The sequence below is a fragment of the Heterodontus francisci genome, chromosome 4 (assembly GCF_036365525.1).
Source record: "Heterodontus francisci isolate sHetFra1 chromosome 4, sHetFra1.hap1, whole genome shotgun sequence".
NCBI lineage: Eukaryota > Metazoa > Chordata > Chondrichthyes > Heterodontiformes > Heterodontidae > Heterodontus > Heterodontus francisci.
Window position 1 is genome coordinate 1115698 of NC_090374.1, and position 1153433 is coordinate 2269130.

The following is a 1153433-nucleotide window of genomic DNA, read 5'->3' on the forward strand; positions in this document are numbered from 1 at the left end:
AATACCCCTGTGGTATAACATTCCCATCTAATACCCCCTGTGGTATAACATTCCCATCTAATACCCCCTGTGGTATAACATCCCCATCTAATACCCCTGTGGTATAACATTCCCATCTAATACCCTCTGTGGTATAACATTCCCATCTAATACCCCCTGTGGTATAACATCCCCATCTACTACCCCTGTGGTATAACATTCCCATCTAATACCCCTGTGCTATAACATTCCCATCTAATACCCCCTGTGCTATAACATTCCCATCTAATACCCCCTGTGCTATAACATTCCCATCTAATACCCCCTGTGGTATAACATTCCCATCTAATACCCCCTGTGCTATAACATTCCCATCTAATACCCCCTGTGGTATAACATTCCCATCTAATACCCCCTGTGGTATAACATCCCCATCTACTACCCCTGTGGTATAACATCCCCATCTAATACCCTCTGTGGTATAACATCCCCATCTACTACCCCCTGTGCTATAACATTCCCATCTAATACCCCCTGTGGTATAACATTCCCATCTAATACCCCTGTGCTATAACATTCCCATCTAATACCCCCTGTGGTATAACATTCCCATCTAATACCCTCTGTGGTATAACATTCCCATCTCATACCCCCTGTGGTATAACATCCCCATCTACTACCCCTGTGGTATAACATTCCCATCTAATACCCTCTGTGGTATAACATTCCCATCTAATACCCCTGTGCTATAACATTCCCATCTAATACCCCTGTGCTATAACATTCCCATCTAATATCCTCTGTGGTATAACATTCCCATCTAATACCCCTGTGCTATAACATTCCCATCTAATACCCTCTGTGGTATAACATTCCCATCTAATACCCCTGTGCTATAACATTCCCATCTAATACCCCCTGTGGTATAACATTCCCATCTAATACCCCTGTGGTATAACATCCCCATCAACTACCCCTGTGGTATAACATTCCCATCTAATACCCTCTGTGGTATAACATTCCCATCTAATACCCCCTGTGGTATAACATTCCCATCTAATACCCCTGTGGTATAACATCCCCATCTACTACCCCTGTGGTATAACATTCCCATCTAATACCCCTGTGGTATAACATTCCCATCTAATACCCTCTGTGGTATAACATTCCCATCTAATACCCTCTGTGGTATAACATTCCCATCTAATACCCCCTGTGGTATAACATTCCCATCTAATACCCTCTGTGGTATAACATTCCCATCTAATACCCCCTGTGGTATAACATTCCCATCTAACAGTCCCTGTGGTATAACATTCCCATCTCATACCCCCTGTGGTATAACATTCCCATCTAATACCCTCTGTGGTATAACATTCCCATCTAATACCCCCTGTGGTATAACATTCCCATCTAATACCCTCTGTGGTATAACATTCCCATCTAATACCCCCTGTGGTATAACATTCCCATCTAACAGTCCCTGTGGTATAACATTCCCATCTCATACCCCCTGTAGTATAACATTCCCATCTAATACCCCCTGTGGTATAACATTCCCATCCACCACTCCCTGTGGTATAACATTCCCAACTAATACCCCCTGTGGTATAACATTCCCATCTAACCGTCCCTGTGGTATAACATTCCCATCTAATACCCTCTTTGGCAAAACATTCCCATCTAATACCCCCTGTGGTATAACATTCCCATCTAATACCCTCTGTGGTATAACATTCCCATCTAATACCCCCTGTGGTATAACATTCCAATCAAATAGTCCCTGTGGTATAACATTCCCATCTAATACCCCCTGTGGTATAACATTCCAATCAAATACCCCCTGTGGTATAACATTCCCATCCACCACTCCCTGTGGTATAACATTCCCATCTAATACCCCTGTGGTATAACATTCCCATCTAATACCCCCTGTGGTATAACATTCCCATCTCATACCCCCTGTAGTATAACATTCCCATCTAATACCCCCTGTGGTATAACATTCCCATCCACCACTCCCTGTGGTATAACATTCCCAACTAATACCCCCTGTGGTATAACATTCCCATCTAACAGTCCCTGTGGTATAACATTCCCATCTAATACCCCCTGTGGTATAACATTCCCATCTAATACCCCTGTGGTATAACATTCCCATCTAATACTCTCTGTGGTATAACATTCCCATCTAATACCCCTGTGGTATAACATTCCCATCTAATACCCCCTGTGGTATAACATTCCCATCCAACAGTCCCTGTGGTATAACATTCCCATCTAATACCCCCTGTGGTATAACATTCCCATCTAATACCCCTGTGGTATAACATTCCCATCTAATACTCTCTGTGGTATAACATTCCCATCTAATACCCCCTGTGGTATAACATTCCCATCTAATACCCTCTGTGGTATAACATTCCCATCTAATACCCCCTGTGGTATAACATTCCCATCTAACAGTCCCTGTGGTATAACATTCCCAACTAATACCCCCTGTGGTATAACATTCCCATCTAACAGTCTCTGTGGTATAACATTCCCATCTAATACCCTCTGTGGTATAACATTCCCATCTAATACCCCCTGTGGTATAACATTCCCATCTAACAGTCCCTGTGGTATAACATTCCCATCTAATACCCCTGTGGCATAACATTCCCATCTAATACCCCTGTGGTATAACATTCCCATCTAATACTCTCTGTGGTATAACATTCCCATCTAATACCCCCTGTGGTATAACATTCCCATCTAATACCCTCTGTGGTATAACATTCCCATCTAATACCCCCTGTGGTATAACATTCCCATCTAACAGTCCCTGTGGTATAACATTCCCAACTAATACCCCCTGTGGTATAACATCCCCATCTAATACCCTCTGTGGTATAACATTCCCATCTAATACCCCCTGTGGTATAACATTCCCATCTAATACTCTCTGTGGTATAACATTCCCATCTAATACCCCCTGTGGTATAACATTCCCATCTAATACCCTCTGTGGTATAACATTCCCATCTAATACCCCCTGTGGTATAACATTCCCATCTAATACTCTCTGTGGTATAACATTCCCATCTAATACCCCCTGTGGTATAACATTCCCATCTAATACCCTCTGTGGTATAACATTCCCATCTAATACCCCCTGTGGTATAACATTCCCATCTAACAGTCTCTGTGGTATAACATTCCCATCTAATACCCTCTGTGGTATAACATTCCCATCTAATACCCCCTGTGGTATAACATTCCCATCTAACAGTCCCTGTGGTATAACATTCCCAACTAATACCCACTGTGGTATAACATTCCCATCTAACACTCTCTGTGGTATAACATTCCCATCTAATACCCCCTGTGGTATAACATTCCCATCTAATACCCACTGTGGTATAACATTCCCATCTAACACTCTCTGTGGTATAACATTCCCATCTAATACCCCCTGTGGTATAACATTCCCATCTAATACCCTCTGTGGTATAACATTCCCATCTAATACCCCCTGTGGTATAACATTCCCATCTAACAGTCTCTGTGGTATAACATTCCCATCTAATACCCTCTGTGGTATAACATTCCCATCTAACAGTCTCTGTGGTATAACATTCCCATCTAATACCCTCTGTGGTATAACATTCCCATCTAATACCCCTGTGGTATAACATTCCCATCTAATACCCCTGTGGTATAACATTCCCATCTAATACCCCCTGTGGTATAACATTCCCATCTAATACCCCCTGTGGTATAACATTCCCATCTAATACCCCTGTGGTATAACATTCCCATCTAATACTCTCTGTGGTATAACATTCCCATCTAATACCCCTGTGGTATAACATTCCTATCTAATATCCCCTGTGGTATAACATTCCTATCTAATATCCCCTGTGGTATAACATTCCCATCTAATACCCCCTGTGGTATAACATTCCCATCTAATACTCTCTGTGGTATAACATTCCCATCTAATACCCCTGTGGTATAACATTCCTATCTAATATCCCCTGTGGTATAACATTCCTATCTAATATCCCCTGTGGTATAACATTCCCATCTAATACCCCCTGTGGTATAACATTCCCATCTAATACTCTCTGTGGTATAACATTCCCATCTAATACCCCTGTGGTATAACATTCCTATCTAATATCCCCTGTGGTATAACATTCCTATCTAATATCCCCTGTGGTATAACATTCCCATCTAATACCCCCTGTGGTATAACATTCCCATCTAATACCACTGTGGTATAACATTCCCATCTAATACCCCCTGTGGTATAACATTCCCATCTAATAGTTCCTGTGGTGTAACATTCCCATCTAATACCCCCTGTGGTATAACATTCCCATCTAATAGTCCCTGTGGTATAACATTCCCATCTAATACCCCCTGTGGTATAACATTCCCATCTAATACCCCCTGTGGTATAACATTCCCATCTAATAGTCTCTGTGGTGTAACATTCCCATCTAATAGTCCCTGTGGTGTAACATTCCCATCTAATAGTCCCTGTGGTATAACATTCCCATCTAATACCCCCTGTGGTATAACATTCCCATCTAATACCCCCTGTGGTATAACATTCCCATCTAATACCCCCTGTGGTATAACATTCCCATCTAATAGTCTCTGTGGTGTAACATTCCCATCTAATAGTCCCTGTGGTATAACATTCCCAGCTAATACCCCCTGTGGTGTAACATTCCCATCTAATACCCCCTGTGGTATAACATTCCCATCTAATACCCCCTGTGGTATAACATTCCCATCTAATACCCCCTGTGGTATAACATTCCCATCTAATACCCCCTGTGGTATAACATTCCCATCTAATAGTCCCTGTGGTATAACATTCCCATCTAATACCCCCTGTGGTATAACATTCCCATCTAATACCCCCTGTGGTATAACATTCCCATCTAATAGTCTCTGTGGTGTAACATTCCCATCTAATAGTCCCTGTGGTATAACATTCCCAGCTAATACCCCCTGTGGTGTAACATTCCCATCTAATACCCCCTGTGGTATAACATTCCCATCTAATACCCCCTGTGGTATAACATTCCCATCTAATACCCCCTGTGGTATAACATTCCCATCTAATACCCCCTGTGGTATAACATTCCCATCTAATAGTCCCTGTGGTGTAACATTCTCATCCAGCAGTCCCTGTGGTGTAACATTCCCATCTAATACCCCCTGTGGTATAACATTCCCATCTAATACCCCCTGTGGTGTAACATTCCCATCTAATACCCCCTGTGGTATAACATTCCCATCTAATACCCCCTGTGGTATAACATTTCAAAGAACAAAGAACAAAGAACAGTACAGCCCAGGAGCAGCCCATTTGGCCCTCCAAGCCTGCACCGATCCTGTTGCCTGCCTAAACTAACACCTTCTGCACTTCCGGGGTCTGTATCCCTCTATTCCCTTCCTATTCATGTATTTGTCAAGATGTCTCTTAAACGTCGCTATCGTATCTGCTCCCACCACCTCCACTGGCAGCAAGTTCCAGGCACTCACCACCCTCTGTGTAAAAATCTTGCCTCGCACATCCCCTCTAAACTTTGCCCCTCGCACCTTAAACCTATGTCCCGCCTAATACCCCCTGTACTATACCATTCCTGCATTAATGTAGTATAGAAATAAGGGGCTAGTGCAGATGAATGCGTGGCTGGAAAGATGGTGCAGGAGGGAGGTCTTTAGATTCCTGGGACACTGGGATCAGTCCTGGAGATGGTGGGACCTATATACAGGCACATGGGTTGCACCTGAACAGAGCTGGGACATATTTCCTTGCGGAGTGATTTGCTAATGCTATTGTGGTGGGTTTAAACTAATTTGGCAGGGGTGCAGGAGATAATACAAGAGAGAAACGCCAAGGTACACAGAGAATTGGAAGAGACAGATAGCCCTACAGTAGGAAATAGCAAAGTATTAGGTGTGGTCAGAGTGAGAGTGTTAGACATTACTAGAGAAGTGAGGACTTCCGTATTAGATGAGAGTGGACTGAGAAAGATTACAAGGAATGCAGAGACAGGATTACATTGCATGCGTGTAAACACACATAAGGCCTGAAGATTGCTCCAGAGAAGGCCCACCCTAGACCCCGACACCATGAGGGTCTGGCCCAATCTTCAAGGAGGTGGAGAGGCCTCCTGGTGGCACCCCCATCACTTGGCAACAGGCCCAGCATTTAAATATTTAAATCTATTTGCATACCTGAGTTAATTGCAATCCCGCTTCTGGTCTCATTGTGATTTCCTGCCGCTGGCTGGCACTTCCGCACTTTCCGATCCCTGTCCAGGGAATCGAGGTGTCACACTGGTCGAGAGGGGGAGCAGGTCAGTTTTCTGTGGGGGGTGGAGCAATAAAGACTTCTCATTGGACGAGGGCATGTTGGGAAGGGGTAAAGTTTATGCACTTTGAGGGGGGGGGGGGGGGGGGGAAGGTCAGTTGAAGAAGGAAAGTGTTTTGGGCTAGAGAATGTAACCATTCAATTTTATGGTCATTGGGAGCAGGGTGAGAGAGGGCCAAAAGTATTGCTTCGCACTATTTTTATTATTGTATCCTCAAATCCTCAAATATTCCGGAAGGGCTCAAAGCCCTTTTAAATGGCGTCAATGTCTGCATGCAGGCAGCTTACACCATTGCCACTGACAGACAGGCTGCCCTGTCCAAACAAGCTGCCGCACTGAAGACTGCGGCAGCTCACCGACATGCCGCCGGTATGGGCCAGGCACCGCTTCCTTCACCTGCCGCCGACCTCAGCGGCAGCAGAAAATGATTCCAGCCAAGTGTGGTGAATAAGTGTGGACCTTGAGGATAGCGAGGCCCTGAAAGGAGACAGCTCATTGGGGAGGAGCAGGAGAAGGAGGAGGAAGAGGGGGTGGAGGGAGATAACACTGAACAGAGAGGTGCCCCTGCCGCATGAAGAGGTGGCCTCCTCCTGCCACCTTCCGGGAAGAGGACCTCCCTCATGGCCTCCAGCATTAAATCCAGGTGGGCATTGATGAACCAAGGGTCTGGCTTGCCCCTGGTGCCAGGCTTCCGGCTCCCGTGTGACATCTCACTTCCCTCGGGTGCTGTGGAAGGCAGATCTCTGCCACAGGACAATCAGTAGCCTCAGCGATGGCTACATAAGCCTCACACTTGCTCTGACCCACTGCCACTTTCAATCCCACTGGATCTAAATGGCCAGGAAGCCTGTCTCCAGACCAATTAAGGGCTTTCGCATTTGAAAATCTGAACCTGAATCAGTTTTCACTGGAGGTGGGTTCCTGCCCCAAAACCAGATCTGTTCCTGTTTCCTGCCTCCGTAACGAAAATTCAGCCCCCACTCTCCCATCATTGTCTTCTCTGTCCTACGTCGGCTCTCAACATTCAAATTTAAGATTCTCATCCTCGTTTTCACATCCTTGTTTTCACAAAATGACCGCTGAAGGTCAGACAACTTGGTTTTGTATATTCAAACTGTTTTACTGTCTGTTAAGGACAAAAGGATACATTCCAATCTAAGAGGTGTCATCCTGAACCCATCAAGAGACAGTCCTGAATTGAATGGATTTTTCTGAATAAAGTTGGTATGAATTAGCCACATCCTGGTCCAGTGTTGGTCACCACAGGGAGGGGGCATGGGTCTGCTCACAGAGGCAACGTGTAAGAGACTTTTTTTTACCCTAAAAAGCAGTTCTCTGGAGAGAGGGGGAGATCAGAACAAACATAACTCAAACCTGTCTGGCTGAGTGATCCAGCAAAAACCAAAGCAGGAGACCTGCTGTGACTTTTTCCCTTCAGATGGTGGAAGATAGAACTGAAAATAATCAGCACCTCCAGACTAAAGTCTCAACCACCAGAAAAATCTACAAACAGCCCAGGCCTGCAACTTTAAAAGAGAAACTGTCCCCTGAGAAGATTCAACAGGTTTCAACAGGAAAACCTACCTCACTTCAAACCACTTACCCTTTATCTCTCAATCTATCTGTTGTGTGTGTGCGAGTGAATGCATGCGTGGGTGCAGTTGCGACCATTTTGGGAATGAATATTGTTCAATAAATAGTTAATCTTCTGTTTCAAACCTACAAGAAAACCTGTCACCATCTGTTTATTTGACAAATAAAACACAAAGGGTTAAAACCCTAATATCAAAAGCACTTGCTGAAGTCATTTGGGAGATGAACCCCTTACCACCTGGCTGCAACATAACTATCCAGCGTCCCCTTAAATGCATCTACACACTTCATGTCAGTGAGTTCCTCATTCTCACCACTTTTCAACATTCCCCTGAATTCACTGTTCGATTTATAAACATAGAAAAATTACGGCACAGAAGGAGAGCCGAAAAAACTAGCTGCCCAATCTAATCCCACCTTCCAGCACCTGGTCCATAGCCTTGCCGGTTACAGCACTTCAGGTGCAGGTCCAGGTACCTATTAAATGAGTTGAGGGTTTCTGCCTTCACCACCATTCCTGGCAGTGAATTCCAGACACCCACCACCCTCTGGCTGAAAAAGTTTTTCCCCATGTCCCCTCTAATCCTTCTAACAATCACCTTATATCTGTGCCCCCGGTAATTGACCTCCCTGCTAGGGGAAACAGGTCCTTCCTGTTTACTCTATCTCGGCCCCTCATAATTTTCCACACCTCAATTAAGTCACTCCTCAGCCTCCTCTGTTCTAAGGAAAACAACCCTATCCTATCCAATCTTTCCTCATAGCTGCAACTTTCAAGCCCTGGCAACATTCTTGTAAATCTCCTCTGTACTCTCTCTCCAGAGCAACTATGTCCTTCCTGTAATGTGGTGACCAGAACTGTACGCAATATTCCAGTTCTGGCCTAACCAGCGTTTTATACAGTTCCAGCATTACATCCATGCTTTTGTATTCTATACCTTGGCCAATAAAGGAAAGTATTTCATATGCCTTCTTCATCACTCTATCTACCTGTCCTGCCACTTTCAGGGATCTGTGGACACGCACTCCAAGGTCTCTCACTTCTTCTACCCCTCTCAATATCCTCCCGTTTATTGTGTATTCCCTCGCTTTGTTTGCCCTCCACAAATACATTACCTCACACTTCTCCGGATTTAATTCCATTTGCCACTTTTCTGCCCACTCAACCAAACCATTGATATCATTCTGGAGTCTACAGCCATCCTCTTCACTATCAACTACATGGTCAATTTTTGTGTCATCAGCAAATTTCCCAATCATGCCTCCCACATTTCAGTCCAAATCATTAATATATACCACAAACAGCAAGAGAGTCAACACTGAGCCCTGTGGAATGCCATTGGAAACAGCTTTCCATTCACAAAAACATCCATCGACTACTACCCTTTGTTTGGTACCAATGAGAGAGGTAGGAAGAGAGATAAGATCCTGAAGGCAGATTTTAGGGAGTTAGGAAGGAAATTAAAAAGCAGGACCTCCAAAGCAGTAATGTCAGGATTACTCCCAGTGCCACGTGCTAGTGAGCATAGGAATAGGAGGATTAATCGATTGAACAGGTGGCTGGAGAATTGGTGCAGGAGGGAGGGCATCAGATTTCTGAGACATTGGGACCGGTTCTGGGACAGGTGGGACTTGTATAAGATGGATGGGCTTAACAGGACCGGAACTAACATTCTCGCAGGGAGATTTGCTCGTGCTGTCGGGGAGGGTTTAAACTAGCTTGTCAGGGGGATGGGAACCTGAGGAGTTGTTCAAATTGGAAGGAAGTAAAGCTGGTAACAGGAGGTAGAAAAGTAGCAAGTGTCATTAGAATGTAGGCAAAACAAAGGCGAATATCAACTAGGCTTCGAATGCAGAATGTCAAGAAGACAAGGTTAAGGGCTCTCTACCTGAATGCACACAGCATTCACAATGAGGTAGATGATTTAAAGGCCCAAATAGAGGTAAATGGGTTTGATCTAATTGCCACAACAGAAACGTGGTTACAGGGTGACCAAGACTGGGAACTGAATATTCAAGGATATTCGACATTTAGGAAGGATAGGCAAAAAAGAAAAGGAGGTGGTGTTGTGCTGATAATAAGGGATGGGATCAGTACATTAGTAAGGGAGGATCTCAGTTCGGAAGAACAAAATGTGGAATCTGTCAGGGTGGAGCTAAGAAACAGCAAGGGACAGGGCGGCACAGTGGCAAAGTGGCTAGCACCGCAGCCTCACAGCTCCAGGGACCCGGGTTCAATTCTGGGTACTGCCTGTGTGGAGTTTGCAAGTTCTCCCTGTGTCTGCGTGGGTTTCCTCCGGGTGCTCCGGTTTCCTCCCACATGCCAAAGACTTGCAGGTTGATAGGTAAATTGGCCATTATAAATGGTCCCTAGTATAGGTAGGTGGTAGGGAAATATAGGGACTGGTGGAGATGTGGTAGGAATTTGGAATTAGTGTAGGATTAGTATAAATGGGTGGTTGATGGTCGGCACAGACTCGGTGGGCCGAAGGGCCTGTTTCAGTGCTGTATCTCTAATAAAAATAATAAAAAAATAAAAACATTGGTAGGAGTTGTTTATAGGCCACCAAACAGTAGTGGTAGTGTGGGGCATGGTATTAATCAGGAGATTAGAGAAGTATGTAGTATAGGTAATACAGTAATCATGGGTGACTTAAATCTGCATACAGAATGGGTAAACCTAATGAGCACTAATGCTGTGGAGGACGAGTTTCTGGAGTGTGTTAGGGATGGTTTTCTAGAGCAGTATGTTGAGGAACCGATGAGAGAACAGGCTATTTTAGATCAAGTTTATGTAATGAGAAAGGGCTAATTAATAATCTTGTTGTAAAAGAACCTTCAGGGATGAGTGACCATAATATGATAGAATTTGACATTATGTTTGAAAGTGAGGTAGTTCAATCTGAAGCCAGGGTGTTAAATTTGAACAAAGGAAATTATGAAGGTATGAGGGGCAAATTGGCTGAGGTGAATTGGGAAAATACATTAAAAGGTGTGACAGTACATAGGCAATGGATAGTCTTTAAAGAAATATTACATAGTTTACAGCAACTATACATTCCTTCAAGGCACAAAAACCCCAAAAGTAAAGACAGTCAACCATGGATAGCAAAGGAAGTTCAGGATTGTATAAGATTCAAAGAAAAGACCAATAAAGTTGCCAGAAATCGTAGTAAACCTGAGGATTGGGAGAATTTTAGAATACAGCAAAGGAGGACCAAGATACTGAGGGGGAATAGAATATGAATGTAAGCTAGCAAAAAATATAAAAATGAACTGTAAAAGCTTCTATAGATACATAAAAAGGAAACGTTTGGCTAAGACAAATGTGGGTTCATTACAGGCAGAGTCAGGAGAATTTATAATGGGGAATAGAGAAATGGCAGGGAAGCTAAATGATTACTTTGTGTTTGTCTTCACTGAGGAAGATACAAGAAATCTCCCAAAATTAGCGATCTAACGGATTAGGGAGAATGAGGAATTGAAGTAAATTAGTATTAGTAAGAAAGTTGTATTGGAGAAATTAATGGGCTGAAGATTGATAAGTCCCCAGGACCTGATATTCTACATCCCAGAGTGTTAAAAGAGGTAGCTATGGAGATAGTGGATGCATTGGTGATCACCTTCCAAAATTCTATAGATTCTGGAACGGTTCCTGCAGATTGGAAGGTAGCAAATGTCATCCCACTATTTAAGAAGGGAGGGAGAGAGAAAACCAGGAATTACAGACCTGTTTAGTCTTACATCAGTCATTGGGAAAATGCTAGAATCTATTCTGAAGGATGTGATAAATGGACACTTGGATAATAATGATCAGATTGGGCAAAGTCAACATGGATTTATGAATGGGAAATCATGTTTGACGAACCTGTTGGAGTTTTTTGAGAACGTTACTAACAGAATTGATAAAGGGGAGTTGGTGGATGTGGTATACTTGGATTTTCAGAAGGTTTTTGATAAAGTCCCCCACAGGAGGTTGGTTAGCAAAATTAAAGCACATGGGATAGGAGGTAATATACTGGCATGGATTAAGGATTGGTTAACAGGCAGAAAGCAGAGAGTAGGAATAAACAAATCATTCTCGTGTTGACAGGCTGTGACTAGTGGGGTACCACAGGGATCAGTGCTTGGGCCCCAGCTGTTCACAATATATATCAATGATTTGGATGTGGGGTCCAAATGTAGTATTTCTAAGTTCACGGATGACACAAAACTAGGTGGGAATGTGTGTTGTGAGGAAGATGCAAAGTGGCTTCAAGGGGATTTGGACAAACTTAGATAGTGGGAAAGAACATGGCAGATGGAATATAATGTGGAAAAATGTGAGATTATCCACTTTGGTAGGAGGAATAGATGTGCAGAGTATTTCTTAAATGGTAAGAGATTAGAAAGTGTAGATGTACAAAGGGACGTGGGTCTTGTCAATAAGTTACTGAAAACTAACATGCAGGTGCAGCAAGCAATTAGGAAGGCGAATGGTATGTTAGCCTTTATCACAACAGGATTTGAGTACAGGAGTAGTGAAGTCCTGCTTCAATTGTATAGAACCTCGGTCAGACTGCACCTGGAGTACTGTGTGCAGTTTTGGTGCCCTTACCATAGAGGGAGTGCAACGAAGGTTCACCAGGATTGTTCCCGGGATGGCAGGACTGTCCTATGAAGAGAGATTGGGGAAACTGGGTCTGTATTCTCTAGAATTTCGCAGAATGAGAGGTGATCTCATGGAAACCTACAAAATACTTAAAGGGATAGACAGGGTAGATGCAGCTAAGATGTTCCCCTGGTTGGGAGTCTGGAACCAGGGAACACAATTTCAAAATAAGGGGGAAGCCACTTAGGACAGAGATGAGGAGAAGTTTCTTTACTCAGAGGGTTGTGAATCTTTGGAATTCTCTACCCCAGAGGGCTGTGGAAGCTCAGTCATTGAGTATGTTTAAAGCAGAGATTGACAAATTTCTAAATACCAATGACATATCACAGAATCACAGAATTGTTACAGTGCAGAAGGAGGCCATTCGGACCATCATGTCCACACTGGCTCTCCGAAACAGCGATTCCCTCAGTTCCATTCCGCTGCCTTCTCCCCGTAACCCTGCACATTCTTCCTTTTCATATAACTGTCTAATTCCCTTTTGAATGCTTCAATTGAACCTGCCTCCACCACACTCTCAGGCAGCGCATTCCAGACCTTAACCACTCTCTGTGTGAAGAGGTTTTTCCTCATGTCACTTTCGCTTCTCTTACCAAATACTTTAAATCTGTGCCCTCTCGTTCTCGATCCTTTCACATGTGGGAACACTTTCTCTCTATCTACTCTGTCCAGACCCCTCATGATTTTGAATACCTCTGTCAAATCACCTCTCAGCCTTCTCTTTTCCAAGGAAAACAGTCCTAACTTCTCCAATCTATCTTCATAACTGAAATTCCTCATCCCTGGAACCATTCTCGTGAATCTTTTCTGTTCTCCCTCCAATGCCCTCACGTCCTTCCGAAAGTGTGGTGCCCAGAACTGGACACAATATTCCAGATGAGGCTGAACTAGTGTCTTATACAAGTTCAACATAACCTCCTTGCTCTTGTATTCTATGTCCCTATTACTAAAGCCCAGAATACTGTATGCTTTAATAACCGCTCTCTCAACCTGTCCTACCACATTCAATGACTTATGCACATATACACCAGATCCCTCTGCTCCTGCACCCCCTTTAGAATTGTACCCTTTATTCTATATTGTCTTTCCATGTTCTTCCTACCAAAATGAATCACTTCACATTTCTCTGCATTGAACGTCATCTGCCACCTGTCTGCCCTTTCCACTAACTTGTCTATGTCCTTTTGAAGTTCTACACTATCCTCCTCACAGTTCACAATGCTTCCAAGTTTCGTATCATCCGCAAACTTTGAAACTGTGACCTGTTACCAAGGTCTAGGTCATTAATATAAATCAGGAAAAGCAAGGGTCCCAACACCGATCCCTGGGGAACTCCACTACAAACCTTCCTCCAGCCTGAAAACATCCATTAACCAATACTCTTCGTTTCCTGTCACTTAGCCAATTCTGTATCCATGTTGCTACTGTCCCTTTTATTCCATGAGCTATAAGTTTGCTCACAAGTCTGTTGTGTGGCACTGTATCAAATGCCTTTTGAAAGTTCATGTACACCATATCAACAGCATTCCCCTCATCAACCCACTCTGTTACCCCTTCAAAAAACTTCAGCAAGTTAGTTAAACACGATTTGCTCTTAAGAAATCCATGATGGCTTTCCTTAATTAACTCACATTTGTCCGTGTGAATATTGATTTTGTCCCGAATGATTTTTCTAGAAGTTTTCCCACCACTGAAGTTAATAAAGGGATATGAGGGATAGTGTGGGTAAAAGGCATTGAAGTGGATGATCAGCCATGATTGTATTGAATGATGGGGCAGGCTCGATGGGCTGAATGGCCTACTCCTGCTCCTATGTTCCTTTGTTTTCTGTCAGTGATCCAATTTTGGATCGAACCTGCTACATTCCCCTGTATCCCATGTACTTTCATTTTACTGACCAGTCTGCCATGTGGGACTTTGTCAAATACCGTACTAAAATCCATATAGACCACATCGACTGCATCACCCTCATCAATCCTCCTTGTTATTTCCTCAAAAAACTCAAATCAAGTTAGTAAGATATGACCTTCTCTTAACAAATCCATGCTGACAATTAATCCGTGCCTTTCTGAGTGACAGTTTATCCTGTCTCTCAGAATTGATTCTAATAATTTACCCACCACCGAGGTCAGACTGACCGGCCTACAATTATTCGGCCTATCCCTTGCACCCTTTTTAAACAATGGTATAACATTCGCAGACCTCCAATCCTCTGGCACCTCACCTGTATCCAGTGAGGATTTGAAGATGATCCTCAGTGCATCCGCTATTTCCTCCCTGGCTTTAACAACCTGGGATGCAGTCCATCCAACCCTAGTGATTTATCCACCCTCAAGGGTGTCAGACCCTCTAGTGCCTCCTCTCTCATTATGCTTATCGTATCTAATATATCCCACTCCTCCTCTTTTACTACAATGTCTGCATCAACCCTCTCTTTTGTGAAGACAGAGACAAAAAACTCATTAAGAGCCCTGTCCACATCTGCATCCACGCATAAGTTCCCTTGTACATCTCTAATAGAATCACAGAATCACAGAATAATACAGTGCAGAAGAGGCCCTTCAGCCCATCGAGTCTGCACCGATGCATTAAAGGCACCTGACCTGTCTACCTAATCCCATTTGTCAGCACTTGGCCCATAGCCTTGAATGTTATGACGTGCCAAGTGCTCATCCAGGTACTTTTTAAAGGATGTGAGGCAACCCGCCTCTACCACCCTCCCAGGCAGGGCATTCCAGACCGTCACCACCCTCTGGGAAAAAAAGTTCTTCCTCAAGTCCCCCTTGAACCTCCCGCCCCTCACCTTAAACTTGTGACCCCTCATAACTGACCCTTCAACTAAGGGGAACAGCTGCTCCCTATCCACCCTGTCCATGCCCCTCATAATCTTGTACACCTCGATCAGGTCACCCCTCAGTCTTCTCTGCTCCAGTGAAAACAACCCAAGCCTATCCAACCTCTCTTCATAGCTTAAATGTTCCATCCCAGGCAACATCCTGGCGAATCGCCTCTGCACCCCCTCCAATGCAATCACATCCTTCCTATAATGTGGCGACCAGAATTGCACACAGTACTCCAGCTGTTACCTTACCAAAGTTCTGTACAACTCCAACATGACCTGCCTGCTTTTGTAATCTATGCCTCGATTGATAAAGGCAAGTGTCCCGTATGCCTTTTTCACCACCCTATTAACCTGCCCTTCTGCCTTCAGAGATCTATGGACAAACACGCCAAGGTCCCTTTGTTCCTCGGAACTTCCCAGTGTCAGGCCATTCATTGAATACTTCCATGTCACATTACTCCTTCCAAAGTGTATCACCTCACATTTTTCAGCGTTAAATTCCATCTGCCACTTTTCTGCCCATTTGACCATCCCGTCAATATCTTCCTGTAACCTAAGACACTCCACCTCACTGTTAACCACTCGGCCAATCTTTGTGTCATCCGCGCCTTACTGATCCTACCCCCCACATAGTCATCTATGTCGTTTATATAAATGACAAACAATAGGGGACCCAGCACAGATCCCTGTGGTACGCCACTGGACACTGGCTTCCAGTCACTAAAACAAAAAAAAGAACAAAGAACAAAGATAATTACAGCACAGGAACAGGCCCTTCGGCCCTCCAAGCCTGCGCCGATCCAGATCCTCTCTCTAAACATGTCGCCTATTTTCTAAGGTTCTGTAACAGCCGTCTGTCATCACTCTCTGTCTCCTACAGCTGAGCCAATTTTGAATCCACCTTTATCAAGTTACACTGTATCCCATGTGCATTTGCTTTCTTGATAAGTCTCCCATGTGGGACCTTGTCAAAGGCTTTGCTGAAATCCATGTAAACTATATCAACTGCACTACCCTCATCTACACACCTGGTCACATGCTCAAAAAATTCAATCAAATTTGTTAGGCATGACCTCCCTTTGACAAAGCCATGCTGACTATTCCTAATCACATTTTGCCTCTCCAAGTGGAGATAGATTCTCTCCTTCAGGGCTCCTTCAGGCCCTACCCTTTCCTTAGTTATCCTCTTGCTTTTCTGGTTTTCCTTGATTTTACCTGCCAATAATTTTTCATGTCCTCTCTTTGCTTTTCTAATTTTCTTTTTTTACTTCACCCCTGCACTTTCTATACTCCTCTAGGCTTTCTAAAGTATTAAGAGTTTTGTGATCGTCATAAACTTTCTTTTTCTGCTTTAACTTACCCTGTAAGCTTCTAGATAACCAAGGAGCTCTAGATTTGGCTGTTCCACCCTTTATCTTTGTGGGGGATGCCCACTGTGCCTGCAGAATCTCGCTTTTGAATGCCTCCCACTGGTTTGCCACTGATTTTCCTTCAAGTAGCTGTATCCAGTCCATTTTCGCCAGATCACTTCTCAGCTTCTTAAAATTTGCCTTCCCCCAATTTAGAACTTTTACTCCTGTTTATCTTTGTCCTTTTCCATGATTATGCTACAACTAACTGTATTATCGTCACTATCTCCAAAATGTTCACCCACTGTTACTTCAGCCACTTGCCCAGCTTCATTATTGAAGACTAAATCTAGAATTGCACCCCCTCTCATTGGTCTTGTTACATGCTGGCTAAACACTTTCTCTTGAATGTAGTTTAAGAATTTTGTGCCCTCTGTTCCATTCACACTGTTTGTATCCCAGTTGATATTAGGGTAGTTGAAATCCTCAACTATTATTGTCCGATAGTTTTTACACCCAGAAATTTGCCTACGTATTTGTTCTTCTACCTCCCTCTCACTATTTGGGGTCTATACTACACTCCTAGTAGTGTAGCTGCCCCTTTTTTACTTCTGAGCTCCACCCATATGGTCTCATTTGATGATTCATTTCATATATCATCCCTCCTCACAGTTGTTACTGATTCCTTAACTAATAATGCTACACCCCCTCCTTTTTTATCTCCTTCTCTATCCCGCCTGAAAACTCGATATCCAGGGATGTTGAGTTACCATTCTTGCCCCTCGTTAAGACAAGTTTCCGTTGTAGCAGTGATATTGTGTTGCCATGTGTCTATCTGTGCCCTGAGCTCATCGGCTTTATTTACTATACTCCTTGCATTTAAATAAATACCCTTTAACCACTGCCAAATTCCTGTGCTCTACACTTTTTAACCTTTGCTTCTTCTGTCTTTCAGAGTCACTCGCTAATTTTCTGCCTCCTGTTCCCTGATCTGAAACTGCTCTCAGGTTCCCGTCCCCCTGCCAATCTAGTTTAAACCATCCCCAACAGCACTAGCAAACCTTCCTGCAAGGATATTTGTCCCAGTCCTGTTCAGGTGCAGACCGTCCAGCTTGTACAGGTCTCGCCTTCCCCAGAACTGGTCACAATGCCCCAGAAATCTGAAGCCCTCCCTCCTGCACCATCTCTTCAGCCAAGCATTCATCTGGTGTATTTTCCTATTCCTATACTCACTAGCACATGGCCTCGGGAGTAATCCGGAGATTACTACCTTTGAGGTCCTGCTCGCTAATCTCTTTCCTAACTTCCTAAGCTCAGCCTGCAGGACCTCATCCCTCTTTCTTCCTATATCGTTGGTACCAATGTGGACCACGACCTCTGGCTGTGCACCCTCCCTCTCCAGAATGCCCTGTAGCCACTCGGTATTTTCCATGACCTTTGCACCAGGGAGGCAACATACCATCCTGGAATCACGTCTGGGACCACAGAAGCGCCTATCTGTTCCCCTAACTATAGAATCCCCTATCACTATGGCTCTCTTGTCCTTTCTCCTCCCTCCCTGCACAGCTGAGCCACCCATGGTGCTCTGGTCATGACTGTCGCTGCACTCTCCAGAGGAACCCTCTCTGCCATCGGTACTCAGCACTGAATACCGGTTAGAAAGTGGGATGCCCTCTGGGGACTCCTGCACTACCTGTCTTGACCACCTTGTCTGTCTGGCAGACACCCAGTCCCTCTCTCTCTCTGCTCTCTTAAGTTCCGGGGTGACTACCTCCTGAAACGTGCTATCCACGTAGTTCTCTGCCTCGCGAATGTGCCACAGTGACTCCAGCCGCTGCTCAAGTTCCGAAACCCGGAGCTCAAGCTTCTGCAGCCGGTGACACTTCCTGCAAATGTGTTTCTCAAGGACATGTGGTGTGTCCATGATTTCCCACAAACCACAGGAGGCACATTCCACCTGGCCGAGCTACCCTGCCATAACTTAGCTTTACAAACTAATTATTGCGAATGTAGAAAGTGGAATAACTTACCAGTTACTGGCCAATCAGCTTCTTCCCCTGTATCGTGGAGGTTGAAAAGGCAGAAAATAAAAGAAAGAGACGAAGAGCACCTCCTTCCCCCAGTCAGTGAAATCCCTCACACACAACTCCCAGTGTGACTGTGTCCAGACAGCACTATTCGAAGCAGTAATTATTAAGAAATTACACTAATTAAAACAAAACCTCATCACTTATTTGAGGGTTTAAAAAATAATTAGTGATTTATTGGTGACTATCTTTGTCTGGACATCCCCACAAATGAAAACATTGTCTCTACGTCTACCTGATCAAACCCTTTCATTATCTTAAAGACCCTGAGGTCACCCTTTCGTGCTCCCCTTTCTTGAGAAATGAATTCCAGCCTGTTTCTCCAACCGGCTACTTCCTGCACTAACCACCCCCCAAACTTCCTTCTCCTGGCAGTCCCTCCACCCCATCACTCCCTCCCCACTCTCCCTCATTCTCTCCTTCCCTCCCCCACTCCCTTCCGCAGTCTCCCTCACTCCCTCCCCCACTCTGCCTCATTCCATCCTTCCTCCCACTCCCTCCTCCACTCTCCCTCAATCTGTGGCTCACCCCACTCCCTCCCCACCGTTTCCCCACTCTCGCTCACTCCCTCCAGCCTCTCAATCCCTCACTCCCTCCATTCCCCCACTCCCTCTCCCTCACCCCCTCCCTCTCACTCACCCTCACTCTCCCATTCTTCCTCACCGCCCCTCCCACTTCCCCTCCCTCCACCCACTCCCTGTGGCTGTGAACAGGGATTTAAACTAACAGTGAGGAGGTGGATTTGGGTAAAGGGAAATTTAGAAATCCAAAAAGAGGGGTCAGGACATCAGAGCAGGATAGTGATGTGGGTCAATGCCAACAGAATGGGACAGGGACAGAGAGTTTAACAAAAATTGTACATCGGCAAATAAGGTCATTGCAGGGAATAGATGTAAAAAAATGAAAGTTCCTTTAAATGAATGCATGAAGCATCTGTAATAAGATAGATGAACTAGTGGCACGAATAGGGGTAAATGATGTAAATCTAATTGCCATTACCGAGACATGGTTACATGCAAATCAAGGTTGGGAAATGAATATTCCAAGGTACACAATATTTCGGAGAGACAGACAGAATGGCAAAGGAGTAGGGGTAGCCCTGATAGTAAAGGATGACATAAGGACATTAATAAGAAGGGATCTAGCATCAGAAGATCATGAAGTAGAATCAGTTTGGGTGGAAATTAGGAATAGCAGGAGTCAGAAAACACTGGCGGGAGTAGTTTAGAAGCCCCCTAACAGTAGTTATATTATTGGACAGAACATTAAACGGGATATTATTGGAGTGTGTAAAAAAGGTAATGTATTAATTGTGGGGGATTTTAATCTGCATATAGACTGGGACAATCAAATTGGCAACAGCGGTCTAGAGGATGAATTTGTAGAATGTTTTTGTGACAGTTTCTTGGAGCAATACGTTGTAGAACTGACTAGGGATAAAGCTATCTTAGAACTCATATTGTATAATGAAACAGGGTTAATTGACAATGTTGTAGTAAAAGATCCACTGGGAAATAGTGATCATAATACCAGTGAATTTCATGTTAAGTTTGAAAGTGACACATTTCAATCACAAACAAGAATCTTAAACTTAAACAAAGCCAATTACAAAAGTATGAGGGGAGAAGTGGCTACGATTAATTGGGTAAATAGATTGGAAGGTATGGCAGTAAATGAAGAGTGGGAAACATTTAAGAATTAGAATTAGAATATTACAGCGCAGTACAGGCCCTTCGGCCCTCGATGTTGCGCCGAGCTGTGAAACCATCTGACCTACACTATTCCATTTTCATCCATGTGTCTATCCAATGTCCACTTAAATGCCCTTAAAGTTGGAGAATCTACTACTGCTGCAGGCAGGGCATTCCACGCCCTTACTACTCTCTGAGTAAAGAAACTACCTCTCACATCTGTCCTATATCTATCACCCCTCAACTTGAAGCTATGTCCCCTCGTGTTTGCCATCACCATCCGAGGAAAAAGACTCTCACTATCCACCCTATCTAACCCTCTGATTATCTTATATGTCTCTGTTAAGTCACCTCTCCTCCTCCTTCTCTCCAACGAAAACAACCCCAAGTCCCTCAGCCTTTCTTCGTAAGACCTTCCCTCCATACCAGGCAACATCCTAGTAAATCTCCTCTGCACCCTTTCCATAGCTTCCACATCCTTCCTATAATGCGGTGACCAGAACTGCACGCAATACTCCAGGTGCGGCCTCACCAGAGTTTTGTACAGCTGCATCATGACCTCGTGGCTCCGAAACTCGACCCCCCTACTAATAAAAGCTAACACACCATATGCCTTCTTGACAGCCCTATTAACCTGGTTAGCAACTTTCAGGGATTTATGCACCTGGACACCAAGATCTCTCTGCTCATCTACAGTACCAAGAATCTTCCCATTAGCCCAGTGCTCTGCATTCCTGTTACTCCTTCCAAAGTGAATCACCTCACACTTTTCCGCATTAAAGAAACAATTCAAAGGGTTCAACAAAAGTACATTCGGTTCAAAAACAAAAACTCATCAAGACCCATCTGTGGCTCACTCAGGAAGTTAAGGAGAGTATTAGGACTGAAAGAAGAGGCTTACAATGTTGCAAAAAAATAGTAGCAGGTCTGAGGATTCATAGTATTTTAGAAACCAGCAAAGGGCCACCAAAAAGTTGATAAAAAGAGAAAAAATGGAATGACAGTAAATTAGCCAGCAATATAAAAACAAATTGTAAGAGCTTTTATAATCAGGTAAAAAGGAAGAGAGTAGCTGAGTAGACATTGGTCCCTTAGAGGCAGAGACAGGAGTAATCATCATGGGGAATGAGGAAATGGCAGAGGCATCGAACAAATATTTTGTGTCTGTCCTCACAGTAGAAGACTCTAGTTCCATACCAGAAATAGGCAGTAACCTAGGGGCTAAAAAGAGTGAGGAAATTAAGGATATTGATATCAGCCGAGAAAAAGTATTGGAGAGACTGAGGGACTGAAATCTGACAAGCCCCTGGATCAGATGGCCTACATCCTCAGACTTGCTACTATTTTTTTGCAACATTGTAAGCCTAAAAGAGATAGCTGCAGAGATAGTGGATGCGCTGGCTATGATTTTCCAGAATTGCTTAGATTCGGGAATGGTTCCATCAGTTGTTGGGAAGATTTTTTTATTCATTCATGGGATGTGGGCGTCACTGGCCAGGCCAGCATTTATGGCTCATCCCTAATTGCCCTTGAGAAGGTGGTGGTGAGCTGCCTTCTTGAACCGCTGCAGTCCATGTGGGGTAGATACACCCACAGTGCTGTTAGGAAGGGAGTTCCAGGATTTTGACCCAGCAACAGTGAAAGAACGGTGATATAGTTCCAAGTCAGGATGGTGTGTGATTTGGAGGGGAACTTGCAGGTGGTGGTGTTCCCATGCATCTGCTGCTCTTGTCCTTCTAGGTGGTAGAGGTCGCGGGTTTGGAAGGTGCTGTCTAAGGAGCCTTGGTGCGATGCTGCAGTGCATCTTGTAGATGGTACACACTGCTGCCACTGTGCGTCAGTGGTGGAGGGAGTGAATGTTTGTAGATGGGGTGCCAATCAAGCGGGCCGCTTTGTCCTGGATGGTGTCGAGCTTCTTGAGTGTTGTTGGAGCTGCACCCATCCAGGCAAGTGGAGAGTATTCCATCACACTCCTGACTTGTGCCTTGTAGATGGTGGACAGGCTTTGGGGAGTCAGGAGGTGAGTTACTCGCCACAGGATTCCTAGCCTCTGACCTGCTCTTGTAGCCACGGTATTTATATGGCTACTCCAGTTCAGTTTCTGGTCAATGGTAACCCCTAGGATGTTGATAGTGGGGGATTCAGCAATTGTAATGCCATTGAATGTCAAGGGGAGATGGTTAGATTCTCTCTTGTTGGAGATGGTCATTGCCTGACACTTGTGTGGCTCGACTGTTACTTGCCACTTATCAACCCAAGCCTGGATATTGTCCAGGTCTTGCTGCATTTCTGCACGGACTGCTTCAGTATCTGAGGAGTCACAAATGGTGCTGAACATTGTGCAATCATCAGCGAACATCCCCACTTCTGACCTTATGATTGAAGGAAGATCATTGATGAAGCAGCTGAAGATGGTTGGGCCTAGGACACTACCCTGAGGAACTCCTGCAGTGATGTCCTGGAGCTCAGATGATTGACCTCCAACAACCACAACCATCTTTCTTTGCGCGAGGTATGACTCCAACCAGTGGAGTGTTTTGCCCTGATTCAAACATACGAAGTAGGAGCAGGAATAGGCCACTCTGCCTTTCGAGCCTGCTCTGCCATTCAAAAAGTTCATGGTTGAACTGATTACTCCACATTTCCACCTACCCCCGATAACCTTTCACCCCCTTGCTTATCAAGAAACTATCTACCTCTGCCTTAAAAATATTCAAAGGCTCTGCTTCCACCGCCTTTTGAGGAAGAGAATTCCAAGGACTCACGACCCTCTGAGAGAAAACATTTCTCCTCATCTCTGTCTTAAATGGGTGACCCCTTATTTTTAAACAGTGACCCCTCATGCTAGATTCTCCCACAAGGGGAAACATCCTTTCCACATCCACCCTGTCAAGACCCCTCAGGATCTCATATGTTTCAATCAGGTCGCCTCTTACTCTTCTAAATTCCAGTGGATACAAGTCCAGCCTGTCCAATCTTTCTTCATAAGACAGCCCATCCATTCCAGGTATTAGTCTAGTAAACCTTCTCTGTACTGCTGCCAACACATTTACATCCTTCCTTAAATAAGGAGACCAGTACCGTACACAGTACTCCAGATGTGGTCTCACCAATGCCCTGTATAGCTGAAGCATAACCTCCCTACTTTTGTATTCAATTCCCCTCGCGACAAAGAATAACATTCTATTAGCTTTCCTAATTACTTGCTGTACCTGCATACTAACCTTTTGCGATTCATGCATTAGGACACCCAGATCCATCTGCATCTAAGAGCTCTGCAATCTCTCACCAGTTAGATAATATGCTTCTTTTTTATTCTTCCTGCCAAAATGGACAACTTTGCATTTTCCCACATTATTCTCCATCTGCCAGATCTTTGCCCACTACTTAACCTATCTATATCCCTTTGCAGCCTCCTTATGTCCTCTTCACAACCAACTATCTCTGTGTCATCAGCAAATTTAACAACCGTACCTTCGGTCCCTTCATCTAAGTCATTATAAATTGTATATATTGATATAAATTGTAAAAAGTTGAGGCCCCAGCACAGATCCCTGTGGCACACCATTCATTACATCTTGCCAACCAGAAAATGACCCATTTATGCCTATTCTCTGTTTCCTGTTAGCTAACCAATCTTCTATCCATGCCAAAGTGTTACCCCTTACACCATGGAGCTTTTATTTTCTGCAATAACCTTTGATGTGGCACCTTAGCAAATGCCTTCTGGAAATATAAGTACAATACATCCACCAGTTCCCCTTTATCCACAGCACATTTAACTCCCTCAAAGAACTCCAATAAATTGGTTAAACATGATTTCCCTTTCACAAAACCATGTTGACTCTGCCTGATTACCTTCAATTTTTCTAAATGCCCTACTGTCACCCCTCCCTCTATTTCCCTTCCTATCTTTCCTGAACACCTTGTATCCAGGAATATTTAACACCCAGTCCTGCCCTTCTTTGAGCCAGGTCTCTGTTATAGCCACATCATAATATTTCCACATGGCAATCTGCACCTGTACCTCACCAGTCTTATTAACCACACTCGATGCATTCACATACATGCACATTAACCCTGATTCAGACTTTATTACTTTATTCCTTACACTGACCCCACCTAATAACTTACTATTCCCTACTCTTGTGCTATCTCCCCCAGTATTCTGTGCTCCTTGGTATTCCTCTCTGATACTTGCTCCTGGATCCCACACCCCTGACAAGTTACCAGTTTTGCTTCGCTCCAATCTGAGCTCCCTCTCAGGTTCCCATCCCCCTGACAATTTAGTTTAAACCCTCCCCAACAGCACTAGCAAACTTCCCTGTGAGGATACTCGTCCCAGTTCTGCTGAGATGATAACCCGTCCATCTTGTACAGGTCCCACCTGTCCCAGAACCAGTCCCAATGTCTCAGAAATCTGATGCCCTCCCTCCTACACCAGTTCTCCAGCCACGTGTTCAATCGCTCAATTCTTCTATTCCTATGCTCACTTGCACGTGGGACTGGGAGTAATCCTGAGATTACTGCTTTTGAGGTCCTGCTTTTTAATCTCCTTCCTAGCTCCCTCACATCTGCTTTCGGGACCTCAACCCCCTTCTAACCTATGTCATTGGTACCAATATGGACCATGACCTCTGGATGTTCACCCTCTTCCAGAAGAATGTCCTGCAGTCATTCAGTGAAATCCTTGACCCTGGCACCAAGGAGGCAACACACCATCCTGGAGTCACATTTACTGCCGCAGGAACACCTGTCTGATACCCTAACCAACGAATCCCCTATCACTACTGCTCTTCCACTCTTCTTCCTCCCCTCCTGCGCAGCTGAGCCACCTGTGATGCCACAAACTTGGCTCTGACTGCACTCCTCTGAGGAACCATCACCCTCACCAGTATCCAAAATGGAAAACCGATTAGCGAGTGAGATTATATCAGGGACTCCTGCACTACCTGCCTGGTTCTCTTAGACTGCCTGGCAGTCACCCATTCCAGCTCTGCCTGCATGTTCCTTACTCCTTACCTGTGGTGTGACCACCTCCCTCAATGTGCTAGCCACATGGTCCTCCACCTCGAAGATTCACAGCAGTGACTCCAGCCGCCGCTCGAGTTCTGAAACCCAGAGCGCAAGTCATAGAGTCATACAGCATAGAAACAGGCCCTGCAAGCTTCTGCAGCCGGTGACACTTCATGTAAATGTGTTTGTCTCGGACACGTGGTGCATCCAATTACTTTCCACCTGCCACAGGCTGTACATTCCACTCGGCAGAGCTGCATGCCATACCGCAACTTTACAGACTATTTATTATAAGTAGAGTAGCTTACCAGGTACTCACCAAACAGCTACATCCACTGCACCGAAGCAAGAACCAAATACTGGAGGGTTAAAAAAGTGGGAAAAAAAGGCAAGATGGAGCACATCCTCCCCCCCTTCACCACTCACCAAACTTGCAAATTCAGTGTTTAGTGAAAGGGAGGAACTGAAAGAAATCAGTATTAGTAGAGAAATGGTGTTGGGGAAATTGACGGGATTGAACAAAGAACAAAGAAAATTACAGCACAGGAACAGGCCCTTCGGCCCTCCAAGCCTGCGCCGATCCAGATCCTCTATCTAAACCTGTCGCCTATTTTATAAGGGTCTGTATCTCTTTACTTCCTGCCCATTCATGTATCCGTCTAGATGCATCTTAAAAGACGCTATCATGCCCGCGTCTACCACCTCCGCTGGCAACGCGTTCCAGGCACCCACCACCCTCTGCGTAAAGAACTTTCCACGCATATCCCCCCTAAACTTTTCCCCTCTCACTTTAAACTCGTGACCCCGAGTAATTGAATACCCCACTCTGGGAAAAAGCTTCTTGCTATCCACCCTGTCTATACCTCTCATGATTTTGTACACCTGAATCAGGTCCCCCCTCAACCTCCGTCTTTCTAATGAAAATAATCCTAATCTACTCAACCTCTCTTCATAGCTAGCGCCCTCCATACCAGGCAACATCCTCGTGAACCTCCTCTGCACCCTCTCCAAAGCATCCACATCCTTTTGGTAATGTGGCGACCAGAACTGCACGTAGTATTCCAAATGTGGCCGAACCAAAGTCCTATACAACTGTGACATGACCTGCCAACTCTTGTACTCAATACCCCGTCCGATGAAGGAAAGCATGCTGTATGCCTTCTTGACCACTCTATTGACATGTGTTGCCACCTTCAGGGAACAATGGACCTGAATACCCAAATCTCTCTGGACATCAATTTTCCCCAGGACTTTTCCATTTACTGTATAGTTCACTCTTGAATTGGATCTTCCAAAATGTATCACCTCGCATTTGCCCTGATTGAACTCCATCTGCCATTTCTCTGCCCAACTCTCCAATCTATCTATATTCTGCTGTATTCTCTGACAGTCCCCTTCACTATCTGCTACTCCACCAATCTTAGTGTCGTCTGCAAACTTGCTAATCAGTCCACCTATACTTGCCTCCAAATCATTTATGTATATCACAAACAACAGCGGTCCCAGCACGGATCCCTGTGGAACACCACTGGTCACACTTCTCCATTTTGAGAAACTCCCTTCCACTGCTACTCTCTGTCTCCTGTTGCCCAGCCAGTTCTTTATCCATCTCGCTAGTACACCCTGGACCCCATGCGACTTCACTTTCTCCATCAGCCTACCATGGGGAACCTTATCAAACGCCTTACTGAAGTCCATGTATATGACATCTACAGCCCTTCCCTCATCAATCAACTTTGTCACTTCCTCAAAGAATTCTATTAAGTTGGTAAGACATGACCTTCCCTGCACAAAACCATGTTGCCTATCACTGATAAGCTCATTTTCTTCCAAATGGGAATAGATCCTATCCCTCAGTATCTTCTCCAGCAGCTTCCCTACCACTGACGTCAGGCTCACCGGTCTATAATTACCTGGATTATCCCTGCTACCCTTCTTAAACAAGGGGACAACATTAGCAATTCTCCAGTCCTCCGGGACCTCACCCATGTTTAAGGATGCTGCAAAGATATCTGTTAAGGCCCCAGCTATTTCCTCTCTTGCTTCCCTCAGTAACCTGGGATAGATCCCATCCGGACCTGGGGTCTTGTCCATCTTAATGCCTTTTAGAATACCCAACACTTCCTCCCTCCTTATGCCAACTTGACCTAGAGTAATCAAACATCTGTTCCTAACCTCAACATCCGTCATGTCCCTCTCCTCGGTGAATACCGATGCAAAGTACTCGTTTAAAATCTCACCCATTTTCTCTGACTCCACGCATAATTTTCCTCCTTTGTCCTTGAGTGGGCCAATCCTTTCTCTCGTTACCCTCTTTCTCCTTATATATGAATAAAAGGCTTTGGGATTTTCCTTAACCCTGTTTACTAAAGATATTTCATTTTAGCCCTCTGAAGGCCGATAAATCCCCAAGGCCTGATGGTATGCATCCCAGAGTGCTTAAGGAAGTGGCCCTAAAATAGTGGATGCATTGGTGGTCATCTTCCAAGATTCTATAGATTCTGGAACAGTTCCTACAGATTGGAGGGTAGCAAATGTAACCCCACGATTTAAAAAGGGAGGTAGAGAGAAAGCAGGGAATTATAGACCAGTCAGCCTGACGTCGGTAGTGGGGAAAATTCTAGAGTCCATTATCAAAGATTTTATAGCAGAGCACTTGGAGAACAGTGGTAGAATCGGGCAGAGTCAGCATGGATTCATGAAAGGGAAATCATGCTTGACAAATCTACTAGAATTCTTCGAGGATGTAACTAGTAGAGTTGATGAGGGGGAGCCAGTGGATGTGGTTTATTTGGACTTTCAAAAGGCTTTGGACAAACTCCCACATGAGAGATTAGCATGTAAAATTAAAGCACATGGGATTGGGGGTAGTGTTTTGCGATGGATAGAAAATTGGTTGGCAGACAGGAACCAAAGAGTCGGGATAAATGGGTCTTTTTCTGAATGGCAGGCAGTGACTAGTGGGGTACCACAGGGATCGGTGCTAGGACCCCAGCTATTCACAATATACATTAATGATTTAGATGAGGGAACTAAATGTAATATCTCCAAATTTGCAGATGACACAAAACTGGGTGGGAGGGTGAGTTCTGAGGAGGATGCAGAGAGGCTTCAGGGTGATTTGGACAAGTTGAGTGAGTGGGCTAATGCATGACAGATGCAGTATAATGTGGATAAATGTGAAGTTATCCACTTTGGTAGCAAAAACAGGAAGGCAGATTATCTGAACGGCTATAAACTGAGAGGGGAATATGCAACGAGACCTGGGTGTTCTCGTACACCGTCGCTGAAGATAAGCATGCAGGTGCAACAGGCGGTAAAAAAAGCAAATGGTATGTTGGCCTTCATAGCGAGAGGATTCGAGTACAGGAGCAGGGATATCTTGCTGCAATTATACAGGGCCTTGGTGAGGCCACACCTGGAATATTATGTGCAGTTTTGGTCTCCTTATCTGAGGAAGTATGTTCCTGCTATAGAGGGAGTGCAGCGAAGGTTTACCAGACTGATTCCTGGGATGACGGGACTGACGTATAAGGAGAGATTGAGTCGGTTAGGATTATATTTGCTGGAGTTCAGAAGAGTGAGGGGGGATCTCATAGAAACCTATAAAATTCTAACAGGATTTGACAGGGTAGATGCAGGAAGGATCTTCCTGATGGTGGGGGAGTCCAGAACCAGGGGTCATAGTCTAAGGATATGGGGTAAACCTTTCAGGACTGAGATGAGGAGAAATTTCTTCACCCAGAGAGTGGTGAGCCTGTGGAATTCGCTACCACAGAAAGCAGTTGAGGCCAAAACATTGTATGTTTTCAAGAAGGAGTTAGATATAGCTCTTGGGTCTAAAGGGATCAAAGGGTATGGGGCGAAAGCGGGAACAGGTTACTGAGTTGGATGATCAGCCATGATCATAATGAATGGCGGAGCAGGCTCGAAGGGCCGAATGGCCTACTCCTGCTCCTTTCTATGTTTCTATGCTTCTATGAAGTGTCTCCAATGTAAGTATATTCCTGCTTAAATAAGGTGACCAAAACTGTACACTGAACCCTCGGTGCGATCTCACCAATGCCCTGTACAGTTGTAGCAAGACTTGCCTACTTTTATATTCCATCCCCTTGCAATCAAGGCCAACATTCCATTTGCCGCAGCTACGGCCTTACGGCAACTATTCCTCTGGAGGGGTTCCCCCTCCCCTTCAAGGGGCCCACCAGCTTCAGCTCTCATCTCGTTTCACAATTTGATGCATTTTGAAGCATCCTCGTGCTGTCCTTTCTACCTGAGCAGCTCTCACCTCTCCTGGTGGATCTGCTGGCCTTCCAAAGCTGCAGGCTCTCTGATTGGGTCTGCAGCCTCAGGAACCTGCCCACTATCCCTCATTGGACAGTGGACGTGGAGATAAATTACACAGGATACACAGCACAGAAACAGGCCATTTGGCCCAGCCAGTCCATACCAGTGTTCATGCTCCATTTGAGACTCCTCCCATCTTTGCTCATCTGGATCTATCAGTATTACCCTCTACTCCCAGCTTCCCCATAAATACATCAATACTATTCACCTCGACCACTCCCTGTGGCAGCGAGTTCCACATTCTCCCCACTCTCTGGGGAAAGAAGTTTCTCCTGAATTCCCCATTGGATTTCTTGGTGACTATCTTATATTGATGGCCCCGAGTTCTGCTCTTCCCCACAAGTGGAAACATTCTCTCTGGATCCACTCTATCAAAATCTTTCATTATTGTAAAGACCTTTATCAGGTCACCCCTCAGCCTTCTTTTTTCAAGAGACAAGAGATCCAGCCTGTCCATCCTTTCCTGAAACGTGGACCCATGTATTTCTGGGATCATCCTGGTAAATCTTTTCTCTACCCTTTCCAATGCCTCTATATTTTTTATAATATAACAACCAGAACTGCACACAGCACTCTAACATTTCCAAATTTGCTGATAACACAAAGATAGGCTGCATTGTAAGCAGTGTAAATGGAAGCATAAAATTAAGAAGCGATGTGGAGGTGGATTACACAGGATATACAGCACAGAAACAGACCATTCGGTCCACCCAGTCCATACAAGTGTTTATGCTCCACTTGACACTTGTCCCATCTTTCCTCATTTAAATCCCGCACAGCGGGAGTGGACGTTTCAAACGCGCGCCAAATGGGACAGTGTCGGGGGCCAGAGACAGACCAACCGAGGGAGAGAAAACAGCTCGAGCAGAGAGTGACAGAGGAGCACAGCGGGAGCAGAGAGAGAGCACAGTGCGAGCAGATAGAGAGAGAGAGAGAGAGAGGAGCACAGCGGGAGCAGAGAGAGAGCACAGTGCGAGCAGATAGAGAGAGAGAGAGAGAGAGAGGAGCACAGCGGGAGCAGAGAGTTAGAGAGCACAGCGGGAGCAGAGATTAGAGCACAGCGGGAGCAGAGAGAGAGAGGAGCACAGCGGGAGCAGACAGAGAGACAGCTCAGTGGGAGCAGAGAGAGAGCAGAGCGAGAGGGAGCACAGCAGGAATGGAGACAGAGAGAGGAGCACAGCGGGAGCAGAGAGAGAGACAGCACAGCGGGAGCAGAGATTGAGAGAGGAGCACAGCGGGAGCAGAGAGAGAGAGAGGAGCACAGCGGGAGCCCAGAGAGAGAGACAGCACAGCGGGAGCAGAGAGAGAGAGAGAGACCACAGCAGGAGCAGAGAGACAGCACAGTGGGAGCAGAGATTGAGAGAGAGAAGAGCACAGCGGGAGCAGAGAGAGAGAGACAGCACAGCGGCAGCAGAGAGAGAGCACAGTGCGAGCAGATAGAGAGAGAGAGAGAGAGAGAGGAGCACAGCGGGAGCAGAGAGTTAGAGAGCACAGCGGGAGCAGAGATTAGAGCACAGCGGGAGCAGAGAGAGAGAGGAGCACAGCGGGAGCAGACAGAGAGACAGCTCAGTGGGAGCAGAGAGAGAGCAGAGCGAGAGGGAGCACAGCAGGAATGGAGACAGAGAGAGGAGCACAGCGGGAGCAGAGAGAGAGACAGCACAGCGGGAGCAGAGATTGAGAGAGGAGCACAGCGGGAGCAGAGAGAGAGAGAGGAGCACAGCGGGAGCCCAGAGAGAGAGACAGCACAGCGGGAGCAGAGAGAGAGAGAGAGACCACAGCAGGAGCAGAGAGACAGCACAGTGGGAGCAGAGATTGAGAGAGAGAAGAGCACAGCGGGAGCAGAGAGAGAGAGACAGCACAGCGGCAGCAGAGAGAGAGAGAGCACAGCAGGAGCAGAGAGAGAGAGAGAGCACAGCGGGAGCAGAGAGAGAGAGGAGCACAGCGGGAGCAGAGAGAGAGAGAGAGGAGCACAGCGGGAGCAGAGAGAGATTCAGCACTGCGGGAGCAGAGAGTGAGAGACCTGAGTGCAAGCAGACAGAGAGAGGAGCACAGTGTGAGCAGAGAGAGAGCACAGTGGGAGCAGAGAGAGAGAGAACACAGCGGGAGCAGAGATTGAGAGAGAGCAGAGTGGGTCAGATAGAGAGAGGAGCACAGCGGAAGCAGAGAGAGAGAGAGCATAGTGGGAGCAGAGTGAGAGAGGAGCACAGTGGGAGCACAGAGAGAGACAGCACAGCAGGAGCAGAGAGTGAGAGCAGAGCGGGAGCAGACAGAGAGGGAGCATAGCAGGAGCGGAGACAGAGAGAGGAGCACAGCGGGAGCAGAGAGAGAGAGCAGAGCGGGAGCAGACAGAGAGAGGAGCACAGCGGGAGCCCAGAGAGAGAGACAGCACAGCGGGAGCAGAGAGAGAGAGAGACCACAGCAGGAGCAGAGAGACAGCACAGTGGGAGCAGAGATTGAGAGAGAGAAGAGCACAGCGGGAGCAGAGAGAGAGAGACAGCACAGCGGCAGCAGAGAGAGAGAGAGCACAGCAGGAGCAGAGAGAGAGAGAGAGCACAGCGGGAGCAGAGAGAGAGAGGAGCACAGCGGGAGCAGAGAGAGAGAGAGAGGAGCACAGCGGGAGCAGAGAGAGATTCAGCACTGCGGGAGCAGAGAGTGAGAGACCTGAGTGCAAGCAGACAGAGAGAGGAGCACAGTGTGAGCAGAGAGAGAGCACAGTGGGAGCAGAGAGAGAGAGAACACAGCGGGAGCAGAGATTGAGAGAGAGCAGAGTGGGTCAGATAGAGGGAGGAGCACAGCGGAAGCAGAGAGAGAGAGAGCATAGTGGGAGCAGAGTGAGAGAGGAGCACAGTGGGAGCACAGAGAGAGACAGCACAGCAGGAGCAGAGAGTGAGAGAGCAGAGCGGGAGCAGACAGAGAGGGAGCATAGCAGGAGCGGAGACAGAGAGAGGAGCACAGCGGGAGCAGAGAGAGAGAGCAGAGCGGGAGCAGACAGAGAGGGAGCATAGCAGGAGCGGAGACAGAGAGAGCGCACAGGGGGAGCAGAGATTGAGAGAGAGCACAGCGGGTCAAAGAACAAAGAATAGTACAGCACAGGAACAGGCCATTCGGCCCTCCAAGCCTGCGCCGATCTTGATGCCTGTCTAAACTAAAACCTTCTGCACTTCTGGGGTCCGTATCCCTCTATTCCCATCCTATTCATGTATTTGTCAAGATACCTCTTCAACGACATTATCGTACCTGCTTCCACCACCTCCCCCGGCAGCAAGTTCCAGGCACTCACCACCCTCTGTGTAAAGAACTTGCCTTGCACATCCCCTCTAAACTTTGCCCCTCTCACCTTAAACCTATGTCCCCTAGTAACTGACTCTTCCACCCTGGGAAAAAGCTTCTGACTATCCACTCTGTCCATGCCACTTTTAACTTTGTAAACCTTTATCATGTCGCCCCTCCACCTCCATTGTTCCAGTGAAAACAATCCGAGTTTATCCAACCTTTCCTCATAGCTAATGCCCTCCAGACCAGGCAACATCCTGGTAAACCTCTTCTGTACCCTCTCCAAAGCCTCCACGTCCTTCTGGTAGTGTGGCGACCAGAACTGCACGCAATATTCTAAGTGTGGCCTAACTAAAGTTCTGTACAGCTGCAGCATGACTTGCCAGTTTTTATACTCTATGCCCCGACCGATGAAGGCAAGCATGCCGTATGCCTTCTTGACTACCTTATCCACCTGCGTTTCCACTTTCAGTGACCTGTGGACCTGTACGCCCAGATCTCTCGGCCTGTCAATACTCCTAAGGGTTCTGCCAATTACTGTATACTTCCCACCTGCATTAGATCTTCCAAAATGCATTACGTCACATTTGTCCGGATTAAACTCCATCTGCCATTTCTCCGCCCAAGTCTCCAACCGATCTATATCCTGCTGTATCCTCTGACAATCCTCATCACTATCCGCAACTCCACCAACCTTTGTGTCGTCCACAAACTTACTAATCAGACCAGCTACATTTCCCTCCAAATCATTTATATATACTACAAACAGCAAAGGTCCCAGCACTGATCCCTGCAGAACACCATTAGTCACATCCCTCCATTCAGAAAAACACCCATCCACTGCTACCCTTTGTCTTCTATGACAGAGTCAGTTTTGTATCCATCTTGCCAGCTCCCCTCTGATCCTGTGTGACTTCACCTTTTGTACCAGTCTGCCATGAGGGACCTTGTCAAAGGCTTTACTGAAGTCCATATAGATAACATCCACTGCCCTTCCTTCATCAATCATCTTTGTCACTTCCTCAAAAAACTCAATCAAATTAGTGAGACACGACCTCCCCTTCTCAAAACCATGCTGCCTCTCGCTAATAAGTTCGTTTGTTTCCAAATGGGAGTAAATCCTGTCCCGAATAATCCTCTCTAATAGTTTCCCTACCACTGATGTAAGGCTCACTGGCCTATAATTTCCTGGATTATCCTTGCTACCCTTCTTAAACAAAGGAACAACATTGGCTATTCTCCAGTCCTCTGGGACCTCACCTGTAGCCAATGAGGATGCAAAGATTTCTGTCAAGGCCCCAGCAATTTCTTCCCTTGCCTCCCTCAGTATTCTGGGGTAGATCCCATCAGGCCCTGGGGACTTATCTACCTTATTGCTTTGCAAGACGCCCAACACCCCCTCCTTTTTGATACTGAGATGACTGAGACTATCTGCACTCCCTTCCCTAGGCTCATCATCCACCAAGTCCTTCTCCTTGGTGAATACTGATGTCAGAGAGAGAGAGGAGCACAGCGGGAGCAAAGAGAGAGAGAGCACAGCAGGGGCAGACAGAGAGAGAGAGAGAGAGAGAGAGATAGAGCACAGCGGGGGCACTGCGAGAGAGCACAGCAGGAGCAGAGAGAGAGAGAGGAGCAGAGAGAGAGGGAGAGAGCACAGCGGAAGCAGAGAGAGAGAGCACAGCGGGAGCAGAGAGAGAGCACAGCAGGAGCAGAGAGAGAGAGAGCACAGCAGGAGCAGAGAGAGAGAGAGAGCACAGCAGGAGCAGAGAGAGAGAGAGCACAGCAGGAGCAGAGAGAGAGAGAGAGCACAGCAGGAGCAGAGAAAGAGAGAGAGCACAGCAGGAGCAGAGAAAGAGAGAGAGCACAGCAGGAGCAGAGAGAGAGAGAGCACAGCAGGAGCAGAGAGAGAGAGAGAGCACTGCAGGAGCAGAGAGAGAGAGAGAGCACTGCAGGAGCAGAGAGAGAGAGAGAGCACAGCAGGAGCAGGGAGAGAGAGAGAGAGCACAGCGGGAGCAGAGAGAGAGAGAGAGAGAGCACAGCGGGAGCAGAGAGAGAGAGGGAGCACAGCGGGAGCAGAGAGAGAGAGGGAGCACAGCGGGAGCAGAGAGAGAGAGGGAGCACAGCGGGATCAGAGAGAGAGAGAGCACAGCGGGAGCAGAGAGAGAGAGAGCACAGCGGGAGCAGAGAGAGAGAGAGCACAGCGGGAGCAGAGAGAGAGAGAGAGCACAGCGGGAGCAGAGAGAGAGAGAGCACAGCGGGAGCAGAGAGAGAGAGAGAGAGCACAGCGGGGGCACTGCGAGAGAGCACAGCAGGAGCAGAGAGAGAGAGAGGAGCAGAGAGAGAGGGAGAGAGCACAGCGGAAGCAGAGAGAGAGAGCACAGCGGGAGCAGAGAGACAGCACAGCAGGAGCAGAGAGAGAGAGAGCACAGCAGGAGCAGAGAGAGAGAGAGCACAGCAGGAGCAGAGAAAGAGAGAGAGCACAGCAGGAGCAGAGAAAGAGAGAGAGCACAGCAGGAGCAGAGAGAGAGAGAGCACAGCAGGAGCAGAGAGAGAGAGAGAGCACTGCAGGAGCAGAGAGAGAGAGAGAGCACAGCAGGAGCAGGGAGAGAGAGAGAGAGCACAGCGGGAGCAGAGAGAGAGAGAGCACAGCGGGAGCAGAGAGAGAGAGAGCACAGCGGGAGCAGAGAGAGAGAGAGCACAGTGGGAGCAGAGAGAGAGAGAGAGCACAGCGGGAGCAGAGAGAGAGAGAGCACAGCGGGAGCAGAGAGAGAGAGAGAGAGCACAGCGGGAGCAGAGAGAGAGAGAGAGAGCACAGCGGGAGCAGAGAGAGAGAGAGAGAGCACAGCGGGAGCAGAGAGAGAGAGAGAGAGAGCAGAGAGAGAGAGAGCACAGCGGGAGCAGAGAGAGAGAGAGAGCAGAGAGAGAGAGCACAGCAGGAGTGGAGCAGGGGAAAAATTGAAAAGTGACATCAGAGTGATGCCACAATCAACAGTGAGAGCAAGGAAACAGGGAGCCGCCGGGGTGAGTATACAGGTAAGCTTTTGATCTAATTTAAATCAAAAATAGAATAGGACTTGATCAATTTATTAGTGTTCAAACTAAAAACTAAAACGGATTTTATAATTTATAACAGAGTGAGAGAGCAGTACTGAGTGTATCAGTTCAAATCAGGACAACTGAATACATAAGCTGTATTAAGTATTATTAGGGTTTATCAGTATTTGTAAAATAGTAGTAAGGGGGAGGCGGTGGTATAGTGGTAATGCCACTGGATTAGTAATCCAGAGCCCAGGCTAATGCTCTGGGGACATGGGTTCGAATCCCACCACAGCAGATGGTGAAATTTGAATTCAATTAATAAATCTGGAAATTAAAAGCTAGTCTAATGGTGACCATGAAACCATTGTCGATTGTTGTAAAAATCCATCTGGTTCACTAATGTCCTTTAGGGAAGGAAATCCACTGTCCTTACCTGGTCTGGCCTACATGTGACTCCAGACCCACAGCAATGTGATTAACTCTGAAATGGCCTAGTAAGGCACTCAGTGTAAGGGCAATTAGGGATGGGCAATAAATGCTGGCCTTGCTTGCGATGCCCACATCCCACAAATCAAATAAAAAAATAAGGTTTATGAGTATTGGCAAAGCTTTATTATCGTTGGTAAGGTCGATTAGACTCATAGAGTGCATATTACATAGAAACATAGAAAATAGGAGCAGGAGTAGGCCATTCGGCCCATCGAGCCTGCTCTGCCATTCATTATGATCATGGCTGATCATCCAACTCAGTAACCTGTTCCTGTGAACATCCTTCCTGCATCTATCCTGTCGTCCTGTTAGAATTTTATAGGTTTCTATGAGATTCCCCCCTCACTCTTCTGAACTCCAGCGAATATAATCCTAACCGACTCAATCTCTCCTTGTACATTACTCCCGCCATCCCAGGAATCAGTCTGGTAAACCTTTGCTGCACACCCTCTATAGCAAGAACATCCTTCCTCAGATAAGGAGACCAAAACTGCACACAATATTCCAGGTGTGGCCTCACCAAGGCCCTGTATAATTGCAGCAAGACATCCCTGCTCCTGTACTCGAATCCTCTCGCTATGAAGGCCAACATACCATTTGCCTTTTTTACCGCCTGTTGCACCTGCATGCTTACCTTCAGCGACTGATGTACGAGAACACCCAGGTCTCGCTGCATATTCCCCTCTCTCAGTTTATAGCCATTCAGATAATAATTTGCCTTCCTGTTTTTGCTACCAAAGTGGATAACCTCACATTTATCCACATTATACTACATCTGCCATGCGTTTGCCCACTCACTCAACTTGTCCAAATCACCCTGAAGCCTCTCTGCATCCTCCTCACAACTCACCCTCCCACCCAGTTTTGTGTCACCTGCAAATTTGGAGATATTACATTTAGTTCCCTCATCTAAATCATTAATATATATTGTGAATAGCTGGGGTCCTAGCACCGATCCCTGTGGTACCCCACTAGTCACTGCCTGCCATTCGGAAAAAGACCCATTTATTCCTACACTTTGTTTCCTGTCTGCCAACCAATTTTCTATCCATCGCAATACACTACCCCCAATCCCATGCACTTTAATTTTACACGCTAATCTCTCATGTGGGAGTTTGTCTAAAGCCTTTTGAAAGTCCAAATAAACCACATCCACTGGCTCCCCATCATCAACTCTCCTCGTTACGTCCTCGAAGAATTCTAGTAGATTTGTCAAGCATGATTTCCCTTTCATAAATCCATGCTGACTCTGTCTGATTCTACCACTGTTCTCCAAGTGCTCTGCTATAAAATCTTTTATTTCTTTATTTTAATTTTATTTTAGAGATGCAGCACTGAAACAGGCCCTTTGGCCCACCGAGTCTGTGCCGACCATCAACCACCCATTTATACGAATCCTACACTAATCCCATATTCTTACCATATCCCCACCTGTCCCTATATTCCCCTAGCACCTACTTATACTAGGGGCAATTTATAATGGCCAATTTACCTATCAACCTGCAAGTCTTTGGCTGTGGGAGGAAAGCGGAGCACCCGGAGAAAACCCACGCAGACACAGGGAGAACTTGCAAACTCTGCACAGGCAGCACCCAGAATTCAAACCCGGGTCGCTGGAGCTGTGAGGCTGCGGTGCCTGCCACTGCGCCACTGTGCCGCCCATCTTTGATGATGGACTCCAGAATTTTCCCCACTACTGACATCAGTCTGACTGGTCTATAATTCCCTGCTTTCTCTCTACCTCCCTTTTAAAATAGTGGGGTTACATTAGCTACCCTCCAATCTGTAGGAACAGTTCCAGAGTCTATAGACTCTTGGAAGATAACCACCAATGCATCCACTATTTCTAGGGCCACTTCCTTAAGTACTCTGGGATGCAGACCATCAGGCCTTGGGGATTTATCAGCCTTCAATCCCATCAATTTCCCCATCACCGTTTCTCTACTAATACTGATTTCTTTCAGTTCCTCTCTCTCACTAAGCCCTGTGTTCCCCAACATTTCTGGTATGATATTTGTGTCCTCCTTTGTGAAGACAGAACCAAAGTATGCATTTAGTTGGTCAGCCATTTCTTTATTCCCATTTATCTTCACCAATCTTTTTCTCTTCACATACCTATAGAAATTTATACAGTCAGTTTTTATGTTCCCCGCAAGCTTGCTCTCGTACTCTATTTTCCCCTTCTTAATCAATCCCTTGGTCCTCCTTTGTTGAATTTTAAATGAGGCCATTTGGCCCATCGTGTCTCTCTCTCTCTCTGCTTCTCCCTCTGTCTCTCTTTGTCTCTCTCTCTCTGAGTCTCTCTCTCTTTGTCTCTTGCTCTCTCTTTCTGTTTCTCTCTCTTTGTCTCTCTCTGTTGCTGGTTCTCTCTGTCTCTTTCTTTGTCCGCCCCCCCCCCCCTTTATTTGTTTCTCTTTGTCTTTCTGTCTCTCGCTTTCTCTCTGTTTCTCTTTTTGTCTCGCTCTCTTTGTCTGTTTCTATTTCTCTCTCTGTCTCTCTCTCTCGCTCTCTCTCTCGCTCTCTCTCTCGTTCTCTCTCTCGTTCTCTCTCTCGTTCTCTCTCTCGTTCTCTCTCTTGTTCTCTCTCTTGTTCTCTCCCTCTGTCTGTCTCAGTCTCTTTGTCTCTATTTTTCTCTGTTTCTCTCTCTCTGTTTTCTCTCTCTGTTTCTCTCTCTCTGTCTGTCTGTCTCAGTCTCTTTGTCTCTGCTTCTCTCTTTGTCTCTCTCTTCTCTATCTCTCTCTCTCTGTTTTATCTCTCTGTTTCTCTCTGCCTGTCCCCCTCTCTCTTTGTCTCTCTCGCTCTCTGTCTGTCCCTCTCTCTGTCTGTCCCTCTCTCTGTCTGTTTGTCTCCCTCTCTCTCTCTTTGTCTCTCTCTCTCTGTCTCTCTCTCTCTCTGTCTGTCTGTCTCCCTCTCTCTCTTTGTCTCTCTCTGTCTCTCTCTTCTCTTACTCTCTCTTCTCTTACTCTCTCTGTTTTTCTCTGCCTCTCTCTCTCTCTCTGCCTGTCTGTCTCCCTCTCTCTGTCTGTCCCCCTCTCTCTTTGTCTCTCTCCCTCTCTGTCTCTCTTTGTCTCTCTCTGTCTGTCTGTCTCCCTCTCTCTGTCTATCTCCCTCTCTCTCTTTGTCTCTCTCTGTCTGTCTGTCTCCCTCTCTCTGTCTATCTCCCTCTCTCTCTTTGTCTCTCTCTCTCTGTCTCTCTCTTTGTCTCTCTCTGTCTGTCTGTCTCCCTCTCTCTGTCTATCTCCCTCTCTCTCTTTGTCTCCCTCTCTCTCTGTCTCTCTCTCTCTCTTTGTCTCTCTGTCTGTCTCCCTCTCTCTCTTTGTCTCCCTCTCTCTCTTTGTCTGTCTCTCTCTCTTTGTCTGTCTCTCTCTCTCTCTCTCTCTCTTTGTCTCTCTCTCTCTCTTTGTCTCTCTCTCTCTCTGTCTGTCCCCCTCTCTCTGTCTCTCTCTCTCTCTGTCTGTCTGTCTCTCTCTCTTTGTCTCTCTCTCTCTGTCTCTCTCTTTGTCTCTCTGTCTGTCTCTCTGTCTCCCTCTTTGTCTCTCTGTCTGTCTCCCTCTCTCTTTGTCTCTCTCTCTCTTTGTCTGTCTCCCTCTCTCTCTCGGTCCCTCTCTCTCTTTGTCTCTAATTCTCTCTGTCTCTCTCTCTCTCTCTCTCTGTCTCTCTATTTGTCCCTCTCTCTTTCTTTGTCTCTCTCTGTCTGTCTCACCCTTTGTCTCTCTCTCTGCTTCACTCTTTGTCTCTCTCTCTTTCTGTCTGTCTGTCCGTCTCTCTCTGTCTCTCCCTCTCTCTCTCTGTCTGTCTCTCTTTCCCTCTGTCTCTCTCTCTCTCTTTGTCTCTCTCTTTCTGTCTCTCTCTCTCTCTTTCTGTCTCTGTCTCTCTCTCTCTCTTTCTGTCTCTCTCTCTCTCTTTCTGTCTCTATTTGCCTCTCTCTCTCTGTCTCTCTCGCTGTCTCTCTCTCTCTCGCTGTCTCTCTCGCTGTCTCTCTCTTTGTCTCTCTCTTTGTCTCTCTCTGTCGCTCTCTGTCGCTCTCTGTCGCTCTCTGTCGCTCTCTTTGTCTCTCTTTGTCTGTCTGTCTCTCTGTTTCTCTCTCTTTGTCTCTCTCTTTCTCTTTGTCTCTCTCTCTCTGTCTCACTCTCTTTCTTTGTCTCTCTTTCTCTCTGTCTCACTCTCTCTCCCTCTCTGTCTCACTCTCTCTCCCTCTTTGTCTCTCTCTCTCTGTCTGTCTCTCTCCCTCTTTGTCTCTCTCTCTCTGTCTGTCTCTCTCTCTCTGTCTGTCTCTCTCTCTCTGTCTGTCTCTCTATCTCTGTCTGTCTCTCTATCTCTGTCTGTTTCTTTCTCTGTCTCTCTCTGTCTCTCTCTCTCTCTCTCTTTGGCTCTCTCTCTCTCTTTGGCTCCCTCCTGTCACTGTAATTCTGGATGATATACTGCTCCTGCTGTGGACACAGTTGAGAATGATGATGATTCCTTGCTGTGTGAGTCCAGCCCACTCTCCTCCCCAGGGGGTGAACACAGGCTCCTTGTGCAGGAGATCCGAGTGCAGAGCTCAGTCTGAGCAGGCGGCGCAGCCACAGGCGGGAGTCCAGACAGAGACAGAGTCCAGACAGAGACAGACAGAGACGGAGTCCAGACAGAGACAGACAGAGGCAGACAGGATCCAGACAGAGTCCAGACAGGACTCCCTTCGGTTCAGCTTTGGTTCCAGGTTCAGGAGTTTTCATCCTCTGTGTTGTTGGTAAGTTTTTCTTTTTCTATTGCTGTTTGGGTTGGGGAAGGTGAGTTTTAGACCAGCTTTAAACAGGGTTCACTCAAGCTTTGCTTGCAGCTGCACCTTGTTAATTAGAGAATTGGTTTAAACCAGTTTTCAGGGTGCTAGAGTGAGTCAGTATAAAAGTGAGCCATCTTACAGTGCTGTCTTTCTTTGTACTGGAGTGCTACAGTGGAAGTTTGGTAAGTGAGGAAGTTCATTAAGGAGGGAGCGAGGAGCTCCTTTCATTTCCTACCTGTCCTCAGAGGAAGGGGAGCCCAGAGCTTCCAAAGAGCACAGCTGACTGGGAGAAGACTCGGAGGGCAGAGTTCCAGACTGGTAAGTATAAAAAAAACTTACCTCTGGTAAAAAAAAACCTGAAAGTGATGTCACAGGAAAGCTGTGAGCTGATTGGCTGGTGAGGAATAAAACATTGATAAAAATTGATAAAAACCCTAATTAACTAATTAATAAGTAGAGTAACTAAACCAGAGGGGGGAGATTACTGTATTTAGTTAGCATTTAATATTTATAGTAGGAATCTAGCACTAGGGACCATATAGTTAATTATAACAATTTAGTAAGGATTTAGTAAGTATTTATTTATTTGATATTAATTAACTAATTAGTGCTAGAAATGTCAGTTAGAGGGGTAAAGTGCTTCACTGTGAGGTGTAGGAGGTCCGTGAAGCATCCAGCGTTCCGGACGACTACATCTGCAGGAAGTGTACCCAATTGCAGCTCCTCACAGACCGCATGGATCGGTTGGAGCGGCAACTGGATGCACTTAGGAGCATGCAGGTGGCAGAAAGTGTCATAGACAGGAGTTTTAGAGAAGTGGTTACACCCAAGGTGCAGGCAGATAGATGGGTGACCGCTAGAAGGGGCAGGCAGTCAGTGCAGGAATCCCCTGTGGTTATCCCCCTCTCGAACAAGTATACTGTTTTGGATACTGTTGGGGGGGGATGGCCTATCAGGGGAAAACAGCAGCAGCAGTCAGAGCAGTGGCACCACGGCTGGCACTGTTGTTCAGCAGGAAGGGACAAAGCGCAGAAGAGCAATAGTTAGAGGGGACTCTATAGTCAGGGGCACAGATAGGCGCTTCTGTGGACGTGAAAGAGACTCCAGGATGGTAGGTTGCCTCCCTGGTGCCAGAGTCAAGGATGTCTCTGAACGGACAGGGGGCATTCTGACGGGGGAGGGTGAACAGCCAGAAGTTGTGGTACACATTGGTACCAATGACATAGGCAGGAAGAGTGATGAGGTCCTGCAGGGGGAGTTTTGGGAGTTAGGTAGAAAGTTAAAAGACAGGACCTCTAGGGTTGTAATCTCGGGATTACTCCCTGTGCCACGTGCCAGTGAGACCAGAAATAGGAAGATAGTGCAGCTAAACACGTGGCTGAGCAGCTGGTGTAGAAGGGAGGGTTTCAGATATCTGGACCATTGGAATCTCTTCAGGGACAGATGGGACCTGTACAAGAAGGACGGGTTGCATCTAAACTGGAGGGGCACAAATATCCTGGCTGCGAGGTTTGCTAGCGTCACTCGGGAGGGTTTAAACTAGTGTGGCAGGGGGGTGGGAACCAGAGCAGGAGGACAGCAAGTGAAATAAATGAGGGGGAACAAGTAAGTAAGGCCAGTAAGACTAAGAGGAAGAGCAGGCAGGGAGATGTTGCGGAGCACAGCGGGACTGGTGGTCTGAAGTGCATTTGTTTCAATGCAAGAAGAATAACCGGGAAGGCAGATGAACTTAGAGCTTGGATTAGTACTTGGAAATATGATGTTGTTGTTATTACAGAGACTTGGTTGAGGGAAGGACAGGATTGGCAGCTAAATGTTCCAGGATTTAGAAGCTTCAGGCGGGATAGAGGGGGATGTAAGAGGGGTGGGGGAGGTGCATTACTGGTTAAGGAGAATATCACAGTTGTACTGCAGGAGGACACCTCGGAGGGATCATGCAGCGAGGCAATATGGGTGGAGCTCAGGAATAGGAAGGGTGCAGTCACAATGTTGGGGGTTTACTAGAGGCCTCCCAACAGCCAGCGGGAGGTAGAAGAGCAGATATGTAGACAGATTTTGGAAAGATGTGAAGGTAACAGGGTTGTGGTGGTGGGTGATTTTAACTTCTGCTATATTGACTGGGACTCACTTAGTGCTAGGGGCTTGGATGGGGCAGAATTTGTAAGGAGCATCCAGGAGGGCTTCTTGAAACACTATGTAGATAGTCCAACTAGGGATGGGGCCGTACTGGACCTGGTAATGGGGAATGAGCCCGGCCAGGTGGTCGAAGTTTCAGTAGGGGAGAATTTCGGGAACAGTGAACATAATTCCATAAGTTTTAAGGTAGTTGTGGATAAGGATAAGAGTAGTCCTCGGGTGAAGGTGCTAAATTGGGGGAAGGCTAATTATAACAATATTAGGCAGGAACTGAAGAATTTAGATTGGGGGCGGCTGTTTGAGGGTAAATCAACATCTGACATGTGGGAGTCTTTCAAATGTCAGTTGATTAGAATCCAGGACCAGCATGTTCCTGTGAGGAAGAAGGATAAGTTTGGCAAGTTTCGGGAACCTTGGATAACACGGGATATTGTGAGCCGAGTCAAAAAGAAAAAGGAAGCATTCGTAAGGGCTGGAAGGCTGGGAACAGACGAATCCCTTGAGGAATATAAAGATAATAGAAAGGAACTTAAGCAAGGAGTCAGGAGGGCTAAAAGGGGTCATGAAAGGTCATTGGCAAACAGGATTAAGGATAATCCCAAGGCTTTTTATACATATATAAAGAGCAAGAGGGTAACTAGGGAAAGGGTTGGCCCGCTCAAGGACAGAGAAGGGAATCTATGTATGGAGCCAGAGGAAATGGGCGAGGTACTAAATGAGTACTTTGCATCAGTATTCACCAAAGAGAAGGACTTGGTGGATGATGAGTCTAGGGAAGGGAGTGTAGATAGTCTGGGTCATGTCGTTATCAAAAAGGAGGAGGTGTTGGGTGTCTTGCAAAGCATTAAGGTAGATAGGTGGCCAGGGCCTGATGGGATCTACCCCAGAATACTAAGGCAGGCAAGGGAAGAAATTGCTGGGGCCTTGACAGAAATCTTTGCATCCTCATTGGCTACAGGTGAGGTCCCAGAGGACTGGAGAATAGCCAATGTTGTTCCTTTGTTTAAGAAGGGTAGCAAGGATAATCCAGGAAATTATAGGCCGGTGAGCCTTACATCAGTGGTAGGGAAATTATTAGAGAGGATTCTTCGGGACAGGATTTACTCCCATTTGGAAACAAACGAAGCTATTCATGAGAGGCAGCATGGTTTTGTGAAGGGGAGGTCATGTCTCACTAATTTGATTGAGTTTTTTGAGGAAGTGACAAAGATGATTGATGAAGGAAGGGCAGTGGATGTTATCTATATGGACTTCAGTAAAGCCTTTGACAAGGTCCCTCATGGCAGACTGGTACAAAAGGTGAAGTCAAACGGGAGCAGAGGTGAGCTGGCAAGATGGATACAGAACTGGCTCTGTCATAGAAGACAGAGGGTAGCAGTGGAAGGGTGCTTTTCTGAATGGAGGGCAGTGACTAGTGGTGTTCTGCAGGGATCAGTGCTGGGACCTTTGCTGTTTGTATTATATAAAAATGATTTGGAGGAAAATGTAGCTGGTCTGATTAGTAAGTTTGCGGACGACACAAAGGTTGGTGGAGTTGCGGATAGTGATGAGGATTGTCAGAGGATACAGCAGGATATAGATCGGTTGGAGACTTGGGCGGAGAAATGGCAGATGGAGTTTAATCCGGACAAATGTGAGGTAATGAATTTTGGAAGGTCTAATGTAGGTGGGAAGTATACAGTAAATGGCAGAACCCTTAGGTGTATTGACAGGCAGAGAGATCTGGGCGTACAGGTCCACAGGTCACAAAGTGGCAACGCAGGTGGATAAGGTAGTCAAGAAGGCATACGACATGCTTGCCTTCATCGGTCGGGGCATAGAGTATAAAAATTGGCAAATCATGCTGCAGCTGTACAGAAATTTAGTTAGGCCACACTTAGAATATTGCGTGCAATTCTGGTCGCCACACTACCAGAAGGACGTGGAGGCTTTGGAGAGGGTACAGAAGAGGTTTACCAGGGTGTTGCCTGGTCTGGAGGGCATTAGCTATGAGGAGAGGTTGGATAAACTCGGATTGTTTTCACTGGAACGACAGAGGTGGAGGGGTGACATGATAGAGGTTTACAAAGTTATGAGTGGCATGGACAGAGTGGATAGTCAGAAGCTTTTTCCCAGGGTGGAAGAGTCAGTTACTCGGGGACATAGGTTTAAGGTGCGAGGGGCAAAGTTTAGAGGGGATGTGCGAGGCAAATTCTTTACATAGAGGGTGGTGAGTGCCTGGAACTTGCTGCCGGGGGAGGTGGTGGAAGCAGGTACCATAGAGACGTTTAAGAGGCATCTTGACAAATACATGAATAGGATGGGAATAGAGGGATACGGACCCCGGAAGTGCAGAAGATTTTAGTTTAGGCAGGCATCAAGATCGGCGCAGGCTCGGAGGGCCGAATGGCCTGTTCCTGTGCTGCACTGTTCTTTGTTCTTTTTTCTTTGCACAGTAAAGTTTGGTAAAGTTTGGAAACTGTGAGAATCTTCCAGTTTCCGATCAGTGGAAGTTCATCTGAGATCAAAATCATCTCAGTGAGAAACCCCTGACCCCTGATCCCAGCCGAATGCCCCTGACCCCTGATCCCAGCCGAATGCCCCTGACCCCTGACCCCTGCCTACTGCCCCAACCCCTGACCCCAGCCTCATGCTCCAACCCCTGACCCCAGCCTCATGCTCCAACCCCTGACCCCACCCTAATGCCCCTGACCCCAGCCCCTAATGCCCCTGACCCCAGCCCCTAATGCCCCTGACCCCAGCCTAATGACCCCAGCCTAATGCCCCTGACCCCAGCCCCTGACCCCAGCCTAATGCCCCAGCCCCTGACCCCAGCCTAATGCCCCAGCCCCTGACCCCAGCCTAATGCCCCTGACCCCAGCCCCTGACCCCAGCCTAATGCCCCTGACCCCAGCCTAATGCCCCTGACCCCTGCCTAATGCCCCTGACCTCAGCCTAATGCCCCTCACCCCTGCCTAATGCCCCTCACCCCACCCTTCTGACCCCTGTCTAATGCCCTGATCCCTGACCCGAGCCTAATGCCCCGACCCCTGACCTCAGCCTAATGCCCCTGACCCCACCCTCCTGACCCCAGCCTAATGCCCTGACCTACTAACTCCAGCCATGTCTTGCTAAAAAAGATTAAAAAGGTAAACGACAACATAAAAATAAAAGAAAAAACATACAAAAATGCAAAAAATAGCAAAGATGGTGAATAGGAGAGTTACAAAAACAGCAAAGATAATGAAGTCAGCATGACTTAGATAATGAAGTCAGCGTGACTAAGGGAAAGAGTAGGCAGGGAGCAGATGATGAATATAAAGGGACTGGTGGTCTGAGGTGCATTTGTTTTAATGCAAGAAGTGTAGTAGGTAAGGCAGATGAACTTAGGGCTTGGATTAGTACCTGGGAGTATGATGTTATTGCTATTACTGAGACTTGGTTAACGGAAGGGCATGATTGGCAACTAAATATCCCAGGATATCGATGCATCAGGCGGGATAGAGAGGGAGGTAAAAGGGGTGGAGGAGTTGCATTACTGGTCAAAGAGGATATCACAGCTGTGCTGAAGGAGGGCACTATGGAGGACTCGAGCAGTGAGGCAATATGGACAGAACTCAGAAATAGGAAGGGTGCGGTAACAATGTTGGGGCTGTACTACAGGCCTCCCAACAGCGAGCGTGAGATAGAGGTACAAATATGTAAACAGATTATGGAAAGATGTAGGAGCAACAGGGTGGTGGTGATAGGAGATTTTAATTTTCCCAACATTGACTGGGATTCGCTTAGTGTTAGAGGTCCAGATGGAGCAGAATTTGTAAGGAGCATCCAGGGAGGTTTTCTGGAGCAGTATGTAAATAGTCCAACTCGGGAAGGGACCATACTGGACCTGGTGTTGGGGAATGAGCCCGGCCAGGTTGTTGAAGTTTCAGTAGGGGACTACTTTGGGAATAGTGATCACAATTCCGTAAGTTTTAGAATACTCGTGTACAAAGACGAGAGTGGTCCTAAAGGAAGAGTGCTAAATTGGGGGAAGGCCAACTATACCAAAATTCGGCAGGAGCTGGGGAATGTAGATTGGGAGCAGCTGTTTGAAGGTAAATCCACATTTGATATGTGGGAGGCTTTTAAAGAGAGGTTGATTAGCGTGCAGGAGAGACATGTTCCTGTGAAAATGAGGGGTAGAAATGGCAAGATTAGGGAACCATGGATGACAGGTGAAATTGTGAGACTAGCGAAGAGGAAAAAGGAAGCATACATAAGGTCTAGGCGGCTGAAGAAAGACGAAGCTTGGAAAGAATATCGGGAATGTAGGACCAATCTGAAACGAGGAATTAAGAGGGCTAAAAGGGGTCATGAAATATCTTAAGCAAACAGGGTTAAGGAAAATCCCAAAGCCTTTTATTCATATATAAGGAGCAAGAGGGTAACTAGAGAAAGGATTGGCCCACTCAAGGACAAAGGAGGAATGTTATGCTTGGACTCAGAGAAAATGGGTGAGATTCTAAACGAGTACTTTGCATCGGTATTCACCGAGGAGAGGGACATGACGGATGTTGAGGTTAGGGACAGATGTTTGATTACTCTAGGTCAAGTCAGCATAAGGAGGGAGGAAGTGTTGGGTATTCTAAAAGGCATTAAGGTGGACAAGTCCCCAGGTCCGGATGGGATCTATCCCAGGTTACTGAGGGAAGCGAGAGAGGAAATAGCTGGGGCCTTAACAGATAACTTTGCAGCATCCTTAAACACGGGTGAGGTCCCGGAGGACTGGAGAATTGCTAATGTTGTCCCCTTGTTTAAGAAGGGTAGCAGGGATAATCCAGGTAATTATAGACCGGTGAGCCTGACGTCAGTGGTAGGGAAGCTGCTGGAGAAGATACTGAGGGATAGGATCTATTCCCATCTGGAAGAAAATGGGCTTATCATTGATAGGCAACATGGTTTTGTGCAGGGAAGGTCATGTCTTACCAACTTAATAGAATTCTTTGAGGAAGTGACAAAGTTGATTGATGACGGAAGGGCTGTAGATGTCATATACATGGACTTCAGTAAGGCGTTTGATAAGGTTCCCCATGGCAGGCTGATGGAGAAAGTGAAGGCGCTTGGGGTCCAAGGTGTACTAGCTAGATGGATAAAGAACTGGCTGGGCAACAGGAGACAGAGAGTAGCAGTGGAAGGGAGTTTCTCATAATGGAGACGTGTGACCAGTGGTGTTCCACAGGGATCCGTGCTGGGACCACTGTTGTTTGTGATATACATAAATGATTTGGAAGAAAGTATAGGTGGTCTGATTAGCAAGTTTGCAGACGACACTAAGATTGGTGGAGTAGCAGATAGTGAAGGGGACTGTCGGAGAATACAGCAGAATATAGATAGATTGGAGAGTTGGGCAGAGAAATGGCAGATGGAGTTCAATCAGGGCAAATGCGAGGTGATGCATTTTGGAAGATCCAATTCAAGAGTGAACTATACAGTAAATGGAAAAGTCCTGGGAAAATTGATGTACAGAGAGATTTGGGTGTTCAGGTCCATTGTTCCCTGAAGGTGGCAACGCAGGTCAATAGAGTGGTCAAGAAGGCATACGGCATGCTTTCCTTCATCGGACGGGGTATTGAGTACAAGAGTTGGCAGGTCATGTTACAGTTGTATAGGACTTTGGTTCGGCCACATTTGGAATACTGCGTGCAGTTCTGGTCGCCACATTACCAAAAGGATGTGGATGCTTTGGAGAGGGTGCAGAGGAGGTTCACCAGGATGTTGCCTGGTATGGAGGGCGCTAGCTATGAAGAGAGGTTGAGTAGATTAGGATTATTTTCATTAGAAAGACGGAGGTTGAGGGGGGACCTGATTGAGGTGTACAAAATCATGAGAGGTATAGACAGGGTGGATAGCAAGAAGCTTTTTCCCCCAGAGTGGGGGATTCAATTATTAGGGGTCACGAGTTCAAAGTGAAAAGGGAAAAGTTTAGGGGGGATATGCGTGGAAAGTTCTTTATGCAGAGGGTGCTGGGTGCCTGGAATGCGTTGCCAGCGGAGGTGGTAGACGCGGGCACGATAGCGTCTTTTAAGATGTATCTAGACAGATACATGAATGGGCAGGAAGCAAAGAGATACAGACCCTTCGAAAATAGGCGACATGTTTAGATAGAGGATATGGATCGGCGCAGCCTTGGAGGGCCGAAGGGCCTGTTCCTGTGCTGTAATTTTCTTTGTTCTTTGTTCAAAGTGTGACAAAACAGATAGAGCTGCAAAATGGAAGAATGCAAAATGGGAGAATGAAAAGTAACTTGCAAGGGATATTAGAATCAACATTAAAATGTTTACAATTGCAAGGAAAAGGAGCAACGTGGCTCCTTAAACTGGTTACAGTGACATTGTCAATGAAAAAGAGGAAATGTCAGACATTTTGAAGAATTACATTTGTCAGTATTTAGAGTTGAGAAAGAGGTCAGCATGCCAGACATCCCAAAAAAACTAATATTGAATCAGGGACAGGGGCTCACCAAAATTAACATGAACAACATAACATAATGAGGAAGATAATGGCACTAAAGAGTGACAAATCCCCAGGTGCAAATGGTTTCCCACCCAGGGTGTTAAAGGAAGTGGGTGAGAACATTGCAGATGCCTGAACAATAATCTTCCAAAACTCCCTCGATTGGGGAACCGTTCTTTTAGATTGGAAAATTGTGCATGTCACTTCATTATTTAAGGAAGGTGAGAGAGGGAAACCACGGAATTTTAGACCAGTTAGCCTGACATCTGTTGTTGGGAAATTACTCGAGTCTATAATTAATGATAGAGTGACTGAACACCTTGAAAAGATTCTGCTGCTCAGAAAGCCAGCATAGACTTGTAAGAGATAGGTCATGGCTGATGAAACTGATTGGGTTTTTTCCAAGAGGTCACCGAGGTAGTGGACAGGGGAGTGTCCGTGGATGTTATTTATAAGGACTTCCAGAAGACATTTGATAAAGTCCCACATAAGAGACTATTAACTAAGATTGAAGCTCATGAAATTGGAGGCAAATTATTGACCGGGTTAGGAAATTAGCTGAGTCGAAGGAGACAGAGTAGGGATAATGGGTTGGAACTCTAACTGGCAGAAGGTGACTAGTGGTGTACTGCAAGCATCTGTGTTGGGGCATCACAACTTAGATGATGAGATGGAAAGACATCCAAATTTGCTCATGACACAAAGATAGATGGCATTGTAAGCAGGGCTCATAAGATCATAAGAACTAGGAGCAGGAGTAGGCCATCCGGCCCCTCGAGCCTGCTCCGCCATTCAATAAGATCATGGCTGATCTTTTCGTGGACTCAGATCCACTTACCCGCGCTCCCACCGTATCCCTTAATTCCTTTATTGTTCAAAAAGATATCTACCTTAGCTTTAAAGACGTTTACTGAAGTAGCGTCAACTACTTCACTGGGCAAGGAATTCCATAGATTAACAACCCTCTGGGTGAAGAAGTCCCTTCTTAATTCAGTCCTAAATCTGCTCCCTCTAATCTTGAGGCTATGCCCCCTTGTCCTAGCTTCACCAGCCAGTGGAAACATCCTCTCTACTTGTATCTTATCTATTCCCTTCATAATTTTATATGTTTCTATAAGATCCCCCCTCATTCTTCTGAACTCCAATGAATATAATCCCAATCTACTCAGTCTCTCCTCATAAGCCAACCCCCTCAACTCCGGAATCAACCTAGTGAACCCCCTCTGCACCCTCTCCAGTGCCAGTATATCCTTTCTCAAGTAAGGAGACCAAAACTGCACACAGTACTCCAGGTGCGGCCTCACCAGTACCTTATACAGCTGCAACATAACCTCTCTGCTTTTAAACTCAATCCCCTTAGCAATGAAGGACAAAATTCCATTTGCCTTCCTAATTACTTGCTGTACCTGCAGACCAACCTTCTGCGATTCATGCACAAGGACACCCAGGTCCCTCTGCATAGCAGCATGCTGCAACTTTTTACCATTCAAGTAATAATCCTTTTTACTGTTACTCCTACCGAAATGAATGACTTCACATTTACTAACATTGTATTCCATCTGCCAGACCTTTGCCCACTCACTCAATGTATCTATGTTCCTCTGCAAAGTTTCACAGTCATCTGCACACTTTGCTCTGCCACTCATCTTAGTGTCATCTGCAAACTTTGACACCCTACACGTGGTCCCCAACTCCAAATCATCTATATAAATTGTAAATAATTGCAGTCCCAACACTGATCCCTGAGGCACACCACTAGTGACTGATTGCCAACCAGAATAGCACTCATTTATCCCCACTCTCTGCTTCCTGTTCGTCAACCAATCCTCTATCCATGCTAATACTTTACCCCTAACGCCATGCATCCTTATCTTATGCAGCAGCCTCTTGTGCGGCACCTTGTCGAAGGCCTTTTGGAAATCTAGGTACACCACATCCACTGGGTCCCCATTGTCCACCTTGCTCGTAATGTCATCATAGAATTCCAAAAGATTTGTCAAGCATGACCTGCCCTTCATGAACCCATGCTGCGTCTGCCCAACGGGACAATTTCTATCGAGATGCCCTGCTATTTCTTCCTTGATAATAGACTCGAGCATCTTCCCCACTACAGAGGTTAAGCTAACCGGTCTATAATTCCCCATCTTTTGTCTACCTCCCTTTTTAAACAGTGGCGTCACATCTGCTGTTTTCCAATCAGCTGGGACTACCCCAGAGTCCAGCGAATTTTGGAAAATTACCACCAGTGCACCTGCTATTTCTCCCACCATCTCTTTTAGAACCCTGGAATGCATTCCATCAGGGCCAGGAGACTTATCAATCCTTAGCTCCATTAGCTTGCCCAACACTACCTCTTCCGTAATAATGATTGTTTCCAGGTCCTCACCTACGTTCGTCTCTTTGTCAATTACTGGCATGTTATTAATGTCCTCCACTGTGAAGACCGATACAAAATACCTGTTCAATGCCTCGGCCATTTCATCATATCCCATAACTAAATTCCCCTTCTCATCCTCGAAAGGGCCAACGTTTACTTTAGCCACTCTTTCCTTTATATAGTTATAGAAACTTTTGCTATCTGTCTTTATATTCTGTGCTAGTTTTTTCTCATGTTCTATCTTACTTTTCTTTATAGCTCTTTTTGTGGCTTTCTGTTGATCTTTAAAGTTTTCCCAATCTTCTAGTTTCATGCTGTTTTTGGCCACTTTTTGTCCAAGATACAGCTAGGATCCGGCCACCAAAGGTTTCCATCCGGATGTAAACTGTACCTGGGCCGTTCCTCATCCTCACCAGGATGTCTGGAGATGAGAAATTTCTCTTTGTCCTCTTCTTGCAGATGGGCTTTTAAAAAAAGCACGCAAGTCAATTTCACAGCTGACAGCTTTTATTAAAAGCTGGCCAGAAAACCCCAAATCTGTCTGAAGTTGGGAACCAGCTGTTCCTGATGTCTGTAGCTGTCAGCTGTGAAACTGACTTGCAGTCTTTTTTTAAAAAACTGACCAACCATCTGCTGAGTGTTCCCACTCTCTACAACTGTCAGAGAGAGAGAGCGGGGACAGAGAGAGAGGGGGACAGAGAGAGAGAGAGAAAGGGAGACAGACAGAGAGAGAGAGAGAAAGGTGGACAGAGAGAGAGACAAAGGGAATAGAGAGAGAGAAAGGGGAACAGAGAGAGAAGGAGGGGACACAGAGAGCGAGGGCGACACAGAGGGGGGAAACAACACTGTTACGAACAAGGTGGGAGCAATGCACTGTCAATTCAGTCCCATCACTCCACAGGTCGCAGCATATTATTAAAGTTTTCCCACCCAACTGGAAAACAGCCAAATCCAACACTCCAGTAACCCCCAGAATAAAACAGACCCAGCAAGATATCTTCAGACAACAACAAATTAAGCATTTATTTTAAAAAACTGAATCTTAAACACTATTAAGATAAACATATGTCGAAAGGCCTTATAACTTCTTATTTTAACCTAACTCCCCCATTCACACACACATACACCCAAAACTAACAGTTAACTGGTTTTAAAAGTGGTGTTTTAAAAAATTAGCTGTTTCTTAAGAATAAATAAATAAGTAATGTGATATATGCAGGAAGGTAGCAAATGTCATCCCATTATTTAAGAAGGGAGGGAGAGAGAAAACAGGGAATTACAGACCTGTTTAGCCTTACATCACTAATTGGGAAAATGCTACAATCTATTCTAAAGGATGTGATAAATGGACACTTGGATAATAATAAGAACAAAGAACAAAGAAAATTACAGCACAGGAACAGGCCCTTCGGCCCTCCAAGCCTGCGCCGATCCAGATCCTCTATCTAAACATGTCGCCTATTTTCTAAGGGTCTGTATCTCTTTTCTTCCTGCCCATTCATGTATCTGTCTAGATACATCTTAAAAGACGCCATCGTGCCCACATCTACCACCTCCGCTGGCAACACGTTCCAGGCACCCACCACCCTCTGCGTAAAGAACATTCCACGCATCTCCCCCCTAAACTTTTCCCCTTTCACTTTGAACTCGTGTCCTCTAGTAATTGAATCCCCCACTCTGGGAAAAAGCCTCTTGCTATCCACCCCGTCTATACCTCTCATGATTTTGTACACCTCAATCAGGTCCCCCCTCAACCTCCGTCTTTCTAATGAAAATAATCCTAATCTACTCAACCTCTCTTCATAGCTGGCGCCCTCCATACCAGGCAACATCCTGGTGAACCTCCTCTGCACCCTCTCCAAAGCATCCACATCCTTTTGGTAATGTGGCGACCAGAACTGCACGCAGTATTCCAAATGTGGCCGAACCAAAGTCCTATACAACTGTAAAATGACCTGCCAACTCTTGTACTCAATACCCCGTCCGATGAAGGAAAGCATGCCGTATGCCTTCTTGACCACTCTATTTACCTGCGTTGCCACCTTCAGGGAACAGTGGACCTGAACACCCAAATCTCTCTGGACATCAATTTTCCCCAGGACTTTTCCATTTACTGTATAGTTCACTCTTGAATTGGATCTTCCAAAATGCATCACCTCGCATTTGCCCTGATTGAACTCCATCTGCCATTTCTCTGCCCAACTCTCCAATCTATCTATATTCTGCTGTATTCTCTGACAGTCCCCTTCACTATCTGCTACTCCACCAATCTTAGTGTCGTCTGCAAACTTGCTAATCAGACCTCCTATACTTTCCTCCAAATCATTAATGTATATCACAAACAACAGTGGTCCCAGCACGGATCCCTGTGGAACACCACTGGTCACACGTCTCCATTTTGAGAAACTCCCCTCTACTGCTACTCTCTGTCTCCTGTTGCCCAGCCAGTTCTTTATCCATCTAGCTAGTACACCTTGGACCCCATGCACCTTCACTTTCTCCATCAGCCTGCCATGGGGAACCTTATCAAACGCCTTACTGAAGTCCATGTATATGACATCGACAGCCCTTCCCTCATCAATCAACTTTGTCACTTCCTCAAAGAATTCTATTAAGTTGGTAAGACATGACCTTCCCTGCACAAAATCATGTTGCCTATCACTGATGAGCCCATTTTCTTCCAAATGGGAATAGATCCTATCCCTCAGTATCTTCTCCAGCAGCTTCCCTACCACTGACGTCAGGCTCACCGGTCTATAATTACCTGGATTATCCCTGCTACCCTTCTTAAACAAGGGGACAACATTAGCAATTCTCCAGTCCTCCGGGACCTCACCCGTGTTTAAGGATGCTGCAAAGATATCTGTTAAGGCCCCAGCTATTTCCTCTCTCGCTTCCCTCAGTAACCTGGGATAGATCCCATCCGGACCTGGGGACTTGTCCACCTTAATGCCCTTTAGAATACCCAACACTTCCTCCCTCCTTATGCCGACTTGACCTAGAGTAATCAAACATCTGTCCCTAACCTCAACATCCGTCATGTCCCTCTCCTCGGTGAATACCGATGCAAAGTACTCGTTTAGAATCTCACCCATTTTCTCTGAGTCCAAGCATAACATTCCTCCTTTGTCCTTTAGTGGGCCAATCCTTTCTCTAGTTACCCTCTTTCTCCTTATATATGAATAAAAGGCTTTGGGATTTTCTTTAACCCTGTTTGCTAAAGATATTTCATGACCCCTTTTAGCCCTCTTAATTCCTCGTTTCAGATTGGTCCTACATTCCCGATATTCTTTCAAAGCTTCGTCTTTCTTCAGCCTCCTAGACCTTATGTATGCTTCCTTTTTCCTCTTAGCTAGTCTCACAATTTCACCTGTCATCCATGGTTCCCTAATCTTGCCATTTCTATCCCTCATTTTCACAGGAACATGTCTCTCCTGCACGCTAATCAACCTCTCTTTAAAAGCCTCCCACATATCACATGTGGATTTACCTTCAAACAGCTGCTCCCAATCTACATTTCCCAGCTCCTGCCGAATTTTGGTATAGTTGGCCTTCCCCCAATTTAGCACTCTTCCTTTCGGACCACTCTCGTCTTTGTCCATGAGTATTCTAAAACTTACGGAATTGTGATCAATATTCCCAAAGTAGTCCCCTACTGAAACTTCAACCACCTGGCCGGGCTCATTCCCCAACACCAGGTCCAGTATGGCCCCTTCCCGAGTTGGACTATTTACATACTGCTCTAGAAAACCCTCCTGGATGCTCCTTACAAATTCTGCTCCATCTAGACCTCTAACACTAAGCGAATCCCAGTCAATGTTGGGAAAATTAAAATCTCCTATCACCACCACCCTGTTGCTCCTACATCTTTCCATAATCTGTTTACATATTTGTACCTCTATCTCACGCTCGCTGTTGGGAGGCCTGTAGTACAGCCCCAACATTGTTACCGCACCCTTCCTATTTCTGAGTTCTGTCCATATTGCCTCACTGCTCGAGTCCTCCATGATCTGATTGGGCAAAGTCAACATGGATTTATAAATGGGAAATCATGTTTGACGAACCAGTTGGAGCTTTTTGAGGATGTTTCTAACAGAATTGATAAAGGGGAGTCGGTGGATGTGGTATACTTGGATTTTCAGAAGGCTTTTGATAAAATCCCCCACAGGAGGTTAGTTGGCAAAATTAAAGCACATGGGATAGGAGGTAATATACTGGCATGGATTAAGGATTGGTTAACAGGCAGAAAGCAGAGAGTCGGAATAGACATGTCACTCTCACATTGGCAGGCTGTGACTAGTGGGGTACCACAGGGATCAGTGCTTGGGCCCCAGCTGTTCACAATATATATCAATGATTTGGATGTGGGGACCAAATGTAATATTTCCAAGTTCGCAGATGACACAAAATTCGGTGGGAATGTATGTTGTGAGGAAGATGCAAAGCGGCTTCAAGGGGATTTGGACTGAATTAGTGAGTGGGCAAGAACGTGACAGATGGAATATAATGTGGAAAAATGTGAGGTTATTCACTTTGGTAGGAGGAATAGATGTGCAGAGTATTTCTTAAATGGTAAGAGATTAGAAAGTGTAGATGTACAAAGGGACGTGGGTCTTGTCAATAAGATACTGAAAGCTAACATGCAGGTGCAGCAAGCAATTAAGAAGGCGAATGGTATGTTAGCCTTTATTGCAAGAGAATTTGAGTACAGGAGTAGTGAAGTTTTTTTTTAGTTTTAGAGATACAGCACTGAAACAGGCCCTTCGGCCCACCGAGTCTGTGCCGACCATCAACCACCCATTTATACTAATCTTACACTAATCCCATATTCCTATCACATCCCCATCTGTCCCTATATATTTCCCTACCACCTACCTATACTAGGGGCAATTTATAATGGCCAATTAACCTATCAACCTGCAAGTCTTTGGCATGTGGGAGGAAACCGGAGCACCCGGAGGAAACCCACGCAGGCACAGGGAGAACTTGCAAACTCCGCACAGGCAGTACCCAGAATCGAACCCGGGTCCCTGGAGCTGTGAGGCTGCGGTGCTAACCACTGCGCCACCCAAGTCTTGCTTCAATTGTATAGAACCTCTGTTAGATCGCACCTGGAGTACTATGTGCAGTTTTGGTCCCCTTACCTTAGGAAGGATATTATTGCCATAGAGGGAGTGCAGCAAAGGTTCACCAGACTTGTTCCCGGGATGACGGGACTGTCCTATGAAGAGAGATTGGGGAAACTGGGCCTGTATTCTCTAGAGTTTCATAGAATGAGAGGTGATCTCATGGAATCCTACAAAATACTTAAAGGGATAGACAGGGTAGATGCAGGTAAGATGCTTCCCCTGGCTGGGGAGTCTAGAACCAGGGAACACAATTTCAAAATAAGGGGGAAGCCACTTAGGACAGAGATGAGGAGAAATTTCTTTACTCAGAGGGTTGTGAATCTTTGGAATTCTCTACCCCAGAGAGCTGTGGAAGCTCAGTCATTGAGTATGATTAAAGCAGACATTGACAGGTTTCTAAATACCCATGACATAAGGGGATATGGGGATAGTGTGGGAAAAAGGCTTTGAAGTGGATGATCAGCCATGATCATATTGAATGATGGGGCAGGCTCGATGGACTGAATGGCCTACTCCTGCTGCTATGTTCCTATGAATTTCAATGCCAGTGTAATGCTAGGTGTATAGGCCGTACATCCCAAAGACTGGAGGATCGCATCAAACAACATGTCTCTTCCGCTGTTCGCAACGGGTAAGGTACAGGCCGCAGCCAACCAGCCCGTACGTGCAAAACTCAAAACAATGTCCGACATTAGATGTGATTCCGCGATTGGACAACATTTGCTAAATAATCCACAATGCGCTAAGAATTACGCTGACAACCAATTTAAGATTGCAGCAGATCTCGCAGTGTGGCGCATTTGCACGTTCCTGGGAACTAGATACATCAATACACTGGGCCCTGTTCTTTGCAGACAGAAAGAACGTATACAAACATTGCGCCTGTTTCAGCTGAACAAAATAAGTGACAGCCATTCGCTGGTTCATTCCTCAGGGCAATGCCTTGACCAATCAGAATCAAGCTGCCTGGTTTAAATTTTTAACAAAGCTTGGCAGTTAACTGTCAGTCACCGAAAATGGTGCATTCTCCATGGCAACGCCACTATCAATCAGTGTTCATTTGCCAACCAATCAGCACTCTCTTCTCATGCAGTATAAGTTGTTGTTTTCCCTTACATTGGTTATTCTTGTGATCGTCCTGATGAGTGATTGAGTTTTTTGAGGAAGTGACGACGATGATTGATGAAGGAAGGGCAGTGGATGATATCTATATGGACTTCAGTAAAGCCTTTGATAAGGTCCCTCATGGCAGACTGGTACAAAAGGTGAAGTCACATGGGATCAGAGGTGAGCTGGCAAGATGGATACAGAACTGGCTCTGTCATAGAAGACAGAGGGTATCAGTGGAAGGGTGCTTTTCTGAATGGAGGGATGTGACTAGTGGTGTTCTGCAGGGATCAGTGCTGGGACCTTTGCTGTTTGTAGTATACATAAATGATTTGGTGGAAAATGTAGCTGGTCTGATCAGTAAGTTTGCGGACGACACAAAGGTTGGTGGAGTTGCGGACAGTGATGAGGATTGTCAGAGGATACAGCAGGATATAGATCAGTTGGAGACTTGGGCGGAGAAATGGCAGATGGAGTTTAATCCAGACAAATGTGAGGTAATGCATTTTGGAAGATCCAATGCAGGTGGGAAGTATACAGTAAATGGCAGAACCCTTAGGAGTATTGACAGGCAGAGAGATCTGGGCGTACAGGTCCACAGGTCACTGAAAGTGGCAACGCAGGTGGATAAGGTAGTCAAGAAGGCATACGACATGCTTGCCTTCATCGGTCGGAGCATAGAGTATAAAAATTGGCAAGACATGCTGCAGCTGTACAGAACTTTAGTTAGGCCACACTTAGAATATTGCGTGTAATTCTGGTCGCCACACTACCAGAAGGACGTGGAGGCTTTGGAGAGGGTACAGAAGGGGTTTACCAGGCTGTTGCCTGGTCTGGAGGGCATTAGCTATGAGGAGAGATTGGATAAACTCGGATTGTTTTCACTGGAACGACGGAGGTGGAGGGGCGACATGATAGAGGTTTACAAAGTTATGAGCGGCATGGACAGAGTGGATAGTCAGAAGCTTTTTCCCAGGGTGGAAGAGTCAGTTACTAGGGGACATAGGTTTAAGGTGAGAGGGGCAAAGTTTAGAGGGAATGTGCGAGGCAAGTTCTTTACACAGAGGGTGGTAAGTGTCTGGAACTTTCTGCCGGGGGAGGTGGTGGAAGCAGGTACGATAGCGGCGTTTAAGAGGCATCTTGACAAATACATGAATAGTATGGGAATAGAGGGATACGGACCTCGGAAGTGCAGAAGGTTTTAGTTTAGGCAGGCATCAAGATCGGCGCAGGCTTGGAGGGCCGAATGGCCTGTTCCTGTGCTGTTCTTTGCTCTTTCTTAGAATTAGAATTCAAACATTACAGCGCAGTACAGGCCCTTCAGCCCTCGATGTTGCGCCGACCTGTGAAACCATCTAACCTACACTATTCCATTTTCATCCATATGTCTATCCAATGACCACTTAAATGCCCTTAAAGTTGGCGAGTCTACTACTGTTGCAGGCAGGGCGTTCCACGCCCCAACTACTCTCTGTGTAAAGAAACTACCTCTCACATCTGTCCTATATCTATCACCCCTCAACTTAAAGCTATGTCCCCTCGTGTTTGCCATCACCATCCGAGGAAAAAGACTCTCACTATCCACCCTATCTAACCCTCTGATTATCTTATATGTCTCTATTAAGTCACCTTTCCTCCTCCTCCTCTCCAACGTAAACAACCTCAAGTCCCTCAGCCTTTCCTCGTAAGACCTTCCCTCCATACCAGGCAACATCCTAGTAAATCTCCTCTGCACCCTTTCCAAAGCTTCCACATCCTTCCTATAATGCGGTGACCAGAACTGCACGCAATACTCCAGGTGCGGTCTCACCAGAGTTTTGTACAGCTGCAGCATGACCTCGTGGCTCCGAAACTCGACCCCCCTACTAATAAAAGCTAACACACCATATGCCTTCTTAACAGCCCTATTAACCTGGGTAGCAACTTTCAGGGATTTATGCACCTGGACACCAAGATCTCTCTGTTCATCTACAGTACCAAGAATCTTCCCATTAGCCCAGTACTCTGCATTCCTGTTACTCCTTCCAAAGTGAATCACCTCACACTTTTCCGCATTAAACTCCATTTGCCATCTCTCCGCCCAGCTCTGCAGCCTATCTATGTCCCTCTGTACCCTCCAACATCCTTCGGCACTATCCACAACTCCACCGACCTTAGTGTCATCCGCAAATTTACTAACCCACCCTTCTACACCCTCTTCCAGGTCATTTATAAAAATGACAAACAGCAGTGGCCCCAAAACAGATCCTTGCGGTACACCACTAGTAACTAAACTCCAGGATGAACATTTGCCATCAACCACCACCCTCTGTCTTCTTTCAGCTAGCCAATTTCTGATCCAAAGCTCTAAATCACCTTCAATCCCATACTTCCGTATTTTCTGCAATAGCCTACCGTGGGGAACCTTATCAAACGCCTTACTGAAATCCATATACACCACATCCACTGCCTTACCCTCATCCACCTGTTTGGTCACCTTCTCAAAAAAACTCAATAAGGTTTGTGAGGCACGACCTACCCTTCACAAAACCGTGCTGACTATCGCTAATGAACTTATTCTTTTCAAGATGATTATAAATCCTGTCTCTCATAACCTTTTCCAACATTTTACCCACAACCGAAGTAAGGCTCACAGGTCTATAATTACAAGGGCTGTCTCTACTCCCCTTCTTGAACAAGGGGACAACATTTGCTATCCTCCAGTCTTCCGGCACTATTCCTGTCGACAATGACGACATAAAGATCAAGGACAAAGGTTCTGCAATCTCCTCCCTAGCTTCCCAGAGAATCCTAGGGTAAATCCCATCTGGCCCAGGGGACTTATCTATTTTCACACTTTCCAAAATTGCTAACACCTCCTCCTTGTGAACCTCAATCCCATCTAGCCTAGTGGCCTGAATCTCAGTATTCTCCTCGACAACATTTTCTTTCTCTACTATTAATACTGACGAAAAATATTCATTTAACACTTCCCCTATCTCCTCTGATTCCACACACAACTTCCCACTACTATCCTTGATTGGCCCTAATCTAACTCTAGTCATTCTTTTATTCCTGATATACCTATAGAAAGCCTTAGGGTTTTCCCTGATCCTATCCGCCAATGACTTCTCGTGTCCTCTCCTTGCTCTTCTTAGCCCTCCCTTTAGATCCTTCCTGGCTAGCTTGTAACTCTCAAGCGCCCTAACTGAGCCTTCACGTCTCATCCTAACCTAAGCCGCCTTCTTCCTCTTGACAAGCGCTTCAACTTCTTTCGTAAACCACAGCTCCCTCGCTCGACAACTTCCTCCCTGCCTGACAGGTACATACTTATCAAGGACACGCAGTAGCTGCTCCTTGAATAAGCTCCACATTTCGATTGTTCCCATCCCCTGCAGTTTCCTTCCCCATCCTACGCATCCTAAATCTTGCCTAATCGCATCATAATTTCCTTTCCCCCAGCTATAATTTTTGCCCTGCGGTATATACCTGTCCCTGCCCATCGCTAAGGTAAATCTAACTGAATTGTGATCACTATCACCAAAGTGCTCACCTACATCTAAATCTAACACCTGGCCGGGTTCATTACCCAGTACCAAATCCAATGTGGCATCGCCCCTGGTTGGCCTGTCTACATACTGTGTCAGAAAACCCTCCTGCACACACTGGACAAAAACTGACCCATCTAAAGTGCTCGAACTATAGTATTTCCAGTCGATATTTGGAAAGTTAAAGTCCCCCATAACAACTACCCTGTTACTCTCGCCCCTGTCGAGAATCATCTTCGCTATCCTTTCCTCTACATCTCTGGAACTATTCGGAGGTCTATAAAAGACTCCCAACAGGGTGTCCTGTTTCTAACCTCGGCCCATACTACCTCAGTAGACGAGTCCTCAAACGTCCTTTCTGTCGCTGTAATACTCTCCTTGATTAACAATGCCACACCCCACCCCCCCCCCCCCCCCCTCTTTTACCATCTTCTCTGTTCTTACTGAAACATCTAAATCCCGGAACCTGCAACATCCATTCCTGCCCCTGCTCTACCCATGTCTCCGAAATGGCCACTACATCGAGATCCCAGGTACCAACCCATGCTGCAAGCTCACCCACCTTATTCCGGATGCTCCTGGCGTTGAAATAGACACACTTTAAACCAGGTTCTTGCTTGCCAGTGCCCTCTTGCGTTCTTGTAACCTTATCCCTGACCTCACTACTCTCAACATCCTGTACACTGGCACTACATTTTAGGTTCCCATTCCCCTGCTGAATTAGTTTAAACCCCCCCGAAGAGCACTTGCAAATCTCCCCCCCAGGATATTGGTACCCCTCTGGTTCAGGTGAAGACCATCCTGTTTGTAGAGGTCCCACCTACCCCAGAAAGAGCCCCAGTTATCCAGGAAACCAAAACCCTCCCTCCTGCACCATCCCTGCAGCCACGTGTTCAACTCCTCTCTCTCCCTATTCCTCGCTTCGCTATCACGTGGCACGGGCAACAACCCAGAGATAACAACTCTGTTTGTTCTCGCTCTAAGCTTCCACCCTCGCTCCCTGAATTTCTGTCTTAAATCCCCATCTCTCTTCCTACCTATGTCGTTGGTGCCTATGTGGACCACGACTTGTGGCTGCTCCCCCTCCCCCTTAAGGATCCCAAAAACACGATCCGAGACATCACGAACCCTGGCACCTGGGAGGCAACACACCAACCGTGAGTCTCTCTCGTTCCCACAGAACCTCCTATCTGTTCCCCTAACTATGGAGTCCCCAATGACTAATGTTCTGCTCCTCTTCCCCCTTTCCTTCAGAGCAACAGGGACAGACTCTGTGCCAGATACCTGTACCCCATTGCTTACCCCTGGTAAGTCGTCCCCCGCAACAGTATCCAAAAGGTATACCTGTTGTTGAGGGAAACAGCCACAGGGGATCCCTGCACTGCCTGCTGGTTCCCTCTCCTTCCCCTGACAGTAACCCATCTACCTACTTCTTTTACCTGAGGTGTGACTACCTCCCCATAACTCCTCTCAATAACCTCCTCCGCCTCCCGAATGATCCGAAGTTCATCCAGCTCCAGCTCCAGTTCCCTAACGCGGTTCTCGAGGAGCTGGAGTTGGGTGCACTTCCCGCAGATGCAGTCAGCAGGGACACTCTTGGCGACCCTTACCTCCCACATTCTGCAGGAGGAACATACAACTGCCTTAACTTCCATTCCCACTGTTCTAAATTCCCAACAAATCGACTGAAAAACCAAAAAAAAAATGTCAAAACTTGTAAGGTTAGCAATCCAACGGACAGAACTTCTTAAATAAAAAGCTTACCTTTTCAACACAACAGAGTCCTTTTTTTTGGTTAGAGGAGGAGGGTGTTCTTTGAGTGCAAGAGAAAAGCTTCTGCAACATGTCTCTATTTTCAGCAATGGTGAACTGGGAGATGATGCATTTTGGGAGTAAAAATTGAAACATCACTTAAACCTTCGAAAAAAAAAAACAGACTGGAGTAGAAGAGCAAAGATATCTCGGGATACAGGGGAACAAATCAAGAACAGCATCACAGATCAGTAAAGCAATTAAAAAGTGTAACAAAATGCTTGGATTTATTTCGAAGGGTTTACAGGGGACACAGATTTAAGCTTTTTGGGCAAGAGATGTAGACGGACTGTGAGGAAGACCTTTTATTTAAAGTAGTGGATGGTAATGACCTGGAACTCGCTGCCCATGAGGGTGGTGGGAGTGGAGACAATGAATTATTTCAAAAGGAAATGGTACGGTCACTTGCAGAGCTACAGGGATAGAGCCAGGGAATGGGACTGACTAGATTGCTCGACAGAGAGCCGGCATGGACTCAATGGGCCGAATGGCCTCCTCCTGTGCTGTAATGACTGACTTGATGGCTGGTATTTTTATCATAGAAACATAGAAAATAGGAGCAGGAATAGGCCATTCGGCCCTTTGAGCCTGCTCCACCATTCGTTATGATCATGGCTAATCGTCTAAGTCCCACATTGTGGGATTCCCAGGATGTTCCCACATTCTCCCCATATCCCTTGATCCCTTTGGCATTAAGAAATATATCTATCTCCTTCTTGAATATATTTAATGACTTGGCTTCCACTGCCTTCTGCAGTAGAGAATTCCACAGGTTCACCACCCTCTGAGTGAAGACATTTCTCCTCATCTCGGTTCTAAATGGCATACCCCGTATCCTGAGACTGTGACCCCTGGTTCTGGACTCCCCAGCCATCGGGAACATCCTCCCTGCATCAAGCCTGTACTAGTCCTGTTAGAATTTTATAGGTTTCTATGAGATCCCCTCCCATTCTTCTACACCCTAGTGAATATCGGCCCAGTCGACCCAATCACTCCTCATACGTCAATCCTGCCATCCCAGGAATCAGCCTAGTAAATCTTCTTTGCGCTCCCTCCATGGCAAGAACATCCTTCCTCAGATAAGGAGACCAAAACTGCACACAATACTCCAGATGTGGTCTCCCCAAGGCCCTGTATAACTGCAGTAAGACATCCTCGCTCCTGTACTCAAATCCTCTTGCAATGAAGACCAACATACCATTCGCCTTCCTAACTACTTGCTGCACCTGAATGCTTGCTTTCAGCGACTGGTGTACAAGGACACCCAGGTCTCGTTGCACCTCCCCCTTTCCCAATCTATCACCATTCAGATAATCTGCCTTTCTGTTTTTACAATCAAAGTGGATAACCTCACATTTATCCACATTATACTGCATCTGCCATGCATCTGCCCACTCACCCAACTTGTCCAAATCACACTGGAGCCTCTTTGCATCCTCCTCACAGCTCACATTTCCCCACCAACTTTGTGTCGTGTGCAAACTTGGAAATGTTACGTTTAGTTCCCTCACCCAAGTCATGAATATATATTGTGAATAGCTGGGGCCCAAGCACTGATCCCTGCAGTACCCCACTAGTCACTGCCTGCCCCCCGGAAAAATATCTGTTTATTCCTACTCTCTGTTTCTTGTCTGTCAACCAATTCTCAATCCATGCCAGTATATTACCCCCAATCCCATGTGCTTTAATTTTGCACACTAACCTCGAATCACAGATGCCAGACTTCAGCCAATTTAATTCACTCCAAGTGATATCAAGAAACGACTGAAGGCACTGGATACTGCAAAAGCTATGGGGCCTGACAATATTCCGGCAATAATACTGAAGACCTGTGCTCCAGAGCTTGCCGTGCCCCTAGCCAAGCTGTTCCAGTACAGCTACAACACTGGCATCTACCCTGCAATGTGGAAATTTTTTTTTTTATATTTCCAAAATATACTTTATTCATAAAAATCTGTAAAAAATACATTACCAAACAACACCAAGTCAAAAAATACAAACAGTGCAAGGGAGATTAGTTTCCTTCAATACACTATTTAAGAAAGGTTGCAGAGATAAGCCAGGGAACTACAGACCAGTGAGTCCCAATAGGGAAACTATTGGAGAAATTTCTGAAGGAGAGAATCTATCTCCACTTGAAGAGGCAACATTTGATTAGGAATAGTCAGCATGGCTTTGTCAGAGGGAGGTCATGCCTAACAAATTTGATTCAATTTTTTGAGCATGTGACCAGGTGTGTAGATGAGGGTAGTGCAGTTGATGTAGTTTACATGGATTTCAGCAAAGCCTTTGACAAGGTCCCACATGGGAGACTTATCAAGAAAGCAAATGCACATGGGATACAGGTAACTTGATAAGGTGGATTCAAAATTGGCTTGTCTGTAGGAGACAGAGAGTGATGACAGACGGCTGTTTTAGTGACTGGAAGCCAGTGTCCAGTGGTGTACCACAGGGATCTGTGCTGGGTCCCCTATTGTTTGTCATTTATATAAACGACATAGATGACTATGTGGGGGGTTGGATCAGTAAGTTCGCAGATGACACAAAGATTGGCCGAGTGGGTAACAGTGAGGTTGAGTGTCTTAGGTTACAGGAAGATATAGACGGGATGGTCAAATGGGCAGAAAAGTGGCAGATGGAATTTAACGCTGAAAAGTGTGGGGTGATACACTTTGGAAGGAGTAATGTGACACGGAAGTATTCAATGAATGGCCTGACACTGGGAACTTCCGAGGAACAAAGGGACCTTGGCGTGTTTGTCCATAGATCTCTGAAGGCAGAAGGGCAGGTTAATAGGGTGGTGAAAAAGGCATATGGGACACTTGTCTTTATCAATCGAGGCATAGATTACAAAAGCAGGGAGGTCATGTTGGAGTTGTACAGAACTTTGGTCTGGCCACAGCTGGAGTACTGTGTACAATTCTGGTTACCACATTATAGGAAGGATGTGATTCCATTGGAGGGGGTGCAGAGTCGATTCATCAGGATGGTGCCTGGGATGGAACATTTAAGCTATGAAGAGAGGTTGGATAGGCTTGGGTTGTTTTCACTGGAGCAGAGAAGACTGAGGGGTGACCTGATCGAGGTGTACAAGATTATGAGGGGCATGGACAGGGTGGATAGGGAGCAGCTGTTCCCCTTAGTTGAAGGGTCAGTTACGAGGGGTCACAAGTTTAAGGTGAGGGGTGGGAGGTTCAAGGGGGATTTGAGGAAGAACTTTTTTACCCAGAGGGTGGTGACGGTCTGGAATGCCCTGCCTGGGAGGGTGGTAGAGGCAGGTTGCCTCACATCCTTTAAAAAGTACCTGGATGAGCACTTGGCACGTCATAACATTCAAGGCTATCGGCCAAGTGCTGGCAAATGGGATTAGGTAGACAGGTCAGGTGCCTTTAATGCATCGGTGCAGACTCGATGGGCCGAAGGGCCTCTTCTGCACTGCATTATTCTGTGATTCTGTGAATCATGAGTTGCCTCACAACCCTTCCATTTCATTTGTCATGCCATATACATTTTTACATTTTACAGCAAACGAAAATTTTCCAGATACAGTTCGAGGGGTTTCCCATGGATCCAGCCCCTCAGTTCAGCTTGGTGGGGGGACCTTACACAGTGGTCTTTCCCCATTAAGCCTTTGCTGCGGCAGATCCAAGCTTTAGTGCGACACTCAGCACGTAGTCCTGGACCTTGGAGTGTGCCAGTCAGCAACATTCCTAACAGCACTGTGGGTGTATCTACCCCACATGGACTGCAGCGGTTCAAGAAGGCAGCTCACCACCACCTTCTCAAAGGCAATTAGGGATGGGTAATAAATGCTGGCCTGGCCAGCGACACCCACATTCCTGAATGAATAATAAAAAAAAATAATCTGCCTTCCTGTTTTTGCTACCAAAGTGGATAACCTCACATTTATCCACATTATACTACATCTGCCTTACATTAGCCCACACACTCAACTTGTCCAAATCACCCTGAAGCCTCTCTGCATCCTCCTCACAACTCACCCTCCCACCCAGTTTTGTGTCATCTGCAAATTTGGAGATATTACATTTAGTTCCCTCATCTAAATCATTAATATATATTGTGAATAGCTGGGGTCCTAGCACCGATCCCTGCGGTACCCCACTAGTCACTGCCTGCCATTCGGAAAAAGACCCATTTATTCCTACTCTTTGGTTCCTGTCTGCCAACCAATTTTCTAACCATCGCAATACACTACCCCCAATCCCCTGCGCTTTAATTTTACATGCTAATCTCTTATGTGGGACTTTGTCTGAAGCCTTCTGAAAGTTCAAATAAACCACATCCACTGGCTCCCCCTCATCAACTCTACTCGTTACATCCTCGAAGAATCCTAGTAGATTTGTCAAGCATGATTTCCCTTTCGTAGATCCATGCTGACTCTGCCCGATTCTACCACTGTTCTCCAAGTGCTCTGCTATAAAATCTTTGACAATGGACTCTAGAATTTTCCCCACTACCGACATCAGGCTGACTGGTCTATAATTCCCTGCTTTCTCTCTACCTCCCTTTTTAAATAGTGGGGTTACATTAGCTACCCTCCAATCTGTATGAACTGTTCCAGAGTCTATAGAATCTTGGAAGATGACCACCATTATTTCTAGGGCCACTTCCTTAAGTTTTTAGCCCCTCGAGTCTGTTCTGACATTCAGTGAGAGCATGGTTGATCTACGACCTAACTCCATAAACTGGACGGCACAGTGGCGCAGTGGTTAGCACTGCAGCCTCACAGCTCCAGCGACCCGGGTTCAATTCTGGGTACTGCCTGTGTGGAGTTTGCAAGTTCTCCCTGTGTCTGTGTGGGTTTTCTCCGGGTGCTCCAGTTTCCTCCCACAAGCCAAAAGACTTGCAGGTTGGTAGGTAAATTGGCCATTATAAATTGCCCCTAGTATAGGTAGGTGGTAGGGAAATATAGGGACAGGTGGGGATGTGGTAGGAATATGGGATTAGTGTAGGATTAGTATAAATGGGTGGTTGATGGTCGGCACAGACTCGGTGGGCCGAAGGGCCTGTTTCAGTGCTGTATCTCTAAACTAAACTAAACTACTCTGGGATGCATACCTTCAGGCCCTGGGGATTTATCGGCTTTCAATCCCATCAATTTCCCCAACACCATTTCTCTACTAATACTGATTTCTTTCAGTTCCTCTCTCTCACTAAGCCCTCTGTTCCCAAACATTTCTGGTATGATATTTGTGTCCTCCTTTTTGAAGACAGAAACAAAGTATGCATTTAGTTGGTCAGCCATTTCTTTATTCCCCCATAATAAATTCCCCTGTTTCTGACTGTAAGGGACCTACATTTGTCTTCACCAATCTGTTTGCCATTGCCTATCCACCGTCATCCCTTTAAGTAACGTTTCCCAATCTGTCAAAGTCAACTCGTGCCTCATACCTTCGTAGTTTCCTTTACTAAGATTCAGGACCCTAGTCTCAGAATCAACTACGTCACTTTCCATCTTGATGAAGAATTCTATCATATTATGGTCGCTCATCCCCAGGGGGTCTCGCACAACTAGATTGTGTACAAAATCATGAGAGGTCTAGACAGGTTGGATAGCAAGAAGCTTTTTCCCAGAGTGGGGGATTCAATTACTAGGGGTCACGAGTTCAAAGTGAGAGGGGAAAAGTTTAGGGGGGATATGCGTGGAAAGTTCTTTACGCGGAGGGTGGTGGGTGCCTGGAACGCATTGCCAGCGGAGGTGGTAGATGCGGGCACGATGGAGTCTTTTAAGATGTATCTAGACAGATACATGAATGGGCAGGAAGCAAAGAGATACAGACCCTTAGAAAATAGGCGACATGTTTAGATAGAGGATCTGGATCGGCGCAGGCTTGGAGGGCCGAAGGGCCTGTTCCTGTGCTGTAATTTTCTTTGTTCTTTGTTCTTTGTTCTTTTTCTCTGCACATACCTATAGAAACTTTTACAGTCAGTTTTTATGTTCCCCGCAAGCTTACTCTCGTACTCTATTTTCCCCTTCTTAATCAATCCCTTGGTCCTCCTTTGCTGAATTCTAAACTGCTCCCAATCCTCAGCTCTGTTATTTTTCCCGGCAAATTTATATGCCTCTTCCTTAGATCTAATGCTATTTCCAACTTCCCTCGTAAGCCATGGTTTGGCTACCTTTCCCGTTTTACTTTTGCGCCAGACAGGAATAAACAATTGTTTCAGTTCATCCATGCGCTCTTTGAATGTTTGCCATTGCCTATCCACCATCACTCTCTATCTTGATGAAGAATTCTATCATATTATGGTCGCTCATCCCCAAGGGGTCTCGCACAACTAGATTGTCAATTATTCCTCTCTCATTACACAATACCCAGTCTAGGATGCCCTGTTCTCTAGTTGGTTCCTCAACGTATTGGTCCAGAAAACCATCCCGTATGCACTCCAAGAATTCCTCCTCTATGGTATTGTGACTAATTTGATTTGCCCAATCTATATGCAGATTAATGTCACCCATAATTATAGATGTTCCTTTATCGCATGTGTCTCTAATGTCCTCTTTAATGCCATTCCCAACATCACCACTACAGTTTGGGGGTCTATATACAACCCCACTAACGTTTTTTGCCCCTTAGTGTTTCTCAGCTCCACCCATTTCGATTCCACATCATCAGAGCTAGTATCTTTCCTCACTATTGCACTAATTTCCTCTTTAACCAACAATACAACTCCACCACCTTTTACTTTTTGTCTGTCCTTCCTAAATACTGAATATCCCTGGATGTTCATTTTCCATCCCTGGTCACCTTGCAGCCATGTCTCCGTAATCCCGACTATATCATACCCGTTTACATCTATTTGCACGATTAATTCATCCACTTTATTGCGAATGCTACGCTTGTTAAGGCACAAAGCCTTAAGGCTTGTCTTTTTAACATTACCTGTCCCCTTCCCACTATTTTTCATTGTGGCCCTGTTTGATTCTGGCCCTTGATTTCTCTGCCTATCAATTTTCTTACTTCCCTTACTGTCTTTTGTTCTTGTCTTTGATCCCCCCCCTCCTCTGACTCCTTGCAAAGGTTCCCATCCCACTGCCATTTTAGTTTAAACCCTCCCCAACCACTCGAGCAAATACTCCCCTAGAACATCAGTCCCGGTCCTGCCCAGGTGTAACTGGTCCAGTTTGTCCTGGTCCCACCTCCTCCAGAGCCAGTCCCAATGTCCCAGGAATCTAAAACTCTCCCCCTCACACCATCTCTTCAACCACGTATTCATCCAATATATCCTGCTATTTCTACTCTGGCTAACATGTGGCACTGGTAGTAATCCTGAGATCACTACCTTTGAGGTCCTATTTTTCAACTTACTTCCGAACTCCCTATATTCTGCTTTTAGGACCTCATCCTTTTTGTTACTTACATCGTTTGTACCAATGTGTACCACGACCACTGGCTGTTCACTCTCCCTATTCAGAATGTCCTATAACCGCTCTGAGATATCCTTGACCCTAGCACCAGGGAGGCAACATACCATCCTGGAATCTCTCTTGTGGCCACAGAAATGCCTATCTATTCCCCTTACAATTGAATCCCCTATAATTATTGAATTCTCACACTTTTTACTCCTCCCCTGTGCAGCAGAGCCAACCGTGGTGCGACGAATTGGGCTGTTGCTGCTTCCCCCTGAGAGGCCATTCCCCCCAAACAGTATCCAAAGCAGTATATCTGTTTTGCAGGGGAATAGCCACAGGAGATTCCTGAACTGCCTGCCTAGTCCTATTGCTCTGCCTGGTGGTCACCCATTCCCCTCCTGCCTGTGGGGTCTGAGCTTGCGGTGTGACCACCTCTCTGTACCTGCTATCCACGATACTCTCCGCCTTGTGGATGCTCCACTGTGACCCCAGCTGCCACTCCAGCTCCGAAACCCAGGCTTCCAGGAGCTGCAGCTGGAGACACTTCCTGCAACATGCTGGTCCCGGGCACTGGATTTCTTCCCGGCTTCCGACATCGAGCACGAGGAGCGCAACACGGCTTTGAGCTCTCCTGCCATGACTTTACCCTTTAAATTAAATTAAATTAAACCTTCTGGAAGATCTTAATGTCCAATAATATCAATAACTCTAGGGTCCTTCTTCCCTGGTTCTCGTTACTACAGAGCTCCCTAAAGAAAAACACTACTTACTATATTTGAAATAAACTTTAAACTTTTCTTACCTGGGATCAGTGTGGAGCAATCTGTGTGGAGCCACAGGAAATGGGCGAGGTCTTACATGAATATTTCTCATCTGTATTTACCGTGGAAAAGGTCATGGAAGCTGGAGAGTTCAAGGGAGGGAACAGCGATATCCTGGCGCATATCAACATTACAAAGGAGGAGGTGTTGGAGGTTTTGAAGCACATTAAGGTGGATAAATCCCCAGGGCCTGACCAGGTGTATCCTAGGATGCTATGGGAAGCAAGGGAGGAGATTGCTGGGGCCCTGGCAGAGATTTTTGTATCATCGTTAGCCACGGGTGAGGTATTGGTAGACTGGAGGATAGCTAATGTTGTGCCTTTATTTAAGAAGGGCAGCAGGGATAAGCCTGGGAACGACAGGCCGGTGAGCCTTACATCAGTGGTGGGAAAGTTATTGGAAGGGATTCTGAGAGACAGGATTTATATGCATCTGGAAAGTCTTGGTCTGATTAGGGATAGTCAGCATGGCTTTGTGCGTGGGAAATCATGTCTCACGAATTTGATTGAGTTTTTCGAGGAGGTGACCAAGAGGATTGACGAGGGCAGGGCGGTGGACGTTGTCTACATGGACTTTAGCAATGCCTTTGACAAGGTCCCGCATTTATTTTATTTTATTTTATTTAGAGATACAGCACTGAAACAGGCCCTTCGGCCCACCGAATCTGTGCCGACCATCAACCACCCATTTATACTAATCCTACACTAATCCCATATTCTTACCATATCCCCACCTGTCCCTATATTCCCCTAGCACCTACTTATACTAGGGGCAATTTATAATGGTCAATTTTCCTCTCAACCTGCAAGTCTTTGGTGGTGGGAGGAAACCGGAGCACCCGGCGAAAACCCACGCAGACACAGGGAGAACTTGCAAACTCCGCACAGGCAGTACCCAGAATCGAACCCGGGTCCCTGGAGCTGTGAGGCTGCGGTGCTAACCACTGCGCCACTGTGCCGCCCATGGTAGGCTGGTCCAGAAGGTTCGAACACACGGGATCCAGGGTGAGCTAGCAAATTGGATACAAAATTGGCTTGGTGATAGGAGGCAGAGGGTGGTAGTGGAGGGTTGTTTTTCAGATTGGAGGCCGGTGACCAGTGGTGTGCCGCAGATATCGGTGCTGGGTCCTCTGTTGTTTGTCATATATATTAATGACTTGAATGTGAATGTAGGGGCATGATTAGTAAGTTTGCAGATGACACCAAAATTGGTGGTCTAGTGGAGAGTGAAGAAGGTTGTCTAAGGTTACAACAGGATATAGATCAACTGGGAAAGTGGGCAAGGGATTGGCAAATGGAATTTAATGCAGACAAGTGTGAAGTGATGCATTAGTTAAACCAGGGCAGGACATATACAGTGAATGGCAGGGCCCTGGGGAGTGTTGTTGAGCAGAGAGACCTTGGGGTGCAAGTACATAGTTCCTGAAAGTGGCAACACAGGTAGACAAGGTGGTGAAGAAGGCGTATGGCATGCTTGCCTTCATCGGCCGAGGCATCGAGTACAAGAGTTGGGACGTCATGTTACAGTTGTACATGACGTTGGTTAGGCCGCATTTGGAGTACTGTGTGCAGTTCTGGTCACCACACTACAGGAAAGATGGGATTAAGCTAGAGAGGGTGAAGAAAAGATTCACAAGAATGTTGCCTGGTTTGGAGGGCTTGGGTTATAAAGAGAGATTGGATAGGCTGGGTCTGTTTTCCCTGGAGCGAAGGAGGCTGAGTGGGGACATGATAGAGGTATATAAAATTATGAGAGGCATAGATAGGGTAGATAGCCAGAGTCTGTTTCCCATGGTAGGGGTGAGTAAAACTAGAGGGCACAGATTTAAGGTGAGAGGGAGGAGGTTTAAAGGGGATCAAAGGGGTAAATTTTTCACACAAAGAATAGTGGGTATCTGGAATGAGCTGCCAGAGGAGGTGGTGGAGGCAGGAACAGTAGCGACATTTAAGAGGCATCTGGACAGGTACTTGAATGAGAAAGGCATAGAGGGATATGGAATTAATGCAGGCAGGTGGGATTAGTATAGATAGATATTATGGTCGGCATGGACACGGTGGGCCGAAGGGCCTGTTTCTATGCTGTACAACTCTATGGCTCTATGACTCTATACTTACCCAGCTGTTTAGAGCTACTCCCTGACAGCTGTGACTCACCAACCATTTACCTTGCAGCTGTCCTGTGACGTCACTGTTGCCTTTTTTTTTCAAAACTCTGGCGTGCTGGAAGATCTCTGCCCGCTCCTCTCTGCTCCCAGAAGGTAAGAGACTGGGCCTTGATCCTCAGGCTCGATTTATAGGCTCCGCTGTCGCCGTTCTCCCCACTGGTCTGCTCCGCTCCTCTCCACTCCGCTCCCGTAAGCTAAGAGTTGCCAAAACAGTTACCAAGCAGTTGTCAAGAAGGCAGTTCACTGCCACCTTATCAAGGGCAATTATGCTGACCTAGCCAGCAACAAGTACGTTCCATGAATGAATTAAAAAAACTGCAGGCCCACCCAGCAGAAGAGCCCAGGAAATGTGGTGGGCAGGATCTGAGTGGGATGAGATTCTCAGCACAGCTATTTTAAGGCCTCTCCTACCCAAGTTCTGCTGGGTAGTCCAAGTTAAAATCGTCCCCTATTTAAACTTGAGAAACTATGATGAAGAATGGGGGGAGGCAGTGGCATAGTGATGATGTCACTGGACTAGTAATCCAGAACCCAGGCTAATGTTCTGGGGACATGGGTTCGAATTCCACCACGGCAGTTGGTGAAATTTGAATTTAATTAATAAATCTGGAATTAAAAGCTAGTCTAATGATGACCATGAAACCATTGTCGATTGTTGTAAAAACCCATCTGGTTCACTAATGTCCTTTAGGGAAGGAAATCCACTGTCCTTACCTGGTCTGGCCTACATGTGACTCCAGACCCACAGCAAAGTGGTTAACTCTTAACTGCCCTCTGAAATGGCCTAGCAAGCCACTCAGATCAAGGGCAATTAGGGATGGGCAATAAATGCTGGCCTAGCCAGCGATGCCCACATCCCAGAAAAAACAAATTTAAAAAAAATCTAAGCTGCTGCCCAGGCTTTGCACTCAGTCATGCATTGTGAAGGCAGCCATTTTCACTGTCCTCAGTGCTTCTTCCAAGTGGTGTTCAAGATAAAGGAGTCAGGGATGTTGATTTGGTGAGTATGAGCTGTTGCTTGTCTAGTCTATGGGGAAAGCTCAAGTCCCTAAATGATACTGAGGATCGTCTTGCAGATCGCTTGGGCAGGGTGTGCGTTTATCATTTCCAGTGCTTAGGTCAGTGCCAGATGGTCATAGAGTCATTTATGGCATAGAAGGAGGCCATTCGGCCTATCAAGTCCATTCTGGCTCTCCACGGACCTACACAGTCAGTCCCACTCTCCCGCTCGATCCCTGTAGCCCTGCAAGTCTATTTCTCTCAGGTGACTATCCAACTTCCTCTTGAAGTCATTGATCATCTTCCCTTCCACCACCCTTGTGGGCAGCGAGTTCCAGGTCATTACCACCCACTGTGTAAATAACTGCTTCCTCACATTCCCCCTGTATCTTTCACCCAAAACCTTTGCTGTGTTACCCCTAGTTCTTGTACCATTTGTTAATCTAACTTATCTAAGCCTGTCATAATCTTGTACATTTCTAAGGAGAACAACCCCAGCTTTTTCAACCTAACCTTGTAACACTGTTTAAAAAGGGAGGTAGACAAAAGATGGGGAATTATAGACCGGTTAGCTTAAGCTCTGTAGTGGGGAAGATGCTTGAGTCTATTATCAAGGAAGAAATAGCAGGGCATCTCGATAGAAATTGTCCCGTTGGGCAGACGCAGCATGGGTTCATGAAGGGCAGGTCATGCTTGACAAATCTTTTGGAATTCAATGATGACATTACGAGCAAGGTGGACAATGGGGACCCAGTGGATGTGGTGTACCTAGATTTCCAAAAGGCCTTCGACAAGGTGCCGCACAAGAGGCTGCTGCATAAGATAAGGAGGCATGGCGTTAGGGGTAAAGTATTAGCATGGATAGAGGATTGGTTGACTAACAGGAAGCAGAGAGTGGGGATAAATGAGTGCTATTCTGGTTGGCAATCAGTCACTAGTGGTGTGCCTCAGGGATCGGTGTTGGGACCGCAATTATTTACAATTTATATAGATGATTTGGAGTTGGGGACCACGTGTAGGGTGTCAAAGTTTGCAGATGACACTAAGATGAGTGGCAGAGCAAAGTGTGCAGATGACTGTGAAACTTTGCAGAGGAACATAGATACATTGAGTGAGTGGGCAAAGGTCTGGCAGATGGAATACAATGTTAGTAAATGTGAAGTCATTCATTTCGGTAGGAGTAACAGGAAAAAGGATTATTACTTGAATGGTAAAAAGTTGCAGCATGCTGCTATGCAGAGGGACCTGGGTATCCTTGTGCATGAATCGCGGAAGGTTGGTCTGCAGGTACAGCAAGTAATTAGGAAGGCAAATGGAATTTTGTCCTTCATTGCTAAAGGGATTGAGTTTAAAAGCAGAGGTTATGTTGCAGCTGTATAAGGTACTGGTGAGGCCGCACCTGGAGTACTGTGTGCAGTTTTGGTCTCCTTACTTGAGAAAGGACGTACTGGCACTGGAGAGGGTGCAGAGGAGGTTCACTAGGTTGATTCCGGAGTTGAGGGGGTTGGCTTATGAGTAGAGACTGAGTAGATTGGGATTATATTCACTGGAATTCAGAAGAATGAGGGGGGATCTTAGAACATAGAGCATTACATAGAACATTACAGCGCAGTACAGGCCCTTCAGCCCTCGATGTTGCGCCGACCTGTGAAACCATCTGACCTACACTATTCCATTTTCATCCATATGTCTATCCAATGACCACTTAAATGCCCTTAAAGTTGGCGAGTCTACTACTGTTGCAGGCAGGGCGTTCCACGCCCCTACTACTCTCTGTGTAAAGAAACTACCTCTGACATCTGTCCTATATCTATCACCCCTCAACTTGAAGCTATGTCCCCTCGTGTTTGCCATCACCATCCGAGGAAAAAGGCTCTCACTATCCACCCTGTCCAACCCTCTGATTATCTTATATGTCTCTATTAAGTCACCTCTTCTCCTCCTTCTATCTAACGAAAACAGCCTCAAGTCTCTCAGCCTTTCCTCGTAAGACCTTCCCTCCATACCAGGCAACATCCTAGTAAATCTCCTCTGCACCTTTTCCAAAGCTTCCACATCCTTCCTATAATGCGGTGACCAGAACTGCACGCAATACTCCAGGTGCGGTCTCACCAGAGTTTTGTACAGCTGCAGCATGACTCGTGGCTCCGAAACTCGATCCCCCTACTAATAAAAGCTAACACACCATATGCCTTCTTAACAGCTCTATTAACCTGGGTGGCAACTTTCAGGGATTTATGTACCTGGACACCAAGATCTCTCTGCTCATCTACACTACCAAGAATCTTCCCATTAGCCCAGTATTCTGCAATCCTGTTACTCCTTCCGAAGTGAATCACCTCACACTTTTCCGCATTAAACTCCATTTGCCATCTCTCAGCCCAGCTCTGCAGCCTATCTATGTCCCTCTGTAACCTACAACATCCTTCGGCACTATCCACAACTCCACCGACCTTCGTGTCATCCGCAAATTTACTAACCCACCCTTCTACACCCTCATCCAGGTCATTTATAAAAATGACAAACAGCAGTGGCCCCAAAACAGATCCTTGCGGTACACCACTAGAAACTATACTCCAGGATGAACATTTACCATCAACCACCACCCTCTGTCTTCTTTCAGCTAGCCAATTTCTGATCCAAAGCACTAATTCACCTTCAATCCCATACTTCTGTATTTTCTGCAATAGCCTACCGTGGGGAACTTTATCAAACGCCTTACTAAAATCCATATACACCACATCCACGGCTTTACCCTCATCCACCTGTTTGGTCACTTTGTCAAAAAACTCAATAAGGTTTGTGAGGCACGACCTACCCTTCACAAAACCGTGCTGACTATCGCTAATGAACTTATTCTTTTCAAGATGATTATAAATCCTGTCTCTTATAACCTTTTCCAACATTTTACCCACAACCGAAGTAAGGCTCACAGGTCTATAATTACCAGGGCTGTCTCTACTCCCCTTCTTGAACAAGGGGACAACATTTGCTATCCTCCAGTCTTCCGGCACTATTCCTGTCGACAATGACGACATAAAAATCAAGGACAAAGGCTCTGCAATCTCCTCCCTGGCTTCCCAGAGAATCCTAGGATAAATCCCATCTGGCCCAGGGGACTTATCTATTTTCACACTTTCCAAAATTGCTAACACCTCCTTGTGAACCTCAATCCCATCTAGCCTAGTAGTCTGTATCTCAGTATTCTCCTCGACAACATTTTCTTTCTCCACTGTAAATACTGACGAAAAATATTCATTTAACACTTCCCCTATCTCCTCCGATTCCACACACAACTTCCCACTACTATCCTTGATTGGCCCTAATCTAACTCTAGTCATTCTTTTATTCCTGATATACCTATAGAAAGCCTTAGGGTTTTCCTTGATCCTATCCGCCAATGACTTCTCGTGTCCTCTCCTTGCTCTTCTTATCTCTCCCGTTAGATCCTTCCTGGCTAGCTTGTAACTCTCAAGCGCCCTAACTGAGCCTTCACGTCTCATCCTAACATAAGCCTTCTTCTTCCTCTTGACAAGCTCTTCAACTTCTTTAGTAAACCACGGCTCCCTCGCTCGACAACTTCCTCCCTGCCTGACAGGTACATACTTATCAAGGACACGCAGTAGCTGCTCCTTGAATAAGCTCCACATTTCGATTGTGCCCATCCCCTGCAGTTTCCTTCCCCATCCTACGCATCCTAAATCTTGCCTAATCGCATCATAATTTCCTTTCCCCCAGCTATAATTTTTGCCCTGCTGTATATGCCTGTCCCTGCCCATCGCTAAGGTAAACCTAACCGAATTGTGATCACTATCACCAAAGTGCTCACCAACTTCTAAATCTAACACCTGGCCGGGTTCATTACCCAGTACCAAATCCAATGTGGCATCGCCCCTGGTTGGCCTGTCTACATACTGTGTCAGAAAACCCTCCTGCACACACTGGACAAAAACAGACCCATCTGAAGTACTCGAACTATAGTATTTCCAGTCAATATTTGGAAAGTTAAAGTCCCCCATAACCACTACCCTGTTACACTCGCTCCTGTCAAGAATCATCTTTGCTATCCTTTCCTCTACATCTCTGGAACTATTTGGAGGTCTATAGAAAACTCCCAACAGGGTGACCTCTCCTCTCCTGTTTCTAACCTCGGCACAGACTACCTCAGTAGACGAGTCCTCAAACGTCCTTTCTGCCGCTGTAATACTCTCCTTGATTAACAATGTCACACCCCCCCCTCTTTTACCCTCTTCTCTGTTCTTAGTGAAACATCTAAATCCCGGAACCCGCAACATCCATTCCTGTCCCTGCTCTACCCATGTCTCTGAAATGGCCACAACATCGAGATCCCAGGTACCAACCCATGCTGCAAGCTCACCCACCTTATTCCGGATGCTCCTGGCGTTGAAGTAGACACATTTTAAACCAAGCTCTTGCTTGCCAGTGCCCTCTTGTGTCCTTATGACCTTATCTCTGCCCTCACTACTCTCAACATCCTGCACACTGGAACTACAATTTAGGTTCCCATCCCCCTGCTGAATTAGTTTAAACCCCCCCAAAGAGCACTAGCAAATCTCCCCCCCAGGATATTGGTACCCCTCTGGTTCAGGTGAAGACCATCCTGTTTGTAGAGGTCCCACCTACCCCAGAAAGAGCCCCAATTATCCAGGAAACCAAAACCCTCCCTCCTGCACCATCCCTGCAGCCACGTGTTCAACTCCTCTCTCTCCCTATTCCTCGCTTCGCTATCACGTGGCACGGGCAACAACCCAGAGATAACAACTCTGTTTGTTCTTGCTCTAAGCTTCCACCCTAGCTCCCTGAATTTCTGTCTTAAATCCCCATCTCTCTTCCTACCTATGTCGTTGGTGCCTATGTGGACCACGACTTGGGGCTGCTCCCCCTCCCCCTTGAGGATCCCAAAAACACGATCCGAGACATCACGTACCCTGGCACCTGGGAGGCAACATACCAACCGTGAGTCTCTCTCGTTCCCACAAAACCTCCTATCTGTTCCCCTAACTATGGAGTCCCCAATGACTAATGCTCTGCTCCTCTTACCCCCTCCCTTCTGAGCAACAGGGACAGACTCTGTGCCAGAGACCTGTATCCCATTGCCTACCCCTGGTAAGTCGTCTCCCCCAACAGTATCCAAAACGGTATACCTGTTGTTGAGGGAAACGGCCACAGGGGATCCCTGCACTGCCTGCTGGTTCCCTCTCCTTCCCCTGACGGTAACCCATCTACCTTCTTCTTTTACCTGAGGTATGACTACCTCCCGATAACTCCTCTCAATAATCCCCTCCGCCTCCCGAATGATCCGAAGTTCATCCAGCTCCAGCTCCAGTTCCCTAACGCGGTTCTCGAGGAGCTGGAGTTGGGTGCACTTCCCGCAGATGCAGTCAGCAGGGACACTCTTGGCGACCCTTACCTCCCACATTCTGCAGGAGGAACATACAACTGCCTTAACTTCCATTCCCACTGTTCTAAATTCCCAAGTTAGTAACCAATCACACGATAAAACAAGAAGAGTAATAGAAAAAGCCTTACCTTACCTACACACAACCGAGTCCTTTTTTTTGGTAAGAGGAGGAGGGCGGGTGGGAGACACTACAAGAGTAGTGTCTCGGGTTCAGAAACAGCCCAAATATATCGGTTTCTACTTACCCAGCAGTCCCTGCTCCACCGAAACTCCCGATGAAATTGACTTCCCAGCTGTTCACTCCTCGCTCGCAATGCCTGTGCTCCTGGAAAAGCTGCACAACGAAAAAAAAAAAATAGAAACATATAAAATTATGAAGGGAATAGATAAGATACAAGTAGAGAGGATGTTTCCACTGGCAGGTGAAGCTAGGACAAGAGGGCATAGCCTCAAGATTAGAGGGAGCAGATTTAGGACTGAATTAAGAAGGAACTTCTTCACCCAGAGGGTTGTTAATCTATGGAATTCCTTGCCCAGTGAAGTAGTTGACGTTTCTTCAGTAAAGGTTTTTAAAGCTAAGGTAGATATCTTTTTGAACAAAAAAGGAATTAAGGGATACGGTGAGAGCGCGGGTAAGTGGATCTGAGTCCACGAAAAGATCAGCCATGATCTTATTGAATGGCGGAGCAGGCTCGAGGGGCCGGACGGCCTACTCCTGCTCCTAGTTCTTATGATCTTATGAGCTAAAATCCTCCATCCCTGGAACCATTCTGGTAAATCTCCTCTGCACCCTCTCAAGGATCCTCACATCCTTCCTGAAGTGTGGTGCCCAGAACAGCATGGAATACTCCAGTTGGGGCCGAACCAGAGCTTCGTAAAGGTTCAGCATAACTTCCCTGATTTTGTACTCAATGTCTCTATTTATGAAGCCCAAGATCCCATATGCTTTACTAACCAGCCTCTCAATATGTCCTGCCACCTTCAAGGATTGATGCACATGGTCCCTCTGTTCCTGCACACTCTTTAGAACTGTGTCATTAAGTATATATTGCCTCTCCCTATTCCTTCTGCCAAAATGCATCACCTCACAGCTACCAGTATTAAATTCCATCAGCTGCCTGTCTGCTCACTCTGCTAGTCTATCTATGTCCTGTTACAGCCAGTTCACATTATCCTCACTGTTCGTTGCACCTCTAAGTTTGGTGTCATCAGCAAATTTTGAGATTCTACTCTGTATTCCAAGATCCAAGTCAGTTGTATATAGCAAAAAAAAAATCAATGGTCCCAGCACTGACCAGTGGGGAACACGACAGTCCACCATCCTCCAGAAAGAACAGCAACCATTTACTACGACTCACTGTTTTCTGTCCTTAAGCCAATTTTTTTATCCAATTGGACACTGACCCTCCTATTCCATGAACCTGAATTTTGTTAACCAGCCTTTTATGTTTTACCTTATCAAACACTTTCTTAAAATGCATATAAATAACATCCATTGCATTCCCCTCATCAACCTTCTCTGTTAATTCATCAAAACATTCAATTAGATTAGTCAAACATGATCTACCTTTTACAAATCCCTGCTGGCGATCTTTAAATAATTCCAACCTCTTCAAGTGTCGATTGATATTTTCCCTGATTATTGTTTCTAAAACCTTACCCATCACTGATGTTGAACTAACTGGTCTATAGTTGCGTGGACTTACACCCTTTCTTGAATAAGGGTGTCACATTTGCCACTCTCCAATCCTCTCGCACCTCCCCCCGTATCCAGGGTAGATTATGGCAAGCCATTCCGCTATCTCCACGTCCATTTCCATTAGCAACCAAGAATGCAAGCCATCCTCACCAGGTGACTTATCCACACCAAGCATTGCCAGCCTTTTTAGTACCTCCCTGCTCTCAATTTTTACCCTATCCATTGCCTCTACTCTCTCTGCTTCTACCAATATTTTGTCAGCCTACATTTTCTTAGTGAACACGGAAGCAAATTTCTCATTAAGTATATTAGCCTTGCCCGGTGCCACTAATCATATTACCCTCTTGCTACCTGCTTACTATTTACATGCCGGTAGAAGATTTTTGGGTTCCCTTTTACGTTATTCCAATTTATTCTCATATTCTCTCTTTGCCAGTCTTATTTTCCTCTTCAACCCCTCTCCCTCAACTTATTGTATATCGCCTGTTTCTCACTTGAAGAATTCACCTGGCATGCATCACACACCCTCTGCTTCTGTTTCATCATTTCTATCTCCCTCGTCATCCAAGGAGCCCTGTTTTTGGTTCCCTTACCTTTCACTCTTGTTGGAATAGGAGCAGGCCATTGGCCATTCAGCCAATCGAGCCTGCCCCACCGATCATTGCTGATCATCCACTTCAATGCCTTTTTCCTACATTATCCTCATATTCCGTTATGTCATTTGTATTTCGAAATTTGTCAATGTCTGCTTTAAACATACTCAATGACTGAGCTTCCACAGCTCTCTGGGGTAGAGAATTCTAAAGATTCACAACCCTCTGAGTAAAGAAATTTCTCCTCATCTCGGTCCCAAGTGGCTTCCCCCTTATTTTGTTTAGTTTAGAGATACAGCACTGAAACAGGCCCTTCGGCCCACCGAGTCTGTGCCGCCCATCAACCACCCATTTATACTAACCCTACACTAATTCCATATACCACATCCCCACCTGTCCCTATATTTCCCTACCACCTACCTATACTAGGGGCAATTTATAATGGCCAATTTACCTATCAACCTGCAAGTCTTTGGCATGTGGGAGGAAACCGGAGCACCCGGAGGAAACCCACGCAGACACAGGGAGAACTTGCAAACTCCACACAGGCAGTACCCAGAATTGAACCCGGGTCGCTGGAGCTGTGAGGCTGCGGTGCTAACCACTGCGCCACTGTGCCGCCTGGTGTCTCCTGGTTCTAGACTCCCCAACCAGGGGAAACATCTTGGCTGCATCTGCCCTATCTATCCCTTTAAGTATTTTGTAGGTTTCAATGAGATCACCTCTCATTCTTCAAAACTCTAGAGAATACAGGCCCAGTTTCCCCAATATCTCTTCATAGGACAGTCCCACCATCCCAGGAACAAGTCTGGTGAACCTTCGTTGCACCCTCTCTATGCAATAATATCCTTCCTAAGGTATGGGGACCAAAACTGCACACGGTACTCCAGGTGCGATCTAACTGAGGTTCTATACAATTGAAGCAAGTCTTCACTACTCCTGTACTCAAATCCTCTTGTGATAAAGGCGAACATACTTGCAGCAAGTAGTTAGGAAGGCGAATAGTATGTTGGCTTTCATTGCAAGAGGATTTGAGTACAGGAGCGAGGATGTCTTACTGCAGTTATACATGGGCTTGGGGAGACCACATCTGGAGTATTGTGTGCAGTTTTGGTCTCCTTATCTGAGGAAGGATGTTCTTGCCATGGAGGGAGGGCAAAGAAGATTTACTAGACTGATTCCTGGGATGGCAGGATTGATGTATGAGGAGAGATTGAGTCGACTAGGCTGATATTCACTAGTGTTTAGAAGAATGAGAGGGGATCTCATAGAGACCTATAAAATTCTAACAGGACTAGACAGGGTAGATGCAGGGAGGATGTTCCCGATGGCTGAGGAGTCCACAACCAGGGGTCACAGTCTCAGGATACGGGATATGCTATTTAGAAATGTCTTCACTCAGAGGGTGGTGAACCTGTGGAATTCTCCACCGCAGAAGGCAGTGGAGGCCAAGTCATTAAATATATTCAAGAAGGAGATAGATATATTTCTGAATGCCGAAGGGGTCAAGGGATATGGGGAGAAAGAGGGAACAGGGTACTGAATTAGACGATGAGCCATGATCTTTTTTGAATGGCAGAGCAGGCCCAAAGGGCTGAATGGCCTACTCCTGCTCCTATTATCTATGTTTCTATACCATTAACTTCTTAATTGCTTGCTGCACCTGCATGTTAGCTTTCAGTATCTTATTGACAAGGACACCCAGGTCCCTTTGTACATCTACACTTTCTAATCTCTTACCATTTAAGAAATACTCTGTACATCTGTTCCTCCAACCAAGTGGATAACCTCACATTTTTCCACATTATATTCCATCTGCCACGTTCTTGCCCACTCACGAAGTCCAAATTCCCTTGAAGCCGCTTTGCATCTTCCTCACAACACACATTTCCACCGAATTTTGTGTCATCCGTGAACTTGGAAATATTACATTTGGTCCCCACATCCAAATCATTGATATATATTGTGAACAGCTGGGGCTCAAGCATTGATCCCTGCTGTACTTCACTAGTCACAGCCTGCCAATGTGAGAGTGACATGTCTATTCCTACTCTCTGCTTTGTGCCTGTTAACCAATCCTTAATCCATGCCAGTATATTACCTCCTATCCCATGTGCTTTAATTTTGCTAACCAACCTCCTGTGGGGGACTTTATCAAAAACCTTCTGAAAATCCAAGTATACCACGTCCACCGACTCCCCTTTATCAATTCTGTTAGTAATATCCTCAAAAAACCCCAACAGATTTGTCAAACATGATTTCCCATTTATAAATCCATATTGACTCTGCCCAATCAGATCATTATTATTCAAGTGTCCAATTATCACATCCTTTAGAATAGGTTCTAGCATTTTCCCAATGACTGATGTGAAGCTAACAGGTCTGTAATTCCCTGCTTTCTCTCCCCCTCCCTTCTTAAATAGTGGGGTGACATTTGCAACCTTCCAATCTGCAGGAACCGTTCCAGAATCTATAGAATTTTGGAAGATGATCACCAATGCATCCACTATCTCCATAGCTACCTCTTTTAACACTCTGGGATGTAGAATATCAGGTCCTGGGGATTTATCAACATTCAGCCCCATTAATTTCTCCAATACAACCTTCTTACTAATACTGATGTTCTTTAATTCCTCATTCACCCTAATCCCTTGAATCTCTAATTCTTGGAGATTTCTTGTATCTTCCTCAGTGAAGACAGACACAAAGTAATCATTTAGCTTCCCTGCCATTTCTCTATTCCCCATTATAAATTCTCCTGACTCTGCCTGTAATGAACCCACATTTGTCTTAGCCAAATGTTTCCTTTTTACGTACCTATAGAAGCTTTTACAGTTCATTTTGATATTTTTTGCGAGTTTACATTCATATTCTATTCTCCCCTTCTTTATCAGTTTCTTGGTCCTCCTTTTCTGTTTTCTAAAATCATCCCAATCCTCAGGATTACTACTATTTCTGGCAAATTTATAGACCTTTTCTTTGAATCTTATACAATCCTGAACTTCCTTGATTATCCACAGTTGACTGCCTTTACTTTTGGGGTTTTTGTGCTGTGAAGGAATGTATAGTTGATGTAAACTACGTAATATTTCTTTAAAGACTATCCATTGCCGATGTACTGTCATACCTTTTAATTAATTTTGCCATTCCACCTCAGCCAATTTGCCCCTCAGACCTTCATAATTTCCTTTGTTCAAATTTAACACCCTGGCTTCAGATTGAACTACCTCACTTTTAAGCATGATGCCAAATTCTATCATATTATGGTCACTCATCCCCAAAGGTTCTTTTACAAGATTAAGGAGCCCTTTCTCATTACATAGTACTAGATCTAAAATAACCTGTTCTCTTGTCAGTTCCTCAACATACTGCTCTGGAAAACCATCCCTAACACACTCCAGAAACTTGTCCTCCACAGCATTTGTGCCCATTAGGTTTAACCAGTCAATATGCAGATTTAAATCACCCATGATTACTGTATTACGAAGAAGAAAGAACAAAGAACAGCACAGGAACAGGCCATTCGGCTCTCCAAGCCTGCGCCGATCTTGATGCCTGCCTAAACTAAAACCTTCTGCATTTCCGTGGACTGTATCCCTCTATTCCCATCCTATTCATGTATTTGTCAAGATGCCTCTTAAATGTCATTATTGTACCTGCTTCCACCACCCCCCCCGGCAACAAGTTCCAGGCACTCACCACCCTCTGTGTAAAGAACTTGCCTCACACATCCCCTCTAAACCTTGCCCCTCTCACCTTAAACCTATGTCCCCTAGTAACTGACTCTTCCACCCTGGGAAAAAGCTTCTGACTATCCACTCTGTCCATGCCGCTCATAACTTTGTAAACCTCTATCATGTCGCCCCTCCACCTCTGTCATTCCAGTGAAAACAATCCGAGTTTATCCAACCTCCCCTCATAGCTAATGCCCTCCAGACCAGGCAACATCCTCCAACCTGTGGACCTGTACGCCCAGATCTCTCTGCTGTCAATACTCCTGAGGGTTCTGCCATTTACTGTATACTTCCCACCTGCATTAGATCTTCCAAAATGCATTACCTCACATTTGTCCAGATTAAACTCCATCTGCCATTTCTCCGCCCAAGTCTCCAACCGATCTATATCCTGCTGTATCCTCTGACAATCCTCCATCACTATCCGCAACTCCACCAACCTTTGTGTCGTCCGCAAACTTACTAATCAGACCAGCTACATTTTCCTCCAAATCATTTATATATACTACAAACAGCAAAGGTCCCAGCACTGATCCCTGCGGGACACGACGAGTCACATCCCTCCATTCAGAAAAGCACCCTTCCACTGCTACCCTCTGTCTTCTATGACCGAGCCAGTTCTGTATCCATCTCACCAGCTCACCTCTGATCCCGTGTGACTTCACCTTTTGTACCAGTCTGCCATGAGGGACCTTGTCAAAGGCTTTACTGAAGTCCATATAGATAACATCCACCGCCCTTCCTTCAGCAATCATCTTTGTCACTTCCTCAAAAAACTCAATCAAATTAGTGAGGCACGACCTCCCCTTCACAAAACCATGCTGTCTCTCGCTAATAAGTTCATTTGTTTCCAAATGGGAGTAAATCCTGTCCCGAAGAATCCTCTCTAATAATTTCCCTACCACTGATGTAAGGCTCACTGGCCTATAATTTCCTGGATTATCCTTGCTACCCTTCTTAAACAAAGGAACAACATTGGCTATTCTCCAGTTCTCTGGGACCTCACCTGTAGCCAATGAGGATGCAAAGATTTCTGTCAAGGCCCCAGCAATTTCTTCCCTTGCCTCCCTTAGTATTCTGGGGTAGATCCCATCAGGCCCTGGGGACTTATCTACCTTAATGCTTTGCAAGACACCCAACACCTCCTCCTTTTTGATAATGAGATGACCGAGACTATCTGCGCTCCCTTCCCTAGGCTCATCATTCACCAAGTCCTTCTCTTTGGTGAATACTGATGCAAAGTACTCATTTAGTACCTCGCCCATTTCCTCTGGCTCCACACATAGATTCCCTTCTCTGTCCTTGAGCGGGCCAACCCTTTCCCTAGTTACCCTCTTGCTCTTTATATATGTATAAAAAGCCTTGGGATTATCCTTAATTCTGTTTGCCAATGACTTCTCATAACCCCTTTTAGCCCTTCTGACTCCTTGCTTACGTTCCTTTCTACTGTCTTTATATTCCTCAAGAGATTCGTCTGTTCCTAGCCTTCCAGCCCTTACGAATGCTTCCTTTTTCTTTTTGACTCGGCTCACAATATCCCGCGTTATGCAAGGTTCCCGAAACTTGCCAAACTTATCCTTCTTCCTCACAGGAACATGCTGGTCCTGGATTCTAATCAACTGACATTTGAAAGACTCCCACATGTCAGATGTTGATTTACCCTCAAACAGCCGCCCCCAATCTAAATTCTTCAGTTCCAGCCTAATATTGTTATAATTAGCCTTCCCCCAATTTGGAACCTTCACCCGAGGACTACTCTTATCCTTATCCACAAGTACCTTAAAACTTATGGAATTATGATCACTGTTCCCGAAATTTTCCCCTACTGAAACCTCGACCACCTGGCCGGGCTCATTCCCCAATACCAGGTCCAGTACGGCCCCATCCCTAGTTGGACTATCTACATCTTGTTTCAAGAAGCCCTCCTGGATGCTCCTTACAAATTCTGCCCCATCTAAGCCTCTAGCACTAAGTGAGTCCCAGTCAATATAGGGGAAGTTAAAATCACCTACCACCACAACCCTGTTACCTTCACATCTTTCCAAAATCTGTCTACATATCTGCTCCTCGACCTCCCGCTGGCTGTTGGGAGGCCTGTAGTAAACCCCCAACATCGTGACTGCACCCTTCCTATTCCTGAGCTCCACCCATATTGCCTCGCTGCATGACCCCTCCGAGGTGTCCTCCCGCAGTACAGCTGTGATATTCTCCTTAACCAGTAATGTAACTCCCCCACCCCTTTTACATCCCCCTCTATCCCGCCTGAAGCTTCTAAATCCTGGAACATATAGCTGCCAATCCTGTCCTTCCCTCAACCAAGTCTCTGTAATAGCAACAACATCATAGTTCCAAGTACTAATCCCAGCTCTAAGTTCATCTGCCTTACCTGTTCTTCTGTATCACCTTTGCTACATACTCCTCGAATCTCCTGATTAATACCACGCCCCACACAACCACTACTGTTTGGTGGCCTATAAACAACTCTTGCCAATGTTTGCTGCCCCTTGCTGTTTCTTAGCTCCACCCTGACAGATTCCACATTTTGTTCTTCCGATCTGAGATCCTCCCTTACTAATGTCATCCCTTATTATCAGCACAACACCACCTCCTTTCCCTTTTTATAAAAGCAAAATACTGCAGATGCTGGAAATCTGAAATAAAAACAAGTGCTGGAAGTACTCAGCAGGTCGGGCAGTATCTGTGGAGCGAGAAACAGAGTTAACGTTTCAGGTCAGTGACCCTTCATCAGTTCTGAAGAAGGGTCACTGACCTGAAACGTTAACTCTGCTTCTCTCTCCACAGATACTGCCAAACCTGCTGAGTACTTCCAGCATTTCTTGTTTTTATTCCTTTTCCGTTTTGCCTGTCCTTCCTAAATGTCGAATATCCTTGAACATTCAGTTCCCAGTCTTGGTCACCCTGTAGCCATGTTTCTGTTATGGCAATTAGATCATACCCATCTACCTCTATTTGGGCCTTTAAATCATCTACCTCATTGTGAATTCTATGTGCATTCAGGTAGAGTGCCCTTAATCTCGTCTTCTTGACATTCTGCTTTCTAAGCCGAGTTGATGCTCGCCTTTGTTTGCCCTGCCTTCTAAAGTTATAGAGTCGTACAGCATAGAAACAGGCCCTTCGGCCTACCGTGTCCATGCCGACCATAATGCCTATCCATACTAATCCCACCTGCCTGCATTAATTCCATATCCCTCTATGCCTTGCTCATTCAAGTACCTGTCCAGGTGCCTCTTAAATGTTGCTACAGTTCCTGCCTCCACCACCTCCTCAGGCAGCTCATTCCAGATACCCACTATTCTTTGTGTGAGAAATTTACCCCTTTGAACCCCTTTAAACCTCCTCCCTCTCACCTTAAATCTATGCCCTCTAGTTTTAGTCACCCCTACCATGGGAAACAGACTCTGGCTATCTACCCTATCTATGCCTCTCATAATTTTATATACCTCTATCATGTCCCCTCTCGGCCTCCTTTGCTCCAGTGAAAACAGACCCAGCCTATCCAATCTCTCTTTATAACCCAAGCCCTCCAAACCAGGCAACATGCTTGTGAATCTTTTCTGCACCCTCTCTAGCTTAATCACATCTTTCCTGTAGTGCGGCGACCAGATCTGCACACACTACTCCAAATGCGGCCTCACCAATGTTACGTACAACTGTAACATGACGTCCCAACTCTTGAACTTAATGCCTCGGTCAATGAAGGCAAGCATGCCATACACCTTCTTCACCACCCTGTCTACCTGTGTTGCCACTTTCAGGGAACTATGTACTTGCACCCCAAGGTCTCTCTGCTCAACAACACTCCCCAGGGCCCTGCCATTCACTGTTTCTGTCCTGCCCTGGTTTAACTTCCCAAAATGCATCACTTCACACTTGTCTGCGTTAAATTCCATTTGCCACTCCCTTGCCCACTTTCCCAGTTGATCTATATCCTGTTGTAACCTCAGACAACCTTCTTCACTCTCCACTATACCAGCAATTTTGGTGTCATCTGCAAACTTACTAATCATGCCCCTTACATTCACATCCAAGTCATTAATATAGATGACAAACAACAGAGGGCCCAGCACCGATCCCTGCGGCACACCACTGGTCACTGGCCTCCAATCTGAAAAACAACCCTCCACTTCTACCCTCTGCCTCCTATCACCAAGCCAATTTTGTATCCAATTTGCTAGCTCACCCTGGATCCCACGTTTTCAAACCTTCTGGACCAGCCTACCAGATGGGACCTTGTCAAAGGCCTTGCATGTAGACAACGTCCATCGCCCTGCCCTCATCAATCCTTCTGATCACCTCCTCGAAAAACTCAATCAAATTAATGAGACATGATTTCCCACACACAAAGCCATGCTGACTATCCCTAATCAGACCATGCCTTTCCAGACGCATATAAATCCTGTCTCTCAGAATCCCTTCCAATATCTTTCCCACCACTGATGTAAGGCTCACCGGCCTGTAGTTCCCTGGCTTATCCCTGCTGCCCTTCTTAAATAAAGGCACAACATTAGCTATCCTCCAGTCTTCCGGTACCTCACCCGTGGCTAACGATGATACAAAAATCTCTGCCAGGGCCCCAGCAATCTCCTCCCTTGCTTCCCATAGCATCCTAGGATACACCTGGTCAGGCCCTGGGGATTTATCCACCTTAATGCGCTTCAAAACCTCCAACACCACCTCCTTTGTAATGTTGATATGCTCCAGGATATCGCTGTTCCCTCCCTTGAACTCACTAGCTTCCATGTCCTTCTCCACGGTAAATACAGATGAGAAATATTCATGTAAGACCTCGCCCATTTCCTGTGTCTCCACACGTAGACTGCCACACTGATCCTTAATCTCCCTAGCTACCCTTTTACTCTTAACATACTTCGAGAATCTTTTAGGATTCTCCTTTATCTTATCTGCCAGGGAAATTTCATGACCCCTTTTCGCCCTCCTAATTTCCTTCTTAAGTGTAGTCCTACATCCCCTATAGTCCTCGAGGGACTCACTCAATCCCAGCTGCCTATACCTGACATATGCCTCCTTCTCTGTCCTGACCAGACCCTCAATATCCCTCGTCAACCAAGGTTCCCTAAACTTGCCAGCCTCGCCTTTCCATCTAACAGGAACATGCCGGCCCTGAACCCTTCCTATCTCACTTTTAAAAGCCTCCCACTTGCCAGGCATCCCTTTACCTGTACACAGCCTCTCCCATTCAACTTTTGAGAGTTCCTGTCTGATGCCATCGAAATTAGCCTTCCCCCAATTTAGGACTTCAACTCGAGGACCAGTCCAATCCTTTTCCTTAACTATCTTGAAGCTAATAGAGTTATGGTCACTGGTCCCAAAGTGCTCCCCTATTGACACATCAACCACCTGCCCATCCTCATTTCCTAAGAGGAGGTCAAGTGTAGCCCCTTCTTTAGTAGGGCCATCCACATACTGCTTCAGAAAACTATCCTGGACACATTTAACAAATTCTTCCCCATCTGATCACATAGCACTAAGGCAGTCCCGGTCAATAGTAGGGAAGTTAAAATCACCTACTATTACAACCCTATAATTCCTACACCTATCTGTGATTTCAAAGAACAAAGAACAGTACAACACAGGAACAGGCCATTCGGCCTTCCAAGCCTGCGCTGATCTTGATGCCTGCCTAAACTAACACCTTCTGCACTTCTGGGGACCGTATCCCTCTATTCCCTTCCTATTCATATATTTGTCAAGATGTCTCTTAAACGTCGCTATCGTATCTGCTTCCACCACCTCCCCTGGCAGCAAGTTCCAGGCACTCACCACCCTCTGTAAAAAAACTTGCCTCGCACATCCCCTCTAAACTTTGCCCCTCTCACCTTAAACCTATGTCCCCTAGTAACTGACTCTTCCACCCTGGGAAAAAGCTTCTGACTATCCACTCTGTCCATGCCGCTCATAACTTTGTAAACCTCTATCATGTCGCCCCTCCACCTCCATCGTTCCAGTGAAAACAGTCCGAGTTTTTCCAACCTCTCCTCATAGATAATGCCCTCCAGACCAGGCAACATCCTGGTAAACCTCCTCTGTACCCTCTCCAAAGCCTCCACGTTCTTCTGGTAGTGTGGCAACCAGAATTGCACGCAATATTCTAAGTGTGTCCTAACTAAGGTTCTGTACAGCTGCAACATGACTTGCCAATTTTTATACTCTATGCCCTGACCGATGAAGGCAAGCATGCCGTATGCCTTCTTGACTACCTTATCCACCTGCGTTGCCACTTTCAGTGACCTGTGGACCTGTACGCCCAGATCTCTCTACCTGTCAATACTCCTAAGGGTTCTGCCATTTACTGTATACCTCCCACCTGCATTAGACCTTCCAAAATGTATTTCCCTACATATATGCTCCTCCACTTCCCTCTGACTATTGGGGGGCCTATAGTATAATCCCATCAAAGCGATCACCCCTTTCTTAGTTCTAAGTTCTACCCGTATGGCCTCGCTGGACATTCTCCCCGGGATATCCTCTCTAAGTACTGCCGTGATGTCCTCCCTAATCAACAGTGCAACTCCCCCTCCTCTCTTACCTCCACCTCTGTCATGCCGGAAGCATTGGTACCCCGGAACATTGTGTTGCCAGTCCTGCCCATCCCTCAACCACGTTTCCATAACAGCTATAATATCACAATCCCATGTACCGATCCATGCTCTGAGTTCATCTGCCTTACCTGTAAGGCTTCTTGCATTAAAGTAAATGCAGTTTAGCTTACCAGACCTTCCACGCTCTCTGTCCTGCCCCTGCCTGGCCTGCCTACTGGACTTGCTTGCTTTAACCTCTACATTTGCCTCGACTATCTCATTGGGGAGACTACTACTTTCCGTCCCACTTGCTACTTTTCTACCTCCTGTTACCAGCTTTGCTTCCTTCCAATTTGAGCTACCCCTCAGGTTCCCATCCCCCTGACAAGCTAGTTTAAACCCTCCCCAACAGCACTAGTAAATCTCCCTGTGATGATATTAGTTCTGTTCTTGTTAAGGTGTAACTCGTCCATCTTGTCCAGGTCCCTCCTGCCTCAGAACTGGTCCCAATGTCTCAGAAATCTGATACCCTCCCTCCGACACCAATTCTCCAGCCATGTGTTCAATTGATCAATCCTCCTATTCCTATGCTCGCTAGCATGTGGCACTGGGAGTAATCCTGAGATTACTGCTTTGGAGGTCCTGCCTTTTAATTTCCTTCCTCACTCCCTAAAATCTGCTTTCAGGACCTCATCCCTTTTCTTAACTATGTCATTGATACCAATGTGGAACATGACCTCTGGCTGTTCACCCTCACCCAGAAGAATGTCCTGCAGCCGCTCCGTGACATCCTTGACCCTGGCACCAGGGAGGCAACACACCATCCTGGAGTTCTGTTTACTGCTGCAGAAACGCCTGTCTGATCCCCTGACTATCGAATCCCCTATTGCTCTTCCACTCTTCTTCCTCCCTGAGGAACCATCTCCCTCACCAGTATCCAAAATAGAAAACCAATTAGCAAGCAAGATAGACTCTGGGACTCCTGCACTAACTGCCTGATTCTCTCAGACTGCCTGGCGGTTACCTATTCCCTATCTGCCTGTATGCTCCTAAACTGTGATGTGACATCTCCCTAAATGTGCTATCCACATAGTTCTCTGCCTCGCAGATGCACAGGAGTGACTCCAGCTGCTGCTCGAGTTCCGAAATTCGGAGATCAAGCTTTTGCAGCCGGTGACACTTCCCACAGATCTGTTCATCTAGGACACGTGGTGCTGTGCGCTCAAACTTATTTTCTTCTTGATTTACAGTTCCCCTCCTTACTGAACTCCCTCAATTACCAAACTCCCTTCTTCACACTCTGTGCGCTGCAGCAGCACTCAATGCAGACAAACAGCAGAGTTCTCTCAATTTATACTCTGAAAATAATGCTATGTTCGTTCTGCTAGGCCTCTGCTGAAGCTCAGAAACCAGTTTAAGCCAGCTACCTAATTAACTAGCTACAGCTACTCTGAGTGTGAGTATACCCCTGTTTAAAACTGCAAGAAACCTAACTTGCCTCTTAACTGAAACAGGAATTTCAATTAATTGCTCGATATAAACAGAACAAAAACTAGTCAAGAGATTAACCCTTAAAATTCAAAGAACAAAGAAAATTACAGCACAGGAACAGGCCCTTCGGCCCTCCAAGCCTGCGCCGATCCAAATCCTCTATCTAAACCTGTCGCCTATTTTCTAAGGGTCTGTATCTCTTTACTTCCTGCCCATTCTTGTATCTGTCTAGATACATCTTAAAAGACGCTATCGTGCCCGCGTCTACCACCTCCGCTGGCAAAGCGTTCCATGCACCCACCACCCTCTGCGTAAAGAAATTTCCACGCATGTCCCCCCTAAACTTTTCCCCTCTCACTTTGAACTCGTGTCCCCTTGTAATTGAATCCCCCACTCTGGGAAAAAGCTTCTTGCTATCCACTCTGTCTATACCTCTCATGATTTTGTACACCTCAATCAGGTCCCCCCTCAACCTCCGCCTTTCTAATGAAAATAATCCTAATCTACTCAACCTCTCTTCATAGCTAGCGCCCTCCATACCAGGCAACATCCTGGTGAATCTCCTCTGCACCCTCTCCAAAGCATCCACATCCTTTTGGTAATGTGGCGACCAGAACTGCACGCAGTATTCCAAATGTGGCCGAACCAAAGTCTTATACAACTGTAACATGACCTGCCAACTCTTGTTCTCAATACCCCGTCCGATGAAGGAAAGCATGCCGTATGCCTTCTTGACCACTCTATTGACCTGCGTTGCCACCTTCAGGGAACAATGGACCTGAACACCCAAATCTCTCTGTACATCAATTTTCCCCAGGACTTTTCCAGTTACTGTATATTTTCCATTCACTCACTTACCAAACTCCCTTCTTCACACTCAGTACAGACCTGCTCCCAGGCTGTACCTGAAGCATCTCTTCCTTAAAGATAAGTGCTGGAAAATGGGATTAGAATGGATAGGTGTTTGATGGCTGGCATGGACACGATGGGCCGAAGGGCCTGTTTCTGTGCTGTATGACTCAATAACCCAATGTTCTGATACAGTGCTTCGTTGCAGTCTTTAGTTTCATTTTCCCCCGGCTAGATCCCATCTTATCACCTTGTAATTAGCTGTGATCATTCTACCTTATTTTGTTCCTTAGTCTGTCTAGTTTTATTCTTGATTGACATTTTCCATGACTGCTTGAAACAACCGAATGGCTTGCTGGGACATTTCAGAGGACAATTATTGGTTGGTCTAGAGCCACATGTCGGCCAGACCAGGTAAAGAGGACAGATTTCCTTCACTAAAGGACATCAGTGAAGCAGATGGGTTTTTAGAACAATCCAATAAAGCAGCCTGTTTCTATGTTGTGTGTTTTGTATAATTCTATCTTCTAGCAGCTCCCTGGATTCCTGCAGTGAAGCAGGATGAAATATAGTGAGAAGTCCACTTCCTGTTTATATTGAGTACCTGCTACCTGCCCATTATATTGAAGGACTAGGTTCCTGTTTAGATCCTGAAAAATGAGTGTGCCTCTGAAATTCTCAGTTTTTGTTGACGGATAAATGTACAGATTGTTCCTCTTTTAAAGCTGCAAGACTCCATCATCACTTCCTCCTCTCTGCTCCTTCACTCTATGAAATCTCATTCTCTCCTACTCGAGCTCATTATTTTACAGCAGCTGTTCATACACTCCCCCTGCTACCCCTACAACCTAGACTTTACCACAGAAACTGGCTGTAAAACTACAAATGGATGATACGCTTCATCTTTTAGTTTACTCCTTCTCACCTTTGCTGTTTGTAGTATATATAAATGATTTGGAGGAAAATGTAGCTGGTCTGATTAGTAAGTTTGCGGACGACACAAAGGTTGGTGGAGTTGCGGATAGTGATGAGGATTGTCAGAGGATACAGCAGGATATAGATCGGTTGGAGACTTGGGTGGAGAAATGGCAGATGGAGTTTAATCCGGACAAATGTGAGGTATTGTATTTTGGAAGGTCTAATGCAGGTGGGAAGTATACAGTAAATGGCAGAACCCTTAGGAGTATTGACAGGCAGAGAGATCTGGGCGTACAGGTCCACAGGTCACTGAAAGTGTAAACGCAGGTGGATAAGGTAGTCAAGAAGGCATACGGCATGCTTGCCTTCATCGGTCGGGGCATAGAGTATAAAAATTGGCAAGTCATGCTGCAGCTGTACAGAACTTTAGTTAGGCCACACTTACAATATTGCGTGCAATTCTGGTCGCCACACTACCAGAAGGACATGGAGGCTTTGGAGAGGGTGCAGAAGAGGTTTACCAGGATGTTGCCTGGTCTGGAGGGCATTAGCTATGAGGAGAGGTTGGATAAACTCGGATTGTTTTCACTGGAACGACAGAGGTGGAGGGGCGACATGACAGAGGTTTACAAAGTTATGAGCGGCATGGACAGAGTGGATAGTCAGAAGCCTTTTCTCAGGGTGGAAGAGTCAGTTACTAGGGGACATAGGTTTAAGGTGCGAAGGGCAAAGTTTAGAGGGGATGTGCAAGGCAAGTTCTTTACACAGAGGGTGATGGAAGCAGCCGGGGGAGGTGGTGGAAGCAGGTACGATAATGACGTTTAAGAGACATCTTGACAAGTTCATGAATAGGAAGGGAATAGAGGGATATGGGCCCCGGAAGTGCAGAAGGTTTTAGTTTAGGCAGGCATCAAGATCGGCGCAGGCTTGGAGGGCCGAATGGCCTGTTTCTGTGCTGTACTGTTCTTTGTTCTGTGTTCTTTTTACCTGAGCGGTGTCCTAGACTTACCCCTTACCTGAGTGAAACATAGAAACACAGAAAATAGGAGCAGGAGTAGGCCAGTCGGTCCTTCGAGCCTACTCCGCCATTCATTCTGATCATCCAACTCAGTAAACTGTTCCCGCTTTTGCCCCATAACCTTGGATCCCTTTCACCCCAAGAGCTATATCGAACTCCTTCTTGAAAACATATAATGTTTTGGCCTCAACTGCTTTCTGTGGTAGCAAATTTCACAGGCTCACCACTCTCTGGGTGAAGAAATTTCTCCTCATCTCAGTCCTGAAAGGTTTACCCCATATCCTTAGACTATGACCCCTGGTTCTGGACTCCCCGACCATCGGGAACATCCTTCCTGCACCTACCCTGTCAAGTCACCCTCCAGTGCGGGACGCCCTCCAGTAAGTGAAATAAATGAAGGGGAACTGGTAAATAAGGCCAGTAAGACTAAGAGAAAGAGCAGATGGGGAGAGCACAGCGGGACTGGTGGTCTGAAGTGCATTTGTTTCAATGCGAGAAGTATAACAGGTAAGGCAGGTGAACTTAGAGCTTGGATTAGTACTTGGAACTATGATGTTGTTGCTATTATAGAGACTTGGTTGAGGGAAGGACAGGATTGGCAGCTATATGTTCCAGGATTTAGAAGCTTCAGGCGGGATAGAGGGGGATGTAAAAGGGGTGGGAGAGGTGCATTACTGGTTAAGGAGAATATCACAGCTGTACTGCGGGAGGACACCTCGGAGGGGTCATGCAGCGAGGCAACATGGGTGGAGCTCAAGAATAGGAAGGGTGCAGTCACGATGTTGGGGGTTTACTAGAGGCCTCCCAACAGCCAGCGGGAGGTAGAGGAGCAGATATGTAGACAGATTTTGGAAAGATGTGAAGGTAACAGGGTTGTAGTGGTGGGTGATTGTAACTTCCCCGATATTGACTGGGACTCACTTAGTGCTAGGGGCTTCGATGGGGCAGAATTTGTAAGGAGCATCCAGGAGGGCTTCTTGAAACAATACGTAGATAGTCCAACTAGGGATGGGGCCGTACCGGACCTGGTATTGGGGAATGAGCCCGGCCAGGTGGTCCAAGTTTCAGTAGGGGATCATTTCGGGAACAGTGAACATAATTCCATAAGTTTTAAGGTAGTTGTGGATAAGGATAAGAGTAGTCCTCGGGTGAAGGTGCTAAATTGGGGGAAGGCTAATTATAATAATATTAGGCAGGAACTGAAGAATTTAGATTGGGGGCGGCTGTTTGAGGGGAAATCAACATCTGACATGTGGGAGTCTTTCAAATGTCAGTTGATTAGAATCCAGGACCAGCATGTTCCTGTGAGGAAGAAGGATAAGTTTGGCAAGTTTCGGGAACCTTGGATAACACGGGATATTCTGAGCCTCGTCAAAAAGAAAAAGGAAGCATTCGTAAGGGCTGGAAGGCTATGAACAGACGAATCCCTTGAGGAATATAAGGACAGTAGGAAGGAACTTAAGCAAGGAGTCAGGAGGGCTAAAAGGGGTTATGAGAAGTCATTGGCAAACAGGATTAAGGAAAATCCCAAGGCTTTTTATATGTATATAAAGAGCAAGAGGGTAACCAGGGAAAGGGTTGGCCCACTCAAGAACAGAGAAGGGAATCTATGTGTGGAGCCAGAGGAAATGGGCGAGGTACTAAATGAATACTTTGCATCAGTATTCACCAAAGAGAAGGACTTGGTGGATGATGAGCCTAGGGAAGGGAGTGTAGATAGTCTCGGTCATGTCGTTATCAAAAAGGAGGAGGTGTTGGTCATCTTGCAAAGCATTAAGGTAGATAAGTCCCCAGGGCCTGATGGGATCTACCCCAGAATACTGAGGGAGGCAAGGGAAGAAATTGCTGGGACCTTGACAGAAATCTTTGCATCCTCATTGGCTACAGGTGAGGTCCCAGAGGACTGGAGAATAGCCAATGTTCCTTTGTTTAAGAAGGGTAGCAAGGATAATCCAGGAAATTATAGGCCGGTGAGCCTTACGTCAGTGGTATGGGAAATTATTAGAGAGGATTCTTCGGGACAGGATTTACTCCCATTTGGAAACAAATGAACTTATTAGCGAGAGGCAGCATGGTTTTGTGAAGGGGAGGTCGTGTCTCACTAACTTGATTGAGTTTTTTGAGGAAGTGACAAAGATGATTGATGAAGGAAGGGCAGTGGATGTTATCTATATGGACTTCAGTAAAGCCTTTGACAAGGTCCCTCATGGCAGACTGATACAAAAGGTGAAGTCACATGGGACCAGAGGTGAGCTCGCAAGATGGATACAGAACTGGCTCAGTCATACAAAGAACAAAGAAAATTACAGCACAGGAACAGGCCCTTCGGCCCTCCAAGCCTACGCCGATCCAAATCCTCTATCTAAACCTGTCGCCTATTTTCTAAGGGTCTGTATCTCTTTACTTCCTGCCCATCCATGTATCTGTCTAGATACATCTTAAAAGATGCTATCGTGCCCGCGTCTACCACCTCCGCTGGTAATGCGTTCCATGCACCCACCACCCTCTGCGTAAAGAACTTTCCACGCATATCCCCCCCTAAACTTTTCCCCTTTCACTTTGAAAGACATGGAAGACAAAGGGTATCAGTGGAAGGGTGCTTTTCTGAAAGGAGGGATGTGACTAGTGGTGTTCCGCAGGGATCAGTGCTGGGACCTTTGCTGTTTGTAGTATACATAAATGATTTGGAGGAAAATGTAGCTGGTCTAATTAGTAAGTTTGTGGACGACACAAAGGTTGGTGGAGTTGCGGATAGTGATGAGGATTGTCAGAGGATACAGCAGGATATAGATCGGTTGGAGACTTGGGCGGAGAAATGGCAGATGGAGTTTAATTCGGACAAATGTGAGGTAATGCATTTTGGAAGATCTTATGCAGGTGGGAAGTATACAGTAAATGGCAGAACCCTTAGGAGTATTGACAGGCAGAGAGATCTGGGCATACAGGTCCACAGGTCACTGAAAGTGGCAACGCAGGTGGATAAGGTAGTCAAGAAGGCATACGGCATGCTTGCCTTCATCAGTCGGGGCATAGAGTATAAAAATTGGCAAGTCATGCTGCAGCTGGACAGAACTTTAGTTAGGCCACACTTAGAATATTGCGTGCAATTCTGGTCACCACACTACCAGAAGGACATGGAGGCTTTGGAGAGGGTACAGAAGAGTTTTACCAGGATGTTGCCTGGTCTGGAGGGCATTAGCTATGAGGGGAGGTTTGATAAACTAGGTTTGTTTTCACTGGAACGACGGAGGTGGAGGGGTGACATGATAGAGGTTTACAAAGTTATGAGCGGCATGGACAGAGTGGATAGTCAGAAGCTTTTTCCCAGGGTGGAAGAGTCAGTTACTAGGGGACACAGGTTTAAGGTGCGAGGGGCAAAGTTTAGAGGGGATGTGCGAGGCAAGTTCTTTACACAGAGGGTGGTGAGTGCCTGGAACTTGCTGCCGGGGGAGGTGGTGGAAGCAGGTACGATAATGACGTTTAAGAGGCATCTTGACAAATATATGAATAGGAAGGGAATAGAGGGATATGGGCCCCGGAAGTGCAGAAGGTTTTAGTTTAGGCAGGCATCAAGATCGGCGCAGGCTTGGAGGGCCGAATGGCCTGTTCCTGTGCTGTACTGTTCTTTGTTCTTTGACTCTTAACTGCCCTGTGAAATGGCCTAACAAGTCACTCAGTTCAAGGGCAATTCGGGATGGGCACTAAATGCTGGCCTGTCCCGTGACACCCACATCCCATGAACGAATAAAGACAAGCTGGTGTTGAAGATTGGAAGTGATGGAAAGCCATTGTTTATTCTTGTGTCCAGGGGTACTGTGTTAAGTTGTGTGACACTTACTCCACCGTGGTCTTTACCTGACGGAGGATTGTAAACATTCCCTGTGACTATTCGGTTAATGTGTTCTGTTGTCTCTATTTGCCTTTACAGCTGTTTGTATGCAGTGGACTAGATCCCAAGACATCACACATCAGCATTAGGGCGAACAACTAAAAACAGCACAGACGAGACGATTGGTGTAAAAGCAATGGAACGAATCCAGCAGGGCTTTCACAAACGCACAACATTAGCTCAGAAACGGGTTCAGAAGATAACCAAGGAGGATCTGAGGAAATTCATCAAGAACAATGGATTTGTGCTATTCACTGTAGTGGCTGTGATTGTTGGTTAGTAGTATTCGATATCTAACCCAATGACCTTCAACATATCATTGGAAAACCAGTCCTATTTCCACAATGTCACATCCTTCCCCAAGATCTCTATCACTTGCTTCCACCCCAAAGCATTCCATCGCTGCTCTGATATTCCCATCACCTCAGACTTTGAAACTCTATTGCTTCCATAGCCTTATCATACAATCATAAAAATCATAGAAAGTTTACGGCACAGAAAGAGGCCACTTGGCCCATCATGTCTGTGCCGGTCGAACAACGAGCAACCCAGCCTAATCCCACATTCCAGCATTTGATCCATAGCCCTGCAGCTTACAGCACTTGAGGTGCATATCCAGACTCCTTTTGAATGAGTTGAGGGTTTCTGCCTCAATTACCCTTTCAGGCAGTGAGTTCCAGACCATCACCACCCGCTGGCTGAAAAAGTTTTTCCTCATCTCCCCTCTAATTTTTCTACCAATCACTTTAAATCTATGCTCCCTCATCACTAATCTCTCTGCTAAGGTGAATAGATCCTTCACTTCCACTCTATCCAGGCCCCTTGAAATGTACAAAATTTTGATCAGATCTCCCCTCAGCCTTCTCTGTTCCAAGGAGAACAACCCCAGCCTATCCAATCTTTCCTCATAGCTGCATTTTTCCAGTTCTGGCAACATCCTAGTAAATCTCCTCTGTACCCTCTCTAGTGCAATTACATCCTTTCTGTAATGAGGTGACCAGAACTGCACACTGTACTCAAGTTGTGGCCTAACCAATGAGTTATAAAGTTCCAGCATAACCTCCCTGCTCTTATATTCTATACCTCGGCTCATAAAGGAAAGGATTCCATATGCCTTCTTAACCACCTTATCGACCTGACCTGCTACCTTCAGGGATCTGTGGACATTCACTCCAAGGCCCCTCACTTCCTCTACACTTCTCAGTATTTTCCCATTAATCGTGTATTCCTTTACCTTGTTTGATCTCCCCAAATGCATCATCTCACACTTCTCCAAGTTGAATTCCATTTGCCACTTTTCTGCCCACCTGACCAGACCATCAATATCTTCCTGCAGCCTACAGCTATGCTCCTCGCTCTCTACCACACGGCAAATCTTTGTGTGGTCTACAAACTTCTTGATCATGCCTCCTATATTTACGTCCAAATCGTTAATATCCACCACAAAAAGCAGGGACCCAGAACTGAGCCCTGCGGAACGCCACTGGAAACAGCCCTCCAGTCGCTAAAACACCCATCAACAATTACCCTTTGTTTCCTGCCACTGAGCCAATTTTGTATCCATCTTGCTGCATTTCCCTGGATGCCATGAGATTTTATTTTTTCAACCAGTCTGCCATGTGGGACCTTGTCAAAAGCCTTGCTAAAATCCATGTAGACCACATCAACTGCACTACCCTCATCTATCGTCCTTGTTCAATACATGACCATATGAATTAGGAGCAGAAGTAGGCCATTCGGCACCTCCAGCCTGCTCCACCATTCAATAGATCATGACTGATCTGTTTCTGTCTCGAATTCCACACTCCCATCTACCCCCGATCATCTTTGATTCCCTTACCTAACAAGAATCTATCTACCTTCGCCTTAACAATACTCAATGACCCTGCCTCCACCACCTTCTGAGGCAGAGAATTCCAAACTTGCACAATCCTCTGAGAAAAAGTGTCTCCTCTTATCTGTCCTAAAAGGACGACCCCTAATTTTCAAATAGTGCCCCCTAGTTCTGGACTCTCCCACAAGAGGAAACATCCTTTCCACATTCACCCTGTCAAGACTGTTCAGGATCAAAAATGCAACCAAGTTGGTCAGACAAGATCTTCCCTTAACAAATCCATGCTGACTATCCTTGATTAACCTGTGCCTTTCGAAGAGACAGTTTATCCTGTCTTTCAGAATAGATTCCAATAATTTGCTGACTACTGAGGTTAGACTGACTGGCCTGTAATTATTCGCTTCCTTGTTAAACAGAGGTACAACGTTAACAAATCTCCAATCCTCCGGCACCACACCTGTATCGAGGGAGGACTGGAAAACGATGGTCAGACCTTCTGTTATTTCCTCTCTTGCTTCTTTTAACAGCTTGGGGTACATTTCATCTGGCCCTGATGATTTATCAACTTTCCAGGATGCTAATCCCATTAATACTTCCTCTCTCCTGATGTTTATCACATCCAATACTTCACACTCCTCCTCCTTAACTACAATATCTGCATTGTCCCCCTCTTTTGTGAAGACAGATGCAAAGTATTCATTAAGAACCATAGCAATATCTTCTGCTCCTACACACAGGTTACCTTTTTGGTCTTTTATGGGCCCTACTCTCTCCTTAGTTATCCTCTTACTCTTAATGTATTGATAAAACATCTTTGGGTTCACCTTGATTTTGCTTGCCAATATTCTTTCATGCCCTCTCTTTGCTTTCCTAATTTCCTTTTTGATTTCACCCCTCCACTTTCTATACTCCTCTCTGCTTTCTGTAGTATTGAGTTCTCGGTGTCGGACATAAGCTTTCCTTTTCTGTCTTATCTTACCCTGTAGGTGCCTTGACATCCATGGACTCTAGATTTGGCCGTCTCACCCTTTTTCTTTGTGGGAATATGTTTACCCTGAACCCCTTGAATCTCCCCTTTGAATGCCTCCCACTGTTCTGACACTGATTTACCTTCAAGTAGCTGTTTCCAGTCCACTTTTGCTAAATCACTCCTCAGTTTAGTAAAATTGGCCTTGCCCCAATTGAGAACTCTAACTCCTGTTCTATCTCTGTCCTTCTCCATAATTATGTTAAAACTGACTGAATTATGATCACTACCACCAAAATGCTCTCCCACTGCCACTCCTTCCACCTGTCCATCTTCATTTCCAAAAACTAAGTCTAAAACTGACCTCTTTTGTTGGACTTGCTACAAACTGGGCAAAAAAGTTCTCCTCAATGCACCTGAAGAATTCTGCTCCTTCAATTCCTTTCACACTAAAACTATCCCAGTTAATATTGGGGTAGTTAAAATCCCCTACTATTACTGCCCTATTGTTCTTGCACTTCTCAGAGATTTGCCTACATATCTGCTCTTCTATCTCCCTCTGACTGTTTGGGGGTCTATAGTACACTCCCAGCAGTGTGATCACCCCTTTTTTGTTCCTTAGCTCAATCCATACGGCCTCATTTGATGAACCTTCCAAAATATCATCCCTCCTCACAGCTGTAATCATTTCCTTGACCAGAATTGCCACTCCCCCTCCTTTCTTATCTCCCTCCTTTATCGTGTCTGAAAACCCTGTAACCAGGAACATTGAGCTGCCATTCCTGTCCGTCCTTAAGCCATGTTTCTGTAATAGCTATGATATCATACTGCCACGTGTCTATCTGTTCCCTCAGCTCATCTGCTTTATTTGCTATACTCCTTGCACTGAAATAGATACCCTTGAGCACTGCCAAACTCTTTTTTTTTATTTTCTAACCTTGTTTCCTCTGTCTTCCTGACACAATCATTAATTTTTTGCCTTCCATTTTCATTTCTGACTTTGTCCCATCTAAGTCTACCCTCAGCTCCCCATCCCCCTGCCAAACTAGTTTAAACCCTCCCCAACAGCACTAGCAAAATGTCCCTCAACGAACTCAGTCCCATCTCCCCCAGAGCCGGTGTTACGAAAGTGCCTCCGTGTTTTGTTAAAATATATTTTTTTGAGGATTCATTTTGAAAGATTGAAGAAATCTTAAACTTTGAGGGTTTCAAAGGGGGCCATGTAAAGGCCACTTGACTTTGAAAAAACAGTCCCTAGAAATATTTTTAAAAGGGGCACTGAGAGGTCTTGTGAGGAAAACAACCCACTTGACTTCCAGCTCAATAAACAACAAAGAACTTTGGACACCTTACAAAGAAGTGACAGGTCAAGATTGATGGCGGTCAAAAGGTTGACCTCCTTTTGTCGGTTTCGCTTTTGAATTGGGGTTGACCGGTATAAAAAGGAGAGAAGAGAATTTCCAAGGAAGGAGAGAAGACCACAACCCGACTCAGCTTTCCAGCACATCCTGAAAAGACCCTGAGAAGTCCGCTGTGTCAACTCATCTCGTCTCCTGTCTTTGAAGAAAAGCCTGCTGAATTGATTCTCAACGCTGCCTGCACAGAACTGTTCTGAAAGATCCCAATGATACATTTATGTGTACTCGGAGGCCAGACTGTATACCAGTTTTGGAACACAATATATCTCATCTGTTTTCTTTCTTAAAGAATGAGCAGGTATTCAGCATAAGTGGGTTTTTTTTGTCTGTTTTGTTGTAACAGAGCTCTAAACAACAATCCCTTTTATTTTTCTGGTTAACTGGTGTATGTGTGTGTGAGTGTGAAGTTAAAAAGGGGAACTTTAATATTTCAGTCTGTTTCTGCTTTGCTTCATTACTGCTTCAGACTTGTTTGATAATAAACTGATCATTTTGTTGTTTATTAAAGAAACCTGGTTGGTGTGTTTTATTCTGAGATAAAAACGGAGTCTATGATTGACCAGATCAGTAAGTGGGAAAAAATGTAAATATATGTTGTGACCTGTGGAGAAGTGGGACTAGAATAAACAATGCACTCCTTCCACCTCACTCATAACACTGGTCCCAATGTTACAAGAATCTAAAGCCCTCCCTCCTGCACCAACTCTAGCCATGCATTCATCTGTTTTATCCTTCTATTTCTATACTCACTTGCGCATGGCACTGGGAGTAATCCAGAGATTACTACTTTGGAGGTCCTGCTTGCTAATTACTGTGCTAGGTAAGAAAACTCTTTTTGCAGGACCACATCCCTCTTTCTACCTATGTCATTGGTTCCGATTTGGACCATAACTACTGGCTGTTCACCCTCCCCCTTCAGGATGCTTTGCAGCCGCTCAGTGACATCCTTGACCCTGGCACCAGGGAGGCAGCACACCATTCTGGACTCACATCTGCGGCCACAAAAAACCCTTGTCTGTTCCCCTGACTATTGAATCACCTATCACTGTGACACTTCCAGTCTTCCCTGTACCTGCCTGGACAGCTGAGCCACCTGTGGTGCCATGGACTTGGCTCTGGCTGCACTCCCCAGGTGAACCATCGCTTTCCTCAGTATTCAGCACTGAATACCTGTTGGAGAGTGAGATGCATTCAGGGGTTTCTTGCACTACCTGGCTTTTCTTCTTGATTGTCTGGTGGTCACCCATTCCCTTTCTACCTCCATAATCTTAAGCTGTGGGGTGACCACATCTATAAATGTGCTATCCACGAAGCTCTCATCCTCACGAATGCACTGCAGTGTCACCAGCTGTTGCTCAAATGGAGCTCAAGCTGCTGCAACTGATGACACTTCCTGTACATGTGGTTATCCAGGACGTGAGAAATGTCCTGAAGTTCCCACATAGCACAGGATGTGCACTGCAGAGGTTGGAGCAGCCCTGCCATTCTTTTATCAATTAGTCAATAAACCTTGGTACTTTAAAACACAATCCTGCTACTAATAAACCCTGCTACTATTAATACTAATAACCCTACCAAAAGTAATAAACCTTAACAATAGTAATAACCTTACTACTGCTAATATTAAACTTTAACAAATCTAATCTACCTTACCACTATTGTTACAACCGAGGCTGGAGGCGTGCACTGTCTTTCTGTAGTTCCATTTCTCCACTGTTCACAACATACATTGAAATGTTTTACCCAGTTACTGATACGGCCACTTCTATACTTGATCTATTTTAGTTTCAGAATAAAATCCGCCAACCAGGTTTCTTTAAGAAACAACAAAATTATTAATCTATTATAAAACAAGATTGATTCAATAAAGATGCAAAGTTTATTAACACACAGGTTGAAATATGAAAATTCCCTTCTAAATAACCCAACACACATGCGCACACACCGGTTAAAGAAAAAATAAAGTTTTCTCTGCAGAGATCACTTAAAAAAAAGGCAAAGCAAAACCTTGGCTAAATACTTATAAATTTTTGAAGAAAAAGGTTAAGATATGGCCCTTTGGTCTAGTGGCCAGGTACATGTAGAGGGCTGTCACTGGAATCTTTCTGGAGCAGTTCTTGTCAGGTGACGGTGAGGGTTGGTCTGGCTGGCTTTTCAGGAGAAATGCTGCATCGGTTTCTCTAGTTCTCACACTGGATTCTCAGGGTTTCTCAAAGAAATGGAAAAGGATGCGCTGGTGTCTTCTCCCTCTTAGCAGGCTGACCACCACCAACCACCACCCCCCCACCCTCCTCCCCCCCAACTGACAGTCAAACAATATCCAAAGATGAAACGAAAAGTCCTGAGCCATAAACCTAGACATGTGACTTCTCTAAGTCCAAGCAGTTCCATAGTCCATGAGGCTTTGGCTGTTTATTTAACTTAAGACATGTGACTTCAAGTAAGTGTTTGTTTTTCAACAAAGTCCCAAGTGTCCTTCCAGTGACCCTTTCACAAAAACCAAATCCATGGAATCTCTTCAGTCTTTCAAATGAGCCAATTTCCTCAATCTTTTAAACACAAGTCCTCAAAACACATTAGTAATGGAAGCACCTTCTTAACACTATTGATATACACTGCCAATACTAAAATGCTACCAATAGTAGTAATAATAGCAATCAATCCCAGCCTATTCCCCACCTCTGTCTTGTCCCCATAGCCCTTTATTAATCCTAAACTAATCTGACTACCCTGCCTCCCGCTTCCTGTCACAACCCAGCACAGTTTTATGATATAGGACAGTCCCCTTTGTCCAGTCTCACTCTCGTTCTTTGTTCCCAGGTATCATACTTGGTTTCTGTCTCAGGAAATATCACATGAATTTCCGTCAGGTGAAATACTTTTCCTTCCCAGGAGAGATTCTGATGCGTATGTTACAGATGCTGGTGATGCCCCTCATCATATCCAGCTTGGTCACAGGTAGGATGATAGGGTCATCGACCTGAAACGTTAACTCTGTTTCTCTCTCCACAGATACTGCCTGACCTGCTGAGTATTTCCAGCACTTGCTGTTTTTATTAACTCTGTTTCTCTCTCCACAGATACTGCCCGACCTGCTGAGTATTTCCAGCACTTGCTGTTTTTATTAACTCTGTTTCTCTCTCCACAGATACTGCCTGACCTGCTGAGTATTTCCAGCACTTGCTGTTTTTATTAACTCTGTTTCTCTCTCTACAGATACTGCCTGACCTGCTGAGTATTTCCAGCACTTGCTGTTTTTATTAACTCTGTTTCTCTCTCTACAGATACTGCCTGACCTGCTGAGTATTTCCAGCACTTGCTGTTTTTATTAACTCTGTTTCTCTCTCTACAGATACTGCCTGACCTGCTGAGTATTTCCAGCACTTGCTGTTTTTATTAACTCTGTTTCTCTCTCCACAGATGCTGCCCGACCTGCTGAGTATTTCCAGCACTTGCTGTTTTTATTAACTCTGTTTCTCTCTCCACAGATACTGCCTGACCTGCTGAGTATTTCCAGCACTAGCTGTTTTTATTAACTCTGTTTCTCTCTCCACAGATACTGCCCGACCTGCTGAGTATTTCCAGCACTCGCTGTTTTTATTAACTCTGTTTCTCTCTCCACAGATACTGCCTGACCTGCTGAGTATTTCCAGCACTTGCTGTTTTTATTAACTCTGTTTCTCTCTCCACAGATACTGCCCGACCTGCTGAGTATTTCCAGCACTTGCTGTTTTTATTAACTCTGTTTCTCTCTCCACAGATACTGCCCGACCTGCTGAGTATTTCCAGCTCTCGCTGTTTTTATTAACTCTGTTTCTCTCTCCACAGATACTGCCTGACCTGCTGAGTATTTCCAGCTCTCGCTGTTTTTATTAACTCTGTTTCTCTCTCCACAGATACTGCCCGACCTGCTGAGTATTTCCAGCACTTGCTGTTTTTATTAACTCTGTTTCTCTCTCCACAGATACTGCCTGACCTGCTGAGTATTTCCAGCACTTGCTGTTTTTATTAACTCTGTTTCTCTCTCCACAGATACTGCCCGACCTGCTGAGTATTTCCAGCACTTGCTATTTTTATTAACTCTGTTTCTCTCTCCACAGATACTGCCCGACCTGCTGAGTATTTCCAGCACTTGCTGTTTTTATTAACTCTGTTTCTCTCTCCACAGGTACTGCCCGACCTGCTGACTATTTCCAGCACTTGCTGTTTTTATTAACTCTGTTTCTCTCTCCACAGGTACTGCCCGACCTGCTGAGTATTTCCAGCACTTGCTGTTTTTATTAACTCTGTTTCTCTCTCCACAGATACTGCTTGACCTGCTGAGTATTTCCAGCACTTGCTTTTTTTATTAACTCTGTTTCTCTCTCCACAGATACTGCCCGACCTGCTGAGTATTTCCAGCATTTGCTGTTTTTATTAACTCTGTTTCTGTCTCCACAGATACTGCCTGACCTGCTGAGTATTTCCAGCACTTGCTGTTTTTATTAACTCTGTTTCTCTCTCCACAGATACTGCCCGACCTGCTGAGTATTTCCAGCACTTGCTTTTTTTATTAACTCTGTTTCTCTCTCCACAGATACTGTCCGACCTGCTGAGTATTTCCAGCACTTGCTGTTTTTATTAACTCTGTTTCTCTCTCCACAGATACTGCCCGACCCGCTGAGTATTTCCAGCACTTGCTGTTTTTATTTCAGATTTCCAGCATCTGCAGTCTTTTGCTTTTGAGGAAGGAAGCACTGCTGGATCGAGTTCTGGGAAATGAAGTGGGGCAAGTGGATCATGTTTCAGTGGGAGACCATTTGGGGAAAAGTTATCATAATATCATCAGTGTTACAACCAGGTGAGAAAGGGGTCTAGGGTTCCCTTTCAGCCTTCACCTGGTCTTACTGTAACAGTGTTTAATTTTAAACACTGTATTTTGAGCTCCCCCTTGGTGAATCCTTGTTCACCGCGTTCCAATTATAAGGCAAAGAAATTAGCACAAACAGGCTTCCTTGGGTTTAAGAAAAGTGACATTTTTTAAAACTTAAACTGAAAGAACAGTACAGCACAGGAACAGGCCATTCGGCCCTCCAAGCCTGCGCCGATCATGATGCCTGCCTAAACGAAAACATTCTGCACTTCCGGGGACCGTATCCCTCTATTCCCATCCTATTCATGTATTTGTCAAGATGCCTCTTAAACGTCGCTATCGTACCTGCTTCCACCACCTCCCCCGGCAACAAGTTCCAGGCACTCACCACCCTCTGTGTAAAGAACTTGCCTCGCACATCCCCTCTAAACTTTGCCCCTCTCACCTTAAACCTCTGTCCACTAGTAACTGACTCTTCCACCCTAGGAAAAAGCTTCTGACTATCCACTCTGTCCATGCCGCTTATAACTTTGTAAACCTCTATCATGTTGCCCCTCCACCTCCGTCGTTCCATTGAAAACAATCCGAGTTTTTCCAACCTCTCCTCATAGCTAATGCCCTCCAGACCAGGCAACATCCTGGTAAACCTCCTCTGTACCCTCTCCAAAGCCTCCACGTCCTTCTGGTAGTGTGGCGACCAGAATTGCACGCAATATTCTAAGTGTGGCCTAACTAAGGTTCTGTACAGCTGCAACATGACTTGCCAATTTTTATACTCTATGCCCCGACCGATGAAGGCAAGCATGCCGTATGCCTTCTTGACTACCTTATCCACCTGCGTTGCCACTTTCAGTGACCTGTGGACATGTACGCCCAGATCTCTCTGCCTGTCAATACTCCTAAAGGTTCTGCCATTTACTGTGTACCTCCCACCTGCATTAGACCTTCCAAAATGCATTACCTCACATTTGTCCGGATTAAACTCCATCTGCCATTTCTCCGCCCAAGTCTCCAACCGATCTATATCCTGCTGTATCCTCTGACAATCCTCATCATTATCTGCAACTCCACCAACCTTTGTGTCGTCTGCAAACTTACTAATCAGACCAGCTACATTTTCCTCCAAATCATTTATGTATACTACAAACAGCAAAGGTCCCAGTACTGATCCCTGCGGAACACCACTAGTCACATCCCTCCATTCAGAAAAACACCCATCCACTGTTACCCTCTGTCTTCTGTGACTGAGCCAGTTCTGTATCCATCTTGCCAGCTCACCTCTGATCCCGTGTGACTTCACCTTTTGTATCAGTCTGCCATGCGGGACCTTGTCAAAGGCTTTACTGAAGTCCATATAGACAACATCCACCGCCCTTCCCTCATCAATCATCTTCGTCACTTCCTCAAAAAACTCAATCAAATTAGTGAGACACGACCTCCCCTTCACAAAACCATGCTGTCTCTCGCTAATAAGTTTGTTTGTTTCCAAATGGGAGTAAATCCTGCCCCGAAGAATCCTCTCTAATAATTTCCCTACCACTGATGTAAGGCTCACCGGCTTATAATTTCCTGGATTATCCTTACCACCCATCTTAAACAAAGGAACAACATTGGCTATTCTCCAGTCCTCTGGGACCTCACCTGTAGCCAATGAGGATGCAAAGATTTGTGTCAAGGCCCCAGCAATTTCTTCCCGTGACTCCCTCAGTATTCTAGGGTAGATCCCATCAGGCCCTGGGGACTTATCTACCTTAATGCTTTGCAAGACACCCAACACCTCCTCCTTTTTGATAATGAGATGACCGAGACTATCTGCGCTCCCTTCCCTCGGCTCATCATTCACCAAGTCCTTCTCCTTGGTGAATACTGATGCAAAGTACTCATTTAGCACCTCGCCCATTTCCCCTGGCTCCACGCATAGATTCCCATCTCTGTCCTTGAGTGGGCCAACCCTTTCCCTGGTTACCCTCTTGCTCTTTATATATGTATAAAAAGCCTTGGGATTTTCCTTAATCCTGTTTGCCAATGACTTTTCATGACCCCTTTTCGCCCTCCTAACTCCTTGCTTAAGTTGCTTTCTACTGTCTTTATATTCCTCAAGTGCTTCATCTGTTCCTAGTCTTCCAGCCCTTACAAATTCTTCCTTTTTCTTTTTGACTAGGCTCACAATATCCCGTGTTATCCAAGGTTCCCGAAACTTGCCAAACTTATCTTTCTTCCTCACAGGACCATGCTGGTCCTGGATTCTAATCAACTGACGTTTGAAAGACTCCCACATGTCAGATGTTGATTTCCCCTCAAACAGCCGCCCCCAATCTAAATTCTTCAGTTTCTGCCTAATATTGTTAGAATTAGCCTTCCCCCAATTTAGCACCTTCACCCGAGGACTACTCTTATCCTTATCCACAAGTACCTTTAAATTTATGGAATTATGGTCACTGTTCCCGAAATACTCCCCTACTGAAACTTCGACCACCTGGCCGGACTCATTCCCCAATACCAGGTCCAGTATGACCCCATCCCTAGTTGGACTATCTACATACTGTTTCAAGAAGCCCTCCTGGATGCTCCTCACAAATTCTGCCCCATCCAAGCCCCCAGCACTAAGTGAGTCCCAGTCAATATAGGGGAAGTTAAAATCACCCACCACCACAACCCTGTTACTTTTACATCTCCCCAAAATCTGTCTAAATATTTGCTCCTCTACCTCCCGCTGGCTGTTGGGAGGCCTCTAGTAAACCCCCAACATCGTGACTGCACCCTTCCTATTCCTGAGCTCCACCCATATTGCCTTGCTGCATGACCCCTCCGAGGTGTCCTCCCGCAGTACAGCTGTGATATTCTCCTTAACCAGTAATGCTACTCCTCCACCCCTTTTACATCCCCCTCTATCCCGCCTGAAGCTTCTAAAGCCTGGAACATTTAGCTGCCACTCCTGCCCTTCCCTCAACCAAGTCTCTGTCATAGCAACAACATCATATTTCCAAGTACTAATCCAAGCTCTAAAACAGAGAGTGATGACAGACGACTGTTTTAGTGACTGGAAGCCAGTGTCCAGTGGCGTACCACAGGGATCTGTGCAGGGTCCCCTATTGTTTGTCATTTATATAAACGACATAGATGACTATGTGGGGGGTAGGATCAGTAAGTTGGCGGATGACACAAAGATTGGCTGAGTGGTTAACAGTGAGGTGGAGTGTCTTAGGTTACAGGAAGATAGAGACGGGATGGTCAAATGGGCAGAAAAGTGGCAGATGGAATTTAACGCTGAAAAGTGTGAGGTGATACACTTTGGAAGGAGTAATGTGACACGGAAGTATTCAATGAATGGCCTGACACTGGGAAGTTCCGAGGAACAAAGGGACCTTGGCGTGTTTGTCCATAGATCCCTGAAGGCAGAAGGGCAGGTTAATAGGGTGGTGAAAAAGGCATATGGGACACTTGCCTTTATCAATCGAGGCATAGGTTACAAAAGCAGGGAGATCATGTTGGAGTTTTACAGAACATTGGTAAGGCCACAGCTGGAGTACTGTGTGCAATTCTGGTCGCCACATTATAGGAAGGATGTGATTGTACTGGAGGGGGTGCAGAGGCGATTCGCCAGGATGTTGCCTGGGATGGAACATTTAAGCTATGAAGAGAGGTTGGATAGGCTTGGGTTGTTTTCGCTGGAGCAGAGAAGACTGAGGGGTGACCTGATCGAGGTGTACAAGATTATGAGAGGCATGGAGAGGGTGGATAGGGAGCAGCTGTTCCCCTTAGTTGAAGGATCAGTTGCAAGGGGTCACAAGTTTAAGGTGAGGGGTGGGAGGTTTAAAGAACAAAGAACAAAGAAAATTACAGCACAGGAACAGGCCCTTCGGCCCTCCAAGCCTACGCCGATCCAGATCCTCTATCTAAACCTGTCACCTATTTTCTAAGGGTCTGTATCTCTTTGCTTCCTGCCCATTCATGTATCTGTCTAGATACATCTTAAAAGACGCTATCGTGCCCGCGTCTACCACCTCCACTGGCAACGCGTTCCAGGCACCCACCACCCTCTGCGTAAAGAACTTTCCACGCATATCCCCCCTAAACTTTTCCCCTTTCACTTTGAAATCGTGTCCCCTTGTAATTGAATCCCCCACTCTGGGAAAAAGCTTCTTGCTATCCACCCTGTCTATACCTCTCATGATTTTGTACACCTCAATCAGGTCCCCCCTCAACCTCCATCTTTCTAATGAAAATAATCCTAATCTACTCAACCTCTCTTCATAGCTAGCGCCCTCCATACCAGGCAACATCCTGGTGAACCTCCTCTGCACCCTCTCCAAAGCATCCACATCCTTTTGGTAATGTGGCGACCAGAACTGCACGCAGTATTCCAAATGTGGCCGAACCAAAGTCTTATACAACTGTAACATGACCTGCCAACTCTTGTACTCAATACCCCGTCTGATGAAGGAAAGCATGCTGTATGCCTTCTTGACCACTCTATTGACCTGCGTTGCCACCTTCAGGGAACAATGGACCTGAACACCCAAATCTCTCTGGACATCAATTTTCCCCAGGACTTTTCCATTTACTGTATAGTTCACTCTTGAATTGGATCTTCCAAAATGCATCACCTCGCATTTGCCCTGATTGAACTCCATCTGCCATTTCTCTGCCCAACTCTCCAATCTATCTATATTCTGCTGTATTCTCTGACAGTCCCCTTCACTATCTGCTACTCCTCCAATCTTAGTGTCGTCTGCAAACTTGCTAATCAGTCCACCTATACTTTCCTCCAAATCATTTATGTATATCACAAACAACAGTGGTCCCAGCACGGATCCCTGTGGAACACCACTGGTCACACGTCTCCATTTTGAGAAACTCCCTTCCACTGCTACTCTCTGTCTCCTGTTGCCCAGCCAGTTCTTTATCCATCTAGCTAGTACACCTTGGACCCCATGCGCCTTCACTTTCTCCATCAGCCTACCATGGGGAACCTTATCAAACGCCTTACTGAAGTCCATGTATATGACATCTACAGCCCTTCCCTCATCAATCAACTTTGTCACTTCCTCAAAGAATTCTATTAAGTTGGTAAAACATGACCTTCCCTGCACAAAACCATGCTGCCTATCACTGATAAGCCCATTTTCTTCCAGATGGGAATAGATCCTATCCCTCAGTATCTTCTCCAGCAGCTTCCCTACCACTGACGTCAGGCTCACCGGTCTATAATTACCTGGATTATCCCTGCTACCCTTCTTAAACAAGGGGACAACATTAGCAATTCTCCAGTCCTCCGGGACCTCACCCGTGTTTAAGGATGTTGCAAAGATATCTGTTAAGGCCCCAGCTATTTCCTCTCTCGCTTCCCTCAGTAACCTGGGATAGATCCCATCGGGACCTGGGGACTTGTCCACCTTAATGCCTTTTAAAATACCCAACACTTCCTCCCTCCTTATGCCGACTTGACCTAGAGTAATCAAACATCTGGCCCTAACCTCAACATCCGTCATGTCCCTCTCCTCGGTGAATACCGATGCAAAGTACTCGTTTAGAATCTCACCCATTTTCTCTGACTCCACGCATAACTTTCCTCCTTTGTCCTTGAGTGGGCCAATCCTTTCTCTAGTTACCCTCTTGCTCCTTATATATGAATAAAAGGCTTTGGGATTTTCCTTAACCCTGTTTGCTAAAGATATTTCATGACCCCTTTTAGCCCTCTTAATTCCTTGTTTCAGATTGCGCCTACAATCCCGATATTCTTTCAAAGCTTCGTCCTTCTTCAGCCGCCTAGACCTTATGTATGCTTCCTTTTTCCTCTTAGCTAGTCTCACAATTTCACCTGTCATCCATGGTTCCCTAATATTGCCATTTCTACCCCTCATTTTCACAGGAACATGTCTCTCCTGCACGCTAATCAACCTCTCTTTAAAAGCCTCCCACATATCAAAGGTGGATTTACCTTCAAACAGCTGCTCCCAATCTACATTCCCCAGCTCCTGCCGAATTTTGGTATAGTTGGCCTTCCCCCAATTTAGCACTCTTCCTTTAGGACCACTCTCGTCTTTGTCCATGAGTATTCTAAAACTTACGGAATTGTGATCACTATTCCCAAAGTAGTCCCCTACTGAAACGTCAACCACCTGGCCGGGTTCATTCCCCAACACCAGGTCCAGTATGGCCCCTTCCCGAGTTGGACTATTTACATACTGCTCTAGAAAACCCTCCTGGATACTCCTTACAAATTCTGCTCCATCTAGACCTCTAACACTAAGTGAATCCCAGTCAATGTTGGGATTTAAGGGGGATTTGAGGAAGAACTTATTTACCCAGAGGGTGGTGACGGTCTGCAATGCCCTGCCCGGGAGGGTGGTAGATGCAGTTTGTCTCACATCCTTTAAAAAGTACCTGGATGAGCACTGGGCATGTCATAACATTCAAGGCTATGGGCCATGTGCTGGCAAATGGCAAAATCCTGGCAAAATCCTAAGGCGTTTTATAAGTATATCAAGGTAAGAGGATAACCAGGGAAAGAGTAGGGACCAAAGAGGCAATCTGTGTGTGGAGCTGGAGGACATAGGTGAGGTTTTAAATGATTACTTTTCATCTGTGTTCACTATGGAGAAGGACGATGTAGGTGTAGTGATCAGGGAAGGGGATTGTGATATACTTGAACATATTAGCATTGAAAGGGAGGAAGAATTAGCTGCTTTAGCAGGCTTAAAAGTGGATAAATCCCCAGGCCCAGATGAGATGTATCCCAGGCTGTTATGTGAGGCATGGGAGGAGATAGAGTTATCCAGCACAGAAACAGGCCCTTCGGCCCATCGTGTCTGTGCCGGCCATCAAGCACCTAACTATTCTGATCCTATTTTCCAGCACTTGGCCCGTAGCCTTATATGTTATGACATTTCAAGTGCTCATTTAAATAGCGGGGGCTCTGACACAAATTTTCAAATCCTGTCTGGCCACAGGAGAGGTACCAGAGGATTGGAGGACAGCGAATGTGGTACCATTATTCAAGAAGGGTAGCAGGGATAAACCAGGTAATTACAAGCCGATGAGTCCAACATCAGTGGTTGGGAAACTTTTGGAAAAAATTCTGAGGGACAGGATTAATCTCCAATTGGAGAGGCAGGGATTAATCAGGGATAGTCAACATGGCTTTATCAGGGGAGATTGTGTCTGACTAACTTGATTGAATTTTTCGAGGAGATGACTAGGTGTGTAGATGAGGGTAAAGCAGTTGATGTAGTCTACATGGACTTCAGTAAGGCGTGGGAGATTGGTTAAGAAGGTAAGAGCCCATGGGATCCAGGGCAATTTGGCAAATTGGATCCAAAATTGGTTTAGTGGCAGGAGGCAGAGGGGAATGGTCGAGGGTTGTTTTTGCGAGTGGAAGCCTGTGACCAGTGGTGTATCGCAGGGATCGGTGCTGGGACCCTTGCTGTTTGTAGTGCACATTAATGTTTTAGACATGAATCTAGGAGGTATGATCAGTAAGTTCGCAGATGACACGAAAATTGGTTGTGTTGTAAATAGTGAGGAGGAAAGCCTTAGATTACAGGATGATATAGATGGGCTGGTAAGATGGGCGGAGCAGTGGCAAATGGAATTTAATCCTGAGAAGTGTGGGGTGATGCATTTTGGGAGGACTAACAAGGCAAGGGAATATACAGTGGATGGTAGGACCCTAGGAAGTTGGTTGAGGGAAGGGCATGATTGGCAACTAAATATCCCAGGATATCGATGCTTCAGGCGGGATAGAGAGGGAGGTAAAAGGGGTGGAGGAGTTGCATTACTGGTCAAAGAGGATATCACAGCTGTGCTGAAGGAGGGCACTATGGAGGACTCGAGCAGTGAGGCAATATGGACAGAACTCAGAAATAGGAAGGGTGCGGTAACAATGTTGGGGCTGTACTACAGGCCTCCCAACAGCGAGCGTGAGATAGAGGTACAAATATGTAAACAGATTATGGAAAGATGTAGGAGCAACAGGGTGGTGGTGATAGGAGATTTTAATTTTCCCAACATTGACTGGGATTCGCTTAGTGTTAGAGGTCCAGATGGAGCAGAATTTGTAAGGAGCATCCAGGAGGGTTTTCTAGAGCAGTATGTAAATAGTCCAACTCGGGAAGGGGCCATACTGGACCTGGTGTTGGGGAATGAGCCCGGCCAGGTGGTTGAAGTTTCAGTAGGGGACCACTTTGGGAATAGTGATCACAATTCCGTAAGCTTTAAAATACTCATGGACAAAGACGAGAGTGGTCCTAAAGGAAGAGTGCTAAATTGGGGGAAGGCCAACTATACCAAAATTCGGCAGGAGCTGGGAAATGTAGATTGGGAGCAGCTGTTTGAAGGTAAATCCACATGTGATATGTGGGAAAATTTTAGAGAGGTTGATTAGCGTGCAGGAGAGACATGTTCCTGTGAAAATGAGGGATAGAAATGGCAAGATTAGGGAACCATGGATGACAGGTGAAATTGTGAGAATAGCTAAGAGGAAAAAGGAAGCATACATAAGGTCGAGGCGGCTGATGAAAGACGAAGCTTTGAAAGAATATCGGGAATGTAGGACCAATCTGAAACGAGGAATTAAGAGGGCTAAAAGGGGTCATGAAATATCTTTAGCAAACAGGGTTAAGGAAAATCCCAAAGCCTTTTATTCATATATAAGGAGAAAGAGGGTAACTAGAGAAAGGATTGGCCCACTAAAGGACAAAGGAGGAATGTTATGCTTGGACTCAGAGAAAATGGGTGAGATTCTAAACGAGTACTTTGCATCGGTATTCACCGAGGAGAGGGACATGACGGATGTTGAGGTTAGGAACAGATGTTTGATTACTCTAGGTCAAGTCGGCATAAGGAGGGAGGAAGTGTTGGGTATTCTAAAGGGCATTAAGGTGGACAAGTCCCCAGGTCCGGATGGGATCTATCCCAGGTTACTGAGGGAAGCGAGAGAGGAAATAGCTGGGGCCTTAACAGATATCTTTGCAGCATCCTTAAACACGGGTGAGGTCCCGGAGGACTGGAGAATTGCTAATGTTGTCCCCTTGTTTAAGAAGGGTAGCAGGGATAATCCAGGTAATTATAGACCGGTGAGCCTGACGTCAGTGGTAGGGAAGCTGCTGGAGAAGATACTGAGGGATAGGATCTATTCCCATTTGGAAGAAAATTGGCTCATCAGTGATAGGCAACATGGTTTTGTGCAGGGAAGGTCATGTCTTACCAACTTAATAGAATTCTTTGAGGAAGTGACAAAGTTGATTGATGAGGGAAGGGCTGTAGATGTCATGTACATGGACTTCAGTAAGGCGTTTGATAAGGTTCCCCATGGCAGGCTGATGTAGAAAGTGAAGGCGCTTGGGGTCCAAGGTGTACTAGCTAGATGGATAAAGAACTGGCTGGGCAACAGGAGACAGAGAGTAGCAGTAGAAGGGAGTTTCTCAAAATGGAGACGTGTGACCAGTGGTGTTCCACAGGGATCCGTGCTGGGACCACTGTTGTTTGTGATATACATTAATGATTTGGAGGAAAGTATAGGTGGACTGATTAGCAAGTTTTCAGACGACACTAAGAATGGTGGAGTAGCAGATAGTGAAGGGGACTGTCAGAGAATACAGCAGAATATAGATAGATTGGAGAGTTGGGCAGAGAAATGGCAGATGGAGTTCAATCAGGGCAAATGCGAGGTGATGCATTTTGGAAGATCCAATTCAAGAGTGAACTATACAGTAAATGGAAAAGTCCTGGGGAAAATTGATGTCCAGAGAGATTTGGGTGTTCAGGTCCACTGTTCCCTGAAGGTGGCAACGCAGGTAAATGGAGTGGTCAAGAAGGCATACGGCATGCTTTCCTTCATCGGACGGGGCATTGAGTACAAGAGTTGGCAGGTCATGTTACAGTTGTATAGGACTTTGGTTTGGCCACATTTGGAATACTGCGTACAGTTCTGGTCGCCACATTATCAAAGGATGTGGATGCTTTGGAGAGGGTGCAGAGGAGGTTCACCAGGATGTTGCCTGGTATGGAGGGCGCTAGCTATGAAGAGAGGTTGAGCAGATTAGGATTATTTTCATTAGAAAGACGGAGGTTGAGGGGGGACCTGATTGAGGTGTACAAAATCATGAGAGGTATAGACAGGGTGGATAGCAAGAGGCTTTTTCCCAGAGTGGGGGTTTCAGTTACTAGAGGACACGAGTTCAAAGTGAAAGGGGAAAAGTTTAGGGGGGATATGCGTGGAAAGTTCTTTACGCAGAGGGTGGTGGGCACCTGGAACGCATTGCCAGCGGAGGTGGTAGATGCGGGCACGATGGAGTCTTTTAAGATGTATCTAGACAGATACATGAATGGGCAGGAAGAAAAGAGATACAGAACCTTAGAAAATAGGCGACATGTTTAGAGAGAGGATCTGGATCGGCGCAGGCTTGGAGGGCCAAAGGGCCTGTTCCTGTGCTGTAATTATCTTTGTTCTTTGTTCTTTGAAGTACAGTGGGTCAGAGGGACCTTGGTGTTCTTGTCCATAGATCACTGAAGGCAGCAGCACAGGTAGATAAGGTGGTTAGGAAGGCATATGGGATACTTGCCTTTATTAGCCAAGGTCTAGAACATAAGAGCAGGGAGGTTATGATGGAGCTGTATAAAACACTAGTTAGGCCACAGCTGGAGTACTGTGTACAGTTCTGGGCACCACACTATAGGAAGGATGTGATTGCACTGGAGAAGGTGCAGAGGAGATTCACCAGGATGTTGCCTGGGCTGGAGCATTTCAGCTATGAAGAGAGATTGAAAAGGCTAGGGTTGTTTTCCTTGGGGCAGAGAAGGCTGGGGGGAGACCTGGTTGAGGTATACAAAATTATGAGGGGCATTGATAGGATAGATAGGAATAAATTTTTTCCCTTAGCAGAGGGGTCAAAAACCAGGGGCCATAGTTTTAAGGTAAGGAGCAAGAGGTTTAGAGGGGATTTGAGGAAACATATTTTCACCCAGAGAGTGGTTGGAATCTGGAACGCACTGCCTGAAGGGGTGGTAGAGGCAGGAACCCTCACAACATTTAATAAGTATTTAGATGATCACTTGAAACACCATAGCTACGGGCCAAGTGCTGGAAAATGGGATTAGTTAGGACGGGTGCTTGATGGTCGGCGCAGGGGCATTGGGCCGAAGGGCCTGTTTCTGTGCTGTAAGCCTCTATGATTCTATGACTCTCTATATATTAATAACCTAGACCTTGGTAACAGGTCACAATTTCAAAGTTTGAAGATGAACGAAACTTGGAATCATTTTGAACTGTGAGGAGGATAGTGTAGAACTTCAAAAGGACATCGACAAGTTAGTGGAAAGGGCAGACAGGTGGCAGATGAAGTTCAATGCAGAGAAATGTAAAGTGATTCATTTTGGTAGAAAGAACATGGAAAGACAATATAGAATAAAGGGTACAATTCTAAAGGGGGTGCAGGAGCAGAGGGACCTGGTGTATATGTGCATAAGTCATTGAATGTGGCAGGACAGGTTGAGAGAGCGGTTAATAAAGCATCCTGGGCTTTATGAATAGGGGCATAGAGTACAAGAGCAAGGAATTTATATAAAAGCAAAATACTGCGGGTGCCGGAAATCTGAAATAAAAACAAGAAATGCTGGAATCACTCAGCAGGTCTGGAAGGTCTCTTTCCACAGATGCTGCCAGACCTGCTGAGTGATTCCAGCATTTCTTGTTTTTATTATAGCAAGGAATTTATGTTGAGCTTGTATAGTTCAGCCTCATCTGGAATATTGCATCCAGTTCTGGGCGCCGCACTTTAGGAAAGACGTGAGGGCATTGGAGAGAGTACAGAAAAGTTTCACGAGAATGGTTCCAGGGATGAGGAACTTCAGTTAAGAAGGTAGGTAGGAGAAGTTCGGGCTGTTTTCCTTGGAAAAGAGGAGCTGAGAGGTGATTTGTAATATAGATACTTCACTATTTACAGGAACTGCAACCGGTTATGAATTATTGATACACTGATTACAGTCTCTGTAAACGGTTATGTATTATTGATACACTGATTACAGGCTCTGTAACCGGTTATGTATTATTGATACACTGATTACAGTCTCTGTAACCGGTTATGTATTATTGATACACTGATTACAGGCTCTGTAACCGGTTATGTATTATTGATACACTGATTACAGTCTCTGTAACCGGTTATGTATTATTGATACACTGATTACAGGCTCTGTAACCGGTTATGTATTATTGATACACTGATTACAGGCTCTGTAACCGGTTATGTATTATTGATACACTGATTACAGGCTCTGTAACCGGTTATGTATTATTGATACACTGATTACAGGCTCTGTAACTGGTTATGTATTATTGATAAAAGCAAAATACTGCGGATGCTGGAAATCTGAAACAAAAACAAGAAATGCTGGATTCACTCAGCAGGTCTGGCAGCATCTGTGGAAAGAGAAGCAGAGTTAACGTTTCGGGTCAGTGACCCTTCTTCGGAACTGACAAATATTAGAAAAGTCACAGATTATGAACAAGTGAGGTGGGGGTTGGGCAAGAGATAACAAAGGAGAAGGTGCAGATTGGACCAGGCCATATAGCAGACCAAAAGGTCACGGAGCAAAGGCAAACAATATGTTAATGGTGTGTTGAAAGACAAAACATTAGTCCAGATTAGGTGTGAATATACTGAATATTGAACAGCAGCAAGTGCAAACCTGAAGAAAAACAACCTGAAAAAAAACAGTGGGTAAACAAACTGAACAAACCAAGATGAAATGAAATAAATGCAATAAAAGATTGTAAAAAATGTAAAAAGGAATGTAAAAAAAAAAGGAAGAAAAAATACTAAAAATGACTAAAAATGAAAGTAAAGTGGGGGGCTGTCATGCTCTGAAATTATTGAACTCAATGTTCAGTCCAGCAGGCTGTAGTGTGCCTAATCGGTAGATGAGATGCTGTTCCTCGAGCTTGCGTTGATGTTCACTGGAACACTGCAGCAAATCCCAGGACAGAGATGTGAGCATGAGAGCAAGGGGCAGTGTTGAAATGGCAAGCTACCGGAAGCTCAGGGTCCTGCTTGCGGACTGAGCGGAGATGTTCCGCAAAGCGGTCACCCAGTCTGCGCTTGGTCTCCCCAATGTAGAGGAGACCACACTGTGAGCAGCGAATACAGTATACTACATTGAAAGAAGTACAAGTAAATCGCTGCTTCACCTGAAAGGAGTGTTTGGGGCCTGGGATAGTGAGGAGAGAGGAGGTAAATGGGCAGGTATTACACCTCCTGCGATTGCAAGGGAAGGTGCCCTGGGACGGGGACGAGGTGGTGGAGGTAATGGAGGAGTGGACCAGGGTGTCGTGGAGGGAACGATCCCTTCGGAATGCTGACAGGGGAAGGGAGGGGAAGATGCGACTGGTAGTGGCATCACGCTGGAGGTGGCGAAAATGGCGGAGGATGATCCTTTGTATTATTGATGCACTGATTACAGGCTCTGTAACCGGTTATGTATTATTGATGCACTGATTACAGGTTCTGTAACCGGTTATGTATTACTGATGCAATGATTAGAGGCTCTGTAACCGGTTATGTGGTATTGATGCACTGATTACAGTCTCTGTAACCGGTTATGTATTACTGATGCAATGATTAGAGGCTCTGTAACCGGTTATGTATCATTGATACACTGATTACAGGCTCTGTAACCGGTTATGTATTATTGATGCACTGATTACAGGCTCTGTAACCGGTAATGTATCATTGATGCACTGATTACAGGCTCTGTAAATGGTTATGTATCACTGATGCACTGATTACAGGCTCTGTAACCAGTTATGTATTATTGATGCACTGATTACTGGCTCTATAACCGGATATGTATCATTGATACACTGATTACAGGCTCTGTAACCGGTTATGTATTGTTGATATACTGATTACAGGCTCTGTAACTGGTTATGTATTATTGATGCACTGATTAAAGGTCTGTAAATGGTTATGTATTATTGATACACTGATTACAGGCTCTGTAACCGGTTATTAGAGAATTAGATTTAGAACATTACAGCGCAGTACAGGCCCTTCGGCCCTCGATGTTGCGCCGACCTGTGAAACCATCTGACCCACACTATTCCATTTTCATCCATGTGTCTATCCAATGTCCACTTAAATGCCCTTAAAGTTGGCGAATCTACTACTGCTGCAGGCAGGGCGTTCCACGCCCTTACTACTCTCTGAGTAAAGAAACTACCTCTCACATCTGTCCTATATCTATCACCCCTCAACTTGAAGCTATGTCCCCTCGTGTTTGCCATCACCATCCGAGGAAAAAGACGCTCACTATCCACCCTATCTAACCCTCTGATTTTCTTATATGTCTCTATTAAGTCACCTCTCCTCCTCCTCCTCTCCAACGAAAACAACCCCAAGTCCCTCAGCCTTTCCTCGTAAGACCTTCCCTCCATACCAGGCAACATCCTAGTAAATCTCCTCTGCACCCTTTCCATAGCTTCCACATCCTTCCTATAATGCGGTGACCAGAACTGCACGCAATACTCCAGGTGCGGTCTCACCAGAGTTTTGTACAGCTGCAGCATGACCTCGTGGCTCCGAAACTCGACCCCCCTACTAATAAAAGCTAACACACCATATGCCTTCTTAACAGCCCTATTAACCTGGTTAGCAACCTTCAGGGATTTATGCACCTGGACACCAAGATCTCTCTGTTCATCTACACTACCAAGAATCTTCCCATTAGCCCAGTACTCTGCATTCCTGTTACTCCTTCCAAAGTGAATCACCTCACACTTTTCCGCATTAAACTCCATTTGCCATCTCTCAGCCCAGCTCTGCAGCCTATCTATGTCTCTCTGTACCCTACAACATCCTTCGGCACTATCCACAACTCCACCGACCTTAGTGTCATCTGCAAATTTACTAACCCACCCTTCTACACCCTCTTCCAGGTCATTTATAAAAATGACAAACAGCAGTGGCCCCAAAACAGATCCTTGCGGTACACCACTAGTAACTAAACTCCAGGATGAACATTTGCCATCAACCACCACCCTCTGTCTTCTTTCAGCTAGCCAATTTCTGATCCAAAGCTCTAAATCACCTTCAACTCCATACTTCCGTATTTTCTGCAATAGCCTACCGTGGGGAACCTTATCAAACGCCTTACTGAAATCCATATACACCACATCCACTGCTTTACCCTCATCCACCTGTTTGGTCACCTTCTCGAAAAACTCAATAAGGTTTGTGAGGCACGACATACCCGTTACAGGCTCTGTAACCGGTTATGTATTATTGATGCACTGATTACAGGCTCTGTAACCGGTTATGTATCATTGATGCACTGATTACAGGCTCTATAACCACTTATTAATTATTGATGCACTGATTACAGGCTCTGGAACCGGTTATGTATTATTGATGCACTGATTACAGGCTCTGTAACCGGTTCTGTATTCTTGATACACTGATTACAGGCTCTGTAACCGGTTATGTATTATTGATGCACTGATTACAGGCTCTATAACCACTTATTAATTATTGATGCACTGATTACAGACTCTGGAACCGGTTATGTATTATTGATGCACTGATTACAGGCTCTGTAAATGGTTATGTATTATTGATACACTGATTACAGGCTCTGTAACCGGTTATGTATTATTGATGCACTGATTACAGGCTCTGTAACCGTTTATGTATTATTGATGCACTGATTACAGGCTCTGTAACCGTTTATGTATTATTGATGCACTGATTACAGGCTCTGTAAATGGTTATGTATTATTGATACACTGATTACAGGCTCTGTAACCGTTTATGTATTATTGATACACTGATTACAGGCTCTGTAACCGGTTATGTATCATTGATGCACTAATTACATGCTCTGTAAATGGTTATGTATTATTGATGCACTGATTACAGGCTCTGTAACCGGTTATGTATTATTGATGCACTGATTACAGGCTCTGTAACCGTTTATGTATTATTGATGCACATATTACAGGCTCTGTAACCGGTTATGTATCATTGATGCACTGATTACAGGCTCAGTCACCGGTTATGTATCATTGATGCACTGATTACAGGCTCTGTAAACGGTTATGCATCATTGATGCACTGAATGCAGGCTCTGTAACCGGTTATGTATTATTGATGCACTGAATACAGGCTCTGCAACCGGTTATGTATTACTGATGCAATGATTAGAGGCTCTGAAACCAGTTATGTATTATTGATGCACTGATTACAGGCTCTGTAACCGGTTTTGTATTATTGATGCACTGATTACAGGCTCTGTAACCGGTAATGTATCATTGATGCACTGATTACAGGCTCAGTAACCGGTTATGTATCATTGATGCACTGATTACATGCTCTGTAAATGGTTATGTATCACTGATGCACTGATTACAGGCTCCGTAAATGGTTAGGTATTATTGATGCATGGATTACAGGCTCTGTAACCAGTTATGTATTATTGATGCATAGATTAGAGGTTCTGTAACCGGTTATGTATTATTGATGCACTGATTACAGGCTCTACAACCGGTGATGTATCATTGATGCACTGATTACAGGCTCTGTAAATGGTAATGTATCATTGATGCACTGATTACAGGCCCTGAAACCGGTTATGTATTGTTGATATACTGATTACAGGGTCTGTAAACGGTTATGAATTATTGATACACTGATTACAGGCTCCGCAACCGGTTATGTATTATTGATACACTGATTAAAGGTCTGTAAATGGCTATGTATTATTGATACACTGATTACAGTCTCTGTAACCGGTTATGTATTATTGATGCACTGATTACAGGCTCTGTAACCGGTAATGTATTATTGATGCACTGATTACAGGCTCAGTAACCGGTTATGTATCATTGATGCACCGATTACAGGCTCTGTAAATGGTTATGTATCACTGATGCACTGATTACAGGCTCCGTAAATGGTTAGGTATTATTGATGCACGGATTACAGGCTCTGTAACCGGTTATGTATTATTGATGCACTGATTGCAGGCTCTGTAACCGGTTATGTATTATTGATACACTGATTACAGTCTCTGTAACCGGTTTTGTATTATTGATACACTGATTACAGGCTCTGTAACCGGTTATGTATTATTGATACACTGATTACAGTCTCTGTAACCGGTTATGTATCATTGATGCACAGATTACAGGCTCTGTAAATGGTTATGTATTATTAATGCACTGATTACAGGCTCTGTACCGGTTATGTATTAATGATGCACTGATTACAGGCTGTGTAACCGGTTATGTATTATTGATGCACTGATTACAGGCTCTATAACCGGTTATGTATCATTGATGCACTAATTACAGGCTCAGTAACCGGTTATGTATCATTGATGCACTGATTACAGGCTCTCTAAACGGTTATGTATCATTTTTGCACTGAATACAGGCTCTGTAACCATTTATATATTATTGATGCAGGGATTACAGGCTCTGTAACCGGTTATGTATTATTGATGCACTGATTACAGGCTCTGTAACCGGTTATGTATTATTGATGCACTGATTACAGGCTCTGTAACCGGTTATGTATCATTGATGCACTGATTACACGCTCTGTAACCGGTTATGTATCATTGATGCACTGATTACAGGCTCTGTAAATGGTATGTATTATTGATACACTGATTACAGGCTCTGTAACCGGTTATCAATTATTGAGGCACTGATTACAGGCTCTGTAACCGGTTCTGTATTCTTGATACACTGATTACAGGCTCTGTAACCGGTTATGTATCATTGATGCACTGAATACAGGCTCTGTAACCGTTTATATATTATTGATGCAGGGATTACAGGCTCTGTAAACGGTTATGTATTATTGATGCACTGATTACAGTCTCTGTAACCGGTTATGTATTATTGATGCACTGATTACAGGCTCTGTAACCGGTTATGTATCATTGATGCACTGATTACACGCTCTGTAACTGGTCATGTATCATTGATGCACTGATTAAAGGCTCTGTAAATGGTATGTATTATTGATACACTGATTACAGGCTCTGTAACCGGTTATCAATTATTGAGGCACTGATTACAGGCTCTGTAACTGGTTCTGTATTCTTGATGCACTGATTACAGGCTCTGTAACCGGTTATGTATTATTGATGCACTGATTACAGGCTCTATAACCACTTATTTATTATTGATGCACTGATTACAGGCTCTGTAACCGGTTATGTATTATTGATGCACTGATTACAGGCTCTGTAACCGGTTATGTATCATTGATGCACTGATTACAGGCTCTGAAAATGGTTATATATTATTGATACACTGATTACAGGCTCTGTTGCCGGTTATGTGTTATTGATGCACTGATTACAGGCTCTGTAACCGTTTATGTATTATTGATGCACTGATTACAGGCTCTGTAACCGGTTATTTATCATTGATGCACTGATTACAGGCTCTGTAACCGGTAATGTATTATTGATGCACTGATTACAGGCTCAGTAACCGGTTATGTATCATTGATGCACCGATTACAGGCTCTGTAAATGGTTCTGTATTCTTGATGCACTGATTACAGGCTCAGTAACCAGTTATGTATCATTGATGCACTGATTACAGGCTCTGTAAACGGTTATGTATCATTGATGCACTGAATGCAGGCTCTGTAACCGGTTATGTATTATTGATGCACTGAATACAGGCTCTGTAACCAGTTATGTATTACTGATGCAATGATTAGAGGCTCTGTAACCGGTTATGTATTATTGATGCACTGATTACAGGCTCTGTAACTGGTTTATGTATTATTGATGCACTGATTACAGGCTCTGTAACCGGTAATGTATCATTGATGCACTGATTACAGGCTCTGTAACCGGTTATGTATCATTGATGCACTGATTACAGGCTCTGTAAATGGTAATGTATCATTGATACACTGATTACAGGCTCTGTAACCGGTTATGTATTGTTGATATACTGATTACAGGCTCTGTAACCGGTTATGTATCATTGATGCACTGATTACAGGCTCTGTAAATGGTAATGTATCATTGATGCACTGATTACAGGCTCTGTAACCGGTTATGTATTGTTGATATACTGATTACAGGCTCTGTAACCGGTTATGAATTATTGATACACTGATTACAGGCTCCGCAACCGGTTCTGTATTATTGATACACTGATTAAAGGTCTGTAAATGGCTATGTATTATTGATACACTGATTACAGTCTCTGTAACCGGTTATGTATTATTGATGCACTGAATACAGGCTCTGCAACCGGTTATGTATTACTGATGCAATGATTAGAGGCTCTGAAACCAGTTATGTATTATTGATGCACTGATTACAGGCTCTGTAACCGGTTTTGTATTATTGATGCACTGATTACAGGCTCTGTAACCGGTAATGTATCATTGATGCACTGATTACAGGCTCAGTAACCGGTTATGTATCATTGATGCACTGATTACATGCTCTGTAAATGGTTATGTATCACTGATGCACTGATTACAGGCTCCGTAAATGGTTAGGTATTATTGATGCACGGATTACAGGCTCTGTAACCAGTTATGTATTATTGATGCATAGATTAGAGGTTCTGTAACCGGTTATGTATTATTGATGCACTGATTACAGGCTCTACAACCGGTGATGTATCATTGATGCACTGATTACAGGCTCTGTAAATGGTAATGTATCATTGATGCACTGTTTACAGGCCCTGTAACCGGTTATGTATTGTTGATATACTGATTACAGGGTCTGTAAACGGTTATGAATTATTGATACACTGATTACAGGCTCCGCAACCGGTTATGTATTATTGATACACTGATTAAAGGTCTGTAAATGGCTATGTATTATTGATACACTGATTACAGTCTCTGTAACCGGTTATGTATTATTGATGCACTGATTACAGGCTCTGTAACCGGTAATGTATTATTGATGCACTGATTACAGGCTCAGTAACCGGTTATGTATCATTGATGCACCGATTACAGGCTCTGTAAATGGTTCTGTATTCTTGATGCACTGATTACAGGCTCTGTAACCGGTTATGTATTATTGATGCACTGATTACAGGCTCTATAACCACTTATTTATTATTGATGCACTGATTACAGGCTCTGTAACCGGTTATGTATTATTGATGCACTGATTACAGGCTCTGTAACCGGTTATGTATCATTGATGCACTGATTACAGGCTCTGAAAATGGTTATATATTATTGATACACTGATTACAGGCTCTGTTGCCGGTTATGTATTATTGATGCACTGATTACAGGCTCTGTAACCGTTTATGTATTATTGATGCACTGATTACAGGCTCTGTAACCGGTTATTTATCATTGATGCACTGATTACAGGCTCAGTAACCAGTTATGTATCATTGATGCACTGATTACAGGCTCTGTAAACGGTTATGTATCATTGATGCACTGAATGCAGGCTCTGTAACCGGTTATGTATTATTGATGCACTGAATACAGGCTCTGTAACCAGTTATGTATTACTGATGCAATGATTAGAGGCTCTGTAACCGGTTATGTATTATTGATGCACTGATTACAGGCTCTGTAACTGGTTATGTATTATTGATGCACTGATTACAGGCTCTGTAACCGGTAATGTATCATTGATGCACTGATTACAGGCTCTGTAACCGGTTATGTATCATTGATGCACTGATTACAGGCTCTGTAAATGGTAATGTATCATTGATACACTGATTACAGGCTCTGTAACCGGTTATGTATTGTTGATATACTGATTACAGGCTCTGTAACCGGTTATGTATCATTGATGCACTGATTACAGGCTCTGTAAATGGTAATGTATCATTGATGCACTGATTACAGGCTCTGTAACCGGTTATGTATTGTTGATATACTGATTACAGGCTCTGTAACCAGTTATGAATTATTGATACACTGATTACAGGCTCCGCAACCGGTTCTGTATTATTGATACACTGATTAAAGGTCTGTAAATGGCTATGTATTATTGATACACTGATTACAGTCTCTGTAACCGGTTATGTATTATTGATGCACTGAATACAGGCTCTGCAACCGGTTATGTATTACTGATGCAATGATTAGAGGCTCTGAAACCAGTTATGTATTATTGATGCACTGATTACAGGCTCTGTAACCGGTTTTGTATTATTGATGCACTGATTACAGGCTCTGTAACCGGTAATGTATCATTGATGCACTGATTACAGGCTCAGTAACCGGTTATGTATCATTGATGCACTGATTACATGCTCTGTAAATGGTTATGTATCACTGATGCACTGATTACAGGCTCCGTAAATGGTTAGGTATTATTGATGCACGGATTACAGGCTCTGTAACCAGTTATGTATTATTGATGCATAGATTAGAGGTTCTGTAACCGGTTATGTATTATTGATGCACTGATTACAGGCTCTACAACCGGTGATGTATCATTGATGCACTGATTACAGGCTCTGTAAATGGTAATGTATCATTGATGCACTGATTACAGGCCCTGTAACCGGTTATGTATTGTTGATATACTGATTACAGGGTCTGTAAACGGTTATGAATTATTGATACACTGATTACAGGCTCCGCAACCGGTTATGTATTATTGATACACTGATTAAAGGTCTGTAACTGGCTATGTATTATTGATACACTGATTACAGTCTCTGTAACCGGTTATGTATTATTGATGCACTGATTACAGGCTCTGTAACCGGTAATGTATTATTGATGCACTGATTACAGGCTCAGTAACCGGTTATGTATCATTGATGCACCGATTACAGGCTCTGTAAATGGTTATGTATCACTGATGCACTGATTGCAGGCTCCGTAAATGGTTAGGTATTATTGATGCACGGATTACAGGCTCTGTAACCGGTTATGTATTATTGATGCACTGATTGCAGGCTCTGTAACCGGTTATGTATTATTGATACACTGATTACAGTCTCTGTAACCGGTTTTGTATTATTGATACACTGATTACAGGCTCTGTAACCGGTTATGTATCATTGATGCACTAATTACATGCTCTGTAAATGGTTATGTATTATTGATGCACTGATTACAGGCTCTGTAACCGGTTATGTATTATTGATGCACTGATTACAGGCTCTGTAACCGTTTATGTATCATTGATGCACTAATTACATGCTCTGTAAATGGTTATGTATTATTGATGCACTGATTACATGCTCTGTAACCGGTTATGTATTATTGATGCACTTATTACAGGCTCTGTAACCGGTTATGTATCATTGATGCACTGATTACAGGCTCAGTCACCGGTTATGTATCATTGATGCACTGATTACAGGCTCTGTAAACGGTTATGCATCATTGATGCACTGAATGCAGGCTCTGTAACCGGTTATGTATTATTGATGCACTGAATACAGGCTCTGCAACCGGTTATGTATTACTGATGCAATGATTAGAGGCTCTGAAACCAGTTATGTATTATTGATGCACTGATTACAGGCTCTGTAACCGGTTTTGTATCCTTGATGCACTGATTACAGGCTCAGTAACCGGTTATGTATCATTGATGCACTGATTACATGCTCTGTAAATGGTTATGTATCACTGATGCACTGATTACAGGCTCCGTAAATGGTTAGGTATTATTGATGCATGGATTACAGGCTCTGTAACCAGTTATGTATTATTGATGCATAGATTAGAGGTTCTGTAACCGGTTATGTATTATTGATGCACTGATTACAGGCTCTACAACCGGTGATGTATCATTGATGCACTGATTACAGGCTCTGTAAATGGTAATGTATCATTGATGCACTGATTACAGGCCCTGAAACCGGTTATGTATTGTTGATATACTGATTACAGGGTCTGTAAACGGTTATGAATTATTGATACACTGATTACAGGCTCCGCAACCGGTTATGTATTATTGATACACTGATTAAAGGTCTGTAAATGGCTATGTATTATTGATACACTGATTACAGTCTCTGTAACCGGTTATGTATTATTGATGCACTGATTACAGGCTCTGTAACCGGTAATGTATTATTGATGCACTGATTACAGGCTCAGTAACCGGTTATGTATCATTGATGCACCGATTACAGGCTCTGTAAATGGTTATGTATCACTGATGCACTGATTACAGGCTCCGTAAATGGTTAGGTATTATTGATGCACGGATTACAGGCTCTGTAACCGGTTATGTATTATTGATGCACTGATTGCAGGCTCTGTAACCGGTTATGTATTATTGATACACTGATTACAGTCTCTGTAACCGGTTTTGTATTATTGATACACTGATTACAGGCTCTGTAACCGGTTATGTATTATTGATACACTGATTACAGTCTCTGTAACCGGTTATGTATCATTGATGCACAGATTACAGGCTCTGTAAATGGTTATGTATTATTAATGCACTGATTACAGGCTCTGTACCGGTTATGTATTAATGATGCACTGATTACAGGCTGTGTAACCGGTTATGTATTATTGATGCACTGATTACAGGCTCTATAACCGGTTATGTATCATTGATGCACTAATTACAGGCTCAGTAACCGGTTATGTATCATTGATGCACTGATTACAGGCTCTCTAAACGGTTATGTATCATTTATGCACTGAATACAGGCTCTGTAACCATTTATATATTATTGATGCAGGGATTACAGGCTCTGTAACCGGTTATGTATTATTGATGCACTGATTACAGGCTCTGTAACCGGTTATGTATTATTGATGCACTGATTACAGGCTCTGTAACCGGTTATGTATCATTGATGCACTGATTACACGCTCTGTAACCGGTTATGTATCATTGATGCACTGATTACAGGCTCTGTAAATGGTATGTATTATTGATACACTGATTACAGGCTCTGTAACCGGTTATCAATTATTGAGGCACTGATTACAGGCTCTGTAACCGGTTCTGTATTCTTGATACACTGATTACAGGCTCTGTAACCGGTTATGTATCATTGATGCACTGAATACAGGCTCTGTAACCGTTTATATATTATTGATGCAGGGATTACAGGCTCTGTAAACGGTTATGTATTATTGATGCACTGATTACAGTCTCTGTAACCGGTTATGTATTATTGATGCACTGATTACAGGCTCTGTAACCGGTTATGTATCATTGATGCACTGATTACACGCTCTGTAACTGGTCATGTATCATTGATGCACTGATTAAAGGCTCTGTAAATGGTATGTATTATTGATACACTGATTACAGGCTCTGTAACCGGTTATCAATTATTGAGGCACTGATTACAGGCTCTGTAACTGGTTCTGTATTCTTGATGCACTGATTACAGGCTCTGTAACCGGTTATGTATTATTGATGCACTGATTACAGGCTCTATAACCACTTATTTATTATTGATGCACTGATTACAGGCTCTGTAACCGGTTATGTATTATTGATGCACTGATTACAGGCTCTGTAACCGGTTATGTATCATTGATGCACTGATTACAGGCTCTGAAAATGGTTATATATTATTGATACACTGATTACAGGCTCTGTTGCCGGTTATGTATTATTGATGCACTGATTACAGGCTCTGTAACCGTTTATGTATTATTGATGCACTGATTACAGGCTCTGTAACCGGTTATTTATCATTGATGCACTGATTACAGGCTCAGTAACCAGTTATGTATCATTGATGCACTGATTACAGGCTCTGTAAACGGTTATGTATCATTGATGCACTGAATGCAGGCTCTGTAACCGGTTATGTATTATTGATGCACTGAATACAGGCTCTGTAACCAGTTATGTATTACTGATGCAATGATTAGAGGCTCTGTAACCGGTTATGTATTATTGATGCACTGATTACAGGCTCTGTAACTGGTTATGTATTATTGATGCACTGATTACAGGCTCTGTAACCGGTAATGTATCATTGATGCACTGATTACAGGCTCTGTAACCGGTTATGTATCATTGATGCACTGATTACAGGCTCTGTAAATGGTAATGTATCATTGATACACTGATTACAGGCTCTGTAACCGGTTATGTATTGTTGATATACTGATTACAGGCTCTGTAACCGGTTATGTATCATTGATGCACTGATTACAGGCTCTGTAAATGCTAATGTATCATTGATGCACTGATTACAGGCTCTGTAACCGGTTATGTATTGTTGATATACTGATTACAGGCTCTGTAACCGGTTATGAATTATTGATACACTGATTACAGGCTCCGCAACCGGTTCTGTATTATTGATACACTGATTAAAGGTCTGTAACCGGTTATGTATTATTGATGCACTGAATACAGGCTCTGCAACCGGTTATGTATTACTGATGCAATGATTAGAGGCTCTGAAACCAGTTATGTATTATTGATGCACTGATTACAGGCTCTGTAACCGGTTTTGTATTATTGATGCACTGATTACAGGCTCTGTAACCGGTAATGTATCATTGATGCACTGATTACAGGCTCAGTAACCGGTTATGTATCATTGATGCACTGATTACATGCTCTGTAAATGGTTATGTATCACTGATGCACTGATTACAGGCTCCGTAAATGGTTAGGTATTATTGATGCACGGATTACAGGCTCTGTAACCAGCTATGTATTATTGATGCATAGATTAGAGGTTCTGTAACCGGTTATGTATTATTGATGCACTGATTACAGGCTCTACAACCGGTGATGTATCATTGATGCACTGATTACAGGCTCTGTAAATGGTAATGTATCATTCATGCACTGATTACAGGCCCTGTAACCGGTTATGTCTTGTTGATATAGTGATTACAGGGTCTGTAAACGGTTATGAATTATTGATACACTGATTACAGGCTCCGCAACCGGTTATGTATTATTGATACACTGATTAAAGGTCTGTAAATGGCTATGTATTATTGATACACTGATTACAGTCTCTGTAACCGGTTATGTATTATTGATGCACTGATTACAGGCTCTGTAACCGGTAATGTATTATTGATGCACTGATTACAGGCTCAGTAACCGGTTATGTATCATTGATGCACCGATTACAGGCTCTGTAAATGGCTATGTATTATTGATACACTGATTACAGTCTCTGTAACTGGTTATGTATCATTGATGCACAGATTACAGGCTCTGTAACCGGTTTTGTATTATTGATACACTGATTACAGGCTCTATAACCTGTTATGTACCATTGATGCACTGATTACAGGCTCAGTAACCGGTTATGTATCATTGATGCACTGATTACAGGCTCTCTAAACGGTTATGTATCATTTATGCACTGAATACAGGCTCTGTAACCGTTTATATATTATTGATGCAGGGATTACAGGCTCTGTAACCAGTTATGTATTATTGATGCACTGATTACAGGCTCTGTAACCGGTTATGTATCATTCATGCACTGATTACACGCTCTGTAAATGGTTAGGTATTATTGATGCACGGATTACAGGCTCTGTAACCAGTTATGTATTATTGATGCAGAGATTAGAGGTTCTGTAACCGGTTATGTCTCATTGATGCACTGATTACAGTCTCAATAACCGGTTATGTATCATTGATGCACGGATTACAGGCTCTCTAAACGGTTATGTATCATTGATGCACTGAATACAGGCTCTGTAACCGTTTATATATTATTGATGCAGGGATTACAGGCTCTGTAACCGGTTATGTATTATTGATGCACTGATTACAGGCTCTGTAACCGGTTATGTATTTTTGATGCAGGGATTACAGGCTCTGTAACTGGTTATGTATAATTGATGCACTGATTACAGTCTCTGTAACCGGTTATGTATTATTGATGCACTGATTACAGGCTCTGTAACCGGTTATGTATCATTGATGCTCTGATTGCAGTCAGTGTAACCAGTTATGTATCATTGATGCACTGATTACAGGCTCTGTAACCGGTTATGTATTATTGATGCACTGATTACAGGCTCTGTAACTGGTTATGTATTATTGGTGTAATAAAAGCAAAATACTGCGGATGCAGGAAATCTGATACAAAAACAAGAAATGCTGGATTCACTCAGCAGGTCTGGCAGCATCTGTGGAAAGAGAAGCAGAGTTAACGTTTCGGGTCAGTGACCCTTCTTCGGAACTGGTGCACTGATTACAGGCTCTGTAACCGGTTATGTAGTCTTGATACACTGATTACAGGCTCTGCAACCGGTTATGTATTGTTGATATACTGATTACAGGCTCTGTAACCGGTTATGTATCATTGATGCACTGATTACAGGCTCTGTAAATGGTAATGTATCATTGATGCACTGATTACAGGCTCTGTAACCGGTTATGTATTGTTGATATACTGATTACAGGCTCTGTAACCAGTTATGAATTATTGATACACTGATTACAGGCTCCGCAACCGGTTCTGTATTATTGATACACTGATTAAAGGTCTGTAAATGGCTATGTATTATTGATACACTGATTACAGTCTCTGTAACCGGTTATGTATTATTGATGCACTGAATACAGGCTCTGCAACCGGTTATGTATTACTGATGCAATGATTAGAGGCTCTGAAACCAGTTATGTATTATTGATGCACTGATTACAGGCTCTGTAACCGGTTTTGTATTATTGATGCACTGATTACAGGCTCTGTAACCGGTAATGTATCATTGATGCACTGATTACAGGCTCAGTAACCGGTTATGTATCATTGATGCACTGATTACATGCTCTGTAAATGGTTATGTATCACTGATGCACTGATTACAGGCTCCGTAAATGGTTAGGTATTATTGATGCACGGATTACAGGCTCTGTAACCAGTTATGTATTATTGATGCATAGATTAGAGGTTCTGTAACCGGTTATGTATTATTGATGCACTGATTACAGGCTCTACAACCGGTGATGTATCATTGATGCACTGATTACAGGCTCTGTAAATGGTAATGTATCATTGATGCACTGATTACAGGCCCTGTAACCGGTTATGTATTGTTGATATACTGATTACAGGGTCTGTAAACGGTTATGAATTATTGATACACTGATTACAGGCTCCGCAACCGGTTATGTATTATTGATACACTGATTAAAGGTCTGTAACTGGCTATGTATTATTGATACACTGATTACAGTCTCTGTAACCGGTTATGTATTATTGATGCACTGATTACAGGCTCTGTAACCGGTAATGTATTATTGATGCACTGATTACAGGCTCAGTAACCGGTTATGTATCATTGATGCACCGATTACAGGCTCTGTAAATGGTTATGTATCACTGATGCACTGATTGCAGGCTCCGTAAATGGTTAGGTATTATTGATGCACGGATTACAGGCTCTGTAACCGGTTATGTATTATTGATGCACTGATTGCAGGCTCTGTAACCGGTTATGTATTATTGATACACTGATTACAGTCTCTGTAACCGGTTTTGTATTATTGATACACTGATTACAGGCTCTGTAACCGGTTATGTATCATTGATGCACTAATTACATGCTCTGTAAATGGTTATGTATTATTGATGCACTGATTACAGGCTCTGTAACCGGTTATGTATTATTGATGCACTGATTACAGGCTCTGTAACCGTTTATGTATCATTGATGCACTAATTACATGCTCTGTAAATGGTTATGTATTATTGATGCACTGATTACATGCTCTGTAACCGGTTATGTATTATTGATGCACTTATTACAGGCTCTGTAACCGGTTATGTATCATTGATGCACTGATTACAGGCTCAGTCACCGGTTATGTATCATTGATGCACTGATTACAGGCTCTGTAAACGGTTATGCATCATTGATGCACTGAATGCAGGCTCTGTAACCGGTTATGTATTATTGATGCACTGAATACAGGCTCTGCAACCGGTTATGTATTACTGATGCAATGATTAGAGGCTCTGAAACCAGTTATGTATTATTGATGCACTGATTACAGGCTCTGTAACCGGTTTTGTATCCTTGATGCACTGATTACAGGCTCAGTAACCGGTTATGTATCATTGATGCACTGATTACATGCTCTGTAAATGGTTATGTATCACTGATGCACTGATTACAGGCTCCGTAAATGGTTAGGTATTATTGATGCATGGATTACAGGCTCTGTAACCAGTTATGTATTATTGATGCATAGATTAGAGGTTCTGTAACCGGTTATGTATTATTGATGCACTGATTACAGGCTCTACAACCGGTGATGTATCATTGATGCACTGATTACAGGCTCTGTAAATGGTAATGTATCATTGATGCACTGATTACAGGCCCTGAAACCGGTTATGTATTGTTGATATACTGATTACAGGGTCTGTAAACGGTTATGAATTATTGATACACTGATTACAGGCTCCGCAACCGGTTATGTATTATTGATACACTGATTAAAGGTCTGTAAATGGCTATGTATTATTGATACACTGATTACAGTCTCTGTAACCGGTTATGTATTATTGATGCACTGATTACAGGCTCTGTAACCGGTAATGTATTATTGATGCACTGATTACAGGCTCAGTAACCGGTTATGTATCATTGATGCACCGATTACAGGCTCTGTAAATGGTTATGTATCACTGATGCACTGATTACAGGCTCCGTAAATGGTTAGGTATTATTGATGCACGGATTACAGGCTCTGTAACCGGTTATGTATTATTGATGCACTGATTGCAGGCTCTGTAACCGGTTATGTATTATTGATACACTGATTACAGTCTCTGTAACCGGTTTTGTATTATTGATACACTGATTACAGGCTCTGTAACCGGTTATGTATTATTGATACACTGATTACAGTCTCTGTAACCGGTTATGTATCATTGATGCACAGATTACAGGCTCTGTAAATGGTTATGTATTATTAATGCACTGATTACAGGCTCTGTACCGGTTATGTATTAATGATGCACTGATTACAGGCTGTGTAACCGGTTATGTATTATTGATGCACTGATTACAGGCTCTATAACCGGTTATGTATCATTGATGCACTAATTACAGGCTCAGTAACCGGTTATGTATCATTGATGCACTGATTACAGGCTCTCTAAACGGTTATGTATCATTTATGCACTGAATACAGGCTCTGTAACCATTTATATATTATTGATGCAGGGATTACAGGCTCTGTAACCGGTTATGTATTATTGATGCACTGATTACAGGCTCTGTAACCGGTTATGTATTATTGATGCACTGATTACAGGCTCTGTAACCGGTTATGTATCATTGATGCACTGATTACACGCTCTGTAACCGGTTATGTATCATTGATGCACTGATTACAGGCTCTGTAAATGGTATGTATTATTGATACACTGATTACAGGCTCTGTAACCGGTTATCAATTATTGAGGCACTGATTACAGGCTCTGTAACCGGTTCTGTATTCTTGATACACTGATTACAGGCTCTGTAACCGGTTATGTATCATTGATGCACTGAATACAGGCTCTGTAACCGTTTATATATTATTGATGCAGGGATTACAGGCTCTGTAAACGGTTATGTATTATTGATGCACTGATTACAGTCTCTGTAACCGGTTATGTATTATTGATGCACTGATTACAGGCTCTGTAACCGGTTATGTATCATTGATGCACTGATTACACGCTCTGTAACTGGTCATGTATCATTGATGCACTGATTAAAGGCTCTGTAAATGGTATGTATTATTGATACACTGATTACAGGCTCTGTAACCGGTTATCAATTATTGAGGCACTGATTACAGGCTCTGTAACTGGTTCTGTATTCTTGATGCACTGATTACAGGCTCTGTAACCGGTTATGTATTATTGATGCACTGATTACAGGCTCTATAACCACTTATTTATTATTGATGCACTGATTACAGGCTCTGTAACCGGTTATGTATTATTGATGCACTGATTACAGGCTCTGTAACCGGTTATGTATCATTGATGCACTGATTACAGGCTCTGAAAATGGTTATATATTATTGATACACTGATTACAGGCTCTGTTGCCGGTTATGTATTATTGATGCACTGATTACAGGCTCTGTAACCGTTTATGTATTATTGATGCACTGATTACAGGCTCTGTAACCGGTTATTTATCATTGATGCACTGATTACAGGCTCAGTAACCAGTTATGTATCATTGATGCACTGATTACAGGCTCTGTAAACGGTTATGTATCATTGATGCACTGAATGCAGGCTCTGTAACCGGTTATGTATTATTGATGCACTGAATACAGGCTCTGTAACCAGTTATGTATTACTGATGCAATGATTAGAGGCTCTGTAACCGGTTATGTATTATTGATGCACTGATTACAGGCTCTGTAACTGGTTATGTATTATTGATGCACTGATTACAGGCTCTGTAACCGGTAATGTATCATTGATGCACTGATTACAGGCTCTGTAACCGGTTATGTATCATTGATGCACTGATTACAGGCTCTGTAAATGGTAATGTATCATTGATACACTGATTACAGGCTCTGTAACCGGTTATGTATTGTTGATATACTGATTACAGGCTCTGTAACCGGTTATGTATCATTGATGCACTGATTACAGGCTCTGTAAATGCTAATGTATCATTGATGCACTGATTACAGGCTCTGTAACCGGTTATGTATTGTTGATATACTGATTACAGGCTCTGTAACCGGTTATGAATTATTGATACACTGATTACAGGCTCCGCAACCGGTTCTGTATTATTGATACACTGATTAAAGGTCTGTAACCGGTTATGTATTATTGATGCACTGAATACAGGCTCTGCAACCGGTTATGTATTACTGATGCAATGATTAGAGGCTCTGAAACCAGTTATGTATTATTGATGCACTGATTACAGGCTCTGTAACCGGTTTTGTATTATTGATGCACTGATTACAGGCTCTGTAACCGGTAATGTATCATTGATGCACTGATTACAGGCTCAGTAACCGGTTATGTATCATTGATGCACTGATTACATGCTCTGTAAATGGTTATGTATCACTGATGCACTGATTACAGGCTCCGTAAATGGTTAGGTATTATTGATGCACGGATTACAGGCTCTGTAACCAGCTATGTATTATTGATGCATAGATTAGAGGTTCTGTAACCGGTTATGTATTATTGATGCACTGATTACAGGCTCTACAACCGGTGATGTATCATTGATGCACTGATTACAGGCTCTGTAAATGGTAATGTATCATTCATGCACTGATTACAGGCCCTGTAACCGGTTATGTCTTGTTGATATAGTGATTACAGGGTCTGTAAACGGTTATGAATTATTGATACACTGATTACAGGCTCCGCAACCGGTTATGTATTATTGATACACTGATTAAAGGTCTGTAAATGGCTATGTATTATTGATACACTGATTACAGTCTCTGTAACCGGTTATGTATTATTGATGCACTGATTACAGGCTCTGTAACCGGTAATGTATTATTGATGCACTGATTACAGGCTCAGTAACCGGTTATGTATCATTGATGCACCGATTACAGGCTCTGTAAATGGCTATGTATTATTGATACACTGATTACAGTCTCTGTAACTGGTTATGTATCATTGATGCACAGATTACAGGCTCTGTAACCGGTTTTGTATTATTGATACACTGATTACAGGCTCTATAACCTGTTATGTACCATTGATGCACTGATTACAGGCTCAGTAACCGGTTATGTATCATTGATGCACTGATTACAGGCTCTCTAAACGGTTATGTATCATTTATGCACTGAATACAGGCTCTGTAACCGTTTATATATTATTGATGCAGGGATTACAGGCTCTGTAACCAGTTATGTATTATTGATGCACTGATTACAGGCTCTGTAACCGGTTATGTATCATTCATGCACTGATTACACGCTCTGTAAATGGTTAGGTATTATTGATGCACGGATTACAGGCTCTGTAACCAGTTATGTATTATTGATGCAGAGATTAGAGGTTCTGTAACCGGTTATGTCTCATTGATGCACTGATTACAGTCTCAATAACCGGTTATGTATCATTGATGCACGGATTACAGGCTCTCTAAACGGTTATGTATCATTGATGCACTGAATACAGGCTCTGTAACCGTTTATATATTATTGATGCAGGGATTACAGGCTCTGTAACCGGTTATGTATTATTGATGCACTGATTACAGGCTCTGTAACCGGTTATGTATTTTTGATGCAGGGATTACAGGCTCTGTAACTGGTTATGTATAATTGATGCACTGATTACAGTCTCTGTAACCGGTTATGTATTATTGATGCACTGATTACAGGCTCTGTAACCGGTTATGTATCATTGATGCTCTGATTGCAGTCAGTGTAACCAGTTATGTATCATTGATGCACTGATTACAGGCTCTGTAACCGGTTATGTATTATTGATGCACTGATTACAGGCTCTGTAACTGGTTATGTATTATTGGTGTAATAAAAGCAAAATACTGCGGATGCAGGAAATCTGATACAAAAACAAGAAATGCTGGATTCACTCAGCAGGTCTGGCAGCATCTGTGGAAAGAGAAGCAGAGTTAACGTTTCGGGTCAGTGACCCTTCTTCGGAACTGGTGCACTGATTACAGGCTCTGTAACCGGTTATGTAGTCTTGATACACTGATTACAGGCTCTGCAACCGGTTATGTATTATTGATGCTCTGATTACAGGCTCTATAACCACTTATTTATTATTGATGCACTGATTACAGGCTCTGTAACCGGTTATGTATTATTGATGCACTGATTACAGGCTCTGTAACCGGTTATGTATCATTGATGCACTGATTACAGGCTCTGTAAATGGTTATGTATTATTGATACACTGATTACAGGCTCTGTAACCCATTATGTATTATTGATGCACTGATTACAGGCTCAGTAACCGGTTATGTATCATTGATGCACTGATTACAGACTCTGTAACCGGTTATGTATTATTGATGCACTGATTACAGGCTCTGTAACCGGTTATGTATCATTGATGCACTGATTACAGGCTCAGTAACTGGTTATGTATCATTGATGCACTGAATGCAGGCTCTGTAACCGGTTATGTATTACTGATGCAATGATTAGAGGCTCTGTAACAGGTTATGTATTATTGATGCACTGATTACAGGCTCTGTAACCGGTTATGTATTATTGATGCACTGATTACAGGCTCTGTAACCGGTTATGTATCATTGATGCACTGATTACAGGCTCAGTAACCGGTTATGTATCATTGATGCACTGATTACAGGCTCTGTAAATGGTTATGTATCACTGATGCACTGATTACAGGCTCCGTAAATGGTTATGTATCATTGATGCACGGATTACAGGCTGTGTAAAATGTTATGTATTATTGATGCACTGATTACAGGCTCTGTAACCGGTTATGTATTATTGATGCACTGATTACAGGCTCTGTAACCGGTAATGTATCATTGATGCACTGATTACAGGCTCTTTAACCGGTTATGTATTATTGATGCACTGATTACAGGCTCTGTAACCGGTTATGTATTATTGATGCACTGATTACAGGCTCTATAACCGGTAATGTATCATTGATGCACTGATTACAGGCTCTGTAACCATTTATATATTATTGATGCAGGGATTACAGGCTCTGTAACCGGTTATGTATTATTGATGCACTGATTACAGGCTCTGTAACCGGTTATGTATTATTGATGCACTGAATACAGGCTCTGTAACCGTTTATATATTATTGATGCAGGGATTACAGGCTCTGTAACCGGTTATGTATTATTGATGCACTGATTACAGGCTCTGTAACCGGTTATGTATTATTGATGCAGGGATTACAGGCTCTGGAACCGGTTATGTATTATTGATGCACTGATTACAGTCTCTGTAACCGGTTATGTATTATTGATGCACTGATTACAGGCTCTGTAACTGGTTATGTATCATTGATGCTCTGATTACAGTCTGTGTAACCAGTTATGTATTATTGATGCACTGATTACAGGCTCTGTAACCGGTTATGTATTATTGATGCACTGATTACAGGCTCTGTAACTGGTTATGTATTATTGGTGCACTGATTACAGGCTCTGTAACCGGTTATGTATCATTGATGCACTGATTAAAGGCTCCGTAAATGGTTATGTATCATTGATGCACGGATTACAGGCTGTGTAACCGGTTATGTATTATTGATGCACTCATTACAGGCTCTATAACCGGTTATGTATCATTGATACACTGATTACAGGCTCTTTAACCTGTTATGTATCATTTATGCACTGATTACAGGCTCAGTAACCGGTTATGTATCATTGATGCACTGATTACAGTCTCTGTAAATGGTTATGTATCACTGATGCACTGATTACAGGATCCATAAATGGTTATGTGTCATTGATGCAGGGATTACAGGCTCTGTAACCGGTTATGTATTTTTGATGCAGGGATTACAGGCTCTGTAACTGGTTATGTATAATTGATGCACTGATTACAGTCTCTGCAACCGGTTATGTATTATTGATGCACTGATTACAGGCTCTGTAACCGGTTATGTATCATTGATGCTCTGATTGCAGTCTGTGTAACCAGTTATGTATTATTGATGCACTGATTACAGGCTCTGTAACCGGTTATGTATTATTGATGCACTGATTACAGGCTCTGTAACTGGTTATGTATTATTGGTGTAATAAAAGCAAAATACTGCGGATGCAGGAAATCTGATACAAAAACAAGAAATGCTGGATTTACTCAGCAGGTCTGGCAGCATCTGTGGAAAGAGAAGCAGAGTTAACGTTTCGGGTCAGTGACCCTTCTTCGGAACTGGTGCACTGATTACAGGCTCTGTAACCGGTTATGTATCATTGATGCACTGATTAAAGGCTCTGTAAATGGTATGTATTATTGATACACTGATTACAGGCTCTGTAACCGGTTCTGTATTCTTGATACACTGATTACAGGCTCTGTAACCGGTTATGTATTATTGATGCACTGATTACAGGCTCTATAACCACTTATTTATTATTGATGCACTGATTACAGGCTCTGTAACCGGTTATGTATTATTGATGCACTGATTACAGGCTCTGTAACCGGTTATGTATCATTGATGCACTGATTACAGGCTCTGTAAATGGTTATGTATTATTGATACACTGATTACAGGCTCTGTAACCCGTTATGTATTATTGATGCACTGATTACAGACTCTGTAACCATTTATGTATTATTGATGCACTGATTACAGGCTCTGTAACCGGTTATGTATCATTGATGCACTGCTTACAGGCTCAGTAACTGGTTATGTATCATTGATGCACTGAATGCAGGCTCTGTAACCGGTTATGTATCATTGATGCACTGAATACTGGCTCTGTAGCCGGTTATGTATTACTGATGCAATGATTAGAGGCTCTGTAACAGGTTATGTATTATTGATGCACTGATTACAGGCTCTGTAACCGGTTATGTATTATTGATGCACTGATTACAGGCTCTGTAACCGGTAATGTATCATTGATGCACTGATTACAGGCTCAGTAACCGGTTATGTATCATTGATGCACTGATTACAGGCTCTGTAAATGGTTATGTATCACTGATGCACTGATTACAGGCTCCGTAAATGGTTATGTATCATTGATGCACGGATTACAGGCTGTGTAACATGTTATGTATTATTGATGCACTGATTACAGGCTCTGTAACCGGTTATGTATTATTGATGCACTGATTACAGGCTCTGTAACCGGTAATGTATCATTGATGCACTGATTACAGGCTCTTTAACCGGTTATGTATTATTGATGCACTGATTACAGGCTCTGTAACCGGTTATGTGTTATTGATGCACTGATTACAGGCTCTATAACCGGTAATGTATCATTGATGCACTGATTACAGGCTCTGTAACCATTTATATATTATTGATGCAGGGATTACAGGCTCTGTAACCGGTTATGTATTATTGATGCACTGATTACAGGCTCTGTAACCGGTTATGTATTATTGATGCACTGAATACAGGCTCTGTAACCGTTTATATATTATTGATGCAGGGATTACAGGCTCTGTAACCGGTTATGTATTATTGATGCACTGATTACAGGCTCTGTAACCGGTTATGTATTATTGATGCAGGGATTACAGGCTCTGGAACCGGTTATGTATTATTGATGCACTGATTACAGTCTCTGTAACCGGTTCTGTATTATTGATGCACTGATTACAGGCTCTGTAACTGGTTATGTATCATTGATGCTCTGATTACAGTCTGTGTAACCAGTTATGTATTATTGATGCACTGATTACAGGCTCTGTAACCGGTTATGTGTTATTGATGCACTGATTACAGGCTCTGTAACTGGTTATGTATTATTGGTGCACTGATTACAGGCTCTGTAACCGGTTATGTATCATTGATGCAGTGATTAAAGGCTCTGTAAATGGTATGTATTATTGATGCACTGATTACAGGCTCTATAACCGGTAATGTATCATTGATGCACTGATTACAGGCTCTGTAACAATTTATATATTATTGATGCAGGGATTACAGGCTCTGTAACCGGTTATGTATTATTGATTCACTGATTACAGGCTCTGTAACCGGTTATGTATTATTGATGCAGGGATTACAGGCTCTGTAAGCGGTTATGTATCATTGATGCACTGATTACAGTCTCTGTAACCAGTTATGTATTATTGATGCACTGATTACAGGCTCTATAACCTGTTATGTATTATTGATGCAGTGATTACAGGCTCTGTAACCGGTTAAATATTATTGATGCACTGATTACAGGCTCTGTAACCGGTTATGTATCATTGATGCACTGATTAAAGGCTCTGTAAATGGTATGTATTATTGATGCACTGATTAATGGCTCTGTAACCGGTTATCAATTATTGATGCACTGATTACAGGCTCTGTAACCGGTTCTGTATTCTTGATACACTGATTACAGGCTCTGTAACCGGTTATGTATTATTGATGCACTGATTACAGGCTCTGTAACCGGTTATATATCATTGATGCACTGATTACAGGCTCTGTAAATGGTTATGTATTATTGATGCACTGATTACAGGCTCTGTAGCCGGTTATGTATTATAGATGCACTAATTACAGGCTCTGTAACCATTTATGTATTATTGATGCACTGATTACAGGCTCTGTAACCGGTTATGTATCATTGATGCACTGATTACAGGCTCAGCAACCAGTTATGTATCATTGATGCACTGATTACAGGCTCTGTAAATGGTTATGTATCATTGATGCACTGAATGCAGGCTCTGTAAACGGTTATGCATTATTGATGCACTGAATACAGGCTCTGTAACCGGTTATGTATTATTGATGCACTGATTACAGGCTCTGTAACTGGTTATGTATTATTGGTGCACTGATTACAGGCTCTGTAACCGGTTATGTATCATTGATGCACTGATTACAGGCTCTGTAACTGGTTATGTATTATTGGTGCACTGATTACAGGCTCTGTAACCAGTTATGTATCATTGATGCACTGATTACAGGCTCTGTAAATGGTTATGTATCATTGATGCACTGAATGCAGGCTCTGTAACCGGTTATGCATTATTGATGCACTGAATACAGGCTCTGTAACCGGTTATGTATTACTGATGCAATGATTAGAGGCTCTGCAACCGGTTATGTATTATTGATGCACTGATTACATGATCTGTAACCGGTTATGTATTATTGATGGACTGATTACTGTCTCTGTCAGCGGTAATGTATCATTGATGCACTGATTACAGGCTCTGTAACCGGTTATGAATTTTTGATGCACTGATTACAGGCTCTATAACCGGTTATGTATCATTGATGCACTGATTACAGGCTCAGTAACCGGTTATGTATCATTGATGCACGGATTACAGGCTCTGTAAATGGTTATGTATCATTGATGCACTGAATACAGGCTCTGTAACTGTTTATATATTATTGATGCAGGGATTACAGGCTCTGTAACCGGTTATGTATTATTGATGCACTGAATACAGGCTCTGTAACCGTTTATATATTATTGATGCAGGGATTACAGGCTCTGTAACCGGTTATGTATTATTGATGCACTGATTACAGGCTCTGTAACCGGTTATGTGTTATTGATGCACTGATTACAGGCTCTATAACCGGTAATGTATCATTGATGCACTGATTACAGGCTCTGTAACCATTTATATATTATTGATGCAGGGATTACAGGCTCTGTAACCGGTTATGTATTATTGATGCACTGATTACAGGCTCTGTAACCGGTTATGTATTATTGATGCACTGAATACAGGCTCTGTAACCGTTTATATATTATTGATGCAGGGATTACAGGCTCTGTAACCGGTTATGTATTATTGATGCACTGATTACAGGCTCTGTAACCGGTTATGTATTATTGATGCAGGGATTACAGGCTCTGGAACCGGTTATGTATTATTGATGCACTGATTACAGTCTCTGTAACCGGTTCTGTATTATTGATGCACTGATTACAGGCTCTGTAACTGGTTATGTATCATTGATGCTCCGATTACAGTCTGTGTAACCAGTTATGTATTATTGATGCACTGATTACAGGCTCTGTAACCGGTTATGTGTTATTGATGCACTGATTACAGGCTCTGTAACTGGTTATGTATTATTGGTGCACTGATTACAGGCTCTGTAACCGGTTATGTATCATTGATGCAGTGATTAAAGGCTCTGTAAATGGTATGTATTATTGATGCACTGATTACAGGCTCTATAACCGGTAATGTATCATTGATGCACTGATTACAGGCTCTGTAACAATTTATATATTATTGATGCAGGGATTACAGGCTCTGTAACCGGTTATGTATTATTGATTCACTGATTACAGGCTCTGTAACCGGTTATGTATTATTGATGCAGGGATTACAGGCTCTGTAAGCGGTTATGTATCATTGATGCACTGATTACAGTCTCTGTAACCAGTTATGTATTATTGATGCACTGATTACAGGCTCTATAACCTGTTATGTATTATTGATGCAGTGATTACAGGCTCTGTAACCGGTTAAATATTATTGATGCACTGATTACAGGCTCTGTAACCGGTTATGTATCATTGATGCACTGATTAAAGGCTCTGTAAATGGTATGTATTATTGATGCACTGATTAATGGCTCTGTAACCGGTTATCAATTATTGATGCACTGATTACAGGCTCTGTAACCGGTTCTGTATTCTTGATACACTGATTACAGGCTCTGTAACCGGTTATGTATTATTGATGCACTGATTACAGGCTCTGTAACCGGTTATATATCATTGATGCACTGATTACAGGCTCTGTAAATGGTTATGTATTATTGATGCACTGATTACAGGCTCTGTAGCCGGTTATGTATTATAGATGCACTAATTACAGGCTCTGTAACCATTTATGTATTATTGATGCACTGATTACAGGCTCTGTAACCGGTTATGTATCATTGATGCACTGATTACAGGCTCAGCAACCAGTTATGTATCATTGATGCACTGATTACAGGCTCTGTAAATGGTTATGTATCATTGATGCACTGAATGCAGGCTCTGTAAACGGTTATGCATTATTGATGCACTGAATACAGGCTCTGTAACCGGTTATGTATTATTGATGCACTGATTACAGGCTCTGTAACTGGTTATGTATTATTGGTGCACTGATTACAGGCTCTGTAACCGGTTATGTATCATTGATGCACTGATTACAGGCTCTGTAACTGGTTATGTATTATTGGTGCACTGATTACAGGCTCTGTAACCAGTTATGTATCATTGATGCACTGATTACAGGCTCTGTAAATGGTTATGTATCATTGATGCACTGAATGCAGGCTCTGTAACCGGTTATGCATTATTGATGCACTGAATACAGGCTCTGTAACCGGTTATGTATTACTGATGCAATGATTAGAGGCTCTGCAACCGGTTATGTATTATTGATGCACTGATTACATGATCTGTAACCGGTTATGTATTATTGATGGACTGATTACTGTCTCTGTCAGCGGTAATGTATCATTGATGCACTGATTACAGGCTCTGTAACCGGTTATGAATTTTTGATGCACTGATTACAGGCTCTATAACCGGTTATGTATCATTGATGCACTGATTACAGGCTCAGTAACCGGTTATGTATCATTGATGCACGGATTACAGGCTCTGTAAATGGTTATGTATCATTGATGCACTGAATACAGGCTCTGTAACTGTTTATATATTATTGATGCAGGGATTACAGGCTCTGTAACCGGTTATCTATTATTGATTCTCTGATTACAGGCTCTGTAACCGGTTATGTATTATTGATGCAGGGATTACAGGCTCTGGAACCGGTTATGTATTATTGATGCACTGATTACAGTCTCTGTAACCGGTTATGTATTATTGATGCACTGATTACAGGCTCTGTAACCGGTTATGTATCATTGATGCTCTGATTACAGTCTGTGTAACCAGTTATGTATTATTGAAGCACTGATTACAGGCTCTGTAACCGGTTATGTATTATTGATGCACTGATTACAGGCTCTGTAACTGGTTATGTATTATTGGTGCACTGATTACAGGCTCTATAACCTGTTATGTATTATTGATGCAGTGATTACAGGCTCTGTAACCGGTTAAATATTATTGATGCACTGATTACAGGCTCTGTAACCGGTTATGTATCATTGATGCACTGATTAAAGGCTCTGTAAATGGTATGTATTATTGATGCACTGATTAATGGCTCTGTAACCGGTTATCAATTATTGATGCACTGATTACAGGCTCTGTAACCGGTTCTGTATTCTTGATACACTGATTACAGGCTCTGTAACCGGTTATGTATTATTGATGCACTGATTACAGGCTCTGTAACCGGTTATATATCATTGATGCACTGATTACAGGCTCTGTAAATGGTTATGTATTATTGATGCACTGATTACAGGCTCTGTAGCCGGTTATGTATTATAGATGCACTAATTACAGGCTCTGTAACCATTTATGTATTATTGATGCACTGATTACAGGCTCTGTAACCGGTTATGTATCATTGATGCACTGATTACAGGCTCAGCAACCAGTTATGTATCATTGATGCACTGATTACAGGCTCTGTAAATGGTTATGTATCATTGATGCACTGAATGCAGGCTCTGTAAACGGTTATGCATTATTGATGCACTGAATACAGGCTCTGTAACCGGTTATGTATTATTGATGCACTGATTACAGGCTCTGTAACTGGTTATGTATTATTGGTGCACTGATTACAGGCTCTGTAACCGGTTATGTATCATTGATGCACTGATTACAGGCTCTGTAACTGGTTATGTATTATTGGTGCACTGATTACAGGCTCTGTAACCAGTTATGTATCATTGATGCACTGATTACAGGCTCTGTAAATGGTTATGTATCATTGATGCACTGAATGCAGGCTCTGTAACCGGTTATGCATTATTGATGCACTGAATACAGGCTCTGTAACCGGTTATGTATTACTGATGCAATGATTAGAGGCTCTGCAACCGGTTATGTATTATTGATGCACTGATTACAAGATCTGTAACCGGTTATGTATTATTGATGGACTGATTACTGTCTCTGTCAGCGGTAATGTATCATTGATGCACTGATTACAGGCTCTGTAACCGGTTATGAATTTTTGATGCACTGATTACAGGCTCTATAACCGGTTATGTATCATTGATGCACTGATTACAGGCTCAGTGACCGGTTATGTATCATTGATGCACGGATTACAGGCTCTGTAAATGGTTATGTATCATTGATGCACTGAATACAGGCTCTGTAACTGTTTATATATTATTGATGCAGGGATTACAGGCTCTGTAACCGGTTATGTATTATTGATGCTCTGATTACAGGCTCTGTAACCGGTTATGTATTATTGATGCAGGGATTACAGGCTCTGGAACCGGTTATGTATTATTGATGCACTGATTACAGTCTCTGTAACCGGTTATGTATTATTGATGCACTGATTACAGGCTCTGTAACCGGTTATGTATCATTGATGCTCTGATTACTGTCTGTGTAACCAGTTATGTAGTATTGATGCACTGATTACAGGCTCTGTAACTGGTTATGTATTATTGATGCACTGATTACAGGCTCTGTAACTGGTTATGTATTATTGGTGCACTGATTACAGGCTCTGTAACCGGTTATGTATCATTGATGCACTGATTAAAGGCTCTGTAAATGGTATGTATTATTGATGCACTGATTAATGGCTCTGTAACCGGCTATCAATTGTTGAGGCACTGATTACAGGCACTGTAACCGGTTCTGTATTCTAGATACACTGATTACAGGCTCTGTAACCGGTTCTGTATTATTGATGCAGGGATTACAGGCTCTGGAACCGGTTATGTATTATTGAAGCACTGATTACAGTCTCTGTAACCGGTTATGTATTATTGATGCACTGATTACAGGCTCGATAACCGGTTATGTATCATTGATGCACTGATTACAGGCTCAGTAAGTGGTTATGTATCATTGATGCACTGAATGCAGGCTCTGTAACCGGTTATGTATTATTGATGCACTGAATACTGGCTCTGTAACCGGTTATGTATTACTGATGCAATGATTAGAGGCTCTGTAACCGGTTATGTATTATTGATGCACTGATTACAGGCTCTGTAACCGGTTCTGTATTCTTGATACACTGATTACAGGCTCTGTAACTGGTTATGTATTATTGATGCACTGATTACAGGCTCTGTAACCGGTTATGTATTATTGATGCACTGATTACAGGCTCTGTAACCGGTTATGTATCATTGATGCACTGATTACAGGCTCTGTAAATGGTTATGTATTATTGATGCACTGATTACAGGCTCTGTAGCCGGATATGTATTATAGATGCACTGATTACAGGCTCTGTAACCATTTATGTATTATTGATGCACTGATTACAGGCTCTGTAACCGGTTATGTATCATTGATGCACTGATTACAGGCTCAGTAACCAGTTATGGATCATTGATGCACTGATTACAGGCTCTGTAAATGGTTATGTATCATTGATGCACTGAATGCAGGCTCTGTAACCGGTTATGCATTATTGATGCACTGAATACAGGCTCTGTAACCGGTTATGTATTACTGATGCACTGATTACAGGCTCTGTAACCGGTTATGTATTATTGATGCACTGATTACAGGCTCTGTAACTGGTTATGTATTATTGGTGCACTGATTACAGGCTCTGTAACCGGTTATGTATCATTGATGCAGTGATTAAAGGCTCTGTAAATGGTATGTATTATTGATGCACTGATTACAGGCTCTATAACCGGTAATGTATCATTGATGCACTGATTGCAGGCTCTGTAACAATTTATATATTATTGATGCAGGGATTACAGGCTCTGTAACCGGTTATGTATTATTGATTCACTGATTACAGGCTCTGTAACCGGTTATGTATTATTGATGCAGGGATTACAGGCTCTGTAAGCGGTTATGTATCATTGATGCACTGATTACAGTCTCTGTAACCAGTTATGTATTATTGATGCACTGATTACAGGCTCTATAACCTGTTATGTATTATTGATGCACTGATTACAGGCTCTGTAACCGGTTATATATTATTGATGCACTGATTACAGGCTCTGTAACCGGTTATGTATCATTGATGCACTGATTAAAGGCTCTGTAAATGGTATGTATTATTGATGCACTGATTAATGGCTCTGTAACCGGTTATGTATTATTGATGCACTGATTACAGGCTCTGTAACCGGTTATGTATCATTGATGCACTGATTACAGGCTCTGTAAATGGTTATGTATTATTGATGCACTGATTACAGGCTCTGTAGCCGGTTATGTATTATAGATGCACTGATTACAGGCTCTGTAACCATTTATGTATTATTGATGCACTGATTACAGGCTCTGTAACCAGTTATGTATCATTGATGCACTGATTACAGGCTCAGCAACCAGTTATGTATCATTGATGCACTGATTACAGGCTCTGTAAATGGTTATGTATCATTGATGCACTGAATGCAGGCTCTGTAAACGGTTATGCATTATTGATGCACTGAATACAGGCTCTGTAACTGGTTATGTATTATTGATGCACTGATTACAGGCTCTGTAACTGGTTATGTATTATTGGTGCACTGATTACAGGCTCTGTAACCGGTTATGTATCATTGATGCACTGATTACAGGCTCTGTAACTGGTTATGTATTATTGGTGCACTGATTACAGGCTCTGTAACCGGTTATGTATTATTGATGCACTGATTACAGGCTCTGTAACTGGTTATGTATTATTGGTGCACTGATTACAGGCTCTGTAACCGGTTATGTATCATTGATGCACTGATTACAGGCTCTGTAACTGGTTATGTATTATTGGTGCACTGATTACAGGCTCTGTAACCAGTTATGTATCATTGATGCAATGATTACAGGCTCTGTAAATGGTTATGTATCATTGATGCACTGAATGCAGGCTCTGTAACCGGTTATGCATTATTGATGCACTGAATACAGGCTCTGTAACCGGTTATGTATTACTGATGCAATGATTAGAGGCTCTGCAACCGGTTATGTATTATTGATGCTCTGATTACAAGATCTGTAACCGGTTATGTATTATTGATGGACTGATTACTGTCTCAGTCATCGGTAATGTATCATTGATGCACTGATTACAGGCTCTGTAACCGGTTATGAATTTTTGATGCACTGATTACAGGCTCTATAACCGGTTATGTATCATTGATGCACTGATTACAGGCTCAGTAACCGGTTATGTATCGTTGATGCACGGATTACAGTCTCTGTAAACGGTTATGTATCATTGATGCACTGAATACAGGCTCTGTAACTGTTTATATATTATTGATGCAGGGATTACAGGCTCTGTAACCGGTTATGTATTATTGATGCTCTGATTACAGGCTCTGTAACCGGTTATGTATTATTGATGCAGGGATTACAGGCTCTGGAACCGGTTATGTATTATTGATGCACTGATTACAGTCTCTGTAACCGGTTATGTATTATTGATGCACTGATTACAGGCTCTGTAACTGGTTATGTATCATTGATGCTCTGATTACAGTCTGTGTAACCAGTTATGTATTATTGATGCACTGATTACAGGCTCTGTAACCGGTTATGTATTATTGATGCACTGATTACAGGCTCTGTAACTGGTTATGTATTATTGGTGCACTGATTACAGGCTCTGTAACCGGTTATGTATCATTGATGCACTGATTAAAGGCTCTGTAAATGGTATGTATTATTGATGCACTGATTAATGGCTCTGTAACCGGTTATCAATTGTTGAGGCACTGATTACAGGCACTGTAACCGGTTCTGTATTCTAGATACACTGCTTACAGGCTCTGTAACCGGTTCTGTATTATTGATACAGGGATTACAGGCTCTGGAACCGGTTATGTATTATTGATGCACTGATTACAGTCTCTGTAACCGGTTATGTATTATTGATGCACTGATTACAGGCTCGATAACCGGTTATGTATCATTGATGCACTGATTACAGGCTCAGTAAGTGGTTATGTATCATTGATGCACTGAATGCAGGCTCTGTAACCGGTTATGTATTATTGATGCACTGAATACTGGCTCTGTAACCGGTTATGTATTACTGATGCAATGATTAGAGGCTCTGTAACCGGTTATGTATTATTGATGCACTGATTACAGGCTCTGTAACCGGTTCTGTATTCTTGATACACTGATTACAGGCTCTGTAACCGGTTATGTATTATTGATGCACTGATTACAGGCTCTGTAACCGGTTATGTATTATTGATGCACTGATTACAGGCTCTGTAACCGGTTATGTATCATTGATGCACTGATTACAGGCTCTGTAAATGGTTATGTATTATTGATGCACTGATTACAGGCTCTGTAGCCGGATATGTATTATAGATGCACTGATTACAGGCTCTGTAACCATTTATGTATTATTGATGCACTGATTACAGGCTCTGTAACCGGTTATGTATCATTGATGCACTGATTACAGGCTCAGTAACCAGTTATGGATCATTGATGCACTGATTACAGGCTCTGTAAATGGTTATGTATCATTGATGCACTGAATGCAGGCTCTGTAACCGGTTATGCATTATTGATGCACTGAATACAGGCTCTGTAACCGGTTATGTATTACTGATGCAATGATTAGAGGCTCTGTAACCGGTTATGTATTATTGATGCACTGATTACAAGATCTGTAACCGGTTATGTATTATTGATGGACTGATTACTGTCTCTGTCAGCGGTAATGTATCATTGATGCACTGATTACAGGCTCTGTAACCGGTTATGTATCATTGATTCACTGATTACAGGCTCTGTAAATGGTTATGTATCACTGATGCACTGATTACAGGCTCCGTAAATGGTTAGGTATTATTGATGCACGGATTACAGGCTCTGTAACCAGTTATGTATTATTGATGCATAGATTAGAGGTTCTGTAACCGGTTATGTATTATTGATGCACTGATTACAGGCTCTATAACCGGTTATGGATCATTGATGCACTGATTACAGGCTCTGTAAATGGTAATGTATCATTGATACACGGATTACAGGCTCTGTAACCGGTTATGTATTATTGATCTACTGATTACAGGCTCTGTAACCGGTTATGAATTTTTGATGCACTGATTACAGGCTCTATAACCGGTTATGTATCATTGATGCACTGATTACAGGCTCAGTAACCGGTTATGTATCATTGATGCACGGATTACATGCTCTGTAAACGGTTATGTATCATTGATGCACTGAATACAGGCTCTGTAACTGTTTATATATTATTGATGCAGGGATTACAGGCTCTGTAACCGGTTATGTATTATTGATGCACTGATTACAGGCTCTGTAACCGGTTATGTATTATTGATGCTGGGATTACAGGCTCTGGAACCAGTTATGTATTATTGATGCACTGATTACAGTCTCTGTAACCGGTTATGTATTATTGATGCACCGATTACAGGCTCTGTAACCGGTTATGTATCATTGATGCTCTGATTACAGTCTGTGTAACCAGTTATGTATTATTGATGCACTGATTACAGGCTCTGTAACCGGTTATGTATCATTGATGCACTGATTAAAGGCTCTGTAAATGGTATGTATTATTGATGCACTGATTAATGGCTCTGTAACCGGTTATCAATTATTGATGCACTGATTACAGGCTCTGTAACCGGTTCTGTATTCTTGATACACTGATTACAGGCTCTGTAACCGGTTATGTATTATTGATGCACTGATTACAGGCTCTGTAACCGGTTATATATCATTGATGCACTGATTACAGGCTCTGTAAATGGTTATGTATTATTGATGCACTGATTACAGGCTCTGTAGCCGGTTATGTATTATAGATGCACTAATTACAGGCTCTGTAACCATTTATGTATTATTGATGCACTGATTACAGGCTCTGTAACCGGTTATGTATCATTGATGCACTGATTACAGGCTCAGCAACCAGTTATGTATCATTGATGCACTGATTACAGGCTCTGTAAATGGTTATGTATCATTGATGCACTGAATGCAGGCTCTGTAAACGGTTATGCATTATTGATGCACTGAATACAGGCTCTGTAACCGGTTATGTATTATTGATGCACTGATTACAGGCTCTGTAACTGGTTATGTATTATTGGTGCACTGATTACAGGCTCTGTAACCGGTTATGTATCATTGATGCACTGATTACAGGCTCTGTAACTGGTTATGTATTATTGGTGCACTGATTACAGGCTCTGTAACCAGTTATGTATCATTGATGCACTGATTACAGGCTCTGTAAATGGTTATGTATCATTGATGCACTGAATGCAGGCTCTGTAACCGGTTATGCATTATTGATGCACTGAATACAGGCTCTGTAACCGGTTATGTATTACTGATGCAATGATTAGAGGCTCTGCAACCGGTTATGTATTATTGATGCACTGATTACAAGATCTGTAACCGGTTATGTATTATTGATGGACTGATTACTGTCTCTGTCAGCGGTAATGTATCATTGATGCACTGATTACAGGCTCTGTAACCGGTTATGAATTTTTGATGCACTGATTACAGGCTCTATAACCGGTTATGTATCATTGATGCACTGATTACAGGCTCAGTGACCGGTTATGTATCATTGATGCACGGATTACAGGCTCTGTAAATGGTTATGTATCATTGATGCACTGAATACAGGCTCTGTAACTGTTTATATATTATTGATGCAGGGATTACAGGCTCTGTAACCGGTTATGTATTATTGATGCTCTGATTACAGGCTCTGTAACCGGTTATGTATTATTGATGCAGAGATTACAGGCTCTGGAACCGGTTATGTATTATTGATGCACTGATTACAGTCTCTGTAACCGGTTATGTATTATTGATGCACTGATTACAGGCTCTGTAACCGGTTATGTATCATTGATGCTCTGATTACAGTCTGTGTAACCAGTTATGTAGTATTGATGCACTGATTACAGGCTCTGTAACCGGTTATGTATTATTGATGCACTGATTACAGGCTCTGTAACTGGTTATGTATTATTGGTGCACTGATTACAGGCTCTGTAACCGGTTATGTATCATTGATGCACTGATTAAAGGCTCTGTAAATGGTATGTATTATTGATGCACTGATTAATGGCTCTGTAACCGGCTATCAATTGTTGAGGCACTGATTACAGGCACTGTAACCGGTTCTGTATTCTAGATACACTGATTACAGGCTCTGTAACCGGTTCTGTATTATTGATGCAGGGATTACAGGCTCTGGAACCGGTTATGTATTATTGAAGCACTGATTACAGTCTCTGTAACCGGTTATGTATTATTGATGCACTGATTACAGGCTCGATAACCGGTTATGTATCATTGATGCACTGATTACAGGCTCAGTAAGTGGTTATGTATCATTGATGCACTGAATGCAGGCTCTGTAACCGGTTATGTATTATTGATGCACTGAATACTGGCTCTGTAACCGGTTATGTATTACTGATGCAATGATTAGAGGCTCTGTAACCGGTTATGTATTATTGATGCACTGATTACAGGCTCTGTAACCGGTTCTGTATTCTTGATACACTGATTACAGGCTCTGTAACTGGTTATGTATTATTGATGCACTGATTACAGGCTCTGTAACCGGTTATGTATTATTGATGCACTGATTACAGGCTCTGTAACCGGTTATGTATCATTGATGCACTGATTACAGGCTCTGTAAATGGTTATGTATTATTGATGCACTGATTACAGGCTCTGTAGCCGGATATGTATTATAGATGCACTGATTACAGGCTCTGTAACCATTTATGTATTATTGATGCACTGATTACAGGCTCTGTAACCGGTTATGTATCATTGATGCACTGATTACAGGCTCAGTAACCAGTTATGGATCATTGATGCACTGATTACAGGCTCTGTAAATGGTTATGTATCATTGATGCACTGAATGCAGGCTCTGTAACCGGTTATGCATTATTGATGCACTGAATACAGGCTCTGTAACCGGTTATGTATTACTGATGCACTGATTACAGGCTCTGTAACCGGTTATGTATTATTGATGCACTGATTACAGGCTCTGTAACTGGTTATGTATTATTGGTGCACTGATTACAGGCTCTGTAACCGGTTATGTATCATTGATGCAGTGATTAAAGGCTCTGTAAATGGTATGTATTATTGATGCACTGATTACAGGCTCTATAACCGGTAATGTATCATTGATGCACTGATTGCAGGCTCTGTAACAATTTATATATTATTGATGCAGGGATTACAGGCTCTGTAACCGGTTATGTATTATTGATTCACTGATTACAGGCTCTGTAACCGGTTATGTATTATTGATGCAGGGATTACAGGCTCTGTAAGCGGTTATGTATCATTGATGCACTGATTACAGTCTCTGTAACCAGTTATGTATTATTGATGCACTGATTACAGGCTCTATAACCTGTTATGTATTATTGATGCACTGATTACAGGCTCTGTAACCGGTTATATATTATTGATGCACTGATTACAGGCTCTGTAACCGGTTATGTATCATTGATGCACTGATTAAAGGCTCTGTAAATGGTATGTATTATTGATGCACTGATTAATGGCTCTGTAACCGGTTATGTATTATTGATGCACTGATTACAGGCTCTGTAACCGGTTATGTATCATTGATGCACTGATTACAGGCTCTGTAAATGGTTATGTATTATTGATGCACTGATTACAGGCTCTGTAGCCGGTTATGTATTATAGATGCACTGATTACAGGCTCTGTAACCATTTATGTATTATTGATGCACTGATTACAGGCTCTGTAACCAGTTATGTATCATTGATGCACTGATTACAGGCTCAGCAACCAGTTATGTATCATTGATGCACTGATTACAGGCTCTGTAAATGGTTATGTATCATTGATGCACTGAATGCAGGCTCTGTAAACGGTTATGCATTATTGATGCACTGAATACAGGCTCTGTAACTGGTTATGTATTATTGATGCACTGATTACAGGCTCTGTAACTGGTTATGTATTATTGGTGCACTGATTACAGGCTCTGTAACCGGTTATGTATCATTGATGCACTGATTACAGGCTCTGTAACTGGTTATGTATTATTGGTGCACTGATTACAGGCTCTGTAACCGGTTATGTATTATTGATGCACTGATTACAGGCTCTGTAACTGGTTATGTATTATTGGTGCACTGATTACAGGCTCTGTAACCGGTTATGTATCATTGATGCACTGATTACAGGCTCTGTAACTGGTTATGTATTATTGGTGCACTGATTACAGGCTCTCTAACCAGTTATGTATCATTGATGCAATGATTACAGGCTCTGTAAATGGTTATGTATCATTGATGCACTGAATGCAGGCTCTGTAACCGGTTATGCATTATTGATGCACTGAATACAGGCTCTGTAACCGGTTATGTATTACTGATGCAATGATTAGAGGCCCTGCAACCGGTTATGTATTATTGATGCTCTGATTACAAGATCTGTAACCGGTTATGTATTATTGATGGACTGATTACTGTCTCAGTCATCGGTAATGTATCATTGATGCACTGATTACAGGCTCTGTAACCGGTTATGAATTTTTGATGCACTGATTACAGGCTCTATAACCGGTTATGTATCATTGATGCACTGATTACAGGCTCAGTAACCGGTTATGTATCGTTGATGCACGGATTACAGGCTCTGTAAACGGTTATGTATCATTGATGCACTGAATACAAGCTCTGTAACTGTTTATATATTATTGATGCAGGGATTACAGGCTCTGTAACCGGTTATGTATTATTGATGCTCTGATTACAGGCTCTGTAACCGGTTATGTATTATTGATGCAGGGATTACAGGCTCTGGAACCGGTTATGTATTATTGATGCACTGATTACAGTCTCTGTAACCGGTTATGTATTATTGATGCACTGATTACAGGCTCTGTAACTGGTTATGTATCATTGATGCTCTGATTACAGTCTGTGTAACCAGTTATGTATTATTGATGCACTGATTACAGGCTCTGTAACCGGTTATGTATTATTGATGCACTGATTACAGGCTCTGTAACTGGTTATGTATTATTGGTGCACTGATTACAGGCTCTGTAACCGGTTATGTATCATTGATGCACTGATTAAAGGCTCTGTAAATGGTATGTATTATTGATGCACTGATTAATGGCTCTGTAACCGGTTATCAATTGTTGAGGCACTGATTACAGGCACTGTAACCGGTTCTGTATTCTAGATACACTGCTTACAGGCTCTGTAACCGGTTCTGTATTATTGATACAGGGATTACAGGCTCTGGAACCGGTTATGTATTATTGATGCACTGATTACAGTCTCTGTAACCGGTTATGTATTATTGATGCACTGATTACAGGCTCGATAACCGGTTATGTATCATTGATGCACTGATTACAGGCTCAGTAAGTGGTTATGTATCATTGATGCACTGAATGCAGGCTCTGTAACCGGTTATGTATTATTGATGCACTGAATACTGGCTCTGTAACCGGTTATGTATTACTGATGCAATGATTAGAGGCTCTGTAACCGGTTATGTATTATTGATGCACTGATTACAGGCTCTGTAACCGGTTCTGTATTCTTGATACACTGATTACAGGCTCTGTAACCGGTTATGTATTATTGATGCACTGATTACAGGCTCTGTAACCGGTTATGTATTATTGATGCACTGATTACAGGCTCTGTAACCGGTTATGTATCATTGATGCACTGATTACAGGCTCTGTAAATGGTTATGTATTATTGATGCACTGATTACAGGCTCTGTAGCCGGATATGTATTATAGATGCACTGATTACAGGCTCTGTAACCATTTATGTATTATTGATGCACTGATTACAGGCTCTGTAACCGGTTATGTATCATTGATGCACTGATTACAGGCTCAGTAACCAGTTATGGATCATTGATGCACTGATTACAGGCTCTGTAAATGGTTATGTATCATTGATGCACTGAATGCAGGCTCTGTAACCGGTTATGCATTATTGATGCACTGAATACAGGCTCTGTAACCGGTTATGTATTACTGATGCAATGATTAGAGGCTCTGTAACCGGTTATGTATTATTGATGCACTGATTACAAGATCTGTAACCGGTTATGTATTATTGATGGACTGATTACTGTCTCTGTCAGCGGTAATGTATCATTGATGCACTGATTACAGGCTCTGTAACCGGTTATGTATCATTGATTCACTGATTACAGGCTCCGTAAATGGTTAGGTATTATTGATGCACGGATTACAGGCTCTGTAACCAGTTATGTATTATTGATGCATAGATTAGAGGTTCTGTAACCGGTTATGTATTATTGATGCACTGATTACAGGCTCTATAACCGGTTATGGATCATTGATGCACTGATTACAGGCTCTGTAAATGGTAATGTATCATTGATACACTGATTACAGGCTCTGTAACCGGTTATGTATTATTGATCTACTGATTACAGGCTCTGTAACCGGTTATGAATTTTTGATGCACTGATTACAGGCTCTATAACCGGTTATGTATCATTGATGCACTGATTACAGGCTCAGTAACCGGTTATGTATCATTGATGCACGGATTACAGGCTCTGTAAACGGTTATGTATCATTGATGCACTGAATACAGGCTCTGTAACTGTTTATATATTATTGATGCAGGGATTACAGGCTCTGTAACCGGTTATGTATTATTGATGCACTGATTACAGGCTCTGTAACCGGTTATGTATTATTGATGCTGGGATTACAGGCTCTGGAACCAGTTATGTATTATTGATGCACTGATTACAGTCTCTGTAACCGGTTATGTATTATTGATGCACCGATTACAGGCTCTGTAACCGGTTATGTATCATTGATGCTCTGATTACAGTCTGTGTAACCAGTTATGTATTATTGATGCACTGATTACAGGCTCTGTAACCGGTTATGTATTATTGATGCACTGATTACAGGCTCTGTAACTGGTTATGTATTATTGGTGCACTGATTACAGGCTCTGTAACCGGTTATGTATTATTGATGCACTGATTACAGGCTCAGTAACCGGTTATGTATCATTGATGCACGGATTACAGGCTCTGTAAACGGTTATGTATCATTGATGCACTGAATGCAGGCTCTGTAACCTGTTATGTTTTATTGATGCACTGAATACAGGCTATGTAACCGGTTATGTATTACTGATGCAATGATTAGTGGCTCTGTAACCGGTTATGTATTGTTGATGCACTGATTACAGGCTCTGTAACCGGTTATGTATCATTGATGCACTGATTGCAGGCTCTGTAAATGGTTATTTATTGTTGATACACTGATTACAGGCTCTGTAACCGGTTATGAATTTTTGATACACAGATTACAGGCTCCGCAACCGGTTATATATTATTGATGCACTGAATACAGGCTCTGTAAATGTAATGTATCATTGATAAACTGATTACAGGCTCTGTAACCGGTTATATATTGTTGATATACTGATTACAGGCTCTGTAACCGCTTATGAATTATTGATACACAGATTACAGGCTCCGCAACCGGTTATATATTATTGATGCACTGATTAAAGGTCTGTAAATGGTTATGTATTATTGATACACTGATTACAGTCTCTGTAACTGGTTATGTATCATTGATGCACTGATTAAGGTCTCTGTAAATAGTTATGTATCATTGATGCACTGATTACAGGCTCTGTGAACGGTTATGTATCATTGATGCACTGATTACAGGCTCTGTAACCGGTTATGTATGATTGATGCACTGATTACAGGCTCCGTAACCCGTTATGTATTATTGATGCACTGATTACAGGCTCTGTAACCGGTAATGTATCATTGATGCACTGATTACAGGCTCAGTAACCGGTTATGTATCATTGATGCACTGATTACAGGCTCTGTAACCGTTTATATATTATTCATGCAGGGATTACAGGTTCTGTAACCAGTTATGTATTATTGTTGCACTGATTACAGGCTCTGTAACCGGTTATGTATTATTGATGCACGGATTACATGCTCTGTAACCGGTTATGTTATATTGATGCACTGATTACAGTCTCTGTAACCGGTTATGTATTATTGATGCACTGATTACAGGCTCTGTAACCGGTTATGTATCATTGATGCACTGATTACAGGCTCTGGAACCGGTTATGTATCATTGATGCACTGATTAAAGGCTCTGTAAATGGTATGTATTATTGGTACACTGATTACAGGCTCTGTAACCTGTTATCAATTATTGAGGCACTGATTACAGGATCTGTAACCGGTTCTGTATTCTTGATACACTGATTACAGGCTCTGTAACCGGTTATGTATTATTGATGCACTGATTACAGGCTCTGTAACCGGTTATGTATTATTGATGCACTGATTACAGGCTCTGTAACCGGTTATGTATCATTGATGCACTGATTAAAGGCTCTGTAAATGGTATGTATTATTGATACACTGATTACAGGCTCTGTAACCTGTTATCAATTATTGAGGCACTGATTACAGGATCTGTAACCGGTTCTGCATTCTTGATACACTGATTACAGGCTCTGTAACCGGTTATGTATTATTGATGCACTGATTACAGGCTCGAAAACCACTTATTTATTATTGATGCACTGATTACAGGCTCTGTAACCGGTTATGTATTATTGATGCACTGATTACAGGCTCTGTAACCGGTTATGTATCATTGATGCACTAATTACCGGCTCTGTAACCGGTTATGTATTATTGATGCACTGATTACAGGCTCCGCAACCGGTTATATATTATTGATGCACTGATTAAAGGTCTGTAAATGGTTATGTATTATTGATGCAGGGATTACAGGCTCTGTAACCGATTATGTATTATTGATGCACTGATTACAGGCTCTGTAACCGGTTATGTATCATTGATGCACTAATTACAGGCTCTGTAACCGGTTATATATTGTTGATATACTGATTACAGGCTCTGTAACCGCTTATGAATTATTGATACACAGATTACAGGCTCCGCAACCGGTTATATATTATTGATGCACTGATTAAAGGTCTGTAAATGGTTATGTATTATTGATACACTGATTACAGTCTCTGTAACTGGTTATGTATCATTGATGCACTGATTAAGGTCTCTGTAAATAGTTATGTATCATTGATGCACTGATTACAGGCTCTGTGAACGGTTATGTATCATTGATGCACTGAATGGATGCCCTGTAACCGGTTATGTATTATTGATGCACTGAAAACAGGCTCTGTAACCGGTTATGTATTACTGATGCAATGATTAGAGGCTCTGTAACCGGTTATGTATGATTGATGCACTGATTACAGGCTCTGTAACCAGTTATGTATTATTGATGCACTGATTACAGGCTCTGTAACCGGTAATGTATCATTGATGCACTGATTACAGGCTCAGTAACCGGTTATGTATCATTGATGCACTGATTACAGGCTCTGTAACCGTTTATATATTATTCATGCAGGGATTACAGGCTCTGTAACCAGTTATGTATTATTGTTGCACTGATTACAGGCTCTGTAACCGGTTATGTATTATTGATGCACGGATTACATGCTCTGTAACCGGTTATGTTATATTGATGCACTGATTACAGTCTCTGTAACCGGTTATGTATTATTGATGCACTGATTACAGGCTCTGTAACCGGTTATGTATCATTGATGCACTGATTACAGGCTCTGGAACCGGTTATGTATCATTGATGCACTGATTAAAGGCTCTGTAAATGGTATGTATTATTGGTACACTGATTACAGGCTCTGTAACCTGTTATCAATTATTGAGGCACTGATTACAGGATCTGTAACCGGTTCTGTATTCTTGATACACTGATTACAGGCTCTGTAACCGGTTATGTATTATTGATGCACTGATTACAGGCTCTGTAACCGGTTATGTATTATTGATGCACTGATTACAGGCTCTGTAACCGGTTATGTATCATTGATGCACTGATTAAAGGCTCTGTAAATGGTATGTATTATTGATACACTGATTACAGGCTCTGTAACCTGTTATCAATTATTGAGGCACTGATTACAGGATCTGTAACCGGTTCTGCATTCTTGATACACTGATTACAGGCTCTGTAACCGGTTATGTATTATTGATGCACTGATTACAGGCTCTATAACTACTTATTTATTATTGATGCACTGATTACAGGCTCTGTAACCGGTTATGTATTATTGATGCACTGATTACAGGCTCTGTAACCGGTTATGTATCATTGATGCACTAATTACAGGCTCTGTGACCGGTTATGTATTATTGATGCACTGACTACAGGCTCTGTAACCGGTTATGTATCATGATGCACTGATTACAGGCTCTGGAAATGGTAATGTATCATTGATACACTGATTACAGGCTCTGTAACCGGTTATGTATTGTTGATATACTGATTACAGGCTCTGTAACCGGTTATGAATTATTGATACACTGATTACAGGCTCAGTAACCGTTTATGTATTATTGATGCACTGATTCCAGGCTCTGGAACCGGTTATGTATCATTGATGCACTGATTACAGGCTCAGTAACCGGTTATGTATCATTGATGCCCTGAATGCAGGCTCTGTAACCGGTTATGTTTTATTGATGCACTGAATATAGGCTCTGTAACCGGTTATGTATTACTGATGCAATGATTAGTGGCTCTGTAACCGGTTATGTATTATTGATGCACTGATTACAGGCTCTGTAACCGGTTATGTATCATTGATGCACTGATTGCAGGCTCTGTAAATGGTTATGTATTGTTGATATACTGATTACTGGCTCTGTAACCGGTTATGAATTTTTGATACACAGATTACAGGCTCCGCAACCGGTTATATATTATTGATGCACTGAATACAGGCTCTGTAAATGTAATGTATCATTGATAAACTGATTACAGGCTCTGTAACCGGTTATATATTGTTGATATACTGATTACAGGCTCTGTAACCGCTTATGAATTATTGATACACAGATTACAGGCTCCGCAACCGGTTATATATTATTGATGCACTGATTAAAGGTCTGTAAATGGTTATGTATTATTGATACACTGATTACAGTCTCTGTAACTGGTTATGTATCATTGATGCACTGATTAAGGTCTCCGTAAATAGTTATGTATCATTGATGCACTGATCACAGGCTCTCTAAACGGTTATGTATCATTGATGCACTGAATACAGGCTCTGTAAATGGTTATGTATCATTGATGAACTGAATGCAGGCTCTGTAACCGCTTATGTATTATTGATGCACTGATTACAGGCTCTGTTACCGGTTATGTATTTTTGATGCACTGATTACAGGCTCTGTAACCAGTAATGTATCATTGATGCACTGATTACAGGCTCAGTAACCGGTTATGTATCATTGATGCACTGATTACAGGCTCTGTAAATGGTTATGTATCACTGATGCACGGATTACAGGCTCCGTAAATGGTTAGGTAAACTTGATGCACTGATTACAGGCTCTGTAACCAGTTATGTCTTACTGATGCACAGATTAGAGGTTCTGTAACCGGTTATGTATTATTGATGCACTGTTTACAGGCTCTATAACCGGTTATGTATCATTGATGCACTGAATACAGGCTCTGTAACCGGTTATGTATTACTGATGCAATGATTAGAGGCACTGTAACCGGTTATGTATTATTGATGCAGGGATTACAGGCTCTGTATTCGGTTATGAATTATTGAGGCACTGATTACAGGCTCTGTAACCGGTTCTGTATTCTTGATGCACTGATTACAGGCTCTGTAACCAGTTCTGTATTATTGATGCACTGATTACAGGCTCTGTAATCAGTTATGTATCATTGATGCACTGATTACAGGCTCTGTAAACGGTTATGTATCATTGATGCACTGAATGCAGGCTCTGTAACCGCTTATGTATTATTGATGCACTGAATACAGGCTCTGTAACCGGTTATGTATTACTAATGCAATGATTAGAGGCTCTGTAACCGGTTCTGTATTATTGATGCACTGATTACAGTCTCTGTAACCGGTTATGGATCATTGATGCACAGATTACAGGCTCTGTAACCGGTTTTGTATTATTGATACACTGATTACAGGCATTGTAAGCGGTTAAGTATTATTGATGCACTGATTACAGGCTCTGTAACCGGGTATGTATTATTGATGCACTGATTACAGACTCTGTAACCGGGTATGTATTATTAATGCACTGATTACAGGCTCTGTAACCGGTTATGTATTATTGATACACTGATTACAGGCTGTGTAACCGGTTATGTATTATTGATGCACTGATTACAGGCTCTGAAACCGGTTATGTATTATTGATGCACTGATTACAGGCTGTGTAACCGGTTATGTATTATTGATGCACTGATTACAGGCTCTATAACCGGTTATGTATCATTGATGCACTGATTACAGGCTCAGTAACCGGTTATGTATTGTTGATATACTGAATGCAGGCTCTGTAACCGGTTATGTATTATTGATGCACTGAATACAGGCTCTGGAACCGGTTATGTATTACTGATGCAATGATTAGAGGCTCTGTAACCGGTTATGTATTATTGATGCACTGATTACAGGTTCTGTAACCGGTTATGTATTATTGATGCACTTATTACAGGCTCTGTAGCCGGTAATTGATCATTGATGCACTGATTACAGGCTCAGTAACCGGTTATGGATCACTGATGCACTGATTACAGGCTCCGTGCATGGTTATGTATTGTTGATACACAGATTACAGGCTCCGCAACCGGTTATGTATTATTGATGCACTGATTACAGGCTGTGTAACCGGTTATGTATTATTGATGCACTGATTACAGGCTCTATAACCGGTGATGTATCATTAATGCACTGATTACAGGCTCTGTAACCGGTTATGTATTATTGATGCACTGATTACAGGCTGTGTATCCGGTTATGTATTATTGATGCACTGATTACAGGCTCTATAACCGGTTATGTATCATTGATGCACTGATTACAGGCTCAGTCACCGGTTATGTATCATTGATGCGCTGATTGCAGGCTGTCTAAACGGTTATGTATCATTGATGCACTGAATACCGGCTCTGTAACCATTTATATATTATTGATGCAGGGATTACAGGCTCTGTAACCGGTTATGTATTATTGATGCACTGATTACAGGCTCTGTAACCGGTTATGTCTTAGTGATGCAGGGATTACAGGCTCTGTAAGCGGTTATGTATCATTGATGCACTGATTACAGTCTCTGTAACCAGTTAAGTATTATTGATGCACTGATTACAGGCACTATAACCGGTTATGTATTATTGATGCACTGATTACAGGCTCTGTAACCGGTTATGTATTATTGATGCACTGATTAGAGGCTCTGGAACCGGTTATGTATCATTGATGCACTGATTAAAGGCTCTGTAAATGGTATGCATTATTGATACACTGATTACAGGCTCTGTAACCTGTTATCAATTATTGAGGCACTGTTTACAGGCTCTGTAACTGGTTCTGTATTCTTGATACACTGATTACAGGCTCTGTAACCGGTTATGTATTATTGATGCACTGATTACAGGCTCTTTAACCACTTATTTATTATTGATGCACTGATTACAGGCTCAGTAAACGGTTATGTATTATTGATGCGCTGATTACAGGCTCTGTAACCGGTTATGTATCATTGATGCACTGATTACAGGCTCTGTAAATGGTTATGTATTATTGATACACTGATTACAGGCTCTGTAACCGGTTATGTATTATTGATGCACTGATTACAGGCTCTGTAACCGTTTATGTATTAGTGATGCACTGATTACAGGCTCTGTAACCGGTTATATATCATTGATGCACTGATTACAGGCTCAGTAACCGGTTATGTATCATTGATGCACTGATTACAGGTTCTGTAAACGGTTATGTATCATTGATGCTCTGAATGCAGGCTCTGCAACCGGTTATGTATTATTGATGCACTGAATACAGGCTCTGTAACCGGTTATGTATTACAGATGCAATGATTAGAGGCTCTGTAACCGGTTATGTATTATTGATGCACTGATTACAGGCTCTGTAACCGGTTATGTATTATTGATGCACTGATTACAGGCTCTGTAAGCGGCAATGTATCATTGATGCACTGATTACAGGCTCTGTAACCGGTTATGTATCATTGATGCACTGATTACAGGCTCTGTAAATGGTTATGTATCACTGATGCACTAATTACAGGCTCCGTAAATGGTTATGTATTGTTGATGCACGGATTACAGGCAGTGTAACCAGTTATGTATTATTGATGCAGAGATTAGAGGTTCTGTAACCGGTTATGTATTATTGATGCACTGATTACAGGCTCTGTAACCGGTTATGTATCATTGATGCACTGATTACAGGCTCTATAAATGGTAATGTATCATTGATACACTGATTACAGGCTCTGCAACCGGTTATGTATTGTTGATATAATGATTACAGGCTCTGTAACCGGTTATGAATTTTTGATGCACTGATTACAGGCTCTGTAATCGGTTATGTATCATTGATGCACTGATTACAGGCTCAGTAACCGGTTATGTATCATTGATGCACTGATTACAGGCTCTGTAAATGGTTATGTATCATTGATGCACTGAATACAGGCTCTGTAAACGGTTATGTATCATTGATGCACTGAATGCAGGCTCTGTAACCGGTTATGTATTATTGATGCGCTGAATACAGGCTCTGTAACCGATTATGTATTACTGATGCAATGATTAGAGGCTCTGTAACCGGTTATGTATTATTGATGCACTGATTACAGGCTCTGTTACCGGTTATGTATTATTGAAGCACTTATTACAGGCTCTGTAACCGGTAATGTATCATTGATGCACCGATTACAGGCTCAGTAACCGGTTATGGATCACTGATGCACTGATTACAACCTCCGTACATGGTTATGTATTGTTGATGCACAGATTACATTCTCCGCAACCGGTTATGTATTATTGATGCACTGATTAAAGGTCTGTAAATGGTTATGTATTATTGATACACTGATTACAGGCTCTGTAAATGGTTATGTATCACTGATGCACTGATTACAGGCTCCGTAAATGGTTATGTATTATTGATGCACGGATTACAGGCTCTGTAACCAGTTATGTATTATTGATGCAGAGATTAGAGGTTCTGTAACCGGTTATGTATCATTGATGCACTGATTACAGGCTCTGTAACCGGTTATGTATTATTGATGCACTGATTACAGGCTGTGTAACCAGTTATGTATTATTGATGCACTGATTACAGGCTCTATAACCGGTTATGTATCATTGATGCACTGATTACAGGCTCAGTAACCGGTTATGTATCATTGATGCACTGATTACAGGCTGTCTAAATGGTTATGTATCATTGATGCACTGAATACAGGCTCTGTAACCATTTATATATTATTGATGCAGGGATTACAGGCTCTGTAACCGGTTATGTATTATTGATGCCCTGATTACATGCTCTGCAACCGGTTATGTATTATTGATGCAGGGATTACAGGCTCTGTAACCGGTTATGTATCATTGGTGCACTGATTACAGTCTGTGTAACCAGTTATGTATTATTGATGCACTGATTACAGGCTCTATAACTGGTTATGTATTATTGATGCACTGATTACAGGCTCTGTAAACGGTTATGTATTATTGATGCACTGATTACAGGCTCTGGAACCGGTTATGTATCATTGATGCACTGATTAAAGGCTCTGTAAATGGTATGTATTATTGATACACTGATTACAGGCTCTGTAACCGGTTATCAATTATTGAGGCACTGATTACAGGCTCTGTAACCGGTTCTGTATTCTTGATACACTGATTACTGGCTCTGTAACCGGTTATGTATTATTGATGCACTGATTACAGTCTCTTTAACCACTTATTTATTATTGATGCACTGATTACAGGCTCTGTAACCGGTTATGTATTATTGATGCACTGATTACATGCTCTGTAACTGGTTATGTATCATTGATGCACTGATTAAAGGCTCTGTAAATGGTATGTATTATTGATACACTGATTACAGGCTCTGTAACTGGTTATGTATCATTGATGCACTGATTAAAGGCTCTGTAAATGGTATGTATTATTGATACACTGATTACAGGCTCTGTAACCGGTTATGTATCATTGATGCACTGAATGCAGGCTCTGCAACCGGTTATGTATTATTGATGCACTGAATGCAGGCTCTGCAACTGGTTATGTATTATTGATGCACTGATGACAGGCTCTGTAACCGGTTATGTATTATTGATGCACTGATTACAGGCGCTGTAAGCGGTAATGTATCATTGATGCACTGATTACAGGCTCTGTAACCGGTTATGTATCATTGATGCACTGATTACAGGCTCTGTAAATGGTTATGTATCACTGATGCACTGATTACAGGCTCCGTAAATGGTTAGGCATTATGATGCACGGATTACAGGCTCTGTAACCAGTTATGTATTATTGATGCAGAGATTCGAGGTTCTGTAACCAGTTATGTATTATTGATGCACTGATTACAGGCTCTATAACCGGTTATGTATCATTGATGCACTGATTACAGGCTCTGTAAATGGTAATGTATTATTGATGCACTGATTACAGGCTCTGTAACCGGTTATGTATTATTGATGCAGGGATTACAGGCTCTGTACCCGGTTATGTATTATTGATGCACTGATGACAGTCTCTGTAACCGGTTATGTATTATTGATGCACTGATTACAGGCTCTGTAACCGGTTATGTATTATTGATGCACTGATTACAGGCTCTGTAACCGGTTATGTATCATTGATGCTCTGATTACAGTCTGTGTAACCAGTTATGTATTATTGATGCACTGATTACAGGCTCTGTATCCGGTTATGTATTATCGATGCACTGATTACAGGCTCTGTAACTGGTTATGTATTCTTGGTGCACTGATTACAGGCTCTGTAACCGGTTATGTATCATTGATGCACTGATTAAAGGCTCTGTAAATGGTATGTATTATTGATACACTGATTACAGGCTCTGTAACCGGTTATCAATTATTGAGGCACTGATTACAGGCTCTGTAACCGGTTCTGTATTCTTGATACACTGATTACAGGCTCTGTAACCGGTTATGTATTATTGATGCACTGATTACAGGCTCAATAACCACTTATTTATTATTGATGCACTGATTACAGGCTCTGTAACAGGTTATGTATTATTGATGCACTGATTACAGGCTCTGTAACCGTTTATATATTATTGATGCAGGGATTACAGGCTCTGTAACCGGTTATGTATTATTGATGCACTGATTACAGGCTCTGTAGCCGGTTATGTATTATTGATGCAGGGATTACAGGCTCTGTAACTGGTTATGTATTATTGATGCACTGATTACCGGCTCTGTAACCGGTTATGTATCATTGATGCACTGATTACAGGCTCAGTAACTGGTTATGTATCATTGATGCACTGATTACAGGCTCTGTAAATGGTTATGTATGATTGATGCACTGAATGCAGGCTCTGTAACCGGTTATGTATTATTGATGCACTGAATACTGGCTCTGTAACCGGTTAGGTATTACTGATGCAATGATTAGAGGCTCTGTAACTGGTTATGTCTTATTGATGCACTGATTACAGGTTCTGTAACCGGTTATGTATTATTGATGCACTGATTACACGCTCTGTAACCGGTAATGTATCATTGATGCACTGATTACAGGCTCTGTAAATGGTTATGTATCACTGATGCACTGATTACAGGCTCCGTAAATGGTTATGTATCATTGATGCACGGATTACAGGCTGTGTAACCGGTTATGTATTATTGATGCACTCATTACAGGCTCTATAACCGGTTATGTATCATTGATACACTGATTACAGGCTCTTTAACCGGTTATGTATCATTTATGCACTGATTACAGGCTCAGTAACCGGTTATGTATCATTGATGCACTGATTACAGTCTCTGTAAATGGTTATGTATCACTGATGCACTGATTACAGGATCCGTAAATGGTTATGTGTCATTGATGCAGGGATTACAGGCTCTGTAAGCGGTTATGTATCATTGATGCACTGATTACAGTCTCTGTAACCAGTTATGTATTATTGATGCACTGATTACAGACTCTGTAACCGGTTATGTATTATTGATGCACTGATTACAGGCTCTGTAACCGGTTATGTATTATTGATGCACTGATTACAGGCTCTGTAACTGGTTATGTATCATTGATGCACTGATTACAGGCTCTGTAAATGGTTATGTATTATTGATACACTGATTACAGGCTCTGTAACCGGTTATGTATTAATGATGCACTGATTACAGGCTCTGTAACCGTTTATGTATTATTGATGCACTGATTACAGGCTCTGTAACCGGTTATGTATCATTGATGCACTGATTACAGGCTCAGTAACCGGTTATGTATCATTGATGCACTGATTACAGGCTCTGTAAACGGTTACGTATCATTCATGCACTGAATGCAGGCTCTGCAACCGGTTATGTATTATTGATGCACTGAATACAGACTCTGTAACCGGTTATAAAGAACAAAGAACAAAGATAATTACAGCACAGGAACAGGCCCTTCGGCCCTCCAAGCCTGCGCCGATCCAGATCCTCTCTCTAAACATGTCGCCTATTTTCTAAGGTTCTGTATCTCTTTTCTTCCTGCCCATTCATGTATCTGTCTAGATACATCTTAAAAGACTCCATCGTGCCCGCATCTACCACCTCCGCTGGCAATGCGTTCCAGGTGCCCACCACCCTCTGCGTAAAGAACTTTCCACGCATATCCCCCCTAAACTTTTCCCCTTTCACTTTGAACTCGTGTCCTCTAGTAATTGAAACCCCCACTCTGGGAAAAAGCCTCTTGCTATCCACCCTGTCTATACCTCTCATGATTTATGTATTACTGATGCAATGATTAGAGGCTCTGTAACCGGTTATGTATTATTGATGCACTGATTACAGGCTCTGTGAGTGGTAATGTATCATTGATGCACTGATTACAGGCTCTGTAACCGGTTATGTATCATTGATGCACTGATTACAGGCTCTGTAAATGGTTATGTATCACTGATGCACTGATTAGAGGCTCCGTAAATGGTTAGGTATTATTGATGCACGGATTACAGGCTCTGTAACCAGTTATGTATTATTGATGCAGAGATTAGAGGTTCTGTAACCGGTTATGTATCATTGATGCACTGATTACAGGCTCTATAACGGGTTATGTATCATTGATGCACTGATTACAGGCTTTGTCAATGGTAATGTATCATTGATACACTGATTACAGGCTCTGTAACCGGTTATGTATTGTTGATATACTGATTACAGGTTCTGTAACCGGTTATGAATTTTTGATGCACTGATTACAGGCTCTATAACCGGTTATGTATCATTGATGCACTGATTACAGTCTCAATAACCGGTTATGTATCATTGATGCACGGATTACAGGCTCTCTAAATGGTTATGTATCATTGATTTACTGAATACAGGCTCTGTAACCGTTTATACATTATTGATGCACGGATTACAGGCTCTGTAACCGGTTATGTATTATTGATGCACTGATTACAGGCTCTGTAACCGGTTATGTATTTTTGATGCAGGGATTACAGGCTCTGTAACTGGTTATGTATAATTGATGCACTGATTACAGTCTCTGTAACCGGTTATGTATTATTGATGCACTGATTACAGGCTCTGTAACCGGTTATGTATCATTGATGCTCTGATTGCAGTCTGTGTAACCAGTTATGTATTATTGATGCACTGATTACAGGCTCTGTAACCGGTTATGTATTATTGATGCACTGATTACAGGCTCTGTAACTGGTTATGTATTATTGGTGTAATAAAAGCAAAATACTGCGGATGCAGGAAATCTGATACAAAAACAAGAAATGCTGGATTCACTCAGCAGGTCTGGCAGCATCTGTGGAAAGAGAAGCAGAGTTAACGTTTCGGGTCAGTGACCCTTCTTCGGAACTGGTGCACTGATTCCAGGCTCTGTAACCGGTTATGTATCATTGATGCACTGATTAAAGGCTCTGTAAATGGTATGTATTATTGATACACTGATTACAGGCTCTGTAACCGGTTCTGTATTCTTGATACACTGATTACAGGCTCTGTAACCGGTTATGTATTATTGATGCACTGATTACAGGCTCTATAACCACTTATTTATTATTGATGCACTGATTACAGGCTCTGTAACCGGTTATGTATTTTTGATGCACTGATTACAGGCTCTGTAACCGGTTATGTATTATTGATACACTGATTACAGGCTCTGTAACCCGTTATGTATTATTGATGCACTGATTACAGACTCTGTAACCATTTATGTATTATTGATGCACTGATTACAGGCTCTGTAACCGGTTATGTATCATTGATGCACTGATTACAGGCTCAGTAACTGGTTATGTATCATTGATGCACTGAATGCAGGCTCTGTAACCGGTTATGTATCATTGATGCACTGAATACTGGCTCTGTAACCGGTTATGTATTACTGATGCAATGATTAGAGGCTCTGTAACAGGTTATGTATTATTGATGCACTGATTACAGGCTCTGTAACCGGTTATGTATTATTGATGCACTGATTACAGGCTCTGTAACCGGTAATGTATCATTGATGCACTGATTACAGGCTCAGTAACCGGTTATGTATCATTGATGCACTGATTACAGGCTCTGTAAATGGTTATGTATCACTGATGCACTGATTACAGGCTCCGTAAATGGTTATGTATCATTGATGCACGGATTACAGGCTGTGTAACATGTTATGTATTATTGATGCACTGATTACAGGCTCTGTAACCGGTTATGTATTATTGATGCACTGATTACAGGCTCTGTAACCGGTAATGTATCATTGATGCACTGATTACAGGCTCTTTAACCGGTTATGTATCATTGATGCACTGATTACAGGCTCTGTAACCGGTTATGTATTATTGATGCACTGATTACAGGCTCTATAACCGGTAATGTATCATTGATGCACTGATTGCAGGCTCTGTAACCATTTATATATTATTGATGCAGGGATTACAGGCTCTGTAAGCGGTTATGTATTATTGATGCACTGATTACAGGCTCTGTAAATGGTTATGTATCACTGATGCACTGATTACAGGCTCCGTAAATGGTTATGTATCATTGATGCACGGATTACAGGCTGTGTAACATGTTATGTATTATTGATGCACTGAATACAGGCTCTGTAACCGATTATGTATTACTGATGCAATGATTAGAGGCTCTGTAACCGGTTATGTATTATTGATGCACTGATTACAGGCTCTGTTACCGGTTATGTATTATTGAAGCACTTATTACAGGCTCTGTAACCGGTAATGTATCATTGATGCACCGATTACAGGCTCAGTAACCGGTTATGGATCACTGATGCACTGATTACAACCTCCGTACATGGTTATGTATTGTTGATGCACAGATTACATTCTCCGCAACCGGTTATGTATTATTGATGCACTGATTAAAGGTCTGTAAATGGTTATGTATTATTGATACACTGATTACAGGCTCTGTAAATGGTTATGTATCACTGATGCACTGATTACAGGCTCCGTAAATGGTTATGTATTATTGATGCACGGATTACAGGCTCTGTAACCAGTTATGTATTATTGATGCAGAGATTAGAGGTTCTGTAACCGGTTATGTATCATTGATGCACTGATTACAGGCTCTGTAACCGGTTATGTATTATTGATGCACTGATTACAGGCTGTGTAACCAGTTATGTATTATTGATACACTGATTACAGGCTCTATAACCGGTTATGTATCATTGATGCACTGATTACAGGCTCAGTAACCGGTTATGTATCATTGATGCACTGATTACAGGCTGTCTAAATGGTTATGTATCATTGATGCACTGAATACAGGCTCTGTAACCATTTATATATTATTGATGCAGGGATTACAGGCTCTGTAACCGGTTATGTATTATTGATGCCCTGATTACATGCTCTGCAACCGGTTATGTATTATTGATGCAGGGATTACAGGCTCTGTAACCGGTTATGTATCATTGGTGCACTGATTACAGTCTGTGTAACCAGTTATGTATTATTGATGCACTGATTACAGGCTCTATAACTGGTTATGTATTATTGATGCACTGATTACAGGCTCTGTAAACGGTTATGTATTATTGATGCACTGATTACAGGCTCTGGAACCGGTTATGTATCATTGATGCACTGATTAAAGGCTCTGTAAATGGTATGTATTATTGATACACTGATTACAGGCTCTGTAACCGGTTATCAATTATTGAGGCACTGATTACAGGCTCTGTAACCGGTTCTGTATTCTTGATACACTGATTACTGGCTCTGTAACCGGTTATGTATTATTGATGCACTGATTACAGTCTCTTTAACCACTTATTTATTATTGATGCACTGATTACAGGCTCTGTAACCGGTTATGTATTATTGATGCACTGATTACATGCTCTGTAACTGGTTATGTATCATTGATGCACTGATTAAAGGCTCTGTAAATGGTATGTATTATTGATACACTGATTACAGGCTCTGTAACTGGTTATGTATCATTGATGCACTGATTAAAGGCTCTGTAAATGGTATGTATTATTGATACACTGATTACAGGCTCTGTAACCGGTTATGTATCATTGATGCACTGAATGCAGGCTCTGCAACCGGTTATGTATTATTGATGCACTGAATGCAGGCTCTGCAACCGGTTATGTATTATTGATGCACTGATGACAGGCTCTGTAACCGGTTATGTATTATTGATGCACTGATTACAGGCGCTGTAAGCGGTAATGTATCATTGATGCACTGATTACAGGCTCTGTTACCGGTTATGTATCATTGATGCACTGATTACAGGCTCTGTAAATGGTTATGTATCACTGATGCACTGATTACAGGCTCCGTAAATGGTTAGGCATTATGATGCACAGATTACAGGCTCTGTAACCAGTTATGTATTATTGATGCAGAGATTCGAGGTTCTGTAACCAGTTATGTATTATTGATGCACTGATTACAGGCTCTATAACCGGTTATGTATCATTGATGCACTGATTACAGGCTCTGTAAATGGTAATGTATTATTGATGCACTGATTACAGGCTCTGTAACCGGTTATGTATTATTGATGCAGGGATTACAGGCTCTGTACCCGGTTATGTATTATTGATGCACTGATGACAGTCTCTGTAACCGGTTATGTATTATTGATGCACTGATTACAGGCTCTGTAACCGGTTATGTATTATTGATGCACTGATTACAGGCTCTGTAACCGGTTATGTATCATTGATGCTCTGATTACAGTCTGTGTAACCAGTTATGTATTATTGATGCACTGATTACAGGCTCTGTATCCGGTTATGTATTATCGATGCACTGATTACAGGCTCTGTAACTGGTTATGTATTCTTGGTGCACTGATTACAGGCTCTGTAACCGGTTATGTATCATTGATGCACTGATTAAAGGCTCTGTAAATGGTATGTATTATTGATACACTGATTACAGGCGCTGTAAGCGGTAATGTATCATTGATGCACTGATTACAGGCTCTGTAACCGGTTATGTATCATTGATGCACTGATTACAGGCTCTGTAAATGGTTATGTATCACTGATGCACTGATTACAGGCTCCGTAAATGGTTAGGCATTATGATGCACGGATTACAGGCTCTGTAACCAGTTATGTATTATTGATGCAGAGATTCGAGGTTCTGTAACCAGTTATGTATTATTGATGCACTGATTACAGGCTCTATAACCGGTTATGTATCATTGATGCACTGATTACAGGCTCTGTAAATGGTAATGTATTATTGATGCACTGATTACAGGCTCTGTAACCGGTTATGTATTATTGATGCAGGGATTACAGGCTCTGTACCCGGTTATGTATTATTGATGCACTGATGACAGTCTCTGTAACCGGTTATGTATTATTGATGCACTGATTACAGGCTCTGTAACCGGTTATGTATTATTGATGCACTGATTACAGGCTCTGTAACCGGTTATGTATCATTGATGCTCTGATTACAGTCTGTGTAACCAGTTATGTATTATTGATGCACTGATTACAGGCTCTGTATCCGGTTATGTATTATCGATGCACTGATTACAGGCTCTGTAACTGGTTATGTATTCTTGGTGCACTGATTACAGGCTCTGTAACCGGTTATGTATCATTGATGCACTGATTAAAGGCTCTGTAAATGGTATGTATTATTGATACACTGATTACAGGCTCTGTAACCGGTTATCAATTATTGAGGCACTGATTACAGGCTCTGTAACCGGTTCTGTATTCTTGATACACTGATTACAGGCTCTGTAACCGGTTATGTATTATTGATGCACTGATTACAGGCTCAATAACCACTTATTTATTATTGATGCACTGATTACAGGCTCTGTAACAGGTTATGTATTATTGATGCACTGATTACAGGCTCTGTAACCGTTTATATATTATTGATGCAGGGATTACAGGCTCTGTAACCGGTTATGTATTATTGATGCACTGATTACAGGCTCTGTAGCCGGTTATGTATTATTGATGCAGGGATTACAGGCTCTGTAACTGGTTATGTATTATTGATGCACTGATTACCGGCTCTGTAACCGGTTATGTATCATTGATGCACTGATTACAGGCTCAGTAACTGGTTATGTATCATTGATGCACTGATTACAGGCTCTGTAAATGGTTATGTATGATTGATGCACTGAATGCAGGCTCTGTAACCGGTTATGTATTATTGATGCACTGAATACTGGCTCTGTAACCGGTTAGGTATTACTGATGCAATGATTAGAGGCTCTGTAACTGGTTATGTCTTATTGATGCACTGATTACAGGTTCTGTAACCGGTTATGTATTATTGATGCACTGATTACACGCTCTGTAACCGGTAATGTATCATTGATGCACTGATTACAGGCTCTGTAAATGGTTATGTATCACTGATGCACTGATTACAGGCTCCGTAAATGGTTATGTATCATTGATGCACGGATTACAGGCTGTGTAACCGGTTATGTATTATTGATGCACTCATTACAGGCTCTATAACCGGTTATGTATCATTGATACACTGATTACAGGCTCTTTAACCGGTTATGTATCATTTATGCACTGATTACAGGCTCAGTAACCGGTTATGTATCATTGATGCACTGATTACAGTCTCTGTAAATGGTTATGTATCACTGATGCACTGATTACAGGATCCGTAAATGGTTATGTGTCATTGATGCAGGGATTACAGGCTCTGTAAGCGGTTATGTATCATTGATGCACTGATTACAGTCTCTGTAACCAGTTATGTATTATTGATGCACTGATTACAGACTCTGTAACCGGTTATGTATTATTGATGCACTGATTACAGGCTCTGTAACCGGTTATGTATTATTGATGCACTGATTACAGGCTCTGTAACTGGTTATGTATCATTGATGCACTGATTACAGGCTCTGTAAATGGTTATGTATTATTGATACACTGATTACAGGCTCTGTAACCGGTTATGTATTAATGATGCACTGATTACAGGCTCTGTAACCGTTTATGTATTATTGATGCACTGATTACAGGCTCTGTAACCGGTTATGTATCATTGATGCACTGATTACAGGCTCAGTAACCGGTTATGTATCATTGATGCACTGATTACAGGCTCTGTAAACGGTTACGTATCATTCATGCACTGAATGCAGGCTCTGCAACCGGTTATGTATTATTGATGCACTGAATACAGACTCTGTAACCGGTTATAAAGAACAAAGAACAAAGATAATTACAGCACAGGAACAGGCCCTTCGGCCCTCCAAGCCTGCGCCGATCCAGATCCTCTCTCTAAACATGTCGCCTATTTTCTAAGGTTCTGTATCTCTTTTCTTCCTGCCCATTCATGTATCTGTCTAGATACATCTTAAAAGACTCCATCGTGCCCGCATCTACCACCTCCGCTGGCAATGCGTTCCAGGTGCCCACCACCCTCTGCGTAAAGAACTTTCCACGCATATCCCCCCTAAACTTTTCCCCTTTCACTTTGAACTCGTGTCCTCTAGTAATTGAAACCCCCACTCTGGGAAAAAGCCTCTTGCTATCCACCCTGTCTATACCTCTCATGATTTATGTATTACTGATGCAATGATTAGAGGCTCTGTAACCGGTTATGTATTATTGATGCACTGATTACAGGCTCTGTGAGTGGTAATGTATCATTGATGCACTGATTACAGGCTCTGTAACCGGTTATGTATCATTGATGCACTGATTACAGGCTCTGTAAATGGTTATGTATCACTGATGCACTGATTAGAGGCTCCGTAAATGGTTAGGTATTATTGATGCACGGATTACAGGCTCTGTAACCAGTTATGTATTATTGATGCAGAGATTAGAGGTTCTGTAACCGGTTATGTATCATTGATGCACTGATTACAGGCTCTATAACGGGTTATGTATCATTGATGCACTGATTACAGGCTTTGTCAATGGTAATGTATCATTGATACACTGATTACAGGCTCTGTAACCGGTTATGTATTGTTGATATACTGATTACAGGTTCTGTAACCGGTTATGAATTTTTGATGCACTGATTACAGGCTCTATAACCGGTTATGTATCATTGATGCACTGATTACAGTCTCAATAACCGGTTATGTATCATTGATGCACGGATTACAGGCTCTCTAAATGGTTATGTATCATTGATTTACTGAATACAGGCTCTGTAACCGTTTATACATTATTGATGCACGGATTACAGGCTCTGTAACCGGTTATGTATTATTGATGCACTGATTACAGGCTCTGTAACCGGTTATGTATTTTTGATGCAGGGATTACAGGCTCTGTAACTGGTTATGTATAATTGATGCACTGATTACAGTCTCTGTAACCGGTTATGTATTATTGATGCACTGATTACAGGCTCTGTAACCGGTTATGTATCATTGATGCTCTGATTGCAGTCTGTGTAACCAGTTATGTATTATTGATGCACTGATTACAGGCTCTGTAACCGGTTATGTATTATTGATGCACTGATTACAGGCTCTGTAACTGGTTATGTATTATTGGTGTAATAAAAGCAAAATACTGCGGATGCAGGAAATCTGATACAAAAACAAGAAATGCTGGATTCACTCAGCAGGTCTGGCAGCATCTGTGGAAAGAGAAGCAGAGTTAACGTTTCGGGTCAGTGACCCTTCTTCGGAACTGGTGCACTGATTCCAGGCTCTGTAACCGGTTATGTATCATTGATGCACTGATTAAAGGCTCTGTAAATGGTATGTATTATTGATACACTGATTACAGGCTCTGTAACCGGTTCTGTATTCTTGATACACTGATTACAGGCTCTGTAACCGGTTATGTATTATTGATGCACTGATTACAGGCTCTATAACCACTTATTTATTATTGATGCACTGATTACAGGCTCTGTAACCGGTTATGTATTTTTGATGCACTGATTACAGGCTCTGTAACCGGTTATGTATTATTGATACACTGATTACAGGCTCTGTAACCCGTTATGTATTATTGATGCACTGATTACAGACTCTGTAACCATTTATGTATTATTGATGCACTGATTACAGGCTCTGTAACCGGTTATGTATCATTGATGCACTGATTACAGGCTCAGTAACTGGTTATGTATCATTGATGCACTGAATGCAGGCTCTGTAACCGGTTATGTATCATTGATGCACTGAATACTGGCTCTGTAACCGGTTATGTATTACTGATGCAATGATTAGAGGCTCTGTAACAGGTTATGTATTATTGATGCACTGATTACAGGCTCTGTAACCGGTTATGTATTATTGATGCACTGATTACAGGCTCTGTAACCGGTAATGTATCATTGATGCACTGATTACAGGCTCAGTAACCGGTTATGTATCATTGATGCACTGATTACAGGCTCTGTAAATGGTTATGTATCACTGATGCACTGATTACAGGCTCCGTAAATGGTTATGTATCATTGATGCACGGATTACAGGCTGTGTAACATGTTATGTATTATTGATGCACTGATTACAGGCTCTGTAACCGGTTATGTATTATTGATGCACTGATTACAGGCTCTGTAACCGGTAATGTATCATTGATGCACTGATTACAGGCTCTTTAACCGGTTATGTATTATTGATGCACTGATTACAGGCTCTGTAACCGGTTATGTATTATTGATGCACTGATTACAGGCTCTATAACCGGTAATGTATCATTGATGCACTGATTGCAGGCTCTGTAACCATTTATATATTATTGATGCAGGGATTACAGGCTCTGTAAGCGGTTATGTATTATTGATGCACTGATTACAGGCTCTGTAACCGGTTATGTATTATTGATGCACTGATTACAGGCTCTATAACCGGTAATGTATCATTGATGCACTGATTACAGGCTCTGTAACCATTTATATATTATTGATGCAGGGATTACAGGCTCTGTAACCGTTTATATATTATTGATGCAGGGATTACAGGCTCTGTAACCGGTTATGTATTATTGATGCACTGATTACAGGCTCTGTAACCGGTTATGTATTATTGATGCAGGGATTACTGGCTCTGGAACCGGTTATGTATTATTGATGCACTGATTACAGTCTCTGTAACCGGTTATGTATTATTGATGCACTGATTACAGGCTCTGTAACTGGTTATGTATCATTGATGCTCTGATTACAGTCTGTGTAACCAGTTATGTATTATTGATGCACTGATTACAGGCTCTGTAACCGGTTATGTATTATTGATGCACTGATTACATGCTCTGTAACTGGTTATGTATTATTGGTGCACTGATTACAGGCTCTGTAACCGGTTATGTATCATTGATGCACTGATTAAAGGCTCTGTAAATGGTATGTATTATTGATGCACTGATTACAGGCTCTATAACCGGTAATGTATCATTGATGCACTGATTACAGGCTCTGTAACAATTTATATATTATTGATGCAGGGATTACAGGCTCTGTAACCGGTTATGTATTATTGATGCACTGATTACAGGCTCTGTAACCGGTTATGTATTATTGATGCAGGGATTACAGGCTCTGGAACCGGTTATGTATTATTGATGCACTGATTACAGTCTCTGTAACCGGTTATGTATTATTGATGCACTGATTACAGGCTCTGTAACCGGTTATGTATCATTGATGCTCTGATTACAGTCTGTGTAACCAGTTATGTATTATTGATGCACTGATTACAGGCTCTGTAACCGGTTATGTATTATTGATGCACTGATTACAGGCTCTGTAACTGGTTATGTATTATTGGTGCACTGATTACAGGCTCTGTAACCGGTTATGTATCATTGATGCACTGATTAAAGGCTCTGTAAATGGTATGTATTATTGATGCACTGATTAATGGCTCTGTAACCGGTTATCAATTGTTGAGGCACTGATTACAGGCACTGTAACCGGTTCTGTATTCTAGATACATTGATTACAGGCTCTGTAACCGGTTCTGTATTATTGATGCAGGGATTACAGGCTCTGGAACCGGTTATGTATTATTGATGCACTGATTACAGTCTCTGTAACCGGTTATGTATTATTGATGCACTGATTACAGGCTCGATAACCGGTTATGTATCATTGATGCACTGATTACAGGCTCAGTAAGTGGTTATGTATCATTGATGCACTGAATGCAGGCTCTGTAACCGGTTATGTATTATTGATGCACTGAATACTGGCTCTGTAACCGGTTATGTATTACTGATGCAATGATTAGAGGCTCTGTAACCGGTTATGTATTATTGATGCACTGATTACAGGCTCTGTAACCGGTTCTGTATTCTTGATACACTGATTACAGGCTCTGTAACCGGTTATGTATTATTGATGCACTGATTACAGGCTCTGTAACCGGTTATGTATTATTGATGCACTGATTACAGGCTCTGTAACCGGTTATGTATCATTGATGCACTGATTACAGGCTCTGTAAATGGTTATGTATTATTGATGCACTGATTACAGGCTCTGTAGCCGGATATGTATTATCGATGCACTAATTACAGGCTCTGTAACCATTTATGTATTATTGATGCACTGATTACAGGCTCTGTAACCGGTTATGTATCATTGATGCACAGGTTACAGGCCCTTTAACCGGTTATGTATTATTGATGCACTGATTACAGGCCCTTTAACCGTTTATGTATTATTGATGCACTGATTACAGGCCATGTAGCAGCTTATGTATTATTGATGCACTGATTACAGGCCCTTTAACCAGTTATGTATTATTGATGCACTGATTACAGGCTCTGTATCTGGTTATGTATCATTGATGCACTGATTACAGGCCCTGTAACCAGTTATGTATTATTGATGCACTGATTACAGGCCCTGTAACGGGTTATGTATTATTGTTGCACTGATTACAGGCCCTTTAACCGGTTATGTATTGTTGATGCACTGATTACAGGCCCTGTAACACCTTATATATCATTGATGCACTGAATACAGGCTCAGTAACCGGTTATGTATCATTGATGCACTGATTACAGGCTCTGTAACCGGTAATGTATCATTGATGCACTGATTACAGGCTCTGTAACCATTTATATATTATTGATGCAGGGATTACAGGCTCTGTAACCGGTTATGTATTATTGATGCACTGATTACAGGCTCTGTAACCGGTTATGTATTATTGATGCACTGATTACAGGCTCTATAACCGGTAATGTATCATTGATGCACTGATTACAGGCTCTGTAACCATTTATATATTATTGATGCAGGGATTACAGGCTCTGTAACCGTTTATATATTATTGATGCAGGGATTACAGGCTCTGTAACCGGTTATGTATTATTGATGCACTGATTACAGGCTCTGTAACCGGTTATGTATTATTGATGCAGGGATTACTGGCTCTGGAACCGGTTATGTATTATTGATGCACTGATTACAGTCTCTGTAACCGGTTATGTATCATTGATGCTCTGATTACAGTCTGTGTAACCAGTTATGTATTATTGATGCACTGATTACAGGCTCTGTATCTGGTTATGTATCATTGATGCACTGATTACAGGCCCTGTAACCAGTTATGTATTATTGATGCACTGATTACAGGCCCTGTAACGGGTTATGTATTATTGTTGCACTGATTACAGGCCCTTTAACCGGTTATGTATTGTTGATGCACTGATTACAGGCCCTGCAACACCTTATATATCATTGATGCACTGAATACAGGCTCAGTAACCGGTTATGTATCATTGATGCACTGATTACAGGCTCCGTAAATGGTTAGGTATTATTGATGCACAGATTAGAGGTTCTGTAACCGGTTATGTATTATTGATGCACTGATTACAGGCTCTATAACCGGTTATGTATCGTTGATGCACTGATTACAGGCTCAGTAACCGGGTATGTATCATTGATGCACTGATTACAGGCTCTGTAAACGGTTACGTATCATTGATGCACTGAATGCAGGCTCTGCAACCGGTTATGTATTATTGATGCACTGAATACAGGCTCTGTAAGCGGTAATGTATCATTGATGCACTGATTACAGGCTCTGCAACCGGTTATGTATCATTGATGCACTGATTACAGGCTCTGTAAATGGTTATGTATCACTGATGCACTGATTACAGGCTCCGTAAATGGTTAGGTATTATTGATGCAATGATTACAGGCTTTGTAACTGTTTATATATTATTGATGCACTGATTACAGGCTCTGTAACCGGTTATGTATCATTGATGCACTGATTACAGGCTCTGTAACCGGTTATGTATTATTGATGCACAGATTACAGGCCCTTTAACCTGTTATGTATTATTGATGCACTGATTACAGGCCCTGTAACCGGTTATGTATTATTGATGCACTGATTACAGGCCCTTTACCCGGTTATGTATTATTGATGCACTGATTACAGGCCCTTTAACCATTTATGTATTATTGATGCACTGATTACAGGCCATGTAGCAGCTTATGTATTATTGATGCACTGATTACAGGCCCTTTAACCGGTTATGTATTATTGATGCACTGATTACAGGCTCTGTATCTGGTTATGTATCATTGATGCACTGATTACAGGCCCTGTAACCAGTTATGTATTATTGATGCACTGATTACAGGCCCTGTAACGGGTTATGTATTATTGTTGCACTGATTACAGGCCCTTTAACCGGTTATGTATTGTTGATGCACTGATTACAGGCCCTGTAACACCTTATATATCATTGATGCACTGAATACAGGCTCAGTAACCGGTTATGTATCATTGATGCACTGATTACAGGCTCTGTAAATGGTTATATATCACTGATGCACTGATTACAGGCTCCGTAAATGGTTAGGTATTATTGATGCACAGATTAGAGGTTCTGTAACCGGTTATGTATTATTGATGCACTGATTACAGGCTCTATAACCGGTTATGTATCGTTGATGCACTGATTACAGGCTCAGTAACCGGTTATGTATCATTGATGCACTGATTACAGGCTCTGTAAACGATTACGTATCATTGATGCACTGAATGCAGGCTCTGCAACCGGTTATGTATTATTGATGCACTGAATACAGGCTCTGTAAGCGGTAATGTATCATTGATGCACTGATTACAGGCTCTGTAATCGGTTATGTATCATTGATGCACTGATTACAGGCTCTGTAAATGGTTATGTATCACTGATGCACTGATTACAGGCTCCGTAAATGGTTAGGTATTATTGATGCATGGATTACAGGCTCTGTAACCAGTTATGTATTATTGATGCAGAGATTAGAGGTTCTGTAACCGGTTATGTATTATTGATGCACTGATTACAGGCTCTATAACCGGTTATGTATCATTGATGCACTGATTGCAGGCTCTGTAAATGGTAATGTATCATTAATACACTGATAACAGGCTCTGTAACCGGTTATGTATTGTTGAGATACTGATTACAGACTCTGTAACCGGTTATGAATTTTTGATGCACTGATTACAGGCTCTATAACCGGTTATGTATCATTGATGCACTGATTACAGGCTCTATAACCGGTTATGTATCATTGATGCACTGATTACAGGCTCAGTAACCGGTTATGTATCATTGATGCACGGATTACAGGCTCTCTAAACGGTTATGTATCATTGATGCACTGAATACAGGCTCTGTAACCGTTTATATATTATTGATGCAGGGATTGCAGGCTCTGTAACCGGTTATGTATTATTGATGCACTGATTACAGTCTCTGTAACCGGTTATGTTTTATTGATGCACTGATTACAGGCTCTGAAACCGGTTATGTATCATTGATGCTCTGATTACAGTCTGTGTAACCAGTTATGTATTATTGATGCACTGATTACAGGCTCTGTAACCGGTTATGTATTATTGATGCACTGATTACAGGCTCTGTCACTGGTTATGTATTATTGGTGCACTGATTACAGGCTCTGTAACCGGTTATGTATCATTGATGCACTGATTAAAGGCTCTGTAAATGGTATGTATTATTGATACACTGATTACTGGCTCTGTAACCGGTTATCAATTATTGATGCACTGATTACAGGCTTTATAACCACTTATTTATTATTGATGCACTGATTACAGGCTCTGTAACCGGTTATGTATTATTGATGCACTGATTACAGGCTCTGTAACCGGTTATGTATTATTGATGCACTGATTACAGGCTCTGTAAATGGTTATGTATTATTGATACACTGATTACAGGCTCTGTAACCCGTTATGTATTATTGATGCACTGATTCCAGGCTCTGTAACCAGTTATGTATCATTGATGCACTGATTACAGGCTCTGTAAATGGTTATGTATCATTGATGCACTGAATGCAGGCCCTGTAACCGGTTATGTATTATTGATGCACTGAATACTGGCTCTGTAACCGGTTATGTATTACTGATGCAATGATTAGAGGCTCTGTAAACGGTTATATATTATTGATGCAATGATTACAGGCTCTGTAACCGGTTATGTATTATTGATGCACTGATTGCAAGCTCTGTAACCGGTTATGTATTATTGATGCACTGATTACTGTCTCTGTCAGCGGTTATGTATAATTCATGCAATGATTAGAGGCTCTGTAAACGGTAATATATTATTGATGCAATGATTACAGGCTCTGTAACCGGTTATGTATTATAGTTGCACTGATTACAGGCTCTGTAACCGGTTATGTATTATTGATGCAATGATTAGAGGCTCTGTAAACGGTTATATATTATTGATGCACTGATTACAGGCTCTGTAAACGGTTACGTATCATTGATGCACTGAATGCAGGCTCTGCAACCGGTTATGTATTATTGATGCACTGAATACAGGCTCTGTAACCGGTTATGTATTATTGATGCACTGATTACAGGCTCTGTAACCGGTTATGTATTATTGATGCACTGATTACAGGCTCTGTCAGCGGTAATGTATCATTGATGCACTGATTACAGGCTCAGTAACCGGTTATGTATCATTGATGCACTGATTACAGGCTCTTTAAACGGTTACGTATCATTGATGCACTGAATGCAGGCTCTACAACCGGTTATGTATTATTGATGCACTGAATACAGGCTCTGTACCCGGTTATGTATTATTGATGCACTGATTACAGGCTCTGTAACCGGTTATGTATTATTGATGCACTGATTACAGGCTCTGTCAGCGGTAATGTATCATTGATGCACTGATTACAGGCTCTGTAACCGGTTATGTATCATTGATGCACTGATTACAGGCTCTGTAAATGGTTATGTATCACTGATGCACTGATTACAGGCTCCGTAAATGGTTAGGTATTATTGATGCACGGATTACAGGCTCTGTAACCAGTTATGTATTATTGATGCAGAGATTAGAGGTTCTGTAACCGGTTATGTATTATTGATGCACTGATTACAGGCTCTATAACCGGTTATGTATCATTGATGCACTGATTGCAGGCTCTGTAAATGGTAATGTATCATTGATACACTGATTACAGACTCTGTAACCGGTTATGAATTTTTGATGCACTGATTACAGGCTCTATAACCGGTTATGTATCATTGATGCACTGATTACAGGCTCAGTAACCAGTTATGTATCATTGATGCACTGATTACAGGCTCTCTAAACGGTTATGTATCATTGATGCACTGAATACAGGCTCTGTAACCGTTTATATATTATTGATGCAGGGATTACAGGCTCTGTAACCGGTTATGTATTATTGATGCACTGATTACAGTCTCTGTAACCGGTTATGTATTATTGATGCACTGATTACAGGCTCTGTAACCGGTTATGTATCATTGAAGCTCTGATTACAGTCTGTGTAACCGGTTATGTATTATTGATGCACTGATTACAGGCTCTGTAACTGGTGATGTATTATTGGTGCACTGATTACAGGCTCTGTAATCGGTTATGTATCATTGATGCACTGATTACAGGCTCTGTAAATGGTTATGTATCACTGATGCACTGATTACAGGCTCCGTAAATGGTTAGGTATTATTGATGCATGGATTACAGGCTCTGTAACCAGTTATGTATTATTGATGCAGAGATTAGAGGTTCTGTAACCGGTTATGTATTATTGATGCACTGATTACAGGCTCTATAACCGGTTATGTATCATTGATGCACTGATTGCAGGCTCTGTAAATGGTAATGTATCATTAATACACTGATAACAGGCTCTGTAACCGGTTATGTATTGTTGAGATACTGATTACAGACTCTGTAACCGGTTATGAATTTTTGATGCACTGATTACAGGCTCTATAACCGGTTATGTATCATTGATGCACTGATTACAGGCTCTATAACCGGTTATGTATCATTGATGCACTGATTACAGGCTCAGTAACCAGTTATGTATCATTGATGCACGGATTACAGGCTCTCTAAACGGTTATGTATCATTGATGCACTGAATACAGGCTCTGTAACCGTTTATATATTATTGATGCAGGGATTGCAGGCTCTGTAACCGGTTATGTATTATTGATGCACTGATTACAGTCTCTGTAACCGGTTATGTTTTATTGATGCACTGATTACAGGCTCTGAAACCGGTTATGTATCATTGATGCTCTGATTACAGTCTGTGTAACCAGTTATGTATTATTGATGCACTGATTACAGGCTCTGTAACCGGTTATGTATTATTGATGCACTGATTACAGGCTCTGTCACTGGTTATGTATTATTGGTGCACTGATTACAGGCTCTGTAACCGGTTATGTATCATTGATGCACTGATTAAAGGCTCTGTAAATGGTATGTATTATTGATACACTGATTACTGGCTCTGTAACCGGTTATCAATTATTGATGCACTGATTACAGGCTTTATAACCACTTATTTATTATTGATGCACTGATTACAGGCTCTGTAACCGGTTATGTATTATTGATGCACTGATTACAGGCTCTGTAACCGGTTATGTATTATTGATGCACTGATTACAGGCTCTGTAAATGGTTATGTATTATTGATACACTGATTACAGGCTCTGTAACCCGTTATGTATTATTGATGCACTGATTACAGGCTCTGTAACCGTTTATGTATTATTGATGCACTGATTCCAGGCTCTGTAACCAGTTATGTATCATTGATGCACTGATTACAGGCTCTGTAAATGGTTATGTATCATTGATGCACTGAATGCAGGCCCTGTAACCGGTTATGTATTATTGATGCACTGAATACTGGCTCTGTAACCGGTTATGTATTACTGATGCAATGATTAGAGGCTCTGTAAACGGTTATATATTATTGATGCAATGATTACAGGCTCTGTAACCGGTTATGTATTATTGATGCACTGATTGCAAGCTCTGTAACCGGTTATGTATTATTGATGCACTGATTACTGTCTCTGTCAGCGGTTATGTATAATTGATGCAATGATTAGAGGCTCTGTAAACGGTAATATATTATTGATGCAATGATTACAGGCTCTGTAACCGGTTATGTATTATTGATGCACTGATTACAGGCTCTGTAACCGGTTATGTATTATTGATGCAATGATTAGAGGCTCTGTAAACGGTTATATATTATTGATGCACTGATTACAGGCTCTGTAAACGGTTACGTATCATTGATGCACTGAATGCAGGCTCTGCAACCGGTTATGTATTATTGATGCACTGAATACAGGCTCTGTAACCGGTTATGTATTATTGATGCACTGATTACAGGCTCTGTAACCGGTTATGTATTATTGATGCACTGATTACAGGCTCTGTCAGCGGTAATGTATCATTGATGCACTGATTACAGGCTCAGTAACCGGTTATGTATCATTGATGCACTGATTACAGGCTCTGTAAACGGTTACGTATCATTGATGCACTGAATGCAGGCTCTACAACCGGTTATGTATTATTGATGCACTGAATACTGGCTCTGTACCCGGTTATGTATTATTGATGCACTGATTACAGGCTCTGTAACCGGTTATGTATTATTGATGCACTGATTACAGGCTCTGTCAGCGGTAATGTATCATTGATGCACTGATTACAGGCTCTGTAACCGGTTATGTATCATTGATGCACTGATTACAGGCTCTGTAAATGGTTATGTATCACTGATGCACTGATTACAGGCTCCGTAAATGGTTAGGTATTATTGATGCACGGATTACAGGCTCTGTAACCAGTTATGTATTATTGATGCAGAGATTAGAGGTTCTGTAACCGGTTATGTATTATTGATGCACTGATTACAGGCTCTATAACCGGTTATGTATCATTGATGCACTGATTGCAGGCTCTGTAAATGGTAATGTATCATTGATACACTGATTACAGACTCTGTAACCGGTTATGAATTTTTGATGCACTGATTACAGGCTCTATAACCGATTATGTATCATTGATGCACTGATTACAGGCTCAGTAACCAGTTATGTATCATTGATGCACTGATTACAGGCTCTCTAAACGGTTATGTATCATTGATGCACTGAATACAGGCTCTGTAACCGTTTATATATTATTGATGCAGGGATTACAGGCTCTGTAACCGGTTATGTATTATTGATGCACTGATTACAGTCTCTGTAACCGGTTATGTATTATTGATGCACTGATTACAGGCTCTGTAACCGGTTATGTATCATTGAAGCTCTGATTACAGTCTGTGTAACCGGTTATGTATTATTGATGCACTGATTACAGGCTCTGTAACTGGTGATGTATTATTGGTGCACTGATTACAGGCTCTGTAACCGGTTATGTATCATTGATGCACTGATTAAAGGCTCCGTAAATGGTATGTATTATTGATGCACTGATTACAGGCTCTGTAACCGGTTCTGTATTCTTGAGACACTGATTACAGCCTCTGTAACCGGTTATGTATTATTGATGCACTGATTACAGGCTCTATAACCACTTATTTATTATTGATGCACTGATTACACTCTCTGTAACCGGTTATGTATTATTGATGCACTGATTACAGACTCTGTACCCGGTTATGCATCATTGATGCAGTGATTACAGGCTCTGTAAATGGTTATGTATTATTGATACACTGATTACAGGCTCTGTAACCCGTTATGTATTATTGATGCACTGATTACAGTCTCTGTAACCGTTTATGTATTATTGATGCACTGATTCCAGGCTCTGTAACCGGTTATGTATCATTGATGCACTGATTACAGGCTCTGTAAATGGTTATGTATCATTGATGCACTGAATGCAGGCTCTGTAACCGGTTATGTATTATTGATGCACTGAATACTGGCTCTGTAACCGGTTATGTATTACTGATGCAATGATTAGAGGCTCTGTAGACGGTTATATATTATTGATGCAATGATTACAGGCTCCGTAACTGTTTATATATTATTGATGCCTTGATTACAGGCTCTGTAACCGGTTATGTATCATTGATGCACTGATTACAGGCTCTGTAACCGGTTATGTATTATTGATGCACAGATTACAGGCCCTTTAACCGTTTATGTATTATTGATGCACTGATTACAGGCCCTTTAACCGTTTATGTATTATTGATGCACTGATTACAGGCCATGTAGCAGCTTATGTATTATTGATGCACTGATTACAGGCCCTTTAACCGGTTATGTATCATTGATGCACTGATTACAGGCTCTGTATCTGGTTATGTATCATTGATGCACTGATTACAGGCCCTGTAACCAGTTATGTATTATTGATGCACTGATTACAGGCCCTGTAACGGGTTATGTATTATTGTTGCATTGATTACAGGCCCTTTAACCGGTTATGTATTGTTGATGCACTGATTACAGGCCCTGTAACACCTTATATATCATTGATGCACTGATTACAGGCTCAGTAACCGGTTATGTATCATTGATGCACTGATTACAGGCTCTGTAAATGGTTATGTATCACTGATGCACTGATTACGGGTTCCGTAAATGGTTAGGTATTATTGATGCACAGTTTTGAGGTTCTGTAACCGGTTATGTATTATTGATGCACTGATTACAGGCTCTATAACCGGTTATGTATCGTTGATGCACTGATTACAGGCTCAGTAACCGGTTATGTATCATTGATGCACTGATTACAGGCTCTGTAAATGGTTACGTATCATTGATGCACTGAATGCAGGCTCTGCAACCGGTTATGTATTATTGATGCACTGAATACAGGCTCTGTAACCGGTTATGTATTATTGATGCACTGATTACAGGCTCTGTAACCGGTTATGTATTATTGATGCACTGATTACTGGCTCTGTAAGCGGTAATGTATCATTGATGCACTGATTACAGGCTCTGTAACCGGTTATGTATCATTGATGCACTGATTACAGGCTCTGTAAATGGTTATGTATCACTGATGCACTGATTACAGGCACCGTAAATGGTTAGGTATTATTGATGCATGGATTACAGGCTCTGTAACCAGTTATGTATTATTGATGCAGAGATTAGAGGTTCTGTAACCGGTTATGTATTATTGATGCACTGATTACAGGCTCTGTAACCGGTTATGTATCATTGATACACTGATTACAGGCTCTGTAACCGGTGATGTATTGTTGATATACTGATTACAGTCTCTGTAACCGGTTATGAATTTTTGATGCACTGATTACAGGCTCTATAACCGGTTATGTATCATTGATGCACTGATTACAGGCTCTGTAACCGGTTATGTATCATTGATGCACGGATTACAGGCTCTCTAAACGGTTATGTATCAGTGATGCACTGAATACAGGCTCTGTAACCGTTTATATATTATTGATGCAGGGATTGCAGGCTCTGTAACCGGTTATGTATTATTGATGCACTGATTACAGTCTCTGCAACCGGTTATGTTTTATTGATGCACTGATTACAGGCTCTGTAACCGGTTATGTATCATTGATGCTCTGATTACAGTCTGTGTAACCAGTTATGTATTATTGATGCACTGATTACAGGCTCTGTAACCGGTTATGTATTATTGATGCACTGATTGCAGGCTCTGTAACTGGTTATGTATTATTGGTGCACTGATTACAGGCTCTGTAACCGGTTATGTATCATTGATGCACTGATTAAAGGCTCTGTAAATGGTATGTATTATTTTACACTGATTACAGGCTCTGTAACCGGTTATCAATTATTGATGCACTGATTACAGGCTCTATAACCACTTATTTATTATTGATGCACTGATTACAGGCTCTGTAACCGGTTATGTATTATTGATGCACTGATTACAGGCTCTGTAACCGGTTATGTATCATTGATGCACTGATTACAGGCTCTGTAAATGGTTATGTATTATTGATACACTGATTACAGGCTCTGTCACCCGTTATGTATTATTGATGCACTGATTACAGGCTCTGTAACCGGTTATGTATCATTGATGCACTGATTACAGGCTCTGTAAATGGTTATGTATCATTGATGCACTGAATGCAGGCCCTGTAACCGGTTATGTATTATTGATGCACTGAATACTGGCTCTGTAACCGGTTATGTATTACTGATGCAATGATTAGAGGCTCTGTAAACGGTTATATATTATTGATGCAATGATTACAGGCTCTGTAACCGGTTATGTATTATTGATGCACTGATTACAAGATCTGTAACCGGTTATGTATTATTGATGCACTGATTACAGGCTCTGTCAGCGGTAATGTATCATTGATGCACTGATTACAGGCTCTGTAACCGGTTATGTATCATTGATGCACTGATTACAGGTTCTGTAAATGGTTATGTATCACTGATGCACTGATTACAGGCTCCGTAAATGGTTAGGTATTATTGATGCACGGATTACAGGCTCTGTAACCAGTTATGTATTATTGATGCAGAGATTAGAGGTTCTTTAACCGATTATGTATTATTGATGCACTGATTACAGGCTCTATAACCGGTTATGGATCATTGATGCACTGATTACAGGCTCTGTAAATGGTAATGTATCATTGATACACTGATTACAGGCTCTTTAACCGGTTATGAATTTTTGATGCACTGATTACAGGCTCTATAACCGGTTATGTATCATTGATGCACTGATTACAGGCTCAGTAACCGGTTATGTATCATTGATGCACGGATTACAGGCTCTGTAAACGGTTATGTATCATTGATGCACTGAATACAGGCTCTGTAACTGTTTATATATTATTGATGCAGGGATTACAGGCTCTGTAACCGGTTATGTATTATTGATGCACTGATTACAGGCTCTGTAACCGGTTATGTATTATTGATGCAGGGATTACAGGCTCTGGAACCGGTTATGTATTATTGATGTACTGATTACAGTCTCTGTAACCGGTTATGTATGATTGATGCACTGATTACAGGCTCTGTAACCGGTTATGCATCATTGATGCTCTGATTACAGTCTGTGTAACCAGTTATGTATTATTGATGCACTGATTACAGGCTCTGTAACCGGTTATGTATTATTGATGCACTGATTACAGGCTCTGTAACTGGTTATGTATTATTGGTGCACTGATTACAGGCTCTGTAACCGGTTATGTATCATTGATGCACTGATTAAAGGCTCTGTAAATGGTATGTATTATTGATGCACTGATTAATGGCTCTGTAACCGGTTATCAATTATTGAGGCACTGATTACAGGCTCTGTAACCGGTTCTGTATTCTTGATACACTGATTACAGGCTCTGTAACCGGTTATGTATTATTGATGCACTGATTACAGGCTCTATAACCGGTTATGTATCATTGATGCACTGATTACAGGCTCAGTAAGTGGTTATGTATCATTGATGCACTGAATGCAGGCTCTGTAACCGGTTATGTATTATTGATGCACTGAATACTGGCTCTGTAACCGGTTATGTATTACTGAAGCAATGATTAGAGGCTCTGTAACCGGTTATGTATTATTGATGCACTGATTACAGGCTCTGTAACCGGTTATGTATTATTGATGCACAGATTGGAGGTTCTGTAACCGGTTATGTATTACTGAAGCAATGATTAGAGGCTCTGTAACCGGTTATGTATTATTGATGCACTGATTACAGGCTCTGTAACCGGTTATGTATTATTGATGCACAGATTGGAGGTTCTGTAACCGGTTATGTATTATTGATGCACTGATTACAGGCTCTATAACCGGTTATGTATCGTTGATGCACTGATTACAGGCTCAGGAACCGGTTATGTATCATTGATGCACTGATTACAGGCTCTGTAAACGGTTACGTATCATTGATGCACTGAATGCAGGCTCTGTAACCCGTTATGTATTATTGATGCACTGAATACAGGCTCTGTAACCGGTTATGTATTATTGATGCACTGATTACAGGCTCTGTAACCGGTTATGTATTATTGATGCACTGATTACAGGCTCTGTCAGTGGTAATGTATCATTGATGCACTGATTACAGGCTCTGTAACCGGTTATGTATCATTGATGCACTGATTACAGGCTCTGTGAATGGTTATGTATCACTGATGCACTGATTACAGGCTCCGTAAATGGTTAGGTATTATTGATGCACGGATTACAGGCTCTGTAACCAGTTATGTATTCTTGATACACTGATTACAGGCTCTGTAACTGGTTATGTATTTTTGATGCACTGATTACAGGCTCTATAACCGGTTATGTATCATTGATGCACTGATTACAGGCTCAGTAAGTGGTTATGTATCATTGATGCACTGAATGCAGGCTCTGTAACCGGTTATGTATTATTGATGCACTGAATACTGGCTCTGTAACCGGTTATGTATTACTGAAGCAATGATTAGAGGCTCTGTAACCGGTTATGTATTATTGATGCACTGATTACAGGCTCTGTAACCGGTTATGTATTATTGATGCACAGATTGGAGGTTCTGTAACCGGTTATGTATTATTGATGCACTGATTACAGGCTCTATAACCGGTTATGTATCGTTGATGCACTGATTACAGGCTCAGTAACCGGTTATGTATCATTGATGCACTGATTACAGGCTCTGTAAACGGTTACGTATCATTGATGCACTGAATGCAGGCTCTGTAACCCGTTATGTATTATTGATGCACTGAATACAGGCTCTGTAACCGGTTATGTATTATTGATGCACTGATTACAGGCTCTGTCAGCGGTAATGTATCATTGATGCACTGATTACAGGCTCTGTAACCGGTTATGTATCATTGATGCACTGATTAAAGGCTCTGTAAATGGTATGTATTATTGATGCACTGATTAATGGCTCTGTAACCGGTTATCAATTATTGAGGCACTGATTACAGGCTCTGTAACCGGTTCTGTATTCTTGATACACTGATTACAGGCTCTGTAACCGGTTATGTATTATTGATGCACTGATTACAGGCTCTATAACCGGTTATGTATCATTGATGCACTGATTACAGGCTCAGTAAGTGGTTATGTATCATTGATGCACTGAATGCAGGCTCTGTAACCGGTTATGTATTATTGATGCACTGAATACTGGCTCTGTAACCGGTTATGTATTACTGAAGCAATGATTAGAGGCTCTGTAACCGGTTATGTATTATTGATGCACTGATTACAGGCTCTGTAACCGGTTATGTATTATTGATGCACAGATTGGAGGTTCTGTAACCGGTTATGTATTATTGATGCACTGATTACAGGCTCTATAACCGGTTATGTATCGTTGATGCACTGATTACAGGCTCAGTAACCGGTTATGTATCATTGATGCACTGATTACAGGCTCTGTAAACGGTTACGTATCATTGATGCACTGAATGCAGGCTCTGTAACCCGTTATGTATTATTGATGCACTGAATACAGGCTCTGTAACCGGTTATGTATTATTGATGCACTGATTACAGGCTCTGTAACCGGTTATGTATTATTGATGCACTGATTACAGGCTCTGTCAGCGGTAATGTATCATTGATGCACTGATTACAGGCTCTGTAACCGGTTATGTATCATTGATGCACTGATTACAGGCTCTGTGAATGGTTATGTATCACTGATGCACTGATTACAGGCTCCGTAAATGGTTAGGTATTATTGATGCACGGATTACAGGCTCTGTAACCAGTTATGTATTATTGATGCAGAGATTAGAGGTTCTGTAACCGGTTATGTATTATTGATGCACTGATTACAGGCTCTATAACCGGTTATGTATCATTGATGCACTGATTACAGGCTCTGTAACCGGTTATGTATTGTTGATATACTGATTACAGACTCTGTAACCGGTTATGAATTTCTGATGCACTGATTACAGGCTCAGTAAGTGGTTATGTATCATTGATGCACTGAATGCAGGCTCTGTAACCGGTTATGTATTATTGATGCACTGAATACTGGCTCTGTAACCGGTTATGTGTTACTGATGCAATGATTAGAGGCTGTGTAACCGGTTATGTATTATTGATGTAAAAGCAAAATACTGCGGATGCTGGAAATCTGAAACAAAAACAAGAAATGCTGGATTCATTCAGCAGGTCTGGCAGCATCTGTGGAAAGAGAAGCAGAGTTAACGTTTCGGGTCAGTGACCCTTCTTCGGAACTGACAAATATTAGAAAAGTCACAGATTATAAACAAGTGAGGTGGGGGTTGGGCAAGAGATAACAAAGGAGAAGGTGCAGATTGGACCAGGCCACATAGCTGACCAAAAGGTCACGGAGCAAAGGCAAACAATATGTTAATGGTGTTTTGAAAGACAAAGCATTAGTACAGATTAGGTGTGAATATACTGAATATAGAACATCAGCAAGTGCAAACCTGAAGAAAAACAACCTGAAAAAAACAGTGGGTAAGCAAACTGAACAAACTAAGATGAAATGAAATAAATGCAAAAAATGTAAAAAGGAATGCAAAAAAAAGGAAGAAAAAATAACTAAAAATGACTAAAAATGAAAGTAAAGTGGGGGGCTGTCATGCTCTGAAATTATTGAACTCAATGTTCAGTCCGGCAGGCTGTAGTGTGCCTAATCGGTAGATGAGATGCTGTTCCTCGAGCTTGCGTTGATGTTCACTGGAACACTGCAGCAATCCCAGGACAGAGATGTGAGCATGAGAGCAGGGGGGAGTGTTGAAATGGCAAGCAACCGGAAGCTCAGGGTCCTGCTTGCGGACTGAGCGGAGATGTTCCGCAAAGCGGTCACCCAGTCTGCGCTTGGTCTCCCCAATGTAGAGGAGACCACACTGTGAGCAGCGAATACAGTATACTACATTGAAAGAAGTACAAGTAAATCGCTGCTTCACCTGAAAGGAGTGTTTGGGGCCTGGGATAGTGAGGAGAGAGGAGGTAAATGGGCAGGTATTACACCTCCTGCGATTGCAAGGGAAGGTGCCCTGGGACGGGGACGAGGTGGTGGGGGTAATGGAGGAGTGGACCAGGGTGTCGCGGAGGGAACGATCCCTTCGGAATGCTGACAGGGGAAGGGAGGGGAAGATGCAACTGGTAGTGGCATCACGCTGGAGGTGGCGAAAATGGCGGAGGATGATCCTTTGGATATGGAGGCTGGTGGGATGAAAAGTGAGGACAAGGGGAACCCTGTCACGGTTCTGGGAGGGAGGGGAAGGGGTGAGGGTAGAGGTGCGGGGAATGGGTCGGACACGGTTGAGGGCCCTGTCAACCACAGTGGGGGGAAATCCTCGGTTGAGGAAAAAGGAGGTCATATCAGAAGCACCGTCATGGAAGGTAGCATCATCAGAGCAGATGCGTCGGAGACGGAGAAACTGGGAGAATGGAATGGAGTCCTTACAGGAGGTAGGGTGTGAAGAAGTGTAGTCGAGGTAGCTGTGGGAGTCAGTGGGCTTATAATGGATATTGGTAGACAACCTATCCCCAGAGATGGAGACAGAGAAGTCGAGGAAGGGAAGGGAAGTGTCAGAGATGGACCAGGTAAAGGTGAGAGAAGGGTGGAAATTGGAAGTAAAGTTTTCTAGTTCGGGGCGGGAGCAGGAAACGGCACCGATACAGTCATCAATGTACCGGAAAAAGAGTTGGGGGAGGGGGCCTGAGTAGGACTGGAACAAAGAATGCTCGACATATCCCACAAAAAGACAGGCATAACTAGGACCCATGCGGGTACCCATAGCGACACCTTTCACTTGAAGGAAGTGCGTGGAGTTGAAGGAGAAGTTGTTCAATGTGAGAACAAGTTCAGCCAGGCGGAGGAGGGTGGTGGTGGATGGGGACTGGTTGGGCCTCTGTTCCAGGAAGAAGCGGAGAGCCCTCAAACCATCCTGGTGGGGGATGGAGGTGTAGAGCGATTGGACGTCCATAGTGAAGAGGAGGCGGCTGGGACCAGGAAACTGGAAATTGTCAAAATGACGTAGGGCGTCAGAAGAGTCACGGATGTAGGTGGGAAGAGACTGGACCAGCGGAGAAAAGATAGAGTCCAGATAGGAAGAAATAACTTCAGTTGGGCAGGAGCAGGCTGACACAATGGGTCTGCCGGGACAGTCCCGTTTGTGGATTTTGTGATGGAGGTAGAAGCGGGCTGTCCGGGGTTGCGGGACTATGAGGTTGGAAGCTGTAGAGGGAAGATCTCCAGAGGAGATGAGGTCAGTGACAGTCCTTTGGACGGTGGCTTGATGTTCGGTGGTGGGGTCATGGTCCAGAGGGAGGTAGGAAGAGGTGTCTGTGAGTTGGCGTTGAGCTTCTGCAAGGTAGAGGTCGGTACGCCATACAACAACAGCACCACCCTTGTCTGCAGGTTTGATGACCATGTCGGGGTTAGACCTGAGAGAACGGAGTGCCTCAAGTTCAGAGGGGGACAGGTTAGAGTGAGTGAGGGGGGCAGAGAAATTGAGACGACCAATGTCTCGCCGACAGTTTTCAATGAAGAGATCAAGAGCGGGTAAGAGGCCAGGGTGAGGGGTCCAGGTAGAGGGAGACTGCTGGAGGCGGGTGAATGGGTCTGCTGGTCGGGGGGAGGACTCCTGGTCAAAGAAGTGAGCCCGGTTATGTATTATTGATGCACTGATTACAGGCTCTGTAACCGGTTATGTATTATTGATGCACAGATTAGAGGTTCTGTAACCGGTTATGTATTATTGATGCACTGATTACAGGCTCTATAACCGGTTATGTATCGTTGATGCACTGATTACAGGCTCAGTAACCGGTTATGTATCATTGATGCACTGATTACAGGCTCTGTAAACGGTTACGTATCATTGATGCACTGAATGCAGGCTCTACAACCGGTTATGTATTATTGATGCACTGAATACAGGCTCTGTAACCGGTTATGTATTATTGATGCACTGATTACAGGCTCTGTAACCGGTTATGTATTATTGATGCACTGATTACAGGCTCTGTCAGCGGTAATGTATCATTGATGCACTGATTACAGGCTCTGTAACCGGTTATGTATCATTGATGCACTGATCACAGGCTCTGTAAATGGTTATGTATCACTGATGCACTGATTACAGGCTCCGTAAATGGTTAGGTATTATTGATGCACGGATTACAGGCTCTGTAACCAGTTATGTATTATTGATGCAGAGATTAGAGGTTCTGTAACCGGTTATGTATTATTGATGCACTGATTACAGGCTCTATAACCGGTTATGTATCATTGATGCACTGATTACAGGCTCAGTAACCGGTTATGTATCATTGATGCACTGATTGCAGGCTCTGTAAACGGTTACGTATCATTGATGCACTGAATGCAGCCTCAACAACCGGTTATGTATTATTGATGCACTGATTACAGGCTCTGTAAATGGTTATGTATCACTGATGCACTGATTACAGGCTCCGTAAATGGTTAGGTATTATTGATGCACGGATTACAGGCTCTGTAACCAGTTATGTATTATTGATGCAGAGATTAGAGGTTCTGTAACCGGTTATGTATTATTGATGCACTGATTACAGGCTCTATAACCAGTTATGCATCATTGATGCACTGATTACAGGCTCTGTAAATGGTAATGTATCATTGATACACTGATTACAGGCTCTGTAACCGGTTATGTATTGTTGATATACTGATTACAGACTCTGTAACCGGTTATGAATTTTTGATGCACTGATTACAGGCTCTATAACCGGTTATGTATCATTGATGCACTGATTACAGGCTCAGTAACCGGTTATGTATCATTGATGCACTGATTACAGGCTCTCTAAACGGTTATGTATCATTGATGCACTGAATACAGGCTTTGTAACCGTTTATATATTATTGATGCAGGGATTACAGGCTCTGTAACCGGTTATGTATTATTGATGCACCGATTACAGGCTCTGTAACCGGTTATGTATTATTGATGCACTGATTACAGGCTCTGTAACCGGTTATGTATCATTGATGCTCTGATTACAGTCTGTGTAACCGGTTATGTATTATTGATGCACTGATTACAGGCTCTGTAACTGGTGATGTATTATTGGTGCACTGATTACAGGCTCTGTCACCGGTTATGTATCATTGATGCACTGATTAAAGGCTCCGTAAATGGTATGTATTATTGAGGCACTGATTACAGGCTCTGTAACCGGTTCTGTATTCTTGAGACACTGATTACAGGCTCTGTAACCGGTTATGTATTATTGATGCACTGATTACAGGCTCTATAACCACTTATTTATTATTGATGCACTGATTACAGGCTCTGTAACCGGTTATGTATTATTGATGCACTGATTACAGGCTCTGTAACCGGTTATGTATCATTGATGCACTGATTACAGGCTCTGTAAATGGTTATGTATCATTGATACACTGATTACAGGCTCTGTAACCCGTTATGCATTATTGATGCACTGATTACAGTCTCTGTAACCGTTTATGTATTATTGATGCACTGATTCCAGGCTCTGTAACCGGTTATGTATCATTGATGCACTGATTACAGGCTCTGTAAATGGTTATGTATCATTGATGCACTGAATGCAGGCTCTGTAACCGGTTATGTATTATTGATGCACTGAATACTGGCTCTGTAACCGGTTATGTATTACTGATGCAATGATTAGAGGCTCTGTAAACGGTTATATATTATTGATGCAATGATTACAGGCTCCGTAACTGTTTATATATTATTGATGCACTGATTACAGGCTCTGTAACCGGTTATGTATCATTGATGCACTGATTACAGGCTCTGTAACTGGTTATGTATTATTGATGCACAGATTACAGGCCCTTTAACCGGTTATGTATTATTGATGCACTGATTACAGGCCCTGTAACCGGTTATGTATTATTGATGCACTGATTACAGGCTCTGTAACCGGTTATGTATTATTGATGCACTGATTACAGGCCCTTTAACCGTTTATGTATTATTGATGCACTGATTACAGGCCATGTAGCCGGTTATGTATTATTGATGCAGAGATTAGAGGTTCTGTAACCGGTTATGTATTATTGATGCACTGATTACAGGCTCTATAACCAGTTATGTATCATTGATGCACTGATTACAGGCTCTGTAAATGGTAATGTATCATTGATACACTGATTACAGGCTCTGTAACCGGTTATGTATTGTTGATATACTGATTACAGACTCTGTAACCGGTTATGAATTTTTGATGCACTGATTACAGGCTCTATAACCGGTTATGTATCATTGATGCACTGATTACAGGCTCAGTAACCGGTTATGTATCATTGATGCACTGATTACAGGCTCTCTAAACTTTTATGTATCATTGATGCACTGAATACAGGCTTTGTAACCGTTTATATATTATTGATGCAGGGATTACAGGCTCTGTAACCGGTTATGTATTATTGATGCACTGATTACAGTCTCTGTAACCGGTTATGTATTATTGATGCACTGATTACAGGCTCTGTAACCGGTTATGTATCATTGATGCTCTGATTACAGTCTGTGTAACCGGTTATGTATTATTGATGCACTGATTACAGGCTCTGTAACCGGTTATGTATTATTGATGCACAGATTGGAGGTTCTGTAACCGGTTATGTATTATTGATGCACTGATTACAGGCTCTATAACCGGTTATGTATCGTTGATGCACTGATTACAGGCTCAGTAAATGGTTAGGTATTATTGATGCACGGATTACAGGCTCTGTAACCAGTTATGTATTATTGATGCAGAGATTAGAGGTTCTGTAACCGGTTATGTATTATTGATGCACTGATTACAGGCTCTATAACCGGTTATGTATCATTGATGCACTGATTGCAGGCTCTGTAAATGGTAATGTATCATTGATACACTGATTACAGACTCTGTAACCGGTTATGTATTATTGATGCACTGATTACAGGCTCTGTCAGCGGTAATGTATCATTGATGAACTGATTACAGGCTCTGTAACCGGTTATGTATCATTGATGCACTGATTACAGGCTCTGTAAATGGTTATGTATCACTGATGCACTGATTACAGGCTCCGTAAATGGTTAGGTATTATTGATACACTGATTACAGACTCTGTAACCGGTTATGAATTTTTGATGCACTGATTACAGGCTCTATAACCGGTTATGTATCATTGATGCACTGATTACAGGCTCAGTAACCAGTTATGTATCATTGATGCACTGATTACAGGCTCTCTAAACGGTTATGTATCATTGATGCACTGAATACAGGCTCTGTAACCATTTATATATTATTGATGCAGGGATTACAGGCTCTGTAACCGGTTATGTATTATTGATGCACTGATTACAGTCTCTGTAACCGGTTATGTATTATTGATGCACTGATTACAGGCTCTGTAACCGGTTATGTATCATTGAAGCTCTGATTACAGTCTGTGTAACCGGTTATGTATTATTGATGCACTGATTACAGGCTCTGTAACTGGTGATGTATTATTGGTGCACTGATTACAGGCTCTGTAACCGGTTATGTATCATTGATGCACTGATTAAAGGCTCCGTAAATGGTATGTATTATTGATGCACTGATTACAGGCTCTGTAACCGGTTCTGTATTCTTGAGACACTGATTACAGGCTCTGTAACTGGTTATGTATTATTGATGCACTGATTACAGGCTCTATAACCACTTATTTATTATTGATGCACTGATTACACTCTCTGTAACCGGTTATGTATTATTGATGCACTGATTACAGACTCTGTACCCGGTTATGCATCATTGATGCACTGATTACAGGCTCTGTAAATGGTTATGTATTATTGATACACTGATTACAGGCTCTGTAACCCGTTATGTATTATTGATGCACTGATTACAGTCTCTGTAACCGTTTATGTATTATTGATGCACTGATTCCAGGCTCTGTAACCGGTTATGTATCATTGATGCACTGATTACAGGCTCTGTAAATGGTTATGTATCATTGATGCACTGAATGCAGGCTCTGTAACCGGTTATGTATTATTGATGCACTGAATACTGGCTCTGTAACCGGTTATGTATTACTGATGCAATGATTAGAGGCTCTGTAGACGGTTATATATTATTGATGCAATGATTACAGGCTCCGTAACTGTTTATATATTATTGATGCCTTGATTACAGGCTCTGTAACCGGTTATGTATCATTGATGCACTGATTACAGGCTCTGTAACCGGTTATGTATTATTGATGCACAGATTACAGGCCCTTTAACCGGTTATGTATTATTGATGCACTGATTACAGGCCCTTTAACCGTTTATGTATTATTGATGCACTGATTACAGGCCATGTAGCAGCTTATGTATTATTGATGCACTGATTACAGGCCCTTTAACCGGTTATGTATTATTGATGCACTGATTACAGGCTCTGTATCTGGTTATGTATCATTGATGCACTGATTACAGGCCCTGTAACCAGTTATGTATTATTGATGCACTGATTACAGGCCCTGTAACGGGTTATGTATTATTGTTGCACTGATTACAGGCCCTTTAACCGGTTATGTATTGTTGTTGCACTGATTACAGGCCCTGTAACACCTTATATATCATTGATGCACTGATTACAGGCTCAGTAACCGGTTATGTATCATTGATGCACTGATTACAGGCTCTGTAAATGGTTATGTATCACTGATGCACTGATTACGGGTTCCGTAAATGGTTAGGTATTATTGATGCACAGTTTAGAGGTTCTGTAACCGGTTATGTATTATTGATGCACTGATTACAGGCTCTATAACCGGTTATGTATCGTTGATGCACTGATTACAGGCTCAGTAACCGGTTATGTATCATTGATGCACTGATTACAGGCTCTGTAAATGGTTACGTATCATTGATGCACTGAATGCAGGCTCTGCAACCGGTTATGTATTATTGATGCACTGATTACTGGCTCTGTAAGCGGTAATGTATCATTGATGCACTGATTACAGGCTCTGTAACCGGTTATGTATCATTGGTGCACTGATTACAGGCTCTGTAAATGGTTACGTATCATTGATGCACTGAATGCAGGCTCTGCAACCGGTTATGTATTATTGATGCACTGATTACTGGCTCTGTAAGCGGTAATGTATCATTGATGCACTGATTACAGGCTCTGTAACCGGTTATGTATTATTGATGCACTGATTACTGGCTCTGTAAGCGGTAATGTATCATTGATGCACTGATTACAGGCTCTGTAACCGGTTATGTATCATTGATGCACTGATTACAGGCTCTGTAAATGGTTATGTATCACTGATGCACTGATTACAGGCACCGTAAATGGTTAGGTATTATTGATGCATGGATTACAGGCTCTGTAACCAGTTATGTATTATTGATGCAGAGATTAGAGGTTCTGTAACCGGTTATGTATTATTGATGCACTGATTACAGGCTCTGTAACCGGTTATGTATCATTGATACACTGATTACAGGCTCTGTAACCGGTGATGTATTGTTGATATACTGATTACAGTCTCTGTAACCGGTTATGAATTTTTGATGCACTGATTACAGGCTCTATAACCGGTTATGTATCATTGATGCACTGATTACAGGCTCTGTAACCGGTTATGTATCATTGATGCACGGATTACAGGCTCTCTAAACGGTTATGTATCAGTGATGCACTGAATACAGGCTCTGTAACCGTTTATATATTATTGATGCAGGGATTGCAGGCTCTGTAACCGGTTATGTATTATTGATGCACTGATTACAGTCTCTGCAACCGGTTATGTTTTATTGATGCACTGATTACAGGCTCTGTAACCGGTTATGTATCATTGATGCTCTGATTACAGTCTGTGTAACCAGTTATGTATTATTGATGCACTGATTACAGGCTCTGTAACTGGTTATGTATTATTGGTGCACTGATTACAGGCTCTGTAACCGGTTATGTATCATTGATGCACTGATTAAAGGCTCTGTAAATGGTATGTATTATTTTACACTGATTACAGGCTCTGTAACCGGTTATCAATTATTGATGCACTGATTACAGGCTCTATAACCACTTATTTATTATTGATGCACTGAATACTGGCTCTGTAACCGGTTATGTATTACTGATGCAATGATTAGAGGCTCTGTAGACGGTTATATATTATTGATGCAATGATTACAGGCTCCGTAACTGTTTATATATTATTGATGCCTTGATTACAGGCTCTGTAACCGGTTATGTATCATTGATGCACTGATTACAGGCTCTGTAACCGGTTATGTATTATTGATGCACAGATTACAGGCCCTTTAACCGGTTATGTATTATTGATGCACTGATTACAGGCCCTTTAACCGTTTATGTATTATTGATGCACTGATTACAGGCCATGTAGCAGCTTATGTATTATTGATGCACTGATTACAGGCCCTTTAACCGGTTATGTATTATTGATGCACTGATTACAGGCTCTGTATCTGGTTATGTATCATTGATGCACTGATTACAGGCCCTGTAACCAGTTATGTATTATTGATGCACTGATTACAGGCCCTGTAACGGGTTATGTATTATTGTTGCACTGATTACAGGCCCTTTAACCGGTTATGTATTGTTGTTGCACTGATTACAGGCCCTGTAACACCTTATATATCATTGATGCACTGATTACAGGCTCAGTAACCGGTTATGTATCATTGATGCACTGATTACAGGCTCTGTAAATGGTTATGTATCACTGATGCACTGATTACGGGTTCCGTAAATGGTTAGGTATTATTGATGCACAGTTTAGAGGTTCTGTAACCGGTTATGTATTATTGATGCACTGATTACAGGCTCTATAACCGGTTATGTATCGTTGATGCACTGATTACAGGCTCAGTAACCGGTTATGTATCATTGATGCACTGATTACAGGCTCTGTAAATGGTTACGTATCATTGATGCACTGAATGCAGGCTCTGCAACCGGTTATGTATTATTGATGCACTGATTACTGGCTCTGTAAGCGGTAATGTATCATTGATGCACTGATTACAGGCTCTGTAACCGGTTATGTATCATTGGTGCACTGATTACAGGCTCTGTAAATGGTTACGTATCATTGATGCACTGAATGCAGGCTCTGCAACCGGTTATGTATTATTGATGCACTGATTACTGGCTCTGTAAGCGGTAATGTATCATTGATGCACTGATTACAGGCTCTGTAACCGGTTATGTATTATTGATGCACTGATTACTGGCTCTGTAAGCGGTAATGTATCATTGATGCACTGATTACAGGCTCTGTAACCGGTTATGTATCATTGATGCACTGATTACAGGCTCTGTAAATGGTTATGTATCACTGATGCACTGATTACAGGCACCGTAAATGGTTAGGTATTATTGATGCATGGATTACAGGCTCTGTAACCAGTTATGTATTATTGATGCAGAGATTAGAGGTTCTGTAACCGGTTATGTATTATTGATGCACTGATTACAGGCTCTGTAACCGGTTATGTATCATTGATACACTGATTACAGGCTCTGTAACCGGTGATGTATTGTTGATATACTGATTACAGTCTCTGTAACCGGTTATGAATTTTTGATGCACTGATTACAGGCTCTATAACCGGTTATGTATCATTGATGCACTGATTACAGGCTCTGTAACCGGTTATGTATCATTGATGCACGGATTACAGGCTCTCTAAACGGTTATGTATCAGTGATGCACTGAATACAGGCTCTGTAACCGTTTATATATTATTGATGCAGGGATTGCAGGCTCTGTAACCGGTTATGTATTATTGATGCACTGATTACAGTCTCTGCAACCGGTTATGTTTTATTGATGCACTGATTACAGGCTCTGTAACCGGTTATGTATCATTGATGCTCTGATTACAGTCTGTGTAACCAGTTATGTATTATTGATGCACTGATTACAGGCTCTGTAACTGGTTATGTATTATTGGTGCACTGATTACAGGCTCTGTAACCGGTTATGTATCATTGATGCACTGATTAAAGGCTCTGTAAATGGTATGTATTATTTTACACTGATTACAGGCTCTGTAACCGGTTATCAATTATTGATGCACTGATTACAGGCTCTATAACCACTTATTTATTATTGATGCACTGATTACAGGCTCTGTAACCGGTTATGTATTATTGATGCACTGATTACAGGCTCTGTAACCGGTTATGTATCATTGATGCACTGATTACAGGCTCTGTAAATGGTTATGTATTATTGATACACTGATTACAGGCTCTGTCACCCGTTATGTATTATTGATGCACTGATTACAGGCTCTGTAACCGGTTATGTATCATTGATGCACGGATTACAGGCTCTCTAAACGGTTATGTATCAGTGATGCACTGAATACAGGCTCTGTAACCGTTTATATATTATTGATGCAGGGATTGCAGGCTCTGTAACCGGTTATGTATTATTGATGCACTGATTACAGTCTCTGCAACCGGTTATGTTTTATTGATGCACTGATTACAGGCTCTGTAACCGGTTATGTATCATTGATGCTCTGATTACAGTCTGTGTAACCAGTTATGTATTATTGATGCACTGATTACAGGCTCTGTAACTGGTTATGTATTATTGGTGCACTGATTACAGGCTCTGTAACCGGTTATGTATCATTGATGCACTGATTAAAGGCTCTGTAAATGGTATGTATTATTTTACACTGATTACAGGCTCTGTAACCGGTTATCAATTATTGATGCACTGATTACAGGCTCTATAACCACTTATTTATTATTGATGCACTGATTACAGGCTCTGTAACCGGTTATGTATTATTGATGCACTGATTACAGGCTCTGTAACCGGTTATGTATCATTGATGCACTGATTACAGGCTCTGTAAATGGTTATGTATTATTGATACACTGATTACAGGCTCTGTCACCCGTTATGTATTATTGATGCACTGATTACAGGCTCTGTAACCGGTTATGTATCATTGATGCACTGATTACAGGCTCTGTAAATGGTTATGTATCATTGATGCACTGAATGCAGGCCCTGTAACCGGTTATGTATTATTGATGCACTGAATACTGGCTCTGTAACTGGTTATGTATTACTGATGCAATGATTAGAGGCTCTGTAAACGGTTATATATTATTGATGCAATGATTACAGGCTCTGTAACCGGTTATGTATTATTGATGCACTGATGACAAGATCTGTAACCGGTTATGTATTATTGATGCACTGATTACTGTCTCTGTTAGCGGTAATGTATCATTGATGCACTGATTACAGGCTCTGTAACCGGTTATGTATCATTGATGCACTGATTACAGGTTCTGTAAATGGTTATGTATCACTGATGCACTGATTACAGGCTCCGTAAATGGTTAGGTATTATTGATGCACGGATTACAGGCTCTGTAACCAGTTATGTATTATTGATGCAGAGATTAGAGGTTCTTTAACCGATTATGTATTATTGATGCACTGATTACAGGCTCTATAACCGGTTATGGATCATTGATGCACTGATTACAGGCTCTGTAAATGGTAATGTATCATTGATACACTGATTACAGGCTCTTTAACCGGTTATGAATTTTTGATGCACTGATTACAGGCTCTATAACCGGTTATGTATCATTGATGCACTGATTACAGGCTCAGTAACCGGTTATGTATCATTGATGCACGGATTACAGGCTCTGTAAACGGTTATGTATCATTGATGCACTGAATACAGGCTCTGTAACTGTTTATAAATTATTGATGCAGGGATTACAGGCTCTGTAACCGGTTATGTATTATTGATGCACTGATTACAGGCTCTGTAACCGGTTATGTATTATTGATGCAGGGATTACAGGCTCTGGAACCGGTTATGTATTATTGATGTACTGATTACAGTCTCTGTAACCGGTTATGTATGATTGATGCACTGATTACAGGCTCTGTAACCGGTTATGCATCATTGATGCTCTGATTACAGTCTGTGTAACCAGTTATGTATTATTGATGCACTGATTACAGGCTCTGTAACCGGTTATGTATTATTGATGCACTGATTACAGGCTCTGTAACTGGTTATGTATTATTGGTGCACTGATTACAGGCTCTGTAACCGGTTATGTATCATTGATGCACTGATTAAAGGCTCTGTAAATGGTATGTATTATTGATGCACTGATTAATGGCTCTGTAACCGGTTATCAATTATTGAGGCACTGATTACAGGCTCTGTAACCGGTTCTGTATTCTTGATACACTGATTACAGGCTCTGTAACCGGTTATGTATCATTGATGCACTGATTACAGGCTCAGTAAGTGGTTATGTATCATTGATGCACTGAATGCAGGCTCTGTAACCGGTTATGTATTATTGATGCACTGAATACTGGCTCTGTAACCGGTTATGTATTACTGAAGCAATGATTAGAGGCTCTGTAACCGGTTATGTATTATTGATGCACTGATTACAGGCTCTGTAACCGGTTATGTATTATTGATGCACAGATTGGAGGTTCTGTAACCGGTTATGTATTATTGATGCACTGATTACAGGCTCTATAACCGGTTATGTATCGTTGATGCACTGATTACAGGCTCAGGAACCGGTTATGTATCATTGATGCACTGATTACAGGCTCTGTAAACGGTTACGTATCATTGATGCACTGAATGCAGGCTCTGTAACCCGTTATGTATTGTTGATGCACTGAATACAGGCTCTGTAACCTTTTATGTATTATTGATGCACTGATTACAGGCTCTGTAACCGGTTATGTATTATTGATGCACTGATTACAGGCTCTGTCAGCGGTAATGTATCATTGATGCACTGATTACAGGCTCTGTAACCGGTTATGTATCATTGATGCACTGATTACAGGCTCTGTGAATGGTTATGTATCACTGATGCACTGATTACAGGCTCCGTAAATGGTTAGGTATTATTGATGCACGGATTACAGGCTCTGTAACCAGTTATGTATTCTTGATACACTGATTACAGGCTCTGTAACCGGTTATGTATTTTTGATGCACTGATTACAGGCTCTATAACCGGTTATGTATCATTGATGCACTGATTACAGGCTCAGTAAGTGGTTATGTATCATTGATGCACTGAATGCAGGCTCTGTAACCGGTTATGTATTATTGATGCACTGAATACTGGCTCTGTAACCGGTTATGTATTACTGAAGCAATGATTAGAGGCTCTGTAACCGGTTATGTATTATTGATGCACTGATTACAGGCTCTGTAACCGGTTATGTATTATTGATGCACAGATTGGAGGTTCTGTAACCGGTTATGTATTATTGATGCACTGATTACAGGCTCTATAACCGGTTATGTATCGTTGATGCACTGATTACAGGCTCAGTAACCGGTTATGTATCATTGATGCACTGATTACAGGCTCTGTAAACGGTTACGTATCATTGATGCACTGAATGCAGGCTCTGTAACCCGTTATGTATTATTGATGCACTGAATACAGGCTCTGTAACCGGTTATGTATTATTGATGCACTGATTACAGGCTCTGTAACCGGTTATGTATTATTGATGCACTGATTACAGGCTCTGTCAGCGGTAATGTATCATTGATGCACTGATTACAGGCTCTGTAACCGGTTATGTATCATTGATGCACTGATTAAAGGCTCTGTAAATGGTATGTATTATTGATGCACTGATTAATGGCTCTGTAACCGGTTATCAATTATTGAGGCACTGATTACAGGCTCTGTAACCGGTTCTGTATTCTTGATACACTGATTACAGGCTCTGTAACCGGTTATGTATTATTGATGCACTGATTACAGGCTCTATAACCGGTTATGTATCATTGATGCACTGATTACAGGCTCAGTAAGTGGTTATGTATCATTGATGCACTGAATGCAGGCTCTGTAACCGGTTATGTATTATTGATGCACTGAATACTGGCTCTGTAACCGGTTATGTGTTACTGAAGCAATGATTAGAGGCTCTGTAACCGGTTATGTATTATTGATGCACTGATTACAGGCTCTGTAACCGGTTATGTGTTATTGATGCACAGATTGGAGGTTCTGTAACCGGTTATGTATTATTGATGCACTGATTACAGGCTCTATAACCGGTTATGTATCGTTGATGCACTGATTACAGGCTCAGTAACCGGTTATGTATCATTGATGCACTGATTACAGGCTCTGTAAACGGTTACGTATCATTGATGCACTGAATGCAGGCTCTGTAACCCGTTATGTATTATTGATGCACTGAATACAGGCTCTGTAACCGGTTATGTATTATTGATGCACTGATTACAGGCTCTGTAACCGGTTATGTATTATTGATGCACTGATTACAGGCTCTGTCAGCGGTAATGTATCATTGATGCACTGATTACAGGCTCTGTAACCGGTTATGTATCATTGATGCACTGATTACAGGCTCTGTGAATGGTTATGTATCACTGATGCACTGATTACAGGCTCCGTAAATGGTTAGGTATTATTGATGCACGGATTACAGGCTCTATAACCAGTTATGTATTATTGATGCAGAGATTAGAGGTTCTGTAACCGGTTATGTATTATTGATGCACTGATTACAGGCTCTATAACCGGTTATGTATCATTGATGCACTGATTACAGGCTCTGTAAATGGTAATGTATCATTGATACACTGATTACAGGCTCTGTAACCGGTTATGTATTGTTGATATACTGATTACAGACTCTGTAACCGGTTATGAATTTCTGATGCACTGATTACAGGCTCAGTAAGTGGTTATGTATCATTGATGCACTGAATGCAGGCTCTGTAACCGGTTATGTATTATTGATGCACTGAATACTGGCTCTGTAACCGGTTATGTGTTACTGATGCAATGATTAGAGGCTGTGTAACCGGTTATGTATTATTGATGTAAAAGCAAAATACTGCGGATGCTGGAAATCTGAAACAAAAACAAGAAATGCTGGATTCATTCAGCAGGTCTGGCAGCATCTGTGGAAAGAGAAGCAGAGTTAACGTTTCGGGTCAGTGACCCTTCTTCGGAACTGACAAATATTAGAAAAGTCACAGATTATAAACAAGTGAGGTGGGGGTTGGGCAAGAGATAACAAAGGAGAAGGTGCAGATTGGACCAGGCCACATAGCTGACCAAAAGGTCACGGAGCAAAGGCAAACAATATGTTAATGGTGTTTTGAAAGACAAAGCATTAGTACAGATTAGGTGTGAATATACTGAATATAGAACATCAGCAAGTGCAAACCTGAAGAAAAACAACCTGAAAAAAACAGTGGGTAAGCAAACTGAACAAACTAAGATGAAATGAAATAAATGCAAAAAATGTAAAAAGGAATGCAAAAAAAAGGAAGAAAAAATAACTAAAAATGACTAAAAATGAAAGTAAAGTGGGGGGCTGTCATGCTCTGAAATTATTGAACTCAATGTTCAGTCCGGCAGGCTGTAGTGTGCCTAATCGGTAGATGAGATGCTGTTCCTCGAGCTTGCGTTGATGTTCACTGGAACACTGCAGCAATCCCAGGACAGAGATGTAAGCATGAGAGCAGGGGGGAGTGTTGAAATGGCAAGCAACCGGAAGCTCAGGGTCCTGCTTGCGGACTGAGCGGAGATGTTCCGCAAAGCGGTCACCCAGTCTGCGCTTGGTCTCCCCAATGTAGAGGAGACCACACTGTGAGCAGCGAATACAGTATACTACATTGAAAGAAGTACAAGTAAATCGCTGCTTCACCTGAAAGGAGTGTTTGGGGCCTGGGATAGTGAGGAGAGAGGAGGTAAATGGGCAGGTATTACACCTCCTGCGATTGCAAGGGAAGGTGCCCTGGGACGGGGACGAGGTGGTGGGGGTAATGGAGGAGTGGACCAGGGTGTCGCGGAGGGAACGATCCCTTCGGAATGCTGACAGGGGAAGGGAGGGGAAGATGCAACTGGTAGTGGCATCACGCTGGAGGTGGCGAAAATGGTGGAGGATGATCCTTTGTATATGGAGGCTGGTGGGATGAAAAGTGAGGACAAGGGGAACCCTGTCACGGTTCTGGGAGGGAGGGTAAGGGGTGAGGGTAGAGGTGCGGGGAATGGGTCGGACACGGTTGAGGGCCCTGTCAACCACAGTGGGGGGAAATCCTCGGTTGAGGAAAAAGGAGGTCATATCAGAAGCACCGTCATGGAAGGTAGCATCATCAGAGCAGATGCGTCGGAGACGGAGAAACTGGGAGAATGGAATGGAGTCCTTACAGGAGGTAGGGTGTGAAGAAGTGTAGTCGAGGTAGCTGTGGGAGTCAGTGGGCTTATAATGGATATTGGTAGACAACCTATCCCCAGAGATGGAGACAGAGAAGTCGAGGAAGGGAAGGGAAGTGTCAGAGATGGACCATGTAAAGGTGAGAGAAGGGTGGAAATTGGAAGCAAAGTTGATAAAGTTTTCTAGTTCGGGGCGGGAGCAGGAAACGGCACCGATACAGTCATCAATGTACCGGAAAAAGAGTTGGGGGAGGGGGCCTGAGTAGGACTGGAACAAAGAATGCTCGACATATCCCACAAAAAGACAGGCATAACTAGGACCCATGCGGGTACCCATAGCGACACCTTTCACTTGAAGGAAGTGCGTGGAGTTGAAGGAGAAGTTGTTCAATGTGAGAACAAGTTCAGCCAGGCGGAGGAGGGTGGTGGTGGATGGGGACTGGTTGGGCCTCTGTTCCAGGAAGAAGCGGAGAGCCCTCAAACCATCCTGGTGGGGGATGGAGGTGTAGAGCGATTGGACGTCCATAGTGAAGAGGAGGCGGCTGGGACCAGGAAACTGGAAATTGTCAAAATGACGTAGGGCGTCAGAAGAGTCACGGATGTAGGTGGGAAGAGACTGGACCAGCGGAGAAAAGATAGAGTCTAGATAGGAAGAAATAAGTTCAGTTGGGCAGGAGCAGGCTGACACAATGGGTCTGCCGGGACAGTCCCGTTTGTGGATTTTGTGATGGAGGTAGAAGCGGGCTGTCCGGGGTTGCGGGACTATGAGGTTGGAAGCTGTAGAGGGAAGATCTCCAGAGGAGATGAGGTCAGTGACAGTCCTTTGGACGGTGGCTTGATGTTCGGTGGTGGGGTCATGGTCCAGAGGGAGGTAGGAAGAGGTGTCTGTGAGTTGGCGTTGAGCTTCTGCAAGGTAGAGGTCGGTACGCCATACAACAACAGCACCACCCTTGTCTGCAGGTTTGATGACCATGTCGGGGTTAGACCTGAGAGAACGGAGTGCCTCAAGTTCAGATGGGGACAGGTTAGAGTGAGTGAGGGGGGCAGAGAAATTGAGACGACCAATGTCTCGCCGACAGTTTTCAATGAAGAGATCAAGAGCGGGTAAGAGGCCAGGGTGAGGGGTCCAGGTAGAGGGAGACTGCTGGAGGCGGGTGAATGGGTCTGCTGGTCGGGGGGAGGACTCCTGGTCAAAGAAGTGAGCCCGGTTATGTATTATTGATGCACTGATTACAGGCTCTGTAACCGGTTATGTATTATTGATGCACAGATTAGAGGTTCTGTAACCGGTTATGTATTATTGATGCACTGATTACAGGCTCTATAACCGGTTATGTATCGTTGATGCACTGATTACAGGCTCAGTAACCGGTTATGTATCATTGATGCACTGATTACAGGCTCTGTAAACGGTTACGTATCATTGATGCACTGAATGCAGGCTCTACAACCGGTTATGTATTATTGATGCACTGAATACAGGCTCTGTAACCGGTTATGTATTATTGATGCACTGATTACAGGCTCTGTAACCGGTTATGTATTATTGATGCACTGATTACAGGCTCTGTCAGCGGTAATGTATCATTGATGCACTGATTACAGGCTCTGTAACCGGTTATGTATCATTGATGCACTGATCACAGGCTCTGTAAATGGTTATGTATCACTGATGCACTGATTACAGGCTCCGTAAATGGTTAGGTATTATTGATGCACGGATTACAGGCTCTGTAACCAGTTATGTATTATTGATGCAGAGATTAGAGGTTCTGTAACCGGTTATGTATTATTGATGCACTGATTACAGGCTCTATAACCGGTTATGTATCATTGATGCACTGATTACAGGCTCAGTAACCGGTTATGTATCATTGATGCACTGATTGCAGGCTCTGTAAACGGTTACGTATCATTGATGCACTGAATGCAGGCTCAACAACCGGTTATGTATTATTGATGCACTGATTACAGGCTCTGTAAATGGTTATGTATCACTGATGCACTGATTACAGGCTCCGTAAATGGTTAGGTATTATTGATGCACGGATTACAGGCTCTGTAACCAGTTATGTATTATTGATGCAGAGATTAGAGGTTCTGTAACCGGTTATGTATTATTGATGCACTGATTACAGGCTCTATAACCAGTTATGCATCATTGATGCACTGATTACAGGCTCTGTAAATGGTAATGTATCATTGATACACTGATTACAGGCTCTGTAACCGGTTATGTATTGTTGATATACTGATTACAGACTCTGTAACCGGTTATGAATTTTTGATGCACTGATTACAGGCTCTATAACCGGTTATGTATCATTGATGCACTGATTACAGGCTCAGTAACCGGTTATGTATCATTGATGCACTGATTACAGGCTCTCTAAACGGTTATGTATCATTGATGCACTGAATACAGGCTTTGTAACCGTTTATATATTATTGATGCAGGGATTACAGGCTCTGTAACCGGTTATGTATTATTGATGCACTGATTACAGTCTCTGTAACCGGTTATGTATTATTGATGCACTGATTACAGGCTCTGTAACCGGTTATGTATCATTGATGCTCTGATTACAGTCTGTGTAACCGGTTATGTATTATTGATGCACTGATTACAGGCTCTGTAACTGGTGATGTATTATTGGTGCACTGATTACAGGCTCTGTCACCGGTTATGTATCATTGATGCACTGATTAAAGGCTCCGTAAATGGTATGTATTATTGAGGCACTGATTACAGGCTCTGTAACCGGTTCTGTATTCTTGAGACACTGATTACAGGCTCTGTAACCGGTTATGTATTATTGATGCACTGATTACAGGCTCTATAACCACTTATTTATTATTGATGCACTGATTACAGGCTCTGTAACCGGTTATGTATTATTGATGCACTGATTACAGGCTCTGTAACCGGTTATGTATCATTGATGCACTGATTACAGGCTCTGTAAATGGTTATGTATCATTGATACACTGATTACAGGCTCTGTAACCCGTTATGCATTATTGATGCACTGATTACAGTCTCTGTAACCGTTTATGTATTATTGATGCACTGATTCCAGGCTCTGTAACCGGTTATGTATCATTGATGCACTGATTACAGGCTCTGTAAATGGTTATGTATCATTGATGCACTGAATGCAGGCTCTGTAACCGGTTATGTATTATTGATGCACTGAATACTGGCTCTGTAACCGGTTATGTATTACTGATGCAATGATTAGAGGCTCTGTAAACGGTAAAATATTATTGATGCAATGATTACAGGCTCCGTAACTGTTTATATATTATTGATGCACTGATTACAGGCTCTGTAACCGGTTATGTATCATTGATGCACTGATTACAGGCTCTGTAACTGGTTATGTATTATTGATGCACAGATTACAGGCCCTTTAACCGGTTATGTATTATTGATGCACTGATTACAGGCCCTGTAACCGGTTATGTATTATTGATGCACTGATTACAGGCCCTTTAACCGGTTATGTATTATTGATGCACTGATTACAGGCCCTTTAACCGTTTATGTATTATTGATGCACTGATTACAGGCCATGTAGCCGGTTATGTATTATTGATGCAGAGATTAGAGGTTCTGTAACCGGTTATGTATTATTGATGCACTGATTACAGGCTCTATAACCAGTTATGTATCATTGATGCACTGATTACAGGCTCTGTAAATGGTAATGTATCATTGATACACTGATTACAGGCTCTGTAACCGGTTATGTATTGTTGATATACTGATTACAGACTCTGTAACCGGTTATGAATTTTTGATGCACTGATTACAGGCTCTATAACCGGTTATGTATCATTGATGCACTGATTACAGGCTCAGTAACCGGTTATGTATCATTGATGCACTGATTACAGGCTCTCTAAACTTTTATGTATCATTGATGCACTGAATACAGGCTTTGTAACCGTTTATATATTATTGATGCAGGGATTACAGGCTCTGTAACCGGTTATGTATTATTGATGCACTGATTACAGTCTCTGTAACCGGTTATGTATTATTGATGCACTGATTACAGGCTCTGTAACCGGTTATGTATCATTGATGCTCTGATTACAGTCTGTGTAACCGGTTATGTATTATTGATGCACTGATTACAGGCTCTGTAACTGGTGATGTATTATTGGTGCACTGATTACAGGCTCTGTCACCGGTTATGTATCATTGATGCACTGATTAAAGGCTCCGTAAATGGTATGTATTATTGAGGCACTGATTACAGGCTCTGTAACTGGTTCTGTATGCTTGAGACACTGATTACAGGCTCTGTAACCGGTTATGTATTATTGATGCACTGATTACAGGCTCTATAACCACTTATTTATTATTGATGCACTGATTACAGGCTCTGTAACCGGTTATGTATTATTGATGCACTGATTACAGGCTCTGTAACCGGTTATGTATCATTGATGCACTGATTACAGGCTCTGTAAATGGTTATGTATCATTGATACACTGATTACAGGCTCTGTAACCCGTTATGTATTATTGATGCACTGATTACAGTCTCTGTAACCGTTTATGTATTATTGATGCACTGATTCCAGGCTCTGTAACCGGTTATGTATCATTGATGCACTGATTACAGGCTCTGTAAATGGTTATGTATCATTGATGCACTGAATGCAGGCTCTGTAACCGGTTATGTATTATTGATGCACTGAATACTGGCTCTGTAACCGGTTATGTATTACTGATGCAATGATTAGAGGCTCTGTAAACGGTTATATATTATTGATGCAATGATTACAGGCTCCGTAACTGTTTATATATTATTGATGCACTGATTACAGGCTCTGTAACCGGTTATGTATCATTGATGCACTGATTACAGGCTCTGTAACCGGTTATGTATTATTGATGCACAGATTACAGGCCCTTTAACCGGTTATTTATTATTGATGCACTGATTACAGGCCCTGTAACCGGTTATGTATTATTGATGCACTGATTACAGGCCCTTTAACCGGTTATGTATTATTGATGCACTGATTACAGGCCCTTTAACCGTTTATGTATTATTGATGCACTGATTACAGGCCATGTAGCCGGTTATGTATTATTGATGCACTGATTACAGGCCCTTTAACCGGTTATGTATTATTGATGCACTGATTACAGGCTCTGTATCTGGTTATGTATCATTGATGCACTGATTACAGGCCCTGTAACCAGTTATGTATTATTGATGCACTGATTACAGGCCCTGTAACGGGTTATGTATTATTGTTGCACTGATTACAGGCCCTTTAACCGGTTATGTATTGTTGATGCACTGATTACAGGCCCTGTAACACCTTATATATCATTGATGCACTGATTACAGGCTCAGTAACCGGTTATGTATCATTGATGCACTGATTACAGGCTCTGTAAATGGTTATGTATCACTGATGCACTGATTACAGGCTCCGTAAATGGTTAGGTATTATTGATGCACAGATTAGAGGTTCTGTAACCGGTTATGTATTATTGATGCACTGATTACAGGCTCTATAACCGGTTATGTATCGTTGATGCACTGATTACAGGCTCAGTAACCGGTTATGTATCATTGATGCACTGATTACAGGCTCTGTAAACGGTTACGTATCATTGATGCACTGAATGCAGGCTCTGCAACCGGTTATGTATTATTGATGCACTGAATACAGGCTCTGTAACCGCTTATGTATTATTGATGCACTGATTACAGGCTCTGTAACCGGTTATGTATTATTGATGCACTGATTACAGGCTCTGTAACTGGTGATGTATTATTGGTGCACTGATTACAGGCTCTGTAACCGGTTATGTATCATTGATGCACTGATTACAGGCTCTGTAAATGGTTATGTATCACTGATGCACTGATTACAGGCTCCGTAAATGGTTAGGTATTATTGATGCACGGATTACAGGCTCTGTAACCAGTTATGTATTATTGATGCAGAGATTAGAGGTTCTGTAACCGGTTATGTATTATTGATGCACTGATTACAGGCTCTATAACCGGTTATGTATCATTGATGCACTGATTACAGGCTCTGTAAATGGTAATGTATCATTGATACACTGATTACAGGCTCTGTAACCGGTTATGTATTGTTGATATACTGATTACAGACTCTGTAACCGGTTATGAATTTTTGATGCACTGATTACAGGCTCAGTAACCGGTTATGTATCATTGATGCACGGATTACAGGCTCTCTAAACGGTTATGTATCATTGATGCACTGAATACAGGCTCTGTAACCGTTTATATATTATTGATGCAGGGATTACAGGCTCTGGAACCGGTTATGTATTATTGATGCACTGATTACAGTCTCTGTAACCGTTTATGTATTATTGATGCACTGATTACAGGCTCTGTAACCGGTTATGTATCATTGATGCTCTGATTACAGTCTGTGTAACCAGTTATGTATTATTGATGCACTGATTACAGGCTCTGTAACCGGTTATGTATTATTGATGCACTGATTACAGGCTCTGTAACTGGTTATGTATTATTGGTGCACTGATTACAGGCTCTGTAACCGGTTATGTATCATTGATACACTGATTACAGGCTCTGTAACCGGTTATGTATTGTTGATATACTGATTACAGACTCTGTAACCGGTTATGAATTTTTGATGCACTGATTACAGGCTCAGTAACCGGTTATGTATCATTGATGCACGGATTACAGGCTCTCTAAACGGTTATGTATCATTGATGCACTGAATACAGGCTCTGTAACCGTTTATATATTATTGATGCAGGGATTACAGGCTCTGTAACCGGTTATGTATTATTGATGCACTGATTACAGTCTCTGTAACCGTTTATGTATTATTGATGCACTGATTACAGGCTCTGTAACCGGTTATGTATCATTGATGCTCTGATTACAGTCTGTGTAACCAGTTATGTATTATTGATGCACTGATTACAGGCTCTGTAACCGGTTATGTATTATTGATGCACTGATTACAGGCTCTGTAACTGGTTATGTATTATTGGTGCACTGATTACAGGCTCTGTAACCGGTTATGTATCATTGATGCACTGATTAAAGGCTCTGTAAATGGTATGTATTATTGATACACTGATTACAGGCTCTGTAACCGGTTATCAATTATTGAGGCACTGATTACAGGCTCTATAACCGGTTCTGTATTCTTGATACACTGATTACAGGCTCTGTAACCGGTTATGTATTATTGATGCACTGATTACAGGCTCTATAACCACTTATTTATTATTGATGCACTGATTACAAGCTCTGTAACCGGTTATGTATTATTGATGCACTGATTACAGGCTCTGTAACCGGTTATGTATCATTGATGCACTGATTACAGGCTCTGTAAATGGTTATGTATTATTGATACACTGATTACAGGCTCTGTAACCCGTTATGTATTATTGATGCACTGATTACAGGCTCTGTAACCGTTTATGTATTATTGATGCACTGATTCCAGGCTCTGTAACCGGTTATGTATCATTGATGCACTGATTACAGGCTCTGTAAATGGTTATGTATTATTGATACACTGATTACTAATCTCAGGATTACTACCAGTGCCACGTGATAGTCAGAGTAAAAATGAAAGAATAGTCAGGATGAATGCGTGGCTTGAGAGATGGTGCAGGAAGGAGGGGTTCAGATTTTTGGGACATTGGGACCGGTTCTGGGGGAGGTGGGACTATTACAAATTGGACGGTCTACACCTGGGCCGGACTGGAACCAATGTCCTTGGAGGAGCTTTTGCTAACGCTGTTGGGGAGGGTTTAAACTAATGTGGCAGGGGGATGGGAACCAATTGAGGTCAGTTGACAGTGAGGAGGTAGTAACAAAAGCCTGTAAGAAACTAGAAAATGAAGTCAGTGTGACTAAGGGGAAGAGCAGGCAGGGAGCAGATGATGAATATAAAGGGACTGGTGGTCTGAGGTGCATTTGTTTTAATGCAAGAAGTGTAGTTGGTAAGGCAGATGAACTTAGGGCTTGGATTAGTACCTGGGAGTATGATGTTATTGCTATTACTGAGACTTGGTTGAGGGAAGGGCATGATTGGCAACTAAATATCCCAGGATATCGATGCTTCAGGCGGGATAGAGAGGGAGGTAAAAGGGGTGGAGGAGTTGCATTACTGGTCAAAGAGGATATCACAGCTGTGCTGAAGGAGGGCACTATGGAGGACTCGAGCAGTGAGGCAATATGGGCAGAACTCAGAAATAGGAAGGGTGCGGTAACAATGTTGGGGCTGTACTACAGGCCTCCCAACAGCGAGCGTGAGATAGAGGTACAAATATGTAAACAGATTATGGAAAGATGTAGGAGCAACAGGGTGGTGGTGATAGGAGATTTTAATTTTCCCAACATTGACTGGGATTCGCTTAATGTTAGAGGTCCAGATGGAGCAGAATTTGTAAGGAGCATCCAGGAGGGTTTTCTAGAGCAGTATGTAAATAGTCCAACTCGGGAAGGGGCCATACTGGACCTGGTGTTGGGGAATGAGCCCGGCCAGGTTGTTGAAGTTTCAGTAGGGGACTACTTTGGGAATAGTGATCACAATTCCGTAAGCTTTAAAATACTCATGGACAAAGACGAGAGTGGTCCTAAAGGAAGAGTGCTAAATTGGGGGAAGGCCAACTATACCAAAATTCGGCATGAGCTGGGAAATGTAGATTGGGAACAGCTGTTTGAAGGTAAATCCACATGTGATATGTGGGAGGCTTTTAAAGAGAGGTTGATTAGCGTGCAGGAGAGACATGTTCCTGTGAAAATGAGGGATAGAAATGGCAAGATTAGGGAACCATGGATGACAGGTGAAATTGTGAGACTAGCTAAGAGGAAAAAGGAAGCATACATAAGGTCTAGGCGGCTGATGAAAGACGAAGCTTTGAAAGAATATCGGGAATGTAGGACCAATCTGAAACGAGGAATTAAGAGGGCCAAAATGGGTCATGAAATATCTTTAGCAAACAGGGTTAAGGAAAATCCCAAAGCCGTTTATTCATATATAAGGAGAAAGAGGGTAACTAGAGAAAGGATTGGCCCACTAAAGGACAAAGGAGGAATGTTATGCTTGGACTCAGAGAAAATGGGTGAGATTCTAAACGAGTACTTTGCATCGGTATTCACCGAGGAGAGGGACATGACGGATGTTGAGGTTAGGAACAGATGTTTGATTACTCTAGGTCAAGTCGGCATAAGGAGGGAGGAAGTGTTGGGTATTCTAAAGGGCATTAAGGTGGACAAGTCCCCAGGTCCGGATGGGATCTATCCCAGGTTACTGAGGGAAGCGAGAGAGGAAATAGCTGGGGCCTTAACAGATATCTTTGCAGCATCCTTAAACACGGGTGAGGTCCCGGAGGACTGGAGAATTGCTAATGTTGTCCCCTTGTTTAAGAAGGGTAGCAGGGATAATCCAGGTAATTATAGACGGGTGAGCCTGACGTCAGTGGTAGGGAAGCTGCTGGAGAAGATACTGAGGGATAGGATCTATTCCCATTTGGAAGAAAATGGGCTCATCAGTGATAGGCAACATGGTTTTGTGCAGGGAAGGTCATGTCTTACCAACTTAATAGAATTCTTTGAGGAAGTGACAAAGTTGATTGATGAGGGAAGGGCTGTCGATGTCATATACATGGACTTCAGTAAGGTGTTTGATAAGGTTCCCCATGGCAGGCTGATGTAGAAAGTGAAGGCGCTTGGGGTCCAAGGTGTACTAGCTAGATGGATAAAGAACTGGCTGGGCAACAGGAGACAGAGAATAGCAGTAGAAGGGAGTTTCTCAAAATGGAGACGTGTGACCAGTGGTGTTCCACAGGGATCCGTGCTGGGACCACTGTTGTTTGTGATATACATTAATGATTTGGAGGAAAGTATAGGAGGTCTGATTAGCAAATTTGCAGACGACACTAAGATTGGTGGAGTAGCAGATAGTGAAGGGGACTGTCAGAGAATACAGCAGAATATAGATAGATTGGAGAGTTGGGCAGAGAAATGGCAGATGGAGTTCAATCAGGGCAAATGCGAGGTGATGCATTTTGGAAGATCCAATTCAAGAGTGAACTATACAGTAAATGGAAAAGTCCTGGGGAAAATTGATGTCCAGAGAGATTTGGGTGTTCAGGTCCACTGTTCCCTGAAGGTGGCAACGCAGGTAAATAGAGTGGTCAAGAAGGCATACGGCATGCTTTCCTTCATCGGACGGGGCATTGAGTACAAGAGTTGGCAGGTCATGTTATAGTTGTATAGGACTTTGGTTCGGCCACATTTGGAATACTGCGTACAGTTCTGGTCGCCACATTATCAAAAGGATGTGGATGCTTTGGAAAGGGTGCAGAGGAGGTTCACCAGGATGTTGCCTGGTATGGAGGGCGCTAGCTATGAAGAGAGGTTGAGTAGATTAGGATTATTTTCATTAGAAAGACGGAGGTTGAGGGGGGACCTGATTGAGGTGTACAAAATCATGAGAGGTATAGACAGAGTGGATAGCAAGAAGCTTTTTCCCAGAGTGGGGGATTCAATTACTAGAGGTCACGAGTTCAAAGTGAAAGGGGAAAAGTTTAGGGGGGATATGCGTGGAAAGTTCTTTACGCAGAGGGTGGTGGGCACCTGGAACGCATTGCCAGCGGAGGTGGTAGATGCGGGTACGATGGAGTCTTTTAAGATGTATCTAGACAGATACATGAATGGGCAGGAAGAAAAGAGATACAGAAGCTTAGAAAATAGGCGACATGTTTAGAGAGAGGATCTGGATCGGCGCAGGCTTGGAGGGCCGAAGGGCCTGTTCCTGTGCTGTAATTATCTTTGTTTCTTGTCTTTGTTCTTTGTTATGTATCATTGATGCACTGAATGCAGGCTCTGTAACCGGTGATGTATTATTGATGCACTGAATACTGGCTCTGTAACCGGTTATGTATTACTGATGCAATGATTAGAGGCTCTGTAAACGGTTATATATTATTGATGCAATGATTACAGGCTCTGTAACCGGTTATGTATTATTGATGCACTGATTAGAGGCTCTGTAACCGGTTATGTATTATTGATGCACTGATTACAGGCTCTGTAAACGGTTATATATTATTGATGCAATGATTACAGGCTCTGTAAACGGTTATGTATTATTGATGCAATGATTAGAGGCTCTGTAAACGGTTATATATTATTGATGCAATGATTACAGGCTCTGTAAACGGTTATATATTATTGATGCAATGATTACAGGCTCTGTAACCGGTTATGTATTATTGATGCACTGATTACAGGCTCTGTAACCGGTTATGTATTATTGATGCACTGATTACAGGCTCTGTAACCGGTTATGTATCATTGATGCACTGATTACAGGCTCTGTAACCGTTTATGTATCATTGATGCACTGATTACAGGCTCTGTAACCGGTTATATATTATTGTTGCACAGATTACAGGCCCTTTAACCGGTTATGTATTATTGATGCACTGATTACAGGCTCTGTAACCGGTTATGTATTATTGATTGCCGACAGTGCGCTGCAGATGCTCTCCGAGCCATCTCCCGCGGGCGCTTTGAAGTTGCGGCCGGGGGGGCCGTTCGTGGATGTTTTGGGTGTTCGGGGCACCTTTTCACAGGACTTCTCTCGGGTCCCGCAGCTCCTTCTTCACCTCAATGGACTTACCGCATGCCGTGGCTGCAGACACTCTGGACTGTGAAGACAGCAGGATCGGAGATTAAAGTATCGGCAGCTGTGCTCGTCAATTTCATCCGGATCAATTTCATTGAGAAAACAAAGAGCAGGTGTGGCTGGGGGAGGGCAGTGGGCCCAGGTAACATACACTAAACTAACTGTTAACTTTTAGATAGGGCTAAAATGAACTGATTTAAAGAGCCAGGGGAATTTAAACAGTTTAAGAGGGTAGATTGGGGGAGAAAACGTTAGGGATGGGAGCAGATGGCCATGGATAGAGTTGAACAGCAAGGGAGCTTCCTAGGGAGCTTCCAGCCCAGGAGCCATCTTGAAAAAGCAGCGTCGTTGGCACCAGCTAGACCTCATTGTCACAAGGCGAGCCGCCTTAAACAGTGTTCAAATCACATGCAGCTTCCACAGTGCGGACTGCGACACCGACCACTCCCTGGTGTGCAGCAAGGTTAGACTCAGACCAAAGAAGTTGCATCATTCCAAGCAGAAGGGCCACCCGCGCATCAACACGAGCAGAATTTCTCACCCACAGCTGTTACAAAAATTTCTAAATTCACTTGTAACAGCCCTTCAAAACACTCCCACAGGGGATGCTGAGACCAAGTGGGCCCACATCAGAGACGCCATCTATGAGTCAGCTTTGACCACCTACGGCAAAAGTGCGAAGAGAAATGCAGACTGGTTTCAATCTCATAATGAAGAGCTGGAACCTGTCATAGCCGCTAAGCGCATTGCACTTTTGAACTACAAGAAAGCCCCCAGCGATTTAACATCCGCAGCACTTAAAGCAGCCAGAAGTACTGCACAAAGAACAGCTAGGCGTTGCGCAAACGACTACTGGCAACACCTATGCAGTCATATTCAGCTGGCCTCAGACACCGGAAACATCAGAGGAATGTATGATGGCATGAAGAGAGCTCTTGGGCCAACCATCAAGAAGATCACCCCCCTCAAATCTAAATCGGGGGACATAATCACTGACCAACGCAAACAGATGGACCGCTGGGTTGAGCACTACCTAGAACTGTACTCCAGGGAGAATGCTGTCACTGAGACTGCCCTCAATGCAGCCCAGCCTCTACCAGTCATGGATGAGCTGGACATACAGCCAACCAAATCGGAACTCAGTGATGCCATTGATTCCCTAGCCAGCGGAAAAGCCCCTGGGAAGGACAGCATTACCCCTGAAATAATCAAGAGTGCCAAGCCTGCTATACTCTCAGCACTACATGAACTGCTATGCCTGTGCTGGGACGAGGGAGCAGTACCCCAGGACATGCGCGATGCCAACATCATCACCCTCTATAAAAACAAAGGTGACCGCGGTGACTGCAACAACTACCGTGGAATCTCCCTGCTCAGCATAGTGGGGAAAGTCTTTGCTCGAGTCGCTCTGAACAGGCTCCAGAAGCTGGCCGAGCGCGTCTACCCTGAGGCACAGTGTGGCTTTCGTGCAGAGAGATCGACTATTGACATGCTGTTCTCCCTTCGTCAGATACAGGAGAAATGCCGTGAACAACAGATGCCCCTCTACATTGCTTTCATTGATCTCACCAAAGCCTTTGACCTCGTCAGCAGACGTGGTCTCTTCAGACTACTAGAAAAGATCGGATGTCCACCAAAGCTACTAAGTATCATCACCTCATTCCATGACAATATGAAAGGCACAATTCAACATGGTGGCTCCTCATCAGAGCCCTTTCCTATCCTGAGTGGTGTGAAACAGGGCTGTGTTCTCGCACCCACACTTTTTGGGATTTTCTTCTCCCTGCTGCTTTCACATGCGTTCAAATCCTCTGAAGAAGGAATTTTCCTCCACACAAGATCAGGGGGCAGGTTGTTAAACCTTGCCCGTCTAAGAGCGAAGTCCAAAGTACGGAAAGTCCTCATCAGAGAACTCCTCTTTGCTGACGATGCTGCTTTAACATCTCACACTGAAGAATGCCTGCAGAGTCTCATCGACAGGTTTGCGTCTGCCTGCAATGAATTTGGCCTAACCATCAGCCTCAAGAAAACGAACATCATGGGGCAGGATGTCAGAAATGCTCCATCCATCAATATTGGCGACCACGCTCTGGAAGTGGTTCAAGAGTTCACCTACCTAGGCTCAACTATCACCAGTAACCTGTCTCTAGATGCAGAAATCAACAAGCGCATGGGTAAGGCTTCCACTGCTATGTTCAGACTGGCCAAGAGAGTGTGGGAAAATGGCGCACTGACACGGAACACAAAAGTGCGAGTGTATCAGGCCTGTGTCCTCAGTACCTTGCTCTACGGCAGCGAGGCCTGGACAACGTATGCCAGCCAAGAGCGACGTCTCAATTCATTCCATCTTCGCTGCCTTCGGAGAATACTTGGCATCAGGTGGCAGGACTATATCTCCAACACAGAAGTCCTTGAAGCGGCCAACATCCCCAGCTTATACACACTACTGAGTCAGCGGCGCTTGAGATGGCTTGGCCATGTGAGCCGCATGGAAGATGGCAGGATCCCCAAAGACACATTGTACAGCGAGCTCGCCACTGGTATCAGACCCACCGGCCGTCCATGTCTCCGTTATAAAGACGTCTGCAAACGCGACATGAAATCGTGTGACATTGATCACAAGTCGTGGGAGTCAGTTGCCAGCATTCGCCAGAGCTGGCGGGCAGCCATAAAGACAGGGCTAAATTGTGGCGAGTCGAAGAGACTTAGTAGTTGGCAGGAAAAAAGACAGAGGCGCAAGGGGAGAGCCAACTGTGCAACAGCCCCAACAAACAAATTTCTCTGCAGCACCTGTGGAAGAGCCTGTCACTCCAGAATTGGCCTTTATAGCCACTCCAGGCGCTGCTTCACAAACCACTGACCACCTCCAGGCGCGTATCCATTGTCTCTCGAGATAAGGAGGCCCAAAAGAAATTATTGATGCAGTGATTATAGGCGGTTTAACCGGTTATGTATTATTGATGCACTGATTACAGGCCCTTTAACCGTTTATGTATTATTGATGCACTGATTACAGGCTCTGTATCTGGTTATGTATCATTGATGCACTGATTACAGGCCCTGTAACGGGTTATGTATTATTGATGCACTGATTACAGGCCCTGTAACGGGTTATGTATTATTGTTGCACTGATTACAGGCCCTTTAACCGGTTATGTATTATTGTTGCACTGATTACAGGCCCTTTAACCGTTTATGTATTATTGATGCACTGATTACAGGCTCTGTATCTGGTTATGTATCATTGATGCACTGATTACAGGCCCTGTAACGGGTTATGTATTATTGATGCACTGATTACAGGCCCTGTAACGGGTTATGTATTATTGTTGCACTGATTACAGGCCCTTTAACCGTTTATGTATTATTGATGCACTGATTACAGGCCCTGTAACCAGTTATGTATTATTGATGCACTGATTACAGGCCCTGTAACGGGTTATGTATTATTGTTGCACTGATTACAGGCCCTTTAACCGGTTATGTATTGTTGATGCACTGATTACAGGCCCTGTAACACCTTATATATCATTGATGCACTGATTACAGGCCCTGTAACCGGTTATGTATTATTGATGCACTGAATACAGGCTCTGTAACCGGTTATGTATTATTGATGCACTGATTAAAGGTTTGTAACCGCTTATATATTATTGATGCACTGATTCCAGGCCCTGTAACCCCTTATATGTTATTGATGCACTGATTACAGGCTCTGTAAACGGTTATGTATCATTGATGCTCTGAATACAGGCTCTGTAACCGTTTATGTATTGTTGATGCACTGATTACAGGCTCTGTAACCGGTTATGTATCATTGATGCACTGATTACAGGCTCTGTAACCGGTTGTGTATTATTGATGCACTGATTACAGGCCCTGTAACCGGTTATGTATTATTGATGCACTGATTACAGGCCCTATAACCGCTTATATATTATTGATGCACTGATTACAGGCCCTGTAACCTCTTATATATTATTGATGCACTGATTACAGGCTCTGTAACCGGTTCTGTATTCTTGATACACTGATTACATGCTCTATAACCACTTATTTATTATTGATGCACTGATTACAGGCTCTGTAACCGGTTATGTATTATTGATGCACTGATTACAGGCTCTGTAACCGGTTTTGTATCATTGATGCACTGATTACAGGCTCTGTAAATGGTTATGTATTATTGATACACTGATTACAGGCTCTGTAACCCGTTATGTATTATTGATGCACTGATTCCAGGCTCTGTAACCGGTTATGTATCATTGATGCACTGATTACAGACTCTGTAAATGGTTATGTATCATTGATGCACTGAATGCAGGCTCTGTAACCGGTTATGTATTATTGATGCACTGAATACTGGCTCTGTAACCGGTTATGTATTACTGATGCAATGATTAGAGGCTCTGTAAACGGTTATATATTATTGATGCAATGATTACAGGCTCTGTAACCGGTTATGTATTATTGATGCACTGATTACAGGCTCTGTAACCGGTTATGTATTATTGATGCACAGATTGCAGGCCCTTTAACCGGTTATGCATTATTGATGCACTGATTACAGGCCCTCTAACCGGTTATGTATTATTGATGCACTGATTACAGGCCCTTTAACCGTTTATGTATTATTGATGCACTGATTACAGGCCATGTAGCTGGTTATGTGTCATTGATGCACTGATTACAGGCCCTGTAACCAGTTATGTATTATTGATGCACTGATTACAGGCTCTGTATCTGGTTATGTGTCATTGATGCACTGATTACAGGCCCTGTAACCAGTTATGTATTATTGATGCACTGATTACAGGCCCTGTAACGGGTTATGTATTATCGTTGCACTGATTACAGGCCCTTTAACCGGTTATGTATTGTTGATGCACTGATTACAGGCCCTGTAACACCTTATATATCATTGATGCACTGATTACAGGCCCTGTAACCGGTTATGTATTATTGATGCACTGAATACAGGCTCTGTAACCGGTTATGTATTATTGATGCACTGATTACAGGCCCTGTAACTGGTTATGTATTATTGATGCACTGATTACAGGCCCTTTAACCGGTTATGTACTATTGATGCACTGATTAAAGGTTTGTAACCGCTTATATTATATATTATTGATGCACTGATTCCAGGCCCTGTAACCCCTTATATGTTCTTGATGCACTGATTACAGGCTCTGTAACCGGTTATGTATCATTGATGCACTGATTACAGGCTCTGTAACCGGTTATGTATTATTGATGCACAGATTACAGGCCCTTTAACCGGTTATGCATTATTGATGCACTGATTACAGGCCCTGTAACCGGTTATGTATTATTGATGCACTGATTACAGGCCCTTTAACCGGTTATGTATTATTGATGCACTGATTACAGGCCCTTTAACCGTTTATGTATTATTGATGCACTGATTACAGGCCATGTAGCTGGTTATGTATTATTGATGCACTGATTACAGGCCCTTTAACCGGTTATGTATTATTGATGCACTGATTACAGGCTCTGTATCTGGTTATGTGTCATTGATGCACTGATTACAGGCCCTGTAACCAGTTATGTATTATTGATGCACTGATTACAGGCCCTGTAACGGGTTATGTATTATTGTTGCACTGATTACAGGCCCTTTAACCGGTTATGTATTGTTGATGCACTGATTACAGGCCCTGTAACACCTTATATATCATTGATGCACTGATTACAGGCCCTGTAACCGGTTATGTATTATTGATGCACTGAATACAGGCTCTGTAACCGGTTATGTATTATTGATGCACTGATTACAGGCCCTGTAACTGGTTATGTATTATTGATGCACTGATTACAGGCCCTTTAACCGGTTATGTACTATTGATGCACTGATTAAAGGTTTGTAACCGCTTATATTATATATTATTGATGCACTGATTCCAGGCCCTGTAACCCCTTATATGTTCTTGATGCACTGATTACAGGCTCTGTAAACGGTTATGTATCATTGATGCTCTGAATACAGGCTCTGTAACCGTTTATGTATTGTTGATGCACTGATTACAGGCTCTGTAACCGGTTATGTATCATTGATGCACTGATTACAGGCTCTGTAACCGGTTATGTATCATTGATGCACTGATTACAGGCCCTGTAACCGGTTATGTATTATTGATGCACTGATTACAGGCCCTGTAACCGGTTATGTATTATTGATGCACTGATTACAGGCCCTATAACCGCTTATATATTATTGATGCACTGATTACAGGCCCTGTAACCTCTTATATATTATGGATGCACTGATTACCGGCTCTGTAAACGGTTATGTATCATTGATGCACTGAATACAGGCTCTGTAACCGGTTATGTATTATTGATGCACTGATTACAGGCCCTGTAACCGGTTATGTATTATTGATGCACTGATTACAGGCCCTGTAACCGGTTATGTATTATTGATGCACTGATTACAGGCCCTTTAACCGTTTATGTATTATTGATGCACTGATTACAGGCCCTGTAACCGGTTATGTATTATTGATGCACTGATTGCAGGTCCTTTAACCGGTTATGTATTATTGATGCACTGATTACAGGCTCTGTAACCGGTTATGTATTATTGATGCACTGATTACAGGCCCTTTAACCGGTTATGTATTATTGATGCACTGATTACAGGCTCTGTAACTGGTTATGTATTATTGATGCACTGATTAGAGGCTCTGTATCTGGTTATGTATTATTGATGCACTGATTACAGGCTCTGTAACTGGTTATGTATTATTGATGCACTTTTTGCAGGCTCTGTAACCGGTTATGTATTATTGATGCACTGATTACTGGCCCTTTAACCGGTTATGTATTATTGATGCACTGATTACAGGCCCTGTAACCGGTTATGTATTATTGATGCACTGATTACAGGCCCTGTAACCGGTTATGTATTATTGATGCACTGATTACAGGCCCTTTAACCGGTTATGTATTATTGATGCACTGATTACAGGCTCTGTAACTGGTTATGTATTATTGATGCACTGATTACAGGCTCTGTAACCGGTTATGTATTATTGATGCACTGATTACAGGCTCTGTAACCGGTTATGTATTATTGATGCACTGATTACAGGCCCTTTAACCGGTTATGTATTATTGATGCACTGATTACAGGCCCTGTAACCGGTTATGTATTATTGATGCACTGATTACAGGCCCTGTAACCGGTTATGTATTATTGATGCCCTGATTACAGGCCCTTTAACCGGTTATGTATTATTTATGCACTGATTACAGGCTCTGTAATCGGTTATGTATTATTGATGCACTGATTACAGGCCCTGTAACCGGTTATGTATTATTGATGCACTGATTACAGGCCCTTTAACCGGTTATGTATTGTTGATGCACTGATTACAGGCTCTGTAACCGGTTATGTATTATTGATGCACTGATTACAGGCCCTTTAACCGGTTATGTATTATTGATGCACTGATTACAGGCTCTGTAACTGGTTATGTATCATTGATGCACTGATTACAGGCTCTGTAACTGGTTATGTATTATTGATGCACTGATTGCAGGCTCTGTAAATGGTTATGTAGTGTAACAGCTTGGCTAGGGGTGCGGCAAGTACTATTGCCGGAATATTGTCAGGGCCCATAGCTTTTGCAGTATCCAATGCCTTCAGTCGTTTCTTGATATCACGCGGAGTGAATCGAATTGGCTGAAGTCTGGTATCTGTGATGCTGGGGACTTCAGGAGGAGGCCAAGATGTATCATCCACTGAGCACTTCTGGCTGAAGATTGTTGCAAATGCTTCAGCTTTATCTTTCATACTGATGTGCTGGGCTCCCCCATCATTGAGGATGGGGATATTTGTGGAGCCACCTCCTCCAGTTAGTTGTTTAATTGTCCACCACCATTCACGGCTGGATGTGGCAGGACTGCAGAGCTTAGATCTGATCCGTTGGTTATGGGATCACTTAGCTCTGTCTATCACATGCTGCTTACGCAGTTTGGCATGCAAGTAGTTCTGGGTTGTAGCTTCACCAGGTTGACCCCTCATTTTGAGGTATGCCTGGTGCTGCTCCTGGCGTGCCCTCCTGCACTCTTCATTGAACCACGGTTGGTCTCCTGGTTGATGGTAATGGTAGAGTGGGGGATATGCCGGGCCATGAGGTTACAGATTGTGGTTGAATACAGTTCTGCTGCTGCTGATGGCCCACAGCGCCTCATGGATGCCCAGTTTTGCATTGCTAGATCAGTTCAAAATCTATCCCATTTAGCACGGTGATAGTGCCACACAACACGATGGAGGGTATCCTCAATGTGAAGGCGGGACTTCATCTCCACAAGGACTGTGCGGTGGTCACTCCTACCAATACTGTCATGGACAGATGCATCTGTGGCAGGCAGATTGGTGAGGATGAGGTCAAGTATGATTTTCCCTCGTGTTGGTTCCCCCACCACCTGCCGCATACCCAGTCTAGCAGCTATGTCCTTTAGGACTCGGCCAGCTCAGTCAGTAGTGGTGCTACCGAGCCACTCTTGGTGATGGACATTGAAGTCCCCCATCCAAAGTACATTTTGTTCCCTTGCCACCCTCAGTGCCACCATCAGCTGAGGAAGGGCAGTAGGTGATAATCAGCAGGAGGTTACCTTGACCATGTTTGACCTGATGCCATGAGACTTCATGGGGTCCGGAGTCAATGTTGAGGACTCCCAGGGCAATTCCCTCCCAACTGTAGACCACTGTGCCACCACCTCTGGTGGGTCTGTCCTGCCGGTGGGACAGGACATACCCGGGGATGGTGATGGTGGTGTCTGGGACATTGTCTGTAAGGTATGATTCCTTGAGTATGACTATGTCAGGCTGTTGCTTGACTAGTCTGTGGGACAGCTCTCCCAACTTTGGCACAAGCCCCCAGATGTTAGTAAGGAGGACTTTGCAGGTTCGACAGGACTGGGTTTGCCGTTGTCGTTTCCGGTGCCTAGGTCGATGTCGGGTGGTCTGTCCGGTTTCATTCCTTTTTATTGACTTCGTAGCAGTTTGATACAACTGATTGGCTTGCTGGGCCATTTCAGAGGGCATTTAAGAGTCAACTGCATTGCTCTGGGTCTGGAGTCACATGTAGGCCAGACCAGGTCAGACCAGATCATGGTGGGTTCTGAACTTGTATCCCCAGGATATTAGCCTGGACCTCTGGATTACTAGTCCAGTGACATTACCACTACACTACACTCTCCCTCTTGAGCATTCCTGATTTTAATTGCTCCACCATTAGTGGCTGCCCTTCCAGTTGCCTGGGCCTCAAGCTCTAGGATACCCTCGCTACACCTTGCTGTCTCAGCACCTCACTTTCCTCCTCTAAGAGACTCCTCAAACCCACCTCTTTGACCAAGCTTTTAGTTAGCTGACCTAATATCTCGTTTTGTGGCTTGGTGTCATATTTTGTTCTTTAATGCTCCTGTGAAGCAGTTGGAATGTTATGTTAAAGGTGCTCTATAAATATAAGTTGTTGTTGTTATAGATGCTAGTTAAATGTAAATTGTTGGTTTACTAAATTGGTATTGCTCGTAATGTTTTCCCTCCTGTTTCTCTGACTGTTGCTCACGCACACAATAATGGTCTGAATTGTTCAATGTGACAGGTATGGCTTCCCTGGACAGCAAGGCCTCTGGTAAAATGGGTATTCGAGCAGTGATTTACTATACAACTACCACAGTGCTGGCCGTGATAACTGGAATCATTATGGTGTTGATCATCCACCCTGGAGGAGGAGGCAAGGAGAAGATGCACCGTGAGGGAAAGATTGAAGAAGTGCATTCAGTGGATGCATTCCTGGATTTAGTCAGGTCTGACATCTGCTTTAATCCTCTCTAACCACAAACAGAAAGTCAAATCCATGGCTCTGGAGATCAGACTGTCTCCTTCAACTTAAATCATTTCTCTCTGTCACTTCGAAACACCAGGGTGATATCAACATCTTTAACTGTGCTATTGTAATTTACCTGATCAGAAACACACTCACACTCACACACCCAAAACACACTCACACTCACACACCCAAAACACACTCACACTCACACTCCCAAAAAAACACTCACTCACACAGCCAAAACACACTCAAACACCCAAAACACACACACACTCACACTCCCAAAAAAACACTCACTCACACAGCCAAAACACACTCACACTCACACTCCCAAAAAAACACTCACTCACACACCCAAAACACACTCACACTCACACACCCAAAACACACTCACACTCACACACCCAAAACACACTCACACTCACACTCCCAAAAAACACTCACTCACACAGCCAAAACACACTCACACACCCAAAACACACACACACTCACACTCCCAAAAAAACACTCACTCACACAGCCAAAACACACTCACACACCCAAAACACACACACACTCACACTCCCAAAAAAACACTCACTCACACAGCCAAAATACACTCACACACCCAAAACACACTCACAATCACACTCCCAAAAAAACACTCACTCACACAGCCAAAATACACTCACACACCCAAAACACACTCACAATCACACTCCCAAAAAAACACTCACTCACACAGCCAAAACACACTCACACACCCAAAACACACTCACACTCCCAAAAAAACACTCACTCACACAGCCAAAACACACTCACACACCCAAAACACACTCACACTCACACTCCCAAAAAAACACTCACTCACACAGCCAAAACACACTCACACACCCAAAACACACTCACACTCACACTCCCAAAAAAACACTCACTCACACAGCCAAAACACACTCACACACCCAAAAGACACTCACACTCACTCCCAAAAAAACACTCACTCACACAGCCAAAACACACTCACACACCCAAAACACACTCACACTCACACACCCAAAACACACACACACTCCCCAAACACACTCACACTCCCAAAACACACTCACACTCACACTCCAAAAAAACACACACTCACACAGCCAAAACAAACTCACACTCCCCAAACACACTCCCAAAAAAACACTCACTCATACAGCCAAAACACACTCACACTCCCCAAACACACTCACACTCCCAAAACACACTCACACTTTCTACAAACGCTCACACACTCAAAACACACTCACACTCACACATCCAAAACACACACACCCAAAACACACACACCCAAAACACACTCACACACTCAAAACACACTCACACACTCAAAACACACTCACACTCACACACTCTACACACGCTCACACACGCAAAACACACTCACACTCACACACTCAAAAGTCACTCACACACTTAAATCACACTCACACACTCAAAACACATTCACACACCCAAAACACACTCACACACTCAAAACACACTCACACTCACTCTAAAAACAAACTCACACACTGAAAATGCACTCACACTCACACACTCAAACACACTCTTACCCACACACTCAAAACACACTCACACACTCAAAACACAGTCACACTCACACATCCAAAACACACACACTCACGCAGCCAAAACGCACTCACACTCCCAAAACACACTCACACTCACAAAACACACTCACACTCACACACCCAAAACACACTCACACTCCCAAAATCACACACTCACACACCCAAAACACACTCACACACACACAAAACACACTCACACTCCCAAATAACACTCACACTCATACACCCACAACACACTCACACTCACACTCACACACCAAAAAAACACTCACTCACACAGCCAAAACACACTCATACTCCCCAAACACACTCACACTCACACTCGCAAAACACACTCACACTCCAAAAAAACACTCACTCACACAGCCAAAACACACTCACACTCCCCAAACACACTCCCAAAAAACACTCACTCACACAGCCAAAACACACTCATACTCCCCAAACACACTCACACTCACACTCCCAAAAAACACTCACTCACACAGCCAAAACACAATCACACTCCCCAAACACACTCCCAAAAAACACTCACTCACACTCCCAAAAAACACTCATACTGCCCAAACACACTCACACTCACACTCCCAAAAAACACTCACTCACACAGCCAAAACACACTCACACTCCCCAAACACACTCCCAAAAAACACTCACTCACACAGCCAAAACACACTCACACTCCCCAAACACACTCCCAAAAACACTCACTCACACAGCCAAAACACACTCATACTCCCCATACACACTCACACTCACACTCCCAAAAAACACTCACTCACACAGCCAAAACACACTCACACTCCCCAAACAATCTCCCAAAAAACACTCACTCACACAGCCAAAACACACTCACACTCCCCAAACACACTCCCAAAAAACACTCACTCACACAGCCAAAACACACTCACACTCACACACTCGAAACACAATCATACTCACACTCTAAACACACTCACACACCAAAAACACACAAACACTCACACTCCCCAAACACACTCACACTCCCCAAACACACTCACACTCACACTCCCAAAAAACACTCACACTCACACACTCGAAACACAATCACACTCACACACTCTAAACACACTCACACTCACACACTCGAAACACAATCACACTCACACACTCTAAACACACTCACACACCAAAAACACACAAACACTCAAATTCCCCAAACACACTCACACTCCCAAAAAACACTCACATTCATACACCCAAAACACAACCACACACACACACCAGAAACACACTCACACTCCCAAAAAACACACACACTCACACACCCAAAACAAAATCACACTCACACATTCAAAACACACTCACACACCCAAAACACACTCACACACTCCAAACACACTCAGACACTCAAAATACACTCACACACCCAGAACACACTCACATTCACACACTCAAAAGACACTCACACTCACACACTCTAAATACACTCACACTCCCAAAACACACTCACACTCACACACTCAAAACACAAACACACTCGCACACACAAAACACACTCACACACCAAAAAATACCCTCACATTCACACATTCAAAACACACTCACAAACTCTAAACACACTCACACACCCAAAACACACTCACACTCACACACCCAAAACACACTCACACACTCAAAACACACTCACACTCTAAACACACTCACACACTCAAAACACAATCACACTCACACATATGAAACACACTCATCCTCACACACCAGAAAATACACTCACACTCACACCCAAAGCACACTCACACTCAAAACACTCTCAGAAACGCAAAACACACTCTCACACCCAAAACACACGCACACACTCAAAACACAATCACACTCACATACCCAAAACACACTCATACTCACACTCCCAAAACACACACACTCACACACCCAAAACAAAATCACACTCACGCTCACACTCACTCACGCAAAACACACTCACACTCACACACCCAAAACACACTCACACTCACACACACAAAACAAACTCACACACCCAAAAGGCACTCACACTCACACACTCCAAACACGCTCAGACACTCAAAATACACTCACACAACCAAAACACACTCACAGTCACACACCCAAAACACATTCACGCTCACACACTCTAAACTCACTCACACTCACACACCCAAAACACACTCACACTCACACACCCAGAACACACTCACGCTCACACACTCCAAATACAAGCATACACCCAAAACACATCCACCCTCACAAACTCAAAACACACTCACACACCCAAAACACACTCACACATGCAAATCACACTCACGCAACCAAAACACAATCACATTCACACACCCAAAACACACTCACACACGCAAATCACACTCACACAACCAAAACACAATCACATTCACACACCCAAAACACACTCACACTCACAAACCCAAAACACACTCACACACTCAAAACACACTCACACTCACACACTCTAAACAAATTCACACTCACACACTCCAAACACACCCACACTCACACACTCAAACACTCGCACACACTCTAAACACACTCACACTCACACACCCAAAACACACTCACACTCTCAAAACACAGTCACACTCACAGACTCAAAAACACTAACACTCACACACCCAAAACACACTCCCACGTTCTAAACACACTCACACTCACACACCCAAAACACAATCACACTCACACACTCTAAACACACTCACACACAAAAAAACACACACACTCAAAATACACTCACCCACCCAAAACACACTCACACACTCAAAACACACTCACACTCACACACTCTAAACACACTCACACTCACACACCCAAAACACACTCACACACTCAAAACATACTCACACTCACACACTCTAAACACACTCACACTCACACTCCCAAAACACACTCACACACTCAAAACACACACACTCACACTCCAAAAAAACACTCACTCACACAGCCAAAACACACTCACACTCCCCAAACACACTCCCAAAAAACACTCACTCACACAGCCAAAACACACTCACACTCCCCAAACACACTCACACTTACACTCCCAAAAAACACTCACTCACACAGCCAAAACACACTCACACACCCAAAACACACTCACACTCATACTCCCAAAAAACACTCACTCACACAGCCAAAACACACTCACACTCCCCAAACACACTCCCAAAAAACACTCACTCACACAGCCAAAACACACTCACACACCCAAAACACACACACACTCACACTCCCAAAAAAACACTCACTCACACAGCCAAAATACACTCACACACCCAAAACACACTCACACTCACACTCCCAAAAAAACACTCACTCACACAGCCAAAACACACTCACACACCCAAAACACACTCACACTCACACTCCCAAAAAAACACTCACTCACACAGCCAAAACACACTCACACACCCAAAACACACTCACACTCACACTCCCAAAAAACACTCACTCACACAGCCAAAACACACTCACACACCCAAAAGACACTCACACTCACTCCCAAAAAAACACTCACTCACACAGCCAAAACACACTCACACACCCAAAACACACACACACTCACACTCCCAAAAAACACTCACTCACACAGCCAAAACACACTCACACACCCAAAACACACACACACTCACACTCCCCAAAAAACACTCACTCACACAGCCAAAACACACTCACACACCCAAAACACACTCACACTCACACACCCAAAACACACACACACTCAAAAAAAACACTCACTCACACACCCAAAACACACTCATACTCCCCAAACACACTCACACTCCCAAAACACACTCACACTCACACTCCAAAAAAACACACACTCACACAGCCAAAACACACTCACACTCCCCAAACACACTCCCAAAAAAACACTCACTCATACAGCCAAAACACACTCACACTCCCCAAACACACTCACACTCCCAAAACACACTCACACTTTCTACAAACGCTCACACACTCAAAACACACTCACACACACACATCCAAAACACACACACCCAAAACACACTCACACACTCAAAACACACTCACACACTCAAACCACACTCACACTCACACACTCTACACACGCTCACACACGCAAAACACACTCACACTCACACACTCAAAAGTCACTCACACACTTAAATCACACTCACACACTCAAAACACATTCACACACCCAAAACACACTCACACACTCAAAACACACTCACACTCACTCTAAAAACAAACTCACACACTGAAAATGCACTCACACTCACACACTCAAACACACTCTTACCCATACACTCAAAACACACTCACACACTCAAAACACAGTCACACTCACACATCCAAAACACACACACTCACGCAGCCAAAACGCACTCACACTCCCAAAACACACTCACACTCACACACCCAAAACACACTCACACTCCCAAAATCACACACTCACACACCCAAAACACACTCACACACACACAAAACACACTCACACTCCCAAATAACACTCACACTCATACACCCACAACACACTCACACTCACACTCACACACCCAAAACACACACACACCAGAAACACACACACACTCACACTCCAAAAAAACACTCACTCACACAGCCAAAACACACTCATACTCCCCAAACACACTCACACTCACACTCCCAAAACACACTCACACTCCAAAAAAACACTCACTCACACAGCCAAAACACACTCACACTCCCCAAACACACTCCCAAAAAAACACTCACTCACACAGCCAAAACACACTCACACTCCCCAAACACACTCACACTTACACTCCCAAAAAACACTCACTCACACAGCCAAAACACACTCATACTCCCCAAACACACTCACACTCACACTCCCAAAAAACACTCACTCACACAGCCAAAACACACTCATACTCCCCAAACACACTCCCAAAAAACACTCACTCACACAGCCAAAACACACTCACACTCCCCAAACACATTCCCAAAAACACTCACTCACACAGCCAAAACACACTCATACTCCCCAAACACACTCACACTCACACACCCAAAAACACTCACTCACACAGCCAAAACACACTCACACTCCCCAAACACACTCCCAAAAAACACTCACTCACACAGCCAAAACACACTCATACTCCCCAAACACACTCACACTCACACTCCCAAAAAACACTCACTCACACAGCCAAAACACACTCACACTCCCCAAACACACTCCCAAAAAACACTCACTCACACAGCCAAAACACACTCACACTCCCCAAACACATTCCCAAAAACACTCACTCACACAGCCAAAACACACTCATACTCCCCAAACACACTCACACTCACACACCCAAAAACACTCACTCACACAGCCAAAACACACTCACACTCCCCAAACACACTCCCAAAAAACACTCACTCACACAGCCAAAACACACTCATACTCCCCAAACACACTCACACTCACACTCCCAAAAAACACTCACTCACACAGCCAAAACACACTCACACTCCCCAAACACACTCCCAAAAAACACTCACTCACACAGCCAAAACACACTCACACTCCCCAAACACACTCCCAAAAAACACTCACTCACACAGCCAAAACACACTCATACTCCCCAAACACACTCACACTCACACTCCCAAAAAACACTCACTCACACAGCCAAAACACAATCACACTCCCCAAACACACTCCCAAAAAACACTCACTCACACTCCCAAAAAACACTCATACTGCCCAAACACACTCACACTCACACTCCCAAAAAACACTCACTCACACAGCCAAAACACACTCACACTCCCCAAACACACTCCCAAAAAACACTCACTCACACAGCCAAAACACACTCACACTCCCCAAACACACTCCCAAAAAACACTCACTCACACAGCCAAAACACACTCACACTCACACACTCGAAACACAATCATACTCACACTCTAAACACACTCACACACCAAAAACACACAAACACTCACACTCCCCAAACACACTCACACTCCCCAAACTCACTCACACTCACACACTCGAAACACAATCACACTCACACACTCTAAACACACTCACACTCACACACTCGAAACACAATCACACTCACACACTCTAAACACACTCACACACCAAAAACACACAAACACTCAAATTCCCCAAACACACTCACACTCCCAAAAAACACTCACATTCATACACCCAAAACACACCCACACACACACACCAGAAACACACTCACACTCCCAAAAAACACACACACTCACACACCCAAAACAAAATCACACTCACACATTCAAAACACACTCACACACCCAAAACACACTCACACACTCCAAACACACTCAGACACTCAAAATACACTCACACACCCAGAACACACTCACATTCACACACTCAAAAGACACTCACACTCACACACTCTAAATACACTCACACTCCCAAAACACACTCACACTCACACACTCAAAACACAAACACACTCGCACACACAAAACACACTCACACACCAAAAAATACCCTCACATTCACACATTCAAAACACACTCACAAACTCTAAACACACTCACACACCCAAAACACACTCACACTCACACACCCAAAACACACTCACACACTCAAAACACACTCACACTCTAAACACACTCACACACTCAAAACACACTCACACTCTAATCACACTCACACATATGAAACACACTCATCCTCACACACCAAAAAATACACTCACACTCACACACCCAAAACACACTCACACTCAAAACACTCTCAGAAACGCAAAACACACTCTCACACCCAAAACACACGCACACACTCAAAACACAATCACACTCACATACCCAAAACACACTCATACTCACACTCCCAAAACACACACACTCACACACCCAAAACAAAATCACACTCACGCTCACACTCACTCACGCAAAACACACTCACACTCACACACCCAAAACACACTCACACTCACACACACAAAACAAACTCACACACCCAAAAGGCACTCACACTCACACACTCCAAACACGCTCAGACACTCAAAATACACTCACACAACCAAAACACACTCACAGTCACACACCCAAAACACATTCACGCTCACACACTCTAAACTCACTCACACTCACACACCCAAAACACACTCACACTCACACACTCAAAACACACTCACACTCACACACCCAGAACACACTCACGCTCACACACTCCAAATACAAGCATACACCCAAAACACATCCACCCTCACAAACTCAAAACACACTCACACACCCAAAACACACTCACACACGCAAATCACACTCACGCAACCAAAACACAATCACATTCACACACCCAAAACACACTCACACACGCAAATCACACTCACGCAACCAAAACACAATCACATTCACACACCCAAAACACACTCACACTCACAAACCCAAAACACACTCACACACTCAAAACACACTCACACTCACACACTCTAAACAAATTCACACTCACACACTCCAAACACACCCACACTCACACACTCAAACACTCGCACACACTCTAAACACACTCACACTCACACACCCAAAACACACTCACACTCTCAAAACACAGTCACACTCACAGACTCAAAAACACTAACACTCACACACCCAAAACACACTCACACGCTCTAAACACACTCACACTCACACACCCAAAACACAATCACACTCACACACTCTAAACACACTCACACACAAAAAAACACACACACTCAAAATACACTCACCCACCCAAAACACACTCACACACTCAAAACACACTCACACTCACACACTCTAAACACACTCACACTCACACACCCAAAACACACTCACACACTCAAAACATACTCACACTCACACACTCTAAACACACTCACACTCACACACCCAAAACACACTCACACACTCAAAACACAGTCACACTCACATCCAAAACACACACACTCACGCAGCCAAAACGCACTCACACTCCCAAAACACACTCACACTCACACACCCAAAACACACTCACACTCCCAAAATCATACACACACACTCACACACCCAAAACACACTCACACACACACAAAACACACTCACCCTCCCAAATAACACTCACACTCATACACCCACAACACACTCACACTCACACACCCAAAACACACACACACCCAAAACACACTCACACTACAAAAAACACTCACTCACACAGCCAAAACACACTCATACTCCCCAAACACACTCACACCCACACTCCCAAAACATACTCACACTCACACTCCCAAAACACACTCACACTCCAAAAAAACACTCACTCACACAGCCAAAACACACTCACACTCCCCAAACACACTCCCAAAAAAACACTCACTCACACAGCCAAAACACACTCACACTCCCCAAACACTCTCACACTTACACTCCCAAAAAACACTCACTCACACAGCCAAAACACACTCACACTCCCCAAACACACTCCCAAAAACACTCACTCACACAGCCAAAACACACTCACACACCCAAAACACACACACACTCACACTCCCAAAAAACACTCACTCACACAGCCAAAACACACTCACACACCCAAAACACACACACACTCACACTCCCAAAAAGACACTCACTCACACAGCCAAAATACACTCACACACCCAAAACACACTCACACTCACACTCCCAAAAAACACTCACTCACACAGCCAAAACACACTCACACACCCAAAACACACTCACACTCACACTCCCAAAAAAACACTCACTCACACAGCCAAAACACACTCACACACCCAAAACACACTCACACTCACACACCCAAAACACACACACACTCCCCAAACACACTCACACTCCCAAAACACACTCACACTCACACTCCAAAAAAACACACACTCACACAGCCAAAACACACTCACACTCCCCAAACACACTCCCAAAAAAACACTCACTCATACAGCCAAAACACACTCACACTCCCCAAACACACTCACACTCCCAAAAAACACTCACTCACACAGCCAAAACACACTCACACACCCAAAACACACTCACACTCACACTCCCAAAAAACATTCACTCACACAGCCAAAACACACTCACACTCCCCAAACACACTCCCAAAAAACACTCACTCACACAGCCAAAACACACTCACACTCCCCAAACACACTCACACTCACACTCACACTCCCAAAAAACACTCACTCACACAGCCAAAACACACTCCCAAAAAAGACACACTCACACAGCCAAAACACACTCACACTCCCCAAACACACTCCCAAAAAACACTCACTCATACAGCCAAAACACACTCACACTCCCCAAACACACTCACACTCCCAAAAAACACTCACTCACACAGCCAAAACACACTCACACACCCAAAACACACTCACACTCACACTCCCATAAAACATTCACTCACACAGCCAAAACACACTCACACACCCAAAACACACTCACACTCCCAAAAAACACTCACTCACACAGCCAAAACACACTCCCAAAAAACACACACTCACACAGCCAAAACACACTCCCCAAACACACTCCCAAAAAACACTCACTCATACAGCCAAAACACACTCACACTCCCCAAACACACTCACACTCCCAAAAAACACTCACTCACACAGCCAAAACACACTCACACACCCAAAACACACTCACACTCACACTCCCAAAAAACATTCACTCACACAGCCAAAACACACTCACACTCCCCAAACACATTCCCAAAAATCACTCACTCACACAGCCAAAACACACTCACACTCCCCAAACACACTCACACTCACACTCACACTCCCAAAAAACACTCACTCACACAGCCAAAACACACTCATACTCCCCAAACACACTCACACTCACACTCCCAAAAAACACTCACTCACACAGCCAAAACACACTCACACTCCCCAAACACACTCCCCAAAAACACTCACTCACACAGCCAAAACACACTCACACTCCCCAAACACACTCCCAAAAAACACTTACTCACACAGCCAAAACACACTCACACTCACACACTCGAAACACAATCATACTCACACACTCTAAACACACTCACACACCAAAAACACACAAACACTCACACTCCCCAAACACACTCACACTCACACTCCCCAAACACACTCACACTCACACTCCCAAAAAACACTCACTCACACAGCCAAAACACACTCACACACCCAAAACACACTCACACTCACACTCCCAAAAAACACTCACTCACACAGCCAAAACACACTCCCAAAAAACACTCACTCACACAGCCAAAACACATAAAGCATACAGTATAGGGCGGCGCAGTGGTTAGCACCGCAGCCTCACCGCTCCAGCGACCCGGGTTCAATTCCGGGTACTGCCTGTGTGGAGTTTGCAAGTTCTCCCTGTGTCTGCGTGGGTTTTCTCCGGGTGCTCCGGTTTCCTCCCACAAGCCAAAAGACTTGCAGGTTGGTAGGTAAATTGGCCATTATAAATTGCCACTAGTATAGGTAGGTGGTAGGGAAATATAGGGACAGGTGGGGATGTGGTAGGAATATGGGATTAGTGTAGAATTAGTATAAATGGGTGGTTGATGGTCGGCACAGACTCGGTGGGCCGAAGGGCCTGTTTCAGTGCTGTATCTCTAAACTAAACTAAACACACACCCAAAACACACTCACACTCCCAAAACACACTCACACTCACACTCCAAAAAAACACACACTCACACAGCCAAAACACACTCACACTCCCCAAACACACTCCCAAAAAACACTCACTCACACAGCCAAAACACACTCATACTCCCCAAACACACTCACACTCCCAAAAAACACTCACTCACACAGCCAAAACACACTCACACTCCCCAAACACACTCCCAAAAAACACTCACTCACACAGCCAAAACACACTCACACTCCCCAAACACACTCCCAAAAAACACTCACTCACACAGCCAAAACACACTCACACTCCCCAAACACACTCACACTCACACTCCCAAAAAACACTCACTCACACAGCCAAAACACACTCACACTCCCCAAACACACTCCCCAAAAACACTCACTCACACAGCCAAAACACACTCACACTCCCCAAACACACTCCCAAAAAACACTTACTCACACAGCCAAAACACACTCACACTCACACACTCGAAACACAATCATACTCACACACTCTAAACACACTCACACACCAAAAACACACAAACACTCACACTCCCCAAACACACTCACACTCACACTCCCCAAACACACTCACACTCACACTCCCAAAAAACACTCACTCACACACCCAAAACACACTCACACTCACACACTCAAAACACAATCACACTCACACACTCTAAACACACTCACACTCACACACTCGAAACACAATCACACTCACACACTCTAAACACACTCACACACCAAAAACACACAAACACTCACATTCCCCAAACACACTCACACTCCCAAAAAACACTCACATTCATACACCCAAAACACACTCACACACACACACCAGAAACACACTCACACTCCCAAAAAACACACACACTCACACACTCAAAACAAAATCACACTCACACATTCAAAACACACTCACACACCCAAAACACACTCACACACTCCAAACACGCTCAGACACTCAAAATACACTCACACACCCAGAACACACTCACATTCACACACTCAAAAGACACTCACACTCACACACTCTAAATACACTCACACTCCCAAAACACACTCACACTCACACACTCAAAACACAAACACACTCACACACACGAAACACACTCACACACCAAAAAATACCCTCACATTCACACACTCAAAACACACTCACAAACTCTAAACACACTCACACACCCAAAACACACTCACGCACACACCCAAAACACACTCACACACTCAAAACACACTCACACTCTAAACACACTCACACACTCAAAACACAATCACACTCACACATGTGAAACACACTCATCCTCACACACCAAAAAACACACTCATACTCACACTCCCAAAACACACACACTCACACACCCATAACAAAATCACACTCACGCTCACCTTCGCTCACGCAAAACACACTCACACTCACATACTCAAAACACACTCACACTCACACACCCAAAACACACTCACACTCACACACTCCAAACACGCTCAGACACTCAAAATACACTCACACAACCAAAACACACTCACAGTCACACACCCAAAACACATTCACGCTCACACACTCTAAACTCACTCACACTCACACACCCAAAACACACTCACACACTCAAAACACACTCACACACCCAGAACACAGTCACGCTCACACACTCCAAATACACGCATACACCCAAAACACATCCACCCTCACAAACTCAAAACACACTCACACACTCAAAACACACTCACACTCACACACCCAAAAACACTCACACTCACACACCCAAACACACTCACACATGCAAATCACACTCACACAACCAAAACACAATCACATTCACACACCCAAAACACACTCACACTCACATACCAAAAACACACTCACACACTCAAAACACACTCACACTCACACACCCAAAACACACTCACACACTCAAAACACACTCACACACTCTAAACAAATTCACACTCACACACTCCAAACACACCCACACTCACACACTCAAACACTCGCACACACTCAAAACACACTCACACTCATATACCCAAAACAGACTCACACTCACACACCCAAAACACACTCACACTCACACACCCAAAACACACTCACACTCACACACACAAAACAAACTCACACACCCAAAAGGCACTCACACTCACACACTCCAAACACGCTCAGACACTCAAAATACACTCACACAACCAAAACACAATCACAGTCACACACCCTAAACACATTCACGTTCACACACTCTAAACTCACTCACACTCACACACCCAAAACACACTCACACTCACACACTCAAAACACACTCACACTCACACACCCAGAACACACTCACGCTCACACACTCCAAATACACGCATATACCCAAAACACATCCACCCTCACAAACTCAAAACACACTCACACACTCAAAACACACTCACACACCCAAAAACACTCACACTCACACACCCAAAAAACACTCACACACGCAAATCACACTCACATACCAAAAACACAGTCACACACTCAAAGCACACTCACACTCACACACTCTAAACAAATTCACACTCACACACTCCAAACACACCCACACTCACACACTCAAACACTCGCACACACTCTAAACACACTCACACTCACACACCCAAAACACACTCACACTCTCAAAACACAGTCACACTCACAGACTCAAAAACACTAACACTCACACACCCAAAACACACACACACACCCAAAACAAACTCACACTCACACACTCAAAACACACTCATACACCAAAACACACTCACACTCAGACACTCAAAACACACTCACACTCACACATTCTACACACGCTCACACACTCAAAACACACTCACACTCACACATTCAACAGTCACTCACATGCTCAAATCACACTCACACACTCGAAACACACTCACACACACACTCTACACATGCTCACACACTCAAAACACACTCACACTCACACTCAAAAGTCACTCACACACTTCAATCACACTCACACACTCAAAACACACTCACACTCACACACTCTACACACGTTCACACACGCAAAACACACTCACACTCACACACTCAAAAGTCACTCACACACTTAAATCACACTCACACACTCAAAACACACTCACACACTCTACACACGCTCACACACTCAAAACACACTCACACACACACTCTACACATGCTCACACACTCAAAACACACACACACTCACACTCAAAAGTCACTCACACACTTCAATCACACTCACACACTCAAAACACACTCGCTCACTCAAAACACACTCACACTCACTCTAAAAACAAACTCACACACTGAAAATGCACTCACACTCACACACCCAAAACACACTCACTCTCACACACCCAAAACACACTCACACACTCAAAACACACTCACACTCACACACCCAAAACACACTCACACTCACACTCCCAAAACAGACTCACACTCACACACCCAAAACACACTCACATTCCCAAAACACACTCACACTCACACACCCAAAACAGGCTCACACTCACACACTCAAAACACACTCTCGCCCACACATCCAAAACACACACTCACACAACACACCATAAACACATTCACACTCACACACCCAAAACAGACTCACACTCCCAAAACAGACTCACACTCACACACCCAAAACACACTCACACTCACACTCCCAAAACAGACTCACACTCACACACCCAAAAGACACTCACACGCACACACTCCAAACATGCTCAGACACTCAAAATACACTCACACACCCAAAACACACTCACAGTCACACACCCAAAACACACTCACGCTCACACACTCTAAACTCACTCACACACTCAAACACCCAAAACACACTCATGCTCACACACTCTAAAATCACACACACTCACACACTCAAAACACACTGACACTCACACACCCCAAACATACTCACATTCACACACTCTAAACTCACTCACACACACAAAACACACTCACACTCACACACTCAAAACACACTGACACTCACACCCAAAACACACTCACGCTCACACACTCTAAACTAACTCACACTCACACACCCAAAACACACTCACACTCACACCCAGAACACACTCACACTCACACACTCCAAACACACGCATACACCCAAAACACATCCACCCTCAAAAACTCAAAACACACTCTCACACCAAAAACACACTCACACTCAAACACTCAAAACACACTCACACACTCAAAACACACTCACACACCCAAAACACACTCACACACTCAAAACACACTCACAGTCACACCCAGAACACACTCACACTCACACACTCAAAACACACTCACACTCACACCCAGAACACACTCACACTCACACACTCCAAACACACGCATACACGCAAAACACATCCACCCGCACAAACTCAAAACACACTCACACACCAAAAACACACTCACACTCACACACTCAAAACACACTCACACACCCAAAGCACACTCACACTCATACACCAAAAACACACTCACACTCACACACCAAAAACACACTCTCACACTCAAAACACACTCACACTCACACACTCACAAACACTCACAGTCACACACCCAAAACACACTCACACACCAAAAACACACTCTCACACTCAAAACACACTCACACTCACACACTCACAAACACTCACACTCACACACACAAAACAAACTCACACACCCAAAAGGCACTCACACTCACACACTCCAAACACGCTCAGACACTCAAAATACACTCACACAACCAAAACACAATCACAGTCACACACCCTAAACACATTCACGTTCACACACTCTAAACTCACTCACACTCACACACCCAAAACACACTCACACTCACACACTCAAAACACACTCACACTCACACACCCAGAACACACTCACGCTCACACACTCCAAATACACGCATATACCCAAAACACATCCACCCTCACAAACTCAAAACACACTCACACACTCAAAACACACTCACACACCCAAAAACACTCACACTCACACACCCAAAAAACACTCACACACGCAAATCACACTCACATACCAAAAACACAGTCACACACTCAAAGCACACTCACACTCACACACTCTAAACAAATTCACACTCACACACTCCAAACACACCCACACTCACACACTCAAACACTCGCACACACTCTAAACACACTCACACTCACACACCCAAAACACACTCACACTCTCAAAACACAGTCACACTCACAGACTCAAAAACACTAACACTCACACACCCAAAACACACACACACACCCAAAACAAACTCACACTCACACACTCAAAACACACTCATACACCAAAACACACTCACACTCAGACACTCAAAACACACTCACACTCACACATTCTACACACGCTCACACACTCAAAACACACTCACACTCACACATTCAACAGTCACTCACATGCTCAAATCACACTCACACACTCGAAACACAGTCACAAACCCAAAACACACTCACACACCCAATTACACACACACACACCCAAAACAAACTCACACTCACACACTCAAGACACACTCACACACCAAACACACTCACACTCACACACTCAAAACACACTCACACTCACACACTCTACACACACTCACACACTCAAAACACACTCACACACACACTCTACACATGCTCACACACTCAAAACACACTCACACTCACACTCAAAAGTCACTCACACACTTCAATCACCCTCACACACTCAAAACACACTCACACTCACACACTCTACACACGTTCACACACGCAAAACACACTCACACTCACACACTCAAAAGTCACTCACACACTTAAATCACACTCACACACTCAAAACACACTCACACACTCTACACACGCTCACACACTCAAAACACACTCACACACACACTCTACACATGCTCACACACTCAAAACACACACACACTCACACTCAAAAGTCACTCACACACTTCAATCACACTCACACACTCAAAACACACTCGCTCACTCAAAACACACTTACACTCACTCTAAAAACAAACTCACACACTGAAAATGCACTCACACTCACACACCCAAAACACACTCACTCTCACACACCCAAAACACACTCACACACTCAAAACACACTCACACTCACACACCCAAAACACACTCACACTCACACTCCCAAAACAGACTCACACTCACACACCCAAAACACACTCACATTCCCAAAACACACTCACACTCACACACCCAAAACAGGCTCACACTCACACACTCAAAACACACTCTCGCCCACACATCCAAAACACACACTCACACAACACACCATAAACACATTCACACTCACACACCCAAAACAGACTCACACTCCCAAAACAGACTCACACTCACACACCCAAAACACACTCACACTCACACTCCCAAAACAGACTCACACTCACACACCCAAAAGACACTCACACGCACACACTCCAAACATGCTCAGACACTCAAAATACACTCACACACCCAAAACACACTCACAGTCACACACCCAAAACACACTCACGCTCACACACTCTAAACTCACTCACACACTCAAACACCCAAAACACACTCATGCTCACACACTCTAAAATCACACACACTCACACACTCAAAACACACTGACACTCACACACCCCAAACATACTCACATTCACACACTCTAAACTCACTCACACACACAAAACACACTCACACTCACACACTCAAAACACACTGACACTCACACCCAAAACACACTCACGCTCACACACTCTAAACTAACTCACACTCACACACCCAAAACACACTCACACTCACACCCAGAACACACTCACACTCACACACTCCAAACACACGCATACACCCAAAACACATCCACCCTCAAAAACTCAAAACACACTCTCACACCAAAAACACACTCACACTCAAACACTCAAAACACACTCACACACTCAAAACACACTCACACACCCAAAACACACTCACACACTCAAAACACACTCACAGTCACACCCAGAACACACTCACACTCACACACTCAAAACACACTCACACTCACACCCAGAACACACTCACACTCACACACTCCAAACACACGCATACACGCAAAACACATCCACCCGCACAAACTCAAAACACACTCACACACCAAAAACACACTCACACTCACACACTCAAAACACACTCACACACCCAAAGCACACTCACACTCATACACCAAAAACACACTCACACTCACACACCAAAAACACACTCTCACACTCAAAACACACTCACACTCACACACTCACAAACACTCACAGTCACACACCCAAAACACACTCACACACTCTAAACACACTCACCCTCATACAGCCAAAACACAATCACACTCACACACTCAAAACACACTCACACAAAAACACACACACACCCAACATACACTCACCCACCCAAAACACACTCACACACTCTAAACACACTCACACACCCAAAACACACTCACATTCACACTCTCTAAACACACTCACACACCCAAAACACAATCACACTCATACACCCAAAACACACTCACACTCACACACTCTAAACACACTCACACACCCAAACACACTCACACTTTCTACAAACGCTCACACACTCAAAACACACTCACACTCACACATCCAAAACACACACAGCCAAAACACACTCACACTCACACACTCAAAACACACTCACACTCACACACTCTACACACGCTCACACACGCAAAACACACTCACACTCACACACTCAAAAGTCACTCACACACTTAAATCACACTCACACACTCAAAACACATTCACACACCCAAAACACACTCACACACTCAAAACACACTCACACTCACTCTAAAAACAAACTCACACACTGAAAATGCACTCACACTCACACACTCAAAACACACTCTTACCCACACACTCAAAACACACTCACACACTCAAAACACAGTCACACTCACACATCCAAAACACACACACTCACGCAGCCAAAACGCACTCACACTCCCAAAACACACTCACACTCACACACCCAAACACACTCACACTCCCAAAATCACACACACACACTCACACACCCAGAACACACTCACACACACACAAAACACACTCACACTCCCAAATAACACTCACACTCATACACCCACAACACACTCACACTCACACTCACACACCCAATACACACACACACCCAAAACACACTCACACTCACACTCCAAAAAAACACTCACTCACACAGCCAAAACACACTCATACTCCCCAAACACACTCACACTCACACTCCCAAAACACACTCACACTCACACTCCAAAAAAACACTCACTCACACAGCCAAAACACACTCACACTCCCCAAACACACTCCCAAAAAACACTCACTCACACAGCCAAAACACACTCACACTCCCCAAACACACTCACACTCACACTCCCAAAAACACTCACTCACACAGCCAAAACACACTCACACACCCAAAACACACTCACACTCACACCCAAAAAACACACACTCACACAGCCAAAACACACTCACACACGCAAATCACACTCACATACCAAAAACACAGTCACACACTCAAAGCACACTCACACTCACACACTCTAAACAAATTCACACTCACACACTCCAAACACACCCACACTCACACACTCAAACACTCACACACACTCTAAACACACTCACACTCACACACCCAAAACACACTCACACTCTCAAAACACAGTCACACTCACAGACTCAAAAACACTAACACTCACACACCCAAAACACACACACACACCCAAAACAAACTCACACTCACACACTCAAAACACACTCATACACCAAAACACACTCACACTCAGACACTCAAAACACACTCACACTCACACATTCTACACACGCTCACACACTCAAAACACACTCACACTCACACATTCAACAGTCACTCACATGCTCAAATCACACTCACACACTCGAAACACAGTCACAAACCCAAAACACACTCACACACCCAAACACACACACACACACCCAAAACAAACTCACACTCACACACTCAAGACACACTCACACACCAAACACACTCACACTCACACACTCAAAACACACTCACACTCACACACTCTACACACACTCACACACTCAAAACACACTCACACACACACTCTACACATGCTCACACACTCAAAACACACTCACACTCACACTCAAAAGTCACTCACACACTTCAATCACACTCACACACTCAAAACACACTCACACTCACACACTCTACACACGTTCACACACGCAAAACACACTCACACTCACACACTCAAAAGTCACTCACACACCAAACACACTCACACTCACACACTCAAAACACACTCACACTCACACACTCTACACACACTCACACACTCAAAACACACTCACACACACACATTCAACAGTCACTCACATGCTCAAATCACACTCACACACTCGAAACACAGTCACAAACCCAAAACACACTCACACACCCAAACACACACACACACACCCAAAACAAACTCACACTCACACACTCAAGACACACTCACACACCAAACACACTCACACTCACACACTCAAAACACACTCACACTCACACACTCTACACACACTCACACACTCAAAACACACTCACACACTCAAAACACACTCACACACACACTCTACACATGCTCACACACTCAAAACACACTCACACTCACACTCAAAAGTCACTCACACACTTCAATCACACTCACACACTCAAAACACACTCACACTCACACACTCTACACACGTTCACACACGCAAAACACACTCACACTCACACACTCAAAAGTCACTCACACACCAAACACACTCACACTCACACACTCAAAACACACTCACACTCACACATTCTACACACGCTCACACACTCAAAACACACTCACACTCACACATTCAACAGTCACTCACATGCTCAAATCACACTCACACACTCGAAACACTGTCACAAACCCAAAACACACTCACACACCCAAACACACACACACACACCCAAAACAAACTCACACTCACACACTCAAGACACACTCACACACCAAACACACTCACACTCACACACTCAAAACACACTCACACTCACACACTCTACACACACTCACACACTCAAAACACACTCACACACACACTCTACACATGCTCACACACTCAAAACACACTCACACTCACACTCAAAAGTCACTCACACACTTCAATCACACTCACACACTCAAAACACACTCACACTCACACACTCTACACACGTTCACACACGCAAAACACACTCACACTCACACACTCAAAAGTCACTCACACACTTAAATCACACTCACACACTCAAAACACACTCACACACTCTACACACGCTCACACACTCAAAACACACTCACACACACACTCTACACATGCTCACACACTCAAAACACACACACACTCACACTCAAAAGTCACTCACACACTTCAATCACACTCACACACTCAAAACACACTCGCGCACTCAAAACACACTCACACTCACTCTAAAAACAAACTCACACACTGAAAATGCACTCACACTCACACACCCAAAACACACTCACTCTCACACACCCAAAACACACTCACACACTCAAAACACACTCACACTCACACACCCAAAACACACTCACACTCACACTCCCAAAACAGACTCACACTCACACACCCAAAACACACTCACACTCCCAAAACACACTCACACTCACACACCCAAAACAGGCTCACACTCACACACTCAAAACACACTCTCGCCCACACATCCAAAACACACACTCACACAACACACCATAAACACATTCACAATCACACACCCAAAACAGACTCACACTCCCAAAACAGACTCACACTCACACACCCAAAACACACTCACACTCACACTCCCAAAACAGACTCACACTCACACACCCAAAAGACACTCACACGCACACACTCCAAACATGCTCAGACACTCAAAATACACTCACACACCCAAAACACACTCACAGTCACACACCCAAAACACACTCACGCTCACACACTCTAAACTCACTCACACACTCAAACACCCAAAACACACTCATGCTCACACACTCTAAAATCACACACACTCACACACTCACGCTCCCCAAACACACTCCCAAAAAACACTCACTCACACAGCCAAAACACACTCACACTCCCCCAAACACACTCCCAAAGAACACTCACTCACACAGCCAAAACACACTCACACTCCCCAAACACACTCCCAAAAAACACTCACTCACACAGCCAAAACACACTCAGACTCCCCAAACACACTCCCAAAAAACACTCACTCACACAGCCAAAACACACTCATACTCCCCAAACACACTCACACTCACACTCCCAAAAACACTCACTCACACAGCCAAAACACACTCACACTCCCCAAACACACTCCCAAAAAACACTCACTCACACAGCCAAAACACACTCACACTCCCCAAACACACTCACACTCACAAAAAACACTCACGCTCACACACCCAAAACACACTCACACTAACACAGCCAAAAAACACTCACACTCACATACCCAAAACACACTCACACTAACACAGCCAAAACACACTCACACTCACACACTCTAAATACATTCACACTCACACACCCAAAACACATCCACCCTCACATACTCAAAACACATTCACACAACCAAAACACAATCACTCTCACACACCAAAAACACACTAACACACACACTCTAAACACAATCAGACTCACACACTCTAAACACAATCAGACTCACACACTCTAAACACACTCACACTCACACACTCGAAACACACTCACACTCACACACCCAAAACACACTCTCACTCACACACTCGAAACACAATCACACTCACACACTCTAAACACACTCACACACCAAAAACACACAAACACTCACACTCCCAAAAAAACTCACACTCACACACCCAAAACACACTCACACTCCCCAAACACACTCACACTCCCAAAAACACTCACACTCACACACCCAAAACACACTCAAACTCCCAAAAAACACTCACACTCACACACCCCAAACACACTCACACTCACACTCCCAAAAAACACTCACTCACACACCCAAAACACACTCACACTCACACACTCGAAACACAATCATACTCACACACACTAAACACACTCACACACCAAAAACACACAAACACTCACACTCCCCAAACACAATCACACTCACACTCCCCAAACACACTCACACTCACACTCCCAAAAAACACTCACTCACACACCCAAAACACACTCACACTCACACACTCGAAACACAATCATACTCACACACACTAAACACACTCACACACCAAAAACACACAAACACTCACACTCCCCAAACACACTCACACTCCCCAAACACACTCACACACCCATAACACACTCACGCTCACACACTCGAAACACAATCACACTCACACACTCGAAACACAATCACACTCACACACTCTAAACACACTGACACACCAAAAACACACAAACACTCACATTCCCCAAACACACTCACACTCCCAAAAAACACTCACATTCATACACCCAAAACACACTCACACACACACACCCAAAACACACTCACACTTGCAAAAAACACACACACTCACACACCCAAAACAAAATCACACTCACACATTCAAAACACACTCACACTCACACACCCAAAACACACTCACACACTCCAAACACACTCAGACACTCAAAATACACTCACACACCCAGAACACACTCACATTCACACACTCAAAACACAAACACACTCACACACACGAAACACACTCACACACCAAAAAATACCCTCACATTCACACACTCAAAACACACTCACAAACTCTAAACACACTCACACACCCAAACACACTCACACTCACACACTCTAAACATACTCACACACTCAAAACACAATCACACTCACACATATGAAACACACTCATCCTCACACACCAAAAAATACACTCACACTCACACACCCAAAACACACTCACACTCAAAACACTCTCAGAAACTCAAAACACACTCACACACCCAAAACACACGCACACACTCAAAACACATTCACACTCACACACCCAAAACACACTCATACTCACACTCCCAAAACACACACACTCACACACCCAAAACAAAATCACACTCACGCTCACACTCACACACGCAAAACACACTCGCACTCATATACCCAAAACAGACTCACACTCACACACCCAAAACACACTCACACACTCAAAACACAGTCACACTCACACATCCAAAACACACACACTCACGCAGCCAAAACGCGCTCACACTCCCAAAACACACTCACACTCACACACCCAAAACACACTCACACTCCCAAAATCACACACACACACTCACACACCCAAAACACACTCACACACACACAAAACACACTCACACTCCCAAATAACACTCACACTCATACACCCACAACACACTCACACTCACACACCCAATACACACACACACCCAAACCACACTCACACTCACACTCCAAAGAAACACTCACTCACACAGCCAAAACACACTCATACTCCCCAAACACACTCACACTCACACTCCCAAAACACACTCACACTCCAAAAAAACACTCACTCACACAGCCAAAACACACTCACACACCCAAAACACACTCACACTCACTCCCAAAAAACACACACTCACACAGCCAAAACCCACTCACACTCCCCAAACACACTCCCAAAAAACACTCACTCACACAGCCAAAACACACTCACGCTCCCCAAACACACTCCCAAAAACACTCACTCACACAGCCAAAACACACTCATACTCCCCAAACACACTCACACTCACACTCCCAAAAAACACTCACTCACACAGCCAAAACACACTCACACTCCCCAAACACACTCCCAAAAAACACTCACTCACACAGCCAAAACACACTCACACTCCCCAAACACACTCCCAAAAAACACTCACTCACACAGCCAAAACACACTCAGACTCCCCAAACACACTCCCCAAACACACTCCCAAAAAACACTCACTCACACAGCCAAAACACACTCATACTCCCCAAACACACTCACACTCACACACCCAAAAAACACTCACTCACACAGCCAAAACACACTCACACTCCCCAAACACACTCCCAAAAAACACTCACTCACACAGCCAAAACACACTCACACTCCCCAAACACACTCACACTCACAAAAAACACTCACGCTCACACACCCAAAACACACTCACACTAACACAGCCAAAACACACTCACACTCCCCAAACACACTCACACTCACACTCCCAAAAACCACTCACACTCACATACCCAAAACACACTCACACTAACACAGCCAAAACACACTCACGCTCCCCAAACACACTCCCAAAAAACACTCACTCACACAGCCAAAACACACTCATACTCCCCAAACACACTCACACTCACACTCCCAAAAAACACTCACTCACACAGCCAAAACACACTCACACTCCCCCAAACACACTCCCAAAAAACACTCACTCACACAGCCAAAACACACTCACACTCCCCAAACACACTCCCAAAAAACACTCACTCACACAGCCAAAACACACTCAGACTCCCCAAACACACTCCCCAAACACACTCCCAAAAAACACTCACTCACACAGCCAAAACACACTCATACTCCCCAAACACACTCACACTCACACACCCAAAAAACACTCACTCACACAGCCAAAACACACTCACACTCCCCAAACACACTCCCAAAAAACACTCACTCACACAGCCAAAACACACTCACACTCCCCAAACACACTCACACTCACAAAAAACACTCACGCTCACACACCCAAAACACACTCACACTAACACAGCCAAAACACACTCACACTCCCCAAACACACTCACACTCACACTCCCAAAAACCACTCACACTCACATACCCAAAACACACTCACACTAACACAGCCAAAACACACTCACGCTCCCCAAACACACTCCCAAAAAACACTCACTCACACAGCCAAAACACACTCATACTCCCCAAACACACTCACACTCACACTCCCAAAAAACACTCACTCACACAGCCAAAACACACTCACACTCCCCCAAACACACTCCCAAAAAACACTCACTCACACAGCCAAAACACACTCACACTCCCCAAACACACTCCCAAAAAACACTCACTCACACAGCCAAAACACACTCACACTCCCCAAACACACTCACACTCAAAAAAACACTCACACTCACACACCCAAAACACACTCACACTAACACAGCCAAAAAACACTCACACTCACATACCCAAAACACACTCACACTAACACAGCCAAAACACACTCACACTCACACACTCTAAATACATTCACACTCACACACCCAAAACACATCCACCCTCACATACTCAAAACACATTCACACAACCAAAACACAATCACACTCACACACCAAAAACACACTAACACACACACACTCTAAACACAATCAGACTCACACACTCTAAACACACTCACACTCCCCAAACACACTCCCAAAAAACACTCACTCACACAGCCAAAACACACTCACACTCCCCAAACACACTCCCAAAAACACTCACTCACACAGCCAAAACACACTCAGACTCCCCAAACACACTCACACTCACACACCCAAAAACACTCACTCACACAGCCAAAACACACTCACACTCCCCAAACACACTCCCAAAAAACACTCACTCACACAGCCAAAACACACTCATACTCCCCAAACACACTCACACTCACACTCCCAAAAAACACTCACTCACACAGCCAAAACACACTCACACTCCCCAAACACACTCCCAAAAAACACTCACTCACACAGCCAAAACACAGTCACACTCCCCAAACACACTCACACTCACAAAAAACACTCACGCTCACACACCCAAAACACACTCACACTAACACAGCCAAAACACACTCACACTCCCCAAACACACTCACACTCACACACCCAGAACACACTCACGCTCACACACTCCAAATACAAGCATACACCCAAAACACATCCACCCTCACAAACTCAAAACACACTCACACACTCAAAACACACTCACACTCACACACCCAAAAACACTCACACTCACACACCCAAAACACACTCACACACGCAAATCACACTCACACTCACATACCAAAACACACTCACACACTCAAAACACACTCACACTCACACTCTCTAAACAAATTCACACTCACACACTCCAAACACACCCACACTCACACACTCAAACACTCGCACACACTCTAAACACACTCACACTCACACACCCAAAACACACTGACACTCTCAAAACACACTCACACTCACAGACTCAAAAACACTAACACTCAAACACCCAAAACACACTCACACTCTAAACACACTCACACTCACACACCCAAAACACAATCACACTCACACACTCTAAACACACTCACACACAAAAACACACACACACTCAAAATACACTCACCCACCCAGAACACACTCAAACACACTCAAAACACACTCACACTCACACACTCTAAACACACTCACACTCACACACCCAAAACACACACACACACCCAAAACAAACTCACACTCACACACTCAAAACACACTCATACACCAAAACACACTCACACTCAGACACTCAAAACACACTCACACTCACACATTCTACACACGCTCACACACTCAAAACACACTCACACACCCAAAACACACTCACACTCATACACCCAAAACACACTCACACTCACACACTCGAAACACAGTCACACACCCAAAACACACTCACACACCCAAACACACACACACACACCCAAAACAAACTCACACTCACACACTCAAAACACACTCACACACTCACACTCAAAACACACTCACACTCACACACTCTACACATGCTCACACACTCAAAACACACTCACACACACACTCTACACATGCTCACACACTCAAAACACACTCACACTCAAAAGTCACTCACACACTTCAATCACACTCACACACTCAAAACACACTCACACTCACACACTCTACACACGTTCACACACGCAAAACACACTCACACACACAAAAGTCACTCACACACTGAAATCACACTCACACACTCAAAACACATTCACACACCCAAAACACACTCACACACTCAAAACACACTCACACTCACTCTAAAAACAAACTCACGCACTGAAAATGCACTCACACTCACACACTCAAAACACACTCTTACCCACACACTCAAAACACACTCACACACTCAAAACACAGTCACACTCACACATCCAAAACACACTCACACTCACGCAGCCAAAACGCACTCACACTCCCAAAAAACACTCACTCACACACCCAAAACACACTCACACTCCCAAAATCACACACACACACTCACACTCCCAAAACACACTCACACACACACAAAACACACTCACACTCCCAAATAACACTCACACTCATACACCCACAACACACTCACACTCACACTCACACACCCTAAACACACACACACCCAAAACACACTCACACTCACACTCCAAAAAAACACTCACTCACACAGCCAAAACACACTCATACTCCCCAAACACACTCACACTCCCCAAACACACTCCCAAAAAACACTCACTCACACAGCCAAAACACACTCATACTCCCCAAACACACTCACACTCACACTCCCAAAAAACACTCACTCACACAGCCAAAACACACTCACACTCCCCAAACACACTCCCAAAAAACACTCACACTAACACAGCCAAAACACACTCACACTCCCCAAACACACTCACACTCACACACCCAGAACACACTCACGCTCACACACTCCAAATACAAGCATACACCCAAAACACATCCACCCTCACAAACTCAAAACACACTCACACACTCAAAACACACTCACACTCACACACCCAAAAACACTCACACTCACACACCCAAAACACACTCACACACGCAAATCACACTCACACTCACATACCAAAACACACTCACACACTCAAAACACACTCACACTCACACACTCTAAACAAATTCACACTCACACACTCCAAACACACCCACACTCACACACTCAAACACTCGCACACACTCTAAACACACTCACACTCACACACCCAAAACACACTGACACTCTCAAAACACACTCACACTCACAGACTCAAAAACACTAACACTCAAACACCCAAAACACACTCACACTCTAAACACACTCACACTCACACACCCAAAACACAATCACACTCACACACTCTAAACACTCTCACACACAAAAACACACACACACTCAAAATACACTCACCCACCCAGAACACACTCAAAACACACTCAAAACACACTCACACTCACACACTCTAAACACACTCACACTCACACACCCAAAACACACACACACACCCAAAACAAACTCACACTCACACACTCAAAACACACTCATACACCAAAACACACTCACACTCAGACACTCAAAACACACTCACACTCACACATTCTACACACGCTCACACACTCAAAACACACTCACACTCACACATTCAACATTCACTCACATGCTCAAATCACACTCACACACTCAAAACACACTCACACACCCAAAACACACTCACACTCATACACCCAAAACACACTCACACTCACACTCACACACTCGAAACACAGTCACACACCCAAAACACACTCGCACACCCAAACACACACACACACACCCAAAACAAACTCACACTCACACACTCAAAACACACTCACACACTCACACTCAAAACACACTCACACTCACACACTCTACACATGCTCACACACTCAAAACACACTCACACACACACTCTACACATGCTCACACACTCAAAACACACTCACACTCAAAAGTCACTCACACACTTCAATCACACTCACACACTCAAAACACACTCACACTCACACACTCTACACACGTTCACACACGCAAAACATACTCACACACTCAAAAGTCACTCACACACTGAAATCACACTCACACACTCAAAACACATTCACACACCCAAAACACACTCACACACTCAAAACACACTCACACTCACTCTAAAAACAAACTCACGCACTGAAAATGCACTCACACTCACACACTCAAAACACACTCTTACCCACACACTCAAAACACACTCACACACTCAAAACACAGTCACACTCACACATCCAAAACACACTCACACTCACGCAGCCAAAACGCACTCACACTCCCAAAAAACACTCACTCACACACCCAAAACACACTCACACTCCCAAAATCACACACACACACTCACACTCCCAAAACACACTCACACACACACAAAACACACTCACACTCCCAAATAACACTCACACTCATACACCCACAACACACTCACACTCACACTCACACACCCAAAACACACACACACCCAAAACACACTCACACTCACACTCCAAAAAAACACTCACTCACACAGCCAAAACACACTCATACTCCCCAAACACACTCACACTCACACTCCCCAAACACACTCACACTCACACTCCCAAAAAACACTCACTCACACAGCCAAAACACACTCACACACCCAAAACACACTCACACTCACACTCCCAAAAACACACACACTCACACAGCCAAAACACACTCACACTCCCCAAACACACTCCCAAAAAACACTCACTCACACAGCCAAAACACACTCATACTCCCCAAACACACTCACACTCACACTCCCAAAAAACACTCACTCACACAGCCAAAACACACTCACACTCCCCAAACACACTCCCAAAAAACACTCACTCACACAGCCAAAACACACTCATACTCCCCAAACACACTCACACTCACACTCCCAAAAAACACTCACTCACACAGCCAAAACACACTCACACTCCCCAAACACACTCCCAAAAAACACTCACTCACACAGCCAAAACACACTCACACTCCCCAAACACACTCCCAAAAACACTCACTCACACAGCCAAAACACACTCATACTCCCCAAACACACTCACACTCACACTCCCAAAAAACACTCACTCACACAGCCAAAACACAGTCACACTCCCCAAACACACTCCCAAAAAACACTCACTCACACAGCCAAAACACAGTCACACTCCCCAAACACACTCACGCTCACAAAAAACACTCACGCTCACACATCCAAAACACACTCACACTAACACAGCCAAAACACACTCACACTCCCCAAACACACTCACTCACACACCCAAAACACACTCACACTCACACACTCGAAACACAATCATACTCACACACACTAAACACACTCGCACACCAAAATCACACAAACACTCACACTCCCCAAACACACACACACTCACACTCCCCAAACACACTCACACACCCATAACACACTCACGCTCACACACTCGAAACACAATCACACTCACACACTCGAAACACACTCACACACCCAAAAACACTCACACTCACACACCCAAAACACACTCACACACGCAAATCACACTCACACTCACATACCAAAACACACTCACACACTCAAAACACACTCACACTCACACACTCTAAACAAATTCACACTCACACACTCCAAACACACCCACACTCACACACTCAAACACTCGCACACACTCTAAACACACTCACACTCACACACCCAAAACACACTGACACTCTCAAAACACACTCACACTCACAGACTCAAAAACACTAACACTCAAACACCCAAAACACACTCACACTCTAAACACACTCACACTCACACACCCAAAACACAATCACACTCACACACTCTAAACACACTCACACACAAAAACACACACACACTCAAAATACACTCACCCACCCAGAACACACTCAAAACACACTCAAAACACACTCACACTCACACACTCTAAACACACTCACACTCACACACCCAAAACACACACACACACCCAAAACAAACTCACACTCACACACTCAAAACACACTCATACACCAAAACACACTCACACTCAGACACTCAAAACACACTCACACTCACACATTCTACACACGCTCACACACTCAAAACACACTCACACTCACACATTCAACAGTCACTCACATGCTCAAATCACACTCACACACTCAAAACACACTCACACACCCAAAACACACTCACACTCATACACCCAAAACACACTCACACTCACACACTCGAAACACAGTCACACACCCAAAACACACTCACACACCCAAACACACACACACACACCCAAAACAAACTCACACTCACACACTCAAAACACACTCACACACTCACACTCAAAACACACTTACACTCACACACTCTACACATGCTCACACACTCAAAACACACTCACACACACACTCTACACATGCTCACACACTCAAAACACACTCACACTCAAAAGTCACTCACACACTTCAATCACACTCACACACTCAAAACACACTCACACTCACACACTCTACACACGTTCACACACGCAAAACACACTCACACACTCAAAAGTCACTCACACACTTAAATCACACTCACACACTCAAAACACATTCACACACCCAAAACACACTCACACACCCAAAACACACTCACACTCACTCTAAAAACAAACTCACGCACTGAAAATGCACTCACACTCACACACTCAAAACACACTCTTACCCACACACTCAAAACACACTCACACACTCAAAACACAGTCACACTCACACATCCAAAACACACACACTCACGCAGCCAAAACGCACTCACGCAGCCAAAACGCACTCACACTCCCAAAACACACTCACACTCACACACCCAAAACACACTCACACTCCCAAAATCACACACACACACTCACACTCCCAAAACACACTCACACACACACAAAACACACTCACACTCCCAAATAACACTCACACTCATACACCCACAACACACTCACACTCACACACCCAAAACACACACACACCCAAAACACACTCACACTCCAAAAAAACACTCACTCACACAGCCAAAACACACTCATACTCCCCAAACACACTCACACTCACACTCCCAAAACACACACACTCACACTCCCAAAAAACACTCACTCACACAGCCAAAACACACTCACACTCCCCAAACGCACTCCCAAAAAACACTCACTCACACAGCCAAAACACACTCACACTCCCCAAACGCACTCCCAAAAAACACTCACTCACACAGCCAAAACACACTCATACTCCCCAAACACAATCACACTCCCAAAAAACACTCACTCACACAGCCAAAACACACTCACACTCCCCAAACACACTCCCAAAAAACACTCACTCACACAGCCAAAACACACTCATACTCCCCAAACACACTCACACTCACACACTCCCAAAAAACACTCACTCACACAGCCAAAACACACTCACACTCCCCAAACACACTCCCAAAAAACACTCACTCACACAGCCAAAACACACTCACACTCCCCAAACACACTCCCAAAAACACTCACTCACACAGCCAAAACCCACTCATACTCCCCAAACACACTCACACTCACATACCCAAAAACACTCACTCACACAGCCAAAACACACTCACACTCCCCAAACACACTCCCAAAAAACACTCACTCACACAGCCAAAACACACTCATACTCCCCAAACACACTCACACTCACACTCCCAAAAAACACTCACTCACACAGCCAAAACACACTCACACTCCCCAAACACACTCCCAAAAAACACTCACTCACACAGCCAAAACACAGTCACACTCCCCAAACACACTCACACTCACAAAAAACACTCACGCTCACACACCCAAAACACACTCACACTAACACAGCCAAAACACACTCACACTCCCCAAACACACTCACACTCACACACCCAGAACACACTCACGCTCACACACTCCAAATACAAGCATACACCCAAAACACATCCACCCTCACAAACTCAAAACACACTCACACACTCAAAACACACTCACACTCACACACCCAAAAACACTCACACTCACACACCCAAAACACACTCACACACGCAAATCACACTCACACTCACATACCAAAACACACTCACACACTCAAAACACACTCACACTCACACACTCTAAACAAATTCACACTCACACACTCCAAACACACCCACACTCACACACTCAAACACTCGCACACACTCTAAACACACTCACACTCACACACCCAAAACACACTGACACTCTCAAAACACACTCACACTCACAGACTCAAAAACACTAACACTCAAACACCCAAAACACACTCACACTCTAAACACACTCACACTCACACACCCAAAACACAATCACACTCACACACTCTAAACACACTCACACACAAAAACACACACACACTCAAAATACACTCACCCACCCAGAACACACTCAAAACACACTCAAAACACACTCACACTCACACACTCTAAACACACTCACACTCACACACCCAAAACACACACACACACCCAAAACAAACTCACACTCACACACTCAAAACACACTCATACACCAAAACACACTCACACTCACACATTCTACACACGCTCACACACTCAAAACACACTCACACTCACACATTCAACAGTCACTCACATGCTCAAATCACACTCACACACTCAAAACACACTCACACAGCCAAAACACACTCACACTCATACACCCAAAACACACTCACACTCACACACTCGAAACACAGTCACACACCCAAAACACACTCACACACCCAAACACACACACACACACCCAAAACAAACTCACACTCACACACTCAAAACACACTCACACACTCACACTCAAAACACACTCACACTCACACACTCTACACATGCTCACACACTCAAAACACACTCACACACACACTCTACACATACTCTCTTTAACTTCCTTTGTTTTTGATTTGATACTTTCCTTAACTTCCTTTGTTTTTGATTTGATACTCTCTTTAACTTCCTTTGTTTTTGATTTGATACTTTCCTTAACTTCCATTGTTTTTGATTTGATACTTTCCTTAACTTCCTTTGTTTTTGATTTGCTACTCTCTTTAACTTCCTTTGTTTTTGATTTGATACTCTCTTTAACTTCGTTTGTTTTTGATTTGATACTTTCCTTAACTTCCTTTGTTTTTGATTTGATACTTTCTTTAACTTCCTTTGTTTTTGATTTGATACTCTCTTTAACTTCCTTAGTTTTTGATTCGATACTTTCCTTAACTTCCTTTGTTTTTGATTTGATACTTTCCTTAACTTCCTTTGTTTTTGATTTGCTACTCTCTTTAACTTCCTTTGTTTTTGATTTGATAGTTTCCTTAACTTCCTTTGTTTTTGATTTGATACTCTCTTTAACTTCCTTTGTTTTTGATTTGATACTCTCTTTAACTTCCTTTGTTTTTGATTTGATACTTTCCTTAACTTCCTTTGTTATTGATTTGATACTTTCCTTATCTTCCTTTGTTTTTGATTTGATACTTTCCTTAACTTCCTTTGTTTTTGATTTGATACTTTCCTTAACTTCCTTTGTTTTTGATTTGATACTTTCCTTCACTTCCTTTGTTTTTGATTTGATACTCTCTTTAACTTCCTTTGTTTTTGATTTGATACTTTCCTTAACTTCCTTTGTTTTTGATTTGATACTTTCCTTAACTTCCTTTGTTTTTGATTTGATACTTTCCTTATCTTCCTTTGTTTTTGATTTGATACTTTCCTTAACTTCCTTTGTTTTTGATTTGATACTCTCTTTAACTTCCTTTGTTTTTGATTTGATACTCTCTTTAACTTCCTTTGTTTTTGATTTGATACGTTCCTTAACATCCTTTGTTTTTGATTTGATACTCTCTTTAACTTCCTTTGTTTTTGATTTGATACTCTCTTGAACTTCCTTTGTTTTTGATTTGATACTCTCTTTAACTTCCTTTGTTTTTGATTTGATACTCTCTTTAACTTCCTTTGTTTTTGATTTGATACTCTCTTTAACTTCCTTTGTTTTTGATTTGATACTTTCCTAAACTTCCTTTGTTTTTGATTTGATACTTTCCTTAACTTCCTTTGTTTTTGATTTGATACTCTCTTTAACTTCCTTTGTTTTTGATTTGATACTTTCCTTAACTTCCTTTGTTTTTGATTTGATACTTTCCTTAACTTCCTTTGTTTTTGATTTGATACTTTCCTTAACTTCCTTTATTTTTGATTTGATACTTTCCTTAACTTCCATTGTTTTTGATTTGATACTCTCTTTAACTTCCTTTGTTTTTGATTTGATACTTTCCTTAACTTCCTTTGTTTTTGATTTGATACTTTCCTTAACTTCCTTTATTTTTGATTTGATACTTTCCTTAACTTCCATTGTTTTTGATTTGATACTCTCTTTAACTTCCTTTGTTTTTGATTTGATACTTTCCTTAACTTCCTTTGTTTTTGATTTGCTACTCTCTTTAACTTCCTTTGTTTTTGATTTGATACTTTCCTTCACTTCCTTTGTTTTTGATTTGATACTCTCTTTAACTTCCTTTGTTTTTGATTTGATACTTTCCTTAACTTCCTTTGTTTTTGATTTGATACTCTCTTAACTTCCTTTGTTTTTGATTTGATACTTTCCTTAACTTCCTTTGTTTTTGATTTGATACTTTCCTTATCTTCCTTTGTTTTTGATTTGATACTTTCCTTAACTTCCTTTGTTTTTGATTTGATACTCTCTTTAACTTCCTTTGTTTTTGATTTGATACTCTCTTTAACTTCCTTTGTTTTTGATTTGATACGTTCCTTAACATCCTTTGTTTTTGATTTGATACTCTCTTTAACTTCCTTTGTTTTTGATTTGATACTCTCTTTAACTTCCTTTGTTTTTGATTTGATACTCTCTTTAACTTCCTTTGTTTTTGATTTGATACTCTCTTTAACTTCCTTTGTTTTTGATTTGATACTCTCTTTAACTTCCTTTGTTTTTGATTTGATACTTTCCTAAACTTCCTTTGTTTTTGATTTGATACTTTCCTTAACTTCCTTTGTTTTTGATTTGATACTTTCCTTAACTTCCTTTGTTTTTGACTTGATACTCTCTTTAACATCCTTTGTTTTTGATTTGATACTCTCTTTAACTTCCTTTGTTTTTGATTTGATACTCTCTTTAACTTCCTTTGTTTTTGATTTGATACTCTCTTTAACTTCCTTTGTTTTTGATTTGATACTTTCCTTAACTTCCTTTGTTTTTGATTTGATACTTTCCTTAACTTCCTTTGTTTTTGATTTGATACTTTCCTTAACTTCCTTTGTTTTTGATTTGATACTCTCTTTAACTTCCTTTGTTTTTGATTTGCTACTCTCTTTAACTTCCTTTGTTTTTGATTTGATACTTTCCTTAACTTCCTTTGTTTTTGATTTGATACTCTCTTTAACTTCCTTTGTTTTTGATTTGATACTTTCCTTAACTTCCTTTGTTTTTGATTTGATACTTTCCTTAACTTCCTTTGTTTTTGATTTGATACTTTCCTTAACTTCCTTTGTTTTTGATTTGATACTCTCTATAACTTCCTTTGTTTTTGATTTGCTACTCTCTTTAACTTCCTTTGTTTTTGATTTGATACTTTCCTTAACTTCCTTTGTTTTTGATTTGATACTTTCCTTAACTTCCTTTGTTTTTGATTTGATACTCTCTTTAACTTCCTTTGTTTTTGATTTGATACTTTCCTAAACTTCCTTTGTTTTTGATTTGATACTTTCCTTAACTTCCTTTGTTTTTGATTTGATACTTTCCTTAACTTCCTTTGTTTTTGATTTGATACTCTCTTTAACATCCTTTGTTTTTGATTTGATACTCTCTTTAACTTCCTTTGTTTTTGATTTGATACTCTCTTTAACTTCCTTTGTTTTTGATTTGATACTCTCTTTAACTTCCTTTGTTTTTGATTTGATACTTTCCTTAACTTCCTTTGTTTTTGATTTGATACTTTCCTTAACTTCCTTTGTTTTTGATTTGATACTTTCCTTAACTTCCTTTGTTTTTGATTTGATACTCTCTTTAACTTCCTTTGTTTTTGATTTGCTACTCTCTTTAACTTCCTTTGTTTTTGATTTGATACTTTCCTTAACTTCCTTTGTTTTTGATTTGATACTCTCTTTAACTTCCTTTGTTTTTGATTTGATACTTTCCTTAACTTCCTTTGTTTTTGATTTGATACTTTCCTTAACTTCCTTTGTTTTTGATTTGATACTTTCCTTAACTTCCTTTGTTTTTGATTTGATACTCTCTTTAACTTCCTTTGTTTTTGATTTGCTACTCTCTTTAACTTCCTTTGTTTTTGATTTGATACTTTCCTTAACTTCCTTTGTTTTTGATTTGATACTTTCCTTAACTTCCTTTATTTTTGATTTGATACTTTCCTTAACTTCCTTTGTTTTTGATTTGATACTCTCTTTAACATCCTTTGTTTTTGATTTGATACTCTCTTTAACTTCCTTTGTTTTGATTTGATACTTTCCTTAACTTCCTTTGTTTTTGATTTGATACTTTCCTTAACGTCCTTTGTTTTTGATTTGATACTCTCTTTAACGTCCTTTGTTTTTGATTTGATACTCTCTTTAACTTCCTTTGTTTTTGATTTGATACCTTCCTTAACTTCCTTTGTTTTTGATTTGATACTCTCTTTAACTTCCTTTGTTTTTGATTTGATACTCTCTTTAACTTCCTTTGTTTTTGATTTGATACTTTCCCTAACGTCCTTTGTTTTTGATTTGATACTCTCTTTAACTTCCTTTCTTTTTGATTTGATACTCTCTTTAACTTCCTTTGTTTTTGATTTGATAGTCTCTTTAACTTCCTTTGTTTTTGATTTGATACTTTCCTTAACTTCCTTTGTTTTTGATTTGATACTCTTTAACTTCCTTTGTTTTTGATTTGATACTTTCCTTAACGTCCTTTGTTTTTGATTTGATACTCTCTTTAACTTCCTTTGTTTTTGATTTGATACTCTCTTTAACTTCCTTTGTTTTTGATTTGATACTCTCTTTAACTTCCTTTGTTTTTGATTTGATACTTTCCTTAACGTCCTTTGTTTTTGATTTGATACTCTCTTTAACTTCCTTTGTTTTTGATTTGATACTCTCTTTAACTTTGTTTTTGATTTGATACTTTCCTTAACGTCCTTTGTTTTTGATTTGATACTCTCTTTAACTTCCTTTGTTTTTGATTTGATACTCTCTTTAACTTCCTTTGTTTTTGATTTGATACTTTCCTTAACGTCCTTTGTTTTTGATTTGATACTCTCTTTAACTTCCTTTGTTTTTGATTTGATACTCTCTTTAACTTTGTTTTTGATTTGATACTTTCCTTAACGTCCTTTGTTTTTGATTTGATACTCTCTTTAACTTCCTTTGTTTTGTTTTGATACTTTCCTGAACTTCCTTTGTTTTTGATTTGATACTTTCCTTAACTTCCTTTGTTTTTGATTTGACACTCTCTTAAACTTCCTTTGTTTTTGATTTGCTACTCTCTTTAACTTCCTTTGTTTTTGATTTGATACTTTCCTTAACTTCCTTTGTTTTTGATTTGATACTCTTTAACTTCCTTTGTTTTTGATTTGATACTTTCCTTAACGTCCTTTGTTTTTGATTTGATACTCTCTTTAACTTCCTTTGTTTTTGATTTGATACTCTCTTTAACTTCCTTTGTTTTTGATTTGATACTCTCTTTAACTTCCTTTGTTTTTGATTTGATACTCTCTTTAACTTCCTTTGTTTTTGATTTGATACTTTCCTTAACGTCCTTTGTTTTTGATTTGATACTCTCTTTAACTTCCTTTGTTTTTGATTTGATACTCTCTTTAACTTTGTTTTTGATTTGATACGTTCCTTAACGTCCTTTGTTTTTGATTTGATACTCTCATTAACTTCCTTTGTTTTTGATTTGATACTCTCTTTAACTTCCTTTGTTTTTGATTTGATACTTTCCTTAACGTCCTTTGTTTTTGATTTGATACTCTCTTTAACTTCCTTTGTTTTTGATTTGATACTCTCTTTAACTTTGTTTTTGATTTGATACTTTCCTTAACGTCCTTTGTTTTTGATTTGATACTCTCTTTAACTTCCTTTGTTTTGTTTTGATACTTTCCTTAACTTCCTTTGTTTTTGATTTGATACTTTCCTTAACTTCCTTTGTTTTTGATTTGATACTCTCTTTAACTTCCTTTGTTTTTGATTTGCTACTCTCTTTAACTTCCTTTGTTTTTGATTTGATACTTTCCTTAACTTCCTTTGTTTTTGATTTGATACTCTCTTTAACTTCCTTTGTTTTTGATTTGATACTTTCCTTAACTTCCTTTGTTTTTGATTTGATACTTTCCTTAACTTCCTTTGTTTTTGATTTGATACTTTCCTTAACTTCCTTTATTTTTGATTTGATACTTTCCTTAACTTCCATTGTTTTTGATTTGATACTCTCTTTAACTTCCTTTGTTTTTGATTTGATACTTTCCTTAACTTCCTTTGTTTTTGATTTGCTACTCTCTTTAACTTCCTTTGTTTTTGATTTGATACTTTCCTTCACTTCCTTTGTTTTTGATTTGATACTCTCTTTAACTTCCTTTGTTTTTGATTTGATACTTTCCTTAACTTCCTTTGTTTTTGATTTGATACTTTCCTTAACTTCCTTTGTTTTTGATTTGATACTTTCCTTATCTTCCTTTGTTTTTGATTTGATACTTTCCTTAACTTCCTTTGTTTTTGATTTGATACTCTCTTTAACTTCCTTTGTTTTTGATTTGATACTCTCTTTAACTTCCTTTGTTTTTGATTTGATACGTTCCTTAACATCCTTTGTTTTTGATTTGATACTCTCTTTAACTTCCTTTGTTTTTGATTTGATACTCTCTTTAACTTCCTTTGTTTTTGATTTGATACTCTCTTTAACTTCCTTTGTTTTTGATTTGATACGCTCTTTAACTTCCTTTGTTTTTGATTTGATACTCTCTTTAACTTCCTTTGTTTTTGATTTGATACTTTCCTAAACTTCCTTTGTTTTTGATTTGATACTTTCCTTAACTTCCTTTGTTTTTGATTTGATACTTTCCTTAACTTCCTTTTTTTTTGACTTGATACTCTCTTTAACATCCTTTGTTTTTGATTTGATACTCTCTTTAACTTCCTTTGTTTTTGATTTGATACTCTCTTTAACTTCCTTTGTTTTTGATTTGATACTCTCTTTAACTTCCTTTGTTTTTGATTTGATACTTTCCTTAACTTCCTTTGTTTTTGATTTGATACTTTCCTTAACTTCCTTTGTTTTTGATTTGATACTTTCCTTAACTTCCTTTGTTTTTGATTTGATACTCTCTTTAACTTCCTTTGTTTTTGATTTGCTACTCTCTTTAACTTCCTTTGTTTTTGATTTGATACTTTCCTTAACTTCCTTTGTTTTTGATTTGATACTCTCTTTAACTTCCTTTGTTTTTGATTTGATACTTTCCTTAACTTCCTTTGTTTTTGATTTGATACTTTCCTTAACTTCCTTTGTTTTTGATTTGATACTTTCCTTAACTTCCTTTGTTTTTGATTTGATACTCTCTATAACTTCCTTTGTTTTTGATTTGCTACTCTCTTTAACTTCCTTTGTTTTTGATTTGATACTTTCCTTAACTTCCTTTGTTTTTGATTTGATACTTTCCTTAACTTCCTTTATTTTTGATTTGATACTTTCCTTAACTTCCTTTGTTTTTGATTTGATACTCTCTTTAACATCCTTTTTTTTTGATTTGATACTCTCTTTAACTTCCTTTGTTTTGATTTTATACTTTCCTTAACTTCCTTTGTTTTTGATTTGATACTTTCCTTAACGTCCTTTGTTTTTGATTTGATACTCTCTTTAACGTCCTTTGTTTTTGATTTGATACTCTCTTTAACTTCCTTTGTTTTTGATTTGATACTTTCCTTAACTTCCTTTGTTTTTGATTTGATACTCTCTTTAACTTCCTTTGTTTTTGATTTGATACTCTCTTTAACTTCCTTTGTTTTTGATTTGATACTTTCCCTAACGTCCTTTGTTTTTGATTTGATACTCTCTTTAACTTCCTTTGTTTTTGATTTGATACTCTCTTTAACTTCCTTTGTTTTTGATTTGATAGTCTCTTTAACTTCCTTTGTTTTTGATTTGATACTTTCCTTAACTTCCTTTGTTTTTGATTTGATACTCTTTAACTTCCTTTGTTTTTGATTTGATACTTTCCTTAACGTCCTTTGTTTTTGATTTGATACTCTCTTTAACGTCCTTTGTTTTTGATTTGATACTCTCTTTAACTTCCTTTGTTTTTGATTTGATACTCTCTTTAACTTCCTTTGTTTTTGATTTGATACTCTCTTTAACTTCCTTTGTTTTTGATTTGATACTTTCCTTAACGTCCTTTGTTTTTGATTTGATACTCTCTTTAACTTCCTTTGTTTTTGATTTGATACTCTCTTTAACTTTGTTTTTGATTTGATACTTTCCTTAACGTCCTTTGTTTTTGATTTGATACTCTCTTTAACTTCCTTTGTTTTTGATTTGATACTCTCTTTAACTTCCTTTGTTTTTGATTTGATACTTTCCTTAACGTCCTTTGTTTTTGATTTGATACTCTCTTTAACTTCCTTTGTTTTTGATTTGATACTCTCTTTAACTTTGTTTTTGATTTGATACTTTCCTTAACGTCCTTTGTTTTTGATTTGATACTCTCTTTAACTTCCTTTGTTTTGTTTTGATACTTTCCTTAACTTCCTTTGTTTTTGATTTGATACTTTCCTTAACTTCCTTTGTTTTTGATTTGATACTCTCTTTAACTTCCTTTGTTTTTGATTTGCTACTCTCTTTAACTTCCTTTGTTTTTGATTTGATACTTTCCTTAACTTCCTTTGTTTTTGATTTGATACTCTTTAACTTCCTTTGTTTTTGATTTGATACTTTCCTTAACGTCCTTTGTTTTTGATTTGATACTCTCTTTAACTTCCTTTGTTTTTGATTTGATACTCTCTTTAACTTCCTTTGTTTTTGATTTGATACTCTCTTTAACTTCCTTTGTTTTTGATTTGATACTCTCTTTAACTTCCTTTGTTTTTGATTTGATACTTTCCTTAACGTCCTTTGTTTTTGATTTGATACTCTCTTTAACTTCCTTTGTTTTTGATTTGATACTCTCTTTAACTTTGTTTTTGATTTGATACTTTCCTTAACGTCCTTTGTTTTTGATTTGATACTCTCTTTAACTTCCTTTGTTTTTGATTTGATACTCTCTTTAACTTCCTTTGTTTTTGATTTGATACTTTCCTTAACGTCCTTTGTTTTTGATTTGATACTCTCTTTAACTTCCTTTGTTTTTGATTTGATACTCTCTTTAACTTTGTTTTTGATTTGATACTTTCCTTAACGTCCTTTGTTTTTGATTTGATACTCTCTTTAACTTCCTTTGTTTTGTTTTGATACTTTCCTTAACTTCCTTTGTTTTTGATTTGATACTTTCCTTAACTTCCTTTGTTTTTGATTTGATACTCTCTTTAACTTCCTTTGTTTTTGATTTGCTACTCTCTTTAACTTCCTTTGTTTTTGATTTGATACTTTCCTTAACTTCCTTTGTTTTTGATTTGATACTCTCTTTAACTTCCTTTGTTTTTGATTTGATACTTTCCTTAACTTCCTTTGTTTTTGATTTGATACTTTCCTTAACTTCCTTTGTTTTTGATTTGATACTTTCCTTAACTTCCTTTATTTTTGATTTGATACTTTCCTTAACTTCCTTTGTTTTTGATTTGATACTCTCTTTAACTTCCTTTGTTTTTGATTTGATACTTTCCTTAACTTCCTTTGTTTTTGATTTGATACTTTCCTTAACTTCCTTTGTTTTTGATTTGATACTCTCTTTAACTTCCTTTGTTTTTGATTTGATACTTTCCTTAACTTCCTTTGTTTTTGATTTGATACTTTCCTTAACTTCCTTTGTTTTTGATTTGCTACTCTCTTTAACTTCCTTTGTTTTTGATTTGATACTCTCTTTAACTTCCTTTGTTTTTGATTTGATACTTTCCTTAACTTCCTTTGTTTTTGATTTGATACTTTCCTTAACTTCCTTTGTTTTTGATTTGATACTCTCTTTAACTTCCTTTGTTTTTGATTTGCTACTCTCTTTAACTTCCTTTGTTTTTGATTTGATACTTTCCTTAACTTCCTTTGTTTTTGATTTGATACTCTCTTTAACTTCCTTTGTTTTTGATTTGATACTTTCCTTAACTTCCTTTGTTTTTGATTTGCTACTCTCTTTAACTTCCTTTGTTTTTGATTTGATACTATCCTTAACTTCCTTTGTTTTTGATTTGATACTCTCTTTAACTTCCTTTGTTTTTGATTTGATACTTTCCTTAACTTCCTTTGTTTTTGATTTGATACTTTCCTTAACTTCCTTTGTTTTTGATTTGATACTCTCTTTAACTTCCTTTGTTTTTGATTTGATACTTTCCTTAACTTCCTTTGTTTTTGATTTGATACTTTCCTTAACTTCCTTTGTTTTTGATTTGCTACTCTCTTTAACTTCCTTTGTTTTTCATTTGATACTTTCCTTAACTTCCTTTGTTTTTGATTTGATACTTTCCTTAACTTCCTTTGTTTTTGATTTGATACTTTCCTTAACTTCCCTTGTTTTTGATTTGATACTTTCCTTAACTTCCTTTGTTTTTGATTTGATACTCTCTTTAACTTCCTTTGTTTTTGATTTGCTACTCTCTTTAACTTCCTTTGTTTTTGATTTGATACTTTCCTTAACTTCCTTTGTTTTTGATTTGATACTCTCTTTAACTTCCTTTGTTTTTGATTTGATACTTTCCTTAACTTCCTTTGTTTTTGATTTGATACTTTCCTTAACTTCCTTTGTTTTTGATTTGATACTCTCTTTAACTTCCTTTGTTTTTGATTTGATACTCTCTGTAACTTCCTTTGTTTTGGATTTGATACTTTCCTTAACTTCCTTTGTTTTTGATTTGATACTTTCCTTAACTTCCTTTGTTTTTGATTTGATACTCTCTTTAACTTCCTTTGTTTTTGATTTGATACTCTCTTTAACTTCCTTTGTTTTTGATTTGATACTTTCCTTAACTTCCTTTGTTTTTGATTTGATACTCTCTTTAACTTCCTTTGTTTTTGATTTGATACTCTCTTTAACTTCCTTTGTTTTTAATTTGATACTCTCTTTAACTTCCTTTGTTTTTGATTTGATACTCTCTTTAACTTTGTTTTTGATTTGATACTCTCTTTAACTTCCTTTGTTTTTGATTTGATACGTTCCTTAACTTCCTTTATTTTTGATTTGATACTCTCTTTAACTTCCTTTGTTTTTGATTTGATACTCTCTTTAACTTCCTTTGTTTTTGATTTGATACTTTCCTTAACTTCCTTTGTTTATGATTTGATACTCTCTTTAACTTCCTTTGTTTTTGATTTGATACTTTCCTTAACTTCCTTTGTTTTTGATTTGATACTCTCTTTAACTTCCTTTGTTTTTGATTTGATACTCTCTTTAACTTCGTTTGTTTTTGATTTGATACTTTCCTTAACTTCCTTTGTTTTTGATTTGATACTTTCTTTAACTTCCTTTGTTTTTGATTTGATACTCTCTTTAACTTCCTTAGTTTTTGATTTGATACTTTCCTTAACTTCCTTTGTTTTTGATTTGATACTTTCCTTAACTTCCTTTGTTTTTGATTTGCTACTCTCTTTAACTTCCTTTGTTTTTGATTTGATACTTTCCTTAACTTCCTTTGTTTTTGATTTGATACTCTCTTTAACTTCCTTTGTTTTTGATTTGATACTCTCTTTAACTTCCTTTGTTTTTGATTTGATACTTTCCTTAACTTCCTTTGTTATTGATTTGATACTTTCCTTATCTTCCTTTGTTTTTGATTTGATACTTTCCTTAACTTCCTTTGTTTTTGATTTGATACTTTCCTTAACTTCCTTTGTTTTTGATTTGATACTTTCCTTCACTTCCTTTGTTTTTGATTTGATACTCTCTTTAACTTCCTTTGTTTTTGATTTGATACTTTCCTTAACTTCCTTTGTTTTTGATTTGATACTCTCTTAACTTCCTTTGTTTTTGATTTGATACTTTCCTTAACTTCCTTTGTTTTTGATTTGATACTTTCCTTATCTTCCTTTGTTTTTGATTTGATACTTTCCTTAACTTCCTTTGTTTTTGATTTGATACTCTCTTTAACTTCCTTTGTTTTTGATTTGATACTCTCTTTAACTTCCTTTGTTTTTGATTTGATACTTTCCTTAACATCATTTGTTTTTGATTTGATACTCTCTTTAACTTCCTTTGTTTTTGATTTGATACTCTCTTTAACATCCTTTGTTTTTGATTTGATACTCTCTTTAACTTCCTTTGTTTTTGATTTGATACTCTCTTTAACTTCCTTTGTTTTTGATTTGATACTCTCTTTAACTTCCTTTGTTTTTGATTTGATACTTTCCTTAACTTCCTTTGTTTTTGATTTGATACTTTCCTTAACTTCCTTTGTTTTTGATTTGATACTTTCCTTAACTTCCTTTGTTTTTGATTTGATACTCTCTTTAACATCCTTTGTTTTTGATTTGATACTCTCTTTAACTTCCTTTGTTTTTGATTTGATACTCTCTTTAACTTCCTTTGTTTTTGATTTGATACTTTCCTTAACTTCCTTTGTTTTTGATTTGATACTTTCCTTAACTTCCTTTGTTTTTGATTTGATACTTTCCTTAACTTCCTTTGTTTTTGATTTGATACTCTCTTTAACTTCCTTTGTTTTTGATTTGCTACTCTCTTTAACTTCCTTTGCTTTTGATTTGATACTTTCCTTAACTTCCTTTGTTTTTGATTTGATACTTTCCTTAACTTCCTTTGTTTTTGATTTGATACTCTCTTTAACTTCCTTTGTTTTTGATTTGATACTCTCTTTAACTTCCTTTGTTTTTGATTTGATACTTTCCTTAACTTCCTTTGTTTTTGATTTGATACTTTCCTTAACTTCCTTTGTTTTTGATTTGATACTTTCCTTAACTTCCTTTGTTTTTGATTTGATACTCTCTTTAACTTCCTTTGTTTTTGATTTGCTACTCTCTTTAACTTCCTTTGTTTTTGATTTGATACTCTCTTTAACTTCCTTTGTTTTTGATTTGATACTTTCCTTAACTTCCTTTGTTTTTGATTTGATACTTTCCTTAACTTCCTTTGTTTTTGATTTGATACTCTCTTTAACTTCCTTTGTTTTTGATTTGATACTTTCCTTAACTTCCTTTGTTTTTGATTTGATACTTTACTTAACTTCCTTTGTTTTTGATTTGCTGCTCTCTTTAACTTCCTTTGTTTTTGATTTGATACTTTCCTTAACTTCCTTTGTTTTTGATTTGATACTTTCCTTAACTTCCTTTGTTTTTGATTTGATACTTTCCTTAACTTCCTTTGTTTTTGATTTGATACTTTCCTTAACTTCCTTTGTTTTTGATTTGATACTCTCTTTAACTTCCTTTGTTTTTGATTTGCTACTCTCTTTAACTTCCTTTGTTTTTGATTTGATACTTTCCTTAACTTCCTTTGTTTTTGATTTGATACTCTCTTTAACTTCCTTTGTTTTTGATTTGATACTTTCCTTAACTTCCTTTGTTTTTGATTTGATACTTTCCTTAACTTCCTTTGTTTTTGATTTGATACTCTCTTTAACTTCCTTTGTTTTTGATTTGATACTCTCTGTAACTTCCTTTGTTTTGGATTTGATACTTTCCTTAACTTCCTTTGTTTTTGATTTGATACTTTCCTTAACTTCCTTTGTTTTTGATTTGATACTCTCTTTAACTTCCTTTGTTTTTGATTTGATACTCTCTTTAACTTCCTTTGTTTTTGATTTGATACTTTCCTTAACTTCCTTTGTTTTTGATTTGATACTCTCTTTAACTTCCTTTGTTTTTGATTTGATACTCTCTTTAACTTCCTTTGTTTTTAATTTGATACTCTCTTTAACTTCCTTTGTTTTTGATTTGATACTCTCTTTAACTTTGTTTTTGATTTGATACTCTCTTTAACTTCCTTTGTTTTTGATTTGATACGTTCCTTAACTTCCTTTATTTTTGATTTGATACTCTCTTTAACTTCCTTTGTTTTTGATTTGATACTCTCTTTAACTTCCTTTGTTTTTGATTTGATACTTTCCTTAACTTCCTTTGTTTTTGATTTGATACTCTCTTTAACTTCCTTTGTTTTTGATTTGATACTTTCCTTAACTTCCTTTGTTTTTGATTTGATACTCTCTTTAACTTCCTTTGTTTTTGATTTGATACTCTCTTTAACTTCGTTTGTTTTTGATTTGATACTTTCCTTAACTTCCTTTGTTTTTGATTTGATACTTTCTTTAACTTCCTTTGTTTTTGATTTGATACTCTCTTTAACTTCCTTTGTTTTTGATTTGATACTTTCCTTAACTTCCTTTGTTTTTGATTTGATACTTTCCTTAACTTCCTTTGTTTTTGATTTGCTACTCTCTTTAACTTCCTTTGTTTTTGATTTGATACTTTCCTTAACTTCCTTTGTTTTTGATTTGATACTCTCTTTAACTTCCTTTGTTTTTGATTTGATACTCTCTTTAACTTCCTTTGTTTTTGATTTGATACTTTCCTTAACTTCCTTTGTAATTGATTTGATACTTTCCTTATCTTCCTTTGTTTTTGATTTGATACTTTCCTTAACTTCCTTTGTTTTTGATTTGATACTTTCCTTAACTTCCTTTGTTTTTGATTTGATACTTTCCTTCACTTCCTTTGTTTTTGATTTGATACTCTCTTTAACTTCCTTTGTTTTTGATTTGATACTTTCCTTAACTTCCTTTGTTTTTGATTTGATACTCTCTTAACTTCCTTTGTTTTTGATTTGATACTTTCCTTAACTTCCTTTGTTTTTGATTTGATACTTTCCTTATCTTCCTTTGTTTTTGATTAGATACTTTCCTTAACTTCCTTTGTTTTTGATTTGATACTCTCTTTAACTTCCTTTGTTTTTGATTTGATACTCTCTTTAACTTCCTTTGTTTTTGATTTGATACGTTCCTTAACATCCTTTGTTTTTGATTTGATACTCTCTTTAACTTCCTTTGTTTTTGATTTGATACTCTCTTTAACTTCCTTTGTTTTTGATTTGATACTCTCTTTAACTTCCTTTGTTTTTGATTTGATACTCTCTTTAACTTCCTTTGTTTTTGATTTGATACTCTCTTTAACTTCCTTTGTTTTTGATTTGATACTTTCCTAATCTTCCTTTGTTTTTGATTTGATACTTTCCTTAACTTCCTTTGTTTTTGATTTGATACTTTCCTTAACTTCCTTTGTTTTTGATTTGATACTCTCTTTAACATCCTTTGTTTTTGATTTGATACTCTCTTTAACTTCCTTTGTTTTTGATTTGATACTCTCTTTAACTTCCTTTGTTTTTGATTTGATACTCTCTTTAACTTCCTTTGTTTTTGATTTGATACTTTCCTTAACTTCCTTTGTTTTTGATTTGATACTTTCCTTAACTTCCTTTGTTTTTGATTTGATACTTTCCTTAACTTCCTTTGTTTTTGATTTGATACTCTCTTTAACTTCCTTTGTTTTTGATTTGCTACTCTCTTTAACTTCCTTTGTTTTTGATTTGATACTTTCCTTAACTTCCTTTGTTTTTGATTTGATACTCTCTTTAACTTCCTTTGTTTTTGATTTGATACTTTCCTTAACTTCCTTTGTTTTTGATTTGATACTTTCCTTAACTTCCTTTGTTTTTGATTTGATACTTTCCTTAACTTCCTTTGTTTTTGATTTGATACTCTCTTTAACTTCCTTTGTTTTTGATTTGCTACTCTCTTTAACTTCCTTTGTTTTTGATTTGATACTTTCCTTAACTTCCTTTGTTTTTGATTTGATACTTTCCTTAACTTCCTTTATTTTTGATTTGATACTTTCCTTAACTTCCTTTGTTTTTGATTTGATACTCTCTTTAACATCCTTTGTTTTTGATTTGATACTCTCTTTAACTTCCTTTGTTTTGATTTGATACTTTCCTTAACTTCCTTTGTTTTTAATTTGATACTTTCCTTAACGTCCTTTGATTTTGATTTGATACTCTCTTTAACGTCCTTTGTTTTTGATTTGATACTCTCTTTAACTTCCTTTGTTTTTGATTTGATACTTTCCTTAACTTCCTTTGTTTTTGATTTGATACTTTCTTTAACTTCCTTTGTTTTTGATTTGATACTTTCCCTAACGTCCTTTGTTTTTGATTTGATACTCTCTTTAACTTCCTTTGTTTTTGATTTGATACTCTCTTTAACTTCCTTTGTTATTGATTTGATAGTCTCTTTAACTTCCTTTGTTTTTGATTTGATACTTTCCTTAACTTCCTTTGTTTTTGATTTGATACTCTTTAACTTCCTTTGTTTTTGATTTGATACTTTCCTTAACGTCCTTTGTTTTTGATTTGATACTCTCTTTAACGTCCTTTGTTTTTGATTTGATACTCTCTTTAACTTCCTTTGTTTTTGATTTGATACTTTCCTTAACTTCCTTTGTTTTTGATTTGATACTCTCTTTAACTTCCTTTGTTTTTGATTTGATACTCTCTTTAACTTCCTTTGTTTTTGATTTGATACTCTCTTTAACTTCCTTTGTTTTTGATTTGATACTTTCCTTAACGTCCTTTGTTTTTGATTTGATACTCTCTTTAACTTCCTTTGTTTTTGATTTGATACTCTCTTTAACTTTGTTTTTGATTTGATACTTTCCTTAACGTCCTTTGTTTTTGATTTGATACTCTCTTTAACTTCCTTTGTTTTTGATTTGATACTCTCTTTAACTTCCTTTGTTTTTGATTTGATACTCTCTTTAACTTCCTTTGTTTTTGATTTGATACTTTCCTTAACGTCCTTTGTTTTTGATTTGATACTCTCTTTAACTTCCTTTGTTTTTGATTTGATACTCTCTTTAACTTTGTTTTTGATTTGATACTTTCCTTAACGTCCTTTGTTTTTGATTTGATACTCTCTTTAACTTCCTTTGTTTTGTTTTGATACTTTCCTTAACTTCCTTTGTTTTTGATTTGATACTTTCCTTAACTTCCTTTGTTTTTGATTTGATACTCTCTTTAACTTCCTTTGTTTTTGATTTGCTACTCTCTTTAACTTCCTTTGTTTTTGATTTGATACTTTCCTTAACTTCCTTTGTTTTTGATTTGATACTCTCTTTAACTTCCTTTGTTTTTGATTTGATACTTTCCTTAACTTCCTTTGTTTTTGATTTGATACTTTCCTTAACTTCCTTTGTTTTTGATTTGATACTTTCCTTAACTTCCTTTATTTTTGATTTGATACTTTCCTTAACTTCCTTTGTTTTTGATTTGATACTCTCTTTAACTTCCTTTGTTTTTGATTTGATACTTTCCTTAACTTCCTTTGTTTTTGATTTGATACTTTCCTTAACTTCCTTTGTTTTTGATTTGATACTCTCTTTAATTTCCTTTGTTTTTGATTTGATACTTTCCTTAACTTCCTTTGTTTTTGACTTGATACTTTCCTTAACTTCCTTTGTTTTTGATTTGCTACTCTCTTTAACTTCCATTGTTTTTGATTTGATACTCTCTTTAACTTCCTTTGTTTTTGATTTGATACTTTCCTTAACTTCCTTTGTTTTTTATTTGATACTTTCCTTAACTTCCTTTGTTTTTGATTTGATACTCTCTTTAACTTCCTTTGTTTTTGATTTGCTACTCTCTTTAACTTCCTTTGTTTTTGATTTGATACTTTCCTTAACTTCCTTTGTTTTTGATTTGATACTCTCTTTAACTTCCTTTGTTTTTGATTTGATACTTTCCTTAACTTCCTTTGTTTTTGATTTGCTACTCTCTTTAACTTCCTTTGTTTTTGATTTGATAATATCCTTAACTTCCTTTGTTTTTGATTTGATACTCTCTTTAACTTCCTTTGTTTTTGATTTGATACTTTCCTTAACTTCCTTTGTTTTTGATTTGATACTTTCCTTAACTTCCTTTGTTTTTGATTTGATACTCTCTTTAACTTCCTTTGTTTTTGATTTGATACTTTCCTTAACTTCCTTTGTTTTTGATTTGATACTTTCCTTAACTTCCTTTGTTTTTGATTTGCTACTCTCTTTAAGTTCCTTTGTTTTTGATTTGATACTTTCCTTAACTTCCTTTGTTTTTGATTTGATACTTTCCTTAACTTCCTTTGTTTTTGATTTGCTACTCTCTTTAACTTCCTTTGTTTTTGATTTGATACTCTCTTTAACTTCGTTTGTTTTTGATTTGATACTTTCCTTAACTTCCTTTGTTTTTGATTTGATACTTTCCTTAACTTCCTTTGTTTTTGATTTGATACTCTCTTTAACTTCGTTTGTTTTTGATTTGATACTCTCTTTAACTTCCTTTGTTTTTGATTTGATACTTTCCTTAACTTCCTTTGTTTTTGATTTGATACTTTCCTTAACTTCCTTTGTTTTTGATTTGCTACTCTCTTTAACTTCCTTTGTTTTTGATTTGATACTCTCTTTAACTTCGTTTGTTTTTGATTTGATACTTTCCTTAACTTCCTTTGTTTTTGATTTGATACTTTCTTTAACTTCCTTTGTTTTTGATTTGATACTCTCTTTAACTTCCTTAGTTTTTGATTTGATACTTTCCTTAACTTCCTTTGTTTTTGAATTGATACTTTCCTTAACTTCCTTTGTTTTTGATTTGCTACTCTCTTTAACTTCCTTTGTTTTTGATTTGATAGTTTCCTTAACTTCCTTTGTTTTTGATTTGATACTCTCTTTAACTTCCTTTGTTTTTGATTTGATACTCTCTTTAACTTCCTTTGTTTTTGATTTGATACTTTCCTTAACTTCCTTTGTTATTGATTTGATACTTTCCTTATCTTCCTTTGTTTTTGATTTGATACTTTCCTTAACTTCCTTTGTTTTTGATTTGATACTTTCCTTAACTTCCTTTGTTTTTGATTTGATACTTTCCTTCACTTCCTTTGTTTTTGATTTGATACTCTCTTTAACTTCCTTTGTTTTTGATTTGATACTTTCCTTAACTTCCTTTGTTTTTGATTTGATATTCTCTTAACTTCCTTTGTTTTTGATTTGATACTTTCCTTAACTTCCTTTGTTTTTGATTTGATACTTTCCTTATCTTCCTTTGTTTTTGATTTGATACTTTCCTTAACTTCCTTTGTTTTTGATTTGATACTCTCTTTAACTTCCTTTGTTTTTGATTTGATACTCTCTTTAACTTCCTTTGTTTTTGATTTGATACGTTCCTTAACATCCTTTGTTTTTGATTTGATACTCTCTTTAACTTCCTTTGTTTTTGATTTGATACTCTCTTTAACTTCCTTTGTTTTTGATTTGATACTCTCTTTAACTTCCTTTGTTTTTGATTTGATACTCTCTTTAACTTCCTTTGTTTTTGATTTGATACTCTCTTTAACTTCCTTTGTTTTTGATTTGATACTTTCCTAAACTTCCTTTGTTTTTGATTTGATACTTTCCTTAACTTCCTTTGTTTTTGATTTGATACTTTCCTTAACTTCCTTTGTTTTTGATTTGATACTCTCTTTAACATCCTTTGTTTTTGATTTGATACTCTCTTTAACTTCCTTTGTTTTTGATTTGATACTCTCTTTAACTTCCTTTGTTTTTGATTTGATACTCTCTTTAACTTCCTTTGTTTTTGATTTGATACTTTCCTTAACTTCCTTTGTTTTTGATTTGATACTTTCCTTAACTTCCTTTGTTTTTGATTTGATACTTTCCTTAACTTCCTTTGTTTTTGATTTGATACTCTCTTTAACTTCCTTTGTTTTTGATTTGCTACTCTCTTTAACTTCCTTTGTTTTTGATTTGATACTTTCCTTAACTTCCTTTGTTTTTGATTTGATACTCTCTTTAACTTCCTTTGTTTTTGATTTGATACTTTCCTTAACTTCCTTTGTTTTTGATTTGATACTTTCCTTAACTTCCTTTGTTTTTGATTTGATACTTTCCTTAACTTCCTTTGTTTTTGATTTGATACCCTCTTTAACTTCCTTTGTTTTTGATTTGCTACTCTCTTTAACTTCCTTTGTTTTTGATTTGATACTTTCCTTAACTTCCTTTATTTTTGATTTGATACTTTCCTTAACTTCCTTTGTGTTTGATTTGATACTCTCTTTAACATCCTTTGTTTTTGATTTGATACTCTCTTTAACTTCCTTTGTTTTGATTTGATACTTTCCTTAACTTCCTTTGTTTTTGATTTGATACTTTCCTTAACGTCCTTTGTTTTTGATTTGATACTCTCTTTAACGTCCTTTGTTTTTGATTTGATACTCTCTTTAACTTCCTTTGTTTTTGATTTGATACTTTCCTTAACTTCCTTTGTTTTTGATTTGATACTCTCTTTAACTTCCTTTGTTTTTGATTTGATACTCTCTTTAACTTCCTTTGTTTTTGATTTGATACTTTCCCTAACGTCCTTTGTTTTTGATTTGATACTCTCTTTAACTTCCTTTGTTTTTGATTTGATACTCTCTTTAACTTCCTTTGTTTTTGATTTGATAGTCTCTTTAACTTCCTTTGTTTTTGATTTGATACTTTCCTTAACTTCCTTTGTTTTTGATTTGAAACTCTTTAACTTCCTTTGTTTTTGATTTGATACTCTCTTTAACTTTGTTTTTGATTTGATACTTTCCTTAACGTCCTTTGTTTTTGATTTGATACTCTCTTTAACTTCCTTTGTTTTTGATTTGATACTCTCTTTAACTTCCTTTGTTTTTGATTTGATACTTTCCTTAACGTCCTTTGTTTTTGATTTGATACTCTCTTTAACTTCCTTTGTTTTTGATTTGATACTCTCTTTAACTTTATTTTTGATTTGATACTTTCCTTAACGTCCTTTGTTTTTGATTTGATACTTTCCTTAACTTCCTTTGTTTTTGATTTGATACTCTCTTTAACTTCCTTTGTTTTGTTTTGATACTTTCCTTAACTTCCTTTGTTTTTGATTTGATACTTTCCTTAACTTCCTTTGTTTTTGATTTGATACTCTCTTAAACTTCCTTTGTTTTTGATTTGCTACTCTCTTTAACTTCCTTTGTTTTTGATTTGATACTTTCCTTAACTTCCTTTGTTTTTGATTTGATACTCTTTAACTTCCTTTGTTTTTGATTTGATACTTTCCTTAACGTCCTTTGTTTTTGATTTGATACTCTCTTTAACTTCCTTTGTTTTTGATTTGATACTCTCTTTAACTTCCTTTGTTTTTGATTTGATACTCTCTTTAACTTCCTTTGTTTTTGATTTGATACTCTCTTTAACTTCCTTTGTTTTTGATTTGATACTTTCCTTAACTTCCTTTGTTTTTGATTTGATACTTACCTTAACTTCCTTTGTTTTTGATTTGATACTCTCTTTAACTTCCTTTGTTTTTGATTTGCTACTCTCTTTAACTTCCTTTGTTTTTGATTTGATACTTTCCTTAACTTCCTTTGTTTTTGATTTGATACTCTCTTTAACTTCCTTTGTTTTTGATTTGATACTCTCTTTAACTTCCTTTGTTTTTGATTTGATACTCTCTTTAACTTCCTTTGTTTTTGATTTGATACTCTCTTTAACTTCCTTTGTTTTTGATTTGATACTTTCCTTAACTTCCTTTGTTTTTGATTTGATACTTTCCTTAACTTCCTTTGTTTTTGATTTGATACTTTCCTTAACTTCCTTTGTTTTTGATTTGATACTCTCTTTAACTTCCTTTGTTTTTGATTTGCTACTCTCTTTAACTTCCTTTGTTTTTGATTTGATACTTTCCTTAACTTCCTTTGTTTTTGATTTGATACTCTCTTTAACTTCCTTTGTTTTTGATTTGATACTCTCTTTAACTTCCTTTGTTTTGATTTGATACTTTCCTTAACTTCCTTTGTTTTTGATTTGATACTTTCCTTAACGTCCTTTGTTTTTGATTTGATACTCTCTTTAACGTCCTTTGTTTTTGATTTGATACTCTCTTTAACTTCCTTTGTTTTTGATTTGATACTTTCCTTAACTTCCTTTGTTTTTGATTTGATACTCTCTTTAACTTCCTTTGTTTTTGATTTGATACTTTCCCTAACGTCCTTTGTTTTTGATTTGATACTCTCTTTAACTTCCTTTGTTTTTGATTTGATACTCTCTTTAACTTCCTTTGTTTTTGATTTGATAGTCTCTTTAACTTCCTTTGTTTTTGATTTGATACTTTCCTTAACTTCCTTTGTTTTTGATTTGATACTCTTTAACTTCCTTTGTTTTTGATTTGATACTTTCCTTAACGTCCTTTGTTTTTGATTTGATACTCTCTTTAACGTCCTTTGTTTTTGATTTGATACTCTCTTTAACTTCCTTTGTTTTTGATTTGATACTTTCCTTAACTTCCTTTGTTTTTGATTTGATACTCTCTTTAACTTCCTTTGTTTTTGATTTGATACTCTCTTTAACTTCCTTTGTTTTTGATTTGATACTCTCTTTAACTTCCTTTGTTTTTGATTTGATACTTTCCTTAACGTCCTTTGTTTTTGATTTGATACTCTCTTTAACTTCCTTTGTTTTTGATTTGATACTCTCTTTAACTTTGTTTTTGATTTGATACTTTCCTTAACGTCCTTTGTTTTTGATTTGATACTCTCTTTAACTTCCTTTGTTTTTGATTTGATACTCTCTTTAACTTCCTTTGTTTTTGATTTGATACTTTCCTTAACGTCCTTTGTTTTTGATTTGATACTCTCTTTAACTTCCTTTGTTTTTGATTTGATACTTTCCTTAACTTCCTTTGTTTTTGATTTGATACTTTCCTTAACTTCCTTTGTTTTTGATTTGATACTTTCCTTAACTTCCTTTGTTTTTGATTTGATACTCTCTTTAACTTCCTTTGTTTTTGATTTGCTACTCTCTTTAACTTCCTTTGTTTTTGATTTGATACTTTCCTTAACTTCCTTTGTTTTTGATTTGATACTCTCTTTAACTTCCTTTGTTTTTGATTTGATACTTTCCTTAACTTCCTTTGTTTTTGATTTGATACTTTCCTTAACTTCCTTTGTTTTTGATTTGATACTTTCCTTAACTTCCTTTGTTTTTGATTTGATACTCTCTTTAACTTCCTTTGTTTTTGATTTGCTACTCTCTTTAACTTCCTTTGTTTTTGATTTGATACTTTCCTTAACTTCCTTTGTTTTTGATTTGATACTTTCCTTAACTTCCTTTATTTTTGATTTGATACTTTCCTTAACTTCCTTTGTTTTTGATTTGATACTCTCTTTAACATCCTTTGTTTTTGATTTGATACTCTCTTTAACTTCCTTTGTTTTGATTTGATACTTTCCTTAACTTCCTTTGTTTTTGATTTGATACTTTCCTTAACGTCCTTTGTTTTTGATTTGATACTCTCTTTAACGTCCTTTGTTTTTGATTTGATACTCTCTTTAACTTCCTTTGTTTTTGATTTGATACTTTCCTTAACTTCCTTTGTTTTTGATTTGATACTCTCTTTAACTTCCTTTGTTTTTGATTTGATACTCTCTTTAACTTCCTTTGTTTTTGATTTGATACTTTCCCTAACGTCCTTTGTTTTTGATTTGATACTCTCTTTAACTTCCTTTGTTTTTGATTTGATACTCTCTTTAACTTCCTTTGTTTTTGATTTGATAGTCTCTTTAACTTCCTTTGTTTTTGATTTGATACTCTTTAACTTCCTTTGTTTTTGATTTGATACTCTCTTTAACTTCCTTTGTTTTTGATTTGATACTTTCCTTAACGTCCTTTGTTTTTGATTTGATACTCTCTTTAACTTCCTTTGTTTTTGATTTGATACTCTCTTTAACTTTGTTTTTGATTTGATACTTTCCTTAACGTCCTTTGTTTTTGATTTGATACTCTCTTTAACTTCCTTTGTTTTTGATTTGATACTCTCTTTAACTTCCTTTGTTTTTGATTTGATACTTTCCTTAACGTCCTTTGTTTTTGATTTGATACTCTCTTTAACTTCCTTTGTTTTTGACTTGATACTCTCTTTAACTTTGTTTTTGATTTGATACTTTCCTTAACGTCCTTTGTTTTTGATTTGATACTCTCTTTAACTTCCTTTGTTTTGTTTTGATACTTTCCTTAACTTCCTTTGTTTTTGATTTGATACTCTCTTTAACTTCCTTTGTTTTTGATTTGATACTCTCTTTAACTTCCTTTGTTTTTGATTTGATACTCTCTTTAACTTCCTTTGTTTTTGATTTGATACTTTCCTTAACGTCCTTTGTTTTTGATTTGATACTCTCTTTAACTTCCTTTGTTTTTGATTTGATACTCTCTTTAACTTTGTTTTTGATTTGATACTTTCCTTAACGTCCTTTGTTTTTGATTTGATACTCTCTTTAACTTCCTTTGTTTTTGATTTGATAGTCTCTTTAACTTCCTTTGTTTTTGATTTGATACTTTCCTTAACGTCCTTTGTTTTTGATTTGATACTCTCTTTAACTTCCTTTGTTTTTGATTTGATACTCTCTTTAACTTTGTTTTTGATTTGATACTTTCCTTAACGTCCTTTGTTTTTGATTTGATACTTTCCTTAACTTCCTTTGTTTTGTTTTGATACTTTCCTTAACTTCCTTTGTTTTTGATTTGATACTTTCCTTAACTTCCTTTGTTTTTGATTTGATACTCTCTTTAACTTCCTTTGTTTTTGATTTGCTACTCTCTTTAACTTCCTTTGTTTTTGATTTGATACTTTCCTTAACTTCCTTTGTTTTTGATTTGATACTCTCTTTAACTTCCTTTGTTTTTGATTTGATACTTTCCTTAACTTCCTTTGTTTTTGATTTGATACTTTCCTTAACTTCCTTTGTTTTTGATTTGATACTTTCCTTAACTTCCTTTATTTTTGATTTGATACTTTCCTTAACTTCCTTTGTTTTTGATTTGATACTCTCTTTAACATCCTTTGTTTTTGATTTGATACTCTCTTTAACTTCCTTTGTTTTTGATTTGATACTCTCTTTAACTTCCTTTGTTTTTGATTTGATACTTTCCTTAACTTCCTTTGTTTTTGATTTGATACTCTCTTTAACATCCTTTGTTTTTGATTTGATACTTTCCTTAACTTCCTTTGTTTTTGATTTGATACTCTCTTTAACATCCTTTGTTTTTGATTTGATACTTTCCTTAACTTCCTTTGTTTTTGATTTGATACTCTCTTTAACATCCTTTGTTTTTGATTTGATACTCTCTTTAACTTCCTTTGTTTTTGATTTGATACTTTCCTTAACTTCCTTTGTTTTTGATTTGATACTTTCCTTAACTTCCTTTGTTTTTGATTTGATACTTTCCTTAACTTCCTTTATTTTTGATTTGATACTTTTCTTAACTTCCTTTGTTTTTGATTTGATACTCTCTTTAACTTCCTTTGTTTTTGATTTGATACTCTCTTCAACTTCCTTTGTTTTTGATTTGATACTTTCTTTAACTTTGTTTTTGATTTGATACTTTCCTTAACTTCCTTTGTTTTTGATTTGATACTCTCTTTAACTTCCTTTGTTTTTGAGTTGATAATCTCTTTAACTTTGTTTTTGATTTGATACTCTCTTTAACTTCCTTTGTTTTTGATTTGATACTTTCCTTAACTTCCTTTGTTTTTGATTTGATACTCTCTTTAACTTCCTTTGTTTTTGATTTGATACTTTCCTTAACTTCCTTTGTTTTTGATTTGATACTCTCTTTAACTTCCTTTGTTTTTGATTTGATACTTTCCTTAACTTCCTTTGTTTTTGATTTGATACTCTCTTTAACTTCCTTTGTTTTTGATTTGATACTTTCCTTAACTTCCTTTGTTTTTGATTTGATACTTTCCTTAACTTCCTTTGTTTTTGATTTGCTACTCTCTTTTTACTTCCTTTGTTTTTGATTTGATACTTTCCTTTACTTCCTTTGTTTTTGATTTGATACTCTCCTTAACTTCCTTTGTTTGTGATTTGATACTTTCCTGAACTTCCTTTGTTTTTGATTTGATACTTTCCTTAACTTCCTTTGTTTTTGATTTGATACTTTCCTTAACTTCCTTTGTTTTTGATTTGCTACTCTCTTTAACTTCCTTTGTTTTTGATTTGATACTCTCTTTAACTTCCTTTGTTTTTGATTTGATACTTTCCTTAACTTCCTTTGTTTTTGATTTGATACTTTCCTTAACTTCCTTTGTTTTTGATTTGCTATTCTCTTTAACTTCCTTTGTTTTTGATTTGATACTTTCCTTAACTTCCCTTGTTTTTGATTTGATACTCTCTTTAACTTCCTTTGTTTTTGATTTGATACTTTCCTTAACTTCCTTTGTTTTTGATTTGATACTCTCTTTAACTTCCTTTGTTTTTGATTTGATACTTTCCTTAACTTCCTTTGTTTTTGATTTGATACTTTCCTTAACTTCCTTTGTTTTTGATTTGATACTCTCTTTAACTTCCTTTGTTTTTGATTTGATACTTTCCTTAATTTCCTTTGTTTTTGATTTGATACTCTCTTTAACTTCCTTTGTTTTTGATTTGATACTTTCCTTAACTTCCTTTGTTTTTGATTTGATACTCTCTTTAACTTCCTTTGTTTTTGATTTGATACTTTCCTTAACTTCCTTTGTTTTTGATTTGATACTTTCCTTAACTTCCTTTGTTTTTGATTTGATACTTTCCTTAACTTCCTTTGTTTTTGATTTGATACTTTCCTTGACTTCCTTTGTTTTTGATTTGATACTCTCTTTAACTTCCTTTGTTTTTGATTTGATACTTTCCTTAACTTCCTTTGTTTTTGATTTGATACTTTCCTTAACTTCCTTTGCTTTTGATTTGATACTCTCTTTAACTTCCTTTGTTTTTGATTTGATACTCTCTTTAACTTCCTTTGTTTTTGATTTGATACTTTCCTTAACTTCCTTTGTTTTTGATTTGATACTCTCTTTAACTTCCTTTGTTTTTGATTTGATACTTTCCTTAACTTCCTTTGTTTTTGATTTGATACTCTCTTTAACTTCCTTTGTTTTTGATTTGATACTTTCCTTAACTTCCTTTGTTTTTGATTTGATACTCTCTTTAACTTCCTTTGTTTTTGATTTGATACTTTCCTTAACTTCCTTTGTTTTTGATTTGATACTCTCTTTAACTTCCTTTGTTTTTGATTTGATACTCTCTTTAACTTCCTTTGTTTTTGATTTGATACTTTCCTTAACTTCCTTTGTTTTTGATTTGATACTTTCCTTAACTTCCTTTGTTTTTGATTTGATACTCTCTTTAACTTCCTTTGTTTTTGATTTGATACTTTCCTTAACTTCCTTTGTTTTTGATTTGATACTCTCTTTAACTTCCTTTGTTTTTGATTTGATACTTTCCTTAACTTCCTTTGTTTTTGATTTGATACTCTCTTTAACTTCCTTTGTTTTTGATTTGATACTTTCCTTAACTTCCTTTGTTTTTGATTTGATACTTTCCTTAACTTCCTTTGTTTTTGATTTGATACTTTCCTTAACTTCCTTTGTTTTTGATTTGATACTTTCCTTAACTTCCTTTGTTTTTGATTTGATACTCTCTTTAACTTCCTTTGTTTTTGATTTGATACTTTCCTTAACTTCCTTTGTTTTTGATTTGATACTTTCCTTAACTTCCTTTGTTTTTGATTTGATACTCTCTTTAACTTCCTTTGTTTTTGATTTGATACTCTCTTTAACTTCCTTTGTTTTTGATTTGATACTTTCCTTAACTTCCTTTGTTTTTGATTTGATACTCTCTTTAACTTCCTATGTTTTTGATTTGATACTTTCCTTAACTTCCTTTGTTTTTGATTTGATACTTTCCTTAACTTCCTTTGTTTTTGATTTGATACTTTCCTTAACTTCCTTTGTTTTTGATTTGATACTTTCCTTAACTTCCTTTGTTTTTGATTTGATACTCTCTTTAACTTCCTTTGTTTTTGATTTGATACTTTCCTTAATTTCCTTTGTTTTTGATTTGATACTCTCTTTAACTTCCTTTGTTTTTGATTTGATACTTTCCTTAACTTCCTTTGTTTTTGATTTGATACTCTCTTTAACTTCCTTTGTTTTTGATTTGATACTTTCCTTAACTTCCTTTGTTTTTGATTTGATACTTTCCTTAACTTCCTTTGTTTTTGATTTGATACTTTCCTTAACTTCCTTTGTTTTTGATTTGATACTTTCCTTGACTTCCTTTGTTTTTGATTTGATACTCTCATTAACTTCCTTTGTTTTTGATTTGATACTCTCTTTAACTTCCTTTGTTTTTGATTTGATACTTTCCTTAACTTCCTTTGTTTTTGATTTGATACTCTCTTTAACTTCCTTTGTTTTTGATTTGATACTTTCCTTAACTTCCTTTGTTTTTGATTTGATACTCTCTTTAACTTCCTTTGTTTTTGATTTGATACTTTCCTTAACTTCCTTTGTTTTTGATTTGATACTCTCTTTAACTTCCTTTGTTTTTGATTTGCTACTCTCTTTAACTTCCTTTGTTTTTGATTTGATACTCTCTTTAACTTCCTTTGTTTTTGATTTGATACTTTCCTTAACTTCCTTTGTTTTTGATTTGATACTTTCCTTAACTTCCTTTGTTTTTGATTTGCTACTCTCTTTAACTTCCTTTGTTTTTGATTTGATACTTTCCTTAACTTCCTTTGTTTTTGATTTGATACTCTCTTTAAATTCCTTTGTTTTTGATTTGATACTTTCCTTAACTTCCTTTGTTTTTGATTTGATACTCTCTTTAACTTCCTTTGTTTTTGATTTGATACTTTCCTTAACTTCCTTTGTTTTTGATTTGATACTTTCCTTAACTTCCTTTGTTTTTGATTTGATACTCTCTTTAACTTCCTTTGTTTTTGATTTGATACTTTCCTTAATTTCCTTTGTTTTTGATTTGATACTCTCTTTAACTTCCTTTGTTTTTGATTTGATACTTTCCTTAACTTCCTTTGTTTTTGATTTGATACTCTCTTTAACTTCCTTTGTTTTTGATTTGATACTTTCCTTAACTTCCTTTGTTTTTGATTTGATACTTTCCTTAACTTCCTTTGTTTTTGATTTGATACTTTCCTTAACTTCCTTTGTTTTTGATTTGATACTTTCCTTGACTTCCTTTGTTTTTGATTTGATACTCTCTTTAACTTCCTTTGTTTTTGATTTGATACTCTCTTTAACTTCCTTTGTTTTTGATTTGATACTTTCCTTAACTTCCTTTGTTTTTGATTTGATACTCTCTTTAACTTCCTTTGTTTTTGATTTGATACTTTCCTTAACCTCCTTTGTTTTTGATTTGATACTCTCTTTAACTTCCTTTGTTTTTGATTTGATACTTTCCTTAACTTCCTTTGTTTTTGATTTGATACTCTCTTTAACTTCCTTTGTTTTTGATTTGATACTTTCCTTAACTTCCTTTGTTTTTGATTTGATACTCTCTTTAACTTCCTTTGTTTTTGATTTGATACTCTCTTTAACTTCCTTTGTTTTTGATTTGATACTTTCCTTAACTTCCTTTGTTTTTGATTTGATACTTTCCTTAACTTCCTTTGTTTTTGATTTGATACTCTCTTTAACTTCCTTTGTTTTTGATTTGATACTTTCCTTAACTTCCTTTGTTTTTGATTTGATACTCTCTTTAACTTCCTTTGTTTTTGATTTGATACTTTCCTTAACTTCCTTTGTTTTTGATTTGATACTCTCTTTAACTTCCTTTGTTTTTGATTTGATACTTTCCTTAACTTCCTTTGTTTTTGATTTGATACTTTCCTTAACTTCCTTTGTTTTTGATTTGATACTTTCCTTAACTTCCTTTGTTTTTGATTTGATACTTTCCTTAACTTCCTTTGTTTTTGATTTGATACTCTCTTTAACTTCCTTTGTTTTTGATTTGATACTTTCCTTAACTTCCTTTGTTTTTGATTTGATACTTTCCTTAACTTCCTTTGTTTTTGATTTGATACTCTCTTTAACTTCCTTTGTTTTTGATTTGATACTCTCTTTAACTTCCTTTGTTTTTGATTTGATACTTTCCTTAACTTCCTTTGTTTTTGATTTGATACTTTCCTTAACTTCCTTTGTTTTTGATTTGATACTCTCTTTAACTTCCTTTGTTTTTGATTTGATACTTTCCTTAACTTCCTTTGTTTTTGATTTGATACTTTCCTTAACTTCCTTTGTTTTTGATTTGATACTCTCTTTAACTTCCTTTGTTTTTGATTTGATACTTTCCTTAATTTCCTTTGTTTTTGATTTGATACTCTCTTTAACTTCCTTTGTTTTTGATTTGATACTTTCCTTAACTTCCTTTGTTTTTGATTTGATACTCTCTTTAACTTCCTTTGTTTTTGATTTGATACTTTCCTTAACTTCCTTTGTTTTTGATTTGATACTTTCCTTAACTTCCTTTGTTTTTGATTTGATACTTTCCTTAACTTCCTTTGTTTTTGATTTGATACTTTCCTTGACTTCCTTTGTTTTTGATTTGATACTCTCTTTAACTTCCTTTGTTTTTGATTTGATACTTTCCTTAACTTCCTTTGTTTTTGATTTGATACTTTCCTTAACTTCCTTTGCTTTTGATTTGATACTCTCTTTAACTTCCTTTGTTTTTGATTTGATACTCTCTTTAACTTCCTTTGTTTTTGATTTGATACTTTCCTTAACTTCCTTTGTTTTTGATTTGATACTCTCTTTAACTTCCTTTGTTTTTGATTTGATACTTTCCTTAACTTCCTTTGTTTTTGATTTGATACTCTCTTTAACTTCCTTTGTTTTTGATTTGATACTTTCCTTAACGTCCTTTGTTTTTGATTTGATACTCTCTTTAACTTCCTTTGTTTTTGATTTGATATTTTCCTTAACGTCCTTTGTTTTTGATTTGATACTCTCTTTAACTTCCTTTGTTTTTGATTTGATACTCTCTTTAACTTCCTTTGTTTTTGATTTGATACTTTCCTTAACTTCCTTTGTTTTTGATTTGATACTCTCTTTAACTTCCTTTGTTTTTGATTTGATACTCTCTTTAACTTCCTTTGTTTTTGATTTGATACTTTCCTTAACTTCCTTTGTTTTTGATTTGATACTTTCCTTAACTTCCTTTGTTTTTGATTTGATACTCTCTTTAACTTCCTTTGTTTTTGATTTGATACTTTCCTTAACTTCCTTTGTTTTTGATTTGATACTCTCTTTAACTTCCTTTGTTTTTGATTTGATACTTTCCTTAACTTCCTTTGTTTTTGATTTGATACTCTCTTTAACTTCCTTTGTTTTTGATTTGATACTTTCCTTAACTTCCTTTGTTTTTGATTTGATACTTTCCTTAACTTCCTTTGTTTTTGATTTGATACTTTCCTTAACTTCCTTTGTTTTTGATTTGATACTTTCCTTAACTTCCTTTGTTTTTGATTTGATACTCTCTTTAACTTCCTTTGTTTTTGATTTGATACTTTCCTTAACTTCCTTTGTTTTTGATTTGATACTTTCCTTAACTTCCTTTGTTTTTGATTTGATACTCTCTTTAACTTCCTTTGTTTTTGATTTGATACTCTCTTTAACTTCCTTTGTTTTTGATTTGATACTTTCCTTAACTTCCTTTGTTTTTGATTTGATACTCTCTTTAACTTCCTTTGTTTTTGATTTGATACTTTCCTTAACTTCCTTTGTTTTTGATTTGATACTCTCTTTAACTTCCTTTGTTTTTGATTTGATACTTTCCTTAACTTCCTTTGTTTTTGATTTGATACTTTCCTTAACTTCCTTTGTTTTTGATTTCATACTTTACTTAACTTCCTTTGTTTTTGATTTGATACTCTCTTTAACTTCCTTTGTTTTTGATTTGATACTCTCTTTAACTTCCTTTGTTTTTGATTTGATACTTTCCTTAACTTCCTTTGTTTTTGATTTGATACTTTCCTTAACTTCCTTTGTTTTTGATTTGATACTCTCTTTAACTTCCTTTGTTTTTGATTTGATACTTTCCTTAACTTCCTTTGTTTTTGATTTGATACTTTCCTTAACTTCCTTTGTTTTTGATTTGATACTCTCTTTAACTTCCTTTGTTTTTGATTTGATACTTTCCTTAACTTCCTTTGTTTTTGATTTGATACTTTCCTTAACTTCCTTTGTTTTTGATTTGCTACTCTCTTTAACTTCCTTTGTTTTTGATTTGATACTTTCCTTAACTTCCTTTGTTTTTGATTTGATACTCTCTTTAACTTCCTTTGTTTTTGATTTGATACTCTCTTTAACTTCCTTTGTTTTTGATTTGATACTCTCTTTAACTTCCTTTGTTTTTGATTTGATACTCTCTTTAACTTCCTTTGTTTTTGATTTGATACTTTCTTTAACTTCCTTTGTTTTTGATTTGATACTCTCTTTAACTTCCTTTGTTTTTGATTTGATATTTTCCTGAACTTCCTTTGTTTTTGATTTGATACTCTCTTTAACTTTGTTTTTGATTTGATACTCTCTTTAACTTCCTTTGTTTTTGATTTGATACTCTCTTTAACTTCCTTTGTTTTTGATTTGATACTTTCCTTAACTTCCTTTGTTTTTGATTTGATACTCTCTTTAACTTCCTTTGTTTTTGATTTGATACTTTCTTTAACTTTGTTTTTGATTTGATACTTTACTTAACTTCCTTTGTTTTTGATTTGATACTCTCTTTAACTTCCTTTGTTTTTGATTTGATACTTTCTTTAACTTTGTTTTTGATTTGATACTCTCTTTAACTTTGTTTTTGCTTTGATACTCTCTTTAACTTCCTTTGTTTTTGATTTGATACTCTCTTTAACTTTGTTTTTGATTTGATACTCTCTTTAACTTCCTTTGTTTTTGATTTGATGCTTTCCTTAACTTCCTTTGTTTTTGATTTGATACTTTGCTTAACTTCCTTTGTTTTTGATTTGATACTTTCCTTAACATCCTTTGTTTTTGATTTGATACTCTCTTTAACTTCCTTTGTTTTTGATTTGATACTCTCTTTAACTTCCTTTGTTTTTGATTTGATACTTTCCTTAATTTCCTTTGTTTTTGATTTGATACTTTTCTTATCTTCCTTTGTTTTTGATTTGATACTTTCCTTAACTTCCTTTGTTTTTGATTTGATACTTTCCTTAACTTCCTTTGTTTTTGATTTGATACTCTCTTTAACGTCCTTTGTTTTTGATTTGATACTCTCTTTAACTTCCTTTGTTTTTGATTTGATACTTTCCTTAACTTCCTTTGTTTTTGATTTGATACTCTCTTTAACTTCCTTTGTTTTTGATTTGATACTTTCCTTAACTTCCTTTGTTTTTGATTTGATACTCTCTTTAACTTCCTTTGTTTTTGATTTGATACTTTCCTTAACGTCCTTTGTTTTTGATTTGATACTCTCTTTAACTTCCTTTGTTTTTGATTTGATATTTTCCTTAACGTCCTTTGTTTTTGATTTGATACTCTCTTTAACTTCCTTTGTTTTTGATTTGATACTCTCTTTAACTTCCTTTGTTTTTGATTTGATACTTTCCTTAACTTCCTTTGTTTTTGATTTGATACTCTCTTTAACTTCCTTTGTTTTTGATTTGATACTCTCTTTAACTTCCTTTGTTTTTGATTTGATACTTTCCTTAACTTCCTTTGTTTTTGATTTGATACTTTCCTTAACTTCCTTTGTTTTTGATTTGATACTCTCTTTAACTTCCTTTGTTTTTGATTTGATACTTTCCTTAACTTCCTTTGTTTTTGATTTGATACTCTCTTTAACTTCCTTTGTTTTTGATTTGATACTTTCCTTAACTTCCTTTGTTTTTGATTTGATACTCTCTTTAACTTCCTTTGTTTTTGATTTGATACTTTCCTTAACTTCCTTTGTTTTTGATTTGATACTTTCCTTAACTTCCTTTGTTTTTGATTTGATACTTTCCTTAACTTCCTTTGTTTTTGATTTGATACTTTCCTTAACTTCCTTTGTTTTTGATTTGATACTCTCTTTAACTTCCTTTGTTTTTGATTTGATACTTTCCTTAACTTCCTTTGTTTTTGATTTGATACTTTCCTTAACTTCCTTTGTTTTTGATTTGATACTCTCTTTAACTTCCTTTGTTTTTGATTTGATACTCTCTTTAACTTCCTTTGTTTTTGATTTGATACTTTCCTTAACTTCCTTTGTTTTTGATTTGATACTCTCTTTAACTTCCTTTGTTTTTGATTTGATACTTTCCTTAACTTCCTTTGTTTTTGATTTGATACTCTCTTTAACTTCCTTTGTTTTTGATTTGATACTTTCCTTAACTTCCTTTGTTTTTGATTTGATACTTTCCTTAACTTCCTTTGTTTTTGATTTCATACTTTACTTAACTTCCTTTGTTTTTGATTTGATACTCTCTTTAACTTCCTTTGTTTTTGATTTGATACTCTCTTTAACTTCCTTTGTTTTTGATTTGATACTTTCCTTAACTTCCTTTGTTTTTGATTTGATACTTTCCTTAACTTCCTTTGTTTTTGATTTGATACTCTCTTTAACTTCCTTTGTTTTTGATTTGATACTTTCCTTAACTTCCTTTGTTTTTGATTTGATACTTTCCTTAACTTCCTTTGTTTTTGATTTGATACTCTCTTTAACTTCCTTTGTTTTTGATTTGATACTTTCCTTAACTTCCTTTGTTTTTGATTTGATACTTTCCTTAACTTCCTTTGTTTTTGATTTGCTACTCTCTTTAACTTCCTTTGTTTTTGATTTGATACTTTCCTTAACTTCCTTTGTTTTTGATTTGATACTCTCTTTAACTTCCTTTGTTTTTGATTTGATACTCTCTTTAACTTCCTTTGTTTTTGATTTGATACTCTCTTTAACTTCCTTTGTTTTTGATTTGATACTCTCTTTAACTTCCTTTGTTTTTGATTTGATACTTTCTTTAACTTCCTTTGTTTTTGATTTGATACTCTCTTTAACTTCCTTTGTTTTTGATTTGATATTTTCCTGAACTTCCTTTGTTTTTGATTTGATACTCTCTTTAACTTTGTTTTTGATTTGATACTCTCTTTAACTTCCTTTGTTTTTGATTTGATACTCTCTTTAACTTCCTTTGTTTTTGATTTGATACTTTCCTTAACTTCCTTTGTTTTTGATTTGATACTCTCTTTAACTTCCTTTGTTTTTGATTTGATACTTTCTTTAACTTTGTTTTTGATTTGATACTTTACTTAACTTCCTTTGTTTTTGATTTGATACTCTCTTTAACTTCCTTTGTTTTTGATTTGATACTTTCTTTAACTTTGTTTTTGATTTGATACTCTCTTTAACTTTGTTTTTGCTTTGATACTCTCTTTAACTTCCTTTGTTTTTGATTTGATACTCTCTTTAACTTTGTTTTTGATTTGATACTCTCTTTAACTTCCTTTGTTTTTGATTTGATGCTTTCCTTAACTTCCTTTGTTTTTGATTTGATACTTTGCTTAACTTCCTTTGTTTTTGATTTGATACTTTCCTTAACATCCTTTGTTTTTGATTTGATACTCTCTTTAACTTCCTTTGTTTTTGATTTGATACTCTCTTTAACTTCCTTTGTTTTTGATTTGATACTTTCCTTAATTTCCTTTGTTTTTGATTTGATACTTTTCTTATCTTCCTTTGTTTTTGATTTGATACTTTCCTTAACTTCCTTTGTTTTTGATTTGATACTTTCCTTAACTTCCTTTGTTTTTGATTTGATACTCTCTTTAACGTCCTTTGTTTTTGATTTGATACTCTCTTTAACTTCCTTTGTTTTTGATTTGATACTTTCCTTAACTTCCTTTGTTTTTGATTTGATACTCTCTTTAACTTCCTTTGTTTTAGATTTGATACTCTCTTTAACTTCCTTTGTTTTTGATTTGATACTTTCCCTAACGTCCTTTGTTTTTGATTTGATACTCTCTTTAACTTCCTTTGTTTTTGATTTGATACTCTCTTTAACTTCCTTTGTTTTTGATTTGATACTCTCTTTAACTTCCTTTGTTTTTGATTTGATACTCTCTTTAACTTCCTTTGTTTTTGATTTGATACTTTCCTTAACTTCCTTTGTTTTTGATTTGATACTCTCTTTAACTTCCTTTGTTTTTGATTTGATACTCTCTTTAACTTCCTTTGTTTTTGATTTGATACTCTCTTTAACTTCCTTTGTTTTTGATTTGATACTTTCCTTAACGTCCTTTGTTTTTGATTTTATACTCTCTTTAACTTCCTTTGTTTTTGATTTGATACTCTCTTTAACTTTGTTTTTGATTTGATACTTTCCTTAACGTCCTTTGTTTTTGATTTGATACTCTCTTTAACTTCCTTTGTTTTTGATTTGATACTCTCTTTAACTTCCTTTGTTTTGGATTTGATACTTTCCTTAACGTCCTTTGTTTTTGATTTGATACTTTCCTTATCTTCCTTTGTTTTTGATTTGATACTTTCCTTAACTTCCTTTGTTTTTGATTTGATACTTTCCTTAACTTCCTTTGTTTTTGATTTGATACTCTCTTTAACGTCCTTTGTTTTTGATTTGATACTCTCTTTAACTTCCTTTGTTTTTGATTTGATACTTTCCTTAACTTCCTTTGTTTTTGATTTGATACTCTCTTTAACTTCCTTTGTTTTTGATTTGATACTCTCTTTAACTTCCTTTGTTTTTGATTTGATACTTTCCTTAACTTCCTTTGTTTTTGATTTGATACTCTTTAACTTCCTTTGTTTTTGATTTGATACTTTCCTTAACGTCCTTTGTTTTTGATTTGATACTCTCTTTAACGTCCTTTGTTTTTGATTTGATACTCTCTTTAACTTCCTTTGTTTTTGATTTGATACTTTCCTTAACTTCCTTTGTTTTTGATTTGATACTCTCTTTAACTTCCTTTGTTTTTGATTTGATACTCTCTTTAACTTCCTTTGTTTTTGATTTGATACTCTCTTTAACTTCCTTTGTTTTTGATTTGATACTTTCCTTAACGTCCTTTGTTTTTGATTTGATACTCTCTTTAACTTCCTTTGTTTTTGATTTGATACTCTCTTTAACTTTGTTTTTGATTTGATACTTTCCTTAACGTCCTTTGTTTTTGATTTGATACTCTCTTTAACTTCCTTTGTTTTTGATTTGATACTCTCTTTAACTTCCTTTGTTTTTGATTTGATACTTTCCTTAACTTCCTTTGTTTTTGATTTGATACTCTCTTTAACTTCCTTTGTTTTTGATTTGATACTCTCTTTAACTTTGTTTTTGATTTGATACTTTCCTTAACGTCCTTTGTTATTGATTTGATACTCTCTTTAACTTCCTTTGTTTTGTTTTGATACTTTCCTTAACTTCCTTTGTTTTTGATTTGATACTTTCCTTAACTTCCTTTGTTTTTGATTTGATACTCTCTTTAACTTCCTTTGTTTTTGATTTGCTACTCTCTTTAACTTCCTTTGTTTTTGATTTGATACTTTCCTTAACTTCCTTTGTTTTTGATTTGATACTCTCTTTAACTTCCTTTGTTTTTGATTTGATACTTTCCTTAACTTCCTTTGTTTTTGATTTGATACTTTCCTTAACTTCCTTTGTTTTTGATTTGATACTTTCCTTAACTTCCTTTATTTTTGATTTGATACTTTCCTTAACTTCCTTTGTTTTTGATTTGATACTCTCTTTAACTTCCTTTGTTTTTGATTTGATACTCTCTTTAACTTCCTTTGTTTTTGATTTGATACTCTCTTTAACTTCCTTTGTTTTTGATTTGATACTCTCTTTAACTTCCTTTGTTTTTGATTTGATACTTTCTTTAACTTCCTTTGTTTTTGATTTGATACTCTCTTTAACTTCCTTTGTTTTTGATTTGATATTTTCCTGAACTTCCTTTGTTTTTGATTTGATACTCTCTTTAACTTTGTTTTTGATTTGATACTCTCTTTAACTTCCTTTGTTTTTGATTTGATACTCTCTTTAACTTCCTTTGTTTTTGATTTGATACTTTCCTTAACTTCCTTTGTTTTTGATTTGATACTCTCTTTAACTTCCTTTGTTTTTGATTTGATACTTTCTTTAACTTTGTTTTTGATTTGATACTTTACTTAACTTCCTTTGTTTTTGATTTGATACTCTCTTTAACTTCCTTTGTTTTTGATTTGATACTTTCTTTAACTTTGTTTTTGATTTGATACTCTCTTTAACTTTGTTTTTGCTTTGATACTCTCTTTAACTTCCTTTGTTTTTGATTTGATACTCTCTTTAACTTTGTTTTTGATTTGATACTCTCTTTAACTTCCTTTGTTTTTGATTTGATGCTTTCCTTAACTTCCTTTGTTTTTGATTTGATACTTTGCTTAACTTCCTTTGTTTTTGATTTGATACTTTCCTTAACATCCTTTGTTTTTGATTTGATACTCTCTTTAACTTCCTTTGTTTTTGATTTGATACTCTCTTTAACTTCCTTTGTTTTTGATTTGATACTTTCCTTAATTTCCTTTGTTTTTGATTTGATACTTTTCTTATCTTCCTTTGTTTTTGATTTGATACTTTCCTTAACTTCCTTTGTTTTTGATTTGATACTTTCCTTAACTTCCTTTGTTTTTGATTTGATACTCTCTTTAACGTCCTTTGTTTTTGATTTGATACTCTCTTTAACTTCCTTTGTTTTTGATTTGATACTTTCCTTAACTTCCTTTGTTTTTGATTTGATACTCTCTTTAACTTCCTTTGTTTTAGATTTGATACTCTCTTTAACTTCCTTTGTTTTTGATTTGATACTTTCCCTAACGTCCTTTGTTTTTGATTTGATACTCTCTTTAACTTCCTTTGTTTTTGATTTGATACTCTCTTTAACTTCCTTTGTTTTTGATTTGATACTCTCTTTAACTTCCTTTGTTTTTGATTTGATACTCTCTTTAACTTCCTTTGTTTTTGATTTGATACTTTCCTTAACTTCCTTTGTTTTTGATTTGATACTCTCTTTAACTTCCTTTGTTTTTGATTTGATACTCTCTTTAACTTCCTTTGTTTTTGATTTGATACTCTCTTTAACTTCCTTTGTTTTTGATTTGATACTTTCCTTAACGTCCTTTGTTTTTGATTTTATACTCTCTTTAACTTCCTTTGTTTTTGATTTGATACTCTCTTTAACTTTGTTTTTGATTTGATACTTTCCTTAACGTCCTTTGTTTTTGATTTGATACTCTCTTTAACTTCCTTTGTTTTTGATTTGATACTCTCTTTAACTTCCTTTGTTTTGGATTTGATACTTTCCTTAACGTCCTTTGTTTTTGATTTGATACTTTCCTTATCTTCCTTTGTTTTTGATTTGATACTTTCCTTAACTTCCTTTGTTTTTGATTTGATACTTTCCTTAACTTCCTTTGTTTTTGATTTGATACTCTCTTTAACGTCCTTTGTTTTTGATTTGATACTCTCTTTAACTTCCTTTGTTTTTGATTTGATACTTTCCTTAACTTCCTTTGTTTTTGATTTGATACTCTCTTTAACTTCCTTTGTTTTTGATTTGATACTCTCTTTAACTTCCTTTGTTTTTGATTTGATACTTTCCTTAACTTCCTTTGTTTTTGATTTGATACTCTTTAACTTCCTTTGTTTTTGATTTGATACTTTCCTTAACGTCCTTTGTTTTTGATTTGATACTCTCTTTAACGTCCTTTGTTTTTGATTTGATACTCTCTTTAACTTCCTTTGTTTTTGATTTGATACTTTCCTTAACTTCCTTTGTTTTTGATTTGATACTCTCTTTAACTTCCTTTGTTTTTGATTTGATACTCTCTTTAACTTCCTTTGTTTTTGATTTGATACTCTCTTTAACTTCCTTTGTTTTTGATTTGATACTTTCCTTAACGTCCTTTGTTTTTGATTTGATACTCTCTTTAACTTCCTTTGTTTTTGATTTGATACTCTCTTTAACTTTGTTTTTGATTTGATACTTTCCTTAACGTCCTTTGTTTTTGATTTGATACTCTCTTTAACTTCCTTTGTTTTTGATTTGATACTCTCTTTAACTTCCTTTGTTTTTGATTTGATACTTTCCTTAACTTCCTTTGTTTTTGATTTGATACTCTCTTTAACTTCCTTTGTTTTTGATTTGATACTCTCTTTAACTTTGTTTTTGATTTGATACTTTCCTTAACGTCCTTTGTTTTTGATTTGATACTCTCTTTAACTTCCTTTGTTTTGTTTTGATACTTTCCTTAACTTCCTTTGTTTTTGATTTGATACTTTCCTTAACTTCCTTTGTTTTTGATTTGATACTCTCTTTAACTTCCTTTGTTTTTGATTTGCTACTCTCTTTAACTTCCTTTGTTTTTGATTTGATACTTTCCTTAACTTCCTTTGTTTTTGATTTGATACTCTCTTTAACTTCCTTTGTTTTTGATTTGATACTTTCCTTAACTTCCTTTGTTTTTGATTTGATACTTTCCTTAACTTCCTTTGTTTTTGATTTGATACTTTCCTTAACTTCCTTTATTTTTGATTTGATACTTTCCTTAACTTCCTTTGTTTTTGATTTGATACTCTCTTTAACTTCCTTTGTTTTTGATTTGATACTTTCCTTAACTTCCTTTGTTTTTGATTTGATACTTTCCTTAACTTCCTTTATTTTTGATTTGATACTTTCCTTAACTTCCTTTGTTTTTGATTTGATACTCTCTTTAACATCCTTTGTTTTTGATTTGATACTCTCTTTAACATCCTTTGTTTTTGATTTGATACTCTCTTTAACATCCTTTGTTTTTGATTTGATACTCTCTTTAACTTCCTTTGTTTTTGATTTGATACTTTCCTTAACTTCCTTTGTTTTTGATTTGATACTCTCTTTAACATCCTTTGTTTTTGATTTGATACTTTCCTTAACTTCCTTTGTTTTTGATTTGATACTCTCTTTAACTTCCTTTGTTTTTGATTTGATACTTTCCTTAACTTCCTTTGTTTTTGATTTGATACTCTCTTTAACATCCTTTGTTTTTGATTTGATACTTTCCTTAACTTCCTTTGTTTTTGATTTGATACTCTCTTTAACATCCTTTGTTTTTGATTTGATACTCTCTTTAACTTCCTTTGTTTTTGATTTGATACTTTCCTTAACTTCCTTTGTTTTTGATTTGATACTTTCCTTAACTTCCTTTGTTTTTGATTTGATACTTTCCTTAATTTCCTTTATTTCTGATTTGATACTTTCCTTAACTTCCTTTGTTTTTGATTTGATACTCTCTTTAACTTCCTTTGTTTTTGATTTGATACTCTCTTCAACTTCCTTTGTTTTTGATTTGATACTTTCTTTAACTTTGTTTTTGATTTGATACTTTCCTTAACTTCCTTTGTTTTTGATTTGATACTCTCTTTAACTTCCTTTGTTTTTGAGTTGATAATCTCTTTAACTTTGTTTTTGATTTGATACTCTCTTTAACTTCCTTTGTTTTTGATTTGATACTCTCTTTAACTTCCTTTGTTTTTGATTTGATACTTTCCTTAACTTCCTTTGTTTTTGATTTGCTACTCTCTTTAACTTCCTTTGTTTTTGATTTGATACTTTCCTTAACTTCCTTTGTTTTTGATTTGATACTCTCTTTAACTTCCTTTGTTTTTGATTTGATACTTTCCTTAACTTCCTTTGTTTTTGATTTGATACTTTCCTTAACTTCCTTTGTTTTTGATTTGCTACTCTCTTTAACTTCCTTTGTTTTTGATTTGATACTTTCCTTAACTTCCTTTGTTTTTGATTTGATACTCTCCTTAACTTCCTTTGTTTTTGATTTGATACTTTCCTTAACTTCCTTTGTTTTTGATTTGATACTTTCCTTAACTTCCTTTGTTTTTGATTTGATACTTTCCTTAACTTCCTTTGTTTTTGATTTGCTACTCTCTTTAACTTCCTTTGTTTTTGATTTGATACTCTCTTTAACTTCCTTTGTTTTTGATTTGATACTTTCCTTAACTTCCTTTGTTTTTGATTTGATACTTTCCTTAACTTCCTTTGTTTTTGATTTGCTACTCTCTTTAATTTCCTTTGTTTTTGATTTGATACTTTCCTTAACTTCCTTTGTTTTTGATTTGATACTCTCTTTAACTTCCTTTGTTTTTGATTTGATACTTTCCTTAACTTCCTTTGTTTTTGATTTGATACTCTCTTTAACTTCCTTTGTTTTTGATTTGATACTTTCCTTAACTTCCTTTGTTTTTGATTTGATTCTTTCCTTAACTTCCTTTGTTTTTGATTTGATACTCTCTTTAACTTCCTTTGTTTTTGATTTGATACTTTCCTTAACTTCCTTTGTTTTTGATTTGATACTTTCCTTAACTTCCTTTGTTTTTGATTTGATACTCTCTTTAACTTCCTTTGTTTTTGATTTGATACTTTCCTTAACTTCCTTTGTTTTTGATTTGATACTTTCCTTAACTTCCTTTGTTTTTGATTTGATACTCTCTTTAACTTCCTTTGTTTTTGATTTGATACTTTCCTTAACTTCCTTTGTTTTTGATTTGATACTTTCCTTAACTTCCTTTGTTTTTGATTTGATACTCCCTTTAACTTCCTTTGTTTTTGATTTGATACTTTCCTTAACTTCCTTTGTTTTTGATTTGATACTTTCCTTAACTTCCTTTGTTTTTGCTTTGATACTCTCTTTAACTTCCTTTGTTTTTGATTTGATACTCTCTTTAACTTCCTTTGTTTTTGATTTGATACTTTCCTTAACTTCCTTTGTTTTTGATTTGATATTCTCTTTAACTTCCTTTGTTTTTGATTTGATACTTTCCTTAACTTCCTTTGTTTTTGATTTGATACTCTCTTTAACTTCCTTTGTTTTTGATTTGATACTTTCCTTAACTTCCTTTGTTTTTGATTTGATACTTTCCTTAACATCCTTTGTTTTTGATTTGATACTCTCTTTATCTTCCTTTGTTTTTGATTTGATACTTTCCTTAACTTCCTTTGTTTTTGATTTGATACTTTCCTTAACTTCCTTTGTTTTTGATTTGATACTTTCCTTCACTTCCTTTGTTTTTGCTTTGATACTCTCTTTAACTTCCTTTGTTTTTGATTTGATACTCTCTTTAACTTTGTTTTTGATTTGATACTCTCTTTAACTTCCTTTGTTTTTGATTTGATGCTTTCCTTAACTTCCTTTGTTTTTGATTTGATACTTTGCTTAACTTCCTTTGTTTTTGATTTGATACTTTCCTTAACATCCTTTGTTTTTGATTTGATACTCTCTTTAACTTCCTTTGTTTTTGATTTGATACTTTGCTTAACTTCCTTTGTTTTTGATTTGATACTTTCCTTAACATCCTTTGTTTTTGATTTGATACTCTCTTTATCTTCCTTTGTTTTTGATTTGATACTTTCCTTAACTTCCTTTGTTTTTGATTTGATACTTTCCTTAACTTCCTTTGTTTTTGATTTGATACTTTCCTTCACTTCCTTTGTTTTTGATTTGATACTCTCTTTAACTTCCTTTGTTTTTGATTTGATACTTTCCTTAACTTCCTTTGTTTTTGATTTGATACTCTCTTTAACTTCCTTTGTTTTTGATTTGATACTTTCCTTAACTTCCTTTGTTTTTGATTTGATACTTTCCTTATCTTCCTTTGTTGTTGATTTGACACTTTCCTTAACTTCCTTTGTTTTTGATTTGATACTTTCCTTAACATCCTTTGTTTTTGATTTGATACTCTCTTTGACTTCCTTTGTTTTTGATTTGATATTCTCTTTAACTTCCTTTGTTTTTGATTTGATACTTTCCTTAACTTCCTTTGTTTTTGATTTGATATTCTCTTTAACTTCCTTTGTTTTTGATTTGATACTTTCCTTAACTTCCTTTGTTTTTGATTTGATACTCTCTTTAACTTCCTTTGTTATTGATTTGATACTCTCTTTAACTTCCTTTGTTTTTGATTTGATACTCTCTTTAACTTCCTTTGTTTTTGATTTGATACTCTCTTTAACTTCCTTTGTTTTTGATTTGATACTCTCTTTAACTTCCTTTGTTTTTGATTTGATATTCTCTTTAACTTCCTTTGTTTTTGATTTGATACTTTCCTTAACTTCCTTTGTTTTTCATTTGATACTTTCTTTAACTTCCTTTGTTTTTGATTTGATACTCTCTTTAACTTCCTTTGTTTTTGATTTGATACTCTCTTTAACTTCCTTTGTTTTTGATTTGATACTCTCTTTAACTTCCTTTGTTTTTGATTTGATACTTTCCTTAACTTCCTTTGTTTTTGATTTGATACTTTCCTTAACTTCCTTTGTTTTTGATTTGATACTCTCTTTAACTTCCTTTGTTTTTGATTTGATACTTTCCTTAACTTCCTTTGTTTTTGATTTGATACTTTCCTTAACTTCCTTTGTTTTTGATTTGATACTTTCCTTAACTTCCTTTGTTTTTGATTTGATACTCTCTTTAACTTCCTTTGTTTTTGATTTGCTACTCTCTTTAACTTCCTTTGTTTTTGATTTGATACTTTCCTTAACTTCCTTTGTTTTTGATTTGATACTCTCTTTAACTTCCTTTGTTTTTGATTTGATACTTTCCTTAACTTCCTTTGTTTTTGATTTGATACTTTCCTTAACTTCCTTTATTTTTGATTTGATACTTTCCTTAACTTCCTTTGTTTTTGATTTGATACTCTCTTTAACATCCTTTGTTTTTGATTTGATACTCTCTTTAACTTCCTTTGTTTTGATTTGATACTTTCCTTAACTTCCTTTGTTTTTGATTTGATACTTTCCTTAACGTCCTTTGTTTTTGATTTGATACTCTCTTTAACTTCCTTTGTTTTGGATTTGATACTCTCTTTAACTTCCTTTGTTTTTGATTTGATACTTTCCTTAACGTCCTTTGTTTTTGATTTGATACTCTCTTTAACTTCCTTTGTTTTTGATTTGATACTTTCCTTAACGTCCTTTGTTTTTGATTTGATACTCTCTTTAACTTCCTTTGTTTTTGATTTGATACTCTCTTTAACTTCCTTTGTTTTTGATTTGATAGTCTCTTTAACTTCCTTTGTTTTTGATTTGATACTTTCCTTAACGTCCTTTGTTTTTGATTTGATACTCTCTTTAACTTCCTTTGTTTTTGATTTGATACTCTCTTTAACTTCCTTTGTTTTTGATTTGATACTTTCCTTAACGTCCTTTGTTTTTGATTTGATACTCTCTTTAACTTCCTTTGTTTTTGATTTGATACTCTCTTTAACTTTGTTTTTGATTTGATACTTTCCTTAACGTCCTTTGTTTTTGATTTGATACTCTCTTTAACTTCCTTTGTTTTGTTTTGATACTTTCCTTAACTTCCTTTGTTTTTGATTTGATACTTTCCTTAACTTCCTTTGTTTTTGATTTGATACTCTCTTTAACTTCCTTTGTTTTTGATTTGCTACTCTCTTTAACTTCCTTTGTTTTTGATTTGATACTTTCCTTAACTTCCTTTGTTTTTGATTTGATACTCTCTTTAACTTCCTTTGTTTTTGATTTGATACTTTCCTTAACTTCCTTTGTTTTTGATTTGATACTTTCCTTAACTTCCTTTGTTTTTGATTTGATACTCTCTTTAACTTCCTTTGTTTTTGATTTGATACTTTCCTTAACTTCCTTTGTTTTTGATTTGATACTCTCTTTAACTTCCTTTGTTTTTGATTTGATGCTTTCCTTATCTTCCTTTGTTTTTGATTTGATTCTTTCCTTAACTTCCTTTGTTTTTCATTTGATACTCTCTTTAACTTCCTTTGTTTTTGATTTGATACTTTCCTTAACTTCCTTTGTTTTTGATTTGATACTTTCCTTAACTTCCTTTGTTTTTGATTTGATACTCTCTTTAACTTCCTTTGTTTTTGATTTGATACTTTCCTTAACTTCCTTTGTTTTTGATTTGATACTTTCCTTAACTTCCTTTGTTTTTGATTTGATACTCTCTTTAACTTCCTTTGTTTTTGATTTGATACTTTCCTTAACTTCCTTTGTTTTTGATTTGATACTTTCCTTAACTTCCTTTGTTTTTGATTTGATACTCTCTTTAACTTCCTTTGTTTTTGATTTGATACTTTCCTTAACTTCCTTTGTTTTTGATTTGATACTTTCCTTAACTTCCTTTGTTTTTGATTTGATACTCTCTTTAACTTCCTTTGTTTTTGATTTGATACTCTCTTTAACTTCCTTTGTTTTTGATTTGATACTTTCCTTAACTTCCTTTGTTTTTGATTTGATATTCTCTTTAACTTCCTTTGTTTTTGATTTGATACTTTCCTTAACTTCCTTTGTTTTTGATTTGATACTCTCTTTAACTTCCTTTGTTTTTGATTTGATACTTTCCTTAACTTCCTTTGTTTTTGATTTGATACTTTCCTTAACTTCCTTTGTTTTTGATTTCATACTTTCCTTAACTTCCTTTGTTTTTGATTTGATACTCTCTTTAACTTCCTTTGTTTTTGATTTGATACTTTGCTTAACTTCCTTTGTTTTTGATTTGATACTTTCCTTAACATCCTTTGTTTTTGATTTGATACTCTCTTTATCTTCCTTTGTTTTTGATTTGATACTTTCCTTAACTTCCTTTGTTTTTGATTTGATACTTTCCTTAACTTCCTTTGTTTTTGATTTGATACTTTCCTTCACTTCCTTTGTTTTTGATTTGATACTCTCTTTAACTTCCTTTGTTTTTGATTTGAAACTTTCCTTAACTTCCTTTGTTTTTGATTTGATACTCTCTTTAACTTCCTTTGTTTTTGATTTGATACTTTCCTTAACTTCCTTTGTTGTTGATTTGACACTTTCCTTAACTTCCTTTGTTTTTGATTTGATACTTTCCTTAACATCCTTTGTTTTTGATTTGATACTCTCTTTGACTTCCTTTGTTTTTGATTTGATATTCTCTTTAACTTCCTTTGTTTTTGATTTGATACTTTCCTTAACTTCCTTTGTTTTTGATTTGATATTCTCTTTAACTTCCTTTGTTTTTGATTTGATACTTTCCTTAACTTCCTTTGTTTTTGATTTGATACTCTCTTTAACTTCCTTTGTTATTGATTTGATACTCTCTTTAACTTCCTTTGTTTTTGATTTGATACTCTCTTTAACTTCCTTTGTTTTTGATTTGATACTCTCTTTAACTTCCTTTGTTTTTGATTTGATACTCTCTTTAACTTCCTTTGTTTTTGATTTGATATTCTCTTTAACTTCCTTTGTTTTTGATTTGATACTTTCCTTAACTTCCTTTGTTTTTCATTTGATACTTTCTTTAACTTCCTTTGTTTTTGATTTGATACTCTCTTTAACTTCCTTTGTTTTTGATTTGATACTCTCTTTAACTTCCTTTGTTTTTGATTTGATACTCTCTTTAACTTCCTTTGTTTTTGATTTGATACTTTCCTTAACTTCCTTTGTTTTTGATTTGATACTTTCCTTAACTTCCTTTGTTTTTGATTTGATACTCTCTTTAACTTCCTTTGTTTTTGATTTGATACTTTCCTTAACTTCCTTTGTTTTTGATTTGATACTTTCCTTAACTTCCTTTGTTTTTGATTTGATACTTTCCTTAACTTCCTTTGTTTTTGATTTGATACTCTCTTTAACTTCCTTTGTTTTTGATTTGCTACTCTCTTTAACTTCCTTTGTTTTTGATTTGATACTTTCCTTAACTTCCTTTGTTTTTGATTTGATACTCTCTTTAACTTCCTTTGTTTTTGATTTGATACTTTCCTTAACTTCCTTTGTTTTTGATTTGATACTTTCCTTAACTTCCTTTATTTTTGATTTGATACTTTCCTTAACTTCCTTTGTTTTTGATTTGATACTCTCTTTAACATCCTTTGTTTTTGATTTGATACTCTCTTTAACTTCCTTTGTTTTGATTTGATACTTTCCTTAACTTCCTTTGTTTTTGATTTGATACTTTCCTTAACGTCCTTTGTTTTTGATTTGATACTCTCTTTAACTTCCTTTGTTTTGGATTTGATACTCTCTTTAACTTCCTTTGTTTTTGATTTGATACTTTCCTTAACGTCCTTTGTTTTTGATTTGATACTCTCTTTAACTTCCTTTGTTTTTGATTTGATACTTTCCTTAACGTCCTTTGTTTTTGATTTGATACTCTCTTTAACTTCCTTTGTTTTTGATTTGATACTCTCTTTAACTTCCTTTGTTTTTGATTTGATAGTCTCTTTAACTTCCTTTGTTTTTGATTTGATACTTTCCTTAACGTCCTTTGTTTTTGATTTGATACTCTCTTTAACTTCCTTTGTTTTTGATTTGATACTCTCTTTAACTTCCTTTGTTTTTGATTTGATACTTTCCTTAACGTCCTTTGTTTTTGATTTGATACTCTCTTTAACTTCCTTTGTTTTTGATTTGATACTCTCTTTAACTTTGTTTTTGATTTGATACTTTCCTTAACGTCCTTTGTTTTTGATTTGATACTCTCTTTAACTTCCTTTGTTTTGTTTTGATACTTTCCTTAACTTCCTTTGTTTTTGATTTGATACTTTCCTTAACTTCCTTTGTTTTTGATTTGATACTCTCTTTAACTTCCTTTGTTTTTGATTTGCTACTCTCTTTAACTTCCTTTGTTTTTGATTTGATACTTTCCTTAACTTCCTTTGTTTTTGATTTGATACTCTCTTTAACTTCCTTTGTTTTTGATTTGATACTTTCCTTAACTTCCTTTGTTTTTGATTTGATACTTTCCTTAACTTCCTTTGTTTTTGATTTGATACTCTCTTTAACTTCCTTTGTTTTTGATTTGATACTTTCCTTAACTTCCTTTGTTTTTGATTTGATACTCTCTTTAACTTCCTTTGTTTTTGATTTGATGCTTTCCTTAACTTCCTTTGTTTTTGATTTGATTCTTTCCTTAACTTCCTTTGTTTTTCATTTGATACTCTCTTTAACTTCCTTTGTTTTTGATTTGATACTTTCCTTAACTTCCTTTGTTTTTGATTTGATACTTTCCTTAACTTCCTTTGTTTTTGATTTGATACTCTCTTTAACTTCCTTTGTTTTTGATTTGATACTTTCCTTAACTTCCTTTGTTTTTGATTTGATACTTTCCTTAACTTCCTTTGTTTTTGATTTGATACTCTCTTTAACTTCCTTTGTTTTTGATTTGATACTTTCCTTAACTTCCTTTGTTTTTGATTTGATACTTTCCTTAACTTCCTTTGTTTTTGATTTGATACTCTCTTTAACTTCCTTTGTTTTTGATTTGATACTTTCCTTAACTTCCTTTGTTTTTGATTTGATACTTTCCTTAACTTCCTTTGTTTTTGATTTGATACTCTCTTTAACTTCCTTTGTTTTTGATTTGATACTCTCTTTAACTTCCTTTGTTTTTGATTTGATACTTTCCTTAACTTCCTTTGTTTTTGATTTGATATTCTCTTTAACTTCCTTTGTTTTTGATTTGATACTTTCCTTAACTTCCTTTGTTTTTGATTTGATACTCTCTTTAACTTCCTTTGTTTTTGATTTGATACTTTCCTTAACTTCCTTTGTTTTTGATTTGATACTTTCCTTAACTTCCTTTGTTTTTGATTTCATACTTTCCTTAACTTCCTTTGTTTTTGATTTGATACTCTCTTTAACTTCCTTTGTTTTTGATTTGATACTCTCTTTAACTTCCTTTGTTTTTAATTTGATACTTTCCTTAACTTCCTTTGTTTTTGATTTGATACTTTCCTTAACTTCCTTTGTTTTTGATTTGATACTCTCTTTAACTTCCTTTGTTTTTGATTTGATACTTTCCTTAACTTCCTTTGTTTTTGATTTGATACTTTCCTTAACTTCCTTTGTTTTTGATTTGATACTCTCTTTAACTTCCTTTGTTTTTGATTTGATACTTTCCTTAACTTCCTTTGTTTTTGATTTGATACTTTCCTTAACTTCCTTTGTTTTTGATTTAATACTCTCTTTAACTTCCTTTGTTTTTGATTTGATACTTTCCTTAACTTCCTTTGTTTTTGATTTGATACTCTCTTTAACTTCCTTTGTTTTTGATTTGATACTTTCCTTAACTTCCTTTGTTTTTGATTTGATTCTTTCCTTAACTTCCTTTGTTTTTGATTTGATACTCTCTTTAACTTCCTTTGTTTTTGATTTGATACTTTCCTTAACTTCCTTTGTTTTTGATTTGATACTTTCCTTAACTTCCTTTGTTTTTGATTTGATACTCTCTTTAACTTCCTTTGTTTTTGATTTGATACTTTCCTTAACTTCCTTTGTTTTTGATTTGATACTTTCCTTAACTTCCTTTGTTTTTGATTTGATACTCTCTTTAACTTCCTTTGTTTTTGATTTGATACTTTCCTTAACTTCCTTTGTTTTTGATTTGATACTTTCCTTAACTTCCTTTGTTTTTGATTTGATACTCTCTTTAACTTCCTTTGTTTTTGATTTGATACTTTCCTTAACTTCCTTTGTTTTTGATTTGATACTTTCCTTAACTTCCTTTGTTTTTGATTTGATACTCTCTTTAACTTCCTTTGTTTTTGATTTGATACTCTCTTTAACTTCCTTTGTTTTTGATTTGATACTTTCCTTAACTTCCTTTGTTTTTGATTTGATATTCTCTTTAACTTCCTTTGTTTTTGATTTGATACTTTCCTTAACTTCCTTTGTTTTTGATTTGATACTCTCTTTAACTTCCTTTGTTTTTGATTTGATACTTTCCTTAACTTCCTTTGTTTTTGATTTGATACTTTCCTTAACTTCCTTTGTTTTTGATTTCATACTTTCCTTAACTTCCTTTGTTTTTGATTTGATACTCTCTTTAACTTCCTTTGTTTTTGATTTGATACTCTCTTTAACTTCCTTTGTTTTTAATTTGATACTTTCCTTAACTTCCTTTGTTTTTGATTTGATACTTTCCTTAACTTCCTTTGTTTTTGATTTGATACTCTCTTTAACTTCCTTTGTTTTTGATTTGATACTTTCCTTAACTTCCTTTGTTTTTGATTTGATACTTTCCTTAACTTCCTTTGTTTTTGATTTGCTACTCTCTTTAACTTCCTTTGTTTTTGATTTGATACTTTCCTTAACTTCCTTTGTTTTTGATTTGATACTTTCCTTAACTTCCTTTGTTTTTGATTTGATACTCTCTTTAACTTCCATTGTTTTTGATTTGATACTCTCTTTAACTTCCTTTGTTTTTGATTTGATACTCTCTTTAACTTCCTTTGTTTTTGATTTGATATTTTCCTGAACTTCCTTTGTTTTTGATTTGATACTCTCTTTAACTTCCTTTGTTTTTGATTTGATACTTTCCTTCACTTCCTTTGTTTTTGATTTGATACTTTCCTTAACTTCCTTTGTTTTTGATTTGATACTCTCTTTAACTTCCTTTGTTTTTGATTTGATACTTTCCTTAACTTCCTTTGTTTTTGATTTGATACTTTCCTTAACTTCCTTTGTTTTTGATTTGATACTCTCTTTAACTTCCTTTGTTTTTGATTTGATACTCTCTTTAACTTCCTTTGTTTTTGATTTAATACTTTCCTTAACTTCCTTTGTTTTTGATTTGATACTCTCTTTAACTTCCTTTGTTTTTGATTTGATACTTTCCTTAACTTCCTTTGTTTTTGATTTGATACTTTCCTTATCTTCCTTTGTTTTTGATTTGATACTTTCCTTAACTTCCTTTGTTTTTGATTTGATACTTTCCTTAACTTCCTTTGTTTTTGATTTGATACTTTCCTTCACTTCCTTTGTTTTTGATTTGATACTCTCTTTAACTTCCTTTGTTTTTGATTTGATACTTTCCTTAACTTCCTTTGTTTTTGATTTGATACTCTCTTTAACTTCCTTTGTTTTTGATTTGATACTTTCCTTAACTTCCTTTGTTTTTGATTTGATACTTTCCTTATCTTCCTTTGTTGTTGATTTGACACTTTCCTTAACTTCCTTTGTTTTTGATTTGATACTTTCCTTAACATCCTTTGTTTTTGATTTGATACTCTCTTTGACTTCCTTTGTTTTTGATTTGATATTCTCTTTAACTTCCTTTGTTTTTGATTTGATACTTTCCTTAACTTCCTTTGTTTTTGATTTGATATTCTCTTTAACTTCCTTTGTTTTTGATTTGATACTTTCCTTAACTTCCTTTGTTTTTGATTTGATACTCTCTTTAACTTCCTTTGTTATTGATTTGATACTCTCTTTAACTTCCTTTGTTTTTGATTTGATACTCTCTTTAACTTCCTTTGTTTTTGATTTGATACTCTCTTTAACTTCCTTTGTTTTTGATTTGATACTCTCTTTAACTTCCTTTGTTTTTGATTTGATATTCTCTTTAACTTCCTTTGTTTTTGATTTGATACTTTCCTTAACTTCCTTTGTTTTTCATTTGATACTTTCTTTAACTTCCTTTGTTTTTGATTTGATACTCTCTTTAACTTCCTTTGTTTTTGATTTGATACTCTCTTTAACTTCCTTTGTTTTTGATTTGATACTCTCTTTAACTTCCTTTGTTTTTGATTTGATACTTTCCTTAACTTCCTTTGTTTTTGATTTGATACTTTCCTTAACTTCCTTTGTTTTTGATTTGATACTGTCCTTAACTTCCTTTGTTTTTGATTTGATACTTTCCTTAACTTCCTTTGTTTTTGATTTGATACTTTCCTTAACTTCCTTTGTTTTTGATTTGATACTTTCCTTAACTTCCTTTGTTTTTGATTTGATACTCTCTTTAACTTCCTTTGTTTTTGATTTGCTACTCTCTTTAACTTCCTTTGTTTTTGATTTGATACTTTCCTTAACTTCCTTTGTTTTTGATTTGATACTCTCTTTAACTTCCTTTGTTTTTGATTTGATACTTTCCTTAACTTCCTTTGTTTTTGATTTGATACTTTCCTTAACTTCCTTTATTTTTGATTTGATACTTTCCTTAACTTCCTTTGTTTTTGATTTGATACTCTCTTTAACATCCTTTGTTTTTGATTTGATACTCTCTTTAACTTCCTTTGTTTTGATTTGATACTTTCCTTAACTTCCTTTGTTTTTGATTTGATACTTTCCTTAACGTCCTTTGTTTTTGATTTGATACTCTCTTTAACTTCCTTTGTTTTGGATTTGATACTCTCTTTAACTTCCTTTGTTTTTGATTTGATACTTTCCTTAACGTCCTTTGTTTTTGATTTGATACTCTCTTTAACTTCCTTTGTTTTTGATTTGATACTTTCCTTAACGTCCTTTGTTTTTGATTTGATACTCTCTTTAACTTCCTTTGTTTTTGATTTGATACTCTCTTTAACTTCCTTTGTTTTTGATTTGATAGTCTCTTTAACTTCCTTTGTTTTTGATTTGATACTTTCCTTAACGTCCTTTGTTTTTGATTTGATACTCTCTTTAACTTCCTTTGTTTTTGATTTGATACTCTCTTTAACTTCCTTTGTTTTTGATTTGATACTTTCCTTAACGTCCTTTGTTTTTGATTTGATACTCTCTTTAACTTCCTTTGTTTTTGATTTGATACTCTCTTTAACTTTGTTTTTGATTTGATACTTTCCTTAACGTCCTTTGTTTTTGATTTGATACTCTCTTTAACTTCCTTTGTTTTGAATTGATACTTTCCTTAACTTCCTTTGTTTTTGATTTGATACTTTCCTTAACTTCCTTTGTTTTTGATTTGATACTCTCTTTAACTTCCTTTGTTTTTGATTTGCTACTCTCTTTAACTTCCTTTGTTTTTGATTTGATACTTTCCTTAACTTCCTTTGTTTTTGATTTGATACTCTCTTTAACTTCCTTTGTTTTTGATTTGATACTTTCCTTAACTTCCTTTGTTTTTGATTTGATACTTTCCTTAACTTCCTTTGTTTTTGATTTGATACTTTCCTTAACTTCCTTTATTTTTGATTTGATACTTTCCTTAACTTCCTTTGTTTTTGATTTGATACTCTCTTTAACATCCTTTGTTTTTGATTTGATACTCTCTTTAACTTCCTTTGTTTTTGATTTGATACTCTCTTTAACTTCCTTTGTTTTTGATTTGATACTCTCTTTAACTTTGTTTTTGATTTGATACTTTCCTTAACGTCCTTTGTTTTTGATTTGATACTCTCTTTAACTTCCTTTGTTTTTGATTTGATACTCTCTTTAACTTCCTTTGTTTTGATTTGATACTTTCCTTAACTTCCTTTGTTTTTGATTTGATACTTTCCTTAACGTCCTTTGTTTTTGATTTGATACTCTCTTTAACTTCCTTTGTTTTGGATTTGATACTCTCTTTAACTTCCTTTGTTTTTGATTTGATACTTTCCTTAACGTCCTTTGTTTTTGATTTGATACTCTCTTTAACTTCCTTTGTTTTTGATTTGATACTTTCCTTAACGTCCTTTGTTTTTGATTTGATACTCTCTTTAACTTCCTTTGTTTTTGATTTGATACTCTCTTTAACTTCCTTTGTTTTTGATTTGATAGTCTCTTTAACTTCCTTTGTTTTTGATTTGATACTTTCCTTAACGTCCTTTGTTTTTGATTTGATACTCTCTTTAACTTCCTTTGTTTTTGATTTGATACTCTCTTTAACTTCCTTTGTTTTTGATTTGATACTTTCCTTAACGTCCTTTGTTTTTGATTTGATACTCTCTTTAACTTCCTTTGTTTTTGATTTGATACTCTCTTTAACTTTGTTTTTGATTTGATACTTTCCTTAACGTCCTTTGTTTTTGATTTGATACTCTCTTTAACTTCCTTTGTTTTGTTTTGATACTTTCCTTAACTTCCTTTGTTTTTGATTTGATACTTTCCTTAACTTCCTTTGTTTTTGATTTGATACTCTCTTTAACTTCCTTTGTTTTTGATTTGCTACTCTCTTTAACTTCCTTTGTTTTTGATTTGATACTTTCCTTAACTTCCTTTGTTTTTGATTTGATACTCTCTTTAACTTCCTTTGTTTTTGATTTGATACTTTCCTTAACTTCCTTTGTTTTTGATTTGATACTTTCCTTAACTTCCTTTGTTTTTGATTTGATACTTTCCTTAACTTCCTTTATTTTTGATTTGATACTTTCCTTAACTTCCTTTGTTTTTGATTTGATACTCTCTTTAACATCCTTTGTTTTTGATTTGATACTCTCTTTAACTTCCTTTGTTTTTGATTTGATACTCTCTTTAACTTCCTTTGTTTTTGATTTGATACTCTCTTTAACTTTGTTTTTGATTTGATACTTTCCTTAACGTCCTTTGTTTTTGATGTGATACTCTCTTTAACTTCCTTTGTTTTGTTTTGATACTTTCCTTAACTTCCTTTGTTTTTGATTTGATACTTTCCTTAACTTCCTTTGTTTTTGATTTGATACTCTCTTTAACTTCCTTTGTTTTTGATTTGCTACTCTCTTTAACTTCCTTTGTTTTTGATTTGATACTTTCCTTAACTTCCTTTGTTTTTGATTTGATACTCTCTTTAACTTCCTTTGTTTTTGATTTGATACTTTCCTTAACTTCCTTTGTTTTTGATTTGATACTTTCCTTAACTTCCTTTGTTTTTGATTTGATACTCTCTTTAACTTCCTTTGTTTTTGATTTGATACTTTCCTTAACTTCCTTTGTTTTTGATTTGATACTCTCTTTAACTTCCTTTGTTTTTGATTTGATACTTTCCTTAACTTCCTTTGTTTTTGATTTGATTCTTTCCTTAACTTCCTTTGTTTTTGATTTGATACTCTCTTTAACTTCCTTTGTTTTTGATTTGATACTTTCCTTAACTTCCTTTGTTTTTGATTTGATACTTTCCTTAACTTCCTTTGTTTTTGATTTGATACTCTCTTTAACTTCCTTTGTTTTTGATTTGATACTTTCCTTAACTTCCTTTGTTTTTGATTTGATACTTTCCTTAACTTCCTTTGTTTTTGATTTGATACTCTCTTTAACTTCCTTTGTTTTTGATTTGATACTTTCCTTAACTTCCTTTGTTTTTGATTTGATACTTTCCTTAACTTCCTTTGTTTTTGATTTGATACTTTCCTTAACTTCCTTTGTTTTTGATTTGATACTCTCTTTAACATCCTTTGTTTTTGATTTGATACTCTCTTTAACTTCCTTTGTTTTTGATTTGATACTTTCCTTAACTTCCTTTGTTTTTGATTTGATACTTTCCTTAACTTCCTTTGTTTTTGATTTGATACTTTCCTTAACTTCCTTTATTTTTGATTTGATACTTTCCTTAACTTCCTTTGTTTTTGATTTGATACTCTCTTTAACTTCCTTTGTTTTTGATTTGATACTCTCTTCAACTTCCTTTGTTTTTGATTTGATACTTTCTTTAACTTTGTTTTTGATTTGATACTTTCCTTAACTTCCTTTGTTTTTGATTTGATACTCTCTTTAACTTCCTTTGTTTTTGAGTTGATAATCTCTTTAACTTTGTTTTTGATTTGATACTCTCTTTAACATCCTTTGTTTTTGATTTGATACTTTCCTTAACTTCCTTTGTTTTTGATTTGATACTCTCTTTAACTTCCTTTGTTTTTGATTTGATACTTTCCTTAACTTCCTTTGTTTATTGATTTGATACTTTCCTTAACTTCCTTTATTTTTGATTTGATACTTTCCTTAACTTCCTTTGTTTTTGATTTGATACTCTCTTTAACATCCTTTGTTTTTGATTTGATACTCTCTTTAACTTCCTTTGTTTTGATTTGATACTTTCCTTAACTTCCTTTGTTTTTGATTTGATACTTTCCTTAACGTCCTTTGTTTTTGATTTGATACTCTCTTTAACTTCCTTTGTTTTGGATTTGATACTCTCTTTAACTTCCTTTGTTTTTGATTTGATACTTTCCTTAACGTCCTTTGTTTTTGATTTGATACTCTCTTTAACTTCCTTTGTTTTTGATTTGATACTTTCCTTAACGTCCTTTGTTTTTGATTTGATACTCTCTTTAACTTCCTTTGTTTTTGATTTGATACTCTCTTTAACTTCCTTTGTTTTTGATTTGATAGTCTCTTTAACTTCCTTTGTTTTTGATTTGATACTTTCCTTAACGTCCTTTGTTTTTGATTTGATACTCTCTTTAACTTCCTTTGTTTTTGATTTGATACTCTCTTTAACTTCCTTTGTTTTTGATTTGATACTTTCCTTAACGTCCTTTGTTTTTGATTTGATACTCTCTTTAACTTCCTTTGTTTTTGATTTGATACTCTCTTTAACTTTGTTTTTGATTTGATACTTTCCTTAACGTCCTTTGTTTTTGATTTGATACTCTCTTTAACTTCCTTTGTTTTGTTTTGATACTTTCCTTAACTTCCTTTGTTTTTGATTTGATACTTTCCTTAACTTCCTTTGTTTTTGATTTGATACTCTCTTTAACTTCCTTTGTTTTTGATTTGCTACTCTCTTTAACTTCCTTTGTTTTTGATTTGATACTTTCCTTAACTTCCTTTGTTTTTGATTTGATACTCTCTTTAACTTCCTTTGTTTTTGATTTGATACTTTCCTTAACTTCCTTTGTTTTTGATTTGATACTTTCCTTAACTTCCTTTGTTTTTGATTTGATACTTTCCTTAACTTCCTTTATTTTTGATTTGATACTTTCCTTAACTTCCTTTGTTTTTGATTTGATACTCTCTTTAACATCCTTTGTTTTTGATTTGATACTCTCTTTAACTTCCTTTGTTTTTGATTTGATACTCTCTTTAACTTCCTTTGTTTTTGATTTGATACTCTCTTTAACTTTGTTTTTGATTTGATACTTTCCTTAACGTCCTTTGTTTTTGATTTGATACTCTCTTTAACTTCCTTTGTTTTTGATTTGATACTCTCTTTAACTTCCTTTGTTTTGATTTGATACTTTCCTTAACTTCCTTTGTTTTTGATTTGATACTTTCCTTAACGTCCTTTGTTTTTGATTTGATACTCTCTTTAACTTCCTTTGTTTTGGATTTGATACTCTCTTTAACTTCCTTTGTTTTTGATTTGATACTTTCCTTAACGTCCTTTGTTTTTGATTTGATACTCTCTTTAACTTCCTTTGTTTTTGATTTGATACTTTCCTTAACGTCCTTTGTTTTTGATTTGATACTCTCTTTAACTTCCTTTGTTTTTGATTTGATACTCTCTTTAACTTTGTTTTTGATTTGATACTTTCCTTAACGTCCTTTGTTTTTGATTTGATACTCTCTTTAACTTCCTTTGTTTTGTTTTGATACTTTCCTTAACTTCCTTTGTTTTTGATTTGATACTTTCCTTAACTTCCTTTGTTTTTGATTTGATACTCTCTTTAACTTCCTTTGTTTTTGATTTGCTACTCTCTTTAACTTCCTTTGTTTTTGATTTGATACTTTCCTTAACTTCCTTTGTTTTTGATTTGATACTCTCTTTAACTTCCTTTGTTTTTGATTTGATACTTTCCTTAACTTCCTTTGTTTTTGATTTGATACTTTCCTTAACTTCCTTTGTTTTTGATTTGATACTTTCCTTAACTTCCTTTATTTTTGATTTGATACTTTCCTTAACTTCCTTTGTTTTTGATTTGATACTCTCTTTAACATCCTTTGTTTTTGATTTGATACTCTCTTTAACTTCCTTTGTTTTTGATTTGATACTCTCTTTAACTTCCTTTGTTTTTGATTTGATACTCTCTTTAACTTTGTTTTTGATTTGATACTTTCCTTAACGTCCTTTGTTTTTGATGTGATACTCTCTTTAACTTCCTTTGTTTTGTTTTGATACTTTCCTTAACTTCCTTTGTTTTTGATTTGATACTTTCCTTAACTTCCTTTGTTTTTGATTTGATACTCTCTTTAACTTCCTTTGTTTTTGATTTGCTACTCTCTTTAACTTCCTTTGTTTTTGATTTGATACTTTCCTTAACTTCCTTTGTTTTTGATTTGATACTCTCTTTAACTTCCTTTGTTTTTGATTTGATACTTTCCTTAACTTCCTTTGTTTTTGATTTGATACTTTCCTTAACTTCCTTTGTTTTTGATTTGATACTCTCTTTAACTTCCTTTGTTTTTGATTTGATACTTTCCTTAACTTCCTTTGTTTTTGATTTGATACTCTCTTTAACTTCCTTTGTTTTTGATTTGATACTTTCCTTAACTTCCTTTGTTTTTGATTTGATTCTTTCCTTAACTTCCTTTGTTTTTGATTTGATACTCTCTTTAACTTCCTTTGTTTTTGATTTGATACTTTCCTTAACTTCCTTTGTTTTTGATTTGATACTTTCCTTAACTTCCTTTGTTTTTGATTTGATACTCTCTTTAACTTCCTTTGTTTTTGATTTGATACTTTCCTTAACTTCCTTTGTTTTTGATTTGATACTTTCCTTAACTTCCTTTGTTTTTGATTTGATACTCTCTTTAACTTCCTTTGTTTTTGATTTGATACTTTCCTTAACTTCCTTTGTTTTTGATTTGATACTTTCCTTAACTTCCTTTGTTTTTGATTTGATACTTTCCTTAACTTCCTTTGTTATTGATTTGATACTCTCTTTAACATCCTTTGTTTTTGATTTGATACTCTCTTTAACTTCCTTTGTTTTTGATTTGATACTTTCCTTAACTTCCTTTGTTTTTGATTTGATACTTTCCTTAACTTCCTTTGTTTTTGATTTGATACTTTCCTTAACTTCCTTTATTTTTGATTTGATACTTTCCTTAACTTCCTTTGTTTTTGATTTGATACTCTCTTTAACTTCCTTTGTTTTTGATTTGATACTCTCTTCAACTTCCTTTGTTTTTGATTTGATACTTTCTTTAACTTTGTTTTTGATTTGATACTTTCCTTAACTTCCTTTGTTTTTGATTTGATACTCTCTTTAACTTCCTTTGTTTTTGAGTTGATAATCTCTTTAACTTTGTTTTTGATTTGATACTCTCTTTAACATCCTTTGTTTTTGATTTGATACTTTCCTTAACTTCCTTTGTTTTTGATTTGATACTCTCTTTAACTTCCTTTGTTTTTGATTTGATACTTTCCTTAACTTCCTTTGTTTTTGATTTGCTACTCTCTTTAACTTCCTTTGTTTTTGATTTGATACTTTCCTTAACTTCCTTTGTTTTTGATTTGATACTCTCTTTAACTTCCTTTGTTTTTGATTTGATACTTTCCTTAACTTCCTTTGTTTTTGATTTGATACTTTCCTTAACTTCCTTTGTTTTTGATTTGCTACTCTCTTTAACTTCCTTTGTTTTTGATTTGATACTTTCCTTAACTTCCTTTGTTTTTGATTTGATACTCTCCTTAACTTCCTTTGTTTTTGATTTGATACTTTCCTTAACTTCCTTTGTTTTTGATTTGATACTTTCCTTAATTCCTTTGTTTTTGATTTGATACTTTCCTTAACTTCCTTTGTTTTTGATTTGCTACTCTCTTTAACTTCCTTTGTTTTTGATTTGATACTCTCTTTAACTTCCTTTGTTTTTGATTTGATACTTTCCTTAACTTCCTTTGTTTTTGATTTGATACTTTCCTTAACTTCCTTTGTTTTTGATTTGCTACTCTCTTTAACTTCCTTTGTTTTTCATTTGATACTTTCCTTAACTTCCTTTGTTTTTGATTTGATACTCTCTTTAACTTCCTTTGTTTTTGATTTGATACTTTCCTTAACTTCCTTTGTTTTTGATTTGATACTCTCTTTTACTTCCTTTGTTTTTGATTTGATACTTTCCTTAACTTCCTTTGTTTTTGATTTGATTCTTTCCTTAACTTCCTTTGTTTTTGATTTGATACTCTCTTTAACTTCCTTTGTTTTTGATTTGATACTTTTCTTAACTTCCTTTGTTTTTGATTTGATACTTTCCTTAACTTCCTTTGTTTTTGATTTGATACTCTCTTTAACTTCCTTTGTTTTTGATTTGATACTTTCCTTAACTTCCTTTGTTTTTGATTTGATACTTTCCTTAACTTCCTTTGTTTTTGATTTGATACTCTCTTTAACTTCCTTTGTTTTTGATTTGATAGTCTCTTTAACTTCCTTTGTTTTTGATTTGATACTTTCCTTAACGTCCTTTGTTTTTGATTTGATACTCTCTTTAACTTCCTTTGTTTTTGATTTGATACTCTCTTTAACTTCCTTTGTTTTTGATTTGATACTTTCCTTAACGTCCTTTGTTTTTGATTTGATACTCTCTTTAACTTCCTTTGTTTTTGATTTGATACTCTCTTTAACTTTGTTTTTGATTTGATACTTTCCTTAACGTCCTTTGTTTTTGATTTGATACTCTCTTTAACTTCCTTTGTTTTTGATTTGCTACTCTCTTTAACTTCCTTTGTTTTTGATTTGATACTTTCCTTAACTTCCTTTGTTTTTGATTTGATACTCTCTTTAACTTCCTTTGTTTTTGATTTGATACTTTCCTTAACTTCCTTTGTTTTTGATTTGATACTTTCCTTAACTTCCTTTGTTTTTGATTTGATACTTTCCTTAACTTCCTTTATTTTTGATTTGATACTTTCCTTAACTTCCTTTGTTTTTGATTTGATACTCTCTTTAACATCCTTTGTTTTTGATTTGATACTCTCTTTAACTTCCTTTGTTTTTGATTTGATACTCTCTTTAACTTCCTTTGTTTTTGATTTGATACTTTCCTTAACTTCCTTTGTTTTTGATTTGATACTCTCTTTAACATCCTTTGTTTTTGATTTGATACTTTCCTTAACTTCCTTTGTTTTTGATTTGATACTCTCTTTAACTTCCTTTGTTTTTGATTTGATACTTTCCTTAACTTCCTTTGTTTTTGATTTGATACTCTCTTTAACATCCTTTGTTTTTGATTTGATACTTTCCTTAACTTCCTTTGTTTTTGATTTGATACTCTCTTTAACATCCTTTGTTTTTGATTTGATACTCTCTTTAACTTCCTTTGTTTTTGATTTGATACTTTCCTTAACTTCCTTTGTTTTTGATTTGATACTTTCCTTAACTTCCTTTGTTTTTGATTTGATACTTTCCTTAACTTCCTTTATTTTTGATTTGATACTTTCCTTAACTTCCTTTGTTTTTGATTTGATACTCTCTTTAACTTCCTTTGTTTTTGATTTGATACTCTCTTCAACTTCCTTTGTTTTTGATTTGATACTTTCTTTAACTTTGTTTTTGATTTGATACTTTCCTTAACTTCCTTTGTTTTTGATTTGATACTCTCTTTAACTTCCTTTGTTTTTGAGTTGATAATCTATTTAACTTTGTTTTTGATTTGATACTCTCTTTAACTTCCTTTGTTTTTGAGTTGATACTTTCCTTAACTTCCTTTGTTTTTGATTTGATACTCTCTTTAACTTCCTTTGTTTTTGATTTGATACTTTCCTTAACTTCCTTTGTTTTTGATTTGCTACTCTCTTTAACTTCCTTTGTTTTTGATGTGATACTTTCCTTAACTTCCTTTGTTTTTGATTTGATACTCTCTTTAACATCCTTTGTTTTTGATTTGATACTTTCCTTAACTTCCTTTGTTTTTGATTTGATACTCTCTTTAACTTCCTTTGTTTTTGATTTGATACTTTCCTTAACTTCCTTTGTTTTTGATTTGATACTCTCTTTAACATCCTTTGTTTTTGATTTGATACTTTCCTTAACTTCCTTTGTTTTTGATTTGATACTCTCTTTAACATCCTTTGTTTTTGATTTGATACTCTCTTTAACTTCCTTTGTTTTTGATTTGATACTTTCCTTAACTTCCTTTGTTTTTGATTTGATACTTTCCTTAACTTCCTTTGTTTTTGATTTGATACTTTCCTTAACTTCCTTTATTTTTGATTTGATACTTTCCTTAACTTCCTTTGTTTTTGATTTGATACTCTCTTTAACTTCCTTTGTTTTTGATTTGATACTCTCTTCAACTTCCTTTGTTTTTGATTTGATACTTTCTTTAACTTTGTTTTTGATTTGATACTTTCCTTAACTTCCTTTGTTTTTGATTTGATACTCTCTTTAACTTCCTTTGTTTTTGAGTTGATAATCTATTTAACTTTGTGTTTGATTTGATACTCTCTTTAACTTCCTTTGTTTTTGATTTGATACTTTCCTTAACTTCCTTTGTTTTTGATTTGATACTCTCTTTAACTTCCTTTGTTTTTGATTTGATACTTTCCTTAACTTCCTTTGTTTTTGATTTGCTACTCTCTTTAACTTCCTTTGTTTTTGATGTGATACTTTCCTTAACTTCCTTTGTTTTTGATTTGATACTCTCTTTAACTTCCTTTGTTTTTGATTTGCTACTCTCTTTAACTTCCTTTGTTTTTGATTTGATACTCTCTTTAACTTCCTTTGTTTTTGATTTGATACTTTCCTTAACTTCCTTTGTTTTTGATTTGATACTTTCCTTAACTTCCTTTGTTTTTGATTTGCTACTCTCTTTAACTTCCTTTGATTTTGATTTGATACTTTCCTTAACTTCCTTTGTTTTTGATTTGATACTCTCTTTAACTTCCTTTGTTTTTCATTTGATACTTTCCTTAACTTCCTTTGTTTTTGATTTGATACTCTCTTTAACTTCCTTTGATTTTGATTTGATACTTTCCTTAACTTCCTTTGTTTTTGATTTGATTCTTTCCTTAACTTCCTTTGTTTTTGATTTGATACTTTCCTTAACTTCCTTTGTTTTTGATTTGATACTCTCTTTAATTTCCTTTGTTTTTGATTTGATACTTTCTTTAACTTCCTTTGTTTTTGATTTGATACTCTCTTTAACTTCCTTTGTTTTTGATTTGATATTTTCCTGAACTTCCTTTGTTTTTGATTTGATACTCTCTTTAACTTTGTTTTTGATTTGATACTCTCTTTAACTTCCTTTGTTTTTGATTTTATACTCTCTTTAACTTTGTTTTTGATTTGATACTTTCCTTAACGTCCTTTGTTTTTGATTTGATACTCTCTTTAACTTCCTTTGTTTTTGATTTGCTACTCTCTTTAACTTCCTTTGTTTTTGATTTGATACTTTCCTTAACTTCCTTTGTTTTTGATTTGATACTCTCTTTAACTTCCTTTGTTTTTGATTTGATACTTTCCTTAACTTCCTTTGTTTTTGATTTGATACTCTCTTTAACTTCCTTTGTTTTTGATTTGATACTCTCTTTAACTTCCTTTGTTTTTGATTTGCTACTCTCTTTAACTTCCTTTGTTTTTGATTTGATACTTTCCTTAACTTCCTTTGTTTTTGATTTGATACTCTCTTTAACTTCCTTTGTTTTTGATTTGATACTTTCCTTAACTTCCTTTGTTTTTGATTTGATACTTTCCTTAACTTCCTTTGTTTTTGATTTGATACTTTCCTTAACTTCCTTTATTTTTGATTTGATACTTTCCTTAACTTCCATTGTTTTTGATTTGATACTCTCTTTAACTTCCTTTGTTTTTGATTTGATACTTTCCTTAACTTCCTTTGTTTTTGATTTGATACTCTCTTTAACTTCCTTTGTTTTTGATTTGATACTTTCCTTCACTTCCTTTGTTTTTGATTTGATACTCTCTTTAACTTCCTTTGTTTTTGATTTGATACTTTCCTTAACTTCCTTTGTTTTTGATTTGATACTCTCTTAACTTCCTTTGTTTTTGATTTGATACTTTCCTTAACTTCCTTTGTTTTTGATTTGATACTTTCCTTATCTTCCTTTGTTTTTGATTTGATACTTTCCTTAACTTCCTTTGTTTTTGATTTGATACTCTCTTTAACTTCCTTTGTTTTTGATTTGATACTCTCTTTAACTTCCTTTGTTTTTGATTTGATACGTTCCTTAACATCCTTTGTTTTTGATTTGATACTCTCTTTAACTTCCTTTGTTTTTGATTTGATACTCTCTTTAACTTCCTTTGTTTTTGATTTGATACTCTCTTTAACTTCCTTTGTTTTTGATTTGATACTCTCTTTAACTTCCTTTGTTTTTGATTTGATACTCTCTTTAACTTCCTTTGTTTTTGATTTGATACTTTCCTAAACTTCCTTTGTTTTTGATTTGATACTTTCCTTAACTTCCTTTGTTTTTGATTTGATACTTTCCTTAACTTCCTTTGTTTTTGACTTGATACTCTCTTTAACATCCTTTGTTTTTGATTTGATACTTTCCTTAACTTCCTTTATTTTTGATTTGATACTTTCCTTAACTTCCTTTGTTTTTGATTTGATACTCTCTTTAACATCCTTTGTTTTTGATTTGATACTCTCTTTAACTTCCTTTGTTTTTGATTTGATACTCTCTTTAACTTCCTTTGTTTTTGATTTGATACTTTCCTTAACTTCCTTTGTTTTTGATTTGATACTCTCTTTAACATCCTTTGTTTTTGATTTGATACTTTCCTTAACTTCCTTTGTTTTTGATTTGATACTCTCTTTAACTTCCTTTGTTTTTGATTTGATACTTTCCTTAACTTCCTTTGTTTTTGATTTGATACTCTCTTTAACATCCTTTGTTTTTGATTTGATACTTTCCTTAACTTCCTTTGTTTTTGATTTGATACTCTCTTTAACATCCTTTGTTTTTGATTTGATACTCTCTTTAACTTCCTTTGTTTTTGATTTGATACTTTCCTTAACTTCCTTTGTTTTTGATTTGATACTTTCCTTAACTTCCTTTGTTTTTGATTTGATACTTTCCTTAACTTCCTTTATTTTTGATTTGATACTTTCCTTAACTTCCTTTGTTTTTGATTTGATACTCTCTTTAACTTCCTTTGTTTTTGATTTGATACTCTCTTCAACTTCCTTTGTTTTTGATTTGATACTTTCTTTAACTTTGTTTTTGATTTGATACTTTCCTTAACTTCCTTTGTTTTTGATTTGATACTCTCTTTAACTTCCTTTGTTTTTGAGTTGATAATCTATTTAACTTTGTTTTTGATTTGATACTCTCTTTAACTTCCTTTGTTTTTGATTTGATACTTTCCTTAACTTCCTTTGTTTTTGATTTGATACTCTCTTTAACTTCCTTTGTTTTTGATTTGATACTTTCCTTAACTTCCTTTGTTTTTGATTTGCTACTCTCTTTAACTTCCTTTGTTTTTGATGTGATACTTTCCTTAACTTCCTTTGTTTTTGATTTGATACTCTCTTTAACTTCCTTTGTTTTTGATTTGCTACTCTCTTTAACTTCCTTTGTTTTTGATTTGATACTCTCTTTAACTTCCTTTGTTTTTGATTTGATACTTTCCTTAACTTCCTTTGTTTTTGATTTGATACTTTCCTTAACTTCCTTTGTTTTTGATTTGCTACTCTCTTTAACTTCCTTTGATTTTGATTTGATACTTTCCTTAACTTCCTTTGTTTTTGATTTGATACTCTCTTTAACTTCCTTTGTTTTTCATTTGATACTTTCCTTAACTTCCTTTGTTTTTGATTTGATACTCTCTTTAACTTCCTTTGTTTTTGATTTGATACTTTCCTTAACTTCCTTTGTTTTTGATTTGATTCTTTCCTTAACTTCCTTTGTTTTTGATTTGATACTCTCTTTAACTTCCTTTGTTTTTGATTTGATACTTTCCTTAACTTCCTTTGTTTTTGATTTGATACTTTCCTTAACTTCCTTTGTTTTTGATTTGATACTCTCTTTAACATCCTTTGTTTTTGATTTGATACTTTCCTTAACTTCCTTTGTTTTTGATTTGATACTTTCCTTAACTTCCTTTGTTTTTGATTTGATACTCTCTTTAACTTCCTTTGTTTTTGATTTGATACTTTCCTTAACTTCCTTTGTTTTTGATTTGATACTTTCCTTAACTTCCTTTGTTTTTGATTTGATACTCTCTTTAACTACCTTTGTTTTTGATTTGATACTTTCCTTAACTTCCTTTGTTTTTGATTTGATACTCTCTTTAACTTCCTTTGTTTTTGATTTGATACTTTCCTTAACTTCCTTTGTTTTTGATTTGATACTTTCCTTAACTTCCTTTGTTTTTGATTTCATACATTCCTTAACTTCCTTTGTTTTTGATTTGATACTCTCTTTAACTTCCTTTGTTTTTGATTTGATACTCTCTTTAACTTCCTTTGTTTTTGATTTGATACTTTCCTTATCTTCCTTTGTTTTTGATTTGATACTTTCCTTAACTTCCTTTGTTTTTGATTTGATACTCTCTTTAACTTCCTTTGTTTTTGATTTGATACTTTCCTTAACTTCCTTTGTTTTTGATTTGATACTTTCCTTAACTTCCTTTGTTTTTGATTTGCTACTCTCTTTAACTTCCTTTGTTTTTGATTTGATACTGTCCTTAACTTCCTTTGTTTTTGATTTGATACTTTCCTTAACTTCCTTTGTTTTTGATTTGATACTCTCTTTAACTTCCTTTGTTTTTTATTTGATACTCTCTTTAACTTCCTTTGTTTTTGATTTGATACTCTCTTTAACTTCCTTTGTTTTTGATTTGATACTCTCTTTAACTTCCTTTGTTTTTGATTTGATACTTTCTTTAACTTCCTTTGTTTTTGATTTGATACTCTCTTTAACTTCCTTTGTTTTTGATTTGATATTTTCCTGAACTTCCTTTGTTTTTGATTTGATACTCTCTTTAACTTTGTTTTTGATTTGATACTCTCTTTAACTTCCTTTGTTTTTGATTTTATACTCTCTTTAACTTCCTTTGTTTTTGATTTGATACTTTCCTTAACTTCCTTTGTTTTTGATTTGATAGTCTCTTTAACTTCCTTTGTTTTTGATTTGCTACTCTCTTTAACTTCCTTTGATTTTGATTTGATACTTTCCTTAACTTCCTTTGTTTTTGATTTGATACTCTCTTTAACTTCCTTTGTTTTTCATTTGATACTTTCCTTAACTTCCTTTGTTTTTGATTTGATACTCTCTTTAACTTCCTTTGTTTTTGATTTGATACTTTCCTTAACTTCCTTTGTTTTTGATTTGATTCTTTCCTTAACTTCCTTTGTTTTTGATTTGATACTCTCTTTAACTTCCTTTGTTTTTGATTTGATACTTTCCTTAACTTCCTTTGTTTTTGATTTGATACTTTCCTTAACTTCCTTTGTTTTTGATTTGATACTCTCTTTAACATCCTTTGTTTTTGATTTGATACTTTCCTTAACTTCCTTTGTTTTTGATTTGATACTTTCCTTAACTTCCTTTGTTTTTGTTTTGATACTCTCTTTAACTTCCTTTGTTTTTGATTTGATACTTTCCTTAACTTCCTTTGTTTTTGATTTGATACTTTCCTTAACTTCCTTTGTTTTTGATTTGATACTCTCTTTAACTACCTTTGTTTTTGATTTGATACTTTCCTTAACTTCCTTTGTTTTTGATTTGATACTCTCTTTAACTTCCTTTGTTTTTGATTTGATACTTTCCTTAACTTCCTTTGTTTTTGATTTGATACTTTCCTTAACTTCCTTTGTTTTTGATTTCATACTTTCCTTAACTTCCTTTGTTTTTGATTTGATACTCTCTTTAACTTCCTTTGTTTTTGATTTGATACTCTCTTTAACTTCCTTTGTTTTTGATTTGATACTTTCCTTAACTTCCTTTGTTTTTGATTTGATACTTTCCTTAACTTCCTTTGTTTTTGATTTGATACTCTCTTTAACTTCCTTTGTTTTTGATTTGATACTTTCCTTAACTTCCTTTGTTTTTGATTTGATACTTTCCTTAACTTCCTTTGTTTTTGATTTGCTACTCTCTTTAACTTCCTTTGTTTTTGATTTGATACTGTCCTTAACTTCCTTTGTTTTTGATTTGATACTTTCCTTAACTTCCTTTGTTTTTGATTTGATACTCTCTTTAACTTCCTTTGTTTTTTATTTGATACTCTCTTTAACTTCCTTTGTTTTTGATTTGATACTCTCTTTAACTTCCTTTGTTTTTGATTTGATACTCTCTTTAACTTCCTTTGTTTTTGATTTGATACTTTCTTTAACTTCCTTTGTTTTTGATTTGATACTCTCTTTAACTTCCTTTGTTTTTGATTTGATATTTTCCTGAACTTCCTTTGTTTTTGATTTGATACTCTCTTTAACTTTGTTTTTGATTTGATACTCTCTTTAACTTCCTTTGTTTTTGATTTTATACTCTCTTTAACTTCCTTTGTTTTTGATTTGATACTTTCCTTAACTTCCTTTGTTTTTGATTTGATAGTCTCTTTAACTTCCTTTGTTTTTGATTTGATACTTTCTTTAACTTTGTTTTTGATTTGATACTTTACTTAACTTCCTTTGTTTTTGATTTGATACTCTCTTTAACTTCCTTTGTTTTTGATTTGATACTTTCTTTAACTTTGTTTTTGATTTGATACTCTCTTTAACTTTGTTTTTGCTTTGATACTCTCTTTAACATCCTTTGTTTTTGATTTGATACTCTCTTTAACATTGTTTTTGATTTGATACTCTCTTTAACTTCCTTTGTTTTTGATTTGCTGCTTTCCTTAACTTCCTTTGTTTTTGATTTGATACTTTGCTTAACTTCCTTTGTTTTTGATTTGATACTTTCCTTAACATCCTTTGTTTTTGATTTGATACTCTCTTTAACTTCCTTTGTTTTTGATTTGATACTCTCTTTAACTTCCTTTGTTTTTGATTTGATACTTTCCTTAACTTCCTTTGTTTTTGATTTGATACTTTCCTTATCTTCCTTTGTTTTTGATTTGATACTTTCCTTAACTTCCTTTGTTTTTGATTTGATACTTTCCTTAACTTCCTTTGTTTTTGATTTGATACTTTCCTTCACTTCCTTTGTTTTTGATTTGATACTCTCTTTAACTTCCTTTGTTTTTGATTTGATACTTTCCTTAACTTCCTTTGTTTTTGATTTGATACTTTCCTTATCTTCCTTTGTTTTTGATTTGATACTTTCCTTAACTTCCTTTGTTTTTGATTTGATACTTTCCTTCACTTCCTTTGTTTTTGATTTGATACTCTCTTTAACTTCCTTTGTGTTTGATCTGATACTTTCCTTAACTTCCTTTGTTTTTGATTTGATACTTTCCTTATCTTCCTTTGTTTTTGATTTGATACTCTCTTTAACTTCCTTTGTTTTTGATTTGATACTTTCCTTAACTTCCTTTGTTTTTGATTTGATACTTTCCTTATCTTCCTTTGTTTTGATTTGATACTTTCTTTAACTTCCTTTGTTTTTGATTTGATACTTTCCTTAACTTCCTTTGTTTTTGATTTGATACTTTCCTTCACTTCCTTTGTTTTTGATTTGATACTCTCTTTAACTTCCTTTGTTTTTGATTTGATACTTTCCTTAACTTCCTTTGTTTTTGATTTGATACTTTCCTTATCTTCCTTTGTTTTTGATTTGATACTTTCCTTAACTTCCTTTGTTTTTGATTTGATACTCTCTTTAACTTCCTTTGTTTTTGATTTGATATTCTCTTTAACTTCCTTTGTTTTTGATTTGATACTTTCCTTAACTTCCTTTGTTTTTGATTTGATACTTTCTTTAACTTCCTTTGTTTTTGATTTGATACTCTCTTTAACTTCCTTTGTTTTTGATTTGATACTCTCTTTAACTTCCTTTGTTTTTGATTTGATACTCTCTTTAACTTCCTTTGTTTTTGATTTGATACTTTCCTTAACTTCCTTTGTTTTTGATTTGATACTTTCCTTAACTTCCTTTGTTTTTGATTTGATACTCTCTTTAACTTCCTTTGTTTTTGATTTGATACTTTCCTTAACTTCCTTTGTTTTTGATTTGATACTTTCCTTAACTTCCTTTGTTTTTGATTTGATACTTTCCTTAACTTCCTTTGTTTTTGATTTGATACTCTCTTTAACTTCCTTTGTTTTTGATTTGCTACTCTCTTTAACTTCCTTTGTTTTTGATTTGATACTTTCCTTAACTTCCTTTGTTTTTGATTTGATACTCTCTTTAACTTCCTTTGTTTTTGATTTGATACTTTCCTTAACTTCCTTTTTTTTTGATTTGATACTCTCTTTAACATCCTTTGTTTTTGATTTGATACTTTCCTTAACTTCCTTTGTTTTTGATTTGATACTCTCTTTAACATCCTTTGTTTTTGATTTGATACTCTCTTTAACTTCCTTTGTTTTTGATTTGATACTTTCCTTAACTTCCTTTGTTTTTGATTTGATACTTTCCTTAACTTCCTTTGTTTTTGATTTGATACTTTCCTTAACTTCCTTTATTTTTGATTTGATACTTTCCTTAACTTCCTTTGTTTTTGATTTGATACTCTCTTTAACTTCCTTTGTTTTTGATTTGATACTCTCTTCAACTTCCTTTGTTTTTGATTTGATACTTTCTTTAACTTTGTTTTTGATTTGATACTTTCCTTAACTTCCTTTGTTTTTGATTTCATACTCTCTTTAACTTCCTTTGTTTTTGAGTTGATAATCTCTTTAACTTTGTTTTTGATTTGATACTCTCTTTAACTTCCTTTGTTTTTGATTTGATACTTTCCTTAACTTCCTTTGTTTTTGATTTGATACTCTCTTTAACTTCCTTTGTTTTTGATTTGATACTTTCCTTAACTTCCTTTGTTTTTGATTTGCTACTCTCTTTAACTTCCTTTGTTTTTGATTTGATACTTTCCTTAACTTCCTTTGTTTTTGATTTGATACTCTCTTTAACTTCCTTTGTTTTTGATTTGATACTTTCCTTAACTTCCTTTGTTTTTGATTTGATACTTTCCTTAACTTCCTTTGTTTTTGATTTGCTACTCTCTTTAACTTCCTTTGTTTTTGATTTGATACTTTCCTTAACTTCCTTTGTTTTTGATTTGATACTTTCCTTAACTTCCTTTGTTTTTGATTTCATACTTTCCTTAACTTCCTTTGTTTTTGATTTGATACTCTCTTTAACTTCCTTTGTTTTTGATTTGATACTCTCTTTAACTTCCTTTGTTTTTGATTTGATACTTTCCTTAACTTCCTTTGTTTTTGATTTGATACTTTCCTTAACTTCCTTTGTTTTTGATTTGATACTCTCTTTAACTTCCTTTGTTTTTGATTTGATACTTTCCTTAACTTCCTTTGTTTTTGATTTGATACTTTCCTTAACTTCCTTTGTTTTTGATTTGCTACTCTCTTTAACTTCCTTTGTTTTTGATTTGATACTGTCCTTAACTTCCTTTGTTTTTGATTTGATACATTCCTTAACTTCCTTTGTTTTTGATTTGATACTCTCTTTAACTTCCTTTGTTTTTTATTTGATACTCTCTTTAACTTCCTTTGTTTTTGATTTGATACTCTCTTTAACTTCCTTTGTTTTTGATTTGATACTCTCTTTAACTTCCTTTGTTTTTGATTTGATACTTTCTTTAACTTCCTTTGTTTTTGATTTGATACTCTCTTTAACTTCCTTTGTTTTTGATTTGATATTTTCCTGAACTTCCTTTGTTTTTGATTTGATACTCTCTTTAACTTTGTTTTTGATTTGATACTCTCTTTAACTTCCTTTGTTTTTGATTTTATACTCTCTTTAACTTCCTTTGTTTTTGATTTGATACTTTCCTTAACTTCCTTTGTTTTTGATTTGATAGTCTCTTTAACTTCCTTTGTTTTTGATTTGATACTTTCTTTAACTTTGTTTTTGATTTGATACTTTACTTAACTTCCTTTGTTTTTGATTTGATACTCTCTTTAACTTCCTTTGTTTTTGATTTGATACTTTCTTTAACTTTGTTTTTGATTTGATACTCTCTTTAACTTTGTTTTTGCTTTGATACTCTCTTTAACATCCTTTGTTTTTGATTTGATACTCTCTTTAACATTGTTTTTGATTTGATACTCTCTTTAACTTCCTTTGTTTTTGATTTGCTGCTTTCCTTAACTTCCTTTGTTTTTGATTTGATACTTTGCTTAACTTCCTTTGTTTTTGATTTGATACTTTCCTTAACATCCTTTGTTTTTGATTTGATACTCTCTTTAACTTCCTTTGTTTTTGATTTGATACTCTCTTTAACTTCCTTTGTTTTTGATTTGATACTTTCCTTAACTTCCTTTGTTTTTGATTTGATACTTTCCTTATCTTCCTTTGTTTTTGATTTGATACTTTCCTTAACTTCCTTTGTTTTTGATTTGATACTTTCCTTAACATCCTTTGTTTTTGATTTGATACTTTCCTTCACTTCCTTTGTTTTTGATTTGATACTCTCTTTAACTTCCTTTGTTTTTGATTTGATACTTTCCTTAACTTCCTTTGTTTTTGATTTGATACTTTCCTTATCTTCCTTTGTTTTTGATTTGATACTTTCCTTAACTTCCTTTGTTTTTGATTTGATACTTTCCTTCACTTCCTTTGTTTTTGATTTGATACTCTCTTTAACTTCCTTTGTGTTTGATCTGATACTTTCCTTAACTTCCTTTGTTTTTGATTTGATACTTTCCTTATCTTCCTTTGTTTTTGATTTGATACTCTCTTTAACTTCCTTTGTTTTTGATTTGATACTTTCCTTAACTTCCTTTGTTTTTGATTTGATACTTTCCTTATCTTCCTTTGTTTTGATTTGATACTTTCTTTAACTTCCTTTGTTTTTGATTTGATACTTTCCTTAACTTCCTTTGTTTTTGATTTGATACTTTCCTTCACTTCCTTTGTTTTTGATTTGATACTCTCTTTAACTTCCTTTGTTTTTGATTTGATACTTTCCTTAACTTCCTTTGTTTTTGATTTGATACTTTCCTTATCTTCCTTTGTTTTTGATTTGATACTTTCCTTAACTTCCTTTGTTTTTGATTTGATACTTTCCTTAACATCCTTTGTTTTTGATTTGATACTCTCTTTAACTTCCTTTGTTTTTGATTTGATACTCTCTTTAACTTCCTTTGTTTTTGATTTGATACTCTCTTTAACTTCCTTTGTTTTTGATTTGATACTCTCTTTAACTTCCTTTGTTTTTGATTTGATATTCTCTTTAACTTCCTTTGTTTTTGATTTGATACTTTCCTTAACTTCCTTTGTTTTTGATTTGATACTTTCTTTAACTTCCTTTGTTTTTGATTTGATACTCTCTTTAACTTCCTTTGTTTTTGATTTGATACTCTCTTTAACTTCCTTTGTTTTTGATTTGATACTCTCTTTAACTTCCTTTGTTTTTGATTTGATACTTTCCTTAACTTCCTTGGTTTTTGATTTGATACTTTCCTTAACTTCCTTTGTTTTTGATTTGATACTCTCTTTAACTTCCTTTGTTTTTGATTTGATACTTTCCTTAACTTCCTTTGTTTTTGATTTGATACTTTCCTTAACTTCCTTTGTTTTTGATTTGATACTTTCCTTAACTTCCTTTGTTTTTGATTTGATACTCTCTTTAACTTCCTTTGTTTTTGATTTGCTACTCTCTTTAACTTCCTTTGTTTTTGATTTGATACTTTCCTTAACTTCCTTTATTTTTGATTTGATACTTTCCTTAACTTCCTTTGTTTTTGATTTGATACTCTCTTTAACTTCCTTTGTTTTTGATTTGATACTCTCTTCAACTTCCTTTGTTTTTGATTTGATACTTTCTTTAACTTTGTTTTTGATTTGATACTTTCCTTAACTTCCTTTGTTTTTGATTTCATACTCTCTTTAACTTCCTTTGTTTTTGAGTTGATAATCTCTTTAACTTTGTTTTTGATTTGATACTCTCTTTAACTTCCTTTGTTTTTGATTTGATACTTTCCTTAACTTCCTTTGTTTTTGATTTGATACTCTCTTTAACTTCCTTTGTTTTTGATTTGATACTTTCCTTAACTTCCTTTGTTTTTGATTTGCTACTCTCTTTAACTTCCTTTGTTTTTGATTTGATACTTTCCTTAACTTCCTTTGTTTTTGATTTGATACTCTCTTTAACTTCCTTTGTTTTTGATTTGATACTTTCCTTAACTTCCTTTGTTTTTGATTTGATACTTTCCTTAACTTCCTTTGTTTTTGATTTGCTACTCTCTTTAACTTCCTTTGTTTTTGATTTGATACTTTCCTTAACTTCCTTTGTTTTTGATTTGATACTCTCCTTAACTTCCTTTGTTTTTGATTTGATACTTTCCTTAACTTCCTTTGTTTTTGATTTGATACTTTCCTTAACTTCCTTTGTTTTTGATTTGATACTTTCCTTAACTTCCTTTGTTTTTGATTTCATACTTTCCTTAACTTCCTTTGTTTTTGATTTGATACTCTCTTTAACTTCCTTTGTTTTTGATTTGATACTCTCTTTAACTTCCTTTGTTTTTGATTTGATACTTTCCTTAACTTCCTTTGTTTTTGATTTGATACTTTCCTTAACTTCCTTTGTTTTTGATTTGATACTCTCTTTAACTTCCTTTGTTTTTGATTTGATACTTTCCTTAACTTCCTTTGTTTTTGATTTGATACTTTCCTTAACTTCCTTTGTTTTTGATTTGCTACTCTCTTTAACTTCCTTTGTTTTTGATTTGATACTGTCCTTAACTTCCTTTGTTTTTGATTTGATACTTTCCTTAACTTCCTTTGTTTTTGATTTGATACTCTCTTTAACTTCCTTTGTTTTTTATTTGATACTCTCTTTAACTTCCTTTGTTTTTGATTTGATACTCTCTTTAACTTCCTTTGTTTTTGATTTGATACTCTCTTTAACTTCCTTTGTTTTTGATTTGATACTTTCTTTAACTTCCTTTGTTTTTGATTTGATACTCTCTTTAACTTCCTTTGTTTTTGATTTGATATTTTCCTGAACTTCCTTTGTTTTTGATTTGATACTCTCTTTAACTTTGTTTTTGATTTGATACTCTCTTTAACTTCCTTTGTTTTTGATTTTATACTCTCTTTAACTTCCTTTGTTTTTGATTTGATACTTTCCTTAACTTCCTTTGTTTTTGATTTGATAGTCTCTTTAACTTCCTTTGTTTTTGATTTGATACTTTCTTTAACTTTGTTTTTGATTTGATACTTTACTTAACTTCCTTTGTTTTTGATTTGATACTCTCTTTAACTTCCTTTGTTTTTGATTTGATACTTTCTTTAACTTTGTTTTTGATTTGATACTCTCTTTAACTTTGTTTTTGCTTTGATACTCTCTTTAACATCCTTTGTTTTTGATTTGATACTCTCTTTAACATTGTTTTTGATTTGATACTCTCTTTAACTTCCTTTGTTTTTGATTTGCTGCTTTCCTTAACTTCCTTTGTTTTTGATTTGATACTTTGCTTAACTTCCTTTGTTTTTGATTTGATACTTTCCTTAACATCCATTGTTTTTGATTTGATACTCTCTTTAACTTACTTTGTTTTTGATTTGATACTCTCATTAACTTCCTTTGTTTTTGATTTGATACTTTCCTTAACTTCCTTTGTTTTTGATTTGATACTTTCCTTATCTTCCTTTGTTTTTGATTTGATACTTTCCTTAACTTCCTTTGTTTTTGATTTGATACTTTCCTTAACTTCCTTTGTTTTTGATTTGATACTTTCCTTCACTTCCTTTGTTTTTGATTTGATACTCTCTTTAACTTCCTTTGTTTTTGATTTGATACTTTCCTTAACTTCCTTTGTTTTTGATTTGATACTTTCCTTATCTTCCTTTGTTTTTGATTTGATACTTTCCTTAACTTCCTTTGTTTTTGATTTGATACTTTCCTTCACTTCCTTTGTTTTTGACTTGATACTCTCTTTAACTTCCTTTGTGTTTGATCTGATACTTTCCTTAACTTCCTTTGTTTTTGATTTGATACTTTCCTTATCTTCCTTTGTTTTTGATTTGATACTCTCTTTAACTTCCTTTGTTTTTGATTTGATACTTTCCTTAACTTCCTTTGTTTTTGATTTGATACTTTCCTTATCTTCCTTTGTTTTGATTTGATACTTTCTTTAACTTCCTTTGTTTTTGATTTGATACTTTCCTTAACTTCCTTTGTTTTTGATTTGATACTTTCCTTCACTTCCTTTGTTTTTGATTTGATACTTTCCTTATCTTCCTTTGTTTTTGATTTGATACTTTCCTTAACTTCCTTTGTTTTTGATTTGATACTTTCCTTAACATCCTTTGTTTTTGATTTGATACTCTCTTTAACTTCCTTTGTTTTTGATTTGATACTCTCTTTAACTTCCTTTGTTTTTGATTTGATACTCTCTTTAACTTCCTTTGTTTTTGATTTGATACTCTCTTTAACTTCCTTTGTTTTTGATTTGATATTCTCTTTAACTTCCTTTGTTTTTGATTTGATACTTTCCTTAACTTCCTTTGTTTTTGATTTGATACTTTCCTTAACTTCCTTTGTTTTTGATTTGACACTCTCTTTAACTTCCTTTGTTTTTGATTTGATACTCTCTTTAACTTCCTTTGTTTTTGATTTGATACTTTCTTTAACTTCCTTTGTTTTTGATTTGATACTCTCTTTAACTTCCTTTGTTTTTGATTTGATATTTTCCTGAACTTCCTTTGTTTTTGATTTGATACTCTCTTTAACTTTGTTTTTGATTTGATACTCTCTTTAACTTCCTTTGTTTTTGATTTTATACTCTCTTTAACTTCCTTTGTTTTTGATTTGATACTTTCCTTAACTTCCTTTGTTTTTGATTTGATAGTCTCTTTAACTTCCTTTGTTTTTGATTTGATACTTTCTTTAACTTTGTTTTTGATTTGATACTTTACTTAACTTCCTTTGTTTTTGATTTGATACTCTCTTTAACTTCCTTTGTTTTTGATTTGATACTTTCTTTAACTTTGTTTTTGATTTGATACTCTCTTTAACTTTGTTTTTGCTTTGATACTCTCTTTAACATCCTTTGTTTTTGATTTGATACTCTCTTTAACATTGTTTTTGATTTGATACTCTCTTTAACTTCCTTTGTTTTTGATTTGCTGCTTTCCTTAACTTCCTTTGTTTTTGATTTGATACTTTGCTTAACTTCCTTTGTTTTTGATTTGATACTTTCCTTAACATCCATTGTTTTTGATTTGATACTCTCTTTAACTTCCTTTGTTTTTGATTTGATACTCTCTTTAACTTCCTTTGTTTTTGATTTGATACTTTCCTTAACTTCCTTTGTTTTTGATTTGATACTTTCCTTATCTTCCTTTGTTTTTGATTTGATACTTTCCTTAACTTCCTTTGTTTTTGATTTGATACTTTCCTTAACTTCCTTTGTTTTTGATTTGATACTTTCCTTCACTTCCTTTGTTTTTGATTTGATACTCTCTTTAACTTCCTTTGTTTTTGATTTGATACTTTCCTTAACTTCCTTTGTTTTTGATTTGATACTTTCCTTATCTTCCTTTGTTTTTGATTTGATACTTTCCTTAACTTCCTTTGTTTTTGATTTGATACTTTCCTTCACTTCCTTTGTTTTTGATTTGATACTCTCTTTAACTTCCTTTGTGTTTGATCTGATACTTTCCTTAACTTCCTTTGTTTTTGATTTGATACTTTCCTTATCTTCCTTTGTTTTTGATTTGATACTCTCTTTAACTTCCTTTGTTTTTGATTTGATACTTTCCTTAACTTCCTTTGTTTTTGATTTGATACTTTCCTTATCTTCCTTTGTTTTGATTTGATACTTTCTTTAACTTCCTTTGTTTTTGATTTGATACTTTCCTTAACTTCCTTTGTTTTTGATTTGATACTTTCCTTCACTTCCTTTGTTTTTGATTTGATACTTTCCTTATCTTCCTTTGTTTTTGATTTGATACTTTCCTTAACTTCCTTTGTTTTTGATTTGATACTTTCCTTAACATCCTTTGTTTTTGATTTGATACTCTCTTTAACTTCCTTTGTTTTTGATTTGATACTCTCTTTAACTTCCTTTGTTTTTGATTTGATACTCTCTTTAACTTCCTTTGTTTTTGATTTGATACTCTCTTTAACTTCCTTTGTTTTTGATTTGATATTCTCTTTAACTTCCTTTGTTTTTGATTTGATACTTTCCTTAACTTCCTTTGTTTTTGATTTGATACTTTCCTTAACTTCCTTTGTTTTTGATTTGACACTCTCTTTAACTTCCTTTGTTTTTGATTTGATACTCTCTTTAACTTCCTTTGTTTTTGATTTGATACTCTCTTTAACTTCCTTTGTTTTTGATTTGATACTTTCCTTAACTTCCTTTGTTTTTGATTTGATACTTTCCTTAACTTCCTTTGTTTTTGATTTGATACTCTCTTTAACTTCCTTTGTTTTTGATTTGATACTTTCCTTAACTTCCTTTGTTTTTGATTTGATACTTTCCTTAACTTCCTTTGTTTTTGATTTGATACTTTCCTTAACTTCCTTTGTTTTTGATTTGATACTCTCTTTAACTTCCTTTGTTTTTGATTTGCTACTCTCTTTAACTTCCTTTGTTTTTGATTTGATACTTTCCTTAACTTCCTTTGTTTTTGATTTGATACTCTCTTTAACTTCCTTTGTTTTTGATTTGATACTTTCCTTAACTTCCTTTTTTTTTGATTTGATACTCTCTTTAACATCCTTTGTTTTTGATTTGATACTTTCCTTAACTTCCTTTGTTTTTGATTTGATACTCTCTTTAACATCCTTTGTTTTTGATTTGATACTCTCTTTAACTTCCTTTGTTTTTGATTTGATACTTTCCTTAACTTCCTTTGTTTTTGATTTGATACTTTCCTTAACTTCCTTTGTTTTTGATTTGATACTTTCCTTAACTTCCTTTATTTTTGATTTGATACTTTCCTTAACTTCCTTTGTTTTTGATTTGATACTCTCTTTAACTTCCTTTGTTTTTGATTTGATACTCTCTTCAACTTCCTTTGTTTTTGATTTGATACTTTCTTTAACTTTGTTTTTGATTTGATACTTTCCTTAACTTCCTTTGTTTTTGATTTCATACTCTCTTTAACTTCCTTTGTTTTTGAGTTGATAATCTCTTTAACTTTGTTTTTGATTTGATACTCTCTTTAACTTCCTTTGTTTTTGATTTGATACTTTCCTTAACTTCCTTTGTTTTTGATTTGATACTCTCTTTAACTTCCTTTGTTTTTGATTTGATACTTTCCTTAACTTCCTTTGTTTTTGATTTGCTACTCTCTTTAACTTCCTTTGTTTTTGATTTGATACTTTCCTTAACTTCCTTTGTTTTTGATTTGATACTCTCTTTAACTTCCTTTGTTTTTGATTTGATACTTTCCTTAACTTCCTTTGTTTTTGATTTGATACTTTCCTTAACTTCCTTTGTTTTTGATTTGCTACTCTCTTTAACTTCCTTTGTTTTTGATTTGATACTTTCCTTAACTTCCTTTGTTTTTGATTTGATACTCTCCTTAACTTCCTTTGTTTTTGATTTGATACTTTCCTTAACTTCCTTTGTTTTTGATTTGATACTTTCCTTAACTTCCTTTGTTTTTGATTTGATACTTTCCTTAACTTCCTTTGTTTTTGATTTCATACTTTCCTTAACTTCCTTTGTTTTTGATTTGATACTCTCTTTAACTTCCTTTGTTTTTGATTTGATACTCTCTTTAACTTCCTTTGTTTTTGATTTGATACTTTCCTTAACTTCCTTTGTTTTTGATTTGATACTTTCCTTAACTTCCTTTGTTTTTGATTTGATACTTTCCTTAACTTCCTTTGTTTTTGATTTGATACTCTCTTTAACTTCCTTTGTTTTTGATTTGATACTTTCCTTAACTTCCTTTGTTTTTGATTTGATACTTTCCTTAACTTCCTTTGTTTTTGATTTGCTACTCTCTTTAACTTCCTTTGTTTTTGATTTGATACTGTCCTTAACTTCCTTTGTTTTTGATTTGATACTTTCCTTAACTTCCTTTGTTTTTGATTTGATACTCTCTTTAACTTCCTTTGTTTTTTATTTGATACTCTCTTTAACTTCCTTTGTTTTTGATTTGATACTCTCTTTAACTTCCTTTGTTTTTGATTTGATACTCTCTTTAACTTCCTTTGTTTTTGATTTGATACTTTCTTTAACTTCCTTTGTTTTTGATTTGATACTCTCTTTAACTTCCTTTGTTTTTGATTTGATATTTTCCTGAACTTCCTTTGTTTTTGATTTGATACTCTCTTTAACTTTGTTTTTGATTTGATACTCTCTTTAACTTCCTTTGTTTTTGATTTTATACTCTCTTTAACTTCCTTTGTTTTTGATTTGATACTTTCCTTAACTTCCTTTGTTTTTGATTTGATACTCTCTTTAACTTCCTTTGTTTTTGATTTGATACTTTCTTTAACTTTGTTTTTGATTTGATACTTTACTTAACTTCCTTTGTTTTTGATTTGATACTCTCTTTAACTTCCTTTGTTTTTGATTTGATACTTTCTTTAACTTTGTTTTTGATTTGATACTCTCTTTAACTTTGTTTTTGCTTTGATACTCTCTTTAACATCCTTTGTTTTTGATTTGATACTCTCTTTAACATTGTTTTTGATTTGATACTCTCTTTAACTTCCTTTGTTTTTGAGTTGATAATCTGTTTAACTTTGTTTTTGATTTGATACTCTCTTTAACTTCCTTTGTTTTTGATTTCATACTCTCTTTAACTTCCTTTGTTTTTGAGTTGATAATCTCTTTAACTTTGTTTTTGATTTGATACTCTCTTTAACTTCCTTTGTTTTTGATTTGATACTTTCCTTAACTTCCTTTGTTTTTGATTTGATACTCTCTTTAACTTCCTTTGTTTTTGATTTGATACTTTCCTTAACTTCCTTTGTTTTTGATTTGCTACTCTCTTTAACTTCCTTTGTTTTTGATTTGATACTTTCCTTAACTTCCTTTGTTTTTGATTTGATACTCTCTTTAACTTCCTTTGTTTTTGATTTGATACTTTCCTTAACTTCCTTTGTTTTTGATTTGATACTTTCCTTAACTTCCTTTGTTTTTGATTTGCTACTCTCTTTAACTTCCTTTGTTTTTGATTTGATACTTTCCTTAACTTCCTTTGTTTTTGATTTGATACTCTCCTTAACTTCCTTTGTTTTTGATTTGATACTTTCCTTAACTTCCTTTGTTTTTGATTTGATACTTTCCTTAACTTCCTTTGTTTTTGATTTGATACTTTCCTTAACTTCCTTTGTTTTTGATTTCATACTTTCCTTAACTTCCTTTGTTTTTGATTTGATACTCTCTTTAACTTCCTTTGTTTTTGATTTGATACTCTCTTTAACTTCCTTTGTTTTTGATTTGATACTTTCCTTAACTTCCTTTGTTTTTGATTTGATACTTTCCTTAACTTCCTTTGTTTTTGATTTGATACTTTCCTTAACTTCCTTTGTTTTTGATTTGATACTCTCTTTAACTTCCTTTGTTTTTGATTTGATACTTTCCTTAACTTCCTTTGTTTTTGATTTGATACTTTCCTTAACTTCCTTTGTTTTTGATTTGCTACTCTCTTTAACTTCCTTTGTTTTTGATTTGATACTGTCCTTAACTTCCTTTGTTTTTGATTTGATACTTTCCTTAACTTCCTTTGTTTTTGATTTGATACTCTCTTTAACTTCCTTTGTTTTTTATTTGATACTCTCTTTAACTTCCTTTGTTTTTGATTTGATACTCTCTTTAACTTCCTTTGTTTTCGATTTGATACTCTCTTTAACTTCCTTTGTTTTTGATTTGATACTTTCTTTAACTTCCTTTGTTTTTGATTTGATACTCTCTTTAACTTCCTTTGTTTTTGATTTGATATTTTCCTGAACTTCCTTTGTTTTTGATTTGATACTCTCTTTAACTTTGTTTTTGATTTGATACTCTCTTTAACTTCCTTTGTTTTTGATTTTATACTCTCTTTAACTTCCTTTGTTTTTGATTTGATACTTTCCTTAACTTCCTTTGTTTTTGATTTGATAGTCTCTTTAACTTCCTTTGTTTTTGATTTGATACTTTCTTTAACTTTGTTTTTGATTTGATACTTTACTTAACTTCCTTTGTTTTTGATTTGATACTCTCTTTAACTTCCTTTGTTTTTGATTTGATACTTTCTTTAACTTTGTTTTTGATTTGATACTCTCTTTAACTTTGTTTTTGCTTTGATACTCTCTTTAACATCCTTTGTTTTTGATTTGATACTCTCTTTAACATTGTTTTTGATTTGATACTCTCTTTAACTTCCTTTGTTTTTGATTTGCTGCTTTCCTTAACTTCCTTTGTTTTTGATTTGATACTTTGCTTAACTTCCTTTGTTTTTGATTTGATACTTTCCTTAACATCCTTTGTTTTTGATTTGATACTCTCTTTAACTTCCTTTGTTTTTGATTTGATACTCTCTTTAACTTCCTTTGTTTTTGATTTGATACTTTCCTTAACTTCCTTTGTTTTTGATTTGATACTTTCCTTATCTTCCTTTGTTTTTGATTTGATACTTTCCTTAACTTCCTTTGTTTTTGATTTGATACTTTCCTTAACTTCCTTTGTTTTTGATTTGATACTTTCCTTCACTTCCTTTGTTTTTGATTTGATACTCTCTTTAACTTCCTTTGTTTTTGATTTGATACTTTCCTTAACTTCCTTTGTTTTTGATTTGATACTTTCCTTATCTTCCTTTGTTTTTGATTTGATACTTTCCTTAACTTCCTTTGTTTTTGATTTGATACTTTCCTTCACTTCCTTTGTTTTTGATTTGATACTCTCTTTAACTTCCTTTGTGTTTGATCTGATACTTTCCTTAACTTCCTTTGTTTTTGATTTGATACTTTCCTTATCTTCCTTTGTTTTTGATTTGATACTCTCTTTAACTTCCTTTGTTTTTGATTTGATACTTTCCTTAACTTCCTTTGTTTTTGATTTGATACTTTCCTTATCTTCCTTTGTTTTGATTTGATACTTTCTTTAACTTCCTTTGTTTTTGATTTGATACTTTCCTTAACTTCCTTTGTTTTTGATTTGATACTTTCCTTCACTTCCTTTGTTTTTGATTTGATACTCTCTTTAACTTCCTTTGTTTTTGATTTGATACTTTCCTTAACTTCCTTTGTTTTTGATTTGATACTTTCCTTATCTTCCTTTGTTTTTGATTTGATACTTTCCTTAACTTCCTTTGTTTTTGATTTGATACTTTCCTTAACATCCTTTGTTTTTGATTTGATACTCTCTTTAACTTCCTTTGTTTTTGATTTGATACTCTCTTTAACTTCCTTTGTTTTTGATTTGATACTCTCTTTAACTTCCTTTGTTTTTGATTTGATACTCTCTTTAACTTCCTTTGTTTTTGATTTGATATTCTCTTTAACTTCCTTTGTTTTTGATTTGATACTTTCCTTAACTTCCTTTGTTTTTGATTTGATACTTTCTTTAACTTCCTTTGTTTTTGATTTGATACTCTCTTTAACTTCCTTTGTTTTTGATTTGATACTCTCTTTAACTTCCTTTGTTTTTGATTTGATACTCTCTTTAACTTCCTTTGTTTTTGATTTGATACTTTCCTTAACTTCCTTTGTTTTTGATTTGATACTTTCCTTAACTTCCTTTGTTTTTGATTTGATACTCTCTTTAACTTCCTTTGTTTTTGATTTGATACTTTCCTTAACTTCCTTTGTTTTTGATTTGATACTTTCCTTAACTTCCTTTGTTTTTGATTTGATACTTTCCTTAACTTCCTTTGTTTTTGATTTGATACTCTCTTTAACTTCCTTTGTTTTTGATTTGCTACTCTCTTTAACTTCCTTTGTTTTTGATTTGATACTTTCCTTAACTTCCTTTGTTTTTGATTTGATACTCTCTTTAACTTCCTTTGTTTTTGATTTGATACTTTCCTTAACTTCCTTTTTTTTTGATTTGATACTCTCTTTAACATCCTTTGTTTTTGATTTGATACTTTCCTTAACTTCCTTTGTTTTTGATTTGATACTCTCTTTAACATCCTTTGTTTTTGATTTGATACTCTCTTTAACTTCCTTTGTTTTTGATTTGATACTTTCCTTAACTTCCTTTGTTTTTGATTTGATACTTTCCTTAACTTCCTTTGTTTTTGATTTGATACTTTCCTTAACTTCCTTTATTTTTGATTTGATACTTTCCTTAACTTCCTTTGTTTTTGATTTGATACTCTCTTTAACTTCCTTTGTTTTTGATTTGGTACTCTCTTCAACTTCCTTTGTTTTTGATTTGATACTTTCTTTAACTTTGTTTTTGATTTGATACTTTCCTTAACTTCCTTTGTTTTTGATTTCATACTCTCTTTAACTTCCTTTGTTTTTGAGTTGATAATCTCTTTAACTTTGTTTTTGATTTGATACTCTCTTTAACTTCCTTTGTTTTTGATTTGATACTTTCCTTAACTTCCTTTGTTTTTGATTTGATACTCTCTTTAACTTCCTTTGTTTTTGATTTGATACTTTCCTTAACTTCCTTTGTTTTTGATTTGCTACTCTCTTTAACTTCCTTTGTTTTTGATTTGATACTTTCCTTAACTTCCTTTGTTTTTGATTTGATACTCTCTTTAACTTCCTTTGTTTTTGATTTGATACTTTCCTTAACTTCCTTTGTTTTTGATTTGATACTTTCCTTAACTTCCTTTGTTTTTGATTTGCTACTCTCTTTAACTTCCTTTGTTTTTGATTTGATACTTTCCTTAACTTCCTTTGTTTTTGATTTGATACTCTCCTTAACTTCCTTTGTTTTTGATTTGATACTTTCCTTAACTTCCTTTGTTTTTGATTTGATACTTTCCTTAACTTCCTTTGTTTTTGATTTGATACTTTCCTTAACTTCCTTTGTTTTTGATTTGCTACTCTCTTTAACTTCCTTTGTTTTTGATTTGATACTCTCTTTAACTTCCTTTGTTTTTGATTTGATACTTTCCTTAACTTCCTTTGTTTTTGATTTGATACTTTCCTTAACTTCCTTTGTTTTTGATTTGCTACTCTCTTTAACTTCCTTTGTTTTTGATTTGATACTTTCCTTAACTTCCTTTGTTTTTGATTTGATACTCTCTTTAACTTCCTTTGTTTTTGATTTGATACTTTCCTTAACTTCCTTTGTTTTTGATTTGATACTCTCTTTAACTTCCTTTTTTTTTGATTTGATACTTTCCTTAACTTCCTTTGTTTTTGATTTGATTCTTTCCTTAACTTCCTTTGTTTTTGATTTGATACTCTCTTTAACTTCCTTTGTTTTTGATTTGATACTTTCCTTAACTTCCTTTGTTTTTGATTTGATACTTTCCTTAACTTCCTTTGTTTTTGATTTGATACTCTCTTTAACTTCCTTTGTTTTTGATTTGATACTTTCCTTAACTTCCTTTGTTTTTGATTTGATACTTTCCTTAACTTCCTTTGTTTTTGATTTGATACTCTCTTTAACTTCCTTTGTTTTTGATTTGATACTTTCCTTAACTTCCTTTGTTTTTGATTTGATACTTTCCTTAACTTCCTTTGTTTTTGATTTGATACTCTCTTTAACTTCCTTTGTTTGTGATTTGATACTTTCCTTAACTTCCTTTGTTTTTGATTTGATACTTTCCTTAACTTCCTTTGTTTTTGATTTGATACTCTCTTTAACTTCCTTTGTTTTTGATTTGATACTTTCCTTAACTTCCTTTGTTTTTGATTTGATACTTTCCTTAACTTCCTTTGTTTTTGATTTGATACTCTCTTTAACTTCCTTTGTTTTTGATTTGATACTTTCCTTAACTTCCTTTGTTTTTGATTTGATACTCTCTTTAACTTCCTTTGTTTTTGATTTGATACTTTCCTTAACTTCCTTTGTTTTTGATTTGATACTTTCCTTAACTTCCTTTGTTTTTGATTTCATACTTTCCTTAACTTCCTTTGTTTTTGATTTGATACTCTCTTTAACTTCCTTTGTTTTTGATTTGATACTCTCTTTAACTTCCTTTGTTTTTGATTTGATACTTTCCTTAACTTCCTTTGTTTTTGATTTGATACTTTCCTTAACTTCCTTTGTTTTTGATTTGATACTCTCTTTAACTTCCTTTGTTTTTGATTTGATACTTTCCTTAACTTCCTTTGTTTTTGATTTGATACTTTCCTTAACTTCCTTTGATTTTGATTTGCGACTCTCTTTAACTTCCTTTGTTTTTGATTTGATACTTTCCTTAACTTCCTTTGTTTTTGATTTGATACTTTCCTTAACTTCCTTTGTTTTTGATTTGATACTCTCTTTAACTTCCTTTGTTTTTGATTTGATACTCTCTTTAACTTCCTTTGTTTTTGATTTGATACTCTCTTTAACTTCCTTTGTTTTTGATTTGATACTCTCTTTAACTTCCTTTGTTTTTGATTTGATACTTTCTTTAACTTCCTTTGTTTTTGATTTGATACTCTCTTTAACTTCCTTTGTTTTTGATTTGATATTTTCCTGAACTTCCTTTGTTTTTGATTTGATACTCTCTTTAACTTTGTTTTTGATTTGATACTCTCTTTAACTTCCTTTGTTTTTGATTTTATACTCTCTTTAACTTCCTTTGTTTTTGATTTGATACTTTCCTTAACTTCCTTTGTTTTTGATTTGATACTCTCTTTAACTTCCTTTGTTTTTGATTTGATACTTTCTTTAACTTTGTTTTTGATTTGATACTTTACTTAACTTCCTTTGTTTTTGATTTGATACTCTCTTTAACTTCCTTTGTTTTTGATTTGATACTTTCTTTAACTTTGTTTTTGATTTGATACTCTCTTTAACTTTGTTTTTGCTTTGATACTCTCTTTTACTTCCTTTGTTTTTGATTTGATACTCTCTTTAACTTTGTTTTTGATTTGATACTCTCTTTAACTTCCTTTGTTTTTGATTTGATGCTTTCCTTAACTTCCTTTGTTTTTGATTTGATACTTTGCTTAACTTCCTTTGTTTTTGATTTGATACTTTCCTTAACATCCTTTGTTTTTGATTTGATACTCTCTTTAACTTCCTTTGTTTTTGATTTGATACTCTCTTTAACTTCCTTTGTTTTTGATTTGATACTTTCCTTAACTTCCTTTGTTTTTGATTTGATACTTTCCTTATCTTCCTTTGTTTTTGATTTGATACTTTCCTTAACTTCCTTTGTTTTTGATTTGATACTTTCCTTAACTTCCTTTGTTTTTGATTTGATACTTTCCTTCACTTCCTTTGTTTTTGATTTGATACTCTCTTTAAATTCCTTTGTTTTTGATTTGATACTTTCCTTAACTTCCTTTGTTTTTGATTTGATACTTTCCTTATCTTCCTTTGTTTTTGATTTGATACTTTCCTTAACTTCCTTTGTTTTTGATTTGATACTTTCCTTCACTTCCTTTGTTTTTGATTTGATACTCTCTTTAACTTCCTTTGTTTTTGATTTGATACTTTCCTTAACTTCCTTTGTTTTTGATTTGATACTTTCCTTAACTTCCTTTATTTTTGATTTGATACTTTCCTTAACTTCGTTTGTTTTTGATTTGATACTCTCTTTAACTTCCTTTGTTTTTGATTTGATACTCTCTTCAACTTCCTTTGTTTTTGATTTGATACTTTCTTTAACTTTGTTTTTGATTTGATACTTTCCTTAACTTCCTTTGTTTTTGATTTGATACTCTCTTTAACTTCCTTTGTTTTTGAGTTGATAATCTCTTTAACTTTGTTTTTGATTTGATACTCTCTTTAACATCCTTTGTTTTTGATTTGATACTTTCCTTAACTTCCTTTGTTTTTGATTTGATACTCTCTTTAACTTCCTTTGTTTTTGATTTGATACTTTCCTTAACTTCCTTTGTTTTTGATTTGCTACTCTCTTTAACTTCCTTTGTTTTTGATTTGATACTTTCCTTAACTTCCTTTGTTTTTGATTTGATACTCTCTTTAACTTCCTTTGTTTTTGATTTGATACTTTCCTTAACTTCCTTTGTTTTTGATTTGATACTTTCCTTAACTTCCTTTGTTTTTGATTTGCTACTCTCTTTAACTTCCTTTGTTTTTGATTTGATACTTTCCTTAACTTCCTTTGTTTTTGATTTGATACTCTCCTTAACTTCCTTTGTTTTTGATTTGATACTTTCCTTAACTTCCTTTGTTTTTGATTTGATACTCTCTTTAACTTCCTTTGTTTTTGATTTGATACTTTCCTTAACTTCCTTTGTTTTTGATTTGATACTTTCCTTAACTTCCTTTGTTTTTGATTTGCTACTCTCTTTAACTTCCTTTGTTTTTCATTTGATACTTTCCTTAACTTCCTTTGTTTTTGATTTGATACTCTCTTTAACTTCCTTTGTTTTTGATTTGATACTTTCCTTAACTTCCTTTGTTTTTGATTTGATACTCTCTTTAACTTCCTTTGTTTTTGATTTGATACTTTCCTTAACTTCCTTTGTTTTTGATTTGATTCTTTCCTTAACTTCCTTTGTTTTTGATTTGATACTCTCTTTAACTTCCTTTGTTTTTGATTTGATAGTCTCTTTAACTTCCTTTGTTTTTGATTTGATACCTTCTTTAACTTTGTTTTTGATTTGATACTTTACTTAACTTCCTTTGTTTTTGATTTGATACTCTCTTTAACTTCCTTTGTTTTTGATTTGATACTTTCTTTAACTTTGTTTTTGATTTGATACTCTCTTTAACTTTGTTTTTGCTTTGATACTCTCTTTAACATCCTTTGTTTTTGATTTGATACTCTCTTTAACATTGTTTTTGATTTGATACTCTCTTTAACTTCCTTTGTTTTTGATTTGCTGCTTTCCTTAACTTCCTTTGTTTTTGATTTGATACTTTGCTTAACTTCCTTTGTTTTTGATTTGATACTTTCCTTAACATCCTTTGTTTTTGATTTGATACTCTCTTTAACTTCCTTTGTTTTTGATTTGATACTCTCTTTAACTTCCTTTGTTTTTGATTTGATACTTTCCTTAACTTCCTTTGTTTTTGATTTGATACTTTCCTTATCTTCCTTTGTTTTTGATTTGACACTTTCCTTAACTTCCTTTGTTTTTGATTTGATACTTTCCTTAACTTCCTTTGTTTTTGATTTGATACTTTCCTTCACTTCCTTTGTTTTTGATTTGATACTCTCTTTAACTTCCTTTGTTTTTGATTTGATACTTTCCTTAACTTCCTTTGTTTTTGATTTGATACTTTCCTTATCTTCCTTTGTTTTTGATTTGATACTTTCCTTAACTTCCTTTGTTTTTGATTTGATACTTTCCTTCACTTCCTTTGTTTTTGATTTGATACTCTCTTTAACTTCCTTTGTGTTTGATCTGATACTTTCCTTAACTTCCTTTGTTTTTGATTTGATACTTTCCTTATCTTCCTTTGTTTTTGATTTGATACTCTCTTTAACTTCCTTTGTTTTTGATTTGATACTTTCCTTAACTTCCTTTGTTTTTGATTTGATACTTTCCTTATCTTCCTTTGTTTTGATTTGATACTTTCTTTAACTTCCTTTGTTTTTGATTTGATACTTTCCTTAACTTCCTTTGTTTTTGATTTGATACTTTCCTTCACTTCCTTTGTTTTTGATTTGATACTCTCTTTAACTTCCTTTGTTTTTGATTTGATACTTTCCTTAACTTCCTTTGTTTTTGATTTGATACTTTCCTTAACTTCCTTTGTTTTTGATTTGATACTTTCCTTAACTTCCTTTGTTTTTGATTTGATACTTTCCTTAACATCCTTTGTTTTTGATTTGATACTCTCTTTAACTTCCTTTGTTTTTGATTTGATACTCTCTTTAACTTCCTTTGTTTTTGATTTGATACTCTCTTTAACTTCCTTTGTTTTTGATTTGATACTCTCTTTAACTTCCTTTGTTTTTGATTTGATATTCTCTTTAACTTCCTTTGTTTTTGATTTGATACTTTCCTTAACTTCCTTTGTTTTTGATTTGATACTTTCTTTAACTTCCTTTGTTTTTGATTTGATACTCTCTTTAACTTCCTTTGTTTTTGATTTGATACTCTCTTTAACTTCCTTTGTTTTTGATTTGATACTCTCTTTAACTTCCTTTGTTTTTGATTTGATACTTTCCTTAACTTCCTTTGTTTTTGATTTGATACTTTCCTTAACTTCCTTTGTTTTTGATTTGATACTCTCTTTAACTTTGTTTTTGATTTGATACTCTCTTTAACTTCCTTTGTTTTTGATTTTATACTCTCTTTAACTTCCTTTGTTTTTGATTTGATACTTTCCTTAACTTCCTTTGTTTTTGATTTGATACTCTCTTTAACTTCCTTTGTTTTTGATTTGATACTTTCTTTAACTTTGTTTTTGATTTGATACTTTACTTAACTTCCTTTGTTTTTGATTTGATACTCTCTTTAACTTCCTTTGTTTTTGATTTGATACTTTCTTTAACTTTGTTTTTGATTTGATACTCTCTTTAACTTTGTTTTTGCTTTGATACTCTCTTTTACTTCCTTTGTTTTTGATTTGATACTCTCTTTAACTTTGTTTTTGATTTGATACTCTCTTTAACTTCCTTTGTTTTTGATTTGATGCTTTCCTTAACTTCCTTTGTTTTTGATTTGATACTTTGCTTAACTTCCTTTGTTTTTGATTTGATACTTTCCTTAACATCCTTTGTTTTTGATTTGATACTCTCTTTAACTTCCTTTGTTTTTGATTTGATACTCTCTTTAACTTCCTTTGTTTTTGATTTGATACTTTCCTTAACTTCCTTTGTTTTTGATTTGATACTTTCCTTATCTTCCTTTGTTTTTGATTTGATACTTTCCTTAACTTCCTTTGTTTTTGATTTGATACTTTCCTTAACTTCCTTTGTTTTTGATTTGATACTTTCCTTCACTTCCTTTGTTTTTGATTTGATACTCTCTTTAAATTCCTTTGTTTTTGATTTGATACTTTCCTTAACTTCCTTTGTTTTTGATTTGATACTTTCCTTATCTTCCTTTGTTTTTGATTTGATACTTTCCTTAACTTCCTTTGTTTTTGATTTGATACTTTCCTTCACTTCCTTTGTTTTTGATTTGATACTCTCTTTAACTTCCTTTGTTTTTGATTTGATACTTTCCTTAACTTCCTTTGTTTTTGATTTGATACTTTCCTTAACTTCCTTTATTTTTGATTTGATACTTTCCTTAACTTCGTTTGTTTTTGATTTGATACTCTCTTTAACTTCCTTTGTTTTTGATTTGATACTCTCTTCAACTTCCTTTGTTTTTGATTTGATACTTTCTTTAACTTTGTTTTTGATTTGATACTTTCCTTAACTTCCTTTGTTTTTGATTTGATACTCTCTTTAACTTCCTTTGTTTTTGAGTTGATAATCTCTTTAACTTTGTTTTTGATTTGATACTCTCTTTAACATCCTTTGTTTTTGATTTGATACTTTCCTTAACTTCCTTTGTTTTTGATTTGATACTCTCTTTAACTTCCTTTGTTTTTGATTTGATACTTTCCTTAACTTCCTTTGTTTTTGATTTGCTACTCTCTTTAACTTCCTTTGTTTTTGATTTGATACTTTCCTTAACTTCCTTTGTTTTTGATTTGATACTCTCTTTAACTTCCTTTGTTTTTGATTTGATACTTTCCTTAACTTCCTTTGTTTTTGATTTGATACTTTCCTTAACTTCCTTTGTTTTTGATTTGCTACTCTCTTTAACTTCCTTTGTTTTTGATTTGATACTTTCCTTAACTTCCTTTGTTTTTGATTTGATACTCTCCTTAACTTCCTTTGTTTTTGATTTGATACTTTCCTTAACTTCCTTTGTTTTTGATTTGATACTCTCTTTAACTTCCTTTGTTTTTGATTTGATACTTTCCTTAACTTCCTTTGTTTTTGATTTGATACTTTCCTTAACTTCCTTTGTTTTTGATTTGCTACTCTCTTTAACTTCCTTTGTTTTTCATTTGATACTTTCCTTAACTTCCTTTGTTTTTGATTTGATACTCTCTTTAACTTCCTTTGTTTTTGATTTGATACTTTCCTTAACTTCCTTTGTTTTTGATTTGATACTCTCTTTAACTTCCTTTGTTTTTGATTTGATACTTTCCTTAACTTCCTTTGTTTTTGATTTGATTCTTTCCTTAACTTCCTTTGTTTTTGATTTGATACTCTCTTTAACTTCCTTTGTTTTTGATTTGATAGTCTCTTTAACTTCCTTTGTTTTTGATTTGATACCTTCTTTAACTTTGTTTTTGATTTGATACTTTACTTAACTTCCTTTGTTTTTGATTTGATACTCTCTTTAACTTCCTTTGTTTTTGATTTGATACTTTCTTTAACTTTGTTTTTGATTTGATACTCTCTTTAACTTTGTTTTTGCTTTGATACTCTCTTTAACATCCTTTGTTTTTGATTTGATACTCTCTTTAACATTGTTTTTGATTTGATACTCTCTTTAACTTCCTTTGTTTTTGATTTGCTGCTTTCCTTAACTTCCTTTGTTTTTGATTTGATACTTTGCTTAACTTCCTTTGTTTTTGATTTGATACTTTCCTTAACATCCTTTGTTTTTGATTTGATACTCTCTTTAACTTCCTTTGTTTTTGATTTGATACTCTCTTTAACTTCCTTTGTTTTTGATTTGATACTTTCCTTAACTTCCTTTGTTTTTGATTTGATACTTTCCTTATCTTCCTTTGTTTTTGATTTGACACTTTCCTTAACTTCCTTTGTTTTTGATTTGATACTTTCCTTAACTTCCTTTGTTTTTGATTTGATACTTTCCTTCACTTCCTTTGTTTTTGATTTGATACTCTCTTTAACTTCCTTTGTTTTTGATTTGATACTTTCCTTAACTTCCTTTGTTTTTGATTTGATACTTTCCTTATCTTCCTTTGTTTTTGATTTGATACTTTCCTTAACTTCCTTTGTTTTTGATTTGATACTTTCCTTCACTTCCTTTGTTTTTGATTTGATACTCTCTTTAACTTCCTTTGTGTTTGATCTGATACTTTCCTTAACTTCCTTTGTTTTTGATTTGATACTTTCCTTATCTTCCTTTGTTTTTGATTTGATACTCTCTTTAACTTCCTTTGTTTTTGATTTGATACTTTCCTTAACTTCCTTTGTTTTTGATTTGATACTTTCCTTATCTTCCTTTGTTTTGATTTGATACTTTCTTTAACTTCCTTTGTTTTTGATTTGATACTTTCCTTAACTTCCTTTGTTTTTGATTTGATACTTTCCTTCACTTCCTTTGTTTTTGATTTGATACTCTCTTTAACTTCCTTTGTTTTTGATTTGATACTTTCCTTAACTTCCTTTGTTTTTGATTTGATACTTTCCTTAACTTCCTTTGTTTTTGATTTGATACTTTCCTTAACTTCCTTTGTTTTTGATTTGATACTTTCCTTAACATCCTTTGTTTTTGATTTGATACTCTCTTTAACTTCCTTTGTTTTTGATTTGATACTCTCTTTAACTTCCTTTGTTTTTGATTTGATACTCTCTTTAACTTCCTTTGTTTTTGATTTGATACTCTCTTTAACTTCCTTTGTTTTTGATTTGATATTCTCTTTAACTTCCTTTGTTTTTGATTTGATACTTTCCTTAACTTCCTTTGTTTTTGATTTGATACTTTCTTTAACTTCCTTTGTTTTTGATTTGATACTCTCTTTAACTTCCTTTGTTTTTGATTTGATACTCTCTTTAACTTCCTTTGTTTTTGATTTGATACTCTCTTTAACTTCCTTTGTTTTTGATTTGATACTTTCCTTAACTTCCTTTGTTTTTGATTTGATACTTTCCTTAACTTCCTTTGTTTTTGATTTGATACTCTCTTTAACTTCCTTTGTTTTTGATTTGATACTTTCCTTAACTTCCTTTGTTTTTGATTTGATACTTTCCTTAACTTCCTTTGTTTTTGATTTGATACTTTCCTTAACTTCCTTTGTTTTTGATTTGATACTCTCTTTAACTTCCTTTGTTTTTGATTTGCTACTCTCTTTAACTTCCTTTGTTTTTGATTTGATACTTTCCTTAACTTCCTTTGTTTTTGATTTGATACTCTCTTTAACTTCCTTTGTTTTTGATTTGATACTTTCCTTAACTTCCTTTTTTTTTGATTTGATACTCTCTTTAACTTCCTTTGTTTTTGATTTGATACTTTCCTTAACTTACTTTGTTTTTGATTTGATACTCTCTTTAACATCCTTTGTTTTTGATTTGATACTCTCTTTAACTTCCTTTGTTTTTGATTTGATACTTTCCTTAACTTCCTTTGTTTTTGATTTGATACTTTCCTTAACTTCCTTTGTTTTTGATTTGATACTTTCCTTAACTTCCTTTATTTTTGATTTGATACTTTCCTTAACTTCCTTTGTTTTTGATTTGATACTCTCTTTAACTTCCTTTGTTTTTGATTTGGTACTCTCTTCAACTTCCTTTGTTTTTGATTTGATACTTTCTTTAACTTTGTTTTTGATTTGATACTTTCCTTAACTTCCTTTGTTTTTGATTTCATACTCTCTTTAACTTCCTTTGTTTTTGAGTTGATAATCTCTTTAACTTTGTTTTTGATTTGATACTCTCTTTAACTTCCTTTGTTTTTGATTTGATACTTTCCTTAACTTCCTTTGTTTTTGATTTGATACTCTCTTTAACTTCCTTTGTTTTTGATTTGATACTTTCCTTAACTTCCTTTGTTTTTGATTTGCTACTCTCTTTAACTTCCTTTGTTTTTGATTTGATACTTTCCTTAACTTCCTTTGTTTTTGATTTGATACTCTCTTTAACTTCCTTTGTTTTTGATTTGATACTTTCCTTAACTTCCTTTGTTTTTGATTTGATACTCTCCTTAACTTCCTTTGTTTTTGATTTGATACTTTCCTTAACTTCCTTTGTTTTTGATTTGATACTTTCCTTAACTTCCTTTGTTTTTGATTTGATACTTTCCTTAACTTCCTTTGTTTTTGATTTGCTACTCTCTTTAACTTCCTTTGTTTTTGATTTGATACTCTCTTTAACTTCCTTTGTTTTTGATTTGATACTTTCCTTAACTTCCTTTGTTTTTGATTTGATACTTTCCTTAACTTCCTTTGTTTTTGATTTGCTACTCTCTTTAACTTCCTTTGTTTTTGATTTGATACTTTCCTTAACTTCCTTTGTTTTTGATTTGATACTCTCTTTAACTTCCTTTGTTTTTGATTTGATACTTTCCTTAACTTCCTTTGTTTTTGATTTGATACTCTCTTTAACTTCCTTTGTTTTTGATTTGATACTTTCCTTAACTTCCTTTGTTTTTGATTTGATTCTTTCCTTAACTTCCTTTGTTTTTGATTTGATACTCTCTTTAACTTCCTTTGTTTTTGATTTGATACTTTCCTTAACTTCCTTTGTTTTTGATTTGATACTTTCCTTAACTTCCTTTGTTTTTGATTTGATACTCTCTTTAACTTCCTTTGTTTTTGATTTGATACTTTCCTTAACTTCCTTTGTTTTTGATTTGATACTTTCCTTAACTTCCTTTGTTTTTGATTTGATACTCTCTTTAACTTCCTTTGTTTTTGATTTGATACTTTCCTTAACTTCCTTTGTTTTTGATTTGATACTTTCCTTAACTTCCTTTGTTTTTGATTTGATACTCTCTTTAACTTCCTTTGTTTGTGATTTGATACTTTCCTTAACTTCCTTTGTTTTTGATTTGATACTTTCCTTAACTTCCTTTGTTTTTGATTTGATACTCTCTTTAACTTCCTTTGTTTTTGATTTGATACTTTCCTTAACTTCCTTTGTTTTTGATTTGATACTTTCCTTAACTTCCTTTGTTTTTGATTTGATACTCTCTTTAACTTCCTTTGTTTTTGATTTGATACTTTCCTTAACTTCCTTTGTTTTTGATTTGATACTCTCTTTAACTTCCTTTGTTTTTGATTTGATACTTTCCTTAACTTCCTTTGTTTTTGATTTGATACTTTCCTTAACTTCCTTTGTTTTTGATTTCATACTTTCCTTAACTTCCTTTGTTTTTGATTTGATACTCTCTTTAACTTCCTTTGTTTTTGATTTGATACTCTCTTTAACTTCCTTTGTTTTTGATTTGATACTTTCCTTAACTTCCTTTGTTTTTGATTTGATACTTTCCTTAACTTCCTTTGTTTTTGATTTGATACTCTCTTTAACTTCCTTTGTTTTTGATTTGATACTTTCCTTAACTTCCTTTGTTTTTGATTTGATACTTTCCTTAACTTCCTTTGTTTTTGATTTGCTACTCTCTTTAACTTCCTTTGTTTTTGATTTGATACTTTCCTTAACTTCCTTTGTTTTTGATTTGATACTTTCCTTAACTTCCTTTGTTTTTTATTTGATACTCTCTTTAACTTCCTTTGTTTTTGATTTGATACTCTCTTTAACTTCCTTTGTTTTTGATTTGATACTCTCTTTAACTTCCTTTGTTTTTGATTTGATACTCTCTTTAACTTCCTTTGTTTTTGATTTGATACTTTCTTTAACTTCCTTTGTTTTTGATTTGATACTCTCTTTAACTTCCTTTGTTTTTGATTTGATATTTTCCTGAACTTCCTTTGTTTTTGATTTGATACTCTCTTTAACTTTGTTTTTGATTTGATACTCTCTTTAACTTCCTTTGTTTTTGATTTTATACTCTCTTTAACTTCCTTTGTTTTTGATTTGATACTTTCCTTAACTTCCTTTGTTTTTGATTTGATACTCTCTTTAACTTCCTTTGTTTTTGATTTGATACTTTCTTTAACTTTGTTTTTGATTTGATACTTTACTTAACTTCCTTTGTTTTTGATTTGATACTCTCTTTAACTTCCTTTGTTTTTGATTTGATACTTTCTTTAACTTTGTTTTTGATTTGATACTCTCTTTAACTTTGTTTTTGCTTTGATACTCTCTTTTACTTCCTTTGTTTTTGATTTGATACTCTCTTTAACTTTGTTTTTGATTTGATACTCTCTTTAACTTCCTTTGTTTTTGATTTGATGCTTTCCTTAACTTCCTTTGTTTTTGATTTGATACTTTGCTTAACTTCCTTTGTTTTTGATTTGATACTTTCCTTAACATCCTTTGTTTTTGATTTGATACTCTCTTTAACTTCCTTTGTTTTTGATTTGATACTCTCTTTAACTTCCTTTGTTTTTGATTTGATACTTTCCTTAACTTCCTTTGTTTTTGATTTGATACTTTCCTTATCTTCCTTTGTTTTTGATTTGATACTTTCCTTAACTTCCTTTGTTTTTGATTTGATACTTTCCTTAACTTCCTTTGTTTTTGATTTGCTACTCTCTTTAACTTCCTTTGTTTTTGATTTGATACTTTCCTTAACTTCCTTTGTTTTTGATTTGATACTCTCCTTAACTTCCTTTGTTTTTGATTTGATACTTTCCTTAACTTCCTTTGTTTTTGATTTGATACTTTCCTTAACTTCCTTTGTTTTTGATTTGATACTTTCCTTAACTTCCTTTGTTTTTGATTTGCTACTCTCTTTAACTTCCTTTGTTTTTGATTTGATACTCTCTTTAACTTCCTTTGTTTTTGATTTGATACTTTCCTTAACTTCCTTTGTTTTTGATTTGATACTTTCCTTAACTTCCTTTGTTTTTGATTTGCTACTCTCTTTAACTTCCTTTGTTTTTGATTTGATACTTTCCTTAACTTCCTTTGTTTTTGATTTGATACTCTCTTTAACTTCCTTTGTTTTTGATTTGATACTTTCCTTAACTTCCTTTGTTTTTGATTTGATACTCTCTTTAACTTCCTTTGTTTTTGATTTGATACTTTCCTTAACTTCCTTTGTTTTTGATTTGATTCTTTCCTTAACTTCCTTTGTTTTTGATTTGATACTCTCTTTAACTTCCTTTGTTTTTGATTTGATACTTTCCTTAACTTCCTTTGTTTTTGATTTGATACTTTCCTTAACTTCCTTTGTTTTTGATTTGATACTCTCTTTAACTTCCTTTGTTTTTGATTTGATACTTTCCTTAACTTCCTTTGTTTTTGATTTGATACTTTCCTTAACTTCCTTTGTTTTTGATTTGATACTCTCTTTAACTTCCTTTGTTTTTGATTTGATACTTTCCTTAACTTCCTTTGTTTTTGATTTGATACTCTCTTTAACTTCCTTTGTTTTTGATTTGATACTTTCCTTAACTTCCTTTGTTTTTGATTTGATACTTTCCTTAACTTCCTTTGTTTTTGATTTGATACTCTCTTTAACTTCCTTTGTTTTTGATTTGATACTTTCCTTAACTTCCTTTGTTTTTGATTTGATACTTTCCTTAACTTCCTTTGTTTTTGATTTGATACTCTCTTTAACTTCCTTTGTTTGTGATTTGATACTTTCCTTAACTTCCTTTGTTTTTGATTTGATACTTTCCTTAACTTCCTTTGTTTTTGATTTGATACTCTCTTTAACTTCCTTTGTTTTTGATTTGATACTTTCCTTAACTTCCTTTGTTTTTGATTTGATACTTTCCTTAACTTCCTTTGTTTTTGATTTGATACTCTCTTTAACTTCCTTTGTTTTTGATTTGATACTTTCCTTAACTTCCTTTGTTTTTGATTTGATACTCTCTTTAACTTCCTTTGTTTTTGATTTGATACTTTCCTTAACTTCCTTTGTTTTTGATTTGATACTTTCCTTAACTTCCTTTGTTTTTGATTTCATACTTTCCTTAACTTCCTTTGTTTTTGATTTGATACTCTCTTTAACTTCCTTTGTTTTTGATTTGATACTCTCTTTAACTTCCTTTGTTTTTGATTTGATACTTTCCTTAACTTCCTTTGTTTTTGATTTGATACTTTCCTTAACTTCCTTTGTTTTTGATTTGATACTCTCTTTAACTTCCTTTGTTTTTGATTTGATACTTTCCTTAACTTCCTTTGTTTTTGATTTGATACTTTCCTTAACTTCCTTTGTTTTTGATTTGCTACTCTCTTTAACTTCCTTTGTTTTTGATTTGATACTTTCCTTAACTTCCTTTGTTTTTGATTTGATACTTTCCTTAACTTCCTTTGTTTTTTATTTGATACTCTCTTTAACTTCCTTTGTTTTTGATTTGATACTCTCTTTAACTTCCTTTGTTTTTGATTTGATACTCTCTTTAACTTCCTTTGTTTTTGATTTGATACTCTCTTTAACTTCCTTTGTTTTTGATTTGATACTTTCTTTAACTTCCTTTGTTTTTGATTTGATACTCTCTTTAACTTCCTTTGTTTTTGATTTGATATTTTCCTGAACTTCCTTTGTTTTTGATTTGATACTCTCTTTAACTTTGTTTTTGATTTGATACTCTCTTTAACTTCCTTTGTTTTTGATTTTATACTCTCTTTAACTTCCTTTGTTTTTGATTTGATACTTTCCTTAACTTCCTTTGTTTTTGATTTGATACTCTCTTTAACTTCCTTTGTTTTTGATTTGATACTTTCTTTAACTTTGTTTTTGATTTGATACTTTACTTAACTTCCTTTGTTTTTGATTTGATACTCTCTTTAACTTCCTTTGTTTTTGATTTGATACTTTCTTTAACTTTGTTTTTGATTTGATACTCTCTTTAACTTTGTTTTTGCTTTGATACTCTCTTTTACTTCCTTTGTTTTTGATTTGATACTCTCTTTAACTTTGTTTTTGATTTGATACTCTCTTTAACTTCCTTTGTTTTTGATTTGATGCTTTCCTTAACTTCCTTTGTTTTTGATTTGATACTTTGCTTAACTTCCTTTGTTTTTGATTTGATACTTTCCTTAACATCCTTTGTTTTTGATTTGATACTCTCTTTAACTTCCTTTGTTTTTGATTTGATACTCTCTTTAACTTCCTTTGTTTTTGATTTGATACTTTCCTTAACTTCCTTTGTTTTTGATTTGATACTTTCCTTATCTTCCTTTTTTTTTGATTTGATACTTTCCTTAACTTCCTTTGTTTTTGATTTGATACTTTCCTTAACTTCCTTTGTTTTTGATTTGCTACTCTCTTTAACTTCCTTTGTTTTTGATTTGATACTTTCCTTAACTTCCTTTGTTTTTGATTTGATACTCTCCTTAACTTCCTTTGTTTTTGATTTGATACTTTCCTTAACTTCCTTTGTTTTTGATTTGATACTTTCCTTAACTTCCTTTGTTTTTGATTTGATACTTTCCTTAACTTCCTTTGTTTTTGATTTGCTACTCTCTTTAACTTCCTTTGTTTTTCATTTGATACTCTCTTTAACTTCCTTTGTTTTTGATTTGATACTTTCCTTAACTTCCTTTGTTTTTGATTTGATACTTTCCTTAACTTCCTTTGTTTTTGATTTGCTACTCTCTTTAACTTCCTTTGTTTTTGATTTGATACTTTCCTTAACTTCCTTTGTTTTTGATTTGATACTCTCTTTAACTTCCTTTGTTTTTGATTTGATACTTTCCTTAACTTCCTTTGTTTTTGATTTGATACTCTCTTTAACTTCCTTTGTTTTTGATTTGATACTTTCCTTAACTTCCTTTGTTTTTGATTTGATTCTTTCCTTAACTTCCTTTGTTTTTGATTTGATACTCTCTTTAACTTCCTTTGTTTTTGATTTGATACTTTCCTTAACTTCCTTTGTTTTTGATTTGATACTTTCCTTAACTTCCTTTGTTTTTGATTTGATACTCTCTTTAACTTCCTTTGTTTTTGATTTGATACTTTCCTTAACTTCCTTTGTTTTTGATTTGATACTTTCCTTAACTTCCTTTGTTTTTGATTTGATACTCTCTTTAACTTCCTTTGTTTTTGATTTGATACTTTCCTTAACTTCCTTTGTTTTTGATTTGATACTTTCCTTAACTTCCTTTGTTTTTGATTTGATACTCTCTTTAACTTCCTTTGTTTGTGATTTGATACTTTCCTTAACTTCCTTTGTTTTTGATTTGATACTTTCCTTAACTTCCTTTGTTTTTGATTTGATACTCTCTTTAACTTCCTTTGTTTTTGATTTGATACTCTCTTTAACTTCCTTTGTTTTTGATTTGATACTTTCCTTAACTTCCTTTGTTTTTGATTTGATACTCTCTTTAACTTCCTTTGTTTTTGATTTGATACTTTCCTTAACTTCCTTTGTTTTTGATTTGATACTCTCTTTAACTTCCTTTGTTTTTGATTTGATACTTTCCTTAACTTCCTTTGTTTTTGATTTGATACTTTCCTTAACTTCCTTTGTTTTTGATTTCATACTTTCCTTAACTTCCTTTGTTTTTGATTTGATACTCTCTTTAACTTCCTTTGTTTTTGATTTGATACTCTCTTTAACTTCCTTTGTTTTTGATTTGATACTTTCCTTAACTTCCTTTGTTTTTGATTTGATACTTTCCTTAACTTCCTTTGTTTTTGATTTGATACTCTCTTTAACTTCCTTTGTTTTTGATTTGATACTTTCCTTAACTTCCTTTGTTTTTGATTTGATACTTTCCTTAACTTCCTTTGTTTTTGATTTGCTACTCTCTTTAACTTCCTTTGTTTTTGATTTGATACTTTCCTTAACTTCCTTTGTTTTTGATTTGATACTTTCCTTAACTTCCTTTGTTTTTGATTTGATACTCTCTTTAACTTCCTTTGTTTTTGATTTGATACTCTCTTTAACTTCCTTTGTTTTTGATTTGATACTCTCTTTAACTTCCTTTGTTTTTGATTTGATACTCTCTTTAACTTCCTTTGTTTTTGATTTGATACTTTCTTTAACTTCCTTTGTTTTTGATTTGATACTCTCTTTAACTTCCTTTGTTTTTGATTTGATATTTTCCTGAACTTCCTTTGTTTTTGATTTGATACTCTCTTTAACTTTGTTTTTGATTTGATACTCTCTTTAACTTCCTTTGTTTTTGATTTTATACTCTCTTTAACTTCCTTTGTTTTTGATTTGATACTTTCCTTAACTTCCTTTGTTTTTGATTTGATACTCTCTTTAACTTCCTTTGTTTGTGATTTGATACTTTCCTTAACTTCCTTTGTTTTTGATTTGATACTTTCCTTAACTTCCTTTGTTTTTGATTTGATACTCTCTTTAACTTCCTTTGTTTTTGATTTGATACTTTCCTTAACTTCCTTTGTTTTTGATTTGATACTTTCCTTAACTTCCTTTGTTTTTGATTTGATACTCTCTTTAACTTCCTTTGTTTTTGATTTGATACTTTCCTTAACTTCCTTTGTTTTTGATTTGATACTCTCTTTAACTTCCTTTGTTTTTGATTTGATACTTTCCTTAACTTCCTTTGTTTTTGATTTGATACTTTCCTTAACTTCCTTTGTTTTTGATTTCATACTTTCCTTAACTTCCTTTGTTTTTGATTTGATACTCTCTTTAACTTCCTTTGTTTTTGATTTGATACTCTCTTTAACTTCCTTTGTTTTTGATTTGATACTTTCCTTAACTTCCTTTGTTTTTGATTTGATACTTTCCTTAACTTCCTTTGTTTTTGATTTGATACTCTCTTTAACTTCCTTTGTTTTTGATTTGATACTTTCCTTAACTTCCTTTGTTTTTGATTTGATACTTTCCTTAACTTCCTTTGTTTTTGATTTGCTACTCTCTTTAACTTCCTTTGTTTTTGATTTGATACTTTCCTTAACTTCCTTTGTTTTTGATTTGATACTTTCCTTAACTTCCTTTGTTTTTGATTTGATACTCTCTTTAACTTCCTTTGTTTTTGATTTGATACTCTCTTTAACTTCCTTTGTTTTTGATTTGATACTCTCTTTAACTTCCTTTGTTTTTGATTTGATACTCTCTTTAACTTCCTTTGTTTTTGATTTGATACTTTCTTTAACTTCCTTTGTTTTTGATTTGATACTCTCTTTAACTTCCTTTGTTTTTGATTTGATATTTTCCTGAACTTCCTTTGTTTTTGATTTGATACTCTCTTTAACTTTGTTTTTGATTTGATACTCTCTTTAACTTCCTTTGTTTTTGATTTTATACTCTCTTTAACTTCCTTTGTTTTTGATTTGATACTTTCCTTAACTTCCTTTGTTTTTGATTTGATACTCTCTTTAACTTCCTTTGTTTTTGATTTGATACTTTCTTTAACTTTGTTTTTGATTTGATACTTTACTTAACTTCCTTTGTTTTTGATTTGATACTCTCTTTAACTTCCTTTGTTTTTGATTTGATACTTTCTTTAACTTTGTTTTTGATTTGATACTCTCTTTAACTTTGTTTTTGCTTTGATACTCTCTTTTACTTCCTTTGTTTTTGATTTGATACTCTCTTTAACTTTGTTTTTGATTTGATACTCTCTTTAACTTCCTTTGTTTTTGATTTGATGCTTTCCTTAACTTCCTTTGTTTTTGATTTGATACTTTGCTTAACTTCCTTTGTTTTTGATTTGATACTTTCCTTAACATCCTTTGTTTTTGATTTGATACTCTCTTTAACTTCCTTTGTTTTTGATTTGATACTCTCTTTAACTTCCTTTGTTTTTGATTTGATACTTTCCTTAACTTCCTTTGTTTTTGATTTGATACTTTCCTTATCTTCCTTTGTTTTTGATTTGATACTTTCCTTAACTTCCTTTGTTTTTGATTTGATACTTTCCTTAACTTCCTTTGTTTTTGATTTGCTACTCTCTTTAACTTCCTTTGTTTTTGATTTGATACTTTCCTTAACTTCCTTTGTTTTTGATTTGATACTCTCCTTAACTTCCTTTGTTTTTGATTTGATACTTTCCTTAACTTCCTTTGTTTTTGATTTGATACTTTCCTTAACTTCCTTTGTTTTTGATTTGATACTTTCCTTAACTTCCTTTGTTTTTGATTTGCTACTCTCTTTAACTTCCTTTGTTTTTGATTTGATACTCTCTTTAACTTCCTTTGTTTTTGATTTGATACTTTCCTTAACTTCCTTTGTTTTTGATTTGATACTTTCCTTAACTTCCTTTGTTTTTGATTTGCTACTCTCTTTAACTTCCTTTGTTTTTGATTTGATACTTTCCTTAACTTCCTTTGTTTTTGATTTGATACTCTCTTTAACTTCCTTTGTTTTTGATTTGATACTTTCCTTAACTTCCTTTGTTTTTGATTTGATACTCTCTTTAACTTCCTTTGTTTTTGATTTGATACTTTCCTTAACTTCCTTTGTTTTTGATTTGATTCTTTCCTTAACTTCCTTTGTTTTTGATTTGATACTCTCTTTAACTTCCTTTGTTTTTGATTTGATACTTTCCTTAACTTCCTTTGTTTTTGATTTGATACTTTCCTTAACTTCCTTTGTTTTTGATTTGATACTCTCTTTAACTTCCTTTGTTTTTGATTTGATACTTTCCTTAACTTCCTTTGTTTTTGATTTGATACTTTCCTTAACTTCCTTTGTTTTTGATTTGATACTCTCTTTAACTTCCTTTGTTTTTGATTTGATACTTTCCTTAACTTCCTTTGTTTTTGATTTGATACTTTCCTTAACTTCCTTTGTTTTTGATTTGATACTCTCTTTAACTTCCTTTGTTTGTGATTTGATACTTTCCTTAACTTCCTTTGTTTTTGATTTGATACTTTCCTTAACTTCCTTTGTTTTTGATTTGATACTCTCTTTAACTTCCTTTGTTTTTGATTTGATACTCTCTTTAACTTCCTTTGTTTTTGATTTGATACTTTCCTTAACTTCCTTTGTTTTTGATTTGATACTCTCTTTAACTTCCTTTGTTTTTGATTTGATACTTTCCTTAACTTCCTTTGTTTTTGATTTGATACTCTCTTTAACTTCCTTTGTTTTTGATTTGATACTTTCCTTAACTTCCTTTGTTTTTGATTTGATACTTTCCTTAACTTCCTTTGTTTTTGATTTCATACTTTCCTTAACTTCCTTTGTTTTTGATTTGATACTCTCTTTAACTTCCTTTGTTTTTGATTTGATACTCTCTTTAACTTCCTTTGTTTTTGATTTGATACTTTCCTTAACTTCCTTTGTTTTTGATTTGATACTTTCCTTAACTTCCTTTGTTTTTGATTTGATACTCTCTTTAACTTCCTTTGTTTTTGATTTGATACTTTTCTTAACTTCCTTTGTTTTTGATTTGATACTTTCCTTAACTTCCTTTGTTTTTGATTTGCTACTCTCTTTAACTTCCTTTGTTTTTGATTTGATACTTTCCTTAACTTCCTTTGTTTTTGATTTGATACTTTCTTTAACTTCCTTTGTTTTTGATTTGATACTCTCTTTAACTTCCTTTGTTTTTGATTTGATACTCTCTTTAACTTCCTTTGTTTTTGATTTGATACTCTCTTTAACTTCCTTTGTTTTTGATTTGATACTCTCTTTAACTTCCTTTGTTTTTGATTTGATACTTTCTTTAACTTCCTTTGTTTTTGATTTGATACTCTCTTTAACTTCCTTTGTTTTTGATTTGATATTTTCCTGAACTTCCTTTGTTTTTGATTTGATACTCTCTTTAACTTTGTTTTTGATTTGATACTCTCTTTAACTTCCTTTGTTTTTGATTTTATACTCTCTTTAACTTCCTTTGTTTTTGATTTGATACTTTCCTTAACTTCCTTTGTTTTTGATTTGATACTCTCTTTAACTTCCTTTGTTTTTGATTTGATACTTTCTTTAACTTTGTTTTTGATTTGATACTTTACTTAACTTCCTTTGTTTTTGATTTGATACTCTCTTTAACTTCCTTTGTTTTTGATTTGATACTTTCTTTAACTTTGTTTTTGATTTGATACTCTCTTTAACTTTGTTTTTGCTTTGATACTCTCTTTTACTTCCTTTGTTTTTGATTTGATACTCTCTTTAACTTTGTTTTTGATTTGATACTCTCTTTAACTTCCTTTGTTTTTGATTTGATGCTTTCCTTAACTTCCTTTGTTTTTGATTTGATACTTTGCTTAACTTCCTTTGTTTTTGATTTGATACTTTCCTTAACATCCTTTGTTTTTGATTTGATACTCTCTTTAACTTCCTTTGTTTTTGATTTGATACTCTCTTTAACTTCCTTTGTTTTTGATTTGATACTTTCCTTAACTTCCTTTGTTTTTGATTTGATACTTTCCTTATCTTCCTTTGTTTTTGATTTGATACTTTCCTTAACTTCCTTTGTTTTTGATTTGATACTTTCCTTAACTTCCTTTGTTTTTGATTTGATACTTTCCTTCACTTCCTTTGTTTTTGATTTGATACTCTCTTTAACTTCCTTTGTTTTTGATTTGATACTTTCCTTAACTTCCTTTGTTTTTGATTTGATACTTTCCTTATCTTCCTTTGTTTTTGATTTGATACTTTCCTTAACTTCCTTTGTTTTTGATTTGATACTTTCCTTCACTTCCTTTGTTTTTGATTTGATACTCTCTTTAACTTCCTTTGTTTTTGATTTGATACTTTCCTTAACTTCCTTTGTTTTTGATTTGATACTTTCCTTAACTTCCTTTATTTTTGATTTGATACTTTCCTTAACTTCCTTTGTTTTTGATTTGATACTCTCTTTAACTTCCTTTGTTTTTGATTTGATACTCTCTTCAACTTCCTTTGTTTTTGATTTGATACTTTCTTTAACTTTGTTTTTGATTTGATACTTTCCTTAACTTCCTTTGTTTTTGATTTGATACTCTCTTTAACTTCCTTTGTTTTTGAGTTGATAATCTCTTTAACTTTGTTTTTGATCTGATACTCTCTTTAACATCCTTTGTTTTTGATTTGATACTTTCCTTAACTTCCTTTGTTTTTGATTTGATACTCTCTTTAACTTCCTTTGTTTTTGATTTGATACTTTCCTTAACTTCCTTTGTTTTTGATTTGCTACTCTCTTTAACTTCCTTTGTTTTTGATTTGATACTTTCCTTAACTTCCTTTGTTTTTGATTTGATACTCTCTTTAACTTCCTTTGTTTTTGATTTGATACTTTCCTTAACTTCCTTTGTTTTTGATTTGATACTTTCCTTAACTTCCTTTGTTTTTGATTTGCTACTCTCTTTAACTTCCTTTGTTTTTGATTTGATACTTTCCTTAACTTCCTTTGTTTTTGATTTGATACTCTCCTTAACTTCCTTTGTTTTTGATTTGATACTTTCCTTAACTTCCTTTGTTTTTGATTTGATACTTTCCTTAACTTCCTTTGTTTTTGATTTGATACTTTCCTTAACTTCCTTTGTTTTTGATTTGCTACTCTCTTTAACTTCCTTTGTTTTTGATTTGATACTCTCTTTAACTTCCTTTGTTTTTGATTTGATACTTTCCTTAACTTCCTTTGTTTTTGATTTGATACTTTCCTTAACTTCCTTTGTTTTTGATTTGCTACTCTCTTTAACTTCCTTTGTTTTTCATTTGATACTTTCCTTAACTTCCTTTGTTTTTGATTTGCTACTCTCTTTAACTTCCTTTGTTTTTGATTTGATACTTTCCTTAACTTCCTTTGTTTTTGATTTGATACTCTCTTTAACTTCCTTTGTTTTTGATTTGATACTTTCCTTAACTTCCTTTGTTTTTGATTTGATTCTTTCCTTAACTTCCTTTGTTTTTGATTTGATACTCTCTTTAACTTCCTTTGTTTTTGATTTGATACTTTCCTTAACTTCCTTTGTTTTTGATTTGATACTTTCCTTAACTTCCTTTGTTTTTGATTTGATACTCTCTTTAACTTCCTTTGTTTTTGATTTGATACTTTCCTTAACTTCTTTTGTTTTTGATTTGATACTTTCCTTAACTTCCTTTGTTTTTGATTTGATACTCTCTTTAACTTCCTTTGTTTTTGATTTGATAGTCTCTTTAACTTCCTTTGTTTTTGATTTGATAATTTCCTTAACGTCCTTTGTTTTTGATTTGATACTCTCTTTAACTTCCTTTGTTTTTGATTTGATACTCTCTTTAACTTCCTTTGTTTTTGATTTGATACTTTCCTTAACTTCCTTTGTTTTTGATTTGCTACTCTCTTTAACTTCCTTTGTTTTTGATTTGATACTTTCCTTAACTTCCTTTGTTTTTGATTTGATACTCTCTTTAACTTCCTTTGTTTTTGATTTGATACTTTCCTTAACTTCCTTTGTTTTTGATTTGATACTCTCTTTAACTTCCTTTGTTTTTGATTTGATACTTTCCTTAACTTCCTTTGTTTTTGATTTGATTCTTTCCTTAACTTCCTTTGTTTTTGATTTGATACTCTCTTTAACTTCCTTTGTTTTTGATTTGATACTTTCCTTAACTTCCTTTGTTTTTGATTTGATACTTTCCTTAACTTCCTTTGTTTTTGATTTGATACTCTCTTTAACTTCCTTTGTTTTTGATTTGATACTTTCCTTAACTTCCTTTGTTTTTGATTTGATACTTTCCTTAACTTCCTTTGTTTTTGATTTGATACTCTCTTTAACTTCCTTTGTTTTTGATTTGATACTTTCCTTAACTTCCTTTGTTTTTGATTTGATACTTTCCTTAACTTCCTTTGTTTTTGATTTGATACTCTCTTTAACTTCCTTTGTTTGTGATTTGATACTTTCCTTAACTTCCTTTGTTTTTGATTTGATACTTTCCTTAACTTCCTTTGTTTTTGATTTGATACTCTCTTTAACTTCCTTTGTTTTTGATTTGATACTCTCTTTAACTTCCTTTGTTTTTGATTTGATACTTTCCTTAACTTCCTTTGTTTTTGATTTGATACTCTCTTTAACTTCCTTTGTTTTTGATTTGATACTTTCCTTAACTTCCTTTGTTTTTGATTTGATACTCTCTTTAACTTCCTTTGTTTTTGATTTGATACTTTCCTTAACTTCCTTTGTTTTTGATTTGATACTTTCCTTAACTTCCTTTGTTTTTGATTTCATACTTTCCTTAACTTCCTTTGTTTTTGATTTGATACTCTCTTTAACTTCCTTTGTTTTTGATTTGATACTCTCTTTAACTTCCTTTGTTTTTGATTTGATACTTTCCTTAACTTCCTTTGTTTTTGATTTGATACTTTCCTTAACTTCCTTTGTTTTTGATTTGATACTCTCTTTAACTTCCTTTGTTTTTGATTTGATACTTTTCTTAACTTCCTTTGTTTTTGATTTGATACTTTCCTTAACTTCCTTTGTTTTTGATTTGCTACTCTCTTTAACTTCCTTTGTTTTTGATTTGATACTTTCCTTAACTTCCTTTGTTTTTGATTTGATACTTTCCTTAACTTCCTTTGTTTTTGATTTGATACTCTCTTTAACTTCCTTTGTTTTTGATTTGATACTCTCTTTAGCTTCCTTTGTTTTTGATTTGATACTCTCTTTAACTTCCTTTGTTTTTGATTTGATACACTCTTTAACTTCCTTTGTTTTTGATTTGATACTTTCTTTAACTTCCTTTGTTTTTGATTTGATACTCTCTTTAACTTCCTTTGTTTTTGATTTGATATTTTCCTGAACTTCCTTTGTTTTTGATTTGATACTCTCTTTAACTTTGTTTTTGATTTGATACTCTCTTTAACTTCCTTTGTTTTTGATTTTATACTCTCTTTAACTTCCTTTGTTTTTGATTTGATACTTTCCTTAACTTCCTTTGTTTTTGATTTGATACTCTCTTTAACTTCCTTTGTTTTTGATTTGATACTTTCTTTAACTTTGTTTTTGATTTGATACTTTACTTAACTTCCTTTGTTTTTGATTTGATACTCTCTTTAACTTCCTTTGTTTTTGATTTGATACTTTCTTTAACTTTGTTTTTGATTTGATACTCTCTTTAACTTTGTTTTTGCTTTGATACTCTCTTTTACTTCCTTTGTTTTTGATTTGATACTCTCTTTAACTTTGTTTTTGATTTGATACTCTCTTTAACTTCCTTTGTTTTTGATTTGATGCTTTCCTTAACTTCCTTTGTTTTTGATTTGATACTTTGCTTAACTTCCTTTGTTTTTGATTTGATACTTTCCTTAACATCCTTTGTTTTTGATTTGATACTCTCTTTAACTTCCTTTGTTTTTGATTTGATACTCTCTTTAACTTCCTTTGTTTTTGATTTGATACTTTCCTTAACTTCCTTTGTTTTTGATTTGATACTTTCCTTATCTTCCTTTGTTTTTGATTTGATACTTTCCTTAACTTCCTTTGTTTTTGATTTGATACTTTCCTTAACTTCCTTTGTTTTTGATTTGATACTTTCCTTCACTTCCTTTGTTTTTGATTTGATACTCTCTTTAACTTCCTTTGTTTTTGATTTGATACTTTCCTTAACTTCCTTTGTTTTTGATTTGATACTTTCCTTATCTTCCTTTGTTTTTGATTTGATACTTTCCTTAACTTCCTTTGTTTTTGATTTGATACTTTCCTTCACTTCCTTTGTTTTTGATTTGATACTCTCTTTAACTTCCTTTGTTTTTGATTTGATACTTTCCTTAACTTCCTTTGTTTTTGATTTGATACTTTCCTTAACTTCCTTTATTTTTGATTTGATACTTTCCTTAACTTCCTTTGTTTTTGATTTGATACTCTCTTTAACTTCCTTTGTTTTTGATTTGATACTCTCTTCAACTTCCTTTGTTTTTGATTTGATACTTTCTTTAACTTTGTTTTTGATTTGATACTTTCCTTAACTTCCTTTGTTTTTGATTTGATACTCTCTTTAACTTCCTTTGTTTTTGAGTTGATAATCTCTTTAACTTTGTTTTTGATCTGATACTCTCTTTAACATCCTTTGTTTTTGATTTGATACTTTCCTTAACTTCCTTTGTTTTTGATTTGATACTCTCTTTAACTTCCTTTGTTTTTGATTTGATACTTTCCTTAACTTCCTTTGTTTTTGATTTGCTACTCTCTTTAACTTCCTTTGTTTTTGATTTGATACTTTCCTTAACTTCCTTTGTTTTTGATTTGATACTCTCTTTAACTTCCTTTGTTTTTGATTTGATACTTTCCTTAACTTCCTTTGTTTTTGATTTGATACTTTCCTTAACTTCCTTTGTTTTTGATTTGCTACTCTCTTTAACTTCCTTTGTTTTTGATTTGATACTTTCCTTAACTTCCTTTGTTTTTGATTTGATACTCTCCTTAACTTCCTTTGTTTTTGATTTGATACTTTCCTTAACTTCCTTTGTTTTTGATTTGATACTTTCCTTAACTTCCTTTGTTTTTGATTTGATACTTTCCTTAACTTCCTTTGTTTTTGATTTGCTACTCTCTTTAACTTCCTTTGTTTTTGATTTGATACTCTCTTTAACTTCCTTTGTTTTTGATTTGATACTTTCCTTAACTTCCTTTGTTTTTGATTTGATACTTTCCTTAACTTCCTTTGTTTTTGATTTGCTACTCTCTTTAACTTCCTTTGTTTTTCATTTGATACTTTCCTTAACTTCCTTTGTTTTTGATTTGCTACTCTCTTTAACTTCCTTTGTTTTTGATTTGATACTTTCCTTAACTTCCTTTGTTTTTGATTTGATACTCTCTTTAACTTCCTTTGTTTTTGATTTGATACTTTCCTTAACTTCCTTTGTTTTTGATTTGATTCTTTCCTTAACTTCCTTTGTTTTTGATTTGATACTCTCTTTAACTTCCTTTGTTTTTGATTTGATACTTTCCTTAACTTCCTTTGTTTTTGATTTGATACTTTCCTTAACTTCCTTTGTTTTTGATTTGATACTCTCTTTAACTTCCTTTGTTTTTGATTTGATACTTTCCTTAACTTCCTTTGTTTTTGATTTGATACTTTCCTTAACTTCCTTTGTTTTTGATTTGATACTCTCTTTAACTTCCTTTGTTTTTGATTTGATAGTCTCTTTAACTTCCTTTGTTTTTGATTTGATAATTTCCTTAACGTCCTTTGTTTTTGATTTGATACTCTCTTTAACTTCCTTTGTTTTTGATTTGATACTCTCTTTAACTTCCTTTGTTTTTGATTTGATACTTTCCTTAACGTCCTTTGTTTTTGATTTGATACTCTCTTTAACTTCCTTTGTTTTTGATTTGATACTCTCTTTAACTTTGTTTTTGATTTGATACTTTCCTTAACGTCCTTTGTTTTTGATTTGATACTCTCTTTAACTTCCTTTGTTTTTGATTTGCTACTCTCTTTAACTTCCTTTGTTTTTGATTTGATACTTTCCTTAACTTCCTTTGTTTTTGATTTGATACTCTCTTTAACTTCCTTTGTTTTTGATTTGATACTTTCCTTAACTTCCTTTGTTTTTGATTTGATACTTTCCTTAACTTCCTTTATTTTTGATTTGATACTTTCCTTAACTTCCTTTGTTTTTGATTTGATACTCTCTTTAACATCCTTTGTTTTTGATTTGATACTCTCTTTAACTTCCTTTGTTTTTGATTTGATACTCTCTTTAACTTCCTTTGTTTTTGATTTGATACTTTCCTTAACTTCCTTTGTTTTTGATTTGATACTCTCTTTAACATCCTTTGTTTTTGATTTGATACTTTCCTTAACTTCCTTTGTTTTTGATTTGATACTCTCTTTAACTTCCTTTGTTTTTGATTTGATACTTTCCTTAACTTCCTTTGTTTTTGATTTGATACTCTCTTTAACATCCTTTGTTTTTGATTTGATACTTTCCTTAACGTCCTTTGTTTTTGATTTGATACTCTCTTTAACATCATTTGTTTTTGATTTGATACTCTCTTTAACTTCCTTTGTTTTTGATTTGATACTTTCCTTAACTTCCTTTGTTTTTGATTTGATACTTTCCTTAACTTCCTTTGTTTTTGATTTGATACTTTCCTTAACTTCCTTTATTTTTGATTTGATACTTTCCTTAACGTCCTTTGTTTTTGATTTGATACTCTCTTTAACTTCCTTTGTTTTTGATTTGATACTCTCTTTAACTTCCTTTGTTTTTGATTTGATACTTTCCTTAACTTCCTTTGTTTTTGATTTGATACTTTCCTTATCTTGCTTTGTTTTTGATTTGATACTCTCTTTAACTTCCTTTGTTTTTGATTTGATACTTTCCTTAACTTCCTTTGTTTTTGATTTGATACTTTCCTTCACTTCCTTTGTTTTTGATTTGATACTCTCTTTAACTTCCTTTGTTTTTGATTTGATACTTTCCTTAACTTCCTTTGTTTTTGATTTGATACTTTCCTTATCTTCCTTTGTTTTTGATTTGATACTTTCCTTAACTTCCTTTGTTTTTGATTTGATACTTTCCTTAACATCCTTTGTTTTTGATTTGATACTCTCTTTAACTTCCTTTGTTTTTGATTTGATACTCTCTTTAACTTCCTTTGTTTTTGATTTGATACTCTCTTTAACTTCCTTTGTTTTTGATTTGATACTCTCTTTAACTTCCTTTGTTTTTGATTTGCTACTCTCTTTAACTTCCTTTGTTTTTGATTTGATACTCTCTTTAACTTCCTTTGTTTTTGATTTGATACTCTCTTTAACTTCCTTTGTTTTTGATTTGATACTCTCTTTAACTTCCTTTGTTTTTGATTTGATACTCTCTTTAACTTCCTTTGTTTTTGATTTGATACTCTCTTTAACTTCCTTTGTTTTTGATTTGATACTCTCTTTAACTTCCTTTGTTTTTGATTTGATACTCTCTTTAACTTCCTTTGTTTTTGATTTGATACTCTCTTTAACTTCCTTTGTTTTTGATTTGATACTCTCTTTAACTTCCTTTGTTTTTGATTTGATACTCTCTTTAACTTCCTTTGTTTTTGATTTGATACTCTCTTTAACTTCCTTTGTTTTTGATTTGATACTCTCTTTAACTTCCTTTGTTTTTGATTTGATACTTTCCTTAACTTCCTTTGTTTTTGATTTGATACTTTCCTTAACATCCTTTGTTTTTGATTTGATACTCTCTTTAACTTCCTTTGTTTTTGATTTGATACTCTCTTTAACTTCCTTTGTTTTTATTTGATGCTCTCTTTAACTTCCTTTGTTTTTGATTTGATACTCTCTTTAACTTCCTTTGTTTTTGATTTGATACTCTCTTTAACTTCCTTTTTTTTTGATTTGATACTCTCTTTAACTTCCTTTGTTTTTGATTTGATACTCTCTTTAACTTCCTTTGTTTTTGTTTTGATACTCTCTTTAACTTCCTTTGTTTTTGATTTGATACTCTCTTTAACTTCCTTTGTTTTTGTTTTGATACTCTCTTTAACTTCCTTTTTTTTTGATTTGATACTCTCTTTAACTTCCTTTGTTTTTGATTTGATACTCTCTTTAACTTCCTTTTTTTTTGATTTGATACTCTCTTTAACTTCCTTTGTTTTTGATTTGATACTCTCTTTAACTTCCTTTGTTTTTGTTTTGATACTCTCTTTAACTTCCTTTGTTTTTGATTTGATATTCTCTTTAACTTCCTTTGTTTTTGATTTGATACTTTCCTTAACTTCCTTTGTTTTTGATTTGATACTTTCTTTAACTTCCTTTGTTTTTGATTTGATACTCTCTTTAACTTCCTTTGTTTTTGATTTGATACTCTCTTTAACTTCCTTTGTTTTTGATTTGATACTCTCTTTAACTTCCTTTGTTTTTGATTTGATACTTTCCTTAACTTCCTTTGTTTTTGATTTGATACTTTCCTTAACTTCCTTTGTTTTTGATTTGATACTCTCTTTAACTTCCTTTGTTTTTGATTTGATACTTTCCTTAACTTCCTTTGTTTTTGATTTGATACTTTCCTTAACTTCCTTTGTTTTTGATTTGATACTTTCCTTAACTTCCTTTGTTTTTGATTTGATACTTTCCTTAACTTCCTTTATTTTTGATTTGATACTTTCCTTAACTTCCTTTGTTTTTGATTTGATACTCTCTTTAACTTCCTTTGTTTTTGATTTGATACTCTCTTTAACTTCCTTTGTTTTTGATTTGATACTTTCCTTAACTTCCTTTGTTTTTGATTTGATACTTTCCTTATCTTGCTTTGTTTTTGATTTGATACTCTCTTTAACTTCCTTTGTTTTTGATTTGATACTTTCCTTCACTTCCTTTGTTTTTGATTTGATACTCTCTTTAACTTCCTTTGTTTTTGATTTGATACTTTCCTTAACTTCCTTTGTTTTTGATTTGATACTTTCCTTATCTTCCTTTGTTTTTGATTTGATACTTTCCTTAACTTCCTTTGTTTTTGATTTGATACTTTCCTTAACATCCTTTGTTTTTGATTTGATACTCTCTTTAACTTCCTTTGTTTTTGATTTGATACTCTCTTTAACTTCCTTTGTTTTTGATTTGATACTCTCTTTAACTTCCTTTGTTTTTGATTTGATACTCTCTTTAACTTCCTTTGTTTTTGATTTGATATTCTCTTTAACTTCCTTTGTTTTTGATTTGATACTTTCCTTAACTTCCTTTGTTTTTGATTTGATACTTTCTTTAACTTCCTTTGTTTTTGATTTGATACTCTCTTTAACTTCCTTTGTTTTTGATTTGATACTCTCTTTAACTTCCTTTGTTTTTGATTTGATACTCTCTTTAACTTCCTTTGTTTTTGATTTGATACTTTCCTTAACTTCCTTTGTTTTTGATTTGATACTTTCCTTAACTTCCTTTGTTTTTGATTTGATACTCTCTTTAACTTCCTTTGTTTTTGATTTGATACTTTCCTTAACTTCCTTTGTTTTTGATTTGATACTTTCCTTAACTTCCTTTGTTTTTGATTTGATACTTTCCTTAACTTCCTTTGTTTTTGATTTGATACTCTCTTTAACTTCCTTTGTTTTTGATTTGCTACTCTCTTTAACTTCCTTTGTTTTTGATTTGATACTTTCCTTAACTTCCTTTGTTTTTGATTTGATACTCTCTTTAACTTCCTTTGTTTTTGATTTGATACTTTCCTTAACTTCCTTTGTTTTTGATTTGATACTTTCCTTAACTTCCTTTATTTTTGATTTGATACTTTCCTTAACTTCCTTTGTTTTTGATTTGATACTCTCTTTAACATCCTTTGTTTTGGATTTGATACTCTCTTTAACTTCCTTTGTTTTGATTTGATACTTTCCTTAACTTCCTTTGTTTTTGATTTGATACTTTCCTTAACGTCCTTTGTTTTTGATTTGATACTCTCTTTAACTTCCTTTGTTTTGGATTTGATACTCTCTTTAACTTCCTTTGTTTTTGATTTGATACTTTCCTTAACGTCCTTTGTTTTTGATTTGATACTCTCTTTAACTTCCTTTGTTTTTGATTTGATACTTTCCTTAACGTCCTTTGTTTTTGATTTGATACTCTCTTTAACTTCCTTTGTTTTTGATTTGATACTCTCTTTAACTTCCTTTGTTTTTGATTTGATACTCTCTTTAACTTCCTTTGTTTTTGATTTGATACTCTCTTTAACTTCCTTTGTTTTTGATTTGATACTCTCTTTAACTTCCTTTGTTTTTGATTTGATACTTTCCTTAACGTCCTTTGTTTTTGATTTGATACTCTCTTTTACTTCCTTTGTTTTTATTTGATACTCTCTTTAACTTCCTTTGTTTTTGATTTGATACTTTCCTTAACGTCCTTTGTTTTTGATTTGATACTCTCTTTAACTTCCTTTGTTTTTGATTTGATACTCTCTTTAACTTCCTTTGTTTTTGATTTGATACTTTCCTTAACGTCCTTTGTTTTTGATTTGATACTCTCTTTAACTTCCTTTGTTTTTATTTGATACTCTCTTTAACTTCCTTTGCTTTTGATTTGATACTCTCTTTAACTTCCTTTGTTTTTGATTTGATACTCTCTTTAACTTCCTTTGTTTTTGATTTGATACTTTCCTTAACGTCCTTTGTTTTTGATTTGATACTCTCTTTAACTTCCTTTGTTTTTATTTGATACTCTCTTTAACTTCCTTTGTTTTTGATTTGATACTCTCTTTAACTTCCTTTGTTTTTGATTTGATACTCTCTTTAACTTCCTTTGTTTTTGATTTGATACTTTCCTTAACGTCCTTTGTTTTTGATTTGATACTCTCTTTAACTTCCTTTGTTTTTGATTTGATACTTTCCTTAACTTCCTTTGTTTTTGATTTGATACTTTGCTTAACGTCCTTTGTTTTTGATTTGATACTCTCTTTAACTTCCTTTGTTTTTGATTTGATACTCTCTTTAACTTCCTTTGTTTTTGATTTGATACTTTCCTTAACGTCCTTTGTTTTTGATTTGATACTCTCTTTAACTTCCTTTGTTTTTGATTTGATACTTTCCTTAACGTCCTTTGTTTTTGATTTGATACTCTCTTTAACTTCCTTTGTTATTGATTTGATACTCTCTTTAACTTCCTTTGTTTTTGATTTGATAGTCTCTTTAACTTCCTTTGTTTTTGATTTGATACTTGCCTTAACTTCCTTTGTTTTTGATTTGATACTCTTTAACGTCCTTTGTTTTTGATTTGATACTTTCCTTAACGTCCTTTGTTTTTGATTTGATACTCTCTTTAACGTCCTTTGTTTTTGATTTGATACTCTCTTTAACTTCCTTTGTTTTTGATTTGATACTTTCCTTAACTTCCTTTGTTTTTGATTTGATACTCTCCTTAACTTCCTTTGTTTTTGATTTGATACTTTCCTTAACGTCCTTTGTTTTTGATTTGATACTCTCTTTAACTTCCTTTGTTTTTGATTTGATACTCTCTTTAACTTTGTTTTTGATTTGATACTTTCCTTAACATCCTTTGTTTTTGATTTGATACTTTCCTTAACGTCCTTTGTTTTTGATTTGATACTCTCTTTAACTTCCTTTGTTTTTATTTGATACTCTCTTTAACTTCCTTTGTTTTTGATTTGATACTTTCCTTAACGTCCTTTGTTTTTGATTTGATACTCTCTTTAACTTCCTTTGTTTTTGATTTGATACTCTCTTTAACTTCCTTTGTTTTTGATTTGATACTTTCCTTAACGTCCTTTGTTTTTGATTTGATACTCTCTTTAACTTCCTTTGTTTTTGATTTGATACTTTCCTTAACTTCCTTTGTTTTTGATTTGATACTTTCCTTAACTTCCTTTGTTTTTGATTTGATACTTTCCTTAACTTCCTTTATTTTTGATTTGATACTTTCCTTAACTTCCTTTGTTTTTGATTTGATACTCTCTTTAACTTCCTTTGTTTTTGATTTGATACTCTCTTTAACTTCCTTTGTTTTTGATTTGATACTTTCCTTAACTTTCTTTGTTTTTGATTTGATACTTTCCTTATCTTGCTTTGTTTTTGATTTGATACTCTCTTTAACTTCCTTTGTCTTTGATTTGATACTTTCCTTAACTTCCTTTGTTTTTGATTTGATACTTTCCTTCACTTCCTTTGTTTTTGATTTGATACTCTCTTTAACTTCCTTTGTTTTTGATTTGATACTTTCCTTAACTTCCTTTGTTTTTGATTTGATACTTTCCTTATCTTCCTTTGTTTTTGATTTGATACTTTCCTTAACTTCCTTTGTTTTTGATTTGATACTTTCCTTAACATCCTTTGTTTTTGATTTGATACTCTCTTTAACTTCCTTTGTTTTTGATTTGATACTCTCTTTAACTTCCTTTGTTTTTGATTTGATACTCTCTTTAACTTCCTTTGTTTTTGATTTGATACTCTCTTTAACTTCCTTTGTTTTTGATTTGCTACTCTCTTTAACTTCCTTTGTTTTTGATTTGATACTCTCTTTAACTTCCTTTGTTTTTGATTTGATACTCTCTTTAACTTCCTTTGTTTTTGATTTGATACTCTCTTTAACTTCCTTTGTTTTTGATTTGATACTCTCTTTAACTTCCTTTGTTTTTGATTTGATACTCTCTTTAACTTCCTTTGTTTTTGATTTGATACTCTCTTTAACTTCCTTTGTTTTTGATTTGATACTCTCTTTAACTTCCTTTGTTTTTGATTTGATACTCTCTTTAACTTCCTTTGTTTTTGATTTGATACTCTCTTTAACTTCCTTTGTTTTTGATTTGATACTCTCTTTAACTTCCTTTGTTTTTGATTTGATACTCTCTTTAACTTCCTTTGTTTTTGATTTGATACTCTCTTTAACTTCCTTTGTTTTTGATTTGATACTTTCCTTAACTTCCTTTGTTTTTGATTTGATACTTTCCTTAACATCCTTTGTTTTTGATTTGATACTCTCTTTAACTTCCTTTGTTTTTGATTTGATACTCTCTTTAACTTCCTTTGTTTTTGATTTGATACTCTCTTTAACTTCCTTTGTTTTTGATTTGATACTCTCTTTAACTTCCTTTGTTTTTGATTTGATACTCTCTTTAACTTCCTTTGTTTTTGATTTGATACTCTCTTTAACTTCCTTTGTTTTTGATTTGATATTCTCTTTAACTTCCTTTGTTTTTGATTTGATACTTTCCTTAACTTCCTTTGTTTTTGATTTGATACTTTCTTTAACTTCCTTTGTTTTTGATTTGATACTCTCTTTAACTTCCTTTGTTTTTGATTTGATACTCTCTTTAACTTCCTTTGTTTTTGATTTGATACTCTCTTTAACTTCCTTTGTTTTTGATTTGATACTTTCCTTAACTTCCTTTGTTTTTGATTTGATACTTTCCTTAACTTCCTTTGTTTTTGATTTGATACTCTCTTTAACTTCCTTTGTTTTTGATTTGATACTTTCCTTAACTTCCTTTGTTTTTGATTTGATACTTTCCTTAACTTCCTTTGTTTTTGATTTGATACTTTCCTTAACTTCCTTTGTTTTTGATTTGATACTTTCCTTAACTTCCTTTATTTTTGATTTGATACTTTCCTTAACTTCCTTTGTTTTTGATTTGATACTCTCTTTAACTTCCTTTGTTTTTGATTTGATACTCTCTTTAACTTCCTTTGTTTTTGATTTGATACTTTCCTTAACTTCCTTTGTTTTTGATTTGATACTTTCCTTATCTTGCTTTGTTTTTGATTTGATACTCTCTTTAACTTCCTTTGTTTTTGATTTGATACTTTCCTTCACTTCCTTTGTTTTTGATTTGATACTCTCTTTAACTTCCTTTGTTTTTGATTTGATACTTTCCTTAACTTCCTTTGTTTTTGATTTGATACTTTCCTTATCTTCCTTTGTTTTTGATTTGATACTTTCCTTAACTTCCTTTGTTTTTGATTTGATACTTTCCTTAACATCCTTTGTTTTTGATTTGATACTCTCTTTAACTTCCTTTGTTTTTGATTTGATACTCTCTTTAACTTCCTTTGTTTTTGATTTGATACTCTCTTTAACTTCCTTTGTTTTTGATTTGATACTCTCTTTAACTTCCTTTGTTTTTGATTTGATATTCTCTTTAACTTCCTTTGTTTTTGATTTGATACTTTCCTTAACTTCCTTTGTTTTTGATTTGATACTTTCTTTAACTTCCTTTGTTTTTGATTTGATACTCTCTTTAACTTCCTTTGTTTTTGATTTGATACTCTCTTTAACTTCCTTTGTTTTTGATTTGATACTCTCTTTAACTTCCTTTGTTTTTGATTTGATACTTTCCTTAACTTCCTTTGTTTTTGATTTGATACTTTCCTTAACTTCCTTTGTTTTTGATTTGATACTCTCTTTAACTTCCTTTGTTTTTGATTTGATACTTTCCTTAACTTCCTTTGTTTTTGATTTGATACTTTCCTTAACTTCCTTTGTTTTTGATTTGATACTTTCCTTAACTTCCTTTGTTTTTGATTTGATACTCTCTTTAACTTCCTTTGTTTTTGATTTGCTACTCTCTTTAACTTCCTTTGTTTTTGATTTGATACTTTCCTTAACTTCCTTTGTTTTTGATTTGATACTCTCTTTAACTTCCTTTGTTTTTGATTTGATACTTTCCTTAACTTCCTTTGTTTTTGATTTGATACTTTCCTTAACTTCCTTTATTTTTGATTTGATACTTTCCTTAACTTCCTTTGTTTTTGATTTGATACTCTCTTTAACATCCTTTGTTTTGGATTTGATACTCTCTTTAACTTCCTTTGTTTTGATTTGATACTTTCCTTAACTTCCTTTGTTTTTGATTTGATACTTTCCTTAATGTCCTTTGTTTTTGATTTGATACTCTCTTTAACTTCCTTTGTTTTGGATTTGATACTCTCTTTAACTTCCTTTGTTTTTGATTTGATACTTTCCTTAACGTCCTTTGTTTTTGATTTGATACTCTCTTTAACTTCCTTTGTTTTTGATTTGATACTTTCCTTAACGTCCTTTGTTTTTGATTTGATACTCTCTTTAACTTCCTTTGTTTTTGATTTGATACTCTCTTTAACTTCCTTTGTTTTTGATTTGATACTCTCTTTAACTTCCTTTGTTTTTGATTTGATACTCTCTTTAACTTCCTTTGTTTTTGATTTGATACTCTCTTTAACTTCCTTTGTTTTTGATTTGATACTTTCCTTAACGTCCTTTGTTTTTGATTTGATACTCTCTTTTACTTCCTTTGTTTTTATTTGATACTCTCTTTAACTTCCTTTGTTTTTGATTTGATACTTTCCTTAACGTCCTTTGTTTTTGATTTGATACTCTCTTTAACTTCCTTTGTTTTTGATTTGATACTCTCTTTAACTTCCTTTGTTTTTGATTTGATACTTTCCTTAACGTCCTTTGTTTTTGATTTGATACTCTCTTTAACTTCCTTTGTTTTTATTTGATACTCTCTTTAACTTCCTTTGCTTTTGATTTGATACTCTCTTTAACTTCCTTTGTTTTTGATTTGATACTCTCTTTAACTTCCTTTGTTTTTGATTTGATACTTTCCTTAACGTCCTTTGTTTTTGATTTGATACTCTCTTTAACTTCCTTTGTTTTTATTTGATACTCTCTTTAACTTCCTTTGTTTTTGATTTGATACTCTCTTTAACTTCCTTTGTTTTTGATTTGATACTCTCTTTAACTTCCTTTGTTTTTGATTTGATACTTTCCTTAACGTCCTTTGTTTTTGATTTGATACTCTCTTTAACTTCCTTTGTTTTTGATTTGATACTTTCCTTAACTTCCTTTGTTTTTGATTTGATACTTTGCTTAACGTCCTTTGTTTTTGATTTGATACTCTCTTTAACTTCCTTTGTTTTTGATTTGATACTCTCTTTAACTTCCTTTGTTTTTGATTTGATACTTTCCTTAACGTCCTTTGTTTTTGATTTGATACTCTCTTTAACTTCCTTTGTTTTTGATTTGATACTTTCCTTAACGTCCTTTGTTTTTGATTTGATACTCTCTTTAACTTCCTTTGTTATTGATTTGATACTCTCTTTAACTTCCTTTGTTTTTGATTTGATAGTCTCTTTAACTTCCTTTGTTTTTGATTTGATACTTGCCTTAACTTCCTTTGTTTTTGATTTGATACTCTTTAACGTCCTTTGTTTTTGATTTGATACTTTCCTTAACGTCCTTTGTTTTTGATTTGATACTCTCTTTAACGTCCTTTGTTTTTGATTTGATACTCTCTTTAACTTCCTTTGTTTTTGATTTGATACTTTCCTTAACTTCCTTTGTTTTTGATTTGATACTCTCCTTAACTTCCTTTGTTTTTGATTTGATACTTTCCTTAACGTCCTTTGTTTTTGATTTGATACTCTCTTTAACTTCCTTTGTTTTTGATTTGATACTCTCTTTAACTTTGTTTTTGATTTGATACTTTCCTTAACGTCCTTTGTTTTTGATTTGATACTTTCCTTAACGTCCTTTGTTTTTGATTTGATACTCTCTTTTACTTCCTTTGTTTTTATTTGATACTCTCTTTAACTTCCTTTGTTTTTGATTTGATACTTTCCTTAACGTCCTTTGTTTTTGATTTGATACTCTCTTTAACTTCCTTTGTTTTTGATTTGATACTCTCTTTAACTTCCTTTGTTTTTGATTTGATACTTTCCTTAACGTCCTTTGTTTTTGATTTGATACTCTCTTTAACTTCCTTTGTTTTTATTTGATACTCTCTTTAACTTCCTTTGTTTTTGATTTGATACTCTCTTTAACTTCCTCTGTTTTTGATTTGATACTCTCTTTAACGTCCTTTGTTTTTGATTTGATACTTTCCTTAACGTCCTTTGTTTTTGATTTGATACTCTCTTTAACTTCCTTTGTTTTTATTTGATACTCTCTTTAACTTCCTTTGTTTTTGATTTGATACTCTCTTTAACTTCCTTTGTTTTTGATTTGATACTCTCTTTAACTTCCTTTGTTTTTGATTTGATACTTTCCTTAACGTCCTTTGTTTTTGATTTGATACTCTCTTTAACTTCCTTTGTTTATGATTTGATACTCTCTTTAACTTCCTTTGTTTTTGATTTGATACTTTCCTTAACTTCCTTTGTTTTTGATTTGATACTCTCTTTAACTTCCTTTGTTTTTGATTTGATACTCTCTTTAACTTCCTTTGTTTTTGATTTGATACTCTCTTTAACTTCCTTTGTTTTTGATTTGATACTCTCTTTAACTTCCTTTGTTTTTGATTTGATAGTTTCCTTAACGTCCTTTGTTTTTGATTTGATACTCTCTTTAACTTCCTTTGTTTTTGATTTGATATTTTCCTTAACGTCCTTTGTTTTTGATTTGATACTCTCTTTAACTTCCTTTGTTTTTGATTTGATACTCTCTTTAACTTCCTTTGTTTTTGATTTGATACTCTCTTTAACTTTGTTTTTGATTTGATACTTTCCTTAACGTCCTTTGTTTTTGATTTGATACTCTCTTTAACTTCCTTTGTTTTTGATTTGATACTCTCTTTAACTTCCTTTGTTTTTGATTTGATACTTTCCTTAACGTCCTTTGTTTTTGATTTGATACTCTCTTTAACTTCCTTTGTTTTTGATTTGATACTCTCTTTAACTTTGTTTTTGATTTGATACTTTCCTTAACGTCCTTTGTTTTTGATTTGATACTCTCTTTAACTTCCTTTGTTTTTGTTTTGATACATTCCTTAACTTCCTTTGTTTTTGATTTAATACTTTCCTTAACTTCCTTTGTTTTTGATTTGATACTCTCTTTAACTTCCTTTGTTTTTGATTTGCTACTCTCTTTATCTTCCTTTGTTTTTGATTTGATACTTTCCTTAACTTCCTTTGTTTTTGATTTGATACTCTCTTTAACTTCCTTTGCTTTTGATTTGATACTTTCCTTAACTTCCTTTGTTTTTGATTTGATACTTTCCTTCACTTCCTTTATTTTTGATTTGATACTTTCCTTAACTTCCTTTGTTTTTGATTTGATACTCTCTTTAACTTCCTTTGTTTTTGATTTGATACTCTCTTTAACTTTGTTTTTGATTTGATACTCTCTTTAACTTCCTTTGTTTTTGATTTGATACTTTCCTTAACGTCCTTTGTTTTTGATTTGATACTCTCTTTAACTTCCTTTGTTTTTATTTGATACTCTCTTTAACTTCCTTTGTTTTTGATTTGATACTCTCTTTAACTTCCTTTGTTTTTGACTTGATACTCTCTTTAACTTCCTTTGTTTTTGATTTGATACTTTCCTTAACGTCCTTTGTTTTTGATTTGATACTCTCTTTAACTTCCTTTGTTTTTGATTTGATACTTTCCTTAACTTCCTTTGTTTTTGATTTGATACTTTGCTTAACGTCCTTTGTTTTTGATTTGATACTCTCTTTAACTTCCTTTGTTTTTGATTTGATACTCTCTTTAACTTCCTTTGTTTTTGATTTGATACTTTCCTTAACGTCCTTTGTTTTTGATTTGATACTCTCTTTAACTTCCTTTGTTTTTGATTTGATACTTTCCTTAACGTCCTTTGTTTTTGATTTGATACTCTCTTTAACTTCCTTTGTTTTTGATTTGATACTTTCCTTAACTTCCTTTGTTTTTGATTTGATACTCTTTAACGTCCTTTGTTTTTGATTTGATACTTTCCTTAACGTCCTTTGTTTTTGATTTGATACTCTCTTTAACGTCCTTTGTTTTTGATTTGATACTCTCTTTAACTTCCTTTGTTTTTGATTTGATACTTTCCTTAACTTCCTTTGTTTTTGATTTGATACTCTCTTTAACTTCCTTTGTTTTTGATTTGATACTCTCTTTAACTTCCTTTGTTTTTGATTTGATACTCTCTTTAACTTCCTTTGTTTTTGATTTGATACTCTCTTTAACTTCCTTTGTTTTTGATTTGATACTCTCTTTAACTTCCTTTGTTTTTGATTTGATACTTTCCTTAACGTCCTTTGTTTTTGATTTGATACTCTCTTTTACTTCCTTTGTTTTATTTGATACTCTCTTTAACTTCCTTTGTTTTTGATTTGATACTTTCCTTAACGTCCTTTGTTTTTGATTTGATACTCTCTTTAACTTCCTTTGTTTTTGATTTGATACTCTCTTTAACTTCCTTTGTTTTTGATTTGATACTTTCCTTAACGTCCTTTGTTTTTGATTTGATACTCTCTTTAACTTCCTTTGTTTTTATTTGATACTCTCTTTAACTTCCTTTGTTTTTGATTTGATACTCTCTTTAACTTCCTTTGTTTTTGATTTGATACTCTCTTTAACGTCCTTTGTTTTTGATTTGATACTTTCCTTAACGTCCTTTGTTTTTGATTTGATACTCTCTTTAACTTCCTTTGTTTTTATTTGATACTCTCTTTAACTTCCTTTGTTTTTGATTTGATACTCTCTTTAACTTCCTTTGTTTTTGATTTGATACTCTCTTTAACTTCCTTTGTTTTTGATTTGATACTTTCCTTAACGTCCTTTGTTTTTGATTTGATACTCTCTTTAACTTCCTTTGTTTATGATTTGATACTCTCTTTAACTTCCTTTGTTTTTGATTTGATACTTTCCTTAACTTCCTTTGTTTTTGATTTGATACTCTCTTTAACTTCCTTTGTTTTTGATTTGATACTCTCTTTAACTTCCTTTGTTTTTGATTTGATACTCTCTTTAACTTCCTTTGTTTTTGATTTGATACTCTCTTTAACTTCCTTTGTTTTTGATTTGATACTTTCCTTAACGTCCTTTGTTTTTGATTTGATACTCTCTTTAACTTCCTTTGTTTTTGATTTGATATTTTCCTTAACGTCCTTTGTTTTTGATTTGATACTCTCTTTAACTTCCTTTGTTTTTGTTTGATACTCTCTTTAACTTCCTTTGTTTTTGATTTGATACTCTCTTTAACTTCCTTTGTTTTTGATTTGATACTCTCTTTAACTTCCTTTGTTTTTGATTTGATACTTTCCTTAACGTCCTTTGTTTTTGATTTGATACTCTCTTTAACTTCCTTTGTTTATGATTTGATACTCTCTTTAACTTCCTTTGTTTTTGATTTGATACTTTCCTTAACTTCCTTTGTTTTTGATTTGATACTCTCTTTAACTTCCTTTGTTTTTGATTTGATACTCTCTTTAACTTCCTTTGTTTTTGATTTGATACTCTCTTTAACTTCCTTTGTTTTTGATTTGATACTCTCTTTAACTTCCTTTGTTTTTGATTTGATACTCTCTTTAACTTCCTTTGTTTTTGATTTGATACTTTCCTTAACGTCCTTTGTTTTTGATTTGATACTCTCTTTTACTTCCTTTGTTTTTATTTGATACTCTCTTTAACTTCCTTTGTTTTTGATTTGATACTTTCCTTAACGTCCTTTGTTTTTGATTTGATACTCTCTTTAACTTCCTTTGTTTATGATTTGATACTCTCTTTAACTTCCTTTGTTTTTGATTTGATACTTTCCTTAACTTCCTTTGTTTTTGATTTGATACTCTCTTTAACTTCCTTTGTTTTTGATTTGATACTCTCTTTAACTTCCTTTGTTTTTGATTTGATACTCTCTTTAACTTCCTTTGTTTTTGATTTGATACTCTCTTTAACTTCCTTTGTTTTTGATTTGATACTCTCTTTAACTTCCTTTGTTTTTGATTTGATACTTTCCTTAACGTCCTTTGTTTTTGATTTGATACTCTCTTTTACTTCCTTTGTTTTTATTTGATACTCTCTTTAACTTCCTTTGTTTTTGATTTGATACTTTCCTTAACGTCCTTTGTTTTTGATTTGATACTCTCTTTAACTTCCTTTGTTTTTGATTTGATACTCTCTTTAACTTCCTTTGTTTTTGATTTGATACTTTCCTTAACGTCCTTTGTTTTTGATTTGATACTCTCTTTAACTTCCTTTGTTTTTATTTGATACTCTCTTTAACTTCCTTTGTTTTTGATTTGATACTCTCTTTAACTTCCTTTGTTTTTGATTTGATACTCTCTTTAACGTCCTTTGTTTTTGATTTGATACTTTCCTTAACGTCCTTTGTTTTTGATTTGATACTCTCTTTAACTTCCTTTGTTTTTATTTGATACTCTCTTTAACTTCCTTTGTTTTTGATTTGATACTCTCTTTAACTTCCTTTGTTTTTGATTTGATACTCTCTTTAACTTCCTTTGTTTTTGATTTGATACTTTCCTTAACGTCCTTTGTTTTTGATTTGATACTCTCTTTAACTTCCTTTGTTTATGATTTGATACTCTCTTTAACTTCCTTTGTTTTTGATTTGATACTTTCCTTAACTTCCTTTGTTTTTGATTTGATACTCTCTTTAACTTCCTTTGTTTTTGATTTGATACTCTCTTTAACTTCCTTTGTTTTTGATTTGATACTCTCTTTAACTTCCTTTGTTTTTGATTTGATACTCTCTTTAACTTCCTTTGTTTTTGATTTGATACTTTCCTTAACGTCCTTTGTTTTTGATTTGATACTCTCTTTAACTTCCTTTGTTTTTGATTTGATATTTTCCTTAACGTCCTTTGTTTTTGATTTGATACTCTCTTTAACTTCCTTTGTTTTTATTTGATACTCTCTTTAACTTCCTTTGTTTTTGATTTGATACTCTCTTTAACTTCCTTTGTTTTTGATTTGATACTCTCTTTAACTTCCTTTGTTTTTGATTTGATACTTTCCTTAACGTCCTTTGTTTTTGATTTGATACTCTCTTTAACTTCCTTTGTTTATGATTTGATACTCTCTTTAACTTCCTTTGTTTTTGATTTGATACTTTCCTTAACTTCCTTTGTTTTTGATTTGATACTCTCTTTAACTTCCTTTGTTTTTGATTTGATACTCTCTTTAACTTCCTTTGTTTTTGATTTGATACTCTCTTTAACTTCCTTTGTTTTTGATTTGATACTCTCTTTAACTTCCTTTGTTTTTGATTTGATACTTTCCTTAACGTCCTTTGTTTTTCATTTGATACTCTCTTTAACTTCCTTTGTTTTTGATTTGATATTTTCCTTAACGTCCTTTGTTTTTGATTTGATACTCTCTTTAACTTCCTTTGTTTTTGATTTGATACTTTCCTTAACTTCCTTTGTTTTTGATTTGATAGTTTGCTTAACGTCCTTTGTTTTTGATTTGATACTCTCTTTAACTTCCTTTGTTTTTGATTTGATACTCTCTTTAACTTCCTTTGTTTTTGATTTGATACTTTCCTTAACGTCCTTTGTTTTTGATTTGATACTCTCTTTAACTTCCTTTGTTTTTGATTTGATACTTTCCTTAACGTCCTTTGTTTTTGATTTGATACTCTCTTTAACTTCCTTTGTTTTTGATTTGATACTCTCTTTAACTTCCTTTGTTTTTGATTTGATAGTCTCTTTAACTTCCTTTGTTTTTGATTTGATACTTTCCTTAACTTCCTTTGTTTTTGATTAGATACTCTTTAACGTCCTTTGTTTTTGATTTGATACTTTCCTTAACGTCCTTTGTTTTTGATTTGATACTCTCTTTAACGTCCTTTGTTTTTGATTTGATACTCTCTTTAACTTCCTTTGTTTTTGATTTGATACTTTCCTTAACTTCCTTTGTTTTTGATTTGATACTCTCTTTAACTTCCTTTGTTTTTGATTTGATACTCTCTTTAACTTCCTTTGTTTTTGATTTGATACTCTCTTTAACTTCCTTTGTTTTTGATTTGATACTCTCTTTAACTTCCTTTGTTTTTGATTTGATACTCTCTTTAACTTCCTTTGTTTTTGATTTGATACTTTCCTTAACGTCCTTTGTTTTTGATTTGATACTCTCTTTTACTTCCTTTGTTTTTATTTGATACTCTCTTTAACTTCCTTTGTTTTTGATTTGATACTTTCCTTAACGTCCTTTGTTTTTGATTTGATACTCTCTTTAACTTCCTTTGTTTTTGATTTGATACTCTCTTTAACTTCCTTTGTTTTTGATTTGATACTTTCCTTAACGTCCTTTGTTTTTGATTTGATACTCTCTTTAACTTCCTTTGTTTTTATTTGATACTCTCTTTAACTTCCTTTGTTTTTGATTTGATACTCTCTTTAACTTCCTTTGTTTTTGATTTGATACTCTCTTTAACGTCCTTTGTTTTTGATTTGATACTTTCCTTAACGTCCTTTGTTTTTGATTTGATACTCTCTTTAACTTCCTTTGTTTTTATTTGATACTCTCTTTAACTTCCTTTGTTTTTGATTTGATACTCTCTTTAACTTCCTTTGTTTTTGATTTGATACTCTCTTTAACTTCCTTTGTTTTTGATTTGATACTTTCCTTAACGTCCTTTGTTTTTGATTTGATACTCTCTTTAACTTCCTTTGTTTATGATTTGATACTCTCTTTAACTTCCTTTGTTTTTGATTTGATACTTTCCTTAACTTCCTTTGTTTTTGATTTGATACTCTCTTTAACTTCCTTTGTTTTTGATTTGATACTCTCCTTAACTTCCTTTGTTTTTGATTTGATACTCTCTTTAACTTCCTTTGTTTTTGATTTGATACTCTCTTTAACTTCCTTTGTTTTTGATTTGATACTTTCCTTAACGTCCTTTGTTTTTGATTTGATACTCTCTTTAACTTCCTGTTTTTGATTTGATATTTTCCTTAACGTCCTTTGTTTTTGATTTGATACTCTCTTTAACTTCCTTTGTTTTTGATTTGATACTCTCTTTAACTTCCTTTGTTTTTGATTTGATACTCTCTTTAACTTTGTTTTTGATTTGATACTTTCCTTAACGTCCTTTGTTTTTGATTTGATACTCTCTTTAACTTCCTTTGTTTTTGATTTGATACTTTCCTTAACGTCCTTTGTTTTTGATTTGATACTCTCTTTAACTTCCTTTGTTTTTGATTTGATACTCTCTTTAACTTTGTTTTTGATTTGATACTTTCCTTAACGTCCTTTGTTTTTGATTTGATACTCTCTTTAACTTCCTTTGTTTTTGTTTTGATACATTCCTTAACTTCCTTTGTTTTTGATTTAATACTTTCCTTAACTTCCTTTGTTTTTGATTTGATACTCTCTTTAACTTCCTTTGTTTTTGATTTGCTACTCTCTTTATCTTCCTTTGTTTTTGATTTGATACTTTCCTTAACTTCCTTTGTTTTTGATTTGATACTCTCTTTAACTTCCTTTGCTTTTGATTTGATACTTTCCTTAACTTCCTTTGTTTTTGATTTGATACTTTCCTTCACTTCCTTTATTTTTGATTTGATACTTTCCTTAACTTCCTTTGTTTTTGATTTGATACTCTCTTTAACTTCCTTTGTTTTTGATTTGATACTCTCTTTAACTTTGTTTTTGATTTGATACTCTCTTTAACTTCCTTTGTTTTTGATTTGATACTTTCCTTAACTTCCTTTGTTTTTGATTTGATACTCTCTTTAACATCCTTTGTTTTTGATTTGATACTTTCCTTAACTTCCTTTGTTTTTGATTTGATACTCTCTTTAACTTCCTTTGTTTTTGATTTGATACTTTCCTTAACTTCCTTTGTTTTTGATTTGATACTCTCTTTAACATCCTTTGTTTTTGATTTGATACTCTCTTTAACTTCCTTTGTTTTTGATTTGATACTTTCCTTAACTTCCTTTGTTTTTGATTTGATACTTTCCTTAACTTCCTTTGTTTTTGATTTGATACTTTCCTTAACTTCCTTTATTTTTGATTTGATACTTTCCTTAACTTCCTTTGTTTTTGATTTGATACTTTCCTTAACTTCCTTTATTTTTGATTTGATACTCTCTTTAACTTCCTTTGTTTTTGATTTGATACTTTCCTTAACTTCCTTTGTTTTTGATTTGATACTCTCTTTAACTTCCTTTATTTTTGATTTGATACTTTCCTTAATTCCTTTGTTTTTGATTTGATACTCTCTTTAACTTCCTTTGTTTTTGATTTGATACTCTCTTTAACTTCCTTTGTTTTTGATTTGATACTTTCCTTAACGTCCTTTGTTTTTGATTTGATACTCTCTTTAACTTCCTTTGTTTATGATTTGATACTCTCTTTAACTTCCTTTGTTTTTGATTTGATACTTTCCTTAACTTCCTTTGTTTTTGATTTGATACTCTCTTTAACTTCCTTTGTTTTTGATTTGATACTCTCTTTAACTTCCTTTGTTTTTGATTTGATACTCTCTTTAACTTCCTTTGTTTTTGATTTGATACTCTCTTTAACTTCCTTTGTTTTTGATTTGATACTTTCCTTAACGTCCTTTGTTTTTGATTTGATACTCTCTTTAACTTCCTTTGTTTTTGATTTGATATTTTCCTTAACGTCCTTTGTTTTTGATTTGATACTCTCTTTAACTTCCTTTGTTTTTATTTGATACTCTCTTTAACTTCCTTTGTTTTTGATTTGATACTCTCTTTAACTTCCTTTGTTTTTGATTTGATACTCTCTTTAACTTCCTTTGTTTTTGATTTGATACTTTCCTTAACGTCCTTTGTTTTTGATTTGATACTCTCTTTAACTTCCTTTGTTTATGATTTGATACTCTCTTTAACTTCCTTTGTTTTTGATTTGATACTTTCCTTAACTTCCTTTGTTTTTGATTTGATACTCTCTTTAACTTCCTTTGTTTTTGATTTGATACTCTCTTTAACTTCCTTTGTTTTTGATTTGATACTCTCTTTAACTTCCTTTGTTTTTGATTTGATACTCTCTTTAACTTCCTTTGTTTTTGATTTGATACTTTCCTTAACGTCCTTTGTTTTTCATTTGATACTCTCTTTAACTTCCTTTGTTTTTGATTTGATATTTTCCTTAACGTCCTTTGTTTTTGATTTGATACTCTCTTTAACTTCCTTTGTTTTTGATTTGATACTTTCCTTAACTTCCTTTGTTTTTGATTTGATACTTTGCTTAACGTCCTTTGTTTTTGATTTGATACTCTCTTTAACTTCCTTTGTTTTTGATTTGATACTCTCTTTAACTTCCTTTGTTTTTGATTTGATACTTTCCTTAACGTCCTTTGTTTTTGATTTGATACTCTCTTTAACTTCCTTTGTTTTTGATTTGATACTTTCCTTAATGTCCTTTGTTTTTGATTTGATACTCTCTTTAACTTCCTTTGTTTTTGATTTGATACTCTCTTTAACTTCCTTTGTTTTTGATTTGATAGTCTCTTTAACTTCCTTTGTTTTTGATTTGATACTTTCCTTAACATCCTTTGTTTTTGATTTGATACTCTTTAACGTCCTTTGTTTTTGATTTGATACTTTCCTTAACGTCCTTTGTTTTTGATTTGATACTCTCTTTAACGTCCTTTGTTTTTGATTTGATACTCTCTTTAACTTCCTTTGTTTTTGATTTGATACTTTCCTTAACTTCCTTTGTTTTTGATTTGATACTCTCTTTAACTTCCTTTGTTTTTGATTTGATACTCTCTTTAACTTCCTTTGTTTCTGATTTGATACTCTCTTTAACTTCCTTTGTTTTTGATTTGATACTCTCTTTAACTTCCTTTGTTTTTGATTTGATACTCTCTTTAACTTCCTTTGTTTTTGATTTGATACTTTCCTTAACGTCCTTTGTTTTTGATTTGATACTCTCTTTTACTTCCTTTGTTTTTATTTGATACTCTCTTTAACTTCCTTTGTTTTTGATTTGATACTTTCCTTAACGTCCTTTGTTTTTGATTTGATACTCTCTTTAACTTCCTTTGTTTTTGATTTGATACTCTCTTTAACTTCCTTTGTTTTTGATTTGATACTTTCCTTAACGTCCTTTGTTTTTGATTTGATACTCTCTTTAACTTCCTTTGTTTTTATTTGATACTCTCTTTAACTTCCTTTGTTTTTGATTTGATACTCTCTTTAACTTCCTTTGTTTTTGATTTGATACTCTCTTTAACGTCCTTTGTTTTTGATTTGATACTTTCCTTAACGTCCTTTGTTTTTGATTTGATACTCTCTTTAACTTCCTTTGTTTTTATTTGATACTCTCTTTAACTTCCTTTGTTTTTGATTTGATACTCTCTTTAACTTCCTTTGTTTTTGATTTGATACTCTCTTTAACTTCCTTTGTTTTTGATTTGATACTTTCCTTAACGTCCTTTGTTTTTGATTTGATACTCTCTTTAACTTCCTTTGTTTATGATTTGATACTCTCTTTAACTTCCTTTGTTTTTGATTTGATACTTTCCTTAACTTCCTTTGTTTTTGATTTGATACTCTCTTTAACTTCCTTTGTTTTTGATTTGATACTCTCCTTAACTTCCTTTGTTTTTGATTTGATACTCTCTTTAACTTCCTTTGTTTTTGATTTGATACTCTCTTTAACTTCCTTTGTTTTTGATTTGATACTTTCCTTAACGTCCTTTGTTTTTGATTTGATACTCTCTTTAACTTCCTGTTTTTGATTTGATATTTTCCTTAACGTCCTTTGTTTTTGATTTGATACTCTCTTTAACTTCCTTTGTTTTTGATTTGATATTTTCCTTAACGTCCTTTGTTTTTGATTTGATACTCTCTTTAACTTCCTTTGTTTTTATTTGATACTCTCTTTAACTTCCTTTGTTTTTGATTTGATACTCTCTTTAACTTCCTTTGTTTTTGATTTGATACTCTCTTTAACTTCCTTTGTTTTTGATTTGATACTTTCCTTAACGTCCTTTGTTTTTGATTTGATACTCTCTTTAACTTCCTTTGTTTATGATTTGATACTCTCTTTAACTTCCTTTGTTTTTGATTTGATACTTTCCTTAACTTCCTTTGTTTTTGATTTGATACTCTCTTTAACTTCCTTTGTTTTTGATTTGATACTCTCTTTAACTTCCTTTGTTTTTGATTTGATACTCTCTTTAACTTCCTTTGTTTTTGATTTGATACTCTCTTTAACTTCCTTTGTTTTTGATTTGATACTTTCCTTAACGTCCTTTGTTTTTCATTTGATACTCTCTTTAACTTCCTTTGTTTTTGATTTGATATTTTCCTTAACGTCCTTTGTTTTTGATTTGATACTCTCTTTAACTTCCTTTGTTTTTGATTTGATACTTTCCTTAACTTCCTTTGTTTTTGATTTGATACTTTGCTTAACGTCCTTTGTTTTTGATTTGATACTCTCTTTAACTTCCTTTGTTTTTGATTTGATACTCTCTTTAACTTCCTTTGTTTTTGATTTGATACTTTCCTTAACGTCCTTTGTTTTTGATTTGATACTCTCTTTAACTTCCTTTGTTTTTGATTTGATACTTTCCTTAATGTCCTTTGTTTTTGATTTGATACTCTCTTTAACTTCCTTTGTTTTTGATTTGATACTCTCTTTAACTTCCTTTGTTTTTGATTTGATAGTCTCTTTAACTTCCTTTGTTTTTGATTTGATACTTTCCTTAACATCCTTTGTTTTTGATTTGATACTCTTTAACGTCCTTTGTTTTTGATTTGATACTTTCCTTAACGTCCTTTGTTTTTGATTTGATACTCTCTTTAACGTCCTTTGTTTTTGATTTGATACTCTCTTTAACTTCCTTTGTTTTTGATTTGATACTTTCCTTAACTTCCTTTGTTTTTGATTTGATACTCTCTTTAACTTCCTTTGTTTTTGATTTGATACTCTCTTTAACTTCCTTTGTTTCTGATTTGATACTCTCTTTAACTTCCTTTGTTTTTGATTTGATACTCTCTTTAACTTCCTTTGTTTTTGATTTGATACTCTCTTTAACTTCCTTTGTTTTTGATTTGATACTTTCCTTAACGTCCTTTGTTTTTGATTTGATACTCTCTTTTACTTCCTTTGTTTTTATTTGATACTCTCTTTAACTTCCTTTGTTTTTGATTTGATACTTTCCTTAACGTCCTTTGTTTTTGATTTGATACTCTCTTTAACTTCCTTTGTTTTTGATTTGATACTCTCTTTAACTTCCTTTGTTTTTGATTTGATACTTTCCTTAACGTCCTTTGTTTTTGATTTGATACTCTCTTTAACTTCCTTTGTTTTTATTTGATACTCTCTTTAACTTCCTTTGTTTTTGATTTGATACTCTCTTTAACTTCCTTTGTTTTTGATTTGATACTCTCTTTAACGTCCTTTGTTTTTGATTTGATACTTTCCTTAACGTCCTTTGTTTTTGATTTGATACTCTCTTTAACTTCCTTTGTTTTTATTTGATACTCTCTTTAACTTCCTTTGTTTTTGATTTGATACTCTCTTTAACTTCCTTTGTTTTTGATTTGATACTCTCTTTAACTTCCTTTGTTTTTGATTTGATACTTTCCTTAACGTCCTTTGTTTTTGATTTGATACTCTCTTTAACTTCCTTTGTTTATGATTTGATACTCTCTTTAACTTCCTTTGTTTTTGATTTGATACTTTCCTTAACTTCCTTTGTTTTTGATTTGATACTCTCTTTAACTTCCTTTGTTTTTGATTTGATACTCTCCTTAACTTCCTTTGTTTTTGATTTGATACTCTCTTTAACTTCCTTTGTTTTTGATTTGATACTCTCTTTAACTTCCTTTGTTTTTGATTTGATACTTTCCTTAACGTCCTTTGTTTTTGATTTGATACTCTCTTTAACTTCCTGTTTTTGATTTGATATTTTCCTTAACGTCCTTTGTTTTTGATTTGATACTCTCTTTAACTTCCTTTGTTTTTGATTTGATACTCTCTTTAACTTCCTTTGTTTTTGATTTGATACTCTCTTTAACTTTGTTTTTGATTTGATACTTTCCTTAACGTCCTTTGTTTTTGATTTGATACTCTCTTTAACTTCCTTTGTTTTTGATTTGATACTTTCCTTAACGTCCTTTGTTTTTGATTTGATACTCTCTTTAACTTCCTTTGTTTTTGATTTGATACTCTCTTTAACTTTGTTTTTGATTTGATACTTTCCTTAACGTCCTTTGTTTTTGATTTGATACTCTCTTTAACTTCCTTTGTTTTTGTTTTGATACATTCCTTAACTTCCTTTGTTTTTGATTTAATACTTTCCTTAACTTCCTTTGTTTTTGATTTGATACTCTCTTTAACTTCCTTTGTTTTTGATTTGCTACTCTCTTTATCTTCCTTTGTTTTTGATTTGATACTTTCCTTAACTTCCTTTGTTTTTGATTTGATACTCTCTTTAACTTCCTTTGCTTTTGATTTGATACTTTCCTTAACTTCCTTTGTTTTTGATTTGATACTTTCCTTCACTTCCTTTATTTTTGATTTGATACTTTCCTTAACTTCCTTTGTTTTTGATTTGATACTCTCTTTAACTTCCTTTGTTTTTGATTTGATACTCTCTTTAACTTTGTTTTTGATTTGATACTCTCTTTAACTTCCTTTGTTTTTGATTTGATACTTTCCTTAACTTCCTTTGTTTTTGATTTGATACTCTCTTTAACATCCTTTGTTTTTGATTTGATACTTTCCTTAACTTCCTTTGTTTTTGATTTGATACTCTCTTTAACTTCCTTTGTTTTTGATTTGATACTTTCCTTAACTTCCTTTGTTTTTGATTTGATACTCTCTTTAACATCCTTTGTTTTTGATTTGATACTCTCTTTAACTTCCTTTGTTTTTGATTTGATACTTTCCTTAACTTCCTTTGTTTTTGATTTGATACTTTCCTTAACTTCCTTTGTTTTTGATTTGATACTTTCCTTAACTTCCTTTATTTTTGATTTGATACTTTCCTTAACTTCCTTTGTTTTTGATTTGATACTTTCCTTAACTTCCTTTATTTTTGATTTGATACTCTCTTTAACTTCCTTTGTTTTTGATTTGATACTTTCCTTAACTTCCTTTGTTTTTGATTTGATACTCTCTTTAACTTCCTTTATTTTTGATTTGATACTTTCCTTAACTTCCTTTGTTTTTGATTTGATACTTTCCTTAACTTCCTTTGTTTTTGATTTGATACTCTCTTTAACATCCTTTGTTTTTGATTTGATACTCTCTTTAACTTCCTTTGTTTTTGATTTGATACTTTCCTTAACTTCCTTTGTTTTTGATTTGATACTTTCCTTAACTTCCTTTGTTTTTGATTTGATACTTTCCTTAACTTCCTTTGTTTTTGATTTGATACTTTCCTTAACTTCCTTTATTTTTGATTTGATACTTTCCTTAACTTCCTTTGTTTTTGATTTGATACTTTCCTTAACTTCCTTTATTTTTGATTTGATACTTTCCTTAACTTCCTTTGTTTTTGATTTGATACTTTCCTTAACTTCCTTTGTTTTTGATTTGATACTCTCTTTAACATCCTTTGTTTTTGATTTGATACTCTCTTTAACTTCCTTTGTTTTTGATTTGATACTTTCCTTAACTTCCTTTGTTTTTGATTTGATACTTTCCTTAACTTCCTTTGTTTTTGATTTGATACTTTCCTTAACTTCCTTTATTTTTGATTTGATACTTTCCTTAACTTCCTTTGTTTTTGATTTGATACTCTCTTTAACTTCCTTTATTTTTGATTTGATACTTTCCTTAACTTCCTTTGTTTTTGATTTGATACTTTCCTTAACTTCCTTTGTTTTTGATTTGATACTCTCTTTAACATCCTTTGTTTTTGATTTGATACTCTCTTTAACTTCCTTTGTTTTTGATTTGATACTTTCCTTAACTTCCTTTGTTTTTGATTTGATACTTTCCTTAACTTCCTTTGTTTTTGATTTGATACTTTCCTTAACTTCCTTTGTTTTTGATTTGATACTTTCCTTAACATCCTTTATTTTTGATTTGATACTTTCCTTAACTTCCTTTGTTTTTGATTTGATACTCTCTTTAACTTCCTTTGTTTTTGATTTGATACTTTCCTTAACTTCCTTTGTTTTTGATTTGATACTCTCTTTAACATCCTTTGTTTTTGATTTGATACTCTCTTTAACTTCCTTTGTTTTTGATTTGATACTTTCCTTAACTTCCTTTGTTTTTGATTTGATACTTTCCTTAACTTCCTTTGTTTTTGATTTGATACTTTCCTTAACTTACTTTATTTTTGATTTGATACTTTCCTTAACTTCCTTTGTTTTTGATTTGATACTTTCCTTAACTTCCTTTATTTTTGATTTGATACTCTCTTTAACTTCCTTTGTTTTTGATTTGATACTTTCCTTAACTTCCTTTGTTTTTGATTTGATACTCTCTTTAACTTCCTTTATTTTTGATTTGATACTTTCCTTAACTTCCTTTGTTTTTGATTTGATACTTTCCTTAACTTCCTTTGTTTTTGATTTGATACTCTCTTTAACATCCTTTGTTTTTGATTTGATACTCTCTTTAACTTCCTTTGTTTTTGATTTGATACTTTCCTTAACTTCCTTTGTTTTTGATTTGATACTTTCCTTAACTTCCTTTGTTTTTGATTTGATACTTTCCTTAACTTCCTTTGTTTTTGATTTGATACTTTCCTTAACTTCCTTTATTTTTGATTTGATACTTTCCTTAACTTCCTTTGTTTTTGATTTGATACTTTCCTTAACTTCCTTTATTTTTGATTTGATACTTTCCTTAACTTCCTTTGTTTTTGATTTGATACTTTCCTTAACTTCCTTTGTTTTTGATTTGATACTCTCTTTAACATCCTTTGTTTTTGATTTGATACTCTCTTTAACTTCCTTTGTTTTTGATTTGATACTTTCCTTAACTTCCTTTGTTTTTGATTTGATACTTTCCTTAACTTCCTTTGTTTTTGATTTGATACTTTCCTTAACTTCCTTTATTTTTGATTTGATACTTTCCTTAACTTCCTTTGTTTTTGATTTGATACTCTCTTTAACTTCCTTTATTTTTGATTTGATACTTTCCTTAACTTCCTTTGTTTTTGATTTGATACTTTCCTTAACTTCCTTTGTTTTTGATTTGATACTCTCTTTAACATCCTTTGTTTTTGATTTGATACTCTCTTTAACTTCCTTTGTTTTTGATTTGATACTTTCCTTAACTTCCTTTGTTTTTGATTTGATACTTTCCTTAACTTCCTTTGTTTTTGATTTGATACTTTCCTTAACTTCCTTTGTTTTTGATTTGATACTTTCCTTAACATCCTTTATTTTTGATTTGATACTTTCCTTAACTTCCTTTGTTTTTGATTTGATACTTTCCTTAACTTCCTTTGTTTTTGATTTGATACTTTCCTTAACTTCCTTTTTTTTTGATTTGATACTCTCTTTAACATCCTTTGTTTTTGATTTGATACTCTCTTTAACTTCCTTTGTTTTTGATTTGATACTTTCCTTAACTTCCTTTGTTTTTGATTTGATACTTTCCTTAACTTCCTTTGTTTTTGATTTGATACTTTCCTTAACTTCCTTTATTTTTGATTTGATACTTTCCTTAACTTCCTTTGTTTTTGATTTGATACTTTCCTTAACTTCCTTTATTTTTGATTTGATACTTTCCTTAACTTCCTTTATTTTTGATTTGATACTTTCCTTAACTTCCTTTGTTTTTGATTTGCTACTCTCTTTAACTTCCTTTGTTTTTGATTTGATACTTTCCTTAACTTCCTTTGTTTTTGATTTGATACTTTCCTTAACTTCCTTTGTTTTTGATTTGATACTTTCCTTAACTTCCTTTATTTTTGATTTGATACTTTCCTTAACTTCCTTTGTTTTTGATTTGATACTCTCTTTAACTTCCTTTGTTTTTGATTTGATACTCTCTTTAACTTCCTTTGTTTTTGATTTGATATTCTCTTTTACTTCCTTTGTTTTTGATTTGATATTCTCTTTAACATCCTTTGTTTTTGATTTGCTACTCTCTTTAACTTCCTTTGTTTTTGATTTGATACTTTCCTTAACTTCCTTTGTTTTTGATTTGATACTTTCCTTAACTTCCTTTGTTTTTGATTTGATACTTTCCTTAACTTCCTTTGTTTTTGATTTGATACTCTCTTTAACTTCCTTTGTTTTTGATTTGCTACTCTCTTTAACTTCCTTTGTTTTTGATTTGATACTTTCCTTAACTTCCTTTGTTTTTGATTTGATACTCTCTTTAACTTCCTTTGTTTTTGATTTGATACTTTCCTTAACTTCCTTTGTTTTTGATTTGATACTTTCCTTAACTTCCTTTATTTTTGATTTGATACTTTCCTTAACTTCCTTTGTTTTTGATTTGATACTCTCTTTAACATCCTTTGTTTTTGATTTGATACTCTCTTTAACTTCCTTTGTTTTTGATTTGATACTCTCTTTAACATCCTTTGTTTTTGATTTGATACTCTCTTTAACTTCCTTTGTTTTTGATTTGATACTTTCCTTAACTTCCTTTGTTTTTGATTTGATACTTTCTTTAACTTCCTTTGTTTTTGATTTGATACTCTCTTTAACATCCTTTGTTTTTGATTTGATACTCTCTTTAACTTCCTTTGTTTTTGATTTGATACTTTCCTTAACTTCCTTTGTTTTTGATTTGATACTTTCTTTAACTTCCTTTGTTTTTGATTTGATACTCTCTTTAACATCCTTTGTTTTTGATTTGATACTCTCTTTAACTTCCTTTGTTTTTGATTTGATACTTTCCTTAACTTCCTTTGTTTTTGATTTGATACTTTCCTTAACTTCCTTTGTTTTTGATTTGATACTTTCCTTAACTTCCTTTGTTTTTGATTTGATACTTTCCTTAACTTCCTTTATTTTTGATTTGATACTTTCCTTAACTTCCTTTGTTTTTGATTTGATACTTTCCTTAACTTCCTTTATTTTTGATTTGATACTCTTTAACGTCCTTTGTTTTTGATTTGATACTTTCCTTAACGTCCTTTGTTTTTGATTTGATACTCTCTTTAACGTCCTTTGTTTTTGATTTGATACTCTCTTTAACTTCCTTTGTTTTTGATTTGATACTTTCCTTAACTTCCTTTGTTTTTGATTTGATACTCTCTTTAACTTCCTTTGTTTTTGATTTGATACTCTCTTTAACTTCCTTTGTTTTTGATTTGATACTCTCTTTAACTTCCTTTGTTTTTGATTTGATACTCTCTTTAACTTCCTTTGTTTTTGATTTGATACTCTCTTTAACTTCCTTTGTTTTTGATTTGATACTTTCCTTAACGTCCTTTGTTTTTGATTTGATACTCTCTTTTACTTCCTTTGTTTTTATTTGATACTCTCTTTAACTTCCTTTGTTTTTGATTTGATACTTTCCTTAACGTCCTTTGTTTTTGATTTGATACTCTCTTTAACTTCCTTTGTTTTTGATTTGATACTCTCTTTAACTTCCTTTGTTTTTGATTTGATACTTTCCTTAACGTCCTTTGTTTTTGATTTGATACTCTCTTTAACTTCCTTTGTTTTTATTTGATGCTCTCTTTAACTTCCTTTGTTTTTGATTTGATACTCTCTTTAACTTCCTTTGTTTTTGATTTGATACTCTCTTTAACTTCCTTTGTTTTTGATTTGATACTTTCCTTAACGTCCTTTGTTTTTGATTTGATACTCTCTTTAACTTCCTTTGTTTTTATTTGATACTCTCTTTAACTTCCTTTGTTTTTGATTTGATACTCTCTTTAACTTCCTTTGTTTTTGATTTGATACTCTCTTTAACTTGCTTTGTTTTTGATTTGATACTTTCCTTAACGTCCTTTGTTTTTGATTTGATACTCTCTTTAACTTCCTTTGTTTTTGATTTGATACTCTCTTTAACTTCCTTTGTTTTTGATTTGATACTTTCCTTAACTTCCTTTGTTTTTGATTTGATACTTTCCTTAACTTCCTTTATTTTTGATTTGATACTTTCCTTAACTTCCTTTGTTTTTGATTTGATACTCTCTTTAACTTCCTTTGTTTTTGATTTGATACTCTCTTTAACTTCCTTTGTTTTTGATTTGATATTCTCTTTTACTTCCTTTGTTTTTGATTTGATACTCTCTTTAACATCCTTTGTTTTTGATTTGATACTTTCTTTAACTTCCTTTGTTTTTGATTTGATACTCTCTTTAACATCCTTTGTTTTTGATTTGATACTCTCTTTAACTTCCTTTGTTTTTGATTTGATACTTTCCTTAACTTCCTTTGTTTTTGATTTGATACTTTCTTTAACTTCCTTTGTTTTTGATTTGATACTCTCTTTAACATCCTTTGTTTTTGATTTGATACTCTCTTTAACTTCCTTTGTTTTTGATTTGATACTTTCCTTAACTTCCTTTGTTTTTGATTTGATACTTTCCTTAACTTCCTTTGTTTTTGATTTGATACTTTCCTTAACTTCCTTTGTTTTTGATTTGATACTTTCCTTAACTTCCTTTATTTTTGATTTGATACTTTCCTTAACTTCCTTTGTTTTTGATTTGATACTTTCCTTAACTTCCTTTATTTTTGATTTGATACTCTTTAACGTCCTTTGTTTTTGATTTGATACTTTCCTTAACGTCCTTTGTTTTTGATTTGATACTCTCTTTAACGTCCTTTGTTTTTGATTTGATACTCTCTTTAACTTCCTTTGTTTTTGATTTGATACTTTCCTTAACTTCCTTTGTTTTTGATTTGATACTCTCTTTAACTTCCTTTGTTTTTGATTTGATACTCTCTTTAACTTCCTTTGTTTTTGATTTGATACTCTCTTTAACTTCCTTTGTTTTTGATTTGATACTCTCTTTAACTTCCTTTGTTTTTGATTTGATACTCTCTTTAACTTCCTTTGTTTTTGATTTGATACTTTCCTTAACGTCCTTTGTTTTTGATTTGATACTCTCTTTTACTTCCTTTGTTTTTATTTGATACTCTCTTTAACTTCCTTTGTTTTTGATTTGATACTTTCCTTAACGTCCTTTGTTTTTGATTTGATACTCTCTTTAACTTCCTTTGTTTTTGATTTGATACTCTCTTTAACTTCCTTTGTTTTTGATTTGATACTTTCCTTAACGTCCTTTGTTTTTGATTTGATACTCTCTTTAACTTCCTTTGTTTTTATTTGATGCTCTCTTTAACTTCCTTTGTTTTTGATTTGATACTCTCTTTAACTTCCTTTGTTTTTGATTTGATACTCTCTTTAACTTCCTTTGTTTTTGATTTGATACTTTCCTTAACGTCCTTTGTTTTTGATTTGATACTCTCTTTAACTTCCTTTGTTTTTATTTGATACTCTCTTTAACTTCCTTTGTTTTTGATTTGATACTCTCTTTAACTTCCTTTGTTTTTGATTTGATACTCTCTTTAACTTGCTTTGTTTTTGATTTGATACTTTCCTTAACGTCCTTTGTTTTTGATTTGATACTCTCTTTAACTTCCTTTGTTTTTGATTTGATACTCTCTTTAACTTCCTTTGTTTTTGATTTGATACTTTCCTTAACTTCCTTTGTTTTTGATTTGATACTCTCTTTAACTTCCTTTGTTTTTGATTTGATACTCTCTTTAACTTCCTTTGTTTTTGATTTGATACTCTCTTTAACTTCCTTTGTTTTTGATTTGATACTTTCCTTAACGTCCTTTGTTTTTGATTTGATACTCTCTTTTACTTCCTTTGTTTTTATTTGATACTCTCTTTAACTTCCTTTGTTTTTGATTTGATACTTTCCTTAACGTCCTTTGTTTTTGATTTGATACTCTCTTTAACTTCCTTTGTTTTTGATTTGATACTCTCTTTAACTTCCTTTGTTTTTGATTTGATACTTTCCTTAACGTCCTTTGTTTTTGATTTGATACTCTCTTTAACTTCCTTTGTTTTTATTTGATACTCTCTTTAACTTCCTTTGTTTTTGATTTGATACTCTCTTTAACTTCCTTTGTTTTTGATTTGATACTCTCTTTAACGTCCTTTGTTTTTGATTTGATACTTTCCTTAACGTCCTTTGTTTTTGATTTGATACTCTCTTTAACTTCCTTTGTTTTTATTTGATACTCTCTTTAACTTCCTTTGTTTTTGATTTGATACTCTCTTTAACTTCCTTTGTTTTTGATTTGATACTCTCTTTAACTTCCTTTGTTTTTGATTTGATACTTTCCTTAACGTCCTTTGTTTTTGATTTGATACTCTCTTTAACTTCCTTTGTTTATGATTTGATACTCTCTTTAACTTCCTTTGTTTTTGATTTGATACTTTCCTTAACTTCCTTTGTTTTTGATTTGATACTCTCTTTAACTTCCTTTGTTTTTGATTTGATACTCTCCTTAACTTCCTTTGTTTTTGATTTGATACTCTCTTTAACTTCCTTTGTTTTTGATTTGATACTCTCTTTAACTTCCTTTGTTTTTGATTTGATACTTTCCTTAACGTCCTTTGTTTTTGATTTGATACTCTCTTTAACTTCCTGTTTTTGATTTGATATTTTCCTTAACGTCCTTTGTTTTTGATTTGATACTCTCTTTAACTTCCTTTGTTTTTGATTTGATACTCTCTTTAACTTCCTTTGTTTTTGATTTGATACTCTCTTTAACTTTGTTTTTGATTTGATACTTTCCTTAACGTCCTTTGTTTTTGATTTGATACTCTCTTTAACTTCCTTTGTTTTTGATTTGATACTTTCCTTAACATCCTTTGTTTTTGATTTGATACTCTCTTTAACTTCCTTTGTTTTTGATTTGATACTCTCTTTAACTTTGTTTTTGATTTGATACTTTCCTTAACGTCCTTTGTTTTTGATTTGATACTCTCTTTAACTTCCTTTGTTTTTGTTTTGATACATTCCTTAACTTCCTTTGTTTTTGATTTAATACTTTCCTTAACTTCCTTTGTTTTTGATTTGATACTCTCTTTAACTTCCTTTGTTTTTGATTTGCTACTCTCTTTATCTTCCTTTGTTTTTGATTTGATACTTTCCTTAACTTCCTTTGTTTTTGATTTGATACTCTCTTTAACTTCCTTTGCTTTTGATTTGATACTTTCCTTAACTTCCTTTGTTTTTGATTTGATACTTTCCTTCACTTCCTTTATTTTTGATTTGATACTTTCCTTAACTTCCTTTGTTTTTGATTTGATACTTTCCTTAACGTCCTTTGTTTTTGATTTGATACTCTCTTTAACTTCCTTTGTTTTTATTTGATGCTCTCTTTAACTTCCTTTGTTTTTGATTTGATACTCTCTTTAACTTCCTTTGTTTTTGATTTGATACTTTCCTTAACGTCCTTTGTTTTTGATTTGATACTCTCTTTAACTTCCTTTGTTTTTATTTGATGCTCTCTTTAACTTCCTTTGTTTTTGATTTGATACTCTCTTTAACTTCCTTTGTTTTTGATTTGATACTCTCTTTAACTTCCTTTGTTTTTGATTTGATACTTTCCTTAACGTCCTTTGTTTTTGATTTGATACTCTCTTTAACTTCCTTTGTTTTTATTTGATACTCTCTTTAACTTCCTTTGTTTTTGATTTGATACTTTCCTTAACGTCCTTTGTTTTTGATTTGATACTCTCTTTAACTTCCTTTGTTTTTGATTTGATACTCTCTTTAACTTCCTTTGTTTTTGATTTGATACTTTCCTTAACGTCCTTTGTTTTTGATTTGATACTCTCTTTAACTTCCTTTGTTTTTATTTGATGCTCTCTTTAACTTCCTTTGTTTTTGATTTGATACTCTCTTTAACTTCCTTTGTTTTTGATTTGATACTCTCTTTAACTTCCTTTGTTTTTGATTTGATACTTTCCTTAACGTCCTTTGTTTTTGATTTGATACTCTCTTTAACTTCCTTTGTTTTTATTTGATACTCTCTTTAACTTCCTTTGTTTTTGATTTGATACTCTCTTTAACTTCCTTTGTTTTTGATTTGATACTCTCTTTAACTTGCTTTGTTTTTGATTTGATACTTTCCTTAACGTCCTTTGTTTTTGATTTGATACTCTCTTTAACTTCCTTTGTTTTTGATTTGATACTCTCTTTAACTTCCTTTGTTTTTGATTTGATACTTTCCTTAACTTCCTTTGTTTTTGATTTGATACTCTCTTTAACTTCCTTTGTTTTTGATTTGATACTCTCTTTAACTTCCTTTGTTTTTGATTTGATACTCTCTTTAACTTCCTTTGTTTTTGATTTGATACTTTCCTTAACGTCCTTTGTTTTTGATTTGATACTCTCTTTTACTTCCTTTGTTTTTATTTGATACTCTCTTTAACTTCCTTTGTTTTTGATTTGATACTTTCCTTAACGTCCTTTGTTTTTGATTTGATACTCTCTTTAACTTCCTTTGTTTTTGATTTGATACTCTCTTTAACTTCCTTTGTTTTTGATTTGATACTTTCCTTAACGTCCTTTGTTTTTGATTTGATACTCTCTTTAACTTCCTTTGTTTTTATTTGATACTCTCTTTAACTTCCTTTGTTTTTGATTTGATACTCTCTTTAACTTCCTTTGTTTTTGATTTGATACTCTCTTTAACGTCCTTTGTTTTTGATTTGATACTTTCCTTAACGTCCTTTGTTTTTGATTTGATACTCTCTTTAACTTCCTTTGTTTTTATTTGATACTCTCTTTAACTTCCTTTGTTTTTGATTTGATACTCTCTTTAACTTCCTTTGTTTTTGATTTGATACTCTCTTTAACTTCCTTTGTTTTTGATTTGATACTTTCCTTAACGTCCTTTGTTTTTGATTTGATACTCTCTTTAACTTCCTTTGTTTATGATTTGATACTCTCTTTAACTTCCTTTGTTTTTGATTTGATACTTTCCTTAACTTCCTTTGTTTTTGATTTGATACTCTCTTTAACTTCCTTTGTTTTTGATTTGATACTCTCCTTAACTTCCTTTGTTTTTGATTTGATACTCTCTTTAACTTCCTTTGTTTTTGATTTGATACTCTCTTTAACTTCCTTTGTTTTTGATTTGATACTTTCCTTAACGTCCTTTGTTTTTGATTTGATACTCTCTTTAACTTCCTGTTTTTGATTTGATATTTTCCTTAACGTCCTTTGTTTTTGATTTGATACTCTCTTTAACTTCCTTTGTTTTTGATTTGATACTCTCTTTAACTTCCTTTGTTTTTGATTTGATACTCTCTTTAACTTTGTTTTTGATTTGATACTTTCCTTAACGTCCTTTGTTTTTGATTTGATACTCTCTTTAACTTCCTTTGTTTTTGATTTGATACTTTCCTTAACATCCTTTGTTTTTGATTTGATACTCTCTTTAACTTCCTTTGTTTTTGATTTGATACTCTCTTTAACTTTGTTTTTGATTTGATACTTTCCTTAACGTCCTTTGTTTTTGATTTGATACTCTCTTTAACTTCCTTTGTTTTTGTTTTGATACATTCCTTAACTTCCTTTGTTTTTGATTTAATACTTTCCTTAACTTCCTTTGTTTTTGATTTGATACTCTCTTTAACTTCCTTTGTTTTTGATTTGCTACTCTCTTTATCTTCCTTTGTTTTTGATTTGATACTTTCCTTAACTTCCTTTGTTTTTGATTTGATACTCTCTTTAACTTCCTTTGCTTTTGATTTGATACTTTCCTTAACTTCCTTTGTTTTTGATTTGATACTTTCCTTCACTTCCTTTATTTTTGATTTGATACTTTCCTTAACTTCCTTTGTTTTTGATTTGATACTCTCTTTAACTTCCTTTGTTTTTGATTTGATACTCTCTTTAACTTTGTTTTTGATTTGATACTCTCTTTAACTTCCTTTGTTTTTGATTTGATACTTTCCTTAACTTCCTTTGTTTTTGATTTGATACTCTCTTTAACATCCTTTGTTTTTGATTTGATACTTTCCTTAACTTCCTTTGTTTTTGATTTGATACTCTCTTTAACTTCCTTTGTTTTTGATTTGATACTTTCCTTAACTTCCTTTGTTTTTGATTTGATACTCTCTTTAACATCCTTTGTTTTTGATTTGATACTCTCTTTAACTTCCTTTGTTTTTGATTTGATACTTTCCTTAACTTCCTTTGTTTTTGATTTGATACTTTCCTTAACTTCCTTTGTTTTTGATTTGATACTTTCCTTAACTTCCTTTATTTTTGATTTGATACTTTCCTTAACTTCCTTTGTTTTTGATTTGATACTTTCCTTAACTTCCTTTATTTTTGATTTGATACTCTCTTTAACTTCCTTTGTTTTTGATTTGATACTTTCCTTAACTTCCTTTGTTTTTGATTTGATACTCTCTTTAACTTCCTTTATTTTTGATTTGATACTTTCCTTAACTTCCTTTGTTTTTGATTTGATACTTTCCTTAACTTCCTTTGTTTTTGATTTGATACTCTCTTTAACATCCTTTGTTTTTGATTTGATACTCTCTTTAACTTCCTTTGTTTTTGATTTGATACTTTCCTTAACTTCCTTTGTTTTTGATTTGATACTTTCCTTAACTTCCTTTGTTTTTGATTTGATACTTTCCTTAACTTCCTTTGTTTTTGATTTGATACTTTCCTTAACTTCCTTTATTTTTGATTTGATACTTTCCTTAACTTCCTTTGTTTTTGATTTGATACTTTCCTTAACTTCCTTTATTTTTGATTTGATACTTTCCTTAACTTCCTTTGTTTTTGATTTGATACTTTCCTTAACTTCCTTTGTTTTTGATTTGATACTTTCCTTAACTTCCTTTGTTTTTGATTTGATACTTTCCTTAACTTCCTTTATTTTTGATTTGATACTTTCCTTAACTTCCTTTGTTTTTGATTTGATACTCTCTTTAACTTCCTTTATTTTTGATTTGATACTTTCCTTAACTTCCTTTGTTTTTGATTTGATACTTTCCTTAACTTCCTTTGTTTTTGATTTGATACTCTCTTTAACATCCTTTGTTTTTGATTTGATACTCTCTTTAACTTCCTTTGTTTTTGATTTGATACTTTCCTTAACTTCCTTTGTTTTTGATTTGATACTTTCCTTAACTTCCTTTGTTTTTGATTTGATACTTTCCTTAACTTCCTTTGTTTTTGATTTGATACTTTCCTTAACATCCTTTATTTTTGATTTGATACTTTCCTTAACTTCCTTTGTTTTTGATTTGATACTCTCTTTAACTTCCTTTGTTTTTGATTTGATACTTTCCTTAACTTCCTTTGTTTTTGATTTGATACTCTCTTTAACATCCTTTGTTTTTGATTTGATACTCTCTTTAACTTCCTTTGTTTTTGATTTGATACTTTCCTTAACTTCCTTTGTTTTTGATTTGATACTTTCCTTAACTTCCTTTGTTTTTGATTTGATACTTTCCTTAACTTACTTTATTTTTGATTTGATACTTTCCTTAACTTCCTTTGTTTTTGATTTGATACTTTCCTTAACTTCCTTTATTTTTGATTTGATACTCTCTTTAACTTCCTTTGTTTTTGATTTGATACTTTCCTTAACTTCCTTTGTTTTTGATTTGATACTCTCTTTAACTTCCTTTATTTTTGATTTGATACTTTCCTTAACTTCCTTTGTTTTTGATTTGATACTTTCCTTAACTTCCTTTGTTTTTGATTTGATACTCTCTTTAACATCCTTTGTTTTTGATTTGATACTCTCTTTAACTTCCTTTGTTTTTGATTTGATACTTTCCTTAACTTCCTTTGTTTTTGATTTGATACTTTCCTTAACTTCCTTTGTTTTTGATTTGATACTTTCCTTAACTTCCTTTGTTTTTGATTTGATACTTTCCTTAACTTCCTTTATTTTTGATTTGATACTTTCCTTAACTTCCTTTGTTTTTGATTTGATACTTTCCTTAACTTCCTTTATTTTTGATTTGATACTTTCCTTAACTTCCTTTGTTTTTGATTTGATACTTTCCTTAACTTCCTTTGTTTTTGATTTGATACTCTCTTTAACATCCTTTGTTTTTGATTTGATACTCTCTTTAACTTCCTTTGTTTTTGATTTGATACTTTCCTTAACTTCCTTTGTTTTTGATTTGATACTTTCCTTAACTTCCTTTGTTTTTGATTTGATACTTTCCTTAACTTCCTTTATTTTTGATTTGATACTTTCCTTAACTTCCTTTGTTTTTGATTTGATACTCTCTTTAACTTCCTTTATTTTTGATTTGATACTTTCCTTAACTTCCTTTGTTTTTGATTTGATACTTTCCTTAACTTCCTTTGTTTTTGATTTGATACTCTCTTTAACATCCTTTGTTTTTGATTTGATACTCTCTTTAACTTCCTTTGTTTTTGATTTGATACTTTCCTTAACTTCCTTTGTTTTTGATTTGATACTTTCCTTAACTTCCTTTGTTTTTGATTTGATACTTTCCTTAACTTCCTTTGTTTTTGATTTGATACTTTCCTTAACATCCTTTATTTTTGATTTGATACTTTCCTTAACTTCCTTTGTTTTTGATTTGATACTTTCCTTAACTTCCTTTGTTTTTGATTTGATACTTTCCTTAACTTCCTTTTTTTTTGATTTGATACTCTCTTTAACATCCTTTGTTTTTGATTTGATACTCTCTTTAACTTCCTTTGTTTTTGATTTGATACTTTCCTTAACTTCCTTTGTTTTTGATTTGATACTTTCCTTAACTTCCTTTGTTTTTGATTTGATACTTTCCTTAACTTCCTTTATTTTTGATTTGATACTTTCCTTAACTTCCTTTGTTTTTGATTTGATACTTTCCTTAACTTCCTTTATTTTTGATTTGATACTTTCCTTAACTTCCTTTATTTTTGATTTGATACTTTCCTTAACTTCCTTTGTTTTTGATTTGCTACTCTCTTTAACTTCCTTTGTTTTTGATTTGATACTTTCCTTAACTTCCTTTGTTTTTGATTTGATACTTTCCTTAACTTCCTTTGTTTTTGATTTGATACTTTCCTTAACTTCCTTTATTTTTGATTTGATACTTTCCTTAACTTCCTTTGTTTTTGATTTGATACTCTCTTTAACTTCCTTTGTTTTTGATTTGATACTCTCTTTAACTTCCTTTGTTTTTGATTTGATATTCTCTTTTACTTCCTTTGTTTTTGATTTGATATTCTCTTTAACATCCTTTGTTTTTGATTTGCTACTCTCTTTAACTTCCTTTGTTTTTGATTTGATACTTTCCTTAACTTCCTTTGTTTTTGATTTGATACTTTCCTTAACTTCCTTTGTTTTTGATTTGATACTTTCCTTAACTTCCTTTGTTTTTGATTTGATACTCTCTTTAACTTCCTTTGTTTTTGATTTGCTACTCTCTTTAACTTCCTTTGTTTTTGATTTGATACTTTCCTTAACTTCCTTTGTTTTTGATTTGATACTCTCTTTAACTTCCTTTGTTTTTGATTTGATACTTTCCTTAACTTCCTTTGTTTTTGATTTGATACTTTCCTTAACTTCCTTTATTTTTGATTTGATACTTTCCTTAACTTCCTTTGTTTTTGATTTGATACTCTCTTTAACATCCTTTGTTTTTGATTTGATACTCTCTTTAACTTCCTTTGTTTTTGATTTGATACTCTCTTTAACATCCTTTGTTTTTGATTTGATACTCTCTTTAACTTCCTTTGTTTTTGATTTGATACTTTCCTTAACTTCCTTTGTTTTTGATTTGATACTTTCTTTAACTTCCTTTGTTTTTGATTTGATACTCTCTTTAACATCCTTTGTTTTTGATTTGATACTCTCTTTAACTTCCTTTGTTTTTGATTTGTTACTTTCCTTAACTTCCTTTGTTTTTGATTTGATACTTTCTTTAACTTCCTTTGTTTTTGATTTGATACTCTCTTTAACATCCTTTGTTTTTGATTTGATACTCTCTTTAACTTCCTTTGTTTTTGATTTGATACTTTCCTTAACTTCCTTTGTTTTTGATTTGATACTTTCCTTAACTTCCTTTGTTTTTGATTTGATACTTTCCTTAACTTCCTTTGTTTTTGATTTGATACTTTCCTTAACTTCCTTTATTTTTGATTTGATACTTTCCTTAACTTCCTTTGTTTTTGATTTGATACTTTCCTTAACTTCCTTTATTTTTGATTTGATACTCTTTAACGTCCTTTGTTTTTGATTTGATACTTTCCTTAACGTCCTTTGTTTTTGATTTGATACTCTCTTTAACGTCCTTTGTTTTTGATTTGATACTCTCTTTAACTTCCTTTGTTTTTGATTTGATACTTTCCTTAACTTCCTTTGTTTTTGATTTGATACTCTCTTTAACTTCCTTTGTTTTTGATTTGATACTCTCTTTAACTTCCTTTGTTTTTGATTTGATACTCTCTTTAACTTCCTTTGTTTTTGATTTGATACTCTCTTTAACTTCCTTTGTTTTTGATTTGATACTCTCTTTAACTTCCTTTGTTTTTGATTTGATACTTTCCTTAACGTCCTTTGTTTTTGATTTGATACTCTCTTTTACTTCCTTTGTTTTTATTTGATACTCTCTTTAACTTCCTTTGTTTTTGATTTGATACTTTCCTTAACGTCCTTTGTTTTTGATTTGATACTCTCTTTAACTTCCTTTGTTTTTGATTTGATACTCTCTTTAACTTCCTTTGTTTTTGATTTGATACTTTCCTTAACGTCCTTTGTTTTTGATTTGATACTCTCTTTAACTTCCTTTGTTTTTATTTGATGCTCTCTTTAACTTCCTTTGTTTTTGATTTGATACTCTCTTTAACTTCCTTTGTTTTTGATTTGATACTCTCTTTAACTTCCTTTGTTTTTGATTTGATACTTTCCTTAACGTCCTTTGTTTTTGATTTGATACTCTCTTTAACTTCCTTTGTTTTTATTTGATACTCTCTTTAACTTCCTTTGTTTTTGATTTGATACTCTCTTTAACTTCCTTTGTTTTTGATTTGATACTCTCTTTAACTTGCTTTGTTTTTGATTTGATACTTTCCTTAACGTCCTTTGTTTTTGATTTGATACTCTCTTTAACTTCCTTTGTTTTTGATTTGATACTCTCTTTAACTTCCTTTGTTTTTGATTTGATACTTTCCTTAACTTCCTTTGTTTTTGATTTGATACTTTCCTTAACTTCCTTTATTTTTGATTTGATACTTTCCTTAACTTCCTTTGTTTTTGATTTGATACTCTCTTTAACTTCCTTTGTTTTTGATTTGATACTCTCTTTAACTTCCTTTGTTTTTGATTTGATATTCTCTTTTACTTCCTTTGTTTTTGATTTGATACTCTCTTTAACATCCTTTGTTTTTGATTTGATACTTTCTTTAACTTCCTTTGTTTTTGATTTGATACTCTCTTTAACATCCTTTGTTTTTGATTTGATACTCTCTTTAACTTCCTTTGTTTTTGATTTGATACTTTCCTTAACTTCCTTTGTTTTTGATTTGATACTTTCTTTAACTTCCTTTGTTTTTGATTTGATACTCTCTTTAACATCCTTTGTTTTTGATTTGATACTCTCTTTAACTTCCTTTGTTTTTGATTTGATACTTTCCTTAACTTCCTTTGTTTTTGATTTGATACTTTCCTTAACTTCCTTTGTTTTTGATTTGATACTTTCCTTAACTTCCTTTGTTTTTGATTTGATACTTTCCTTAACTTCCTTTATTTTTGATTTGATACTTTCCTTAACTTCCTTTGTTTTTGATTTGATACTTTCCTTAACTTCCTTTATTTTTGATTTGATACTCTTTAACGTCCTTTGTTTTTGATTTGATACTTTCCTTAACGTCCTTTGTTTTTGATTTGATACTCTCTTTAACGTCCTTTGTTTTTGATTTGATACTCTCTTTAACTTCCTTTGTTTTTGATTTGATACTTTCCTTAACTTCCTTTGTTTTTGATTTGATACTCTCTTTAACTTCCTTTGTTTTTGATTTGATACTCTCTTTAACTTCCTTTGTTTTTGATTTGATACTCTCTTTAACTTCCTTTGTTTTTGATTTGATACTCTCTTTAACTTCCTTTGTTTTTGATTTGATACTCTCTTTAACTTCCTTTGTTTTTGATTTGATACTTTCCTTAACGTCCTTTGTTTTTGATTTGATACTCTCTTTTACTTCCTTTGTTTTTATTTGATACTCTCTTTAACTTCCTTTGTTTTTGATTTGATACTTTCCTTAACGTCCTTTGTTTTTGATTTGATACTCTCTTTAACTTCCTTTGTTTTTGATTTGATACTCTCTTTAACTTCCTTTGTTTTTGATTTGATACTTTCCTTAACGTCCTTTGTTTTTGATTTGATACTCTCTTTAACTTCCTTTGTTTTTATTTGATGCTCTCTTTAACTTCCTTTGTTTTTGATTTGATACTCTCTTTAACTTCCTTTGTTTTTGATTTGATACTCTCTTTAACTTCCTTTGTTTTTGATTTGATACTTTCCTTAACGTCCTTTGTTTTTGATTTGATACTCTCTTTAACTTCCTTTGTTTTTATTTGATACTCTCTTTAACTTCCTTTGTTTTTGATTTGATACTCTCTTTAACTTCCTTTGTTTTTGATTTGATACTCTCTTTAACTTGCTTTGTTTTTGATTTGATACTTTCCTTAACGTCCTTTGTTTTTGATTTGATACTCTCTTTAACTTCCTTTGTTTTTGATTTGATACTCTCTTTAACTTCCTTTGTTTTTGATTTGATACTTTCCTTAACTTCCTTTGTTTTTGATTTGATACTCTCTTTAACTTCCTTTGTTTTTGATTTGATACTCTCTTTAACTTCCTTTGTTTTTGATTTGATACTCTCTTTAACTTCCTTTGTTTTTGATTTGATACTCTCTTTAACTTCCTTTGTTTTTGATTTGATACTTTCCTTAACGTCCTTTGTTTTTGATTTGATACTCTCTTTAACTTCCTTTGTTTTTGATTTGATACTTTCCTTAACTTCCTTTGTTTTTGATTTGATACTTTCCTTAACTTCCTTTGTTTTTGATTTGATACTTTCCTTAACTTCCTTTATTTTTGATTTGATACTTTCCTTAACTTCCTTTGTTTTTGATTTGATACTTTCCTTAACTTCCTTTATTTTTGATTTGATACTCTTTAACGTCCTTTGTTTTTGATTTGATACTTTCCTTAACGTCCTTTGTTTTTGATTTGATACTCTCTTTAACTTCCTTTGTTTTTATTTGATACTCTCTTTAACTTCCTTTGTTTTTGATTTGATACTCTCTTTAACTTCCTTTGTTTTTGATTTGATACTCTCTTTAACTTGCTTTGTTTTTGATTTGATACTTTCCTTAACGTCCTTTGTTTTTGATTTGATACTCTCTTTAACTTCCTTTGTTTTTGATTTGATACTCTCTTTAACTTCCTTTGTTTTTGATTTGATACTTTCCTTAACTTCCTTTGTTTTTGATTTGATACTCTCTTTAACTTCCTTTGTTTTTGATTTGATACTCTCTTTAACTTCCTTTGTTTTTGATTTGATACTCTCTTTAACTTCCTTTGTTTTTGATTTGATACTCTCTTTAACTTCCTTTGTTTTTGATTTGATACTTTCCTTAACGTCCTTTGTTTTTGATTTGATACTCTCTTTAACTTCCTTTGTTTTTGATTTGATACTTTCCTTAACTTCCTTTGTTTTTGATTTGATACTTTCCTTAACTTCCTTTGTTTTTGATTTGATACTCTCTTTAACTTCCTTAGTTTTTGATTTGATACTTTCCTTAACTTCCTTTATTTTTGATTTGATACTTTCCTTAACTTCCTTTGTTTTTGATTTGATACTCTCTTTAACTTCCTTAGTTTTTGATTTGATACTTTCCTTAACTTCCTTTGTTTTTGATTTGATACTTTCCTTAACTTCCTTTGTTTTTGATTTGATACTCTCTTTAACTTCCTTAGTTTTTGATTTGATACTTTCCTTAACTTCCTTTATTTTTGATTTGATACTTTCCTTAACTTCCTTTGTTTTTGATTTGATACTTTCCTTAACTTCCTTTATTTTTGATTTGATACTCTTTAACGTCCTTTGTTTTTGATTTGATACTTTCCTTAACGTCCTTTGTTTTTGATTTGATACTCTCTTTAACGTCCTTTGTTTTTGATTTGATACTCTCTTTAACTTCCTTTGTTTTTGATTTGATACTTTCCTTAACTTCCTTTGTTTTTGATTTGATACTCTCTTTAACTTCCTTTGTTTTTGATTTGATACTCTCTTTAACTTCCTTTGTTTTTGATTTGATACTCTCTTTAACTTCCTTTGTTTTTGATTTGATACTCTCTTTAACTTCCTTTGTTTTTGATTTGATACTCTCTTTAACTTCCTTTGTTTTTGATTTGATACTTTCCTTAACGTCCTTTGTTTTTGATTTGATACTCTCTTTTACTTCCTTTGTTTTTATTTGATACTCTCTTTAACTTCCTTTGTTTTTGATTTGATACTTTCCTTAACGTCCTTTGTTTTTGATTTGATACTCTCTTTAACTTCCTTTGTTTTTGATTTGATACTCTCTTTAACTTCCTTTGTTTTTGATTTGATACTTTCCTTAACGTCCTTTGTTTTTGATTTGATACTCTCTTTAACTTCCTTTGTTTTTATTTGATGCTCTCTTTAACTTCCTTTGTTTTTGATTTGATACTCTCTTTAACTTCCTTTGTTTTTGATTTGATACTCTCTTTAACTTCCTTTGTTTTTGATTTGATACTTTCCTTAACGTCCTTTGTTTTTGATTTGATACTCTCTTTAACTTCCTTTGTTTTTATTTGATACTCTCTTTAACTTCCTTTGTTTTTGATTTGATACTCTCTTTAACTTCCTTTGTTTTTGATTTGATACTCTCTTTAACTTGCTTTGTTTTTGATTTGATACTTTCCTTAACGTCCTTTGTTTTTGATTTGATACTCTCTTTAACTTCCTTTGTTTTTGATTTGATACTCTCTTTAACTTCCTTTGTTTTTGATTTGATACTTTCCTTAACTTCCTTTGTTTTTGATTTGATACTCTCTTTAACTTCCTTTGTTTTTGATTTGATACTCTCTTTAACTTCCTTTGTTTTTGATTTGATACTCTCTTTAACTTCCTTTGTTTTTGATTTGATACTCTCTTTAACTTCCTTTGTTTTTGATTTGATACTTTCCTTAACGTCCTTTGTTTTTGATTTGATACTCTCTTTAACTTCCTTTGTTTTTGATTTGATACTTTCCTTAACTTCCTTTGTTTTTGATTTGATACTTTCCTTAACTTCCTTTGTTTTTGATTTGATACTTTCCTTAACTTCCTTTGTTTTTGATTTGATACTTTCCTTAACTTCCTTTATTTTTGATTTGATACTTTCCTTAACTTCCTTTGTTTTTGATTTAATACTTTCCTTAACTTCCTTTATTTTTGATTTGATACTCTTTAACGTCCTTTGTTTTTGATTTGATACTTTCCTTAACGTCCTTTGTTTTTGATTTGATACTCTCTTTAACGTCCTTTGTTTTTGATTTGATACTCTCTTTAACTTCCTTTGTTTTTGATTTGATACTTTCCTTAACTTCCTTTGTTTTTGATTTGATACTCTCTTTAACTTCCTTTGTTTTTGATTTGATACTCTCTTTAACTTCCTTTGTTTTTGATTTGATACTCTCTTTAACTTCCTTTGTTTTTGATTTGATACTCTCTTTAACTTCCTTTGTTTTTGATTTGATACTTTCCTTAACGTCCTTTGTTTTTGATTTGATACTCTCTTTTACTTCCTTTGTTTTTATTTGATACTCTCTTTAACTTCCTTTGTTTTTGATTTGATACTTTCCTTAACGTCCTTTGTTTTTGATTTGATACTCTCTTTAACTTCCTTTGTTTTTGATTTGATACTCTCTTTAACTTCCTTTGTTTTTGATTTGATACTTTCCTTAACGTCCTTTGTTTTTGATTTGATACTCTCTTTAACTTCCTTTGTTTTTATTTGATACTCTCTTTAACTTCCTTTGTTTTTGATTTGATACTCTCTTTAACTTCCTTTGTTTTTGATTTGATACTCTCTTTAACTTCCTTTGTTTTTGATTTGATACTTTCCTTAACGTCCTTTGTTTTTGATTTGATACTCTCTTTAACTTCCTTTGTTTTTATTTGATACTCTCTTTAACTTCCTTTGTTTTTGATTTGATACTCTCTTTAACTTCCTTTGTTTTTGATTTGATACTCTCTTTAACTTCCTTTGTTTTTGATTTGATACTTTCCTTAACGTCCTTTGTTTTTGATTTGATACTCTCTTTAACTTCCTTTGTTTTTGATTTGATACTCTCTTTAACTTCCTTTGTTTTTGATTTGATACTTTCCTTAACTTCCTTTGTTTTTGATTTGATACTCTCTTTAACTTCCTTTGTTTTTGATTTGATACTCTCTTTAACTTCCTTTGTTTTTGATTTGATACTCTCTTTAACTTCCTTTGTTTTTGATTTGATACTCTCTTTAACTTCCTTTGTTTTTGATTTGATACTTTCCTTAACGTCCTTTGTTTTTGATTTGATACTCTCTTTAACTTCCTTTGTTTTTGATTTGATACTTTCCTTAACGTCCTTTGTTTTTGATTTGATACTCTCTTTAACTTCCTTTGTTTTTGATTTGATACTTTCCTTAACTTCCTTTGTTTTTGATTTGATACTCTCTTTAACTTCCTTTGTTTTTGATTTGATACTCTCTTTAACTTTGTTTTTGATTTGATACTTTCCTTAACGTCCTTTGTTTTTGATTTGATACTCTCTTTAACTTACTTTGTTTTTGATTTGATACTCTCTTTAACTTCCTTTGTTTTTGATTTGATACTTTCCTTAACGTCCTTTGTTTTTGATTTGATACTCTCTTTAACTTCCTTTGTTTTTGATTTGATACTCTCTTTAACTTTGTTTTTGATTTGATACTTTCCTTAACGTCCTTTGTTTTTGATTTGATACTCTCTTTAACTTCCTTTGTTTTTGTTTTGATACATTCCTTAACTTCCTTTGTTTTTGATTTGATACTTTCCTTAACTTCCTTTGTTTTTGATTTGATACTCTCATTAACTTCCTTTGTTTTTGATTTGCTACTCTCTTTATCTTCCTTTGTTTTTGATTTGATACTTTCCTTAACTTCCTTTGTTTTTGATTTGATACTCTCTTTAACTTCCTTTGCTTTTGATTTGATACTTTCCTTAACTTCCTTTGTTTTTGATTTGATACTTTCCTTCACTTCCTTTATTTTTGATTTGATACTTTCCTTAACTTCCTTTGTTTTTGATTTGATACTCTCTTTAACTTCCTTTGTTTTTGATTTGATACTCTCTTTAACTTTGTTTTTGATTTGATACTCTCTTTAACTTCCTTTGTTTTTGATTTGATACTTTCCTTAACTTCCTTTGTTTTTGATTTGATACTCTCTTTAACATCCTTTGTTTTTGATTTGATACTTTCCTTAACTTCCTTTGTTTTTGATTTGATACTCTCTTTAACTTCCTTTGTTTTTGATTTGATACTTTCCTTAACTTCCTTTGTTTTTGATTTGATACTCTCTTTAACATCCTTTGTTTTTGATTTGATACTCTCTTTAACTTCCTTTGTTTTTGATTTGATACTTTCCTTAACTTCCTTTGTTTTTGATTTGATACTTTCCTTAACTTCCTTTGTTTTTGATTTGATACTTTCCTTAACTTCCTTTATTTTAGATTTGATACTTTCCTTAACTTCCTTTGTTTTTGATTTGATACTTTCCTTAACTTCCTTTATTTTTGATTTGATACTTTCCTTAACTTCCTTTATTTTTGATTTGATACTTTCCTTAACTTCCTTTGTTTTTGATTTGCTACTCTCTTTAACTTCCTTTGTTTTTGATTTGATACTTTCCTTAACTTCCTTTGTTTTTGATTTGATACTTTCCTTAACTTCCTTTGTTTTTGATTTGATACTCTCTTTAACTTCCTTTGTTTTTGATTTGATACTTTCTTTAACTTCCTTTGTTTTTGATTTGATACTTTCCTTAACTTCCTTTATTTTTGATTTGATACTTTACTTAACTTCCTTTGTTTTTGATTTGATACTCTCTTTAACTTCCTTTATTTTTGATTTGATACTCTCTTTAACTTCCTTTGTTTTTGATTTGATACTCTCTTTAACTTTGTTTTTGATTTGATACTTTCCTTAACGTCCTTTGTTTTTGATTTGATACTCTCTTTAACTTACTTTGTTTTTGATTTGATACTCTCTTTAACTTCCTTTGTTTTTGATTTGATACTTTCCTTAACGTCCTTTGTTTTTGATTTGATACTCTCTTTAACTTCCTTTGTTTTTGATTTGATACTCTCTTTAACTTTGTTTTTGATTTGATACTTTCCTTAACGTCCTTTGTTTTTGATTTGATACTCTCTTTAACTTCCTTTGTTTTTGTTTTGATACATTCCTTAACTTCCTTTGTTTTTGATTTGATACTTTCCTTAACTTCCTTTGTTTTTGATTTGATACTCTCATTAACTTCCTTTGTTTTTGATTTGATACTCTCTTTAACTTCCTTTGTTTTTGATTTGATACTTTCCTTAACTTCCTTTGTTTTTGATTTGATACTCTCATTAACTTCCTTTGTTTTTATTTGATGCTCTCTTTAACTTCCTTTGTTTTTGATTTGATACTCTCTTTAACTTCCTTTGTTTTTGATTTGATACTCTCTTTAACTTCCTTTGTTTTTGATTTGATACTTTCCTTAACGTCCTTTGTTTTTGATTTGATACTCTCTTTAACTTCCTTTGTTTTTATTTGATACTCTCTTTAACTTCCTTTGTTTTTGATTTGATACTCTCTTTAACTTCCTTTGTTTTTGATTTGATACTCTCTTTAACTTGCTTTGTTTTTGATTTGATACTTTCCTTAACGTCCTTTGTTTTTGATTTGATACTCTCTTTAACTTCCTTTGTTTTTGATTTGATACTCTCTTTAACTTCCTTTGTTTTTGATTTGATACTTTCCTTAACTTCCTTTGTTTTTGATTTGATACTCTCTTTAACTTCCTTTGTTTTTGATTTGATACTCTCTTTAACTTCCTTTGTTTTTGATTTGATACTCTCTTTAACTTCCTTTGTTTTTGATTTGATACTCTCTTTAACTTCCTTTGTTTTTGATTTGATACTTTCCTTAACGTCCTTTGTTTTTGATTTGATACTCTCTTTAACTTCCTTTGTTTTTGATTTGATACTTTCCTTAACTTCCTTTGTTTTTGATTTGATACTTTCCTTAACTTCCTTTGTTTTTGATTTGATACTTTCCTTAACTTCCTTTATTTTTGATTTGATACTTTCCTTAACTTCCTTTGTTTTTGATTTGATACTTTCCTTAACTTCCTTTATTTTTGATTTGATACTCTTTAACGTCCTTTGTTTTTGATTTGATACTTTCCTTAACGTCCTTTGTTTTTGATTTGATACTCTCTTTAACTTCCTTTGTTTTTATTTGATACTCTCTTTAACTTCCTTTGTTTTTGATTTGATACTCTCTTTAACTTCCTTTGTTTTTGATTTGATACTCTCTTTAACTTGCTTTGTTTTTGATTTGATACTTTCCTTAACGTCCTTTGTTTTTGATTTGATACTCTCTTTAACTTCCTTTGTTTTTGATTTGATACTCTCTTTAACTTCCTTTGTTTTTGATTTGATACTTTCCTTAACTTCCTTTGTTTTTGATTTGATACTCTCTTTAACTTCCTTTGTTTTTGATTTGATACTCTCTTTAACTTCCTTTGTTTTTGATTTGATACTCTCTTTAACTTCCTTTGTTTTTGATTTGATACTCTCTTTAACTTCCTTTGTTTTTGATTTGATACTTTCCTTAACGTCCTTTGTTTTTGATTTGATACTCTCTTTAACTTCCTTTGTTTTTGATTTGATACTTTCCTTAACTTCCTTTGTTTTTGATTTGATACTTTCCTTAACTTCCTTTGTTTTTGATTTGATACTCTCTTTAACTTCCTTAGTTTTTGATTTGATACTTTCCTTAACTTCCTTTATTTTTGATTTGATACTTTCCTTAACTTCCTTTGTTTTTGATTTGATACTCTCTTTAACTTCCTTAGTTTTTGATTTGATACTTTCCTTAACTTCCTTTGTTTTTGATTTGATACTTTCCTTAACTTCCTTTGTTTTTGATTTGATACTCTCTTTAACTTCCTTAGTTTTTGATTTGATACTTTCCTTAACTTCCTTTATTTTTGATTTGATACTTTCCTTAACTTCCTTTGTTTTTGATTTGATACTTTCCTTAACTTCCTTTATTTTTGATTTGATACTCTTTAACGTCCTTTGTTTTTGATTTGATACTTTCCTTAACGTCCTTTGTTTTTGATTTGATACTCTCTTTAACGTCCTTTGTTTTTGATTTGATACTCTCTTTAACTTCCTTTGTTTTTGATTTGATACTTTCCTTAACTTCCTTTGTTTTTGATTTGATACTCTCTTTAACTTCCTTTGTTTTTGATTTGATACTCTCTTTAACTTCCTTTGTTTTTGATTTGATACTCTCTTTAACTTCCTTTGTTTTTGATTTGATACTCTCTTTAACTTCCTTTGTTTTTGATTTGATACTCTCTTTAACTTCCTTTGTTTTTGATTTGATACTTTCCTTAACGTCCTTTGTTTTTGATTTGATACTCTCTTTTACTTCCTTTGTTTTTATTTGATACTCTCTTTAACTTCCTTTGTTTTTGATTTGATACTTTCCTTAACGTCCTTTGTTTTTGATTTGATACTCTCTTTAACTTCCTTTGTTTTTGATTTGATACTCTCTTTAACTTCCTTTGTTTTTGATTTGATACTTTCCTTAACGTCCTTTGTTTTTGATTTGATACTCTCTTTAACTTCCTTTGTTTTTATTTGATGCTCTCTTTAACTTCCTTTGTTTTTGATTTGATACTCTCTTTAACTTCCTTTGTTTTTGATTTGATACTCTCTTTAACTTCCTTTGTTTTTGATTTGATACTTTCCTTAACGTCCTTTGTTTTTGATTTGATACTCTCTTTAACTTCCTTTGTTTTTATTTGATACTCTCTTTAACTTCCTTTGTTTTTGATTTGATACTCTCTTTAACTTCCTTTGTTTTTGATTTGATACTCTCTTTAACTTGCTTTGTTTTTGATTTGATACTTTCCTTAACGTCCTTTGTTTTTGATTTGATACTCTCTTTAACTTCCTTTGTTTTTGATTTGATACTCTCTTTAACTTCCTTTGTTTTTGATTTGATACTTTCCTTAACTTCCTTTGTTTTTGATTTGATACTCTCTTTAACTTCCTTTGTTTTTGATTTGATACTCTCTTTAACTTCCTTTGTTTTTGATTTGATACTCTCTTTAACTTCCTTTGTTTTTGATTTGATACTCTCTTTAACTTCCTTTGTTTTTGATTTGATACTTTCCTTAACGTCCTTTGTTTTTGATTTGATACTCTCTTTAACTTCCTTTGTTTTTGATTTGATACTTTCCTTAACTTCCTTTGTTTTTGATTTGATACTTTCCTTAACTTCCTTTGTTTTTGATTTGATACTTTCCTTAACTTCCTTTGTTTTTGATTTGATACTTTCCTTAACTTCCTTTATTTTTGATTTGATACTTTCCTTAACTTCCTTTGTTTTTGATTTAATACTTTCCTTAACTTCCTTTATTTTTGATTTGATACTCTTTAACGTCCTTTGTTTTTGATTTGATACTTTCCTTAACGTCCTTTGTTTTTGATTTGATACTCTCTTTAACGTCCTTTGTTTTTGATTTGATACTCTCTTTAACTTCCTTTGTTTTTGATTTGATACTTTCCTTAACTTCCTTTGTTTTTGATTTGATACTCTCTTTAACTTCCTTTGTTTTTGATTTGATACTCTCTTTAACTTCCTTTGTTTTTGATTTGATACTCTCTTTAACTTCCTTTGTTTTTGATTTGATACTCTCTTTAACTTCCTTTGTTTTTGATTTGATACTTTCCTTAACGTCCTTTGTTTTTGATTTGATACTCTCTTTTACTTCCTTTGTTTTTATTTGATACTCTCTTTAACTTCCTTTGTTTTTGATTTGATACTTTCCTTAACGTCCTTTGTTTTTGATTTGATACTCTCTTTAACTTCCTTTGTTTTTGATTTGATACTCTCTTTAACTTCCTTTGTTTTTGATTTGATACTTTCCTTAACGTCCTTTGTTTTTGATTTGATACTCTCTTTAACTTCCTTTGTTTTTATTTGATACTCTCTTTAACTTCCTTTGTTTTTGATTTGATACTCTCTTTAACTTCCTTTGTTTTTGATTTGATACTCTCTTTAACTTCCTTTGTTTTTGATTTGATACTTTCCTTAACGTCCTTTGTTTTTGATTTGATACTCTCTTTAACTTCCTTTGTTTTTATTTGATACTCTCTTTAACTTCCTTTGTTTTTGATTTGATACTCTCTTTAACTTCCTTTGTTTTTGATTTGATACTCTCTTTAACTTCCTTTGTTTTTGATTTGATACTTTCCTTAACGTCCTTTGTTTTTGATTTGATACTCTCTTTAACTTCCTTTGTTTTTGATTTGATACTCTCTTTAACTTCCTTTGTTTTTGATTTGATACTTTCCTTAACTTCCTTTGTTTTTGATTTGATACTCTCTTTAACTTCCTTTGTTTTTGATTTGATACTCTCTTTAACTTCCTTTGTTTTTGATTTGATACTCTCTTTAACTTCCTTTGTTTTTGATTTGATACTCTCTTTAACTTCCTTTGTTTTTGATTTGATACTTTCCTTAACGTCCTTTGTTTTTGATTTGATACTCTCTTTAACTTCCTTTGTTTTTGATTTGATACTTTCCTTAACGTCCTTTGTTTTTGATTTGATACTCTCTTTAACTTCCTTTGTTTTTGATTTGATACTTTCCTTAACTTCCTTTGTTTTTGATTTGATACTCTCTTTAACTTCCTTTGTTTTTGATTTGATACTCTCTTTAACTTTGTTTTTGATTTGATACTTTCCTTAACGTCCTTTGTTTTTGATTTGATACTCTCTTTAACTTACTTTGTTTTTGATTTGATACTCTCTTTAACTTCCTTTGTTTTTGATTTGATACTTTCCTTAACGTCCTTTGTTTTTGATTTGATACTCTCTTTAACTTCCTTTGTTTTTGATTTGATACTCTCTTTAACTTTGTTTTTGATTTGATACTTTCCTTAACGTCCTTTGTTTTTGATTTGATACTCTCTTTAACTTCCTTTGTTTTTGTTTTGATACATTCCTTAACTTCCTTTGTTTTTGATTTGATACTTTCCTTAACTTCCTTTGTTTTTGATTTGATACTCTCATTAACTTCCTTTGTTTTTGATTTGCTACTCTCTTTATCTTCCTTTGTTTTTGATTTGATACTTTCCTTAACTTCCTTTGTTTTTGATTTGATACTCTCTTTAACTTCCTTTGCTTTTGATTTGATACTTTCCTTAACTTCCTTTGTTTTTGATTTGATACTTTCCTTCACTTCCTTTATTTTTGATTTGATACTTTCCTTAACTTCCTTTGTTTTTGATTTGATACTCTCTTTAACTTCCTTTGTTTTTGATTTGATACTCTCTTTAACTTTGTTTTTGATTTGATACTCTCTTTAACTTCCTTTGTTTTTGATTTGATACTTTCCTTAACTTCCTTTGTTTTTGATTTGATACTCTCTTTAACATCCTTTGTTTTTGATTTGATACTTTCCTTAACTTCCTTTGTTTTTGATTTGATACTCTCTTTAACTTCCTTTGTTTTTGATTTGATACTTTCCTTAACTTCCTTTGTTTTTGATTTGATACTCTCTTTAACATCCTTTGTTTTTGATTTGATACTCTCTTTAACTTCCTTTGTTTTTGATTTGATACTTTCCTTAACTTCCTTTGTTTTTGATTTGATACTTTCCTTAACTTCCTTTGTTTTTGATTTGATACTTTCCTTAACTTCCTTTATTTTAGATTTGATACTTTCCTTAACTTCCTTTGTTTTTGATTTGATACTTTCCTTAACTTCCTTTATTTTTGATTTGATACTTTCCTTAACTTCCTTTATTTTTGATTTGATACTTTCCTTAACTTCCTTTGTTTTTGATTTGCTACTCTCTTTAACTTCCTTTGTTTTTGATTTGATACTTTCCTTAACTTCCTTTGTTTTTGATTTGATACTTTCCTTAACTTCCTTTGTTTTTGATTTGATACTCTCTTTAACTTCCTTTGTTTTTGATTTGATACTTTCTTTAACTTCCTTTGTTTTTGATTTGATACTTTCCTTAACTTCCTTTATTTTTGATTTGATACTTTACTTAACTTCCTTTGTTTTTGATTTGATACTCTCTTTAACTTCCTTTATTTTTGATTTGATACTCTCTTTAACTTCCTTTGTTTTTGATTTGATACTCTCTTTAACTTTGTTTTTGATTTGATACTTTCCTTAACGTCCTTTGTTTTTGATTTGATACTCTCTTTAACTTACTTTGTTTTTGATTTGATACTCTCTTTAACTTCCTTTGTTTTTGATTTGATACTTTCCTTAACGTCCTTTGTTTTTGATTTGATACTCTCTTTAACTTCCTTTGTTTTTGATTTGATACTCTCTTTAACTTTGTTTTTGATTTGATACTTTCCTTAACGTCCTTTGTTTTTGATTTGATACTCTCTTTAACTTCCTTTGTTTTTGTTTTGATACATTCCTTAACTTCCTTTGTTTTTGATTTGATACTTTCCTTAACTTCCTTTGTTTTTGATTTGATACTCTCATTAACTTCCTTTGTTTTTGATTTGCTACTCTCTTTATCTTCCTTTGTTTTTGATTTGATACTTTCCTTAACTTCCTTTGTTTTTGATTTGATACTCTCTTTAACTTCCTTTGCTTTTGATTTGATACTTTCCTTAACTTCCTTTGTTTTTGATTTGATACTTTCCTTCACTTCCTTTATTTTTGATTTGATACTTTCCTTAACTTCCTTTGTTTTTGATTTGATACTCTCTTTAACTTCCTTTGTTTTTGATTTGATACTCTCTTTAACTTTGTTTTTGATTTGATACTCTCTTTAACTTCCTTTGTTTTTGATTTGATACTTTCCTTAACTTCCTTTGTTTTTGATTTGATACTCTCTTTAACATCCTTTGTTTTTGATTTGATACTTTCCTTAACTTCCTTTGTTTTTGATTTGATACTCTCTTTAACTTCCTTTGTTTTTGATTTGATACTTTCCTTAACTTCCTTTGTTTTTGATTTGATACTCTCTTTAACATCGTTTGTTTTTGATTTGATACTCTCTTTAACTTCCTTTGTTTTTGATTTGATACTTTCCTTAACTTCCTTTGTTTTTGATTTGATACTTTCCTTAACTTCCTTTGTTTTTGATTTGATACTTTCCTTAACTTCCTTTATTTTAGATTTGATACTTTCCTTAACTTCCTTTGTTTTTGATTTGATACTTTCCTTAACTTCCTTTATTTTTGATTTGATACTTTCCTTAACTTCCTTTATTTTTGATTTGATACTTTCCTTAACTTCCTTTGTTTTTGATTTGCTACTCTCTTTAACTTCCTTTGTTTTTGATTTGATACTTTCCTTAACTTCCTTTGTTTTTGATTTGATACTTTCCTTAACTTCCTTTGTTTTTGATTTGATACTTTCCTTAACTTCCTTTATTTTTGATTTGATACTTTCCTTAACTTCCTTTGTTTTTGATTTGATACTCTCTTTAACTTCCTTTATTTTTGATTTGATACTTTCCTTAACTTCCTTTGTTTTTGATTTGATACTTTCCTTAACTTCCTTTGTTTTTGATTTGATACTCTCTTTAACATCCTTTGTTTTTGATTTGATACTCTCTTTAACTTCCTTTGTTTTTGATTTGATACTTTCCTTAACTTCCTTTGTTTTTGATTTGATACTTTCCTTAACTTCCTTTGTTTTTGATTTGATACTTTCCTTAACTTCCTTTGTTTTTGATTTGATACTTTCCTTAACTTCCTTTATTTTTGCTTTGATACTTTCCTTAACTTCCTTTGTTTTTGATTTGATACTTTCCTTAACTTCCTTTATTTTTGATTTGATACTTTCCTTAACTTCCTTTGTTTTTGATTTGATACTTTCCTTAACTTCCTTTGTTTTTGATTTGATACTCTCTTTAACATCCTTTGTTTTTGATTTGATACTCTCTTTAACTTCCTTTGTTTTTGATTTGATACTTTCCTTAACTTCCTTTGTTTTTGATTTGATACTTTCCTTAACTTCCTTTGTTTTTGATTTGATACTTTCCTTAACTTCCTTTATTTTTGATTTGATACTTTCCTTAACTTCCTTTGTTTTTGATTTGATACTTTCCTTAACTTCCTTTATTTTTGATTTGATACTTTCCTTAACTTCCTTTATTTTTGATTTGATACTTTCCTTAACTTCCTTTGTTTTTGATTTGCTACTCTCTTTAACTTCCTTTGTTTTTGATTTGATACTCTCTTTAACTTCCTTTGTTTTTGATTTGATACTCTCTTTAACTTCCTTTGTTTTTGATTTGATACTTTCCTTAACGTCCTTTGTTTTTGATTTGATACTCTCTTTAACTTCCTTTGTTTTTATTTGATACTCTCTTTAACTTCCTTTGTTTTTGATTTGATACTCTCTTTAACTTCCTTTGTTTTTGATTTGATACTCTCTTTAACTTCCTTTGTTTTTGATTTGATACTTTCCTTAACGTCCTTTGTTTTTGATTTGATACTCTCTTTAACTTCCTTTGTTTTTGATTTGATACTCTCTTTAACTTCCTTTGTTTTTGATTTGATACTTTCCTTAACTTCCTTTGTTTTTGATTTGATACTCTCTTTAACTTCCTTTGTTTTTGATTTGATACTCTCTTTAACTTCCTTTGTTTTTGATTTGATACTTTCCTTAACGTCCTTTGTTTTTGATTTGATACTCTCTTTAACTTCCTTTGTTTTTGATTTGATACTTTCCTTAACGTCCTTTGTTTTTGATTTGATACTCTCTTTAACTTCCTTTGTTTTTGATTTGATACTTTCCTTAACTTCCTTTGTTTTTGATTTGATACTCTCTTTAACTTCCTTTGTTTTTGATTTGATACTCTCTTTAACTTTGTTTTTGATTTGATACTTTCCTTAACGTCCTTTGTTTTTGATTTGATACTCTCTTTAACTTACTTTGTTTTTGATTTGATACTCTCTTTAACTTCCTTTGTTTTTGATTTGATACTTTCCTTAACGTCCTTTGTTTTTGATTTGATACTCTCTTTAACTTCCTTTGTTTTTGATTTGATACTCTCTTTAACTTTGTTTTTGATTTGATACTTTCCTTAACGTCCTTTGTTTTTGATTTGATACTCTCTTTAACTTCCTTTGTTTTTGTTTTGATACATTCCTTAACTTCCTTTGTTTTTGATTTGATACTTTCCTTAACTTCCTTTGTTTTTGATTTGATACTCTCATTAACTTCCTTTGTTTTTGATTTGCTACTCTCTTTATCTTCCTTTGTTTTTGATTTGATACTTTCCTTAACTTCCTTTGTTTTTGATTTGATACTCTCTTTAACTTCCTTTGCTTTTGATTTGATACTTTCCTTAACTTCCTTTGTTTTTGATTTGATACTTTCCTTCACTTCCTTTATTTTTGATTTGATACTTTCCTTAACTTCCTTTGTTTTTGATTTGATACTCTCTTTAACTTCCTTTGTTTTTGATTTGATACTCTCTTTAACTTTGTTTTTGATTTGATACTCTCTTTAACTTCCTTTGTTTTTGATTTGATACTTTCCTTAACTTCCTTTGTTTTTGATTTGATACTCTCTTTAACATCCTTTGTTTTTGATTTGATACTTTCCTTAACTTCCTTTGTTTTTGATTTGATACTCTCTTTAACTTCCTTTGTTTTTGATTTGATACTTTCCTTAACTTCCTTTGTTTTTGATTTGATACTCTCTTTAACATCCTTTGTTTTTGATTTGATACTCTCTTTAACTTCCTTTGTTTTTGATTTGATACTTTCCTTAACTTCCTTTGTTTTTGATTTGATACTTTCCTTAACTTCCTTTGTTTTTGATTTGATACTTTCCTTAACTTCCTTTATTTTAGATTTGATACTTTCCTTAACTTCCTTTGTTTTTGATTTGATACTTTCCTTAACTTCCTTTATTTTTGATTTGATACTTTCCTTAACTTCCTTTATTTTTGATTTGATACTTTCCTTAACTTCCTTTGTTTTTGATTTGCTACTCTCTTTAACATCCTTTGTTTTTGATTTGATACTTTCCTTAACTTCCTTTGTTTTTGATTTGATACTTTCCTTAACTTCCTTTGTTTTTGATTTGATACTTTCCTTAACTTCCTTTATTTTTGATTTGATACTTTCCTTAACTTCCTTTGTTTTTGATTTGATACTCTCTTTAACTTCCTTTATTTTTGATTTGATACTCTCTTTAACTTCCTTTGTTTTTGATTTGATACTCTCTTTAACTTTGTTTTTGATTTGATACTTTCCTTAACGTCCTTTGTTTTTGATTTGATACTCTCTTTAACTTACTTTGTTTTTGATTTGATACTCTCTTTAACTTCCTTTGTTTTTGATTTGATACTTTCCTTAACGTCCTTTGTTTTTGATTTGATACTCTCTTTAACTTCCTTTGTTTTTGATTTGATACTCTCTTTAACTTTGTTTTTGATTTGATACTTTCCTTAACGTCCTTTGTTTTTGATTTGATACTCTCTTTAACTTCCTTTGTTTTTGTTTTGATACATTCCTTAACTTCCTTTGTTTTTGATTTGATACTTTCCTTAACTTCCTTTGTTTTTGATTTGATACTCTCATTAACTTCCTTTGTTTTTGATTTGCTACTCTCTTTATCTTCCTTTGTTTTTGATTTGATACTTTCCTTAACTTCCTTTGTTTTTGATTTGATACTCTCTTTAACTTCCTTTGCTTTTGATTTGATACTTTCCTTAACTTCCTTTGTTTTTGATTTGATACTTTCCTTCACTTCCTTTATTTTTGATTTGATACTTTCCTTAACTTCCTTTGTTTTTGATTTGATACTCTCTTTAACTTCCTTTGTTTTTGATTTGATACTCTCTTTAACTTTGTTTTTGATTTGATACTCTCTTTAACTTCCTTTGTTTTTGATTTGATACTTTCCTTAACTTCCTTTGTTTTTGATTTGATACTCTCTTTAACATCCTTTGTTTTTGATTTGATACTTTCCTTAACTTCCTTTGTTTTTGATTTGATACTCTCTTTAACTTCCTTTGTTTTTGATTTGATACTTTCCTTAACTTCCTTTGTTTTTGATTTGATACTCTCTTTAACATCCTTTGTTTTTGATTTGATACTCTCTTTAACTTCCTTTGTTTTTGATTTGATACTTTCCTTAACTTCCTTTGTTTTTGATTTGATACTTTCCTTAACTTCCTTTGTTTTTGATTTGATACTTTCCTTAACTTCCTTTATTTTAGATTTGATACTTTCCTTAACTTCCTTTGTTTTTGATTTGATACTTTCCTTAACTTCCTTTATTTTTGATTTGATACTTTCCTTAACTTCCTTTATTTTTGATTTGATACTTTCCTTAACTTCCTTTGTTTTTGATTTGCTACTCTCTTTAACTTCCTTTGTTTTTGATTTGATACTTTCCTTAACTTCCTTTGTTTTTGATTTGATACTTTCCTTAACTTCCTTTGTTTTTGATTTGATACTTTCCTTAACTTCCTTTATTTTTGATTTGATACTTTCCTTAACTTCCTTTGTTTTTGATTTTATACTCTCTTTAACTTCCTTTATTTTTGATTTGATACTTTCCTTAACTTCCTTTGTTTTTGATTTGATACTTTCCTTAACTTCCTTTGTTTTTGATTTGATACTCTCTTTAGCATCCTTTGTTTTTGATTTGATACTCTCTTTAACTTCCTTTGTTTTTGATTTGATACTTTCCTTAACTTCCTTTGTTTTTGATTTGATACTTTCCTTAACTTCCTTTGTTTTTGATTTGATACTTTCCTTAACTTCCTTTGTTTTTGATTTGATACTTTCCTTAACTTCCTTTATTTTTGCTTTGATACTTTCCTTAACTTCCTTTGTTTTTGATTTGATACTTTCCTTAACTTCCTTTATTTTTGATTTGATACTTTCCTTAACTTCCTTTGTTTTTGATTTGATACTTTCCTTAACTTCCTTTGTTTTTGATTTGATACTCTCTTTAACATCCTTTGTTTTTGATTTGATACTCTCTTTAACTTCCTTTGTTTTTGATTTGATACTTTCCTTAACTTCCTTTGTTTTTGATTTGATACTTTCCTTAACTTCCTTTGTTTTTGATTTGATACTTTCCTTAACTTCCTTTATTTTTGATTTGATACTTTCCTTAACTTCCTTTGTTTTTGATTTGATACTTTCCTTAACTTCCTTTATTTTTGATTTGATACTTTCCTTAACTTCCTTTATTTTTGATTTGATACTTTCCTTAACTTCCTTTGTTTTTGATTTGCTACTCTCTTTAACTTCCTTTGTTTTTGATTTGATACTTTCCTTAACTTCCTTTGTTTTTGATTTGATACTTTCCTTAACTTCCTTTGTTTTTGATTTGATACTTTCCTTAACTTCCTTTATTTTTGATTTGATACTTTCCTTAACTTCCTTTGTTTTTGATTTGATACTCTCTTTAACTTCCTTTGTTTTTGATTTGATACTCTCTTTAACTTCCTTTGTTTTTGATTTGATATTCTCTTTTACTTCCTTTGTTTTTGATTTGATACTCTCTTTAACATCCTTTGTTTTTGATTTGCTACTCTCTTTAACTTCCTTTGTTTTTGATTTGATACTTTCCTTAACTTCCTTTGTTTTTGATTTGATACTTTCCTTAACTTCCTTTGTTTTTGATTTGATACTTTCCTTAACTTCCTTTGTTTTTGATTTGATACTCTCTTTAACTTCCTTTGTTTTTGATTTGCTACTCTCTTTAACTTCCTTTGTTTTTGATTTGATACTTTCCTTAACTTCCTTTGTTTTTGATTTGATACTCTCTTTAACTTCCTTTGTTTTTGATTTGATACTTTCCTTAACTTCCTTTGTTTTTGATTTGATACTTTCCTTAACTTCCTTTATTTTTGATTTGATACTTTCCTTAACTTCCTTTGTTTTTGATTTGATACTCTCTTTAACTTCCTTTGTTTTGATTTGATACTTTCCTTAACTTCCTTTGTTTTTGATTTGATACTTTCCTTAACGTCCTTTGTTTTTGATTTGATACTCTCTTTAACTTCCTTTGTTTTTGATTTGATACTCTCTTTAACTTCCTTTGTTTTTGATTTGATACTCTCTTTAACTTCCTTTGTTTTTGATTTGATACTTTCCTTAACGTCCTTTGTTTTTGATTTGATACTCTCTTTAACGTCCTTTGTTTTTGATTTGATACTTTCCTTAACTTCCTTTGTTTTTATTTGATACTCTCTTTAACTTCCTTTGTTTTTGATTTGATACTCTCTTTAACTTCCTTTGTTTTTGATTTGATAGTCTCTTTAACTTCCTTTGTTTTTGATTTGATACTTTCCTTAACTTCCTTTGTTTTTGATTTGATACTCTTTAACTTCCTTTGTTTTTGATTTGATACTTTCCTTAACGTCCTTTGTTTTTGATTTGATACTCTCTTTAACGTCCTTTGTTTTTGATTTGATACTCTCTTTAACTTCCTTTGTTTTTGATTTGATACTTTCCTTAACGTCCTTTGTTTTTGATTTGATACTTTTCTTAACGTCCTTTGTTTTTGATTTGATACTCTCTTTAACTTCCTTTGTTTTTATTTGATACTCTCTTTAACTTCCTTTGTTTTTGATTTGATAATCTCTTTAACTTCCTTTGTTTTTGATTTGATACTTTCCTTAACGTCCTTTGTTTTTGATTTGATACTCTCTTTAACTTCCTTTGTTTTTATTTGATACTCTCTTTAACTTCCTTTGTTTTTGATTTGATACTCTCTTTAACTTCCTTTGTTTTTGATTTGATACTTTCCTTAACGTCCTTTGTTTTTGATTTGATACTCTCTTTAACTTCCTTTGTTTTTATTTGATACTCTCTTTAACTTCCTTTGTTTTTGATCTGATACTCTCTTTAACTTCCTTTGTTTTTGATTTGATACTTTCCTTAACGTCCTTTGTTTTTGATTTGATACTCTCTTTAACTTCCTTTGTTTTTGATTTGATACTCTCTTTAACTTTGTTTTTGATTTGATACTTTCCTTAACGTCCTTTGTTTTTGATTTGATACTCTCTTTAACTTCCTTTGTTTTTGTTTTGATACTTTCCTTAACTTCCTTTGTTTTTGATTTGATACTTTCCTTAACTTCCTTTGTTTTTGATTTGATACTCTCTTTAACTTCCTTTGTTTTTGATTTGCTACTCTCTTTAACTTCCTTTGTTTTTGATTTGATACTTTCCTTAACGTCCTTTGTTTTTGATTTGATACTCCCTTTAACTTCCTTTGTTTTTATTTGATACTCTCTTTAACTTCCTTTGTTTTTGATTTGATACTTTCCTTAACGTCCTTTGTTTTTGATTTGATACTCTCTTTAACTTCCTTTGTTTTTATTTGATACTCTCTTTACTTCCTTTGTTTTTGATTTGATACTCTCTTTAACTTCCTTTGTTTTTGATTTGATACTTTCCTTAACGTCCTTTGTTTTTGATTTGATACTCTCTTTAACTTCCTTTGTTTTTGATTTGATACTCTCTTTAACTTCCTTTGTTTTTGATTTGGTACTCTCTTTAACTTTGTTTTTGATTTGATACTTTCCTTAACGTCCTTTGTTTTTGATTTGATACTCTCTTTAACTTCCTTTGTTTTTGATTTGATACTCTCTTTAACTTCCTTTGTTTTTGATTTGATACTTTCCTTAACGTCCTTTGTTTTTGATTTGATACTCTCTTTAACTACCTTTGTTTTTATTTGATACTCTCTTTAACTTCCTTTGTTTTTGATTTGATACTCTCTTTAACTTCCTTTGTTTTTGATTTGATAGTTTCCTTAACGTCCTTTGTTTTTGATTTGATACTCTCTTTAACTTCCTTTGTTTTTGATTTGATACTCTCTTTAACTTTGTTCTGATTTTATACTTTCCTTAACGTCCTTTGTTTTTGATTTGATACTTTCCTTAACTTCCTTTGTTTTTGATTTGATACTTTCCTTAACTTCCTTTGTTTTTGATTTGATACTTTCCTTAACTTCCTTTATTTTTGATTTGATACTTTCCTTAACTTCCTTTGTTTTTGATTTGATACTTTCCTTAACTTCCTTTATTTTTGATTTGATACTTTCCTTAACTTCCTTTATTTTTGATTTGATACTTTCCTTAACTTCCTTTGTTTTTGATTTGCTACTCTCTTTAACTTCCTTTGTTTTTGATTTGATACTTTCCTTAACTTCCTTTGTTTTTGATTTGATACTTTCCTTAACTTCCTTTGTTTTTGATTTGATACTTTCCTTAACTTCCTTTATTTTTGATTTGATACTTTCCTTAACTTCCTTTGTTTTTGATTTGATACTCTCTTTAACTTCCTTTGTTTTTGATTTGATACTCTCTTTAACTTCCTTTGTTTTTGATTTGATATTCTCTTTTACTTCCTTTGTTTTTGATTTGATACTCTCTTTAACATCCTTTGTTTTTGATTTGCTACTCTCTTTAACTTCCTTTGTTTTTGATTTGATACTTTCCTTAACTTCCTTTGTTTTTGATTTGATACTTTCCTTAACTTCCTTTGTTTTTGATTTGATACTTTCCTTAACTTCCTTTGTTTTTGATTTGATACTCTCTTTAACTTCCTTTGTTTTTGATTTGCTACTCTCTTTAACTTCCTTTGTTTTTGATTTGATACTTTCCTTAACTTCCTTTGTTTTTGATTTGATACTCTCTTTAACTTCCTTTGTTTTTGATTTGATACTTTCCTTAACTTCCTTTGTTTTTGATTTGATACTTTCCTTAACTTCCTTTATTTTTGATTTGATACTTTCCTTAACTTCCTTTGTTTTTGATTTGATACTCTCTTTAACTTCCTTTGTTTTGATTTGATACTTTCCTTAACTTCCTTTGTTTTTGATTTGATACTTTTCTTAACGTCCTTTGTTTTTGATTTGATACTCTCTTTAACTTCCTTTGTTTTTGATTTGATACTCTCTTTAACTTCCTTTGTTTTTGATTTGATACTCTCTTTAACTTCCTTTGTTTTTGATTTGATACTTTCCTTAACGTCCTTTGTTTTTGATTTGATACTCTCTTTAACGTCCTTTGTTTTTGATTTGATACTTTCCTTAACTTCCTTTGTTTTTATTTGATACTCTCTTTAACTTCCTTTGTTTTTGATTTGATACTCTCTTTAACTTCCTTTGTTTTTGATTTGATAGTCTCTTTAACTTCCTTTGTTTTTGATTTGATACTTTCCTTAACTTCCTTTGTTTTTGATTTGATACTCTTTAACTTCCTTTGTTTTTGATTTGATACTTTCCTTAACGTCCTTTGTTTTTGATTTGATACTCTCTTTAACGTCCTTTGTTTTTGATTTGATACTCTCTTTAACTTCCTTTGTTTTTGATTTGATACTTTCCTTAACGTCCTTTGTTTTTGATTTGATACTTTTCTTAACGTCCTTTGTTTTTGATTTGATACTCTCTTTAACTTCCTTTGTTTTTATTTGATACTCTCTTTAACTTCCTTTGTTTTTGATTTGATAATCTCTTTAACTTCCTTTGTTTTTGATTTGATACTTTCCTTAACGTCCTTTGTTTTTGATTTGATACTCTCTTTAACTTCCTTTGTTTTTATTTGATACTCTCTTTAACTTCCTTTGTTTTTGATTTGATACTCTCTTTAACTTCCTTTGTTTTTGATTTGATACTTTCCTTAACGTCCTTTGTTTTTGATTTGATACTCTCTTTAACTTCCTTTGTTTTTATTTGATACTCTCTTTAACTTCCTTTGTTTTTGATCTGATACTCTCTTTAACTTCCTTTGTTTTTGATTTGATACTTTCCTTAACGTCCTCTGTTTTTGATTTGATACTCTCTTTAACTTCCTTTGTTTTTGATTTGATACTCTCTTTAACTTTGTTTTTGATTTGATACTTTCCTTAACGTCCTTTGTTTTTGATTTGATACTCTCTTTAACTTCCTTTGTTTTTGTTTTGATACTTTCCTTAACTTCCTTTGTTTTTGATTTGATACTTTCCTTAACTTCCTTTGTTTTTGATTTGATACTCTCTTTAACTTCCTTTGTTTTTGATTTGCTACTCTCTTTAACTTCCTTTGTTTTTGATTTGATACTTTCCTTAACGTCCTTTGTTTTTGATTTGATACTCCCTTTAACTTCCTTTGTTTTTGATTTGATACTCTCTTTAACTTCCTTTGTTTTTGATTTGATACTTTCCTTAACGTCCTTTGTTTTTGATTTGATACTCTCTTTAACTTCCTTTGTTTTTATTTGATACTCTCTTTACTTCCTTTGTTTTTGATTTGATACTCTCTTTAACTTCCTTTGTTTTTGATTTGGTACTCTCTTTAACTTTGTTTTTGATTTGATACTTTCCTTAACGTCCTTTGTTTTTGATTTGATACTCTCTTTAACTTCCTTTGTTTTTGATTTGATACTCTCTTTAACTTCCTTTGTTTTTGATTTGATACTTTCCTTAACGTCCTTTGTTTTTGATTTGATACTCTCTTTAACTACCTTTGTTTTTATTTGATACTCTCTTTAACTTCCTTTGTTTTTGATTTGATACTCTCTTTAACTTCCTTTGTTTTTGATTTGATAGTTTCCTTAACGTCCTTTGTTTTTGATTTGATACTCTCTTTAACTTCCTTTGTTTTTGATTTGATACTCTCTTTAACTTTGTTCTGATTTTATACTTTCCTTAACGTCCTTTGTTTTTGATTTGATACTCTCTTTAACTTCCTTTGTTTTTGTTTTGATACTTTCCTTAACTTCCTTTGTTTTTGATTTGATACTTTCCTTAACTTCCTTTGTTCTTGATTTGATACTCTCTTTAACTTCCTTTGTTTTTGATTTGCTACTCTCTTTAACTTCCTTTGTTTTTGATTTGATACTTTCCTTAAAATCCTTTGTTTTTGATTTGATACTCTCTTTAACTTCCTTTGTTTTTGATTTGATACTTTCCTTAACTTCCTTTGTTTTTGATTTGATACTTTCCTTAACTTACTTTATTTTTGCTTTGATACTTTCCTTAACTTCTTTTGTTTTTGATTTGATACTCTCTTTAACTTCCTTTGTTTTTGATTTGATACTTTCCTTAACTTCCTTTGCTTTTGATTTGATACTTTCCTTAACTTCCTTTATTTTTGATTTGATACTTTCCTTAACTTCCTTTGTTTTTGATTTGATACTCTCTTTAACTTCCTTTGTTTTTGATTTGATACTTTCCTTAACTTCCTTTATTTTTGATTTGATACTTTCCTTAACTTCCTTTGTTTTTGATTTGATACTCTCTTTAACTTCCTTTGTTTATGATTTGATACTCTCTTTAACTTCCTTTGTTTTGATTTGCTACTCTCTTTAACTTCCTTTGTTTTTGATTTGATACTTTCCTTAACTTCCTTTGTTTTTGATTTGATACTCTCTTTAACTTCCTTTGTTTTTGATTTGATACTTTCCTTAACTTCCTTTGTTTTTGATTTGATACTTTCCTTAACTTCCTTTATTTTTGATTTGATACTTTCCTTAACTTCCTTTGTTTTTGATTTGATACTCTCTTTAACATCCTTTGTTTTTGATTTGATACTCTCTTTAACTTCCTTTGTTTCTGATTTGATACTCTCTTTAACTTCCTTTGTTTTTGATTTGATACTCTCTTTAACATCCTTTGTTTTTGATTTGATACTTTCCTTAACTTCCTTTGTTTTTGATTTGATACTCTCTTTAACTTCCTTTGTTTTTGATTTGATACTTTCCTTAACTTCCTTTGTTTTTGATTTGATACTTTCCTTAACTTCCTTTGTTTTTGATTTGATACTCTCTTTAACTTCCTTTGTTTTTGATTTGCTACTCTCTTTAACTTCCTTTGTTTTTGATTTGATACTTTCCTTAACTTCCTTTGTTTTTGATTTGATACTCTCTTTAACTTCCTTTGTTTTTGATTTGATACTTTCCTTAACTTCCTTTGTTTTTGATTTGATACTTTCCTTAACTTCCTTTATTTTTGCTTTGATACTTTCCTTAACTTCTTTTGTTTTTGATTTGATACTCTCTTTAACTTCCTTTGTTTTTGATTTGATACTTTCCTTAACTTCCTTTGTTTTTGATTTGATACTTTCCTTAACTTCCTTTATTTTTGATTTGATACTTTCCTTAACTTCCTTTGTTTTTGATTTGATACTCTCTTTAACTTCCTTTGTTTTTGATTTGATACTTTCCTTAACTTCCTTTGTTTTTGATTTGATACTTTCCTTAACTTCCTTTATTTTTGATTTGATACTTTCCTTAACTTCCTTTGTTTTTGATTTGATACTCTCTTTAACTTCCTTTGTTTATGATTTGATACTCTCTTTAACTTCCTTTGTTTTTGATTTGCTACTCTCTTTAACTTCCTTTGTTTTTGATTTGATACTTTCCTTAACTTCCTTTGTTTTTGATTTGATACTCTCTTTAACTTCCTTTGTTTTTGATTTGATACTTTCCTTAACTTCCTTTGTTTTTGATTTGATACTTTCCTTAACTTCCTTTATTTTTGATTTGATACTTTCCTTAACTTCCTTTGTTTTTGATTTGATACTCTCTTTAACATCCTTTGTTTTTGATTTGATACTCTCTTTAACTTCCTTTGTTTCTGATTTGATACTCTCTTTAACTTCCTTTGTTTTTGATTTGATACTCTCTTTAACATCCTTTGTTTTTGATTTGATACTTTCCTTAACTTCCTTTGTTTTTGATTTGATACTCTCTTTAACTTCCTTTGTTTTTGATTTGATACTTTCCTTAACTTCCTTTGTTTTTGATTTGATACTCTCTTTAACATCCTTTGTTTTTGATTTGATACTCTCTTTAACTTCCTTTGTTTTTGATTTGATACTTTCCTTAACTTCCTTTGTTTTTGATTTGATACTTTCCTTAACTTCCTTTGTTTTTGATTTGATACTCTCTTTAACTTCCTTTGTTTTTGATTTGATACTTTCCTTAACTTCCTTTGTTTTTGATTTGATACTTTCCTTAACTTCCTTTATATTTGATTTGATACTTTCCTTAACTTCCTTTGTTTTTGATTTGATACTCTCTTTAGCATCCTTTGTTTTTGATTTGATACTCTCTTTAACTTCCTTTGTTTTGATTTGATACTTTCCTTAACTTCCTTTGTTTTTGATTTGATACTTTCCTTAACTTCCTTTGTTTTTGATTTGATACTTTCCTTAACTTCCTTTGTTTTTGATTTGATACTCTCTTTAACATCCTTTGTTTTTGATTTGATACTCTCTTTAACTTCCTTTGTTTTTGATTTGATACTTTCCTTAACTTCCTTTGTTTTTGATTTGATACTCTTTAACTTCCTTTGTTTTTGATTTGATACTTTCCTTAACGTCCTTTGTTTTTGATTTGATACTCTCTTTAACGTCCTTTGTTTTTGATTTGATACTCTCTTTAACTTCCTTTGTTTTTGATTTGATACTTTCCTTAACTTCCTTTGTTTTTGATTTGATACTTTTCTTAATGTCCTTTGTTTTTGATTTGATACTCTCTTTAACTTCCTTTGTTTTTATTTGATACTCTCTTTAACTTCCTTTGTTTTTGATTTGATAATCTCTTTAACTTCCTTTGTTTTTGATTTGATACTTTCCTTAACGTCCTTTGTTTTTGATTTGATACTCTCTTTAACTTCCTTTGTTTTTATTTGATACTCTCTTTAACTTCCTTTGTTTTTGATTTGATACTCTCTTTAACTTCCTTTGTTTTTGATTTGATACTTTCCTTAACGTCCTTTGTTTTTGATTTGATACTCTCTTTAACTTCCTTTGTTTTTATTTGATACTCTCTTTAACTTCCTTTGTTTTTGATTTGATACTCTCTTTAACTTCCTTTGTTTTTGATTTGATACTTTCCTTAACGTCCTTTGTTTTTGATTTGATACTCTCTTTAACTTCCTTTGTTTTTGATTTGATACTCTCTTTAACTTTGTTTTTGATTTGATACTTTCCTTAACGTCCTTTGTTTTTGATTTGATACTCTCTTTAACTTCCTTTGTTTTTGTTTTGATACTTTCCTTAACTTCCTTTGTTTTTGATTTGATACTTTCCTTAACTTCCTTTGTTTTTGATTTGATACTCTCTTTAACTTCCTTTGTTTTTGATTTGCTACTCTCTTTAACTTCCTTTGTTTTTGATTTGATACTTTCCTTAACGTCCTTTGTTTTTGATTTGATACTCTCTTTAACTTCCTTTGTTTTTATTTGATACTCTCTTTAACTTCCTTTGTTTTTATTTGATACTCTCTTTAACTTTCTTTGTTTTTGATTTGATACTCTCTTTAACTTCCTTTGTTTTTGATTTGATACTTTCCTTAACGTCCTTTGTTTTTGATTTGATACTCTCTTTAACTTCCTTTGTTTTTGATTTGATACTCTCTTTAACTTCCTTTGTTTTTGATTTGATACTCTCTTTAACTTTGTTTTTGATTTGATACTTTCCTTAACGTCCTTTGTTTTTGATTTGATACTCTCTTTAACTTCCTTTGTTTTTGATTTGATACTCTCTTTAACTTCCTTTGTTTTTGATTTGATACTTTCCTTAACGTCCTTTGTTTTTGATTTGATACTCTCTTTAACTTCCTTTGTTTTTATTTGATACTCTCTTTAACTTCCTTTGTTTTTGATTTGATACTCTCTTTAACTTCCTTTGTTTTTGATTTGATAGTTTCCTTAACGTCCTTTGTTTTTGATTTGATACTCTCTTTAACTTCCTTTGTTTTTGATTTGATACTCTCTTTAACTTTGTTTTTGATTTTATACTTTCCTTAACGTCCTTTGTTTTTGATTTGATACTCTCTTTAACTTCCTTTGTTTTTGTTTTGATACTTTCCTTAACTTCCTTTGTTTTTGATTTGATACTTTCCTTAACTTCCTTTGTTTTTGATTTGATACTCTCTTTAACTTCCTTTGTTTTTGATTTGATACTTTCCTTAACTTCCTTTGTTTTTGATTTGATACTCTCTTTAACTTCCTTTGTTTTTGATTTGATACTTTCCTTAACTTCCTTTGTTTTTGATTTGATACTTTCCTTAACTTCCTTTATTTTTGCTTTGATACTTTCCTTAACTTCTTTTGTTTTTGACTTGATACTCTCTTTAACTTCCTTTGTTTTTGATTTGATACTTTCCTTAACTTCCTTTGTTTTTGATTTGATACTTTCCTTAACTTCCTTTATTTTTGATTTGATACTTTCCTTAACTTCCTTTGTTTTTGAATTGATACTCTCTTTAACTTCCTTTGTTTTTGATTTGATACTTTCCTTAACTTCCTTTGTTTTTGATTTGATACTTTCCTTAACTTCCTTTATTTTTGATTTGATACTTTCCTTAACTTCCTTTGTTTTTGATTTGATACTCTCTTTAACTTCCTTTGTTTATGATTTGATACTCTCTTTAACTTCCTTTGTTTTTGATTTGCTACTCTCTTTAACTTCCTTTGTTTTTGATTTGATACTTTCCTTAACTTCCTTTGTTTTTGATTTGATACTCTCTTTAACTTCCTTTGTTTTTGATTTGATACTTTCCTTAACTTCCTTTGTTTTTGATTTGATACTTTCCTTAACTTCCTTTATTTTTGATTTGATACTTTCCTTAACTTCCTTTGTTTTTGATTTGATACTCTCTTTAACATCCTTTGTTTTTGATTTGATACTCTCTTTAACTTCCTTTGTTTTTGATTTGATACTCTCTTTAACTTCCTTTGTTTTTGATTTGATACTTTCCTTAACTTCCTTTGTTTTTGATTTGATACTCTCTTTAACATCCTTTGTTTTTGATTTGATACTTTCCTTAACTTCCTTTGTTTTTGATTTGATACTCTCTTTAACTTCCTTTGTTTTTGATTTGATACTTTCCTTAACTTCCTTTGTTTTTGATTTGATACTCTCTTTAACATCCTTTGTTTTTGATTTGATACTCTCTTTAACTTCCTTTGTTTTTGATTTGATACTTTCCTTAACTTCCTTTGTTTTTGATTTGATACTTTCCTTAACTTCCTTTGTTTTTGATTTGATACTTTCCTTAACTTCCTTTATTTTTGATTTGATACTTTCCTTAACTTCCTTTGTTTTTGATTTGATACTTTCCTTAACTTCCTTTATTTTTGATTTGATACTTTCCTTAACTTCCTTTATTTTTGATTTGATACTTTCCTTAACTTCCTTTGTTTTTGATTTGCTACTCTCTTTAACTTCCTTTGTTTTTGATTTGATACTTTCCTTAACTTCCTTTGTTTTTGATTTGATACTTTCCTTAACTTCCTTTGTTTTTGATTTGATACTTTCCTTAACTTCCTTTATTTTTGATTTGATACTTTCCTTAACTTCCTTTGTTTTTGATTTGACACTCTCTTTAACTTCCTTTGTTTTTGATTTGATACTCTCTTTAACTTCCTTTGTTTTTGATTTGATACTCTCTTTTACTTCCTTTGTTTTTGATTTGATACTCTCTTGAACATCCTTTGTTTTTGATTTGCTACTCTCTTTAACTTCCTTTGTTTTTGATTTGATACTTTCCTTAACTTCCTTTGTTTTTGATTTGATACTTTCCTTAACTTCCTTTGTTTTTGATTTGATACTTTCCTTAACTTCCTTTGTTTTTGATTTGATACTCTCTTTAACTTCCTTTGTTTTTGATTTGCTACTCTCTTTAACTTCCTTTGTTTTTGATTTGGTACTTTCCTTAACTTCCTTTGTTTTTGATTTGATACTCTCTTTAACTTCCTTTGTTTTTGATTTGATACTTTCCTTAACTTCCTTTATATTTGATTTGATACTTTCCTTAACTTCCTTTGTTTTTGATTTGATACTCTCTTTAACATCCTTTGTTTTTGATTTGATACTCTCTTTAACTTCCTTTGTTTTGATTTGATACTTTCCTTAACTTCCTTTGTTTTTGATTTGATACTTTCCTTAACTTCCTTTGTTTTTGATTTGATACTTTCCTTAACTTCCTTTGTTTTTGATTTGATACTCTCTTTAACATCCTTTGTTTTTGATTTGATACTCTCTTTAACTTCCTTTGTTTTTGATTTGCTACTCTCTTTAACTTCCTTTGTTTTTGATTTGATACTTTCCTTAACTTCCTTTGTTTTTGATTTGATACTCTCTTTAACTTCCTTTGTTTTTGATTTGATACTTTCCTTAACTTCCTTTGTTTTTGATTTGATACTTTCCTTAACATCCTTTGTTTTTGATTTGATACTTTCCTTAACTTCCTTTATTTTTGATTTGATACTTTCCTTAACTTCCTTTGTTTTTGATTTGATACTCTCTTTAACATCCTTTGTTTTTGATTTGATACTCTCTTTAACTTCCTTTGCTTTTGATTTGATACTTTCCTTAACTTCCTTTGTTTTTGATTTGATACTTTCCTTAACTTCCTTTATTTTTGATTTGATACTTTCCTTAACTTCCTTTGTTTTTGATTTGATACTCTCTTTAACATCCTTTGTTTTTGATTTGATACTCTCTTTAACTTCCTTTGTTTTTGATTTGATACTTTCCTTAACGTCCTTTGTTTTTGATTTGATACTCTCTTTAACTTCCTTTGTTTTTGATTTGATACTCTCTTTAACTTCCTTTGTTTTTGATTTGATACTTTCCTTAACGTCCTTTGTTTTTGATTTGATACTCTCTTTAACTTCCTTTGTTTTTGATTTGATACTTTCCTTAACGTCCTTTGTTTTTGATTTGATACTCTCTTTAACGTCCTTTGTTTTTGATTTGATACTCTCTTTAACATCCTTTGTTTTTGATTTGATACTCTCTTTAACTTCCTTTGTTTTTGATTTGATACTCTCTTGAACATCCTTTGTTTTTGATTTGCTACTCTCTTTAACTTCCTTTGTTTTTGATTTGATACTTTCCTTAACTTCCTTTGTTTTTGATTTGATACTTTCCTTAACTTCCTTTGTTTTTGATTTGCTACTCTCTTTAACTTCCTTTGTTTTTGATTTGATACTTTCCTTAACTTCCTTTGTTTTTGATTTGATACTCTCTTTAACTTCCTTTGTTTTTGATTTGATACTTTCCTTAACTTCCTTTGTTTTTGATTTGATACTTTCCTTAACTTCCTTTATATTTGATTTGATACTTTCCTTAACTTCCTTTGTTTTTGATTTGATACTCTCTTTAACATCCTTTGTTTTTGATTTGATACTCTCTTTAACTTCCTTTGTTTTGATTTGATACTTTCCTTAACTTCCTTTGTTTTTGATTTGATACTTTCCTTAACTTCCTTTGTTTTTGATTTGATACTTTCCTTAACTTCCTTTGTTTTTGATTTGATACTCTCTTTAACATCCTTTGTTTTTGATTTGATACTCTCTTTAACTTCCTTTGTTTTTGATTTGATACTTTCCTTAACGTCCTTTGTTTTTGATTTGATACTTTCCTTAACTTCCTTTATTTTTGATTTGATACTTTCCTTAACTTCCTTTGTTTTTGATTTGATACTCTCTTTAACATCCTTTGTTTTTGATTTGATACTCTCTTTAACTTCCTTTGCTTTTGATTTGATACTTTCCTTAACTTCCTTTGTTTTTGATTTGATACTTTCCTTAACTTCCTTTATTTTTGATTTGATACTTTCCTTAACGTCCTTTGTTTTTGATTTGATACTCTCTTTAACTTCCTTTGTTTTTGATTTGATACTCTCTTTAACTTCCTTTGTTTTTGATTTGATACTTTCCTTAACGTCCTTTGTTTTTGATTTGATACTCTCTTTAACTTCCTTTGTTTTTGATTTGATACTTTCCTTAACGTCCTTTGTTTTTGATTTGATACTCTCTTTAACTTCCTTTGTTTTTGATTTGATACTCTCTTTAACTTCCTTTGTTTTTGATTTGATAGTCTCTTTAACTTCCTTTGTTTTTGATTTGATACTTTCCTTAACTTCCTTTGTTTTTGATTTGATACTCTCTTTAACTTCCTTTGTTTTTGATTTGATACTTTCCTTAATGTCCTTTGTTTTTGATTTGATACTCTCTTTAACGTCCTTTGTTTTTGATTTGATACTCTCTTTAACTTCCTTTGTTTTTGATTTGATACTTTCCTTAACTTCCTTTGTTTTTGATTTGATACTCTCTTTAACTTCCTTTGTTTTTGATTTGATACTCTCTTTAACTTCCTTTGTTTTTGATTTGATACTCTCTTTAACATCATTTGTTTTTGATTTGATACTCTCTTTAACTTCCTTTGTTTTTGATTTGATACTTTCCTTAACGTCCTTTGTTTTTGATTTGATACTCTCTTTAACTTCCTTTGTTTTTGATTTGATACTCTTTAACTTCCTTTGTTTTTGATTTGATACTTTCCTTAACGTCCTTTTTTTTTGATTTGATGCTCTCTTTAACTTCCTTTGTTTTTGATTTGATACTCTCTTTAACTTTGTTTTTGATTTGATACTTTCCTTAACTTCCTTTGTTTTTGATTTGATACTCTCTTTAACTTCCTTTGTTTTTGATTTGATACTCTCTTTAACTTTGTTTTTGATTTGATACTTTCCTTAACGTCCTTTGTTTTTGATTTGATACTCTCTTTAACTTCCTTTGTTTTTGATTTGATACTCTCTTTAACTTCCTTTGTTTTTGATTTGATACTTTCCTTAACGTCCTTTGTTTTTGATTTGATACTCTCTTTAACTTCCTTTGTTTTTGATTTGATACTCTCTTTAACTTCCTTTGTTTTTGATTTGATACTCTCTTTAACTTCCTTTGTTTTTGATTTCATATTCTCTTTACCTTCCTTTGTTTTTGATTTGATACTCTCTTTAACTTCCTTTGTTATCCACGGGTGGTTCATCATTCTCATCGAGTCCTTCCTTCTGGCCGGAAGAAATGTTTGCTGAGCGTTATGAAATATCTGCTTAAAAGTCTGTCACTGCTCATCTACTGACTTCCCCTGTAGTCTATCTTCCCAGCCCGCTTTCGACAACTCTTTCTTCATACCTCTGTAATTGCCCCTGTTTAAGTTGAAGACACTGGTTTGTGAACCGAGTTGTTCGCCCTTGAACTGAATTTGAAATTCTACCATGTTATGATCGCTTCCCCCTAAAGAATCTTTAACTGTGAGATCTCTTATTAATCCGACCTCATTACACATTACCAAGTCTAAAATAACCTGTTCCCTGGTAGGTTCTGCAATGTATTGTTCTAGGAAACAATCCCTGATGCACTCTACAAATTAGTCTTCCATGCTATTCTTGCCAATTTGATTTGTCCAGTCTATATGCAGATTAAAATCACCCATGATAATTGCAGTGCCCTTCTTGCACACCTCCATTATTTCCTGATATTCTGACTTAGAGAGAGGCAACTCCTCGGGGGCCTCCAGACCACTCCCACCCATGATTTCTTTCCCTTGCTATTCCTTATTTCCACCCAAAATGATTCTACATCACGATCTATTACACCTAAATCATTACTCACAACTGCACTGATCCCTTCCTTTAATAACAAAGCTACCCCACATCCTTTTCCTTTCTGCCTATTCCTCCGGAATATTGAATATCCTTGAACATTGAGATTCCAGTCCTGGTCATCCTGCAACCACATCTCTGTGATAGCTGTCAAATCATATTCATTTATTTCTATCTGTGCCATCAGCTCATCTATCATGTTACAAATGCTACATACATTCAGATAAAGAGCCTTAAGCTTTGACTTTTTACCATTTTTACCTACTCTGGTTCTAATTTCTGCTGTACTCTTGTGCTTGTATTCTCTGTCCTTACCTGGTTAACGTATGCCCCTTCACTACCCTGCACCTCTGCTCTTTCATTACTTTTCGACTTTTTAAACTTCCCTTCAATTGAACCCTCTCCCCCACTATTTAGTTTAAAGCCTTATCTACAACCCCGGTTACATGATTCGCCAGTACACTGGTCCCAACATGGTCCAAGTGCAGCCCATCCCAACGGAACAGCTCTCTCTTTCCCCAGTACTGGTGCCAGTGTCCCATGAATCGGAACCCATTTCTCCCACACCAATCTTTGAGCCACACATTTACCTCTCTAATAGAACATTGAACATAGAACATAGAACATTACAGCGCAGTACAGGCCCTTCGGCCCTCGAAGTTGCGCCGACCTGTGAAACCATCTGACCTACACTATTCCATTTTCATCCATATGTCTATCTAATGACCACTTAAATGCCCTTAAAGTTGGCGAGTCTACTACTGTTGCAGGCAGGGCGTTCCACGCCCTTACTACTCTCTGAGTAAAGAAACTACCTCTCACATCTGTCCTATATCTTTCACCCCTCAACTTAAAGCTATGTCCCCTCGTGTTTGCCATCATCATCCGAGGAAAAAGACTCTCACTATCCACCCTATCTAACCCTCTGATTATCTTATATGTCTCTATTAAGTCACCTCTTCTCCTCCTTCTCTCTAACGAAAACAACCTCAAGTCCCTCAGCCTTTCCTCGTAAGACCTTCCCTCCATACCAGGCAACATCCTAGTAAATCTCCTCTGCACCTTTTCCAAAGCTTCCACATCCTTCCTATAATGCGGTGACCAGAACTGCACGCAATACTCCAGGTGCGGCCGCACCAGAGTTCTGTACAGCTGCAGCATGACCTCGTGGCTCCGAAACTCGATCCTCCTACTAATAAAAGCTAACACACCATATGCCTTCTTAACAGCCCTATTAACCTGGGTAGCAACCTTCAGGGATTTATGTACCTGGACACCAAGATCTCTCTGCTCATCTACACTACCAAGAATCTTCCCATTAGCCCAGTATTCTGCAATCCTGTTACTCCTTCCGAAGTGAATCACCTCACACCTTTCCGCATTAAACTCCATTTGCCATCTCTCAGCCCAGCTCTGCAGCCTATCTATGTCCCTCTGTAACATCCTTCGGCATCTTATAATCTTATAATAATCTTATTTACCCAATGCCAATTTGCATGTGGCTCAGGTAGTAATCCGGAGATTATGACCTTTGTGGTTCTGCTTTTTAATTTAGCCCCGAGCTGCTCATAGTCCCTCAGCAGAACCTCTTTCCTCGTCCTACGTCGTTGGTACCTAAGTGGACCACGACAACTGGATCCTTCCCCTCCCACTCCAAGTTCCTCTCTAGCCCAGAAGAGATGTCCTTAACCTTGGCACCAGGTAGGCAACACAGTCTTCCAGACTCTCTATCTTTGCTGCAGAGAACAGTATCTATTCCCCTAACTATGCTATCCCCTCTTATTACTACATTTCTCTTTTCTCCCCCACTTGGATGGTGCTCTGAACCACGGTGCTGCCGTCAGTTCACTCATCCTCCCTGCAGTCTGTGCCCTCGTCCATGTAGGGAGCAAGAACCTCGTACCTATTGGATAAGGGCTCTGGCTGAGGCTCCTCTAAAGCTAAATTCTGGATCCCCATACCTGCCTCACTCACAGTCACACCCTCTTGTCCCTGACCACGGTCGAAATTTGATGTAATTAATCTAAGGGGTGTGACTGTCTCCTAAAACACAATAATAAAAGCAAAATACTGCGGATGCTGGAAATCTGAAATAAAAACAAGAAATGCTGGATTCACTCAGAAGGTCTGGCAGCATCTGTGGAAAGAGAAGCAGAGTTAACGTTTCGGGTCAGTGACCCTTCTTCGGAACACTGAAGGGTCACTGACCCGAAATGTTAACTTTGCTTCTCTTTCCACAGATGCTGCCAGACCTGCTGAGTGGTTCCATCATTTCTTGTTCATATTCCTAAAACACAGTGTCCAGGTAACTCTCCCCCTCCCTGATGTGTCGCAGTGTCCGCAGTTCGGACTCCAGCTCATCAACTCTGAGCCGAAGTTCCTCGAGCAGCCAACACTTGCTGCAGATGTGGTCACTGTGGATCACACCGGCGTCCACCAGCTCCCACATACTACAGCTGCAACACATCACCTACCCAGACATCTCTATTCTATTTAATTAATGAATTTAGATCACATAGTTTAAGGGGAACAAAACTATTTCAGTGTACTCTTAACCTGTAATGACGTCACCTGATTTCAATTACTTGGCCAAAACCAGAAAAACCAAGAAAAAACATGAGACACGGAAGAAGTAAAGAAATACCCACCAATCACTCACCAGCCCTCCAGTGACGTCACACTTCGATTTTTGTTGGTCAAGCAGGTCCACTGAACAGAACAAAGCGTCTCTCACCGCCGGGACCGCTGGTGTTGTGCCTCAGTCTCCGTTCCTTTTACACCCCGGCTCCTCTCCCCACCGGTACCGCTGGTGTCGGGCCTTGCTCCCCACTCCTTTTACACCCCGGCTCCTCTCACCGCCGGCACCGCTGGTGTCGGGCCTCGCTCTCTGCTCCTTTTACACCCCGGCTCCTCTCACTGCCTGTACCACTGGTGTCGGGCCTCGCTCTCCGCACCTTTTACACCCCGGCTCCTCTCACCGCCGGTACCGCTGGTGTCGGGCCTCGCTCTCTGCTCCTTTTACACCCCGGCTCCTCTCACTGCCGGCACCACTGGTGTCGGGCCTCGCTCTCCACTCCTTTTACACCCCGGCTCCTCTCACCGTCGGTACCGCTGGTGTCGGGCCTCGCTCTCCACTCCTTTTACACCCCGGCTCCTCTCACCGCCGGCACCGCTTGTGTCGGGCCTCGCTCTCTGCTCCTTTTACACCCCGGCTCCTCTCACCGCCGGTACCGCTGGTGTCGGGCCTCGCTCTCCGCTCCTTTTACACCCCGGCTCCTCTCCCCGCCGGTACCACTGGTGTCGCGCCTCGCTCTCCATTCCTTTTACACCCCGGCTCCTCTCACTGCCGGTACCGCTGGTGTCGGGCCTCGATCTCCACTCCTTTTGTACCCCGGCTCCTCTCACCGCCGGTACCACTGGTGTCGGGCCTCGGTCTCCACTCCTTTTACACCCCGGCTTCTCTCCCCGCCGGTACCACTGGTGTCAGGCCTCGTTCTCCACTCCTTTTACACCCCGGCTTCTCTCCCCGCCGGTACCACTGGTGTCAGGCCTCGTTCTCCACTATTTTTACACCCCGGCTCCTCTCACCACCGGTACCGCTGGTGTCGGGCCTCGGTCTCCGCTCCTTTTGTACCCCGGCTCCTCTCACCACCGGTACCACTGGTGTCGGGCCTCGCTCTCCGCTCCTTTTGTACCCCGGCTCCTCTCACTGCCGGTACCGCTGGTGTCAGGCCTCGCTCTCCACTCGTTTTGTACCCCGGCTCCTCTCACCACCGGTACCACTGGTGTCGGGCCTCGCTCTCCGCTCCTTTTGTACCCCGGCTCCTCTCACCGCCGGTACCACTGGTGTCGGGCCTCGCTCTCCATTCCTTTACACCCCGGCTCCTCTCACTGCCGGTACCACTGGTGTCGGGCCTCGCTCTCCGCTCCTTTTACACCCCGGCTCCTCTCACCGCCGGTACCGCTGGTGTCGGGCCTCACTCTCCACTCCTTTTACACCCCGGCTCCTCTCACCGCCGGTACCGCTGGTGTCGGGCCTCGCTCTCCGCTCCTTTTACACCCCGGCTCCTCTCACCGCCGGTACCGCTGGTGTCGGGCCTCGCTCTCCGCTCCTTTTACACACCGGCTCCTCTCACCGCCGGTACCGCTGGTGTCGGGCCTCGCTCTCCGCTCCTTTTACACACCGGCTCCTCTCCCCGCCGGTACCGCTGGTGTCGGGCCTCGCTCTCCGCTCCTTTTACACCCCGGCTCCTCTCACTGCCGGCACCGCTGGTGTCGGGCCTCGCTCTCCACTCCTTTACACCCCGGCTCCTCTCACCGCCTGTACCACTGGTGTCGGGCCTCGCTCTCTGCTCCTTTTACACCCCGGCTCCTCTCACTGCCGGCACCGCTGGTGTCGGGCCTCGCTCTCCACTCCTTTTACACCCCGGCTCCTCTCACCGCCGGTACCGCTGGTGTCGGGCCTCGCTCTCTGCTCCTTTTACACCCCGGCTCCTCTCACTGCCGGCACCGCTGGTGTCGGGCCTCGCTCTCCACTCCTTTTACACCCCGGCTCCTCTCACCGCCGGTACCGCTGGTGTCGGGCCTCGCTCTCCACTCCTTTTACACCCCGGCTCCTCTCACCGCCGGCACCGCTGGTGTCGGGCCTCGCTCTCTGCTCCTTTTACACCCCGGCTCCTCTCACCTCCTGTACCACTGGTGTCGGGCCTCGCTCTCCGCACCTTTTACACCCCGGCTCCTCTCACCGCCGGTACCGCTGGTGTCGGGCCTCGCTCTCCGCTCCTTTTACACCCCGGCTCCTCTCCCCGCCGGTACCACTGGTGTCGCGCCTCGCTCACCATTCCTTTTACACCCCGGCTCCTCTCACTGCCGGTACCGCTGGTGTCGGGCCTCGATCTCCACTCCTTTTACACCCCGGCTTCTCTCCCCGCCGGTACCACTGGTGTCAGGCCTCGTTCTCCGCTCCTTTTACACCCGGGCTTCTCTCCCCGCCGGTACCACTGGTGTCAGGCCTCGTTCTCCACTATTTTTACACCCCGGCTCCTCTCACCACCGGTACCACTGGTGTCGCGCCTCGCTCTCCATTCCTTTTACACCCCGGCTCCTCTCACTGCCGGTACCGCTGGTGTCGGGCCTCGATCTCCACTCCTTTTGTACCCCGGCTCCTCTCACCGCCGGTACCACTGGTGTCGGGCCTCGGTCTCCACTCCTTTTACACCCCGGCTTCTCTCCCCGCCGGTACCACTGGTGTCAGGCCTCGTTCTCCACTCCTTTTACACCCCGGCTTCTCTCCCCGCCGGTACCACTGGTGTCAGGCCTCGTTCTCCACTATTTTTACACCCCGGCTCCTCTCACCACCGGTACCGCTGGTGTCGGGCCTCGGTCTCCGCTCCTTTTGTACCCCGGCTCCTCTCACCACCGGTACCACTGGTGTCGGGCCTCGCTCTCCGCTCCTTTTGTACCCCGGCTCCTCTCACTGCCGGTACCGCTGGTGTCAGGCCTCGCTCTCCACTCGTTTTGTACCCCGGCTCCTCTCACCACCGGTACCACTGGTGTCGGGCCTCGCTCTCCGCTCCTTTTGTACCCCGGCTCCTCTCACCGCCGGTACCACTGGTGTCGGGCCTCGCTCTCCATTCCTTTACACCCCGGCTCCTCTCACTGCCGGTACCACTGGTGTCGGGCCTCGCTCTCCGCTCCTTTTACACCCCGGCTCCTCTCACCGCCGGTACCGCTGGTGTCGGGCCTCACTCTCCACTCCTTTTACACCCCGGCTCCTCTCACCGCCGGTACCGCTGGTGTCGGGCCTCGCTCTCCGCTCCTTTTACACCCCGGCTCCTCTCACCGCCGGTACCGCTGGTGTCGGGCCTCGCTCTCCGCTCCTTTTACACACCGGCTCCTCTCACCGCCGGTACCGCTGGTGTCGGGCCTCGCTCTCCGCTCCTTTTACACACCGGCTCCTCTCCCCGCCGGTACCGCTGGTGTCGGGCCTCGCTCTCCGCTCCTTTTACACCCCGGCTCCTCTCACTGCCGGCACCGCTGGTGTCGGGCCTCGCTCTCCACTCCTTTACACCCCGGCTCCTCTCACCGCCTGTACCACTGGTGTCGGGCCTCGCTCTCTGCTCCTTTTACACCCCGGCTCCTCTCACTGCCGGCACCGCTGGTGTCGGGCCTCGCTCTCCACTCCTTTTACACCCCGGCTCCTCTCACCGCCGGTACCGCTGGTGTCGGGCCTCGCTCTCTGCTCCTTTTACACCCCGGCTCCTCTCACTGCCGGCACCGCTGGTGTCGGGCCTCGCTCTCCACTCCTTTTACACCCCGGCTCCTCTCACCGCCGGTACCGCTGGTGTAGGGCCTCGCTCTCCACTCCTTTTACACCCCGGCTCCTCTCACCGCCGGCACCGCTGGTGTCGGGCCTCGCTCTCTGCTCCTTTTACACCCCGGCTCCTCTCACCTCCTGTACCACTGGTGTCGGGCCTCGCTCTCCGCACCTTTTACACCCCGGCTCCTCTCACCGCCGGTACCGCTGGTGTCGGGCCTCGCTCTCCGCTCCTTTTACACCCCGGCTCCTCTCCCCGCCGGTACCACTGGTGTCGCGCCTCGCTCACCATTCCTTTTACACCCCGGCTCCTCTCACTGCCGGTACCGCTGGTGTCGGGCCTCGATCTCCACTCCTTTTACACCCCGGCTTCTCTCCCCGCCGGTACCACTGGTGTCAGGCCTCGTTCTCCGCTCCTTTTACACCCGGGCTTCTCTCCCCGCCGGTACCACTGGTGTCAGGCCTCGTTCTCCACTATTTTTACACCCCGGCTCCTCTCACCACCGGTACCGCTGGTGTCGGGCCTCGGTCTCCGCTCCTTTTGTACCCCGGCTCCTCTCACCACCGGTACCGCTGGTGTCGGGCCTCGGTCTCCGCTCCTTTTGTACCCCGGCTCCTCTCACCACCGGTACCACTGGTGTCGGGCCTCGCTCTCCGCTCCTTTTGTACCCTGGCTCCTCTCACTGCCGGTACCGCTGGTGTCAGGCCTCGCTCTCTGCTCCTTTTACACCCCGGCTTCTCTCCCCGCCGGTACCACTGGTGTCAGGCCTCGTTCTCCGCTCCTTTTACACCCCGGCTTCTCTCCCCGCCGGTACCACTGGTGTCAGGCCTCGTTCTACACTATTTTTACACCCCGGCTCCTCTCACCACCGGTACCGCTGGTGTCGGGCCTCGGTCTCCGCTCCTTTTGTACCCCGGCTCCTCTCACCACCGGTACCGCTGGTGTCGGACCTCGGTCTCCGCTCCTTTTGTACCCCGGCTCCTCTCACCACCGGTACCGCTGGTGTCGGGCCTCGGTCTCCGCTCCTTTTGTACCCCGGCTCCTCTCACCACCGGTACCGCTGGTGTCGGGCCTCGGTCTCCGCTCCTTTTGTACCCCGGCTCCTCTCACCACCGGTACCGCTGGTGTCGGGCCTCGGTCTCCGCTCCTTTTGTACCCCGGCTCCTCTCACTGCCGGTACCGCTGGTGTCAGGCCTCGCTCTCCACTCGTTTTGTACCCCGGCTCCTCTCACCACCGGTACCACTGGTGTCGGGCCTCGCTCTCCGCTCCTTTTGTACCCCGGCTCCTCTCACCGCCGGTACCACTGGTGTCGGGCCTCGCTCTCCACTCCTTTACACCCCGGCTCCTCTCACTGCCGGTACCACTGGTGTCGGGCCTCACTCTCCACTCCTTTTACACCCCGGCTCCTCTCACCGCCGGTACCGCTGGTGTCGGGCCTCGCTCTCCGCTCCTTTTACACCCCGGCTCCTCTCACCGCCGGTACCGCTGGTGTCGGGCCTCGCTCTCCGCTCCTTTTACACACCGGCTCCTCTCACCGCCGGTACCGCTGGTGTCGGGCCTCGCTCTCCGCTCCTTTTACACACCGGCTCCTCTCACCGCCGGTACCGCTGGTGTCGGGCCACGCTCTCCGCTCCTTTTACACACCGGCTCCTCTCACCGCCGGTACCGCTGGTGTCGGGCCTCGCTCTCCACTCCTTTTACACACCGGCTCCTCTCACCGCCGGTACCGCTGGTGTCGGGCCTCGCTCTCCGCTCCTTTTACACCCCGGCTCCTCTCACTGCCGGCACCGCTGGTGTCGGGCCTCGCTCTCCGCACCTTTTACACCCCGGCTCCTCTCACCGCCGGTACCGCTGGTGTCGGGCCTCGCTCTCCGCACCTTTTACACCCCGGCTCCTCTCACCGCCGGTACCGCTGGTGTCGGGCCTCGCTCTCTGCTCCTTTTACACCCCGGCTCCTCTCACTGCCGGCACCGCTGGTGTCGGGCCTCGCTCTCCACTCCTTTTACACACCGGCTCCTCTCACCGCCGGTACCGCTGGTGTCGGGCCTCGCTCTCCACTCCTTTTACACCCCGGCTCCTCTCACCGCCGGCACCGCTGGTGTCGGGCCTCGCTCTCTGCTCCTTTTACACCCCGGCTCCTCTCACCGCCGGTACCGCTGGTGTCGGGCCTCGCTCTCCACTCCTTTTACACCCCGGCTCCTCTCACCGCCGGCACCGCTGGTGTCGGGCCTCGCTCTCTGCTCCTTTTACACCCCGGCTCCTCTCACCGCCGGCACCGCTGGTGTCGGGCCTCGCTCTCTGCTCCTTTTACACCCCGGCTCCTCTCACCGCCGGCACCGCTGGTGTCGGGCCTCGCTCTCTGCTCCTTTTACACCCCGGCTCCTCTCACCGCCTGTACCACTGGTGTCGGGCCTCGCTCTCCGCACCTTTTACACCCCGGCTCCTCTCACCGCCGGTACCGCTGGTGTCGGGCCTCGCTCTCCGCACCTTTTACACCCCGGCTCCTCTCCCCGCCGGTACCACTGGTGTCGCGCCTCGCTCTCCATTCCTTTTACACCCCGGCTCCTCTCACTGCCGGTACCGCTGGTGTCGGGCCTCGATCTCCACTCCTTTTACACCCCGGCTTCTCTCCCCGCCGGTACCACTGGTGTCAGGCCTCGCTCTCCACTCCTTTTACACCCCGGCTTCTCTCCCCGCCGGTACCACTGGTGTCAGGCCTCGTTCTCCACTATTTTTACACCCCGGCTCCTCTCACCACCGGTACCGCTGGTGTCGGGCATCGGTCTCCGCTCCTTTTGTACCCCGGCTCCTCTCACCGCCGGCACCGCTGGTGTCGGGCCTCGCTCTCCGCTCCTTTTACACCCCGGCTCCTCTCACCACCGGTACCGCTGGTGTCGGGCCTCGCTCTCCACTCCTTTTACACCCCGGCTCCTCTCACCACCGGTACCGCTGGTGTCGGGCATCGGTCTCCGCTCCTTTTGTACCCCGGCTCCTCTCACCACCGGTACCACTGGTGTCGGGCCTCGCTCTCCGCTCCTTTTGTACCCCGGCTCCTCTCACTGCCGGTACCGCTGGTGTCAGGCCTCGTTCTCCGCTCCTTTTACACCCCGGCTTCTCTCCCCGCCGGTACCACTGGTGTCAGGCCTCGTTCTCCACTATTTTTACACCCCGGCTCCTCTCACCACCGGTACCGCTGGTGTCGGGCCTCGGTCTCCGCTCCTTTTGTACCCCGGCTCCTCTCACCACCGGTACCGCTGGTGTCGGGCCTCGGTCTCCGCTCCTTTTGTACCCCGGCTCCTCTCACCACCGGTACCACTGGTGTCGGGCCTCGCTCTCCGCTCCTTTTGTACCCCGGCTCCTCTCACTGCCGGTACCGCTGGTGTCAGGCCTCGCTCTCCACTCGTTTTGTACCCCGGCTCCTCTCACCACCGGTACCACTGGTGTCGGGCCTCGCTCTCCGCTCCTTTTGTACCCCGGCTCCTCTCACCGCCGGTACCACTGGTGTCGGGCCTCGCTCTCCACTCCTTTACACCCCGGCTCCTCTCACTGCCGGTACCACTGGTGTCGGGCCTCGCTCTCCGCTCCTTTTACACCCCGGCTCCTCTCACCGCCGGTACCGCTGGTGTCGGGCCTCACTCTCCACTCCTTTTACACCCCGGCTCCTCTCACCGCCGGTACCGCTGGTGTCGGGCCTCACTCTCCGCTCCTTTTACACCCCGGCTCCTCTCACCGCCGGTACCGCTGGTGTCGGGCCTCGCTCTCCGCTCCTTTTACACACCGGCTCCTCTCACCGCCGGCACCGCTGGTGTCGGGCCTCGCTCTCCGCTCCTTTTACACACCGGCTCCTCTCACCGCCGGTACCGCTGGTGTCGGGCCTCGCTCTCCGCTCCTTTTACACCCCGGCTCCTCTCACCGCCGGTACCGCTGGTGTCGGGCCTCACTCTCCACTCCTTTTACACCCCGGCTCCTCTCACCGCCGGTACCGCTGGTGTCGGGCCTCACTCTCCGCTCCTTTTACACCCCGGCTCCTCTCACCGCCGGTACCGCTGGTGTCGGGCCTCGCTCTCCGCTCCTTTTACACACCGGCTCCTCTCACCGCCGGCACCGCTGGTGTCGGGCCTCGCTCTCCGCTCCTTTTACACACCGGCTCCTCTCACCGCCGGTACCGCTGGTGTCGGGCCTCGCTCTCCGCTCCTTTTACACACCGGCTCCTCTCACCGCCGGTACCGCTGGTGTCGGGCCTCGCTCTCCGCTCCTTTTACACCCCGGCTCCTCTCACTGCTGGCACCGCTGGTGTCGGGCCTCGCTCTCCACTCCTTTACACCCCGGCTCCTCTCACCGCCTGTACCACTGGTGTCGGGCCTTGCTCTCCGCACCTTTTACACCCCGGCTCCTCTCACCGCCGGTACCGCTGGTGTCGGGCCTCGCTCTCTGCTCCTTTTACACCCCGGCTCCTCTCACTGCCGGCACCGCTGGTGTCGGGCCTCGCTCTCCACTCCTTTTACACCCCGGCTCCTCTCACCGCCGGTACCGCTGGTGTCGGGCCTCGCTCTCCACTCCTTTTACACCCCGGCTCCTCTCACCGCCGGCACCGCTGGTGTCGGGCCTCGCTCTCCGCTCCTTTTACACCCCGGCTCCTCTCACTGCCGGCACCGCTGGTGTCGGGCCTCGCTCTCCACTCCTTTTACACCCCGGCTCCTCTCACCGCCGGTACCGCTGGTGTCGGCCCTCGCTCTCTGCTCCTTTTACACCCCGGCTCCTCTCACTGCCGGCACCGCTGGTGTCGGGCCTCGCTCTCCACTCCTTTTACACCCCGGCTCCTCTCACCGCCGGTACCGCTGGTGTCGGGCCTCGCTCTCCACTCCTTTTACACCCCGGCTCCTCTCACCGCCGGCACCGTTGGTGTCGGGCCTCGCTCTCTGCTCCTTTTACACCCCGGCTCCTCTCACCGCCGGTACCGCTGGTGTCGGGCCTCGCTCTCCGCTCCTTTTACACACCGGCTCCTCTCACCGCCGGTACCGCTGGTGTCGGGCCTCGCTCTCCGCTCCTTTTACACACCGGCTCCTCTCACCGCCGGTACCGCTGGTGTCGGGCCTCGCTCTCCGCTCCTTTTACACCCCAGCTCCTCTCACCGCCGGCACCGCTGGTGTCGGGCCTCGCTCTCCACTCCTTTACACCCCGGCTCCTCTCACCGCCTGTACCACTGGTGTCGGGCCTCGCTCTCCGCACCTTTTACACCCCGGCTCCTCTCACCGCCGGTACCGCTGGTGTCGGGCCTCGCTCTCTGCTCCTTTTACACCCCGGCTCCTCTCACTGCCGGCACCGCTGGTGTCGGGCCTCGCTCTCCACTCCTTTTACACCCCGGCTCCTCTCACCGCCGGTACCGCTGGTGTCGGGCCTCGCTCTCCGCTCCTTTTACACCCCGGCTCCTCTCACTGCCGGCACCGCTGGTGTCGGGCCTCGCTCTCCACTCCTTTACACCCCGGCTCCTCTCACCGCCTGTACCACTGGTGTCGGGCCTCGCTCTCCGCACCTTTTACACCCCGGCTCCTCTCACCGCCGGTACCGCTGGTGTCGGGCCTCGCTCTCTGCTCCTTTTACACCCCGGCTCCTCTCACTGCCGGCACCGCTGGTGTCGGGCCTCGCTCTCCACTCCTTTTACACCCCGGCTCCTCTCACCGCCGGTACCGCTGGTGTCGGGCCTCGCTCTCCACTCCTTTTACACCCCGGCTCCTCTCACCGCCGGTACCGCTGGTGTCGGGCCTCGCTCTCTGCTCCTTTTACACCCCGGCTCCTCTCACTGCCGGCACCGCTGGTGTCGGGCCTCGCTCTCCACTCCTTTTACACCCCGGCTCCTCTCACCGCCGGTACCGCTGGTGTCGGGCCTCGCTCTCCACTCCTTTTACACCCCGGCTCCTCTCACCGCCGGCACCGTTGGTGTCGGGCCTCGCTCTCTGCTCCTTTTACACCCCGGCTCCTCTCACCGCCGGTACCGCTGGTGTCGGGCCTCGCTCTCCGCTCCTTTTACACACCGGCTCCTCTCACCGCCGGTACCGCTGGTGTCGGGCCTCGCTCTCCGCTCCTTTTACACACCGGCTCCTCTCACCGCCGGTACCGCTGGTGTCGGGCCTCGCTCTCCGCTCCTTTTACACACCGGCTCCTCTCACCGCCGGTACCGCTGGTGTCGGGCCTCGCTCTCCGCTCCTTTTACACCCCGGCTCCTCTCACTGCCGGCACCGCTGGTGTCGGGCCTCGCTCTCCACTCCTTTACACCCCGGCTCCTCTCACCGCCTGTACCACTGGTGTCGGGCCTCGCTCTCCGCACCTTTTACACCCCGGCTCCTCTCACCGCCGGTACCGCTGGTGTCGGGCCTCGCTCTCTGCTCCTTTTACACCCCGGCTCCTCTCACTGCCGGCACCGCTGGTGTCGGGCCTCGCTCTCCACTCCTTTTACACCCCGGCTCCTCTCACCGCCGGTACCGCTGGTGTCGGGCCTCGCTCTCCACTCCTTTTACACCCCGGCTCCTCTCACCGCCGGCACCGCTGGTGTCGGGCCTCGCTCTCTGCTCCTTTTACACCCCGGCTCCTCTCACTGCCGGCACCGCTGGTGTCGGGCCTCGCTCTCCACTCCTTTTACACCCCGGCTCCTCTCACCGCCGGTACCGCTGGTGTCGGGCCTCGCTCTCTGCTCCTTTTACACCCCGGCTCCTCTCACTGCCGGCACCGCTGGTGTCGGGCCTCGCTCTCCACTCCTTTTACACCCCGGCTCCTCTCACCGCCGGTACCGCTGGTGTCGGGCCTCGCTCTCCACTCCTTTTACACCCCGGCTCCTCTCACCGCCGGCACCGTTGGTGTCGGGCCTCGCTCTCTGCTCCTTTTACACCCCGGCTCCTCTCACCGCCTGTACCACTGGTGTCGGGCCTCGCTCTCCGCACCTTTTACACCCCGGCTCCTCTCACCGCCGGTACCGCTGGTGTCGGGCCTCGCTCTCCGCTCCTTTTACACCCCGGCTCCTCTCCCCGCCGGTACCACTGGTGTCGGGCCTCGCTCTCCGCACCTTTTACACCCCGGCTCCTCTCACCGCCGGTACCGCTGGTGTCGGGCCTCGCTCTCTGCTCCTTTTACACCCCGGCTCCTCTCACTGCCGGCACCGCTGGTGTCGGGCCTCGCTCTCCACTCCTTTTACACCCCGGCTCCTCTCACCGCCGGTACCGCTGGTGTCGGGCCTCGCTCTCCACTCCTTTTACACCCCGGCTCCTCTCACCGCCGGCACCGCTGGTGTCGGGCCTCGCTCTCCGCTCCTTTTACACCCCGGCTCCTCTCACTGCCGGCACCGCTGGTGTCGGGCCTCGCTCTCCACTCCTTTTACACCCCGGCTCCTCTCACCGCCGGTACCGCTGGTGTCGGGCCTCGCTCTCTGCTCCTTTTACACCCCGGCTCCTCTCACTGCCGGCACCGCTGGTGTCGGGCCTCGCTCTCCACTCCTTTTACACCCCGGCTCCTCTCACCGCCGGTACCGCTGGTGTCGGGCCTCGCTCTCCACTCCTTTTACACCCCGGCTCCTCTCACCGCCGGCACCGTTGGTGTCGGGCCTCGCTCTCTGCTCCTTTTACACCCCGGCTCCTCTCACCGCCGGTACCGCTGGTGTCGGGCCTCGCTCTCCGCTCCTTTTACACACCGGCTCCTCTCACCGCCGGTACCGCTGGTGTCGGGCCTCGCTCTCCGCTCCTTTTACACACCGGCTCCTCTCACCGCCGGTACCGCTGGTGTCGGGCCTCGCTCTCCGCTCCTTTTACACACCAGCTCCTCTCACCGCCGGTACCGCTGGTGTCGGGCCTCGCTCTCCGCTCCTTTTACACCCCGGCTCCTCTCACTGCCGGCACCGCTGGTGTCGGGCCTCGCTCTCCACTCCTTTACACCCCGGCTCCTCTCACCGCCTGTACCACTGGTGTCGGGCCTCGCTCTCCGCACCTTTTACACCCCGGCTCCTCTCACCGCCGGTACCGCTGGTGTCGGGCCTCGCTCTCTGCTCCTTTTACACCCCGGCTCCTCTCACTGCCGGCACCGCTGGTGTCGGGCCTCGCTCTCCACTCCTTTTACACCCCGGCTCCTCTCACCGCCGGTACCGCTGGTGTCGGGCCTCGCTCTCCACTCCTTTTACACCCCGGCTCCTCTCACCGCCGGCACCGCTGGTGTCGGGCCTCGCTCTCTGCTCCTTTTACACCCCGGCTCCTCTCACTGCCGGCACCGCTGGTGTCGGGCCTCGCTCTCCACTCCTTTTACACCCCGGCTCCTCTCACCGCCGGTACCGCTGGTGTCGGGCCTCGCTCTCTGCTCCTTTTACACCCCGGCTCCTCTCACTGCCGGCACCGCTGGTGTCGGGCCTCGCTCTCCACTCCTTTTACACCCCGGCTCCTCTCACCACCGGTACCGCTGGTGTCGGGCCTCGGTCTCCGCTCCTTTTGTACCCCGGCTCCTCTCACCACCGGTACCACTGGTGTCGGGCCTCGCTCTCCGCTCCTTTTGTACCCCGGCTCCTCTCACTGCCGGTACCGCTGGTGTCAGGCCTCGCTCTCTGCTCCTTTTACACCCCGGCTTCTCTCCCCGCCGGTACCACTGGTGTCAGGCCTCGCTCTCCACTCGTTTTGTACCCCGGCTCCTCTCACCACCGGTACCACTGGTGTCGGGCCTCGCTCTCCGCTCCTTTTGTACCCCGGCTCCTCTCACCGCCGGTACCACTGGTGTCGGGCCTCGCTCTCCACTCCTTTACACCCCGGCTCCTCTCACTGCCGGTACCACTGGTGTCGGGCCTCGCTCTCCGCTCCTTTTACACCCCGGCTCCTCTCACCGCCGGTACCGCTGGTGTCGGGCCTCGCTCTCCACTCCTTTTACACCCCGGCTCCTCTCACCGCCGGTACCGCTGGTGGCGGGCCTCGCTGTCCGCTCCTTTTACACCCCGGCTCCTCTCACCGCCGGTACCGCTGGTGTCGGGCCTCGCTCTCCGCTCCTTTTACACACCGGCTCCTCTCACCGCCGGTACCGCTGGTGTCGGGCCTCGCTCTCCGCTCCTTTTACACACCGGCTCCTCTCACCGCCGGTACCGCTGGTGTCGGGCCTCGCTCTCCGCTCCTTTTACACACCGGCTCCTCTCACCACCGCCGCTGCTGCGGAAAGCAAATGGAATTTTGGCCTTTATTGCTTGGGAATTGGAGTTTAAAAATAGGGAAGTCTTGTTACAACTGTACAGGGTGTTGGTGATGCCACACCTGGAGCACTGCGTACAGTTTTGGTCCCCATATTTAAAGAAGGATATTCTAGCATTGGAGGCAGTTCAGGAAAGGTTCACTAGGCTGATTCCTGGGATGAAGGGATTGTCTTCTCAAGAACGGCGAAACAGGTTAGGCCTTTATTCACTGGAGTTTAGAAGAATGAGAGGTGATCTTATAGAAACATCTAAGATTCTAAGTGGGCTTGACAGGATAGATGTAGAGAAGATGTTTCCACTGGTGGGGGAATCTCGAACTAGGGGACATAGTTACAGAATAAGGGGGCACACATTTAAAACTAAAATGCGAAGGAATTTCTTCTCTCAGAGGGTGGTGAATCTCTGGAATTCTCTGCCTCAGAGTTGTGGAGGCTAGGTCACTAAATGTATTTAAGGAGGAGGTAGATAGATTTTTGAAATCTCGGGGAGTCGAGGGTTAGGCAGAGCCGGACCAAAAGAGGAGTTGAGGTCTGGGACAGATCAGCCATGATCTTATTGAATGGTGGGGCAGGGTTGAGGGACTGAATGGCCTGCTCCTGCTCCAATTTCTTATGTTCTGTACCGTAAATGACTCTATGACCCAATGCCAATGGTTTGTACTTTTCTGCCTGAATTTCTTTCTTAGTTTCCAATCTTCACCTTTAGGTAAACATTCTCTGCCACCATGTTCCATTGCAGAAAGCCAGTTGGTGAAGGACAGAACTGGAGCCAATCTTTTATAAGCTATTATTTACAGAGACACACATTACAAACAGGCACCTCGTAACCTAGCAACCACAGTTTTCATCTGTGTGTATTTTCAGGTCTCAAGTGAATCTCCAGTTAATGCCCACAACCTGAATACAATTAAATACAATTAATATACAATTAACACCAGCCTCAGCAATATTTTCAGCTTCCTGACCCCTTCAGCCTTTTTCGCGCAAGAATGTTTCTCCGAGGACTGTTTCCCCATTCCTCCCTGCAACAATCTCTGGCGTCATTTTTCCACCTCATTTCTTTTCTAATTTGTTCATGACACACTATGTTTAGTCTGAATTGCTGGTGTAGGACAACCCTTGTGACAAGGCTGCTGGAAGTAGAGTCTGAGTAGGCAGATTCGGGCCTGGCCTGGGTTAATTGCCCCTTCATTGATCAGTTCTCAGGTTTAGATGGAAGCAGTCCTTGGTCTCCCCCATTCAAGTTATTCCATGAAAGCTTGTGCTGAAAATTGGGGCTGCACTGGTGCAATTTGGATAATCCTGGCCTGTTGATCAAGTGTGGGACAGGGAAGTTAATGGGGTGAACAAAGAGTAATGTGAAATTACCGGCACCAAACTGAAACTGAAATGATGTAGAGCAGGCAGAATTCACTGTGATACAGAACTCAGTTTGTAGCAGGAGTGATGCTTAATAACCCTTACTTATTTACTCCACAGGAACATGTTCCCTCCTAACCTGGTCGAAGCTTGCTTTAAACAGGTAGGAGTCACGTCATCAGGAAGCAAGTAGAAATGTGTCAAGTGAGCACAGATGTATTGTAAAACATATCATTTTCATCCATCATTCACTCTGCAAGTTCACACTGTGCTATTTCGTACACTAAGTACACATAAACAGAGTACTGGCACAAATTAGAGTGTATTACAGTACAGAATCTGGGTGTAGAATCAGAGTGTGTTACAGTACAGAATCTGGGTGTAGAATCAGAGTGTGTTACAGTACAGAATCTGGGTGTAGAATCAGAGTGTGTTACAGTACAGAATCTGGGTGCAGAATCAGAGTGTGTTACAGTACAGAATCTGGGTGTAGAATCAGAGTGTGTTACAGTACAGAATCTGGGTGTAGAATCAGAGTGTGTTACAGTACAGAATCTGGGTGTAGAATCAGAGTGTGTTACAGTACAGAATCTGGGTGCAGAATCAGAGTGTGTTACAGTACAGAATCTGGGTGTAGAATCAGAGTGTGTTACAGTACAGAATCTGGGTGTAGAATCAGAGTGTGTTACAGTACAGAATCTGGGTGTAGAATCAGAGTGTGTTACAGTACAGAATCTGGGTGTAGAATCAGAGTGTGTTACAGTACAGAATCTGGGTGTAGAATCAGAGTGTGTTACAGTACAGAATCTGGGTGTAGAATCAGAGTGTGTTACAGTACAGAATCTGGGTGTAGAATCAGAGTGTGTTACAGTACAGAATCTGGGTGTAGAATCAGAGTGTGTTACAGTACAGAATCTGGGTGTAGAATCAGAGTGTGTTACAGTACAGAATCTGGGTGCAGAATCAGAGTGTGTTACAGTACAGAATCTGGGTGTAGAATCAGAGTGTGTTACAGTACAGAATCTGGGTGTAGAATCAGAGTGTGTGACAGTACAGAATCTGGGTGTAGAATCAGAGTGTGTTACAGTACAGAATCTGGGTGTAGAATCAGAGTGTGTTACAGTACAGAATCTGGGTGTAGAATCAGAGTGTGTTACAGTACAGAATCTGGGTATTGAATCAAAGGGTGTTAAAGTACAGAAACATGATATTGTTATGACTGAGATGCAAGGAGTGCCCTGTTTTTTCCAGTCCCGCTTCTCCGCAGGACACAACATATATTTTTTTCAATGTTTACCCAGTTACTGGTTTGGTCAATCATAGACTGCACTTTTTATCCCAGAATAAAACACACCAACCAGGTTTCTTTAATAAACAACAAAATTATCAGTTTATTATCAAGCAAGAGTTATCCAGTAATAAAGCAAAGCACTAACACACAGATTGAAATAAGAAAGTTCCCTTTTTAAATTCCAAACACACTGAAAAAAATACAGAAATTTTCTCTGCAGTGATCTGTTACAAAACAAAGACAGAAAAAAAGAATATTTTGGCCAAATACTTGCTAATTCTTGAAGAAAAAAGAGAAGATATAGACTAGCGTCCAGGTATACAGAGACGGGCCATTGGGAACTTTTCTAAAGCAGTTCTTTTTAAGTGGAATTGAGAATTAATCTGGCAGTTTTTCCAGCTTCTCAGGAGAGATGAGTACCGGGGATTTTAGCTGTCACACACTGGATCTTTGCAGGGTTTCCTCAAAGAGGTAAAGAAATACATGAGCTGGGTGCTTTTTCCTTGGCAAGTTGATTTTCAGCTGTCTTCAAAACAGTTCACATCCCAATTAAAGTGAAAACAATCTAAACCCCAAACTGCAGTTCATAATCTCCCGACCACTCATAAATCTTGACATGTCAGTTCCCCGTAAACATCTTCCCCAGGTTACCAAGGTCGCTGCTGTTGACTGAGCTTAGACCACATGATTTCCAGCAAAGGTTGTTTTCAAACAACAGATATAGGGTAACTTGATAAGGTGGATTCAAAATTGGCTTCACTGTAGGAGACAGAGAGTGATGACAGACGGCTGTTTTAGTGACTGGAAGCCAGTGTCCAGTGGTGCACCACTGGATCTGTGGGTTTGGGATCTGTGCTGGGTCCCCTATTTGTCATTTATATAAACGACATAGATGACTATGTGGGGGGTAGGATCAATAAGTTCGCGGATGACACAAAGATTGGCCGAGTGGTTAACAGTGAGGTGGAGTGTCTTAGGTTACAGGAAGGTATAGACAAACAAAGAACAAAGAACAAAGATAATTACAGCACAGGAACAGGCCCTTCGGCCCTCCAAGCCTGCGCCGATCCAGATCCTCTCTCCAAACATGTCGCCTATTTTCTAAGGTTCTGTATCTCTTTTCTTCCTGCCCATTCATGTATCTGTCTAGATACATCTTAAAAGACTCCATCGTGCCCGCATCTACCACCTCCGCTGGCAATGCGTTCCAGGTGCCCACCACCCTCTGCGTAAAGAACTTTCCACGCATATCCCCCCTAAACTTTTCCCCTTTCACTTTGAACTCGTGTCCTCTAGTAATTGAAACCCCCACTCTGGGAAAAAGCCTCTTGCTATCCACCCTGTCTATACCTCTCATGATTTTGTACACCTCAATCAGGTCCCCCCTCAACCTCCGTCTTTCTAATGAAAATAATCCTAATCTACTCAACCTCTCTTCATAGCTAGCGCCCTCCATACCAGGCAACATCCTGGTGAACCTCCTCTGCACCCTCTCCAAAGCATCCACATCCTTTTGATAATGTGGCGACCAGAACTGTAAGCAGTATTCCAAATGTGGCCGAACCAAAGTCCTATACAACTGTAACATGACCTGCCAACTCTTGTACTCAATGCCCCGTCCGATGAAGGAAAGCATGCCGTATGCCTTCTTGACCACTCTATTGACCTGCGTTGCCACCTTCAGGGAACAGTGGACCTGAACACCCAAATCTCTCTGGACATCAATTTTCCCCAGGACTTTTCCATAGACGGGATGGTCAAACACATCAACCACCTGTCCGGCTTCATTCCCCAGAATTAGGTCCAGCACTGCACTCTCCCTTGTTAGATCCTCTACATATTGAGCTAAAAAGTTCTCCTGTATACATTTTAAGAACTCCACTCCATCTAAGCCCTTAACATGATGACTATCCCAATTAATGTTGGGAAAGTTGAAATCACCTAATATAATTACCCTATTATTTTTACACACCTCTGCAAACAGCGCACATATTTGCTCCTCAATTTCCCGCTGACTATCTGGGTGTCTATAATAAACACCTAGCAATGTGGCTGTCCCTTTTTTATTCCTAAACTCTACCCATAAAGCTTCATTTGATGCCCCCTCCAAGATATCATCTCTCCTTACTGCAGTAACTGACTCCTTAACTAATATTGCAATGCCCCCTCCTCTTTTACCCCCTCCTCTGTCTCGCCTGAAGATTCTATATCCCGGGATATTGAGCTGCCAATCCTGCCCCTCCCTCAACCATGTCTCCGTGATGGCTACTATATCACAATTCCACGTGTCAATCCTTGCCCTTAACTCATCCGTTTTACCTGTAATACACCTGGCATTAAAGTAGAGGCCTTCCATCCTGGTCTTACTCCCTTGAAACTTACTTCCGCTGTATTCTCTCTGACATGTTTGCTTTCCTGTGTTTAGCTGTGTTCCTATTCTGCTAGGAGTCTGCATCCCCTCCCCCTGCCAAATTACTTTAAACTCCTCCCAACAGCACTAGCAAACCCGCCAGCAAGGATGTTAGTCCCCCTCTGGTTCAGATGTAGACCGTCCCACTTGTACAGGTCCCACCTTCCCCAGAAACGGTCCCAGTGGTCCAGGAATCTAAAACCCTCCCTCCTGCACCAACTCTGAAGTCATGCATTCATCTGTGCTATTCTCCTATTTCTATACTCGCTAGCACAGAATCAGAGTGTGTTACAGAAACAGGATACAGAATCAGAGTGTGTTCACAGAATCACAGAATAATACATCGAGTCTGCACCGATGCATTAAAGCACCTGACCTGTCTCCCTAATCCCATTTGCCAGCACTTGGCCCAGAGCCTTGAATGTTATGACGTGCCAAGTGCTCATCCAGGTACTTTTTAAAGGATGTGAGGCAACCCGCCTCTACCACCCTCGCTAGCACAGAATCAGAGTATAGAATCAGAGTGTGTTACAGAAACAGGATATAGAATCACAGTGTGTTACAGAAACAGGATATAGAATCAGAATATATTACAAAAACAGGATACAGAATCAGAGTGTGTTACAGAAACAGGATATAGAATCACAGTGTGTTACAGAAACAGGATATAGAATCAGAATATATTACAAAAACAGGATACAGAATCAGAGTGTGTTACAGAAACAGGATATAGAATCACAGTGTGTTACAGAAACAGGATATAGAATCAGAATGTGTTACAGAAACAGGATATAGAATCAGAGTGTGTTACAATGGAGAAACAGGATATAGAATCAGAATGTGTTACAGAAACAGGATATAGAATCACAGTGTGTTACAGAAACAGGATATAGAATCACAGTGTGTTACAGAAACAGGATATAGAATCAGAATGTGTTACAGAAACAGGATATAGAATCAGAGTGTGTTACAATGGAGAAACAGGATATAGAATCAGAATGTGTTACAGAAACAGGATATAGAATCACAGTGTGTTACAGAAACAGGATATAGAATCACAGTGTGTTACAGAAACAGGATATAGAATCAGAATGTGTTACAGAAACAGGATATAGAATCACACTGTGTTACAGAAACAGGATATAGAATCAGAGTTTGTAATAGAAACAGGATATGGAATCAGAGTTTGTAATAGAACAGGATATAGAATCAGAGTGCGTTGCAGAAACAGGATATAGAATCAGAGTGTGTTGCAGAAACAGGATATAGAATCAGAGTGCGTTGCAGAAACAGGATATAGAATCAGAATGTGTTACAGAAACAGGATATAGAATCACAGTGTGTTACAGAAATAGGATATAGAATCAGAGTGCGTTACTGGAACAGGACATAGAATCTGAGTGCGTTACAGGAACAGGATATAGAATCAGAGTGTGTTACAATGGAGAAACAGGATATAGAATCAGAGTGTGTTACAGAAACAGGATATAGAATCACAGTGTGTTACAGAAACAGGATATAGAATCAGAATATATTACAAAAACAGGATACAGAATCAGAGTGTGTTACAGAAACAGGATATAGAATCACAGTATGTTACAGAAACAGGATATAGAATCAGAATGTGTTACAGAAACAGGATATAGAATCAGAGTGTGTTACAATGGAGAAACAGGATATAGAATCAGAATGTGTTACAGAAACAGGATATAGAATCACAGTGTGTTACAGAAACAGGATATAGAATCACAGTGTGTTACAGAAACAGGATATAGAATCAGAATGTGTTACAGAAACAGGATATAGAATCAGAGTGTGTTACAATGGAGAAACAGGATATAGAATCAGAATGTGTTACAGAAACAGGATATAGAATCACAGTGTGTTACAGAAACAGGATATAGAATCACAGTGTGTTACAGAAACAGGATATAGAATCAGAATGTGTTACAGAAACAGGATATAGAATCACAGTGTGTTACAGAAACAGGATATAGAATCAGAGTTTGTAATAGAAACAGGATATGGAATCAGAGTTTGTAATAGAACAGGATATAGAATCAGAGTGCGTTGCAGAAACAGGATATAGAATCAGAGTGTGTTGCAGAAACAGGATATAGAATCAGAGTGCGTTGCAGAAACAGGATATAGAATCAGAATGTGTTACAGAAACAGGATATAGAATCACAGTGTGTTACAGAAATAGGATATAGAATCAGAGTGCGTTACTGGAACAGGACATAGAATCTGAGTGCGTTACAGGAACAGGATATAGAATCGGAGTGCGTTACAGAAACAGGATATAGAATCAGAGTGCGTTGCAGAAACAGGATATAGAATCAGAATGTGTTACAGAAACAGGATATAGAATCACAGTGTGTTACAGAAATAGGATATAGAATCAGAGTGCGTTACTGGAACAGGATATAGAATCAGAGTGCGTTACAGGAACAGGACATAGAATCTGAGTGCGTTACAGGAACAGGATATAGAATCGGAGTGCGTTACAGAAACAGGATATAGAATCAGAGTGCGTCACAGGAAAAGGATATAGATTCACAGTGCGTTACAGGGAATCAGAGTGCGTTACAGAAACAGGATATAGAATCAGAGTGCGTTATTGGAACAGGATATAGAATCAGAGTGCGTTACAGGAACAGGATATAGAATCAGAGTGCGTTACTGGAACAGGATATAGAATCAGAGTTTGTAATAGAAACAGGATATAGAATCAGAGTGTGTTACAGAATCAGGAAAATAGAATCAGAGTGTGTTAGAGAAACAGGATATAGAATCAGAATGAGTTACATAAACAGGATATAGAATCACAGTGCGTTACAGGGAATCAGAGTGTCTTACAGAAACAGAATATAAAATCAGAGGGCGATACAGGCACAGGATATAGAATCAAAGTGTGTGTCAGGAACAGGATATAGAATCAGAGTGTGTTACAGAAACAGGATATAGAATCAGAGTGTGTTACAGAAACAGGATATAGAATCAAAGTGTGTGTCAGGAACAGGATATTGAATCAGAGTGTGTTACAGAAACAGGATATAGAATCAGAGTGTGTTACAGAAACAGGATATAGAATCAGAGTGTGTTTCAGAAACAGGATAATAGAATCAGAGTGTGTTACAGAAACAGGATATAGAATCAGAGTGCGTTTCAGAAACAGGATATAGAATCAGAGTGCGTTACAGAAACAGGATAATAGAATCAGAGTGTGTTACAGAAACAGGATAATAGAATCAGAGTGTGTTACAGAAACAGGATATAGAATCAGAGTGCGTTACAGAAACAGGATAATAGAATCAGAGTGTGTTACAGAAACAGGATATAGAATCAGAGTGCGCTTCAGAAACAGGACATAGAATCAGAGTGTGTTACAGAAACAGGATATAGAATCAGAGTGCGTTTCAGAAACAGGATATAGAATCAGAGTGTGTTACAGAAACAGGATAATAGAATCAGAGTGTGTTTCAGAAACAGGATATAGAATCAGAGTGCGTTTCAGAAACAGGATATAGAATCAGAGTGTGTTTCAGAAACAGGATAATAGAATCAGAGTGCGTTTCAGAAACAGGATATAGAATCAGAGTGCGTTACAGAAACAGGACATAGAATCAGAGTGCGTTACAGAAACAGGATATAGAATCAGAGTGTGTTTCAGAAACAGGATATAGAATCAGAGTGCGTTACAGAAACAGGACATAGAATCAGAGTGTGTTACAGAAACAGGATATAGAATCAGAGTGTGTTTCAGAAACAGGATATAGAATCAGAGTGTGTTTCAGAAACAGGATATAGAATCAGAGTGTGTTTCAGAAACAGGATATAGAATCAGAGTGTGTTACAGAAACAGGATATAGAATCAGAGTGTGTTTCAGAAACAGGATATAGAATCAGAGTGCGTTACAGAAACAGGACATAGAATCAGAGTGCGTTACAGAAACAGGACATAGAATCAGAGTGTGTTACAGAAACAGGATATAGAATCAGAGTGTGTTTCAGAAACAGGATATAGAATCAGAGTGTGTTTCAGAAACAGGATATAGAATCAGAGTGTGTTACAGAAACAGGATATAGAATCAGAGTGCATTTCAGAAACAGGATAATAGAATCAGAGTGTGTTTCAGAAACAGGATATAGAATCAGAGTGTGTTACAGAAACAGGATATAGAATCAGAGTGTGTTACAGAAACAGGATATAGAATCAGAGTGTGTTTCAGAAACAGGATATCGAATCAGAATGTGTTACAGAAACAGGATATAGAATCAGAGTGTGTTACAGAAACAGGATATAGAATCAGAGTGTGTTACAGAAACAGGACATAGAATCAGAGTGTGTTTCAGAAACAGGATATCGAATCAGAGTGTGTTACAGAAACAGGATATAGAATCAGAGTGTGTTACAGAAACAGGATATAGAATCAGAGTGTGTTACAGAAACAGGATATAGAATCAGAGTGTGTTTCAGAAACAGGATATAGAATCAGAGTGTGTTACAGAAACAGGATATAGAATCAGAGTGTGTTTCAGAAACAGGATATCGAATCAGAATGTGTTACAGAAACAGGATATAGAATCAGAGTGTGTTACAGAAACAGGATATAGAATCAGAGTGTGTTACAGAAACAGGATATAGAATTAGAGTGTGTTACAGAAACAGGATATAGAATCAGAGTGTGTTACAGAAACAGGATAATAGAATCAGAGTGTGTTACAGAAACAGGATATAGAATCAGAGTGCGTTTCAGAAACAGGACATAGAATCAGAGTGTGTTACAGAAACAGGATATAGAATCAGAGTGCATTTCAGAAACAGGATAATAGAATCAGAGTGTGTTTCAGAAACAGGATAATAGAATCAGAGTGTGTTACAGAAACAGGATATAGAATCAGAGTGTGTTACAGAAACAGGATATAGAATCAGAATGTGTTTCAGAAACAGGATAATAGAATCAGAGTGTGTTACAGAAACAGGATATAGAATCAGAGTGTGTTACAGAAACAGGATATAGAATCAGAGTGCGTTTCAGAAACAGGACATAGAATCAGAGTGTGTTTCAGGAACAGGATAATAGAATCAGAGTGTGTTACAGAAACAGGATATAGAATCAGAGTGCGTTACAGAAACAGGATATAGAATCAGAGTGCGTTTCAGAAACAGGACATAGAATCAGAGTGTGTTTCAGAAACAGGATAATAGAATCAGAGTGTGTTACAGAAACAGGATATAGAATCAGAGTGTGTTACAGAAACAGGATATAGAATCAGAGTGCGTTTCAGAAACAGGACATAGAATCAGAGTGTGTTTCAGAAACAGGATAATAGAATCAGAGTGTGTTACAGAAACAGGATAATAGAATCAGAGTGTGTTACAGAAACAGGATATAGAATCAGAGTGTGTTACAGAAACAGGATATAGAATCAGAGTGCGTTTCAGAAACAGGACATAGAATCAGAGTGTGTTTCAGAAACAGGATAATAGAATCAGAGTGTGTTACAGAAACAGGATATAGAATCAGAGTGCGTTTCAGAAACAGGATAATAGAATCAGAGTGTGTTACAGAAACAGGATATAGAATCAGAGTGCGTTTCAGAAACAGGACATAGAATCAGAGTGTGTTTCAGAAACAGGATATATAATCAGAGTGCGTTTCAGAAACAGGATATAGAATCAGAGTGTGTTACAGAAACAGGATATAGAATCAGAGTGTGTTTCAGAAACAGGATAATAGAATCAGAGTGTGTTTCAGAAACAGGATATAGAATCAGACTGTGTTTCAGAAACAGGATATAGAATCAGAGTGTGTTACAGAAACAGGATATAGAATCAGAGTGTGTTTCAGAAACAGGATAATAGAATCAGAGTGTGTTACAGAAACAGGATATAGAATCAGAGTGTGTTTCAGAAACAGGATATAGAATCAGAGTGTGTTACAGAAACAGGATATAGAATCAGAGTGTGTTTCAGAAACAGGATAATAGAATCAGAGTGTGTTACAGAAACAGGATATAGAATCAGAGTGCGTTTCAGAAACAGGATATAGAATCAGAGTGCGTTTCAGAAACAGGATATAGAATCAGAGTGCGTTTCAGAAACAGGATATAGAATCAGAGTGCGTTTCAGAAACAGGATATAGAATCAGAGTGCGTCACAGGCAAAGTATATAGAATCAGAGTGCGTTTCAGAAACAGGATATAGAATCAGAGTGCGTTTCAGAAACAGGATATAGAATCAGAGTGCGTTTCAGAAACAGGATATAGAATCAGAGTGCGTTTCAGAAACAGGATATAGAATCAGAGTGTGTTACAGAAACAGGATATAGAATCAGAGTGTGTTTCAGAAACAGGATATAGAATCAGAGTGCGTTTCAGAAACAGGATATAGAATCAGAGTGTGTTACAGAAACAGGATATAGAATCAGAGTGTGTTTCAGAAACAGGATATAGAATCAGAGTGCGTTTCAGAAACAGGATATAGAATCAGAGTGCGTTTCAGAAACAGGATATAGAATCAGAGTGCGTTTCAGAAACAGGATATAGAATCAGAGTGCGTTTCAGAAACAGGATAATAGAATCAGAGTGTGTTACAGTAAAAGGATATAGAATCAGAGTGCGTTTCAGAAACAGGATATAGAATCAGAGTGCGTTTCAGAAACAGGATATAGAATCAGAGTGCGTTTCAGAAACAGGATATAGAATCAGAGTGTGTTTCAGAAACAGGATATAGAATCAGAGTGTGTTACAGAAACAGGATATAGAATCAGAGTGCATTTCAGAAACAGGATATAGAATCAGAGTGCGTTACAGAAACAGGATATAGAATCAGAGTGTGTTTCAGAAACAGGATATAGAATCAGAGTGTGTTTCAGAAACAGGATATAGAATCAGAGTGTGTTTCAGAAACAGGATATAGAATCAGAGTGTGTTACAGAAACAGGACATAGAATCAGAGTGTGTTACAGAAACAGGATATAGAATCAGAGTGTGTTTCAGAAACAGGATATAGAATCAGAGTGCGTTTCAGAAACAGGATATAGAATCAGAGTGTGTTACAGAAACAGGATATAGAATCAGAGTGTGTTTCAGAAACAGGATATAGAATCAGAGTGCGTTTCAGAAACAGGATATAGAATCAGAGTGTGTTTCAGAAACAGGATATAGAATCAGAGTGCGTTACAGAAACAGGATATAGAATCAGAGTGCGTGTCAGGAACAGGATACAGAATCAGAGTGTGGTACAGAAACAGGATATAGAATCAGAGTGCGTTACAGAAACAGGATATAGAATCAGAGTGCGTGTCAGGAACAGGATACAGAATCAGAGTGTGTTACAGAAACAGGATATAGAATCAGAGTGTGTTTCAGAAACAGGATATAGAATCAGAGTGCGTTACAGAAACAGGATATAGAATCAGAGTGCGTGTCAGGAACAGGATACAGAATCAGAGTGTGTTACAGAAACAGGATATAGAATCAGAGTGTGTTTCAGAAACAGGATATAGAATCAGAGTGCATTTCAGAAACAGGATATAGAATCAGAGTGTGTTACAGAAACAGGATATAGAGTCAGAGTGCGTTTCAGAAACAGGATATAGAATCAGAGTGTGTTTCAGAAACAGGATATAGAATCAGAGTGTGTTACAGAAACAGGATATAGAATCAGAGTGCGTTTCAGAAACAGGATATAGAATCAGAGTGTGTTTCAGAAACAGGATATAGAATCAGAGTGTGTTTCAGAAACAGGATAATAGAATCACAATGTGTTTCAGAAACAGGATATAGAATCAGAGTGCGTTACAGAAACAGGATAATAGAATCAGAGTGTGTTTCAGAAACAGGATATAGAATCAGAGTGCGTTACAGAAACAGGATATAGAATCAGAGTGCGTGTCAGGAACAGGATACAGAATCAGAGTGTGTTACAGAAACAGGATATAGAATCAGAGTGTGTTTCAGAAACAGGACATAGAATCCGAGTGTGTTACAGTAAAAGTATATAGAATCACAGTGCGTTACAGGGAATCAGAGTGCGTTACAGAAACAGGACATAGAATCAGAGTGTGTTACAGTAAAAGTATATAGAATCACAGTGCGTTACAGGGAATCAGAGTGCGTTACAGAAACAGGACATAGAATCAGAGTGCGTTACAGAAACAGGATATAGAATCAGAGTGCATTTCAGAAACAGGATATAGAATCAGAGTGCGTTACAGAAACAGGATATAGAATCAGAGTGCGTTACAGGGAATCAGAGTGCGTTACAGAAACAGGACATAGAATCAGAGTGTGTTACAGTAAAAGGATATAGAATCAGAGTGTGTTTCAGAAACAGGACATAGAATCAGAGTGCGTGTCAGGAACAGGATATAGAATCAGAGTGCATTTCAGAAACAGGATATAGAATCAGAGTGCGTTACAGAAACAGGATATAGAATCAGAGTGCGTTTCAGAAACAGGATATAGAATCAGAGTGTGTTTCAGAAACAGGATATAGAATCAGAGTGTGTTTCAGAAACAGGATATAGAATCAGAGTGTGTTACAGAAACAGGATATAGAATCAGAGTGCGTTACAGAAACAGGATATAGAATCAGAGTGCATTTCAGAAACAGGATATAGAATCAGAGTGCGTTACAGAAACAGGATATAGAATCAGAGTGCGTTTCAGAAACAGGATATAGAATCAGAGTGCGTTTCAGAAACAGGATATAGAATCAGAGTGCGTTTCAGAAACAGGATATAGAATCAGAGTGCGTTTCAGAAACAGGATATAGAATCAGAGTGCGTGTCAGGAACAGGATACAGAATCAGAGTGCGTTACAGAAACAGGATATAGAATCAGAGTGCGTTTCAGAAACAGGATATCGAATCAGAGTGTGTTTCAGAAACAGGATATAGAATCAAGGTGCATTTCAGAAACAGGATATAGAATCAGAGTGCGTTACAGAAACAGGATATAGAATCAGAGTGCGTTTCAGAAACAGGATATAGAATCAGAGTGTGTTTCAGAAACAGGATATAGAATCAGAGTGTGTTTCAGAAACAGGATATAGAATCAGAGTGCGTTTCAGAAACAGGATATAGAATCAGAGTGTGTTTCAGAAACAGGATATAGAATCAGAGTGCATTTCAGAAACAGGATATAGAATCAGAGTGCGTTACAGAAACAGGATATAGAATCAGAGTGCGTTACAGAAACAGGATATAGAATCAGAGAGCGTTTCAGAAACAGGATATAGAATCAGAGTGCGTGTCAGGAACAGGATACAGAATCAGAGTGCGTTACAGAAACAGGATATAGAATCAGAGTGCATTTCAGAAACAGGATATAGAATCAGAGTGTGTTTCAGAAACAGGATATAGAATCAGAGTGCATTTCAGAAACAGGATATAGAATCAGAGTGCGTTACAGAAACAGGATATAGAATCAGAGTGCGTTTCAGAAACAGGATATAGAATCAGAGTGTGTTTCAGAAACAGGATATAGAATCAGAGTGTGTTTCAGAAACAGGACATAGAATCAGAGTGTGTTACAGAAACAGGATATAGAATCAGAGTGCGTGTCAGGAACAGGATATAGAATCAGAGTGCGTTACAGAAACAGGATAATAGAATCAGAATGCGTTACAGAAACAGGATATAGAATCAGAGTGCGTTTCAGAAACAGGATATAGAATCAGAGTGTGTTTCAGAAACAGGATATAGAATCAGAGTGTGTTTCAGAAACAGGATATAGAATCAGAGTGTGTTTCAGAAACAGGATAATAGAATCAGAGTGTGTTTCAGAAACAGGACATAGAATCAGAGTGTGTTTCAGAAACAGGATATAGAATCAGAGTGTGTTTCAGAAACAGGATAATAGAATCAGATTGTGTTACAGAAACAGGATATAGAATCAGAGTGTGTTACAGAAACAGGATAATAGAATCAGAGTGTGTTTCAGAAACAGGATATAGAATCAGAGTGCGTGTCAGGAACAGGACATAGAATCCGAGTGTGTTACAGTAAAAGTATATAGAATCACAGTGCGTTACAGGGAATCAGAGTGCGTTACAGAAACAGGATATAGAATCAGAGTGTGTTTCAGAAACAGGATATAGAATCAGAGTGCGTGTCAGGAACAGGATATAGAATCAGAGTGCGTTTCAGAAACAGGATATAGAATCAGAGTGTGTTTCAGAAACAGGATATAGAATCAGAGTGTGTTTCAGAAACAGGATATAGAATCAGAGTGTGTTTCAGAAACAGGATATAGAATCAGAGTGCGTGTCAGGAACAGGATATAGAATCAGAGTGCGTTTCAGAAACAGGATATAGAATCAGAGTGTGTTTCAGAAACAGGATATAGAATCAGAGTGCGTGTCAGGAACAGGATATAGAATCAGAGTGTGTTTCAGAAACAGGATAATAGAATCAGATTGTGTTACAGAAACAGGATATAGAATCAGAGTGTGTTACAGAAACAGGATAATAGAATCAGAGTGTGTTTCAGAAACAGGATATAGAATCAGAGTGTGTTTCAGAAACAGGATAATAGAATCAGATTGTGTTTCAGAAACAGGATAATAGAATCAGATTGTGTTACAGAAACAGGATATAGAATCAGAGTGTGTTACAGAAACAGGATAATAGAATCAGAGTGTGTTTCAGAAACAGGATATAGAATCAGAGTGTGTTTCAGAAACAGGATAACAGAATCAGAGTGTGTTTCAGAAACAGGATATAGAATCAGAGTGTGTTTCAGAAACAGGATATAGAATCAGAGTGTGTTTCAGAAACAGGATAATAGAATCAGATTGTGTTACAGAAACAGGATATAGAATCAGAGTGTGTTACAGAAACAGGATATAGAATCAGAGTGTGTTTCAGAAACAGGATATAGAATCAGAGTGTGTTTCAGAAACAGGATATAGAATCAGAGTGCGTTACAGAAACAGGATATAGAATCAGAGTGCGTTTCAGAAACAGGATATAGAATCAGAGTGTGTTTCAGAAACAGGATATAGAATCAGAGTGTGTTTCAGAAACAGGATAATAGAATCAGAGTCTGTTTCAGAAACAGGATATAGAATCAGAGTGCGTTTCAGAAACAGGATATAGAATCAGAGTGTGTTTCAGAAACAGGATAATGGAATCAGAATGTGTTACAGAAACAGGATATAGAATCAGAGTGTGTTTCAGAAACAGGATATAGAATCAGAGTGTGTTTCAGAAACAGGATATAGAATCAGAGTGTGTTTCAGAAACAGGATATAGAATCAGAGTGTGTTTCAGAAACAGGATATAGAATCAGAGTGCATTTCAGAAACAGGATATAGAATCAGAGTGCGTTTCAGAAACAGGATATAGAATCAGAGTGCGTGTCAGGAACAGGATAGAGAATCAGAGTGCGTTACAGAAACAGGATATAGAATCAGAGTGCGTGTCAGGAACAGGATAGAGAATCAGAGTGCGTGTCAGGAACAGGATAGAGAATCAGAGTGCGTTACAGAAACAGGATATAGAATCAGAGTGCGTGTCAGGAACAGGATAGAGAATCAGAGTGCGTTTCAGAAACAGGATATAGAATCAGAGTGTGTTTCAGAAACAGGATATAGAATCAGAGTACGTGTCAGGAACAGGATAGAGAATCAGAGTGCGTTTCAGAAACAGGATATAGAATCAGAGTGTGTTACAGAAACAGGCTATAGAATCAGAGTGTGTTTCAGAAACAGGATAGAGAATCAGAGTGTGTTTCAGAAACAGGATATAGAATCAGAGTGTGTTTCAGAAACAGGATATAGAATCAGAATGTGTTCCAGAAACAGGATATAGAATCAGAGTGTGTTTCAGAAACAGGATATAGAATCAGATTGTGTTTCAGAAACAGGATATAGAATCAGAGTGTGTTACAGAAACAGGATATAGAATCAGAGTGTGTTTCAGAAACAGGATATAGAATCAGAGTGTGTTTCAGAAACAGGATAATAGAATCAGATTGTGTTACAGAAACAGGATATAGAATCAGAGTGTGTTCCAGAAACAGGATATAGAATCAGAGTGTGTTTCAGAAACAGGATATAGAATCAGAGTGTGTTTCAGAAACAGGATAATAGAATCAGATTGTGTTACAGAAACAGGATATAGAATCAGAGTGTGTTTCAGAAACAGGATATAGAATCAGAGTGCGTTTCAGAAACAGGATATAGAATCAGAGTGCGTTACAGAAACAGGATATAGAATCAGAGTGCGTTTCAGAAACAGGATATAGAATCAGAGTGTGTTTCAGAAACAGGATATAGAATCAGAGTGTGTTTCAGAAACAGGATAATAGAATCAGAGTGTGTTTCAGAAACAGGATATAGAATCAGAATGTGTTACAGAAACAGGATATAGAATCAGAGTGTGTTTCAGAAACAGGATATAGAATCAGAGTGTGTTACAGAAACAGGATATAGAATCAGAGTGTGTTTCAGAAACAGGATATAGAATCAGAGTGCGTTTCAGAAACAGGATATAGAATCAGAGTGTGTTACAGTAAAAGTATATAGAATCACAGTGCGTTACAGGGAATCAGAGTGCGTTACAGAAACAGGACATAGAATCAGAGTGTGTTACAGTAAAAGGATATAGAATCAGAGTGCGTGTCAGGAACAGGATACAGAATCAGAGTGTGTTACAGAAACAGGATATAGAATCAGAGTGCGTTTCAGAAACAGGACATAGAATCCGAGTGTGTTACAGTAAAAGTATATAGAATCAGAGTGCGTTACAGGGAATCAGAGTGCATTACAGAAACAGGATATAGAATCAGAGTGTGTTTCAGAAACAGGATATAGAATCAGAGTGCGTGTCAGGAACAGGATATAGAATCAGAGTGCATTTCAGAAACAGGATATAGAATCAGAGTGTGTTTCAGAAACAGGATATAGAATCAGAGTGTGTTACAGAAACAGGATATAGAATCAGAGTGTGTTTCAGAAACAGGATATAGAATCAGAGTGTGTTTCAGAAACAGGATAATAGAATCAGATTGTGTTACAGAAACAGGATATAGAATCAGAGTGTGTTCCAGAAACAGGATATAGAATCAGAGTGTGTTTCAGAAACAGGATATAGAATCAGAGTGTGTTTCAGAAACAGGATATAGAATCAGAGTGTGTTTCAGAAACAGGATAATAGAATCAGATTGTGTTACAGAAACAGGATATAGATTCAGAGTGTGTTTCAGAAACAGGATATAGAATCAGAGTGCGTTTCAGAAACAGGATATAGAATCAGAGTGCGTTACAGAAACAGGATATAGAATCAGAGTGCGTTTCAGAAACAGGATATAGAATCAGAGTGTGTTTCAGAAACAGGATATAGAATCAGAGTGTGTTTCAGAAACAGGATAATAGAATCAGAGTGTGTTTCAGAAACAGGATATAGAATCAGAAGGTGTTACAGAAACAGGATATCGAATCAGAGTGTGTTTCAGAAACAGGATATAGAATCAGAGTGTGTTACAGAAACAGGATATAGAATCAGAGTGTGTTTCAGAAACAGGATATAGAATCAGAGTGCGTTTCAGAAACAGGATATAGAATCAGAGTGTGTTACAGTAAAAGGATATAGAATCAGAGTGCGTGTCAGGAACAGGATACAGAATCAGAGTGTGTTACAGAAACAGGATAGAGAATCAGAGTGCGTTACAGAAACAGGATAATAGAATCAGAGTGTGTTTCAGAAACAGGATATAGAATCAGAGTGTGTTTCAGAAACAGGATAACAGAATCAGAGTGTGTTTCAGAAACAGGATATAGAATCAGAGTGTGTTTCAGAAACAGGATATAGAATCAGAGTGTGTTTCAGAAACAGGATAATAGAATCAGAGTGTGTTTCAGAAACAGGATATAGAATCAGAGTGTGTTTCAGAAACAGGATAATAGAATCAGAGTGTGTTTCAGAAACAGGATATAGAATCAGAGTGTGTTTCAGAAACAGGATATAGAATCAGAGTGTGTTTCAGAAACAGGATAATAGAATCAGATTGTGTTACAGAAACAGGATATAGAATCAGAGTGTGTTACAGAAACAGGATATAGAATCAGAGTGTGTTTCAGAAACAGGATATAGAATCAGAGTGCCTTTCAGAAACAGGATATAGAATCAGAGTGCGTTACAGAAACAGGATATAGAATCAGAGTGCGTTTCAGAAACAGGATATAGAATCAGAGTGTGTTTCAGAAACAGGATATAGAATCAGAGTGTGTTTCAGAAACAGGATAATAGAATCAGAGTGTGTTTCAGAAACAGGATATAGAATCAGAGTGCGTTTCAGAAACAGGATATAGAATCAGAGTGTGTTTCAGAAACAGGATAATGGAATCAGAATGTGTTACAGAAACAGGATATAGAATCAGAGTGTGTTTCAGAAACAGGATATAGAATCAGAGTGTGTTTCAGAAACAGGATATAGAATCAGAGTGTGTTTCAGAAACAGGATATAGAATCAGAGTGCATTTCAGAAACAGGATATAGAATCAGAGTGCGTTTCAGAAACAGGATATAGAATCAGAGTGTGTTTCAGAAACAGGATATAGAATCAGAGTGCGTGTCAGGAACAGGATAGAGAATCAGAGTGCGTTACAGAAACAGGATATAGAATCAGAGTGTGTTTCAGAAACAGGATATAGAATCAGAGTGCGTGTCAGGAACAGGATAGAGAATCAGAGTGCGTTACAGAAACAGGATATAGAATCAGAGTGTGTTACAGAAACAGGATATAGAATCAGAGTGTGTTTCAGAAACAGGATATAGAATCAGAGTGTGTTTCAGAAACAGGATATAGAATCAGAGTGTGTTTCAGAAACAGGATATAGAATCAGAGTGTGTTTCAGAAACAGGATATAGAATCAGAATGTGTTCCAGAAACAGGATATAGAATCAGAGTGTGTTTCAGAAACAGGATATAGAATCAGATTGTGTTTTTGAGAAACAGGATATAGAATCAGAGTGTGTTTCAGAAACAGGATAATAGAATCAGATTGTGTTACAGAAACAGGATATAGAATCAGAGTGTGTTCCAGAAACAGGATATAGAATCAGAGTGTGTTTCAGAAACAGGATATAGAATCAGAGTGTGTTTCAGAAACAGGATATAGAATCAGAGTGTGTTTCAGAAACAGGATAATAGAATCAGATTGTGTTACAGAAACAGGATATAGAATCAGAGTGTGTTTCAGAAACAGGATATAGAATCAGAGTGCGTTTCAGAAACAGGATAATAGAATCAGAGTGTGTTTCAGAAACAGGATATAGAATCAGAGTGCGTTTCAGAAACAGGATATAGAATCAGAGTGTGTTTCAGAAACAGGATAATGGAATCAGAATGTGTTACAGAAACAGGATATAGAATCAGAGTGTGTTTCAGAAACAGGATATAGAATCAGAGTGTGTTTCAGAAACAGGATATAGAATCAGAGTGTGTTTCAGAAACAGGATATAGAATCAGAGTGTGTTTCAGAAACAGGATATAGAATCAGAGTGCATTTCAGAAACAGGATATAGAATCAGAGTGCGTTTCAGAAACAGGATATAGAATCAGAGTGCGTGTCAGGAACAGGATAGAGAATCAGAGTGCGTTACAGAAACAGGATATAGAATCAGAGTGCGTGTCAGGAACAGGATAGAGAATCAGAGTGCGTGTCAGGAACAGGATAGAGAATCAGAGTGCGTTACAGAAACAGGATATAGAATCAGAGTGCGTGTCAGGAACAGGATAGAGAATCAGAGTGCGTTTCAGAAACAGGATATAGAATCAGAGTGTGTTTCAGAAACAGGATATAGAATCAGAGTACGTGTCAGGAACAGGATAGAGAATCAGAGTGCGTTACAGAAACAGGATATAGAATCAGAGTGTGTTACAGAAACAGGCTATAGAATCAGAGTGTGTTTCAGAAACAGGATAGAGAATCAGAGTGTGTTTCAGAAACAGGATATAGAATCAGAGTGTGTTTCAGAAACAGGATATAGAATCAGAGTGTGTTTCAGAAACAGGATATAGAATCAGAATGTGTTCCAGAAACAGGATATAGAATCAGAGTGTGTTTCAGAAACAGGATATAGAATCAGATTGTGTTTCAGAAACAGGATATAGAATCAGAGTGTGTTACAGAAACAGGATATAGAATCAGAGTGTGTTTCAGAAACAGGATATAGAATCAGAGTGTGTTTCAGAAACAGGATAATAGAATCAGATTGTGTTACAGAAACAGGATATAGAATCAGAGTGTGTTCCAGAAACAGGATATAGAATCAGAGTGTGTTTCAGAAACAGGATATAGAATCAGAGTGTGTTTCAGAAACAGGATATAGAATCAGAGTGTGTTTCAGAAACAGGATAATAGAATCAGATTGTGTTACAGAAACAGGATATAGAATCAGAGTGTGTTTCAGAAACAGGATATAGAATCAGAGTGCGTTTCAGAAACAGGATATAGAATCAGAGTGCGTTACAGAAACAGGATATAGAATCAGAGTGCGTTTCAGAAACAGGATATAGAATCAGAGTGTGTTTCAGAAACAGGATATAGAATCAGAGTGTGTTTCAGAAACAGGATAATAGAATCAGAGTGTGTTTCAGAAACAGGATATAGAATCAGAATGTGTTACAGAAACAGGATATAGAATCAGAGTGTGTTTCAGAAACAGGATATAGAATCAGAGTGTGTTACAGAAACAGGATATAGAATCAGAGTGTGTTTCAGAAACAGGATATAGAATCAGAGTGCGTTTCAGAAACAGGATATAGAATCAGAGTGTGTTACAGTAAAAGGATATAGAATCAGAGTGCGTGTCAGGAACAGGATACAGAATCAGAGTGCGTTTCAGAAACAGGACATAGAATCCGAGTGTGTTACAGTAAAAGTATATAGAATCACAGTGCGTTACAGGGAATCAGAGTGCGTTACAGAAACAGGACATAGAATCAGAGTGTGTTACAGTAAAAGGATATAGAATCAGAGTGCGTGTCAGGAACAGGATACAGAATCAGAGTGTGTTACAGAAACAGGATATAGAATCAGAGTGCGTTTCAGAAACAGGACATAGAATCCGAGTGTGTTACAGTAAAAGTATATAGAATCACAGTGCGTTACAGGGAATCAGAGTGCATTACAGAAACAGGATATAGAATCAGAGTGTGTTTCAGAAACAGGATATAGAATCAGAGTGCGTGTCAGGAACAGGATATAGAATCAGAGTGCGTTTCAGAAACAGGATATAGAATCAGAGTGTGTTTCAGAAACAGGATATAGAATCAGAGTGTGTTTCAGAAACAGGATATAGAATCAGAGTGTGTTTCAGAAACAGGATAATAGAATCAGATTGTGTTACAGAAACAGGATATAGAATCAGAGTGTGTTCCAGAAACAGGATATAGAATCAGAGTGTGTTTCAGAAACAGGATATAGAATCAGAGTGTGTTTCAGAAACAGGATATAGAATCAGAGTGTGTTTCAGAAACAGGATAATAGAATCAGATTGTGTTACAGAAACAGGATATAGAATCAGAGTGTGTTTCAGAAACAGGATATAGAATCAGAGTGCGTTTCAGAAACAGGATATAGAATCAGAGTGCGTTACAGAAACAGGATATAGAATCAGAGTGCGTTTCAGAAACAGGATATAGAATCAGAGTGTGTTTCAGAAACAGGATATAGAATCAGAGTGTGTTTCAGAAACAGGATAATAGAATCAGAGTGTGTTTCAGAAACAGGATATAGAATCAGAAGGTGTTACAGAAACAGGATATCGAATCAGAGTGTGTTTCAGAAACAGGATATAGAATCAGAGTGTGTTACAGAAACAGGATATAGAATCAGAGTGTGTTTCAGAAACAGGATATAGAATCAGAGTGCGTTTCAGAAACAGGATATAGAATCAGAGTGTGTTACAGTAAAAGGATATAGAATCAGAGTGCGTGTCAGGAACAGGATACAGAATCAGAGTGTGTTACAGAAACAGGATAGAGAATCAGAGTGCGTTACAGAAACAGGATAATAGAATCAGAGTGTGTTTCAGAAACAGGATATAGAATCAGAGTGTGTTTCAGAAACAGGATAACAGAATCAGAGTGTGTTTCAGAAACAGGATATAGAATCAGAGTGTGTTTCAGAAACAGGATATAGAATCAGAGTGTGTTTCAGAAACAGGATATAGAATCAGAGTGTGTTTCAGAAACAGGATATAGAATCAGAGTGTGTTTCAGAAACAGGATAATAGAATCAGAGTGTGTTTCAGAAACAGGATATAGAATCAGAGTGTGTTTCAGAAACAGGATATAGAATCAGAGTGTGTTTCAGAAACAGGATAATAGAATCAGATTGTGTTACAGAAACAGGATATAGAATCAGAGTGTGTTACAGAAACAGGATATAGAATCAGAGTGTGTTTCAGAAACAGGATATAGAATCAGAGTGCCTATCAGAAACAGGATATAGAATCAGAGTGCGTTACAGAAACAGGATATAGAATCAGAGTGCGTTTCAGAAACAGGATATAGAATCAGAGTGTGTTTCAGAAACAGGATATAGAATCAGAGTGTGTTTCAGAAACAGGATATAGAATCAGAGTGTGTTTCAGAAACAGGATATAGAATCAGAGTGCGTTTCAGAAACAGGATATAGAATCAGAGTGTGTTTCAGAAACAGGATAATGGAATCAGAATGTGTTACAGAAACAGGATATAGAATCAGAGTGTGTTTCAGAAACAGGATATAGAATCAGAGTGTGTTTCAGAAACAGGATATAGAATCAGAGTGTGTTTCAGAAACAGGATATAGAATCAGAGTGTGTTTCAGAAACAGGATATAGAATCAGAGTGCATTTCAGAAACAGGATATAGAATCAGAGTGCGTTTCAGAAACAGGATATAGAATCAGAGTGTGTTTCAGAAACAGGATATAGAATCAGAGTGCGTGTCAGGAACAGGATAGAGAATCAGAGTGCGTTACAGAAACAGGATATAGAATCAGAGTGCGTGTCAGGAACAGGATAGAGAATCAGAGTGCGTGTCAGGAACAGGATAGAGAATCAGAGTGCGTTACAGAAACAGGATATAGAATCAGAGTGCGTGTCAGGAACAGGATAGAGAATCAGAGTGCGTTTCAGAAACAGGATATAGAATCAGAGTGTGTTTCAGAAACAGGATATAGAATCAGAGTGCGTGTCAGGAACAGGATAGAGAATCAGAGTGCGTTACAGAAACAGGATATAGAATCAGAGTGTGTTACAGAAACAGGATATAGAATCAGAGTGTGTTTCAGAAACAGGATATAGAATCAGAGTGTGTTTCAGAAACAGGATATAGAATCAGAGTGTGTTTCAGAAACAGGATATAGAATCAGAGTGTGTTTCAGAAACAGGATATAGAATCAGAATGTGTTCCAGAAACAGGATATAGAATCAGAGTGTGTTTCAGAAACAGGATATAGAATCAGATTGTGTTTTTGAGAAACAGGATATAGAATCAGAGTGTGTTACAGAAACAGGATATAGAATCAGAGTGTGTTTCAGAAACAGGATAATAGAATCAGATTGTGTTACAGAAACAGGATATAGAATCAGAGTGTGTTCCAGAAACAGGATATAGAATCAGAGTGTGTTTCAGAAACAGGATATAGAATCAGAGTGTGTTTCAGAAACAGGATATAGAATCAGAGTGTGTTTCAGAAACAGGATAATAGAATCAGATTGTGTTACAGAAACAGGATATAGAATCAGAGTGTGTTTCAGAAACAGGATATAGAATCAGAGTGCGTTTCAGAAACAGGATATAGAATCAGAGTGCGTTACAGAAACAGGATATAGAATCAGAGTGCGTTTCAGAAACAGGATATAGAATCAGAGTGTGTTTCAGAAACAGGATATAGAATCAGAGTGTGTTTCAGAAACAGGATATAGAATCAGAGTGTGTTACAGAAACAGGATATCGAATCAGAGTGTGTTTCAGAAACAGGATATAGAATCAGAGTGTGTTACAGAAACAGGATATAGAATCAGAGTGTGTTTCAGAAACAGGATATAGAATCAGAGTGCGTTTCAGAAACAGGATATAGAATCAGAGTGTGTTTCAGAAACAGGATATAGAATCAGAGTGTGTTTCAGAAACAGGATATAGAATCAGAGTGCGTTTCAGAAACAGGATATAGAATCAGAGTGTGTTTCAGAAACAGGATAATAGAATCAGAATGTGTTACAGAAACAGGATATAGAATCAGAGTGTGTTTCAGAAACAGGATACAGAATCAGAGTGTGTTTCAGAAACAGGATATAGAATCAGAGTGTGTTTCAGAAACAGGATATAGAATCAGAGTGTGTTTCAGAAACAGGATATAGAATCAGAGTGTGTTTCAGAAACAGGATATAGAATCAGAGTGTGTTTCAGAAACAGGATATAGAATCAGAGTGTGTTACAGTAAAAGGATATAGAATCAGAGTGCGTGTCAGGAACAGGATACAGAATCAGAGTGTGTTACAGAAACAGGATAGAGAATCAGAGTGCGTTACAGAAACAGGATAATAGAATCAGAGTGTGTTTCAGAAACAGGATATAGAATCAGAGTGTGTTTCAGAAACAGGATAACAGAATCAGAGTGTGTTTCAGAAACAGGATATAGAATCAGAGTGTGTTTCAGAAACAGGATATAGAATCAGAGTGTGTTTCAGAAACAGGATATAGAATCAGAGTGTGTTTCAGAAACAGGATATAGAATCAGAGTGTGTTTCAGAAACAGGATAATAGAATCAGAGTGTGTTTCAGAAACAGGATATAGAATCAGAGTGTGTTTCAGAAACAGGATATAGAATCAGAGTGTGTTTCAGAAACAGGATAATAGAATCAGATTGTGTTACAGAAACAGGATATAGAATCAGAGTGTGTTACAGAAACAGGATATAGAATCAGAGTGTGTTTCAGAAACAGGATATAGAATCAGAGTGCCTATCAGAAACAGGATATAGAATCAGAGTGCGTTACAGAAACAGGATATAGAATCAGAGTGCGTTTCAGAAACAGGATATAGAATCAGAGTGTGTTTCAGAAACAGGATATAGAATCAGAGTGTGTTTCAGAAACAGGATATAGAATCAGAGTGTGTTTCAGAAACAGGATATAGAATCAGAGTGCGTTTCAGAAACAGGATATAGAATCAGAGTGTGTTTCAGAAACAGGATAATGGAATCAGAATGTGTTACAGAAACAGGATATAGAATCAGAGTGTGTTTCAGAAACAGGATATAGAATCAGAGTGTGTTTCAGAAACAGGATATAGAATCAGAGTGTGTTTCAGAAACAGGATATAGAATCAGAGTGTGTTTCAGAAACAGGATATAGAATCAGAGTGCATTTCAGAAACAGGATATAGAATCAGAGTGCGTTTCAGAAACAGGATATAGAATCAGAGTGTGTTTCAGAAACAGGATATAGAATCAGAGTGCGTGTCAGGAACAGGATAGAGAATCAGAGTGCGTTACAGAAACAGGATATAGAATCAGAGTGCGTGTCAGGAACAGGATAGAGAATCAGAGTGCGTGTCAGGAACAGGATAGAGAATCAGAGTGCGTTACAGAAACAGGATATAGAATCAGAGTGCGTGTCAGGAACAGGATAGAGAATCAGAGTGCGTTTCAGAAACAGGATATAGAATCAGAGTGTGTTTCAGAAACAGGATATAGAATCAGAGTGCGTGTCAGGAACAGGATAGAGAATCAGAGTGCGTTACAGAAACAGGATATAGAATCAGAGTGTGTTACAGAAACAGGATATAGAATCAGAGTGTGTTTCAGAAACAGGATATAGAATCAGAGTGTGTTTCAGAAACAGGATATAGAATCAGAGTGTGTTTCAGAAACAGGATATAGAATCAGAGTGTGTTTCAGAAACAGGATATAGAATCAGAATGTGTTCCAGAAACAGGATATAGAATCAGAGTGTGTTTCAGAAACAGGATATAGAATCAGATTGTGTTTTTGAGAAACAGGATATAGAATCAGAGTGTGTTACAGAAACAGGATATAGAATCAGAGTGTGTTTCAGAAACAGGATAATAGAATCAGATTGTGTTACAGAAACAGGATATAGAATCAGAGTGTGTTCCAGAAACAGGATATAGAATCAGAGTGTGTTTCAGAAACAGGATATAGAATCAGAGTGTGTTTCAGAAACAGGATATAGAATCAGAGTGTGTTTCAGAAACAGGATAATAGAATCAGATTGTGTTACAGAAACAGGATATAGAATCAGAGTGTGTTTCAGAAACAGGATATAGAATCAGAGTGCGTTTCAGAAACAGGATATAGAATCAGAGTGCGTTACAGAAACAGGATATAGAATCAGAGTGCGTTTCAGAAACAGGATATAGAATCAGAGTGTGTTTCAGAAACAGGATATAGAATCAGAGTGTGTTTCAGAAACAGGATATAGAATCAGAGTGTGTTACAGAAACAGGATATCGAATCAGAGTGTGTTTCAGAAACAGGATATAGAATCAGAGTGTGTTACAGAAACAGGATATAGAATCAGAGTGTGTTTCAGAAACAGGATATAGAATCAGAGTGCGTTTCAGAAACAGGATATAGAATCAGAGTGTGTTTCAGAAACAGGATATAGAATCAGAGTGTGTTTCAGAAACAGGATATAGAATCAGAGTGCGTTTCAGAAACAGGATATAGAATCAGAGTGTGTTTCAGAAACAGGATAATAGAATCAGAATGTGTTACAGAAACAGGATATAGAATCAGAGTGTGTTTCAGAAACAGGATACAGAATCAGAGTGTGTTTCAGAAACAGGATATAGAATCAGAGTGTGTTTCAGAAACAGGATATAGAATCAGAGTGTGTTTCAGAAACAGGATATAGAATCAGAGTGTGTTTCAGAAACAGGATATAGAATCAGAGTGTGTTTCAGAAACAGGATATAGAATCAGAGTGCGTTTCAGAAACAGGATATAGAATCAGAGTGTGTTTCAGAAACAGGATAATAGAATCAGATTGCGTTACAGAAACAGGATATAGAATCAGAGTGCATTTCAGAAACAGGATATAGAATCAGAGTGCGTTACAGAAACAGGATATAGAATCAGAGTGCGTTACAGAAACAGGATATAGAATCAGAGTGCATTTCAGAAACAGGATATAGAATCAGAGTGCGTGTCAGGAACAGGATAGAGAATCAGAGTGCGTGTCAGGAACAGGATAGAGAATCAGAGTGCGTTACAGAAACAGGATATAGAATCAGAGTGCGTGTCAGGAACAGGATAGAGAATCAGAGTGCGTTACAGAAACAGGATATAGAATCAGAGTGCGTGTCAGGAACAGGATAGAGAATCAGAGTGCGTGTCAGGAACAGGATAGAGAATCAGAGTGCGTTACAGAAACAGGATATAGAATCAGAGTGCGTGTCAGGAACAGGATAGAGAATCAGAGTGCGTTTCAGAAACAGGATATAGAATCAGAGTGTGTTTCAGAAACAGGATATAGAATCAGAGTGCGTGTCAGGAACAGGATAGAGAATCAGAGTGCGTTACAGAAACAGGATATAGAATCAGAGTGTGTTACAGAAACAGGATATAGAATCAGAGTGTGTTTCAGAAACAGGATATAGAATCAGAGTGTGTTTCAGAAACAGGATATAGAATCAGAGTGTGTTTCAGAAACAGGATATAGAATCAGAGTGTGTTTCAGAAACAGGATATAGAATCAGAATGTGTTCCAGAAACAGGATATAGAATCAGAGTGTGTTTCAGAAACAGGATATAGAATCAGATTGTGTTTTTGAGAAACAGGATATAGAATCAGAGTGTGTTACAGAAACAGGATATAGAATCAGAGTGTGTTTCAGAAACAGGATATAGAATCAGAGTGTGTTTCAGAAACAGGATAATAGAATCAGATTGTGTTACAGAAACAGGATATAGAATCAGAGTGTGTTCCAGAAACAGGATATAGAATCAGAGTGTGTTTCAGAAACAGGATATAGAATCAGAGTGTGTTTCAGAAACAGGATATAGAATCAGAGTGTGTTTCAGAAACAGGATAATAGAATCAGATTGTGTTACAGAAACAGGATATAGAATCAGAGTGTGTTTCAGAAACAGGATATAGAATCAGAGTGCGTTTCAGAAACAGGATATAGAATCAGAGTGCGTTACAGAAACAGGATATAGAATCAGAGTGCGTTTCAGAAACAGGATATAGAATCAGAGTGTGTTTCAGAAACAGGATATAGAATCAGAGTGTGTTTCAGAAACAGGATATAGAATCAGAGTGTGTTACAGAAACAGGATATCGAATCAGAGTGTGTTTCAGAAACAGGATATAGAATCAGAGTGTGTTACAGAAACAGGATATAGAATCAGAGTGTGTTTCAGAAACAGGATATAGAATCAGAGTGCGTTTCAGAAACAGGATATAGAATCAGAGTGTGTTTCAGAAACAGGATATAGAATCAGAGTGTGTTTCAGAAACAGGATATAGAATCAGAGTGCGTTTCAGAAACAGGATATAGAATCAGAGTGTGTTTCAGAAACAGGATAATAGAATCAGAATGTGTTACAGAAACAGGATATAGAATCAGAGTGTGTTTCAGAAACAGGATACAGAATCAGAGTGTGTTTCAGAAACAGGATATAGAATCAGAGTGTGTTTCAGAAACAGGATATAGAATCAGAGTGTGTTTCAGAAACAGGATATAGAATCAGAGTGTGTTTCAGAAACAGGATATAGAATCAGAGTGTGTTTCAGAAACAGGATATAGAATCAGAGTGTGTTTCAGAAACAGGATATAGAATCAGAGTGCGTTTCAGAAACAGGATATAGAATCAGAGTGTGTTTCAGAAACAGGATAATAGAATCAGATTGCGTTACAGAAACAGGATATAGAATCAGAGTGTGTTTCAGAAACAGGATATAGAATCAGAGTGCGTTTCAGAAACAGGATATAGAATCAGAGTGTGTTTCAGAAACAGGATATAGAATCAGAGTGTGTTTCAGAAACAGGATATAGAATCAGAGTGCGTTTCAGAAACAGGATATAGAATCAGAGTGTGTTTCAGAAACAGGATAATAGAATCAGAATGTGTTACAGAAACAGGATATAGAATCAGAGTGTGTTTCAGAAACAGGATACAGAATCAGAGTGTGTTTCAGAAACAGGATATAGAATCAGAGTGTGTTTCAGAAACAGGATATAGAATCAGAGTGTGTTTCAGAAACAGGATATAGAATCAGAGTGTGTTTCAGAAACAGGATATAGAATCAGAGTGTGTTTCAGAAACAGGATATAGAATCAGAGTGTGTTTCAGAAACAGGATATAGAATCAGAGTGCGTTTCAGAAACAGGATATAGAATCAGAGTGTGTTTCAGAAACAGGATAATAGAATCAGATTGCGTTACAGAAACAGGATATAGAATCAGAGTGCATTTCAGAAACAGGATATAGAATCAGAGTGCGTTACAGAAACAGGATATAGAATCAGAGTGCGTTACAGAAACAGGATATAGAATCAGAGTGCATTTCAGAAACAGGATATAGAATCAGAGTGCGTTACAGAAACAGGATATAGAAGCAGAGTGCGTTTCAGAAACAGGATACAGAATCAGAGTGTGTTACAGAAACAGGATATAGAATCAGAGTGTGTTTCAGAAACAGGATATAGAATCAGAGTGCATTTCAGAAACAGGATATAGAATCAGAGTGTGTTACAGAAACAGGATATAGAATCAGAGTGTGTTTCAGAAACAGGATAATAGAATCAGAGTGTGTTACAGAAACAGGATATAGAATCAGAGTGTGTTACAGAAACAGGATATAGAATCAGAGTGTGTTTCAGAAACAGGATAATAGAATCAGAGTGTGTTTCAGAAACAGGATATAGAATCAGAATGTGTTTCAGAAACAGGATATAGAATCACAGTGCGTTACAGGGAATCAGAGTGCGTTACAGAAACAGGACATAGAATCAGAGTGTGTTACAGTAAAAGGATATAGAATCAGAGTGCGTTACAGAAACAGGATATAGAATCAGAGTGCATTTCAGAAACAGGATATAGAATCAGAGTGTGTTTCAGAAACAGGATATAGAATCAGAGTGTGTTACAGAAACAGGATATAGAATCAGAGTGTGTGTCAGGAACAGGATATAGAATCAGAGTGCATTTCAGAAACAGGATATAGAATCAGAGTGCGTTACAGAAACAGGATATAGAATCAGAGTGCATTTCAGAAACAGGATATAGAATCAGAGTGTGTTTCAGAAACAGGATATAGAATCAGAGTGTGTTTCAGAAACAGGATATAGAATCAGAGTGTGTTTCAGAAACAGGATAATAGAATCAGAATGTGTTACAGAAACAGGATATAGAATCAGAGTGCGTTACAGAAACAGGATATAGAATCAGAGTGCATTTCAGAAACAGGATATAGAATCAGAGTGCGTTACAGAAACAGGATATAGAATCAGAGTGCATTTCAGAAACAGGACATAGAATCCGAGTGTGTTACAGTAAAAGTATATAGAATCACAGTGCGTTACAGGGAATCAGAGTGCGTTACAGAAACAGGATATAGAATCAGAGTGTTTTACAGTAAAAGGATATAGAATCAGAGTGCGTTACAGAAACAGGATATAGAATCAGAGTGCATTTCAGAAACAGGATATAGAATCAGAGTGTGTTTCAGAAACAGGATATAGAATCAGAGTGTGTTACAGAAACAGGATATAGAATCAGAGTGCGTGTCAGGAACAGGATATAGAATCAGAGTGCATTTCAGAAACAGGATATAGAATCAGAGTGCGTTACAGAAACAGGATATAGAATCAGAGTGCATTTCAGAAACAGGATATAGAATCAGAGTGTGTTTCAGAAACAGGATATAGAATCAGAGTGCATTTCAGAAACAGGATATAGAATCAGAGTGCGTTACAGAAACAGGATATAGAATCAGAGTGCATTTCAGAAACAGGACATAGAATCCGAGTGTGTTACAGTAAAAGTATATAGAATCACAGTGCGTTACAGGGAATCAGAGTGCGTTACAGAAACAGGATATAGAATCAGAGTGTGTTTCAGAAACAGGATATAGAATCAGAGTGCGTGTCAGGAACAGGATATAGAATCAGAGTGCGTTTCAGAAACAGGATATAGAATCAGAGTGTGTTACAGAAACAGGATATAGAATCAGAGTGCGTGTCAGGAACAGGATATAGAATCAGAGTGCGTGTCAGGAACAGGATATAGAATCAGAGTGCGTTTCAGAAACAGGACATAGAATCAGAGTGTGTTTCAGAAACAGGATATAGAATCAGAGTGTGTTTCAGAAACAGGATATAGAATCAGAGTGTGTTTCTAGAAACAGGACATAGAATCAGAGTGCGTTTCAGAAACAGGATATAGAATCAGAGTGCGTGTCAGGAACAGGATATAGAATCAGAGTGCGTGTCAGGAACAGGATATAGAATCAGAGTGCGTTACAGAAACAGGACATAGAATCACAGTGCGTGTCAGGAACAGGATATAGAATCAGAGTGTGTTTCAGGAACAGGATATAGAATCAGAGTGTGTTTCAGAAACAGGATATAGAATCAGAGTGTGTTTCAGAAACAGGATATAGAATCAGAGTGTGTTTCAGGAACAGGATATAGAATCAGAGTGCGTTTCAGAAACAGGATATAGAATCAGAGTGTGTTACAGAAACAGGATATAGAATCAGAGTGCGTGTCAGGAACAGGACATAGAATCACAGTGCGTTACAGGGAATCATAGTGCGTTACAGAAACAGGACATAGAATCACAGTGCGTGTCAGGAACAGGATATAGAATCAGAGTGTGTTTCAGAAACAGGATATAGAATCAGAGTGCGTTACAGGGAATCAGAGTGCGTTACAGAAACAGGACATAGAATCAGAGTGCGTTACAGTAAAAGTATATAGAATCACAGTGCGTTACAGGGAATCAGAGTGCGTTACAGAAACAGGATATAGAATCAGAGTGTGTTTCAGAAACAGGATATAGAATCAGAGTGCGTTACAGAAACAGGACATAGAATCAGAGTGCGTTACAGTAAAAGTATATAGAATCACAGTGCGTTACAGGGAATCAGAGTGCGTTACAGAAACAGGATATAGAATCAGAGTGTGTTTCAGAATCAGGATATAGAATCAGAGTGTGTTTCAGAAACAGGATATAGAATCAGAGTGTGTTTCAGGAACAGGATATAGAATCAGAGTGCGTTTCAGAAACAGGATATAGAATCAGAGTGTGTTACAGAAACAGGATATAGAATCAGAGTGCGTGTCAGGAACAGGATATAGAATCAGAGTGTGTTTCAGAAACAGGATATAGAATCAGAGTGCGTTTCAGAAACAGGATATAGAATCAGAGTGTGTTACAGTAAAAGTATATAGAATCAGAGTGCGTTACAGGGAATCAGAGTGCGTTACAGAAACAGGACATAGAATCAGAGTGCGTTACAGTAAAAGTATATAGAATCACAGTGCGTTACAGGGAATCAGAGTGCGTTACAGAAACAGGATATAGAATCAGAGTGTGTTTCAGAAATCGGATATAGAATCAGAGTGCGTTTCAGAAACAGGATATAGAATCAGAGTGTGTTACAGAAACAGGATATAGAATCAGAGTGCGTGTCAGGAACAGGATATAGAATCAGAGTGCGTGTCAGGAACAGGATATAGAATCAGAGTGCGTTTCAGAAACAGGATATAGAATCAGAGTGTGTTTCAGAAACAGGATATAGAATCAGAGTGTGTTTCAGAAACAGGACATAGAATCAGAGTGCGTTTCAGAAACAGGATATAGAATCAGAGTGCGTTTCAGAAACAGGATATAGAATCAGAGTGTGTTTCAGAAACAGGATATAGAATCAGAGTGCGTGTCAGGAACAGGATATAGAATCAGAGTGCGTGTCAGGAACAGGATATAGAATCAGAGTGCGTTACAGAAACAGGACATAGAATCACAGTGCGTGTCAGGAACAGGATATAGAATCAGAGTGTGTTTCAGAAACAGGATATAGAATCAGAGTGTGTTTCAGAAACAGGATATAGAATCAGAGTGTGTTTCAGAAACAGGATATAGAATCAGAGTGTGTTTCAGGAACAGGATATAGAATCAGAGTGCGTTTCAGAAACAGGATATAGAATCAGAGTGTGTTACAGAAACAGGATATAGAATCAGAGTGCGTGTCAGGAACAGGACATAGAATCACAGTGCGTTACAGGGAATCATAGTGCGTTACAGAAACAGGACATAGAATCACAGTGCGTGTCAGGAACAGGATATAGAATCAGAGTGTGTTTCAGAAACAGGATATAGAATCAGAGTGCGTTACAGGGAATCAGAGTGCGTTACAGAAACAGGACATAGAATCAGAGTGCGTTACAGTAAAAGTATATAGAATCACAGTGCGTTACAGGGAATCAGAGTGCGTTACAGAAACAGGATATAGAATCAGAGTGTGTTTCAGAAACAGGATATAGAATCAGAGTGCGTTACAGAAACAGGACATAGAATCAGAGTGCGTTACAGTAAAAGTATATAGAATCACAGTGCGTTACAGGGAATCAGAGTGCGTTACAGAAACAGGATATAGAATCAGAGTGCGTTTCAGAAACAGGATATAGAATCAGAGTGTGTTACAGAAACAGGATATAGAATCAGAGTGTGTTTCAGAATCAGGATATAGAATCAGAGTGTGTTTCAGAAACAGGATATAGAATCAGAGTGTGTTTCAGGAACAGGATATAGAATCAGAGTGCGTTTCAGAAACCGGATATAGAATCAGAGTGTGTTACAGAAACAGGATATAGAATCAGAGTGCGTGTCAGGAACAGGATATAGAATCAGAGTGTGTTTCAGAAACAGGATATAGAATCAGAGTGCGTTTCAGAAACAGGATATAGAATCAGAGTGTGTTACAGTAAAAGTATATAGAATCAGAGTGCGTTACAGGGAATCAGAGTGCGTTACAGAAACAGGACATAGAATCAGAGTGCGTTACAGTAAAAGTATATAGAATCACAGTGCGTTACAGGGAATCAGAGTGCGTTACAGAAACAGGATATAGAATCAGAGTGCGTTACAGAAACAGGACATCGAATCAGAGTGCGTTTCAGAAACAGGATATAGAATCAGAGTGTGTTTCAGAAACAGGATATAGAATCAGAGTGTGTTTCAGGAACAGGATATAGAATCAGAGTGTGTTACAGAAACAGGATATAGAATCAGAGTGCGTGTCAGGAACAGGACATAGAATCAGAGTGCATTTCAGAAACAGGACATAGAATCAGAGTGCGTGTCAGGAACAGGACATAGAATCAGAGTGTGTTACAGTAAAAGTATATAGAATCACAGTGCGTTACAGGGAATCAGAGTGCGTTTCAGAAACAGGATATAGAATCACAGTGCGTGTCAGGAACAGGATGTAGAATCAGAGTGTGTTTCAGGAACAGGATATAGAATCAGAGTGCGTTACAGAAACAGGACATAGAATCACAATGCGTGTCAGGAACAGGATATAGAATCAGAGTGTGTTTCAGGAACAGGATATAGAATCAGAGTGCGTTTCAGAAACAGGATATAGAATCAGAGTGCGTTACAGAAACAGGACATAGAATCACAGTGCGTGTCAGGAACAGGATATAGAATCAGAGTGTGTTTCAGGAACAGGATATAGAATCAGAGTGCGTTTCAGAAACAGGATATAGAATCAGAGTGTGTTTCAGAAACAGGATATAGAATCAGAGTGTGTTTCAGGAACAGGATATAGAATCAGAGTGCGTTTCAGAAACAGGATATAGAATCAGAGTGTGTTACAGAAACAGGATATAGAATCAGAGTGTGTTACAGAAACAGGATATAGAATCAGAGTGTGTTTCAGGAACAGGATATAGAATCAGAGTGCGTTTCAGAAACAGGATATAGAATCAGAGTGTGTTACAGAAACAGGATATAGAATCAGAGTGTGTTTCAGAAACAGGATATAGAATCAGAGTGTGTTACAGAAACAGGATATAGAATCAGAGTGTGTTTCAGAAACAGGATATAGAATCAGAGTGTGTTACAGAAACAGGATATAGAATCAGAGTGTGTTACAGAAACAGGATACAGAATCAGAGTGCGTTTCAGAAACAGGATATAGAATCAGAGTGTGTTTCAGAAACAGGATATAGAATCAGAGTGCGTTTCAGAAACAGGATATAGAATCAGAGTGTGTTTCAGAAACAGGATATAGAATCAGAGTGTGTTACAGAAACAGGATATAGAATCAGAGTGCGTTTCAGAAACAGGATATAGAATCAGAGTGTGTTACAGAAACAGGATATAGAATCAGAGTGTGTTTCAGAAACAGGATATAGAATCAGAGTGCGTTTCAGAAACAGGATATAGAATCAGAGTGTGTTTCAGAAACAGGATATAGAATCAGAGTGTGTTACAGAAACAGGATATAGAATCACAGTGCGTTACAGGGAATCAGAGTGTGTTTCAGAAACAGGATATAGAATCAGAGTGCTTTTCAGAAACAGGATATAGAATCAGAGTGCATTTCAGAAACAGGATATAGAATCAGAGTGTGTTTCAGAAACAGGATATAGAATCAGAGTGCGTTTCAGAAACAGGATATTGAATCAGAGTGTGTTTCAGAAACAGGATATAGAATCAGAATGTGTTACAGAAACAGGATATAGAATCAGAGTGTGTTTCAGAAACAGGATATAGAATCAGAGTGTGTTACAGAAACAGGATATAGAATCAGAGTGCGTTTCAGAAACAGGATATAGAATCAGAGTGTGTTTCAGAAACAGGATATAGAATCAGAGTGCGTTTCAGAAACAGGATATAGAATCAGAGTGTGTTTCAGAAACAGGATATAGAATCAGAGTGTGTTACAGAAACAGGATATAGAATCAGAGTGTGTTTCAGAAACAGGATAATAGAATCAGAGTGTGTTACAGAAACAGGATATAGAATCAGAATGTGTTACAGAAACAGGATATAGAATCAGAGTGCGTTTCAGAAACAGGATATAGAATCAGAGTGTGTTACAGAAACAGGATATAGAATCAGAGTGCGTTTCAGAAACAGGATATAGAATCAGAGTGTGTTTCAGAAACAGGATATAGAATCAGAGTGTGTTACAGAAACAGGATATAGAATCAGAATGTGTTACAGAAACAGGATATAGAATCAGAGTGCGTTTCAGAAACAGGATATAGAATCAGAGTGTGTTACAGAAACAGGATATAGAATCAGAGTGCGTTTCAGAAACAGGATATAGAATCAGAGTGTGTTACAGAAACAGGATATAGAATCAGAATGTGTTACAGAAACAGGATATAGAATCAGAGTGCGTTTCAGAAACAGGATATAGAATCAGAGTGTGTTACAGAAACAGGATATAGAATCAGAGTGCGTTTCAGAAACAGGATATAGAATCAGAGTGTGTTTCAGAAACAGGATATAGAATCAGAGTGCGTTTCAGAAACAGGATATAGAATCAGAGTGCGTTTCAGAAACAGGATATAGAATCAGAGTGCGTTGCAGAAACAGGATACAGAATCAGAGTGCGTTTCAGAAACAGGATATAGAATCAGAGTGCGTTTCAGAAACAGGATATAGAATCAGAGTGCGTTTCAGAAACAGGATATAGAATCAGAGTGTGTTTCAGAAACAGGATATAGAATCAGAGTGTGTTTCAGGAACAGGATATCGAATCAGAGTGCGTTTCAGAAACAGGATATAGAATCAGAGTGTGTTACAGAAACAGGATATAGAATCAGAGTGTGTTACAGAAACAGGATATAGAATCAGAGTGTGTTTCAGAAACAGGATATAGAATCAGAGTGTGTTACAGAAACAGGATATAGAATCAGAGTGTGTTTCAGAAACAGGATATAGAATCAGAGTGTGTTACAGAAACAGGATATAGAATCACAGTGCGTTACAGGGAATCAGAGTGTGTTTCAGAAACAGGATATAGAATCAGAGTGCGTTTCAGAAACAGGATATAGAATCAGAGTGCATTTCAGAAACAGGATATAGAATTAGAGTGTGTTTCAGAAACAGGATATAGAATCAGAGTGTGTTTCAGAAACAGGATATAGAATCAGAGTGTGTTTCAGAAACAGGACATAGAATCAGAGTGTGTTTCAGAAACAGGATATAGAATCAGAGTGTGTTTCAGAAACAGGATATAGAATCAGAGTGTGTTTCAGAAACAGGATATAGAATCAGAGTGCATTTCAGAGACAGGATATAGAATCAGAGTGTTTTTCAGAAACAGGATATAGAATCAGAGTGTGTTTCAGAAACAGGATATAGAATCAGAGTGTGTTACAGAAACAGGATATAGAATCAGAGTGTGTTTCAGAAACAGGACATAGAATCAGAGTGTGTTTCAGAAACAGGATATAGAATCAGAGTGTGTTTCAGAAACAGGATATAGAATCAGAGTGTGTTTCAGAAACAGGATATAGAATCAGAGTGCATTTCAGAAACAGGATATAGAATCAGAGTGTGTTTCAGAAACAGGACATAGAATCAGAGTGTGTTTCAGAAACAGGATATAGAATCAGAGTGTGTTTCAGAAACAGGATATAGAATCAGAGTGTGTTTCAGAAACAGGATATAGAATCAGAGTGCATTTCAGAAACAGGATATAGAATCAGAGTGTGTTTCAGAAACAGGATATAGAATCAGAGTGCATTTCAGAAACAGGATATAGAATCAGAGTGTGTTTCAGAAACAGGATATAGAATCAGAGTGTGTTTCAGAAACAGGACATAGAATCAGAGTGTGTTTCAGAAACAGGATATAGAATCAGAGTGTGTTTCAGAAACAGGATATAGAATCAGAGTGTGTTTCAGAAACAGGATATAGAATCAGAGTGCATTTCAGAAACAGGATATAGAATCAGAGTGTGTTTCAGAAACAGGATATAGAATCAGAGTGTGTTTCAGAAACAGGATATAGAATCAGAGTGCATTTCAGAAACAGGATATAGAATCAGAGTGTGTTTCAGAAACAGGATATAGAATCAGAGTGTGTTTCAGAAACAGGATATAGAATCAGAGTGCATTTCAGGAACAGGATATAGAATCAGAGTGCGTTTCAGAAACAGGATATAGAATCAGAGTGCGTTTCAGAAACAGGATATAGAATCAGAGTGCATTTCAGAAACAGGATATAGAATCAGAGTGTGTTTCAGAAACAGGATATAGAATCAGAGTGCATTTCAGAAACAGGATATAGAATCAGAGTGCGTTACAGAAACAGGATATAGAATCAGAGTGTGTTTCAGAAACAGGATATAGAATCAGAGTGCGTTTCAGAAACAGGATATAGAATCAGAGTGTGTTTCAGAAACAGGATATAGAATCAGAGTGTGTTACAGAAACAGGATATAGAATCAGAGTGTGTTACAGAAACAGGATATAGAATCAGAGTGTGTTTCAGAAACAGGATATAGAATCAGAGTGTGTTACAGAAACAGGATATAGAATCAGAGTGTGTTTCAGAAACAGGATATAGAATCAGAGTGTGTTACAGAAACAGGATATAGAATCAGAGTGTGTTTCAGAAACAGGATATAGAATCAGAGTGTGTTTCAGAAACAGGATATAGAATCAGAGTGTGTTGCAGAAACAGGATATAGAATCAGAGTGTGTTTCAGAAACAGGATATAGAATCAGAGTGTGTTACAGAAACAGGATATAGAATCAGAGTGTGTTACAGAAACAGGATATAGAATCAGAGTGTGTGACAGAAACAGGATATAGAATCAGAGTGTGTTTCAGAAACAGGATATAGAATCAGAGTGTGTTACAGAAACAGGATATAGAATCAGAGTGTGTTTCAGAAACAGGATATAGAATCAGAGTGTGTTTCAGAAACAGGATATAGAATCAGAGTGTGTTACAGAAACAGGATACAGAATCGGAGTGTGTTTCAGAAACAGGATATAGAATCGGAGTGCGTTACAGAAACAGGATATAGAATCGGAGTGTGTTTCAGAAACAGGATATAGAATCAGAGTGCGTTACAGAAACAGGATATAGAATCAGAGTGTGTTTCAGAAACAGGATATAGAATCAGAGTGTGTTTCAGAAACAGGATATAGAATCAGAGTGTGTTACAGAAACAGGATATAGAATCAGAGTGTGTTACAGAAACAGGATACAGAATCGGAGTGTGTTTCAGAAACAGGATATAGAATCAGAGTGTGTTACAGAAACAGGATACAGAATCGGAGTGTGTTTCAGAAACAGGATATAGAATCAGAGTGTGTTTCAGAAACAGGATATAGAATCAGAGTGTGTTTCAGAAACAGGATATAGAATCAGAGTGTGGAACAGAAACAGGATACAGAATCAGAGTGTGTTTCAGAAACAGGATATAGAATCAGAGTGTGTTTCAGAAACAGGATATAGAATCAGAGTGTGTTTCAGAAACAGGATATAGAATCAGCGTGCGTTTCAGAAACAGGATATAGAATCAGAGTGTGTTTCAGAAACAGGATATAGAATCAGAGTGTGTTACAGAAACAGGATACAGAATCGGAGTGTGTTTCAGAAACAGGATATAGAATCGGAGTGCGTTACAGAAACAGGATATAGAATCGGAGTGTGTTTCAGAAACAGGATATAGAATCAGAGTGCGTTACAGAAACAGGATATAGAATCAGAGTGTGTTTCAGAAACAGGATATAGAATCAGAGTGTGTTTCAGAAACAGGATATAGAATCAGAGTGTGTTACAGAAACAGGATATAGAATCAGAGTGTGTTACAGAAACAGGATACAGAATCGGAGTGTGTTTCAGAAACAGGATATAGAATCAGAGTGTGTTACAGAAACAGGATACAGAATCGGAGTGTGTTTCAGAAGCAGGATATAGAATCAGAGTGTGTTTCAGAAACAGGATATAGAATCAGAGTGTGTTTCAGAAACAGGATATAGAATCAGAGTGTGGAACAGAAACAGGATACAGAATCAGAGTGTGTTTCAGAAACAGGATATAGAATCAGAGTGTGTTTCAGAAACAGGATATAGAATCAGAGTGTGTTTCAGAAACAGGATATAGAATCAGCGTGCGTTTCAGAAACAGGATATAGAATCAGAGTGCGTTTCAGAAACAGGATATAGAATCAGAGTGTGTTTCAGAAACAGGATATAGAATCAGAGTGTGTTTCAGAAACAGGATATAGAATCAGAGTGTGTTTCAGAAACAGGATATAGAATCAGAGTGTGTTTCAGAAACAGGATGTAGAATCAGAGTGTGTTTCAGAAACAGGATATAGAATCAGAGTGTGGAACAGAAACAGGATATAGAATCAGAGTGTGTTTCAGAAACAGGATATAGAATCAGAGTGTGTTTCAGAAACAGGATATAGAATCAGCGTGTGTTTCAGAAACAGGATATAGAATCAGAGTGTGTTACAGAAACAGGATATAGAATCAGAGTGTGGAACAGAAACAGGATATAGAATCAGAGTGTGTTTCAGAAACAGGATATAGAATCAGCGTGTGTTTCAGAAACAGGATATAGAATCAGAGTGTGTTACAGAAACAGGATATAGAATCAGAGTGTGGAACAGAAACAGGATATAGAATCAGATTGTGTTACAGAAACAGGATATAGAATCAGAGTGTGTTTCAGAAACAGGATATAGAATCAGAGTGTGTTTCAGAAACAGGATATAGAATCAGAGTGTGTTTCAGAAACAGGATATAGAATCAGAGTGTGTTTCAGAAACAGGATAATAGAATCAGAATGTGTTACAGAAACAGGATATAGAATCAGAGTGTGTTACAGAAACAGGATATAGAATCAGAGTGTGTGACAGAAACAGGATATAGAATCAGAGTGTGTTTCAGAAACAGGATATAGAATCAGAGTGTGTTACAGAAACAGGATATAGAATCAGAGTGTGTTTCAGAAACAGGATATAGAATCAGAGTGTGTTACAGAAACAGGATACAGAATCGGAGTGTGTTTCAGAAACAGGATATAGAATCGGAGTGCGTTACAGAAACAGGATATAGAATCGGAGTGTGTTTCAGAAACAGGATATAGAATCAGAGTGCGTTACAGAAACAGGATATAGAATCAGAGTGTGTTTCAGAAACAGGATATAGAATCAGAGTGTGTTTCAGAAACAGGATATAGAATCAGAGTGTGTTACAGAAACAGGATATAGAATCAGAGTGTGTTACAGAAACAGGATACAGAATCGGAGTGTGTTTCAGAAACAGGATATAGAATCAGAGTGTGTTACAGAAACAGGATACAGAATCGGAGTGTGTTTCAGAAACAGGATATAGAATCAGAGTGTGTTTCAGAAACAGGATATAGAATCAGAGTGTGTTTCAGAAACAGGATATAGAATCAGAGTGTGGAACAGAAACAGGATACAGAATCAGAGTGTGTTTCAGAAACAGGATATAGAATCAGAGTGTGTTTCAGAAACAGGATATAGAATCAGAGTGTGTTTCAGAAACAGGATATAGAATCAGCGTGCGTTTCAGAAACAGGATATAGAATCAGAGTGTGTTTCAGAAACAGGATATAGAATCAGAGTGTGTTACAGAAACAGGATACAGAATCGGAGTGTGTTTCAGAAACAGGATATAGAATCGGAGTGCGTTACAGAAACAGGATATAGAATCGGAGTGTGTTTCAGAAACAGGATATAGAATCAGAGTGCGTTACAGAAACAGGATATAGAATCAGAGTGTGTTTCAGAAACAGGATATAGAATCAGAGTGTGTTTCAGAAACAGGATATAGAATCAGAGTGTGTTACAGAAACAGGATATAGAATCAGAGTGTGTTACAGAAACAGGATACAGAATCGGAGTGTGTTTCAGAAACAGGATATAGAATCAGAGTGTGTTACAGAAACAGGATACAGAATCGGAGTGTGTTTCAGAAACAGGATATAGAATCAGAGTGTGTTTCAGAAACAGGATATAGAATCAGAGTGTGTTTCAGAAACAGGATATAGAATCAGAGTGTGGAACAGAAACAGGATACAGAATCAGAGTGTGTTTCAGAAACAGGATATAGAATCAGAGTGTGTTTCAGAAACAGGATATAGAATCAGAGTGTGTTTCAGAAACAGGATATAGAATCAGCGTGCGTTTCAGAAACAGGATATAGAATCAGAGTGCGTTTCAGAAACAGGATATAGAATCAGAGTGTGTTTCAGAAACAGGATATAGAATCAGAGTGTGTTTCAGAAACAGGATATAGAATCAGAGTGTGTTTCAGAAACAGGATGTAGAATCAGAGTGTGTTTCAGAAACAGGATATAGAATCAGAGTGTGGAACAGAAACAGGATATAGAATCAGAGTGTGTTTCAGAAACAGGATATAGAATCAGAGTGTGTTTCAGAAACAGGATATAGAATCAGCGTGTGTTTCAGAAACAGGATATAGAATCAGAGTGTGTTACAGAAACAGGATATAGAATCAGAGTGTGGAACAGAAACAGGATATAGAATCAGAGTGTGTTTCAGAAACAGGATATAGAATCAGCGTGTGTTTCAGAAACAGGATATAGAATCAGAGTGTGTTACAGAAGCAGGATATAGAATCAGAGTGTGGAACAGAAACAGGATATAGAATCAGATTGTGTTACAGAAACAGGATATAGAATCAGAGTGTGTTTCAGAAACAGGATATAGAATCAGAGTGTGTTTCAGAAACAGGATATAGAATCAGAGTGTGTTTCAGAAACAGGATATAGAATCAGCGTGTGTTTCAGAAACAGGATATAGAATCAGAGTGCGTTTCAGAAACAGGATATAGAATCAGAGTGTGTTTCAGAAACAGGATATAGAATCAGAGTGTGTTTCAGAAACAGGATATAGAATCAGAGTGTGTTTCAGAAACAGGATATAGAATCAGAGTGTGTTACAGAAACAGGATATAGAATCAGAGTGTGTTTCAGAAACAGGATATAGAATCAGAGTGTGTTTCAGAAACAGGATATAGAATCAGAGTGTGTTACAGAAACAGGATAATAGAATCAGAGTGTGTTTCCGAAACAGGATATAGAATCAGAGTGCGTTACAGAAACAGGATATAGAATCAGAGTGCGTTACAGAAACAGGATATAGAATCAGAGTGCGTTACAGAAACAGGATATAGAATCAGAGTGCGTTTCAGAAACAGGATAATAGAATCAGAGTGTGTTTCAGAAACAGGATATAGAATCAGAGTGCGTTACAGAAACAGGATATAGAATCAGAGTGCGTTACAGAAACAGGATATAGAATCAGAGTGTGTTTCAGAAACAGGATATAGAATCAGAGTGCGTTACAGAAACAGGATATAGAATCGGAGTGTGTTTCAGAACAGACATTGGCTGTTTTTTTGCTAAATGTAAACAATAACTAGTCTTTAGTGATATTTATCCTTAAAATGCTGTCACTTACCAAACTCCCTATTTCACACTCAGTGCAGCGTTTGCGTATAGCTTGCTGCTTCCACCGTTTAACAGCAGTGTGTACCATCTACAAGATGCAATGCAGCAATGCACCAAGACTCCCTAGACAGCACCTTCCAAACCCGTGACCTCTACCAACTAGAAGGACAAGGGCGACAGCTGCATGGAAACACCACCACCTGCAAGTTCCCCTCCAAGTCACACACCATCCTGACTTGGAACTATATCGCCATTCCTTCACTGTCGCTGGGTCAAAATCCTGGAACTCCCTTCCGAACAGCACTGTGGGTGTACCTACCCCACATGGACTGCAGCGGTTCAAGAAGGCAGCTCACCACCACCTTCTCATGGGTAATTAGGGATGGGCAATAAATGCTGGCCTGGCCAGCGTCGCCCACATCTCACTGTGCGTTGGTGGTGGAGGGAGTGAATGTTGAAGGTAGAGGATGGGATGCCAATAAAGTGGGCTGCTTTGTCCTGGATGGTGGCGAGTTTAAAATGTAAATCGCCCGAACCCCTCAATTAGATTCCAGTCTGTAACTCACTCCCGGGTATCTGTTATTCTTGATATAAACCCCACAGAACCCCTTAATGAGATTCCAGTCTGTAACTCACTCCCGGATATCTGTTATTCTATATATAAACCACCCCGAACCCCAAGATTAGATTCCAGTCTGTAACTCACTCCAGGATATCTGTTATTCTATATATAAACCCCCCCGAACCCCTCGATTAGATTCCAGTCTGTAACTCACTCCCAGATATCTGTTATTCTATATATAAACCCTCCGAACCCCTCGATTAGATTCCAGTCTGTAACTCACTCCCGGGTATCTGTTATTCTATATATAAACCACCCCGAACCTCGATTAGATTCCAGTCTGTAACTCACTCCCGGGTATCTGTTATTCTATATATAAACCACCCCGAACCCCAAGATTAGATTCCAGTCTGTAACTCACTCCCGTGTATCTGTTATTCTATATATAAACCACCCCGAACCCCTCGATTAGATTCCAGTCTGTAACTCACTCCCGGGTATCTGTTATTCTATATATAAACCACCCCGAACCCCAAGATTAGATTCCAGTCTGTAACTCACTCCCGGGTATCTGTTATTCTATATATAAACCACCCCGAACCCCAAGATTAGATTCCAGTCTGTAACTCACTCCCGGGTATCTGTTATTCTATATATAAACCACCCCGAACCCCAAGATTAGTTTCCAGTCTGTAACTCACTCCCGTGTATCTGATATTTTCTATATATAAACCCCCAACCCTCTCGATTAGATTCCAGTCTGCAACTCAGTCCCGGGTATCTGTTATTTTCCATATATAAACCCCCAACCCTCTCGATTAGATTCCAGTCTGTAACTCACAGTGGCGCAGTGGTTAGCACCGCAGCCTCACAGCTCCAGCGACCCAGGTTCAATTTTGGGTACTGCCTGTGTGGAATTTGCAAGTTCTCCCTGTGTCTGCGTGGGTTTCCTCCGGATGCTCCGGTTTCCTCCCACATGCCAAAGACTTGCAGGTCGATAGGTTAATTGGCCATTATAAATTGCCTCTAGTATAGGTAGGTGGTAGGGAAATATAGGGACAGGTGGGGATGTGGTAGGAATATGGAATTAGTGTAGGATTAGTATAAATGGGTGGTTGATGGTCGGCACAGACTCGGTGGGCCGAAGGGCCTGTTTCAGTGCTGTATCTCTAAACTAAACTAAACTAAACTAAATTCCCAGGTATCTGTTATTCTATATATAAAACCCTGACCCCCTCGATTAGATTCCAGTCTGTAACTCACTCCCGGGTATCTGATATTCTATATATAAACCACCCCGACCCCCTCGATTAGATTCCAGTCTGTAACTCACTCCCGGGTATCTGTTGTTCTATATATAAACCCCCCGAACCCCTCGATTAGATTCCAGTCTGTAACTCAATCCCGGGTATCTGTTATTTTCGATATATAAACCCCCAACCTTCTCGATTAGATTCCAGTCTGTAACTCATTCCCGGGTATCTGTTATTCTATATATAAACCCCACCGAAGTCCTCAAAGAACAAAGAACAGTACAGCACAGGAACAGGCCATTCGGCCGTCCAAGCCTGCGCCGACTTGATGCCTGCCTAAACTAAAACCTTCTGCTCTTCCGGGGACCGTATCCCTCTATTCCCATCCTATTCATGTATTTCTCAAGATGCCTCTTAAACGTCGCTATCGTACCTGCTTCCACCACCTCCCCCGGCAGCAAGTTCCAGGCACTCACCACCCTCTGTGTAAAGAACTTGCCTCGCACATCCCCTCTAAACTTTGCCCCTCGCACCTTAAACCTATGTCCGCTAGTAACTGACTCTTCCACCCTGGGTAAAAGCTTCTGACTATCCACTCGGTCCATGCCGCTCATAACTTTGTAAACCTCTATCATGTCGCCCCTCCACCTCTGTCGTTCCAATGAAAACAATCCGAGTTTATCCAACCTCTCCTCATAGCTAATGCCCTCCAGACCAGGCAACATCCTGGTAAACCTCCTCTGTACCCTCCCCAAAGCCTCCACGTCCTTCTGGTAGTGTGGCGACCAGAATTGAACGCAATATTCTAAGTGTGGCCTAACTAAGGTTCTGTACAGCTGCAACATGACTTGCCAATTTTTATACTCTATGCCCCGACCGATGAAGGCAAGCATGCCGTATGCCTTCTTGACTACCTTATCCACCTGCGTTGCCACTTTCAGTGACCTGTGGATCTGTACGCCCAGATCTCTCTGCCTGTCAATATTCCTAAGGGTTCTGCCATTTACTGTATACCTCCCACCTGCATTAGACCTTCCAAAATGCATTACCTCACATTTGTCTGAATTAAACTCCATCTGCCATTTCTCCGCCCAAGTCTCCAACCGATCTATATCCTGCTGTATCCTCTGACAATCCTCATCACTATCCGCAACTCCACCAACCTTTGTGTCGTCCGCAAACTTACTAATCAGACCAGCTACATTTTCCTCCAAATCATTTATATATACTACAAACAGCAAAGGTCCCAGCACTGATCCCTGCGGAACACCACTAGTCACATCCCTCCATTCAGAAAAGCACCCTTCCACTGCTACCCTCTGTCTTCCATGACAGAGCCAGTTCTGTATCCATCTTGCCAGCTCACCTCTGATCCCGTGTGACTTCACCTTTTGTACCAGTCTGCCATGAGGGACCTTATCAAAGGCTTTACTGAAGTCCATATAGATAACATCCACTGCCCTTCCTTCATCAATCATCTTTGTCGCTTGCTCAAAATACTCAATCAAATTAGTAAGACACGACCTCCCCTTCACAAAACCATGCTGCCTCTCGCTAATAAGTTCATTTGTTTCCAAATGGGAGTAAATCCTGTCCCGAAGAATCCTCTCTAATAATTTCCCGACCACTGACCTAAGGCTCACCGGCCTATAATTTCTTGGATTATCCTTGCTACCCTTCTTAAACAAAGGAACAACATTGGCTATTCTCCAGTCCTCTGGGACCTCACCTGTAGCCAATGAGGATGCAAGGATTTCTGTCAAGGCCCCAGCAATTTCTTCCCTTGCCTCCCTCAGTATTCTGGGGTAGATCCCATCAGGCCCTGGGGACTTATCTACCTTAATGCTTTGCAAGACACCCAACACCACCTCCTTTTTCATAATGAGATGACTGAGACTATCTACATTCCCTTCCCCAGGCTCATCATCCACCAAGTCCTTCTCTTTGGTGAATACTGATGCAAAGTACTCATTTAGTACCTTGCCCATTTCCTCTGGCTCCACACATAGATTCCCTTCTCTGTCCTTGAGTGGGCCAACCCTTTCCCTAGTTACCCTCTTGCTCTTTATATATGTATAAAAAGCCTTGGGATTATCCTTAATCCTGTTTGCCAATGACTTTTTATGACCCCTTTTAGCCCTCCTGACTCAATTAGATTCCAGTCTGTAACTCACTCCCGGGTATCTGTTTTTCTATATATAAACCCCTGACCCCCCTCGATTAGGTTCCAGACTGTAACTCACTCCCGGGTATCTGTTATTTTCTATATATAAACCCCCCCCGAACCCCTCGATTAGGTTCCAGTCTGTAACTCACTCCTGGGTATCTGTTATTTTCTATATATAAACCCCCGTAAACCCCTCGATTAGGTTCCAGTCTGTAACTCACTCCTGGGTATCTGTTATTCTATATATAAACCCCCCGAACCCCTCGATTAGGTTCCAGTCTGTAACTCACTCCCGGGTATCTGTTATTCTATATATAAACCCCCCGAACCCCTCGATTAGATTCCAGTCTGTAACTCACTCCCGGGTATCTGTTATTTTCTATATATAAACCCCCCCCCCCCCCCCCAAACCCCTCGATTAGGTTCCAGTCTGTAACTCACTCCTGGGTATCTGTTATTTTCTATATATAAACCCCCGTAAACCCCTCGATTAGGTTCCAGTCTGTAACTCACTCCTGGGTATCTGTTATTTTCTATATATAAACCCCCGTAAACCCCTCGATTAGGTTCCAGTCTGTAACTCACTCCTGGGTATCTGTTATTTTCTATATATAAACCCCCCCCCCGAACCCCTCGATTAGGTTCCAGTCTGTAACTCACTCCTGGGTATCTGTTATTTTCTATATATAAACCCCCGTAAACCCCTCGATTAGGTTCCAGTCTGTAACTCACTCCTGGGTATCTGTTATTTTCCATATATAAACCCCCGTAAACCCCTCGATTAGATTCCAGTCTGTAACTCACTCCTGGGTATCTGTTATTTTCTATATATAAACCCCTGTAAACCCCTCGATTAGGTTCCAGTCTGTAACTCACTCCTGGGTATATGTTATTTTCTATATATAAACCCCCGTAAACCCCTCGATTAGGTTCCAGTCTGTAACTCACTCCTGGGTATCTGTTATTTTCTATATATAAACCCCCCCCGAACCCCTCGATTAGGTTCCAGTCTGTAACTCACTCCTGGGTATCAGTTATTTTCTATATATAAACCCCCGTAAACCCCTCGATTAGGTTCCAGTCTGTAACTCACTCCTGGGTATCTGTTATTTTCTACATATAAACCCCCGTAAACCCCTCGATTAGGTTCCAGTCTGTAACTCACTCCTGGGTATCTGTTATTTTCTATATATAAACCCCCGTAAACCCCTCGATTAGGTTCCAGTCTGTAACTCACTCCTGGGTATCTGTTATTTTCTATATATAAACCCCCGTAAACCCCTCGATTAGGTTCCAGTCTGTAACTCACTCCTGGGTATCTGTTATTTTCTATATATAAACCCCCGTAAACCCCTCGATTAGGTTCCAGTCTGTAACTCACTCCTGGGTATCTGTTATTTTCTATATATAAACCCCTTCCGAACCTCTCGATTAGGTTCCGGTCTGTAACTCACTCCTGGGTATATGTTATTTTCTATATATAAACCCCCGTAAACCCCTCGATTAGAACATAGAACATAGAACATAGAACATACAGCACAGAACAGGCCCTTCGGCCCACAATGTTGTGCCGATCCTTTGTCCTCTGTCAAGGACAATTTAATCTATACCCCATCATTCTCCTTTATCCATATACCTATCCAAAAGCCTTTTGAAAGTCCCTAAAGTTTCTGACTCAACAACTTCCCCGGGCAAGGCATTCCATGCCTCGACCACTCTCTGGGTAAAGAACCTTCCCCTGACATCCCCCTTATATCTCCCACCCTTCACCTTAAATTTATGACCCCTTGTAACGCTTTGCTCCACCCGGGGAAAAAGTTTCTGACTGTCTACCCTATCTATTCCCCTGATCATCTTATAAACCTCTATCATGTCACCCCTCATCCTTCTCCGTTCTAATGAGAAGAGGCCTAGAATGTTCAGCCTTTCCTCGTAAGACTTATTCTCCATTCCAGGCAACATCCTGGTAAATCTCCTCTGCACCCTCTCCAAGGCTTCCACATCCTTCCTAAAATGAGGCGACCAGAACTGCACACAGTACTCCAAATGAGGCCTTACCAAGGTCCTGTACAGCTGCATCATCACCTCACGGCTCTTAAATTCAATACCTCTGCTAATGAACGCTAACACCCCATATGCCTTCTTCACAGCCCTATCCACTTGAGTTGCAACTTTCAATGATCTATGCACATAGACCCCAAGGTCTCTCTGCTCCTCCACATGCCCAAGAACCCTACCGTTAACCCAGTATTTTGCATTCATGTTTGTCCTTCCAAAATGGACGACCTCACACTTTTCAGGGTTAAACTCCATCTGCCACTTTTCAGCCCAGCACTGCAACCTATCCAAGTCCCTTTGCAGACGACAATAGCCCTCCTCGGTATCCACAACTCCACCAACCTTTGTATCATCTGCAAATTTACTGACCCACCCTTCGACTTCCTCATCCAAGTCGTTAATAAAAATCACAAACAGGAGAGGACCCAGAACTGATCCCTGCGGCACGCCACTGGTAACTGGGCTCCAGGCTGAGTATTTACCATCTAAGACCACTCTCTGCCTTCTATCAGTTAGCCAATTCTTAATCCAACTGGCCACATTCCCCACTATCCCATGCCTCCTGACTTTCTCCATAAGTCTACCATGGGGGACCTTATCAAATGCCTTACTAAAATCCATGTACACCACATCCACTGGTTTACCCTCATCCACTTGCTTGGTCACCTGCTCAAAGAATTCAATCAGGCTTGTGAGGCAAGACCTACCCCTCACAAAACCGTGCTGACTGTCCCGAATCAAGCAGTGTCTTTCCAGATGCTCAGAAATCCTATCCCTCAGCACCTTTTCCATCAACTTGCCTACCACCGAAGTAAGACTAACTGGCCTGTAATTCCCAGGGTTGTTCCTATTCCCTTTCTTGAACAGGGGCACAACATTTGCCACCCTCCAATCACCTGGTACCACCCCCGTCAGCAGAGAAGATGAAAAGATCATTGCCAGCGGCTCTGCAATTTCATCCCTTGCTTCCCATAACATCCTTGGATATACCCCGTCAGGCCCGGGAGACTTGTCTATCTTCAAGTTATTCAAAAACCCCAACACATCTTCCCTCCTAACGAGCACTTCCTCGAGCTTACCAGTCTGCTTCCCACCGTCCTCTTCAGTAATACACCCCTTCTCATTCGTAAATACCGAAGAGAAGTACTCATTCAAAACCTCACTTATCTCTTCCGGCTCAACACACAGTCTCCCGCTATTGTCCTTGACCGGACCTACGGTCCCCCTAGTCATCCTCATATTTCTGACATACGCGTAAAAGGCCTTGGGGTTTTCTTTTATCCTACCCGCCAAGCATTTTTCATGCCCTCTCTTAGCTCTCCTAATCCCTTTCTTCAGATCCTTCCTGGCCATCTTGTATCCCTCCAGAGCTATGCCTGTGCCCTTTTTCCTCAACTTTATATACGCATCCTTCTTCTTCCTAACAAGACTCTCAACCTCTCTTGTCAACCACGGTTCCCTCACATGACCATCCCTTCCCTGTCTGACAGGGACATGCTTATCAATGGCCCCTACTATCTGCTCCTTGAAAAAGTTCCACATTTCGACCGTGCCCTTCCCTGCCAGCATATGCTCCCAACTTATGCTCCTCAGTTCCTGCCTGACAGCATCATATCTACCCTTCCCCCAATTGTAAACCTTGCCCTGTTGCACATACCTATCCCTCTCCATTACCACAGTGAATGCTACAGAATTGTGATCACTATCTCCAAAGTGCTCGCCCACCAACAGCTCTATCACTTGCCCTGGTTCATTACCTAGTACCAAATCCAATATTGCCTCCCCTCTGGTCGGGCAGTCTACATACTGAGTCAGAAAAGCTTCCTGGACATACTGCACAAACACTACCCCATCCAAACTATTCGATCTAAAGAGTTGCCAATCAATATTTGGGAAGTTGAAATCCCCCATAATTACTACCCTGTGACTTCTGCTCCTTTCCAAAATCTGTTTCCCAATCTGCTCTTCCACCTCCCTGCTGCTATTGGGGGGCCTATAGAAAACTCCCATCAAGGTGACTGCTCCTTTCCTGTTCCTGACCTCAACCCACAGTGCCTCAGTCGGCAGATCCTCCTCGAAAATTCTTTCAGCAGTTGTTACACTATTTCTAACTAACAATGCCACCCCCCCACCTCTTTTACCACCATTCCTAATCTTATGAAAACATCTATAACCAGGTACCTCCAAAAACCATTCCTCCCCCTCACCTATCCACGTTTCAGTGATGGCCACAACATCGTAGTCCCAAGTGCCCATCCACGCCTTCAATTCACTCACCTTATTCCTGATGCTTCTTGCGTTGAAGTATACGCACTTTAACCCTTCTCCATGCCCATCTGTCCTCTGTGACAGTGCTACCTTCCCCAATACCTCACTACACTCTTTGTCTTTCTGAGTGGACCCACTGGTCCCTGGATTACAAGTCCGGTTCCCATCCCCCTCCCAAACTAGTTTAAACCCTCCCGAACAGTACTAGCAAACCTCCCTCCCAGGATATTGGTGCCCCTCTGGTTCAGATGCAGCCCGTCCTGTTTGAACAGGTCCCATCTTCCCCAGAATGCAGTCCAATTATCCAAGAACTGGAAGCCCTCCCTCCTACACCATTCCTGCAGCCACGTGTTCAGCTGTGCTCTCTCCCTATTCCTAGCCTCACTATCACGTGGCGCCGGCAACAAACCAGAGATAACAACTCTGTCCGTCCGAGCTTTCAGCTTCCAGCCTAACTCCCTAAACTCACTTCTAACATCTGTGCCACCCTTCCTTCCTACGTCGTTGGTGCCAATGTGCACCACGACCTCTGGCTGCTCCCCCTCCCCTTTAAGGATCCTGAAGACGCGATCACAAACATCACGGACCCTGGCACCAGGGAGGCAACAAACCATCCGTGCGTCTCGCCTGCGCCCACAGAACCGCCTGTCCGTACTCCTCACCATCGAGTCCCCGATGACTAGTGCTCTCCCATTCTCCCTCCTTCCCTTCTGAGCCACAGTGCAGGACCCCGTGCCAGAGGCCCGGTCACTGCAGCCTGCCCCCGATAGGCCGTCCCCCCCAACAGTATCTAAAACTGTATACTTGTTGTTGAGGGGAACGACCACAGGAGATCCCTGCACTGACCTCTTCCCACCTCTAACTGTTACCCAGCTGCCTTTGATTTGTGGAGTAACGACCTCCGTGTAGCTTCTATCTATCAACCCCTCAGCTTCCCGAATGATCCTCAGTTCATCCAGCTCCAGCTCCAATTCCCTAACACGGTCTGATAGGAGCTGGAGACGGATGCACTTCCAGCAGGTGAAGTCGGCAGGGCCACCGGAGGTTTCCCTCACCTCGAACATTCTGCAGGAGGAGCAATACACTACACTGGCTGCCATTTCTTTTATTCAATTACCCCTTAGTTAAGTACAACTATAGATATTAACAAAAACAGTAAATAGCTTACCTGCTCAGTCCTTTTTGGTTAGAGGAGGAGGGTAAAAAGGGTCTTATTATTAGGTTAGAGGAGGAGGATGGGTGGGAGACACTACATGTGTAGTGGTTCGGGTTTACTCAGCTCCGCACCTTTAAGGAAAAAACCTACCCAGGAGTCCTCGCTGCCGACCAGCTTCCGGTTCCTCCGGCGCCAAAAGAAACTCAAAGACAAGGAAAACAGTAAGTAAAACAGTAAGTACTTACTTTTAAAACACAGCTCCTGATGCCTTCACTCACCCACCGAAGAGTCGCTACCTTCTCCTGCTGCTCCGCCGGGAAATGAGGCCGAGTCCACGGAGCTCCGCACCTTTAAGGAAAAAACCTACCCAGGAGTCCTCGCTGCCGACCAGCTTCCGGTTCCTCCGGCGCCAAAAGAAACTCAAAGACAAGGAAAACAGTAAGTAAAACAGTAAGTACTTACTTTTAAAACACAGCTCCTGATGCCTTCACTCACCCACCGAAGAGTCGCTACCTTCTCCTGCTGCTCCGCCGGGAAATTAGGTTCCAGTCTGTAACTCACTCCTGGGTATCTGTTATTTTCTATATATAAACCCCCCCCGAACCCCTCGATTAGGTTCCAGTCTGTAACTCACTCCTGGGTATCAGTTATTTTCTATATATAAACCCCCGTAAACCCCTCGATTAGGTTCCAGTCTGTAACTCACTCCTGGGTATCTGTTATTTTCCATATATAAACCCCCGTAAACCCCTCGATTAGGTTCCAGTCTGTAACTCACTCCTGGGTATATGTTATTTTCTATATATAAACCCCCGTAAACCCCTCGATTAGGTTCCAGTCTGTAACTCACTCCTGGGTATCTGTTATTTTCTATATATAAACCCCCCCCGAACCCCTCGATTAGGTTCCAGTCTGTAACTCACTCCTGGGTATCAGTTATTTTCTATATATAAACCCCCGTAAACCCCTCGATTAGGTTCCAGTCTGTAACTCACTCCTGGGTATCTGTTATTTTCTATATATAAACCCCCGTAAACCCCTCGATTAGGTTCCAGTCTGTAACTCACTCCTGGGTATCTGTTATTTTCTATATATAAACCCCCGTAAACCCCTCGATTAGGTTCCAGTCTGTAACTCACTCCTGGGTATCTGTTATTTTCTATATATAAACCCCCGTAAACCCCTCGATTAGGTTCCAGTCTGTAACTCACTCCTGGGTATCTGTTATTATTTATATTGTTATGAAAGTGCTTCTGTTTTTTGTTAAATATTTTTTCAAAATTCCTATTTAAATTGTGGAAATGGATGCATTTTTTTGAAAGGTTGAAGATTTGATAGATGCTGGACTTTGTTTTGTTGAAAAGATTCCATGGAGATGATTTTTTACAAAGGTCACTGAGAGGTCATGATTGAAAACAACCTTTTACTGGAAATCACATGTTTTCAGTTCAATAAGCAACAGAAACCTTGGTGACCTGGGGAAGATGTTTACAGAGAAGTGACATGTCACAATTTATGAGGGTCAGGAGGTTCTGACGTGCTGTTTGGTTTCGCTTCTGAAATATTGTTTTCGTTCACTTGGGGTGTGGACTGTGTTTGAAAAGGGATAGCGAGTAGAGTCTATGATTGACTGTATCAGTAACTGGGAAAACATTTAAAATATATGTTGCGACCTGTGGAGAAGTGAAACTAGAAAAGACATTGCACTCCTCCCGCCTCGGTCGTAACACTATAAAATCCCCAATACCCCCACAATAAACCCGAGCCTGTGACTCCTATAAAGTCCAGCCATTATCACCTCCTGTGAGGGAGCTACTCATGTCCCTGTCCTGATTATATTGCTGTATCGGACCTGACCCTTTTTCATCCTGAATGATCACTCCATGTTCTTTGCTTAACTTTTAGTTTAAAACCAACTATGGCATGAGAAAGGTTAAGCCAATCTTTGCGGAGAATGAAACTCTCAACCCAGGTTCAATGATGAGCAACGTTTCACAGGCTGTGAATCTTCTACTGGAGGTGACAGAGGAGGTGATCCCAATACCAGGCTCCGTCAATGCTGTCAATGCGCTGGGGCTTGTTGTATTCTCCATGAGCTTTGGGCTTGTGATCGGAAATATGAAACAAGATGGAGTGATACTCCGTGATTTCTTCAACTGTCTGAATGAAGCGATTATGCAGTTGGTGTCTGTGATCATGTGGTATGGAGTTTATAGTTAAATGTGAATGTAAGCCTTTTTGGAGATTTAATGGAATATCTCTGTATGTGCATATATCTCTGCTGTCTGCTTGTGTATATCTGTGTGTATATTTCTGAGTTTCTGACTTGTTTCTGTATAATATGTGTTTGTATATCTCTGTGTGTGCATATCTTACATTTACTATCAGGTATTTATATATCCTAATAACTGCTTTGTAACCAGATCTGTGCATCTTGAGTTTTCTTTGTGTCCAGTCGTGTTTGCATATTTTTTCATGCCTTCTTTTTGCTTTCCTAATTTACTTTTTAATTTCACCCCTACACTTTTTATACTGCTCTAGGATTTCTGCAGTGTTGAGTCCTCGGTATCTATCATAAGCTTCCCTTTATTCCTTATCCTCTTCTTTAAGCCCCTTGTCACCCAGAGGTATCTGGATTTATTAGTCCTACTCTTTATCTTGAAGAGAACATACTTGCTCTGAACCCTCACTATCTCTGCCTTGAATGCCTCCCAACCGATCTGGCACTGATTTACCTTCAAGTAGCTGTTTCCATTCCACTTTTGCTAAATCACATCTCAGTTTAGTAAAATTAGCTTTTCCCCAATTGAGAACTTTTATCCCGGGTCTGTCTTTGTCCTTTCCCATAACTATCCTAAATCTGACTGAATTATGATCACTTCCACCAAAGTGCTCCCCAGCAGATACCCCCTTCCACCTGACCAGCTTCATTCCCTAAAACTAAATCCAGAACTGCCCCATCTCTTGTTGGGCTTGCTATGTACAGGCTAAAAAAATTCTTCTGAATTCATTTGAAGAATTTTGTTCCCTCTGTGCCTTTCAGATTAATTCTACCCCAGTTAATAATAGTAGATTAAATCCTCGACAATTACTGCACTATTGAGTTACACTTCTCAGAGATTTGCCAACACGTTTGCTGTTCTATCTTCCTCTAACTGGTTGGGGGTCTATAGTACACTCCCAGTAGTCTGATTGCCCCTTTTTTGTTCTTCAGTTCAACCCATATGGCTTCATTTGATGATACTTCTACCACATCATCCTGCCTCACAAGGGAAAATCGAGATAGCATCAGATCCAAGGAAGAGGCATATAAATTTGTCAGGAAAAACAACAGACCTGAGGATTGGGAGCAGTTTAGAATTCAGCAAAGGAGGACCAAGGGACTAATTAAGAAGGGGAAAACAGCATACGAGAGTAAGCTTGCGGGGAACCTAAAAACTGACTGTAAAAGTTTCTATAGGTATGTGAAGAGAAAAAAATTGGTGAAGACAAATGTAGGTCCCTTACAGTCAGAAACAGGGGAGTTTATTAGAAGGAATAAAGAAATGGCTGACCAACTAAATGCATACTTTGGTTCTGTCTTCACGAAGGAGGATACAAATATCATACCAGAAATGTTGGGGAACACAGGGTTTATTGAGAGAGAGGAACTGAAAGAAATCAGTATTAGTAGAGAAATGGTGTTGGGGAAATTGATGGGATTGAAGGCCAATAAAACACCAGGGCCTGATAATCTACATCCCAGAGTACTTAAGGAAGTGGTCCTAGAAATAGTGGATGTATTGGTGGTCATCTTCCAAGATTCTATGTACTCTGGAACAGTTCCTACAGATTGGAGGGTAGCTAAAATAACCCCATATTTAAAAAGGAAGGTAGAGAGGAAACAGGGATTTATAGACCAGTCAGCCTGACGTCAGTAGTGGGGAAAATTCGAGAGTCCATTATCAAAGATTTTATCGCAGAGCACTTGGAGAACAGTGGTAGAATCAGGCAGAGTCAGCATGGATTTACGAAAGGGAAATCATGCTTGACAAATCTACTAGAATTCTTCGAGGATGTAACTCGTAGAGTTCATGAGGGGGAGCCAGTGGATGTGGTTTATTTGGCCTTTCAAAAGGCTTTCGACAAAGTCCTGCATAAGAGATTAGCGTGTAAAATTCCTTCATCCAGGGAGAAGAGTTGGAGGGCGGAGTTCCGGACCGGTAAGTATAAAAAAACTTACCTCGGGGATTCACGGCCTACATTCACGGAGAAGACCCGGAGGGCGGAGTTCCGGACTGGTAAGTATAAAAACCTCACTTCGTGGATTCGCGGCCTACATCCAGGGAGAAGACTCGGAGGGCGGAGTTCTGGACCAGTAAGTATAAAAACCTCACTTCGTGGATTCGCGGCCTACATTCACGGAGAAGACTCGGCGGGCAGAGTTCCGGACCGGTAAGTATAAAAAAAACTTACCTCGGGGATTCACGGCCTACATTCACGGAGAAGAATCGGCGGGCAGAGTTCCGGACCGGTAAGTATAAAAAAACTTACCTCGGGGATTCACGGCCTACATTCACGGAGAAGACTCGGAGGGCGGAGTTCCGGACCGGTAAGTATAAAAACTTACCTCGGGGATTCGCGGCCTACATTCACGGAGAAGACTCGGAGGGCGGAGTTCCGGACCGGTAAGTATAAAAACTTACCTCGGGGATTCACGGCCTACATTCACGGAGAAGACTCGGAGGGCGGAGTTCCGGACCGGTAAGTATAAAAAACATACCTCGGGGATTCGCGGCCTACATTCACGGAGAAGACTCGGAGGGCGGAGTTCCAGACCGGTAAGTAGAAAAAACTTACCTCGGGGATTCGCGGCCTACATTCACGGAGAAGACTCGGAGGGCGGAGTTCCAGACCGGTAAGTATAAAAACTTACCTCGGGGATTCGCGGCCTACATTCACGGAGAAGACTCGGAGGGCGGAGTTCCGGACCGGTAAGTATAAAAAACTTACCTCGGGGATTCACGGCCTACATTCACGGAGAAGACTCGGAGGGCGGAGTTCCGGACCGGAAAGTATAAAAAACTTACCTCGGGGATTTGCGACCTACATTCACGGAGAAGACTCGGAGGGCGGAGTTCCGGACCGGTAAGTATAAAAAACTTACCTCGGGGATTCGCGGCCTACAATCACGGAGAAGATTCGGAGGGTGGAGTTCCAGACCGGTAAGTATAAAAAACTTACCTCGGGGATTCGCGGCCTACATTCATGGAGAAGACTCGGTGGGCGGAGTTCCGGACCGGTAAGTATAAAAAACTTACCTCGGGGATTCGCGGCCTACATTCACGGAGAAGACTCGGAGGGTGGAGTTCCAGACCGGTAAGTATAAAAAACTTACCTCGGGGATTCACGGCCTACATTCACGGAGAAGACTCGGAGGGCGGAGTTCCGGACCGGTAAGTGTAAAAAACATACCTCGGGGATTCGCGGCCTACATTCACGGAGAAGACTCGGAGGGCGGAGTTCCAGACCGGTAAGTATAAAAAACAAGTATACCATTTTGGATACTGTTGAGGGAGATGGCTCACCAGGGGAAGGCAGCAGTTGCCAGGTTCAAGGCACCGTGGCTGGCTCTGCTGTTCAGAAGGGCGGGAAAAAGAGTGGAAGGGCTATAGTCGTAGGGGATTCGATTGTAAGGGGAGTAGATAGGCGGTTCTGTGGTCGAAAACGAGGCTCCCGAATGGTATGTTGCCTCCCAGGTGCACGGGTCAGGGACGTCTCAGATCGGCTGCAGAACATTCTAAAGGGGGAGGGTGAACAGTCAGTTGTCGTTGTGCACATAGGCACTAATGATATAGGTAAAAAACGGGATGAGGTCCGACATGCAGAGTTTAGGGAGTTAGGAGCCAAGTTAAAAAGTAGGACCTCAGAGGTAGTAATCTCAGGATTACTACCAGTGCCACGTGATAGTCAGAGTAAAAATGAAAGAATAGTCAGGATGAATGCGTGGCTTGAGAGATGGTGCAGGAAGGAGGGGTTCAGATTTTTGGGACATTGGGACCGGTTCTGGGGGAGGTGGGACTATTATAAATTGGACGGTCTACACCTGGGCCGGACTGGAACCAATGTCCTTGGAGGTGCTTTTGCTAACGCTGTTGGGGAGGGTTTAAACTAATGTGGCAGGGGGATGGGAACCAATTGAGGTTAGTTGACAGTAAGGAGGTAGTAACAAAAGCCTGTAAGGAACTAGATAATGAAGTCAGTGTGACTAAGGGGAAGAGCAGGCAGGGAGCAGATGATGAATATAAAGGGACTGGTGGTCTGAGGTGCATTTGTTTCAATGCAAGAAGTGTAGTTGGTCAGGCAGATGAACTTAGGGCTTGGATTAGTACCTGGGAGTATGATGTTATTGCTATTACTGAGACTTGGTTGAGGGAAGGGCATGATTGGCAACTAAATATCCCAGGATATCGATGCTTCAGGCGGGATAGAGAGGGAGGTAAAAGGGGTGGAGGAGTTGCATTACTGGTCAAAGAGGATATCACAGCTGTGCTGAAGGAGGGCACTATGGAGGACTCGAGCAGTGAGGCAATATGGACAGAACTCAGAAATAGGAAGGGTGCGGTAACAATGTTGGGGCTGTACTACAGGCCTCCCAACAGCGAGCGTGAGATAGAGGTACAAATATGTAAACAGATTATGGAAAGATGTAGGAGCAACAGGGTGGTGGTGATCGGAGATTTTAATTTTCCCAACATTGACTGGGATTCGCTTAATGTTAGAGGTCCAGATGGAGCAGAATTTGTAAGGAGCATCCAGGAGGGTTTTCTAGAGCAGTATGTAAATAGTCCAACTCGGGAAGGGGCCATACTGGACCTGGTGTTGGGGAATGAGCCCGGCCAGGTTGTTGAAGTTTCAGTAGGGGACTACTTTGGGAATAGTGATCACAATTCCGTAAGCTTTAAAATACTCATGGACAAAGACGAGAGTGGTCCTAAAGGAAGAGTGCTAAATTGGGGGAAGGCCAACTATACCAAAATTCGGCAGGAGCTGGGAAATGTAGATTGGGAGCAGCTGTTTGAAGGTAAATCCACATGTGATATGTGGGAGGCTTTTAAAGAGAGGTTGATTAGCGTGCAGGAGAGACATGTTCCTGTGAAAATGAGGGATAGAAATGGCAAGATTAGGGAACCATGGATGACAGGTGAAATTGTGAGACTAGCTAAGAGGAAAAAGGAAGCATACATAAGGTCTAGGCGGCTGATGAAAGACGAAGCTTTGAAAGAATATCGGGAATGTAGGACCAATCTGAAACGAGGAATTAAGAGGGCTAAAAGGGGTCATGAAATATCTTTAGCAAACAGGGTTAAGGAAAATCCCAAAGCCTTTTATTCATATATAAGGAGAAAGAGGGTAACTAGAGAAAGGATTGGCCCACTAAAGGACAAAGGAGGAATGTTATGCTTGGACTCAGAGAAAATGGGTGAGATTCTAAACGAGTACTTTGCATCGGTATTCACCGAGGAGAGGGACATGACGGATGTTGAGGTTAGGAACAGATGTTTGATTACTCTAGGTCAAGTCGGCATAAGGAGGGAGGAAGTGTTGGGTATTCTAAAGGGCATTAAGGTGGACAAGTCCCCAGGTCCGGATGGGATCTATCCCAGGTTACTGAGGGAAGCGAGAGAGGAAATAGCTGGGGCCTTAACAGATATCTTTGCAGCATCCTTAAACACGGGTGAGGTCCCGGAGGACTGGAGAATTGCTAATGTTGTCCGCTTGTTTAAGAAGGGTAGCAGGGATAATCCAGGTAATTATAGACCGGTGAGCCTGACGTCAGTGGTAGGGAAGCTGCTGGAGAAGATACTGAGGGATAGGATCTATTCCCATTTGGAAGAAAATGGGCTCATCAGTGATAGGCAACATGGTTTTGTGCAGGGAAGGTCATGTCTTACCAACTTAATAGAATTCTTTGAGGAAGTGACAAAGTTGATTGATGAGGGAAGGGCTGTCGATGTCATATACATGGACTTCAGTAAGGCGTTTGATAAGGTTCCCCATGGCAGGCTGATGGAGAAAGTGAAGGCGCTTGGGGTCCAAGGTGTACTAGCTAGATGGATAAAGAACTGGCTGGGCAACAGGAGACAGAGAGTAGCAGTAGAAGGGAGTTTCTCAAAATGGAGACGTGTGACCAGTGGTGTTCCACAGGGATCCGTGCTGGGACCACTGTTGTTTGTGATATACATTAATGATTTGGAGGAAAGTATAGGTGGACTGATTAGCAAGTTTGCAGACGACACTAAGATTGGTGGAGTAGCAGATAGTGAAGGGGACTGTCAGAGAATACAGCAGAATATAGATAGATTGGAGAGTTGGGCAGAGAAATGGCAGATGGAGTTCAATCAGGGCAAATGCGAGCTGATGCATTTTGGAAGATCCAATTCAAGAGTGAACTATACAGTAAATGGAAAAGTCCTGGGGAAAATTGATGTCCAGAGAGATTTGGGTGTTCAGGTCCACTGTTCCCTGAAGGTGGCAGCGCAGGTAAATAGAGTGGTCAAGAAGGCATACAGCATGCTTTCCTTCATCGGACGGGGCATTGAGTGCAAGAGTTGGCAGGTCATGTTTCAGTTGTATAGGACTTTGGTTCGGCCACATTTGGAATACTGCGTACAGTTCTGGTCGCCACATTATCAAAAGGATGTGGATGCTTTGGAGAGGGTGCAGAGGAGGTTCACCAGGATGTTGCCTGGTATGGAGGGCGCTAGCTATGAAGAGAGGTTGAGTAGATTAGGATTATTTTCATTAGAAAGACGGAGGTTGAGGGGGGACCTGATTGAGGTGTACAAAATCATGAGAGGTATAGACAGGGTGGATAGCAAGAGGCTTTTTCCCAGAGTGGGAGTTTCAATTACTAGAGGACACGAGTTCAAAGTGAAAGGGGAAAAGTTTAGGGGGGATATGCGTGGAAAGTTCTTTACGCAGAGGGTGGTGGGCACCTGGAACGCATTGCCAGCGGAGGTGGTAGATGCGGGCACGATGGAGTCTTTTAAGATGTATCTAGACAGATACATGAATGGGCAGGAAGAAAAGAGATACAGAACCTTAGAAAATAGGCGACATGTTTAGAGAGAGGATCTGGATCGGCGCAGGCTTGGAGGGCCGAAGGGCCTGTTCCTGTGCTGTAATTATCTTTGTTCTTTGTCTTTGTTCTTTGTACTTGTCCATAGATCACTGAAGGCAGCAGCACAGGTAGATAAGGTGGTTAGGAAGGCATATGGGATACTTGCCTTTATTAGCTGAGGCATAGAATATAAGAGCAGGGAGGTTATGATGGAGCTGTATAAAACGCTAGTTCGGCCATAGCTGGAGTACTATGTACAGTTCTGGCCACCACACTATAGGAAAGATATGATTGCACTGGAGAGGGTGCAGAGGAGATTCACCAGGAATCTCCAGCCTGGACTGGAGCATTTCAGCTATGAAGAGAGACTGAAAAGGCTAGGGTTGTTTTCCTTCGAACAGAGAAGGCTGAGGGGGGCCCTGATTGAGGCATACGAAATTGAGGGGCATTGATAGGTTAGATAGGAAGAAACTTTGTCCCTTAGCGGAGGGGTCAATAACCAGGGGACATAGATTTAAGGTAAAGGGAATGAGGTTTAGAGGGGATTTGAGGAAAAGATATTTCACCCAGTTGGAATCTGCCTGAAGAGGTGGTAGAGGCAGGAACCCTCACAACATTTAAGAAGTATTTAGATGAGCACTTGAAATGCTACAGCATACAAGGCTACGGGCCAAGTGTTGGAAAATGAGATTAGAATAGTTAGGTGCTGGATGGCCGGCACAGACACGATGGGCCGAAGGGCCTGTTTCAGTGCTGTATAAATCTATGACTCTATGCCAGTGAGACCGGCAATGGGGACAATAAAGGAGGCTCTGGGGAGGGTTCAGAGAGAACCCATAGCATTCAAAAATATTTCAAAGTGTGATATCACAGGAAAGCAGGCAGTGATTGGTTGACGAGTATTTCTCTTTTTCTCTCTCTAAACTAGGACAGTCTTTCAAATTAGGCGCTGGGAGAGTTGATAGGCCAAATGGCCTCCTTCTGTGCCATAAATTACTATGACCATAACCTCAATCAGGATGAATATAACAGAGTGAATTAATAAGTGTCTTAGCACAGAGCAGATCTAGCAGCATTAATTAAGATTAATAGTTTTAATAAGGTACCAATCAGATTCTAAGAGAGGGAATAGGGGATTTTTGGAGTTCATGGATGGGCAGCTGAGACCTGTTACTTTGAATTACTGCACCATTTGGGAACTCCAGGACACTTCATTTGTCCTGGGCGACCACGTATGTAGGAAGTGTCTTCGGTTGTTTCAGCTCGAGATTAGGATTTCTGAGCTGGAGGGACATCTGGAGTCACTGCGGAGCATCAGGGAGCCTGAGTGATGACACTTTGAAGGAGTACAGTCCAAACCATGGCACAAATGGACATGGGACAGAACAGGAGGGGACAACAAAGAGTAGAAATGCAGTTATTATAGGAGATTCCATAGTTAGAGGGACAGGCAGGCTTTCTATAACTGTCATTGTGAGTCCCACATGCTGTGTTGCCTCCTTGGTGCCAGGGTAAGGAACATCACAGTGAGGGTGCAGGATATTCTGCAGGGGGAAGGGAGTGAGCCAGATGTTGTGGTACACATTGGTACCAATGACATAGAGAGAGCAGGTACTGAGGTCCGACAATCAGATTTTCAGGAGCTAGGGAGGAAGTTAAAGAGTAGGACCTCGAGGGTAGTAACCTCTGGATTATTCCCACTGCCACTGCTAAGGTGAGTATCACAATTGTTACAGTACAGAATGAGGCCATCTGGCCCATCGTGTCTGCACCAGCGCTCTGAGCATTTCACTTAGTGCTATTATCCCGCCTTCTCCCCGTAACCCTGCACATTCTTCCTTTTCATATAACTGTCTAATTCCCTTTTGAATGCTTCAATTGAACCTGCCTCCACCGTGTTCTCAGACAGTGCATTCCAGACCTTAACCAGTCGCTGTGTGAAAATGTTTTTCCTGATGTCACTTTTGCTTCTCTTACCAAATACTTTAAATCTGTGCCCTCTCATTCTCGATCCTTTCACAAGTGGGAACAGTTTCTCTCTATCTACTCTGTCCAGACCCCTCATGATTTTGAATACCTCTATCAAATCACCTCTCAGCCTTCTCTTCTCCAAGGAAAATAGTCCGAACTTGTCCAATCTATCTTCATAACTGAAATTCCTCATCCCTGGAACCATTCTCGTGAATCTTTTCTGTACTCTCTCCAATGCCCTCACGTCTTTCCTAAAGTGCGGAGCGCAGAACTGAACGCAATATTCCAGTTGAGGGTGAGCTGGGAGTAGGGAACCTTGGTTGATGAGGGATATTGAGGGTCTGGTCAGGACAAAGAAGGAGGCATATGTCAGGTATAGGCAGCTGGGATCGAGCGAGTCCCTTGAGGAGTATAGGGGATGTAGGAGTACACTTAAGAAGGAAATTAGGAGGGCGAAAAGGGGCCATGAGATTTCCCTGGCAGATTAGATAAAGGAGAATCCTAAAAGATTCTATAGGTATAGTAAGAGTAAAAAGGTAGCTAGGGAGAGAGTAGGTCCCCTTAAGGATCAGTGTGGTAATCTATGTGTGGAGCCACGGGAAATGGGCGAGGTCTTAAATGAATACTTCTCGTCTGTATTTACTGTGGAGAAGGTCATGGAAGCTCGTGTGTTCAAGGGAGGGAACACCGATATCCTGGAGCATATCAACATTACAAAGGAGGAGGTGTTGGAGGTTTTGAAGCGCATTAAGGTGGATAAATCCCCAGGGCCTGACCAGGTGTATCCTAGGATGCTATGGGAAGCAAGGGAGGAGATTGCTGGGGCCCTGGCAGAGATTTTTGTATCATCGTTAGCCACGGGTGAGGTACCGGAAGACTGGAGGATAGCTAATGTTGTGCCTTTGTTTAAGAAGAGCAGCAGGGATAAGCCAGGGAACTACAGGCCGGTGAGCCTTACATCAGTGGTGGGAAAGTTATTGGAAGGGATTCTGAGAGACAGGATTTATATGCATTTGGAAAGGCAAGGTCTGATTAGGGATAGTCAGCATGGCTTTGTGCGTGGGAAATCATGTCTCACGAATTTGATTGAGTTTTTCGAGGAGGTGACCAAGAGGATTGACGAGGGCAGGGCGATGGACATTGTCTACATGGACTTTAGGTTTGAACACATGGGATCCAGGGTAAGCTAGCCAATTGGATACAAAATTGGTTTGGTGATAGGAGGCAGAGGGTTGTAGTGGAGGGTTGTTTTTCAGATTGGTGACCAGTGGTGTGCCGCAGGGATCGGTGCTGGGCCGTCTGTTGTTTGTCATATATATTAATGACTTGGATGTGAATGTAGGGGGCATGATTAGTAAGTTTACAGATGACACCAAAATTGGTGGTATAGTGGAGAGTGAAGAAGGTTGTCTAAAGTTACAACAGGATATAGATCAACTGGGAAAGTGGGCAAGGGATTGGCAAATGGAATTTAATGCAGACAAGTGCGAAGTGATGCATTTTGGGAAGTTAAACCAGGACAGGACATATACAGTGAATGGCAGGGCCCTGGGGAGTGTTGTTGAGCAGAGAGACCTTGGGGTGCAAGTACATAGTTCCCTGAAAGTGGCAACACAGGTAGACAGGGTGGTGAAGAAGGCGTATGGCATGCTTGCCTTCATTGGCCGAGGCATTGAGTACAAGAGTTAGGACGTCATGTTACAGTTGTACATAACGTTGGTTAGGCCGCATTTGGAGCACTGTGTGCAGTTCTGATCACCGCACTACAGGAAAGATGTGATTAAGCTCGAGAGGGTGCAGAAAAGATTCACAAGGATGTTGCCTGGTTTGGAGGGCTTGAGTTATAAAGAGAGATTGGATAGGCTGGGTCTGTTTTCCCTGGAGCGAAGGAGGCTGAGAGAGGACATGATAGAGGTATATAAAATTATGAGAGGCATAGATAGGGTAGATAGCCAGAGTCTGTTTCCCATGGTAGGGGTGACTAAAACTAGAGGGCATAGATTTAAGGTGAGAGGGTGAAGGTTTAAAGGGAATCAAAGGGGTAAATTTTTCACAGAAAGAATAGTGGGTATCTGGAATGAGCTGCCAGAGGTGGTGGTGGAGGCAGGAACAGTAGCGACATTTAAGAGGCATCTGGACACGTTACTTGAATGAGCAAGGCTAAGAGGGATATGGAATTAATGCAGGCAGGTAGGATTAGTATAGATGGGCATGAAAGTCGGCATGGACGCGGTGGGCTGAAGGGCCTGTTTCTATGACTCTATTACACACTCCTGACTTGTGTCCTGTAGATGTTGGACAGGCTTTGGGGAGTCAGGAGGTGAGCTACTCGCCTCAGGATTCCTAGCCTCTGACTTGCTCTTGTTACTTGCCACGTTACTTATAATGGCTGATCCAGCTCAGTTTCTGGTCAATGGTAGCCCCTAGGATGTTGATATTGGGGGATTCAGCGATGGTAATGCCATTGAATGTCAAGGGGAGATGGTTAGATTCTCTCTTGTTGGAGATGGTCATTGCCTGGCACTTTTGTGGTGTGAATGTTACTTGCCACTTTTCAGCCCAAGCCTGGATATTGTCCAGGTCTTGCTGCATTTCTACACGGACTGCTTCAGTATCTGAGGAGTCACGTATGGTGCTGGACATCGTGCAATCATCAGCGAACATCCTCATTTCTGACCTTATGATTGAAGGAAGGTCATTTATGAAGCAGCTGAAGATGGTTGGGCCTAGGACACTACCCTGAGGAACTCCTGCAGTGATGTTCTGGAGCTCAGGTAATGGACCTCCAACAACCACAACCATCTTCCTTTGCACTAGGTATGACACCAACCAGCGGAGAGTTTTCCCCTGATTCCCATTGACTCCAGTTTTGCTAGGGTTCTTTGATGCCATACTCGGCCAAATGCTGCCTTGATGTCAAGGGCAGTCACTCTCACCTCACATACGTGCTATACATGTTTAACATAATCTCCTTGCTCTTGTACTCTATGCCCCTATTAATAAAGCCCAGGATACTGTCTGCTTTATTAACCGCTCTCTCAATCTGTCCTGCCATCTTCAATGACTTATGCACATATTCACCCAGGTCCCTCTGCTCCTGCACCCCTTTAGAATTGTACCCTTTATTTTATATTGTCCCTCCATGTTCTTCGTACCAAAATGAATCACTTAACATTTAGAGTCATAGAGTTATACAGCACAGAAACAGGCTCTTCGGCCCATCGTGTCTGCACCAGCCATCAAGCACCTAACTATTCTAATCCCGTTTTCCAGCACTTGGCCCATAGCCTTGTATGCTATGGCATTTCAAGTGTTCATCTAAATACTTCTTAAGGCTCCAGCCTCTACCACCTCTTCAGGCAGTGTGTTCCAGATTCCAGCCACCCTCTGGGTGAAAAAAATTATTCCTCAAATCCCCTCTAAACCTCCTGCCCCTTATTTTAAATCTATGCCCCCTGGTTATTGACCCCTCCGCTAAGGGAAAAACTTTCTTCCGCTCTAACCTATCAATGCCCCTCATAATTTTGTATACCTCAGTCAGGTCCCCCCTCAGCCTTCTCTGCTCTAAGGAAAACAACCCTAGCCTTTTCAGTCTCTCTTCATAGCTGACATACTCCAGCCCAGGCAACATCCTGGTTAATCTCCTCTGCACCCTCTCCAGTGTAATCACATCCTTCCTATGGTGTGGTGCCCAGAACTGTACATAGTACTCCAGCTGTGGCCTAAATAGCATTTTATACAGCTCCATCATAACCTCCCTGCTCTTATATTCTGTGTCTCGGCTAATAAAAGCAAGTATCCCATATGTCTTCCTAACCACCTTATCTCCCTGTGTTGCTGCCTTCAGTGATCTATGGACAAGTACACCAAGGTCCCTCTGACCATCTGTACTTCCTAGGGTCCTACCATCCATTGTATATTCTCTTGCCTTGTTAGTCCTCCCAAAATGCATCACCTCACACTTCTCAGGATTAAATTCCATTTGCCACTGCTCTGCCCATCTTACCAGCCCGTCTATATCGTCCTGTAATCTAAGGCTTTCCTCCTCACTATTTACGACACCATCAATTTTCGTGTCATTTGCGAACTTACTGATCATACCTCCTATATTCACATCTAAATCATTAATGTACACTACAAACAACAAGGGTCCCAACACCGATCCCTGCGGTACACCACTGGTCACAGGCTTCCACTCGCAAAAACAACCCTCGACCATCACCCTCTGCCTCCTGCCACTAAGCCAATTTTGGATCCAATTTGCCAAATTGCCCTGGATCCCATGGGCTCTTACCTTCTTAACCAATCTCCCATGCGGGACCTTATCAAAAGCCTTACTGAAGTCCATGTAGACTACATCAACTGCTTTACCTCATCTACACACCTAGTCACCACCTCGAAAAATTCAATCAAATTAGTTAGACACGATCTCCCCCTGACAAAGCCATACTGACTATCCCTGATTAATCCCTGCCTCTCCAAGTGGAGATTAATCCTGTCCCTCAGAATTTTTTCCAATAGTTTCTCAACCACTGATGTTACTCACCGGCCTGTAATTACCTGGTTTATCCTTAAGACCCTTCTTGAATAATGGCACCACATTCGCTGTCCTCCAGTCCTCTGGTACCTCTCCTGTGGCCGGAGAGGATTTGAAAATTTGTGTCAGAGCCCCTGCTATCTCCTCCCTTGCCGCACATAACAGCCTGGGATACATTTCATCTGGGCCTGGGGATTTATCCACTCTTAAGCCTGCTAAAACAGCTAATACTTCCTCCCTTTCAATGCTAATATGTGCAAGTATATTTCTCTGCATTGAACTTCATCTGCCACCTGTCTGCCCATTCCACCAACTTGTCTATGTCCTTTTGAAGTTCTACACTATCCTCCTCACAGTTCACAATGCTTCCAAGTTTCGTATCATCTGCAAATTTTGAAATTGTACCCTGTATACCAAGGTCTAGGTCATTAATCTATATCAGGAAAAGCAAGGGACCCAGCACTGATCCCTGGGGAACTCCATTACAATACTTCCTCCAGCCCAAAAAACATCCATTAACCACTACTTTTTGTTTCCTGTCACTCAGCCAATGTTGTATCCATGTTGCTTTCGTCCCTTTTGCTCACAAGTCTGGTGTGCAGCACTGTATTAAAAGCCTTTTGGAAGACCATTAAACCACATCAACAGCATTGCCCTCATCAACCCTCTCGATTAACTCTTCAAAAAATTCCAGCAAATGACTTAAACATGATTATCCCTTGACAAATCTGTGCTGGCTTTCCTTAATTAACCTGCATTTATCTATGTGCCTATTAATTTTGTCCCAAATTATTGTTTCTAGAAGTTTCCTCACTTCCGAAGTTACTGACTGGCCTGCAGTTGCTGGACTTATCTTTACACACTTTTTTGAACAAGGATGTAGTAATTACAATTCTCCAGTCCTCTGGCACCACCCCTGAATCTCAGGAAGACTGGAAAATTATGGCCAGCACCTCCACAATTTCCACCCTCACTTCCCTCAGTATCCTTGGATGCATCTCATCCGGTCCTGGTGCTTTATCAAGTTTAAGTATAGTCAGCCTATCTAATACCTCCTCCTTATCAATTCTAAACCCTTCTAGTGCATTAATTACCTCCTCTTTCACTGTGGCCTGCACAGCATCTTCTTCCTTGGTAAATACAGATGAAAAGTATTCATTTAATACCACAACTATTCCCCCTGCCTCCATGTGTAAATCCCCTTTTTGGTGCATTCTTCATGGCAACGCCTCTACCAATCAGAGTCCACTGACCAACCAATCAGTACTCTCTTCTCATACTGTATAAATTTGTTGTTTCCCTTGCATTAGTATTCTTTCGAATTGTCCTGATGAGTGCAAGACGAAAAGCTTCGACAAAATATCTCTATTTTCAGCAATCCTATCTATATCCGTTTTCTGACTCCTTATGTCCTCTTCACAACTTACTCTCCGACCTATCTTTGTGTCATCAGCAAATTTAGCAACCATACCATCTGTCCCTTCATCCAAGTCATTGATGTAGATTGTAAATAGTTGAGGTCCCAGCACTGATCCCTGTGGCAGTCTACTAGTTACAGCTTGCAAACCTGAAAATGCCCCATTTATCCCTACTCTTTGCTTCCTGTTAACCAATCCTCTATCTATGCTAATATTTTAAGCCCAACACCAAGAGCTTAATCTGTGTAATAACCTTTTATGTGGCACATTATCAAATGCCTTTTGGAAATCCAAGTATGTACAGGTTCCCCTATATCTACCTTGCTTGTTACTTCCTGAAAGAACTGTAATAAATTCGTCAAACACAACTTCCCTTTCACAGAACCAAGTTGACTCTCCTGATTGCATTGAGATTTTCGAAATGCCCTGCTATAACCTCCTTAATAATCAATTCTAGCATTTTCCCTATGATAGATGTTAGGCTAACTGTCCTGTAGTTTCCTGCTTCCTGTCTCCCTCCTTTTTTGAAGTGGAGTTACATTCGCTATTTTCCAACCAGAATCTCGGGAACTTTCAAAAATTACAACCAATGCATTTCCTATCTCAGCAGCCACTTCTTTTAAGACCCTACGATGCAGGTCATCAGGCTCCGGGGACGTGTTCGACTTTAGTTCGAATAGTTTTGTCAGTACCCTTTCCCTAGTGATTGTAATTGTTTTAGATTCCTCCCTCCCTTTCACCTCTTGATTTACAAATATTTCTGGGATGTTATTTGTGTCTTTGACAGTGAAGACAGATACAAACTGTATGTGTGAAAATATGAACATATGAATTAGGAGCAGAAGTAAGCCATTCAGCCCCTCTAGCTTGTTCCGCCATTCAGTAAGATCATGGCTGATCTGTTTCTGTCTGGAATTCCACACTCCCATCTACCCCCGATAACCTTTAATTCCCTTGCCTAACAAGAATCTATCTACCTTAGCTTTAAAATTATTCAATGACCCTGTCTCCACCACCTTCTGAGGCAGAGAGTTCCAAAGTCACACAACCCTCTGAGAAAAAAATTTCTCCTCATCTCTGTCCTAAAAGGGTGCCCTCTAATTTTAAAACAGTGCCCCCTAGTTCTGGACTCACCCACAAGAGGAAACATCCTTTCCACATTCACCCTTTCAAGACTGTTCAGGATCTTATAAACTTCAATCAAGTCTCCCCTCACTCTTCTAAACTCCAGTGAAAACAAGCCCAGTCTGTCCAACCTTTCCTCATAAGACAACCCACTCATTCCAGATATCAGTCTAGTAAACCTCCTCTGAACCACCTCCAATGTATTCACATCCATCCTTAAACAAGGAGACCAAAATTGCCCACAGTATTCGAGATGTGGTCTCACCAATGCCCTGTATAACTGAAGCATAACATCCTTACTTTTATTTTCAATTCCTCTCATAATAAAGGATAACATTCCATTAACCTTCTTTATTACTTGCTGTACCTGCTTACTAACTTTTAGTGACTCCTGCACTGGAACACCGAGATCCCTCTGCACCTCAGAATTCTGCAGTCATTCTCCGTTTAATAAATACTCTGCTTTTTTATTCTTCCTGTCAAAGTGAGCAACTTCACATTTTCCCACATTATACTCCATCTGCCAGATTTTTGCCCACTTACTCAACCTATCTAGATCGGTCTGCAACCTCCTTATGTCCACTTCACAACATACTTTCCTACCTATCTTTGTGTCATCTGCAAATGCAGCTACCATGCCATCGCTCCCCTCATCTAAGTCATTGATATAAATTGTAAGAAGTTGAGGCCCCAGCACAGACCCCCGCGGGACTCCACTCGTCACATCCTGCCAATCAGAAAAGGACCCATTTATGCATGCTCTCTATTTTCTGCCAGCCAGTCAATCTTCTATCCATGCTGATATGTTACTCCCTACACCATGAGCTCCTACTTTGCGCAATAACCTTTTATGTGGCAGCTTGTCAAATGCCTTCTGGAAATCCAAGTGCAGTACGTCAACAGCCTCCCCTTTATCCACAGCACATGTCACTCCTTCAAAAAACTCCAGCAAATTGGTTAACCATGATTTCCCCTTCACAAAACCATGTTGACTATCCCGATTGTTGGGATTTTCTAAGTGCCCAGCTACAACCTCCTTAATGATCGATTCCAACACCTTCCTCACGACAGAAGTCAAGCTAACTGGCCAACAGTTACCTGTTTTCTGCCTCCACCCTCCCACCCCCACCCCCTTCTTGAATAGAGAGGTTATATTTGCTACTTTCCAGTCTGATGGGACCTTTCCAGAATCTAGTGAATTTTGAAAAATTAACACCAACGCATCTATTACCTCATTAGCCACCTCTTTTAAGACCCTAGGATGAAGCCCATCAGGACGTGGGTACTTGTCAGCTCACAGCTCCATTAGTTTGGTCAGTACCACTTCCCTGGTGATTGTAATTTCACCAAGTTCCTCTCTTCCTTCCACCTCCTGATTTACAGCTATAGCCAGAATGTTTTTTGTATCTTCTATAGTAAAAACAGAGCAAAATATTTGCTCATTGCATCCGCCATTTCCTTATCTACTATTAGCTCCCCATTCTCATTCTCTAGAGGACCAACACTCACTTTACTTACTCTTTACCGTTTTAAATACCTGTAGAAACTCTTGCTATCCATTTTTACATTTCTAGCTAGCTTCCTCTCGTATTCTAATTTCTTTCTCCTGATTAACCTTCTCGTCATTCTCTACCGTTCTTTATATTCTGACCAATCATCTGACCTGCCACTCATCTTTGCACAATTAAATGCATTTTCCTTAAGTTTGACGCTTTCATTAACTTCTTTAGTTAACCACGGATGGTGGGTCCTCTCCTTAGAATTTTTCTTTAGGGTCAGAATATACATATTCTCAGTATTCTAAAATATCCCCTTAAATATCTGCCACTGCTTCTATATTGATCTATCTCTGAGCCTAGTAACCCAGTTCACTTCAGCCAGCTCAGCTTTCACGCCCACATAGTTGCCCTTATTTAAGTTTAAATACCAATCTTAGACTCACTCTTCTCTCTTTCAAACTGGATGTGAAATTCGATCATATTATGGTCACTGCTACCTAGAGGTGCTTTACTCTGAGGTCATTAATTAATCCTGTCATATTACACAATACCAAGTTTAATATAACCTGCTCTCTGGTTGGTTCCAGAACATGCTGCTGTAAGAAACTATCTCGAAAACATTCTATGTACACCTCATCCAGGCTACAATTGACAATCTGATTTTTCCAGTTTATATGTAAATTAAAATCACCTATGATTATTGCTGTCCCTTTATCACAAGCACCAATATTTCTTCTTGGATGTTTCGTCCACTCCCACTAGTGACTTCTTTCACCTACTATTCCTCATCTCCACCCAAACCAATTCTACATCCTGATCTCCTGAACCAAGGTCATCTCTAACTATTGCACCAATGCCATCCTTGATTAACAGTGCTACCCCTCCACCTTTACCTAGCTTCCTATTCTTCTTGAATGTTATATACCCCTCAATATTCAGGACCCAATCCTTGTCATTCTGCAGCCATGACTCCGTAATGGCTATCAATGTGTGCTATCAGTTCCTCTACTTTGTTATGAATACTTCGTGCATTCAGATACAGAGCCTTTAGTTTTGTCTTTTTGTTATCTTTGTAACATCTAGTCTTGACTGTTGATGTGTTATTAAGTTTTTCCTCTCTGTCCCTTCCTGCCATTCACTGACCTTCATTTCCCATATTACTATTCTGCTCTCCTGCCTGGACTCTACCCCTTGCTTTGCTACATCTACCCAGGCTTGATCCCTCTCCCCCCTTGTTTAGTTTAAAGCCCTCTCTACTTCCCTAGTTATACAGTTTGCTAGAACACTGGTCCCAGCATGGTTCAGGTGCTGACCGCTCCAACGGTACAGCCCCCACTTTCCCCAGTACTGGTGCCAGTGCCCCATGAACTGAAACCCATTTCTCTCACATATTCATGTCATTAATCTTATGTGCCCTCTGCCAATTGGAAACTGGTAATAATCCAAACATTATTACCCTGAGGTTCTGCTCTTCAATTTGGTGCCTAGCTCCTCAGACTGTCTAAGCAGAACCTCTTTCCTAGTCCTACCTATGTCGTTGGTACCGACATGGACCATGACAACTGGATCCTCCCCTCTCACTCCAAGTTCCTGTCCAGCCCTGAGCAGATGTCCCGAACCCTGGCACTGGGCAGGCAACACCGCCTTCTGGACTCTCAATCTCGGCTGCACAGAACAGCGTCAATCCCCCTCACTATATTATCCCCGACTAACACTACATCTCTCTTTGCTCCCCCCACTTGAACGGCTTCCTGTACCACAGTGTCATGGCCAGTCTGCTCATCCACCTTGCAGACCTCGCTTTCATCCCGACAGTTTGAGAGCACCTCAAACCTGTTTGACAATTGCAAAGTCTGAGGCTCCTCCACTACTGTCTGCTTGGTCTTTACCTCCCTCACTCACGGTCACATTCTCCTGTCCCTCACTGCTGGCCAAAACAGATGACCCTGTTCTAAGAGGTGTGACCATCCTCCAGAACAAAGTATCCAGGTATTTCTCCCCCTCCCTTATGTTGCGCAGTGTTTGCAGTTCGGCTTCCAGATCAATAATCCTGATCCGTAATTCCTCTAGCTGCTTACACTTCCTGCAGATGTGTTTGTCCTGGATTGCCTTGACATCCAGGAGCTCCCACATACCACAGCTGCAACATAACACCTATCCTGCCATTGTTACTCATGCTATTAGTTAATTTACTTTAATTACTTTCTTAATTAACTTCGAATAATTCCTATGTATAGTAGAATTTACTGTGCTTCTTAAATGCTAGCAGCACCTACAACTAAACTTATACTTTTTATAATATAAAGGGGCGGTGCAGTGGTTAGCACTGCAGCCTCACAGCTCCAGGGACCCGGGTTCAATTCTGGATACTGCCTGTGTGGAGTTTGCAAGTTCTCCCTGTGTCTGCGTGGGTTTTCGCCGGGTGCTCCGGTTTCCTCCCACAGCCAAAGACTTGCAGGTTGATAGGTAAATTGGCCATTATAAATTGCCCCTAGTGTAGGTAGGTGGTAGGGAATATGGGATTACTGTAGGTTAGTAGAAATAGGTGGTTGTTGGTCGGCACAGACTCGGTGGGCCGAAGGGCCTGTTTCAGTGCTGTATCTCTAAGTAAAATAAAAATAATTACACAGATATGTGTTTTACGTATTTATTTGAATTATTTTATTTACCTTTTATTTATTTTAGTTTATATTTTATTTATTTTATTTTAGAGTGTTAGTTCTTTTTATAGATTTACCTTAACACTGGTGTCCTAAGCTAGCTACTAACACAATATCTCTTACACAAAGCACTGACCTAGCAAAGGTTCACAAAACAGAACAGTAGACTCACCAGCTGTTCCCCTCCGCCTGCGTGGCTTAATTAATTCTAAGGTAGTTACATCAATTTTAATTTTAAGTTTTTTCCCCCTAATTTGTAGCTATTTACACACACACCCTAACAGTGGTGCACTAACCTGGCTATTTACAGATACTGCCTAAAAGCAGTTACTCACTAACAAATCACCTTGCAGCTTTCCTGTGATCTCACTGTTCACTTTGTTTTCAAACTCCGGCGCGTCTGGACTCCTCTCCTGGAAGGTAAGTGATCTAGGTCACGAACCTCGGACTCAATTTATTCGCTCCTCGCTCCATGTTCCTCCCACAGGTCCGCTCCTCCCCCAGAAGGTAAGTGCTCTAGGCTGTGATCCTCGGGCTCTATTTATCCGCTCCTCGCTCCGTGTTCTTCCTGCAGATCCGCTCCCCTCCACTGTTCTCCTGGAATGTAAGTGCTGTAGGCCGCAGTCCTTGGTCTTTATTTAACTGCTTCCCGCTCCGTGTTCCTCCCATAAATCCGCTCCTCTCCCGGAAGGTAAGTGATCTCGGCCGCGATCCTCAGGCTCTATTTATCTGCTCCTCGCTCCGTGTTCTTCCTCCAGGTCCGCTCCTCTCCACTGTTCTCCTGGAATGTAAGTGCTGTAGGCCGCAGTCCTTGGCCTTTATTTAACTGCTCCCCGCTCCGTGTTCCTCCCGCAGGTCCACTCCTGTCTGCTGCTGTCCCGGACGGTAAGTGTCTGTTCAACACTTCTGCCATTTCCTTAATTCCCATTATTAATCCCCACGATCACCCTCTCAGGGACCAATGTTCACGTTACTTACTCTTTTCCTTTTCAAAAACTTGTAGATAATCTTACTATCTGTTGTTATTATTTCTAGCTAGCTTTCTCTCATACACTCATTTCTCCCTCCTTATTTTTTAGTCATTCTTTGCTGGTTTTTAAATTCAGTCCAATTATCTGCCCTACCGCTAATCTTTGCAGAATTGTACGCTTTTTCTTTTAATTTGATAATATTCTTAATTTCCTTAGTTAGCCACGGATATTTTCTCACTGGACTGTATCTTTGCTGAGTGTTGTGAAATATCTCCTTAAATGTCTGCCACTGTATCTGAACTGTCCGACTATTTAACCAAATTTCTCATTTCACTTTTGCCAGCTCTGTCTTCATACCCTTGTAATTGCCATGATTTAAGTTTAAAACACTAGTCAAAGAATCATTTACGGCACAGAAGGAGACCATTCGGCCCATCAAGCCCAGGCCGGCTCTCCACGGTGCAATCCAGCCATTCCCACTCACCGTAGCCCTGCAACTCTGTTTCTGTCAAGTGACCATCCAACTTCCTCTTGCAATCATTCATGGTCTCTGCTCCCACCACCCTCATGGGCAGTGAGTTCCAGGTCATTACCACCCGCTGTGTAAAAGGCTTCCTCACATCTCCCCCTGCATCTCTTGCCCAAAACCTGATATCTGTCTCCTCTAATCCTCACACTACCAGCTAATGGGAACGGCTTTTCTTTGTGTACCTTGTCTAAACCTGTCATAATTATGTACACCTCTATCAGATCTCCCTGCAGTCTCATTTACTCCAAGGATTAATTAATAAATCTGGAATTAAGGGGAGGCGGTGGCGTACTGGTATTGTCACTGGATTAGTAACCCAGAGATCCAGGGTATTTCTCTGGGGACATGGGTTCAAGTCCCACCACAGCAGAAGGTGGAATTTGAATTTAATTAATAAATCTGGAATTAAAAGCTAGTCTAATGATGGCCATGAAACCATTGTCGATTGTTGTAAAAACCCATCTGGTTCACTAATGTCCTTTAGGGAAGGAAATCTGCTGTCCTTACCTGGTCTGGCCTACATGTGACTCCAGACCCACAGCAATGTGGTTGACTCTTACATGCCCTCTGAAATGGCCGAGCAAGCCACTCAGTTGTATCTAACCGCTACAAAGTCAATAAAAAGGAATGAAACCGGACGGACCACCCGGCATCGACCTAGGCACCGGAAACGACAACGGCAAACCCAGCCCTGTCGACCCTGCAAAGTCCTCCTTACTAACATCTGGGGGCTTGTGTCAAAGTTGGGAGAGCTGTCCCACAGACTAGTCAAGCAACAGCCTGACACAGTCATACTCACAGAATCATACCTTACAGACAATGTCCCAGACACTGCAATCACTATCCCTGGGTATGTCCTTTCCCACCGGTAGGACAGACCCAGCAGAGGTGGCGGGACAGTAGTATACAGTCGGGAGGGAGTTGCCCTGGGAGTACTCAACATCGACTCTGGACCCCATGAAGTCTCATGGCATCAGGTCAAACATGGGCAAGGTAACCTCCTACTGATTACCACCTACCGCCCTCCCTCAGCTGATGACTCAGTACTCCTCCATGTTGAACACCACTTGGAGGAAGCACAGAGGGTGGCAAGGGCACAAAATGTACTCTGGGTGGGGGACTTCAATGTCCATCACCAAGAGTGGCTCGGTAGCACCACTACTAACCGAGCTGGCCCAGTACTAAAGGACATAGCTGCTAGACCGGGTCTGTGGCAGGTGGTGGGGCAACCAACACGAGGGAAAAACATACTTGACCTTGTCCTCACCAATCAGCCTGCCAAGATGCTTCTGTCCATGACAGTATTGGTAGGAGTGACCACCGCACAGTCCTTGTGGAGATGAAGTCCCGCCTTCACATTGAGGATACCGTCCATTGTGTTGTGTGGCACTATCACTGTGCTGAATGGGATAGATTTCGAACAGATCTTGCAATGCAAAACTGGGCATCCATGAGGCGCTGTGGGCCATCAGCAGCAGCAGAATTGTACTCAACCACAATCTGTAACCTCATGGCCCGGCATATCCCCCACTCTACCATCACCATCAAGCCAGGAGACCAACCCTGGTTCAATGAAGAGTGCAGGAGGGCATGCCAGGAGCAGCACCAGGCATACCTCAAAATGAGGTGTCAACCTGGTGAAGCTACAACACAGGACTACTTGCATGCCAAACTGCAAAAGCAGCATGCAATAGACAGAGCTAAGCGATCTCATAACCAACGGATCAGATCTAAGCTCTGTAGTCCTGCCACATCCAGCCATGAATGGTGGTGGACAATTAAACAACTAACTGGAGCAGGTGGCTCCACAAATATCCCCATCCTCAACGATGGGGGAGCCCAGCACATCAGTGCGAAAGATAAGGCAGAAGCATTTGCAACAATCTTCAGCCAGAAGTGCCGAGTTGATGATTCATCTCAGCCCCCTCCTGGAATCCCCAGCATCACAAATGCCAGAACTCAGCCAATTTGATTCACACTACATGATATCAAGAAACGGCTGAAGGCACTGGATACTGCAAAGGCTATGGGTCTTGACAATATTCCAGCAATAGTACTGAAGTCTTGTACTCCAGAATTTGCCGCACCCCTAGCCAAGCTGTTCCAGTATAGCTACAACACTGGCATCTACCCAGCAATGTGGAAAATTGCCCAGGTATGACCTGGACACAAAAAGCAGGACAAATCCAACCCAGCCTATTACCAATCATCCTGGAGGTCGCGGGTTTGGAAGGTGCTGTCGAAGGAGCCTTGGTGCATTGCTGCAGTGCTTCTTGTAGATGGTACACACTGCTGCCACTGTGCATCGGTGGTGGAGGGAGTGAATGTTTGTCGATGGGTTGCCAATCAAGCGGGCTGCTTTGTCCTGGATGGTGTCGAGCTACTTGAGTGTTGTTGGAGCTGCACCCATCCAGGCAAGTGGAGAGAATTCCATCACACTCCTGACTTGTGCCTTGTCGATGGTGGACAGGCTTTGGGGAGTCAGGAGGTGAGTTACTCACCGCAGGATTCCTAGCCTCTGACCTGCTCTTGTAGCCACGGTATTTATATGGCTACTCCAGTTCAATGGTAGCCCCTAGGATGTTGATAGTGGGGATTCAGCAATGGTAATGCCATTGAATGTCAAGGGGAGATGGTTAGATTCTCTCTTGTTGGAGATGGTCATTGCCTGGCACTTTTGTGGCGCAAATGTTACTAGCCACTTATCAGAATCACAGAATCACAGAATCAATGAATAATACAGTGCAGAAGAGGCCCTTTGGCCCATCGAGTCTGCACCGATGCATTAAAACACCTGACCTGTCTACCTAATCCCATTTGCCAGCACTTGGCCCATAGCCTTGAATGTTATGACGTGCCAAGTGCTCATCAGGTACTTTTTAAAGGATGTGAGGCAACCTGCCTCAACCACCCTCCCAGGCAGGGCATTCCAGACCGTCACCATCCTCTGGGTAAAAAAGCTCTTCCTCAAATCCCCCTTAAACCTCCTGCCCCTGACCTTAAACTTGTGACCCCTCGTAACTGACCCTTCAACTAAGGGGAACAGCTTCTCCCTATCCACCCTGTCCATGCCCCTCATAATCTTGTACACCTCGATCAGGTCACCCCTCAGTCTTCTCTGCTCCAGTGAAAACAACCCAAGCCTATCCAACCTCTCTTCATAGATTAAGTGTTCCATCCCAGGCAACATCCTGGTGAATCGCCTCTGCACCCCCTCCAATGCAATCACATCCTTCCTAGAATGTGGCGACCAGAATTGCACACAGTACTCCAGCTGTGGCCTTACCAAAGTTCTGTATAACTCCAACATGACCTCCCTGCTTTTGTAATCTCTGCCTCGATTGATAAAGACAAGTGTCCCATATGCCTTTTTCACCACCCGATTAACCTGCCCTTCTGCCTTCAAAGATCTATGGACAAACACGCCAAGGTCCCTTTGTTCCTGGGAACTTCCCAGTGTCAGGCCATTCATTGAATACTTCTGTGTCACATTACTCCTTCCAAAGTGTATCACCTCACACTTTTCAGCGTTAAATTCCATCTGCCACTTTTCTGCCCATTTGACCATCCCGTCTATATCTTCCTGTAACCTAAGACACTCCACCTCACTGTTAACCACTCGGCCAATCTTTGTGTTATCCGCGAACTTACTGATCCTACCCCCCACATAGTCATCTATGTCGTTTATATAAATGACAAACAATAGGGGACCCAGCACAGATCCCTGTGGTACGCCACTGGACACTGGCTTCCAGTCACTAAAACAGCCGTCTGTCATCACTCTCTGTCTCCTACAGCTGAGCCAATTTTGAATCCACCTTATCAAGTTACACTGTATCCCATGTGCATTTGCTTTCTTGATAAGTCTCCCATGTGGGACCTTGTCAAAGGCTTTGCTGAAATCCATGTAAACTACATCAACTGCACTACCCTCAACTACACACCTGGTCACATGCTCAAAAAATTCAATCAAATTTATTAGGCATGACCTCCCTCTGACAAAGCCATGCTGACTATTCCAAATCAAATTTTGCCACTCCAAGTGGAGATAGATTCTCTCCTTCAGAATCTTCTCCAATAGTTTCCCTACCACTGACGTGAGACTCACTGGTCTGTAGTTCCCTGGCTTACCTCTATAATCTTTCTCCATAACAAGCTTAAATTGTACCAAGTTGTGGTCGCTATCTACAAAATGCACCCCCAACAACATATCAACCATCTGTCCGGCTTCATTTCCCAGAATTAGGTCCAGCACTGCACCCTCCATTGTTGGATCCTCTACATATTGAGCTAAAAAGTTCTCCTGTATACATTTTAGGAACTCCACTCCATCTAAGCCATTAACACGATGACTATCCCAATTAATGTTGGGAAAGTTGAAATCACCTAAGTTAATTACCTTATTATTTTTACGCACCTCTGCAAACTCTCAATTTCCCGCTGACTATCTGGGGGTCTATAATAAACACCTAGCAATGTGGCTGTCCCTTTTTTATTCCTAAACTCTACCCATAAAGCTTCATTTGATGCCCCCTCCAAGAAATCATCTCTCCTTCCTGCAGTAACTGACTCCTTAACTAATATTGCAATGCCCCCTCCTCTTTTACCCCCTCCTCTGTCTCGCCTGAATATTCTATATCCTGGGATATTGAGCTGCCAATCCTGCGCCTCCCTCAACCATGTCTCCGTGATGGCTACTATATCACAATTCCACATGTCAATCCTTGCCCTTAACTCATCCGTTTTACCTGCAAAACTCCTGGCATTAAAGTAGAGGCCTTCCATCCTGGTCTTATCCCCTTGAAACTTACTTCCTCTGTATTCCCTCTGATGTGCTCGCCTTCCTGTGTTTAGCTGTGTCCCTATTCTGCTAGGAGTCTGCATCCCCTCCCCCTGCCAAATTAGTTTAAACTCTTCCCAACAGCACTAGCAAACCCACCAGCAAGGATGTTAGTCCCCCTCTGGTTCAGATGTAGACCGTCCCTCTTGTACAGGTCCCACCTTCCCCAGAAACGGTCTCACTGGTCCAGGAATCTAAAACCCTTCCTCCTGCACCAACTCTTAAGCCACGCGTTCATCTGTGCTATTCTCCTATTTCTATACTCGCTAGCACGTGACACTGGGAGTATTCCAGAGATTACAACCTGAGAGGTCCTGCTTTTTAGGCTCCTGCCTAACTGCCTGAATTCTTGATGCAAGACCTCATCCCTCTTTCTACCTATGTCATTGGTACCAACATGTACCATGACCTCTGCCTTATTACCCTCTCCCTTCAGGATGCCCTGAAGCCGTTCAGTGACATCCCGAAGCCTGGATATTGTCCAGGTCTTGCTGCATTCCTACGCGGACTGCTTCAGTATCTGAGGAGTCGCGAATGGTGCTGAACATTGTACAATCATCAGCGAACATCCCCACTTCTGACCTTATGATTGAAGGAAGGTCATTGATGAAGCAGCTGAAGATGGTTGGGCCTCAGACACTACCCTGAGGAACTCCTGCAGTGATGTCCTGGAGCTCAGATGATTGACCTCCAACAACCACAATCATCTTCCTTTGTGCTAGGTATGACTCTAACCAGCAGACAGTTTTCCCCCTGATTCCCATTCACCTCAGTTTTGCGAGGGCTCGTTGATGCCATACTCGGTCAAATGCTGCCTTGATGTCAAGGGCAGTCACTCTCACCTCACCTCTTGAGTTCAGCTCTTTTGTCCATGTTTGAACCAAGGCTGTAATGAGGTCAGGAACTGAGTGGCCGTGGCAGAACCCAAACTGAGTGTCACTGAGCAGGTTATTGCTAAGCAAGTGCTGCTTGATCGCACTTTCGATGACACCTTCCATTACTTTACTGATGATTGAGAGCAGACTGATGGGGCGGTAATTGGCCGGGTTGGACTTGTCCTGATTTTTGTGTACAGGACATATCTGGGCAATTTTCCACATTGCAGGGTAGATGCCAGTGTTGTAACTGTACTGGAACAGCTTGGCTAGGGACTCGGCAAGTTCTGGAGCACAGGTCTTCAGTACTATTGCTGGAATATTGTCAGGGCCCATCGCCTTTGCAGTATCCAGTGCCTTCAGTCATTTCTTGATGTCACATGGAGTGAATCGAATTGGCTGAAGTCTGGCATCTGTGATGCTGGGGCCTTCAGGAGGAGGCTGAGATGGATCATCCACTCTGCACTTCTGGCTGAAGATTGTTGCAAATGCTTCAGCCTTATCTTTCATACTGATGTGCTGGACTCCCCCATCATTGAGAATGGAGATATTTGTGGAGCCTCCGCCTGTCAGTTGTTTAATTGTCCACCACCATTCACGACTGGATGTGGCAGGACTACAGAGCTTCGATCTGATCCGTTGCTTGTGGGATTGCTTATTCCTATCATAGGCCACTTCCGTTGTTTGGCACACAAGTAACCCCGTCTTGTAGCTTCACCAGGCTGACACTTCATTTTGAGGTATGCCTGTTTATGTTCCTGGCATGCCCTCCTGCACTCTTCATTGAATCAGGGTTGGTCTCCTGGCTTGATGGTAATGGTGGAGTGGGGGATATGCCAGGCCATGAGGTCACAGATTGTGGTCGAGTACAATTCTGCTGCTGCTGATGGCCCGCAGTGCCTCATGGATGTCCTGTTCTGCATTGCTAGATCTGTTCAAAATCTATCCCATTTAGCACGCTGATAGTGCCACACAACACGATGGAGGGTATCCTCAGTACGGGTTGCATCTAAACTGGAGGGGCACAAATATCCTGGCTGCGAGGTTTGCTAGTGTCATTGGGAGGGTTTAAACTAGTGTGGCAGGGGGGTGGGAACCAGAGCAGTAGGACAGCAAGTGAAGTAAATGAGGAGGACATAGTAAATAAGGCCAGTAAGACTAAGAGGAAGAGCAGGCAGGGAGATGTTGCGGAGAACAGCGGGACTGGTGTTCTGAAGTGCATTTGTTTCAATGCGAGAAGTATAACAGGTAAGGCAGATGAACTTCGAGCTTGGATTAGTACTTGGAACTATGATGTTGTTGCTATTACAGAGACTTGATTGAGGGAAGGACAGGATTGGCAGCTAAATGTTCCAGGATTTAGAAGCTTCAGGCGGGATAGAGGGGGATGTAAAAGGGGTGGGGGAGTTACATTACTGGTTAAGGAGAATATCACAGCTGTACTGCGGGAGGACACCTCGGAGGGGTGATGCAGCGAGGCAATATGGGTGGAGCTCAGGAATAGGAAGGGTGCAGTCACGATGTTGGGGGTTTACTACAGGCCTCCCAACAGCCAGCAGGAAGTAGAGGAGCAGATATGTAGACAGATTTTGGAAAGATGTAAAGGGTTGTAGTGGTGGGTGATTTTAACTTCCCCAATATTGACTGGGACTCACTTAGTGCTTGGGGCTTGGATGGGGCAGAATTTGTAAGGAGCATCCAGGAGGGCTTCTTGAAACAAGATGTAGATAGTCCAACTAGGGATGGGGCCGTACTGGACCTGGTATTGGGGAATGAGCCCGGCCAGGTGGTCGAAGTTTCAGTAGGGGAGCATTTCAGGAACAGTGACCATAATTCCATAACTTTTAAGGTACTTGTGGATAAGGATAAGAGCAGTCCTCGGGTGAAGGTGCTAAATTGGGGGAAGGATAATTATAACAATATTAGGCAGGAACTGAAGAATTTAGATTGGGGGCGGCTGTTTGAGGGTAAATTGACATCTGACATGTGGGAGTCTTTCAAACGTCAGTTGATCTGAATCCAGGACCGGCATGTTCCTGTGAGGAAGAAGGATAAGTTTGGCAAGTTTCGGGAACCTTGGATAACGAGGGATATTGTGAGCCTAGTCAAAAAGAAAAAGGAAGCATTCGTAAGGGCTAGAAGGCTGGGAACAGACGAAGCCCTTGAGGATGATAAAGAAAGTAGGAAGGAACTTAAGCAAGGAGTCAGGAGGGCTAAAAGGGGTCATAAAAAGTCATTGGCAAACAGGATTAAGGATAATCCCAAGGCTTTTTATACGTATATAAAGAGCAAGAGGGTAACCAGGGAAAGGGTTGGCCCACTCGAGGACAGAGGAGGGAATCTATGTGTGGAGCCTGAGGAAATGGGCGAGGTACTAAATGAATACTTTGAATCAGTATTCACCAAAGAGAAGGACTTGGTGGATGATGAGCCTAGGGAAGGGAGTGTAGATAGTCTCAGTCATCTCATTATCAAAAAGGAGGAGGTGTTGGGTGTCTTGCAAAGCATTAAGGTAGATAAGTCCCCAGGGCCTGATGGGATCTACCCCAGAATACTAAGGGAGGCAAGGGAAGAAATTGCTGGGGCCTTGACAGAAATCTTTGCATCCTCATTGGCTACAGGTGAAGTCCCAGAGGACTGGAGAATAGCCAATGTTGTTCCTTTGTTTAAGAAGGGTGGCAAGAATAATCCAGGAAATTATAGGCCGGTGAGCCTTATGTCAGTGGTAGGGAAATTATTAGAGAGGATTCTTCGGGACAGGATTTTCTCCCATTTGGAAACAAACGAACTTATTAGCGAGAGCCAGCATGATTTTGTGAAGGGGAGGTCGTGTCGCACTAACTTGATTGAGCTTTTTAAGGAAGTGACGAAGATGATTGATGAGGGAAGGGCAGTGGATGTTGTCTATATGGACTTCAGTAAAGCCTTTGACAAGGTCCCGCATGGCAGACTGGTACAAAAGGTGAAGTCACATGGGATCAGAGGTGAGCTGGCAAGATGGGTACAGAACTGGCTCTGTCATAGAAGACAGAGGGTAACAGTGGATGGGTGTTTTTCTGAATGGAGGGATGTGACTAGTGGTGTTCTGCAGGGATCAGTGCTGGGACCTTTGCTGTTTGTAGTATATATAAATGATTTGGAGGATAATGTAGCTGGTCTGATTAGTAAGTTTGCGGACGACACAAAGGTTAGTGGAGTTGCGGATAGTGATGAGGATTGTCAGAGGATACAGCAGGATATAGATCGGTTGGAGACTTGGGCGGAGAAATGGCAGATGGAGTTTAATCCGGACAAATGTGAGGTAATGCATTTTGGAAGGTCTAATACAGGTGGGAAGTATACAGTAAATGGCAGAACCCTTAGGAGTATTGACAGGCAGACAGATCTGGGCGTACAGGTCCACAGGTCACTGAAAGTGGCAACACATGTGGATAAGGTGGTCAAGAAGGCATACGGCATGCTTGCCTTCATCGTTCGGGGCAAAGAGTATAAAAATTGGCAAGTCATGCTGCAGCTGTACAGAACCTTAGTTAGGCCACACTTAGAATATTGCGTGCAATTCTGGTCGCCACACTACCAGAAGGACGTGGAGGCTTTGGAGAGGGTACAGAAGAGGTTTACCAGGATGTTGCCTGGTCTGGAGGGCATTAGCTATGAGGAGAGGTTGGATAAACTCGGATTGTTTTCACTGGAACGACAGAGGTGGAGGGGCGACATGATAGAGGTTTACAAATTTATAAGCGGCATGGACAGAGTGGATAGTCAGAAGCTTTTTCCCAGGGTGGAAGAGTCAGTTACTAGGGGACATAGGTTTAAGGTGCGAGGGGCAAAGTTTAGAGGGGATGTGCGAGGCAAGTTCTTTACACAGAAGGTGGTGAGTGCCTGGAACCTGCTGCCAGGGGAGGTGGTGGAAGCAGGTACGATAGTGACGTTTAAGAGACATCTTGACAAATACATGAATAGGATGGGAATAGAGGGATACGGTCCCCGGAAGTGCAGAAGGTTTTAGTTTAGGCAGGCATCAAGTTCGGCGCAGGCTTGGAGGGCCGAATGGCCTGTTCCTGTGCTGTACTGTTCTTTTTTTTTTCTTTGTTCTTTGAAGGCGGGACTTCCTCTCCACAAGGACTGTGCGGTGCTCACTCCTACCAATACTGTCATGGACAGATGCATCTGCGGCAGGCAGATTGGTGAGGACGAGGTCAAGTATGCTTTTCCCTCGTGTTGGTTCCCCCACCACCTGCCGCAGACCCAGTCTAGCAGCTGTATACTTTCGACCTCGGCCAGCTCGGTCAGTAGCGGTGCTACCGAGCCACTCTTGCTGACGGACATTGAAGTCCCCCACCCAGAGTATATTCTGCGCGCTTGCCACCCTCAGTGCTGTTCAACATGGAGGAGTACTGACCCATCAACTGAGGGAGGGCGGTAGGTGGTAATCAGCAGGAGGTTTTTTTGCCCATGTTTGACCTGATGCCATGAGATTTCATGGGGTCCCGAGTCAATGTTGAGGACTCCAGGGCAACTCCCTCCCTATTGTATACCACTGGCCCGCCACCTCTGCTGGGTCTGTCCTGCCGGTGGGACAGGACATACTCGGGGATAGTGATTGCAGTGTCTGGGACATTGTCTGTAAGGTATGATTCCGTGAGTATGACTATGTCAGGCTGTTGTTTGACTAGTCTGTGGGACAGCTCTCCCAACTTTGGCACAAGCCCCCAGATGTTAGTCAGGAGGACTTTGCAGGGTCGACAGGATTGGGTTTGCCGTTGTCGTTTCCGGTGCCTAGGTCGATGCCGGGTGGTCCATCCAGTTTCATTCCTTTTCTTAGGCTTTGTAGCGGTTAGGTACAACTGAGTGGCTTGCTAGGCCATTTCACATCTGTGGCCTAGTGCCAAAATTGGGTAGGCAACACAGCTGACTGGACTCTCGCTCTTTGCTGCAGAGAACAGTGTCAATCCCCCTAACTATACTGTCCCTTAATGCCACTACATTCCTTTTTTCTCCCTCCACTTGAATGGCTTCCTGTTCCATGGTGCCATGGTCAGGTTGCTCATCCACCCTGCAGCCCCCACTCTTATCCAAACAAGCTGAAAGAACCTCAAACCTGTTGAGACATACTCCACCTGCTGTACTTCATTCTCAGTTGCTCACTATCTCTCTGTTCCCAGGTATGCTCCAGTGGGTATTCTGTTCCTTATTGCGGGTAAGATTGTTGAGATGGAGGATATGAGCGTGGTGGGAGGACAGCTGGGGATGTATACAGTCACTGTCATTGTGGGCCTGCTCATCCATGCTCTCGTCGTCCTGCCTCTCCTCTACTTCTTCATCACACAAAAGAATCCCTTTGTTTTCATGGGTGGATTGGTCCAGGCTCTGGTTACTGCACTCGGCACCTCCTCCAGGTAAGAAGAGAGTGCTGACATTGGCACTCAAACTCCCTCTTAATTCTATATTTATTCTTTTTACGTACTCTCACTGTCCTGAATCCACTTCCACAAAGAGGCTACAACTCATTGCTGAATTCAGTTTTTACTCAAACACATAGGGCCAGATTTTCAAAGCCCACTGAGTATGGGTGCAGAGGACAGCACGATTGGAAATCACCTTTATGGAGGTTAACAATGACACCTGCTGCCCTCTGGAATTCAATGCTATTTTTAAAGGGTCGCTGGGAGGGAGGGAACGGGTCAGGTGCTGCCTCCCATTCATTGCCTGTTGAGCTCATTAACTGGTCTGCCAGCAGCAGCTTTCAATATTCAAAGGCTGAGAATGTGGAAGATGCCATGAGGGAAACACGACAGGGGGTTCAAGATGAAAACACGACAAGGAGCCATGGGAAGGGCAGAGGCCCAATAAAAAACTCAGCTGCTTCAAACGTGCCTCAAAGTGGCCACTGCTGTAGCTGGAAGACTTGCTTTTCTTAAGATGGGAATCCTGAGAGTGACAATTGCTGCAGGCACCTGGGATTAGCAAGAGAAGGCCTGGTGAATGCACAAAGCCCAGCTGAGGGAGTTCAGATGGAAACAGCCTCTCTGACATTGGAACAGAGCAGACAGGAGACAGCTGGAGGCCAGAGGAGCAACAGTGGGGGCTGCAAAGGGAGAAAGACGAGACTCAAGACATCAGGCTGAATTTAATGCGGCTGTCAAAGGCGGGTATGGTGGTTTTGTGGGACAGAGAGTCACATCGGAATCGTCCACCCGGAAATGTGGAATCACATCGGAATCATCCACCCGGAAACGTGGAATCACATCGGAATCATCCACCCGGAAACGTGGAATCACATCGGAATCATCACCCGGAAACGGAGAATCACATCGGAATCATCACCCGGAAACGGAGAATCACATCGGAATCGTCCACCCGGAAACGGAGAATCACATCGGAATCGTCCACCCGGAAACGTGGAATCACATCGGAATCGTCCACCCGGAAACGTGGAATCACATCGGAATCATCCACCCGGAAACGTGGAATCACATCGGAATCATCCACCCGGAAACGTGGAATCACATCGGAATCATCACCCGGAAACGGAGAATCACATCGGAATCGTCCACCCGGAAACGGAGAATCACATCGGAATCGTCCACCCGGAAACGTGGAATCACATCGGAATCATCCACCCGGAAACGTGGAATCACATCGGAATCATCCACCCGGAAACGTGGAATCACATCGGAATCATCACCCGGAAACGGAGAATCACATCGGAATCGTCCACCCAGAAACGGAGAATCACATCGGAATCGTCCACCCGGAAACGGAGAATCACATCGGAATCGTCCACCCGGAAACGTGGAATCACATCGGAATCGTCCACCCGGAAACGGAGAATCACATCGGAACCATCACCCGGAAACGGAGGATCACATCGGAATCGTCCACCCGGAAACGTGGAATCACATCGGAATCGTCCACCCGGAAACGTGGAATCACATCGGAATCGTCCACCCGGAAACGGAGAATCACATCGGAATCATCACCCGGAAACGTGGAATCACATCGGAATCGTCCACCCTGAAACGTGGAATCACATCGGAATCGTCCACCCGGAAACGTGGAATCACATCGGAATCGTCCACCCGGAAACGTGGAATCACATCGGAATCATCACCCGGAAACGGAGAATCACATCGGAATCATCACCCGGAAACGAGGAATCACATCGGAATCATCACCCAGAAACGTGGAATCACATCGGAATCGTCCACCCGGAAACGGAGAATCACATCGGAATCGTCCACCCGGAAACGGAGAATCACATCGGAATCGTCCACCCGGAAACGGAGAATCACATCGGAATCGTCCACCCGGAAACGGAGAATCACATCGGAATCGTCCACCCGGAAACGGAGAATCACATCGGAATCATCACCCGGAAACGGAGAACCACATCGGAATCGTCCACCTGGAAACGGAGAATCACATCGGAATCATCACCCGGAAACGGAGAATCACATCGGAATCATCACCCGGAAACGGAGAATCACATCGGAATCGTCCACCCGGAAACGTGGAATCACATCGGAATCGTCCACCCGGAAACGGAGAATCACATCGGAATCATCACCCGGAAACGGAGAATCACATCGGAATCGTCCACCCGGAAACGGAGAATCACATCGGAATCGTCCACCCGGAAACGTGGAATCACATCGGAATCGTCCACCCGGAAACGGAGAATCACATCGGAATCATCACCCGGAAACGGAGAATCACATCGGAATTATCACCCGGAAACAAGGAATCACATCGGAATCATCACCCGGAAACGAGGAATCACATCGGAATCATCACCCGGAAACGTGGAATCACATCGGAATCGTCCACCCGGAAACGTGGAATCACATCGGAATCGTCCAGCCGGAAACGGAGAATCACATCGGAACCATCACCCGGAAACGGAGAATCACATCGGAATCATCACCCAGAAATGAGGAATCACATCGGAATCATCACCCGGAAACGGAGAATCACATCGGAATCGTCCACCCGGAAACGTGGAATCACATCGGAATCGTCCACCCGGAAACGGAGAATCACATCGGAATCATCACCCAGAAACGGAGAATCACATCGGAATCGTCCACCCGGAAACGGAGAATCACATCGGAATCATCACCCGGAAACGGAGAATCACATCGGAATCATCACCCGGAAACGGAGAATCACATCGGAATCATCACCCGGAAAAGGAGAATCACATCGGAATCGTCCACCCGGAAACGGAGAATCACATCGGAATCGTCCACCCGGAAACGGAGAATCACATCGGAATCGTCCACCCGGAAACGGAGAATCACATCGGAATCGTCCACCCGGAAACGGAGGATCACATCGGAATCGTCCACCCGGAAACGTGGAATCACATCGGAATCGTCCACCCGGAAACGGAGAATCACATCGGAACCATCACCCGGAAACGGAGGATCACATCGGAATCGTCCACCCGGAAACGTGGAATCACATCGGAATTGTCCACCCGGAAACGTGGAATCACATCGGAATCGTCCACCCGGAAACGGAGAATCACATCGGAATCATCACCCGGAAACGTGGAATCACATCGGAATCGTCCACCCGGAAACGAGGAATCACATCGGAATCGTCCACCCGGAAACGGAGAACCACATCGGAATCGTCCACCTGGAAACGGAGAATCACATCGGAATCATCACCCGGAAACGGAGAATCACATCGGAATCGTCCACCCGGAAACGTGGAATCACATCGGAATCGTCCACCCGGAAACGGAGAATCACATCGGAATCGTCCACCCGGAAACGGAGAATCACATCGGAATCGTCCACCCGTAAACGTGGAATCACATCGGAATCGTCCACCCGGAAACGGAGAATCACATCGGAATCATCACCCGGAAACGGAGAATCACATCGGAATTATCACCCGGAAACGAGGAATCACATCGGAATCATCACCCGGAAACGAGGAATCACATCGGAATCATCACCCGGAAACGTGGAATCACATCGGATTCGTCCACCCGGAAACGGAGAATCACATCGGAATCGTCCACCCGGAAACGGAGAATCACATCGGAATCGTCCACCCGGAAACGTGGAATCACATCGGAATCGTCCACCCGGAAACAGAGAATCACATCGGAATCATCCACCCGGAAACGGAGAATCACATCGGAATCGTCCACCCGGAAACGGAGAATCACATCGGAATCATCACCCGGAAACGTGGAATCACATCGGAATCGTCCACCCGGAAACGGAGAATCACATCGGAATCGTCCACCCGGAAACGGAGAATCACATCGGAATCGTCCACCCGGAAACGTGGAATCACATCGGAATCGTCCACCCGGAAACGGAGAATCACATCGGAATCATCACCCGGAAACGGAGAATCACATCGGAACCATCACCCAGAAACGGAGAATCACATCGGAATCATCACCCGGAAACGTGGAATCACATCGGAATCGTCCACCCGGAAACGGAGAATCACATCGGAATCGTCCACCCGGAAACGGAGAATCACATCGGAATCATCCACCCAGAAACGGAGAATCACATCGGAATCATCACCCGGAAACGGAGAATCACATCGGAATCGTCCACCCGGAAATGAGGAATCACATCGGAATCATCACCCGGAAACGGAGAATCATATCGGAATCGTCCACCCGGAAACGGAGAATCACATCGGAATCGTCCACCCGGAAACGGAGAATCACATCGGAATCGTCCACCCGGAAACGTGGAATCACATCGGAATCATCACCCGGAAACGGGGAATCACATCGGAATCGTCCACCCGGAAACGTGGAATCACATCGGAATCGTCCACCCGGAAACGGAGAATCACATCGGAATCGTCCACCCGGAAACGTGGAATCACATCGGAATCGTCCACCCGGAAACGGAGAATCACATCGGAATCATCACCCGGAAACGGAGAATCACATCGGAATCATCACCCGGAAACGGAGAATCACATCGGAATCGTCCACCCGGAAACGTGGAATCACATCGGAATCGTCCACCCGGAAACGGAGAATCACATCGGAATCATCACCCGGAAACGGAGAATCACATCGGAATCATCACCCGGAAACGGAGAATCACATCGGAATCGTCCACCCGGAAATGAGGAATCACATCGGAATCATCACCCGGAAACGGAGAATCACATCGGAATCGTCCACCCGGAAACGGAGAATCACATCGGAATCGTCCACCCGGAAACGGAGAATCACATCGGAATCGTCCACCCGGAAATGTGGAATCACATCGGAATCGTCCACCCGGAAACGGAGAATCACATCGGAATCGTCCACCCGGAAACGTGGAATCACATCGGAATCGTCCACCCGGAAACGGAGAATCACATCGGAATCGTCACCCGGAAACGGGGAATCACATCGGAACCATCACCCGGAAACGGAGAATCACATCGGAATCGTCCACCCGGAAACGGAGAATCACATCGGAATCATCACCCGGAAACGGAGAATCACATCGGAATCGTCACCCGGAAACGGAGAATCACATCGGAATCGTCACCCGGAAACGGGGAATCACATCGGAATCATCACCCGGAAATGGGGAATCACATCGGAATCGTCCACCCGGAAACGGAGAATCACATCGGAACCATCACCCGGAAACGGAGAATCACATCGGAATCGTCCACCCAGAAACGGAGAATCACATCGGAATCGTCCACCCGGAAACGGAGAATCACATCGGAATCGTCCACCCGGAAACGGAGAATCACATCGGAATCGTCCACCCGGAAACGGAGAATCACATCGGAATCGTCCACCCGGAAACGGAGAATCACATCGGAATCATCACCCGGAAACGGAGAATCACATCGGAATCATCACCCGGAAACGGAGAATCACATCGGAATCATCACCCGGAAACGTGGAATCACATCGGAATCGTCCACCCGGAAACGTGGAATCACATCGGAATCGTCCACCCGGAAACGGGGAATCACATCGGAATCATCACCCGGAAACGGGGAATCACATCGGAATCGTCCACCCGGAAACGGAGAATCACATCGGAATCGTCCACCCGGAAACGGAGAATCACATCGGAATCGTCCACCCGGAAACGGAGAATCACATCGGAATCGTCCACCCGGAAACGGAGAATCACATCGGAATCATCACCCGGAAACGGAGAATCACATCGGAGTCGTCCACCCGGAAACGGAGAATCACATCGGAATCGTCACCCGGAAACGTGGAATCACATCGGAATCATCCACCCGGAAACGTGGAATCACATCGGAATCATCACCCGGAAACGGAGAATCACATCGGAATCGTCCACCCGGAAACGTGGAATCACATCGGAATCGTCCACCCGGAAACGGAGAATCACATCGGAATCGTCCACCCGGAAACGGAGAATCACATCGGAATCGTCCACCCGGAAACGGAGAATCACATCGGAATCGTCCACCCGGAAACGTGGAATCACATCGGAATCGTCCACCCGGAAACGGAGAATCACATCGGAATCGTCCACCCGGAAACGGAGAATCACATCGGAATCGTCCACCCGGAAACGGAGAATCACATCGGAATCATCACCCGGAAACGGAGAATCACATCGGAATCATCACCCGGAAACGGAGAATCACATCGGAATCGTCCACCCGGAAACGTGGAATCACATCGGAATCGTCCACCCGGAAACGTGGAATCACATCGGAATCGTCCACCCGGAAACGGAGAATCACATCGGAATCGTCCACCCGGAAACGTGGAATCACATCGGAATCGTCCACCCGGAAACGGAGAATCACATCGGAATCGTCCACCCGGAAACGTGGAATCACATCGGAATCATCACCCGGAAACGGGGAATCACATCGGAATCATCCACCCGGAAACGGAGAATCACATCGGAATCGTCCACCCGGAAACGTGGAATCACATCGGAATCATCACCCAGAAACGGAGAATCACATCGGAATCATCACCCGGAAACGGGGAATCACATCGGAATCATCCACCCGGAAACGGAGAATCACATCGGAATCATCACCCGGAAACGGAGAATCACATCGGAATCGTCCACCCAGAAACGGAGAATCACATCGGAACCATCACCCGGAAACGGAGAATCACATCGGAATCATCACCCAGAAACGTGGAATCACATCGGAATCATCACCCGGAAATGAGGAATCACATCGGAATCGTCCACCCGGAAACGTGGAATCACATCGGAATCATCACCCGGAAACGGAGAATCACATCGGAACCATCACCCGGAAACGGAGAATCACATCGGAATCATCACCCAGAAACGTGGAATCACATCGGAATCGTCCACCCAGAAACGGAGAATCACATCGGAACCATCACCCGGAAACGGAGAATCACATCGGAATCATCACCCAGAAACGTGGAATCACATCGGAATCATCACCCGGAAACGGAGAATCACATCGGAATCATCCACCCGGAAACGGAGAATCACATCGGAATCGTCCACCCGGAAACGGAGAATCACATCGGAATCGTCCACCCGGAAACGGAGAATCACATCGGAATCGTCCACCCGGAAACGTGGAATCACATCGGAATCGTCCACCCGGAAACGTGGAATCACATCGGAATCGTCCACCCGGAAACGTGGAATCACATCGGAATCGTCCACCCGGAAACGGAGAATCACATCGGAATCGTCCACCTGGAAACGTGGAATCACATCGGAATCATCACCCGGAAACGGAGAATCACATCGGAACCATCACCCGGAAACGGAGAATCACATCGGAATCGTCCACCCGGAAACGGAGAATCACATCGGAATCGTCCACCCGGAAACGGAGAATCACATCGGAATCGTCCACCCGGAAACGTGGAATCACATCGGAATCGTCCACCCGGAAACGTGGAATCACATCGGAATCGTCCACCTGGAAACGTGGAATCACATCGGAATCATCACCCAGAAACGGAGAATCACATCGGAACCATCACCCGGAAACGGAGAATCACATCGGAATCGTCCACCCGGAAACGGAGAATCACATCGGAATCGTCCACCCGGAAACGGAGAATCACATCGGAATCGTCCACCCGGAAACGGAGAATCACATCGGAACCATCACCCGGAAACGGAGAATCACATCGGAATCGTCCACCCGGAAACGGAGAATCACATCGGAATCGTCCACCCAGAAACGGAGAATCACATCGGAACCATCACCCGGAAACGTGGAATCACATCGGAATCATCCACCCGGAAACGGAGAATCACATCGGAATCGTCCACCCGGAAACGGAGAATCACATCGGAATCGTCCACCCAGAAACGGAGAATCACATCGGAACCATCACCCGGAAACGGAGAATCACATCGGAATCATCACCCGGAAACGGAGAATCACATCGGAACCATCACCCGGAAACGGAGAATCACATCGGAATCGTCCACCCGGAAACAGAGAATCACATCGGAACCATCACCCGGAAATACAGCATTGTGACGTCAGTTCTGGATTTTGTTAGTGCTGGGAATTCACCATGGTTTCATGGTCCTGTAGTTTTTTTTTCCGGGAATATGCAGTTTGCCTTTAAGGCTTGCAAGGGATCAGTATTGCTTTGAGAACCAGCAAGCCTCAGGGGTTATAGGAAGGTGCATTCTCATTACCAGACACTGGGAGTGAGTATTAAGTGATACATTTGTTACAATTCAATTTTGAACTGGCTTTTTAGTTGAAGACAGTTTGTTCTAACAGAACACAGACACAGAGGACACACAGAAAGACAGCTGTGGTGTTTAGCACCTGAAGAAAGAGCTCTCAGCCATTTAAACTGAATCAATAGGATTTTAGTCTGTTTTATTATCTCACAAAATTCCAAAAAAAAGTCAAGCCAAAACAGAGATCTCTGGTAATTTCAATTGAAGAAAGGGAAGTTAGACTGTGACAATCTTTTATTCCTCAAAAACTCTAAAGTCAGATTGATTCTATTGAAAGTGTTTGCAAGTCGTTAATTGTTGAAATTCGCTGGAGAAGGAAAGCATCACCTACTGCTGAAGTTAGACTACGGACTGTTCTACTGTGGAAGAACCTTTTTTCCCACATCGGACGACTGTGAGGACTTCAAGCAACATTCTGTGAGGACTTTCTGCATGTGTGCACTCGCTTTCCTGGCAGTTGCCATGACTCCTTCATCCTCTGCCAGTCCAGGCTACCTCAGATCCTCACTCCAACCCAAGGTGCATGGATCCATCCAAAGGGACAGGGAAAACCCCTTGAAGAGATGGCTACTGACCCCTCTACAGGAGCTCCAGACAGAGGGATAGAGGTTATATAGCCAAAGCCACCTGCTCAGCAGGCCATCGGGCTTCTGAAAATGCGATTCCGGTGCCCAGACTGGTCAGGTAATGCCCTCCAGTACCCTCCTACAAGGGTCTCGGTCATTGTGGTGGTCTGCTGCTCTCTCCATAACATGGCCCTCCAGAGAAGTGTGGACCTTGAGGACAGAGAGGCCCTGAAAGGAGACAGCTCATTGGGGAGGAGCAGGAGAAGGAGGAGGAAGAGGGAGTGGAGGGAGATAACACTGAACAGAGAGGTGCCCCTGCCGCATGAAGAGGTGGCCTCCTCCTGCCACCTTCCGGGAAGAGGACCTCCCTCATGGCCTCCAGCATTAAATCCAGGTGGGCATTGATGAACCAAGGGTCTGGCTTGCCCCTGGTGCCAGGCTTCCGGCTCCCGTGTGACATCTCACTTCCCTCGGGTGCTGTGGAAGGCAGATCTCTGCCACAGGACAATCAGTAGCCTCAGCGATGGCTACATAAGCCTCACACTTGCTCTGACCCACTGCCACTTTCAATCCCACTGGATCTAAATGGCCAGGAAGCCTGTCTCCAGACCAATTAAGGGCTTTCGCATTTGAAAATCTGAACCTGAATCAGTTTTCACTGGAGGTGGGTTCCTGCCCCAAAACCAGACACACACAACACACAGAGACACACACACAGATATACACACACAGAGACACACACACACAGATATACACACACAGAGACACACACACAGAGACACAGACACCAACACACAGACACACACAGAGACACAAGGAGACACACACACACACACACACAGAGACACAGAGACACAGACACACAGAGACACACACACACACAGACACAGACACAGACACACACACACAGAGACACAGACACCAACACACAGACACACACACAGAGACACACACACACAGACACACACAGAGACACAAGGAGACACACAGACACACACACACACAGACACACACACACAGAGACACAGACACCAACACACAGACACACACACACAGACACACACACACACAGACACACACAGAGACACAAGGAGACACACACACACACAGACACAGACACACAGACACCAACACACAGAGACGCACACACAGACACACACACACACAGACACACACAATGCATAGAGACACACACACAGACATACACACAGACAGACACACAGACAGACAGATACACAGACACATAGATGCACACTGAGGTTCAGCTTCCAATCCTGACAGGGATGGGGATGCTAAGTGATGGGGACACAGTTTCAGGGAACCTGGAAGTTTGAAGTTTCTCACTTGCTGGGGAGTTTTGGTATTCTTCTTACAACAGGATTTCCACCTGGATGTCGGCCTGATTGACAGGCTTGGCTTCCAGTTGGGTGGAGAGTTACTCTGGAGCAAGACACAGTCGCAGGTAAGGAGATTGCAATTGCTATTGGCATCTTAGGATGGGGGGGATATTTGATCCATGACTGGATTTGGAGGTCCTAGTCCCAAGGGGGTCTGATCTCTGACCCCGGGGTGGGTTCAAGTCCCCGATCGTGGGATCATTGTATCAGGGGGCGATTTGATGGGGGGAGGGTCTGATCCCTGATTGTGGCGGTGGGTGGAGTGGTGTCATTGGATGGGGGTGGGGGGAGGAGGTCCAATCCAAGGGAAGAAGGTAAACTTGGGCAGCCAGAGGGAAACACTCCTGCCCCATCCTGGCCCACAAGCAGTGCTGTAAAGGCATTTACCTTCTGGCATCCTGTGAGCTGCCAGTTCTCCCAAAACCTGAGGCTGCCTGCCTCATTAAAATATTTAAATAGCCAACCCTCCTCCTGGCAGTGGATGGCTGCATGACCCTTGCCTTGCCTATAGCTGGAGACCTCCAACCCACCTATTTGTGAGGGGTAAAGTTCACCCCACAGTCTTAAAATTCAATAGATTTAAATAAAAGATACAGAAAAAGAATGTTTAAGCTTGATTCTCTTTTCTTATTATTTATTCCTGATCTATTTATCATTAAGAGTTTAATGATTATTATTCGTGTTTGAAAGTCAAAGGATCCTTGAATCCAAAAGTCAAAATGAACCAAAGGTTGTGTGGAAATTCATGGTGATGAGTTTCATTACGCATGGAATGGGAACACTCAGGATATCCTGGGATATCATGCATGAGCACAAGGGGCATTCATAGGATATCACGCAGTAATACACAGTATAAGTTGTTGTTTTCTCTTACATTGGTTATTCTTGCGGATTGTCCTGATGAGTGCAAGACGAAAAGCTTTGACAACATGTATCTATTTTCAGCAATACACGGTATTTCATGGAATATCGTGCAGTAAAATGCAACAGACAGGATATCCATGGGATATCATGCAGGAACACATGGGACCTCCACGGGATGTCGTGCAGGATATCATGGCAGCTCGCCACCACCTTCACAAGGGCAAATGGCGGGGAGGGGGGGTGGGTGCAACAAATGCTGGCCTTGCCAGCGACACCCACATCCCGTGAAAGAATAAAATAACACATGGGACATCTACGGTCAAACTCCACAGCATGGGGGAAAGCCCAGACTTCCAGCTTTCCGAATAAACCTCTTACCCCCTGATCACAAAACCTCCCCCAGCCAAGATTAGGGCCACAGAGTAAAACACAGACAGACTGAAATACACGTGTGGATTGACAGAGAAATGCTTGCCTGTAACATTGTTGTAACTCTCTGCGTTGCCGGGCTCACAAGAATCTCCTATTGCCCTTCCAGCTCAGCTACTTTGCCGATCACATTCCGTTGCCTGGAGGACAAAATCGGCCTGGATAAACGAATCACCAGATTTGTGCTGCCTGTTGGTGCCACGATTAACATGGATGGCACTGCACTCTACGAGGCACTTGCTGCTATCTTCATTGCACAAGTCAACAACTTTGACCTCAACTTTGGACAAATCCTCACCATCAGGTAATAGGGATTTTTACTGAGATAACCACAGTTACTCACCCCCAGAAATCTAAAATATTGTTTCATTGGAATAGCTTTACAAGTGTTAACACAGGCACAATGGGGCGAATGGCCTCCTTCTGTGCTATACGTTTCTATGATTGACCCATCCCCCAGCTCGATGGGGCCTACTCCAGCTCCTAATTCGCATGTTTGTAGAATAAAAGGTCAGTAATATAGATGATGTGTCATATGGTGGGTTAAAGGAGGGCAACTTGAAGATGATGCTGTTCCCATGACGATGCTTTCATGACAGTAGAGGTCACGGGTTTGGGAGGTGCTGTTGAAGTGACCATGATGATTTGCTGCAATGTTACCAGGGCTTGAAAGTTGTAGCTGTGAGGAAAGATTGGATTGGCTAGGGTTGTTTTCCTGAGAACAGAGGAGGCTGAGGGGTGACTTAATTGAGGTGTACAAAATTATGAGGGGCCTAGATAAAGTAGACAGGAAGGACCTGTTTTCCCTGGCAGAGAGGTCAATTACCAGGGAACACAGATTTAAGGTAATTGGTGGAAGGATTAGAGGGGACATGGGAAAAAGCTTTTTCACCCAGAGGGTGGTGGGTGTCTGGAATTCACTGCCAGGAACGGTGGTGGAGGCAGAAACCTTCAACTCATTTAAAAGGTACCTGGACCTGCACCTGAAGTGCTGTAACCTGCAAGGCTATGGACCAGGTGCTGGAAGGTGGGATTAGATTGGGTGGCTAGTTTGTTTCAGCCGGCGCAGACGCGATGGGCTGAATGGCCTCTTTCTGTGCTGTAACTTTTCTATGGTCCTGTAGGTTGTAGTCATGGTACACAGTTGGTGGAGGGATTGGATATAGAGATCAGAGGGTCACTAACTACTCTGGTTTGGATGCTGTTGGGCTTCTTGACTGTTGTAACTGCAGGCACCCATCCAGGTGAATGGTGAGAATTGCTGACTTGTGTCGTTATTCAATGATTGACAAACTCTGAGAAGTCAGCAATTACAAAGGTACCCAGTTTGGTCCCTGCTCTTGTAGCCATGATGTTGATATGGCTGTCTTTCATTTTGAATCTGAACAGAGGTGAAATTGGACTTTTCACCATCAATACAATTGAGCAGGGTGGAGTCGCCAGGACAGCTTGTGGATAGATTTGGGGATAGCTGAGTTGGTTGGTGTAGGTGGGGCTGAGTAGTGTGGCTGGCTGGCTGTAACTGGGGTGGTTATAGGTGGACAGATCATTGACTTGTTCAATCGGTGATTCAATCGGCCCATCATGTCTGTGCCGGCCATCAAGCACCTATCTATTCTAATCCCATTTTTCAGCACTTGGCCCGTATGCTATGGTGTTTCAAGTACTCATCTAAATACGTCTTAAATGTTGTGAGGGTTCCTGGCTCTATCACCTCACCAGGCAGTGTGTTCCAGTTTCCAACCACCTTCTGGGTGAAAACATTTTTCCTCAAATCCCCTCTAAACCTCCTGCCTCTTACCTTAGAAAAACCCAAGGTAATCAGGAATAGTCAGCATGGTTTTGTGAAAGGGAAATCAAGTTTAATCAATTTATTGGAGTTCTTTGAAGGAGTGACATGTGCTGTGGATAAAGGGGAGCCTGTTGACGTACTGCACTTGGATTTCCAGAAAGTATTTGACAAGCTGCCACATAAAAGGTTATTGGACAAAGTAGGAGCTCATGGTGTAGTGGGTTACATATCAGCATGGATAGAAGATTGACTGGCTGGCAGAAAATAGAGAGTATGCATAAATGGGTCCTTTTCTGATTGGCAAGAGGTTACGAGTGGAGTCCCGCAGGGGTCTGTGCTGGGGCCTCAACTTCTTACAATTTATATCAATGACTTAGATGAGGGGAGCGATGGCATGGAAGCTAAATTTGCAGATGACACAAAGATAAGTAGGAAAGTATGTTGTGAAGAGGACATAAGGAGGTTGCAGACCGATATAGATAGGTTGAGTGAATGGGCAAACATCTGGCAGATGGAGTATAATGTGGGAAAATGTGAAGTTGTTCACTTTGGCAGGAAGAATAAAAAGGCAGAGTATTACTTAAACGGAGAATGACTGCAGAACTCTGAGGTGCAGAGGGATCTCGATGTTCTAGTGCAGGAGTCACAAAAGGTTAGTATGCAGGTACAGCAAGTAATAAAGAAGGTTAATGGAATGTTATCCTTTAATTTGAGAAAAATTGAAAATAAAAGTAAGGATGTTATGCTTCAGTTATACAGGGCAGTGGTGAGACCACATCTCGAATACTGTGTGCAGTTTTGGTCTCTTTATTTAAGGAAGGATGTGAATACATTGGAGGCGGTTCAGAGGAGGTTTACTCGATTGTTAGCTGGAATGAGTGGGTTGTCTTGAGGAAAGGTTGGACAGACTGGGCTTGTTTTCACTGGAGTTTAGAAGAGTGAGGGGAGACTTGATTGAAGTTTATAAGATCCTGAACGGTCTTGACAGGGTGAATGTGGAAAGGATGTTTCCTCTTGTGGGTGAGTCCAGAACTAGGGGGCACTGTTTTAAAATTAGGGGTCACCCTTTTAGGACAGAGATGAGGAGAAATTTTTTCTCACAAAGGATTGTGCAACTTTGGAACTCTCTGCCTCAGAAGGTGGTGGAGGCGGGGTCATTGAATATTTTTAAGGCGAAGGTAGATAGATTCTTGTTAGGCAAAGGAGTCAAAGATTATCGGGGATAGATGGAAGTGTGCAATTCCAGACAGAAACAGATCAGCCATGATCTTATTAAATGGTGGAGCAGGCTAGAGGGGCCGAATGGCCTACTTCTGCTCCTAATTCATATGATTATATGGTAAGAGAAAGCCCAAGAGATCCAACAATACGCCAACCATCGTGACATGCGAAGCTTTCTTGAAGCCACCAGGGCCATCAATAGACCACGACCAAATGGACAAAAACCCCTTCACTCACAGGATGACAATGCCATTCCTCAACACTGGAAAAAACATTTTCAACATCTCCTCAAGCACAGTGAATCCACAGTGGCAGCTGATACTCTTCAGGCTTTCGCCAGTATCCTGTGGTAGTATCCATGGATGAACCACCATCGATGAGAGAGGTGCAAACGGATGAAAAACACCAAAGCCTGCGGCCCGATGGGATTCCAGCTGAGGTCTTCAAAGTTGGTGGGTTTTTGCTCACTTCAAGACTCCATGTAGTCATCCTACTGATTTGGGAGGAAAAAAAACCTCCTCCCCCCACCCCTCCACTGACTTCAGGAATGCGATAATTGTTACTATCTTCAAGAGGGGAGATAAGTCATGCTAAGGAAACTATTGAGGGATTTCACTCTTGTCCATAGCAGGGAAAATCCTGACACGCATTCTCCTGAATCGCCTACTCCCTGTGTCTGAGGAAATCCTCCCAGAGACACAGTGTGGCTTTAGACCTTCCAGAGGAACTTCCAACATGGTATTTGTTACCCGAAAAAATCCAAGAAAAATGTTGAGAACAACACCAGGAACTCATTCATCGACCTGACCAAAGTATTTGACTCAGTAAATCACGAGACTCTGTGGTTGTGCTCCAAAGATTTGGATGTCCAAGAAACTTCATCACAATCCTGCAATTGCTCCATGATTATATGACTGTGACTGTCCTGAGTGGGAAATCTGAAACAGACGCCTTCAAAATCCACACCGGGGTCAAGCAAGGCTGTGTGATAACAGCCATACTATTTATAATCTACCTGACAGTGGCTATTCACCTTGTGAAAGATCAGCTGCCCTCTGGTGTGAATATGAAAGACCGTTCAGATGGAAAACTCTAACATCAGTCGCCTCCGTGCCAAAACTAAACTGACCACCAGAGACATACATGATCTACAGTTTGCGGATGACTGCAGTGTCAATGCCCACTCTGCACCAGATTTGCAAGCAGCTCTCGAGCTCTTCAATTCTACAAACAAGAGACTCGGCCTGTCCTTGATTGTTACCAAAATAAAACTCGTATATCAACCCACACCTGGTAATCCAAATATTCCACCTCCCATATATGTTGAAGAAGACACTCTGGAATATGTTGAACACTTTCCATACCTTGGCAGCCACCTCTCTCAAAAGGCCACCATGACAAGCGGATCCAACGCTGGATCAGCTGTACCAGCTCAACTTTCTACAAACTACGGCAGCGAGTGTTTGACAACAAAGACCTCCAGAAGTCAACAAAAGCCCTAGTGTACAGAGCAGTTGTTGTCACCACACTCCTGTACTGCAGTGAGACCTGGTCTGTGTATCAGTGACACATAAGAGCTCCAATTAAATTCCATCAGCAATGCCTCCGCCGCATCCTCTGGATTCAATGGGAGGACCGTTGAACAGACACTAGTGTCCTTCTTGAAGCCAGCTCCACAGGCATTCAGACAAAACTCCTGCCAAACCAACTTCCATGGACTGGACACTGTGTCCGGATGGCCATAAACCGTCTCCCCACCACGTCCTGTTTTCTCATCTCCCAAATGGCCAGTGTTCCAGGGGAGGACAAAGAAAACACTTCACAGACACTCTGCAGCTCTCTTTGAAACACGGAAGCATTGACATTGATGACTGGGAGGAGTTTGCTACCCATCGTTCAAAATGGTGACAACTTGTCCATCAAGCTACTTCATGCTTTGAGTCCAAACGCCTTAATGATGAGGTAGACAGCAGCAGAGAAGGAAGAAAAGGAAGTAAATCCTGCTCTCCGGATCCCACTACCTCGTGGGACGTCCTGCCCCATGTGACCAAAGATCTGCAGGGTGAAAATCGGCCTGTTTAGTCACCTGAAGACCCATGGCAGAAACTCGCCATCTTGATTAGAACTCATCCTAGAATTGAGGGACAGATGCTGATGATGGACTGGGTGTGGGGGTGGGGCTGAGTGTGGGGGGCTGGGTGTGTGGGTGCATGTGGGTGAGGGTGGGTTAGGGGTTGGGGCTGGGTGTATGGGTGGGGGTCAGTGGGGGGTGGGTGAGGGGGTGGGGCTGGATGTGGGGGAGGGGAGATGGTAGCGTAGTGGTAATGTCACTGGTCTAGAAATGCAGAGACCCAGGCTAATTCCCTGGGGATATGGGTTCAAATCCCACCATGACAACTGGGGAAATTTAAATTCAATTAATTAATAAAAAATCTGGAATTGAAAACCAGTCTCAGTAATGATGGCCATGAAACTATCATCGTTTGTTGTAAAAACCCATCTGGTTCACTGCTATCATTTCGGGAAGGAAATCTGCTGTCCTTACCTGGTCTGGCCTCCATGTTACTCCAGACCCACAGTAATGTGGTTAACTCTGAAATGGCCGAGCAAGCCATTCCGTTCAAGGGCAATTAGGGATGGGAAACAGATGTTCTCCCAGCCAGTGACACCCAATTCCCATAAAAGAATAAAAAAGGTAGGGATGGGTGGTTTAGGTGGTTCCAGGTATAGTGGGGAAAGTCTTTGCTTGAGTCGCTCTAAACAGGCTCCAGAAGCTGGCTGAGCGCGTCTACCCAGAGGCACAGTGTGGCTTTCGTGCAGAGAGATCGACCATTGACATGCTGTTCTCCCTTCGTCAGATACAGGAGAAATGCCGTGAACAACAGATGCCCCTCTACATTGCTTTCATTGATCTCACCAAAGCCTTTGACCTCGTCAGTAGACGTGGTCTTTTCAGACTACTAGAAAAGATTGGATGTCCACCAAAGCTACTAAGTATCATCACCTCATTCCATGACAATATGAAAGGCACAATTCAACATGGTGGCTCCTCCTCAGAGCCCTTTCCTATCCTGAGTGGTGTGAAACAGGGCTGTGTTCTCGCACCCACACTTTTTGGGATTTTCTTCTCCCTGCTGCTTTCACATGCGTTCAAGTCCTCTGAAGAAGGAATTTTCCTCCACACAAGATCGGGGTGCAGGTTGTTCAACCTTGCCCGTCTAAGAGCGAAGTCCAAAGTACGGAAAGTCCTCATCAGGGAACTCCTCTTTGCTGACGATGCTGCTTTAACATTTCACACTGAAGAGTGCCTGCAGAGTCTCATCGGTTTGCGGCTGCCTGCAATGAATTTGGCCTAACCATCAGCCTCAAGAAAACAAACATCATGGGGCAGGATGTCAGAAATGCTCCATCCATCAATATTGGCGACCACGCTCTGGAAGTGGTTCAAGAGTTCACCTACCTAGGCTCAACTATCACCAGTAACCTGTCTCTCGATGCAGAAATCAACAAGCGCATGGGAAAGGCTTCCACTGCTATGTCCAGACTGGCCAAGAGAGTGTGGGAAAATGGCGCACTGACACGGAACACAAAAGTCCGAGTGCATCAAGCCTGTGTCCTCAGTACCTTGCTCTATGGCAGCGAGGCCTGGACAACATATGTCAGCCAAGAGCGACGTCTCAATTCATTCCATCTTCGCTGCCTCCGGAGAATACTTGGCATCAGGTGGCGGGACTATATCTCCAGCACAGAAGTCCTAGAAGCGGCCAACACCCCCAGCTTATGCACACTACTGAGTCAGCGGCGCTTGAGCTGGCTTGGCCATGTGAGCCGCATGGAAGATGGCAGGATCCCCAAAGACACATTGTACAGCGAGCTCATCACTGGTATCAGACCCACCGGCCGCCCATGACATTGATCACAAGTCGTGGGAGTCAGTTGCCAGCGCTCGCCAGAGCTGGTGCTGGAAATACTCAGCAGGTCGGGCAGGATCTGTGGAGAGAGAAACAGAGTTAATAAAAACAGCAAGTGCTGGAAATACTCAGCGGGTCGGGCAGGATCTGTGGAGAGAGAAACAGAGTTAATAAAAACAGCAGGTGCTGGAAATACTCAGCAGGTCGGGCAGTATCTGTGGAGAGAGAAACAGAGTTAATAAAAACAGCAAGTGCTGGAAATACTCAGCAGGTCGGGCAGTATCTGTGGAGAGAGAAACAGAGTTAATAAAAACAGCAAGTGCTGGAAATACTCAGCAGGTCGGGCAGTATCTGTGGAGAGAGAAACAGAGTTAATAAAAATAGCAAGTGCTGGAAATACTCAGCAGGTCAGGCAGTATCTGTGGAGAGAGAAACAGAGTTAATAAAAACAGCAAGTGCTGGAAATACTCAGCAGGTCGGGCAGTATCTGTGGAGAGAGAAACAGAGTTAATAAAAACAGCAAGTGCTGGAAATACTCAGCAGGTCGGGCAGTATCTGTGGAGAGAGAAACAGAGTTAATAAAAACAGCAAGTGCTGGAAATACTCAGCAGGTCGGGCAGTATCTGTGGAGAGAGAAACAGAGTTAATAAAAACAGCGAGTGCTGGAAATACTCAGCAGTTCGGGCAGCATCTGTGGAGAGAGAAACAGAGTTAATAAAAACAGCGAGAGCTGGAAATACTCAGCAGGTCAGGCAGTATCTGTGGAGACAGAAACAGAGTTAATAAAAACAGCGAGTGCTGGAAATACTCAGAAGGTCGGGCAGTATCTGTGGAGAGAGAATCAGAGTTAATAAACACAGCGAGTGCTGGTAATACTCAGCAGGTCGGGCAGTATCTGTGGAGAGAGAATCACAGTTAATAAACACAGCGAGTGCTGGTAATACTCAGCAGGTCGGGCAGTATCTGTGGAGAGAGAAACAGAGTTAATAAAAACAGCGAGTGCTGGAAATACTCAGCAGGTCGGGCAGTATCTATGGAGAGAGAAACAGAGTTAATAAAAACAGCGAGTGCTGGAAATACTCAGAAGGTCGGGCAGCATCTGTGGAGAGAGAAACAGAGTTAATAAAAACAGCGAGAGCTGGAAATACTCAGCAGGTCAGGCAGTATCTGTGGAGAGAGAAACAGAGTTAATAAAAACAGCAAGTGCTGGAAATACTCAGCAGGTCGGGCAGTATCTGTGGAGAGAGAAACAGAGTTAATAAAAACAGCGAGTGCTGGAAATACTCAGCAGGTCGGGCAGTATCTGTGGAGAGAGAAACAGAGTTAATAAAAACAGAGAGTGCTGGAAATACTCAGCAGGTCGGGCAGTATCTGTGGAGAGAGAAACAGAGTTAATAAAAACAGCGAGTGCTGGAAATACTCAGCAGGTCGGGCAGTATCTGTGGAGAGAGAAACAGAGTTAATAAAAACAGCGAGTGCTGGAAATACTCAGCAGGTCGGGCAGCATCTATGGAGAGAGAAACAGAGTTAATAAAAACAGCGAGTGCTGGAAATACTCAGAAGGTCGGGCAGCATCTGTGGAGAGAGAAACAGAGTTAATAAAAACAGCGAGAGCTGGAAATACTCAGCAGGTCAGGCAGTATCTGTGGAGAGAGAAACAGAGTTAATAAAAACAGCGAGAGCTGGAAATACTCAGCAGGTCGGGCAATATCTGTGGAGAGAGAAACAGAGTTAATAAAAACATTGAGTGCAGGAAATACTCAGCAGGTCGGGCAGTATCTGTGGAGAGAAACAGAGTTAATAAAAACAGCAAGTGCCAGAAATACTCAGCAGGTCGGGCAGTATCTATGGAGAGAGAAACAGAGTTAATAAAAACATTGAGTGCAGGAAATACTTAGCAGGTCGGGCAGTATCTGTGGAGAAAGAAACAGAGTTAATAAAAACATTGAGTGCAGGGAATACTCAGCAGGTCGGGCAGTATCTGTGGAGAGAAACAGAGTTAATAAAAACAGCAAGTGCCAGAAATACTCAGCAGGTCGGGCAGTATCTATGGAGAGAGAAACAGAGTTAATAAAAACAGCGAGTGCTGGAAATACTCAGCAGGTCGGGCAGCATCTGTGGAGAGAGAAACAGAGTTAATAAAAACAGCGAGTGCTGGAAATACTCAGCAGGTCGGGCAGTATCTGTGGAGAGAGAAACAGAGTTAATAAAAACAGCAAGTGCTGGAAATACTCAGCAGGTCGGGCAGGATCTGTGGAGAGAGAAACAGAGTTAATAAAAACAGCAAGTGCTGGAAATACTCAGCGGGTCGGGCAGGATCTGTGGAGAGAGAAACAGAGTTAATAAAAACAGCAGGTGCTGGAAATACTCAGCTGGTCGGGCAGTATCTGTGGAGAGAGAAACAGAGTTAATAAAAACAGCAAGTGCTGGAAATACTCAGCAGGTCGGGCAGTATCTGTGGAGAGAGAAACAGAGTTAATAAAAACAGCAAGTGCTGGAAATACTCAGCAGGTCGGGCAGTATCTGTGGAGAGAGAAACAGAGTTAATAAAAATAGCAAGTGCTGGAAATACTCAGCAGGTCAGGCAGTATCTGTGGAGAGAGAAACAGAGTTAATAAAAACAGCAAGTGCTGGAAATACTCAGCAGGTCGGGCAGTATCTGTGGAGAGAGAAACAGAGTTAATAAAAACAGCAGGTGCTGGAAATACTCAGCAGGTCGGGCAGTATCTGTGGAGAGAGAAACAGAGTTAATAAAAACAGCAAGTGCTGGAAATACTCAGCAGGTCGGGCAGTATCTGTGGAGAGAGAAACAGAGTTAATAAAAACAGCGAGTGCTGGAAATACTCAGCAGTTCGGGCAGCATCTGTGGAGAGAGAAACAGAGTTAATAAAAACAGCGAGAGCTGGAAATACTCAGCAGGTCAGGCAGTATCTGTGGAGAGAGAAACAGAGTTAATAAAAACAGCGAGTGCTGGAAATACTCAGAAGGTCGGGCAGTATCTGTGGAGAGAGAATCAGAGTTAATAAACACAGCGAGTGCTGGTAATACTCAGCAGGTCGGGCAGTATCTGTGGAGAGAGAATCACAGTTAATAAACACAGCGAGTGCTGGTAATACTCAGCAGGTCGGGCAGTATCTGTGGAGAGAGAAACAGAGTTAATAAAAACAGCGAGTGCTGGAAATACTCAGCAGGTCGGGCAGTATCTATGGAGAGAGAAACAGAGTTAATAAAAACAGCGAGTGCTGGAAATACTCAGAAGGTCGGGCAGCATCTGTGGAGAGAGAAACAGAGTTAATAAAAACAGCGAGAGCTGGAAATACTCAGCAGGTCAGGCAGTATCTGTGGAGAGAGAAACAGAGTTAATAAAAACAGCAAGTGCTGGAAATACTCAGCAGGTCGGGCAGTATCTGTGGAGAGAGAAACAGAGTTAATAAAAACAGCGAGTGCTGGAAATACTCAGCAGGTCGGGCAGTATCTGTGGAGAGAGAAACAGAGTTAATAAAAACAGAGAGTGCTGGAAATACTCAGCAGGTCGGGCAGTATCTGTGGAGAGAGAAACAGAGTTAATAAAAACAGCGAGTGCTGGAAATACTCAGCAGGTCGGGCAGTATCTGTGGAGAGAGAAACAGAGTTAATAAAAACAGCGAGTGCTGGAAATACTCAGCAGGTCGGGCAGTATCTATGGAGAGAGAAACAGAGTTAATAAAAACAGCGAGTGCTGGAAATACTCAGAAGGTCGGGCAGCATCTGTGGAGAGAGAAACAGAGTTAATAAAAACAGCGAGAGCTGGAAATACTCAGCAGGTCAGGCACTTTCTGTGGAGAGAGAAACAGAGTTAATAAAAACAGCGAGAGCTGGAAATACTCAGCAGGTCGGGCAATATCTGTGGAGAGAGAAACAGAGTTAATAAAAACATTGAGTGCAGGAAATACTCAGCAGGTCGGGCAGTATCTGTGGAGAGAAACAGAGTTAATAAAAACAGCAAGTGCCAGAAATACTCAGCAGGTCGGGCAGTATCTATGGAGAGAGAAACAGAGTTAATAAAAACATTGAGTGCAGGAAATACTCAGCAGGTCGGGCAGTATCTGTGGAGAGAGAAACAGAGTTAATAAAAACATTGAGTGCAGGAAATACTCAGCAGGTCGGGCAGTATCTGTGGAGAGAAACAGAGTTAATAAAAACAGCAAGTGCCAGAAATACTCAGCAGGTCGGGCAGTATCTATGGAGAGAGAAACAGAGTTAATAAAAACAGCGAGTGCTGGAAATACTCAGCAGGTCGGGCAGCATCTGTGGAGAGAGAAACAGAGTTAATAAAAACAGCGAGTGCTGGAAATACTCAGCAGGTCGGGCAGTATCTGTGGAGAGAGAAACAGAGTTAATAAAAACAGCAAGTGCTGGAAATACTCAGCAGGTCGGGCAGTATCTGTGGAGAGAGAATCAGAGTTAATAAACACAGCGAGTGCTGGAAATACTCAGCAGGTCAGGCAGTATCTGTGGAGAGAGAAACAGAGTTAATAAAAACAGCAAGTGCTGGAAATACTCAGCAGGTCAGGCAGTATCTGTGGAGAGAGAAACAGAGTTAATAAAAACAGCAAGTGCTGGAAATACTCAGCAGGTCAGGCAGTATCTGTGGAGAGAGAAACAGAGTTAATAAAAACAGCAAGTGCTGGAAATACTCAGCAGGTCGGGCAGGATCTGTGGAGAGAGAATCAGAGTTAATAAAAACAGCAAGTGCTGGAAATACTCAGCAGGTCGGGCAGTATCTGTGGAGAGAGAAACAGAGTTAATAAAAACAGCAAGTGCTGGAAATACTCAGCAGGTCAGGCAGTATCTGTGGAGAGAGAATCAGAGTTAATAAAAACAGCAAGTGCTGGAAATACCCAGCAGGTCGGGCAGTATCTGTGGAGAGAGAAACAGAGTTAATAAAAACAGCAAGTGCTGGAAATACTCAGCAGGTCGGGCAGCATCTGCGGAGAGAGAAACAGAGTTAATAAAAACAGCAAGTGCTGGAAATACTCAGCAGGTCGGGCAGGATCTGTGGAGAGAGAATCAGAGTTAATAAAAACAGCAAGTGCTGGAAATACTCAGCAGGTCGGGCAGTATCTGTGGAGAGAGAATCAGAGTTAATAAAAACAGCAAGTGCTGGAAATACTCAGCAGGTCGGGCAGTATCTGTGGAGAGAGAAACAGAGTTAATAAAAACAGCAAGTGCTGGAAATACTCAGCAGTTCGGGCAGCATCTGTGGAGAGAGAAACAGAGTTAATAAAAACAGCGAGAGCTGGAAATACTCAGCAGGTCAGGCAGTATCTGTGGAGAGAGAAACAGAGTTAATAAAAACAGCGAGTGCTGGAAATACTCAGAAGGTCGGGCAGTATCTGTGGAGAGAGAATCAGAGTTAATAAACACAGCGAGTGCTGGTAATACTCAGCAGGTCGGGCAGTATCTGTGGAGAGAGAATCACAGTTAATAAACACAGCGAGTGCTGGTAATACTCAGCAGGTCGGGCAGTATCTGTGGAGAGAGAAACAGAGTTAATAAAAACAGCGAGTGCTGGAAATACTCAGCAGGTCGGGCAGTATCTATGGAGAGAGAAACAGAGTTAATAAAAACAGCGAGTGCTGGAAATACTCAGAAGGTCGGGCAGCATCTGTGGAGAGAGAAACAGAGTTAATAAAAACAGCGAGAGCTGGAAATACTCAGCAGGTCAGGCAGTATCTGTGGAGAGAGAAACAGAGTTAATAAAAACAGCAAGTGCTGGAAATACTCAGCAGGTCGGGCAGTATCTGTGGAGAGAGAAACAGAGTTAATAAAAACAGCGAGTGCTGGAAATACTCAGCAGGTCGGGCAGTATCTGTGGAGAGAGAAACAGAGTTAATAAAAACAGAGAGTGCTGGAAATACTCATCAGGTCGGGCAGTATCTGTGGAGAGAGAAACAGAGTTAATAAAAACAGCGAGTGCTGGAAATACTCAGCAGGTCGGGCAGTATCTGTGGAGAGAGAAACAGAGTTAATAAAAACAGCGAGAGCTGGAAATACTCAGCAGGTCAGGCAGTATCTGTGGAGAGAGAAACAGAGTTAATAAAAACAGCAAGTGCTGGAAATACTCAGCAGGTCGGGCAGTATCTGTGGAGAGAGAAACAGAGTTAATAAAAACAGCGAGTGCTGGAAATACTCAGCAGGTCGGGCAGTATCTGTGGAGAGAGAAACAGAGTTAATAAAAACAGAGAGTGCTGGAAATACTCAGCAGGTCGGGCAGTATCTGTGGAGAGAGAAACAGAGTTAATAAAAACAGCGAGTGCTGGAAATACTCAGCAGGTCGGGCAGTATCTGTGGAGAGAGAAACAGAGTTAATAAAAACAGCGAGTGCTGGAAATACTCAGCAGGTCGGGCAGTATCTATGGAGAGAGAAACAGAGTTAATAAAAACAGCGAGTGCTGGAAATACTCAGAAGGTCGGGCAGCATCTGTGGAGAGAGAAACAGAGTTAATAAAAACAGCGAGAGCTGGAAATACTCAGCAGGTCAGGCACTTTCTGTGGAGAGAGAAACAGAGTTAATAAAAACAGCGAGAGCTGGAAATACTCAGCAGGTCGGGCAATATCTGTGGAGAGAGAAACAGAGTTAATAAAAACATTGAGTGCAGGAAATACTCAGCAGGTCGGGCAGTATCTGTGGAGAGAAACAGAGTTAATAAAAACAGCAAGTGCCAGAAATACTCAGCAGGTCGGGCAGTATCTATGGAGAGAGAAACAGAGTTAATAAAAACATTGAGTGCAGGAAATACTCAGCAGGTCGGGCAGTATCTGTGGAGAGAGAAACAGAGTTAATAAAAACATTGAGTGCAGGAAATACTCAGCAGGTCGGGCAGTATCTGTGGAGAGAAACAGAGTTAATAAAAACAGCAAGTGCCAGAAATACTCAGCAGGTCGGGCAGTATCTATGGAGAGAGAAACAGAGTTAATAAAAACAGCGAGTGCTGGAAATACTCAGCAGGTCGGGCAGCATCTGTGGAGAGAGAAACAGAGTTAATAAAAACAGCGAGTGCTGGAAATACTCAGCAGGTCGGGCAGTATCTGTGGAGAGAGAAACAGAGTTAATAAAAACAGCAAGTGCTGGAAATACTCAGCAGGTCGGGCAGTATCTGTGGAGAGAGAATCAGAGTTAATAAACACAGCGAGTGCTGGAAATACTCAGCAGGTCAGGCAGTATCTGTGGAGAGAGAAACAGAGTTAATAAAAACAGCAAGTGCTGGAAATACTCAGCAGGTCAGGCAGTATCTGTGGAGAGAGAAACAGAGTTAATAAAAACAGCAAGTGCTGGAAATACTCAGCAGGTCAGGCAGTATCTGTGGAGAGAGAAACAGAGTTAATAAAAACAGCAAGTGCTGGAAATACTCAGCAGGTCGGGCAGGATCTGTGGAGAGAGAATCAGAGTTAATAAAAACAGCAAGTGCTGGAAATACTCAGCAGGTCGGGCAGTATCTGTGGAGAGAGAAACAGAGTTAATAAAAACAGCAAGTGCTGGAAATACTCAGCAGGTCAGGCAGTATCTGTGGAGAGAGAATCAGAGTTAATAAAAACAGCAAGTGCTGGAAATACCCAGCAGGTCGGGCAGTATCTGTGGAGAGAGAAACAGAGTTAATAAAAACAGCAAGTGCTGGAAATACTCAGCAGGTCGGGCAGCATCTGCGGAGAGAGAAACAGAGTTAATAAAAACAGCAAGTGCTGGAAATACTCAGCAGGTCGGGCAGGATCTGTGGAGAGAGAATCAGAGTTAATAAAAACAGCAAGTGCTGGAAATACTCAGCAGGTCGGGCAGTATCTGTGGAGAGAGAATCAGAGTTAATAAAAACAGCAAGTGCTGGAAATACTCAGCAGGTCGGGCAGTATCTGTGGAGAGAGAAACAGAGTTAATAAAAACAGCAAGTGCTGGAAATACTCAGCAGTTCGGGCAGCATCTGTGGAGAGAGAAACAGAGTTAATAAAAACAGCGAGAGCTGGAAATACTCAGCAGGTCAGGCAGTATCTGTGGAGAGAGAAACAGAGTTAATAAAAACAGCGAGTGCTGGAAATACTCAGAAGGTCGGGCAGTATCTGTGGAGAGAGAATCAGAGTTAATAAACACAGCGAGTGCTGGTAATACTCAGCAGGTCGGGCAGTATCTGTGGAGAGAGAATCACAGTTAATAAACACAGCGAGTGCTGGTAATACTCAGCAGGTCGGGCAGTATCTGTGGAGAGAGAAACAGAGTTAATAAAAACAGCGAGTGCTGGAAATACTCAGCAGGTCGGGCAGTATCTATGGAGAGAGAAACAGAGTTAATAAAAACAGCGAGTGCTGGAAATACTCAGAAGGTCGGGCAGCATCTGTGGAGAGAGAAACAGAGTTAATAAAAACAGCGAGAGCTGGAAATACTCAGCAGGTCAGGCAGTATCTGTGGAGAGAGAAACAGAGTTAATAAAAACAGCAAGTGCTGGAAATACTCAGCAGGTCGGGCAGTATCTGTGGAGAGAGAAACAGAGTTAATAAAAACAGCGAGTGCTGGAAATACTCAGCAGGTCGGGCAGTATCTGTGGAGAGAGAAACAGAGTTAATAAAAACAGAGAGTGCTGGAAATACTCATCAGGTCGGGCAGTATCTTTGGAGAGAGAAACAGAGTTAATAAAAACAGCGAGTGCTGGAAATACTCAGCAGGTCGGGCAGTATCTGTGGAGAGAGAAACAGAGTTAATAAAAACAGCGAGTGCTGGAAATACTCAGCAGGTCGGGCAGTATCTATGGAGAGAGAAACAGAGTTAATAAAAACAGCGAGTGCTGGAAATACTCAGAAGGTCGGGCAGCATCTGTGGGGAGAGAAACAGAGTTAATAAAAACAGCGAGAGCTGGAAATACTCAGCAGGTCAGGCACTTTCTGTGGAGAGAGAAACAGAGTTAATAAAAACAGCGAGAGCTGGAAATACTCAGCAGGTCGGGCAATATCTGTGGAGAGAGAAACAGAGTTAATAAAAACATTGAGTGCAGGAAATACTCAGCAGGTCGGGCAGTATCTGTGGAGAGAAACAGAGTTAATAAAAACAGCAAGTGCCAGAAATACTCAGCAGGTCGGGCAGTATCTATGGAGAGAGAAACAGAGTTAATAAAAACATTGAGTGCAGGAAATACTCAGCAGGTCGGGCAGTATCTGTGGAGAGAGAAACAGAGTTAATAAAAACATTGAGTGCAGGAAATACTCAGCAGGTCGGGCAGTATCTGTGGAGAGAAACAGAGTTAATAAAAACAGCAAGTGCCAGAAATACTCAGCAGGTCGGGCAGTATCTATGGAGAGAGAAACAGAGTTAATAAAAACAGCGAGTGCTGGAAATACTCAGCAGGTCGGGCAGCATCTGTGGAGAGAGAAACAGAGTTAATAAAAACAGCGAGTGCTGGAAATACTCAGCAGGTCGGGCAGTATCTGTGGAGAGAGAAACAGAGTTAATAAAAACAGCAAGTGCTGGAAATACTCAGCAGGTCGGGCAGTATCTGTGGAGAGAGAATCAGAGTTAATAAACACAGCGAGTGCTGGAAATACTCAGCAGGTCAGGCAGTATCTGTGGAGAGAGAAACAGAGTTAATAAAAACAGCAAGTGCTGGAAATACTCAGCAGGTCGGGCAGTATCTGTGGAGAGAGAAACAGAGTTAATAAAAACAGCAAGTGCTGGAAATACTCAGCAGGTCGGGCAGCATCTGCGGAGAGAGAAACAGAGTTAATAAAAACAGCAAGTGCTGGAAATACTCAGCAGGTCGGGCAGGATCTGTGGAGAGAGAATCAGAGTTAATAAAAACAGCAAGTGCTGGAAATACTCAGCAGGTCGGGCAGTATCTGTGGAGAGAGAATCAGAGTTAATAAAAACAGCAAGTGCTGGAAATACTCAGCAGGTCGGGCAGTATCTGTGGAGAGAGAAACAGAGTTAATAAAAACAGCAAGTGCTGGAAATACTCAGCAGGTCGGGCAGTATCTGTGGAGAGAGAAACAGAGTTAATAAAAACAGCGAGTGCTGGAAATACTCAGCAGGTCGGGCAGTATCTGTGGAGAGAGAAACAGAGTTAATAAAAACAGCGAGTGCTGGAAATACTCAGCAGTTCGGGCAGCATCTGTGGAGAGAGAAACAGAGTTAATAAAAACAGCGAGAGCTGGAAATACTCAGCAGGTCAGGCAGTATCTGTGGAGAGAGAAACAGAGTTAATAAAAACAGCGAGTGCTGGAAATACTCAGAAGGTCGGGCAGTATCTGTGGAGAGAGAATCAGAGTTAATAAACACAGCGAGTGCTGGTAATACTCAGCAGGTCGGGCAGTATCTGTGGAGAGAGAATCACAGTTAATAAACACAGCGAGTGCTGGTAATACTCAGCAGGTCGGGCAGTATCTGTGGAGAGAGAAACAGAGTTAATAAAAACAGCGAGTGCTGGAAATACTCAGCAGGTCGGGCAGTATCTATGGAGAGAGAAACAGAGTTAATAAAAACAGCGAGTGCTGGAAATACTCAGAAGGTCGGGCAGCATCTGTGGAGAGAGAAACAGAGTTAATAAAAACAGCGAGAGCTGGAAATACTCAGCAGGTCAGGCAGTATCTGTGGAGAGAGAAACAGAGTTAATAAAAACAGCAAGTGCTGGAAATACTCAGCAGGTCGGGCAGTATCTGTGGAGAGAGAAACAGAGTTAATAAAAACAGCGAGTGCTGGAAATACTCAGCAGGTCGGGCAGTATCTGTGGAGAGAGAAACAGAGTTAATAAAAACAGAGAGTGCTGGAAATACTCAGCAGGTCGGGCAGTATCTGTGGAGAGAGAAACAGAGTTAATAAAAACAGCGAGTGCTGGAAATACTCAGCAGGTCGGGCAGTATCTGTGGAGAGAGAAACAGAGTTAATAAAAACAGCGAGTGCTGGAAATACTCAGCAGGTCGGGCAGTATCTATGGAGAGAGAAACAGAGTTAATAAAAACAGCGAGTGCTGGAAATACTCAGAAGGTCGGGCAGCATCTGTGGAGAGAGAAACAGAGTTAATAAAAACAGCGAGAGCTGGAAATACTCAGCAGGTCAGGCACTTTCTGTGGAGAGAGAAACAGAGTTAATAAAAACAGCGAGAGCTGGAAATACTCAGCAGGTCGGGCAATATCTGTGGAGAGAGAAACAGAGTTAATAAAAACATTGAGTGCAGGAAATACTCAGCAGGTCGGACAGTATCTGTGGAGAGAAACAGAGTTAATAAAAACAGCAAGTGCCAGAAATACTCAGCAGGTCGGGCAGTATCTATGGAGAGAGAAACAGAGTTAATAAAAACATTGAGTGCAGGAAATACTCAGCAGGTCGGGCAGTATCTGTGGAGAGAAACAGAGTTAATAAAAACAGCAAGTGCCAGAAATACTCAGCAGGTCGGGCAGTATCTATGGAGAGAGAAACAGAGTTAATAAAAACAGCGAGTGCTGGAAATACTCAGCAGGTCGGGCAGCATCTGTGGAGAGAGAAACAGAGTTAATAAAAACAGCGAGTGCTGGAAATACTCAGCAGGTCGGGCAGTATCTGTGGAGAGAGAAACAGAGTTAATAAAAACAGCAAGTGCTGGAAATACTCAGCAGGTCGGGCAGTATCTGTGGAGAGAGAATCAGAGTTAATAAACACAGCGAGTGCTGGAAATACTCAGCAGGTCAGGCAGTATCTGTGGAGAGAGAAACAGAGTTAATAAAAACAGCAAGTGCTGGAAATACTCAGCAGGTCAGGCAGTATCTGTGGAGAGAGAAACAGAGTTAATAAAAACAGCAAGTGCTGGAAATACTCAGCAGGTCAGGCAGTATCTGTGGAGAGAGAAACAGAGTTAATAAAAACAGCAAGTGCTGGAAATACTCAGCAGGTCGGGCAGGATCTGTGGAGAGAGAATCAGAGTTAATAAAAACAGCAAGTGCTGGAAATACTCAGCAGGTCGGGCAGTATCTGTGGAGAGAGAAACAGAGTTAATAAAAACAGCAAGTGCTGGAAATACTCAGCAGGTCAGGCAGTATCTGTGGAGAGAGAATCAGAGTTAATAAAAACAGCAAGTGCTGGAAATACTCAGCAGGTCGGGCAGTATCTGTGGAGAGAGAAACAGAGTTAATAAAAACAGCAAGTGCTGGAAATACTCAGCAGGTCGGGCAGCATCTGCGGAGAGAGAAACAGAGTTAATAAAAACAGCAAGTGCTGGAAATACTCAGCAGGTCGGGCAGGATCTGTGGAGAGAGAATCAGAGTTAATAAAAACAGCAAGTGCTGGAAATACTCAGCAGGTCGGGCAGTATCTGTGGAGAGAGAATCAGAGTTAATAAAAACAGCAAGTGCTGGAAATACTCAGCAGGTCGGGCAGTATCTGTGGAGAGAGAAACAGAGTTAATAAAAACAGCAAGTGCTGGAAATACTCAGCAGGTCGGGCAGTATCTGTGGAGAGAGAAACAGAGTTAATAAAAACAGCAAGTGCTGGAAATACTCAGCAGGTCGGGCAGTATCTGTGGAGAGAGAAACAGAGTTAATAAAAACAGCGAGTGCTGGAAATACTCAGCAGTTCGGGCAGCATCTGTGGAGAGAGAAACAGAGTTAATAAAAACAGCGAGAGCTGGAAATACTCAGCAGGTCAGGCAGTATCTGTGGAGAGAGAAACAGAGTTAATAAAAACAGCGAGTGCTGGAAATACTCAGAAGGTCGGGCAGTATCTGTGGAGAGAGAATCAGAGTTAATAAACACAGCGAGTGCTGGTAATACTCAGCAGGTCGGGCAGTATCTGTGGAGAGAGAATCACAGTTAATAAACACAGCGAGTGCTGGTAATACTCAGCAGGTCGGGCAGTATCTGTGGAGAGAGAAACAGAGTTAATAAAAACAGCGAGTGCTGGAAATACTCAGCAGGTCGGGCAGTATCTATGGAGAGAGAAACAGAGTTAATAAAAACAGCGAGTGCTGGAAATACTCAGAAGGTCGGGCAGCATCTGTGGAGAGAGAAACAGAGTTAATAAAAACAGCGAGAGCTGGAAATACTCAGCAGGTCAGGCAGTATCTGTGGAGAGAGAAACAGAGTTAATAAAAACAGCAAGTGCTGGAAATACTCAGCAGGTCGGGCAGTATCTGTGGAGAGAGAAACAGAGTTAATAAAAACAGCGAGTGCTGGAAATACTCAGCAGGTCGGGCAGTATCTGTGGAGAGAGAAACAGAGTTAATAAAAACAGAGAGTGCTGGAAATACTCAGCAGGTCGGGCAGTATCTGTGGAGAGAGAAACAGAGTTAATAAAAACAGCGAGTGCTGGAAATACTCAGCAGGTCGGGCAGTATCTGTGGAGAGAGAAACAGAGTTAATAAAAACAGCGAGTGCTGGAAATACTCAGCAGGTCGGGCAGTATCTATGGAGAGAGAAACAGAGTTAATAAAAACAGCGAGTGCTGGAAATACTCAGAAGGTCGGGCAGCATCTGTGGAGAGAGAAACAGAGCTAATAAAAACAGCGAGAGCTGGAAATACTCAGCAGGTCAGGCAGTATCTGTGGAGAGAGAAACAGAGTTAATAAAAACAGCGAGAGCTGGAAATACTCAGCAGGTCGGGCAATATCTGTGGAGAGAGAAACAGAGTTAATAAAAACATTGAGTGCAGGAAATACTCAGCAGGTCGGGCAGTATCTGTGGAGAGAAACAGAGTTAATAAAAACAGCAAGTGCCAGAAATACTCAGCAGGTCGGGCAGTATCTATGGAGAGAGAAACAGAGTTAATAAAAACATTGAGTGCAGGAAATACTCAGCAGGTCGGGCAGTATCTGTGGAGAGAGAAACAGAGTTAATAAAAACATTGAGTGCAGGAAATACTCAGCAGGTCGGGCAGTATCTGTGGAGAGAAACAGAGTTAATAAAAACAGCAAGTGCCAGAAATACTCAGCAGGTCGGGCAGTATCTATGGAGAGAGAAACAGAGTTAATAAAAACAGCGAGTGCTGGAAATACTCAGCAGGTCGGGCAGCATCTGTGGAGAGAGAAACAGAGTTAATAAAAACAGCGAGTGCTGGAAATACTCAGCAGGTCGGGCAGTATCTGTGGAGAGAGAAACAGAGTTAATAAAAACAGCAAGTGCTGGAAATACTCAGCAGGTCGGGCAGTATCTGTGGAGAGAGAATCAGAGTTAATAAACACAGCGAGTGCTGGAAATACTCAGCAGGTCAGGCAGTATCTGTGGAGAGAGAAACAGAGTTAATAAAAACAGCAAGTGCTGGAAATACTCAGCAGGTCAGGCAGTATCTGTGGAGAGAGAAACAGAGTTAATAAAAACAGCAAGTGCTGGAAATACTCAGCAGGTCAGGCAGTATCTGTGGAGAGAGAAACAGAGTTAATAAAAACAGCAAGTGCTGGAAATACTCAGCAGGTCGGGCAGGATCTGTGGAGAGAGAATCAGAGTTAATAAAAACAGCAAGTGCTGGAAATACTCAGCAGGTCGGGCAGTATCTGTGGAGAGAGAAACAGAGTTAATAAAAACAGCAAGTGCTGGAAATACTCAGCAGGTCAGGCAGTATCTGTGGAGAGAGAATCAGAGTTAATAAAAACAGCAAGTGCTGGAAATACTCAGCAGGTCGGGCAGTATCTGTGGAGAGAGAAACAGAGTTAATAAAAACAGCAAGTGCTGGAAATACTCAGCAGGTCGGGCAGCATCTGCGGAGAGAGAAACAGAGTTAATAAAAACAGCAAGTGCTGGAAATACTCAGCAGGTCGGGCAGGATCTGTGGAGAGAGAATCAGAGTTAATAAAAACAGCAAGTGCTGGAAATACTCAGCAGGTCGGGCAGTATCTGTGGAGAGAGAATCAGAGTTAATAAAAACAGCAAGTGCTGGAAATACTCAGCAGGTCGGGCAGTATCTGTGGAGAGAGAAACAGAGTTAATAAAAACAGCAAGTGCTGGAAATACTCAGCAGGTCGGGCAGTATCTGTGGAGAGAGAAACAGAGTTAATAAAAACAGCAAGTGCTGGAAATACTCAGCAGGTCGGGCAGTATCTGTGGAGAGACAAACAGAGTTAATAAAAACAGCAAGTGCTGGAAATACTCAGCAGGTCGGGCAGTATCTGTGGAGAGAGAAACAGAGTTAATAAAAACAGCAAGTGCTGGAAATACTCAGCAGGTCAGGCAGTATCTGTGGAGAGAGAAACAGAGTTAATAAAAACAGCAAGTGCTGGAAATACTCAGCAGGTCAGGCAGTATCTGTGGAGAGAGAAACAGAGTTAATAAAAACAGCAAGTGCTGGAAATACTCAGCAGGTCAGGCAGTATCTGTGGAGAGAGAAACAGAGTTAATAAAAACAGCAAGTGCTGGAAATACTCAGCAGGTCGGGCAGGATCTGTGGAGAGAGAATCAGAGTTAATAAAAACAGCAAGTGCTGGAAATACTCAGCAGGTCGGGCAGTATCTGTGGAGAGAGAAACAGAGTTAATAAAAACAGCAAGTGCTGGAAATACTCAGCAGGTCAGGCAGTATCTGTGGAGAGAGAATCAGAGTTAATAAAAACAGCAAGTGCTGGAAATACTCAGCAGGTCGGGCAGTATCTGTGGAGAGAGAAACAGAGTTAATAAAAACAGCAAGTGCTGGAAATACTCAGCAGGTCGGGCAGCATCTGCGGAGAGAGAAACAGAGTTAATAAAAACAGCAAGTGCTGGAAATACTCAGCAGGTCGGGCAGGATCTGTGGAGAGAGAATCAGAGTTAATAAAAACAGCAAGTGCTGGAAATACTCAGCAGGTCGGGCAGTATCTGTGGAGAGAGAATCAGAGTTAATAAAAACAGCAAGTGCTGGAAATACTCAGCAGGTCGGGCAGTATCTGTGGAGAGAGAAACAGAGTTAATAAAAACAGCAAGTGCTGGAAATACTCAGCAGGTCGGGCAGTATCTGTGGAGAGAGAAACAGAGTTAATAAAAACAGCAAGTGCTGGAAATACTCAGCAGGTCGGGCAGTATCTGTGGAGAGAGAAACAGAGTTAATAAAAACAGCGAGTGCTGGAAATACTCAGCAGTTCGGGCAGCATCTGTGGAGAGAGAAACAGAGTTAATAAAAACAGCGAGAGCTGGAAATACTCAGCAGGTCAGGCAGTATCTGTGGAGAGAGAAACAGAGTTAATAAAAACAGCGAGTGCTGGAAATACTCAGAAGGTCGGGCAGTATCTGTGGAGAGAGAATCAGAGTTAATAAACACAGCGAGTGCTGGTAATACTCAGCAGGTCGGGCAGTATCTGTGGAGAGAGAATCACAGTTAATAAACACAGCGAGTGCTGGTAATACTCAGCAGGTCGGGCAGTATCTGTGGAGAGAGAAACAGAGTTAATAAAAACAGCGAGTGCTGGAAATACTCAGCAGGTCGGGCAGTATCTATGGAGAGAGAAACAGAGTTAATAAAAACAGCGAGTGCTGGAAATACTCAGAAGGTCGGGCAGCATCTGTGGAGAGAGAAACAGAGTTAATAAAAACAGCGAGAGCTGGAAATACTCAGCAGGTCAGGCAGTATCTGTGGAGAGAGAAACAGAGTTAATAAAAACAGCAAGTGCTGGAAATACTCAGCAGGTCGGGCAGTATCTGTGGAGAGAGAAACAGAGTTAATAAAAACAGCGAGTGCTGGAAATACTCAGCAGGTCGGGCAGTATCTGTGGAGAGAGAAACAGAGTTAATAAAAACAGAGAGTGCTGGAAATACTCAGCAGGTCGGGCAGTATCTGTGGAGAGAGAAACAGAGTTAATAAAAACAGCGAGTGCTGGAAATACTCAGCAGGTCGGGCAGTATCTGTGGAGAGAGAAACAGAGTTAATAAAAACAGCGAGTGCTGGAAATACTCAGCAGGTCGGGCAGTATCTATGGAGAGAGAAACAGAGTTAATAAAAACAGCGAGTGCTGGAAATACTCAGAAGGTCGGGCAGCATCTGTGGAGAGAGAAACAGAGTTAATAAAAACAGCGAGAGCTGGAAATACTCAGCAGGTCAGGCAGTATCTGTGGAGAGAGAAACAGAGTTAATAAAAACAGCGAGAGCTGGAAATACTCAGCAGGTCGGGCAATATCTGTGGAGAGAGAAACAGAGTTAATAAAAACATTGAGTGCAGGAAATACTCAGCAGGTCGGGCAGTATCTGTGGAGAGAAACAGAGTTAATAAAAACAGCAAGTGCCAGAAATACTCAGCAGGTCGGGCAGTATCTATGGAGAGAGAAACAGAGTTAATAAAAACATTGAGTGCAGGAAATACTCAGCAGGTCGGGCAGTATCTGTGGAGAGAGAAACAGAGTTAATAAAAACATTGAGTGCAGGAAATACTCAGCAGGTCGGGCAGTATCTGTGGAGAGAAACAGAGTTAATAAAAACAGCAAGTGCCAGAAATACTCAGCAGGTCGGGCAGTATCTATGGAGAGAGAAACAGAGTTAATAAAAACAGCGAGTGCTGGAAATACTCAGCAGGTCGGGCAGCATCTGTGGAGAGAGAAACAGAGTTAATAAAAACAGCGAGTGCTGGAAATACTCAGCAGGTCGGGCAGTATCTGTGGAGAGAGAAACAGAGTTAATAAAAACAGCAAGTGCTGGAAATACTCAGCAGGTCGGGCAGTATCTGTGGAGAGAGAATCAGAGTTAATAAACACAGCGAGTGCTGGAAATACTCAGCAGGTCAGGCAGTATCTGTGGAGAGAGAAACAGAGTTAATAAAAACAGCAAGTGCTGGAAATACTCAGCAGGTCAGGCAGTATCTGTGGAGAGAGAAACAGAGTTAATAAAAACAGCAAGTGCTGGAAATACTCAGCAGGTCAGGCAGTATCTGTGGAGAGAGAAACAGAGTTAATAAAAACAGCAAGTGCTGGAAATACTCAGCAGGTCGGGCAGGATCTGTGGAGAGAGAATCAGAGTTAATAAAAACAGCAAGTGCTGGAAATACTCAGCAGGTCGGGCAGTATCTGTGGAGAGAGAAACAGAGTTAATAAAAACAGCAAGTGCTGGAAATACTCAGCAGGTCAGGCAGTATCTGTGGAGAGAGAATCAGAGTTAATAAAAACAGCAAGTGCTGGAAATACTCAGCAGGTCGGGCAGTATCTGTGGAGAGAGAAACAGAGTTAATAAAAACAGCAAGTGCTGGAAATACTCAGCAGGTCGGGCAGCATCTGCGGAGAGAGAAACAGAGTTAATAAAAACAGCAAGTGCTGGAAATACTCAGCAGGTCGGGCAGGATCTGTGGAGAGAGAATCAGAGTTAATAAAAACAGCAAGTGCTGGAAATACTCAGCAGGTCGGGCAGTATCTGTGGAGAGAGAATCAGAGTTAATAAAAACAGCAAGTGCTGGAAATACTCAGCAGGTCGGGCAGTATCTGTGGAGAGAGAAACAGAGTTAATAAAAACAGCAAGTGCTGGAAATACTCAGCAGGTCGGGCAGTATCTGTGGAGAGAGAAACAGAGTTAATAAAAACAGCAAGTGCTGGAAATACTCAGCAGGTCGGGCAGTATCTGTGGAGAGACAAACAGAGTTAATAAAAACAGCAAGTGCTGGAAATACTCAGCAGGTCGGGCAGTATCTGTGGAGAGAGAAACAGAGTTAATAAAAACAGCAAGTGCTGGAAATACTCAGCAGGTCAGGCAGTATCTGTGGAGAGAGAAACAGAGTTAATAAAAACAGCAAGTGCTGGAAATACTCAGCAGGTCAGGCAGTATCTGTGGAGGGAGAAACAGAGTTAATAAAAACAGCAAGTGCTGGAAATACTCAGCAGGTCGGGCAGCATCTGCGGAGAGAGAAACAGAGTTAATAAAAACAGCAAGTGCTGGAAATACTCAGCAGGTCAGGCAGTATCTGTGGAGAGAGAATCAGAGTTAATAAACACAGCGAGTGCTGGTAATACTCAGCAGGTCAGGCAGTATCTGTGGAGAGAGAAACAGAGTTAATAAAAACAGCGAGTGCTGGAAATACTCAGCAGGTCGGGCAGTATCTATGGAGAGAGAAACAGAGTTAATAAAAACAGCGAGTGCTGGAAATACTCAGCAGGTCGGGCAGTATCTGTGGAGAGAGAAACAGAGTTAATAAAAACAGCAAGTGCTGGAAATACTCAGCAGGTCAGGCAGTATCTATGGAGAGAGAAACAGAGTTAATAAAAACAGCAAGTGCTGGAAATACTCAGCAGGTCGGGCAGCATCTGTGGAGAGAGAAACAGAGTTAATAAAAACAGCGAGAGCTGGAAATACTCAGCAGGTCAGGCAGTATCTATGGAGAGAGAAACAGAGTTAATAAAAACAGCGAGTGCTGGAAATACTCAGCAGGTCGGGCAGCATCTGTGGAGAGAGAAACAGAGTTAATAAAAACAGCGAGAGCTGGAAATACTCAGCAGGTCGGGCAGCATCTGTGGAGAGAGAAACAGAGTTAATAAAAACAGCGAGTGCTGGAAATACTCAGCAGGTCGGGCAGCATCTGTGGAGAGAGAAACAGAGTTAATAAAAACAGCGAGAGCTGGAAATACTCAGCAGGTCAGGCAGTATCTATGGAGAGAGAAACAGAGTTAATAAAAACAGCGAGTGCTGGAAATACTCAGCAGGTCGGGCAGCATCTGTGGAGAGAGAAACAGAGTTAATAAAAACAGCGAGAGCTGGAAATACTCAGCAGGTCAGGCAGCATCTGTGGAGAGAGAAACAGAGTTAATAAAAACAGCGAGTGCTGGAAATACTCAGCAGGTCGGGCAGCATCTGTGGAGAGAGAAACAGAGTTAATAAAAACAGCGAGAGCTGGAAATACTCAGCAGGTCAGGCAGTATCTGTGGAGAGAGAAACAGAGTTAATAAAAACAGCGAGTGCTGGAAATACTCAGAAGGTCGGGCAGCATCTGTGGAGAGAGAAACAGAGTTAATAAAAACAGCGAGAGCTGGAAATACTCAGCAGGTCGGGCAGTATCTGTGGAGAGAAACAGAGTTAATAAAAACAGCAAGTGCCAGAAATACTCAGCAGGTCGGGCAGTATCTATGGAGAGAGAAACAGAGTTAATAAAAACAGCGAGTGCTGGAAATACTCAGCAGGTCGGGCAGCATCTGTGGAGAGAGAAACAGAGTTAATAAAAACAGCGAGTGCTGGAAATACTCAGCAGGTCGGGCAGTATCTGTGGAGAGAGAAACAGAGTTAATAAAAACAGCAAGTGCTGGAAATACTCAGCAGGTCGGGCAGTATCTGTGGAGAGAGAATCAGAGTTAATAAACACAGCGAGTGCTGGAAATACTCAGCAGGTCAGGCAGTATCTGTGGAGAGAGAAACAGAGTTAATAAAAACAGCAAGTGCTGGAAATACTCAGCAGGTCAGGCAGTATCTGTGGAGAGAGAAACAGAGTTAATAAAAACAGCAAGTGCTGGAAATACTCAGCAGGTCAGGCAGTATCTGTGGAGAGAGAAACAGAGTTAATAAAAACAGCAAGTGCTGGAAATACTCAGCAGGTCGGGCAGGATCTGTGGAGAGAGAATCAGAGTTAATAAAAACAGCAAGTGCTGGAAATACTCAGCAGGTCGGGCAGTATCTGTGGAGAGAGAAACAGAGTTAATAAAAACAGCAAGTGCTGGAAATACTCAGCAGGTCAGGCAGTATCTGTGGAGAGAGAATCAGAGTTAATAAAAACAGCAAGTGCTGGAAATACTCAGCAGGTCGGGCAGTATCTGTGGAGAGAGAAACAGAGTTTATAAAAACAGCAAGTGCTGGAAATACTCAGCAGGTCGGGCAGCATCTGCGGAGAGAGAAACAGAGTTAATAAAAACAGCAAGTGCTGGAAATACTCAGCAAGTCGGGCAGGATCTGTGGAGAGAGAATCAGAGTTAATAAAAACAGCAAGTGCTGGAAATACTCAGCAGGTCGGGCAGTATCTGTGGAGAGAGAATCAGACTTAATAAAAACAGCAAGTGCTGGAAATACTCAGCAGGTCGGGCAGTATCTGTGGAGAGAGAAACAGAGTTAATAAAAACAGCAAGTGCTGGAAATACTCAGCAGGTCGGGCAGTATCTGTGGAGAGAGAAACAGAGTTAATAAAAACAGCAAGTGCTGGAAATACTCAGCAGGTCGGGCAGTATCTGTAGAGAGACAAACAGAGTTAATAAAAACAGCAAGTGCTGGAAATACTCAGCAGGTCGGGCAGTATCTGTGGAGAGAGAAATAGAGTTAATAAAAACAGCAAGTGCTGGAAATACTCAGCAGGTCAGGCAGTATCTGTGGAGTGAGAAACAGAGTTAATAAAAACAGCAAGTGCTGGAAATACTCAGCAGGTCAGGCAGTATCTGTGGAGGGAGAAACAGTGTTAATAAAAACAGCAAGTGCTGGAAATACTCAGCAGGTCGGGCAGCATCTGCGGAGAGAGAAACAGAGTTAATAAAAACAGCAAGTGCTGGAAATACTCAGCAGGTCAGGCAGTATCTGTGGAGAGAGAATCAGAGTTAATAAACACAGCGAGTGCTGGTAATACTCAGCAGGTCAGGCAGTATCAGTGGAGAGAGAAACAGAGTTAATAAAAACAGCGAGTGCTGGAAATACTCAGCAGGTCGGGCAGTATCTATGGAGAGAGAAACAGAGTTAATAAAAACAGCGAGTGCTGGAAATACTCAGCAGGTCGGGCAGTATCTGTGGAGAGAGAAACAGAGTTAATAAAAACAGCAAGTGCTGGAAATACTCAGCAGGTCAGGCAGTATCTATGGAGAGAGAAACAGAGTTAATAAAAACAGCAAGTGCTGGAAATACTCAGCAGGTCGGGCAGCATCTGTGGAGAGAGAAACAGAGTTAATAAAAACAGCGAGAGCTGGAAATACTCAGCAGGTCAGGCAGTATCTATGGAGAGAGAAACAGAGTTAATAAAAACAGCGAGTGCTGGAAATACTCAGCAGGTCGGGCAGCATCTGTGGAGAGAGAAACAGAGTTAATAAAAACAGCGAGAGCTGGAAATACGCAGCAGGTCGGGCAGCATCTTTGGAGAGAGAAACAGAGTTAATAAAAACAGCGAGTGCTGGAAATACTCAGCAGGTCGGGCAGCATCTGTGGAAAGAGAAACAGAGTTAATAAAAACAGCGAGAGCTGGAAATACTCAGCAGGTCAGGCAGTATCTATGGAGAGAGAAACAGAGTTAATAAAAACAGCGAGTGCTGGAAATACTCAGCAGGTCGGGCAGCATCTGTGGAGAGAGAAACAGAGTTAATAAAAACAGCGAGAGCTGGAAATACTCAGCAGGTCGGGCAGCATCTGTGGAGAGAGAAACAGAGTTAATAAAAACAGCAAGTGCTGGAAATACTCAGCAGGTCGGGCAGTATCTATGGAGAGAGAAACAGAGTTAATAAAAACAGCGAGTGCTGGAAATACTCAGCAGGTCGGGCAGCATCTGTGGAGAGAGAAACAGAGTTAATAAAAACAGCGAGAGCTGGAAATACTCAGCAGGTCAGGTAGTATCTGTGAAGAGAGAAACAGAGTTAATAAGAACAGCGAGTGCAGGAAATACTCAGCAGGTCGGGCAGTATCTGTGGAGAGAGAAACAGAGTTAATAAAAACAGCAAGTGCTGGAAATACTCAGCAGGTCAGGCAGGATCTGTGGAGAGAGAAACAGAGTTAATAAAAACAGCAGGTGCTGGAAATACTCAGCAGGTCAGGCAATATCTGTGGAGAGAGAAACAGAGTTAATAAAAACAGCAAGTGCTGGAAATACTCAGCGGGTCGGGCAGGATCTGTGGAGAGAGAATCAGAGTTAATAAAAACAGCGAGTGCTGGAAATACTCAGCGGGTCGGGCAGTATCTGTGGAGAGAGAAACAGAGTTAATAAAAACAGCATGTGCTGGAAATACTCAGCAGGTCAGGCAGTATCTGTGGAGAGAGAAATAGAGTTAATAAAAACAGCAAGTGCTGGAAATACTCAGCAGGTCAGGCAGTATCTGTGGAGAGAGAAACAGAGTTAATAAAAACAGCAAGTGCTGGAAATACTCAGCAGGTCAGGCAGTATCTGTGGAGAGCGAAACAGAGTTAATAAAAACAGCAAGTGCTGGAAATACTCAGCAGGTCGGGCAGTATCTGTGGAGAGAGAAACAGAGTTAATAAAAACAGCAAGTGCTGGAAATACTCAGCAGGTCGGGCAGTATCTGTGGAGCGAGAAACAGAGTTAATAAAAACAGCGAGAGCTGGAAATACTCAGCAGGTCAGGCAGCATCTGTGGAGAGAGAAACAGAGTTAATAAAAACAGCGAGAGCTGGAAATACTCAGCAGGTCAGGCAGTATCTGTGGAGAGAGAAACAGAGTTAATAAAAACATCGAGTGCAGGAAATACTCCGCAGGTCGGGCAGTATCTGTGGAGAGAAACAGAGTTAATAAAAACAGCAAGTGCCAGAAATACTCAGCAGGTCGGGCAGTATCTGTGGAGAGATAATCAGAGTTAATAAAAACAGTGAGTGCTGGAAATACTCAGCGGGTCAGGCAGTATCTGTGGAGAGAGAAACAGAGTTAATAAAAACAGCAAGTGCTGGAAATACTCAGCAGGTCAGGCAGTATCTGTGGAGAGAGAAACAGAGTTAATAAAAACAGTGAGTGCTGGAAATACTCAGCAGGTCAGGCAGTATCTGTGGAGAGAGAAACAGAGTTAATAAAAACAGCGAGTGCTGGAAATACTCAGCGGGTCGGGCAGTATCTGTGGGGAGAGAAACAGAGTTAATAAAAACAGCAAGTGCTGGAAATACTCAGCAGGTCAGGCAGTATCTGTGGAGAGAGAAACAGAGTTAATAAAAACAGCAAGTGCTGGAAATACTCAGCAGGTCGGGCAGTATCTATGGAGAGAGAAACAGAGTTAATAAAAACAGCGAGTGCTGCAAATACTCAGCAGGTCGGGCAGCATCTGTGGAGAGAGAAACAGAGTTAATAAAAACAGCGAGAGCTGGAAATACTCAGCAGGTCAGGCAGTATCTGTGAAGAGAGAAACAGAGTTAATAAAAACAGCGAGTGCTGGAAATACTCAGCAGGTCGGGCAGTATCTGTGGAGAGAAACAGAGTTAATAAAAACAGCAAGTGCCGGAAATACTCAGCAGGTCAGGCAGTATCTGTGGAGAGAGAAACAGAATTAATAAAAACAGCGAGTGCTGGAAATACTCAGCAGGTCAGGCAGTATCTGTGGAGAGAGAAACAGAGTTAATAATAACAGCAATTGCTGGAAATACTCAGCAGGTTGGGCAGTATCTGTGGAGAGAGAAACAGAATTAATAAAAACAGCGAGTGCTGGAAATACTCAGCGGGTCAGGCAGTATCTGTGGAGAGAGAAACAGAGTTAATAAAAACAGCGAGAGCTGGAAATACTCAGCAGGTCAGGCAGTATCTGTGGAGAGAGAAACAGAGTTAATAAAAACAGCGAGTGCTGGAAATACTCAGCAGGGCGGGCAGTATCTGTGGAGAGAAACAGAGTTAATAAAAACAGCCAGTGCCGGAAATACTCAGCAGGTCAGGCAGTATCTGTGGAGAGAGAAACAGAGTTAATAAAAACAGAGAGTGCTGGAAATACTCAGCAGGTCGGGCAGTATCTGTGGAGAGAGAAACAGAGTTAATAAAAACAACAAGTGCTGGAAATACTCAGCAGGTCAGGCAGTATCTGTGGAGAGAGAAACAGAGTTAATAAAAACAGCGAGTGCTGGAAATACTCAGCAGGTCGGGCAGCATCTGTGGAGAGAGAAACAGAGTTAATAAAAACAGCGAGTGCAGGAAATACTTAGCAGGTCGGGCAGTATCTGTGGAGAGAAACAGAGTTAATAAAAACAGCGAAAGCTGGAAATACGCAGCAGGTCGGGCAGTATCTGTGGAGAGAGAAACAGAGTTAATAAAAACAGCGAGAGCTGGAAATACTCAGCAGGTCAGGCAGTATCTGTGGAGAGAGAAACAGAGTTAATAAAAAGAGCATGTGCTGGAAACACTCAGCAGGTCAGGCAGTATCTGTGGAGAGAGAAACAGAGTTAATAAAAACAGCGAGTGCAGGAAATACTCAGCAGGTCGGGCAGTATCTGTGGAGAGAAACAGAGTTAATAAAAACAGCAAGTGCCGGAAATACTCAGCAGGTCAGGCAGTATCTGTGGAGAGAGAAACAGAATTAATAAAAACAGCGAGTGCTGAAAATACTCAGCGGGTCGGGCAGTATCTGTGGAGAGAGAAACAGAGTTAATAAAAACAGCAAGTGCTGGAAATACACAGCAGGTCAGGCAGTATCTGTGGAGAGAGAAACAGAGTTAATAAAAACGGCAAGTGCTGGAAATACTCAGCAGGTCGGGCAGTATCTGTGGAGAGAGAAACAGAGTTAATAAAAACAGCAAGTGCTGGAAAAACTCAGCAGGTCGGGCAGTATCTGTGGAGAGAGAAACAGAGTTAATAAAAACAGCGAGTGCTGGAAATACTCAGCAGGTCGGGCAGTATCTGTGGAGAGAGAAACAGAGTTAATAAAAACAGCGAGTGCTGGAAATACTCAGCAGGTCGGGCAGTATCTGTGGAGAGAGAAACAGAGTTAATAAAAACAGCGAGTGCTGGAAATACTCAGCAGGTCGGGCAGCATCTGTAGAGAGAGAAACAGAGTTAATAAAAACAGCAAGTGCTGGAAAAACTCAGCAGGTCGGGCAGTATCTGTGGAGAGAGAAACAGAGTTAATAAAAACAGCGAGTGCTGGAAATACTCAGCAGGTCGGGCAGTATCTGTGGAGAGAGAAACAGAGTTAATAAAAACAGCGAGTGCTGGAAATACTCAGCAGGTCGGGCAGCATCTGTGGAGAGAGAAACAGAGTTAATAAAAACAGCGAGTGCTGGAAATACTCAGCAGGTCGGGCAGCATCTGTGGAGAGAGAAACAGAGTTAATAAAAACAGCGAGTGCTGGAAATACTCAGCAGGTCGGGCAGCATCTGTGGAGAGAGAAACAGAGTTAATAAAAACAGCGAGTGCTGGAAATACTCAGCAGGTCGGGCAGCATCTGTGGAGAGAGAAACAGAGTTAATAAAAACAGCAAGTGCTGGAAATACTCAGCAGGTCGGGCAGCATCTGTGGAGAGAGAAACAGAGTTAATAAAAACAGCGAGTGCTGGAAATACTCAGCAGGTCGGGCAGCATCTGTGGAGAGAGAAACAGAGTTAATAAAAACAGCGAGAGCTGGAAATACTCAGCAGGTCAGGCAGTATCTATGGAGAGAGAAACAGAGTTAATAAAAACAGCGAGTGCTGGAAATACTCAGCAGGTCGGGCAGCATCTGTGGAGAGAGAAACAGAGTTAATAAAAACAGCGAGAGCTGGAAATACTCAGCAGGTCGGGCAGCATCTGTGGAGAGAGAAACAGAGTTAATAAAAACAGCGAGTGCTGGAAATACTCAGCAGGTCGGGCAGCATCTGTGGAGAGAGAAACAGAGTTAATAAAAACAGCGAGAGCTGGAAATACTCAGCAGGTCAGGCAGTATCTGTGGAGAGAGAAACAGAGTTAATAAAAACAGCGAGTGCTGGAAATACTCAGAAGGTCGGGCAGCATCTGTGGAGAGAGAAACAGAGTTAATAAAAACAGCGAGAGCTGGAAATACTCAGCAGGTCGGGCAGTATCTGTGGAGAGAAACAGAGTTAATAAAAACAGCAAGTGCCAGAAATACTCAGCAGGTCGGGCAGTATCTATGGAGAGAGAAACAGAGTTAATAAGAACAGCGAGTGCAGGAAATACTCAGCAGGTCGGGCAGTATCTGTGGAGAGAGAAACAGAGTTAATAAAAACAGCAAGTGCTGGAAATACTCAGCAGGTCAGGCAGGATCTGTGGAGAGAGAAACAGAGTTAATAAAAACAGCAGGTGCTGGAAATACTCAGCAGGTCAGGCAATATCTGTGGAGAGAGAAACAGAGTTAATAAAAACAGCAAGTGCTGGAAATACTCAGCGGGTCGGGCAGGATCTGTGGAGAGAGAATCAGAGTTAATAAAAACAGCGAGTGCTGGAAATACACAGCAGGTCGGGCAGCATCTGTGGAGAGAGAAACAGAGTTAATAAAAACAGCAAGTGCTGGAAATACTCAGCAGGTCGGGCAGCATCTGTGGAGAGAGAAACAGAGTTAATAAAAACAGCGAGAGCTGGAAATACTCAGCAGGTCAGGCAGTATCTGTGAAGAGAGAAACAGAGTTAATAAAAACAGCGAGTGCAGGAAATACTCAGCAGGTCGGGCAGTATCTGTGGAGAGAGAAACAGAGTTAATAAAAACAGCAAGTGCTGGAAATACTCAGCGGGTCGGGCAGGATCTGTGGAGAGAGAAACAGAGTTAATAAAAACAGCGAGTGCTGGAAATACTCAGCAGGTCGGGCAGTATCTGTGGAGAGAGAAACAGAGTTAATAAAAACAGCAAGTGCTGGAAATACTCAGCAGGTCAGGCAGGATCTGTGGAGAGAGAAACAGAGTTAATAAAAACAGCAAGTGCTGGAAATACTCAGCAGGTCGGGCAGCATCTGTGGAGAGAGAAACAGAGTTAATAAAAACAGCGAGAGCTGGAAATACTCAGCAGGTCAGGCAGTATCTGTGGAGAGAGAAACAGAGTTAATAAAAACAGCAAGTGCTGGAAATACTCAGCGGGTCGGGCAGTATCTGTGGAGAGAGAAACAGAGTTAATAAAAACAGCAGGTGCTGGAAATACTCAGCAGGTCGGGCAATATCTGTGGAGAGAGAAACAGAGTTAATAAAAACAGCAAGTGCTGGAAATACTCAGCGGGTCGGGCAGTATCTGTGGAGAGAGAAACAGAGTTAATAAAAACAGCAGGTGCTGGAAATACTCAGCAGGTCGGGCAGCATCTGTGGAGAGAGAAACAGAGTTAATAAAAACAGCAAGTGCTGGAAATACTCAGCAGGTCGGGCAGCATCTGTGGAGAGAGAAACAGAGTTAATAAAAACAGCGAGAGCTGGAAATACTCAGCAGGTCAGGCAATATCTGTGGAGAGAGAAAGAGAGTTAATAAAAACATCGAGTGCAGGAAATACTCAGCAGGTCGGGCAGTATCTGTGGAGACAAACAGAGTTAATAAAAACAGCAAGTGCCAGAAATACTCAGCAGGTCAGGCAGCATCTGTGGAGAGAGAAACAGAATTAATAAAAACAGCGAGTGCTGGAAATACTCAGCGGGTCGGGCAGTATCTGTGGAGAGAGAAACAGAATTAATAAAAACAGCGAGTGCTGGAAATACTCAGCGGGTCGGGCAGTATCTGTGGAGAGAGAAACAGAGTTAATAAAAACAGCAAGTGCTGGAAATACTCAGCAGGTCGGGCAGCATCTGTGGAGAGAGAAACAGAGTTAATAAAAACAGCAAGTGCTGGAAATACTCAGCAGGTCGGGCAGTATCTGTGGAGAGAGAAACAGAATTTTTAAAAACAGCGAGAGCTGGAAATACTCAGCAGGTCACACAGTATCTGTGGAGAGAGAAACAGAGTTAATAAAAACAGCGAGTGCTGGAAATACTCAGCAGGTCGGGCAGTATCTGTGGAGAGAAACAGAGTTAATAAAAACAGCCAGTGCCGGAAATACTCAGCAGGTCAGGCAGTATCTGTGGAGAGAGAAACAGAGTTAATAAAAACAACAAGTGCTGGAAATACTCAGCAGGTCAGGCAGTATCTGTGGAGAGAGAAACAGAGTTAATAAAAACAGCAAGTGCTGGAAAAACTTAGCAGGTCGGGCAGTATCTGTGGAGAGAGAAACAGAGTTAATAAAAACAGCGAAAGCTGGAAATACGCAGCAGGTCGGGCAGTATCTGTGGAGAGAGAAACAGAGTTAATAAAAACAGCAAGTGCTGGAAATACTCAGCAGGTCGGGCAGTATCTGTGGAGAGAGAAACAGAGTTAATAAAAACAGCGAGAGCTGGAAATACTCAGCAGGTCAGGCAGTATCTGTGGAGAGAGAAACAGAGTTAATAAGAACAGCGAGAGCTGGAAATACTCAGCAGGTCAGGCAGTATCTGTGGAGAGAGAAACAGAGTTAATAAAAAGAGCATGTGCTGGAAATACTCAGCAGGTCAGGCAGTATCTGTGGAGAGAGAAACAGAGTTAATAAAAACACCGAGTGCAGGAAATACTCAGCAGGTCGGGCAGTATCTGTGGAGAGAAACAGAGTTAATAAAAACAGCAAGTGCCGGAAATACTCAGCAGGTCAGGCAGTATCTGTGGAGAGAGAAACAGAATTAATAAAAACAGCGAGTGCTGAAAATACTCATCGGGCCGGGCAGTATCTGTGGAGAGAGAAACAGAGTTAATAAAAACAGCAAGTGCTGGAAATACACAGCAGGTCAGGCAGTATCTGTGGAGAGAGAAACAGAGTTAATAAAAACGGCAAGTGCTGGAAATACTCAGCAGGTCGGGCAGTATCTGTGGAGAGAGAAACAGAGTTAATAAAAACAGCAAGTGCTGGAAAAACTCAGCAGGTCGGGCAGTATCTGTGGAGAGAGAAACAGAGTTAATAAAAACAGCGAGTGCTGGAAATACTCAGCAGGTCGGGCAGTATCTGTGGAGAGAGAAACAGAGTTAATAAAAACAGCGAGTGCTGGAAATACTCAGCAGGTCGGGCAGCATCTGTGGAGAGAGAAACAGAGTTAATAAAAACAGCGAGAGCTGGAAATACTCAGCAGGTCAGGCAGTATCTGTGAAGAGAGAAACAGAGTTAATAAAAACAGCGAGTGCAGGAAATACTCAGCAGGTCGGGCAGTATCTGTGGAGAGAAACAGAGTTAATAAAAACAGCAAGTGCTGGAAATACTCAGCAGGTCAGGCAGTATCTGTGGAGAGAGAAACAGAGTTAATAAAAACAGCAAGTGCTGGAAATACTCAGCAGGTCGGGCAGTATCTATGGAGAGAGAAACAGAGTTAATAAAAACAGCGAGTGCTGGAAATACTCAGCAGGTCGGGCAGCATCTGTGGAGAGAGAAACAGAGTTAATAAAAACAGCGAGAGCTGGAAATACTCAGCAGGTCAGGCAGTATCGGTGAAGAGAGAAACAGAGTTAATAAAAACAGCGAGTGCAGGAAATACTCAGCAGGTCGGGCAGTATCTGTGGAGAGAGAAACAGAGTTAATAAAAACAGCAAGTGCTGGAAATACTCAGCGGGTCGGGCAGGATCTGTGGAGAGAGAAACAGAGTTAATAAAAACAGCGAGTGCTGGAAATACTCAGCAGGTCGGGCAGTATCTGTGGAGAGAGAAACAGAGTTAATAAAAACAGCAAGTGCTTGAAATACTCAGCAGGTCAGGCAGGATCTGTGGAGAGAGAAACAGAGTTAATAAAAACAGCAAGTGCTGGAAATACTCAGCAGGTCGGGCAGCATCTGTGGAGAGAGAAACAGAGTTAATAAAAACAGCGAGAGCTGGAAATACTCAGCAGGTCAGGCAGTATCTGTGGAGAGAGAAACAGAGTTAATAAAAACAGCAAGTGCTGGAAATACTCAGCGGGTCGGGCAGTATCTGTGGAGAGAAACAGAGTTAATAAAAACAGCAGGTGCTGGAAATACTCAGCAGGTCGGGCAATATCTGTGGAGAGAGAAACAGAGTTAATAAAAACAGCAAGTGCTGGAAATACTCAGTGGGTCGGGCAGTATCTGTGGAGAGAGAAACAGAGTTAATAAAAACAGCGAGAGCTGGAAATACTCAGCAGGTCAGGCAGTATCTGTGGAGAGAGAAACAGAGTTAATAAAAACAGCAAGTGCTGGAAATACTCAGCAGGTCGGGCAGTATCTGTGGAGAGAGAAACAGAGTTAATAAAAACAGCAAGTGCTGGAAATACTCAGCAGGTCGGGCAGTATCTGTGGAGAGAGAAACAGAGTTAATAAAAACAGCAAGTGCTGGAAATACTCAGCAGGTCAGGCAGTATCTGTGGAGAGAGAAACAGAGTTAATAAAAACAGCAAGTGCTGGAAATACTCAGCAGGTCAGGCAGTATCTGTGGAGAGAGAAACAGAGTTAATAAAAACAGCAAGTGCTGGAAATACTCAGCGGGTCGGGCAGTATCTGTGGAGAGAGAAACAGAGTTAATAAAAACAGCAGGTGCTGGAAATACTCATCGGGTCGGGCAGTATCTGTGGAGAGAGAAACAGAGTTAATAAAAACAGCAAGTGCTGGAAATACACAGCAGGTCGGGCAGCATCTGTGGAGAGAGAAACAGAGTTAATAAAAACAGCAAGTGCTGGAAATACTCAGCAGGTCGGGCAGCATCTGTGGAGAGAGAAACAGAGTTAATAAAAACAGCGAGAGCTGGAAATACTCAGCAGGTCAGGCAGTATCTGTGAAGAGAGAAACAGAGTTAATAAAAACAGCGAGTGCAGGAAATACTCAGCAGGTCGGGCAGTATCTGTGGAGAGAGAAACAGAGTTAATAAAAACAGCAAGTGCTGGAAATACTCAGCGGGTCGGGCAGGATCTGTGGAGAGAGAAACAGAGTTAATAAAAACAGCGAGTGCTGGAAATACTCAGCAGGTCGGGCAGTATCTGTGGAGAGAGAAACAGAGTTAATAAAAACAGCAAGTGCTGGAAATACTCAGCAGGTCAGGCAGGATCTGTGGAGAGAGAAACAGAGTTAATAAAAACAGCGAAAGCTGGAAATACTCAGCAGGTCGGGCAGCATCTGTGGAGAGAGAAACAGAGTTAATAAAAACAGCGAGAGCTGGAAATACTCAGCAGGTCAGGCAGTATCTGTGGAGAGAGAAACAGAGTTAATAAAAACAGCAAGTGCTGGAAATACTCAGCGGGTCGGGCAGTATCTGTGGAGAGAGAAACAGAGTTAATAAAAACAGCAGGTGCTGGAAATACTCAGCAGGTCGGGCAATATCTGTGGAGAGAGAAACAGAGTTAATAAAAACAGCAAGTGCTGGAAATACTCAGCGGGTCGGGCAGTATCTGTGGAGAGAGAAACAGAGTTAATAAAAACAGCAGGTGCTGGAAATACTCAGCAGGTCGGGCAGCATCTGTGGAGAGAGAAACAGAGTTAATAAAAACAGCAAGTGCTGGAAATACTCAGCAGGTCGGGCAGCATCTGTGGAGAGAGAAACAGAGTTAATAAAAACAGCGAGAGCTGGAAATACTCAGCAGGTCAGGCAATATCTGTGGAGAGAGAAAGAGAGTTAATAAAAACATCGAGTGCAGGAAATACTCAGCAGGTCGGGCAGTATCTGTGGAGACAAACAGAGTTAATAAAAACAGCAAGTGCCAGAAATACTCAGCAGGTCAGGCAGCATCTGTGGAGAGAGAAACAGAATTAATAAAAACAGCGAGTGCTGGAAATACTCAGCGGGTCGGGCAGTATCTGTGGAGAGAGAAACAGAATTAATAAAAACAGCGAGTGCTGGAAATACTCAGCGGGTCGGGCAGTATCTGTGGAGAGAGAAACAGAGTTAATAAAAACAGCAAGTGCTGGAAATACTCAGCAGGTCGGGCAGCATCTGTGGAGAGAGAAACAGAGTTAATAAAAACAGCAAGTGCTGGAAATACTCAGCAGGTCGGGCAGTATCTGTGGAGAGAGAAACAGAATTTTTAAAAACAGCGAGAGCTGGAAATACTCAGCAGGTCACACAGTATCTGTGGAGAGAGAAACAGAGTTAATAAAAACAGCGAGTGCTGGAAATACTCAGCAGGTCGGGCAGTATCTGTGGAGAGAAACAGAGTTAATAAAAACAGCCAGTGCCGGAAATACTCAGCAGGTCAGGCAGTATCTGTGGAGAGAGAAACAGAGTTAATAAAAACAGCGAGAGCTGGAAATACTCAGCAGGTCAGGCAGTATCTGTGGAGAGAGAAACAGAGTTAATAAAAAGAGCATGTGCCGGAAATACTCAGCAGGTCAGGCAGTATCTGTGGAGAGAGAAACAGAATTAATAAAAACAGCGAGTGCTGAAAATACTCATCGGGTCGGGCAGTATCTGTGGAGAGAGAAACAGAGTTAATAAAAACAGCAAGTGCTGGAAATACACAGCAGGTCAGGCAGTATCTGTGGAGAGAGAAACAGAGTTAATAAAAACAGCAAGTGCTGGAAATACTCAGCAGGTCGGGCAGTATCTGTGGAGAGAGAAACAGAGTTAATAAAAACAGCAAGTGCTGGAAAAACTCAGCAGGTCAGGCAGTATCTGTGGAGAGAGAAACAGAGTTAATAAAAACAGCGAGTGCTGGAAATACTCAGCAGGTCGGGCAGTATCTGTGGAGAGAGAAACAGAGTTAATAAAAACAGCAAGTGCTGGAAATACTCAGCAGGTCAGGCAGGATCTGTGGAGAGAGAAACAGAGTTAATAAAAACAGCAAGTGCTGGAAATACTCAGCAGGTCGGGCAGTATCTGTGGAGAGAGAAACAGAGTTAATAAAAACAGCGAGTGCTGGAAATACTCAGCAGGTCGGGCAGCATCTGTGGAGAGAGAAACAGAGTTAATAAAAACAGCGAGAGCTGGAAATACTCAGCAGGTCAGGCAGTATCTGTGAAGAGAGAAACAGAGTTAATAAAAACAGCGAGTGCAGGAAATACTCAGCAGGTCGGGCAGTATCTGTGGAGAGAGAAACAGAGTTAATAAAAACAGCAAGTGCTGGAAATACTCAGCGGGTCGGGCAGGATCTGTGGAGAGAGAAACAGAGTTAATAAAAACAGCGAGTGCTGGAAATACTCAGCAGGTCAGGCAGTATCTGTGGAGAGAGAAACAGAGTTAATAAAAACACCGAGTGCAGGAAATACTCAGCAGGTCGGGCAGTATCTGTGGAGAGAAACAGAGTTAATAAAAACAGCAAGTGCCGGAAATACTCAGCAGGTCAGGCAGTATCTGTGGAGAGAGAAACAGAATTAATAAAAACAGCGAGTGCTGAAAATACTCATCGGGTCGGGCAGTATCTGTGGAGAGAGAAACAGAGTTAATAAAAACAGCAAGTGCTGGAAATACACAGCAGGTCAGGCAGTATCTGTGGAGAGAGAAACAGAGTTAATAAAAACGGCAAGTGCTGGAAATACTCAGCAGGTCGGGCAGTATCTGTGGAGAGAGAAACAGAGTTAATAAAAACAGCAAGTGCTGGAAAAACTCAGCAGGTCGGGCAGTATCTGTGGAGAGAGAAACAGAGTTAATAAAAACAGCGAGTGCTGGAAATACTCAGCAGGTCGGGCAGTATCTGTGGAGAGAGAAACAGAGTTAATAAAAACAGCGAGTGCTGGAAATACTCAGCAGGTCGGGCAGCATCTGTGGAGAGAGAAACAGAGTTAATAAAAACAGCGAGAGCTGGAAATACTCAGCAGGTCAGGCAGTATCTGTGAAGAGAGAAACAGAGTTAATAAAAACAGCGAGTGCAGGAAATACTCAGCAGGTCGGGCAGTATCTGTGGAGAGAAACAGAGTTAATAAAAACAGCAAGTGCTGGAAATACTCAGCAGGTCAGGCAGTATCTGTGGAGAGAGAAACAGAGTTAATAAAAACAGCAAGTGCTGGAAATACTCAGCAGGTCGGGCAGTATCTATGGAGAGAGAAACAGAGTTAATAAAAACAGCGAGTGCTGAAAATACTCAGCAGGTCGGGCAGCATCTGTGGAGAGAGAAACAGAGTTAATAAAAACAGCGAGAGCTGGAAATACTCAGCAGGTCAGGCAGTATCTGTGAAGAGAGAAACAGAGTTAATAAAAACAGCGAGTGCAGGAAATACTCAGCAGGTCGGGCAGTATCTGTGGAGAGAGAAACAGAGTTAATAAAAACAGCAAGTGCTGGAAATACTCAGCGGGTCGGGCAGGATCTGTGGAGAGAAACAGAGTTAATAAAAACAGCGAGTGCTGGAAATACTCAGCAGGTCGGGCAGTATCTGTGGAGAGAGAAACAGAGTTAATAAAAACAGCAAGTGCTGGAAATACTCAGCAGGTCAGGCAGGATCTGTGGAGAGAGAAACAGAGTTAATAAAAACAGCAAGTGCTGGAAATACTCAGCAGGTCGGGCAGCATCTGTGGAGAGAGAAACAGAGTTAATAAAAACAGCGAGAGCTGGAAATACTCAGCAGGTCAGGCAGTATCTGTGGAGAGAGAAACAGAGTTAATAAAAACAGCAAGTGCTGGAAATACTCAGCGGGTCGGGCAGTATCTGTGGAGAGAAACAGAGTTAATAAAAACAGCAGGTGCTGGAAATACTCAGCAGGTCGGGCAGCATCTGTGGAGAGAGAAACAGAGTTAATAAAAACAGCGAGAGCTGGAAATACTCAGCAGGTCAGGCAGTATCTGTGAAGAGAGAAACAGAGTTAATAAAAACAGCGAGTGCAGGAAATACTCAGCAGGTCGGGCAGTATCTGTGGAGAGAGAAACAGAGTTAATAAAAACAGCAAGTGCTGGAAATACTCAGCGGGTCGGGCAGGATCTGTGGAGAGAGAAACAGAGTTAATAAAAACAGCGAGTGCTGGAAATACTCAGCAGGTCGGGCAGTATCTGTGGAGAGAGAAACAGAGTTAATAAAAACAGCAAGTGCTGGAAATACTCAGCAGGTCAGGCAGGATCTGTGGAGAGAGAAACAGAGTTAATAAAAACAGCAAGTGCTGGAAATACTCAGCAGGTCGGGCAGCATCTGTGGAGAGAGAAACAGAGTTAATAAAAACAGCGAGAGCTGGAAATACTCAGCAGGTCAGGCAGTATCTGTGGAGAGAGAAACAGAGTTAATAAAAACAGCAAGTGCTGGAAATACTCAGCGGGTCGGGCAGTATCTGTGGAGAGAGAAACAGAGTTAATAAAAACAGCAGGTGCTGGAAATACTCAGCAGGTCGGGCAATATCTGTGGAGAGAGAAACAGAGTTAATAAAAACAGCAAGTGCTGGAAATACTCAGCGGGTCGGGCAGTATCTGTGGAGAGAGAAACAGAGTTAATAAAAACAGCAGGTGCTGGATATACTCAGCAGGTCGGGCAGCATCTGTGGAGAGAGAAACAGAGTTAATAAAAACAGCAAGTGCTGGAAATACTCAGCAGGTCGGGCAGCATCTGTGGAGAGAGAAACAGAGTTAATAAAAACAGCGAGAGCTGGAAATACTCAGCAGGTCAGGCAATATCTGTGGAGAGAGAAAGAGAGTTAATAAAAACATCGAGTGCAGGAAATACTCAGCAGGTCGGGCAGTATCTGTGGAGACAAACAGAGTTAATAAAAACAGCAAGTGCCAGAAATACTCAGCAGGTCAGGCAGCATCTGTGGAGAGAGAAACAGAATTAATAAAAACAGCGAGTGCTGGAAATACTCAGCGGGTCGGGCAGTATCTGTGGAGAGAGAAACAGAATTAATAAAAACAGCGAGTGCTGGAAATACTCAGCGGGTCGGGCAGTATCTGTGGAGAGAGAAACAGAGTTAATAAAAACAGCAAGTGCTGGAAATACTCAGCAGGTCGGGCAGCATCTGTGGAGAGAGAAACAGAGTTAATAAAAACAGCAAGTGCTGGAAATACTCAGCAGGTCGGGCAGTATCTGTGGAGAGAGAAACAGAATTTTTAAAAACAGCGAGAGCTGGAAATACTCAGCAGGTCACACAGTATCTGTGGAGAGAGAAACAGAGTTAATAAAAACAGCGAGTGCTGGAAATACTCAGCAGGTCGGGCAGTATCTGTGGAGAGAAACAGAGTTAATAAAAACAGCCAGTGCCGGAAATACTCAGCAGGTCAGGCAGTATCTGTGGAGAGAGAAACAGAGTTAATAAAAACAACAAGTGCTGGAAATACTCAGCAGGTCAGGTAGTATCTGTGGAGAGAGAAACAGAGTTAATAAAAACAGCAAGTGCTGGAAAAACTTAGCAGGTCGGGCAGTATCTGTGGAGAGAGAAACAGAGTTAATAAAAACAGCGAAAGCTGGAAATACGCAGCAGGTCGGGCAGTATCTGTGGAGAGAGAAACAGAGTTAATAAAAACAGCAAGTGCTGGAAATACTCGGCAGGTCGGGCAGTATCTGTGGAGAGAGAAACAGAGTTAATAAAAACAGCGAGAGCTGGAAATACTCAGCAGGTCAGGCAGTATCTGTGGAGAGAGAAACAGAGTTAATAAAAAGAGCATGTGCCGGAAATACTCAGCAGGTCAGGCAGTATCTGTGGAGAGAGAAACAGAATTAATAAAAACAGCGAGTGCTGAAAATACTCATCGGGTCGGGCAGTATCTGTGGAGAGAGAAACAGAGTTAATAAAAACAGCAAGTGCTGGAAATACACAGCAGGTCAGGCAGTATCTGTGGAGAGAGAAACAGAGTTAATAAAAACAGCAAGTGCTGGAAATACTCAGCAGGTCGGGCAGTATCTGTGGAGAGAGAAACAGAGTTAATAAAAACAGCAAGTGCTGGAAAAACTCAGCAGGTCAGGCAGTATCTGTGGAGAGAGAAACAGAGTTAATAAAAACAGCGAGTGCTGGAAATACTCAGCAGGTCGGGCAGTATCTGTGGAGAGAGAAACAGAGTTAATAAAAACAGCAAGTGCTGGAAATACTCAGCAGGTCAGGCAGGATCTGTGGAGAGAGAAACAGAGTTAATAAAAACAGCAAGTGCTGGAAATACTCAGCAGGTCGGGCAGTATCTGTGGAGAGAAACAGAGTTAATAAAAACAGCAAGTGCTGGAAATACTCAGCAGGTCGGGCAGCATCTGTGGAGAGAGAAACAGAGTTAATAAAAACAGCGAGAGCTGGAAATACTCAGCAGGTCAGGCAGTATCTGTGAAGAGAGAAACAGAGTTAATAAAAACAGCGAGTGCAGGAAATACTCAGCAGGTCGGGCAGTATCTGTGGAGAGAAACAGAGTTAATAAAAACAGCAAGTGCTGGAAATACTCAGCAGGTCAGGCAGTATCTGTGGAGAGAGAAACAGAGTTAATAAAAACAGCAAGTGCTGGAAATACTCAGCAGGTCGGGCAGTATCTATGGAGAGAGAAACAGAGTTAATAAAAACAGCGAGTGCTGGAAATACTCAGCAGGTCGGGCAGCATCTGTGGAGAGAGAAACAGAGTTAATAAAAACAGCGAGAGCTGGAAATACTCAGCAGGTCAGGCAGTATCTGTGAAGAGAGAAACAGAGTTAATAAAAACAGCGAGTGCAGGAAATACTCAGCAGGTCGGGCAGTATCTGTGGAGAGAGAAACAGAGTTAATAAAAACAGCAAGTGCTGGAAATACTCAGCGGGTCGGGCAGGATCTGTGGAGAGAGAAACAGAGTTAATAAAAACAGCGAGTGCTGGAAATACTCAGCAGGTCGGGCAGTATCTGTGGAGAGAGAAACAGAGTTAATAAAAACAGCAAGTGCTGGAAATACTCAGCAGGTCAGGCAGGATCTGTGGAGAGAGAAACAGAGTTAATAAAAACAGCAAGTGCTGGAAATACTCAGCAGGTCGGGCAGCATCTGTGGAGAGAGAAACAGAGTTAATAAAAACAGCGAGAGCTGGAAATACTCAGCAGGTCAGGCAGTATCTGTGGAGAGAGAAACAGAGTTAATAAAAACAGCAAGTGCTGGAAATACTCAGCGGGTCGGGCAGTATCTGTGGAGAGAAACAGAGTTAATAAAAACAGCAGGTGCTGGAAATACTCAGCAGGTCGGGCAATATCTGTGGAGAGAGAAACAGAGTTAATAAAAACAGCAAGTGCTGGAAATACTCAGCGGGTCGGGCAATATCTGTGGAGAGAGAAACAGAGTTAATAAAAACAGCAAGTGCTGGAAATACTCAGCAGGTCGGGCAGTATCTGTGGAGAGAGAAACAGAGTTAATAAAAACAGCGAGAGCTGGAAATACTCAGCAGGTCAGGCAGTATCTGTGGAGAGAGAAACAGAGTTAATAAAAACAGCAAGTGCTGGAAATACTCAGCGGGTCGGGCAGTATCTGTGGAGAGAGAAACAGAGTTAATAAAAACAGCAGGTGCTGGAAATACTCATCGGGTCGGGCAGTATTTGTGGAGAGAGAAACAGAGTTAATAAAAACAGCAAGTGCTGGAAATACACAGCAGGTCGGGCAGCATCTGTGGAGAGAGAAACAGAGTTAATAAAAACAGCAAGTGCTGGAATACTCAGCAGGTCGGGCAGCATCTGTGGAGAGAGAAACAGAGTTAATAAAAACAGCGAGAGCTGGAAATACTCAGCAGGTCAGGCAGTATCTGTGAAGAGAGAAACAGAGTTAATAAAAACAGCGAGTGCAGGAAATACTCAGCAGGTCGGGCAGTATCTGTGGAGAGAGAAACAGAGTTAATAAAAACAGCAAGTGCTGGAAATACTCAGCGGGTCGGGCAGGATCTGTGGAGAGAGAAACAGAGTTAATAAAAACAGCGAGTGCTGGAAATACTCAGCAGGTCGGGCAGTATCTGTGGAGAGAGAAACAGAGTTAATAAAAAGAGCATGTGCCGGAAATACTCAGCAGGTCAGGCAGTATCTGTGGAGAGAGAAACAGAATTAATAAAAACAGCGAGTGCTGAAAATACTCATCGGGTCGGGCAGTATCTGTGGAGAGAGAAACAGAGTTAATAAAAACAGCAAGTGCTGGAAATACACAGCAGGTCAGGCAGTATCTGTGGAGAGAGAAACAGAGTTAATAAAAACAGCAAGTGCTGGAAATACTCAGCAGGTCGGGCAGTATCTGTGGAGAGAGAAACAGAGTTAATAAAAACAGCAAGTGCTGGAAAAACTCAGCAGGTCAGGCAGTATCTGTGGAGAGAGAAACAGAGTTAATAAAAACAGCGAGTGCTGGAAATACTCAGCAGGTCGGGCAGTATCTGTGGAGAGAGAAACAGAGTTAATAAAAACAGCAAGTGCTGGAAATACTCAGCAGGTCAGGCAGGATCTGTGGAGAGAGAAACAGAGTTAATAAAAACAGCAAGTGCTGGAAATACTCAGCAGGTCGGGCAGTATCTGTGGAGAGAAACAGAGTTAATAAAAACAGCAAGTGCTGGAAATACTCAGCAGGTCGGGCAGCATCTGTGGAGAGAGAAACAGAGTTAATAAAAACAGCGAGAGCTGGAAATACTCAGCAGGTCAGGCAGTATCTGTGAAGAGAGAAACAGAGTTAATAAAAACAGCGAGTGCAGGAAATACTCAGCAGGTCGGGCAGTATCTGTGGAGAGAAACAGAGTTAATAAAAACAGCAAGTGCTGGAAATACTCAGCAGGTCAGGCAGTATCTGTGGAGAGAGAAACAGAGTTAATAAAAACAGCAAGTGCTGGAAATACTCAGCAGGTCGGGCAGTATCTATGGAGAGAGAAACAGAGTTAATAAAAACAGCGAGTGCTGGAAATACTCAGCAGGTCGTGCAGCATCTGTGGAGAGAGAAACAGAGTTAATAAAAACAGCGAGAGCTGGAAATACTCAGCAGGTCAGGCAGTATCTGTGAAGAGAGAAACAGAGTTAATAAAAACAGCGAGTGCAGGAAATACTCAGCAGGTCGGGCAGTATCTGTGGAGAGAGAAACAGAGTTAATAAAAACAGCAAGTGCTGGAAATACTCAGCGGGTCGGGCAGGATCTGTGGAGAGAGAAACAGAGTTAATAAAAACAGCGAGTGCTGGAAATACTCAGCAGGTCGGGCAGTATCTGTGGAGAGAGAAACAGAGTTAATAAAAACAGCAAGTGCTGGAAATACTCAGCAGGTCAGGCAGGATCTGTGGAGAGAGAAACAGAGTTAATAAAAACAGCAAGTGCTGGAAATACTCAGCAGGTCGGGCAGCATCTGTGGAGAGAGAAACAGAGTTAATAAAAACAGCGAGAGCTGGAAATACTCAGCAGGTCAGGCAGTATCTGTGGAGAGAGAAACAGAGTTAATAAAAACAGCAAGTGCTGGAAATACTCAGCGGGTCGGGCAGTATCTGTGGAGAGAAACAGAGTTAATAAAAACAGCAGGTGCTGGAAATACTCAGCAGGTCGGGCAATATCTGTGGAGAGAGAAACAGAGTTAATAAAAACAGCAAGTGCTGGAAATACTCAGCGGGTCGGGCAGTATCTGTGGAGAGAGAAACAGAGTTAATAAAAACAGCGAGAGCTGGAAATACTCAGCAGGTCAGGCAGTATCTGTGGAGAGAGAAACAGAGTTAATAAAAACAGCAAGTGCTGGAAATACACAGCAGGTCGGGCAGCATCTGTGGAGAGAGAAACAGAGTTAATAAAAACAGCAAGTGCTGGAATACTCAGCAGTTCGGGCAGCATCTGTGGAGAGAGAAACAGAGTTAATAAAAACAGCAAGTGCTGGAAATACTCAGCAGGTCGGGCAGTATCTATGGAGAGAGAAACAGAGTTAATAAAAACAGCGAGTGCTGGAAATACTCAGCAGGTCGGGCAGCATCTGTGGAGAGAGAAACAGAGTTAATAAAAACAGCGAGAGCTGGAAATACTCAGCAGGTCAGGCAGTATCTGTGAAGAGAGAAACAGAGTTAATAAAAACAGCGAGTGCAGGAAATACTCAGCAGGTCGGGCAGTATCTGTGGAGAGAGAAACAGAGTTAATAAAAACAGCAAGTGCTGGAAATACTCAGCGGGTCGGGCAGGATCTGTGGAGAGAGAAACAGAGTTAATAAAAACAGCGAGTGCTGGAAATACTCAGCAGGTCGGGCAGTATCTGTGGAGAGAGAAACAGAGTTAATAAAAACAGCAAGTGCTGGAAATACTCAGCAGGTCAGGCAGGATCTGTGGAGAGAGAAACAGAGTTAATAAAAACAGCAAGTGCTGGAAATACTCAGCAGGTCGGGCAGCATCTGTGGAGAGAGAAACAGAGTTAATAAAAACAGCGAGAGCTGGAAATACTCAGCAGGTCAGGCAGTATCTGTGGAGAGAGAAACAGAGTTAATAAAAACAGCAAGTGCTGGAAATACTCAGCGGGTCGGGCAGTATCTGTGGAGAGAAACAGAGTTAATAAAAACAGCAGGTGCTGGAAATACTCAGCAGGTCGGGCAATATCTGTGGAGAGAGAAACAGAGTTAATAAAAACAGCAAGTGCTGGAAATACTCAGCGGGTCGGGCAGTATCTGTGGAGAGAGAAACAGAGTTAATAAAAACAGCAAGTGCTGGAAATACACAGCAGGTCGGGCAGCATCTGTGGAGAGAGAAACAGAGTTAATAAAAACAGCAAGTGCTGGAATACTCAGCAGGTCGGGCAGCATCTGTGGAGAGAGAAACAGAGTTAATAAAAACAGCGAGAGCTGGAAATACTCAGCAGGTCAGGCAGTATCTGTGAAGAGAGAAACAGAGTTAATAAAAACAGCGAGTGCAGGAAATACTCAGCAGGTCGGGCAGTATCTGTGGAGAGAGAAACAGAGTTAATAAAAACAGCAAGTGCTGGAAATACTCAGCGGGTCGGGCAGGATCTGTGGAGAGAGAAACAGAGTTAATAAAAACAGCGAGTGCTGGAAATACTCAGCAGGTCGGGCAGTATCTGTGGAGAGAGAAACAGAGTTAATAAAAACAGCAAGTGCTGGAAATACTCAGCAGGTCAGGCAGGATCTGTGGAGAGAGAAACAGAGTTAATAAAAACAGCAAGTGCTGGAAATACTCAGCAGGTCAGGCAGGATCTGTGGAGAGAGAAACAGAGTTAATAAAAACAGCAAGTGCTGGAAATACTCAGCAGGTCGGGCAGCATCTGTGGAGAGAGAAACAGAGTTAATAAAAACAGCGAGAGCTGGAAATACTCAGCAGGTCAGGCAGTATCTGTGGAGAGAGAAACAGAGTTAATAAAAACAGCAAGTGCTGGAAATACTCAGCGGGTCGGGCAGTATCTGTGGAGAGAGAAACAGAGTTAATAAAAACAGCAGGTGCTGGAAATACTCAGCAGGTCGGGCAATATCTGTGGAGAGAGAAACAGAGTTAATAAAAACAGCAAGTGCTGGAAATACTCAGCGGGTCGGGCAGTATCTGTGGAGAGAGAAACAGAGTTAATAAAAACAGCAGGTGCTGGAAATACTCAGCAGGTCGGGCAGCATCTGTGGAGAGAGAAACAGAGTTAATAAAAACAGCGAGAGCTGGAAATACTCAGCAGGTCAGGCAATATCTGTGGAGAGAGAAAGAGAGTTAATAAAAACATCGAGTGCAGGAAATACTCAGCAGGTCGGGCAGTATCTGTGGAGACAAACAGAGTTAATAAAAACAGCAAGTGCCAGAAATACTCAGCAGGTCAGGCAGCATCTGTGGCGAGAGAAACAGAATTAATAAAAACAGCGAGTGCTGGAAATACTCAGCGGGTCGGGCAGTATCTGTGGAGAGAGAAACAGAATTAATAAAAACAGCGAGTGCTGGAAATACTCAGCGGGTCGGGCAGTATCTGTGGAGAGAGAAACAGAGTTAATAAAAACAGCAAGTGCTGGAAATACTCAGCAGGTCGGGCAGCATCTGTGGAGAGAGAAACAGAGTTAATAAAAACAGCAAGTGCTGGAAATACTCAGCAGGTCGGGCAGTATCTGTGGAGAGAGAAACAGAATTTTTAAAAACAGCGAGAGCTGGAAATACTCAGCAGGTCACACAGTATCTGTGGAGAGAGAAACAGAGTTAATAAAAACAGCGAGTGCTGGAAATACGCAGCAGGTCGGGCAGTATCTGTGGAGAGAAACAGAGTTAATAAAAACAGCCAGTGCCGGAAATACTCAGCAGGTCAGGCAGTATCTGTGGAGAGAGAAACAGAGTTAATAAAAACAGCAAGTGCTGGAAAAACTTAGCAGGTCGGGCAGTATCTGTGGAGAGAGAAACAGAGTTAATAAAAACAGCGAAAGCTGGAAATACGCAGCAGGTCGGGCAGTATCTGTGGAGAGAGAAACAGAGTTAATAAAAACAGCAAGTGCTGGAAATACTCAGCAGGTCGGGCAGTATCTGTGGAGAGAGAAACAGAGTTAATAAAAACAGCGAGAGCTGGAAATACTCAGCAGGTCAGGCAGTATCTGTGGAGAGAGAAACAGAGTTAATAAAAAGAGCATGTGCTGGAAATACTCAGCAGGTCAGGCAGTATCTGTGGAGAGAGAAATAGAGATAATAAAAACAGCGAGTGCAGGAAATACTCAGCAGGTCGGGCAGTATCTGTGGAGAGAAACAGAGTTAATAAAAACAGCAAGTGCCGGAAATACTCAGCAGGTCAGGCAGTATCTGTGGAGAGAGAAACAGAATTAATAAAAACAGCGAGTGCTGAAAATACTCATCGGGTCGGGCAGTATCTGTGGAGAGAGAAACAGAGTTAATAAAAACAGCAAGTGCTGGAAATACACAGCAGGTCAGGCAGTATCTGTGGAGAGAGAAACAGAGTTAATAAAAACGGCAAGTGCTGGAAATACTCAGCAGGTCGGGCAGTATCTGTGGAGAGAGAAACAGAGTTAATAAAAACAGCAAGTGCTGGAAAAACTCAGCAGGTCAGGCAGTATCTGTGGAGAGAGAAACAGAGTTAATAAAAACAGCGAGTGCTGGAAATACTCAGCAGGTCGGGCAGTATCTGTGGAGAGAGAAACAGAGTTAATAAAAACAGCAAGTGCTGGAAATACTCAGCAGGTCAGGCAGGATCTGTGGAGAGAGAAACAGAGTTAATAAAAACAGCAAGTGCTGGAAATACTCAGCAGGTCGGGCAGCATCTGTGGAGAGAGAAACAGAGTTAATAAAAACAGCGAGAGCTGGAAATACTCAGCAGGTCAGGCAGTATCTGTGGAGAGAGAAACAGAGTTAATAAAAACAGCAAGTGCTGGAAATACTCAGCGGGTCGGGCAGTATCTGTGGAGAGAGAAACAGAGTTAATAAAAACAGCAGGTGCTGGAAATACTCAGCAGGTCGGGCAATATCTGTGGAGAGAGAAACAGAGTTAATAAAAACAGCAAGTGCTGGAAATACTCAGCGGGTCGGGTAGTATCTGTGGAGAGAGAAACAGAGTTAATAAAAACAGCAGGTGCTGGAACTACTCAGCAGGTCGGGCAGCATCTGTGGAGAGAGAAACAGAGTTAATAAAAACAGCAAGTGCTGGAAATACTCAGCAGGTCGGGCAGCATCTGTGGAGAGAGAAACAGAGTTAATAAAAACAGCGAGAGCTGGAAATACTCAGCAGGTCAGGCAATATCTGTGGAGAGAGAAAGAGAGTTAATAAAAACATCGAGTGCAGGAAATACTCAGCAGGTCGGGCAGTATCTGTGGAGACAAACAGAGTTAATAAAAACAGCAAGTGCCAGAAATACTCAGCAGGTCAGGCAGCATCTGTGGAGAGAGAAACAGAATTAATAAAAACAGCGAGTGCTGGAAATACTCAGCGGGTCGGGCAGTATCTGTGGAGAGAGAAACAGAATTAATAAAAACAGCGAGTGCTGGAAATACTCAGCAGGTCGGGCAGTATCTGTGGAGAGAGAAACAGAGTTAATAAAAACAGCAAGTGCTGGAAATACTCAGCAGGTCGGGCAGCATCTGTGGAGAGAGAAACAGAGTTAATAAAAACAGCAAGTGCTGGAAATACTCAGCAGGTCGGGCAGTATCTGTGGAGAGAGAAACAGAATTAATAAAAACAGCGAGAGCTGGAAATACTCAGCAGGTCACACAGTATCTGTGAAGAGAGAAACAGAGTTAATAAAAACAGCGAGTGCTGGAAATACTCAGCAGGTCGGGCAGTATCTGTGGAGAGAAACAGAGTTAATAAAAACAGCCAGTGCCGGAAATACTCAGCAGGTCAGGCAGTATCTGTGGAGAGAGAAACAGAGTTAATAAAAACAACAAGTGCTGGAAATACTCAGCAGGTCAGGCAGTATCTGTGGAGAGAGAAACAGAGTTAATAAAAACAGCAAGTGCTGGAAAAACTTAGCAGGTCGGGCAGTATCTGTGGAGAGAGAAACAGAGTTAATAAAAACAGCGAAAGCTGGAAATACGCAGCAGGTCGGGCAGTATCTGTGGAGAGAGAAACAGAGTTAATAAAAACAGCAAGTGCTGGAAATACTCAGCAGGTCGGGCAGTATCTGTGGAGAGAGAAACAGAGTTAATAAAAACAGCGAGAGCTGGAAATACTCAGCAGGTCAGTCAGTATCTGTGGAGAGAGAAACAGAGTTAATAAAAAGAGCATGTGCTGGAAATACTCAGCAGGTCAGGCAGTATCTGTGGAGAGAGAAACAGAGATAATAAAAACAGCGAGTGCAGGAAATACTCAGCAGGTCGGGCAGTATCTGTGGAGAGAAACAGAGTTAATAAAAACAGCAAGTGCCGGAAATACTCAGCAGGTCAGGCAGTATCTGTGGAGAGAGAAACAGAATTAATAAAAACAGCGAGTGCTGAAAATACTCATCGGGTCGGGCAGTATCTGTGGAGAGAGAAACAGAGTTAATAAAAACAGCAAGTGCTGGAAATACACAGCAGGTCAGGCAGTATCTGTGGAGAGAGAAACAGAGTTAATAAAAACGGCAAGTGCTGGAAATACTCAGCAGGTCGGGCAGTATCTGTGGAGAGAGAAACAGAGTTAATAAAAACAGCAAGTGCTGGAAAAACTCAGCAGGTCGGGCAGTATCTGTGGAGAGAGAAACAGAGTTAATAAAAACAGCGAGTGCTGGAAATACTCAGCAGGTCGGGCAGAATCTGTGGAGAGAGAAACAGAGTTAATAAAAACAGCGAGTGCTGGAAATACTCAGCAGGTCGGGCAGCATCTGTGGAGAGAGAAACAGAGTTAATAAAAACAGCGAGAGCTGGAAATACTCAGCAGGTCAGGCAGTATCTGTGAAGAGAGAAACAGAGTTAATAAAAACAGCGAGTGCAGGAAATACTCAGCAGGTCGGGCAGTATCTGTGGAGAGAAACAGAGTTAATAAAAACAGCAAGTGCTGGAAATACTCAGCAGGTCAGGCAGTATCTGTGGAGAGAGAAACAGAGTTAATAAAAACAGCAAGTGCTGGAAATACTCAGCAGGTCGGGCAGTATCTATGGAGAGAGAAACAGAGTTAATAAAAACAGCGAGTGCTGGAAATACTCAGCAGGTCGGGCAGCATCTGTGGAGAGAGAAACAGAGTTAATAAAAACAGCGAGAGCTGGAAATACTCAGCAGGTCGGGCAGTATCTGTGAAGAGAGAAACAGAGTTAATAAAAACAGCGAGTGCAGGAAATACTCAGCAGGTCGGGCAGTATCTGTGGAGAGAGAAACAGAGTTAATAAAAACAGCAAGTGCTGGAAATACTCAGCGGGTCGGGCAGGATCTGTGGAGAGAGAAACAGAGTTAATAAAAACAGCGAGTGCTGGAAATACTCAGCAGGTCGGGCAGTATCTGTGGAGAGAGAAACAGAGTTAATAAAAACAGCAAGTGCTGGAAATACTCAGCAGGTCAGGCAGGATCTGTGGAGAGAGAAACAGAGTTAATAAAAACAGCAAATGCTGGAAATACTCAGCAGGTCGGGCAGCATCTGTGGAGAGAGAAACAGAGTTAATAAAAACAGCGAGAGCTGGAAATACTCAGCAGGTCAGGCAGTATCTGTGGAGAGAGAAACAGAGTTAATAAAAACAGCAAGTGCTGGAAATACTCAGCGGGTCGGGCAGTATCTGTGGAGAGAGAAACAGAGTTAATAAAAACAGCAGGTGCTGGAAATACTCAGCAGGTCGGGCAATATCTGTGGAGAGAGAAACAGAGTTAATAAAAACAGCAAGTGCTGGAAATACTCAGCGGGTCGGGCAGTATCTGTGGAGATAGAAACAGAGTTAATAAAAACAGCAGGTGCTGGAAATACTCAGCAGGTCGGGCAGCATCTGTGGAGAGAGAAACAGAGTTAATAAAAACAGCAAGTGCTGGAAATACTCAGCAGGTCGGGCAGCATCTGTGGAGACAGAAACAGAGTTAATAAAAACAGCGAGAGCTGGAAATACTCAGCAGGTCAGGCAGTATCTGTGAAGAGAGAAACAGAGTTAATAAAAACAGCGAGTGCTGTAAATACTCAGCAGGTCGGGCAGTATCTGTGGAGAGAGAAACAGAGTGAATTAAAACAGCAAGTGCTGGAAATACTCAGCAGGTCGGGCAGTATCTATGGAGAGAGAAACAGAGTTAATAAAAACAGCGAGTGCTGGAAATACTCAGCAGATCGGGCAGCATCTGTGGAGACAGATACAGAGTTAATAAAAACAGCGAGAGCTGGAAATACTCAGCAGGTCAGGCTGTATCTGTGAAGAGAGAAACAGAGTTAATCAAAACAGCGAGTGCAGGAAATACTCAGCAGGTCGGGCAGTATCTGTGGAGAGAAAGAGAGTTAATAAAAGCAGCAAGTGCCGGAAATACTCAGCAGGTCAGGCAGTATCTGTGGAGAGAGAAACAGAATTAATAAAAACAGCGAGTGCTGAAAATACTCAGCGGGTCGGGCAGTATCTGTGGAGAGAGAAACAGAGTTAATAAAAACAGCAAGTGCTGGAAATACACAGCAGGTCAGGCAGTATCTGTGGAGAGAGAAACAGAGTTAATAAAAACGGCAAGTGCTGGAAATACTCAGCAGGTCGGGCAGTTTCTGTGGAGAGAGAAACAGAGTTAATAAAAACAGCAAGTGCTGGAAAAACTCAGCAGGTCGGCAGTATCTATGGAGAGAGAAACAGAGTTCATAAAAACAGCGAGTGCTGGAAATACTCAGCAGGTCGGGCAGCATCTGTGGAGAGAGAAACAGAGTTAATAAAAACAGCGAGAGCTGGAAATACTCAGCAGGTCAGGCAGTATCTGTGAAGAGAGAAACAGAGTTAATAAAAACAGCGAGTGCAGGAAATACTCAGCAGGTCGGGCAGTATCTGTGGAGAGAGAAACAGAGTTAATAAAAACAGCAAGTGCTGGAAATACTCAGCGGGTCGGGCAGGATCTGTGGAGAGAGAAACAGAGTTAATAAAAACAGCGAGTGCTGGAAATACTCAGCAGGTCGGGCAGTATCTGTGGAGAGAGAAACAGAGTTAATAAAAACAGCAAGTGCTGGAAATACTCAGCAGGTCAGGCAGGATCTGTGGAGAGAGAAACAGAGTTAATAAAAACAGCAAGTGCTGGAAATACTCAGCAGGTCGGGCAGCATCTGTGGAGAGAGAAACAGAGTTAATAAAAACAGCAAGTGCTGGAAATACTCAGCAGGTCGGTCAGCATCTGTGGAGAGAGAAACAGAGTTAATAAAAACAGCGAGAGCTGGAAATACTCAGCAGGTCAGGCAGTATCTGTGGAGAGAGAAACAGAGTTAATAAAAACAGCAAGTGCTGGAAATACTCAGCGGGTCGGGCAGTATCTGTGGAGAGAGAAACAGAGTTAATAAAAACAGCAGGTGCTGGAAATACTCAGCAGGTCGGGCAATATCTGTGGAGAGAGAAACAGAGTTAATAAAAACAGCAAGCGCTGGAAATACTCAGCGGGTCGGGCAGTATCTGTGGAAAGAGAAACAGAGTTAATAAAAACAGCAAGTGCTGGAAATACTCAGCAGGTCAGGCAGTATCTGTGGAGAGAGAAACAGAGTTAATAAAAACAGCGAGTGCTGGAAATACTCAGCAGGTCGGGCAGCATCTGTGGAGAGAGAAACAGAGTTAATAAAAACAGCGAGAGCTGGAAATACTCAGCAGGTCAGGCAGCATCTGTGGAGAGAGAAACAGAGTTAATAAAAACAGCGAGTGCTGGAGATACTCAGCAGTTCGGGCAGTATCTGTGGAGAGAGAAACAGAGTTAATAAAAACAGCGAGAGCTGGAAATACTCAGCAGGTCAGGCAGTATCTGTGGAGAGAGAAACAGAGTTAATAAAAACAGCGAGTGCTGGAAATACTCAGCAGGTCGGGCAGTATCTGTGGAGAGAGAAACAGAGTTAATAAAAACAGCGAGAGCTGGAAATACTCAGCAGGTCAGGCAGTATCTGTGGAGAGAGAAACAGAGTTAATAAAAACAGCGAGTGCTGGAGATACTCAGCAGGTCGGGCAGTATCTGTGGAGAGAGAAACAGAGTTAATAAAAACAGCGAGAGCTGGAAATACTCAGCAGGTCAGGCAGCATCTGTGGAGAGAGAAACAGAGTTAATAAAAACAGCAAGTGCTGGAAATACTCAGCAGGTCGGGCAGTATCTGTGGAGAGAGAAACAGAGTTAATAAAAACAGCAAGTGCTGGAAATACTCAGCGGGTCGGGCAGTATCTGTGGAGAGAGAAACAGAGTTAATAAAAACAGCAGGTGCTGGAAATACTCAGCAGGTCGGGCAATATCTGTGGAGAGAGAAACAGAGTTAATAAAAACAGCAAGTGCTGGAAATACTCAGCGGGTCGGGCAGTATCTGTGGAAAGAGAAACAGAGTTAATAAAAACAGCAAGTGCTGGAAATACTCAGCAGGTCAGGCAGTATCTGTGGAGAGAGAAACAGAGTTAATAAAAACAGCGAGTGCTGGAAATACTCAGCAGGTCGGGCAGCATCTGTGGAGAGAGAAACAGAGTTAATAAAAACAGCGAGAGCTGGAAATACTCAGCAGGTCAGGCAGCATCTGTGGAGAGAGAAACAGAGTTAATAAAAACAGCGAGTGCTGGAGATACTCAGCAGGTCGGGCAGTATCTGTGGAGAGAGAAACAGAGTTAATAAAAACAGCAAGTGCTGGAAATACTCAGCAGGTCGGGCAGTATCTGTGGAGAGAGAAACAGAGTTAATAAAAACAGCAAGTGCTGGAAATACTCAGCAGGTCGGGCAGTATCTATGGAGAGAGAAACAGAGTTAATAAAAACAGCGAGTGCTGGAAATACTCAGCAGGTCAGGCAGCATCTGTGGAGAGAGAAACAGAGTTAATAAAAACAGCGAGTGCTGGAAATACTCAGCAGGTCGGGCAGTATCTGTGAAGAGAGAAACAGAGTTAATAAAAACAGCGAGTGCAGGAAATACTCAGCAGGTCGGGCAGTATCTGTGGAGAGAGAAACAGAGTTAATAAAAACAGCAAGTGCTGGAAATACTCAGCGGGTCGGGCAGGATCTGTGGAGAGAGAAACAGAGTTAATAAAAACAGCAAGTGCTGGAAATACTCAGCAGGTCAGGCAGGATCTGTGGAGAGAGAAACAGAGTTAATAAAAACAGCAAGTGCTGGAAATACTCAGCAGGTCGGGCAGCATCTGTGGAGAGAGAAACAGAGTTAATAAAAACAGCGAGAGCTGGAAATACTCAGCAGGTCAGGCAGTATCTGTGGAGAGAGAAACAGAGTTAATAAAAACAGCAAGTGCTGGAAATACTCAGCGGGTCGGGCAGTATCTGTGGAGAGAGAAACAGAGTTAATAAAAACAGCAGGTGCTGGAAATACTCAGCAGGTCGGGCAATATCTGTGGAGAGAGAAACAGAGTTAATAAACACAGCAAGTGCTGGAAATACTCAGCGGGTCGGGCAGTATCTGTGGAGAGAGAAACAGAGTTAATAAAAACAGCAGGTGCTGGAAATACTCAGCAGGTCGGGCAGCATCTGTGGAGAGAGAAACAGAGTTAATAAAAACAGCAAGTGCTGGAAATACTCAGCAGGTCGGGCAGCATCTGTGGAGAGAGAAACAGAGTTAATAAAAACAGCGAGAGCTGGAAATACTCAGCAGGTCAGGCAGTATCTGTGAAGAGAGAAACAGAGTTAATAAAAACAGCGAGTGCAGGAAATACTCAGCAGGTCGGGCAGTATCTGTGGAGAGAGAAACAGAGTTAATAAAAACAGCAAGTGCTGGAAATACTCAGCGGGTCGGGCAGGATCTGTGGAGAGAGAAACAGAGTTAATAAAAACAGCGAGTGCTGGAAATACTCAGCAGGTCGGGCAGTATCTGTGGAGAGAGAAACAGAGTTAATAAAAACAGCAAGTGCTGGAAATACTCAGCAGGTCAGGCAGGATCTGTGGAGAGAGAAACAGAGTTAATAAAAACAGCAAATGCTGGAAATACTCAGCAGGTCGGGCAGCATCTGTGGAGAGAGAAACAGAGTTAATAAAAACAGCGAGAGCTGGAAATACTCAGCAGGTCAGGCAGTATCTGTGGAGAGAGAAACAGAGTTAATAAAAACAGCAAGTGCTGGAAATACTCAGCGGGTCGGGCAGTATCTGTGGAGAGAGAAACAGAGTTAATAAAAACAGCAGGTGCTGGAAATACTCAGCAGGTCGGGCAATATCTGTGGAGAGAGAAACAGAGTTAATAAAAACAGCAAGTGCTGGAAATACTCAGCGGGTCGGGCAGTATCTGTGGAGATAGAAACAGAGTTAATAAAAACAGCAGGTGCTGGAAATACTCAGCAGGTCGGGCAGCATCTGTGGAGAGAGAAACAGAGTTAATAAAAACAGCAAGTGCTGGAAATACTCAGCAGGTCGGGCAGCATCTGTGGAGACAGAAACAGAGTTAATAAAAACAGCGAGAGCTGGAAATACTCAGCAGGTCAGGCAGTATCTGTGAAGAGAGAAACAGAGTTAATAAAAACAGCGAGTGCTGTAAATACTCAGCAGGTCGGGCAGTATCTGTGGAGAGAGAAACAGAGTGAATTAAAACAGCAAGTGCTGGAAATACTCAGCAGGTCGGGCAGTATCTATGGAGAGAGAAACAGAGTTAATAAAAACAGCGAGTGCTGGAAATACTCAGCAGGTCGGGCAGCATCTGTGGAGACAGATACAGAGTTAATAAAAACAGCGAGAGCTGGAAATACTCAGCAGGTCAGGCTGTATCTGTGAAGAGAGAAACAGAGTTAATCAAAACAGCGAGTGCAGGAAATACTCAGCAGGTCGGGCAGTATCTGTGGAGAGAAAGAGAGTTAATAAAAGCAGCAAGTGCCGGAAATACTCAGCAGGTCAGGCAGTATCTGTGGAGAGAGAAACAGAATTAATAAAAACAGCGAGTGCTGAAAATACTCAGCGGGTCGGGCAGTATCTGTGGAGAGAGAAACAGAGTTAATAAAAACAGCAAGTGCTGGAAATACACAGCAGGTCAGGCAGTATCTGTGGAGAGAGAAACAGAGTTAATAAAAACGGCAAGTGCTGGAAATACTCAGCAGGTCGGGCAGTTTCTGTGGAGAGAGAAACAGAGTTAATAAAAACAGCAAGTGCTGGAAAAACTCAGCAGGTCGGGCAGTATCTATGGAGAGAGAAACAGAGTTCATAAAAACAGCGAGTGCTGGAAATACTCAGCAGGTCGGGCAGCATCTGTGGAGAGAGAAACAGAGTTAATAAAAACAGCGAGAGCTGGAAATACTCAGCAGGTCAGGCAGTATCTGTGAAGAGAGAAACAGAGTTAATAAAAACAGCGAGTGCAGGAAATACTCAGCAGGTCGGGCAGTATCTGTGGAGAGAGAAACAGAGTTAATAAAAACAGCAAGTGCTGGAAATACTCAGCGGGTCGGGCAGGATCTGTGGAGAGAGAAACAGAGTTAATAAAAACAGCGAGTGCTGGAAATACTCAGCAGGTCGGGCAGTATCTGTGGAGAGAGAAACAGAGTTAATAAAAACAGCAAGTGCTGGAAATACTCAGCAGGTCAGGCAGGATCTGTGGAGAGAGAAACAGAGTTAATAAAAACAGCAAGTGCTGGAAATACTCAGCAGGTCGGGCAGCATCTGTGGAGAGAGAAACAGAGTTAATAAAAACAGCAAGTGCTGGAAATACTCAGCAGGTCGGTCAGCATCTGTGGAGAGAGAAACAGAGTTAATAAAAACAGCGAGAGCTGGAAATACTCAGCAGGTCAGGCAGTATCTGTGGAAAGAGAAACAGAGTTAATAAAAACAGCAAGCGCTGGAAATACTCAGCGGGTCGGGCAGTATCTGTGGAGAGAGAAACAGAGTTAATAAAAACAGCAGGTGCTGGAAATACTCAGCAGGTCGGGCAATATCTGTGGAGAGAGAAACAGAGTTAATAAAAACAGCAAGCGCTGGAAATACTCAGCGGGTCGGGCAGTATCTGTGGAAAGAGAAACAGAGTTAATAAAAACAGCAAGTGCTGGAAATACTCAGCAGGTCAGGCAGTATCTGTGGAGAGAGAAACAGAGTTAATAAAAACAGCGAGTGCTGGAAATACTCAGCAGGTCGGGCAGCATCTGTGGAGAGAGAAACAGAGTTAATAAAAACAGCAAGAGCTGGAAATACTCAGCAGGTCAGGCAGCATCTGTGGAGAGAGAAACAGAGTTAATAAAAACAGCGAGTGCTGGAGATACTCAGCAGTTCGGGCAGTATCTGTGGAGAGAGAAACAGAGTTAATAAAAACAGCGAGAGCTGGAATTACTCAGCAGGTCAGGCAGTATCTGTGGAGAGAGAAACAGAGTTAATAAAAACAGCGAGTGCTGGAAATACTCAGCAGGTCGGGCAGTATCTGTGGAGAGAGAAACAGAGTTAATAAAAACAGCGAGAGCTGGAAATACTCAGCAGGTCAGGCAGTATCTGTGGAGAGAGAAACAGAGTTAATAAAAACAGCGAGTGCTGGAGATACTCAGCAGGTCGGGCAGTATCTGTGGAGAGAGAAACAGAGTTAATAAAAACAGCGAGAGCTGGAAATACTCAGCAGGTCAGGCAGCATCTGTGGAGAGAGAAACAGAGTTAATAAAAACAGCAAGTGCTGGAAATACTCAGCAGGTCGGGCAGTATCTGTGGAGAGAGAAACAGAGTTAATAAAAACAGCAAGTGCTGGAAATACTCAGCGGGTCGGGCAGTATCTGTGGAGAGAGAAACAGAGTTAATAAAAACAGCAGGTGCTGGAAATACTCAGCAGGTCGGGCAATATCTGTGGAGAGAGAAACAGAGTTAATAAAAACAGCAAGTGCTGGAAATACTCAGCGGGTCGGGCAGTATCTGTGGAAAGAGAAACAGAGTTAATAAAAACAGCAAGTGCTGGAAATACTCAGCAGGTCAGGCAGTATCTGTGGAGAGAGAAACAGAGTTAATAAAAACAGCGAGTGCTGGAAATACTCAGCAGGTCGGGCAGCATCTGTGGAGAGAGAAACAGAGTTAATAAAAACAGCGAGAGCTGGAAATACTCAGCAGGTCAGGCAGCATCTGTGGAGAGAGAAACAGAGTTAATAAAAACAGCGAGTGCTGGAGATACTCAGCAGGTCGGGCAGTATCTGTGGAGAGAGAAACAGAGTTAATAAAAACAGCAAGTGCTGGAAATACTCAGCAGGTCGGGCAGTATCTATGGAGAGAGAAACAGAGTTAATAAAAACAGCGAGTGCTGGAAATACTCAGCAGGTCGGGCAGCATCTGTGGAGAGAGAAACAGAGTTAATAAAAACAGCGAGAGCTGGAAATACTCAGCAGGTCAGGCAGTATCTGTGAAGAGAGAAACAGAGTTAATAAAAACAACGAGTGCTGGAAATACTCAGCAGGTCGGGCAGTATCTGTGGAGAGAGAAACAGAGTTAATAAAAACAGCAAGTGCTGGAAATACTCAGCAGGTCGGGCAGTATCTATGGAGAGAGAAACAGAGTTAATAAAAACAGCGAGTGCTGGAAATACTCAGCAGGTCGGGCAGCATCTGTGGAGAGAGAAACAGAGTTAATAAAAACAGCGAGAGCTGGAAATACTCAGCAGGTCAGGCAGTATCTGTGAAGAGAGAAACAGAGTTAATAAAAACAGCGAGTGCAGGAAATACTCAGCAGGTCGGGCAGTATCTGTGGAGAGAAAGAGAGTTAATAAAAACAGCAAGTGCCGGAAATACTCAGCAGGTCAGGCAGTCTCTGTGGAGAGAGAAACAGAATTAATAAAACCAGCGAGTGCTGAAAATACTCAGCGGGTCGGGCAGTATCTGTGGAGAGAGAAACAGAGTTAATAAAAACAGCAAGTGCTGGAAATACACAGCAGGTCAGGCAGTATCTGTGGAGAGAGAAACAGAGTTAATAAAAACGGCAAGTGCTGGAAATACTCAGCAGGTCGGGCAGTATCTGTGGAGAGAGAAACAGAGTTAATAAAAACAGCAAGTGCTGGAAAAACTCAGCAGGTCGGGCAGTATCTGTGGAGAGAGAAACAGAGTTAATAAAAACAGCGAGTGCTGGAAATACTCAGCAGGTCGGGCAGTATCTGTGGAGAGAGAAACAGAGTTAATAAAAACAGCGAGTGCTGGAAATACTCAGCAGGTCGGGCAGCATCTGTGGAGAGAGAAACAGAGTTAATAAAAACAGCGAGAGCTGGAAATACTCAGCAGGTCAGGCAGTATCTGTGAAGAGAGAAACAGAGTTAATAAAAACAGCGAGTGCAGGAAATACTCAGCAGGTCGGGCAGTATCTGTGGAGAGAAACAGAGTTAATAAAAACAGCAAGTGCAGGAAATACTCAGCAGGTCAGGCAGTATCTGTGGAGAGAGAAACAGAGTTAATAAAAACAGCGAGTGCTGGAAATACTCAGCAGGTCGGGCAGCATCTGTGGAGAGAGAAACAGAGTTAATAAAAACAGCGAGAGCTGGAAATGCTCAGCAGGTCAGGCAGTATCTGTGAAGAGAGAAACAGAGTTAATAAAAACAGCGAGTGCTGGAAATACTCAGCAGGTCGGGCAGTATCTGTGGAGAGAGAAACAGAGTTAATAAAAAAAGCAAGTGCTGGAAATACTCAGCAGGTCGGGCAGTATCTATGGAGAGAGAAACAGAGTTAATAAAAACAGCGAGTGCTGGAAATACTCAGCAGGTCGGGCAGCATCTGTGGAGAGAGAAACAGAGTTAATAAAAACAGCGAGAGCTGGAAATACTCAGCAGGTCAGGCAGTATCTGTGAAGAGAGAAACAGAGTTAATCAAAACAGCGAGTGCAGGAAATACTCAGCAGGTCGGGCAGTATCTGTGGAGAGAAAGAGAGTTAATAAAAACAGCAAGTGCCGGAAATACTCAGCAGGTCAGGCAGTATCTGTGGAGAGAGAAACAGAATTAATAAAAACAGCGAGTGCTGAAAATACTCAGCGGGTCGGGCAGTATCTGTGGAGAGAGAAACAGAGTTAATAAAAACAGCAAGTGCTGGAAATACTCAGCAGGTCGGGCAGTATCTGTGGAGAGAGAAACAGAGTTAATAAAAACAGCAAGTGCTGGAAAAACTCAGCAGGTCGGGCAGTATCTGTGGAGAGAGAAACAGAGTTAATAAAAACAGCGAGTGCTGGAAATACTCAGCAGGTCGGGCAGTATCTGTGGAGAGAGAAACAGAGTTAATAAAAACAGCGAGTGCTGGAAATAATCAGCAGGTCGGGCAGCATCTGTGGAGAGAGAAACAGAGTTAATAAAAACAGCGAGAGCTGGAAATACTCAGCAGGTCAGGCAGTATCTGTGAAGAGAGAAACAGAGTTAATAAAAACAGCGAGTGCAGGAAATACTCCGCAGGTCGGGCAGTATCTGTGGAGAGAAACAGAGTTAATAAAAACAGCAAGTGCTGGAAATACTCAGCAGGTCAGGCAGTATCTGTGGAGAGAGAAACAGAGTTAATAAAAACAGCAAGTGCTGGAAATACTCAGCAGGTCGTGCAGTATCTATGGAAAGAGAAACAGAGTTAATAAAAACAGCGAGTGCTGGAAATACTCAGCAGGTCGGGCAGCATCTGTGGAGAGAGAAACAGTGTTAATAAAAACAGCGAGAGCTGGAAATACTCAGCAGGTCAGGCAGTATCTGTGAAGAGAGAAACAGAGTTAATAAAAACAGCGAGTGCAGGAAATACTCAGCAGGTCGGGCAGTATCTGTGGAGAGAGAAACAGAGTTAATAAAAACAGCAAGTGCTGGAAATACTCAGCGGGTCGGGCAGGATCTGTGGAGAGAGAAACAGAGTTAATAATAACAGCGAGTGCTGGAAATACTCAGCAGGTCGGGCAGTATCTGTGGAGAGAGAAACAGAGTTAATAAAAACAGCAAGTGCTGGAAATACTCAGCAGGTCAGGCAGGATCTGTGGAGAGAGAAACAGAGTTAATAAAAACAGCAAGTGCTGGAAATACTCAGCAGGTCGGGCAGCATCTGTGGAGAGAGAAGCAGAGTTAATAAAAACAGCAAGTGCTGGAAATACTCAGCAGGTCGGGCAGCATCTGTGGAGAGAGAAACAGAGTTAATAAAAACAGCGAGAGCTGGAAATACTCAGCAGGTCAGGCAGTATCTGTGGAGAGAGAAACAGAGTTAATAAAAACAGCAGGTGCTGGAAATACTCAGCAGGTCGGGCAATATCTGTGGAGAGAGAAACAGAGTTAATAAAAAAAGCAAGTGCTGGAAATACTCAGCGGGTCGGGCAGTATCTGTGGAGAGAGAAACAGAGTTAATAAAAACAGCAGGTGCTGGAAATACTCAGCAGGTCGGGCAGTATCTGTGGAGAGAGAAACAGAGTTAATAAAAACAGCAGGTGCTGGAAATACTCAGCAGGTCGGGCAATATCTGTGGAGAGAGAAACAGAGTTAATAAAAACAGCAAGTGCTGGAAATACTCAGCGGGTCGGGCAGTATCTGTGGAGAGAGAAACAGCGTTAATAAAAACAGCAGGTGCTGGAAATACTCAGCAGGTCGGGCAGCATCTGTGGAGAGAGAAACAGAGTTAATAAAAACAGCAAGTGCTGGAAATACTCAGCAGGTCGGGCAGCATCTGTGGAGAGAGAAACAGAGTTAATAAAAACAGCAAGAGCTGGAAATACTCAGCAGGTCAGGCAGTATCTGTGGAGAGAGAAAGAGAGTTAATAAAAACATCGAGTGCAGGAAATACTCAGCAGGTCGGGCAGTATCTGTGGAGAGAAACAGAGTTAATAAAAACAGCGAGTGCTGGAAATACTCAGCGGGTCGGGCAGTATCTGTGGAAAGAGAAACAGAGTTAATAAAAACAGCAAGTGCTGGAAATACTCAGCAGGTCAGGCAGTATCTGTGGAGAGAGAAACAGAGTTAATAAAAACAGCAAGTGCTGGAAATACTCAGCAGGTCGGGCAGCATCTGTGGAGAGAGAAACAGAGTTAATAAAAACAGCAAGTGCTGGAAATACTCAGCAGGTCGGGCAGTATCTATGGAGAGAGAAACAGAGTTAATAAAAACAGCGAGTGCTGGAAATACTCAGCAGGTTGGGCAGCATCTGTGGAGAGAGAAACAGAGTTAATAAAAACAGCGAGAGCTGGAAATACTCAGCAGTTCAGGCAGTATCTGTGAAGAGAGAAACAGAGTTAATAAAAACAGCGAGTGCTGGAAATACTCAGCAGGTCAGGCAGTATCTGAGGAGAGAGAAACAGAGTTAATAAAAACAGCAAGTGCTGGAAATACTCAGCAGGTCGGGCAGTATCTATGGAGAGAGAAACAGAGTTAATAAAAACAGCGAGTGCTGGAAATACTCAGCAGGTCGGGCAGCATCTGTGGAGAGAGAAACAGAGTTAATAAAAACAGCGAGAGCTGGAAATACTCAGCAGGTCAGGCAGTATCTGTGAAGAGAGAAACAGAGTTAATCAAAACAGCAAGTGCCGGAAATACTCAGCAGGTCAGGCAGTATCTGTGGAGAGAGAAACAGAATTAAGAAAAACAGCGAGTGCTGAAAATACTCAGCGGGTCGGGCAGTATCTGTGGAGAGAGAAACAGAGTTAATAAAAACAGCAAGTGCTGGAAATACACAGCAGGTCAGGCAGTATCTGTGGAGAGAGAAACAGAGTTAATAAAAACGGCAAGTGCTGGAAATACTCAGCAGGTCGGGCAGTATCTGTGGAGAGAGAAACAGAGTTAATAAAAACAGCAAGTGCTGGAAAAACTCAGCAGGTCGGGCAGTATCTGTGGAGAGAGAAACAGAGTTAATAAAAACAGCGAGTGCTTGAAATACTCAGCAGGTCGGGCAGTATCTGTGGAGAGAGAAACAGAGTTAATAAAAACAGCGAGTGCTGGAAATACTCAGCAGGTCGGGCAGCATCTGTGGAGAGAGAAACAGAGTTAATAAAAACAGCGAGAGCTGGAAATACTCAGCAGGTCAGGCAGTATCTGTGAAGAGAGAAACAGAGTTAATAAAAACAGCGAGTGCAGGAAATACTCAGCAGGTCGGGCAGTATCTGTGGAGAGAAACAGAGTTAATAAAAACAGCAAGTGCTGGAAATACTCAGCAGGTCAGGCAGTATCTGTGGAGAGAGAAACAGTGTTAATAAAAACAGCAAGTGCTGGAAATACTCAGCAGGTCGGGCAGTATCTATGGAGAGAGAAACAGAGTTAATAAAAACAGCGAGTGCTGGAAATACTCAGCAGGTCGGGCAGCATCTGTGGAGAGAGAAACAGTGTTAATAAAAACAGCGAGAGCTGGAAATACTCAGCAGGTCAGGCAGTATCTGTGAAGAGAGAAACAGAGTTAATAAAAACAGCGAGTGCAGGAAATACTCAGCAGGTCGGGCAGTATCTGTGGAGAGAGAAACAGAGTTAATAAAAACAGCAAGTGCTGGAAATACTCAGCGGGTCGGGCAGGATCTGTGGAGAGAGAAACAGAGTTAATAAAAACAGCGAGTGCTGGAAATACTCAGCAGGTCGGGCAGTATCTGTGGAGAGAGAAACAGAGTTAATAAAAACAGCAAGTGCTGGAAATACTCAGCAGGTCAGGCAGGATCTGTGGAGAGAGAAACAGAGTTAATAAAAACAGCAAGTGCTGGAAATACTCAGCAGGTCGGGCAGCATCTGTGGAGAGAGAAACAGAGTTAATAAAAACAGCAAGTGCTGGAAATACTCAGCAGGTCGGGCAGCATCTGTGGAGAGAGAAACAGAGTTAATAAAAACAGCGAGAGCTGGAAATACTCAGCAGGTCAGGCAGTATCTGTGGAGAGAGAAACAGAGTTAATAAAAACAGCAAGTGCTGGAAATACTCAGCGGGTCGGGCAGTATCTGTGGAGAGAGAAACAGAGTTAATAAAAACAGCAGGTGCTGGAAATACTCAGCAGGTCGGGCAATATCTGTGGAGAGAGAAACAGAGTTAATAAAAACAGCAAGTGCTGGAAATACTCAGCGGGTCGGGCAGTATCTGTGGAGAGAGAAACAGAGTTAATAAAAAAAGCAGGTGCTGGAAATACTCAGCAGGTCGGGCAGCATCTGTGGAGAGAGAAACAGAGTTAATAAAAACAGCAAGTGCTGGAAATACTCAGCAGGTCGGGCAGCATCTGTGGAGAGAGAAACAGAGTTAATAAAAACAGCGAGAGCTGGAAATACTCAGCAGGTCAGGCAGTATCTGTGGAGAGAGAAAGAGAGTTAATAAAAACATCGAGTGCAGGAAATACTCAGCAGGTCGGGCAGTATCTGTGGAGAGAAACAGAATTAATAAAAACAGCAAGTGCCAGAAATACTCAGCAGGTCAGGCAGTATCTGTGGAGAGAGAAACAGAATTAATAAAAACAGCGAGTGCTGGAAATACTCAGCGGGTCGGGCGGTATCTGTGGAAAGAGAAACAGAGTTAATAAAAACAGCAAGTGCTGGAAATACTCAGCAGGTCAGGCAGTATCTGTGGAGAGAGAAACAGAGTTAATAAAAACAGCAAGTGCTGGAAATACTCAGCAGGTCGGGCAGTATCTATGGAGAGAGAAACAGAGTTAATAAAAACAGCGAGTGCTGGAAATACTCAGCAGGTCGGGCAGCATCTGTGGAGAGAGAAACAGAGTTAATAAAAACAGCGAGAGCTGGAAATACTCAGCAGGTCAGGCAGTATCTGTGAAGAGAGAAACAGAGTTAATAAAAACAGCGAGTGCTGGAAATACTCAGCAGGTCGGGCAGTATCTGTGGAGAGAGAAACAGAGTTAATAAAAACAGCGAGAGCTGGAAATACTCAGCAGGTCAGGCAGTATCTGTGAAGAGAGAAACAGAGTTAATCAAAACAGCGAGTGCAGGAAATACTCAGCAGGTCGGGCAGTATCTGTGGAGAGAAAGAGAGTTAATAAAAACAGCAAGTGCCGGAAATACTCAGCAGGTCAGGCAGTATCTGTGGAGAGAGAAACAGAATTAATAAAAACAGCGAGTGCTGGAAATACTCAGCGGGTCGCGTTGTATCTGTGGAGAGAGAAACAGAGTTAATAAAAACAGCAAGTGCTGGAAATACTCAGCAGGTCAGGCAGTATCTGTGGAGAGAGAAACAGAGTTAATAAAAACAGCGAGTGCTGGAAATACTCAGCGGGTCGGGTTGTATCTGTGGAGAGAGAAACAGAGTTAATAAAAACAGCAAGTGCTGGAAATACTCAGCAGGTCGGGCAGTATCTGTGGAGAGAGAAACAGAGTTAATAAAAACAGCAAGTGCTGGAAATACTCAGCAGGTCGGGCAGTACCTGTGGAGAGAGAAACAGAGTTAATAAAAACAGCAAGTGCTGGAAATACTCAGCAGGTCAGGCAGTATCTGTGGAGAGAGAAACAGAGTTAATAAAAACAGCGAGAGCTGGAAATACTCAGCAGGTCAGGCAGTATCTGTAGAGAGAGAAACAGAGTTAATAAAAACAGCAAGTGCTGGAAATACTCAGCGGGTCGGGCAGTATCTGTGGAGAGAGAATCAGAGTTAATAAAAACAGCAGGTGCTGGAAATACTCAGCAGGTCGGGCAATATCTGTGGAGAGAGAAACAGAGTTAATAAAAACAGCAAGTGCTGGAAATACTCAGCGGGTCGGGCAGTATCTGTGGAGAGAGAAACAGAGTTAATAAAAACAGCAGGTGCTGGAAATACTCAGCGGGTCGGGCAGTATCTGTGGAAAGAGAAACAGAGTTAATAAAAACAGCAAGTGCTGGAAATACTCAGCAGGTCAGGCAGTATCTGTGGAGAGAGAAACAGAGTTAATAAAAACAGCAAGTGCTGGAAATACTCAGCAGGTCAGGCAGTATCTGTGGAGAGAGAAACAGAGTTAATAAAAACAGCGAGAGCTGGAAATACTCAGCAGGTCAGGCAGTATCTGTAGAGAGAGAAACAGAGTTAATAAAAACAGCAAGTGCTGGAAATACTCAGCGGGTCGGGCAGTATCTGTGGAGAGAGAAACAGAGTTAATAAAAACAGCAGGTGCTGGAAATACTCAGCAGGTCGGGCAATATCTGTGGAGAGAGAAACAGAGTTAATAAAAACAGCAAGTGCTGGAAATACTCAGCGGGTCGGGCAGTATCTGTGGAGAGAGAAACAGAGTTAATAAAAACAGCAGGTGCTGGAAATACTCAGCGGGTCGGGCAGTATCTGTGGAAAGAGAAACAGAGTTAATAAAAACAGCAAGTGCTGGAAATACTCAGCAGGTCAGGCAGTATCTGTGGAGAGAGAAACAGAGTTAATAAAAACAGCAAGTGCTGGAAATACTCAGCAGGTCGGGCAGTATCTATGGAGAGAGAAACAGAGTTAATAAAAACAGCGAGTGCTGGAAATACTCAGCAGGTCGGGCAGCATCTGTGGAGAGAGAAACAGAGTTAATAAAAACAGCGAGAGCTGGAAATACTCAGCAGGTCAGGCAGTATCTGTGAAGAGAGAAACAGAGTTAATAAAAACAGCAATTGCAGGAACTACTCAGCAGGTCGGGCAGTATCTGTGGAGAGAAAGAGAGTTAATAAAAACAGCAAGTGCCGGCAATACTCAGCAGGTCAGGCAGTATCTGTGGAGAGAGAAACAGAGTTAATAAAAACAGCGAGTGCTGGAAATACTCAGCGGGTCGGGTTGTATCTGTGGAGAGAGAAACAGAGATAATAAAAACAGCAAGTGCTGGAAATACTCAGCAGGTCGGGCAGTAGCTGTGGAGAGAGAAACAGAGTTAATAAAAACAGCAAGTGCTGGAAATACTCAGCAGGTCGGGCAGTATCTGTGGAGAGAGAAACAGAGTTAATAAAAACAGCAAGTGCTGGAAATACTCAGCAGGTCAGGCAGTATCTGTGGAGAGAGAAACAGAGTTAATAAAAGCAGCAAGTGCTGGAAATACTCAGCAGGTCGGGCAGTATCTGTGGAGAGAGAAACAGAGTTAATAAAAACAGCGAGTGCTGGAAATACTCAGCGGGTCAGGCAGTATCTGTGGAGAGAGAAACAGAGTTAATAAAAACAGCAAGTGCCGGAAATACTCAGCAGGTTGGGCAGTATCTGTGGAGAGAGAAACAGAGTTAATAAAAACAGCGAGTGCTGGAAATACTCAGCAGGTCAGGCAGTATCTGTGGAGAGAGAAACAGAGTTAATAAAAACAGCAGGTGCTGGTAATTCACAGCAGGTCGGGCAGTATCTTTGGAGAGAGGAACAGAGTTAATAAAAACAGCGAGTGCTGGAAATACTCAGCAGGTCGGGCAGTATCTGTGGAGAGAGAAACAGAGTTAATAAAAACAGCAAGTGCTGGAAATACTCAGCAGGTCGGGCAGTATCTGTGGAGAGAGAAACAGAGTTAATAAAAACAGCAGGTGCTGGAAATACTCAGCAGGTCAGGCAGTATCTGTGGAGAGAGAAACAGAGTTAATAAAAACAGCAAGTGCTGGAAATACTCAGCAGGTCGGGCAGTATCTATGGAGAGAGAAACAGAGTTAATAAAAACAGCAAGTGCTGGAAATACTCAGCAGGTCGGGCAGTATATGTGGAGAGAGAAACAGAGTTAATAAAAACAGCAAGTGCTGGAAAAACTCAGCAGGTCGGGCAGTATCTGTGGAGAGAGAAACAGAATTAATAAAAACAGCAAGTGCCGGAAATACTCAGCAGGTCAGGCAGTATCTGTGGAGAGAGAAACAGAATTAATAAAAACAGCGAGTGCTGGAAATACTCAGCGGGTCGGGCAGTATCTGTGGAGACAGAAACAGAGTTAATAAAAACAGCAAGTGCTGGAAATACTCAGCTGGTCAGGCAGTATCTGTGGAGAGAGAAACAGAATTAATAAAAACAGCAATTGCTGGAAATACTCAGCAGGTCGGGCAGTATCTGTGGAGAGAGGAACAGAGTTAATAAAAACAGCGAGTGCTGGAAAAACTCAGCAGGTCAGGCAGTATCTGTGGAGAGAGAAACAGAGTTAATAAAAACAGCAAGTGCTGGAAATACTCAGCGGGTCGGGCAGTATCTCTGGAGAGAGAAACAGAGTTAATAAAAACAGCAGGTGCTGGAAATACTCAGCGGGTCGGGCAGTATCTGTGGAGAGAGAAACAGAGTTAATAAAAACAGCAAGTGCTGGAAATACTCAGCAGGTCAGGCAGTATCTGTGGAGAGAGAAACAGAGTTAATAAAAACGGCAAGTGCTGGAAATACTCAGCAGGTCGGGCAGTATCTGTGGAGAGAGAAACAGAGTTAATAAAAACAGCAAGTGCTGGAAAAACTCAGCAGGTCGGGCAGTATCTGTGGAGAGAGAAACAGAGTTAATAAAAACAGCGAGTGCTTGAAATACTCAGCAGGTCGGGCAGTATCTGTGGAGAGAGAAACAGAGTTAATAAAAACAGCGAGTGCTGGAAATACTCAGCAGGTCGGGCAGCATCTGTGGAGAGAGAAACAGAGTTAATAAAAACAGCGAGAGCTGGAAATACTCAGCAGGTCAGGCAGTATCTGTGAAGAGAGAAACAGAGTTAATAAAAACAGCGAGTGCAGGAAATACTCAGCAGGTCGGGCAGTATCTGTGGAGAGAAACAGAGTTAATAAAAACAGCAAGTGCTGGAAATACTCAGCAGGTCAGGCAGTATCTGTGGAGAGAGAAACAGTGTTAATAAAAACAGCAAGTGCTGGAAATACTCAGCAGGTCGGGCAGCATCTGTGGAGAGAGAAAAAGTGTTAATAAAAACAGCGAGAGCTGGAAATACTCAGCAGGTCAGGCAGTATCTGTGAAGAGAGAAACAGAGTTAATAAAAACAGCGAGTGCAGGAAATACTCAGCAGGTCGGGCAGTATCTGTGGAGAGAGAAACAGAGTTAATAAAAACAGCAAGTGCTGGAAATACTCAGCGGGTCGGGCAGGATCTGTGGAGAGAGAAACAGAGTTAATAAAAACAGCGAGTGCTGGAAATACTCAGCAGGTCGGGCAGTATCTGTGGAGAGAGAAACAGAGTTAATAAAAACAGCAAGTGCTGGAAATACTCAGCAGGTCAGGCAGGATCTGTGGAGAGAGAAACAGAGTTAATAAAAACAGCAAGTGCTGGAAATACTCAGCAGGTCGGGCAGCATCTGTGGAGAGAGAAACAGAGTTAATAAAAACAGCAAGTGCTGGAAATACTCAGCAGGTCGGGCAGCATCTGTGGAGAGAGAAACAGAGTTAATAAAAACAGCGAGAGCTGGAAATACTCAGCAGGTCAGGCAGTATCTGTGGAGAGAGAAACAGAGTTAATAAAAACAGCAAGTGCTGGAAATACTCAGCGGGTCGGGCAGTATCTGTGGAGAGAGAAACAGAGTTAATAAAAACAGCAGGTGCTGGAAATACTCAGCAGGTCGGGCAATATCTGTGGAGAGAGAAACAGAGTTAATAAAAACAGCAAGTGCTGGAAATACTCAGCGGGTCGGGCAGTATCTGTGGAGAGAGAAACAGAGTTAATAAAAAAAGCAGGTGCTGGAAATACTCAGCAGGTCGGGCAGCATCTGTGGAGAGAGAAACAGAGTTAATAAAAACAGCAAGTGCTGGAAATACTCAGCAGGTCGGGCAGCATCTGTGGAGAGAGAAACAGAGTTAATAAAAACAGCGAGAGCTGGAAATACTCAGCAGGTCAGGCAGTATCTGTGGAGAGAGAAAGAGAGTTAATAAAAACATCGAGTGCAGGAAATACTCAGCAGGTCGGGCAGTATCTGTGGAGAGAAACAGAATTAATAAAAACAGCAAGTGCCAGAAATACTCAGCAGGTCAGGCAGTATCTGTGGAGAGAGAAACAGAATTAATAAAAACAGCGAGTGCTGGAAATACTCAGCGGGTCGGGCAGTATCTGTGGAAAGAGAAACAGAGTTAATAAAAACAGCGAGTGCTGGAAATACTCAGCAGGTCGGGCAGTATCTGTGGAGAGAGAAACAGAGTTAATAAAAACAGCAAGTGCTGGAAATACTCAGCAGGTCAGGCAGTATCTGTGGAGAGAGAAACAGAGTTAATAAAAACAGCAAGTGCTGGAAATACTCAGCAGGTCAGGCAGTATCTGTGGAGAGAGAAACAGAGTTAATAAAAACAGCAAGTGCTGGAAATACTCAGCAGGTCAGGCAGTATCTGTGGAGAGAGAAACAGAGTTAATAAAAACAGCAAGTGCTGGAAATACTCAGCAGGTCGGGCAGTATCTATGGAGAGAGAAACAGAGTTAATAAAAACAGCGAGTGCTGGAAATACTCAGCAGGTCGGGCAGCATCTGTGGAGAGAGAAACAGAGTTAATAAAAACAGCGAGAGGTGGAAATACTCAGCAGGTCAGGCAGTATCTGTGAAGAGAGAAACAGAGTTAATAAAAACAGCGAGTGCTGGAAATACTCAGCAGGTCGGGCAGTATCTGTGGAGAGAGAAACAGAGTTAATAAAAACAGCAAGTGCTGGAAATACTCAGCAGGTCGGGCAGTATCTATGGAGAGAGAAACAGAGTTAATAAAAACAGCGAGTGCTGGAAATACTCAGCAGGTCGGGCAGCATCTGTGGAGAGAGAAACAGAGTTAATAAAAACAGCGAGAGCTGGAAATACTCAGCAGGTCAGGCAGTATCTGTGAAGAGAGAAACAGAGTTAATCAAAACGGCGAGTGCAGGAAATACTCAGCAGGTCGGGCAGTATCTGTGGAGAGAAAGAGAGTTAATAAAAACAGCAAGTGCCGGAAATACTCAGCAGGTCAGGCAGTATCTGTGGAGAGAGAAACAGAATTAATAAAAACAGCGAGTGCTGGAAATACTCAGCGGGTCGCGTTGTATCTGTGGAGAGAGAAACAGAGTTAATAAAAACAGCAAGTGCTGGAAATACTCAGCAGGTCAGGCAGTATCTGTGGAGAGAGAAACAGAGTTAATAAAAACAGCGAGTGCTGGAAATACTCAGCGGGTCGGGTTGTATCTGTGGAGAGAGAAACAGAGTTAATAAAAACAGCAAGTGCTGGAAATACTCAGCAGGTCGGGCAGTATCTGTGGAGAGAGAAACAGAGTTAATAAAAACAGCAAGTGCTGGAAATACTCAGCAGGTCGGGCAGTATCTGTGGAGAGAGAAACAGAGTTAATAAAAACAGCAAGTGCTGGAAATACTCAGCAGGTCAGGCAGTATCTGTGGAGAGAGAAACAGAGTTAATAAAAACAGCGAGAGCTGGAAATACTCAGCAGGTCAGGCAGTATCTGTAGAGAGAGAAACAGAGTTAATAAAAACAGCAAGTGCTGGAAATACTCAGCGGGTCGGGCAGTATCTGTGGAGAGAGAAACAGAGTTAATAAAAACAGCAGGTGCTGGAAATACTCAGCAGGTCGGGCAATATCTGTGGAGAGAGAAACAGAGTTAATAAAAACAGCAAGTGCTGGAAATACTCAGCAGGTCGGGCAGTATCTGTGGAGAGAGAAACAGAGTTAATAAAAACAGCAGGTGCTGGAAATACTCAGCGGGTCGGGCAGTATCTGTGGAAAGAGAAACAGAGTTAATAAAAACAGCAAGTGCTGGAAATACTCAGCAGGTCAGGCAGTATCTGTGGAGAGAGAAACAGAGTTAATAAAAACAGCAAGTGCTGGAAATACTCAGCAGGTCGGGCAGTATCTATGGAGAGAGAAACAGAGTTAATAAAAACAGCGAGTGCTGGAAATACTCAGCAGGTCGGGCAGCATCTGTGGAGAGAGAAACAGAGTTAATAAAAACAGCGAGAGCTGGAAATACTCAGCAGGTCAGGCAGTATCTGTGAAGAGAGAAACAGAGTTAATAAAAACAGCAATTGCAGGAACTACTCAGCAGGTCGGGCAGTATCTGTGGAGAGAAAGAGAGTTAATAAAAACAGCAAGTGCCGGCAATACTCAGCAGGTCAGGCAGTATCTGTGGAGAGAGAAACAGAGTTAATAAAAACAGCGAGTGCTGGAAATACTCAGCGGGTCGGGTTGTATCTGTGGAGAGAGAAACAGAGTTAATAAAAACAGCAAGTGCTGGAAATACTCAGCAGGTCGGGCAGTAGCTGTGGAGAGAGAAACAGAGTTAATAAAAACAGCAAGTGCTGGAAATACTCAGCAGGTCGGGCAGTATCTGTGGAGAGAGAAACAGAGTTAATAAAAACAGCAAGTGCTGGAAATACTCAGCAGGTCAGGCAGTATCTGTGGAGAGAGAAACAGAGTTAATAAAAGCAGCAAGTGCTGGAAATACTCAGCAGGTCGGGCAGTATCTGTGGAGAGAGAAACAGAGTTAATAAAAACAGCGAGTGCTGGAAATACTCAGCGGGTCAGGCAGTATCTGTGGAGAGAGAAACAGAGTTAATAAAAACAGCAGGTGCTGGTAATTCACAGCAGGTCGGGCAGTATCTTTGGAGAGAGGAACAGAGTTAATAAAAACAGCGAGTGCTGGAAATACTCAGCAGGTCGGGCAGTATCTGTGGAGAGAGAAACAGAGTTAATAAAAACAGCAAGTGCTGGAAATACTCAGCAGGTCGGGCAGTATCTGTGGAGAGAGAAACAGAGTTAATAAAAACAGCAGGTGCTGGAAATACTCAGCAGGTCAGGCAGTATCTGTGGAGAGAGAAACAGAGTTAATAAAAACAGCAAGTGCTGGAAATACTCAGCAGGTCGGGCAGTATCTATGGAGAGAGAAACAGAGTTAATAAAAACAGCAAGTGCTGGAAATACTCAGCAGGTCGGGCAGTATATGTGGAGAGAGAAACAGAGTTAATAAAAACAGCAAGTGCTGGAAAAACTCAGCAGGTCGGGCAGTATCTGTGGAGAGAGAAACAGAATTAATAAAAACAGCAAGTGCCGGAAATACTCAGCAGGTCAGGCAGTATCTGTGGAGAGAGAAACAGAATTAATAAAAACAGCGAGTGCTGGAAATACTCAGCGGGTCGGGCAGTATCTGTGGAGACAGAAACAGAGTTAATAAAAACAGCAAGTGCTGGAAATACTCAGCTGGTCAGGCAGTATCTGTGGAGAGAGAAACAGAATTAATAAAAACAGCAATTGCTGGAAATACTCAGCAGGTCGGGCAGTATCTGTGGAGAGAGGAACAGAGTTAATAAAAACAGCGAGTGCTGGAAAAACTCAGCAGGTCAGGCAGTATCTGTGGAGAGAGAAACAGAGTTAATAAAAACAGCAAGTGCTGGAAATACTCAGCGGGTCGGGCAGTATCTCTGGAGAGAGAAACAGAGTTAATAAAAACAGCAGGTGCTGGAAATACTCAGCGGGTCGGGCAGTATCTGTGGAGAGAGAAACAGAGTTAATAAAAACAGCAAGTGCTGGAAATACTCAGCAGGTCAGGCAGTATCTGTGGAGAGAGAAACAGAGTTAATAAAAACGGCAAGTGCTGGAAATACTCAGCAGGTCGGGCAGTATCTGTGGAGAGAGAAACAGAGTTAATAAAAACAGCAAGTGCTGGAAAAACTCAGCAGGTCGGGCAGTATCTGTGGAGAGAGAAACAGAGTTAATAAAAACAGCGAGTGCTTGAAATACTCAGCAGGTCGGGCAGTATCTGTGGAGAGAGAAACAGAGTTAATAAAAACAGCGAGTGCTGGAAATACTCAGCAGGTCGGGCAGCATCTGTGGAGAGAGAAACAGAGTTAATAAAAACAGCGAGAGCTGGAAATACTCAGCAGGTCAGGCAGTATCTGTGAAGAGAGAAACAGAGTTAATAAAAACAGCGAGTGCAGGAAATACTCAGCAGGTCGGGCAGTATCTGTGGAGAGAAACAGAGTTAATAAAAACAGCAAGTGCTGGAAATACTCAGCAGGTCAGGCAGTATCTGTGGAGAGAGAAACAGTGTTAATAAAAACAGCAAGTGCTGGAAATACTCAGCAGGTCGGGCAGCATCTGTGGAGAGAGAAACAGTGTTAATAAAAACAGCGAGAGCTGGAAATACTCAGCAGGTCAGGCAGTATCTGTGAAGAGAGAAACAGAGTTAATAAAAACAGCGAGTGCAGGAAATACTCAGCAGGTCGGGCAGTATCTGTGGAGAGAGAAACAGAGTTAATAAAAACAGCAAGTGCTGGAAATACTCAGCGGGTCGGGCAGGATCTGTGGAGAGAGAAACAGAGTTAATAAATACAGCGAGTGCTGGAAATACTCAGCAGGTCGGGCAGTATCTGTGGAGAGAGAAACAGAGTTAATAAAAACAGCAAGTGCTGGAAATACTCAGCAGGTCAGGCAGGATCTGTGGAGAGAGAAACAGAGTTAATAAAAACAGCAAGTGCTGGAAATACTCAGCAGGTCGGGCAGCATCTGTGGAGAGAGAAACAGAGTTAATAAAAACAGCAAGTGCTGGAAATACTCAGCAGGTCGGGCAGCATCTGTGGAGAGAGAAACAGAGTTAATAAAAACAGCGAGAGCTGGAAATACTCAGCAGGTCAGGCAGTATCTGTGGAGAGAGAAACAGAGTTAATAAAAACAGCAAGTGCTGGAAATACTCAGCGGGTCGGGCAGTATCTGTGGAGAGAGAAACAGAGTTAATAAAAACAGCAGGTGCTGGAAATACTCAGCAGGTCGGGCAATATCTGTGGAGAGAGAAACAGAGTTAATAAAAACAGCAAGTGCTGGAAATACTCAGCGGGTCGGGCAGTATCTGTGGAGAGAGAAACAGAGTTAATAAAAAAAGCAGGTGCTGGAAATACTCAGCAGGTCGGGCAGCATCTGTGGAGAGAGAAACAGAGTTAATAAAAACAGCAAGTGCTGGAAATACTCAGCAGGTCGGGCAGCATCTGTGGAGAGAGAAACAGAGTTAATAAAAACAGCAAGTGCTGGAAATACTCAGCAGGTCGGGCAGCATCTGTGGAGAGAGAAACAGAGTTAATAAAAACAGCGAGAGCTGGAAATACTCAGCAGGTCAGGCAGTATCTGTGGAGAGAGAAAGAGAGTTAATAAAAACATCGAGTGCAGGAAATACTCAGCAGGTCGGGCAGTATCTGTGGAGAGAAACAGAATTAATAAAAACAGCAAGTGCCAGAAATACTCAGCAGGTCAGGCAGTATCTGTGGAGAGAGAAACAGAATTAATAAAAACAGCGAGTGCTGGAAATACTCAGCGGGTCGGGCAGTATCTGTGGAAAGAGAAACAGAGTTAATAAAAACAGCGAGTGCTGGAAATACTCAGCAGGTCGGGCAGTATCTGTGGAGAGAGAAACAGAGTTAATAAAAACAGCAAGTGCTGGAAATACTCAGCAGGTCAGGCAGTATCTGTGGAGAGAGAAACAGAGTTAATAAAAACAGCAAGTGCTGGAAATACTCAGCAGGTCAGGCAGTATCTGTGGAGAGAGAAACAGAGTTAATAAAAACAGCAAGTGCTGGAAATACTCAGCAGGTCAGGCAGTATCTGTGGAGAGAGAAACAGAGTTAATAAAAACAGCAAGTGCTGGAAATACTCAGCAGGTCGGGCAGTATCTATGGAGAGAGAAACAGAGTTAATAAAAACAGCGAGTGCTGGAAATACTCAGCAGGTCGGGCAGCATCTGTGGAGAGAGAAACAGAGTTAATAAAAACAGCGAGAGCTGGAAATACTCAGCAGGTCAGGCAGTATCTGTGAAGAGAGAAACAGAGTTAATAAAAACAGCGAGTGCTGGAAATACTCAGCAGGTCGGGCAGTATCTGTGGAGAGAGAAACAGAGTTAATAAAAACAGCAAGTGCTGGAAATACTCAGCAGGTCGGGCAGTATCTATGGAGAGAGAAACAGAGTTAATAAAAACAGCGAGTGCTGGAAATACTCAGCAGGTCGGGCAGCATCTGTGGAGAGAGAAACAGAGTTAATAAAAACAGCGAGAGCTGGAAATACTCAGCAGGTCAGGCAGTATCTGTGAAGAGAGAAACAGAGTTAATCAAAACGGCGAGTGCAGGAAATACTCAGCAGGTCGGGCAGTATCTGTGGAGAGAAAGAGAGTTAATAAAAACAGCAAGTGCCGGAAATACTCAGCAGGTCAGGCAGTATCTGTGGAGAGAGAAACAGAATTAATAAAAACAGCGAGTGCTGGAAATACTCAGCGGGTCGCGTTGTATCTGTGGAGAGAGAAACAGAGTTAATAAAAACAGCAAGTGCTGGAAATACTCAGCAGGTCAGGCAGTATCTGTGGAGAGAGAAACAGAGTTAATAAAAACAGCGAGTGCTGGAAATACTCAGCGGGTCGGGTTGTATCTGTGGAGAGAGAAACAGAGTTAATAAAAACAGCAAGTGCTGGAAATACTCAGCAGGTCGGGCAGTATCTGTGGAGAGAGAAACAGAGTTAATAAAAACAGCAAGTGCTGGAAATACTCAGCAGGTCGGGCAGTATCTGTGGAGAGAGAAACAGAGTTAATAAAAACAGCAAGTGCTGGAAATACTCAGCAGGTCAGGCAGTATCTGTGGAGAGAGAAACAGAGTTAATAAAAACAGCGAGAGCTGGAAATACTCAGCAGGTCAGGCAGTATCTGTAGAGAGAGAAACAGAGTTAATAAAAACAGCAAGTGCTGGAAATACTCAGCGGGTCGGGCAGTATCTGTGGAGAGAGAAACAGAGTTAATAAAAACAGCAGGTGCTGGAAATACTCAGCAGGTCGGGCAATATCTGTGGAGAGAGAAACAGAGTTAATAAAAACAGCAAGTGCTGGAAATACTCAGCAGGTCGGGCAGTATCTGTGGAGAGAGAAACAGAGTTAATAAAAACAGCAGGTGCTGGAAATACTCAGCGGGTCGGGCAGTATCTGTGGAAAGAGAAACAGAGTTAATAAAAACAGCAAGTGCTGGAAATACTCAGCAGGTCAGGCAGTATCTGTGGAGAGAGAAACAGAGTTAATAAAAACAGCAAGTGCTGGAAATACTCAGCAGGTCGGGCAGTATCTATGGAGAGAGAAACAGAGTTAATAAAAACAGCGAGTGCTGGAAATACTCAGCAGGTCGGGCAGCATCTGTGGAGAGAGAAACAGAGTTAATAAAAACAGCGAGAGCTGGAAATACTCAGCAGGTCAGGCAGTATCTGTGAAGAGAGAAACAGAGTTAATAAAAACAGCAATTGCAGGAACTACTCAGCAGGTCGGGCAGTATCTGTGGAGAGAGAAACAGAGTTAATAAAAACAGCGAGTGCTGGAAATACGCAGCAGGTCGGGCAGTATCTGTGGAGAGAGAAACAGAGTTAATAAAAACAGCAAGTGCTGGAAATACACAGCAGGTCGGGCAGTATCTATGGAGAGAGAAACAGAGTTAATAAAAACAGCGAGTGCTGGAAATACTCAGCAGGTCGGGCAGCATCTGTGGAGAGAGAAACAGAGTTAATAAAAACAGCGAGAGCTGGAAATACTCAGCAGGTCAGGCAGTATCATTGAAGAGAGAAACAGAGTTAATAAAAACAGCGAGTGCAGGAAATACTCAGCAGGTCGGGCAGTATCTGTGGAGAGAAAGAGAGTTAATAAAAACAGCAAGTGCCGGCAATACTCAGCAGGTCAGGCAGTATCTGTGGAGAGAGAAACAGAGTTAATAAAAACAGCGAGTGCTGGAAATACTCAGCGGGTCGGGTTGTATCTGTGGAGAGAGAAACAGAGTTAATAAAAACAGCAAGTGCTGGAAATACTCAGCAGGTCGGGCAGTAGCTGTGGAGAGAGAAACAGAGTTAATAAAAACAGCAAGTGCTGGAAATACTCAGCAGGTCGGGCAGTATCTGTGGAGAGAGAAACAGAGTTAATAAAAACAGCAAGTGCTGGAAATACTCAGCAGGTCAGGCAGTATCTGTGGAGAGAGAAACAGAGTTAATAAAAGCAGCAAGTGCTGGAAATACTCAGCAGGTCGGGCAGTATCTGTGGAGAGAGAAACAGAGTTAATAAAAACAGCGAGTGCTGGAAATACTCAGCGGGTCAGGCAGTATCTGTGGAGAGAGAAACAGAGTTAATAAAAACAGCAAGTGCCGGAAATACTCAGCAGGTTGGGCAGTATCTGTGGAGAGAGAAACAGAGTTAATAAAAACAGCGAGTGCTGGAAATACGCAGCAGGTCGGGCAGTATCTGTGGAGAGAGAAACAGAGTTAATAAAAACAGCAAGTGCTGGAAATACACAGCAGGTCGGGCAGTATCTATGGAGAGAGAAACAGAGTTAATAAAAACAGCAAGTGCTGGAAATACTCAGCAGGTCGGGCAGCATCTGTGGAGAGAGAAACAGAGTTAATAAAAACAGCGAGAGCTGGAAATACTCAGCAGGTCAGGCAGTATCTGTGGAGAGAGAAACAGAGTTAATAAAAACAGCAGGTGCTGGTAATTCACAGCAGGTCGGGCAGTATCTTTGGAGAGAGGAACAGAGTTAATAAAAACAGCGAGTGCTGGAAATACTCAGCAGGTCGGGCAGTATCTGTGGAGAGAGAAACAGAGTTAATAAAAACAGCAAGTGCTGGAAATACTCAGCAGGTCGGGCAGTATCTGTGGAGAGAGAAACAGAGTTAATAAAAACAGCAGGTGCTGGAAATACTCAGCAGGTCAGGCAGTATCTGTGGAGAGAGAAACAGAGTTAATAAAAACAGCAAGTGCTGGAAATACTCAGCAGGTCGGGCAGTATCTATGGAGAGAGAAACAGAGTTAATAAAAACAGCAAGTGCTGGAAATACTCAGCAGGTCGGGCAGTATATGTGGAGAGAGAAACAGAGTTAATAAAAACAGCAAGTGCTGGAAAAACTCAGCAGGTCGGGCAGTATCTGTGGAGAGAGAAACAGAATTAATAAAAACAGCAAGTGCCGGAAATACTCAGCAGGTCAGGCAGTATCTGTGGAGAGAGAAACAGAATTAATAAAAACAGCTAGTGCTGGAAATACTCAGCGGGTCGGGCAGTATCTGTGGAGACAGAAACAGAGTTAATAAAAACAGCAAGTGCTGGAAATACTCAGCTGGTCAGGCAGTATCTGTGGAGAGAGAAACAGAATTAATAAAAACAGCAATTGCTGGAAATACTCAGCAGGTCGGGCAGTATCTGTGGAGAGAGGAACAGAGTTAATAAAAACAGCGAGTGCTGGAAAAACTCAGCAGGTCAGGCAGTATCTGTGGAGAGAGAAACAGAGTTAATAAAAACAGCAAGTGCTGGAAATACTCAGCGGGTCGGGCAGTATCTCTGGAGAGAGAAACAGAGTTAATAAAAACAGCAGGTGCTGGAAATACTCAGCAGGTCGGGCAATATCTGTGGAGAGAGAAACAGAGTTAATAAAAACAGCAAGTGCTGGAAATACTCAGCGGGTCGGGCAGTATCTGTGGAGAGAGAAACAGAGTTAATAAAAACAGCAGGTGCTGGAAATACTCAGCAGGTCGGGCAGCATCTGTGGAGAGAGAAACAGAGTTAATAAAAACAGCGAGAGCTGGAAATACTCAGCAGGTCAGGCAGTATCTGTGGAGAGAGAAAGAGAGTTAATAAAAACATCGAGTGCAGGAAATACTCAGCAGGTCGGGCAGTATCTGTGGAGAGAAACAGAGTTAATAAAAACAGCAAGTGCCAGAAATACTCAGCAGGTCAGGCAGTATCTGTGGAGAGAGAAACAAAATTAATAAAAACAGCGAGTGCTGGAAATACTCAGCGGGTCGGGCAGTATCTGTGGAAACAGAAACAGCGTTAATAAAAACAGCAAGTGCTGGAAATACTCAGCAGGTCAGGCAGTATCTGTGGAGAGAGAAACAGAGTTAATAAAAACAGCAAGTGCTGGAAATACTCAGCAGGTCGGGCAGTATCTATGGAGAGAGAAACAGAGTTAATAAAAACAGCGAGTGCTGGAAATACTCAGCAGGTCGGGCAGCATCTGTGGAGAGAGAAACAGAGTTAATAAAAACAGCGAGAGCTGGAAATACTCAGCAGGTCAGGCAGTATCTGTGAAGAGAGAAACAGAGTTAATAAAAACAGCAGGTGCTGGAAATACTCAGCAGGTCGGGCAATATCTGTGGAGAGAGAAACAGAGTTAATAAAAACAGCAAGTGCTGGAAATACTCAGCGGGTCGGGCAGTATCTGTGGAGAGAGAAACAGAGTTAATAAAAAAAGCAGGTGCTGGAAATACTCAGCAGGTCGGGCAGCATCTGTGGAGAGAGAAACAGAGTTAATAAAAACAGCAAGTGCTGGAAATACTCAGCAGGTCGGGCAGCATCTGTGGAGAGAGAAACAGAGTTAATAAAAACAGCAAGTGCTGGAAATACTCAGCAGGTCAGGCAGTATCTGTGGAGAGAGAAACAGAGTTAATAAAAACAGCAAGTGCTGGAAATACTCAGCAGGTCGGGCAGTATCTATGGAGAGAGAAACAGAGTTAATAAAAACAGCGAGTGCTGGAAATACTCAGCAGGTCGGGCAGCATCTGTGGAGAGAGAAACAGAGTTAATAAAAACAGCGAGAGCTGGAAATACTCAGCAGGTCAGGCAGTATCTGTGAAGAGAGAAACAGAGTTAATAAAAACAGCGAGTGCTGGAAATACTCAGCAGGTCGGGCAGTATCTGTGGAGAGAGAAACAGAGTTAATAAAAACAGCAAGTGCTGGAAATACTCAGCAGGTCGGGCAGTATCTATGGAGAGAGAAACAGAGTTAATAAAAACAGCGAGTGCTGGAAATACTCAGCAGGTCGGGCAGCATCTGTGGAGAGAGAAACAGAGTTAATAAAAACAGCAAGTGCTGGAAAAACTCAGCAGGTCGGGCAGTATCTGTGGAGAGAGAAACAGAATTAATAAAAACAGCAAGTGCCGGAAATACTCAGCAGGTCAGGCAGTATCTGTGGAGAGAGAAACAGAATTAATAAAAACAGCTAGTGCTGGAAATACTCAGCGGGTCGGGCAGTATCTGTGGAGACAGAAACAGAGTTAATAAAAACAGCAAGTGCTGGAAATACTCAGCTGGTCAGGCAGTATCTGTGGAGAGAGAAACAGAATTAATAAAAACAGCAATTGCTGGAAATACTCAGCAGGTCGGGCAGTATCTGTGGAGAGAGGAACAGAGTTAATAAAAACAGCGAGTGCTGGAAAAACTCAGCAGGTCAGGCAGTATCTGTGGAGAGAGAAACAGAGTTAATAAAAACAGCAAGTGCTGGAAATACTCAGCGGGTCGGGCAGTATCTCTGGAGAGAGAAACAGAGTTAATAAAAACAGCAGGTGCTGGAAATACTCAGCAGGTCGGGCAATATCTGTGGAGAGAGAAACAGAGTTAATAAAAACAGCAAGTGCTGGAAATACTCAGCGGGTCGGGCAGTATCTGTGGAGAGAGAAACAGAGTTAATAAAAACAGCAGGTGCTGGAAATACTCAGCAGGTCGGGCAGCATCTGTGGAGAGAGAAACAGAGTTAATAAAAACAGCGAGAGCTGGAAATACTCAGCAGGTCAGGCAGTATCTGTGGAGAGAGAAAGAGAGTTAATAAAAACATCGAGTGCAGGAAATACTCAGCAGGTCGGGCAGTATCTGTGGAGAGAAACAGAGTTAATAAAAACAGCAAGTGCCAGAAATACTCAGCAGGTCAGGCAGTATCTGTGGAGAGAGAAACAAAATTAATAAAAACAGCGAGTGCTGGAAATACTCAGCGGGTCGGGCAGTATCTGTGGAAACAGAAACAGAGTTAATAAAAACAGCAAGTGCTGGAAATACTCAGCAGGTCAGGCAGTATCTGTGGAGAGAGAAACAGAGTTAATAAAAACAGCAAGTGCTGGAAATACTCAGCAGGTCGGGCAGTATCTATGGAGAGAGAAACAGAGTTAATAAAAACAGCGAGTGCTGGAAATACTCAGCAGGTCGGGCAGCATCTGTGGAGAGAGAAACAGAGTTAATAAAAACAGCGAGAGCTGGAAATACTCAGCAGGTCAGGCAGTATCTGTGAAGAGAGAAACAGAGTTAATAAAAACAGCAGGTGCTGGAAATACTCAGCAGGTCGGGCAATATCTGTGGAGAGAGAAACAGAGTTAATAAAAACAGCAAGTGCTGGAAATACTCAGCGGGTCGGGCAGTATCTGTGGAGAGAGAAACAGAGTTAATAAAAAAAGCAGGTGCTGGAAATACTCAGCAGGTCGGGCAGCATCTGTGGAGAGAGAAACAGAGTTAATAAAAACAGCAAGTGCTGGAAATACTCAGCAGGTCGGGCAGCATCTGTGGAGAGAGAAACAGAGTTAATAAAAACAGCAAGTGCTGGAAATACTCAGCAGGTCAGGCAGTATCTGTGGAGAGAGAAACAGAGTTAATAAAAACAGCAAGTGCTGGAAATACTCAGCAGGTCGGGCAGTATCTATGGAGAGAGAAACAGAGTTAATAAAAACAGCGAGTGCTGGAAATACTCAGCAGGTCGGGCAGCATCTGTGGAGAGAGAAACAGAGTTAATAAAAACAGCGAGAGCTGGAAATACTCAGCAGGTCAGGCAGTATCTGTGAAGAGAGAAACAGAGTTAATAAAAACAGCGAGTGCTGGAAATACTCAGCAGGTCGGGCAGTATCTGTGGAGAGAGAAACAGAGTTAATAAAAACAGCAAGTGCTGGAAATACTCAGCAGGTCGGGCAGTATCTATGGAGAGAGAAACAGAGTTAATAAAAACAGCGAGTGCTGGAAATACTCAGCAGGTCGGGCAGCATCTGTGGAGAGAGAAACAGAGTTAATAAAAACAGCGAGAGCTGGAAATACTCAGCAGGTCAGGCAGTATCTGTGAAGAGAGAAACAGAGTTAATCAAAACAGCGAGTGCAGGAAATACTCAGCAGGTCGGGCAGTATCTGTGGAGAGAAAGAGAGTTAATAAAAACAGCAAGTGCCGGAAATACTCAGCAGGTCAGGCAGTATCTGTGGAGAGAGAAACAGAATTAATAAAAACAGCGAGTGCTGGAAATACTCAGCGGGTCGCGTTGTATCTGTGGAGAGAGAAACAGAGTTAATAAAAACAGCAAGTGCTGGAAATACTCAGCAGGTCAGGCAGTATCTGTGGAGAGAGAAACAGAGTTAATAAAAACAGCGATTGCTGGAAATACTCAGCGGGTCGGGTTGTATCTGTGGAGAGAGAAACAGAGTTAATAAAAACAGCAAGTGCTGGAAATACTCAGCAGGTCGGGCAGTATCTGTGGAGAGAGAAACAGAGTTAATAAAAACAGCAAGTGCAGGAAATACTCAGCAGGTCGGGCAGTATCTGTGGAGAGAGAAACAGAGTTAATAAAAACAGCGAGTGCTGGAAATACTCAGCAGGTCAGGCAGTATCTGTGGAGAGAGAAACAGAGTTAATAAAAACAGCGAGAGCTGGAAATACTCAGCAGGTCAGGCAGTATCTGTAGAGAGAGAAACAGAGTTAATAAAAACAGCAAGTGCTGGAAATACTCAGCGGGTCGGGCAGTATCTGTGGAGAGAGAAACAGAGTTAATAAAAACAGCAGGTGCTGGAAATACTCAGCAGGTCGGGCAATATCTGTGGAGAGAGAAACAGAGTTAATAAAAACAGCAAGTGCTGGAAATACTCAGCGGGTCGGGCAGTATCTCTGGAGAGAGAAACAGAGTTAATAAAAACAGCAGGTGCTGGAAATACTCAGCAGGTCGGGCAATATCTGTGGAGAGAGAAACAGAGTTAATAAAAACAGCGAGTGCTGGAAATACTCAGCAGGTCAGGCAGTATCTGTGGAGAGAGAAACAGAGTTAATAAAAACAGCAGGTGCTGGTAATTCACAGCAGGTCGGGCAGTATCTTTGGAGAGAGGAACAGAGTTAATAAAAACAGCGAGTGCTGGAAATACTCAGCAGGTCGGGCAGTATCTGTGGAGAGAGAAACAGAGTTAATAAAAACAGCAAGTGCTGGAAATACTCAGCAGGTCGGGCAGTGTCTGTGGAGAGAGAAACAGAGTTAATAAAAACAGCAGGTGCTGGAAATACTCAGCAGGTCAGGCAGTATCTGTGGAGAGAGAAACAGAGTTAATAAAAACAGCAAGTGCTGGAAATACTCAGCAGGTCGGGCAGTATCTATGGAGAGAGAAACAGAGTTAATAAAAACAGCAAGTGCTGGAAATACTCAGCAGGTCGGGCAGTATCTGTGGAGAGAGAAACAGAGTTAATAAAAACAGCAAGTGCTGGAAATACTCAGCGGGTCGGGCAGTATCTCTGGAGAGAGAAACAGAGTTAATAAAAACAGCAGGTGCTGGAAATACTCAGCAGGTCGGGCAATATCTGTGGAGAGAGAAACAGAGTTAATAAAAACAGCAAGTGCTGGAAATACTCAGCGGGTCGGGCAGTATCTGTGGAGAGAGAAACAGAGTTAATAAAAACATCAGGTGCTGGAAATACTCAGCAGGTCGGGCAGCATCTGTGGAGAGAGAAACAGAGTTAATAAAAACAGCGAGAGCTGGAAATACTCAGCAGGTCAGGCAGTATCTGTGGAGAGAGAAAGAGAGTTAATAAAAACATCGAGTGCAGGAAATACTCAGCAGGTCGGCAGTATCTGTGGAGAGAAACAGAGTTAATAAAAACAGCAAGTGCCAGAAATACTCAGCAGGTCAGGCAGTATCTGTGGAGAGAGAAACAAAATTAATAAAAACAGCGACTGCTGGAAATACTCAGCGGGTCGGGCAGTATCTGTGGAAAGAGAAACAGAGTTAATAAAAACAGCAAGTGCTGGAAATACTCAGCAGGTCAGGCAGTATCTGTGGAGAGAGAAACAGAGTTAATAAAAACAGCAAGTGCTGGAAATACTCAGCAGGTCGGGCAGTATCTATGGAGAGAGAAACAGAGTTAATAAAAACAGCGAGTGCTGGAAATACTCAGCAGGTCGGGCAGCATCTGTGGAGAGAGAAACAGAGTTAATAAAAACAGCGAGAGCTGGAAATACTCAGCAGGTCAGGCAGTATCTGTGAAGAGAGAAACAGAGTTAATAAAAACAGCAATTGCAGGAACTACTCAGCAGGTCGGGCAGTATCTTCGGAGAGAGAAACAGAGTTAATAAAAACAGCGAGTGCTGGAAATACTCAGCAGGTCGGGCAGTATCTGTGGAGAGAGAAACAGAGTTAATAAAAACAGCAAGTGCTGGAAATACTCAGCAGGTCGGGCAGTATCTATGGAGAGAGAAACAGAGTTAATAAAAACAGCGAGTGCTGGAAATACTCAGCAGGTCGGGCAGCATCTGTGGAGAGAGAAACAGAGTTAATAAAAACAGCGAGAGCTGGAAATAGTCAGCAGTTCAGGCAGTATCTGTGAAGAGAGAAACAGAGTTAATAAAAACAGCGAGTGCAGGAAATACTCAGCAGGTCGGGCAGTATCTGTGGAGAGAAACAGAGTTAATAAAAACAGCGAGTGCTGGAAATACTCAGCGGGTCGGGTTGTATCTGTGGAGAGAGAAACAGAGTTTATAAAAACAGCAAATGCTGGAAATACTCAGCAGGTCGGGCAGTATCTGTGGAGAGAGAAACAGAGTTAATAAAAACAGCAAGTGCTGGAAATACTCAGCAGGTCGGGCAGTATCTGTGGAGAGAGAAACAGAGTTAATAAAAACAGCAAGTGCTAGAAATACTCAGCAGGTCAGGCAGTATCTGTGGAGAGAGAAACAGAGTTAATAAAAACAGCAAGTGCTGGAAATACTCAGCAGGTCGGGCAGGATCTGTGGAGAGAGAATCAGAGTTAATAAAAACAGCGAGTGCAGGAAATACTCAGCGGGTCAGGCAGTATCTGTGGAGAGAGAAACAGAGTTAATAAAAACAGCAAGTGCCGGAAATACTCAGCACGTTGGGCAGTATCTGTGGAGAGAAAAACAGAGTTAATAAAAACAGCGAGTGCTGGAAATACTCAGCAGGTCAGGCAGTATCTGTGGAGAGAAAAACAGAGTTAATAAAAACAGCAGGTGCTGGTAATACACAGCAGGTCGGGCAGTATCTGTGGAGAGAGGAACAGAGTTAATAAAAACAGCGAGTGCTGGAAATACTCAGCAGGTCGGGCAGTATCTGTGGAGAGAGAAACAGAGTTAATAAAAACAGCAAGTGCTGGAAATACTCAGCAGGTCGGGCAGTATCTGTGGAGAGAGAAATAGAGTTAATAAAAACAGCAGGTGCTGGAAATACTCAGCAGGTCAGGCAGTATCTGTGGAGAGAGAAACAGAGTTAATAAAAACAGCAAGTGCTGGAAATACTCAGCAGGTCGGGCAGTATCTATGGAGAGAGAAACAGAGTTAATAAAAACAGCAAGTGCTGGAAATACTCAGCAGGTCGGGCACTATCTGTGGAGAGAGAAACAGAGTTAATAAAAACAGCAAGTGCTGGAAAAACGCAGCAGGTCGGGCAGTATCTATGGAGAGAGAAACAGAGTTAATAAAAACAGCAAGTGCTGGAAATACTCAGCAGGTCGGGCAGTATCTGTGGAGAGAGAAACAGAGTTAATAAAAACAGCAAATGCTGGAAAAACTCAGCAGGTCCGGCAGTATCTGTGGAGAGAGAAACAGAATTAATAAAAACAGCAAGTGCCGGAAATACTCAGCAGGTCAGGCAGTATCTGTGGAGAGAGAAACAGAATTAATAAAAACAGCGAGTGCTGGAAATACTCAGCGGGTCGGGCAGTATCTGTGGAGACAGAAACAGAGTTAATAAAAACAGCAAGTGCTGGAAATACTCAGCTGGTCAGGCAGTATCTGTGGAGAGAGAAACAGAATTAATAAAAACAGCAATTGCTGGAAATACTCAGCAGGTCGGGCAGTATCTGTGGAGAGAGAAACAGAGTTAATAAAAACAGCAAGTGCTGGAAATACTCAGCGGGTCGGGCAGTATCTCTGGAGAGAGAAACAGAGTTAATAAAAACAGCAGGTGCTGGAAATACTCAGCAGGTCGGCAATATCTGTGGAGAGAGAAACAGAGTTAATAAAAACAGCGAGAGCTGGAAATACTCAGCAGGTCAGGCAGTATCTGTGGAGAGAGAAAGAGAGTTAATAAAAACATCGAGTGCAGGAAATACTCAGCAGGTCGGGCAGTATCTCTGGAGAGAAACAGAGTTAATAAAAACAGCAAGTGCCAGAAATACTCAGCAGGTCAGGCAGTATCTGTGGAGAGAGAAACAAAATTAATAAAAACAGCGAGTGCTGGAAATACTCAGCGGGTCGGGCAGTATCTGTGGAAAGAGAAACAGAGTTAATAAAAACAGCAAGTGCTGGAAATACTCAGCAGGTCAGGCAGTATCTGTGGAGAGAGAAACAGAGTTAATAAAAACAGCAAGTGCTGGAAATACTCAGCAGGTCGGGCAGTATCTATGGAGAGAGAAACAGAGTTAATAAAAACAGCGAGTGCTGGAAATACTCAGCAGGTCGGGCAGCATCTGTGGAGAGAGAAACAGAGTTAATAAAAACAGCGAGAGCTGGAAATACTCAGCAGGTCAGGCAGTATCTGTGAAGAGAGAAACAGAGTTAATAAAAACAGCAATTGCAGGAACTACTCAGCAGGTCGGGCAGTATCTTTGGAGAGAGAAACAGAGTTAATAAAAACAGCGAGTGCTGGAAATACTCAGCAGGTCGGGCAGTATCTGTGGAGAGAGAAACAGAGTTAATAAAAACAGCAAGTGCTGGAAATACTCAGCAGGTCGGGCAGTATCTATGGAGAGAGAAACAGAGTTAATAAAAACAGCGAGTGCTGGAAATACTCAGCAGGTCGGGCAGCATCTGTGGAGAGAGAAACAGAGTTAATAAAAACAGCGAGAGCTGGAAATAGTCAGCAGTTCAGGCAGTATCTGTGAAGAGAGAAACAGAGTTAATAAAAACAGCGAGTGCAGGAAATACTCAGCAGGTCGGGCAGTATCTGTGGAGAGAAACAGAGTTAATAAAAACAGCGAGTGCTGGAAATACTCAGCGGGTCGGGTTGTATCTGTGGAGAGAGAAACAGAGTTTATAAAAACAGCAAGTGCTGGAAATACTCAGCAGGTCGGGCAGTATCTGTGGAGAGAGAAACAGAGTTAATAAAAACAGCAAGTGCTGGAAATACTCAGCAGGTCGGGCAGTATCTGTGGAGAGAGAAACAGAGTTAATAAAAACAGCAAGTGCTGGAAATACTCAGCAGGTCAGGCAGTATCTGTGGAGAGAGAAACAGAGTTAATAAAAACAGCAAGTGCTGGAAATACTCAGCAGGTCGGGCAGGATCTGTGGAGAGAGAATCAGAGTTAATAAAAACAGCGAGTGCAGGAAATACTCAGCGGGTCAGGCAGTATCTGTGGAGAGAGAAACAGAGTTAATAAAAACAGCAAGTGCCGGAAATACTCAGCACGTTGGGCAGTATCTGTGGAGAGAAAAACAGAGTTAATAAAAACAGCGAGAGCTGGAAATACTCAGCAGGTCAGGCAGTATCTGTGAAGAGAGAAACAGAGTTAATAAAAACAGCAATTGCAGGAACTACTCAGCAGGTCGGGCAGTATCTTTGGAGAGAGAAACAGAGTTAATAAAAACAGCGAGTGCTGGAAATACTCAGCAGGTCGGGCAGTATCTGTGGAGAGAGAAACAGAGTTAATAAAAACAGCAAGTGCTGGAAATACTCAGCAGGTCGGGCAGTATCTATGGAGAGAGAAACAGAGTTAATAAAAACAGCGAGTGCTGGAAATACTCAGCAGGTCGGGCAGCATCTGTGGAGAGAGAAACAGAGTTAATAAAAACAGCGAGAGCTGGAAATAGTCAGCAGTTCAGGCAGTATCTGTGAAGAGAGAAACAGAGTTAATAAAAACAGCGAGTGCAGGAAATACTCAGCAGGTCGGGCAGTATCTGTGGAGAGAAACAGAGTTAATAAAAACAGCGAGTGCTGGAAATACTCAGCGGGAAGGGTTGTATCTGTGGAGAGAGAAACAGAGTTTATAAAAACAGCAAGTGCTGGAAATACTCAGCAGGTCGGGCAGTATCTGTGGAGAGAGAAACAGAGTTAATAAAAACAGCAAGTGCTGGAAATACTCAGCAGGTCGGGCAGTATCTGTGGAGAGAGAAACAGAGTTAATAAAAACAGCAAGTGCTGGAAATACTCAGCAGGTCAGGCAGTATCTGTGGAGAGAGAAACAGAGTTAATAAAAACAGCAAGTGCTGGAAATACTCAGCAGGTCGGGCAGGATCTGTGGAGAGAGAATCAGAGTTAATAAAAACAGCGAGTGCAGGAAATACTCAGCGGGTCAGGCAGTATCTGTGGAGAGAGAAACAGAGTTAATAAAAACAGCAAGTGCCGGAAATACTCAGCACGTTGGGCAGTATCTGTGGAGAGAAAAACAGAGTTAATAAAAACAGCGAGTGCTGGAAATACTCAGCAGGTCAGGCAGTATCTGTGGAGAGAAAAACAGAGTTAATAAAAACAGCAGGTGCTGGTAATACACAGCAGGTCGGGCAGTATCAGTGGAGAGAGGAACAGAGTTAATAAAAACAGCGAGTGCTGGAAATACTCAGCAGGTCGGGCAGTATCTGTGGAGAGAGAAACAGAGTTAATAAAAACAGCAAGTGCTGGAAATACTCAGCAGGTCGGGCAGTATCTGTGGAGAGAGAAATAGAGTTAATAAAAACAGCAGGTGCTGGAAATACTCAGCAGGTCAGGCAGTATCTGTGGAGAGAGAAACAGAGTTAATAAAAACAGCAAGTGCTGGAAATACTCAGCAGGTCGGGCAGTATCTATGGAGAGAGAAACAGAGTTAATAAAAACAGCAAGTGCTGGAAATACTCAGCAGGTCGGGCAGTATCTGTGGAGAGAGAAACAGAGTTAATAAAAACAGCAAGTGCTGGAAAAACGCAGCAGGTCGGGCAGTATCTATGGAGAGAGAAACAGAGTTAATAAAAACAGCAAGTGCTGGAAATACTCAGCAGGTCGGGCAGTATCTGTGGAGAGAGAAACAGAGTTAATAAAAACAGCAAATGCTGGAAAAACTCAGCAGGTCCGGCAGTATCTGTGGAGAGAGAAACAGAATTAATAAAAACAGCAAGTGCCGGAAATACTCAGCAGGTCAGGCAGTATCTGTGGAGAGAGAAACAGAATTAATAAAAACAGCGAGTGCTGGAAATACTCAGCGGGTCGGGCAGTATCTGTGGAGACAGAAACAGAGTTAATAAAAACAGCAAGTGCTGGAAATACTCAGCTGGTCAGGCAGTATCTGTGGAGAGAGAAACAGAATTAATAAAAACAGCAATTGCTGGAAATACTCAGCAGGTCGGGCAGTATCTGTGGAGAGAGAAACAGAGTTAATAAAAACAGCAAGTGCTGGAAATACTCAGCGGGTCGGGCAGTATCTCTGGAGAGAGAAACAGAGTTAATAAAAACAGCAGGTGCTGGAAATACTCAGCAGGTCGGCAATATCTGTGGAGAGAGAAACAGAGTTAATAAAAACAGCGAGAGGTGGAAATACTCAGCAGGTCAGGCAGTATCTGTGGAGAGAGAAAGAGAGTTAATAAAAACATCGAGTGCAGGAAATACTCAGCAGGTCGGGCAGTATCTGTGGAGAGAAACAGAGTTAATAAAAACAGCAAGTGCCAGAAATACTCAGCAGGTCAGGCAGTATCTGTGGAGAGAGAAACAAAATTAATAAAAACAGCGAGTGCTGGAAATACTCAGCGGGTCGGGCAGTATCTGTGGAAAGAGAAACAGAGTTAATAAAAACAGCAAGTGCTGGAAATACTCAGCCGGTCAGGCAGTATCTGTGGAGAGAGAAACAGAGTTAATAAAAACAGCAAGTGCTGGAAATACTCAGCAGGTCGGGCAGTATCTATGGAGAGAGAAACAGAGTTAATAAAAACAGCGAGTGCTGGAAATACTCAGCAGGTCGGGCAGCATCTGTGGAGAGAGAAACAGAGTTAATAAAAACAGCGAGAGCTGGAAATACTCAGCAGGTCAGGCAGTATCTGTGAAGAGAGAAACAGAGTTAATAAAAACAGCAATTGCAGGAACTACTCAGCAGGTCGGGCAGTATCTTTGGAGAGAGAAACAGAGTTAATAAAAACAGCGAGAGCTGGAAATACTCAGCAGGTCGGGCAGTATCTGTGGAGAGAGAAACAGAGTTAATAAAAACAGCAAGTGCTGGAAATACTCAGCAGGTCGGGCAGTATCTATGGAGAGAGAAACAGAGTTAATAAAAACAGCGAGTGCTGGAAATACTCAGCAGGTCGGGCAGCATCTGTGGAGAGAGAAACAGAGTTAATAAAAACAGCGAGAGCTGGAAATACTCAGCAGGTCAGGCAGTATCTGTGAAGAGAGAAACAGAGTTAATAAAAACAGCGAGTGCAGGAAATACTCAGCAGGTCGGGCAGTATCTGTGGAGAGAAAGAGAGTTAATAAAAACAGCAAGTGCCGGAAATACTCAGCAGGTCAGGCAGTATCTGTGGAGAGAGAAACAGAGTTAATAAAAACAGCGAGTGCTGGAAATACTCAGCGGGTCGGGTTGTATCTGTGGAGAGAGAAACAGAGTTAATAAAAACAGCAAGTGCTGGAAATACTCAGCAGGTCGGGCAGTATCTGTGGAGAGAGAAACAGAGTTAATAAAAACAGCGAGTGCTGGAAATACTCAGCAGGTCGGGCAGTATCTGTGGAGAGAGAAACAGAGTTAATAAAAACAGCAAGTGCTGGAAATACTCAGCAGGTCGGGCAGTATCTATGGAGAGAGAAACAGAGTTAATAAAAACAGCGAGTGCTGGAAATACTCAGCAGGTCGGGCAGCATCTGTGGAGAGAGAAACAGAGTTAATAAAAACAGCGAGAGCTGGAAATAGTCAGCAGTTCAGGCAGTATCTGTGAAGAGAGAAACAGAGTTAATAAAAACAGCGAGTGCAGGAAATACTCAGCAGGTCGGGCAGTATCTGTGGAGAGAAACAGAGTTAATAAAAACAGCGAGTGCTGGAAATACTCAGCGGGTCGGGTTGTATCTGTGGAGAGAGAAACAGAGTTTATAAAAACAGCAAGTGCTGGAAATACTCAGCAGGTCGGGCAGTATCTGTGGAGAGAGAAACAGAGTTAATAAAAACAGCAAGTGCTGGAAATACTCAGCAGGTCGGGCAGTATCTGTGGAGAGAGAAACAGAGTTAATAAAAACAGCAAGTGCTGGAAATACTCAGCAGGTCAGGCAGTATCTGTGGAGAGAGAAACAGAGTTAATAAAAACAGCAAGTGCTGGAAATACTCAGCAGGTCGGGCAGGATCTGTGGAGAGAGAATCAGAGTTAATAAAAACAGCGAGTGCAGGAAATACTCAGCGGGTCAGGCAGTATCTGTGGAGAGAGAAACAGAGTTAATAAAAACAGCAAGTGCCGGAAATACTCAGCACGTTGGGCAGTATCTGTGGAGAGAAAAACAGAGTTAATAAAAACAGCGAGAGCTGGAAATACTCAGCAGGTCAGGCAGTATCTGTGAAGAGAGAAACAGAGTTAATAAAAACAGCAATTGCAGGAACTACTCAGCAGGTCGGGCAGTATCTTTGGAGAGAGAAACAGAGTTAATAAAAACAGCGAGTGCTGGAAATACTCAGCAGGTCGGGCAGTATCTGTGGAGAGAGAAACAGAGTTAATAAAAACAGCAAGTGCTGGAAATACTCAGCAGGTCGGGCAGTATCTATGGAGAGAGAAACAGAGTTAATAAAAACAGCGAGTGCTGGAAATACTCAGCAGGTCGGGCAGCATCTGTGGAGAGAGAAACAGAGTTAATAAAAACAGCGAGAGCTGGAAATAGTCAGCAGTTCAGGCAGTATCTGTGAAGAGAGAAACAGAGTTAATAAAAACAGCGAGTGCAGGAAATACTCAGCAGGTCGGGCAGTATCTGTGGAGAGAAACAGAGTTAATAAAAACAGCGAGTGCTGGAAATACTCAGCGGGTCGGGTTGTATCTGTGGAGAGAGAAACAGAGTTTATAAAAACAGCAAGTGCTGGAAATACTCAGCAGGTCGGGCAGTATCTGTGGAGAGAGAAACAGAGTTAATAAAAACAGCAAGTGCCGGAAATACTCAGCAGGTCAGGCAGTATCTGTGGAGAGAGAAACAGAATTAATAAAAACAGCGAGTGCTGGAAATACTCAGCGGGTCGGGCAGTATCTGTGGAGACAGAAACAGAGTTAATAAAAACAGCAAGTGCTGGAAATACTCAGCTGGTCAGGCAGTATCTGTGGAGAGAGAAACAGAATTAATAAAAACAGCAATTGCTGGAAATACTCAGCAGGTCGGGCAGTATCTGTGGAGAGAGAAACAGAGTTAATAAAAACAGCAAGTGCTGGAAATACTCAGCGGGTCGGGCAGTATCTCTGGAGAGAGAAACAGAGTTAATAAAAACAGCAGGTGCTGGAAATACTCAGCAGGTCGGCAATATCTGTGGAGAGAGAAACAGAGTTAATAAAAACAGCGAGAGCTGGAAATACTCAGCAGGTCAGGCAGTATCTGTGGAGAGAGAAAGAGAGTTAATAAAAACATCGAGTGCAGGAAATACTCAGCAGGTCGGGCAGTATCTGTGGAGAGAAACAGAGTTAATAAAAACAGCAAGTGCCAGAAATACTCAGCAGGTCAGGCAGTATCTGTGGAGAGAGAAACAAAATTAATAAAAACAGCGAGTGCTGGAAATACTCAGCGGGTCGGGCAGTATCTGTGGAAAGAGAAACAGAGTTAATAAAAACAGCAAGTGCTGGAAATACTCAGCCGGTCAGGCAGTATCTGTGGAGAGAGAAACAGAGTTAATAAAAACAGCAAGTGCTGGAAATACTCAGCAGGTCGGGCAGTATCTATGGAGAGAGAAACAGAGTTAATAAAAACAGCGAGTGCTGGAAATACTCAGCAGGTCGGGCAGCATCTGTGGAGAGAGAAACAGAGTTAATAAAAACAGCGAGAGCTGGAAATACTCAGCAGGTCAGGCAGTATCTGTGAAGAGAGAAACAGAGTTAATAAAAACAGCAATTGCAGGAACTACTCAGCAGGTCGGGCAGTATCTTTGGAGAGAGAAACAGAGTTAATAAAAACAGCGAGTGCTGGAAATACTCAGCAGGTCGGGCAGTATCTGTGGAGAGAGAAACAGAGTTAATAAAAACAGCAAGTGCTGGAAATACTCAGCAGGTCGGGCAGTATCTATGGAGAGAGAAACAGAGTTAATAAAAACAGCGAGTGCTGGAAATACTCAGCAGGTCGGGCAGCATCTGTGGAGAGAGAAACAGAGTTAATAAAAACAGCGAGAGCTGGAAATACTCAGCAGGTCAGGCAGTATCTGTGAAGAGAGAAACAGAGTTAATAAAAACAGCGAGTGCAGGAAATACTCAGCAGGTCGGGCAGTATCTGTGGAGAGAAAGAGAGTTAATAAAAACAGCAAGTGCCGGAAATACTCAGCAGGTCAGGCAGTATCTGTGGAGAGAGAAACAGAGTTAATAAAAACAGCGAGTGCTGGAAATACTCAGCGGGTCGGGTTGTATCTGTGGAGAGAGAAACAGAGTTAATAAAAACAGCAAGTGCTGGAAATACTCAGCAGGTCGGGCAGTATCTGTGGAGAGAGAAACAGAGTTAATAAAAACAGCAAGTGCTGGAAATACTCAGCAGGTCGGGCAGTATCTGTGGTGAGAGAAACAGAGTTAATAAAAACAGCAAGTGCTGGAAATACTCAGCAGGTCGGGCAGGATCTGTGGAGAGAGAATCAGAGTTAATAAAAACAGCGAGTGCAGGAAATACTCAGCGGGTCAGGCAGTATCTGTGGAGAGAGAAACAGAGTTAATAAAAACAGCAAGTGCCGGAAATACTCAGCAGGTTGGGCAGTATCTGTGGAGAGAGAAACAGAGTTAATAAAAACAGCGAGTGCTGGAAATACTCAGCAGGTCAGGCAGTATCTGTGGAGAGAGAAACAGAGTTAATAAAAACAGCAGGTGCTGGTAATACACAGCAGGTCGGGCAGTATCTGTGGAAAGAGGAACAGAGTTAATAAAAATAGCGAGTGCTGGAAATACTCAGCAGGTCGGGCAGTATCTGTGGAGAGAGAAACAGAGTTAATAAAAACAGCAAGTGCTGGAAATACTCAGCAGGTCGGGCAGTATCTGTGGAGAGAGAAACAGAGTTAATAAAAACAGCAGGTGCTGGAAATACTCAGCAGGTCAGGCAGTATCTGTGGAGAGAGAAACAGAGTTAATAAAAACAGCAAGTGCTGGAAATACTCAGCAGGTCGGGCAGTATCCATGGAGAGAGAAACAGAGTTAATAAAAACAGCAAGTGCTGGAAATACACTGCAGGTCGGGCAGTATCTGTGGAGAGAGAAACAGAGTTAATAAAAACAGCAAGTGCTGGAAAAACTCAGCAGGTCGGGCAGTATCTGTGGAGAGAGAAACAGAATTAATAAAAACAGCAAGTGCCGGAAATACTCAGCAGGTCAGGCAGTATCTGTGGAGAGAGAAACAGAATTAATAAAAACAGCGAGTGCTGGAAATACTCAGCGGGTCGGGCAGTATCTGTGGAGAGAGAAACAGAGTTAATAAAAACAGCAAGTGCTGGAAATACTCAGCTGGTCAGGCAGTATCTGTGGAGAGAGAAACAGAATTAATAAAAACAGCAATTGCTGGAAATACTCAGCAGGTCGGGCAGTATCTGTGGAGAGAGGAACAGAGTTAATAAAAACAGCAAGTGCCGGAAATACTCAGCAGGTTGGGCAGTATCTGTGGAGAGAGAAACAGAGTTAATAAAAACAGCGAGTGCTGGAAATACTCAGCAGGTCGGACAGTATCTGTGGAGAGAGAAACAGAGTTAATAAAAACAGCAAGTGCTGGAAATACTCAGCAGGTCGGGCAGTATCTATGGAGAGAGAAACAGAGTTAATAAAAACAGCGAGTGCTGGAAATACTCAGCAGGTCGGGCAGCATCTATGGAGAGAGAAACAGAGTTAATAAAAACAGCGAGAGCCGGAAATACTCAGCAGGTCAGGCAGCATCTGTGGAGAGAGAAACAGAGTTAATAAAAACAGCGAGAGCTGGAAATACTCAGCAGGTCAGGCAGTATCTGTGGAGAGAGAAACAGAGTTAATAAAAACAGCGAGTGCTGGAAATACTCAGCAGGTCGGGCAGTATCTGTGGAGAGAAACAGAGTTAATAAAAACAGCAATTGCCGGAAATACTCAGCAGGTCAGGCAGTATCTGTGGAGAGAGAAACAGAGTTAATAAAAACAGCAAGTGCTGGAAATACTCAGCAGGTCAGGCAGTATCTGTGGAGAGAGAAACAGAGTTAATAAAAACAGCAAGTGCAGGAAAAACTCAGCAGGTCGGGCAGTATCTGTGGAGAGAGAAACAGAGTTAATAAAAACAGCGAGTGCTGGAAATACTCAGCAGGTCGGGCAGTATCTGTGGAGAGAGAAACAGAGTTAATAAAAACAGCGAGTGCTGGAAATACTCCGCAGGTCGGGCAGTATCTGTGGAGAGAGAAACAGAGTTAATAAAAACAGCGAGAGCTGGAAATACTCAGCAGGTCAGGCAGTATCTGTGGAGAGAGAAACAGAGTTAATAAAAACAGCAAGTGCTGGAAATACTCAGCAGGTCAGGCAGTATCTGCGGAGAGAGAAACATCGTTAATAAAAACAGCGAGTGCAGGAAATACTCAGCAGGTCGGGCAGTATCTGTGGAGAGAAACAGAGTTAATAAAAACAGCAAGTGCCGGAAATACTCAGCAGGTCAGGCAGTATCTGTGGAGAGAGAAACAGAATTAATAAAAACAGCGGGTGCTGGAAATACGCAGCGGGTCGGGCAGTATCTGTGGAGAGAGAAACAGAGTTAATAAAAACAGAGAGTGCTGGAAAAACTCAGCAGGTCAGGCAGTATCTGTGGAGAGAGAAACGGAGTTAATAAAAACAGCAAGTGCTGGAAATACTCAGCAGGTCGGGCAGTATCTGTGGAGAGAGAAACAGAGTTAATAAAAACAGCAGGTGCTGGAAATACTCAGCAGATCGGGCAGGATCTGTGGAGAGAGAATCAGAGTTAATAAAAACAGCGAGTGCAGGAAATACTCAGCAGGTCGGGCAGTATCTGTGGAGAGAAACAGAGTTAATAAAAACAGCAAGTGCCGGAAATACTCAGCAGGTCAGGCAGTATCTGTGGAGAGAGAAACAGAATTAATAAAAACAGCGAGTGCTGGAAATACTCAGCGGGTCGGGCAGTATCTGTGGAGAGAGAAACAGAGTTAATAAAAACAGCAAGTGCTGGAAATACTCAGCAGGTCCGGCAGTATCTGTGGAGAGAGAAATAGAGTTAATAAAAACAGCAAGTGCTGGAAATACTCAGCAGGTCGGGCAGTATCTGTGGAGAGAGAAACAGAGTTAATAAAAACAGCAAGTGCTGGAAAAATTCAGCAGGTCAGGCAGTATCTGTGGACAGAGAAACAGAGTTAATAAAAACAGCGAGTGCTGGAAATACTCAGCAGGTCAGGCAGTATCTGTGGAGAGAGAAACAGAGTTAATAAAAACAGCAAGTGCTGGAAATACTCAGCAGGTCGGGCAGTATCTGTGGAAAGAGAATCAGAGTTAATAAAAACAGCAAGTGCTGGAAATACTCAGCAGGTCAGGCAGTATCTGTGGAGAGAGAAACAGAGTTAATAAAAACATCGAGTGCAGGAAATACTCAGCAGGTTGGGCAGTATCTGTGGAGAGAAACAGAGTTAATAAAAACAGCAAGTGCCAGAAATACTCAGCAGGTCAGGCAGTATCTGTGGAGAGAGAAACAGAATTAATAAAAACAGCGAGTGCTGGAAATACTCAGCGGGTCGGGCAGTATCTGTGGAGAGAGAAACAGAGTTAATAAAAACAGCAAGTGCTGGAAATACTCAGCAGGTCAGGCAGTATCTGTGGAGAGAGAAACAGAGTTAATAAAAACAGCAAGTGCTGGAAAAACTCAGCAGGTCGGGCAGTATCTGTGGAGAGAGAAACAGAGTTAATAAAAACAGCAAGTGCTGAAAATACTCAGCAGGTCGGGCAGTATCTGTGGAGAGAGAAACAGAGTTAATAAAAACAGCAAGTGCTGGAAATACTCAGCAGGTTGGGCAGTATCTGTGGAGAGAGAAACAGAGTTAATAAAAACAGCAAGTGCTGGAAACACTCAGCGGGTCGGGCAGTATCTATGGAGAGAGAAACAGAGTTAATAAAAACAGCGAGAGCTGGAAATACTCAGCAGGTCAGGCAGTATCTGTGAAGAGAGCAACAGAGTTAATAAAAACAGCGAGTGCAGGAAATACTCAGCAGGTCGGGCAGTATCTGTGGAGAGAAAGAGAGTTAATAAAAACAGCAAGTGCCGGAAATACTCAGCAGGTCAGGCAGTATCTGTGGAGAGAGAAACAGAATTAATAAAAACAGCGAGTGCTGGAAATACTCAGCGGGTCGGGCAGTATCTGTGGAGAGAGAAACAGAGTTAATAAAAACAGCAAGTGCTGGAAATACTCAGCAGGTCAGGCAGTATCTGTGGAGAGAGAAACAGAGTTAATAAAAACAGCAAGTGCTGGAAATACTCAGCAGGTCAGGCAGTATCTGTGGAGAGAGAAACAGAATTAATAAAAACAGCAAGTGCTGGAAATACTCAGCAGGTCAGGCAGTATCTGTGGAGAGAAACAGAGTTAATAAAAACAGCAGGTGCTGGTAATACTCAGCAGGTCGGGCAGTATCTTTGGAGAGAGAAACAGAGTTAATAAAAACAGCAAGTGCTGGAAATACTCAGCAGGTCGGGCAGTATCTTTGGAGAGAGAAACAGAGTTAATAAAAACAGCAAGTGCTGGAAATACTCAGCGGGTCAGGCAGTATCTGTGGAGAGAGGAACAGAGTTAATAAAAACATCGAGTGCAGGAAATACTCAGCAGGTCGGGCAGTATCTGTGGAGAGAAAGAGAGTTAATAAAAAAAGCAAGTGCCGGAAATACTCAGCAGGTCGGGCAGTATCTGTGGAGAGAGAAACAGAATTAATAAAAACAGCAATTGCTGGAAATACTCAGCAGGTTGGGCAGTATCTGTGGAGAGAGAAACAGAATTAATAAAAACAGCGAGTGCTGGAAATACTCAGCAGGTCAGGCAGTATCTGTGGAGAGAGAAACAGAGTTAATAAAAACAGCAAGTGCCGGAAATACTCAGCAGGTTGGGCAGTATCTGTGGAGACAGAAACAGAGTTAATAAAAACAGCGAGTGCTGGAAATACTCAGCAGGTCGGGCAGTATCTGTGGAGAGAGAAACAGAGTTAATAAAAACAGCAAGTGCTGGAAATACTCAGCAGGTCGGGCAGTATCTATGGAGAGAGAAACAGAGTTAATAAAAACAGCGAGTGCTGGAAATACTCAGCAGGTCGGGCAGTATCTGTGGAGAGAGAAACAGAGTTAATAAAAACAGCAATTGCTGGAAATACTCAGCAGGTTGGGCAGTATCTGTGGAGAGAGAAACAGAATTAATAAAAACAGCGAGTGCTGGAAATACTCAGCGGGTCAGGCAGTATCTGTGGAGAGAGAAACAGAGTTAATAAAAACAGCAAGTGCCGGAAATACTCAGCAGGTTGGGCAGTATCTGTGGAGAGAGAAACAGAGTTAATAAAAACAGCGAGTGCTGGAAATACTCAGCAGGTCGGGCAGTATCTGTGGAGAGAGAAACAGAGTTAATAAAAACAGCAAGTGCTGGAAATACTCAGCAGGTCGGGCAGTATCTATGGAGAGAGAAACAGAGTTAATAAAAACAGCGAGTGCTGGAAATACTCAGCAGGTCGGGCAGCATCTGTGGAGAGAGAAACAGAGTTAATAAAAACAGCGAGAGCCGGAAATACTCAGCAGGTCAGGCAGCATCTGTGGAGAGAGAAACAGAGTTAATAAAAACAGCGAGAGCTGGAAATACTCAGCAGGTCAGGCAGTATCTGTGGAGAGAGAAACAGAGTTAATAAAAACAGCAAGTGCTGGAAATACTCAGCAGGTCAGGCAGTATCTGTGGAGAGAGAAACAGAGTTAATAAAAACAGCAAGTGCAGGAAAAGCTCAGCAGGTCGGGCAGTATCTGTGGGGAGAGAAACAGAGTTAATAAAAACAGCGAGTGCTGGAAATACTCAGCAGGTCGGGCAGTATCTGTGGAGAGAGAAACAGAGTTAATAAAAACAGCAAGTGCTGGAAATACTCTGCAGATCGGGCAGTATCTGTGGAGAGAGAAACAGAGTTAATAAAAACAGCGAGAGCTGGAAATGCTCAGCAGGTCAGGCAGTATCTGTGGAGAGAGAAACAGAGTTAATAAAAACAGCAAGTGCTGGAAATACTCAGCAGGTCAGGCAGTATCTGTGGAGAGAGAAACAGAGTTAATAAAAACAGCGAGAGCTGGAAATACTCAGCAGGTCAGGCAGTATCTGTGGAGAGAGAAACAGAGTTAATAAAAACAGCAAGTGCTGGAAATACTCAGCAGGTCAGGCAGTATCTGTGAAGAGAGAAACAGAGTTAATAAAAACAGCGAGAGCTGGAAATACTCAGCAGGTCAGGCAGTATCTGTGGAGAGAGAAACAGAGTTAATAAAAACAGCAAGTGCTGGAAATACTCAGCAGGTCGGGCAGTATCTATGGAGAGAGAAACAGAGTTAATAAAAACAGCGAGTGCTGGAAATACTCAGCAGGTCGGGCAGCATCTGTGGAGAGAGAAACAGAGTTAATAAAAACAGCGAGAGCTGGAAATACTCAGCAGGTCAGGCAGTATCTGTGGAGAGAGCAACAGAGTTAATAAAAACAGCAAGTGCTGGAAATACTCAGCAGGTCGGGCAGTATCTATGGAGAGAGAAACAGAGTTAATAAAAACAGCGAGTGCTGGAAATACTCAGCAGGTCGGGCAGCATCTGTGGAGAGAGAAACAGAGTTAATAAAAACAGCGAGAGCTGGAAATACTCAGCAGGTCAGGCAGTATCTGTGAAGAGAGAAACCGAGTTAATAAAAACAGCGAGTGCAGGAAAAACTCAGCAGGTCGGGCAGTATCTGTGGAGAGAAACAGAGTTAATAAAAACAGCAAGTGCTGGAAATACTCAGCAGGTCAGGCAGTATCTGTGGAGAGAGAAACAGAGTTAATAAAAACAGCAAGTGCTGGAAATACTCAGCAGGTCGGGCAGTATCTGTGGAGAGAGAAACAGAGTTAATAAAAACAGCAAGTGCTGGAAATACTCAGCAGGTCTGGCAGCATCTGTGGAGAGAGAAACAGAATTAATAAAAACAGCGAGTGCTGGAAATACTCAGCGGGTCGGGCAGTATCTGTGGAGAGAGAAACAGAGTTAATAAAAACAGCGAGTGCTGGAAATACTCAGCAGGTCGGGCAGTATCTGTGGAGAGAGAAACAGAGTTAATAAAAACAGCAAGTGCTGGAAATACTCAGCAGGTCGGGCAGTATCTGTGGAGAGAGAAACAGAGTTAATAAAAACAGCGAGAGCTGGAAATACTCAGCAGGTCAGGCAGTATCTGTGAAGAGAGAAACAGAGTTAATAAAAACAGCAAGTGCTGGAAATACTCAGCAGGTCAGGCAGTATCTGTGGAGAGAGAAACAGAGTTAATAAAAACAGCGAGTGCTGGAAATACTCAGCAGGTCGGGCAGCATCTGTGGAGAGAGAAACAGAGTTAATAAAAACAGCGAGAGCTGGAAATACTCAGCGGGTCGGGCATTATCTATGGAGAGAGAAACAGAGTTAATAAAAACAGCGAGTGCTGGAAATACTCAGCAGGTCGGGCAGCATCTGTGGAGAGAGAAACAGAGTTAATAAAAACAGCGAGAGCTGGAAATACTCAGCAGGTCAGGCAGTATCTGTGGAGAGAGAAACAGAGTTAATAAAAACAGCAAGTGCTGGAAATACTCAGCAGGTTGGGCAGTATCTATGGAGAGAGAAACAGAGTTAATAAAAACAGCGAGTGCTGGAAATACTCAGCAGGTCGGGCAGCATCTGTGGAGAGAGAAACAGAGTTAATAAAAACAGCGAGAGCTGGAAATACTCAGCAGGTCAGGCAGTATCTGTGAAGAGAGAAACAGAGTTAATAAAAACAGCGAGTGCAGGAAAAACTCAGCAGGTCGGGCAGTATCTGTGGAGAGAAACTGAGTTAATAAAAACAGCAGGTGCTGGAAATACTCAGCAGGTCAGGCAGTATCTGTGGAGAGAGAAACAGAATTAATAAAAACAGCGAGTGCTGGAAATACTCAGCGGGTCGGGCAGTATCTGTGGAGACAGAAACAGAGTTAATAAAAACAGCAAGTGCTGGAAATACTCAGCAGGTCAGGCAGTATCTGTGGAGAGAGAAACAGAGTTAATAAAAACAGCAAGTGCCGGAAATACTCAGCAGGTTGGGCAGTATTTGTGGAGAGAGAAACAGAGTTAATAAAAACAGCGAGAGCTGGAAATACTCAGCAGGTCAGGCAGTATCTGTGGAGAGAGAAACAGAGTTAATAAAAACAGCAAGTGCTGGAAATACTCAGCAGGTCGGGCAGTATCTGTGGAGAGAGAAACAGAGTTAATAAAAACAGCAAGTGCTGGAAATACTCAGCAGGTCGGGCAGTATCTGTGGAGAGAGAAACAGAGTTAACGTTTCAGATCTGTGACCTTTCATCGGAACTGGGATATGTTAGAAATGAAATAAGTTTTAAGCAAGCGAAAGGAAGTGAAGGGAAGAGGAACAAAAGGGAAGGTGTGTGATGGGGCAGAGGGCGGGAGAGATTAAATAACAAAGATGTCACGGAACAAAGGCAAAGGGATTAGTAATAATTGTATTAAAAGCCAAATCATTCATTCATGGAGAGTGTTAATGGCAGAATAATGAACTGCTCTGTCCAAATCATAAACATTAAAATCCAAGTTTAAAACAGTCACATGGTTAAAAAATAATTATAATAAAAAGGTCAGCCATGCTCTGAAATGATTGAACTCAATGTTCAGTCTGGCAGGCTGTAGTGTGCTTAATCGGTGAATGAGATGCTGTTCCTCGTGCTTGCATTGATGTTCACTGGAACACTGCAGCAACCCCAGGACAGAGATGTGAGCATGAGAGCAGGGGGAATGTTGAAATGGCAAGCAACCGGAAGCTCAGGATCTTGCTTGCGGACTGAGCGGAGGTGTTCCGCAAAGCGGTCACCCAGTCTGCGCTTGGTCTCCCCAATGTAGAGGAGACCACACTGTGAGCAGCGAATACAGTATACTACATTAAAAGAAGTACAAGTAAATCACTGCTTCACCTGAAAGGAGTGTTTGGGGCCTTGGATAGTGAGGAGAGAGGAGGTAAATGGGCAGGTATTACACCTCCTGCGATTGCAGGGGAAGGTGCCCTGGGAAGGGGACGAGGTGGTGGGGTAATGGAGGAGTGGACCAGGGTGTCGCGGAGGGAACGATCCCTTCGGAATGCTGACAGGGGAAGGGAAGGGAAGATGCGTTTGGTAGTGGCATCACGCTGGAGGTGGCGGAAATGGTGGAGGATGATCCTTTGGATATGGAGGCTGGTGGGGTGGAAAGTGAGGACAAGGGGAACCCTGTCACGGTTCTGGGAGGGAGGGGAAGGGGTGAGGGTAGAGGTGCGGGAAATGGGCCGGAGATGGTTGAGGGCCCTGTCAACAACAGTGCAGGGTAATCCTCGGTCGAGGAAAAAGGAAAACATATCAGAAGTGCTGTCGTGGAAGGTAGCATCATCAGAGCAGATGCGTCGGAGACAGAGAAACTGGGAGAATGGAATGAAGTCCTAACAGGAGGCAGGGTGTGAAGAAGTGTCGTCGAGGTAGCTGTGGGAGTCGGTGGGCTTATAATGGATATTAGTAGACAACCTATCCCCAGAGATGGAGACAGAGAAGTCGAGGAAGGGAAGGGAAGTGTCAGAGATGGACCATGTAAAGGTGAGGGAAGGGTGGAAATTGGAAGCAAAGTTGATAAAGTTTTCCGGTTCAGGGCAAGAGTTGGGGGAGGGGGCCTGAGTAGGACTGGAACAAGTAATGTTCGACATTTCCCACAAAAAGACAGGCATAACTAGGTCCCATGCAGGTACCCATAGCAACACCTTTTATTTGAAGGAAGTGAGTGGAGTTGAAGGAGAAGTTGTTCAATGTGAGAACAAGTTCAGCCAGGCAGAGGAGGGTGCTAGTGGATGGGGTCTGGTTGGGCCTCTGTGCAAGAAAGAAGCGGAGAGCCCTCAAACCGTCCTGGTGGAAGATGGAGGTGTAGCGAGATTGGACGTCCATAGTGAAGAGGAGGCGGTTAGGGCCAGGAAACTGGAAATTGTCAAAATGACGTCGAGCATCAGAGGAGTCACGGATGTAGGTGGGAAGAGACTGGACCAGGTGAGAAAAGATAGAGTTAAGATAGGAAGAAATAAGTTCAGTGGGGCAGGAACAGACTGAAACAATGGGTCTGCCGGGACAGTCCTGTTTGTGGATTTTTGGAAGGAGGTAGAAGCGGGCTGTCCGGGGTTGTGGGACTATGAGGTTGGAAGCTGTAGAGGGAAGATCTCCAGAGGAGATGAGGTCAGTGACAGTCCTGTGGACAGTAGCTTGATGTTCGGTGGTGGAGTCATGGTCCAGAGGGAGGTAGGAAGAAGTGTCCGTGAGTTGGCGTTGAGCTTCAGCAAGGTAGAGGTCGGTACGCCATACAACAACAGCACCACCCTTGTCTGCAGGTTTGATGACCATGTCGGGGTTAGACCTGAGAGAACGGAGTGCCTCAAGTTCAGAGGGGGACAAGTTAGAGTGAGGGGGGCAGAGAAATTGAGATGACCAATGTCTCGCCGACAGTTCTCAATGAAAAGATCAAGAGAAGCTAAGAGGCCAGAGAGAGGGATCCAGGTAGAGGGAGAATAATCCAGAGATTGTAACCCTTGAGGTTCTGTTTTTTAATTTCGCTCCTAGTTCCTGGTATTCTCCAAAAAGGATCTCCTACCTGCTCCTCCCAAAGTTGTTGGTCCCAACATGGATCACTAAGCCTGGATCCTCCCCGTCCCTCTTTAATATCAGCTGGTCTCAGATATTCCTCACCCTGGCACCAGGCCATGTCCGACTCCTGATCCTGTTTAGAAAGGATGCTGTTTGTCCCCTTAAATACTGAGTCACCAACAACTGCCACATTATGTTTTCCCCCTGCTCCTCCTCCCCTCCCCTTCCTCCTCCTCCTCCCCTCTCCCCTCCTCCTCCCCTCCCCTACCCCCTCCTCCTCCTTCTCACCTCCCCCCTCCTCCTCCTCCCCTTCCCTCTCCTCTTCCTCCCCTTCCCCTCCTCCTCGCCTTCCTCCTCCTCCTCCCTCCTCCCCCCTCCCCACCCCTCCTTGTCCCCCTCTGCCTCCCCCTCCTCCTTCTCCCCCCTCCTCACCCTTCTCCCCCCTCCTCCCCCTTCTCCCCCCTCCTCCCCTTTCTCCCTCCTCCACCCCTCCCCCTCCTCCACTCTCCCCTCCTCCTCCTCCTCCTCCTTCCCTCTTCCCTCTCCCTCCCCCTCCTTCTCCTCCTCCTTCCCCCTTCTCCTCCTCCTTCCCCCTTCTCCTCCTCCTTCCCCCTCCCTCCTCCTCCCCTTTCCGCCTCCCCTCCTCCTCACCCCCCCACCTCACCACTTTGTACAGTCTCCTGCTCCAAAGTGCCTTGGCCCTCATGCTGGTTATTTTTCCAGTAATAGAACATAGAACAGTACAGCACAGTACAGGCCCTTCGGCCCACGAGGTTGTGCCGAACCTTTAACCTACTCTAAGATCAAACTACTTACGTACCCTTCATTCTACTATCATCCATGTACCTATCCAAGAGTCGCTTAAATGTCCCTAATGTATCTGCTTCTACTACCACCGCTGGCAGTGCATTCCACGCACCCACCATCCTCTGTGTAAAGAACCTACCTCTGACATCTCCCTGAAACCTTCCTCCAATCACCTTAAAATTATGCCCCCTGGTGATAGCCCTTTCCACCCTGGGAAAAAGTCTCTGACTATCCACTCTATCTATCCCTCTCATCATCTTGTACCCCTCTATCAAGTCACCTCTCATCTTTCTTCGCTCCAATGAGAAAAGCCCTAGCTCCCTCAATCTTTCTTCGTAAGACATGCCCTCCAGTCCAGGCAGCATCCTGGTAAATCTCCTCTGCACCCTCTCAAAAGCTTCCTATAATGAGGCGACCAGAACTGAACACAATGTTTCAAGTGTGGTCTAACCAGGGCTTTATAGAGCTGCAGCATAACCTCGCGGCTCTTAAACTCAATCCCCCTGTTAATGAAAGCCAACACCCCATATGCCTTCTTAACAACCCTATCAACTTGGGTGGCAACTTTGAGCGATCTATGGACATGGACCCCAAGATCCCTCTGTTCTTCCACACTACCAAGAATCCTGTCTTTAAGCCTGTATTCCGCATTCAAATTCGACCTTCCAAAAGGAATCACTTCACACTTTTCCAGGTTGAACTCCATCTGCCACTTCTCAGCCCAGCTCTGCATCCTGTCAATGCCCCGTTGCAACCTACAACAGCCTTCCACACTATCCACAACTCCAGCAACCTTCGTGTCATCGGCAAACTTGCTAACCCAGCCTTCCACTTCCTCCTCCAAGTCATTTATAAAAATCACAAAGAGCAGAGGTCCCAGAACAGATCCTTGTGGAACACCACTGGTCACCGAGCTCCAGGCTGAATACTTTCCATCTACTATCACCCTCTGTCTTCTATGGGCCAGCCAATTTTGTATCGAGACAGCCAACTTTCCCTGTATCCCATGCCTCCTTACTTTCTGAATGAGCCTACCATGGGGAACCTTATCAAACGCCTTGCTAAATCCATATACACCATATCCACTGCTCTTCCTTCATCAATGTGTTTTGTCACATCTTCAAAGAATTCAATAAGGCTTGTGAGGCATGACCTGCCCTCACAAAGCCATGCTGACTGTCTCTAATCAAACCATGCTTTTCCAAATAATCATAAATCCAGTCTCTCAGAATCCTCTCCAATAATTTTCCCACTACCGACGTAAGACTGACTGGTCTATAATTCCCAGGGTTATCCCTATTCCCTTTCTTGAACAAGGGAATAACATTTGCCACCCTCCAATCATCTGGTACTACTCCAGTGGACAGTGAGGACGCAAAGATCATCGCCAAAGGCGCGGCAATCTCTTCCCTCGCTTCCCGTAATATCCTTGGGTATATCCCGTCTGGCCCCGGGGACTTATCTGTCCTCATATCATTCAAAGTTTCCAGCACATCCTCCCTCTTAACATCAACCTGTTCGAGCATATCAGCCTGTTCCACACTGTCCTCACAAACGACAAGGTCCCTCTCACTAGTGAATACTGAAGCAAAGTATTCATTTAGGACCTCCCCTACCTCCTCCGACTCCAGGCACAAGTTCCCTCCACTATCCCTGATCGGCCCTACCCTCACTCTGGCCATCCTCTTGTTCCTCACATAAGTGTAGAACGCCTTGGGATTTTCCTTAATCCACCCGCCAAGACTTTGTCATGTCCCCTTCTAGCTCTCCTAAGTCCATTTTTCAGTTCCTTCCTGGCTACCTTGTAACCCTCGAGAGCCCTGTCTGATCCTTGCTTCCTCAACCTTAAGTAAGCCTCCTTCTTCCTCTTGACTAGCTGTTCCACATCTCTTGTCATCCAAGGTTCCTTCACCCTACCATCCCTTCCTTGCCTCATCGGGCCAAACCTATCCAGCAGTCGCAGCAAGTGCTCCCTAAACAACCTCCACATTTCTGTCGTGCATTTCCCTGAGAACATCTGTTCCCAATTTAAGCTCCCCAGTTCCTGCCTAATAGCATTGTAATTCCCCCTCCCCCAATTAAATATTTTCCCATCCCGTCTGCTCCTGTCCCTCTCCATGACTATCGTAAAGGTCAGGGAGTTGTGATCACTATCACCGAAATGCTCTCCCACCGAGAGATCTGCCACCTGGCCTGGTTCGTTGCCAAGCACCAAGTCCAACATAGCCTCCCCTCTAGTCGGCCTATCTACATATTGAGTCAGGAAACCTTCCTGGACACACCTGACAAAAACTGCTCCATCCAAACTATTTGCACTAAGGAGGTTCCAATCAATATTAGGGAAGTTGAAGTCACCCATGACAACAACCCTGTTACTTCTGCACCTTTCCAAAATCTGCCTCCCAATCTGTTCCTCCGTGTCTCTGTTGCTATTGGGGGGTCTATAGAAAACTCCCAATAAAGTGACTGCTCCTTTCCTGTTTCTGACTTCCACCCATACTGACTGAGTAGACAAACCCTCCTCGACGACCTCCCTTTCTGCAGCTGTGATACTATCCCTGATTAGCAATGCGACTCCCCCACCTCTTTTACCTCCCTCCCTATTCCTTTTGAAACATCTAAACCCCGGAACATCCAACATCCATTCCTGCCCCTGTGATATCCACGTCTCCATAATCATTTTCCTTATCCTAACAGGTAACGAGTACATTGTACCTGTTGGTTGGGATCTGGTTCTGCAGATCCTCGTTCTCTATCTGAGTGGAAAATGTTGGAGTGCAGAATGAGTCTGAGGGGAAACAATGTGAAACAAAATGGCAGCAGGGAAGCAAGAGCAGAGAAAGTGAACCTGAGGGTCAATCAGAATCAGAGCACTGAGAAAGAAATTCAAAGTGACATCATTGTTGCAGTGAGAGTGGATTGGTGAGTAACACTCTTTTAGAGGTCAGTTTCTTAGAAATGATCGCAGAGTTCAGGGTGCACAGACCTGAAGGAGTTCAGGGTTGGATGGGAAAGCAGAAGGACATTTAGAAGTAGCAAGTCCCTGATAGTCGGTCTCAGTAGGAGAGTTCTGAGGTAAGGGAGCGCAAACAGCAGGGAGAGACATAAGAAACACCTCAGTGGAAGGGAAGGAGCTGATTGGTGAGTCATAGAGTTATACAGGCCCTTCAGCCCACAGTGTTCATGCCGGCCATCTTCTTCTTCTTCTTTGGCCTCCTTGTCTCGAGAGACAATGGGGAAGCGCCTGGAGGTGGTCAGTGGTTTGTGAAGCAGCGCCTGGAGTGGCGATAAAGGTCATTTCTAGAGTGACAGACTCTTCCACAGGTGCTGCAGATAAAATTGGTTGTTGGGGCTGTTACACAGTTGGCTCTCTCCTTGCGCTTCTGACTTTTTTCCTGCCAACTGCTAAGTCTCTTCGACTCGCCACACTTTATCCTCGCCTTTATGGCTGTCTGCCAGCTCTGGTGATCACTGGCAACTGACTCCCCCGACTTCTGATCAATGTCACAGAACTTCATGTCGCGTTTGCAGACTTCTTTAAAGCAGAGAATCGGACGCTGATGGGTCTGATACCAGTGGCGAGCTCGCTGTACAATGCGTCCTTGGGGATCCTGCCATCTTCCATGCGGCTCACATGGCCAAGCCATCTCAAGCGCCGCTGGCTCAGTAGGGTGTACATGCTGGGGATGTTGGCCGCCTCGAGGACTTCAGTGTTGGAGATACGGTCCTGCCACCTGATGCCAAGGCATCCGAAGGCAGCGAAGATGGAATGAATTGAGACGTCACTCTTAGCTGACATACGTTGTCCAGGCCTCGCTACCGTAGAGCAAGGTACTGAGGACACAGGCTTGATACATTCTTACTTTTGTGTTCCCTGTCAGTGCACCATTTTCCCACACTCTCTTGGTCAGTCTAGACACAGCAGCAGAAGCCTTTCCCATGCGCTTGTTGATTTCTGCATCGAGAGACAGGTTACTGGTGAGAGCTGAGCCTAGGTAGGTGAACTCTTGAACCACTTCCAGAGCGTGGTCGCCGATATTGATGGATGGAGCATTTCTGACGTCCTGTCCCATGATGTTCGTTTTCTTGAGGCTGATGGTTAGGCCAAATTCGTTGCAGGCAGCTGCAATCCTGTCGATGAGTCTCTGCAGGCACTCTTCAGTGTGAGATGTTAATGCAGCATCGTCAGCAAAGAGGAGTTCCCTGATGAGGACTTTCCGTACTTTGGTCTTCGCTCTAAGGCGGGCAAGGTTGAACAACCTGCCATCTGATCTTGTGTAGAGGAAAATTCCTTCTTCTGAAGACTTGAACGCGTGTGAGAGCAGCAGTGAGAAGAAGATCCCAAACAGTGTAGGTGCGAGAACACAGCCCTGTTTCACACCACTCAGGATAGGAAAGGGCTCTGATGAGGAGCCACCATGTTGAATTGTGCCTTTCATATTGTCATGGAATGAGGTGATGATACTTCGTAGCTTTGGTGGGCATCCGATCTTTTCTAGTAGTCTGAAGAGACCACATCTGCTGTCGAGGTCAAAGGTTTTGATGAGATCAATGAAAGCAATGTTGATAGGCAGCTGTTGTTCGCGGCATTTCTCCTGTATCTGACGAAGGGAGAACAGCATGTCAATGGTGGATCTCTCTGCTCGAAAGCCGCACTGTGCCTCAGGGTAGACGCGCTCAGCCAGCTTCTGGAGTCTGTTTAAAACGACTCGAGCAAAGACGTTCCCCACTGTGCTGAGCAGGGAGATTCCACGGTAGTTGGTGCAGTCACCGCGGTCACCCTTGTTCTTATAGAAGGTGATGGTATTGGCATCGCGCATGTCCTGTGGTACTGCTCCCTCATCCCAGCACAGGCAAAGTCCTTCGGCCCACAGTGTCCATGCCGGCCATCAAACCTATTGTTACTAATTCCATTTTCCAGCACTTGGCCTGTCGCCAGTGAGTAGCTGCTGAGTGTTTTTCCAGATCAGATCATGTACAAGTTTTAAATATATGTTTGGTAAATTTAGATAGTACCCCTAGGTAACAGCGATCATAATATGATTGAATTTTACGTTCAGTTTGAGGGAAAGAAAAGTGAGTCCAAGACGAGTATTTCAAACTTAAATAAGGGCAATTATGAGGACATGAAAGCAGAGCTAGCAAAAGTGAACTGGCAAATCAGGTTAAGGGATAGGTCAATAGAGATGCAGTGGCAGACATTTAAGGGGATATTTCAGAATACACAGAATAGATACATTTCAACAAGAGAAATTCCAAGGGTGGGACCCGCCATCCATGGTTAACTAAAAATGTTAAAGATAGTATCAAACTTAAAGAAAAAGCCTAAAATTGCAAAAAGATGGGAGGCAGGTCAGAAGATTGGACAAAATATAAAAAGCAGGAGGAAAAAAATAGAGTACAAGAGAAAGCTTGCTAGAAATGTAGAAACAAATAGTAAAAGTTTCTATAGATATTTAAAAAAGAGATAACAAAGTGAGCATTGGCCTTATAGAAATTGAGTCTTTGGAATTAATAATGGAAAGTAAGGAGATGGCAAATGAATTGAACAGGTATTTTGCATCGATCTTCACTATAGAGGTTACAAGTAAAATACCAGTATTAGCTGAAAGTCAGGAAATGGAAGGGAGGGAGGAACTCAGGAAACTTTTGCGAAAGGAAAATCGTGTTCAACCAATTTATTGGAATTCTTTGAAGAAGTAACATGTGCTGTGGATAAAGGGGAACCGGTGGATGTACTTAAAAACATAGAAACATAGAAAACAGGAGCAGGAGTAGGCCATTCAGCCCTTCGGGCCTGCTCCGCCATTCAAAAAAGATTATGGGTTCTAATTCAGTATCCTGTTCCCGCTTTCTCCCCAAATCAAGAACAAAGAACAAAGAACAGTACAGCACAGGAACAGGCCATTCGGCCCTCCAAGCCTGCGCCGATCTTGATGCCTGCCTAAACTAAAACCTACTGCACTTCCGGGGACCACATCCCTCTATTCCCATCCTATTTAAGTATTTGTCAAGATGCCTCTTAAACGTCGCTATCGTACCTGCTTCCACCACCTCCCCCGGCAACAAGTTCTAGGCACTCACCACCCTCTGTGTAAAGAATTTGCCTCGCACTTCCCCTCTAAACTTTGCCCCTCTCACCTTAAACTTATGTCCCCTAGTAACTGACTCTTCCACCCTGAGGAAAAGCTTCTGACTATCCACTCTGTCCATGCCGCTCATATCTTTGCAAACCTCTATCATGTCGCCCCTCCACCTCCATCATTCCAGTGAAAACAATCCGAGTTTATCCAACCTCTCCTCATAGCTAATGCCCTCCAGACCAGGCAACATCCTGGTAAACTTCTTCTGTACCCTCTCCAAAGCCTCCACGTCCTTCTGGTAGTGTGGCGACCAGAATTGCTCGCAATATTCGAAGTGTGGCCGAACCAAAGTTCTGTACAGCTGCACCATGTCTTGCCAATTTTTATACTCTATGTCCCGACCGATGAAGGCAAGCATGCCGTATGCCTTCTTGACTACCTTATCCACCTGCGTTGCCACTTTCAGTGACCTGTGGACCTGTACGCCCAGATCTCTCTGCCTGTCAATACTCCTCAGGGTTCTGCCATTTACTGTATACTTCCCACTTGTATTAGACCTTCCAAAATGCATTTCCTCACATTTGTTTGGATTAAACTCCATCTGCCATTCTCCACCCAAGTCTCCAACCGATCTATATCCTGCTGTATCCTCTGACAATCCTCATCACTATCCGTAACTCCACCAACCTTTGTGTCATCCGCAAACTTACTAATCAGACCAGCTACATTTTCCTCCAAATGATTTATATATACTACAAACAGCAAAGGTCCCAGCACTGATCCCTGCAGAACACCACTAGTCACAATCCTCCATTCAGAAAAGCACCCTTCCACTGCTACCCTCTGTTTTCTATGACCGAGCCAGTTCTGTATCCATCTTGCCAGCTCACCTCTGATCCTGTGTGCTTCACCTTTTGTACCAGTCTGCCATGAGGGACATTGTCAAAGGCTTTACTGAAGTCCATATAGATAACATCCACTGCCCTTCCTTCAGCAATCATCTTCGTCACTTCCTCAAAAAACTCAATCAAGTTAGTGAGACACGACCTCCCCTTCACAAAACCATGCTGCCTCTCGCTGATAAGTTCGTTTATTTCCAAATGGGAGTAAATCCTGTCCCGAAGAATCCTCTCTAATAATTTCCCTACCACTGACATAAGGCTCACCGGCCTATAATTTCCTGGATTATTCTTGCCACCCTTCTTAAACAAAGGAACAACATTGGCTATTTTCCAGTCCTCTGGGACCTCACCTGTAGCCAATGAGGATGCAAAGATTTCTGTCAAGGCCCCAGCAATTTCTTCCCTTGCCTCCCTCAGTATTCTGGGGTAGATCCCATCAGGCCCTGGGGACTTATCTACCTTAATGCTTTGCAAGATGCCCAACACCACCTCCTTTTTGATAACGACATGACCGAGACTACCTACACTCCCTTCCCTAGGCTCATCATCCACCAAGCCCTTCTCTTTGGTGAATACTGATGCAAAGTACTCATTTAGTACCTCGCCCATTTCCTCTGGCTCCACACATAGATTCCCTCCTCTGTCCTCGAGTGGGCCAACCCTTTCCCTGGTTACCCTCTTGCTCTTTATATACGTATAAAAAGCCTTGGGATTTTCCTTAATCCTGTTTGCCAATGACTTTTCATGACCCCTTTTAGCCCTCCTGACTCCTTGCTTAATTTCCTTCCTACTGTCTTTACATTCCGTAAGGGATTCGTCTGTTCCTAGCCTTCCAGCCCTTACAAATGCTTCCTTTTTCTTTTTGACTAGGCTCACAATATCCCCCGTTATCCAAGGTTCCCGAAACTTGCCAAACTTGTCTTTCTTCCTCACAGGAACATGCTGGTCCTGGATTCTAATCAACTGACGTTTGAAAGACTCCCACGTGTCAGATGTTGATTTACCCTCAAACAGCCGCCCCCAATCTAAATTCTTCAGTTCCTGCCTAATATTGTAATCATTCGCCTTCCCCCAATTTAGCACCTTCACCCGAGGACTACTCTTATCCTTATCCACAAGTACCTTAAAACTTATGGAATTATGGTCACTGTTCCCGAAATGCTCCCCTACTGAAACTTCGACCACCTGGACGGACTCATTCCCCAATACCAGGTCCAGTACGGCCCCATCCCTAGTTGGACTATCTACATATTGTTTCAAGAAGCCCTCCTGGATGCTCCTTACAAATTCTACCCCATCCAAGCCCCTAGCACTAAGTGAGTCCCAGTCAATATAGGGGAAGTTAAAATCACCCACCACTACAACCCTGTTACCTTTACATCTTTCCAAAATCTGTCAACATATCTGCTCCTCTACCTCCCGCTGGCTGTTGGGAGGCCTGTAGTAAACCCCCAACATCGTCACTGCACCCTTCCTGTTCCTGACCTCCACCCATATTGCCTCGCTGCATGACCCCTCCAAGGTGTCCTCCCGCAGTACAGCTGTAATATTCTCCTTTACCAGTAATGCAACTCCCCCAACCCTTTTACATCCCCCTCTATCCTGCCTGAAGCTTCTAAATCCTGGAACATTTAGCTGCCAATCCTGTCCTTCCCTCAACCAAGTCTCTGTAATAGCAACAACATCATAGTTCCAAGTACTAATCCAAGCTCTAAGTTCATCTGCCTTACCTGTTATACTTCTCGCATTGAAACAAATGCACTTCAGACCACCAGTCCCGCTGTGCTCAGCAACATTTCCCTGCCTGCTCTTCCTCTTAGTCTTACTGGCCTTATTTACTCGTTCCCCCTCATTTATTTCACTTGTTGTCCTACTGCTCTGGTTCCCACCCCCCTGCCACACTAGTTTAAACCCTCCCGAGTGACACTAGCAAACCTTGCAGCCAGGATACTTGTGCCCCTCCAGTTTAGATGCAACCCGTCCTTCTTGTACAGGTCCCATCTGTCCCTGAAGAGATCCCAATGGTCCAGATATCTGAAACCCTCCCTTCTACACCAGCTGTTCAGCCACGTGCTTAGCTGCACTATCTTCCTATTTCTAGCCTCACTGGCACGTGGCACAGGGAGTAATCCCGAGATTACAACCCAAGAGGTCCTGTCTTTTAGCTTTCTACCTAACTCCCTAAACTCCCCCTGCAGGACCTCATCACTCTTCCTGCCTATGTCATTGGTACCGATGTGTACCACAACCTCTGGCTGTTCACCCTCCCCCTTCAGAATGCCCCCTGTCCGTTCAGAGACATCCTTGACCCTGGCACCAGGGAGGCAACATACCATCCTGGAGTCTCTTTCACGTCCACAGAAGCGCCTATCTGTGCCCCTGACTATAGGGTCCCCTATAACTATTGCTCTTCTGTGCTTTGTCCCTCCCTGCTGAACAACAGTGCCAGCCGTGGTGCCACTGCTCTGGCTGCTGCTGTTTTCCCCTGATAGGCCATCCCCCCCAAAAGTATCCAAAACTTTAGGGGGGATATGCGTGGAAAGTTCTTTACGCAGAGGGTGGTGGGTGCATAGAACGCATTGCCAGCAGAGGTGGTAGACGCGGGCACGATAGCGTCTTTTAAGATGTATCTTAGCAGATACATGAATGGGCAGGAAGTAAAGAGATACAGACCCTTAGAAAATAGGCGACAGGTTTAGATAGAGGATTTGGATCGGCGTAGGCTTGGAGGGCCGAAGGGCCTGTTCCTGTGCTGTAATTTTCTTTGTTCTTTGTTCTAAAACGGTATACTTGTTGGAGAGGGGGATTGCCACAGAGGATTCCTGCACTGACCTCCTGCCCCTTCTAACGGTCACCCATCTATCTGCCTGCACCTTGGGTGTAACCACTTCTCTAAAACTCCTGTCTATGACACTTTCTGCCACCTGCATGCTCCTAAGTGCATCCAGTAGCTGCTCCAACTGATCCATGCGGTCTGTGAGGAGCTGCAACTGGGTACACTTCCTGCAGATGTAGTCGTCCGGAACGCTGGAAGCGTCACGCACCTCCCACATCTCACAGGTGAAGCACTTCACCCCTCTAACTGACATTTCTAGCACTAATTAATAAATGAATTTAAAATAAATAAATACTTATTAAATCCTTACTAAATTGTTATAATTAACTATATGGTCCCTAGTGCTAGATTCCTACTATAAATATTAAATAAAGGATGTGATAGCAGAACACCTGGAAAGCATAAACTGTATTGGACAAAGTCAGCATGGGTTTACGAAAGGGAAATCATGCTTAAATAATCTACTGGAGTTTTTTGAGGATGTAACTAGTAGAATAGATAAGGGAGAGCCAGTGAATCTGGTGTATTTGGATTTTCAGAAGGCTTTTGCTAAGGTCCCACATCAGAGGTTAGTGTGCAAAATTAAAGCACATGGGATTGGGGGTAATATACTGGCATGGATTGAGAATTGGTTGCCAGACAGGAAACAGAGTAGGAATAAATTAGTCTTTTTCCGGGTAGCAGGCAGTGACCAGTGGGGTACTGTAGGGATCAGTGCTTGGGCTAAAGCTATTCACAATATGTATCAGTGACTTGGGTGAGGGAACTAACTGTAACATTTCCAAGTTTGCAGACAACACAAAGCTGGGAGGGAATGTGAGCTGTGAGGAGGATGCAAAGAGGCTTGAATGTCATTTGGACAAGTTGGGTGAGTGGGCAAGTGCATGGCAGATGCAGTATAATGTGGATAAATGTGAGGTTATCCACTTTGGTTGTAAAAACGGAAAGACAGATTATCTGAATGGTGATAGATTGGGAAAGGGGGAGGTGCAACAGGACCTGGGTGTCCTTGTACACCAGTCGCTGAAAGCAAGCATTCAGGTGCAGCAAGTAGTTAGGAAGGTGAATGGTATGTTGGCCTTCATTGCAAGAGGATTTGAGTACAGGAGCAAGGATGTCTTACTGCAGTTATACAGGGCCTTGGTGAGACCACATCTGGAGTATTGTGTGCAGTTTTGGTCTCCTTATCTGAGGAAGGATGTTCTTGTCTTGGAGGGAGTGCAAAGAAGATTTAATAGGCTGATTCCTGGGATGGCCGGATTGACGTATGAGGAGAGATTGGGTCGACTAGCTCTATATTCACTCGTGTTTAGAAGACTGAGAGGGGATCTCATAGAAACCTATAAGATTCTAACAGGACTAGACAGGCTAGATGCAGGGAGGATTTTCCCAATGGCTGGAGAGTCCAGAACCAGGGGTCACAGTCTCAGGATACGGAGTATGCCATTTAGAACCGAGATGAGGAGAAATGTCTTCACTCAGAGGGTGGCGAACCTGTGGAATTCTCTTCCGCAGAAGGCAGTGGAGGCCAAATCATTAAATATATTCAAGAAAGAGATAGATATATTTCTTAATGCCAAAGGCTATCCCCCTCTCTAACAAGCATACCGTTTTGGCTACTGTTGGTGGTGATGGCCTATCCCAAGGCTTTTTATACATATTTAAAGAGCAAGAGAGTAACTAGGGAAAGGTTTGGCCCACTCAAGGACAGAGAAGGGTATCTATGTGTGGAGCCAGAGGAAATGGGCGAGGTACTAAATGAGTACTTTGCATCAGTATTCACCAAAGAGAAGGACTTGCTGGAGGATGAGCCTCGGGAAGGGAGTGTAGATAGTCTCAGTCATCTCATTATGAAAAAGGAGGTGGTGTTGGGTGTCTTGCAAAACATTAAGGTAGATAAGTCCCCAGGGCCTGATGGGATCTACCCCAGAATACTGAGGGAGGCAAGAGAACAAATTGCTGGGGCCTTGACAGAAATCTTTGCATCCTCATTGGCTACAGGTGAGGTCCCAGAGGACTGGAAAATAGCCAATGTTGTTCCTTTGTTTAAGAAGGGTAGCAAGGATAATCCAGGAAATTATAGGCCGGTGAGCCTTACTTCAGTGGTAGGGAAATTATTAGAGAGGATTCTTCGGGACAGGATTTACTCCCATTTGGAAACAAACAAACTTATTAGCGAGAGGCAGCATGGTTTTGTGAAGGGGAGGTCGTGTCTCACTAATTTGATTGAGTTATTTGAGGAATTGATGAAGATGATTGATGAAGGAAAGGCAGTGGATGTTATCTGTATGGACTTCAGTAAAGCCTTTGACAAGGTCCCTCATGGCAGACTGGTACAAAAGATGAAGTCACACGGGATCAGAGGTGAGCTGGCAAGATGGATACAGAACTGGCTCGGTCATAGAAGACAGAGGGTAGCAGTGGAAGGGTGCTTTTCTGAATGGAGGGATGTGACTAGTGGTGTTCCACAGGGATCAGTGCTGGGACCTTTGCTGTTTGTAGTATATATAAATGATTTGGAGGAAAATGTAGCTGGTCTGATTAGTATGTTTGCGGACGACACAAAGGTTGGTGGAGTTGCGGATAGTGATGAGGATTGTCAGAGGATACAGCAGGATATAGATCGGTTGGAGACTTGGGCGGAGAAATGACAGATGGAGTTTAATCCGGATAAATGTGAGGTAATGCATTTTGGAAGATCTAAAGTAGGTGGGAAGTATACAGTAAATGGCAGAACCCGTAGGAGTATTGACAGGCAGAGAGATCTGGGCGTACAGGTCCACAGGTCACTGAAAGTGGCAACGCAGGTGGATAAGGTAGTCAAGAAGGCATACGGCATGCTTGCCTTCATCGGTCGGGGCATAGAGTATAAAAATTGGCAAGTCATGCTGCAGCTGTACAGAACTTTAGTTAGGCCACATTTAGAATATTGCGTGCAATTCTGGTTGCCACACTACCAGAAGGACGTGGAGGCTCTGGAGAGGGTATCGAAGAGGTTTACCAGGATGTTGCCTGGTCTGGAGGGCATTAGCTATGAGGAGAGGTTGGATAAACTCGGATTGTTTTCACTGGAACGACGGAGGTGGAGGGGCGACATGATAGATGTTTACAAAGTTATAAGCGGCATGGACAGAGTGGATTGTCAGAAGCTTTTTCCCAGGGTGGAAGAGTCAGTTACTGGGGGACATAGGTTTAAGGTGCGAGGGGCAAAGTTTAGAGGGGATGTGCGAGGCAAGTTCTTCACAGAGGGTGGTGAGTGGCTGGAACTTGCTGCCGGGGGAGGTGGTGGAAGCAGGTACGATAGTGACGTTTAAGAGGCATCTTGACAAATACATGAATAGGATGGGAATAGAGGGATACGGTCCCTGGAAGTGCAGAAGGTTTTAGTTTAGGCAGGCATCAAGATCGGCGCAGGCTTGGAGGGCCGAATGGCCTGTTCCTGTGCTGTACTTTTCTTTGTTCTTTATAATAGTCTCTAGCATTTTCTCCACTACTGATGTAAGGCTAACTGGTGGAGGCAGGAACAGTAGCGACATTAAGGAGGCATCTAGACAGGTACTTGAATGAGCAAGGCATAGAGGGATATGAAATTAATGCAGGAAGGTGGGATTAGTATAGATAGGCATTATGTTCGACATGGACGCGGTGGGCTGAAGGGCCTTTTTCTATGCTGTATGACTCTATGGTCTGTAATTCCCTGTTTTTTCTCTCCCTCCCTCCCTTTTTAAATAGTGGGGTTACATTTGCCACCCTCCAATCTGTAGGAGCTGCACCAGTGTCTATAGAATTTTGGAAGATGACCACCAATGCATCCACTATTTCCAGGGCCACTTCCTTTAATACTCTGGGATGTAGATTATCAGGCCCTGGGGATTTGTCAGCCTTTAACCGCATTAATTTCCCGAGCACCATTTTTTTACTCATACTGATTTCCCTCTCATTAGACCCTCGGTTCCCGAACATTTCTGGAAGGTAATTTGTGTCCTCCTTTGTGAAGGCAGAACCAAAGTATGTGTTTAATTGTTCTGCCATTTCTTTGTTCCCCATTATAATTTCCCCCGTCTCCGACTGTAAGGGACCTACATTTGTCTTCACTAATCTTTTTCTATTCACATATTTATAGAAGCTTTTACAATCAGTTTTTATAGTTCACTGCAATATTACTCTCATACTCGAATTCCCCCACTAAATCAACCTCTTTGAGCTCCTTTGCTGAATTCTGAACTGCTCCCAATCCTCAGACTTGCTGCTTTTTCTAGCAATTTTATATGTCTCCTCTTTGGCTCTAATAATATCCCTAATTTCTTTTGTAAGCCATGTTTGAGCCACCTTTCCGGTTTTATTTTTGCGCCAGACAGGAATGAATAATTGTTGTGATTCATGCACACGTTCTTTAAATATTATCCATTGCCTATCTACCATCAACTCTATTAGTAAAGTTCCCCAATCTACCATAACCAACTCACGTCTCATACCTTCATAGTTTCCTTTATTTAGATTCAGGACCCTAGTTTCGGATTCAACTACTTCACTCTCCATCTTAATGATGAATTCAATCATGTTATGGTCGCTCCTCCCCAAGGGACCCTGCACAACAAGGTTGTTAATTAATCCTTTCTCATTGCATAATACCAGGTCTAGGATAGCCTGTTCTCTGGTTGGTTCCTCAACATATTGGTCTAAAAAATCATCACATACACACTCCAGGAAATCCTCCTCCAGAGTATTATTGCTAATATGGTTTGACCAATCTATATGTAGATTAAAGTCACCCGTGATTACAGTTGTACCCTTATTGCATGTGTCTCTAATTCCCTGTTTAATGTCATCCCTTACATCTCCACTACTGTTTGGGGGCCTATAGACAACCCCCACCAACATTTTCTGTCCTTTGGTGTTTCTTCGCACCCATACAGATTCTACATCATGATTTTCCGAGCCAATATCCTTCCTCATTATTGCATTGATTTCCTTAAAGAGAGGTGGTCACACGACAGGCTCAGACCCCACAGGCAGGAAGGGAATGGGTGACCACCAGGCACAGTAAGAGGACTAGGCAGGCAGTTCAGGAATTTCCTGTGGCTATTCCCCTGCGAAACAGATATACTGTTTTGGATACTGTTAGGGGGAATGGCCTCTCAGGGGAAAGCAGCAACAGCCGAATTCATTGCAGCACAGTTGCCTCTGCTGCACAGGGGAGGAATAAAGAGTGTGGGAATGCAATAGTTATCGGGGATTCAATTGTAAGGGGAATAGATAGGTGTTTCTGTGGCTGCAAAAGAGACTCCAGGATGGTATGTTGCCTCCCTGGTGCTGGGTCAAGGATGTCTCAGAGCGGTTACAGGACCTTCTGAAGGGAGAGGGTGAACAGCCAGTGGTCGTGATACACATTGGTACAAATGATATAGGCAAAAGAAAGGATGAGGTCCTAAAAGCAGAATATAGGGAGTTAGGAAGTAAGTTGAAAAGTAGGACCTCAAAGGTAGTGATCTCAGGATTACTACCAGTGCCACATGTTAGAGTAGAAATAGCAGGATATATCGGATGAATACGTAGATGAAGAGATGTTGTGAGGGGGAGGGTTTTAGTTTCCTGGGACATTGTGACCGGTTCTGGGGGAGGTGGGACCAGTACAAACTGAACGGGTTACACCTGGGCAGAACTGGGACTGATGTCCTCGGGGGAGTATTTACTAGAGTGGTTGGGGAGGGTTTAAACTAAAATGGCAGTGGGATGGGAACCTTTGCAAGGAGTCAGAGGAGGGGGGAAGCAAAGACAAGAACAAAAGACAGTAAGGAGAATAAGAAAAGTGATAGGCAGAGAAATCAAGGGCCAGAATCAAACAGGGTCACAGTGAAAATTAGTGGGAAGGGGCCAAGTAATGTTAAAAAGACAAGCCTTAAGGCTTTGTCCCTTAACACGCGGAGCATTCGCAATAAAGTGGATGAATTAATCACGCAAATAGATGTAAACGGGTATGATATAGTCGGGATTACGGAGACATGGCTGCAAGGTGACCAGGGATAGGAAATGAACATCCAGGTGTATTCAGTATTTAGGAAGGACAGACAAAAAGCAAAAGGCGGTGGAGTTGTATTGTTGGTTAAAGAGGAAATTAACGCAATAGTGAGGAAAGATATTAGCTCTGACGATGTGGAATCTGTATGGATAGAGCTGAGAAACACTAAGGGGCAAAAAATGTTAATGGGGGTTGTATATAGACCCCCAAACTGTAGTGGTGATGTTGGGAATGGCATTAAACAGGAAATTAGAGACGCATGCAATAAAGGAATATCTGTAATTATGGGTGACATTAATCTGCATGTAGATTGGGCAAATCAAATTAGTCACAATATCATAGAGGAGGAATTCTTGGAGTGTATATGGGATGGTTTTCTGGACCAATACGTTGAGGAACCAACTACAGAAGAGGCCATCCTAGACTGCGTATTGTGTAATGAGAGAGGAATAATTGACAATCTAGTGGTGCGAGACCCCTTGGGGACGAGCGACCATATTATGATAGAATTCTTCATCAAGATGGAGAGTGACGTAGTTGATTCTGAGACTGGGGTCCTGAATCTTAGTAAAGGAAACTACGAAGGTATGAGGCGCGAGTTGGCCATGACGGATTGGGAAACGTTACTTGTAGGGATGACGGTGGATAGGCAATGGCAAACATTTAAAGAGTGCATGGATGTACTGCAACAATTGTTTATCCCTGTCTGGCGCAAAATCAAAGCGGGAAAGGTAGCCAAACCATGGCTTGCAAGGGAAATTAGAGATAGCATTAGATCCAAGGAAGAGGCATATAAATTTGCCAGAAAAAACAACAGACCTGAGGATTGGGAGCAGTTTAGAATTCAGCAAAGGAGGATTAAGGGATTGATTAAGAAGGGGAAAATAGAGTACAAGAGCAAGCTTGTGGGGAACATAAAAACTGACTGTAAAAGTTTCTATAGGTATGTGAAGAAAAAAAGATTGGTGAAGACAAATGTAGGTCCCTGTCAGAAACAGGGGAATTTATTATGGGGAATAAAGAAATGGCTGATCGACAAAATGCATACTTTGGTTCTGTCTTCACAAAGGAGGACACAAATATCATACCAGAAATGTTGGGGAACACAGGGCTTAGTGAAAGAGAGGAACTGAAGGAAATCAGTATTAGTAGAGAAATGGTGTTGGGGAAATTGATGGGATTGAAGGCCGATAAATCCCCAGGGCCTGATGGCCTGCATCCCAGAGTACTTGAGGAAGTGGCCCTAGAAATAGTGGATGCATTGGTGATCATCTTCCAAGATTCTACAGACTCTGGAACAGTTCCTGCAGATTGGAGGGTAGCTACTGTAACCCCTCTATTTAAAAAGGGAGGTGAGAGAAAGCAGGGATTTATAGACCAGTCAGCCTGATGTCGGTAGTGGGGAAAATTCTAGAGTCCATTATCAAAGATTTTATAGCAGAGCACTTGGAGAACAGTGGTAGAATCGGGCAGAGTCAGCCTGGATTTACGAAAGGGGAATCATGCTTGACAAATCTACTAGAATTCTTCGAGGATGTAACTAGTAGAGTTGATGAGGGGGAGCCAGTGGATGTGGTTTATTTGGACTTTCAGAAGGCTTTCGACAAAGTCCCACATAAGACATTAGCGTGTAAAATTAAAGCACATGGGATTGGGGGTAGTGTATTGCGATGGATAGAAAATTGGTTGGCGGATAGGAAACAAAGAGTAGGGATAAATGGGTCTTTTTCCGAATGGTAGGCAGTGACTAGTGGGGTACCGCAGGGATCGGTGCTAGGACCCCAGCTATTCACAATATACATTAATGATTTAGATGAGGGAACTAAATGTAATATCTCCAAATTTGCAGATGACACAAAACTGGGTGGGAGGGTGAGTTGTGAATAGGATGCAGAGAGGCTTCAGGGTGATTTGGACAAGTTGAGTGAGTGGGCTAATGCATGGCAGATGTAGTATAATGTGGATAAATGTGAGGTTATCCACTTTGGTAGCAAAAACAGGAAGGCAGATTTTTATCTGAATGGCTATAAACTGAGAGAGGGGAATATGCAGCGAGACCTGGGTGTTCTCGTACATCAGTCGCTGAAGGTAAGCATGCAGGTGCAACAGGCAGTAATAAAGGCAAATGATATGTTGGCCTTCATAGCGAGAGGATTCGAGTACAGGAGCAGGGATGTCTTGCTGCAATTATACAGGGCCTTGGTGAGGCCACACCTGGAATATTGTGTGCAGTTTTGGTCTCCTTATCTGAGGAAGGATGTTCTTGCTATAGAGGGAGTGCAGCGAAGGTTTACCAGACTGATTCCTGGGATGACGGGAGTAATGTACAAGGAGAGATTGAGTCGGTTAGGATTATATTCGCTGGAGTTCAGAAGAGTGAGGGGGGATCTCATAGAAACCTATAAAATTCTAACAGGACTTGACAGGGTAGATGCAGGAAGGATGTTTCCAATGGTGGGGGAGTCCAGAACCAGGGGTCATAGTCTAAGGATACGGGGTAAACCTTTCAGGACAGAGATGAAGAGAAATTTCTTCACCCAGAGAGTGGTGAGCCTGTGGAATTCACTACCACAGAAAGCAGTTGAGGCCAAAACATTGTATGTTTTCAAGAATAGGTTAGACATAGCTCTTGGGTCTAAAGGGATCAAAGGGTATGGGGGGAAAGCGGGAACAGGCTACTGAGTTGGATGATCAGCCATGATCATAATGAATGGCGGAGCAGGCTCGAAGGGCCAAATGGCCTACTCCTGCTCCTATTTTCTCTGTTTCTATGTTTCCTCTTTTACTAACAATGCTACCCCACCTCCTGTCCCTTTTTGCCTGTCCTTCCTAAATATTGAATACCCCTGGATGTTCGTTTCCCATCCTTGGTCATCCTGCAGCCATGTCTCCGTAATCGCAACTATATCATAACCGTTCATATCTATTTGCGTTGTTAATTCATCTACCTTATTGCGAATGCTCCGTGCATTAAGACACAATGCCTTTAGACTTGTCTTTTTAACATTGTTAGTCATCTTAGCTTTATTTTGCACTACGGCCCCATTTGTTTCTCACCCTTGTTTTCTCTGCCTTCCACTTTTGCTTCTTATCTTTCTGTCTTCATTTCTATCCTTGTTTTCCCCTCCTCTGTCTCCCTGCTCAGATTCCCATCCCCCTGCCATTCCAGTTTAAACCCTCCCCGACAACACTAGCAAACACCCCACCGAGGAACTTGGGCCCGGTCCTGCCCAGATGCAACCCGTCCAACTTGTACTGGTCCCACCTTCCCTAGAACCGGTCCCAATGTCCCAGGAATCTGAATCCCTCCCCCTTACACCATTTCTCCAGCCACGTATTCATCTGATATATCCTGTACTGTACTTAGATTTCCAGAAGGCATTTGATAAGATTCCACATCAAAGGTTATTGTGGAAAATAAAAGCTCATGGTGTAGGGGGTGACATATTGGCATGGATAGAAGATTGGTTCGCTAACAGGAAACAGAGAGTCGGCATAAATGGGTCATTTTCCAGTTGGCAAGATGTAACGAGCGGTGTGCCACAGGGATCTGTGCTGGGGTCTCAACTTTTTACAATTTATAAAAATGACTTAGACGAAGGGACCGAAGGTATGGTTGCTAAATTTGCTGATGACACAAAAAAGGTAGGAAGGTAAGTTGTGAACAGGACATATGGAGGCTACAAAGGGATATGGATAGGTTAAGTGAGTGGGCAAAGACCTGGCAAATGGAGAATAATGTGGGAAAATGTGAAATTGTCCACTTTGGCAGGAAGGATAAAAAAGAAGCTTATTATCTAAATGGTGAGAGATTGCAGAGCTCTGAGATGCAGAGGGATCTGGGTGTCCTAGTGCATGAATTGCAAAAGGTTAGTATGCAGGTACAGCAAGTAATTAGGAAAGCTAATAGAATGTTATCGTTTATCGTGAGGGGAATTGAATGCAAAATTAGGGAGGTTATGCTTCAGCTATACAGGGCATTGGTGAGACCACATCTGGAGTGCTATGTACAATATTGGTCTCCTTATTTAAATCAGTACAGAGAAGGTTTACTAGACGAATACCTGGAATGGGCAGGCTGTCATATGAGGAAAGATTGGACAGGTCAGGCTTGTATCCGCTGGAATTTAGAAGAGTAAGAGGCAACTTGATTGAAACATATAAGATCCTGAGGGGTCTTGACAGGGTGGATGTGGAAAGGATGTTTCCCCTTGTGGGAGAATCTAGAACTAGGGGTCACTGTTAAAAATAAGGGGTCGCCCATTTAAGACAGAAATGAGGAGACATTTTTTTCTCTCAGAGGGTCGTGAGTCTTTGGAATTCTCTTCCTCAAAAGGCGGTGAATATTTTTAAGGCAGAGGTAGATAGATTCTTGATAAGCAAGGGGATGAAAGGTTATCAGGTGTAGGCGGGAATGTGGAGTTGAGGTTACAATCAGATCAGCCATGATCTTGTTGAATGGCGGAGCAGGCTCGAGGGGCAGAGTGGCCTACTCCTGCTCCTAATTCGTATGTTCGTGTGACACTGCAGCAGGCCAAGGACAGAAATGTGGGCATGAGAGCAGGGTGGTGAATTAAAATGACAGGTAACTGGCATCACACTGGAGGTGGCGGAAATGGCGGAGGATGATCCTTTGGATGTGGTGGCTGGTGGGGTGGAAAGTGAGGACAAACATACAAACATACGAATTAGGAGCAGGAATATGCCACTCGTCCCCTTGAGCATTAAGAAGCTTTTTGTGATCGTCATAAGCTTTCTTTTTCTGCTTTAACTTACCCTGTAAGCTTCTAGAAACCAGGGAGCTCTAGATTTGGCAGCACCACCCTTTATCTTTGTAGAGACATGCCTACACTGTGCCTGTAGTATCTTGCTTTTGAATGCCTCCCACTGGTTTGCCACTGATTTTCCTTCAAATAACTGTATCCAGTCCACTTTCGCCAGGTCTCCTCTCAGTTTTGTAAAATTTGCCTTCCCCCAATTTAATATAATTGATACTCCTACATCCTGGGTCTTTCAAATTGTTACAAATACAACCCCATCCCCAACTGAATGGCTCCATTTCATTATATAATGCTGTTAGATCTGATGTGAATTATTCTGGAGAAATTGTTTAATATCCTTGTTTTTCTTTTAAATCCAGTATCACTGCCACAGCTGCCAGTATTGGTGCTGCAGGCATCCCCCAGGCAGGCCTGGTTACCATGGTGATCGTGCTGACATCGGTGGGGCTTCCGACAGACGACATCACGCTCATCATCGCGGTGGATTGGTTTCTGTGCGTATGTCTTTACAAAGTATTTACAGCATAGAAACAGGCCATTCATCTCAACAGGTCTATGCCAGTGTTTATGCTCCACACAACAACAACAACTTATATTTATTTCGTGCCTTCATAGGAGCATTATAAAACAAAGTATGACAGCAAGCCACAAAAGGAGATGTTAGGTCAGATGACCAAAAGCTTGGTCAAAGTGGTAGGTTTTAAGGAGTGTCTGACAGGTGGAGAGGTGTAGGGAGGGAATTCCAGAGCTCGGGGCCAAGGCAACTGAAGGCACAGCCACCAATGGTGAAGCAATTAAAATCAGGGATGCACAAGAAGCCAGAATTAGGTGAGCACAGGTATAGAAACATAGAAAAATAGGAGCAGGAGTAGGTCATTCGGCCCTTCAAGCCTGCTCCGCATTCAATACGATCATGGCTGATCATCCAAATTCAGTACCCTGTTCCCGCTGTCTCCCCATATCCCTTGATCCCAATAGCACTAAGAACTATATCTAACTCTTTCTTAAGAGTTGTGGGGCTGGAGGAGGTAGGAACATAGGAGCAGGAGTAGGAGTAGGCCATTCAGCCCATCGAGCCTGCTCCGCCATTCAATACGATCATGGCTGATCATCCACTTCAAAGCCTTTTTCCCACACTATCCCCATATCCCTTTATGTCATGGGTATTTAGAAACCTGTCAATCTCTGCTTTAAACATACTCAATGACTGAGCTTCCACAGCCCTCTGGGGTAGAGAATTCCAAAGATTCACAACCCTCTGAGTAAAGAAATTTCTCCTCATCTCGGTCCTAAGTGGCTTCCCCCTTATTTTGAAATTGTGTTCCCTGGTTCTAGACTCCCCATCCAGGGGGAACATCTTAGCTGCATCCACCTTATCTATCCCCTTAAGTATTTTGTAGGTCTCAATGAGATCAGCTCTCATTCTGTGAAACTCTAGAGAATACAGGCCCAGTTTCCCCAATCTCTCTTCATAGGACAGTCCCACCATCCCGGGAACAAGTCTGGTGAACCTTTGTTAGACTTCCTCTATGGCAATAATATCCTTCCTAAGGTAAGGGGACCAAAACTGCACACAGTACTCCAGGTGCTGTCTAACCAAGGTTCTATACAATGGAAGCAAGACTTCACTACTCCTGTATTCAAATCCTCTTGCGATAAAGGCTAACATACCATTAGCTTTCCTAATTGCTTGCTGCACCTGCATGTTAGCTTTCAGTGACTTATTAACAAGGACACCCAGGTCCCTTTGTACATCTACACTTTCTAATATCTTACCATTTAAGAAATACTCTGCACATCTATTTCTCCTACCAAAGTGGATAACCTCACATTTTTCCACATTATATTCCATCTGCCAGGTTCTTGCCCACTCACTAAGTCTGTCCAAATCCCCTTGAAGCCTGTACTGAAGAGAGAGGCAGCTACTGGAGGCTGAAAAAGAAAGGAGCCCCTCCCTCATGCACCAACTCGCACTTTACACTCTGTGCACTCAAAGTAGCTCTGAGTGCAGACAAATTTATTTTCTCTCAGTTTATAGTTTCCCTCCTTACTGAACTCCCTCACTTGCCAAACTCCCTTCTTCACACTCTGTGCCATCCAGCAGCACTCAGTGCGGTCAAGCAGCACTGAGAGTCCCTTGAATTTTTGTTCCCTGTAAACAATGCTATGTCAGCTCTGCCAGAGGTCAGAAACCAAGTTTAAGCTAGCTACCTAATTATCTAGCTACAGCTATTCTCAGAGAGCTTGTATATCCCTGTTTAAAACTGTAAAAAACCTAACTGACTTCTTAACTTAAACAGTAATTTAAATTAATTGCTAAATGTAAACAAAACAAAAACTAGACTTCAGAGAGATTAACCTTTAAAATCCACTCACTTACCAAACTCCCTTCTTCACTCTGTGCCCTCAAGCAGCACTCAGTGCAGATTCCAGAGATAGGGAGGGGTGAGGCCATGGAGGGATTTAAAAACAAGGATGAGAATTTTAAAATTAAGATGTTGCTTGACCGGGAGTCAATGTAGGTCAGTGAGCACAGGGGTGATGGGGGAATGGGACTTGGTGTGAGTTAAGACACAGGCAGCAGAGATTTGGATGATCTCAAATTTACAGAGAGTAGAATGTGGGAGACCAGTGAGGAGTGTGGTGGAATAGTCAAGTCTGGAGGTAACAAAAGCATGGATGAGGGTTTCAGCAGCAGATGAGTTGAGACAGGGGTGAAGTCAGGTGATATTACGGAGGTGGAAATAGGCGGACTTAGTGATAGCATGAATATGAGGTCAGAAGCTCATCTGGGGGTCAAAGATGACACCAGGGTTGCAAACAGACTGGCTTAATTTCAGACTGTTACCAGGGAGAGGGGTGGAGTTGGTGGCTGGGGAACGGAGTTTGGAGCAGGATCCAAAATCAATGGCTACAGTCTTTAATTGGAGAAAATTTCTGCTCATCCAAAACTGTACGTCGGAAACCATGTCCCATCCCTCTTCATCTAACACCATCAACATATACTTCTGTTCCTCTCTCCATCATGATTATCTAGCTGCCCTTTAAATATATCTACACCCTGTGTTGGGAGAGTTTAACTTACCTTCTCTCCTTTTCAATTCCGTTCCACCAGAAATGAACCCCAGTGCTTTTTAAAATAAAATAAAAACAAAGTGCTGGAAATACTCAGCAGGTCAGGCAGTATCTGTGGAGAGAAAAACAGAGTTAATAAAAACAGCAAGTGCTGGAAATACTCAGCAGGTCGGGCAGTATCTGTGGAGAGAAAAACAGAGTTAATAAAAACAGCAAGTGCTGGAAATACTCAGCAGGTCGGGCAGTATCTGTGGAGAGAGAAACAGAGTTAATAAAAACACCAAGTGCTGGAAATACTCAGCAGGTCAGGCAGTATCTGTGGAGAGGGAAACAGAGTCAATAAAAACAGCAAGTGCTGGAAAAACTCAGCAGGTCAGGCAGTATCTGTGGAGAGAGAAACAGAGTTAATAAAAACAGCAAGTGCTGGAAATACTCAGCAGGTCGGGCAGTATCTGTGGAGAGAGAAACAGAGTTAATAAACACAGCGAGTGCTGGAAATACTCAGCAGGTCAGGCAGTATCTGTGGAGAGAGAAACAGAGTTAATAAACACAGCGAGTGCTGGAAATACTCAGCAGGTCGGGCAGTATCTGTGGAGAGAGAAACAGAGTTAATAAAAACAGCAAGTGCTGGAAATACTCAGCAGGTCAGGCAGCATCTGTGGAGAGAGAAACAGAGTTAATAAAAACAGCAAGTGCTGGAAATACTCAGCAGGTCGGGCAGTATCTGTGGAGAGAGAAACAGAGTTAATAAAAACAGCGAGTGCTGGAAATACTCAGCAGGTCGGGCAGTATCTGTGGAGAGAGAAACAGAGTTAATAAAAACAGCAAGTGCTGGAAATACTCAGCAGGTCGGGCAGTATCTGTGGAGAGAGAAACAGAGTTAATAAAAACAGCGAGTGCTGGAAATACTCAGCAGGTCGGGCAGTATCTATGGAGAGAGAAACAGAGTTAATAAAAACAGCGAGTGCTGGAAATACTCAGCAGGTCAGGCAGTATTTGTGGAGAGAGAAACAGAGTTAATAAAAACAGCAAGTGCTGGAAATACTCAGCAGGTCGGGCAGTATTTGTGGAGAGAGAAACAGAGTTAATAAAAACAGCAAGTGCTGGAAATACTCAGCAGGTCGGGCAGTATCTGTGGAGAGAGAAACAGAGTTAATAAAAACAGCAAGTGCTGGAAATACTCAGCAGGTCGGGCAGTATCTGTGGAGAGAGAAACAGAGTTAATAAAAACAGCAAGTGCTGGAAATATTCAGCGGGTCAGGCAGTATCTGTGGAGAGAGAAACAGAGTTAACGTTTCAGGTCTGTGACTTTTCATCAGAACTGGCAAAGGTTAGAAATGCAACAGATTTTAAACAAGTGAAACAAGGAAGGGGGCAAACAAAAAGGAAGGTCTGTGATAGGGCGGAGGGCAGGAGAGATTAAATGACAAAGATGTCATAGGGCACCAAAGGGAATAGTAATAGTTGTATTTAAAGACAAAATATTAGTTCACAGAGTGTTAATGGCAGAATAATGAACAGCTCTGTACACTGCAGCAATCCCAGGACAGAGATGTGAGCATGAGAGCAGGGGGGAGTGTTGAAATGGCAAGCAACCGGAAGCTCGGGGTCCTGCTTTCGGACTGAGCGGAGGTGTTCCGCAAAGCGGTCACCCAGTCTGCGCTTGGTCTCCCCAATGTAGAGGAGACCACACTGTGAGCAGCAAATACACTACACTAAATTGAAAAAAGTACAAGTAACATAGAAACAGAGAAAATAGGAGCAGGTGTAGGCCATTCGGCCCTTGGAGCCTGCTCCGCCATTCATTATGATCATGGCTGGTCATCCAACTCAGTAACCTGTTCCCGTTTTCGCCCCATATCCTTTGATCCCGTTCGCCCCAAGAGCTATATCTAACTCCTTCTTGAAAACATACAATGTTTTGGCCTCAACTGGGGCGGCACAGTGGCGCAGTGGTTAGCACTGCAGCCTCACAGCTCCAGCGACCCGGGTTCAATTCTGGGTACTGCCTGTGTGGAGTTTGCAAGTTCTCCCTGTGTCTGCGTGGGTTTCCTCCAGGTGCTCCGGTTTCCTCCCACATGCCAAAGACTTGCAGGTTGATAGGTAAATTGGCCATTATAAATGGTCCCTAGTATAGGAAGGTGGTAGGGAAATATAGTGACAGGTGGGGATGTGGTAGGAATATGGAATTAGTGTAGGATTAGTATAAATGGGTGGTTGATGGTCGGCACAGACTCGGTGGGCCGAAGGGCCTGTTTCAGTGCTAACTAACTAACTGCTTTCTGTGGTAGTGAATTCCACAGGCTCACCACTCTCTGGGTGAAGAAATTTCTCTTCATCTCAGTCCTGAATGGTTTACCCCGTATCCTTAGACTATGACCCCTGGTTCTGGACTCCCCCACCATTGGTAACATCCTTCCTGCATCTACTCTGTCAAGTCCTGTTAGAATTTTATAGGTTTCCACGAGATCCCCCCCTCCCTCTTCTGAATTCCAGCGAATATAATCCTAACCGACTCAATCTCTCCTCATACGTCAGTCCTGCCATCCCAGGAATCAGTCTGGTAAACCTTCGCTGCACTCCCTCTATAGCAAGAACATCCTTCCTCAGATAAGGAGACCAAAACTGCACACAATATTCCAGCTGTGGCCTCACCAAGACCCTGTATAATTGCAGCAAGATATCCCTGCTCCTGTACTCGAATCCTCTCGCTATGAAGGCCAACATACCATTTGCCTTTTTTAATCACCTGTTACACCTGCATGCTTACCTTCAGCGACTGGTGTACGAGAACACTCAAGTCACGCTGCATATTCCCATCTCTCAGTTTATAGCTGTTCACATAATAATCTGCCTTCCACAGCATGGTTTTGTGAAGGGGAGGTCGTGTCTTACTAATTTGATTGAGTTTTTTGAGGAAGTGACCAAGATGATTGATGAAGGAAGGGCAGTGGATGTTATCTATATGGACTTTAGTAAAGCCTTTGACAAGGTCCCGCATGGCAGACTGGAACAAAAGGTGAAGTCACACGGGATCAGAGGTGAGCTGGCAAGTTGGATACAGAACTGGCTCGGTCATAGAAGACAGAGGGTAGCAGTGGAAGGGTGCTTTTCTGAATGGAGGGATGTGATTAGTGGTGTTCCGCAGGGATCAGTGCTGGGACCTTTGCTCTTTGTAGAATATATAAATGATTTGGAGAAAAATGTAGCTGGTCTGATTAGTAAGTTTGCGGACGACACAAAGGTTGGTGGAGTTGCAGATAGTGATGAGGATTGTCAGAGGATACAGCAGGATATAGATCGGTTGGAGACTTGGGTGGAGAAATGGCAGATGGAGATTAATCCAGATAAATGTGAGGTAATGCATTTTGGAAGGTCTAATGCAGGTGGGAAGTATACAGTAAATGGCAGAACCCTTAGGAGTATTGACAGGCAGAGAGATCTGGGCGTACAGGTCCACAGGTCACTGAAAGTGGCAACGCAGGTGGATAAGATAGTCAAGAAGGCATACGGCATGCTTGCCTTCATCGGTCGGGGCATAGAGTATAAAAATTGGCAAGTCATGTTGCAGCTGTACAGAACCTTAGTTAGGCCACACTTAGAATATTGCGTGCAATTCTGGTCGCCACACTACCAGAAGGACGTGGAGGCTTTGGAGAGGGTACAGAAGAGGTTTATCAGGGTGTTGCCTGGTCTGGAGGGCATTAGCTATGAGGAGAGGTTTGATAAACTCGGATTGTTTTCACTGGAACGACGGAGGTGGAGGGGCGACATGATAGAGGTTTACAAAGTTATGAGCAGCATGGACAGAGTGGATAGTCAGAAGCTTTTTCCCAGGGTGGAAGAGTCAGTTACTAGGGGACATAGGTTTAAGGTGAGAGGGGCAAAGTTTAGAGGGGATGTGCGAGGCAAGTTCTTTACACAGAGGGTGGTGAGTGCCTGGAACTTGCTGCCAGGGGAGGTGGTGGAAGCAGATACGATAGCGACGTTTAAGAGACATCTTGACAAATACATGAATAGGATGGGAATAGAGGGATACGGTCACCGGAAGTGCAGAAGGTTTTAGTTTAGACAGGCATCAAGATCGGCGCAGGCTTGGAGGGCCAAATGGCCTGTTCCTGTGCTGTACTGTTCTTTGTTCTTTGTTCCTGTTTTTGCTACCAAAGTGGATAACCTCACATTTATCCACATTATACTGCATCTGCCATGCATTAGCCCACTCACTCAACTTGTCCAAATCACCCTGAAGCCTCTCTGCATCCTCCTCACAGCTCACCCTCCTACCCGGTTTTGTGTCATCTGCAAATTTGGAGATATTACATTTAGTTCCTTCATCTCTGACGCTCAGTTTGGGTTCCGCCAGGGCCACTCAGCTCCTGACCTCATTACAGCCTTGGTTCAAACATGGACAAAAGAGATGAACTCGTGAGGTGAGAGTGACTGCCCTTGACATCAAGGCAGCATTTGGCCAAGTATGACATCAAGGAGCCCGAGCAAAACTGGAGTCAATGGGAATCAGGGAAAACTCTCCGCTGGTTGGACTCGTCCCTAACACAAAGGAAGATGGTTGTGATTGTTGGAGGCCAATCATCTCAGTCCCAGGACATCACTGCAGGAGTTCCTCAGCGTCGTGTCCTAGGCCCAACCATCTTCAGCTGCTTCATCAATGACCTTCCTTCAATCATAAGATCAGAAGTGTGGATGTTTGCTGATGATTGCACAATGTTCAGCACCATTTGCGACTCCTCAGATACTGAAGCAGTCCGTGTAGAAATGCAGCAATACCTGGACAATATCCAGGCTTGGGCTGATAAATAGCAAGTAACATTCACAGAATCACAGAATAATACAGTGCAGGAGAGGCCTTTCGGCGCATCGAGTCTGCACCGATGCATTAAAACATCTGACCTGTCTACCTAATCCCATTTGTCAGCACTTGGCCCATAGCCTTGAATGTTATGACGTGCCAGGTGCTCATCCAGGTACTTTTTAAAGGATGTGAGGCAACCCGCCTCTACCACCCTCCCAGGCAGGGCATTCCAGACCGTCACCACCCTCTGGGTAAAAAGGTTCATCCTCAAGTCCCTCTTAAACCTCCTGCCCATCACCTTAAACTTGTTTCCCTTCATAACTGACCCTTCAACTAAGGGGAACAGCTGCTCCCTATCCACCCTGTCCATGCCCCTCATAATCTTGTACACCTCGATCAGGTCACCCCTCAGTCTTCTCTGCTCCAGCGAAAACAACCCAAGCCTCTCCAACCTCTCTTCATGGCTTAAATGTTCCATCCCAGGCAACATCTTGGTGAATCACCTCCGCACCCCCTCCAATGCAATCACATCCTTCCTATAATGTGGTGACCGGAATTGCACACAGTACTCCAGCTGTGGCCTTACCAAAGTTCTGTATAACTCCAACATGACCTCCCTGCTTTTGTAATCTATGCCTCGATTGATAAAGGCAAGTGTCCCATATGCCTTTTTCACCACCCTATTAACCTGCCCTTCTGCCTTCAGAGATCTATGGACAAACACGCCAAGGTCCCTTTGTTCCTCAGAACTTCCCAGTGTCAGGCCATTCATTGAATACTTCCGTGTCACATTACTCCTTCCAAAGTGTATCACCTCACACTTTTCAGCATTAAATTCCATCTGCCACTTTTCTGCCCATTTGACCATCCCGTCTATATCTTCCTGTAACCTAAGATACTCCACCTCACTGTTAACCACTCGGCCAATCTTTGTATCATCCGCGAACTTACTGATCCTGCCCACCACATAATCAACTATGTCGTTTGTATAAATGACAAACAATAGGGAACCCAGCACAGATCCCTGTGGTACGCCACTGGACACTGGCTTCCAGTCACTAAAACAGCCATCTGTCATCACTCTCTGTCTCCTACAGCTGAGCCAATTTTGAATCCACCTTATCAAGTTACACTGTATCCCATGTGCATTTGCTTTCTTGATAAGTCTCCCATGTGGGACCTTGTCAAAGGCTTTGCTTAAATCCATGTAAACTACATCAACTGCACTACCCTCAACTACACACCTGGTCACATGCTCAAAAAATTCAATCAAATTTGTTAGGCATGACCTCCCTCTGACAATTCCTAATCAAATTTTGCCTCTCCAAGTGGTGATAGATTCTCTCCCTCAGAATTTTCTCCAATAGTTTCCCTACCACTGACGTGAGACTTACTGGTCTGTAGTTCCCTGGCTTATCTCTATAACCTTTCTTAAATAGTGGGACCACATTAGCTGTTCTCCAGTCCTCTGGCACCTCCCCCGTGGCCAGAGAGGAATTAAAAATTAGGGTCAGAGCCCCTGCAATCTCCACCCTCGCCTCCCTCAGCATCCTGGGTCACAAATCGTCCGGACCTGGAGATTTGTCCACTTTTAAGCCTGCCAAAACCTCCAATACCTTGTCACTCCCTATGACAATTTGCTCAAGAACCTCACAGTCTTTCTCTCTAAGTTCCATATCTACATCCTCTTTCTCTTGGGTGAAGACAGATGTGAATTATTCGTTCACACCCTACCAATGTCCTCTGGCTCCACCCACAAATTTCCCCCTTGGTCCCTAATGGGTCCAACTCTTTCCCTGGTTATCCGCTTCCCATTGATATACTTGTAGAATATCTTGGGATTTTCACTACTTTTACCAGCCAGAGCTTTCTCATATCCCCTCTTTGCTCTCCTAATTGCTTTCTTAAGCTCCATCCTACACTTTCTGTACTTCACTAATGCTTCCATTGATTTGCTCTCCTTGTATTTGCTAAAAGTCTCTCTTTTCCTTCTCATCGTACCCTGAATGTTTCTGGTCATCCATGGTTCTCTGGGCTTGTTGCTCCTACCTATTACCCTAGAGGGAACATGTTGGGCCTGTACCCTCCCCATTTCCTTTTTGAATGTCCCCCACTGCTCTTCTGTAGATTTCCTGACAAGTAACTCTTTCCAGTCTACCTTGGCCAGATCCTGCCTTATTTTACTAAAATTCGCTCTCCCCCAATCCAAAACCTTTTTTTGCAACTTGTCTATTTCTTTCTCCATAACAAGCGTAAATTGTACCATGTTGTGGTCGCTATCACCAAAATGCCCCCCCACCAACACATCAACCACCTGTCCGGCTTCATTCCCCAGAATTAGGTCCAGCACTGCACCCTCCCTTGTTGGATCCTCTACATATTGAGCTAAAAGTTCTCCTGTATACATTTTAAGAACTCCACTCCAACTCAGCCCTTAACACGATGACTATCACAATTAATGTTGGGAAAGTTGAAATCACCTCATATAATTACCCTATTATTATTTTTACATACCTCTGCAAATTGCGCACATATTTGCTCCTCAATTTTCCGCTGACTATCTGGGAGTCGATAATAAACATCTAGCAATGTAGCTGTCCCTTTTTTATTCCTAAACTCTACCCATAAAGCTTCATTTGATGCCCCCTCCAAGATATCATCTCTCCTTACTGCAGTAACTGACTCCTTAACTAATATTGCAGTGCCCCCTCCTCTTTTACCCCCTCCAGTGTCTCGCCTGAAGATTCTGTATCCCGGGATATTGAGCTGCCAATCCTGCCCCTCCCTCGACCATGTCTCCGTGATGGCTATGAGATCACAATTCCACGTGTCAATCCTTGCCCTTAACTCATCCGTTTTACCTGTAATACTCCTGGCATTAAAGTGGAGGCCATCCATCCTGGTCTTACTCCCTTGAAACTTACTTCCACTGTATTCCCTCTGACTTGTTCACTTTCCTGTGTTTAGCTGTGTCCCTATTCTGCTCTGAGTCTGCGTCCCCTCCCGCTGCCAAATTAGTTTAAACTCCTCCCAACAGCACTAGCAAACCCGCCAGCAAGGATGTTAGTCCCCCTTTGGTTCAGATGTAGACCGTCCCACTTGTACAGGTCCCACCTTCCCCAGAAACGGTCCCAGTGGTCCAGGAATCTAAAACCCTTCCTCCTGCACCAACTCTTAAGCCACGCATTCATCTGTGCTATTCTCCTATTTCTATACTCGCTAGCACGTGGCACTGGGAGTATTCCAGAGATTACAACCCGAGAGGTCCTGCTTTTTAGTCTGCTGCCTAACTCCCTGAATTCTTGATGCAAGACCTCATCCCTCTTTCTGCCTATGTCATTGGTACCAACATGTACCATGACCTCTGCCTTATCACCCTCCCCCTTCAGGATGCCCTGCAGCCGTTCAGTGACATCCCGGACCCTGGCACCAGGGAGGCAACGCACCATCCTGGAGTCACGTTGATGGCCACAGTAGCGCCTATCTGTTCCCCAAGTAACATTCGTGCCACACAAGTGCTAAGCAATGACCGTCTCCAACAAGAGAGAATCTAACCATCTTCCTTTGACATTTATTGGCATTACCATCACTGTATCCCCCACTATCAACATCCTAGGGGTTACCATTGACCATTGTCCTTGTCCAACAGGTTCGAGATTTTTGCTCCCTGTGTGGACGAGAGCAGGGACTGTAGGGAGGATGAGCAAACTGACCACAGCACCGTGGTACAGGGAGCCATTCAAGTGGTGGGAGAAAAGAGAAATGTCGTAATTGGGGACAGTATAGTTAGGGGCATAGACACTGTTCTCTGTGGCCAGGATCAAGAGTCCCAAAGGCTCTGATACCTGCCTGGTGCCAGGGTTCAGGATATCTCATCTGGGCTGCAGAAGAACTTGGAGTGGGAGGGGAAAGATCCAGTTGTCGTGGTCCACGTTGGTACCAACGATACAGGTAGAACGAGGTTTGAAGTTCTGCTGAGGGAATATGAACAGCTCGGGGCTAAATTAAAAAGCAGAACCAAAAACTTAATAATCTCCGGATTACTACCTGAGCCATGACCAAATTGGCAAAGGGTCAATACGATGAAAGAGGTAAATCCGTGGCTCAAAGATTGGTGTGGGAGGAATGGGTTCGAATTCATGGGGCATTGGCACCAGTACTGGGGAAGGAGGGAGCTGTTCCACTGGGACGGGCTCCACCTGAATCATGCTGGGACCAGAGTCCTGGCGAATCGTATAACTAGGGCTGTGGATAAGGCTTTAAATGTAATAGTGGGGGGGAGGGTTCAGTTACATGGAAAAACAGGAAGTTAAAGGAGAAGGTAGAAGTGCAGGTTAGTGGTGAGGCTGATTGTTACCAAACTGCAAGACGTATACTGTGTAAACCAGAAAAGAGAAATAATAAATAGGCGAATAAAGCATCAGTGCTGAGGGACAGGTTAGGGGGTATAGCCCAAATAAGAGTTCTATATACAAATGCATGGAGTGTAAGGAATAAACTAGATGAGCTGCAGGCGCAAATTCAAATGGAAGATTATGATGTGGTGGCCATTGCGGAGACGTGGCTGCAGGATGGTCGGGACTGGGAACTAAATATACCTGGTTATAAAGTTTACAGGAGGGACAGGGAAAATGGCAGAGGGGATGGAGTAGCCTTACTGATTAGAAATAATATCACCTCATTGGTGAGGGAGGATATAATGAGGGGAAAGAATCCAGTGGAGACCTTATGGGTGGAATTGAGGAACAGAAAAGGAATTAAAACTGTAATAGATGTTGTGTATAGACCCCCTGGTAGCAGTTCTGAGGTGTTAGATTGTATAAATGCACAAATTAGGCAAGTGTGTAACAAAGGCAGAGTAGTATTAATGGGGGATTTTAACTTACACATAGATCGGGAGAGGCAGACTAGCACCTGTCAGAAAGGTAGTGAATTTCTGGAATGTGTTCGGGATAGTTTCCTATAGCAGTATGTTCTAGATGTAACAAGGGGACAGGCGATATTAGATTTAGTTATGAATAATGAGCCAAATTTAATTAGTAGCCTAACTGTGTGTGAACATTTATCAAATAGTGATCACAACATGATCAAATTCAAGGTAGTGTTTGAAAGTGTAAAGCACGAATTAGCTACTAGAATTTTAGACTTGGATAAGGCTGAACTTTACCGGAATGAGACAGAGACTGTCCACAGTAAACTGGGTAGATCTGTTAATGGGTCAAACGACTGAAGAACAATGGAGAATATTTAAAGAAACATTTAACGAAATACAGAGCGAGTATAAACCCCTGAGAGGAAAAAGCTCCACTTCACAGAAAAAAACAGCCATGGACAACTAAAGAGATTAGCGATAACATAAAACAAAAAGAAAGGGCTTACAAAAATAAAAAAACGCAGCACAGATCCAGACAAATGGGATCGATACAAAGACCAGCCAAGGGTCACAAAGCAGCTTATAAGAGCTATTAAAAGAGATTATGAAAGGAAACTTGCAAGGGGCATCAAAATCAATAAGAAGAAATTTTATAGTTACATAAAGGGAAAACGGGTGATCAAGAGCAATGTCGGCCCACTAAAAACTGAAAATGGAGATATTGTCATTGATAATGGGGAAATGGCAGACATGTTGAACAATTACTTTGCCTCAGTATTTACAGTTGAAAAGGAGGATAACTTGCCGGAAGTCGCGAAAAAATTAATAGCCGATAGGGGACAGGGACTTAATACAATTAACGTAGGTAAATCATCAGTAACAGGGAAATTAATGGAACTAAAGAGTGAGAAATCCCCAGGACCTGGCGGTTTCCATCCGAGGGTGTTAAAGGAAGTCGGGGAGCACATTGCAGATGCCCTAACTTTTGTCTTTCAGAGTTCCCTAGATTCAGGAGTGGTCCCTCTGGATTGGAAAGTTGCACATGTCACTCCACTTTTTAAGAAGGGTGAAAGGGGGAACCAGGGAAATTACAGACCAGTTAGCCTGACATCTGTGGTGGGCAAGTTGCTGGAGGTTATAATCAAGGATGGTGACTGGATAATCAAGGATAATCAATCTAGGTGACTGAACACCTCGAAAAATTTCAGTTAATCAGGGACAGCCAGCATGGATTCATGATGGGAATGTCATGCCTGACAAATCTCATTGAATTTTGTGAAGAGGTGACTAAGGTAGTGGACAGGGGAGTGTCTATGGATGTTATTTATATGGACTTCCAGAAGGCATTTGATAAAGTCCCACATAAGATACTGTTAACTGAGGTAGAAGCCCATGGAGTTGAGAGAAAATTATTGACATGGTTAGGAAGTTGGTTGAGTGGTAGGTGACAGAGAGTGGGGATAATGGGTAAGTACTCCGATTGGCAGGATGTGACTAGTGGTGTCCTGCAGGGATCTGTGTTGGGGCCTCAATTATTCATATTATTCATTAACGACTTAGATGATGGCAGAGTAAGTCATATATCCAAATTTGCTGACGATACAAAGTTAGGCGGCATTGTAGACAGTCTAGATGATAGCATAAAATTGCAAAAAGATATTGACAGACTAGGTAAGTGGGCAAAACTGTGGCAGATGGATTTCAATGCGGGCAAGTGTGAAATTATCCATCTTGGACCAAAAAAGGATAGATCAGGGTACTTTCTAAATGGGAAGAGGTTAAGTACAGTGGATGTCCAAAGAGACTTGGGGGTTCAGGTGCATAGATCTTTAAAATGCCATGAGCAAGTGCAGAAAATAATCAAAAAGGCTAATGGAATGCTAGCCTTTATATCTAGAGGATTGGAGTATAAAGACACAGAGGTTATACTGCAGCTGTATAAAACCCTGGTTAGACCCCACTTGGAGTACTGTGAGCAGTTCTGGGCACCACACCTGAGGAAGGATATATTGGCCTTGGAGGGAGTAGGTTTACAAGAATGATACCTGGACTACAGGGGGAAGTTACAAAGAGAGATTACACAAATTTCCGCCAGAATTTAGAAGGTTAAGGGGTGATCTGATTGAAGTCTTCAAGATATTAACAGGAAAAGACAGGCTAGATAAAGATAAACTATTTCCACTGGTTGGAGATTCTAAAACTAGGGGGCATAGTCTAAAAATTAGGACCAGACCGTTCAGGAGAGATGTTGGGAAGTACTTCTTCAAGCAAAGGGTGGTAGAGGTTTGGAACTCTCTCCCACAAACAGCAGTTGAAGCTAGAACAGTTGTTAATTTTAAATCTGAGATAGATAGATTTTTGTTAAGCAAAGATATTAAGGGATACGGGCCAAAGGCAGGTATATGGAGTTAGGCCGCGGATCAACCATGATCTCATTGAATGGCGGACAGGCTCGAGGGACTGAATGGCCTACTCCTCTCCCGATCTTCCTATGTTCCGAGAAACTGAACTGGAGTAGCCATATAAATACTGTGGCTACAAGAACAGATCAGAGGTTAGGATTCCTGTGGCGAGTAACTCACCTCCTGACTCCCCAAAGCCCGTCCACCATCTACCTTTGACAAGGTCCCTCATGGCAGACTGATACAAAAGGTGAAGTCACATGGGATCAGAGGGGAGCTGGCAAGATGGATACAGAACTGGCTCTGTCATAGAAGACAGAGGGTAGCAGTGGAAGGGTGCTTTACTGAATGGAGGGCTGTGACGAGTGGTGTTCCGCAGGGATCAGTGCTGGGACCTTTGCTCTTTGTAGTATATATAAATGATTTGGAGGAAAATGTAGCTGGTCTGATTAGTAAGTTTGCGGACGACACAAAGGTTGGTGGAGTTGCAGACAGTGATGAGGATTGTCAGAGGATACAGCAGAATATAGATCGGTTGAAGACTTTGGCGGAGAAATGGCACATGGAGTTTAATCCAGACAAATGTGAGGTAATGCATTTTGGAAGGTCTAATGCAGGTGGGAAGTATACAGTAAATGGCAGAACCCTTAGGAGTATTGACAGGCAGAGAGATCTGGGCGTACAGGTCCACAGGTCACTGAAAGTGGCAACGCAGGTGGATAAGGTAGTCAAGAAGGCATACGGCATGCTTGCCTTCATCGGTCGGAGCATAGAGCATAAAAATAGGCATGTCATGCTGCAGCTGTACAGAACTTTAGTTCGGCCACACTAAGAATATTGCGTGCAATTCTGGTCGCAACACCACCAGAAGGACGTGGAGGCTTTGGAGAGGGTACAGAAGAGGTTTACCAGGATGTTGCCTGGTCTGGAGGGCATTAGCTATGAGGAGAGGTTGGATAAACTCGGATTGTTTTCACTGGAACGACGGAGGTGGAGGGGCAACATGATAGATGTTTACAAATTTATAAGCGGCATGGACAGAGTGGATAGTCAGAAGCTTTTTCCCAGGGTGGAAGAGTCAGTTACTAGGGGACATAGGTTTAAGGTGAGAGGGGCAAAGTTTAGAGGGGATGTGCGAGGCAAGTTCTTTACACAGAGGGTGGTGAGTGCCTGAAACTTGTTGCCGGGGGAGGTGGTGGAAGCAGGTACCATAGAGACGTTTAAGAGGCTTCTTGACAAATACATGAATAGGATGGGAATAGAGGGATACGGTCCCCGGAAGTGCAGAAGGTTTTAGTTTAGGCAGACATCAAGATCGGCGCAGGCTTGGAGGGCCGAATGGCCTGTTCCTGTGCTGTACTATTCTTTGTACAAGGCACAAGTCAGGAGTGTGATGGAATACTCTTCACTTGCCTGGATGGGTGCAGCTCCAACAACACTCAAGAAGTTCGACACCATCCAGGACAAAGCAGCCCACTTGATTGGCAACCCATTCACAAACATTCACTCCCTCCACCACTGACACACAGTGGCAGCAGTGTGTACCATCTACAAGATGCACTGCAGCAACGCACCAAGGGTCCTTAGACAGAATCTTCCAAACTCGCGACCTCTTTCACCTAGAAGGAAAAGAGCAGCAAATGCATGGGAACTCCACCACCTGCAAGTTCCCCTCCAAGCCACACACCATCCTGACTTGGAACTATATCGCCGTTCCTTCACTGTCGCTGGGTCAAAATCCTGGAACTCCCTTCCTAACAGCACTGTGGGTGTACCTACCTCACATGGACTGCAGCGGTTCAAGAAGGCAGCTCATCACCACCTTCTCAAGGGCAATTAGGGATGGGCAATAAATGCTGGCCTAGCCAGTGATGCCTACATCCCATGAATGAATTTAACAAAAGCTGCAAAAAGGAGTACGAAATGAGGAAACTTGCAAGGGATATCAAAACAGCACAAAAATATTTACAATTGCTTTTGGTAAAAAGATTGTCAGTAGCAATGTGGCCGTTTGAAAACAGATAATCATGAATACCTTTTCCTCCATCTGCCTTGCACTATTGGGTGATCTGTAGACTATTACCCCTACTAGTGTGATCAATCCTCTGTTCTCCTTTCTCTCTATCCACATGGATTCTATTTCTGCCTTATGATGACACAGACACAATGGGCTGAAAGGCCTGTTTCTCTGCTGTATAACTCTATGACTCTATGATTGCTGCATCATTTGTTTTTTTGATAAGTACCAATGACTGCAACTTCCCTTTTTTCCTTTTATCTTTACTAAATACTTTATACCCGGCAATTTTTAATTCCAGCCCTGATTTTTGTGTAGCCATGTTTACTACACATTGTTTGATGGGTGTGCATGTGTTGTTTTCATTTTGTAGGGATCGACTGCGGACAACAACCAACGTGTTGGGAGACTCTCTGGGAGCTGGCATTGTCGAACATCTCTCACGCCATGAGCTTCAGAAAATGGATGCTGAGGCTGGCAACTCGGTCATTGAGGAAAATGAGATGAAGAAACCATACCAGCTTATCTGCCAAGATGATAATAAGAAGCCCTTAGACAAAGAGACCAAGATGTAGACAGGGACAAACACCAGGTTTAACCCAGCCACTCAATCCAGTCTCTTGTAATGTCTGCATTCAGGTTCTTCACATCAGCTGCAATGTGCCTTCTGCAACTGGCGGCAAACCAGCGATTATTGTTTTATTTTAAAATTTGAAATAATTGCCTTATACTTTATCTTTAATTTCTAACCACACACATTCAGTTCTATTGTAGATCAGTGAATGTGGGGACAGTCAGTGTAGCAACAATGAGTCCTCTTATACAGTGTGTTCTGTTTCACACAGTCACTCCTGTTTCACACAGTCAAAGAACAAAGAACAAAGAACAGTACAGCACAGGAACAGGCCATTTGGCCCTCCAAGCCTGCGCCGATCTTGATGCCTGTCTAAACTAAAACCTTCTGCACTTCCGGGGTCCGTATCCCTCTATTCACGTCCTATTCATTTATTTGTCAAGATGCCTCTTAAACGTCTCTATGGTACCTGCTTCCACCACCTCCCCCGGCAACAAGTTCCAGGCACTCACCACCCTCTGTGTAAAGAACTTGCCTCGCACATCCCCTCTAAACTTTGCCCCTCTCACCTTAAACCTATGTCCCCTAGTAATGACTCTTCCACCCTGGGAAAAAGCATCTAACTATCCACTCTGTCCATGCCGCTCATAACTTTGTAAACCTCTATTAGAATTAGAATTAGAACATTACAGCGCAGTACAGGCCCTTCGGCCCTCGATGTTGTGCCGACCTGTGAAACCATCTGACCTACACTATTCCATTTTCATCCATATGTCTATCCAATGACCACTTAAATGCCCTTAAAGTTGGAGAGTCTACTACTGTTGCAGGCAGGGCGTTCCACGCCCCTACTACTCTCTGTGTAAAGAAACTACCTCTAACATCTGTCCTATATCTATCACCCCTCAACTTAAAGCTATGTCCCCTCGTGTTTGCCATCACCATCCGAGGAAAAAGACTCTCACTATCCACCCTATCTAACCCTCTGATTTTCTTATATGTCTCTATTAAGTCACCTCTCCTCCTCCTTCTCTCCAACGAAAACAACCTCAAGTCCCTCAGCCTTTCCTCGTAAGACCTTCCCTCCAAACCAGGCAACATCCTAGTAAATCTCCTCTGCACCCTTTCCAAAGCTTCCACATCCTTCCTATAATGCGGTGACCAGAACTGCACGCAATACTCCAGGTGCGGCCTCACCAGAGTTTTGTACAGCTGCAGCATGACCTCGTGGCTCCAAAACTCGATCCCCCTACTAATAAAAGCTAACACACCATATGCCTTCTTAACAGCCCTATTAACCTGGGTAGCAACTTTCAGGGATTTATGTACCTGGACACCAAGATCGCTCTGCTCATCTACACTACCAAGAATCTTCCCATTAGCCCAGTACTCTGCATTCCTGGTACTCCTTCCAAAGTGAATCACCTCGCACTTTTCCGCATTAAACTCCATTTGCCATCTCTCAGCCCAGCTCTGCAGCCTATCTATGTCCCTCTGTACCCTACAACATCCTTCGGCACTATCCACAACTCCACCGACCTTCGTGTCATCCGCAAATTTACTAACCCACCCTTCTACACCCTCATCCAGGTCATTTATAAAAATGACAAACAGCAGTGGCCCCAAAACAGATCCTTGCGGTACACCATTAGTAACTAAACTCCAGGATGAACATTTGCCATCAACCACCACCCTCTGTCTTCTTTCAGCTAGCCAATTTCTGATCCAAAGCTCTAAATCACCTTCAACCCCATACTTCCGTATTTTCTGCAATAGCTGACCGTGGGGAACCTTATCAAACGCCTTACTGAAATCCATGTACACCACATCCACTGCTTTACCCTCATCCACCTGTTTGGTCACCTTCTCGAAAAACTCAATAAGGTTTGTGAGGCACGACCTACCCGTCACAAAACCGTGCTGACTATCGCCAATGAACTTATTCTTTTCAAGATGATTATAAATCCTATCTCTAATAACCTTTTCCAACATTTTATCCACAACCGAAGTAAGGCTCACAGGTCTATAATTACCAGGGCTGTCTCTACTCCCCTTCTTGAACAAGGGGACAACATTTGCTATCCTCCAGTCTTCCGGCACTATTCCTGTCGACAATGACGACATAAAGATCAAGGACAAAGGCTCTGCAATCTCCTCCCTGGCTTCCCAGAGAATCCTAGGATAAATCCCATCTGGCCCAGCGGACTTAACTATTTTCACACTTTCCAAAATTGCTAACACCTCCTCCTTGTGAACCTCAATCCCATCTAGCCTAGTAGTCTGAATCTCAGTATTCATGTCGCCCCTCCACCTTCGTTGTTCCAGTGAAAACAATCCGAGTTTATCCAACCTCTCCGCATAGCTAATGCCCTGCAGACCAGACAACATCCTGGTAAACCTCTTCTGTATCCTCTCCAAAGCCACCACGTCCTTCTGGTAGTGTGGCGACCAGAATTGGACGCAATATTCTAAGTGTGGCCCAACTAAAGTTCTGTACAGCTGCAGCATGACCTGCCTATTTTTATACTCTATGCCACGACCGATGAAGGCAAGCATGCCGTATGCCTTCTTGACTACCTTATCCACCTGCGTTGCCACTTTGTGACCTGTGGACCTGTACACCCAGATCTCTCTGTCTGTCAATACTCCTAAGGGTTCTGCCATTTACTGTATACTTCCCACCTACATTAGACCTTCCAAAATGCATTACCTCACATTTGTCCGAATTAAACTCCATCTGCCATTTCTCCACCCAAGTCTCCAACCGATCTATATCCTGCTGTATCGTCTGACAATCCTCATCACTGTCCGCAACTCCACCAACCTTTGTGTCGTCCGCAAACTTACTAATCAGACCAGCTACATTTTTCTCCAAATCATTTATATATACACTACAAACAGCAAAGGTCCCAGCACTGATCCCTACGGAACACCACTAGTCACATCCCTCCATTCAGAAAAGCACCCTTCCACTGCTACCCTCTGTCTTCTATGACAGAGCCAGTTCTGTATCCATCTTGCCAGCTCCCCTCTGATCCCGTGTGACTTCACCTTTTGTATCAGTCAGCCATGAGGGACCTTGTCAAAGGCTTTACTGAAGTCCATATAGATAACATCCACTGCCCTTCCTTCATCAATCATCTTTGTCACTTCCTCAAAAAACTCAATCAAATTAGTGAGACACGACCTCCCCTTCACAAAACCATGCTGCCTCTCGCTAATAAGTCCAATTGTTTCCAAATGGGAGTAAATCCTGTCCCGAAGAATCCTCTCTAATAATTTCCCTACCACTGACGTAAGGCTCACCGGCCTATAATTTCCTGGATTATCCTTGCTACCCTTCTTAAACAAAGGAACAACATTGGCTATTCTCCAGTCCTCTGGGACCTCACCTGTAGCCAATGAGGATGCAAAGATTTCTGTCAAGGCCCCAGCAATTTCTTCCCTTGCCTCCCTCAGTATTCTGGGGTAGATCCAATCAGGCCCGAGGGACCTATCTACCATAATGCTTTGCAAGACACCCAGGACTCCTCCTTTTTGATAATGAAATGACTGAGACTATCTACACTCCCTTCCCTAGGCTCATCATCCACCAAGTCCTTCTCCTTGGTGAATACTGATGCAAAGTACTCATTTAGTACCTCGCCCATTTCCTCTGGCTCCACACATAGATTCCCTTCACTGTCCTTGAGTGGGCCAACCCTTTCCCTGGTTACCCTCTTGCTCTTTATATACGTGTAAAAAGCCTTGGGATTTTCCGTAATCCTGTTTGCCAATGACTTCTCATAACCCCTTTTAGCCCTCCTGACTCCTTGCTTATGTTCCTTCCTACTGTCTTTATATTCCTCAAGGGATTCATCTGTACCTAGCCTTCCAGCCCTTATGAATGCTTCCTTTTCCTTTTTGACAAGGCTCACAATATCCCGCGTTATCCAAGGTTCCCGAAACTTGCCAAACTTATCTTTCTTCCTCACAGGAACATGCTGTTCCTGGATTCTAATCAACTGACGTTTGAAAGACTCCCACATGTCAGATGTTGATTTACCCTCAAACAGCCGTCCCCAATCTAAATTCCTCAGTTCCTGCCTAATATTGTTATAATTAGCCTTCTCCCAATTTAACACCTTCACCCGAGGACTACTCTTATCCTTATCCACAAGTACCTTTAAATTTATGGAATTATGGTCACTGTTCCCGAAATGCTCCCCTACTGTCAGTCCTGTTATTTACAGACAGTCCCGTTATACACAGACAGTCCACACAAGATCAGGGGGCAGGTTGTTCAACCTTGCCCATCTTAGAGCGAAGACCAAAATACGGAAAGTCCTCATCAGGGAACTCCTCTTTGCTGTCGATGCTGCTTTAATATCTCACACTGAAGAGTGCCTGCAGAGTCTCATCGACAGGTTTGCAGCTGCCTGCAATGAATTTGGCCTAACCATCAGCCTCAAGAAAACGAACATCATGGGGCAGGACGCCAGAAATGCTCCATCCATCAATATTGGTGACCACACTCTGGAAGTGGTTCAAGAGTTCACCTACCTAGGCTCAACTATCACCAGTAACCTGTCCCTAGATGCAGAAATCAACAAGCGCATGGGAAAGGCTTCCACTGCTATGTCCAGACTGGCCAAGAGAGTGTGGGAAAATGGCACACTGACATGGAACACAAAAGTCTGAGTGTATCAGGCCTGTGTCCTCAGTACCTTGCTCTACGGCAGCGAGGCCTGGACAACGTATGTCCACCAAGAGCGACGTCTCAATTCATTCCATCTTTGCTGCCTCCAGAGAATCCTTGGCATCAGGTGGCAGGACCGTATCTCCAACACAGAAGTCCTCGAGGCGGCCAACATCCCCAGCTTGTACACACTACTGAGTCAGCGGCGCTTGAGCTGGCTTGGCCATGTGAGCCGCATGGAAGATGGCAGGATCCCCAAAGACACATTGTACAGCGAGCTCGCCACTGGTATCAGACCCACCGGCGTCCATGTCTCCACTTTAAAGACGTCTGCAAACGCGACATGAAGTCCTGTGACATTGATCACAAGTCGTGGGAGTCAGTTACCAGTGATCACCAGAGCTGGCGGACAGCCATAAAGGCAGGGCTAAAGTGTGGTGAATCGAAGAGACTTAGCAGTTGGCAGGAAAAAAGACAGAAGTGCAAGAAGAGAGCCAACTGTGCAACAGCCCCGACAAACAAATTTTATTTGCAGCACCTGTGGAAGAGCCTGTCACTCTAGAATTGGCCTTTATAGCCACTCCAGGCGCTGCTCCACAAACTACTGACCACCTCCAGGCGCTTACCCATTGTCTCTCGAGACAAGGAGGCCAAAGATGAAAAGAAGATACAGTCAGTCCTGTTATACACAGTTATTCCTGTTATTTCCAGTCAGTCTTGTTATGGTCAGGACTGAGCTACCCAGAGTGGTGACTGACACCGAGTAGTCGACTGGAGGTTTTAAGGCACAAGTAGTAGGAGCTCCTCCTGCTCATCCCAGCTCTGCACTCAGGGAAGTAAAACATTACTTGTTCACATAAATAGGAAGCAGCAAGTGCTGGAAATGCTCAGCGGGTCGGGCAGCGTCTGTGCAGAGAGAAACAGAGTTAAGAAAAACAGCGAACACTCACACACTCACACTCACACACTCAAGCACCCCTGCCTGAATGTTATCTTGAAACAAAAATATGAGTATTTCAATGACTCAAGGCAGGAAATGTGTGATGCACAAAGTTGAGTAATATCCACAGTAAAAGAAATGGAGTGTGGCCAGGTCCACTTTATTGCACATACCGAGGTGCTCTGAACAAAGAACAAAGAACAAAGAAAATTACAGCACAGGAACAGGCCCTTCGGCCCTCCAAGCCTGCGCCGATCCAGATCCTAAATCTAAACCTGTCACCTATTTTCTAAGGGTCTGTATCTCTTTGCTTTCTGCCCATTCATGTATCTGTCTAGATACATCTTAAAAGACGCTATCGTGCCCGCATCTACCATCTCCGCTGGCAACGCGTTCCAGGCACCCACCACCCTCTGCGTAAAGAACTTTCCACGCATATCTCCCCTAAATTTTTCCCCTCTCACTTTGAACTCGTGACCCCTAGTAATTGAATCCCCCACTCTGGGAAAAAGCCTCTTGCTATCCACCCTGTCTATACCTCTCATGATTCTGTACACCTCAATCAGGTCCCCCCTCAACCTCCGTCTTTCTAATGAAAATAATCCTAATCTACTCAACCTCTCTTCATAGCTAACGCCCTCCATACCAGGCAACATCCTGGTGAACCTCCTCTGCACCCTCTCCAAAGCATCTACATCCTTTTGGTAATGTGGCGACCAGAACTGCACGCAGTATTCCAAATGTGGCCGAACCAAAGTCTTATACAACTGTAACATGACCTGCCAACCCTTGTACTCAATACCCCGTCCGATGAAGGAAAGCATGCCGTATGCCTTCTTGACCACTCTATTGACCTGCGTTGCCACCTTCAGGGAACAATGGACCTGAACACCCAAATCTCTCTGTACATCAATTTTCCCCAGAACTTTTCCATTTACTGTATAGTTCACTCTTGAATTGGATCTTCCAAAATACATCACCTCGCATTTGCCCTGATTGAACTCCATCTGCCATTTCTCTGCCCAACTCTCCAATCTCTCCATATTCTGCTGTATTCTCTGACAGTCCCCTTCACTATCTGCTACTCCACCAATCTTAGTGTCGTCTGCAAACTTGCTAATCAGACCACCTATACTTTCCTCCAAATCATTTATGTATATCACAAACAACAGTGGTCCCAGCACGGATCCCTGTGGAACACCACTGGTCACACGTCTCCATTTTGAGAAACTACCTTCCACTGCTACTCTCTGTCTCCTGTTGCCCAGCCAGTTCTTTATCCATCTAGCTAGTACACCCTGGACCCCATGCGCCTTCACTTTCTCCATCAGCCTACCATGGGGAACCTTATCAAACGCCTTACTGAAGTCCATGTATATGACATCTACAGCCCTTCCCTCATCAATCAACTTTGTCACTTCCTCAAAGAATTCTATTAAGTTGGTAAGACATGACCTTCCCTGCACAAAACCATGTTGCCTATCACTGATAAGCCCATTTTCTTCCAAATGGGAATAGATCCTATCCCTCAGTATCTTCTCCAGCAGCTTCCCTACCACTGACGTCAGGCTCACCGGTCTATAATTACCTGGATTATCCCTGCTACCCTTCTTAAACAAGGGGACAACATTAGCAATTCTCCAGTCCTCCGGGACCTCACCTGTATTTAGTGATGCTGCAAAGATATCTGTTAAGGCCCCAGCTATTTCCTCTCTCGCTTCCCTCAGTAACCTGGGATAGATCCCATCCGGACCTGGGGACTTGTCCACCTTAATGCCTTTTAGAATACCCAACACTTCCTCCCTCCTTATGCCGACTTGACCGAGAGTAATCAAACATCTATCCTTAACCTCAACATCCGTCATGTCCCTCTCCTCGGTGAATACCGATGCAAAGTACTCGTTTAGAATCTCACCCATTTTCTCTGACTCCACGCATAACTTTCCTCCTTTGTCCTTGAGTGGGCCAATCCTTTCTCTAGTTACCCTCTTGCTCCTTTTTTTATGAATAAAAGGCTTTGGGATTTTCCTTAACCCTGTTTGCTAAAGATATTTCATGACCCCTTTTAGCCCTCTTGATTCCTCGTTTCAGATTGGTCCTACATTCCCGATATTCTTCCAAAGCTTCTGAGATCCCAGAATCACAGAATTGTTACAGTGCAGAAGGAGGCCATTCAGCCCATCATGACTGCACTGGCTCTCCTACTGAGCAATTTACCTAGTCACATTCCTCTGCCTTCTCCCCGTAACCCAAGAGCTATATCTAACTCCTTCTTGAAAACATACAATGTTTTGGCCTCAACTGCTTTCTGTGGTAGCGAATTCCACAGGCTCACCACTCTCTGGGTGAAGAAATTTCTCCTCATCTCAGTCCTGAAAGGTTTACCCCGTATCCTTAGACTATGACCCCTGGTTCTGGACTCCCCCACCATCGGGAACATCCTCCCTGCATCTACCCTGTCAAGTCCTGTTAGAATTTTATAGGTTTCTATGAGATTCCCCCCTCACTGTTCTGAACTCCAGTGAATATAATCCTAACCGACTCAATCTCTCATCATACGTCTGTCCCGCCATCCCAGGAATCAGTCTGGTAAACCTCCGCTGCACTCCCTCTGTAGCAAGAACATCCTTCCTCAGATAAGGAGACCAAAACTGCACACAATATTCCAGGTGTGGCCTCACCAAGGCCTTGTATAGCAAGCCCTTCAGGACTGAGATGAGAAATTTCTTCACCCAGAGAGTGGTGAGTCTGTGGAATTCACTACCACAGAAAACAGTTGAGGCCAAAACATGGTATGTTTTAAAGAAGGAGTTAGATATAGCTCTTGGGTTTAAAGGGATCAACGGGTATCGGGCGAAAGCGGGAACAGGTTACTGATTTGGATGATCAACCATGATCATAATGAATGGCGGAACAGGATCGAAGGGCTGAATGGCCTACTCCTGCTCCTATTTTCTATGTTTCTATTTTCATCTCCACAAGGACTGTGCGGTGGTCACTCCTACCAATACTGTCATGGACAGATGCATCTGCGGCAGGCAGATTGGTGAGGATGAGGTCAAGTATGTTTTTCACTCATGTTGGTTCCCCCACCACCTGCCGCAGACCCAGTCTAGCAGCTATATCCTTTAGGACTGGGCCAGCTCGGTCAGTAGTGGTGCTACCGAGCCACTCTTGGTGATGGACATTGAAGTCCCCCACCCAGATTACATTCTGTGCCCTGACTACCCTTGGTGATGGCTTGATGGTGATCAAGATGATGATAATCAAATTTCTGCTTGACTACTGCAGTCCTTGTGGTATTGGTGCTCCCACAATGGTGTTAGCTCAGAAATTCTGAGCTGGGGCTGTTTGGAATGTGATAATCAACTTGACCACATATGTGCTTTCTGCCTATGAAGAGAAATCAGAGACAGCCTTCCCAGCATTCCACAGCTCTGCCCCACTCCCTCATCAATGTTCTGATACAAGAACAGCATTTTTTAGGCTAACACCTATAAGTTTCAATCATTTTATCCACACATATATATTCTGAAAAGAGAGAAAAAGAAAGTGGATGCCAAATGTCTACCCGTACCAGATTCCTGATCAGTGGCAGGATTTCTTCACATGTGACTTGTGGTCAGTCTGGTTTAGCTTCAATCAGCCAATGGTCAGCCCTGGACCCTGACTGATGTGTTTCATTGTTCATTGTATAGATTTTGATGGAGGAGTCACAGTTCAGTCTGCACTGTAAATGGATTTATGAATTATATATCTTCTATTACTTTTCTCTTTAAATCCAATAGATTTAAATAAAAGATGTAGAAAAAGAACGTTTTAGCCTGATTCTCTTTTATAATTATTTAATCCTAATCTATTTATCATTAAGCGTTTAAAGATTAGTATGATTGGTGTTTGAAAGTCAAAGGGTCAAATCCTCACTGGATACGGGTGAGGTACCAGAGGATTGGAGGTCTGCGAACATTATACCATTGTTTAAAAAGGGTGCAAGGGATAGGCCGAATAATTATAGGCCACTCAGTCTGACCTTCGTGGTGGGTCAATTATTAGAATGAATTCTGAGGGCCAGGGTAAACTGCCACTTAGAAAGGCATGGATTAATCAGGGAAAGCCAGCATGGATTTGTTAAGGGAAGGTCATGTCTTACTAACTTAATTGAATTCTTTGAAGAAATAACAAGGAGGATTGATGAGGGTAGCGCAGTGGATGTGGTCTACATGGATTTTAGTAAGGCGTTTGAAAAGGTCCCACATGGCAGACTGGGCAGTAAAATGAAAGCCCATGGGATACAAGGGAATGTGGTAGGTTGGTCCCAAAATTGGCTCAGTGACAGGAAACAAAGAGTAGTCGTCAACGGATATTTTTGCGAATGGAAGGCGGTTTCCAGTGGCATTCCACAGGGCTCAGTGTTGACTCTCTTGCTGTTTGTGGTATATATTAATGATTTGGACTTAAACGTGGAGGCATGATTGGGAAATTTGCTGATGACACAAAAATTGACCGTGTAGTTGATAATGAAGAGGATAGCTGTAGACTCCAGAATGATATCAATGGTTTGGTTAAATGGGCGGAAAAGTAGCAAATGGAATTCAATCCAGAAAAGTGTGAGGTAATGCATTTGGGGAAGCCAAATAAAGCGAGGGAATACACAATAAACGGGAGGATACTGAGAGTGGTAGAAGTGAGAGACCTTGGAGTGCATGTCCACAGGTCCCTGAAGGTGGCAGGACAGGTAGATAGAGTGGTGAAGAAGGCACATGGAATGCTTTCCTTTATTGGCCGAGGTATAGAATACAAAAGCAGGGATGTAATGCTGGAACAGTCCTTGTGGAGATGAAGTCCCGCCTTCACATTGAGGATACCCTCCATCGTGTTGTGTGGCACTATCACCGTGCTAAATGGGATAGATTTCGAACAGATCTAGCAATGCAAAAGTGGGCATCCATGAGGCGCTGTGGGCCATCAGCAGCAGCAGAACTGTATTCAACCACAACCTGTGACCTCATGGCCCGGCATATCCCCCACTCTACCATTACCATCAAGCCAGGAGACCAACCCTGGTTCAATGAAGAGTGCAGGAGGGCATGCCAGGAGCAGCACCAGGCATACCTTAAAATGAGGTGTCAACCTGGTGAAGCTACAACACAGGACTATCTGCGTGCCAAACTGCGTAAACAGCATGCGATTGACAGAGCTAAGCGATCCCACAACCAACGGATCAAATCTAAGCTCTGCAGTCCTGCCACATCCAGCTGTGAATGGTGGTGGATAATTAAACAACTAACTGGAGGAGGTGGCTCCACAAATATCCCCATCCTCAATGATGGGGGAGCCCAGCACATCAGTGCGAAAGATAAGGCTGAAGCATTTGCAACAATCTTCATCCAGACATGCCAAGTGGATGATCCATCTCGGCCTCCTCCTGAAGTCCCCAGCATCACAGATGCCAGACTTCAGCCAAATCGATTCACTCCGCGTGATATCAAGAAACGAATGAAGGCACTGGATACTGCAAAAGCGATGGGCCCTGACAATATTCCGGCTATAGTACTGAAGACCTGTGTTCCAGAACTTGCCGTGCCCCTAGCCAAGCTGTTCCAGTACAGCTACAACACTGGCATCTACCCTGCAATGTGGAAAATTGCCCAGGTATGTCCTGTACACAAAAAGCAGGACAAGTCCAACCCGGCCAATTACCGCCCCATCAGTCTACTCTCAATCATCAGTAAAGTGATCATAAGAACTAGATCATAAGAACTAGGAGCAGGAGTAGGCCGTCCGGCCCCTCGAGCCTGCTCCGCCATTCAATAAGATCATGGCTGATCTTTTCGTGGACTCAGATCCACTTACCCGCGCTCTCACCGTATCCCTTAATTCCTTTATTGTTCAAAAAGATATCTACCTTAGCTTTAAAAACGTTTACTGAAGAAGCGTCAACTACTTCACTGGGCAAGGAATTCCACAGATTAACAACCCTCTGGGTGAAGAAGTTCCTTCTTAATTCAGTCCTAAATCTGCTCCCTCTAATCTTGAGGCTATGCCCTCTTGTCCTAGCTTCACCTGCCAGTGGAAACATCCTCTCTACTTGTATCTTATCTATTCCCTTCATAATTTTATATGTTTCTATAAGATCCCCCCTCATTCTTCTGAATTCCAATGAATATAATCCCAATCTACTCAGTCTCTCCTCATAAGCCAACCCCCTCAACTCCGGAATCAACCTAGTGAACCCCCTCTGCACCCTCTCCAGTGCCAGTACATCCTTTCTCAAGTAAGGAGACCAAAACTGCACACAGTACTCCAGGTGCGGCCTCACCAGTACCTTATACAGCTGCAACATAACCTCTCTGCTTTTAAACTCAATCCCTTTAGCAATGAAGGACAAAATTCCATTTGCCTTCCTAATTACTTGCTGTACCTGCAGACCAACCTTCCGCGATTCATGCACAAGGACACCCAAGTCCCTCTGCATAGCAGCATGCTGCAACTTTTTACCATTCAAGTAATAATCCTTTTTACTGTTACTCCTACCGAAATGAATGACTTCACATTTACTAACATTGTATTCCATCTGCCAGACCTTTGCCCACTCACTCAATGTATCTATGTTCCTCTGCAAAGTTTCACAGTCATCTGCACACTTTGCTCTGCCACTCATCTTAGTGTCATCTGCAAACTTTGACACCCGACACGTGGTCCCCAACTCCAAATCATCTATATAAATTGTAAATAATTGCGGTCCCAACACCGATCCCTGAGGCACACCACTAGTGACTGATTGCCAACCAGAATAGCACTCATTTATCCCCACTCTCTGCTTCCTGTTAGTCAACCAATCCTTTATCCATGCTAATACTTTACCCCTAACGCCATGCATCCTTATCTTATGCAGCAGCCTCTTGTGCGGCACCTTGTCGAAGGCCTTTTGGAAATCTAGGTACACCACATCCACTGGGTCCCCATTGTCCACCTTGCTCGTAATGTCATCATAGAATTCCAAAAGATTTGTCAAGCATGACCTGCCCTTCATGAACCCATGCTGCGTCTGCCCAACGGGACAATTTCTATCGAGATGCCCTGCTATTTCTTCCTTGATAATCGACTCAAGCATCTTCCCCACTACAGAGGTTAAGCTAACTGGTCTATAATTCCCCATCTTTTGTCTACCTCCCTTTTTAAACAGTGGCGTCACATCTGCTGTTTTCCAATCTGCTGGGACTACCCCAGAGTCCAGTGAATTTTGGAAAATTACCGTCAGTGCACCTGCTATTTCTCCCGCCATCTCTTTTAGAACCCTGGAATGCATTCCATCAGGGCCAGGAGACTTATCAATCCTTAGCTCCATTAGCTTGCCCAACACTACCTCTTCCGTAATAATGATTGTTTCCAGGTCCTCACCTACGTTCGTCTCTTTGTCAATTACTGGCATGTTATTAATGTCCTCCACTGTGAAGACCGATACAAAATACCTGTTCAATGCCTCGGCCATTTCATCATATCCCATAACTAAATTCCCCTTCTCATCCTCTAAAGGACCAACGTTTACTTTAGCCACTCTTTCGTTTTATATATTTATAGAAACTTTTGTTATCTGTCTTTATATTCTGTGCTAGTTTTTTCTCATGTTCTATCTTACTTTTCTTTATAGCACTTTTTGTGGCTTTCTGTTGACCTTTAAAGTTTTCCCAAACTTCTAGTTTCATGCTGTTTTTGGCCACTTTGTATGCCTTCTCTTTCAATTTGATAGCCTCCCTTATTTCTTTAGACACCCATGGCAGATTACCCCTTTTCTTCCAGCCCTTCCTTTTCACTGGAATATACTTTTGCTGACCACTTTGAAAAATTGCTTTGAAAGTCCTCCACTGCTCGTCAACTGTCCCACCATAAAATCTTTGTTTCCAGTCCACTTTTGCCAAGTCCTCCCTCATTCTATTGTAGTCCCCCTTGTTCAAGCGCAGGACCCTGGTATTGGATTTTATCTTCACACTCTCCATCTGTATTCTAAATTCAACCATACTGTGATCACTCCTTCCAAGAGGATCCCTAACTATGAGGTCATTAATTATTCCTGTCTCATTACACAGGACTAGATCTAGGATAGCTTGCTCCCTCGTCGGTTCCATTACATACTGTTCAAGAAAACTATCACGGATACACTCAAAAAACTCCTCCTCAAGGCTACCCTGACTGAGCTGGTTCAACCAATCTACATGCAGATTAAAATCCCCCATGATAATTGCCGTACCATTTTTACAGGCATTAGTTATTTCTTTGTTTATTGCCCGCCCCAATGTGATGTTATTATTTGGTGGCCTATAGACTACGCCTATCAATGACTTTTTCTTCCTAGAGTTTCTAATTTCCACCCAAATGGATTCAACCTCATTCTCCATAGAACCTATATCATCTCTCAGCACCGCCCTGATGTTGTCCTTGAATATCAGAGCTACACCACCTCCCTTACCTTCCTGTCTGTCCTTCCGAATAGTCTGGTACCCCTGAATATTTAACTCCCAGTCGTGACCAACCTGTAACAATGTCTCTGTAATGGCTACCAAATCATAGGTGTCATCAACAGTGCCACCAAGCAGCACATGCTTAGCAATAACCTCAGTGACGCTCAGTTTGGGTTCCACCAGGGCCACTCAGCTCCTGTCCTCATTACAGCCCTGGTTCAAACATGGACAAAAGAGCTGAACTCAAGATGTGAGGTGAGAGTGACTGCCCTTGACATCAAGGCAGCATTTGACCGAGTATGGCATCAAGGAGCCCCAGCAAAACTGAGGTCAATGGGAATCAGGGGGAAAACCCTCCGCTGGCTGGAGTCATACTGAGTGCAAAGGAAGATGGTTGTGGTTGTTGGAGGTTAATCATCTCAGCTCCAGGACATCACTGCAGGAGTTCCTCAGGGTAGTGTCCTAGGCCCAAACATCTTCAGCTGCTTCATCAATGATCTACCTTCAATCATAAGGTCAGAAGTGGGGATGTTCGCTGATGATTGCACAATGTTCAGCACCATTTGTGACTCCTCAGATACTGAAGCAGTCCGTGTAGAAATGCAGAAGACCTGAACAATATCCAGGCTTGGGCTGATAGGTGCCAAATAACATACGCGCCACACAAGTGCCAGGCAATGACCATCTCCAACAAGAGAGAATCTAACCATCTCCCCTTGACATTCAACGGCATTACCATCGCTGAATCCCCCACTATCAACATCCCAGGGGCCACCATTGATCAGAAACTGAACTGGAATAGCCATATAAATACCATGACTACAAGAGCAGGTCAGAGGCTAGGAATCCTGAGGCGAGTAACTCACCTCCTGACTCCCCAAAGCCTGTCCACCATCTACAAGGCACAAGTCAGGAGTGTGATGGATTACTCTCCACTTGCCTGGATGGTGCAGCTCCAACAACACTCTAGAAGCTTGACACCATCCAGGACAAAGCAGCCCGCTTGATTGGCACCCCATCTGCAAACATTCACTCCCTCCACCACCGACGCACAGTGGCAGCAGTGTGTACCATCTACAAGATGCACTGCAGCAATGCACCAAGACTCCTTAGACAGCACCTTCCAAACCCGCGACCTCTACCAACCTGAAGGACAAAGGCAGCAAATGCATGGGAACACCACCATCTGCAAGTTCCCCTCCAAGTCACACACCATCCTGACTTGGAACTATATCGCCGTTCCTTCACTGTCGCTGGGTCAAAATCCTGGAACTCCCTTCCTAACAGCACTGTGGGTGTACCTACCCCACATGGACTGCAGCGGTTCAAGAAGGCAGCTCATCACCACCTTCTTAAGGGCAATTAGGGATGGGCAATAATGCTGGCATGGCCAGCGACGTCCACATCCCAAAAAAACTGTATAAAATGCTGATTAGGCCACAGCTGGAGTATTGTGTACAGTTCTACTTGTCCTACCACCTTCAGGGACCTGTGGACATGCACTCCAAGGTCTCTCACTTCTACCACTCTCAGTATCCTCCCGTTTATTGAGTATTCCCTCGCTTTATTTGGCCTCCCCAAATGCATTACCTCACACTTTTCTGGATTGAATTCCATTTGCTACTTTTCCGCCCACTCAACCAAACCATTGATATCATTCTGGAGTCTACAGCTCTCCTCCGCAGCTATGAGGAAAGATTGGATAGGCTAGGGTTGTTTTCCTTCGAACAGAGGAGGCTGAGGAGTGACTTAATTGAGGTGTGGAAAATTATGAGGGGCCTAGATAGAGTAAACAGGAAGGACCTGTTTCCCCTAGAGGAGAGGTCAATTACCAGGGGGCACAGATGTAAGATGATTGGTGGAAGGATTAGAGAGGACATGAGGAAAAACTTTTTCACCCTGAGGGTGGTGGGTGTCTGGAATTCACTGCCAGGAACAGTGGTGGAGGCAGAAACCCTCAACTCATTTAAAAGGTACCTGGACATGCACCTGAAGTGCTGTAACCTGCAAGGTTATGGATCAGGTGCAGGAAGGTGGGATTAGATTGGATGCTGGTTTTTTTGGGCTCCTGAATGGCCTTCTGTGCTGTAATTTTTCTGTGGTTCTCTGGTTCTTGGATCCAACAGACAAAATGAGGATGGAGAAATTCATGGTGATGAATTTCATTGTGTGCAACATGGAAACACAAGGCAGACCGATGAGATATCACCCAGTGACACAGGGGATAGGGGTTAAGGAAGGGAATCCAATTCCACAGACCCCTGGATGATCAAAAATATAGAAGTTATAATGAAACTGAAAAAGGAAGCTTATGATCAATGTTCAGTTCATAATTCAGTAGAGAGGCTGAAGAAGCTGAACACAAGTACAGGAGAGAACTGAAAAAGGAAATGAGGGGCAACAAGAGAATGAAAATAGATTAGCAGTAACATAAAAGGATCTCAAAAATATTTTATAAATACCTAAATAGTAAAAGGATTGTCAAAGGAAGGATGCAGCTGATTAGGGACCAAAGTGGAGGTCTTGTGGAGGTAGAGGACATGGCTAAGGTAGTATGAGTGCTTTGCATCTGTCTTCACTAGAGTAGAGGATGCTGCCAATGTAGCAGTAAAGGAGGAGGCAGTAGTGATATTGGATGGGATAAAAATAGATATAGAGGCAGTGATTAAAACATTTGCAGTTCTCAAAGTAGAAAAGTCACCTGGTGCAGATGTATCCTAGTTTCTCAGGGCAGCAAAAGTGGAAATTGCAGAGTGTCTGGCCACAATAGGTGTTTCTATGGCCACAAACGTGACTCCAGGATGGTATGTTGCCTCCCTGGTGCTAGGGTCAAGGATGTCTCAGAGCAGCTGCAGGACATTCTGAAGGGGGAGGGTGAACAGTCAGAGGTCGTGGTACACATTGGTACCAATGACATAGGTAGAAAAAGGGATGAGGTCCTGCAACAAGAATTTAGGGAGCTAGGAAACAGATTAAAAAGCAGGACCTCTAAGGTTGTAATCTCTGGATTACTCCCTGTGCCACGTGCTAGTGAGTTTAGAAATAGGAGGATCAAGCAGATGAATGCATGGCTGAAGAGATGCTGCAGGAGGGAGGGCTTTAATTTCCTGGATCATTGGGTCTGTTTCTGGCAAAGTGGGAACTGTACAAGTTGGACAGGTTGCACCTGAACCGGAACGGGACCAACATCCTTGCTAGGAGGTTTGCTAGTGCTGTTGGTGGGGGGGAGGGGGGGTTTAAACTAATTTGGCAGGGGGATGGGATACAGAGTGGCGGTACAGTAGGGGGTAATATAGAACAGAAACTGAGTCTGGCTGGAAGGCAGAGCAAGTATAGACTTGTTAAGGTACAAGTGAAAAATGCAAGGCTGGATTGCATCTATTTTAATGCAAGGAATCTTTACCAGTAAGGCAGATGAATTGAAGGTGTCGAATAGCACATGGGATTATGATATTATTGCGATCACAGAGACATGGTTGAGGGAGGGGCAGGACTGGCAGCTCAATATTCCAGGGTATAGAATCTTCAGGCGTAACAGGGGAGGGGATAAAAGAGGAGGTGGCATTGCATTGTTGATCAAGGAGTCAATTACTGCAGTAAGGAGGCATGATATCTTAGAAGGTTCCTCAAATGAGGCCATTTGGGCTGAACTTAAAAACAAAAAGGGGACAATCACTTGGCTGGGTGTGTACTACAGGCCTCCGAACAGTTAGGGAGAGTTAGAGGAGCAGATATATAGGCAAATCTCAGAAAGGTGTAAAAATAATAGGGTAATAGTAGGGGATTTCAACTTCCCCAATATCAACTGGGATAGTCTTAGTGCAAAAGGCTTAAAGGGGGCAGAATTCTTAAAATGCATATAGGAGACCTTTTTGAGCCAGTACGTAGAAAGTCCTACAAGAGAAGGGGCAGTACTGGACCTAATCCTAGGGAATGAAGCCAGACAAGTGGTAGAAATGTTAGTGGGGGAGCATTTCAGGGATAGTGACCATAACTCTAAGATTTAAGGTAGTTATGGAAAAGGACAAAGATGGACCAGAAATAAAGGTCCTGAATTGGGGGAAGGCCGATTTCAATATGATAGAACAGGATCTGGACAAAGTGGACTGGGAGCAGCTGCTTGTAGGAAAGTCTACATCAGACCAGTGGGAGTCATTCAAAGAGGAAATAGTGAGAGTTCAGAGCAAACATGTACCCATTAAGTTGAAGGGTAGGACTAACAGGCCCAGGGAACCCTGGATGTCAAGGCATTTAGAGGATTGGATCAGAAAAAAAAAGGAGGCTTACGGCAGATGCCAAGCACTGAAAACAGTGGAGGCACTAGAGGAGTATAGAAAGTGTAAGGTGACACTTAAAAAACTAATTAGGAGAGCGAAAAGGGGACATGAAAAAACACTGGCGGGCAAGATAAAGAAAAATACTAAGACATTTTATAAGTATATTAAGGGCAAGAGGATAATCAGGGAAAGAATAGGGCCCATTGTGGCAATCTGTGTGTGGAGCCAGAGGACATAGGTGAGGTTTTAATTTTTTTTTTTCTTATTTTTATTTTTCTTAAATTATTATTCATCTGTGTTCACTATGGAGAAGAACGATGTCGGTGTAGAGATCAGGGAGGGGGATTGTGATATGCTTGAACATGTTAGCATTGAAAGGGAGGAAATATTAGCTGTTTTAACGGGCTTAAAAGTGGATAAATCCCCAGGTCCTGATGAGATGTATCCCAGGCTGTTATGTGAGGCAAGGGAGGAGATAGCAGGGGCTCTGACACAAATTTTCAAATCCTCTCTGGCCACAGCAGAGGTACCAAAGGACTGGAGGACAGTGAATGTGGTACCATTATTCAAGAAGGGTAGTAGGGATAAACCAGGTAATTACAGGCCAGTGAGTCTAACATCAGTTGGAATAAATTCTGAGGGACAGGATTAATCTCCACTTGGAGAGGCAGGGATTATTCAGGAATAGCCAGCATGCCTTTGTCAGTGGGAGATCGCGTCTAACTTGATCGAATTTTTCGAGGAGGTGATTAGATGTGTAGACGAGAGTAAAGCAGTAAATGTAGTATACATGGACTTCAGTAAGGCTTTTGATAAGGTCCCGCATGGGAGATTGGTTAAGAAGGTAAGAGCCTATGGGATCCAGGGCAATTTGGCAAATTGGATCCAAAATTGGCTTAGTGGCAGGAGGCAGAGGGTAATGGTCGAGCGTTGTTTCTGTGACTGGAAGCCTGTGACCAGTGGTGTACCGCAGGGATCGGTGCTGGGACCCTTGCTGTTTGTAGTGCACATTACTGATTTAGACGTGAATATCGGAGGTATGATCAGTAAGTTCGCAGATGACATGAAAATTGGTGGTGTTGTAAATAGTGAGGAGGAAATCCTTAGCTTACAGGACGATATAGATGGGCTGGTAAGATGGGCGGAGCAGTGGCAAACGGAATTTAATCCTGAGAAGTGTGGGGTGATGCATTTTGCGAGGACAAACAAGGCAAGAGAATATACAATGGATGGTTGGACCCGAGGAAGTTTTTTTTTTATTCATTCATGGGATGTGGGCGTCACTGGCCAGGCCAGCATTTATTGCCCATCCCCAATTGCCCTTGAGAAGGTGGTGGTGAGCTGCCTTCTTGAACTGCTGCAGTCCATGTGGGGTAGGTATACCCACAGTGCTGTCAGGAAGGGAGTTCCAGGATTTTGACCCAGCGACAGTGAAGGAACGGTGATATAGTTCCAAGTCAGGATGGTGTGTGACTTGGAGGAGAACTTGCAGGTGATGGTGTTCCCATGTATTTGCTGCCCTTGTCCTTCTAGTTGGTAGAGGTCGCAGGTTTGGAAGGTGCTGTCTAAGGAGCCTTGGTGCATTGCTGCAGTGCATCTTGTAGATGGTACACACTGCTGCCACTGTGCGTCGGTGGTGGAGGGAGTGAATGTTTGTGAATGGGGTGCCAATCAAGCAGGCTGCTTTGTCCTGGATGGTGTCGAGCTTCTTGAGTTTTGTTGGAGCTGCACCCATCCAGGCAAGTGGAGAGTATTCCATCACACTCCTGACTTGTGCCTTGTAGATGGTGGGCAGCCTTTGGGGAGTCAGGAGGTGAGTTACTCGCCGCAGAATTCCCAGCCTCTGACCTGCTCTTGTAGCCACGGTATTTATGTGGCTATTCCAGTTCAGTTTCTGGTCAATGGTGGCCCCTGGGATGTTGATAGTGGGGGATTCAGCAATGGTAATGCTGTTGAATATCAAGGGGAGATGGTTAGATTCTCTCTTGTTGGAGATGGTCATTGCCTGGCATTGTACGGCATGCTTGCCTTCATCGGTCGGAGCAAAGAGTATAAAAATTGGCAAGTCATGTTGCAGCTGTACAGAACCTTAGTTAGGCCACACTTAGAATATTGCGTGCAATTCTGGCACCACACTACCAGAAGGACGTGGAGGCTTTGGAGAGGGTACAGAAGAGGTTTACCAGGATGTTGCCTGGTCTGGAGGGCATTAGCTATGAGGAGAGGTTGGATAAACTCGGATTGTTTTCACTGGAACGACGGAGGTGGAGGAGCGACATGATAGAGGTTTACAAAGTTATGACTGGCATGGACAGAGTGGATAGTCAGAAGCTTTTTCCCAGAGTGGAAGAGTCAGTTACTAGGGGACATAGGTTTAAGGTGCGAGGGGCAAAGTTTAGAGGGGATGTGCGAGGCAAGTTTTTTTACACAGAGGGTGGTGAGTGCCTGGAACTTGCTGCTGGGGGAGGTGGTGGAAGCAGATACGATAGAGACGTTTAAGAGATATCTTGACAAATATATGAATCGGAAGGGAATAGAGGGATATGGGCCCCGGAAGTGCAGAAGGTTTAAGTTTAGGCAGGCATCAAAAATCGGCGCAAGCTTGTAGGGCCGAATGGCCGGTTCCTGTGCTGTACTGTTCTTTGTTCTTTGTTCTTTGAATGTTACTTGCCACTTATCAGCCCAAGCCTGGATATTGTCCAGGTCTCGCTGCATTTCTACACGGACTGCTTCAGTATCTGAGGAGTCACAAATGGTGCTGAACATTGTACAATCATCCGCGAACATCCCCACTTCTGACCTTATGATTGAAGGAAGGTCATTGATGAAGCAGCTTAAGATGGTTGGGCCTAGGACACTACACTGAGGAACTCCTGCAGTGATGTCCTGGAGCTCAGATGATTGACCTCCAACAACCAAAACCATCTTCCTTTGAGCTAAGTATGACTCCAACCAGCGGAGGGTTTTCCCCCGATTCCCATTGACCTCAGTTTTGCTAGGGCTCCTTGATGCCATACTCGGTCAAATGCTGCCTTGATGTCAAGGGCAGTCACTCTCACCTCACCTCTTGAGTTCAGCCCTTTTGTCCATGTTTGAACCAAGGCTGTAATGAGGTCAGGAGCTGAGTGGCCATGGCGGAACCCAAACTGGGCGTCACTGAGCAGGTTATTGCAGAGCAAGTGCCGCTTGATGGCACTGTCGATGACACCTTCCATCACTTTACTGATGATAGAGAGTAGGCTGATGGGGCGGTAATTGGCCGGGTTGGATTTGTCCTGCTTTTTGTGTACAGAACATACCTGGGCAATTTTCCACATTGCAGGGTAGATGCCAGTGTTGTAGCTGTACTGGAACAGCTTGGCTAGGGGCGCGGCAAGTTCTGGAGCACAGGTCTTCAGTAATATTGCCGGAATATTGTCAGGGCCCATAGCTTTTGCAGTATCCAGTGCCTTCAGTCGTTTCTTGATATCACGCGGAGTGAATCGAATTGGCTGCAGTCTGACATCTGTGATACTGTGGACATCAAGAGGAGGCCGAGATGGATCATCAACTCGGCACTTCTGGCTGAAGATTGTTGCAAATGCTTCAGCCTTACCTTTCGCACTGATGTGCTGGGTTCCCCCATCATTGAGGATGGGGATATTTGTGGAGCCACCTCCTGCAGTTAGTTGTTTAATTGTCCACCACCATTCACAGCTGGATATGGCAGGACTGCAGAGCTTAGACCTGATCTAAGATCTGTTCCGAAGAAGGGTCACTGACCCGAAACGTTAACTCTGCTTCTCTTTTCACAGATGCTGCCAGACCTGCTGAGTGGTTCCAGCATTTCTTGTTTTTGTCTTAGATCTGATCCGTTGGTTATGGGATCGCTTAGCTCTGTCTATCGCATGCTGCTTATGCAGTTTGGCACGCAGATAGTCCTCTGTTGTAGCTTCACCAGGTTGACACCTCATTTTGAGGTATGCCTGGTGCTGCTCCTGGCATGCCCTCCTGCACTCTTCATTGAACCAGGGTTGGTCTCCTGGCTTGATGGTGATGGTAGAGTGGGGGATATGCCGGGCCATGAGGTTACAGATTGTGGTTGAGTACAATTCTGCTGCTGCTGATGGCTCACAGCGCCTCATGGGTGCCCAGTTTTTCATTGCTAGATCTGTTCGAAATCTATCCCATTTAGCACGGTGATACAAAGAACAAAGAACAGTAAAGTACAGGAACAGGCCATTCGGCCCAGCAAACCTGCGCCGATCTTGATGCCTGCCGAAACTAAAACCTTCTGCACTTCCGGGGACCGTATCCCTCTATTCCCATCCTATTCATGTATTTCTTAAGATGTCTCTTAAACGTCGCTATCGTACCTGCTTCCACCACCTCCCCCGGCAGCAAGTTCCAGACACTCACCACCCTCTGTGTAAAGAACTTGCCTCGCACATCCCCTCTAAACTTTGCCCCTCGCACCTTCAACCTATGTCCCCTAGTAACTGGCTCTTCCACCCTGGGAAAAAGCTTCTGACTATCCACTCTGTCCATGCCGCTTATAACTTTGTAAAACTCTATCATGTCGCCCCTCCACCTCCATCGTTCCAGTGAAAACAATCCGAGTTTATTCAACCTCTCCTCATAGCTAATGCCCTCCAGACCAGGCAACATCCTGGTAAACCTCTTCTGTACCCTCTCCAAAGCCTCCACATACTTCTGGTAGTGTGGCGACCAGAATTGCACGCAATATTCTAAGTGTGGCCTAACTAAGGTTCTGTACAGCTGCATCATGACCTGCCTATTTTTATACTCTATGCCCCGACCGATGAAGGCAAGCGTGCCGTATGCCTTCTTGACTACCTTATCCACCTGCGTTGCCACTTTCAGTGACCTGTGGACCTGTACGCCCAGATCTCTCTGCCTGTCAATACTCCTAAGGGTTCTGCCATTTACTGTATACCTCCCACCTGCATTAGACCTTCCAAAATGCATTACCTCACATTTAGAACATAGAACATAGAACATAGAACATTACAGCGCAGTACAGGCCCTTCAGCCCTCGATGTTGCGCCGACCTGTGAAACCATCTGACCTACACTATTCCATTTTCATCCATATGTCCATCCAATGACCACTTAAATGCCCTTAAAGTTGGCGAGTCTACTACTGTTGCAGGCAGGGCGTTCCACGCCCCTACTACTCTCTGTGTAAAGAAATAAATAAAGAAATTGTCCGAATTAAACTCCATCTGCCATTTCTCCGCCCAAGTCTCCAACCGATCTATATCCTGCTCTATCCTCTGACAATCCTCATCACTGTCTGCAACTCCACCAACCTTTGTGTCGTCCGCAAACTTACTAATCAGACCAGCTACATTTTCCTCCAAATCATTTATATATACTGCAAAGAGCAAAGGTCCCAGCACTGATCCCTGCGGAACACCACTAGTCACATCCCTCCATTCAGAAAAGCACCCTTCCACTGCTACCCTCTGTCTTCTATGACAGAGCCAGTTCTGTATCCATCTTGCCAGCTCCCCTCCGATCCCGTGTGACTTCACCTTTTGTACCAGTCTGCCATGAGGGACCTTGTCAAAGGCTTTACTGAAGTCCACATAGATAACATCCACTGTCCTTCCTTCATCAATCATCTTTGTCACTTCCTCAAAAAACTCAATCAAATTAGTGAGACACGACTTCCCCTTCACAAAACCATGCTGCCTCTCGCTAATAAGTTCGCTAATAAGCTAGACCCAGTCTCGCAGCTATGTCCTTTAGGACTCGGCCAGCTCGGTCAGTGGTGGTGCTACCGAGCCACTCTTGGTGATGGACATTGAAGTCCCCCACCCAGAATACATTTTGTGCCCTTGCCACCCTCAGTGCTTCCTCCAAGTGGTGTTCAACATGGAGGAGTACTGACTCATCAGCTGAGGGAGGGCGGTAGGTGGTAATCAGTAGGAGGTTACCTTGCCCATGTTTGACCTGATGCCATGAGACTTCATGGGGTCCGGAGTCGATGTTGAGGACTCCCAGGACAACTCCCTCCCTACTGTATACCACTGTGTCACCACCTCTGCTGGGTCTGTCCTGCCGGTGGGACAGGACATACCCAGGGATGGTGATGGCAGTGTCTGGGACATTGTCTGTAAGGTATGATTCAGTGAGTATGACTCTGTCAGGCTGTTGCTTGATTAGTCTGTGGGACTGCTCTCCCCAACTTTGGCACAGGCCCCCAGATGTTAGTAAGGAGGACTTTGCAGGGTCGACAGGGCTGGGTTTGCCGTTGTCGTTCTCGGTACCGAGGTCGATGCTGGGTGGTCCGTCTGGTTTCATTCCTTTTTATTGACTTCGTAGCGGTTCGGTACAACTGAGTGGCTTGCTAGGCCATTTCAGAGGGCATGTAAGAGTTAACCACATTGCTGTGGGCCTGGAGTCACATGTAGGCCAGACCAGGTAAGGACGGCAGATTTCCTTCCCTAAAGGACATTAGTGAACCAGATGGGTTTTTACAACAATCGATAATGGTTTCATGGCCATCATTGGACTAGCTTTTAATTCCAGACTTTATTAATTAAATGGTGGGATTCGAACCCATGTCCCTAGATAAATACCCTGGGTCTCTGGGTTACTAGTCCAGAGATAATACCACTACGCCACCGCCTACCCTGAGTACAGAGGGACCTTGGTGTACTTGTCCATAGATCACTGAAGGCAGCAGCACAGGTAGATAAGGTGGTTAGGAAGGCAGTTGGGATACTTTCCTTTATTAGCTGAGGCATAGAATATAAGAGCAGGGAGGTTATGATGGAGCTGTATAAAACACTAGTTAGGCCATCGCTGGAGTACTGTGTACAGTTCTGGGCACCACACTATAGGAAGGATGTGATTGCACTGGAGAGGGTGCAGAGGAGATTCACCAGGATGTTGCCTGGGCTGGAGCATTTCAGCTATGAGGAGAGATTGAAAAGGCTTGGGTTGTTTTCCTTAGAACAGAGAAGGCTGAGGGGAGATATGATTGAGGTATACAAAATTATGAGGGGCATTGATAGGTTAGATAGGAACAAACTTTTTCCCTTTGTGGAGGGGTCAATAACCACAGGGTATAGATTTAAGGTAAGGGGCAGAAGGTTTAGAGGGGATTTGAAGAAAACTTTTCTCACCCAGAGTGGGGTTGGAATCTGGAACACACTGCCTGAAGAGGTGGTAGAGGCAGGAACCCTCGCAACATTTAAGAAGTATTTAGATGAACACTTGAAACGCCATAGCATACAGGGCTATGGGCCAAGTCCTGAAAAATGGGATTAGAATAGATTGGTGCTTGCTGGCTGGCACGGACACGATGGGCCAAAGGGCCTGTTTCTGTGCTGTATAAATTTATGAGAATCTTCTAATCCTGTTTAGATATGGATAGTGCCAGAGAATTGTTCACAAAAGGGGCAGAGGAATAAACCCACCAGTGACAGGCCAGTCAGATTAACGTCTGTGGTGGGAAAACATTCAGAGATATTTATCCGAGAGAAAATTACTTGGCACTTGGTACTCATTAAAAGACCGTCAACACACATTTGTTAAAGGCAAATTGCTTTTGAATAACTTCATTGAGTTCTATGATGATGTAATGGAGAGGATTGATGAGAAAAGTATGGTAGATGTTGTGTATATGAACATTTAAAAGGCGGATGATACAGTACCACATTATAGAGTGCAGGGTGTAAGCTAAGTGTGCAGATATGCATTTGGCGAGTGGGGAGTTTGGTGAAGGGAGGGAGGAGGTTCTCCTTTTTTCTACTTTTTTTGCCCTCCAGTATTTGGTTCTTACTTCGGTGCAGTGGAAGGAGCTGGTTTGTGAGTAACTGGTAAGCTATTCTACTTAGAATAAATAGCCTGTCAAGTTGCGGTCTGGCGGGGCAGCTCGGCCGAGTGGAATGTACAGCCTGTGGCATCGAGGAAGTCATGGACGCACCACATGTCCTAGAAAAACACATCTGCAGGAAGTGTCACCAACTATACAAGCTTGAGCTCCAGGTTTCGGACCTTGAGTGCCAACTGCAGTCACTGTTGTGCATCCACAAAGTCGAGAACTACATGGAGAGCACGTTTGTAGATGTAGTCAGCCCACAGCTTAAGACTATGCAGGAAAGAGAGGGAATGGGCGACCACCAGACAGTCAAAAAGAATCAGGCAGGTAGTTCAGGAGACCCCTGAATGCATCTCACTCTCCAACAGGTCTTCAGTTCTGAATAGTGAGGAAAGTGATGCTTCACCTGGGGAGTGCAGCCAGAGCCAAGTCCATGGCACCACAGGTGGCTCAGCTGCACAGGAGGGTACAGGGAAGACTGGAAGAGCCATAGTGATAGGTGATTCAATAGTCAGGAGAACAGAGAGGCGTTTCTGTGGCCACAGGCGTGAATCCAGAATGATGTGTTGCCTCCCTGGTGCCAGGGTCAAGGATGTCACTGAGCGGCTGCAGAGCATCCTGAAGGGGGAGGGTGAACAGACAGCAGTCGTGGTCCACATCAGAACCAACAACAAAGGTAGAAAGAGGGATGTGGTCCTGCAGTCAGAATTTAGGGAGCTAGGTAAGAAATTAGCAAGTAGTAATCTCTGGATTACTCCCAGTGCAACATGCAAGTGAGTATAGAACAAAGAACAAAGACAAAGAAAATTACAGCACAGGAACAGGCCCTTCGGCCCTCCAAGCCTGCGCCGATCCAGATCCTCTACCTAAACATGTCGCCTATTTTCTAAGGGTCTGTATCTCTTTGCTTCCTGCCCATTCATGTATCTGTCTAGATACATCTTAAAAGACGCTATCGTGTTCGCATCTACCACCTCCGCTGGCAACGCGTTCCAGGCACCCACCACCCTCTGCGTAAAGAACTTTCCACGCATATCCCCCCTAAACTTTTCCCCTCTCACTTTGAACTCGTGACCCCCTAGTAATTGAATCCCCCACTCTGGGAAAAAGCTTCTTGCTATCCACCCTGTCTAGACCTCTCATGATTTTGTACCCCTCAAACAGGTCCCCCCTCAACCTCCGCCTTTCTAATGAAAATAATCCTAATCTACTCAACCTCTCTTCATAGCTAGCGCCCTCCATACCAGGCAACATCCTGGTGAACCTCCTCTGCACCCTCTCCAAAGCATCCACATCCTTTTGGTAATGTGGCGACCAGAACTGCACGCAGTATTCTAAATGTGGCCGAACCAAAGTCTTATACAACTGTAACATGACCTGCCAACTCTTGTACTCAATACCCCGTCCGATGAAGGAAAGCATGCCGTATGCCTTCTTGACCACTCTATTGACCTGCGTTGCCACCTTCAGGGAACAATGGACCTGAACACCCAAATCTCTCTGTACATCAATTTTCCCCAGGACTTTTCCATTTACTGTATAGTTCACTTTTGAATTGGATCTTCCAAAATGCATCACCTCGCATTTACCCTGATTGAACTCCATCTGCCATTTCTCTGCCCAACTCTCCAATCTATCTATATTCTGCTGTATTCTCTGACAGTCCCCTTCACTATCTGCTACTCCACCAATCTTAGTGTCGTCTGCAAACTTGCTAATCAGACCACCTATACTTTCCTCCAAATCATTTATGTATATCACAAACAACAGTGGTCCCAGCACGGATCCCTGTGGAACACCACTGGTCACACGTCTCCATTTTGAGAAACTCCCTTCCACTGCTACTCTCTGTCTCCTGTTGCCCAGCCAGTTCTGTATCCATCTAGCTAGTACACCCTGGATCCCATGCGACTTCACTTTCTCCACCAGCCTACCATGGGGAACCTTATCAAACGCCTTACTGAAGTCCATGTATATGACATCTACAGCCCTTCCCCCATCAATCAACTTTGTCACTTCCTCAAAGAATTCTATTAAGTTGGTAAGACATGACCTTCCCTGCACAAAACCATGTTGCCTATCACTGATAAGCCCATTTTCTTCCAAATGGGAATAGATCCTATCCCTCAGTATCTTCTCCAGCAGCTTCCCTACCACTGACGTCAGGCTCACCGGTCTATAATTACCTGGATTATCCCTGCTACCCTTCTTAAACAAGGGGACAACATTAGCAATTCTCCAGTCCTCCGGGACCTCACCCGTGTTTAAGGATGCTGCAAAGATATCTGTTAAGGCCCCAGCTATTTCCTCTCTCGCTTCCCTCAGTAACCTGGGATAGATCCCATCCGGACCTGGGGACTTGTCCACCTTAATGCCTTTTAGAATACCCAACACTTCCTCCCTCCTTATGCCGACTTGACCTAGAGTAATCAAACATCTGTCCCTAACCTCAACATCCGTCATGTCCCTCTCCTCGGTGAATACTGATGCAAAGTACTCGTTTAGAATCTCACCCATTTTCTCTGACTCCACGCATAACATTCCTCCTTTGTCCTTGAGTGGGCCAATCCTTTCTCTAGTTACCCTCTTGCTCCTTATATATGAATAAAAGGCTTTGGGATTTTCCTTAACCCTGTTTGCTAAAGATATTTCATGACCCCTTTTAGCCCTCTTAATTCCTCGTTTCAGATTGTGCCTACAATCCCGATATTCTTTCAAAGCTTCGTCTTTCTTCAGCCGCCTAGACCTTATGTATGCTTCCTTTTTCCTCTTAGCTAGTCTCACAATTTCACCTGTCATCCATGGTTCCCTAATCTTGCCATTTCTATCCCTCATTTTCACAGGAACATGTCTCTCCTGCACGCTAATCAACCTCTTTAAAAGCCTCCCACATATCAAATGTGGATTTATCTTCAAACAGCTGCTCCCAATCTACATTCCCCAGCTCCTGCCGAATTTTGGTATAGTTGGCCTTCCCCCAATTTAGCACTCTTCCTTTCGGACCACTCACGTCTTTGACCATGAGTATTCTAAAACTTACGGAATTGTGATCACTATTCCCAAAGTAGTCCCCTACTGAAACTTCAACCACCTGGCCGGGCTCATTCCCCAACACCAGGTCCAGTATGGCCCCTTCCCGAGTTGGACTATTTACATACTGCTCTAGAAAACCCTCCTGGATGCTCCTTACAAATTCTGCTCCATCTAGACCTCTAACACTAAGTGAATCCCAGTCAATGTTGGGAAAATTAAAATCTCCGATCACCACCACCCTGTTGCTCCTACATCTTTCCATAATCTGTTTACATATTTGTACCTCTATCTCACGCTCGCTGTTGGGAGGCCTGTAGTACAGCCCCAACATTGTTACCACACCCTTCCTATTTCTGAGTTCTGCCCATATTGCCTCACAGCTCGAGTCCTCCATAGTGCCTTCCTTCAGCACAGCTGTGATATCCTCTTTGACCAGTAATGCAACTCCTCCACCCTTTTACCTCCCTCTCTATCCCGCCTGAAGCATCGATATCCTGGGATATTTAGATTAGATTAGATTAGATTAGAGATACAGCACTGAAACAGGCCCTTCGGCCCACCGAGTCTGTGCAGACCGTCAACCACCCATTTATACTAATCCTACACTAATCCCATATTCCTACCAAACATCCCCACCTGTCCCTATATTTCCCTACCACCTACCTATACTCGTGACAATTTATAATGGCCAATTTACCTACCAAACTGCAAGTCTTTTTGGCTTGTGGGAGGAAACCGGAGCACCCGGAGAAAACCCACGCAGACACAGGGAAGTTGTCAATCATGCCCTTCCCTTAACCAAGTCTCAGTAATAGCAATAACATCATACTCCCAGGTACTAATCCAAGCCCTAAGTTCATCTGCCTTACCTACTACACTTCTTGCATTAAATGCAAATGCACCTCAGACCACCAGTCCCTTTGCTTTCATCATCTGCTCCCTGCCTACTCTTTCCCTTAGTCACGCTGACTTCATTTTGTAGTTCCTTACAGGCTTTAGTTACTACCTCCTTACTGTCCACTGACCTCCTCATTTGGTTCCCAACCCCCTGCCACATTAGTTTAAACCCTCCCCAACAGCGTTAGCAAAAGCACCCCCAAGGACATTGCTTCCAGTCCGGCCCAGGTGTAGACCGTCCAATTTGTAATAGTCCCACCTCCCCCAGAACCGGTCCCAATGTCCCAAAAATCTGAACCCCTCCCTCCTGCACCATCTCTCAAGCCACGCATTCATCCTGACTATTCTTTCATTTCTACTCTGACTATCACGTGGCACTGGTAGCAATCCTGAGATTACTACCTCTGAGGTCCTACTTTTTAACTTGGCTCCTAACTCCCTAAATTCTGCTTGTAGGACCTCATCCCGTTTTTTACCTATATCATTGGTGCCTATGTGCACAACAACAACTGGCTGTTCACCCTCCCCCTTCAGAATGTTCTGCAGCCGATCTGAGACATCCCTGACCCGTGCACCTGGGAGGCAACATACCATTCGGGAGTCTCGTTTTCGACCACAGAACCGCCTATCTACTCCCCTTACAATCGAATCCCCGATGACTATAGCCCTTCCACTCTTTCTCCCGCCCTTCCGAACAGCAGAGCCAGCCACGGTGCCATGAACCTGGCTACTGCTGCCTTCCCCTGGTGAGTCATCTCCCTCAACAGTATCTAAAACGGTATATCTGTTGTGGAGGGAGATGACCGCAGCGGACACCTTCACTGCCTTCCTGCTCTTTCTCTGCCTTTTGGTCACCCATTCCCTTTCTCCCTCAGCAATCCTAATCTGCTGTGTGACCAATTCGCTAAACGTGCTATCCACGACCTCCTCAACATCGCGGATGCTCCAAAGTGAGTCCATCCGCAGCTCCAGAGCCGTCATGTGGTCTAACAAGAGCTGCAGCTGGACACACATCCTGCACGTGAAGGAGTCAGGGACATCAGCCGTGTCCCTGAGCTCCCACATTGAGCAAGAGGAGCATAACACGGGTCTGAGATCTCCTGCCATTTTTAATCTTAAGCTTAACTTAGTCTGAAACTTCGAAAAAATGAAAAAGGAACGAAAAGTTTTTACCAATCACACGATAAAAAAAAAGTAGAAAAAGTCTTACCTTATCTACACACCACCGAGTCCTTTTTTTTTGGTTGGAGGAGGAGGGCGGGTGGGAGACACTACCCGTGTAGTTTCTCGGGTTCAGAAAAGGCCCAAATATATAGGGTTTGACTTACCCAGCAGCCCCTTGGTCCGCCGAAAACAAAAGGGAATTAAGTTTAAGCTGAAACTAACCTTCCCAGCTGCTCACTCGCTCGCACTCTCTGCTCCCGAATAAGCTGCTGCAATGAAAGGTAAGTAATTTTCAACGGCCCAAATATATAGGGTTTTACTTACCCAGCAGCCCCTTGATCCGCCGAAAACAAAAGGGAATTAAGTTTAAGCTGAAACTGACCTTCCCAGCTGCTCACTTGCTCGCACTCTCTGCTCCCGAATAAGCTGCTACAATGAAAGGTAAGTTATTTAAGGATAAGACAGATGAATGCATGGTTGGAACAATGGTGCAGGAGGGAGGGCTTCATATTCCTGGGACATTGGGACCAGCTCTGGGGGAGATGGGACCTGTACAGGCCGGACGGGTTGCACAACATGTTGGAGGCTATCCTCAATGTGAAGTTGTAAAGTTATAGTTAAAGCCAGAAATAGTAGTAAACCTGAGGATTGGCAAGATTTTAGAACATAGCAAAGGAGGACGAAGAAACTGATAAAGAAAGGGAGAATAGAATATGAATGTAAGCTCGCACAAAATATAAAAACGGACAGTAAAAACTTCTATAGATATGTAAAAAGGATACGTTTGGCGAAGACAAATGTGAGTCCATTACAGGCAGAGTCAGGAGAATTTATAATGGGGAATAGAGAAATGGCAGAGAAGCTAAATTATTACTTTGTGTCTGTTTTTACTGAGGAAGTGGCGCAGTGGTTAGCACCGCAGCCTCACAACTCCAGGGACCCGGGTTCAATTCTGGGTACTGCCTGTGCGAAGTTTGCAAGTTCTCCCTGTGACCGCGTGGGTTTTCACCAGGTGCTCCAGTTTCCTCCCACTGCCAAAGACTTGCAGGTTGATAGGTAAATTGGCCATTGTAAATTGCTCCTAGTGTAGGTAGGTGGTAGGGAATATGGGATTACTGTAGGGTTAGCATAAATGGGTGGTTCTTGGTCAGCACAGACTCGGTGGGCCGAAGGGCCTGTTTCAGTGCTGTATCTTAAAATAAATAAATGCAAGAAATTTCCCATAATTTCAGATCCAAGGGACTGGGGAGAATGAGGAATTGAAGGAATTTAGTAAAAGAAGGTTGTATTGGAGAAATTAATGGGGCTGAAGGTTAATAAGTCCCCAGGACCTGATATTCTCCATCCCAGAGTGTTGAAAGAGGTAGCTATGGAGATAGTGGATGCATTGGTGATCATCTTCCAAAATTCTATAGATTCTGAAATGATTCCTGTAGATTGGAAGGTTGCAAATGTCAGCCAACTATTTTAGAAGGGAAGGAGAGAGAAAACAGGGAACTGCAGACTTGTTTAGCCTTACATCAGTAGGAAGGAAAATGCCAAAATCTATTCTAAAGGATGTGATAAATGGACACTTGGATAATAATGATCTGATTGGGCAGTCAATATGGATTTATGAATGGGAAATCATGTTTGACGAACTTGGGGTTTTTTGGGGATGTTACTAACAGAATTGATAAAGGGGAGTCGGTGGATGTGGTATACTTGGATTTTCAGAAGGCTTTTGATAAAGTCCCCCACAGGAGGTTGGTTAGCAAAATTAAAGCACATGGGATAGGAGGTAATATAGTGGCATGGATTAAGGATTGGTTAACAGGCAGAAAGCAGAGAGTAGGAATAAACAGGTCACTCTCACATTGGCAGGCTGTGACTAGTGAAGTACTGCAGGGATCAGTGCTTGGGCCCCAGCTGTTCACAATATATATCAATGATTTAGATGTGGGATCCAAATGTAGTATTTCCAAGTTCGCGGATGACACAAAACGAAGTGGGAATGTGTGTTGTGAGAAAGATGCAAAGAAGCTTCAAGGGGATTTGGACAGACTTCGTGAGTGGGCAAGAATGTGGCAGATGGAATATAATGTGGAAAAATGTGAGGTTATTCACTTTGATAGGAGGAATAGATGTGCAGAGTATTTCTTAAATGGTAAGACATTAAAAAGTGTAGATGTACAAAGGGACCTGGCTGTCCTTGTCAATAAGTCACTGAAAGCTAACATGCAGATGCAGCAAGCAATTAAGAAGCTAATGGTATGTTAGCCTTTATTGCAAGAGGATTTGAGTACAGGAGTAGTGAAGTCTTGCTTCAATTATATACAACCTTGGTTAGACCGCACCTGGAGTACTGTGTGCAGTTTTGGTGCCCTTACCTTAGGAAAGATATTATTGCCATAGAGGGAGTGCAACGAAGGTTCACCAGGATTGTTCCCGGGATGGCAGGACTGTCCTATGAAGAGAGATTGGGGAAACAGGGCCTGTATTTTCTAGAGTTTCGAAGACTGAGAGCTGATCGCATTGAAACCTACAAAATACTTAAAGGGATAGACAGGGTACATGCAGCTTAGATGTTTCCCCTGGTTGGGGAGTCCAGAACCAGGGTACACAATTTCAAAATAAGGAGGAAGTCACTTAGGACCGAGATGAGGAGAAATTTCTTTAGTTGTTTAGTAATACAGAACTTGGGTATTGCTGAAAATAGAGACAGGTTGACGAAGCTTTTCATCTTGCACTCATCAGGACAATCACAAGAATAACCAATGTGAGGGAAAACAACAACTCATAATGCACGAGAAGAGTGTGCTGATTGGTTGGCAAGTGAACTTTGATTGGTAGAGGCGTTGCCATGGAGAATGCACCAGTTTACGGTGACTGACAGTTAACTGCCAAGCTGTGTTTGAAATTTAAACCAGGCAGCTTGATTCTGATTGATCAAGGCATTGCCCCGAGGAATGAACCAGCGAATGGCTGTCACTATTTTGTTCAGCTGAAACAGGCACAATGTTTGTACATGTTCTTTCTGCCTGCAAAGAACAGGGTCCTGTGTATTAATATATGTAGCTTCCAGTATGTGCAAATGCGCCACATTGCGAGCCCTACTTAAATTGATTGTCAGCGTAATTCTTAGCACACTGAGGATTATTTAGCAAATGTTGTCCAATCGCAGAATCACATCTAATGATGGACACCGAGATGAGGAGAAATTTCTTTAGTTGGTTAATAGTACAGAGTGTTTGCAGAGTTTTGCAAGCACGGGCTGGTTGGGCAGTTAACTGTCAGCCACTGTAAACTGACGCATTCTCCATGGCAACGCCTCTAACAATCAGAGTTTACTTGCCAACCAATCAGCACTCTCTTCTCATGCGGTATAAGTTGTTGTTTTCTCTTACATTGGTTATTCTTGCGATTGTCCTGATGAGTGCAAGACGAAAAGCTTCGACAATATGCCTCTATTTTCAGAAATTTCTTCACCCAGAGGGTTGTGAATCTTTGGAATTCTCTACCACAGAGAGCTGTGGAAGCTCAGTCATTGAGTATGTTTAAAGCAGAGATTGGCAGATTTCTAAAGACCAATGACATAAAGGGATATGGGGATAATATGGGAAAAAGGCATTGAAGTGGATGATCAGCCAGGATCGTATTGAATGGCGGGGAAGGCTCAATGGGCTGAATGGCCTACTCCTGCTCCTACGTTCTTATGACATAGTTTCTAGATTGGGTCTGCAGCAGGTGGTGAGGGAATCAACAAGACGGAAAAACCAACTTGACCTCATCATCACCAATCTGATTTTTTTTATTTTCCAAAAATATACTTTATTCTTAAAATCTGTAAAAGAAAAATTACAAAAGAGTTCAAAACAGCACCAAGTTGACATTTCAGAAAGTGCAAAGGAAACCAGTTTTCTTCAATATCGGAGTGAGTTGCCTCACAACTCTTCCATTCCATTCTACATACAATGTACATTTTACAGCAAACCCATATTTGGACCCATATTTCCCTGAGTCCAGCCCCTCAGTTCACAATGGCAGGAGGACCTTACACAGTGCTCTTTCCCCATTGAGCCTTTGCCGCAGCTGCCCCAGCTTTAGTGCATCCCTCCGCACGTAGTCCTGGACCTTTGAATGTGCCAGTCTACAACACATGGTCATGTAAAAGACATAGCTACTACACTGTGACTGCGGCAGGTAGTGAGGGAACCAACAAGAGGGAAAAACATATTTGACCTTGTCCTCATCAATCTGCCTGTCGCAGATTCATCCGTCCATGACAGTATTGGTAGGACATGTGGGAGTCTTTCAATTGTCAGTTGATTAGAATCCAGGACCAGCATGTTCCGGTGAGGAAGAAGGATAAGTTTGGCAAGTTTTGGGAACCTTGGATAACGCGGGATATTGTGAGCCTAGTCAAAAAGAAAAAGGAAGCATTCGTAAGGGCTAGAAGTCTGGGAACAGACGAAGCCCTTGAGGAATATAAAGACAGTAGGAAGGAACTTAAGCAAGGAGTCAGGAGGGCGAGAAGGGGTCATGAAAAGTCATTGGCAAAAAGGATTAAGGAGAATCCCAAGGCTTTTTATACATATATGAAGAGCAAGAGGGTAACGAAGGACAGGGTTGGCCCACTCAAGGACAGAGAAGGGAATCTAAGTGTGGAGCCAGAGGAAATGGGCGAGGTACTAAATGAGTACTTTGCATCAGTATTCACCAAAGAGAAGGACTTGGTGGATGAGCCTAGGGAAGGGAGTGTAGATAGTCTCAGTCATCTCAATATGATAAAGGAGGAGGTGTTGGGTGTCTTGCAAAGCATTAAGGTAGATAAGTCCCCAAGGCCTGATGGGATCTACCCCAGAATACTGAGGGAGGCAAGAGAAGAAATTGCTGGGACCTTGACAGAAATCTTTGCATCCTCATTGGCAACAGGTGAGGTCCCAAAGGACTGGAGAATAGCCAATGTTGTTCCTTTGTTTAAGAAGGGTAGCAAGGATAATCCAGGAAATTATAGGCCGGTGAGCCTTACATCAGTGGTAGGGAAATTATTAGAGAGGATTCTTCGGGACAGGATTTACTCCCATTTGGAAACAAATGGACTTATTAGCGAGAGGCAGCATGGTTTTGTAAAGGGGAGGTCGTGTCTTACTAATTTGATTGAGTTTTTTGAGGAAGTGACAAAGATGATTGATGAAGGAAGGGCAGTGGATGTTATCTATATGGACTTTAGTAAAGCCTTTGACAAGGTCCCTCATGGCTGACTGATACAAAAGGTGAAGTCACATGGGATCAGAGGGGTGCTGGCAAGGTGGATACAGAACTGGCTCTGTCATAGAAGACAGAGGGTAGTAGTGGAAGGGTGCTTTTCTGAATGGAGGGATGTGACTAGTGGTGTTCCGCAGGGATCAGTGCTGGGACCTTTGCTGTTTGTAGTATATATAAATGATTTGGAGGAAAATGTAGCTGGTCTGATTAGTAAGTTTGCAGACGACACAAAGGTTGGTGGAGTTGCAGACAGTGATGATGATTGTCAGAGGATACAGCAGGATATAGATCGGTTGGAGACTTGGGTGGAGAAATGGCAGATGGAGGTTAATTCGGACAAATGTGAGGTAATGCATTTTGGAAGGTCTAATGCAGGTGGGAAGTATACAGTAAATGGCAGAACACTTAGGAGTATTGACAGGTAGAGAGATCTGGGCGTACAGGTCCACAGGTCACTGAAAGTGGCAACGCAGGTGGATAAGGTAGTCAAGAAGGCATACGGCATGCTTGCCTTCATCGCTCGGGGCATAGAGTATAAAAATAGGCAGGTCATGCTGCAGCTGTACAGAACCTTAGTTAGGCCACACTTAGAATATTGCGTACAATTCTGGTCGCCACACTTCCAGAAGGACGTGGAGGCTTTGGAGAGGGTACAGAAGAGGTTTACCAGGATGTTGCCTGGTCTGGAGGGCATTAGCTATGAGGAGAGGTTGGATAAACTCGGATTGTTTTCACTGGAATGACGGAGGTGGAGGGGCGACATGATAGAGGTTTACAAAGTTATGAGCGGCATGGACAGAGTGGATAGTCAGAAGCTTTTTCCCAGGGTGGAAGAGTCAGTTACTAGGGGTCATAGGTTTAAGGTGAGAGGGGAAAAGTTTAGAGGGGATGTGCGAGGCAAGTTCTTTACACAGAGGGTGGTGAGTGCCTGGAACTTGCTGCTGGGGGAGGTGGTGGAAGCAGGTACGATAGCGACGTTTAAGAGGCATCTTGACAAATACATGAATAGGATGGGAATAGAGGGATACGGTCCCCGGAAGTGCAGTAGGTTTTAGTTTAGGCAGGCATCAAGATCGGCACGGGCTTGGAGGGCCGAATGGCCTGTTCCTGTGCTGTACTGTTCTTTGTTCTTTGAGTGACCACCACACAGTCCTTGTAGGGACAAAGTCCCATCTTTATAATGAGGGTACCCACCATCATGTTTTGTGGCACTCGTTTTTCCTTTTTGGCCTCCTTGTCTCGAGAGACAATGGGTAAACGGCTAGAAGTGGTCAGTGGTTTGTGGAGCAGCGCCTGGAGTGGCTATAAAGGCCAATTCTAGAGTGACAGACTCTTCCACAGGCGCTGCAGGTGAAGTTGGTTGTCAGGGCTGTTACACAGTTGGCTCTCTCCTTGCGCTTCTGTCTCTTTTCCTGCCAACTGCTGAGTCTCTTCGACTCGCCTCTCTTCAGCCCCGCCTTTTTGGCTGCCCGCCAGCTCTGGCGAACGCTGGCAACTGACTCCCACGACTTGTGGTCAATGTCACAGGACTTCATGTCGCGTTTGCAGACGTCTTTAAAGCGGAGACACGGACGGCCGGTGGGTCTGATACCAGTGATGAGTTCGCTGTACAATGTGTCTTTGGGGATCCTGCCATCTTCCATGCGGCTCACATGGCCAAGCCATCTCAAGCACCGCTGGCTCAGTAGGGTGTACATGCTGGGGATGTTGGCCGCCTCGAGGACTTCTGTGTTGGAGATACAGCTCTGCCACCTGATGCCAAGGATTCTCCGGAGGCAGCGAAGATAGAATGAGTTGAGACATCGCTCTTGGCTGACATACGTTGTCCAGGCCTCGCTGCCGCAGAGCAAGGTACTGAGGACACAGGCTTGAAATGCTCGGACTTTTGTGTTCCGTGTCTTTTGTGTTCCCACACCCTCTTGGCCAGTCTGGACATAGCAGCAGACGCCTTTCCCATGTGCTTGTTGATTTCTGAATCGAGAGACAGGTTGCTGGTAATGGTTGAGCCCTACCACCATGTGGCACTACCACCATGCCAATGGCATAGATTTCAAACAGATCTAGTAACTGAAAACTGAGCATCCATGAGGGGCTGTGGCCCATCAGTGGCAGCAGAACTGTATTCAAGCATAATCTGTAACCTCATGGCCCAGCATATACCCCACTCTACCATTACCATCAAGTGGGGATCAACCCTGGTTCAATGAAGAGTGCAGGAGGGCATGGCAGGGGCAGCACCAGGCATACCTCAAAATGAGGTGTCAGCCTGGTGAAGCTACAACCCAGGACTACTTGCATGCCAAACAGCGGAAGCAGCTTGCGATAGACAGAGCTAAGCGATCCCACAACCAACAGATCAGATCTAAGCTCTATAGTCCTGCCACATCCAGTCATGAATGATGGTGGACAATTAAACAACTAACAGGAGGAGGTGGCTCCACAAATATCCCCATCCTCAATGATGGGGGAGCCCAGCACATCAGTGTGAAAGATAAGGCAGAAGCAGTTGCAACAATCTTCAGCCAGAAGTTCTGAGTTGATGATCCATCTCGGCCTCCTCCTGAAGTCCCCAGCATCACAGATGTCAGACTTCAGCCAATCCGATTCACTCCGCGTGATATCAAGAAACGACTGAAGGCACTGGATACTGCAAAGGCTATGGGTCCTGACAATATTCCAGCAATAGTACTGAAGTCTTGTGCTCCAGAACTTGCAGCGCCCCAAGCCAAGCTGTTCCAGTACAGCTACAACACTGGCATCTACCCAGCAATGTGGAAAATTGCCCAGATATGTCCTGTACACGAAAAGCAGGACAAGTCCAACCCGGTCAATTACTGAAATAAAAACAAGAAATGCTGGAACCACTCAGCAGGTCTGGCAGCATCTGTGGAAAGAGAAGCAGAGTTAATGTTTCGGGTCAGTGACCCTTCATCGGAACTGACAAATATTAGAAAAGTCACAGGTTATTAGCAAGTGAGGTGGGGGTGGGGCAAGAGATAACAAAGGAGAAGGTGTAGATTGGACCAGGCCACATAGCTGACCAAAAGGTCATGGAGCAAAGGCAAACAATATGTTAATGGTGTGTTGAAAGACAAAGCATTAGTACAGATTAGCTGTTAATACACTGAATATTGAACAGCAGCAAGTGCAAACCTGAAAAAAAACAGCGGGTAAGCTTTATTTATAATGGAGAATAGGGAAAAGCTCCCAGAAATACTCGGGAGCCAAGGGAGTTGTGAATCTGAGGAACTGAAAGAAATTAGTATTAGTAAAGAGGTAATACTTGAAAAGTTAACTGGATTGAAGGTTGATAAATCCCCTGGACCAGATGAGCTGCAACCCAGAGCCCATAGTGTTGAAGGAGGTGGCCACAGAGATAGTGGATGCATTGGTGGTTATCTTTCAAAATTCTATAGATTCCAGAAAGGTTCTTGCAGAATGAAAAGTAGCAAATGTAACCCCACTATTTAAGAAGGGAGGAAGAGGGCGAATGCAGAACTACAGACCTGTCAGTATGATGTCAGTACTAGGGAAAATGTTAGAATCTATTGTAAAGGATGTGATAACTGGACACTTAGAAAATAATGATATGATTGGGCAGAGTCAACATGGATTTGTGAAAGGGAAATCATGTTTGACAAACCTGTTTGAGTTTTTTGAGAATGTTACTTGCAGCATAGATAAAGGAGAACCAGTGGATGTGGTGTATTTGGATTTTCAGAAGGCTTTTGATAAGGTCCCACACGAGGTTAATAAACAAAATTAGAGCGCATGGGATTGGGGGTAATATACTGGTATGGATTGAGAATTGGTTAACAGACAGAAAGCAGAGAGTCGGAATAAACGGTTAATTCTCAGGATGGCAGGCTGTGACTAGTGGGGTACTGCAAGGATCAGTGCTTGGGTCACAGCTGTTCATAATCTATATAAATGATTTGGATGTGGGAACAATTGTAATATTTCCAAATTTGCTGATGGCACAAACCTAGGTGGGAATGTAAATTGTGAGGAGGATGCAAGGAGGCTTCAAGTGGACTTGGACAGGCTAAGTGAATGGACAAGAACATGGCAGATGGAATATAATGTGAATAAGTGTGAAGTGATCCACTTTGGTAGAAAATGCAGAGTATTTCTTAAATGGAGAGAGGTTGGGAAGTGTTGATGTCTGAAGGGACCTGGGTGTCCTTGTTCATGAGTCACTAAAAGCTAGTCTGCAGGTGCAACAATCAATTAGGAAGGCAATTGGTATGTTGGTCTTTATCACAAAGGGATTTGAGTAATGGAGTAAAGATGTCTTGCTGCAATTATATAGTGCCTTGGTGAGACCACACCTGGAGTATTGTGTACAGTTTTGGTCTCCTTATCTAAGGAAGGATATACTTGCCATAGAGGGAGTGCAACGGAAGTTCAGCAGGCTAATTCCTGGGATGGTGGGATTGTCTTTTGAGGAGAGACTGGGGAAACTGGGCCTGTATTCTCTCGAGTTTGGAAGAATGAGAGGTGGTCTCATTGAACAAAGAACAAAGAAAATTACAGCACAGGAACAGGCCCTTCGGCCTCCAAGCCTGCGCCGATCCAGATCCTCGATCTAAACATGTCGCCTATTTTCTAAGGGTCTGTATCTCTTTGCTTCCTGCCCATTCATGTATCTGTCTAGATACATCTTAAAAGATGCTATCGTGCCCGCGTCTACCACCTCCGCTGGCAACGCGTTCCAGGCACCCACCACCCTCTGCGTAAAGAACTTTCCACGCATATCCCCCCTAAACTTTTCCCCTCTCACTTTGAACTCGTGACCCCTAGTAATTGAATCCCCCACTCTGGGAAAAAGCTTCTTGCTATCCACCCTGTCTATACCTCTCATGAAACTTACAACATTCTTAGAGGGTGGATGTGGATAGGATGTTTCCTCTGGCTGGTGAGTCTAGAACCAGGGGACACAGTCTCAGAATTAGGGGCAGGCCATTTAAGACGGAGATGAGGAGGAATTTCTTTACTCAGAGGGTGGTGAATCTGTGGAATTCTCTACCCCAGAGGGCTGTGGAAGCTTAACTATTGAGCATGTTCAAGACAGAAATCCATAGATTTCTGGAGACTAATAACATCGAGGGATATGGGGATAGTTGGAAAAGTCGCGTTGAGGTTGTTGATCAGCCTTGATCTATTGAATGGAAGAGTAGGCTCGACGGGCTGAATAGAACCATAGAACCAGAAAAAGATTACGGCGCAGAAGGAGGCCATTCAGCCCATTGTGTCTGTGTGGGCTGAAAAAACTAGCCGCCCAATCTAATCCCACCTTCGAGCACCTGGTCCATAGCCTTGCAGGTTACAGCACTTCAGGTGCAGGTCCAGGTACCTTTTAAAAGAATTAAGGGTTTCTGCCTTCACCACCGATCTGGGCAATGAATTCCAGACGCCCAACACCTTCTGGGTGAAAAGGTTTTTCCTCATATCCCCTCTAATCCTTCCACCAATCACCTTAAATCTGGGCCCCTGGTAATTGACCTCTCTGCCAGGGGAAGCAGGTCCTTCCTGTTTACTCTATCTGGGCCCCTCATAATTTTGTACACCTCAATTAAGTCACCCCCAGACTCCTCTGTTCGAAGGAAAACAACCCTAGCCGATCCAATCTTTCCTCACAGCTGAATGGCCTATGCATGTTCCTATGTTCCAATAGACTCATTAATAAAATGGAAGCCCATAGGGACATTAGCATCCTAGATGCAAAACTGGCTAAGCGACAGAAAGCAGAGAGTACTGGTGACTGGAGGGAAGTATACAGTGGTGTTCCCAGGACTTGGTGTTAGAAGCACTGCTGTTTTTCATATATATTAATGATTTCAACTGGGGCATACAGATTTTTTTTTTAAGCTTTAGATTTAGAGATACAGCACTGAAACAGGGCCTTTGGCCCACCGAGTCTGTGCCGACCATTAACCACCCATTTATACTAATCCTACACTAATCCCATATTCCTACCACATCCCCACCTGTCCTTATATTCCCCTACCACCTACCTATACTAGGGGCAATTTAAAATGGCCAATTTACCTATCAACCTGCAAGTCTTTGGCATGTGGGAGGAAACCGGAGCACCCGGAGGAAACCCACGCAGACACAGGGAGAACTTGCAAACTCCACACAGGCAATATTATATACTTGAAAATTTTTCAAAGGATATGAAACTTTCAAATGTGGTAAAAAGTGGGAATGATAGTAACAGACTTCAGGAGGACATAGACTGGTGAAATAGACGGACACATGGCAGATGAAATTTAACACAGACGTGAAAAGTGATGCATTTTGTTAGGAACTAAATGGTACAATTTAAAAGAAGGTGTAAGAACAGACACACCTGGGTGTCCATGTATACAAGCCTTTGAAGGTGACAGGACAAGTTGAGAAGCTGTTAAAAAGGCATACGGGATCCTCACTTTCATCATCAGCATCTGTCCCTCAATTCTAGGATGAGGTCTAATCAAGATGGCGAGTTTCTGCCATGGGTCTTCAGGTGACTAAACAGGCCGATTTTCACCCTGCAGATCTTTGGTCACATGGGGCAGGACGTCCCACGAGGTAGTGGGATCCGGAGAGCAGGATTTACTTCCTTTTCTTCCTTCTCTGCTGCTGTCTACCTCATCATTAAGGCGTTTGGACTCAAAGCATGAAGTAGCTTGATGGACAAGTTGTCACCATTTTGAACGATGGGTAGCAAACTCCTCCCAGTCATCAATGTCAATGCTTCCGTGTTTCAAAGAGAGCTGCAGAGTGTCTGTGAAGTGTTTTCTTTGTCCTCCCCTGGAACACTGGCCATTTGGGAGATGAGAAAACAGGACGTGGTGGGGGAGACGGTTTATGGCCATCCGGACACAGTGTCCAGTCCATGGAAGTTGGTTTGGCAGGAGTTTTGTCTGAATGCCTGTGGAGCTGGCTTCAAGAAGGACACTAGTGTCTGTTCAACGGTCCTCCCATTGAATCCAGAGGATGCGGCGGAGGCATTGCTGATGGAATTTAATTGGAGCTCTTATGTGTCACTGATACACAGACCAGGTCTCACTGCAGTACAGGAGTGTGGTGACAACAACTGCTCTGTACACTAGGGCTTTTGTTGACTTCTGGAGGTCTTTGTTGTCAAACACTCGCTGCCGTAGTTTGTAGAAAGTTGAGCTGGTACAGCTGATCCAGCGTTGGATCCGCTTGTCATGGTGGCCTTTTGAGAGAGGTGGCTGCCAAGGTATGGAAAGTGTTCAACATATTCCAGAGTGTCTTCTTCAACATATATGGGAGGTGGAATATTTGGATTACCAGGTGTGGGTTGATATACGAGTTTTATTTTGGTAACAATCAAGGACAGGCCGAGTCTCTTGTTTGTAGAATTGAAGAGCTCGAGAGCTGCTTGCAAATCTGGTGCAGAGTGGGCATTGACACTGCAGTCATCCGCAAACTGTAGATCATGTATGTCTCTGGTGGTCAGTTTAGTTTTGGCACGGAGGCGACTGATGTTAGAGTTTTCCATCTGAACGGTCTTTCATATTCACACCAGAGGGCAGCTGATCTTTCACAAGGTGAATAGCCACTGTCAGGTAGATTATAAATAGTATGGCTGTTATCACACAGCCTTGCTTGACCCCGGTGTGGATTTTGAAGGCGTCTGTTTCAGATTTCCCACTCAGGACAGTCACAGTCATATAATCATGGAGCAATTGCAGGATTGTGATGAAGTTTCTTGGACATCCAAATCTTTGGAGCACAACCACAGAGTCTCGTGATTTACTGAGTCAAATACTTTGGTCAGGTCGATGAATGAGTTCCTGGTGTTGTTCTCAACATTTTTCTTGGATTTTTTCGGGTAACAAATACCATGTTGGAAGTTCCTCTGGAAGGTCTAAAGCCACACTGTGTCTCTGGGAGGATTTCCTCAGACACAGGGAGTAGGCGATTCAGGAGAATGCGTGTCAGGATTTTCCCTGCTATGGACAAGAGTGAAATCCCTCAATAGTTTCCTTAGCATGACTTATCTCCCCTCTTGAAGATAGTAACAATTATCGCATTCCTGAAGTCAGTGGAGGGGTGGGGGGAGGAGGTTTTTTTTCCTCCCAAATCAGTAGGATGACTACATGGAGTCTTGAAGTGAGCAAAAACCCACCAACTTTGAAGACCTCAGCTGGAATCCCATCGGGCCGCAGGCTTTGGTGTTTTTCATCCGTTTGCACCTCTCTCATCGATGGTGGTTCATCCATGGATACTACCACAGGATACTGGCGAAAGCCTGAAGAGTATCAGCTGCCACTGTGGATTCACTGTGCTTGAGGAGATGTTGAAAATGTTTTTTCCAGTGTTGAGGAATGGCATTGTCATCCTGTGAGTGAAGGGGTTTTTGTCCATTTGGTCGTGGTCTATTGATGGCCCTGGTGGCTTCAAGAAAGCTTCGCATGTCACGATGGTTGGCGTATTGTTGGATCTCTTGGGCTTTCTCTTACCATATAATCATATGAATTAGGAGCAGAAGTAGGCCATTCGGCCCCTCTAGCCTGCTCCACCATTTAATAAGATCATGGCTGATCTGTTTCTGTCTGGAATTGCACACTTCCATCTATCCCCGATAATCTTTGACTCCTTTGCCTAACAAGAATCTATCTAACTTCGCCTTAAAAATATTCACCACCTTCTGAGGCAGAGAGTTCCAAAGTCGCACAATCCTCTGAGAGAAACAATTTCTCCTCATCTCTGTCCTAAAAGAGCGACCCCTAATTTTAAAACAGTGCCATCTAGTTCTGGACTCACCCACAAGAACAAAGAACAAAAAACAAAGAACAGTACAGCACAGGAACAGGCCATTCGGCCCTCCAAGCCTGCGCTGATCTTGATGCCTGCCTAAACTTAAACCTTCTGCACTTCCGGGGCCCATATCCCTCTATTCCCTTCCTATTCATGTATTTGTCAAGATGTCTCTTAAATGTCATTATCGTACCTGCTTCCACCATCTCCCCCGGCAGCAAGTTCCAGGCACTCACCACCCTCTGTGTAAAAACTTGACTCGCACATCCCCTCTAAACTTTGCCCCTCGCACCTTAAACCTATGTCCCCTAGTACCTGACTCTTACACCCTGGGAAAAAGCTTCTGACTATCCACTCTGTCCATGCCTCTCATAACTTTGTAAACCTCTATCATGTCGCCCCTCCACCTCCGTCGTTCCAGTGAAAACAATCCGTGTTTATCCAACCTCTCCTCATAGCTAATGCCCTCCAGACCAGGCAACATCCTGGTAAACCTCTTCTGTACCCTGTCCAAAGCCTCCACGTCCTTCTGGTAGTGTGGCGACCAGAATTGCATGCAATATTCTAAGTGTGGCCGAACTAAGGTTCTGTACAGCTGCAACATGACTTGCCAATTTTTATACACCACTAGTAACATCCCTCCATTCAGAAAAACACCCATCCACTGCTACCCTCTGTCTTCTGTGACAGAGCCAGTTCTGTATCCATCTTGCCAGCTCACCTCTGATCCCGTGTGACTTCACCTTTTGCACCAGTCTGCCAGGCGGGACCTTGTCAAAGGCTTTACTAAAGTCCATATAGATAACATCCACTGCCCTTCCTTCATCAATCATCTTTGTCACTTCCTCAAAAAACTCAATCAAATTAGTAAGATACGACTTCCCCTTCACAAAATCATGCTGCCTCTCGCTAATAAGTTTGTTTGTTTCCAAATGGGAGTAAATCCTGTCCCGAAGAATCCTCTCTAATAGTTTCCCTACCACTGACGTAAGGCTCACCGGCCTATAATTTCCTGGATTATCCTTGCCACCCTTCTTAAACGAAGGAACAACTTTGGCTATTCTCCAGTCCTCTGGGACCTCACCTGTAGCCAATGAGGAAGCAAAGATTTCTGTCAAGGCCCCAGCAATTTCTTCCCTTGCCTCCCTCAGTATTCTAGGGTAGATCCCATCAGGCCCTGGGGACTTATCTACCTTAATGCTTTGCAAGACACCCAACACCTCCTCCTTTTTGATAATGAGATGACCGAGACTATCTGAGCTCCCTTCCCTAGGCTCATCATCCACCAAGTCCTTCTCCTTGGTGAATACTGATGCAAAGTACTCATTTAGCACCTCGCCCATTTCCTCTGGCTCCACGCATAGATTCCCATCTCTGTCCTTGAGTGGGCCAACCCTTTCCCTGGTTACCCTCTTGCTCTTTATATATGTATAAAAAGCCTTGGGATTTTCCTTAATCCTGTTTGCCAATGACTTTTCATGACCCCTTTTAGCTCTCCTGACTCCTTGCTTAAGTTCCTTCCTACTGCCTTTATATTCCTCAAGTGCTTCATCTGTTCCTAGCCTTCCAGCCCTTACAAATGCTTCCTTTTTCTTTTTGACTAGGCTCACAATATCCCGTGTTATCCAAGCTTCCCGAAACTTGCCAAACTTGTCTTTCTTCCTCACAGGAACATGTTGGTCCTGGATTCTAATCAGCTGACATTTGAAAGACTCCCACATGTCAGATGTTGATTTACCCTCAAACAGCCGCCCCCAATCTAAATTCTTCAGTCCCTGCCTAATATTGTGATAATTAGCCTTCCCCGAATTTAGCACCTTCACCCGAGGACAACTCTTATCCTTATCCACAAGTACCTTAAAACGTATGGAATTATGGTCACTGTTCCCGAATGCTCCGCCACTGAAACTTCGACCACCTGGCCGGGCTCATTCTCCAATACCAGGTCCAGAATGGCCCCATCCCTAGTTGGACTATCTACATATTGTTTCAAGAAGCCTCCTGGATGCTCCTCACAAATTCTGCCCCATCCAAGCCCCTATCACAAAGTGAGTCCCAGTCAATATTGGGGAAGTTAAAATCACCCACCACTCCAACCCTGTTACCTTTACATCTTTCCAAAATCTGTCTACATATCTGCTGCTCTACCTCCCACTGGCTGTTGGGAGGCCTGTAGTAAACCCCCAACATCGTGACTGCACCCTTCCTATTCCTGAGCTCCACCCATATTGCCTCGCTGCATGACCCCTCCGAGGTGTCCTCCCGCAGTACAGCTGTGATATTCTCCTTAACCAGTAATGCAACTCCCCCACCCCTTTTACATCCCCCTCTATCCCACCTGAAGCTTCTAAATCCTGGAATATTTAGCTGCCATTCCTGCCCTTCCCTCAACCAAGTCTCTGTAATAGCAACAACATCATATTTCCAAGTACTAATCCAAGCTCTAACTTCATCTGCCTTACCGGTTATACTTCTTGCATTGAAACAAATGCACTTCAGACCACCAGTCCCGCTGTGCTCTTCCTCTTAGTCCTACTGGCCTTATTTACTATGCCCTCCTCATTTATTTCACTAGCTGTCCTCCTGCTCTGGTTCCCACCCCCCTGCCACACTAGTTTAAACCCTCCCGAGTGACGCTAGCAAACCTTGCAGCTAGGATATTAGTGCCCCTCCAGTTTAGATGCAACCCGTCCTTCTTGTACAGGTCCCATCTGTCCCTGAAGAGATCCCAATGGTCCAGATATCTGAAACCCTCCCTTCTACACCAGCTGCTCAGCCACGTGTTTAGCTGCACTATCTTCCTATTTCTAGCCTCACTGGCACATGTAACAGGGAGTAATCCCGAGATTACAACCCTAGAGGTCCTGTTTTTTAACTTACTACCTAACTCCCTAAACTCCCCCTGCAGGACCTCATCACTCTTCCTGCCTATGTCATTGGTACCGATGTGTACCACAACTTCTGGCTGTTCACCCTCCCCCGTCAGAATGCCCTCTGTCCGTTCAGAGACATCCTTGACTCTGGCACCAGGGAGGCAACATACCATCCTGGAGTCTCTTTCACGTCCACAGAAGCGCCTATCTGTGCCCCTGACTATAGAGTCCCCTATAACTATTGCTCTTCTGCGCTTTGTCCCTTCCTGCTGAACAACAGTGCCAGCCGTGGTGCCACTGCTCTGACTGCTGCTGCTGTTTTCCCCTGATAGGCCATCCCCCCCCAACAGTATCCAAAACGGTATACTTGTTAGAGAGGGGGATAGCCACAGGGGATTCCTGCACTGACTGCCTGTCCCTTCTAGCTGTCACCCATCTATCTGCTTGCACCTTGGGTGGAACCACTTCTCTAAAACTCCTGTCTATGATGCTCTCTGCCACCTGCATGCTCCTAAGTGCATCCAGTTGCCGCTCCAACCGATCCACGCGGTCTGTGAGGAGCTGCAACTGGGTACACTTCCTGCAGATGTAGTCGTCCGGAACGCTGGAAGCGTCACGGACTTCCCACATCTCACAGGTGAAGCACTTCACCCCTCTAACTGACATTTCTTGCACTAATTAGTTAATGAATATAAAATAACTAAATACTTATTAAATCCTTACTAAATTATGATACACTTCACTATGTGGTCCCAGTGCTAGATTTCTATTATAAATATGAAATGCTAACTAAATACAGTAATCTGCTCCCTCTGGTTTAGTTACTTTACTTATTAATGAGTTCATTAGTGTTTTAATCAATTTTTAGCAGTTTTATTTTCAAATTCGGTGCAGATTTCCCACCAGCCAATCAGGTCACAGCTTTCCTGTGATGTCACTTTTTCAGGTTTTTTTCCCCCACCCTGCTGAAGCTGCCGAATCGCGAGGTAAGTACCTTATAGTGAAACTTACCTTCCCAGCTGCCCCCTGGCTCGCACTCTCACTGCTACCGCTGTTCAAAAAGAAGCTGCCGAATCGCTAGGGAAGTACTTTATACTGAAACGTACCTTCCCAGCTGCCCCCTGGATTGCACTCTCACTGCTACCGCTGTTCAAAAAGAAGCTGCCGAATCGCGAGGTAAGTACTTTATACTGAAACGTACCTTCGAGGCTGCCCCCTGGCTCGCACTCTCACTGCTACCGCTGTTCAAAAAGAAGCTGCCGAATCGCCAGGTAAGTACTTTATACTGAAACTTACCTTCCCAGCTGCCCCCTGGCTCGCACTCTCACTGCTACCGCTGTTCAAAAAGAAGCTGCCGAATCGCGTGGGAAGTACTTTATAGTGAAACTTACCTTCCCAGCTGCCCCCTGGCTCGCACTCTCACTGCTACCGCTGTTCAAAAAGAAGCTGCCGAATCACTAGGTAAGTACTTTATAGTGAAACTAACCTTCCCAGCTGCCCCCTGGCTCGCACTCTCTCTGCCACCGCTGTTCAAAAAGAAGCTGCCGAATCACTAGGTAAGTACTTTATTGTGAAACAAACCTTCCCAGCTGCCCCCTGGCTCGCACTCTCACTGCCACCGCTGTTCAAAAAGCAGCTGCCGAATCGCGAGGTAAGTACTTTATACTGAAACTTACCTTCCCAGCAGCCCCCTGGCTCGCACTCTCACTGCTACCGCTGTTCAAAAAGAAGCTGCCGAATCGCTAGGTAAGTACTTTATAGGGAAACTTACCTTCCCAGCTGCCCCCTGGCTCGCACTCTCACTGCTACCGCTGTTCAAAAAGAAGCTGCCGAATCGCGAGGTAAGTACTTTATACTGAAACCTACCTTCCCAGCTGCCCCCGTCTCGCACTCTCACTGCTCCCGCTGTTCAAAAAGAAGCTGCCGAATCGCGAGGTAAGTACTTAATAGTGAAACGTACCTTCCCAGCTGCCCCCTGGCTCGCACTCTCACTGCTACCGCTGTTCAAAAAGAAGCTGCCGAATCGCTAGTTAAGTACTTTATAGTGAAACGTACCTTCCCAGCTGCCCCCTGGCTCGCACTCTCACTGCCACCGCTGATCAAAAAGAAGCTGCCGAATCACTAGCTAAGTACTTTATAGTGAAACGTACCTTCCCAGCTGCCCCCATCTCGCACTCTCACTGCTACCGCTGTTCAAAAAGAAGCTGCCGAATCACTAGGTAAGTACTTTATAGTGAAACGTACCTTCCCAGCTGCCCCCGTCTCGCACTCTCACTGCTACCGCGGTTCAAAAAGAAGCTGCCGAATCGCTAGGTAAGTACTTCATAGTGAAACTAACCTTCCCATCTGCCCCCGTATCGCACTCTCACTGCTACCGCTGTTCAAAAAGAAGCTGCCGAATCGCTAGGTCAGTACTTTATACTGAAACTTACCTTTCAGCTGCCCCCTGGCTCGCACTCTCACTGCCACCGCTGTTCAAAAAGAAGCTGCCGAATCACTAGGTAAGTACTTTATACTGAAACTTACCTTCCCAGCTGCCCCCGTCTCGCACTCTCACTGCTACCGCTGTTCAAAAAGAAGCTGCCGAATCGCTAGGTAAGTACATTATACTGAAACGTACCTTCCCAGCTGCCCCCTGGCTCGCACTCTCACTGCCACTGCTGTTCAAAAAGAAGCTGCCGAATCACGAGATAAGTACTTTATAGTCAAACTTACCTTCCCAGCTGCCCCCTGGCTCGCACTCTCACTGCTACCGCTGTTCAAAAAGAAGCTGCCGAATCTCTAGGTAAGTACTTTATAGTGAAACTTACCTTCCCAGCTGCCCCCTGGCTCGCACTCTCACTGCTACCGCTGTTCAAAAAGAAGCTGCCGAATCTCTAGGTAAGTACTTTATAGCGAACCTTACGTTCCCAGCTGCCCCCATCTCGCACTCTCACTGCCACCGCTGTTCAAAAAGAAGCTGCCGAATCGCGAGGTAAGTACTTTATATTGAAACGTACCTTCCCGGCTGCCCCCTGGCTCGCACTCTCACTGCCACCGCTGTTCAAATAGAAGCTGCCGAATCGCGAGGTAAGTACTTTATACTGAAACTTACCTTCCCGGCTGCCCCCTGGCTCGCACTCTCACTGCTACCGCTGTTCAAAAAGAAGCTGCCGAATCGCGAGGTAAGTATTTATTTCTGAAACTTACCTTCCCAGCTGCCCACTGGCTCGCACTCTCACTGCCACCGCTGTTCAAAAAGAAGCTGCCGAATCACTAGGTAAGTACTTTATAGTGAAACTAACCTTCCCAGCTGCCCCCTGGCTCGCACTCTCTCTGCCACCGCTGTTCAAAAAGAAGCTGCCGAATCACTAGGTAAGTACTTTATAGTGAAACTAACCTTCCCAGCTGCCACCTGGCTCGCACTCTCTCTGCCACCGCTGTTCAAAAAGAAGCTGCCGAATCACTAGGTAAGTACTTTATAGTGAAACTAACCTTCCCAGCTGCCACCTGGCTCGCACTCTCACTGCCACCGCTGTTCAAAATGAAGCTGCCGAATCGCTAGGTAAGTACTTTATAGTGAAACTAACCTTCCCACCTGCCCCCGTCTCGCACTCTCACTGCTATCGCTGTTCAAAAAGAAGCTGCCGAATCGCTAGGTAAGTACTTTATACTGAAACTTACCTTCCCAGCTGCCCCCTGGCTCGCACTCTCACTGCTACCGCTGTTCAAAAAGAAGCTGCCGAATCTCTAGGTAAGTACTTTATAGCGAACCTTACGTTCCCAGCTGCCCCCATCTCGCACTCTCACTGCCACTGCTGTTCAAAAAGAAGCTGCCGAATCACGAGGTAAGTACTTTATAGTCAAACTTACCTTCCCAGCTGCCCCCTGGCTCGCACTCTCACTGCTACCGCTGTTCAAAAAGAAGCTGCCGAATCTCTAGGTAAGTACTTTATAGTGAAACTTACCTTCCCAGCTGCCCCCTGGCTCGCACTCTCACTGCTACCGCTGTTCAAAAAGAAGCTGCCGAATCTCTAGGTAAGTACTTTATAGCGAACCTTACGTTCCCAGCTGCCCCCATCTCGCACTCTCACTGCCACCGCTGTTCAAAAAGAAGCTGCCGAATCGCGAGGTAAGTACTTAATAGTGAAACTTACCTTCCCAGCTGCCCCCTGGCTCGCACTCTCACTGCTACCGCTGTTCAAAAAGAAGCTGCCGAATCTCTAGGTAAGTACTTTATAGTGAAACTTACCTTCCCAGCTGCCCCCTGGCTCGCACTCTCACTGCCACCGCTGTTCAAAAAGAGGCTGCCGAATCGCTAGGTAAGTACTTTATAGTGAAACTAACCTTCCCACCTGCCCCCGTCTCGCACTCTCACTGCTATCGCTGTTCAAAAAGAAGCTGCCGAATCGCTAGGTAAGTACTTTATACTGAAACTTACCTTCCCAGCTGCCCCCTGGCTCGCACTCTCACTGCTACCGCTGTTCAAAAAGAAGCTGCCGAATCGCTAGGTAAGTACTTTATACTGAAACTTACCTTCCCAGCTGCCCCCTGGCTCGCACTCTCACTTCAACCGCTGTTCAAAAAGAAGCTGCCGAATCACTAGGTGAGTACTTTATAGTGAAACTTACCTTCCCAGCTGCCCCCTGGCTCGCACTCTCACTGCCACCGCTGTTCAAATAGAAGCTGCCGAATCGCGAGGTAAGTACTTTATACTGAAACGTACCTTCCCGGCTGCCCCCTGGCTCGCACTCTCACTGCCACCGCTGTTCAAATAGAAGCTGCCGAATCGCGAGGTAAGTACTTTATACTGAAACTTACCTTCCCGGCTGCCCCCTGGCTCGCACTCTCACTGCTACCGCTGTTCAAAAAGAAGCTGCCGAATCGCGAGGTAAGTATTTATTACTGAAACTTACCTTCCCAGCTGCCCACTGGCTCGCACTCTCACTGCCACCGCTGTTCAAAAAGAAGCTGCCGAATCACTAGGTAAGTACTTTATAGTGAAACTAACCTTCCCAGCTGCCCCCTGGCTCGCACTCTCTCTGCCACCGCTGTTCAAAAAGAAGCTGCCGAATCACTAGGTAAGTACTTTATAGTGAAACTAACCTTCCCAGCTGCCACCTGGCTCGCACTCTCTCTGCCACCGCTGTTCAAAAAGAAGCTGCCGAATCACTAGGTAAGTACTTTATAGTGAAACTAACCTTCCCAGCTGCCACCTGGCTCGCACTCTCACTGCCACCGCTGTTCAAAATGAAGCTGCCGAATCGCTAGGTCAGTACTTTATACTGAAACTTACCTTCCCAGCAGCCCCCTGGCTCGCACTCTCACTGCCACCGCTGTTCAAAATGAAGCTGCCGAATCGCGCGGTAAGTACTTTATACTGAAACTTACCTTCCCAGCTGCCCCCTGGCTCGCACTCTCACTGCTACCGCTGTTCAAAAAGAAGCTGCCGAATCGCTAGGTAAGTACTTTATAGGGAAACTTACCTTCCCAGCTGCCCCCTGGCTCGCACTCTCACTGCTACCGCTGTTCAAAAAGAAGCTCCCGAATCGCGAGGTAAGTACTTTATACTGAAACCTACCCTCCCAGCTGCCCCCGTCTCGCACTCTCACTGCTACCACTGTTCAAAAAGAAGCTGCCGAATCGCTAGGTAAGTACATTATAGTCAAACTTACCTTCCCAGCTGCCCCCCGTCTCGCACTCTCACTGCCACCGCTGTTCAAAAAGAAGCTGCCGAATCGCGAGGTAAGTACTTTATGCTGAAACTTACCTTCCCAGCTGCCCCCTGGCTCGCACTCTCACTGCTACCGCTGTTCAAAAAGAAGCTGCCGAATCGCGAGGTAAGTACTTAATAGTGAAACTTACCTTCCCAGCTGCCCCCCGTCTCGCACTCTCACTGCCACCGCTGTTCAAAAAGCTGCCGAATCGCGAGGTAAGTACTTTATACTGAAACTTACCTTCCCAGCTGTCCCCTGGCTCGCACTCTCACTGCCACCGCTGATCAAAAAGAAGCTGCCGAATCACGAGGTAAGTACTTTATCGTCAAACATACCTTCCCAGCTGCCCCCGTCTCGCACACTCACTGCTACCTCTGTTCAAAAAGAAGCTGCCGAATCGCTAGGTAAGTACTTTATAGTGAAACTTACCTTCCCAGCTGCTCCCTGGCTCGCACTCTCACTGCTACCGCTGTTCAAATAGAAGCTGCAGAAACGCTAGGTAAGTACTTTATAGTGAAACTTACCTGCCCAGCTGCCCCCTGGCTCGCACTCTCACTGCTACCGCTGTTCAAAAAGAAGCTGCCGAATCTCTAGGTCAGTACTTTATAGTGAAACTTACCTTCCCAGCTGCCCCCTGGCTCGCACTCTCACTGCTACCACTGTTCGAAAAGAAGCTGCTGAATCGCTAGGTAAGTACTTTATAGCGAAACTTACGTTCCCAGCTGCCCCCATCTCGCACTCTCACTGCTACCGCTGTTCAAAAAGAAGCTGCCGAATCTCGAGGTAAGTACTTTTTAGTGAAACTTACCTTCCCAGCTGCCCCCTGGCTCGCACTCTCACTGCTACCGCTGTTCAAAAAGAAGCTGCCAAATCACTAGGTAAGTACCTTATAGTGAAACGTAACTTCCCAGCTGCCCACTGGCTCGCACTCTCACTGCCACCGCTGTTCAAAAAGAAGCTGCCGAATCACTAGGTAAGTACTTTATAGTGAAACTAACCTTCCCAGCTGCCCCCTGGCTCGCACTCTCTCTGCCACCGCTGTTCAAAAAGAAGCTGCCGAATCACTAGGTAAGTACTTTATAGTGAAACTAACCTTCCCAGCTGCCACCTGGCTCGCACTCTCTCTGCCACCGCTGTTCAAAAAGAAGCTGCCGAATCACTAGGTAAGTACTTTATTGTGAAACAAACCTTCCCAGCTGCCCCCTGGCTCGCACTCTCACTGCCACCGCTGTTCAAAATGAAGCTGCCGAATCGCGAGGCAAGTACTTTATTGTGAAACTTACCTTCCCAGCTGCCCCCTGGCTCGCACTCTCACTGCTACCGCTGTTCAAAAAGAAGCTGCCGAATCGCTAGGTAAGTACTTTATAGGGAAACTTACCTTCCCAGCTGCCCCCTGGCTCGCACTCTCACTGCTACCGCTGTTCAAAAAGAAGCTGCCGAATCGCGAGGTAAGTACTTTATACTGAAACCTACCTTCCCAGCTGCCCCCGTCTCGCACTCTCACTGCTACCGCTGTTCAAAAAGAAGCTGCCGATTCGCTAGGTAAGTACATTATAGTCAAACTTACCTTCCCAGCTGCCCCCTGGCTGGCACACTCACCGCTACCGCTGTTCAAAAAGAAGCTGCCGAATCGCTAGCTAAGTACTTTATAGTGAAACGTACCTTCCCAGCTGCCCCCGTCTCGCACTCTCACTGCTACCGCTGTTCAAAAAGAAGCTGCCGAATCGCGAGGTAAGTACTTAATAGTGAAACTTACCTTCCCAGCTGCCCCCCGTCTCGCACTCTCACTGCCACCGCTGTTCAAAAAGAAGCTGCCGAATCGCGAGGTAAGTACTTTATACTGAAACTTACCTTCCCAGCTGCCCCCTGGCCCGCACTCTCACTGCTACCGCTGTTCAAAAAGAAGCTGCCGAATCGCGAGGTAAGTACTTAATAGTGAAACTTACCTTCCCAGCTGCCCCCCGTCTCGCACTCTCACTGCCACCGCTGTTCAAAAAGCTGCCGAATCGCGAGGTAAGTACTTTATACTGAAACTTACCTTCCCAGCTGTCCCCTGGCTCGCACTCTCACTGCCACCGCTGATCAAAAAGAAGCTGCCGAATCACGAGGTAAGTACTTTATCGTCAAACATACCTTCCCAGCTGCCCCCGTCTCGCACACTCACTGCTACCGCTGTTCAAAAAGAAGCTGCCGAATCGCTAGGTAAGCACTTTATAGTGAAACTTACCTTCGCAGCTGCTGCCTGGCTCGCACTCTCACTGCTACCGCTGTTCAAAAAGAAGCTGCCGAATCGCTAGGTAAGTACTTTATAGTGAAACTTACCTTCCCAGCTGTCCCCTGGCTCGCACTCTCACTGCTACCGCTGTTCAAAAAGAAGCTGCCGAATCTCTAGGTAAGTACTTTATACTGAAACTTACCTTCCCAGCTGCCCCCTGGCTCGCACTCTCACTGCTACCGCTGTTCAAAAAGAAGCTGCCGAATCTCTAGGTCAGTATTTTATAGTGAAACTTACCTTCCCAGCTGCCCCCTGGCTCGCACTCTCACTGCTACCACTGTTCAAAAAGAAGCTGCTGAATCGCTAGGTAAGTACTTTATAGCGAAACTTACGTTCCCAGCTGCCCCCATCTCGCACTCTCACTGCTACCGCTGTTCAAAATGAAGCTGCCGAATCGCGAGGTAAGTACTTAATAGTGAAACTTACCTTCCCAGCTGCCCCCCGTCTCGCACTCTCACTGCCACCGCTGTTCAAAAAGCTGCCGAATCGCGAGGTAAGTACTTTATACTGAAACTTACCTTCCCAGCTGTCCCCTGGCTCGCACTCTCACTGCCACCGCTGATCAAAAAGAAGCTGCCGAATCACGAGGTAAGTACTTTATCGTCAAACATACCTTCCCAGCTGCCCCCGTCTCGCACACTCACTGCTACCGCTGTTCAAAAAGAAGCTGCCGAATCGCTAGGTAAGTACTTTATAGTGAAACCTACCTTCCCAGCTGCTCCCTGGCTCGCACTCTCACTGCTACCGCTGTTCAAAAAGAAGCTGCCGAATCGCTAGGTAAGTACTTTATAGTGAAACTTACCTGCCCAGCTGCCCCCTGGCTCGCACTCTCACTGCTACCGCTGTTCAAAAAGAAGCTGCCGAATCTCTAGGTCAGTACTTTATAGTGAAACTTACCTTCCCAGCTGCCCCCTGGCTCGCACTCTCACTGCTACCACTGTTCGAAAAGAAGCTGCTGAATCGCTAGGTAAGTACTTTATAGCGAAACTTACGTTCCCAGCTGCCCCCATCTCGCGCTCTCACTGCTACCGCTGTTCAAAAAGAAGCTGCCGAATCTCGAGGTAAGTACTTTTTAGTGAAACTTACCTTCCCAGCTGCCCCCTGGCTCGCACTCTCACTGCTACCGCTGTTCAAAAAGAAGCTGCCAAATCACTAGGTAAGTACCTTATAGTGAAACGTAACTTCCCAGCTGCCCCCTGGCTCGCACTCTCACTGCTACCGCTGTTCAAAAAGAAGCTGCCGAATCGCGAGTTAAGTATTTTATACTGAAACTTACCTTCCCAGCTGCCCACTGGCTCGCACTCTCACTGCCACCGCTGTTCAAAAAGAAGCTGCCGAATCACTAGGTAAGTACTTTATAGTGAAACTAACCTTCCTAGCTGCCCCCTGGCTCGCACTCTCTCTGCCACCGCTGTTCAAAAAGAAGCTGCCGAATCACTAGGTAAGTACTTTATAGTGAAACTAACCTTCCCAGCTGCCACCTGGCTCGCACTCTCTCTGCCACCGCTGTTCAAAAAGAAGCTGCCGAATCACTAGGTAAGTACTTTATTGTGTAACAAACCTTCCCAGCTGCCCCCTGGCTCGCACTCTCACTGCTACCGCTGTTCAAAAAGAAGCTGCCGAATCGCTAGGTAAGTACTTTAAAGGGAAACTTACCTTCCCAGCTGCCCCCTGGCTCGCACTCTCACTGCTACCGCTGTTCAAAAAGAAGCTGCCGAATCGCGAGGTAAGTACTTTATACTGAAACCTACCTTCCCAGCTGCCCCCGTCTCGCATTCTCACTGCTACCGCTGTTCAAAAAGAAGCTGCCGATTCGCTAGGTAAGTACATTATAGTCAAACTTACCTTCCCAGCTGCCCCCTGGCTGGCACACTCACCGCTACCGCTGTTCAAAAAGAAGCTGCCGAATCGCTAGCTAAGTACTTTATAGTGAAACGTACCTTCCCAGCTGCCCCCGTCTCGCACTCTCACTGCTACCGCTGTTCAAAAAGAAGCTGCCGAATTGCGAGGTAAGTACTTAATAGTGAAACTTACCTTCCCAGCTGCCCCCCGTCTCGCACTCTCACTGCCACCGCTGTTCAAAAAGAAGCTGCCTAATCGCGAGGTAAGTACTTTATACTGAAACTTACCTTCCCAGCTGCCCCCTGGCCCGCACTCTCACTGCTACCGCTGTTCAAAAAGAAGCTGCCGAATCGCGAGGTAAGTACTTAATAGTGAAACTTACCTTCCCAGCTGCCCCCCGTCTCGCACTCTCACTGCCACCTCTGTTCAAAAAGCTGCCGAATCGCGAGGTAAGTACTTTATACTGAAACTTACCTTCCCAGCTGTCCCCTGGCTCGCACTCTCACTGCCACCGCTGATCAAAAAGAAGCTGCCGAATCACGAGGTAAGTACTTTATCGTCAAACATACCTTCCCAGCTGCCCCCGTCTCGCACACTCACTGCTACCGCTGTTCAAAAAGAAGCTGCCGAATCGCTAGGTAAGCACTTTATAGTGAAACTTACCTTCGCAGCTGCTGCCTGGCTCGCACTCTCACTGCTACCGCTGTTCAAAAAGAAGCTGCCGAATCGCTAGGTAAGTACTTTATAGTGAAACTTACCTTCCCAGCTGTCCCCTGGCTCGCACTCTCACTGCTACCGCTGTTCAAAAAGAAGCTGCCGAATCTCTAGGTAAGTACTTTATACTGAAACTTACCTTCCCAGCTGCCCCCTGGCTCGCACTCTCACTGCTACCGCTGTTCAAAAAGAAGCTGCCGAATCTCTAGGTAAGTACTTTATAGCGAAACTTACGTTCCCAGCTGCCCCCATCTCGCACTCTCACTGCTACCGCTGTTCAAAATGAAGCTGCCGAATCACGAGGTAAGTACTTAATAGTGAAACTTACCTTCCCAGCTGCCCCCCGTCTCGCACTCTCACTGCCACCGCTGTTCAAAAAGCTGCCGAATCGCGAGGTAAGTACTTTATACTGAAACTTACCTTCCCAGCTGTCCCCTGGCTCGCACTCTCACTGCCACCGCTGATCAAAAAGAAGCTGCCGAATCACGAGGTAAGTACTTTATCGTCAAACATACCTTCCCAGCTGCCCCCGTCTCGCACACTCACTGCTACCGCTGTTCAAAAAGAAGCTGCCGAATCGCTAGGTAAGTACTTTATAGTGAAACTTACCTTCCCAGCTGCTCCCTGGCTCGCACTCTCACTGCTACCGCTGTTCAAAAAGAAGCTGCCGAATCGCTAGGTAAGTACTTTATAGTGAAACTTACCTGCCCAGCTGCCCCCTGGCTCGCACTCTCACTGCTACCGCTGTTCAAAAAGAAGCTGCCGAATCTCTAGGTCAGTACATTATAGTGAAACTTACCTTCCCAGCTGCCCCCTGGCTCGCACTCTCACTGCTACCACTGTTCGAAAAGAAGCTGCTGAATCGCTAGGTAAGTACTTTATAGCGAAACTTACGTTCCCAGCTGCCCCCATCTCGCGCTCTCACTGCTACCGCTGTTCAAAAAGAAGCTGCCGAATCTCGAGGTAAGTACTTTTTAGTGAAACTTACCTTCCCAGCTGCCCCCTGGCTCGCACTCTCACTGCTACCGCTGTTCAAAAAGAAGCTGCCAAATCACTAGGTAAGTACCTTATAGTGAAACGTAACTTCCCAGCTGCCCCCTGGCTTGCACTCTCACTGCTACCGCTGTTCAAAAAGAAGCTGCCGAATCGCGAGATAAGTATTTTATACTGAATCTTACCTTCCCAGCTGCCCACTGGCTCGCACTCTCACTGCCACCGCTGTTCAAAAAGAAGCTGCCGAATCACTAGGTAAGTACTTTATAGTGAAACTAACCTTCCCAGCTGCCCCCTGGCTCGCACTCTCTCTGCCACCGCTGTTCAAAAAGAAGCTGCCGAATCACTAGGTAAGTACTTTATAGTGAAACTAACCTTCCCAGCTGCCACCTGGCTCGCACTCTCACTGCCACCGCTGTTCAAAAAGAAGCTGCCGAATCACTAGGTAAGCACTTAATTGTGAAACAAACCTTCCCAGCTGCCCCCTGGCTCGCACTCTCACTGCCACCGCTGTTCAAAATGAAGCTGCCGAATCGCGAGGTAAGTACTTTATTGTGAAACTTACCTTCCCAGCTGCCCCCTGGCTCGCCCTCTCACTGCTACCGCTGTTCAAAAAGAAGCTGCCGAATCGCTAGGTAAGTACTTTATAGGGAAACTTACCTTCCCAGCTGCCCCCTGGCTCGCACTCTCACTGCTACCGCTGTTCAAAAAGAAGCTGCCGAATCGCGAGGTAAGTACTTTATACTGAAACCTACCTTCCCAGCTGCCCCCGTCTCGCACTCTCACTGCTACCGCTGTTCAAAAAGAAGCTGCCGATTCGCTAGGTAAGTACATTATAGTCAAACGTACCTTCCCAGCTGCCCCCTGGCTGGCACACTCACCGCTACCGCTGTTCAAAAAGAAGCTGCCGAATCGCTAGGTAAGTTCTTTATAGTGAAACGTACCTTCCCAGCTGCCCCCGTCTCGCACTCTCACTGCTACCGCTGTTCAAAAAGAAGCTGCCGAATCGCGAGGTAAGTACTTAATAGTGAAACTTACCTTCCCAGCTGCCCCCCCGTCTCGCACTCTCACTGCCACCGCTGTTCAAAAAGAAGCTGCCGTATCGCGAGGTAAGTACTTTATACTGAAACTTACCTTCCCAGCTGCCCCCTGGCCCGCACTCTCACTGCTACCGCTGTTCAAAAAGAAGCTGCCGAATCGCGAGGTAAGTACTTAATAGTGAAACTTACCTTCCCAGCTGCCCCCCGTCTCGCACTCTCACTGCCACCGCTGTTCAAAAAGCTGCCGAATCGCGAGGTAAGTACTTTATACTGAAACTTACCTTCCCAGCTGTCCCCTGGCTCGCACTCTCACTGCCACCGCTGATCAAAAAGAAGCTGCCGAATCACGAGGTAAGTACTTTATCGTCAAACATACCTTCCCAGCTGCCCCCGTCTCGCACACTCACTGCTACCGCTGTTCAAAAAGAAGCTGCCGAATCGCTAGGTAAGCACTTTATAGTGAAACTTACCTTCCCAGCTGCTGCCTGGCTCGCACTCTCACTGCTACCGCTGTTCAAAAAGAAGCTGCCGAATCGCTAGGTAAGTACTTTATAGTGAAACTTACCTTCCCAGCTGTCCCCTGGCTCGCACTCTCACTGCTACCGCTGTTCAAAAAGAAGCTGCCGAATCTCTAGGTAAGTACTTTATACTGAAACTTACCTTCCCAGCTGCCCCCTGGCTCGCACTCTCACTGCTACCGCTGTTCAAAAAGAAGCTGCCGAATCTCTAGGTCAGTACATTATAGTGAAACTTACCTTCCCAGCTGCCCCCTGGCTCGCACTCTCACTGCTACCACTGTTCGAAAAGAAGCTGCTGAATCGCTAGGTAAGTACTTTATAGCGAAACTTACGTTCCCAGCTGCCCCCATCTCGCGCTCTCACTGCTACCGCTGTTCAAAAAGAAGCTGCCGAATCTCGAGGTAAGTACTTTTTAGTGAAACTTACCTTCCCAGCTGCCCCCTGGCTCGCACTCTCACTGCTACCGCTGTTCAAAAAGAAGCTGCCAAATCACTAGGTAAGTACCTTATAGTGAAACGTAACTTCCCAGCTGCCCCCTGGCTTGCACTCTCACTGCTACCGCTGTTCAAAAAGAAGCTGCCGAATCGCGAGATAAGTATTTTATACTGAAACTTACCTTCCCAGCTGCCCACTGGCTCGCACTCTCACTGCCACCGCTGTTCAAAAAGAAGCTGCCGAATCACTAGGTAAGTACTTTATAGTGAAACTAACCTTCCCAGCTGCCCCCTGGCTCGCACTCTCTCTGCCACCGCTGTTCAAAAAGAAGCTGCCGAATCACTAGGTAAGTACTTTATAGTGAAACTAACCTTCCCAGCTGCCACCTGGCTCGCACTCTCTCTGCCACCGCTGTTCAAAAAGAAGCTGCCGAATCACTAGGTAAGCACTTAATTGTGAAACAAACCTTCCCAGCTGCCCCCTGGCTCGCACTCTCACTGCCACCGCTGTTCAAAATGAAGCTGCCGAATCGCGAGGTAAGTACTTTATTGTGAAACTTACCTTCCCAGCTGCCCCCTGGCTCGCCCTCTCACTGCTACCGCTGTTCAAAAAGAAGCTGCCGAATCGCTAGGTAAGTACTTTATAGGGAAACTTACCTTCCCAGCTGCCCCCTGGCTCGCACTCTCACTGCTACCGCTGTTCAAAAAGAAGCTGCCGAATCGCGAGGTAAGTACTTTATACTGAAACCTACCTTCCCAGCTGCCCCCGTCTCGCACTCTCACTGCTACCGCTGTTCAAAAAGAAGCTGCCGATTCGCTAGGTAAGTACATTATAGTCAAACGTACCTTCCCAGCTGCCCCCTGGCTGGCACACTCACCGCTACCGCTGTTCAAAAAGAAGCTGCCGAATCGCTAGGTAAGTTCTTTATAGTGAAACGTACCTTCCCAGCTGCCCCCGTCTCGCACTCTCACTGCTACCGCTGTTCAAAAAGAAGCTGCCGAATCGCGAGGTAAGTACTTAATAGTGAAACTTACCTTCCCAGCTGCCCCCCCGTCTCGCACTCTCACTGCCACCGCTGTTCAAAAAGAAGCTGCCGTATCGCGAGGTAAGTACTTTATACTGAAACTTACCTTCCCAGCTGCCCCCTGGCCCGCACTCTCACTGCTACCGCTGTTCAAAAAGAAGCTGCCGAATCGCGAGGTAAGTACTTAATAGTGAAACTTACCTTCCCAGCTGCCCCCCGTCTCGCACTCTCACTGCCACCGCTGTTCAAAAAGCTGCCGAATCGCGAGGTAAGTACTTTATACTGAAACTTACCTTCCCAGCTGTCCCCTGGCTCGCACTCTCACTGCCACCGCTGATCAAAAAGAAGCTGCCGAATCACGAGGTAAGTACTTTATCGTCAAACATACCTTCCCAGCTGCCCCCGTCTCGCACACTCACTGCTACCGCTGTTCAAAAAGAAGCTGCCGAATCGCTAGGTAAGCACTTTATAGTGAAACTTACCTTCCCAGCTGCTGCCTGGCTCGCACTCTCACTGCTACCGCTGTTCAAAAAGAAGCTGCCGAATCGCTAGGTAAGTACTTTATAGTGAAACTTACCTTCCCAGCTGTCCCCTGGCTCGCACTCTCACTGCTACCGCTGTTCAAAAAGAAGCTGCCGAATCTCTAGGTAAGTACTTTATACTGAAACTTACCTTCCCAGCTGCCCCCTGGCTCGCACTCTCACTGCTACCGCTGTTCAAAAAGAAGCTGCCGAATCTCTAGGTCAGTATTTTATAGTGAAACTTACCTTCCCAGCTGCCCCCTGGCTCGCACTCTCACTGCTACCGCTGTTCAAAAAGAAGCTGCCAAATCACTAGGTAAGTACCTTATAGTGAAACGTAACTTCCCAGCTGCCCCCTGGCTCGCACTCTCACTGCTACCGCTGTTCAAAAAGAAGCTGCCGAATCGCGAGATAAGTATTTTATACTGAAACTTACCTTCCCAGCTGCCCACTGGCTCGCACTCTCACTGCCACCGCTGTTCAAAAAGAAGCTGCCGAATCACTAGGTAAGTACTTTATAGTGAAACTAACCTTCCCAGCTGCCCCCTGGCTCGCACTCTCTCTGCCACCGCTGTTCAAAAAGAAGCTGCCGAATCACTAGGTAAGTACTTTATAGTGAAACTAACCTTCCCAGCTGCCACCTGGCTCGCACTCTCTCTGCCACCGCTGTTCAAAAAGAAGCTGCCGAATCACTAGGTAAGTACTTTATTGTGAAACAAACCTTCCCAGCTGCCCCCTGGCTCGCACTCTCACTGCCACCGCTGTTCAAAATGAAGCTGCCGAATCGCGAGGTAAGTACTTTATTGTGAAACTTACCTTCCCAGCTGCCCCCTGGCTCGCACTCTCACTGCTACCGCTGTTCAAAAAGAAGCTGCCGAATCGCTAGGTAAGTACTTTATAGGGAAACTTACCTTCCCAGCTGCCCCCTGGCTCGCACTCTCACTGCTACCGCTGTTCAAAAAGAAGCTGCCGAATCGCGAGGTAAGTACTTTATACTGAAACCTACCTTCCCAGCTGCCCCCGTCTCGCACTCTCACTGCTACCGCTGTTCAAAAAGAAGCTGCCGATTCGCTAGGTAAGTACATTATAGTCAAACTTACCTTCCCAGCTGCCCCCTGGCTGGCACACTCACCGCTACCGCTGTTCAAAAAGAAGCTGCCGAATCGCTAGCTAAGTACTTTATAGTGAAACGTACCTTCCCAGCTGCCCCCGTCTCGCACTCTCACTGCTACCGCTGTTCAAAAAGAAGCTGCCGAATTGCGAGGTAAGTACTTAATAGTGAAACTTACCTTGCCAGCTGCCCCCCGTCTCGCACTCTCACTGCCACCGCTGTTCAAAAAGAAGCTGCCGAATCGCGAGGTAAGTACTTTATACTGAAACTTACCTTCCCAGCTGCCCCCTGGCCCGCACTCTCACTGCTACCGCTGTTCAAAAAGAAGCTGCCGAATCGCGAGGTAAGTACTTAATAGTGAAACTTACCTTCCCAGCTGCCCCCCGTCTCGCACTCTCACTGCCACCTCTGTTCAAAAAGCTGCCGAATCGCGAGGTAAGTACTTTATACTGAAACTTACCTTCCCAGCTGTCCCCTGGCTCGCACTCTCACTGCCACCGCTGATCAAAAAGAAGCTGCCGAATCACGAGGTAAGTACTTTATCGTCGAACATACCTTCCCAGCTGCCCCCGTCTCGCACACTCACTGCTACCGCTGTTCAAAAAGAAGCTGCCGAATCGCTAGGTAAGCACTTTATAGTGAAACTTACCTTCGCAGCTGCTGCCTGGCTCGCACTCTCACTGCTACCGCTGTTCAAAAAGAAGCTGCCGAATCGCTAGGTAAGTACTTTATAGTGAAACTTACCTTCCCAGCTGTCCCCTGGCTCGCACTCTCACTGCTACCGCTGTTCAAAAAGAAGCTGCCGAATCTCTAGGTAAGTACTTTATACTGAAACTTACCTTCCCAGCTGCCCCCTGGCTCGCACTCTCACTGCTACCGCTGTTCAAAAAGAAGCTGCCGAATCTCTAGGTCAGTATTTTATAGTGAAACTTACCTTCCCAGCTGCCCCCTGGCTCGCACTCTCACTGCTACCACTGTTCAAAAAGAAGCTGCTGAATCGCTAGGTAAGTACTTTATAGCGAAACTTACGTTCCCAGCTGCCCCCATCTCGCACTCTCACTGCTACCGCTGTTCAAAATGAAGCTGCCGAATCGCGAGCTAAGTACTTAATAGTGAAACTTACCTTCCCAGCTGCCCCCCGTCTCGCACTCTCACTGCCACCGCTGTTCAAAAAGCTGCCGAATCGCGAGGTAAGTACTTTATACTGAAACTTACCTTCCCAGCTGTCCCCTGGCTCGCACTCTCACTGCCACCGCTGATCAAAAAGAAGCTGCCGAATCACGAGGTAAGTACTTTATCGTCAAACATACCTTCCCAGCTGCCCCCGTCTCGCACACTCACTGCTACCGCTGTTCAAAAAGAAGCTGCCGAATCGCTAGGTAAGTACTTTATAGTGAAACTTACCTTCCCAGCTGCTCCCTGGCTCGCACTCTCACTGCTACCGCTGTTCAAAAAGAAGCTGCCGAATCGCTAGGTAAGTACTTTATAGTGAAACTTACCTTCCCAGCTGCCCCCTGGCTCGCACTCTCACTGCTACCACTGTTCGAAAAGAAGCTGCTGAATCGCTAGGTAAGTACTTTATAGCGAAACTTACGTTCCCAGCTGCCCCCATCTCGCGCTCTCACTGCTACCGCTGTTCAAAAAGAAGCTGCCGAATCTCGAGGTAAGTACTTTTTAGTGAAACTTACCTTCCCAGCTGCCCCCTGGCTCGCACTCTCACTGCTACCGCTGTTCAAAAAGAAGCTGCCAAATCACTAGGTAAGTACCTTATAGTGAAACGTAACTTCCCAGCTGCCCCCTGGCTTGCACTCTCACTGCTACCGCTGTTCAAAAAGAAGCTGCCGAATCGCGAGATAAGTATTTTATACTGAAACTTACCTTCCCAGCTGCCCACTGGCTCGCACTCTCACTGCCACCGCTGTTCAAAAAGAAGCTGCCGAATCACTAGGTAAGTACTTTATAGTGAAACTAACCTTCCCAGCTGCCCCCTGGCTCGCACTCTCTCTGCCACCGCTGTTCAAAAAGAAGCTGCCGAATCACTAGGTAAGTACTTTATAGTGAAACTAACCTTCCCAGCTGCCACCTGGCTCGCACTCTCTCTGCCACCGCTGTTCAAAAAGAAGCTGCCGAATCACTAGGTAAGCACTTTATTGTGAAACAAACCTTCCCAGCTGCCCCCTGGCTCGCACTCTCACTGCCACCGCTGTTCAAAATGAAGCTGCCGAATCGCGAGGTAAGTACTTTATTGTGAAACTTACCTTCCCAGCTGCCCACTGGCTCGCACTCTCACTGCTACTGCTGTTCAAAAAGAAGCTGCCGAATCGCTAGGTAAGTACTTTATAGGGAAACTTACCTTCCCAGCTGCCCCCTGGCTCGCACTCTCACTGCTACCGCTGTTCAAAAAGAAGCTGCCGAATCGCGAGGTAAGTACTTTATACTGAAACCTACCTTCCCAGCTGCCCCCGTCTCGCACTCTCACTGCTACCGCTGTTCAAAAAGAAGCTGCCGATGCGCTAGGTAAGTACATTATAGTCAAACGTACCTTCCCAGCTGCCCCCTGGCTGGCACACTCACCGCTACCGCTGTTCAAAAAGAAGCTGCCGAATCGCTAGGTAAGTTCTTTATAGTGAAACGTACCTTCCCAGCTGCCCCCGTCTCGCACACTCACTGCTACCGCTGTTCAAAAAGAAGCTGCCGAATCGCTAGGTAAGCACTTTATAGTGAAACTTACCTTCCCAGCTGCTGCCTGGCTCGCACTCTCACTGCTACCGCTGTTCAAAAAGAAGCTGCCGAATCGCTAGGTAAGTACTTTATAGTGAAACTTACCTTCCCAGCTGTCCCCTGGCTCGCACTCTCACTGCTACCGCTGTTCAAAAAGAAGCTGCCGAATCTTTAGGTAAGTACTTTATACTGAAACTTACCTTCCCAGCTGCCCCCTGGCTCGCACTCTCACTGCTACCGCTGTTCAAAAAGAAGCTGCCGAATCTTTAGGTCAGTATTTTATAGTGAAACTTACCTTCCCAGCTGCCCCCTGGCTCGCACTCTCACTGCTACCGCTGTTCAAAAAGAAGCTGCCAAATCACTAGGTAAGTACCTTATAGTGAAACGTAACTTCCCAGCTGCCCCCTGGCTCGCACTCTCACTGCTACCGCTGTTCAAAAAGAAGCTGCCGAATCGCGAGATAAGTATTTTATACTGAAACTTACCTTCCCAGCTGCCCACTGGCTCGCACTCTCACTGCCACCGCTGTTCAAAAAGAAGCTGCCGAATCACTAGGTAAGTACTTTATAGTGAAACTAACCTTCCCAGCTGCCCCCTGGCTCGCACTCTCTCTGCCACCGCTGTTCAAAAAGAAGCTGCCGAATCACTAGGTAAGTACTTTATAGTGAAACTAACCTTCCCAGCTGCCACCTGGCTCGCACTCTCTCTGCCACCGCTGTTCAAAAAGAAGCTGCCGAATCACTAGGTAAGTACTTTATTGTGAAACAAACCTTCCCAGCTGCCCCCTGGCTCGCACTCTCACTGCCACCGCTGTTCAAAATGAAGCTGCCGAATCGCGAGGTAAGTACTTTATTGTGAAACTTACCTTCCCAGCTGCCCCCTGGCTCGCACTCTCACTGCTACCGCTGTTCAAAAAGAAGCTGCCGAATCGCTAGGTAAGTACTTTATAGGGAAACTTACCTTCCCAGCTGCCCCCTGGCTCGCACTCTCACTGCTACCGCTGTTCAAAAAGAAGCTGCCGAATCGCGAGGTAAGTACTTTATACTGAAACCTACCTTCCCAGCTGCCCCCGTCTCGCACTCTCACTGCTACCGCTGTTCAAAAAGAAGCTGCCGATTCGCTAGTTAAGTACATTATAGTCAAACGTACCTTCCCAGCTGCCCCCTGGCTGGCACACTCACCGCTACCGCTGTTCAAAAAGAAGCTGCCGAATCGCTAGGTAAGTTCTTTATAGTGAAACGTACCTTCCCAGCTGCCCCCGTCTCGCACTCTCACTGCTACCGCTGTTCAAAAAGAAGCTGCCGAATCGCGAGGTAAGTACTTAATAGTGAAACTTACCTTCCCAGCTGCCCCCCGTCTCGCACTCTCACTGCCACCGCTGTTCAAAAAGAAGCTGCCGTATCGCGAGGTAAGTACTTTATACTGAAACTTACCTTCCCAGCTGCCCCCTGGCCCGCACTCTCACTGCTACCGCTGTTCAAAAAGAAGCTGCCGAATCGCGAGGTAAGTACTTAATAGTGAAACTTACCTTCCCAGCTGCCCCCCGTCTCGCACTCTCACTGCCACCGCTGTTCAAAAAGCTGCCGAATCGCGAGGTAAGTACTTTATACTGAAACTTACCTTCCCAGCTGTCCCCTGGCTCGCACTCTCACTGCCACCGCTGATCAAAAAGAAGCTGCCGAATCACGAGGTAAGTACTTTATCGTCAAACATACCTTCCCAGCTGCCCCCGTCTCGCACACTCACTGCTACCGCTGTTCAAAAAGAAGCTGCCGAATCGCTAGGTAAGCACTTTATAGTGAAACTTACCTTCCCAGCTGCTGCCTGGCTCGCACTCTCACTGCCACCGCTGTTCAAAAAGAAGCTGCCGAATCGCTAGGTAAGTACTTTATAGTGAAACTTACCTTCCCAGCTGTCCCCTGGCTCGCACTCTCACTGCTACCGCTGTTCAAAAAGAAGCTGCCGAATCTCTAGGTAAGTACTTTATACTGAAACTTACCTTCCCAGCTGCCCCCTGGCTCGCACTCTCACTGCTACCGCTGTTCAAAAAGAAGCTGCCGAATCTCTAGGTCAGTATTTTATAGTGAAACTTACCTTCCCAGCTGCCCCCTGGCTCGCACTCTCACTGCTACCACTGTTCAAAAAGAAGCTGCTGAATCGCTAGGTAAGTACTTTATAGCGAAACTTACGTTCCCAGCTGCCCCCATCCCGCACTCTCACTGCTACCGCTGTTCAAAAAGAAGCTGCCGAATCTCGAGGTAAGTACTTTTTAGTGAAACTTACCTTCCCAGCTGCCCCCTGGCTCGCACTCTCACTGCTACCGCTGTTCAAAAAGAAGCTGCCAAATCACGAGGTAAGTACCTTATAGTGAAACGTAACTTCCCAGCTGCCCCCTGGCTCGCACTCTCACTGCTACCGCTGTTCAAAAAGATGCTGCCGAATCACTAGGTAAGTACTTTATAGTGAAACGTACCTTCCCAGCTGCCCCCTGGCTCGCACTCTCACTGCCACCGCTGTTCAAAAAGAAGCTGCAGAATCACTAGGTAAGTACTTTATAGTGAATCTTACCTTCCCAGCTGCCCCCTGGCTCGCACTCTCACTGCTACCGCTGTTCAAAAAGAAGCTGCCGAATCGCTAGGTAAGTACTTTATAGTGAAACTTACCTTCCCAGCTGCCCCCTGGCTCGCACTCTCACTGCTACCGCTGTTCAAAAAGAAGCTGCCGAATCGCTAGGTAAGTACTTTATAGTCAAACTTACCTTCCCCGCTGCCCCCTGGCTCGCACTCTCACTGCCACCGCTGTTCAAATAGAAGCTGCCGAATCGCGAGGTAAGTACTTTATACTGAAACTTACCTTCCCGGCTGCCCCCTGGCTCGCACTGTCACTGCCACCGCTGTTCAAATAGAAGCTGCCGAATCGCTAGGTAAGTACTTTATACTGAAACATACCTTCCCAGCTGCCCCCTGGCTCGCACTCTCACTGCCACCGCTGTTCAAATAGAAGCTGCGGAATCGCGAGGTAAGTACTTTATACTGAAACTTACCTTCCCAGCTGCCCCCTGGCTCGCACTCTCACTGCCACCGCTGTTCAAATAGAAGCTGCCGAATCGCGAGGTAAGTACTTTATACTGAAACGTACCTTCCCAGCTGCCCCCTGGCTCGCACTCTCACTGCCACCGCTGTTCAAATAGAAGCTGCGGAATCGCGAGGTAAGTACTTTATACTGAAACTTACCTTCACAGCTGGCCCCGGGCTCGCACTCTCACTGCCACCGCTGTTCAAATAGAAGCTGCCGAATCGCTAGGTAAGTACTTTATAGTGAAACTTACCTTCCCAGCTGCCCCCTGGCTCGCACTCTCACTGCCACCGCTGTTCAAAAAGAAGCTGCCGAATCACTAGGGAAGTAATTTATAGTGAAACTTACCTTCCCAGCTGCCCCCATCTCGCACTCTCACTGCTACCGCTGTTCAAAACGAAGCTGCCGAAACGCTGGGTCAGTACTTTATAGTGAAACTTACCTTCCCAGCAGCCCCCTGGCTCGCACACTCACTGCTACCGCTGTTCAAAAAGAGCTGCCGAAACGCTAGGTAAGTACTTCATAGTGAAACTTACCTTCCCAGCTGCCCCCATCTCGCACTCTCACTGCTACCGCTGTTCAAAAAGAGCTGCCGAAACGCTAGGTAAGTACTTTATAGTGAAACGTACCTTCCCTGCTGCCCACTGGCTCGCACTCTCACTGCCACCGCTGTTCAAAAAGAAGCTGCTAAATCACTAAGTAAGTACTTTATAGTGAAACTTATCTTCCCAGCTGCCCTCTGGCTCGCACTCTCACTGCTACCACTGTTCAAAAAGAAGCTGCCGAATCACTAAGTAAGTACTTTATAGTGAAACTTACCTTCCCAGCTGCCCTCTGGCTCGCACACTCACTGCTACCACTGTTCAAAAAGAAGCTGCAGAATCGCTAAGTAAGTACTTTATAGTGAAACTTAGTTTCCCAGCTGCCCTCTGGCTCGCACTCTCACTGCTACCGCTGTTCAAAAAGAGCTGCCGAAACGCTAGGTAATTACTTTATAGTGAAACTTACCTTCCCAGATGCCCCCTGGCTCGCACTCTCACTGCTACCGCTGTTCAAAAAGAAGCTGCCGAATCGCTAGGTAAGTACTTTATAGTGAAACTAACCTTCCCAGCTGCCCCCATCTCGCACTCTCACTGCTACCGCTGTTCAAAAAGAAGCTGCCGAAACGCTAGGTAAGTACTTTATAGTGAAACTTACCTTCCCAGATGCCCCCTGGCTCGCACTCTCACTGCTACCGCTGTTCAAAAAGAGCTGCCAAAACGCTAGGTAAGTACTTTATAGTGAAACTTACCTTCCCAGCTGCCCCCATCTCGCACTCTCAAGGCTACCGCTGTTCAAAAAGAAGCTGCCGAAACGCCAGGTAAGTACTTTATAGTGAAACTTACCTTCCCAGCTGCCCCCTGGCTCGCACTCTCACTGCTACCGCTGTTCAAAAAGAAGCTGCCGAAACGCTAGGTAAGTACTTTATAGTGAAACTTACCTTCCCAGCTGCCCCCTGGCTCGCACTCTCACTGCTACCGCTGTTCAAAAAGAAGCTGCCAAATCACTAGGTAAGTACTTTATAGTGAAACTTACCTTCCCAGCTGCCCCCTGGCTCGCACTCTCACTGCTACCACTGTTCAAAAAGAAGCTGCCGAATCGCGAGGTAAGTACTTTATACTGAAACTTACCTTCCCAGCTGCCCCCTGGCTCGCACTCTCACTGCCACCGCTGTTCAAAAAGAAGCTGCCGAATCACTAGGTAAGTACTTTATACTGAAACTTACCTTCCCAGCTGCCCCCTGGCTCGCACTCTCACTGCTACCGCTGTTCAAAAAGAAGCTGCCGAATCGCTAGGTCAGTACTTTATAGTGAAACTTACCTTCCCAGCTGCCCCCTGGCTCGCACTCTCACTGCTACTGCTGTTCAAAAAGAAGTTGCCGAATCGCCAGCTAAGTACCTTATAGTGAAACGTACCTTCCCAGCTGCCCCCTGGCTCGCACTCTCACTGCTACCGCTGTTCAAAAAGAAGTTGCTGAATCACTAAGTAAGTACTTTATATTGAAACTTACCTTCCCAGCTGCCCCCTGGCTCGCACTCTCACTGCTACCACTGTTCAAAAAGAAGCTGCAGAATCGCTCAGTAAGTACTTTATAGTGAAACTTACCTTCCCAGCTGCCCTCTGGCTCGCACTCTCACTGCTACCGCTGTTCAAAAAGAAGCTGCCGAATCACTAAGTAAGTACTTTATAGTGAAACTTACCTTCCCAGCTGCCCCCTGGCTCGCACTCTCACTGCTACCACTGTTCAAAAAGAAGCTGCAGAATCGCTAAGTAAGTACTTTACAGTGAAACTTAGATTCCCAGCTGCCCTCTGGCTCGCACTCTCACTGCTACCGCTGTTCAAAAAGAGCTGCCGAAACGCTAGGTAAGTACTTTATAGTGAAACTTACCTTCCCAGATGCCCCCTGGCTCGCACTCTCACTGCTACCGCTGTTCAAAAAGAAGCTGCCGAATCGCTAGGTAAGTACTTTATAGTGAAACTTACCTTCCCAGCTGCCCCCATCTCGCACGCTCACTGCTACCGCTGTTCAAAAAGAAGCTGCCGAAACGCTAGGTAAGTACTTTATAGTGAAACTTACCTTCCCAGATGCCCCCTGGCTCGCACTCTCACTGCTACCGCTGTTCAAAAAGAGCTGCCGAAACGCTAGGTAAGTACTTCATAGTGAAACGTACCTTCCCAGCTGCCCCCTGGCTCGCACTCTCAAGGCTACCGCTGTTCAAAAAGAAGCTGCAAAATCACTAGGTAAGTACTTTATAGTGAAACTTACCTTCCCAGCTGCCCCCTGGCTGGCACTCACACTGCTACCGCTGTTCAAAAAGAAGCTGCCGAATCGCGAGGTAAGTACTTTATACTGAAACTTACCTTCCCAGCTGCCCCCTGGCTCGCACTCTCACTGCTGCCGCTGTTCAAAAAGAAGCTGCCGAATCACCAGGTAAGTGCTTTATACTGAAACTTACCTTCCCAGCTGCCCCCTGGCTCGCACTCTCACTGCTACCGCTGTTCAAAAAGAAGCTGCCGAATCGCTAGGTCAGTACTTTGTAGTGAAACTTACCTTCCCAGCTGCCCCCTGGCTCGCACTCTCACTGCTACCGCTGTTCAAAAAGAAGCTGCCGAATCACTAGGTAATTACTTTATACTGAATCTTACCTTCCCAGCTGCCCCCTGGCTCGCACTCTCACTGCTACCGCTGTTCAAAAAGAAGCTGCCAAATCACTAGGTAAGTACTTTATAGTGAAACTTACCTTCCCAGCTGCCCCCTGGCTCGCACTCTCACTGCTACCGCTGTTCAAAAAGAAGCTGCCGAATCACCAGGTAAGTACTTTATACTGAAACTTACCTTCCCAGCTGCCCCCTGGCTCGCACTCTCACTGCTACCGCTGTTCAAAAAGAAGCTGCCAAATCACTAGGTAAGTACTTTATAGTGAAACTTACCTTCCCAGCTGCCCCCTGGCTCGCACTCTCACTGCTACCGCTGTTCAAAAAGAAGCTGCCAAATCACTAGGTAAGTACTTTATAGTGAAACTTACCTTCCCAGCTGCCCCCTGGCTCGCACTCTCACTGCTACCGCTGTTCAAAAAGAAGCTGCCGAATTGCCAGGTAAGTACTTTATAGTGAAACTTACCTTCCCAGCTGCCCCCTGGCTCGCACTCTCACTGCTACCTCTGATCAAAAAGAAGCTGCCGAATCACTAGGTAAGTACTTTATAGTGAAACTTACCTTCCCAACTGCCCCCTGGCTCGCACTCTCACTGCTAACGCTGTTCAAAAAGACGCTGCCGAATCACTCGGTAAGTACTTTATAGTGAAACGTACCTTCCCAGCTGCCCCCTGGCTCGCACTCTCACTGCTACCGCTGTTCAAAAAGAAGCTGCCAAATCACTAGGTAAGGACTTGATAGTGAAACGTACCTTCCCAGCTGCCCCCTGGCTCGCACTCTCACTGCTACTGTTGTTCAAAAAGAAGCTGCAGAATCGCTAAGTAAGTACTTTATAGTGAAACGTACCTTCCCAGCTGCCCCCTGGCTCGCACTCTCACTGCTACCGCTGTTCAAAAAGAAGCTGCAGAATCGCTAAGTAAGTACTTTATAGTGAAACGTACCTTCCCAGCTGCCCCCTGGCTCGCACTCTCACTGCTACCGCTGTTCAAAAAGAAGCTGCAGAATCGCTAAGTAAGTACTTTATAGTGAAACGTACCTTCCCAGCTGCCCCCTGGCTCGCACTCTGACTGCTACCGCTGTTCAAAAAGAAGCTGCCGAATCACTAGGTAAGTACTTTATACTGAAACTTACCTTCCCAGCTACCCCCAGGCTCGCAGTCTCACTGCCACCGCTGTTCAAAAAGAAGCTGCCGAATCACTAGTTAAGTACTTTTTCGTGAAACTTACCTTCCCAGCTGCCCCCTGGCTCGCACTCTCACTGCCACCACTGTTCAAAAAGAAGCTGCCGAATCACTAGGTAAGTACTTTATACTGAAACTTACCTTCCCAGCTGCCCCCTGGCTCGCACTCTCACTGCTACCACTGTTCAAAAAGAAGCTGCCAAATCGCTAGGTAAGTACTTTATAGTGAAACTAACCTTCCCAGCTGCCCCCTGGCTCGCACTCTCACTGCTACCGCTGTTCAAATAGAAACTGCCGAATCGCGAGGGAAGTACTTTATAGTGAAACTTACCTTCCCAGCTGCCCCCTGGCTCGCACTCTCACTGCTACCGCTGTTCAAAAAGAAGCTGCCAAATCGCTAGATAAGTACTTTATAGTGAAACTAACCTTCCCAGCTGCCCCCATCTCGCACTCTCACTGCTACCGCTGTTCAAAAAGAAGCTGCCGAAACGCTAGGTAAGTACTTTATAGTGAACCTTACCTTCCCAGATGCCCCCTGGCTCGCACTCTCACTGCTACCGCTGTTCAAAAAGAGCTGCCGAAACGCTAGGTAAGTACTTTATAGTGAAACTTACCTTCCCAGCTGCCCCCATCTCGCACTCTCAAGGCTACCGCTGTTCAAAAAGAAGCTGCCGAAACGCCAGGTAAGTACTTTATAGTGAAACTTACCTTCCCAGCTGCCCCCTGGCTCGCACTCTCACTGCTACCGCTGTTCAAAAAGAAGCTGCCGAAACGCTAGGTAAGTACTTTATAGTGAAACATACCTTCCCAGCTGCCCCCTGGCTCGCACTCTCACTGCTACCGCTGTTCAAAAAGAAGCTGCCAAATCACTAGGTAAGTACTTTATAGTGAAACTTACCTTACCAGCTGCCCCCTGGCTCGCACTCTCACTGCTACCACTGTTCAAAAAGAAGCTGCCGAATCGCGAGGTAAGTACTTTATACTGAAACTTACCTTCCCAGATGCCCCCTGGCTCGCACTCTCACTGCCACCGCTGTTCAAAAAGAAGCTGCCGAATCACTAGGTAAGTACTTTATACTGAAACTTACCTTCCCAGCTGCCCCCTGGCTCGCACTCTCACTGCTACTGCTGTTCAAAAAGAAGTTGCCGAATCGCTAGCTAAGTACTTTATAGTGAAACGTACCTTCCCAGCTGCCCCCTGGCTCGCACTCTCACTGCTACCGCTGTTCAAAAAGAAGCTGCTGAATCACTAAGTAAGTACTTTATAGTGAAACTTACCTTCCCAGCTGCCCCCTGGCTCGCACTCTCACTGCTACCACTGTTCAAAAAGAAGCTGCAGAATCGCTAAGTAAATACTTTATAGTGAAACTTACCTTCCCAGCTGCCCTCTGGCTCGCACTCTCACTGCTACCGCTGTTCAAAAAGAAGCTGCCGAATCACAAAGTAAGTACTTTATAGTGAAACTTACCTTCCCAGCTGCCCCCTGGCTCGCACTCTCACTGCTACCGCTGTTCAAAAAGAAGCTGCCGAATCACAAAGTAAGTACTTTATAGTGAAACTTACCTTCCCAGCTGCCCCCTGGCTCGCACTCTCACTGCTACCGCTGTTCAAAAAGAAGCTGCCGAAAGGCTAGGTAAGTACTTCATAGTGAAACTTACCTTCCCAGCTGCCCCCTGGCTCGCACTCTCAAGGCTACCGCTGTTCAAAAAGAAGCTGCCGAAACGCCAGGTAAGTACTTTATAGTGAAACATACCTTCCCAGCTGCCCCCTGGCTCGCACTCTCACTGCTACCGCTGTTCAAAAAGAAGCTGCAAAATCACGAGGTAAGTACTTTATAGTGAAACTTACCTTCCCAGATGCCCCCTGGCTGGCACTCTCACTGCTACCGCTGTTCAAAAAGAAGCTGCCGAATCGCGAGGTAAGTACTTTATACTGAAACTTACCTTCCCAGCTGCCCCCTGGCTCGCACTCTCACTGCCATCGCTGTTCAAAAAGAAGCTGCCGAATCACCAGGTAAGTACTTTATACTGAAACTTACCTTCCCAGCTGCCCCCTGGCTCGCACTCTCACTGCTACCGCTGTTCAAAAAGAAGCTGCCGAATCGCTAGGTCAGTACTTTGTAGTGAAACTTACCTTCCCAGCTGCCCCCTGGCTCGCACTCTCACTGCGACCACTGTTCAAAAAGAAGCTGCCGAATCACTAGGTAAGTACTTTATACTGAATCTTACCTTCCCAGCTGCCCCCTGGCTCGCACTCTCACTGCTACCTCTGTTCAAAAAGAAGCTGCCAAATCACTAGGTAAGTACTTTATAGTGAAACTTACCTTCCCAGCTGCCCCCTGGCTCGCACTCTCACTGCTACCGCTGTTCAAAAAGAAGCTGCCGAATTGCCAGGTAAGTACTTTCTAGTGAAACTTACCTTCCCAGCTGCCCCCTGGCTCGCACTCTCACTGCTACCTCTGATCAAAAAGAAGCTGCCGAATCACTAGGTAAGTACTTTATAGTGAAACTTACCTTCCCAACTGCCCCCTGGCTCGCACTCTCACTGCTAACGCTGTTCAAAAAGACGCTGCCGAATCACTCGGTAAGTACTTTATAGTGAAACGTACCTTCCCAGCTGCCCCCTGGCTCGCACTCTCACTGCTACTGCTGTTCAGAAAAAGCTGCCGAATCGCCAGGTAAGTACTTTATAGTGAAACTTACCTTCCCAGCTGCCCCCTGGCTCGCACTCTCACTGCTACCGCTGTTCAAAAAGAAGCTGCCGAATCGCTAGCTAAGTACTTTATAGTGAAAATTACCTTCCCAGCTGCCCCCTGGCTCGCCGTCTCACTGCTACCGCTGTTCAAAAAGAAGCTGCAAAATCACTAGGTAAGTACTTTATAGTGAAACGTACCTTCCCAGCTGCCCCCTGGCTCGCACTCTCACTGCTACCGCTGTTCAAAAAGAAGCTGCCAAATCACTAGGTAAGTACTTGATAGTGAAACGTACCTTCCCAGCTGCCCCCTGGCTCGCACTCTCACTGCTACTGCTGTTCAAAAAGAAGCTGCCGAATCGCTAGCTAAGTACTTTATAGTGAAACGTACCTTTCCAGCTGCCCCCTGGCTCGCACTCTCACTGCTACCGCTGTTCAAAAAGAAGCTGCAGAATCGCTAAGTAAGTACTTTATAGTGAAACGTACCTTCCCAGCTGCCCCCTGGCTCGCACTCTCACTGCTACCGCTGTTCAAAAAGAAGCTGCAGAATCGCTAAGTAAGTACTTTATAGTGAAACGTACCTTCCCAGCTGCCCCCTGGCTCGCACTCTCACTGCTACCGCTGTTCAAAAAGAAGCTGCCGAATCACTAGGTAAGTACTTGATAGTGAAACGTACCTTCCCAGCTGCCCCCTGGCTCGCACTCTCACTGCTACTGCTGTTCAAAAAGAAGCTGCCGAATCGCTAGCTAAGTACTTTATAGTGAAACGTACCTTTCCAGCTGCCCCCTGGCTCGCACTCTCACTGCTACCGCTGTTCAAAAAGAAGCTGCAGAATCGCTAAATAAGTACTTTATAGTGAAACGTATCTTCCCAGCTGCCCCCTGGCTCGCACTCTCACTGCTACCGCTGTTCAAAAAGAAGCTGCCGAATCGCTAGCTAAGTACTTTATAGTGAAACGTACCTTCCCAGCTGCCCCCTGGCTCGCACTCTCACTGCTACCGCTGTTCAAAAAGAAGCTGCCGAATCACTAGGTAAGTACTTTATACTGAAACTTACCTTCCCAGCTACCCCCAGGCTTGCAGTCGCACTGCCACCGCTGTTCAAAAAGAAGCTGCCGAATCACTAGGTAAGTACTTTTTCGTGAAACTTACCTTCCCAGCTGCCCCCTGGCTCGCACTCTCACTGCCACCACTGTTCAAAAAGAAGCTGCCGAATCACTAGGTAAGTACTTTATACTGAAACTTACCTTCCCAGCTGCCCCCTGGCTCGCACTCTCACTGCTACCACTGTTCAAAAAGAAGCTGCCAAATCGCTAGGTAAGTACTTTATAGTGAAACTAACCTTCCCAGCTGCCCCCTGGCTCGCACTCTCACTGCTACCGCTGTTCAAATAGAAACTGCCGAATCGCGAGGGAAGTACTTTATAGTGAAACTTACCTTCCCAGCTGCCCCCTGGCTCGCACTCTCACTGCTACCGCTGTTCAAAAAGAATCTGCCAAATCACTAGGTAAGTCATTTATAGTGAAACTTACCTTCCCAGCTGCCCCCTGGCTGGCACTCTCACTGCTACCGCTGTTCAAAAAGAAGCTGCCGAATCGCGAGATAAGTACTTTCTAGTGAAACTTACCTTCCCAGCTGCCCCCTGGCTCGCACTCTCACTGCTACCTCTGATCAAAAATAAGCTGCCGAATCACTAGGTAAGTACTTTATAGTGAAACGTACCTTCCCAGCTGCCCCCTGGCTCGCACTCTCACTGCTACCGCTGTTCAAAAAGAAGCTGCCGAATCGCCAGGTAAGTACTTTATAGTGAAACGTATCTTCCCAGCTGCCCCCTGGCTCGCACTCTCACTGCTACTGCTGTTCAAAAAGAAGCTGCAGAATCGCTAAGTAAGTACTTTATAGTGAAACGTACCTTCCCAGCTGCCCCCTGGCTCGCACTCTCACTGCTACCGCGATTCAAAAAGAAGCTGCAGAATCGCTAAGTAAGTACTTTATAGTGAAACGTACCTTCCCAGCTGCCCCCTGGCTCGCACTCTCACTGCTACCGCTGTTCAAAAAGAAGCTGCCGAATCGCCAGGTAAGTACTTTATAGTGAAACGTACCTTCCCAGCTGCCCCCTGGCTCGCACTCTCACTGCTACTGCTGTTCAAAAAGAAGCTGCAGAATCGCTAAGTAAGTACTTTATAGTGAAACGTACCTTCCCAGCTGCCCCCTGGCTCGCACTCTCACTGCTACCGCTGTTCAAAAAGAAGCTGCAGAATCGCTAAGTATGTACTTTATAGTGAAACGTACCTTCCCAGCTGCCCTCTGGCTCGCACTCTCACTGCTACCGCTGTTCAAAAAGAAGCTGCCGAATCGCTAGCTAAGTACTTTATAGTGAAACGTACCTTCCCAGCTGCCCCCTGGCTCGCACTCTCACTGCTACCGCTGTTCAAAAAGAAGCTGCAGAATCGCTAAGTAAGTACTTTATAGTGAAACGTACCTTCCCAGCTGCCCCCTGGCTCGCACTCTCACTGCTACCGCTGTTCAAAAAGAAGCTGCCGAATCACTAGGTAAGTACTTTTTCGTGAAACTTACCTTCCCAGCTGCCCCCTGGCTCGCACTCTCACTGCCACCACTGTTCAAAAAGAAGCTGCCGAATCACTAGGTAAGTACTTTATAGTGAAACTTACCTTCCCAGCTGCCCCCTGGCTCGCACTCTCACTGCTACCACTGTTCAAAAAGAAGCTGCCAAATCGCTAGGTAAGTACTTTATAGTGAAACTAACCTTCCCAGCTGCCCCCTGGCTCGCACTCTCACTGCTACCGCTGTTCAAATAGAAACTGCCGAATCGCGAGGGAAGTACTTTATAGTGAAACTTACCTTCCCAGCTGCCCCCTGGCTCGCACTCTCACTGCTACCGCTGTTCAAAAAGAAGCTGCCGAATCGCTAGGTAAGTACTTTATAGTGAAACTAACCTTCCCAGCTGCCCCCATCTCGCACTCTCACTGCTACCGCTGTTCAAAAAGAAGCTGCCGAAACGCAAGGTAAGTACTTTATAGTGAAACTTACCTTCCCAGATGCCCCCTGGCTCGCACTCTCACTGCTACCGCTGTTCAAAAAGAGCTGCCGAAACGCTAGGTAAGTACTTTATAGTGAAATTTACCTTCCCAGCTGCCCCCATCTCGCACTCTCAAGGCTACCGCTGTTCAAAAAGAAGCTGCCGAAACGCCAGGTAAGTACTTTATAGTGAAACTTACCTTCCCAGCTGCCCCCTGGCTCGCACTCTCACTGCTACCGCTGTTCAAAAAGAAGCTGCCGAAACGCTAGGTCAGTACTTTATAGTGAAACTTACCTTCCCAGCTGCCCCCTGGCTCGCACTCTCACTGCTACCGCTGTTCAAAAAGAAGCTGCAGAATCGCTAAGTAAGTACTTTATAGTGAAACGTACCTTCCCAGCTGCCCCCTGGCTCGCACTCTCACTGCTACCGCTGTTCAAAAAGAAGCTGCCGAATCACTAGGTAATTACTTGATAGTGAAACGTACCTTCCCAGCTGCCCCCTGGCTCGCACTCTCACTGCTACTGCTGTTCAAAAAGAAGCTGCAGAATCGCTAAGTAAGTACTTTATAGTGAAACGTACCTTCCCAGCTGCCCCCTGGCTCGCACTCTCACTGCTACCGCTGTTCAAAAAGAAGCTGCAGAATCGCTAAGTAAGTACTTTATAGTGAAACGTACCTTCCCAGCTGCCCCCTGGCTCGCACTCTCACTGCTACCGCTGTTCAAAAAGAAGCTGCCGAATCGCTAGCTAAGTACTTTATAGTGAAACGTACCTTCCCAGCTGCCCCCTGGCTCGCACTCTCACTGCTACCGCTGTTCAAAAAGAAGCTGCAGAATCGCTAAGTAAGTACTTTACAGTGAAACGTACCTTCCCAGCTGCCCCCTGGCTCGCACTCTCACTGCTACCGCTGTTCAAAAAGAAGCTGCCGAATCACTAGGTAAGTACTTTTTCGTGAAACTTACCTTCCCAGCTGCCCCCTGGCTCGCACTCTCACTGCCACCACTGTTCAAAAAGAAGCTGCCGAATCACTAGGTAAGTACTTTATACTGAAACTTACCTTCCCAGCTGCCCCCTGGCTCGCACTCTCACTGCCACCACTGTTCAAAAAGAAGCTGCCGAATCACTAGGTAAGTACTTTATACTGAAACTTACCTTCCCAGCTGCCCCCTGGCTCGCACTCTCACTGCTACCACTGTTCAAAAAGAAGCTGCCAAATCGCTAGGTAAGTACTTTATAGTGAAACTAACCTTCCCAGCTGCCCCCTGGCTCGCACTCTCACTGCTACCGCTGTTCAAATAGAAACTGCCGAATCGCGAGGGAAGTACTTTATAGTGAAACTTACCTTCCCAGCTGCCCCCTGGCTCGCACTCTCACTGCTACCGCTGTTCAAAAAGAAGCTGCCGAATCACTAGGAAAGTACTTTATACTGAAACTTACCTTCCCAGCTGCCCCCTGGCTCGCACTCTCACTGCTACCGCTGTTCAAAAAGAATCTGCCAAATCACTAGGTAAGTCATTTATAGTGAAACTTACCTTCCCAGCTGCCCCCTGGCTGGCACTCTCACTGCTACCGCTGTTCAAAAAGAAGCTGCCGAATCGCCAGATAAGTACTTTCTAGTGAAACTTACCTTCCCAGCTGCCTCCTGGCTCGCACTCTCACTGCTACCTCTGATCAAAAAGAAGCTGCCGAATCACTAGGTAAGTACTTTATAGTGAAACTTACCTTCCCAGCTGCCCCCTGGCTCGCACTCTCACTGCTACCGCTGTTCAAAAAGACGCTGCCGAATCACTAGGTAAGTACTTATAGTGAAACGTACCTTCCCAGCTGCCCCCTGGCTCGCACTCTCACTGCTACTGCTGTTCAAAAAGAAGCTGCAGAATCGCTAAGTAAGTACTTTATAGTGAAACGTACCTTCCCAGCTGCCCCCTGGCTCGCACTCTCACTGCTACCGCTGTTCAAAAAGAAGCTGCAGAATCGCTAAGTAAGTACTTTATAGTGAAACGTACCTTCCCAGCTGCCCCCTGGCTCGCACTCTCACTGCTACCGCTGTTCAAATAGAAACTGCCGAATCGCGAGGGAAGTACTTTATAGTGAAACTTACCTTCCCAGCTGCCCCCTGGCTCGCACTCTCACTGCTACCGCTGTTCAAAAAGAAGCTGCCGAATCACTAGGTAAGTACTTTATACTGAAACTTACCTTCCCAGCTGCCCCCTGGCTCGCACTCTCACTGCTACCGCTGTTCAAAAAGAATCTGCCAAATCACTAGGTAAGTCATTTATAGTGAAACTTACCTTCCCAGCTGCCCCCTGGCTGGCACTCTCACTGCTACCGCTGTTCAAAAAGAAGCTGCCGAAACGCTAGGTAAGTACTTTATAGTGAAACTTACCTTCCCAGCTGCCCCCTGGCTCGCACTCTCACTGCTACCGCTGTTCAAAAAGAAGCTGCAGAATCGCTAAGTAAGTACTTTATAGTGAAACGTACCTTCCCAGCTGCCCCCTGGCTCGCACTCTCACTGCTACCGCTGTTCAAAAAGAAGCTGCCGAATCACTAGGTAAGTACTTGATAGTGAAACGTACCTTCCCAGCTGCCCCCTGGCTCGCACTGTCACTGCTACTGCTGTTCGAAAAGAAGCTGCAGAATCGCTAAGTAAGTACTTTATAGTGAAACGTACCTTCCCAGCTGCCCCCTGGCTCGCACTCTCACTGCTACCGCTGTTCAAAAAGAAGCTGCAGAATCGCTAAGTAAGTACTTTATAGTGAAACGTACCTTCCCAGCTGCCCCCTGGCTCGCACTCTCACTGCTACCGCTGTTCAAAAAGAAGCTGCCGAATCGCTAGCTAAGTACTTTATAGTGAAACGTACCTTCCCAGCTGCCCCCTGGCTCGCACTCTCACTGCTACCGCTGTTCAAAAAGAAGCTGCAGAATCGCTAAGTAAGTACTTTATAGTGAAACGTACCTTCCCAGCTGCCCCCTGGCTCGCACTCTCACTGCTACCGCTGTTCAAAAAGAAGCTGCCGAATCACTAGGTAAGTACTTTTTCGTGAAACTTACCTTCCCAGCTGCCCCCTGGCTCGCACTCTCACTGCCACCACTGTTCAAAAAGAAGCTGCCGAATCACTAGGTAAGTACTTTATACTGAAACTTACCTTCCCAGCTGCCCCCTGGCTCGCACTCTCACTGCCACCACTGTTCAAAAAGAAGCTGCCGAATCACTAGGTAAGTACTTTATACTGAAACTTACCTTCCCAGCTGCCCCCTGGCTCGCACTCTCACTGCTACCACTGTTCAAAAAGAAGCTGCCAAATCGCTAGGTAAGTACTTTATAGTGAAACTAACCTTCTCAGCTGCCCCCTGGCTCGCACTCTCACTGCTACCGCTGTTCAAATAGAAACTGCCGAATCGCGAGGGAAGTACTTTATACTGAAACTTACCTTCCCAGCTGCCCCCTGGCTCGCACTCTCACTGCTACCGCTGTTCAAAAAGAAGCTGCCGAATCACTAGGAAAGTACTTTATACTGAAACTTACCTTCCCAGCTGCCCCCTGGCTCGCACTCTCACTGCTACCGCTGTTCAAAAAGAATCTGCCAAATCACTAGGTAAGTCATTTATAGTGAAACTTACCTTCCCAGCTGCCCCCTGGCTGGCACTCTCACTGCTACCGCTGTTCAAAAAGAAGCTGCCGAATCGCCAGATAAGTACTTTCTAGTGAATCTTACCTTCCCAGCTGCCCCCTGGCTCGCACTCTCACTGCTACCTCTGATCAAAAAGAAGCTGCCGAATCACTAGGTAAGTACTTTATAGTGAAACTTACCTACCCAGCTGCCCCCTGGCTCGCACTCTCACTGCTACCGCTGTTCAAAAAGACGCTGCCGAATCACTAGGTAAGTACTTATGGTGAAACGTACCTTCCCAGCTGCCCCCTGGCTTGCACTCTCACTGCTACCGCTGTTCAAAAAGAAGCTGCCGAATCGCCAGGTAAGTACTTTATAGTGAAACTTACCTTCCCAGCTGCCCCCTGGCACGCACTCTCACTGCTACCACTGTTCAAAAAGAAGCTGCAGAATCGCTAGCTAAGTACTTTATAGTGAAAATTACCTTCCCAGCTGCCCCCTGGCTCGCACTCTCAATGCTACCGCTGTTCAAAAAGAAGCTGCCAAATCACGAGGTAAGTACTTTATAGTGAAACGTACCTTCCCAGCTGCCCCCTGGCTCGCACTCTCACTGCTACCGCTTTTCAAAAAGAAGCTGCCAAATCACGAGGTAAGTACTTTATAGTGAAACGTACCTTCCCAGCTGCCCCCTGGCTCGCACTTTCACTGCTACTGCTGTTCAAAAAGAAGTTGCCAAATCGCTAGCTAAGTACTTTATAATGAAACGTACCTTCCCAGCTGCCCCCTGGCTCGCACTCTCACTGCTACCGCTGTTCAAAAAGAAGCTGCTGAATCACTAAGTAAGTACTTGGTAGTGAAACTTACCTTCCCAGCTGCCGTCTGGCTCGCACTCTCACTGCTACCACTGTTCAAAAAGAAGCTGCAGTATCGCTAAGTAAGTACTTTATAGAGAAACTTACCTTCCCAGCTGCCCTCTGGCTCGCACTCTCACTGCTACCACTGTTCAAAAAGAAGCTGCCGAATCGCGAGGTAAGTACTTTATACTGAAACTTACCTTCCCAGCTGCCCCCTGGCTCGCACTCTCACTGCCACCGCTGTTCAAAAAGAAGCTGCCGAATCACTAGGTAAGTACTTTATACTGAAACTTACCTTCCCAGCTGCCCCCTGGCTCGCACTCTCACTGCTACTGCTGTTCAAAAAGAAGTTGCCGAATCGCTAGCTAAGTACTTTATAGTGAAACGTACCTTCCCAGCTGCCCCCTGGCTCGCACTCTCACTGCTACCGCTGTTCAAAAAGAAGCTGCTGAATCACTAAGTAAGTACTTTATAGTGAAACTTACCTTCCCAGCTGCCCCCTGGCTCGCACTCTCACTGCTACCACTGTTCAAAAAGAAGCTGCAGAATCGCTAAGTAAGTACTTTATAGTGAAACTTACCTTCCCAGCTGCCCTCTGGCTCGCACTCTCACTGCTACCGCTGTTCAAAAAGAGCTGCCGAAACGCTAGGTAAGTACTTTATAGTGAAACTTACCTTCCCAGATGCCCCCTGGCTCGCACTCTCACTGCTACCGCTGTTCAAAAAGAAGCTGCCGAATCGCTAGGTAAGTACTTTATAGTGAAACTTACCTTCCCAGCCGCCCCCATCTCGCACTCTCACTGCTACCGCTGTTCAAAAAGAAGCTGCCGAATCACCAGCTAAGTACTTTATACTGAAACTTACCTTCCCAGCTGCCCCCTGGCTCGCACTCTCACTGCTACCGCTGTTCAAAAAGAAGCTGCCGAATCGCTAGGTCAGTACTTTGTAGTGAAACTTACCTTCCCAGCTGCCCCCTGGCTCGCACTCTCACTGCTACCGCTGTTCAAAAAGAAGCTGCCGAATCACTAGGTAAGTACTTTATACTGAATCTTACCTTCCCAGCTGCCCCCTGACTCGCACTCTCACTGCTACCGCTGTTCAAAAAGAAGCTGCCAAATCACTCGGTAAGTACTTTATAGTGAAACTTACCTTCCCAGCTGCCCCCTGGCTCGCACTCTCACTGCTACCGCTGTTCAAAAAGAAGCTGCCGAATTGCCAGGTAAGTACTTTATAGTGAAACTTACCTTCCCAGCTGCCCCCTGGCTCGCACTCTCACTGCTACCTCTGATCAAAAAGAAGCTGCCGAATCACTAGGTAAGTACTTTATAGTGAAACTAACCTTCCCAACTGCCCCCTGGCTCGCACTCTCACTGCTAACGCTGTTCAAAAAGACGCTGCCGAATCACTCGGTAAGTACTTTATAGTGAAACGTACCTTCCCAGCTGCCCCCTGGCTCGCACTCTCACTGCTACCGCTGTTCAAAAAGAAGCTGCCGAATCGCCAGGTAAGTACTTTATAGTGAAACTTACCTTCCCAGCTGCCCCCTGGCTCGCACTCTCACTGCTACCGCTGTTCAAAAAGAAGCTGCCGAATCGCTAGCTAAGTACTTTATAGTGAAAATTACCTTCCCAGCTGCCCCCTGGCTCGCCGTCTCACTGCTACCGCTGTTCAAAAAGAAGCTGCAACATCACTAAGTAAGTACTTTATAGTGAAACGTACCTTCCCAGCTGCCCCCTGGCTCGCACTCTCACTGCTACCGCTGTTCAAAAAGAAGCTGCCAAATCACTAGGTAAGTACTTGATAGTGAAACGTACCTTCCCAGCTGCCCCCTGGCTCGCACTCTCACTGCTACTGCTGTTCAAAAAGAAGCTGCCGAATCACTAGGTAAGTACTTTATAGTGAAACTAACCTTCCCAACTGCCCCCTGGCTCGCACTCTCACTGCTAACGCTGTTCAAAAAGACGCTGCCGAATCACTCGGTAAGTACTTTATAGTGAAACGTACCTTCCCAGCTGCCCCCTGGCTCGCACTCTCACTGCTACCGCTGTTCAAAAAGAAGCTGCCGAATCGCCAGGTAAGTACTTTATAGTGAAACTTACCTTCCCAGCTGCCCCCTGGCTCGCACTCTCACTGCTACCGCTGTTCAAAAAGAAGCTGCCGAATCGCTAGCTAAGTACTTTATAGTGAAACTTACCTTCCCAGCTGCCCCCTGGCTCGCACTCTCACTGCTACCGCTGTTCAAAAAGAAGCTGCCAAATCACTAGGTAAGTACTTGATAGTGAAACGTACCTACCCAGCTGCCCCCTGGCTCGCACTCTCACTGCTACCGCTGTTCAAAAAGACGCTGCCGAATCACTAGGTAAGTACTTATGGTGAAACGTACCTTCCCAGCTGCCCCCTGGCTTGCACTCTCACTGCTACCGCTGTTCAAAAAGAAGCTGCCGAATCGCCAGGTAAGTACTTTATAGTGAAACTTACCTTCCCAGCTGCCCCCTGGCACGCACTCTCACTGCTACCACTGTTCAAAAAGAAGCTGCAGAATCGCTAGCTAAGTACTTTATAGTGAAAATTACCTTCCCAGCTGCCCCCTGGCTCGCACTCTCAATGCTACCGCTGTTCAAAAAGAAGCTGCCAAATCACGAGGTAAGTACTTTATAGTGAAACGTACCTTCCCAGCTGCCCCCTGGCTCGCACTCTCACTGCTACCGCTTTTCAAAAAGAAGCTGCCAAATCACGAGGTAAGTACTTTATAGTGAAACGTACCTTCCCAGCTGCCCCCTGGCTCGCACTTTCACTGCTACTGCTGTTCAAAAAGAAGTTGCCAAATCGCTAGCTAAGTACTTTATAATGAAACGTACCTTCCCAGCTGCCCCCTGGCTCGCACTCTCACTGCTACCGCTGTTCAAAAAGAAGCTGCTGAATCACTAAGTAAGTACTTGGTAGTGAAACTTACCTTCCCAGCTGCCGTCTGGCTCGCACTCTCACTGCTACCACTGTTCAAAAAGAAGCTGCAGTATCGCTAAGTAAGTACTTTATAGAGAAACTTACCTTCCCAGCTGCCCTCTGGCTCGCACTCTCACTGCTACCACTGTTCAAAAAGAAGCTGCCGAATCGCGAGGTAAGTACTTTATACTGAAACTTACCTTCCCAGCTGCCCCCTGGCTCGCACTCTCACTGCCACCGCTGTTCAAAAAGAAGCTGCCGAATCACTAGGTAAGTACTTTATACTGAAACGTACCTTCCCAGCTGCCCCCTGGCTCGCACTCTCACTGCTACTGCTGTTCAAAAAGAAGTTGCCGAATCGCTAGCTAAGTACTTTATAGTGAAACGTACCTTCCCAGCTGCCCCCTGGCTCGCACTCTCACTGCTACCGCTGTTCAAAAAGAAGCTGCTGAATCATTAAGTAAGTACTTTATAGTGAAACTTACCTTCCCAGCTGCCCCCTGGCTCGCACTCTCACTGCTACCACTGTTCAAAAAGAAGCTGCAGAATCGCTAAGTAAGTACTTTATAGTGAAACTTACCTTCCCAGCTGCCCTCTGGCTCGCACTCTCACTGCTACCGCTGTTCAAAAAGAAGCTGCCGAATCACTAAGTAAGTACTTTATAGTGAAACTTACCTTCCCAGCTGCCCCCTGGCTCGCACTCTCACTGCTACCACTGTTCAAAAAGAAGCTGCAGAATCGCTAAGTAAGTACTTTACAGTGAAACTTAGATTCCCAGCTGCCCTCTGGCTCGCACTCTCACTGCTACCGCTGTTCAAAAAGAGCTGCCGAAACGCTAGGTAAGTACTTTATAGTGAAACTTACCTTCCCAGATGCCCCCTGGCTCGCACTCTCACTGCTACCGCTGTTCAAAAAGAAGCTGCCGAATCGCTAGGTAAGTACTTTATAGTGAAACTTACCTTCCCAGCCGCCCCCATCTCGCACTCTCACTGCTACCGCTGTTCAAAAAGAAGCTGCCGAATCACCAGCTAAGTACTTTATACTGAAACTTACCTTCCCAGCTGCCCCCTGGCTCGCACTCTCACTGCTACCGCTGTTCAAAAAGAAGCTGCCGAATCGCTAGGTCAGTACTTTGTAGTGAAACTTACCTTCCCAGCTGCCCCCTGGCTCGCACTCTCACTGCTACCGCTGTTCAAAAAGAAGCTGCCGAATCACTAGGTAAGTACTTTATACTGAATCTTACCTTCCCAGCTGCCCCCTGACTCGCACTCTCACTGCTACCGCTGTTCAAAAAGAAGCTGCCAAATCACTCGGTAAGTACTTTATAGTGAAACTTACCTTCCCAGCTGCCCCCTGGCTCGCACTCTCACTGCTACCGCTGTTCAAAAAGAAGCTGCCGAATTGCCAGGTAAGTACTTTATAGTGAAACTTACCTTCCCAGCTGCCCCCTGGCTCGCACTCTCACTGCTACCTCTGATCAAAAAGAAGCTGCCGAATCACTAGGTAAGTACTTTATAGTGAAACTAACCTTCCCAACTGCCCCCTGGCTCGCACTCTCACTGCTAACGCTGTTCAAAAAGACGCTGCCGAATCACTCGGTAAGTACTTTATAGTGAAACGTACCTTCCCAGCTGCCCCCTGGCTCGCACTCTCACTGCTACCGCTGTTCAAAAAGAAGCTGCCGAATCGCCAGGTAAGTACTTTATAGTGAAACTTACCTTCCCAGCTGCCCCCTGGCTCGCACTCTCACTGCTACCGCTGTTCAAAAAGAAGCTGCCGAATCGCTAGCTAAGTACTTTATAGTGAAAATTACCTTCCCAGCTGCCCCCTGGCTCGCCGTCTCACTGCTACCGCTGTTCAAAAAGAAGCTGCAACATCACTAAGTAAGTACTTTATAGTGAAACGTACCTTCCCAGCTGCCCCCTGGCTCGCACTCTCACTGCTACCGCTGTTCAAAAAGAAGCTGCCAAATCACTAGGTAAGTACTTGATAGTGAAACGTACCTTCCCAGCTGCCCCCTGGCTCGCACTCTCACTGCTACTGCTGTTCAAAAAGAAGCTGCCGAATCGCTAGCTAAGTACTTTATAGTGAAACGTACCTTTCCAGCTGCCCCCTGGCTCGCACTCTCACTGCTACCGCTGTTCAAAAAGAAGCTGCAGAATCGCTAAGTAAGTACTTTATAGTGAAACGTACCTTCCCAGCTGCCCCCTGGCTCGCACTCTCACTGCTACCGCTGTTCAAAAAGAAGCTGCCGAATCGCTAGCTTAGTACTTTATAGTGAAACGTACCTTCCCAGCTGCCCCCTGGCTCGCACTCTCACTGCTACCGCTGTTCAAAAAGAAGCTGCAGAATCGCTAAGTAAGTACTTTATAGTGAAACGTACCTTCCCAGCTGCCCCCTGGCTCGCACTCTCACTGCTACCGCTGTTCAAAAAGAAGCTGCCGAATCACTAGGTAAGTACTTTTTCGTGAAACTTACCTTCCCAGCTGCCCCCTGGCTCGCACTCTCACTGCCACCACTGTTCAAAAAGAAGCTGCCGAATCACTAGATAAGTACTTTATACTGAAACTTACCTTCCCAGCTGCCCCCTGGCTCGCACTCTCACTGCTACCACTGTTCAAAAAGAAGCTGCCAAATCGCTAGGTAAGTACTTTATAGTGAAACTAACCTTCCCAGCTGCCCCCTGGCTCGCACTCTCACTGCTACCGCTGTTCAAATAGAAACTGCCGAATCGCGAGGGAAGTACTTTATACTGAAACTTACCTTCCCAGCTGCCCCCTGGCTCGCGCTCTCACTGCTACCGCTGTTCAAAAAGAAGCTGCCGAATCACTAGGTAAGTACTTTATACTGAAACTTACCTTCCCAGCTGCCCCCTGGCTCGCACTCTCACTGCTACCGCTGTTCAAAAAGAAGCTGCCGAATCGCCAGATAAGTACTTTCTAGTGAAACCTACCTTCCCAGCTGCCCCCTGGCTCGCACTCTCACTGCTACCTCTGATCAAAAAGAAGCTGCCGAATCACTAGGTAAGTACTTTATAGTGAAACTTACCTTCCCAGCTGCCCCCTGGCTCGCACTCTCAATGCTACCGCTGTTCAAAAAGACGCTGCCGAATCACTAGGTAAGTACTTATAGTGAAACGTACCTTCCCAGCTGCCCCCTGGCTTGCACTCTCACTGCTACTGCTGTTCAAAAAGAAGCTGCCGAATCGCCAGGTAAGTACTTTATAGTGAAAATTACCTTCCCAGCTGCCCCCTGGCTCGCACTCTCAATGCTACCGCTGTTCAAAAAGAAGCTGCAAAATCACGAGGTAAGTACTTTATAGTGAAACGTACCTTCCCAGCTGCCCCCTGGCTCGCACTCTCACTGCTACCGCTTTTCAAAAAGAAGCTGCCAAATCACGAGGTAAGTACTTTATAGTGAAACGTACCTTCCCAGCTGCCCCCTGGCTCGCACTCTCACTGCTACTGCTGTTCAAAAAGAAGCTGCCGAATCGCTAGCTAAGTACTTTATAGTGAAACGTACCTTCCCAGCTGCCCCCTGGCTCGCACTCTCACTGCTACCGCTGTTCAAAAAGAAGCTGCTGAATCACTAAGTAAGTACTTGGTAGTGAAACTTACCTTCCCAGCTGCCGTCTGGCTCGCACTCTCACTGCTACCACTGTTCAAAAAGAAGCTGCAGTATCGCTAAGTAAGTACTTTATAGAGAAACTTACCTTCCCAGCTGCCCTCTGGCTCGCACTCTCACTGCTACCGCTGTTCAAAAAGAAGCTGCCGAATCACTAAGTAAGTACTTTATAGTGAAACGTACCTTCCCAGCTGCCCTCTGGCTCGCACTCTCACTGCTACCACTGTTCAAAAAGAAGCTGCAGAATCGCTAAGTAAGTACTTTACAGTGAAACTTAGATTCCCAGCTGCCCCCTGGCTCGCACTCTCACTGCTACTGCTTTTCAAAAAGAAGCTGCCAAATCACGAGGTAAGTACTTTATCGTGAAACGTACCTTCCCAGCTGCCCCCTGGCTCGCACTCTCACTGCTACCGCTGTTCAAAAAGAAGCTGCTGAATCACTAAGTAAGTACTTTGTAGTGAAACTTACCTTCCCAGCTGCCGTCTGGCTCGCACTCTCACTGCTACCACTGTTCAAAAAGAAGCTGCAGAATCGCTAAGTAAGTACTTCATAGTGAAACTTACCTTCCCAGCTGCCCTCTGGCTCGCACTCTCACTGCTACCGCTGTTCAAAAAGAGCTGCCGAAACGCTAGGTAAGTACTTTATAGTGAAACTTACCTTCCCAGATGCCCCTGGCTCGCACTCTCACTGCTACCGCTGTTCAAAAAGAAGCTGCCGAATCGCTCGGTAAGTACTTTATAGTGAAACTTAACTTCCCAGCTGCCCCCATCTCGCACTCTCACTGCTACCGATGTTCAAAAAGAAGCTGCCGAAACGCTAGGTAAGTACTTTATAGTGAAACTTACCTTCCCAGATGCCCCCTGGCTCACACTCTCACTGCTACCGCTGTTCAAAAAGAAGCTGCCGAAACGCTAGGTAAGTACTTTATAGTGAAACTTACCTTCCCAGATGCCCCCTGGCTCGCACTCTCACTGCTACCGCTGTTCAAAAAGAGCTGCCGAAACGCTAGGTAAGTACTTCATAGTAAAACTTACCTTCCCAGATGCCCCCTGGCTCGCACTCTCACTGCTACCCTTGTTCAAAAAGAAGCTGCCAAATCACTAGGTAAGTACTTTATAGTGAAACTTACCTTCCCAGCTGCCCCCTGGCTGGCACTCTCACTGCTACCGCTGTTCAAAAAGAAGCTGCCGAAACGCTAGGTAAGTACTTTATAGAGAAACGTACCTTCCCAGATGCCCCCTGGCTCGCACTCTCACTGCTACCCTTGTTCAAAAAGAAGCTGCCAAATCACTAGGTAAGTACTTTATAGTGAAACTTACCTTCCCAGCTGCCCCCTGGCTGGCACTCTCACTGCTACCGCTGTTCAAAAAGAAGCTGCCGAATCGCGACGTAAGTACTTTATACTGAAACTTACCTTCCCAGCTGCCCCCTGGCTCGCACTCTCACTGCCACCGCTGTTCAAAAAGAAGCTGCCGAATCACCAGGTAAGTACTTTATACTGAAAGTTACCTTCCCAGCTGCCACCTGGCTCGCACTCTCACTGCTACCGCTGTTCAAAAAGAAGCTGCCGAATCGCTAGGTCAGTACTTTATAGTGAAACTTACCTTCCCAGCTGCCCCCTGGCTCGCACTCTCACTGCTACCGCTGTTCAAAAAGAAGCTGCCGAATCACTAGGTAAGTACTTTATACTGAAACTTACTTTCCCAGCTGCCCCCTGGCTCGCACTCTCACTGCTACCGCTGTTCAAAAAGAAGCTGCCAAATCACTAGGTAAGTACTTTATAGTGAAACGTACCTTCCCAGCTGCCCCCTGGCTCGCACTCTCACTGCTACCGCTGTTCAAAAAGAAGCTGCCGAATCACTAGGTAAGTACTTTATAGTGAAACTTACCTTCCCAACTGCCCCCTGGCTCGCACTCTCACTGCTAACGCTGTTCAAAAAGATGCTGCCGAATCACTCGGTAAGTACTTTATCGTGAAACGTACCTTCCCAGCTGCCCCCTGGCTCGCACTCTCACTGCTACCGCTGTTCAAAAAGAAGCTGCCGAATCACTAAGTAAGTACTTTATAGTGAAACGTACCTTCCCAGCTGCCCTCTGGCTCGCACTCTCACTGCTACCACTGTTCAAAAAGAAGCTGCAGAATCGCTAAGTAAGTACTTTACAGTGAAACTTAGATTCCCAGCTGCCCCCTGGCTCGCACTCTCACTGCTACTGCTGTTCAAAAAGAGCTGCCGAAACGCTAGGTAAGTACTTTATAGTGAAACTTACCTTCCCAGATGCCCCCTGGCTCGCACTCTCACTGCTACCGCTGTTCAAAAAGAAGCTGCCGAATCACTAGGTAAGTACTTTATAGTGAAACTTACCTTCCCAGCTGCCCCCATCTCGCACTCTCACTGCTACCGATGTTCAAAAAGAAGCTGCCGAAACGCTAGGTAAGTACTTTATAGTGAAACTTACCTTCCCAGATGCCCCCTGGCTCACACTCTCACTGCTACCGCTGTTCAAAAAGAGCTGCCGAAACGCTAGCTAAGTACTTCATAGTGAAAATTACCTTCCCAGCTGCCCCCTGGCTCGCACTCTCACTGCTACCGCTGTTCAAAAAGAAGCTGCCAAATCACTAGGTAAGTACTTTATAGTGAAACGTACCTTCCCAGCTGCCCCCTGGCTCGCACTCTCACTGCTCCCGCTTTTCAAAAAGAAGCTGCCAAATCACGAGGTAAGTACTTTATCGTGAAACGTACCTTCCCAGCTGCCCCCTGGCTCGCACTCTCACTGCTACCGCTGTTCAAAAAGAAGCTGCTGAATCACTAAGTAAGTACTTTGTAGTGAAACTTACCTTCCCAGCTGCCGTCTGGCTCGCACTCTCACTGCTACCACTGTTCAAAAAGAAGCTGCAGAATCGCTAAGTAAGTACTTCATAGTGAAACTTACCTTCCCAGCTGCCCTCTGGCTCGCACTCTCACTGCTACCGCTGTTCAAAAAGAGCTGCCGAAACGCTAGGTAAGTACTTTATAGTGAAACTTACCTTCCCAGAGGCCCCCTGTCTCGCACTCTCACTGCTACCGCTGTTCAAAAAGAAGCTGCCGAATCGCTCGGTAAGTACTTTATAGTGAAACTTAACTTCCCAGCTGCCCCCATCTCGCACTCTCACTGCTACCGATGTTCAAAAAGAAGCTGCCGAAACGCTAGGTAAGTACTTTATAGTGAAACTTACCTTCCCAGATGCCCCCTGGCTCACACTCTCACTGCTACCGCTGTTCAAAAAGAAGCTGCCGAAACGCTAGGTAAGTACTTTATAGTGAAACTTACCTTCCCAGATGCCCCCTGGCTCGCACTCTCACTGCTACCGCTGTTCAAAAAGAGCTGCCGAAACGCTAGGTAAGTACTTCATAGTAAAACTTACCTTCCCAGATGCCCCCTGGCTCGCACTCTCACTGCTACCCTTGTTCAAAAAGAAGCTGCCAAATCACTAGGTAAGTACTTTATAGTGAAACTTACCTTCCCAGCTGCCCCCTGGCTGGCACTCTCACTGCTACCGCTGTTCAAAAAGAAGCTGCCGAAACGCTAGGTAAGTACTTTATAGAGAAACGTACCTTCCCAGATGCCCCCTGGCTCGCACTCTCACTGCTACCCTTGTTCAAAAAGAAGCTGCCAAATCACTAGGTAAGTACTTTATAGTGAAACTTACCTTCCCAGCTGCCCCCTGGCTGGCACTCTCACTGCTACCGCTGTTCAAAAAGAAGCTGCCGAATCGCGACGTAAGTACTTTATACTGAAACTTACCTTCCCAGCTGCCCCCTGGCTCGCACTCTCACTGCCACCGCTGTTCAAAAAGAAGCTGCCGAATCACCAGGTAAGTACTTTATACTGAAAGTTACCTTCCCAGCTGCCACCTGGCTCGCACTCTCACTGCTACCGCTGTTCAAAAAGAAGCTGCCGAATCGCTAGGTCAGTACTTTATAGTGAAACTTACCTTCCCAGCTGCCCCCTGGCTCGCACTCTCACTGCTACCGCTGTTCAAAAAGAAGCTGCCGAATCACTAGGTAAGTACTTTATACTGAAACTTACTTTCCCAGCTGCCCCCTGGCTCGCACTCTCACTGCTACCGCTGTTCAAAAAGAAGCTGCCAAATCACTAGGTAAGTACTTTATAGTGAAACGTACCTTCCCAGCTGCCCCCTGGCTCGCACTCTCACTGCTACCGCTGTTCAAAAAGAAGCTGCCGAATCACTAGGTAAGTACTTTATAGTGAAACTTACCTTCCCAACTGCCCCCTGGCTCGCACTCTCACTGCTAACGCTGTTCAAAAAGATGCTGCCGAATCACTCGGTAAGTACTTTATCGTGAAACGTACCTTCCCAGCTGCCCCCTGGCTCGCACTCTCACTGCTACCGCTGTTCAAAAAGAAGCTGCCGAATCGCCAGGTAAGTACTTTATAGTGAAACTTACCTTCCCAGCTGCCCCCTGGCTCGCACTCTCACTGCTACCTCTGTTCAAAAAGAAGCTGCCAAATCACTAGGTAAGTACTTTATAGTGAAACGTACCTTCCCAGCTGCCCCCTGGCTCGCACTCTCACTGCTACCACTGTTCAATAAGAAGCTGCCGAATCGCTAGCTAAGTACTTTAGTGAAAATTACCTTCCCAGCTGCCCCCTGGCTCGCCCTCTCACTGCTACCGCTGTTCAAAAAGAAGCTGCCAAATCACTAGGTAAGTACTTTATAGTGAAACGTACCTCCCAGCTGCCCCCTGGCTCGCACTCTCACTGCTACCTCTGTTCAAAAAGAAGCTGCCAAATCACTAGGTAAGTACTTTATAGTGAAACGTACCTTCCCAGCTGCCCCCTGGCTCGCACTCTCACTGCTACTGCTGTTCAAAAAGAAGCTGCCGAATCGCCAGCTAAGTACTTTATAGTGAAACGTACCTTCCCAGCTGCCCCCTGGCTCGCACTCTCACTGCTACCGCTGTTCAAAGAGAAGCTGCAGAATCGCTAGGTAAGTACTTTATAGTGAAACTTACCTTCCCAAATGCCCCCTGGCTCGCACTCTCACTGCTACCGCTGTTCAAAAAGAGCTGCCGAAACGCTAGGTAAGTACTTTATAGTGAAACTTACCTTCCCAGCTGCCCCCATCTCGCACTCTCAAGGCTACCGCTGTTCAAAAAGAAGCTGCCGAAAAGCCAGGTAAGTACTTCATAGTGAAACTTACCTTCCCAGCTGCCCCATGGCTCGCACTCTCACTGCCACCGCTGTTCAAAAAGAAGCTGCCAAATCACTAGGTAAGTACTTTATAGTGAAACTTACCTTCCCAGCTGCCCCCTGGCTCGCACTCTCACTGCTACCTCTGATCAAAAAGAAGCTGCCGAATCACTAGGTAAGTACTTTATAGTGAAACTTACCTTCCCAACTGCCCCCTGGCTCGCACTCTCACTGCTAACGCTGTTCAAAAAGACGCTGCCGAATCACTCGGTAAGTACTTTATAGTGAAACGTACCTTCCCAGCTGCCCCCTGGCTCGCACTCTCACTGCTACCGCTGTTCAAAAAGAAGCTGCTGAATCACTAAGTAAGTACTTTGTAGTGAAACTTACCTTCCCAGCTGCCATCTGGCTCGCACTCTCACTGCTACCACTGTTCAAAAAGAAGCTGCAGAATCGCTAAGTAAGTACTTCATAGTGAAACTTACCTTCCCAGCTGCCCTCTGGCTCGCACTCTCACTGCTACCGCTGTTCAAAAAGAGCTGCCGAAACGCTAGGTAAGTACTTTATAGTGAAACTTACCTTCCCAGATGCCCCCTGGCTCGCACTCTCACTGCTACCGCTGTTCAAAAAGAAGCTGCCGAATCGCTCGGTAAGTACTTTATAGTGAAACTTACCTTCCCAGCTGCCCCCATCTCGCACTCTCACTGCTACCGATGTTCAAAAAGAAGCTGCCGAAACGCTAGGTAAGTACTTTATAGTGAAACTTACCTTCCCAGATGCCCCCTGGCTCACACTCTCACTGCTACCGCTGTTCAAAAAGAGCTGCCGAAACGCTAGGTAAGTACTTCATAGTGAAACTTACCTTCCCAGCTGCCCCCTGGCTCGCACTCTCAAGGCTACCGCTGTTCAAAAAGAAGCTGCCGAAACGCCAGGTAAGTACTTTATAGTGAAACTTACCTTCCCAGCTGCCCCCTGGCTCGCACTCTCACTGCTACCCTTGTTCAAAAAGAAGCTGCCAAATCACTAGGTAAGTACTTTATAGTGAAACTTACCTTCCCAGCTGCCCCCTGGCTGGCACTCTCACTGCTACCGCTGTTCAAAAAGAAGCTGCCGAATCGCGACGTAAGTACTTTATACTGAAACTTACCTTCCCAGCTGCCCCCTGGCTCGCACTCTCACTGCCACCGCTGTTCAAAAAGAAGCTGCCGAATCACCAGGTAAGTACTTTATACTGAAAGTTACCTTCCCAGCTGCCACCTGGCTCGCACTCTCACTGCTACCGCTGTTCAAAAAGAAGCTGCCGAATCGCTAGGTCAGTAGTTTATAGTGAAACTTACCTTCCCAGCTGCCCCCTGGCTCGCACTCTCACTGCTACCGCTGTTCAAAAAGAAGCTGCCGAATCACTAGGTAAGTACTTTATACTGAAACTTACTTTCCCAGCTGCCCCCTGGCTCGCACTCTCACTGCTACCGCTGTTCAAAAAGAAGCTGCCAAATCACTAGGTAAGTACTTTAAAGTGAAACGTACCTTCCCAGCTGCCCCCTGGCTCGCACTCTCACTGCTACCGCTGTTCAAAAAGAAGCTGCCGAATCGCCAGGTAAGTACTTTATAGTGAAACTTACCTTCCCAGCTGCCCCCTGGCTCGCACTCTCACTGCTACCTCTGATCAAAAAGAAGCTGCCGAATCACTAGGTAAGTTCTTTATAGTGAAACTTACCTTCCCAACTGCCCCCTGGCTCGCACTCTCACTGCTAACGCTGTTCAAAAAGACGCTGCCGAATCACTCGGTAAGTACTTTATCGTGAAACGTACCTTCCCAAATGCCCCCTGGCTCGCACTCTCACTGCTACCGCTGTTCAAAAAGAAGCTGCCGAATCGCCAGGTAAGTACTTTATAGTGAAACTTACCTTCCCAGCTGCCCCCTGGCTCGCACTCTCACTGCTACCTCTGTTCAAAAAGAAGCTGCCAAATCACTAGGTAAGTACTTTATAGTGAAACGTACCTTCCCAGCTGCCCCCTGGCTCGCACTCTCACTGCTACCACTGTTCAAAAAGAAGCTGCCGAATCGCTAGCTAAGTACTTTATAGTGAAAATTACCTTCCCAGCTGCCCCCTGGCTCGCCCTCTCACTGCTACCGCTGTTCAAAAAGAAGCTGCCAAATCACTAGGTAAGTACTTTATAGTGAAACGTACCTCCCAGCTGCCCCCTGGCTCGCACTCTCACTGCTACCGCTGTTCAAAAAGAAGCTGCCAAATCACTAGGTAAGTACTTTATAGTGAAACGTACCTTCCCAGCTGCCCCCTGGCTCGCACTCTCACTGCTACTGCTGTTCAAAAAGAAGCTGCCGAATCGCCAGCTAAGTACTTTATAGTGAAACGTACCTTCCCAGCTGCCCCCTGGCTCGCACTCTCACTGCTACCGCTGTTCAAAAAGACGCTGCCGAATAACTAGGTAAGTACTTATGGTGAAACGTACCTTCCCAGTTGCCCCCTGGCTTGCACTCTCACTGCTACCGCTGTTCAAAAAGAAGCTGCCGAATCGCCAGGTAAGTACTTTATAGTGAAAATTACCTTCCCAGCTGCCCCCTGGCTCGCACTCTCAAGGCTACCGCTGTTCAAAAAGAAGCTGCCGAAAAGCCAGGTAAGTACTTTATAGTGAAACTTACCTTCCCAGCTGCCCCCTGGCTCGCACTCTCACTGCTACCGCTGTTCAAAAAGAAGCTGCCGAAACGCTAGGTAAGTACTTTATAGTGAAACTTACCTTCCCAGCTGCCCCCTGGCTCGCACTCTCACTGCCACCGCTGTTCAAAAAGAAGCTGCCAAATCACTAGGTAAGTACTTTATACTGAAACTTACCTTCCCAGCTGCCCCCTGGCTCGCACTCTCACTGCCACCGCTGTTCAAAAAGAAGCTGCCGAATCACTAGGTAAGTACTTTATACTGAAACTTACCTTCCCAGCTGCCCCCTGGCTCGCACTCTCACTGCTACCGCTGTTCAAAAAGAAGCTGCCGAATCACTAGGTAAGTACTTTATACTGAAACTTACCTTCCCAGCTGCCCCCTGGCTCGCACTCTCACTGCTACCGCTGTTCAAAAAGAATCTGCCAAATCACTAGGTAAGTCATTTATAGTGAAACTGACCTTCCCAGCTGCCCCCTGGCTCGCACTCTCACTGCTACCGCTGTTCAAAAAGAAGCTGCCGAATCGCCAGGTAAGTACTTTCTAGTGAAACTTACCTTCCCAGCTGCCCCCTGGCTCGCACTCTCACTGCTACCTCTGATCAAAAAGAAGCTGCCGAATCACTAGCTAAGTACTTTCTAGTGAAACTTACCTTCCCAGCTGCCCCCTGGCTCGCACTCTCACTGCTACCGCTGTTCACAAAGACGCTGCCGAATCACTAGGTAAGTACTTATGGTGAAACGTACCTTCCCAGTTGCCCCCTGGCTTGCACTCTCACTGCTACCGCTGTTCAAAAAGAAGCTGCCGAATCGCCAGGTAAGTACTTTATAGTGAAAATTACCTTCCCAGCTGCCCCCTGGCTCGCACTCTCAAGGCTACCGCTGTTCAAAAAGAAGCTGCCGAAAAGCCAGGTAAGTACTTTATAGTGAAACTTACCTTCCCAGCTGCCCCCTGGCTCGCACTCTCACTGCTACCGCTGTTCAAAAAGAAGCTGCCGAATCGCCAGGTAAGTACTTTATAGTGAAACTTACCTTCCCAGCTGCCCCCTGGCTCGCACTCTCACTGCTACCGCTGTTCAAAAAGAAGCTGCCGAAACGCTAGGTAAGTACTTTATAGTGAAACTTACCTTCCCAGCTGCCCCCTGGCTCGCACTCTCACTGCCACCGCTGTTCAAAAAGAAGCTGCCAAATCACTAGGTAAGTACTTTATAGTGAAACTTACCTTCCCAGCTGCCCCCTGGCTCGCACTCTCACTGCTACCTCTGATCAAAAAGAAGCTGCCGAATCACTAGGTAAGTACTTTATAGTGAAACTTACCTTCCCAACTGCCCCCGGGCTCGCACTCTCACTGCTAACGCTGTTCAAAAAGACGCTGCCGAATCACTCGGTAAGTACTTTATAGTGAAACGTAACTTCCCAGCTGCCCCCTGGCTCGCACTCTCACTGCTACCTCTGTTCAAAAAGAAGCTGCCGAATCGCCAGGTAAGTATTTTATAGTGAAATTTACCTTCCCAGCTGCCCCCTGGCTCGCACTCTCACTGCTACCGCTGTTCAAAAAGAAGCTGCCAAATCACTAGGTAAGTACTTTATAGTGAAACGTACCTTCCCAGCTGCCCCCTGGCTCGCACTCTCACTGCTACCGCTGTTCAAAAAGAAGCTGCCGAATCGCTAGCGAAGTACTTTATAGTGAAAATTACCTTCCCAGCTGCCCCCTGGCTCGCCCTCTCACTGCTACCGCTGTTCAAAAAGAAGCTGCCAAATCACTAGGTAAGTACTTTATAGTGAAACTTACCTTCCCAGCTGCCCCCTGGCTCGCACTCTCACTGCTACCGCTGTTCAAAAAGAAGCTGCCAAATCACTAGGTAAGTACTTTATAGTGAAACGTACCTTCCCAGCTGCCCCCTGGCTCGCACTCTCACTGCTACCGCTGTTCAAAAAGACGCTGCCGAATCACTAGGTAAGTACTTATAGTGAAACGTACCTTCCCAGTTGCCCCCTGGCTTGCACTCTCACTGCTACCGCTGTTCAAAAAGAAGCTGCCGAATCGCCAGGTAAGTACTTTATAGTGAAAATTACCTTCCCAGCTGCCCCCTGGCTCGCACTCTCACTGCTACCGCTGTTCAAAAAGAAGCTGCCAAATCACTAGGTAAGTACTTTATAGTGAAACGTACCTTCCCAGCTGCCCCCTGGCTCGCACTCTCACTGCTACCGCTGTTCAAAAAGAAGCTGCCAAATCACGAGGTAAGTACTTTATAGTGAAATGTACCTTCCCAGCTGCCCCCTGGCTCGCACTCTCACTGCTACTGCTGTTCAAAAAGAAGCTGCCGAATCGCTAGCTAAGTACTTTATAGTGAAACGTACCTTCCCAGCTGCCCCCTGGCTCGCACTCTCACTGCTGCCGCTGTTCAAAAAGAAGCTGCTGAATCACTAAGTAAGTACTTTATAGTGAAACTTACCTTCCCAGCTGCCCCCTGGCTCGCACTCTCACTGCTGCCGCTGTTCAAAAAGAAGCTGCTGAATCACTAAGTAAGTACTTTATAGTGAAACTTACCTTCCCAGCTGCCCCCTGGCTCGCACTCTCACTGCTACCGCTGTTCAAAAAGAAGCTGCAGAATCGCTAGGTAAGTACTTTATAGTGAAACTTACCTTCCCAAATGCCCCCTGGCTCGCACTCTCACTGCTACCGCTGTTCAAAAAGAGCTGCCGAAACGCTAGGTAAGTACTTTATAGTGAAACTTACCTTCCCAGCTGCCCCCATCTCGCACTCTCAAGGCTACCGCTGTTCAGAAAGAAGCTGCCGAAAAGCCAGGTAAGTACTTTATAGTGAAACTTACCTTCCCAGCTGCCCCCTGGCTCGCACTCTCACTGCTACCGCTGTTCAAAAAGAAGCTGCCGAAACGCTAGGTAAGTACTTTATAGTGAAACTTACCTTCCCAGCTGCCCCCTGGCTCGCACTCTCACTGCTACCGCTGTTCAAAAAGAAGCTGCCAAATCACTAGGTAAGTACTTTATAGTGAAACTTACCTTCCCAGCTGCCCCCTGGCTCGCACTCTCACTGCTACCACTGTTCAAAAAGAAGCTGCCGAATCGCGAGGTAAGTACTTTATACTGAAACTTACCTTCCCAGCTGCCCCCTGGCTCGCACTCTCACTGCCACCGCTGTTCATAAAGAAGCTGCCGAATCACTAGGTAAGTACTTTATACTGAAACTTACCTTCCCAGCTGCCCCTGGCTCGCACTCTCACTGCTACCGCTGTTCAAAAAGAAGCTGCCGAATCGCTAGGGAAGTACTTTATATTGAAACTTACCTTCCCAGCTGCCCCCTGGCTCGCACTCTCACTGCTACCGCTGTTCAAAAAGAATCTGCCAAATCGCTAGCTAAGTACTTTATAGTGAAACTTACCTTCCCAGCTGCCCCCTGGCTCGCACTCTCACTGCTACCGCTGTTCAAAAAGAAGCTGCCGAATTGCCAGGTAAGTACTTTCTAGTGAAACTTACCTTCCCAGCTGCCCCCTGGCTCGCAGTCTCACTGCTACCGCTGTTCAAAAAGACGCTGCAGAATCACTAGGTAACTACTTATAGTGAAACGTACCTTCCCAGCTGCCCCCTGGCTTGCACTCTCACTGCTACCGCTGTTCAAAAAGAAGCTGCCGAATCGCCAGGTAAGTACTTTATAGTGAAACTTACCTTCCCAGCTGCCCCCTGGCTCGCACTCTCACTGCTACCGCTGTTCAAAAAGAAGCTGCCGAATCGCCAGGTAAGTACTTTATAGTGAAACTCACCTTCCCAGTTGCCCCCTGGCTTGCACTCTCACTGCTACCGCTGTTCAAAAAGAAGCTGCCGAATCGCCAGGTAAGTACTTTATAGTGAAAATTACCTTCCCAGCTGCCCCCTGGCTCGCACTCTCACTGCTACCGCTGTTCAAAAAGACGCTGCCGAATCACTAGGTAACTACTTATAGTGAAACGTACCTTCCCAGCTGCCCCCTGGCTTGCACTCTCACTGCTACCGCTGTTCAAAAAGAAGCTGCCGAATCGCCAGGTAAGTACTTTATAGTGAAACTTACCTTCCCAGCTGCCCCCTGGCTCGCACTCTCACTGCTACCGCTGTTCAAAAAGACGCTGCCGAATCACTAGGTAAGTACTTATAGTGAAACGTACCTTCCCAGTTGCCCCCTGGCTTGCACTCTCACTGCTACCGCTGTTCAAAAAGAAGCTGCCGAATCGCCAGGTAAGTACTTTATAGTGAAAATTACCTTCCCAGCTGCCCCCTGGCTCGCACTCTCACTGCTACCGCTGTTCAAAAAGAAGCTGCCAAATCACTAGGTAAGTACTTTATAGTGAAACGTACCTTCCCAGCTGCCCCCTGGCTCGCACTCTCACTGCTACCGCTGTTCAAAAAGAAGCTGCCAAATCACGAGGTAAGTACTTTATAGTGAAATGTACCTTCCCAGCTGCCCCCTGGCTCGCACTCTCACTGCTACTGCTGTTCAAAAAGAAGCTGCCGAATCGCTAGCTAAGTACTTTATAGTGAAACGTACCTTCCCAGCTGCCCCCTGGCTCGCACTCTCACTGCTGCCGCTGTTCAAAAAGAAGCTGCTGAATCACTAAGTAAGTACTTTATAGTGAAACTTACCTTCCCAGCTGCCCCCTGGCTCGCACTCTCACTGCTGCCGCTGTTCAAAAAGAAGCTGCTGAATCACTAAGTAAGTACTTTATAGTGAAACTTACCTTCCCAGCTGCCCTCTGGCTCGCACTCTCACTGCTACCGCTGTTCAAAAAGAAGCTGCAGAATCGCTAGGTAAGTACTTTATAGTGAAACTTACCTTCCCAAATGCCCCCTGGCTCGCACTCTCACTGCTACCGCTGTTCAAAAAGAGCTGCCGAAACGCTAGGTCAGTACTTTATAGTGAAACTTACCTTCCCAGCTGCCCCCATCTCGCACTCTCAAGGCTACCGCTGTTCAAAAAGAAGCTGCCGAAAAGCCAGGTAAGTACTTTATAGTGAAACTTACCTTCCCAGCTGCCCCCTGGCTCGCACTCTCACTGCTACCGCTGTTCAAAAAGAAGCTGCCGAAACGCTAGGTAAGTACTTTATAGTGAAACTTACCTTCCCAGCTGCCCCCTGGCTCGCACTCTCACTGCTACCGCTGTTCAAAAAGAAGCTGCCAAATCACTAGGTAAGTACTTTATAGTGAAACTTACCTTCCCAGCTGCCCCCTGGCTCGCACTCTCACTGCTACCACTGTTCAAAAAGAAGCTGCCGAATCGCGAGGTAAGTACTTTATACTGAAACTTACCTTCCCAGCTGCCCCCTGGCTCGCACTCTCACTGCCACCGCTGTTCATAAAGAAGCTGCCGAATCACTAGGTAAGTACTTTATACTGAAACTTACCTACCCAGCTGCCCCTGGCTCGCACTCTCACTGCTACCGCTGTTCAAAAAGAAGCTGCCGAATCGCTAGGGAAGTACTTTATATTGAAACTTACCTTCCCAGCTGCCCCCTGGCTCGCACTCTCACTGCTACCGCTGTTCAAAAAGAATCTGCCAAATCGCTAGCTAAGTACTTTATAGTGAAACTTACCTTCCCAGCTGCCCCCTGGCTCGCACTCTCACTGCTACCGCTGTTCAAAAAGAAGCTGCCGAATTGCCAGGTAAGTACTTTCTAGTGAAACTTACCTTCCCAGCTGCCCCCTGGCTCGCACTCTCACTGCTACCGCTGTTCAAAAAGAAGCTGCCGAATCACTAGGTAACTACTTATAGTGAAACGTACCTTCCCAGCTGCCCCCTGGCTTGCACTCTCACTGCTACCGCTGTTCAAAAAGAAGCTGCCGAATCGCCAGGTAAGTACTTTATAGTGAAACTTACCTTCCCAGCTGCCCCCTGGCTCGCACTCTCACTGCTACCGCTGTTCAAAAAGAAGCTGCCGAATCGCCAGGTAAGTACTTTATAGTGAAACTCACCTTCCCAGCTGCCCCCTGGCTCGCACTCTCACTGCTACCGCTGTTCAAAAAGAAGCTGCCAAATCACTAGGTAAGTACTTTATAGTGAAACGTACCTTCCCAGCTGCCCCCTGGCTCGCACTCTCACTGCTACCGCTGTTCAAAAAGAAGCTGCCAAATCACTAGGTAAGTACTTTATAGTGAAACGTACCTTCCCAGCTGCCCCCTGGCTCACACTCTCACTGCTACCGCTGTTCAATAAGAAGCTGCCGAATCACGAGGTAAGTACTTTATAGTGAAACGTACCTTCCCAGCTGCCCCCTGGCTCGCACTCTCACTGCTACCGCTGTTCAAAAAGAAGCTGCCGAATCGCTAGCTAAGTACTTTATAGTGAAAATTACCTTCCCAGCTGCCCCCTGGCTCGCCCTCTCACTGCTACCGCTGTTCAAAAAGAAGCTGCCAAATCACTAGGTAAGTACTTTATAGTGAAACTTACCTTCCCAGCTGCCCCCTGGCTCGCACTCTCACTGCTACCGCTGTTCAAAAAGAAGCTGCCAAATCACTAGGTAAGTACTTTATAGTGAAACGTACCTTCCCAGCTGCCCCCTGGCTCGCACTCTCACTGCTACCGCTGTTCAAAAAGAAGCTGCAGAATCGCTAAGTAAGTACTTTATAGTGAAACGTACCTTCCCAGCTGCCCCCTGGCTCGCACTCTCACTGCTACCGCTGTTCAAAAAGAAGCTGCCGAATCGCTTGCTAAGTACTTTATAGTGAAACGTACCTTCCCAGCTGCCCCCTGGCTCGTACTCTCACTGCTACCGCTGTTCAAAAAGAAGCTGCAGAATCGCTAAGTAAGTACTTTATAGTGAAACGTACCTTCCCAGCTGCCCCCTGGCTCGCACTCTCACTGCTACCGCTGTTAAAAAGAAGCTGCCGAATCACTAGGTAAGTACTTTATAGTGAAACGTACCTTCCCAGCTACCCCCTGGCTCGCAGTCTCACTGCCACCGCTGTTCAAAAAGAAGCTGCCGAATCACTAGGTAAGTACTATTTCGTGAAACTTACCTTCCCAGCTGCCCCCTGGCTCGCACTCTCACTGCCACCACTGTTCAAAAAGAAGCTGCCGAATCACTAGGTAAGTACTTTATACTGAAACTTACCTTCCCAGCTGCCCCCTGGCTCGCACTCTCACTGCTACCACTGTTCAAAAAGAAGCTGCCAAATCGCTAGGTAAGTACTTTATAGTGAAACTAACCTTCCCAGCTGCCCCCTGGCTCGCAATCTCACTGCTACCGCTGTTCAAATAGAAACTGCCGAATCGCGAGGTAAGTACTTTATAGTGAAACTTACCTTCCCAGCTGCCCCCTGGCTCGCACTCTCACTGCTACCGCTGTTCAAAAAGAAGCTGCCGAATCACTAGGTAAGTACTTTATACTGAAACTTACCTTCCCAGCTGCCCCCTGGCTCGCACTCTCACTGCTACCGCTGTTCAAAAAGAATCTGCCAAATCACTAGGTAAGTCATTTATAGTGAAACTTACCTTCCCAGATGCCCCCTGGCTCGCACTCTCACTGCTACCGCTGTTCAAAAAGAGCTGCCGAAACGCTAGGTAAGTACTTCATAGTGAAACTTACCTTCCCAGCTGCCCCCTGGCTCGCACTCTCAAGGCTACCGCTGTTCAAAAAGAAGCTGCCGAAACGCCAGGTAAGTACTTTATAGTGAAACTTACCTTCCCAGCTGCCCCCTGGCTCGCACTCTCACTGCTACCGCTGTTCAAAAAGAAGCTGCCAATTCACGAGGTAAGTACTTTATAGTGAAACTTACCTTCCCAGCTGCCCCCTGGCTGGCACTCTCACTGCTACCGCTGTTCAAAAAGAAGCTGCCGAATCGCGAGGTAAGTACTTTATACTGAAACTTACCTTCCCAGCTGCCCCCTGGCTCGCACTCTCACTGCTACCGCTGTTCAAAAAGAATCTGCCAAATCACTAGGTAAGTTATTTATAGTGAAACTTACCTTCCCAGCTGCCCCCTGGCTCGCACTCTCAGTGGTACCGCTGTTCAAAAAGAAGTTGCCGAATCGCCAGGTAAGTACTTTATAGTGAAACTTACCTTCCCAGCTGCCCCCTGGCTCGCACTCTCACTGCAACCGCTGTTCAAAAAGACGCTGCCGAATCACTAGGTAAGTACTTATAGTGAAACGTACCTTCCCAGCTGCCCCCTGGCTCGCACTCTCACTGCTACCGCTGTTCAAAAAGAAGCTGCCGAATCGCCAGGTAAGTACTTTATAGTGAAAATTACCTTCCCAGCTGCCCCCTGGCTCGCACTCTCACTGCTACCGCTGTTCAAAAAGAAGCTGCCGAATCGCCAGCTAACTACTTTATAGTGAAAATTACCTTCCCAGCTGCCCCCTGGCTCGCACTCTCACTGCTACCGCTGTTCAAAAAGAAGCTGCCGAATCAGCAGCTAACTACTTTATAGTGAAAATTACCTTCCCAGCTGCCCCCTGGCTCGCACTCTCACTGCTACCGCTGTTCAAAAAGAAGCTGCCAAATCACTAGGTAAGTACTTTATAGTGAAACGTACCTTCCCAGCTGCCCCCTGCCTCGCACTCTCACTGCTACCGCTGTTCAAAAAGAAGCTGCCAAATCACGAGGTAAGTACTTTATAGTGAAACGTACCTTCCCAGCTGCCCCCTGGCTCGCACTCTCACTGCTACTGCTGTTCAATAAGAAGCTGCCGAATCACTAGCTAAGTACTTTTTAGTGAAACGTACCTTCCCAGCTGCCCCCTGGCTCGCACTCTCACTGCTACCGCTGTTCAAAAAGAAGCTGCTGAATCACTAAGTAAGTACTTTATAGTGAAACTTACCTTCCCAGCTGCAGTCTGGCTCGCACTCTCACTGCTACCACTGTTCAAAAAGAAGCTGCAGAATCGCTAAGTAAGTACTTTATAGTGAAACTTACCTTCCCAGCTGCCCTCTGGCTCGCACTCTCACTGCTACCGCTGTTCAAAAAGAAGCTGCCGAATCACTAAGTAAGTACTTTATAGTGAAACTTACCTTCCCAGCTGCCCTCTGGCTCGCACTCTCACTGCTACCACTGTTCAAAAAGAAGCTGCAGAATCGCTAAGTAAGTACTTTACAGTGAAACATAGATTCCCAGCTGCCCTCTGGCTCGCACTCTCACTGCTACCGCTGTTCAAAAAGAGCTGCCGAAACGCTAGGTAAGTACTTTATAGTGAAACTTAACTTCCCAGATGCCCCCTGGCTCGCACTCTCACTGCTACCGCTGTTCAAAAAGAGCTGCCGAAACGCTAGGTAAGTACTTCATAGTGAAACTTACCTTCCCAGCTGCCCCCTGGCTCGCACTCTCAAGGCTACCGCTGTTCAAAAAGAAGCTGCCGAAACGCCAGGTAAGTACTTTATAGTGAAACTTACCTTCCCAGCTGCCCCCTGGCTCGCACTCTCACTGCTACCGCTGTTCAAAAAGAAGCTGCCAAATCACTAGGTAAGTACTTTATAGTGAAACTTACCTTCCCAGCTGCCCCCTGGCTGGCACTCTCACTGCTACCGCTGTTCAAAAAGAAGCTGCCGAATCGCGAGGTAAGTACTTTTTACTGAAACGTACCTTCCCAGCTGCCGCCTGGCTCGCACCCTCACTGCCACCGCTGTTCAAAAAGAAGCTGCCGAATCACCAGGTCAGTACTTTATACTGAAACTTACCTTCCCAGCTGCCCCCTGGCTCGCACTCTCACTGCTACCGCTGTTCAAAAAGAAGCTGCCGAATCGCTAGGTCAGTACTTTATAGTGAAACTTACCTTCCCAGCTGCCCCCTGGCTCGCACTCTCACTGCTACCGCTGTTCAAAAAGAAGCTGCCAAATCACGAGGTAAGTACTTTATAGTGAAACGTACCTTCCCAGCTGCCGTCTGGCTCGCTCTCTCACTGCTACCACTGTTCAAAAAGAAGCTGCCATATCACTAGGTAAGTACTTTATAGTGAGACTTACCTTCCCAGCTGCCCCCTGGCTCGCACTCTCACTGCTACCGCTGTTCAAAAAGAAGCTGCCGAATCGCCAGGTAAGTACTTTATAGTGAAACTTACCTTCCCAGCTGCCCCCTGGCTCGCACTCTCACTGCTACCTCTGATCAAAAAGAAGCTGCCGAATCACGAGGTAAGTACTTTAGAGTGAAACTTACCTTCCCAACTGCCCCCTGGCTCGCACTCTCACTGCTAACGCTGTTCAAAAAGACGCTGCGGAATCACTCGGTAAGTACTTTAGAGTGAAACGTACCTTCCCAGCTGCCCCCTGGCTCGCACTCTCACTGCTACCGCTGTTCAAAAAGAAGCTGCAGAATCGCCAGGTAAGTACTTTATAGTGAAACTTACCTTCTCAGCTGCCCCCTGGCTCGCACTCTCACTGCTACCGCTGTTCAAAAAGAAGCTGCCGAATCACTAGGTAAGTACTTTATACTGAAACGTACCTTCCCAGCTGCCGCCTGGCTCGCACTCTCACTGCCACCGCTGTTCAAAAAGAAGCTGCCGAATCACCAGGTCAGTACTTTATACTGAAACTTACCTTCCCAGCTGCCCCCTGGCTCGCACTCTCACTGCTACCGCTGTTCAAAAAGAAGCTGCCGAATCGCTAGGTCAGTACTTTATTGTGAAACTTACCTTCCCAGCTGCCCCCTGGCTCGCACTCTTACTGCTACCGCTGTTCAAAAAGAAGCTGCCGAATCACTAGATAAGTACTTTATACTGAAACGTACCTTCCCAGCTGCCCCCTGGCTCGCACTCTCACTGCTACCGCTGTTCAAAAAGAAGCTGCCAAATCACTAGGTAAGTACTTTATAGTGAAACTTACCTTCCCAGCTGCCCCCTGGCTCGCACTCTCACTGCTACCGCTGTTCAAAAAGAAGCTGCCAAATCGCCAGGTAAGTACTTCATAGTGAAACGTACCTTCCCAGCTGCCCCCTGGCTCGCACTCTCACTGCTACCTCTGATCAAAAAGAAGCTGCCGAATCACGAGGTAAGTACTTGAGAGTGAAACTTACCTTCCCAACTGCCCCCTGGCTCGCACTCTCACTGCTAACGCTGTTCAAAAAGACGCTGCGGAATCACGAGGTAAGTACTTTAGAGTGAAACTTACCTTCCCAGCTGCCCCCTGGCTCGCACTCTCACTGCTACCGCTGTTCAAAAAGAAGCTGCCAAATCACTAGGTAAGTACTTTATAGTGAAACTTACCTTCCCAGCTGCCCCCTGGCTGGCACTCTCACTGCTACCGCTGTTCAAAAAGAAGCTGCCGAATCGCGAGGTAAGTACTTTTTACTGAAACGTACCTTCCCAGCTGCCGCCTGGCTCGCACCCTCACTGCCACCGCTGTTCAAAAAGAAGCTGCCGAATCACCAGGTCAGTACTTTATACTGAAACTTACCTTCCCAGCTGCCCCCTGGCTCGCACTCTCACTGCTACCGCTGTTCAAAAAGAAGCTGCCGAATCGCTAGGTCAGTACTTTATAGTGAAACTTACCTTCCCAGCTGCCCCCTGGCTCGCACTCTCACTGCTACCGCTGTTCAAAAAGAAGCTGCCGAATCACTAGGTAAGTACTTTATACTGAAACTTACCTTCCCAGCTGCCCCCTGGCTCGCACTCTCACTGCTACCGCTGTTCAAAAAGAAGCTGCCAAATCACTAGGTAAGTACTTTATAGTGAAACTTACCTTCCCAGCTGCCCCCTGGCTCGCACTCTCACTGCTACCGCTGTTCAAAAAGAAGCTGCCGAATCGCCAGGTAAGTACTTTATAGTGAAACTTACCTTCCCAGCTGCCCCCTGGCTCGCACTCTCACTGCTACCTCTGATCAAAAAGAAGCTGCCGAATCACGAGGTAAGTACTTTAGAGTGAAACTTACCTTCCCAACTGCCCCCTGGCTCGCACTCTCACTGCTAACGCTGTTCAGAAAGACGCTGCAGAATCACTCGGTAAGTACTTTAGAGTGAAACGTACCTTCCCAGCTGCCCGCTGGCTCGCACTCTCACTGCTACCGCTGTTCAAAAAGAAGCTGCCGAATCGCCAGGTAAGTACTTTATAGTGAAACTTACCTTCTCAGCTGCCCCCTGGCTCGCACTCTCACTGCTACCGCTGTTCAAAAAGAAGCTGCCGAATCACTAGGTAAGTACTTTATACTGAAACGTACCTTCCCAGCTGCCGCCTGGCTCGCACTCTCACTGCCACCGCTGTTCAAAAAGAAGCTGCCGAATCACCAGGTCAGTACTTTATACTGAAACTTACCTTCCCAGCTGCCCCCTGGCTCGCACTCTCACTGCTACCGCTGTTCAAAAAGAAGCTGCCGAATCGCTAGGTCAGTACTTTATAGTGAAACTTACCTTCCCAGCTGCCCCCTGGCTCGCACTCTTACTGCTACCGCTGTTCAAAAAGAAGCTGCCGAATCACTAGATAAGTACTTTATACTGAAACTTACCTTCCCAGCTGCCCCCTGGCTCGCACTCTCACTGCTACCGCTGTTCAAAAAGAAGCTGCCAAATCACTAGGTAAGTACTTTATACTGAAACTTACCTTCCCAGCTGCCCCCTGGCTCACACTCTCACTGCTACCGCTGTTCAAAAAGAAGCTGCCAAATCGCCAGGTAAGTACTTTATAGTGAAACTTACCTTCCCAGCTGCCCCCTGGCTCGCACTCTCACTGCTACCTCTGATCAAAAAGAAGCTGCCGAATCACGAGGTAAGTACTTTAGAGTGAAACTTACCTTCCCAACTGCCCCCTGGCTCGCACTCTCACTGCTAACGCTGTTCAAAAAGACGCTGCGGAATCACTCGGTAAGTACTTTAGAGTGAAACGTACCTTCCCAGCTGCCCCCTGGCTCGCACTCTCACTGCTACCGCTGTTCAAAAAGAAGCTGCCGAATCGCCAGGTAAGTACTTTATAGTGAAACTTACCTTCTCAGCTGCCCCCTGGCTCGCACTCTCACTGCTACCGCTGTTCAAAAAGAAGCTGCCGAATCACTAGGTAAGTACTTTATACTGAAACTTACCTTCCCAGCTGCTCCCTGGCTCGCACTCTCACTGCTACCGCTGTTTAAAAAGAAGCTGCCAAATCACTAGGTAAGTACTTTATAGTGAAACGTACCTTCCCAGCTGCCCCCTGGCTCGCACTCTCACTGCTACCGCTGTTCAAAAAGAAGCTGCCAAATCACTAGGTAAGTACTTTATAGTGAAACGTAACTTCCCAGCTGCCCACTGGCTGGCACTCTCACTGCCAGCGCTGTTCAAAAAGAAGCTGTCGAATCGCGAGGTAAGTACTTTATACTCAAACTTCCCTTCCCAGCTGCCCCCTGGCTCGCACTCTCACTGCTACCGCTGTTCAAAAAGAAGCTGCCGAATCACCAGGTAAGTACTTTATACTGAAACATACCTTCCCAGCTGCCCCCTGGCTCGCACTCTCACTGCTACCGCTGTTCAAAAAGAAGCTGCCGAATCGCTAGGTCAGTACTTTGTAGTGAAACTTACCTTCCCAGCCGCCCCCTGGCTCGCACTCTCACTGCCACCGCTGTTCAAAAAGAAGCTGCCGAATCACCAGGTAAGTACTTTATACTGAAACTTACCTTCCCAGCTGCCCCCTGGCTCGCACTCTCACTGCTACCGCTGTTCAAAAAGAAGCTGCCGAATCGCTAGGTCAGTACTTTACAGTGAAACTTACCTTCCCAGCTGCCCCCTGGCTCGCACTCTCACTGCTACCTCTGATTAAAAAGAAGCTGCCGAATCACTAGGTAAGTACTTTATCGTGAAACTTACCTTCCCAACTGCCCACTGGCTCGCACTCTCACTGCTAACGCTGTTCAAAAAGACGCTGCCGAATCACTCGGTAAGTACTTTATAGTGAAACATACCTTCCCAGCTGCCCCCTGGCTCGCACTCTCACTGCTACCGCTGTTCAAAAAGAAGCTGCCGAATCGCCAGGTAAGAACTTTATAGTGAAACTTACCTTCCCAGCTGCCCCCTGGCTCGCACTCTCACTGCTACCGCTGTTCAAAAAGAAGCTGCCGAATCGCTAGCTAAGTACTTTATAGTGATAATTACCTTCCCAGCTGCCCCCTGGCTCGCCCTCTCACTGCTACCGCTGTTCAAAAAGAAGCTGCCAAATCACGAGGTAAGTACTTTATAGTGAAACGTACCTTCCCAGCTGCCCCCTGGCTCGCACTCTCACTGCTACTGCTGTTCAAAAAGAAGCTGCCAAATCACTAGGTAAGTACTTTATAGTGAAACGTACCTTCCCAGCTGCCCCCTGGCTCGCACTCTCACTGCTACCGCTGTTCAAAAAGAAGCTGCCAAATCACGAGGTAAGTACTTTATAGTGAAACGTACCTTCCCAGCTGCCCCCTGGCTCGCACTCTCACTGCTACTGCTGTTCAAAAAGAAGCTGCCGAATCGCTGGCTAAGTACTTTATAGTGAAACGTACCTTCCCAGCTGCCCCCTGGCTCGCACTCTCACTGCTACAGCTGCTCAAAAAGAAGCTGCAGAATCGCGAGGTAAGTACTTTGAAGTGAAATGTACCTTCCCAGCTGCCCCCTGGCTCGCACTCTCACTGCTACCACTGTTCAAAAAGAAGCTGCAGAATCGCTCGGTAAGTACTTTATAGTGAAACTTACCTTCCCAGCTACCCCCTGGCTCGCACTCTCACTGCTACCGCTGTTCAAATAGAAGCTGCCGAATCGCTAGGTAAGTACTTTATAGTGAAACTTACCTTCCCAGCTGCCCCCTGGCTCGCACTCTCACTGCTACCGCTGTTCAAATAGAAGCTGCAGAAACGCTAGGTAAGTACTTTATCGTGAAACTAACCTTCCCTGCTGCCCCCTGGCTCGCACTCTCACTGCTACCGCTGTTCAAAAAGAAGCTGCCGAATAGCCAGGTAAGTACTTCATAGTGAAACTTACCTTCGCAGCTGCCCCCTGGCTCGCACTCTCACTGCTACCGCTGTTCAAAAAGAAGCTGCAGAATCGTGAGGTAAGTACTTTATAGTGAATTGTACCTTCCCAGCTGCCCCCTGGCTCGCACTGTCACTGCTACTGCTGTTCAAAAAGAAGCTGCCGAATCGCTAGGTAAGTACTTTATAGTGAAACTAACCTTCCCAGCTACCCCCTGGCTCGCACTCTCACTGCTACCGCTGTTCAAATAGAAGCTGCCGAATCGCTAGGTAAGTACTTTATAGTGAAACTAACCTTCCCAGCTGCCCCCCCGGCTCGCACTCTCACTGCCACCGCTGTTCAAATAGAAGCTGCCGAATCGCGAGGTAAGTACTTTATAGTGAAACTTACCTTCCCAGCTGCCCCCTGGCTCGCACTCTCACTGCTACCGCTGTTCAAATAGAAGCTGCAGAAACGCTAGGTAAGTACTTTATAGTGAAACTAACCTTCCCAGCTGCCCCCTGGCTCGCACTCTCACTGCTACCGCTGTTCAAAAAGAAGCTGCCGAATCGCTAGGTAAGTACTTTATATTGAAACTAACCTTCCCAGCTGCCCCCTGGCTCGAACTCTCACTGCTACCGCTGTTCAAATAGAAACTGCCGAATAGCGAGGTAAGTACTTGATAGTGAAACTTACCTTCCCAGCTGCCACCTGGCTGGCACTCTCACAGCTACCGCTGTTCAAAAAGAAGCTGCCGAATCGCTAGGTAAGTACTTAATACTGAAACTTACCTTCCCAGCTGCCCCCTGGCTCGCACTCTCACTGCCACCGCTGTTCAAAAAGAAGCTGCCGAATCACTAGGTAAGTACTTTATACTGAAACTTACCTTCCCAGCTGCCCCCTGGCTCGCACTCTCACTGCTACCGCTGTTCAAAAAGAAGCTGCCGAATCACTAGGTAAGTACTTTATACTGAAACGTACCTTCCCAGCTGCCCCCTGGCTCGCACTCTCACTGCCACCGCTGTTCAAAAAGAAGCTGCCGAATCACTAGGAAAGTACTTTATACTGAAACTTACCTTCCCAGCTGCCCCCTGGCTCGCATTCTCACTGCTACCGCTGTTCAAAAAGAAGCTGCCGAATCGCTAGCTAAGTACTTTATAGTGAAACTTACCTTCCCAGCTGCCCCCTGGCTCGCACTCTCACTGCCACCGCTGTTCAAAAAGAAGCTGCCGAATCACTAGGTAAGTACTTTATACTGAAACTTACCTTCCCAGCTGCCCCCTGGCTCGCACTCTCACTGCTACCGCTGTTCAAAAAGAACCTGCCGAATAGCCAGGTAAGTACTTCATAGTGGAACTTACCTTCCCAGCTGCCCCCTGGCTCGCACTCTCACTGCTACCGCTGTTCAAAAAGAAGCTGCCGAATCGCTAGCTAAGTACTTTATAGTGAAACTTACCTTCCCAGCTGCCCCCTGGCTCGCACTCTCACTGCTACCGCTGTTGAAAAAGAAGCTGCCGAATCACCAGGTAAGTACTTTATACTGAAACTTACCTTCCCAGCCGCCCCCTGGCTCGCACTCTCACTGCTACCGCTGTTCAAAAAGAAGCTGCTGAATCGCTAGCTAAGTACTTTATAGTGAAAAGTACCTTCGCAGCTGCCCCCTGGCTCGCACTCTCACTGCTACCGCTGTTCAGAAAGAAGCTGGAGAATCGCGAGTTAAGTAATTTATCGTGAAATGTACCTTCCCAGCTGCCCCCTGGCTCGCACTCTCACTGCTACCGCTGTTCAAAAAGAAACTGCCGAATCACTAGGTAAGTACTTTATACTGAAACTTACCTTCCCAGCTGCCCCCTGGCTCGCACTCTCACTGCTACCGCTGTTCAAAAAGAAGCTGCCAAATCACTAGGTAAGTACTTTATAGTGAAACGTACCTTCCCAGCTGCCCCCTGGCTCGCACTCTCACTGCTCCCGCTGTTCAAAAAGAAGCTGCCGAATCGCCATGTAAGTACTTTATAGTGAAACTTACCTTCCCAGCTGCCCCCTGGCTCGCACTCTCACTGCTACCGCTGTTCAAAAAGAAGCTGCAGAATCACTAGGTAAGTACTTTATACTGAAACCTACCTTCCCAGCTACCCACTGGCTCGCAGTCTCACTGCCACCACTGTTCAAAAAGAAGCTGCCGAATCACTAGGTAAGTACTTTTTCGTGAAACTTACCTTCCCAGCTGCCCCCTGGCTCGCACTCTCACTGCCACCACTGTTCAAAAAGAAGCTGCCGAATCACTAGGTAAGTACTTTATACTGAAACTTACCTTCCCAGCTGCCCCCTGGCTCGCACTCTCACTGCTCCCGCTGTTCAAAAAGAAGCTGCCGAATCGCTAGGTAAGTACTTTATACTGAAACTTACCCTCCCAGCAGCCCCCTGGCTCGCACTCTCACTGCTACCGCTGTTCAAAAAGAAGCTGCCGAATCACGAGGTAAGTACTTTATACTGAAACTTACCTTCCCAGCTGCCCCCTGGCTCGCACTCTCACTGCTACCGCTGTTCAAAAAGATGCTGCCGAATCGCCAGGTAAGTACTTGAGAGTGAAATTTACCTTCCCAGCTGCCCCCTGGCTCGCACTCTCACTGCTACCGCTGTTCAAAAAGAAGCTGCCAAATCACTAGGTAAGTACTTTATAGTGAAACGTACCTTCCAAGCTGCCCCCTGGCTCGCACTCTCACTGCTACCGCTGTTCAAAAAGAAGCTGCTGAATCGCAAGGTAAGTACTTTATAGTGAAACGTACCTTCCCAGCTGCCCCCTGGCTCGCACTCTCACTGCTACCGCTGTTCAAAAAGAAGCTGCCGAATCACTACGTAAGTACTTTATAGTGAAACTTACCTTCCCAGCTGCCCCCTGGCTCGCACTCTCACTGCTACCGCTGTTCAAAAAGAAGCTGCCGAATCGCTAGCTGAGTACTTCATAGTGAAACGTACCTTCGCAGCTGCCCCCTGGCTCGCACTCTCACTGCTACCGCTGTTCAAAAAGAAGCTGCCGAATCGCGAGGTAAGTAGTTTATAGTGAAATGTACCTTCCCAGCTGCCCCCTGGCTCGCACTCTCACTGCTACCGCTGTTCAAACAGAAGCTGCCGAATCACTAGGTAAGTACTTTATAGTGAAACGTACCTTCCCAGCTGCCCCCTGGCTCGCACTCTCACTGCTACCGCTGTTCAAAAAGAAGCTGCCAAATCACTAGGTAAGTACTTTATAGTGAAACGTACCTTCCCAGCTGCCCCCTGGCTCGCACTCTCACTGCTACCACTGTTCAAAAAGAAGCTGTCGAATCGCCAGGTAAGTACTTTATCGTAAAACTTACCTTCCCAGCTGCCCCCGGCTCGCACTCCTACTGCTACCGCTGTTCAAAAAGAAGCTGCCGAATCGCTAGGTAAGTACTTTATAGTGAAACGTACCTTCCCAGCTGCCCCCTGGCTTGCACTCTCACTGCTACCGCTGTTCAAAAAGAAGCTGCCGAATCGCCAGGTAAGTACTTTATAGTGAAACTTACCTTCCCAGCTGCCCCCTGGCTCGCACTCTCACTGCTACTGCTGTTCAAAAAGAAGCTGCCGAATCACTACGCAAGTACTTTATACTGAAACTTACCTTCCCAGCTGCCCCCTGGCTCGCACTCTCACTGCTACTGCTGTTCAAAAAGAAGCTGCCGAATCGCGAGCTAAGTACTTTATAGTGAAACGTACCTTCGCAGCTGCCCCCTGGCTCGCACTTTCACTGCTACCGCTGTTCAAAAAGAAGCTGCGGAATCACGAGTTAAGTACTTTATAGTGAAATGTACCTTCCCAGCTGCCCCCTGGCTCGCACTCTCACTGCTACTGCTGTTCAAAAAGAAGCTGCAGAATCGCGAGGTAAGTACTTTAAAGTGAAATGTACCTTCCCAGCTGCCCACTGGCTCGCACTGTCACTGCTACTGCTGTTCAAAAAGAAGCTGCCGAATCGCTAGGTAAGTACTTTATAGTGAAACTAACCTTCCCAGCTACCCTCTGGCTCGCACTCTCACTGCTACCGCTTTTCAAATAGAAGCTGCCGAATCGCGAGGTAAGTACTTTATAGTGAAACTAACCTTCCCAGCTGCCCCCCGGCTCGCACTCTCACTGCTACCGCTGTTCAAATAGAAGCTGCAGAAACGCTAGGTAAGTACTTTATAGTGAAACTAACCTTCCCAGCTGCCCCCTGGCTCGCACTCTCACTGCTACCGCTGTTCAAAAAGAAGCTGCCGAATCGCTAGGTAAGTACTTTATATTGAAACTAACCTTCCCAGCTGCCCCCTGGCTCGCACTCTCACTGCTACCGCTGTTCAAATAGAAACTGCCGAATCGCGAGGTAAGTACTTGATAGTGAAATGTACCTTCCCAGCTGCCGCCTGGCTCGCACTCTCACTGCTACTGCTGCTCAAAAAGAAGCTGCAGAATCGCGAGGTAAGTACTTTGAAGTGAAATGTACCTTCCCAGCTGCCCCCTGGCTCGCACTCTCACTGCTACCACTGTTCAAAAAGAAGCTGCAGAATCGCTCGGTAAGTACTTTATAGTGAAACTTACCTTCCCAGCTGCCCACTGGCTCGCACTGTCACTGCTACTGCTGTTCAAAAAGAAGCTGCCGAATCGCTAGGTAAGTACTTTATAGTGAAACTAACCTTCCCAGCTACCCCCTGGCTCGCACTCTCACTGCTACCGCTGTTCAAATAGAAGCTGCCGAATCGCTAGGTAAGTACTTTATAGTGAAACTTACCTTCCCAGCTGCCCCCTGGCTCGCACTCTCACTGCTACCGCTGTTCAAATAGAAGCTGCAGAAACGCTAGGTAAGTACTTTATCGTGAAACTAACCTTCCCTGCTGCCCCCTGGCTCGCACTCTCACTGCTACCGCTGTTCAAAAAGAAGCTGCCGAATCGCTAGGTAAGTACTTTATACTGAAACTTACCTTCCCAGCTGCCCCCTGGCTCGCACTCTCACTGCCACCGCTGTTCAAAAAGAAGCTGCCGAATCACTAGGTAAGTACTTTATACTGAAACGTACCTTCCCAGCTGCCCCCTGGCTCGCACTCTCACTGCTACCGCTGTTCAAAAAGAAGCTGCCGAATCACTAGGTAAGTACTTTATACTGAAACGTACCTTCCCAGCTGCCCCCTGGCTCGCACTCTCACTGCCACCGCTGTTCAAAAAGAAGCTGCCGAATCACTAGGTAAGTACTTTATACTGAAACTTACCTTCCCAGCTGCCCCCTGGCTCGCACTCTCACTGCTACCGCTGTTCAAAAAGAAGCTGCCGAATCGCTAGCTAAGTACTTTATAGTGAAACTTACCTTCCCAGCTGCCCCCTGGCTCGCACTCTCACTGCCACCGCTGTTCAAAAAGAAGCTGCCGAATCACTAGGTAAGTACTTAAATCTGAAACTTACCTTCCCAGCTGCCCCCTGGCTCGCACTCTCACTGCTACCGCTGTTCAAAAAGAAGCTGCCGAATCGCTAGCTAAGTACTTTATAGTGAAACTTACCTTCCCAGCTGCCCCCTGGCTCGCACTCTCACTGCTACCGCTGTTGAAAAGGAAGCTGCCGAATCACTACGTAAGTACTTTATACTGAAACTTACCTTCCCAGCTGCCCCCTGGCTCGCATTCTCACTGCTACCGCTGTTCAAAAAGAAGCTGCTGAATCGCTAGCTAAGTACTTTATAGTGAAAAGTACCTTCGCAGCTGCCCCCTGGCTCGCACTCTCACTGCTACCGCTGTTCAGAAAGAAGCTGGAGAATCGCGAATTAAGTAATTTATCGTGAAATGTACCTTCCCAGCTGCCCCCTGGCTCGCACTCTCACTGCTACCGCTGTTCAAAAAGAAACTGCCGAATCACTAGGTAAGTACTTTATACTGAAACTTACCTTCCCAGCTGCCCCCTGGCTCGCACTCTCACTGCTACCGCTGTTCAAAAAGAAGCTGCCAAATCACTAGGTAAGTACTTTATAGTGAAACGTACCTTCCCAGCTGCCCCCTGGCTCGCACTCTCACTGCTACCGCTGTTCAAAAAGAAGCTGCCGAATCGCCATGTAAGTACTTTATAGTGAAACTTACCTTCCCAGCTGCCCCCTGGCTCGCACTCTCACTGCTACCGCTGTTCAAAAAGAAGCTGCAGAATCACTAGGTAAGTACTTTATACTGAAACTTACCTTCCCAGCTACCCACTGGCTCGCAGTCTCACTGCCACCGCTGTTCAAAAAGAAGCTGCCGAATCACTAGGTAAGTACTTTTTCGTGAAACTTACCTTCCCAGCTGCCCCCTGGCTCGCACTCTCACTGCCACCATTGTTCAAAAAGAAGCTGCCGAATCACTAGGTAAGTACTTCAGACTGAAACTTACCTTCCCAGCTGCCCCCTGGCTCGCACTCTCACTGCTCCCGCTGTTCAAAAAGAAGCTGCCGAATCGCTAGGTAAGTACTTTATACTGAAACTTACCTTCCCAGCTGCCCCCTGGCTCGCACTCTCACTGCTACCGCTGTTCAAAAAGAAGCTGCCGAATCACGAGGTAAGTACTTTATAGTGAAACTTACCTTCCCAGCTGCCCCCTGGCTCGCACTCTCACTGCTACTGCTGTTCAAAAAGAAGCTGCTGAATCGCAAGGTAAGTACTTTATAGTGAAACTTACCTTCCCAGCTGCCCCCTGGCTCGCACTCTCACTGCTACCACTGTTCAAAAAGAAGCTGCCGAACCACTACGTAAGTACTTTATAGTGAAACTTACCTTCCCAGCTGCCCCCTGGCTCGCACTCTCACTGCTACCGCTGTTCAAAAAGAAGCTGCCGAATCGCTAGCTGAGTACTTTATAGTGAAACGTACCTTCGCAGCTGCCCCCTGGCTCGCACTCTCACTGCTACCGCTGTTCAGAAAGAAGCTGCCGAATCGCGAGGTAAGTACTTTATACTGAAACTTACCTTCCCAGCTGCCCCCTGGCTCGCACTCTCACTGCTACCGCTGTTCAAAAAGAACCTGCCGAATAGCCAGGTAAGTACTTCATAGTGGAACTTACCTTCCCAGCTGCCCCCTGGCTCGCACTCTCACTGCTACCGCTGTTCAAAAAGAAGCTGCCGAATCGCTAGCTAAGTACTTTATAGTGAAACTTACCTTCCCAGCTGCCCCCTGGCTCGCACTCTCACTGCTACCGCTGTTGAAAAAGAAGCTGCCGAATCACGACGTAAGTACTTTATACTGAAACTTACCTTCCCAGCCGCCCCCTGGCTCGCACTCTCACTGCTACCGCTGTTCAAAAAGAAGCTGCTGAATCGCTAGCTAAGTACTTTATAGTGAAAAGTACCTTCGCAGCTGCCCCCTGGCTCGCACTCTCACTGCTACCGCTGTTCAGAAAGAAGCTGGAGAATCGCGAGTTAAGTAATTTATCGTGAAATGTACCATCCCAGCTGCCCCCTGGCTCGCACTCTCACTGCTACCGCTGTTCAAAAAGAAACTGCCGAATCACTAGGTAAGTACTTTATACTGAAACTTACCTTCCCAGCTGCCCCCTGGCTCGCACTCTCACTGCTACCGCTGTTCAAAAAGAAGCTGCCAAATCACTAGGTAAGTACTTTATAGTGAAACGTACCTTCCCAGCTGCCCCCTGGCTCGCACTCTCACTGCTCCCGCTGTTCAAAAAGAAGCTGCCGAATCGCCATGTAAGTACTTTATAGTGAAACTTACCTTCCCAGCTGCCCCCTGGCTCGCACTCTCACTGCTACCGCTGTTCAAAAAGAAGCTGCAGAATCACTAGGTAAGTACTTTATACTGAAACCTACCTTCCCAGCTACCCACTGGCTCGCAGTCTCACTGCCACCGCTGTTCAAAAAGAAGCTGCCGAATCACTAGGTAAGTACTTTTTCGTGAAACTTACCTTCCCAGCTGCCCCCTGGCTCGCACTCTCACTGCCACCACTGTTCAAAAAGAAGCTGCCGAATCACTAGGTAAGTACTTTATACTGAAACTTACCTTCCCAGCTGCCCCCTGGCTCGCACTCTCACTGCTCCCGCTGTTCAAAAAGAAGCTGCCGAATCGCTAGGTAAGTACTTTATACTGAAACTTACCCTCCCAGCAGCCCCCTGGCTCGCACTCTCACTGCTACCGCTGTTCAAAAAGAAGCTGCCGAATCACGAGGTAAGTACTTTATACTGAAACTTACCTTCCCAGCTGCCCCCTGGCTCGCACTCTCACTGCTACCGCTGTTCAAAAAGATGCTGCCGAATCGCCAGGTAAGTACTTGAGAGTGAAATTTACCTTCCCAGCTGCCCCCTGGCTCGCACTCTCACTGCTACCGCTGTTCAAAAAGAAGCTGCCAAATCACTAGGTAAGTACTTTATAGTGAAACGTACCTTCCAAGCTGCCCCCTGGCTCGCACTCTCACTGCTACCGCTGTTCAAAAAGAAGCTGCTGAATCGCAAGGTAAGTACTTTATAGTGAAACGTACCTTCCCAGCTGCCCCCTGGCTCGCACTCTCACTGCTACCGCTGTTCAAAAAGAAGCTGCCGAATCACTACGTAAGTACTTTATAGTGAAACTTACCTTCCCAGCTGCCCCCTGGCTCGCACTCTCACTGCTACCGCTGTTCAAAAAGAAGCTGCCGAATCGCTAGCTGAGTACTTCATAGTGAAACGTACCTTCGCAGCTGCCCCCTGGCTCGCACTCTCACTGCTACCGCTGTTCAAAAAGAAGCTGCCGAATCGCGAGGTAAGTAGTTTATAGTGAAATGTACCTTCCCAGCTGCCCCCTGGCTCGCACTCTCACTGCTACCGCTGTTCAAACAGAAGCTGCCGAATCACTAGGTAAGTACTTTATAGTGAAACGTACCTTCCCAGCTGCCCCCTGGCTCGCACTCTCACTGCTACCGCTGTTCAAAAAGAAGCTGCCAAATCACTAGGTAAGTACTTTATAGTGAAACGTACCTTCCCAGCTGCCCCCTGGCTCGCACTCTCACTGCTACCACTGTTCAAAAAGAAGCTGTCGAATCGCCAGGTAAGTACTTTATCGTAAAACTTACCTTCCCAGCTGCCCCCGGCTCGCACTCCTACTGCTACCGCTGTTCAAAAAGAAGCTGCCGAATCGCTAGGTAAGTACTTTATAGTGAAACGTACCTTCCCAGCTGCCCCCTGGCTTGCACTCTCACTGCTACCGCTGTTCAAAAAGAAGCTGCCGAATCGCCAGGTAAGTACTTTATAGTGAAACTTACCTTCCCAGCTGCCCCCTGGCTCGCACTCTCACTGCTACTGCTGTTCAAAAAGAAGCTGCCGAATCACTACGCAAGTACTTTATACTGAAACTTACCTTCCCAGCTGCCCCCTGGCTCGCACTCTCACTGCTACTGCTGTTCAAAAAGAAGCTGCCGAATCGCGAGCTAAGTACTTTATAGTGAAACGTACCTTCGCAGCTGCCCCCTGGCTCGCACTTTCACTGCTACCGCTGTTCAAAAAGAAGCTGCGGAATCACGAGTTAAGTACTTTATAGTGAAATGTACCTTCCCAGCTGCCCCCTGGCTCGCACTCTCACTGCTACTGCTGTTCAAAAAGAAGCTGCAGAATCGCGAGGTAAGTACTTTAAAGTGAAATGTACCTTCCCAGCTGCCCACTGGCTCGCACTGTCACTGCTACTGCTGTTCAAAAAGAAGCTGCCGAATCGCTAGGTAAGTACTTTATAGTGAAACTAACCTTCCCAGCTACCCTCTGGCTCGCACTCTCACTGCTACCGCTTTTCAAATAGAAGCTGCCGAATCGCGAGGTAAGTACTTTATAGTGAAACTAACCTTCCCAGCTGCCCCCCGGCTCGCACTCTCACTGCTACCGCTGTTCAAATAGAAGCTGCAGAAACGCTAGGTAAGTACTTTATAGTGAAACTAACCTTCCCAGCTGCCCCCTGGCTCGCACTCTCACTGCTACCGCTGTTCAAAAAGAAGCTGCCGAATCGCTAGGTAAGTACTTTATATTGAAACTAACCTTCCCAGCTGCCCCCTGGCTCGCACTCTCACTGCTACCGCTGTTCAAATAGAAACTGCCGAATCGCGAGGTAAGTACTTGATAGTGAAATGTACCTTCCCAGCTGCCCCCTGGCTCGCACTCTCACTGCTACTGCTGCTCAAAAAGAAGCTGCAGAATCGCGAGGTAAGTACTTTGAAGTGAAATGTACCTTCCCAGCTGCCCCCTGGCTCGCACTCTCACTGCTACCACTGTTCAAAAAGAAGCTGCAGAATCGCTCGGTAAGTACTTTATAGTGAAACTTACCTTCCCAGCTGCCCACTGGCTCGCACTGTCACTGCTACTGCTGTTCAAAAAGAAGCTGCCGAATCGCTAGGTAAGTACTTTATAGTGAAACTAACCTTCCCAGCTACCCCCTGGCTCGCACTCTCACTGCTACCGCTGTTCAAATAGAAGCTGCCGAATCGCTAGGTAAGTACTTTATAGTGAAACTTACCTTCCCAGCTGCCCCCTGGCTCGCACTCTCACTGCTACCGCTGTTCAAATAGAAGCTGCAGAAACGCTAGGTAAGTACTTTATCGTGAAACTAACCTTCCCTGCTGCCCCCTGGCTCGCACTCTCACTGCTACCGCTGTTCAAAAAGAAGCTGCCGAATCGCTAGGTAAGTACTTTATACTGAAACTTACCTTCCCAGCTGCCCCCTGGCTCGCACTCTCACTGCCACCGCTGTTCAAAAAGAAGCTGCCGAATCACTAGGTAAGTACTTTATACTGAAACGTACCTTCCCAGCTGCCCCCTGGCTCGCACTCTCACTGCTACCGCTGTTCAAAAAGAAGCTGCCGAATCACTAGGTAAGTACTTTATACTGAAACGTACCTTCCCAGCTGCCCCCTGGCTCGCACTCTCACTGCCACCGCTGTTCAAAAAGAAGCTGCCGAATCACTAGGTAAGTACTTTATACTGAAACTTACCTTCCCAGCTGCCCCCTGGCTCGCACTCTCACTGCTACCGCTGTTCAAAAAGAAGCTGCCGAATCGCTAGCTAAGTACTTTATAGTGAAACTTACCTTCCCAGCTGCCCCCTGGCTCGCACTCTCACTGCCACCGCTGTTCAAAAAGAAGCTGCCGAATCACTAGGTAAGTACTTTATACTGAAACGTACCTTCCCAGCTGCCCCCTGGCTCGCACTCTCACTGCTACCGCTGTTCAAAAAGAAGCTGCCGAATCACTAGGTAAGTACTTTATACTGAAACGTACCTTCCCAGCTGCCCCCTGGCTCGCACTCTCACTGCCACCGCTGTTCAAAAAGAAGCTGCCGAATCACTAGGTAAGTACTATATACTGAAACTTACCTTCCCAGCTGCCCCCTGGCTCGCACTCTCACTGCTACCGCTGTTCAAAAAGAAGCTGCCGAATCGCTAGCTAAGTACTTTATAGTGAAACTTACCTTCCCAGCTGCCCCCTGGCTCGCACTCTCACTGCCACCGCTGTTCAAAAAGAAGCTGCCGAATCACTAGGTAAGTACTTTATACTGAAACTTACCTTCCCAGCTGCCCCCTGGCTCGCACTCTCACTGCTACCGCTGTTCAAAAAGAAGCTGCCGAATCGCTAGCTAAGTACTTTATAGTGAAACTTACCTTCCCAGCTGCCCCCTGGCTCGCACTCTCACTGCTACCGCTGTTGAAAAGGAAGCTGCCGAATCACTACGTAAGTACTTTATACTGAAACTTACCTTCCCAGCTGCCCCCTGGCTCGCACTCTCACTGCTACCGCTGTTCAAAAAGAAGCTGCTGAATCGCTAGCTAAGTACTTTATAGTGAAAAGTACCTTCGCAGCTGCCCCCTGGCTCGCACTCTCACTGCTACCGCTGTTCAGAAAGAAGCTGGAGAATCGCGAATTAAGTAATTTATCGTGAAATGTACCTTCCCAGCTGCCCCCTGGCTCGCACTCTCACTGCTACCGCTGTTCAAAAAGAAACTGCCGAATCACTAGGTAAGTACTTTATACTGAAACTTACCTTCCCAGCTGCCCCCTGGCTCGCACTCTCACTGCTACCGCTGTTCAAAAAGAAGCTGCCAAATCACTAGGTAAGTACTTTATAGTGAAACGTACCTTCCCAGCTGCCCCCTGGCTCGCACTCTCACTGCTACCGCTGTTCAAAAAGAAGCTGCCGAATCGCCATGTAAGTACTTTATAGTGAAACTTACCTTCCCAGCTGCCCCCTGGCTCGCACTCTCACTGCTACCGCTGTTCAAAAAGAAGCTGCAGAATCACTAGGTAAGTACTTTATACTGAAACTTACCTTCCCAGCTACCCACTGGCTCGCAGTCTCACTGCCACCGCTGTTCAAAAAGAAGCTGCCGAATCACTAGGTAAGTACTTTTTCGTGAAACTTACCTTCCCAGCTGCCCCCTGGCTCGCACTCTCACTGCCACCACTGTTCAAAAAGAAGCTGCCGAATCACTAGGTAAGTACTTCAGACTGAAACTTACCTTCCCAGCTGCCCCCTGGCTCGCACTCTCACTGCTCCCGCTGTTCAAAAAGAAGCTGCCGAATCGCTAGGTAAGTACTTTATACTGAAACTTACCTTCCCAGCTGCCCCCTGGCTCGCACTCTCACTGCTACCGCTGTTCAAAAAGAAGCTGCCGAATCACGAGGTAAGTACTTTATAGTGAAACTTACCTTCCCAGCTGCCCCCTGGCTCGCACTCTCACTGCTACTGCTGTTCAAAAAGAAGCTGCTGAATCGCAAGGTAAGTACTTTATAGTGAAACTTACCTTCCCAGCTGCCCCCTGGCTCGCACTCTCACTGCTACCGCTGTTCAAAAAGAAGCTGCCGAACCACTACGTAAGTACTTTATAGTGAAACTTACCTTCCCAGCTGCCCCCTGGCTCGCACTCTCACTGCTACCGCTGTTCAAAAAGAAGCTGCCGAATCGCTAGCTGAGTACTTTATAGTGAAACGTACCTTCGCAGCTGCCCCCTGGCTCGCACTCTCACTGCTACCGCTGTTCAGAAAGAAGCTGCCGAATCGCGAGGTAAGTACTTTATAGTGAAATGTACCTTCCCAGCTGCCCCCTGGCTCGCACTCTCACTGCTACCGCTGTTCAAACAGAAGCTGCCGAATCACTAGGTAAGTACTTTATACTGAAACTTACCTTCCCAGCTGCCCCCTGGCTCGCACTCTCACTGCTACCGCTGTTCAAAAAGAAGCTGCCAAATCACTAGGTAAGTACTTTATAGTGAAACGTGCCTTCCCAGCTGCCCCCTGGCTCGCACTCTCACTGCTACCGCTTTTCAAAAAGAAGCTGTCGAATCGCCAGGTAAGTACTTTATAGTAAAACCTACCTTCCCAGCTGCCCCCGGCTCGCACTCCTACTGCTACCACTGTTCAAAAAGAAGCTGCCGAATCGCTAGGTAAGTACTTTATAGTGAAACGTACCTTCCCAGCTGCCCCCTGGCTCGCACTCTCACTGCTACCGCTGTTCAAAAAGAAGCTGCCGAATCGCCAGGTAAGTACTTTATAGTGAAACTTACCTTCCCAGCTGCCCCCTGGCTCGCACTCTCACTGCTACTGCTGTTCAAAAAGAAGCTGCCGAATCACTACGCAAGTACTTTATACTGAAACTTACCTTCCCAGCTGCCCCCTGGCTCGCACTCTCACTGCTACTGCTGTTCAAAAAGAAGCTGCCGAATCGCGAGCTAAGTACTTTATTGTGAAACGTACCTTCGCAGCTGCCCCCTGGCTCGCACTTTCACTGCTACCGCTGTTCAAAAAGAAGCTGCAGAATCGCGAGTTAAGTACTTTATAGTGAAATGTACCTTCCCAGCTGCCCCCTGGCTCGCACTCTCACTGCTACTGCTGTTCAAAAAGAAGCTGCAGAATCGCGAGGTAAGTACTTTAAAGTGAAATGTACCTTCCCAGCTGCCCACTGGCTCGCACTCTCACTGCTACCGCTGTTCAAATAGAAGCTGCAGAAACGCTAGGTAAGTACTTTATCGTGAAACTAACCTTCCCTGCTGCCCCCTGGCTCGCACTCTCACTGCTACCGCTGTTCAAAAAGAAGCTGCCGAATCGCTAGGTAAGTACTTTATACTGAAACTTACCTTCCCAGCTGCCCCCTGGCTCGCACTCTCACTGCCACCGCTGTTCAAAAAGAAGCTGCCGAATCACTAGGTAAGTACTTTATACTGAAACGTACCTTCCCAGCTGCCCCCTGGCTCGCACTCTCACTGCTACCGCTGTTCAAAAAGAAGCTGCCGAATCACTAGGTAAGTACTTTATACTGAAACGTACCTTCCCAGCTGCCCCCTGGCTCGCACTCTCACTGCCACCGCTGTTCAAAAAGAAGCTGCCGAATCACTAGGTAAGTACTTTATACTGAAACTTACCTTCCCAGCTGCCCCCTGGCTCGCACTCTCACTGCGACCGCTGTTCAAAAAGAAGCTGCCGAATCGCTAGCTAAGTACTTTATAGTGAAACTTACCTTCCCAGCTGCCCCCTGGCTCGCACTCTCACTGCTACCGCTGTTCAAAAAGAAGCTGCCGAATAGCCAGGTAAGTACTTCATAGTGAAACTTACCTTCCCAGCTGCCCCCTGGCTCGCACTCTCACTGCTACCGCTGTTCAAAAAGAAGCTGCCGAATCGCTAGCTAAGTACTTTATAGTGAAACTTACCTTCCCAGCTGCCCCCTGGCTCGCACTCTCACTGCTACCGCTGTTGAAAAGGAAGCTGCCGAATCACTACGTAAGTACTTTATACTGAAACTTACCTTCCCAGCTGCCCCCTGGCTCGCACTCTCACTGCTACCGCTGTTCAAAAAGAAGCTGCTGAATCGCTAGCTAAGTACTTTATAGTGAAAAGTACCTTCGCAGCTGCCCCCTGGCTCGCACTCTCACTGCTACCGCTGTTCAGAAAGAAGCTGGAGAATCGCGAATTAAGTAATTTATCGTGAAATGTACCTTCCCAGCTGCCCCCTGGCTCGCACTCTCACTGCTACCGCTGTTCAAAAAGAAACTGCCGAATCACTAGGTAAGTACTTTATACTGAAACTTACCTTCCCAGCTGCCCCCTGGCTCGCACTCTCACTGCTACCGCTGTTCAAAAAGAAGCTGCCAAATCACTAGGTAAGTACTTTATAGTGAAACGTACCTTCCCAGCTGCCCCCTGGCTCGCACTCTCACTGCTACCGCTGTTCAAAAAGAAGCTGCCGAATCGCCATGTAAGTACTTTATAGTGAAACTTACCTTCCCAGCTGCCCCCTGGCTCGCACTCTCACTGCTACCGCTGTTCAAAAAGAAGCTGCAGAATCACTAGGTAAGTACTTTATACTGAAACTTACCTTCCCAGCTACCCACTGGCTCGCAGTCTCACTGCCACCGCTGTTCAAAAAGAAGCTGCCGAATCACTAGGTAAGTACTTTTTCGTGAAACTTACCTTCCCAGCTGCCCCCTGGCTCGCACTCTCACTGCCACCACTGTTCAAAAAGAAGCTGCCGAATCACTAGGTAAGTACTTCAGACTGAAACTTACCTTCCCAGCTGCCCCCTGGCTCGCACTCTCACTGCTCCCGCTGTTCAAAAAGAAGCTGCCGAATCGCTAGGTAAGTACTTTATACTGAAACTTACCTTCCCAGCTGCCCCCTGGCTCGCACTCTCACTGCTACCGCTGTTCAAAAAGAAGCTGCCGAATCACGAGGTAAGTACTTTATAGTGAAACTTACCTTCCCAGCTGCCCCCTGGCTCGCACTCTCACTGCTACCGCTGTTCAAAAAGATGCTGCCGAATCGCCAGGTAAGTACATGAGAGTGAAATTTACCTTCCCAGCTGCCCCCTGGCTCGCACTCTCACTGCTACCGCTGTTCAAAAAGAAGCTGCCAAATCACTAGGTCAGTACTTTATAGTGAAACGTACCTTCCAAGCTGCCCCCTGGCTCGCACTCTCACTGCTACCGCTGTTCAAAAAGAAGCTGCTGAATCGCAAGGTAAGTACTTTATAGTGAAACTTACCTTCCCAGCTGCCCCCTGGCTCGCACTCTCACTGCTACCGCTGTTCAAAAAGAAGCTGCCGAATCACTACGTAAGTACTTTATAGTGAAACTTACCTTCCCAGCTGCCCCCTGGCTCGCACTCTCACTGCTACCGCTGTTCAAAAAGAAGCTGCCGAATCGCTAGCTGAGTACTTTATAGTGAAACGTACCTTCGCAGCTGCCCCCTGGCTCGCACTCTCACTGCTACCGCTGTTCAGAAAGAAGCTGCCGAATCGCGAGGTAAGTACTTTATAGTGAAATGTACCTTCCCAGCTGCCCCCTGGCTCGCACTCTCACTGCTACCGCTGTTCAAACAGAAGCTGCCGAATCACTAGGTAAGTACTTTATACTGAAACTTACCTTCCCAGCTGCCCCCTGGCTCGCACTCTCACTGCTACCGCTGTTCAAAAAGAAGCTGCCAAATCACTAGGTAAGTACTTTATAGTGAAACGTGCCTTCCCAGCTGCCCCCTGGCTCGCACTCTCACTGCTACCGCTTTTCAAAAAGAAGCTGTCGAATCGCCAGGTAAGTACTTTATAGTAAAACCTACCTTCCCAGCTGCCCCCGGCTCGCACTCCTACTGCTACCGCTGTTCAAAAAGAAGCTGCCGAATCGCTAGGTAAGTACTTTATAGTGAAACGTACCTTCCCAGCTGCCCCCTGGCTCGCACTCTCACTGCTACCGCTGTTCAAAAAGAAGCTGCCGAATCGCCAGGTAAGTACTTTATAGTGAAACTTACCTCCCCAGCTGCCCCCTGGCTCGCACTCTCACTGCTACTGCTGTTCAAAAAGAAGCTGCCGAATCACTACGCAAGTACTTTATACTGAAACTTACCTTCCCAGCTGCCCCCTGGCTCGCACTCTCACTGCTACTGCTGTTCAAAAAGAAGCTGCCGAATCGCGAGCTAAGTACTTTATTGTGAAACGTACCTTCGCAGCTGCCCCCTGGCTCGCACTTTCACTGCTACCGCTGTTCAAAAAGAAGCTGCAGAATCGCGAGTTAAGTACTTTATAGTGAAATGTACCTTCCCAGCTGCCCCCTGGCTCGCACTCTCACTGCTACTGCTGTTCAAAAAGAAGCTGCAGAATCGCGAGGTAAGTACTTTAAAGTGAAATGTACCTTCCCAGCTGCCCACTGGCTCGCACTGTCACTGCTACTGCTGTTCAAAAAGAAGCTGCCGAATCGCTAGGTAAGTACTTTATAGTGAAACTAACCTTCCCAGCTACCCTCTGGCTCGCACTCTCACTGCTACCGCTTTTCAAATAGAAGCTGCCGAATCGCGAGGTAAGTACTTTATAGTGAAACTAACCTTCCCAGCTGCCCCCCGGCTCGCACTCTCACTGCTACCGCTGTTCAAATAGAAGCTGCAGAAACGCTAGGTAAGTACTTTATAGTGAAACTAACCTTCCCAGCTGCCCCCTGGCTCGCACTCTCACTGCTACCGCTGTTCAAAAAGAAGCTGCCGAATCGCTAGGTAAGTACTTTATATTGAAACTAACCTTCCCAGCTGCCCCCTGGCTCGCACTCTCACTGCTACCGCTGTTCAAATAGAAACTGCCGAATCGCGAGGTAAGTACTTGATAGTGAAATGTACCTTCCCAGCTGCCCCCTGGCTCGCACTCTCACTGCTACTGCTGCTCAAAAAGAAGCTGCAGAATCGCGAGGTAAGTACTTTGAAGTGAAATGTACCTTCCCAGCTGCCCACTGGCTCGCACTGTCACTGCTACTGCTGTTCAAAAAGAAGCTGCCGAATCGCTAGGTAAGTACTTTATAGTGAAACTAACCTTCCCAGCTACCCTCTGGCTCGCACTCTCACTGCTACCGCTTTTCAAATAGAAGCTGCCGAATCGCGAGGTAAGTACTTTATAGTGAAACTAACCTTCCCAGCTGCCCCCCGGCTCGCACTCTCACTGCTACCGCTGTTCAAATAGAAGCTGCAGAAACGCTAGGTAAGTACTTTATAGTGAAACTAACCTTCCCAGCTGCCCCCTGGCGCGCACTCTCACTGCTACCGCTGTTCAAAAAGAAGCTGCCGAATCGCTAGGTAAGTACTTTATATTGAAACTAACCTTCCCAGCTGCCCCCTGGCTCGCACTCTCACTGCTACCGCTGTTCAAATAGAAACTGCCGAATCGCGAGGTAAGTACTTGATAGTGAAATGTACCTTCCCAGCTGCCCCCTGGCTCGCACTCTCACTGCTACTGCTGCTCAAAAAGAAGCTGCAGAATCGCGAGGTAAGTACTTTGAAGTGAAATGTACCTTCCCAGCTGCCCCCTGGCTCGCACTCTCACTGCTACCACTGTTCAAAAAGAAGCTGCAGAATCGCTCGGTAAGTACTTTATAGTGAAACTTACCTTCCCAGCTGCCCACTGGCTCGCACTGTCACTGCTACTGCTGTTCAAAAAGAAGCTGCCGAATCGCTAGGTAAGTACTTTATAGTGAAACTAACCTTCCCAGCTACCCCCTGGCTCGCACTCTCACTGCTACCGCTGTTCAAATAGAAGCTGCCAAATCGCTAGGTAAGTACTTTATAGTGAAACTTACCTTCCCAGCTGCCCCCTGGCTCGCACTCTCACTGCTACCGCTGTTCAAATAGAAGCTGCAGAAACGCTAGGTAAGTACTTTATCGTGAAACTAACCTTCCCTGCTGCCCCCTGGCTCGCACTCTCACTGCTACCGCTGTTCAAAAAGAAGCTGCCGAATCGCTAGGTAAGTACTTTATACTGAAACTTACCTTCCCAGCTGCCCCCTGGCTCGCACTCTCACTGCCACCGCTGTTCAAAAAGAAGCTGCCGAATCACTAGGTAAGTACTTTATACTGAAACTTACCTTCCCAGCTGCCCCCTGGCTCGCACTCTCACTGCTACCGCTGTTCAAAAAGAAGCTGCCGAATCACTAGGTAAGTACTTTATACTGAAACGTACCTTCCCAGCTGCCCCCTGGCTCGCACTCTCACTGCTACCGCTGTTCAAAAAGAAGCTGCCGAATAGCCCGGTAAGTACTTCATAGTGAAACTTACCTTCGCAGCTGCCCCCTGGCTCGCACTCTCACTGCTACCGCTGTTCAAAAAGAAGCTGCAGAATCGCGAGGTAAGTACTTTATAGTGAATTGTACCTTCCCAGCTGCCCCCTGGCTCGCACTGTCACTGCTACTGCTGTTCAAAAAGAAGCTGCCGAATCGCTAGGTAAGTACTTTATAGTGAAACTAACCTTCCCAGCTACCCCCTGGCTCGCACTCTCACTGCTACCGCTGTTCAAATAGAAGCTGCCGAATCGCTAGCTAAGTACTTTATAGTGAAACTAACCTTCCCAGCTGCCCCACCGGCTCGCACTCTCACTGCCACCGCTGTTCAAATAGAAGCTGCCGAATCGCGAGGTAAGTACTTTATAGTGAAACTTACCTTCCCAGCTGCCCCCTGGCTCGCACTCTCACTGCTACCGCTGTTCAAATAGAAGCTGCAGAAACGCTAGGTAAGTACTTTTTTAGTGAAACTAACCTTCCCAGCTGCCCCCTGGCTCGCACTCTCACTGCTACCGCTGTTCAAAAAGAAGCTGCCGAATCGCTAGGTAAGTACTTTATATTGAAACTAACCTTCCCAGCTGCCCCCTGGCTCGAACTCTCACTGCTACCGCTGTTCAAATAGAAACTGCCGAATAGCGAGGTAAGTACTTGATAGTGAAACTTACCTTCCCAGCTGCCCCCTGGCTGGCACTCTCACAGCTACCGCTGTTCAAAAAGAAGCTGCCGAATCGCTAGGTAAGTACTTAATACTGAAACTTACCTTCCCAGCTGCCCCCTGGCTCGCACTCTCACTGCCACCGCTGTTCAAAAAGAAGCTGCCGAATCACTAGGTAAGTACTTTATACTGAAACTTACCTTCCCAGCTGCCCCCTGGCTCGCACTCTCACTGCTACCGCTGTTCAAAAAGAAGCTGCCGAATCACTAGGTAAGTACTTTATACTGAAACGTACCTTCCCAGCTGCCCCCTGGCTCGCACTCTCACTGCCACCGCTGTTCAAAAAGAAGCTGCCGAATCACGAGGTAAGTACTTTATACTGAAACTTACCTTCCCAGCTGCCCCCTGGCTCGCACTCTCACTGCTACCGCTGTTCAAAAAGAAGCTGCCGAATCGCTAGCTAAGTACTTTATAGTGAAACTTACCTTCCCAGCTGCCCCCTGGCTCGCACTCTCACTGCCACCGCTGTTCAAAAAGAAGCTGCCGAATCACTAGGTAAGTACTTTATACTGAAACTTACCTTCCCAGCTGCCCCCTGGCTCGCACTCTCACTGCTACCGCTGTTCAAAAAGAAGCTGCCGAATAGCCAGGTAAGTACTTCATAGTGAAACTTACCTTCCCAGCTGCCCCCTGGCTCGCACTCTCACTGCTACCGCTGTTCAAAAAGAAGCTGCCGAATCGCTAGCTAAGTACTTTATAGTGAAACTTACCTTCCCAGCTGCCCCCTGGCTCGCACTCTCACTGCTACCGCTGTTGAAAAAGAAGCTGCCGAATCACGACGTAAGTACTTTATACTGAAACTTACCTTCCCAGCTGCCCCCTGGCTCGCACTCTCACTGCTACCGCTGTTCAAAAAGAAGCTGCTGAATCGCTAGCTAAGTACTTTATAGTGAAAAGTACCTTCGCAGCTGCCCCCTGGCTCGCACTCTCACTGCTACCGCTGTTCAAAAAGAAGCTGCAGAATCGCGAGTTAAGTAATTTATAGTGAAATGTACCTTCCCAGCTGCCCCCTGGCTCGCACTCTCACTGCTACCGCTGTTCAAAAAGAAACTGCCGAATCACTAGGTAAGTACTTTATACTGAAACGTACCTTCCCAACTGCCCCCTGGCTCGCACTCTCACTGCTACCGCTGTTCAAAAAGAAGCTGCCGAATCACTACGTAAGTACTTTATACTGAAACTTACCTTCCCAGCTGCCCCCTGGCTCGCACTCTCACTGCTACCGCTGTTCAAAAAGAAGCTGCCGAATCGCTAGCTAAGTACTTTATAGTGTAACGTACCTTCGCAGCTGCCCCCTGGCTCGCACTCTCACTGCTACCGCTGTTCAAAAAGAAGCTGCAGAATCGCGAGGTAAGTACTTTATAGTGAAATGTACCTTCCCAGCTGCCCCCTGGCTCGCACTCTTACTGCTACTGCTGTTCAAAAAGAAGCTGCCGAATCGCTAGGTAAGTACTTTATAGTGAAACTAACCTTCCCAGCTGCCCCCTGGCTCGCACTCTCACTGCTACCGCTGTTCAAATAGAAAGTGCCGAATCGCTAGGTAAGTACTTTATAGTGAAACTAACCTTCCCAGCTGCCCCCCTGCCCGCACTCTCACTGCCACCGCTGTTCAAATAGAAGCTGCCGAATCGCGAGGTAAGTACTTTATAGTGAAACTTACCATCCCAGCTGCCCCCTGGCTCGCACTCTCACTGCTACCGCTGTTCAAATAGAAGCTGCCAAATCGCAAGGTAAATACTTTATAGTGAAACTAACCTTCCCAGCTGCCCCCTGGCTCGCACTCTCACTGCCACCGCTGTTCAAATAGAAGCTGCAGAAACGCTCGGTAAGTACTTTATAGTGAAACTAACCTTCCCAGCTGCACCCTGGCTCGCACTCTCACTGCTACCGCTGTTCAAAAAGAAGCTGCCGAATCGCTAGGTAAGTACTTTATAGTGAAACTAACCTTCCCAGCTGCCCCCTGGCTCGCACTCTCACTGCTACCGCTGTTCAAATAGAAGCTGCCAAATCGCGAGGTAAGTACTTTATAGTGAAACTAACCTTCCCAGCTGCTCCCTGGCTCGCACTCTCACTGCCACCGCTGTTCAAATAGAAGCTGCAGAAACGCTAGGTAAGTACTTTATAGTGAAACTAACCTTCCCAGCTGCACCCTGGCTCGCACTCTCACTGCTACCGCTGTTCAAAAAGAAGCTGCCGAATCGCTAGGTAAGTACTTTATAGTGAAACTTACCTTCCCAGCTGCCCCCGTCTCACACTCTCACTGCTACCGGTGTTCAAAAAGAAGCTGCCGAAACACTGGGTAAGTACTTTATAGTGAAACTTACCTTCCCAGCTGCCCCCATCTCGCACTCTCACTGCTACCGCTGTTCAAAAAGTAGCTGCCGAAACGCTGGGTAAGTACTTTATAGTGAAACTAACCTTCCCAGCTGCCCCCTGGCTCGCACTCTCATTGCTACCGCTGTTCAAAAAGATGCTGCCGAATCGCTAGGTAAGTACTTTATAGTGAAACTTACCTTCCCAGCTGCCCCCTGGCTCGCACTCTCACTGCTACCGCTGTTCAAAAAGAGCTGCCGAATCACTAGGTAAGTACTTTATAGTGAAACTTACCTTCCCAGCTGCCCCCATCTCGCACTCTCACTGCTACCGCTGTTCAAAAAGAAGCTGCCGAATCACTAGGTAAGTACTTTATAGTGAAACTTACCTTCCCAGCTGCCCTCTGGCTCGCACTCTCACTGCTACCGCTGTTCAAAAAGAGCTGCCGAATCACTAGGTAAGTACTTTATACTGAAACTTACCTTCCCAGCTGCCCCCATCTCGCACTCTCACTGCTACCGCTGTTCCAAAAGAAGCTGCCGAATCACTAGGTAAGTACTTTATACTGAAACTTACCTTCCCAGCTGCCCCCTGGCTCGCACTCTCACTGCTACCGCTGTTCAAAAAGAAGCTGCCGAATAGCCAGGTAAGTACTTCATAGTGAAACTTACCTTCCCAGCTGCCCCCTGGCTCGCACTCTCACTGCTACCGCTGTTCAAAAAGAAGCTGCCGAATCGCTAGCTAAGTACTTTATAGTGAAACTTACCTTCCCAGCTGCCCCCTGGCTCGCACTCTCACTGCTACCGCTGTTGAAAAAGAAGCTGCCGAATCACGACGTAAGTACTTTATACTGAAACTTACCTTCCCAGCTGCCCCCTGGCTCGCACTCTCACTGCTACCGCTGTTCAAAAAGAAGCTGCTGAATCGCTAGCTAAGTACTTTATAGTGAAAAGTACCTTCGCAGCTGCCCCCTGGCTCGCACTCTCACTGCTACCGCTGTTCAAAAAGAAGCTGCAGAATCGCGAGTTAAGTAATTTATAGTGAAATGTACCTTCCCAGCTGCCCCCTGGCTCGCACTCTCACTGCTACCGCTGTTCAAAAAGAAACTGCCGAATCACTAGGTAAGTACTTTATACTGAAACGTACCTTCCCAACTGCCCCCTGGCTCGCACTCTCACTGCTACCGCTGTTCAAAAAGAAGCTGCCGAATCACTACGTAAGTACTTTATACTGAAACTTACCTTCCCAGCTGCCCTCTGGATCGCACTCTCACTGCTACCGCTGTTCAAAAAGAAGCTGCCGAATCGCTAGCTAAGTACTTTATAGTGTAACGTACCTTCGCAGCTGCCCCCTGGCTCGCACTCTCACTGCTACCGCTGTTCAAAAAGAAGCTGCCGAATCGCTAGGTAAGTACTTTATAGTGAAACTAACCTTCCCAGCTACCCTCTGGCTCGCACTCTCACTGCTACCGCTGTTCAAATAGAAGCTGCCAAATCGCAAGGTAAATACTTTATAGTGAAACTAACCTTCCCAGCTGCCCCCTGGCTCGCACTCTCACTGCCACCGCTGTTCAAATAGAAGCTGCAGAAACGCTCGGTAAGTACTTTATAGTGAAACTAACCTTCCCAGCTGCACCCTGGCTCGCACTCTCACTGCTACCGCTGTTCAAAAAGAAGCTGCCGAATCGCTAGGTAAGTACTTTATAGTGAAACTAACCTTCCCAGCTGCCCCCTGGCTCGCACTCTCACTGCTACCGCTGTTCAAATAGAAGCTGCCAAATCGCGAGGTAAGTACTTTATAGTGAAACTAACCTTCCCAGCTGCTCCCTGGCTCGCACTCTCACTGCCACCGCTGTTCAAATAGAAGCTGCAGAAACGCTAGGTAAGTACTTTATAGTGAAACTAACCTTCCCAGCTGCACCCTGGCTCGCACTCTCACTGCTACCGCTGTTCAAAAAGAAGCTGCCGAATCGCTAGGTAAGTACTTTATAGTGAAACTTACCTTCCCAGCTGCCCCCGTCTCACACTCTCACTGCTACCGGTGTTCAAAAAGAAGCTGCCGAAACACTGGGTAAGTACTTTATAGTGAAACTTACCTTCCCAGCTGCCCCCATCTCGCACTCTCACTGCTACCGCTGTTCAAAAAGTAGCTGCCGAAACGCTGGGTAAGTACTTTATAGTGAAACTAACCTTCCCAGCTGCCCCCTGGCTCGCACTCTCATTGCTACCGCTGTTCAAAAAGATGCTGCCGAATCGCTAGGTAAGTACTTTATAGTGAAACTTACCTTCCCAGCTGCCCCCTGGCTCGCACTCTCACTGCTACCGCTGTTCAAAAAGAGCTGCCGAATCACTAGGTAAGTACTTTATAGTGAAACTTACCTTCCCAGCTGCCCCCATCTCGCACTCTCACTGCTACCGCTGTTCAAAAAGAAGCTGCCGAATCACTAGGTAAGTACTTTATAGTGAAACTTACCTTCCCAGCTGCCCTCTGGCTCGCACTCTCACTGCTACCGCTGTTCAAAAAGAGCTGCCGAATCACTAGGTAAGTACTTTATACTGAAACTTACCTTCCCAGCTGCCCCCATCTCGCACTCTCACTGCTACCGCTGTTCCAAAAGAAGCTGCCGAATCACTAGGTAAGTACTTTATACTGAAACTTACCTTCCCAGCTGCCCCCTGGCTCGCACTCTCACTGCTACCGCTGTTCAAAAAGAAGCTGCCGAATAGCCAGGTAAGTACTTCATAGTGAAACTTACCTTCCCAGCTGCCCCCTGGCTCGCACTCTCACTGCTACCGCTGTTCAAAAAGAAGCTGCCGAATCGCTAGCTAAGTACTTTATAGTGAAACTTACCTTCCCAGCTGCCCCCTGGCTCGCACTCTCACTGCTACCGCTGTTGAAAAAGAAGCTGCCGAATCACGACGTAAGTACTTTATACTGAAACTTACCTTCCCAGCTGCCCCCTGGCTCGCACTCTCACTGCTACCGCTGTTCAAAAAGAAGCTGCTGAATCGCTAGCTAAGTACTTTATAGTGAAAAGTACCTTCGCAGCTGCCCCCTGGCTCGCACTCTCACTGCTACCGCTGTTCAAAAAGAAGCTGCAGAATCGCGAGTTAAGTAATTTATAGTGAAATGTACCTTCCCAGCTGCCCCCTGGCTCGCACTCTCACTGCTACCGCTGTTCAAAAAGAAACTGCCGAATCACTAGGTAAGTACTTTATACTGAAACGTACCTTCCCAACTGCCCCCTGGCTCGCACTCTCACTGCTACCGCTGTTCAAAAAGAAGCTGCCGAATCACTACGTAAGTACTTTATACTGAAACTTACCTTCCCAGCTGCCCTCTGGATCGCACTCTCACTGCTACCGCTGTTCAAAAAGAAGCTGCCGAATCGCTAGCTAAGTACTTTATAGTGTAACGTACCTTCGCAGCTGCCCCCTGGCTCGCACTCTCACTGCTACCGCTGTTCAAAAAGAAGCTGCCGAATCGCTAGGTAAGTACTTTATAGTGAAACTAACCTTCCCAGCTACCCTCTGGCTCGCACTCTCACTGCTACCGCTTTTCAAATAGAAGCTGCCGAATCGCGAGGTAAGTACTTTATAGTGAAACTAACCTTCCCAGCTGCCCCCCGGCTCGCACTCTCACTGCTACCGCTGTTCAAATAGAAGCTGCAGAAACGCTAGGTAAGTACTTTATAGTGAAACTAACCTTCCCAGCTGCCCCCTGGCGCGCACTCTCACTGCTACCGCTGTTCAAAAAGAAGCTGCCGAATCGCTAGGTAAGTACTTTATATTGAAACTAACCTTCCCAGCTGCCCCCTGGCTCGCACTCTCACTGCTACCGCTGTTCAAATAGAAACTGCCGAATCGCGAGGTAAGTACTTGATAGTGAAATGTACCTTCCCAGCTGCCCCCTGGCTCGCACTCTCACTGCTACTGCTGCTCAAAAAGAAGCTGCAGAATCGCGAGGTAAGTACTTTGAAGTGAAATGTACCTTCCCAGCTGCCCCCTGGCTCGCACTCTCACTGCTACCACTGTTCAAAAAGAAGCTGCAGAATCGCTCGGTAAGTACTTTATAGTGAAACTTACCTTCCCAGCTGCCCACTGGCTCGCACTGTCACTGCTACTGCTGTTCAAAAAGAAGCTGCCGAATCGCTAGGTAAGTACTTTATAGTGAAACTAACCTTCCCAGCTACCCCCTGGCTCGCACTCTCACTGCTACCGCTGTTCAAATAGAAGCTGCCAAATCGCTAGGTAAGTACTTTATAGTGAAACTTACCTTCCCAGCTGCCCCCTGGCTCGCACTCTCACTGCTACCGCTGTTCAAATAGAAGCTGCAGAAACGCTAGGTAAGTACTTTATCGTGAAACTAACCTTCCCTGCTGCCCCCTGGCTCGCACTCTCACTGCTACCGCTGTTCAAAAAGAAGCTGCCGAATCGCTAGGTAAGTACTTTATACTGAAACTTACCTTCCCAGCTGCCCCCTGGCTCGCACTCTCACTGCCACCGCTGTTCAAAAAGAAGCTGCCGAATCACTAGGTAAGTACTTTATACTGAAACTTACCTTCCCAGCTGCCCCCTGGCTCGCACTCTCACTGCTACCGCTGTTCAAAAAGAAGCTGCCGAATCACTAGGTAAGTACTTTATACTGAAACGTACCTTCCCAGCTGCCCCCTGGCTCGCACTCTCACTGCTACCGCTGTTCAAAAAGAAGCTGCCGAATAGCCCGGTAAGTACTTCATAGTGAAACTTACCTTCGCAGCTGCCCCCTGGCTCGCACTCTCACTGCTACCGCTGTTCAAAAAGAAGCTGCAGAATCGCGAGGTAAGTACTTTATAGTGAATTGTACCTTCCCAGCTGCCCCCTGGCTCGCACTGTCACTGCTACTGCTGTTCAAAAAGAAGCTGCCGAATCGCTAGGTAAGTACTTTATAGTGAAACTAACCTTCCCAGCTACCCCCTGGCTCGCACTCTCACTGCTACCGCTGTTCAAATAGAAGCTGCCGAATCGCTAGCTAAGTACTTTATAGTGAAACTAACCTTCCCAGCTGCCCCACCGGCTCGCACTCTCACTGCCACCGCTGTTCAAATAGAAGCTGCCGAATCGCGAGGTAAGTACTTTATAGTGAAACTTACCTTCCCAGCTGCCCCCTGGCTCGCACTCTCACTGCTACCGCTGTTCAAATAGAAGCTGCAGAAACGCTAGGTAAGTACTTTTTTAGTGAAACTAACCTTCCCAGCTGCCCCCTGGCTCGCACTCTCACTGCTACCGCTGTTCAAAAAGAAGCTGCCGAATCGCTAGGTAAGTACTTTATATTGAAACTAACCTTCCCAGCTGCCCCCTGGCTCGAACTCTCACTGCTACCGCTGTTCAAATAGAAACTGCCGAATAGCGAGGTAAGTACTTGATAGTGAAACTTACCTTCCCAGCTGCCCCCTGGCTGGCACTCTCACAGCTACCGCTGTTCAAAAAGAAGCTGCCGAATCGCTAGGTAAGTACTTAATACTGAAACTTACCTTCCCAGCTGCCCCCTGGCTCGCACTCTCACTGCCACCGCTGTTCAAAAAGAAGCTGCCGAATCACTAGGTAAGTACTTTATACTGAAACTTACCTTCCCAGCTGCCCCCTGGCTCGCACTCTCACTGCTACCGCTGTTCAAAAAGAAGCTGCCGAATCACTAGGTAAGTACTTTATACTGAAACGTACCTTCCCAGCTGCCCCCTGGCTCGCACTCTCACTGCCACCGCTGTTCAAAAAGAAGCTGCCGAATCACGAGGTAAGTACTTTATACTGAAACTTACCTTCCCAGCTGCCCCCTGGCTCGCACTCTCACTGCTACCGCTGTTCAAAAAGAAGCTGCCGAATCGCTAGCTAAGTACTTTATAGTGAAACTTACCTTCCCAGCTGCCCCCTGGCTCGCACTCTCACTGCCACCGCTGTTCAAAAAGAAGCTGCCGAATCACTAGGTAAGTACTTTATACTGAAACTTACCTTCCCAGCTGCCCCCTGGCTCGCACTCTCACTGCTACCGCTGTTCAAAAAGAAGCTGCCGAATAGCCAGGTAAGTACTTCATAGTGAAACTTACCTTCCCAGCTGCCCCCTGGCTCGCACTCTCACTGCTACCGCTGTTCAAAAAGAAGCTGCCGAATCGCTAGCTAAGTACTTTATAGTGAAACTTACCTTCCCAGCTGCCCCCTGGCTCGCACTCTCACTGCTACCGCTGTTGAAAAAGAAGCTGCCGAATCACGACGTAAGTACTTTATACTGAAACTTACCTTCCCAGCTGCCCCCTGGCTCGCACTCTCACTGCTACCGCTGTTCAAAAAGAAGCTGCTGAATCGCTAGCTAAGTACTTTATAGTGAAAAGTACCTTCGCAGCTGCCCCCTGGCTCGCACTCTCACTGCTACCGCTGTTCAAAAAGAAGCTGCAGAATCGCGAGTTAAGTAATTTATAGTGAAATGTACCTTCCCAGCTGCCCCCTGGCTCGCACTCTCACTGCTACCGCTGTTCAAAAAGAAACTGCCGAATCACTAGGTAAGTACTTTATACTGAAACGTACCTTCCCAACTGCCCCCTGGCTCGCACTCTCACTGCTACCGCTGTTCAAAAAGAAGCTGCCGAATCACTACGTAAGTACTTTATACTGAAACTTACCTTCCCAGCTGCCCCCTGGCTCGCACTCTCACTGCTACCGCTGTTCAAAAAGAAGCTGCCGAATCGCTAGCTAAGTACTTTATAGTGTAACGTACCTTCGCAGCTGCCCCCTGGCTCGCACTCTCACTGCTACCGCTGTTCAAAAAGAAGCTGCAGAATCGCGAGGTAAGTACTTTATAGTGAAATGTACCTTCCCAGCTGCCCCCTGGCTCGCACTCTTACTGCTACTGCTGTTCAAAAAGAAGCTGCCGAATCGCTAGGTAAGTACTTTATAGTGAAACTAACCTTCCCAGCTGCCCCCTGGCTCGCACTCTCACTGCTACCGCTGTTCAAATAGAAAGTGCCGAATCGCTAGGTAAGTACTTTATAGTGAAACTAACCTTCCCAGCTGCCCCCCTGCCCGCACTCTCACTGCCACCGCTGTTCAAATAGAAGCTGCCGAATCGCGAGGTAAGTACTTTATAGTGAAACTTACCATCCCAGCTGCCCCCTGGCTCGCACTCTCACTGCTACCGCTGTTCAAATAGAAGCTGCCAAATCGCAAGGTAAATACTTTATAGTGAAACTAACCTTCCCAGCTGCCCCCTGGCTCGCACTCTCACTGCCACCGCTGTTCAAATAGAAGCTGCAGAAACGCTCGGTAAGTACTTTATAGTGAAACTAACCTTCCCAGCTGCACCCTGGCTCGCACTCTCACTGCTACCGCTGTTCAAAAAGAAGCTGCCGAATCGCTAGGTAAGTACTTTATAGTGAAACTAACCTTCCCAGCTGCCCCCTGGCTCGCACTCTCACTGCTACCGCTGTTCAAATAGAAGCTGCCAAATCGCGAGGTAAGTACTTTATAGTGAAACTAACCTTCCCAGCTGCTCCCTGGCTCGCACTCTCACTGCCACCGCTGTTCAAATAGAAGCTGCAGAAACGCTAGGTAAGTACTTTATAGTGAAACTAACCTTCCCAGCTGCACCCTGGCTCGCACTCTCACTGCTACCGCTGTTCAAAAAGAAGCTGCCGAATCGCTAGGTAAGTACTTTATAGTGAAACTTACCTTCCCAGCTGCCCCCGTCTCACACTCTCACTGCTACCGGTGTTCAAAAAGAAGCTGCCGAAACACTGGGTAAGTACTTTATAGTGAAACTTACCTTCCCAGCTGCCCCCATCTCGCACTCTCACTGCTACCGCTGTTCAAAAAGTAGCTGCCGAAACGCTGGGTAAGTACTTTATAGTGAAACTAACCTTCCCAGCTGCCCCCTGGCTCGCACTCTCATTGCTACCGCTGTTCAAAAAGATGCTGCCGAATCGCTAGGTAAGTACTTTATAGTGAAACTTACCTTCCCAGCTGCCCCCTGGCTCGCACTCTCACTGCTACCGCTGTTCAAAAAGAGCTGCCGAATCACTAGGTAAGTACTTTATAGTGAAACTTACCTTCCCAGCTGCCCCCATCTCGCACTCTCACTGCTACCGCTGTTCAAAAAGAAGCTGCCGAATCACTAGGTAAGTACTTTATAGTGAAACTTACCTTCCCAGCTGCCCTCTGGCTCGCACTCTCACTGCTACCGCTGTTCAAAAAGAGCTGCCGAATCACTAGGTAAGTACTTTATACTGAAACTTACCTTCCCAGCTGCCCCCATCTCGCACTCTCACTGCTACCGCTGTTCCAAAAGAAGCTGCCGAATCACTAGGTAAGTACTTTATACTGAAACTTACCTTCCCAGCTGCCCCCTGGCTCGCACTCTCACTGCTACCGCTGTTCAAAAAGAAGCTGCCGAATAGCCAGGTAAGTACTTCATAGTGAAACTTACCTTCCCAGCTGCCCCCTGGCTCGCACTCTCACTGCTACCGCTGTTCAAAAAGAAGCTGCCGAATCGCTAGCTAAGTACTTTATAGTGAAACTTACCTTCCCAGCTGCCCCCTGGCTCGCACTCTCACTGCTACCGCTGTTGAAAAAGAAGCTGCCGAATCACGACGTAAGTACTTTATACTGAAACTTACCTTCCCAGCTGCCCCCTGGCTCGCACTCTCACTGCTACCGCTGTTCAAAAAGAAGCTGCTGAATCGCTAGCTAAGTACTTTATAGTGAAAAGTACCTTCGCAGCTGCCCCCTGGCTCGCACTCTCACTGCTACCGCTGTTCAAAAAGAAGCTGCAGAATCGCGAGTTAAGTAATTTATAGTGAAATGTACCTTCCCAGCTGCCCCCTGGCTCGCACTCTCACTGCTACCGCTGTTCAAAAAGAAACTGCCGAATCACTAGGTAAGTACTTTATACTGAAACGTACCTTCCCAACTGCCCCCTGGCTCGCACTCTCACTGCTACCGCTGTTCAAAAAGAAGCTGCCGAATCACTACGTAAGTACTTTATACTGAAACTTACCTTCCCAGCTGCCCTCTGGATCGCACTCTCACTGCTACCGCTGTTCAAAAAGAAGCTGCCGAATCGCTAGCTAAGTACTTTATAGTGTAACGTACCTTCGCAGCTGCCCCCTGGCTCGCACTCTCACTGCTACCGCTGTTCAAAAAGAAGCTGCAGAATCGCGAGGTAAGTACTTTATAGTGAAATGTACCTTCCCAGCTGCCCCCTGGCTCGCACTCTTACTGCTACTGCTGTTCAAAAAGAAGCTGCCGAATCGCTAGGTAAGTACTTTATAGTGAAACTAACCTTCCCAGCTGCCCCCTGGCTCGCACTCTCACTGCTACCGCTGTTCAAATAGAAAGTGCCGAATCGCTAGGTAAGTACTTTATAGTGAAACTAACCTTCCCAGCTGCCCCCCTGCCCGCACTCTCACTGCCACCGCTGTTCAAATAGAAGCTGCCGAATCGCGAGGTAAGTACTTTATAGTGAAACTTACCATCCCAGCTGCCCCCTGGCTCGCACTCTCACTGCTACCGCTGTTCAAATAGAAGCTGCCAAATCGCAAGGTAAATACTTTATAGTGAAACTAACCTTCCCAGCTGCCCCCTGGCTCGCACTCTCACTGCCACCGCTGTTCAAATAGAAGCTGCAGAAACGCTCGGTAAGTACTTTATAGTGAAACTCACCTTCCCAGCTGCACCCTGGCTCGCACTCTCACTGCTACCGCTGTTCAAAAAGAAGCTGCCGAATCGCTAGGTAAGTACTTTATAGTGAAACTAACCTTCCCAGCTGCCCCCTGGCTCGCACTCTCACTGCTACCGCTGTTCAAATAGAAGCTGCCAAATCGCGAGGTAAGTACTTTATAGTGAAACTAACCTTCCCAGCTGCTCCCTGGCTCGCACTCTCACTGCCACCGCTGTTCAAATAGAAGCTGCAGAAACGCTAGGTAAGTACTTTATAGTGAAACTAACCTTCCCAGCTGCACCCTGGCTCGCACTCTCACTGCTACCGCTGTTCAAAAAGAAGCTGCCGAATCGCTAGGTAAGTACTTTATAGTGAAACTTACCTTCCCAGCTGCCCCCGTCTCACACTCTCACTGCTACCGGTGTTCAAAAAGAAGCTGCCGAAACACTGGGTAAGTACTTTATAGTGAAACTTACCTTCCCAGCTGCCCCCATCTCGCACTCTCACTGCTACCGCTGTTCAAAAAGTAGCTGCCGAAACGCTGGGTAAGTACTTTATAGTGAAACTAACCTTCCCAGCTGCCCCCTGGCTCGCACTCTCATTGCTACCGCTGTTCAAAAAGATGCTGCCGAATCGCTAGGTAAGTACTTTATAGTGAAACTTACCTTCCCAGCTGCCCCCGGCTCGCACTCTCACTGCTACCGCTGTTCAAAAAGAGCTGCCGAATCACTAGGTAAGTACTTTACAGTGAAACTTACCTTCCCAGCTGCCCCCATCTCGCACTCTCACTGCTACCGCTGTTCAAAAAGAAGCTGCCGAATCACTAGGTAAGTACTTTATAGTGAAACTTACCTTCCCAGCTGCCCTCTGGCTCGCACTCTCACTGCTACCGCTGTTCGAAAAGAGCTGCCGAATCACTAGGTAAGTACTTTATACTGAAACTTACCTTCCCAGCTGCCCCCATCTCGCACTCTCACTGCTACCGCTGTTCAAAAAGAAGCTGCCGAATCACTAGCTAAGTACTTTATAGTGAAACTTACCTTCCCAGCTGCCCCCTGGCTCGCACTCTCACTGCTACCACTGTTCAAAAAGAAGCTGCCAAATCACTAGGTAAGTACTTTATACTGAAACTAACCTTCCCAGCTGCCCCCGGCTCGCACTCTCACTGCTACCACTGTTCAAAAAGAAGCTGCCGAGTCGCTAGGTAAGTACTTTATAGTCAAACATACCTTCCCAGCTGCCCCCTGGCTCACACTCTCACTGCTACCGCTGTTCAAAAAGAAGCTGCCAAATCAGTAGGTAAGTACTTTTTAGTGAAACTTACCTTCCCAGCTGCCCCCTGGCTCGCACTCTCACTGCCACCGCTGTTCAAAAAGAAGCTGCCGAATCACTAGTTAAGTACTTTATACTGAAACTTACCTTCCCAGCTGCCCCCTGGCTCGCACTCTCACTGCTACCGCTGTTCAAAAAGAAGCTGCCAAATCACTAGGTAAGTACTTTATAGTGAAACTAACCTTCCCAGCTGCCCCCTGGCTCGCACTCTCACTGCCACCGCTGTTCAAATAGAAACTGCCGAATCGCGAGGTAAGTACTTTACAGTGAAACTTACCTTCCCAGCTGCCCCCTGGCTCGCACTCTCACTGCCACCGCAGTTCAAAAAGAAGCTGCCGAATCACTAGGTAAGTACTTTATAGTGAAAGTTACCTTCCCAGCTGCCCCCTGGCTCACACTCTCACTGCTACCGCTGTTCAAAAAGAAGCTGCCAAATCAGTAGGTAAGTACTTTTTAGTGAAACTTACCTTCCCAGCTGCCCCCTGGCTCGCACTCTCACTGCCACCGCTGTTCAAAAAGAAGCTGCCGAATCACTAGTTAAGTACTTTATACTGAAACTTACCTTCCCAGCTGCCCCCTGGCTCGCACTCTCACTGCTACCGCTGTTCAAAAAGAAGCTGCCAAATCACTAGGTAAGTACTTTATAGTGAAACTAACCTTCCCAGCTGCCCCCTGGCTCGCACTCTCACTGCCACCGCTGTTCAAATAGAAACTGCCGAATCGCGAGGTAAGTACTTTACAGTGAAACTTACCTTCCCAGCTGCCCCCTGGCTCGCACTCTCACTGCAACCGCATTTCAAAAAGAAGCTGCCGAATCACTAGGTAAGTACTTTATAGTGAAAGTTACCTTCCCAGCTGCCCCCTGGCTCGCACTCTCACTGCTACCGCTGTTCAAAAAGAAGCTGCAGAATCGCTAGGTAAGTACTTTATAGTGAAACTAACCTTCCCAGCTGCCCCCTGGCTCGCACTCTCACTGCCACCGCTGTTCAAATAGAAACTGCCGAATCGCGAGGTAAGTACTTTATAGTGAAACTTACCTTCCCAGCTGCCCCCTGGCTCGCACTCTCACAGCTACCGCTGTTCAAAAAGAAGCTGCCAAATCGCCAGGTAAGTACTTTATAGTGAAACTAACCTTCCCAGCTGCCCCCTGGCTCGCACTCTCACTGCCACCGCTGTTCAAATAGAAACTGCCGAATCGCGAGGTAAGTACTTTATAGTGAAACTTACCTTCCCAGCTGCCCCCATCTCGCACTCTCACTGCTACCGCTGTTCAAAAAGAAGCTGCCGAGTCGCTAGGTAAGTACTTTATAGTGAAACGTACCTTCCCAGCTGCCCCCTGGCTCGCACTCTCACTGCTACTGCTGTTCAAAAAGAAGCTGCCAAATCACTAGGTAAGTACTTTATAGTGAAAATTACCTTCCCAGCTGCCCCCTGGCTCGCCCTCTCACTGCTACCACTGTTCAAAAAGAAGCTGCCAAATCACTAGGTAAGTACTTTATAGTGAAACGTACCTTCCCAGCTGCCCCCTGGCTCGCACTCTCACTGCTACTGCTGTTCAAAAAGAAGCTGCCGAATCGCGAGCTAAGTACTTTATAGTGAAACTTACCTTCCCAGATGGCCCCTGGCTCGCACTCTCACTGCTACCGCTGTTCAAAAAGAGGAATCATCCTTTCCACATTCACCTTGTCAAGACCATTCAGGATCTTATATACTTCAATCAAGTCTCCCCTCACTCTTCTAAACTCCAGTGAAAACAAGCCCAGTCTGTCCAACCTTTCCTCAAGACAACCCACTCATTCCAGCTATCAATCTAGTAAACCTCCTCTGAACCGCCTCCAATGTGTTCACATCCTTCCTTAAATAAGGAGACCAAAACTGCACACAGTATTCGAGATGTGGTCTCACCAATGCCCTGTATAACTGAAGCATAACATCCATACTTTTATTTTCAATTCTTCTCATCATAAAGGATAACATTCCATTAACCTTCTTTATTACTTGCTGTACCTGCAAACTAACCTTTTGTGACTCCTGCACTAGAACACAGAGATCCCTCAGCACCTCAGAGTTCTGCAGTCATTCTCTGTTTAAGTAATACTCTGCCTTTTTATTCTTCCTGCCAAAGTGAACAACTTCACATTTTCCCACATTATACTCCATCTGCCAGATTTTTGCCCATTCACTCAAACTATCTATATCGGTCTGCAACCTCCTTATGTCCTCTTCACAACATACTTTCCTACTTGTCTTTGTGTCATCTGCAAATTTAGCTACCATGCCATCGCTCCCCTCATCTAAGTCATTGATATAAATTGTAAAAAGTTGAGGCCCCAGCATAGACCCCTGCGGGACTCCACTCGTCACATCTTGTCAATCAGAAAAGGACCCATTTATACATACTCTCTGTTTTCTGCCAGCCAGTCAATCTTCTATCCATGCTGATATGAAACCCACTACACCATGAGCTCCTACTTTGCACAATAACCTTTTACGTGGCACCTTGACAAATGCCTTCTGGAAATCCAAGTAGAGTACGTCAACGGGCTCCTCTTTATCCACAGTGCATGTTACTCCTTCAAAGAACTCCAATAGATTGGTTCAACTTGATTTCCCTTTCACAAAACCATGCTGACTATTCCCGATTACCTTGAGTTTTTCTAAGGTAAGGTGCAGGAGGTTTGGAGGGGAGTTGAGGAGAAGTTTTGTCACCCAGAGGGTGGTTGGAATCTGGAACACACTGCCTGAAGGGGTGGTAGAGGCAGGAACCCTCACAACATTTAACAAGTATTTAGATGAGCACTTGAAACACCATAGCATACAAGGCTATGGGCCAAGTGCTGGAAAATGGGATTAGAACAGATAGGTGCTTGATGGCCAGCACAGACACCATGTGTATTATCAAATATTACAGCATCATTTTGGTTGAACCAGTTCTGGTGATGACAATGCTCGAACCCAATGGTCTGGACACAGGAGTCTAATACAATTGATTTTATTTGTTCCCAATGTTCTGAAATTGAGTTGGATGCGTGAAGATTTTCCAGATTGGTTGGGGAAAGCGGGAACAGGTTACTGAGTTGGATGATCAGCCATGATCATAATAAATGCCGGAGCAGGCTCAAAGGGCCAAATGGCCTACTCCTGCTCTTATTTTCTATGTGAGCTGCACTTGGAATTCCTCTCTTCGGTTGGGCTGCTATAAAACCATAGAATCATAGAAAGGTTACGGCACAGAAAGAGGCCATTCAACCCATCGTGTCTTTGCCGGCTGAAAAAACTGGCAGCCCAATCTAATCCCACCTTCCTGCACCTGGTCCGTAGCCTTGCAGGTTACAGCACTTCAGGTGCATGTCCAGGTACCTTTTAAATGAGTTGAGGGTTTCTGCCTCCACCATCGTTTCTGGCAGTGAATTCCAGACACCCACCACCCTCTGGCTGAAAAAGTTTTTCCTCATGCCCCCGCTAATACTTCTACCAATCACCTTAAATCTGTGCCCCTTGGTAATTGACCTCTCTGCTAGGGGAAACAGGTCCTTCCTGTTGACTCTATCTAGGCCCCTCATAATTTTGTACACCTCAATTAAGTCGCTCCTCAGCCTCCTTTGTTCTAAGGAAAATAACCCTAGCCAATCCAATCTTTCCTCACAGCTACAACTTTCAAGCCCTGGCAACATTCTTGTAAATCTCCTCTGTACTCTCTCCAGAGCAATTATGTCCTTCCTGTAATGTGGTGACCAGAACTGTACGCAATATTCCAGCTGTGGCCTAACCAGCATTTTATACAGTTCCAGCATTACATTCCTGTCTTTGTCTGATCCTGTCATTGTTTTCCAAGTGCTCTGCTATTATATCTTTTATAATGGACTCTAGTATTTTCCCCACTACTGATGTCAGGCTAACCAGTCTATAATTCCCTGTTTTCTCTCTGCCTCCTTTTTTAAATAGTGGGGTTACATTAGCTACCCTCCAATCTGTTGTAACTGTTCCCGAGTCTATAGAATTTTGAAAAATGACCAGCAATGCATCCACTATTTCTCGGGCCACTTCCTTAAATACTCTGGGATGTAGATTATCAGGCCCTGGGGACTTATCGGTCTTCAATCCCAACAATTTCCCTAACACCATTTCACTACTAATACTGATTTCATACAGTTCCTCCTTCTCACTAGACCCTATGTTCCCCAACATTTCTGGGAGGTAATTTGTGTTCTCCTTTGTGAAGACAGAACCAAAGTATGTATTTAATTGGTCTGCCATTTCTTTGTTCCCCATTATAAATTCCCCCGTTTCTGACTGTAAGGGACTCACATTTGTCTTCACCAATCTTTTTCTCTTCACATATCTATAGAAGCTTTTGCAGTCAGTTTTTATGGTCTCTGCAAGCTTACTCTCATACTCTATTTTCCCCTTATTAATCAATCCCTTTGTCCTCCTTTGCTGAATTCTAAACTGCTCCCAATCCTCAGATATGCTGCTTGTTCTGGCCATCTTATATTTCTCCTCCTTGGATCTAATACTATCCCTAATTTCTTTTGTAAGCCACGGTTGAGCCACCTTTCCTATTTTGTTTTTGTGGCAGACAGGAATGAACAATTAATGTAATTCATCCATGCGCTCATTAAATGTTAGCCATTGCCTATCCACTGTCAACCCTTTAAGTAACGTTTCCCAATCTATCATAGCCACATAGTGCAGTGAATGTGGTCTACATGGATTTTAGAAAGGTATTTCACAAGGTCCCACATGGCAGACTGGTCAGCAAAGTAAAAGTCCATGGGATACAGGGGAATATGGCAGAAAAAGAAAGCTTATGACAGTCACAAAAAACTTAATACTGTAGAAAGCCTAGAGGAGTATAGAAAGTGCAGGGGTGAAGTAAAAAAGGAAATTAGAAAAGCAAAGAGAGGACATGAAAAATTATTGGTAGGTAAAATCAAAGAAAACCCTAAGATGTTTTATCAGCACATGAAGAGCAAGAGGATAACTAAGGAAAGGGTAGGGCCTATCAGAGATGTACAAGGGAACTTCTGCTTGGATGCAGATGATGTGGGCAGGGTTCTCAATGAGTACTTTGTCTCTGTCTTCACAAAGGAAGATGCAGACATTATAGTGAAAGAGGAGTATGAAATATTAGACACAATAAGCATAATGAGAGAGGAAGTACCAGAGGGTCTGACATCCTTGAAAGTGGATAAATCACCAGGGCCAGATGGATTGTATCCCAGGCTGTTAAAGGAAGTCTGGGAGGAAATAGCAGATGCTCTGAGGATCATCTTCAAATCCTCACTATATACAGGCGAGGTATCAGAGGATTGGAGGTACCATTGTTTAAAAAGGTTGTGAGGGATCAGCCAAATAATTAGAGGCCGGTCAGTGGTGGGCAAATTGTTACAATCAATTCTGAGAGATAGGATAAACTATCACTTAGAAAGGCACAGATTAATCAGGAATAGTCAAATGGTATGTTGGCCTTCATAGCAACAGGATTCGAGTACAGGAGCATGGATGTCTTGCTACAATTATACAAGGCCTTGGTGAGACCACATCTGGAATATTGCGTGCAGTTTTGGTCTCCTTATCTGAGGAAGGATGTTCTTGCCACGGAGGGAGTGCAGCGAAGGTTCACCAGACTGATTCCTGGGATGGCGGGACTGACGTATGAAGAAAGATTGGATCAATTAGGCTTGCATTCATTAGAGTTTAGAAGAATTAGAGGGGATCCCATACAAGCCTACAAAATTCTAACAGGACTGGACAGACTAGATGCAGGAAGGATGTTCCCGATGGTGGGGGAGTCCAGGACCAGGGGTCACAATCTAAAGATAAGGGGTAAACTATTTAGGACTGTTATGAGGAGAGATTTCTTGACCCAGAGTGTGGTGAACCTGTCAAATTCTCTACCAGGGAAAGCAGTTGAGGCCAAATCATTAAGTATATTCAAGAAAGAGTTAGATATAGTTCTTAGGGCTAAAGGAAGGTCGTGCAGTGGATGTGGTCCCACATGGCAGACTGGTGAGTAAAATGAAAGCCCGGGGGATACAGGGAAATATGGCAAGTTGGATCCAAAATTGACTCAGTGACAGGAAACAAAGGGTAATGGACGACAGATGTTTTTGCGAATGGAAGGCGGTTTTCAGTGGCGTTTCACAGGGCTCAGTGTTGGATCCCTTTCTGTTTGTGGTATATATTAATGGTTTGGACTTAAATATGGGAGGCATGATCGGGAAATTTGCTGATGACACAGAAATTGACTGTGTAGTTGATAGTGAAGAGGATAGCTGTAGACTCCAGAAATGATATCAATAGTTTGGTTGAGTGGGCGGAAAAAAGACAAATGGAAATCAATCCAGAGAGGTGTGAAGTAATGCATTTGGGGAGAGCAAATAAAGCAAAGGAATACACAATAAACAGGAGGATATTGAGAGGATACTTGTCCATAGATCACTGAAGGCAGCAGCGCAGGTAGATAAGGTGGTTAGGAAGGCATATGGGATACTTGCCTCTATTAGCTGAGGCATAGAATATAAGAGCAGGGAGGTTATGATGGAGCTGTATAAAATGCTAGTTAGGCCACAGCTGGAGTACTGTGAACAGTTCTGGGCACCACACTATAGGAAGGATGTGATTGCACTGGAGAGGGTGCAGAGGAGATTCACCAGGATGTTGCCTGGGCTGGAGCATTTCAGCTATGAAGAGAGACTGAAAAGGCTAGGGTTGTTTTCCTTAGAGCAGAGAAGGCTGAGGGGGGACGTGATTGAGGTATACAAAATTATGAGGGGCATTGATAGGTTAGATAGGAAGAAACTTTTTCCCTTAGTGGAGGGTTCAATAACCAGGGGGCATAGATTTAAGGTAAGGGGCAGGAGGTTTAGAGGGGATTTGAGGAAAAATTCTTTCACCCAGAGGGTGGTTGGAATCTGGAACACACTGGCTGAAGGGGTGGTAGAGGCAGGAACCCTCACAATATAACTGAACAGACAGCAAAAGAAATACTCCACGAAAGAAAAGGAAGCACTCAGGCTCCTCTTAGCTCTTCAACATTTTGAAGTCTATGCCAATAACAGGCACAAAGAGATTCAAATTCACAAGGACCATAATTCACCCACCTTCCTGGAAAAATATAAAACAAAAGATGTCAGGCTTGTTTGATGGAGTTTATGTGGAGAGAGCAGGAGAGTGTGATTATCTTGGATGGAATAGTAAAATTAGAGGGAATGAGCAGGAGAGTGGGATTCGAAACATAGAAAGAGTAGGAGGCCATTTAGCCCCCTAGACTGGTCGAACTGAGCTTCTATGCTGCCCACCTCATTTACCTGATGGCAGCATTGCTAGAGTCATAGAGCACAAAAACAGGCCCTTCGGCCCATCGTGTCTGTGCTGACCATCAAGCACCTAACTATTCTAACCCCATTTTCCAGCACTTGGCCCGTAGCCTTGTATGCTATGGCATTTCAAGTGCTCATCTAAATACTTCTTAAATGTTGTGAGGGTTCCTGCCTCTACTACCTCTTCAGGCAGTGTGTTCCAGATTCCAACCACCCTCTGGGTGAAAAAACTTTTCCTTAAATCCCCTTTAAACCTCCTGGCCCTTAGCTTAAATCAATAAACAGTGTCCAAATCACATGCAGCTTCCAATGCCATAGCGCCCAAGGCAGGAGGGCCATGAGTCATGATCAGCCCCAAACCTGGTGTTAAAGTCCCCGAGCAGGAACAGATGTTCGGTATTGGGGATGCTATTAATGATATTATGGAGTTCCTCGTAGAACTGGTCTTTAACTTCAGGTGGGGAGCTGAGTGTTGGAGCATAGATGCTGAGTAGGTGTACTGGACCAGAGGCGGTGAGCAGTCGGATGGACAGTATGCGTTCCGAGCCATTTGAAGGTGGCTCTATCATGCTGAGCAAAGAGTTTCTGATGGCGAAGCCCACTCCATGCTGTCTTGGTTTTTCAGGATCCCTACCCTGCCAGAAGAAGGTGTAGTCTTGCTCTCAGATATCCGCTCGCAGGGAGGCGTGTCTCCTGAAGTGCTGCAATGTCCACATTGAGTCTACTGAGCTCAGTGTTAATGATGGCGGTCTTCCGAGAGTCGTTAATTTGTGTAAGGTCTTCCGACAGGCCAGGACACATTGTTCTGACATCCCAGCTTGCAAAACAAAGGGCTAATACCTTCTTTCCTTTTTTTGTCCTGCTGTTTGTTGCGGTGTTACAGTCCACTTGTCGGGCAATGACCCTGAGCTCCAAGCACCCATTGAAGCAGGTGGACTGTGGCGGGACAGAACCTTACTGACCTGGGGCTGCCCTGTTTGAGGCGGGCAGTAGCTGTCCAATGTGATGTGATGACTTCTCCCACCGACAAAAGCAACCCGTGGTGCCCAATCTCTACGCCAATTGAGCTGGACTTATAAGCCGTAACTGCTGCCTTCCGTGTTGTTTTGGTCGCTGTGAGGCAACTATGGAGTGACCTCTCCATGGCACATGCCTGGGCAGATGTATGGAGGATGTGAGTTGCCCAAGCGTCAAAACCCCCCTCTCGGCCTTCCTGGTGGGGTCCAAAGGAACTGCCGGAAACATGCCAAAGGTGACAATGACCGCCTTAGGGGTTCTGCTCTGGATTTTCTGTCAGGGTTTACTCCCTTAGCCTTGGTCTCTCCTGAGACGCCCACAAGGCAGTGGGGTTGTTAGCTCCTATCCCTAAGCAGGGGCCCTAACAAGTAAACTGTGCGATTTCATGGAGGGAAAGGGAAGTGGGGACGGGGTGCAAGGGGGAGGGGGAAGGGGTGGGGGAAAGGGGGTGCGAGGGGGAAGGAAGGGGGTGCGGGAGATGCAAGGGGGGTGCTGGGGATACGAGGGGGAGGCGGTGCGGAGAATGCGGGGGGGGGAAGGGGAGCTGGGGGTGCAAGGGGGCGGGGGTCACGACCCTGGCGAGCAGGTCAGCCCACAGCCTGCACGGCCTCCTCCATGTCGGCGTCCTCCGGGCTGACACTGCGCTCGTGGTCGCCATCCAGCTCACGGTGGAGCTTCTTTCCCGGCTCCCAGCTGTGACGGCAGAAGGGTGACTGAGGCCGGATTGAGGCCCTCAGCCTCGACGACCACCTCATGGGCACTCGGGCCACCTGCTCCTCCCTGTCGAGCTACCAGTAGACAATAACTGTGCACAGTTGATGAGCTGGTACTCATTTGACCTTTCAAAACATGCCTTTATACCTTCATCGTCCCACAGTGCTTTCGCATGATCGAAGAATTACTGTGTGTATTGGAAGTCTGAAAGATGGACTATACTTTTGAGGTAATCCAACCCCTTCACATTCAAAGGCCGATGATATTCAGGTCTTCAGGCAGTGCGTTCCAGATTCCAACCACCCTCTGGGTGAAAAATGTTTTCCTCAAATCCCCTCTAAACCTCCTGCCCCTTACCCTAAATCTATGCCCCCTGGTTCTTGACCCCTCCACTAAGGGAAAAAGTTTCTTCCTATCTAACCTATCAATGCCCCTCATAATTTTGTATACCTCAATCAGGTCCCCCTCATCCTTCTCTGTTCTAAGGAAAACAACACTAGCCTTTTCAGTCTCTCTTCTTAGCTGAAATGCTCCAGCCCAGGCAACATCCTGGTGAATCTCCTCTGCATCCTCTCCGGTGCAATCACATCCTTCTTATAGTGTGGTGATCAGAGGAGCTACTCTGTCCTTGAGTGGGCCAACCCTTTCCCTGGTTACCCTCTTGCTGTTTATATACGTATAAAAAGTACAAAGTGTCAGAGGATCTGTGATAAGTTGAAATCCCCAACTATTATTAGAGTCACTGCAGTAATTGACTCCTTGATCAACTGTGCAATGCCACCTCCTCTTTCACCCCCTCCCCTGTCGCACCTAAAGATTCTATACCCTGGAATATTGAGCTGTCAGTCCTGTCCCTCCCTCAACCATATCTCTGTGATAGCAATAATATCATAATCCCATGTGCTTATCAATGCCTTTAATTCATCTGCCTTACTAGTAAGACTCCTTTCACTGAGATAGATGCAATCCAACCTTGCATTTTTCCCTTGTGCCTCAACAGGTTTATATTTGCTCTGCCTTCCAGGCAGACTCACTTTCTGTTCTATATTACCCCCTACTGTACCGCTACTCTGTATCCCATCCCCCTGCCAAATTAGCTTAAACCTCCCCCAACAGAACTAGCAAACCTCCCAGCAAGGATGCTTGTCCCATTCCAGTTCAGGTGCAACCCGTCCAACAAGGATGTTCTTGCTATAGAGGGAGTGCAGCGAAGGTTTACCAGACTGATTCCTGGGATGGTGGAACTGACGTATGAGGAGAGATTGAGTCGGTTAGGATTATATTCACTGGAGTTCAGAAGAGTGAGGGGGGGATCTCATAGAAACCTATAAAATTCTAACAGGACTTGACAGGGTAGATGCAGGAAGGATGTTACCGATGGTGGGGGAGTCCAGAACCAGGGGTCATAGTCTAAGGATACAGGGTAAACCTTTCAGGACTGAGATGAGGAGAAATTTCTTCACCCAGAGAGTGGTGAGTCTGTGAAATTCACTACCACAGAAAGCAGTTGAGGCCAAAACATTGAATGTTTTCAAGAAGGAGTTCGATATAGCTCTTGGGGCGAAAGGGATCAAAGAATATGGGGGGCAAGCGTGAACAGGTTACTGAGTTGGATGATCAACCATGATCATAATGAATGGCGGAGCAGGCTCGAAGGGCCGAATGGCCTACTCCTGCTCCTATTTTCTATGTTTCTATGAACCACATTGGATGCAGGAATTCTTCAGAGACAGGAGGCAATGGCAATCTGCCACCTTTCAAATACAGGATTTCTTTTCAAGAGATGCAAGTTTCCTTTCCAGCAAGGGGTCTTTTTCTGGGTCTTCCACTTTGATCTCCAGGCAGGTCAGAAACTGAATTGCAAATGTCTTTGTCCAACTCACTGGTTTTTAAAAGGGTCCAAAAATGAAAGTAAACCTTCCTGAGATGATCACATGACCACAGTGTCTCTCCTGTTGTTCAAAGTGTTGCTTTGAGGAGGTCAAATCCCTGGCTAGCTTCCCTGAAACTGTTTGCTTTTCCCATTCTTGTAAACAAAGTCAACATCCAAAAACTTCAGCTATTTGCAGGTGTCCATGTCCACTGAAAATCCATTTTTCAGTTTTTTGTGAAACACACCGAGTTCTAAGATTTCAGTACAAAAATAAAACCTCTTGTAACACCTTCGCCCTTGGTGAAATGAAACGCCATTCTTGAACACGTTACATTACAATATAAAAAAAAACAGAAGTTGTAAACATTTTAAACATATTTTCGCATTCATGCCCCTCATTCACTCTACTGGCAGTTAACACAATCTTGCTTTGTACCATTGTTACTCATGTAACTCAACAAAGTTAAATTCATGACAAAGCTTCTGCGATAACATTGTTTTTTTCCCCGAAATGTGTACAATCCTCAAGTGATAAGGCTGTAACAATAAATGCCATCAGAATGTTCTGCCATTTTGGGTTTAAATTTTTCCACAAAGTTTATTCCCATCAGCTGATTGCAACAAAGAACAAAGAAAATTACAGCACAGGAACAGGCCCTTCGGCCCTCCAGGACTACGCCGATCCAAATCCTCTATCTAAACATGTCGCCTATTTTCTAAGGGTCTGTATCTCTTTACTTCCTGCCCATTCATGTATCTGTCTAGATACATCTTAAAAGACGCTATCATGCCCGCGTCTACCACCTCCACTGGCAATGCGTTCCAGGCACCCACCACCCTCTGCGTAAAGAACTTTCCACGCATATCCCCCCTAAACTTTTCCCCTCTCACTTTGAACTCGTGTCCCCTTGTAATTGAATCCCCCACTCTGGGAAAAAGCTTCTTGCTATCCAACCTGTCTATACCTCTCATGATTTTGTACACCTCAATCAGGTCCCCCCTCAACCTCCGTCTTTCTAATGAAAATAATCCTAATCTACTCAACCTCTCTTCATAGCTAGCGCCCTCCATACCAGGCAACATCCTGGTGAACCTCCTCTGCACCCTCTCCAAAGCATCCACATCCTTTTGGTAATGTGACGACCAGAACTGCACGCAGTATTCCAAATGTGGCCGAACCAAAGTCCTATACAACTGTAACATGACCTGCCAACTCTTGTACTCAATACCCCGTCCGATGAAGGAAAGCATGCCGTATGCCTTCTTGGCCACTCTATTGACCTGCGTTGCCACCTTCAGGGAACAATGGACCTGAACACCCAAATCTTTCAGTACATCAATTTTCCCCAGGACTTTTCCATTTACTGTATAGTTCACTCTTGAATTGGATCTTCCAAAATGCATCACCTCGCATTTGCCCTGATTGAACTCCATCTGCCATTTCTCTGCCCAACTCTCCAGTCTATCTATATTCTGCTGTATTCTCTGACAGTCCCCTTCACTATCTGCTACTCCACCAATCTTAGTGTCGTCTGCAAACTTGCTAATCAACCTTTAAACATAGTCTCCCAGTTGTTTCATGTGTTCCTTCCAAGTGTCCCTATTGACCAGCACCTCAGCAAGGTAAACTGCACAGTTAGGAACACTGGCCACGACTTGGTTCACTAGTCTCTGAAAAGTTTCTGGGTGATTTTTTTTTTAGCCCGAATGGCATCACTCAGCACTGGTAAGGACCATCAGCTGTGACAAAACCTGATATTTCTTTCGCTCGAGGTGTTAAAGGAACTTGCCAGTATCCCTTTAATGAATCTATTTTGGTAAAAAACATGGCACTGTCCACTGTGTCAATACTGTCCTCCAAGTGAGAAATTAGGTAAGACTCTGCCTTCGTTACTGCATTGACTTTTCTGTAGTCTATGCAAAGTCAGGTTGACCCATCAGGTTTAGGCACTAATACTATTGGTGAACTGCAGCTGCTTTGACTAGGTTCAATTAAGTTGTTTTCCAGCATGTATTGGATTTCTGCTTTTACTTGGGCCTGTTTGTCTGGACTTAAGCAGTGAGGATGCTGTTTTATAGGAACGGATTCCCCTACATCCGCATCATGTCTGGCGAAGGTTGTACATTCTGACTTATCCCTACAGACCCTTTTAAATGCTGTGAGTAGCCTTCTTAGGCCTTCTCGTTGTTCAGCATCTAAGTACGAAAGTATGTTGTCCAATTTTCCTCGCCATTCTGTATTAGCTAACCAGATAGTAGGAGTTTCATTTGAGAATTGTCTAGACCTCCTTCTGCCTCATCCTCACTATCTCTTTCATTCTTCACTGTCCCAATTACCTGACATACCTGTACTGGCTTATCCTCCTCCCTGTGATAATATTGCTTTAACATATTGATATGACACAGCCAATTCTTTTTCTGGCAAGCAGGGGTGTCAATCAAGTAATTTACCTTACCCACTTTTGACCAGTTTATACAGACCACTGAACCATGCTTTTAATAGTTCACTCTGTAAAGGTAATAATAATAATCCTTCATCCCCTGGTTGAAAAGTTCAGGTTTTTCCCCAGCAAAAGAATCTGGGTTGCTCCTGTATCCCCAAGTATAACGATAGGTTTACCTGCCTCACTTGAGGGATATGGAGTTACTTTTAATTTTAATAAGAATTCCCTATAACTTTCAGGTATCTTATTCTCAACCCCTGCACTCACTTTGGTTTTTGTGTCTGGTTTTACAGCTGCTATTAAAGCTACAGCCTGGTCATAGAATTATACAGCACAGAAACAGGCCCTTCGGCCCATGGTCTGCTGTACTCTGTCAGAACCCCTTTCTCTGCATTTGCTTTGTGTACCCCAACAAGTCCCATGGGTTTACCTTGCAATTTCCAGCATTCTGAACGAAGATGTCCCACCTTGTGGAAATGATAACACTTTAGCTTGTGGAGCTCACTTCCACCCTCAGCACCTTCCTTTCTGGCCCAAGAAGGGGATCCTGGGGCATTCCCAGCTGTTCCTTCTTATCCCCGGCTACCTGCCTTCCTTTCACTCTCCCACTTTCTATCCTTCTTGGGTTTGTGGGGGGTGACGGACAAAAGGTTTATTCACAAGCTCAAAATCATCAGCGATTTCCGCTGCTTGTCTGGTTTTTAAAACTTTCTAGTTCTCTACACGAGTTCTCACGACTGGAGGGATTGAATTTAATCTCTTCCAGGAAAATCAGTTCTCTAAGGTTCTCACATATGGCTTCCATCTTTACTGCCCATATCCAACGATCAAGATTAATTTGCTTTACCCTCTCAAATTCTACATAAGTCTGCCCAGCCAATCTTCGGAGGTTCTGAAATTTCTGTCGGTAAGCTTCAGGGACTAACTCAGACACAGCGAGAATAGCTTTTTTTGCCTTCTCAATCTGCAGAAGCCTCTTCAGGAAGCGTGGCATAAACTTCATGAGCTCTGCCCATCATCCAGCTTTGCACAAGCAGTGTCCAGCTTTCCTATGGCCATTTCATTTGTTTAGCTATCTTTTCAAAAGAAATTAAAAATGCTTCGACATCCCTTTCCTCAAAGTTAGGGAGGGCATGTATAAATTTAAACAGCTTTTCGCTGGGTCCTGGGCTAGATTCAGATTCCTCCTGACCTGAGGGACATGACGGATGTTGAGGTTAGGGACAGATGTTTGATTACTCTAGGTCAAGTCGGCATAAGGAGGGAGGAAGTGTTGGGTATTCTAAAAGGCATTGAGGTGGACAAGTCCCCAGGTCCGGATGGGATCTATCCCAGGTTACTGAGGGAAGCGAGAGAGGAAATAGCTGGGGCCTTAACAGATATCTTTGCAGCATCCTTAAACATGGGTGAGGTCCCAGAGGACTGGAGAATTGCTAATGTGGTCCCCTTGTTTAAGAAGGGTAGCAGGGATAATCCAGGTAATTATAGACCGGTGAGCCTGACGTCAGTGGTAGGGAAGCTGCTGGAGAAGATACTGAGGGATAGGATCTATTCCCATTTGGAAGAAAATGGGCTTATCAGTGATAGGCAACATGGTTTTGTGCAGGGAAGGTCATGTCTTACCAACTTAATAGAATTCTTTGAGGAAGTGACAAAGTTGATTGATGAGGGAAGGGCTGTAGATGTCATATACATGGACTTCAGTAAGGCGTTTGATAAGGTTCCCCATGGTAGGCTGATGGAGAAAGTGAGGTCGCATGGGGTCCAGGGTGTACTCGCTAGATGGATAAAGAACTGGCTGGGCAACAGGAGACAGAGAGTAGTATTGGAAGGGAGTTTCTCAAAATGGAGACGTTTGACCAGTGGTGTTCCACAGGGATCCATGCTGGGACCACTGTTGTTTGTGATATACATAAATGATTTGGAGGAAAGTATAGGTGGTCTGATTAGCAAGTTTGCAGACGACACTAAGATTGGTGGAGTAGCAGATAGTGAAGGGGACTGTCAGAGAATACAGCAGAATATAGATAGATTGGAGAGTTGGGCAGAGAAATGGCAGATGGAGTTCAATCAGAGCAAATGCGAGGTGATGCATTTTGGAAGATCCAATTCAAGAGTGAACTATACAGTAAATGGAAAAGTCCTGGGGAAAATTGATGTACAGAGAGATTTGGGTGTTCAGGTCCATTGTTCCCTGAAGGTGGCAACGCAGGTCAATAGAGTGGTCAAGAAGGCATACAGCATGCTTTCCTTCATCGGACGGGTTATTGAGTACAAGGGTTGGCAGGTCATGTTACAGTTGTATAAGACTTTGGTTCGGCCACATTTGGAATACTGCGTGCAGTTCTGCTCGCCACATTACCAAAAGGATGTAGATGCTTTGGAGAGGGTGCAGAGGAGGTTCACCAGGATGTTGCCTGGTATGGAGGGCACTAGCGATGAAGAGAGGTTGAGTAGATTAGGATTATTTTCATTAGAAAGACGGAGGTTGAGGGGGGACCTGATTGAGGTGTACAAAATCATGAGAGGTATAGACAGGGTGGATAGCAAGAAGCTTTTTCCCAGAGTGGGGGATTCAATTATTAGGGGTCACGAGTTCAAAGTGAGAGGGGAAAAGTTTAGGGGGGATATGCGTGGAAAGTTCTTTACGCAGAGGGTGGTGGGTGCCTGGAACGCGTAGCCAGCGGAGGTGGTAGACGCGGGCACGATGGCGTCTTTTAAGATGTATCTAGACAGATACATGAATGGGCAGGAAGCAAAGAGATATAGACCCTTAGAAAATAGGCGACATGTTTAGATAGAGGATCTGGATCGGCGCAGGCTTGGAGGGCCGAAGGGCCTGTTCCTGTGCTGTAATTTTCTTTGTTTTCTTTGTTCTTTGAGTGTTTCCAGCACTTGCTGTTTTTATTAACTCTGTTTCTCTCTCCACAGATGCTGCCAGACCTGCTGAGTATTTCCAGCACTTGCTGTTTTTATTAACTCTCTTTCTCTCTCCACAGATGCTGCCAGACCTGCTGAGTATTTCCAGCACTTGCTGTTTTTATTAACTCTGTTTCTCTCCGCAGATACTGCCTGACCTGCTGAGTATTTCCAGCACTTGCTGTTTTTATTAACTCTGTTTCTCTCTCCACAGATACCGCCCGACCTGCTGAGTATTTCCAGCACTTGCTGTTTTTATTAACTCTGTTTCTCTCTCCACAGATGCTGCCAGACCTGCTGAGTATTTCCAGCACTTGCTGTTTTTATTAACTCTGTTTCTCTCTCCGCAGATACTGCCTGACCTGCTGAGTATTTCCAGCACTTGCTGTTTTTATTAACTCTCTTTCTCTCTCCACAGGTACCGCCCGACCTGCTGAGTATTTCCAGCACTTGCTGTTTTTATTAGCTCTGTTTCTCTCTCCACAGATACTGCCCGACCTGCTGAATATTTCCAGCACTTGCTGTTTTTATTAGCTCTGTTTCTCTCTCCACAGATACTGCCCGACCTGCTGACTATTTCCAGCATTTTTGTTTTTATTTCAGATTTCCAGCATCCGCAGTATTTTGCTTTTATTTGATTGAGCTGCAGCCAGGCCAGGATAGTTTATGTGCCAGCTCACTGGAAGGTGAGATCGCAAATGGAATCCACTGCAGGGACTCAGATGAGAATTTTGGTGGGTCAACTTACAGGAGATTGCTGATGAGGATGCTCACTGAGATGTTGAGTGCATTCGCTGGCCTGCCAGACAGCTGACTGTCACCGTCAAGGAGCAATCCAGCTTGGCAGAGGGCATCACACTGCGCTACCCCTCTACACAGGCTCTGCTCCATGGGATTAGACTGGGTAGCATATTAAAGGCTATGAGGATTGAGTAGGAGAGGAAGATTTGACTTGTGGTTTATCATTAGAGTCAGAATGCAGAAGATTATGATAAGATTGGGTGGGACATTAAAGGATGTGGGAAATGAGCAGGATAGTGGGATCAGGTTGCATAGAATAGTAAAGGGTATGGGGAGTGAGTAGGAGGGTGTGATTAGACTGGACAGGAGATTAAATGGGATGGGTATTGAGCAGGAGTGGGATTAGAGTAGTTTGGATATTAAAGAGTGTGGGGACTGAGCAGGAGTGGGATTGGACTGGATAGGATGTTAAAGAGTATGTTTAGGAGAATTTTCCACATCAGTATGTTTCCAGCCCAATGAGGAAGGAGCCATCGCTGGATCTGGGGGAATGAGGTGGGTGATGGGTCAGTCGAGGAACAATTAGGTTAGCAATGGAAAAGGACAAGGAGCAGTCCAGAGTAAAGATAATTAATTGGGGAAGGGCCAACTTTAGCGGAGTGAGAACGGATCTGGCCCACGTAAATTGGAATCAAAGACTGGAAAGCAAAACTGTACCTGAACAATGGGCTGCTTTTAAAGAGGAGATAGCTTGGGTACAGTCAAGGTACATTCCTCAAGGGGAAAGGTGGGGCAAACAGATCTAGAGCTCCCTGGATGACAAAGGTAGAGAGCGAGATGAAGCAGAAAAAGGGTGCATATGATGTATGTCAGGTGCATAACACAATTGAGAACCAGACTGAATACAGAAGGTTCACAGGGGAAGGGAAAAAACAAAGAGAAGGAAAAAGAGAGTATGAGAAGAGACTTGTGGCTAACCTAAAGGGAATCCAAAAGTTTTCCATCGGCACATAAATAGAGTGGTAAAAGGAAGAATGGGACCGAGTAGGGACCTAAAAGTGGATTCACGCATGGAGGCAGGGGGCATGGCTGAGATACTAAATGAGTACTTTGCATCTGTCATTACCAAGGAAGATTATGTTGCCCAAGTCATTGTGAATGAAGAGGTAGTTGAGACATTGAATGGGCTGAAAGTTGATCCTGAGGAGGTATTATATAAGCTGGCTGTACTTAAAGTTGATAAGTCACCAGGACCAGATGAGATGCATCCAAGATACTGAGGGAAGTGAGGGTAGAAATTGCAGAGGCACCGAGGACTGCAGAATTGCAAATGTTACATCCTTGTTTAAAAAGGGTGTAAGGACAAGTCCAGCAACTACAGATCAGCCAGTTTAACCTCAGTGGTGGGAAAGCTTCCAGAAATGATAATTCAGGACAAAATTAACAGTCAATTGGACAAATATGGATTAATTAAGGAAAGCCAGTATGGATTTTCTAAGGGAAAATCATGTGAACTAACTTGCTTGAGTTTTATGATGAGGTAACAAAGAGGGTTGATCAGGGTAATGTGATTGATGTGGTGTACATGGACTTCCAAAAGGCATTTGATTAAATGCCACATAATAGGCTTGTCGGCAAAGTTAGAGCCTATGGAATAAAAGGGAAAGTATCAGGATGGATGAGTGACAGGAAACAGAGCAGTTGTGAATGATTGCTTTTCAGACTGGAGGAAGGTATATAGTGGGGTTCTCCAGGGGTCAGTGTTGGGACCCCTGCTTTTCTTGATATATATTAATGACCTAGACTTGGGTGCACAGGGCACAATTTCAAAACTGCGGATGACACAAAACTTGGAAGTATTGTGAACTGTGAGGGGCATAGTGATAATCTTCAAGAGGACATCGACAGGCTGGAATGAACAGACAAGTAGCAGATGAAATTTAATGCAGCAAAGTGTGAAGGGATACATTTTAGCAGGAAGAACAAAGAGAGGCAACGTCTAATAAGGGATACAATTTCCAAAGGAGGTGCAGGAGCAGAGGGACCTGGGGGTATATATGCACGAATCATTGAAGTCTGCAGAATGGGCTGAGAAAGCGGTTAATAAAGCACATGTTATCCTGGGCTTTATAAATCAAAACAAGGTGCTTATGATAAATAAAAACAAAATACTGCGGATGGTGGAAATCTGAAATAAAAACAAGAAATGCTGGAAATACTCAGCAGGTCTGGCAGCATCTGTGGAGAGAGAAGCAGAGTTAATGTTTCAGGTCAGTGACCCTTCTTCAGAACTGGCAAATATTAGAAATGTAAAATCACACGCAGCTTCCACAGTGCGGACTGCGACACCGACCACTCCCTGGTGTGCAGCAAGGTTAGACTCAGACCAAAGAAGTTGCATCATTCCAAGCAGAAGGGCCACCCGCGCATCAACACGAGCAGAATTTCTCACCCACAGCTGTTACAAAAATTTCTAAATTCACTTGTAACAGCCCTTCAAAACACTCCCACAGGGGATGCTGAGACCAAGTGGGCCCACATCAGAGACGCCATCTATGAGTCAGCTTTGACCACCTACGGCAAAAGTGCGAAGAGAAATGCAGACTGGTTTCAATCTCATAATGAAGAGCTGGAACCTGTCATAGCCGCTAAGCGCATTGCACTTTTGAACTACAAGAAAGCCCCCAGCGATTTAACATCCGCAGCACTTAAAGCAGCCAGAAGTACTGCACAAAGAACAGCTAGGCGTTGCGCAAACGACTACTGGCAACACCTATGCAGTCATATTCAGCTGGCCTCAGACACCGGAAACATCAGAGGAATGTATGATGGCATGAAGAGAGCTCTTGGGCCAACCATCAAGAAGATCACCCCCCTCAAATCTAAATCGGGGGACATAATCACTGACCAACGCAAACAGATGGACCGCTGGGTTGAGCACTACCTAGAACTGTACTCCAGGGAGAATGCTGTCACTGAGACTGCCCTCAATGCAGCCCAGCCTCTACCAGTCATGGATGAGCTGGACATACAGCCAACCAAATCGGAACTCAGTGATGCCATTGATTCCCTAGCCAGCGGAAAAGCCCCTGGGAAGGACAGCATTACCCCTGAAATAATCAAGAGTGCCAAGCCTGCTATACTCTCAGCACTACATGAACTGCTATGCCTGTGCTGGGACGAGGGAGCAGTACCCCAGGACATGCGCGATGCCAACATCATCACCCTCTATAAAAACAAAGGTGACCGCGGTGACTGCAACAACTACCGTGGAATCTCCCTGCTCAGCATAGTGGGGAAAGTCTTTGCTCGAGTCGCTCTGAACAGGCTCCAGAAGCTGGCCGAGCGCGTCTACCCTGAGGCACAGTGTGGCTTTCGTGCAGAGAGATCGACTATTGACATGCTGTTCTCCCTTCGTCAGATACAGGAGAAATGCCGTGAACAACAGATGCCCCTCTACATTGCTTTCATTGATCTCACCAAAGCCTTTGACCTCGTCAGCAGACGTGGTCTCTTCAGACTATTAGAAAAGATCGGATGTCCACCAAAGCTACTAAGTATCATCACCTCATTCCATGACAATATGAAAGGCACAATTCAACATGGTGGCTCCTCATCAGAGCCCTTTCCTATCCTGAGTGGTGTGAAACAGGGCTGTGTTCTCGCACCCACACTTTTTGGGATTTTCTTCTCCCTGCTGCTTTCACATGCGTTCAAATCCTCTGAAGAAGGAATTTTCCTCCACACAAGATCAGGGGGCAGGTTGTTCAACCTTGCCCGTCTAAGAGCGAAGTCCAAAGTACGGAAAGTCCTCATCAGAGAACTCCTCTTTGCTGACGATGCTGCTTTAACATCTCACACTGAAGAATGCCTGCAGAGTCTCATCGACAGGTTTGCGTCTGCCTGCAATGAATTTGGCCTAACCATCAGCCTCAAGAAAACGAACATCATGGGGCAGGATGTCAGAAATGCTCCATCCATCAATATTGGCGACCACGCTCTGGAAGTGGTTCAAGAGTTCACCTACCTAGGCTCAACTATCACCAGTAACCTGTCTCTAGATGCAGAAATCAACAAGCGCATGGGTAAGGCTTCCACTGCTATGTTCAGACTGGCCAAGAGAGTGTGGGAAAATGGCGCACTGACACGGAACACAAAAGTCCGAGTGTATCAGGCCTGTGTCCTCAGTACCTTGCTCTACGGCAGCGAGGCCTGGACAACGTATGCCAGCCAAGAGCGACGTCTCAATTCATTCCATCTTCGCTGCCTTCGGAGAATACTTGGCATCAGGTGGCAGGACTATATCTCCAACACAGAAGTCCTTGAAGCGGCCAACATCCCCAGCTTATACACACTACTGAGTCAGCGGCGCTTGAGATGGCTTGGCCATGTGAGCCGCATGGAAGATGGCAGGATCCCCAAAGACACATTGTACAGCGAGCTCGCCACTGGTATCAGACCCACCGGCCGTCCATGTCTCCGTTATAAAGACGTCTGCAAACGCGACATGAAATCGTGTGACATTGATCACAAGTCGTGGGAGTCAGTTGCCAGCATTCGCCAGAGCTGGCGGGCAGCCATAAAGACAGGGCTAAATTGTGGCGAGTCGAAGAGACTTAGTAGTTGGCAGGAAAAAAGACAGAGGCGCAAGGGGAGAGCCAACTGTGCAACAGCCCCAACAAACAAATTTCTCTGCAGCACCTGTGGAAGAGCCTGTCACTCCAGAATTGGCCTTTATAGCCACTCCAGGCGCTGCTTCACAAACCACTGACCACCTCCAGGCGCGTATCCATTGTCTCTCGAGATAAGGAGGCCCAAAAGAAAAAAGAAAGAAAAGAAAAGGTTATAAGCAAGTAAAGCGGAGGTGGGGCAAGAGATAACAAAGGAGAAGGTGTAGATAGGACAAGGTCACAGAATAGCTGACCAGAAGGAGAGTGGGATAATGAAGCATGTGGGGAATGAGTAGGAGAGTGAGATTACAGTTGTTGCGATATTGAAGGGTGTGGGGATTGAGTAGGAGAGTGGGAATACAGTTGTTGGGATATTGAAGGGTGTGAGGATTGAGTAGGAGAGTGGGAATACAGTTGTTGGGATATTGAAGGGTGTGGGGATTGACTAGGAGAGTGGGAATACAGTTGTTGGGATATTGAAGGATGTGGGGATTGAGTAGGAGAGTGGGAATACAGTTGTTGGGGTATTGAAGGGTGTGGGGATTGAGTAGGAGAGTGGGAATACAGTTGTTGGGATATTGAAGGGTGTGAGGATTGAGTAGGAGAGCGGGATTACAGTTGTTGGGATATTGAAGTCTGTGAAGATTGAGTAGGAGAGTGGGAATACAGTTGTTGGGATATTGAAATGTGTGAGGATTGAGTAGGAGAGCGGGATTACAGTTGTTGGGATATTGAAGTGTGTGAGGATTAAGTAGGAGAGCGGGATTACAGATGTTGGGATACTGAAGTGTGTGAGGACTGAGTAGGAGAGTGGATTACAGTTGTTGGGATATTGAAGGGTGTGGGGATTGAGTAGGAGAGCGGGATTACAGTTGATGGGATACTGAAGTGTGTGAGGACCGAGTAGGAGAGTGGGATTACAGTTGTTGGGATTTTGAAGGGTGTGGGGATTGAGTTGGAGAGCGGGATTACAGTTGTTGGGATACTGAAGTGTGTGAGGACTGAGTAGGAGAGTGGGATTACAGTTGTTGGGATATTGAAGGGTGTGGGGAATGAGTAGGAGAGTGGGATTGCAGTTGTTGGGATACTGAAGTGTGTGAGGACTGAGTAGGAGAGTGGGATTACAGTTGTTGGGATATTGAAGGGTGTGGGGATTGAGTAGGAGAGTGGGATTACAGTTGTTGGGATATGGAAGGGTGTTAGCGAGTTTACAGCTGGGAAGTCAATTTCAGTGGAAGTTTAAAAGTTAATTCCCTTTTGTTTTCGGAGGACCAGGGGACTGCTGGGTAAGTAAAAACTATATATTTGGGTGGTGGCTGTACCCGAGACACTACACGTGTAGTGTCTCCCACCCACCCTCCTCCTCTAACCAAAAAAAGGACTCTGTTGTGTTGATAAGGTAAGCTTTTTATTTAAGAAGTTCTGTCCTTTGGATTGCTAACCTTACAAGTTTTGACATTTGTTTTTTGGTTTTTCAGTCGATTTGTTGGGAATTTAGAATAGTGGGAATGGAAGTTAAGGCAGTTGTATGTTCCTCCTGCAGAATGTGGGAGGTAAGGGTCGCCAAGAGTGTCCCTGCTGACTGCATCTGCGGGAAGTGCACCCAACTCCAGCTCCTCGAGAACCGCGTTCGGGAACTGGAGCTGGAGCTGGATGAACTTCGGATCATTCGGGAGGCGGAGGGGGTTATTGAGAGGAGTTATGGGGAGGTAGTCACACCTCAGGTAAAAGAAGTAGGTAGATGGGTTACCGTCAGGGGAAGGAGAGGGAACCAGCAGGCAGTGCAGGGATCCCCTGTGGCCGTTTCCCTCAACAACAGGTATACTGTTTTGGATACTGTTGCGGGGGACGACTTACCAGGGGTAAGCAATGGGGTACAGGTATCTGGCACAGAGTCTGTCCCTGTTGCTCAGAAGGGAAGGGGGAAGAGGAGCAGAGCATTAGTCATTGGGGACTCCATAGTTAGGGGAACAGATAGGAGGTTCTGTGGGAATGAGAGAGACTCACGGTTGGTATGTTGCCTCCCAGGTGCCAGGGTTCGTGATGTCTCGGATCGTGTTTTTGGGATCCTTAGGGGGGAGGGGGAGCAGCCCCAAGTCGGGCACCAACGACATAGGTAGGAAGAGAGATGGGGATTTAAGACAGAAATTCAGGGAGCTAGGGTGGAAGCTTAGAGCGAGAACAAACAGAGTTGTTATCTCTGGGTTGTTGCCCGTGCCACGTGATAGCGAAGAGAGGAATAGGGAGAGAGAGGAGTTGAACACGTGGCTGCAGGGATGGTGCAGGAGGGAGGGTTTTGGTTTCCTGGATAATTGGGGCTCTTTCTGGGGTAGGTGGGACCTCTACAAACAGGATGGTCTTCACCTGAACCAGAGGGGTACCAATATCCTGGGGGGGAGATTTGCAAGTGCTCTTCGGGGGGGTTTAAACTAATTCAGCAGGGGAATGGGAACCTAAAATGTATTGCCAGTGTACAGGATGTTGAGAGTAGTGAGGTCAGGGATAAGGTTACAAGGACGCAAGAGGGCACTGGCAAGCAAGAACCTGGTTTAAAGTGTGTCTACTTCAACGCCAAGAGCATCCGGAATAAGGTGGGTGAGCTTGCAGCATGGGTTGGTACCTGGGATCTCGATGTAGTGGCCATTTCGGAGACATGGGTAGAGCAGGGGCAGGAATGGATGTTGCAGGTTCCGGGATTTAGATGTTTCAGTAAGAACAGAGAAGATGGTAAAAGAGGGGGGGTGTGGCATTGTTAATCAAGGAGAGTATTACAGCGACAGAAAGGACGTTTGAGGACTCGTCTACTGAGGTAGTATGGGCCGAGGTTAGAAACAGGAGAGGTGAGGTCACCCTGTTGGGAGTCTTCTATAGACCTCCAAATAGTTCCAGAGATGTAGAGGAAAGGATAGCGAAGATGATTCTCGACAGGGGCGAGAGTAACAGTGTAGTTGTTATGGGGGACTTTCACTTTCCAAATATCGACTGGAAATACTATAGTTCGAGTACTTTAGATGGGTCAGTTTTTGTCCAGTGTGTGCAGGAGGGTTTTCTGACACAGTATGTAGACAGGCCAACCAGGGACGATGCCACATTGGATTTGGTACTGGGTAATGAACCCGGCCAGGTGTTAGATTTAGATGTAGGTGAGCACTTTGGTGATAGTGATCACAATTCGGTTAGGTTTACCTTAGCGATGGGCAGGGACAGGTATATACCGCAGGGCAAAAATTATAGCTGGGGGAAAGGAAATTATGATGCGATTAGGCAAGATTTAGGATGCGTAGGATGGAGAAGGAAACTGCAGGAGATGGGAACAATCGAAATGTGGAGCTTATTCAAGGAGCAGCTACTGCGTGTCCTTGATAAGTATGTACCTGTCAGGCAGGGAGGAAGTTGTCGAGCGAGGAAGCCGTGGTTTACTAAAGAAGTTGAAGCGCTTGTCAAGAGGAAGAAGGCGGCTTATGTTAGGATGAGACGTGAAGGCTCAGTTAGGGCGCTTGAGAGTTACAAGCTAGCCAGGAAGGATCTAAAGGGAGAGCTAAGAAGAGCAAGGAGAGGACACGAGAAGTCATTGGCGGATAGGATCAGGGAAAACCCTAAGGCTTTCTATAGGTATATCAGGAATAAAAGAATGACTAGAGTTAGATTAGGGCCAATCAAGGATAGTAGTGGGAAGTTGTGTGTGGAATCAGAGGAGGTAGGGGAAGTGTTAAATGAATATTTAGCGTCCGTATTTACAGTAGAGAAAGAAAATGTTGTCGAGGAGAATACTGAGATTCAGGCTACTAGGCTAGATGGGATTGAGGTTCACAAGGAGGAGGTGTTAGCAATTTTGGAAAGTGTGAAAATAGATAAGTCCCCTGGGCCAGATGGGATTTATCCTAGGATTCTCTGGGAAGCTAGGGAGGAGATTGCAGAGCCTTTGTCCTTGATCTTTATGTCGTCATTTTCGACAGGAATAGTGCCGGAAGACTGGAGGATAGCAAATGTTGTCCCCTTGTTCAAGAAGGGGAGTAGAGAGAGCCCTGGTAATTATAGACCTGTGAGCCTTACTTCGGTTGTGGGTAAAATGTTGGAAAAGGTTAGAAGAGACAGGATTTATAATCATCTTGAAAAGAATAAGTTCATTAGCGATAGTCAGCACTATCTGTGACGGGTAGGTCGTGCCTCACAAACCTTATTGAGTTTTTCGAGAAGGTGACCAAACAGGTGGATGAGGGTAAAGCAGTGGATGTGGTGTATATGGATTTCAGTAAGGCGTTTGATAAGGTTCCCCACGGTAGGCTATTGCAGAAAATACGGAAGTATGGGATTGAAGGTGATTTAGAGCTTTGGATCAGAAATTGGCTAGCTGAAAGAAGACAGAGGGTGGTGGTTGATGGCAAATGTTCATCCTGGAGTTTAGTTACTAGTGGTGTACCGCAAGGATCTGTTTTGGGGCCACTGCTGTTTGTCATTTTTATAAATGACCTGGAAGAGGGTGTAGAAGGGTGGGTTAGTAAATTTGCGGATGGCACTAAGGCCGGTGGAGTTGTGGATAGTGCCAACGGATGTTGTAGGGTACAGAGGGACATAGATAGGCTGCAGAGTTGGGCTGAGAGATGGCAAATGGAGTTTAATGCAGAAATGTGTGAGGTGATTCACTTTGGAAGGAGTAACAGGAATGCAGAGTACTGGGCTAATGGGAAGATTCTTGGTAGTGTAGATGAACAGAGAGATCTTGGTGTCCAGGTGCATAAATCCCTGAAGGTTGCTACCCAGGTTAATAGGGCTGTTAAGAAGGCATATGGTGTGTTAGCTTTTATTAGTAGGGCGATCGAGTTTCGGAGCCACGAGGTCATGCTGCAGCTGTACAAAACTCTGGTGAGACCGCACCTGGAGTATTGCGTGCAGTTCTGGTCACCGCATTATAGGAAGGATGTGGAAGCTATGGAAAGGGTGCAGAGGAGATTTACTAGGATGTTGACTGGTATGGAGGGAAGGTCTTACGAGGAAAGGCTGAGGGACTTGAGGTTGTTTTCGTTGGAGAGAAGGAGGAGGAGAGGTGACTTAATAGAGACATATAAGATAATCAGAGGTTTAGATAGGGTGGATAGTGAGAGCCTTTTTCCTTGGATGGTGATGGCAAACACGAGGGGACATAGCTTTAAGTTGAGGGGTGATAGATAAAGGGCAGATGTCAGAGGTAGTTTCTTTACTCAGAGAGTAGTAGGGGCGTGGAACGCCCTGCCTGCAACAGTAGTAGACTCGCCAACTTTAAGGGCATTTAAGTGGTCATTGGATAGACATATGGATGAAAATGGAATAGTGTAGGTCAGATGGTTTCACAGGTCGGCGCAACATCGAGGGCCGAAGGGCCTGTACTGCGCTGTAATGTTCTAATTCTAAAAAAAAAGGAGAGCAGGATTACAATTGTTGGGATTTTGAAGGGTGTGGGGATTGAGTAGGAGAGCGGGATTACAGTTGTTGGGATACTGAAGGGTGTGGGGATTGAGTAGGAGAGCGGGATTACAGTTGTTGGGATATTGAAGGGTTTGGGGATTGAGTAGGAGAGCGGGATTACAGTTGTTGGGATATTGAAGTGTGTGAGGATTAAGTCGGAGAGCGGGATTACAGTTGTTGGGATATTGAAGTGTGTGAGGATTGAGTAGGAGAGTGGGATTACAGATGTTGGGATACTGAAGTGTGTGAGGACTGAGTAGGAGAGTGGGATTACAGTTGTTGGGATATTGAAGGGTGTGAGGAATGAGTAGGAGAGTGGGATTACAGTTGTTGGGATACTGAAGTGTGTGAGGACTTAGTAGGAGAGTGGGATTACAGTTGTTGGGATATTGAAGGGTTTGGGGATTGAGTAGGAGAGCGGGATTACAGTTGTTGGAATATTGAAGTGTGTGAGGATTGAGTAGGAGAGCGGGATTACAGTTGTTGGGATATTGAAGGGTGTGGGGATTGAGTAGGAGAGCGGGATTACAGTTGTTGGGATATTGAAGTCTGTGAAGATTGAGTAGTAGAGCGGGATTACAGTTGTTGGGATATTGGAGGGTGTGGGGATTGAGTAGGAGAGCGGGATTACAGTTGTTGGGATATTGAAATGTGTGAGGATTAAGTAGGAGAGCGGGATTACAGTTGTTGGGATATTGAAGTGTGTGAGGATTGAGTAGGTGAGCGGGATTACAGATGTTGGGATACTGAAGTGTGTGAGGACTGAGTAGAAGAGTGGGATTACAGTTGTTGGGATATTGAAGTGTGTGAGGACTGAGTAGGAGAGTGGATTACAGTTGTTGGGATTTTGAAGGGTGTGGGGATTGAGTAGGAGAGTGGATTACAGTTGTTGGGATTTTGAACGGTGTGGGGAATGAGTAGGAGAGCGGGATTACAATTGTTGGGATACTGAAGTGTGTGAGGACTGAGTAGGAGAGTGGATTACAGTTGTTGGGATTTTGAAGGGTGTGGGGATTGACTAGGAGAGTGGGATTACCGTTGTTGGGATACTGAAGTGTGTGAGGACTGAGTAGGAGAGTGGGATTACAGTTGTTGGGATATTGAAGGGTGTGGGGATTGAGTAGGAGAGCGGGATTACAGTTGTTGGGATATTGAAGGGTGTGGGGATTGAGTAGGAGAGCGGGATTACAGTTGTTGGGATATTGAAGGGTGTGGGGATTGAGTAGGAGAGCGGGATTACAGTTGTTGGGATATTGAAGGGTGTGGGGATTGAGTCGGAGAGCGGGATTACAGTTGATGGGATATTGAAGGGTGTGGGGATTAAGTAGGAGAGCGGGATTTTATAACTCGTTGGATACTGTGATTATAACACTCTGTGCTGAACTTTACCGCCCCCGATGTCGGGGGTCATTGCGGGGGTCGGGGGGTTGCCCGGAAATGCCTCTCGGAGAGGTCGCCACACACCTCGACATCGGGAAGGCCCCGCCCCGTATTACTGGCAATGGCAAGGCTTCATGGCGGTCCCTCCCACCGCTTGGCGATGGGAGCAGGATTTAAATATTTAAATTGATGCAAATTAAAGGATTAATTACGTACATGCTCCTGTTTAGTTTAGAGATACAGCACTGAAACAGGCCCTTCGGCCCACCGGGTCTGTGCCGACCATCAACCACCCATTTATACTAATCCTACACTAGTCCCATATCCGTACCACATCCCCACCTGTCCCTATATTTCCCTACCACCTACCTATACTAGGGGCAATTTATAATGGCCAATTAACCTACCAACCTGCAAGTCTTTGGCATGTGGGAGAAAACCGGAGCACCCAGAGGAAACCCACACAGACACAGGGAGAACTTGCAAACTCCACACAGGCAGTACCCAGAATTGAACCCGGGTCGCTGGAGCTGTGAGGCTGCGGTGCTAACCACTGCGCCACTGTGCCGTTGGCTGTCCTGCTGCCATATTCCGCCAGTTGCCATGACTCCCGTGCCTTCAGATCTCCGTTTGGTGATCCAAGGCACTGGTTGGGAGTGGGGACCAGGTCAACATTCAGGGCTGGGGAGGGTGGGGGGGGGGGGGTTAAGGGGCGGGGAAAACGATTGCGATTGGTGGAGGAGATGGTGGGAAAGGGTTGAAGGTGAAAGTTAATAAAGTTTTGGTGGCGGGGGGAAAGGCTGGGTTCACAAGCTAAGCTTTTTGCGGGGGAGAGGGCAATTAATAAATTGTTTAGTCATTGTGGGGTGGGAGAGGAGCTTGAATCATTTATTAAATTTTTCAAATTCAAATTTTAATGCCTATTTCCTTAAAAATGTAAATTAAATATAAGGGCTGAAAGCCCTTTAAAAATGACACTGCACGCAGTTGCTGGGGATGGAATGCCCACCATCGGGGGTGGGGGGGACAGCCAGCGCTGTCCATGTAAATGGGCCAGCACACCACAAATATGGCGCGGATCTGCAGAGTGAAAGCCACACATGCAGGCGGCTATCTTAGAAGCTCACTGCCGAGTTTGTAAAATTCAGCCCTCAGTTAAACCCATCGATTTTAATGAGATACAATATGTGCCTGATTGGAAACTCCTGGGCCTCTGCTTCCATCTGCTGTTGGATATTGCAAAGAGCAACATTTGTCACATCTTTATCCTGCTACTGTTCTCCCAGCCAGATCCTGAAGTCATGCTCACTAATCTCCTCTTCACTGTGTCTCATGTCTATGAATCCAAACAGTACACCAGCCCTTGAGTTTTCCAGGGGAAGATTAACGATAGTAACAGGTCTGTCTGTAAATACCAATAGCATTTGGGACCCAAAGTATAGTCTCTCCGATGAGACAGTTATAGAGTCATAGAGAGATACGGCACTGAAACAGGCCCTTCGGCCCACCGAGTCTGTGCCGACCAACAACCACCCATTTATACTAATCCTACATTAATCCCATATTCCCTACCACATCCCCACCATTCTCCTACCACCTACCTACACTTAGGTTAATTGTCCCATCAACCTGCAAGTCTTTGGCTGTGGGAGGAAAATAGAGCACTCGGCGGAAACCCACACGGTCACAGGGAGAACTTGCAAACTCCGCACATTCAGTACCCAGAACCGAACCCAGGTCGCTGGAGCTGTGAGGCTGCGGTGCTAACCACTGCACCGCTAATGTAGAGGTTAAAGCAAACAAGTCCAGTAGGCAGGCCAGGACAGAGAGCGTGGAAGGTCTGGTAGGCTAAACAGCATTTACTTTAATGCAAGAAGCCTTACAGGTAAGGCAGATGAACTCAGAGCATGGATCGGTACATGGGATTGTGATATTATAGCTATTACGGAAACGTGGTTGAGGGATGGGCAGGATTGGCAGCTCAATGTTCCGGGGTACCGATGCTTCCGGCGTGACAGAGGTGGAGGTAAGAGAGGAGGGGGAGTTGCACTATTGATTAGGGAGGACATCACGGCAGTACTTAGAGAGGATATCCCGGGGGGAACGTCCAGCGAGGCCATATGGGTAGATCTTAGAAATAAGAAAGGAGTGATCACTTTGATGGGATTATACTATAGGCCCCCCAATAGTAAGAGGGAATTGGAGGAGCATATATGTAGGGAAATCACAGATAGGTGGAGGAAGTATAGGGTTGTAATAGTAGGTGATTTTAACTTCCCTAATATTGACTGGGACTGCCTTAGTGCTAAGGGATCAGATGGGGAAGAATTTGTTAAGTGTGTCCAAGATAGTTTTCTGAAGCAGTATGTGGATGGCCCTATGAAAGAAGGGGCTACACTCGACCTCCTCTTAGGAAATGAGGATGGGCAGGTGGTTGATGTGTCAGTGGGGGAGCACTTTGGGGCCAGTGACCATAACTCTATTAGCTTCAAGATAGTTATGGAAAAGGAAAGGACTGGTCCTCAGGTTGAAGTCCTAAATTGGGGGAAGGCTAATTTCGATGGCATCAGACAGGGACTCTCAAAAGTTGAATGGGAGAGGCTGTGTACAGGTAAAGGGACGTCTGGCAAGTGGGAGGCTTTTAAAAGTGAGATAGGAAGAGTTCAGGGCCAGCATGTTCCTGTTAGATGGAAGGGCAAGGCTGGCAAGTTTAGGGAACCTTGGTTGACGAGGGATATTTAGGGTCTGGTCAGGACAAAGAAGGAGGCATATGTCAGGTACAGGCAGCTGGGATTGAGTGAGTCCCTTGAGGAGTATTGGGGATGTAGGAGTACACTTAAGAAGGAAATTAGGAGGGTGAAAAGGGGCCATGAAATTTCCCTGGCAGATAAGATAAAGGAGAATCCTAAAAGATTCTATAAGTATATTAAAAGGGTAGCGAGGGAGAGAGTAGGTCCCCTTAAGGATCAGTGTGGTAATCTATGTGTGGAGCCACAGGAAATCGGTGAGGTCTTAAATGAATAATTCTCGTCCGTATTTACCGTGGAGAAGGTCATGGAAGCTAGTGAGTTCAAGGGAGGGAACACTGATATCCTGGAGCATATCAAAATTACAAAGAAGGAGGTGTTGGAGGTTTTGAAGCGCATTAAGGTGGATAAATCCCCAGGGCCTGACCAGATGTATTCTGGGATGCTATGGGGAGCAAGGGAGGAGATTGCTGGGGCCCTGGCAGAGATTTCTGCATCATCGTTAGCCACGGGTGAGGTACCGGAAGACTGGAGGATAGCTAATGTTGTGACTTTATTGAAGGAGGGCAGCAGGGATAAGCCAGGGAACTACAGGCCGGTGAGCCTTACATCAGTGGTGGGAAAGTTATTGGAAGGGATTCTGAGAGACAGGATTTATATGCATTTGGAAAGGCATGGTCTGATTAGGGATAGTCAGCATGGCTTTGTGCATGGGAAATGATGTCTCAAGAATTTGATTGAGTTTTTTGACCAAGAGGATTGTCCACATGGACTTAAGCAAGGCCTTTGACAAGGTCCCGCATGGTAGGCTGGTCCAGAAGTTGCAAACACTTGGGATCCAGGGTGAGTTAGTAAATTGGATACAAAATTGGCTTGGTGATACCGGAAACATCAGACACCAGAAACATCAGAGGAATGTATGATGGTATTAAGAGAGCTCTTGGGCCAACCATCAAGAAGATCGCCCCCCTCAAATCTAAATCAGGGGACATAATCACTGACCAACACAAACAAATGGACCGCTGGGTTGAGCACTACCTAGAACTGTACTCCAGGGAGAATGTTGTCACTGAGACTGCCCTCAATGCAGCCCAGCCGCTACCAGTCATGGATGAGCTGGACATACAGCCAACAAAATCGGAACTCAGTGATGCCATTGATTCTCTAGCCAGCAGAAAAGCCCCTGGGAAGGACAGCATTACCCCTGAAATAATCAAGAGTGCCAAGCCTGCTATACTCTCAGCACTACATGAACTGCTATGCCTGTGCTGGGACGAGGGAGCAGTACCCCAGGACATGCGCGATGCCAATATCATCACCCTCTATAAAAACAAAGGTGACCACGGTGACTGCAACAACTACCGTGGAATCTCCCTGCTCAGCATAGTGGGGAAAGTCTTTGCTCGAGTCGCTCTAAACAGGCTCCAGAAGCTGGCCGAGCGCGTCTACCCTGAGGCACAGTGTGGCTTTCGTGCAGAGAGATCGACCGTTGACATGCTGTTCTCCCTTCATCAGATACAGGAGAAATGCCGCGAACAACAGATGCCCCTCGACATTGCTTTCATTGATCTCACCAAAGCCTTTGACCTTGTCAGCAGACGTAGTCTCTTCAGACTACTAGAAAAGATTGGATGCCCACCAAAGCTACTAAGTATCATCACCTCATTCCATGACAATATGAAAGGCACAATTCAACATGGTGGCTCCTCATCAGAGCCATTTCCTATCCTGAGTGGCGTGAAACAGGGCTGTGTTCTCGCACCCACACGTTTTGGGATTTTCTTCTCCCTGCTGCTTTCACATGCGTTCAAGTCCTCTGAAGAAGGAATTTTCCTCCACACAAGATCAGGGGGCAGGTTGTTCAACCTTGCCCGTCTAAGAGCGAAGTCCAAAGTACGGAAAGTCCTCATCAGGGAACTCCTCTTTGCTGACGATGCTGCTTTAACATCTCACACTGAAGAGTGCCTGCAGTCTCATCGACAGGTTTGCGGCTGCCTGCAATGAATTTGGCCTAACCATCAGCCTCAAGAAAACGAACATCATGGGGCAGGACGTCAGAAATGCTCCATACATCAATATTGGCGACTACACTCTGGAAGTGGTTCAAGAGTTCACCTACCTAGGCTCAACTATCACCAGTAACCTGTCTCTAGATGCAGAAATCAACAAGCGCATGGGAAAGGCTTCCACTGCTATGTCCAGACTGGCCAAGAGTGTGGGAAAATGGCGCACTGACACGGAACACAAAAGTCCGAGTGTATCAAGCCTGTGTCCTCAGTACCTTGCTCTATGGCAGCGAGGCCTGGACAACGTATGTCAGCCAAGAGCGATGTCTCAATTCATTCCAGCTTCACTGCCTCCGGAGAATACTTGGCATCAGGTGTACAGGATGTTGAGAGTAGTGAGGTCAGGGATAAGGTTACAAGGACGCAAGAGGGCACTGGCAAGCAAGATCCTGGTTTAAAGTGTGTCTACTTCAACGCCAGGAGCATCCGGAATAAGGTGGGTGAGCTTGCAGCATGGGTTGGTACCTGGGATCTCGATGTTGTGGCCATTTCGGAGACATGGGTAGAGCAGGGACAGGAATGGATGTTGCAGGTTCCGGGATTTAGATGTTTCAGTAAGAACAGAGAAGATGGTAAAAGAGGGGGGGTGTGGCATTGTTAATCAAGGAGAGTATTACAGCGACAGAAAGGACGTTTGAGGACTCGTCTACTGAGGTAGTATGGGCCGAGGTTAGAAACAGGAGAGGAGGTCATCCTGTTGGGAGTCTTCTACAGACCTCCGAATAGTTCCAGAGATGTAGAGGAAAGGATAGCGAAGATGATTCTCGACAGGAGCGAGAGTAACAGGGTAGTGGTTATGGGGGACTTTAACTTTCCAAATATTGACTGGAAATACTATAGTTCGAGTACTTTAGATGGGTCAGTTTTTGTCCAGTGTGTGCAGGAGGGTTTTCTGACATAGTATGTAGACAGGCCAACCAGGGGCGATGCCACATTGGATTTGGTACTGGGTAATGAACCCGGCCAGGTGTTAGATTTAGATGTAGGTGAGCACTTTGGTGATAGTGATCACAATTCGGTTAGGTTTACCTTAGCGATGGGCAGGGACAGGTATATACCGCAGGGCAAGAATTATAGCTGGGGGAAAGGAAATTATGATGCGATTAGGCAAGATTTAGGATGCGTAGGATGGGGAAGGAAACTGCAGGGGATGGGAACAATCGAAATGTGGAGCTTATTCAAGGAGCAGCTACTGCGTGTCCTTGATAAGTATGTACCTGTCAGGCAGGAAGGAAGTTGTCGAGCGAGGGAGCCGTGGTTTACTAAAGAAGTTGAAGCGCTTGTCAAGAGGAAGAAGAAGGCTTATGTTAGGATGAGATGTGAAGGCTCAGTTAGGGCGCTTGAGAGTTACAAGCTAGCCAGGAAGGATCTAAAGGGAGAGCTAAGAAGAGCAAGGAGTGGACACGAGAAGTCATTGGCGGATAGGATCAAGGAAAACCCTAAGGCTTTCTATAGGGATATCAGGAATAAAAGAATGACTAGAGTTAGATTAGGGCCAATCAAGGATAGTCGTGGGAAGTTATGTGTGGAATGAGAGGAGATAGGAGAAGCGTTAAATGAATATTTTTCGTCAGTATTTACAGTAGAGAAAGAAAATGTTGTCGAGGAGAATACTGAGATTCAGACTACTAGGCTAGATGGGATTGAGGTTCACAAGAAGGAGGTGTTAGCAATTTTGGAAAGTGTGAAAATAGATAAGTCCCCTGGGCCAGATGGGATTTACCCTAGGATTCTCTGGGAAGCCAGGGAGGAGATTGCAGAGCCTTTGTCCTTGATCTTTATGTCGTCATTGTCGACAGGAATACTGCCGGAAGACTGGAGGATAGCAAATGTTGTCCTCTTGTTCAAGAAGGGGAGTAGAGAGAGCCCTGGTAATTATAGACCTGTGAGCCTTACTTCGGTTGTGGGTAAAATGTTGGAAAAGGTTATAAGAAATAGGATTTATAATCATCTTGAAAAGAATAAGTTCATTAGCGATAGTCAGCACGGTTTTGTGAAGGGTAGGTCGTGCCTCACAAACCTTATTGAGTTTTTCGAGAAGGTGACCAAACAGGTGGATGAGGGTAAAGCAGTGGATGTGGTGTATATGGATTTCAGTAAGGCGTTTGATAAGGTTCCCCACGGTAGGCTATTGCAGAAAATACGGAAGTATGGGGTTGAAGGTGATTTAGAGCTTTGGATCAGAAATTGGCTCGCTGAAAGAAGACAGAGGGTGGTGGTTGATGGCAAATGTTCATCCTGGAGTTTAGTTACTAGTGGTGTACCGCAAGGATCTGTTTTGGGGCCACTGCTGTTTGTCATTTTTATAAATGACCTGGAAGAGGGTGTAGAAGGGTGGGTTAGTAAATTTGCAGATGACACGAAGGTCGGTGGAGTTGTGGATAGTGCCAACGGATGTTGTAGGGTACAGAGGGACATAGATAGGCTGCAGAGCTGGGCTGAGAGATGGCAAATGGAGTTTAATGCGGAAAAGTGTGAGGGCTAATGGGAAGATTCTTAGTAGTGTAGATGAACAGAGAGATCTTGGTGTCCAGGTACATAAATCCCTGAAAGTTGCTACCCAGGTTAATAGAGCTGTTAAGAAGGCATATGGTGTGTTTGCTTTTATTAGTAGGGGGATCGGGTTTCGGAGCCACGAGGTCATGCTGCAGCTGTACAAAACTCTGGTGAGGCCGCACCTGGAGTATTGCGTGCAGTTCTGGTCACCGCATTATAGGAAGGACGTGGAAGCTTTGGAAAGGGTGCAGAGGAGATTTACTAGGATGTTGCCTGGTATGGAGGGAAGGTCTTACGAGGAAAGGCTGAGGGACTTGAGGTTGTTTTCGTTGGAGAGAAGGAGGAGGAGAGGTGACTTAATAGAGACATATAAGATAATCAGAGGGTTAGATAGGGTGGATAGTGAGAGTCTTTTTCCTCGGATGGTGATGGAAAACATGAGGGGACATAGCTTTAAGTTGAGGGGAGATAGATATAGGACAGATGTCAGAGGTAGTTTCTTTACTCAGAGAGTAGTAGGGGCGTGGAACGCCCTGACTGCAACAGTAGTAGACTCGCCAACTTTAAGGGCATTTAAGTGGTCATTGGATAGACATATGGATGAAAATGGAATAGTGTAGGTCAGATGGTTTCACAGGTCGGCGCAACATCGAGGGCCGAAGGGCCTGTACTGCGCTGTAATGTTCTAAAGGTGGCAGGACCGTATCTCCAACACAGAACATCCCCAGCTTATACACACTACTGAGTCAGCGGCGCTTGAGATGGCTTGGCCATGTGAGCCGCATGGAAGATGGCAGGATCCCCAAAGACACATTGTACAGCGAGCTAGCCACTGGTATCAGACCCACCGGCCGTCCACGTCTCCGCTTTAAAGACGTCTGCAAACGTGACATGAAGTCCTGTGACATTGATCACAAGTCGTGGGAGTCAGTTGCCAGCGTTCGCCAGAGCTGGCGGGCAGCCATAAAGGCGGGGCTAAAGTGTGGCGAGTCGAAGAGACTTAGCAGTTGGCAGGAAAAAAGACAGAGGTGCAAGGGTAGAGCCAACTGTGTAACAGCCCCGACAAACAAATTTTTCTGCAGCACCTGTGGAAGAGCCTGTTACTCTAGAATTGGCCTTTATAGCCACTCCAGGCGCTGCTCCACACACCACTGACCACCTCCAGGCGGTTACCCATTGTCTCTCGAGATAAGGAGGCCGAAGATGAAGATGAAGAGAGATGATAGGAGGCAGAGGGTGGTAGTGGAGGGTTGTTTTTCAGATTGGAGGCCGGTGACCAGTGGTGTGCTGCAGGGATCGGTGCTGGGCCCTCTGTTGTTTGTCATATATATTAATGTCTTGGATGTGAATGTAAGGGGCATGATTAGTAAGTTTGCAGATGACACCAAAATTGGTGGTATAGTGGACAGTGAAGAAGGTTGTCTAAGGTTATAACAGGATATAGATCAACTGGGAAAGTGGGCAAGGGATTGGCAAATGGAATTTAACGCAGACAAGTGTGAAGTGATGCATTTTGGGAAGTGAAACCAGGGCAGGACATATAATGAATGGCAGGGCCCTGGGGAGTGTTGCGGAGCAGAGAGACCTTGGGGTGTAAGTTCCCTGAAAGTGGCAACACAGGTCGACAGGGTGGTGAAGAAGGCCGAGGCATTGAGTCCAAGTGTTAGGCCACACTTAGAATATTGCGTGCAATTCTGGTCGCCACAGTACCAGAAGGACGTGGAGACTTTGAAGAGGGTACAGAGGAGGTTTACCAGGATGTTGCCTGGTCTGGAGGGCATTAGCTATAAGGAGAGGTTGGAAAAACTCGGATTGTTTTCACTGGAACGACGGAGGTGGAGGGGCGACATGATAGAGGTTTACAAAGTATGAGTGGCATGGACAGAGTGGATAGTCAGAAGCTTTTTCCCAGGGTGGATGAGTCAGTTACTAGGGGACATAGGTTTAAGGTACGAGGGGCAAAGTTTAGAGGGGATGTGCGAGGCAAGTTTTTTACACACAGGGTGGTGAGTGCCTGGAACTTGCTGCCAGGGGAGGTGGTGGAAGCAGATATGATAGCAATGTTTAAGAGACATCTTAACAAATACATGAATAGGAAGGGAATAGAGGGATATGGGCCCCGGAAGTGCAGAAGGTGTTAGTTTAGGCAGGCATCAAGATTGGCGCAGGCTTGGAGAGCCGAATGGCCTGTTCCTGTGCTGTACTGTTCTTTGTCATGTTACAGTTGTACGTAACGTTGGTTAGGCCGCATTTGGAGTACTGTGTGCAGTTCTGGTCGCCGCACTACAGGAAAGTTGTGATTAAGCTAGAGAGGGTGCAGAAAAGATGGACAAGGATGTTGCCTGGTTTGGAGAGCTTGAGTTATGAAGAGGGATTGGATCGGCTGGGTCTGTTTTCCCCGGAGCGAAGGAGGCTGAGAGGGGACATGATAGAGGTATATAAAATTATGAGAGGCCTAGATAGGGTAGATAGCCAGAGTCTGTTTCCCATGGTAGGGGTGACTAAAACTAGAGGGCATACATTTAAGGTGAGAGGGAGGAGGCTTAAAGGAGATCAAAGGGGTAAATTTTTCACACCAAGAATATTGGGTAGCAGGAGTGAGCTGCGTGAGGAGGTGGTGGAGGCAGGAACAGTAGCAACATTTAAAAGGCATCTGGACAGGTACTTGAATGAGCAAGGCATAGAGGGATATGGAATTAATGCAGGCAGGTGGGATTAGTATAGATAGGCATTATGGTCGGCATGGACGCGGCGGGCCGAAGGGCCTGTTTCTATGCTGTACGACTCTATGACTCTCTGACACAGTAACAGAGCTTTTAGAGATATGTGGAATGCGCTCATTGAGGTGAGGTGGGAGCAGAAATTGGCAACAGAGGAATCTTTTTTGAAAAGAGTTTGCAAAGATACGTGAGTGTATTCCATTAAAAAAGGAAATTAGTTGTAGTCTTGGGATGCCAAGGACAACTAATGAGGCTGGACACCAATTCAGGTGGAGGGGAGGTTGAAACAGGCCCTTCGACCCACCGCATCCATGTCGACCACCATGCCTATCCATACTAATTTTTTACCAGAGGTAAGTTTTTTATACTTACCGGTCCGGAACTCCGCCCTCCGAGTCTTCTCCGTGAATGTAGGCCGCGAATCCCCGAGGTAAGTTTTTTATACTTACCGGTCCGGAACTCTGCCCTCCGAGTCTTCTCTGTGAATGTAGCATAACATATTTTTACCACGTCTTACCCAACAGTTCTTAAAACTGCAAATGCAGCATGGATTTTGTAAAGGAATTGTCAACAGTTCAGCATAGATTAAGGTTTATTAAAGCTATCCATGACATTGCATTTACTAACTCCTGTATACGGGTCAGCAGCATCCTGTTTTCACCAATATCTCTCAGCTCCAGTACACCATACTCTTGCATTCATGAGCAACATACAGTGCTGACTTTTGGAGATTCCTTGGATTTTCTTTCCTGTTTTCCCTTCAATACTAGTTCTGGAACAATGTGATTCTAAATGGATAGCAGCTGAATTGCGACATTGATAAGAAATAAAAGTCCAGCATATTACAACATGTCACTGAGCTTGTGTTCCTCGTGAAAGTAATGCGTGCACAGTGTCGAAATCGAGACATTCTCTAAGTGACTTTAGCCATTTTAAAATGAGTTTACATAACACAAGCCTTTAAATTTGTGTTTTAAAATAACCTACCTGCTAAGTTATTTTAAAACATGAAGTTAAAGGCTTGGAGCAGGGGTGTTCAACCTTTTTGCATGGGGGGTGCGGGGGCACATTTCAATTTTTGTCTTTCATAGGGGGCCAGTGAGACAATTTTGGAAAGATAAAGGCATTAAAATTAATCTTACTATTAATCAAAACAACAAATGTGCATTTTTGTGAAGAAGCTTTAAATGAGAAGACTAATCCATTGGCTTACTACATTGGACACTGATTTAGTGAGATACCTGGCATTTTTTTTTTACTTGCACAAGTAGTCAATGTCTGCCTGCACTTTTGTTTAGCTAGGCGGAGTATTCCAGATAGAAGTCAAGAACACAAGAAAACAAGAAATAGGAGCAGCAGTAGACCATATGACCCATCAACCCTATTCCACCATTCAATATAATCATGGCTGATCTTGGGTTTCAATCAGTCCATCTATGGGGAGTGATTTTGATTTCTCACTCTCCCACCGTGTCCCCCACTCTGTGTCATTCCCCCCCCCCCCCCACCTTGTTGTCCCCATCTCTTTGTGTTGTCCTGTGCACTCTATCGTCCTCTCGCTATCTCTCTGTGTTCCCTCACCTCACTCTCTCTGTCCCCCAGGTCTCTCTCTGCACCCCCTTCTCTCTTCCATTTTCTCTTTCTCTCTCCCCCCAGTCTCTTTCTCCCATCACTCTCTCTCTCTTTTCCCCACTCTCTGTCTCCCCCCTCTCCCCCACCCTCTCTCTCCCCCTCTCTCTCGGTTCCCCTCTTCCTCTCTCTCTGTCCCTCCTCTCTCTCTCCCCTTCCCCTCTCTGACCGTTGTGGAGAGTGGGAACAGCAACGGCTGGGTGTCATCACATACATGTGGAAACTGACAGTGTGTTCAGATGATGTCGCCAAGGGGCAGCCCGTAGATGAGAAATAGGAAAAGTCAAGGATAGATGAGTGGGGCACACCAGAGGTAACAGTGGAGGAGCAGAAACAGAAACCATTACAGGCAATTCTCTGGATAGTTAAGAATGGAACCTACATGCTGAAAGACAACTCCATCGTATCATGTATGGCACTACTGCCTTGTTAAGTGGGATAGATTAAGAACAGATCTAGCAACGCAAAACTGGGCATCCATGAAGCTCTGCAGACCTGTGCTCCAGAACTAGCTGTGGCCCTAGCCATGCTGATCCACACAACACTCAAAAATGTGAAATATTGTCCAGGCATGCCCTATTCACAAAAAGGACTAATTAATCTGACCAATAGAGATAGCTAACATTGTACCTCTGTTTAAAAAGGGAGCGAAGGATAGACCGAATAATTACAGGCCAGTCAGTCTAACCTCAGTAGTGGGCAAATTATCGGAATCTATTCTGAGAGACAGGATAAACTTAGAAAGGCACAGGTTAATCAAGAATAGTCAGCATGGATTAGTTCAGGGAAGATCTTTTTTGACCAACTTGATGGAATTTTTTGAAGTAACAAGGAAGATAGATAAGGGTAGTGCAGTTGATGTGGTCTACATGGATTTTAGCAAGGCTTTTGACAAGGCGCCACATGGCAGACTGGTTAAAAAATAAAAACCCATTTTGAAAAAAAAGCCAGTAGTGATGTCACAGGAAAGCTGCAAGGTGATTAGTTGGTGAGTCACTGCTGTTAGGGAATAGCTCTAAATAGCTGGCTTAGTTACTAAGGTAAGAAAGGTCTACAGTTTTTTTCATAAATAGTAAGTAGTGTATTTTAAAGAGTTCTGTAGTAACGAGGACGAGGGAAGGCCCCTAGAGTAATTGATATTATTTGATATTAAGATCTTCCAAAAGTTTAATTTAAAGGGTTAAGTCATGGCAGGAGAGCTCAAAGCCGTGGTGTGCTCCTCGTGCTCCATGTCGGAAGCCAGGAACATTTCCAGTGCCCGGGACCAGCATGTGTGCAGGAAGTGTCTCCAGCTGCAGCTCCTGGAAGCCTGGTTTTGGAGCTGGAGCGGCAGCTGGGGACACTGTGGAGCATCCGCGAGGCAGAGAGTATCATGGATAGCACGTATAGAGAGGTGGTCACACCGCAGGCTCAGACCCCACAGGCAGGAAGGGAATGGGTGACCACCAAGCAGAGCAAGAGGACTAGGCAGGCAGTGCAGGAATCTCCTGTGGCTATTCCCCTGCAAAACAGATATACTGCTTTGGATACTGTTTGGGGGGAATGGCCTCTCAGGGGAAAGCAGCAACAGCTGAATTCGTTGCACCACGGTTGGCTCTGCTGCACAGGGGAGGAGTAAAAAGTGAGGGAATGCAATAGTTATAGGGGATTCAATTGTAAGGGGAATAGATAGGCATTTCTATGGCCGCAAAACAGACTCAGGATGGTACGTTGCCTCCCTGGTGCTGGGTCAAGGATGTCTCAGAGCTGTTACAGGACATTCTGAAGGGGGAGGGTGAACAGCCAGTGGTTGTGGTACACATTGGTACAAACTACATAGGTTAAAAAAAAAAGATGAGGTCCGAAAAGCAGAATATAGGGAGTTAGGAAGCAAGTTGAAAAGTAGGACCTCAAAGGTAGTGATCTCAGGATTACTACCAGTGCCACATGCTAGTCAGAGTAGAAATAGCAGGATATATCGGATGAATACGTGGCTGAAGAGATGGTGTGAGGGGGAGGGTTTTAGATTCCTGGGACATTGGGACCGGTTCTGGGGGAGGTGGGACCAGGACAAACTGGATGGTTTACACCTGGGCAGGACCGGGACTGATGTCCCAGGGGGAATATTTGCTAGAGTGGTTGGAGAGGGTCTAAACTAAAATGACAGGGGGATGGGAACCTTTGCAAGGAGTCAGAGGAGGGGGAATCAAAGACAAGAACAAAAGACAGTAAGGGCAATAAGAAACGTGATAGGCAGAGAAATCAAGGGCCAGAATCAAACAGGGCCACAGTGAAAAATAGTGGGAAGGGGACAGGTAATGTTAAAAAGACAAGCCTCAAAGCCTTGTGCCTTAACATGCGGAACATTCGCAATAAAGTGGATGAATTAATCGTGCAAATAGATGCAAACGGGTATGATATAGTCAGGATTACTGAGACACGTTGGGGAAATTGATGGGATTGAGGGCTGATAAATCCCCAGGGCCTGATAATCTACATCCCAGAGTACTCAAGGAAGTGGCCCTAGAAATAGTGGATGCATTGCTGGTCATCTTTCAAGATTCTATAGACTCTGGAACAGTTCATACAGATTGGAGGGTAGCTAATGTAACCCCATATTTAAAAAGGGAGGTAGAGAGAAAGTAGGGAATTATAGACCAGTCAGCCTGATGTCGGTAGTGGGGAAAATTCTAGAGTCCATTATCAAAGATTTTATAGCAGAGCACTTGGAGAACAGTGGTAGAATCGGGCAGAGTCAGCATGGATCTACGAAAGGGAAATCATGCTTGACAAATCTACTAGGATTCTTCGAGGATGTAACGAGTAGAGTTGATGATGGGGAGCCAGTGGATGTGGTTTATTTGAACTTTCAGAAGGCTTCAGACAAAGTCCCACATAAGAGATTAGCATGTAACATTAAAGCGCAGGGGATTGGGGTAATGTATTGCGATGGATAGAAAATTGGTTGGCGGACAGAAAACAAAGAGTAGGGATAAATGGGTCTTTTCCCGAATGACAGGCAGTGACGAGTGGTGTACCGCAGGGATCGGTGCTAGGACCCCAGCTATTCACAATATACATGAATGATTTAGATGAGGGAACTAAATGTAATATCTCCAAATTTGCAGATGACACAAAACTGGGTGGGAGGACGAGTTGCAAGGAGGATGCAGAGAGGCTTCAGGGTGATTTGGACAAGTTGAGTGTGTGGGCTAATGTATGGCAGATGTAGTATAATGTGGATAAATGTGAGGTTATCCACTTTGGTAGCAAAAACAGGAAGGCAGATTATTATGTGAACAGCTATAAACTGAGAGAGGGGAATATGCAGCGAGACCTGGGTGTTCTCGTACACCAGTCACTGAAAGTAAGCATGCAGGTGCAACAGGCGGTAAAAAAAGGCAAATGGTATGTTGGCCTTCATAGCGAGAGGATTCGGGTACAGGAGCAGGGATATCTTGCTGTAATTATACAGGGCCTTGGTGAGGTCACACCTGGAATATTGTGTGCAGTTTTGGTCTCCTTATCTGAGGAAGGATGTTCTTGCTATAGAGGGAGTGCAGAGAAGGTTTACCAGACTGATTCCTGGGATGGCGGGACTGACGTATGAGGAGAGTTTGAGTCGGTTAGGATTATATTCACTGGAGTTCAGAAGAGTGAGGGGGGGATCTCATAGAAACCTATAAAATTCGAACAGGACGACAGGGTAGATGCAGGAAGGATATTTCTGATAAAAGAACAAAGAACAAAGAAAATTACAGCACAGGAACAGGCCCTTCGGCCCTCCAAGCCTGCGCCGATCCAGATCCTCTATCTAAACATGTCGCCTATTTTCTAAGGGTCTGTATCTCTTTTCTTCCTGCCCATTCATGTATCTGTCTAGATACATCTTAAAAGACGCCATCGTGCCCGCATCTACCACCTCCGCTGGCAATGCGTTCCAGGCACCCACCACCCTCTGCGTAAAGAACTTTCCACGCATATCCCCCTTAAACTTTTCCCCTTTCATTTTGAACTCGTGTCCTCTAGTAATTGAATCCCCCACTCTGGGAAAAAGCCTCTTGCTATCCACCCTGTCTATACCTCTCATGATTTTGTACACCTCAATCAGGTCCCCCCTCAACCTCCGTCTTTCTAATGAAAATATTCCTAATCTACTCAACCTCTCTTCATAGCTAGCGCCTTCCATACCAGGCAACATCCTGGTGAACCTCCTCTGCACCCTCTCCAAAGCATCCACATCCTTTTGGTAATGTGGCGACCAGAACTGCACGCAGTATTCCAAATGTGGCCGAACCAAAGTCCTATACAACTGTAACATGACCTGCCAACTCTTGTACTCAATACCCCGTCCGATGAAGGAAAGCATGCCGTATGCCTTCTTGACCACTCTATTGACCTGCGTTGCCACCTTCAGGGAACAGTGGACCTGAACACCCAAATCTCTCTGGACATCAATTTTCCCCAGGACATTTCCATTTACTGGAAAGTTCACTCTTGAATTGGATCTTCCAAAATGCATCACCTCGCATTTGCCCTGATTGAACTCCATCTGCCATTTCTCTGCCCAACTCTCCAATCTATCTATATTCTGCTGTATTCTCTGACAGTCCCCTTCACTATCTGCTACTCCACCAATCTTAGTGTCGTCTGCAAACTTGCTAATCAAACCACCTATACTTTCCTCCAAATCATTTATGTATATCACAAACAACAGTGGTCCCAGCACGGATCCCTGTGGAACACCACTGGTCACACGTCTCCATTTTGAGAAACTCCCTTCTACTGCTACTCTCTGTCTCCTGTTGCCCAGCCAGTTCTTTATCCATCTAGCTAGTACACCTTGGACCCCATGCGCCTTCACTTTCTCCATCAGCCTGCCATGGGGAACCTTATCAAACGCCTTACTGAAGTCCATGTATATGACATCGACAGCCCTTCCCTCATCAATCAACTTTGTCACTTCCTCAAAGAATGTGATGGTGGGGAAGTCAATAACCAGGGGTCATAGTCTAAGGATACGGGGTAAACCATTCAGGACTGAGATGAGGAGAAATTTCTTCACCCAGACAGTGGTGAGCCTGTGGAATTCACGACCACAGAAAGCAGTTGAGGCCAAAACATTGTATGTTTTCAAGGAGTTAGATACAGCTCCTGGGTCGAAAGGGATCAAAGGATATGGGGCGAAAGCGGGAACAGGATGATCAGCCATGATCATAATGAATGGTGGAGCAGGCTCAAAGGGCCGAATGGCCTACTCCTGCTCCTATTTTCTATGTTTCTCTGTCTATGATTCATGGAAATGCAGCAAGGTGGATACAAAATTGGTTCAGTGCAGGAAACTACTGCTACTCTCTGTCTCCTGTTGCCCAGCCAGTTCTTTATCCATCTAGCTAGTACACCTTGGACTCCATGCGACTTCACTTTCTCCATCAGCCTACCATGGGGAACCTTATCAAACGCCTTACTGAAGTCCATGTATATGACATCTACAGCCCTTCCCTCATCAATCAACTTTGTCACTTCCTCAAAGAATTCTATTAAGTTGGTAAGACATGACCTTCCCTGCACAAAACCATGTTGCCTATCACTGATAAGCCCAGTTTCTTCCAAATGGGAATAGATCCTATCCCTCAGTATCTTCTCCAGCAGCTTCCCTACCACTGACGTCAGGCTCACCGGTCTATAATTACCTGGATTATCCCTGCTACCCTTCTTAAACAAGGGGACAACATTAGCAATTCTCCAGTCCTCCGGGACCTCACCTGTGTTTCAGGATGCTGCAAAGATATCTGTTCAGGCCCCAGCTATTTCCTCTCTCGCTTCCCTCAGTAACCTGGGATAGATCCCATCCGGACCTGGGGACATGTCCACCTTAATGCCTTTTAGAATACCCAACACTTCCTCCCTCCTTATGCCGACTTGACCTAGAGTAATCAAACATCTGTCCCTCACCTCAACATCCGTCATGTCCCTCTCCTCGGTGAATACCAATGCAAAGTACTCGTTTAGAATCTCACCCATTTTCTCTGACTCCACGCATAACTTTCCTCCTTTGTCCTTGAGTGGGCCAATCCTTTCTCTAGTTACCCTCTTGCTCCTTATATATGAATAAAAGGCTTTGGGATTTTCCTTAACCCTGTTTGCTAAAGATATTTCATGACCCCTTTTCGCCCTCTTGATTCCTCGTTTCAGATTGGTCCTACATTCCCGATATTCTTTCAAAGCTTCGTCTTTCTTCAGCCTCCTCGACCTTATGTATGCTTCCTTTTTCCTCTCAGCTAGTCTCACAATTTCACCTGTCATCCATGGTTCCCTCATCTTGCCATTTCTATCCCTCATTTTCACAGGAACATGTCTCTCCTGCACGCTAATCAACCTCTCTTTAAAAGCCTCCCACATATCAAATGTGGATTTACCTTCAAACAGCTGCTCCCAATCTACATTCCCCAGCTCCTGCCGAATTTTGGTATAGTTGGCCTTCCCCCAATTTAGCACTCTTCCTTTGGGACCACTCTCGTCTTTGTCCATGAGTATTCTAAAACTTACGGAATTGTGATCACTATTCCCAAAGTAGTCCCCTACTGAAACTTCAACCACCTGGCCGGGCTCATTCCCCAACACCAGGTCCAGTATGGCCCCTTCCCGAGTTGGACTATTTACATACTGCTCTAGAAAACCCTCCTGGATGCTCCTTACAAATTCTGCTCCATCTGGACCTCTAACACTAAGTGAATCCCAGTCAATGTTGGGAAAATTAAAATCTCCTATCACCACCACCCTGTTGCTCCTACATCTTTCCATAATCTGTTTACATATTTGTACCTCTATCTCATGCTCGCTGTTGGGAGGCCTGTAGTACAGCCCCAACATTGTTACCGCACCCTTCCTATTTCTGAGTTCTGCCCATATTGCCTCACTGCTCGAGTCCTCCATAGTGCCCTCCTTCAGCACAGCTGTGATATCCTCTTTGACCAGTACTGCAACTCCTCCACCCCTTTTACCTCCCTCTCTATCCCGCCGGAAGCATCAATATCCTGGGATATTTAGTTGCCAATCATGCCCTTCCCTCAACCAAGTCTCAGTAATAGCAATAACATCATACTCCCAACTACTAATCCAGGCCCTAAGTTCATCTGCCTTCCCTACTACACTTCTTGCATTAAAACAAATACACCTCAGACCACCAGTCCCTTTGCTTTCATCATCTGCTCCCTGTCTACTCTTTTCCTTAGTCACGCTGACTTCATTATCTAGTTCCTTACAGGCTTTAGTTATTACCTCCTTACTGTCCACTGACCTCCTCATTTGCTTCCCATCCCCCTGCCACATTAGTTTAAACCCTCCCCAACAGCGTTAGCAAAAGCACCCCCAAGGACATTGCTTCCAGTCCGGCCCAGGTGTAGACCATCCAATTTGTAATAGTCCCACCTCCCCCAGAACCGGTCCCAATGTCCCAAAAATCTGAACCCCTCCCTCCTGCACCATCTCTCAAGCCACGCATTCATCCTGATTATTCTTTCATTTCTACCCAGACTATCACGTGGCACTGGTAGCAATCCTGAGATTACTACCTCTGAGGTCCTACTTTTTAACTTGGCTCCTAACTCCTTAATTCTGCTTGTAGGACCACATCCCGTTTTTTACCTATATCATTGGCGCCTATGTGCACAACGACAACTGTCTGTTCACCCTCGCCTTTCAGAATGTTCTGCAGCCGATCTGAGACATCCCTGACCCGTGCACCTGGGAGGCAACATACCATTCGGGAGTCTCGTTTTCGACCACAGAACCGCCTATCTGCTCCCCTTACAATCGAATCCCCGATAACTATAGCCCTTCCACTCTTTTTCCCGCCCTTCCGAACAGCAGAGCCAGCCACGGTGCCATGAACCTGGCTACTGCTGCCTTCCCCTGGTGAGCCATCTCCCTCAACAGTATCCAAAACGGTATACCTGTTTTGGAGGGAGATGACCGCAGGGGACACCTGCGCTGCCTTCCTGCTCTTTCTCTGCCTTTTGGTCACCCATTCCCTTTCTCCCTCAGCAATCCTAATCTGCTGTGTGACCAATTCGCTAAACGTGCTATCCACGACCTCCTCAGCATCGCGGATGCTCCAAAGTGAGTCCATCCGCAGCTCCAGAGCCGTCATGCGGTCTAACAAGAGCTGCAGCTGGACACACTTCCCGCACGTGAAGGAGTCAGGGACATCAGCCGTGTCCGAGCTCCCACATTGAGCAAGAGGAGCATAACACGGGTCTGAGATCTCCTGCCATTTTCAATCTTAAGCTTAAGTTAGTCTTAACTTAGATAAACGAAAAAGGAACGAAAAGTTTTCACCAATCAAAGGAAAAAAAAAATAGAAAAAGCCTTACCTTATCTGCACACCACCGAGTCCTTTTTTTTTGGTTAGAGGAGGAGGGCGGGTGGGAGACACTACAGGTGTAGTGTCTCGGGTTCAGCCGCTGCCCAAATATATAGGACTTACTTACCCAGCTGCCACCTCGCTCTCCCTGTCGCCGCTGCAAAAAGAAACTGCCGAAACAAAAAGGTAAGTTTATATAAGTTGTAATGTAGGGACATGATCAAGAATTTTGCAGACGACACAAAGATTGGCCGTGTGGTAGATAGTGAGGAGGATAGCTGTAGGCTGCAGGAAGATATTGATGGTCTGGTCAGGTGGGCAGAAATGTGGCAAATGGAATTCAACCCAGAGAAGTGTGAGGTGATGCATTTGGGGAGGTCAAACAAGGCAAAGGAATAATGACTAATGGGAAAATACTGAGAGGTGTAGAGGAAGTGAGGGACCTTGGAGTGAATGTCCACAGATCCCTGAAGGTAACAGGACAGGTCGATAAGGTGATTAAGAAGGCATATGGAATCCTTTCCTTTATTAGCCGAGGTATAGAATATAAGAGCAGGGAGGTTATGCTGGAACTTTATAACTCATTGGTTAGGCCACAACTTGAGTACTGTGTGCAGTTCTGGTCACCTCATTGCAGAAAGGATGTAATTGCACTAGAGAGGATACAGAGGAGATTTATGAGGATGTTGCCTGGACTGGAAAAATGCAGCTATGAGGAAAGATTGGATAGGCTGGGGTTGTTCTCCTTGGAACAGAGAAGGCTGAGGGGAGATTTGATTGAGATGTACAAAATTGTGAGGGGCCTGGATAGAGTGGATGTGAAGGGCTTATTTATCTTAACAGAGAGGTCAGTGACAAGGGGTCATAGATTTTAAGTGATTGGTCGAAAGATTAGAGGGGCGATGAGGAAGCATTTTTTCACCTTGAGGGTGGTGGGGTCTGGAACTCACTGCCTGAAAGGGTAGTTGAGGCAGAAACCCTCAACTCATTCAATGGGAGTCTGGATATGCAGCTCAAGTGCCATAGGCTCCAGGGCTACGGACCAAATGTTGGATGGTGAGATTAGACTGGGTGGCTCTTTTTCTCGGCCAGCGCAGACACAATGGGCCACGTGGCCTCTTTCTGTGGCGTAAACTTTCTATGATTCTACAATTGGCAGGGCAAGACATTTAATTAAAGTGTCCATGACATATATGACTCACCCGTGAATACCCATATGTGTCAAGGTGTCTTTTTACTATGTTTGTGGGTGCTCCTTTGTGGGACAACCTCTGCGCTTGCAACTGGACTGGAGGCAGACTGCTGAGCAGGACGCCCCTTGGCCTGGGATGACTTTGGCAGACGTCCTCTGGGTGCCTGAAGGCTTCCTGCACCACTGCAGGACTGTCCTCAGGCGTCACGGCTGCTGGAGCTGGACTCACTGGTGGAGGGGCTGAGGAGCCCGCGTTTGCACACTTGAATAACCCTGAAGGGAGACCCTAGATGTGTAGCACAGCTTCTCCTCCTATAAGATGTCAACACTCAAATCACCCTGAGGGGAGAGCCCAGATGTGTAGTGCAGCCTCTCCTCCTCACTGCTCTCCAGAGAAGGACCAGGAGAATGTTCCTGGTCCTTCTCTCACCCAGCCACTGTTGATTTGAAGTCATGGCCGAGGTGAGGGTTTGAAGGTCATGGCGCATCTGTGGATTGTGGCTCTCTATGAGGGCGAACCTCCCCATGGATGAAGCCATGTGCTCACATGCCTGGGACATGGCACCAGTCATGGCATGGATGAACTCCTCCATCATCTGCTCAAGGCTATGCATGGCCTCTGGCATCTCCACCAGATGTTGCCTTACCTTTACCTGCAGCTCCAGCATGCCCTGTGCTGTGGACAGCAGAGGCTCATCATGAGCCTGGGGCTCAGCATGGGCCTGGCCACCCACAGTCCTTCGAATGTCAGAGGCCTCGGCTGTCTCAGCCTCAGTCAGCTACTCAGGCGGTGTGTGGTGCTCTCACCAGCCTGTGACCCCGCATCTAATGCCAATCAGATACCCACTGAGGTGAGAGTATCTACGCTGGTGGAAGATGCAGGACTGTCATGGGACAGTGCATCCTCTAGGTGTTGCTCGTTCTCAGACGATGTTGTCATTCCCTCAGTGACCACAAGCATTTGAGAGCACCGCCCTAAAAGATACAATGTGAAGAACAGACATTTAGGTTATGGCACACATGTTGCAATGATGACAACATAGTGTTTGCAAATGAAATGTAATTTCGATTCAATCTGTGTATGTCAATAATCACTCTCTTCAACTGTGACCCCAAGCTCCATGTCCTTGGCTCCCGGCTAACTCCAGCGCCTCCTCTTCGGCCTGCGACAGCGTCTTCAGGTCAGGCACTCTGCCATCGGTCCTGGACGCCTCCCTACTGTTATGGGCCCTCTTCTCCTGAAAAAGTAAGGATGCAGTCACTGTTAAGTTCCAAACATCTCTACAGAACGTCAATACTAACATGGGCCCCTCTTCTGTACCTGGGGGATGTCGCTGCTCTCAAAATGACTCTAACTGTCATGGGTCTAAAGTGCACTACTCTCATCAATCCTCCTCATTCCTTCCTCAAAAAATTCAATCAAGTTGTTAAGACATGACCTTCCCTTAACAAATCCATGCTGACTATCACTGATTATCCTGTCTCTCAGAATTGATTCTAATAATTTACCCACCACCAAGGTCAGACTGACCGCCCTATAATTATTTGGCCTATCCCTCGCAACCTTTTTAAACAATGGTACAATGTTGGCAGACCTCCAATCCTCTGGAATCTTGCCTGTATCTAGTGAGGATTTGAAGATGATTCTCAGAGCATCTGCTATTTCCTCCCTGGCTTGCTTTAACAACCTGGGATACAATCCATTTCGTCCTGGCGAATTATCCACTTTCAAGGATGTTAGACCCTCTGGTCCTTCCTCTCTTACTATGCTTATCGTATCTAATATTTTACACTCCTCCTCTTTTACTACAATGTCTGCATCATCCCTCTCCTTTGCGAAGACAGAGACAAAAAACTCAATCAGAACCTTGCCCACGTCTTCCGCATCCACGCATAAATTCCCTTGTACATCTGATAGGCCCTACCCTTTCCTTAGTTAACCTCTTGCTCTTAATGTACTAATAAAATTTCTTTGGTTTTTCCTTGATTTTACCTGCCAATAATTTTTCATGTCTTCTCTTTGCTTTTCTAATTTCCTTTTTTACTTCACCCCCGCACTTTGTATTCTCCTCCAGGCTTTCTAAAGTATTAAGTTTTTTGTGATCGTCATAAGCTTTCTTTTTCTGCTTTATCTTAACCAGTATGCTTACCCCGAGACCGCCCTCAATGCAGCCCAGTCTCTGCCAGTCATGGATGAGCTGGACGTACAGCCAACAAAATCAGAACTCAGTGATGCCATTGATTCTCTAGCCAGTGGAAAAGGCCCTGGGAAGGACGGCATTAACCCTGAAATAATCAAGAGTGCTAAGCCTGCTATACTTTAAGCATTCTACGAACTGTTTTGCCTGTGCTGGGACAAGGGAGCAGTACCACAGGACATGCGCGATGCAAGTATCATCACCCTCTATAAGAACAAAGGTGACCGCGATGACTGCAACAACTACCGTGGAATCTCCTTGCTCAGCATAGTGGGGAAAGTCTTCGCTCGAGTCGCTTTAAACAGACTCCAGAAGCTAGCTGAGCGTGTCTACCCTGAGGCACAGTGTGGCTTTCGAGCAGAGAGATCCACCAATGATATGCTGTTCTCCCTTCGCCAACTACAGGAGAAATGGCGCGAACAACAGTTGCCCCTCTACATTGCTTTCATAGATCTCACCAAAGCCTTTGACCTCGTCAGCAGACGTGGTCTCTTCAGACTATTAGCAAAGATCAGATATCCCACAAAGCTACTAAGTATCATCATCTCATTCCATGACAATATGAAAGGCACAATTCAGCATAGCGGCGCCTCATCAGACCCCTTTCCTATCCTGAGTGGTGTGAAACAGGGCTGTGTTCTCGCACCTACGCTGTTTGGGTTCTTCTTCTCACTGCTGCTCTCACATGCGTTCAAGTCCTCTGAAGAAGGAATTTCCTCCACACAAGATCAGGTGGCAGGTTGTTCAACCTTGCCCGTCTAAGAGCGAAGACCAAAGTACGGAAAGTCCTCATCAGGGAACTCCTCTTTGCTGACGCTGCTGCATTAACATCTCACACTGAAGAGTGTCTGCAGAGACTCATCGACAGGATAGCAGCTGCCTGCAATGAATTTGGCCTAACCATCAGCCTCAAGAAAACGATCATGGGACAGGATGTCAGAAATGCTCCATCCATCAATATTGGCGACCACGCTCTGGAAGTGGTTCAACAGTTCACCTATAAGGCTCAATTATCACCAGTAACCTGTCTCTCGATGCAGAAATCAACAAGCGCATGGGAAAGGCTTCCACTGCTATGTCCAGACTGGCCAAGAGAGTGTGGGAAAATGGCGCACTGACACGGAACACAAAAGTCCGACTGTCCTCAGTACCTTGCTCTACAGCAGCGAGGCCTGGACAACGTATGTCAGCCCAGAGCGACGTATCAATTCATTCCATCCTCGCTGCCTCTGGAGAATCCTTGGCATCAGCTGGCAGGTCCTTATCTCCAACACAGAAGTCCTCGAGGCAGCCAACATCCCCAGCATATACACCCTACTGAGCCAGCGGTGCTTGAGATGGCTTGGCCATGTGAACCGCATGGAAGATGGCAGGATCCCCAAGGAAGCATTGTACAGCGAGCTCGTCACTGGTATCAGACCCATCGGCCGCCCATGTCGCTGCTTTAAAGACGTCTGCAAACACGACATGAAGTTCTGTGACATTGATCACAAGTCGTGGGAGTCAGTTACCAGTGATCGCCAGAGCTGGCGGGCAGCCATAAAGGCGGGGCTAAAGTGTGGCAAGTCGAAGAGACTTAGCAGTTGGCAGGAAAAAAGACAGAAGCGCAAGGGGAGAGCCAGCTGTGAAACAGCCCCAACAACCAATTTTATATGCAGCACCTGTGGAAGAGTCTGTCACTCTAGAATTGGCCTTTATAGCCACTCCAGGTGCTGCTTCACAAACCACTGACCACCTCCAGGCGCTTACCCATTGTCTCTCGAGACAAGGAGGCCAAAGAAGAAGATGATGCTTCTAGTTAACCAGGGAGCTCTAGATTTGGCCGTACCACCCTTTATCTTTGTGGGAACATGTCTACACTGTGCCTCTAGTATCTCGCTTTTGAAAGCCTCCCACTGGTTTGCCATTGATTTTCCTTCAAGTAGCTGTATTCAGTCCACTTTCGCCAGATCACCTCTCAGTTTTGTAAAATTTGTCTTCCCCCAATTCAGAACTCTTACTCCTGTTCTAACTTTGTCCTTTTCCACGATTATGCTAAAACTATTATGGTCACTATCTCCAAAATGGTCACCCACTGTTACTTCAGCCACTTGAAAGCTTCATGACCGAAGACTAAATTTAGAATTGCACCCCCTCTCGTTGGGCTTGTTACAGGCTGGCTAAAAAAGTTCTTTTGAATGCAGGTCAAGACTTTTGTGCCCTCTGTTCCCTTCACACTCTGTGGGCTGACTTTTATCTGGGCGCTGTGCTGTGTGGCAGTGCCCTTTAAACTCAGCGGGGTGCCTGCATTTAGCAGCTGCCGCAGAGCCCCCGTGATATTACGCGCGGGGGCTCATTAGCATCACTGTGCCGAGCCACCATCCCATCCACCCCCACCCCTCAACCCATATTACGTGGGGAGAGGTGGGACATTCGGCGCAGTGAGGAACCCCTTGACTGTTGTGAAGAAGGTGCTGGGACCCTATTTAAAGCACCCCAGTACCTGCTTCCTGACAGCTGTCAAAGAAATATTTACCTGACTGCTGAAGAGTGGGGCTGTAGTGCTGCAGAAAGTGCTGCAGAAATTCAACAGGTCAGGCAGCATCTGTGCAGAGAGAAGCAGAGTTATCTTGTCCAAGTTCACAGACCTGAAAGTTAACTCTGCTTCTCTCTCCGCAGACGGAAAGTGAGTCTGCTGAATTAATAATGGTTAATAAGGAGATGGCAGATGAAGTGAACAGATATTTTGCATTGGTCTTCACTACTGAGGATACAAGTAACATCCCAGTATTAGCTGTAAGTCAGGAAATGGAAGGGAGGGAGGAACTCAAGAAAATTATCACTTTCCTAAAGACTCCTTTACAACAAGATTATTAACTAGCTCTTTTCCATTGCACAATACTAGATCTAAAATAGCCCATTCCCTAGTTGGTTCCTCAATGTACTGCTCCAGAAAACCATCTCACATACATTCCAAGAATCTGTCCTTACAACAGGAGTACTAATTAGGTTTACCCAGTCTACATGTAGATTGAAATCCCCCACGATTACTGTGTTACCCTCGCTACATGCACCTCCGATTTCCTGATTTTTACTGTGATTTACATTACCACTGCTGTTTGGTGGCCTATAAACAACTCCGACCAATGTTTTCTGCCTCTTGCTGTTTCTTAGTTCCACCTAAACTTATTCTGCATCTTGATCTTTAGAATTAAGGTCATTTCTCACTACAGTACTAATGACCTCTTTAATTAACAGAGCTACCCCACCATCTTTTCCCAGCTTCCTGTCCGTCCTGAATGTCACATACCCTTGGATATTCAGGTCTCAAGTTTGGTTTCCTTGCAGCCACGTCTCTGTAATGACTATCAGGTCATACATATGAATTTCCATTTGAGCTGACAGTTCATCTGTTTTATTGTGAAAGCTGCAGGCATTCAGATACAGAGCCCATAATTCAGGTTTTTTTTTTACTGTTTTTATAAACTTTGGCCCTAACTGCTGCCACATTCTTAAGTTTGTAATCACTGTCCCTTCCTGTCATACTCTGATCATCATTACCTTTATTGCTACCTTAATCTATTGCCTTGTCATTTCCTTTTGATTTACTCAATCTTCCCCTGCATGATCCCTGCCCCCTTCTATTTAGTTTAAAGCCTCTCTACTTCCCTAGTTATATGACTCACTGGAACACTGGTCCCAGCACGGTTCAGGTGAAGTCCGTCCCAATGGTACAGCTCTCCACTTTCCCCAGTTCTGGTGCCAGTGCCCCACGAACCGGAACCCATTTCTCCCACACCAGTCTTTGAGCCACGCATTCATCTCTTTAATCTTATTTATCTTATGCTAATTTGCACTTGGCTCAGGTAATAATTCAGAGATTATTATCTTTGAGGTTCTGCTTTTTAATTTAGTGCCTAGATCCTCATACTCCCTATGCAGAACCTCTTTCCTAGTTCTATCTATGTTGTTAGTACCTATGTGCACCATGCCGGGTCAAAATCCTGGAACTCCCTCCCTAAGCATTGTGGGTGTACCCGCACCAGATGGACTCCAGCGGTTCAAGAAGGCTGCTCACCACCACCTTCTCAAGGGCAATTAAGGATAGGCAATAAATGCTGGCCTTGCCAGCAATGCCCACATCCCAAGAAACATATTTTAAAAAGGGATAGAAATAGAACAGCATACTTTCTAAAAAGCTAGAAACAATGGAGGCCCAAAGAAACTTGGTGGTCTAGGTACCCATGTCATTAAAAGGTCATGAACAGGTAGGTACAAAAAAAAATCAAAATGTATAATGGAATGCCTTTGTATTTGGAGGAATAGAATACAATGGGACAGAAGTCATACTTCAGCTATACAAAGCTACGGTTAGACCACACTTGGAGTACTCAAGCAGTTCTGGGCACCTTAAGAAGCTTTTATTAGCCTTGGAGGGAGTGTGCAGCATAGATTTACTAGAATGATACATGGACTCCAAGGGTCGAGCTATGAGGAGAGATTAAACAAACAAGGGTTGCATTCCCTGGAATTTAGAAGGTTAAAGGGATAATTTGATCGATGTCTTCAAGGTATTATGAGGAACAGATAGGTAGATTGGGAAAAACTATTTGGCTAGTTAAGGAGTCTAAGACTAAGGGGAATAATCAACAAATTAGAGGCAGACCTTTTAGGAGTGAAATTAGGAAACACTTCTTCACGTAAAGGATGGTAGAAATTTGGAACTCTCTTCTACAAAAGGCTACATGAGTGGTTCTCAGACTCTTTTGGTTGAAGGACCCCTTTTCTAACAGATTGGTAATCATAGACCCCAATCTAAATTATAATACTTATGATAAAAAAGTATTTTAATAATACTTTTGAGAAATCGGGTCATTACTTAAGAGTTGCAATTTAAGGACAATTTTACTGATATAGACAGTGATAAGACAAACCAGATAAACCAGAGATAAAAGGTAAGTGTGACTCCACTAACATTCTACTGCATACCAGCTGAACCTCTTTTAATGTGGTTAAAAATTGCCTGTTGTTGGCATACATACTCAATCAGATCACAGACCAGATCCAATAGAAATAGCTGTCGGCCAAATCAGTGTTAGCCGCAGTTTCACCATAATTAGATGTTGAACAGACTCAAACCAGGTTATCACATTAATTTTAAAATAACTTCCCATAAACTGACCAGTTACCTTCCCTCCAATTCCAACACAGAGTACTCATTTTACAGATCTGTGCAAACACATCCCGGTTTCTCAAGTGTTAATTAATTATTCAATGCATTTAACATTATTGCAATATGGTGGAAGATTTAAATAAATCCATCTAAAAGCTTTTTCACGATTACAAGAATCAAAAAAGAGATTAATATAAACAGAAAATGCTGGAAATACTGAGCAGGCCAAGACATATCATAATGGTACTTGCTCATTGCCAAGTGGACTCTTTCTGTGCTCTAAACGTTCTATGATTCTATTCTATGACTCAAAACTGAATGCACCCCAGTGTCACAGCAGCAGCCAGCCTCTCACCGAAAATAAATTAGATATTCACTGCTGAAAACCATGGCGGCCGGGGTTCCCATCACCACAAAGACGACAAAGTATTCGGGTGCTTCATGAGTGCACACCTCGTCAACTACTTGTGTGCGACTAACACAAACTACCATTAATTTGTGCGAAGCAGTCGGTTTCCTTTTTGCTCTTCCTTCCCTTTCTCCCCATTGTGCTTGTCTCTCTCTTGCTCACGAGAGATTACTTCGTGGACTCCCTGGAAAGTCTCGACAGACCCCCAGGGGTCTATACAACCATACGAATTAGGAGCAGGAGTCAAAGAGTCATACAGCACAGAAACAGGTCCTTTGGCCCATCGTATCCATGCCAGCCATCAAGCACCTATCTATTCTAATCCCATTTTCCAGCACTTGGCCCAGAGCCTTGTATGCTATGGCGTTTCAAGTGCACATCTAAATACTTCTTAAATGTTGTTAGGGTTCCTGCCTCTACCACCCATTCAGGCACTATGTTCCAGATTCCAACCACCCTCTAAACCTCCTGCCCCTTACCTTAAATCTATGCCCCCTGGTTATTGACCCCTCCGCTAAGGGAAAAAATTTCTTCCTATCTACCCTATCAATGCCCCTCATAATTTTGGAGACCTCAATCATGTCCCCCCTCAGCCTTCTCTGCTCTAAGGAAAATAACCCTAGCCTTTTCAGTCTCTCTTGATAGCTAAAATGCTCCAGCCCAGGCAACATCCTGGTGAATCTCCTCTGCACCCTCTCCAGTGCAATCACATCCTTCCTATAATGTGGTGCCCAGAACAGTACACAGTACTCCAGCTGTGACCTAACTAGCGTTTTATACAGCTCCATCATAACCTCCCTGCCCTTATATTCTATGCCTTGGCTAATAGAGGCAAGTATCCCATATGCCTTCCTAACCACCTTATCTACCTGTGCTGCTGTATTCACAAGAACATAATAACTCAAAGCAGAAGGAGGGAATTCAGCCCCTCGAGCCTGCTCTGCCATTCAATACGATCATGGCTGATCTCATCTCGGCCTCAACTCCACTTTCCTGCCCGTTCCCCAAAACCCTTTAACCCATTTCCAATTAAAAATCTGTCTATCTCCACCTTAAATTTACTCAATGTCCCAGCATCCACCACACTCTGGGGTAGTGAATTCCACAGACCCACGACCCTTTGAGAGAAGTAATTTCTCCTCATCACTGTTTTAAATCTGCTACCCCTTATCCTAAAACTATGACCTCTCGTTCTAGATTGCCCTACAAGAGGAAACATCCTCTCTACGTCTACTTTGTCAATCCCCTTAAGCATCTTATATATCTCAATTAGATCTCCTCTCATTCTTCTAAACTCGAGACAGTAAAGGCCTAAACTGCTCAATCTCTCTTCATAAGACAAACCCCTCATCTCTGGAATCAATCTGGTGAACCTTCTCTGAACTGCCTCCAATGCAACTACGTCCCTCCTCAAGTAAGGGGATCTAAACTGTACGCAATACTCCAACTGCGGTCTCACTAATGCCTTGTACAGTTGCAGCAACACTTCCCTACTTTTATACTCTGTTCCTTTAGCAATAAATGCCAAAATTCCATTTGCCTTCCTTATTACCTGCTGTACCTGCAGACTAGTTTTCTGCGATTCATGCACGAGGACACCCAGATCCCTCTGCACCGAAGCACTCTGAAGTTTCTCTCCATTTAGATAATAATTTGCCTTTCTATTCTTCCAACCAAAATGGATAACCTCACACACGTCCACGTTAAACTCCATCTGCCAAATTTTGGCCCATTCACCTAAACTATCCATATCCATATCCATTTGTAAATTTCTTATTTCTTTATTGCAACTTACTATCCCACCTATTTTAGTGTCACCTGCAAATTTGGCTATAGTACCTTCTATCCCTGCATCCAAGTCATTAATATAGATTGCAAATAGTTGGGGCCCAAGGACCGAACGCTGTGGCACTCCACTAGTGACATCTTGCCACCCAGAAAAAGACCCATTTATCCCGACTCTCTGTTTTCCGTTGGTTAGCCAATCCTCTATCCAAGCTAATAAATTGACCCTCAACCCATGTGATCTATGGACAAGTATACCAAGGTCCCTTTGACCCTCTGTACTTCCCAGAGTCCTACCATCCATTGTCTCTCCCATTGCCTTGTTAGTCCTCTCAAAATGCATCACCTCACACTTCTCAGGATTAAACTCCATTTGCCACTGCTCTGCCCATTTTACCAGCTCATCTATACCATCATATAATCTAAGGCTTTCCTCCTCACTATTTACGACACCACCAATTTTCGTATCATCTGTGAACTTACTGATCATACCTCCTATATTCACATCTAAATCATTAATGTACACTACAAACAGCAAGGGTCCCAGCACAAATACCTGCAGTACACCACTGGTCACAGGCTTCCAATCGCAAAAACAACCCTCGACCATCACCCTCTGCCTCCTGCCACTAAGCCAATTTTGGATCCAATTTGCCAAATTGCCCTGGATCCCATGGGCTCTTACCTTCTTGACCAATCTCCCATGTGGGAACTTATCAAAATCCTTACTGAAGTCCATGTAGACTACATCAACTGCTTTACCCTTATCTACACACCTAGTCACCTCCTCAAAAAATTCAATCAAATTTGTTAGACATGATCTCCCCCTGACAAAGCCATGCTGACTATCCTTGATTAATCCCTGCCTCTCCAAGTGGAGATTAATCCTGTCTGTCAAAATTTTTTCCAATAGTTTCCCAACCACTGATGTTAGACTAACTGGCCTGTAAACTGGCCTGGTTTATCCCTGCTACCTTTCTTGAGTAATGGAATTACATTCACTGTGCTCCAATCCTCTGGTACCTCTCCTGTGGCCAGAGAAGACTTGAAAATTTGTGTCAGAGGCCCCTGTTATCTCCTCCCTTGTCTCACATAACAGCCTGGGATACATCTCATCTAGGCCTGGGGATTTATCCACTTTTAAGCCCACTAAGACAGGTAATACTTCCTCCCTTTCAATGCTAATTCGTTCAAGTATATCACAATCCCCCTCCCTGATCCCTACACCTGCATCGTCCTTCTCCAAAGTGAACACAGATGAAAAGTAATCATTTAAAACCCCACCGAGGTCCTACGGATCCACAGACAGATTGCTACTTTGGTCCCTAATGGGCCCTACTCTTTCCCTGGTTATCCTCTTGCCCTTAATATACTTGTAAAATGCCTTGGGATTTTCCTTTATCTTGCCCACAAGTGTTTTTTCATGTTCCCCTCTTCGCTCTCCTCGTTACTTTTTTAAGTACCCGCCACACTTTCTATACTCATCTAGTACCTCCCCTGTTTTCAGCCCTCTGAATCTGCCATAAGCCTGCTTTTTTTTTCCTGATCCAATCATAGGAACATAGGAAGATAGGAACAGGAGTAGGCCATTCAGCCCCTCGAGCCTGTCCCGCCATTCATAGAGTTGTAAAGCATAGAAACAGGCCCTTCGGCCCAGCGCATCCATGCCAACCATAATGCATATCTATACTAATCCCACCTGCCTGCATTAATTCCATATCCCTCTATGCCTTGCTCATTCAAGTACCTGTCCAGATGCCCCTTAAATGTCGCTACTGTTCCTGTCTCCACCACCTCTTCATGCAGCTCATTCCATATACTCACTATTATTTGTGAAAAATTTACCCCTTTGATCCCCTTTAAACCTCCTCCCTCTCCCCTTAAGTCTATGCCCTCTAGTTTTAGTCACCCTTACCATGGGAAACAGACTCTGGCTATCTACCCTATCTATCCCTCTCATAATTTTATATACCTCTATCACGTCCCCTCTCAGCCTCCTTCGCTCCAGGGAAAATAGACCCAGCCTATCCAATCTCTCTTTCTTAGTCAAGCCCTCCAAACCAGGCAACATCCTTGTGAATCTTTTCTGCACCCTCTCTAGCTTAATCAAATCTTTCCTGTAGTGCGGCGACCAGAACTGCACACAGTACTCCAAATGCGGCCTAACCAACGTTATGTACAACTGCAACATGACGTTCTAACTCTTGTACTCAATGCCTCGGCCGATGAAGGCAAGCATGCCATACGCCTTCTTCACCACCCTGTCTACCTGTGTTGCCACTTTCAGGGAACTATGTACTTGCACCCCAAGGTCTCTCTGCTCAACAACACTCCCCAGGGCCCTGCCATTCACTGTATATGTCCTGCTCTGGTTTAACTTCCCAAAATGCATCACTCCACACTTGTTTGCATTAAATTCCATTTGCCAATCCCTTGCCCACTTTCCCAGTTAATCTATATCCTGTTGTAACCTTAGACAACCTTCTTCACTGTCCACTATACCACCAATTTTGGTGTCATCTGCAAACTTACTAATCATGCCCCTTACATTCACATCCAAGACATTAATATATATGACAAACAACAGAGGGCCCAGCACCGATCCCTGCAGCACACCACTGGTCACCGGCCTCCAATCTGAAAAACAACCCTCAACGACCACCCTCTGCTTCCTATCACCAAGCCAATTTTATATCCAATTGGCTAGCTCATCCTGGATCCCATGTGTTCGAACCTTCTGGACCAGCCGACCATGTGGGACCTTGTCAAAGGCCTTGCTAAAGTCCATGTAGACAACGTCCATCGCCCTGCCCTCGTCAATCCTCTTGGTCACCTCCTCGAAAAACTCAATCAAATTCGTGAGACATGATTTCCCGCGCACAAAGCCATGCTGTCTATCCCTAATCAGACCATGCCTTTCCAAATGCATATAAATCCTGTCTCTTAGAATCCCTTCCAATAACTTTCCCACTACTGATGTAAGGCTCACCGGCCTGTAGTTCTCTGGCTTATCCCTGCTGCCCTTCTTAAATAAAGGCACAACATTAGCTATCCTCCAGTCTTCCGGTACCTCACCCATGGCTAACGATGGGGCGGTGCAGTGGTTAGCACCGCAGCCTCACAGCTGCAGCGACCCGGGTTCAGTTCTGGGTACTGCCTGTGCGGAGTTTGCAAGTTCTCCCTGTGACCGCGTGTGTTTTCGCCGGGTGCTCCGGTTTCCTCCCACAGCCAAAGACTTGCAGGTTGATAGGTAAATTGGCCATTGTAAATTGCCCCTAGTGTAGGTAGGTGGTAGGAGAATGGTGGGGATGTGGTAGGGAATATGGGATTAATGTAGGATTAGTATAAATGGGTGGTTGTTGGTCAGCACAGACTCGGTGGCTTATCCCTGCTGCCCTCCTTCAATAAAGGCACAACATTAGCTATCCTCCAGTCTTCCAGTACCTCACCTGTGGCTAACGATGATACAAAAATCTCTGCCAGGGCCCCAGCAATCTCCTCCCTTGCTTCCCATAGCATCCTAGGATACACCTGGACAGGCCCTGGGGATTTATCCATCTTAATGTGCTTCAATACCTCCAACACCTCCTGCTTTGTAATGTTGATATGCTCCAGGATATCAGTGTTCCCTCCCTTGAACTCACGAGCTTCCGTGACCTTCTCCACGGTAAATACGGATGAGAAATATTCATTTAAGACCTCGCCCATTTCCCTTGGCTCCACAAATAGATTGCCACACTGATCCTTAAGGGGACGTACTCTCTCCCTAGCTACCCTTTTACTCTTAATATACTTATAGAATCTTTTAGGATTCTCCTTTATCTTATCTGCCAGGGAAATCTCATGGCCTCTTTTCGCCCTCCTAATTTCCTTCTTAAGTGTAGCCCTGCATCCACGAAACTCTTCTGGGGACTTGCTTGATCCCAGCTGCCTATACCTGACATATGCCTCCTTCTTTGTCCTGACCAGACCCTCAATAATGCTCGTCAACCAAGGTTCCCTAAACTTGCCAGCCTTGCCCTTCAATCTAACAGGAACATGCCGGCCCTGAACTCTTCCGATCTCACTTTTAAAAGCCTCTCACTTGCCAGACGTCCCTTTACCTGTACACAGCCTCTCCCATTCAACTTTTGAGAGTTCCTGTCTGATGCCATCGAAATTAGCCTTCCCCCAATTTAGGACTTCAACTTGAGGACCAGTCCTATCCTTCTCCATAACTATCTTGAAGTTAATAGAGTTGTGGTCACTGGTCCCAAAGTGCTCCCCCACTGACACATCAACAACCTGCTCATTTCCGAAGAGGAGGTCGCGTGTCGCCCCTTCTCTAGTCGGGCCATCCACAAACTGCTTCAGAAAACTATCCTGGACACACTTAACAAATTCTTCCCCATCTGATCCCTTAGCACTAAGGCAGTACCAATCAATATTAGGAAAGTTAAAATCACCTACTATTACAACCCTATAATTCTGACACCTATCTGTCATTTCCCGACATATATGCTCCTCCAATTCCCTCTGACTATTGGGGGGCCTATAGTATAATCCCATGAAAGTGATCACCCCTTTTTTATTTCTAAGTTCTACCCATATGGCCTCGCTGGACATTCCCCCCGGGATATCCTCTCTATGTACTGCCGTGATGTCCTCCCTAATCAATAGTGCAATCCCCCTCCTCTCTTACCTCCACCTCTGTCACGCCGGAAGCATCGGTACCCCGGAACATTGAGCTGCCAGTCCTGCCCATCCCTCAACCACGTTTCCGTAATAGCTATAATATCACAATCCCATGTACCGATCCATGCTCTGTAATCATCTTCCTTACCTGTAAGGCTTCTTGCATTAAAGTAAATGTAGTTTAGCCTACCAGACCTTCCACGCTCCCTGTCCTGCCCCAGCAGCTTATTCAGGAGCAGAGAGTGCGAGCGAGTGAGCAGCTGGGAAGGTCAGTTTCAGCTTAAACTTAATTTCCTTTTGTTTTCGGCGGACCAAGGGGCTGCTGGGTAAGTAAAACCCTATATATTTGGGCTGTTTCTGAACCCGAGACACTACACGGGTAGTGTCTCCCACCCGCCCTCCTCCTCTAACCTAAAAAAAAGGACTCGGTGGTGTGTAGATAAGGTAAGGATTTTTCTACTTTGTTTTTTATCGTGTGATTGGTAAAAACTTTTCGTTCCTTTTTCATTTATCTAAGTTTCAGACCAAGTTAAGTTTAAGATTAAAAATGGCAGGAGATCTCAGACCCGTGTTATGCTCCTCTTGCTCAATGTGGGAGCTCAGGGACACGGCTGATGTCCCTGACCCCTTCACGTGCGGGAAGTGTGTCCAGCTGCAGCTCTTGTCAGACCGCATGACGGCTCTGGAGCTGCGGATGGACTCACTTTGGAGCATCCGCGATGCTGAGGAGGTCGTGGATAGCACGTTTAGCGAATTGGTCACACAGCAGATTAGGATTGCTGAGGGAGAAAGGGAATGGGTGACCAAAAGGCAGAGAAAGAGCAGGAAGGCAGCGCAGGTGTCCCCTGCGGTCATCTCCCTCCAAAACAGGTATACCGTTTTGGATACTGTTGAGGGAGATGGCTCACCAGGGGAAGGCAGCAGTAGCCAGGTTCATGGCACCGTGGCTGGCTCTGCTGTTCAGAAGGGCGGGAAAAAGAGTGGAAGGGCTATAGTCATAGGGGATTCGATTGTAAGGGGGGTAGATAGGCGGTTCTGTGGTCGAAAACAAGACTCCCGAATGGTATGTTGCCTCCCAGGTGCACGGATCAGGGATGTCTCAGATCGGCTGCAGAACATTCTGAAGGGGGAGGGTGAACAGCCAGTTGTCGTTGTGTACATAGGCACCAATGATATAGGTAAAAAACGGGATGAGGTCCTACAAGCAGAATTTAGGGAGTTAGGAGCCAAGTTAAAAAGTAGGACCTCAGAGGTAGTAATCTCAGGATTGCTACCAGTGCCACGTGGTAGCCAGAGTAGAAATGAAAGAATCGTCAGGATGAATGCGTGGCTTGAGAGATGGTGCAGGAGGGAGGGGTTCAGATTTTTGGGACATTGGGACTGGTTCTGGGGGAGGTGGGACTATTACAAATTGGATGGTTTACACCTGGGCAGGACTGGAACCAATGTCCTTGGGGGTGCTTTTGCTAATGCTGTTGGGGAGGGTTTAAACTAATGTGGCAGGGGGATGGGAACCAAATGAGGTCAGTGGACAGTAAGGAGGTAGTAACTAAAGCCTGTAAGGAACTAGGTAATGAAGTCAGCGTGACTAAGGGAAAGAGTAGGCAGGGAGCAGATGATGAAAGCAAAGGGACTGGTGGTCTGAGGTGCATTTGTTTTAATGCAAGAAGTGTAGTAGGTAAGGCAGATGAACTTAGGGCTTGGATTAGTACCTGGGAGTATGATGTTATTGCAATTACTGAGACTTGGTTGAGGGAAGGGCATGATTGGCAACTAAATATCCCAGGATACCGATGCTTTAGGCGGGATAGAGAGGGAGGTAAAAGGGGTGGAGGAGTTGCATTACTGGTCAAAGAGGATATCACAGCTGTGCTGAAGGAAGGCACTATGGAGGACTCGAGCAGTGAGGCAATATGGGCAGAACTCAGAAATAGGAAGGGTGTGGTAACAATGTTGGGGCTGTACTACAGGCCTCCCAACAGCGAGTGTGAGATAGAGGTACAAATATGTAAACAGATTATGGAAAGATGTAGGAGCAACAGGGTGGTGGTGATAGGAGATTTTAATTTTCCCAACATTGACTGGGATTCACTTAGTGTGAGAGGTCTAGATGGAGCAGAATTTGTAAGGAGCATCCAGGAGGGTTTTCTAGAGCAGTATGTAAATAGTCCAACTCGGTAAGGGGCCATACTGGACCTGGTGTTGGGAAATGAGCTGGGCCAGGTGGTTGACGTTTCAGTAGGGCACTACTTTGGGAATAGTGATCACAATTCCGTAAGTTTTAGAATACTCATGGACAAAGACAAGTTGGTCCTAAAGGTAGAGTGCTAAATTGGGGGAAGGCCAACTATACCAAAATTCGGCAGGAGCTGGGGAATGTAGATTGGGAGCAGCTGTTTGAAGGTAAATCCCAAAGCCTTTTATTCATATATAAGGAGCAAGAGGGTAACTAGAGAAAGGACAGGCCCATTCAAGGACAAAGGAGGAAAGTTATGCGTGGAGTCAGAGAAAATGGGTGAGATTCTAAACGAGTACTTTGCATCGGTATTCACCGAGGAGAGGGACATGACGGATGTTGAGGTTAGGGACAGATGTTTGATTACTCTCGGTCAAGTCGGCATAAGGAGGGAGGAAGTGTTGGGTATTCTGAAAGGCATTAAGGTGGACAAGTCCCCAGGTCCGGATGGGATCTATCCCAGGTTACTGAGGGAAGCGAGAGAGGAAATAGCTGGGGCCTTAACAGGTATCTTTGCAACATCCTTAAACACGGGTGAGGTCCCGGAGGACTGGAGAATTGCTAATGTTGTCCCCTTGTTTAAGAAGGGTAGCAGGGATAATCCAGGTAATTATAGACCGGTGAGCCTGTCGTCAGTGGTAGGGAAGCTGCTGGAGAAGATTAGAATTAGAATTAGAACATTACAGCGCAGTACAGGCCCTTCGGCCCTCGATGTTGCGGCGACCTGTGAAACCATCTGACCTACACTATTCCATTTTCATCCATATGTCTATCCAATGACCACTTAAATGCCCTTAAAGTTGGCGAATCTACTACTGCTGCAGGCAGGGCGTTCCACGCCCTTACTACCCTCTGAGTAAAGAAACTACCTCTCACATCTGTCCTATATCTATCACCCCTCAACTTGAAGCTCTGTCCCCTCGTGTTTGCCATCACCATCCGAGGAAAAAGACGCTCACTATCCACCCTATCTAACCCTCTGATTATCTTATATGTCTCTATTAAGTCACCTCTCCTCCTCCTTCTCTCCAACGAAAACAACCTCAAGTCCCTCAGCCTTTCCTCGTAAGACCTTCCCTCCATACCAGGCAACATCCGAGTAAATCTCCTCTGCACCCTTTCCATCGCTTCCACATCCTTCCTATAATGCGGTGACCAGAACTGCACACAATACTCCAGGTGCGGTCTCACCAGAGTTTTGTACAGCTGCAGCATGACCTCGTGGCTCCGAAACTCGATCCCCCTACTAATAAAAGCTAACACACCATATGCCTTCTTAACAGCCCTATTAACCTGGGTAGCAACCTTCAGGGATTTATGCACCTGGACACCAAGATCTCTCTGTTCATCTACACGACCAAGAATCTTCCCATTAGCCCAGTACTCTGCATTCCTGTTACTCCTTCCAAAGTGAATCACCTCGCACTTTTCCGCATTAAACTCCATTTGCCATCTCTCAGCCCAGCTCTGCAGCCTATCTATGTCCCTCTGTACCCTACAACATCCTTCGGCACTATCCACAACTCCACCGACCTTAGTGTCATCTGCAAATTTACTAACCCACCCTTCTACACCCTCTTCCAGGTCATTTATAAAAATGACAAACAGCAGTGGCCCCAAAACAGATCCTTGCGGTACACCACTGGTAACTAAACTCCAGGATGAACATTTGCCATCAACCACCACCCTCTGTCTTCTTTCAGCTAGCAAATTTCTGATCCAAAGCTCTAAATCACCTTCAACCCCATACTTCCGTATTTTCTGCAATAGCCTACCGTGGGGAACCTTATCAAACGCCTTACTGAAATCCAGATACACCACATCCACTGCTTTACCCTCATCCACCTGTTTGGTCACCTTCTCGAAAAACTCAATAAGGTTTGTGAGGCACGACCTACCCGTCACAAAACCGTGCTGACGATCTCTAATGAACTTATTCTTTTCAAGATGATTATAAATCCTGTCTCTTCTAACCTTTTCCAACATTTTACCCACAACCGAAGTAAGGCTCACAGGTCTATAATTACCAGGGCTGTCTCTACTCCCCTTCTTGAACAAGGGGACAACCTATCCTCCAGTCTTCCGGCACTATTCCTGTCGACAATGACGACATAAAGATCAAGGACAATGGCTCTGCAATCTCCTCCCTGGCTTCCCAGAGAATCCTAGGATAAATCCCATCTGGCCCAGGGGACTTATCTATTTTCACACTTTCCAAAATTGATAACACCTCCTCCTTGTGAACCTCAATCCCATCTAGCCTAGTAGCCTGAATCTCAGTATTCTCCTCCACAACATTTTCTTTCTCTACTGTAAATACTGACGAAAAATATTCATTTAACACTTCCCCTATCTCCTCTGATTCCACACACAACTTCCCACTACTATCCTTGATTGGCCCTAATCTAACTCTAGTCATTCTTTTATTCCTGATATACCTATAGAAAGCCTTAGGGTTTTCCCTGATCCTATCCACCAATGACTTCTCGTGTCCTCTCCTTGCTCTTCTTAGCTCTCCCTTTAGATCCTTCCTGGCTAGCTTGTAGCTCTCAAGCGCCCAAACTGAGCCTTCACGTCTCATCCGAACATAAGCCTTCTTCTTCCTCTTGACAAGCGCTTCAACTTCTTTAGTAAACCACGGCTCCCTCGCTCGACAACTTCCTCCCTGCCTCACAGGTACATACTTATCAAGGACACGCAGTAGCTGCTCCTTGAATAAGCTCCACATTTCAATTGTTCCCATCCCCTGCAGTTTCCTTCCCCATCCTACGCATCCTAAATCTTGCCTAATCGCATCATAATTTCCTTTCCCCCAGCTATAATTTTTGCCCTGCGGTATATACATGTCCCTGCCCATCGCTAAGGTAAACCTAACCGAATTGTGATCACTATCACCAACGTGCTCACCTACATCTAAATCTAACACCTGGCCGGGTTCATTTCCCAGTACCAAATCCAATGTGGCATCGCCCCTGGTTGGCCTGTCTACATACTGTGTCAGAAAACCCTCCTGCACACACTGGACAAAAACTGACCCATCTAAAGATACTGAGGGATAGGATCTATTCCCATTTGGAAAAAAATGGGCTTATCAGTGATAGGCAACATGGTTTTGTGCAGGGAAGGTCATGTCTTACCAACTTAATAGAATTCTTTGAGGAAGTGACAAAGTTGATTGATGAGGGAAGGGCTGTCGATGTCATATACATGGACTTCAGTAAGGCGTTCGATAAGATTCCCCATGGTAGGCTGATGGAGAAAGTGAAGGCGCATGGGGTCCAAGGTGTACTAGCCAGATGGATAAAGAACTGGCTGGGCAACAGGAGACAGAGAGTAGCAGTGGAAGGGAGTTTCTCAAAATGGAGACGTGTAACCTGTGGTGTTCCACAGGGATCCGTGCTGGGACCACTGTTGTTTGTGATATACATAAATGATTTGGAGGAAAGTATAGGTGGTCTGATTAGCAAGTTTGCAGACGACACTAAGATTGGTGGTGCAGCAGATAGTGAAGGGGACTGTCAGAGAATACAGCAGAATATAGATAGATTGGAGAGTCGGGCAGAGAAATGGCAGAGGGAGTTCAATCTAGGCAAATGCGAGGTGATGCATTTTGGAAGATCCAATTCAAGAGTGAACTATACAGTAAATGGAAAAGTCCATTTTGATGTGCAGAGAGATTTGGGTGTTCAGGTCCATTGTTCCCTGAAGGTGGCAACGCAGGTCAATAGAGTGGTCAAGAAGGCATACGGCATGCTTTCCTTCATCGGACGGGGTATTGAGTACAAGAGTTGGCAGGTCATGTTACAGTTGTATAAGACTTTGGTTCGGCCACATTTGGAATACTGCGTGCAGTTCTGGTCGCCACATTACCAAAAGGATGTGGATGCTTTGGAGAGGGTGCAGAGGAGGTTCACCAGGATGTTGCCTGGTATGGAGGGCGCTAGCTATGAAGAGAGGTTGAGTAGATTAGGATTATTTTCATTAGAAAGACGGAGGTTGAGGGGGGACCTGATTGAGGTGTACACAATCATGAGAGGTATAGACAGGTTGGATAGCAAGAAGCTTTTTCCCAGAGTGGGGGTTTCAATTACTAGAGGACACGAGTTCAAAGTGAAAGGGGAAAAGTTTAGGGGGGGATATGCGTGGAAAGTTCTTTACGCAGAGGGTGGTGGGTGCCTGGAACGCGTTGCCAGCGGAGGTGGTAGACGCGGGCACAATAGCGTCTTTTAAGATGTATCTAGACAGATACATGAATGGGCAGGAAGCAAAGAGATACAGACCCTTAGAAAATAGGTGACAGGTTTAGATAGAGGATTTGGATCGGCTTTGGCTTGGAGGGCCAAAGGGCCTGTTCCTGTGCTGTAATTTTCTTTGTTCTTTGCCCGGCCTGCCTACTGGATTTGCTTGCTTTAACCTCTACATTTGCCTCAACTATCTCATCTGAGAGACTACTACTTTGGGTCCCATCCCCCTGCAAGACTAGTTTAAACCCTCCCGAGTAGTACTACAAACCTCCCCGCAAGGATATCGGTCCCCTTCCAGTTTAGATGCAACCTGTCCTTCTTGTACACGTCACCTCTGCACCAGAAGAGATCCCAATGATCCAAGTAGCTGAAGCCCTCCCGCCTACACCAGCTCTTCAGCCACGCATTCATTTGCCTAATCCTCCTATTCCTACCCTCACTAGCACGTGGCACAGGGAGTAATCCTGAGATTATAACCCTGGAGGTCCTGCTTTTTACCCTTCTGCCTAACTCCCTATATTCACTTTGCAGGACATCATCTCTCTTCCTGCCTATGTCGTTCGTACCAATATGGACCACGACCTCTGGCTGCTCACCCTCCCCTTTCAGAATGTCCTGCAGCCACTCTGAGACATCCTTGACCCTAGCACCAGGGAGCATACCTCTCGTTTGTGGCCACAGAAACACCTATCTGCACCCCTTACGATAGAATCCCCTATCACTATAGCTCTTCCAACCCTTTTCCTCTCCTGCTGTGCAGCAGAGCCCTCCGTGGTGCCACGAACTTGGCTGTTGCTGCTTTCCCCTGGGAGATCATCCCCCCCAACAATATCCAAAGCGGTATATCTTTTTGAGAGGGGGATGGCCACAGGGGACTCCTGCACTACCTGCCTGCGCAGACTACTCCGTCTGGTGGTCACCCATCCCTTTTCTGCCTGTGCAGCCATTACCTGCGGTGTGACCACCTCTCTAAATGTGCTATCCACAACGTCCTCAGCATCGCGGATGCTCCACAGTGAATCCACCCGCAGCTCTAGCTCCATAATGCGGGTAGTCAGTAGCTGCAGATGGATATACTTCCTGCACACATGGTCATCAGGGACACCGGAAGCATCCCTGATTTCCCACATAGCGCAGGAGGAGCATTTCACGGGGCTGAGCTCTCCTGCCATGACTTCCCCTTAGGTTAATTAGTTATTCCCTTCATTAAAAAATACTAATTATACTAGGGGCCTTGTTCCACCCACTTCAATCTGAAGTCCTTAAAAAAAAGCACTTCAGTAGTACCTTCACACCAGAGATTTTTTTTTCCAACAAAAAAAAACTTTCCCTTTTTTTTAAAGATATTCTAACAGCTGCTACTCACCAACCAATCACCTTGCAGCTCTCCTCTGACGTCACTGTTTGCCTTTGTTTTTCAAAACTCCGGCGCGCTGCAAGAGGTTCACGTGCTCTCCGCTCCCGGAAGGTCAGAGCAGTCATTGAGATCATGGCTGATCTGCGGCCTAACTCCATACACCTGCCTTTGGCCCATATCTCTTAATATTTTCTTTTTCAGAGATACAGCACTGAAACAGGCCCTTCGACCCACCGAGTCTGTGCCGACCATCAACCACCCATTTATACTAATCCTACACTAATCCCATATTCCTACCACATCCCCACCTGTCCCTATCTTCCCCTACCACCTACCTATAGTGGGGGCAATTTATAATGGCCAATTTGGGGCGGCACAGTGGCGCAGTGTTAGCACCGCAGCCTCACAGCTCCAGCGACCTGGGTTCAATTCTGGGTACTGCCTGTGTGGAGTTTGCAAGTTCTCCCTGTGTCTGCGTGGGTTTTCTCCGGGTGCTCCGGTTTCCTCCCACAGCCAAAAGACTTGCAGGTTGGGAGGTAAATTGGCCATTATAAATTGCCCCTAGTATAGGTAGCTGGTAGGGAAATATAGGGACAGGTGGGGATGTGGTAGGAATATGGGATTAGTGTAGGATTAGTATAAATGGGTGGTTGATGGTCGGCACAGACTCGGTGGGCCGAAGGGCCTGTTTCAGAGCTGTATCTCTAAAACATAAAACTAAATTTACCTACCACCATATCTTTGCTTAACAAAAATCTATCTATCTCAGATTTAAAATTAACAACTGTTCTAGCTTCAACTGCTGTTTGTGGGAGAGTTCTAAACCTCTACCACCCTTTGCTTGAAGAAGTACTTCCCAACATCTCTCCTGAACGGTCTGCTCCTAATTTTTAGACTATGCCCCCTAGTTTTAGAATCTCCAACCAGTGGAAATAGTTTATCTTTATCTAGCCTGTCTTTTCCTGTTAATATCTTGAAGACTTCAATCAGATCACCCCTTAACCTTCTAAATTCTGGCGGAAATTTGCGTAATCTGTCCTCGTAACTTCACCCCTGTAGTCCAGGTATCATTCTTGTATGCCTGTGGAAGACTTTTGGATTCCCTTTTATGTTAGTTGCCAGTATCTTCTCATACTCTGTTTTTGCCTCTCATTTCCTTTTTCACTTCCCCTCCAAACTTTCTATATTCAGCTTGGTTCTCACTTGTATTATCAACCTGTCATCTGTCATGCACATCCTTTTTCTGCTTTATCTTACTCTTTTTCACCATTCAGGGAGCTCTGGCTTTGATTGCCCTATCTGTCCCCTTCGTGGGAATGTACCTTGACAATAGCCAAGCCATCTTCCTTTTGAAGGCAGCCCATTGTTCCAGTTTTGCTTGCCAATCTTTACCCGGGATAGGTCTGTTCTCACCCCACTGAAATTACCCCTCCTTCAATTAAGTATTTTTACTCTAGATTGCTCCTTGACTTTTTCCATAGCTTATCTAAATTTATACTATGATCATTGTTCTCTAAATGTTCCCTTACTGACACTTAATCCACCTCATTCCCCAGAACCAGACCCAGGAAACCCTCCTTCCTCGTTGGGCTGGAAATGTACTGGTCAAAAAACTTCCCCCGGAACACACCTTCGAAACACTTCTCCCTCTCTGCTCTTTGCACTATTATTATCCCAATCTATATTAGGTTAATTAAAGACCCCATATCATGACTGTACTGTTCTTGCAGCCCTCTGTAATTTCTCTGCATATTTGCTCCTCCATATCTGTGCCACTAGTTGGTGGCCTGTAAAATACACCCAGTAGTGTAGTGACACTTCTTTTGTTTCTTAACTTTAACCAAATAGATTCTGTCCTTGACCGTACCAGGATATCCTCTCTCCAACCCTGCAATATTCTCCTTAATCAATACTGCCACTGCTCTTCCTTTCCTTCCCTATCTTTCCTGACCACCTTGCATCCATAAATATTCAGTACCTGGTCCTGCCCTTTTTTGAGACAGGTCTCTGTTATCGCTCAACATCGTATTCCTATGTACCTATTTGTGCCTGCAGCTCACCAACCTTACTTACCATGCTTTGTGTGTTCACATACATGCACTGTAAACCTGAGTTAGATCGCACTGAATTCCCTCTTTGTCTGACCCCACATAATACTTTACTATTTTTTACTTTAGCAAAGTCTCTCCCAATCTTCTGTGCACCTTATTTTGCCATTCTAGTGCTACATCCTGGTTTCCACCTCCCTGCCAAATTAGTTTAAAGCCTCTCTCAAGCACTAGCAAACCACCCCAAGAGGACATTGGTCCCAGCCCTGTTAAGGTACAACCCATTCAGTATGTACAGATCCCATCTCCCCAGAAGTTGTCCCAATGTCCAGGGGTCTAAAGCCTTCCCTCCAGCACCATCTCTCCAGCCACACATTCATCTGCACTATCCTTCTATTTCTATACTCACCAGCACATGACACTGGGAGTAAACGTAGGGCAAATGATTAAGTTTGCAGATGATACAAAAACTGGCTGTGTGGTTGATAGTGAGAAAGAAATGTGTAGATTGTAGAAAGATATCAATGGACTGGTTAGATGGGCAGAAAAGTGGACATTGGATAGACACATGGATGAAAATGGAATAGTGTAGGTCAGATGGTTTCACAGGTCGCCGCAACATCGAGGGCCGAAGGGCCTGTACTGCGCTGTAATGTTCTAATTCTAATTCTAATGAAAATTGACAAACGGAATTCAATCCAGAGAAGTATGAGGTAACAAATTTGGGGAAAGCAAACAAGGCAAAGGAATGCACAATAGATGGTCAGATTCTGAAAAGTGTAGAGGAACAGAGGGACCAAGAAGTGTATGGCTACAGATCCCCGAAGGTAGCAGGACAGATAAGATGGTTAAGAAGGCATACGAGACACTTTGCTTTCTTGGCTGAGGCCGATGGTATAAGAGCAGAGAGGTTATGCTAGAACTGAATAGAATTTAGAAGCAGAAAAGAGGAATAAAGTGCACAAAGTGCATGTTGGACAAAAGAAGGGAGTAATACCATATTAGATAGGAGCAAACTTCTTGGAATACAAAGTCAGGTTTATAATGCATGTATGTAAATGCACAAAGTGTGGTGAATAAGGTTAGTGAGCTTTTTTTTTATTCATTCATGGGATGTGGGCAGTATTTATGGCCCATCCCTAATTTCCCTTGAGAAGGTGGTGGTGAGCTGCCTTCTTGAACTGCTGCAGTCCATGTGAGGTAGGTACACCCACAGTGCTGTTAGGAAGGGAGTTCCATGATTTTGAACCAGCGACAGTGAAGGAATGGCGATATAGTTCCAAGTCAGGATGGTGTGTGACTTGGAGGGGAACTTGCAGGTGGTGGGGTTCCCATGTATTTGCTCCCCTTGTCCTTCTAGTTGGTAGAGGTCGCGGGTTTGGAAGGTGCTGTCTAAGGAGCCTTGGTGCATTGCTGCAGTGCATCTTGTAGATGTTACACACTGCTGCCACTGTGCGTCGGCGGTGGAGGGAGTGAGTGTTTGTAGATGGGGTGCCAATCAAGTGGGCTGCTTTGTCCTGGATGGTGTCGAGCTTCTTGAGTATTGTTGGAGCTGCACCCACCCAGGCAAGTGGAGAATATTCCATCACACTCCTGACTTGTGCCTTGTGGATGGTGGACAGGCTTTGGGGAGTCAGGAGGTGAGTTACTCGCCTCAGGATTCCTAGCCTCTGACCTGCTTTTGTAGCCACGGTATTTATATGGCTACTCCACTTTAGTTTCTGGTCAATGGTAACCCCTAGGATGTTGATAGTGGGGGATTCAGCGATGGTAATGCTGTTGAATGTCAAGGGGAGATGGTTAGATTCTCTCTTGTTGGAGATGGTCATTGCCTGGCACTTGTGTGGCGCGAATGTTACTTGCCACTTATCAGCCCTAGCCTGGATATTGTCCAGGTCTTGCTGCATTCCGACACGGACTGCTTCAGTATCTGAGGAGTCACGAATGGTGCTGAACATTGTGCAATCATCCGCAAACATCCCCACTTCTGACCTTATGATTGAAGGAAGGTCATTGATGAAGCAGCTGAAGATGGTTGGGCCTAGGACACTACCCTGAGGAACTCCTGCAGTGATGTCCTGGAGCTCAGATGATTGACCTCCAACAACCACAACCATCTTCCTTTGCGCTAGGTATGACTCCAGCCAGCGGAGGGTTTTCCCCCTGGTTCCCATTGATCTCAGTTTTGCTAGGGCTCCTTGATGCCATACTCGGTCAAATGCTGCCTTGATGTCAAGGGCAGTCACTCTCACCTCACATAAAAGCACTAATAGCCATGTGGGAATATGATGTAGTGCCAATAACGGAAACATGGCTTAAAAATGGTGAACATAGTGCACTTAATATTCAAGGATACAAAGTGTTCAGAAAAGATAGGGAAGCGAAAAAGGGAGATGGGGTGACAGTACTGATCAGAGAAGACATTGTGATGTTGGAGAGGATTTCCTAAAGGAAGCAAAGAAAGAATCCATTTGGTTAGAGTTGAGAAGCATAGAAACACAGAAAATAGGAGCGGGGGAGGCCATTCGGCACTTCAAGCCTGCTCCGCCATTCATTATGATCATGGCTGATCGTCCAACTCAGTAACCTGTTCCTGCTTTCGCCCCATACTCTTTGATCCCTTTAGACCCAAGAGCTATATCTAACTCCTTCCTGAAAACATATAATGTTTTGGCCTCAACTGCTTTCTGTGGTAGTGAATTCCACGGGCTCACCACTCTCTGGGTGAAGAAATTTCTCCTCATCTCAGTCCTGAAAGGTTTACCCCGTATACTTAGACTCTGACCCCTGGTTCTGGACACCCCAACATCGGGAACATCCTTCCTGCATCTACCCTGTCAAGTCCTGTTAGAATTTTATAGGTTTCTATGAGATTCCCCCCCTCACTCTTCTGAACTCCAGCGAGTATAATCCTAACCGACTCAATCTCTCCACATGCGTCAGTCCCGCCATTCCAGGAATCAGTATGGTAAACCTTTGCTGCACTCCCTCTCCATCGGGAACATCCTTCCTCAGATAAGGAGACCAAAACTGCACACAATATTCCAGGTGCGGCCTCACCAAGGCCCTGTATAATTGCAGAAAGACATCCTTGCTGCTGTACTCGAATCCTCTCGCTATGAAGGCCAACATATCATTTGCCTTTTTTACCGCCTGTTGCACCTGCATGCTTACCTTCAGCGACTGGTGTACGAGAACACCCAGGTCTCGCTGCACACTTCCCTCTCTCAGTTTATAGCTGTTCAGATAATAATCTGCCTTCCTGATTTTGCTACCAAAGTGGATAACCTCACATTTATCCACATTATACTGCATCTGCCATGCATTAGCCCACTCACTCAACTTGTCCAAATCACCCTGAAGCCTCTCTGCATCCTCTTCACAACTCACCCTCCCACTCAGTTTTGTGTCAGAAAAGGTATTCTGCAGGCCTCCAAATAGTGAGAGCGACAGATAGTAGCAAATCTGCAGGGAAGTCACAGAGATGTGCTTCATAGAGTGATGAAACAAAAAAAAAGGGTGTATTCTTCAAGTGAGGAAGTTGAGAGGGGACGTAAAGAGGAAAATAAAACTGGCAAAGAGAGAATATGAGAATAGAATGGCAGTCAACATAAAAGGGAAACCAAAAATCTTCTACTGTCATGTAAATAGTATGCAGGGAATAAGAGGTGGGGTGGGACTATTAGGGACAAAGAGGATGATACATACTGAGAGGTGGAAGGCAAGGCTGGAATAGTTAAGGAGTACTTTGTATGAGTGTTTACTAAGGAAGAGGATGCTGATAAACTATCAGGAGAAGTGGAGATGGTAGAGGTAATGGACGAGGTGAAAATTAAGAGGCAGGAGGTACTGGCTATACTTAGAGTGGATAGGTTACCTGGTCCGGGTGGCTTGTATCTAAAGTTGCTACAGGAAGTGAGGGTGGAGATAGTCAAAGGGCTTACCATAATCTTCCAATCTTCCCTAGATACGCGGGAGGTGCCAGAGGAATGGAGAGTGGAAAATGTGACACCCTTATTCAAGAAAGGTGGTGGCACAGTGGTTAGCACTGCAGCCTCACAACTCCAGCGACCCAGGTTCAATTCTGGGTACTGCCTGTGTGGAATTTGCAAGTACTCCCTGTGACCGCGTGGGTTTTCACCAGGTGCTCCGGTTTCCTCCCACAGCCAAAGACTTGCAGGTTGATAGGTAAATTGGCCATTATAAAATTGCCCCTAGTATAGGTAGGTGGTCGGGGAATTGAGGGAAGGTGGGGATGTGGTCGGAATATGGGATTAATGTAGGATTAGTATAAATGGGTGGTTGATGGTCGGCACAGACGCGGTGGGCCGAAGGGCCTGTTTCAGTGCTGTATCTGTGAAAAAAAAACGTGTAAAGACAGGCCTTGTAACTACAGGAGAAGTAATGGCATAGTGATAATGTCACTGGATGAGTATTCCAGACCCAACTAATGCCCTGGGGACATGGGTTCAAATCCCACCATGGCAGCTAGTGAAATTGGAATTCAACCAATAAATATGAAATTAAAAGCTAGTCTAATAGTGACCAGCAAACCACTGTTGTAAAAATCTATCTGGTGCACTAATGCCCTCTAGGGAAGGAAATCTGCTGTCTTTACCTGGTCTGGCTTACATGTGACTCCAGAATCAGACAGAACAGAAACAGGCCCTTCAGCCCATCGTGTCTGTGCCGGCCATCAAGCACCTATCTATTCTAATCCCATTTTCCAGCACTTGGCCCGTAGCCTTGTATGCTATGGCGTTTCAAGTGCTTATCTCAATACTTCTTAAATGTTGTGATGGTTCCTGCCTCTACCACCTCTTCAGACAGTGTGTTCCAGATTCCAACCACCCTCTGGGTGAAAATTTCTTTCCTCAAATCCCCTCTAAACCTGCTGCCCCATACCTAAAATCGATACCCCTGGTTATTGAACCCTCTGCTAAGAGAAAAAGTTTCTGCCTATCTAATCTATCAATGCCTCTCATAATTTTGTATACCTCAATCATGTCCCCCTCAGCCTTCTCTGTTCCAAGGAAAACAACCCTAGCCTTTTCAGTCTCTCTTCATAGCTGAAATGCTCCAGCCCAGGCAACATCTGTGTGAATCTTCTCTGCACCCTCTCCAGTGCAATCACATCCTTCCTATAGTGTGGTGCCAAGAACTGTACACAGTACTCCAGCTATGGCCTAACTAGTGTTTTATACAGCTCCATCATAACCTTCCTGCTCTTGTATTGTGTGTCTCGGCTAATAAAGGCAAGTATCCCAAATGCCTTCCTAACCACCTTATCTACCTGTGCTGCTGCCTTCAGTGATCTATGGACAAGTGCACCAAGGTCCCTCACCCTCTGTACTTCCGAGGGTCCTACCATCCATTGTATGTTCCCTTGCCTTGTTAGTCCTCCCAAAATGCATCACCACACACCTCTCAGGATTAAATTCCATTTGCCACTGCTCCGCCCATCTTACCAGCCCATCTATATCGTCCTGTAATCTAATGCTTTCCTCCTCACTACTTACAACACCACCAATTTTCACATCATCTGCAAACTTCCTTATCATACCTCCTATATTCACGTCTAAATCATTAATATACAGTACAAACAGCAAGGGTCCCAGCACCGATCCCTGCGGTACACCACTGGTCACAGGCTTCCATTTGCAGAAACAACCCTCGACCATCACCCTCTGTCTCCTGCCACTAAGCCAATTTTGGATCCAATTTGCCAAATTGCCCTGGATCCCATGGGCTCTTAACTTCTTAGTCAATCTCCCATGCAGGACCTGATCAAAAGCCTTGCTGAAATCCATGTAGACTACATCAACTGCTTTACCCTCATCTACACACCTAGTCACTTCCTCAAAAAATTCAATTAAGTTAGTTAGACACGATCTCCCCCTGACAAAGCCATGCTGACGATCCCTGATTAATCCCTGCCTCTCCAAGTAGAGATTAATCCTGTCCCTCAGAATTTTTTCCAATAGTTTCCCAACCACTGATGTTAGACTCATCGGCCTGTAATTATCTGGTTTATCCCTGCTACCCTTCTTGAATAATGGTACCACATTCGCTGTCCTTCAGTCCTCTGGCACCTCTCCTGTGTAGAGAGGATTTGAAAATTTGTGTCCAAGCCCCTGCTATCTCTTCCCTTGCCTCACATAACAGCCTGGGATACATCTCATCCGGGCCTGGGGATTTATCCACTCTTAAGCCCACTAAAACAGCTAATACTTCCTCCCTTTCAATACTAATATGTTCAAGTATATCACAATCCCCCTCCCTGATCTCTACACCTACATCATCCTTCTCCATCGTGAGCACAGATGAAAAGTAATCATTAGAATTAGAATTAGAACATTACAGCGCAGTACAGGCCCTTCGGCCTTCGATGTTGCGGCGACCTGTGAAACCATCTGACCTACACTATTCCATTTTCATCCATGTGTCTATCCAATGTCCACTTAAATGCCCTTAAAGTTGGCGAATCTACTACTGCTGCAGGCAGGGCGTTCCACGCCCTTACTACTCTCTGAGTAAAGAAACTACCTCTCACATCTGTCCTATATCTATCACCCCTCAACTTGAAGCTATGTCCCCTCGTGTTTGCCATCACCATCCGAGGAAAAAGACGCTCACTATCCACCCTATCTAACCCTCTGATTATCTTATATGTCTCTATTAAGTCACCTCTCCTCCTCCTTCTCTCCAACGAAAACAACCTCAAGTCCCTCAGCCTTTCCTCGTAAGACCTTCCCTCCATACCAGGCAACATCCTAGTAAATCTCCTCTGCACCCTTTCCATAGCTTCCACATCCTTCCTATAATGCGGTGACCAGAACTGCACACAATACTCCAGGTGCGGTCTCACCAGAGTTTTGTACAGCTGCAGCATGACCTCGTGGCTCCGAAACTCGACCCCCTTACTAATAAAAGCTAACACACCATATGCCTTCTTAACAGCCCTATTAACCTGGTTAGCAACCTTCAGGGATTTATGTACCTGGACACCAAGATCTCTCTGTTCATCTACACTACCAAGAATCTTCCCATTAGCCCAGTACTCTGCATTCCTGTTACTCCTTCCAAAGTGAATCACCTCACACTTTTCCGCATTAAACTCCATTTGCCATCTCTCAGCCCAGCTCTGCAGCCTATCTATGTCTCTCTGTACCCTACAACATCCTTCGGCACTATCCACAACTCCACCGACCTTAGTGTCATCTGCAAATTTACTAACCCACCCTTCTACACCCTCTTCCAGGTCATTTATAAAAATGACAAACAGCAGTGGCCCCAAAACAGATCCTTGCGGTACACCACTAGTAACTAAACTCCAGGATGAACATTTGCCATCAACCACCACCCTCTGTCTTCTTACAGCTAGCCAATTTCTGATCCAAAGCTCTAAATCGCCTTCAACCCCATACTTCCGTATTTTCTGCAATAGCCTACCGTGGGGAACCTTATCAAACGCCTTACTGAAATCCATATACACCACATCCACTGCTTTACCCTCATCCACCTGTTTGGTCACCTTCTCGAAAAACTCAATAAGGTTTGTGAGGCACGACCTACCCGTCACAAAACCGTGCTGACTATCTCTAATGTACTTATTCTTTTCAAGATGATTATAAATCTTGTCTCTTATAACCTTTTCCAACATTTTACCCACAACCGAAGTAAGGCTCACAGGTCTATAATTACCAGGGCTGTCTCTACTCCCCTTCTTGAACAAGGGGACAACATTTGCAATCCTCCAGTCTTCCGGCACTATTTCTGTCGACAATGACGACATAAAGATCAAGGACATTTAAAACTTCACCTAGATCCTCCGGCTCCACACACAGATTGCCACTTTGGTCCCTAACGGGCCCTACTCTTTCCCTGCTTATCCTCTTGCCCTTAACATACTTATAAAATGCCTTGGGATTTTCCTTCATCTTGCCTGCTAGTGTTTTTCATGTCCCCTCTTCACTCTTCTAATTACTTTTTAAAGTATCCCCTTATACTTACTATACTCCTTTAGGGCCTTCGCTGTTTTCAGCGCTCTGAATCTGCCAAAAGCCTCCTTTTTTTTCCTGATCCAATCCTCTTTATCCATTGACATCCAGGGTTCCCTGGACTTGTTGGTCCTACCCTTCACCTTAATGGGTACACAGAAGGCAGCAGTTACGGGTTATAAGTCCAGATAAATTGGCGTAGAAACTGGGCGCCACGGGTTGCCTTTGTCGGTGGGAGAGGTCATTGCACCTCACTGGACAGCTACCGCCCGCCTCAAACCGGGCAGCCCCCGGTCAATAAGGTTCTGTCCCGCCACAGTCTACCTGCTTCAATGGGTGCTTGGAGCTCAGGGTCATTGCCCGAAAGGTGGACTGATACACCGTACCAAACAACACGAAAAAAGGAAAGAAGGTACCAGCCCTTCGCTTTGCAAGCTGGAACGTCAGAACTATGTGTCCTGGCCTGTCGGAAGACCTTACACAAATCAACGATTCTTGGAAGACCGCCATCATGAACAACGAACTCAGTAGACTCAATGTAGACATTGCAGCACTTCAGGAGACTCGCCTCCCCGCGAGTGGCTCTCCAGCAGAGCAAGGCTACACCTTCTTCTGGCAGGGCAGGGATCCTGAAGAACCAAGACAGCATGGAGTGGGCTTCGCCATCAGAAACTCCTTGCTCGGAGTGGCTCGGAACGCATACTGTCCATCCGACTGCTCACCACCTCTGGTCCAGTACACCTACTCAGCATCTATGCTCCAACACTCTGCTCCCCACCTGAAGCTAAAGACCAGTTCTACGAGCAACTCCATAACATCATTAGCAGCATCCCCAACACCGAACACCTATTCCTGCTGGGGGACTTTAATGCCAGGGTTGGGGCCGACCATGACTCATGGCCCTCCTGCCTTGGGCACTATGGCGTTGGAAGGATGAATGAGAACGGGCAGAGACTGCTTGAGTTGTGTACCTATCATAACCTCTGCATCACCAACTCGTTCTTTCACACTAAACCCTGTCACCAGGTTTCATGGAGGCACCCAAGATCGCGTCGTTGGCACCAGCTAGACCTCATTGTCACAAGGCGAGCCGCCTTAAACAGTGTTCAAATCACTCAGCTTCCACAGTGCGGACTGCGACACCGACCACTCCCTGGTGTGCAGCAAGGTTAGACTCAGACCAAAGAAGTTGCATCATTCCAAGCAGAAGGGCCACCCGCGCATCAACACGAGCAGAATTTCTCACCCACAGCTGTTACAAAAATTTCTAAATTCACTTGTAACAGCCCTTCAAAACACTCCCACAGGGGATGCTGAGACCAAGTGGGCCCACATCAGAGACGCCATCTATGAGTCAGCTTTGACCACCTACGGCAAAAGTGTGAAGAGAAATGCAGACTGGTTTCAATCTCATAATGAAGAGCTGGAACCTGTCATAGCCGCTAAGCGCATTGCACTGTTGAACTACAAGAAAGCCCCCAGCGATTTAACATCCGCAGCACTTAAAGCAGCCAGAAGCACTGGACAAAGAACAGCTAGGCGCCGCGCAAACGACTACTGACAACACCTATGCAGTCATATTCAGCTGGCCTCAGACACCGGAAATATCAGAGGAATGTATGATGGCATGAAGAGAGCTCTTGGGCCAACCATCAAGAAGATCGCCCCCCTCAAATCTAAATCAGGGGACATAATCACTGACCAACACAAACAAATGGACCGCTGGGTTGAGCACTACCTAGAACTGTACTCCAGGGAGAATGTTGTCACTGAGACTGCCCTCAATGCAGCCCAGCCTCTACCAGTCATGGATGAGCTGGACATACAGCCAACCAAATCGGAACTCAGTGATGCCATTGATTCTCTAGCCAGCAGAAAAGCCCCTGGGAAGGACAGCATTACCCCTGAAATAATCAAGAGTGCCAAGCCTGCTATACTCTCAGCACTACATGAACTGCTATGCCTGTGCTGGGACGAGGGAGCAGTACCACAGGACATGCGCGATGCCAATATCATCACCCTCTATAAAAACAAAGGTGACCGCGGTGACTGCAACAACTACTGTGGAATCTCCCTGCTCAGCATAGTGGGGAAAGTCTTTGCTCGAGTCGCTCTGAACAGGCTCCAGAAGCTGGCCGAGCGCGTCTAGCCTGAGGCACAGTGTGGCTTTCGTGCAGAGAGATCGACCGTTGACATGCTGTTCTTCCTTCGTCAGATACAGGAGAAATGCCGTGAACAACAGATGCCCCTCTACATTGCTTTCATTGATCTCACCAAAGCCTTTGACCTCGTCAGTAGACGTGGTCTTTTCAGACTACTAGAAAAGATTGGATGCCCACCAAAGCTACTAAGTATCATCACCTCATTCCAAGACAATATGAAAGGCACAATTCAACATGGTGGCTCCTCATCAGAGCCCTTTCCTATCCTGAGTGGTGTGAAACAGGGCTGTGTTCTCGCACCCACACTTTTTGGGATTTTCTTCTCCCTGCTGCTTTCACATTCGTTCAAGTCCTCTGAAGAAGGAATTTTCCTCCACACAAGATCAGGGGGCAGGTTGTTCAACCTTGCCCGTCTAAGAGCGAAGTCCAAAGAACAGAAAGTCCTCATCAGGGAACTCCTCTTTGCTGACGATGCTGCTTTAACATCTCACACTGAAGAGTGCCTGCAGAGTCTCATCGACAGGTTTGCGGCTGCCTGCAATGAATTTGGCCTAACCATCAGCCTCAAGAAAACGAACATCATGGGGCAGGATGTCAGAAATGCTCCATCCATCAATATTGGCGACCACGCTCTGGAAGTGGTTCAAGAGTTCACCTACCTAGGCTCAACTATCACCAGTAACCTGTCTCTAGATGCAGAAATCAACAAGCGCATGGGAAAGGCTTCCACTGCTATGTCCAGACTGGCCAAGAGAGTGTGGGAAAATGGCGCACTGACACGGAACACAAAAGTCCGAGTGTATCAGGCCTGTGTCCTCAGTACCTTGCTTAATGGCAGCGAGGCCTGGACAACGTATGTCAGCCAAGAGCGATGTCTCAATTCATTCCATCTTCGCTGCCTCCGGAGAATACTTGGCATTAGGTGGCAGGACCGTATCTCCAACACAGAAGTCCTCGAAGCGGCCAACATCCCCAGCTTGTACACACTACTGAGTCAGCGGCGCTTGAGATGGCTTGGCCATGTGAGCCGCATGGAAGATGGCAGGATCCCCAAAGACACATTGTACAGCGAGCTCGCCACTGGTATCAGACCCACCGGCCGTCCATGTCTCCGCTTTAAAGATGTCTGCAAACGCGACATGAAATCCTGTGACATTGATCACAAGTTGTGGGAGTCAGTTGCCAGCGTTCGCCAGAGCTGGCGGGCAGCCATAAAGACAGGGCTAAAATGTGGCGAGTCGAAGAGACTTAGTAGTTGGCAGGAAAAAAGACAGAGGCGCAAGGGGAGAGCCAACTGTGCAACAGCCCCAAATTTCTCTGCAGCACCTGTGGAAGAGCCTGTCACTCTGGAATTGGCCTTTATAGCCACTCCAGGCACTGCTTCACAAACCACTGACCACCTCCAGGCGCGTATGCATTGTCTCTCGAGATAAGGAAGCCCAAAAGAATGGGTACATGTTGCTCTGAACTCTCACTATTTCCCCTTTGAATGACTCCCACCGGTCTGATGTAGACTTTCCTACAAGTAGTTGCTCCCAGTCCACTTCGGTCAGATTCTGTTTTATCACACTGAAATCGGCCTTCCTCCAATTCAGTACCTATATTTCCGGTCCGTCTTTGTCCTTTTCCATAACTACCTTAAATCTTACAGAGTTATGGTCACTATCCCCGAAATGCTCCCCCACTAACACCTCTACCACTTGTCCAGCTTCATTCCCGAGGATTAGGTCCAGTACTGCCCCTTCTCTTGTAGGACTTTCTACATACTGGCTCAAAAAGCTCTCCTGTACGCATTTTAAGAATTCCTCCCCCTTTAAGCCTTTTGCACTAAGACTATCCCAATTGATATTGGGGAAGTTGAAATCCCCTACTATTATTACCCTATTATTTTTACACCTCTCTGAGATTTGCCTACATATCTGCTCCTCTATCTCTCCCTGACTGTTTGGAGGCCTGTAGTACACTCCCAGCTAAGTGATTGCCTACTTTTTGTTTTTAAGTTCTACCCCTATGGGGTTTATTTAAGGAACCTTCTAAGATATCATCCCTCCTTACTGCAGTAATTGACTGCTTGATCAACAGTGCAATGCCGCCTCCTCTTTTATTCCCTCCCCTGTCACGCCTGAAGATTCTATACCCTGGAATATTGAGCTGTCAGTCCTGTCCCTCCCTCAACCATGTCTCTGTGATAGCAATAATATCATAATCCCATGTGCTCATCAATGCCCTCAATTCATCTGCCTTACTGGTAAAGATTCCTTGCATTAAAATAGATGCAATCCAGCCTTGCATTTTTCACTTGTGCCTTAACAGGTCTATATTTGCTCTGCCTTCCAGACTGACTCTGTTTCTCTTCTATATTTGACTGTGCATCACCCCCTACTGTACCTCCACTCTGCATCCCATCCCCCTGCCAAATTAGTTTAACCCCCCCACCAACAGCACTAACAAACCTCTTCGCAAGGATATTGGTCCCATTCCTGTTCAGGTACAACCCGTCCAACTTGTACAGGTCCCAACTTTGCCAGAAACAGTCCCAATGATCCAGGAAACTAAAGCCCTACCTTCTGCACCATCTCCTCAGCCACGTATTCATCAGTTCTATCCTCCTATTCCTATACTCACTAGCACGTGGCACCAGGAATAATCCAGAGATTACAACCTTTGAGGTCCTGCTTTTTAATCTGGTACCTAGTTCCCTAAATTCTTGTTGCAGGACCTCATCCCTCTTTCCACCTATGTTGTTGGTACCAATGTGTACCACGACCTCTGACTGTTCACCCTCCCCCTTCAGAATATCTCGCAGCTGCTCCGTGGCATCCTTGACCCTAGCACCAGGGAGGCAACAACCATCCTGGAGTCACGCTTGCGGCCATTGAAAAGCCTATCTGTACCTGTTACAATAGAATCACCTATTACTGTAGCTCTCCCACTCCTTTTTCTCCCCTCCTGCACAGCTGAGCCACCTGTGGTGCCACAGACTTGGCTCTTGCTGCAATCCCCTGAGAAGCTATCTCCCCCAACAGTATTCAAAACGGAATATCTATAGGAGAGGGAGATGGACCCAGGGGACTCCTGCACTACCTGCCTAGTTCTTCTACTCTGCCTGGCGGTCACCCATTCCCTTCCTGCCTGAGCAGTCTTTACCTGCGGTGTGACCAACTCCTTGTACCTGCTATCCACGATGCTCTCAAACTCGCAGATGCTCCACAATGTCTCCAGCCACCGCTCCAGATGCGAAACGCGGATTTCAAGTAGCTGCAACTGGAGACACTTCCTGCACACGTGTTCCCCCTGGCCACTGGAAGTGTCCCTGACTTCCCAAATTGCACAGGAGGAGCATTCCACGTTGCCGAGTTGCCCTGCCATGACTGACCCTTAATTTATCCCCTTAAATTACCCAACAATTAGATTATTTACACTGAGGATCTTGATTCCCTAAAAAAAACACTACCTGTCTTTAAAAAAAACTGTAACCTTTACCTTTACTTTAGTTACTTAACCAGCTATTTAGAGATATTCCCTAACAGCAGTGACTCACCAACCAATCACCTTGCAGCTTTGCTGTGACATCACTGTTGGCTTTCTCTTTCAAAACTCTGGCGCACTTGAAGAGGTCTGACTGCTCTCCGCTCCTGAAGGTCATGTGGTTGACTCTTAAAACGCCCTCTGAAATGGGCCAGCAAGCCATTCAGATCAAGGACAATAAATGCTGTCCTAGCCAGTGATGCCCACATCCCATGAACAAATTTTTAAAAATGCCAGTCAGTTTAACATCTGTGGTGGGTAAGGTTTTCGAAACAATAATGAGGGAACAAAAAAAGATCAACAGGCACCAGGAAAGGTTTGAGCTAATTAAAGGGAGCCAAGACTGATTTGTGAAAGACAGATCGTGCTTGACTAATTTAAATTAATTTTTTGATGAAGTAACTGACAAAGTTGATGAAAGGAATTTTTTTTATTTGTTGGTTTTTGTGGGATGTGGGCGTTGCTGGCTAGGCCAATATTTATTGCATATCCCCAATTGCCCTTGAACTGGGTGGCTTGCTAGGCCATTTCAGAGGGCATTTTAAGAATTAACCACATTGCAACGGATGTTGCCCATTTGAATCTTAAGAAAGCGTTTAACATAGTAGCACGTAAGTGATTGGTTAACAAAATTAAGACTCGTGGAATAGGAGGGTCAGTGTCAGCTTGCATAAAAAATTGGCTTAAGGACAAAAAACAGCGAGCTGTGGTTAAATGGTTGTTTTTCAGACTGAAGAATGGGAGATGACAGTGGTGTTCCCCAAGGGTCAGTTAAAGGTTCACTGCTTTTTTGATAAATATATAAATGTCTTGAATATTGGAATACAGAGTAAAATTTCAAAATTTGCCAATGATATCAACTTGGAAGTGTGACAGACAGTGAAGATGGTGTTAATCAACTGCAACAGGACATAGACTCGCAGAATGCGCAGACAAGTGGCTAATGGAATTTAATACTGACAAGTGTGAGGTCATGCATTTTGGCACAAGGGATAGGGAGAAACAATACAGACTTAATAGTACAGCTCTAAAGAGTGTGCAGGGACAGAGGGTCCTGGGGGGTTCATGTGCACAGGTCTTTGAAGGTGGCAGGACATATTGAGAGAGCAGTTAGCAAAGCATTTGGGATCTTGGGGTTCATAAATAGATGTATGAAGTACAAAAGCAGGGAAGTTATGCTGAAGCCTTATAAAGCTCGGATTAGGGCAAATCTAGAGTACTGCATCCAGCTCTGGTCACCACACTTAGGAAGGATGTGAAGATCCTTGAGAGGGTACAGAAAAGATTTACCAGAATGGTTCCAGGGATGAGAGATTTTAGTTACGAGGTTAAGTTGGAGAACCTGGGGTTGTCCTTCTTGGAGCAGAGGAGATTGAGGGGAGATTTGGTAAAGATATACAAGATCATGGCAGGTTTAGATAAAGTAGACAAAGAAAATCTGTTCCCGTTAGCTGATCATACAAGGATTAGGGGACACATTACCTTCTGGGAGTGGAGCAGACCTGTGGGGAGAACGCCGAGGGCGGAGCCTATAAATTGAGCCCGAGGATCGAGGCCCAGTCTCTTACCTTCCGGGAACGAAGCGGACCTGTGGGGAGAACGCCGAGAGCAGAGCCTATAAATCGAAATCGAGGATCGAGGCCCAGTCTTTTACCTTCCGGGAGCGGAGTGGAGAGGAGCTCTTCCAGCGCGCCGGAGTTTTGAAAAAGAAGGGAAAAAAAAGCCAACAGTGATGTCAGAGGAGAACTGCAAGGTGATTGGTTGGTGAGTCACTGCTGTTAGTGTATTTAAATATCTTTAAAAAAATAAGGGGAAAATTTTTTTTGGTGGAAAAAGAAACCTCTGGTGATAAGGTGAGTACTAAGAGCCCTTTCCTATCCTGAGTGGCGTGAAACAGGGCTGTTTCCCACACTTTGGGATTTTCTTCTCCCTGCTGCTTTCACATGCGTTCAAGTCCCCTGAAGAAGGAATTTTCCTCCACACAAGATCAGGGGGCAGGTTGTTCAACCTTGCCCGTCTAAGAGCGAAGTCCAAAGTACGGAAAGTCCTCATCAGGGAACTCCTCTTTGCTGACGATGCTGCTTTAACATCTCACACTGAAGAGTGTCTGCAGAGACTCATCGACAGGATTGCGGCTGCCTGCAATGAATTTGGCCTAACCATCAGCCTCAAGAAAACAAACATCATGGGGCAGGATGTCAGAAATGCTCCATCTATCAATATTGGCGACCACGCTCTGGAAGTGGTTCAAGAGTTCACCTACCTAGGCTCAACTATCACCAGTAACCTGTCTCTAGATGCAGAAATCAACAAGCGCATGGGAAAGGCTTCCACTGCTATGTCCAGACTGGCCAAGAGAGTGTGGGAAAATGGCGCACTGACACGGAACACAAAAGTCCGAGTGTATCAGGCCTGTGTCCTCAGTACCTTGCTCTATGGCAGCGAGGCCTGGACAACGTATGTCAGCCAAGAGCGACGTCTCAATTAACACCATCTTTGCTGCCTCCGGAGAATACTTGGCATCAGGTGGCAGGACCGTATCTCCAACACAGAAGTCCTCGAGACGGCCAACATCCCCAGCTTGTACACACTACTGAGTCAGCGGCGCTTGAGATGGCTTGGCCATGTGAGCCGCATGGAAGATGGCAGGATCCCCAAAGACACATTGTACAGCGAGCTCGCCACTGGTATCAGACCCACCGGCCGTCCATGTCTCCGCTATAAAGACGTCTGCAAACGCGACATGAAATCCTGTGACATTGATCACAAGTCGTGGGAGTCAGTTGCCAGTGTTCGACAGAGGTGGCGGGCAGCCATAAAGACGGGGCTAAAATGTGGCGAGTCGAAGAGACTTAGTAGTTGGCAGGAAAAAAGACAGAGGCGCAAGGGGAGAGCCAACTGTGCAACAGCCCCGACAAACAAATTTCTCTGCAGCACCTGTGGAAAAGCCTGTCACTCTAGAATTGGCCTTTAGAGCCACTCCAGGCGCTGCTTCACAAACCACTGACCACCTCCAGGCGCGTATCCATTGTCTCTCGAGATAAGGAGGCCCAAAAGAAGAACTAAAGTGTTTTTTTAAAAATTCAATGTAGCTTATTAAGGACTTTCGATTGAAGTGTGTAGAACAAGGCCCCTAGTGTAATTAGTATTTTTTAATTAATGGAGTCACTAATTAATCTAAGGGTAAGTCATGACAGGAGAGCTCAGCCCCATGATGTGCTCCTCCTGCGCTATGTGGGAAATCAGGGAGGCTTCCAGTGTCCCTGATGACCATGTGTGCAGGAAGTGTATCCATCTGCAGCTACTGACTACCCGCATTAAGGAGCTGGAGCTGCGGGTGGATTCACTGTGGAGCATCCGCGATGCTGAGGACGTCGTGGATAGCACGTTTAGAGAGGTGGTCACACCGCAGGTAATGGCTGCACAGGCAGAAAAGGGATGGGTAGCCACCAGACAGAGTAGTAGGTGCAGGCAGGTAGTGCAGGAGTCCCCTGTGGCCATCCCCCTCCCAAACAGATATACCGCTTTGGATACTGTTGGGGGGGGGGGGGGGATGACCTCCCAGGGGAAAGCAGCAACAGCCAAGTTCGTGGCACCACTGAGGGCTCTGCTGCACAGCAGGGGAGGAAAAGGGGTGGAAGAGCTATGGTGATAGGGGATTCTAACGTAAGGGATGAAGATAGGCGTTTCTGTGGCAGCAAATGAGGCTCCAGGATGGTATGTTGCCTCCCTGGAGCGAGGGTCAAGGATGTCTCGGAGTGGCTGCAGGACATTCTGAAAGGGGAGGGTGAGCAGCCAGAGGTCGTGGTCGATATTGGTACGAACGACATAGGCAGGAAGAGAGATGAGGTCCTGCAAAGTGAATATTGGGAGTTAAACGGAAGGTTAAAAAGCAGGACCTCTAGGGCTGTAATCTCAGGATTACTCCCTGTGCCACGTGCTAGTGAGGGTAGGAATAGGAGGATAAGGCAAATGAATGCGTGGCTGAAGAGCTGGTGTAGGCGGGAGGGCTTCAGCTACTTGGATCATTGGGATTACTTCTGGTGCAGAGGTGACATGTACAAGAAGTACTGGTTGCATCTAAACTGGAAGGGGACCAATATCCTTGCGGGGATGCTAATACGGGCAGCCATAAAGACAGGGCTAAAATGTGGCGAGTCGAAGAGACTTAGTAGTTGGCAGGAAAAAAGACAGAGGCGCAAGGGGAGAGCCAACTGTGCAACAGCCCTGACAAACAAATTTCTCTGCAGCACCTGTGGAAGAGCCTGTCACTCTAGAATTGGCCTTTAGAGCCACTCCAGGCGCTGCTTCACAAACCACTGACCACCTCCAGGCGCGTATCCATTGTCTCTCGAGATAAGGAGGCCCAAAAGAAAAAAGAAAGAACTCGGGAGGGTTTAAACTAGTCTGGCAGGAGGGTGGGACCCAAAGTAGTAGTCTCTCAGATGAGATAGTTGAGGCAAATGTAGAGGTTAAAGCAAGCAAGTCCAGTAGGCAGGCCGGGCAGGGGCAAGACAGGGAGCGTGGAAGGTCTGGTATGCTAAACTGCATTTAATTTAATGCAAGAAGCCCTACAGGTAAGGCAGATGAACTCAGAGCATGAATCGGTACATGGGATTGTGATATTATAGCTGTTACGGAAACGTGGTTGAGGGATGGGCAGGGCTGGCAGCTCAATGTTCCGGGGTACTGATGATTCCGACGTGACAGAGGTGGAGGTAAGAGGGGGGGGGGAGTTCCACTATTGATTAGGGAGGACATCACGACAGTACTTAGAGAGGATATCCCGGGGGGAATGTCCAGCGAGGCCATATGGGTAGAATTTAGAAATAAGAAAGGGGTGATCACTTTGATGGGATTATACTCTCGGCCCCCCAATAGTCAGAGAGAATTGCATATATGTAGGGAAATCAGATAGGTGTAGGAATTATAGGGTTGTAATAGTAGGTGATTTTAACTTCCCTAATATTGACCAGGACTGCCGCAGTGCTAAGGGATCAGATAGGGAAGAATTTGTTAAGTGTGTCCAGGATAGTTTTCTGAAGCAGTATGTGGATGGCCCTACTAGAGAAGGGGCTACACTTGACCTCCTCTTAGGAAATGAGGATGGGCAGGTGGTTGATGTGTCAGTGGGGGAGCACTTTGAGACCAGTGACCATAACTCTATTAGCTTTAAGATACTTATGGAAAAGGATAGGACTGGTCCTCAAGTTGAAGTCTTAAATTGGGGGAAGGCTAATTTCGATGGCTTCAGACAGGAACTCTCAAAAGTTGAATGGGAGAGGCTGTGTGCAGGTAAAGGGACGTCTGGCAAGTGGGAGGCTTTGAAAAGTGAGATAGGAAGAGCTCAGGGCCGGCATGTTCCTGTTAGATTGAAGGGCAAGGCTGGCAAGTTTAGGGAACCTTGGCTGACGAGGGATATTGAGGGTCTGGTCAGGACAAAGAAGGAGGCATATGTCAGGTATAAGCAGCTGGGATTGAGCGAGTCCCTCGAGGAGTATAGAGGATGCAGGAGTACACTTGAGGAAATAAGGAGGGCGAAAAGAGGCCATGAGATTTCCCTGGCAGATAAGATAAAGGAGAATCCTAAAAGATTCTATAAGTATATTAAAAGGGTAGCTAGGGAGAGAGTAGGTCCCCTTAAGGATCAGTGTGGCAATCTATGTGTGGAGCCACAGGAAATCGGTGAGGTCTTAAATGAATACTTCTCGTCTGTATTTACCGTGGAAAAGGTCATGGAAGCTAGTGAGTTCAAGGGAGGGAACACCGATATCCTGGAGCATATCAACATTACAAAAGGAGGAGGTGTTGGAGGTTTTGAAGTGCATTAAAGTGGATAAATCCCCAGGGCCTGACCAGGTGTATCCTAGGATGCTATGGGAAGCAAGGGAGGGGATTGCTGGGGCCCGAGCAGAGATTTCTGTATCATCGTTAGCCACAGGTGAGGTACTGGAAGACTGGAGGATAGCTAATGTTGTGCCTTTATTTAAGAAGAGCAGCAGGGATATGCCAGGGAACTACAGGCCAGTGAGCCTTACATCAGTGGTGGGAAAGTTACTGGAAGGGATTCTAAGAGACAGGATTTATATGCATTTGGAAAGGCAAGGTCTGATTAGGGATAGTCAGCATGGCTTTGTGCGTGGGAAATCATGTCTCACGAATTTGATTGAGTTTTTTGAGGAGGTGACCAAGAGGATTGACGAGGGTAGGGCGGTGGACGTTGTCTACATGGACTTTAGCAAGGCCTTTGACAAGGTCCGGCATGGTAGGCTGGTCCAGAAGGTTCGAACACACGGGATCCAGGGTGAGCTAGCCAATTGGATACAAAATTGGCTTGGTGATCGGAGGCAGAGGGTGATAGTGGAGGGTTGTTTTTCAGATTGGAGGCCGGTGACCAGTGGTGTGCTGCAGGGATCGGTGCTGGGCCCTCTGTTGTTTGTCATATATATTCATGTCTTGGATGTGAATGTAGGGGGCATGATTAGTAAGTTTGCAGATGACACCAAAATTGGTGGTATAGTGGACAGTGAGGAAGGTTACTAAGGTTACAACAGGATATAGATCAACTGGGAAAGTGGGCAAGGGATTGGCAAATGGAATTTAATGCAGACAAATGCGGTGAGGTATTATGGGAAGTTAAACCAGGGCAGGACATATACAGTGAATGGCAGGGCCCTGGGGAGTGTTGTTGAGCAGAGAGACTTAGGGGTGCAAGTACTTAGTTCCCTGAAAGTGGCAACACAGGTAGACAGGGTGGTGAAGAAGGCGTATGGCATGCTTGCCTTCCTCGGCCGAGGTATTGAGTACAAGAGTTGGAACGTCATGTTACAGTTGTACGTAATGTTGGTTCGGCCGCATTTGGAGTAGTGTGTGCAGTTCTGGTTGTTGCACTACAGGAAAGATGTGATTAAGCTGGAGAGGGTGCAGAAAAGATTCACAAGGATGTTGCCTGGTTTGGAGGATTTGAGTTATAAAGAGAGATTGGATAGGCTGGGTCTGTTTTCCCTGGAGCGAAGGAGGCTGAGTGGGGACATGATAGAGGTATATAAAATTATGAGAGGCATAGATAGGGTAGATAGCCAGAGTCTGTTTCCCATGGTAGGGGTGACTAAAACTAGAGGGCATAGATTTAAGGTGAGAGGGAGGAGGTTTAAAGGGGATCAAAGGGGTAAATTTTTCACACAAAGAATAGTGGGTATCTGGAATGAGCTGCCTGAGGAGGTGGTGGAGGCAGGAACAGTAACGACATTTCAGAGGCATCTGGACAGGGACTTGAATGAGCAAGGCATAAAGGGAGATGGAATTAATGCAGGCAGGTGGGATTAGTATAAATAGACATTATAGTCGGCATGGACGCGGTGGGCCGAAGGGCCTGTTTCTATGCTGTACGACTCGATGACTCCAGTTAAGGTTCCGGGAAGAGATACAGGGGAATGTCATAGAGTTTTACAGCACAGAAACAGGCCCTTCGGCCCAATGCGCCTGCGCCGATCATCAAACACCCGTCCTAACTAATCCCAATTCCCCGCACTTGGCCCGTAGCCTTGTATGTTATGGCGTTTCAAGTGCTTATCTAAATATTTCTTGAATGTCGTGAGTGTTCCTGCCTCTACCACCCCTTCAGGCAGTGTGTTCCAGATTCCAACCATCCTCTGGGTGAAAAAATTCCTCCTCAACCCCCCTCTCAACCTCCTGCCCCTTACCTTAAATCAATGCCCCCTAGTTATTGACCTCTCTGCTAAGGGAAGAAGTTTCTTCCTCTCTATCCTATCAATGCCCCTCATTATTTTGCATACCTCAATCATGTACCCCCTCGGCCTTCTCCATTCCAAGGAAAACAACCCCAGCCTATCTAGTCTCTTTTCATAACTGAAATTCTCCAGCCCAGGTAACATCCTGGTGAATCTCCTCTGCACCCTCTCCAGTGCAATCACATCCTTCCTATAGTATGGTGCCCAGAACTGTACACAGTACAGTTGTGGCCTAACCAGCATTTTATACAGCTCCATCATAACCTCCCTGCTCTTATATTCTATGCCTCAGCTAATAAAGGTAAGTATCCCATATGCCTTCCAAACCACCTTATCTACCTGTGCTGCTGCCTTCAGTGATCTATGGACAAGCACCCCAAGGTCCCTCAGGTCCAACCAGCCATTGTATATTCCATTGCCTTGTTAGTCCTCCCAAAGTGCATCACCTCACATTTCTCAGCATTAAACTCCATTTGCCACTGCTCCGCCCATCTTACCAGCCCATCTATATCATCCTGTAATCTAAGGCTTTCCTCCTCACTATTTACGACACCACCGATTTTCGTCTCGTCTGCGAACTTACTGATCATACCTCCTATATTCACATCTAAATCATTAATGTGCAGTACAAACAGTAAGGGTCCCAGCATCGATCCCTGCGGACCACTGGTCACAGGCTTCCACTCGCAGAAATAACCCTGGACCATCACTCTCTGCCTCCTGCCACTAAGCCAATATTGAATCCAATTTGCCAAATTACCCTGGATCCCATGGGCCTTTACTTTCTTCACCAATCTCCCATGCGGCACCTTATCGAAAGCCTTACTGAAGTCCATGTAGACTACATCAAATGCTTTACCCTCATCTACACCTCTAGTCACCTCCTTGAAAAATTCAATCATATTTGTTAGACACGATCTCCCCCTGACAAAGCCATCCCTGATTAATCCCTGCCTCTCCAAGTAGAGATTAATCCTGTCCCTCAGAATTTTTTCCAATAATTTTCCTACCATTGATGTTTGACTCACCGGCCTGTAATTACCTGGTTTATCCCTGCTACCCTTCTTAAATAATGGTACCACATTCGCTCTCCTCCAACCCACTGGCACATCTCCCCTGGCCAGAGAGGAGTTGAAAATTTGTGTCAGAGCCCCTGCTATCTCCTCCCTTGCCTCACATAACAGCCTGGGATACATCTCATCTGGGCCTGAGGATTTATCCACCTTCAAGCCCACTAAAACAGCTAATACTTCCTCCTTTTCAATGCTAATTTGATCAAGTATATCACAATCTCCTTCCCTGATCACTACACCTACATCATTCCTTCTCCAGAGTGAGCACAGATGAAAAATAATCGTTCAAAACCTCACCTATGTCCTCCAGCTCCACACACAGATTGCCTCTTTGATCGCGTATGGGCCCGACTTTTTCCCTGGTTCTCCTCTTGCCCCTAACATACTTATAAAACTTTGGGATTTTCCTTTATCTTGTCTGCCAGTGATTTTTCATGCCCCCTCTTCGCTCTCCTAATTACTTCTTTAAGTACTCCCCTACACTTTCTATACTCCTCTAGGGCCTCCGCTGTTTTCAGCACTCCGAATCTGCCAAACGCCTCCTTTTTTATCCTTATCCAATCCTATATATCCCTCGAACTCTCGGGTTCCCTTGACCTGTTTCTTCACCTTTACAGGAACGTGCTGCAGCTGAACCCTCACAATTATCCCTTCCAAATGACTCCCACTGGTCTGATGTAGACTTTCCTTTAAGAAGCTGCTCCCAGTTCACTTTGGCCAGATCCTGTTTTATCATATTGAAATCTGCCTTCCCTAAATTCAGTACTCTTATTTCCTGAGCCTCTCTGTCCTTTTCCATAACAATCTTAAATCTTACAAAGTTATGGTCACTATCCCCGAAACGCTCCCCCACTGCTATTTCTACTACTTGTCCCGCTTCATTCCCTAAGATTAAGTCCAGTACTGCTCCTCTTGTACGACTCTCTACGTGCTGGCTCAAAAAGCTCTCCTGAATGCACTTGAAGAATTCTGCCCCCTTTAAGCTTTTTGCACTAATATTGCCCACTCTAATATAGGGGAAGTTGAAATCCCCTACTATTATTACCCTATTATTATTGCACCTCTGAGATTTGCCTACATAACTTCTCCTCTACTACTCTCTGAGTAAAGAACCTACCTCTAACATCTGTCCTATATCTATCACCCCTCAATTTAAAGCTTTGTCCCCTCGTGTTTGCCATCACCATCCGAGGAAAAAGACTCTCACTATCCACCCTATCTAACCCTCTGATTATCTTATATGTCTCTATTAAGTCACCTCTCCTCCTCCTTCTCTCTAACGAAAACAACCTCAAGTCCCTCAGCCTTTCCTCGTAAGACCTTCCCTCCATACCAGGCAACATCCTAGTAAATCTCCTCTGCACCCTTTCCAAAGCTTCCACATCCTTCCTATAATGCGGTGACCAGAACTGCACGCAATACTCCAGGTGCGGTCTCACCAGAGTTTTGTACAGCTGCAGCATGACCTCATGGCTCCGAAACTCGATCCCCCTACTAATAAAAGCTAACACACCATATGTCTTCTTAACAGCCCTATTAACCTGGGTAGCAACTTTCAGGGATTTATGTACCTGGACACCAAGATCTCTCTGCTCATCTACACTACCAAGAATCTTCCCATTAGCCCAGTACTCTGCATTCCTGTTACTCCTTCCAAAGTGAATCACCTCACACTTTTCCGCATTAAACTCTATTTGCCATCTCTCAGCCCAGCTCTGCAGCCTATCTATGTCCCTCTGTACCCTACAACATCCTTCGGCACTATCCACAACTCCACCGACCTTAGTGTCATCCGCAAATTTACTAACCCACCCTTCTACACCCTCTTCCAGGTCATTTATAAAAATGACAAACAGCAGTGGCCCCAATACAGATCCTTGTGGTACACCACTAGTAACTAAACTCCAGGATGAACATTTGCCATCAACCACTACCCTCTGTCTTCTTTCAGCTAGCCAATTTCTGATCCAAAGCTCTAAATCACCTTCAACCCCATACTTCCGTATTTTCTGCAATAGCCTACCGTGGGGAACCTTATCAAACGCCTTACTGAAATCCATATACACCACATCCACGGCTTTACCCTCATCCACCTGTTTGGTCACCTTCTCGAAAAACTCAATAAGGTTTGTGAGGCACGACCTACCCTTCACAAAACCGTGCTGACTATCGCTAATGAACTTATTCTTTTCAAGATGATTATAAATCCTGTTTCTTATAACCTTTTCCAACATTTTACTCACAACCGAAGTAAGGCTCACAGGTCTATAATTACCAGGGCTGTCTCTACTCCCCTTCTTGAACAAGGGGACAGCATTTGCTATCCTCCAGTCTTCCGGCACTATTCCTGTCGACAATGACGACATAAAGATCAAGGACAAAGGCTCTGCAATCTCCTCCCTAGCTTCCCAGAGAATCCTAGGATAAATCCCATCTGGCCCAGGGGACTTATCTATTTTCACACTTTCCAAAATTGCTAACACCTCCTCCTTGTGAACCTCAATCCCATCAAGCCTAGTAGTCTGAATCTCAGTATTCTCCTCGACAACATTTTCTTTCTCTACTGTAAATACTGACGAAAAATATTCATTTAACGCTTCCCCTATCTCCTCTGATTCCACACACAACTTCCCACTACTATCCTTGATTGGCCCTAATCTAACTCTAGTCATTCTTTTATTCCTGATATACCTATAGAAAGCCTTAGGGTTTTCCCTGATCCTATCCGCCAATGACTTCTCGTGTCCTCTCCTTGCTCTTCTTAGCCCTCCCTTTAGATCCTTCCTGGCTAGCTTGTAACTCTCAAGCGCCCTAACTGAGCCTTAACGTCTCATCCTAACATAAGCCTTCTTCTTCCTCTTGACAAGCGCTTCAACTTCTTTAGTAAACCACGGCTCCCTCGCTCGACAACTTCCTCCCTGCCTGACAGGTACATATTTATCAAGGACACGCAGTAGCTGCTCCTTGAATAAGCTCCACATTTCGTTTGTGCCCATCCCCTGCAGTTGCCTTCCCCATCCTACGCATCCTAAATCTTGCCTAATCGCATCATAATTTCCTTTCCCCCAGCTATAATTCTTGCCCTGCGGTATATACCTGTCCCTGCCCATCGCTAAGGTAAACCTAACCGACTTGTAATCACTATCACCAAAGTGCTCACCTACATCTAAATCTAACACCTGGTGAAGCAAGGGAGGAGATATCAGGCGCTCTGACACAAATTTTCAAATCCTCTCTGGCCAAGGGAGAGGTGCCAGAGGACTGGAGGACTGCGAATGTGGTACCATTATTCAAGACGGGTAGCAGGAATAAACCAGGTAATTACAGGCCGGCGAGTCGAACATCTGTGGTTGGGAAACTATTGGAAAAAATCCTGAGACAGGACTAATCTCTACTTGGAGAGGCAGGGATTAATCAGAGATAGTCAGCATTGCTTTGTCAGGGGGAGATCGTGTCTAACTAACTTGATTGAATTTTTCGAGGAAGTGCCTAGTTGTGTAGATGAGGGTAAAGCAGTTGATGTAGTCTACATTTACTTCAGTAAGGCTTTTGATAAGGTCCTGCATGGGAGATTGGTCAAGAAGGTAAGAGCCCATGGGACCTAGGGCAAATTGGATCCAAAATTGTCTTGGTGGCAGGAGGCAGAGAGTGATGGTTGAGGGTTGTTTCTGCGAGTGGAAGCCTGTGACCAGTGGTGTACCGCAGGGATCAGTGCTGGGACACTTGTAGTGTACATTAATGATTTAGACATGAATGTAGGAGGTATGATAAGTAAGTTCGCAGATGACACGAAAATTGGTGATGTCGTAAATAATGAGGAGGAAAGCCTTAGATTACAGGACGATATAGATGGGCTGGTAAGATGGGCAGAGCAGTGGCAAATGGAATTTAATCTTGAGAAGTGCGAGGTGATGCATTTTGAAAGGACTAACAGGGCAAGGGAATATACAATGGGTGGCAGGACCCGAGGAAGTAGAGGGTCAGAGGGACCTTGCTGTACTTGTCCATAGATCACTGAAGGCAGCAGCACAGGGAGATAAGGTGGTTCGGATCGCATATGGGATACCTGCCTTTATTAGCCAAGGCATGGAATATAAGAGCAGCGATGTGGTGATGGAGCTGTATAAAACGCGTGTTAGTCCACAGCTGGAGTACTGTGTACAGTTCTGGTCACCACACTATAGGAAGGATGTGATTGCACTGGAGAGGGTGCAGGGGAGATTCACCAGGATGTTGCCTGGGCTGGAGCATTGCAGCTATGAAGAGACACTGGATAGGCTAGGGTTTTTTCCTTGGAGCAGAGAAGGCTGAGTGGGGACCTGATTGAGGTATACAAAATTATGAGGGGCATTGATAGGGCAGATAGGAAGAAACTTTTTCCCTTAGTGGAAGGTTCAATAACCAGAGGGCATTGATTTAAGGTAAGGGGCAGGAGGTTTAGAGGGGATTTGAGGAAAATTGTTTTCACCCAGAGGGTGGTTGGAATCTGGAACATACTGTCTGAAGGGGTGGTAGAGGCAGGAACCCGCACAACAATTTAAGAAGCATCTAGATGAGCACTTGAAATGCCATAGCATACAAGGCTAAAGGCCAAGTGCTGGAAAATGGGATTAGAATAGATGGCTTGATGGCTGGCACGGACATGACGGGCCGAAGGGCCTGTTTCTGTGCTGTATAAGTCTATGACTCTATGACATACCATTTGTCTTCTTAATTGCTTGTGCACCTGCATGTTAGCTTCCAGTAACTTATTGTCAAGGACACCCAGGCCCCTTTGTACATCTACACTTCCTAATTTTTTATCATTTAAGAAATACTCTGCACATCTATTCCTCCTACCAAAGTGGATAACCTCACATTTTTCCACATTTCCATCTGCCACGTTCTTGCCCACTAAGTCTGTCCAAATCCCCTTGAAGCCGCTTTGTATGTTCCTCACAACACACATTCCCACCTAGTTTTGTGTCTTCCGCGAACTTGGAAATACTGCATTTGGTCCCCACATCCAAATCATTGATATATACTGTGAACATCTGGGGTCCAAATACTGATCTCTGCGGTACCCCACTAGCCACAGCCTGCCGAAGTGAGAATGATTTGTTTATTCCTACTCTCTGCTTGTTAACCAATCCTTAATCCATGCCAGTATATTACCTCCTATCCCATGTGCTTTAATTTTGCTAACCAACCTCCTGTGGCGGACTTTATCAAAGGCCTTTTGAAAATCCAGGTATACCACATCCACCAAATCCCCTTTCTCAATTCTGTTAGTAATATCCTCGAAAGACTCCAACAGGTTTGTCAAACATGATTTCCCATTCATAAATCCAGATTATCCAAGTGTCCACCATTTATCACATCCTTTAGAATAGATTCCAGCATTTTCCCAACGACTGATGTAAGACTAAACAGGTCTGTAATTCCCCGTTTTCTCTCTCCCTCCCTTCTTAAATAGGGAGGTGACATTGCGACCTTCCAATCTGCAGAAACTGCGCCACAATCTATAGAATTTTGGAAGATGATCACCAATGCATCCACTATCTCCAAAGCTACCTCTTTCAACACTCTGGGATGTAGAATATCAGGTCCTGGGGACTTATCAACCTTCAGCCCCATTAATTTCTCCAATACAACCTTCTTACTAATACTAATGTCCTTCAATTTCTCATTCTCCCTAGTCCCTTGCAAGTCTAATTCTGGGAGATTTCTTGTATCTTCCTCAGTGAAGACAGACACAAAGTAATCATTTAGCTTCTCGGCCATTTCTCTATTCCCCATTATAAATTCTCCTAATTGTGCCGGTAATGGACCCACATTTGTCTCAGCCAAACATCTCATTTTTACGAATATAGCTTTTATAGTCCGTTTTTATATTTTTGCTAGCTTACACTCTTATTCTATTCTCCCTTTCTTTATCAGTTTCTTCATCCTCCTTTGCTATATTCTAAAATCCTCCCAATCCTCAGGTTTACTACTATTTCTGGCAACTTTATAGGCCTTTTCTTTACATCTTATACAATCCTTAACTTCTTTTGTTATCCACAGCCTTTACTTTTGGGGTTTTTGTGCCTTGAGGGAAATAAACCTGCAGGGATATGAGGGATACAGCGTTGAAATGGGACTGAGTGGATTGCACTACAGAGAGCTGGTATGTACCTGATGGGCTGAATGGTTGCCTTCTGTGCCATAATGACGAAATTAAATGCTTACTTGTCGACTTCTCACATGCACCTCCTTCTGCTATAATGTCACTGTTCGATATTTTTCCCTCCTTTTCTGCTCGCAGCCTTGCCGTTTATAGTGTTCCACTCCTGACCCCACCCTTTATCCTGCTCTGCTCCCCTCACGGCCTCACCCACTCTGAGTGCTCTGCTCTTGGCCTTGCCCTCTGTGACTGCGCCACCCTCAGCCTCGTTCTCTGTGACTGCTCAGCTCTCAGCCTTGCCTTTGCTGACCATTGCGCTCTCGGTCTCGCCCTCTCAAATTTCATTTAATTTCATATCTATTACCCTAATTCTGGACCCCTCAACCACTGGAGGCTGTCTCCTTCAATCTACTATGTTGTACTAGTTCATAATTTTATGACCACCTCTATCAATCAACCTGTCACTGGGCTAATGACAAGATCTCCAATTTTTGAATGTAAAAGTTCCACAGGGAGATAGCTTCAGTAAAGAAACAGCAGGAGTTTAATTCCACAGCTGATAAATTTCTTTTTTGAAATGCTATTTTATGGACAAAGATGGCAAACAATTTGCACACAGAAAGTCCCACATGCCAACAAAGATAAGTGACCAACCAATCTGTTTGGGTTTGGGAATACTGACCAGGACACAGAGATTTTGTGCTCCTTGAGAAAAGTGCTTTCCTTGACATCCACTGAAGAGACAGAAACCTCAGTTTAACGTTTTGTTGCAAAGATATCATAGAATGGTTACAGCACAGGAGGCCATTTGGCCCATCCTGTCTGCTGGCTCCCTGCAAGAGCAACTCACCTAGTCCCACTTCCCTGCCTTTTCCCCATAGCCCTGCAAATTTTTGTCTTCAGATAATAATCTCTTGAAGACCTCAATTGAATCTCCCTCCACCACACTCTCTGGATTGCATTCCAGATCCGAATCATTTGTTGTATAAAAAAAAGTTTTCATCTCGCCGTTGCTTCTTTTGCCTTCACCTTAAATTGGTGCCCTCTGATTCTGGATCCTTTGGCCAATGGGAACAGTTTCTCCCTATGGATCTACGCAGACCCTCATGATTTTGAACACCTCTATCAAATCTCCTCTTAATCTTCTCTTCTCCATTGAAAACAGCTCCAGCTTCTCCAATCTATCCACATAACTGCAGTTCCTCATCCCTGGAACCATTCTCATTATTTTTTTCTGCCCCCTCTAAGCCTTCACATCCTTTCTAAAGTGCGATTCCCAGAACAAAGAACAAAGAAAATTACAGCACAGGAACAGGCCCTTCGGCCCTCCAAGCCTGCGCCGATCCAGATCCTCTATCTAAACATGTCGCCTATTTTCTAAGGGTCTGTATCTCTTTGCTTCCTGCCCATTCATGTATCTGTCTAGATACATCTTAAAAGACGCTATCGTGCCCGCGTCTACCACCTCTGCTGGCAACGCGTTCCAGGTACCCACCACCCTCCGCGTAAAGAACTTTCCACGCATATCCCCCCTAAACTTTTCCCCTCTCACTTTGAACTCGTGTCCTCTAGTAATTGAATCCCCCACTCTGGGAAAAAGCTTCTTGCTATCCACCCTGTCTATACCTCTCATGATTTTGTACACCTCAATCAGGTCCCCCCTCAACCTCCGTCTTTCTAATGAAAATAATCCTAATCTACTCAACCTCTCTTCATAGCTAGCGCCCTCCATACCAGGCAACATCCTGGTGAACCTCCTCTGCACCCTCTCCAAAGCATCTACATCCTTTTGGTAATGTGGCGACCAGAACTGGACGCAGTATTCCAAATGTGGCCGAACCAAAGTCTTATACAACTGTAACATGACCTGCCAACTCTTGTACTCAATACCCCGTCCGATGAAGGAAAGCATGCCGTATGCCTTCTTGACCACTCTATTGACCTGCGTTGCCACCTTCAGGGAACAATGGACCTGAACACCCAAATCTCTCTGTACATCAATTTTCCCCAGGACTTTTCCATTTACTGTATAGTTCAGTCTTGAATTGGATCTTCCAAAATGCATCACCTCGCATTTGCCCGGATTGAACTCCATCTGCCATTTCTCTGCCCAACTCTCCAATCTATCTATATTCTGCTGTATTCTCTGACAGTCCCCTTCACTATCTGCTACTCCACCAATCTTAGTGTCGTCTGCAAACTTGCTAATCAGACCACCTATACTTTCCTCCAAATCATTTATGTATATCACAAACAACAGTGGTCCCAGCACGGATCCCTGTGGAACATCACTGGTCACACGTCTCCATTTTGAGAAACTCCCTTCCACTGCTACTCTCTGTCTCCTGTTGCCCAGCCAGTTCTTTATCCATCTAGCTAGTACACCCTGGACCCCATGCGACCTCACTTTCTCCATCAGCCTACCATGGGGAACCTTATCAAACGCCTTACTGAAGTCCATGTATATGACATCTACAGCCCTTCCCTCATCAATCAACTTTGTCACTTCCTCAAAGAATTCTATTAAGTTGGTAAGACATGACCTTCCCTGCACAAAACCATGTTGCCTATCACTGATAAGCCCATTTTCTTCCAAATGGGAATAGATCCTATCCCTCAGTATCTTCTCCAGCAGCTTCCCTACCACTGACGTCAGGCTCACCGGTCTATAATTACCTGGATTATCCCTGCTACCCTTCTCAAACAAGGGGACAACATTAGCAATTCTCCAGTCCTCCGAGACCTCACCCGTGTTTAAGGATGTTGTTAAGGCCCCAGCTATTTCCTCTCTCGCTTCCCACAGTAACCTGGGATAGATCCCATCCGGACCTGGGGACTTGTCCACCTTAATGCCTTTTAGAATACCCAACACTTCCTCCCTCTTTATGCAGACTTGTCCTAGAGTAATCAAACATCTGTCCCTAACCTCAACATCCGTCATGTCCCTCTCCTCGGTGAATACCGATGCAAAGTACTCGTTTAGAATCTCACCCATTTTCTCTGACTCCACGCATAACTTTCCTCCGTTGTCCTTGAGTGGGCCAATCCTTTCTCTAGTTACCCTCTTGCTCCTTATATATGAATAAAAGGCTTTGGGATTTTCCTTAAACCTGTTTGCTAAAGATATTTCATGACCCCTTTTAGCCCTCTTAATTCCTCGTTTCAGATTGGTCCTACATTCCCGATATTCTTTCAAAGCTTCGTCTTTCTTCAGCCTCCTAGACCTTATGTCTGCTTCCCTTTTCCTCTTAGCTCGTTTCACAATTTCACCTGTCATCCATGGTTCCCTAATCTTGCCATTTCTATCCCTCATTTTCACAGGAACATGTCTCTCCTGCACGCTAATCAACCTCTTGAAAAGCCTCCCACATATCAAATGTGGATTTACCTTCAAACAGCTGCTCCCAATCTACATTCCCCAGCTCCTGCCGAATTTTGGTATAGTTGGCCTTCCCCCAATTTAGCACTCTTCCTTTCGGACCACTCTCGTCTTTGTCCATGAGTATTCTAAAACTTACGGAATTGTGATCATTATTCCCAAAGTAGTCCCCTACAGAAACTTTAACCACCTGGCCGGGCTCATTCCCCAACACCAGGTCCAGTATGGCCCCTTCCCGAGTTGGACTATTTACATACTGCTCTAGAAAACCCTCCTGGATGCTCCTTACAAATTCTGCTCCATCTAGATCTCTAACACTAAGTGAATCCCAGTCAATGTTGGGAAAGTTAAAATCTCCTATCACCACCACCCTGTTGCTCCTACATCTTTCCATAATCTGTTTACATATTTGTACCTCTATCTCACGCTCGCTGTTGGGAGGCCTGTAGTACAGCCCCAACATTGTTACCGCACCCTTCCTATTTCTGAGTTCTGCCCATATTGCCTCACTGCTCGAGTCCTCCATAGTGCCCTCCTTCAGCACAGCTGTGATATCCTCTTTGACCAGTAATGCAACTCCTCCACCCCTTTTACCGCCCTCTCTATCCCGCCGGAAGCATCGATATCCTGGGATATTTAGTTGCCAATCATGCCCTTCCCTCAACCAAGTCTCAGTAATAGCAATAACATCATACTCCCAGGTACTAATCCAAGCCCTAAGTTCATCTGCCTTACCTACTACACTTCTTGCATTAAAACAAATGCACCTCAGACCACCAGTCCCTTAGCGTTCATCATCTGCTCCCTGCCTACTCTTTCCCTTAGTCACGCTGACTTCATTATCTAGTTCCTTACAGGCTTTAGTTACTACCTCCTTACTGTCCACTGACCTCCTCATTTGGTTCCCATCCCCCTGCCACATTAGTTTAAACCCTCCCCAACAGCGTTAGCAAAAGCACCCCCAAGGACATTGGTTCCAGTCCGGCCCAGGTGTAGACCGTCCAATTTGTAATAGTCCCACCTCCCCCAGAACCGGTCCCAATGTCCCAAAAATCTGAACCCCTCCCTCCTGCACCATCTCTCAAGCCACGCATTCTTCCTGGACACAATACTCCAGTTGAGTTCAAACCAGAATTTAAAAACATTCACCATAACTTCCTTGCTTTTCTCCTCTCTGCCTCAATTTATAAAGTCCAGGATCCAGTACGCTTAATCAACCTGCCCTGCCACATTCAATGATTTGCGCATATACCTCAAGGTAAGCAATGGGGTGCAGGTCTCTGGCACAGAGTCTGTCCCTGTTGCTCAGAAGGGAAAGGGGAAGAGGAGCAGAGCATTAGTCATTGGGGACTCCATAGTTAGGGGAACAGATAGGAGGTTCTGTGGGAACGAGAGAGACTCACGGTTGGTGTGTTGCCTCCCAGGTGCCAGGGTACGTGATGTCTCTGATCGTGTTTTTGGGATCCTTAAGGGGGAGGGGGAGCACCCCCAAGTCGTGGTCCACATAGGCACCAACGACATAGGTAGGAAGAGAGATGGGGATTTAAGGCAGAAATTCAGGGAGCTAGGGTGGAAGCTTAGAGCGAGAACAAGCAGAGTTGTTATCTCTGGGTTGTTGCCCGTGCCACATGCTAGCGAAGAGAGGAATAGGGAGAGAGAGGAGTTGAACACGTGGCTGCAGGGATGGTGTAGGAGGGAGGGTTTTGGTTTTCTGGATAATTGGGGCTCTTTCTGGGGTAGGTGGGACCTCTACAAACAGGATGGTCTTCACCTGAACCAGAGGGGTACCAATATCCTGGGGGGCAGATTTGTTAGTGCTCTTCGCGGGGGTTTAAACTAAATCAGCAGGGGAATGGGAACCTAAATTGTAGTTCCAGTGTACAGGCTGTTGAGAGTAGTGAGGTAGGGGATAAGGTTACAGGGACGCAAGAGGGCACTGGCAAGCAAGAACTTGGTTTAAAGTGTGTCTACTTCAACGCCAGGAGCATCCGGAATAAGGTGGGTGAGCTTGCAGCATGGGTTGGTACCTGGGATCCTGATGTTGTGGCCATTTCAGAGACATGGGTAGAGCAGGGGCAGGAATGGATGTTGCAGGTTCCGGGATTTAGATGTTTCAGTAAGAACAGAGAAGAGGGTAAAAGAGGGGGGGGGGTGTGGCATTGTTAATCAAGGAAAGTATTACAGCGGCAGAAAGGACGTTTGAGGACTCGTCTACTGAGGTAGTATGGGCCGAGGTTAGAAACAGAAGAGGAGAGGTCACCCTGTTGGGAGTTTTCTATAGACCTCCGAATAGTTCCAGAGATGTAGAGGAAAGGATAGCGAAGATGATTCTCGACAGGAGCGAGATTAACAGGGTAGTGGTTATGGGGGACTTTAACTTTCCAAATATTGACTGGAAATACTATAGTTCGAGAACTTTAGATGGGTCTGTTTTTGTCCAGTGTGTGCAGGAGGGTTTTCTGACACAGTATGTGGACAGGCCAACCAGGGGCGATGCCACATTGGATTTGGTACTGGGTAATGAACCCGGCCAGGTGTTCGATTTAGATGTAGGTGAGCACTTTGGCGATAGTGATCACAATTCGGTTAGGTTTACCTTAGCGATGGGCAGGGACAGGTATATACCGCAGGGCAAGAATTATAGCTGGGGCAAAGGAAATTATGACGCGATTAGGCAAGATTTAGGATGTGTAGGATGGGGAAGGAAACTGCAGGGGATGGGCACAAACGAAATGTGGAGCTTATTCAAGGAGCAGCTAATGCGTGTCCTTGATAAGTATGTACCTGTCAGGCAGGGAGGAAGTTGTCGAGCGAGGGAGCAGTGGTTTACTCAAGAAGTTGAAGCGCTTGTCAAGAGGAAGAGGGCGGCTTATGTTAGGATGAGACGTGAAGGCTCAGTTAGGGCGCTTGAGAGTTACAAGCTAGCCAGGAAGGATCTAAAGGGAGGGCTAAGAAGAGCAAGGAGAGGACACGAGAAGTCATTGGCGGATAGGATCAAAGAAAACCCTAAGGCTTTCTATAGGTATATCAGGAATAAAAGAATGATAAGAGTTAGAACAGGGCCAATCAAGGATAGTAGTGGGAAGTTGTGTGCGGAATCAGAGGAGATGGGGAAGCGTTAAATGAATATTTTTCGTCAGTATTTACAGTAGAGAAAGAAAATGTTGCCGAGAAGATTACTGAGATACAGCCTACGAGGCTAGATGGGATTAAGATTCACAAGGAGGAGGTGTTAGCAATTTTGGAAAGAGTGAAAATAGATAAGTCCCCTGGGCCAGATGGGATTTATCCTAGGATTCTCTGGGAAGCCAGGGAGGAGATTGCAGAGCGGTTGTTGTTGATCTTTATGTCGTCATTGTCGACAGGAGTAGTGCCGGAAGACTGGAGGATAGCAAATGTTGTCCCCTTGTTCAAGAAGGGGAGTAGAGACAGCCCTGGTAATTATAGACCTGTGAGCCTTACTTCGGTTGTGGGTAAAATGTTGGAAAAGGTTATAAGAGATAGGATTTATAATCATCTTGAAAAGAATAAGTTCATTTGCGATAGTCAGCACGGTTTTGTGAAAGGTAGGTCGTGCCTCACAAACCTTATTGAGTTTTTCGAGAAGGTGACCAAACAGGTGGATGAGGGCAAAGCCGTGGATGTGGTGTTTATGGATTTCAGTAAGGCGTTTGATAAGGTTCCCCACGGTAGGCTATTGCAGAAAATACGGAAGTATGGGGTTGAAGGTGATTTAGAGCTTTGGATCAGAAATTGGCTAGCTGAAAGAAGACAGAGGGTGGTGGTTGATGGCAAATGTTCATCCTGGAGTTTAGTTACTAGTGGTGTACCGCAAGGTTCTGTTTTGGGGCCACTGCTGTTTGTCATTTTTATAAATGACCTGGAAGAGGGTGTAGAAGGGTGGGTTAGTAAATTTGCGGATGACACGAATGTCGGTGGAGTTGTGGATAGTGTCGAAGGGTGTTGTAGGGTACAGAGGGACATAGATAGGCTGCAGAGCTGGGCTGAGAGATGGCAAATGGAGTTTAATGCGGAGAAGTGTGAGGTGATTCACTTTGGAAGGAGTAACAGCAATGCAGAGTACTGGGCTAATGGGAAGATTCTTGGTAGTGTAGATGAGCAGAGAGATCTTGGTGTCCAGGTACATAAATCCCTGAAAGTTGCTACCCAGATTACTAGGGCTGTTAAGAAGGCATATGGTGTGTTAGCTTTTATTAGTAGGGGGATCGAGTTTCGGAGCCACGAGGTCATGATGCAGCTGTACAAAACTCTGGTGAGGCCGCACCTGGAGTATTGCGTGCAGTTCTGGTCACCGCATTATAGGAAGGATGTGGAAGCTTTGGAAAGGGTGCAGAGGAGATTTACTAGGATGTTGCCTGGTATGGAGGGAAGGTCTTACGAGGAAAGGCTGAGGGACTTGGGTTGTTTTCGTTAGAGAGAAGGAGGAGGAGAGGTGACTTAATGGAGACATACAAGATAATCAGAGGGTTAGATAGGGTGGATAGTGAGAGTCTTTTTCCTCGGATGATGATGGCAAACACGAGGGGACATAGCTTTAAGTTGAGGGGTGAAAGATATAGGACAGATGTCAGAGGTAGTTTCTTTACGCAGAGAGTAGTAGGGGCGTGGAACGCCCTGCCTGCAACCGTAGTAGACTCGCCAACTTTAAGGGCATTTAAGTGGTCATTGGATGGACATATGGATGAAAATGGAATAGTGTAGGTCAGATGGTCGGCGCAACATCGAGGGCCGAAGGGCTGTACTGCGCTGTCATGTTCTAATTCTAATTCTAAAGGTCCCTCTGCTCCTGCGCTCCCTTCAGAATTGTACCCCTTAATTTGTATCACCTCTCCTCGTTCTACTCTCTAAAAGAATCACTTCACACATTTCTGTATTAAATTACATCAGCCACTTTCCCCTCCCATTTCACTGTCCTATGTCCTCTTGAAGTTTACCACTATCCTACTCACAGTTCACAATATTCCAAGTGTTGTGTTGTCAGCAGACTGTACCCAAGCTTTGTCCTCTTTAAAGACAGCCTATTGTTCAGTTGAAGTTTTGCTTGCCAATCTTTGATTCCAACTTACCTGGGCCAGATCCCTTCTCACCGATTCTGGTTTGCTCCTTGTCCATAATGAATTTAAACCTTATGATATTACGATCACTGTCCCTTAAATGTTCCTCCAATTAAACTTATTTCACTTGACCCACCTCATTCCCCAGAACCAGAAATGCCTCCTTCCTCCTTGGATTGCAAACATACTGGTGTATTAAATTCTCTTTAACCCACTCTAGAAACTCTTCTTCCTCTCTGCCCTTTACTATTATTACTATTCCAGTCTATATTAGGATAATTAAAGTCCCCATTATAACTAATCTATAATTCTTGCTGTTGCATGCTTGCAAATTTGTTCCTCTATATCTTTCTACTAGTCGGTGGCCTATTTGAATACAGCCAGCAAATTAATGGTACATCTATTGTTTCTTAGCTCTAACCAAATGAATTCTGTCCTTGACCCCTCTAGGTCATCCTTTCTCTCCAGCACAGTAATGTTCTCCTTAATCAATACTGCTATTCCTCCTCCTCCTTTCTTTCCTTCCCTATCTTTCCTGAACACCTCGTGTCCAGGGATATTTAGTACCCACTCCTACCCCTTTTAGAGGCAGGTCTCCATTATTACCCTGAAACGATGGGCTGGATTTTGTGTCAGAGGCAGGGCCAAGCCGACGGGACGGGAGGAACTCCCGCCTTGGCCTTTTCCTGGCACCCCACTGGCCCCGGAGCAATCCACCGGTCTTTTACATGAAAGTTTCACAAGCTACGATTCCTGTCTAATGAGCTTCTGGCCAATCCGAGGGAAGGGGTGACCACTGCCGGTACTGCAGAGGCTTTGGATCCAGGCCCAGCGCTGGAACCCTGGACCAGAGGTAGGTGAGACGGGGTTGCCGGGGCCAGTCTGGAAGGCCCCGGCGAGGGGGTGATCGTGCAGTCCAGGGGGAGGGGTGTCCCGGGCAGTGACGTGGTTCCCAGTGGTCTACAGATTGCCCACAGAGGAGAGACCCCCCCCACCAAAGCCTACAGGGAGGGCACCTCGTTTTTTTTCTTTTACAAGGCAGAGGCACCCCCCACTGCTGGGAAGATCCCAGCGGCGGTGGGAGGAGGTCCTTAATAGGCCACTTAAGGGTCTCAATTGGCCTCTGGGCGGGAAGGCCTTTGTCAGCCTATCCCGCCTCAGTAAGATTGCTTGGTGACGGGCCCTCCACCACCCTTCGCAATTCTCCATGCCTCCTCACCTCAGGTGGGCCAATAAAATCCAGCCCCATATTTTCACGTGGCTAACTGCACCTCCAGCTCACCAACCTTATTTATCACACTCCACGCTTTAACATACATGCACAATAAAACTAATTTAGACGTTACTGTACTCCCTTTTACTCTGACCACACCTAATACCTTACTAGTCACTTTTTTTTTAACAAAGATTGATTTCTTTCATAGAGTCATAGAGCACAGAAACAGGCTCTTCGGCCCATCGTGTCTGTGCCGGCCATCAAGCACTTAACTATTCTAATCCCATTTTCCAGCACTTGGCCCGTAGCCTTGTATGCTACGGCGTTTCAAGTATTCATCTAAATATTAGTTTCTACTCTCATGCTGTCTCTCCCAGTTCTCTGTGTACCTTGGTTTTCCTCTGTAATATTACCTTCTGTTTCCCACACCCCTGCCAATTTAGTTTAAACAGTCCCAACAGCACTCTGAAATCGCCTCAGAAAGCATAGCACTGCACTGGAGTGTCTGCTTGTCCTGGGGCATGTTTGTATCCCATGATCTTCTGACTTAGAGGGAAGACTATCACCAAATCCTCACGGGCAATTACAGATGAGCGACAAATGCTGGGCTCGCCGGCGACACTTACATCCTATGAAAGAATAAAAAAAGAGTCAAGTTGGCATTCGTGATAGGCAGGTCCATCAGAGGTGATTGTTGTTAGATAACCTATGGTTTGCTAATCCAAGTAAGGATCCACTAGATTCCTTTAAAAGGTTTGGAACATTTTCGGTACTCCTGATGTTTCCAGGCATGTTTCCTTTGAATTGCAAAACAATGAGTCCTTTGTTCAATATAACGGAGAATGTGTGCAGAAATCTTTCCCAAATTGACTGATCTTTAACAAAGCATGGCTGCCTTGATCACTACTGGGTGTGGTACTGAGCAGAAAAGCAGGAAAGTTTCCAGATTAGCTGATTGCAAATGGAGTTTGGTACAAGAGACCTCGGTACCAGGGCTCCTGCTCCAGTCTCCAGCTGTGGTACAAGAGGCTCCTGTTCCATCGCCCGACAACATCGCCTACTGGGAGGCGACTGTCAGACCCAATCGGCCAAATATCAGACGACACTGACAGTCAAGATTGGCAGAAAGCCTGCAAGCAGGTGAAGTAAAAACGGCAAGTGCTGGAAATACTCAGCAGATCGGGCAGCATCTGTGGAGAGAGAAACAGAGTTAATAAAAACGGCAAGTGCTGGAAATACTCAGCAGATCGGGCAGCATCTGTGGAGAGAAACAGAGTTAACGTTTCAGGGCAGGGTCATTGACCCGAAACGTTAACTCTGCTTCTCTTTCCACAGATGCTCTTTCTCTCTCCACAGACACTGCCCGACCTGCTGAGTATTTCCAGCACTCGCTGTTTTTATTAACTCTGCTGAGCGGTTCCAGCATTTCTTGTTTTTATTTCAGATTTCCAGCATCCGCAGTATTTTGCTTTTATTTGAGTGCTGGAAATACTCAGCGGGTCGGGCAGTATTTGTGGAGAGAGAAACAGAGTTAATGTTTCAGATCAGTGACCCTTCATCAAAGCAGTGAAGAAGCGGAAGCGCGACCAATGTAACCCAGCCGAGTTAGTCACTTCAGAGAAAGAGGAACAACAGTTGTAAACATTACAGACACCCGCCCCCGGCTTCACACCACCGGAATGCGCGCCAAAAACAACATCGAAGGCGGTCCGCACAGCCGTTGCGCCTGCGCGGGGTGGCGGCTGGGCGAGCAAAAGCGGCGCCTGCGCAGGACGGCGGGCGCTCGCGGCGCGGCGGTTGGTCTCGAGCCGCCGAGTGAGCGCGCGGGGGCGCTGCAGCCGGAAGTGATGGCGTTTGGCGCCTTCTTCCTCCTCCCCCCCTCCCTCCGCTCGCGCTGGTTTCGTTCACTTCCGGTCGGCATTTTGTCTGCGAGACCGGAGCCAGCAATCGCTTTCGAGGGCCGAGTCGGAGTTTCTGCCGCCGCTCGGGCCGTGAGGGAGGCTGAGAACGCGAGCGAGAAAGAGAGGGAGCGAGTATAACAGGAAAAAGCCGAGGGCGCTAACGCCGAGCCGAGGGCCCGCACGGTGGGCAGGCGCGGGCGGGAGAGGGAACGCGCGGCGAGTTCACGTCCCCTTCATGTCCGCTGTATGTTGTTGTTCTACCCGCCGCCCCTGTTTATTCCTTCAGATTCCCGGAGTCAACGGCTCACATCGACATCAGCATCGGCAGCGGCTTCTTCCCTGAGGTAAAATCCGAAAGCACGATTAAAAAATATCCTGAGCCCGTATTGTCGGTAAGAGGGAGCGCGAACAGGCGAGGCCGCGGACTGAGGCCTACTCGGTTGCTTTCTTTACACTCGGTGCTTTTTCGCTTTCGCGGTGGCGGGATAGTCACAGGACGGAATGATTATGGTGGTTTGTCCCGCCACCCAGACCCAGGCTGAGGCCCTGGGCCTAGTGGGAGTGGAAGGGTGGTTGGTGGGGGGGGGGGGGGGGCGGAGAAATAGTGTTGGGCCCCAGGCCTTTAGGCCGATGGAGGAAGTCCGGCTCGGTCTGTCGTTTAGATTACGGCGGAGGTCGGTCTGGGCATCAGGCTGAGCGATAGAGGGAGCAGACGATTATAAGAAGGTGGTTGTGGTTAAAAGTGAACAAGGCCGAGGACTAGTGATCAATACCGCCCGCCCCAGAGGAGGCCCCTGCTGATCCGGACCGAAATGGAGCCGGGACACCCGCTTGAGGCAACAAAGGGGGTTGGGTGAAGCGGAGTTGCCGGGCAAGTGGGTGATAGAGAAGGTCGTAACGGAGGCCTGGTGATCGGCGGTGCTACAGTTCAAGCAGGCCGGGGATGGAGATCACCTGAGGCTCAGGGTGAGTGTGGACACCGGCTTATAGTAGGGGGTGTCGAGGTCGAATGGGCGTGTTTAGAAACGTTGGGACTGTGATAGTCTTGGGTAATAGGATGTGGATCCCGCTGAGACCTCGGCCTCAACCTGCTCTACTTCTTTGTACTCTTTTCAAAGGCAGAGTGCCTAAGGCCTGGCCCGGGACATGGCCGGGGCTTTGGGGCAGGCTGCAGGAAATGCTGCATTTATTAGTTACACTGCGGCCTTGTTGAAGTAGGCTCTGTGGAGAGGGCGCCTTGTACAGGGGACGGTTTGTATTCGAGATGGAAGCAATAATCGTTTGATTTAGTGAGGCCCAGTTGTAGAGCCTGTCGGGGCATCAGTTAAATGCAGACGTATTGAACGTAAATGTTTCACGCTTAAATACGGTCTATTTTGTCACTTGAAATTGATTTATCTGTGTATAAATACGAAACTAATAGCCAATGTCTCTTTTACTGATAAATGTTTAAGTGGTTTATAATCACTGTCAACAAGAAATACACAATGTATATGGGGTTAATCAGGCCAAACACTGTAACACTTTGTTGAAGATTGGATTTGGCACGTTGTGGGGCTTCACACACGGGTTGTTTCTGGCAGTCGTGGGATTTGAATACGTTTTGAATAGAAGGCTCTATTGTTTTCTAAATATTCACCTAGATCGACCGTAAACAAACTGATAAATGCTGTATTCACCCTTGCAGTTAATATGGTTAATTTTAAACAGTCAAGTCGATCATTAAAGTGAAAGTAATGAAATCTTAAGTGCATTTGTTGATATTTTCGCTTTTTAATTTTATCACTCACCTGGAAAATGCGAAATCGTGCTTGTTGAGGTAGTGATTGAATATGATTTAGTGAAGTTATTTCTAATGCATCAGTGAAAAAATTAAACGTGTTCACATAAATGTGCGTTCTCCTGAAATTTTCCTGTGTAAGTATTCACATCTGTTGGGTGTGTAGCTAGTGCTAGGCGCTGGTGCGTCATTGCTTTACTTGTGTGGGCGAAACTATTGTATCAACATATGACTGACAGTACGCTGCAGTGTAAACAGATGCTGAACCTCTTTGTTTGCAAACACTGAAGCTTCAGCTTGTTATGTTGTATCTTTTCAGGATGGTGATTGCAGCTTCAAATGTGTAGGACTATCCATAAATTTCAGCAGAACCTGATGTCTGTTATAATAGAAACATAGCAGGAGTAGGCCATTCAGCCCATTGTGCTCCACCATTCAATAGGATCATGGCTGATCATCCACTTCAATGCTTTTTGAATTTTGCTCCCAAACAGATATGGCCCCAGAATTAAACTTTGAAATAATGTTCATTTGAAAATTGAACTGGCCACAAATTATTTCAATCCACTATATGATATTTGTATGCTGTTTATACTTGGCATATGCAAGCATGTATGTATTCAGTACAATGTTTGCGTAACTAACAGGTAGCGGCAAATTATAAGACTCAGTCTTGAAGGAAAGAATGGCTGCCTCCTTATATCTAGTGCTGGTCACTAAACTACTTTGATCTACATTAATGTATGAACGTAATTAAGGTTTTAAGGCTGGGAAAAGCCTATGTTCTAGATGCAGGGCTTACTTAAAAAAAACTAACATATTTCAGATGGGAATGTCAAGTATTTCGGTCTCGGATATGAAGACGGAATTGTGATTTAAAAGACAAGATGGTATTTCGGTCTCAAAACAGAAATACATGCATTGGGAGTGATTTGCTCGTAGTAGTCGCTAGATTTTTATGAGGACTTTTCTAATCTTCTAAGCACAAAACTAATTTGTTTGCCCTATATTAGAAAAATAGGATTCTAGAAGTGTAGCATCTCACTCCAGTTTCACATTGGAGGAAAACAATATCACAAGTTCCAATTTAAAACTTCCAATCAATGCTTTTTTGTTACTTCTGTGAAGTGATTTTAAAATAAAAAATCTTTTTGAACACGTGACAGTAGTTTTTGTTCTAAGTGCTATTTAGAAAGAGAAGGAAGGACTTTTGACACATTTTATCCAGCCTATCAAACTAATTGCTATTTCCATTGAAATTTTTAAAAAAATGAGGTTGGGGCAATTTATGAAGGATGCGATGTCTAAAATCTGTAAACTAAAGATGTAAATTTTTAAAAAAAGGACTAAAATTTGAAGGGTACCACACAATCTAGTTTGGGTGTTTTCCTGTAGTTTGCAGTATAAGATTTTGCACCTCCAGAATCCGACACATGCGGATTATAGAAAATCAAAGATACTTAAAATGGAGGCAGTCACCGGGAATATGTTTTTAATGTTATTGTGTTTGGGAGAATAAACTATGCAATACGGGAGAATAGTTTGCAGCAGTGTTACAGGCCTGATATCAGTGACATCAGAAATTCTGCTAGATTGAATGGTTATGGAAATCAGTAGAATGCAGGGTTTGAATTGCTGCATTAAACTGGTGCCATCTATTTGTTTATAATTAACTATGGAAAACTTGAAAAATCAGTTAGCAGCGGATGTACTATAATGTAATGTAGGTAGAAAGGTAACAAATACATTAACAGGAGTTGAAGGGGTCTGATATTACTTTGTGCTGCATTGACTTTTTTCCTCTGGTAGTGGATTGTGAGGATATGCTATTTAATATTGAGAATTGCTGAAAGTAGAGACATGCTGTCGAAGCTTTTCGTATTGCACTCATCAGGACAATACGCAAGAATAACCAATGTAAGGGAAAACAACAAATTATACTGCATGGAAAGAGAGTGCTGCTTGGTTGGCAAGTGAACTCTGATTGGTAGCGACGTTGCCATGGAGAATGCACCAATTTACGGTGACTGACAGTTAACTGTTTTCCCTTACATTGATTATTCTTGCAGATTGTCCTGATGAGTGCAAGACGAAAAGCTTCGACAACATGTCTCTAATTTCAGCAGTTCTCATGAAAATAGATAACTGATCTGTTAGTTTCATATGCCAGTTCAGTCATGAAGCAACACAAAGGGCTGTCTTGATGGTTAGGTGTGTCGCAAAGTATAGTACTAGTTGTGTAAGAGAAGATTCTTCGTGCCAGCTTTGGCTCAGTTTGTAGCACTCCCGTTTCTATCGCAAGGTTGTGGTCTCAAGCCTCACTCCAGATATTATGAGTACATGTCTAGGCTGGCACTTGCAATGCAGTACTGAGGGAGTGCTGCACTATCAAGGTTGCCATCTTTTGAATGAGATGTACTGAGCCCCAGTCTGCATCCTTGGGTGGATACAAATGATCACATGACACTTTATGAAGAGTAGCAGGGGAATTCTTGTGTCCTGACCAATATTTATCCCTCAACGAACGCCACTAAAATAGATTATAATTTCTTGCAATTTATTACTATTTGTGGGACCTTGCTGTGTACATATTTACTTCCATGTTTCCCCCGTTACAGTAATTACATTTCGAAAAGTATTAGATTGGTTGTAAAATGCTCTAGGATGCTCTGAACACATAAATGGAAGTTCCTCCCTTTCCTTTTCTATCTTAAATTCTACCCTGCTTATTCTGCTGAGTAAATTAGCTTCAACCTGGGAAGCAAGGAGATGGATGGGTTTGTCTTGATGCTTACAGGCACGGAGGGGAAATTAGCAGAATTTCTGTTTGATCATTATTGAGTTTTTCGAGAAGGTGACCAAACAGGTGGATGAGGGTAAAGCCGTGGATGTGGTGTATATGGATTTCAGTAAGGCGCTTGATAAGGTTCCCCACGGTAGGCTATTGCAGAAAATACGGAAGTATGGGGTTGAAGGTGATTTAGAGCTTTGGATCAGAAATTGGCTAGCTGAAAGAAGACAGAGGGTGGTGATTGATGGCAAATGTTCATCCTGGAGTTTAGTTACTAGTGGTGTACCACAAGGATCTGTATTGGGGCCACTGCTGTTTGTCATTTTTATAAATGACCTGGAAGAGGGTGTAGAAGGGTGGGTTAGTAAATTTGCGGATGACACGAAGGTCGGTGGAGTTGTGGATAGTGTCGAAAGGTGTTGTAGGGTACAGAGGGACATAGATAGGCTGCAGAGCTGGGCTGAGAGATGGCAAATGGAGTTTAATGCGGAGAAGTGTGAGGTGATTCACTTTGGAAGGAGTAACAGCAATGCAGAGTACTGGGCTAATGGGAAGATTCTTGGTAGTGTAGATGAGCAGAGAGATCTTGGTGTCCAGGTACATAAATCCCTGAAAGTTGCTACCCAGGTTAATAGGGCTGTTAAGAAGGCATATGGTGTGTTAGCTTTTATTAGTAGGGGGATTGAGCCACGAGGTCATGATGCAGCTGTACAAAACACTGGTGAGGCCACACCTGGAGTATTGCGTGCAGTTCTGGTCACCGCATTATAGGAAGGATGTGGAAGCTTTGGAAAGGGTGCAGAGGAGATTTACTAGGATGTTGCCTGGTATGGAGGGAAGGTCTTACGAGGAAAGGCTGAGGGACTTGGGGTTGATTTCGTTCGAGAGAAGGAGGAGGAGAGGTGACTTAATAGAGACATACAAGATAATCAGAGGGTTAGATAGGGTAGATAGGGTGGATAGTGAGAGTCTTTTTCCTCGGATGGTGATGGCAAACACGAGGGGACATAGCTTTAAGTTGAGGGGTGAAAGATATAGGACAGATGTCAGAGGTAGTTTCTTTACGCAGAGAGTAGTAGGGGCGTGGAACGCCCTGCCTGCAACAGTAGTAGACTCGCCAACTTTAAGGGCATTTAAGTGGTCATTGGATAGACATATGGATGAAAATGGAATAGTGTAGGTCAGATGGTTTCACAGGTCGGCGCAACATCGAGGGCCGAAGGGCCTGTACTGTGCTGTAATGTTCTAATTCTAATTATTATCCATTGTATCTTGTAAGCGAATGTGATTGGATGAGGGTAGAATTGATGCCGCCAGGTCAAATAGCCTGCCATTACTTCCCTCAATACCTTGAATGAGGTACCAGAGACCACCTTGTGGCTTGGCTGGTGCCAGTAGCAATAAGAATCACGGAATTTAGAGAGCAGGAGGTCTCTGTAATGTAATAAACATTGAGAAGAATAACTTAAACAGTGAGTGATCATCTGGAATGCACTGTCTGAAAGGGCAGTGGAAACAGATTCAATAATTTTCAAAAGGAAATTGGATGAATGCTAGAAAAAGGAAATGTTTGGGCAGTGGGGAGAGAGAAGTGGATAATTGGCTAGGTCCTTCAAAGACATGGCCTGAACGGCTGCCTCCTGTATAATTCGGATTAGCTGCACGTGCCTACTTGGGGATTTACTCCAATATCCATATACCCTTTTTTTATATTTTTCTTTTCAAACACTTATTCAGTTCCCCTTTAAATGGTACAGTTCTGCCTCAATAGATACTTGTGGTAAAGCATTCAATGTGAAAACATTTTTCGAACTTGCCCCTTTGTTCCTTAGTCTTTGCCCCTCTGATTCAACAACTAGCCATCTCAAAACTTTTCATACTTTCAAAAAGTTCTACGGTTATTTTATTAACATTTATTTATAATGGTAGCCTCTAACTCTAGTAGATTGTCAATGTATCCTTTTCATGGCTCTAATATTCCTAAAATGAGTGTGTGGAACTGCATGCAGTGTTCCAATTGTGGCCTCACCAGTGCCTTTTTATGGTCTTTTCTACTTGCACTCTAACTGTTTAACAATGTATGCAGCTGCATCCCAAATCTCTCTGCCTCCACTCTATGAATTCTGCCACGTTGAGTATCTATTCAGTATTTCCCCCGGAATATACATTCCACATTTCTATGCACTGAAATGCATCTGCTACCTGTCTGTCCTTGTATTCTCTCATCTGGTATTCTCAGGAAACTTGGCTGTCATTATAGGCCTGCTGGACTGAAATTTGAGTTCAATAATTTCAGAGCATGACGGGGGCCCCCCATTTTACTTCTATTTTTAGTTATTTTTTCTTTTTATATGTAATTTATTTGAGTTTGTTCAGTTTGGTTCTACTGTGCCTGCACACACCTTTTTTTTCATGTTCATGTTTGTGCTTGTGGCTGTTCAGTTTGCAGTCCATTAACACCCTATCTGTACTAATGCTTTGTCTTTCAGCACACCATTAACATATTGTTTGCCTTTGCTGCATGGCATTCTGGTCAGCTATTCTGTGACCTTGTCCTATCAACACCTGTTTTGTTATCTCTTGCCCCATCCCTGCTTTGCTTGCTCAAAATCTTTCACATTTCTTATATTTGCCAGTTCTGAAGAAGGGTCACTGACCTGAAACATTAACTCTGCTTCTCTCTCCACAGATGCTGCCAGACCTGCTTAATATTTCCAGCATTTCTTGTTTTTATTTCAGATTTCCACCATCTGCAATATTTTGCTTTTATTTTGGATGTCGTTATGCCTGTGCCAATGCCAAAATAATTTACAGAATGGCAAAGTAGAATTTTACTGTTTAAAAATGCAATGTAGAAAGGATACATGGACTGTCTATTTCTTTAACAGTCTTTAAAAATCTATTTTAGGTAAAATTGAATTTAATGTTCAGGGATGATGATTTTAGCTACCAGGTTAGACTGGCGAAGCTGGGGTTGTTCACCTTGGGGCAAAAGAGATTGAAAGGAGATTTGAAAGAGTTATAAAAGCAAAATACTGCGGATGCTGGAAATCTGAAATAAAAACAAGAAATGCTGGAAATATTAAGCAGGTCTGGCGGCATCTGTGGAGAGAGAAGCAGAGTTAACGTTTCAGGTCAGTGACCCTTCTTCAGAAATAGCAAATATTAGAAATGTAAAAGGTTATAAGCAAGTAAAGTGGGGGTGGGGCAAGAGATAACAAAGGAGTGGTCAAGAAGGCATACGGCATGCTTTCCTTCATCGGACGGGGTATTGAGTACAAGAGTTGGCAGGTCATGTTACAGTTGTATAGGACTTTGGTTCGGCCACATTTGGAATACTGCGTGCAGTTCTGGTCGCCACATTACCAAAAGGATGTGGATGCTTTGGAGAGGGTGCAGAGGAGATTCACCAGGATGTTGCCTGGTATGGAGGGCGCTAGCTATGAAGAGAGGTTGAGTAGGTTAGGATTATTTTTCATTAGAAAGACGGAGGTTGAGGGGGGACCTGATTGAGGTGTACAAAATCATGAGAGGTATAGACAGGTTGGATAGCAAGAAGCTTTTTCCCAGAGTGGGGGATTCAATTACTAGGGGTCACGAGTTCAAAGTGAGAGGGGAAAAGTTTAGGGGGGATATGCGTGGAAAGTTCTTTACGCAGAGGGTGGTGGGTGCCTGGAACGCGTTGCCGGCGGAGGTGGTAGACGCGGGCACGATAGCGTCTTTTAAGATGTATCTAGACAGATACATGAATGGGCAGGAAGTAAGGAGATACAGACCCTTAGAAAATAGGCGTCATGTTTAGATAGAGGATCTGGATCGGCGCAGGCTTGGAGGGCCGAAGGGCCTGTTCCTGTGCTGTAATTTTCTTTGTTCTTTGGAGAAGGTGTAAATAGGACAAGGTCACAGAATAGCTGACCAGAAGGTCACGGAGGAAAGGCAAACAATATGTTAATGGTGTGTTGAAAGACAAAGCATTTGTCCAGATAGGGTGTTAATGGACTGAAAACTGAACAGCCGCAAGTACAAACATGAAAAAAACAGTGGGTAAGCAAACTGAACAAACTATGATGAAATAAAATAAATACAAAAAAAATATTTAAAAAAAGGAAAAAGAAAAAAAGTAACTAAAAATAAAAGTAAAATGGGTGGCCCGTCATGCTCCAAAATTATTGAACTCAATGTTCAGTCCGGCAGGCTGTAGTGTGCCTAATCGGTAGATGAGATGCTGTTCCTCGAGCTTGCGTTGATGTTCACTGGAACACTGCAGCAACCCCAGGACAGAGATGTGAGCATGAGAGCAGGGCAGAGTGTTGAAATGGCAAGCAACCGGAAGCTCAGGGTCCTGCTTTCGGACTGAGCGGAGGTATTTCGTAAAGCGGTCACCCAGTCTGCGCTTGGTCTCCCCAGTGTGGAGGAGACCACGTTGTGAGCAGCGAATACAGTATACTACATTAAAAGAAGTACAAGTAAATTGCTGCTTCACCTGAAAGGAGTGTTTGGGACCTGGGATAGTGAGAAGAGAGGAGGTAAATGGGCAGGTATTACACCTCCTGTGATTGCAGGGGAAGGTGCCATGGGAAGGGGACGAGGTGGTGGGGGTAATGGAGGAATGGACCAGGGTGTCACGGAGGGAACGATTCCTTCGGAGTGCTAACAGGACAGGGGAAGATGCATTTGGTAGTGGCGTCATGGCGGAGGATGATCCTTTGGATATGGAGGCTGATGGGGTGGTGAGGACAAGGGGAACCCTGCCGCGATTCTGGGAGGGAGGGGAAGGGGTGAGGGAAGAGGTGCAGGAAATGGGCCGGACACTGTTGAGGGCCCTGTCAACCACAGTGCAGGGGAATCCTCGATTGAGGAAAAAGGAAGACATATCAGAAGTGCTGTCATGGAAGGTAGCATCATCAGAGCAGATGAGATGGAGAAACTGGGAGAATGGAATGGAGTCCTTACAGGAGGCAGGGTGTGAAGAAGTGTAGTTGAGGTAGTTGTGGGAGTCGGTGGGCTTCTAATGGATATTAGTAGACACCCTATCACCAGAGATGGAGATAGAGAAGTCGAGGAAGGGAAGGGAAATGTTGGAAATGGACCATGTAAAGGTGAGAGAAGGGTGGAAATTAGAAGCAAAGTTGATAAAGTTCTCCAGTTCGGGGCGGGAACAGGAAGCGGCACCGATAGTCATCCATGTACCGGAAAAAGAGTTGATAGAGTGAAATAAGATTATGATGCGTTTGGATAAAGTGGACAAAGAAAAGCTGTTCCCATTAGCTAATGGTACTGGGGGAGACAGATTTAAGGTTTTGGACAATGGATACAGGGGGATGTGAGGAAGATCTTTGTTTACACAGTGAGTGGTAGCGACCTGGAACACACTGCCTGTGAGGATTGTGGAAATTGAGATGCTGAAGGATTTCAAAAGGAAATTGGATGTGCATTTGAGGGAAATAAATTGCAAGGCTACGGGGATCGAGTGGGGGGAATGGAACTAATTGGATCTCTCTACAGAGAGCTGGCATAGATTCGATTAGCTGAATGGCTGCCTCCTGTTCTGTAATGACTCTCTATAACTCTGACTTATTCAGACTTCATGGCGAGGACTGGGTGCTTAATACACAAGGTTGTAAAGTGTTCAGAAAAGATAGAAAAGGAAGATGGGGTGGCAGTACTGACTAGGAAAGACATTGTGGTGTTGCAAAGAGAGGATGTCCTTGAGGGGGCAAGGACAGAATCTATTTGGTTAGAATTGAGAAGCAAAAAGGGTATGATCATGTGACTAGGGGTATTCGAAAGGCCTCCAAATAGTGAGATATCGAGGAGCAAATCTGCAGGAAATCAGATGTACAAGAGCTATAGAGTGGTGATATTGGGTGACTTTAATTAACCAAATATTGATTGGGATAAGTTTAGAGTAAAGGGTAAGGAGGGGGAGGAATTTCTGAAATGTGTTCAGGAGAACTTCCATGATCAATATCTTCTTGGTCCAACTAGAAAGGAGGCTGGATCTGGTGCTGTGAAAAAGTAGACCAAGTGTCTCTGGGGGAGCACTTGGGTAAGAATGATCGTATCTTAAGTTTTAGATTTGTGATGCAGAAAAGCAAGGATCAAATAAGATAGAATGTCTAGATTGAAAGAGGTCTAATTTCAATGTGATGAGAAGGGATCTAGCCACGTTACAGTGGAACCAAAGACTGACAGGAAGAGCTGTATCGAAATAATGAGTTATCTTTTAGAGAAGAGATGCTTCAGGTACAGGCTAGGTGCATTCCAACAAGAGTGAAAGGTAAGGGAAGCAAAAACAGGGCTCCTTGGATGACTAGGGAGATAGAGGTTATGAAAAAAGAGGGTGTATGATGCATGTCAGATGGATTCAAGTGAGAACCAGGCCATATTACAGTCAGAAACAGGGGAATTTATTTTGGGGAATAAAGAAATGGCTGACCAACTAAATGCATACTTTGGTTCTGTCTTCACAAAGGAGGACACAAATATCATACCAGAAATGTTGGGGAACACAGGGTTTAGTGAGAGGGAGGAACTGAAAGAAATCAGTATTAGTAGAGAAATGGTGTTGGGGAAATTGATGGGATTCAAGGCTGATAAATCCCCAAGGCCTGATGGTATGCATCCCAGAGTACTTAAGGAAGTGGCCCTAGAAATAGTGGATGCATTGGTGGTCATCTTTCAAGATTCTATAGACTCTGGAACAGTTCCTACAGATTGGAGGGTAGCTAATATAACCCCATATTTAAAAAGGAAGGTAGAGAGGAAACAGGGATTTATAGACCAGTCAGCCTGATGTTGGTAGTGGGGAAAATTCTAGAGTCCATTATCAAAGATTTTATAGCAGAGCACTTGGAGAACAGTGGTAGAATCGGGCAGAGTCAGCATGAGTTTACGAAAGGGAAAACATGCTTGACAAATCTACTAGAATTCTTCGAGGATGTAAGTAGTAGAGTTCATGAGGGGGAGCCAGTGCATTTGGTTTATTTGGACTTTCAGAAGGCTTTCGACAAAGTCCCACAAAAGAGATTAGCATGTAAAATTAAAGCGCATGGGATTGGGGTAATATATTGCGATGGATAGAAAATTGGTTGGCGGACAGGAAACAGAGTAGGGATATTTTGCTTTTATATTATATTAGGGATAAATGGGTCTTTTTCCGAATGGCAGGCAGTGTCTAGTGGGGTACCGCAGGGATCGGTGCTAGGACTCCAGCTATTCACAATATACATTAATGATTTAGATGAGGGAACTAAATGCAATATCTCCAAATTTGCAGATGACACAAAACTGGGTGGGCGGGTGAGTTGTGAATAGGATGCTGAGAGGCTTCAGGGTGATTTGGACAAGTTGAGTGAGTGGCTACTGCATGGCAGATGTAGTATAATGTGGATAAATGTGAGGTTATCCACTTTGATAGCAAAAACAGGAAGGCAGATTATTATGTGAACAGCTATAAACTGAGAGCAGGGAATATGCGTAACGAGGCCTGGGTATTCTCGTATACCAGTCGCTGAAGGTAAGCATGCAGGTGCAACGGGCAATTAAAAAAGGCAAATGGTATGTTGGCCTTCATAGCGAGAGGATTTGAGTACAGGAGCAGGGATGTCTTGCTTCAATTATACAAGGCCTTGGTGAGGCCACACCTGGAATATTGTGTGCAGTTTTGGTCTTATCTGAGGAAGGATGTTCTTGCTATAGAGAGAGTGCAGAGAAGGTTTACCAGACTGATTCCTGGGATGGCGGGACAGACGTATAAGGAGAGATTGAGTCGGTTCGGATTATATTCGCTGGAGTTCAGAAGAGTGAGGGGGCATCTCATAGAAACCTATAAAATTCTAACAGGACTTGACAGGGTAGATGCAGGAAGGATCTTCCTGATGGTGGGGGAGTCCAGAACCAGGGGTCATAGTCTAAGGATATGGGGTAAACCATTCAGGACTGAGATGAGGAGAAATTTCTTCACCCAGAGTGTGGTGAGCCTGTGGAAATTGCTACCACAGAAAGCAGTTGAGGCCAAAACATTGTATGTTTTCAAGAATGAGTTAGATATAGCTCTTGGGTCTAAAGGGATCAAAGGGTATGGGGCGAAAGCGGGAACAGGTTACTGAGTTGGATGATCAGCCGTGATCATAATGAACGGCGGAGCAGGCTCAAATGGCCTACTCCTATTTTCTATGTTTGAGTACTTTGTTTCGGTGTTTACTAAGGAAGTGGAATCTGACAAAATATCAGAAGTGGAGAGAGTAGAGGCAATGGATAGGGTAAAAATTGAGAGCAGGGAGGTACTAAAAAGGCTGGCAATGCTTGGTGTGGATAAGTCACCTGGTGAGGATGGCTTGCATTCTTGGTTGCTAATGGAAATGGACGTGGAGATAGCGGAATGGCTTGCCATAATCTACCCTGGATACGGGGGGAGGTGCGAGAGGATTGGAGAGTGGCAAATGTGACACCCTTATTCAAGAAAGGCTGCAAGGACAGTCCTTGCAACTACAGGACAATTACTTAAACGTCAGTGGTGGGTAAGTTTTTAGAAACCATAATTAGGGAAGAATTCAACAGGCACTTGGAGGTTGGAGTTAATTAAGGATAGCTAGCACTGATTTGCAAAAGGCAGATCATACTTGCAGAATCTAATTGAATGTTTTGATGAGGTAACAGAGAAGGTTGATGGGAATCTGGTGGATGTTGTTTGTATGCATTTTAAGAAGGCATTTGTTAAGGTTGCACAAACGGCAGGATAACAAAGTTGAGAGTCCTTGTCCAATGGGATACAAAATTGGCTTTAGGGCAGAAAATAGTGAGTTGTGGTAAATGGTTGTTTTTCAGAGGATGCAGACAGTAGTGTTCCCCAAGGATCAGCGCTGGAACAACTGCTTTTGCAAAATATACATGACTTGGATCTTGGTATACAGAGTAGAATTTAAAAAATTTCCAATAATACAGCACAGAAACAGGCCCTTTGGTCCATCGTGTCTGTGCCGGCCATCAAGCAACTAACTATTCTAATCACCATTTTCCAGCACTTGTATGCTATGGCGTTTCAAGTGCTCATCTAATGATACCAAACTCGCTAGCTTTTATTCATAATCTCCTTAGAACAAAGGAGATTGAGGGGCGATTTAATAGAGGTGTACAAGATTATGACAGGCTTAGATAAGTTAGACAAGAAAAACTGTTCCAATTAACTAATGGTATACGGACTAGGGCATGCAGGTTTTGGGTAAGAGGTGCGGGGGGGGGGCTATGAGGCAGAAGGTTTTCACACAATGGGTAGTCATGACCTGGAACTTGCTGCCCACAAGAGTGGTGGAAGCAGAGACAGTCAGTGACTTCAAAAGGAAATTGGATGGCCACTTGAAGGAAATAAACTTGCTGGGTGGGCTATGGGGATCGAGTGGGGGAGTGGGACAGACTGCTTAGTTCCATGGCAAGCGGACACAGACTTGATAGTCCGAATGGCCTCCTCCTGTGCTGTATATAACTGTGATCATTGTCCTTGAAATTAATGAAATGTTACTGACAAGGTATGACATGAAGCAGCAGCCCGTGAGCATTGAATTTGGTGAGTTGGATGCCTGTGTAACTGCAGTCCTTTTTTTTTTCATTACCAAGGTGAGGGTTGACTGTGCTGGAAATGGTACATTTTCCATTTTCGGCACCCAGTGTCAGCATCAAGCACTCCTGAGATCAGGTCAAGCTCAGTTCGATGCAGAATAACCCTTTACCTTACCCTGTCCTCAGCATTGTGCTCAATGTCAGAAGAGCACCCAACTGCAGCAGTGTAGCATTTATTTCCCATTTTGCACACCAATTGGTATGTAGCATACTGCAACTAACAATGCCAAATTTGGAAAGCTTTGTGCTCCATGTCCCATGTGCTGCTGGAACTGGCTTGAAAATACTGAAACGAAGTTCAGCTCGACGAGCCAACAGACAGAAGAGACTTTCATCCCATTAGTATTACTATAAATGTCACTCTCATGAAAAATACAATTTGGTGATTCACTGGAACTATGCATTGCTGCACACTGTAGATCTGTTGTGTACTGTTACAGTCTAAAGTATAAATCCAAATTTAAAAGGGAGTGTTCTGGAGTGGATTGGAATATTTGCTGTTGTACTTTGAACAGATTGGTTGGGGGTTCATATACGAGCAGTTGGAACATTGCTAAGCAGTCCTGCCCGATTTCCATATCCCTTGATTCCTTAAGAGATCAAAAATCTATCTATCCCAGCCTTGAATGTATTCAGTGGAGCAGCCACAACCTTCTGGGGTAAAGAATTCCAAGGATTCACAACCAGTTGAGTGAAGAAATTTCTCCTCATTTCGATCCTTTTATCCTGAGGTTGTGTCCCTGAGTTCTAGGTTCCCCAAATTGTGGAAAACAACCCCTCTCTACCCTAAACAATCTCTCGCTCTCAATCCCCTTGCAATAAAGGACAACATGCCATTTGCTTTCCTAATTGCATGCTAACTTGCAGTATAGTTTGTACGAGTGTACCCAAGTCTCTGAATATCAGCCTTTACATGTTTCACGCCTTGTAAAAAAATATTTTGCATTCCTGTTTTCAAAGTGAATAACCTCACCCTCCCCCAGCTCCATTTGCCACCTTGTTGCCCACTCACTTAATCTTGTCTATATCTCTTTGCAGCCACTTTGTGCCCTCCTTATGGGTTGCATTGTCACCTAACTTTGTATGTAAGCAAACCTAGATATGTTAATCTTGGGATCTTCGTCTAATTCATGAATATAGATTGTAAATAGCTGAGGCCCCAGCACTGATCCTTGAGGCACTCCTCTAGTTACAGACTGCCAAATTGAAAATACCCCATATATCCCGACACACTCTTGTCTGTTGACCAATCCTCCATCCATGCTAATATATTTTCCTCAACTGCATGAGTCCTTAACTTGCATATTAACCTTTTGTGTGGCACCTTATTGAATGCCTTTTGGAAATCCGATATCTGCTCCTCTTGTCTACCCTACTAGTTAGATCCTCAAAAAAAATCTAATAAATTTGTCAAACAGGTCTTCCCTTTGGTAACTTATATTGACTGTCTACACTCAGATTTTTTTAAAGTGCATTAAAACTACTTTTATAATTGATTCCAGCTTTTTCCTGTTATGCTAACTGGCCTATAATTCCCTGTTTTTTGTCTTCCTGCTGAATATAAGATTGTGATTCTAGCGCAGAGATAGCGCAGGAAGCATCTCTGTTCTGTGCTTTGGAGAGTGTATTTCCAAAGTGTCTGGTCAGAACATAGAAAATAGGAGCAGGAGTAGGCCATTTGGCCCTGTACTCACTTTTCTCGGTGTAGCAAAAGTTCCCTACTATTATAATCCATCCCCTTTGCAATAAATGCCAACATTTCATTTGCCTTCCTGATTTACTTGCTGTACCCGCATGCTAACTTATTTATGTTTCATGTACAAGGACACCCAGATCCCCCTCTACCGCAGTTATCAAAAAATCATGGAAAGTTCACGGCACAGAAAGAGGGCAGCAAAAGAAAAAAGCCACCCAGCCTAATCGCATTTCCCGGTATTTGGTTCGTAGCCCTGCAGGTTGTGGCACTTGAGGTGCACATCTGTTAAATTAGATGGTTTTCTGCCTCTGCCACCCTTTCAGGCAGGGAGTTCCAGACCCCCACCACCCTCTGGGTGAAACAATGTTTCCTCACCTCCCCTCTAATCCTTCTACCAATCACTTTAAATTGATGCCCCCAGTCACTGATCCCTCTCCTAAGGTAAATAGGTCCTTCCCACCCACACTATCCAGGCCCCTCACAATCTTGTACATCTCAATGGGGAGTGGGACCCAAAGTAGTAGTATCTCAGGTGAGATAGTTGAGGCAAGTGCAGAGGTTAAAGCAAGGAAGTCCAGTAGGCAGGCCAGGCAGGGGTAGGACAGGGAGCGTGGAAGCTCTGGTAGGCTAAACTGCATTTACTTTATTGCAAGAAGCCTTACAGGTAAGGCAGATGAACTCCTAGCATGGATCAGTCCATGGGATTGTGATATAGCTGTTACGGAAACGTGGTTGAGGGATGAGCAGGACTGGCAGCTCAATGTTCCGGGGTACTGATGCTTCCGACGTGACAGAGGTGGAGGTAAGAGAGGAGGGGGAGTTGCACTGTTGATTAGGGAGGACATCACGGCAGTATTTAGAGAGGATATCCCGGGGGAATGTCCAGCGAGGCCATATTGGTAGAACTTAGAAATAAGAAAGGGGTGATCACTTTGGGATTATACCGTAGGCCCCCCCAATCGTCAGAGAATTGGAGGAGCATATATGTAGGGAAATCACAGATAGGTGTAGGAATTATAGGGTTGTAATAGTAGGTAGATTTTAACTTCCCTAATATTGACTGGGACTGCCATAGTGCTAAGGGATCAGATGGGGAAGAATTTGTTAAGTGTGTCCAGGATAGTTTTCTGAAGCAGTATGTGGCTGGCCCGACTAGAGAAGGGGCTACACTTGACCTCCTCTTAGGAAATGAGGATGGGCAGGTGGTTGATGTGTCAGTGGGGGAGCACTTTGAGACCAGTGACCATAATTCTATTAGCTTCAAGATAGTTAAGGAAAAGGATAGGACTGGTCCTCAGGTTGAAGTGCTAAATTGGGGGAAGGCTAATTTCGATGGCATCAGACAGGAACTCTCAAAAGTTGAATGGGAGTCTCACTAATTTGATTGAGTTTTTTGATTGATGAAGGAAGGGCAGTGGATGTTATCTATATGGACTTGAGTAAAGCCTTTGATAAGGTCCCTCATGGCAGACTGATACAAAAGGTGAAGTCACATGGGATCAGAGGGGAGCTGGCAAGATGGATACAGAACTGGCTCGGTCATAGAAGACAGAGGGTAGCAGTGGAAGGGTTCTTTTCTGAATGGAGGGATGTGACTAGCGGTGTTCCGCAGGGATCAGTGCTGGGACCTTTGCTGTTAGTATATATAAATGATTTGGAGGAAAATGTAGCTGGTCTGATTAATAAGTTTGCGGACGACACAAAGGTTGGTGGAGTTGCGGACAGTGATGATGATTGTCAGAGGATACAGCAAGATATAGATCGGTTGGAGACTTGGGCGGAGAAATGGCAGATGGAGTTTAATCCGGACAAATGTGAGGTATTGTATTTTGAAAGATCTAATGCAGGCGGGAGGTATACAGTAAATGGCAGAACCCTTAGGAGTATTGACAGGCAGAGAGATCTGGGTGTACAGGTCCACAGGTCACTAAGTGGCAACGCAGGTGGATAAGGTAGTCAAGAAGGCATACGGCATGCTTGCCTTCATCGGTCGGGGCATAGAGTATAAAAATAGGCAAGTCATGCTGCAGCTGTACAGAACTATAGTTAGGCCACACTTAGAATATTGCGTGCAATTCTGGTCGCCACACTACCAGAAGGACGTGGAGGCTTTGGAGAGGGTACAGAAGAGGTTGACCAGGATGTTGCCTGGTCTGGAGGGCATTAGCTATGAGGAGAGGTTGGATAAACTCTGATTGTTTTCACTGGAACGACGGAGGTGGAGGGGCGACATGAGAGGTTTACAAAGTTATAAGCGGCATGGACAGAGTGGATAGTCAGAAGCTATTTCCCAGGGTGGAAGATTCAGTTACTAGGGTCATAGCTTTAAGGTGAGAGGGGCAAAGTTTAGAGGGGATGTGTGAGGCAAGTTCTTTACACAGAGGGTGGTGAGTGCCTGAAACTTGTTGCCGGGGGAGGTGGTGGAAGCAGGTTCCATAGATACGTTTAAGAGGCATCTTGACAAATACATGAATAGGATGGGAATAGAGGGATACGGACCCCGGAAGTGCAGAAGGTTTTAGTTTAGGCAGGCATCAAGATGGGCGCAAGCTTGGAGGGCCGAATGGCCTGTTCCTGTGCTGTACTGTTCTTTGTTTTGGGAGAGGCTGTGTACAGGTAAAGGGACGTCTGGCAAGTGGGAGGCTTTTAAAAGTGAGATTGGAAGAGTTCAGGGCCGGCATGTTCCTGTTGGATTGAAGGGCAAGGCTGGCAAGTTTAGGGAACCTTGGCTGACGTGGGCTATTGAGGGTCTGGTCAGGACAAAGAAGGAGGCATATGTCAGGTATAGGCAGCTGGGATTGAGTGAGTCCCTTGAGGAGTATAGGGGATGTAGGAGTACTCTTAAGAAGGAAATTAGGAGGGCGAAAAGGGCCCATGAGATTTCCCTGGCAGATAAGATAAAGGAGAATCCTAAAAGATTCTATAAGTATATGAAGAGTAAAAGGGTAGCTAGGGAGACAGTAGGTCCCCTTCAGGATCAATGTGGCAGTCTGTGTGGAGCCACGGGAAATGGGCGAGGTCTTAAATGAATACTTCTCGTCTGTATTTACCGTGGAGAAGGTCACGAAAGCCGGTGTGTTCAAGGGAGGGAACAGCAATATCCTGGAGCATATCAACATTACAAAGGAGGAGATGTTGGAGGTTTTGAAGCACATTAAGGTGGATAAATCCCCAGGACTGACCAGATGTATTCTAGAATGCTTGGGAAGCAAGGGAGGAGATTGCTGGGGCCCTGGCAGAGATTTTTCTATCATCATTAGCCACGGGTGAGGTATTGGTAGTCTGGAGGATAGCTAATGTTGTGCCTTTATTTAAGAAGGGCAGTAGGGATAAGCCAGGGAACTGCAGGCCGGTGAGCCTTACATCAGTGGTGGGAAAGTTATTGGAAGGGATTCTGAGAGACAGGATTTATATGCATTTGGAAAGGCAAGGTCTGATTAGGGATAGTCAGCATGGCTTCGTGTGTGGGAAATCATGTCTCACGAATTTGTTTTGAGTTTTTTGAGGAGGTGACCAAGAGGATTGACGAGGGCAGGGCGATGGACTTTGTCGACATGGATTTTAGCAAGGCCTTTGACAAAGTCCCACATGGTAGGCTGGTTCAGAAGGTTCGAACACATGGGATCCAGGGTGAACTAGCTAATTGGATACAAAATTGGCTTGGTGATAGGAAGCAGAGGGTGGTCGTGGAGGCCGGTGACCAGTGGTGTGCCACAGGGATCAGTGCTGGGCCTTCTGTTTGTCATATTAATAACTTGGATGTGAATGTAAGGGGCATGATTAGTAAGTTTGCAGATGACACCAAAATTGGTGGTATAGTGGAGAGTGAAGGAGGTTGTCTAAGATTACAACAGGATATAGATCAACTGGGAAAGTGGGCAAGGGATTGGCAAATGGAATTTAATGCAGACAAGTGCGAAGTGATGCATTTTGGGAAGTTAAACCGGGGCAGAACATATACAGTGAATGGCAGGGCCCTGGGGAGTGTTGTTGAGCAGAGACACCTTGGGGTGCAAGTACATAGTTCCCTGAAAGTGGCGGCAACAGGTAGACAAGGTGGTGAAGAAGGCGTATGGCATGCTTGCCTTCATCGGCCGAGGCAGTGAGTACAAAAGCTGGACGTCATGTTACAGTTGTACATAACGTTGGTTAGGCCGCATTTGGAGTACTGTGTGCAGTTCTGGTCTCCGCACTACAGGAAAGATGTGATTAAGCTAGAGAGGGTGCAGAAAAGATTTACAAGGATTTGCCTGGTTTGGAGGGCTTGAGTTATCAAGAGAGATTGGATAGGTTGGGTCTGTTTTCTCTGGGGCGAGGGAGGTTAAGAGGGGACATGATAGAGGGATATAAAATTATGAGAGGCCTCGATAGGGTAGATAGCCAGAGTCTGTTTCCCATGGTAGGGGTGACTAAAACTAGAGGGCATAGATTTAAGGTGAGAGGGAGGATCAAAGGGGTAAATTTTTCACACAAAGGATAGTGGGTCTCTGGAATGAGCTGCCAGAGGAGGTGGTGGAGGCAGGAACAGTAGCGACATTTAAGAGGCATCTGGACAGGTACTTGAATGAGCAAGGCATAGAGGGATATGGAATTAATGCAGGCAGGTGGGATTAGTATAGATAGGCAATATGGTCGGCGTGGACGCGGTGGGCCGAAGGGCCTGTTTCTATGTTGTACGGCTCTGACTCAATCAAATCTCCAATGTTTCCTCATAGCTGCAATTTCTCTTGTCCTGACAACTTGCTTGTACATCTCTGTACCGTCTCTACTACAATTGCATCCTTTCTGTAATGAGGTGACCAGAACTGCCTGCAGTACTCCAGTTGTGGCCTAACTAATGTTTTATATAGTTCCAACATGACACCTCTACTCTTATTTTATTAGCCAAGGCATAAAATATAAAGGATTCCATATGACTTCTTGACCACCTTATCGACTTGTCCTGTTACTTTCAGGGATCTGTGGACATAGGAACATGCGCGTAGGAGTAGGCCATTCAACCCATCGAGTCTGTCCTGCCATTTAATATGATCATGGCTGATCACCCATTTCAATGCCTTTTTCCCACATTATCCTCATATCCCCTTATGTCATGGGTATTTAGAAACCTGTCAATGTCTGCTTTCTTCTTTGGCCTCCTTATCTCGAGAGACAATGGATAAGCGCCTGGAGGTGGTCAGTGGTTTGTGAAGCAGTGCCTGGAGTGGCTATGAAGGCCAATTCTAGAGTGAAAGGCTCTTCCACAGGTGCTGCAGAGAAATTTGTTTGACGGGGCTGTTACACAGTTGGCTCTCCCCTTGCGCCTCTGTCTTTTTTCCTGCCAACTACTAAGTCTCTTTGACACGCCACACCTTAGCCCCGTCTTTATGGCTGCCCGCCAGCTCTGGCGAGCGCTGGCAACTGACTCCCACGACTTGTGGTCAATGTCACAGGATTTCATGTCGCGTTTGCAGACGTCTTTAAAGCGGAAACATGGGCGGCCGGTGGGTCTGATACCAGTGGCGAGCTCGCTGTACAATGTGTCTTTGGGGATCCTGCCATCTTCCATGCGGCTCACATGGCCAAGCCATCTCAAGCGCCGATGACTCAGTAGTGTGTGTAAGCTGGGGAGGTTGGCCGTCTCGAGGACTTCTGTGTTGGAGATAAGGTCCTGCCACCTGATGCCAAGTATTCTCCGGAGGCAGCGAAGATGGAATGAATTGAGACGTCGCTCTTGGCTGACATACGTTGTCCAGGCCTCGTTGCCATAGAGCAAGGTACTGAGGACACAGGCCTGATACACTCGGACTTTTGTGTTCCATGTCAGTGTGCCATTTTCCCACACTCTCTTGGCCAGTCTGGACATAGCAGTGGAAGCCTTTCCCATGTGCTTGTTGATTTCTGCATCTAGAGACAGGTTACTGGTGATAGTTGAGCCTAGGTAGGTGAACTCTTGAACCACTTCCAGAGCGTGGTCGCCAATATTGATGGATGGAGCATTTCTGACGTCCTGCCCCATGATGTTTGTTTTCTTGAGGCTGATGGTTAGGCCAAATTCATTGCAGGCAGCCGCAAACCTGTCGATGAGACTCTGCAGGCACTCTTCAGTGTGAGATGTTAAAGCAGCATCGTCAGCAAAGAGGAGTTCCCTGATGAGGACTTTCCGTACTTTGGACTTCGCTCTTAGACGGGCAAGGTTGAACAACCTGCCCCCTGATCTTGTGTGGAGGAAAATTCCTTCAGAGGACTTCAACGCATGTGAAAGCAGCAGGGAGAAGAAAATCCCAAAAAGTGTGGGTGCGAGAACACAGCCCTGTTTCACGCCACTCAGGATAGGAAAGGGCTCTGATGAGGAGCCACCATGTTGAATTGTGCCTTTCATGTTGTCATGCTTTAATCATACTCTGACTGAGCTTCCACAGCCCTCTGGGGTTGAGAATTCCAAAGATTCACAACCCTCTGAGTAAAGAAATTTCTCCTCATCTCTGTCCTAAGTGGCTTCCCCCTTATTTTGAAATTGCGTCTCCTGGTTCTAAACTCCCCAACCAGGGGAACATCTTAGTTGCATCTGCCCTATCTATCCCTTTCAGTATTTTGTAGGTTTCAATGAGATCACCTCTCATTCTTCGAAACTGTAGAGAATACAGGCCCAGTTTCCCCAATCTCTCTTCATAGGACAGTCCTGCCATCCCGGGAACAATTCTGGTGAACCTTCATTGCACCCTCTCAATAATATCCTTCCTAAGGTAAGGGCACCAAAACTGCACACAGTATTCCAGGTGCGATCTAACCGAGGTTCTGTACAATGGAAGCAAGACTTCACTGCTGTTGTACTCAAATCCTCTTGCGATAAAGGTGAACATACCATTAGCATACTTAATTGCTTGCTGCACTTGCATTTTAGCTTTCAGTAACTTATTGATAAGGACACCCAGGTCCCTTTGTACATCTAGACTTTTTAATCTCTTACCATTTAAGAAATACTCTGCACATCTGTTCCTCCTACCAAAATGGTTAACCTCACATTTTTCCACATTATATTGCATCTGCCACGTTCTTGCCCACTCACTAAGTCTGTCCAAATCCCCTTGGAGCCATTTTGCATCTTTCTCACAACACACATTCCCACCTCGTTTTGTGTCATCCGCGAACTTGGAAATACTACATTTGGACCCCACATCCAAATCATTGATATGTACTGTGAACAGCTGGGGCTCAAGCATTGATCCCTGTGGTGCCCCACTAGTCACAGCCTGCCAATGTGAGAGTGACCTGTTTATTCCTACTCTCTGCTTTCTGCCTGTTAACCAATCCTTAATCCATGCCAGTATATTACCTCTATCCCATGTGCTTTAATTTTGCCAACTAACCTCCTGTGGGGGATTTTATCAAAAACCTTCTGAAATATACCATGTCCACTAACTCCCCTTTATCAATTCTGTTAGAAACGTCCTCAAAAAACTCCCAGCAGATTCGTCAAACTTGATTTCCCATTCATAAATCCATGTTGACAATGCCCAATCAGATCATTATTATCCAAGTGTCCATTTATCACATCCTTCAGAATAGATTCTAGCATTTTTCCCAACGACTGATGTAAGGCTAAACAGGTCTGTAATTCCCCGTTTTCTCTTTCCTTCCCTTAAATAGTGGGGTGACATTTGCTACCTTCCAATCTGCAGGAACTGCTCCAGAATCTATAGAATTTTGGAAGATGATCACCAATGAATCTCAATCACAGAATGGTTACAGAGCAGAAGGAATCCATTCGGCCTATCGTGTCCGCACCGGCTCTCTGAAAGCGCAACACTCTCAGTGAAAACCATAATTTTAGTAACCCATTGTGCACATCAACTTATGGGCTCTTGCAATTTATTTTAGTTGGATAAGGCAACACTTTTAGGTGTATGAATGCTTCATTGCCTCCTGCTTGCATTTGTAATTTGTTTGCATTGTTGCTTCAATTATTTAAGCTTTCATCTAATTTCTTGATCTGACTTTTTAAAAAATTGTATACAATCTTGGCTTTCTTTTTCCAGAAGACTAGTTTTTTTTCAACTCAAAAGGAAACTTTATGCAAGTTACATGTTTCTCCATTTTGCTTTTTTGTTTGCACCTGATTCATTTAGCAAAAGTTTTTAATAACGGTGCGTCTTTGCCTGTCCTTGGTGTTTATCTACAGATTCTGAGCTGAACGTTAATGGAGCTGTTATACTGCAGCTAAACGTGACACCTGCAGTACAGTGCTGTTGTTCTGCAGGCTCCACTTTGCTGTCAAAAGCAGAAGATACCACGTACATCAAAGTATGTACACTGCTGTACGAACCTATGTCCCATTGCTAGTGAAATTTTGATGGTAGTATAGAGCTGACTACTATTCTAAAGGTGGCAAGGACCACCTGGGAACTTCTTAAAACTAATTTCACAGTTTAAAAATTTCAGTTTGCACCTGTTTGCAGTTGTTACTGATAAGTTGAAGTGTGAGACCATCTCCTAGTAGTCTCTCACGTGGTGCCCAAACCCGAACTGAAGCTGATTTGGGTTTAATTATACTGCACATATTTTCACTTTAGGTGCACTGAATATTTCAGTTGGCATTATGGTCTTTGTCTTTTCAAACTTTAGCTTGAAGGGAGCATTTCGAGCTGTTTATCAGGATGAGGTATTATTTACAAATAAAAACAAAATTCTAAAATATTCAACTGGTCTAGCAAGATCTGTGGAGAGAAAACTTTCCAAATCGATAATCTTTTCTCAGAAATGGGATTGTTTTTATTTCAGGTTCCCAATATCTCTGGTATTTTGCTTTGTACTATTTGTGAATCTTTACTGTTGATGCTAGTTGTGGGATTATTTTGTGGTGATTTAGAAGTATTGTTGAAGAAGGATATTTAAATGTTTAAGTCTAGTTTATGGAAGTATAAGGATACATGGCAAACTGGTTAACGAAAAATCCAAGGGGATCCAGGGAAATGCAGCAAGGTGGATACAAAATTGTCAGGAAACAAAGGGTAATTGTTGCCGGCTGTTTTAGCCACTGAGGGCTGTTTCCATTGGCGTTCCACGGGGTTCAGTGCTGGGTCCCCTGTTTTTTGTGATGTATATTAACGATTTGGAAGTAAATGAAGGGAGCATGATCAAGAAGTTTGCGGACGACACCATGATTGGCCGTGTGGTAGATAGCGAGGAGGATAGTAGAGGCTGGCAAATGGAATTCAAATTGGAGAAGTGTGAGGTGATACATTTCGAGAGGTCAAACAAGGCAAAGGAATACAAGATTAATGGGAAAATACTGAGAAGTGTAGAGGAAGTAAGGGACTTTGCAGTGAATGTCCACAGATCCCTGAAGGTAGCAGGACAGGTTGATAAGGTGGTTAAGAAGATCCTTCCTTTTATTAGCCGAGGTATAGAATACAAGAGCAGGAAGGTTATGCTGGAACTGTATAACTCATTGGTCGGCCACAACTTGAGTACTGTGTGCAGTTCTGGTCACCTCATTACAGAAAGGATGTAATTGCACTAGAGAGGGTACAAAGGAGATTTACGAGGATGTTGCTAGGACTGGAAAAATGCAGCTATGAGGAAAGCTTGGATAGGCTGGGGTGGTTGTCCTGGGAACAGAGAAGGCTGAGGGGAGATCTGATTAAATGTACAAAATTTTGAGGGGCCTGGATAGTGTGGAGGTGAAGGGTCTATTCAGCTTAGCAGAGAGGTCAGTGAAGAGGGGGCATAGATTTTAAGTGATTGGTAGAAACATTAGAGGGGAAATGAGGAAAAACCTTTTCACCCAGAGGGTGGTGATGGTCTGGAACTCTCTGCCTGAAAGGGTAGATGAGGCAGAGACCGTCAGCTCATTCAAAGTCTGGATATGCGCCTCAAGTGCTGTAAGCTCCAGGGCTACGGACCAAATGCTGGAAGGTGTGGGATTAGAATAGGTGGATCGTTTTTCGGCCGGCACAGATACAATGGGCCAAGTGGCCTCTTTCTGTGCCTTAAACATTTTGTGATTTGAAGTCTAGAGCCCTCACTGAAGAGAATCAGGGCCCTATGGTTCAGATAAGGGAATGCTTTAACATTTGTGGCAGGATGATTTAATTGAGTGAAACGAAAAAAGTGACTATCAAATTAGGCAACAAAATAGCTAGCTTGGTTTCTGCAGGAGTCCACACCTTGTCCAGACAGGTACAAATTTATTTGTCCCTTAAGGAGGTACCATGTATTGGATAAGTTTGTTTGAGACTATAGAGGTCCTGGAGGACTGGAGAATTGCTAATGTCCCCTTGTTTAAGAAGGGCAGCAGGGATAATCCAGGTAATTATAGACCGGTGAGCCTGACGTCAGTGGTAGGGAAGCTGCTGGAGAAGATACTGAGGGATAGGATCTATTCCCATTTGGAAGAAAATGGGCTTATCAGTGATAGGCAACATGGTTTTGTGCAGGGAAGGTCATGTCTTACCAACTTAATAGAATTCTTTGAGGAAGTGACAAAGTTGATTGATGAGGGAAGGGCTGTCGATGTCATATACATGGACTTCAGTAAGGCGTTTGATAAGGTTCCGCATGGTAGGCTGATGGAGAAAGTGAAGGCGCATGGGGTCCAAGGTGTACTAGCTAGATGGATAAATAACTGGCTGGGCAACAGGAGACAGAGTAGTAGTGGAAGGGAGTTTCTCAAAATGGAGACGTGTGACCAGTGGTGTTCCACAGGAATCCGTGCTGGGACCACTGTTTGTGATTTACATAAATGATTTGGAGGAAATTATAGGTGGTCTGATTAGCAAGTTTGCAGACGACACTAAGATTGGAGGAGTAGCAGATAGTGAAGGGGACAGTCAGAGAATACAGCAGAATATAGATAGATTGGAGAGTAGGGCAGAGAAATGGCAGATGGAGTTCAATCAGGGCAAATGCGAGGTGATGCATTTTGGAAGATCCAATTCAAGAGTGAACTATACAGTAAATGGAAAAGTCCTGGGGAAAATTGATGTACAGAGAGATTTGGGTGTTCAGGTTCATTGTTCCCTGAAGGTGGCAACGCAGGTCAATAGAGTGGTCAAGAAGGCATATGGCATGCTTTCCTTCATCGGATGGGGTATTGAGTACAAGAGTTGGCAGGTCATGTTACAGTTGTATAAGACTTTGGTTCGGCCACATTTGGAATACTGCGTGCAGTTCTGGTCGCCGCATTACCAAAAGGATGTAGATGCTTTGGAGAGGGTGCAGAGGAGGTTCACCAGGATGTTGCCTGGTATGGAGGGCGCTAGCTATGAAGAGAGGTTGAGTAGATTAGGATTATTTTCATTAGAAAGACGGAGGTTGAGGGGGGACCTGATTGAGGTGTACAAAATCATGAGAGGTATAGACAGGGTGGATAGCAAGAAGCTTTTTCCCTGAGTGGGGGATTCAATTACTAGGGGTCACGAGTTCAAAGTGAAAGGGGAAAAGTTTAAGGGGGAGACATGGGTAGAGCAGGGGCAGGAATAGATGTTGCAGGTTCCGGGATTTAGATGTTTCAGTAAGAACAGAGAAGATGGTAAAAGAGGGGGGGGGGTGTGGCAGTGTTAATCAAGGAGAGTATTACAGCGGCAGAAAGGACATTTGAGGACTCGTCTACTGAGGTAGTATGGGCCGAGGTTAGAAACAGGAGAGGAGAGGTCACCCTGTTGGGAGTTTTCGATAGACCTCCGAATAGTTCCAGAGATGTAGAGGAAAGGATAGCGAAGATGATACTCGCGCTCCTGTCGAGAAACGGGTAGTTGTTATGGAGGACTTTAACTTTCCAAATATTGACTGGAAATACTATAGTTCGAGTACTTTAGATGGGTCAGTTTTTGTCCAGTGTGTGCAGGAGGGTTTTCTGACACAGTATGTAGACAGGCCAACCAGGGGCGATGCCACATTGGATTTGGTACTGGGTAATGAACCCGGTCAGGTGTTAGATTTAGATGTAGGTGAGCACTTTGGTGATAGTGATCACAATTCGGTTAGGTTTACCTTAGCGATGGGCAGGGACAGGTATATACCGCAGGGCAAGAATTATAGCTGGGGGAAAGGAAATTATGATGCGATTAGGCAAGATTTAGGATGCGTAGGATGGGGAAGGAAACTGCAGGGGATGGGAACAATCGAAATGTGGAGCTTATTCAAGGAGCAGATACTGCGTGTCCTTGATAAGTATGTACCTGTCAGGCAGGGAGGAAGTTGTCGAGCGAGGGAGCCGTGGTTTACTAAAGAAGTTGAAGCGCTTGTCAAGAGGAAGAAGAAGGCTTATGTTAGGATGAGACGTGAAGGCTCAGTTAGGGCGCTTGAGAGTTACAAGCTAGCCAGAAAGGATCTAAAGGGAGGGCTAAGAAGAGCAAGGAGAGGACACGAGAAGTCATTGGCGGATAGGATCAGGGAAAACCCTAAGGCTTTCTATAGGTATATCAGGAATAAAAGAATGACTAGAGTTAGATCAGGGCCAATCAAGGATAGTAGTGGGAAGTTGTGTGTGGAATCAGAGGAGGTAGGGGAAGCGTTAAATGAATATTTTTCATCAGTATTTACAGTAGAGAAAGAAAATGTTGTAGAGGAGAATACTGAGATTCAGACTACTAGGCTTGATGGGATTGAGGTTCACAAGGAGGAGGTGTTATCAATTTTGGAAAGTGTGAAAATAGATAAGTCCCCTGGGCCAGATGGGATTTATCCTAGGATTCTCTGGGAAGCCAGGGAGGAGATTGCAGAGCCTTTGTCCTTGATCTTTATGTCGTCATTGTTGACAGGAATAGTGCCGGAAGACTGGAGGATAGCAATTGTTGTCCCCTTGTTCAAGAAGGGGAGTAGAGAGAGCCCTGGTAATTATAGACCTGTGAGCCTTACTTCGGTTGTGGGTAAAATGTTGGAAAAGGTTATAAGAGACAGGATTTATAATCATCTTGAAAAGAATAAGTTCATTAGCGATAGTCAGCACAGTTTTGTGAAGGGTTGGTCGTGCCTCACAAACCTTAGAGTTTTTCGAGAAGGTGACCAAACAGGTGGATGAGGGTTAGGCAGTGGATGTGGTGTATATGGATTTCAGTAAGGCGTTTGATAAGGTTCCCCACGGTAGGCTATTGCAGAAAATACGGAAGTATGGGGTTGAAGGTGATTTAGAGCTTTGGATCAGAAATTGGCTAGCTGAAAGAAGACAGAGGGTGGTGGTTGATGGCAAATGTTCATCCTGGAGTTTAGTTACTAGTGGTGTACCGCAAGGATCTGTTTTGGGGCCACTGCTGTTTGTCATTTTTATAAATGACCTGGAAGAGGGTGTAGAAGGGTGGGTTAGTAAATTTGCGGATGACACGAAGGTCAGTGGAGCTGTGGATAGTGCAGAAGGATGTTGTAGGGTACAGAGGGACATAGATAGGCTGCAGAGCTGGGCTGAGAGATGGTAAATGGAGTTTAATGCGGAAAGGTGTGAGGTGATTCACTTTGGAAGGAGTAACAGGAATGCAGAATACTTGGCTAATGGGAAGATTCTTGGTACTGTAGATGAACAGAGAGATCTTGGTGTCCAGGTACATAAATCCCTGAAAGTTGCTACCCAGGTTAATAGGGCTGTTAAGAAGGCATATGGTGTGTTAGCTTTTATTAGTAGGGGGATCGAGTTTCGGAGCCACGAGGTCATGCTGCAGCTGTACAAAACTCTGGTGAGACCGCACCTGGAGTATTGCGTGCAGTTCTGGTCACCGCATTATAGGAAGGATGTGGAAGCTTTGGAAAGGGTGCAGAGGAGATTTACTAGGATGTTGCCTGGTATGGAGGGAAGGTCTTACGAGGAAAGGCTGAGGGACTTGAGTTTGTTTTCGTTGGAGAGGAGGAGGAGGAGGAGAGGTGACTTAGTAGAGACATATAAGATTATCAGAGGGTTAGATAAGGTGGATAGTGAGAGTCTTTTTCCTCGGATGGTGATGGCAAACACGAGGGGACATAGCTTTAAGTTGAGGGGTGATAGATATAGGACAGATGTCAGAGGTAGTTTCTTTACTCAGAGAGTAGTAGGGGTGTGGAACGCCCTGCCTGCAACAGTAGTAGACTCGCCAACTTTAAGGGCATTTAAGTGGTCATTGGATAGACATATGGATGAAAATGGAATAGTGTAGGTCAGATGGTTTCACAGGTCGGCGCAACATCGAGGGCCGAAGGGCCTGTACTGCGCTGTAATGTTCTAATTCTAATCTCAGGATTACTTCCCTGTGCCACGTGCAAGTGAGGTTAGGAATAGGAGGATTAGGCAAATGAATGCGTGGCTGTAGGCGGGAGGGCTTCAGCTACTTGGATCATTGGGATCTCTCCTGGTGCAGAGGTGACCTGTACAAGAAGGATGGGTTGCATCTAAACTGGAGGGGGACCAATATCCTTGCGGGGAGGTTTGCTAGCACTGCTCGGGAGGGTTTGAACTATTCTTGCAGGGGGGTGGGACCCAAAGTAGTAGTCTCTCAGATGAGATAGTTGAGGCAAATGTAGATGTTAAAGCAAGCAAGTCCAGTAGGCAGGCCGGGCAGGGGCAGGACAGGGAGCGTGGAAGGTCTGGTATGCTAAACTGCATTTACTTAAATGCAAGAAGCCTTGCAGGACAGGCATAGAGGGATATGGAATTAATGCAGGCAGATGGGATTAGTATAGATAGGCATTATGGTCGGCATGGACGTGGTGGGCCGAAGGGCCTGTTTCTTTGCTCTGTGACTCTCAATCCATTTGCCACAGTTTTGCCCATTTACTTAACCTATCAATATCTCTTCCCATCTACACTGTTTACAATGCCACCCTATCTTTGTGTCATTGGCAAATTTGAATACGTGATTTTCTTCTAAGTCGTTAATAAATACAGTGAATAGTTAACCCCAACACTCCCTTTCAGGACACCACTAGTTGCATTTTGCCAATTAGAGTACCTGCCACTTATCCTGCCACAGAGCCAGTTTCCTAACCATAGGCAGTCCCCTGTCTACTACTTTGCTACTTGATTTCAAAAGATTTAATCACCTACGCTACAAATCCATGTTGGTGCTCTCTGATCAACTAAAAAAAATTCAGTCCCAGTCACATTGTTCCTTCAAGAAAAAATTCCATTTGTGCATCAAACAGGGATAATTGATTCTTTTCATTTTCTGTCAGCAATGAGGACATCCAATTCAGGTGCAAGAGAGTTAACTAGTTATTTAAAGCAAGGTAGAACTATTACTTTTTCCTAACTGCTTAAACCTAGGTTTCAGAAGAGCACCCTCTACTGCATCCATATGACATTTTTCCATTCCTCTTACTAGCCACCTTGTAGTCTTCGCGTGAGCTTGCTAGTTATAGTAGTGGATTTATGAATGTTTTGTTCTGTGGTTCTACGCCACGCTACAAATTGTGTTGAGACTTTCCAATTTTGTTTATGTAAGATCTCTTGCAGCCACCGGCTAGATTAGGAGCTGGAGTAGGCTATTTAGTTCCTCGAGTCTGTAACGTTTCATTCCATCAGAGCAGGTTAGATTTGAGACAGTGTTGATCATAAGTTGTTTTTTCTTTCCAGTATTGAAAAAGTAAACACTTTTACTCTCTGTTCTGATGAAAGGTTGCAGACCTGAAATGTTTCCTCTGTTTCTCTCTCCACAGACGCTGCCAGGCCTGCTGAGTATTTCCAACACTTTGTTTTTATTACTTTTGCCTCCGTCCCTGTTTCTAAAGTCCATCATGTAAAAACATTGCCTTGTGGCTTCAAAGCGTTTCAGCCAGTCAGGATCTAAAAGCTAACTTTTGACATGTCTGTAAACATCACACGAGGATACGCTCCTGTGATTCCCTTGTCAGCAAACTCATTGATTCCCAATTGGAAATACTATTGCCCTTCTGAGTTTGGACAAACTAAAATAGAACATAATGCATGATAAATTGTACAGTGCATGGAATAGAACACAAACCACAGGATGTGCTCCTGACCTTATTGCAGGCTACTGGTTCTTTTTCCTTGATGGAGCAATTGTGTAGTTCTGGTCGCCACATGACGAGAAGGACATAATGGCACTTAAGGTGTAGCCCTGGGCACCTAGTATTCCCACTATAGAGTGGAGTTTATAGGCAGCTGACCATCTAATTTCCCCTTCCTTGTAAGCTTGGCGAGCTAACATTGTAAATGGTTTCCTCCTCCCTTTTTAAAGCCACATTTGTTAACACCCCCTTTGAAAAAAAAATCTACCCTCAATCTCTGTTTCGTTGTAAAGTAAACTCTATCGCATTGTCTCTTTTCCTTCCAGTCCTTGAATGTCTTGCCTCCCAAATCTGTGCCCATCTTTCCCACAGCTCCATATTTGAATCTCTACTGTCAGGTTTCCATCCCTGCCGTGGTATCAATCTGAATCGCAAATTATGTTTTCTTTGACTGATATTATCCTACTCTTTTTAACTTGAATGCAGCCTGTGATGTGGTTGACCACCCCATAATTCTCAAACACCCCTCCTCTTGATTCTACTTGTAACGATCCAATTGTAGCCAGAGCATCTCCAGCAATGGTTTTTCTTCCTGCCCCCACACCATTACTGCTGCACTCTCCTAACGATCTATCCTTGATCCCCTCTTCCTCTCCTCATTGCTGCCCCTTGGTGGTACCATCCAAAGACATGGGGTCAACTTCTGTGTGTACATTGACACCCAGTTCTTCCTGGAATCATAGAATAGTTGCAGCACAGGAGGCCATTGAGCCTATCGTATCCATGCGGACTCTTGCAAGAGCGACTCAGCTGGCTCCCTTCCCCTGGCCTTTACCTGTAGCCCTGCAGATTTCTTCCTCTTCAGGTGCTATCCCATTTCTTTTTGAAAGTCACGCTTGAATGTGCCTCCATCTCACACTCAGGGCAGTGCATTCCAAATCCTAACCACTTGCTGTGTTTTTTGTTCAGTAGAAAAGTTTTTCCTCATGTTGCTGTTGATTCTTGTGCCAGTCACCAGTCTTTTTATAAAGATTCATCATAACTTCCTTGCTTTTATACTCTCTGCCTCTGTTTGTAAATCCCAGGATCCTGTATGCCTTTTTAATTACGATTAACCTGCACTGCCACCGTCAACCATTTGTGCACATATACCCCTAGGTCTCTGTTCGCGCCACCCCTTTTGAATTGTACCTTTTTTTAAATATTGCCTCTCCTTGTTCTTCCTACCAAAACATATCATTTCATATTTCTCTGCATTAAATTTCACCTGCCATATGTCTGCCCATTCGACTAACCACAGCTTGTCTGACCATATCCTAATATAGGAACATAGGAATAGGAGTAGGCCATTTAGCCCATTGTGCCTATGCTGCCATTCAATGTGACCATGGCTGAGCTGAACCAAGTCCCGTTAGCCCATCATCCCTAACTGCTGATCTGTATTGCCTTTTGGTCCCGTAATGTTTCAAATTTGAAATTCTCGTCCTTGTTTTCAAATTGCTCTACCGCTTTGCCCCTTCTCGAGGTATCCCTCCCTATCCTACCTCGGGGTGCCTTCACTGTGAGGTCATTAATTAATCCTATCTCGTTGCATAGTACCAGGTCAAGTATAGCCTGCTCTCTGGTTGGCTCCAGAATGTGCTGTTCTAAGAAACTATCCTGAAAACATTCCATCAACGCCTCATCTCGGCTACCTTTGCCCATCTGATTTTACCAGTCTATATGTGGATTAAAACCCCCATGATTATCGCCGTACCTTTCTGACAGGCTCCCATTATTTCTTCCTTTATACCCCGTCCTGCTGTGTGGTTACTGTTAGGGGGCCTGTACACCACTCCCATAAGTGACTTCTTGCCTTTATCATTTCTCATCTCGACCCAAACCGCTTCGACATTTTGGTTTCCTGAACTTAGGTCATCCCTCTCTATTGAACAGGTATCTGGTTGACCAGTTACCAGTGGAGTGTCAGAATAGTTCCATGTTTGGGCCGCTGTTTAGAATTTCTAGAAATGATTTAGAGGAAGGAATTGTTTCCAGATTTGAAAATAATGTGTCATGGTCCTGTAGTTTTTTTTTCGGAATATGCGGTTTGCCTTTAAGGCTTGCAAGGGATCAGTATTGCTTTAAGCACCAGCAAGCCTCAGGAATTATAGCAAGGTGCATTTTCGTTGCCTTAGAAACAGCCATTTGGAGACTGCGATTCAGAGGGTGCATTCTCGTTACCATAGATAAAGCCACTGGGAGTGAGTCTCGTGATACATTTGTTACAATTCAGTTTTGAACTGGCTTATGAGTTGAAGACAGTTTGTTCGAACAGAACACAGACAGAGGACACAGACAGCTGTGGTGTTCAGGCACCTGAAAAAGAGCTCTCAACCATTAAATAGAAGGAATAGGATTTTAGTTTGCTTTATTATCTCTCAAAATTCTAAGAAAAAGTCAAGCCAAAACACATATCTCTGGTAATTTAAAGTGAAGAAAAGGAAGTTAGACTAAGACTATCTTTTATCCCTCAAAAATTCTAAAGTCAGCTTGATTCCATTGAAAGATTTACAGACACCTGGGTTGGTTAGCCTCATTCGGGGGTTGGGTCTGTCTTTAATTTAAAGACGTCTCCACATCTCACAGGTGAAGTACTTCACCCCTCTAACAGACATTTCTAGCACTAATAAATTAATTTCAAATAAATACTTATTAAATCCTTACTAAATTGTTATAATTAACTATATGGTCCCGAGTGCTAGATTCCTACTATAAATATTCTTTTCTTTTGGGCCTCCTTATCTCGAGAGACAATGGATACACGCCTGGAGGTGGTCAGTGGTTTGTGAAGCAGTATTACATGCTAAGTAAATACAGTAATCTCCTCCCTCTGGTTTAGTTACTCTACTTATTAGTTAGTTAATTAGGGTTTTAATCAATTATCAATGTTTTATTATTCGCACCACACAAGTGCCAGGCAATGACCATCTCCAACAAGAGAGAATCTAACCATCTCCCCTTGACATTCAACAGCATTACCATCGCTGAATCCCCCATTATCAACATCCTAGAGGTTACCATTGACCAGAAACTGAACTGGAGTAGCCATATAAATACTGTAGCTACAAGAGCAGGTCAGAGACTAGGAATCCTGAGGCGAGTAACTCATCTCCTGACTCCCCAAAGCCTGTCCACCATCGACAAGGCACAAGTCAGGAGTGTGATGGAATACTCTCCACTTGCCTGGATGGGTGCAGCAGGTAGGCTATTGCAGAAAATATGGAAGTATGGGGTTGAAGGTGATTTAGAGCTTTGGATCAGAAATTGGCTAGCTGAAAGAAGACAGAGGGTGGTGGTTGATGGCAAATGTTCATCCTGGAGTTTAGTTACTAGTGGTGTACCGCAAGGTTCTGTTTTGGGGCCACTGCTGTTTGTCATTTTTATAAATGACCTGGATGAGGGTGTAGAAGGGTGGGTTATTAAATTTGCGGATGACACGAAGGTCGGTGGAGTTGTGGATAGTGTCGAAAGGTGTTGTAGGGTACAGAGGGACATAGATAGGCTGCAGAGCTGGGCTGAGAGATGGCAAATGAAGTTTAATGCGGAGAAGTGTAAGGTGATTCACTTTGGAAGGAGTAACAGCAATGCAGAGTACTGGGCTAATGGGAAGATTCTTGGTAGTGTAGATGAGCAGAGAGATCTTGGTGTCCAGGTACATAAATCCCTGAAAGTTGCTACCCAGGTTAATAGGGCTGTTAAGAAGGCATATGGTGTGTTAGCTTTTATTAGTAGGGGGATCGAGTTTCGGAGCCACGAGGTCATGATGCAGCTGTACAAAACACTGGTGAGGCCGCACCTGGAGTATTGCGTGCAGTTCTGGTCACCGCATTATAGGAAGGATGTGGAAGCTTTGGAAAGGGTGCAGAGGAGATTTACTAGGATGTTGCCTGGTATGGAGGGAAGGTCTTACGAGGAAAGGCTGAGGGACTTGGGGTTGATTTCGTTCGAGAGAAGGAGGAGGAGAGGTGACTTAATAGAGACATACAAGATAATCAGAGGGTTAGATAGGGTGGATAGTGAGAGTCTTTTTCCTCGGATGGTGATGGCAAACACGAGGGGACATAGCTTTAAGTTGAGGGGTGAAAGATCTTGGACAGATGTCAGAGGTAGTTTCTTTACGCAGAGAGTAGTAGGGGCGTGGAACGCCCTGCCTGCAACAGTAGTAGACTCGCCAACTTTAAGGGCATTTAAGTGGTCATTGGATAGACATATGGATGAAAATGGAATAGTGTAGGTCAGATGGTTTCACAGGTCGGCGCAACATCGAGGGCCGAAGGGCCTGTACTGCGCTGTAATGTTCTAATTCTAATTATTAGCTCCAACAACAGTCGAGAAGCTCGACACCTTCCAGGACAAAGCAGCCCACTTGATTGGTACCCCATCTACGAACATTCACTCCCTCCACCACCGACGCACAGTGGCAGCAGTGTGTACCATCTACAAGATGCACTGCAGCAATGCACCAAGGCTCCTTAGACAGCACCCTCCAAACTCGCGACCTCTACCAACGAGAAGGACAAGGGGAGCAAATACATGGGAACACCACCACCTGCAAGTTCCCCTCCAAGTCACACACCATCCTGACTTGGAACTATGTCGCCATTCCTTCACTGTTGCTGGGTCAAAATCCTGGAACTCCCTTCCTAACAGCACTGTAAGTCTACGTACCCCAAATGGACTGCAGCGGTTCAAGAAGGCAGCTCACCACCACCTTCTCAAGGGCAATTAGGGATGGGCAATAAATGCTGGCCTTAGCAGCGTCGCCCACATCCCATGAATGGATAAAAAAAAAAGTCATACCCAGCACAAAGGAAGATGTTTTGGTTGCTGGAGGCCAACCATCTCAGCCCCAGGACATCATGCAGGAGTTCCTCAGGGTAGTGCCCTAGGCCCAACCATCTTCAGCTGCTTCATCAGTGACTCCCCTCCCTCCTCTATCATAAGGTCAGAAGCAGGGACGTTCACTGGTTCTGAATACTTGGCATTCACGACCCCTCAGATACTGAAGCCGTCCGTGCCCACATGTAGCATGACCTGGCCAACATTGAGCCTTCGGCTGATGAGTCAGACTCATTTATGGCACAGAAGGAGGCCACATTTAGCCCATTGCGTCCATGCCAGCTCTCCACAGAGGTATTCAGTCAGTTCCCATTCAATCCCCACAGCTCGGCAAGTCTCTTTCCTTCAAATGGCCATCCAATTTCCTTTTGACATCATTGATTGAAGTGGCAAGTACGGTTACACCACACAATTGACAGGCAATGACTATCTCCAATCAGTGTACCTCCCCACTTTCCCTTGATATTGAACAGCATTACCATCGCTGAATTCCCTCGCCAACATCTGGGAGTCACCACTGACCAGAAACCAGCCACATAAATACAAGTGTAGGTCAGAGGCCGAGTATGCTATAGCGCGTAATTCACCTCGCGACCCCCCAAAGCCTCTCCTCCTCCTACAAGGCACAAGTCAGAAGTGTGATGACATACTCTCCACTTGCCTTTTGAGGAAGAGGGTTCCAAAGACTTGTGACCCTCAGAGAAAACATTTCTCCTCCTCTCTGCCTTAAATGGGCAACCCCTTCGTTTTAAACAGTGAGCCTTAGGTCTTGATTCTCCCACAAGAGGAAACATCTTTTCCAAATCCACCCTGTCAAGACCCTTCAGAATCTTATGTTTCAGTCAAGCGCCTCTTAGTCTTCTAAACTCAGCAGATACAAGACTTGCCTGTCCAAACTTTCCTCATAAGACAACCTGCCCATTCCAAGTATTAGTCTAGTAAACCTCTGAATTGCTTCCAATGCATTTACGCCCTTCCTTAAATAAGGAGACCAGTACTGTACACAGTACTCCAGATGTGGTCTCATCAATGCCCGGTATAACTGAAGCATAACCTTCCTACTTTTGTTTTCAATTTCCCTCGCAGTGAACAATACATTCTATTATCTTTCCTAATTGCTTGCTGTATATGCATGCTAACCTTTTGCGATTCATGCACTAGGATACCCAGATCTCTCTGCCTCTCAGCTGTGCAATCTTTCACCATTTAGATAATGTAATTTTTTTTTATTCCTGCCAAGAGGGACAATTTCACATTTTCCCACATTATGCTCCATTTGCCAACTCACATAACCTATCTATATCCCTTTGTATCTTCCTTATGTCCTCTTCACAACTTACTTTCCTACCTTTTTTTGTGGTGTCAGCAAATTTAGCAACCATCCCTTCGGTCCCTTTATCTAAGTCATTTCTATAAATTGTAAAAAGTTGAGGCCCAAGCATTGATCGCTGTGGCACACCACTCGTTACATCTTGCCAACCAGAAAATGACCCGTTTATGCCTACTCTCTGTTTCCTGTTAGATTGTCAATATTCTGTCCATGCCAAAATGTTACCCTCTACACCATGAGCTTTTATTTTTCACACAAACCTTTGATGTGGCACCTTATCAAATGCCTTCTGGAAATCTAAGTACAGTTCCCCATTATCCACAGTACGTTACTTCAAAGAGCTCCAGTAAATTGGTTAAATATGATTTCCCTTTCAGAAAACCATGTTGACTCTACCTGATTACCTTGAGTTTTTGTAAGTGCCCTGCTATAACATCTTTAATAATAGCTTCCAACATTCTCCCTGTGACAGATGTTAAGCTAACAGGCCTGTAGTTTCCTGCTTTCTGTCACCCTCCCTTTTGAATAAAGGAGTTACATTGGCTATTTTCCAATCTAATGGAACCTTCCCTAAATCTAGGGAATTTTGGAAAATTAAAACCAACGCTTCCGCTATCTCAATTGCTACTATTTTTAAGACCCAAGGATGAAGTCCATCAGGACCCGGGGACTTGTCAGCCGCAGCTGCAACAATTTGTTCAGTACCACTTCCCCGGTGATTTTAATCTTGTTGAGTTCCTTCCTCCCTTCCATTTCCTGATTTCCAACTACTTCTTGGATGCTACTTGTATCCTCTGTAGTAAAGACCGATGCAAAATACCTGTTCAATTCATCTGCCATCTCCTTATTTTCCCTTATTAATTCCCCAGAATCACTTTCTATAGGACCAACGCTCACTTTGTTAACTCTTTTTAAAATATCTGTGGAAACTCTTACTGTTTTTATATTTCTAGCTAGCTTTCTCTCGTAATCTTAACTTTTCCCTCTTTATTAATCTTTTAGATCTTTGCTGCTTTTTATAATCTGTCCAATCTTCTGACCTGCCACCCATCTTTACGCAATTGTATTGTTTATCTTTAAGTTTGATACTATCTTTAACTTTTTAAGTTAACCATGGATGGTGGGTACTCCGTATGGAATTTTTCTTTCTCGTTGGAATGTATCTATTCTATGTATTTAAAATATCCCCTTAGATGTCTGCCACTGCGTCTCTATTGACCTATCCTTAACCTAATTTGCCAGTTCGCTTTCGCTAGCTCTGCTTTCGTGCCCTTGTTTAATTTTAAAATACTAGTCTTGGACCCACTCTTCTGTCCCTCAAACTGAATGTAAAATTCAGTCATATTATGATCACTGCTGTCTTGCGGGTGAGGGTGGGGGGGGGCCTTCACTATGAGGTCATTAATTAATCCTATCTCGTTGCACAATACCAGGTCAAGTATAGCCTGCTGTCTGGTTAGCTCCAATGCTGTTCCAAGAAACTATCCTGAAAACATTCTATCAACTCCTTATCTCTATACCTTTACCCATCTGATTTTTCCAGTATATATGTGGTTTAAAATCCCCCATGATTATTGCCGTACCTTTATGACAAGCTCCCATTATTTCTTGCTTTATACCCCGTCCTACCGTGTGGTTACTGTTGGGGGGCCTGTACACCACTCCCACAAGTGACAATGCCGGGACATTGAGCAAATTTAAGGAGGAGATAGACAGATTTTTAATTAGTAATGGGTTGAAGGGGTTATGGAGAACGGGCAGAAAAGTGGAGTGGAGGCCAAGATGAGATCAACCATGATCGTATTGAATGGTGGACCAGGTTCGAGGGGCTGAATTGCCTACTCCTGCTCCTAGTTCAATCAGGGCAAATGCAAATTCCTGTCACAGTCCAATTTTAATTATTCCACTATTGTAGGCCGTGCATTTATCTGCCCTCTGCCTATGTCTCCTCCTTCAAGATGCTACTTTAAAACCTATCTCTTTGACCAAGCTTTGTTTCATATGTCCCAATATCTCCTTATGTGCCTCAATGCCAAGTTTTGTTTAATGCTTCTGTAAAGTGCCTTGGGATGTTTTATGATTTAAAGGCACTGTATAAATTGAATTTGTTGTTGGGATTTGTTGGAGAGGCTTGTCTCCGTTTTAAGATGGGGATTTTCTGGGAAAATTGGCAACAGGACAGTATTTGAGGAATTGTACAGATGATTTCCAGCGACATACAATGGTTACAGCACAGTAGGAGGCCATTTGGCCTGTTGTGACTGTGCTGGCTTTCTGCAAGAGCAACTCAGCTACTCCCAGTCCCCTGCCTTTTCCTTGTAGTCCTGCATGCCATTCGGCCCATTGTGTCTGCACTGGCTCTCCAAGCAAGCAGTTCACTTAGTGCCGTTCCCCATCTTCTCCTTGTAACCCTGCACATTCCTCCTTTTCATGTAACAGTGTAATTCCTTTTTGAATGCTTCAATTGAACCTGCCTCCACCACGTTCTCAGACAGCGCATTCCATACCTTGACCACTCGCTGCGTGAAAACATTTTTCCTCATATTGCTTTTGTTTCTCTTCCCCATTACTTTAAATCTGTGCCCCCTTGTTCTTGATCCTTTCATGAGCGGGAACAGTTTCTCCTTATCTACTCTGCCCAGAGCCTTCATGATTTTGAAAACCTCTATCAAATCATCTCTCCGCTTTCTCTTCAAGGAAAACAGTCTCACCTTCTCCAATCTATCTTCATAACTGAAGTCCTCATCCCTGGAACCTTTCTCGTGAATCGCTTCTGTACTCTTCCAATGCCCTCACATCTTTCCTGAAGTGCGGCACCCAGAACTGGATGCAGTACTCCAGCTGAGGCCGAACTCGTGCCGTATACAAGTTCAACATAACTTCCTTGATCTTTTACCCTATGCCCCTATTAATAAAGCCCAGGATACTGTATGCTTTATTAATGCGCTCTCAACCTGTCCACCCACCTTCAATGACTTAGGCACATATACATCCAGGTCCCTATGCTCCTGTACACTTTTAGAATTGTACCCTTTATTTTATGTTGTCCATGTTCTTCCCACCAAAATGAATTACTACTTGTTTTTCTGCATTCCACCAACTTGTCTGTCCTTTTGCAGTTCATCCTCTGCACTGTAACAATTCTCCAGTTGGTCGAGGTTGCGGGTTTGGAAGATGCTGTCTAAGGAGCCTTGGTGCATTGCTGCAGTGCATCTTGTCGATGGTTCACACTGCTGCCACTGTGCGTCAGTGGTGGAGGGAGTGAATGTTTGTGGATGGGGTGCCAATCAAGTGGGCTGCTTTGTCCTGGATGGTGTCGAGCTTCTTGTGTGTTGTTGGAGCTGCACCCATCCAAGCCATTGGACAGTATTCCATCACACTCCTGACTTGTGCCTTGTCGATGGTGGACAGGCTTTCGAGAGTCATGTGGCGAGTTACTCGCCGCAGGATTCCTAGCCTCTGATCTGCTCTTGTAGCCGCGGTATTTATATGGCTACTTCAGTTCAGTTTCTGGTCAATGGTAGCCTCTAGGATGTTTATAGTGGGGGATTTAGCGATGGTAATGCCGTTGAATGTCCAGGGGAGATGGTTAGATTTTCTCTTGTTGGAAATGATCATTGCCTGGCACTTGTGTGGCATGAATGTTACTTGCCACTTATCAGCCCAAGCCTGGATGTTGTCCAGGTCTTGTTGCATTTCTACACAGACTGCTTCAGTATCTTGGGAGTCGCGAATGGTGCTGAACATTCTGTGTCTTAAACTTTCGATGATTCTATTGCCTCTTGAAGTCTATCACTATCCTCCTCACAGTCCACAATACTTTCATGTGTGTCTTCTGAAAATGTTGAAATTGGGTGTCCTGCACACCAAATCTGGGTGGTTAATATAGATCAAAAAAAGCAGTGGTCCTAATACCGATCCCTGGGGAACCGAACATAGGAAGATAAGGACAAGAGTAGGCCATTCAGCCCCTCGAACCTGTCCTGCCATTAAAATTAACAACTGTTCTAGCTTCAACTGCTGTTTGTGGGAGCGAGTTCCAAACCTCTACCACCCTTTGCGTGCAGAAGTGCTTCCCACTGTATAAGTTCTTCCTGTCTGAAAAACAACTTCACCACTGCTCTGTTTCTGCCACTCAGCTAACTTCATATCTATGCTGCCACATTCCCTTTTATTCCATGGGCTTTAACTTTGCTGACAAGCATGGTATGTAGCCCGAACACCTTTTGGAAGTCCATGTATATCACATCAACCCTCTTTGATACCTCATCAAAAAAACTCAAATCAAATTAGTTAAGCACGATTTACCTTCAGGAAATCCATGCTGGCTTTCCTTAATCACTCTACATTTTGCCAAGTGACTGTTCCGGATTATCGTTTTGAAAACTTTTCCCTCAAGCAAAGATCAACTGACTGGCCTGTGGTTGGCTTATCCTTGGATTTTCTTTTGAGCAAGGGTGCAACATAGGCAATTCTCCAGTCCTCTGGCACCTCCCCTGTATTCAAAGGTGGATTGGAAGATTATGGCCAGTGGCCCACAGTTTTCTCTTTGGCTTCCCTCAGTATCCTTGGATGCATTTGGTTCAGTCCTGGTGACTTTAAAAACTTTAAGTAAAGCCAAACTTTCTAATAACCCCTGCAACCCAGATGGTTGCAGCCTTGTCTTTTGCTGATGTGCTGGGCTCCCCATCATTGAGGATGGGGATATTTGTGGAACCTTCTGCTCCTGTCAGTTGTTTTTGTCCACCACCGTTCTCGACTGGATGTGGCAGGACTGCAGAGCTTAGATCTGATGCATTGGTTGTGGGATCGCTTTTCCTGATGTATATGAATGACCTAGACCTTGCTGTACAGTGCACCATTTCAAAGTTTGCAGATGATATGAAACTTGGAAGCATGGTGAACCGTGAGGAAGGTAGTTTAGAACTTGAAAAAGACATAGACAAGTTGGTGGATGGGGCAGACAGGAGAGGCAATGTAAAATAAAGGGTACAATTCTATAGGGGGTGCAGGAGCAAAGGGACCTAGGTGAATATGCGAAACATCAGGGAGGGGGAGAGTTACCTGGACGCTGTTTTTCAGGAGACAGTCGCACCCCTTAGATTAACTACCTTGAATTTGGCCAATGATCAGGGACAGGCGGGTGTGACTGAGTGAGGCAGGTAAAGGGATCCAGGAGGTAGTTTTGCAGGAGCCGCAGCCCTTGTCCTTGTCCAACAGGTTCGAGATTTTTGATCCCTGTGTGGACGAGAGCAGGGACTGTAGGGAGGATGAGCAAACTAACCGTAGTACTATTGTACAGGGAGTCATTCAAGTGGGGGGAGAAAAGAGAAATGTGGCTGTAATCGGGGGTAGTATAGTTAGGAGCATAGACACTGTTCTCTGTGGCCAGGATCGAGAGTCCCGAAGGCTGTGTTGCCTACCTGGTGCCAGGGTTCAGGATATCTCATCTGGGCTGCAGAGGAACATGGAGTGGGAGGGGAAAGATCCAGTTGTCGTGGTCCAGGTAGGTACCAATTGTATTGGTAGAATGAGGATAGAGGTTCTGCTGAGTGAATATGAGCAGCTAGGGGCTACATTAAAGAACAGAACCAAAAAGGTCATAATCTCCGGATTACTACCTGAGCCATGAGCTAATTGGCACAGGGTCAATAAGATTAAAGAGGTAAATGCGTGGCTCAAAGATTGGTGTGGGAGGAATGGGTTCAAATTCACGGGACATTGGCACCAGTACAGGGGAAGAAGGGAGCTGTTCCACTGGGCCAGGCTCTACCTGAATCATGCTGGGACCAGAGTCCTGGCAAATCGCATAACTCGGGCTGTAGATAGGGCTTTGAACGAAATAGTGGTGACAAAGACAAAGATAATTACAGCACAGGAACAGGCCCTTCGGCCCTCCAAGCCTGCGGCGATCCAGATCCTCTCTCTAAACATGTCGCCTATTTTCTAAGGTTCTGTATCTCTTTTCTTCCTGCCCATTCATGTATCTGTCTAGATACATCTTAAAAGACTCTATTGTGCCCGCGTCTACCACCTCCGCTGGCAACGCGTTCCAGGTGCCCACCACCCTCTGCGTAAAGAACTTTCCACGCATATCCCCCCTAAACATTTCCCCTTTCACTTTGAACTTGTGTCCTCTGGTAATTGAAACCCCCACTCTGGGAAAAAGCCTCTTGCTGTCCACCCTGTCTATACCTCTCATGATTTTGTACACCTCAATCAGGTCCCCCCTCAACCTCCGTCTTTCTAATGAAAATAATCCTAATCTGCTCAACCTCTCTTCATAGCTAGCGCCCTCCATACCAGGCAACATCCTGGTGAACCTCCTCTGCACCCTCTCCAAAGCATCCACATCCTTTTGATAATGTGGCGACCAGAACTGTACGCAGTATTCCAAATGTGGCCGAACCAAAGTCCTATACAACTGTAACATGACCTGCCAACTCTTGTACTCAATGCCCCGTCCGATGAAGGAAAGCATGCCGTATGCCTTCTTGACCACTCTATTTACCTGCGTTGCCACCTTCAGGGAACAGTGGACCTGAACACCCAAATCTCTCGACATCAATTTTCCCCAGGACTTTTCCATTTACTGTATAGTTCACTCTTGAATTGGATCTTCCAAAATGCATCACCTCGCATTTGCCCTGATTGAACTCCATCTGCCATTTCTCTGCCCAACTCTCTAATCTAACTATATTCTGCTGTATTCTCTGACAGTCCCCTTCACTATCTGCTACTCCACCAATCTTAGTGTCGTCTGCAAACTTGCTAATCAGTCCACCTATACTTTCCTCCAAATCATTAATGTATATCACAAACAACAGTGGTCCCAGCACGGATCCCTGTGGAACACCACTGGTCACACGTCTCCATTTTGAGAAACTCCCTTCTACTGATACTCTCTGTCTCCTGTTGCCCAGCCAGTTCTTTATCCATCTAGCTAGTACACCTTGGACCCCAAGCGCCTTCACTTTCTCCATCAGCCTGCCATGGGGAACCTTATCAAACGCCTTACTGAAGTCCATGTATATGACATCGACAGCCCTTCCCTCATCAATCAACTTCGTCACTTCCTCAAAGAATTCTATTAAGTTGGTAAGACATGACCTTCCCTGCACAAAACCATGTTGCCTATCACTGATGAGCCCATTTTATTTTATTTTTTATTTATTTAGAGATACAGCACTGAAACAGGCCCTTCGGCCCACCGAGTCTGTGCCGACCATCAACCACCCATTTATACTAATCCTACACTAATTCCATATTACTACCACATCCCCACCTGTCCCTATATTTCCCTCCCACCTACCTATACTAGTGACAATTTATAATGGCCAATTTACCTACCAACCTGCAAGTCTTTTGGCTTGTGGGAGGAAACCTGAGCACCCGGAGAAAACCCACGCAGACACAGGGAGAACTTGCAAACTCCACACAGACAGTACCCAGAATTGAACCCGGGTCACTGGAGCTGTGAGGCTGCAGTGCCAACCACTGCGCCACTGTGACGCTTACGGAAGTATGACAATACAGATCACTGAACAGAGGTTCGCTGATGGAGTCAAGCCTCCCTAATCCACCAGGCCAGCTGCAGAAGTCCTGCCTCACAAGGCTGAGATCAACAAACAGGATTAATTATATATTTTTAAAAACTTTTTAGTCTCTAAACAATTTTAATTAAATCCTTCATAGGGCCAGTTTGTGAATGACAAATCTCCACCCACACAATCTTCCAACTGACAAAAACCAAGAATATAGCTCAAGTTGAAGGAAGATGCTGCCTACTGATCAATTTAAAAATGGACGTCATTTCTTCCAAATGGGAATAGATCCTATCCCTCAGTATCTTCTCCAGCAGCTTCCCTACCACTGACGTCAGGCTCACCGGTCTATAATTACCTGGATTATCCCTGCTACCCTTCTTAAACAAGGGGACAACATTAGCAATTCTCCAGTCCTCCAGGACCTCACCCGTGTTTAAGGATGCTGCAAAGATATCTGTTAAGGCCCCAGCTATTTCCTCTCTCGCTTCCCTCAGTAACCTGGGATAGATCCCATCCGGACCTGGGGACTTGTCCACCTTAATGCCCTTTAGAATACCCAACACTTCCTCCCTCCTTATGCCGACTTGACCTAGAGTAATCAAACATCTGTTCCTAACCTCAACATCCGTCATGTCCCTCTCCTCGGTGAATACCGATGCAAAGTACTCGTTTAGAATCTCACCCATTTTCTCTGAGTCCAAGCATAACATTCCTCCTTTGTCCTTTAGTGGGCCAATCCTTTCTCTAGTTACCCTCTTTCTCCTTATATATGAATAAAAGGCTTTGGGATTTTCCTTAACCCTGTTTGCTAAAGATATTTCATGACCCCTTTTAGCCCTCTTAATTCCTCGTTTCAGATTGGTCCTACATTCCCGATATTCTTTCAAAGCTTCGTCTTTCATCAGCCGCCTAGACCTTATGTATGCTTCCTTTTTCCTCTTAGCTAGTCTCACAATTTCACCTGTCATCCATGGTTCCCTAATCTTGCCATTTCTATCCCTCATTTTCACAGGAACATGTCTCTCCTGCACGCTAATCAACCTCTCTTTAAAAGCCTCCCACATATCACATGTGGATTTACCTTCAAACAGCTGCTCCCAATCTACATTTCCCAGCTCCTGCCGAATTTTGGTATAGTTGGCCTTCCCCCAATTTAGCACTCTTCCTTTAGGACCACTCTCGTCTTTGTCCATGAGTATTTTAAAGCTTACGGAATTGTGATCACTATTCCCAAAGTAGTCCCCTACTGAAACTTCAACAACCTGGCCGGGCTCATTCCCCAACACCAGGTCCAGTATGGCCCCTTCCCGAGTTGGACTATTTACATACTGCTCTAGAAAACCCTCCTGGATGCTCCTTACAAATTCTGCTCCATCTGGACCTCTAACACTAAGCGAATCCCAGTCAATGTTGGGAAAATTAAAATCTCCTATCACCACCACCCTGTTGCTCCTACATCTTTCCATAATCTGTTTACATATTTGTACCTCTATCTCACGCTCGCTGTTGGGAGGCCTGTAGTACAGCCCCAACATTGTTACCGCACCCTTCCTATTTCTGAGTTCTGTCCATATTGCCTCACTGCTCGAGTCCTCCATAGTGCCCTCCTTCAGCACAGCTGTGATATCCTCTTTGACCAGTAATGCAACTCCTCCACCCCTTTTACCTCCCTCTCTATCCCGCCTGAAGCATCGATATCCTGGGATATTTAGTTGCCAATCATGCCCTTCCCTCAACCAAGTCTCAGTAATAGCAATAACATCATACTCCCAGGTACTAATCCAAGCCCTAAGTTCATCTGCCTTACCTACTACACTTCTTGCATTAAAACAAATGCACCTCAGACCACCAGTCCCTTTATATTCATCATCTGCTCCCTGCCTGTTCTTCCCCTTAGTCACACTGACTTCATTATCTAGTTCCTTACAGGCTTTTGTTACTACCTCCTTACTGTCAACTGACCTCAATTGGTTCCCATCCCCCTGCCACATTAGTTTAAACCCTCCCCAACAGCGTTAGCAAAAGCACCTCCAAGGACATTGGTTCCAGTCCGGCCCAGGTGTAGACCGTCCAATTTGTAATAGTCCCACCTCCCCCAGAACCGGTCCCAATGTCCCAAAAACCTGAACCCCTCCTTCCTGCACCATCTCTCAAGCCACGCATTCATCCTGACTATTCTTTCATTTTTACTCTGACTATCACGTGGCACTGGTAGTAATCCTGAGATTACTACCTCTGAGGTCCTACTTTTTAACTTGGCTCCTAACTCCCTAAACTCTGCTTGTAGGACCTCATCCCGTTTTTTACCTATATCATTAGTGCCTATGTGCACAATGACAACTGGCTGTTCACCCTCCCCCTTTAGAATGTTCTGCAGCCGATCTGAGACATCCCTTACCTGTGCACCTGGGAGGCAACATACCATTCGGGAGCCTCGTTTTCGACCACAGAACCGCCTATCTACTCCCCTTACAATCGAATCCCCTACGACTCTTGCCCTTCCACTCTTTTTCCTGCCCTTCTGAACAGCAGAGCCAGCCACGGTGCCATGGACCTGGCTACTGCTGCCTTCCCCTGGTGAGCCATCTCCCCCAACAGTATCCAAAACGGTATACTTGTTTTGGAGGGAGATGACCGCAGGGGACTCCTGCGCTGCCTTCCTGCTCTTTCTCTGCCTTTTGGTCACCCATTCCCTTTCTCCCTCAGCAATCCTAATCTGCGGTGTGACCAATTCACTAAACGTGCTATCCACGACCTCCTCAGCATCGCGCATGCTCCAAAGTGAGTCCATCCGCAGCTCGAGAGCCGTCATGCTGTCTAACAAGAGCTGCAGTTGGACACACTTCCTGCACGTGAAGGAGTCAGGGACATCAGCCGTGTCCCTGAGCTCCCACATTGAGCAAGAGGAGCATGACACGGGTCTGAGATCTCCTGCCATTTTTAATCTTAAGTTTAACTTAGTTAAATGAAAAAGGAACGAAACGTTTTTACCAATCACAATAAACCAGAGAAATCGAAAAAGCCTTACCTTATAAACACCCCACCGAGTCCTTTTTTTTTTTGGTTAGAGGAGGAGGGCGGGTGGGAGACACGACAAGTGTGGTGTCTCGGGTTCAGAAACCGCCCAAATATATAGTGTTTTACTTACCCAGCAGCCCCCTGGCCACCGCCGAAAAACAAAATGAAATTAAATTTACTTTCAGACAGATTTTCCCAGCTGCTCACTCGCTCACTCACTGCTCCCGAAAAAGCTGCTGCAATGAAAGGAAAGTTATTTTAAACCGCCCAAATATATAGTGTTTTACTTACCCAGCAGCCCCCTGGCCACCGCCGAAGAACAAAATGAAATTAAATTTACTTTCAAACAGACCTTCCCAGCTGCTCACTCGCTCACTCACTGCTCCCGAAAAAGCTGCTGCAATGAAAGGGTGGGTGGAGGGTTCAGTTGCATGGAAAATTAGGAAGTTAAAGGAGGGGGTAGGAGTGCAGGTTAGTGACTAGGCTGATTGTTACCAGAAAATAAAAGATAGGGACAGAACGTGTGAATGTCATATTTCACCAAGGAATTGTACAAGAGTAGGGAAATTTGATAATAGAACAAACTTAAAGGCTTTGTATCTGAATGCACGAAGCATTCGGAATAAAATTAATGAGTTAACAGCACAAATCGAAAGGAATGGGTGTGATTTATTGGCCATTACTGAGATGTGGTTGCAGGGAAACCAGGTTTGGGAATTGAATATCCAAGGGTACTCAATATTTCGGAAGGATAGGCAGGAAGGAAAAAGGAGATGGTGTAGCTTTGTTAGTAAAGGAAGAGATCAGTGCTATAGTGAGGATTTATATAGACACTGGAGATCAAGACGTAGAATCAGTCTGGGTAAAAATAAGAAATAGCAAGGGAAAGACGACCCTGGTGGGAGTAATCTATAGGTCCCCAAACAGTAGTTCAGCAGTGGGGCACAGTATAAACTAGGAAATACTGGGGGCTTGTAAGAAAGTTTCGGCAATAATCATGGGTGATTTTCTTATGCATATAGACTGGATTAATCATATTGGCAAGGGTAGCCTTGAGGGAGAGTTCATTGAATGTATTAGAGATTGTATTTTGGAGCAATATGTTGTGGAATCAATCTGAGAGCAGGCTATTCTCGATCTGGTATTGTCTAATGAGGTGGGATTAATTAATCTCATAGTTAAGGATCCTCTAGAGAAGAGTGGTCATAGCATGCTAGAATTTCAAATTAAGTTTGAGGGTGAGAAACTGGAGACCCACGCTAGCATTCCGGAGTTAAACAAAGGTAATTACATAGGCATGAGGACCGATTTGGCCCTAGTGGACTGGGCAGGAGGACTGAAAGGTAGGACAGTTGATGAGCAGTGGCAGATGTTAAGGAAATATTTAATTCCTCCCAACGAAAATGTATTCCAGAGAGGAAGAAAGATTTTAAGGGGGGAAAAACATCCATGGCTAAGCAAGGAAGTTAAGGATAACATAAAGACAAAAACTAATGCATACCATATTGTAAAGGCCAGTGGCAGGCTGGAAGATTGGAAAACTTTTAAAGATCAACAAAAGGTTACTAAAAAAGTACTAATAGCAATGGTAAATTATGCAAGAAAACTAGTGCTAAGTATAAAAACAGATAGCGAAAGCTTCCATAAGCATATAAAAGGGAAGAGAGTAGCTAAAGTGAATGTTGGTCCCTTGGAGGATGAGACTGGGGGGTTGATTGTGGGAAACGAAGAAATGGCGGAGACACTAAATCAGTATTTTGCCTCAGTTTCCACGGCGGAGGACACTCGTACCATCCCAATAGTAACAAGTCATGCAGAGGTTACAGAACGGGAGGAACTTAGAACAATCATCATCACGAGGGAAAAAGTACTGAGCAAACTACTGGGATTGAAGGCAGACAAGTCCCAGGGCCTGATGGCCTGCATCTAGGGTCTTAAAGGAAGTGGCAGCAGAGATAATGGATCCATTGGTTATAATATTCCAAAATTCCCTGGATGTGGGAAAGGTTCCAGTGGATTGGAAAAATGCTAATATAACGCCCTTATTCAAAAAAGGAGGGAGGCAGAAAATGGGAAACTATAGACCAGTTAGTTTAACATCTCGTTGGGAAATGTTAGAATCCATTAAGGAAGTCATAGGATATTTAGCAAGTCAAAACGTAATCCATCAGAGTCAGCAAGGTTTTATGAAGGGTAAATCGTATTTGACTAATTTGCTAGAGTTCTTTGAAGATGTAACAAGTAGAAGTAGAACATTACAGCGCAGTACAGGCCCTTCGGCCCTCGATGTTGCGCCGACCTGTGAAAACATCTGACCTACACTATTCCATTTTCATCCATATGTCTATCCAATGACCACTTAAATGCCCTTAAAGTTGGCGAGTCTACTACTGTTGCAGGCAGGGCGTTCCACGCCCCTGCTACTCTCTGAGTAAAGAAACTACCTCTGACATCTGTCCTATATCTATCACCCCTCAACTTAAAGCTATGTCCCTTTGTGTTTGCCATCACCATCCGAGGAAAAAGACTCTCACTATCCACCCGATCTAACCCTCTGATTATCTTATATGTCTCTACTAAGTCACCTCTCCTCCTCCTCCTCTTCAACGAAAACAACCTCAAGTAAAGTGGATAATGGGGATCCTGTAGATTTAGTATATCCAGACTTCCACAAGGCATTTGATAAGATGCAGCACAAAAGGTTAATACGCAAGGTAAGATCACATGGGGTTAGGGGCAATTTATTAGCTTGGATAAAGGATTGGCTAACCAACAGAAAACAGAGTCAGAATAAATGGGTCCTTTTCTGTTTGGCAAGATGTCACTAGTTGGGTCTCACAGGGTTCAGTCCTCAGGCCCCAACTATTTACAATCTATATTAATGACTTGGATGCAGGGATAGCAAGTACTCTAGCCACATTTGCAGATGAGACTAAAATAGGAGGGATAGTAAGTTGCAATAAAGAAATAAATATACAGATGGATATGGATAGGTTAGGTGAATGGGCCAAAATTTGGCAGATGGAGTTTAACGGGATAAGTGTGAGGTTATCCATTTTGGTCGGAAGAATAGAAAGGCAGATTGTTATCTAAATGGAGAGAAACTTCAGAGTGCTTCGGTGCAGAGGGATCTGGGTGTCCTCGTGCATGAATCGCAGAAAACTAGTATGCAGGTGCAGCAGGTAATAAGGAAGGCAAATGGAATTTTGGCATTTATTGCTAAAGGAATAGAGTATAAAAGTAGGGAAGTGTTGCTGCAACTGTACAAGGCATTAGTGAGACTGCATCTGGAGTATTGCGTACAGTTTTGGTTCCCTTACTTGAGGGATGTATTTGCATTGGAGGCAGTTCAGAGGAAGTTCACTAGATTGATTCCAGAGATGAGGGGTTTGTCTTAAGAGAGATTGAGCAGTTTAGGTCTTTACTCTCTAGAGTTTAGAAGAATGAGAGGAGATCTAATTGAGGTATATAAGATGATTAAGGGGATTTACAAAGTAGACGTAGAGAGGATGTTCTTGTGGGGCAATCTAGAATGAGAGGTCAAAATTTTAGGGATAGCCGATTTAAAACACAGATGAGGAGAAATTACTTATCTCAAAGGGTCGTGAGTCTGTGGAATTCATTACCCCAGAGTGTGGTGGATGCCAGGACATAGAGTAAATTTAAGGAGGAGATGGGCAGATTTTTAATTAGTAATGTGTTGAAGGATTATGGAGAAGAGACAGGAAAGTGGAGTTGAGGCCGAGATGAGATCAGCCGTGATCATATTGAATGGCGGAGCAGGCTCGAGGGGCTGAATTGTCTACTCCTGCTCTGAGTTCTTAGATTAGATTAGATTAGAGATACAGCACTGAAACAGGCCCTTCGGCCCACCGAGTCTGTGCCGAACATCAACCACCCATTTATACTAATCCTACACTAATCCCATATTCCTACCAATCATCCCCACCTGTCCCTATATTTCCCTACCACCTACCTAATGTTATGTTCTTATAAGTGCACAAATCATTGGAGGTGTCAGGGCAGGTTGAGAGAGCAGTTAATAAAGCAGACAGTATCCTGGGCTTTATTAATAGGGGCATAGAGTATAAGAGCAAGGAATTTATGTTGAACTTGTATAAGACACTTGTTCGGCCTCAGATGGAGTCTTGCGTCCAGTTTTGGGCACCGCACTTTCGGAAGGACGTGAGGGCATTGGAGGGAGAACAGAAAAGATTCACGAGAATGGTTCCAGGGATGAGGAATTTCAGTGATGAAGATAGATTGGAGAAGTTAGGACTGTTTTCCTTGGAGAAGAGAAGGCTGAGCGGTGATTTGGAGGAGGTATTCAAAATCATGAGGGGTCTGGACAGAGTAGATCGAGAGAAACAGTGCCCACTTGTGAAAGGATCGGAAACGCGATGGAACAGATTTCAAGTATTTGGTAAGAGAAGCAAAAGTAACATGAGGAAAAACGTTTTTACGCAGTGAGTGGTTAAGGTCTGGAATGCATGCGCTGCCTGCGAATGTGGTGGAGGCAGGTTCAATTGAAGCATTCAAAAGGGAACGAGACAGTTCCATGGAAAGGAAAAATGTGCAGGGTTATGGCGAGAAGGCAGGGTAATGGAACTGAGTGGATTGCTGTTTGAAAGCCAGTGTGAACACAATGGGCCGAATGGCCGCCTTCTGCACTGTAACGATTCTGAGATTCTGTGCTAAGAACAAAGAAAGTTACAGCACAGGAACAGGCCCTTCGGCCCTCCAAGCCTGCGCCGATCCAGATCCTCTATCTAAACATGTCGCCTATTTTCTAAGGGTCTGTATCTCTTTACTTCCTGCCCATTCATGTACCTGTCTAGATACATCTTAAAAGACGCTATCGTGCCCGCATCTACCACCTCCGCTGGCAACGCGTTCCAGGCACCCACCACCCTCTGCGTAAAGAACTTTCCACGCATATCCCCCCTAAACTTTTCCCCTTTCACTTTGAACTCGTGTCCCCTCGTAATTGAATCCCCCACTCTGGGAAAAAGCTTCTTGCTATTCACCCTGTCTATACCTCCCTAAGCCCTGTCTATCGCACGCTGCTTCCGCTGTTTGGCACGCAAGCAGTCCTGGGTTGTGGCTTCGTTAGACTGACACCTCATTTTTAGGTGTGCTTGGTGCTGCTCCTGGCATGCACTCCTGCATTCTTCATCGTACCAGGGTTGTTCCCCCTTGATGGTAATGGTAAAGTGGGGGATATGCTGGGCCATGCGGTTACAGATTTTGCTTGAATACAATTCTGCTGATGCCCCTCAGCCCCTCGCGGATGCACAGTATTGAGTTGCTGGATCTCTACTGAATTTATCCCATTTAGCATGGTGATGGTGCCACACAACAAGATGGAGGGTATCCTCAATGAGAAGACAGGAGTTAGTATCCACAAGGACTGTGCGGTGATCACTCCTGCCAATACTGTCATTGACAGATGCATTTGCGGCAGGCAGATTGGTGAGGACAAGGTCAAGTAGGTTTTTCCTCTTGTTGATTCTCTCACCACCTGCCGCACACCCAGTCTGGCAGCTATGTCCTTTAGGACACGGCCAGCTCGGTCAGTAGTGCTGCCGATCCACTCTTGGTGATGGACATCGAAGTCCCCCACCCAGAGTACATTTTGTGCCCGTGCTGCCCTCAGTGCTTCTCCCACTTGATTCATCAGCTGAGGGGAGGTCAGTAGGTGCTAATCAGGAGGTTTCCTTGCCTGTAGATGGAGATGACCTGATGCGATGAGACTTCCTGGGGTCCGGAGCCAATGTTGAGGACTCCCAGGGCAACTCCATCCTGACTGTATACCATTGTTCTGCCCCCTCTGGTGGATTCGTCCAGCCGGTGGGACAGGACATACCCAGAGGTGGTGATGGTGTCTGGGACCTTGTACGTTATCATTCTGTGAATATGACTGTCAGTCTGTTGCTTGACTAGTCTGTGGGACAGCTCTCCCAATTTTTGCACAAGCCCCTAGATGTTGAGGAGGACTTTGCAGGGTCGACAGGGCTGGGTTTGCCCTTGTTGCCAGTACCTAGTTTGATGCCGGATGGTCTGTCCAATTTCATTCCTTTTCTTATACTTTGCAGCAGTTTGATAGAACTGACTGGCTTGCAAGGCCATTTCAGAGGGCATTTAATAGCGAACCACATTGCAGTGGGGCTGGAGTCACATTTAGTCCAGACGAGCAGGTAAGGATGGCAGATTTCCTTCCCTAAAGGACGGTAGTGAACCAGATGGGTGTTTTACAACAATCGACAATGGTTTTATGGTCACCATTAGACTAAATTTTGATTATAGATTTCTTAATTGAATTCAAGTTTCACCATCTGCTCTGGTGGGATTCCAACCCATGTCCCCAGAGCATTAGCCTAGGTCTCTGGATTGCTAGTCGAGTGACATTCCCACACTATGCCACTGCCATCCTGATAATTAACAATAAGTACTCAATAGTTTTTGCTCTTCTCTGTAATTTTCTTGCAATTTTGTTCCTCTATATCTTTCCCACTAGTTGGCCTATAGAATGCACGCAACAATGTAATAGTACCTCCATTGTTTTTTGGCTCTAACCAAACCGATTGTATCCTTGACCACTCTCGACATCCTCTCTCTCTAATTAGATTAGATTAGAGATACAGCACTGAAACAGGCCCTTCGGCCCAACGAGTCTGTGCCGACCATCAACCACCCATTTATACTAATCCTACACTAATCCCATATTCCTACCAAACATCTCCACCTGTCCCTATATTTCCCTACCACCTACCTATACTAGTGACAATCTATAATGGCCAATTTACCTACCAACCTGCAAGTCTTTTGGCTTGTGGGAGGAAACCGGAGCACCCGGAGAAAACCCACGCAGACACAGGGAGAAGTTGCAAACTCCACACAGGCAGTACCCAGAATCGAACCTGGGTCCCTGGAGCTGTGAGGCTGTAGTGCTAGCCACTGCGCCACTGTGCCGCCCTTCTTCTTAATCTTCTTCTTAATCAGGACTGCCACCCCTCCTCCTTACTTTCCTTCCCTATCTTTGCTGAATATCTTAGAATCATAGTTATACAGCACAGAAACAGGCCTTTCGGCCCATCGTGTCTGTGCTGGCCATCAAGCACCTAACTCTTCTAATCCCATTTTCCAGCACTTGGCCTATAGCCTTGTATGCTGTGGCGTTTCTCTCACCAATACTTCTTAAATGTTGAAGGCTCTTGCCTCAACCACCTCTTCAGATAGTGCATTCCAGATTCCAAGCACCCTCTGGGTGAAAAGAATTTGCCTTCAAATGCCCTTTGAACTTCCTGCCTCTTAGCTTAAATCTATGCCCCCTGGCTATTGAACCCTCTGCTAAGGGAAGGAGTTTCTTGCTATCTAACCTATCAATGCCCCTCATAATTTTGTATACCTCAATCATGTGCCTCCTCAGCCTTCTCTGTTCGAAGGAAAACAACCCTAGCCTTTTCAGTCTCTCTTCATAGCTGAAATGCTCCAGCCCAGGCAACATCCTGGTGAATCTCCTCTGCACCCTCTCCAGTGCAATCACATCCTTCCTATAGTGTGGTGCCCAGAACTGTACATAGTACTCCAGCTGTGGCCTAACTAGTGTTTTATACAGCTCCATCATAACCTTCCTGCTCTTATATTCTGTGTCTCGGCTAATAAAGGCAAGTATCCCATATGCCTTCCTAACCACCTTATCTACCTGTGCTGCTGCCTTCAGTGATCTATGGACAAGTACACCAAGGTCCCTCCGATTTGGAGGAAAATGTAGCTGGTCTGATTAGTAAGTTTGCGGACGACATAAAGGTTGGTGGAGTTGCGGATAGTGATGAGGATTGTCAGAGGATACAGCAGGATATAGATCGGTTGGAGACTTGGGCGGAGAAATGGCAGATGGAGTTTAATCCGGACAAATGTGAGGTAATGCATTTTGGAAGATCTAATGCAGGTGGGAAGTATACAGTAAATGGCAGAACCCTTAGGAGTATTGACAGGCAGAGAGATCTGGGCGTACAGGTCCACAGGTGACTGAAATTGGCAACGCAGGTGGATAAGGTAGTCGAGAAGGCATACGGCATACTTGCCTTCATCGGTCGGGGCATAGAGTACAAAAATAGGCAAGTCATGCTGCAGCTGTACAGAACTTTAGTTAGGCCACACTTGGAATATTGCGTTCAATTCTGGTCGTCACACTACCAGAAGGACGTGGAGGCTTTGGAGAGGGTATCGAAGAGGTTTACCAGGATGTTGCCTGGTCTGGAGGGCATTAGCTATGAGGGAGAGGTTGGATAAACTCGGATTGTTTTCACTGGAACGACGGAGGTGGAGGGGCGACATGATAGAGGTTTACAAAGTTATGAGCGGCATGGACAGAGTGGATAGTCAGAAGCTTTTTCCCAGGGTGGAAGAGTCAGTTACTAGGGGACATAGGTTTAAGGTGAGAGGGGCAAAGTTTAGAGGGGATGTGCGAGGCAAGTTCTTTACACAGAGGGTGGTGAGTGCCTGGAACTTGTTGCCGGGGTAGGTGGTGGAAGCAGGTACCATAGAGACGTTTAAGAGGCATCTTGACAAATACATGAATAGGATGGGAATAGAGGGATACGGACCCCGGAAGTGCAGAAGGTTTTAGTTTAGACAGGCATCAAGATCGGCGCAGGCTTGGAGGGCTGAATGGCCTGTTCCTGTGCTGCACTGTTCTTTTTTCCTTGGGTCCTACCAACCATTGTATATTCCCTTGCCTTGTTAGTCCTCCCAAAATGCATTTCCGCACACTTCTCGGGATGATCTATTTGCCGCTGCTCCGCCCATCTTACCAGCCCATCTATATTGTCCTGTAATCTAAGCCTGCTTTTCTCACTAGTTACGACACCAATTTTTGTGTCATCTGCGAACTTACTGATCATACCTCCTATGTTCACGTATAAATCATTAATGTACATTACAAACAGCCAGGGTCCCAGCACCGATCCCTGTGGTACACCACTGACCTAAGGCTTCCACTCGCAAAAAGAGCCCTCGACCATTACCCTCTGCCTCCTGCCACTAAGCCAATTTGGGATCCAATTTGCCAAATTACCCTGTATTCCATGGGCTCTTACCTTTTGAACCAATCTCCCATGCGGAACCTTATCAAAAGCCTTACTGCTTTGCCCTCATCTACACATCTAGTCACAGCCTCTCAAAATTCAATCAAGTTAGTTAGGCACGATCTCCCAGTGACAAAGCCATGCTGACTATCCCTGATAAATCCCTGCCTCTCCAAGTGGAGATTAATCCTGTCCCTCGGAATTTTTTCCAATAGTTTCCCAACCACTGATAGACTCAACAGCCTGTAATTGCTTGGTTTATCCCTGCTACCCTTCTTGAATATTGGTATCGCATTCGCTGTCCTCCAGTCCTCTGGTATCTCTGCTGTTGCCAGAGAGGATTTGAAAGTTTGTGTCAGAGCCCCTGCTATCTCCTCCCTTGTCTCACATAACAGACTGGGATACATCTCATCCGGGCCTGGGGCTTTATCCACTTTTAAGCCCGTTAAAACAGCTAATATTTCCTCCCTTTCAATGCTAATATGTTCAAGCATATCACAATCCCCCTCCCTGATCTGTACACCTACACCGTCCTTCTCCATAGTGAACGCAGATGAAAAGTAATCATATAAAACCTCATCTCTGTCCTCCTGTTCCACACACATAGCCACTTTGTTCCGTAATGGGCCCTACCCTTTCCCTGGTTATCCTCTTGCCCTTACAACGAACAAAGAACAGGACAGCACAGGAACAGGCCATTCGGCCCTCCAAGCCTGCGCCGATCTTGATGCCTGTCTAAACTAAAACCTTCTGCACTTCCGGGGTCTGCATCCCTCTTCCCATCCTATTCATGTATTTGTCAAGATGCCTCTTAAACATCGCTATCGTACCTGCTTCCACCCCCTCCCCCGGCAGCAAGTTCCAGGCACTCACCCCGCCACCCCCCCAAAAAAACTTGTCTCGCACATCCCCTCTAAACTTTGCCCCTCGCACCTTAAACCTATTTACCTTAATAGACTTATAAAGTGCTTTTGGATTTTCCTTTATCTTGCCTGCCAATGTTTTTTCATATCCCCTCTTCGCTCTCCTAATTTTTTTTTTTAAGTACCCCCCCCAACACTTTCTATATTCCTCTAGTGCCTCCGCTTTGAATCTGCCATAAGCCTCCTTTTTTTCCCTGATCTAAACCTCTATATCCCTTGACATCCAGGGTTCCCTGGACTTGTTGGTCCTAACCTTCACCTTAACGGGTACATGTTGGCTTTGAACTCTGTTTCCTCTTTGAATGACTCCCACTGATGTGATGTAGACTTCCCTACAAGTAGCTGCTCCCAGTCCACTTTGGCTAGATCCTGTTTTATCATCATAAAATCGGCCATCTCCCAATTCAGTACCTTTTATTTCCGGCCTGTCTTTGTCCTTTTCCATATTAAATTTTCCATATTAAATCTTAGAGTTATGGTCACTACCCCTGAAATGCTCCTCTACTGACGCTTCTACCACTTGTCTGGCTTCATTCCCTAGGATTAGGTCCAGTACTGCCCCTTCTCTTGTCGGACTTTCTACATACTGGCTCAAAAAGCTCTCCTGTATACTTTTTAAGAATTCCGCCCCCTTTAAGCCTTTTGCACTAAGACTATCCCAGTTGATATTGGGGAAGTTGAAATCCCCTACTATTACCCTATTATTTTTACACCTTTCTAAGATTTGCCTATATATCTGCTCCTCTAACTCTCCCTAACTGTTCGGAGGCCTGTAGTACACACCCAGCCAAGTGATTGTCCCCTTTTTGTTTTTAAGTTCAGCCCAAATGACCTCATTTGAGGAACCTTCTAAGATATCATCCCTCCTTACTGCAGTAATTGACTCCTTGATCAACAGCGCAATGCCACCTCCTCTTTTATCCCCTGCCCTGCCACGCCTTACGATTCTATATCCTGGAATATTGAGCTGTCAGTCCTGCCCCTCCCTCAACCATGTCTCTGTGATAGCAATAATATCATAATCCCATGTGCTCATCAACGCCCTCAATTCATCTGCCTTACTGGTAAAGATTCCTTGCATTAAAATAGATGCAATCCAGCCTTGCATTTTTCACTTGTACCTTAACAGGTCTATATTTGCTCTGCCTACCAGACTGACTCGGTTTCTCTAATATATTTGACTCTGCATCACACCCTACTGTACCTCCACTCTGTATCCCATTCCCCTGCCAAATTAGTTTAAACCTCCCCCAACAGCACTAGGAACCCTCCCAGCAAGGATGTTGGTCCCGTTCCGGTTCAGGTGCAACCTGTCCAACTTGTACAGGTCCGACTTTTGCCAGAAACAGACCCAGTGATCCAGGAAACTAAAGCCCTCCCTCCATCTGCTCTATCCTCCTATTCCTATACTCACTAGCACATGGCACTGGGAGTAATCCAGAGATTACAACCTTTGAGGTCCTGCTTTTTAATCTGCTGCGTAGCTCCCTAAATTCTTGTTGCAGGACCTCATCCCTCTTTCTACCTATGTCGTTGGTACCAGTGTGTACCACAACCTCTGAATGCTCACCCTCCTTCAGAATGTCCTGCAGCCGCATCGTGACATCCTTGACCCTAGCACCAGGGAGGCAGTTATGGTAAAGCATTCATAATTTTGCTTTCAGAATTATTGGGTATTTTTGATGTGTATGATGGTAATAAAGATCAGTCAGCACTTGCATAAGATCATTGTGAGAGAAATTGTCAGGAATGTGGAAATATATTTGTCTCATCTAGAAATCGGGATTATGCAATGTAACTGTGAGCAGCACATTCTCTGGTTCGTAGATTCATCATATGCTCAAAAGTTGAGGACGCCCAGAGCAGGTGAGAGGATAGACAAATTTTCTAGAATTTTACTTCATTATCTTAGGATAGGAAGGAAATTGCATTTGTATAGTGCCTTTCACATTCCTGATATGTTGCAAAGCAATTTGTAGCGCAGCCAACGTGGTGTAATTGTTAGAAGCTGCTGTTGTGAACAATTTGTGCAAGCAAAAGTCTTATAAATGACTAGGGCCCTACCAAATTCACAGACAAATTTTAGTTTTTTCATGATTTTTTAAAAAAAGTTGTTCACGCTTTGTTTCTTTGTTCCTGCTTTGAATTTTGGGGTAGGTGAGGAGAGAAGGTTGCTATCAAAGTCACAATCATAGAATTATTACAGAATAGAAGGAGGCTATTCGGCCCATTGTCTGCGCTGGCTCTCTGAAAGAGTAATTTACCTCCCCACCTCCTACAGTCACAGCATTTTAAGAATTGTGAATTTCTTGATTTCACATATTTAAATCGTAAATTTCAGTGTCGCAACAAACCATGAAAAAGATCTATGTAGAACTGAAAAAAAAATTCTGGTTTCAAATGACATTTATTGTATACTTGAAAACTATTGTAAAAAGCTGGCTATAAACAGGTCACATTCTTTACTCAGTGAAGTCAGTGGTTGAATGTGAGTCTGGAGCAACCTGCAACTAACTGTCTTCATTCCCTGTCTCTGCACAGTTCGCACCTGTCCGTGTTTAGACACAGCTCTCTGCACATCCGCAGTTTGTTGGAATTGTCTGGCAGCACCGTGCTAACCTTGCAAGGTGGGGGATTCTGCCTTCCACAGAGTTCCAAAACTGCAGCACAGGCAATGTACAATCTGCTTTTTTTTTTTGCAATGCTTTGATAAGCAGCGATCTCCATCCCACGGTTCTCCTCAAAGCCAGGAATTGCATCAATCTAGTTTACATCCAACAACAGGTGCATTTGTGCAGGGTCAAAGACATGCACGCTTTCAAGAATGCTGCAGAAGGTTGTTTTATTTTTATTTTTTTTATTTAGAGATACAGCACTGAAGCAGGCCCTTCGGCCCACCGAGTCTGTGCCGACCAACAACCACCCATTTATACTAACCCTGCAGTAATCCCATATTCCCTATCACCTACCTACGCTAGGGGCAATTTGCAATGGCCAATTTACCTATCAACCTGCAAGTCTTTGGCTGTGGGAGGAAACCGGAGCACCCGGCGAAAACCCATGTGGTCACAGGGAGAACTTGCAAACTCCGCACAGGCAGTACCCAGAATTCAACCCAGGTCCCTGGAGCTGTGAGGCTGCAGTGCTAACCACTGCGCCATTGTGCCGCCCCATTGTTGAAACCTCTGAGCTGCCTTTTCTTCACCGCTTGACTCATCCCTGTAGTAATATTGTTTGGTTCTGGCTGTTTTTGATTTGCTCATTCTGGCATTCTCAATTGTCTGCTAACACATGAGTTTGCTACTCTCGTGACTGGTAGATGAGGGAGGGCTTCTGGTGCAATTAGCGAGTTGAGCCTTGTGTCAATCAGTAAAACATGCGTCGTTTGAACTTGCTGATTGCTGGGCATGTTGCAGTCTTGACTCATGAGTAAAACACGTGAAGTGCTCAATGGCTGATTTCTTGGAGGACCCAAGATTTCATGGTCCGTGATGTATTTTTCATGGCCATGAATTTGGTAGAGTGCTACAGATAGCGATGAAATAAATGACTAATCTGTGTTTTGTTGACGAATGTTTGCTGGGAGAAGGCTCTGTTCTTTCAAATAGTCCCATGGGATCTTTACATCAACCTGAACCTGTCTTGCCTGGTCGACACCTCTGATAATGCAACATTTGTTCAGTACTGAGTTATCAGCCTTGATTGCACTTGAGTCCTGGATTGAGATTTGAATTGAGATTTTGACTCGTGAGTGCTACCACTGTGCCAGAATGAAACCTAATGATTGATGGGGAGTACATGCAGAAGTTTCCCAGGACTGGGTAACATATATGTTAAGCAAGATTGTATGTGGTAAAGCAGCTAAATAAAATCTTGACAACAATGTTTTTCACACACAAAATAAGTTTTTCGGTACTATGAATGAATTGGTCTAAAAATTACTGGTGTTACTTGAAAGGACATACTGCAGTACTGCGTCATAACACCATTGATATGTTAAAGTCTTTTTCTCTTTACAGCAGTGCTACTTCAATATAGTATATGTGACTCACTCAAGTGAACGCAATTGTTTAATAGCGATGTTGGTCAGATTCATGAGAGATAAATACTGAAAATGACCCATGGGAATTCCTTGTCTACCCATTGTAATTTTAGGGGATTTGAAAGTATCGAATGTTTATAATACAGGGATTTCCATAACAAGTGAAGTTGCTTCCAGCAAGGTCTTGATGCGGTGTGGATGATGGATTGTATGAAGAAATCAGATTTTGTCATCCTACCATGGAAGGTGCATGTCTGATTTCCCTCTGACAACAAAGACGACTTGCATTTATTTAGTACCTTTAATGTAGTAAAATGTCCTAAGGTGCTTCACAGGAACATTATTAAACAAAATTTGACAGTCACATGAGGTATTCGGACAGGTAAGAGATTGGTCTCGTGTTGAAGATGATACTTGCTTGCGGATGGCTGGATGAAAATGAGATATCCGTGTTGGCTGTGGGTTCGCAGATGGCTTCTGAGCCTTATCTTGGCCTTGCAGGCGCGCTCACAGTGAGGACATTGGTTGCTGGCTGGTAGAGATGGTGGTGGATTGTTGGCTCGAGCAGTTGCGTGCTCTCTCTTTCTCTCGCCATTCTCTCTTGTTGATTGGAAGCTCTTAACACCATTTTTGATTGCCATTTTGGTCGCAATTGGGCATCTGATTCCCATGTGTTGATCATGGAGTAGACCAGAGGTCCATATTGCAGCAGTACCGCTTTTAAATACAGGATTTCTGGTTATTTCACCAAAGACTTTAACAGAATCAAAGCTTGTCACTCTGGAAAAAAGCTATGTAAAGCTGCCTATTTGTAAAACAGGCCTAAGAATTATAAATACAATTTTTTAAACAAAAATCTGGTCATGTGGCTTGTTTACAATCACAATATGAAAGTCTAATTGGGAACTTTTTTTTTTCCTGAGTTGAAAAGGCAGGTACACATCTGACAGGCTCCATAAATTTCAGCGTCTACCATTGAAGAAAAAGCCTAACTACCAATCTTGTTCCATTTAAAAAGTCCTTGTTTCGGATTCATGTTCTGAGGCAACAGTATAAGTTCTCCTTTTAGTTCAAGGCATGCCATTGGAGTTTACTGTGCAAAAACTGGAGGGTTCTGGTTCCTATCATCATCGTTAATAGAGTCAACACTGATGTATTTTAATTCACTTGACAATTTTTCTAAAACCTTTTCATTCAAATTTAATACATCTTCATTCCTTGCACAAAGAATAGCCTTGAAATAATTTGCATCAATGCTTTCACCAAATAAGAAGTCAGCACAATGAGAGTCTTGAGGTGGGGTGGGGGTGTGAACTTCTGGAATTTCAATTGAATCTCCTAAATTTCCAGCCCCTGTGTTAAAACCGAGGCAGGAGGAGTGCACTGTTTTTCTGGTTCCACTTCTCCACAGGTCACAATATATATTTACATTTTTTCCCAGTTGCCAGTACAGTCAGTCTCCCAGAATAAAGTACACCAACCAGGTTTCTTTAATGAACAACAAAATTATAAGTTTATTATAAAACAAGTCTTAATTAGTAATGAAGCACAGCATAAACACAGATTGAAATATTAAAGTTGCCTTTTTACCTTAGCCCCTCACACACACCTACGTACATACGATTAACTGAAAAATAGAGATTTATTATTTCGAGCCCTATTACAAAAAAAAAATAATTTGGTAATATATTTGCTAATTCTTGAAGAAAAAAAGAGAAGATATGGAATGATGTCAGATGTCCTTTGTTTTGGTTAGGCATGCCAAGTATGCGTAGATGGCTGTCACTGCGATCTTTCTGGAACAGTTCTTGTCTGGTGAGATTGAAGATCAGTTTGGGCAGACTTTCTAGCAAAAATGCAGCAACAGCTTCAGTCTGTTTCGTACACTCATTTTGCAGAGTGTCTCAGAGATGGAAAAAGTGGCAGTTTTTTTTTAGAGAAGGAACAAGCTGAGCTGGGGTTTGCTCCCTTGGCAAGTTTTCTCCAACTGTCTTTTTAACACTGTCCAAAGCCAAACCAAAATCAATGTCACGAGTCAAGCCTCCTGACTCCTATAAATCTTGACCTGTCACTTCTTTGTAAACACCTTTATCCGAGTCAGAAAGCCCCCCTGCTGGTTAATTATCTGAAGACACGTGCCTTCCATTTTTTTTATTCATTCATGGGATGTGGGCGACGCTGGCCAGGCCAGCATTTATTGCCCATCCCTAATTGCCCTTGAGAAGGTGGTGGTGAGCTGCCTTGTTGAACCGCTGCAGTCCATTTGGGGTAGGTATACCCACAGTGCTGTTTGGAAGGGAGTTCCAGGATTTTGACCCAGCGACAGTGAAGGAACGGCGATATAGTTCCAAGTCAGGATGGTGTGTGATGTGGAGGGGAACTTGCAGTTGGTGGTGGTCCCATGTATTTGCTGCCCATAGGGCACTTTTAGCACTCCTTGATTCTTCCAGTAATTGTTGCTTTTCAAACCAAGCTCTGTCCAAAAGACGTAAGCAGCATGTGATTGAGCTAAGCGATCCCATAACCAACGGATCAGATCTAAGCTCTGCAGTCATGCCACATCCAGTCGTGAATGGTGGTGGACAATTAAACAACTAACTGGAGGAGGTTGCTCCACAAATATCTCCATCCTCAATGACGGGGGAGTCCAGCACATAAGTGCAAAAGATAAGGCTGAAGCATTTGCAACAATCTTCAGCCAAAAGTGCTGAGTTGATGATCCATCTCGGCTTCCTCCTGAAGTCCCCAGCATCACAGATGCCAGTCTTCAGCCAATTCGATTACTCCATGTGATATCAGAAATGGCTGAAGACACTGGATACTGCAAAGGCGATGGGCGCTGACAATGTTCCAGCAATAGTACTGAAGACCTGTGCTCCAGAACGTGCCGCGCCCCGAGCTTGTATTTGCTAGAGTTTAGAAGAATGAGAGGGGATCTCATAGAAACCTATAAAATTCTAACAGGACTGGACAGACTAGATGCAGGAAGGATGTTCCCGATGGCAGGGGAGTCCAGGACCAGGGGTCACAGTCGAAGGATAAGGGGTAAGCCATTTAGGACTGAGATGAGGAGGGATTTCTTCAGCCAGAGAATGGTGAACCTGTGGATTTCTATACCACAGAAAGCAGTTGAGGACAAATCATTAAATATATTCAAGCTCGCCGCACTACAGGAAAGATATGATTAAGCTGGCGAGGGTGCAGAAAAGATGGACAAGGATGTTGCCTGGTTTGGAGGGCTTGAGTTTTAAAGAGAGATTGGATAGGCTGGGTCTGTTTTCCCTGGAGCGAAGGAGGCCGAGAGGGGACATGATAGAGGTATATAAAATTATGAGAGGCATAGATAGGGTAGATAGCCAGAGTCTGTTTCCCATGGTAGGGGTAACTAAAACTACAGGGCATAGATTTAAGGTGAGAGGGAGGAGGTTTAAAGGGGATCAAAGGGGTAAACGTTTCACACAAAGAATAGTGGGTATCTGGAATGAGCTGCCAGAGGAGGTGGTGGAGGCAGGAACAGTAGCGACATTTAAGAGGCATCTGGACAGGTACTTGAATGAGCAAGGCATTTTTTTTTTTAATAGAACATTACAGCGCAGTACAGGCCCTTCGGCCCTCGATGTTGCGCCGACCTGTGAAACCATCTGACCTACACTATTCCATTTTCATCCATATGTCTATCCAATGACCACTTAAATGCCCTTAAAGTTGGCGAGTCTACAACTGTTGCAGGCAGGGCGTTCCACGCCCCTACTACTCTGAGTAAAGAAACTACCTCTGACATCTGTCCTATATCTATCACTCCTCAACTTAAAGCTATGTCCCCTTGTGTTTGCCATCACCATCCGAGGAAAACGACTCTCACTATCCACCCTATCTAATCCTCTGATTATCTTATATGTCTCTACTAAGTCACCTCTCCTCCTCCTCCTCTCCAACGAAAACAACCTCAAGTCCCTCAGCCTTTCCTCGTAAGACCTTCCCTCCATCCTAGCAACATCCTAGTAAATCTCCTCTGCACCCTTTCCAAAGCTTCCACATCCTTCCTATAATGCGGTGACCAGAACTGCACGCAATACTCCAGGTGCGGCCGCACCAGAGTTTTGTACAGCTGCAGCATGACTTTGTGGCTCCGAAACTCGATCCCCCGACTAATAAAAGCTAACACACCATACGCCTTCTTAACAGCCCTATTAACCTGGGTGGCAACTTTCAGGGATTTATGTACCTGGACACCAAGATCTCTCTGTTCATCTACACTACCAAGAATCTTCCCATTAGCCCAGTACTCTGCATTGCTGTTACTCCTTCCAAAGTGAATCACCTCACACTTTTCCGCATTAAACTCCATTTGACCTCTCTCAGCCCAGCTCTGCAGCCTATCTATGTCCCTCTGTAACCTACAACATCCTTCGGCACTATCCACAACTCCACCGACCTTCGTGTCATCCGCAAATTTACTAACCCACCCTTCTACACCCTCATCCAGGTCATTTATAAAAATGACAAACAGCAGTGGCCCCAAAACAGATCCTTGCGGTACACCACTAGTAACTAAACTCCAGGATGAACATTTGCCATCAACCACCACCCTCTGTCTTCTTTTAGCTAGCCAATTTCTGATCCAAAGCACTAAATCACCTTCAACCCCATACTTCCGTATTTTCTGCAATAGCCTACCGTGGGGAACTTTATCAAACGCCTTTCTGAAATCCATATACACCACATCCACTGCTTTACCCTCATCCACCTGTTTGGTTACCTTCTCGAAAAACTCAATAAGGTTTGTGAGGCACGACCTACCCTTCACAAAACCGTGCTGACTATCGCTAATGAACTTATTCTTTTCAAGATGATTATAAATCCTGTCTCTTATAACCTTTTCCAACATTTTACCCACAACCGAAGTAAGGCTCACAGGTCTATAATTACCAGGGCTGTCTCTACTCCCCTTCTTGAACAAGGTGACAGCATTTGCTATCCTCCAGTCTTCCGGCACTATTCCTGTCAACAATGACGACATAAAGATCAAGGACAAAGGCTCTGCAATCTCTTCCCTGGCTTCGCAGAGAATCCTAGGATAAATCCCATCTGGCCCAGGGGACTTATCTATTTTCACACTTTCCAAAATTGCTAACACCTCCTCCTTGTGAACCTCAATCCCATCTAGCCTAGTAGTCTGAATCTCAGTATTCTCCTCGACAACATTTTCTTTCTCTACTGTAAATACTGACGAAAAATATTCATTTAACGCTTCCCCTATCTCCTCTGATTCCACACACAACTTCCCACTACTATCCTTGATTGGCCCTGATCTAACTCTAGTCATTCTTTTATTCCTGATATACCTATAGAAAGCCTTAGGGTTTTCCTTGATCCTATCCGCCAATGACTTCTCGTGTCCTCTACTTGCTCTTCTTAGCTCTCCCTTTAGATCCTTCCTGGCTAGCTTGTAACTCTCAAGCGCCCTAACTGAGCCTTCACGTCTCATCCTAACATAAGCCGCCGCCTTCCTCTTGACAAGCGCTTCAAATTCTTTAGTAAACCACGGCTCCCTCGCTCGACAACTTCCTCCCTGCCTGACAGGTACATACTTATCAAAGACACGCAGTAGCTGCTCCCTGAATAAGCTCCACATTTCGATTGTGCCCATCCCCTGCAGTTTCCTTCCCCATCCTACGCATCCTAAATCTTGCCTAATCGCATCATAATTTCCTTTCCCCCAGCTATAATTCTTGCCCTGCGGTATATGCCTGTCCCTGCCCATCGCTAAGGTAAACCTAACCGAATTGTGGTCACTATCACCAAAGTGCTCACCTACATCTAAATCTAACACCTGGCCGGGTTCATTACCCAGTACCAAATCCAATGTGGCATCGCCCCTGGTTGGCCTGTCTACATACTGTGTCAGAAAACCCTCCTGCACACACTGGACAAAACCTGACCCATCTAAAGTACTCGAACTATAGTATTTCCAGTCAATATTTGGAAAGTTAAAGTCCCCCATAACAACTACCCTGTTACTCTCGCTCCTGTCGAGAATCATCTTCGCTATCCTTTCCTCTACACCTCTGGAACTATTCGGAGGTCTATAGGAAACTCCCAACAGGGTGACCTCTCCTCTCCTGTTTCTAACCTCGGCCCATACTCCCTCAGTAGACGAGTCCTCAAACGTCCTTTCTGCCGCCGTAATACTCTCCTTGATTAACAATGCCACACCCCCCCCACCCCCTCTTTTACCATCTTCTCTGTTCTTACTGCAACATCCATTCCTGTCCCTGCTCTACCCATGTCTCCGAAATGGCCACAACATCAAGATCCCAGGTACCAACCCATGCTGCAAGCTCACCCACCTTATTCCGGATGCTCCTGGCGTTGAAGTAGACACACTTTAAACCAAGTTCTTGCTTGCCAGTGCCCTCCTGCGTGCTTGTAACCTTATCCCTGACCTCACTACTCTCAACATCCTGTACATTGGCACTGCAATTTAGGTTCCCATCCCCCTGCTGAATTAGTTTAAACCCCCCCGAAGAGCACTAGCAAATCTTCCCCCCCCCCCCCCCCCACCCCCAAGGATATTGGTACCCCTCTGGTTCAGGTGAAGACCATCCTGTTTGTAGAGGTCCCACCTACCCCAGAAAGAGCCCCAATTATCCAGGAAACCAAAACCCTCCCTCCTACACCATCCCTGCAGCCACGTGTTCAACTCCTCTCTCTCCCTATTCCTCGCTTCGCTAGCACGTGGCACGGGCAACAACCCAGAGATAACAACTCTGTTTGTTCTCGCTCTAAGCTTCCACCCTAGCTCCCTGAATTCCTGCCTTAAATCCCCATCTCTCTTCCTACCTATGTCGTTGGTGCCTATGTGGACCACGACTTGGGGCTGCTCCCCCTCCTCCTTAAGGATCCCAAAAACACGATCCGTGATATCACGAACCCTGGCACCTGGGAGGCAACACACCAACCGTGAGTCTCTCTCGTTCCCACAGAACCTGCTATCTGTTCCCCTAACTATGGAGTCCCCAATGACTAATGTTCTGCTCCTCTTCCCCCTTCCCTTCTGAGCAACAGGGACAGACTCTGTGCCAGAGACCTGTACCCCATTGCTTACCCCTGGTAAGTCGTCCCCCGCAACAGTATCCAAAACGGTATACCTGTTGTTGAGGGAAACGGCCACAGGGGATCCCTGCACTGCCTGCTGGTTCCCTCTCCTTCCCCTGATGGACAGCTCTTGACATCAGTGCAGTATTTGACCAAGTATGGCATCAAGTAGCCCTAGCAAAACTGGAGTCAATTGGAATCGGGGAAAACTCTCTGCTGGTTAGAGTCGTACCGAGTGCCAAGGAAGATGGCTGTGGTTGTTGGAGGTCAATCATCTCAGCTCCAGCACATCACTGCAGGAGTTCCTTGGGGTAGTGTCCTAGGCCCAACCATGTTCAGCTGCTTCATCAATGACCATCCTTCAATCATAAGGTCAGAAGTGGGGATGTTCGCTTATGATTGCCCAATGTTCAGTGACATTTGTGGCTCCTCAGATACTGAAGCAGTCCGTGCAGAAATGCAGCAAGACCTGGACAATATCCAGGCTTGGACAGATAAGTGGCAAGTAACAGTCGAGCCACACAAGTGCCAGGCAATGACCATCTCCAACAAGAGGGAATCTAAGCATCTCCCCTTGATATTCAATGGCATTACGATTGCTGAAGCCCCCGGTATCAACATACCATTGACCAGAAACTGAACTGGAGTAGCCGTATATATACCGTGGCTACGAGAGCAGGTCAGAGGCTGGGAATCCTGCGGTGAGTAACTCTCCTCCTGACTCCCCAAATCCTGTCCACCATCTATGAGGCACAAGTCAGGAGTATGATGGAATACTCTCCACTTGCCTGGATGGCTGCAGCTCCAACAACAGTCAAGAAGCTCACCACCATCCAGGACAAAGCAGATCGCTTGATTGGCACCCCATCTTCAAATATTCACTCCCTCCACCACTAACTCATCACGCAGCAGTGTGTACGATCTATAAGATGCACTGCAGCCATGCATGGGACACTTGTCTTTATCAATCGAGGCATAGATTACAAAAGCAGGGAGGTCATGTTGGAGTTGTGCAGAACTTTGGTAAGGCCACAGCTGGAGTTTTGTGTGCAATTTTGGTCGCCACATTATAGGAAGGATATGATTGCATTGGAGGGGGTGCAGAGGCTCAACTATCACCAGTAACCTGTCTCTAGATGCAGAAATCAACAAGCGCATGGGAAAGGCTTCCACTGCTATGTCCAGACTGGCCAAGAGAGTGTGGGAAAATGGCGCACTGACACGGAACACAAAAGTCCGAGTGTATCAAGCCTGTGTCCTCAGTACCTTGCTCAATGGCAGCGAGGCCTGGACAACGTATGTCAGCCAAGAGCGACGTCTCAATTCATTCCATCTTCGCTGCCTCCGGAGAGTTCTTGGCATCAGGTGGCAGAACTGTATCTCCAACACAGAAGGCCTCGAGGCGGCCAACATCCCCAGCTTTTACACACTACTGAGTCAGCGGTGCTTGAGTGGTTTGACCATGTGAGCCGCATAGAAGATGGCAGGATCCCCAAAGACACATTGTCCAGCGAGCTCGCCACTGGTATCAGACCCACCGGCCGTCCATGTCTCCGCTTTAAAGACGTCTGCAAACGCGACATGAAGTCCTGTGACATTGATCACAAGTCGTGGGAGTCAGTTGCCAGCGTTCGCCAGAGCTGGCGGGCAGCCATAAAGGCAGGGCTAGTGTGGCCAGTCAAAGAGACTTAGTAGTTGGCAGGAAAAAAGACAAGCGCAAGGGGAGAGCCAACTGTGTAACCGCCCCGACAAACAAATCTTTCTGCAGCACCTGTGGAAGAGCCTGTCACTCTAGAATTGGCCTTCATAGCCACTCCAGGCGCTGCTGCACACATCACTGACCCCCTCCAGGCGCTTACCCATTGTCTCTCGAGATAAGGAGGCCAAAGAAAGAGGCGATTCACCAGGATGTTGCCTGGGATGGAGTATTTAAGCTATAGAGAGGTTGGCTCGGCTTGGATTGTTTTCGCTGGAGCAGAGAAGACTGAGGGCTGCCCTGATAGAGGTGTACAAGATTGAGGGGCATGGACAGGGTGGATAGGGAGCAGCTGTTCCCCTTAGTTGAAGGGTCAGTTACAAGGGGTCATAAGTTTAAGGTGAGGAGCGGGAGGTTTAAGGGGGATTTGAGGAAAAACATTTTTGCCCAGAGGGTGGTGACGGTCTGGAATGCCCTGCCTATGAGTGTGGTAGAGGCAGGTTGCCTCACATCCTTTAAAAGGTACCTGGATGAGCACTTGGCACGTCTTAACATTTAAGGCTATGGGCCAAGTGCTGGCAAATGGGATTAGGTGGACAGGTCAGGTGTTTTAATGCATCGGTGCAGACTCGATGGGCCAAAGGGCCTCTTTTGCACTGTATTATTCTGTGATTCTGTGAATGCATCAAGGCTCCCTCGACAGCACCTTCCAAACCCACGACCTCTACCAACGAGAAGGACAAGGGCAGCAGATGCATGGGAACACCACCACCTGTATGTTCACCTCCAAGTCACACGTCATCCAGACTTGGAGCTATAATCGCCATTTCTTCATTGTTGATGGGTCAAAATCCTGGAAGTCCCTTCCTAACAGCACTGTGAATGTACCCAGCCCACATGGATAGCAGTGGTTCAAGAAGGCAGCTCTCCTCCACCTTCTCGAGGGCAATTAAGGATGGGCAATAAATGCTGGCTTAGCCAGCGATGCCCACATCCTATTAATGAAAAATATAGCCTGCTCTCTCGTTGGTTCCACAACATACTGGTCCAGAGAACCATCCCTAACACACTCCAGAAACTCGTCTTGCACAGCATTAGTGCTCTTTAGGTTTACCCAGTCTATATGCAGATTGAATTCACCCATGCTACATGCTTCTCTAATCTCCTGATTAATACCATGCCCCATACTACCACTACTGTTTGGCAGCCTATAAACAATTCCTACCAATGTTTGCTGCCTCTTGCTATTTCTTAGCTCCACTCAAACAGATTCCACATTTTGTTCTTCCGATCTGAGATCCTCCCTCACTAATCCCATCAATTATTATCAGCGCAACACCACCTCCTTTTCCTTTTCTGCCTGTCCTTCCTAAATGCCGAATATCCTAAATATTCAGTTCCCAGTCTTGGTCACCTTCAGCCATGTTTCCGTGATAGCAATTAGATCATACCCATTTGAGTTAATTAAGAGCCAGCACAAATTTGTGAAAGATTTTGCTTGACTAAGCTATTTGAACTTTTTGAAGTAACAAAGAAGGTTAATGAAGGAAAGCAATGGATGTTAATATGGATTGCTGAAGTACCAGATCAGAGGCTGGTTAACAGAACTGAGGTTCAACGAATAGGAGAATCAATATCCATTAAGGTGAAAAATTGGCTTACGGGCAGAAAACAGTGAGTTGTGGTAAATGTTTTTTATACTGGAGAATGGTAGACAATGATGTTCCCCAAGGATTAGTGCTAGTGCGAGGACCACTGCTTTTTTTGCTGTGTATAAATGACTGAATCTTGGAATACAGAATAGGATCTCAAAACTTGCTGATGACACCAAGTTTGGAAGTGTGGCAAACAGTGAGGATGATATGAATCACCTGCAACAGGGCATTGGCAAGCAGAATGGACAGAGGTGGCACATGGAATTTAACAGAGAGGTATGAGGTGTTGCATTTTGGCAGAAGAATTAGGGAGAGGCAATATAGATAAAATTGCACAGTACTAAAGTGTGCAGGGACAGGGGCATATGGGACTTTATGTGCATTGATCTTTGAAGGTGGCAGGATATATTGAGAGTAGTCAGCAAAGCATATGGAATCTTGGGCTCCATAAATAGAGGCATTGAGTACAAAAGCAGGCAAGTTATGCTGAACCTGTATTCTTTCTTTCTTTTGGGCCTCCTTATCTCGAGAGACAATGGATACGCGCCTGGAGGTGGTCAGTGGTTTGTGAAACAGCACCTGGAGTGGCTATAAAGGCCAATTCTAGAGTGACCGGCTCTTCCACAGGTGCTGCAGAGAAATTTGATTGTCGGGGCTGTTGCACAGTTGGCTCTCCCCTTGCGCCTCTGTCTTTTTTCCTGCCAACTACTAAGTCTCTTCGACTCGCCACATTTTAGCCCTGTCTTTATGGCTGCCCGCCAGCTCTGGCGAACGCTGGCAACTGACTCCCACGACTTGTGATCAATGTCACAGGATTTCATGTCGCGTTTGCAGACGTCTTTAAAGCGGAGACGTGGATGGCCGGTGGGTCTGATACCAGTGGCGAGCTCGCTGTACAATGTGTCTTTGGGGATCCTGCCATCTTCCATGCGGCTCACATGGCCAAGCCATCTCAAGCGCCGCTGACTCAGTAGTGTGTAAAAGCTGGGGATGTTGGCCGCCTCGAGGACTTCTGTGTTGGAGATACGGTCCTGCCACCTGATGCCAAGTATTCTCCGGAGGCAGCGAAGATGGAATGAATTGAGACGTCGCTCTTGGCTGGCATACGTTGTCCAGGCCTCGCTGCCGTAGAGCAAGGTACTGAGGACACAGGCCTGATACACTCGGACTTTTGTGTTCCGTGTCAGTGCGCCATTTTCCCACACTCTCTTGGCCAGTCTGGACATAGCAGTGGAAGCCTTTCCCATGCGCTTGTTGATTTCTGCATCTAGAGACAGGTTACTGGTGATAGTTGAGCCTAGGTAGGTGAACTCTTGAACCACTTCCAGAGCGTGGTCGCCAATATTGATGGATTGAGCATTTCTGACGTCCTGCCCTATGATCGTTTTCTTGAGGCTGATGGTTAGGCCAAATTCATTGCAGGCAGCCGCAAACCTGTTGATGAGACTTTGCAGGCACTCTTCAGCGTGAGATGTTAAAGCAGTATCGTCAGCAAAGAGGGGTTCCCTGATGACTTTCCGTACTTTGGACTTCGCTCTTAGACGGGCAAGGTTGAACAACCTGCCCCCTGATCTTGTGTGGAGGAAAATTCCTTCTTCAGAGGACTTGAACGCATGTGAAAGCAGCTGGGAGAAGAAAATCCCAAAAAGTGTGGGTGCGAGAACACAGCCCTGTTTCACGCCACTCAGGATAGGAAAGGGCTCTGATGAGCCACCATGTTGAATTGTGCCTTTCATATTGTCATGGAATGAGGTGATGATACTTAGTAGCTTTGGTGGACATCCGATCTTTTCTAATAGTCTGAAGAGACCACGTCTGCTGACGAGGTCAAAGGCTTTGGTGAGATCAATGAAAGCAATGTAGAGGGGCATCTGTTGTTCACGGCATTTCTCCTGTATCTGACGAAGGGAGAACAGCATGTCAACGGTCGATCTCTCTGCACGAAAGCCACACTGTGCCTCAGGGTAGACTCGCTCGGCCAGCTTCTGGAGCCTGTTCAGCGCGACTCGAGCAAAGACTTTCCCCACTATGCTGAGCAGGGAGATTCCACGGTAGTTGTTGCAGTCACCGCGGTCACCTTTGTTTTTATAGAGGGTGATGATATTGGCATCGCGCATGTCCTGTATAAAGCTCTGGTTAGGCCCCAACTAGAGTATTGAGTCCAGTTCTGGTCGTCAAATGTTAGAAAGGATGTGAGGGTGCAGAGGAGTTTTAATAGAACGGTTCCAAGGATGAAAATTCAGCTGCAAGGTTAGGTTGGGGAAGCTGGGATTGTTCTCCTTGGGGGAGAAAAGGACATTGAGGGGAGTTTTTATAGAGGTGTACAAGACTATGACAGTTTAGATCTGGTATCCTCTCATCATTAAACAACGCTAGTTGAAGCCACTTCCTTGCCCAACAGAACTCTGTCACCTCACCAGATTTACCATCTTCTGATGTGCATCAGCCATGTGTGCAGCAAGTGTATACGTCTGCAGGGCTACTGGCTACCTACGTTACGGAGCTGGAGCTGCGGGTGGATTCACTGTGGAGCATCAGTGATTCTGAGATAGGATCATCGTGGATAGCAGGTTAAGTGAGGTGGTCACACAGCAGGTAAATGCTGCAAAGGTAGAAAGGGAATGGGTGACCACCAGGCAGAGTAGAGGAAGGCAAGTAGTGCAGGAGTCCTCTGTGGCCATCTCCCTCTCTAACAGATACTACCGCTTTGGATATTGTTGGGGTAGATGGCTCAGGGGAAAGCAGCAAGAGCCAAGTTCATGGCACCATGGGTGGTTCTGTTGCACAGGAGTGGAGGAAGGTCCTACAATATAGGGAGTTTGGACATAAATTTAAAAAGTAGCACCTCAAAGGTAGTAATCTCTGGATTACTACCAGTGCCATGCATTAGTGAGAGCAGAAATAGCAGGAAAGATCAGATGAATACGTGGCTGGAGAAATGGTGCAAGGGGGAGGGATTCAGATTCCTGGGTCGTTGGGACTGGTTCTGGGGAAGGTGGGACCAGTACAAGCTTGACTGGTTGCAACTGGGCTGGGACCAATTTCCTTGGTTGGGGGTGGGGTGGTATTTGCTAGTGCTGTCGGGGAGGGTTTAAACTGGAATGGCAGGGGGATGGGAATCTGAGCAGGGAGACAGAGGAGGGGGAAACAAGGATAGAAATGAAAGACGGAAAGGTAAGAGGCAAAAGTGGAAGGCAGAGAAAACAAGGGTGAGAAACAAATGGGGCCATAGTGCAAAATAAAGCTAAGCTGACTAACGATGTTAAACAGACAAGTATAAAGGCATTGTGTCTTAATGCACGGAGCATTCGCAATAAGGTAGATGAATTAACAGCGCAAATAGACATAAACGGTTATGACATAGTTGCAATGACGGAGACATGGCTGCAAGGTGACCAAGGATGGGAAGTGAACATCCAGGGGTATTCAAAAAAAATAATTAGGAAGAACAGGCAAAAAGTGAAAGGAGGTGGAGTAGCATTGTTAGTAAAGGAGGAAATCAGTGCAATAGTGAGGAAGGATATTGGCTCGGAAAATCATGATGTAGACTCTGTATGGGTGGAGCTAAGAAATACAAGGGGCAGAAAACTTTGGCGGTTGTTTTCTATAGGCCCCCAAACAGTAATGGAGATGTAAGGGATGGCATTAAACAAAATTAGAGACGTATGCAATAAGGGTACAACTGTAATCATAGATGGCTTTAATCTACATATAGATTGGTCAAACCAAATTAGCAATAATACTGTGGAGGAGGATTTCCTGGAGTCTGTAAGTGATGTTTTTTAGACCAATATGTTGAGGAACCAACTGGAGAACAGGCTATCCTAGACTGGGTATTGTGCTTTGAGAAAGGATTAATTAACAGTCTTGTTGTGCGGGGTCCCTTGGGGAGTAGCGACCATAACATGATAGAATTCTTCATTAAGATGGAGAGTGAAGTAGTTGAATCCGAAACTAGGGTCCTGAATCTAAATAAAGGAAACCATGAAGGTATGAGGCGTGAGTTGGCTATGGTAGATTGGGGAACTTTACTAATCGAGTTGACAGTGGATAGGCAATGGATAATATTTAAAGAACGTGTGCATAAATTACACCAATTATTCATTCCTGTCTGGCACAAAAATAAAACCGGAAAGGCGGCTGAACTGTGGCTTACAAAAGAAGTTAGGGATATTATTAGATCCAAAGAGGAGACATATAAAATTGCCAGAAAAAGCAGCAATTCTGAGGATTGGGAGGAGTTTAGAATTCAGCAAAGGAGAGCAAAGAGGTTGATTAAGCAGGGGGAAATAGAGGATGAGAATAAACTTGCGGGGAACATAAAAACTGACTGTAAAAGCTTCTATAAATATGGGGCGAGAAAAAGATTAATGAAGACAAATGTAGGTCCCTTACAGTCAGACACGGGGGAAATTATAATGGGGAACAAAGAAATGGCAGAACAATTAAACGCATACTTTGGTTCTGCCTTCACAAAGGAGGACACAAATTACCTTCCAGAAATGTTAGGAAACCAATGATCTAATGAGAGGGAGTAACTGAAGGAAATCAGTATTTGTGAAAGAATAGTGCTTGGGTACTTAATGGGGTTAAAAGCTGACGAATCCCCAGGGCCTGATAATCTGCATCGCAGAGTATGAAAGGAAGTGGCCCTAGAAATAGTGCATGCATTGGTGGTCATCTTCCAAAATTCTATAGACTCGGAGCAGCTCCTATAGATTGGAGGGTGGCAAATGTAACCCCACTATTTAGAAAGGGAGGGAAAGAAAAAACAGGGAATTACAGCCTTACATCAGTAGTGGGGAAAATGCTAGAGTCTATTATAAAGGATGTGATAGCTGAACACCTGGAAAGTATAAACTGGATTGGGCAAAGTCAGCATGGGTTTATGAAAGGGAGATCATGCTTAACAAATCTACTGGAGTTTTTTGAGGATGTAACTAGTAGAAAAGATAAGGGAGAACCAGTGGATGTGGTGTATTTGGATTTTTAGAAGGCTTTTGATAAGGTCCCACATAAGAGGTTAGTGTGCAAAATTAAAGCACATGGGACTAGGGATAATGTACTGGCTTGGGTTGAGAATTGGTTGCCAGACAGGAAACAGAGTAGGAATAATTGGGTGTTTTTCCACGTGACAGGCAGTGACTAGTACTGCAGGGGTCAGTGCTTGGGCCCCAACTATTCACAATATATGTTAATGACTTGGGTGAGGCAACTAAATGTAACATTTCCAAGTTTGCAGACGAGACAAAGCTGGGAGGGAAAGTGAGCTGTGAGGAGGATGCAACGAAGCTCCAGTGTGATTTGGACAAGTTGGATGAGTGGGCAAATGCATGGCAGATGCAGTATAATGTGGATAAATGTGAGGTTAACCACTTTGGTTGTAAAAACAAAGGCAGATTATTATCTGAATGGTGAAAGTTGGGAAAGGGGGAGATGCAATGAGACCTGGGTGTCCTTGTACGCCAGTCGCTGAAAGCAAGCATTCAGGTGCAGCAAGTAGTTAGGAAGGTGAATGGTATGTTGGCCTTCATTGAAAGAGGATTTGAGCACAGGAGCGAGGATGTCTTACTGCAGTTATCCAGGGCCTTGGTGAGACCACATCTGGAGTATTGTGTGCAGTTTTGGTCTCCTTATCTGAGGAAGGATGTTCTTGCCATGGAGGGAGTGCAAAGAAGATTTAATAGGCTGATTCCTGGGATGGCTGGATTGACGTATGAGGAGAGATTGGGTTGACTAGGCCTATATTCACGAGTTTAGAAGAATGAGAGGGGATCTCATAGAAACCTATAAAATTCTAACAGGACTAGTACAGGCTAGATGTAGGGAGGATGTTCGCGATGGCTGGGGAGTCCAGAACCAGGGGTCACAGTCTCAGGACAAGGAGTATGCCATTTAGAACCGAGATGTGGAGAAATGTCTTCACTCAGAGGGTGGTGAACCTGTGGAATTCTCTACTGCAGAAGGCATGGAGGCCAAGTCATTAAATATATTCAAGAAGGAGATAGATATATTTCTTAATGCCAAAGGGATCAAGAAATATGGGGAGAAAGTGGGAACAGGGTACTGAATTAGACGATTAGCCATGATATTTTTTGAATGGTGGAGCAGGCCCGAATGGCCTACCCCTCCTATTTTCTATGTTACCTGCTCCTAATTTGTATGTTCGTATCTTCATTTGGGAGGACCTGGGTGCCCTTGCACCTGAATCAAAGTTAATATGCGGATACGGAAAGCAATGGTATGTTAACTTTTGTTGGAAAGGGATCGCAGTGTAAAAGCCTGGAGCTCGGTGACCAGTGGTGTTCCGCAGGGATCTGTTCTGGGACCTCAGCTCTTTGTGATTTTTATAAATGACTTGGATGAGGAAGTGGAAGGCTGGGTTAGCAAGTTTGCCGATGACACGAAGGTTGCTGGAGTTGTGGATAGTGTGGAAAGCTGTTGTAGGTTGCAACGGGACATTGACAGGATGCAGAGCTGGGCGGAGAAGTGGCAGATGGAGTTCAACCTGGAAAAATGTGAAGTGATTCATTTTGGAAGGTCGAATTTGAATGCGGAATACAGGCTTAAAGACAGGATTCTTGGTAGTGTGGAGGAACAGAGGGATCTTGGGGTCCATGTCCATAGATCGCTCAAAGTTGCCACCCAAGTTGATAGGGTTGTTAAGAAAGCGTATGGTGTGTTGGCTTTCATTAACAGGGGGATTGAGTTTAAGAGCCGCGAGGTTATGCTGCAGCTCTATAAGGCCCTGGTTTGACCACACTTGGAATATTGTGTTCAGTTCTGGTCGCCTCATTATAGGAAGGATGTGGAAGTTTTAGAGAGAGTGCAGAGGAGATTTACCAGGATGCTGCCCGGACTGGAGGGCATGTCTTACAAAGAAAGGTTGAGGGAGCTAGGGCTTTTCTCATTGGAGCGTAGAAGGATGAGAGGTGACTTGATAGAAGGGTACAAGATGATGAGAGGCATAGATAGAGTGGATAGTCAGAGACTTTTTCCCAGGGTGGAAAGGGCTATCACCAGGGGGCATAATTTTAAGGTGATTGGAGGAAGGTTTCGGGGAGATGTCAGAGGTAGGTTCTTTACACAGAGAGTGGTGGGTGCGTGGAATACACTGCCAGTGGTGGTAGTAGAAGCAGATACATTAGGGACATTTAAGCGACTCTTGGATAGGTACACGGATGATAGTATGAAGGGTATGTAGGTAGTTTGATCCTTATTAAGGATTAAAGGTTCGGCACAACATCGTGGGCCAAAGGGCCTGTACTGTTCTATGTTCGAAGTCTTACTAGAATTTTTTTATTTGTTTGTGGAATGTGGGCGTCGTTGGCTAGGCCAGCATTTATTGCCCACCTCTAATTGCCCTTGAACTGAGGTGGCTTGCTAGGCCATTTTAGAGTCAACCACATTGCTGTGGGCCTGGAGTTACATGTCGGGTAGGCAAGACCAGGTAAGGATGGCAGATTTCCTTCCCTAAAGGACATTAGTGAACGAGATGGGTTTTTACAGCAATCGACAATGGTTTCATGGCCATCATTAGACTAGCTTCTAATTCCAGATTTATTAATTGAGTTCAAATTTCACCAACTGCCGTGGTGCGATTTAGACCCATGTCGCTAGAGCATCAGCCTGGACTCTGGATTACTAGTCCAGTGACATTACCACTATGCCATCGCTTCCGGGCATTGGTGAGGTCATACTTGGAATACTGTGTGCAGTTTTGGACTCCTTACCTGAGGAAGGACATTCGTTGCACTCTCTCTAGGGCAAGTAAGTTCACTAAACTGGTTCCCGGGATGAGATGATTGTCCTATGAGGAGAGGTTGTGTAGACTAGGCCCATATTCTTGGAGTTTAGACGAATTAGAGGTGATCTAATTGAAACATATAAAATTAATAAGCGACTACCCCACAGGGTTGTGGGAGTGGTGAAGGAGCTCTTGCCCAACAGCACTGTGGGGAGTAGCTTTATCACATGGACTGCCAAGGTTCAGGAAGGTGTCTTATTAATGTCTTCTCAAAGGCATTTAAGGATGGGCAATACATATAAGAGCAGGGAGATTATGATGGAGCTGTATAAAACACTAGTTAGGCCACAGCTGGAGTACTGTGTACAGTTCTGGGCACCACACTATAGGAATGATGTGATTGCACTGGAGAGGGTGCAGAGGAGATTCACCAGGATGTTGCCTGGGTTGGAGCATTTCAGCTATGAAGAGAGACTGGATAGACTAGGGTTGTTTTCCTTAGAGTAGAAAAGGCTGAGGGGGTGGGGGGACCTGATTGAGGTATACAAAATTATGAGGGGCGTAGATAAGGTAAATAGGAAGAAACTTTTTCCCTTAGCGGAGAGGTCAATAACCAGGGGTCATAGATATAAGGTAAGGGGCAGGAGGTTTGGAGGGGATTTGAGGAAAAAATTTTCACCCAGAGGGTGGTTGGAATCTGGAACACACTGCCTGAAGGGGTGGTGGAGGCAGGAACCCTCACAACATTTAAGAAGTATTTAGATGAGCACTTGAAATGTCATAGCATACAAAGCTACAGGCCAAGTGCTGAAAATGGGATTAAAACAGATAGGTGCTTAATGGCTGGCATGGACACGATGGGCTGAAGGGCTTGTTTCTGTGCTGTATAACTCTATGACTGACATTCTGGCTTTGCCAAAGGTGCCCTCGTCCCAGGAATGAATTTTAAAAAAATGCTTGTGTGCACATTTTAAAATGGAAACTGCTATATAAACTTGTGACCAAGTGGTGATATAGCAACTTAGTTTTGTATGTCCCAGAGAGAGTCTAATCAAAGCTACTCTTCCCAAATATTATAAAATTTAAAGGGTTATTTAAAAATTTGAGAATAGAATGTATGACAGTAAAATTGTCTTGGTGCACCCTGTTTGAATTATCCCCCAGGTTCTAACCATGCTTCAACAGAGGGCTACCCTTGGCCTTTTGACTTGCCATGTGCAATGCTGTTGAGAAGTCAGCTAGTTGTACACAAATAATGTGGACTTAATATGGCAAATGGTGCTGAGGATGATGAAAGACAGCAGGAGAATGTAGCATCGCAGGATGGGCAGAATAGAGAAACATAGAAAATCGGAGCAGGAGTAGGCCATTCGGCCCTTCGGGCCTGCTCCACCATTCAAAAAAGATCATGGCTGATTGTCCAATTCAGTATCCTGTTCCTGCTTTTTCCCTATATCCCTTGATCCCTTTGGCATTGAGAAATATATATCTACCCTTCTTGAATATATTTAATGATTTGGCCTCCACTGTCTTCTGCGGTAGAGAATTCCACAGGTTCACCACCCTCTGAGTGAAGACAGTTCTCCTCATCTCGGTTCTAAATGGCATACTCCGTATCCTGAGACTGTGACCCCTGGTTCTGGACTCCCCAGCCATCGGGAAAATCCTCAGTTTCTGTGAGATCCCCTCTCATTCTTCCAAACTCTAGTGAATACAGGCCTAGTCGACCCAATCTCTCCTAATACGTCAATCCTGCCGTCCCAGGAATCAGCCTATTAAATCTTCATTGCACTCCCTCCATGGCAAGAACATCCTTCCTCAGATAAGGAAACCAAAACTGCACACAATACTCCAGATGTGGTCTCACCAAGGCCCTGTATAATTGCAGTAAGGCATCCTTGCTCCTGTACTCAAATCCTCTTGCAATGAAGGCCAACATGCCATTTGCCTTCCGAATTGCTTGCGGCACCTGAATGCTTGAAACATAGAAAGTAGGAGCAGGAGTAGGCCTTTCAGTCCTTCGAGCTTGCTCCGCCATTCATTATGATCATGGCTGATCATCCAACTCAGTAACCTGTTCCCGCTTTCGGGCCCAGACCCTTTGATCCCTTTCGACCCAAGAACTGTATCTAACTCCTCCTTGAAAACATACAATGTTTTGGCCTCAACTGCTTTCTGTGGTAGTGAATTCCACGGGCTCACCACTCTCTGGGTGAAGAAATTTCTCCTCATCTCAGTCCTGAAAGGTTTACTCGGTATCCTTAGACTATGACCCCTGGTTCTGGACTTCTCCATCGGGAACATCCTTCCTGCATCTACCCTGTCAAGTCCTGTTAGAATTTTATAGGATTCTGAGATTCCCTCCTCACTCTTCTGAACTCCAGCTTTCTTTCAGTGACTGGTGTGCAAGGATACCCAGGTCTCATTGCACCTCTCCCTTTCCCAATCTATCACCATTCAGATAATCTGCATTTTTGTTTTACAACCAAAGTGGATAACCTCACAGTTATCCACATTAAACTGCATCTGCCATGCATTTGCCCACTCACCCAACATGTCCAAATCACATTGGAGCCTCTTTGCAGCCTCCTCACAGCTCACTTTCCCCTCAAAATGGTGGTTGTGCAATTAGAAAAACCCATTTAAAAGGTCAAGAAAAAAACCCTAGTCTTGCATTTAAAGGTATCCAATAAGGGGAAAAAAGTGAATAGAGCAAATACTGTGGATACTGGAAATCTGAAATATAAACAGAAAATGGTGGAGATACTCAGCAAGGCTGGCAACATCTGGAGAGAGGAAGTGCCAGCATTTCAGGTCGGTGACCCTTTGTCAGAACTGTTGAGAACCTAGTGGAAACGGGAATTCTGGTGAATGAGCACTGACCTGAAACCGTTAACTGTTTTTCTACCTACAGATGTTGCCAGATTTGCTGAGTAGTTCCTGCTTTGTCTGTTTTTTTTTTAAGTGTTAATGTGAGGCCTGCACTATATCTGAAGCCGCAGTTGGAATACTGTGGGCAGTTTTTGACGCTGCATTGTTGGAAGGGTATAAAAGCATTGTAGATTCACCAGGATGTTACCTCAGATGTGGTGCTCTAGTTATGGACTGAGATTTTAGAAGTTGGTATTTCACTGGAGCTGAAACAGATTGAGATAAAAGTTAAGAATGATTTGATTGGTGAGGCAATTTTGAGAATGTACAGATATAAGATTATTGCAAAACAGATGAATAAGGAAGTTAAGAATTTCGTTACCCGTAGACTCTTGGTGAAAACATCAGTGCCTGCTTGATGGGCTGAATGTTTCTATGCTGTGATAATCTCAGAACTTTATTATAATCACTAGGATACATAAGGATCTGTTAGAAGTGCGAGGTATGGCTTGGGATTTCAACACTACCTGAACACAGGATTTCTGTGTTGAAGATTATATTTCCACGTGAAATTACAAGATTGCTGGTATTCATGTCGCAAATATACTTTTAAAAATTATATTTACCCATTTACCCTTTTGATCTGAAAATGCAGCAGAAATGTACTTGACAATCATTAAATTTGCTTTCACTTTCAGATGCTGACAGTCCTCTGTATAGTTTTAGCATTTCCTGTTATTTCAAATGTTCAGGATTTGGTTTTTCTTTTGCTTAGTATAACATGGTGAATAGTGAAAGACTAGGAATGACAAGCGGCTGATCTGTTTAAAATTGTCACTGAGGGCGAGTAGACGAGTTAGGAGAAATTTCTTTACACATGCTAGTTAGGGCATTGACTGCTTTGCCGCACACCATTGAGTCATTTAACAGAAAATTGGATCAATATTTGAAGCAGGGAAAGATACAGGGCTATGGAGGGAGGCAATGCAACTTAATTTTGGATTACTTTAGCATAGAGCCAGCATAGATACAAAGAACAAAAGAAAATTACAGCACAGGAACAGGCCCTTCGGCCCTCCAAGCCTGCGCCGATCCAGATCCTCTACCTAAACATGTCGCCTATTTTCTAAGGGTCTGTATCTCTGCTTCCTGCCCATTCATGTATCTGTCTAGATACATCTTAAAAGACTCTATCGTGTTCGCATCTACCACCTCCGCTGGCAACGCGTTCCAGGCACCCACCACCCTCTGCGTGAAGAATTTTCCACGCATATCCCCCCCCTAAACTTTTCCCCTTTCACTTTGAACTCGTGACCCCTAGTAATTGAATCCCCCACTCTGGGAAAAAGCTTCTTGCTATCCACCCTGTCTATACCTCTCATGATTTTGTACACCTGAATCAGGTCCCCCCTCAACCTCTGTCTTTCTAATGAAAATAATCCTAATCTACTCAACCTCTCTTCATAGCTAGCGCCCTCCATACCAGGCAACATCCTGGTGAACCTCCTCTGCACCCTCTCCAAAGCATCCACATCCTTTTGGTAATGTGGCGACCAGAACTGCACGCAGTATTCCAAATGTGGCCGAACCAAAGTCCTATACAACTGTAACATGACCTGCCAACTCTTGTACTCAATACCCCGTCCGATGAAGGAAAGCATGCCGTATCCCTTCTTGACCACTCTATTGACCTGCGTTGCCACCTTCAGGGAACAATGGACCTGAACACCCAAATCTCTCTGGACATCAATTTTCCCCAGGACTTTTCCATTTACTGTATAGTTCACTCTTGAATTGGATCTTCCAAAATACATCACCTCGCATTTGCCCTGATTGAACTCCATCTGCCATTTCTCTGCCCAACTCTCCAGTCTATCTATATTCTGCTGTATTCTCTGACAGTCCCCTTCACTATCTGCTACTCCACCAATCTTAGTGTCGTCTGCAAACTTGCTAATCAGACCACCTATACTTTCCTCCAAATCATTTATGTATATCACAAACAACAGTGGTCCCAGCACGGATCCCTGTGGAACACCACTGGTCACACGTCTCCATTTTGAGAAACTCCCTTCCACTGCTACTCTCTGTCTCCTGTTGCCCAGCCAGTTCTTTATCCATCTAGCTAGTACACCCTGGACCCCATGCGACTTCACTTTCTCCATCAGCCTACCATGGGGAACCTTATCAAACGCCTTACTGAAGTCCATGTATATGACATCTACAGCCCTTCCCTCATCAATCAACTTTGTCACTTCCTCAAAGAATTCTATTAAGTTGGTAAGACATGACCTTCCCTGCACAAAATATCAGCCTTCTCTGCTGTAAACTTCTATGATTCTGTGTTTCAAACTTAGCTGAAATTTGCGTTTCTCCTGATAGTGATGGACTGACTTTTTTTTTTGCAGTATCTGGGAGATGTGAAGTGAAGTTGGCTGGGACCTAGACTGAACTATCTGTGCATAGGCAGGATTATTTCTACAGCTTCAGGATGAATGGGGATATGCCTCATGTTCCCATCACGACACTTGCTGGAATTGCTAGCCTCACTGATTGTAAGTACTGAATTTTGTATACCAATCTATTACAGGCTTCTAAAAGTCGTAATGTTCCTGTTGGAATTCTACAGTTTGAACATAATGTATTTGAGGCATGATTAGGGCTCAGACTGCATAGCAGTGTTCACTACAGAAGTCTTTACAATCACTTTTTTAAACATGTGCAAAGTGCATTAAACACATGCTTCAAATTAATTTTCATATGTGGGACCTCAATGTGGATTATATATTTATTTTATGTATTTTCATACTTGTGCAGTTTTTTGCTAAAATGTTTTTTAATTCTTGTTTTCTGTTGATTTGTACAACAATTAATTATATATTATGCCAGCATTCAGTCATCTAAGACCCAATTTTGATGTATCAACCCATAATTGTGTATTTGGCTAATTGACAAATGATCATGGTGTTTTGCTTGCACCACCCATATTTAATAAACAATCATCCATCAGTAAACATTTTAATAGTACTGATAGTTATTGACGAAGGTGATTAAGGGTATTGCTAAGTCTTCCTGCATCTAGCACTTTTGCAGAACTTTATGCGCTCATTTGAGCATTTTATTTTCCAGATTTTGTCTGAACAGATGAGGACTGATGTCCTTGTGGTGCAGTTTGCTAGTGCGATTGAGGAGGGTTGAAACTAACTTGTTGGGGGCTGGGAACCAGGAGGTAATGCTAGAGAAGAAAGACAAGGTGCACAAAGAATTGGGAGAGACAAACAGCACTAGACTAAGTAATAGTAAGGTATTGGGTGGGTTCAGATTAAGAGGGAATACAATAAAAGGTCTAAATCGACTGACGTGCATGTATGTGAATACATGGAATATGGTAAATAAGGTTGGTGAGCTGCAAGTGCAGATAGCCATGTAGGAACATGATATTGTGGTGGAGACATGTCTCAAAGAAGAGCAGGACTGGGTACTCAATATTCCTGGGGATGAGGTGTTCGGAGAAGATAGGGAAGGAGGAGGGGTGGCATTATTAATTAAAGAGAATAGTCATCCACTATCTCTGCAGCTATCTTTTTTAGAACCCTCTGGTGTAGGCCATCAGGTCCTGGAGATTTGCATACAAACAAGAGTAGGCTATTCGGCCCCACGAGCCTGCTCTGCCATTCTATAAGATCATGGATGATGTGTTTGTGCACACAACTCCACTTTCTGGCCTACCCCCGACACCCTTCGTCTCCCTTGTTCGTCAAGAATCTGGCTACCTCTGCCTTCAAAACATTCAATGACCCTGCCTTCACCGCTCTCCAGGGAAGAGTTCCACTGACTCGAGACCTGTTGAGAAAAAAGAATTTCTCCTCATCTCCGTCTTAAATGGGAGACCCCTTATTTTTAAACTGTGGCCCCTGGTTTTAGTCTCTCCCACAAGGGGAAACACCCTTTCCACGTCCACCCTGTCAGGTCCTCTCTGGATTTTAAATGTTTCAGTAAGATCACCTCTCATCCTTCTAATCTTCAGTGAACGCAGACCCAACCTCTCCAACCTTTCCTCATAAGATAAACCTCTCGTCTCAGGAATCAGTCGAGCTTGAGATATGGTGCAGGAGGGAGGGCTTCAGGTTCTTGGGTCATTCGGACCCATTCTGGGGTGGGAGGCATGTATTCAAAAAGGATGAGTTGCACCTCAACAAGACTAGGACCAGTGTCCTCATGGGGAGGTTCACTAGTGTGGTTGGGGAACATTGAAACCGAACTAGCAGCAGGGTGGGCACCAGCAGACAAAGTAGAAAAGGGGAATAAGTTGCAAAAATGAGTGGTGTGTTCGATAGTAGGAGAAGGGAGTAGTACCATATTTGATAGGAGCAGACTAGAACGACGATGAGGAATACAAAGGCAGGTTTATCATACATGTATATAAATGCACAGTGTTGTGAATAAAGTTGGTGAGCTGCAAGCACAAATAAGTGATGTCTTAACGAAAACTTGGCTTAAAAATGGTGAGGACTGGCCGCTTAATATTCAAGTGTATGAAGTGTTCAGAAAAAGGTAGGGAAGGAAAAAAGGTGAGATGGCAGTACTGATGAGGGAAGACACTAGTGTTGGAACGATAGGATGTCCTTGAGGGGGCAAGGACAGAATCCATTTGGTTAGAGTTGAGAAGCGAAAAGGGCATGATTGCACTGCTAGGGGTATTCTATAGGCCTCCAAATAGTGAGACGGGGAAGAGCAGATTCCCAGGGAAAGCAGATGCGCAAGAAATATAAAATGGCCATCTTGGGGGACTTTACCCAAATATTGGTATAATGTTTGAGTTGTTGACCCTTCTACAAAGGTGTCAACCGACGTGGCGGACAAAGAGACACTTACATGAGATACTTCGTATGAAACACTTTTATTGATACTTAAATCACTTGTTAAGCTACTCGTTATTTCACTTGTTAAACTACTTGCTACAATAAATCACAAGACTCATGGCTTGGACTTAAATACTACCCATTGCGAGGCGATCAGTCTCCCTCCCGATGGGTTCTCTTCACTGAGTCCCAGACACAGGGCTCTCTTCCGAGATGGTTGTACCTGCAGGTCTTCACTCCTGATGTTTCCAGTGTTGTTCCTTTTATCCAGGTTCTGCAGGCGACGAGTTGTGATACGCATGTACACCTGGCCCAAGTTCCATTGTCTCGTTGAGACTTAACCTCATCATCTGTTTGACTAGGTCTCCGTTAAACAAGATTCCTCTCTCTGTCCATTGTTCCTTGTTTGGCGACCTTTTGCCAGCAGTTTTATGTTAAGCAATTCTTAGCACATGCTGCTTGGTCAGCAGGCTGATTCCTTAAATTGCAACTACAGCTCTTTTCTCCACTTCACAGTTCTGGTGCTCGTGCAAGATTGGATTCTTTACCCATCATGCTTTGTAGATGTTTAGCTTTTAGCCGTATGATTACAGAGTAAAGGGTAAGGAGGGAGAGGAATTTCTGTAATGTGTTCAGGAGAACTTCCTTGACCAGAATGTTCTCGGTCCAACTGGGTAGGAGGCATTGCTGGGAAATGAGGTGCGACAAGTGGACCAAATATGTGTGGGGGTGCACTTGGGTAAGAGTGATCATTGTATCATAAGATTTAGACTAGTAAGGGACTAAAACCTGACGCATCCCCAGGACCTGATGGCCTATGTCCTAGGGTTCTAAAAGAGGTAGCTGCAGAGATAGTGGATGCACTGTTATGATTTTCCAAAATTCCCTAGATTCTAGAATGGTCGCAGTGGATTGGTAGTTAGCAAATGTAGCATCGCTATTGAAGAAAGGAGGGAGAGAAAAAACTGAATCAAGGCCAGTTAGCCTGACTGACATCAGTCGTTGGGGGAATATTATTAAGGAAGTCTTAACAATGCACGTAGAAAATCATAATATGATCACACAAAGTAAATGTGGTTTTACAAAAGGGAAATTGTGTTCACAAATTTATTTGTTTTTTGGGGATGTAATTAGGGTAGACAAAAGGGAACCAGTAGCTGTAGTACACTTGGATTTTCAAAAGGTGTTTGATAAGGTACCCTCATGAAGTTGGGGTTAATATATCAACATGAATAGAGGATTGCTTAATGGAAAGGAAACACAGATAAACAGGGCAGTTTCAAGTTGTCAGGCTGTAACTAGTGGAATGTTGCAAGGATCGGTGCTGGGCCTCAGCTATTAATATTAATGACTTAGATGAAGAGAGAAAGAATAATGTATCTACGTTTGGTAACAATGAAAATCTAGGTGGGAATGTAAGCTGTCAGAAGGACACAGACAGGCAGATTAAGTGAGTGGGCAACAAAGTAGCAGATGGAGTATAATGAAAGGAAGTGTGAGGTTATTCACTTTGGTAATAAATAGAAAATAGAATATTTTTGTTTGAGAGTGTTGGGCGTACTTGTACAAGGAACAGAGAAAGTTAACATCAGGTACAGCAAGCAAGTAGGAAAGCAAATGTTAGAATAAGAGCAAAATACTGCAGATGCTGGAAATCTGAACTAAAAACCAAGTGCAGACAAGGGTGATGCTTTTGTTGTCTGGCGCACCTACCTCTACCTTGCAGAGGCTGAGCGCCAACTCTCTCTCGCTTCTTTCTACTTCCCCCAGAACCATGACCCCACCACTGAACATCAAGCTACTGTCCACAGCACTGTCACTGACCTTATCTCCTTTGGAGATCTTTCCTCTACAGCTTCCAACCGCAACCCTGGACAGCCCACTTCTACCTCCTTCCTAAAATCCACGAACAGGGCTGTCCTGGCATCGTTTCAGCCCCACTGAACTTATTTCTTCCTATCTTGATTCTGTCTTTTCTCTGCTGGTCCAGTCTGTTCCCACCTACATCCGTGACTCTTCTGACACCCTATGTCATTTTGACAATTTCCAGTTTCCTGGCCCTAACCACCTTCACTATGGACGTCCAATCTCTCTACAGCTGCATCCCCCACCAGGATGGTTTGAGGGCTCTCTGCTTCTTCCTTGAACAGAGACCCAACCAGACCCCATCCACCACCACCCTCCTCCGCCTGGCTGAACTTGTTCTCACATTGAACAACTTCTCCTTCAACTCCACTCACTTCCTTCAAGTAAAAGGTGTTGCTATGGGTACCTGCATGGGCCCTAGTTATGCCTGTCTTTTTGTGGGATATGTCGAACTTACCTTGTTCCAGTCCTACTCAGGCACCCTTTGCAACTCTTTTTTTCCAGTACGTTGGTGACTGTATTGGTGCCGTTTCCTGCTCCCGCCCCCAATTGGAAAACTTGATCAGCTTTGCTTCCAATTTCTCACCTTTACATGGTCCACCTCTGACACTTCCCTTCCCTTCCTCAACTTCTCTGTCTCCATCTCTGGGCATAGGCTATTGACTAATATTCATTATAAGCCCACCAACTCCTACAGCTACCTCGACGACACCACTTCACACCCTGCCTCCTGTAAGGACCCCATTCCATTCTCCCAGTTTCTCCATCTCCAATGCATCTGCTCTGATGATGCTACCTTCCATGACAGCGCTTCTGATATGTCTTCCTTTTTTCTCAACTGAGGATTCTCTTCCCACCCCCCACACCTCCCCCCACTGTGGTTGACGGGGCCTTCAACTGTGTCTGACCCATTTCCCACACTTCTGCCCTCATGCCTTCCCCTCACTCCCAGAACTGCGACAGGGTTCTCCTTGTCCTCACTTTCCACCCCACCAGCCTCCTGATCCTCCGCCATTTCCGCCACTTCCAGCATGATGCCACCAGCACTCCGAAGGGATCGTTCTCTCCGTGACACCCTGTTTCACTGCTCCATCACCCCTGACACCTCATCCCCTTCCCACGGCACCTACCCATGTAATCGGAGGAGGTGTAATACCTGCCCTTTTACCTCCCCTCTCCTCACTATCCAAGGCCCAAACACTCCTTTCAAATGAAGCAGCGATTTACTTGTACTTTCAATTTAGTGTACTGTATTCGCCGCTCACAATGCAGTCTCTCGATATTGGGGAGACCAAACACAGATTGGGTGACTGCTTTGAGGAACACTTGCGCTCAGTCTGAAAGCTTGACCCCGAGCTTCCGGTGGCTTGCCGTTTCAATGCTCCCTCCTGCTCTCATGCTAACATTTCAGTCTTTGGCCTGCTGCAGTGTTCCAGTGAACAATAACGCAAGCTCGAGGCGCAGCACCTGATGTTTCGATTAGGCACTCTGCAGCCTTGTGGACTGAACGTTGAGTTCAATAACTTCAGACCTGCTGAGTGAATCCAGCATTTCTTGTTTTTGTTTCAGATTTCCAGCATCCGCAGTATTTTGCTTTTACTTCAGAGCATGACTGGGCTTTTTTTAATATTTTATTTTTTAACCATGTGTCTGCTTTTCATGTAGACAGAGCTGCTCATTGTTCTGCTATTAACAATCTCTCTGGACTAATGCTTTGTCTTTCATTACCAGCATTAACACACGCTTTGCTTTTGTCCCAGGACAGCTTTGTTATTTAATCTCTCCTGCCCCATCAAACACCTTCCCCTTTGTTCTCTTCCCCACCCCCACCCCCTTCATTTGCTTAAAACCTAATTCTTTTCTAACCTTTGCCAGTTCTGTTAAAAGGTCACAGACCTGAAATGTTAACCTTGCTTCCCTCCACAGATGCTGCCAGACCTGCTGAGTATTTCCAGCACTTTGTTTTTATTTAAGGCAAATGGTATGTTGACCTTTATTGCGAGGGGTTTGGAGTACAAGAATAAGGAAGTCTTGCTACAATTACATAGGGCTTTGGTGAGACCACACCTGGAGTACTGTGCACTGTTTTAGTCTCCATATTTAAGGAACAATACACTTGCATTGAAGGTGGTACAGCAAAGGTTCACTGAAATGAGAGTGTTGTTGTACAATAGGCTGAGTAAATTGGGCTTATACTCCGGAGTTTAGAAGAGTGAGAAGCAATTTCATTGAAACTTAGAAGATTCTGAAGGGGCTTGACAAGGTAGACACTGAGAGGTTGTTTCCGCTGGCTGGAACAGCCTCAGGACAAGGGGCTGATCATTTAGGGCTGAGCTGCGAAATTGTTTCATAGTCAGCATCAACAGCGCAGATGGTCGTCATTCGGCCCATCGAGTCCCTGTCGGCTCTCTACAGAACAATCCAATCAGTCCCATTCCTTGACTCTATCCCCATTGCTCTGTAGTTTTATTTCTCTCACGTGCCCATCCATTTTCCTTTTGAAATGATTCATTGTCTCAGCTTCCACCACCCTGTTAGTCAGCGATTTCCAGGTCATTACTACTTGCTGCATAAAAAGTTATTCCTCACATTCCCCTAGCATTTCTTGCCCAAAACCATAAATCTGTGTCCCCTAGTCCTTGTACCATCAGCTAATGGGAATAGGTTTGCTTTTTTCTACGCTCTCCAAATCTGTCATAATCAAATGTCCCCTCAATCTCCTTTACTCCAAGGAGAAAAACACCAGCTTCCCAAACCAAACCCTGTAGCTAAAATCCCTCATCTCTGGGACTATTCTGGTAAGTATCCTCTGCACCCGCTTAAGGATTGGCACATCCTTCCTGCAGTGTGGTGACCTGAACTGGGCACACTACTCTAGTTGGGGCCTAACCAGAGCTTTATAAAGGTTCAGCATAACCTCCCTGCTTTTGTGCTCAATACCTCTATATATGAAACCCAATATCCCAAATTCTTTGCTAATGACGCTCTCAATATATCCTGCCACCTTTAAAGCTTCATGCACATGAATCCCCAGGTCCCTCTGTCCCTGTGCACTCTTCAGGACTGTCCCATTTATTGCCTCTCCCTAACCCTTTTGCCAAAATGCATCACCTCACATTTCTTTGCATTAAATTCCATCTGCCACTTAGCTGCCAATTCCTCAAGCTTCTTTTTGTCCTGTTGCAGTTGATTTGTTTTTTTTCTGCGTTTTATGGGATGTGGGCATCGCTGGCAAGGCCAGCATTTGTTGCCTATCCGCTGTTTTTTTTTAGAGATACAGCACTGTAACAGGCCCTTCGGCCCACCGAGACTGTGCCGACCATCAACCACCCATTCATACTAATCCTACACTAATCCCATATTCCTACCACATCCCCACCTGTCCCTATGTATTTCCCTACCACCTACCTATACTAGGGGCAATTTATAATGGCCAATTAACCTATCAACCTGTAAGTCTTTGGCATGTGGGAGGGAGGGAGTTCCAGGATTTTGACCCAGTGATATATTTCATAGTCAGGATGGTGTGTGGCTTGGAGGGGAACTTGCAGATGGTGTTCCCATGTGTCTGCTGTCTTTGTCCTTCTAGGTTAAAGAGGTCAGGGGTTTGGAAAGTGCTCTCAAAGGAGGCGTGGTAGTTATGCAGTGCATCTTGTATATGGTACGCACTGCTGTCACTGGGCATCGGTGGTGGTGGATGGGGTGTCGATCAAACAGGCTGCTTTGTTCTGGATGATGTCGAGCTTCCGGAGTTGAAGCTGCACTCCTCCAGGAGAGTATTCCGTCACACTCCTGACTTATGTCGTGTAGAGAGTGGACACGCTTTGGGGAGTCAGGAGGTGGGTTACCTGCTGCAAAACTCCCAGCCTCTGACCTGCTTTTGTAGCCACAGTATTTTTGTGCCTTGTTCAGTTCAGTTTCTGGCCAATGGTTCCCCCAGGTTGTAGATAGTGGGGGATTCAGTGATGGTAATGCTATTGAATGTCATGGGGTGATGGTTCGATTCTCTCTTGTTGGAGATGGTCATTGGCCGACACTTGTGTGACGTGAATGTTGCAGAGGCAGCATGTGACAGAGCTAAGTGATCTGACAACCAACGGACCAGAGCTAAGATCTGCAGTCATGCCACATCCAGGTATAAATGGTGGTGGACAATTAAACAACTAACTGGAGGAGGTGGTTCCACAAATATCCCCATCCTGAATGATGAGGGAGCCCAGCACATCAGTGCGAAAGATGAGGCTGAAGCATTTGCAACAATCTTCAGCCAGAAGTGCCGAGTTGATGATCCATCTCGGCCTCCTCTTGATGTCCCCAACATCTCAGATGCCAGACTTCAGTCAATTCGATTCACTCGGTGTGATATCAAGAAACAACTTAAGGCACTGAATACTGCAAAGGCTGTGGGCCCTGACAACATTCCAGCAATAGTGCTGAAGCCCTGTGCTCCAGAACTAGCCATGTCGTGAGCCAAGCTGTTCCTGTGCAGTTACAACACTGGCATCTACCCTGTAATGTGGAGAATTGCCCAGGTATGTCCTGTACACAAAAAGCAGGACAAATCCAACCCAGCCAATTACTGCCCCAGCATCAGTAAAGTGACGGAAGTTGTCGTCGACAGTGCCATCAAGCTGCACTTGCTTAACAATAACCTGTCTCAGTGACGCTTGGGTTCCACCAAGGCCACTCAGCTCCTGACCTCATTACATCCTTGGTTCAAACATGGACAAAAGAGCTGAACTCGAAAGGTGAGGTGAGAGTGACTGCCCTTGACGTCAAGGCAACCTTTGACTGAGTATGACGTCAAGGAGCCCTAGCAAAACTGGAGTTAGTGGGATTTGGGGGAAAACTCACTGCTGGTTGGAGTCATACCGAGTGCAAAGGAAGATGGTTGTGGTTGTTGGAGGCGAATCATCTGAGCTCCAGCACATCACTGCAGGAGTTCCTCAGGGTACTGTCCTAGGCCCAACCACCTTCAGCTGCTTCATCAATGAGCTTCCTTCAATCATAAGGTCAGAATTGGTGATGTTTGCCGATTGCACAATTTTAAGCACCATTTGTGACTCCTCAGATACTGAAGCAGTCAGTGTAGAAATGCAGCAAGACGTGGATAATATCCAGGCTTGGGCTGATAAGTGGCATGTAACATTTGCGCTGCAGAAGTGCCAGGCAATGACCATCTCAAAGGAGAGAGAATCTAACCATCCCCCCTTGACATTCAATGACATAACGATTGCAGAATCCCCAACCATCAACATCCAGGCGGTTACCATTGACCAGAAACTGAACTGGAGTATCCATATAAATACCGTGGCTACGAGAGCAGGTCAGAGACGAGGAATCCTGAGGCGAGTAACCCGCCACATGACTCCTGAAAGCCTGCCGCTTGCCTGGATGAGTGCAGAACTAACAACACTCAAGAAGCTTGACACCATCCAGGACAAAGCAGCCCGCTTGATTGGCACCCCATCTACAAACATTCATTTCCTCCATCACCGCCGTACAGTGGCAGCAGTGTGTACCATCTGTAAGATGCACCGCAGCAACGCACAAAGGCTCCTTAGACAGCACCTTCCAAACTCGCAACCTCTCCCATCTAGAAGGACAAGGGCAGCAGTTGCATGGGAACACCACCACCTGCAAGTTCCCCTCAAGCCACACACCATCCTGACTTGGAACTATATTGCCGTTCCTTCACTGTGGCTGGGTCAAAATCCTGGAACTCCCTTCCTAACAGCACTGTTGGTGTACTGACCGCACATAGACTGCAGCAGTTCAAGAAGGCTGCTCACCACCACCTCGAGGGCAATTGAGGATAGGCAATAAATGCTGTCCTAGCCAGCGATGCCCACATGCCATTAATGATTTAAAAGAAAATGCCGAGTTTGTGCCAGTGTTGTACTGGAACAGCTTGACGAGGGACACTAGGTATCATCCTGCCTCCAAAATTGGTATCATCGGCAAATTTTGAAATTGTATACTCTATTCCAACATCCAAGTCATTTATGTACGTCAAAAGATGGTCTATTTCGACTATGACCATGAAGGAACAGCTCTGTCTACCATCCTTCAGTCTGAAAAACAGCCGTTCACCATGACTTGCTGTTTTCTGTCCTTAAGCCAATTTTTTTTAATCCATTCTGGCACTGACCTTCGTATTCCATGTGGCTCAATTTTGGTAACTAGCTTTTTATCTGGTACTTTATTAAACACTTACTTAAAATCCATGCAGACAACATACATTGCACTCCCTTCATCAACCTTCTCTGTTAATTCATCAAAAAATCATTTGGATTCCTCAAACATGATCTGCCTTTTATAACTTCTAATTATCTCAAACCTCAAGTGCCTGTTTTTTTCTCCTCTGATCCCCTGATTATCAGAGGGTTGTGAATCTTTGGAATTCTTTACGCCAGAGGGCTGTGAATGCTCTATTGTTGGGTATATTTAAGACTGAGGCAGAGTTTTGGTGTCACAAGGTATCAAGGAACATGGGGAGCGGGTTGGAAAGTGAAGGTGAAGCAGAAGTTCAGCCGTGATCACATTGAATGGCAGAGCAACCTTGAGGGGCTGAATGGTCTGCGTCTGCTCCTGTTATGTTCTTAACTGCTGGTCTTCGGTGGAGGTAATAGTGGAGTACTTGGACACTGCTTTCCAAAATTAGGCAACAGCGATTGGGTCTTGTTGGAATTTGTCATTACGCAACTTTTATATGGTTAAAAAATGGTCACTGTCACTTAATCCTAAAACTGGATAATTGGTCTTGGAGCCTGGGAAGGGCTGCTTCATGACTACCATGCAAATAAGTGCCTGTGTTTTTGCAGAATTAGAAAATAAACATTTTAAAGAATGTACCTGATGACACCTAGTTATGATTTTAGCTGTCAATTATATTGCATCTTTTGTGCGAATGCAGAGTGGTCTTGGTTTCATATTGATATAGACTGCAATTTATTTTGACTGTGAAGTGGTTTCAGTCAAACTTGGGCTGAAATTCTTATAGGTTCTGCTCTGGTTTTTCCACTGGCTGCACTTTGGACTACCTAGGAACTCAGATTTTGGAGGACCATCAGCTCGGTGAAGGATGCACTTTGGTCTGCCCCAAACTTGCTGGTCTTCCCAGCGCTATGTTTTAAAAAAGGCCGCTCTGCATGAAGGAGAAAATGGGTAATTTTCCATCCCTGGTCATTGAACCCTCGGGAGAATGAGGAACAGTCCCGGGTACAGTTTGCATCTGCGGGCTGGAGGGAAACCTTTGGGCTGGATCCTGGCCCGTGGGGAGTCATAGAGTTATACAGCACAGAAACAGGCCCTTTGGCCCATCGTGTCTGTGCCGGCCAGCAAGCATCTACCTATTCGAATCCCAATTTCCAGCACTTGGCCTGTAGCCAACACAGAAGTCCTCGAGGCGGCCAATATCCCCAGCTTATACACACTACTGAGTCAGCGGCGCTTGAGATGGCTTGGCCATGTGAGCCGCATGGAAGATGGCAGGATCCCCAAAGACACATTGTGCAGCGAGCTCGCCACTGGTATCAGACCCACCGGCCGTCCATGTCTCCGCTATAAAGACGTCTGCAAACGCGACATGAAATCGTGTGACATTGATCACAAGTCGTGGGAGTCGGTTGCCAGCATTCGCCAGAGCTGGCGGGCAGCCATAAAGACAGAGCTAAATTGTGGCGAGTCGAAGAGACTTAGTAGTTGGCAGGAAAAAAGACAGGCGCAAGGGGAGAGCCAACTGTGCAACAGCCCCGACAATCAAATTTCTCTGCAGCACCTGTGGAAGAGCCTGTCACTCCAGAATTGGCCTTTATAGCCACTTCAGGCGCTGCTTCACAAACCACTGACCACCTCCAGGCACGTATCCATTGTCTCTCGAGATAAGGAGGCCCAAGAGAAAGAAAAAAGACATTAATCCCATATTTCCTACCACATCCCCACCATTCTCCTACCACCTACCTACACTCGGGGCAATTTATAATGGCCAATTTACCTATCAACCTGCAAGTCTTTGGGTGTGGGAGGAAACCGGAGCACCCGGCGAAAACCCACGCAGACACAGGGAGAACTTGCAAACTCTGCACAGGCAGTACCCAGAATCGAACTCGGGTCCCTGGAGCTGTGAGGCTGCGGTGCTAACCACTGTACCACCCACTGTGGAAATGGAATGGCAAGAGTTGTGAGGCACCTCATATTCTATATCAAAGAAATCTGATCTCGATTGTGCTTTCCGAAATGTGCACTTTGAACTCTTTTGTAATGTATTTTTGCGCATTTTTATGAATAAAGTATATTTTTGGGAAAAGGAGGCTCGCTGAGGCTGTACCCATTGCACTTCGTGGCCGTTGATGCCTGAGATGTCTCCAAATGCGGGACACTAGACTGTGGAACTTGTGGTGGTGGGGACTGTGTTCGTGCTGTCCCTGATTTTCCGAATTAAAGAGAATTTTATTCATGCTGGAGAGAAAAGGAACTCCGATTATGTTAACCATTTAATGTAAAGAATAGATTTTGTTATTGGCTGTATGTTTGCATTAAACTTTAATTGACACTTGAATGCAGATGAATGAATCCAAGCATAGATGTTGGCGATGAAAGGTCCCAGACCTGAAAAGTTATCTCTGTTTCTCTCTCCACAGACGCTGCCTGACCCGAATATTATTTATTTATTTAGGTGTACAGCACTGAAACAGGCCCTTCGGCCCACCGAGTCTGTGCCGACCATCAACCACCCATTTTATATTAATCCTACATTAATCCCATATTTCCTACCACATCCCCATAATTCTCCTACCACCTACCTGCACTAGGGACAATTTACAATGGCCAATTTACCTATCAACCTGCAAGTCTTTGGCTGTGGGAGGAAACCGGCGCACCCGGCGGAAACCCACGCGGTCACGGGGAGAAGTTGCAAACTCCACACAGGCAGTACCCAGAATCGAACCTGGGTCGCTGGAGCTGTGAGGCTGCGGTGTTGGCCACTGCGCCACTGCCGCCCTTTAAGCAATGAAAGATTTCCAGTAGGTGCAGTATTTTGCTTTCGCATAGATGTAGGGAGCAGTTTTCTATGGGGCTCGCAAGATGCTCAGCTGGCATTATAACTTAGGCCTACTAGCATTGCACTATGCAGATACTGGTTTTGTATGTACAGTAAAGTGGCATCCTTGCAGAGTAATGTTGACAGTGTGGAACATTTTTAGTGTGTTCTAACTAAGAACTGGTTGCTTTTGTCCCAAATCATTAAATATGAGCTCTTGTAAACCATTGCTTTAATACACGTCTGTGATAGCAAGGTACCACCCATATCTATCTTTTCCTGTGTGCCATATAACACAACTTGAATTTGAATAATGTTTTAACGTCTAAAATATCCCAAAGCTTCATAACTGGTTGTCGGGCCAAAAAAGAGACTAGGAGATGTGACTGAAAACGTGGCTCAGGAACTCGGGAGTGGAGAGGTGAAGCCTAGAGAACTAGAGTTGCAGGCAGTGGGACCCATGTGGCCCAGATGTATTCTACTGATGGGGCAAGTAGGAAATGAATCAAATGCTGCAAGCAGAGGTACGAAACATTCAGGAAGGGCTACATTGCTGAAGCAGCTTGCAGGGTAGAGTGCATAAATTTCTCTGTGGTATGACCCCACAGATTTTAAATACATTAGATTAGAATTTAAAGCTCAGTTCAATATTCAACGTTATGCCAGAATTATGAGCAGTTTGGCTCAGTCTAAGAGACTATGGTTGAGGAGAAGGAGTTCGTCCTGGGGTTGCAGGGAATGCAAAAATAGTGGCTTTGATCAATTTAGTATTGAGCTGCAAGTTGGTATTGGAGCCAGTCTAGCAGCAGACAAGCAGTTGGGAGAAGTGGTGGAGAGGTACAGTCGGATGTTGTCAATATTATATCGAAGCTCACTGTGCCTGCAGATTGTCACAAAGGGGCAGCATCTAAATTAAGATGGGAGTGACTCCTGACAATGTGGAGCATGCGCAAAGCGATTGTGGACGTCATCAGTCCATGCGGACATTAGCCAGCTTGCCAGTATCAATGCGCGCATTGACGTCCTCACCGCTTAATAGCCGCGATCACTGCCTCCAGTACCCCGCCATCCCTGCTTCAATCGCCACTTTCAATTTCCCGCTTCTGACTACTCGCCGCTTCCAACCCTCGCCTGCTCGCTCCCCACCTTGGCGCTGCTTTCCCTTGGCCATTCGCTCCCGCCCTCGCTGCTTCCCCACTCGGCTGTGATGGCTTTGGGCTGCCAAAGCAGTGGAGGGGTGACTGGGTGACACGGCAGCAAGTGGCTGAGAGGGGGGGGTTGGTGGTGGGGGAAGTGGGGAGTGAGTGGCCGAGGTGGAAAGGCCGGGAGCGAATGGCCGAAGGGGGGACGCAGCAGGGGAGGGAGTGGCAAAGAGAAGCGCAATGGCAGAAGGGGCCATGGTATTGTTGGGTGAGATGGAGGCAGCGATCGCAACCATTGAATGGGTTGGGTTTAATTTGTTGTGATGAATTGAGCAGCGCCATTTTTATTGGGTAAACTGGAAAAATCAGATTGGCAATAATTGGATGAGGAGTTGACAGAATACTTTCGAGATATTTTCTTAGAGCAGCACATTCTGGAACCAACCAGAGAGTAAGTTATATTAGACTTGGTATTGTGTAACGTGACAGGATTAATTAATGAACTTAGAGTAAAGGCATCTCGAGGTAGCAGTGACCACAATAAGATTGAATTTCACATCCAGTTCGAAAGAGAGTTTCAGAGCTGGAGCAGCGGCTGGGGACACTGTGGAGCATCCGCGAGGCGGAGAGTATTGTGGATATCACGTATAGAGAGGTGGTCATGCCGTATGCTCAGACTCCACAGGCAGCAAGGGAAAGGGTGACCACCAGGCAGAGCAAGAGGACTCGGCAGGCAGTGCAGGAATCTCCTGTGGCTATTTCCCAGCAAAACAGATATATTGCTCTGGATACTGTTGGGGGAATGGCCTATCGGGAAAGCAGCAACAGCCGAATTCATTGCACCACGGTTGGTGCTGCTGCACAAGGGAGGAATAAAAAGTGTGGGAATGCAATAGTTACGTGGGATTCAATTGTAAGGGGAATATTTAGGTGTTTCTGTGGCCGCAAACGAGACTCCAGGATGGTATGTTGCCTCCCTGGTGCTAGGGTCAAGGATGTCTCAGCTGTTACAGGACATTCTGAAGGGGGAGGGTGAACAGCCAGTGGTCGTGGTACGCATTGGTACAAATGATGTAGGTAAAAAAAGGATCTGGAATTAAAAGCTAGTTTCATGGTGACCATGAAACCATTGTCGATTGTTGAACCCATCTGGTTCACTAATCTTTTAGGGAAGGAATTCTGCTGTCCTTGCCTTGTCTGGCCTACATATGCCTCCAGACCCACAGCAATGTGATTGACTCTTAAATGCCCTCTGAAATGGCCGAGCAAGCCATTCAGTTCAAGGGCAATTAGGGATGGGCAACAAATGCTGGCCCTAGCCAGCGATGTCCATGTCCCACAAAAAGAGTAATTAAAAAAAAAAGCAGAATATAGGGAGTTCGGAAGTAAGTTGAAAAGTCGGACCTCAAAGGTTGTGATCTCAGGATTACTGCCAGTGCCACGTGCTAGTCAGAGTATAAATAGCAGATGCATCGGATGAATACGTGGCTGAAGAGATGGTGTGAGGGGGAGGGTTTCAGATTCCCGGGACATTGGGACCAGTACAAACTGGGCGGGTTACACCTGGGCAGGATCGGGACTGACGTCCCAGGGGGCGTATTTGCTAGAGTGGTTGGGGAAGGTTTAAACTAAAATGGAGGCTTTTAAAGAGCGGTTGATTAGCGTGCAGGAGAGAAATGTTCCTGTGAAAATGAGGGGTAGAAATGGCAAGATTAGGGAACCATCGATGACAGGTGAAATTGTGAGACTAGCTAAGAGGAAAAAGGAAGCATACATAAGGTCCAGGCGGCTGAAGAAAGACGAAGCTTTGAAAGAATATCGGGATTGCAGGCACAATCTGAAACGAGGAATTAAGAGGGCTAAAAGGGGTCATGAAATATCTTTAGCAAACAGGGTTAAGGAAAATCCCAAAGCCTTTTATTCATATATAAGGAGCAAGAGGGTAACTAGAGAAAGGATTGGCCCACTCAAGGACAACGGAGGAAAGTTATGCGTGGAGTCAGAGAAAATGGGTGAGATTCTAAACGAGTACTTTGCATCGGTATTCACCGAGGAGAGGGACATGACGGATGTTGAGGTTAGGAACAGATGTTTGATTACTCTAGGTCAAGTCAGCATAAGGAGGGAGGAAGTGTTGGGTATTCTAAAAGGCATTAAGGTGGACAAGTCCCCAGGTCCGGATGGGATCTATCCCAGGTTCCTGTGGGAAGCGAGAGGGGAAATAGTTGGGGCTTTAACAGATATCTTTGCAACATCCTTAAACACGGGTGAGGTCCCGGAGGACTGAAGAATTGCTAATGTTGTCCCCTTGTTTAAGAAGGGTAGCAGGGATAATCAGGTAATTATAGACCGGTGAGCCTGACGTCAGTGGTCGGGAAGCTGCTGGAGAAGATACTGAGTGATAGGATCTATTCCCATCTGGAAGAAAATGGGCTTATCAGTGATAGACAACATGGTTTTGTGCAGGGAAGGTCATGTCTTACCAACTTAATAGAATTCTTTGAGGAAGTTGATTGATGAGGGAAGGGCTGTCGATGTCATATACATGGACTTCAGTAAGGTGTTTGATAAGGTTCCCCATGGTAGGCTGATGGAGAAAGTGAAGGCGCACGGGGTCCAAGGTGTACTAGCTAGATGGATAAAGAACTGGCTGGGCAACAGGAGACAGAGTAGCAGTGGAAGGGAGTTTCTCAAAATGGAGACGTGTGACCAGTGGTGTTCCCCAAGGATCCGTGCTGGGACCACTGTTGTTTGTGATATACATAAATGATTTGGAGGAAAGTATAGGTGGTCTGATTAGCAAGTTTGCAGACGACACTAAGATTGGTGGAGTAGCAGATAGTGAAGGTGACTGTCAGAGAATACAGCAGAATATAGATAGACTGGAGAGTTGGGCAGAGAAATGGCAGATGGAGTTCAATCAGGGCAAATGCGAGGTGATGCATTTTAGAAGATCCAATTCAAGAGTGAACTATACAGTAAATGGAAAAGTCCTGGGGAAAATTGATGTCCAGAGAGATTTGGGTGTTCAGGTCCATTGTTCCCTGAAGGTGGCAACGCAGGTCAATAGAGTGGTCAAGAAGGCATACGGCATGCTTTCCTTCATCGGACGGGGTATTGAGTACAAGAGTTGGCAGGTCATGTTACAGTTGTATAGGACTTTGGTTCGGCCACATTTGGAATACTGCGTGCAGTTCTGGTCGCCACATTACCAAAAGGATGTGGATGCTTTGGAGAGGGTGCAGAGGAGATTCACCAGGATGTTGCCTGGTATGGAGGGCGCTAGCTATGAAGAGAGGTTGAGTAGATTAGGATTATTTTCATTAGAAAGACGGAGGCAGATACATGATTGGGCAGGAAGTAAAGAGATACAGACCCTTAGAAAATAGGCGACAAGTTTAGATAGAGGATTTGGATTGGGGTAGGCTTGGAGGGCCGAAGGGCTTGTTCCTGTGCTGTAAATTTCTTTGTTCTTTGGCAGGGGGATGGGAACCTTTGCAAGGAGTCAGAGGAGGACAAGAACAAAAGACAGTGAGGGAAATAAGAAAAGTGATGGGAAGAGAAAACAAGGACCAGAATCAAACAGGGCCACAGTGAAAAATAGTGGGAAGGGGACAGGTAATGTTAAAAAGACGAGCCTTAAGGCCTTGTGCCTTAACATGCGGAACATTCGCAATAAAGTGGATGAATTAATCATGCAAATAGATGTAAACGGGTATGATATAGTCGGGATTGCGGAGACATGGCTGAAGGGTGACCAGGGAAGGGAAATTAACATCCAGGGGTATTCAATATTTAGGAAGGACAGACAAAAAGTAAAAGGTGGTGGAGTTGCATTGCTGGTTAAAGAGGAAATTAACGCAATAGTGAGGAAGGATATTAGCTCTGACGATGTGGAATCTGTAAGGGCAGAGCTGAGAAATACTAAGGGGCAAAAACGTTAGTGGGGGTTGTATATAGTCCCCCAAACTGTAGTGGTGATGTTGGGAATGGCATTAAAGAGGAAATTAGAGATGCATGTGATAAAGGAATATCTGTAATTATGGGATAACATTAATCTGCATATAGATTAGGCAAATTAGTCACAACACCGTAGAGGAGGAATTCATGGAGTGTATACAGGATGGTTTTCTGGACCAATATGTTGAGGAACCAACTAGAAAACAGGCCATCCTAGACTGGGTATTGTGCCATGAGAGAGGAATAATTGACAATCTAGTTGTGTGTGACCCCTTGGGGATGAGCGATCATAATATGATAGAATTCTTCATCAAGATGGAGAGTGGCATCTTTGTTTGAGACGAGGGTCCTGAATCCTAATAAAGGAAACTACGAAGGTATGAGGCGCGAGTTGGCTATGATGGATTGGGAAACGTTACTTAAAGGGATGACAGTGGATAGCTATGGCAAACATTCAAAGAACACATGGATGAACTGCAACAATTGTTTATTCCTGTCTGGCGCAAAAGTAAAACGGGAAAGGTAGCCAAACCATGGCTTACAAGGGAAATTAGTGATAGCATTAGATGCAAGGAAGAGGCATATAAATTTGCCAGGAAAAACAACAGACCTGAGGATTGGGAGCAGTTTAGAATTCCGCCAAAGGAGGACCAAGGGATTGATTAAGAAGGGGAAAATAGTGGACGAGAGTAAGTTTGCGGGGAACATCAAAACGGACTCAAAGTTTCCATAGGTATGTGAAGAGAAAAAGATTGGTGAAGACAAATGTAGGTCCCTTACAGTCAGAAACGGGAATTTATTATGGGGAGCAAAGAAATGGCTGACCAACTAAATGCATACGTTGGTTCTGTCTTCACAAATGACACAAGTAACATACCAGCAATGTTGGGGAACACAGTGCTTAGTGAGAGAGAGGAACTGAAGGAAGCCAGTATTAGTAGAGAAATGGTGTTGGGCAAATTGATGGGATTGAAGGTCGATAAATCCCCAGGGCCTGATAATCTACATCCCAGAGTACTTGAGGAAGTGGCCCTAGAAATAGTGGATGCATTGGTGGTCATATTTCAAAATTCTATCGACTCTGGAACAGTTCCTACAGATTGGAGGATAGCTAATGTAACCCCACTATTTAAAAAGGGAGTGAGAGAGAAAAGAGGAAATTATAGACCAGTCAGCCTGAAGTCGGTACTGGGGAAAATTGGGGGGAAAGTCGGAACAGTTTATTGAGTTGGATGATCAGCCATGTTCATAATGAATGGTGGAGCAGACTTGAAGGGCCGAATGGCCTACTCCTATTTTCTATGTTATGAGAGCAGTGGGTCGAAGACTAGTAGGTTAACCCGAAATAAGGGCAACTATGTGGACATGAAAGCTGAGTTAGCTGAGGTGAACTGGGTTACTAGGCTAGGTGATAGATCAATAGAGAAGCAGTGGCAAAAGTTTAGGGGATATTTCAGAATACTCAGAATAAGTATATTCCTACTATAAAGAAAAATTCTAAGGGGAGGATCCACCATTCATGGTTAACTAAAGAAGTTAATGAAAGCTTCAAACTTACAGAAAAAACATATAATTGTGCCAAGATGAATGGCAGGTCAGATGATTGGTCAGATTATCAAGAATGGCAGAGAATGACGAAAAGGTTAATCAGGAGAAAGAAATTAGAGTATGAGGGGATGCTCGGTAGAAATGTAAAAATGGATAGCAAGAGTTTCTGCAGGTATTTAAAATGGACAAGAATAAGTAAAGTGAGTGTTGGTCCTCTGGAGAGTGAGAATGGGGAGTTAATATTAGATAATAAGGAAGTGGCAGGTGAAATGAAGAAACATTTTGCTTCTGTCTTCACTATAGAGGATACAAAAAAAAATTCCAGTAATAGTTGTAAATCAGGAGGTGGAAGGAAGAGAGGAACTTGGTGAAATTGCAATCACCAGGGAAACAGTACAGACCAAACTAATGGAGCTGTGGGATGACGAGTACCCAGCTAGGGGCTTAGATGGGGCAGAATTTGTAAGGAGCATCCAGGAGGGCTTCTTGAAACAATATGTAGATAGCCCAACTCGGGATGGGGCCGTACTGGACGTGGTATTGGGGAATGAGCCCGGTCAGGTGGTCCAAGTTTCAGTAGGGGAGCATTTCGGGAACAGTGACCATGATTCCATAACTTTTAAGGTACTTGTGGATAAGGATAAGAGTAGTCTTCGGGTGAAGGTGCTAAATTGGGGGAAGGCTAATTATAACAATATTAGCAAGGAACTGAAGAATTTAGATTGGGGGCGGCTGAGGGTAAATCAACATCTGACATGTGGGAGTCTTTCAAATGTCAGTTGATTAGAATCCAGGACCAGCATGTTCCTGTGAGGAAGAAGGACAAGTTTGGCAAGATTCGGGAGCCTTGGATAACGCGGGATATTGTGAGCCTAGTCAAAAAGAAAAAGGAAGCATTCGTAAGGGCTGTAAGGCTAGGAGCAGACGAATCCCTTGAGGAATATAAAGACAGTAGAAAGGAACTTAAGCAAGGAGTCAGGAGAGCTAAAAGTTTAGTTTAGAGATACAGCACTGAAACAGGCCCTTCGGCCCACCGAGTCTGTGCCGACCATCAACCACCCATTTATACTAATCCTACACTAATCCCATATTCCTACCACATCCCCACCTGTCCCTATATTTTCCCTACCACCGACCTATACTGGGGGCAATTTCTAATGGCCAATTTACCTATCAACCTGCAAGTCTTTGGCATGTGGGAGGAAACCGGAGCACCCGGAGGAAACCCACGCAGACACAGGGAGAACTTGCAAACTCCACACAGGCAGTACCCAGAATTGAACCCGGGTCGCTGGAGCTGTGAGGCTGTGGTGCTAACCACTGCGCCACTGTGCAGTCATTGGCAAACAGGATTGAGGATAATCCCAAGGCTTTTTATACATATATAAAGAGCAAGAGGGTAACTAGGGAAAGGGTTGGCCCGCTCAAGGACAGAGATGGGAATCTATGTGTGGAGCCAGAGGAGATGGGCGAGGTACTAAATGAGTACTTTGCATCAGTATTCACCAAAGAGAAGGACTTGGTGGATGATGAGCCAAGGGAAGGGAGTGTAGATAGTCTCTCATCTCATTATGAAAAAGCAGGAGGTGTTGGGTGTCTTGCAAAGCATTAAGGTAGATAAGTCCCCAGGGCCTGATGGGATCTACCCCAGAATACTGAGGGAGGCAAGGGAAGAAATTGCTGGGGCCTTGACAGAAATCTTTGCATCCTCATTGGCTGCAGGTGAGGTCCCAGAGGACTGGAGAACAGCCAATGTTGTTCCTTTGTTTAAGAAGGGTAGCAAGGATAATCCAGGAAATTATAGGCCGGTGAGCCTTAAGTCAGTGGTGGGGAAACTGTTAGAGAGGATTCTTCGGGACAGGATTTACTCCCATTTGGAAACAAACGAACTTATTAGCGAGAGACAGCATGGTTTTGTGAAGGGGAGGTCGTGTCTCACTAATTTGATTGAGTTTTTTGAGGAAGTGACAAAGATGATTGATGAAGGAAGGGCAGTGGATGTTATCTATATGGACTTCAGTAAAGTCTTTGACAAGGTCCCTCATGGCAGACTGGTACAAAAGGTGAAGTCATACGGGATCAGAGGTGAGCTGGCAAGATGGATACAGAACTGACCCAGTCATAGAAGACAGAGGGTAGCAGTGGATGTGTGTTTTTCTGAATGGAGGGATGTGACTAGTGGTGTTCCGCAGGGATCAGTGCTGGGACCTTTGCTGTTTGTAGTATATATAAATGATTTGGAGGAAAATGTAGCTGGTCTGATTGTTTGCGGACGACATAAAGGTTGGAGGAGTTGCGGATAATGTTGAGGATTGTCAGAGGATGCAGCAGGATATAGATCGGTTGGAGACTTGGGCGGAGAAATGGCAGATGGAGTTTAATCTGGGAAAATGTGAGGTAATGCATTTTGGAAGGTCTAATGCAGGTGGGAGGTATACAGTAAATGGCAGAACCCTTCGGAGTATTGACAGGCAGGGAGATCTGGGCGTACAGGTCCACAGGTCACTGAAAGTGGCAACGCAGGTGGATAAGGTAGTCAAGAAGGCATACTTGCCTTCATCGGTCGAGGCATAGAGTATAAAAGTCGGCAAGTCATGTTGCAGCTGTCCAGAACTTTAGTTAACACACTTAGAATATTGCGTGCAATTCTGGTCGCCACACTACCAGAAGGACGTGGAGGCTTTGGAGAGGGTACAGAAGAGGTTTACTTGGATGTTGCCTGGTCTGGAGGGCATTAGCTATGAGGAGAGGTTGGATAAACTCGGATTGTTTTCACTGGAACGACGGAGGTGGAGGGGTGATATGATAGAGGTTTACAAAGTTATAAGCGGCATGGACAGAGTGGATAGTCAGAAGCTTTTTCCCAGGGTGGAAGAGTCAGTTACTGGGGGACATAGGTTTAAGGTGCGAGGGGCAAAGTTTGGAGGGGATGTGCGAGGCAAGTTCTTTACACACAGTGTGGTGAGTGCCTGGAACTTGTTGTCGGGGGAGGTGGTGGAAGCAGGTACGATAGTGACGTTTAAGAGGCATCTTGACAAATACATGAATAGGATGGGAATAGAGTGATACGGACCCCGGAAGTGCTGAACGGTCTTGATAGGGTGAATGTGGAGGGGATGTTTCCTCTTGTGGGTGAGTCCAGAACTAGGGGGCACGGTTTTAAAATTAGGGGTTGCTCTTTTAGGATCGAGATGAGGAGAAATTTCTTGTGAGCTTTGCGCTTTGGAATTCTCTGTCTCAGAAGGTGGTGGAGGCGGGGTCATTGAATATTTTTAAGGTGGAGGGAGATAGTTTCTTGTTAGCCAAAGTAATCCAAGATTACTGGGGGCAGATGAGGTTGTGGAATTCAAGAGAAACAGATCAGCCATGATCTTATTAAATGGCGGATCAGGCTCGACAGGCTGAATGGCCTACTTCTCCTAATTCGTGTGGTGATAGGCCAGTATTACTGGCAGCTGTCTGAGACGTCACAGAGACTGATGTTTCAGTGGACGAGGCTGCATTTATGCACGTGTCAGTACTGTGCCACCATGTGGTCCGTTTGCAGCAAATGTAATTAAGATTCACTGCAGCAACTCAACAACGCTGCTTCGACAGCACAATCTAAACTCGTGACCTCTACCACATAGCACAAGGGCAGTAGGAGCATGGGAACACCATCACCTTCAAGCTGCCTCCAAGAGACACCCTCATGATTTGGTCATGCTTTACTGTTCTACCATGATGGCTGAGTCAAAATCTGAACAGCATTGTGGGACCATCTGCACCACGTGGACTACAGTGTTTCAACAAGGCATCCCACCATTTCCTTCCAGAGGGCACCTCAGGATAGAAAATAAATCCTGTTTGTACCAGCGCCGTCCAAATTCCGAGTATGAGGTTTTAAAAGAGGACTCTGACCTAGAGGTGAGAATGCAAACAACTGAGATAGTAGGATCCTACGAAGTGCAGAGGGTCAGAGGGACCTTGATGTTGCTTGCTACTGAAGGCAGCAGCGCAGGAAGATAAGGTGGTTAGAAAGGCATTTTGGATACTTGCCTTTATTAACCAGGCATAGAATATAAGAGCAGGGCCGTTATGATGGAAATGTATAAAATGCTAGTTCGGCCACAGCTGGGGTACTGTGTACAGTTCTGGTCGTCACACGATAGGAAGGATGTGATTGCATTGGAGAGGGTACTGAGGAGATTCACCAGGATGTTGCCTGGGCTGGAGCATTTCCGCTATGAAGAGAGACTGGATAGGCAAGGGTTGTTTTCCTTAGAGCAGAGAAGGCTGATGGGGGACCTAATTGAGGTATACAAAATTATGAGGGGGATAGATAGGAAGAAACCTTTTCCCTTAGCGGAGGTGTCAATAACCAGGGGGCATAGATTTAAGGTAAGGGCCAGCAGGTTTAGAGGGGATTTAAGGAAAAAAAATTTCACCCAGAAGGTGGTTGGAATCTGGAACACACTACCTGAAGGGGTGGTAGAGGCAGGAACTGTCACATCATTTGAGAAGTATTTAGTTGAACACTTGAAACGCCATAGCATGCAAGGCTACGGGCCAAGTTTCGGAAAATGGGATTAGAATAGATAGGTGCTTGATGGCCCTCACAGGCACGATGGGCCGAAGGGCCTGTTTCTGTGCTGTATAACTGTGTGACTGACAACAGAGAAGACAACCGATTCAGAGATGTACTTAATGTAAATGCATTCACTGAGTTTGCATATGTAACCGGGCAAGGACAGTTTTGTCGAGCTGAATGTTGGAAGGGGCCATGAGCTCTGCAGTGATTTTTCTAAGCCCTATCTTAGAGTTCTATGGTTTGTAGTGACCAATTCTTCCTGCTTCTAACTGTTGGCATTTTGTTTTTGAAAATGTTGATGTCAATGATTGAAACCAAAAGGTGTACCTGTCCCTGAGGAAATCATTACAGCGACCTTTTTATACAACTGGTAGTGACATGAGTAATGATGACCAGATTGTGTCAGGAAGGAACAGGGAATACAAGAGTACACCAGCAGAGAAGGCCAAACTTTGCAAAAATGGTAAAAAGAAAGATCTGAAGGTTCTGTATTTGAACGCGCGCAGCATTTGTAATAAAATGGATGAATTGTTCAAAAGATCAAAATGTAGAATCAGTTTGGATAAGAAACAGCAAAGGTAAGAAGTCACTTTTGAGAGTAGTTTCTTGGACTCCCAACAGTAGCTCCACTGTCGGACAGCGTATACAGGAGAAATAATGAACTTGTAAGAAAGGTACTGCAAGAACCATGGGTGATTTTACTCCATATAAACTGGACAAATCAAATTGGCAAAACTAACCTGGAAGATGAGTTCATAGTGCTTTCGGGACAATTTCTTAGAGCAGTACGTTCTCGTGCCAACCAGGGAACAGGCCATTCTTGACCTGGTAATATGCAATGAGACAGGGTTAATTAATGACGTCATAGTAAAGGAGCCTCTCGGCAACAGTGACCATAACATGATATAATTTCGCATTCAGTTTGAGGGTAAGAAGTGTGGGTCTAAGACTAGTGTTTTGAAGTTAAATAAATGTAGTTACAAGGGTTATGAAGACAGTTGGCCAAAGTGAACTGGGCAAGTATCAAATTGAAAGAAAAGGCGTACAATTCTGGTAAGATTAGTGGGGTCGATCAGAAGATTGGACTGATTTTAAAAACCAGTAAAAAGGGAGAAATTAGTATGAGAGAAAGTTAGCTAGAATATACGAACAGTAAATATGTCAAATACTTGTAGAAAAGGGAAAGAGTAATCCAGGTGAGCGTCGGTCATCTACAGAGAGAGTCTGGGGTTTTAATGGGAAACGAGGAAAAGGCGGAAGTGTTGAACAAGTATTTTGTGTCTGTATTCACTTTGGAAGACACGAAAAAAAAATCCCAAAGATTCTTGAAAAACAAGAGGTAAAAGGGAGTGCAGAACAATCTCAATAACCAGGGAAAAGTTACTGGGAAAAATATTAGGGTTAAAGGCTGACAAGTCCCCAGGACCTGATGGTTTGCATCCAAGGGTCTTAAAAGAAGAGGCTGCAGAGATGGTCGATGCTTTTGTTGTGATCTTCCAAAATTCCCTAGATTATGGAAAGGTACCAACGAATTGGAAAATATAGGCTAATGTTACACTTCTATTCAAGAACGGAGGGAGACAGAATTCAGGAAACTGTAGGACAGTTAGTCTAGCATCTATCATAGGGAAAATGCTAGAATCCATTTTTTTGTAATCCATTCATGGGATGTGGGCATTGCTGGCTCGGCCAGCATTAATTGCCTATCCCAAATTGCCCTTGAGAAGGTGGTGGTGTGCTGCTGCCTTGAACTGCTGCAGTTAATGTGAGGTAGGTACACCCACAGTGCTGTTAGGAAGGGAGTTCCAGGATTTTGATCCAGCCACAGTGAAGGAACGACGATATAGTTGCAAGTCAGGATGTGTGTGGCTTGAGGGGAACTTGCAGGCGGTGGTGTTGCCATGCAACTGCTGCCCTTGTCCTTCTAGATGGGAGAGGTTGCGAGTTTGGAAGGTGCTGTCGAAGGAGCCTTGGTGCGTTGCTGCAGTGCATCTTGTAGTTGGTACACACTGCTGCCGCTGTACGGCGGTGGTGGAGGGAGTGAATGTTTGTGGATGGGGTGCCAATCAAGCGGGCTGCTTTGTCCTGGATGGTGTCAAGCTTCTTGAGTGTTGGTTCTGTACTCATCCTGGCAAGTGGAGACTATTACATCACACTCCTGACTTGTGTCTTGTAGATGGTGGACAGGCTTTGAGGAGTCAGGAGGTGAGTTACTCACTGCAGAATTCCCAGCCTCTGACCTGTTTTTGTAGCCACGGTATTTCTATGGCTACTCCAGTTCATTTTCTGGTCAATGGTAACCCCCAGGATGTTGATAGTGGGGGATTCAGCAATGGTAATGCGCCTTGGAGAGGTCACTCCATAGTCGCCTCACAGCGACCGAAACAACACGGAAGGCAGCAGTTATAGGTTATAAGTCCAGCTCAATTGGCATAGAGATTGGGCACCACATGTTGCCTTTGTCGGTGGGAGAGGTCATCGCATCTCACTGGACAGCTACCGCCCGCCTCAAACCGGGCAGCCCCCGGTAAATAAGGTTCTGTCCCACCACAGTCCACCTGCTTCAATGGGTGCTTGGAGCTCAGGGTCGTTGCCCGAAAAGCGGACTGCAACACCGCACCAAACAGCACGGTAAAAAAAGGAAAGAAGGTACCAGCCCTTCGATTTGCAAGCTGGAACGTCAGAACTATGTGTCCTGGCCTGTCGGAAGACCTTACACAAATCAACGATTCTCGGAAGACCGCCATCATTAACAACGAGCTCAGTAGACTCAATGTAGACATTGCAGCACTTCAGGAGACGCGGATCTCTGAAAGCAAGACTGCACCTTCTACTGGCAAGGCAGGGATCCTGAAGAACCAAGACAGCATGGAGTGGACTTCGCCATCAGAAACTCTTTGCTCAGCATGATAGAGCCACCTTCAAATGGCTCAGAACGCATACTGTCCATCCGACTGCTCACCGCCTCTGGTCCAGTACACCTACTCAGCATCGATGCTCCAACACTCAGCTCCCCACCTGAAGCTAAAGACCAGTTCTACGAGGAATTCCATAATATCATTAGTGGCATCCCCAATACCGAACATCTTTTCCTGCTGGGGGACATTAATGCCAGGGTTGGGGCTGACAATGACTCATGGCCCTCCTGCCTTGGGCGCTATGGCATTGGAAGGATGAATGAGAATGGACAGAGACAGCTTGAGGTGTGTACCTATCATAACCTCTGCATCACCAACTCGTTCTTCCACAATAAACCCTGTCACCAGGTTTCTTGGAGGCACCCAAGATCGCGTCGTTGGCACCAGCTGGACCTCATCGTCACAAGGCGAGCCTCTTTAAACAGCGTTCAAACCACACGTAGCTTCCACAGTGCGGACTGCGACACCGACCACTCCCTGGTGTGCAGCAAGGTTAGACTCAGACCAAAGAAGCTGCATCACTCCAAGAAGAAGGGCCACCCGCGCATCAACATGAGCAGAATTTCTTATCCACTGCTGTTACAAAAATTTCTAAATTCATTTGAAAAAGCCCTTCAAAACACTCCCACAGGGGATGCAGAGACCACGTGGGCCCACATCAGAGACGCCATCTATGAGTCAGCTATGATCACCTATGGCAAACGCGTGAAGCGGAATGCAGACTGGTTTCAATCTCATATTGAAGAGCTGGAACCTGTCATAGCCGCTAAGCGCATTGCACTGCTGAACTCCAAGAAAGCCCCCAGCGAGGTATCATCCGTAGCACTTAAAACAGCCAGAAGCGCTGCGCAAAGAACAACCAGGCGCTACGCAAATGACTACTGGCAACACCTCTACAGTCATATTCAGCTGGCCTCAGACACTGGAAACATCAGAGGAATGTATGATGGCATTAAGAGAGCTTTTGGGCCAACCATCAAGAAGATCGCCCCCCTCAAATCTAAATCAGGGGACATAATCACTGACCAACACTAGCAAATGGACCGCTGGGTTGAGCACTACCTAGAACTGTATTCCAGGGAGAATGTTGTCACTGAGACCGCCCTCAATGCAGCCCAACCTCTGCCAGTCATGGATGAGCTGGTCATACAGCCAACCAAATCGGAACTCAGTAATGCCATTGATTCTTTACCCAGCGGAAAAGCCACTGGGAAGGACAGCATTACCCCTGAAATAATCAAGAGTGCCAAGCCTGCTATACTCTCAGCATTCTACAAACTGCTTTGCCTGTGCTGGGATGAGGGAGCAGTACCACAGGACATGCGCGATGCCAATATCATCACCCTCTATAAAAACAAAGGTGACTGCGATGACTGCAACAACTACCGTGGAATCTCCCTGCTCAGCATAGTGGGGAAAGTCTTCACTCGAGTCGCTTTAAACGGGCTCCTGTCGCTAGCTGAGCGTGTCTACCCTGAGGCACAGTGTGGCTTTCAAGCAGAGATTGACCATTGACGTGCTGTCCTCCCTTCGTCAGCTACAGGAGAAATGCCACCAACAACAGATGCCCCTCTATGTTGTTTTCATTGATCTCACCAAAGCCTTTGACCTAGTCAGCAGACTGTGGTCTCTTCAGACTATTAGAAAAAAAATCGGATGTCCACCAAAGCTACTAAGTATCACCACCTCATTCCATGACCATATGAAAGGCGCAATTCAGCATAGCGGCGCCTCATCAGACCCCTTTACTATCCTGAGTGGCGTGAAACAGGGCTGTGTTCTCGCACCTACACTGTTTGGGATCATCTTCTCCCTGCTGCTCTCACATGCGTTCAAGTCTTCAGAAAAAGGAATTTTCCTCCACACAAGATCAGGTGGCAGGTTGTTCAACCATGCCCGTCTTAAGAGCGAAGACCAAAGTACGGAAAGTCCTCATCAGGGAACTTCTCTTTGCTGACGATGCTGCATTAACATCTCACACTGAAGAGTGTCTGCAGAATGTCATCAACAGGTTTGCGGCTGCCTGCAACAAATTTGGCCTAACCATCAGCCTCAAGAAAACGAACATCATGGGACAGGACGTCAGTAATGCTCCATCCATCAATATCGGCGAACACGCTCTGGAAGTGGTTCAAGAGTTAACCTACCTAGGCTCAACTATCACCAGTAACCAGTCTCTCGATGGAGAAATCAACAAGTGTATGGGAAAGGCTTCCACTGCTATGTCCAGACTGGCCAAGAGAGTGTGGGAAAATGGCGCACCGACACGGAACACAAAAGTCCGAGTGTATCAAGCCTGTGTCCTCAGTACCTTGCTCTATGGCAGCGAGGCCTGGACACCGTAATGTCAGCCAAGAGCGACGTCTCCATTCATTCTATCTTCGCTGCCTCCAGAGAATACTTGGCATCAGGTGGCAGGACCGTATCTCCAACACAGAAGTCCTCTAAGCGGCCAACATACCCAGCTTATACACCCTACTGCGTCAGCGGCGCTTGAGATGGCTTGGCCATGTGAGCCGCATGGAAGATGGCAGGAACCCCAAGGACACATTGTACAGCGAGCTTGTCACTGGTATCAGACCCACCGGCCGTCCATGTCTCTGCTTTAAAGACGTCTGCAAACGCGACATGAAATCCTGTGACATTGATAGCAAGTCGTGGGAGTCAGTTGCCAGCGATCGCCAGAGCTGGCGGGCAGCCATAAAGGCGGGGCTAAAGTGTGGCGAGTTGAAGAGACTTAGCAGTTTTTAGTTTAGTTTAGATATGCAGCACTGAAACAGGCCCTTCGGCCCACCGAGTCTGTGCCGACCATCAACCACCCATTTATACTAATCCTACACTAATCCCATATTCCTACCACATCCCCACCTGTCCCTATATTTCCCTACCACCTACCTCTACTAGGGGCAATTTACAATGGCCAATTTACCTACCAACCTGCAAGTCTTTTGGCTTGTGGGAGGAAACCGGAGCACCCAGAGAAAACCCACGCAGACACAGGGAGAACCCAGTACCCAGAATTGAACCCGGGACGCTGGAACTGTGAGGCTGCGGTGCTAACCTCTGCGCCACTGTCCCGCCCGGACAAAAGACAGAAGCGCAAGGGGAGAGCCAACTGTGTAACAGCCCTGACAACCAATTTTATCTGCAGCACCTGTGGAAGAGTCTGTCACTCTAGTATTGGCCTTTATAGCCATTCCAGGCGCTTCTCCACAAACCACTGACCACCTGCAGGCGCTTCCCCATTGTCTCTCGAGATAAGGAGGCCAAAGAAGAAGAAGAAGAAGAAATGCCATTGAATGTCCAGGGGGGATGGTTAGCTTCTCTCTTGTTGGAGATGGCCATTGCCTTGGACTTGTGTGGCGTGAATGTTACTTGCCCCTTACCAGCCCAAGCCTGGGTATTGTCCAGGTCTTGCTGCATATTAAGGAGGTTATAGCAGGGCACTTAGATAATCACAATGTGATCTGGCAGTCAACATGATTTTGTGAATGGGAAATCCTGTTTGACTAGTTTATTAGCTTCTTTGAGGAAGTACCAAGCGCGGTGGATAAAGGGGAACTTGTAGATGTGGTGTAATTGGATTTCCAAAAGGCGTTTGTTAAGGTGCCACACCAAAGGTTGCTGCACAAAATCAGCTCATATTGGTGGGGGTGAGGGGGTAACATGGGCGTGGATAGAGGAGTGGTTAGCTAACAGGAAGCAGAGAGTAGGAATAAATGGGTCATTTTAAGGTTGGTAGGATGTGACCAGTGGAGTGCCACAGGGATCAGTGCTGGGGTCTCAACTATTTATAATCTCCATCAATGACTTGGATGAAGGGACTTGAATGTATGGTAGCCAAATTTGCAGATGACACCAAGATAGGTAAGTTGTGAAGAGGACGTAAAATCTACAAATGGATATAGATAGGTTAAGTGAGTGGGCAAACATTTGTCAGATGGAGTATTATGTGGGAAAATATGAACTTATCCACTTTGGCAAGAAGAATAGCAAAGCAGAATATTATTTAAATGGAGAGAGACTTCAGAACTCTGCGATAGAGATTTCTGGGTGTCCTGGCACATTATTCATAAAAAGTTGTTATGCAGGTACAGCAAGTGTTTAAGAAGGCAAATGGAATATTGTCATTTCTTGCAAGGGGTATGGAATATAAAGGTAGGGAGGTTTTGCTACAGCTGTTCAGGGCATTGGTGAGACCACATCTGGAGTGTTGTTTTGGTCTCAAGAATAAAATTGCATTAGAAGCCGTTCAGAGATGGTTCACTCAACTGATTCCTGGGGTGAGGTTATCTTATGAGGAAAGGTTGAACTGGTTGGATCTATACCCATTGGAGTTTGGAAGAATGAGAGACCTGCCCTTTCTGTCTTTGGTACTGGCATGTATCACACCCTCTGGCTCATTCCTTCCCCTCTGGAATATTCTGCACCCGCTTCGTGATGTTATTTACTCTTGCACTAGGGAGGCAGCACACCATGAGACCCAGGATAATGGCTACAGAAATGCGTGTCTGCACCCCTAACTATGGAATCTCCGATAGTGACTACGTTTCTACTCTTTGCTGTTTCCTTTTGTGCAGTCCTTTTCCCATTGGTATGGTTTGGACTGTACTCCTTCAAGGTGTTGTTACTCCCAGCAGTCTCCAGAGCTGAGTACCAGTTTGAGAGTGGCTACCTCCTGGACCCTATGATCCAGGCAGCGCTCAGTCTCTGTGATTCTCTGAAGTGACTCCAGCTGCCCTTCAAGCTTTGAAATCCTGTGCTTGAACTCAAGCAGCTGGAGACACTTCCTACAGACAGTCCCCCAAGACACTGATGGAGGGAATTTTCCTAAACACACCAACTGGGGCGGCACAGTGGCGCAGTGGTTAGCACTGCAGCCTCACAGCTCCAGGGACCCGGGTTCGATTCTGGGTACTGCCTGTGTGGAGTTTGCAAGTTCTCCCTGTGTCTGCGTGGGTTTTCTCCGGGTGCTCCGGTTTCCTCCCACAAGCCAAAAGACTTGCAGGTTGATAGGTAAATTGGCCATTATAAATTGTCACTAGTATAGGTAGGTGGTAGGGAAATATAGGGACAGGTGGGGATGTTTGGTAGGAATATGGGATTAGTGGAGGATTAGTATAAATGGGTGGTTGATGGTCGGCACAGACTCGGTGGGCCGAAGGGCCTGTTTCAGTGCTGTATCTCTAATCTAATCTAATCTATCCTCTCCCCTCTCCCACCACTCTTTTCAGTATTACTGTCCCAGTTTATATTAGGTTAATTGAAGTCCCTTCAACATCACTGCACTTTCCTGCCCTTCGCTTCATTCTCTTCAAGCCCGTATATCTGTCCATCTCAGTCTTGAATATACTCAATAACTGAACATCCACTTTCCTCTGGGGTAGAGAATCCCAAAGATCCGCGCCCCTCCCAGTGAATAAATTCCTCCTCATCTCAGTCATTGAGTTATAGAGCACAAAAATAGGTCCTTCGGCCCATCGTGTTCGTGCTGCCCATCAAGCACCTATCCTAATCCCATTTTCCAGCACTTGGCCCGTAGCCTTGTATTCTATGGCGTTTCAAGTGCTCATCTAAATACTACTTAAATATTGTGAGGGTTCCTGCCTTGACCACCCCTTCAGGCAGTGCGTTCCAGATTCCAACCACCCTCTGGGTGAAAAAGTTTTTCCTCAAATCCTCTCTAAACCTCCTGCCCCTTAACTTAAATCTATGCCCCCTGGCTATTGACCCCTCCGCTAAGGGAAAAGGTTTCTTCCTATTTATGCCCCTCATAATTTTGTATCCCTCAATCATGTCTCCCCTCAGCCTTCTCTGCTCGAAGGAAAACAATCCTAGCCTTTTCAGTCTCTCTTCATAGCTGAAATGCTTCAGCCCAGGCAACATCCGCGTGAATCTCCTCTACACCCTTTCCAGTGCAATCACATCTCACCTGTACTGTGGCGACCAGAACTGTACACAGTACTCCAGCTGTGACCGAACTAACATTTTGTACAGCTCCAACAAACCTCCCTGCTCTTATATTCTATGCCTCGGCTAATAAAGGCAAGTATCCCATATTCCTTCCTCACCACCTTTTCTACCTCTAATGCTGCGCTTCAGTGATCTACGGACAAGTACACCAAGGTCTCTCTGACCATCTATACTTCCTCGGGTCCTACCATCCATTGTATATTCCCTTGCCTTGTTAGTCCTCCCAAAATGCATCACCTCACATTTCTCAGGAATAAATTCCATTTGCCACTGCTCTGCCCATCTTACCAGCCCATCTATATTATCCTGTAATCTAAGGCTTTCCTCCTCACTATTTAAGACACCACCAATTTTCGTATCATCTGCAAACTTACTGATCATATCTCCTATATTCACGTCTAAATCATTAATGTACACTACAAACAGCAAGGGTCCCAGCACCAATCCCTGCGGTGCAAGCTTCCAATCCCAAAAACGACGCTCGACCATCACTCTCTGCCCCTGCCACTAAGCCAATTTTGGATCCAATTTGCCAAATTGCCCTGGATCCCATGGGCTCTTGCCTTCTTAACCAATCTCCCATGTGGGACTTATCAAATGTCTTAGTGAAGTCCATGAAGGCTACATCAACTGCTTTACCCTCATCTACACACTTTGTCACCTCCTTGAAAAATTCAATCAAATTAGTTAGACACGATCGCCCCCTGACAATGCCATGCTGACTATCCTTGATTAATCCCTGCCTCTCCAAGTGGAGATTAATCCTGTCCATCAGAATTTGAGTCATAGTCATAGAGAGGTACAGCACTGAAACAGTCTGTTCGGCCCACCGAGTCTGTGCCGACCATCAACCACCCATTTATACAAATCCTGCATTAATCCCATATTCCCTACCACATCCCCACCTTCCCTCAATTCTCAGACCACCTACCGACACTAGGGGCAATTTACAATGGCCAATTTACCTATCAACCTGCAAGTCTTTGGCTGTGGGAGGATACTGGAGCACCCGGCGGAAACCCATGCGGTCACAGGGAGAACTTACAAACTCCGCACAGGCAGTACCCAGAACCGAACCCGGGTCGCTGGAGCAGTGAGGCTGCGGTGCTAACCACTGCGCCACTGTGCCGCCCTATTTGTTTCCAATAGCTTCACTACCACTGATGTTAGACTCTTCTTCTCCTTTGGCTTCCTTGTCTCGAGACCGCATGGATCGGTTGGAGCGGCAACTGGATGCACTTTGGAGCATGCAGGTGGCGGAAAGCGTCATAGACAGGAGTTTTAGAGAAGTGGTTGCACCCAAGGTGCAGGCAGATAGATGGGTGACCGCTAGAAGGGGCAGGCAGTCAGTGCAGGAATCCCCTGTGGCTATCCCCCTCTCTAACAAGTATACCATTTTGGATACTGTTGGGGGGGATGGCCTATCAGGGGAAAACAGCAGCAGCCAGAGCAGTGACACCACAGTTGCCACTGTTGTTCAGCAGGGAGGGTCAAAGCGCAGAAGAGCAATAGTTATCAGGGACTCCATAGTCAGGGGCACAGATAGGCGCTTCTGTGGACGTGAAAGAGACTCCAGGAAGGTATGTTGCCTCCCTGGTGCCAGGGTCAAGGATGTCTGAACGGACAGAGGGCATTCTGAAGGGGGAGGGTGAACAGCCAGAGGTTGTGGTACACATCGGTACCAATGACATAGGCAGGAAGAGTGATGAGGTTCTGCAGGGGGAGTTTAGGGGGTGAGGTAGTACGTTAAAAAACAGGACCTCCAGGGTTGTAATCTCTGGATTACTCTCTGTGCCACGTGCCAGTGAGGCTAGAAATAGGAAGATAGTGCAGCTAAACACGTGGCTGAGCAGCTGGTGTAGAAGGGAGGGTTTCAGATATCTGGACCATTGGGCTCTCTCCAGGGACAGATGGGACCTGTACAAGAAGGACGGGTTGCATCTAAACTGGAAGGGCACTAATATCCTGGCTGCACTGTTTACAAGCGTCACTCGGGAGGGTTTAAACTAGTGTGGCAGGGGGGTGGGAACCAGAGCAGTAGGACAGCAAGTGAAATAAATGAGGGGAAATTAGTAAATAAGGCCAGTAAGACTAAGAGGAAGAGCAGGCAGGGAGATGTTGCCGCACAGCGGGACTGGTGGTCTGAAGTGCATTTGTGTCAATGTGAGAAGTATAACAGGTAAGGCAGATGAACTTAGAGCTTGGATTAGTACTTGGAAATATGATGTTGCCATTACAGAGACTTGGTTGAGGGAAGGGCAGGATTGGCAGCTAAATGTTCCAGGATTTAGAAGCTTCAGGCGGGATAGAGGGGGATGTAAAAGGGGTGGGGGAGTTGCATTACTGGTTAAGGAGAATATCACAGCTGTACTGCGGGAGGACACCTCAGAGGGGTCATGCAGCGAGGCAATATGGGTAGAGCTCAGGAATAGGAAGGGTGCAGTCATGATGTTGGGGCTTTACTACAGGCCTCCCAACAGCCAGCGGGAGGTAGAGGAGCAAATATGTGGACAGATTTTGGGGAGATGTAAAAGTAACAGGGTTGTGGTGGTGGGTGATTTTAACTTCCCCAATATTGACTGGGACTCACTTAGTGCTAGGGGCTTGGATGGGGCAGAATTTGTGAGGAGCATCCAGGAGGCTTCTTGAAACAATATGTAGATAGTCCAACTAGGGATGGGGCCATTCTGGACCTGGTATTGGGGAATGAGCCCGGCCAGGTGGTCGAAGTTTCAGTGGGGGATCATTTCGGGAGCAGTGACCATAATTCCATAAGTTTTAAGGTACTTGTGGATAAGGATAAGAGTAGTCCTCGGGTGAAGATGCTAAATTGGGGGAAGGCTAATTATAACAATATTAGACAGGAACTGAAGAATTTAGATTGGGGGCGGCTGTTTGAAGGTAAATCAACATCTGACATGTGGGAGTCGTTCAAACGTCAGTTGATTAGAATCCAGGACCAGCATGTTCCTGTGAGGAAGAAAGACAAGTTTGGCAAGTTTCGGGAAGCTTGGATAACACGGGATATTGTGAGCCTTGTCAAAAAGAAAAAGGAAGCATTTGTAAGGGTTGGAAGACTAGGAACAGACGAATCCCTTGAGGAATATAAAGACAGCAGGAAGGAGTTAGGGCTAAAAGGGGTCATGAAAAGTCATTGGCAAACAGGATTAAGGAAAATCCCAAGGCTTTTTATATATAAATACATATACAGAGATACAGACCCTTCGGAAATAGGCGACATGTTTAGATAGAGGATCTGGATTGGCGCAGGCTTGGAGGGCCGAAGGGCCTGTTCCTGTGCTGTAATTTTCTTTGTTCTTTGTATATATAAAGAGCAAGAGGGTAACCAGGGAAAGGGTTGGCCCACTCAAGGACAGAGATGGGAATCTATGCGTGGAGCCAGAGGAAATGGGCGAGGTGCTAAATGAGTACTTTGCATCAGTATTCACCAAGGAGAAGGACTTGGTGAATGATGAGCCTAGGGAAGGGAGTGCGGGTAGTCTCAGTCATCTCATTATCAAAAAGGAGGAGGTGTTGGGTGTCTTGCAAAGCATTAAGGTAGATAAGTCCCCAGGGCCTGATGGGATCTACCCTAGAATACTGAGGGAGGCAAGGGAAGAAATTGCTGGGGCCTTGACAGAAATCTTTGCATCCTCATTGGCTACAGGTGAGGTCCCAGAGGACTGGAGAATAGCCAGTGTTGTTCCTTTGTTTAAGAAGTGGCAAGGATAATCCAGGAAATTATAGGCCGGTGAGCCTTACGTCAGTGGAAGGGAAACTGTTAGAGAGGATTCTTCGGGACAGGATTTACTCCCATTTGGAAACAAATGAACTTATTAGCAAGAGACAGCATGGTTTTGTGAAGGGGCGGTCGTGTCTTACTAATTTGATTGAGGTTTTTGAGGAAGTGACGAAGATGATTGATGAAGGAAGGGCAGTGGATGTTATCTATATGGACTTCAGTAAAGCCTTTGACAAGGTCCCGCATGGCAGACTGGTGCAAAAGGTGAAGTCACACGGGATCAGAGGTGAGCTGGCAAGATGGATACAGAACTGGCTCGGTCACAGAAGACAGAGGGTGACAGTGGATGGGTGTTTTTCTGAATGGAGGGATGTGACTAGTGGTGTTCCGCAGGGATCAGTGCTGGGACCGTTGCTGTTTGTAGTATATATAAATGATTTGGAGGGAAATGTAGCTGGTCTGATTCGTAAGTTTGCGGACGACACAAAGGTTGGTGGAGTTGCAGATAATGATGAGGATTGTCAGACGATACAGCAGGATATAGATCGGTTGGAGACTTGGGTGGAGAAATGGCAGATGGAGTTTAATCCGGACAAATGTGAGGTAATGCATTTTGGAAGGTCTAATGCAGGTGGGAGGTATACAGTAAATGGCAGAACCCTTAGGAGTATTGACAGGCAGAGAGATCTGGGTGTACAGGTCCACAGGTCACTGAAAGTGGCAATGCACATGGATAAGGTAGTCAAGAAGGCATACGGCTTGCTTGCCTTCATCGGTCGGGACATGGAGTATAGAAATTGGTAAGTCATGCTGCAGCTGTACAGAACTTTAGTTAGGCCACATTTAGAATATTGCATGCAATTCTGGTCGCCACACTACCAGAAGGACGTGGAGGCTTTGGAGAGGGTACAGAGGAGGTTTACCAGGATGTTGCCTGGTCTGGAGGGCATTAGCTATGAGGAGAGGTTGGAAAAACGCGGATTGTTTTCACTGGAACGACGGAGGTGGAGGGGCGACATGATAGAGGTTTACAAAGTTATGAGCGACATGGACAGAGTGGATAGTCAGAAGCTTTTTCCCAGGGTGGAAGTGTCAGTTACTGGGGGACATAGGTTTAAGGTACGAGGGGCAAAGTTTAGAGGGGATGTGCGAGGCAAGTTTTTTACACAGTGGGTGGTGAGTGCCTGGAGATTGCTGCCAGGGGAGGTGGTGGAAGCAGATACGTTAGCGACGTTTAAGAGACATCTTGACAAATATATGAATAGGAAGGGAATAGAGGGATATGGGCCCGGGAAATGCAGAAGGTGTTAGTTTAGGCAGGCATCAAGATCGGCGCAGGCTTGGAGGGCCAAATGGCCTGTTCCTGCGCTGTACTGTTCTTTGTTCTTTGAGAGACAATGGGTAAGCGCTTGGATGTGGTCAGTGGTTTGTGAAGCAGTGCCTGGAGTGGCTATAAAGACCATTATACTCACTGGCCTGTAATTACCTGGTTTATCCCTACTGCCCTTCTTGAATAATGGTACCACGTTCGCTGTGCTCCTGTCCTGCGGCCAGAGAGGATTTGAAAAAGAAGTGTACCCCTTATCCTGAGACTATGAGCCATCGCTCTAGACTCCCTCGCCAAGGGGAAGAGCTTCTCAGCATCTCCCCTCTTATTTATGTACTGGATGTGGGTGTCACTGGCAAGGCCAGCAGTTCTTGCCCACCCCTAATTGCCTTGGAGAAGGTGGTGGTGAATCACTGCCTTGAACCTCTGTAGTCCATGTGCCTTTAGGGAGGGACTTCCAGGATTTAATTCAGCGACGATATAGGAACAGCAGCATAGTTCAAGTCAGTATGGTATGTGACTTGGAAAGGAGTTTGCAGATGGTGCTGTTTCCATGCACATGCTGCCCCCCTTGGTGATGGGGTGATCGGTTTGGGAGTTGGTGCCGAAGAAGGCTTTGAGTTGCTGCAGTGTAACTTGTGGTTGGTCCACATTGCAGCCACAGCACACCTTTGATGAATGGGGGTACCGATCAGCTGGTTGCTTTGTGCTGTCAAGCGGCCTATGATAGCACCTCGTTCTTTTAAATTTCAGAGAATGTCGGCTCGTTCTACTTGATCTCTCCTCATAGGACAGGCCTCTCTCCTAGGAATCAGTCGTGGGCAAGTGTATCCATCCTCGGTTAAGGAGACCTAAACTGTACGCACGATCTCACCAAAGCCCTATATATTTGCAGCAATACCTCCTTACTCTTATAATAGAAAATGCTGGAAATACTCAGCAGATCTGGCAGTGCCCCTGGAGAGAGAACCAGAGTTAATGTTTTCAGGGCTGTGACCTTCCATAAGAACTGGGAGTACTTCAAAATTTAACAATTTTAAACAAGGAACAGGAGGCAAGAACAAAGAAAGGTCTGTGATGGGTGCAAAGCAGAAACCATTAAATGGCCAAGGGATGATGGTGCCAGGCAAAAAAAGCTGGTAATGAGACAAGTGAAGAAACAAAATTTGTATCTAGAGGTGTAAATGTGAGAAGCAGAATTATTACCAACAGCTGCTGTCAAAAAAAAAATGGGGCGGAGATTATGATCTGAATTTGTTGAACTCCATTGAGTCCGTAAGGCTGTAAAGAGCCGCAACTTACGATGCGATTCCCCTCTGTGTTGGGGAGACCAAACAAGAGCGGGTGGCTGCTTTTTTTGGTCCTTTCAGTACGCTGTCATGACCCCAAGATTCTGGTTGTCATTTAAATTCTCTGCTCCATTCCCACTCTCTGGCTTTCCTGACCTCTGCCTCCTACAGAGTTTCAGCATAATTTAAGAATTAAGGTGAGAGGGAGGAGGTTTAAAGGGGATCAAAGGGGTAAATTTCTCACACAAAGAATAGTGGGTATCTGGAATGAGCTGCCAGAGGTGGTGGTGGAGGCAGGAACAGTAGCAACATTTAAGAGGCATCTGGACAGGTACTTGAATGAGAAAGGCATAGAGGGATATGGAATTAATGCAGGCAGGTGGGATTAGTATAGGTAGGCATTATGGTCGGCATGGACGCGGTGGGCCGAAGGACCTGTTTCTGTGCTGTACGACTCTGAATCTATAACATTTCATTTGCCTTCCTGATTAATTGCTGTGCCTGCATGCTAACCTTTTGTGGTTCATATGCAAGGACACCCAGATCCCTCTGTACTGCAGCATTCTGCAATCGCTTTCAATGCAAATAACTATCATCTTCTGTATTCTTTCTGCCAAAGTGAACAACTACACATTTTCCGACATTATATTCCATCTGCCAAATCTTTGCCCATTTACTTAACCTATCTATATCCCTTTGCAGACTCCTTGTGCCCTTGTCACAACTTACTTTTGTACCTATCTTTGTATCACCAGCACGTTTGACTACAATACACTCTTTCCCTTCATCCAAGTCACAGAATCACATAACCACAATCTCAGAATTGTTGCAGCACAGAAGGAGGCCATTTGGCCCATCGTGTTTGTGCCAGCTGAAAAACGATCCACCTATTCTAATGAAAGGTCACTGGCCTGAAATGTTAACTCTGCTTCTCTCTCCGCAGATGCTGCCAGACCTGCTGAATATTTCCAGCATTTCATGTTTTTATTTCCCCTATTCTAATCCCACCTTCTCGCATTTGGTCCGTAACTTTGCAGATTACCGCACTTGAGGTGCATATCCAGACTCCTTTTGAATGAGTTGATGGTCTCTGCCTCAACTACCCTTTCAGGCAACGTTCCAGATCCCCACCATCCTCTGGGTTAAAAAGTTTTTCCTTCGCTCCCCTCTAATTTTTCTACCAATCACTTTAAATCTATACTCTGTAGTCATTGACCTCTCTGCTAAAGTGAATAGACCCTTCACCACTCTATCCAGGCCCCTCAAAATATTGTACATTTCAATCAGATCTCCCCTCAGCCTTTTCTTTTCCAAGGAGAACAACCCCAGCCTAGCCAATCTTTCCTCATAGCTGCATTTTTCCAGTCCTGGCAACATCCTCGTAAATCTTCTCTGTACCCTCTCGAGTGCAATTACATCCTTTCCGTAATGAGGTGACCAGAACTGCACACAGTACTCAAGTTATGGCCTAACCATTGAGTTATATACAGTTCCAGCATAACCTCCCTGCTCTTATATTCTATACCTTGGCTAATAAAAGAAAGGATTCCATATGCCTTCTTAACCACCTTATCGACCTGTCATGCTACCTTTAGGGATCATTCACTCTAGGGTCCCTTACTTCCTCTACACTTCTCAGTGTTTTCCCATTAATCATGTATTCCTTGGCCTTGTTTTACCTCCCCAAATGCATCACCTCACACTTATCCAAGCTGAATTCCATTTGCCACTTTTCTGCCCATCTGACCAGACCATCAGTATCTTCCTGCAGCCTACAGCTATCCTCCTCGTTGTCTGCCACACAGCCAATCTTATGTCGTCTGCAAACTTCCTGATCATGCTCCCTACATTTACGTCCAAATCATTAATATACACCGCAAAAAACAAGGGATTCCATGCGGAATGCTGCTGGAAACAGCCCTCCAATTGCAAAAACAGCCGTCAACAATTACCCTTTGTTTCCTGCCTCTGAGCCAATTTTGTATCCACCTTGCTGCATTTCCCTGGATCTCATGGGATTTTTTTAAACCCGTCTGCTATGTGGGATCTTGTCAAAAGCCTTGCTATTATCCATGTAGACCACATCAACTGCACTACCCTCCCCTATCTTCTAAGTCTAGTTAAAATTAGCTTAGTTGGGTGGTGGGGGGTGGGCGCGGGAATTGGTGATTGAAGCCGAGAAGCTGTTCAGATGTGCTCCATAGCACCATCTAGTGGCGAAACTCTGTAATTGCAGGATTTGAGCTTGCACAGGCAGTTTCAATGAGAACTGCAATAGGAATTTATAGTGTAGGTGTGACAGAAATGTTAAAGTAGCAAGCAGGATTCTATAGACAAGGAAGTAGTCGTAGAGTTATACAACACAGAAACAGGCCCATCGTGTCGGTGCCGGCCGTCCAGCACCTGTCTATGCCCCAGGAAATCAACCAGTATTGTAAAAAAAAAAGATCCTGCCTCTGCTTATTGTGAGAGTTCAGGGCCAACATGTTCCCGTAAACGTGAAGGGAAGAGTAGGACCAACAAGTCCAGCGAACCCTGGATGTCAAGGGATATAGACGATTGGATAAGGAAAAAAAAGGAGGTTAATGGCAGATTTAGAGTGCTGAAAACAGCGAAGACCCTAGAGGAGTATAGAAAGTGTGGGGGGGGTGGGGTGGGGGTGGTGGGTACTTGAAGTTATTAGGAGAGCGAAGAGGGGGCATGAAAAAACACAGACGGGCAAGATACAAGAAAATCCCAAGGCATTTTATAAATATATTAAGGGCAAGAGGATAACCAGGGAAAGAGTAGGGCTCATTAGGGACCAAAGTGGCAATCTGTGTGTGGAGCTGGAGTCCGTGGGTGAAGTTTTAAATGATTACTTTTCATCGGTGTTCACTATGGAGAAGGACGATGTAGGTGCAGAGATCAGGGAGGGGGTTTGTGATATACTTGAACAAATTAGCATTGAAAGGGAGAAAGTATTAGTGGTTTTCGTGGGCTTAAAAATGGATTAATCCCTAGGCCTAGATGAGATGTATCCTGGGCTGTTACGCGAGGCAAGGGAGGAGATGGCAGGGGCTCTGACATAAATTTTCAAATTCTCTCTGACCACAGGATAGTAGCCAAAGGACTGGAGGACAGTGAATGTGGTACCATTATTCATAAAGGGTAGCAGTGATAAACCAAGTAATTACAGGCCAGTGAGCTGAACATCAGTGGTAGGGAAACTATTGGAAAAAATTCTGAGGGACAGGAGTAATCTCCACTTGGAGAGGCAGGGACAGTCAGTATGGCTTTGTCAGCGGGGGATCATGTGTAACAAATTTGATTGAATTTTTCGAGGAGGTGACTAGGTGTGTGGATGAGGGTAAAGCAGTTGATGTAGTCTACGTGGACTTCAATAAGGCATTTGATGAGGTCCTGCAAGGGAGATTGGCTACGTAGGTAAGAGCCCATGGGATCCATGGCAATTTGGCAAATTGGATCCAAAATTGGCTTAGTGGCAGAGGGTGATGGTCGAGGGTTGTGTTTGCGATTGGAAGCCAGTGACCAGTGGTGTATCGCAGGGATCGGTGCTGGCACTCTTGCTGTTTGTACTGTACAATAATGATTTAGACATGAATATAGGAGGTATGATCAGTAAGTTCGCAGATGACATGAAAATTGGTGTCATAAATAGTGAGGAAAGCCTTAGATTACATGACGATATAGGTGGGCTGGTAAAATGGGCGGCACAGTGGCGCAGTGGTTAGCACCGCAGCCTCACAGCTCCAGGGACCCGGGTTCGATTCCAGGTACTGCCTGTGTGGAGTTTGCAAGTTCTCCCTGTGTCTGCGTGGGTTTTCTCCGGGTGCTCCGGTTTCCTCCCACAAGCCAAAAGACTTGCAGGTTGATAGGTAAATTGGCCATTATAAATTGTCACTAGTGTAGGTAGGTGGTAGGGAAATATAGGGACAGGTGGGGATGTTTGGTAGGAATATGGGATTAGTGTAGGATTAGTATAAATGGGTGGTTGATGTTCGGCACAGACTCGGTGGGCCGAAGGGCCTGTTTCAGTGCTGTATCTCTAATCATAATCATAATCATAATCAAGTGTGAGGTGATGTATTTTGGGAGGACTAGCCAGGCAAGGGAATATACAATGGATGGTAGGACCCTAGGATGTACAGTGGGTCAGAGGGACCTTGGTGTACTTGTCCATAGATCACTGAAGGCAGCAGCACAGGTAAATAAGGTGGTTAGGAAGACATATGGGATATTTGTCTTTTTTAGCTGAGGCATAGAATCTAAGAGCAGAGAGGATATGATAGAGCTGTATAAAATGCGAGTTAGGCCATAGCTGGAGTACTGTGTACAGTTCTGGTCGCTCCACATTATAGGAAGGATGTGATTGCGCTGGAGAGGGTGCAGCGGAGATTCACCAGGATGTTGCCTGGGCTGGAGCATTTCAGTTATGACGAGAGACTGAAAGGCTAGGGTTGTTTGCCTTAGAGCGGAGAAGGCTGAGGGGGGACATGATTGAGGTGTACAAAATTATGAGGGGCATTGATAGATAAGATATGAAGAAACTTTTTCCCTTAGTGAAGGGGTCAATAAGCAGGGGGCATAGATTTAATGTAAGGTGCAGGAGGTTTAGAGGTGATTTGAGGAAAAAAGTTTTCACCCAGAGGGTGGTTGGAATCTGGAATGCACTGCCTGAAGATGTGGTAGAGGCAGGAACCCTGACAACATTTAAGAAGCATTTAGATGAGCACTTGAAACGCCATAGCATACAAGGCTACGGGCCAAGTGCTGGAAAATGGGATTAGAATAGTTATGTGCTGTATGGCCGTCACAGACAAGATGGGCCGAAGGGCCTATTTCTGTACTGTATAACTCTGACTCTATCCTTGTCCTTTTCTATAATAATGCTAAATCTAACTCTTATGATCACTACCTTCAAAATGATCACCCCCTGCTACTTTGTCCACTTGTCCAGCTTCATTTGCTAAGACTAAATCTAGAATTGTGCCCTTTCTCGTTGGGCTTGTTAAGTGTTGGCTAAAAAAGTTGTCATGAATGCAGTTCAAGAATTTTGTGCCCTCTCTGCCCGTCGCACTGTTTGTATCCCAGTTGATATTAGGGTAGTTGAAATCCCAACTATTATTACCCTATTGCTTTTGCACTCAGAGATTTTCCTGCATATTCTTTTATCTCCCCCTCACTATTTGGGGGTGTAGTACTCCTAGTTGTGCAGCTGCCCCTTTTTTTATTTCTGAGTTCAACCCATATGGCCTCATTTGATGATTCGTTTGGCATATCATCACTCCTCACAGTTGTAATTAATTCCTTAATCAATAATGCTGCAACCCATCCTTCTTTATTCCCCTCTCTATCCTGCCTGAAAACGCTATATCCAGGGATGTTGACCTGCCATTTTTGCCGCCTCTTTGAGCCAAATTTCCATTATAGCAATGATATGCTGCTAATTGTACCCTTCATTCTCTCTCCATGTTCTTCCTACCAAAATGCATCACTTCACATTTCTCTACATTGAACTTCACCTGCCACCTGTCTGCCCATTCCACCAACTTGTCTATGTCCTTTTGAGGTTCTTCACTATCATCCTCGCAGGTCACAATGCTTGGCCTGATTTGAGGGAACAGTATATAAGTCGCAAAAAAAATTACTTGTAGTGGGGACAAGTAAGGACTTGTCAGTTCTTGAGTGAAATTTCCTGGAAGCAGCATATAGGTAGGGAGACTGAAGTTGAAGTTTTGATGGCTAAATAAATGTTTGTTTTTTGCTAGGTAAGGGTATCAAAGAATATGGAGAAAAAGCTGGTTAATGGCATTGATGTAGAAATCAGCTACAGTCTATAGAATGGCAAAACAGGCTTAAGGTGCTGAATTGGCCTACTCGTACTCATGCTTTAGGTACGAGAACCTGGAGCTTCTGAAGCTCCACTTACTGGTTGAAGTTCAGATGTAACTGGGAGCCCATGACAGGCAGAAGCTGCTCAATAATGGAATTATGACATAATAGAAATGTGATGCTTAATATAGACTATCTGTTGTATATCTTGGTTATTGTTTGTAATCAGCAAACATCACATATGTATACCTGCTAATTGTCAGCTCTGGTCCGTCTGTACTCTTCCCTGTCAACTCCTTAAATGTGCATTTGCTTGTCCCATATCTGGATAAACGGAGACCCAGGAATTGCTAAAGATAATACTTGCTCTGTACACGAGCTACTGGAATGTATTATGTGCTGTTGAGTGTTTCTGTTCAAAAAGCAGACTGAATATACACTCTTATCAGATCAAGACTTCGGCTCTGAAAAAACATAGTTTATTTAAATGAAATGGGTGAACATAGTATATTTTTTCTTTTTTTCTTTTGGGCCTCCTTATCTCGAGAGACAATGGATACGCGCCTGGAGGTGGTCAGTGGTTTGTGAAGCAGCGCCTGGAGTGGCTATAAAGGCCAATTCTGGAGTGACAGGCTCTTCCACAGGTGCTGCAGAGAAATTTGTTTGTTGGGGCTGTTGCACAGTTGGCTCTCCCCTTGCGCCTCTGTCTTTTTTCCTGCCAACTACTAAGTCTCTTTGACTCGCCACAATTTAGCCCTGTCTTTATGGCTGCCCGCCAGCTCTGGCGAATGCTGGCAACTGACTCCCACGACTTGTGATCAATGTCACACGATTTCATGTCGCGTTTGCAGACGTCTTTATAACGGAGACATGGACGGCCGGTGGGTCTGATACCAGAACATAGTATATGATACAAAACAATGAATCATAAACATCTACACTCTTGTTACATCAAATAAAAATGCCACTTGCTTTCTACCTGAACATTGACTTCAAAACCTACATATACTTATGCTGTGAAGTATATAATGGTCTGAAATCATAGCTGCTCTGCTGGTCAGCACAACAGCTGGAAAGCTGGAGCCATACTCTCGAGTAAACGGACTTCCACAGGCGCAGAAATACATTCAAAGCTTTTTTGTTTAATTTCATGAGATGTGAGCGTTGCTGGCAAGGTGAACACTTGTTGCCCATCCCTCATTGCCCTTGATAAGTAGTGGCGAGCCTGTTGAAGTCATAGAATCATAGAATGGTTACAACACAGGAGAGGAGGCTGTTTGGTCCATCATGTCTATGCTGGCTTTCTGCAAGAGCATCTCCGCTAGTCCCACTCCCCCTGCTCTTTCCCTGTAGCCCTGCAAAATTTTTATTTTATAAAGTGCTTATCCAATTCCTTTTGAAAGCTGCAGTTGTTGTATCTACCCCTACCACTCACACAGGCAGTGCATTCCAGATCCTAACCACTCTCTGGGTGGAAAGATGTTGTTCCTCTTGGTTCTTTTGCCAGTTACCTTAAATTGGTGTCCTCTGGTTCTCGATCCCCACCAACCTCTGAGTGAAATATTTCCCCTCGAATCCCCTCTGAACCTCCTAGCTCTTAACCTGAAATCTATGCACCCTGGTTATGGACCCCTCAAACAAGGGGAATCCGGCCTTCCCATCCACTCTATCTAGACCCCTTATAATTTTATACACTTCAATCATGCCAGTCATGGATGAGCTGGACGAACAGCCAACAAAATCAGAACTCCGTGTTGCCATTGATTCTCTAGCCTGTGGAAAAGCCCCTGGGAAGGACAGCATTACCCCTGAAATAATCAAGGGTGCCAAGCCTGCACTACTCTCAGCACTCCATGAACTGCTTTGCCTGTGCTGGGATGAGGGAGCAGTACCACAGGACATGCGCGATGCCAATATCATCACCCTCTATAAGAACAAGGGTGACCGCGGTGACTGCAACAACTGCCGTGGAATCTCCCTGCTCAGCATAGTGGGAAAAGTCTTTGCTCAAGTCGTTTTAAACAGGCTCCAGAAGCTAGCTGAGCGTGTCTACCCTGAGGCACAGCGTGGCTTTCGAGCAGAGAGATCCACCGTTGACATGCTGTTCTCCCTTCGTCAGCTACAGGAGAAATGCTACGACCAACAGATGCCCCTCTACGTTGCTTTCATAGATCTCACCAAAGCCTTTGACCTCGTCAGCAGACGTGGTCTCTTCAGACTATTAGCAAAGATCGGATGTCCACCAAAGCTACTAAGTATTATCACCTCATTCTATGACAATATGAAAGGCACAATTCAGCATAGCGGCGCCTCATCAGACCCCTTTCCTATCCTGAGTGGCGTGAAACAGGGCTGTGTTTTCGCACCTACACTGTTTGGGATCTTCTTCTCACTGCTGCTTTCACATGCGTTCAAGTCTTCAGAAGAAGGAATTTTCCTCCACACAAGATTAGATGGCAGGTTATTCAACCTTGTCTGTCTTTGAGCAAAGACCAAAGTACGGAAAGTCCTCATCAGGGAACTCCTCTTTGCTGACGATGCTGCATTAACATCCCACACAGAAGAGTTTCTGCAGAGACTCCGACAGGATTGCTGCTGCCTGCAACGAATTTGGCCTAAGCATCAGCCTCAAGAAAACGAACATAGTGGGACAGGACGTCAGAAATGCTCCATCCATCAATATCGGCGACCACGCCATGGAAGTGGTTCACGAGTTCACCTACCTAGGCTCAACTATCACCAATAACCTGTCTCTTGATGCAGAAATCAACAAGCGCCAGGGAAAGGCGCCAGCTGCTATGTCCAGACTGGCCAAGAGGGTGTGGGAAAATGGTGCACTGACGCGGAACACAAAAGTCAGAGGGTTTCAAGCCTGTGTCCATAGTACCTTGCTCTATGGCAGCGAGGTCTGGACAACGTACGTCAGCCAAGAGCGACGTCGCAACTCCTTCTATCTTCGCTGCCTCTGGAGAATCCTTGGCATCAGGTGGCAGGACCGTATCTCCAACACAGAAGTCCTCGAGGCGGCCAGCATCCCCAGCATATGCACCCTACTGAGCCAGCGACGCTTGAGATGGCTTGGCCATGTGAGCCGCATGGAAGATGGCAGGATCCCCAAGGACGCATTGTACAGCGAGCTCCTCACTGGTACCAGACCCACCGGCTGTCCATGTCTCTGCTTTAAAGACGTCTGCAAATGCAACATGAAATCGTGTGACATTGACCGCAAGTCGTGGGAGTCAGTTGCCAGTGACCGCCAGAGCTGGCGGGCAGCCATAAAGGCAGGGCTAAAGAGTGGCAATTCAAAGAGACTTAGCAGTTGGCAGGAAAAAAGACAGAAGCGCAAGGGGAGAGCCAACTGTGAAACAACCTCGACAACCAATTTTATCTGCAGCGCCTGTGGAAGAGTCTGTCACTCTAGAATTGGCCTTTATAGCCGCTCCAGGCGCTGCTCCACAAACCACTGACCACCTCCAGGCGCTTACCCATTGTCTCTCGAGACAAGGAGGCCAAAGAAGAATCAGGTCTGCCCCCAGTCTCCTTGGTGCCAAAGAAAACAATCCCAGCCTCTCCAATCTTTCCTTGTCACTAAAATTCTCCAGTCCAGGCAATATCCCTATAAATCTTTTTTTCACCCTCTCTAGTGCAATCATGTAAATCTTTTCTACACTTTCTCTAAAACCTTCACATCCTTCCTAAAGTGTGGTGTCCAAAATTGTACCCAGTACTCCAATTCATATCAAACTATGATTACTGTGGGAACAGAACTATTGGGGACATTTAAAGTGAACTAATCAATTAAGTATAGCCTACTAACAAAATAACCTCGGAGCTGCAGAGACAGCTTATCAGAAATGACTTCATAACTTCTGGGCTACAGAGGCAACTTATCAGCAAAAACAGACTAACAAGCAGAAACTAACAGGGCAGCTGCAGACTGTTTATTAGTAGCCTATTGTACAACAATCAGCCTAAAGGTTCTCAAGGAAATAAGGGGATGGGAAACTGGAGTAAGAAGTTAAAACAAATTGACAAGGCAGTACCCCAATCAAGCCCCGACACTAAGAAACTGCAGAAGTTTGTAGACCAATTGGGAACAAAGAGTAGGTGTTATTGATTTGTATGAATAACTATAATAAGTCTTGATTTGGCACGAAGAGTTAGTTCGGGGGGTGTTAGTTCAGTGTTAAGTTCAGTGTATGTGTTGCTTTTAGTTTTATTTCAGTTCATTGTTAAGTTTTCTGAAGATGTAACAATTAAGTACTGCAATAAAGTTTCTTAAAGCTACAGTTGGACTTCGTTTCTCTTTGTGCAACTAATGGGATCCGATATTACTATACATCGAGAAAAGCAGGACCGAGTGGCAACCCTGGGGAACCCCACTGTATACCTTCCTGTCGCCCAGAGAAAGCAATCATTCTGTTTCGTGTCGCTCAGCCAGCTTCATATCCATGCTGTCACTGTCCCTGTTATTGCAAATTAGGAGCAGGAATAAGCCATTCAGCCCCTCGAGCCTCCTCTGCCATTCGTTAAGATCCTGGCTGATCTGATTGTGGCCTCAATTCCACTTTCCTGTCTGCTGCCCATAACCCTTGACTTCCTTGTTGATCAAAAATATATCTAACTCGGCCTTAAATATATTCAAAGACCCAGCCTCCATTACTTCCTGGGGAAGAGAATTCCACAGGCCAGCGACCCTCTGAGAAAACATTTGTCATCTCCGTCTTAAATGGGGGACCCCTTATTTTTAAACTGTGTCCTTTAGTTCTAGACACTCTCACAAGGGGCAGCATCCTCTCAGCATCCACCCTGCCAAGTCCCCTCAGGATCTTGTGTTTCAATAAGATCACCTCTCATTCTTCTCAACCCCAATGGGTTTTGGCCCAACCTGCTCAATCTTTCCTCATAAGATAACCCCTTCATTCCAGAAATCAGTTGAGTGAACCTTATCTGAACTGATGCGAATGCAATTATCTCCTTTATTTAAGTAAGGAGACCAAAACTACACCGTACTCTAAGGCTGTAGCAACACTCCCCTACTTTTGTACTCGATTCCCCTTGCAATAGGCACCAACATTCCATTTGCCGCCTTAATCACTTGCTGTACCTGCATGCCAATTTTTTATGATTTATGTACTAGGACACCCACATCCCTCTGTAGTATAGAGTTCTGCAGTCTCTCTCCATTCAAATAACATCCTACTTTTCTGTTCTTCCTGCCAAAGTGGGCAAGATAACAACATTTTCCCACATTATACTCCATCTGACAAATTTTTGTCCACTCACTTAACCTATCTAAATCCCTTACTTCCAGCATACTTCCCTACCTATCTTTGTGTCATCAGCAAATTTAGCAACCATGCATTCAGTCCCTTTATCGAAGTCATTGATATGGATGCATTGGTGGTTATCTTTCAAAATTCTATAGATTCTGGAAAAGTTCCTGCAAACTGGAAAGTAGCAAATGTAACCCCATTATTTAAGAAAGGAGGGAGAGAGAAAATGGGGAACTACAGACCTGTTTGACATCAGTAGTAGGGAAAATGTTAGAATCTATTATAAAGGATATGATAACTAGACGCTTAGAAAATATGATTGGACAGAGTCAGCACAGATTTATGAAAGGAAAATCATGTTTGAGAAATCTCTTGGAGTTTTTTGAGGATGTTATTTGTAGCATAGATAAAGGAGAACCAGTGGATGTGGTGTATTTGGATTTTTAGAAGGCTTTTGATAAGGTCCCACACAGGTTAGAAAAGAAAATTAGAGCACATAGGATTGGGGGTAGTATACTGGTATGGATTGAGAATTGGGTAACAGGCAGAAAACCGACACTATGGGGAGTTGGTGGAGTAGTGGTAGCCACTGATCTAATAATCCAGACAGCCAGGCTCATGCCTTGGGGACATGTTCACGATAGCTGGTGGAATTTAAATTCATTTAATTAATGTTCAATAAGTTAATAAAAATTTGGAATTGGAAGCTAGTCACAGTAATGGTGACCATGCAACTACTATTGATTGTTGTAAAAACCCTTCTGGTTCACTAATATTCTTTAGGGAAGGAAATCTGCTATCCTTACCTGGTCTGGCCTACATGTGACTCCAGACCCACAGAAAGCCCTCTGAAATGACCTAGTGAGCCACTCAGTTGTTCAAGGGCAATTAGGGATGGGCAACAAATGCTGGCCTTGCCAGTGATGCCCATATCCTATGAAAGGGAATAAATGGGTCGTTCTCAGGATGTCAGGCTGTTACTAGTGGGGTGGTGCAAAGATCAGTGCTGGGGCCACAAGTGTTCACAATCTATATAAATGGTTTGGATGTGGGGACTGCATGTAATATTTCCAAATTTGCTGATACAAAACTAAGTGGGCATGTAAGTTGTGAGGAGAATACAAGGAGGCTTCAAGGGGACATGGGCAGTGTAAGTGAATGAGCAAGAACATGGCAGATGGAATATAATGTGGATAAGTGTGAAGTTATCCACTTTGGTAGGAAAACAAAGACAGTATTTCTTAAATGGTGAGAGTTTGGGAAGTATTGGTGTCCAAAGGGACCTGGGTGTCCTTGTTCATGAGTCACTAAAAGCTAACATGCAGGTTCAGCAAGCAGTTAGGAAGACAAATGGTATGTTAGCCTTCATTGCAAGGGTTTTTTTTAAGTACAGGAGTAAAGATGTCTTGCTGCAATTGTATAAAGCCCTGGTGAGACGGCACCTAGAATATTGTGTACAGTTTTGGACTCCTCATGCAAGAAGGATATACTAGCCATAGAGGGAGTGCAACGGAGGTTCACCAGAATAATCCTTGGGATGGCGTGATTGTCTTATGAGGAGAGATTGCAGAAACTGGGCCTGTATTCTCTAGAGTTTTGAAGAATGAGAGGTGATCTCATTGAAGCTTACAAAATTCTTTTAGGGCCTGCCTGAGTGGGTGCAGATGTTATGTTTCTCCTGGCCGGTGAGTCTAGAAACAAGGGACATGGTCTCAGAATTAGGGGTCGGCCATTTAAGACTGAGACGAGGAGGAATTTCTTCACTCGGTGGTGAAAGATTGGAATTCTGTACCCCAGAGGGCTATGGAAGCTGTTAAGAGGGTTTCCACTTTTTTTGTTAAAACTTGAGAATTTATTTTTTAAAACTGAAAAGATTCCAGATGCTGGAATCTTGAAGCTGAACTTTGTGGTTTTTTTTAAAAGGAAGGTTGCCAGAAGGTTCGGACTGGGAGTGGAACGGTAAATAGTTACTGGAAAGTACCCGTTTTCAAATAAAATCTTAACTTAGAGAGATGTTTACAAAGGAGTGACAGGCCAAGATTTGTAGATGTCACAGTTCTTCTGGAAAATTTTGGTTTTAATTTGACCTGGTAAAAGAAGGCAGTTTGCTTCCTGACCTGCCAGGAGAAGACAGCTCACCTCTTTCCCTTGAAAATAAGTCCTGCATCAAGAGATTCCTATTTCCTCCTGTATTTGAAGAAAGCCTGCCCATTTAAAGAACTTGCTTATCGAATGTGTGGAACTAAAACCTTGCTGCATTTCCTGCTGTAAGACTTAATTGAAACCTTCTGTCGCTTCATCTTGGAAAGCCTACCCAAAACTGATCATCAACATCGCCTGCAAAGAACTGTTGTAGGAAGATCCCATTGACAGCCATCAACGCCTTTGGGACAACTCACTGAAGCAAGGGACATCTTTCCATACCTTTTCAGTCTAAGTGTTTTTTTATTCCTTCTATTTCTTTGTAATAGCTGTAAACAAAAGTCCCTTTTTATTCCCCCCCAGTTAACTGGTTGTGTATGTATGTGTGTGTGTGAGGGGGCTAGGATAAATGAGGGACTTCGTATTTCAATTCCCTTCGATTTCCTTCCCGAAAGGGTGTCAGTGAACCAGATGGGTTTTTACAATAATCGATGATTGTTTCATGGCACCATTAATAATGGCTAACTTTCAATTCCGGTTATTCATTAAATTTACATTCCACTAGCTACCATGGTGATATTTGAGGCCCCTTTCCCCAGGGCATTAACCTGGGCATCTGGATTACTAGTCCAGTGACGTTACCATTATGCCACTGTCTTCCCCCTTAGAACAGCCATGATCTAATTGAATGTCAGCGCAGGCTCATCATCGGGCTGAATGGCTTACTCCTGCTCCTATGTTCCTCAGAGAACTAATAAACTAGTCAATCACGATTTCCCTTTCACAAACCATGTTGATTCTGCCTAATTGTGTTATGACTTTCTAAATGTCCTACCTGCTTAATAATGGATTCTTACATTTTTACAATGACAGATTTTAGGCTAACTGGCCTGTCGGTCTCCTGCTTTCTGTCTCCCTTCTTTCTTGAATAGAAGTGTTAGACTTGTGCTTTTCCAATCCACTGGGACCTTTACAGAATCTGTGGAATTTTGGAAGATCACAACCAATACATCTACTATCTCTGCAGGCACTTTTGAGACCATAGAACCATAGAAAAATTATGGCACAAAAAGAGGGCATTCAGCTCATCGTGTCTGTGCCGGCCGAAAAAGCTAGCTTCCCAATCTATTCCCACCTTCCAGCACCTGGTCCGTAGCCTTGCAGGTTGCAGCATGTCCAGGTTCCTTTTAAATGAGTTGAGGGTTTCTGCCTCCACCACCATTCCTGGCAGTGAATTCCAGGCACCCACCACCCTCTGGGTAAAAAGATTTTTCCTCATGTCCCCTTTAATCCTTCCACCAATCACCTTACATCTGTGCCCCCTAGTAATTGACCTCTCCGTCAGGGAAAACAGGTCCTTCCTGTCTACTCTATCTTGGCCCCCTCATAATTTTGTACAACTCAATTAAATCACCCCTCAACCACCTCTTCTAAGGAAAACAACCCTAGTCAATCCAATCTTTCCTCATAGCTGCAACTTTCAAGCCCTGGCAAAATTCTTGTAAATCTTCTCTGTACTCTACAGCAATTGTGACCTTTCTGTAATGTGGTGACCAGAACTGTACGCAATAATCCAGCTGTGGCCTAACCAGCATTTTATACAGTTCCAAGATGACATCCCTACTTTTGTATTCTATATCTCGGTCGATAAAGGAAAGCATCCCATATGCTGCCTTCACCACTCTATCTACCCGTCCTGCCACCTTCAGGGACGTGTGGACATGCACTCCAAGGTCTCTCGCTTCCTCTGCAGTTCTGATGAAGGGTCACTGGCCTGAAACGTTAACTCTGCTTCTCTCTCCACAGATGCTGCCAGACCTGCTGAGTATTTCCAGCATTTCTTGTTTTTATTTCAGATTTCCAGCATCTGCAGTATATCGCTTTCATTCTCTCATTTCTTCTACCCCTCTCAATATCCTCCTGTTTATTGTGTATTCCCTTGCTTTTTTTTGCCCTCCCAAATACATTACCTCACACTTCTCTGGATTGAATTCCATTTGCCACTTTTCCGCTAACTCAACCAAACCATTGATATCATTCTGGAGTCTACAGCCATCCTCTTCACTATCAACTACATGGCCAATTTTTGTGTCATCAGCAAATTTCCCAATCATGCCTCCCACATTTAAGTCCAAATCATTAATATATACTACAAACAGCAAGGGACCCAACACTGAGCCCTGTGGAATGCCACTGAAAACCGCCTTCCATTTGCAAAAACATCCATCGACTACTACCCTTTGTTTCCTGTCACTGAGCCAATTTTGGATCCATCCTGTCACATTCCCCTGTGTCCCATGGGCTTTCATTTTACTGACCAGTCTGCCATGCGGGACTTTGTTAAATGCCTTACTAAAATCCATGTAGAACGCATCCACTGCACTACTGTCGTCAATCCTCCTTGTTACTAACTTGATTGAGTTTTTTGAGTAAGTAAGACATGACCTTCCCTTAAATCCAGGCTAACTATCCCTGACTAATCCATGCCTTTCCAGGTGGCAGTTTATTCTATCTCTCAGAATTGTTTCTAACAATTTACCCACCACCGAGGTCAGACTGACCAGCCTATGATTATTTGGCCTATCCTTTGCACCCTTTTTAAAAGTTCGCAGACCTCCAATCCTTTGGCACCTCGCCTGTATCCAGTGGGGATTTGCAGATGATTCTCAATGCATCCGCTGTTTCCTCCCTGGCTTCCTTTAACACAGAGCCTTGTATGCGATGGCTCATCTAAATACTTCTTAAATGTTGTGAGGGTTCCTGCCTCTACCACCCCTTCAGGTAGTGTGTTCCAGATTCCAACCACCCTCTAGGTGAAATTTTTTTCTTCAAATCCCCTCTAAACCTCCTGCCCTTTACCTTAACTCTGTGCCCCCTGGTTATTGATCCCTCAGCTAAGGGAAAAAGTTTCTTCCTATCTATCCTATCAATGCCCCTCATAACTTTGTATACCTCAATCAGCTTCTCCCCCTCCCCCCCCCGCTTAGCTTTCTCCAATGAAAATAACCCTAGCCTTTTCAGTCTCTCTTCATAGCTGAAATGCTCCAGCCCAGGCAATATCCTGGTGAATCTCTTCTGCACCCTCTCCAGTGCAATCACATCCTTCCTATAGTATGGTGCCCAGAACTCTTCACAGTACTCCAGCTGTGACCTAACTCGTGTTTTATACAGCTCCATCATAACCTCCCTGCTTTTATATTCTATGTCTTGGCTAAAAAAGGCAAGTTTCCCATATGCCTTCCTAACCACCTTATCTACCTGTGCTGCTGCCTTCAGTGATCTATGGACAAGTACACCAAGGTCCCTCACCCTCTGTACTTCCTCGAGTCCTACCATCCATTGTATATTCCATTGCCTTGTTAGTCCTGCCAAAATGCATCACCTCACACTTCTCGGGATTATATTCCATTTGCCACTGCTCTGCCCATCTTAACAGCCCATCTATATCGTCCTGTAATCTAAGGCTTTCCTCCTCACTATTTATGACACCACCAATTTTCGTATCGTCTGTGAACTTACTGATCATACCTCCTATATTCATGTCTAAATCATTAATGTACACTACAAACAGCAAGGGACCCAGCACCGATCCCTGTGGTACACTACTGGTCACTGGCTTCCAATTGCAAAAACAACCCTCAACCATCTCCCTCAGCTTCTTGCCACTAAGCCAATTTTGGATCCAATTTGCCAAATTGCCCTGGATCCCATGGGCTCTTACCTTCTTAACCAATCTCCCATGTGGGACCTTATCAAAAGCCTTACTGAAGTCCATGTAGTCTACATCAACTGCTTTACCCTCATCTACACACCTAGTCACCTCCTTGAAAAATTCAATCAAGTTAGTTTGACATGATCTCCCCCTGACAAAGCCATGCTGACTATCCCTGCCTCTCCAAGTGGAAATTAATCCTGTCCCTCAGAATTTTTTTCCAATAGTTTCCCTACCACTGATAGACTCACTGACCTGCAATTACCTGGTTTGTCCCTGCTTCTCTCCTTGTACATCTCTGATAGGTCCTACCCTTTCCTTAGTTATCCTCTTGTTCTTAATGTATTGATAAAACACCTTTGGTTTTTCCTCGATTTTACCTGCCAATAATTTTTCATGTCCTCTCTTTGCTTTTTTAATTTCCTTTTTTTACTTCACCCCTGCGCTTTCTATACTCCTGTAGGCTTTCTAAAGTATTAAGTTTGTTGTGATAGTCATAAGCTTTCTTTTTCTGCTTTAATTTACCCTGCAATCTTCTAGATAACTATGGAGCTCTAGATTTGGCAGTACCACCCTTTATCTTTGTGGGGGATGCCCACTGTGCCTGTAGAATCTCGCTTTTGAATGCCTCCAACTGGTTTGTCACTGATTTTCCTTCAGGCAGCTGTATCTAGTCCACTTTTGCCAGATTAGCTCAGTAAAATTTGCCTTCCCCCAATTTAGAACTTTTACTCCTGTTCTGTCTTGGTCCTTTTTCATAATTATGCTAAAACTAACTGTATTATGGTCACTGTCACCAAAATGATCACCCGCTGTTACTTCATCCACTTGCCCAGCTTCATTTCTGAAGACTAAATCAAGAATTGTGCTCCTCTCGTTGGGCTTGTTACGTGTTGGCTAAAAATGTTCTATTGGATACAGTTCAAGAATTTAGTGCCTTCTGTGCCCTTCACACTGTTTGTATCCCAGTTGATATTAGGGTAGTCGAAATCCCTAACTATTATTGTTTTATAGTTTTTGCACTCACAAATTTGCCTGCAGATTTGTTCTTCTATCTCCCTCTTACTATTTGGGGTCTATAGTACACACCTCGTAGTGTGGCTGCCCCTTTTCTATTTCTGAGCTCTACCCATATGGTCTCATTTGATGATTCATTTAGCGCATCATCCCTCCTCACAGCTGTTTATTGATTCCTTAACCAATAATGCTACACCCCCTCTTTTTTAATCTCCCTCTCTATCCTGCCTGAAAACTTTATGTCCAGGGATGTTGAGCTGCAGATAAAGTTTGGTTTTTCACTGCATTTCTCCAGTAGGTGGAGCAGAGAGTTAGTATTCAAATCAACTCGTGCTCTCGGATGCAAGCGATCAGGTCCTGGGGACTTGTCAGCCTTTAGTTCTAATTGCTCCCCCAGTACCTTTTCCCTCGTGATTGTTTTAGGATTCTCCCTCCCTGTTACCTCTTGATTTTCTAGTATTCTTAGGTTGATTTTTTGTGTCTTCTACTGTGAAGAGAGACACAATATCTGTTTAATGCTTCTGCCATTTCCTTGTTTCCCATTATTAATCCCCAGGCTCACCCTCTAAGAGACCAGTGCTCACTTTAGTTACTATTTTTTGTTTTAAATACTTGTAGAAACTTACTGTTATATTTTTCGCTGGTTTTCTCTCATACTCTAATTGCTCCCTTTTTTAAATAATTCTTTGCTGGTTTCAAAGATTTGTCGAATCTTCAGACCTACCACTAATCTTCGCAGTATTGTACGCTTTTACTTTCAATCTGATACTATCCTTAACTTCCTTAGTTAACCATGGATGGTGAATTTTTCTCAGACTTTCTTTCTCAAATGAACATGTCTTTGCTGAGAGTTATGAAATCAAATGCTTTTTGAAGTCCATGTACGACCCATCAACTGTATTACCCTCAACAGCCCTCTGTTACCTCATCAAAAAAAACTCCATTAGTTAAACAAGATTTGCCTCAACAAATCTCTGCTGGCTTTCTTCGCAATTCTAAAGTGAGAATTTTGTCCCAGATTATACTTTTTAAAAGCTTTCCCACCACCACCACTGGCCTGTAATTACACCTTTGTTGAACAAGATTGTAACATTTACAATTCTCCAGTCCACTGGCACTACCGTCCCCCCCCCCCCCCCCCCATATCTGAGGATTGGAAAATTATGGCCAGTACCTCTGCAATTTCCACCCTCGCTTCCCTCATCATCCTTGGATACATCCCATTCGGTCCTGGTGAATTATCAACTTGAAGTTATCAGCCAGCCTTTTTAACACTTCCTCTTTATCAATATCCATCCAATATCTCAACTACCATTCACTGACTTTGGCAGCATCATCTTGCTTTGTAAAGACAGATGTAAAGTAGTCATGAGGTTGACTCTTAACTGTCAACTCCCCTGAAATGGCCCAGTAAGCAATTCAGTTCAAGGACAATTAGGGCTGAACATCAAATACTGGTGTTGTCAGCGATGCCCACATCCCATGAAAGAATTTTAAAAAAAGCTTCAGCCATGCTCTCTGCCTCCATGCGTAAATCACCTTTTTGTCCCTAATCAGGACTGTAGAACACACTTTTATGTTAGCTGCCAGTCTTGTATGTTCCCTCTTTGCCCCTCATTTCCTTTTTCACATCCTCCCTGAACTTTCTAAAATCAGTCGTGGTTCTCACTTGTATGGTTGTACTGCATCAAAAGGAATGGGTAGCTACCATTGTTATAATTTTGATCATGAGCTATTGATTATCAGCTGTTTGGAATGTTTGTCCATCTACTTTCAGTAGACTGGTTGTCTATAACTGGCGAATCTGAGTAAATTGAACAGAACCTAAAAAAAAAAACAAGCTGTCCCAAAGCCTTTCTGAGGGGCAATTCTCTTTGTTTAGATTATTTGTGAACTGTTTGGGCTGGGCTTTACATTATTCAGCGTATGCTGAATCAAGGCCAATGGGCCAGTAAGCTGAGAAAGTAGCATTAATGACTGAAAGTTCATTGTTTTGTAACTATCACAGCTATGAAGGTGGCATGTTTTTCAAAACAGTACTATTTAGTTATAAATCTATCATGATGTTTCACAAAAGATTAATTGATCACGTACTATTATCTGAACCTGTATATAAAAATGTTTGCCTTTTTATTATGAAAAACCTATTCTTTAATATCCATTATGTCCAATTGCTTGTTCGCATTGTGCATAAGTTCAGATCCATTTGGGACTGTGGCAGCATCGTGAAAAAACACTTCCAGGGTACAATCCCTGTCTAGCTAACCAAATTCCTAAATATTTGTCTGCTTCACAAAGATTACAAGAAACTTCTAGTTGATGTTTCTTTGTGAAAGTTAGAGCATATGTGTCATGCTGTCTGTTTCAGTAACATCCAGTAAGAGGTATGTTGCATTGAAAATTCTTCTCTGGTACACAAGTTATCATTGTTGCTGAACTACTGGGTTTGTTCCACTGGAGGGAGTGCTAGCAATTTGCATAAGTTTTCGTAGCTTCCAGCAGTTCCATTAAGTATTGCAGCCAGAGTGAATGTATCTGACTTTGACTAAAGCCTGGCTGCCCGACCCGAACCCGACTACATATGTCTGGGTCGGGTCTATATTCTGTGTCCAGCATTCGGGCTCGGATCAGGCGGGACTATAATAACACAGAGCCAGTATAGATAAATGCATTATTGCATTTTAGCGATATTCTGGTCGCGCATGAAAAAAAAATTAAAGGACTCGGGGCCCCAGTCGGGTTCGGTTTGGTTATGGTTGGGTCATGCCCAGGTCGGTTTTAATTTTATACCCACAGAGGCCATGCCTTTAACTTTGACCGCTTGAGCATTGAAGTAAAATGCCAATAACAGACGAATTTTGTCTCAAAGTACACTTTCATTGTTCTAGAGAGCAGAGATTTCCACAGGTGGGAACAAATCCAAAAATGAACAGACAAAAAAGCTCATTTTTGAATTTGAAGACTTGAGTGAGGATGGAAAAATGTGAGTGTATAAATGTAAGCTGCTTCAAGAAAAGTAGTTACATGAGGCAGCTAGGAAACTGATAACTCTTAATAGACTGAAGAGGAAGAATAATTTTCTATCCCATATTCTGTCAAGATGAACAAGAGCTTTTTGGACTCCACAGTGGTGAGCAGATATTGAAAATATTAAAGTATATTGTGGAATCTATGAATAACCTGATGTGAATTCATGGGGTCACTTTTGAATAGAAGAGTAGATTTGCAGATTTAAACACTGCACCACTTAGACTGCAAAAAGTCATGGAGCATGGTGAAGCCTGACCAAACCCTGCAAAATGCCTTGCCTGGAGAAGGTGCTTAATTGCTTCAGATTTTCTTAAATTCTCGGTATCTGAACATTGTTAGGGTCTGAAGTTCTGTTAATGGATGATAAATACCTGGTAGTTCAAGATAATAGGGTGAACAGGTGTTGGATGTTAATTAGTTAATTGTGTTCAAATGTGTATATATAAAGAGGAGCCAGCCAGCACTGGTTGTTAGGAGTAGAGAAGTTCTGTGGCAAGCAATAAACAGGCTGTACCTAAGCTTCCTGGTCTGTGTCTTCACAAATGGGCATGGAAGTTCCATAACAAACATTGCCAGCATGAATTGCCCATTCCTAATTGCCCTTGAGAAGGTGGTGGTGAGCCACCTTCTTGAACCTCTGCAGTCCATGTGGTGTAGGTACACCCACAATGCTATTTTTTCTTTATTTGTTCGTGTGATGTGAGCATCGCTGGCTAGGCCAGTATTTTATTGCCCATCCCTGATTGCCCTTGAGAAGGTGTTGGTGGTGAGCTGCCTTCTTGAACTGCTGCAGTCCTTGGGGTGTAGGCATGCCGACAGTGCTGTTAGGAAGAGACTGCCAGGATCTTGACCCAGCGACAGTGAAGGAATGACAATATAGTTCCAAGTCAGGATGGTGTGGCTTGGGGGGGAACTTTCAGATGGTGGAGTTCCTGTGCATCTGCTGTTCTTGTCCTTCTAGGTGGTAGAGGTCGCGCCTTTGAAAGGTGCTGTGGAAGGAGCCTTGGTGAGTTGCTGCACTGCATCTTGTAGATGGTACACACTGCTGCCACTGTGCGTCATTGGTGGAGGGAGTGGATGTTGAAGGTGGTGGATGGGGTGCCAGTCAAGTGGGCTGCTTTGTCCTGGATGTTGTTGAGCTTCTTGAGTGTTGTTGGAACTGCATCCATCCAGGCGAGTGGAGAGTATTGCATCACACTTCTGACTTGTGCCTTTTCGATGGTGGACAGGCTTTGGGGAGACAGGAGGTGGGTTACTCGCTGCAGAATTCCCAGCCTCTGACCTGCTGTTGTAGCCACAGCATTTATGCAGCTGGTCCAGTTCATTTTCTGGTCATTGGTGACCCCCAGGATGTTGATAGTGGGGGATTTAGTGATGGTAATGTCATTGAATGTCAAGGGGTGTTGGTCATTCCCTGACACTTATGTGGCACGAATGTTAACTTGCCTCTTATCAGCCCAAGCTTGGATGTTATCCAGGTCTTGCTGCATATGGACTTGGGCTGCTTCGGTATCTGAGGAGTCGCAAATGATGCTGAACATTGTGCAATCATCAGGGAACTTGCCCACTTCTGACTTACTGATGGAGGGGAGGTCATTGATGAAGCAGCTGAAGATGGTTGGGCCTAGAACTGTAGCGGTTTGATACAACTGAGTAGCTTTCTATAGCATTTCAAAGGGCCTGGAGTCACAGACTAGATATGGATAGCAGATTTCCTCTCTGAAGGACATTAATGAACTAGATGAGTTTATACAATCGGTAGTTTCATGATTCTCATTACTGAGACTGTATTTTTATTTGGTTCATGAATTAATTGGATCTCAATTCCCCCAGCTGCAGAGATGGGATTTGACTCATGTTTCTGGAGCGCTAGTCCAGGCCCTAATAACATTGCCACTGTGCTACTGTTCCCCGAGAAGAATTGATCAGTTCAATTTAACTTTGACTGTGAACTTTTGTTTTTGTCTCTGCATTAGTGCAGCATATGTAAACTACATTTCCATCTTATTGTTTGAGTTGTACCCCTTCTCTTCCTCTCCGCCCACCACCTCCCCTTGCCCCAAACAACATTGGGGTGGTTATGTATCATCCATACAATTGGCCTTTATAGCCACTCCAGGCGCTGCTTCACAAACCACTGACCACCTCCAGGCGCGCATCCATTGTCTCTCGAGATAAGGAGGCCCAAAAGAAAGAAAAAGAAAGAAGAATACAATGATAGCTATCTGAAAGGAACTGTGGAGTACTGTACTGATACATTCAAACAATCTTCTGATAATGAGCTGATCTGCTGGATGACCATCTCCAACAGGTCATAAGAAGAAACATCCTGCCAGTATCCACTCGATAAGAAGCTGGGAATTCTGCAGCAAGTAACCCGCCACCTGATTCCCCAAAGCCTGTCCACCATCTGCAAGGCACAAGTCAGGAGTGTGATGGAATACTCTCCACTTGCCTGGATGGGTGCAGCTCCAACAACACTCAGGAAGCTCAACACCATCCAGGACAAAGCAGCTACTTGATTGGCACTCCATCCACCACCTTCAACATTCACTCCCTTCGCCACAGACATATGGTGGCAGCAGTGTGTACCATCTGCAAGATGCAGTGCAACAACGCACCAAGGCTTCTTTGACAGCACCTCCCAAACCCATCACCTTTTCCACCTAGAAGGACAAGGGCAGCATATGCACGTAAACACCACCACCACTATCCTGACTTGGAGCTATATTGTCATTCCTTCACTGTCGCTGGGTCAAAATCCTGGAACTCTCTTCCTAACATCACTGTGGGAGTACATTCACTAGACAGACTGCAGCGGTTCCAGAAATGGCTCACTATCAATTTCTTGGACAATTAGGGATGGGAAATAAATGCTGGCCTGGGAAATAAATGCTGGCCTTGCCAATGGTGTTCACATCGCATGAATGGATTTTAATAAATAAATTGTTTTACTCAGCAATGGCTGCAAATGGAAATTTTTGGGGGACCAAATTTCAACAGAGTGCCAAAAATAATTTTACATTCTGTGTCCCTTTGTTCCTATTGTACATACAGATAAGATTATTAGGACAGACATTTACACCAATTTATTTCAATGCATATCAAAAAGAAAACATAACAGATCCATTTAGTGTGAACGTCTGACTGGAATCTGGAGTAGTTTCTCAGTACAAATATTCTTTACTACCATAGCTTAACATCTGTAGCAGGATTTCACAGTCACAGAACTGTTACAGCACGGAAGGAGGCCATTTGGCCCATCGTTTCTGCACCGGCTCTTCAAATGAGCATTTCACCGAGTGCTGCTCCCCGTAACCCTGCACATTCTTACTTTTCATATAAGTCTTAATTCCTTTTTAAATGCTTCAATAGAACCTACCTCCACCACTCTCAGGCAGTGCGTTCTAGACCTTAACCACTAATTGCATGAAAAAGTTTTTCCTCATTTTGCTTTTACCAATTACTTTAAATCTGTTCCCTCTTGTTCTCGATCCTTTCACGAGTGGGAACTGTTTCTCTCTATCTAGTCTGTCCAGACCCCTCTTGATTTTGAATACCTCTATCAAATCACCTCACGGCCTTCTCGTCAAGGAAAACAGTCCCAACTTCTCCAGTCTATCTTTGTAATTGAAGTTCCTCATCCCTGGACCCATCCTCGTGAATCTTTTCTGCTCCCTCTCTAATACCTTCATGTCATTCCTAAAGTGTGGTGCCCAGAACAGGACATTAATAATTCAAATTTCATTTTACCCATGATCTTTAATACTTAGTAATCATATGTTTTCTCCCCCGAATGTTAATTTTCATATCTCATTGTTCCTATACTGCCATCAGTCTTAAACTGCTTACTGGTACTTTCATTAAAAAATGCATCTGATTTACAAGTTCCTAAGATCTCCTTTTTCAAGGAAACAATTGCTCTTTTCACATGGTGTGAAACCATAAAATCGTCTTACTCGACGTTACCGCCCTCACCATGAAAAACAACTTTCAAGTACATTTTGGTTCTTCGTTATCTATTTTGTGTTCCAACTAAATCTGCAGTCTTAGACTGGGACTAATTTAGCGAAAAAGGGGAGATGGTGGCAAAGTGGTAATGTCGCTCCCACCATGGCAGCTGGTGGAATTTAAACTCAATTAATAAAAATCTGGAATTGAAAGCTGGTCACAGTAATGGTGCCATGAAACTACCATCGATTGTCGTAAAAACCCATCTGGTTTACTAATGTCCTTTAGGGAAGGATTTCTGCCATCCTTACCTGGTCTGGCCTACATGTGACTCCAGACCCACAGCAATGTGATTGACTCTTAAAATGCCCTCTGAACTAGCCTAGCAAGCCAGTCAGTTGTCATGGACAATTAGGCTTGGGCAGCAGATGCTGGTCTTGCCAGCAGCGCTCACATTCCATGAAAGAATAATAAAAAAGCTGCAAACTCATAACTTGAAATCACACTTATTCAGTTCGAGAGTTTTAAGTACAGAAGAATCTCGTTGCGAGTTATTGACATAGAATCAATGGAACACTTATTTTCAGTTTGTATTCTACTTGCAAAAAAAAACAATCACCGTGTGCATTGGACATTCTTTATACAGTCTAAAAATAATGTATTCTTAGCATTCACAAACTGCAATTTTCTATAGGTTTGAAGCCCACTAACATCTAGCAAACAACAATGTTTGTTTAATACTTGGGGTTGGATTGGTGAATCACTGTTTAAAATCTGTATTGCTCAGAGATCTAAAGCCCCGTTCATAGTTTGGCTTTTCTTTTATTAGTGCATAGGATGACTGTCGCTGGCAAGGCTAGCATTTATTTCCCAATCCCTAATTGTCTTGGCGATGGTGGTGATGGCTTCATGGCTGTCACATTTAATTTGGTCAGGATGACCTGAAGTTAAGTTGATGCAGTCCCCCTGGATTTATACTTAGAGCTGTCCCATATTTGTTCAGGCACCACGAGGTAATCAATTTCCTTCTGAAATTTAGAGTTTGACACCAGTGACTTAAGTGAACACAAATGCAGGTCTTAATGACTTTACTTTCCTTAGGTGTGCTTGTGTACGTACAGTGGCTGAAAGTTCCAAAGGCTTGTAGAAAAACCATTTAGATTCAGGACTTGGCCGCCTCTAAGAGTGCACAGATCAGTACCTCATCTTGCAGAACCATTGCATTGGAAATCGTGTTCTGGCTTAAATTTCTACGATGAAGAACTTGGCTTAGAAGTCACATAATATAGAGGTCATTCCTTTCATGAAATCCCATGCCAGTATTTGTGCTTTTTCCCCCCCATTCGTTTCATGGGATGTGGGCATCACTGGCAAGGCTAGCATTTCTTGCCCGTCCCTAATTGCCCTTAAAAAGGTGGTGGTGAGCTGCCTTCTTGAACCGCTGTAGTCCATTTGGTGTGGGTACACTCATGCTGTTGGGGGGTGGAGTTCCAGGATTTTGATCTAGTGACAGTGAAGGAACAGCGATATGGTTCCAAGTCAGGATGGTGTGTGACTTGGAGGGGAACTTGCAGGTGGTGGTATTTCCTTGCATCTGTTGTCCTTGTCCTTCTGGTGGAAGAAGTTGCAGGTTTGGAAGGTGGTGTCAAATAAGCCTTGGTGAGTTGCTGCAGTGCATTCTGTAGATGGTACACACTGCTGCCACTGTGCGGCAGTAGTAAAGGGAGTGTATGGTTATGGTGGTGGATGAGGTGCTGATCAAGCAGACTGCTTTGTCGCAGATGGTGTCGAGATTCCTGATTGGTGTTGGAGCTGCACTCATCCAGGCAAGTGGAGAGAGAACTCCATCACACTTCTGACTTGTGCCTTGTAGATGGACAGGCTTTGGGGAGCTAGGAGATGGGGTTACTCACTGCAGAATTACTAGCCTCTGACCTCATCTTGCAACCACAGTATTTATATGGCTGGTCCAGTTAAGTTTCTGGTCAATGGTGACACCCCCAGGATGGTAATGCCGTTGAATGTCATGGGGAGATGGTTAGATTCTCACTTGTTGGAGATGGTCATTGCCTGGCATTTGTGTAGTGTGAATGTTACTTGCTACTTAGCCCAAGCTTGAATGAGTTGTCCCGGTTTTGCTACAGAATCCTTAGAATTCCTGACATTTAATATACAAGTCTGTTGGTGGCTGCACTCTTGCTGTAGAGACTGAAACAATCCCAAAGCTATTTGTGTCTAAAGGGGAAAAATGTAAAAGCCACATTGTGTTAAAGGCTTTGGAAATTTGTTAAAACTTTTTTCAGTGGGCTTGCAGGGTTCTTTCAAGGAAGGTTACGTTTGGAAGGTGAATTAGTATATGTTCAAGTGGGCCACAGACATCTTTACACATTGAATACCGTGCAAGAATAAGTGCAGTTGTGATATTAAATTTTTTCATGGTCATTGGCATTGCTTCTAACCTGCAGGACATGGTAGCAACCAAATCCCTTTATATATAGGGGAACCAGACGTTTTAAGACTATTAAGGTAGATGGAAGCTGATTTGAGTCTTAAGTCTTGCACTGGTCAGAAATGTGCACTTAAGTAAAGGCCTGCTTGGGTTTGCAAATGAAACCCGACCCGAGCCCGACAGAGCTACATCCAACCCGACCTGGCCTGAGTCTTTTCATTTTTTCCCGCACCCGATCCGACCCGTTCACTGGAATGTTGTTAACCTAGCTTCCGTTTTTCACTTTTTAAGCTTGTGCAGATAAGCACCAAAAACTGTAACTGGACTTGAAAGGTTGTTTAAAAAGTACATTAAGGTTGGAGCCACGTACTGGAGGTGGTGATAGTGCGTGTCCGACCCGAGCCCGAATGTCGGACTCGGAAGAGCGACCCGACCCGAACCCGATACATGTCATTGGTTCGGGTCGGGTAACCATGCTCTGCACTTGAGCTCCCTTGAATGATAAGAGGTCTCGTTGAGCATTGTTCCACACTTCATGAATGATGAATCTCCTATCTCAGCTGCTACTTGAAATGTAAATTTGCTGCCAGATTGTTTGGGAGGGAAGGGGGTGGTTCAGATGGATGATTTGGAAAGTGTAGTTGGGGGAGTGGTGGGTATGTGAAAACAGTACAAGATATATCAGGTATGTACCTCAGACACCACTAAATTTGAAATTAGTTGATCTTTGCTCAACTTTGATAAATGACCCAAAATGTTCTTTATTTCGGTTGTGCTCTGTGTTTTCTGGACTATAACTTTAATCATGCATTGCTTGTTGTTGTATATCTGAATGGATGTTTTTTCTCCACACAGTACTGAATCAGCTTCCACTTCCCTCCCCATTGCCTGCTACCACCACCAAAAGCTTGCTGTTTGGAGGGCGAATTGCTGAAGATGTAAATTGCCTCATGGGCTGTAGGGACGAGAGTCTTGTCACACAGTTAGTACATAGCCTCAGCCAAGTCTCCACGGATCATATGTAAGTATAGTCTTTATTCTCTGATTAGCAAAGGTCATTAAATATATGTAACATTTGATATCCCACAATGTCATAGTCATTGTAGCACAAAATCTACAATGGCAAAAGAGCATTTTACCCACCAAAGCTTATCCATCCAATACCTTAACCACCCCAGTTTAGCACTTGACTATATTTTGAATATCCTTAATGTTTTTGCTACTAGTCACCAGATTATCAAATTATTTTAAGGCTTTTATCACCCTTTGTGTAAATTGGTTTAACCTCTCTTTGCTCCTATACTTGTTTGCCCATAACTTTGCTGCTTGTCTCTATAATTAATTCATTCCTTATTTTGTCTTTGTCTCTTCCCCTCAACCTCCTATTTATCTTCATGTATTTCCTTCACTTCTCTCTCCCTGGCTCCTAGAGTGGGAAGCAGGAGATGCAGCCACAGATGTTCCAGTTGAGTTGGTTGTAAAGCTTTGAGAGCAACTAAATTAGATTGTTTTCTCTCGTATTTAATGTTCAATAATGTGGACAAAATAAAAATGTAAAGTTAAGCATGCCCATCACTGGCAGATGTTTCAATGTGAGATGCTTTATAAAAACATAGTTTATATTTAACCCAATTGTCAAAATATTTTTCCTTACATGGGCTGTGGGTGCCGCTAGCTAGGCCAGCATTTGTTGCCCGTCCCTAATTGCCCGGAGAAGGTGGTGGTGAGATGCCTTCTTGAACCGCTGCAGTCCCTGTGGTGCGGATACACCCACAGTGCTGTTAGGGAGGGAGTTCCAGGATATTGATCCAGTGACAGTGAAGGAACGGCGATATATTTCCAAGTTGGGATGGTATGTGACTTGGAGGAGAACATGCAGGAGGTGGTGTTCCCGTGCACCTGCTGTCCTTGTCCTTCTCGGTGGAAGAGGAGGCGTGGTGAGTTGCTGCATCTTGTATATGGTACACACTGCTGTCAGTGTGCGCTGATGGTGGAGAGAGTGAATGTTCAGGTTGTGGATGGGGTGCCAATCATGCGGGCTGCCTTGTCCTGGATGGTGTTGAGCTTCCTGTGTTATTGGAGCTGTATTCATGCAGACAAGTGGAGAGTATTCCATCACACTCCTGACTTGTGCCTTGAAGATGGAGGACAGGCTTTGGGGAGTCAGGAGGTGAGTTACTCACCACAGAATTCCCAGCCTCTGACCTGCTCTTGTTGCCACTGTATTTATGTGGCTGCCCCTGTTAAGTTTCTGGTTATTGTTGACTCCCCCCACCCCTGCCCCCCGGATGTTGATAGTGGGAGATTCAGTGATGGTAATGCTGTTGAATGTCAAGGGGAGATGGTGAGATTCTATCTTGTTGGAGATGGTCATTGCCTGGCACCTGTGCAGTGCGAATGTTACTTGCCGCTTATCAGGCCAAGCCTGGCACAGACTGCTTCAGTATCTGAGGAGGTGCGAATGATAGTGAACATTGTACCGTCATCAATGAACATTCCCACTTCTGACCTCATGACAGAGGGAAGGTCATTGATGAAGTAGCTGAAGATGGTTGGGCCTATGATTCTACCCTGAGGAACTCCTGCGCCAATGTCCTGGGAAACAATTTGGGTGTTCAGGTCCACTGTTCCCTGAAGGTGGCAACGCAGGTAAATAGAGTGGTCAAGAAGGCATACGGCATGCTTTCCTTCATCGGACAGGGCATTGAGTACAAGAGTTGGCAGGTCATGTTACAGTTGTATAGGACTTTGGTTCGGCCACATTTGGAATACTGCGTACAGTTCTGGTCGCCACATTATCAAAAGGATGTGGATGCTTTGGAGAGGGTGCAGAGGAGGTTCACCAGGATGTTGCCTGGTATGGAGGGCGCTAGCTATGAAGAGAGGTTGAGTAGATTAGGATTATTTTCATTAGAAAGACGGAGGTTGAGGGGGGACCTGATTGAGGTGTACAAAATCATGAGAGGTATCGACAGGGTGGATAGCAAGAAGCTTTTTCCCAGAGTGGGGGTTTCAATTACTAGAGGACACGAGTTCAAAGTGAAAGGGGAAAAGTTTAGGGGGGATATGCGTGGAAAGTTCTTTACGCAGAGGGTGGTGGGCACCTGGAACGCATTGCCAGCGGAGGTGGTAGATGCGGGCACGATGGAGTCTTTTAAGATGTATCTAGACAGATACATGAATGGGCAGGAAGAAAAGAGATACAGAAGCTTAGAAAATAGGCGACATGTTTAGAGAGAGGATCTGGATCGGCGCAGGCTTGGAGGGCCGAAGGGCCTGTTCCTGTGCTGTAATTATCTTTGTTCTTTGTTCAAATGGGAAGAGCAGTGTTCCTCCCAGTTATACTAAACTCAAAACACCTTTACCTGTAATGCACAAACAACACATCACTGCTGCATCATCTCATATCATTTTACGCTGTCTGCAAACACGTGGCAATTGAGATGACAAGCTTAGAAACACAGAAAATTTACAGCACAGAAATAGACCATCTAGTTATCCAGCCTAATCCCACTTTCCAGCTCTCGGTCAATAGCCTGGTAGGTTATGACACTTGAAGCAGATTTTTTAAATGCAATGAGGGTTTCTGCTTCTGCTACCCTTTTAAGCAGTGAGTTCCAGATCCCCACCACCCTCTGGGTGAAAAAGCTTCTCTCCAACTCCTCTCTCATCCTGCCAATTGCTTAAAATTTATGCCCCCTGGTTATTGATCCCTCTGCTAAGGGGATTAAGTCCTCCTTATCCTCTCTACCCAGGCGCCTCATAATTTTATACAGAATCACAGAATAATGCAGTGCACAAGAGGCCCATCGAGTCTGCACTGATGCATTAAAGACACCTGACCTGTCTACCTAATCCCATTTGCCAGCACTTGACCCATAGCCTTGAATGTTATGACGTGCCAAGTGCTCATCCAGGTACTTTTTAAAGGATGTGAAGCAACCTGCCTCTACCACCCTTCCAGGCAGGGCATTCCAGACCATCACCACCCTCTGGGCAAAAAAGTTCTTCCTCAAATCCCCCTTAAACCTCCCGCTCCTCACCTTAAGCTTGTGACCCCTCGGATCTGATCCTTCAACTAAGGGGAACAGCTGCTCCACAGAATCCTATCTACTCTGTCATGCCCCTCATAATCTTGTACACTTCGATCAGGTCACCCCTCAGTCTTCTCTGCTCCAGCGAAAACAACCCAAGCCTATCCAACCTCTCTTCATAGCTTCAGTGTTCCATCCCAGGCAACATCCTGGTGAATCGTCTCTGCACCCCCTCCAATGCAATCACATCCTTCCTATAATGTGGCGACCAGAATTGTATACAGTACTCCAGCTGTGGCCTTACCAAAGTTCTGTGCAACTCCAACATGACCTGCCTGCTTTTGTAATCTGTGCCTCGATTGATAAAGGCAAGTGTCCCATATGCCTTTTTCACCACCCTATTCACCTGCCCTTCTGCCTTCAGGGATCTATGGACAAACACGCCAAGGTCCCTTTGTTCCTCAGAACTTCCCAGTGTCAGGCCATTCATTGAATACTTCCGTGTCACATTACTCCTTCCAAAGTGTATCACCTCACACTTTTCAGCCTTAAATTCCATCTTCCACTTTTCTGCCCATTTGACCATCCCGTCTATATCTTCCTGTAACCTAAGACACTCCACCTCACTGTTAACCACTCGGCCAATCTTTGTGTCATCCGCGAACTTACTGATCCTACCCCCCCACATAGTCATCTATGTCGTTTATATAAATGACAAACAATAGGGGACCCAGCACAGATCCCTGTGGTACGCCACTGGACACTGGCTTCCAGTCACTAAAACAAAAAAAAGAACAAAGATAATTACAGCACAGGAACAGGCCCTTCGGCCCTCCAAGCCTGCGCCGATCCAGATCCTCTCTCTAAACATGTCGCCTATTTTCTAAGGTTCTGTAACAGCCGTCTGTCATCACTCTCTGTCTCCTACAGCTGAGCCAATTTTGAATCCACCTTATCAAGTTACACTGTATCCCATGTGCATTTGCTTTTTTGATAAGTCTCCCATGTGGGACCTTGTCAAAGGCTTTGCTGAAATCCATGTAAACTACATCAACTGCACTACCCTCATCTACACACCTGGTCACATGCTCAAAAAATTGAATCAAATTTGTTAGGCATGACCTCCCTTTGACAAAGCCATGCTGACTATTCCTAATCAAATTTTGCCTTTCCAAGTGGAGATAGATTCTCTCCTTCAGAATTTTCTCCAATGGTTTCCCTACCACTGATGTGAGACTCACTGGTCTGTAGTTCCCTGGCTTATCTCTACAACCTTTCTTAAATAGTGGGACCACATTAGCTGTTCTCCAGTCCTCTGGCACCTACCCTGTGGCCAAGGAGGAATTAAAAATTAGGGTCAGAGCCCCTGCAATCTCCACCCTCGCCTCCCACAGCATCCTGGGACACAAATTGTCCGGACCTGGAGATTTGTCCACTTTTGCGCCTTCCAAAACCTCCAATACCTTGTCACTCCCTATGACAATTTGCTCAAGAACCTCACAGTCTCTCTCTCTAAGTTCCATATCTACATCCTCATTCTCTTGGGTGAAGACAGATATGAAATATTCGTTCAACACCCTACAAATGCCCTCTGGCTCCACCCACAAATTTCCCCCTAATGGGTCCTACTCTTTCCCTGGTTATCCTCTTCCCGTTGATATACTTATAGAATATCTTGGGATTTTCCCTACTTTTACCAGCCAGAGCTTTCTCATATCCCCTCTTTGCTCTCCTAATTGCTTTCTTAAGCTCCATCCTACACTTTCTGTACTCCACTAATGCTTCCATTGATTTGCTCTCCTTGTATTTGCTAAAAGCCTCTCTCTTCTTTCTCATTGTACCCTGAATGTTTCTGGTCATCCATGATTCTCTGGGCTTGTTGCTCCTACCTAGTACCCTCAATTAAATCTCCCTTTAGCCTCTTCTGTTGTAAAGAAAACGACCTAAGCCTGTCCAATTTTTACTCATCGCTAGAATTCTCTATTCCTGCAACATCTTTGTAAATCTCCTCTGATCACGTCCTTCCTGTAATTCGGTGACCAGAATTGTATGCAGTACTCTCCCTGCAGCCTAACTAGTGTTTTATATGAATATAAAAGCAAAATGCTGCAGATGCTGGAAATCTGAAATAAAAACAGGAAATGCTGGCAATACTCAGGTCTGGTAGAATCTGTGGAGACAGAAGCAGAATTAATGTTTCAGGTCAGTGACCTTTCATCGTTTAGTGTTTTATATTGTTCTAGCATAACCTCCATTCTCTTGCATTCTGTGCCTCGGCCAGCAAATGTTGGGCGACAGTGGCTTAGTGGTAATGTCACTGAACTAGTAATTCAGAGACCCAGGCTAATGAACTGGTGACACTGGTTCAAATCCCACCACTGCAACTGGTGGAATTTATATTCAGTTAATTAAAAAAAAACACTGGAAGTGAAAGCTACCTTAAGTGACAGCTAGATGTTTTACGCTGCTACTGTGCAGTAGCAGCATTTATTTATTTAGAGATACAGCACTGAAACAGGCCCTTCGGCCCACCGAGTCTGTGCCGACCAACAGCCACCCATTTATACTAACCCTACAGTAATCCCATATTCCCTACCACCTACCTACACTAGGGGCAATTTACAATGGCCAATTTACCTATCACCTGCAAGTCTTCGGCTGTGGGAGGAAACCGGAGCACCCGGCAAAAACCCATGCGGTCACAGGGAGAACTTGTATGTGTGGGTTTCGCCACTAACAGGCCGCTGCCGTCAAGCCAAAAAGGCGTTCTGCCTATCATCGGTTGTGGTTTTTTAAAAAAAACAATTGGTTCACTAATTGTGGTTTAGGGAAGGAAATCCTCTGTCCTTACCTGGTCTGGTCTACATGTGGCTCCAGACCTTAGCAATGTGGTCTTAACTGCTGTCTGAAATAGCCTAGCAAGCCACTCAGTTGTCAAGGGCAATTAGGGATGGACAACAAATGCTGGCCTTGCCAGCAATGCCCACATCCCATGTAAGAATTTAAAAAAAAACGAAGTATCTTGGATGCCTTCTTAAATGTCTTATGCAAGAACACAAAAAATAGGAGCAAGAGTAAATCATATGGCCCATCGAGTCTCCTCCGCCATTTAAAATGATCATGGCTGATCTTAGGATTCAACTCCACTTTCCCGCCTGCTCGCCATACCCCTTGATTCCCTGAGAGACCAAAAATTTGTCAACCCCAGCTTTCAATGTACTTAACGATGGAGCATCCACAACCCTCTGGGGTAGAGAATTCTGAAGATTCACAACCCGTTGAGTGAAGGAATATCTCCTCATCTCAGCCCTAAATGATCGGCCCCTTATCTGAGACTGTGCCCCCGTGTTTTAGATTGCCCGAACAGTGGAAATAATCTCTGTGTCTACCCTATCCAGCCCCTTCAGAATCTTATGTTTCAAGGAGATCCCCTCTGATTCTTCTAAACTCAGGAGAATACAGGCCCAGTTTACTTAGTGTCTCATCTTGGGCCATATGATGGCCATAGCATACAAGGCTGCGGGCTAAGTGCTGGAAAATGGGATTAGAATAGATAGATGCTTGATGGCTGGCACAGACACGATGGGCCGAAGGGCCTGTTTCTGTGCTGTATAACTCTGACTCTGTGACAACTCCCTCCTCCCCAGGGACCAATCTAGTATATCTTCACTGCACTGCCTCCAGTACAAGTATATCCTTTCTTAAATGTGGAGACCAAAACTGCACACAGTGTTCCAGATGTGGTCTCACCAAAGCCCTGTACAATTGTAGCAATGCTTCCTTATTCCTGTACTCCAATCCTCTTGCAATAGAGGCCAACACGCCATTAACCTTCCTAATTGCTTGCTGTACATCAAAAAGCTCGAATAAATTTGTCAAACAGTATTTCCTTTTAGTAAAACCATGTTGACTTGTTCTAATCATACGATGGTTTTCTTTTGTTGATGGTGAAATAGTGCAAGTCAAAAGGTGACAACCAATTTAAGATTATCAATAGGGCTTGCAGTGTTGAATATTTGCACGTACTGGAAGCTACATATATTAATACACAGGGCTCTGTTTGCAGACAGAAACAACATGTGTACATATTGCGCCTGTTTCAGCTAAACAGCTGCCTGGTTTAAATTTCAAACAAAGATTTGACAAAATGTCTCTATTTTCAGCAATACTCAAGTTCTGTACTACCAAATGACTATTTGGGTATGAATTTCCTTAATTTCCTCACTTTTAAGCCCTTAGGTTACTGTCTGTTTTTGGTATGAAACTTGTCTCTCTTCACAGTGGAAGATACACATAATTATTGGTTCAATACCTCTGCCATTTCCTCATTTCCCATGATAGTTTCTCCTGTCTCTGCTTCCAAGGGGCCAATGTTTACTTTACTCTCTTCCTTTTGATATACCTGTAAAAGTCTGTTTGTTACTGGCTAGTTTACTCTCATAATTTTCCTTTATCTACTTTTTGGTGGCCCTTGGCTGGTTTCTAAAACTCCCTCAATGCTCAGACTTGCTACTTTTATTTTACAACGTCGTAAGCCTTTTCTTTTAATCTAATACTATTCACTTCCTGAGTGAATTACAGACACGATGGGCCGAAGGGCCTGTTTCTGTGCTGTATAACTATGACTCATCTCTTTCTCTACCTCTTTGAAAAGACCCTGCGAATCCAGAGTATGATAACCAAAACTGTGATGTCACTTTTCTCCTGGAAAGCCAACCGGACTAAATCTCCTGTGGCCATCCCCCTCTCTAACAAGTATACCGTTTTGGATATTGTTGGGGGGGATGCCCTATCGGGGGAAAACAACAGCAACAGTCAGAGCAGTGGCACCACAGCTGGCTGTGTTGTTCAGGGAGGGGCAAAGCGCAAAAGAGCAATAGTTATAGGGGGCTCTATAGTCAGGGGCACAGATAGGCGCTTCTGTGGATGTGAAAGAGACTCCAGGATGGTATGCTGCCTCCCTGGTGCCAGGGTCAAGGATGTCCCTGAACGGACGGGGGCATTCTGACGGGGGGAGGGTGAACAGCCAGAGGTTGTGGTACACATCGGTACCAATGACATAGGCAGGAAGAGTGATGAGGTCCTGCAGGGGGAGTTCAGGGAGTTGGGTAGAAAGTTTAAAAAAAACAGGACCTCCAGGGTTGTAATCTGGGGATTACTCCCTGTGCCACGTGCCAGTGAGGCTAGAAATAGGCAGATAGTACAGCTAAACACGTGGCTGAACAGCTGGTGCAGGAGGGAGGGTTTCCGATATCTGGATCATTGGGATCGCTTCAGGGACAGGTGGGACCTGGACAAGAAGGACGGGTTGCATCTAAACTGGAGGGGCACAAATATCCTGGCTGCGAGGTTTCCTGGCGTCACTCGGGAGGATTTAAACTAGTATGGCGGGGGTGAGAACCAGAGCAGTTGGACAGCAGGAGAAAGAAATGAGGGGGAACGAGTAAATAAGGCCAGTAAGACTAAGAGGAAGAGCAGGCAGGGAGATGTTGCTGAGCACAGCGGGACTGGTGGTCTGAAGTGCATTTGTTTCAATGCAAGAAGTAGAACAGGTCAGGCAGCTGAATTTAGAGCTTGGATTAGTACTTGGAACTATGAGGATCCTATTACAGAGACTTGGTTGAGGGAAGGACAGGATTGGCAGCTAAATGTTCCAGGATTAGAAGCTTCAGGCGGGATAGAGGGGGATGTAAAAGGGGTGGGGGAGTTGCATTATTGGTTAAGTAGAATATCACAGCTGTACTGCGGGAGGACACCTCGGAGGGGTCATGCAGCGAGGCAATATGGGTGGAGCTCAGGAATAGGAAGGGTGCAGTCACGATGTTTGGCGTTTACTACAGGCCTCCCAACAGCCAGCGGGAGGTAGAGGAGCAGATATGCAGACAGATTTTGGAAAGATGTAAAAGTAACAGGGTTGTAGTGGTGGGTGATTTTAACTTCCCCAATATTGACTGGGACTCACTTAGTGCTCGGGGCTTGGATGGGGCAGAATTTATAAGGAGCATCCAGGAGAGCTGCTTGAAACAGTATGTAGATAGTCCAACTAGGGATGGGGCCGTACTGGACCTGGTATTGGGGAATGGGCCCGGCCAGGTGGTCGAAGTTTCAGTAGGGGAGCATTTTGGGAACAGTGACCATAATTCCATAAGTTTTAAGGTACTTGTGGATAAGGATAAGAGTAGTCCTCGGGTGAAGTTGCTAAATTGGGGGAAGGCTAATTATAACAATATTAGGCAGGAACTGAAGAATTTAGATTGGGGGCAGCTGTTTGAGGGTAGATCAACATCTGACA

At 42.5% G+C, this 1153433-nt stretch overlaps 2 protein-coding genes across 2 annotated transcripts in view; both read left to right on the plus strand.

Annotated features, from left to right (window-relative positions):
• Positions 1–41323: 41323 nt before the first annotated feature.
• On the plus strand, positions 41324–728633 carry slc1a3a (solute carrier family 1 member 3a). The gene is made up of 10 exons (XM_068029072.1): positions 41324–41468; positions 101635–101870; positions 108635–108772; positions 241933–242137; positions 482130–482172; positions 536560–536855; positions 569348–569581; positions 581257–581451; positions 711241–711375; positions 728432–728633. Exons 2-10 carry the CDS (start codon positions 101732–101734, stop codon positions 728631–728633), a joined length of 1587 nt encoding a protein of 528 aa, XP_067885173.1. The 5' UTR covers positions 41324–41468; positions 101635–101731.
• Positions 728634–989761: 261128 nt separating this feature from the next.
• The window catches only part of LOC137368865 (nipped-B-like protein), a 693066-nt gene continuing 529394 nt past the window's right edge, over positions 989762–1153433 (plus strand). The window contains exons 1-3 of the mRNA XM_068029073.1: positions 989762–990105; positions 1075864–1076010; positions 1143963–1144128. Of these exons, the coding sequence (XP_067885174.1) occupies positions 1075947–1076010; positions 1143963–1144128 (230 nt within the window). The 5' untranslated portion in view covers positions 989762–990105; positions 1075864–1075946. The remainder of the gene's footprint in view (positions 990106–1075863; positions 1076011–1143962; positions 1144129–1153433) is intronic.

Bases quoted from the DNA above. Each gene is read 5' to 3' on its own strand.
- slc1a3a (XM_068029072.1), top strand. From the start codon at position 101,732: ATGGAACGAATCCAGCAGGGCTTTCACAAACGCACAACATTAGCTCAG. The intron at 482,173-536,559 runs GTAGGAGTCACG...CTTAACTTTTAG, and splicing joins TCGAAGCTTGCTTTAAACAG to TTTAAAACCAACTATGGCAT. The intron at 569,582-581,256 runs GTAAGAAGAGAG...TTGCCCTTCCAG, and splicing joins GCACTCGGCACCTCCTCCAG to CTCAGCTACTTTGCCGATCA.